Below are 1,153,433 nucleotides of genomic sequence, written 5' to 3' on the forward strand. Positions count from 1 at the left end.
ATTCATTCATTCATTCATTCATTCATTCATTCATTCATTCATTCATTCATTCATTTATCCATCCATCCATCCATCCATCCATGTATGTCTTTTCAAGTTAAAGTGCCCTCTGACTATAATATTTTGCTGTAAAACGTCTGATAAAAATATTGAAATATGATATATAATAAAACAAATGTAATGATCATAGGCCATGCAGCAGGAAAAAGTACACCCACGAGTAAAAAAAAAAACAATGTAATAGCAAACTGTTTCTCAATTAGCAGTATAAATGTTAGACAACTCCCAAAAGATTTGCCATTGAAAACGGAATACAATTTATAAAATGAAACTCGTTTTGGCTGCCAGGTGCTTCTGAAAGCCGCAGTGAGACTTCCTATTGCTAAAGAATTTTCTAAGTGTCCCACAAGCTGAATCAGTGACTAGTTTACTCTCCTCTGGGTCTCGGATTTGCTGCAATGTGCCGAACTGCGGACGGATCAGAAGAGTTATCGTCAAAAGCCACTCTCATTTCTTTCCAACTACACATCTCAATGTGCTCCTCAGCTGGCATCAAGCCTAGTTTTTGCATTAAATTAACACCAAATCCCAGACACAACTCCTTCACAACAAGAGCCAACATTAAAACAAACACCGCTTGCCATGTTCTTGTCCCAAAACATGGAGGAGATTGCTTGGCAGTGCATTGCATTGTATTGCAGCATGCACAGAGAGACATGTGATTTGCTTTAATTTCAACAAGTGTACTGTGTACAGATACTAATTATGCTAGAAATTACTGCTCAGGCGGGAGCGTAGAATGCATAAATTAACATGCATAATTACGTTGATTCTACAGGTGTACAATTGATTAGTGGTCTTTCATTGAAATGTATGAGTTGTGCATCGAAGTTTGAAACTATAGTGGTTTGGTCAAATATTTCACTTTAGCTACAATTTACAAGAATGTTTTCAAGAATGAGTCCGTTCAGCACAACACCACTGCAAATAGTTTTCACGCACAGCAATTGAAAGCTAGAGAATGACAGTGATGGCTAATTTTACAAAAGCTCTTTGCTTTGGCTGGAATTTGCATAATTGCAGCACTTATCACGCCATCACATGGAGAGCCAACAGTTTCGCCCAGAAAGGACTGTCGGCATGGCAACTGAGGCAAGAGATCAGCAGGGACGTGATCAGCCATTGGTGAGCGAGGTGGAGAAAAGGGCGGAGACCACCTGATTACTTGTTAAGATACATGCAAACACAACTTTAGAGGTGAGGCTGAGCAGTAAATGCGGTGATTTAACAGGAATGAAAGATGGCCAATACAAATAGGAACACGTTTAAATAGCAATTTATTGAATATTAAAATTCAGCCCAGTTATATTTTTCATTAAGGGAACATATCTGTGAAAATAGCTGACAATAAGGTAAGAGGCAAAGAGGGCAGATTTCAAGTTTCTTATGTTTTCTTTTTCTACATAAGCCAAGAAAATGCAATTGAGATGAAAGAGAATGCTAGTGTATAGCATTTTGACAATTGTATTAAAAGCCAAGTAAAAATGGATTTTAAGACTAGACTTAAAAACAGAAAGGGTTGTGGCCTGCCTAACATGGAGATAGGTGTGCACGATTAATCAAAAAAAGATCACGATCTCGATTTGACCCTACACATGATCTTAATTCAGCTTTTCTACAATTCAGCCAATTATATTTTTAAGGTCAGGAGAGAAGCTTGAAGGTGGTAGCAAAAGTCTTCACATGAACATGAACACCTTCAAATGGTGTTAAAAGTATCACATACTGTATTTATAAGGTAGAATTCACCCAGAAATGTCATTTCTGTCTTCATGTAATGATTTGAAAAAAATTAACATGACATCGAAAGACATGAAATGATATGACATGAAATATTACATAACATGACATGGAATGGGATGAAAAAATACTAAGGCAGTCAATGAAAACCAAAACTTTTAGGTTACCAAAATTCTTCACAATATTATACTCTGTTCTCCTCATAAAAACTAAATCCATATATGGAATTACATGTGGATGAGTAGACAGAGACGTTGTTTTTGTGTGAAACATTTTTTATTTTTTTTGGCTAATAACTTTAAGAGACATTTATATGGAACAAGAATATTCTTCAAGTTTAAAATATCACAGAGCATGAATCTATTCCCGTTAGTGTTGGGCAGCGGTTGTGACCTATATTTCACCCAGACGTCTTACTGAGAAAGTATAAACAGTTTCCAGCAGACCCCTTAAGCTCAGTTTACTGTCTAAATACTGCAACGAGATGAATCATCCATCAGAGAGCAGATCCTGAACCTCAGTATCAGAACACACTGCCTGCATATCTGATACCCTTAAGAGGACAAAACAACCCATAAAAAGCACAAAAAGCACACAAATACACACAGAACACAAACCATTGTTTACACTGACTAGTGCAGTGCAACACTATTTAAATTATATTATTGCAGACTGCTTTAAATGTTCACTTCTCTTTTAACTGTTGCAAAAGTTCAGATAAATCAATTCAAATGAAATTTTATCCATTTGTTAATCTGCACATCTAACCATCAAATCATCATCCTTTTATTTTCATGATCATCTTCATCTTTCAACATGTTTTTTCTTTTTTGCTAGGGATATAAAAACTGCTCAATTAAATCAATTAAAAAAGATAATATAATGTATTTCTATTTTAAAATAGTGAAGACATATAATAATTTAGTTGTATATTATAAAATAAATGATAAAGTAAAATATATTTTCGAAATATTAAATGAAACAAAGCGCTTAGTGGATATCACTTTCGCATCACAGCAAGAAGGTCGCTGATTCGAGTCCCATCTGGGTCAGTTGGCATTTCTGTGTGGAGTTTGCATGTTCTCCCCGTGATTGCATTTTGCCAACAGTTCAAAGACATGCAGTATAGGTGAACTGAATAAACTAAATTGACCGTAGTGTATGTGTGTGAATGCGAATGTGTATGGGCTTCTTGGAGTTCTTCTTGATAGTAGGTTAAAGTGGTCAAAACGGATCGATAAAAAGGTAATAGGAATGGGAAGAGGTTTATCAACTATTAGGAGATGTGTCAAATGTTTACCACAGTACTGTGTCTCTCAAATTGATCAGGCAATTGTTGTTTCTTATCTAGATTACTGTCCAGTGGTATGGTCAAGTGCATCAAGTAAATACAAAGATAAATTACAGTTAGTCCAGAATAGAGCTGCACGACTAATTTTACATTGCAATAGAAGAGTTAATATTATGAAAATGCATAAATCTTTAGGTTGGTTATTGGTGAATGATAGGATAATTGTTTCTCTGATGTGTTTCATAAGAAATATTTCTTTGTCAAGAGTTCTAAGTGTATTATACTGCCAACTTTTGTATAGTAATGCTAGTCATAATTTTAACACCAAGCATGAATCAAAAGGACATTTTTTGCTTCCTGTTTCAAAAATGAATGCAAAGCAATGGACTGTAATCTATAGAAGAATGAAAACATGGAATGAATTACCATCAGAATTACCATCAAAAACAGACTCATGATCGCGTCTGCACCAGTACACGTATTTACAAACTATGCATGAAGTGAAAGTAAAAGTCTCTCTGTGTATTTTTGTGTGAACTATTTAATATATTCACAAAGTTGTCCAAATGAATGTCCTGTGAATGTTTTATAACAGACGCGCCCCCATACAGGGGGATCTAGTGGGGCTCAATGTTGTTCTGCCATAGAATGTAAAATAAACTTGCATATGAGCTTCAGACGCTTCAGAAGATATTTTTAATAAAATAAAGGTTTAAATGAGCATTTCATCCAAACATTTTAGAAAAAATGTCAGACAGGTGGGCCTTCAAAAATTGATTGGAGAAAAAAGTGGGCCCGGAAGTGAAAAAAGTTGAGAACCCTCTGATATACAGTACTCGGCATAAATAAGTACACCCCCACAAATCTCTCCTGTAAATTCATATTTTTCATAGGAAGCTCTACAATATTATATTTGTGCATATACATTAGATTAGTCATTACAGAACGAAAATCTGGAGCTTATCTATCAAAATAACTTTTGATAACGGTCCAAAAACTAGTACAGCCAAATTTATATGTTAAAGAAAAATCAAGAGAAGCAAAAAAAATTTTTTTTTAATTTTAGTTGAAATTCTGTAGTTTGTAATTTTTTTTCAGTATTTTGCTTGAATTTAATTGCACAATCTTTCAATTTCTAAATATATTTGGTGACTAAAATATTATTTTAATAAATATAACTGTTTAATAAATCTGTTTTGTTTAAATACACCAAAATACATTACCTATATTCACTGAAAAATGGATACATATTGAGGTGTACTCAATTATGCTGAGCACTGTATACCATATTTATATATCACACTTATACATACTTATAGTCCATGTTAGTAATACATTAAATAACATTAACTAATGGAACAGTATTGTATATTGTTTAGTGTTACGTGTATATTTTATTTAAAAACTTCGAAAAACACAAAAAAAGTTACTTAAATAACATCTTAAATCTGGAGAACAACTTAAAATCCCATTCTGCCAAAAACTCAAAAACGTTATGAAACACAACATTGATTCCATCATGTGAACTTAAAAACGTGTGGATCCTGTGCTAAAGGTCCTTCATCCCTCACTATGAGCACAAAAAAGTAATGGAATCAGGATTACATGGAAAGCTCAAGGGGTTGAAGGTAAACAAAAAGTGATGTGGAGAGAAAGACAGGGAAATAAAGAAAGTCGGGTGAAGACAGGAGGAGGTGGGTTGGCGTTTTTTTTAGTGCACTTACGATGTCAATCACTTTCAAGGCCACTCGCACAATATGTGAAACTGCTGTTACCAAGCAACGCTCCTGAGTGCCTGGATACTTACAGTAGCTCTCATCCATCAGCCAATCAGCAATCAATCCTGACATCCGCAGTCCCGGCGGACCCACTGACCTTTCAGAGCGGCTCTGAACATACATGCATAACAGTGGTGCTATACCTGAGCAGAATGATCATTCATCTCCAGTTACATCTAAATATCTGACCAACAGTCTACACATCCATCAGGCAGTACATCCACCTGTCAAGATGCCTGTCCATCCATCAGTCAAACACATACCTCTACAGGTTAGAAAACAAACTGACATGTTAGTAGTACTTCATTAAATTTGTTATTTTTGAATAATTTATTCTTTTATATATTTCATTTTGGTTTATATTATATAATAATTTTTTTCTATTTAATAATTTTTTTTATTTTTAGATTTTTTTTGTCACAACAATATTTACAGCATCTAAATTATAGATGTGGTCCAAGTTGGGAGAGTGGCCGGGGGTAGATTTGGCGTGGGGGAAAACATCCTTCATCCTCCATTGGAAATGAATAGCGGTAACTTGGAGCTATAGCTAAAATTGTCTTTTTTAACACCAAAAAGGCCAACCCCACCAGATTAAGCACCTCTTCCTTGAAATTTCTACTTGATTGAGTAATCCAAGCAATTTCTCCTCCAAATAGTAATGTTACCATTAAATAATCCATAGAATAGTTCTTATACTAGTCAACTCAGAGATGAGGCTCAATCTGACAGAGATGCATTTTTTTCAGCAGAACAGCCTAAATGTGGGGCAATTATTACATTTCTGTGTGCCAATGTGGGACATTACTGACACTAAAACATAACCTGAAGCTGCTTCAAGTTAATAAAAACATGTATTTTGTCTGTCAGATCGTTATGTCCATTGGAAATTGCAAACTGAAATAAATCTAATTTAATTATATGATTTGGAATTGGATGTTTTATGAGATTATTTAATTTTTCTTTGCAATTATTTTGCGTTTAAATTGACAATTTTGCAGAATGGCTAGAAATTGCGACTTTGTTGATTTTGCATAGTATTCAGCGATTGCAAAATGTGCAAAAAAAATTGGGGGTCTAATATTGTAATATAATGTCTTTAAATGTAATTTAAATTCAGGGAATCTGCTGCTCCACATTTTAGTCAAGTAGGTGAAATAACAACACTATAAACAGGTAAATGGCTCACATAAAAGGCAAGAATCCATGTACATTTAATTAATACAACATTTAAACCAAAAGGCTGATGAAAACGTGAGATATTTTCACAATGTGACGTGCGGAAGAAAATGCTATGCTTTTCAATCAAAAGTCAATCTAGCGGCTTCCATTAGGCAGTAAATAAAACTTAAGATTAGGGTTTTAAAATTTATCAGAGATAAATAAAAAATTAGCAAATTTTCAATATTAAATCAGAAAAAAAATACATCAAAAAGCAAAGATAAAACACCAAACAAAGTCTCCATACATTCATTCTAATGGGTTGCTTTCCTCCAAGGCACAAACAGTAGTGATGTTTTTTGTGGGGATTCCCAGCTGTGCCAACCAAGTCTATAAGGCATCAACATTTTATATCATAACAGAAATATAGATAACTATTAATAGTTCTTAAATCTGTGATTAAAGGATGACAAAGATGATCATCGGATATTATTTTTACTTTTAATCAGTGTTATTGTAGTGTTTCATTAATTATCTATTCCAATGATTCATTTTATTTTAGTTTTAGCTACTTTATTTGCCTCTGGATTAGTCTCTTATCAGAGGTCCCCACAGTGAAAAGAACAGTCAACTATTATGGCACATGTTTTACGCAGCAGATACCCTTCCTGCTGCAACTCAGTGCTGGGAAAACACCCATAAACTGTCACATTCATACAAACACTCATACACTACAACCAATTTAGTTTATCCAATTAATTTACAGTGCATGTCTTTGGACTGTAGGGGAAACCGGAGCACCCGGAGGAATAAACATGAGGAGTTCTCTAAATTTATTTTAGTTAATTATAAATGAAGATTGCATATTGCTTGCATAATCATTCGATGGAAAAATCTATTAATAAATAAATAAATAGCTTCTATATGTATTTCAAACAAAATCAATCTGTCAAAAGACACGTTATTTCTTAAAAGAACTAAGCACTAAGCAAATGTAATCTGTGCAAACACACACTGAGAAAGCAGACATTGTTTAGCACATGCTTCAGATTATTTCATCTTTCTATCACTTTTATCCTGCTGCGACGAGCATTGTTTCAACATATAAATACACAAAGATCTCTCAGATCCCCTCTCACTGACAAAAGCACAGCGCTGTCACCTCTCGTCTTTGTACTTCCACGCTAACGGCGCTTCGCTCCACAACTTTAACAGAGCAAACTGTACTCCAAACAGCCTGTGACAGGCTCTGTGATAAGAGATTCAGCAGATGTTTGATCCGGCAGGTAAAAGAGAAAAAAAAAGACGACGCTCCAGAAGAATCTCACTCTATCAGTATAATATTCAGATATTAACAGGATGAAGACAATACTCTGACTAAGAGTCTACCATGTCATTTTTAACACAAATCTAATTTAGCCAGGAGTATTGCTATTTTAGTCACATTATCGAAGAGCAGTATAGACATGTAAACGCCTATATCACTTTCTTTGCTTCTAGTAGGGCTTTTTGTATCCAGCATTGTCTGTTTGCACATATAACATGACAAATAAGCTTTCATAACATTAAAAGTGAAACTCCCTGGTGAATGCTGGAGAAAAGGTTGAAATGTATTGGCTAATCATTTCCACATTTATTATACATACCTATTGGCAAGATTTGAATAAAGAAATAAATGCAATAATGGGATTGAATTTGGAATGTAATTTTAAAGCTATGTAACTGGAAATTTACTCTTGAAAAATACCAACAAAGGATGCATATCTTCTTAATACACTACTAACAACTAGCAAAAATCCCATTACAAAGAAATGGCTCAAGGAAGATCCTGCATCTGTAGATGAATGACATGATATTGTAAAAGAGGTGTATGATATGGAAATGCTTACACTTTCCTTGTGAAAACAAGCCTAAAAAATTTTGCATACTGGGATAAATGGCTGAGAAGAAATGCAATGTTATATTTTATCGTGGTGCTTTTATTTATATATTTGGAGCCTGTTGATCTTTAATTTGTAACCCTTAACAAATTTTTATACAGCAACATTATCAACCACAGATTTGAATGTAAATAATATTGTACTCTGTGACCTTTGACACTTGTATTATGTCTTTTTTGTTTCTATGTTCTTTTGAAAATGTTCTTGTTTTGATCTGAACTGTTTAAAAAAAAAAGAAAAGAAAAAAAATGTGAAACACCCAAAACTGTATACGTGGACTTGTTGCACATTGCTGGTTTGTATTTTTATCCTGGTAGGTTTGTGTTTTGTAGATGCAAACTCAGGCAAATTTGAGTTGATCAAACTTGATCGGATTTCATCACCTTGGTAACTTACGCTACACAGCTAACCTGCTCAAACCCAAACTGGACAATCCAAGTATATCATATGCAACAGAGCCACTTTTGAGCCACAATTTTTTGCTAAAAATTAAAGCCTTTTAAACTATAAGCATTTTTGAGTCTATACTTTTTTGACCATAGATACTTTTTACTGTACTTTCTTAAAAAAAAAAAGCAAAAAAGCAAATCTTCCTTTAAAGTCTCATCTTTTCTTATTTAGAGCTAGGGTTAGGATTAGGTTAGATCAATTGCTTTAGCTGAAAGACTTGGAGATGCCAGTTTCTGCTCCCACATTCTCTCCATCTCTTTGTACAGTTCCATGGTGGCTTTGACATCTTCGACTGACAAGTGGCCCCTATACCCTACAGTATCTGAATGTATCTCTTTAGGATAGCTTGGGTGAGGTTCTTCAGAGATACACGTTGAAATAATTTTTGAGTTATACTTTATATTATTTTTTCAAATTGCTTTGTCAGTTCATATAACTTATGCCTGTAAATTAAAATTTAATTTCATTACCTTCAAAAATTTATTTTAAATATTTACATGTACACCTGTTTTAATATATAAATAAAATTATTCAAATAAATTATATAATTCCATTAATTATAATAGTATTTTCTTTAAGTTGCCATCTCAAACTTTCACTGCATCAGCAGGGTTTATTTTTTTATTTGTAACTATATTTAAATGTATTATATTTATGATAATGATATCTCTGATTCTTCAGAGAATTGAATTGTGCTGATTCATTTGTGAGAAAAGAATCAAACTGACTCTATCATGTTTCACAATGGATTAAACCCAGAGTTGGAAAACCACTTAACCTTATCCTAACCAGTTTGGATTTGTTTGGTTTTGTCAACCCAAAACGTGCTCTGCAACCCTATAGATTGTTCACCTTGTTTTGATGGTTTGTGCAACAGGCCTCTTTGGAACATCAGATGGGGTTATGTAGAACTGTGTGTAACATTAATCAATCTAACTGTAAAAATTGTTACTTTTTTCAAGTTAAAGAAAAAAAAACAAAAAAAACAAGCAGGAAAGCGCGGACGAGTGGGATGATGGTATATGCCAATTCAGAAGCATTAGGCGAATTAATATCAAAAGCAGGACATCAGTAATATGAGAATATTTTGGTTTCAAAGTCACAGACACCGAACAAAAACAGGTAATTTGTAAAAATTGTTGCCACAGTATCAGAAAATACAACAAGCATGAGGAGTGTTTTGCTAAAAACTCAATTGAAAGTATTGCCAGTGACACTCAATCTAGTAGCAAGCAACAAAGTACAATTTTGTTTTGTTTTGTTTTGAGTTGTTTCAGCCAAGTTAGTTTGCTGACTGTTCTGTATTTTATAATTTTTTTTTGGTTTTGTTTGTATAATAAGCTACACTATCTCCCTAATTTGAGTTCAACTTGTTTACATAAAGGTAAGGTCATTTCGTTTGTTATGTCCTTAAACACTCAGAAAAATGAGTGTTTCATTTCTGAATGTTTCATTATCTTTTCAGTTCCTTTTTTAACTTAACACTCACTGCATTTTAGCAGTAAGAGCTACAATACAGAATATTGAGCTGAAGCTTGACTACAAAATTAAATCGCAGATCAAAAAGAAATCAGAATATCTTTCAATAAAATCACAATTAGATATTTTCGCCAAATCAAACAGCCCTAGTAAGTACTGTAACATGTAAAACAGGAACATGAAAGGAATAGTCTCCAAAGAAACTTTGATGTAAACACCTTAATCTTAATATTGTTTCAGAATAAGGTAAAAGATTAGATTACTGATGTCCACGTAAACATACCCACTAAGCTGTTTGAGATCTGGGACATTAACAGAGACACTGGTGTAAACTTCAGACCGCCATTAACACTAGGAATGGCATCAATAGCCTAATGCATTAGTCCAGTATCAGGATAGAGAGCTGCCACCTGCTGCCGGGTTTATGAGGAGATATGACTAGTCCATGCAGCTCACGGGTCATAAACGCTACGCTAAGTGTTGTGTCAATAGTCTGACCAGAGGACATTAATCTCAACCAATGTGTCTTGGCTACAGTTCAGTAAAGGTAAATATACAACCACAGGCATCAACAAGAGAGAACTCCTAACTGACACTGACAGATATGTGGTAATACAGTATAGATATATCAAGAACATGCACATATTTCTGTCATTGACACTTCAATATGCTGTAAATAATTAATTCATGAAAATTATTTTCATTGTTGATTCTTTAACATTAAAAGGGACTTATTATGCCTATTTTTACAAGATGTAAAAAAGTCTCTGACGTCCATAGAGTAGTGTCTTCTACAAAAAAGATTCACATGTCATTGAATCACATTCAGCAGCTAATACTAATGACCCGAGCATACTGGACCCAGGTGAGGAAGCTCCAAACATTTGGGGTCGCAGCACTAGCAATACTGGAAACACGAAACGCAGGAAATACCAAGATAGTTACCTAAACTATGGTTTTATTCCATTTCTCGAAGTAAAGAGTCCCTGACCCAGCCACAGAGTATTGCGCCAAAGTTCTATGAATTTGAGGCTGTCCAAAGTGATATATTTTTTGAGTGCAAGGCAAAAGAATTGACACACACCCAACATGAGATGAGGGACGTCACAGCTACTGACAAGAAATGAAAAAAAAAAAAGAGGCAAATAATATAGGGACAATTTAAAGGCCAAAGGCTTACGTTTGTCAGTTACAAATGGCCTACTGATGTTTTGCTTTTATATTTTACATTATTTGCTATTATTTGTCCACATAAACATATCAAGATATAGTAATAAACAAACAGCTTGTTTGAAAACAAAACAAAAATTGTCGTCCTTACTGCAAACTTATATGAGCGATAATATCCTTACATGTTGAGGAAGGCCTCACAATATTTTCAGGCAAAAAAGGTTGGGAACCACTGCTCAATAGTGTGTATGTGAACTTTTAGCTCAAAATACCCCCAAAATAATGTTTTATAACTCTTTGAAACTGCCCCTTTTAGGCTTTGATCCTAATTGTGCCATTTTAAATTCAAATGCGATTGAGATGCTTCCAGCCCTCTATCCAAAAGAGGGCGGAGCTACAAATACCTATGTATCTCCATAGTGGCAGATTCAAAAACAAGTGCCTTAGCTAATAAAGGAGATATCCTCACTAATGGGTGGGGCTTTCCCCCTCTGATTTTCTGTTTTATGAAGTGTGATTATAAAAAATAAAATGAACACATTTTTACCATTAGAAGCTAGTTATATTTACTTACTGTTGCCACACAACTGTTTAAACCCCTTATAAAAGGAATATGATATTTGCATATTAAGTCACACTTTCACTGTATGTTGCAACAAAGACAAGCACACTCTGGATGAAAACAAACTTTATGAATATTTAGAGTTTTATTGTTTATTATTGGCCGTTTGATGCATATAAATTATAAAAATAACACTTACCTGAAATCATTTTAACAATATAAAAGTCTGAAATTACTTCAAATTAAATGCAGCTAGAATTAAATGCAAAATGCTGAATAGAATTTTTAATATCAGCTACAGTTCCACTTTAACTACAATTATTTAAGGGTTAATATCCATGTACTGTAAATAAAAGGGGTGCCTTGCAAAATACCAGATTGGCAGATACAGCATTCATACAGCATTCGTATAGCCATGGAAACACTTTTTCCAGGCATACGATAATAATCTCCTGTGTAGGCCCTGCCCACTTGCACTTGGGTCTTTTTTGGGTATAACCACAGTTTTTTCAACGCGGTTTGGTTGTTTGTCTACACGAAACAGGTGATGAAACTGAAACTTTCTAAAAATTTCGACCAAGGTGCTTCTAAACTAAGGTAATGTCCACATGTATGTGGGTATTTTTTTATAAATGTAGTTTTCACCACTTTCGTTTTTAAAAACCTTCCTCCACATGACAATGCAAAAACGCTCTTCGATGCATGTTAAAGTTCACGCTGAACCAACAGGCAGAGACAATGACACTGTTATACCCACATGACCACACTGTACCCGGAGTTTCAGAAAATCTTCATCTTGGTTGTAGTTTTCAGAAAGCTTCGGTTTCAGTCACTCAACGTTTGCATGATGACAAACAGTGAAACCTCTGATCCTAATTCCTAATACCTAAACAGATCCTAATACTGACTTAATAAATGCCAACAGATTTCTGGTGGACAAATCTGATAATTTTCTAAATATATATACAATTCTGTTTCCTCAAGTTTGTCAGATTTAGCCAGTGACTTTGCAGATGTTTGCAGTGCCAGCGTCTCGTCTACAACCGGCTGCAGGCTGTTGATAAGGAGTGAAACCCAGGGCTTTTCTTTGAGGACAGTAATAAAGTGAGTACTGCACGAGCTCATGCTGACCTGTCTGAGCTCTTTGTGTGACAGACAGATATGGGAGAAAACTGTTCACAACAATCACATGAAATGCCAATGTTAAAAACATAATTATTTGCCTTTTCTTGAAACTGCTTTCTATCCAGTTCATCTACAATATTGGGAATTATAGTGAAAAATACAACCTGATACTATTAAACGGTTAAGGTGTACAGGGAAACAATTATTATTCATTTTTTAGTCCTTTAAAACCAGTTTTACACATTTTAATCTGTTTTAATATTTATTGTTCTTTGTTGTTTTTATTTCTTATACTTGTATTTTATGTTTCTTTTATTCTTGTTTATATAAAGCACTTTAAATTGCTATTGTGTACGAAATGTGCTATATACAATATATAAACTTGCCTTGCCTTAATAAACTATATTTTTAAAAACATACTGTATAAACATATAGCTATTTTAAGCTTTAAACCTCACTTTTGACCAATTTATTGATATTACCTGAATAACAAGTAACAATTATTTCAAAACAAAAGACATTATAAGCTACCTTTCAAATACTAACAAGCAATTATTTTTAAAAAATCTAAGCATAAAAAAGAAAGCATTTAATGGTTAGTAAATGTCTACCCTCAGAAAATGCTAATGGTTAACCTTAGCAGGTCAAACTAAATATTATATGACCTCTTTTATTTTACATGAAGTTCAAGATATCTTTTTCCACCCAAAAATTGGGACACGTCTCAAGACACTGTAATACCGACTTGTTTACATGTACTGTATGTTAACCTTTGAGATGGTGCAGGCCAAAAACTCCATTTTAAATTGGCAGGTACAAACATTTGATGCATATTAAAAATTTTTTTACTCAGTTTATTTAATGTTACATAACAGTTTATCTAACGAAAAAAAAAAAAAGAAAAGTTCACACTGTAAAGATAGTACCACATATATACTGTAAGGCTCAAAAACACAAATTTGGTATTTACTGTATGGCACTTGACTAATCCAACAAACATTCCAGCTAGAAAGGCACCCACTTTTGCAACCCAGACTCACTCTGAAAACGTACCAGCGTTTCAGTGTTTGAGCACCAAATACACCCCAGGAGATATAATTTTTTACATTTTTTGTTCATTAATTTTTTCATTCATTCATTCACTTTTAACCGCTTTTCTGGGGCCGGGTCGTGGGGGCATCAGTCTTTGGAGAGAACCCCAGAGTTCTCTCTCTTTTTTTGTTTTTGCAAATCCATCAGACGCCAATGTGTACACTTTTTCAGAAATTTCTCTCGCGAGTGCCATTCGTGCCTGCAATTCTCACGTTAATCCACCAGAGGCCGCTGTCGACTGAATGACTGACTGACCTCTCAACTGACCCACCCTCCTCCTTCCCTAAACCCAACCAATAGTGTTTTCAAAAGCAGTTCAGAAAAGGAAAGAAGGCTTCTGTTTATGTTTTACCCGCTTTCTGGAACCGTTCTTTGTCAGACTCAAACCCTGTCGTCGTGGTCAGCTACTCTCTGTGTCTCAAGTCCGCCGACATACATGGTGAGTTACTGAACAAACTGGTAACACCAGGAAAGCGGTCCATATGGACGTAATCAGTCAGCTGGTAAGCACAAAAAGAAATGACATTATACCTCCCCGTAGCGTTCATTTTAAAGACGAAATACAGCTGTACGTACTTCTAGCTACATAGTTTGCAATCTCCAGAAATGTGTATAGGGCTACGTTTTCTGAATGAGCCTATGTTGCGCTTTTCAGACAACCCGACAAAACATTCAAAAATAAATCCGCTTGCAGAGTTCCTCACAAATAAAATAAGCCTCTGCGTGATTATCTTCCAGTAATATCATCACCACACAGACGTGTTCACCTCTGGATGCTCCAGAGACACTTTACAGGGGTGAGAAATGACAGATTCGTATATTGGCACGAATCCAGCTGTGTCTGGACATCTAATAAAAAAGCACCATCCAATAAAAAGCACTCATTATCCAAAACAAAACAACACACAACGCAGGAGAAGAGTTAAAGTTAGGCTTGTTGTTTATTTTTTTTAATAACTTTGACAGGTGAGTCAGATTACATAACCAACAATATCGTCAGCAAGAAATGTAAGTTATCTATTGTAATATATTTCTGAATTAAGTGCATAATGAACAAGAAAACATTCAGGGCCATCAGGCATTGATTGGATGGTTGTGGTCTTTATTGGTTGGTCTCATGCGATTGACAAGTTGGCCCGCCCTTAGGCCAGTAAACACATCATCAGATAAGAGATGTCATAACCAGAGGGAGAGAAAGCTATTTCAGTTAATTAAGAAAAAGAAAATAATGATGCGCATGGATTAAGAACCCAATAGTTAGAGATTTATGAAACCAACATGTAGCAACCAATACAGTCTAATAAAGTTATCATTGGCTACTGTTATTGTGCAGAGGAGAATAATCTTATTAGATGTGAAGCGGATTGCTGTGTTAGAGGAGGAGGCTAATTTTAGCATTCTTAATCAGCACGGCTGTTTTGCTAGCTCTCTCTCTCTCTCTCTCTCTCTCTCTCTCTCTCTCTCTCTCTCTCTCTGGGCACTATATGAATCTTGTTAACCTTATTCCATGCATGATTCCAGGAAGTCATCTCTAAAAACACTTCTGACTAGCATTTTTTTCTCCTTTAAACTCTGCCAGACTCGGCTCCTCAAGACTTTATAGATGAGTGTTGGACAGCACATAAGACAGAGATGCAAAGCTGTTGTCCGATGTCTTTCCTGAGCTTGTTTTGACACAGGACAGACACATCCTGACTGCCTGGTGGTTTGAATCCCCACTGCTAATGCCCTTAAGAGTTCATCTTCCATCATCCTGACGCAAGGCCCAATATACGGGAATGCTTTACTTGGCTTGATCTGATTATGAGCAATTTCCATGCTTGATTGAATAACACGACATTGACCTTGGCGGTTTCATTAATATCTTCACAATGACACACGTCAGATGGAAAAAGGTGCATAATTTAGCATTTCAGATGTTTTTCTCCCAAAGCTTTTTCAAAGACATTTAAATATTTTTGCAACTCCATAATGAATTGTGTTTTGTTGTTAAGCTTACATGTCTACAGATTAACATTTAAAATAATTAGCCATTTTTTGATCTCTTTTGTTGGTGGTTGTTTCTTGGCTTATACACAATTAGAATATCAGTTTAAATTTCCCAAAGCCTACTTTTCCAGATATCTACAGGTTATACAGGACATCTACTTTACATGCAAGAACAAAATCTTATTGATAAATTTTTTCCTGATGACCCAGAACATTCATTCATTTTCTTGTCGGCTTAGTCCCTTTATTAATTGGGGGTCGCCACAGCGGAATGAACCGCCAACTTATCCAGCAAGTTTTTACGCAGGGGATGCCCTTCCAGCTGCAACCCATCTCTGAGAAAATGACCCAGAATAAAGTGGAACTATTTCTGGTTTATATACTAAGCTTGCATCACTATTATCTACTTCTATATCTACACAAAGAGACCAATCAGTTTGACAGACGAGGACTGGAATGAGGCTATATTTAGAATCTATAGATCCTCGATTTGTGAAAGACATTGCCTTATTCAATTTGAAAGTGGTACACATACTTCATCTTTCCAAGGCCAATCTGGCAAGGATGTATTCTTCTCTTGACCCCATCTGTACAAGATGCAAACAGTCCCCTGCTACATTAGCCCATATGTTTTGGTTATGTCCCAGATTATCTGCATTTTGGTCAAATATTTTTAATATGTATTTAAATTTTGTAATATGTTTTTAATTTGTATTATTTTATTTTATGTTGTAAAGATGTTTGAGCTTTGGGTCTTGACAGAAAGGACAAGATCTCGGATACAAGTGGCCGAAATGAGTTTCCTTAACAGGGTGGCAGAGCGCACCCTAATAGATAGGGTGAGGAGCTGTGTCACAATGAAGCTCGAAGTAGAGCCGCTGCTCTACCACATCGAGAGAAGTCAGCTGAGGTGGCTCAGGCATCTGTTTCGGATGCCTCCTGGATGCCTACCTAGACAGGTGATCCAGGCATGTCCCACCGGTAGGAGGCCTCAGGGAAGACCCAGGACACACTGGAGGGACTATGTCTCTCGGCTGGCCTGGGAATGTCTCGGTATCCCCCCAGAGGAGCTGGAGGAAGTGTCTGGGGAGACAGAAGTCTGGGGTTCTCTCCAAAGACTGCTGCCCCCACAACCCGGCCCCAGAAAAGCGGTTGAAAATGAATGAATGAATTAATGAATGAATGAATGAATGAATGAATGTATGTTTGTGCAAATCCCTTAACTGCTGTCTTGATATTGTATATGTAAACATCAATTTGTCAAAAAGTGAATTAGACTGTATTGCCTTTACTTTTCTCTTGGTAAGATGCTTGATTTTAATCAATTGAAAACAATCATGTTCCCCTTCTTTTGAACACAGGGCCAATGATGTGTTGCATTTCCATAGTTTGAAAAAAACAAGACTTAATTTAAATGGTTCACTACCATGTGGCGTTCCTTCATGAATTACTTTCAAAGCCAAATGTAATTATAAGTGAACAAAATGATCCTGATGCTGTCAGGTTTGGCTTGTATTGTACTGATGTTGTCTTCATTTTTTTTGTCTTTGTATATATGTACACAATGTAAAAGCACTATATATAAACTCTCTTTAATTACTATACTTTGTCGGGCACTGGAAAGGTTACTTCAGTAATATTTTTGCAATAAACAGTGGCTCTTTTAATCATGACAGCAGCTCTGACTAAATTAACATTTCATTTGCATACAGAATGCATATTCATGCTCTTATATTTCTAATTATTTAACGCAAGTGATTAACATGATTCACTAGTGTGGCAAGAGCTCAATTTTCATAAACGTTATGAATGTCATATTAAACCATGACATAAAAAGGTCAAATCATGTCAAGTCACCTGTTGGTGAGTAATAAAGCTGAAAGGGTGCTGCAGTGAATGTGAATTATAATAACACACAAATTAGGTTTTCATGTTTAATACTATACAGACTGTACAGCACAGCACAGCAGACCAATAAAAATCCCAATCTTATCTTATTCTAAGGTCATAATAAATAATAATAAAATTAAAACAGCATTGCTCTTTGCAGTGCAATATTTGACCAAATTTTCATGTTAGATCTCCCCACTTTGAATTAGTCACAGGCAGACAGAGAGAGCATTTGCGCGAGAGTTTGTTTGTGTGAGTGTAAATGACACAAACATATCTGATAGCTCATAGTAACTTGTGTTAGCTACCTCTTCGCAATTGCATTGTTTTTCTTAAGCAAATGGCAACCCAGGTGTGTGTAGCTTCATAGAAAACAATTTTTATGATTACCAAAGATGTTCCCTTCGTGCTTTGCTTCTGGCGTCTCTTTGATTTTACACAGAGGACTAAAGGCTCCGGACACTGTTAATGAAATACTATGGATTCTACCAATATATGAGGGAAGTGCATTTATTTTGAACTAACTATGATCAAATCTGACTGTGCATGAGATGATTTTATTGCACACTTTTCAGCCAATCAGAATCAAGCATTTTAGCAGACCATGGAACGAATACTAGGGCTGTCAAAATGAGTTTTCAGTATCAGTTTAGTAATAGATCATAACCGGTTATAACATACTTATGTCATTTATCTCATTTGCACTATGTTGCAGTAGAATACAATGGTAAGGGAAGCAAGTATGGGTAATTAAAATGCTCCAACTACTTAAAAGCAGACAACTGTGCACAATTTGCTGCTTGTGTATTTGCTGGGACACTTGTTTGAGGGTTTACAGGCTCACTCCATAGGCGTAATGTATTTTATACTGTCAAAACCACTGATTATACCAACCCTCACCCCAACCCTAAACCCAACCCTACAGGAAACCTGTTGTAAAATTTAAAAGTAAACTTTTACACATGATTTTAAAGAGTTTTGAATTATTGGGACATGAGGTGTGCCCCTGTAAACCACCTTATCAGAGTACGAGTAAGTCATACCCATGTCATTATATAATAATATTATTAATAATAATAATACATTTTATTTGTTTAGCACTTTTCCTACACACATGCAACTCAAAGCGCTTCACAAACAACAAACAAGTAATCACTGTAAAATAAAACAGATAAACAAATGTAAGGACAAATAAAGCAAAATAAACATCAAATATACTCAGATAAAAGCATACATATACATGCATATATGCATATATCTACACAATCACACACACAATAGTCCTTACATATGTATATGCATGCACACACTGTGCATGCATACATACATACACCTAAAAATAAAAATATATAAATAAAATGCATACACTCCGCATACTGTTATATTCATATGCAATTTTAAAAGGGTGCGTCTTGACATGCTTTTTAGAACCATAAATGCTGGAGGATTCTTTCACTTTATTTAGGAGACAATTAAAATTTTTGGAGCATAGTGACTAAAAGAGGTGCCGCCAGATCGCATCAGATTTAAAGAGTAAAATTCTGAAAGTCCAGTACTAGAAGAGCGTAGCAAACGGCTTGGATTGCATCTCGATAAACAGTCAGAAATGTAAGAAGGTGTCAGGTAGTGTATTTAGTGCCTTATAAACTAATAAAAGAATCTTAAAATCTATCCTTTGGTGCACATTTTATAACTTTGTGTCGATGTAAGCTACATAAACCTCAAATTCACTCACTCTCTCTCACATTCTCTCTGACTTTAGTTTTCTGCAATTATGCTAAAACAAAACTTAATCAGTTATCAGTTGGCATGCTGAATGAAGTGCTAATTCTCTCTTTGTGAGAGAATGTTATTATTTTTAATTATAAAAGTTCTGCCATTTCTATGACCATTTCTATGACCCTCAGTCCAGTGATCTTCTGAGTCTTCTTTTAAATGGGCCAAATTTGAAGAATGATCACAAAAAACAAAGGTGAATATCTTGTGTCGTCCTTCATATGACTAAACCCACCCCCACTCATCTGAACATCAAATCTCTCCTTTTATCTAGTTCTCTCTACTTCAGCTCCCGTCTACTTCCAGCCTCCGTCTCCACCGTTGCCTCCCCAGGGCTTGCGTGGGCCATCTGTACGTAGAGCGAGAGACTCTGGTGTTGGATTACAATTAGGTTACAGTGGTAATTGGTGATTATTAATACTCATCTCGAATACATTACCCGCAAGCTGAGGATGTGCTGAAATATGCATGCATCCTCAGGCGAGAATGTAAATTGTAAATTGCTGATAATCACCGCGTTCTTGCTCAAAGAATTACACCGTCACTCTCTGAAAGCTTCACCAGCAGATGTTAATGTCAGCTATCAACACAAACATTTATAAAACATCTGGATTAATGAGATCAGAGAATATATACTTTGAATAATGTATATAAATAATGGCTTAAAAATAACTTGAATGCCTAAAAAACAACTGTAAATCACCATTGACTAGCCAGAGCAATTGATCACAATCATCAAATAAAAATGGAACAAAATAAGATAATGAAATGCTTCGAAACACATCTCATTTACTTCATTTGATGGTCTCGTACTTTTTATTTAATTTCCAATCCAATAAAGCCAGGGTTAAAATGCTGAGGTGGACCAGCATCGCACATCTTCTACTATGTGAATAATTTATCATTTAATATAAATCAAGCTGACCGGGAACAATAACCATCAATAATTCATATAGCCATTTCCCTCAGAGTGTCTGGCTTTTCAGAGAGCTCCTATATGATTTATATCTGGTGGATCAAGGAGAAAAATATTTCTTTAAGAACAAGGATCTGTTTATTTTAGTGATTAAATGCAATGATGATCATTTTATGTAAATTAAATGCGAAGGATGTCTAATAGACTTTGCTAGTATGTAGAGATGCCTGACTGATCTTGATGCAACAACACCCATGTGATCTGATTCCTAAATGATCCGGCGACATTTATTAAACCTCTGACAAGCATGACAAGTCAACATACATACTCAAGAAACAGCTTAGTCTTTAATATTTTCAATTACAAAGAATTATCCTTTCAGTGACTGATATATTAGGATCACATCTACAATGCGTAATATTAGCTGCTATTTTAAAAAAAACTTACAATCAGCCAATAAAAAAATTAAAAAAGGAAATTGGTGTTACTTTTTAGTTGTGCGTTAAACATTTGTGCATTTGGTAAGCTCTGTCTTGATAAAACTTCACATGGTGCAACTTTTGTTAACATTTTTTACACAACTTCTCTGGGCAACGCAGTGGCGCAGTAGGTAGTGCTGTCACCTCACAGCAAGAAGGTCGCTGGTTCGAGCCTCGGTTGGGTCAGTTGGCATTTCTGTGTGGAGTTTGCATGTTTCCTCTAGTGTTCGCATGAGTCTCCTCTGGGTGCTCTGGTTTCCCCCACAGTCCAAAGACATGCGGTACAGGTCAATTTGGTAGGCTAAATTGTCCTTAGTGTGTGTGTGAATGAATGTGCATGTGTTTCCCAGTGATGGGTCGCAGCTGGAAGGGCATCCGCTGCACAAAACATATGCTGGATAATTTGGCGGTTCATTCCGCTGTGGTAACCCCAGATTAATAAAGGGACTAAACAGAGAATGAATGAATGAACAACTTATCTGATTGTTTTGTTTATCAGAGAATGTGAATTTGGTGAATATGTGTATACAGTGTTGAAGGACAGTTTACCCAAAAATTTTAATTCTGTCATTATTTACTCACCCTTTACTTGTTTCAAATGTTTATTAGTTTATTCCTTCTGTTAAAAATAAAATATATTTTAAAGACGACATTGCACAATATTGGAAAATTCTAACATTGTGATATTGTTTTATTCTGTGATTAATTATTGCGATATAATAATACAGTTTCACTAGATGACTTGAATATCTATTTGGAAAGCATTTATAATTGTAGATTGATTGGGATGATTTTTTTTGCACAAAAGGTAATAAATGTACAAACATATATAATACAATAAAGAAAAAAATATAAAATTGAAATAAACAGTGTTTTATTGTTTTCCAAGGAGTCTGACAGTATTCAGGCATACAGTAATTGAATAATCAAATGTAACATAATACCAAAGAGCTTAGAATGACCAAGAGGCGACACTCAATAGAACGTTCCATTGCAATAGCAGCGCCCAGCAACAGCTCCGGATTGCGCCATTTTGGAGTGAAAGCGATCGTCTGTCCATTAGCTCTTATTGCCGTCGCGATGGCAAGAAGCTGCTTTGTTTTTTATTTTTTTATTTTAAATGCGCATTAAAGCTCAAATACAACCTGAAAGATGACAATTTACCATTTACTATCACAATCATCAGCACCTTTAATAGTTTATTTTACAGACTTATAATATGCTGCTGTCCTATTAGAATTTTCGTTCCAAAATGGCCGCCGCACCATCTAGTGGGTGTTTCCCAAATCGCACTAGAGTGTCGCCTCTTGGTGATTCAATGCTCTTTGATAGTACTGCATAGTCTTTGTTGTGTACAATTCAATAAACAGAATTGTTATTAAAGTAACAAACGGTATAGTTTCTTATGCCTGAATGTGTTTAAAATCCTCAGTCACAGGGCTCCAAAAACACTTGCAAAGTGATCAAATATAATCCAGACTCAATATTGCATATTTCTACGAAGTGACTATTGCGAATGTTCACATTGCGATATCGATGCTAAAACAATATATTGTGCAGTAAATATAACATACATAATTTTCTGTCAATAACAAAAATAAAACAACAAAATGACAGCTGTCAACAGTATGTCGACAGTTTCGGTAAATAACTTGCTTTGTTATGATTATAGTTAAACATTCCTCGTAACAACCTCTCAAGTCTTTCACATAAAATCAGTCTACAAGCTAATAGGGATGTTGTAGGAAATAAAAAGTTATTTTTGTTGATTTGTTTATTCAAAATCATTATAAAGATCTCCTTTTTTAAAAAAGCAAACAGACAGAAAACTGAATCTTGAAGCTCTCCTAATAAGTGTATTGTGGGTGTTCATGTGTAAAGAAATAAGCTCCAGGACTCACTCTACTTCCTCTAATGTCAACCAATGCCTGTCAATGTCAACAGACTTTCTCCAGTCGGTGCTTTGCTCTGGGCTACAGCATGGCATAAAAGGATCCTAGCCAGCATGGGAATACACACACACACACACACAGGCACACACACTAACCACAACACACAGATCCAGAGGGGCCAGACTCAAATTAAACCCACCTGCTTTGGCTCACAAAGGCACCAGGATAAATTTAGCCCGTATATAAAAAAGCCCAATGTTTCCTACACCACTGTAAAATGGGCGCTTGATAAAAAAGGCAAATAGGCCAAGGTGACAAAATAGAAAGCTTCATGAACAGGATGACTATCGGGAAACCATAATCCTCCGAGAAACACAACCAGACTGCAAAATATAAAAAAAACACACAACAGCCCAATGAAATGTTATACTACCCTCGTATTTCAGCGCTTACAGGACGTCCTGTATAGATCGGTTCAATTTTCTCACATTGCTATGGGGGTGCTGGCACCTGTGAACCCCCTGGAGAGAAACACCATTAGAATATAGATTAAAGATGAATGTGTTGAAGACAGCGGAGCTCTCAGCAACACAATCTGTTCTGCTGAGACACACCAGAGACTGATCCACCAATCAGAATGCAGATATCAAAGTCCAAACGGAGACACTGACGGATGTTTTGTAGCATTAAAGACTAGGAATGAACTGGGATGACCTTTTACAGATGCATACTGTGAGTGTAATAAGTTTACTTTCATTGTAAAAAAAAAAGTGACAATAATAAAAGGTTGGAAGAGCAAATATATTAACGTTTAAATAAAGGGATTAGACGAGAATATAAAATGAGCAGAGAAGTCTGCAAAACATGCTTTAAAAATGTTTAAATTAAGTATTACTAATACTCTTTTTGATCTTTATTCTTGACTGGAGTATATACACAAATCCAACCAGTATTATAATACTGAGTTCAATAAAAAAAAAATAAAGTCAGTAAGTCTAAGTTAAAGACTAAATTAGGGCTGTTCATGCATATTATTAAAACATTGTGTCTGTGTTTCCCCAAAAGAATTAACAACCCAGGCTCATTCTTAAAACGCACCATATACATATCTGGAGAGCGCCAAATACTTTTTTTTTTTTGCAGTTTTTGTTTTTGCAAATCCACCAGAGGCTGCTGTGTTTGCTTTTTGAGATCTCAAATTTCTCTTTTGAGTGCTATTCGTGCCTGCTGTAAATCCACCAGAGGCCACTGTCAACTGACTAACTGACTGACTGATCAACTGACCCACCCTCCTCTTTCCCTAAACCCAACCAATAGTGTTTTCAAAAGCATCGATTGACCTGCCCGCCCACTTCCCTTAACTCAACTGAAAGTGTTTGGAAAAGCAATCCAAAAAAAAGGAAAGCCCTCGCCTGATTTTTACTACGTTTTCAGATTTTACCACATTCTCACCCCGTTATTTACTTGTTTATTTTATTTTTTTTACTTTGTTTTTGTTTTACCTGCTTTCTGAAACTGTTCTTCACCGGACTTAAACCCGTCGTCAGGGTCAGCTCCTCTCTGCATCTCAAGTCCGCCGACATACATGGCAAGCTAAGTGGACACACTGGTAATAGTTGGAAAGCAGTTCATACGGAGGTAAGAGGTCAGTTGATAAGCGTGAAAAGCAACGGCGTCATACCACCTTGTAGCATTCGTTTTAAAGACGATATGCAGCCATTTGTACTTCTGGCTAGAAATGTATCTCCAGAAATCTCCAGAAATGTATATACAGCTATGTTTTCAGAATGAGCCTATGTTGAATATTAAGCAGTACAACAGTTTTCAACACTGATAATAATAATTAGAAATGTTTCTTGAGCAACAATCGTGTGAGTTTGCAGACTGGAGTATTGGCACTTAGGGAACATATTACATTTAATAATATATTAAAACAGAATACAGCTTTTAATTTTAGTAGTATTTCATAATATCAGTGATTTTATGCTATGTGATGTGTGTTCAGATATGCAACCTTCATTCAAACGCATTAAAATCTTGACCCTAACATTTTGTCACATTAACAGTTTAGTGTTTTAACAAAAATTGCTAATAAATTTTGCTAATGATTTCAAATAAATGTCTCCTTAAATACTTTATTTGGTTTAACTCTTAAAAATAAAATATTTATAATTAAAAAAATATATTTTTAGTGTAGTCAGTGTATAAAAACCAGAGATCAATGGCGAACAAGTCTACAGCACTAAAACAAGAAAGAAAGTGTGCTTTTGTATGCGCAGCAGAGACTTGAAATACCTGAGCATATGGTTTCACAGCCACCGCCTATAGTTTGCTTTCGACCTCCTTCCTCTGACACTGTACACGCATATGTGCATGTGTGCATAAATGAAAGAGAATGTACTACAAAACAAACATTACAGAATAGATTATGCCTCAATTAGCATATGACATCAAGAGAAACTGAAACATGAAGCATTAACTGCCGTTCATTTTAAACTGAAGAGGCCATAAACTCTTTATCTTTTTTGTTCTCTGTGGTCCACTTATAATGTTTTTAAGATTACATTAAAATTGATGATTTAGAAAATAGTATTTTCTGTCTTGTTTTGAATGGCTTTATCAGAACACACCGTTTGAATAGGTTATAGACTGAAGTAAACGCTTAAAGGCGTGATTGGCAGTTTTACATACACTCAAAAAAGATTTTAACTGCCTGATCAAACTGCTTATTAAAAATGAACTAAAACAACACAATGCTTGATATTTGTAATGCCAACCTAATCCATTTGTGTTGGAATAATGCAAATGAATCGGCTTGATCTCACGAGAAAACTTAAATATTTTACGTTTTGTGTAAGTTTAGTGGCTAATTCTTATGAATTCTATGAGTTCAGTAGTACAAAAATGTACGATTTTTTAAAAAGGAGGCGTGGCACCCAACCCCACCCCTAACCCAACCATCTTTGGGTGATGAGTAAATCGTACTAAATTGTACAAATTACACTGTAAAAAATGCAGGGTTCCACATAATTCATTTATGTTGTCCTAACAAAAATTGTTAAAGTTAACTATACACTTTTAACAAATTTATATTAACATAAAAAAATTAAGTTGTCCAGATGAAATCTCAAGAATTATGTCGTTTTAGCTTATTTTAATTAAGTAGTTTAAACAAGTAAAATAAAAATTTGTTTTTGAGTGTAGATTGTACAAATTTATACAAATTAGCTACTAAACCAAAAAGTTACAAATTGCCATGAGATTGTGCTGAATGAATTGTGTGAAACCCCGCATTTTTACAGTTTATGTAAACATTTTCAGTGCTTTGACTCCAAGTTTAGGTCCCAAAGCTTGAAAGGACAACTTTCCACAAAAATTGATATATGGCAATTTATGGAAATTACATAAATGATATACAAGTTCATGTTTGGATTTCACAAATATTAAATATATGCCATTTAAGAATCATATATTTAGAAATATTGGAAAAACGGCCACGTCCATATTTTTTTCAAACTTTGGAATTATAAAAATGTACATATATGTTTAAATATACTGCTAAAAAAATAATAGGAACACTTGGAGATACATTGTGTTCTTTAGGTGTTCACTTAATTTTTTTGAGCAGTATACATGAATTTTTTATATGTATTATTAATTCTTTAATTTTATATATGTGTTCATTTATGACCATATATGGATATAATTATATCTAACATATTTAAAAATGTTGTGGCCAAACACGAAAGAAAAAATGAAAAATTTGTTGCATATATGACATATATTTTAATATGTGAAACACAAATATGAACGTGTATGTCAAATATGTAATTTGCATATATTTGGTGACCACTATATAAAAGTTCTGCGTGCATGTTTGACATCTTATATGCATATGTTAAAAAAATGCATAAATAATCTGTTCATTTAAAACACTCTGTATATATAAGACAAATATATATATATATATATATATATATATATATATATATATATATATATATATATATATATATATATATATATATATATGGCATAACACACGATATAGTCTGCAAATCACCATCTAACGTTCAATCTTTCTGAACTTTTCTGAACTTTCAGTCTTTTCCTTGTGCAAAGTAAATAAATCCTGTTCACACCAGGCATTAATATCCATTTATGTCAATCAAATAACGTAGATGAAGCTACCCAGCAATCATTTTTTGTTTTTAAAAGATGTCTAATAGATGTCTAAAAATAGTTGTCTTGACTAAAATAAGACTAAATTTTGGCTGTCAGTGAAAATCTAATAGACGTCAAAGAATAGGCCAAAACGAGACTAGTCATCGAACAAACATAAATAAATGACTACACATATAAAGTCTGTCTAATCTGTCTATTTGACCACTAGTCTAGTTTCGGGCTATTCTTAAATGTCTATTAGATTTTCATTGAGAGCGCAAATTTAGCCATGTTTTAGCCAAGCTGTCTACTTTTAGTTGTCTATTAAACCTCTACTAAACACACAATTGTTAGCTGGGTAAATCCAGATGGAAAATGGGTCTAAAACATTTTAAGTTTTTAACCACTTTGATTTGCTAATTCAATAACACACAAAAAAGCAGTAGATCATGACAAAATAAGAGGGAAAGGTTTATCCAAAATCCAAACACAAGAACTAGTGACACAAATGTTAATATCAAATGGAAATGCATCTCAACTAACCACTTCTGATCAGACCACTTTAAAACTAACAGAAATGGGACCGTAATAAAAATTATTATAAGTAAATAAGTAAAAATGTTAAACATCAGGACTCAAAACACACTGCCTAAAAGTATGTGCTAACTCTTTTAATAACACATCCTCCAATCTATCTTTATAGCTATTCTGCGGCCTCTGGATATTGAAACAGTGCGGCATTCAGGCATCCATCACTTGCTGTCTTAGATGTTTAAAGGCTTAAGTGCACATTGTCAAATAAGACCTTGACTCCTGCTGTCCTCCATAACCTCCTGTCCTCCCCTCCTCCATCTTCCCCCACGCCGCTCGGCCTAGATGTAATTCACAGATGAATAATGAATGGACTTTCATCTCTCCTGGATTTGGGGTTCACTGCTCTAAGATACTGTAGCAGAGGCAGCTGCATTTAACATGAGGTGAGGGATTCTCCTGACTGTATCTGTGATGGCTGAGTGTCTGGCTGTGTGTTGGTTTAGGCTGCGGATGACAGATTGAAAGTGTTGCAGATCTGAAATGTTTCTGTCCAATATAAGGGGAAGATATGTGTGATATCTTACTAGATAAACTATAGGATCTGCAATAAATGTCTCTCAGCAGTCAACTTTTTAGTGGGCTTATATTTCCCTTTAACACATTTATATTTTCCTCTTCTTAAATACTTTTGGTATAAATGCTCAAACCATTATTCTTAGAAGTGTCAATTATCATACGAAATCAACAGACGGCTACATGGATATGGATATGGATGGATGGATGGAACGATACAATAATAGATAGATGGATGTGTAGAATGACAGATAGATTGTTAGAATGATAGAATGGATGGATAGATGGATGGATGGATGGATGGATGGATGATTGGAATGATAGATAAAATGATAGATAGGTGGATAAATGGATAAATGGGTGGATGGATTGATGGATGGATGATTGGAATGATAGACAAAATGATAGATAGGTGGATGGATGGATGGATGGATGGATGGATGGATGGATAGGTGGATGGATGGATGGATTGATAGAAAGATATGTGAATGTATGTATGGATGGATGGATGGATGGATGGATGGATGGATGGATGGATAGGTGGATGGATGGATGGATGGATGGATCGATGGATCGATAGAAAGATATGTGAATGTATGGATGGATGGATCGATGATTGGAATGATAGATAAAATGATAGATAGGTGGATAAATATATAGATGGGTGGATGGATTGATGGACGGATGATTGGAATGATAGATAAAATGATAGATAGGTGGATGGATGGATGGATAGGTGGATGGATGGATGGATCGATAGAAAGATATGTGAATGTATGGAAGGATTGATGGATGGATGGATGGATGGATGGATGGATGGATGGATGGAGGGATGGAATGCCAGAAAGTTTGTTAGAGTGATAGAATGAAAGAACAATAGATGATGGGTGGATGGAACAATAGAACAACAAATGATAGATAGATAGATAGATGGATAGATAGATAGATAGATAGATAGATAGATAGATAGATAGATAGATAGATAGATAGATAGATAGATAGATAGATAGATAGATAGATAGATAGATAGATAGATAGATAGATAGATAGATAGATAGATAGATAGATAGATAGATAGATAGATAGATAGATAGATTGATTGACGCCTATAGGATCACACTGGATCAAACAAGCTTATATCAACAACATCTTAACTGTGCTTTTAAATATCCCTTATTCCCCTTTCCACCTTTTAAATATCCCTAATGCTTTCCAAACACAAAACTTAATTCACTACACTTACAACAAAAGCCATCCTTCCCTTTGTTTTTTTTATTCATTGATTCATGTCAGCGTTGGCGTATTTGTTTCTCCGCCAAGAAGGAAGTAAAAACAAACCAGCTAGTGCGCAATTATCATGGTGCTCCACATCAGAGTGTCAGCTTGTGAAGAAGTCCATCAATAATGCAGAGGACTGGGGGGTCGGTGCTGTGCTGATTCTGCCAACGCTTCACAGCCCCCTTGAACGTGGCCCCTGCCTGGCCTTGTGTCCTTGGGCCAGTACAACTGGGGCGGCGCAAACTCCCAAAGCTCCCTAGTCGGAATCTGTGCTAATGAGAGATTCGGCACCTCCACACGTGTGCCGAATAACAATAACAACAACAACAAGAGCTTCACCACTCAAAATAGCCTAACACATGTCTGTCAAACAAAAAAAAATATGTTTAAATAGGACAGAGGGAGTCAAAGCTGAAAACACAGACGAGAAGTGAGAAAGAAAATCCATTATTATGTATGCTACAGCTTTAATGAATGTTTTTAGATGGTCCAGATGGTCAGAAAAATTGCTAATTCATACCTGATTAATTAAAAAACAAAGTAGCCGAATGAAAAGCTATTGTCTGCTAAATAGAAGTGCACTGAAAAGCATTGTGTGCAATGAAGCATTTGTGCATCAATTAAATAACTGAATATAATAAATGCATAATAAAAGGATTTAGTTTGTCATAACGTCTGTGAACTGTGTCCAAACTCAAAATAGAAGTAAGAGAATGATGGTGTTCACTGCTCTTTGATCAGAACGAGCCCCAAACACTAATTACACTGACTGCTCTCTCAGCAGGCAACAAGCTGTTCACAGCTCCATATGACAAGCTTTCAGTGAATGTGTAAGTGCCATATACAAGACACACACACATACACATACTCTCACACACAAGCACAGGTACAGCTATCTTTATAGAGACTTCCCGGGGACCTAATGAATTTTATAAAGAAGGGTTGTCACTATACCACAATACCAAAAATAATTAATTCATCCTAAGATACTAAACTAGCTGAAGTATCATGATACCAAGTAGCATTGCGATACTGTAATTCATAACTCAAATTATGAAGGAAATTGTCAAAAATACTATATTGTACATGTTATAATATGTAGTTCATAATTCCTTTTTAATACTTATAAAAGTATTATTTGCACGACACCTCACCTAAAATATATTCATTCTTTTTGTTTATTTTGTATATAATTGACCTACAAAAATACATCAAAATAAAGAAACAAATAATACCAATTGAAATTTGTTACAAAAAGAGCATTTTTCCAACAAAGTTAGGCCATATGAGGTGGTCAAAATAGTTTAATTGTTTCCTGTTCAATCTCAATATCAGGTAACAATCCAAAGAAATTCAAAATTTTGTGAGTTGTTCTTTTTAAGAGATTGTCACTTTTGTTGTAGCTACTAAATCATATTGAGATGAAATAATGTGCGTATTTTATATAGAGCATTTATTGTGCACGGCCATACACCCAAAGAGCTTCACAATCATGAGGGGGGTCTCTCCACACCACCACCAGTGTGCAGCATCCACTTGGATGATGCGATGGCAGCCACACTACAACGGCTCCAGTGGTCACCACACACCAGCTATTGGTGGAGTGGAGACTGGAGAGACAATTTGGTAAATGGGGATGATTGAGAGGCCATGATGGGTAAGGGCAGATGGAGGAAATTTGGCCAAGACACCAGGGTTACACCCCTACTCTTTACAAGAAGTGCCAAAGGATTTTTAATGACCAGAGAGTCAGGACCTCGGTTTATCGTCTTGTCCGAAAGACTGCTCTCACTGACAGTATGGTGTCCCATTCACTAAACTGAGCGCCCCCTGCTGGCCTCACTAACACCACTTCCAACAGCAACCAAGTTTTCCCATGTGGTCTCCCATCCAGGTACTGACCAGGCTCAGCCCTGCTTAGCTTAAGTGAGTAACTGGTTTTGGGCTACAGGGAGATATGGCTGTGACATATCTGACTGTGATGAACAGAAATGAACTGATTCAGATGTGCGTTTGAAATGTCTGAAAACATCAGAAAACTTGCAACCTTACAGGGCTCCATAGACTATTAAAATAAAATGGTCTATTGTTGTACAAACGTGTGAGCATTTTAGTGACTTTTCCACATCCAACATTATCTATTGTAGATAGAGCGTTAATGACAATACTGTTTACAAACTACAATGGCACCGCTAGTATTTTGGAGCAATAATATCACGATACTACCATAGTACCGGTAAACTGCGCAACCCTAGTACAAACTGTATATTTTATCCCTCTATCCCTAAACTCAACCCTCACAGAAAACAATCTGCATTTTTACATCTTCATCCTGTGGGATTTATGAGTGGTTTTCCTCATGGGGACCAAAAAAACATCTTCACAGGATACAAATTTACTGGTATTGCTATAGTTGTGCTATATTTGGAATGTAAGAAATACAAGATACACACACACACACACACACACACATGTACACCATACAAATACACTGTGAAATTTGATGTTTACATTTACAGCTGTGGTTGCCATAGTAAAAACCTAGAGACAATATTTCAGGTTCTACAGGATTTCATTTTCATATAATTAACAGCTTCTCATGTTTGATGTAATAATAAAGGATAGTTCACCCTAAAGCCTACCTTAAAATTAGTTGTTTATTTATTTACCTTCAGACTGTCTAAGATGTAAGTGACTTTTAGAACATTAAAAAAGATTTTTAGCTGAAACGTGGGCCTTGGTGATTCATACAATGCAAGTCAATGGCTAAGGACAGTTTTACAGTATATACTGTATATAGGCGATACATATATATTAGTAGTGGAAACAGATGAATCATTGAGGTCTTGTGAAAAGGGGCTTTTAAAAGTGCTGGTATAGCAGTTTACTTGCATTTTATAAATCACAAAACATGCAAATAAATAAAATATATTCATATAAAAAACATATATACACACGTGTCGTTAAAGAACTTCACTTAATGTCATTTTTAATTCATTTTTTTACTTGCAGCAATTTTAATTTGAGTATAGTAAAAATACTTACAGTGCTCAGCATATATGAGTACACCCCTCACAAGTCTCTCTTTTAAATTTAAATTTTTAATAGGAAGACATACAATATTATATTTGTGCATATACATTAGATTAGTCTGTACTGAAGTCAAATCTGGAGCTTATCTAACAAAATAATAAATGATAACAGTCTAAAAACTAGTACAGCCAAATTATTATGTTATATTAAAAAATCAAGAAAAGTAAAACAATTTAATTTTTTTTATTTAAAAAAGTTTTTTTTTGCAATGTTTTGCTTAAATTTAATCGTATTATAAATATATAAAAATAAAAATATTATAAATATTTTTGGTGACTAAAATATTATTTTAATAAATAGATAAAAATATTTTTAAAAACCCTGTTTTGTTTAAATGCATCAAAATACATTGCATTTATTCACTGAGAAATAGATAAAAATATATTGTTCAAATTATATTATATTATTCATTCATTCATTTTCTTTTCGGCTTAGTCCCTTTATTAATCACCACAGCGGAATGAACAGCCAACTTATCCAGCACGTTTTTATGCAGCGGATGCCGTTCTAGCCGCATCCCTGGGAAATCCCCACACACACTCAGTGACTCATACACTACGGACAATTTAGCCTACCCAATTTACCTGTACCACATGTCTTTGGACTGTAGGGGAAACCGGAGCACCTGGAGGAAACCTACGCGAACGCAGGGAGAACATGCAAATTCCACACAGAAACGCCAACTGACCCAGCCGAGGCTTGAACCAGCGACGTTCTTGCTGTGAGGCGACAGCACTAATTACTATGCCACTGCATCGCATATATTATATTATATTATATATTATATTTATATTTGAAATATTATTTTAAAAATAGGGTGTACTCAATTACTTAAGCACTGTACAATGCAGTCCTGAACCTTTCCATTTTTATTAAATAATGTATTATTTTACCCATATATGTTTTTATATTGAAGAAAGATCCAGTTGACTAACACAACTGTGCAAGGCATATGTGATCCACAGATACAAGATTCAAGGTCACCCAGTTCTACCGTGTATTTTTTCTCAACAGAGCAGGACTCTATACAAGGTGGTTTCTTATGTCTGTGTGTTCACTTCAACCAGGAAGATAATTTCAGCTCCTCTCTCTTGCTCTATTGAATTACTGGAGGTGTGCCTGAGCGGTCAGCCAACCAGAAGCTTAACCTATAGAGTAGAAGAAGATGCACACAATTGCTTTTCTGCCGGTATTGATTCGGCATCATTAAACCTTGAAAGGCTTGTGGAGACAATGGGAATGGCTTCTGAAACTCTCCATACAAAGACAGAGATGTATGAAAGAGATTTCAAATATTAGTGCAGGATATAATGTAATAAAGCCAGGGCATTTAAATGGTTTTCAATAAAGAAAAAAATGCAAAGACTTTATTTTATACATTTGGAATTGACTGGATTGTGAGAATGACAAGGGTTTGATAATAAAAGTTATTGTTGATGTCAACAAAAAGGAATATGATAAAAACACACAATTATTAACTGTGGGACCCTTTGTATTCTTTATAGGCAAAATTATGATTGACTGCATTTTAAAACCAGCTAAGTACACCACATGACAAATGTCTTGTCGCCTATCCAAGTTTTAGTAACAACAAATAATAACTTGACTTCTAGTTGATCATTTGGTATCAGAAGTGGCTAATATGAAAGGCAAAGTCCTCTAGATTACGCTTATTTTACCAAAATAAAACATGATCATGCCTTTAATTATTTAAATAGAACAGCAAGGTCTGAATTTGCTTTGGCAAAAGTCTTGTCACTTAACAGAAATAATGCACAGTATAGAATATAAAGTCATGGTGCAGTGAAACAAGAAATAATATTGTGTCTGACTCCCATGAGCTTGGAGGACTGCATCCATATATCTCTGCAATGACTCAAATAACTTATTAATAAAGTCATCTGGAATGGCAAAGAAAGTGTTCTTGCAGGACTCCCAGATTTATCAAGATTCTTTGTATTCATCTTCCATGCTCCCTCCTTTTTCTTATCCCAGACATGCTCAATAATGTTCATTTCTGGTGACTGGGCAGGCCAATCCTGGAGCACCTTGACCTTGTTTGCTTTCAGGAACTTTGATGTGGAGGCTGAAGTATGAGAGAAAGTGCTATCCTGCTGAAGAATTTGCCCTCTCCCGTGGGTTGTAATGTAATGGGCAACACAAATGTCTTGATACCTCAGGCCATTGATGTTGCCTCCACTCTGCAGATCTCTGGCATGCCCCCATACTGAATTTAACAGCAAAACATGACTTTTCCTTCACCAAACTTGGTCCATGCGCATTCTGATAGGTCTTTTGCAGTATGTGTGAGGATTGGGATGCAGTTCAACAGATGATTTACCAAACAAATCTACCTTCTGCCACTTTTCCAAATGATCAACTAAAAGTCAAGTTATTATTTGTTGCTCTTACAACTGGGAACGACGACAAGACTTTTTCAGGTACTGTATGTTTTTAAAGGATTATTATTGATTTGTCAGCAAATTAATTTATCTTTAATCAGACACATGACCAAATAGTCTCTTGGGTTTGTGCAATATAGTCAAGAAAAATCACTCAAATATGCAGCACTTGTTATTTACATAGTGTTACATACAAACCACTTAACATGCACACATTAAACCAACAAATTTGAACATCACAAATCATTTGGGAATCAAAATTAGACTTTTCAAAAACATCCATTCTCTGCCAGATTTTGAGGAAAGATTCATAAACGTGGCTTGTTTATTACTGAGGGCACCGTTTATAAATCTAAAGCCATTTATTTTGGTCTCTCAATTGGATTGGCAAACTGAAAACAAGCAGGCAAAAAGCAAAGTCAGTGCTCATATTTCCTTCACTGTTGTCTTATCTTTAATTAAAACCGCCGGGCTCAGATAAAAGGCCCGCAGTGCAGGTTAAATACCGCAGGAGACTCCAAATCCATAAAAGTCTTGAAAAGAGCACACACTGGCTATTTAAATGCACTCACCTCAATTACATCTAAATGAATGTGTTTTAAACTGGCAAGCTAAGCTGAGAGGCAGGACTACAATATTATGAAACGCTGTGTGGTGGGAGTCAGGTGACCTTTGGGTAACTATGGGCAAACCATTCGTGTCTGTTACAAAAAATATAGTGTCCTGGCAAACCCCTCTGGTTTAAGTTGATATTTACACATGCTAATGAGCCACAAAGTCTTCCATATACAGTAGTTAACAACTGATTATGTTAGCATGTTGCTAAGCTAATGACATACACTTAAAATTTAACAGATGCTTTGATTTCAAAAGCAAATTACAAAGGAGGAAAATATGTTTCATTATAACAAAAAACAATAAACAGAACAACTACTAGAAATATAAAGTTTCAGATATTGTTCAGAACAGTATAAGCGAGAATAGGAAAGGATTAATAAATAGTGTAATGGAGGCTAGCTAGTGAGTACTGTACTAGCTTGTCTCTTGAGGATAGCGGGGGTGAAGTTTACTAACAACAGATGCCAGAGGCTGCAGTCTTTTGCACCTTCGCTAGCAAGCAGGTCTCCAATGGCAGAGACACCAATTTAAATCTCGCTCTGAACTTTGTAAGTAGAAGCAGATTGACCCATGGGAGAGAGGTTTATTGAGGGAAAATCATTGGGGCCAAACAGTGCCAATCATGCAACATGTCTGAATCCTGCTTAGAGTGGGGCGAAAATAACTGGAAAGGCTGCATTGGTGCTGCGTCCATGTGGGGAAGGTTTATGAAGGTGAATAACTGAAGCAAACTAGTTAGATATGTTCACCCTTGGACTTATCAGGCATACTAGTGACTTGACTCTAAAAGCTGCAATCTTTATCTTATTTGTTACACATCCAGAAACACCTGTACACTGAAAAAAAATGATGTCTGCAAAATTGTTGCAAACTATTTATTTGTGTTGACTTTAAACAAACAAATTAAATTGGGTCATTTTCAACTTAGTTTGTTTGTTTAAATTCAGCCCAAATAAATTGTTTACATCCACTTAACTTTAACATTTTAGTAAATCCAAGGAATCATCTTCGAATTAATTTTTTCAGTGTATGATTCTCGCTTGGATAGTTTTTTTTTTCTTTCTATGTCTAACCCAACTGTAGGGGCTCTATTTTAACGATCTAGGCGCAAAGTCTAAAGAGCATGAGGACGGAAAAATATGGTTTGCGCCACGGCACATGGTCTAACAGGGTTGTGCTTATGAGTTATGGATGTGGTTTGATAATTAACCAATCAGAGTCTCATCTCCCCTTCCCTTTAAGAGTTAGTTGAGTGGCGCCATGGCGCATTTGCTATTTACATGGCGGACTTTGTAAGTGGAAAAAATGAATGCTTGACTAATGAGAAAAGTTAAACAGACCTTTCTTTCTCCCTTGTCTCTTGTGGATAAGGAAACAGTGTTGTACCCACTCTGCTGAAGGCTTTCATTAGACTTCATATTTAATTTTGTTTGCTAAGTGCAAATATTTGTTTCAAAACTATTTCTGAATTCAGTTCTAATTTCCAGCAAATGAATAAATGAACAATAATAATAAAGTGTGGTCAAAAAAACGAGTTATATCCAAACACACGTCCTATACCCCATATGGTCCAAAAGCTTGTTTTTAATAAAACAAATATAACTATGCATATAATAAATGATACTACTACTACTAATAATAATAACATTATACAAAAGCAAGTTGTCATGAATAAATTTTAAAAAGCCCCCTAAGATGAAGAAGGCACAGAGGCAGTGGTTTTCATATTTATGTAGAAAATAATAATTTCTGTAAAATTTTATTCCTTTAAAGCAATGTGTAAGTTTAAGGCGCACAACTAACATGCTCTGCACTGCACCCATTAGTCCACAAAGTGGCGCAAATGGATTTGCTATTTAAACAACGAGGCGCAACACATGAAAAATAGGGTTGCACTGGTCTGAAAATAACAACACGTCACGCCAAACATGTCTTGCGGCTTATTGTGCAGGGTGTATGATAGGGCCCTAAGGTTCTTGCACATAATCCCTCTAAGTCCCTCTGTTTATGTTGAGTAAATGTTGATCACCTGAAACCTGTAGATTAGTGTTAAACCAGGGTTCCTATACAGTATACAAGATATAGTATTTTGTACCCCTGTGTGCAAAATCCAGTTAAAACATAATGTGAGTGTGCACACCGACATGCCAAATGGCAAACTCAAAAGTTCAATAAAAAAAACAGCTGGGGGTAATTGTTTTGGCTTGACGCGGCTTGTTAAAATCTGGCCAACCAATGAGATTGGTGGTTTTGTCTTTTGCAGTGAGCAGCTAAAGTTAAAGATAAATACATGCACTAAAATGGTCTAGGCGAGCACATGAGAACTTCAGCATGGTGATTATCATTTCACTTAATTTCCTCCACATTAACTTCATTTTCTTTTATGGCTTGTAACTTTTTTGTGTGCTGTACACACAAGTCTACATAATAAGTGCACAAGATAAAAGTTGAAAGGTCAAGTTCAAGTTCAATTTATTTATATAGGACATTTCCAAGTGACACAAGGCTGCATAAAATGCTTTACAAAAAAAATACAAACAAACATAAAAAACATAAAAGATAAACAATGTTTTTATGTTTGAACATAAAAAACAATAATAGCAATAGGCGCATACTGTTATATGAGACAGTATAAAAGGTGTAACATGAAAAAGCAGAAAATTTTAACCCAATTAAAAGATACTCCCACAGTTGACCACAATGACAAGATTAGGATCAAGACCGTTTGATGTTTGAAGACAGATAAGCAGCCTAGGTCTAGGCATGTGGCCTGAACATTATCTGTAGGGCTGAGACTTTGAACATTCATTCCCAGCAAAAATCACACGAATGTTGAAAAAAGTCTAGGTAAATTATTTCTGAACAAACAGAACTTTTCATTCATTTGCCACCTCGGCTAGTAAGAAATGTGAGGGCAATTGAGGCCTAAATTTTTTTTTTTTGATTTGTCCAAATAACTTTCATAGGTGATTTTGGCATTGCATCAGTACAGTATATAACTAAACCTCAGTATGAAGTCTACTATTCTTAAACTCATTCTTGTACTAAATCACACTGGGATTACTTTCTTCACACTTTCCTTACTTTCACATGCTGTCTAAGTAGGTAGCACATTCGGTGTCAGCAAGACAAGTTTATCACGAATATAGCATCCACAGCAAATTTATGCCAACCTTTTATCCTTTACATTTTAAGGCATTTATAGAAAACACTCACGTACCTTCATCCCGTTAGAGACTTGAATCGCTCATTTCCATGCCTGAACACGTTAGCATACAGAGTTCATTGGTGTTGCTGACAGTGTATGGGAATGCTGACACTTTGAACTGCCACACTTTCAATATTGAGCTTCAAAATGACTATATCAGATCAGGCCAGAAAGAAAGGGAGAGAGAGAGAGGTCCGTAATAACCCAATAAATTGCCTCCCTCGGGCACCAGTGTGTTCACAGAATATCAAAACTCTTCTTTCTCCCAGACTGTGAAGGAAAAAAAGCTTCCTCATAAATCTAGCTGCAGTAATTAGTGTTTCATCGGAGGGTTATTTAATAAAATCATCACTTGATCTCAACAGACTCGAAGACAATACAAAGCCATATTTGAAAAACTACTGCACTAAGCCTCACAAACCATGTTAGGAGTTTTGATAGACATGAAACCTAATATAAAAGCCACATGACAGGTGCTTCAATAAGTCTGTCTATTCCTCTATTCTGTTTTCCCCTCTTTCATTTTCCATCAATCCACTTTCCCTGAAGAGGCACATCAAAGTGGTTTTGGAGGGGAAAAAAAGAGCGAGACATCACCACAGCTGTACTGATACTGGAAACTGTGGGGCTTCAATTGAATGCTGGGAAAGCGAGAAAGCCATTGATCTTCATGGATTAGTTCTGATCTGCTAGATTTAGACACTGGCATGGATTACAATATACTGGCCACATTATCATTAAGATTTAACTGGACTTAAATGAGCAATTGCATGATAATTACAAGTGTTATTCAAAGCATTTAGTACCATATTTAAAATACTGGTTGACTTATTTAGTGAACGATATTAAAATTCTTAAAATGTTATAAAAACACATTTAAAGAACAAATGCTAAAAAGTAAAGACAATTATTCAAGTATTACGATAATATAATGCAAAATATAAATTAAAAATAAGCTAAAAATCAGCTATTATTTTAAATATTAATTTCAGGGAGCATTGGATAATGCCAAAGGTTATCTAAATGTAAAAATGTAAGTACTTTTAAACTTCTTCTGTATAACATCTTAAAGGATACTTGTAATTTTTTTTTATGATCTGACGTTTTTTATAAATGGTGATTTTGTAATTTTGTGGTATTGTTTTCTCTGATTTTTGTGTGAAACTTTATGTGCTGTCTGCCGTCTTGACCAGGTCTCACTGGAAGACGAGACAGTACTGTTTTAATGTGATCTCCTGACTGAATAAAGGAAATAACAATAATAATAAAAATAGAAGTAAAAATAAATTATTAATAATATTAGTAATATTAACAATAAAAATGTAGGAAAATAATCTTGCTCAATTCAGTTTCCCATTTATAAACATACTGCATCTATCAAACTGCCATAAATAAATAAATAATAAAAATAAATGCATCAACCATCAAACCAAAATGGTATACTGAAATACAGCATTCCATATTTTTCTCTCTTTAAATATGTCTAATCACACATCTTTCTGAATTTGCATGTGAAATTAAGTACATGACAAAGGTTTATGCTTTAGGTTTGGATTTTTCCAACCCAGGATCATTCTGAAAATGTACCACTATATAAATTTCTGAAGAGCGCCAAATACGTCCCAGGAGCTACATGTTTTGCAGTTTTTGTTCTCGCGTAAATCCACCAGAGGCCGCTGTCGATTGACCGACTGACTGACTGACTGATCGACTGACGCACCCTTCTCCTTCCCTAAACCCAACCAATAGTGTTTTTAAAAGCACTGATTGACCCAGCCAATAACTTCCCTAAACCCAACCGACAGTTTTTAAAAGCAATCCAGAAAAAGAAAAGATTTTATCACATTCTCACATTGTTATTTACTTGTTTATTTTATTTTTTGGCCTCTGTTTTTGTCTTACTCGCTTTCTGGAACCATTCTTAGCTGGATTTAAACTTCAACGTCGTGGTCAACTCCTCTCTGCGTCTCAATTCTGCTGACATACATGGAAAGCTAACTGGACAAACTGGTAACAGCATGAAAGCCCTCCATACAAACGTACTTCTGGGTACATAATTCCCGATCTACAGAAATGTATACAGCTCTACGTTTTTAGAATGAGCCTATGTTGGATTTTTCTTAAATGTCTAATAAAAGTAGAAGGTTCTGACCACAAATAGTATCACTAAGAATACAATTAATGCATTTGATGAATTTGTGTTGATTACATCAAGTTCAAACAACCTGGTAAAGCACAACACAATGACTTCATACAGGAAAGAGCATTTTGTATGCCGCTAAGCAAAATCCAGTTAAAATGCAGCTCAGACATTTCCTCTTTTCCACACAGTACGTTTTTTAGCACAATAAATCTGTTATTCTGACAAACGGACCTGCCAACTTTTCTTTTAGTTGCCACCTCAGCGGAGCCCAGAATTGCAAAAACAAGGTCAAAGTGGCTTGCCAAACACACACACAAAGTCTGACAGAGACACACAGGAGCACTGACTGGAAAGAACATCTCTTCTTTAGTTTGACAGGACCTTGTAAACACACACACACACACACACACACACACACACACACACACACACACACACACACACACACACACACACACACACACACACACCTCCTGAGGGCTATTAGTTATTAGTTCTCAGAAAGATGGATGCTTAACAGTATGGTCCTTCTTCAAGTGTCTACCACTGGTGTAAATGGCTTGCTGAGGCTTGTTTCTCACATGAATTATATCTTATCATTCATGATACAACTGACTGTCTCTCATAGGAAACTCTGAGACTATAATTCATATTTGCATCATGTAATTTCATATCACGACAAAGCACACTGTGCCATGTTTTGTAACATAACCTACAGTAATGCCACATGAAACCATCATACAGCAATGGAACTGATGCACTGATCACAATTAATCAAAATACAATCACCATATTGATGTGACAGTGCGAATGTCAATTTTTTAAAATAATTGTATTCTTTACCAGTTTCAGTAGTGAATACTTTGTCAAAATAAAAGCGTGTTGGTTTACTAATTGCAATGGTAAATGTAGATATATGATTATGATAAGATGATTATTTTATTCAATATTTTTATTTATTAACAATAACCAATAATTATTACTTTATAGCCATTATTGTCATGTTAATTGTAAAATAAAATAAAAATAATTGAAAAGGATTTAAATTGATTCTTCCACAATGCAAACCTTCAAAATGTTTTTTCAAAATGTTGTTAATTAAGTTTTACAAGAAACAGCATCAGAATAAATTAATAAAAAAAATGCATACATTTTTATCAGGTGAAAATTCCTCTCTATTGAAATAAAATAAAATAAAATAAAATAAAATAAAATAAAATAAAATAAAATAAAATAAAATAAAATAAAATAAAATAAAATAAAATAAAAATAAAATAAAATAAAATAAAATAAAAAACAGCAACAAAAATGTACTCTCTACCACAATAAAATAAATAAATAAATAAAATAAAATAAATTAAACCAACCAAAAAATGAAATAAACGAAAACGAAATAAAATTAAATTAAATTAAATAAACATTTGGACTCTATATTTTTCCAATATTGTACATCCCAAATACAAAGCAAGGGATTCTTAAAACACTTTAAAGTAACACTTCACCAGTAACATCTCCAACCAAACTTTTACCTTAAAACCTCTATCAGGAAATCAGAGTTATGAGACTTGACATAAAAAAGTACTAGAACAACATCACTGCTGTGTCGCTTTGAGACTAAATGACCTGAAACCCAAGAACTCTGTTTACTTCTTCAGATAAACCATTTCCATGCCGCACCCCGTCACCCTTACGCCTCGCACACATCTGACGTCCTATATTAATTATAGCCATGCCCACTGTCTTGCCAGAGATGTGGCAGCACTGAAATGCCCTCTATTTATAGTCTGCAGTTCGCTCTGGGCTGCTGGAGGCGAGTACAGGATGGAAAAAGGGTTTGGTCGTTGTGTGTTCAGATGGGAGTCTCCTTACCTTCTAAGGATGGGGCCTGATCCTGGGCCGCATACAGCATCTCCTTGAAAGCCTGTGTCAGAAAAAACAGATCCGTTAATGAGGAGATTGTTGTTTGTTGGTGTGGGTCAATGATGAACAGGATTCAGAACTTGTCAGTGCAAAAGTTACCTAGGTTTCAAATGATCTAACATGCTACAGAAAAGGGCAACAGTTGTTTCTTTAGAAATGAGTGTTAAATTTAGACTCAGAATACAGTCACCACTCCGTATTTTGGGATTCACAAGTGCATTTATGGTTGTGAATTGCATTATGGGATGTTGATCTGTTGACTTTTGATGTTGAAAATTCAATTCTACTGTTTAACAAAGTGATTTTGTTTACATTTTAGTAGTTTGAAGTTATATAACGTATAAGAAATAATATATAGAGAAATAAGTCTGCACTGTAAAACCCAAAAAGTTAAGGTAACTTAAACCATTTAAGGAAACCGATTGCCACAAACCATTTCAGTTCAAAATCTAATGAGTACTGTGAACTTAATCAATTTGAGTAAACAAAGCAATTTGAGCACAGTAAAACCCAATAAATGAAGGGAACTCAAACCAACTGAGTACTGTAAAACCCAAGAAGTTAAAGCAACTCAAACCGATTGCTACAAACCATTAGTTCAAAAACTAATGAGTTCTGTAAACTTACTCCATTTAAGTTAAAGTAACAAGGTATTTACTCATTACCTTCAACACTGAGTTCAAAACTCTTTTCAGATGAGTGAAATTAACTTTCAGTCAATTTTGAGTTAACTACACTCCTTTCACTTGATAAAGTTGACTGTTGGGTTTTACAGTGTAAAATAACAGAGAATGTACTGGCAGTTTATTACAAGTTTTTTTTTACTGTATATACACAACACCAACCCAGACAATATTTAATTTTAAACTATTAAAAGTGTAAAAAAAATTACTTTTTCAAACTTTTCAAGGTTAAATTTTGTTGGAAGAACGACCAAGGTCCCATAATGCAATTCAAAAGCATTGATAAACAGAGGAAAAATAAAAAATAAAAATGTAAATAACAAAATACAAAAAAACAGTTAATTTCCATACAGTTAAAGTCAGAATTATTAGTCCTACAGAATTATTAGCCCTCCTGTTTATTTTTCCCTTCCTTTCTGTTTAACGGAGAGAAGATTTTTTTTCAACACATTTCTAAACATAATAGTTTAATAACTCATTTCTAATAACTTATTTCTTTTATCTTTGCCATGATGACAGTAATTAATATTTGACTAGATATTTTTCAAGACACTTAAAGTGTCATTTTAAGGCTTAACTATAGGTTAACTAGGTTAGGGTAATTAGGCAAGTTATTGTATAACGATGGTTTGTTCTGTAGACTAACAAAAATATAGAGCTTAAAGGGCCTAAGCATTTAGACCTTAAAATTGTGTTTTAAAAATTAAAAACTGCTTTTATTCCAGCCAAAATAAAACAAATAAGACTTTCTCCAGAAGAAACAAATATTATCAAACATACTGTGAAGAATGTCCTTGCTCTTTTAAACATATTTTGGGAAATATGTAAAAAAGAAAGAAAGATTCAGAGGGGGCAAATAATACTTAAATCAGTTTTTAGCGATGAGTTATTAAAAAAAATATGTTTAGAAATGTGTTGAAAAAAATCTGCTCTCCGTTAAACAGAAATTTGGGAAAAAATAAACAGGGCGCTAATAATTCAGGGGGCTAATAATTCTGACTTCAACTGTATACACACAAACACACACACACACACACAAATGCAAGTATAATACAGGTATTTAAATTGTTTAATGCAAATGCACCTCTTTGTTTTAAAAATATTTCAGTTTTTAGATTTGTTTAGAAGATTACAGCTATTGTAGATTACAAAAGAAAAAAATCTATGGGATGTGGCTTTACCAGCACTCAGGAGACGTAACATTATCTGCCGATTTACTACACAAGCTGCTGTCAGTGCAAGGAACCGCTCAGTCTGTATATGTATATACTGTATATATATAGCATAGATTGAAATGAATATCTTTGACACAGCAAAAGACAAATTACAATCAAGAACATTTATTTGCCAAGCAAATCTCAGTACACCAAGCTAAACGGCAACCAAGCCAATTAATGAAGACTTTTCTATTCACGCGTACACAAATTTCCCACCTCAAGGTCAAAGCCTGGCCACTGTTTCAGCCAATGAAACAAGGGAATCGTCAAGATGGCGGCATTGCCATGGTGATCGAGATGATGACACAAGGCTAGATGTGTTCAAGTTTTACAACTGAATAGCTGCAAGCAGAATACATGTGCACTATACATCTGCTGATCCTCCAGAAATATGCATGCATGCGTCTGGGTGAGATTTGGGCAGGTCTTATCGTCCAGTGTGCCTGGCAGCAGATGTCATCCCAGTGGGAGAGGGAGCGCAAGTCCCTGTGTGTATATGTGTGTACGTGTGTGTCAGTGCATGTGTGAACAGCAGGTCTGTGAAGTCAGCCAGAGAGATCCATACGTCCCAGCCAGAGAGGAGACCTGCAGCTTTGAAGAAATATAGTGTATGCACTATGCAGGCTCAAAACTAGACACATTTTCTGTTTGTGTAGTTATATATGTATATTGTGTGTTGCTAGGGTCAGTTTCAGATTCAAGAATAATATTCAAGTACAACGATTTTATTTAAAATGATTATTATTTTTAATATGATACCAGTAAAACTGGCAAAATTAATCTCAGATGTGCATTAAAGAAAGAATTTTAATCTTATTTAAGGATCACAAATACTTTTTGATGGGCTCCACAGGCCTGTAGGTGGTCTGGTGGGACCCACCTCTCACTGACAAAGGTCCAGAATATGTCTTATACATACTCATTTGTCCTATAAATAGTGAAAATAACCATCAAAAAATTAATTTAGACCAAACTGAATCCTTTTGGCTGTCGCTTCTGTGTGACTTCAGCTAATCCGTTTTGGCCAACGCTAACAATAGTTTATCTGGAGTCCAACAACCAGCTGTGCAAGAAAACATACAATCTGATATAAGTGAATCCATCTTTGTCTACTGTATTGTTTTTAAATGGAGGAAAGATTTTACAAGTAACTTTTATTCTATATCTTGGACCTTATTTTTTTAAACAAACATGATCAATGAAAGATGTGAAGCACCAAAAGTGGCCCATATTAAAATGAATATGAATTTGTCTATTGTTGTTATCAATGAGTGACTGCATGGTGGTGCAGTGAGTAGCACATTCGCCTCACAGCAAGAAGGTCGCTCATTCGAGCCTCGGAGTCGGCTGGTTCAGTTGGCGTTTTGGTGTGGAGTTTGTATGTTCTCCCTGTGTTCGCATGGGTTTCCTCCGGGTGCTCCGGTTTCCCCCACAAGTCCGAAGACATGTGGTACAAGTGAATTGGGAAGGCTTAATTGTCCGTAGTGTATGTGTGTGTTTGGATGTTTCCCAGAGATGGGTTGCAGCTGGAAGAGCATCCGCTGTGTAAAACACATGCTGGATAAGTTGGTGGTTAATTCCGCTGTGGCGATCCCAGATTAATAAAGGGACTAAGCTGAGCAAAAATGATAGAATGAATGAATGTTATCGATGAATTTTCAAATGTACTTTTTGAGGCTAGAAAAAATGTGCATAATTGTTGGTATTATTATATTTACATTTTTCATTATTCAAAGAGCCAAATTCTGACTGAGGAAAGTTGTATGTGCTTGCCAGTTTGTTATATGTCTAATAATTAACAGACTCAATAACAGATTCCTCATTTTTTTCAATTGATATATGATGTAATAAACTGTACTTAATGAAATATAAGTACTTAATATACTCCAATAGTAACCAACCCCCTAGTAACCTGATGTCAATTAAGACCATATATTGACACCCTAAAATCCACCTAGAACATTGTTGAAGCCTGAATTAACAAAACACCATCTTTCTCAGTCTATTTTTTTCAGCCTAATAGTTCAGCCCTGTGATTTTTTTTTTTTTTTCACATTTCATTTTATTATTGTTTTGCTGAAATATTTTCCCATTATATTTTTCCTGGTTTAAAGAATATATTAATTAATACTTTTATATAGAATTATTTTTAGTATTTCCCCCAAATTCTATTTTATTTAAAAATATATATCCATTTTATTTTATATGATTAATTGATTGATTAATTGACTCATAAAAAATGCTCCTGTTTTATTAGTTAGTTTAAATTTTAGTAATCACAAATTACTGAAATAAATGTACACAATTTAACATTTCCCTGGCAACACGGTGGCTCAGTGGGTAGTGTGTTGCCTCACAGCAAGAAGATCGCTGGTTCGCACCCTGGCTGGGTCCGTTGGCATTTCTGTGTGGAGTTTGCATGTTTTCCTCATGTTCGCGTGGATTTTCTCCGGATACTCCGGTTTCCCCCACAGTCCAAAGACATGCGCTGTAGGTGAATTGAATAAGCTAAATTGGCCGTAGTGTATGTGTGTTAATGTAAAAGTTTATAGGTGTTTCCCAGTGATGGGTTGCGGCTGGAAGGGCATACGCTGCGTAAAACATATGCTGAATAAGTTGACGGTTCATTCCCCTGTGGCGACCCCTGATTAATAAAGGGAATAAGCCGAAAAGAAAATGAATGTATGAAGGAATAACATTCCCCAGTTTCCATTAATTTGAACAATTGTACCACTACTTACATATTTTAAGTTGGTTTATGTGCAGCTTATTCACAGACACATATTCACTTTTTTACACACAAACTCCTACTTTTGAATTAGCAATCCAAAATTGGAAAACATTCCACATTAGATAGTAAAATATGATTGGATTCTGTGATTGTGTTAATATCTTCTGCATAATTCATTGGGGCATTTTACAAGTAAGTAAAAGATTTTACAGCTAGTTAAAATGCACAACCCAGCCTAGGAGGCCTCATAAATTTATCACTTAATCATTTTGTTAATTCATCAACTGGGAGACTAAACATTTCATCAACCCTTCATTCACCTTTCTATTATTGCACCCCTGTGTTCACCTTTGCACATTAATGAATCTATATTTCAAGGTCACATTTAAAGGCACAGTTCACCCCAAAAATAAAAACGCTGTCATCATTTACTCACCCTTTGTTTAATTCAACCCTTAATGAGTTTCTTTCTTCTGTTGAACTCAAGAGAAGATATTTTGAAGAATGCAGGAAACCTGTAACCATTGACTTCCAGTATTAGTATTAGTTTTCCCTACTATGAAAATTAATGGTTACAAGTTTTTGGCTATCTTTAAAATATCATCATTTGTTTTCAACTGAAGAAAGAAACTTACAAAGGTTTGAAATTTGAGAGTGAGTTTTTTTTTTTTTAAATCAACTATCCATTTGGGTATCAGACAAAAAATGTCTTGTTCAATTGCGCAAATAGCATAGTGGTACTGTGCGCTGACATATAGCACCGATGTGCTCACAGTGACCTGAGTTTGATTCCCGGCTCGAGGTCGTTTGCCGATCCTTCCCCTCTCTCTGCTCTAAATGCTTTCCTGTCTGATATCTCTACTGTCCTGTCATAGTAAAGGTGAAAAAAAACTAAAAAAAATTATTATAAGTCTTCTTCAAAGTTTCAAGGAATGGACTAGGTAAAGAAGCCTGTCAGTTTCCTGAACAGTTCAATCTTTATAAGTCAGTTTATGGACTCAGGTTTATTGCGCAGAGCCTGTGGGGCTGCTTCACATTGACTTCCTATAGCACTGTCAGCCACAGGCAGCAATGCAATAGATTAACAGAGACCGAGTCTGTCAAGTAATCATGGCTTAACTGCTCACAGAGGGACTTCAATGGCCAAACATTAATAAATTCTACTTTTCTTTGTGATGTACTGTAATACAGAGCTGCAATGGATCATATTGTATTGAACGTAGCTGGGGAAAAAAGATGTTCATTTCATCTTGCCAAGAGTAAATCAGAACCTAAACTCCCACGATTTATCACCGTATGTACAAAATAAAAGCAGACAGCTCATTGATAAGGCTGTCGGTGTGGGAAAGGATATTGCTAATCATCTATCTATGTCATGTAAACTGTGTAAATAGAGCTCAGTGTAACATTCCCTGGTAATGTCAAATGACAGGCTGATCATTATGGATTAATTTTCCTCGGGTCCTTTGTCTTGTCCTTGACAGATCAAGCTGAAATCTCACTGCAGTCTATTTGCACATGCAAATCTGTCACATATGGTCAGTAACTGAGGTTTGACAGTGAAAAGAATATGACTAATGAGACTAATCAACCAATTCTGACCAAAGCAGATGCGACAGACATATACATGCATGCAATAGAAGGTGTTACAGCACCTGTGAATATGAGCAACAGATGCATTTATTTTCAGTTTAAATGGTCAAACTAAGTGTATTCAGCCTGCTAATCTCTGCAATCAACAATGATTCTTAACATACAATCATTGAGATTCTTTTGGATGAATACATTTTGTTTACTTGCAGTTTGCCGTTCTGCGTCTGATTACAGATTCAGTGCTCCAGACAAAGGATTTCTCCTCCTTTGCGCCAAAACGCATACTGAAGCCCTGACCATCCACCATCACCCCGCAAATAACATTGATTTATCGTCTAAGGGCGCAGTCAATAATTTCACAGCACAGAAACAATAAATAAACCAACAAGACATTAAAAAAATGCTTGAAGCCTTCCATTATTCAACAGTTTGAATGACCAGTTCAACATTTTTTCCAGCCACTGTTAACTCACAACAGAATGAAAAAATTATAATAATAATAAGATTCCATAATATTTAAATAAATAAATAATGTTATTATTATTAATAATAATTATTATTATTATGCTTAATTCAATATGTTTTTGTTTTTTTTAAGCAGAGTAGCATTCTTCTGATGCAGAGGCTTGATAGTGGAGCATGTTATTTTTAGCAAGGGATATATGAATCTCTAAGAGCTCTTTTGTTCATTATTCATAAAACTGATGGTGGTTGGAAAGCTTGGAAACCCTGGACTGCAAGCTGAGTTAAACCATTTGTGAATGAAGCAAAATATATATGTTTTTTAAACAGTCAATTGGAAATTATGCAAACATTTCTTGCAATTTTTCCATTATATTGTATGTAATGAGAGCAAAATTATCAGAAAATGTCATTCCAATGAAAGAAAGAAAGAAAGAAAGAAAGAAAGAAAGAAAGAAAGAAAGAAAGAAAGAAAGAAAGAAAGAAAGAAAGAAAGAATTCTGTGCAAAAATATACTTTCAACTCTGACACTCAGCAAATTAACCGCAGCAGACATAAAGTGGGCGAGCAAACCAATTAGATCAAATGACCTTTCTGGCTTAATTCCAAAAAGAAAAACTTAAGGAGGAAAGTAGACGAGTTTACTTCATATAACTGTACAATTCTGACATTAACATTTAATATTGTGTTGTATTATTATTTTCTTTTAGCGATTTATCCTTCTTTGTTTGAAATGTCCAGGCAGGTGTTTGACTTTTTTTTCCAGATGCACTGAACCCACAGCAAAATCACAATGAAATGAAAATCTAAAAAGATCAATACAATATAGACCTACGTAAATAAAAGTATATAGGTGGCAGCAAAAGTGAGCCTATATATAAATAAAAATAGCTTATAAATAAATAAATAGCCTAGAAAAAACACGAAGATAAAATAAGTAAAGTCAAATTTGATTCGACATTTGAGTTGTTTTCCAGAAATATTTCGTTTGGTATAATTTTTAAATCCATTATTCAACGCCTATTTCAATTGTAATATGTTGAATTCAAACAGCCCTCTGAAGTTGTGATTGGCGATAGGCTTTTCTGCTGTCAGTTTCTTCTCAACGCAACAACAAGAAGCGAACAGAAATCCTAAATAAATCTCTCACCTCATACTGAATGTACTGTTTCCTCCATTCTGGAGTAATATGGGCGGACAAGTGCTCCGCAAACTTCATGCTGGCGGAGCAGAAATCCAGTCAAACTATAATAATATCCTCAAAAGCGTCTTCTTCTTGTTCTTCGCGGCTTTTGTTATTATTTCTGTCACTAAGTTACTGAGCCTCACGCGTCGCGTTGCGCTCTGTCTAAATCCTGTCCGGTCTCTCGCAGTCCACTATTCCCCGGTCCCGCATACTGTATTACCCCGTTCAAAGTAAAACCCGCAACATAAGGGGACTAAAAGTGACCTCCTGCTACTCCCCGAAACAGGTGCCTGAATGACAGCAGCGGGAGCGAGAGTCTCTGGGAGTGACTTTCTCTCTTCGGACTCTCTGCGCGTTCGTATGAGCGCTTGTTGTCCGCCATCAGAAGCGCGCTCTCGGTGAAAGACGTGTGTGCGTCACAGTGCGCCGTGAGCTGCGTTTAAAAAAAGCTGTTTAAATTTTTATCATGCCTTTTGGTTTAATATACTTCAAATACATACGTAGATAATAGTGTTGGGTAAGTTACTTAAAAAGTAATTAATTACCAACACTGAAAAAAATGAGTCATTGTGGATTTTTAGCCTACATTAGTTTTAAGGTAGGCTAAGTAGTTGCAAACAATTAATATAAGCTGCATTTAAACAAACAAATTAAGTTGAACATTAATACATTTTATTTGTTTAAATTCAGCCCATTGCCTTGTACAATTCTAGTTATTGCGAGAGTTTACAGAGTATATATATTACAGAGTATATTGGACTAAGGCAAAAATATCTAAAAGTAACCCTGGCTTTGATCCAATTTGTGATCGGTGTCAACAAGTCCTCTTTTTTTTATACATTCTGGCTTTTTTTATACGTTCTGTACTTTTTGGGCATCAATTTTTTAATCAATTTCTAAATATTTTCTTTAAGATATTGAGTCATGCAATGATTCTTTGTCATCTACACAATCAAATGTGCTCACCTTCTGTTCAATAATTGCTAAAAGGTTTATAACACTCAACTGGAAAAATCCTTCTCCACCCAGTTATGTACATTGGATGCATGATCTGATGCAGTCTAGAAAAGATTAGGTATACAGTTTGCAGTAATACCAAAAGTTTTAACACCATTTGGCAACCCTTCCTCTTATATACAATTGAAGTCAGAATTAATAACCCCCCTAAATTATTAACTGTGTTTGTATATATATTTATATACATTACCTTTTTTATTTTTCCTGCCCCTGGCTTAGTTGTGAATGGAAAGTGGTGTTTTTTTATTGTTAATTTATTTTTTACTGCCGTACCCTTTGCATATTTGCATTTATATATTTTTCTGTATTGTTGTAAGGCCTAATGGTTTTATCTATATCTTATGTCATTATATATTATTTTAATATAATATAATATAATATAATATAATATAATATAATATAATATAATATAATATAATATAATATAATATAATATAATATAATATAACGTTTTTATATTGTCCTTAATGCAAGAATATGTTATTGTATTTGTTTATTCAGAGGGAAAGAAAATGTGAGCAAATTGTGTTCTGCTGCTAGATTGGAGCAGTTGATTGCTAATGATTCTATGTATTTGGTGCTGTGGCTTTCTGACTAATATCTTTAAAAAACAGAAATAAACTAAATTTGCGAACTTACAGTAATTGCGAACACTTAAAAATACTTAGTTAATCCAATGAACCATTTTTTGAGTGAATCACATCATTATTTGTCAGCAAAGTAACTTATTTCATGAGTAATTTAATTGGCTATTTGACTAAATGCTAAAAACGCATATGAAATAGAATTTAAATTCTTAATTCTTTACATTTGAGTAATTTTCCTTTAGTTTTTTTTTAAAGTAATACTTAAATTAAATGTTTCAAATTATTGACACCATATTTATTACATGCCATATATTGATGTTGGTGCTTACGCATGTGCAGTAGTCGAGCAAATAAAACCTTTTTTTGAAAAATATTGAAATTATTTGAATAACAAAAAATCCATGTCTATGGTTATTCTGCTTCTCTGAATTTATGCCTTATATTGTCATGAACTAACTTCTCATTAAATGTTTTTCTTAAGCATATGCATTTTTTGATAAATAATAGTTGAACATACAATTATTCTGCAAAGACTATGTTATTTTGCTTCTCTGAATTGATTTAGAACTATTGAATTTATTTCCAGTACGTTATACAGTAACCATGACAAAAGTGACCTTTCAGCTGAAAAGTAATTGTATCGTTACTCTGTAAGTTGCACCCAACGATGCAATAAAATGTTTCTTATTTTAAATGTGTTATATATGTACAGTCTACATTATTGCTTCATTGTCCCATTTGACACATCAAGATTTCCAAGATTTTGCTGTATAGCCTACTTCTGCTGCAATGACAAAATAAAAATTCCAAAATAATTTTCCTTCCTATAATCTTTATAAATATCCTGACTTACATTTCCAGGATCTTTCTAGGCGTAGAAACAAGATCTAAAACACCTCAAATTAGAATAGCAATTGCTGAGTGAACAAATTAATATAATGTATAAAAGCTTATATCTTGATTTTCAGCTTTTTTTCTTTCAGTTTTCAGTTTTGTTTAAAAAAAATTTGAGGCAGCTTGTGCCCCCCTTGGAACTGTGCTGAGGCCCCCTAGTGGGGGTCCTGATTAAAGAACACTGATATACATTCATGATATTCATTTACTTATTTGAAAAGCAAAGCTGTTAAAACAATTCACGTTAAAGTGTATGAATAGGTACTGTATAATTTGAAATATTATCCTGCTTTATTGCGGTATTATTTATTAGTAATTTGTAGATTTGCAGTTTTAATGTAAGTGACCGAAATCTTTAGAAATCTTTATAATTTATAAAAAAAAAAAAAAAACAGTGGACTTACTTAAATTAGTTATTTATTTATTGGCTTGTGTACTTTGTATTATTTTATTAATTTATTTTTTGCAAACCACTAAGCCTCTATATGTGCGTTAAATGGCCAACTGTTGACAAGCTTTGTGGAACCTTTAATTTAACCTCAGTAAAATTAAGTACATTTTATATTACACTATTTTAAAATAATTACTAAATTATATTTATTTGTTGTTTGAATATTGTTTTTATGTTCTGAATATATAAACTTGTCATTTTTATGACATCATACACCCCATGTTGTAAAATGAATATTTTTATTCATTTCTCAGTGAATATAGGCAATGTATTTTGGTGTATTTAAACAAAACAGATGTAGTTTAGTTAAGTTTAGTTTAAACTTTAATGTCCATTCTGCTCAGCACAGAAAGGAAATTTGTCTTTAACACTGGATTCAAGACAACAACTGCATGCATACAACCACAACCATATACATATTCCTGCAGATCATTCTTAACAACCACCCTCTTCACTTCAAACAGTGATCTGATTTAGGAAAACAACTGAAATTGGGATAGATGACTTTTTATTAGTATTTCTTTGGGGTTTAGGAATTCTAAATCTGCCGGTTGATGGTAACACTTCAAAAGCTGAATTAAGGTTATGTATATTGTCTTTAAAAATCACAATTGCTGTTTTTTCCATAAAGGAGTCAAACAGAATCTGCAGTGAATGTTGTTTGTGACCAGTTATAGTATTTGCCTGTTATTAAACAGATATATTTATAGCAATATTTTTAGTCACCAAACATATTAAAAAATTTAAAGATAATACAATTAAATTCAAAAAAAGAAATTGCAAAAAAATATATATCTATATATTACAACCTACAAAATTTTAACTAAGTTTTTCAATTGTTTTGCTTCTCCTGATTTTTTCTTTTTTTTAATTTTTATTTATATTTAATATTTTTCTATATATAACATAAATTTGGCTGTACTTTGTGGACTGTTATTGTAAGCTATTTTCAGTACTACGCTTCAGTACTGTCTTATCTAATGTATATGCACAATTTATAATATTGTATAGCTTCCTATTAAAAATATAAATTTAAAAGAGAGATTTGTGAGGGGTGAACTTATGTATGCTAAGCACTATGTGCAACAGATACGTCATTCACTGTTAAACTCTGTAACTTATATAACACATTCTTTGCCAACTTAATTATTCATGTATTGGATCATTTGTTGAAAATAGATGTTTTACAAGTGGACCTACTTTTTTCAATATTTAGTCAGGGCATACTACACACTTTTCAAATGAGCTACAACAAATGAAAGAAAACATCAACATATTACTAATTATATTATTTGCAATAAAATATATGAATATATTGTGTGTTTATATTGATACAATACTGCACAAGCTTATGACATAAATAATAAGATGTCTAATTTCTGTAATTTATATAAATACATTAATTCCTTACTGACACGGTTGATGGCAGTAATTTATTTCAAAATCGACATTTTATAAAATAGATTTTAGTCTATATTTAACATCAAAAAGTGCATACTACTTTCAAAAAGAAAAGAACACTTATGATTTACAAGCACAAGAGTACAAGAAACTTAAAACGAAAGCATCCACCAGTCCACCTGAGCCCTTCACTCTTGTTTATGAATCTGTTTACTTACATTTTACTCAAATATATTACATGCTGACTCAAGGCCATAAAGAACTGATTCATGACCCCTAAGAGGCCTGCATTCCCGCCTTATGTACTTATATTTTAGCACACCAGGGGGGCACTTTTAGCTTCTGGGCAACATAAAAACCTTCAGCACTACCGCAACAAGACATTTTTAAGAAATGCAGGGAGAAGTAATCTGAGCGTCTGTGACGTGTTTTTCTTTGGTTGAACAGGATTTGGACAGCGGAATAAATGGACACACGTTTGGGAAAATGTGATAAGTTTGCCATCTTGTGGACAATATTTATATTTCAGAATCTGCGCCAAAATCACAATGAACAAAAATAGTAACGTGCTCCTGGTTTATTGCATTTTTATGTCAAATACATTCTGTGGCTGCTTTGATTTGATTTTGATTTATTTATTTTCGAACAGAAATATCATACACAAATTATCCTTAACAAAAAAAAAATAAAAAACTTTAACATGGTGGAAAATGGAGTGGGATGAAGCACAAGCGTTTTATTTTCCCACCCCATTACCACATACATCATTCGTCTATTACTTATTTCTTCCTTTACTCTTCTTTTTACATGAGACATATTTTATCCTTTTGGCATCTTTGACATATTTTGCATTTATTTACATTTTGTAACATATACCACCCCCTCATATATGGCAACATAAGTGTATTACATAATATATACATTGATTTATTGTCCAGGATAAATCATGCTTTATACACTATTGCTACAGTTTTTACTAATTTTGATATCACGTTATTTATTTGTGGTTTCCAACTAAATTATGATCCAATGCAGCACCAAGAAACCTAATTGCATATACTCTTTATGTAACTTCATTAACATTTGAATTATCATATTTGTAAATCTATATTATGAATACTTTTTAATTTCCCAAATAACATAACCTGTTTGTTATGTTTGAACTTGTTTTACTTATATTTATTTAATGATAATTTGTTTACGTTTAAGTTGAAATTCTGTCAAAGTTCTAAATCGCTTCCTATAATATGGTATTGCACAATCGATCTGATTTAATTGGATTTGAACATCATGCGACTGTATAAATATTATTACCTATTAACAGTTGGAACCGTTTTCACCGGGTGCAGGATGCAGTCGCGCCTTTTATTGTGACGTACCATTCACGGACCAATTCTCAAAACAAGTCCGACTGAATCGGATTACGGAAAACGTACTGTAGCAGCCAACTGTCTGTGCCGTTTTTATTACTATTTAATAACAACCAAAGCAAAAAATACTGTTAATAAACCCTGAAGGGTATCTTTATTCTCTTCAATGGCGTCCCGATCTCCATCATCCTCCCCAGACTCAGCGACGGGCTCCGGTACTGATCCAGCCCGGCCTGACACCGGAGAGCCACTCGGCGGAGGCTCTGACTCTGATTCCGATTTCGGATTAGGGAAATTTGATTGCAGTGCTGGCGATGCATCGGCTCGATTAGAAGGGGCAGATCTAGAGAATGAGTTTGAGTCTGCGGCAGACCGGGTCCGAGATCTCGTGCAGACAGCCAGTAGAGAACAGCTGCTGTATCTGTACGCCAGGTTCAAACAGGTAAACACAGAGCTCTCCTCATTGTCATTGCTCACCAAGCTGTAAAATAACTTTCTATTAACATGACAGCTCGTGCAAACACAATACAAAGCGTTAATTTAGTTTAGTCAATATTTTACCAGTAGACAATGGGAGCTAATTAAAAGTTTTCCCAGTAGCCACAAAAACAGTAGTAATTGTGCTGTGATTAAAATTGTGCTTCTGTGTAGTTCTGACAGATGATTGAGGTGAAGTTGGTTTTATATTCACACATTCTGACTTTTCCCTCAAAATTATATTTTCAGAATGATATTGTTTTGAAGTCATACTTGAAAGTAGCGTAGTAAACCATATAGGGAGCATGTCACAAGTTGTCACTGAACGATTGTCTGAATATAAAACCAACTTTACCTCAATTTACAGATAAATGTGCCTGTTGAAATTATGGTAAAAGTAGCGCTTATGTTCGATCATTTGTTCTTTTTTACTCTCTTTTTTACTCTCATTTTATTATTATTATTATTATTATTATTACACAAATTACATTGAAACACATACAAATAGAGAGGTAAAAACAAAAAACAGAGTTTAAAAAAACAAAACAAAACAAAACTGTAAAAATAACTGATGTCAGTCAAATGGCAGATGTGTGTATGTGCGCGCATGTAAAGGTGGTTGACAAGCCAAAATACATAAATAAGAAAACAAAAAAGTATATACATACAACATGCATAACAGTAGAAAGCATTTTATATAGGTTATTTGTTCATTTTTGAACAGTGAAAATTTGTGATTGTCTCTATATTGTTTATTATGCTACAGTACATTGACTATTCGGTCTAAAATTGCATGTAAGTATGACTTGAAAACAACATTAGCACTATTTAATTGACTGTGAACAATGCTGTGCTTTGACAGTCATTTGCTGCTAATATGATTTCACTATTTAGAATTTGCAAGGAAAACTTTTCTTTAATTCTATTATTACGGATAAAGTTCAAATGTGTGAATGAATCACCAACTTTAACCCTAATCTTGTTGAATATGGAGTCTAAAATGCTGGCATAAACTTCCTTAACAGGCCAGAGTTAAAATTGCAATACGTAATGTAATATAATTCATTTGGATAAAAAAACAACAACAAAAAAAAACACATTATTACTATTCCACAGGTTGTCAAAACAGCTTAATCGTGAACTTCACAGTAATGTCATTTTTCAGTGTCAAATGTGCAGGATGCGATTGAGCTGTTAATCAGCTCTACATAAGATGGTACTTTCATGATCCAACTCAATTCGGTTATAAAACTTTCAGACCCCAAATAAGCAAGCCCAAGGAAATAGTGGCGAAAACCCTAAAGTTTTTGAAACACAAATTATGCATTAATGGTTAAACAGAGTTTTATGTTGCTACTATAATACTATCTATATATTATATCAAAATTGGTGCTTTAACAATGCAAGAGTCAGTATAACATTATAAAGTATGTGGTAACACTTTATTTTGATGGTCCATTTGAGTATTAGTAGACAGTCTGCCCTCTTATGTTGATATTGCTGCTTCAACAGACATTTAACTGAGTATAAGAAACTGCAAGTACGTGTCAACTTACACTAACCCTAACCTAACAGTCTACTGATCTAATGAGAATTAGTTTCAATGTAACTTAAATTATTAAACGCACCATCAAAATAAAGTGTGACCAAGTATGTATCTGTTTGTTGAACTTAAGTTACATTGAATCTACATGCCAACTAATTCTTATTATATTATAAGTAGACTGTTAGGTTGGGGTTAAGGTTAGTGTAAGTTGACATGTACTTGCAGTTTCTTATACTCAGTTAAATGTCTGTTGAAGGAGCATTATCATCAGATATTAAGCACACAGTCTACTAATACTCAAATAGACCATAAAAATAAAGTGTTACCAATGAAATATCTAAATATGTTTTGAGTCAATTTATTTTTGGTTCTGGAGTTTAACATAATTAAAGTTAGCACTACCTAAAGTTCAGTGGTTGAAAATGAATCATTAAGTAAATAGTAAATATATTAATAAACCTATTTTTCACAGGTCAAAGTTGGAAAGTGCAATACTTCAAAACCTGGTTTCTTCGATTTCGAGGGACAGAGAAAATGGTAAGTCTCTTGGTACTGTTGGGGATTCAACCATTCCGGGGTGATTTTGAGTCTTATTTTGGCAATAACTTTTTCTCTGTTTCAGCTAGCGGAATGATTTTTAGTAAAAAAGAAAAGAAAATGAAAAAATGCTTTGAAAAAAAAAAAAACCTTAACAATTACGCTCTGGGCAAATTTACTACAGTTTCAATATGTTCGGGAGGAAAACATCCACTAAAATAAACTGCTGTAAAAATGCAAATGTTTTGACATCATTTATGAACTTGACATTTAAAGAGTTTAGTACATTTAGTAGTTTTTATCAGGACTGAGGCTGATTAACAGATTTATGTAAAACAAAAATGATCTGATGCATTTTTACAGCAGTTTAATTTAGTGGATGTTTTCATCCCGAACATAATGAAAGGGTAGTACATTTGAACAGTGCACAAGGGTGAAATAATCTGACAGTTACAATCTATTGTTTATGATTTTGTCTGTGCACAAAATTAATAAATATTTTCACATTCCATCCAGTAATATGAGTTTTTTTGGAGCACAAAAAAATCCTTTTTCTGTTGACAGGTCGGCGTGGAAGCAGCTGGGGGACATGAGTACAGAACAGGCCATGCAGGAGTACGTGACCTGTGTACATGCCCTGGACCCAGAAGGCAGCCAGAAGGTACAGAGAAAAAAAAGAACAGAATTTGACTTTTATATTTAGTAACTTATTTAGTAAATAGACTTTGATGTGCTACATTTGATGCGCTTATTTTATTCTCACTATTAAATCGCTTTGAATTAAAACGTCTGCTAAATGTAAACATAAAGATCAGCCTTAAAGAAACACTCCACCTTTTTTGAAAAAAAAAATCTATCCATAGTTGAACTGTTAAGTTTTACCATTTTTGAATCCATTCAACCAATCTCCAGTTCTAGCAGGAGCATGTTTAGCTTAGCTTAGCATACAGTAAATTATTGAACTGGTTTAGACCATTAGCATACCTTGCTCACAAAATTCAAATATACTTTATACTGATATTTACAGGTCCCAGGTCACCCAGACAGGAAAACATATTAGCATGACATTGTTTTAGACATACTTCTGCTCTCAAATGAAGCAAAACATTAAATGTAAATTTTCCCTTGCCTTAATACACTTGAAAAGAATAAGTTGTTCTGAATGTAATCATCTTTCCTCAGTAGAACATTTAGAAGATATTTTGACTCTAGTAGCCCATGCATTGTATAACTCAAAAAATATTACAGTTTCAGCTACAGATCTTCTTAAATGCTCTACTGGAGCAAAATCTTGGATGGCCTGAGGTTGAGTACAACAGTGTTTTCATTTTTGGGTAAAGAATCCCTGTAACTAGTTTGTTTTTCAAGCTATTAAACTACACCTCTTGGAGACAGATGTTCTTTTATAAGCATTGTGCAGTTATGCTACTGCGGTGTGAACATGTCCAGAAGAGGGCAGTATATGATTGTGCCATTGCTGTGGTTGTTCCTCTTTCTTACTGTATATACTGTAGGTAGACAGTGAATAAAAATCTCATAGTTTTTGCCAAGATGTTGAGGATTATGAAGACCAGAAACAATGTCCAAATTTATCTATCTATCTATCTATCTATCTATCTATCTATCTATCTATCTATCTATCTATCTATCTATCTATCTATCTATCTATCTATCTATCTATCTATCTATCTATCTATCGTTCTTTCTATCGTTCTATCTATCGTTCTATCTATCTATCCATCTGTCTGTCCGTCTATCCATCCATCCATCCATCCATCATTTTTCAATCACTCTAGCAAGCGTTTTAACAATTGATCCATCCTTCATTCTATCTATCGTTCTAAAAATCTGTCATTTCATCCATCTATTCTATCAATCTATCTGTCATTCTAACTGTCTGTCCATCCATCCATCCGTTTTATCGTTCTATCCATTTTTCCTATCATTCTATACATCATTCTATCCATTGTTCTATCATTTTATCCATCATTCTATCATTCATTCTGTCCATACATCTATTGTTCTATCATTGATTCCGTCCAACCATCCATCCAATGTTTTATCGTTCATTCCATCCATCCATCCATCCATCCATCCATCCATCCATCCATCCATCCATCCATCCATCCATCCATCCATCCATCCATCTTTCTATCTGTCATTCCATCCATCCATCAACCTATCCATTGTTCTATCCAACAATCTATCTGTTGTTCCATCCATCCATCATAGCCATCCATCCAGCCATCATAACCATGTCAGATCAGACATATCTCCTTTTCTTATTGTGCTGCAAGAAATGTAATCTCACTGGCGTACAGAAAAGCACATAAACAAATTCCCCACCTTACAGAGTGAACTGATTGTGTTAGTGTGTGTTAAAAGAGGCCAGGCAGCTCCATTACAAGATAGAGAGATAAAGAGAGAGAGTGGGGTTGGTTGGAGAGACAATAGCCTGTTTCTGACCTCCTGTGCACTTCTGTTGTTACGCGAAGAAGAAAAGAGGAGAGCAGGAATTTACGCTATTTTAATACAAGCCTTCTATTCAGACAGAAGTGCAGATGCAGCACTTTTCTGCTCAAAACTGTAATATTTTTAAGTCGTTGAATTAAAATTGCTGTATAATAGAGCTGGCTTGCAAATTGAATTTATTTCTCAGTGAGTTCCACTAGTGGTTGAATACCCAGAGTCCTTTGTGCTCTCTCTTATGCTGTTGCCAAATGCTGTTCAGTTTAAAGGAAAGTGAACATAATGATGTCAGAAATACAAAACCTGTCAAGTCTAGCAACATACAGTATGCAACGTCCTGCCAGTTTTCTGTCAGGTTTGAGCTCAGCAGAGGCTTATTGTAGATCTCTTTTTGAAAATTGTATGCTGAGGGATATTTTTTGCTTTTTGTATAATTTCATACCCTGTTTGATCAGCAGATGAGTTTTTTTGTTGTTTATTTGTAAAAAAAAATGATTTATTCTGTTTCAATCGATAGTGCTAGCAATGTTAAGATCAATGTTCAGGAATTTACAGCAAAATTAACATATACCACTCCCATTAATATTAAATAAATTTGGATATATTTTTTTGCCAATTGCAATAATGTAGATGAGAAACACTGTTAGAGGCTAGTTAAACACCTGACATCAGATTGACCTATAAACATTACATCTTATAATGAAAGTGTCAAAATTTTGTATGTCTATCATCATCATCATCCTAAATAAGAAAAAGACATAATGATTGATTAACTAGTATTCCAGCCACTCAAAAATCAAAATAGGGTCAGGGTTTAGTTTAAAGCAGAACGCATTTTGATTGTGTATGTTTTTATTATTCATTGAAAAGATTTTAACAACATTGTTGATTATAGTTAACAGTGTGACTATACCAGTTCTTTATTGAACGGGCCTTCTCTTCAAGCAGGTTTTTGTGCATTTACAGTCACTTCTCAACATTAATAAAACTTGTTGAAATCTGCACTCAAGTAGTTTTATTAACCTCTGTATACCTAAAGTTCATGCTTCTTTTGGTTGATACTCTTTTCAGTTCTTTGCTGCTGATGCGATATGTATTGCAATATGAATACATTTGCACTAGATGAGTTGAATAACTATTTGAAAAAAATATATCATTTTAGATATTGATTAGGACGATTCTGTAGGGATCTACAAGATAAATTCAATGAACAAAAGTATGCAAATTAAATAAAGAGCATTTTATTGTTTTCCGCAAAATTATTAATTATAATTCATATATACATTGTGCATACCCGCAATGTGACTATTGCAAATGCTAATATTGAAAAGAAAATATTATGCAGCTTTTATTCCATTATCATCCTTTAAAAATAAATCCAGTTAATAAGATCGCTCTGTTAATGAGATCAGTCTTTGGACTGTGGGGGAAACCCACCCGTATGCAGGGAGAGCATGCAAACTCCATACAGAAACGTGAACTGACCCAGCCAAGGCTCGAACCAGCGACCTTCTTGCTGTGAGGCGACAGCACTACCTACTCCACCACTGCATTGCCATTTTAAATAATAATGTTATAATTAAAAATAATATAAAAAATCGATTTAATAACATGAATATCCATTTGACCACCCCTATAATAGTTCATACCACTGTAAATGCATAATCACGTCAATCAGTCTGCGAGAAAAAACTTATTCAACTGTTTGAAACCAGCAGATCTATAGCACCGACAGACAATGTAACTGTTCACAAGACTGTTTTCTGATAAAATAGCTGTTTGTTTACTTATAGCCTAAAATTAAAGTCAAATTAAATGCATAGTTTGACTTACAGTAACCTCAGAAGTAGCTAATCGGATAATGTAGGTCAGAATACACAAAATATCCCACAAAACACTGAAAACTTAAATACATTTTATGAATAAATTAGATGTAATTTAAATAAATACATACAGCACAATTGATTCACTGAAGCGAGTATTACAAAAACAGCGAACAGCGAAAAAGTTGAACGTCAATGTGTAATTTGCACCCTGATTATAACCCGAAACATATACTGTAGTAAGTACATGTAATTATTAAATATCATTCCGTTAAACAAAGTTACATATATAGTTATTTTATTGGACATAAGACATTGATTTGTCTCTTTTTCAGTCTTCAGAGCGACGAGGAGGAGAAAAGCGAACTGGATTCGGTGGGCCAGCGGTTAGCTCTCTATACCAAGAGGAAAAGATAAGGTAACAAGTCCCGCTTATAAATATGATGATTTTATTATAATATCTTTCATTTTATTTATTGGATCACTCTTGCATCAGTGAGCCATGATTCATTTTCCTGCTTATGGAGCTCACGGATGCCAAATGCCCCCGTGCTTCTTCCCCCCTTTAATGAGACAAATTAAGGGCTGAATTCACAGGGTTTTACCTCCTAAATTAACAGTATTAGTATGCATGCATAGGGGGTGAAGAGGCCTCGGGAAGCGGTAGAGTTTAATTACTTTTTTTATGATTCTATCGATGAGAGGAATGTAAAACGGATCCAGGCATGGATGGATGAAAGAAATATATGGAAGTATCAATGCAACAGGGGTTCATTCCCCAAGTTGACGTGTCCCGGGAGAATGCGAGTCATTCATTGGGGACGGAAAAAGCAAAGAGGCAATTAACATCCCGTTCCCCCTCTTCTCCTCCCAATTGTCGCTCGCTGAGCAGCCCATTTCGGGTGTGACCCAATCAGAGCGCCATGCAGACTGCTTCACTGCCTTCCAATTTCCAGGCTTGGTGATTGAGAGCCCTCTTGCATATTCAAACCTCTCGTTAGCTTTTCATTAGAAAGTCTTAATGGTTTCGGCTTTGCCCGTTTGCTCAATCGGATGACCTATAATTTCAAGACCATTTTTTTTTTTTACAACAGTTAAGAGAGAGTTGCGTTCTCTTCTGTTGGAGTTATAAAAGAGGAAGCTTTCTCTTCCAAAGAATGTATGATGGATGAGTTGTTGTGTGAGGATGTCAAGGAGAGCGATTGATCTGATCTGATTGATGGGAGCAGAGGTGTCCGATTCAGAATATCAGCCAGTTTTAGAGGGCAGTGTGCTTCCACATGAGGAGTGGTGCGTGTGTCCATGTTTATCAGCCCCTGTAGCATTTATCAGGGACTTTTCTTTACATTTGAGGCCTAAAATTACTGATTTTGAGATTTTCAAAACGTTAGTTGCTTCTTTTCTTTTGCTCTAAAAATACACAAAAGTGTGACTGATTGATAATTTAACACTTTACAATAAGGTTGTAGTAGTTAATGTATTTACTAACATGAACAAACAATGAACAACAGCATTGTTCAACATAGGCTTATTCTGAAAATGTAGCTCTATATACGTTTCTGGAGATTGCAAATTATGTAGCCTGAAGTACATATGGCTGCATTTCGTCTTTAAAACGAGCGTTACAGGGCGGAATGATGCCGTTCCTTTTCGTACTTACCAGCTGACCACTTACCTCCGTATGGATAGCTTTCCCACTTTAACCAGTTTGTCCCGTTAGCTCGCCATGTATGTCGGCGTACTTGAGACGCAGAGATAAATTGACAAAGAGGAAAGGTTCTAGAAAGTGGGTAAGACAAAAACAGAATCCAAAAAATAAAATAAACAAGTGAATAACAGGGTGAGAATGTGGTAAAACCTGAAAACAAGGTAAAAAAATCAGGCAAGGGTTTTTCTTTTTCTGGATTGCTTGTAAAAATTGTTGGTTGGGTTTATGGAAGTGGGTGGGCGGGTCAATCAATACAATTGGTTGGGTTTAGGGAAGGTGTAGGGTGGGTCATTCGATTGATCGGTCAGTCGTTCAGACAGTCAGTCGATAGCAGCCTCTGGTGGATTTACGCAAGAACAGCAGGCACGAATGGCACTCGCGAAAACAAAAACTGCAAAAAAAAATGTAGCTCCTGAGTTCTGGGACATATTTGGCACAGAAATTTATATAGTGAAACATTTTCAGAATGAGCCTGGATTGCAATTGTTACATTATTTATTCATCTTTGTTAATGTTATTGGAAATAAATTTGTACATCGTTCATTCAAGTTAACTCACGGTGCATATACTAGTGTTAACAAGCATGAATTTGGATTTTAATAATGCATTAGTAAATGTTGAGCTATGAATAATAAATGATGTACAAGTATTGTTCATTATTAGTTAATGTTAGTAAATACATTAACATCAACTGAGGAATCCTTATTGTAAAGTGTGACCAATGATCTTAAATAGATAGTCCTGCCCATTTTTTTATTTGCCCTATGTCATTCCAAACCTTTATGACTTTCTTTATTCTGAGGAACAGAATTTTAAAGATTGTTAAAAGGACCAAAACATTTGATGTTGATCAAAAATGGTTATCAAAAGACAATAATGGGTGTCAATAGTTTTGAAAGATTTGATCCACTTCAAACATTGACTACTGAAAAATTTCGAAACTGTCTAATATGAAGTTTCACAGGTCTAATATACTTATTTATAAAAGGTGTAATTTCTTCCTCAATTGTGTATATTTGACATAACCAAACAGTTTTTTTTTGTGCTTTTGACCTATTGTATGTTTTGACAGCTGGCAGGAAAGATGCATTACAGTTTGATTGCACTACAAAAGATTATTTTCTTACTTGTATTTTTTTGTCTTGTTTCTAACCCAAATATCAAAAAATGATAAATCTAAAAGCATTTTCTAGACAAACAAAAATTGTCTTGTTTTAAAAAATAACATGCTAAAATTAAGTGAGTTTCCCTTAAAACAAGTAAAATAATCTGCCAACAAGCCAAGCAAAATAATATTGTATTTCAATTTGACAAGATTATTTTCACTTAGTTTAGACATATTTTTTCTTAAAACAAGTCTTAATGTAAGAAATGCATTTGGTGCTGCCTTTCTGTTCATGCGCTTAATATCGGTGACCTACTAAAATACATAACAGGATTTTAAACTGACAAGGATTTAAAACCTGGTTCGAGTCCTGGCAGTGCCAGTTGGCATTTCTCTGTGGAGTTTGCATGTTTCCCTGTGTTTGCATAGGTTTCCTCTGGGTGCTCCAGGTTTCCCCACAATCCAAAGACATGCAGCAGGGCTCACAAAATCTGATCCCATTTTTACAGTCGGGCAACCAAAAGCAGCGTGCCTGGCAGGCTATCTAGATACCCCACTGGGCACGGTGTAGATAGATTAAAACAATAGCCTCGGGACTTCAGGCTACCAGGTTTTGTGAGTTCTGTGCAGTATAGATGAATTGAATTAACTAAATTGGACACAGTGTATAGGTGTGAATGTGAGAGTGCATTCGCTGTGTAAAACAAGCTGGAATAGTTGGCGGTGCATTCCGCTGTGGCGAACCCTGGTAAATAAGGGTCTAAGCCGAAGGAAAATGAATGAATAAAGGATTTAAAAGTCACATTGACCATATGTTTGTTGACATCGAAGGTAACCAGTGCACAAGCTGAAAGACTCCTCCCTCTTCTGGAACGGGAGGTGGGGAGCAGCAGCTCATTTGCATTTAAAGAGAGAGACATGCCTCAAATACAGGCATTTACAGCATGTTATGATGAGACTTCTAATGAGACTTTTCTTACATTTTGTAAAATGAATGTTACAGGACCTCTTCACTGTTTGCAGATTTATACAGAGTTTTACCTCCACTCTTCACTAAAACCTCTTTTGTTTGGTCTTGTACTACTCAGAAAATGTTGATCAAGCAGTGTGGAATGACGGAGTAGCTAGTGACCTTCCCAGCATCCTCAGCGGCATCACTGATGCCATGTCGTTTATCAGTGAGCTATTAATCAGGTGTAAGCACGCATATGTGAGCGTCGTGTGTGTGTGCGGGCTTCAGGAGCACAGGCCGGCATCAGTGTGACGAATGAGCAGTTTTATTGATTAGTTGCCCCGAGAGACGGATGATGCCCACATGGCACAGACACACTGGGTCACCGTAAAACCACACACACTCACATATTTATTCTTTTTTCCCACAAGTGAGAGAAGGCCAGGTTTACTGCACAAATATATGGGCATAAGCCACTTCAGATATGTTTTTTTTATCATTTTTTGTCAAGATCAGTTTTTTGAGAGTTATTAGATGTGTTTGGTTAGGATAATAAGATCAGTATCAGAGACCTTCATGAATATAGTCCAAAAATAGGATTGTGATTGTCATAAATGTGAAATGAAATCTTGAAACTTTAAAAATAACAATATTTATGATTTATTTATAACCCTCTTGCACATTCTGCCATATTACCTATTTATTATGTCATTTATTTTGCTTATGATTTTGTAAAAAAGCTAAATCTAGGATAAATGTACAACTTTATTAAACATTATAAATGCTTTGTCAAATTGTAATATATTGTCCAAAAGTAATTCATTGTATTTTATTTTTTGAAAATGTTTCAATGTATATTTTGTTCTGAAGAAAAAAAAAATTGTGCTGGGCAAAGATGTGTATGTGATACGCACACATACATAGAAGCAAACTATTCAAAACAATTTTGTTACATAGATATTTAAGTTAATATAGAATTTTAATCATATACATATAAGCTCACCGGCCACTTTATTAGTTACACCTTACTAGTACCAGGTTGGATCACTTTTGCCTTAATCCTTCATGGCATAGATTTAACAAGGTACTGGAAATATTCCTCAGAGATTTTGGTCAATACTGACATGATAGCATCACGCAGATGCTGCAGATTTGTCAGCTGCACATCCATAATGCGAATCTCCCGTTCCACCACATCTCAAAGGTGCTGGATTGAGATTTGGTGACTGTGGAGGCCATTTGAGTACAGTGAATTCATTGTCATGTTCAAGAAACCAGTCTGAGATGATTCACGCTTTATGACATGGCGTGTTATCCTGCTGGAAGTAGCCATCGGAAGGTGGGGGTACACTGTGGTCATAGAGGTATGGACATGGTTAGCAACAATACTCAGGTAAGCTGTGGTGTTGACACAATGCTCAGTTGGTACTAATAGGCCCAAAGTGTGCCAAGAAACTGTCCCCCACACCATTACACCACCACCACCAGCCTGAACCATGAATATAAGGCAGGATGGATCCATGCTTTCATGTTGTTGATGATAAATTCTCACCCTACCATTCGAATTTTGCAGCAGAACTTGAGACTCATCAGACTAGGCAACATTTTTCTAATCTTCTATTGTCCAATTTTGGTGATCCTGTGTGAATTGTAGCCTCAGTTTCCTGTTCTTATCTGACAGGAGTTGCACCCGGTGTGGTCTTCTGTAGCCCATCCGCCTGAAGGTTCAACGTGTTTTGCGCTAAGAGATGCTCTTTTGCATACCTCGGTTGTAACGAGTGTTTATGTGAGTTACTGTTGCCTTTCTTTCAGCTCGAACCAGTCTGGCCATTTTCCTCTGACCTCTGGCATTAACAAGGCATTTGTTCCGACAGAACTCACTTCTTTTTCAGACCATTCTCTGTAAACCCTAGAGATGGTTGTGCGTGAAAATCCCAGTAGATCAGCAGTTTCTTAAATACTCACACCGGCCTGTCTGGCACCAACAACCATGCCACATTCAAAGTCACTTAAATCATGTTTCTTCACCATTCTGATGCTCAGTTTGAACTGCAAGCAGATCTTCTTGACCATGTCTACATGCCTAAATGCATTGAGTTGCTGCCAAGTGATTGGCTGATTAGAAATTTACGTTAACGAGCAGTTGGACAGGTGTACCTAATAAAGTGGCCGGTGAGTGTATAATTTATATCTAAATACAAATAAACATTTTCTCTAATATATGCATGTGTGTATTTATATAAGTGTAATAAATTTACACAATTTTTGGTGCATACATGTTTGGCACAACACACCTCTTTAAGTTATGCACAAAAGTGAATAATTGTCTCTGTAGTTTCAGACTTTTCTCCTAATGTGTTTATACAATATTTATATATTTTCAGTGCATTGATGCCATATCATTGAATTAGTCAGTACTGGAGTGATTGACTGGCAGATATCAGTTCTTGTGAAGTTGTCCACTCTGTCAGTATGCTGTAATGAGAGTGAGGAGCCACCACACAATAGGGCTCCGAATGCAATTAATCTGCCATCCTGCATGGGCAAGAGGGGCAGGGGTAAATCTCTTAATGAGATTTCTCAAACCAACTGTACCTCATCCCCTGTATAACCCGTTTCTTTCTCTCCCTCTCGCTCTCTGCCTGGCTTGGCCCAAATGCCACAAGGTGATTAGAGAGGGAGATAATTAAAATGGGTGTGGTGAGCGCCTGGCGTGTGTGTGTGTGTGTGTGTGTGTGTGTGTGTGTGTGTGTGTGTGTGTGTGTGTGTTACTATGAGACGCTGCCAATAACATAATATTTGCTTCAAATCCCTAAAATAAATTCATCCTGAGTGATCAAACTGAAATATTTATTGTTACAGTCCCCAAAATTGGATCAACTTGTTGCTTATTGCTTTTGACTGATTTAATGCTGTTTATTCTTTAGTTGACTTCTGTGCCGTTTTTTGTTTTGTTTTTAATGTTTGGTGTGATCATCGCTTTTGTAAATGATTTATTTTTTGTTGTGTTTGACTTTAGGGAAGAGGACAAAAACATTTTCGACTACTGTCGAGAGAACAACATCGAACACGTCAGCAAGGCCATCAGCTCCAAGACAGTGGACGTAAACACAAGAGACGAAGAGGTAGGATTTATAAAAAAAAAAAACGAATACATCAAATGTATTTATGATACTGAAGTTTGAAATGTTTCTCAAACAGCATATACTTACTCCATTACCTACCATCAGGGCCATTTATATTGAAGTTATTTATATTGAAGAATATTTAGCCCCACCATTTTGGAGTTTCTGTTTCCCAGTGATGGGGTGCAGCTGGAAGGGCATCCGCTGCATAAAACATATGCTGCATAAATTGGCGGTTCATTCCGCTGTAGCGACCCCAGATTAATACAGGGACTAAGCTGAAAAGAAAATAAATGAATGAATATTGGTGTATCGTAACATCTAGTTTTTTTGGGGGGTGGTCCAACACTCAACCCCCAACCTGGAAATCACAGAATTCACAGAATTTCTACAAAGTATGTTGTATACTACAAACACGCACACATTTATAACGCATGTTTATTTTTTAGTTTAAAATTTAAAAAAGGTTTACAGATGGACATTTTTCTGATCCCATATCTTGGTGGTCAGTTGTTCTGGAAAATATAAACAGATGTTTCAATATAATGTTAACATAAACAGTTGATGTCAGAATTATTAGCCACCCTTTTATTTTTTTCTTCTTTTTTAAATAATTCCCAAATGATGTGAACAGAGCAAGGAAATTTTCCACAGTATGTCTGATAAAATTTTTACTTCTGGAGAAAGTCTTATTTGTTTTATAACGGCAGCTTTATAAATCAGCTTTTAATTAAAAAAAAAAAAAACAATTTAGGGACAAAATTATTAACCCCTTTAACCTATTTTTTTTTCAGACAGTCTACAGAACAATCCATCGTACATACAATAACTTGCCTAATTACCTTAACCTGCCTAGTTAACCTAATTAACCTAGTTAAGCCTTTAAATGTCACTTTAAGCTGTATAGAAGTGTCCTGAAAAATATCTAGTCAAATATTATTTACTGTCATCATGGCAAAGATAAAATAAATCAGTTATTAGAAATGAGTTATTAAAACTATTATGTTTAGAAATGTGTTGAAAAAAAATCTTCTGTTTGTTAAACAGAACTTCGAGAAAGAAAATAAATGGGGGGGGGCTAATAATTTTGACTTCAACTTTACTTTCTATGTGAATTTATGTTTTGAGTTTTTACTGCAAACGTCACATCCATAACGCTGGAATTGCTAATTACTAATTATTACTGTTACTATTATTATTTTCTAAAGCATCATATTACATAAAAACTGTGTTAATGGCTGCTAAAATACAGCTTTGCCATAAAAGAAACTTTAAAACATATATTAAAATGAAACATTTATTTTAAATTGCAGTAATATCTCATAATATTACTGTTTCTACTTTAATTTTGACTGAATAATTGCATTTGGTGAGTGTAAAAATTACAAGAAAGACTTGCTGATCTTAAACTTTTGACAGTAGTTATAAAGATTTTTATTATTATATAATATTTATTTAGGGTCACATGGTGGCTCAGTGGTTAGCAACTGTCGCCTCACAACAAGAAGGTCGCTGGTTCAAGTCCTGGCTGGGTTAGTTGGCATATCTGTGTGGAGTTTGCATGTTCTCCTCGTGTTGGCGTGTGTTATCTCTAGGTGCTTCGGTTTCCCCCACAGTCCAAAAACATGCGCTACAGGTGAATTAAATAAACTAAATGATCTGTAGTGTAGTGTGTGAATGATAGTGTCTGGGTGTTTCCCAGTGATGGGTTGCAGCTGGAAGGGCAACCACTGCGCAAAACATATGCTGGATAAGTTTGCAGTTCATTCCGCTGTGGCGACCCCAGATTAATAAAGGGACTAAGCCGAAAAGAAAATGAATCAATAAATGAATGAAATTGTCCGTAGTGTATAAGTTTGCAGTTCATTCCGCTGTGGCAGCCCCTGATAAATAAAGGAACTAAGCAGAAGGAAAATGAATGAATGAATAAATGAATGAATGTTTACTTATTCACTGCGCATAAGTAAATTCAAAACCACTGATCTGTGTGACTGAAGCGTTTGTTTTGTCAAGTGAACAAATACCCTGTTATTTTTGTAGTCCTGTGAATCAGAGCTCAGCCTCTTTCTGTTACTTTTCACTTATTCTCTGCGTTAAAGAGATCAGTCCTCTGCATTTCCCACATGGCTAAAACCTCCAAAGGTCACTGGATGCACCATCCATCCGCTCATCCCATTTTTATTCATGTACCATCGTGACCAACTGGCCTGTTTGCTTTCTTTCAGCTCTGCAATTCTGAAAGTGGGGAAGCAGTTGGCTCTCCATCAGGTTGGCCAGATGGCAGCCTTTGTCAATCCACCATTGTTCTTCTGTCTGCTGCAGTTCAGCAGATTTACCTCTAGAGGGCACTAGTGAATTTGAAAATCTACTGCGTAGACTTGGCCTGAAAAAACCTACTAGTGTCAGTGTAACAATAGAGTAGACAGATCACAGTGCGGCTCCAGAATATTGATTAATTGTCATTTTAAATATTTTAGATTTCAAACAAGTAGATTGTATCCATTTGTCAACAAGACATTTCTAATCATTTCTAATCATCCGCCCAGTAATAAATATACCTTTTAAAATGACATAATAGAGTAGAATATCTAATAAATACAAATAGTATTTCAGATAAAATGTCAGAAACGTAAAATTTGTCCTTTAACAGATAAAAAAAAAAACTTCTGACAATCACTTATTAAAATACTTTTAATTTTGTTTTATTTGATTGGCGGTTCATTCCGCTGTGGCGACTCCAGATTATTAAAGGGACTAAGCCGAAAAGAAAATGAATAAATAATTTATACTTTTAGCTTTTTCATTCATTCATTTTCCTTCGGCTTAGACTCTTTATTTATTAGGGGTCGCCACAGTGAACAGCCAACTTATCCAGCATATGTTTTACACAGAGGATACCCTTTCAGCTGCAACCCAGTACTGGGAAACATCAATAAATAATCCTTTACACACATACACTAAGGCCAATTTAGTTTATTAAATTCACCTCCAGCGCATGTTTTTGGACTGTGGGGGAAACCCACGCCAACACGGGGAGAACATGCAAACTCCACAAAGAAATGCCAACTAACCCAGCCGGGACTCGAACCAGTGACCATCTTGCTGTGAGACAAAATTGCTTACCACTGAGCCACTGTGTCGCCCCTTTTAGTTTTTTATATTTATTCATTCATTTTCTTTTCTGCTTAGTCCCTTTATTAATCTGGGGTCGCCACAGCGGAATGAACCGCCAACTTATCCAGCATATGTTTTACACAAAGGATGCCCTTCCATCTGCAACCCATCACTGGGAAACATCCATACTCACTCATTCATACTCATACACTACGGACAATTTAGCTTACCCAATTCACCTGTACTGCATGTCTTTGGACTGTGGGGGAAACCGGAGCACTTGGAGAAAACCTACGCAAACACGGGAAGAACATGCAAACTCCACACAGAAATGCCAACTGACCTAGCCGAAACTCAAACGAGCAACCTTCTTGCTGTGAGGCGAAAGTGCAAACCACTGAGCCACCCTTTTAGCTTTTTTTACATATTTATTTATTAATTTTTATATATATTTATAATTTGTTGAATTTTTTGGGGGTGTCTTGATTGCGCTAGTAGTTTGTGTGCTTCCAGCTCAAGGTCAGAGCTATGAGGAATGAGGTGATGTTTCTGACCTGTAGCCGCGGCTGTCTCTAACTCACTGCAGTATTGAGACGTGACGCATTCGCTCTGCTCTCAACATAATGCCGTTTGATGTTTTCAGCAGAGGCTGTTGCCAGTGCTTTAATTTGGGCTGAGATGAGCTTCATGGTGCCATTTGACCTCCTGCAGGTCAGGGTGCCTCTGCCCAGGGTCAAATACATTACCCTAAATGTACAAGAGCACCCAAGCGCAGAGCAGTGAGGAAATAATCTCACCGATGATGATGACAATACATCAGAATAAACTGGAGTTATTCTAGGTGGTGGTTGGAGAACAGAAGGGTGCATGGACCTGGTGAAGAACCACAGCGGTTATGCTTTAACGCTGCACTTCCAGGACCCAACACTGAAGATTTAAAAAATTTTTGCACTTTTTTTCAAATGTAAACTTCATATTTCTGAAATTAAGTCAGACTGGCTTTATTAATTTAGGTAAAATTATCTAAAAAAAATAAGTAAACTTAATTTGTCCTGATTAGGCTTGGGCGGTAATAATGTAATATGGTATACCGCTGGATCTAAAAATAGCAACGTGTCAGTTACAATCCCGTTCATAAAAAAACAATGCACTTAAACAGGAGACAAGTATTAAGTAATAAATATTATTTATTTAATGCCTACAAATGCGTATGGGTGATTGTCATCACGGGACAGTGTGGAGGAGAGAGAGCTGAGGTAAGATGGCGAGTCGTGCATCAAGTGACCTGCAGTTTGGCAGTATTTCCGGTTTCGACCGAACAAGAAGGGAGACGTGGTAAATACGAACTAGAGGTCTGCATTCCCGCTGCTGTACTGCGGGAGCCGCGGGACCCGACCTGATTTCTTGCGATGCTGGAATAAGTTTCTGAATAAAGCGCGGTTTCCCAGAGATGGGTTGCGGCTGGAAGGGCATCCGCTGCGTAAAAACGTGCTGGATAAGATGGCGGTTCATTCCGCTGTGGTGACCCCAGATTAATAAAGAGACTAAGCCGACAAGAAAATGAATGAATAAAGCGCGGGAGCGGTCTGTAACTCTGGTGTAATTTGAAAGGGAGTCGGCGCGCCGTCTAACAATATTGCTCCCGACCATGCGTGCATTCGTGTGGATGCTGTTTATATGTGTGTGTGTGTGTGTGTGTGTGTGTGAATGAGAGAGAGGGTGATGCTGTGTGTCGCTTGGTGCTCTATGTATGTATGTGTGTGTGTGTGTGTGTGTGTGTGTGTGTGTGTGTGTGTGTGTGTGTGTGTGTGTGTGTGTGTGTGTGCGCGTGCATGTGTGCGTGCGTGCGTGAACATGAGCGTCCCACGCAGATCTCTAAAACACACAAGACAAACAGGTGACCGCAAACCTAAGATCGCATATACGGTCTTCAGTTTCTGAATGGTTTAGGCACAAGCCAACAGTTCAGTGATGCTGTCTGAGCCTTAAGTCATACTTTTTTTTTTTATTAAAATAGGGAAGAGGTTTGACGGTATCAAAATTTGGATACCACCCAAGCCTAGTCCAGATAGACTAAAGGAGGGTGCCCAAACATTTTCTTATGAAGCCAAAAACCAAACATGATTGAGGCTAGTGGGGCGAAGGTAAATATAGGTGCCATGGGTAATTTCCTATTTTTAAATAATATTTAAAAATAACTAGAAAACGGCGACGCAGTAGGTAGTGCTGTTGCCTCACAGCAAGAAGGGCGCTGGTTCGAGCCCCGGCTGGATCAGTAGTCATTTCTGTGGGGGAAATACATGCATGTTCTCCCTGTGTTGGCGTGGGTTTCCTCCGGGTGCTCCCCCACAAGTCCAAAGACATGCAGTACAGGTGAATTGGGTAAGCTAAAATTGACCGTAGTGTATGTGTGTGAATGAGTGTGTATGTGTTTCCCAGAGATGGGTAGCAGCTGGAAGGGCATACGCTGCGTAAAACATATGCTGGATAAGTAGGCGTTTCATTCCGCTGTGGCGACCTCAAATTATTAAAGGAACTAAGCCGAAAAGAAAATGAATGAATGAATAATGCTTTTTGTCATTTATTTGTGATTCAGATGGAGTTAAAGCTAACACATGCACCTATAACAGACACAAAAACCACAGTGATGTGCTTATCATAAGTGTTTTTCTCCTGGTTTGTTATGACGTCTATATAGTGTTCTTTTTTTCTGTTGTATTGTAATGGAGATATCTGTAATGCCCTGCAGTGGACAGGTCCACACACGCCTCCGACAGACACGAGCCCCTTCGCCTGAACAAAAGAGGGCCGGACTCATTTGTGCAAATGTCCCAAGAATTTCTAGCTTTCCTTTTCTGTGTGTGTTTGTGCTGGAGCAGCCCCATCAATTACAGCCAATTGAGCCGGCAGTTCTCCACCCTCTTTGGCAAGGACATTGTAAAGCCCGAGCTTTGCTATTCATCTGTGCTGAGCCCTGCTTAATGTAGAGTTCATGCCTGTCACACTTAATCCAGACCTCGCACACGGGACAGGAAGGTGGAATCTGGGGGATTTCTGTATCTTTACTCTTTCTAGAGCTCTTCCTCTTTCTTCAAGGAAATTGACGATGCTGATGTAGGTTTTTTCCTGAGGGTAAGCTGTGTTTGCTGACACATTGTCAATCAAAGCAGGCGTCTTGTTGGAATGACTGAGACATTTTTATATCTCATATGCACACTGGACATTTATTTGATTTAAAGAATAGTAACAGCAGTAATATTGGTTATTTTATAGTATATAATTTATTCCTGTGATGGCAATGCTGATTTTTCAGAATCTGATATTTAGGCCAAATGATGCTTCACAAATACTTTTAATATGTTCATATCCTGCTTAAGAAACACTGATTTTTATTTTTAAGGCTTAAATACACATACAAAAATGGCTATAATATGGAATGGCCAAATCATGACAGTAGCTACCTCAATACAATTAGCTACCATTTTGGGTGTTTTTGTAACAGTTGGTTAATTACTGTTAATTAGCCTACCATAAATCTGACATTATGTAAAGTCTTACGGTCTCCTACATCAAATACTGCAGGGTTGGCAGGGATGCTATCAAATGTATAATAACTGATTTATTTTATCTTTGCCATGATGACAATAAATAATATTTGACTAGATATTTTTTAAGACACTTCTATACAGCTTAAAGTGACATTTAAAGGCTTAACTAGGTTAATTAGGTTAACTAGGCAGGTTAGGGTAATTAGGTAAGTTATTGTATAACAATGGTTTGTTCTGTAGACTATCGAAAAACATATAGCTTAATGGGGCTAATAATTTTGACCTTAAAATGGTGTTTAAAAATGAAAAACTGCCTTTTATTCTAGCCGAATAAAGCAAATAAGACTTTCTCCTGAAGAAAAAATGTCATTAGGCATACTGTGAACATTTTCTGAATCTGTTAAACATCATTAGGGAAACATTTAAAGAATAAAAAAAAATTTGAAGAGGGGCTAATAATTCTGAACTCAACTGTGTGTGTGTGTGTGTGTGTGTGTGTGTGTGTGTGTGTGTGTGTGTGTGTGTGTGTGTGTGTGTGTGTGTGTGTGTGTGTGTGTGTGTGTGTGTGTGTGTGTCCGTCAAACAGAAATTGGGGGGAAAAAAAAACAGGGCAGGGGCTAATAATTCTTACTTCAACTGTATATATAAGTAATAATTGAACTGTAATACACTAAAAAATGTTTGTCTAATATGGTAGGGTTGTATGCTATACTAGTATTGTCTAGACAGACATAGCCATTTGAATTCTGAATAAGCCAAATAGGGTCAACACACCTGTTTACTGTTGTAGTAACCACTTTCTAGCTTAAGTTCATTTTTTGTTTCCATGGATTAAATGTTCTAAATTTCACATAAAAATTCACATATTTTACCATCTGAATCAATAAATGTAAAAAAAATATACAAGACAACACATGACAAAATGTGTACATTTATTAAATGGTTCAATCACTGTATTTAGTCCTGTCTGTGCAAGACTGTATGGTATAGTTATTATAGTTAAAATATAGTTAAGGCCACATGCACTGTAGTGTGTTTTGTATTGGTAATTCATTTAGAAATAAAAATAGTGAAATGTTCGTTAAGAGTTATATTTTCAGGAAAACCTGATTGCTCCTGTATGACATTGGGTACAAGTGATACACATGTATTTATATAGCAAAGAACTGCAAATAAGCAGATATTATAACAATTATAGATAAACACACACCTTGTTCTCTCGCTCTGCACAGCTGTGGTTTGCTAATCAAATGAAAAATAAAAGATGGGGAAGAGTCGAATTCAGTTGCGGTTTTACATATCAAATTTAAAGGGGACTGAGGTGGTAATTTAGTGTACAGTTTATGAGCTAATCTCATAAGTTTTAGGGGAGGCTGCAGCCTATATGTCTACCTAGCTCCCCTAAAACTAGGCATAGGCCTAGCAGTGCCCATGCTCAAGTTCAAGTGGTATTTGTAAGGAATTGGATGCAAGCAGAATATGGTTTGTATAGCATACAGTGCCATCTGCAATCGATTCAAGAGAGAATATCCATGTATTTTTTTTAAATTGCAGAATTGATTTCTTGAATGATTTTTTGCTACAGCTCTACTGTGTTTACCTGGTATTAACATGCGTTCAAAATCACTTTTGTGGCCACTTGTGTTTGAGTTTATTTTCATAATCACATGTTCGGCCAACCTTTGCGGCAGTTTGAATATTACAAAACACTACAAAAAGTGTTTGCACAACAGATGCAATCAAATGTGATTCTGGCTACCTGTAGAACATTTGAGACTCTGATTACATTGTATTTAGTTTGTTTTTCTACCAGTGAACAGATTAGCAAAGCGTACCAGGTGTAAATGTTTAATTCTTTTTCATTTCAACTGCATTAAAAACATGTTCAGAAACCATGATATTATCACGGTACCACATCCAAAATGCTACGCCTATTTGTTCAGCAAAAGACTGTGGATTGCGAGAATGGAGCGTCTTGGGAGGAGAGTAGGAGAAAAGAAAAATGTTTGGCTATATTTCTGATGAAAATTTGACAAACAGTCCTGGGGACACCCTCTTCTTTACAAAAAAAGAAGAAAAAAAACTTGTGGTGTAAGGCTTCAGACTGCCTCATAAATATCAATTTTAACATGCAGCAGTGGCGATCGATATCATTTCAGCCATGGAATACGACTTAAGGAGTCGCCTTTATCTAATTGGCCTTCACTGAAAAATGAACTCTGCGGCCTTGATAGGGACGAGCGGCTTCAGGCCTGCGCTGCTGATCAAGGGTCTACTCTCTTTTTGTCCCCGCAAACACATCAATCACAGCTAAAGAGTCTCCCGTCCCACTGCAATTTGTTTCTGGAGCGCCCGTGATCTTTCCCTCCCACAATGCCCTTCTCCCTCGCCTGCTCGGTGGCCAGAGAAGAACTCATCCTGTCAGCACGTCATTAAATAGTTGGGTCTAAAGGCTCTGAGTTATAAATTGTTGTGCATAATTTATTTTTTCTGGAGGGGAGAAATCTATTGTGAAGTTAACTTTATAGAGGTCTGCATAACAAAAGGGAATAGATGAATGTGTTAGGGGTGAGGAGGGATTCATCCATCTGAAGGAGTCCACCGATGCATTGTGTGGTCAGTAGACATGTCTATGGTTCGTAGGTTGCAGAGGTCTTTAGCAAATATGTGATTGAATTGAACATTAAATATTCTGCACGCCTCTTGGCTTCTGCTCTTTTTTTCTACATATTAAAGCCAAAAAGAGAATTTATTAAATAAATGTATCTGGACACTAAGGTTTTTTTTTTTGCACTACAACTAATGATCAATAGTGAAAATTAAACATTTTGCCTCTTCCCAACAGGGAAAACCAGCAACAATGCATGATTATATGGTGTCTTGGCTTTGCAATCAAAGAATGTCATTATAATGGAAGTCAATGGGGCAAAAACAACCACCAACATAATGAAAGGGTTGTACATATTTAACATTTTCAAAGCATTTACCCTAAATATGTTTCAAAATAAGGTTTGTTGTCAAAAAATCATCCCATTTGCTGAAACACAGATAAAGTTGTGGCCAAATTAAGACAAAAAATTAGCCCAGAAGGGATGAAAACATACTCAACAGCACACAAGGGTTAAAACTTATGCACTCACTCACATTGCTTACTTATTCCAATTTTTCTCCACAGTGGAATGAACCACCAATTACTCTGGAAGTGCATCCTCTGCATAAAAACAAATTCCAGTCACAACCCAGCACTGGAAAACACCCATACATGCTCTCATTCACACGCACTCGGGCCAATTTTATTAATTCATTCATTTTTCTTTGGCTTAGTTCCTTATTTATCAGGGGTTGCCACAGCGGAATGAACCACCAACTATTCCAGCTTGTGTTTTAAGCAGCAGATGACCTTCCAGCCACAACTCAGTACTAGGAAACACTCTAGCATTCACACACATACACTTAAACAGTAAGGTCAAATTTGTTTTACCAATTCACCTCTACTGCATGGTTTTAGACTGTGGGGCAACTGGAGCACCCGGAGGAAACCCACGTGAACACAGGCAGATCATGGAAACTCCACACAGAAAGGACTTCTTGTCCAGCTGGGCCTCAAACCAGCAACCGTCGCTGTGGGGCAGCAGTACTAACCACTGAGCCACCTCGCCACCCTTTTTTTAAAAACTCTGTTATGATAATAAATGATTTTTGTGTGTGCAGGGCCGAGCTCTCCTGCACTGGGCGTGTGACAGGGGCCATAAAGACCTGGTGTCTCTTCTCCTGCAAAATAATGCTGATATCAATAGTCAGGTGAGTCTGTAAACACATTTGGTTCAGTTCTTTTGATGATACATTTGTTTTTCACAGTGGTTTTCAATACTGCCATTGTACAACAAAACCAAAGAAAAGGGCTTTTTATTACTTACATTTGCCAATAAAACTAGCAAACTTAAAAAAAAAAAACGGTATTGGTTGGGCATTGGTGTTTTTATAATTTGAGAAAAGTGAAGAGTAAAGAATTCCTACAACTCGCACAAACAAAATCTGCTGCAAAGAGACACATTTATAAAGTCTGCATTGAACTAAAATGAGCTCGCTGTGACTATAATGAGGAAAAAAACAAGGTATGTTTGGGTTTTTCTTTCATTTATAGTCGCATGTTATGACATGATGTCACTTTAGGTTTGTTTAGATGTTTTTGGTCAGTGTTGCATTCATATTTTAGTAAATCTACTCTAAGGTTTGTTGGGAATTAGACAGATAAGGGGTCTTGTTTAACTTATTTGGCTCACACAAAGTTGGCTGGCTCTCACATGGTTGCCCACTGAAGCTAAGCAGGGCTGCACCCGGTCAGTACCAAGATGGGAGACCACACAGATAAGCTAGGTTGCTGCCGGAAGTGGCGTTAATGAGGCCAGCGGGGGGCGCTCAACCTGCGATCTTTGTGGGTCCTAATGCCCCATTCACATGGGGCTTCAGCGTCAACGCTTGATAGAGGGTGTGTCTAAAGTTGGGGCTGATGCGATCGTCATTGCAGCGTCAGCCAATGAATTAAGTCAGCAATAGGCCACTTTCTGAGCTGGTGTATTTGCATACAGCCTTCTGATTGGCTGACACTTCCGTTGACGCTTGAAAAGTTGAGCAAGTCCCAACTTCTGCAGCAAGCAACGCCTCTGAATCGGCGCCAACGGATCCACAATGCAGTTCGGCTACGCCTGACGTCACCCATTCAAAGTAAATGGGAAGCGTTGAAGCTGACGCCCCGTGTTAATGAGGCGTAACGGCCCAGTATATGGAAGGGGACGCTATAGTGAGCGCCGTCTGTCGGATGAGACGTTAAACCGAGGTCCTATCTCTCTGTGGTCATTAAAAGGATGCCTTTCGAAAAAGAGTAGGGTTTAACCAAACTTGCTTACTAGACTTTGTCTATCATGGACTCCAAACCATCCCCATATCATAATTGGCTTCATCACTGTCTCCTCTCCACCAATCAGCTATTGTGTGGTCTGGCACAATATGGCTGCCGTCGCGTCATCCAGCTGCACACTGGTGGTGGATGAGGAGATTCCCCAAAATGTGTAAACACTTTGAGTGTCCAGAAAAGCGCTATATAAATGTAAGAAGTATTATTAAGGTGTAATGTTGCAATTATCTTAATTCACTTGCTGGATTTAAAATGAAATAATTATGTTGTTTTTTTTGCCCTAATTTAAAATGTCAACCATTTATTGGTTATCTTCAGGCAAAGTAAAAACAGTAAGTAATTAAAATATAGTAATAAAAATATTTTTTTACTTGAAATAAAGCTAATAAAAGTAGAAATAATTAGTAAATATTGAAGAGAAAATATATATAAAAATAAACATTAATTTTATTTTAGCCAGGTTGCCAAGAAATTATTTCAGATTGTCATATAGTTTTTTTTTTTTTTTTTTTTGTGGCATTATAACTAATACTATACTGGCAAATTAAAGCAAACTAAATTATTACAAATGATTCAGCAAAGTTATTAACAATTCATTTAAAATTTCAATTAAAACAGACAATTTAAAATCAGAAGATTATACAAAAAGTGAAACTAAAACTTAAATAGTATAAACTTAAAAGTGGTAATTTTATTATCAGTATATCCCTAATATATATTAAACACACAATCATGTATTCAGTTAGTGTGTTAAAAAATTACTGTAATTTATTATTCATGCAAGATTCCCCACTAGGCCATCTAAGATTACTTTTTAACATAAAAAGAGGTTTTTAGCTAAAGTTGTGTAGCTTCCTTGGCTATTAATAAAATCCAAGTCAAAAGCTATGTCCATTTTGGGCACTAAGCTGAATTAAAAGCTGAATACTGTGAATCTTTGTATATAGTGTATAAAAGTATATATATTTAATTTTTTGATCCCAGAGCTGAAATACGCTCTAATCTGAGAGAAATGGTGAACTGGAAAGTCCTGAGCTTAGCAGCGACTCTACTTTAATCATTTATGGATATTGTGTCTGTCAGAACCACGCTGTAAATAGGTAACTGTATTTTAAAAAAACACTACAGGTCATAATGGCAGATTTGGCTTTGTCTTAAGCTGGCTGAATACAGCATTGGTAAATTAATACGCTGAAGTACAGTTATGCGGTCACTGGCTTGATCTGATTCTCACTAAGACAAATCAATTGGAAGTAATCAGCCAAATTGTTTGCATTATACAACCCATATAATCAGAACATTTGCAAATGACTCTGATGGTTTTTTTTTTTTTTTTGGTGGCTGTAGACCTTTATTATGTGGGATGAAAGCAAATGTGCAGCCTAGACAACAATCAATGCCCTTCTGTTGTTATATTTTAAGAGTTATACCAATGTAAAATGCCCTCTAGAGCTACAATAGAGAAAATAACTTCTTTTTTCATTAAATAAAAAGTACAGCAAATATACAGCAATCATAGAAACACTTAATGTCAATGATAATAAGTACTTACTGTTTATTCTGTATATATATATATATATATATATATATATATATATATATATATATATATATATACAGAATAAACAGTAAGTACTTATTATATATATATATATATATATATATATATATATATATATATATATATATATATATATATTTTTTTTTTTTTTTTTTTTTTTAAAGGCGCAAAAACCTTTATAGTTTCATTTACATTATTATATATGGACAAAAATAAGTAATATACTTTGGATGCAAGCATTGTATATCATTGGTTAAAGTCTTTTCATGATTTTTGAATGTAAATTCATACCTGTGTGTGTATTGTTTTACTGATTGGTTTGTATATAAATATTTTTTAATAGCCAAATATTTTCCAAATTATGTTTAACAGAGCAAGGAATTGTTTTCAGTATTTCCTTTAATATTGTTCTTCTGAAGAAAGCCTTATTTGTTTATTTCAGCTAGAATAAAAGCGTTTTTTAAGGTCGATCTTAATAGCCCCCTTAAGCAATATTTCTTTCGATTGTCTACCAATCAAACCACTAATATACAAATTGCCTAATTACCATAACTTGCCTAATTAACCTAGTTAAGCCTTCAAATGTCACTTTAAGCTAAATACTAGCATCTTGAAAAATATCTAGTAAAATATTATTTGCCGTCATCATGGGAAAGATGAAATAAATCAGTTATTAGAGATGAGTTATTGAAACTATAATGTTTAAAAATGTGTTGAAAAAAATCTTTTCTCCATTAAACAAAAATCGGGGGAAAATATACAAGGTGGCTAATAATTCAGGAGGGCTAATAATTATGACTTCAACTGTATAAATTACTTGTAATATGTCAATTTTACTGTATATAAATCTTGTATAAAGTATATATAATAAAGCATTATAAATATATTTGATGGAAATTTGTATCACGGCTGGTTGTCTAACATGATTCCAGATGTCCTTCAGGGATGTGTTGTGGGTTACTGCACTGACCAGCAGAAGGGGACTACAGCAGGAGAATTATTGAGGGCAGATTTATTAAGTAGCGTTCAAGTGGCATGACAGAATATATGGCGGTGTTAAATCATGCAACGGCTTCTGCCAAAATTATTATCCTATGTTAATACTTTCAGGAAGTGTGATTTGATAGCAATATAAAACTTAGTAGCCACTCATTAGGTTCAAGTGTGAGCCATGACTGTGTTTGAAAAGCAAAAAGCTGAACCACCAGCAGCCATATGTTTCTTCTAAATTACACATTTTTCAGAAAGTCATACATTGTCTAATATGTAGTTTGTAAGATGATGACTAAAATCAAACATATGGATGTGAAAAATCCACTTGAAAATTAGCAGTTTCTCTGAATTTACTGTGTATATGTTCGGGTAAAATGTCAATATTTATTTTATTCTATAAAGTTCTGATTTCTTCCAAATCGTAAATAAAAATGTATATTAGTGAGAGGTAGTCGGAAGCGTGCCTTAATGTTCCACCAGGGACGATACACACAATATCACAATCGTAGCAGTGCGAAATGGCTGTCCATACAACAGTTTGACGGCATAATCGTGTATATAAAAAAGAAAATCAAACAGAGTCTCAAAAATCCTTTTGTACGAGGAACTACTTTCTTCCGCCATTCCTTCCCATCTGCAGTTGACGTTAGAACAGCAGCAACCTCTTTGCTCTGCTTAACAACAGGCTAGCTGGCTGCCTGAAATTATAAATATTTAAAATAAGCATTATCCCTATAAATAGACTGCATAGTTGCAATCTAAACAACTACATTTTTTGCTAAAAAGCCACAAAAAGTACATCATGTTGTCCAACAGCTGCAATATTTGTCAAGCTGTAGTGAGTTTGATCTGCTGTCACTCTATGTGGGCTGAGTAATACAGAAGGGTGAAGTGGCTGTATGAGTGCTATTATTGCAAAATATTGCACAGCTATCAGCCAATCAGATTTGAAAACCAGACTATTTTGTTCAGAATATGACAACAGGGCCAATTTTTTTTTCATATTTTCTTTTTAATGGAGAGAAGATTTTTTCAACACATTTCTAAACATAATAGTTTTAATAACACATTTCTAATAACTGATTAATTTTATCTTTGCCATGATGACAGTCAATAATATTTTACTAGATATTTTTCAAGACACTTCTATACAGCCTAAAGTGACATTTAAAGACTTAACTAGGTTAATTAGGTTAACTGGGCAGGTTAGGGTAATTAGGCAAGTTATTGTATAACAATGGTTTGTTCTGTAGACAATCGAAAAAAAAAATCTAGCTTAAAGAGGCTAATAATTCTGATCTTAAATCGGTTTTAAAAAAATTCAACTGCTTTTATTCTAGCCGAAATAAAACAAATAAGACTTTCTCCATTAGAAAAAATATTATCAGACATACTGTGAAAATGTCCTTGCTCTGATAAACATCATTCAGGAAATATTAAAAAAAGAAAATAAAAAAAATCAATATCAATAATTCTGACTTCAACTTTATACAGCTATGGGGAAAAAGTCTCATGTCAAAGTCAACATTTCTTTCAAATTTCAAAGAAAAAAATATTAATTTATAGCCTTTTTTGCTGTAAAAGCATAAAAATTACTCAATTTTCTGTAAAAAAAAAAGTTGCTCAGTTTAAATGTATTTTCATGTATCTCATGTTAGATATACTTATTGATTATATGTTTTACTGATAACTTATTGATTATATGTTTTTCTCAAAACTCAGTGACTTTGATAATAAAATGGACCCTTTTTTACAAGCCTGTTATGACACATTTGACGGTCATCACAATCTTTTACACAAACGTTTTTAATATTATTTTTTTTTAAATGTATAAACATTTATATGCATTTATGTATGTATTACATCATCTTTGCATCAAATTACAAAAAAAATGAATTACAGCTAATGCGAGGTGTTTCTAATGCAGCTTGGGCTGAGAGTAAATTTGACTTTATTCTCTTCTATGGCTGCCGTTATCAGTCTCACATATTTTTTTCTAAAAGTCTTAATAACACCACCATGGAGTTTTTCTTTTATTATTTATTTATTAAAAAATTATTTGTTGTACTCTCTCATTCACTGCACTCTAAGTTTACCCAACTATGACTATTTCTGCTGCGGAGAAACCCGGATATGTGAAAAGGGTCCATATCCAAGAAAGTCCAAATATTACAATAGACTAATAATGAGTGAATTTATGAGTGAACCGTGAACTAAAAAAACAGAGTTCACGCATCTGCCCTGTGATCCGATTTCAGCTTAGTGTTAAATAAAGATAGAAGTGGTTTATATTTTTAATTTGTTGATTGAAAGGGGGGTAGGGAAGACAAAATGCTATTATGTCTTCAATGAAAATTGTATTAAAATTAATCAGCTGATGGAGGCAGTGGTGCTGGTTTTGAATACTGTGGTGTTTCGGTGTAATCCTGGATCAAGGAGCACCACAATAGACGTTAAAGTCCCCTTGTTCTGTCAGATTAGCTCATCTGCCACCTGGACAACATCACAAGCACAACATATATTCAGCCCGCTCTGCATAATTCAGCAGAACTGGGACACGTGGGAGAGTTCGGGGGACTCGTTTTTCACGCTAATAGATGGAGTTTAGTCAGCACTGCTAAAGTTCGGGCATCTGTTGTTTTCAACTACACCATCAACTATGAAACACAAAGCATGTGTGTGTCTGAGCCTGTTTATGTTTTTGTATATTTCACTTTTTACAATGATAGTGTCTGCTGTGTTTTTATCACATCATGCACTAGAATTAGAATTATTGATTTTTTGTGGACCAATCATTCATATTTCTGGAACTGATTTGAATGGATTTTCTTTAACAAATATCGCAAGCATGAATGTTTTTGCATTTCATTAAAAAAAAATTAAATCTAGCTAGTGTTTGTCTTTTTGTCTTAAAAAATGTAACCATATAGAATATCATTCAGAGGTTTTATGGTTTAAATGATTTCTAGGATTTTCTATGTCTTTTTGCACACCAAGGCAGTTCTTATTTGATAAATAAAAATAATACAATACATTTTTTTTATTAAAATACATTATATATTGTTATTACAAAATTCAGGCATGTGATTAGAAAATAAATATATATACAGTTGAAGTCAGAATTATTAGCCCCCTTTAGAATTATTATTTTTTTTTTTATATTTCCCAAATGATGTTTAACGATAATATTTTTTCTTCTGGAGAAAGTCTTATTTGTTTTAATTTGGCTAAAATAAAAGCAGTTTTACATTTTTTCAAAAACCATTTTAAGGTCAAAATTATTAGCCCCTTTAAGCTATTTTTTTCAATAGTCTACAGAACAAACCATCGTTATACAATAACTTACCTAATTACCCTAACCTGCCTAGTTAACCTAATTAACCTAGTTAAGCCTTTAAATGTCACTAAGCTGTATAGAAGTGTCTTGAAAAATATCTAGTCAAATATTAATGACTGTCATCATGGTAAAGATAAAATAAATCAGTTATTAGAAATTAGTTATTAAAACTATTATGTTTAGAAATGTGTTGAAGAAATCTCTCCGTTAAACAGTCAGAAGTCAGAATTATAAGCCCTCCTAAATTATTAGCCCCCATCTATTTTTTTCCTAAAAAAAGTCTTCTGAATTGAACAATTTTTATGAATGATTTACAGACCTGTGTATGTTGTAGGTTCAGTTCCAATATGTAGTGCAATATTGTTTAAAGTTGTGCACAGCTCTTCAGCTCTAGCCAAAGTAAGTTTATGTTGGTTGTAAATAAGGGTGTATTTATTCTTTTGCACAATGCTAATGGTAATTTTTCTACTGTATTTTAGTATTACATATATACATATATTGCCTTTTCTTAAATTTTTTTTATACAAGTTTTATTTTTTTTTATTCTTAAATAATTTATCTCATTGTAAAGCACTTTGGATCAACTACGGTTGTATAAAATTGTGCTCTATAAATAAAGTTTGCCTTGCCTTGCTATGAATAAATTAGAATTGCAAAGAGCAAATGCGGTAAAAATGTGAAACATAAATATTCAGGGTCTTGTACTCAGATACCTCACTAAACGCAGTCACACTTTCAACTAGTCAAACTAACGCAGTCAAACTAAAGTCAACTTTAGTTTTCAAATGGCTGTGCAAATAGAATACAGTGCTGTCTTGAGCATTTTAAGGAAGTGTCACCAAGTAAACTGCCATAATGAAAACAAGACAAAGCCATTTGACTATCTTGTTCATAAACAATGGTGTTAGGACTTTTCATCTTGATGACACTACACTTTCATTGACATCAGTACTTGCTTTTGAGGAATGAGCTATCCATTTTGAGCAAGTGACATGCTGTTGCAGGTTATCAACTAGGTTTTGCAGTTTGTACTTAATGTTTTGAGAAATGCATTAACTTTTGTGAAAATGTAAAAAGTATTGTGAGAAATGCACCAAAGCCACTGAGAAAAACTAATAGGTTTATACTTTGTACCTCAATGTCGAGACAGATCCAAACACTGCCGCTACATGGCGCCACTAACTCAGTTATTTCTCTTGTGTCCACTGAATATAACGTTCCCGGTAATTTAGTTCACACTTTATTCCACGTGATAAACTACTAGTCAGTCTATTTAAATTGAGTAGGCTAATATACGTTAACATTTCACCCTGAAACACAATAATCATACATCGTTTTATGTATGATTATTATAAAATTATAAAATATATTTTTATAGCTTTGTAGTATCATCTAAACTTGTGACACTTTCAGGTATACAATTTGAGGTGCTAGGCTTTAGCACTGAAGACATAAGGACAGATGACTTGCAGACTATAATAAGAAATGTGCGTCCTGCAGCTGTGTTTATAATGTACATAGAGTGCATGTGGTCGTGATATGCAAATGTAAGAGAGGAAAAAGGGCACAGCCGTGCACCATTCAATGTGATTTCATAATCTAGCATATTGTCAGCCGCTTTGTCACATTATAGGACTACACAATATCATTATGTTATAAACACAGAAGCCTAGGTAAGTCTACGATTACATCCCTGAAACATGTCAGGAGTGAAGCAGGTCGTCTTTTTTGATGACGATGGAGACCCACTCCACCCAAATTACAGGTGTCACCCCTTTGATATTTATAAGAAAGAATCACATCCCTCAATATTATAATAATATTAATATATTTTAAAGTATTTTAAAATTTTATTTAAAAAATACACATTTCAAAATATTTCAAAATAATTTATTCCGGCAATTCCTGATAGATTTTAGTAGGGATGCGACGAAATAAAAATTTTATTCTGGAACAGAAACTTCTGGATCTACTTTACCAAAATTAAAAATGCCTTGTAATAAATATTTATTAGTTTATTAAATTATATAGTAAATGTGTATGACTTTAACATTGAACCCAATCATGTAAATTATACAGATTTTTAAAAGCAAGCCAATAAAAAAAACACATTTTTTGACAGTAAAATTTTATAGATTCAGTAGTCGAGTTGAGAGGTGTCATTTTACCAGCGTTGTCATGTCAGTACCGCATGGCAAGCACCAGGAACAAGTAAACTTCATTGAAATGTCCTTTTGGTCTTTTGTTGGAGTAGGCTGTTTTTTCAGTCAATAATTTTTGATGGACGAATACTCATGCATCCTTAACTTTTAGCATCATTGCTCCAGTTTTGACTGACACATGATCCTTCAGAAATCATTATAATATGCTAATTTGATCCACAAGAGACATTTGTTATTAATTGAATGTTTAAATTTTGTTGTGATCAAAGGTTTTGTAGAAGTGTCATCTAACCTCAAGCTCACAGTTGACCGGTTCATGTGAGTGATGGCTCAGAAATGTGGATGCTTCTGGTGTAGACAGCTTCAACCTGATGAAGGACCCAGTTCACTGTTAATAACAAACAGAACACAAACATCCTTTAATAGTGATTCGAATTGTACTATACGTGCTACACAACCCCAACCTGTTATCGCAATCATGCACCTAACCCCAAAAATATACACAATAAAACTCACACAGTTGTCTACATTCATTCCGGAGCAGATGTTTTGCTCATTTGCATGTTAAACAATGTAACAAACAGTTTCAATGGCATGATCAGAAATTAGAGCAAGGCACATGGAGCTTAATGAGCTTAACACCATAATGTATGTTTGGAGTTTCAAAGGTCTGACTAATGAGCGCTTCTCTCAGGCAACGAGGCCTGCCGAACAGCAAGCTGTAACTCTTTTGCTGAAACTTTCATATAACAATCAAACATTATGATTTTCATTTTGTATTCTGCATTGCTTAAAAGGCAGCATTGTAGTGATCATATTACACAGTCATTAAAGTTAAAGTTGTTAATTTCCTCTCCTTCATGTCATCCATGATGTACAGTAGGCAATGATGATTTTTACCTGAAACCGTGGTCTTGGTGCCACCCTCCACCCCCCAAATACAGGCCAATTAAAATAAAAAATTCTGATGGTATTAATTTTGTTTTGACTCTGTTTTTTTTTTACACTCAAAGTGCGGATAGCCATTGACTCCCCAAGAATCACCAAGACATTTCACTCAGCAAAATACATTTCATGTTGTGCTGAAAAATTCGCCAACTTCTTAATAGGAATAAAGGTGAACTATCCCTGCAAGCACACTTATTTTTCTAGAATTGAAGCATGATAATTGAGCCTTTTGTTATACACTTGCATTAAACTACAAATTGACCGAATTAAGATTGCCACTGAAGCTAATCAGGGCTGTGCCCGGTCAGTACCTGGATGGGAAACCACATGGGAAAGCTAGGTTGTTGCCAGAAGCAGGGAAGCTCAAGCTGCAGTCTGTGTGGGCCCTAATGCCCCAGTATCGTGACGGGAGCACCGTCTTTCGAATGAGACGTTCAACCAAGATGTCCTTTGAAAAAGAATAAGGGTTTTACTCCAGCAATCTAGCCAAATTTGCCCACTTGCCTCTGTCCATCATGGCCTCCTAAACATCCCCATATCATAATTGGCTTCATCACTCTGTCTCATTGGCACACTGGTGGTGGATGAGGAGATTCCCTCCAATGTGTAAAGTGCTTTGAGTGTCCAGAAAAGCGCTATAAAAATGTAAAGAATTATTATTATTATTATTATTATTATTAATAATAATATTAATAAGATCCCTAAAAGCTGCTGGCAAATACATTATTTTTGGAGCACATTTGTGTCTTTTGGTCATTAATGACCACAAAAACAAATAAGGAAATAGTAACAACATTTATTCTACTTTAAAAAAAAAAAGGGAAGAAAAATTTTCCTTTAAGAAGAACTACAACTCCCTTACACTAGACAATAAAATGTCAAAACACACTGTAACAATTATAAGCAACAGGCAGTGGTGACATTATAATTCATCCACACGGAATTACATTTAGTCTTCATTCCTTCTTCATTTTGAATACTGACTGGTCATTAATCAAGCCTAGAATGTAAGCATACCTAGTGCATTTACATTTTATTTTTTATTGGTCTTGTATTAACCAGTATCACCTTCGGGAAAAGCTAGTATTTTATGGCCAGTATTTTCTTTGCTGTCAGTCTCTCAGATCTATCTCCTTTTCTTCTCTATATGCATTTTCCTCTGAAAACAACATGAGGCGGCAGCAGTGTAGGGTGAATCCCCGAGCCGCTGTGTCTAATTAATCCACTCCCCTTCCTGCACGGCTGCGTTGGCCACACGCTCTCAGTCCATCAGATTGAAATTCATAACTTAATTGAGGTCAGAGCCTGGAGCCGAGAGAACAAAAGGCCCTGGCGAGGACCAGGTAGATCAATAGTGATAAATATCTGCCTGGACCACCAGTAGTTCATGGTGAGGAATCGTCTGGGGCAGAAGAAAAATGCGGTTTATTTACAGGTAGTTTAGCTGGGTTTTGGAAACGCAGAGATAATGTGATGTTTTGCATTTGTTTAGCATGTTTTAAGAGTTTAGAATTTGCTAAATGTCAACTTTTGCATAATTTTGTATTGAAATAATGCATGCGTTTTTTTTGGATTCTCAAGTCCACACGCTTTCTTAATCCCAGCAGCTGTTTAAAATTCCCTGTTGAGAGCATTCTTACACATTCAGGTCCTTCTGCTGCTGCCACAGGTCCACTATAACAAATGGTTCCATCCTCCACGTCATAACAAATACCCAAAGCAATCTGTCATAAGATTGGCGAGAAGAGGCATCCAATCGCCAGCTGCATGAGAATGGGGCTCAATGGTGGGAGGGTTCAGTCGAGTGGGCTGAAACACCTGAGAGTCAGGCGCTCCTACAGCTCATTCAGGAGAGGTTTGCTTCTGATTTGAGCCTGGCTTTGCTACACAAATTGTAATCATAGTAGGGTTCGAGCTTAGTGCAGCAGTGCAGTGATTTTGCTTTCTCTTGTTTTGATTACTAGTTCGGCAAGTGTTGGAAAGTCCAATTTATTTTAGTCAGAGCAAAACAAAAAACAAAAAAACAAAGCAGTTTGTGTGAGCCATTGTTTTAATAATGTTCTAAGAAGTCCAGCCGTTTTATTTTGAAACCTGTTTGTTCTGCTTATTATGATGTATTTTAGGAAGATGAAATAAAAGTTAAATAAAGTTCAAGCCAAGTGATTGATAAATAGCTTGCAAATACAGCCTTATTAACATTTATGCTTGCATATTTGACATGCATTTTATCACATCATGCATTTTGTCAGGAATCAAACCCGTAACTTGTCGGTAATGCTTAGATAATTTTAATAGCTTAAAAAGTAAAGCAATAGCAGAAAACGTGATCATAAAGTGCTGTAGAGTCGACGCAATAGCCTAGTGGTTAGCGCATCGACAGATGGTGCTGTAGCACGTGAGTGCGTCCCGTGTTCGAATCCCGGCTCGAGGACGTTTCCCTACCCAACCCCCCCTCGCTCTCTCTCTCCAACTTTGCTTCCTGTCTAAATACTGTCCTATCTAAAAAAGGCCAAAAATAAGTCTTTAAAAAAATTTAAAAGTGCTGTCGAAAGTTAGCCATTTTTTATATTAGCTTTATGTCCTAAAATAAATAATGCATTCTGAAATCCAGTTTCATTTCCACAACTGATCTTTGTGCATCCAGACCATAATACATTTGCATATAGTCTTTATTTGCAGCTCGTGCACAACACCTACTTTAACACTTTGGTTTCTGACTAATTTTAAGTAGTGGAAAAGTCTGACTGAGCCAAGAGACCAATCAGAGCAGAACAAGCAGAACATATATTTTTCGATTGTCTACAGAACAAACCATCATTATACAATAACTTGCCTGATTACCCTAACCTGTTGTTAACCCAATTAACCTAGTTAAGCCTTTAAATGTCACTTTAGGCTGTATAAAAGTGTCTTGAAAAATATTTAGTCAAATATTATTTACTGTCATCATGGAAAAGATAAAATAAATCAGTCATTAGAAATGAGTTATTAAAACTATTATGTTTAAAAATGTGTTGGAAAGATCTCTCTGTCTCAGAAATTGGGGGTGGGTTGGGAAAAGGAGGGCTAATAATTTAGGGGGGATAATAACTGACTTCAACTGTATATGTAATAATTTTATTTATATTTATTATATCCTTACGAATAATCAACGTTGTAGTTCATCCAAAAATGTAAAGTATGCCATAATTTACTCACCCTTCACTTGTTAAAAACCTATTTGAGTTCTTTCTTCTCTTGAACACAAAAGAAGATATTTTGAAAAATGAAGGTTGAAGGGACCCATTGACTTCCAAAGTAATTTTTTTCGTACTATGAAATTCAGTGGTTTTTAACAATTGGCAATATTGTAAATATCTTCTTTTGTGCTAACAAAGAAAAAAAAAATATACAGGTTTTAATCCACATGATGGAGAGAATAAATGACGTTCTTTTCATTTTTGGGTGAATTATCCCTTTAAGACTTATTGTAAACCACATAGAATAGGACCTTTTAAGCGGTCTTAGATTCACGGACGGTAAATAGGAGACATGATATAGCTTAATGTGATGATTAAAATTTTAAATTAATTAACAAAAAATCTTATAGTCTTAAGTAAAGTTTTGATGCCATTTGCCAACTGCTGTCAGAGAGCAGATTTACATTTTCAATCAGCCAACTTGCTGCTTTTTTCCTCATCAGCTTAAAGCAAAATGTTATTATTTTATCCTATATATTGTTAAAAATAATTTAGCTTATACAGAATAAAAGTTGCTTTGGATTAAAACACCTGAAAAACACAAAAATGTTGGGGTGGCGTGGTGGCTCAGTGGTTAGCACTGTCGTCTCACAGCAAGAAGGTGGCTGGTTTGAGTCCCAGCTGGGCCAGTTGGCATTTCTGTTTAGAGTTTAATGTGATTGTGAGAAGTTTGGGTGTTTCCCAGTACTGGGTTGTGGCTTGAAGAACATCCGCAGTGTAAAACATGCCAGAATACTTGGCGGTTCATTCCGTTGTGGCAACCCCTGATAAATAAGGGACTAAGCTAAAGAAAAAATGAATGACAAGAAAACTTCCCACTAAACCAGCCTGCAAGATGTCCTGCCATGAAATTGCACCATTCTGGACATATATTTTTGTGCTGCCCGCCTGATTTGCATAATTTCTTTAGTGAATCCTGTGCTAAAATGCAGAAAGCAAGTGAAAATAAACGACGCCATCAGCGGGCTCGATTCATCCCCAGCGAAGTGTTTCATTCCAGCCGCAGGCAACTAAACTCCACTGATGAAAAGCCTCTCCGGAACCATCTGTTTCTCCCTCTTCTAGCCGCCTTGCCACAATACGTACACTCAACAGTTCTCTTCCTGTTTTCAAACCATCCACATAAATTGTGAAGGACATTAAAGCTGTCCGCAGCTGCGTGCTGAGAAAGAGAGAGAGAGATTGAACATATTTCCCAGCAGGGGCAGATCTTGCCCTGTGGTTTATTAGTTTCCCCCCCCGCAGCGATTTAGCTGTGCCTGCAACATTGATTTTCATATTAGAGCGGTTTATGCATTTATTTATTTTATGTATTTCTTTTTGAACTGCTCTGATGATCCTGGACTTGCCCATGGTAATTCTCCAGCACTCTTGGCCCATGCCAAATTGCTTAATGGATCCTAAAACGTCCCTTGGGGTGGACACTGAGATGCAGACACAGACGAGAACCAGGCGGGACTTAATTCCACCAGTGTGTTTTGTTTTCATTTGCGCTGCTTCTTAAATGCTCTGCGTTTACCCAAGGACTGTCAATGGGAAAACAGAGAGTCGCTAATTCAGAAAGAACAAAAACAAAGCCGGGACAATGATTTAATGTGGTTGTAGGAAGGCGTGAGTGCCGGTTATGCAGCTGATTAACATACGCATGCTGTTGTGCATTAGAGAGAAGAGAGGTGAACGCTGCTTTGCCTCGAGGATTGACTGTAAAAGAAAAAAAAATCAATCAGTCGCGCTGCTGCTAATCAATCTCTCTCTGAATATTAAAGCCAACTTAAACGGCCCCGTCGTCTGTAAGTGTTTCCTTGGAAACAATGCGTCTTTTTAAATTTTCCTTTGACCCTTTCTTTGTCTTTTTTTTAGAACTGGCATTTCAAGTAAGTTAGGCTAGAACTAGTAATGCAAATAATGTCATTGTGTTATTTTTGATATTTATTTTATATATCATTATTATTTAAATTCTCTATTTAAGTGCATTGTGAGGAATAAAGTCAAAAATGTGAAATTGACTTTTAATGAAACAATAGGTACAATTCTTGCTATTACCAAACCAACTAAGACAATTAGCTTGAAAAACTAATTTGCTACTTATTAATAATTAGTAAGGTAGTAGTGGTGTTTAGGTATTGGGTAGACTTAGGGATGTAGAATAAGAGCATACCTTACTTCATAAAGTACTAATAAGCAGCCAGTATCTTAATCTTAAGCAGGTAATAACCTAACATTCCAGTAGTTAATAATAGGAATTTAGATATACATTACATATACATATATATTTACATATACATTTTGTCAAGTATTAATAGGCAATACACACAAGAAGAGTTTGCAAAAGGAGAATGTTCTTTTAGAGATAAGAATGTGCCTACCACAGGTGAGTGAGTTTGACAAACCACTTATAGAAACAGTGTTTTTATTTTATCTTTTATAGAAATTATAGGCTCTATTTTACCGATCTAAGCGCAAAGTCTAAAGCGCATGGCGCAAAAGCATCAAGGGCACGTCTGAATCCACTTTTGCTATTTTAAGGATGGAAAAATGGTCTAACAGGGTTGTGCTTATTCTCTTAATAAGTTGGTGTTTTGAGCATAACGTGCATTAAACCAATCTAACTCTCATTGTTTATTACAACAAATATAAATATGCATATAATAAATAATATTGCTAATAATAATGTTATAATAAAAATGCTAATTGTCATGAATAAACTGAATAAAGCCCCCCAGACATGAAGAAGACTTGGAGGTAGTGTTTTTTATATCTACGTAAATAATAATTTTTGTAACATTTTATTCCATTATTTTTTTATTCAATTGTAAAGATATTTTTGTATTGCTGTACATCTTGTGTGTTTTAAGCAATGTGTAAGCGTTTTAACCTGCATAGACGCATAGCTACTGTGCTCTGTGCTGGACTTTAAACCAGCTTTTACTTGGTCAATGGTGAGGTCTAATTTCAGTTTTTTAAAATAGCAACGCACCAACAATGCACCTTAACACTCCTCATTTCTAAACCAGCATACCCATGAGTCCACAAAGTGGCGCAAATGGATTTTCTATTTAAACAACGTGGCACAAAACGTTGTGTTGGTCTGAAAATAGCAACAAATCGCGCCAAACGTATCTTGCGCCTTATTGTACTGAGTATATGATAGGGCCCATGGAGTGATTGTAAGAAAGTGTCTGGTGCAAATGTGCAAAACTGGCACAAGTGTTGGTTAAAGTGTCAGAGAGATGAATGAGTGTGTTTTCTACAGGGGGTTTGTCAAGCCCACTCACTTGTGAGAGGCACACTCAGAATTGCATAATGTTTTGGAGTTGTCGTGTGGTGTGGTGGAGGAAAAAGAAGAGGAACATTGAATGAAAAGGTTTTGGGAAGTGAGTCGCTGGTGGAATGATTTTTCAATCTACTTTGTTACCAAAAATACTCTATACTCTAAAATAATTATACTTTGTCATTATACTTCAAAACGCTCATTTTTACCAATTTGTCAGAAGTATTTAATTATTAAAATTTTAATACAATTGTATATAATCACTCATGCTTTTATATATTCTAACAAGTACAGGTCAGAATAATGGGATTTCTCGTTTCTGACTCGTATATTGCTTTTAATTGTTAGATCAGTTTAGCTAATCCTCTAAAGTAGTAGTTCACAAAAAAAATTGGCATCATTTACTTTATTTCTCCATTTGTTCCAAACCGATATAAGTTTTTTTTTGTTCTGTTTAACATAAAAGATGATACTTTGAAGAACAGTAGTCAAAATATCATCTGCGTGCAACAGAAGAAAAAAAAAATCATACATTTTTGGACAACTTGATGGCGAGTACATTTTTATTTTTGGGTTAACTATCTCTTTAACTAATACTAATGACTTAACACTTGGTTTCATAATATAAGATTTTATTCAGCACCTGCATTACTTGTTTGTGTTGTATTGTGATGAACAGTCTCCACTGAATGGCTTTTTGTGTTTGTGCCTCATTGAAGATGCGCTTGAGTGTTTTGCGATGTGACTATGAGGGAAAGAGGCTGACCTGATCTTTACAGAGGGTTTTGTCAAGGACATTTTGGGATTGAGTGATATGCAGTGACAGGCAAACCCTCACACACAGAGAGACTGGCTGGCAAGGTTAACACACTGCACACAGAGGTGAAATGGATTCAATTAGGAGCAGTCCACCCGCCTGATCCTTTTAACACAGCTTTCCCAACCAGAAAAGTACCCTTGTGTGCACACTTATTTTTACTATAGGCAACGTTTCATGTCTTTGTATATGGAAGTTATAGTATTAAACAGAAACTGACTGTTTTAGTCACATTTTCATTAATCTGTTTTTATGTTTTTTATAGAAATGCATTTTAATTATGCTGCTTTGGTTTAGGTATGATGTTTCCACTGAGGTGTTGCATGATAACTTCTACAAGTTTATTAAGAAATCCTCCAGGTATTTCTTTATTGTAATCTTTGTTTAACTAAAAAAATGTTCATTTTATGAATATTGTTTCAGTTGGTAATCTACCCTTATGTTTTTATTGCGATAGTCAACTAAAAACATATTTTTGTATCTTTTACTCACCCTCCTCATTTCTGGACACCATTGAGTTTTTTTATTCCTACTAAGGAATTCAGTTACTATCATCAACAGTCTGGTTACCAACATTTTTCACAATATAATTTTTTTTTTGTCTATTCAACATAAGAAACTATCAAAATTATATTTTGGAGTAAACAATCCCTTCAATCGCATTGTCTTTCAGGACATTTTATAGTGTGAAAAAACTTTTGAAACTTTCTATCGAGATTAATTAAATAGCAAAAAAAGCCTAAATTAATATGTAAAAATTGTTACATTCGCGATTGATCTTTGGGGAACTACAAATCTGCCACGAAATGGACTGCAAATTCTGTCATGCACCTGACACACACCTGTTCTGTTTTTTTCTTAATACACACACGCAGACACACAGCTGAAGCTTGTCATCACTGATATGTGTGTGTGTGTGTGTGTGTGTGTGTGTGTGTGTGTATATATATATATATATATATATATATATATATATACATGTTTTTTTTTTTACAATTTAATACTACTGATTAATTTTTTATTAAACTTGAAAACCTATTTTTGCCATAGAAATCTGCATTTTTAACTGTCCAAGTCCTAAGTGTCACATGATCCTGATTTTCAGATCCATATAGTTCAGATCAATTTATTTCTTATTGTCAGTTTTTAAAACAGTAATATTTGCTAGGGAATACAATCAGAGTGTCTTTCTCAAAGTTTTTAACCCCATCTTACAGAATTGCCTCTTTAAATTACAGACCAGATTATTTCATTTTTAACATTACAAAAGATGACCCATACATGTTTGGCAACTCCAAATCATCCGATTAATACACCAAAGAGCCATAACTCTTCTATAATAAAAGGAGGATGAAGCCAAATATTCATAAATCTTGTATTCTATCAGTGTGCGCCGGTAGGTGTTATGATCATGCATATTGCTGCGTTTTCTGCATGCTCTGATTAATGGCACCTGCTCATCATAAGCGTATCTGCATATGAATGCGGTGTGGTTATATCGATTCACTCCTCTGTCTATCCCTCTCTCCTCCTCCTGTCATTAAAAAACCTCTGCACTCCCTGCATACGGTGACCATAAATCATAATTGCATGTGCATTTGTTTAATGTCTCTGTCCGGGACAGCACAGCAGAGGGAGAGGGAGATGAAGAGAGAGAAGGGTGTTCCTGGGAGAGATTTAGCCGTACTGGATAAAGCTGTGACAGTGGCTCCTGGCACACCTACCATATGCCGCGGGGAGCTGCCAGGTTGTGCTGGTATGAAAACATGAAAGCTTTTAGTGACCTGGTGGACAGCGTATGTGTGCCAGCTCGCGTTCAAGCCTGTACAGATGGTGCGACTGGACATTGTCTACCACAGACGCCGCAGAGACACAGTCTAATCCGTTTTACTATTGCATGTCACGTCATCTCATACATTGTTTTGTTCCACCTTATTTCATCTCTTTTTTTATTGTTATTTGTCCAAAATTCAAGTACAACTTGACATGATCATCACTCTCATTTCACTGATACTTACAACAACACCAAGTAAACATGAGTTAAAAGAAACCATACAACTTATCCAAATGCATCACGTCTCATGTAATCGCCCTGACATACACTACCTGACAAAGGTCTTGTCATCGTTCCCAGTTGTAAGAGCAACAAATGATAACTTGACTTCTAGTTGACCATTCGGAAAAGTGTCAAATGGTAGATATTTCTAATAAATCATCTGTTGAACTGCATCCCAATCATCACAAATACTGTAAAGACCTACTGAAACCCGCATGGACCCAAGATTCTGAGATATCAGTCAAGTTTGGTGAAGGAAAAATCATGGTTTGGGGTTGCATTCAAGTATGGGGGCATGCATACTTGCATACTACTGTTCTTCAAAGTATCATCTTTTATGTTAAACAGAACAAAAAAGATCTGCAGAGTGGAGGCAACATCAACAGCCTGAGGTATCAAGACATTTGGCTGCCCATTACATTACAAACCACAGAAGAGGGCAAATTCTTCTGCAGGATAACACATTCTCTCATACTTCAGCCTCCACATCAAAGTTCCTGAAAGCAAAAATGTCAAGTCAAGGTGCTCCTGGATTGACCAGCCCAGTCACCAGAAATGAACATTATTGAGCATGTCTGGAGTAAGATAGAGGACGCATTGAAGATGAATTCAAAGAATCTTGATGAACTCTGGGAGACCTGCAAGAACACTTTCTTTGCCATTGCAGATGACTTTATTAATAAGTTATTTGGTATGGATGCAGTCCTCCAAGCTCATGGAAGTCATACACAATATTAATTCATTTTTTCACTGCACCATGACTTTATATTCTATACTGTACATTATTTCTGTTAAGAGACAAGACTTTTGTCTTAGCAAAGTCAGACCTTACTGTCCTAATTAAATAAGCCTTTGCATTTCAAATAAGCCACTTCTGATACCAAATGATCAAATAGAAGTCAAGTTATTATTTGTTGTTTATAAAACTTGGATAGGCGCAAGACTTTTGTCAGGTAGTGTGCAAAAAAAAGTCCAAATATCCAAAATATTTTATTTTAAAAATTAAAACATAAAATTATTTTTTTGTTTTAATTTGTCCATCTGATAAAGACAGAAATCCTAAGAGACACAGATTCATCCAGTTCATGCATTCATTTATTCATTCATTCATTTTCCTTAGGCTTAGGCCCCTTTATTCATCAGGGGTCGCCACAGCGGAATGAACCGCCAACTATTCCAGCATATGTTTTATATAGCGGATGCCCTTCCAGCTGCAACCCAGTACGAGGAAATCCAGTTTATGTTAAAGGCATTTTCAAAACTTAAGTGACTTCATTTATTTAATTATTAGTAAGAAAATAATTTACTCAATATTTGAACCAACAGCAAAACTCATTAATCAGTCAAAGTTAACAGATTAATTGATGGTTAGTTGATCGATTTGTCTAATTGTTAATTAATCAAATTTTGTTTAGGTCAACTAGTTAAACTAGTTTTCTATTTAAATATTTGTGCTGGGCAAAGATTAATCTCATCTAAAATATATATATATATATTTTTTAATAATTTATTTGTGTGGTTTATTCATTCATACATTCATTCATTTTCTTGTCGGCTTAGTCCCTTTATTAATCTGGGGTCGCCACAGCGGAATGAACCGCCAACTTATCCAGCAAGTTTTTACGCAGCGAATGCCCTTCCAGCCGCAACCCATCTCTGGGAAAGTGTGTGTGTGTGTTATATATTATGAATATGTGATATACACACATATATATAAATAAAACCATACAAAACAATTTTGTTACACAGATATTTATATTTATATAATTTGTATTATATACATATATGTTTTATATCTAAATATAAATAAATATTTATATCATCAGCATGCGTTTTTAAAAAGATTATTAGTTTAAGTGCTAAGTAAGAGTTTCTTTCTTATGTTATGTTTTAATATCTCATAAACATTTAAAACAAGTGAAGGGTGAGTAAATAGTGAGTAGATTTTCAGTTTTGGGTGAACTATCCCTTTAAGGCATGTGCGATCATTTCAACATTTCAGAGTTTAAAACATCTGTCCACCAGAAATGATAATGTTTGTAACTTTAATAAAGATTACATTATACATAATAAAGACTATGCATTGTTGATTATCAAGTGTTAATCTGGACCTAAATATGGTTTACGTTTATCTTTAATATTGTATAATATTGTTAATATTAATTATGATAATATTGATAATATTGTATTTATCAATATTAAATAGTATATTATTTATCAATATTATATTGTATTTATCTATGCTTGTAAGGTATTTGTTATATATGATTTGAGATTCACTGCCTTACAAAATCCCTAATCAATCTAAAATGAAGAATTCTTTCCAAAACGAGCTGAATTCACATCACAGAAAAACAAAATATCACAATTTCAGGTTTTTCCTATATCTTGCAGCCCTAATATACATAATAATATACATAGTTCACACGCTTAAATTATGTCAAAACTACCTTTTATATTGCATGCGATAAGTTTTTGCCCTGCACTAGTCCACATATCTTGTAACACAAGGAAACCTGGAGGTCTAGTAGTTTCTCTCATTGTAGTGTCCTGATTAGTATGGAGTTTACTAGGGGGGAAATGCTATGCTGGCTTCTCGTTTGACTTTTCCGCTTCTCCCTTGAAAACCAAATGGAGGACAATCCAATTTATGCCTGATTCCATCAGACTCCTCTAGAGACATTAGTCCCTGACCCCTTCACACACACACACACAATCACACACGAAAATACATACGAGCATGCTCTCACACATGAACACATATGCACTCACACACATATAGACTATTAATACTCTTTGACTTTTTTAATTATTTATTTAGTTGTATTTTTTTTCTAATATTGTATTTTAAATCGGCAAATTGGATGAAATCATAAAGAAGTATTCAACTAATATATCCAATTTTAAGAAAGTAGATGTGAGCTGACTGATATAAACAGGTGTCTCTATGCGTTTTACACGATAGCCAACCTGTTAATTGTATTTTATTTAATTTAGTTAAATTCTATTTTATTTTATTTTAAATGGGCAAGTTGAATGAAATCATAAAGAAGTACACAACTACTATATCCAATTTTAAGACAGCCGATGTGAGCTGACCAACCTAAACAGGTGTCTCAATGCATTTTCCATGATAGCCAACCTGTCTGTCTGCTGTCTCCATCCACACACTGCCTCTTGTGTCCATGTTCTAGCTGCACCAGGGCTCTGGGCTGATGTGGATGTTGCCTGCACACAAGATTAGTGAAAGAAGATTACATTTCGTAAAGCCCTCACTGTTTAATTATGGCTATATGTATTTATGTGCCTCTCCATATCTATTCTCATAAACATCTGCCACTCTATTATTCTGCTGAGAACGAAAGAGAGAGAAATCTGCTCATTTTTTACTTCTGAGCTCTTAACAATTGTTATACAAAACATATTGGCATTAATTTAATTATTTCTATAAATGTCAAATATGAATGTATATTACAATGTATCACCACAAGTAAACAGGAGTTCAGGTAGAAAACTGTATAGTTAGGCTACTAGTTATTGTTGCAGCTGTAAAATTAAACCACGGCTGTTACCGCTGTGCAATTGCACAATGACTTTCATAACGCTATTTTAGGGAAACTATTGCTACAATGACAAATGTTGGGATGAGTTTCTAACAAACATCAAAATAATTTTTATAGTTCATTTATTTTAATTGAGTATCTCTCTTTTATAAACCTGATCTTACAGTAGCAATCAAAAACTGAAAAGGAAGCTGGTTTTGTTTGTGTTGTTGCATTTTATTATGCAAGTCTCTGATAGTAGAGCTGTAACTGTGTCAAAGAAGGTGAGTGGAGATTCTGCATCAGTATTCTGTTCGTCTAGTGGGATTTTAACCAGCTAATCCAATCAGAGAGACCCTGGAGTCCCTCTCCCGCCTCTCCGTAAACAATAGCATCTGACTGTAGGATGGTTTCAGAGCTTCGGCCCTGGTGCCATGAGGATTTTTCGTATTTATTAAACAATGGGATCAGACTTTGGAAGGATCTGATCGAAAGAGCCAACCACCTTGGCTCAATATTTCAAGTCTGGGTGCAGATGTCATACAATCTCAGACCGGTGCAATCTCGGCTGCGCATGTATACCGATGCAATCTAGGCCTCTCATGCGCATTTGAACACATGTATTCTCAAAGACGGAAATATGCCAAAATACGGTTTAACTAAAACTAAAGTTACGACAGACAAAAGAACTACCAATGTATCTACACAATTTTATCATAAGGTGGTCTGTAAACTTCTATCATTAAAAGATTTGGGTTGCGGCCAGGACTTTTTATAAAATTATAGCTGACAGGCACTTCACGGCTATGTAAAATATGTATATATTGTAGAAATGAATGACTAATTAATGTTAATGCAATACTCAATTTTTCCCAGAGTTACAGACTGAAGAAAACATGTGCACAAGACAATGGTATCATTTTCAAAATGTACACTTTGATACCCATATTCAGGCATCCAAAGCGATGGTAATGGTAAAATACCTTGTTTTGCAGTTTCACATTTCCAAATCAATTACGACAGGGGTATCAAAGTCAATTCCTGGAGGGCCGGAGCCCTGTAGAGTTTAGTTCCAGGCCTGCTTTAACATCCCTATCTGTAGGTATCAAACAAGCCTAAAGTACTCAATTAGTTTGATCAGGTGTGTTTACTTAGGGTTGAAACTAAACTGTGCAGAGCTGCGTCCCTCCAGGAACTGGTTTTGACACCTGTGCATTACCACAAGTTCACTGGGAAAAATTTTTTAATAAAACTCCATCTAAAAATTCTGACAAAGAAATGTTGCTTAAATAATAAGAAGAAATAAAGAATAAAGTTTGTGTCAAGTACACAAAACATGACAAAATTGCACACATTTGGATTTTTGACAGCTGTGGATCTTACTTTAGGCTTTGATGTTTATAATAAATGAATGGCGCTATAATTTATTTAATTCATACTTCCATTTATAAACCATATTCATTCAAATTGAATCTATAGAATTATTTTTTGAGTGAGATAAACTAGATAAAAATAATAAAATCACCATTTTCCCCCTTTCAATAATACAATTTTGAATTTGAATGTAATATATAGTAAGTTGTGACTTATATTGAGAAGACTGCTTTGCAAAGTGAGCTTTTGAAGGGTTGCTATGTCCACCTAATATAAGCTACACTTATTAACTGTCTTTGGGCTTTAGCCAAACAATTTATGTAGTTAATAAAGTAGGCAGGTGCAGATTGCAATATTTTGCAACTTGGCTAATTCATGTCTAAGAAAAGCCTTTTTAGATCAAATTTATTTATTTATTTTATTTTTTTGCAAGATCTGACAACATTTCTTCAGTTCAGTTCAGCTCTAACCCTGATTAAACACCAACTAAACAGGATCTAAAGGAGCACTTGATAATTAAAAACAAGTGTGTTTGATCAAGCTTTCAGCTGAACTCTGCAGGTAGGTAGATCTCCAGGAACAGGGTTGAGCAGACCTGGTTTATAGATTGTCGTTTCAAATTTAATGTAAACTTTTATTTAATTAAAAAATAAAAGCTACAAAAAAGCTAACTGAAAATAAATGTTTCCCTTTAAATGCCATAACTTAGTTTAAAATGTACAAACTGTCACCTGACGGATAGAGGACAATGCAGAGACTTTGGTGCAAAGGCAGATTCTGATTGACAATTGTATTCAGCATTGAACTCAACTGTATTATAAATGTGATTATGTTATTTATTGCAATAAGTTATGATTTAAAAAAGTTATACTGTTAATACTATTCAAAGTAATGTTTATTTTTAAATACAATTAAAATAAATTAGGAAGTTACCCATGGCAACCTTAATGTAAAATAGTTTGATATATTTATCTTTGGCCCATGGCTCTTAAAGGGCACCTATAATAAAGTCATCTTTTGTAAGCTGTTTGGACACAGTCATATTGGGCTGATATAAACACAATAAGTCTCTTTTTTTTTATTTCTTGATGTTAAAATATGATCCAAATCCCGCCCCCGATTTCCCTGCCCACCGAATTGACAGCTGCGTGGTAACGTCTCCATAGTAATGCATATAATCATATCAACAAGACAGGACGTGCACAAAGCAACTGGAATTAAAAGATCTGTTCAGCTCTCTGTGATCATCAATCATCATCAAATGTGATCAAGATTGAGTTTTACAAGTTTAAATCGTTTTTAAAACATGTCAGTACAATTACAAAAGATGCTTCAATTCCGGTTTGAAGACGTTAAATGAGGTTTATTTTCTACATTAACATAAAATAACCATATAGCATTTGGATATTATTGTGTATCCAGTCACATTTGCCAAATCAATAATCATTGGTAAAGGTCTTACTATAGTGTTTCTCACAATCGTTATGTGAGATCTGCTTCCTTCATGTCTGTTACTGTGTTGTTTATCTGACGCAGCCGAGGTGGAGATTGAGGCACATTTTGACTGGCACTTGGGAACGGTGGGTGGGGAGAACTAGCATTAAAGGCTCAGGCAAAAATAAAACAGCTACATTTATGTTTAGAGCAGAAAAGCTCTAATAAATAATCTGATGGGTGTTTTGAGCTGAAACTTTACAGACACATTCTGGAGACAGAAAAGACTTATCTTAAATCTTGAAAAAGGGGTTAAATATGTGCCTTTGTTGGCTAACTAGTGGTTAATGCGTTGACATATAGCACCCAGGTGCTCGCGGCGACCTGAGTTTGATTCCCAGCTCGAGGTCCTTTGCCGATCCTTCCCCTCTCTCTGCTCCCCATGCTTTCCTCTCTGTACATCTCCACTGTCCTATCAATAAAGGGGAAAACCCCTATAAAAATAATTATAAATTGATTATCAAATAGGTGCCTTTAATGATTATGTTTTTGGCCTTTTATGTGAAAAAGTTTGGGCACCCGTGTGCTAAAAGGTCAAATGAAAACTTAATTTACCTGCAGTTTGTATATGGCCGTAAAAGACGTGTTGCATTGTCAGCTTTCAGCATTATCTCAATCCATTGTCAGATGCCTATTATAGTAAAGCCCATTGATATTGTCTATGTGAACTGTGAGCTGATGTTTTACCAGAAGCAAGTGAGCAACAAAACTGTTTCTAGTTTTCATTGGGCTGTGATGATCTCCAACAAGCACCCAGCCGAAACAATAATGCCGTTTGTCATCATTATTAGGGTGAGGAGACACATTGAAGTGGCAATTAAAATATCATTTAACCAGAAGACGCGTGTCATCTGCAGAACTTCCAGACCCCTCGAGTGTTGCATTCCACTGGATTTATATCCACACACACACACTGGATCCTTAATCCTTGGCCTAAATATGGCTTTCTCTGCCCTGCTCTCTGATACCACCAGCCGTGTGGTAATTTGTCAGCAGCACAGCCGGCAGATTGGGCCTATTGTATACGCATCTATTGTTGTGGTATGCCCTCGGCCCCTGTGGCTAATGCATCGGACACGGTCCCAGCAGGGGACAATGAATAGATCATCCTGGACCGCCTGATGGCCTCGTTGAGCACGCAGGTCAAGGGTTTGTTCATATTAAACCGGTTTATATATCCAGCCAAACAGAGAGTGGAAGCTCCTCTGATCCTGGTTACTTGTTCAAAAGTCTGTTTTGGAGGTTAAAGGGTCTGATTGTTTATCTGACAGGAAATCAATGTTTAATCTGTTCTCTTAATCCCTTTAAAGTGGAAAGCACCTGTTTGTGTAGGTGAAGTCAACAGGCAGGGCTCACACTTGAACATGTTCGCTTGATTTTGGAGGCAGAGTCAGTATTGATGATGATTAGAAAGTGTCTAAAGAGTTTGATTAGTTGTAATGGTCGATATATTTGACATGTCTGACACAAAACTTTTTATCTATTTCTGTCACAGGATGATGAAGGACAAACTGCTCTGCACTATGGTAAGAATACCTCCAACTCAAATGTTCAATTAATTCCTTCATCTGCAAAAATTTACTTTAAATAGACTGACCTACAGCTTTTTGTATTATACAGCCATTGTAATTTTATTTTAAACATTTCCAAAGTGATTTTTTTCACAGCATTACCTATTATATTTTTCTTCTAAAGAATTTTTTTATTTTCTTTTTAGCTTAGCTTAGTGGGAATAGTAAAAACTGCTATGGGCAAAATTAAAGGTGCAGTATGTGATTGTTATCAGAAACATTTTTTGTTGTGCTGGTTGAAAGTCTCTTCACAATAGTAATGATTAAAGTAAATGTATTTATATGTATTTTATAATCTAGATAAGGCATAACACAAAAAAAATTCCTCTAAATAAATATTGTAGGGCCGACATCTCCCATAATTCCAATAAGTAACTGTCTGTCAACAAATGTAGATTTAGATGTAGATGCGCATCTCTGTTCACACATTCACCATTAGCACACAGCCGGCCAACCACCAACTACATTTCTAACTGACGAATGACATGAATTAGTGGGTTGTCTGCTGTTGTTTGTGCATTCGTGTTTCAGGAGGCATGGCTTTAGATGCAGGGGTGGGAATGTGCTTCAAAGATATTATGCTAACCGGTTAGCATTTTGGCAGATCACCTACTGCATAGTAGCCCCCTTAAGAGATTTTTTTCAGCCACAAACCACTGTTGTTCAATGACGTGCTTAGTTTACCTAACAGTCCCAGTTAACCTAAATAAACCTAAATAAAAGTTAAGCCTTTTGATGGCACTTTGAGCTGAATACTAGTATCTTGCAAGATAAGTAGAAAAATAAAATGTACGGGCAAGGCAGTGGCGCAGTAGGTAGTGCTGTCGCCTCACAGCAAGAAAGTCGCTGAGTCGCTGGTTCGAACCTCGGCTCAGTTGGCGTTTCTGTGTGGAGTTTGCATGTTCTCCCTGCCTTCAAGTGGGTTTCCTCCGGGTCCTCCGGTTTCCCCCACAGTCCAAAGACATGTGGTACAGGTGAATTGGGTAGGCTAAATTGTCTGTAGTGTATGAGTGTGTGTGTGAATGTGTGTGTGGATGTTTCCCAGAGATAGGTTGAGGCTGGAAGGGCATCCGCTGCGTAAAAACTTGCTGGATAAGTTGACGGTTCATTCCGCTGTGGCGACCCCGGATTAATAAAGGGACTAAGTCAACAAGAAAATGAATGAATGAATATAATGTACTGCCATCATGGCAAACACAAAATTTTAGAAAGAAATTAGCTATTATATGTGCAATTCCATGCAAATGTCAACCTTGCCATGACAAAAATGATGTCAACAGTTTTAAAAGTTTTTGTCAATGTTTTTAAACAATTATATTTGATTCACTAAAGTCACAGAAGTGGGAATTTCACATCTGTCACATTCATAACAAAGAGGTGTCACATTCATAACAAAGTTTTTTCCTCGTAAATGCAAAAATGTAAAATCAAATCAATCTTTTTTGTTATAAAGAGAGCAACTATAAACCAAATATAAATGATGGTTCAATATAATGTTAACATATACTATGTAAATTTATGTTTTGAGATTTCACTGCAAATGTCATATTATATATACATATACATACATACATACATACATACATACATACATACATACATACATACATACATATTAAATATTGGAAACATTGGAAAAATATTTTACATAAGGGCTAATAATTTTATCTTAATCTGCGTATGTGTTCTAATGCATGGTTTAATAATTATAGACTACAGTAAGTGTTAATTACATTCTTCAGGTAAAACTGCTTGTATATCTTGTACATAATAGATTTGGTTATACATAAAAATCGTTCACATCTAAAATAAGCAAATAATTAGCACAAATTCTTTGACCCCAAAAAATCTAATCTTTACTTTATATTTAAATCAGTTTATATTTTAACATCTATAATGCCTTGCCCTAAAGAAAATCTAGTAATGAAAATCATGTAAAGGAAAATACGTAAATAAACAAAATACTTTCATTCATTCATTTTCCTTTAGCTTAGTTCCTTATTTATCTGGGGTCGCCACACTGGAATAAACCGCCTACTATTTCAGCATATGTTTTATAGAGCGGATGCCTTTCCAGCGGCAACCTATTACTGGGAAACATCCATACACTCTCACACTCACACACACACTCGTACACTATGGCCAATTATGATTAAAATGCATGGTTTAATAATTATAGACTACAGTATGTGTTAATTATGTTATTGTGATAAACCTGCTTGCATATCTTGTACATATTAGATTAGGTTATTGTTATGCAATGACCATGCAAAGATATTAAACAAGGCAAGAAATGCTAAAGTGACAAATAATGCAAATAATTAGAACAACAAAATATATATCTTCAGTTTATATTTATATCTGCTTATATTTTAACATCTATAATGCCTTGCCCCAAAGAAAATCATGGTAAATATTGCTCAGCATATGAGTACACCCCACTTTGAAAATTATTATTGCATCCATTTTTCAGTGAATATGGGTAATATATTGAACAAAACAGATTTATTAAACAGATATATTTATTAAAATAATGTTTTAATCACAGAACATGTTTAGAAATGGAAAGATAATACATTTAAATTCATGCAAGAAATTGCAAAAACAAAAACAAAAATCAAAACTACAAAATTTACCAAAACTGTATATATTTTAAGTTTCTTTTGATTTTTGCTATTTTTGAAAAGTTTATTTAATATTTTTCCCTAACATATTCATTTGACTAATTTTTTAACCATTATCGCAAGTTATTTTGTTAGATAATCTCCAGGTTTGGCTTCAGTACTTACTAAATGCATAAGCACAAATATAAAATTGTAAAGCTTACTATAGAAAATATAAATTTAAATGAGAGATGTGTGGGTGTACTCATATATGCTGAACACAGTGAATGAATTGCAGTAAAACAATTAAGTCAAATTGATAATATTATTAAAATTTTGACAGCATTATATTCCTGTGCTGGCAAAGCAGAATTTCAGATGTTAGTGTTCAAGGAACATTTAGCAAACTGTTCAAGGTCAATGCATCAACAGTTGTGCTGCTTATTGTAAACCATGATCATTTTTATATATATCCGATGAATGGAAAGCTTAAAAATCGATTTACTTGAAATAGAAATCTTTCTCAATGTTTTGTAACAGATGTTTACCATCACTTCGCTATTCATTCTAATTTTTAATATTACATTTATTTTTTTTAATTAATTGATTAACAAATAAACTTAAAACCGGTTAAAAAAAAGATTTAAAATGGAATTGGTAAAAATATTTTGAAGCACCACTATGAGGAAATGCAACGCAGAGCAATAAGATGGAGTAATATGGTTTGCTTAATTTCATTCTTTATGAAATCTTATAACTCATGTACAGTCTGCATTCAGCTTTTCCTCATGATCTAGTGTTTACAAAAAAAATCACATGTGAAAATTCAGTTCTTAAAAATCACAACACACATCGAAGAATCACACTGGTATAGATTCACACCATCCCAGCCCTGAAAATTACTCCCTTTGGTTAAAAATGATTTCTGAATCCAGTTCTTATCCACCCCACAGGTCACAGGAGGCAAGTGTGTATGTTTGTGTGCGAGTACATTTGTCCACAGCCACACGTGTGGTAAACAGGACCTGTAATAATCACCAGTCGTCCCCGAGGAAATCAACAGTGTTCCTCTGTCATGTGACACTGGGCGAACTGAGTGTATTTGTGTGTGTGTGTGTTTGCCATCTGTCCTCAGGTTGGTGGCTGGACGTCTGAAGACGATCAGCCCTCAGGGAAGCCGGAGCAGAAAAATGAAGGGGGGATGGGATATAAAAAAGTGACTAATAAACATAAGCGATGAACTCAGGGAGACGAATAGCACAGAATGAAAATTCATTTCCACCTCTCGGTGTGTGGGGCCACGCGGCTGACACATGATTAATTGAGGGGTTTACTGCACGCTGTAAATTGTTCTTCTTCTCTACGGCTCCCCAGAGGCACAAGGGGCTTTACGGCCCAAGGTCCCACACGTGTGCCGAAAATAAAATACTGGAACACACACACACAAAATGGACTAGGGGAAATTCTGAATGCGTTATTTGTTGCTGCTTACTAAAGTGATCATTCGGTCAAAAAAAAAAATTTGAGAAAAACTTGCTGACTCACAAGTTGTCTTTAGACTTGTATCACTTTGCTTAGAACTCAAAAAGAGTTATTCAGTATAAAGTAGGGATGTCCCAATCAGGTTTTTTTGCCCTCGAGTCAAGTCCGAGTCATTTGATTTCGAGTATCTACCAATCCCGAAACCCGATCTGATACTTCTAAAATACATTAAAAAGAAGATCGATGTTCCTAATTTTTTATTTAGCTCATCTTATTTTAACATTCAACAACTCTGTTAACAAACAAAGCACTTCTTTGAGGTAACTTCAACAATCAAGTAATAAATGACTTCAATTCTTCACTTTTATACTTTAGTGTAACAGTAATTCTAATATAAAAACAAAGAGCACCTCATCTTAAAATAAAACACATTTTACATTTAAACAAAACACATTTCTAAACATTATAAAGGGGCAAAAATTCTGACCTTAAAATGTTTAAAAAAAAAAACTGCTTTTACTCTAGCTGAAATTAAACAAATAAGACTTTATAAATATAAATATTATCAGACATACTGTGAAAGTTCTTGCTCTGAAAAACATCATTTGGGAAATATTTTAAAAAGAAAAAAAAGTCAAAGTGGGGCTAAGAATTCTGACTTCAACTATATATATATATATATATATTCGAGTACTGATTGGGAGGATCTGTACATCCCTAATATAAAGTGAACGTAAATCATGGGCAGTATATACTGTAAGTCATGTTGGTCTTAGGATGACTTTAAGTCATGAGTAAATGAATATTTTATTGGTTTGGGTGGATTTTGTTCTTGGGCTGACAATGTAGTTTGTTAATGAGGTAATCCTGCATTTATCTTATCATTTAGCAAACATTTTTGTTTAGAGGGTCGATACGTGGAAAACAACAAGCAGTGTTTCATATCAACTATAATCACTATTCTACCGCAATCTTGAATTTTAAGAGTTAAAATGTATGTCATGTAATCAAATTATAAATAGGCATCACTGTTGCAGTGGGTAGCACGATCACCTTACAGCAAGAAGGTTGCTAGTTCGAGCCTCGGCTGCGTCAGTTGGCATTTCTGTGTGAAGTTTACATGTTCTTCCTGTGCTCGCTTGGGTTTTCCTTCGGGTGCTCCGGTTTCCCCTACAGTTCAAAGACATGCAATATAGGGGAATTGAATAAGCTAAATTGGCCGTAGTGTATGTGTGTGTGTGTGAATGCAAGAGTGTAAGGGTATTACCCAGTGCTGGGTTGCAGCTGGAAGGGCATGCACTGAGTAAAACATATGCTATTAATAAATTAAATAAATTGGTGGTTTATTCCGCTGTGGCAACCCCTGATTAATAAGGGGACTAAGCCAAAAAGAAAATGGATTAATTATTTAATTATAAATGAATAATATAATTAAATACATTTACCTGTCCATTTGCTTTTTTAATGATTAATTTAACAAACATTTATCATTTAATTAGATTAATTAGTTTTGATATTATTTATTTTATTTGTTTTCCTGCTATATAATACAACAAAATCCCAAAAAGTTGCAGTTTATTTTATTTTATACATTTTTTTATATATATATTTATTCATACATCTATTACATTTTTTTTTTTATTTATTTATTTTTAGCTTTCCATGTCACTGACAAATATGATGCAAGTATTATACAAAAATATTAAGACAAAAAAAAAATTGGCGATAAAGCATCAATTATGATTTCTGAGAAATCATGAAACCAAAAACTGGAATAATTGATTAAAAATTCAGCTTTGCCATCACAAGAATAAATTCCATTTTTAAATACATAAAAATATAAAACATTTAAAATTCCGTTTAAAAATAGTCAGATTTTATTAATCTAGGGTTGCCACAGAGGAATGAACCGCCAACATATGTTTTACATAGTGGATGCCCTTCTAACTGCAACCCATCACTGGGAAACATCCATGTTTGTTTAAAGGATCCACTTGCCTTCTCTTTTCTTCTCCAGCTCGGGGTCTGAGGTTAAAAGCCACTCTTGTCACTCAGGGTATTTTTCCTGCTGACACAAGAGAAAGAGAGTAAGGAGAGCGTTTTCCCCCCTCTTTAAAGAAAGCAGTAGTTGACAGAGACGTGAGAAAGCACTCACGTTTAAAGGAAGGTCCTGCATCGCTAACAGGGTTACAGAAGTGCTGCTCGTCTCTGCCCTGCTGCCTCCTAATGGGGCACAAACTGCCAATGGGGCACAAATGCAGGAGTGCGGCTCAACTACATGCAGCTCCATCCAGGTTTCATGCGGACGCTAACAATTACTTTAAGTGTACTGCTGACAAAACTATACTGGATGAAGCTCTTCTTATATGATGCCATTGGGTTATTATTTGAGATACTGTAATAGCTGCTATTCAAGTGAATTTAAATAGTTAAAATTGTATAATTGTAAAGAGCAGTATAAGTTTTATATAATAATAATAATAATAAAAATAATAATGTATTAATTCTTTGTTTAAATATTTGTAAAATACATTATGAACAATAATAACATATCAATGATTAACTGTCATGAAACTTTCTTTCTTTCTCTCTTTCTATAGCCTCAGCTTGTGAGTTTGCAGAAATCGTCGAGTTACTCCTTAAAGCCGGAGCTGACCCATCTATCAAAGATCAAGAAGGCTCCCTTCCAGAGGAGGTGACAGAATCTAGTGCCATCTCTTCTCTCCTGCGCCAGTACACTGCTCCTAAAGGCTAAAGCCAACAATTTATTCACACTAACTGTGCTCCTCATCCAAATGGTGCAGACCTGCTGTAAAACCCACATCAGCTCAGCATTCAAGAACCAAACTCAATCAACTCAGCATACTTTAGTACCAAACTTAATCAACTCTACAACTGAACTCAACATTATAGACCTGAACTTTCTTTAGAATGAGCTGATGGAATTAAAAACCTCAATTTTATTACCACCAGCTCAGCATTTCAGAATTCAACTCAACATTTTAGAACTGAACTCCATTGGCTCATCGTTTCAAAACTGAAATCCATCAGCTCATCATGGTTTAAGAACAGTTCTAGAATGCTGAGTTGATGTAGTTCACATCTAGAATGAGGAGCTGATAGGAGGTTATTTCTCTGTGCATTCTGGAACTTGTAACCCAACTGGGTTTCTACAACTGATCTCAGTATTCTAGACCTGAACTGATCTCCATCAGCTCTTCATTCTAAAATAGATCTCGATCAGCTCTTCATTCTAAAACTGAACTCCATCACCTCGTTATTTTAGAACTGAACTCCATCCACTCAGTATACTAGAGCTGAACACCATCTGCTTTGCTTTTAGGAAGAGTTCTGACACAATAAGCTGGAGTTCAGTTCTAAAATGAGCTGATAGTTTAAAACCTCAACTTCACTCTACCAGCTCAGCATTCTAGAACAAAACTCAATATTCTACACCTAAACTCAGAACTCAACATCACCATTCTAGAACTGAACTCCATCACCTTTATTATTTTAGAACTGAACTCCATCAACTCAGCATTCTAGAACTCAACTCAACATTCTAGAACTGAACTTGGAACTGTACTTCACCATTCTAAAACTGAACTCCATTAGCCCATCATTCCAGAACTGAACTCCATTCTCATGACATTCTAGAGCTGATCTTCATCTGCTTAGTGTGGTTTAGGAACAGTTCTAGAATGCCAAATTTATTCAGTTCTGATCTAGAATAAGGATAAAGGTTATTTTTCTGTGCATTCTGGAACTGAATTCCTTCAGCTCTGCATTCTGGAACTTGTTTCATAAGTGGCTTTTTAAAACTGAACTTAGAACTGAACTCTAGCAGCTCTTTATTCTAGAACTGAACTTCATCACCCTAATATTTTAGAACTTAACTCTATCCACTCTGCAACACCATCTGCACAACTTTCTTTAGGAAGAGTTCTGAAACTATGAGCTGATAAGTTAAGAACCTTGATTTTACTCCATTAGTTAATCATCTAGAATTCAACTTAATATCCAGGAACTGAGAACTCTCCTTCATCATTCTAGAACTGAACTCCAATAGCTTGTCATTCTAGAACTGAACTCCATCAGCTCATCCTTATAGAAATGAACTCCATCAGCTCGTCATTTTAGAACTGAACTCCATCCTCATGACATTCTAGAGCTGATCTCCATCTGCTCAGCGTGGTTTAGTTCTAGAATGCTGAGTTGATGTAGTCAAAATCTAGTATGAGGAGCTTAAAGGAGGTTATTTCTCTGTAAATTCTGGAACTGAACATCGGCTCTGCATTCTGTAACTTTTTTCTCATACAGGTTTCTACAACTGAACTCAGTATTCTAAACCTGAACTTAGAACTGAACTTCATTATTTTAAAACGGAACTCCATCAGCTCATTATTTTAGAACTGAACATGCACTGTGCATTCTAGAGCTAAACACCATCTGCTCATCTTTCTTTAGGAAGAGCTCTAAAATGATAAGCTGATGGAGTTACAAACACTCCTCCAGCTCAGCATTCTAGAACTCAACTCTGCATTCTAGAACTGAATTTAGAACATTACTTCATCATTCTAGAACTCAACTCTATCAGCTCGTTTTTTTAGAACTGAACTCCATCCACTAGGCATTCTTGAGCTGAACTCCATCTGCTCAGCGTGGTTTTGGAACAGCTCTAGAATGCTGAGTTGATGTAGTTTAGATCTAGAATAAGGAGCTGATAGTTTTCCATCTGCTACGAATTCTAGAACTATTATTGTTGATTCCATTTGGCTGCGAAGCACAGACGTTATACTTTCAGTTAATTTCAGAAAACTTGTCCTCCCCGTCCTAGAATGGTACATTCCAATGAATGTGTTACTGTTGTTGCTATTAAAACATGCAAAATTAAAAAGCTGTCTTGTTTTATTTACTTGTTTCCTGGAGTTTTTATATTTTGTTGTTTTTTGCCATATGCATGGTTCTTTAAGTGGTCATTTATTGAGTAATGCTGCTGATCTTGGTTTACAATTTTTCTGAATTTAAAAATGTCCTGCCCAAAAGAGAACAAGGCTTATTTCTGTCAAATTAGTAGTGTGTTGTAGTGCTTTTTGTGTGTGTCCTTCATATGTGTGTGTGTGTACTCTGAAATCCGTATCAGTAGTTGAAGTGGACAAGACTTTAAAATACATGCAGATGCATTGTTTGTCATTGTCAATAACAACAGTAACTTATGCACAACCTTTAAAGGCTCCGCCCTCTTTTAAAAGGGGGGTGGTCTCATTTACATTTAAAAAGCAGCTCATTTACATTTAAAGAGACACTCACAAAAAGTAGCATTTTGCTTTGAGCCGAAAATGGGCATTTACAGCATGGTATAGTAAATTATACATGAGGTATTTTTTACAATTTATTGGCCCATTCTAATGACTCCTGAGAATCCTATTAGATCTTGTAAAACAGCATTAAAAGACTCTTTAATAGATGCATGACGATATACCGGCAAATGTTTCAATACAGATTTTTTACTTTTTATTTTATTTACTTATTTTCATGATATTCACACTTTCAAGAGCAACATGCACGTAATTAAATAGTATTGTATAACAATAAATTGTATTATACAGTAGGGCTGCACGGTTAAAAAAAAAAAAGATCACACTCTTGATTTGACCCCTCACACGATCTTAAAGCAGCATCTCTACGATTCAGCCAAGTTCGGGAGAAGCATAAAGGCGGTCGCAAAAGTCTTCACATCGTTTTATAAACGTTGCTCCGCCAAGTAGACACCTCCAAATAGTGTTAAAAGTGTCACATACTGTATTTATAAGGTATTATTCACTAAAATTGTCATTTCTGTCTTTATGTAATGATATATTCGTGGCCACGAAATCACACATGAGCTGACGCACTGTTTGTTTACTACTGAGAGGACGCGTGCATTTGCGAATGATGTCTACTTTAGTGAACAGAACCTGCATAGGCTGTAAATAACGTTCAGTTTGTTGCACAGCGTGAGAGCCGGGCGGGAAGTATGATTTGCATGTTTTTTTTTCTCAAAGTGACGGCAGCCATGACATGAGCGCACTCGGCACTGAAAATGAAATTGAAAGTGTGCACATCAGTCAAATTATCATATCGCATTTTAGAGTTCCCACATTATTTAATTTATGATTTACCAATCAGACAATTTCTAAGTCACTATAAACAGTCTAAGTTCCATATAACAGCCAACTTCATTTTGAAGAATCCCCCCTTCCACCCCTACTCCTCCTTTCCTATATGGGTGGCATGGTGGCCCAGTGGTTCGAGTCATTACCAAGCCAGCTGGTAACGTGCGGAGTCTTTCTGTGCGGAGTTTGCATGTTCTCCCCGTGCGTATGTGGGTTTACCCTGGGTTCCCCGGTTTCCTCCAACCGTTCAAAAACATGCAACCTAAGTTAATTGACTAATCCAAATCAGCACCATAGACATGCTCCTGTTAAGTAGTTATCTTTTAAGAGTAATCCCTACCTGTTCATTAGCTACTACAGCAGGGGAGTTCTCGTGATATACCTGAGATCAATATCCCCTCTCGCCTTGCAAACGGGAGGGAGCCCTGGGCTCGAGGATCTTATGAGCTCAGGGCTCTCCCCCGGGCCAGCATGCCAAACAAACTTTATAATTATTCATTAGCTAAGTGTGAACTCTTGAATGACAAATGTCTCATTTAACCAGTGACAAAAATGGTCTAATAATGTTGTCAATGACAAATTTTTATTTTTATTTATTTGCTTGTTTATTTTACAGGGACAATACACTTGACATTGTTATACAAAGATAACCGATGTTGTGTACATAGGGCATATAGCATAAAGCTAATTTGCAGCCCTCGTCCCTGGTTAGGCTTTACATAAAATTAAAAAATTAAAAAAAAAAAACAGTCAAGAATAAAACACAATACAGCAAACATGTACAATATTTACAGAGCCATAAACATAAGATGCAAGTCCATATGGATAAGGAGAAATGTAAATGGGACCAACCTGAAAGAATAATGCTTAATGCTCACATTGCTGTAAAGATTTTAACCATTCTTTCAGCTTTACAGAAAAAACTGGGAGTTCTGATTGTAACTTTAAATGAACAGGCATGGCATTCCATAGATGTGAACCTTTTACTGAAAAGCATGACTGACCCACAGCGGTTCTGCATCTGCGGATTCTACAATTCCCTCTTAATGCTCCTATAGTCTTCGCCCCATCACTACTGAATTTATTTATTAACTCACAAACTACTTTAGGAGCAAGACCATGTATACACTTCTTAAACATGTTTTTTAAAAACGAAAACTTCAAAAAACTATCAAACTAAACAAATTATATTTAAGAATTTGACAATGGTGCCATCTTATTGGTTTCTGATCCATTACTTTTAAAGTTTGTTTGTAAAGAGACATAACAGGCTTAACAGCTGACTGGGTTGCTTGACCCCAGATTATTGCACAATAAGACATACGTAAAAATATCATAGCATGCCCAAACATTTGCACTGTTTTAAGAGATATATGGTCTTATCATACGAAAACAGTTTAAATTTGTCTTAATAGCCTTAGACATTTTCTTAATGTGGGCATCAAACTTAAGCTTAGAGTCTATGATGACACCGAGGTATTTAAATTCACTCACTTCCTTAATTTCCTTTTGGTCAATTTAGATTTTAAATGCATCTAGTGCTCTGTTTTTTGAGGAGAAACACATTGAAACAGTTTTGTTGTAATTTAGAGTTAGACAGTTGTCCTTCAGCCAGTGGGAAATACAGACCAGTTGATTGGTTAACATTTCTGCAGCCTTCTGTGAATTTTCTGCTGCTACATAAATCATCAGCATACATTTGACAACCAACCTCCTTGCAACTTTCAGGTAGATCATTTATATACAAACAGAAAATGAAAATGGCAAGCATATGTCTCAAACATAATAATTCAACTTCAGAATTATGAAGAGTTGTATTCTGATGTAATCACTTTATTGGCATTAACAACCAGGAAAAATTTTAAGTCTATTCAAGTCCACCATTACAAGTCTATACAAAATTTAGCATTTTAATCAAGAGAAGACCTACACAAATCGGCCTAATATTATTATTATTGTTTTACCATATATTTGAGAAATAACAATAAAAATAGTCTACTCATACTAGCCTTTATTTTACATCTACAGAATTGTGAGACAATCTGATTTAAATCTGAAATCAAAATTTAGATTAAGCAAAAAATAATTTGCCAGAATCGTGCAGCCCTATTATACAGTAATAATACATTAATAAATATAACTTCATATATATTATAATTCATGTAGTTGATGGCTATGGCGTTATTTTAATTTTCAGATTAGACTCGAGACATTAAATTGTAAATATAGCACAATTTAGGAATACATATGTTTTTGATTAATAAAAAGTATGATGGGTAAATAGCATACAATAAGGAATCTCTGATCAGTGCTATTAGCATTGAACTTTTGTCTCATAAAAATGTTGAATCTTTAATTTTCAATGCTGACAAATAAGCTAGGGGGATAAAAGTTGTTTTGACCATTTTCCAAGCAACCAACACAGAGGCGTCTTCAAATGTTCAAAAACAAGTGGATCATCAAGTCTGTAAATATTCCTGTGATATACCCCAAGGAAGTGGAGGAATAGTAAACCGCAGCCAGATGTGGGCCTGAATACCTCTAGTATTAGTTAAGACTAAGATCTTGAGATATTCCATAGACGGGCAGGAATCATGCTTTTGGTTTGTTTATAAAGGCTGTTTGTCCCTTATTCCGGTAATTTCCATAAATCCGCTGGAGTTGGGGGAGGGTCAGTGCTGCTGACGGCATCCTGCACGACAGTGACACTAAGCCCATTACGTTTCCATTATGTGCCTCAATTTCCCCCTGAGCTCTTCACTTTTGACACAGACTCCTCTAAAATCATGTCCCATATTGCTCAGCTTTCTTTACTTAACGTTTATGCATTTTTACAAGTCGCCTCTCTGGATGCTTCCCTAACACCATTAGTGCCAGATGGTGGAGGTTTGTTACTCTCACTCTTTCTCTTTCTCTCTCCCTCTCTCTCTTTCACTGTCTGTCCCCTTCACTTTCTCTCTTTTAGTCCAGCTTAAATGAAATGCCAAGTACTGGGCAACTCTTAATGCAGTGCTTTACTCCAGCCTCGCTTCATATTTGCCGGCCAGCAAAAAAGATCTCCCTATTAAATCTTTGTATCAAAAAAAATCTTGCAGCTGTAGTTACTATGTGCCTGGTGTACTACAGTCAAAAAAATTATGATATTTGCTGTTTGTTCAAACTACTTATTTAAAATGAGCTGAAACAACACAATTTTGGGCTTGATCTAGGCGCAAAGTTCAAAGTGCAGGGTGCAAAAGCATTAAGGGCGTGTCCACTTTTGCTATTTTAAGGACAGAAAAATACACTTTGCGCAGCGGCGCATGGTCTTACAGGGATGAGATTATTCTCTTAATGAGTTCTGGGTGTATTTTGAGAATAAACCAGTTTGAGTACCATCTCCCATTCCCTTTAAGAGTCAGAGTTTACATGGAAAACCTTGTAAGTGGAAAAACCGAACACTTTACTAGCGAGAAAACAGTTAAACAGAGCACCTGCAGTGTGAGAATGAGAGAATAAGGGACTACTCACATTATGCTATCCATACTGTGCCCAGGCCCGTTTCCTGGATCGTTTGAGAAGTGTGAGCGCGCTGAATCGGGTTCACTTGGGCTTTGGCGCGGTACGCTTCTGTGTGAGTGCAAATGCGCCAAAGCCCGAAACTGAAACCGAGACGTGACTTTGGGACTTTTGGGTTTCATATGGATTTGTTAATCATTCTTACTGTTCAGTGAACGCAAACTGCCGTAGGTTATTAAAGATTCAAACCCTTCACTGCATGACAACTGCACCTTCAGCAAACTTCCTAATTCCTGCAACATGAGGACTTTGATTGTTTATAAGCGTCAAAAGTGACTGATCTGTTCTGTGATTTATCTGACTGCATCACTTCATATCATATGACTTAAACAATATAACTAAAGAAATCTCCTCAGTGTTGAGAGAGAGCGCTTACTGAACAGCGCAGCATCGATGACGTTTATTTCTTTTTCATATGTAAAGATATTTGCGTATTTGCTGTACATCCTGTGTGTATTAAGCAATGTATAAGGAAGGCGCACAACTAACGCGCTCTGCGTTGGACTTTAGACCTCTATTTTAGTTCCTCATAATAGCCTCACACCAGCAATGCGCTCCTTTTTTAGAAAAGAACGCCTATGGGTGCATATCTGAGCGCTCAACACTCTCGCTCAATGTTACAGTTACTCCTTGATAATTTGATAAAACAGTACATGAACAAATAATGTTTCCACTTTATATTAAGTGGCCTTAACTAATATGTACTTAAATTGAACTTAATAATTCGTTACAATGTACTTATTGTGTAAATATCTGAGGTGCGTCCCAAATCTATTATACTATTCCATTTTGTAGTTTAGTGCAAGTATTGCATTTATACTGAAAACTCTAAAAATAATAAATGTGCTTTCATCAGTGGCCAACAACATGGTCACCCACGAGGATCACATGAGTTGCTGCCAGGCCTGTTCTAAAAATAGCTTACCATAGCCACATACCAGTAAGCTTCATCCATTATTTTTTGTAGCTATTATTTTTAAAATCACACTTGCATTGGAGTCAGTTTCAAAATGACATTAAGTTAAAAAACCATTAAACAAAATTTCATATTAGCTAGCTGTTCTTTATAGCAACAGCGTCAAGGAAATTGCTAGCGGGCGCAGTAAAGGGGAGGAGGTGATTACCCCCGAAAACATGGCAGAAAAAAAAAAAAATTTCACAGTGAAGGGGAGGAAAAGTTTTTTTTACGTAATTTGCTGGGAGACTATGACGACAGTAAAGTGGCACAATGTTAAGAGACATTTCAGAACGTGTCCATGAACCATGCTAACTACCCACTGGGCAGTGTACTACAAGTGGAAAAAGCTTGTGAGTTAAAGGAAGGTTTGTGCAAACAGGAGTCTTTATTCATGAGAATGGTGAGAAACTGAAGCCTCATTTAGAGTAACACATTTCTTGATTAAGAAAAACAAGGTATTTTTAAATGGGAAAAACAGCTTAAAGACAGGAACGGGCATAATCTTCACTCTCTCTGATGTCCAACTCGGGGCAACTACAATGGTTAGTAGATTTGGTGATAATTTCAGTAAAATCTGACAGTTGATTTATGATACAGAATTGATCATCTGTACAAACATGGTACAGCATAGTGCATGATTTGTTGAAAATTGTTAGTGGTTAGTGAAAATATTGTAGAAGTGATCATTTTGAAGGGTGACTCCAACCCTAATCAAACACACCTGAATGAGTCTCACTAGGTATATTTAAAACACCAAGGCTGGTGTGTTAAGGCAAGTTGGAGCTAAACCCTGTAGGGACACCAGCCCTCCAGGACCGAGATTGGTGGCACCTGCTTTAAGGTTACATGCTGAGTGACTGATTGACTGACTGACTGACTGACAGTTGCGTGACACGTGAGGCCAGCAAACACGGTGTAGCTTTCAGTTGAGATGAACACAGTTTCCATAATTATACTTTATAGATAAAGGTCTGTGGCTCTGCATATCACTTTATCTTGTTGGAGTTTATAGCCATTTCAATTTACTTCAGGACGCATTGATACCGCTCTGTAGCTCTATTGGAGACATTCATAAATATTCCTAGCCAATCTAATAAATGTTGGAGACATACTTGTTACATAAACTTCAGCAGTGTTTATTTGAGAGCGCACAAGAAAAGCAAAGCAAACAGATTTGCATGCTCGTATTGCATAAATGCGATCTTGACTTGTACTACTGCGTTCTTGACATTTGTCATTGAAATAACACCATAGGTAGTTGGTAGATCTGTGTAAAACAAAGGCCTGCCGCCACAGCTGGAAAAAATCCTAAAGGAAACACTGTAGATGAATATCATTAATGATTAAGAATAATATATTTTTAAAAGTTAAGCAAATTTGTAATTTGAGAAGTGGGTATTAAACTGGTAGACTTATGGAGCTAATAATATGCCAAAACAATCTGAATTTCTTAATTTGAATTTGAACTTGAATATTGAATATCTGAATTTAAGGCAAGTTAATTTTTCAAGACATTTTTTATTATTATTATATTTTTAGCTCCATAGTAGCCCTCCAAAAAAGGTAGCTCTCAGTTTCAAAAAGGTTGGTGACCCCTGCGTTACACGTTGAAGTCATTGTGTCCAGGCAAAAGATCCAAACACAACACGATTCATTTATTCAACTCTAAATCTACAATTTCATTATAGAATCAATCGTTTTAAACATGGTGCGCTTTCAGATTTAAACCTCAGCTGGATGTTTTCATTCACTTAAGAGCTGTTACACACTGCATGGTAGGTCATTGTCAAAAACCCATAATAGGGTATATGCGGAAGTATATTAAAGGACTTTTAATTAGTCAGTAGCCTGGGTTAAGCGCTTCCGGTGAACTTTATAACATTGCAAAATCGGCTCGTTTAAGGTCTGTTTTCTTTGAAAAACAGCGATCTCCACTGGCTGAGTGATATCCGATATAAAGTGGGTCTGACAATGTACAAGAAGCACTGCATTAAATTACATTTTCCCACTGCATGTCTTTAAAATATTAACATCTATTTTACCCCAGTATATTTAATGAAGCTTCTGCGCTAGCCTGACAGGCGTGTGCGAGTAAACGCCTTTTTATCTTGTTTTACGCCCGAGCAACTAAATGAATGCCAAAGTTTATTTAACTGATTGTATTTTAATCACATTACAACATCGTTGCTGCAAAAAGAACCATATTAAGTGGAAAAAAAGTCACATTAACCGTTCACCGGAAGTTGATCAGTATGGTAATGTTTACTCATCATCAACGAATCAGTTGAAATCGTTCTGTGTCTTATTTAACAATGACCAAGGAGACTTGAGTATTGCTTTATTTCTTCTTGCTAAAGTCGTCTGTGGTCATTTGTGTCATCCTGTTGTGTCAAGCTCTGATCTTCATTCACATTCATTCGCAGTCACTACTTACTTCTATTTTTTAAATATATCTATTATGTTTTTATTTTGTCCTGTCTCTGTAATTCTGTTGCACTGTAGAAGCTCTGTCACAAAAACAATTTGCTCATTTGTGTGAACATACCTGCTAATAAAGCTCTTTTTGCACAAAAATTGATACAACGCAAATGTGTTTACTGGAATGCACATATTAATTAATTGTTCACCAAAAGACTAGCAATGTGAGCTAACAAAATCAATAATGTTAGTTTTGATTTCATTTGTACTTTAAACTGTGTTCTGGGGCCTGTTTCAGTAAGGAGGTTCAAACAACTCAGAGTTTAAACTTGAACTCTGAGTTGATTTACCGAGAGAGTTTTCGGTTTCAGAATAGCGAATCTGAGTTAGGTCAATCAACTTTCAGTAGACCAACTCAGAGTTAAGCGCGCACACCGTGACTATAAAAAGGCATTATCAACGGAGCGCAGATATTATGAGTGACCATGGCAACATCTTTAAAAAAAAGAGATCACCATTTCTTTCTCCAGCTGAACTTGATGTGATCATGCAACGTTATAGCAAATTCATTTCATTCATTCATTTTCTTGTCGGCTTAGTCCCTTTATTAATCCGAGGTCGCCACAGCGGAATGAACCGCCAACTTATCCAGCTAGTTTATACGCAGCGGATGCCCTTCCAGCCACAACCCATATCTGGGAAACATCCATACACACATTCACACACTACAGACAATTTAGCCTACCCAATTCACCTGTACCGCACATCTTTGGACTGTGGGGGAAACCGGAGCACCACGCAAGAACATGCAAACTCCACACAGAAACGCCAACTGAACCGAGGTTCGAACCAGTGACCTTCTTGCTGTGAGGCGACAGCACTACCTACTGCGCCACTGCCTCGCCCCGTTATAGCAAATATGAAACAGAGACAGTTAGCCTGGGAAAACAGCTGCTCAAGTTAATGCGTAATTTTACATTTAAAATATTTTAATATTTAAGTATAATAAAATAAGTAATGTAATGTGTGATGTTTATACATTTTTTCTAAACTTTTATACACGTTTATCAGTTTTAATAGATTTAAGAGTGCACTTGTGTTTCTGCCTTTTTTTCTTGATAAAGTGATAGAGTTTGATATAACATTTAGAAGGTAAGCAGTACTAAAAATACATTTTAGAAAAAGTTTTAACTTAAACTCCTTTCTGAAACAGGACCCCGGTGTGCCTGACCAATTATAATCCAGTATTCCAGAACCCAAGTAATAAACATGAGCAGAATCAATCAAAGGGCGAGGTCATTGTAGTGCAGCGAGAAGGCCATCAACTTCTTTATTGCATCAAATGCAAATGAGAATATGCCCAATACACCTCCACAGTAAAACTAAAACACGTGGCCGGCCGTTTGTCCTTGCTAAATGACCCTTTCTATATTTGTATGGCTGCTGAATTAAAATGCCAAACAAGATGTCAGTGCACAACACACACACACACACACACACACACACACACAAGAAAAATACTCCTTCCATGCAGCCCAGATTAAATTTAGGCTGAATAACTATTTGCATGTTAATTTATTCCTTCTCACCCGGGAGCCTGGTGAATCGTTGGCTTCAGGAAGTTCGTAATAAAAGCTCGCAGATCGATGATAATGGCATTTGCGCTTGTGTTTGTCATCTTTGCAAAAGCAACAGTGCAGGAATTTGCCCAGATTTATATGTATACTAGTGCTGTAAGTGGCGTGTAAATTATCCCAACTGTCTTTGTCGCTGTTTATCTTTGTAAGAGTGAACTATTAAAGGCCGTACATTAATGGCCGCGGCAGCCCCAATCAATGCCTGAGTGAAATCAGCTCATTTGTGGCGCGTTTCTCTGCTAAGAGCGCCCGCTTTGCTATTAAAGACCCTCTTTTCCTGTTTATTCCATAAATATTGCTTCACATTCATACGTCAAGCTGAAATGTATCCTAACCACGGCATTTGAGTAATTTAGATAACACATTTGGCGCTTTTTTGGTACAAATGTTTAGAAAGTGGTTTTAAAACCCAATAAAACAAGTCTCAAAAAGTTGAAATGCACCTAGTGGCTCTGTCCATAGCATATAACCTACAATATAAATCCATCTAGTCATTATTTATGACCCTTTTTTGTAAATGTAATCATGCGCGTTCACAAGCGGATCGAACTCCATCCATCAAAACCAAAACGCGCGTGATAGTGGTGTTTTGAATGCGGTTATTTTCACTCACAGTTGTGTGTTTCTGGTCGTTGGGAACGTCTGTTTGTCCTCGTTTCACAGAGCAGTTTACAATTAGGTAACGTTTAGAGGATTAGGGAAGGTTTGACTAAACAGCAATCTGCTTCAGTCTATGGAAGCAGAAGGATGAGTGTGTGGAGCCGGCGAACAGATGCGCGTCCGAGAACAGGTTCCACATGTTTGTGTGTGCGCGCGCTGGCTTTGTAGAAATGTTTTGCCTTTGTTCCATTTTGTGCCACCAAAAATGTGTCACCCCCATCTAAATTTGTTAAATGCATCTATTTATTTATACAAAACCCAATATTAGGTGTATACATCTGAAATGTTATTTGAAAATATGGATTTAGTTTAGTTGTATTTTAATAGGTTGTATAATCAGGCCTAAATTTTAAATTGAATTAATGGCATCATATTTTTGTAAACTTAATCATAATTTTTTTTATTATTTAGCCTGTAATTATTATATTATTTAAGATCAAAATGTATTATATTTACTTATATATAACTGTGCTTTTCTTAAATTATAATAATCATTTATTATTATTTTTACATTTTAATGCCTTTTTATTCCAAAAAGTTATCCCTGGATGGAAATCAAACTGATTTTCTATCAACTATTGGATGTTAATTCAAGCCTTTTCCTTAACGTTGCAGTCATGAACAATCTGAAGTAAAAAAAAAATAAAATATATAAATAAAACATAAAATAAAGAGCTGTATAACCTGTATGTAGTTATAAAATAATATTAAAAGATATGAGTGTTTAGTTTATTTAATCGTATTTTAATAGTTAGTGTAGTTACATTTTTAATTTAATTAATTATATTATATATTTTTATATCTTATTTTGAATAATCATGTATTTTGTATTATTTAGCCTTTAAATATTATAATATTTTAATTTAAAATGTATTCTATTTGCTTTTATATAACTATGATAATCTTAAATTATAATTATCATTTTAAGTATTATTATTTTTACATTTTGATGCCTTTTTATTCCAAAAAGTTTTCCTTTTCTTACAAAAAGTGACATTTTTTACAATGTGTTCAATGTGCTTTTTGAATTGGGATCAAACTGATTTTCTACAAAACAACTATCGTGTGTTAAGTCAAGCCTTTTCTTTAACTTTGCAGTCATAAAAAAAAGAAACAAAATATATAAATAAAACATAAAATAAAGTTAAATATTATTTAAAATATGGAAAGTATTTAGTTTAATTAAATGTATTAAATAAACTAAATTTTAATAGTTTGAATAGTTGTATTGCATTTTTTATGGTTTTTCTTATTTTGAATAATCATATATTTTGTATTATTTAGCCTGTAATTACTATATTATTTTAAGTCAAAATGTATTCTATTTTCTTTTATATAACTATGCTTATCTTAAATTCTAATCATCATTTTATTTATCATTTTAAAATTTTATGCGTTTTTATTCCAAAACGTTTTCCAGACTCCATTTTTAAAACCCCAAAGGACATTGTTTACAGTGTGTGTAATGTGTTTATTTAAATGGAAATCAAACTGATTTTCTACAAAACAAGTATTGTGTGTTAAGCCAAGCCTTTTCTTTTAACTTTGCAGTCATAAACAGTCTGAAGTAAAAATAAATAAATAAATAATAATAAAATATATAAATAAAACATAAAATAAAGAGTATGCAGTAACCCAAAGACGATTCGACTTTATTTCTCCATATAGATTTGACTGTACACAATTCATACCATTGGACAGAAGGCATATAGGACTAAATTCAGTGCTCTTTTTTTTTTCCAAAGATCCATAGCAATAAATAGTGCTCATGAAACAAGACTGTCGACACTTTTTGAGACTTTACAAAATTTACAGCCATTAAGACTCAACAAAAACATGGTTATTTTTCTTCTTGTTTTCCTCCATGTTGCTCTTATTAGCTTATGTTCACTTTTTCAGCATAACATCCCTTTTACCAGTGTGTGGGTCCAATTTTGCAGTATCGAACTGAAAATGATTCTCCTTGTGTTTATAACATCACTGTAGTCTTCCCCATAACTCAACCCTTCATAATACTGACACTGGTACCCAAAATAGAAATAAATAACATGAAATCCTCACAGTTGTTGCTTAAACGTGTCTAATAAGAAAGAAAATAGCAGAGTAAGTTTCCCTTTCACTTGGTTTGCTTGATAATAACTGATCAGGCCATAAAGGTACTTGTGTCTGTGTAATGGAAATCCACTACTGTCATCTGCTCTGAAATAAATAACATCCAAATGCATTGAAATATATAAAGTTTTGCTCATGGAGCAATGACTAGGAACGAAAACACATTTCAATGTGGTAATACCAAAAAATAAATAAATAATAACCTTAATTTCAATCTATCTTCCTGGATATGACCAAAAAGAAGCATTGACACAGAGATTTTAAAACTCAGAGCAGTGCATGCGGATTCGTCCTTATTAAAAAATAACCTTTTTCTGTTCTTCAGGCCTGTTGACGAGAAGGACCGTCTCTAGTAGAGCCGTTTAGAAAGTGTCAACCATTAAAATCCCAACCCCTTGTAAATAGGAAAGATACACTTGTGCCACTTGTTTAAATATCTCTCCTTGCTCGGTGCGCTCCTCTGTTTCCAGTATTCAGTCGAGGAGGAACATACATTAAAGTGCGTCGGCATTTTGAATGTGGACGATTTTCCTCCTCATTCGGAAACATGCATGGAACCCTCCTGTTCTCAAAAACGCGTTGGATCGTGATTAATTTTCCAGGGTGGCCTGGGGGGTTCTCATGCTGGAAATCCTCCAATCCAGTTTTGAGAACGATGAAAAAATACGAGTTACAAAATGATACAGTGCAGGCATTCCATGGGGGTTTGCCCACACCGAACACTGTCAATCGTGGCCAGTTCTGGGAATTACGTCGATAAAATGTTGTCCATAGTAGCGCACTTTCCCTCATAGTGTCTGACCTCAGAACTGAGAGTGGTCCATTTCATCGAGCCATGAGGCCGGGCTGGTGGGGAAGTCTGGGTATCCCGTGCTGCTTCCTGTGGATAGGTCAGAGGTGGGGCCTCCGGCCATGGCTCTCAGAGCTTGACCCACACTGGGCTGACCGGCCTGACCCATGAGGCCGTCCATGCTGAAGCCTAAGTTGTTGAGTAGAGGAGTGTGGCCTGGCAGGGAAGTGATGGACGAGGGCGACTGAGGCAGGCCATAGGGACTCCCTGCCCGCAGGTCATGGTAAGGCTGCCCGCCTCCATCCAAAGAGAAGCTCCCGTTGAGCATGTTACCATTAGAGACGTCGCCGACACTTCCGTACAGGCCGTTAGCATGACCCAAGTCTGACAGGATCTGATCATCTGTTAGAAAGAAAACACAACATCAGTTTCAAAACGTTTCACTCATAATACACAATACAACAGCTCCTAAAAGTCTCATGAAACTAAAATAAAGTTTTTAGATGTTTAGTATCAGTATTGTTAGTTTTAGAATATCTATAAGTCAGTGTGCTCCAAAACAGTGACCATTTAGGAGATTTAAAACTGATATGAACATGTAAAGCTTGTAGTTTGTCACTTCCGCCTAAATGGATCAACAATTTTATTCACGTCATCTCATACTTCAGTTTCTTGTCAAATTGTAACTAATCAAATGCTCTCCTGTATTTGACATGCCCCACCCCCTTCAAGACAGTACACATTTGACACATTTTTGTAGGATCCCAAAAAAATCCGTCAGTGAACACTTAAAAGGACCATTTTTTCTTAGTTTAAGGAATCGAAAGAACCTATCCCTATCTCGAAGACCCTGTCCGGGAATATAACGATTCTATATGGAACCCTCAATGCCAATAAAGAACCATGATTTCTAAGAGTGTACTATTCAAATTTGCCCATGAAGCAAAACTGTCAACACTTTTGAAACTTTATCAAAATTACAGCCATTACATTTATTTATTTATTTTTTGTTTTGTTTTTCAGTACAGTGTCATCTGTGTTCGGTTTACCATTACATAGTAAGATTAAAGTAATCTCAATTCATCTAATCTCATCTCAACTCATTTGATCTCATCTCAACTCATCTGATCTCATCTCACTCATCTAATCTCATCTCAACTCATCTTGTCTCATCTCAACTCATCTGATCTCATCTCAACTCATCTGATCTCATCTCATCTCAACTTATCTGATCTCATTTCAACTCATCTGATCTCATCTCATCTCAACTCATCTGATCTCATTTCAACTCATCTGATCTCATCTCATCTCAACTCATCTGATCTCATTTCAACTCATCTAATCTCATCTCAATTAATCTCAACTCAACTCATCTCATCTCAGCTCATCTGATCTCATCTCAACTCATCTGATCTTATCTCAACTCATCTGATCTTATCTCAACTCATCTGATCTCATCTCAACTCATCTGATCTCATCTCAACTCATCTGATCTCATCTGATCTCAGCTCATCTAATCTCATCTCATCTCAACTCATCTGATCTCATCTCAACTCATCTAATCTCATCTGATCTCAGCTCATCTAATCTCATCTCAACTCATCTAATCTCATCTGATCTCAGCTCATCTAATCTCATCTCAACTCATCTCATGTCATCCCATCTCATCTCAGCTCATCTGATCTCATCTCAAGTCATCTGATCTTATCTCAACTCATCTGATCTTATCTCAACTCATCTGATCTCATCTCATCTCAACTCATCTGATCTCATCTCAACTCATCTGATCTCATCTGATCTCAGCTCATCTAATCTCATCTCAACTCATCTGATCTCATCTCAACTCATCTAATCTCATCTGATCTCAGCTCATCTAATCTCATCTCAACTCATCTCATGTCATCCCATCTCATCTCATCTCAACTCAACTCATCTGATCTCATTTCAACTCATCTAATCTCATCTCAATTCATCTCAACTCAAGTCAACTCATCTCAGCTCATCTGATCTCATCTCAACTCATCTAATCTCATCTCAACTCATCTAATCTCATCTCAACTCATCTGATCTCATCTAATCTCAACTCATCTGATCTCATCTTATCTCAGCTCATCTAATCTCATCTCATCTCAACTCATCTGATCTCAGCTCATCTAATCTCATCTCATCTCAACTAATCTGATCTCATCTGATCTCAGCTCATCTAATCTCAACTTACTCATCTCATCTCAACTCATGTCATGTCATCTTATCTCAACTCATCTAATCTCATCTCAACTCAGCTCATCTCATCTGATCTCAACTCAGCTCATCTGATCTCAACTCATCTCATCTCATGTCATCTCAACTCAACTCATCTAAACTCTACCATCTGATCTCAACTCATCTAAACTCAATTTATCTGATCTCATCTTAACTTATCTCATTTAATCTAATCTCATCTTTTTTTCAACTCAACTCATTTCATCTCAACTCATCTAAACTCAACTCATCTGATCTCATCTCAACTCAATTTATCTGATCTCATCTTAACTCATCTCATTTAATCTAATCTCATCTTATTTCAACTCAACTCATGTCATCTCAACTCAACTCATCTAAACTCTACCATCTGATCTCAACTCATCTCAACTCAATTTATCTGATCTCATCTTAACTCATCTCATTTAATCTAATCTCATCTTATTTCAACTCAACTCATGTCATCTCAACTCAACTCATCTAAACTCAACTCATCTGATCTGATCTCATCTCAGCTAATTTCATCTCAACTCATCTCATATCATCTAAACTCATCTCATCTAATCTCATCTCAACCTCATCTCAACTAATTTCATCTCAACTCATCTCATCTCAGCTCATCTTATCTCATCTCATCTCAACTCATCTCATCTCTACTCATGTCAGATTTTGTTCCTGATTTTAAATGGCAGTTTATCAAGCAGTTATTGGGATTTCATGACTCATATACACAGCACTTAAGCAGCTGCATGATGGCATTGTAAATATGGCCACTGAGTGAACAGATTTTCTATGAAAGGGAATTTAAAAAGAGGTTTAGTAACACCTGTAAAGATCAGATATGCAGTATTTGTGATTTACTCTCCAAACACACAGGAGCACAAACCTTACTCTGTTCTTTCAAACAACTACAAAGCCACTGCATGCTGCCTCTCTAATTGACTAAAAGCTTCACCATTTTTATAGAGTTTGCGCATCGCTGCTTTCATTTCTCGTAAACACGACCTCCATTTGAAAGCAGCTCTAGACTTTTATGAGTTCTCAAAACGGGCCGACAAAAAAAAAAAAAAAAGAATAATCATAAAATGAACCTCATTTGAATATTACAAACCATTCATCAAATGGTGTGTTTTTCTAAATGAAAGGGAAAGGAAATGAATTTATGAAGGTTTTGACAAGAATAATAAGTCTTAGAGTGGTGGCAGATGTAAAGAGACGGACCTCTGAAACTGAGCTCACTGTCACTGAGTCCTGCATCGTCGGCTGAGCTTTCCTTCTCTGTTTTACTGGAGCCTCTGTTGCGTTTGACGCTTTTGTAGAACTGACCCCACCGATGCCGGCCCGCGTCTTTCTTCAGCCGTTTTTCTTTTGCCCGTCTGTTCTGAAACCACACCTGTAGACATAAAAGCCTCATTAAACATCAGAGTTTACATCAACTAGGGCTGCACAATATATTGCTTTAGCGTCTATAGCGATGGGTGGTTCTGCAATAGTCACATATAGAAGTTTGGAGTCATTTCAGTTTAGCATAAAGTAAAAAGTTTCTCAATTGTGTTTTTAAAGCTTGTGTAAATTTGAAGCGAGTCAAAAGCATTTGAGCTCAAAGAACTTTTGCGTTTGTAGCTTTAACAAAGATTGATTGTATTAATTATTTACACAATGAAGAATATACGCCTCTATTGTACAACTGATTATTTTATTTCTCTACCTGTATACTTTTAGATTTCTTCACTTGTATATTTGCTCTACTTTTTCCCTAATTTGTTTTATGTTATTTTATGCAAAATCAATACAATCAGTCTAAAATTATTAAGTTAATTAATTAAGCTATCTTGTAAAATATCACAATATAAATTGCAGAAAGTCAAAATATTGCAATGTAAGTTTTTTCCAGTATCGTGCAGCTCTACCAACAGGTCATGGAATTTCTGAAATGTCATGTATTTTTAAAAGGTCTGTTTCAGGAAAAGTCATGGAAAAATCACAGAAAATTTTGAATTATTGTGGCTTGAAATAAAATGAAATAAAAAGCAAATTCTCTCAATGATTAAGCCAAAATTTCTTGTTTTGTTTTGCTATATACACTCATACAGTAGGTGAGAGTTCAGTGTGGCCATTACCGCCCAGGCAAATACTGCCTCCGCTTTAAATGGGCAAGCAAGTGTTTTTTTATGTATGACCGTAGTTTGTGAATATGCCGCCAGGGGCCACAAAGGGACAGGATGCGAACGAACAGAAATAGTCTTTACACCAGCTGTAAATATGCTACTTTACTTATAAATAAAGATAAAACAATAAAAAAGCATTATAATTCCTATATCAATCATTAAAAATTTGTTAACACACGTTATTATCATTGTTAACTTGTTAAGTTCAATGAGGATTCATTTTGGAAATACAATTGAAGAAATAAAAGGCAACTAAAATAAAAGCAGAAACATTCAGTACAAATAAGTAGGCCTAAATAAATAAATAAAGCCTAAATATAGAGAGATGTTCAGTGTTTGCTATTTTATTTTATGTCTCAATTATTGTATATAATAATAAACAAATAATGAAAAATAAATAAATAATGAAAATAGGCCTAAATAATATATTTTTTAAAGACATTGCAGCGAAACTCTGAGAAACGTCCGGCGTATGGTCTAAAGAGCTTAAGTTGAATGCACATCACATTTTACACTTATGTTTTTTGACCTCAAGAACCATTGGTCTGTGTTATTTATTTAAATCAAGCACTGATAGAAACCAAGATTTACCTCTTCACCATACACTTAAAAATGGCATTTGCTGTTTGTTCAAAATATCTATTAAAATTGAGTTGAAACAACACAATTCTTGATTTTTTTTTCACTTTTTTGGTTGGGGGGGGGGGGGGGGGGGGTTTGGGCAACTGAACTATTTTATGTTCAATTCATTTAAATTTGTAAAAACTAATGTTAACTTAACTCCTTCATGTTGCCCTAACCCAAATCGATTGTGTGGAACCTGGCATTTTTTACAGTGTAAGCATATTTGATTCATATTTGATACAAGAATGACTCTAAATGATGAAAATATGATGGTTCAAATCTCCTCAACAACAACATAAAACAAATCATAATACAAATGACAATTTTAGCGATTGATGCAACAAATGTAGTCTTATTCAAATAGGTTTTTGCTGAATGTGCATGATAATGCATCTAAAATGGGTCAGACACCAAATGAGAACTTTCTACATGTGAATATAATGTTATTGAATATAAAACATTGCAGATGGCACAGAAGGAATTTGAACAGTGTCCTTGTCGGCCAATTCATATCTGCGGCAATTAAAACATTTTTAAACTCCTCTAAATTTTGCACCATGACTTTGCGTTAAATTCGTTGATCACAGAATCCTACAATTCTGGAAGGAAACAACAGCTGCCGGTTATTTATTCATTATAAGTTATAGAAGTCCAGCTTTTTAGCCAGTGAAAAATCCCGGAATTTGGCATGTGGTTTAGAGTGGGATATTATGTTTGATGTAGTTGTAGTCTTACCTGCACCACTCTCATGTCCAGGCCCGTTTCTGAGGAAAGTTGCTCTCGCACGTGTCTTGCTGGTTTTGGCGAGTTCTTATAGGCGCTTTTGAGAGTTTCCAGCTGTTTGGCTGTGATGGTGGTGCGTGGACGTTTTGCTCCTGTTTCTGAATCATCTGAAACACACAAATTATAGGCATTTGTTTACAAGACTGTCACTGAAGAGGACTGTAACTGAGGCCTCGGTCTGCTTTTGGCTGGATAAACAGATCCACCCAATTCAATTATTGAGATGATGTGGAATAAAACTACAATCAGAGTTATTTTTAGTTAACAAATACTTAATTCTTACTTGAAAATATATATTTAATATATTTATATTTAATATTATAAAGTTAAAGCCTAATTAAATCGGGCCATATGATTGTATTTAATGCTAGAAAAATAGTATATATATATATATATATATATATATATATATATATATATATATATATATATATATATATATATATATATATATATATATATATATATATATATATATATGAATTGGATGGGGAAAACCAGAGCACCCAGAAGAAACCCACAGCAACACATGGAGAACATGCAAACTCCACACGGAAACGCCAACTGACCCAGCGACCTTCTTGCTATGAGGCGACAGCACTACCTACTGCGCCACTGTGTCGCCTCAAATGTTTTTTCTTCTACTTAATAATAATGTAATCCATTCTTGTATTTATGATTCAAAATGTTTAATACTCATAATTAATTTCTGACAACTATTTGATATTTTAAAAAGTTCCGTTGCTTGATTTAAAAAAATAATGGGGTTGGATTTCTGTCTTTAAATACATTCCGTAAAGGATCAACATTTATCCTTTTTCTCATAACCATATTCATATGAGTATTTGAATCAGTATTTCATCTTTGAAATCATTTTGACTAACGAATAAAGTTAAACATGACCTAATTCCAGAATATATTTAGGAACGTTTACTTAGAACAGGGGTGTCCAGACTAGGTCCTGGAGAGCTGCTGTCCTTCAGGTTTTAGCTCCAACTTGCTCCGACACACCTGCAAGGATGTTTCTAGAAAGCCTAGTAAGAGCTTGATTGGCTAGCCAATGTGTTTCTGGTTGGGGTTGGAACTAAACTTTGCAGGACACCCCTGACATCCCCATTTTTGTCTATCAAAACTCTATTCTCAGAAGCTCCCAAATCAGCTCATTGAGGTCATTGCGACCTCTTGAGTGGACCTGGATTAATGAATCAACTGTTCATATTGCTATTTGCTACGTGTTAATTATGTCTAAAGTGATATTTTACACAGGAAGTTTGGCCAGAGGAGAAATGGTCGTGCCCAACAGAGCCTGGTTTCTCTCTATGTTTTTATTTTTCTCCTTCACTTTGTCAATTGGTGTTTTTTTTTGCACGACTAGCCTGCTTGGTTTGGGACTTTTGGAGCTGCGCATCGATGGATTTGCTCTTCAGTGTTTGAACTTTCAGTAGTGAAAATTAAACCACACTGAACTAGACTTCAACTCCGAAATCTGGACTTCTATGTTAAGCGGCTTTGACACAATCTACATTGTAAAAGCATTGTAGAAATACAAATGAAATTAATTGAAATTAATTGAATATTTGCCGGCTACGCAGTAGTGCAGTAGGTAGTGCTGTCGCCTTACAGCAAGAAGGTCGCTGGTTTGAACCTCAGTCGGGTCAGTTGGCATTTCTGTGTGGAGTTTGCATGTTCTACCCACATTCGCGTGGGTTTCCTCCGGGTGCTCCGGTTTCCCTCACAGTCCAAAGACATGAGGTATAGGTGAATTGAATAGGCTAAATTGTCCATAGTGAATAAGTGTGTATGGATGTTTCCCAGCGATGGGTTATGATTTTAAGGAGAGCGGCCTACGAACTTATTTGTGAGTGTTGAAGCTGGCTTCTGCTGATGAGACTGCAAACTATTTTCAGTAAACTTTCTTTCTGATTGAATCTCTGACTCCGGCTCTTCTTCATCTGACAGACTGCTCATTTTTGGGTTCAAACTGTAAATTAAACCTACAAAATGCTGCTACATTTTCTTTTAAAATACAATAAAACTTTTCAAAAACACCACTTACTTCACTTAGAACTGTTTACAAATCTTTAGGATAAATAGAATCAACGATAGCAAAAGGGATGGATATGGAGATGTATTTATACTCTGATTTATATAAAAAAAATTAAAAAGACCACTGAAAACCACTGTTTAAACACCTTAATGTTATGGAATGATGCTCAGTGTTTCCAAGGAAAGGTCCCGAATCTTTCTTATATTTCCCCTATCTGGAGAAACAAAGAATTAAAAAAATATATTTTGGCTTTAAAAAAAAGGGCATTAAAAGGTGTCAGAAAGATTGGGCACTTATTTGAAGGAGATACACTGATGTCGTTTAAAAACTTTAATGAATAATTAAGAATTCCAATGACACATTTTTTTTAAAATACTTACAAATTCACAGCTATATTAATATTAAGCAAAACTACTCACTAGCTAGAATGTTTTATGAAAATCCTATGACAATTTATATTTCATTGTTTTATAGCAAGTCAATGGCTCTTAAGAAACATCACAATCCAAGAAAGATTCTTGGTGTACAGATTTGCACAGCCTGATCTCACGAGAAAACGTAAGTATTTTACGTTTTGCCAGTTTAGTGGCTAATTCGTACGAATTCGTACGAGTTCAGTCGTACGAAATGGTACGATTTTAAAAAGGAGGCGTGGCACCTGACCCCACCCCTAACCCCAACCGTCATTGGGGGATGAGCAAATCGTACTAAATTGTACGAATTAGATCGTAAGAATTCATACGAATTAGCCACTAAATGAAAAAGTTACGAATTGCCGTGAGATTGTGTTGGATTTGCAATATGACCTGACAGATTTAGAATGAAGCCAAATATGTGTTAAATCCCAGAACTTCATAATAGATTTAAAATGATCCAATACAACTAAGCAATGTCCACCTAAATCACACCTGAAAAACTAAACAAGTTTAACCCAAACATCCCAGATATATGTTTCAAATGCAAAAAACAGGAACATTCTTTCACTGTATCTGGGAATGTGAGGTGGCTAAGATTTTCTGGCAAAACGTAATCACATTAATCTCCTCATTTTTTTTAAACCAATTCCAGTTACACCTGAAATATGTGCTTTGGGTTTATTTCCTGTAAGTTTGTCATTACCGGTTTATCAAACTAAAATGATTGACGTGTCTTGTTATTGCAAGGCGTTTGATAGCACTCTATTGGAAGAACATAGATTGACCATCCATTGACCACTGGCTGAAAGACTTGACACATTACATTGCACTGGAAAGAATCACCTACAATATAAAGGGCAAATAAAAGGTGTACCATAAAATTTGGGATCTGTTTATACAATTTTTGGAACATAACCATACAATGACACAAGCAATTACCTCTCACGCTACTGGTTAATTGTTTGAAATGTGTATATGTGTATTTTTCTATGTGGAATACAGTATATGAAGAGATTAGATGCAAAAATCTTTAAATGCAGTCTGAAATTTCTTCTAAAACGGCCATTTATTTCAGGCTCCAGTGTTTAGGTTCAGTAATTTTACATTTTTGGCAAAGAATAAGTTCTTTTCATGGTTTTCAAAGTGCAATAACTCAACATAAATCATGCTCATTTTTCAGATGGCATTTAGAGGTTTTTTCATCTGAACTCTTCATATGTTTTTCTTTGCCTTAGCCCATATATAGCAATCCATTTACCTGTTCAACTGATTTTGGATGCTTTAGGGGAGGGAGGGAGAATTAAAAATGTAAAAACGTGTATTTTCACATTACATTTCAAGTGTTTTTTCTACAATTAAAATTTTTTAAAAATATTTATGATAACAGATATTATAAAGATTGATGTACTTCTATGTTCTTTTACATTATAAATCGCCACATTGGAATGAACTGCATGAAAATATTGAAGCCTATTTTGGCACTGGCATTCTCCCCCTAAAAAGTAAATCCCTGAAGCCATGTAAATCCCCCATGCAGCAGGTGAGCGGTTCATGTCTGCTGCTTGAAGTACGAGTATGGAAGAGTGTTTTGCGATGAGAGCGAGTGCTCACACATGGCCAGTCGATACTCTCCTGAAACTGTCACACTGTGCCGGAAAAGGGAATAAATCTCGGTGGAGAATGGCATGCCGGTGCGAGTTATTGGGGCCCTACCATAAAAGTGCATTGCATCACTTAATATAATCAATCAACGGCCCACAGAAATCTCCATAAATACAGCACGAGGGGCTTTCAGAGGCAGATCCATGAGAGGTCAGACCACCCAGAGACTTAATATGCAGACACGGAGACCCCGTGAGACTGCAGTTAATGATGATTTTGTCTCCTTACTATCATCCCGCTGCCTCCTCTGATCTCTCAGCGTCTCGGTATGATTGTAAAAGAAGAAGTTAATTACAGCATCTCCTCTCCTGAACTCTGCTGTCACAATGATTTCCAATTGGGACAGAAAATCTAGTAAAGTGGGCCGAGGCTTCAGCAAAGCATCCACTGCGCAAACCACATGCAGGCTCTATAAAAGCTTGACGTGTGGCAATTCAGCAGCTAGATTCAACTCAAATGGGTGATTAGTAATTGGTAAAACCCTTGTATGTAACTCATGCTTCTCTTGATTTTTCCTCTTTTTATAAATTTGCATTTAATATTTTTCTATAACATATATATATATAAAAAAAAAATATATATATATATATATATATATATATATATATATATATATATWTATATATATATATATATATATATATATATATTGTTTGTTTTTCAATACATATATCAATGTTTAATCATTTTTAATCATCTGAGTTTTTAAAGAAGCTTTGTTAAATCATTTTATCTAAATATAAACGTATGTAGAGTTATGAAATTTGCATATGTATTCCTATTCATTGTTTATTACAAATATATGTAATACATATAATAAAACTGATCATTTTACAACATTTAATATTTGCAATTATATTTTAAATAAATGTATATTTTTATTAAATATATTTGCATGTTCAATAAAAGTAGATATTTATATTTTATATACATGGGACTTGTGATGTCTTATTGATGTCTTGATTTCTGTGTTTCATCTTTTTTTGGTGTTTGTTTATATTTTATATAAAATAATCGCACAGGTTTTATAGCTAGTCATGGCTTATTATACAGGGTGATTCAAAAAGAATACCAAAACTTTGAAAATCGAGAACCCTGCAAAGAAGAAAAAGAGAGCTAAGCTTTTTCTGTTGTCGATTTAAGCAAGCTCTGATATTTTTTAAGTACTCTTCACATTGATTAATTAACCAAGGTTCTATCATGGTTTTTTGATTAAATACAGATTTTTAAAGTTTGGTATTCTTTTTGAATTACCCTGTATATTTATAATAGCAGCTGAAGTCAGAATTATTAGCCCCCTGTTTATTTATTTATTTATTTTTTCAAAATTTCTGTTTCATGGAGAGAAGATTTTTTAACACATTTCTAAAGATTATAATTTTAATAACTCATTTCTAATAACTGATTTATTTTATCTTTACCATGATGACAGTAAATAATATTTGACTATATATTTTCAAGACACTTCTACACAGCTTAAAGTGACATTTAAAGGCTTAACTAGGTTAATTAGGTTACCTAGGCAGGTTAGGGTAATTACACAAGTTATTGTATAATGATGGTCTGTTCTGTAGACTATCAGGAAAATATATAGCTTAAAGGGGCTATTAATTTTTCTATCTTTACAATATATATATATATATATATATATATATATATATATATATATATATATATATATATATATATATATATATATATATATATATATATATATATATATATATATTAGTTATATTTTACACACAATCGTGTTATCTCATAAATGTTTTTGATAATTTATTGTTCAAAGTTTGTTTATATATATATATATATATATATATATATATATATATATATATATATATATATATATATATATATATATATATATATATATATAGCATCATGACACAGTTCTGTGATGTTTTATGGCCTTAGTTCGCTTGTCTCAGTTTAAAACACTCCAGCACATGTAATAAAATAACACAAATATATTTAAAGAGAAGGATTTCAAATTTTACCTTTTAGATTTAGAAGAAAAAAAAAAAAAAAAAAAATATATATATATATATATATATATATATATATATATATACTAACTACGGTCAAATCATTCATGTAATCTAACCCAGTAACCTATGCAATATTTATGATTATAACACAATCACGTTGATTATTGAAAGTTAGTAGCTCAGAATGCACACTATTTATTATTATGAACTAAGATCATTAAATGTTGTTGAGTAATTGTTCATCGCTATTTAACACAAACTATTATAATACAAACCAAAGTATCAATCAAGTGATACTGCAGTATTGTCCTTTTTTAGTTTGTGTTAACTAATGTAGTAAACTATAACGTTAACAAACCAAACCATTCTTGTGAAATGTCAACCAATTGAATCAAAAGAATTCAGCATAATTACTTACACTGTCAAAAAGTTTATAACTTTAATTTCTATCTATTTCTATATCTTTTTGGTAAGAAAAAAGGTACATTTACTACAGTATATTTCTGAAATCCTAATAGACATATGCTCTTTTTTATATGAATACTTCCTCAAATTATAACACAATCACGCTGATTATTAGAAGTTAGATAGCTTAGAATGCACAGCTGAAGAAGGCCTGATTTCCCCTGATCTGGAATCAGCAGCTCACCGTTCTGCTTGGCTGTTTCGTAGTCCTCTTTGCACACGAGTCTGCCGTCCTCCATGAGGTAGAACTCATCTCCAGTGGCCAACTGTCTGCTGCACATCACACATGCAAAACAGTGAAGATGGTACACAAAGTCCTGAGCTTTCCGGACCACCTGTGTAGGAGGAATCCCCTGCTGGCACGATGCACACTTTGTCCCGAAACGCCTGCAGACACACACATAAACAGAAAAACGCATCACTAAGATAAACTTACAATGGCAGCTTGTGCTCTGCAGCGTTTATTCATCTGTATTAAAGCCAGTAATACAAAGCTGATTATAGTTTGTTAATGTAAAGTGCATTAAGTTGCTAACGGTAACAGTTCACATTCATTTATTTATTTTCCTTCTGCTTAGTCCCCTTATTCAACAGGGATCGCCACAGCGGAATGAACCACCAACTTATCCAGCATATGTTTTACACAGCCGATGCCCTTCCAGCTGCAAGTTAACATGTTTGAACATATTCAAACTAACAGACTAACTGAAAGCAAGGCACATTTTGCAATGTTATTCTGTAATTTTCTCCCATTTGTCTTTTTTTATAACCTGGGAAATTTGGTTTCTTATTCTTTATGTTTGATTCTAGAAAATACAAACTTAAAAAAACTAATTAAATGTTGCAATTATTCTGAACTAATATTATTAATTCCTGTTGAATAATTGTTAATTGCTATTTCATACAAACAAATGTAGTTAACTATAAAGCTTATTGTAAAGTATCAACCCAGTTAATTGTAAGGATTAGGTGTCACCAACAATATTGAATGCTGCAGGAGTGTTGTTCATTGTTAGCTTGTGTTAACTACTGTAATTAACTATACCTTTAAGAAACAAAAAAATCTTGTGAAATGTCGGTCCCACTTTATTTAAGTGGCCTGAACTAATATGTACTTACACTGAAATTAATAAATCGATACAATGCATTTATTGTCTAAAGACAAGTTTTTACATTGTATGAATGATTGATTAAATGCACACATGTAACTACATCTGTAATTAATTTATGTAATTACACTGTTAATCAGTAATTACATCTTAAACCTACCTATACCACCAAACCTGTCTCTAACCTTACCCATATCCCACCTCAAGAGCACCAGTGTTCTCCAATATAAACACATTAATGTATGTATACATGTATAGATTGGGTACATACAGTAGTAGTTAAGGACACCTAATATAAAGTGGGACCAAAATGTCAACCAATTTAACTCAAATTTAAAGCAATTAGTCATGACAAGAAGTTTTATGGTAATTAACTTATCCAAGACAAAAAAAAGGCTTTTGCTGCTTATTAAAACACACTCTAAAAATAACTCTAAATGTCTGTTATTACTACATAGTAAAATACATGTTTGTAAGTTAAAAATTCTAAATTGCTGATTAGATTAAAACTTTTAAGTTGTCAGAATAATTTCATTACGTTTTCACAACGGGGAAATATTGATAATTACATCAACTGAAAATGCAGTTAATTTAAAGGTAAATATGTCTGTCAATTAGTTTGAAACTATATTTAAATTGTAGCAACCCAAAGAAATTGGGTGGATAACACTATTTTTCTACACAAATAGACTTCTGGATTTCAAAGCTCAAGTTTTAGGCAGACTGTTTGGCACAAAATACAATTTAAAGACAGATATCTGAGATTTATTTAATTATTAGATCAATTTTCTCACTGGAGTGTTGGCTACTCCTGGTAAATACAGTTGATGTTAGCAGTGCTTTACAATAATGCACAGTAATTTGAGGAGGACCTTGAAGGGCAAGTGAAGACAATTGGTGATTGTTCTACTTTGGAATTTAACTACAAGACGGAAACCATCATGGTTGGGGACATCAGAATGCTAAATGGAATGGATATGTCAAGGTGCTGTGCTCTGCTGATGGGCATATATATGTTGTGAATGTAAGCTACCTCTAGAAACTTCAATAATGTCTCAAGAACAATATTTTTCAGAGTAGATTTTGCTCTTTATTTTGCATTTTATGTTGTTTCGTATTTTTGAGTCCGCACACTGATGTTTTTTTGTTATTTTTCATAATGTTTATATGGACAGTGCACATTTGTTTTTGTAAAATACTGAAAAACTGTGGTATAAAATAAAAAAAATAAAAATACTGGAAAACAAAAATGTTGTTGTTGAATTTATTTCTTACATGCAACTAAATGAACAGCAAGTTTCAAAACATACAATAATTAAACAATTTCAGCTGCTTAATTTATTTGAGGTTCTAAACTTAAAAAACTTGTATGTATAACTATGGTAATTAAGTGAATTACACTTGATTTATTCTAAATTTAAATAAAAAATAGGTTGAGTAATGTTTCAAATGGAGTTTATTCTAAAAATAACCTGTTAAGTCAGTTTAACTTAAAATGTCTCATAATAATGTTAATTTGATTCAACAAAAAAAAATTACAATTTAAGATAATAATATAATTAAATGTTGTAAAAGTACTTTTCATTATTAGTTCAAAATAACTACTGTAGTTTTCTAATGATAACAAATGAATAAGAAATCAATTAAATTTAGATTTGTATCATTAACTAATTATTAAATGCTTTACAAATAATGTTCATAGATTGCAGTAACTGACTAACATATACTGTAAAAAAATACTGGTTGCCTTAATTTTTTATGTTGAATCAAATTAACCTTATGAGTCATTTGAACTTACATTACATCAAATTGGCTTAAAACAGCTTGCATAACCTAATAATAATAATAATAGTAATAATAATACTAAGTTAAAACATGATTAACTTAGCTTAAGTAAGTTAAAATGAACTAAACACATATATTATATATGATCATATATTTTTTTACAGTGCATGAAACCATATTGTAGTGTTACCAAAATTAATTTTGTGGTTTAAGCATTGTTATTATTAAATGTTGCAGCAATATTGCTAATTGTAAGCACACAATATTGTAACTAATTTAGCATTATGTTAATCAGTGAAAACTCTTTATTAAAGATTATGCACCATTTACTAAGATTAATAAATGCTATATAGCAATATAGATCACTGTTGGTTTAAATAGCTCATGTAGTAAACCAATGTTAAATGAACACAATTCCTTTTAGGGATTAAGCATTATTATCTACTTTAATTGTTATAAAAGTAGGGTTTACTGTTTGTTCATGCTAACTAACTCACTGTTTACCTAATCTTAACCCTGTGCCTTGTTGGCCTGACCATCATTCCGGGTTCTGTTGCAAATGTGACTATTTTATAAGCAATCAAACCAGTAATAAGTTAGCAAATCTGTGAATACTACGGCAGGCATCTTTGTTTGTGCTTGTCATGTGCCTGCAGTTGACAAACGGTCATGATCAATGTAGCAGAACCAGAGAGAGAGAGAGAGAGAGAGAGAGAGAGAGAGAGAGAGAGAGGAGAGAGAGAGAGAGAGAGAGAGAGAGAGAGAGAGAGAGAGAGAGAGAGAGAGAGACCACTCTAAACGCACAGAACGCCTCATAAAGCACTGAGTCAGAATAGGCTGTAAATCACAGTGTGAATACTGCTAAATAAACCCTCCTTTTACTTAACCAAGGTGAAGTTTTTGCAACATTAACGGGAAGGCGAGCCCCTCCGCCCCCTCGCCCGTTTCCTCCTCCATCCCCCTCCTTCCATCCGCAGCCTTAACATTAAAATCCCTCCTTTTGTCCCCACGGGCTTGCTAATAAAGTTAGCCTCCACTCTGAGTCTTGCTAGCGTTTTAGGTCTCATTGAAGCCTGTGACATTAAAACCTCTCAAACGTGATTTGGTAAAAGCCACTACTGATCCTGTTTTGGATAAAAGTCAAACTTAATTTCCTTCCTTAAAGCCAAGGGGGAAATCCAATCGCCAAAAAATAAGGAAGAAACGAGGAAAGAAAGGCTGGGAAGACAAGGGGAAGAATGGTAAAAAAAAATGCAAAGTTGCTTTCTTGAGTTCTCGTATGGATAGCATTGGGAATTGAATTTGGGAACAGACAGTCTTTACAGCTGATTTCAAGCACACTGTGCTTCCTAACCTGACACAAGAAAAATGAAACAGCACTTTATTAAGCCTGACAGGGAATCTTTACTCGAACACACACACACACACACACACACACACACACACACACACACACACACACACACACACACACACACACACACACACACACACACACACACACACACACACACACACACACTAGTGCCAAACTGCACTAAGAGCACAAGGAATAGCCTCTGTGTGAAGAGAAATTACTCTCTGCTTTTCTGTCATTTACAATTTTAGATAATTTATAGTGTGTTATGTGTGGCAATGTTTTGACTCAAAATCCAGGATAAAGCATTAAATTAATACAATTTTAAAAAAACTATATTAGAGAAGATTACTAAATATACCTAATTTAGGCTAATATAAAGGTTTTAGTCAATGAGTTACATTTTGTACAAGTACATTTTGCATTATCAGTTCAAAATGCCTCTATATATCAAGACAGACAGACAGACAGACAGACAGACAGACAGACAGACAGACAGACAGACAGACAGAGATAGATAGATAGATAGATAGATAGATAGATAGATAGATAGATAGATAGATAGATAGATAGATAGATAGATAGATAGATAGATAGATAGATAGATAGATAGATAGATAGATAGATAGATAGATAGATAGATAGATAGATAGATAGATAGAAAATCTTTCATCCAAAGTTAAATAAATTGCATTACACAAGTACACCTAATTTATCAGTTTTTGCTTTCTCTGGAAATGGAACCCACAACCTTACTATATCGCCATGCTCTAATATTTAGGTTTGTATTAGCCTAAAAAATAAAACGGAGAAGTCAGATTATTAAAATGACAGACAGAAAGATAGACAGATAGATAGAGGTGTAGAAGAGCTGTACTGACTTGAAGAAGTCCTCTTTGCAGTAGACATTCCCGGCGCGAGAGAAACATTTGTCCGCCAGGAGCGCGTGGCAGTCGGCGCACTTCAGGCATTTTGAGTGCCAGTGCCGATCCAGAACCTTTAGGATGAACTTATCCAGGATGTGTTGACTGCAGCCTGCGCACTGAGGGATTTCTGGAGAGCCAGGCAGATAAATTGGTAGGGTGAAAGGTCAAAACAGAAAATAGGCTGCAACAATTATTAAATGCGTTTTAACTAATGAGTTTAACACACATGGTTATGTTGTAATGTTGGACTAATATTGCGATATTGCGAATTCTACCGTCGTGCATTTGTCTTTCATTCTTTATGACCATATATTCATCATGTTATTGAAAATGCTACTGTACGATTATAACAATGCAAGCGTTTTATATAAAGTGACAAAGAAATGTTTGAAGTGAAGTCTTGTTTAAAAACAGCACGTTCTTCATTTGGATTGCATTAGATCTGGAATATTACAGCGTAAAATAAAAGAATAATCATGGGGAAAAACATTAGCATAATTAAAAACCGTATAAGGTTATAACATACTACAATGTCATTAACATTTAATATAAAAATGTGAGGTTATATAATTAAAAATCAACAGAATTATGCAGTTGGATCAACATAAATGAATACAAATAAAGCAAGATCATCATAATAATACTACTGTACTATATGTAAGACTAGTAAGTCAAATTGGTTAAATACGGTTAAATATTACTGTTAATAAATTATAAATATTAAATTAGCATATCCTTCTTAGTGATGAAAGCACATTCCAGGAGACAACGTATACGCGGACCGGTAAATGGTGGACAGGTGAGGAAAGATGTCTATTTGTTGGTAAATAATCAATATCTCTGAAGAAAACGGGCGAGGACATGAAGACATTGAGATTGAAATCATATAACTGCTTCATCGATTCTTTAACAGAGAGACAGAGAGAGTGGGTCACTTTAATTACTAATGCTTAAAAACAGCAGTGAAATCAAAACCCAAACATCAAGTAAAAGTAGTATTTACGTGCAGTTCATCGACGGTAAAAAGAAAGTCAGTGAGAGGAATAAAAGCAATTCTCGGCGCCCATATTTTTCCTAATCACAATATCGTGATATTTAATTTCGACATTTGACCTCTGATCTTGCAATATTTCTGTTGACAGGTTCTCACGCGTGCCGTTTTGATGGATTTAACAATAGACAGCATATTCTGATATTACGATGCAAGCACTATGATAGTATTTTCAAATAGGTCATTTTGATTACAGCAGGTGCTTAAAACCGTAATCACGTGAACATTGCGTGTGGTTAATGGAAACCCATGGAAAATGTCTCAAGTTCACAAAATTGACCTTTACATCAAACCACGACACACATAACACAATATGCTAAAAATGCATGGATTAAACGTTAACTAAAATATAAATTGATACATAAAACAGTAATTTTAACATTTAAAATATTGATTAAAATACAAACAAGTGTATTAGGATACTTATTTTCATTTTATTAAACAAAATATTTAACTACGTCATAATTTAGCAATTATTCTGACAATATTTCTCCATTCTATAAAAATAAATAAATCTTTATATTTAGGATACACTCTAAAAAAAAATTCCGTAAAAAAACGGTAAAATGTACTGGCAGCTCATTACACAAATATTTTACCGTAAATTAAAAACGGAAAACTTCTGTTAATTGACAGTGTGTCCACATTAAAAAAACTAAAAAATATCCGTTTTTTGACGGTTAAACTACTGTAAAATAACGAACCATTTTATAGTAATTTAAGGGTTTTCTATATAAAAAAACGGTTATTTTCTGTGTTTTTAAGGGTATACCAACAGTAAAAAAGCGGAACTATTTTGTGTTTTAATAGTATACCTACTGTAAAAAAACAGACAGATTCTGTGTTTTAATAGTATACCTACTGTAAAAAAACAGACAGATTCTGTGTTTTAATAGTATACCTACTGTAAAAAAACAGACAGATTCTGTGTTTTAATTGTATACCTACTGTAAAAAGAGGACTTTTTTGTTTTTTAATAGTATATATACAGTGAAAAAATGAACAGATTCTTTGTTTTAATGGGATACCTACTGTAAAAAAAATATTATTTTACTAATTTAATGCTCTTCAAGCAGCATAGAAATAGCAGTTGGTAAGGATAAACCTATACATATGGGAAATACACTACTAATGGTTTACCATAGTAAAACAAAACATGTATTCCATACTGTATGTGTAGAGAAGCAGTAAATAGTTTGTTAACTGTGAACTTACAATGATTAGTACAAAAACAACTTTGCAATTAAAACAGATTCTTTAATGAATACAAATCATTTGAATTCCAAATAGCAAGTTATACACACAATAAATACATATTGACATGTGAATCACACAGTGAGAAGTCTTGGCAAATAATCTCAAAGCAAATTAGTTTTAAATGTTAGCTTTAAGATAATTGAGGACAAGTGGGCAAATTACAAGTACTTTACATTAAGAAACCAGGTTAACTGCAAGATGGCAGGAAACAGACGATACAACTGGATCTTCTTCCGCTCCAATACTGATACTTCAATGGCTGTAAAAAAAAAAAAAAAAAAAAAAAAAAAACATTACTAATGACATTTCACTTACAACTGGGGTAATTCCTTGCATGTCAATAGTTTACACAAATGAAAGTTTTATCATCATCTTCATGTCTCACTCTTGTCATTTCAAGCCTGTCTGACTGACATACTTCAACAGAACAAAATAGGAGAAATAGGAGCAACATTCTTTAAAATATGATATTTTGTGTTTTGCAGAGGAAACAAAGTCATACAGGTTTAAAATGTCAAGAGAGTAGGTAAATTATGAATGATCAATTATTCAGTTTTGGGTGAGAAATCACTTTAAGATTTTTCAAAATAAAGTGTAGGTACTTTTGACAATATTCGGAACAATAATGCAAGAGAGAAACAGTAATATAAACAAACTATGCTGGTAACACTATAATAACTACGGGCTATGATTCATTTATGAAGCATTAGCAAATAGTGAATTCATTATCTGTTAAGCATTAACTCTACATTAATAGATGTTAGCAGTTGGTTATAAATACAGCTGCAAAATTTGCTACAGCTACAGTTTAATAATTGTGTTATCAAACTTAAATGATTGATTTTACATTACTATTTATAGATAAAAAAAAAAAAAAAAAAAAAAAAATATATATATATATATATATATATATATATATATATATATATATATATATATATATATATATAATATTATATTTAATATTGCATTATTTACAAAATTTCTTCCAGTTGTGGCCTAATCTAAAGTGAGGATTATTTATGATTTATAAATCCTTATAAACGACAGTTAAACCTTGCTGAATAGCAGGAGTGCCAAAATATAACATAAAACTGGATAAAACAACAATAAAATAATTTAATGATATATTACGATGCAACATTTCAGTGTTATTTAGCTATGTTTAAACTGTACAGTAATTTTATTTTAGATAAGATTTATTTTTCATTTAATACAATAAAATGAATTTCATTTTTAGAATATAACTGAATCTTTAATTGTGATTTATAAGGCAATTTACAAAGCATAAACAATCCTCACTTTAGGCTACAAAACTGGATGAAGTTAACAAAAGCACTTATTAAAATAAGTATTGTATATACTTTATATACTTATTTTTTATACTTTATATACAAGTATAACAATTACTATTCATTCATGTATTTTCCTTCAGCTTAGTGTGTGCTCACACTATGTATAGTTGCCTTGAACCAGGCCGAAGCACTCTTGTCCTCCCTCCCGTCTCCCCTGACGTCCCGCACTCACATTGCATTCGAGCCTGAGCACTCTTACATCATCGATGATGCGCTGTTTAGTTTAGGAAGTGCTCTCAGCACGGAGGAGAATTCTTTAGTTATATTGTTTTAGTCGTTTGGGATGCAGTAACACGCTGTCAAGAATTTCGCCGAACAGATCAGCCACTTTTGATGTTAATAAACAATCATAAACTCCTTGTGCTGCAGGAATAGGAGGTTTGCTAAAGGCGCAGCTGTGGTGCAGTAAGGGGTTTGCGTTCATTGAACAGTAATAGTGGTTAATTTATCCAAATCAAAGTCCCTTGCAAACTGTCATAGATTAAAGACACAAACCCCTCACTGCACAACAGCTGCACCTTTAGCAAACCTCCTAGTACCTGCAGCACGTTGACTTTGATTGTTTATGAGTGTCAAAAGTGGCTGATCTGTTCGGTGAAATATTTGACTGCGTGTCACTGCATATTGAACAACTAAAACGATATAACAATATAAAGAAATCTCCACTGTGCTGAGTGAGAGCACTTGTTAAACTGAACAGTGCGTTATTGATGATGTAAGCATGCTCAGGCTCGAATGCAATGTGAGTGCGGGTCGTCGGGGGAGACAAGCACGCTTCCAGTTTCAAGGCAACTGTGCATAGCATGAGTACGCCCTTGGAAACACCCATACACACATTTACAAACACACTCATACATAACAGCCAATTAAGTTAATCAATTTCCCTATAGCTTATGTCTTTGGACTGTGGGGGAAACCGGAGCACCCGGAGGTCTTCTTGCTGTGAGGCAACAGTGCTAGCCACTGAGCCACTGTGCTGCCCAACTATTACTATATGCCTGAATAATAAGATATATAAATGTTAGTTTAAATAGTTTATTAACCATTTACTTACACATTCTGAATGATTAGAAAAAAAATACACCAACTATTCTTAAATTACTGGTTTGTAAATAATGCTATACTAAATTTAGTAATGAAAAATTAATCATTAACAAAATATAAAAACAAAATCATTAAGCACATTATAGATGTGCTTATAAGTCAAGATTACAGCATTTGCAGCTGTAGTTATAAACTGTATACTAAGGTCTGTTAATGTAGAGTTAAAGCTTAACAGAACTTTTTGCTAATGCTTAATAAATTAATCAATAGTGTTTAGTTATTATAAAGTATTACCGGTTTGCTTAATTACCTTTAAATCTTCCAAGGATTCTGAAAGTCTTTCTGGTCTGACAGGAATCGAAGGAGTTTAGATGGTATGTTTCTGCTTGGTGCACTTTTTTCTGCTATGGACCTACATTTTGGATAGTTACTCAGCATGCTCCTGTTGTAAATACAACAAACATGTATCAACTTACTTGTCTTATAAAAATGAAATAAACTTAAAAATGTAAAAACAGACCTTCATATAAACTCCAGAGTCAGGGCTGCTTCCTTAGGCTACATAATGTTTAGCACATAAGAGACTAAACATGTAGCTCACCACAATTAGGGGACAGCTCAATGATCTTGTTATTGTGACTGTGGACTCTTCTTCTGAAAAAAAGAAAAGAAAAGTGAGTTGTGTGTTGGGTCTGGTACACGTCCACATGGAAAGAACCTATATAAACATATGGTTTAATATAGGTTTTGATTTAGGTTTTTGAAATATGTGACAAATATAAAATTGGCTGTTTTCCTATATTACATGTACATATATGGGTACACATATGCACACCTATATGGTAAATTATTAATATTATTAATAATATTATAAATATTATAATTATTATGTAAAATTATTCAAATACATGTCTGCTACATAATTTAAAAGAAATTAAAAAATATATATTTACTTAATCAAATATTACAAGAAATAATTATAGTGCAAGAACAAAAATAAGGCAAAAAAAAAAACAATAAAGGAAAGAAAAAAAATGTAAAAAAATTATAAACCATTTTGTTTTACATTTCTTTCTTTTCCACTATCTTTATACAAGAAAGAATTGACCTTGAAAATGTTTCAGGAAAACGTGTAGACATCATAGCTTTCCATCTCCTCTCACTTATTTGCCATAGTTAAATTCCATAACATGCCAATAACATGTGATACAAAATTCAAGTGGCACATACATAAGTTTTTCGCATTTTTTAAGTTAGTTCTTACCCAGAGAGCAAACCTACGTTAAATTAACATTGAATAAATGTTAAAACATCAATCAAACTATCATTGAAACAACGTTAAAAAGTCACCACTGATTTTTAGGCAGTTTTCCACCCTGAAATAATGGTAATTCTATGATAATAAATAGACAAAACTGTCCCAAAATCAGCATTTATTCAACCAAAATTAAATCTTATTTTTTTACAATGAACCCAACATTAAATAAAATGTTAAATCAACCACACTATCATACAATTAATGTTGAAATTTAAAGTAGATTTTTAGCCAGTTTTGCATCCTGAAATAAAGTTATTACAATGACGCTAAATAGATTAAACGGTCACAAAATCAGCATGAAGGCCTGGCTCACCATCAAGATGCCCACATTGAAATTGTCTCTCTCATCATCAGGTGGCTAAGAGAGAAAAGAAAAGAGATTCAGCAGTGGACCAGTTATTTCCTTATCACTTTAAACAGACATTACCAAAATAAAGAACTTGTAACATTTCAAATGATGCAAAAATAAATAATAATAATAAATAACTGCTTGGTTCATTTAACAGATTACAGTAGCAGGTTAAAAAACCCAGATAAAACACCCACATCAACCCAGTACTTTTTAGTTTGAATACATGTTAACAAAATTCAAAACTTACTGAAGCAAAATGTGTTCATGTAAACACTTAGTAAAAATATAGGTACAAGTAATTGGTTTGCCAAATAATAAAAATAAAAGCATCAATATCAAACAAAAACCCTGACCATTTTACCTCTTAAACTTGGAAGTTTACTGTCATCCCCTGTATTAGGTACAGATGGTCCAGCACAACTGCCTGAGTTCTGAAAGAGCAAAGACATTCTTGGTAAAATGACAATAGATGCAATGCTAAATATAAATCATTTTTTATTTTAATTTTTTGTATTATTTATAAAAATGCAGTACTGACCAGTCAGCATCAATTTTTACACCAACACACCTACAACAAAAATAACACTCATTCAGTTTGAAACATGCAGCACATAGTCTACTTTTATACTTTACAAACTTTGTGGATAATAAAAAAAAATGAAAACATTTAAAACCCCAGCTGTATTTTATTTCATTTGTCCATATTAATTCAAATTCAGTTTGGATTGAATGTAAGATTTAAGATTTTTATTTAGATTGCTGTGAAAATGTACCTGTACCTTGTACTTATAACCAAAATTACAGAACCTGGAAATCAACAAAGCAAAATATCAGTGAACCTTATATGTACAAAACACTTAAAACCAAACAGAAAAAACGCTGAACATTTTACCTCTTAAACTTCAAAGTTTACCGTCATCTCCTGTATAAGGTACAGAGGGTCCAGCACAACTGCCTGAGTTCTGAAAGAGCAAACACATTCTTGGTAAAATTATAATAGATGCAATGCTAAATATAAATCATTGTTTATTTTTTTGGTTAAAAAATGCAGTACTAACCAGTCAGCATCACTTTTTACACCAACACACCTACAACAAAAATAACACTCATTCAGTTTGAAACATGCAGCACGTAGTCTACTTTTAAACTTTAAACTTTGTAAATAACAAAAAAATGAAAACATTTAAAATCCCAGGTGTATTTTATTTCATTTGTCCATATTAATTCAAATTCAGTTTGGATTGAATGTAAGATTTAAGATTTTAATTTAGATTGCTGTGAAAATGTACCTGTACCTTGTACTTATAACTAAAATGACAACATAAACATAAAGCAAATCTTATATCATATATCAGTGAACCTTATATCTACAAAACACTCAAAATCAGAAAACAGAAAAACCCTGAACATTTTACCTCTTAAACTTGAAAGTTTACAGTCATCTCCTGTATAAGGTACAGAGGGTCCAGCACAACTGCCTGAGTTCTGAAAGAGCAAACACATTCTTGGTAAAATGACAATAGATGCAACGCTAAATATAAATCATTATTGTTATGGTTAAAAATGCAGTACTAACCAGTCAGCATCAATTTTTACACCAACACACCTACAACAAAAATAACACTTATTCAGTTTGAGACAGTCTACATTTAGACTTCACAAACGTTGTGAATAATAAAAAAATGAAAACATTTAAAATCCCAGGTGTATTTTATTTCATTTGTCCGTATTAATTCAAATTCAGTTTGGATTGAATCTAAGAATTTACCTGTAACATGTACTTATAACCAAAATGAAAGAACCTGAAAGTCAACAAAGCAAAATATCAGTGAACCTTATTTGTGCAAATAAAACTCACTTAAAATCTACATAAAAAGATTTCATTTGCGATAACACCATGTGTAGTTCACTCTATTATCAAGGTTTCATTAAAATAAAACTCCTGATCTCCTAATAGTAAAGAAAGTATTGTTTGCTATAATGAATCGAACTGACAATTAGTTTGAAGAATTTTAAGACTGTGGAAGAACAACTCATCTTTATATCTTCATATTAGCTGCCCTTGAGGTTCTTAAAAGTGAATAAATAAATATCAATGACAGTTCAACTCGACTACAACAAACATTTAATTGTCTGCTTTAAGGTACACGTTGTATTTGAGGCCGAAAACGCATGACAGTGTAAACACTATAAATACTTTTAAATGTCACACACGTACTGTATCACTCTGTTATCTCTGTACACACAAACACGCGTCGCGAAATGCGGAAGTTTTTTTTTTCGTTCCATTTGGCGAGCGTTGTTAAATTCCATAACATTCTCATCAGTTCTTGCTTCTTATTTGCGTCTATTACCCCAGTTTGTCACGCGGGATGAATGAAATGTTCATGAGTTAAAGTGAAACTGCCGAACTGCAGTTAAAGTCAGGCATCCTGCTGATTTGATTCATAAGGGCACTTGTTTGTCAGACGGCTCACCGGTCAGGTATACATCCGCGCTAAAATATCAAAGTATGAAAGTCACCCAGCTCCCAACCCAACGTTGAGAATAGATTAACGGCGATATATTTTTTTTTACCGCGCGATAAGTCTCGCGTTAACGCAGCACGTTAATGCTGATAACGGCCCACCACTAATAAAAACTTTACGAGTGTGTATTTCCCCTCATACCGAGTTACAAATGCCTCCAATTCACGCGAGTCTAACTTATAACTTACTTAAAAACCAGCAAAGCTGTTCCACTGAAACTCGGTCACACAGCCTTAATACGTCGGTCAAACTAAAGCTAACATTTGATAACGTCAGTAAAAATATGAAATTAGTCATTAATATGCAAACAAACACAGACGGTCAGGTGTTACGAGCGTTTGAAACACGTTAACGTTAGTGTTCATTAAAGGTAACGTATATCAACCAAACTACACAGTGACACAAACTTTGAATGCTATCCCTTGTTCAATGCACTGTACAAAGAAAACATTTATATTTCTATAAAATAATTAACATACCTTTTACACTCTTACAGACAAACTGACGTTTACCGTTAATCCAGTCAGGTGCAGAGGGAGTGAGTGGGTGATTGGACGTCACGCCACTTCCCGCGCACGGCAGTTTAGAAAAATACGGACAAACAACTGTAAATGAACAGATATCATATTTACTGATGAGAAAAACGTATAAAAAGGTAAAAAATCATTAGGTAAATGCTTGTTTAAATTACATTTAACCACTCATAGCTCAGTTTGATCTTAATGAAATAAAGTCTGATCTTATTAACAATATTAAACGTAATTCACTGCTGTACTTTCCATGGGCGCTTCATAAAAGACAAAAATCATTTTAAATAACGATAAAAAGGTAATAAAGCAGTCTTTTAACTAAAATATTGTTATATGTTTTATTAATCGTACTTACCAGGGAAAAAACAGAGGAAGAAATATGTCCCGGTGTCCATCAAACGCTGTCTGAGCTGCGATCCCCTTCCCACAATGCAATTCGAAAATGTATATAAACGGAAAAACACCCGTAATACGTGTATACGGAAAAAATCTGTTAAAATATACAGTCATTTAACTGTTATTTTACAGATTTTTTTTACAGTGTAGATAGATAGATAGATAGATAGATAGATAGATAGATAGATAGATAGATAGATAGATAGATAGATAGATAGATAGATAGATAGACATACCACAATATGCTAAAATAATGCATGCATTAAACATAAACTAACATATACATTGATACATAAAACAGTAATTTAAAAATGTAAATAAAATAAAAACAAGCGTATTAGGATTTTAATTTCCTTTTTACTACATAAACTATTTTAATAATTTAGAATTGCCAAATATCCTGACAATTTTACCCTTTATATAAAATATTCTTTATATTTAAGTTCCAATAACCTACAATATATTTTCACGCTATTTACAGTATAACCACAGCCTATATTGCGTTTTAAAACCCAAAATACTTAACAGTTTCTTGTAAGATGCAGTTAACTAATTAGCTGTTTTACTGCACCATTGGATACTTGGTTTTGCCGTGAGTTTGTAAAGAATGAGAGAGAGAGTGAATGCTCGTGTGGTGCTGAAGGAACAGCGACTTCAGCCTTCAGCTTTTAACGCTCATTTACTAAGGATGTATTTGATTAGCCAGTCAATTAAAAGATGGCTACCATGACGGGCCTTTCCTTATCATCAACGTATGCATCTTTATTTACCAATCACCTGATTAAATTCGTCTGTTATTGATGTATTTTTATCATTTAACGTATTCTTCAGTGTTTGCATGCTTTTTTGTTACTAATAATTGCCCATATGTTGTTTTTAAACATCTTATTCATTTAAATAATAATATTTAGCTCCATACCGCGAGAACAGATTACTCTTAAAATAATCCTCACTTAATCCATCATTCATACGCGAAGGGGGGTTGAGTAGCAATGTCTTTTAATCATTTAATGAAATTAAGCATCAGCGTCTGACAGACCTATATATTGCCTACTTAACCTTTGTCTATTCTTTAAAGAAATGCTAAGTGGTTGATTTTCTATAAACACATCTTCCCCTAGAAATTGATTCTGTGCTCATTTTTTATATTTCATTGTGTGCAAATTACAGAGAATAATTATTTTTCTTTTGTTTTCTTTTTTTACAATATGAAACTGAAAACGCAAAAAAAAAAAAAAAAAAAAAAAAAGATTTCTTAGGACCATGTGTAGGTTTCTGAAGCCCGCCTGTAAATAATTGGGTCAGGAATTTATCCAATTCAAACTCCATCTTGACTGTGAGATCAGATTATATAGGCCTAACACAGATTAACTTCCGACTGATTAGGACCAGATGCGAAGATAATAGGCAATGCCATTTTTAATAAAAATGTTCATGTGCTGATTTTAGATGGTCTTATAATCTCCATTTCATTTCGATAACACAGCACGCACTGTGCTCCGTTAAACCACTGCATTATTGAGAAATCCAGTTATTTTCCTTTCTTTCTGGTTGTTTCCTTTCTGACACATTTTAGACTGTTTTCTAACTGCATCAACTCATTCAACAGATGTGCTGCAATTTATACATAACTGTTCTGCCCAGCTATGCGATCTAACAACGCAAAATCTGCTTGGGATTCATTAATTTATTTTCAATTGAGAGATTCTAAATCATTAGATTTACATTTAGACACCTTTTGTGATGTTATGGCATTAAACGTGTTACATAACTCAATTATTAAAGTTGTTACAGACACACATTCATTTGTTATTGGTCATAATATTATTTTTGGATGAAATGCAATTTAAGATGAACATTTACAGTGCTGCGCGGTCGACCGCATTGTTGCACACAACTCGTCCTGGTGGCCCATACAATTCCCCAGTGGAGTTTAATTAAAAGCTACATGTTATTCCACAGTAGTGGCCTGCAGACGCCCGGAGGAGGCCTGCCAATTCTCTGATGAACAAATCAATATAAGGAGAAGAAAAAGCCCTTACGTTGCAGTGGCACTCCGAGGATGTCCGGCAGACCCTTCACCGCGCTCTCGCCGGGCAGCACAGCCGCACTTTGCATCATTTTCATCCAGTCCGATAAAACGCGCACATGCACACGCTCGCGGAGGTCTGAGGATCTCAGATGTGCATCAAATATTTTTTCTCCCCGGATAGTGTCCTTTTAGAGTCCTCGCGCCTGTGCGTATCCTCGTGAAACAGTCGGGCGCTCGCGCGTGAGTTCTTTCGCCGTGTGTCACACAAACCACTTGATTCATTCACACTGCAGGGGTGGCCCTGACGTCACTGCCCCGGGGGGCCAATAGGAGGCGTGGACGGGAGCCAGAGAGGCGGGAACTTGTGTGGCTTGAGCTCTCAGGTAAGTAGAAAAAGCGATAAGGAAGTGATGACGATGAATACAGGGCCGCTGACGAAATCACCGGGTCTGAAGTGTTTTTAGACCCTTTTGTGACATGCCAGGGTGCAGTCAAATAAATATTAGGCTTGTGTGAATATTTCAAGTATAGCTTTCAGCGTTGCTTTGATGTCGAATGGATATTTCTGTGTGATGCTGAGATGCAGCTACTGGGATGTGTATGTAGAAATAGATCAGCCAGTACACTGAACGTAAAGGTTTCAAAAAAGTCTTTAATGTTATGTCATAGAAGAACTATTTGGGTGAAAATAAAACTTTCAAAGAACCACCCAACGAGCCATATGCTACAGATTTTTGCTTCGTGTCAAGAACATTTTAATCTGAATAACCCGACAATGACCTTTTTGTGGAATGAAAATGTTCTATGGATGTTCAAGGTTTCATTTTATTAGCAAAAAAGCTTTAGAGAAACATTCTTGGTTTCCCAAAATAACATTCCAGTGTCTTTTCAAGAGTGAAAGAACAGTTATTTTGAAAAGTGTAAACTGATAAATAAATAACAATCAAAGACGCAAATCTATTATCATAGGCTAAACCTTGTTAACTGGTTGTCTTAACAATGTAGGCTAAATGATGAAGTCAGTACGTTTTTACAGTAAGATAGGCTACCACAAAAATAAAATAAAAAATATAACCGCGGAATATTAGATCATTTTAGAGCTAATAGAATAATATTTTATCAGATTATATATATATATATATATATATATATATATATATATATATATATATATATATATATATATATATATATATATATATATATATACATATATATATACACACACACACACACACACACACACACACATGTGTACATACATAACATCCACAGGAACAGTTACACTTTAAATAGCTCAAATTAATCATCCTATTTGTGTACAAAGCAAAAAAAACGAACAAACAAACAAATGAATAGCCTAAATTAAATAATAAATTAAAATGCTTAATGGCAGAAAAGGTCTTGCGAAAAAACCCAAAACAAACAAACAAAATCAAACTTGAGTGAGCCTTAACGTTGTTTATCAGCAGCCGCGACACAGTCGATCCTGACAGGACTCATTTCTTTCGAGCTTTTCTCCCTCTAGAGAGAGCGGAGTTCAAGCGAGATGAACTCAATCTTCACTTCCAATTCTCTTCATGGACACTATAATGCGCTGCGAGAGCGCGCGGGCTCCGACAGCACACCGTACAATAACACGGGCTTCAGTCTCATCATCCGCACTCTCTCTGCTTTTCTACCTAGCCTATAAACTGTCTTCAGTGTGAGTTTTCTAGTATAGATCACTCCTTATTTATAATGAGCCTATTATGTCTGATCCAGTAGGCCTATGTAGAAAATATGTACGAAATAACAAACTCGGTCAATGTGATACAAACGATAGCGTTCTTGTAAGTAAAAAATAAATTTGCATTATATGACAATTTACAAATGTATAAATATAATTTTATTCTGTCTTACATTTAAACAGGATCACTGAAAGGAAATAAGTATTTTTTGAAGATCATTTCCTCATGATTTTAAATTTAATTCTATTCTATTCTATTCTATTCTATTCTATTCTATTCTATTCTATTCTATTCTATTCTATTCTATTCCGCAGCCCCTTCTCAAAACGCTTTGATACCTGATCAGTTTTAGATAACACTAACAATTATTACCCGTCACCTAACATCGTATACAATTAAAATTCTCTCATTTATATCAACAACGTGTTTCAATTCTTGACTATCTATCTAGCCTGCATAGTGTAAAATACAGTAAAACTATAGGCTAAATCACCAGCAGCCATGAGATATGTAAATAAGACGTGGGTGTCATCAAAGTCAGATTATCCGAAATTTGAAAGTACGCAATCCCGTCCACAGTCTCGCTTAATGGCTCCAGTGTAATTTAGTTAAATGAAAGTGATCGTCAAGCTGATTAAATGGTGGCGAACACAGGAGACCTCAAGCTCCACCGGATTCCCTCTCCACGGGCCAATGGTGGACATGGGAATTATCCCGGGCCACGCTTTTGATTTTCATTTTGATTATGGCGAGGAGTTATTATGCAGATTATTCAATTACGCTGATGGTCAAGTAAAAATGTGAATTTAGTCTTACTTAAACAGAACAGAGGAAAGCGCCAATGTTTTGCCACACGATTAAATACATTAATCCACATATTAGTGGGCGCGCGCGCAGTTATTTTGCGCCTCAAAGTCGCTATAAAATGCACTAAAGGGCACCTGTCCGAACAATGAGAGACCTGTGCGCTATAATTCAGCGAAAGGGTGCGACTCCCGCTGACCTCAGCACCTCTAATTACCGCCAGTATTTCACACTATCCGCATTCTGACACCACGAGCTGCTGCTCCATCATATCGGTAAAAGACAGATCAGATTTCAACCCCTCAACCTTTCAGCCTACTCCTCAGCAAACTTGGACAGATTCATGTGACCATCAGTATTCAAAAACAGTTTCCACAGAAATTCAGACGAAAATAAGATCAGGGTGTAAAATTATATAACTGTAATCAAAAATAAATCCACTAGATCGTTTTGAAGACGCTTTAAAAATGATGACAGCACTTTTAAACAAATGAATGTCATTATAAATATGCCATAATAAAAATAAGGCAAAACTTTAGTTTAATTACCAATTCCCACTATTAATTACTGGCTTATTACCTGTTTATAATTAAGATATTTAAGGGAGTTTAAGTTTATTATTAGTTTATAAGTGCTTATGATCTTCCTCTAAATCTATTCTAAATCTACCCAACACCTAAACACAAATACAAATAATAAACCTAAATGCTATAACTTACTTATTAATAAGCAGCTTATCGATCTAAAAGTATTTGTTAATGTTTGTTAATGAATTGACCCTTAAAATAAAGTGACCAAAAGTATTATTAAAATCTCGTAATTTGTGCTCATGTTAATAGGCTAATAATAGTATTGCCGAATAAAAGAAAATTGATTAAATAGAAAAATGAAGGTAAGGTGGCGGTCCATTCCGCTGTGGCGACCTCAGATTAATAAATGGACTAAGCCGAAATGAAAATGATTGAATGAATGACAGACGGTGAGACATGTAATATCAGTGTATTTGTATTTGCCCAACAGATACTGGAGAAAAATTAGTAGAGTGAGTAGTGTGAATGTAGCACAATTGCTTGTTAACAAATCTGTTTCTAAATAAAAAATAATTAGAAAAGCATTTGTAGAAATAATAATAAGCAACATAAAGTACTACGCATTAACACAATTTATTCATGCACAGCAAGTTAAACGCCCCTGTTTTCTATTAGCGTTTACAACCTACCCCAGGAGTGAAGCAGGTTCTGACAACAACACTCTCTGTAGCTATATTTAAATGTAATTTACATACTTCAGGGAGAAGTTTCCAATCTGCAAACTTTAATTTGTAGCAGACTAACGCAATAATATTACATTAAAAAGCAAGACATACTGCGTAAATCACACAAACTTACTAACAAATACTGTTCAAATTTTACGCTGACTATAGCCTGCAAGACACATGTTGTTTGTTGAAAATCTTTGCTTTTCTTCCTCACGTTTTCATTTAAAAGCATGTAAAACAGTTTCTAAAAAACTTTATACGATTTGAATCCGATATGAAAACAAACCAGCACGTTAGCACAGAGCGTCATGCAAACCTACCGACAGTCTGATATCATATTAACTTCAGCACCACGCGAGCTGGACAGCGCTCGAACACGCAGGAAGTCCATGTAGAATCTTCCCAAACAGCAAGCAATAAAACAGCACAGACAGAAGCGTTTTACCTGTCTACATCAGCCTGCTGCTTTCCATTCCACGTAAAGAGTAAATAAAGGCTGCAACATCAATGTCAGAAGCCGTTCCCCCCCAATTTTCCCTGCAAAGGAAAGACAGAAAGAGACCTCAAGAGAGGGCAACAGAGAAAATTAAATTGCACTTGGGGGCAAATTCTATTAGGGAATAGTTATTGTCTCTTGACAGGTCCTGTCCATTTACGTAATTAGTTGAAGTACGAGGTTCGGTATTGTTTAATAAGAATCAGAATTCAGCTTTGAGTAAGTTACACTTGGGAGACGTTAACCTTGTTGAGATGCTGCAAAAACATAAGACAGCTCTATCAGTTATGCCAGGATATAATACTACATATGAAATCCTTCCAGTAGTTAGTTTACAATGCACAATACAATGCATCTTTAACAGTGAGGTGATTGTTATTCTTTTGGAAATAATAATGGAACCTAGTTTTGATTTTGAAGTATGAAAAACTTGAAAAGTAAGCAATATAATATAATATAATATAATATAATATAATATAATATAATATAATATAATATAATATAATATAATATAATATAATATAATGTCATATAATATAATATAAAGTCATATAATATAATATAATGTCATATAATATAATATAATGTCATATAATATAATATAATATAATATAATATAATATAATATAATATAATATAATATAATATAATATAATATAATGTCATATAATATAATGTCCTATAATATAATATAATATAATATAATATAATATAATATAATATAACATAATATAATATAATATAATGTCATATAATATAATATAATATAATATAATATAATATAATATAATATAATATAATATAATATAATATAATGTCATATAATATAATATAACATAATATAATATAATATAATGTCATATAATATAATATAATATAATGTCATATAATATAATGTCACATAATATGATATAATATAATATAATATAATATAATATAATATAATATAATATAATATAATATAATATAATATAATGTCATATAATATAATATAATATAATATAATGTCATATAATATAATATAAAATAATGTCATATAATATAAAATAATGTCATATAATATAATGTCATATAATATAATATAAAATAATATAATATAATATAATATAATATAATATAATATAATATAATATAATATAATATAATATAATGACAGATAATATAATGTCATATAATATAATATAATATAATGTCATATAATATAATGTCATATAATATAATATAATATAATGTCATATAATATATTAAAATATAATATAATATAATATAATATAATGTCATATAATATAATATAATATAATATAATATAATATAATATAATATAATATAACATAATATAATATAATATAATATAATATAATATAATGTCATATAATATAATATAATATAATATAATATAATATAATATAATATAATATAATATAATATAATATAATATAATATAATATAATATAATATAATATAATATAATATAATATAATATAATATAATATAAAATAATATAATATAATATAATATAGGCAAAGCAGTGCCGCAGTAGGTAGTGCTGTCGCCTCAGCAAGAAGATCGCTGGGTCGCTGGTTCAAGCCTCGGCTCAGTTGGCGTTTCTGTGTGGAGTTTGCATGTTCTCCCTGCGTTCGTGCAGGTTTCCTCTGGGTGCTCCGGTTTCCCCCACAGTTATACGGTACAGGTGAATTGGGTAGGCTAAATTGTCTGTAGTGTGTGTGTGTGTGAATGAGTGTTTGTGGATGTTTCCCAGAGATGGGTTGCGGCTGGAAGGGCATCCGCTGCATAAAAACGTGCTGGATAAGTTGGCAGTTCATTCCGCTGTGGCGACCCTGGATTAATGAAGGGACTAAGCCGACAAGAAAATGAACGAATGAATGAATGAATGAATGAATAATATAATATAATATAATATAATATAATATAATATAATATAATATAATATAATATAATATAATATAATATAATATAATATAATATAATATAATATAATATAATATAATATAATATAATATAATGTAATATAATATAATATAATATAATATAATATAATATAATATAATATAATGTAATATAATATAATATAATGTAACTTAACGTAAGGTAACATAACATAACATAGCATAGCATAGCATAGCATAACATAACATAACATAACATAACATAACATAACATAACATAACATAATTAATATAATATGACATGAAAAAATATAATATGCACATGTAACAGTGAACTGATACTTGAAAGGCTAAACTTGAAAGGTGAACAATGAGCATGTAATATACAAAGCATAATACAACATATAATATACAATGCATCTTTAACAGTGGGTGACTGTGCAATCTATAATGAAATCCAAGAGTGAAATTTAAGCATGTAAAACAGCAAAGAGTCTCCAGAACCATGCAACACAGTGATGGCTATAACCAGTGTAGACCAGGTCAGGCATAATACATTATAATTGTCTAATACATTATAATTGGCTAAACGCTAGATCCTGCTTAGGTTAGAAATTCAATTAAAGGCGACGGCGTTTCACCTTAAGCTTACCATTAAACAATGAAGGATCTCCTGTAATGTTTTACTTGCTTCAGCAATCGATACCTTTATTTAAGTGTATTTAACAGGGCTCCCATGAAACATAATGATTGTGATCCTATGCATGATATTTTTTGGGGGAGTAATTCATTTGGAAAAATACTCTACATCTAATAATATAGCTAGATAAGAAGGGAATTGAACCAATATACATCATGCATTTTGTTGTTTTGGATTGAGCAAACAAAAACAATTGCATGTATAGGCTAATATGTGATCACGTTTAGGTTTTATCCAAATAAAATAATAAATTTACTTACAAAATTTGAGTAGTTGAGGTGTCCTATCCAAGACAGATTGAGGTAAAAGAGCGGGGGCTTTAGTCAGTAATATGTAACTGCTTAAATGGCACTGATGCACATCTTTGAAGCGTCTTCATGGAGATTACATTTCTGCTGTTCGTTGACAAGGCCGTTCATTCTGCTTCATTAACACATGTTGACGGCCATTCTCGGGAAGAGATCCAAACTCATCTTATTGACATCACAGCCTCTTCTGTGAAAAGAATGCAAGCTTTTAGGACAGAGGTTGACTTATGCTGATCTCAAGACAACTCTGCTCTGTAGTTATTACACTGATCTCAATCCAGCCTTCAAGAGTTTTGTTTATACTTCATCTGCTTCATTTGACATGGCATTGGATCATATGATGAGAATAGTTTACCTGAACAGAGTGTACTTTTTCTTGTCCAGCGTCACTGTCCCAGCTAACTGGGAACAGCTTCAGAAGACCATTCGGAATTTACATTCCTTAAATGCTACAAGGGATATACAGTAAAGAGATAGAAATCATTTAAAAATGAAAATATAGAAAGAAAGAAATTTCTGTCATTATTTACTCACTATTCGTTGTTCCAAACCAATTTGAGTTTCTTTCTTCTGTTGAACACAAAAGAAGATATTTTGAAGAATGTATCCATTGACTTCCACAGTAATTTCTTTCCTGTTATGGAAGTCAATGGGTACTATCAACCACCATTTTTTAAAGTATCTTCTTTTGTGTTCAACAGAAGAAAGAAACTCATAAAGGTTTACTATCACATGTAAATCATGCAGTCATTTTAATTTTGTGGTGAACTATCCCTTTAAATTTATGTTTTTGGATCATTCTTGTAACATTAATAAAAAAACATTCTTAGAACAACATTCTTGGAATGTCTATAGAATGTTAGTTGGTGAATGTTCTAATAATGTTGATAAAAAATTAATATAAACTATTAATCTAATGTGGATGGAATGTTCTAATAACATTAAATAACATTCTAAGAACATTAATAAAACTATGTTACTAATGTTACTAATGTTACATTGTGTAAAAAACTGGATGTTTTAAAAGTTCAGATAACCTAAAAAATGTAAGGTTATATAATAATATATTCTTTCCCAGTACTGGGTTGCGGCTGGTAGGGCATCAGCTGAGAAAAAAAAACATATGCTGGAATAGTTGGCGATTCATTCCACTGATAAATAAGGGACTGCATAAGGGAAGGAAAATTAATGAATGAAATATATATTACTGTATAATAATTCCTATTTCTTCAATGGGAATGTTAAGTGAATGTGTTTAAGAATCTAAAATTGTTAGCTGGGGTGCCCTGTAAGCAAATCAAGAGTCATAGAGACATGATTTATTGAGTGAAACCTGACTGACCTGCACAAAGTTCAGACCTGAAACCAATGTCAATGAATATGACTAATGGGTGTGTGTCAGAATGCATCACCTAACATCTCAGCCTGACCTTAGTGACGTTACAATGTCCTAATGGGACCAAATGCATTTATTTTACAAGCATAAAAGCAAACAAACGCATGTGACTTTCAGAGAGAGGGAGGGAGAAAAAGAAGTGCCCACATAAGTTTGGTTATGTATATTTTACAGTCTATGGTTATGTATCATGCAGGAAAATCTATGCAACATTTGTTACTTTCAAAATACAGTAAACATCTTTAAACAACAGGAGATAGTAAGAACCTTTAAAAGTAATTTAACCCTAAACCCCTTAAGGTAATCTCTTTACGGCTTTTTTCATTGAACATTTCAACTAGATTTGGGGGGCTTATCAAAAATCTCCTTATATAAATTTAGTATAATGATGGCATATAGATTTATGCATGCGTATATGTGTGTGTGTGTGTGTGTGTGTGTGTATACACTACACTTGTTTTTTTCTTCTCTTTTTTTTCAGCAAATCCAAAGTCATGTTTAATGAGAATTTGAAATATTTTATGGCATACTTCAAAAAATAAAGAGTTCAAAACTGTTTCATTTTGCCTATGTTTTTAAATAAACTGGTCTTACACTTTATATTTTCAGATTTTTCTTAGTATATGTATAAATCCCAGTACTTTTACCATATATTGACATAGCTACTATTTGGTCGAGGTTGATATTTTAGAAATTATGGGATTTGTTGAAAAAAAATTAAATGAGTGTGTTAACTAGCAACATTAGGGGTTAAGAAATGCAATCCAATTTTTTGTTTTTGTTTTTGTGGGGCAGTTAAAGTGTAAAAGCAAGAGTTTGGTCACCAAACATCTTTAATAATAGAAAGATAATTCATTTAAACTCAAATGAGTAATTGCAAAAAAATATATAATAGTACAAATTTCAATATTTCAACAATTTAAATTTTGTGATGTTTCTCTTGACTTTTTCAGTTTCTGAAAATTGTATTAAATGTTTTTTCAAAAATGTAAATTTTGGTGTACTATTTTTTGGACTATGATCTTTTTTGTTATATTAGTTTCAGTTTTGGCTTTGGTTCTGACTAATCTAATATAGACGCACAAATATATTACTGTAAAGCATCCCATAAAACATACTAATTTAAAAGAAAGATCTATACAATATTATATTTGTGCATTAGATTAGTCAGTACTGAAGCCAAATCTGGAGCTTATCTAACAAAATAACATACAACATTGGAAAATAACATACAACATTGGTTCAAAAACTAGTACACCCAAATTGATGTTATAGAAAAATATTAAATACAAATAAAAAAGAGGAAAAATCAAGGGAAGCTAAAAATGTTTTTAGTTTGAAACTTTGTAGTTTGTATTATTTTTTTATATTTTGCTTGAATCTAATTGTAATGTCTTCTTATTTCTAAATATATTTAGTGACTAAATTATTATTTTAATAAATATATCCGTTTAATAAATCTGTTTTGTTTAAATGCACCAAAATACATTAACAATAATCATTGAGAAATGGATAAAAAATAATCATTTTCAAAATAGGGTGTACTCAATTATGCTGAGCATGCACTGAATGTACTTACTTATGTATAGATACTTAGAAATATATAAGTAAATAACCTATTATTATTATAGTTTGTAGATTATAATATGGTACTTTTATTTTGTTATGTATAAATACATAATGTACATGCATACAAATAATATGAAATATTAATGCTTAATAATAGTGTGCAAGTATATGTAATTGATTTCCTTCGGCTTAGTCCCTTTATTCATCAGGGGTCGCCACAGCGGAATGAACCACCAACTTATCCAGCACATGTTTTACGCAGCGGATGTCCTTCCAGCTGCAACCCAGCACTAGGAAACACCCATGCACACTTATTTACACTCATATCCTACGACCAATGTAGTTTATTCAATTCACCTATAGTGCATGTCTTTAGACCGGAGAAACCGGAGCACCCGGAGGAAACCCAGCTGAACACGGAGAGAACATCAAAACTTGACACAGAAACGTCAACTGACCCAACTCAGGCAGAGCCAACAACCTTCTTTCTGTGAAGCGACAGAGCTAACCACTGAGCTACCGTGTCCCCCTTAATATAATTATAATAATTGAAATAAATAACATAACAGAACCTAATACCTTTTCCTCAAGAGCCATGCAGTGGTTTAGCATGTCTTCCACATCTCCCCCATCAACAGGCCATCTCTCCATTTCGACTGACAGTTTTAAACCTGTGAATGAAGACTGCATCTCAAAATACGGATGATGGTAAGGGAAGGAATGACGGTAGTAAAATGAGATTAATCTGACCTGTTTGGCTCCTGCTTTAAGACTAAATGTAGCATCCAGGGGGGTCAGAGTATAAATGAGCCACAATAACAGAACCATATATTAACCCTTTTCCTCTCTTCACAGAATTAATTCACTCTCGTTGTGCATAACCTGTGTGTATGTGTGTGTGTGAGTGTGTGTGTATGGCAGAAGCTTTATTGTATTATTAAAATCAGAGCGGTATGACAGGCAGAGGTATCAGACCTGTCCAGCATTTTAATACCAGTATGCGATAGATAGGCCATAAACACACAAAGTACATGTTGGAGGGCCTCAGCTATAAAACCCAGCATTGTCTAATTTATGGAACACACCAGCAGCAGCAACACAAGGTGATGTTTTACCCTTGCTTTCTGTCACTTTTGGATGGGGGCTGGGGGGTGAAGCTTTGGTTCCATTGTTCTCGTGGCACACAAACAGGTCGCTCACTAAAGTCTGACAGAAAATAGAAGCATCTTATTATGTGTTTTCATGGTTATGCAGTTATATTTTTACATAAAGAGACTCACACAGACTAGATGAAGAACCCAGGACTGCTCATCAGAGTTGCCGGATGTATGAATCTCAAGGGAAAAAACACAGTAAACAAATCAAGCGCTTGAGTAAAACTACATACACCATTTAAAATATTAGTCCAGTAAAAGCATTAAATGTACACTGTTAACAATGTTTCTAAATTACACAGTATTTAACCGTAATATGAACTGTATTTTACTGTAGGACATTTATGCATGTTACTGTATACTGAAGTTGCACTGTAAAAATTACAGTATTTTATACAATAAACAATACTGCAAATACATGTACAGCTAGATGAATGGTGCTGTAAATGTAAATACGGTATTTTCCCCGTAATTAATTTACAGTAAGCTACTGGCGAACTGCTGCCAGTAAGTTACTGATTCTACAGGAAATCAGTGAACAGTGTATTGTTCACACAACAATTATAATGAACTCACCTTCAGTATAGTTTGAAACTTTTTTTTTCTGTGTAACACAAAACAAGGGAACTTGTCTACCTCAGTGAACTTGGCCCCCAACCCAACACAAAACGTCAGCAAAATAGTCTCATTCGGTTGTGCTCCGTTTGTGCTGCAAAAATGTTTGTTTGTGCTGCGTTGGTTTTTCATTCATTCATTCATTTTCTTGTCGGCTTAGTGCCTTTATTAATCCGGGGTCGCCACAGCGGAATGAACCGCCAACTTATCCAGCACTTTTTTACGCAGCGGATGCCCTTCCAGCCGCAACCCATCTCTGGGAAACATCCACACACATTCATACTGCATGTCTTTGGACTGTGGGGGAAACCGGAGCACCCGGAGGAAACCCACGCGAACACAGGGAGAACATGCAAACTGCACACAGAAGCGCCAACTGAGGCGCCAACTGCGCCACTGCATCGCTGCGTTGGTTTTTTGAGACATTAAAATAATTTGTGTGGGTCATTCAGCGGTCACTAAGCGAATAGTCTCATTTGTTTGTGCCGGTTTCTGTTATTATAGTGATGTCCTCGCGCATGTGTAATTTTCCATGTGTAATATTTTAATAACAGAAACAGCACAAATGAAACTTTCACCGGCACAAGCGAAGTAAAAACAAACAAGATTATTTGGGGTAAATTAGAAGCATGTGGAGGGGGCTGTGTGACCGCTGAAGTTCCAAACCATACTGAGGATGAGTAAATTTTCATTTTTGTGTGAACTATATGTTCAACCCTCTCCAAACTGATATTAAACCGACGACCTTCCACATGGGAATCGGTTGCTCTACCAAGGAGGCTAAAAACCATGGCCTCTAGCGTCTGTCATTAGAGCACCTTTAGAGGTCAGAGGAGTGAGGTTTACCTGCACAGCACTTACTAGCTGGCCTCCGTTACACTCACCCCCCTAAACCTCACTCCCATCCGGGTCATGGCACCAAAGTAACCCTGCCAGTCCTATGCCACCCAAGCCACTCTAAGCTGGGATCGAATCGGCAACCTTCAGCATGTGAGTCAGTTGTTCTACCAAGGAGGCTTAAGACCATGGCCTCTAGCGTCTGTTGCTAGAGCGCCTTCATAGGTCAGAGGCATGAGGTTTACCTGCACTGCACTTACTGGCCTCAGTTACATATACACTGCTAACGATTTCCTGTAGAATCAGTAACTTACTGGCAGCAGTTCACCAGTAGCTTACAGTAAATCAATTACAGTGAAAATACTGTATTTACATTTTCAGCACCATTTATCTAGCTGTACATATATTTACAGTATTGTATGTCTTTATCATATAAAATACTGTCATTTTCACAGTGCAACTTTAAAATACAGTAACATACCGCATAAATGTCCTACAGTAAAATAGAGTTCATATTACAGTTAAATACTGTGTAATTTACAAACATTGTTAACAGTGTACCTTTAATGCTTTTACGGGAGTAATATTTTAAATCGTGTATCTGTAATTTTACTCAAGCTCTTGATTTGTTTACTGTTTCTTTTCCCCTGAGTTTCATACGTCCTGCAACTCCGATGAGAACCAAACACTAAAGTCCTGGACTCTTCATCCAGTCTTTGTGAGTCTTTCTACGTACAAATCAAACTTATAACAAATATGTTTGCAGCACAAACGAATGGGACTATTTTGTTGACGTTTTGTTTTGGGTGGGGGGCCAACTTTCACAGAGGTAACTTACGCCTATGGTAGGAGAAAACAATTATTATGGAAGTCAATGAGGACCAACAGTAGTTTGACTACCTAATGTCTTTAAAATATCTAATTTTGTGGTTGTCAGAAAACAAAAACTCATACAGGCTTGGAACAAGTGGAGGACGAGTAAATGATGACATAATACATTTTTTTGAGTGAACTATTTATTGATATACACTGAAAAAAATATTCATTTGAGTAACTAAAAAAGTAAGTTAAGTGGTTGCAAACAATCTACATAGGCTGAATTTAAACAAACAAATTAGGTTGAACATTACTAAATTTAATTTGTTTAAATTCAGCCCATATAAATTGTTTGCAACCACTTACTTTAAAAAATGTAGTAAATCCAATGAATCATTTCTTTCAGTGTACTCCTAGTCATTTTTACGTTAGTCAAAGTGCAAATATATTTGTTTTTATTGTATTTAATTTTTATAAATTATTTTATTACTTAAGTATTATTAGTACTTTTTAATATTTTATTTTATTTAGCAGGGGGAACATGCAACCTCCACACAGAAATGGCAACTGAGCAGAGGTTCGAACCAGCGGACGCCTCGTGACTGTCACATGTGGCATCAAAGTACCACGACAGCACTCTGAGATCAGACGATTGATTCTGCCAATGCAACATCTGAAGAGCGACTGCAGGACTGTATTCCTCTCATGCGTTTGTTATATATTTAATTCATAATTCCCTTGTTGTTTAAAAATGAACTATAGTTTGTTGTGTTCTGTTTTATATGTACTGTAAATGCCATGTGATCGGTCATCATGATTGCCGCAACTTATGATTTTTAAAAGACCTGTCACTTTAAATGTAGCAATTTAACTGGTAATCTTGTATATACACATCATTTGCCAAAAGCCTTCAGAGTGGTTATTTTCAAAAGTCACAGTTTTCAAATGCTCAACATTGTCAGCTCTCACAGCCCATCTAGTCGAGAAAAAACAAATGGGACAAGCCAACAGAGAAGTGGGACAAAAAGGCGGAGCTTTGATTTCCAGGAAAACCCTAAAGCTCAAGATCAAGTGATGGTGTCCTTCAGATGAGCCTGTAATCTGGAACACTTCAAACCCTTGTCTTTGGTTGTTCTTCTTCAGATCCGCTGTCCCTCGGGGTATCCACCCCCTCCCAGGGCACAGCCAACTTCCAAGTGTGTGAGGCAAGAGGCCTTGAAAGCCGATTGCGTTTTAATAAAGTTTATTATCGGGTGGGGGCTAATCCCCGTGGTAATCTCCCGCAGACCCAAAGGAAAGCAGGATTACTCACTTGCTATAATCCCAATGAAATTGTTAGGATTTAGCTAGCAAAAACAGAGCAGATGGCAACAGGCTTGTTCTTCTTCCACCCATGGGCCTGCTTGCCCCCTTCCCGCAGCACTTCTTAGCCCCAGACACCCTTAAACATAACACATCAGATCTTCAGTGAATAACCAATGTGGACATTGATAGGGTGAATGATACTCAGGCTGTGCAAATCAAAAGAACTCACCGTAGTCTAAAATAGTTTGGTTTGATTGAGAAATTCATTCATTCCTTTTCTTTTCAGCTTAATCCCTTTACTAATCTGGGGTCGCACAGCGGAATGAACTGCCAACTTAGCTTGCATATGTTTTACGCAGCGGATTTCAGCCACAACCCAAAATTAGGAAGCATCCACACACTCTTGCACACACTCACATACACTACGACCTATTTAGCTTATTCAATTCAACTATAGCTTATGTCTTCGGACTGTGAGGGAAACCCGAGCAGAGTGTGGTGTGGAGAGAGTGTGGAGTTTGCAGGGAGAACATGCAAACTCCACACAGAAATGCCAACTGACCCAGCCAAGGCTTGAACCAGCGACCTTCATGCCGTGAGGGAATTGTTCTACCCACTGTGCCACCGTGCTGCCCCTGATTAGGAAATGAGTGCACATAAAAGTAAACAACTGAAGGCTTGAAACACACTGCTAATCTTTGAAAATTAGGAATTCAGAAACACATTAAGCACTTGCCGACTTTGTAAATGGTTACTGATAAACCAGGAACTGTAACTTGTAACACTGCCAAACTCATCAAAAAGGTTTGAAATTGATTAACTACGACAACTCAAAATTTAGCGTCGACACAAATCTGGACAAACAATGTGAGAGAGCAAATTTTTTTTTTCAAGCTGGTCAAAAATAAATAAGGGTTTTCAGCCTGATCTCATGAGGAAACTCTAAAAGTATTCTCTAAAAGTGTGATGCAGTTTGTATTTTCTGAAAGCAAACACGCAAGCATGTGAACTAAAGATACTGTGGTATGTGTGTGTAAGATGAGTAAGCCTGCACAGGAGCAACACTATGAGAAAGCTATGCTGAAGATGAACTGAATATGTAAAATTACTGAATATGTAAAGCACTGATTATATATGTTAAACATTCATATGAAGCTATACAGCTGAAGTCAGAATAATTAGCCACCATTTGAATTTTTTTCTTTTTTAAATATTTCCCAAATTATGTTTAACAGAGCAAGGAAAAGTTCACAGTATGTCTGATAATATTGTTTTTTCTGGAAAAAGTCATATTTTTTATTTCGGCTAGCATAAAAGCAGTTTTAATTTTTTTAAAAATCACTTTAGGATCAAATTTATTAGCCCCTTTAAGCTGTATTTTTTCTGATAGTCTACAGAACAAACCATAGTTATACAATAACTTGCCTAATTAACCTAGTTAAGTCTTTAAATGTCACTTTAAGCTGTATTGAAGTGTCTTAAAAAATATCTATTAAAATATTATTGCTGTCATCATGGCAAAGATAAAAGAAATCAGTTATTAGAAATGAGTTATTAAAACTATTACGTTTAGAAATGTGTTAAATATTCTCTGCGTTAAAACAGAAATTGGGAGAAAAATAAACAGGGGGGCGAATAATTCTGACTTTAACTGTATGTGTAAGAGGCTTTCAGGAGAGTGATGATATATTAAGTTAAGATATAAACATATAACCATATACTAAAAGAATTTAGCAAAGGCAACACTGAAATGTAGACCTGAGCGAGCAGGGCTGAGAGCCAAGAATTAAAGGAGCACCTAAACCAAAGATACTAGAATACACAAGACATGTCACTTGTGTAGTTTTGAATGGGGGAAAGTGTAACAGTCAATATGGCGAATGATCTCTGCCTTCTAGTACAGGAGCCAATCATCGATCGCTATAAACTCACAATTCTCTGGGGGAGGGGCTCGGACCAGAAGTGAGTTTCTGCAGATTTTGCGTTATTCAAACGTTTAGAAATGAAACTAATGAGACAGTTTTTGTTTAATTTGATTGGTGATTCCTAATATGAAATTTAATCGTAAGCTTGGCTAGCAACTTTGCAGAATTTGATGTTTCTCCAGTCAAACAGAACGCCCGAGCATACTGCCCGAGAGGCATTTCAAATATGGCTGCCGAGTGAAAAGACTTGCCTCAAAGAGACTTTGCCTAAACAAGTACTTGACCTTTCCGTAAAGTAAAACCTCAAAGTTAGTCAGAGTTAATATGAGAATACACACAGGTTGGGCAGAAATCTGTATAAAAGCAGGATCATGGACACATACAATTCAGATGGTCTAGGAGAGACTTTAGGTTGTGCTGAAGAGCTTTTCAGACATCTCGGCTTTATTATGTTCTAATAAAGTCTATTTTCTGGTATCCAAATCCTCCAGTCTGATCGTGTTTAATTTATGGAAAGGTTCATTCATACGAAAATCATTGGGGGACAAACAAATTGCATTGAATTGTACAAATGAGTTCATTTGAATTCATACGAATTAGCCACTAAATCCAAAAGTTACGAATTGCTGTAAGATTGTGTTGTAGTTTAAAGCATTTTAAAGAGATTTTAAATGTTAAATCACCTCTTTAAACCTGTAGGATAAGGCAATCTCACAACAATTTGTAACTTTTTGATTTAATGGCTAATTCGTATGAATTTGTACAATCTAATTCGTATAATTAAGTACGCTTTGCTCATCCCCCAATGATGGTTGGGTTTAAGGTCGGGGTTGAGTGCCATGCCTCCTTCTTGAAAACGTACATGTTCATTGCGACTGAAATCGTAGGAAATAGCCACTAAACTGACAAAACATCAAATACTTACGTTTTCTCATGAGATCAGGCCGCTAGGACGCACACACACACACTTTTACTCTCCTTACGCACCAAACACCTTCTTATACTTTTCTGGGTAAACAATGTGCATTTCTGAGAGCGCTTCACACATGTGTGGGCTTGACACACTCTTTACTCTCCATATGCACCAGACACTTTCCTACAAACACTCAGTTACAACAAAGACTTCATTATTTGTATTTAACAGCTAAACTAACTTAGACTTATGCGCTTCTTTTATCCTCATATGCATGTCGCTTTGGATAAAAGCATCTGCTAAATTAATAAATATAAACCCAAGCGTAAACTTGGCGGCACAGTGGGTAGCGATGTCACCTCACAGCAAGAAGGTCGCTGGTTTGAGCCTTGGCTGGGTCAGCTGGTATTTCTGTGTGGAGTTTACATGTTCTACTCGTGTTTGCGTGGGTTTTCTTTGGGTGGTCCGGTTTCCCCCAAAGTCCAAAGACATGTGCCATAGGTAAATTGGGTAAGCTAAATTGTCCACAGTGTATGAGTGTGAATGAGTGTGTATGGGTGTTTCCCAGTGATGGGTTGCAGCTGGAGGAATATCCGCTGCGTAAAACATATGCTGGATAAGTTTCATTCCGAAGTTTCATGATTCATTCTGCTGTGGCGACCCCTGATTAATAAAGGGATTAAGCCAAAAAGAAAATTAATGTGAACTTAACATGCAGGCAACAAAATGGTCTTATGTCTCTGTCTATGGTGTGATGGTAATATTACTTTTAGCAAAAAAAGAGGAAACCAAACACGGGAGATGCCAAAATGTTGCTATGGCTACTATGATTTCAGCCATAAGCGATTGTCATTAAAACACTAACTCTATAGGTTTTAAAGGCACAGGAATTTTAAAAAGTTGTCAACAAGGCTTGTCATGCCAGAAAACACAACTGGAGTAAAACAAACAAACAAACAAACAAACAAAACAATGTTTTTAAAAAAAATAATTTTAATCAGGTTTCACCCAGCAAATCACTCCATTTCAGTGAGAAAGTGAGAGAGTTGCTCTTGTTGGTTGTTAATGCGTACCAAAGGAGCACAAAGTGCAACATATGTGACTCCTTTCATCTTTTAAAATATCGATCTGAAACAAAATGGGAAAATATCCAATATTGAAGGCACAGTAAATGGACAGGCAGTAAGAGTGAAATGGATCAACACACACAGAGAGATGTGGGGTGTGTTTGTATTATCATTACCAGAATTGGGCTCCAATATTGATGCACTTTGAGTGTTTTAATTGGTACCTAAAAACAAGTGGCATGTCTTTGTGATAGATCATTTCCTAAATCTAAACCATGTTTTATCAATACTGCTGCATATAATTAAAAAGAAAAGTAAAATCAGAGCTGAAGCATGGGCATGTGCAGGGCACCATCACATTAAAAACAGTACCGCAATTGCTTAAAAATTCCCATGCATTACTTTGGTACCACTTTACAATATGGTTATATTAGCAACGTATCTACTAACAAGAACAAACCATGAACAATACATTCATTACAGTATTCATTCATCTTTATTAACATTAGCTAATGGAAATAAAGCTGTTCGTTGTTAGTTCACTTTAACTCACAATGTGCACTAACTAATGTTAACAAGCATTTGGATTTTCACAATGCATTGGTAAATGCTGAATAAATGCTGTACAGGTATTGTTCATTATGAGATCCTGTTAGTAAATACATCAAGCATAATTAAACAATATTGTAAAGTGTGACCATTACTTTGGCATTGAAGCTGACGATTTCTCTAGGAGCCAGATATTTGTGAGATTTGGCCATTCCTTTTAGAATCCAAAGTCTATGCAACGGCAATGCCTTAAGGTAGAGACACTTTAGCACTTCGCAGCTTTATCCTCAGTTTAAAATACATGTACATGGCGAGCAAGCACATGGTGGACAGGAGGTACAGTAGGACACACAGGCTCACATCCAGTCTGGAGAACCCCACACTGAGCAGGGACATCCAGTGCTTGCTTTGGGCTCTGGGGTATGGCTCTATTCCGAAATTCTCTTCCTGGCTTCCCAAGTCTCTCTTCACCCTCCAACCTCCTTCAAACTGCAGGTCTTCCACGTCCTCCTTCTTCTGCAGGCTCCTCCGCCGCACTACACCAGACATGGCGGCGGCTCGAAGGGCTTTGGCTTTATAATGTTGGCTGACGAAGTAATCCAGATCTACTATGTCCTCCTGAGCCTCCCGGAGCTTCATCCCCACAATTTTTGGCTTGCGTTGAGATGATAAAGGCTGTGGTTTCTCCCATGGTGCCTGGTCTGCTCCGGGTGCTCCCTCTAATCCCGCAGGATACGGCTCAACTGCCTGCTCCTCAAATGTTGGTTCCTCTTCCTCCTCCTCCTCCTCTTCTTCCTGAGGCTCATCAGCAGGATTGTTGTCGAAAATGTCTCGTGCTCTCCTGTCTGCCCCGCGTCCAGCTTCTTTCTCCATGCGGGCGGCTGTGAGGCGGTTTCTCTGCTGGATGAGGGCCTGGGTCTCGTCCTGCAGGTAGTCGTTCAGAATGCGAGATGAGGAAAAGTAGTTCTGGAGGAACTGCGGCACCTCATCTTTGATCCAGTTGTGATCTCCGATAATTGTTACCCCATGACAGGAAGGACACAATTCTGGGGAGGGCCACTGAATCTTAGGGAAATGGGGGTCCTCGCTGAGGTCTCCTGTGTGGGATAAGAGACAGTCGAAGCAAAAGTTTTATAATTTTATAAACAATCAAGGAAGGAAACCAAATCAAACAATTGACAATTAATCTTTCATTTTTTTACATCTGCAAAAGTAATGACTGATAAAAAAACTACATTGTTTTACATGTTTTACTTAAGGGATGCAAAATGTATGTGAGGGAAAAGGTTGTGAACAATGATTTTGTGCCTTTCTGTAAGGTAATCACTAGGTGAATATTTCATGAGGTGTAACCTAAATATTTCACATAATTATTTTAGCGCCAAGAAAATGTAATCTATTTTAAAAAAATCCTTATTATTATTAATAACCATTATATTATTAGACTGAAAACTATTTATCTCACACATTTATGTTTAAATGTGAAGAATGCATTGTTCTGGTTCACAAGCTTATGCCTAATTACAAGTGTCGAATGTCACTTAACCCTGGGGTTAAAATTGGCTTTAGTCTAATTTAACAAAAAGATTAATTATTTAACTCTGGTTAAGTTACGCATGTAACAAGCCAATGAGTTCGGGTTTATCACTTATGTTGACGGCCTAACACACACATTACAAAAAACTCCCCATATCCAGGAATGTTCTATATAGCCTAATATATAACCACAATATTATCGTTAAGATAGTGTCTGGACACAATATATTGTGGATTAAAGCAGTGTAATGCATATTAAAGGTGCAGTATGTGATCTGCCTGAATACGAACCGGTTAGCATAATATGTATAAATATGCCATACCTCGTGAAATCACAAATGCGCTCATTAAAGATGACAGAGACCCACTAGATCATGTCATTCGCCAGTTAGAAAACTTTACTTTATAATACTACAATTCTGAACGAAAAACTATTCTATTTAGCACAATTTCACTTGTGTAGCAAGCAAAACTTGTCATAATGTGTATATTTCATGCATGTAAGGATCGCGGGTCTCACTCTCTCACACGCTGTCCTAAAGCCACTACTGTATGCTTAGTGGTTGGCCGGCAGCATGCACGAATTACACTTATTACTAAACCATACTTACATGCTAATTTAGACCGAATATTCACAGTAGCTTGGTAAACAATATAGGGAGCACAGGCTGTCATTGTTCAAAAATGAACCAATGTGAATGTAAAACCTCAGTAAAGTTCAGCTCAGTAAAGCAGGCTAGGTGGAATAGCACTATTTACTGATGTTTTGTTGTTAAACTAAATAAAGATCTAAATTATTGATGCTGTAAAAGGACCTAATGAAATTGAAAAAAGTCACATTAAGCTTCGCCAGAGGATTTCAGTATAGCTGAACAACACTTCTGTGCATATAACCCATTCATAAAACAACACAATCTACACATCAGCTTTGCCTGACTAAAAGAGTTCTAAGACATAACATTACCTGTCTAACAGAAATACTTCAGCCATGGTGTCATCCTTCCTCCAGTGTGCCAGAGTAACTCCAATATTGATTCAGGATTTTTTAAAAGTTTTGATTCAGCATTTGTTTTTACCGCTGTCTGCACATGAACTAGCAGCACACGTGAACATGCTAATGGCGGATTTGCCTGAACAGAGATGTGCAAATGTACAAATCTAAATTTGCTGACAGACATTTTGGGTTACTTATAAAAATGATGGGAATTAACGGCCAACAATTTTCACCTTGATAAACATTTTTTAGTCTTATGCCTTACCCAGAATATAAAAATACGCATAAATACATTTAGATCATTTACTTTAATCATTACTATTGGATTGTGAAGAGACTTTCAACCAGCACAACAAAAAATGTTTCTGAAGACAATCACCTACTGCACCTTTAATTTATACTGCATATGTAAAAAACAACTGTGCATAACTTGGAGTAAAAAATGGAGTAACACAGAATTCAGAATTTCTCTCGCGATTCCTCTTCCTGTCATTCAAAACTCAGAATTTCGTCCAACCTTGAGGTGCAGTGTGAACTGTGTGTGTGTGTGACAGGTCTAAAGACAAGATCAATAGGCCTGTGGTCTCTCCCAGAGGGAGGATCGTGAAGATAATAGATGAGGTTGGGGTGAACGAGACGCCCCTCTCCCTGTCCACATGCGCACGCACCGGCCTCTCCTCTTCACACCCCCTACCAACATGCCACCATCTCCAAATTGAACATGAAAGCCAGCACCTCTGGGCTGCAGCTTTCCCTCTAATGAATTACTATTTTTTCCCTTCAGATGTTTTCTGTTCCACCTCCCCCCAAACGGCACCCCAGACTGAGGCATCCGCTAATAAATTGCTTGTGGCGGGTGTCACGGGGCGGCCAGGACACTACATGAGGTGGCAGCGGCGCTTAGCTTCCATCCCTCCCCCATCTCTTACGTAGATTAATCTGATGTATATATGCATGTGTGGACGTACTCTGCATAACGCACTTTACATAAGAGATACATCAATTTTACTATGTGTCTACAGGAGTCCAGGGGTCTTTGTGACAGCACTCATATCTGGCGCTGATGTGATGCAATGCCTGTGAAGATCTTATTTCTAATCATGGAGCCTTTCAGGACAGAGGTGACTTCAGCTGGGGTGTCGTTAACATTGATACAAAAGCTGGCAGGACCGTGCATTAATATTCATGCGTGTGAATGGAGCTGGAGCTGTCATGCGGGACAGTTCCAGTAAGTGTGAGTGAACTCAAGTGCCGATGAGTGGGCAGGGTTCAGATGAAGGGAGGACTGACTAAACAAATGCAAAACTAACATGTAGGCTAATCCTGTTTCAAGAGTGCTGTAGAATAGGGGAGGTGGAATAGAAGAAATTGGAGCAAGAGGTATGTTTGAGATGCTACTTGTACTGGAGAGGAATGAGATGTTGTTTAGCACTTGATTAGATGTTGATTACCCCTATGAAAGCTGCATACCCAGCAGGATTTCACAATGCAATATACTTGATTTTAAAAGGCAATCAGTGACATTTAAAAAAAAAAAAACTAATATACATTCTTAGTATAACCATGCATTTTAACAAGTATTATTCTAGTGACCTAAATTTAATTCCTGAACACCTTAGGAAATGTATAGCAACACCCTAGCCATATATATTTACACTAGATGTCGCCTACGCTTTGTTGTCTATTGGAAGGAATGCGTCAATAGAGCCGCCATTTTAATATAGGGTAGCGCTCCTTTGAAATGAATGTGGGACCAAGGTGTAGTGGAGAACTGGCTATCGGGAGCAATAGATATGTAAACATTTATACATATATCTATGATCGGAAGTTTTATGACCCAGTGGTCTGCATGCAAATACCTTTTTAAATTATGATGATTACAATTTTACATTACTTTTCAACATCGATGGATAAGTGATCACACAGGCATTGTAGACAAAGAGCATGTGTTTGTGTGCATGGAAATGTATCATCTGGCCTCTCTGTTAAATTTGATCCAATCCATGTCCTCAACACACCCCCTCTCCTGCTTTCACTTCTAATTATGGAGGGAGTGATTGGTTTGTGAATGAATCTCCGTTATGAACAACTCGTGTGAACCATCAATATCCCTGCGTCTCAATGTGCATATCCACCTTTCTGATCTAAATAGTATAAAACATTTTTAATATCTAATAATTTAGAGTAGACAGTAAGCACATTAGTGCTAAAGCACATAGTGCAAGTTGTTTGCTATTTTGGCTTAGGGTCAGTGCAGTAAGTGACTGTATTATCATCAATATCGTTACTTGTTGAGCACAAAAGTTCGTAAAATCCAAAAACATAAAAAGAGAAATTTTACCTTTTGAAATGTTCTGCATTTATGATTTGACCATTACTACACACAGTGTTACAGTCCAGCATCTTCAGATTGGCTTTAGTCTCGACTAGAATGACTTTTGTCCCGGGAGCACTGTACAAATGTGTTAAAAAGTTGCCAAAACTACAGTAACTGCTTAAAACTGACTAGAACAATGAAGTAAGCAGCAACAACACAGCAACTCATTAAAACTTCCCTGAACCTTTTAGCAACCCTTACATACTAGCAACCACACAAAACACCCCAGCAAGTAGAAAGCACAAAGCATCTTATTCATAACCTTAGCAACACCTTAGCAACAACATAAAACCATGCACCAAGCCACAAAATGGCTCAATGAACACTTTGTGGACACCTTAACACTCCCCTAACAACAACACAAAACATCCACCCAGCAACAAATCAACGAATTACATCCATCTTTCCTAAACACTTTAGGAACAGCATACCAACTCCTTAGCAACAACACAGAACTCTCTAGCATCTAGAAAATCAACTCATTATACACATCCTTCCTAAACACATTAGCAACAGCAAAGCAACACCGTAACAACAACACAGAAAAACTCCCTTGCGCCAAGCAACAATTCAACTAATTAAAAACCTGCCTTGTAAACTGCACAAAGCCTCTAAGCAACCACACAAAACACCCAAACAATGTGTCAATTTAAAATTTCTTTAAGAAAACAACATTTTAAAAAAGGCAAAATAAAAATAATAGACAAAATAAACATGAATCACAAAAGCACATCACGTGTGTAATTATACAAGTGTTGCCCTGAGATCATATGTGGCATATGGCCATAATACAGACCTGGACATTTTGCAGCCCACTGGACTTCTTTGATTGGCCCGCGTGAAGTATTTATTTAGTTTAAATTCAACCCTAAACAGGGCCTTGCAATACGCAGGTCTGATATTGCAAGTCAACAAAAGGAGCTTTAACATATTGGGCCCTATCATACACCCGGTGCAATGCGCGGCGCAATAGTCTTTTGCTACTTTAAGCTTGGCGCAAGGGTCATTTTGAGGTGTTGCGCCACACTGTTTAAATGGCAAATGCATTTGCGCTCAAATGTGCGCCCATGGGCGTTCTGGTATAAAAAAGCAGGCGTGTTTTGGTGCATTGCTATTTTGAGAAACTGTAAACAGTCTGTTCTTTAGACCAGAACAAAGTCGGTCTATTGTCTGGCGCAAAGTGCGCCTGGCTTACACACTACACACAAGATGTAGAGCAATACGCAAATATCTTTACATATGAAAAATATATAATATCTTAAAGATATACATAATAAGGATATATATATAGGATATAAATATAAATGATTAAAATATTACAAAACATATTAATTTCTAGCCTACATGAATTTAAAAACCACTGCCTTCATACTTTCTTCATCTCTGGAAGCTTTTTCAGTTCATTCAATTTGCTTTTGTATAATGTTATTATTATTAGCAGTATTATTTATTATATCCATATTTATATTTGTTTAATTAAAAACAAGCTTAGATTTGTCCACCTGTCAGGTTTTAGACCATATGGGGCATAGCAGGTGTATTTGGAAATAATAATAATATTTTGACCACACTTTGTTATTATTAATCATTTATTCGTTTGCTGGAAATTAGAACTGAATTTAGAAATAGTTTTGAAACAAATCTTTGCACTTAACAAATGAAATTAATTATTTATAGCCTAATTGATGTCTGTGCGGTAAGGTTTCCCTATCCACGAGAGCAAAAGCGAACGTGAACTTACTTCATGTAAATAGCAATGTGCTTATGGCGCGGCGCAGCTGGCTCTTAAAGTTAATGGGAGATGAGACTCTGATTGGTTTATTCTCAAAACCTATAACTCATTAAGAAACTAAACTCAACCTTTTTAGACTATGCGCCATGGCGCAAAGCGGATTTTCCCGTCCTTAAGTTAGCAAAAATGCATTCTGACATGCCCTGAAAGCGTTTGCGCCCTGCGTTTTGCGCTCTGCGGATGGACTGTCAAAATAGAGCCTATAGTGTCTTTTGTGCGCTCAGTTTCTATATTTCATATGGGGACAGAAGGGATGCATATGTGGTATGTCATGCTCACATTTTCCAGGTACCGCGAGTTATAAAAAAAAAATGTAAACAATTCAGAGTGCCGTGATGGAACCACGAGTCATGTGACAGGAACCAACCAGGCAGCTTCACACTTTGTTACATCCCTGATGTTAAATGTCTAGGACACAGTAATAAAGGTAGACTAATTACCTCAGATTAATGATTTAACAAATCCAGATACAGATCTTCTCTGAGTGATGATCCTTACATTACATATCCACCTCACATTCAACCTGACTACAGTGCACTTGTTCAGCCCAACACAGGCTATAAATTCTTTCACTGAACAAGAACAATATATAAATGAATGAATGAATGAATAAATAAATAATATTAAAAATGTATTTAGGGTGAAGCATTGAATCAAACAACCCAGTGGCATTTATATGAAGGTAATATTGTGATGTGTTTACTGTGTGTAAAATGTTTTTTTTTTTTTTTTTTTTTTTTTTTTTTTACTTTAGAGCTTTTATTGTATTGGTCTAGCCCCCTTAAAACTGTCCCAGAGTCTAATGTGGCCCCTTGAAAAAATTAATTGCCCACCCTTGCCATAATGCATGCCATTTAAAACCCCTGTAGGCAATGTACATCACAGTATGCAGTACACAAAGACAGAAAAGGCAGAGCAACTGAAAAAAAGCTGGCTTTTAAAAGCTAAATGTATTTGCCTCCCACCTACAGACATTTCTTCCCTCGACAAGTGGCTGAGGCTTGTTGCTTTTGCCTTCATGCCAGTTAAATTAATTGTGCAGCAGTGATACTAATAGGCCACTATTCATGCCTGGTTAGCTCTGCGTGTGTGTGTGTGAGAGAGAGAGAGAGAGAGAGAGAGAGAGATAGAGCGAGAGAGAGAGAGGGGAGGGAAGTACTAAAGAGGCTCACAATCAGGAGGAGGAGGAGGGTTTCTCTTGGGAACTGGGAGGAATAAAGGGTGTCTGAGGGTAGGAGGACACACACACACACACACACACACACACACACACACACACACACACACACACACACACACACACACACACACACACACACACACATACATACATACACATACACACACACACACACACACACACACACACACACAGTTAGCCACTTGGGCCAGAGATTACAAAGCAGAGGAAGGCTTGATGCGGGCGGCGTGGCGTGTGCCACCTGCTGTCCCGGGGTGTCTTGGGAATAAAGGGCCTCGTGCTTCAGCCAGGAGACACTGTTGCTGTATCAATTGTCAAGCAGCAGGAACGACCCTCCCGGGACCAGGGAGACAGTAAGACCTAATCAGCAGGAGTGACAGGGGACAAGGCGACACAGTGGAGTCATGGGGGACAAGCATGGGGGACTTTTGTCCAATTATTCATGACTTCATGGCTGGTAAAAAAAAAAAAAAAAAAGAAAGCACAGACGCTAAAGAGGCACGAGACATCAAAAGAGGACAAACAAATGAATTAGGCAAGTGTGAAGAGAGGCAACTAACTCCCTTTATAGCCCTTATGGACCACAGCAATGCAGGTCGAGACATAACTACGATTTTAATTTAGGAAATGTCAATTGAGTAGCTAGTTCTTTGCAGTCACTTTTACTTAGAAATACTTTGAAATAAAAAAAAAACCGTAAAAACATCTCACACTGTACAAAAAAATCTATTTGTGTTGACAGCATGAAAGAATTAAGTTAACTTATTAGTTTTTTACAAATTGAAGTTTATTGAACACGAAACAATTAAGTTGTCCCCCCCCAAATCTCAAGAATTGTGTTGTTTCACCACTTTAGCTGTAAATTAAAGAACTAAATTGGGAGTAATAAAAGGTGTGACAAATAAAAAAAGAATAGATAAAAGTGTAGGGAGGGAGAGAGAGAGAGAGAGAGAGAGAGAGAGAGAGAGAGAAATAGAGAGAAATAGAGAGATAGACAGATAGTACAGAACAGGACAGCTGGTGTCTGCCCAGAGGATCGCCGAATTAAAGGGATTTAAAGGGAAGAAGCTGCACTGGTGCTCTGGAGAGGGAAAATCCTCCAAAAAAACCCTCCCAAACTCCTGGTGTGCCCTCTTCTTTTCTCCTGCTCCAGACACAAGTGACTGGCCTCAGAAGTTTTTAGATGCACTTAAAACTAAATCACGAGTAAAGTAACGCATTATGTAAAATATTAAGTAATGATATTTGAGTTTCTTTTTTAAAAACGTAACTCAAGTTACTTTTTAGATTAATTAATTTGCTTTTAAAAAAATAGTTTGCTAAATTAAAATTAGAGTAATCACGTTGAATCACACTTAATGAGAGAATCCACCAGAACATACAAAAACCTAAATAACAGAACCTTACAATTCTGTGATGGAAGTATTCTCATTATTTTGAACACATGGAATAAGTAATAATAAATAAAAAATAAAATAGTAGCAAACACATTGCTTTTAACTTTCATTGGTTTGTATATAGGGCATGTATAGAAAGTTGTCAGATGGTAACATTATTCAAAAATGTTTAAAGGTAAATGAAGGTTGTAAAGTGTGTCGTTAATTGCAAAGCTTCTCTATTCAAAAAAGAAAAATAGCCTGCACAGATATACTGAGCAAAAATAACTTTCTAGAATAATGAACAGTGTATGAAACAAATAAAACATGAAATCAAAAAATAAAATCACTAAAAAATACAAAAATAAATCACAAAAAAATATATATATATATTGTTATAGTGTAATCGTGATTAAATCACTTCCAAAAGAAAAAGTTTGTTTTGACACAATATATGTGTGTATTGCATATTTGTATTATGCATATGTAACACAAACATACATAAGAACAAAACCATAATAAAAATTGTTACATAGATATTTACATTTGTACATAATTTCTATCATATACATCTATTGATCCACTAATTCATTTTCCTTCAGCTTAGTCCCTTTATTCATCAGGGGTCGCCACAGCGGAATGAACGCCAACTTATCCAGCATATGTTTTACACAGCGGATGCCTTTCCAGCTGCAACCCAGTACTGGGAAACATCCATACACACTCATTCACACTAATACACTAAGGACAATTTAGTTTATTCAATTCACCTATAGCACATGTCTTTGGACTGTGGGGAAACCGGAGCACTAGCAGAAAACCCACATGAACAGAGGGAGAACAAGCAAACTCAACACAGAAATGCCAACTGACCCAGCCGAAACTTAAACCAGCAACCTCCTTGCTGTGAGGTGACTGCTAACCACTGAGCCATTGTGTCGCCCATATACATATATACTGTATATATATTATCTCTAAATACAATTAAGCATTTTCTTAAATATATGCATGCATGCGTGTTTATATTTACACACATAATAAATTTATACAGTACACACACACACACATGTCAAAACAAACTATTATTTTGGATACAATTGATTGTGATTAATCTCTGCGTTAAAAATATATAAAAATTGAACAATAATGACTTCAGTTGCAAAAATAACTCAAAACTTCTGTAAATTTAATTGCTTTGAATTTTAAAAGGATAGTTCACCCCAATGTGAAAATGTCCTCACTATTTACACTCTATACCCCTGTAGTTATAAACTTTTATGAATTTCTTTCTTCTCTTGAACGCTGTAGATATAAAGAAGAATGTTAGAAGCCAGCAGGACCATTGACATTCATAATATGATAAAAAATACAAAGGAAGTTAATTGCTGCTGTTTTCCATCATTCTTCAAATTATCTTTTTTTTAATTGAACATAAGAAAGAAACAAAATAAGCTTAAATCAAGAGGAGGACATTATGTTGACAATTTAAATTTTAGGGTGAACATATCTCTTTAAGTGACATTTAAAAAATACTGTGCAAATACTGCTTTGGGCTGCTGGTGTGTTAGTCATGTGTGTTTAACACTTCAAATTTGTTTGCACTGAAAATACTGACCTGCCAGGCGGTTGTTGACTCGGTTGTGGCGTGACCACAACCAAATGACAGCGCCAGACAGCGAGTTGACCTGATCCATGCTCTCCGCGGCCATAGCCTCAAAGTGAGTTGCGCACGGCCTGCAACCGAAAAAACTGCTGACGTAACCTCTCATAGCCAGCAGCACTTCCTGAGGCTCTGAGACTAACACACAGAAAAGAGGAAATGGACAAAAAAGAGAGAGAGAGAAAAAAAGAGGAAGATAAATGAAAATGCTATTAAAGAAGCAATGTTTTTGGATGCATAAAAAACATAAAACATTCAATGACTTCATATATTTCAGTAAAGGAATGTCATTGTAGGGGTGTGCAGTATTTATAGTCTATGATAATCTTGGAACTGTTTTTGTTTTTTATTCCATTATTATTTTATAACCATTATCAAGTATGTCACTCACTTTGCAACAAACAATACATTTTGAATTAAAAAGTATTAACCTATACTTATTGTTGAAGTAAAAAAATATCAGTTTCTTCTTTAAATTTGCAAGATATGATGCATGTATAGTTAAAGTCAAAATTATAAGCCCTCACGATTTTTCTTTTTTCAAATATTTCCCAAAAGATGTGTAAAAGCAAGTTTTTTTTTTCTTTTTTTAAACAGTATTTTCTACTGGAGAAAGTCTTATTTGTTTTATTTCAACTAGAATAAAAGCAGTTTTAAATTTTTAAGCCTTTAAATGTCACTTTAAGCTGAATATTGTCAATATGTACTGTCATCATGGCAAAAATTTAATTAATCAGTTATTAGAAATGAGTTATTACAACTGTTTAGAAATCTGTTGACAAAAAAAATCTTCTGAAAACAGAAATTGGGGAAAAATATACAGGGTTAATAATTTATGATGGTTAATAATTCTGACTTCAACTGTATATAGATTTATAGATTTTAACATTCTAACAAATAAGAAGTAAATATTCTGTAATTCACACTTTTAGACACAACAATGTAAATTTTTATCAGTGAAAAATTTTTTTAAATAAACTATATTGGAGCAACAATTTGTTTCTAAAGAAATGACATTAAATGAATCAAGAAAGCAGATGATTCAATGATCCATACACAGTTGCTGTTTCTCAAAATGCATTCTTCATGCGTCCTCAGGTTCTCGGGTAACGTCATCATCAAGACCGCAAGAACGGAAGACGCGTAAAAGTTCCAGGATGTGTTCTTGATATCGAGAATGCATCAATGCAGACTTGAGTGCAAAACTCGCTGGAGAGATCTGAGAAGTCATTACGGCCGAATAAAGGCGGTGGGAAGTGCAGCATTTTACATTTACATTTAGTGATTTTATATATATATTATTAAAGTTCAGAGATATAACTTATTTGTCTCAGGAGTTTCCCTAAATGAAATGGATGAAAGTAAACATTAATATGAAAATCTTAATAAAGTCATAAACACATTAAGAGTGTTTATTTGCTAAAGTTTAAAAAATTGTTTTAAAATCATTTTAAAATCTGTTTTATTTGTATTGTGCAACGTATATTTGTAAAATCTTTATACATAGTACGTATTGTGAAAAGAGGAAAAACAATACATCGTTGTATCAATGCTGTAATGTTTAAATAGTTTCCTGTTAAAAACGCATAAAGGTCACGTGACCATCAGGAGGAACCAGAGAAGAACGCAGCATCTCATTTCTCACAGGACGCATTCTCTGTTTGCGGTCTCTTGAGTTCATTCTTTCGAGGTTACTTGGCAAGACCGGTCTCCACACGAACGCAAGCCTGTTCTCTGCGTTCTTGGATTTGGGAATTGAATCAACCATTTTGAACAAATCGATTGAAAAAATTATGCAATGAATCAATCAATACGAAGCATTGCTGCCACCTACTGACAGTTTTACAGTCATATTTATAAGCACAACACAATATGCAGGGCCTACACCTAAAATTATGTTTTGGCTGTAACACTACTCATAAATAAGCCAAGGTGTTTAATTAATTTAATGGAAATATAAAAATATACTGATATATTATTGGTCATTTTCACTGTAGTGTACAATAAATATAAAAAATTGTTAACTAGGCATAATTCCACAATTATGTTATAAATAACCATCCAAAAAACATTATGTAATCATAAATAGTACATTTTATAATAGTATTATATTACAATATAAAAAATACCATGGAATACAACAACAATAATAGAAATTATAAGAGTATATACACTAGTATTTAATATATAATAATAATAATAATAATATCATAATATAATTCTATAATAAATAAATTATTATATAAAAAATAAGAGTATATATAATAAGATTTAATATAAAATAATAATAAAAAGAACAATAACATTATATCATAATACAATTTTATACATAATATAATGCAATATAATAAAGTTATGGGCGACGCAGTGGCGCAGTAGGTAGTGCTGTTGCCTCAAAGCAAGAAGGTTGCTGGTTCGAGTCTCGGCTGGGTCAGTTGGCATTTCTGTGTGGAGTTTGCATGTTCTCCCTGCGTTCATGTGGGGTTCCTCCGAGTGCTCCGGTTTCCCCCAGAGTCCAAAGACATGCAGTACAGTTGAATTGGGTAGGCTAAATTGTCCATAGTGTACGAGTGTGTGTGTGTTTGGGGATGTTTCCCAGAAAGGGGTTGCAGCTGGAAGGGCATCTATATTATAATAATAATATAATATAATAATAATATAATATAATATAATATAATATAATATAATATAATATAATATAATATAATATAATATAATATAATACGATAATATAAAATAATAATATAATATAATATAATATAATATAATATAATATAATATAATATAATATAATATAATATAATATAATATAATATAATAATATAATATAATATAAAATATAATAAAAAATAGTTTTCTAATGCATCAAAACTCCAAACTTTAGCAGCTTGCTAATAGACACAAACACACTCAGTCTGTGAGTCTGAACCCCCGATTAGCCTACACTAATGCTTCCGATTCTATTCTCTCCAACACAATGCATTCTAAGGACAAGTCACCGCAAGGAGTAACAGGTCAGTTCTGACCCTGAATGCTCTTTCTGTTAGTTTAGTACTGCGTTCAGTGCACTTCTTTCTTTCTGTGTTTAGATGGTGGTCATAATCCAGAGCATTGCCAGTAGACAGATGGACACCCCCTGTCCCCTGGCCTTCCATCTGCAGGTTACATGACCCCCCCTTCACCCGCTCACACAAACACAAACAGACATCCACACGCAGATGCCCCTCCGCTCTTCTTCCGCCCACTGTAAGCTGCTGGATTAAGTGTGAGTGGAGAAGCTGTGTTCACATTAACCCTTCAGATTCAAATAATCTAAACAAATCCCTCTCCTCTACCTACACAATTACTCTTCCAGCAGCAAAACAAGGCTCAAGAATAACTAGCACCTCGGTTTCCTGGAATATGACACTCTGGTGCGTGTTTGTATTGGTGAAGATGGATTTTTTTAACAAAACATAGCATAAACACGCACAGACGGCCACACACAGGCCAATACAGATGAATGTCGGGCTTCTTCACACAATGGACAAGGCTCATCCATCTCAAAAGGGCCTTGGAGGTTGTGACACAGCAGCTGATGGCAGGTCACTGAGGGGTCACACAATTTGACCTGGGACTACTGTTTTATTTTACATAAGCTGAAAGTTATGTCCGGTTTATATTTTAAAGGTTATACTGTATTTCTGGCTCTTCTTCAAACTCTTGCTACAATTATTTGACTGTGATCCTGCTTGCTTAGTATGAATGGCAGAATGCCAGCTTGTCTATTTAAAAAAAAAAAAAAAACAGAGAAGCCTGCAGTTTTCCAAGCCTGCAGATTCTATATGTACAGCTTATATTTCTAAAAAAACTGGATGTTATACTTTATAATGGTGTTTGTTGAGTTTAGTTTTTATCATTTTTTTTGTTATAGAAACATATTGGATTTCTTAAAGATAGCATCTTTTTACAAGCTTGATATCACGGAAGAAGTTTGGATTGATCATCAACAATACCACTTTTAATTACAATTAAAAAAAAACAAAAAAAAAACATTGTGTGTTTATTGGGAGCACTGTCCGAAAAAAAATGTTTAATAAAGAAATAAGATTTGTACTAAGGATATTATAACTGGTTGCATAAAAAAAATGATAACAGTACTTTGGATGACAGAAGGTTCTCCAAAGGTGGCCCAGTGGATTTAGAGACTTAAAACAGGTCTATGCAATGGGGAAAAAATGCTTGCCTGATATTTTTCTGAAGAGGTGGAAAAGTATTACAATATATTTAGATATGACCATTTAGAGGTTAATTAACCAATCACCAATGTATTCTGAGGTAACTACAATGTAACACAATGTAACGTGATGTACAAATAAAGCCCCTGAAAAGTATTTATAATAATTTTTATTTGTTTATTTTGTATTATTTATATTATCATTATTTTTGTTTATTCCCTCATCTGTAAGGGATTAAATTGTAGGGTAAGAGGATGTTCTAAAAAAATAAATAAATAAGTAAAACCCAATTTGTACAGCTATACAAAGTTTTGACCTGTGCATAATTCTGTAGCACCAATGTGTTTTATAGTAAAACAAGAGGAATAAATATATATTTATTATATATATTTTTTGCCTAATTTATGATTTAATGTTCTAATTATTACATCAGTCTAACTTCAATATAACACTTCTGCTAATCTCCACAGTATACCAAAACAGTTGCTGATGCTAAGCAATTACACTCTGGAGCCCGGGCATGCTTCACTTAATAACTATCAGTGTGATGTAGTCAAGGTCAAAGACTATAGAATACACAAGATGTGTCACTCGTATAGTTTTAAATGGGGAAAAGTGCAAATGAAGCCCCGCCTTTTAGCACAAGAGCCAATCATCGATTACTTTAGACTGACGATTCTTCGGGGAAGGGGCTCGGAGCAGACTGAGTTTCTGCAAATTTGTGTGATTCGAATGTTTAGAAATGAAAGTAATGAGACATTGGTTATTGTTGTTTCCTAATATTAAATTTAATAGCTTGGCTTGAAATGACTTGCCTTAAAGGGAACTTTGTCAAGGTGCTGTGCATATTATTAGTACCTGTGCTTCCCATTTCTTTAGCCTGCACTGTAAGCACATGGAAGAGGGTCCAAACGGCACAGGGGTATCCACGATATCGGGCCTGAGATCCCTGACAGCCCACCCACTGCACGCCCTCAGGCAGCACTGCGTCGCTCGTCTAAAAGCACACACAAACACTCTCAATTGACTTGTGCGTTTCACTTGTGAATCAATTGAAGCCAATCAATTTTCCTTTCAGTCACTCCTCAAATGAAGTGAAGCAATGAAATGAGGTACGGCTGTTGTAGGAAATAAAACCCACTGATAATTTTCAAACACATACATAAATAGAAAAAGACTATAATAAACAGAATCAAACTGTGATTTGGAACACATTTAAAGCTCCTTTTGGTCAGTTTCCTGTGCAGATTTACTCATCAGTTGATTGGTAGGTTTGCCTATAAGAGGTGGTGATCTTGATGACAACAGCTCATTTCCTTACGGAGGCCTTCTTACTTCCGCATTGATCTATTGATTCATTGATTGAGCTGCTAAAAGCTAATGATGTCACTAACTCTGCTTCAGTGTATGTTTGTGTGTGAAGGTATGTAAGCTTCAGCATCAAGCAGTGGAGATCAAAATTAGACCAGTTTAAAATTAATGGAATCTTCATCAATCAAAATATGCCCTTTATCTGGACAACTTGCTGTTGGAGGATTTAAGTTTCTTTCGAATGACTTGACAACTTGCAAAAACTATAAAACAGACCCCCTAGTTTTTCGCGTTTGCTGAATCCAACGCAAAGTGAAGTTTCACAAATTAATTTCCAGAGGAGCACGTGATATTATTGAGAACGACTGGCTTCTCATCAGTAATCAGTAATAATCCAATCAGAGTGATCCAAGCTTACTATAAATGGATCGTTTTCTTCCTACTGCTCTATCTTCATTTTGGAAGGATCCCCCCTTCCACCCCATCTCCTCCTTTTTCTCTCTTTTCCAAGAGGGAGCTCTCGAGAACTACCAGATCTCGGATCCCCTTATATGCATATTGACTGGGCGGGAGCCTTGGGCTCAAGTATCTCTGAACTCAGGGTTCTCTCCCAGGACAGCATGCCAAACCTGCTATAAACACTAAGCATATCTAAGTGGAAACTCTTGAAATCAACAAAAAGTCGTCATTTTAGCGATCCTGCAAAACTATTATTTTAAACGCAAAATAAATCGCAAAAAATGTAAATAATCTCATAAAAAATCCAAATCCAAAACAAATAATCATATTAGATTTATTTCAGTTTGCGATTGTTTTACATGACTTATAGACATTGGATACACAGCTCAGTTGATGTGTTTGAGTGTGTCTCGAAAAAAAAGACGTCTCATCTGCGCCCTCACAATCAATACATTACATGTGCAGTAGCAGATGCAGGTGAAGTGTGAGTGATTTACATGTGAAGTCAATGCAAAGATCCTGTGGCGCAAATAGAGTGAATAGCATGGCGCAAATTGGGCGTTTTGTGACTTTGACGTGCGTCAGACTGCAATAGAAAGTGTGAGCAAACATGTAACAAATGGAGCAATGGAACAGACAGAAAAGCAAGCAGCTTACAATGATGGAGATTGGATCAAGGATGGTCGCCGCTGGACAAGACAGAATTGAAGGACATTATTTTTTGCTTTACATGTATGATTGGTATTATGATGCACATCAAATCGATAAATGATTTTGTTAAACTCTTTCCCAGCAGTTAACGAGAGAAAATGATTCCCTGCCATTGGTGAGTTTTATGCCAATTCGTGTTTTAGGTGTATTAAGGTAGGGGAAGCCCTAACGCATGTCCGGAGTGAGGTACATGATATCAGATACTCCGGTGAGTGAAATCTGAGAGAGAGAAAATAAGATTGTGAAATAAGAATCACACAATCTTTCTTTGGCTTAATCTTTACCATTTATTTCTGTTTTAGATCTATTCTTGACAACAGACCAAAATAAAGAAGCTTTATTTTTATGATTTGTGTCATTGTGTCAGATTACACACCTAAAAGGCTGCCTAATAATATATATAGATATATATATAGATATCGCAAAATTGTCTGCAACTGACCACCAAAAGATCAGTCATCTTTAATCGCAAAAAAAAATATTGAAAATTAGGGGGTCTGGTAAAAGCTGGAAATTCTTCTTCCAGTTAAATAGGGTTGGTCAGATATTTTATAAAACAACAACAACAGACTGACATAATTAACCAGTGGAATCTGAAAGTTTTCTCAAAAAAAAAAAAAAAATTTTTTTCAAAAACCTAATTTAGGTTTTTGTAATTTACTTTAGAAAATACGCAACTCATGAAATAGGTGTTAAAATCGATCTTTTACTCCTGATGGTATAACTTAAAATAGGACTAAGAGGTGACCTTGACATTTAGAAAACTGCAGGTTGTTTTTAAATTCAGATCTCCACTGTATAGACTTGCATCACCCAAAATAAAAATTTCTGTAATCATTTAATCCATTTGAACGTCTTTACAGAAAATATATTTATTAAAAAAAATGTCTTAGTGCCTACAAAATGAAAATCAACGTTGTTTTGGTCCCCAAAGACTTTCATTGTATGAACGAAATGACTTCTATTCAGCTGGTTTGGATTGACGTGGGTGAGAAACTGATGACAGAATACTTATCCTTTTAAGTAAACACAGCACTTTTAACCACATTTAAACATCTAACTCATAACTCATATTCATTTGCCATATGAAACAGTTTTTATGCAGGCTGCATGTGATGTGGAACGACAAGGCTTGAAATTGTGCTTGCACTGGCTTAAACAGTTCAAATAGATGTTTTAATAAATTTAAATGAGTGACAGCATCCCAATACGCTGACCTCATGACCCAAGTCTAAGTGGAGAAATGCTTGCGTCAAAGTATTGACAAGTCCAGGTACCTTTTCAAGTAAATGCAGTCCTTTGATAAGTCAAACCTCTGCTTGTCAAAACTATTATTTATCATGTCTAATAGTGTTTATAGTCGCAAATAGAAATAAAATATGAAAACAAACTAAAGTAGGGTCGACCAACCTGTACGACATTGTCCAGGACGTCTCTGAAATCACTATATTTGATCTCGGTCCCCTTCTGTGATTGTAACCAACTGTCCACAGCCTGTAATGCACTCTTTACAGATGGACGGCCTGGGAAATACTGCAAAAACATAACAAACATATAATCACACACACACACACACACACACACACACACTTGTGTTTGGGACAAAGCTAGAATAAAACATTTCATCAATTCCCATAAGTCCTTTTAAAGCTAATAAATGTGATGACTATTTCTGCAATACCAATAGATGCTGTCAAATGGCGAGATCACCAGATTCGCTAATGTGCTACTTTAAGACGCTAAGTGACAGCAAAACTACACACTGCAGTGCTTTGAAGCAAGCAATGAAAATGCGGCCCTTTAAACAAGAATAAATGTCTTTGCACACTGAAGTGCAAAATTTTCGTATGAGTTTTCTTCATATTCATATGCAAAAAACTTGTCAAGTAAAACAAACCTTGCACAAAGAGTCCGATGCATATTAATTAATCCTTCCAGGAAAAAACGCAAAACATTACAAAGTCAGTTTAAGCAGTGATACATTGTTCTCCTCTCTCTTGCCCAAAGTAGAAAAAGAAAGAGGACAAGACATATTGTGTTCATTTAATACTAGCCTACATAGAGAGGAAGGAGAGTTCTCCTCCTTATCAAAGAGCAGCACTACGATTATTCAGAAATGCAAAGTTTATTTCAGGAAATCAGTGGAATTTTGATACATTGCTTGTGATACTTCACACATTCACGAATGTAAACAAATCCTGAACAGAGATTGGCAGTACATACAGTCAGACCATGCTTTCTATTATAATGTCTGGGCAGTACATCATATGTATGGACACACACACACACTAAACAGCAGCAAGGCAGAGGTGCTTCAGTCACTGAATTCATATTGGGGTTCTCAACTGTCTGCCACGTTCTGTGTCTTATCTGTACCTCATGTGATGGCATTCTGTATTTAGCTTTTTGCTTGTATGGTGGCTCTGAACTGTCAAAACACCTCTCCAAGCGTTTTTTTTTTTATGCAAAAAGCAGGGAAAAAAAAAAAAAAGAAAAAAAAAAAAACTAACCTGGTATGAATGATTTTTTGACAGATAAAAATTTCGGAGGCAGTGTGTCAATACGATTGTGTAGACGAAAATTTCAGATTCAGTGAGCATTAACCTCAAATATGTCAGTTTTAGGACCATTATTAAAAGTAACAGTAACCTTAACAGTACTAATAAATAATAATTATTGAACAACTATTTACTGTCAAAAATATAAGTACTGTAGTTTTTTTAATAAAAAATGTATTAGCTTTTATACAGAGTTTCTATGTCTCATCAAGTCAAAATTAAGACTTTTTAAAATCTTTTAAAGACCATTTTAATACCATAATAAACTAAATTTCAGACTAAATCCTAAAGATCTTTTGAATGGCCAAGTTAAAACCTTAAAAAATCAAAATAAACATTATTATAAAGAAGATTAAACCATATAAATAATTAAATGGACTTAATAAATAAGTGTTTCTTAAAATTTGTATTACAAAATATACATTTGGATGAGTAAATATAGTGATTAGATGGGTGTTGGCCTAATTGGGTATAGTTTTACATGGACAAAGAAAAATTAAGACCTGTTTAAAATTATTTAAGGCCTACCACAACATATTTCAGTGGATTTAAGACTTTTTAGGGTCTAAAATTTGTTTTTGGAAATTTAAGACATTTTAAGACCCAGCAGATACCCTGTTTATACCAAAGAAACAAATAACAATTTTAAAAAACGATTTTAGACCATAATTTATAAACTGTTTTGATCATAAATCATACCACATTTACTATGTACGAGAACATTCTATTTACTAAGTACAAAAATTCATAGAATATAAATGTACAATTATTAATGCAAGTAATTTGTAAATCACTGAGAAAAACAAAGAATAAAATAAATATTATAATATTAAACATCAGCATATCATTACAACAATATACTTTAAATGTGTTTTAGTGTGCTTTAGTGTAAAAAAGTAAGCAACACAAGATGTACTACTGTTAAATGTATTATTACATTACTTTTCTTGCAGATTTAATAGTGTAAAAAAAAATGTGCGTGGAAGTCTGGAAGCTCAGTGAAGTAATGAGCATCCTGTGCCATGTGGCACGAGGGAATGGACAGATTCAATGGCCCTGGACAGACGCCAGTGCTGACCTTACAATTCTGTGTCTGAGCTGAGGCCACAAAGCCAACGCTAACATTCTGTCACGACCCCATAAACACAGCCACATCAGAGCAGTCCAAGCCCAGTGTGTGTGCGTATGTGTTTGTGGTGAGGGCCTACAGGATCCCAGAGGTGCACCTTTCTTTGATTTGTGCTCTTGCGTCTTTTCAATTTTCCTGCGGCCATCTGTTCAGCACGGTGCAGCCTTCTATTCATCACCCTCTAACAGGATCTCTATTAAAACGCGGCTCACTTAAAAAGGCCTTGCGGAGATTTACTTAACCCCAACGCCCCACTCCATTCTGATTTGTTTCCTTAATCTGGGAGATTCAACCATTGAGAACGCAGCCAAGGCGGAAAGCTAATCAAAGCTGCACAGGTGGGAAAAGGAGAAAGTCTCTAGTCTGTTACTGAGTGTGAGTAACTGAACAGATCTGTGCACTAGTCTGGCCTCTAACTAGTGTGAAAAGCTCATTAAGGGACCTGGGTGTTGAAGTGGGTAATCTGGGATTTCTCATACAAAAGGCATTGTTTAAAACTAGGTGAAAACTCTGCTCTGAACTGCAATCAAAACAACAAGGGCGACATGAATAACTCTCCGGGGTGACGAATGAGAGACCGTGAAATCATTCTGTTACGCTCCAAGGTCTCTCTAAGATATATGTAAAAAAAAAAAAAAAGTGTCTGATGAAAATCAAAAAGGTTTTATTATTTGACATGGTTAAAACTGTAAAATCAACTAAAGGAGAAAAGAATGTCAACAAACTGGCTCACACTTTGATATTAACTATACTCAAAAGCATATGGACACTGGATATACTTACACTTTATTTAAGTATAAAGTCAAAGGTTTTTTGTCATTTTTTGAGTGTTTTAAAGGTTTAAATTGTCCAAATTGCAATATCTTGCTACAGGGGTGCTGCAGGGCTCAGTTCTAGGGCCATTACTCTTCTTCATTTACAATAGGATATGCCATTCAAAAACATGGTTTTTAAATTAAAATATTTCACAATATCACTGTTTTACTTTATCACACAAATCAACACTTTTTTTAATAAGTCAATGCACTGCAAGCGTTAGAAACATTATTCAGAAACAAAAATCAAATCGACCCCAACCTTTTGTACAATATTGTAACATGCATGAAAGCATCATTTAAATAAACATAATGCAGGTCTGTTGAAAGCTTGATTATGATTGGTTGCAGAACAGATACGTTTTATATTCAGGAAAACACAGCAAAAGGAGTTCCAGACAGGTTGACAGCATTACAAATGCATATAACTATGCCAAATGGTTTCAATTATTTTAAAAGTCCTTCCACCAAATGAACCAAAACAAAAAAATATAAGCAAATAAACTGACATGCAGAAAAACTGTAGTCAGTGCTGCCCTGCAACATTATCAACATAATAGCTATGCAAATGTGAAAATGAACAAATCTCAGAATCCAAATAGTGTTTAATATTGTTGCTGTTCATTAACGTAAGAGTTTTGCAAACAGTAACGTAAACTACATCAATTAAATAGTTTTGCAATTGAAAGCAACACAACATTTCAGCTGAAAACTGGTGAGAGATGATACAGTACACACTTTATTAGGTACACCTGTCCAATTGCTTGTTAATAAAAATTTCTAATCAGGCAAATCACATGGCAGCAACTCAACACATTTAGGCATGTAGACATGGTCAAGACAATCTACTGCAGTTCAAACCGAGCATCAGAATGGCGAAGAAAGGTGATTTAGGTGACTTTGAATGTTGCATGCTTGTTGGTGCCAGATGGACTGGTCTGAGTATTTCAGAAACTGCTGATCTACTGGGATGATCACGCATAAACTTCTCTAGCATTTACAGAGAATGGTCCGAAAAAGAGAAAATATCCAGTAAGCAGCGGTTTTGTAGGTGCAAATGCCTTGTTAATGCCAGAGGCCAGAGGAGAATGGCCAGACTGATTCGAGCTGATAAAAATGCAACAGTAACTCAGAAGCAGAAGAGCATCTCTGAACACACAACACGTCCAACCTTAAGGCGGATGGGCTGCAGTAGCAGAAGACCACACCAGGAGCCACTCCTGTTAGCTAAGAACAGGAAACTGAGGCTACAATTCGCACAGGCTCACCAAAATTGGACAATAGAAGATTGGAAAAATGTTGCCTGGTCTGATAAGTTTCGATTTCTCCTGCAATATTTAGATGGCAGAGTCAGATTTTGTCATTAACAACATGAAAGAAAGCAAGGACCTATCCTGCCTTGTATCAATGATTCAGGCTAGTGGTGGTGATTTAATGGTGTGGGGGATATTTTCTTGGCACACTTTGGGCCTATTAGTACCAATTGAGCATCATGTCAACGCCTACCTGAGTATCGTCGCTGCCATGTCCATCCCTTTATGACCACAGTGTACCCATCTTCTAATGGCTACTTCCAGCAGGATAATGCACCATGTCATAAAGCGAGAATCATCTCAGACTGGTTTCTTGAACATGACAATGAGTTGACTGTACTTAAATGGCCTCCACAGTCACTAGATCTCAATCCAATAGAGCACTTTTGGGATGTGGTGGAACGGGAGATTCGCATCATGGATGTGCAGCCGAAAAATCAGCAGCAACTGCGTGATGCTATCATGTCCATATGAACCAAAAGAAAGGAATATTTCCAGTACCTTGCTGAATCTATGCCACAAAAGAGTGAGGTAGTTCTGAAGGCAAAATGGGGTTCAACTCGGTACTAGTAAGGTGTACCTAATAAAGTGGCCAGTGAGTGTACATAAGGTAATGTGTACTGTAGACTATACACAGACTATGCAGTAGGTAATGTTAACCTAAGGTGCACATTATTTTCAAATAATTCAATGGACATCCTATCTATTATATCTAAGAATAATCTTCTTCCTTACTATCATTATTTTTAAAGAAATATAGCACAAAAAAATCACTTCACTTTAAAAAAATGTAATATTCCAAAAAGCATAGCATAGCAGAGCAATGCAACAGCATTAGCAAAAATGGCCCAGAAATGCCATTTGTTTACAGAGTGAAGCAAGTGTCCGAATACTTTCACAGACCCTCCTCATGTTTATCGTCTCGGTAGAACATATTTTCTGAGATACCCTGACAGTTTTTCCAACAGCATATTGTCAATCATGCCGAATGAGAGTATATACAGCCTCTGCATATTCCATCTACCAAAAGCGATATAGATCACGAACCACAAACAGCCCTTTCCAATCACTGTCCTGACTGATCCAGCCCCCTGCTCTCCCTTCTTACGCCCCTTCAGACCATGACAATCCACTTCACCCCAGCAATATGTCATCTTCAATCCGATTAGTATCAGCATTCGAGAAACCACAGTCTCTCTCTCTCTCTCTGCAGAGGTTCAAAAGAGAGACATCTGTTGACCCCGTCCTGAAGAACAGCTCTGTTTAATCTCCCCCATTCGGACACGTACTGTATACAAGTGGGTTAGTGTTGTCGAATGCATCAAAATTTTGTTTTCTGCAGTATTGAGGCCTACCACGCTCTTTCTATGACTGCAGGTTCACAGTTTCACTATTTTCGTCTGTATATTTGTTCTGTTGCATTTATGCATGTTCATTTATTCATTTTCCTTTGGCTTTGTCTCTTTATTCATCAGGGGTCGCCACAGCGGAATGAACCGACAACTTATCCAGTATATATTTTATGCAACGGATGTCCTACCATAGTTAAAGCCAGTACTGGGAAACACCTATACACTCTCACATTCACACTCATACACTACGGCCAATTTAGTTTATTCAATTCAGCTGTACCGCATATCTTTGGACTGTGGGGGAAACCGGAGGATCAGGAGGAAACCCACACCAACACCAACACGGGGAGAACATGAAAACTCCACACAGAAACGCTAACTCACCCAGCCGGGACTCGAACTAGCCACCTCCTTGTTGTAAGGCGAAAGTGCTAACCACTGAGCCACTGTGCTGCTCTATTTATGCATGTTGTTGGTTGTGATTTGCTTGTTCGTTTAATACTGATGGTCCAGTTGTCTTCAATAATGTTCTGACTTTACGCAAGTTACTTTTCTAATACTGAAACAGGAATTCAGAACTGTGAAATTTACCAGAATGTTACATGGATCAAAGCAAGTTATATTTTGCTATTTTATTTTACTTTTTTCATCTTAAAATTAGAACAATTGGGCTGACTGAGCCAGTAGTTAAAAAAAATGCCTGAGATTTTGACAAAATGAAAATATAAGTGCAAACATTGTCACTTAATTAATACTGTGATATTGAAAATTTCATTTTTTTTAAAGTATCATAAGTTAGAAAGCTATTGAAAGCTATATTTATTTTCAGATTAATTGGTTAATATTCATGGTAATAAAACGTTTATATTTGTTTTATTTATTCCACATTAAAAAAAAAAAAAAATTGGGCTGACTGGGCTTTTTTCTATTTAAACTTCCCAGGTTCTGCAGGTTGCAATGTTCTGAATTTTGCTTGCCAATCTTAAGCCAATTGTAATGGTTTGTCTTGGTTCAATTTGGAATTTCCCCAACCAACTGCAGAGCCCAGAGGACCAGATTGTGTGCTCGGACAAAAAAGTCCCTGACTGGAGATTTTGACAAAATATTGTCACTTAAATTAATACTGTGATATTAAAAATGGTATTGAGTATCAGTAGTTTTTTTTAAGCTATTATAAATTAGAAATATGACTATCTACACCTAGAGTTATTTAAAAAAAAACTTTAATTTATGTTAATATTTAATAGTTAACATTCATGTTAATAAAATGTTCTTATTTGTTTCATTATTCCACATTAAAAACAGCAAAAACACACATTTAGAGCCTTTTTCCCTGTAAAATCCATGAGATGTGCTTGGTTTCATTACCGAAATTAAAAAATGCATAAATATTGTAATTTTAATTGATCATGTGGCAGTATTTCTCCTTCGACCAATTCAAAACGGTAATCGGTATTAATATTTTCTACCAATGCATAGTATTATCATCATATCATATTTGTCGTTTAGTTATAAGCAAATGTCATTCAGTTACAAGTATGATTATATGATATGATTATTGTCATTATCATTAGTCATTTAGTTGAAAGCAGGCCCACACACAGATTACTGCAGATTTGTAGCCCATCATTACGTCTATTTACTTGAGTAAATGCGTGTACATTTATATTTATTCAGTTTTTTTTATTTTAGTAATATTATTGACTAATATGAAAAATGTTCATATGATTTATTTACAATACAGTTTGTAAAGTAATATTTTCTGTCTTTTAGTAGATATATTACATGAGAGATTATCCTTGTTTACCAAATAAGTGAATCTAATTGGATTTGCATTGTAAAGATTTAATAAAAGTTAAAAAGATATATATATATATTTTTTCATATGTTAAATTTTGTTATGATACTCCCAAAATTATTCTGCATAAATAAAATAAATAGTAAAAACATACATGCAGATTTTGCCTAGCCCTATAGGTCAGAATTGTCAATATTCTCACAACACTAAAGTGAGCCACGTAAAAGCAATCTAAACTGTTAAACTGGCACTAAACCAACATCAGATACTGGTTAACCATTTAACCAGGGGTCTCAAAAACAACAGACAAAAAAAAACAACAACAAGTAATTTAGGACACAATTGCCTGAAATAAAAAATGGAGTCCTGCCTGGATGTGGACCTCAGATTGCCTTCTAATGCCTTGTGTTTTTCTCTCCCTCTTGCGTGGCTGGAAGCCTCTTTCAAGAAAGCAGGATAAAGATGGGTAATCCTAAAACCTCTTTGTAATGCTCTCATGTCTCCAAGATCCACTATTTTAATCCTGAAATACACGTTCTGATTCATACAAATCCGGATTGTGCTGCAAACCCAGATACGGTACATGGAGCATGACCGAGGAAAACACTTCTGTTGACCTAGTATGTCAGTAAACAGCTGTGCTAACTAGCATTTAAGACTGGATGAAGGACCACCAAACATGCAGAAGACCCCCAGACATGAATAGGCTAAAATGTAAAAGGCATCCTATAGCTTTATGTGTACTTGATGAGACCAAATTTATAGTCAAAGATGTTCGATATTATAAATGGTTTTAATAGAATATTTTTTCCAAATACATTTATTACTTTTAAAATAATTTCTAGTTTAATTTGTATCAAATTTTGGATCATTTATTTGATCTTAATTTATGTTATAAAGAACATTCACCGGCCACTTTATTAGGTACACTGCACAATCATACGGCAGCAACTCAATGCATTTAGACATGTAGACATGATCAAGACGATCTGCTGCAGTCCAAACAGAGCATCAGAATGGGGAAGAAAGGTGATTTAAGTGACTTTGAACGTGTCATGGTTGTTGATGCCAGACAGGCTGGTCTGAGTATATTGGAAACTGCTGATCTACTGGGATTTTCACGCAGAAACATCTCTAGTGTTGATTTCTGTAGCGATATTCGAATAATAGGGTTAGAATTCGGTATCAACTACATGAAAGCATGGATCCATGGTGTGGGGGATATTTTCTTGCCACACTTTGGGCCCATTAGTACCAATTTAGCATGTTGTCAACGCCACAGCCTACCCGTGTATTGTTGCTCACCATGTCCATCCCTCTATGACAACAGTGTACCCATTTTCGAATGGCTACTTCTAGCAGGATAACGTACCATGTCATACAGCGTGAATCATCTCAGACTGGGTTTTGAACATGTGATGTTCAAATTGAATGGAATGGGAGAGTAAGGAGTACCTAATAAAGTGGCCGGTGAGTGTACATATATCAGGATTTTTTTATGACAACATAAACTTAATTTAATCAAATAAAATTAACAATTTGGTAAATATAAGAATACTTTCAAAAACAATAAAAGTTAATAAAAGACTAGGTATTTATTCATTTAAAATTCATGACCAAGCTTAGTTTTGTATAGTTTGTGTTTTTAATTTTTTTATTTTAATCCATCTAATCATAAATGTATTACTTTAGTTTTCAGTTTTTAGTTTTAGTTAAAATAATTAAATCATAAAAAATAATTGTAAGTTCAAACAAATGGAAACAAGCATTAAACTGGTTTACATTTCATATATACATTATATACATTTCATGTGTTCCAGTTAACATTTATTTTATTTACTTAAAAAATAAAAGTCTTTTTATTTTAGATTTTTTTTTTTAAACAAAACATTCCTCTCGGGTTTTCAGAGAAGGTTCAGGATGAGAGTGCAGGTTGTGACATTCACAGGATTATCCCATTACATCAGTCTGTCTGCAGTCTAAGCATCTTAAACTAAACACCAAACCTGTAAGCAACCTAACTGTGTTTAGCATTCAAGCCACTGTACAGATCTCTAGTTCAGTGTGTGTGTGTGTGTGTGTGTGTGTGTGTGTGTGTGTGTGTGTGAATGCTCCTCTGTGCCACCATTAATCTCTCCATGCTTTGCTTTAGTGGGGTTAAACGCTTCCTCTTCACAGAGTGTCAATTAATGCAGCCGGCGTGTCTGTTTAACAAGACGGCTCAAAAGAGCAGGCCAAAAACAGCAAGGACATAGTGAAGAGGCCCGGCTGACGCTGGAATACCAGAGGGAGACGCGGATATTGACAAAACTAAAGCACAGTTAATGGGAGGGCTGTCCGGGGCCCCTGTGTCTCCTCTGGGCATCTGTGTAGAGAGTCCCCTGAGAGCCCTAAATAACGGGATAGATTGGCAGAGCTACAGCAGACCCACGCAAAGCCAGAGAGAGGTCATTGTCTCAGAGCTCATCAAAGAGATCGGTGGCACGCGTCTGAGTCACTGGAGAACAAGAGAAGGAAGAGCAGAAAGAGAATCTGTACTATTGAAAAAATGCAGGGTTATTTCAAGCCAATTCTGGGTGTAATACAAACTAATCAACCTCTCGTCCTGAACCTTCTCTGAAAACTCGAGAGGAAGGTTTATCAGAAAATAAATAGATTTTAAAATATCTAAACTATATTTTTTTAAACTTTAAATAAAATATTAACTAGAACAAAACACACACACACACACACACACACAAACACACACACACAAACACACACACACACACACATATATACATATATATGTAAAGCATGGAAACATTAATTGTTTCCATTCATTCTAACTTAAAACAAAAATAACTGCAATTCATTCATTTACCCTATTCATCAGGGGTCACCACACTGGAATGAACCGCCAACTTATCCAGCATATATGTTTTACACAGCTGATGCCCATCCAGCTGCCACCCAGCACTGAGAAACATCCATACAGACTCATTCCCACGCACACACACACACACACACAATATGGCCAATTTAGCTTATTCCAGTCACCTATAGACCAATTACCATGTTTGTAAACATTCAGGATGCGCACGCAGGAAGGTGGCAGAAAGCAACCGGGAGCGCTAGCATTTACAGTGAGGGAATGACATCAGATGCGGTGCAGAGTTTGTTGTTGTCTTAGAAATAAGATATATTACTTACATATTATATATATTATTTACATAATGCTTACAGCATATTATAACAGCTCATCACCCAGTGACAAGCACAGTGATGCAGCAAAATTAACGTTAAAGCGAGCGGCGTTCATCTGACAGCTCCATTTGCGATAGCACCCTCCCAATAAATATTGGATAAGACGAAGTGACCGAGCATCCAGCTCAAAATATACAATCTCAATGAAGCTCGAGTGACTTTACAAGAGAGAAGTTAAAGATCTACAAGTCTTTGAATGCCAACAATGTTGTTCTTTGAGGTCATGTGCAATAAATATTGCTCCATGATGACCAGATTCAAGAGCTAAACACAGAGAGACCGCCTAGCCAAAGACAAGGAAACAAGACGGAGCTAACGTTCTACAAGGCCTGGGTAATTAATCACCAACACGCAAAACCACTGCATTCTGACAGTGAACTTCACATGTACGGCAGGGTATGTGTACCTACACATAGAGGTAAAGTTGGTTTTATATTCGCACATTCAGACTTTCTCCTTAATAATATAATTTTATTAAAGTATTATTTGCAAACTCTAAATAGCAAAATCATATTAGCAGCCAATGACTATCAAAGTACAACATTGTTCACAGTCAAATAAACAGTGCTAATGTTGTTTTCAAGTCACACTTGCAGGTTATTTCAGACCGAATATTCAAAGTGCCGTGGTAAACAATATAGGGAGTTTGTCACAAGTTGTCACTGAATGAATGTGTGAATATAAAACCAACTTTACCTTAATAAAAGTAACTTTCACGTTTCGTTATTAGCATTCAGTGTCAGCAGTTTAATTAACCACATGTAACTGTTTTTGCTGAAATCATTTCTGCAATCAAAAACGAGTGATGTGTCTGATTCAGCATAGCGTGAACTGACCTGATATGACATGAGAACTGCAGAGTCCAGCATTTCTAATTAGCTCCTCACTTCATTCAGCTCCCATTTAGCCAAAGACGTCTGCAGTTGGTATTAAAGCAGTGTGTGGTGTATGGTAAAAGTTAAGTTTTCCATTTTTGGACTCGAATTCGGCATCCTACCGCAAAACATTACATCTTTCCCATTGTAGCCTGTCTGTTTTTTGCAACCGGGGACCCGTGTGACGTCATGTGTGACGTAGGTTGGTAATTGGTCAACACCACATGACTTTGGACTGTGCGGGAAACCGGAGCCTCCAGAGGAAAAAACACCAACAAGGGGGTAAACATGCAAACTAAAAAAGTACAAATCCTTTGAAATTCTTCTTCCAGCCTTTGATTAGCATTTAAAAAGAAATTGAAAAAATTTATGCAGGGGATAAGCAATAAATAAGAATAACTTGAGATTAGAAAGTATTTTACAACACTTAGAAATGCAGGGTAATTTCAAATATGGACAAACTCAAACATTAGGTGAAATTTAATAAAAAAATAAATAACCCAGCATTTGGTTTAGCCCGTATTACACCCGGAATTGGTTTGTAATCCAGTATTTTTTTAGAGTGAAAAGAAATTATTCCTAAATATCGGGAAAACAAATCGACACAAAACAGCATAAACAAAACAACTACAAAGCTTTTAAAAATGTTGCATAATTTATAATCCACATCTTGACTCACGTCAAAGATCATTTAAGGCCACAAAGTCTGAAATTCTCTGTTAAGGCTTAGACAAACACATCTTGGATTGTAATGTTCAGTGTATCTCCCTCTAGTGGTTTGTCATGTGAACTGACCTGAATGATTCAGCCGTTATTATCATTACCGTAAATATTCCCAGAGTGTTTGTGTTTATTGGAGTGGCTCACCTTAGCCAGCACATTTATGTACTTCTTCAGTGCAATCAGATCGTCTCCGCTGATGCTGGTGTGACTAGATAACTCCACACGCAGAGAGTAATGAAGCGCTGACTCCAGATCAGACATATACACACGCGACCTGTATCCATAAACACAAGCTCCATGTAGGGTTATTACTGACATTCGGTGCACCATTTAAATCAAAAAGGCCAAATGACATAATAAAGTATTGTTAAATATAGGGAAGCTTGTTTCCACCACAAAATAAAAAATAAAGAAACATTTAAATAAACTAAACCAATTTTTTTTATATCTACTGTTTATATTTTTCCTCAGAATTTTGATTGTGTAATTCAGATTTTTTCATGTGCCACTGTAAAGTTTTTTTTCTACAGATTTCTAAGTTTACACCAAGTCTGACTTTTCAGACTCTTCAGACTGCAAGGTCTGCAAAAATGACTTTTCCCTTTTCACACTTTTGACTTCTCACTCAGAATTTGAAAATTTCACAATTCAGGTCTTTTCCCCAGAAAAATTCATTTCCATCTCATAATTTAAATTCTTTTCTGCATTTCTATTTTACTTGTACCCTTAAATTCAGATTTTCCATCTCACAATTCAGACTTTAGGCGGCGCAGTGGGTAGCGCTGTCACCTCATAACAAGAAGGTCGCTGGTTTGAGTCCCGGCTGGGTCAGTTGGCATTTCTGTGTGGAGTTTGCATGTTCTCCCCATGTTGGCATGGGTTTCCTCAGGGTGTGGAGGAATGCGCTATAGGTGAATCGGGTAAGCTAAATTGTCTGGCAGTTCATTCCGGTGTGGCGACCCCAAATTAATAAAGGGAATAAGCAGAAAATAAAATGAATGAATAAATGAATGAATGAATGAATGAATTAATTAATTGATTTATTTAAAAAAATTAAGATTTTTCCCATATTTCTGAGATTTCTGAGTGGAGCTGTGGATTTGTTCTTCAGTGTTTGGACTTTCCACAGTGAAAATAAACCACACTTAACCTAAACTAAACTGAACTTCATCTCTAAAATCTGTATTTTACTAGAACTGTGTTAAGTGACACAATCTACATTGTGAAAGCGCTATAGAAATAAACATGAATTGAATTAAAAATCTTGCAATTATTTTTTTCAGAAAAAAAAGCCAGATTCTAATCACATAACTGATTACATCACATAACACATAACTGAATTTATCCCCCACAAATCAAAACTGTAAAACTCTAACTCCAACCCCAAACTGGAAAAAATAAAGAAAGAATCATGAGAAACAAACTTTCATGCAGAATGCTTTAACGATATTCTATCACTATTGTAGAAAACCATACATTATAGAACTTGTAAATGATACTTTGACTGATAAAAGTTTAAGTATTCAAAATATTAAAAGTTCAAAATATTTCAAAGACCGATTCTTTTAATTTTTAGCTTCTTACAATTACAGTTTAATATTTAGCATCCTATAACATTTGTGCATTTATCCAGACACTATAAATAATTGTTGTATTTAAGTTAAGCACTAATATCAGAGCTGTCAAACAATTTATCATATCCAAAATTAAAGTTTGCATTTAAATAAATGTGTGTGTAGTCACTGTGTATAAATAATGTGTATATATAATTAAAACTATTTATTAAAAAAAAAAATATATATATATATATATATATATATATATATATATATATATATATATATATATATATATATATATATATATATATATATATATACACACACACACATATATATACATATATATATATACACATATATATATATATATATATATATATATACACACATATATATATATACATATATATATGTGTGTATATATATATATATATGTATATATATGTGTGTGTGTGTATATATATATATATATACATATATATATATATATATATATATATATATATATATATATATATATATATATATATATATATATATATATATATACATACACACACACATATATATACATATATATATATACACATATATATATATATATATATATATATATACACACATATATATATATACATATATATATGTGTGTATATATATATATATATGTATATATATATATATATGTATATATATGTGTGTGTGTATATATATATATATATATACATATATATATATATATATATATATATATACATACACACACACACATATACATATATATATATATATACATATATATATATATATATATATATACATACACACACACACATATACATATATATATATATATATATATATATATATATATATATATATATATATATATATATATATATATATATATATATATATATATATGTATATATATATATATATATATATATATATATATATATATATATATATATATATAAAACTTTGTATTAGACATAAATATTTAAATTATAAATAAAAACAAGCCTTTTCTCAAATATATACATGTATTTATACATATACAATATAAATATCTACAGTACATACATACTTACAATGTAAATAAATTTTTTTATGTGATTAATCACAATTAATCTACTGACAGCAATAAGTAATATGTAAAGCATGTCTAAAAATTAAAAAATATTATTATTGGTTGATAAAGTATGCACTAACTTGTTAAATGGCCTCCATTCCTGCAGAGTGGAGTTCTTGATGAGTTCAGTGATGGGAGTTTGGTGTTTTCCAGTCCGCACTACTCCTGGCAGCCTCTGGAGGGCGTACGAGTAGAAGGTTCGAGCTTCTTTGAGTCTGAAAAAGAAAAAAAAGAAAGAATAAGGGCCACATAACCACTAACACGACCTCAAGTATGTGAAAACAAGTATGTGGAGTGGATGTCAGTGGTTGCCAGACTCCAAATAAGCTCAGAGTCCATGTTTATAGAGCTGCTGCTTGCTGAATCAGCTCAGTTTGGGACAGGGATTAAGAGGAGTTAAAGGTTAAGGCTAGAGCCAGAGGCAGTCATTCTATGTGCAAATATATACTACACTGTTATACAGTATGCAAAATGCAGTTCATCAAATGAGTAGAGCTTGCACTCTTAAAACATCGGGTGAAAAATGAACTAGTGCATCAGATGTGACAGCGATTATCATAATAGATTTCAAATTTGGCATTACTTTATTACAATTTTATAAACAAATAATCAAAGACACATGCTCAACAACACTAAAGGCTATTTGCTTGGCAAGAAACAGCTCCTAAAGTACTGTACAAAACAATATATAAATCATTCAATCAGATTTAGTTGAAATTTTAAAATGTCTCCATTTTAATAGACCCAGATTTTTTTTTGTAAAACAAGCTTAATAGACAAATAGAGTGGCAAGGTGATTCTTACAGTGTATATTTTCTGCTAAATCACATACTTAAATTTACACAATAAAAAAAAAGTATTTTTATAGGTTTGTTCACTTTATTTGATCAAAAATACAGCAAAAACTATTTTTGTAATTTTTTTTAAAAATATAAACAACATTTTGTGGTATATTATTTCAATTAAAATACACACCCTTGCTGAATGAAAGTATTGATTTTTAAAAATTGGGATTACAGTAGGGCTAGGCTATTAATCGAATAGTAATCAAAATCATCATTGCGAACCAATAATCGATCAAATTTTTCCAATTACTTACCTGACCTCATGTGGAGTCACGTGACCCTGCTCTGTTTGTTACTATTGTGTTACTATGCACCACAATGACGATGGTTGGAAGCTGTGCCACAGATTCCATGAGACGACATATTTTCCATTACATCAAAATTATTATTTAAATTAAAATATTTGTTTACAGAAGATGCAAGAAATGCACCATTTAAATTATTATTTACAGGATATGCAAGAGTTATTTAGAAGAGATACTGCTTGTTTTCTATTATTTAAAATCAAAAACATTGAAAATAATTGCTTTTATTTTCAAAAGCACAAGTTATTCATTTTTTCTTTTTTATAAAAAACAGTGACTGTTCATTTTAGCCAGTGTGTGTTTAATTTCAGATGTTTTACTGTGATGTTCAATAAATAATCAAAGATAGTAGATAGTGTGTGTTTTCTTTAATTATTTTAAAATCAAGTAATGCACCCTTCATTTAGAAATCTCTGTCTTGTAATATGTGAGCACATTTACTGTACAAAACCTGAGGGCAAAAAATAAATAAATGAAATAACCGTTCATTAATCTTAATCGAGTTAAAATGTTCAATAATTCAAGATTTTGATTTTAGGCCAAATCGCCCAGCACATTAGTGAACTACATTACAGATAAGATTCAAAAATCTTTAGTTTTTATTAATAATGTTACCATGAATTTAAACATTAAAAACACCTCTTTATTTTAATAATATATGAGACAATACTATTTAACAGAACTGGGATGAGACGAACATCTGTATATTTATTATAACAAACAAATATTAATCAATATTAACAAATAATTTGCTCTTTAATTGCTATTGATTATATAAACTAGTGCTGGACAAAGATTATTCGCATTCAAAATAATAATAATCATATATATAGTTTAAAACATTAAACGGTGCCTTTAATTTAGAAATAAAACCTTGTGTTGAATTAGCTATTTGTGGTGTACCAGAGCACAAAATATCATTGACAAACAAAGAAAAAAATGTTATCGCCTTTGCTACTTTGTTAGCAAAGAGAAGAATACTAATTGAGTAGAAATCAGCAGCTTTATCTAAAGCTTCAATGTGAATGTGTGATCTGATTTTATATTTGAAATGAGAGAAAATTTCATTTTTAATGAAAGAATCTGTCCAAAAAAAAATGTACGAGACATGACAACCTATTATCACATTTTTTGAAAAAAAAAATAATGAAGACTCCCTTTTAACGGATTTATATAAAGAAATCTGTTCAAACAGGTTTAAATGTGATGACCAATATGGTTTGGTTTATTGATTAGGTAATTATTTATTTGAATTATTTTCACAATTGATATTGTATAACTGTAAATGTATACAATACTGTAAAGTTTATTTTTAATTTATAATTTTTAATTTTTGAATTCACACACACACACACACACACACGCACACGCACACGCACACGCACACGCACACGCACACGCACACGCACACGCACACGCACACAAAGCAAGATATAAATATATAAACAATTTTGCTACATAGATATTAAAATTTGTATCATATGCACATATATTTTACATGTAAATATAAAGAAAAGCATTTTGTCTAATAAACATGCATGCCTGTGTGTAAAATGTATGTTTATATAGTTATATTGATGTTTATATAATAAACATACACAGTACACACACTTTAATTATGTCAAAACAAACTTTGGATGTGATTAATCTTTGTCCAGCGCTAGTATTAATCATTGTTAACTGATGAACAAATGAACTTTATCTTACTATTTGTTTTTAAACACTCCTACTAGTCAACTTCTATTTTACGTTTTAATAAGTGACTGTAGATGACTGAGACAAAACGAAGAAAAAAAAATGACATCGTAATTAAAACCCTTCTAAAGAATTCTTGAAAATAATATTTAATACAATAATAGTCACGTCTTCCTCCTCAAAAAACTGAAATATGCCTAGGAATGCAGTGTGGCTGATAAGTATGCTTACTCCTACATCTCTCTTCTGCTGTTTTCCACCATCATCCATTAACCTCTCTCTCTCTCTCTCTCTCTCTCTCTCTCTCTCTCTCTCTCCTCAGATGAACAGATGGTAGGTGTGTCACACTGATGAGATGTCATTACTGATCATTACCCTCTCCGATAACCCTGGCAATCAAACAATAAACACCACTGCGCCTTTCTGAGTCTCCAGCACATGCAGACACACAGTCTCTCATCTACCCAAGCTTCAATCAACCCTCTTCAGAGACACACGACCAAGCCGGATGTCCCTTGGGTCTGATGGCACGCTTCTGAAACCAGGAGATCCAAAAGATAGCGAGCGCGTGTTTATTTTTATTTTTTGTGTGTGCATGCAACACAAGATCAATCACGCATTCAGACCTGACGGCGCGCCATCTGTTGCTCTGCAGTGCTGGGACTGTTTGGCAGGTGAAGCGCAGAAAAAAAGCACTATTGTTTTGGAGTAGAAGATTAAAACCCCCCTTAACACACACGCGTGCACTATCGAGGAGGATAGAAACAACATAAAACGACCATAAATCATTGCTCTTTAGCATTTGTCATCTAAAAAGCCCCACACCCGTGCCAAGTTATTTTTCTCAAATAAGCATAACAAAAGCAAGCAAACCTCTGATTTATGCTCCCGGTTAGAAATGATTATGAAAGCTCTGTGATCTTGAATAATTGTGCATATTCAAATGCTGTTGTCTCATTAACGTGGCCAGATGTTTCTACTGCAGTTGCTAATCATTGTAAAAGTGAAAAGAAGGAATCAGGTAAATGGTAAATGCTTTTATTATCGAACAGCGTAAAGCTCTCGCTCATGTTAATGTACTCTGAAAGAGAGATTGAAGGGGAAGCATGTTATTTTGGAGCCTCCAGTGTTCTGATTTTATTTATTTTTTTCAATTGTTTTGATCAAAAGCAGGACAAAATCAAGATGTCAGGCTTCTAAAAAAGTCCTTGCACATCTCGCCTCAAAAAGGCACAATCTGATGTAAAATTTTGTTCCATAAGATAACAGGGTTTCTGTAGGTTTCAACAAGTTAAATTTAAGACTTAAAGATGTTTTTAAGACCATTGTGAATGAAATTTTTGATTTATACAGGGCTAAATGCTTAGGATTTTTTTATATCCCAGTTGGAAAAGATTTTTACTTGCCCTATCAAAAAATCATTATAATATAATACATTTATTAATACAATAATAACAATAATTTAATAATAAACAATATCCAGGTCAGTATCCTTAGCAGTAAATAAATGGAGAACGTTTAAACAAATGTTACTGTAAGGAAAGTAATATGGTAAATAGAGTCAAAAATTTATTGAGATGGATTGTAGGTGATTGTACGAGTGGTAATGGACAGATTGAGCAGCTATATATATATATATACATACATATATACACACACATATATATATATATATATATATACACACACACATATATATATATATATATATATATATATATATATATATATATATATATATATATACACACACACATATATATATATATATATATATATATATATATATATATATATATATATATATATACACACACACACACACACACACACACACACATATATATATATATATATATATATATATATATATATATATATATATATATATATAAATATATATAAATATATATATATATATATATATATATATATATATATACATATACATATATATATATATATATTTATATATATATATATATATATATATATATATATACATATACATATACATATACATGTATATATATACATATACATGTATATATATTCTCACACACACGTCAGATTTTTCCAATATCGCGCAACGCTTATATAAATCATTCAATTTAAGTTTGTAGAAATTTTGAAACGTCTCTATTTTAACAAACTGAGAGCTTTTGTTTTGAAACATTTTTTTATTTTAAAATAAGCCTAATAGACTTAAATTGAGTCTATTAATTCATATATCAGTTTAATAATTTTTCAGGGTAAGTCTTGTCAGGATTTTCTCAAATTGTTATGAACCCAGATATTAAGTCGATCTAAGCGAAGACATTTCTGTCCCTCCGATGAAAGTCACCCATAACAAATGTTCATTATGAGAGAAAAAAAGGAAACCATTTTAAATGAGTCTTCTGAACTAACACAACACAACAAATGTATTTAAAAGCTTTTAATTGACTATCAATCATCATCAAACAATATTTACAGCATTCAAACTTGGTCAAGAAAGCTGAACCATGCTTGCTTGATGTGTGAGAACCAATGAGGATCATTCTTGCATGTTTGAGGTTCAGCAAGAACAAATAATATATTGTATGTTATCATGCATCAAGAAGATATGATTAAGCTTTTGTTTGTGTTTGCTGGTCAAATGTTTAAATGTGAATAAACGCCTATATTGAATCTGTTTATATGATTTAAACAAGGTGTGTCTTCAGAGGACTTAGATTTAACAGCTTCATATGACTTTATTTTTGCTCTCTTTAGAATTGCTTTAAGGCAGGGGTCACCAATCTCGGTCCTGGAGGGCCGGTGTCCCTGCAGGGTTTAGCTCCAACTTGCCTCAACACACCTGCCTGGATGTTTCAAGTATACCTAGTATGACCTTGATCAGCTTGTTCAGGTGTGTTTGACTAGGTTTGGAGATAAAATCTGCTGGACATCGGCCCTCCAGGAACAAGTTTGGTGACCACTGCTTTAAGGCAAGGGTCATCAAACTTGTTCCTGAGGGCTAGTGTCCTGCAGAGTTTAGCTCCACCTCTAATCAAGCAAACCCACCTGAACAAGCTAATCAAGGTCTTACTAGGTAGGTATACTTGAAACTTCCAGACAGGTGTGTTGCGGCTTGGAGTTACACTCTGCAGGGTCATTGGCGACCCCTGCTTTAAAGCATCAGTGATTTGGGTAAACAGACCTTGAGTTTAGGAAAAAATGAGGGTGAGTACAAAGCTATGCGAAGCGTCAAGATGCGCATCCATTTTTAAAATGCGCATAAAAAATATAGGAGCAAAACTGAGTAGGATAAGAAGAAATGTGCATGAACTACAATGAAAACACTTTTACCAAACAAATTACAGTATGCGCATTTTTTAAAAAAAAGGTAATTCTGTCCTTACTTTCAAAATTTGGCAGTTAATCAGGAAGTGATGATTTTATTCTCTTTGACTCATTGTATGGAAACGCTGCTTTATTTGCAGGTCTTTGATATTCCAGTTTTGCACATACATTTAATTAGCATTGATGGATGGAAACATAGTAAGGCTCTGGGATTTGGCCTAAAATCGAAATCTTGATTAATTGAACATTTTTACTTGATTAAGGTTAATGAACGATTATTTTATTTATTTATTTCACGTTTTTTGTCGTCAGAGTTCACAGACAGGTTTTGTACAGTAAATATGCTCACATGTTAAGTGAGAGATTTCTGAATGAAAGGTGCATTCCTTGATTTTAAAAGGATTGAAGTAAACACACACTATCTATAATCTAGGATTATTTATTGAACATCAACGCTGAACAACTGAAATTAAAACACACATAGCCTAAAACGCGGCTTTCCATGCTGCCCACCACCACTACCAAATCTAACAATCACAAAGCTTGTGCAATGTGTCTTTGTGACGTGTAGTTAAATTTTTTGGAGAGGTGTGCGGGTATGCAAAGGCTGAGCCGGACTACAGCCTGCGCTTGGCAGAAGTATAATATCAGAATAATATAATAATATAAGAAGTATAAATCTGCCTTAACAGAGCAGGGTCACTTGATTACAGTAGGGAAAGTAATTGAAAGGGTCTGAATGTCAATTTCGATTACTTTTCGTTTAATCGTCCAGCCCGAAAACATAGCCAATGATAACAGAATCAGCATTTTGTGGCAAACTAACCTGTTTTTTTTAAGATAAGGCTGAACATCAGTCTTTTAACAATCAATCATGATTAATACTTATTAATACCTGTAATACTTTTTAAACAAAAAATGTTGTACTAAAAATGTCAATGACATCAGTTTGAAGTTTTATATCTGCTGTAGGACTGTATGAATGGAAAAACTTACACTTTTAGCCTAGTGATGTTTCCAGAGGAGTCGTAGAGATAACAGGAAGGAAATTCAGTCACACCAAACCTGGACACCAAATTCGTCTCTGTGTCCAAAACCCTGCGCACAGCTATATTTTCATACTGCAACAAGTCCAATGTTACCTAAAAAAACAAAAAACAAATTAAATACATATTTTGTACAGAAAAATCATAATCAACAAAAAAAATTAAATTTAACAAAATAACATAATTAACATAATATATAAATAAAAAAACAACAACATAAATTTCAAATTTTGAAAAGATGATTGGAAGAAATGCGTTCCATGCAAAATAATTCAAGCTTGGTGCATAAATTAGGAAATTTACATTTTTTTTTTGTGTGAATTATTTCTCTAAATCAGCATTATGCAAATTGATCTCACCTCTCTTCCCACGTAAGACTTTTTATTCTCAAACACGAGAGCAAGATACTTCACATTGTTGGCCGGAAAGAAGTGGTGTACCTCTGCCTCACTGGGGAGAGAAAATTAATTAGATTCAAATAAGTTAATAAAATAAGTTAACAAAATCAATTAAACCAGTGTATAATAACAATAATTAAGCTTCTTTATTCATATCCTAAATACATCTGAGCGAGTCTTGAACTAAAAATATGTCTACTTAACTTTAACCGTTTAAGTTTAACTGTAACAAAATAGTTATTAGTCTAATGATTCTAAAATTTGAAACCAATCAAATACTTAAACTACAGTCCAACGTACTTTAGACATTTCTGTGCTTTTTAATCGCCTCTTTTATTTCCTGCCATGTTTTGTCAGACGCCTTTGAATGCAGAAATAAGAGTGATACACATCAAAGTTTTGGCGTGTCCTTTTCCTTCCTTGTTTGAGCGACCTTTTGAACACAGCAATGTTGACTAAAAGCACACAAAACTGACACGCTTACTGACTGCAACAAGCAATGCTATTTACACTACAGCACTGTTAAATCAACAGAAAGATGACATGGGTCTAGCTCCTTACATTTCTCAGTGCAAATATAAAAGGAAAGAAAGACATGGCATTCTAACCTAGCCGTCTCTAAAGGTGGACAAGCCGGCGGCCAAGCCTCGGTATGTAGCTCCAAATTCTCAATAATGTATTGGCGAAGTCCTCTCACATCCCTTGAAAATCCTGTGTGAATGTTGAAAACAAGCTCATTCATAGAAAAAGGCAAAGTCGATACATATAAGATCTTGATTAGAAGACTAAAGTAAGAGTGGGTATTTAAAGGCAGAGTTCATCCAAAAGCTACAGTTATGACAGAAGGGATGCTTCTCATACAAAAAGATGAATTCATAACAGGGCTGTGTGATATGGCAAAAATGCTATCTCGATAATTATTGTCCATATTTAACGATAATGATATATATTTTAATATAAGTTTGTTAATGCTTGCATATTTAAAAGAGTACCTAAAAATGACTGAAGCCACAAAAATTAGAGGATTCATTAATAACGTACCATATTTTCAGCTGATAAATTTTTGGTGGCTAAAAATTCAGTGCATCTCTAATATCAACACACTTCTAAATTCCCATCGCTGTACATTTCTACTGTGTGATTGGCTTTTGAATCAATATAGAGTTCAATCGTCCAGAGCTTATCATTGTTATTGACATTAATTTTATCGCGATTAAATATAATACCGTTTATCGGCCCAGCCCTACTTCATAATAAGTATTATGGTAAGTAGTATTATGGCTCATAATAAGGATTATTTTAAAGATTATTTGAGATGAAGTTGTTCTATAAATAATTTAAATTTGTCACTTTGTCCTTGAAGTAGGGTTATAAATGTTCAGTAATGATTTTGAGATATACTATATTGAGAGATTTTTTTTAAATATATATTATAATGGTTGTTTATTTTTAAGAAGTCAAGTAAAAAATGAACCTTTAAATTTTGGTATTTTCAAATACAACACTTTAAACAAACATTTAAAGCTAAAAATGGCTGAGGTTGAGATTATTTTCTCTCTTTGCTTTTACGCTGCACTGTAAAACCCAACAGTCAACTTTATCAAATAAAATGAGTGTAGTTAACTTGAAATTGACTGAAAGTTAATTCTACTCATTTGAAAAGAGCTTTGAACTCAGTGTTGAGTTGGTAATGACTTTATTAAATCCTTCATTACTTCAACTTAAATGGAGTAAGTTTACAGTACTCATATGGATTAGTTTTTTACTGAAATGGTTTATAACAATGTGTTTGCTTAAACGGGTTGAATTACCTTAACTTTTTAGGTTTTACGGTGTGTAAATAAGGAAAAAAAAGTCACTGTGGTCTCACAATCAACTAAATTAAATTAACTATACCCAATGAGTTATTGAGTTTGACTACATGTGCAATTTATCTTTTTTGCCCAATCCTCGAACACCCTCTCCCTGGTCTGTTTCGTCTGAACAAGGTTAATACACTCCTTTTCTTCCCTTTAAATTTTTATGAGCACACTCAACTTTTTAAAGTATCAAAAATATTTAGAAAATATAAAGTGACAGGTATGAAATAACACAAGGTATGCAGTCAATAAAGATAAAAAAAATCTATGGGTTTTTTTTTTTGTTGTAAACATGTGCAATATAGTTTGAAATTAAATCTTTTTATTTGTATTATATGGGATTTTTATTAACCCTTTAATTGCCCCACTAAGAAAAACACTTTTGAATAGCATTCCTTAACTCCTAGTGTCGTTAGTTAACACAATCAATGCATTTTTTCCCAACACATTACAAAATTTCTAGAATATCAACCTCTACCAAATGTTTGATATGTCGGATTATAGTAAAAGTACCAGACTTAATACATGTACTATAAAAATCTAAAAAATATGAAGTGTAAGACCGTTTTTTAAAATAATCAAAATAAATCTATTTTTATTACTAAATCACCTTTATTTTTTGAAGTATGCCATAAAATATTTTAGATTCTCATTTAACACAATTTTATTCAAGTGTAGTAGTGTAACAGGATTTTGTTTGATGTTTTTGTAAACCATCAGTGCTGTGTGTGTAAACCATTATTTAAAACAGTCATTCTTTAAATTACTTTACCAGTCATTATTTAAAATGGTCAAAATATGGTCAACCATTCGGCAGAGCAGGCAGTTACAGTAAATGGTTAGTCGATAGTTAATTTATTTTGCCGACTGGACTTTCAGGTAATTTGTCTGGATAATCTAATGTTAATATCAAATAATACATGGATAAATAATACAAATCCTTTGCTTTCATAGCTTCTAACTGCTTTCTAACAAGCTTCATCATGAAGTCTATGCATTTTGAACTCTTAAAGGGATAGTTTATACAAAAATCTAAATCAGTTAACTAGTTGTGAGTTGTTTTTTTTATACACAAAAATAGATATTCTACAGAAAGTGGAATCCACAATAGGAAAACAAAAGTGCTATGGACATGAATGGTTACAGACCTCCAACAGCCTTAAGAATATTATTTTTTGTTAAAAGAACAAGTCAAGGGTGAGTAAATTAAATAGTTTTCAGGGTTTTTTTTTTTCCGTTTTTGGAACGCGTGTTGTGCAATATAGTCAAAAAAATACACTTCTATATCTTTTGTAACCGATTTCAACAATGATTAAGCAAAATAATAGAAAATCTACTGCTTTCATAACTTGAATTAAAGAAGCTTCTAACTGCATTCTAATAGGCTTTACCACAAAGTCGGTGCTTTTGGACTCTTAAAGAGATAGTTCACCCAAATATGAAAAATAGTTCATCTTTTTCACACACTTGACTTGTTCCAAACAGGTTCTGTTGAACAAAACAATATATTCTGAAGAATGTCGAAAATCATAGTAGGAAAAGCAAATAAAACTGAAGTCAATGGTTCCCGGTTTTCAACATTCTTCAGAATTGACTTTGGATGGATACATCTTTTTTGTTATTGTTGTGATGTTTTTAAAAAATGAGTGAAGTACGTGACAATGTCAGCTAATTTTATTTCAAATTAAATGAATTAAAACATCAACAATAAATATAGACAATAAATATTGCACTACCTGAGTAGCATAAGTAAACTACATTCATTCATCAGTAAATAGTTTCTTCAAGGACACTAAAAATAAAGATAAAAGCAACATGTTTACCTCTGACCTCAAGCCCCCTGGACCCAATGCTTGAATAAGCATGGAAAAACTGAGGAAGACAGAAAGAGAACAATAAATGTGCTATACTTGAGACATAAACACCAGCTTCATCCCCACAGAGCCTCACTGACAGCTTTAGTCAACAGCTCCTCCTTTTACCTCCCTTAAAATTCATCAAAGCATTGGAAGAATTTCACTCGGTTCCTTCTGAAGAATGACCACTTTATTTTATGAGGCAAGAACTCAAAACTTTACTAACAAAATCCAGACATAAAATACCAAAACAGTAAAAGAACATAGAGTGGTGAATTTCAAGATGTTTCCCTGAAGAAAAGATGATAAATAAGGGACTGGAAAAACAGCTGAATGTTTATATGGAGAACAGACAAAGAACTGACAGATTCAGTTTCATCGGTTCGTCCTTCTGGCTTCAGCGCAGCCTATACCCATAGTGCATGACTGAACAAAGAACAGTTATTCAAGACTAAATTGGACTCATCTGTGTGGAAAAGTCCAACTACTGCACTCTTCATGACACATAAGCAGAATGAATTTCTGTGCAAACCATTTGTCTGAGGCAGCGGTAATTTACATTTACACACAATTTCTGCTTTTGTCTCATAAAAATGCATGAGTAAATGCAGTCTACAATTTCAAAGAAGATTTCATCACCTCTTCATTTACATTTGTTATCAGTTAGAGTACACATAGACATTTGTTAATAGATAACAATAAAACTTTATGTTAACTTCTCGTAAATGCAAATTTCTAATCAGCCAATCACATGGCAGCAACTCAATGCATTTAGGCGTGTAGACATGGTCAAGACGATCTGCTGCAGTACAAACTGAGCATCAGAATGGGGAAGAAAGGTGATTAAGGAGACTCCGTATATGGCATCATTGTTGGTGCCAGATGGGCTGGTCTGAGTACTTCAAAAACCGCTGATCAACTAAAGATTTTCACGCACAACCATCTCTAGGGTTTATAGAGAATGGTCCAAAATAAAGAAAATATCCAGTGAGAAGCAGTTCTGTGGATGCAAATGCTTTGTTGATGCCACACAGCCTTACCAAAATTTAACAATAGAAGACTGGAAAAACATTGCTTGGTCTGATGAGTCTCGATTTCTGCTGCTACATTCGGATGATCGGGTCAGAATTTGGCATCAACAACATGAAAGCTAAATCCATCCTGCCTTGTATCACCTGTTCAGGCTGGTGGTGGTGGAGTAATGGTGTGGGGGATATTTTCTTGGCACACTTTGGCACACTTGGCACACTAGTAAAAATTGAGCATATAGTGTCAACGACACAACCTACCTGAGTACTGTTGCTGACCATGTCCATCCCCTTATGACCACCGTGTAGCCATCTTCTGATGGCTACTTCCAGCAGGATAATGCACTACATCAGTGATCTCAGACTGGTTTCTTAAACATGACAATGAGTTCTCTGTACTCAAATGGCCTCCACACTCACCAGAACTCAGACCAATAGAGCACCTTTGGGATATGTTTAAACGGAAAATTCGCACCATGGATGTGCAGCCAACAAATCTGCTGCAACTGTGGAAAATCTCTGAGTAATATTTGCAGTACCTTTTTGAATGTATGCCTCAAAGGATTAAGGCATATCTGAAGGCAAAAGGGGTCCAACATGGTACTACTAAGGTGTACTTAATAAAGTGGCCAGTGAGTGTATGTAGCTAGCTTGCTTTCAGTTCAAAATATATTTTATTTACATTTCAGCTTGATCTTGAACGTTTTATTTATTCATTCAATTATTTCTTTTCGGATTAGTTCCTTATCAATCAGGGGTCACCACAGAGGAATGAACCGCCAACTTACCCAGCATATGTTTTACGCAGCGGATGTCCTTCCAGCTGCAACCCATCATTGCGTGTTTTAATCATAGTTGTATAAAAATCTACATTTTGGAAAGTTTGGGCAAGCTTTTGTTTCTTTGTGTGATTTGTGTGCCTGCCAAGTCAAGCTGAATTATTTGTAGCAATTACAGTACTTTTCATTGTCACATGACTATTAAAAAAAAATAAAAAAATCTACCTAAAATGCTGATATGGCGCTCAATAAACATTTCTTTACAATGCTAAAAACATTTGTGATACTTCAGCTTTTTGTAAAATATGTGACTTTGTTACGAACCCTTTTTATATCAAAACTAATTAATTCATAAAGGGAAACATGGTTTGCTTCTTAGGAGGGGGAGTCTCCGTATCATAAAGGGATAATTCACCTAAAAATGAAAATGTACTCTTATTTACTCAACCTCCAAACCTTTATGAGTTTCCTTTCTCTGTTGACTCAAAATGAGACATTTTGAAGCCAGCAACCATTGATTTTCAAAGAAGAAAAAATAAATACTAAGCAAGTTAATAATTACCGGTTTTATCATTTTGTTTTTGTTCAATTGTTTTTTGTTTTTTCGAAACTCAGGTTTGTGAACAGAACTTTAATTTATGGATGACCTGTTCCCTTAATCAGAATCTATAATAACAAAGAAACATTCAAAACACTTGTGGGTGTTAATACAGGACAACAAATGTTAAAATGTGAACTATAAACAACCAAAACAACAGATAGAGTTGCACAGTTTTTAAATAAGACACCCTACCTTAATAGACGGATATCCGGTGATGCCAAAATTGGTGCACACTTTTCTGTTGCTTTCATTAGCACAATCGATAGCAGCCAGATCCACAGCAGGCTTCCATTCTAAATCAGCAACAAAACAGTTACGAAACTGAATCAATGACCTGAATGGGGTCAACAGTGTTTGTGCAAATCAATTTCGGCATCATGGTTTTAAAAAGCCAATGAAATGACATGTCAAGTTTAAAGGCGCTGTTTGTCTGGCAAAACAAAAACATCACGTCTGTCTGTAAATTGTCACTGCCATGTCAAAGAGCGTCTGGTTCAATATGAACAAGCTAAAGTTTGTTTCTAATCAACCTTGCATTCACAATCACAACATTTGCTCCAATAACCTTTGGCAAAGGGGACTTCCAGGTGTCTAAAGACTCAGCAACAAAGCTTTTTTTGATGAAAAGTCAACCTACATCTTCAAAACCTCAAATCTAGAGCAACATATGTAGAAAACATATGCATGCCCTTTAATGTGGTGGTGTTTGATAACCTAAATGAGTAACCTACATTTCAGAAGGAGCCCCGTAAAGAGTGAAATAGACAGCTCAGTAGATCATTAAGCATGCTTAATAGGTAAAAAGCTGACTAGGAGCGTCTTTACACACTTACGGCTTTGTGCCTGCTCAAAATCCAGTGTAAGGTAAATGTTTTGCCTGTTCAGACTCACCTCAACTCCATTGTAACAATAAACAGTTGTAATTGCTGTGTATAAATCATTCCACTCTGAGCAGAATTAAACCGGCTAACCTGAGAAGTGCCACCTTTGCCACTACTTTGTGGTTAATTACATATGGTTTATTTTGAGACCTATGAGAAATTTACACTGTAAAGGCGACACATAAACAATTATGAAGTGACATTTAGCTGTCTTCGGAAAGACTAGCTAATGCTGCTCAGATTGGTGTCATAAATATATTAACAAAGCAATTAGAAATGCATACTTTGATTCTAGAGGCTGAGGTGTCTAGATCATGCATAGTTTAGTCTACGCTTTTATGCAGCTTTGATTTACATTGTAATCAAATTCAAAGATTTAGGGCTGCTCTGTGCCTGCTTAAAGTTCAAGGTAAATGGACAGCTTAGTTTTGTAAATGTATGCCACCTCTGAGCAGCATTTAAGTATTGGGTCACCCAAAAATTAAAACTTGGTTATTAATTACTCACCCTCATGTCATTTCAATCAACTGGGACATCGTACATCATCAAAACACAAATTAAGATATTTTAGATGAAATCCAAATTGAAGTAAAATTTGTTGTAGCCTATATTCACATATTGTTCAGTGACAACTTGTGATATGCTCCCTATATTGTTTACCATGGTACTTTGAATATTCGTCAAAAAATGCAACAATTACTTTCTTCATCTATGTCTTCCACATCAGGTCAGGGTGCGCATTTCCTATTAGCAATACAGTGACTCTAGTGACTTAAATACATCGTACTACCCATAGTAAATGAAGAAGATAAAGGTAAACAGTTATATTTACAGTTTTTCAATATTTCCAAAGTAATTTTTACAGTTTATTGGCACACAAAAGTGTTCATGAAGCTTCATATAACCACTGAAGTCCCATGAAATGTTTTGACTGTTTCTGGTACTTTGAAAACCTCTGAATTGTTGGGGTCGATGGAGGATGGGGAAGCTCTCGGATTTTATCTATGATATCTTAATTTGTGTTCTGAAGATGAACGAAGGTCTCAGACCGACATGAGGATGAGTAATTACAGAACAAAACCTTCATTTTTGGGTGAAACAACCCTTTAAATTGTTTGTGTGAGATGTATACTTTGACAATAGAGGCTTAGATGATTCAAGAAGGCGAGGCTTTAATTTCTGTACACAGAACTGATTATGAAGAACAATGATGCTTTAAAGGGCACCTATTTACCCCTTTTTTCAAGATTTAGGATTAGTCTTTTGTGTCTACAGAATGTGTCTGTAAAGTTTCAGCTCAAAACGCCCATCAGATTATTTATTATTCATTTCAGAATATTGAATTTTTCTGCTTTGAACATAATGTAGCTGTTTTTGTTGCCTGTGCCTTTAATGCTGGTTCTCCCCACCCACCGTTCCCATGTGCCTGTCAGAGTGTGCCTCAATCTCCACCTCGGCTGCGTCCGATAAACAGCACAGTGACAGACATGAAGTAGAAGCAGATCTCAACTTTTCCAATGATTATTTTATGTATTTGTTGTAGAGTTAACTCAAGCCTTTCTGCGGCTATGAGTCACACACAATGCTGTTACAAATTTCATGTGCACACACAAAGACAGCAGACGCACACACGCGTTTAACTTTGCACTGTTTTTGCACGGCAAATGTGACAGGATACATGTTAAAATCCACTGTTGTATGGATATGTCATGTTAATGTACAAAATAAACCTGATTTAACGTCCACAAACCGGGCTTGAAGAGTCTTTTTTTATAATTGTTCTGACATGCGGCTGTGATGATAAAGATGGTAAAAATCGCTTTAAACTTTCGTTTTAAAAACGTTTTAAACTTGTGAAACTCATTCTTGATCACATTTGATGATAACTGATTATCACAGAGAGCTGAACAGATCTTTTAATACTGGTGGTTTTGTGCACGCCCTGTGTTGTTGATATGATTATATGCATTACTATGGAGACATGTTAATACACAGCTGTCAATCAAATTGGTGGGCAGAAAAAGCGCTCATTGCGATCTGCCTCAAAGTGGGAGGGATTTGGATCCTATTTTAACGTCAGAAAATTAAAAAAGAGAGACTTATTGTCTTCATATCACTCCAATATGACTGTGGACACACTATGCACACAGTTCTGTCCAACAGCTTACAAAAGATGATTTTCTTCATAGATGTCCTTCAATTAAATGAGGTTTGCACCTGTCCATTGTCCACTAATCATACTGAAGGTGTCTTTACACAGTTAAGGCTGCAATGAGTCTGCTTAAAATCCAATGTCACAATTATGCCACATAGCTTATGCCTGCTCTGAACCACAAGATTAAAATAATAATGTCACCTTTAAGCAGCAAACGCCTAATGAAAATTGCACTAAGGAAATATGCCACCTTTGCAATGGTAATTTTACCAAATTTGTCAATAAACTAATGCAAGTTCACATCAAGTCTGTGTGTGTTGTGGGTTGAAGTTGCTGAAAGCTATTGTATAGAACTCAAAATATAATTTAAACCTTGTAGAAGCTGTCATGTACGTTAGGCTATTAATTTTGTGAAAACTTGTGTCAATTGCTATGGGCTACCACAGTTTTAATGAAGAAACAATAACACTAACTTTGGTTACCATGGTAAATGTAAATGTAACGGAAAAAGTACCCCACTGTTGATGATGCAGGACACAACAAACAGCTGGTAACTGTGTGTCTTCGTCGTATTGATAAACACTAACCTTTAATATCTCTGGCAAGGCTTTTCCAGACGGGTGAGAAAGCGATACAGTGTCCGCACCAGGTCGCGTAAAACTCCACGAGAAGAGCCGCGGTGTTGTTAAACAGCGTCGAGTCTACGTTCTCCGGTGTTAAAACAATAACCTGATCCGACGCCGTGTACAGCCCGGCTTCACAGAGTACAGGACAAAGACTTACACAAGTGATAAAAGCGCACAGGAAAGAGTAAAATGAGTTTAACTTGGTTTTTGTCGTGTAACAAGACGTGGCACCGCAGCCTCGCCGCGCCATCTTCCCTTATTTCTGCTAAACTAAACTAACTCTATTAGAAAGTGATAACTGTTAGAAAGTTTACTGCGGCTGGTCACACTTTCAGCTCCCTCCCACTAAACTCTCCCTCCCTCAGCAGAACACATCAGTAGCATGATCCCTTACAACTCTCGGATATATGGTAAGTTCGAGAACGTTTGTCTTCGTTAAAACTAAACAAAAATTCTAAGTTACGTATTTTCTTTTTGTTTGTTTGTTTGCTTGCTTGTTAGACTTTAATAATTCCAAAGGGAAATTCACGTCACAGCTGAGCTCCCCATACTAAAGTAGATAAAATAAGTGACATATATAAAAACAATAATCAAAAAATTACATTCATTCCTTACAACGAGTAAACACTTGTCCATGTCTTATAACTATTAAAACTCAGCATAATAAATCTACTAAAATCTTTGGTCACTGTTGGTAAAAATGATTTCCTGTATCTTTTCTCTGTAATTGTTGAATTAATCTTGCACTAAAAGAGCTTGCACATGCTTGTACTGTATCAAAAAATGGATGATTATCGTGGTTCATCATACTGACTAATTTGTCCATTGTTTGTGTCAAGTTTATTATATATATATATATATATATATATATATATATATATATATATATATATATATATATATATATATATATATTTTTTTTTTTTTATTTTTTATTTTTTTTTTTTTAAAATCATATATTAAATCATTTTTTTTTTATCAGCTACGTTTGAATTGGGGCTTCACGATATTGGAAAAATTATTTATTTATTTTACGATATACATTGCAGTGTGAATGAAATTTCACCAGATGACTTGATTGTCTCTATTTGGAAAGAATTACTAATTTTAGACTGATTCAAATAATTCCGTAGAGAAGTGCATCTGCAATCATCTACAAGCATAGATAAATACAAAATTTAAAAAGATATAATTGAAAGAAACTATTTTTGTATCATTTTCCTTGTCAGGTACAAAAATTGATTAATAAAAATACACAATTTCTAATGCCTGAATGCTTTTAAAACCATTATACACAATCCAAGTTTTTTAACTACTTATGCAAATGAGCAGAAAGAACACAGCTTGTTTTAAGTTCAATCCACTTAAATTTGCAAGTTAACTTGATCCATTTGTGTTGAAACAACATGAATAAATTTTGTGGAAATCAATTCAAGCTCAAACTTTTTTTCAGCGCAGTCACAGGCCTTAAAACACATGAAAATGATCATTTAAAAAAGACTCAACATTGCATATCCTGCAAAGTGATTATTGCTAATGATCACATTGTGATATTAATTCTGAAACTATCATGCAGCCCTAGTTTGAATGATTTTCTCTAGTTTCAGATCCAGATGTTTCAATCAAAAATTCACTCTAAAAAAACAACTGTACATTATTAATTATTGATAAGTAAAAAAAAAAAAAAAAAAAAAAAAAAAATATATATATATATATATATATATATATATATATAAATGTATGTATGTATGTATGTGTGTGTGTGTGTGTGTATATATATATACATATATATATATATATATATATATATATATATATATATATATATATATATATACATATATATACATACATATATATATATATATATATATATATATATATATATATATATATATATATATATATATATATACATATATATACATACATACATACATATATATATATATATTAGCCATTCTCTCATTTCTTCTTTCAAAATTAATTTTGTGGCATTTCCTTAGATTTCCTTAAGTAAATAAAGAGACTTTGTGAAGAATTTTTTTTTATAATTTGTAAAAAAATAATAATACATTTTTTACAAATTATATATATATATATATATATATATATATATATATATATATATATATATATATATATATATATATATATATATATATATATATTATATTAATAAAATATTAAATATTAATATTAATAAAAATATTATAAGAGTAAGATAACAGATAAGAGTTGGATGAAAAAAAATATAAGAATATTAAGAATTTAACTTAAATAATATTTATTTGTTAAAAAGTTCATGTATTCAGTGCTCAGCATAATTGAGCACACCCCATTTTCAAAATTTATATTTTTATCAATTTCTCAGTGATTATAGGTAATGAAACAGATTTATTAAACAGATATATTTATTAAAATAATATTTTGGTCACCAAACATATTTAGAAATTGAAAGATCATACAATTAAATTTAAGCTGAATTTTGTAAAAACAAATTTCAACCTAGAAAATTTCAACTAAATTTTTTTGTTTCTCTTGATTTTTCCTTTTAAAATTTGTATTTAATATTTTTCTATGACATATACATTTGGGTGTACTATTTTTTGAACCATTATTTTATGTTATTTTGTAAAATAAGCTCCAGATTTGGCTTCAGTACTGACTAATCTATTGTATATGCACACATATAATATTGTATAGCTTCCTAATACAAATATGAATTTAAAAGAGAGATTTGTGAGGGGTGTATTTATATACACTGAGCACTGTGTCTCTGGGTTTGGTTATCAGACTTCAGTTAGTCAGTATAGTTTTGTCATTCCTCTGGGCCTGTATTGACATCTTGATCCATTCGGGCAGGATCACACTTTGCTCAAATATTGACATTTTGTGCCTCTTGTCCAAAGTTTCAGTGCACATTCCACCTACTCAAACTTTAATTCAGAGTTGATACTGAAGGAGGCCTTGGATCATTTTTACAGAGTGAAACTGATATTTTATAAATGTTATACAGAGGCTTTGGTGTAAAATTGATGTTATCTAACCCAAAACTCTGTCATTTACTCAACCTTTATTTGTTCCAAACATGTTTGACTTTTTATCTTCTGTTAAACACAAAAGAAGATATTTTAAACATCCTATTAATATTGACTTCATTTGTTTTTCCTATTACGCATGTCAGTGTTTACCAGTCTTTGAAATATCTTCTTATTTGTTTAATAAAAGAAAGACACCTATAAGCGTTTAGAAGCACTTGAGGGAGAGTACATTTTCATTTTCAGGGTGAACTATCCCTACTAAAAAAAAAAAAAAAAAACAAAAAAAAAAAAAAAAAAAAGTGTAATTTTTTCCCCTAAAATGTCCAGCCTGACCAATAAATGGTTTACTTAAAAGAGAGGTAAGATTAAAGTATAGCGAAAAGATAGAAACAGAAGAGAAAGGAAAGATATTTTATCGACTAATACACACTTATTAAAACTTTTTATGAATTTTTTTATTTAAAAAAATAATAAATAAATAAAAACACACAATTTCTAATGCCTGAATGCTTTCAAAACAATTATACACAATCCAATGTTTTTAACTACTTATGCAAATGAGCAGAAAGAACACAACTTGTTTTAAGTTCAATCCACTTAAATTTGCCAAGTTAATTGATCCAGTTGTGTTGAAACTACATGAATAAATGTGGAACTCAATTGAAGCTCAAACTTTTTTCAGCGCAGTCACAGGCCTTAAAACACATGAAAAGGATCATTTAAAAAAAGACTCAACATTGCATATCCAGCAAAGTGACTATTGCTATTGATCACATTGTGATATTAATGCTGAAACCATCGTGCAGCCCTAGTTTGAATGATTTTCTCTAGTTCCAGATCCAGATGTTTCACTTATCAACATTTTTGATGAATTTTTTTTATTTTAAACATGGTAAGTTATGCGACTCAAAACTGAATAAGACAAATGTTTTTCAACATATGCATAAAATTAGAATGTGTGCACATTTAAAAATATAGTTTGCAAATATTTGTAAATGATTTCTTCTCATCAAGAATTTCCTTTATTACTGTACTTAAAATTAAATTAAATTCTAAACCTAACTGGTCCCTATCAATATACAGTACCTGACAAAAGTCTTGTCGTCGTTCCCAGTTGTAAGACCAACAAATAATAAATTGACCTGATCATTTGGAAAAGTGGCAGAAGGTCGATTTTTCGGATGAATCATTTGTTGAACTGCATCCCAATCATCACTAATACTGCAGAAGACCTACTGGAACCTGCATGGACCCAAGATTCTCATAGAAATCAGTCAAGTTTGGTGAAAGAAAACTCATGGTTTGAGGTTACATTCAGTATGGGGGCGTGCGAGAGATCTGCTGAGTGGATGGCAACATCAACAGCCTGAGGTATCAAGACATTTGTGCTGCCCATTACATTACAAACCACAGGAGAGGGCAAATTCTTCAGCAGGATAGGGCTCCTTCTCATACTTCAGCCTCCACATCAAAGTTCCTGAAAGCAAAGAAGGTCAAGGTGCTCCAGAATTGGCCAACCCAGTCACCAATAGTCAACATTATGAGCATGTCTGGGGTAAGATGGAGGAGGCATTGAAGATGAATACAAATAATCTTGAACTCTGGGGATCCTGCAAAAACGCTTTCTTTGCCATTCTAGATGACTTTATTAATAGGTTGAGTCATTGCAGAGATGCATTGATGCAGTCCTCCAAGCTCATGGGAGTCATACACTATAATAATTCTTCTTCCACTGCACCATGACTTTATATTCTATATACTGTACATTATTTCTGTTAAGAGACAAGACTTTTGTCTAAGCAACGTCAGACCTTACTGTCCTAATAAATAATAAAAAATCAAGGCATGATTATATTTTATTTTAGTAAAACAAGCATCACTTAGAGGCCTTTGCTTTTCATTTAAGCCACTTCTGATAGCAAATGACTAAAAGTCAAGTTATTGTTTGCTGTTCCTAAAACTTGAATGCGCGACAAAACTTTTGCCAGGTCGTGTATACCACAAGGTTTTGTCTAATGAATCCACAGCAAATCGAATAACTGAGAAATGATGAGATCTTTATTTACAATTTCCAAAGGATCAGTTGAGTTAACAAATATATCTATAATATGTACATGGAAGCAGAAGGAACCACGTCCGTTTTCACAGCAATCTTCCATGAGTCCACTCACAGGAGATGTAGGCATCGACTCTATTTACATTGGGTGAAACAATTTACAAGTCTTCAAGTGCACCTCTGTCACTCACAGTACATTATTAATATAAATATTACAGACACATACTGGATGCAAAACATTTCTACGGCCTACCAATTTGAAAGTAGAAACTGATTATCAAACCATTTGTGCCACACAAATCCTAATATCCCACCCCCCCAATCCAAGGCAGAGAGTTACCGCCTATAGTTAATGAAAGTTGAAACATATTAGAAACCAGAAAGACTATTTAATAGTAGCCTGTTCTCTGAACGAGGTAGAGATCTCCGTTACCTACAGAATTTGACATGCAATTGAATGAGCAACTGATGCTAGGGTATCAGAGACTCTATTGCTGCATAGATGAAGTTTAACGCACTGACACGGCACAATACTCTAGATCTAACCTCACAATGCAGGAAGTATATAGCTTCAAGAGATGGTGAGGAAGGGCTTGTTCCAGCGAAATAAACATCTAATACATTATACGTTTCTTATGAACCCAGATTTATGCATGTACATCACAGTATTCATGTATATTAACAGAACGCGGTCATGAAGACAAGATGGACGTGCTGAGCCCTTAAAAGGTACATAATGAGTATATAAAACGCCTCTTTTAAAAGTAAACAAACATTGTGCTAGTGATAGCGTAACATTGCCATTCATCTTTCATTTAAAAAGGTTCTTATGATGGGTAAACACACAAAATAAGGCAGAAATGTACATCTGTTACAGTATTAGAGGTTTGTCCAGCTACGGAGTAATAAGTTAAGACAAGATTAAAGCCAAAAAAAGGGACCATCACAACACAAATGAAGGCTGGGGAAAAGTTGCTCGTGCAAGAGCAAACATAACAACGGAGGCACTTAAAATGAATGGGGTAAAAGGCAAATGTTAAGGCTAGAACCCAGCATGCCTGCATTTAGCACAGTTATTTCAAATTCAATCTTTTGGCAATTTGTAGTCACCAATAAAACTGTTTGAACGAGCAAAACCACCACGAGAACAGTTTTGTTGTTGTTGCTGCTTCAAAAAGCAGAGATAAATATCATTTACACGTTTTCAACGTTATCTTGCATCAGATCCCTTTACAATGTATTGCCATTTAAACATTCAGATTGTACATATTGTGCTTAGTTCTGCAATAAATCAATCACGTCAATGGTAAAATAATCTCTTTTCTTTAAACACTTTCCAATGTTACTTTCAAATTCAAAGGTTACTTTTTTAAAAATAAGTTAATAGAATTAAAGGAAGAAAAAAACATTATGATACAATGTAATTAAAAATACTCGGTGAGTCTTCAGGTCTGTTCCGATTTGATCTGACTCATTTGTATTTTAATCGTAAGACTTGAGCCAGTTTTAGCAGCAATGATAAACAGACGCAGTATGGGGAATCTACACCCAAACATCTGCTACAATTTACACCACATAAGAGGAGAGTTCATTAGACTTCCCGGAACAGGTATCTCCACGACAGGTCAGACTTCTAGGCAAGGTGTTATGGCCTTGAATCCTGAACCCACAACAGGTCGTGGACAGCACATGTAGACTCAAAGAGAACTCCGCACTGAATGTCCTTTATGCCAACAATGAAACCTCTCTTTTTTTTTTTTTTTTTTTTTTAAATCAGAAAGTACCTAAAACATTTTTTCTGTACAAACAAGAGCATCATCAAAGAGTTGTTTTAAATTTCTTCTCTTGGATTTGGGTCAGAACGTCAGCGGTGTCTTTTAGCAAGGCATCAAAAATCCCATCAGCTAGCTGCATCTTTACAAAAAGTTCATCCTCATCATAGTTGACCCACTGGGATTCCTCTTCATGCAACTCCTGGACCTAGAAGAGGAAGAGGGATTGTGGAATTATGCATTTAGTAAGCCTAAACTGCATACTATCAGGAGGACAAAAATGGAAATACTCAATGTTATGGATGAAGATAATAATGTGAAGTTCACTTACTAGGATGTGGTCTACTCGGTCTCGCTTTTTCCGTCCAAATTTGATCATTTTTTGCCAGTCTGTTTTCTGGTTCTGCTCTTTCTTTAGACCACACAATTTCAAGACCTCAGTGGTGACAAATTCCTGAAATAAACAAAAACCTTTTTCAAAAAATACTTAAAAATATGCATATGTATATAAATATCATCAAAAGCTGCAAATAATCAGTCAAAATATGGGAAAAAGTCATTCAGCATAATATGTGAATATGAAAATATATAGTAATAATATAATAAATTTAAATAAAAGAATTATAATAAATTCCTACAGTTTAAATGACTAAAATATTAAATATGTTTTGCTGTATAAACAACTGTTATATTGGATGACATTTTATTAAGAGATTTCTGTAAAGCCCGGATTAATATATGATAGCGTTTTAAAGCAGTATTACAGTTTATTGCTTGACTTCTGAAAACACTTCATCTTTAACCATGGTCATACTGTATTTTAAGGGCAATTCTTGCCATTATCAAACCATTAATAGCCCGTTTACACTGAGTGGTATGGTAACGGTCACTTTTTGGCCGTTTCCACTGTCTAAAGGTACCGAAAAAGCAAACCGTACCATACCAATTTTTGGGTACCCTTTGCAAAGGGTACCTAGCACAACAAAAGGGTGCCAAAAGGCGGAGCTAGACATGGAGCTGAATACCATTGGTTTACAGAGAAAAGTTACTCACGCATACACAAGCAGGAGAATGAGAACAAAGAAACTACCATGTTTTTAATACACAGCGTTGACATTCCATCATAATATTATATGCTTATAATAATGAGCCATGGTTGACCTGAGCTCAGACAAACCTTGTTGTTGTTAAAGTAGTAGTTGAGTTTAGATACTGGGTAGGATTTTGACAACATAAGTACATAAAGTCCTTAGTTAATAGTGAGAACTGGAATTTAAACTAAAGTGTTAGGTTAGGAAAAAAATAACACACACTTTTTAGGGAAAAGGCTTATTTTACAAGTATCCAAGTATTAAGCAGTTGACTTTTGAAACCATTCAGCCAATTTCTTGTTCTGGCGGGGTACCTATTAACTTAGCGTAGCATAATTCATTGAATCGCTTTGACCATTTGCATTGAGCATTTCCTTCCAAAAAAAAAAAAAAAAAGAGTTTTAATAACTTTGAATGAGAATGTTTTCCGAGAGCGGCCTGAAACTATGAAGAGATGATAAACGCACTGTTGAACTCTATCAGAAAACACAACAGATCTAGCATGATTTCATGTGTTTCGCTAACAAACCAACTTTTTTCCATTCACAGAATTAGTTAATACTAGTCCTTATAAACATTTTATTTATAAAATATATAATCTAACGTTACGGATAAAAAAACAAAAAATACTAAAAAAGTAATAAAGATAATGGCATAATGTAACACTTTTAACGGTATACATGGTCTACACATTGTTAGATTTCATTTAGATTTTACTTTAATTACTACATGCCATTGTCCTGAAAGCAGTATTTACAACTTCCATACCTGGACAGTTGTTTTGTTATTAGGGCATTTCACTCGATGGAAGTAGGTTGAATTAAGGCGACGTGGCTTCATCCATTGTGGCTGATCAAGTTTTGGATCTTCTGCATAGATGTCTTGAATGACCTCCCACGATAAATCAAACACGGTCTGCAAATAAATACAACAGCAAACATTTTCACCTATATTCCGGGAACGGCAAGGTTAAACAAACACCTAAATGACTGCATTCCGATCCCTACCAGTTTGTAGCTTCGTTGGCACTGAGCCTCTAGGTCACTGGCTTTGGCGTCTCCTTCCAGGAAACAATTTGAGGGTTGAGGCTTGGGTACTCCAATCAGACTGGGTCTACCGTGACCCAGTTTGCAGCTCTCCCAGATCTCCTGAATAGCAGCGATGGCCAGTTTCTCCACCTCCTGGACAGTGTGAGGAACAATCATGGCAGGCTCCTCTGGTTGCTTCAGTTGTACAGGAAGTTCAGGCCTGGGCGGTGTTTTGACCTGTTCCCCTGAGCTAGAAATCCCATCTTGCTGTTGTTGACGTTTTTGCTTCTGTTGCTCTTTCCGTGAACTGAGACCAAAGTCCTCATCGAACCAGTCCTGCTCATCACCAAGGACATCGAAGAGCTCACGGCTAAGCTCTAGCTCAGCTAGACGTTTAACTAGCTCTTCCTGTCCACTCGTACCCAGGACAGGGCTCTCCTGTTGAAGAGGCATAGCAAACAATCATCAAAATCACCTCCTTACAACTCATCAAGAGAAAATCTAAATTAACTTTACATGCTCTGTTTGAATTTTGCAACACACTGCAGGCCTAAAACATGTTCCAAGGTAACATCAGTCTCTGGATCTCTGTCAATACAGCTGGAAATGTCAACTTAAGCATTTCACATCAGTAATGTTATCAGCATGTTGGGTAAATCATTTACCTGTTTTCAACAAATAACTTTAAAAACTGGTTTCACTTTAATCTACCAGTATAGACACTTCAGATTGATCAAAATCACTTACTGGTCTGTTGCAATGCTCTGGAGATGAAAGTTCTTCTTGGTCATCATCGAAGAAGGTGCGAAAGGTGTCGGTCTTTGTTTTGGACGCAGTCCTGCTCTTGAAGTTGTTGCTTCTAAGTCCATCATCTTCATTGATGAAGTCTCGTTTCAATTGATTAGCAGCAGATAACTTCTCCTCTTTGTCTTTTTTGATCTTCTGAAATTGCTTCACTGCATCACTTAAGAAGTTTTCCACAAGTTTATCTGCAAGAGTAGTCAAAGCTCTTTTGTTATCTAGACTGGCCTCCTCAATTGAAATATCAGTAGATTTCTGAAGACCATCAACTCTGGATTTCTCCCCCTCTAACAAGAGGTCCAAAATGACTGCTGGTGGTTCGTCTTCCTGCTTTTGTTTTTTAGATGTACCTTTATCCAAATTATTGAGCAATGGCACAGCGTTATCAACAGATGCATCCTCGAGTTTGAGAATAATGTCCCTGTCTCCGCCGTTAGGCACTGTGTGCGGACCTTTGTCACACTCGTTAATGATATTGCAGTCAATATCGTTAAAATCCAGGTTATGCTGAGATTTAATAAAGGTGCTTTGCCCAGTAGAAAGCTGCTTGATGTTGAGTTCCAATGGCTTGCCTTGCTCACGCAAAGGCTCTCTGGCCTCAGGATATAAATCTAGGTCAGATTTTTCTTCTTTTATTTTGTTTAGCAGATTTCTTTTTTCCAACTGCTCCTCAGAGGCTTTGTTTTCTCTGTTTGGCTGGTCATCACACGAAGAATCGTCATCCTCTGTATCTGCACTGGCCTCAAACTTCTCTGGAAGACGTGAAATCTTGTCTGGCGGGGCAAATATACCATGTTTTTCCCGGCACTCAAAGTACGCCACTCCATCGTAAGTTCCATTGTTACTTCCCTCAGGGTTGTCCAGTTCAACCCCAGCCCAGAATCCATTGGCAAAGTTAGTTTGTCCTTTGAATCTCAGTGTCCCTGGTTGTACGTTACTCACTAAAACCCTGTCTCCAATGCAGAAGCTTGGCAATTCGTCCTTTATTGGCAAGATTGGCACTTGTGGCTGTGGTGAAGGGCCGATGACGTCTTTAGAGCCTCTTCCAAGGCTATTGAGGTCTGGTCGACTTTCAGTTTGGAAGTTGCCATTGGTACTTCCAGATTGGACGCTTAGTTCTTCTTCAATTTCCTCCTCACTACTGTAGATTGGAGACTTAAAAGATTTTTCTTTGGGCTGTGGAGCAGTAGGTGATGTTGGCTTTGATTCATGGTTTAATGATGACTCAAAGGAAGACTCAAAGTCATCATTATAGCCATCGCCTGTGGGTGACTGGGTTTTTTTCATCCTTGTGGAATCCTCCCTCTTGGCTAATGAGAAGTCAGAAGTATAGGAATGATCTATGACTGAAATGGTCTTCCTAGCTGAAGGGTAGTCTATATGTTTGGACACCTCTACAGGAGACAAATTTGATTCAGTTAATCTCATGCTTTCTCCAACATCAGCAGAGTCTTGAAATGCTGGCTTGTCAGCAGTATCCTTCTCAGACAATCTTTCCTTGTCAGATTTAGCATTCACATCCTTCAGAGATGGCATCTGAAGCCCAAGATCCAGGTTAAGAAGAGGATGAGAGTGCTGGTCAGATGGGTCATTCTCAGACCCTTCTGAATTGGCATATTCCAGTTCCTCCATAACACCTGACTTGAGGCTAGAAACCACACTCTCTTCTCCTGAAAGGAAGTCAGTGTCCTCTGGCTTGGCAGAATGCTCTTTGACCAAGGAGGCATCATTTGACCGGTGGCTCAGACGATCTGAACTATGGAAGCTCCTCAAAACATCCATATGTTCTGGACTTCCCATAATTGGGGTTGGAGTGACTGTAGGAGGATCTTCATCTGAGGAAATGTCATCATGTTCTGATGAATACTTTTGAAGTCCTGATGGTGCAACATCATCTACAAACATAACCAAACAACATGCAGAATTAAAACAATGTATACTTGAGCAATATTCTCAATTTCAATATTCTTGTGTTTTGGTCTAAAAGGTATTTCACCTTTATCTCCTGATGTCTCAGAGGGAACAATCTCTGATTTCTCAGATTCTGTGACGATTTTCCAGTTCTTGCTAGTCTCTGGTCTGTAAAGGTAAATGTGCATGGTATAGTAAGTATACAAGGACATGAAACAGATTGGAGAGTATATTAATAATGAGTGTTAAATGGCAAGGCTGACCTCTGAAGTGGAGGGGGTTTTATTCGAGGTTTTTCACTGGCTGACGTGGGAGTTTTAATCTGGGGTTTAGTAGCTGGAGTGCCGTCAGGCCCTTTACTCAACTCAGCCTTAGTCTTCTGAATAAAGTCATTATATGACTAGTAGAGAATCAGAAACGGCAACAAATATTAACATACAGAATACTAAGTAGGATTCATTACAGTAAATTAATATATAGTAACAAGCATTTTAAGATAATCAGAATATTGCTGCACAGAAACAAGTGAATATGTAAAGCGCAGGTTGCTGACCTCCAATTGTTTCAGCAAACTTGCTTCCTGTGCCTTTAGTCGCTCTTTTTGCCTTTTCTTTTGCTCCTTCTTTAGCTGGTATACCACTGATTTGCGCTTGCGGAGCTCATCCTTGAGAGCGTGAATGCGGCTCTCAATATCACTCTGATCAGATGTGGTCTCTATGGTAGGAACACAAAAAAATATTATAAAATATCTCTACAAAGAAATGCATGTTAAAACTTTGTCAATTAATGTGCACATTCACATGCCTATTTTTTAAGGTTATCGGATTCTATTTTAGAATTAAGAACTGCCTTTTTTGATGCTAAACAGAAGCTGGTTAATGCAACATTTATTTCGAAATTGGACTATGAGATGTTATCTATATGCATGCTTCATCTCAGAGTCTGCATGCATTGGATACTGTTAACCATGGTGCACTAAGATTTATAAATTATTTTAAATACCTTATTCATCATTGTGTGCTGTATATTAGAGTAGGTTGTTCTGCTTTGTCCATTCGTAGGCACAAGCATTGGCATATCCTTGTTTACAAATTTACTCCCATATCTACAGAATTACATTTGGAAAAGACCTGATCTTAGCTATGGCCTTCTGTCACAGGATATTAATTTACTGTCTGTTCCTAACAGTGCGGATTGAGATGGGAAAAAAGGCTTTTACGCAGCAACTTTTGCATGGAATAATCTACAAACAAAGTTGCAGTTTAAAGAATTAATTTCACTAAATGATTTTAAAAAGAGTATAAATGATTTAGAAATTGAAACAGTCTTGTAGATGTTTTGAATTGTTTTGTCAATGTGTGATTCATGTTAACTGTCAATTGTTTCTTGTTTGCTGTCTGTTAGACCCATGTGACAAGTATACTGCCTATCTTGGCCAGGACGCTCTAGTAAAAGATATTTTTAATCTCAACGTGTCTTTTCTGGTAAAATAAAGTTTATAATAATAATAATAATAATAATCATCATCATCATCATCATCTCATGTCATAGTGTTTTTATGACTTCTCATTCTATGTTTTCATATGTGGAGATTACCATCAACTTGCATCATTTGGCTTTTACAAAATATATTTTCCTGTTTGGTCTGCACATGCAAATTTAAATCTGCTGCAAGGACATTTCCTTTTACATCTTGTACATGTGCACTAAAAAGAGGTTAAGGTGCAGGTTAAAGTGCATACATGCTAACTGAATTCTGGGTTATGGGTTATAAAACTCTAAGTGCTAATTGTTTTTTTTTTTAAAGAAAATAAACCACAAATAAAACTCCTTAATATGTTTAAATTACCATGCATGTCGCCAGCGTATTAAGCATTATAGGTTTAACATACGAGTGCATACAAATACAACTATTGTCTTTGTAAAACCACAGTAGCATTAAACATTATTAAACATATTACAGTCTCCATAAGGATTAAAAGTACACAACTAAAACATTTAAACAATTTGAACCACAAAAGGAACAAAGACACCATTTCTCATGGATCATCATAATAAGTAGACTTGTCTGTGCTTTAATAACATGACTAAGTGGTTTGATCAAGAGAAGTGCACACCCAAAGCTGAACACCAAGCATTATATATTGTTGCCACAGGGTTCCTCCTCCATTTTGCATCTCCTATTTGTAAATATGTAAAGGGTAAACTGTTGCTAAATAATTAGGCCTAACAGGCATAGCCATAGAACTATGATCTAAATGTAAAAAAAACAAAGTAGTGTAATCTAGAAGTTGCAACCTAAAAGGAAAAGAGATCTTAACTCAATCCAGATAACTTCTAAAATCTGATAGGAGAATGAAGGATCTTACCAGACGGAGTGGCCGAATGAGTATCGCTGGTGTGGGGCTCGCTGGTCTTGGAGCCGGAGTGCACCTGCATCTTACTGCAACTGCTGGTGCCAGTGACAGTGCCAGGCCGGCTACTGTCTGAATGTCGAAGAGAGCTGAGGCTGGCTTTCCCTGGAGGAGACTGCAACACACACACAGGAAGAGGGATTCAAGGTCAGGACATGTAAAATCATACACACCACAGAGAGCTACAATCCACCCTGAGTCATGTCAAAGCACATTGAAAACAACTTTGTATATCTACAAATTTAGATAAGCATATCTACAAAACTACATTCTGTGCAAGACCATTTTTACCTGTTTGCTGTCCGTGGCAATAAACTCGGCTGAATAAAGGGCATCGACGACAGCAGAGTTGAGCTCAGAGACAGGCCGATCTGAGGACGGACTGCCCAGTTGCTCTGGAACAGACAAATCAGTGTGAACGCTGGACACAGACAACGCCACAGAGTCGTCATCTTCGCTGCCCGCTTCTGTGAAAACATACATGCATACAAGATGTAAGCGAAAATGAAAACCTTTACAGAGGCTAAAAGGGGACATTAATAATATGACAGAAGAGGCTGTGCAGTACTGTAATGCTAGATGTTAGAATCAAGGTAAAGCAGAGTTCCTAAACTCAGTTTAATCGTGACAAAAATGTTAAAAACTAATTTGTTTTATAGTATACAAACAGACAATTAAATCAAGAATTTCACCAGAATGGCCCAAAATTAACCACTTGCAGGGTTCATACTGATTTTTACTACTAAAATTTCAGGACCTTTCCAAAACTTTAGGTAAATATTCATGAAATAATGTTTCAAGTAATCTCTATGTACAGGTGGTGTATATAAAAAAAGCATGTTCAAATTTATTACAGCATATCAAAAAATATGAGATAATTTATGTAGTTTCTATTTATTTATATGTAAAATACTTTTTAGAAAGTATCTTGCGGTCTGTGTGAAAATTTTTAGAAATGTTGGCTTGTAAATTGGTTTATTTACAGATTCAATTCACGATGGGTTGGGATTGAATTTACAAGATGCTTTCCTAGAGTCTTATGCTCCCTACCATTTACTCAATGTACAAAAAAATCAACATCTGACAAGTGTTTTTACAGTAACAAATACTCCTTTGGTGTGGAAGGATGTTAAGAAATGTTTATCCATCCCAAATAAGTTGTGTTCCAAGTCACCTATTATGCTTGATTTTCCCACTGCAATACAGAATATTGGACTTTTGACTTGGAGATCAAGAGGATTGTCGGAATTGTGTTACCTATTCGATGATGGCCAAATAAATCATTTGAGAAGAAAGAAATTTAGTCTTCCCAGTAAAGATTTTTGTAAATTCCTGCAAATTTGTCACCTTTTAAAGTTACAGTTAAAAGAAGGTAATATCCAATTTTATTTTACTGAAATAGACAAACTGCTTTTTTCTTCATGGACGCTTAAAAGAAAGACCGTTGAATTATATACACTGCAGTCTAACATTGGTCCTTCAACCTTTGTCTCTTTAAGGGTGATATGGGAAAAGGATTTGGGGTCTATTTTTAGTGATGAGGAGTGGCTATCTGCCTGCTCAAATATCTATCCCAAAAGGACTTCAATTTCTGTTCATGAACAAAATTATAAATGTATTCACAGGATTTATCTAACCCCATCTGAACCCCAGTTCGCCTCCATAGAATATTTCCCAATTGTTCCCAGCTGTGTTTCAAATGCAAGATAGACATTGACACATACATACACACATATATATGGTCAACTGCTCAGATACCCGAGTATGTGGCAACCAGACTTCTACCACTAGAAAAAAACCTAGGATTTCCATCAAAGATCTGAGGTGTTTTGGCACATTTGGCTTTCCTTTTGGATTTTTCTTAAGGGGTACCCAGTGACTGTCTTTCTAAATTTGTTTTATAATCACTTTTTATTTTTGTCTTTGCTTTTGAAGCATTTGTATGCATTTGTTAGAATCACTAACAAAAAGTTCTGTACTTGTTACGAGATACCAGTACCACTGTTGATCTGTTAAAAATTAAATAAATAAATAAAATAAATGGAAATGTTGGCTTGTGTTTTAACAAATAGTACAAAATAGCCTTTAGCACCCACTATATCTTACCTCTTTAGTTAGAGATTGGTTAGAGATTGTAAAAGCAAGTTAAGCAGAGGCGAAGTTGAAGCTGCAAGTTGCTTTTTGCACCATGCAGGGAACGTCACATGAAGGCATGGACATCGCAATTGTATTTAAAATTTATCCAATATTATAATCTCAAATATATTCAAGTACACAAATGTTTGTTAAACAAATTTCCAAAACCTTTTTTTTTTGAGGCCTGGAAAATGCCTCAAAATTCCATGAATTTTCCAGGACTGTATGAACACTGTACTTGCCAAGTAAATGCCTATTTATACTCCAGTGTAAAATGTTAAAGAATATAAACTGATGTGACGTATATCATTCTTTAGAGGGCCATTCCTTCTCTATGTTTTACCACACACTCCTCACCTTGTCCTATGGGGCTTTGTCCTCCGCTAGTGTGACTGTGTTCATTTTCCCGGCTGTGCTGCTGCGTTTGGGTTCTGCTGCGTGGCTGCTGCTGCTTCTCCCAGGCCGCCAGAGCTTGTTTCTCCATCCGCCGTACTTCAGCCTCCTCCACATCCAGCCTCTGCCTCCACTCCAGAAGTTCTTCAGCATGTCTGCGCCTCTGCATCAACTGCTGCTCCCTTTTAGTGAGAAATCTACAAGGCGAGCGAAAGAGACAAAAAGACAGACAGGAGAGGCAGAAGAAGGAAAAACGAGATTGTGTAAAGCAAAGTGACACGATTTGGAGAAACCACCACAAAAGCAGGCAAAGCAGACGCTCAAAGAATGCCACTCACCAACCATCTTCGCACACCACATTAGTCTGCTTTTCAAAGCATTTATACCCATAAAACCTTCAAACAAACACATTCACACTCCAAAACATGCTTGCCAAAATAGACTTGGAGACTTGCATTTATTAAAATAGGGAAATGGCAATTGTGCATTTAACATATCCTGATCAGGGGAAAACTCATGCATCCGATGCAGTTTATGGGTAAAACACACAAAAACAACAACCTGACACACTGAAACACACAGGTTCCACCCAGGGTTTGACAAACAGTGTTACGCTTTTGTCTCTGTAACTGCAATCCTGCTGAGCAGTATCATTTTTTAGAACATATGCCATTTAATGTTATAATTGTGCATATGTCCATTATCTTTTCCACACAGATAACATTTAAATGCAATATAAAAATATTTACCTGACACACTAACAAAACAAATCAACATTAAAAGTGAAATAATCATTTCACATGCTCTTTTGAATCTTACATCATATTAATAATTTTCTATCAAGATGCACCAGGTTGTGTTTCACTGAAGGCACATCATTCTTTTCATTTTAGAAAAAAAGAACTGCCCTCTATGCATCATGACTTTGGTCAGGGAGATCCAACCTGCCTTTTCATTTCATGGAATCAAACCCGCTTTTTCATTGAGGTTTAAGATAATTAAAAACATGTTAGAGAAAAACAGATGGCTTTATCTAAAAGCAATCGTCCTGCCTCGTGAATACAGCGGCCATCTTCATTTAACCATAAATTCTATTATGTTGCCTCAGTCATATATACTCATTAGCTCATCACGGGCTACACTTATTTAATCAGGGGCTGGAGTTAAGATTTACTGTGGCCATTGGGCAGATGAAGAAGTCCTAAACTAGCATTATTCAGAAGCATACGATATATCAGTCTGACTGGCCTGTCTGAAAAGACATATTCCTACTGGTCTCCAATCAGCACGATACTAAGACTCAAGAACTGATTTAACAGAGAGGCTTTGTGTTTACTGCAAAAAATAAGAAAACTAATTATAATTAACGAAGCCTAATTTTAGGATCATCAAGATTATTTGCAATGTTGTTTTCATGACAGTTAAGCTACTTAATTCATTCACACCTTATTTATGTAATGCAGTAATGTAAATCATAGGTCTCAAACTGGATTCCTAGAGGGTCGCAGCTCTGCACAGTTTTGCTCCAACCCTTATCAAACACAGCTGATCTAAATAATCAAGGTGTTCAAGACTACTATGGACTATTAAGCAGGTTTGAGTTGGATGTGGATGGAGATAAACTATGCAGAGCTGTGGCCCTCCAGGAATCGAGTTTGAGACCATTGATTTAAATGATACTTGCACATTGTGTTAGTATCTGCCTCAAATCTATAAGCATTTACAAAAATCCATTGTTTATATATTTGTTATCCATTTAAAAGATCTAATACAATCTTTTAGGGGGAAAATGTTCTTAAGTGTCATGAAAATACTGCAAATTACATGAATGCTCATAAAACAGGCATCATGCATGCAAAATATTGATCTATATTTTATTTCATTATGAACTGGAGATGTGGACAATTTTATAAGATTCACCACACATAAATTACATTCACATATATCAATACAAGACAGACTAGCAACAAAGCAGACTTGATCTGACAGGATCACACCACAGAGACAAAAGACCCAGAAATCACTCAAATAACCAACCATGATTTAAACAAGTTTGATCTTTGGCTTTGGGATTGACATTAATCATTTCAAAAACATTTACCCGGATCTGATCAACAAATAAAGTCTCGAAAAACCAATCATGGAGGATTTCGATAAATACATTGAATCATCGGAAATAAAAATCATCTCAAATAACAATGATTAAACTAGCTTTAGCCAAAGAATCAGCTTATTTTAGCATGGTGTAGCTGGTTCGTTTTCATCCATCCATTTGTTTTTCTGCTTTTATCCCCACCAAACGTTCCCCCCCCAACCCACCCAGCTGTGGCAGTGGATGAACAAAAGCATGCTCCATGGGAAATAGGTGCTGAGAGGGGGACGGGAAAAGAGAGAGGGAGGAGGAGGATTATGGGTAACTGTACCTGACCAACTGGCTGTAGATAAAGAGCTGGAATTTGGGATGGAGATTTGGGAGACAGACAGAGAGAGAGGCCCAGTGATGAGCCGTAAAGACAGAGAAGAAATAATGGACAGGAGAGCAGTGTCTAGAAGAAAGAGAGGAGAGGACAGTCAAATACCAAGAGTTGGACAGAATGAAACAAGAACAGAGAAAAGAGAGACATAAGAAGCACACAGATATGGAGACAGAGAGAGAAAGAGAGAGAGAGATTGAGTGTAAACATGTGTATCCTTTTTTCCCTTTAGCTACTGTGCAATAAGCACATCAACCTGTTAGTGAGTGTTAGCGGTTCACTACATGCTGCAAATCTTTAACAAGGCACTGCTGTGACCGTTATACATAAAAACAACTTTGAAAATTGATCAAAGACACCATGCATTATGAATAAGATGAAAGGTCTCAGTAATTACAAGGTTTCCTGTAAAACCAGCCTGGAAACATTTAAACTGATCTAAACAACAGGAGAATCTCACATACATTTGCTACCGTTCAAATGTTTTCAATTAGGAAAAATTTATCAGGGGATTTGTTTTCATTTTAATCCTTTTATGATTTAAAATCTGCAAAAATGTAAAGTAGTACAAAAAGTGTATGTTTACAAGTATTTATGCTGCTTTATATAAAGAAAATGTGTAGAAACACATGAAGAGTTCACATGCAAAAACCTCTAAGTGCCGTTTGAAATTTCAATCGAAAATGAACATTTTTCTCAGCCTCCTTTGGTTATGTTGATTTATTTTACTTTAAAGAGCATGAAAATAACTTATTTTTTTGTCATAAAAGTAAAATTACTGATCCTACACACAGGCGCCTGATAAAAATGCTCATTTAAAAATAACATTTCAGATGACATTTAGAGGTTTTTGCATCTGAACTCTTCACATAGAATTTTTTGGGGATTGTTAAAGGGATAGTTCACCCAAAAATGAAATAAAAAAAATAACTCACTATTTACACACCCTCAAAGGGTTCCAAACCTTTATGAGATTCTTTCTTCTGTTGAACAAAAAAAGAGGATATTTTGAAAAAGCTGAAAACCTGTAACCATTGACTTCCATAGTAGGAAAAACAAATAATATGAACATCAATGGTTAGAGATTTCCAACATTTTTCTAAATATCTTCTTCTCTCTCTCTCTCTCTCTCTCTCTCTCTCTCTCTCTCTCTCTCTCTCTTTCTTTCTTTTGGTAGAATTTTCAGTTTTTTGTAAACTACCCCTTTAATATACACAATAGTAGTATGAATTATTTTAAAAATGCCTATATTTTGTGATACATACCCAATCTTTGTGCTAGATAAATAATCCAGACATTTCTTGATGAACCTGTGCATTTGAAATTTCCCAACACACCAAGTCATGTTTGAGTGACTAACTGTGCTAATTCAGCTGTGATAAAAGAAATGTAAAATACACTAATTTATTAAATAAGCTGAATAAAGGGAAGACGATCTTTCTCAAAGAACACAATTATCTCTAGCTTTTACAAAAAGCTGCCTAAACCGGATTACAAACGACATTGAATGAAAGACAGGATAAAGAGCACAAAGTAATTACAGCTGGAATTTGTACAAAAGAGATCATCATGCTATTAGTAAAAGCGAGGGGAAAAAATGAGCAGAAGCGTGTGAACGGTGCTCAAAACTCAACACAGCATGTGATTAGTTGAATCAGACAAGCGTGAAATCCCCTTCCCTCTGTGTACCAATTTTACTCGCAGGACAAAAATATTTGTGTGTCAGTGCTAGGAAAAACTTTGGAACAATGGGACGACCCTGCCAGGATACGATGATAAACAAGAACCTGTTGTCAAAGCTTGAGTGGTTGAAAAATGGGAGAACGAAATCACATACAATGGACAAAGCATTTAGAGAACATGTGGAGGTTATGAAACGTATTAGAGACTGAAATCTGGATGCCAGAATGTACTTCCTGTTTACTAGTGGCATAAGCATACGACTCTATTTTTAAAATGTGAAAGATTCCTCCTTTCATTAAGGGGGAGGGATGTTTTCCAACACAGAGCACGCTTATGTTCAAACCAAACACCGGGTACACAAAAACAAAACAAACACTTAAAGTCACATGGTCAGCAAGCTGGTCGAAGTATTATTAGTAATATTAGCAGGTCGTAAATCATGTATCGCCCCTTAAGCACACCAAACAGTGTTTGATCAGCTGGAAGAGGTTTGCATTTAGTTTTGGTTAATATAATCAAATGTGCAAAGTTCTGATTACAACTTAAACTAATGCACCACTTTATTGGACAAAGGAGAGATAAGATTGAAGAATAGAGTAACGTGTGTGAGCGTTATTTACTTCTCATCCATGTGAGAGCGCATCTTCTTCAGTTTCTGCATGATGCTGCTGGTTTCACTGCCTGACACAGACATGGGGGAGGGGCTTCGGGTGTCTGCATCTGTCACAATTACACTGGGCGGAGCCGACGACTCTGCCACACCTGACACAGGTGACTCCTGCAGACCATTTGGGGGAGAAAAATATATTAGGGGTTGTAACGTTCACTTAAGCACAAGTACAGTTTTCAAAAGGCACGACTGACCATCTTTGTGTCTCCAGCAGTCTTGAGTCGCTCTTTGAGTTTGAGGGTTGTGTGTCTCATTCTCTCAATCTCCTCCTGCTGTTTGAGGAGCAGCTGTCTCTCTCTTCTCGCTGCTTTATTGGCCTCCTGGAGTCGTTTAATCTCCGCCTGTAGGAGAAATAACGGCAATGTTTTAATTTTTTCCCCCTGTATGACATAATTTACAGTGCCTACAGAAAATCATCATACCCTTTTAAAATAATTACTTTATTTGCCATTCAGCCTAAAATCGAATCATATTACAAATAACTTTTCCAGCCTTTGAAATGTTTTTGTAGCCTTCTCCTAATTTCTGCCTTTCTACAACTTTATCCTGAAGGTCTTTTGAAAGCAGGGTATAATGAGAATAGGGATCACAGGGTATGATGATTTTCTATAGGCATTGTGTGTAATTTAAGACGTTGTGAAAATTGTAATATCATTTATTTCTGAGTGTATCTTAAAGCAGTGTAGCTGGGGGGTGGTCGCTTGGTGATTTCCAAAATTCTAATGTATTTTATTAAACTATTAGAAATACCATATTTTATGCATAGCATAGGTAAAAGTTACATTAAAAAACAACCTTGAAATAAAAAAACATGATTTTTAATTTGAGCCTTTCGATTTTTTTGCGACTCCTGTGGTGATTACATTATATTAAAGAAAGTAATAGATATAGCAGATTGATTTTATGGCACTATGTAAAACTTTTTGACACCTTTAGGGCACTCGCGTACATTAAAAATAAATACAGGCCACAGCTGAGCATGGAGGATGATCTCCAAATGGTGTTTTCCAAAATTGAAAAACAAACTTTATATTTATAACCACCTCAGAGGATATTGGGAGTCGCGAGTTTGTTATTTTGGGGATCACAGGCTGAATTGTTTGGGAACCCCTTGCTTAGAGATAATCTCAATTTCAGATATAATTTTACCTGTTCCTGCTGCAGTTTCATTATCAGGCCTCTCTGTTTCTTACGAAGTGGGGGCATTTTATCATCCTCTCCTTTATCCCGAAGACGCCTGGAGGAAGATGAAGATGGTTATGTTACTATAGTTACTACACACATATTGTCTTTAATAGGAAATTGCAAAGTTCACGTCAAATTGCTCAAATGTAAACAGAAAATCAGTCAAATTTAAGACTTTTAAAGACCATATTAAGACTGACCATTATAATGGCCAGTGTAAATATTTTTTACTTGCCCAGTTAAATTAAAATCCAGTTTTTTTTTCTCAGCCACATATTTTAAATGTGTCAAAACATAGTTATATACATATTTATTTTTAATTACAATAAAATGTTACATTAATTTATTCACAACATACATTTATGCATTCATTCATGCAGAACTTTGAAACAAATGTTAATAAAAGGATGTAGGAAAGATAATCACAACCATATTTGTAAATAGAGTTCATCAATTTTACTTGTGTTTAACATTTTTATATTTTAGATGGATTGTTGGTTGTAGCAATTGGGTAGCTTTACATGGACAAAGAAAATTAAGACCTGTTTAAAAGTATTAAAGACATACAACACCATATTTCAGTGAATTAAACACTTTTTAAAGCCTAAACTTTAGTTTCTGAGGTTTAAGATCCCTAAAATGTAGTTGAATGTTACAAAAGTTTCGATTTAAAAAAGAATCCCAAAGAGTATTTAAATAAATGGAGCAGCAAAACTATCTTTACCATGAAGAACAAGACATGCTTATTTATTACCAAATTAACATATCACAATGATTTGTATTTGGATTGTGATAATGAAGACTAATGATAATAGATGCTGAAAATCTGCTTTGCCATCACATGAATACGTTTATAATACAGACTGTAATATTTTAATAATATTAAGAATGAGTTTATAGTGTTAATATTTTCACATTATTACTGTCTGATAAGAGTTTTGATCAAATGAAAGTAGTTTAGCATACAAGACTTTGTTTTAAATGCTTCTTACCACAAACATTTTAATGCCAGTTTACATACTGAGTGAAACTGAATATTAAGTGTAAAAAGTAGCATGAGACTTCATTGTATTCATTTGACTGGAATAAACCAGGCCATGGATGCAGCCCTGGTTAAATGAAAAGTCATACATTTCAGTGGCAGTAAATGTTCTTGGATTTTAATGAAAGTTTATGTAAAGAAATCAGTTTAAAGAGAACGAATTGTCTCAGTCAGACCATGCAATTATTCAAAAGCACTTGGGGTCATTATTAAAATTTTTTTTGGTTCATATAGTCAAAGAGAACTCATAAAATGAATGATTTGGCCTGCCTCTTCTGGTGCTCCAGCCAGGCCACTTCAGCCTTGGTCTTCTCTCTGAGGGCTTTTTCACGCAGACGCAGCAGAGAACTCTGATGCTGAGCACGAACCTCCTCCTCCTTCATGTACTGGCGCACCAAGTCCATGGTGAACTTGGAGAAGCTGTCCTGGCCGCTGGAGAAGGGCATGCTGCCATCCTGCTGTGATATGGGGAAAACAAACAATAGCTGAGTCACTTATCAATTCCACACAAAAGAGCTTCTTATCAACCCTCCAGCAAAACACAAACAAACCAACTATGACAACCAAACAGAAGCAAACACAACAGTCTGTTTCATACAGAACAAAGCTGGAATCAGAGATGCTACCTTTGTACTGGCTCTAGGGCTGGATTGGTCATGGTTGTGGTCTTCATCAGATTCGAGATGAGCTTCAGGCTTCTTGTCCAGTGATTCGCGACGGTGAGCCTCAGATGGTAAAAGAGAGCGGAACGATCTTTCTTCGATGTCATCCTCGGTCATCGAATCGTCAAACTTCACAGAGTACTCTGTTGCTATGGAGGCACAGTCTGCTGATTGGAGGAATATAAGAGAAGTGATTAAAACGACTCATTTCTTAGAACTGGCTATGTCAGGGGTGAAGGCTGACATTTGACAGCAGTGGCACCGTTAGATACAAGTTCTACAGATGGTTTCACCAACACTTGATTTGGTAGCGCTGCACATGTAAAAATATAATAACATTTTTATCTCTTAAAGAAGCACATTTTACAGGAAAATAGCAAGAACAAAAACAAAGCGAACTGAAGGTTATTATAGCCTCATCCCACTTGTAGATCATAATAACCACAAGTATAGCACAGTAAAATTTTCACCATGAACAACAAGACATGCTTATTTATTACCAAATTAACATATCACAATGATTTCTATTTAGATTGTGATAATAAAGACTGATAACTGCCGCTGAAAATATGCTTTGGCATCACATGAATGCATTTAAAATACAGATTTCAATATTTGAATAATGTTAATAAGAGTTCATAGTATTAATAATGTCACATTATTATCTGATAAGAGTTTTGATCAAATGAAAGCAGTTGATCATTTGTAGATCATAATAACCATTTTGATTATTATGATAAAATGATTTTACGTTTTCTATGATGTTATAAAAAATTTAAACATTTATTTAGTACAAATGCACAACTGATATAATTTAATTACAAAAAAATGTAGACATTATTGCATATCAACATCCCACATTTCTGCCAATGGTTCCTGTTTCTGTAAAAAAAAAAAAAAAAAAAAAAAACGAAATGAAAAGCTTTCTAACCTGACTGTTACCGTTTAGAGGTATTTCTAGTCAATGTCATGGAAAAAGGCAGGGGTTTACAAAAAAAGACGTTTCATTCTGGTTCATATGTGTGCTGTGTATAGTTCAAACAAGTATTGTTATTTCATTCTGTTTTGATGCTCGATTTATCTCAATTGCAAGAAAATATCCTGGCTTATCAGTTGAGTGGAACTGTATCGTTTATTTGCACTGGTAGTAGAGCTAAACTAAAGATATCGAAAAATTATGTGGACAAGATGTTAGTATTTCCACTTCATACCAATTATTTAAGGACTGTATACTTTATTTATAAAAACAGGCAAGGAAGCGTTTTGCTTAAAATACGGACTAGTTTAAGATGCTGTGTTGCTTATGGGAATAAAAATAATGTTTGAGAGTAATGCATTTAGTGTTTATATGTCTATGATAAAACCAAACCAGAAATCAGAATGTCTACTGAGGTTTTTGACAATACATTGTATTTTAAAGTCAAAGTCTTTGCACCTTCCTTGAAAGTTTTTTTAGCCTGAATTAGATTAAAGAGAATTAGAGTACGTTTAATATTTTTATATGCTTCAAATATTTTCGTTTGATCATTACACGTATATGATTTTTAACTAATTTCTTTATCAATATTGCAATATTCAACATTCTCCCAATATCGTGCAGCAAAAGGAAATAAAGCAGTCTGCAGCACTGTATACACATGAATATCACTCAATACAAGCTTTACCTTTCTCTTCAAGAGGGCCAAGCACACTGTTTGAGCAAAGAGAGTCATCGGCAGCAGTGTGAGCCTGGTCCTCCACTGAACTACTGCTTCTGTCTTTACCAGGTGTCCTCCTTTCCGTTTGACCAGAATGAGGTGGACTCAATTGGGTACTACTACTGCCACCCCCACTTTAAAACAGACAGAAATGAGCATTAACAGACTGTTCTATAAGACCAATTATTTATAATCTGTAAATGAAAGAAATCAGCTAAAATGAAATGTGTTACCTGATGGTGGGTCTTCTGGAAGGGATGGACTCTGAGAGGCTGTCTGGTGGCGTCTCGACCTCTGATGGACTCTGATGTCTCTCAGGAGACATTTCGCTTTTCCAACTACTGGAGAAGATCCAAAACAGTAACATTACTGATGTATATATTGCATTCACTACTATGACAAATTAGAAAAAACATTTCACTTTAGTAAATGCAAGGCACGGTTTAAAGGATAGTTCATCCAAAAACAAAAATTTTGTCATGAGCTACTCATCTCTAAATAATTCCTCATCAGTACTTTCCCATTTGTAAGCTTTCACAATGATTGGAATGACATATAATAATGGCAGATATTCATTTACTTATGAGGTAATCCTTTATTGAAGCCTATCTGGCTCATAAGCTAAAGCAAGCATGAAATAGGAGGGTAAACAACTATGAAGAATATCTGTCTCAGAGGTGAGATGATACCTGTCTGTGTGGGTTTGTGTCTGGTGCGGTTTTGAACTGCGGCTGTGCTGTCTCTGCTGGTCATGCAGGGCTGTAATGGAGGGTCCAGGAACACTTAGTGCTCCTACAATCTGTGAACGCGCCAGCTCAGTCATCTACGGGGAGAGGGGGGGGGGGGGGGGGGGTGTAGAGACAGAGAGAGAGAGAATTAACAAAACGTATAATCCTTGAAAAAGTGTAATTTACACTGAGCAAATAAGCATGTAATCTTGTTTCTAAAATGTAGTTTTTTTTTCTACAATAAAGAACCCAAGAGTTTGTAACTACACATTACTTTCATTTATTTTATTTAAAGTTTTAGTTGATTTTTTTTTGTTTTGTTTCTAGTTTGTAATTTAAGTAACTTCAGCTAAATTCACTTGGTTGTCAAGAACACATTTGTTAATTTCATTCAAAGCTTTTTTTAAACATACATTTTATTCAGCCTAAAAAAATTAATACAAATGTTTTAAGAGTAATAACGTCTCACTTCTTTAATGTGTCGTGCTGTTTCAGCTGTGTGTCGTGCGGCCTCAGCCTGCTGGTTGATCATCTTGTTTGTGGCCTCATGCAAACCTCCTAACGCCTGCTGTTGAGACTGAAGCAAACTCTCCTGCAGCTCTGCATGAACCTTGAATCAACCAAATATCATTAAATTTAATCATTTAACTTCAAGTTTAACTAAAAAATCCTGCAGATCTTTCTTTTTGTAACAAATAAACTTCTTGAACAAAGTTTCAAATGTATCCCAGGATGTACTTTACAAAGTTAAACAAACAGGCTTCATACTAAACAAACCAAAGTCTGACATCAAACTGACTTGATTAGTCACCAAAAGGTTTTTAAATATTAAAGGGACAGTTCATCCAAAATGAAAACTGTCATCATTTACTCTTCATTCACTTGTTCCAAATCTGTTTGAGTTTCTTTCTTCTGTTAAACAAAAAATAAGATATTTTGAAGAAAGCTAAAAGCCTGTAACCACTGACATCGATACTATTTGTTTTTCCTACTATGGATGTCAATGGTTACAAATGTTTATCTTTATTCAAAATATCTTCTTTTGTGTTCAACAGATTTATAACGACTTGAAGATTAGTAAAAAATTAGTGAATGTTCATTTTTGGGTGAACTCTCCCTTCAACACTCTGGTATAATTACCCGTGCAGCCTTCTGTCTGCTTTCTTCCAGCTGCATCTGTGTTTCAAGGGCTTCCTGCTCTGCCTTCATCCTCAGCAGGTACAGGTCACGCTCATGCCTCTGCTGTTGGGACTAAAAGAGTCAAAGGTTAAAAGATCACTCTTAAATCACTCGACCAGAAGGTCACAGTAAATGAGATAATTGCTTAAGCAGGTGCAGAGCTTCACCTTCAGAATCTGTGCAAGTGAGACGGTTTCTTGCTGAGCGAGAGACACTCCTCTCACTCTCTCCACATCACCGAGCTGTCGTACCGACTCCTCCACTGCATCCAGGTAGTTGAGCTCAGCAGACAGGCGCTGATGCAAGACCCCAGGAGCAAACTTGAGCTCTGCTGAAGCGGAGGAGACATTGCAGAGTAAACCAAATCCATTCCTCAAATGCATATCTGCATTTTCGGTGTAGAGTTTACCTGTAGTTCTGTGCTCTGTTCTTCCTGGGCTTTGAGTATGTGGCGAGGGGTTGGATTTAGCCCGGACTGCTGAAGAGGAAGATGAGGAGGAACTGGGTAGAGCTGCGTGAGGGGAACCTGACCCTTGGACAGACCCTTTAGATGGGATACAGTCACCTGGAGACAACCGAGAAGAACCAGAGCTGGCTGGAGAAGCAGCAGCAGGAGTCGCCAGAGCGCTTCGGGGAGACTTCTTTCCCTCAGAGCCAAAAAGACTAATGAAAGAACATATGGTGCAAATAATCAATAATAGTACTGATACTAATACAAACTCAGAAATTAAGGTACATAATCACTGGGGTGTTACCTTTTTAATTGGTACACTTTTGTACCATACATGTGAATATTATGGCCCGTTTCGACTGAGTGTTACGGTACGGTACGGTTCCCTTTTAAGGCTGTTTCCACTGTCACCTAAAAGCAAACCGTACCACTTTTTGGGTACCCTTTGCAAAGGCTCAAACAAACCTTGTTGTCGTCTTGATGAACAGCCACAAAGCCAAAAATAAGAGCAGAATCTACCCTGTGCCCCGTAGTTTTTTTTACAAGGCCATCTAAAGTGTGTGCAGGTTCACTTTCTTGCTTGACCTGACCACGTGTCTAAATTTTCAAACAGCGAACTTGCTGAGCTAATGATAATAAAGTGCAAGTGATTATTGAAGTGCTTCTGACACCCAATCCTTTAAAAAATGGACAAACGCGAGAGAGAAGCCTGAAAAAACAAAAGAGAAGCCCGACAAAAAAAGGAGCAAATGATAGTTTCAGCATGAACAAACTGCCATGTTTAACTATTATCATCACCTTTTGGACTAATATAAACTCGGAATGACGGATTTACTTTCTAACAAGAGGTTACATATGCTAGCGATGACTAAAGATACAGATGAGAGGTTTGAGCTGACTGTGGGCTATATGTTGCATGTTGTTTTAGAACCCAAATAAGGACTAAATGTATGCTGTGTGTAGTTTTTCTGTAGTTGATAACATATCAGAGACTGTAAGGGGCTGTATGTGTTTTTATATTTTGCATTAATTAATTAATTAATTTATTTATTGTATACAATTGCAAAGGTTACAGTAGGCTATTTCGTTAAACTGCAGTACTAATTAAATCATGTTCATAGAAAGATTAGTAATGAACATTTATACACCAGTATTTGTGTATAAAGCATCGGTTTTGTGAGAAGTGCTTCTCATATGATATGTAAACGACCTGTAACATTACAACTTTACTTTGACATTTCCTTGAGCGAGAATAACGTTGACTGAAACTTTCTGTCATACACCACACCCACCAAAAGAGTACCATTGGTACCCTTTTAGCAGTGGAAATGCAAGCCTGATGAATGTGACACGTACTGTACCACTCAGTGGAACAGGCCATTAGTAGCTTTAGGGTACACTTTTGTTCCCTTAATGTACTATGAGGTACACATTTGTACTTTTTAAGTATTAATATTTACCATTAAGGACCTGTTATGAACAAAAATCTACCTTTTGAAAAGCTACTGGCCCAGAGACAGATTTTGTACCTTTATTTCTGAAAGTGTATGAATTAAGTTTTGTATGATTAGATCTTTTAATATTAAATAATGAGAATAGGAAATATAATTTTTTTTTAAATAAAATATTATATGGTATGGTATATAATATCTTAATAAATACATTTTATACAGGTTTTCAAAAAGCAAAAGTTAAATTGGAAAAACTGTTATCAATAAATAACTGTATAATTAAATTAGCATTTTTTTTTAAATAATTATTTAACAATTGACTTAAAAAAAAAAAAAATAAAAAATAAAAAAAGGTTAACTCTTGGGTGTAACAGTGCACAAAACAAACTTTACCAGTCCACTTTCTTAATAATAAAGAATTTGCCCTACGGTGGAAGAAAACTATGTGTACCGATGACAGGGGTGACCCATAAACTAATATTGATCCAATTAAAATCCTCTGCTACTGTATAAAATCATCCAGAGACCACATCTCTGAAGGATACGGCTCTCAGAATGCTGAAAAGGCAGGAAGGCATGATGGGAATCTGACTCACAGGCTTCAACAAATGCCACAGGGAGGCTCGAATGTCACACTAGAGGGAAATATCTCCTTGGCAATGAGCCTGGCCAGCAGCGCAGATAGTTGACTAAACAAAAGAGTCAGTGTGTGTGCGCATTGCCTCCCACCTCGTTTTCAGAAGGGCCCTTCACCTGACATATAGCAGCACTAATATTGACACTGGCTCCTCTGGGCTCCGATAATTATGATAAACGGGAACAGCAAGGATGTTGCTTTTAAGGATATTTCCGGACTGTGCTTATAATGTTTAAGTTCACGTCCGGTAACTGGTGGACTAGCAGAATGGCATGAATCTACAATTCTGCCAAGTTTCAAAAAATTAGCATGAGGGTACACATGGCAGTCAGAGTAAATGTTTTTATTCACCTTATGTTGACCGAAAGGCATACGTTTTAAAGGTATATCTGTGTTATATATGTGTTTAACCGTCTGTACCTGTGGATGGAGTGTATAGAGATGCCCCCCAGAGTGCTGTCTGTGTCCACGCTCCTGTGAGAGCTGCGACTGGATGCTTTCTCTGAGCCGCTCTTCTTAAAACCTTCAGCAGGGAGATCTGAAATTGCGGAAAATGTGTTTCTTTGTCCTTCTTGCAAGCTCCTTTCTGAAGCTGAAGGAATGTACACGAAGATAAAATTAAATCATGACACAACAAACTAAATACTAGTAATTCTGATAGCCCTATAGGAAGATTTTACACACTAAATGACACTCAGGATAAAAAAGTAGCCCTCTAGGATATGTCTGACCTCTCTTGCTACTTGAGCTGGCTGAGTGTGGAGAGGAGAGAGGTGTGAGAGCTGGTGAACGCTGAGCTCTGTTGCTGTATGCAGATCTGCCACTTAACACATCGTCTGGAGGACTGAAATGACCAAGGCCATTACTGTGGAGAGAAGGCATTCATTTGTTTGTTTTTATTGGCATACCAGCATGTACAGCTGTTTTCACAGTAAAATCTGTGTATGTTTGAATAAACTAATAACATGGAGTAGCAATGAAATAACAACTAACTCACATCATTATAAACTTTACATAAGTAAAAACAGCAGAAACGACAAGCAAGCTAAAACCTTGTCTAGTGGTTTTCATAATGATACATTTTTACAGTAAAGGACATCATCTTTACTGACATCATTATCTCTCAGTAAATATCTGGAATGACCAGCTTGGCAAAAGTAAGTAGTAGAGTTTACATTCATCTTATATACTGCACATACACATGCTATCTATTATTTTTCTGCATGGAAAACATGAAATAGAAAGGATGATGTGACGATAGTCCAACACTGCCCTCTTCAGGCTGATTACTACAATTTGTGCTAAATTAAATCTGTTCTTCCTCTTTATAAGCAATCTCAATTTATAATTTAGGGATTTATTGAGAATTAAAAAAAACAATGTTTACCTGAGCCCATTGGGGCTTCTCTTGGATGCTGATTGGCTACTTGCACGTGAAGAAATGAAGTCATCTTCATAAACGATTCCATCCAATGAGCTGGCACCAGACAAAACAGAGCGGACAGCTGGAGAACTCTTACCACCCCTTTCTTCAAATGCTAAAGCAACAAATAAATGCAATGAAAATATTTAGCAATAAAATTGTACTTATTATATAATTGGCAAAATATTTATGCAAAACGAACACTGAAAATGCAGATTTTTTCCATCATAGGAAAAATTTACATGTACCATACATCTACAATATAGGGTACCTTACATGAAATCAATATATACTGCACGATATTAGAATTTTTAAAAAGATTTTTGATAAATATTTTGTTTTGCTGCAATATGAATATAACATCAGATGATTTGAATAGCTCAATTTGGAAAGATTTTATGAATTTAGTTCGACTTTTTATATGCAGTGCATCTGTACAAAATATCAAATTATTCAAATTACAAGCACATATAAATGCGACAGAGAAAAAATAAAAAGTTCAATAAACAGCACTTTATGGTTTTCTGGGGAGTTAAACCATATTCATATAGAAATTGAACAATCCAATTTAAAATAACATGATTAGCATTGTATCAATAATTGTATTTAATAATATAAAAATAATATTTATTAATATTTTTTAATCTTTAATAATTACTCTAATCCTGCAATGCAACTATTGCAGAAACACACATTGCAATATCGATGCTCAAATAGTAAAATAGTAATGCTCAAATAGTAAATTATTCAACCCTAATACATAACACACATTCGAAATTATATTAAGAAACCATAACCTAAACTGAAAACTCTGTCAATAGAAAACAGCATTCAAATCTCACCTCAAACAACGCTTTTGGTGCGTTCGTGCTTAAACTCTCACAATAATTTTCAGCTGCAAGCAGCAGTTTGCAATCTTATAACATAGTGAAATTATGCTGCAATTATTGTTGTCATAGTCACTATTATTTGTAGATAAAAGTATCATAGAACATGAATATACCTAACTGTCAAATATTTTTGGTTGCATCAATTTAAAAAAGGAATGTAGGTTAGTGCTTTTTATATAGTTCAAAACAAAAATGACAATACAAAAATTTAGCTTTTTTCCTGTAATTTAAAAAATGGGTAGATCTTGCCTTTCAGCAAAAAGTTTGGCATTTTTGGCTAAAAAAGTTTGGTAACCACTTAGTTAAACGGTTAATATGTCACAAACATCCCTTGTTTAAACCAATCAGAGAAAGTGAAGGGCGGTAGAAAGTCCCCTTGTTAAAGAGATATGCAGCTTTAAGCTGACGAGATTATTAATTAATAATTTATATTTCAATATTACCTATATGGATGTCCTTTTTTTCTTTTAAAGTGAACTTGTAAAACTGCGGTGTTAAACGCGATGCAGTCGAAAATTTTGGTGTACCTAACTTCTGTTCTGTTGCACATTTGAAAAAAAATGTTGGCCCACCAGTGCAAAAACTTAGTCTACCGCTCTGTAATATTATAAACAAACTCTTTCCAAAAACGTTGTTCATTGCTAAAATCCTTAACTAATAAATACTAGCTAAAATATAAGCTGGCAAAAACACATTTATTACATTAAATATGATTGAATACAAGTTTTTGAGATTCTCACCTTTCCCATAACCCATGTTCTTTGTAAATATATTAATAACACTGTGGGGGCTTCCCTTGGCCAGTTCTTCCCATGGTCCATTGCTTCCTCCTTGTACAAGACTTAGGGAACTAAAGGGTGGCTGCTTCTCTGCCTCTATCTGAAAGCGTGAAATGGGGTTTAAACTTTCTCCATTCATATAGCCTCCATTAAATCCTGCAGTTGTCAATCTGGATCTGGGCAGCTCCTGCATGTCATCATCAGATATACAGCCCTCGCTCAGCAGAGGACCTTCGCTGATAGAACCACCACTGGAGTCTAGTTCAACTTCCTCAACAACAGGCTTTGGAGGAGAAGGAGTCTTGCGTGCGTTTCTAGATGTGAAGGCAGAGGCCACAGGTGTTTGTTTGACCCCCATTTCTGTCTTTTCCCTAAGGCTGTGCAGGTTGCCCACGCCTGGTAGAGCCTCATCATAGGTGCTCTGACCTGCAGCAAGCAGCCTTTGAATTCTCTCAACCAGCTCATCAGAGTCTGTCCTATTCTCTCTGACCGGTGGGCTGATGGGTTTAGCCCAGCGGTCTTCGTTTGGGATTAAAAGACCTGTGCCTGTATCCCTGGCACAACCGTAGTTTATTCCGACACCTGCAAGTTTGCGTGCCTCGTTCTCAATGCGGCTGGAGAGAGAAGCAGCGGTGGCCTTCAGAGCTTCAATACGGCTCATTTTGTGGCTTGTGGCGGATGGAAGTGACTGGGGTGCTGTTCGGGACTCTCTGCTAGGTAGTGAAGGCTCTTGATCAAGTTCTAAGAGTTGAGAGAAGATATGACCAGAAGAGGGCGGTAGAGCACTGCTGACGTGCAGAGCAGGACTGTGCTGGTCGGACTGCAGCCAGGGCGACCCTCCAAATCCCAAATCATTCCTACAGAAATTAAGAACACAAATTAATGAAATATTATAACAGAGAGATTACCAAAAATCCCACAAATTGATATGCATTCAACATTACTTAACACATGAAAATGAATAGTAAACGTGGCTTAAAGGGTCACCAAATCTCACCAAAAGAGCTCAAGAGAAGAGCAGCTTAAGCATTCAGATTTACTTCATTTTGTGAAGCTTCACTTCACAGCAGAAACCACCAACTACATGCACTTAGGGGTGGCCATGGAAACCGATAAAGGCTAGAAACAAACACTCCTTGCTAAGCAGCGAGCCGACAGATTAATATGTTCTTACAGAACTACCTGCAATAAGAGCATGTCGTCTGTGTAAGGGAATACCAATGATCTGCCGTTTGGGGAACAGGGATATTTAATGAATCTGTTGTTATAAAAATGTACAAAAGAAAGCTCTAAGGGGAAAACTAAAATTTGATGAATGGTCTTTATGTTGGAAAACCAAAAAAAAAAAAAAAAAAAAAAAAAAAAGATTTTGTGACAGACAATTTAAAGGAATCTGTGCATTTTACCTGGAGAAAGGCGGCTGGCTTTGCTCTGGTAGGGACAGATCACTGCTGGAGGTGGCACTTTGAGGTCGATCATGTCTTTTGTTTTCTTTATCAGACTCTCCAGACGGCTGGTAAACTGGTCTTGGCTGCAATGTAACATCAGAAACACTTAAAACAGCAGCAGTTGATTATGGGTTTAGCTAATGTCTAGAACCCAGGGTGTCCAATAATCAATCCTGATATTTAGTTCATGATCACATAACATAATTAGTTCATGGTTTACATAATAAAACATAAAGAAGGCAAAAGTATAATTTTACCTAGAGCAAATAAATGTTTTATTTATATTTTATTCCATGTTTGGTCCCAGTAAAATTGCAATTTCAAAGAACAGTTTTGTATTTTAAAGATATTTAAAGTGTAATTTATTGCTGATAAAAAATTTTTTCAGCAGTCTCTTTAGAAATCAATCTAATATGAAACATTTATTATTATTATTGAAAACACTAGAGCTACTTAATATTTCGGCAGCAACAGTGATACTTTATTTTTTTCACTTTTATTTTGGATAGGAAAGTACAGAAAATTGAAAGGAAAGCATTGGGAGCAGAGAGAGGGCAAGGATCGGCAAATAACTGCGAGGCGAAATCGAACTTGGGTCGCCATGAGCACTGGAGTGCATGTGTCGACGCACTAACCACTACACCACTGGTGCCGGCAACAGTGACACTTTAAGCCTGATTTATACATTCGCCGGCTGCCATGTCGCGGACATCCGCTTACTGCCTGCACACTTCACTAAACGGACGAGGTTTTTATACTTGACGCATTTGCCGTTGATATTTTTTTAAAACGACAGGGGGCGGTCTAAACAAACCCACCGTAAAGTCAGACAGATAAAGAGAGAAGTAGAACGTGTCCGGAACTATCATCAATATTATTGAAAATTTTTAGACTTATTATTTTTTATAAATTATTCTAATGATTATAAAGATTTTTATAACCATTCAAGATTTTTTTTAAATCAAACTTTATTGCATCACTTGCTTTTGTTCATATTTCAGACTTTTACCTATAAAAGTTTTATTAAAATAATAATGACAACAGAACATGGGTTACTCTATAAGTATTTTTTTATTATGGCAAGAATAAAAGAAAAGTACTCTTACTAAAAAAAATAAAGATGTTTTTTTTTTAGATTTAGCCCGCTCCACAACTGACACATTGCTGTCTGGCTAGTTTCTGTCCTTTACTTATATGCTAAAAATGCAATGATGGTAAAACATTTCTGACCATTATCACCAATAAAGCCTAGAAAAACAGGGTATCAATTTATTGTAAACCGAAAGGTTCAAATATTCTTTTCCAGTTATCAAAGAAATAATTTGTTCCTTAAATATAGCTTTGTAACTATTAAATTGTTTGGAATTCAAAATTGTTATTCATGCATCAGTGTAAAATCTAGGAATGGTAGAAAAACAAATCTGTAATTGTATACCCAAATCTCCACTTTTACCATGTTCTCTTTTGGCTTACAGACTTATCCCTCAAGTTTTTCCAAACTTTTTAACAAAAACTTTCCTCCTTTTCCACTGCTGTTGCAATTTTTAGCCAATAATTATTGGTCAACTGGTTATCCCTATGATCAAGCATGGAAGGATCAAAAAGATGTCTGTACAATCGTACCAGTTTCAGACAAAATCTCTTTAAAGTGTTTCATATTCAACTCAAATCAAATGCAGCGCCGCACCAACTTTCGCTCGAGTCTCAAAAAACTTAATGCGCTCCGCCAGCCGAACTCATGTCGCGCGCCCCCAAATCGAACCTCCACAAATACAGCGATGACATCACATTCACCACGCGCATTCAAGCTAACTAGCAGATGCATCGAGTATAAACCAGGCTGAAAAGGTTAATTCTCCTAAAGCTGAAAATTCTGTTATCATTTACGCACCCTTCAATCGTCACAAACATGCTTGAATTTCTTTCATCTGTTGAACACAAAAGTAGATATTGAGATGAAAACTGCAAAACTGTAACCACTGGCTTCCACAGTTTTTGTTTTTCCCAATATGGAAGTCATTGATTACAGATTTCCAGCATTCTTCAAAATATATTCTTTGAAGTTCAGCAGAAAACAGAAAGTGCTAAAAGTCTGTAACCAATTGAGGGCTAGCAAATTTGTATATTGTGCTGAACTATCCCTTTAAGAATTATTTGATGAACAGAAGAATTTAAACAATTCAATACATTTTAGTTAATTAAAAATAACTTCTTTTGATAAAAATGTAAAGCTCACTTAACATGTACGTGCATTTATAATATAACAGTAATAAAATCATGATATCTTCAAAAAATAAAAAATAAAATAAAAGCACTTTACCTGCTGGCTTCCGTTTGCTACAGCCTCTCCATTGATCTCTTCTCGGAGCTGAGTGTGCTCCAACAGTAGCTTGGTGTATGTTTCCTGGAGCCGCTTTTTTATCGGAACTTCAGGTGCAACCGGGCCCTTATTGGCCCCTGCTCGTTGTTTCCTGTAGAGCTCTTGTAGGCGTTTATTCTTGTTCTCTTCCTCCTCTCTCTGAGCTCTCCTCGCCTCTGCTTGCCGTTTTTTCCTTTCTTCCTGCTTTTGCACGATATAAAGCCGCACCGCTTCAGCATCATAGTGCCGTTTCTTTGGCACAGGCTGCTCGGGGGGCTCTGCTCTCTTGGTAGTTTTGGCAGGGCTGGCACTGCGGGAGGTGCGGGTCGAGGCACGGACTCTGGAGGTGGGCACTGCCTCCCTCCTGCTGTCGTCCTCCTCCAATTGCAGGTCATCTAGGATGCCACGGATGTCAGCTGAGAGGAGGTCTGTGACGGGAGACTTTCTTCTATCACTGCCGGCTGACATGGAGGGTCCAGCAGTTTCATCTGGAGGAACGTTATTGCGAGATCTTTCTGAGCTGCTGTGCCTTGGGCGCCGGTTATGCTCCAGACGAGGATCAGAGCTGGAACGTGGAACAGGGCCTGCAGGAAAATATGAAGACAAAGGCAAGACGTTACCTCCTGAACAGGACTCGATTATACATATACACATATATATATATATATATATATATATATATATATATATATATATATATATATATATACACACGTGTACATTCTCATTTTTAAGACATCTATAGTTATGTGGTGACAGAGTTAAAGCTCTTTCTTGACTGCACACAGAAACAGGAAGCTTACGGCATGACATCACTTTGTTGCATAGACACTATTGGTTAAAACCCAGCAATGTAGAACACTGAAGCAACTTGAAGCCGAAAGCGCGAGTATATCTGCAGTCTGGAAGCATTATAAAGTTGATGACGACAACATTGCCATAGCAAACTGTAAGATAAATAAACTTGGGATTACCTGCAGGGTGTTTTAAGTTGAGGTGCTCTTTGTTTTTGTATATTTACTCTTGCACTGACTTAAGTCCAAAAGTGAAGAATGGATGTAATTTATTGCTTGTTTGTTCAAGCTACCTCACAGAAGTGCTCTGTTTGTTAACAGAGTTGTTGAATGTTAAAATAAGGTGAATTAAATAAATAATAAGGAACATCCTGGATCGGTTTCTTTGCTCTTCTTTATTCTTTACTTCAATACTTCTCTGTATTATAGAAGTATCCAATTAGGTTTCGGTATTGGTGGATAATCAAAATTAAATGACTCGGACGGGAGCACAAAAAAACCTGATCGAGACAACCTTAGTTGAAACGAAACATTATATGAATATAACGCACATGAAAACACGCAAGGTCATATATACTGACCACATAAAAAAACAACACACACACACACACACACACGCGCACACACACGCACACACACGCACACACACGCACACACACACACACACACACGCACGCGCACACGCACACGCACACGCACACGCACACACACACAAACAAATAAACACAAACACACACACACTTTTATAAATGTTTTTTTAATAACACACTTTCTAATGATTACTGATCCAAAATAAAAATGACAAATATCGCTAAAATAAAATGTAAAATGTAAACTTTGAACTTTCAAGGATTGCATCTCTCTCACGATGCTGTTATTCATGTTAAATTCTGAAAAAAACATTAATGTAAACAATGCAATTTGTGACATCACAGCTGGTGATTGATGATAAAAATTATATAACGATATTAACATGTAAAATATTATTAATGATATTGATATTTTTTCAACACTTTTGTAAACATAATAGTTTTAATAACTCATTTCTAATAACTGATTTATTTTATGTTTGCCATGATGACAGTAAATATTATTTGACTAGATAATTTTCAAGACACTAATATACAGCATAAAGTGACATTTAAAGGCTTAACTAGGTTAATTAGGTTTATTATTATATTGATGGTTTGTTCTGTTGACTATCGAAAGAATATATAGCTCAACAATAAAGCTCATTAATATTGACCTTAAAAACAATAAAAACTGCTTTTATTCTAGCCAAAATAAACAAGAAACAAAAACATATTATCAGACATACTGTGAAAAATTTCCTGGCTCTGTTTAACATCATATAGGAAAAATGTAAAAAAGCAAAAAATTCTAAGGGGGGCTAATAATCCTGACAACTGTATGTATTGTCATATTGCAGCGCAGCTCTACTCATCTGTAAATAATTTTTTTTATAACATCATAAGATGCTTTTCCTCTAAAAAAAAAGTCAAATCAACCAAACTACTTTTATGCCACTTGCTCTGTATTTATATGTCTGAACTAAAAAAACAGTTGCTGCTTGTAGATAATGTTTAAATCAATAGAGCATTGAACATGACCCTCTCCGCAGTCCAATAAATCAGTATTGGAGTGGCTGTTTAAAGTCTGGGTTCAGCCCTGTGTGTGTGTGTGTGTGGAGGGCAGCAGGACTGTGGAAGGAATCAGGTCGGCTTGTGCAGTGAGTCAGAAACACCCAGTCGAACCCTATTCATTACGGTCACTGAGCAACAAAGTTTACCAATGCAGGGAGGACGTCTGAATCTTTATTTATTAATAGACCTGACACTTGGGCCACTAGCTGCTGGAAGCAGATATGGTATTTAATAACTGCTGGAATAGACAAGTTCTGTTTAAATTGTGATCCAAAAGAGCTTTTTCCATTTAAAAAGGTCATGACATATTATTTTGATTATTATTTTTATTTTCTATATAGTTCACTTATTAAGTTAATATTACATTTTGACCATAAAAAGATAACACATCAAGAAAAAAAAAAGTTCAACCATCATCTTTACACTCTTGGTGAAAAGGCCTGATTTTAAAAACTGAGTATTTCAAAGCTTGTAAGTAAATGACCACTGTTTTGCTAATGTCATTGCATTAGGAAAAGCATCAACTGCATAGTATTGTATTTCAGTGTGTGTTTTGACAACATTGTCCTTATAAGCTTGTCATTTAGGCACAAAATATGACAAAAATAATAAATGGCATTTTCTACATAGCCGCTGTCGGCTCCAAAACAGCTGACTGCTTTGTTGTGATCTCTATAAGCCTTGTTTACAAAACAATCTACAGGAAAAATGCTCTGGAAAAAAGCATGTAATCTTACAAAATGATCTGGGACACCATCACAAATAAACCATTCACTTTGTTCCTGACACGGAAATCATCCTGAAGCCTGTACAGAGATGCAAACAAGCTGTTTAAACCTGACACGCCAAAGTGAAACTCCTCAGTTTCTCCCGTTTGTCTGCAGACTCAGGCGTGTAGAGAAGTGATTGTAATTGCTTCTATTTGCTTCTGACACAATGCTGGCACCCGGAGTAGGCAAGTTTAAATCTATTTTTAGTGAATGTCAGTGGGAGGTAGAGGTAAGAATGAATAAAAAAGTATATTTTAAAAATTGATACAGCATAGTGTCGCAATATTTTCTACGACAATTCAACACAATATATAAACATTCCCTGACATTCAATGTCTGGAACAAATCTTTTAAGATTTCATGATATTCCAGAAATTCAGTAAGCTGTGAGAACCCTGATTATACTGATTGGTTGATTATTAAAATCTATTTCTCTACAGTCCACTAAATGGTGGACCATGGTGATGTTGAACTTGACCTTTTTTTCTGGTTACCTGGGTCAACTTCAGCAAGTAGTAAGTTTGTAAAATAAAAAAAGGTGCATGCAATATTTATGGCAGGTTTTGGTAAAAGTGTTGGTCATGCTGCTTGCAAATGGACTCCGCATGCATTCTCAGACACTTGAGGCTTAAAACGTTTAGACCTACATCTCACAGTGACATCACTTGCTCTATTGAGTGCATGTTCATGAGAGTGCAAGTCTGCAGCCATACTCTATTGCATTTTGCACTACAGCAATAAAATTAAAGTGAGACAAACTGGGAAATGTTTCTATTTTTTTTCAAATTGAAGTTATAAAAAGGTAATAGATTGCAATAAACATGTCAACATGAGGCCATAACTGACTGATAAAGATATTAAAACAGACCACTTCATGTGTAGCTCGGAGTAGCTCAGTTAGATAAGTTGTTTGATGCGTGTGCTGAACCTTTTGACTACATGAGTTTGAATCCCGTTGATGACATGTAAATTATATTTATTTTTTCGATTAATTTTGGTTATATACTGTTCTGCTAGACAGATATTAAAATCAATAATGCTCACAATGACACTGACACCAAGTAATAATAATCTTTATTTGGCCCCTAATGGGCAGAGCCTATAAATTGGAGACAATGTATCAAAATACTTTGACATGACATTCCACCTCCTTGGCAAATGGCTGTTTTCAAAGCTTGTTAAAATGCTGTTTAAAATGAAAGGGCATTTTTGACATTAAAACTTTGATCTTATATGTCAAAAGATCAAGGTAAATTTGATTCCATGTGTCATGACCCCTTTAAGGTTACTTCAATTTTGTGCTCACAGCTGAGTTGTGTCTGTATGATGATGGCTGCAGAGATTGGCAGATATCTTACCTGTTCTCATCTGGGTCTCCGAGGACTGTGCCCGAGGCTCTCTGTGTAATCGCGGAGGAGGCCCCAGCATCATGTTCACCAGCTTCTGCCCATCTCGCCATGATGACGTGCTGATTGCTATGGAGACAAGTTACGTAGATGCCTTGAGACTACAGTTCTTCCAATAATTAATTGTACTTTTTTTTTAACAAGTATGATTAAGCCAGAAAAAATCTATGACAAAAGTAACTAATAATACACAGACTAAATAGCTTGTCTGAATCTCATTCCCACTGATGTTTAATTAAACCAAACCTCCTGGTAAAAATGATCTCTCTATAGAGGAAGAAAACCCTGCTTGCATTTTATAACACAGACAGTGGGACTTTAAACTCGATGGCATTTACTTTAATAAATGAAGTTTATCTTACTGTGCATGAGTCATCTTTGCAGGTTGTTATAAACAATATAAACGCCATCAACATCAATATGTAATAAACATTTCTTAGCCTCTAAAATAGGTTTACTTTCATACTGACGCAATCAAAGCCAGGGAGAAAGAAAATATGAAACCATTTCAATGCCTGTATTTCATGATCCAATCAAATCTGGGTGGATCAAATCAAATACCACACTATATTATTTCCACAGAATATAATTTCATTTTAAAGAAAAATAATTATCACATTATATTTGTTTAAAAACCATGTGAATGCAGCCATTTTGGGTTAGTGTTTTTATATATTAGAAAGCTAAATATAACTGCTGACAAAGAATGACAAAGTTTTCATAGACATTTGGAGGACCAGGAGTGCCGGTGTTACGGTTTAACTGGTGTCCCTTTCTTAACATCACCCCTCAACTGTAAAACTTTTCTATACAGACAGTGATAATCCAGATAAAAATTTCTTTTACTGAAATCAGCTAAAGCTAATAAATCCCTAACATTGGAGTCGCTTCTCTAATCTTTAAACTTCCACTAAAATGAGCTATGGTTTTTGTCTCTGTCCAATGACAGCACGCTTTTCATTTACAAGCGAACAAAGATTTAGCTTAACCTGAGGTGAAAGTTGATTGGTTGCTCCCATGTGTAAACTGACCAATGGCATTTTAACTTGATTTATTTTTAAACTTGAGAAAACGCATGTAGCAAAAAGAAAAGATATGCAAATGGCAAATACGTTTTTACTGTTTGATTAATTAACGTTTTAAAACAAGAGTTAAATAAACATTTATAAAATTGTCTATTTATTAATTCTAACTGCTAATTCTAACACTTATGTCCTCCATATAAATATATGCTTATCAAAAAAATATTGCAATTTATAAATGAAAAGTATTAATAAATCAATGCCTTTTTTCTTCCACACACAAAAAAATACAGTGTTAGGAATAATCAATACGCAAATCCTTTTAGGAGCAGGCCCAGTAAACACCAAGTAAAATCTGGTCCAACAGAAACAAATCTTACTGTAGACACTCTTGTATTCAGTAACCCTTTATAAAACATCAAGTTAAACTGTTTCACTTGCTCAAAAATATTCTCTTTAGCTTGGCTTCAGGTTAAAAACTGAAAGCTAACATCTCAATAAGTGTACGCTCATCAAAAGAATTAATATAATCTAGCTTAAGCAGCAGCTAAAAGCATTTGCACTTACATAATAAAACATACAAGTATATTTTGCATGCTCTTAATTGCGCTAAACTCAGAAAGACCCCATAAGAAAAACTAACTGCCAGTTCAGAAGTCAGAAGAGCACAGGGTAAACTAGCGGAGGGGTCAGATTTCACTTTTCGGTCCTCTCGTGAAAAGCCTGACACCTCTCCAGCTGTCAGCGAGGCCACAGCAGTTTGAGCTGGGACACATCAAGCATTCCTGCGTCACTGTGTCGCAGCAGCTATTCAGCTAATCTGCATGCTACACATTCTAGAAATTTCTGTGGGGATAAGAGACTTAGCTTGGGCTTGCAGACAGACATTAACAAACCCACACACACGCGTATGTTTACAAGAATGCCCTGCAGAGAACAGGGCACAGTGACGCCAGCAGGTCAACAGAGGCTCAGCACAGAGCTGCCAGCTCAATTTGTGGCCACTGATGTCTGTTCAGTGAAGCATTAACTCCATTTTTAGTGCAGATTGTGATCTTCATATGCAAAGTTACAGGTAAACACTATTTTACTTTCATTTGCTTGAATAAACAGCAATTGTTTGCTTGGGAGACACAGAGTGAAACAGACAGACAGCGAGTAAAAAAAAAAAAAAAAGACTCAGACCTGGTTTAGCATTTGAGTCTGGTGCAGAGGAGGATCTGTGGACTTTCCTAACAGGCTTGGATGGTTTCTTCTCTTTCACCTTCTCCCGTTCTCTAGGCCTCTGCTTTGGTTTTGTGCTCTGTGCTGTTAAAGGCAAAAGATTACTTTCGTTAAATAGTAAGAAATTATTTTGGTTAAATAGAGCTTAAACTATTGAAAACATCTTAGTTGATTGACGTACAGTTAAAAGAAAACTAAATACTAACATTTAATACTTGCGACATGTTGCATTGGCAAGTGGACAAAATACTTGAAATTCAAAATGAAAATAAAAACAGAAACAAAAACAAAAAGATTAACTAAAAATAAATCACAACCAAAAAATTTTAATAATTACATACACAAGAAATTTAAATATACAAACACATGCTAATAGGTTGTTTTCACATGACTTCATTGAAGACCCACGAAATTCAGATGGAGGACAGGAAGTAGTCATTCTACATAGGAATCACTATCAGAACGTCAAAATGTTTCTGTTTTATGATGTTTACAAATGTTGGCAAAAATAAGAAATGCCAAACAGTTTTATAGACTTCCAAAAGTTTTTGCTTATAAAATGAAGAAAGTTTAAGAAAAACGGTCTGAAAAATGGAAGAAAAGGCAACATGTAATAAAGATTTTTTTTTAAAAATCCATGTGTACAAACTTTTTTAAATGTGATAATTTGTTTGACAGCACCAATAAAGATTATATACAGGCCTAGCTGTGAATAAATTTATTAATGTTATATAAAAATCAGATCAAACACCACCACACTTATACAAAATCCAGGAGAATATAAATAATGTACCCTGCCATGTCATCGCTGTAATAAAATCTCTGTCTTGTTTTCAAAAATCCATGTCTTTACTGTTGTTTCAGTAGAATAAACAACCATAACGTCAACATTGAGAAAGGCAGCAATTTGAAGGTTTGTTGATGGTAAGTTCATCAACAGAACAAACAAGAAATGCAGGCTATGCCACAAAACTAGTTATTATTGTGGAGCACTTTTCCCCCTTACATAAATAAATAAATAATAATGTAGAATATATGTATGCTTTTATTTGTTATTTCGTGATGTCTGGAAGATATCACAGGGAAAAACTATAGTAATTTATGAAAATCTTGTTTTTGAACCACATGGTAAAGTGTATAATGTGTACAAATCTTTGTTAATGAATGCTACAGAATACTGTAGCATAGTAAACTGATAAACTCTAATAAATATTTTAACATTAGTGTAAACTGTGGTGCACGGTGATTATAGCGTAGAAAACTGAAAAAGAATAATTTGTTTATTACCACAGTTGTGTTGTACCACAGCAACACTATAATTACTACCAGTTTAATTCAAGTAATTATCTATAGTATATGCTTATAAACACTATAGTATTTTTCATGTAATGTAATTATACAGTATGTATTATACAGTATGTATTTACTCTGACAGGTAAATAGGTTTTATTTTAGTAGAAAACTTGATATAAGGATCATGATATAAGGATCATGCCCAACATGTGTGCTTATTTTCTATTTACATCTCCTTTGAAATGTATAAATCATAAAAATACAGACTTTCCTGTATATCTCCCATTTAGTTTTTTTACTTTCTGCCCTCAATCTGAATTTCGCAGAACCACATGATTAAAAACAACCTATAGAAACTATGGTATTATATAGACAACACTAAACAAAGCAAAAATAAGAATAGCCATTAGCCTAGTATGAATTCCAGTAGGTTTGAGAGCATTAAGACTGCTTGGTTCAATCCATTTAAGTCAATTCAAAACAAAGAGAGATGGTGCAAAAAGAAACATTTAAAATCAAACTTGATTTTGCTGTGATTCAAGAATCCTTATATAATTATAAAAAAATTAAATGGACTATGAAATAAATGCATGCATACTAAATTCCCTCCTTAATGACAACAACTCAAATCCATTGCAGGGCAACAGGGAATTCAGCTGCATTGTTATGCATATTACAAATGAGCTTGTTCTATAATGCTATTTTAAGGATCTGGGCAAACTGATGCAATCCTTCCAAATAACCTTGAAGAAAACAGTAAGGGCTGACATGAAAACATGTAACTATGGCTGTGGCAGTACGCCTGGAAACTCTGAGCCAATTAGGAGCATGCGAGACAACATCCAAGAGCCGTTTGGATTAAGCAGGCTTTTTGGCCAAACTGCAATCCACTAGAAGAGCATGAAATCTGCAAGTTGTTTCAGCTGCACTTATTAAGACACTGCTTTAGCTCCTGTTCATTACTCATGCTTCCTGACACAGAGGGCTTGCAAAAAGTAACGAACACTTGAGCTCCTTCACAACAAATAACGAAACATTTAATTACTTATATTAATTCCATGTAAACAGATGGCACATTCACCACGCTGCAATAAAGCTAAAATAATGATGACTCAAATGCAAAACATATTTGTACCATCAATGATTAAGATAAAAACCAGAAAACTCTGTATAATAAAGATACTGTAACATTTTTGTACATTAATTATACCAGTCATGTTGTTTGAATGTGTTGTATTTCAATGGAGAAGATTATGATGTTTATGGACAATAAAGATTGCTGATGGCCAGAGTGCGAGAAGCTCGGGACAGTAGACAGGATTGTCACTGCCCCAATTGGGCTAGTGCTGCCATTAGGCCTATTGTTTTACTAATTTCTGTAATGACACCTCGATAGAAAGATCAACATTGAGAAACACCATGTATACCTGTGAGCTTTCGCGTCAGGTCTCTGTATATTTCTCTGCTTAGGTTCTGGAACTCCTCCTCTGCCCACACTTTCCCATCAGATGTGCGAATCTTAGTCTCACTGGTGTTGAAGCCTAAAAAACAAGAAATCGCAGAAGTCAGCTTCCTCTCACTCAACAACCTAATAAAACATTCAGCAGAAGCTTCTATATTAAGCATCTCAGAATACACCTTTAACCCAGTATTCCTAGAGCAACCTGAAGTTAAGTGCCTCATTCAAGCTCAGTGGTTATAGTCCTAATGGGGATTGAACCCACTACCTTTCACTACCACATCATTTCTTTCCAGGGTTTACCTTTATAAATGGGTGCAGGAGGGGCTGGGGCCACCTTCCGAACTTTAGCAGTGGGTACTGCGGTATTGTATCCGGTTGTCCCAATACCCACAGGTTGCTCCAGGTATCCCAAAAGCTTGCTTCTCTCCTCCGTTTCCTCCAGATGTTTCTTCTGTCTGCGGATTTTCTCTTTCAGCTTCTCTATCTTTTCATCAGGCACACGCTGCCGCAGGCTCTCTAACCGTTGTGCAGAAGCAATTGAGCCCGGACTGGACGTCTGAGATGTGTTAGCCTGTAATTGTGTTCTGGGCCTGCCCTCTGACTCTAATATGGGTTGGTCAGGCTGCTGGATGGCGTTAAGAGCAGACAGATCATTGAGGTAGTGTACTGATGTGCTGTCTACAGCTGAGGAGTGCAGGCTGTCCAGGTCTGCGGTCTGCATGTCTCGGGTGTCACGCTGATACACCAGCTGGCTTAGAGTAAAATCAGGCTGAAGGATATCCACCTCTGTCGGTAACAAAAGGGCTTCTGGTTCAGATTGGGTGAGGGATACTGGCAGCGGAGATGCTTCCCTGTTTGAAGAAAGAAAAAAAAAAAAAAACACGATTAAGCTTAAACTAAAGAGCATAGGAAAAAGATTTACTGGTAGTCATCTATACAGCAACACAACTGACAAGAGAAAAAAGCTGGTTTGAGAAAGGGTATATTGTGTTTTGGAAGTTATCCAAGCAGAAATTGTGGTTCCTTGTTTAAGTCATGTTTGAGACACAAAACTTGCACTCATTGACTTCTGCATATTCCAAAGCTTGTTCTGAACTTTTATTCTTTCCACATTTGAAGGAATAACAGGAAAAGAAATAATCAGTCAGACAGGAAGTAAGCAAATGAACCAAAAAATAAGATCTCCTGTCTTACAGTAACAGCTTTGAAAACTGGTGTAATGGGTCCTGTTCAATGTACATTTTTTTATTTCAGCTTTTGGCTACTTCCTTTTATTACAACAATCACTTTGTTATACTTCTGCATTAATCAATTGATTACTTTGGATCTTTTACCTGTATGAAGCGAGTGGTTCTCTGAATTCCACGGCACTGGGTTTCCTGGCATTGCTGTCCAAAGTGCTGTTCCTCAAGGGACTGCGGGAACTTTTGTCTGGACTGCGTCGACTCCGCGTTCTGGACTTGGACCCACTTTCCTCCACATGACGCCCGTCTGCAGCAAATACATGGAAGATGCAGTAACAATGAAACATCTTTATGTGATTACATGCATATTACATTTTCAAAAGTTTACAAAATGATAGACTAAAGAATGTATATCTGCACAAGAACAAAAAAACACATAAATAAATAAATATTCATATAGTTAGATTACACAGTGATGAGGGCAGTTTGCTTCACGGATGACAAACCAATTCCTTTGATTAATCAAAAGAACATAGCTTACAAAGCAGTTTTTAAATTAGCACATGGCTCACGGAAAGCCTTTACTTCCATTCCTTCTACTCAAAAATGAAGCAACAACTGTTTGCGCTGTAAATATTTATGCAACTTCATTAACAGAATAATCAGATCATCAAATCATTTTTAAAACGCAACATATAAAAATCGAAATATTACACTGCATTGCTGTAGCTAAGGGATGCACAATATTCTCAAGTGGACTGCCTAAGTATGCGTTACAGAGGATGTGTCTCATCTCACCTCTGCGGCTTATTTTCCGACCGCCACTCACAGATGACTTCTTTGTGTCTAGCACGGAGTCCAGAAGCACTCCAGAGCCTGGTGATGCCTCTAGACGATTCTCAATGTGTCGCAACTGAGACAAGACCACAATTAGCCATTCAGTCAACAGATCTCTGTACTCAAGGCGATAATGCTACTATAGGCAATAAATATATAGAATATATAGTACATTTGAATCTTACTTTATCATCTCTTTATAAACAGTTACTTATCAGTATCATTTTTTTTTAAATAATTTTTTGCTATTTCTGCACAGAATTTTGTAAAAATGTTTACAATGCAAAGCCAATTAGATCCACTAAATTGGTAAACAAAGGGAGTCTCTTATATATCTACTGAAGAGCAAAAAAAAAAAAGTTTACAAGCTGTATTGTCAACAATATTACTGAAATTAATTTTAAAAATGAATAACATAAATTTACACACATTTACAAAAGTAAATAAATAGACTTAATGATGGGCTAAAAATTTGTGGGTTTCTGTGTGTGCATACTTATAAGTACACATACCAAATTACAAAATATGTAACAAATATCTATTTCAACATCACAACTAGATGTGTGAAACACAGTTTAAGAAATACTCACGGCAGCTTTGGTCTGATTTATACAATTCCAGGCTTGAGATATCTCTATTAAGAGAGGAACAATGACATCAGTAATTATGCAAACATGCTCACATGGATGTTTAAAGTATACACCAGTTCCACCAGGATTTTGCAAGGAAGATTTTTATTTTTATATTTGGGCCTAAAATGACTGATTTTGTGATGGCTTTCTCAAACCTTAAGTCATTATTTGTGGTTTCTCCCAACGGTTGTTCTTCATCTCTGTCAAATCGTGGAGTTTTGGTTCCTTGTAATCATCACCACTAGTTTGTTTGGTTTTAACTGTGCTGATGTATTAATTTGAACTGAATCGGTTTTAATTTAACTAGAGGTAGCATTCTACATCTACTCTCCTGTTTGCCTGATATGCTGGAATGTTCCACAATCTGAAATATTGTTGTGGCTTTTCATTCTCTTTTCTCCATGTATGGTAAGCTGCTTTGACAGAATCTGCATTGTAACAAGCGCTACAGAATTAAAGAGGACTTGACTTCAATTCTTGCGATTTCAAGAACTATTGGACTCGCAAACTTTTGGAGGGACTGATAGAGTGACACAGCTGTACAAACCTCTCCTGTTGTCTTGCCCAGCAAAGGGAGGCTGGGAAGGGACAGAGGCTGGTGGCCCCGCCTCACTTCGCAAGCGACTCCACATCGCTATGCCAACCTAAGAGGAAAGGGGGAAAACAGGCAAACAATGTGAGAGAAGCAATTATCTTGTCATTATCTGCTGTCAAACATTGCTTTCATTGGCAATGACTTGTTGCTTAGATTTTGGCCTTAAGTGGCACTAACACACATGACTTCATTCCCAGTACGCTTTGTGCAAATGGAGGCTCTAAATTTGACCAAACCACAAATTCAACCAATAGATCCTGAGATAGATTGATCAAAGCGTATCACTTTTATTTTCCAAGTCTCACCCAGAGGCCTCGGTTGTCCCTTCAATGTGGTCTAAAAAAATTGTGTACAATTTGCTAGAATGCCTGAAGCCAGACATATGATGGCCTCAGAGCTTTTCATTTAAAAGGCAATACCATTATAACATGGAGTCCCTGTCCTTGTATGTCCCCCCCCCCCAAGCAAACAGAATCAATGGCCTATTTTTAAATAAAAAACATGTTTTGTGGAGATAGTCTACAGCACCGTGACAAATGCACTAAATATTCCAAAGGGACACTGAAATCCCCCCCTCTGTTCGGAACCTTGAATTTTAATGTATTAATAATACATGAACAAGACATATCTCAGCGGCCTGTATGAATATTTCATTGGGGGAACTACGCTGGAAAGCAGGTACAGGTACAGAGTCATTTAAACACGTTCTACTACTTTTTGAAGAGCTGTAAATGAGGTAACGGCGATGCTAAAACAGTTTGGAATGAGGAAAGGAAGATAACTTTCAAATCAGTATGAAACTCATTTTAGCTTTCACAAATGCATAAAACAGACTTGTAAACAATTCATCTGTGCATCTTTTTAGTAATTTCATTTACAAGTGCCATAACAGAACGTTCCAGTAAAATGTTTGATGAACATCTTAAATTCTACACAGACTTCATTTATTCATTTTTGGTAAAGTTGTAGAAAAATAAAGAAGCAATACAGCGTATGCACATAATCAGAGTGAAATTACCTATATTCATTTCATCAGTTGTTGACTCAGGGAGGCAGATAAGCTGAGTGCAAGATTATAGTCGATAGCAAGTCAGGTTCCAAGTCAATATCCAAAGAGAAGTGACATTTCATGAACTGTTCATGCATTTAGAAAACAGATGAATTTTCATTTCATGCTGACTATTTTTAGACCACCAATAGGACACCAATTAGTAATACTTTCAGTTTTTTTTAAAAGCGACACTTCATCCAAACTCCACTACTCACTCTCATCTCATGTCGATCAGATCTTTATTCTTTATTATGCTTCCATTTAGCACAAAATAAAACATTAAGCAGAAAGTCAGAAACTTTTTTTTCATATAATGAAAATGTTAGGTAACTAAGACTCATTCTGACTAATATCTTGTGTGGTCCAACGAAGGAATCAAGAACATCAAGAAAATGACAAATTCTATTGAATCCAGCATGAAGAAACACCTAAAAATGTTTGCAATTCTGTACTGAGAATCTGATCATTACAAACAAACAACTACTATGTCTAGTTAATGACAAACTCTACTAACATATAGGTGAATAACATGTTGGTGTCTCCATCGAATGTAATTTATAACATTAATTTTAGATACTTTGTTTTATATAGCACCTGAAAATTAAATCCCACCATATTGAAGGAAATACTGTAATGTTCTGCGTTTATTCAGTGTATTTGATACTGATAAAAAAGAAAAACATACACAGCATACAGGTATGTATTTATTTACTTGCATAAATGAATGAGTTATCGCAAGTGTTTATAGCATAAATGAATAAACCCTTTAGCTTGCAGATGCATAAAATCAGTTTGCAAGATAATGGCAGAGTAAAGATTTAAAATGTATTTGTACTTTAATGTCATAATAAACCATTTATTTTTCTATATAAACTACATTTACAATGAATTAATTATAACATAGTGGTAGATTCTGTTAAACAAACATTTGATCCTATTTGCACAAACAAAATAATAACAAACAGAATAAATTTTAATAGGTGGGAGAAAACTTTTTTATAGGTGTCTGACATGTACGCAAAGATAAACAATTAAATCCCTTTTCCAATTATAGTGGCAACGTGTGTGAGAGGTTTCCAGGGACTATAATAAGGAATAATAACACCACCTGTGACTCTCACCTGTTCATAAAAGACATCCAGATCAAGAGCAAACTAAATAAGTGCTTTGAACTAAAGAAACTGACAGAAACTTTATATCTCATCCAATTATTTTTGTTCATCAACACTGCTCAGAATAAGGAATCAAAGCTCACTTTGAAGCCCAAAATAGGGAAATAAACTTCAAAAGAAAGCATTTACATCATCTCCAAAACTCAAACATAAACTCTAATCTCACTTTCTGTAACTGTATAATACAAACAATGATAAGACAAAGAAAGTTCTCTCTCAGTTTCAATTTCATATCATATTTTGGGAACTGAAACTTCATCTAACCGCAGGACTGTTTAGTTCAGAGATTATCGTTTCAGTTTATGACTGCTCACATTTAAACAAATAATGAATAATACTAATTAATATGACTAACAAGCTAAAGGAACATGCTGGATCTTCAAGCACAAGGTATTATGAACCAGGACTTACTTTCCAGCAGCTTTATTCAGACATGAGTCCACCTGGTCTTCGGGTCAGCTGGACACATTGGACAGCTGGCGGTTCTGCCACCTCTACCTGCACAGAGACATTACGGTATAGTTGTTTTTACATTCATGCATTTGGTCTGTTTCCTATAAATAAAGAATTCTTTCCCAATTCTATATAGGGAAATCATATTAGCCGCCAATGACTATCAAAGTAAAACATTATAAACCGTTAAATATTGCTAATGTTGTTTGGAAGACATACCTGCAATTTCAGAGCAAATATTCACAGTAATAGGTATATAATAATTATCAATAATCACAGACCAAATAAGCAGCACTGTAAACAATATAGGGACCGTGTCACAAGTTTCCATTAGATTAAAATTATTATTTTAATTAAAACATTTGTTTAAAGAAGAAGCAAGAAATGAACTATTTAAATTATTATTTACAGGATATGCAAGAGTTATTTAGAAGAAATGCTGTTTATTTTCTACTTTTAACATGAAAAACATTGAAAGTAATTTACTTTATTTCCAAAAGTGCAAGTTATTTATTATCACTTTTTATAAGAAAAATAGTGACTGTTGATTTTAGGTAGTGCGCGTTTAATTTCAGTTGTTCAACACTGATGTTAAACAAATAATCATAGACAGTAGACAGTTTGTGTTTCCTTTTTTTTTTTTAAATCAAGTAATGCACCCTTCATACAGAAATATCTCACTTGTAATATGTGAGCACATTTACTGTACAAAACCTGTCAGTGAACTATGAGGGCAAAACAATTATATAATTAAATAAAATAATCGTTCATTAATCATAATCAAATTAAAATGTTCAATTAATCGAGATTTTAGGCCAAATCCCCCAGCCCTAGTCACAAGTGCTTAAAATTGAACAAATATGCAAATCAACTTTACCTCCTTCACAGAGACCCAGTAGAAAAGGTGACTTTACAGATATAAAATTCTTTGTTTATTAAACTCATTTATTAATTCGTTTTCTTGTCGGCTTAGTCCCTTTATTAATCCGGGGTCGCCACAGCGGAATGAACCGCCAACTTATCCAGCAAGTTTTTACGCAGCGGATGGATGCCCTTCCAGCCGCAACCCATCTCTGGGAAATGTTTATTAAACTACCACCTTATAAATCAAACAAATCAACCTGGAAAAGCTCCAATTTGACGCTGAAATAAAAACAGCTATTAACAGCAATCGATTAGCCTCCAAATAATCCCTTTTGGAGCTATTAGCCTTCCTTCTGAATATCATTGTGAAGATTAAAAAAACAAAACAAAAACATGACAGACCAGCAGCATCAGCTGAGAGATCAGCTGACAACACATTCAAATTCAAGATAAAATCTCTATCTGAGGCGTTTAAAGGGTTGTCGGTGGCCTCAGTATATTTTCTCTGCTTTGTTAGAGATTACTAGAGCTGAAACATGCCTTCAGGGAACAAAAAGTACATAACAAATATCATATATAATAAGGAGGTAAGAATAACGAACACGTTTATGTGTAATACAGAATAAAAACAACATTACTTTCGCGAACCAACATTATATAGGAGACGTTGATATTAAATATAACGTTAGATATAAAGGCGAGTAATAAACAAACAAACCTAGCGTAACTTAACTAACAGTTAAGGACGCATAATTGTCAATCACACAAATACGATTTAAGATTAAATACCTTATTGAAGAGGAATCAAACGGCAAACTAAATCACCCACACAACCGACAAACCGTGTGTTAGACCTAACAATAATCTATCTTTGACAGTTTTTCAATATTAAAACATAAATTCCGGACTGCGTTTTTAAAATCTCTGACGAAAGTTATTGCTAACAGCTGCTGCTAACCGGCTAAACCAGTGAAGCTCGCGAACAAACTTTTTTCCGTTTCTAAGATGAGGTTGTCTTTCACTACGCGTGGATGTCAGAATGTAATTGGTTAATACCTACCTAAAAGTGTATTGTATCCACTGCCCGCCTTTTGGTGTGTGTTTCCCGGCTTTAACGATGAGTTACCACGGCCGTTGGCTAGATTTGACGGTCCGCCATTATCCAAACAACTGTTCCAGGAAGTTCACGTCGAAGAGAAACTCGCGATACTTCCGTAAAGAAAGATTTTTTTGTCTTGGCCGTGTTTGACATCTAGTGGTCACTAGTGGAATTACAGCAAAAACATTCTTTGATCTTTGAGACAAGGGACAGGAAAACAGCATTATATATTTCACCCATTTTATCATCAGCAAGCACTGATGTTATTTTTATTATTGCCACTTTTATTCATTATTACATTGCTTTTGTAATGTACCTATATAATGCACTTAATATAATAATAATAATAATAATAATAATAATAATAATAATAATAATAATAAAAGTCCAAAAATATGGTGAATTGGGTAAGCTAAAATTGTCTGTAGTGTATGTGTGTGAATTAGAGTGTATGGGTGTTTCTCAGGGTTGCAGCTGGAAGGGCATCTGCTGCGAGTTTTTGGAATGAAAAGATTTGTATTAAAATCATTTGTGTTTAATATTCCTTATTTTAAATGTGTATTACATGCTGGATTTTCGATAGCAACCTAGCAAGGAGTTGATGTGTTTTTATGTTTGTTTCTATATATGAATTTTTTGTCATCATTGTCATTACACGTGTCATATTTGAGGGCAAAAGGAAAAAGAATTCGTGACCCCTCAGTTTTCAGATGGGATTAGTTGAGTCAAAAGTGAAAATCCTTCTGTCGTTAACTACTAACACTCCTGCCATGACCTCTGCCGACCGATCAGGAAACGATCGAGGAATCCCTCAATTCCTGCATAAATAAATATAGAAACAATCAATAGTGCGGCCTGATAAATGATCAAGTACATTACACCAATGTTGGAGAAATAGGAAAATATTGAAAAGAAATAAGAAAGAGGCTGTCTGTCAATCATCAGCTTGAGCCAGTCAAAAAAAAAAAAAAAAAAAAAAAAAAAACACGATGCAAATTTGTTTAGATTAAACGTTTAGAGGCCGGTGTGCCATCGTTGGTTGATGGCTAGAGCAATTTTGCATCGTGTGTTTTTTTTTTTTTTTGACTGGCTTAAGTATTATTATTATTGTGATTATAATCTGGGTTGATGTTTTCATTTTTATTTATTTATTATACATATTTTCATTATTTATTTATTTAATATACCTACACATTGTATTACACATTTATGCATTTACACTTTTATTTATTAATTTATATCATATTGTTGTTGTTGTTGTTTAGTCACTCCAATTTGTGACCTGAATGCAAGCCGAATTTTGTGATCTTGCCTGGAGTGAGAAGTAGTTTTTTTTGTTGTTGTTGTTGTTGTTTGTTTTTTTAAAGAAAGAAAGCACGTCTGTGTTTTCTCTTCAGGATTGCCCGGAGCAGTGTGTGGTGGATCCTGGGAAACCCTAGTAACCAAAACAATATTTTCTTTCTTAAACAAAACTAATTCATTAAATATGCAACTCAATACTTATTCAAAACATGATGACCAAATAGAATAGCGCTTCAGTTTCTGTCTCTGTGCAAGAAAGATTCTCCAATTAAAAGTTAACTATTGCCCAATTTTCAACAATTTGGTGAAATAATGGGTCAAACAAAACAACTACAGTGGACAACTTACCAACTGCTTAATTAAGGACATTTGTGGAATAAAGGATAGGGAAAACAATTGTTGTTGAATGTCTTTTAAATAAAGCTTCTTTATTTGTTTCTATGAGAAATGCTTAACCTTTATGTGTCAATTAAAAAAAAGATACTCATAGATACTTTCCTTGTTCTCATTTGTAAGTCGCTTTGGATAAAAGCGTCTGCTAAATGACCAAATGTAAATGTACTCAAAGATACTTATAGAAGTGTTGTATATTAATATTTGTTGTGCTTTTACTGACAGAGATATCTTTTTTGGCAAAAGTTCTGATGGTAAGAATGCATTATTTTAAAATCTATTTTCTATTTTCTTATCCAACATATGTTTTACGCAGCGTATGCCCTTCCAGCTCCAACTTATCTCTAGAAAACACCCATACACACTTATTCACACTCATACACTATGGACAATTTAGCCTACCCAATTCACCTGTACCGCATGTCTTTGGACTGTGGGGGAAAGTGGAGCACCCGGAGGAAACCCACGCGAACACAGGGAGAACATGCAAACTCCACACAGAAATGCCAACTGACCCAGCCAAGGCTCAAACCACCGACCTTCTTGCTGTGGGGCGACAGCACTATATAATAATGTATATACAATATTAATATAAGATATACTAATAATATATTTTCCATATAAGCATATATTTTGATTATTACAATATCCTGTATTATTGATTAAACTGATTTATTATAGTTTTTAAATAATGCATTATCAATATAATAAAATAATCACATACACATTTCTCAGTTTGTTGAAAACAAAGTCAGATTTAACAACACACTTACATTATTTTAATTTAATTCCCTGAAGTGCTCAAAAAAGTATATTTATGCTCCATGGGCAAATGGATATGCTCCATGGGCAAAACTTGAGGAATGTTGCCATGAAAATAGAAGATTTTCAAAGAATGTAGGACTTTCTTGCTTAAATGACACTGAGATACAACCTACAATACAGTTTTAAAGGGTTTCAATATGAATATTTTGTCCTGAAGGTTTTGACTTTAACAAATATTTTTTTACTGAGTGTAAAATAGATTTCTGAAAGGAAACAAGAGTAAATTAATCAAACAATCAACAATAAACCATCAAACAAATTATTATTTTTTAAATGTAATTATACATTTGATAAAATAAATAAAATAAAGTAAAATAAAATTAAATTAAATTAAATAAAATAAAATTAAATTAAATTAAATTAAATTAAATTAAATTAAATTAAATTAAATTAAATTAAATTAAATTAAATTAAATTAAATTAAATTAAATTAAATTAAGACCTAAGCATTGAAGATCAACCATGGGGTTACAATACCTGTAAAAAGATACACAAGGGTTAACATAATTGCAACCATTGAAATTTTATGATTTGTTGTAATTAAAATAATTATTAAATAAATAAATAAATAAATAAATAAATAAATAAATAAATAAACTGTTTTGTTACCTTTATTTAAAAAAATTCCACAAATGCAAATGTGTTTGTCTTGATCTAATTAAAAAACATTATAAGAAGCATGCATAGCTTCTTATTAAGCATAGTTTATCAACTTAATTATTATAATGATTGTAGAAACATTGTCAGTAATAAATAAATAAATAAATAAATAAATAAATAAATAAATAAATAAAGAAGAATAAAAAGAAGAATAATAAAAAAGAATACGAAGTACAAAAACGTACTTCATTCCAATTTCCATAAAGACGTGCAAAGTCTTAACGATAACTCAACTATAGACTGATCGCCTCCAGTAACCATTCCAATTGGTTTGAAACTTCCTTCTCCAGCAAAACCATTTGAACAGGCTCTGCATTTAATCTAATTGCGTGTGTGAGATTTTACGCGCACTTACCCAAAGCTAATATTCCCAGATAAGACAGTCCTCATTAAAATCCCCACAAACCAAGCTGCTGACCCTATACTATCATTGTGTTAAGAAGCGTAATGTGACATATTTAATAATTTATGTTTCCTAATTACTGAGACAGTGACTCTCGGCCCCCCTCTGGTGATCTAACCTGTCGTACTCAGTTTGAAACTGGGTATTTGTGTTCAGCACCCGCAATCTCTCCAGTGCATTAACCATTTTGGTGCTGTATCCGAGAGAGCGAGCGCGCGCGCGAGAGAGACAGACAGATGTACTTACTCGCTTAAAAGAAACATATTTTCAAAACACGGGCAGGGCAGGAATGGAAAATCGCCATCCAGTCGCAGGTGAATGAATGTGAGGAATAGTGAAGGACTCTCTGCGTTCCTGCGCGCTATTGCGGTGATGGAGCTGAGGGCACTTGTAGCTGCGCTCCGCGGATCTGATGCTGGTAAGCTTATGTTCTTATTCACGTTCATTGGCACACTGATTGTTACACAGGTTTACACTGCCATCCTCTCAGAATGGAATGCCTGCTTACGTTTTGGTGGAGGCGATATTTACATTAGGTTGTCGTTAACTTCTTTCAGTCTTTTTAAAAATATGTCGTTTGATACGTTTGTATTTGTTTGTCTGTCATTATTGTCATTTCAGTGAACTGAAGTCGTTGATCAAATTTACATATCTAGCTACTTATATATTTGTATGTTGGGCAGGGATGAGTTTTTTTTAATGAACCTGGTTCAACTGAAACTGTATCCATCGCTTTTTAGCTAGTTTCAGGAAATAAAATCTAAATTATATTTGCTCTTGATGCCACGTAATAAGATGAAATTATAATTTAGGGTCAGACTTTAACAAAGAACGTTTTTGTTAGTTTTTGAGATACTTTTCATCGAATTTTAGAGACTCTAAATCAGGGGTGCTCAACCCAATTCCTGGAGATCCACCTTCCGGCAGAGTTTAGCTCAAACCCTGATCAAATACACCTGAACCAATTAATTAAGACCTGAACAGCACTGCATAATTACAGGCAGGTGTGTTTGATATGGGTTGCAACTGAAGTCTGCATGAAGGTAGATCTCTAGGAACAGTTTTGGTCACCTCCTGCTCTAAACAATTAACACACTATGGTTATTCATTAAAGTAGCCTACATAAAAGACTCATAAAGTCTATCGTCAAATACATTTTGTCAACTGCAAATCAGTATTAATATATAACTAGCTCTAACGTCTGAGTTAATTTGTTAATATATTTATTGGATTTAGACATGAAAAATTAAGTATTTATGTATGTAAGAGACATGAAGAACCTTTCAAAGAGTTTCATTTGTTTCTGAGTGTGATTTGCACGATTCGATTCTCTAGAAAGAACTGTTTCAAAAGTGCAGTTTGTTTGACTGTGGCACTACACGATTAGTTTGTTTTCTAATCAAATCACTATTCGCATTGTATATTTATTGTGCTAAATCAGTGATCACATCCACATATCTATTCTATATTATATTTGTATGTTGGGCAGGAATGAGTGTTTTTAATGAACATGGTTCACCTGAAACTGTATCCATCGCTTTTTTAGCTAGATTCAAGAAATAGAATCTATATTATATTTGCTCTTGATGCCACATGATATGATGAAATTAGGATCAGACTTTAACAACAATAAGGAAAAAAAGTAACTTTTTGAAATCATCAAATTTTAGAGACTATACCTTCCTGCAGAGTTCAGCTTCAACCCTGATCAAACACACCTGAACCAATTCATTAGGACCTGAACAGTACTTGATATATAGCGCTTTTCTGGGCACTCAAAGCGCTTTACACATAGGGGAGAATCTCCTCATGCACCACCAGTGTGCAGCATCCACCTAGATGATGCGACGGCAGCCATTTTGTGCCAGACCACACACCAGATTTTTAATGACCAAAGAGAGTCAGGACCTCGGTTTAACATCCCATTCAAAAGATGCAAGTGCAAGACATTAGTGCAAGTATAGTAAAAGTATCTGTTGTAAATATTACTCAATCTATGAGTAAAAAGTAGCCCCTTAAAAATACTCAAAAGTAATGAGTAGTAAGTATTGCGCTGTGAACACCTGATGTGTTTACTTGCAATTTGTGAGCGTGTGAAAACGTAACATTCTGTAGTGAATTTAGTGATTGTTTAAGGCCATTTGGGTAGTCTAAACAGTCTCTGGGTCATTTCATTTAAAGATTTTGTTGGACACTTTTCATGTTTCAAAACGGTTTGCTGCCTTTATAAAGCATCATGAGGTTGTTCAAAAGGATGCTATTTAGTTTCTATGTACAATTTGATTGGACAGGAATCACAGGACTGATTTTTCTTCTCAGCCAATCCCTATAGACAAGAAATAATAAAGTATGCAATTTGAATGAAAATAGTAGGAGTAAAGTACCGATATTGCACTAAAAATGTGCTCAAGGGAAAGTGAAAGTACACGTTTTTAAAACTACTTAGTAAATTTTAATTCCTTAGAAAAACTACTCAAATTACAATAGTTTGAGTATTTGTAATTTGTTACTTTTAACCACTGTCAAAGACTAAATCTTCAAACCCATTTTGTCAACCGCAAATCAGTATTAATATATAATTAGCTCTAACATCTCAGTCATTAGTTCATATATTTATTGGAATTAGACATGAAAAAATTAAGGATTTATTTGAGAGAGATGATTCATACACAAAGGACCTTTCAAAGAGTCAAATATTATTCCTTTGTTTCTGAGAGTGATTCACGTGTTTCAATTCTCTGAAAAGAACCGTTTCAAAAGTGCAGTTTGTTTGACAATGGCACTACATGATTGGTTCGTTTTCTAATCAAATCACACTATTCACATTGTATATTTCGTGCATACCTTTTTCTTGATTGTAACATTAGTCCAGGAAACAGCAACTGAGTCCAAAAGACAAAACGCCATTTTCAGAGGTAGGAAATTGAATAAAATAAAATAAAATATAATTAATTATTTTCAAAGTTATTTTTAAGGTCACATAGAAATCTTATCACATAGGCTAGCCTATCATATAGCCTATACCTAAGCGGTTTTAAAATAACTTAATAAATATGTAAATGTCAATAAAATATTCACTTAATGTTGTAGCAACGTTAGATATTACGTATACATATTTCACACTGTTCACACCACTGTTGTCACTAACGTTATCGCTGTGATGTTGGGTCGCTGTCTGTTCTGTATAGCCTACTCTTATGTTAAGTTATATTAAGTTAAGCGGAATTGTCAGTGTTTCTTAAAGTGTCTTTCAAATAGCTAAAAGAAAAGATTATGCTAGGAAAAGATTTTAGGTCAGTAGATAATTAACACTCCCTACAATATTGCATACTTTTAAAAACAATTAAACAAATGTGGTGTGTTCCATAAAATAATTTAGCTATGTTAAAATACACTATTTAATTTAGTCATAAACCGTAAAGCGCTAACAGTGCTGTAGTATTTATATTGTACTAAATTCCTTATTGAGTGTTAAACAGACGTATTGATGTGCACTCGCTCTAGATGGGTGGGTTCAGAACACTGACGGCAATCTGTCAGTGATGGTCTAGTTTGCTTTCATTTTCCTTTTCTCCTCATATTGATGAGTGGTAAACGTGCGTGCATGACTGTAAGTTGATTAATGTTCCGTTATTAGTAATTCTGTTTATCATGTTATAGTAATCCTGCTGCGGCACGGCCGACTGATATTACTATTAGTTCATATTGGAGCTTATAGAATGTGAAAGGATGACTCGCGGCTATTGCCAAATGTTTGCATTTTTAAATCTTCTGTTATACAATAATTCTTGGTCGTCTCGCGTTGGATCACATGTGGAATAAATTGTTGCACGTGAACACACCAAACGGACAAAAGCCGACTGAAAGAGAGTAGCGTTCTGTGCAAAGGAAAACTGAACTTCCAACTGGCACAAAATGTAAACAAAACAGCTTTTAGTACCATTATCAAAGTAACTGTCACTCACTACGGAGGGTTTTGCTCGTGCAAATATGTCTGATAATCTAATAATCCATATAGTTGACAAATATTTGAGAAATGTAGCCAATTTACAGCCAGAATTCTTTGGTTCCTTCTTGGCTTGAATTGTTTACTTGCTATGTTATTTCACTACTTCACACTCGTGCTCTGATTCATTGCTGAATAACCAATCAAAGTGCTCCCTTCATCCAGTGGTTCGATGCCAATTCAACACTGAATTGGGCCAAGGAGCTCCAATGTTAACCAGATGAGAGTCGACTTGTGTGTGTGACCATCAGCTTGGTGTGTACTGGCCCTAATTGTCACTTATTAGGTTACTAATACATGACAATAAATTACTAAAACACTTTGAAAATATTCACAACAGGAAAGTACTGAAGTTGCACTTTTTAAAAAGCAGCTTAACGAAGCTCTGTGCAAGTAGTCTATTCAGGCCATGGGCAATTTAGTTCTTAAAATCTTAAAAAGTAACAGCAACAATTTGTTCTGATGAGAAATGTGTCATTAAGCGATATCACTAAATGAATAATTGTGAATGTAACCATTTAAATGAACTTTTAATATAAAAACAGCACATCTTGCTGGCCAAAGTTTAGTCATTGTTTCATTCCCTGATGACACAACCGAGGGCCTCTCAGTGCACATTGATTCTGGTTCAGGAAACAAGGTGTTTGTCAATACCAGTTCTCTGTTGCAAAGCAGATAAAACAGACATTCCCATTTATAGAGTCAGCACCCCAGGCGGTGTGTCCATGTTCAGGTGCATTGTGTAGTGATGATAGAAAACCACAGACCTGCCACATCAGTCATAAATTGCAATATCACTGACAAATGGCTTCCCCCTGTTTAGTTATTTATTATTTATCACTTGAACACTTAATGAAAATAAGATTCTGATCTCAATGCACCCGAATGGCTATTCACTTCTATTTTTAATATGGCTATAGAGCAGTGTTTTTGCCAAAAATCTAGAGTTTATCAGAAATCCCTTAGAAAAATTGCAATTAATAATTGTATTTTGAAAGGATAGTTCACCAAAACTGCAATAAATAAATAAATCTGTCATGTATATTAAAAATATTTTTCTATAGTTGAGAAAAGATACTGTTTTTAATGATCAAAAGAAGAAAGAAACTTAAACAGCTTCGAAACAAGGGCAGAGTGAGTGAATTATGACAGACTTTTTGTTTAGGTTTTACTATCCCTCTTATTAGAATATATACTTTTTACAATGCTTAAATGATTGTTATTTCAGTCCTGCAATCCTTACAGATAAGCACAAACTTGATGTTGTATGAAGCTGAAAAGTCTTTTCTTTATGTTTTTGAAAAGTTGCAAATGCTAACTTTATCAAGTCAGTCACTGTAAAAATTACCAACAAATCCCAGCTGCATTATTCATGTCAGGCCAGTAGGTGCCAATGTCACTTTGTCAAGAAACACTTAGCATGGTCTGGTACTTTCAAATGCTTATAAAGTGAATACATATTTGTGCATGCACATACAGAACTTCAAATACAACAGTTCTGTCTGTTTCTCGATTCTGATCAGCACTCCTACAGCCTCTTCACCCTTGTGTATTACTCCGCCCATATACAAAGACAAGCAGAGGAATAAACTCACTATAGTTTGACCAATGCTGCTGCTGTTGGACAGCATAATGTGCTTTTGAGGCGTTTTTAGGTGAGAATGTAGTTGTTTAGATTGCAATTATGCAGTTTGTTATAAGGATAGTGCCTATTTTTAAACATTTATAATTTTGGAGATTTAGTGTGTCGGCGGCCATTACCTTGTTATTGAGCAGAGCAAAGAGGGCTGAAGTTCCACCACAAGATGGCGACAGAGATCTCATAATAAGTGCTTAGGGGAGGAAAAACTTAGCATAAATTTTAAACTACAGCTGATTAAATCATTATAAAACTGGTTAGTGACTCTCTGAGTGGATATCTCTCTTTTGTATGTTGTACTGCTGAATTTATAGAATTATAATCTGGTAGTGTTTGCTTTGCTTTGGCTTTTTCAGGATTAATTATTGTGATACCCCGATTGCAACACAGAAATACTGAGAAATTGCTGTAGACTGATGACATTTTAGTCTAATAATCTTAAAATGTGAGCAAAATCACCTGTTTTATGATCATTTTAGCCATTATGCTAGAGAAATTGTTCAAATACTAGCTGTAAAGTGGCATTGGTGAAGTAGCTCATGGTTTCTGCTGTTCTGACCAGCTGCAGATGTGTATGAACGGTGGAGGAAAGTAGTTCCTCATACGAAAGGATTTTTGAGACTCTCCGTGTTTGATTTTCTTTTTTATATACACGATTCTGCAGTCGAACTGTTGTATAAATGCACTCATAAATCACATTTGCCAATCCATGCCTCCCACCAGTGCCGATATACAGTCATATCGCACTGCAACTCGTGTGATATTGCTCATATATATATATATATATATATATATATATATATATATATATATATATATATATATATATATATATATATATATATATATATATATATATATATTTCCCAAACATGTTGTCATTTTAGCTGAATTATTTTTAGCTGAAAATGGTGTAAACGTCAACTAGGAAAAAACAGATGCTCTTATCTACAAAGACAGCTCAAAATGGCAGCAGTTTTAGCATCAGGATGATTTAATGTTGAGTTTGTCTCTTTTCCACTTTGATCTCTATAAAGGGTGCCTGTGTAGACAACAGATCGTTTCATCGCATGTTCTTGGAACTTGTTATCCTAAAGTGCCGAGACACCAGACATTCAGACGGCTTCAGAATGTTTGCTGAAATTGCAGCCCTTTTATCCTATTTGCTGTGTGAAGGTCCGAGTAAAAACACCGCACTTTGATCCAGATTCCAAGCAATGTGAACAGCTCTCTTATTCGTGAAAATGATGGATTCTTGGTTTGTTGTCATGGAGAACAGGATTAAAATGCAATTTCATTCTTGTGATCCTCTTAAGTTTTAATTAAGGATTTTTTGCTTTCATGCTTCACGTTTGAACAGTCATAATGTAAATTTAGTCTGTTCATCATGTGACTGTGAAGGCAAGACCTTGTTGACAACAACTTCCGCGAGACCTTAGAAATGTTGTCAAGACATGTTGTTAGAATTAATTAATATCCCACAGGGGCGTCTGTTGTTTATAATAAAACAAAATCAGCCAAAACAAAAAAATCAAATGAGCTGGTATTTTACACTCTCTTTCCTTCAAATAATGTAGTTTAGATGTTTAAAAAAGTATGAGAGACTGAGAATAAGAATATATAGACATACTGTACTTATCGCTCATCCATATGAACATTTGTAAGGAGTTCAATAGCAGCACTCCTGTCACATTAACAAGTCTTTCATTGTAATGTGATGGCTGCGCTATAAATTCCTGAGTACTTGAGTGGTAAAAGAAACCCTTTTCTTAACTTAAAAAAAAAAATGAAGCTAGTTCTTATTCGAGAGCATTAAAGGTGCACCAATGCGTGAGAGAGGCTGTAATTCAGAGTCTGGCAAGTCATCGATTAAAGCATCTTTTCAGCATAATTAGACCCTGATTAGTTTTGAACTCGTTCTCTCCGTCTGTTCTAGAGTCTCAGCTCTGTCCTCGGAGGAGGTTACGTGTGTCTTGAGCTGTTTAATTCAAACGCTCCTCAGGTCTTCTATGGCAGCGTTTACAAAAACTCAGCGTGACGTATGGAGTCTCATTTTCAAAATGGGTGAAGCCGTCATGGTGACACAGGCCATTAAGCATGCTATTATAGGTGACGTGTCAGGGTTCTCCAGATTTCAGATTTCAATGCCTTGTAATCTAGTGCTGTTTTTCCAGGTTACTTTAATATTAGATAGCCAGACACATCTTCTTTGTGCTGAAATTGTAATAAATCCCAGTAATAGGTCTTTTCATTTTTTTCACAGAATTTGAACGATACTTCTTGAGTGCACTGTTCTTTCAAACTGCTCTTAGAGATAAACAAGACGTGTTACTTATCAGAGTATAGCATTTGGAACATGTCTATTTATATTATTTCTCTCAGGGTTCTTCACATGTGTTTAAAATGTATCTGAGGCTCACTAAAAGTTTTTGCCAGATTACTGTTATGTGTGCACTCCACTCTCCACATACACATAAACCAAACAACAGGGATAACCAAAAGTGTACATTTACTAACAAACACTTACAATTGGAAATGTAAAAACTCAATGCTTATACATTGACAATTCAAGACCAGTGTATTAACCATACTATACTTAAGCTGCGGTCACTCTGGACTTTTCTCCCCATAGACTTCCATTCATGTTAAATGGAGTCTAAAATGTTTTGAAATTCTCTAATTTTAGAGTAAATATCTGGCCAAATGCATTCTTATAGGCACAAAAGATCACATCTACTAACTTACACTTACTTAACATGATGTGTGATTATGGGACACATGTGAAAAAGACTGTTCAAAGCAGATATCTTGTTGCATTATACAGACTACACTTAAAGTCATAATTACCATCTACATCCTTTTTTTTTTGATTGCTTGTCTGTTCTCTTTTAAGCCGGTAACATTAGTTTGTTTATTTAAAAGTACATGTGCATCACGTTGACTGCTCTAATTTGTTATTCAGAGTGTGACGAAATAAAAGGGAAGGGTCAAAAACAAGAAGGGCTCAACCCTATGCCCTAATCTCTTCAAAGCTGTCACTCCTGAAGGTTAACCCTTTGAAGGGATTAGGGCATAGGAATTGTATGCAGCAATATACTAATCAGCATCCCTGTGCTATGAATCATGGGAGCCCGAAGTGCTTATCAGTTGTACCCCTCAAAATCCTTCTTTCCGAACGGCCCTTCGAATTTGCCAGTTTTAAGCACTTCAGAATGACACTTTTAATAGGATTGTTTGCACACAGAAGTGACCTTTGGAGGGTGATATATCCAATTTGGAATGCACCAATAGTCGCAAGAAGCATATTTCAATGTATGTTACTACCAAAATGGAAATGGTAATTTGTCTCAGCTATGGGTAGTTTTTAAACGATTAGTTAATTTTGAACAAATCTTTTGTACGACTCCAGAACGATGAGTCCTCCCAGTAAGTGATTCATTTATTTGCGACAGAAGCCAATGCATTTAGAGCTGGAAAAAGATTTCATCCGTTCATTTCTCGATTGCTCAGTTTAGAGCTTTTCGTTCAACACATGAAAGACAGAAGCCAATCATATGCATTTAGAGCCGGAAAAAGATTTGGTCCGTTCATTTCTTGATTCCTCAGTTTGAGTCATTCATTCATCACGTAAACGACAGAAGCCAATCATATGCGTTTAGAGCCGGAAAAAGATTTGATCTGTTCATTTCTCAAATTCTCAGTTTAAGTCCTTTGTTCATTAATTGAAAGACAGAAGCCAATCATATGCATTTAGAGCTAGAAAAAGTTCTCGGTTTAGAGTCATCTCTCTGTACATGCTGTCACGTTATAAACGAATGACTCAGAAACCATAAGACATAAAAGGTGAACTAATCATAACTCCTTCAGGCTCAGAATGTGTGTATTGGTTAAACGTATGTGGGACTGTCATTGTGACGTAAACGAACCACTCAAATTTGAAGACCCGTCAGAAGAGGTGAGCTGATATAATCATAGACAAAAGACCAGGTAAACAATAAATGATTATTTTCTCTTTTTGACAGCATTCTAGTTATGACTTGTTTGTAGTGTGATAACGTTTGGGCTAGTTGTAGATAAGTTTGGAAGCAACTCGAATCATTTAAATAATATTGTGCCAAAATGATTGAAATGACTCGAAAAAAGATTCTTTCAAATCAATGAACGACTCAAAGGTCTGAGTCAGTAAAATGATTCGTACTTCCCACCACTAGCCTCAGCTGACCACTTCACTCAAAAAAATGATATGTTGGCGTTAATTAACTTTTTTTTGTCCACTGGTTCCACGTAACCGAGTTAAGTTACCTTTAAGAAAGAATATTAATTTTAGTGAACTTAAGTTAGTTACATAAAGGTAATGTAATGTTTTTTAGTTCAATCAACGTAACATTTATAATTTAGCTTTAATCAATGTAGTTATTTAAGTTCAATTATTCTAAAATTGATATTGTTATGTTTAACCAAATAAAAAAACAGTTTCCGTTTCATTGAGTTTATTCAAAAGCATTTTTACAGTTTTACACATTTTCCAGCAATAAAATGATTATCAAAATCCAAATACTGTCTTAATCTGTATCTTCACTTATTACAATAAGTTAAAATATTAATACTAGTAGAAATAATAGTAATACAAGTATGAAGCAAATTGAAAACAATAAATGATTTAAAAAATATGCTTACAAAAACATCATAAAATACACTTTTCATAATAATACTTTTCATATATTACAAAAAACATTCAAAAATAATATTCTGCCTTCAAATGATATATCAAAAATATACATAGAAAAATTAAGTCTTCTTTTGTAAACTATACTGTAACCTTCTTTACACTGAAAAAGCAGATAACACTTCAGTTGTTCAAAGAAAGATTAACATTTTAAAGCAAAGTAACACGAAAAGCACTAAACCATAAATTAGACCAACCATCACAGAACATGCATTAGCTACACACATTCATCTCTCTGACACTTGCACCATTTATGCACATTTGCACCAGACACTTTCTTACAACCAGTCCCTATATCTAAAAAACAAAACATTGTGCATGAAGTCTGCTTCACACAGGTGTGTGGGCTTGACAAACCACATGTAGAAGCATTCTTAATTCTTAAAATTCTTTGTATAATTAGCACATCTTGGGTGTATTGCCTCTTTTTTCTTTCTGATTTGCTGAATGTGTCCTCAATTGTAAGTCACTTTAGATAAAAAAAAGTCTGCTAAATGTTAATGTAACCACTGTAGATTCATAAGGTGGTGTTGCACATCAAGGTTTGCGCTTCATCATGCCCAGCATCCTAAAAAAAAAGTCAGGTAAAAAAATAAAACATTTACCAACAGATCAAAGGTGAAAGGAGGAATTGGTTTAAGAAAATACAAAATGTTTAAAAAAAAATAAATAAATAGCTTACCATGTACTCCCTCACTTAGGGGCTTTGAGGATGCATTCACACCTTTTTTTCCACTGGTGATGTTCTAAATGACATGAAATGACAATTAGTAATTTACTAAATAATTATTAGTTAAAATTACTAGTAATTTTTACTGTACATCATTTTAATGTGTGTATAGGCATCTAAAGGCATAGTACCTGGATGATCCACAGTCTCCTCAGCCAGATATGGGACTTTAGAGGTTGAGCTGTAAACCTGTGAAGGAGAAAATAGATGTGAGTGAGCAAAGATTTAAAATAATAAAATATAATAATACAAATAGCAAACTACTAAGCTTAAAAATTTAAACGTGTTAGATGACCAAACAAATAAGCTTACATTATGTCATCATGCTAGATGTCATGCTATTTAAGTGTCACATATGCTTGTCAAGATTTTTTTTTAAGTTAACAGGCTTGAATACAATTAGATAATAAATAACAATGTGCCAACACCACATTTTAATTAATATTAGGTAAGTTATCAAAACTGGCATTCAAACTTGACAAACTGCTTGACACTCATTTAAAATAAAGACTATCAAATCAAATAAAAAATCAAATCACTTTTATTGTCACATTATCAGCAGCACGTGTGCTATGAGCTTAGACTATTCTAACATGACTATTCCTTACTACCAACGTTTGCAACTTTATTTTGGGGGAGTTAATATATACCAAGTATAAAATTTCACAGGAATGCAAAACAAACTATACATTTATCTGTCTATAATGTGGAAAAGACACAGGGAACATGGCAATTTCATAGCAATACTATACACAAACACAACATAGTATTACAAGAGAGTACATTTATGATTCAAATGTTGTCACAGCCTCAGTATAAATACATAAAAAGTAAAAAAAAATCTCACCTGTGTGTCCACATTGGGGAAAGCTTTGTGCACGTTCTCAATTTGTACTATAATCTTCATCTTTTGATTCCCATAATATGGCGCCGAGCTGAGAGTGATCGTTGTGGTTTGAATCTTCTTACTTCCTGTGTTGTTTTGAAACTGCGCATGTGCAGATATTACTCCACCTATTGACCAAAATGCAGTACTGCAGAAGCAACACAACTCCCTTTCATTCATGTTACATAAGCGAGCTGTTTAAATGTGAAAACTTACTTTTTCTCATTTTTTCCAACACAACACTTTTATTTTTAATACACAAACATAAGCAAATTGTTTAATTTAAACATAGTTACATTCTTTGGACCAACTAAAGCCATAATTCATTTTTTTGAGTGTTGTTAATACTAAGTCTAAACAGGGCATTAGATGTTAAATACTTAAGGTAATATTTCAATATTTCATCAGTACATTAGCATATTTGTGGTTCTGTGATGTTGGTAAATAAAAATATGTCTTTTTAGTAAATGTTTTATTTTGATTGTTTAGTTTTTTATATTTACATTTAGACATTTACATTTAGTCGTTTAGCAGACGCTTTTATCCAAAGCGACTTACAAATGAGGACAAGGAAGCAATTTACACAATTATAAGAGCAACAATGAATAAGTGCTATAGGCAAGTTTCAGGGCTGTACAGTCTAAGAAGGAAAGTATTAGTAGTATTTTAGTAATTTATTAATTTATTTTTATTTATTTATTTTTATTTTTTGGGAGTACATTTAGTGGTATATCCAGAGAGGCAATTGCAGATTAGGAAGTGAAGTGGAGACTAAATAGTTGAGTTTTTAGTTTTGTTCTTGAAAACAGTGAGTGACTCTGCCGTTCTGATGCAGTTAGGGAGTTCATTCCACCAACTGGGCAGATTGAACGTGAGCGTTCGCGAAAGTGATTTCTTCCCTCTTTGGGATGAAGGACTGGACAACTTGGCTAAAAGATGAAATTGCAATATTTTTTTTCATATATAGCTATTTTTAACAATTGTACAACATAAATTTGATAAAAACAACAGAACAATATTAAACCACAGCCATTTAACTGATTATTTAACATTTAGCAAATATCTTTAACTGTGATGAATTTCTTTAGCGTTGATTTAATGATTATACTTTATTAGCTTTTCACAAACTCACAATCCCCTTTGCAGTTTATTTATGAAGCCCCAAGGGTTCACCATTTGAGGAAAACCTGATTTAAATCTGTTGCTTTTAAAGTGTTTAGTTGTCTTTTCTTTAAAAGATAAGTATAAGCGACTAGTTGACTAATTAAAGTAAATCTGTTGGAATTCACTGATACTCACAAGAAGCATGTTTCAATGCATGCTACTACTAAATGGAAATGGTAATTTGTCTTCGCTAACCAGTTGTTAATACTAAGTGAAAACATGGATTAGATGTTAAATATTTAAGGTCATATTTCAGTTTTTCATCAGCACATTAGCATATTCGTAATTCTGTGATGTTGGTAAATGAACAAAATATATTTATCATAAATGTTTTATTATAGTTGTTTAGTTTTTTATTTATATGCAGGACTGCACAACTTGGCAAAAAGATTCAGTCGCAATCATTCTTGCATATACTGTATAATTATTTTTACAGTTATAAAACATATATTTGATAAAAACAACAGAACATATTAAATCACAGCTTTTTAACTGATTATTAGACATTCAGCATATCTTTCTTTCTGTGATTCATTGTTCAGCCTTGATTTAATGATTAGACTTCATCAGTTTTTCACCAACTCACAATCCCCTTATAAGTTCTGTTATGAACCCCCAAGGGTTCACCATCTGGGAAAAGCCTGATTTAGGCTTCAAAAGATGTTTAAACATGTCTGATGTGAATAGCGAAATTAGAGTACAGCTATCAGAGATGACATAAAGTGTCCTAGGTAATGTTATTACATTAAACCCATGTCGTATGTTGTTTTAAACTGAGCTGAATCTGTTTGGATGGGTCGATCGCACATCTGAAATAATCCGACTTCTTTGAAGATCTTACAGGTTGTCGCCGAATTGAATATGAATATTCAATCTGACGGTGTGCATTACACCAAACAGTGGCTTTCAGGTCGTGTCTTTCATGCTAACAAAAACCCATGAGTTCTTACTCCCTAAGAATGAATTTCCAAGGGTACCTACTTTATGCCTCTTCATTTCCCTATTGCTCTCAGCTGTTTCGTCATGCTTTTGAAGGGGAGTCGATCATTATGTGTTTAGTCTTGCTTCGTGTCCTCAGAAAAGTTAATGCTTGTTGTTCAAGGCAATCTGGGCTTCTTCTATTCACGGTGGTGATAATTAAAAAAAGCATATAGTGCAAATGAGTGTAATTTTCATGGCTGATGGAGGCTAACAGCAGGGAATGAGCAACAACTCAATAGTATTTCCTTAGATTTTTAGGGTTTTTTCTCTGTCTCAGTTTAGTGTTGTATTTTGCCATTTGATATTATGACAAAATGAATGATATTCCCTTTGAAGAAAGTAGATAACTGTCACTTTTGGCTTATAGGGCTAAAATAGCTGCTATTACAGTGATACAGGAAAACAAAGTGGAAATTATTGTTGCTCAGAGGTTGCCCTTTTGTAACTCAGGGAAGAAACGGGTATTTTTGCCTCAGATGATTCTCAGAAAGCCCTTTAGGAAATCAAAATAGACACAAGTGAGACATTGTTGACATAGTGGGAGTAGAGCTGTGCAATTAATGTGGATAGCATAGATCAGATAATTTGTTCCTGGTAGAATTTAATGAAAAAATGTTGAGGTTATATTAAATTTCTCACTTTTGATGACAGTCATGCCTTGGTATCTTGGTAAATTATTGAGTGTAGAAGAGACACATCTGAAAATAATGAGAGAAAAGTCTTCAGTTGCTTGCCAGCTGAATCACTGCTGTATAAGCGAAATTATTATCCCATATAAATAATTCTATTTTTATTTTCTTTATTTTAGAAGTGTTATGATGTCTTGTTGCTATAGTATTAAACATATAAAGAAAAACATTTCATTGTGCTGTTTGAAGTTATTAAAAATAGCATACAGTGGTTAAAAATTATTATTTTTTTAAACATTTATATTCAACATAGTCATTCACTGGTCACCAAACCTTGCTAGTACCAAATTCCACACAGGCTCATTCTGAAAACGTATTGCTATATACATTTCTGGAGAGCACCAAATACGTCCTAGGAGCTACGTTTTCTTTTTTGCAGTTTTCCACCAGAGGCCGCTCTGTATGCTTTTTCAGATTTCAAATTTCTCTTGCGAGTGCCATTCACGCCTGCTGTTCTTGCGTAAATTCACCAAAGGCCGCTGTCAGACTGACTGTTGAACACCTGAATGACTGATTGATCGACTGACCCACCCTCCTCCTTCCCTATAACCCAGGGGTTCCCAAACTTCTCAGCCCGCGACCCCCAAAATGACAATGCCAGTGACTCGTGACCCCCAATATTCTCTGAGGTGGTGGTTAAAAATACAGAAACCTTGTATGCAATGACGCACACACACACCAATAGACCCAAGTCTATTCTTTGTTTTTTTTTTTTATGTATGTCAGTGCTGTAAATGGGCTAGAAAGTTTAACCTGGTGTTATAAAATCAATCTGCTGCATCTGACAGTATTGCTGTGTCTTTAGTATAACGTAATTACCCGAGAAGTCGCAATCCAATAGAACTAGTAACTATAAGCTACTATAGTAACTATATAGTTTATAGTAACTATAAACGACTATTTTTTTCTCTTTAGTAGGTTATTGATAAAATACAGTAAGTCTTAAGGTTTAATAAAAATTATTACATTTTTGAAAATCACCAGGCGACCCCCCTTCATTGTCCCGCGACCCCTCGGGGGGTCCCGACCCCCACTTTGAGAACCTCTGCTATAACCTCTGCTATGTTTTCAAGCATCGATTGACACCCACTTCCCTAAATCCAGCAACAGTTTTAAAAAGCAACTCAAAGGAAGAAGAGTCCTCGCCTGATTTTTACCACATTTTTCACCCTGTTATTTACATGTTTATTTTATTTTTTGGCTTCTGTTTTTGTCTTACCTACTTTCTAAAACCGTTCTTCACCAGACTTGAAGCCTGTCATCGTGGTCAACTCTTCTCTGCATCTCAAATCCGCTGATGTCAATGGCGAGCTTCTGGATAAACTGTTAATAGTCATTTTAAAAATCATTTTAAAGACGAAAGCCATACATACTTCTGGCTACATAATTCACGATCTCCAGAAATAAATATAGGGCTACATTTTCAGAATGAGCCTATATGTTGATCACGTTGGACCCTTTTTTGTCTTGCTTATTTCTTCATGCCATTGATTTATCAAGGTACTGGATACATTCCTTTGAGATTTTCAGCCAGGCTCATTGGAAATACTGTACGTGCCTCTGCCTACATTTTTGTGAAACATAAAATATGTTGCTCCGGTAACATTTCATTGCACAATTCAGATCACAGTTCACTATCGGGCAATGTCTACATTTTGGTGAATCGAAATACATTATTTAGAGTGTATTTTGTCATATGTTTCACATACACCTTTTTCTTTCTTTTATACAAGCCGGGACTTCTTATACAGATCACCTTGACCAGCCAACCACTGACCCAAACCCTTCCAAAAAATCCAACTAATAGTCTTTTCAAAAGCTAACAACTTGATTACTTTGATTTGACATTTCTTTTATATCTTTTGTGGAACCATGCTTTACAGCAGTGGTCCCCAACCACCGGGCCGCGGACCGGTACCGGTCCGTGGAACAAACGTGGCCACATAAGAAATCACAGGCTGCGTCCGAAACCGCCTACTACTCAGTAGGTACTGCATTTCAATTTAAACTTACTACTCGGCCGTTAGAAAAGTACGTTCTATACAGTATGAATGTGAAAAGTATGAATGGAATTCGGACGTACTACATCCGCCATTTTGTCATGGTCACGTGACCTACCTGCGTCAGTTGCGTCACTTTACTTCCATTCATGAATTCGCTCGCGGGGCATCATGGGATAGCGCAGCATGCATGGGATGCGCACTCCGGAATCTCGCCGGAAGTAGTAAGTCATCCGGGTACTTCTCGCATACTGATTTTCGAATTCTATGAATTCGGACATACTACTCGGCTCGCATACTGATTTTGGCATATTTTATAGTATGGAAGTATGCGGTTTCGGACACAGCCATAAATTATTTCTGTAGAAAATATTCCCTCCGCGACTTGGTATCTTCCACTCACCCCCCGCCATCTCACGTGAAATGGATTATGCCAAAATCCACCACAGAGCGGGAAGAATGATTGCTAGAATAGAGCTCATTGGTGGTTGTTGATAGTTTAAAGTTATAAAACAGGTATTATAGAGTCCAAATCAGCAGAGCATTTAAGGATTGTGCATATATGTGTGCGTGCATCGCTAAGTAAGAACCCGGAACCATTGCAATATTTATCTATATGGAGTTTCACATAATCATACTCATTAGAGCTGTAACATGCCAATGCATACATTTTATTCGTCTATACGGTTGTATTATTGTTAATATGTTCGTCAGTTGAGATGTTTGGCACAGATGTTATGTATTTGATGCATATAAACCTTGATTGAAACATAATCTGACCGCGAGCGCACTGAGTTGTTCATGATTAACCTGGATGCACGAGCGCAGCAGCTGTATTCACGTGAAGACCCCTCCCCTCACGTCGGTCCGTTGTAAAATTGACAAACGTTGACCCGTCCGCGGTGATAAAAAGGTTTGGGACCACTGCTTTACAGGACTCAAACCTGAGCTATTACAACACTCTACAAAGTGAGCTACTGAGCAAAATGACCATACCAGAAAAGTTGTCCATATGGAGATTAATAGATGAGATGAAATAAGAAAAGATTTGTAGAAAAATGTATTCGATTACAAACCGTAGACACAGTTAAATTGCTTTGTGGGATTTATTTGCCTCTGTGGAAAGAGCTGCATGCAAATAATCCTGACAATATGTCCCTAAATATCATTAGTGTAAAAAGGAGCATAATAATGTGCCGTTGTGTTATTTTTACCTAGAAACTCCAGTCAACCTTTGTTGGAGATTTTAGTACAAATTGACGTTATGGCATTGTACAGTTGGTGCACATTTGAGGCACATCATTGATGCTAATCTCACATTCCATGTCATCCCATAAAGTGCCTCATTAGACTGAGTTATGGTGACTCTGGAGGCCATTTGAGCCACTTGATACTACAGTATATCAAAAATTGAGATAATCTAAACTTTGTCAGAAGGTACATTAACCTGTGGAAAGTAGCTGTCGCCAGATGAATAAACCATTGATATGCTCAGCTTCAAAACCGTGGCATTTACATGATGCTCATTTGGTACTAACTGTGCTAAGAGAATACACCCCACAGTTTTACAACACCAACAACAGCAGCCTGATCCTCTAACACGAAGCATGGATGGATCCTTATGGTTGCTTTTGCGAAATTCTCACCTGTAGCCTCAGTTTGCTGTTGTTAGCTGAGAGAATTGGACTGAAATGCTCTTCTGCTGCTGTAGCTCATCTGTTTAAAGGTTGGATGTGTTGTATGCAACCCAGGCTCATTGCGGATACGTACCCAGATCTACATTTCTGGGGACAGCAAAAATATGTAATCGGAGGTACCTCTGCTCGCAGTTTTTGTTTTTGTATATCCACCAGAGGCCGCTGTGTATACGCTTTTTGAAGACATCAAATTTCTCTCAGCATCGTCTTCCCACACAAATTCGCCAGAGGGCGCAATATACACTTCAGCCGACCAAGCCAGCTTGCTGTCGACTGACTGACTCACCCACCCACCCCTTCCCTAAACCCAACTGATAGTGTTTTCAAAAGCAATCTAGAAAACAAAAAGCCGTCGCAGCAGTGTGATTTCACCACTTTTTCAGCCTGTTGTTTATTTATTTATTTTAGTTTTTTGCTTTTGTTTTACCTTTTTTCTGGAACTGTTCTTCGCCAGACTCAAACTCTCACAACGTGGTCAACTCCGCTTTACTTCCAATGTCCAGCAATGTACATGGCGAGCCACTGGGCAAAACTGGAAAAACAGTCCACCCGGAGGTAAGTATTCAGCTGTTATTGCCAAAAAGGAACATTTTAAAGACAAGATACTACCTCTGGCTACATGTCTTGCACTCTCCAGAAATGTAGACAGGGGATACGTGTATACAATGATACAATACAGGGGATACAATGAGTGTTTGTTGGTTGTATGTTGAACAAGTATGAAATATCTGTTGCCACAGTTTTTTTCTACTTCTTTTTCATACCATTTTCTTTTTGATGGTTGTGTGTGAAAATTCCAGTAGATCAGCAGTTTCTGAAATACTCAGATTAGCCTGACACCAACAGCTATACCACATTCAAAGCCACTTAAATCACTTTTTTCCATTTATTTGACAATAACTCCATGCCTCAATGCATTGAGCTGCTGCCATTTAATTGACTGATGTATTAGATATATTCGCATGAACAAGCATCTGAACAGTTGTACTAACAAACCTTTTTTTCTGCTGGTTCAGGCATTCATTATTCAGTTCTAGGTGCTGAACAGTATAGAAATACGCCTGCTTGCCAAAAACATCCTGTTTGTGTGGACACTTTTTTGGCTCCAGCACTCCACATCTTCATCATCTTTGAAGTAATGCTTTTCATTTTCTTAGTAACCCCAAAAGCAATAAAGTGTGGCACTGCAGGATGTCAGGCTACGTCCGGTTGAAAGCTTTTAGTCCTGCGTTGCACTGAAGCATTTGTGACTAACAAAGGATTTGACGGTCCGGTAGTGTTCAGGAAAGGATACAACTTCACAAGCTAAACCCATATGAAGAGCTTAAATATAAAATTGGTGGTAATCAAAAGCTTAAAGGAACACTCTACTTTTGGAAATAGGCTCATACCATTTATGAATCTATTCAGCCAATCTCCAGGCCTGGTGCGAGCACTTTTAACTTAGCTCAAACAACAGACATAATGAAATGTTTACATTTTTATGCTGATTTAGCTAGAAACTTCACCACCTGACCTAAGTCTTGTCGTTGATGCCAGCTGTAAGAGCAACAAATAATAACTTGACATTTAGTTGATCATTTGGAAACGTGTCAAAAGGTAGATTTTTCCAGATGTATTATCTGTTGAGCTGCATCCTGCATATAATAATACTGCAGAAGACCTACTGGAACCCGCATAGACCCAAGATTCTTACAGAAATCAGTTAAGTTTGGTGAAAGTAAAATCATGGTTTAGGTTTACGTTCAGTATGGGGATGTGAGAAAGGTCTGCAGAGTGGATGGCAACATCAACAGCCTGAGGTATCAAGACATTTGTGCTGCACATTACATTACAAACCACAGGAGAGGGCAAATTCTCCAGCAGGATAGTGCTCCTTCTCATACTTCAGCCTTCACATGAAAGTTCCTGAAAGCAAATATTGGCCAGCCCAGTCACCAGTTATGAACATTATTGAGCATGTCTGGAGTAAGATGAAGGAGGAGGCATTGAAGATGAATCCAAATAATCTTGAACTCTGGGAGTCCTGCAAGAACGCTTTCTTTGCCATTCCAGATGACTTTATTTAAGTTATTTGAGTCATTGCAGAGATGTGGATGCAGTCCTCTAAGCTCATGGGAGTCATACACAATATTAATTCATTTTCCACTGCATCATGACTTCAAATTCTATACTGTACATTATTTCTGTTAAGTGACAAGACTTTTGTCTAAGCAAGGCCGGACCTTACTGTCCTAATTAAATAATTAGAAATAAAGGCATGCTCATATTTTATTTTAGTAAAATAAGTGTAATCTGAAGGCCTTCGCCTTTCATATAAGCCACCTCTGATACCAAATGATTAACTAGAAGTCAAGTTATTATTTGTTATTCCTAAAACTTGGATAGGCGACAAGATTTTTGTCAGGTAGTGCATACTTTCATTCTGGCATATTGATCGAGGAACTTTTCTGCCATACCATGGCTTCGGCAGGTGCAATGTTATTACGTAGCAGTGTTACCTAACTAGAGACTCTTTTCAATCGCTATCGGCTGGTATGGAGGCATATGGAAGTATTTTTTATTATTTTGACATAATGAGAGTATAGTTTTTAGGAAGATTGACTGAATGGATTAAAGATGGCAAAACTTATTTTACAACTCTAGGTGATTTGTAAAATGTGGTTATTTCCAAAAAAAGTGGGTTTCTTTAATGTCAGAGTAATATTTAGGTTTTAGCAGTGTAAAAATTTCTTTGTTTGATTTTGTATGTCCAATTTAATTGCTGCTTAATTGGATTGTCAGAATCGATGCACAAGCACTGAACCTTTTAAAAAGATTCTCTCAGTGTGTTTAAGGCCAACGGAAATTCTTGAGCCGTCTCCACCACTGCTCAGTAAAACAGCAGCTGTAGCAAACTGTGAAGGATTCAGCCGCTATTCTTATCTTGCAGCACAGTGGCCTTCATTCCAAAAGGTTCCTCAGTGACACACAATGCCAGTCTGCATTCAGAGACTTCTTCCGAGTTTTCCGCGTGTGCATCCATTGAAAAAAAGAAGAAGAGAAAAATGTCCAGTGAAATTAATTGAATTCAGGACATTTTTTACACACAATTGCTTTGTCTTCCTTTATGTACTTGGTCTTGTAATGAATTTGGTTGTAGATTTAGTGAGACTCAAACTAATCTTAGCTTATCTCTGACATAATGTTGATATCTTACTACTTTTATTGGGTAACACCAATTTCAGCATAGGCTACGAAATGAATTATTCACCATATATTTACATTGAATAAAGTACTCAAATACATTTCAAAGGAGGATGATATTTGTTTAAAAAATGGAATTGCATTTATATTGCATTGTGTCTCAGTCTAGATCTCAGTGAATGTACATCAGATAAATATCTATGTACTTCCAATGCAACTAAGTTCTTATTATATCGTAGTTTTGTGTATTTTGTTCTAATAAGTTTATTTAGACTCATATTGCTGCTTATTTAATCTACTTATTTTAAATGAGTTGAAACATCACAGGGGTGACACTGTGGCTCTGTTGCCTCACAGCAAGAAGGTTGCTAGTTAGAGTCCCAGCTGGGTCAGTTGGCATTTCTGTGTGGAGTAAGCCGAAAAAAAATACATGAATGAATGAATAAATTGGCCTTAGTGTATGTGTGTGAATGAGTCTATATGGATGTTTCCTAGTACTGGGTTTGCAGCTGGATAAGTTGGCAGTTCATTCCGCTGTGGTGAGCCCTGATGAATAAAGAGACTAAGCCAAAGAAAAATGAAGGAATGAATAAATGAATGAATAGACACAATTCTTAAGATTTTTATGGGCACAACTTAAAGTCAACTTAAATTTGTAAAAACGATGACGTTAACTTGATTTGTGTTAGGACAACATAATAGAATTATCTGGAGATTTTTTAACAGTGTATTTCCTCACCCTCAGACTGACTGTTACATGTTGTGTGTGAAGTTTTTGTATTAAATACAACACTTCATTCAACATTTAGTGTAATTGAAAAATATTTAACAACCATATGTTAAAAAATAAACATTCATTCATTCATTAATTTTAGCTTAGTCCCTTTATTAATCTGGCGTCGCCACAGCGGAATGAACCGCCAGGTTAGCCAGCATATTTTTTTACAGAGCGGATTCCCTTCCAGCTGCAACCCACAACTGGGAAACACCCACACACACTCATTCACACACATACACTACTGACAATTTAGCCTACCAAATTCACCTATAGTGAATGTCTTTGGACTTATAGGGGAAACCCAGAGGAAACCCACGCGAACAGAGAGGGAACATGCAAACCCCTTAGAAATGCCAACTGACCCAGCCTAGACTCAAACTAGCATCCTTCTTGCAGGCAATAGTGCTACTCACTGCACCACCCAATAATCAAACAAATAAATGAAAATATATATATTTATATATATTATCATAATAAAAGGTGGTTCATTCTGCTGTGGTGAGGTCTATTAAAGCAGAGAATGAGCTGAAGAAAATCAGTGAGTAACTTAATAATATATGATAACTTAATAATATTGTAATAATTGATGTATATGGGCAACTGGAGCTAATATAACCTAGCTAAATTGTTTAATCAATCTAAAATGGCTAGCAGGGTGCTAGCATTTATAGTGCATAACTTTGTTTCCTTGCATGTTAGCAAGACGTACACTCATGTCCCATACAGCACACAACTCAGGCACAATCACTATTCTACCCCTTAGCCCTTCCCCTTACCCCTACCCCTCGTTTTACGCATACGTGCCAAGGGGTAGGGGTGTCCCTATTCTCTTTAGCTTGCAGGCGTAGGGCTAAGGGGAAGGAGTAAATAGCCCTTCAAACGAATATTTTTCAGGACCAAACTTGAAACCAAGGGGTAAGAAAATTTCCCAGAATTCACCTGCCACAACGGCAGTATTGCTGAACCCGGAAGTAAGGAGGTCCACAAATTAGCATTTTTTGTCATTATTACGAATTTTTACGACAAACACATGATGTGTGCAGGTGCTGAAGTGCTGTCCTAATTCTTAGGGGTAAATTTTGAAGCCCTTCCCCTTCACCCTTGGTTTTATGGGCCAAGAGGAAGGGGTAGGGGTACAAAAATAGAATTGGGATTGGGCCTAAGTGTCTCTGTTAACAGCGATCTGGCAGAATTAAAAGTTAAGAGGCAGAACGAGAGGGGTCTGGCTGCAGACCTGGTGCAGTGCAATCTGGGCTGCATCCAATGCTTTTTAATGGGCTCACCTAACCCCACCCCTAACCCTACCCGTTACAGTGACGTCACTAGCTCCAGTTAAGTGCAATGTGTCTGACATTGCATCGCTTAGTGATACAGTCTCAGCTTGGATCATAAAGGCTGCATCCAGATACTATTGGGCAGGACTGTCAGTTTAATGTTTTATTCTGAGCTCAGAATATGAACAACACTTAACAGGACCATACGCTTCCTTTACACATCACTCCTGTTGATGGTAAATATATAAACCAATTAAAATATTGGGCTTAAAACCCAGAAGCCAACTTAAACCTGAACACATATTGAGTTTATAATGAAACAACCCATGTATTTAACTAGTATAACACATAAAATAACTCTTAACCCATCTCTCATGATGCACCTGGCTATAGTGCTGAGGGGCCAGGTCATTACAATATAAGACTACATACTAATAATCTTTAATAAATGCTTAAAAAAATAATAAATAGAGGGCTTCAGGGTGGCGCAGTGAGTGGCATGATGGCCCCACAGCAAGAAGGTCGCTGGTTCAAGCCTCGGCTGGGTCAGCTGGCATTTCTGTCTGGAGTTTGCATGTTCTCCCCGTGTTGGCGTGGGTTTTCTCTGGGTGCTTCGGTTTTCCCCACAGTCCAAAGACATGAGATACAGGTGAATTGGGTGGGCTAAAATGGCCCTAGTGGATGTGTTTATTAGTTCGCATTGATTTTTCCCAGTGATGGGTTGCAGCTGGAAAGATATCCACTGCGTGATATGTGTTGGATAAGTTGGCGGTTCATTCCGCTGTGGCGACCCCTGATGAATAAGGGACTAAGCTGAAAGAAAATGAATAAATAAATGAATATTTTCTATAATAAAAAAACTTTTTAATGAAATAAAATAATTCATACATGAAGTTGTACATGAACTTTAATAAATTAGAACAAGGTAGGCACTATTTTTTTATTTTTTTGCTTTGTTCATCTGAAGATACAGTCAAACAAACAAGCAAGCAAATTTCTGTAACTGCCAATTATAAGCCACATGTGCTTTCTTCCTTGTTGAAAACAGCATTTTCTTTTAATCTGTTTTTGTCTTAACCCCAAGCTCCTTACCATCTGTGTCTTCCTCTTCTTGTGTTTCATCTCTCTTTCATTATCGTTTCTTGTTTACTTTCCTCTGCGTACAAATGTATTCTTTCCCTGGTAAATAAACCGCCTCCTTCAAGCAGCGCAGGGTGAGCCGTGTTCTCTTCATCATTCGTTTCGGCTGACACACACACACACACACACACACACACACACACACACACACACACACACACACACACACACACACACACACACACTTCAGTAATTAGACACATGCTCACTGATGTCTGTATTCCTGCAGCTCCTTTGTTCGGGGACTGACAGGTGCTCTGGCTCAGGTGGATGCAGGGTTGAGTTCCTCTGGATGGGTCGTTGCCCCCGGCTGAGGGGAGAACCGGCCAGACTTTAGGTTAAACTCGTTTCTGCCGGTCTGCATTTCAAACAGACATCGCTTCATACCGTTTCAGCTCGTCACCAATGAGTCATGCTCATTGTGAACGTAGCAGAGGGGGAAAAATAAATCCTCTCCATACAAGGTTGTTTAGTGTCTCTGTTCCTCTTATGGAATATCGTTTTACACAAAAGCAGAGCAGCAGAAGAGTTAAAGGATTAGATCATTCAGAAATGGAAACTTGATGTTAATATTCTCACCCCTGAGCAATAGAAAGATTTTGTTTTTATAAATAGGTTTAACATTTATGGAGATTTTCAAGTAAAACTGTGGTGATTCATAAAATCTAGTCAATGACTTTGGGACATCAAGAGCTAAAAATGTAACTAAAACATTTTATTTATGCTGAAGCATTTTTACTGTGTACATAAAATACAGTTTCGTTATTGTGTGACTCACAGTTGTTTTCCATTTATTTTTAGTCATGTTTTCAAACTTTTCAACATCTAACATTTCCATCATCAAGGTCCCATAATGCAAACAAAAACATAAACAGACCAAAAGAACAGATTATAGAAAACTGCTGATTTACACACACAACAGTTCTGTCTGGTTTTTGTATCTGGCTGATAGCCGTGTGCTATTCTGCAGATAACAGCACTCGTCCAGCCTCTTAACCCTTCTCACCCTTGTGTATTACTCCACCCACACTGACAAATATTGCAGCTGTTGGGCAGCACAATGTACTTTTGAGGCCTTTTTAGTCGAGGTTTTTTAGTTTTTTTTCAAAATCGCAACTATGCAGTTTATTTTTAAGGATAGTGCCTATTTTAAAATATTCATAATTTGTGAGAGACAGCACGTCGGCGGCCATTAGTCTGTCATTGATCAGACCAAAGACGGTTGACAGTGTCCATCAACAAGATAGAGACAGAGACCGCATAATAAGCCCTTAAGCCTTCTTTCCACTGCACATGACAAACAACAAGCAACAGACCGGAAGTCATTCATTTCCAAGGAGAGTAGTGCGGGAGCTGCGAGGAGTTCCGAGATTATCTCCGGATGCTGAAAATTCGGATCCGATTTAAGCTGCGGATCCGTTGAAATATTTCAACTCCTGTGATTAGACCGTATTAGACCGGCCGACCGGATGTGATTTATTCCAGTGTTGTCCAAGCAAGTTCGTGTGCATGCAATGAGAAATTGTTGTTTTTTGGTTATTGTTTTAAATCAGAAAAAGTCTCTATTTAAAAAAAAAAACTTTAATTTTTTTTTTTTTATGTTGTCTCCACATTCCCTTCAATATTTTTAGCGGTCTATGAGTTTCTAGTATTCATTCATTTATTCAACCATGATGTTGAATAAATGAATAAAGAGAATATAGGCTCTGCTTTTATTTCGGACACTGCAACATATATATATATATATATATATATATATATATATATATATATATATATATATATATATAGATATATATATATATATATAGATAAAGTCAGAATTATTAGCCCCCCCCCCCCCTGAGTTATTAGCCACAGTTTATTTTTCTCCCCGATTTCTGTTTAATAGAGAGATTTTTTCAACACATTTCTAAACATGAAAGTTTTAATAACTCATCTCTAATAACTTATTTATTTTATCTTTGCCATGATGACCGTCAATAATATTTTACTAGATATTTTGTAAGACACTTTTATACAGCTTAAAGTGACATTAAAAGTCTTAACTAGGTTAATTAAGTTAACTAGGCAGGTTAGGGTAAATAGGCAAGTAATTGCATAACGATGGTTTGTTCTGTAGATTATCAGAAAAAAACATATAGCTTAAAGGGGCTAACAATTTTGTACTTAAAAGGGTGTTTAAAAATGTAAAATTGCTTTTATTCTAGCTGAAATAAAACAAATAAGACTTTCTTTAGAAGAAAAAATATTAACAGACATACTGTAAAAATTTCCTGGCTCTGTTAAACATAATTTGGGAAATATTAAAAAAAACTGAAAATTCAAAGGGGACTGATAATTATGACTTCAACTGCCCACAGAAGACTCGTTTGTTACTGGGGTCTTTCAGAAGTCAGTCTCACACTCTCCACTGCTCCATGACCACCACAGCATTTGCTCAGGATACAGCCGGGTCCATGATTATGGAGACCTCGGAGAAATAAACTTACATGAGTGTAGATGCCATTCAAATTATAATGTCTTTTAGGTTGTTGTCATGACTTTTTAATCATATAAATTTAACAAAGTATATATAGTTTTTTGGCTCTTGTATTTCATAAATCACTTACAGATAATCGCAGTTTCTGCAAAAAAAATCTTTAATGTTCTTCTGTAGAAAAACAATCACTTACATCTTGGATAGCCTGAGGGTATTTAAATCATGTATCATTAGTAATTATAATAATGCTCAATTCTATTTCCAGTTGCCAAATCCTGCCAAATCTTTTGTGTGAGAGTGCTTCTCATTTTCAAAAGCTGCCTATCTAGGCTGCTCGTCATCAAGCTTAATCGAAGGACATCTTCATTTTAAAGGATTCTTTTCAAGACTACCTTCATTCTGAATCCTTCATTCAGCTCATTTTAAAGGATGCTTTAAGTGGATCCTTCAAGTCCTCCAATCACCCACTATCTTTTGCACACTGTGCTGGTCTAATTTCATTATGCAATGTTAGACAAAACTGATATTGAAATGAAGGCAGTATGTTATTGATTTCATAATGCTAAAATATGTCTGATGGAAATTGTTGTTATTATGTACAGCTTTAAAGTCATCATGAAATGGATGTCATCGTCCTTTTTTTCCCGTATATTCACTTGAAACATCCTGAAATTTGAAAATAATTTAGGGTGGGGCATGCTTTTCTTCTTTGGGTGGCAACTGGATCGTTGGAAAATGGGTGTTGCTGTAGCGCTGTAGTCTACAAACCCCAGAAGGTCTAAACTAAAAAGTATGTTGACCTTGTTAGAATGCAGTCCATTTGAGTAACACCAAAACAATACTGTGTGCAAAAACTATGGCAAGCTGTTTTGATTTATTCTTTCAGGATATGTATTCTTGACATCAACAATCTAATTCTTGATTGAAATTTTTGATATCAACAATTACATTTATGATATTAACAATTACCATTTTAATATCAATAATTGAATTTTCACTAGTTAAGTGTCACCAACTAATAAATGTAACAAGTTGACATATAATTGCAGATATCAAGAATGAACATTTTAACTAGTGAAACTGAATTGTTGATATCAAGGATTAACATGTTACTAGTGGAAATCCAATACCTGATATCAACAATTAGCATTCTGGATATTATCAATTAAGTTATTGATATCAACAATTTATGTCTTTGGACTGTTGGGGAAATCGAAGCACTTGGAAGAAACCCACATGCAATAACACAGGGAGAACATGCAAACTTCAGAAATGCCAACTGACCCAGACTTGAACCTGCAGCCTTCTGGCTGTGAGAAAACAGTGCAAACCACTAAGCCAGCGTACTGACCCATGTGATGACAAAATTATTATTTTGGGGTAAACTATCCTCTTAAAAACACATTATTATCAAGGGTCCTCATCGACTAGCAAATACCCACCCACACATTTAAGAACAAAGCATAAAAAAACATGGCTGCATGATTACGTTTATGTTTTGTGAAACTCTTTCTCCACATACAGGTCTTAATGATAGACAGAAGAATAGTTTGTGTTTTTGTGAATAGTACAGGCATTGATTTAAAGTTCAGCCTGTTGAGTCTGTGCTAATAAGGTTTAGAAAAGCACTCATATATTTAGCGCTTTATTGTAAAGTGTCTTTTGACATTGACGGCCTCTCTCTTTCGCTCTCTTCTGTGGGATGACGATAATTACAACAAGGATGACGATATTGATGATGTCAGTCATGACTGATAGAGCTATAATTAATTCTTTACACAGTGTAATGTACCAGACGAAAAAAAAAGGACAAAAACAATTTACAAATCCAATGATTCAGATTTGAATGAAAGCCTGCTCTTTCCTCTATCATTTCATAGCTGCCACAATGCATCCGAAGTCTGTACCATGCATTGTCTCCAGTTGTTTCAGTATATATTTTCAGCTCTTCACACTTAAATGAACAATCTGTTCATGAGACTTTCAGGCTTGTTTAAATGTAATGTGTTTACCACCGTACTGTGTAAAATAAATAAAAAACATTATTGAAAATACAGGTATATAATGTAATCATATACACTCACCAACCACTTTTTTAGGTACACCTTACTCGTACCAGGTTGGACCCTCTTTTGCCTTCAGAACTGCCTAGATTCAAAAAGGTACTGGAAATATTCCTCTGAAATTTTGGTTTATATTGACATGATAACATCACGCAGTTGCTGCAAATTTGTCGGCTGCACATCCATGATGCTAATCTCCCGTTCCACCACATCTCAAAGATGCTCTATTGGATTGAGATCTGGTGACTGGGGGGCCATTTGAGTACAGTGAACTCATTGTCATGTTCAAGAAACCAGTCTGAGATGTTTCTCGCTTTATGACATGGCATTTTATCCTGCTGGAAGTAGCCAACAGAAGATGGGTACACTTTGGTCATAAAGAGATAGACACTTAGGTTGGCTGTGGCGTTGACACGATACTCAGAAAATATCCCCCCTCACCATTGCACCACCACCACCAGCCTCAACCATTAAAATGGCAGGATGGATCCATGCTTTCATGTTGTTGACACTAAATTCTGACCCTGCCATCCAAATGTCGCAGCAGAAATGCAATGTTTTTCAAATCTTCTATTGTACAGTTTTGGTGAGCATGTGTGAATTGTATCCTCAGTTTCCTGTTCTTAGCTGACCGGAGTGGCACCCAGTGTGGTTTCACTTTTTAATGACCATTCTCTGTAAACCCTAGAGATGGTTGTGCGTGAAAATCTCAGTAGATCAGCAGTTTCTGAAATACTCAGACCATCTGGCACCAACAACAATGCCACATTAAAAGTCACTTAAATCACCTTTCTTCCCCATTCTTATGCTCAGTTTGACTGCAAGCAGATCATCTTTGAGAGTTTGCTATTTGAGATGTATAACGCAGGGAAAGTGGCTGCATAGAGAAACATTGCAGCGCTGAAGATTGTGGGTGTTTACAGCAGTTTGATGAATAAATATAAATTTGTAGCTAAATTGTTAATGATGTCAAACAGCATTTCCCAATGTTTACATCCTTGTTTAAGTCCTTGCTACAACATACCTCTAACATTAGAAACTGTGCATGTAATAGATCAAATTTAACAAATAAAAATACTTACAGGTTTAAGGCTCAATCCACAGCTTCTGCTATCCGCTTGTTAAGTGGTGACGTGTTTGTGACGTATGTATATTGTTTCCGGGTCCAAGCCGCCACTCATTTGAGTGGAGAGATTATTCGTTTATGATCACGTTTTATTCCTATCACACATTAAAGTTAATTTTATATGAAATCATTGTGTACACAACAATCTCTTGGCTTGCTGCATAACAAATACCAAAATTTTAACAATTTATAAAAAATTAATCACTTTCTGGCCATTGGATATTAGGCTTGGACAGATATACTGCGATTGTGATTTTCGAAAGCCTTAAATCGCTTTGTAAACGTTTATTATTACCATTTCACGAGTCTCCCCATTCAGTTGAATAGAGCGCTTGGACCTGGAAGCCGCTTCGCGTGACGTCACACTTAACAAGCGGATTATGGTTGGAGCTGCTCCTTCTTTGAAGAGTTTTTAGCCGAATCCAGCATTGAACATAAAGAGATTCTGGAAGCTTTCCTTTGTCAAATGCTTGCTGTAAATTTATTAAAATTCTCTAGAGCATAATTAAAATTAAACTGTAAGAACTTTTCTCTTTGTGTCATGTCCTTTGGAAGGCCAAATACAGAAACAGAACAAGCTCTGTGGAAATAGTAGCATTTGGACGCCATTTTAGCTTTCAGCTAGCACATCAACTAAAGCTTTAAACATGATATCATAGTGGCCAACCTCCTTTAAAATGAGTAAAAACCACACAATTCTTATTTTTTTAGGACAACTTAATTAGTTTATGTTAATTCCACTTTAAATGAGTAAACCTAATCATTTTGCGTTGGGACAACATAAAGGATCTGTGTGGAGCCAGCACTTTTTTTTTTTTTACAGTAAAGGATGATATTTTGAAATGATATTTTATATTTAGTCCTCTCTCAGCATAGTTTTCAAATGTTGTGGTTGTGGCCTTTGTCAAGCATTTTATCTAGCTGTGTAAAGAGCAATTTCTGCTTTTTTAAAGGTGTATTTGTGGTTTTTTGCATGAGATGGAAGTGATTCAAAGTGCTGTGGAGGTTTTCGAGGTTCTCATTAATGATGCAGAAATGGTCCACTGCTGATGTTCTCTTCACCTCCCGTGGTAAAGCAATAAAGGGAAATCAATTTCATCTCATGTATTTCAGGCTGACTTGCACTCTTATAATACTCCCAGACAGGCTCACTAAGTGTCGGAGGTGATGAAAATATGGGGGAGGACAAAAAGGGATTCTGCTCTTAAAAGGGATTTGTTCAGGTTAGCAGGTGTCGTCAAAGGTTGCACGCTTTTTCAGCCCTCACCTTGAATTATCCGGCAATAAGGGATTGGAGTTCAAATTCCTCTGAGAAGCATGAGGCCGTTTTTTTTCCACTCTCACACATCCGGTCGACTTTACTAAAAGTGTTCAAGGTTCTAAAGGGTTCACTTTTAGTCCGTTTGACTTGAATGAACTCGAGTCAGTTTGATTGTATCTTGTTCCCAACCCACCAGGGCCAATTTAGAAGTAGGACATTACTCATTATTGTCTCACTTTTCAATCTCACTCTAGTAATTCTTCACTGTGGTTGATTCACCTCGATGTTCACCCGCGTTCCTCTTTTGCTGATATAATTGAGTGGTTTTGAGAGATGTGGCATATGCATGACACAAGTATAAAAGCATGTTAGATTTCCTAATGGAGAGTCTGACTCACTAAAATAAAAGTACTTTTGGGATGCAACAGAGACAGTAGGAAGGAAATGTAAACAGTACTGATAAAAAAGTCTGAGCCTAGAAGCAGCTGCGTTCCTCCTGGTCCAGGTGCAGCTTGTTAGCTGTTTGAGTGGAATAATGGATCTGCGTCATTCAATGCCATATTTGATTATTAGTGGAGATGCTCTGCTGCTGTGCTCAAATTTCTTGCTATTTATGATTTGGGCATTTTGCTTCTGTCAGGGTGTTCTGGAAAATAGAGGCAAATAAGAGACATATGTAGTAGCAAGTTTCTTGTGTGAAAGGATTGTGCATTTCTTGCTTGTGAATGTGAATTTCTTGCTTACTATTGCATTTGTGTACATAGTGCTGCATATTGCATTTGAGTACAAAGTACTGCATAGTATTACATTTGTGTACTTACAGTAGTACTGTACTGTAGCCTTTCCTATGCATGTTACACTGCACTTCGGTATAGTAAGGCTCACTTTTGGGGGATTTTCCACTGTGCTCTGTACCTATAAACTTTAAAAACTGGACTACTCTAAAAGCTGGATTGACACAGTTTCAATTTCAGTTTACTAGAACTTCTATGTTAAGCTGCTTTGATACGTTCTACATTGTAAAAGCATTAGAAATAAAGATGAAATGAATTGAATAATTTGTTTAGTACCATGTCCAAGCAAGATTCCAAGCAAGCCGTACTGTTACCAAAATGCAGTGTACTGTATACAAATTGCTGACAACCGATTAGTCTTAGAGAATCGTCACTACCTGCATTGTCAAGTCAGCAGCAGTCACTGCTGTATTGTTGGTTTGCATGACTACACCTTTTTTATACCACTGCAAGAAAAGACACCTGAAATGGAAACATTATGGTCAATAGAAGAGTTATTGAGAAATGAAAAAGTTATTCAGGAAGTTACAGCAGTAACACCAAATATAAGAGGTGCTAAACTGCAGTAAAAATTCAAACCAAGTTATATTTTATTAGGGTATTTTACTCACGAGCCCAATTTGTTTATTTTGACCACCACTGTTGATTGATTGATTGATTGATATTTAATAAGTCAATAGGCATTACAGCGGCTCAGTGGTTAACACTGTCACCTTATAGCATAGCAAGAAGGTTGGTGGTTCAGGTCCCGGCTGGGTCAGTTGTCATTTCTGTGTGGAGTTTGCATGTCCTCCCCCTGTTCGCTTGGGTTTCTTCCGGGTGCTCCGGTTTCCCCACAGTCCAAAGACATGTGCTATATAGGTGAATTGAATAAAGTAAACTGGCTGTAGTGTATGTGTTTAAAGGTGTTTCCTAGTCTTGGGTTGTGGCTGGAATTGCATCCGCTGCTTAAAACATATGCTGGAAAAGTTGCCGGTTTATTCCGCTGTGGCAATCTTTAAAATAAAAATAAGCCAAAGGAAAATAAATGAATGAAAATATGTTGATATTTAATTGATCAAAAATATGTGTAAATAAATCTGAACTTTCTTTTGGGTTTTGAACTTGCCTCTTTAAAAAAATATTAATTAGAGTCAACATTCATTTATTCAGTCATTTTCCTTAAGCTTAGTCCATTATATTTCAGAAATAGCCACAGCAGAATGAACCACCAACTATTCCAGCATATGTTTTATGCTGCAGATGCCCTTTCAGCCACAACCCAGTGCTGGGAAACACCTATACACTCTCACATTTGCACACACAGTCATACACTATGGTCAGTTTAGTTATTCCAATTCACCTATTCAACTTATTCTCCGCCAACTAGCGGGTGCAGTCATTTGAATCTTTTTGGCTCTAGACTTCCGGTCTCATTCACTTCCATTCATTTTTAGACATTAAAAACTGCTCGCTTCGCTGTTTGATGTTGCATATTTTCTTATTACATTATTCTAGTTGGTCTATATAGTCATGCAAACATTTGTTTGTAGAGCAAGTAGTTTGACCGTTTTCTGCCGTTTATTATTTCTAGTCATTTCTCTAATAGGCGACTGAATCGGAAGTTCTAAAACAATCGCGAAAACAGGCGCACTTCCGCATTTTAGAATAAGGTCAATAGCAATGTTTGGACTGTGGGGGAAACCGGAACACCCGGAGGAAACTCACACAAACACAAGGAGAACATGCAAACTCTACACAGAAATGCCAACTGGCCAGGACTCGAACCATCCACCTTCTTACTGCAGGGTGTCCGCGGGGTCTTAAAAAGTATTAAAAATGAATAAATCAATTTTAAATCAAATTTAAGGCCCTTAAAAAGTATTGAAAAGTCTTAATTGCTATTTTTATAAGGTATAAAATTCAGTGTCAGTATATAAACTAAAGTTTATCTGAATTTAATCTGTGATTATTGGATGCTGTGTAGTTTATAAAATCAAAAATAATTCTGCTTGATTTGACTTTACGCTACTTTGTCTACTGCAGTAACCAGGGAAACACTTATTCTGAGAGGGGTCTGAATGCAGACCTGGCACAGTGCAATCTGAGCTGCATCCAATGCTTTTTAATGGGCTCAGCTAACCCCAACCCTAACCCTACCCATCACAGTGACATCACTCGCTCCATTTGAGTGCACTGTGTCTGGCATTGCATCGCTAAGTGATGCAGTCTCAGCTTGCATCATAAAAGCTGCATCCAGATATTATTGGTTATTCCTGCTGCTGTAAAGGCACCACCTGCAGGATTAACATTATTATTTAGTATATAAATACAGTTTTAGTTTAGGATCCGTTTCTTGAAATAAGTATTTAGTAAATATACTGCAAGTAAAAATGTTGTCAATGGTACTGGTTGAAATCTGAAGTGGTGATAAGGTCTTAAAATGTATGGAAAGAGTTTTAAAGAAGGTCCTTAAAGGCATTGAATTTCAATCTCTGATTTCTGTATTTACCCTGTATTGTTAGGCGACAGTGCTAACCACTGAGCCACCATGCCGCAAAATTGTAAATCAAAAAAGATTATAAATAATAAATAAATAAATCAATAATATAAATAATGTTTATGAATTGCTCTCCTTAAAAAGTACTCTGGATGTCCGAAATTTCAATTGATGTCACACGTTATTTCTGTACTGACTCAACAATATCCCAGTGGCATTGTTCATATGTGTTAATTTCAGAGGAGCTCCAGGCTCATTTGCTGCGATCACTTAGGACGCTCTTTCTGATCGATAGGAAATGGACTCATTATGTCCGTAATTAACAGACAGTCTGCCACAGAGATCATTTCCTGCTTTTTTTGGTACAAATGCGTTTTTATTTCTCAAACCTCCGTCATTCGATTTCATTTATCGCAGTCTAATTAATGGCCTCTGCTGAAACTTGGCTCAGGCAGGTGTGTGTTTTCTGCCTCGCTGTTGGAAGCTCGTATTCGTTATTATGCAGCTGCAATTAATCCCTGTACTTCCGAGTCGATACACGGCCTGTCATTAGCTCACCATGGGTTAAGGCTATACAGCGGGAATCTCAACTGGGCGGAAACGAAGTTCCTGGATGGACTTGGAACAGTGGGATCTGAGTGGATATTTTTTCAGTATAGTGGAATGTGATACTGAATGTTTAGCATTTTTTAAAAATGTTTTCTGTCATTTAAAAACGGTTGAATTATTAATCTGGATCTAGATCAGATTAAATGTGATTCTGTAAAAAATAATTTAAATAAGATCACCACAATGACTAGACGGAAATGTGAGATTATTAGATGCAGATTATTCACCACTTTTTAGCATTTGTTTATTATTCACCACTTTTAGCATTTGCATTTGTTTTTAGCATTTGTTTTCTAGCAAAATGTTTTCTGTTGTTTAAAAAGTGATAAATTATTAAGCTGGATCTTGACTGAATGATTTAGGAATCCTATTTAGGAATAATTATAAATAAAATCTCCTAAATAACTAGACATGAATGTGATTTTTCTAAGCTCTTCTGCTTTTAAGATTTTTCTTTTGAGGTAAAAGAGGAGAATGGGTCACACTGATCTACAATTTGCCAGAAAACCAAAGTCTCCAATCAAAGTCAATCTTAGTATGACTAAAAATGACTTTTGATTATATTCCTGCAAAACCAAGCCAACTGTTGTCCATTTAATTAAAATTCTTATAACTTTATACATATATATATATATATATATATATATATATATATATATATATATATATATATATATATATATATATATATATATATATATATATATATATATATATTTGAGAACCAGATAGAACTGTTGTGTGTGTGTATGTGTGTGTGTGTGTGTGTGTGTGTGTGTGTGTGTGTATGTGTGTGTATGTAAATAAATAAATAAATAAATAAATAAATAAATAAATATATATATATATATATATATATATATATATATATATATATATATATATATATATATATATATATATATATATATATATATATATATATATATATATATATATATATATATATATATATACATACATACATACATACACACACATATATGTTCTGTCTGGTTCTCAAATCTGAGATTAAGGTAAAAAATGAACAGGGGGCTAATAATTCTGACATTAACTATATATTTCAAATAAATAAACCTTTTGAGCACTATTATCATGATTGCCATACATTTTAAATTAAAAGAAACTTTGGAAAATTTGTATATCATGATTTCCATAAAAAGCAAAAACCAACTCAAGTGTTTTTTATCATTTGTAATAAAAATAAAAGTGTTTCTGGAGCATTAAATCAACAGAATGTTTTCTGAAGGATCGTGTGGACAGCTATAACTATAATGCTATAATGATTGTTGAAAATTACATTTAAAATTACGTTTTAAAAAATATTCAAACAGTAAACAGCTATGATAAACAAGTCACAAGACCAAGACACTCGAAAATTAAGTGAACAAATAAACAAACAACTAAACAACTATGGTTTGGTGAGTATTCCAGAAACCTAATAGCATAATGATTCAATCAAATTTTGACTTGTAGTGTTCCTGTTAAACAGTTTACTATGCTTCCTATATATTTATTGTTGGATAATCTGAAACACAGCACAGATGATACTTGAATGATCTCAATCAATCTATTAATTCTTTGGTTTTAGCTCTGAAAGTACAACATCTAAGTTTCACATGCACTGCTATGTCACTGAGATGAAAATATCCCCATTCAAACAGGATTTGGCCTTTCTCCCGTTCACGGAAGCCTAGTATCATACTATATTTCACCCTTATTAGTGTTTGCCATGATTCTGGATGTGGGCCACCATGGTAAATATAGTCTAAACACAAACACCCCTGCATCCTGTCAGCAGCTGCCCCATTTTCAGCTGCGCTTTAATGAGATGCCACACCGCTTCTGCGCAGATTTGCGTGATGAATCATAGAGCTCAGATCAGTTTGCGTTTTTCAGTCACATTGTTTTATTTGGCCAGTCTTACCAAATTATGCCCTGTCAGCTTTGGCTTCATGGTGTCTGCTCCAATAATTAGAGCTGGACCCTGCAAATAAGGTGCAATAAAAAAGACTGCCATATAAAATATTATAGGAAATACTGTGAAGTATTCCATGTTTTGTTAAAAATCGTTTGGGAAATATTTGAATAAGAAAGAGCTAATAATTTTGACTTCAGCAGTATTTTAATTTAATTAATAATATTTCAGAGTCATCCTTAGCATCAATGCTTCTCTAAACATCTCTGGCACTGTTTCTTTGTTAAATAAGTTCTCGATTGCTCTGTCAGATTAATATAAGAGCCAATACGACATTTTTTTTTCTTATATGAATTGTTTCATAACATTCTTTTTCATGATTTGTTAGCTCAGCTGGCATTTTATTAGGATTTAATTAGTTTAAACCCTGCATAACTGATTCCCTCTTTAGGCTGACTCGACCAGAACATAAAACAAAAAATTTTTTAGAGGCATTGCGTTAAGCAAGCTTTGTAGTGGCATCATTGTTAATCAACAATAAGAGCTTCTTGTGTATGAAACAACAGGAAGGATGACATTAAATTAATGTGATTTTTGACATGGAATAAACTGAGGCTAAAACTGTTCTTCCTTTATGCAGCTGACATTTTTTTTTTTTTATTAATATCATCGTCAGTCAGTGGTTATGGAGAATCATGGTCTTAAAAATGCTTTATAGTCCTATTAACCACACATATGTTGTTATGCAGTTACAAAATTGGTTAATAGTTTTGCATATTGCCTGGTTGAGTTAGTGTTGTAAACTCCACAAAGAAATGCCCACTGACCCAGCCGGGACTCAAACCAGTGACCTTCTTGCTGTGCTAACGACTGAGGCACTGTGTTGCCCATACATAAGTTATTACATATTAAATAAGGTAATCTGGTTTAGTGGTCTTGGCTTCAGTACATTGTCAGAAATAAAGATATAGGGGTACACAGTTATAGGATCCAAATTTGTAGCTTAGAGTTACATATTAGTACCTAAAAAGTACAAAGGTATATCTTCTAAAATTATTAGGTACTCATATATACCTTTGAAGTATCAGTATAGACCCTTTATTTACAATCTTTTTGAAAGATACCACCTCAGTGACAGCTCTCATACCTTTATCTCCTTTATTTAGCTTCATTTAGCCACAATATTTTGAACTTAGTTTCCAACTAAACTTCAGGCGTGAAATCACCTTAAATCTCATTATGTTACAGCTTGTGCTGCTTTCGGAGTATGATGTAGCACTCTCGTTGGGATTGTAGAAAACTATTTTTTGTTCAAATTAATTGCAATCCCTCTGGAATTTAAATGAGCAGTTCAAAATTCATATTATCTATACATAATTTAAAATTATGACTGTGATTTTTTTTCTTTTCCAAATATTTCTCAGATATTTACCAGAGCAAGGCTTTTTTTTTTCCATACTATATTTTTTTCTTCTGGTAAAAGTCTTATTTGTTTGTTTTATTTTGGCAAGAATGGAAGCAGTTAAAAAAAAAACATTTTAGGTCAATAATATTAGCCCCCATAAGCAATAATTTTTTTTTTAATGATTTGCCTAATTAACCTAGTTAAGCCTTTAAACTGCACTTTAAGCTGAATACTAGTATCTTGAACAATATCTAGTAGAATATTATTTACTGTCATTATGGCAAAGATAAAAGAAATGATAAGAAATAAGTTGTTAAAACTTCTGCTTAAAAGTGTGTTGAAAATCTTCTTTTTGTTAAAGAGAAATTGGGGAAAAAAATACAGGGGAGCTAATAATCTGTTTTTCTTCTTCAAACAGAACAATGCTGAGAGTCTGGTCTCAGGATGTTGGAATTGGGCACTTGTTCGGTCAGCGCTCAGACTCTCTCTGACCGTAATGCCCTGGCGGTCCCGTCATTTGGTCAGGGCATATGTGGCGGGAGCCCACCTTCACGATGTTTCCTTCTCCAGCCGCAGGACCCGGAGAGCTGGCTCAAGCACCGGGGAACCCTGGAGGATGGCTCCCGCTCCTGTTCACTCCTGGAGCCTCAGAGCCTGGCTGACAGCCTTCTGTCCCATGCATCCAGTTTTGATATGCTCTACGTCCCACATGGGCGTCCAATGGGCCTTGCACCGTCTTCTCTGGATCTGGGCGGCTCGTGTGAGGGGGCGGCCGCGTTGGGTCTGGACCCCGACATGCCCGTCAGCCCGAATATCATTAAACGGCGCAGGGGGGGACTCATTGAACAACGGGACATCATTAAAGCACACCAGGCACACAAGATCCAGAGCACCCCACAGGCCCGACGCAAGGAATGGGAGTAAGTGGCACATGCAAACACACAGCATGCAAATTAATAAGCCCTTTGCACGCTTGCGGTTTTGGTTGAAATATGTAAAGTTCCCTTGAGATTAATTGATTTTTTTAGATGATGCTATCAGTATATTTAAGGTTTTAATGGTCCTGTGAAGTGCTTCGAAATGTGCATTTTTTATTAGGTGTTTGACATAATCTCGACTGAAACATGAAGAGAGGGTGGGGCATAGTGTAGCTCCTCCCCTTTAAAAAAAACAACCAATAGCATTTTGTTTTAATACAGCTCTTCCAGTGAGTGGTGGAGCTTAAGTGCATCACAATGCTATTGAAGGGGACGGGGTATATCAGACACTAATAACCTTTATTTAACCAAGTAAGTCAATTGAGAAGCAGTTCTCATTTACAATGACGACTTGGCTAAGAGGCAAGACACAAAGTAGCAGGTACACAATACAATAACAATTTCACAAATGCAGATAATAACAAATAAAACCAAGGAAAAACTAAAACCAAGCACAGTGATTTTGTATATTCACTGGATTGAACTTTTAAAGGATGATAGTGGAATGAAAGTGATGAGCTTAAGGTCAGAAAACAGAAGAGTAGCAACCAAATGAAGTGCAAACTTTGGGTATACATAGGTTAATAATAATAATAATAATTCCTTACATTTATATAGCACATTTCTGGACACTCAAAGTGCTTTACACATTGGGGGAATCTCCTCATCCACCACCAGTATGCAGCATCAATTTGGATGACGTGGCGGCAGCCTTATTGTGCCAGACCGCACAAATCACACACCAGCTGATTGGTGGAGAGGAGACAGAGTGATGTAGTCAATTATGAGATGGGGAAGGTTAGGAGGCCATAATAGACAGAGGCCAGAGGGCAAATTTGGCCAGGATGCAAGAGTATTTTTTAATGACCAGGAGAGTCAGAACCAGGGGTGTTGCTAGGGTCGAAAGGGATAAGGGGCTTAGCAATAAAAGCTTTAAATTGTAAAGCTTTGTGACTTGTAACGCCAAAAAGGAAAAAAACATTGATAAATTAACTTACTTCTCATTTACTAGTCTGTTGTGAGCCATATCATACCTCTTGAGCCTCTTATCTCCTCCTGCTTTTTAGTTTGTTTTTTGAAAATGTAATTTTCTGCATGTTTTAAATCTAAAAATTATGATTTATTTTATAGTGTGAGTTGTTATCCAATGTGATACAAAGCTACAAACATGTTCATTTGGACAGAGTGATTAACTAAAGTATAGTTTTGTCAGGATACTGTAATTTCTAAATTCAATACCATGCAAAATATTGATATTCAACAGGTTACTATTTTTGATATAATAACAATTGTATCAAAAATAGTACAAAAATTTAAATAAAGATTTATATGCTTAAAATAAGTTTACTTCAAATGTATTTAGAGGGAGATTTTTTAGTTTTCATCAAAATAGGTTGATGTTTGCATTGTAGCACTTTATGTGTCATTCATACTTGAGCAGAAATTCCATATATGCGTCACAAAAGTAGTAGAACAGTCCAGGAAATCCCTAATATGGATGAAGGAATCCAGCTATTGCTGTAGCTGAATGAATGAAAATAAGATCTGAATAAACATAAAAAGGCTTTAACTGATCATTTACATGACTGCGACAATAAATGGTTTATATATGTTCTTCCAGCCATCTGTATTTTCATAAGAATAAAGTCGATTTATAATTCGGTGCTAACTGATATAGTATGTTATAATAGAAGCTATAAAATAATTAGCTAGATGCATTAACTCACTGTAATTTAACTTTTACAGAAACTGATGTGCTATATCTAGATAAATATGTCTAGATATCTATATCATATGTAGAAAGCTAGTACAATTTACGTTTTTCTGACTAATTCGCATGTATTTACATTGATATGATGCACATTTGATCGATTAGTTGTTTTATTTCACCAAAACTACACACATTTTATACTGTGAAAACAAATTTTAAGCTTCATCAGTAGTTAGAACTATTCAGTTTTGCGAAACAGTTGTATTATTATTTCATCAGCATTAGCTCCTCAAAATAATAAATGAATTATGATGATGTTTTTTTTTTTAAACCATGTGATAACAGTGCTACTCCCACCTGCCGGTAGAAACAGAAACAGGTACTGCTGAATAGCTGACTATTTAATAACATGACACAAACGCTGCGTTAAGTGGAGTGCATGATGTATATACTAATTTTAAGGACTTCGATAACAAAATAAATGTTATACAACCTATTTTTATTTAAGTGTAACAAATTTCAAAAGATCAGGGGCTTTTGACAATACATCAGGGGCTTAATGATCTGTACATTAAATTCCCATAATACAACATTGGTAATACTGTTAATTTGACCAAATGCTGATTTGAAGCTGTGTGTAAAGGAAGATTTGTTTCTGTAAAGAAACCCAATATGGGCTTTAACCTTTTTAAGCAATTTATTTATGTGAGTTTCAAATGACAGTTTACAATCTATCCAGATTCCAAGATATTTGTAGCAGTCAACATAATCTCAGTACCGTCCAAAGAGGACATTTTAGGAGGAAACTCAACATGTGGTAAATTTCTATTAAAACCCATACATTTTGTTTTATTAGTATTTGAAACTAAATAAAGATAGGCCCTAATTTGCTAACTTGTGGGACCCTTTTTTGAAGCGGCAGGGGATCTGACAGAAGCTACACAATACTCTCTATTATCAATGGCACATATAATATCATTGAGAACCTGAAGTGTAGCGGTTACAGTATGACCTAAAACCAATAGAGAGCATTTGATTGGTTATGATTTAATCAGAAACTGAAGTGACATGAATAAAATGTGACAAACTACAAGCTTTGCTTGTTCATATCAGTTTTATATCTTCTAAACATACATTTTGTCACTGTTTTGGTGAGCACTAGCTTAGCTTATAGATATCCTAAAAACTAACAACACTGATACTAACACCTAAAAACATCTAAAAAAGCTAGTGTGCTCCAAGTCAGTGACAAAATTTGCATTTAGTAGATATAAACTTCCAATGCTAGTCACTTTCACCTATGGATCAATGTTTTTTTGACATCACCTCATACTTTAGTTTCTCACCAAATCTTCTGACCAATCAAATGCTCTCTAGTATCTGACAAGCCCTAGCCCCTTCAAGGCACTTCTCATTTGCTTTTCATTTCATGTACTTGAGTTCAACTGCTCTCACTGGCAGAGCTGTGATAAAAACAAAATGCTGTTGGGAGTTTTTCTTAAAGGTGAGTAGCTACTGTATGTCCTGCCCTGTCTTCATGTTTTAGTTAAGATTATGAAAAATGCACCTTTCAAAGCATTTCACTTTAAAGCAATAGCGTAGCCACAAATAAACAGAATGTACTGAAAAAGTATATAGCTCAAACTGCTATAAATAATACATTTTTAATAATGTCCTGATTCCTCTGACATTACAAAGAAGCAGCCTAAAGCTTCAAAAACATTGTAAAAGTATCATAAAAGTTAATCACTTGTATGTTCTGTTTTTAGCCTTCTTGATTTGTTGGATGAACATACCGAAATCTGAGATGTTACTGACAGTTAAAGTTCATTCATGAGAGAAGTAACCATGACTGATTTAACAACAAGTTGCTGTTTTGGAGCTTGAAAGCTAATTGCATGGAAAAGGGAGACTGGTAAATTATTAAAATGTCTCTTTTTGTATTGCATTAAAGAAAGAAACTCACGGGCTGGAAATCACATGAGAGTGAATAAAAGATTATTGTGCTTTTGAGGGCTATTCTTTGCTTTTTTCATCATTAGGAAAAGTCAGCGTAGGTTTTACAGTGGTTAAACCAGCAGAAAGTGGGCAGAAAAGAACAATTTTATACGTTCGAGCTTACTTGTTATCGCAGCCTTATATAGTACATGTCATAACATTGGGAAATTATAGGTGTGTTGCAAGAACGATGTTCAGTGCAGTCATTTCAGTGAAAAGACTATATGAGCAGGATAGAACTTTTCATCTCAGAGTAATCTATGTTTCGGAGATATTCTTAAAGGGCTTTGTAATGCCAGGTTACCTTTTTAAAGAGCTTTTTTTTGCATTGTGATAATTGAACAGTTGAGATGCTTGTTCTTGTGTAAAATACATTTTAATTTCAACTAATCGCTTTATATGAGGAGATTATTATTAGTATAAATATTAGTAAAAATTAAAATACTCAAGGAAATCCAAAGTATGGACATCAGGACGAATCAGGTTGAAATGAAGTTTTCTTGTAGTATTTCTTATGGCAGGTAACACCTTTAAACTACTATTTATCTGTAGTGATTGCATAATAAGTAGGTGAAGTTTTGGGGCTTTGAATTTTATTTAATTTTTTTGTAAATCTTCAACAGCTTATTTCCTCTGTTTAGTCTGTCGAAGTCTGTAAGTAGTGCTTATATAGTGCATAAATATGCTAATTTAGATACACTTATAAACACTGAAGGGCTTTATTATAAAAACTCAAGTGGAATGCTAATTGAAAGCACAGTATTTTCCCTTTTAATACTGTTAAAGCAGTCGACTGCACAGAATTCTAGATGTAAATTTATGTGGCATGATGTACTTAGAGTTGCAGAATATATACATATCATCAGATGCTTTCTTAGCTGTTGTTTTATCAATGCTGTAATTGTAGCTGTATTAATTCAGTTTGTTATTAGCTGTGTTTTTATCACAGGAGAAACGATTGCATTTTGAACACGAAAAAGATTTTGCTCTCCTTTGAGGTGGTTTAAGACTTAAAAGGTTTGACAAAAAAGGTTAATGTGAATAATGGAGAGGGGTCTGGATGCAGATGTGGTGCAGTGCAATCTGAGCTGCATGCAATGCTTTTTAATGCCCACACCTAACCCCACCACTAACCCTACCCCTCACAGTGACGTCACTAGCTCCACTGAGTGCATTCTGTCTGACATTGCATCTCTGAGATATGCAATCTCAGCTTGCATCATCAAGGCGACATCCAGATACTAGTGGAATAATGGGAAACTCATTTGTCGAATAACATAGTACATTGTAAACGTTACTTCCACATGACCCCAATTATGTTTGCCTTGTTTACTGTTGGTTTTTAGGTTACCAATACTATAGTAAGATGCAATGTGATGGAAACAAACCTACTGTGATTTACATATGGGATTTTGAACGTCTTTGTTGATCAAAAAAATTGTTTCTATCGTGGCATTTAGACTGTTTATGTAATTCCTGTCATTCCTGTGAAAATTAAGTAAAATAAGGGATTTAAAATGAGTTATTAGACCATTTTTTATTAGCATTCATGAATAACATAAAAAAAACAAAAAACAATTCTTGCTAATTTTTATCTGTAGATGGTTTAATATGTTCTCTAAAATATTATGATTTTTATTGAAATGGTAGTAGTTGTGTTATATCAGGGGTCAGCTACCATTTTAACATTAAAGTACAATTCTTGTTCTGTTGGTATTCTCTATCCAGCATAGTATTTATTTATATTACATAAGAAATATGAAGTGATATACGTGTTTTTTAATAATTATTTTTTTAAGGGGTTTCCACCTTTAATTTGGATAGGATAGTAGAGGTTACAGACAGGAAAGTATTGGGAGCAGAGAGAGAGGAAGGGTCTGCAAAGGACTTCAAGCTGGGAATAGAACTTGGGTTGCTGTGAGAACCATGGTGCTATATGTCGGTGCACTTAACCACTAGGCTGTTGGCACTGATGATATACATGTTTTTAAGGTTGATTCACACTTGGTTTGATTGCCTGAACAGAACCTGACTCCAATTTCCCTGCATTCCCTCTGGATCGTGTTCATGCCACAAATATATTGCAAAGATTGAAAAGGAGTCCATTTCTGTAAACACAAATGATTTCTCTCTCCTTGCAGTGCGTCAGTTATGCTTGTCAGAGAAGTGAATAACTCCTACGTCATCAATAGTTGCTCACTCTCATGATTTATGCTGCTTTCAGTATGTCTGGGTTCACGTCATAAATAAAAAAAAACACACACCAGACCTCCTTTTTTTAAGGCAGGACACAGAGTACACAGAAAACAAATTCACACATTATCCAAATGATGTCAAATAAACATAGGTGAACAACAAACATGCTCTGAAAGGATATTTCACCCAAAAATGTATATTTACTCAATATTTACTTGCCTTAAACCTTTCTCTGTTCATTTTCTGTTGAAAACAAGATATTTTGAAGAAAGCTAAAACCTGTAACCATTGACTTTCATAGAAGGAAAAGCAAATACGTCAATGGTTACAGGCTACCAACATTCTTTAAAATATCTTCTTTTGCGTTTAATAGAAGAAAGAATCTCAAGCAGGTTAGAAACAAGTCCAATGTGAGTATTTAAAATTCTGGGTGAACTATCCCTTTTAAAAAACACAAAGAGGTTAGAGTGGCAAAGCAGAATGCATAAAAAGAAATAGAGAGCCATATCCTGCGGTGCTAGGACGTTGCACTACTGAAATGATTACCTCTCATTTGGCTTTAAACACAGTATGAGGGTCTGTAATGACCCTAACACTCCTGAGACACACTCACACACTTTCACAGGCTCCAGAAACACTACATCCCGCTGAGCTGGACAGCTTCTATTAGCTACTGGTTTGCTCCCTTTCGTTATTTACATGCTGATCCTGGACTAAAGGTTTAAAGAGAGATGGGAGTGCATCTAAAAGCCATTTTATTAGATAGGATGGTGGAGTTCAGATGAAACATTGGAGTGAAATATTGAAAAGGGGTTCCAGTGTTTGATTTGTGCAAATGAATGAAGTGCTAAAGTACTGTTCCTGCCAGAGAGCCTGCAGCTATGCTTTATGATGCTTCTTTGTTTAGGCTATGTATACAGTACATACTTTGAGAGTTGAGTTAAGTGCTTTTTGAATAAACTTATCTATTGATGCTGTAGTATTGCATGATCTGATTTAGGCATGGCCCAGTATAAGATTCTGACAATGTGATGACATTGCATAAAAATACCATAGTTTTACTGTATGAAAGTATTGTGATCACTGCTCAAAATAAGTTCTTTTTAAATGTCTGTGTGAAAAACAACCATTTTTTTCCTCTTTGAACACAATATATTTTATTCTAAGATCACAGTCCTCAGCCTCCCTGCGAAAGTCTAGAGTATTGGAGAGGAGGATCCGACTGATGGTTGAACCTAGAATCTAGGACAGGGGTGACCCACCCTGTTCCTGGAGAGCCACCTTCCTGCAGATTTCAGTTGCAACCCATATTAAACACACCTGAATCAATTAATTAGGACCTGAACACCACGTGAAAATTATAGGCAGGTGTGTTTGATGTGGGTTGGAACTGAAATCTGCAGGAAGGTGGCTCCCCAGGAACAGGGTTGGCCACCCCTGATCTAGGAGGAACAATGTGGTTTTTGTCCAGGTCGTGGATCACTGGACTAGTTCTATACCCTCAACAGGATGCTCGAGGGTTCATGGGAGTATGCCCAACCAGTTCACATGTGTTTTGTGGACTTGGAGAAGGCATTCGACCGTGTCCCCCATTCTGTGTGAGGCGCTCTGGCAAGGGCTGTCTCGTCCCTGGATGAACAGAGTTTGGTTTGCATTGCCAGCTATAAGTCAGACTTGTTTTCAGTGCATGTTGGACTCTCCTTTGTCTCCAATTCTGTTCATAATTTTTATGGTTAGAATTTCAAAGTGCAGCCTTGGGCTGGAGGGGGTCCGGTTCGGGGACCACAGGACTTCATCTCTGTTATTCTCAGATGATGTTGGCTTCATTGAAAATGGACCTTAAGCATGCACTGGGGCAGTTTGCTGAGATGAGAATCAGCACCTCCAAGTCTGGTGCCATGGTGCTCCACTGGAAAAAGGTGGTCCTTACCCCAGGAGGAGGAGTTCAAGTATCTTGGGTTTTGTTCACGAGTGAGGGAAGGATGAAACGTGAGATTGACAGACGGATTGGTGCAGTGGCAGCAGTAATGCGGTCGATGTATCGGTCCATTGTGGTAAAGAAGGAGCTGAACTGAAAGGTAAAGCTCTTGATTTACTGGTCAATCTATGTTCCTTCTCTCACCTATCGTCATGAGCTTTATGTCATGAGCGAAAGGACAAGATTATTGGAAAGGATTGGTTAAGAAATAGTGAATGCTTTAGAAATGAGATGATTTAAGGATTATGAATTCAATATTTGCTTATAATTCCAGTACTAATAATTACATTTTTCATCTTCAGTCAGTGCCAAAAGAGCAGTCAAAATGAACTGAATTTGGGGAATTATATAAATGTGTGTTTGTATATGTGTGTGTGTGTGTGTGTGTGTGTGTGTGTGTGTGTGTCAGGACTATGGATTATTATTTAGATTTGGATTTTTCACTGATCTCCGTTCAGATTTTTTTTGCATGCATGCATGCAGTATGTCCAGAATTTCACTATAAGGGATGGTTTTGAGACTTCACCTGGAGCTGTTCGTGAGTACAGTGTTTCTCATCCATCTTTCCCTGCTGGATAATTAAGATTTTTTCAGCTGTGAGTTTGCTTTGAGCGAGAGCAGAAAATGAATGGTCCGTGCGGGAGGCTCAGGGCTATAAATTTTGGCCTGGACTGAAAATAAGAGAGACCGTTAGAGAAAATCTTTTCCTGGCAGTGCAGTTATAATACTGGAGTCACTTTTATATGCAGTAGTACTCAGGCATTGCATGGTGAATAAAAGCAAATCTTTTTTGAATACTTATATGTAAATAGATACATCACATAATGAAAGGTAACATGAATAAATGTATTATATATATATATATATATATATATATATATATATATATATATATATATATATATATATATATATATATATATATATATTATTTTGCTTTATTTTATTTTATTATAACTATGGGACTGGATTTAATAATTTAAAATTTTATTTTGGTATTTATATTTATATTTTATTTTTAGATTTAATTTATGTAAATGAGTGATTATTATTATCAGTGTATAATAATGTAGTATAATTTCCTTAACAGAATATTCCCAAAGGCCTATTCTTATTAAGCCTATGGTTTATTTAATGTAATTCAATTTAATTTAATTTTATTATTTGTTCAATTTAATGGCAAAACAGTGGCACAGTAGGTAGAGCTGTCGCCTCACAGCAAGAAGGTGGCTGATTCGAGTGGAGTTTTCATGTTCTCCCTGTGTTTGCGTGGGATTCCTCCGGGTGCTCCGGCTTCCCCCACAGTCCAAAGATATGCGGTACAGGTGAATTGGGTAGGCTAAATTGTCCGTAGTGTATGTGTGTGAATGAGTGTGTATGGATGTTTCCCAGAGATGGGTTGCAGCTGGAAGGGCATCCGCTGCATAAAACATATGCTGGATAAGTTGGCGGTTCATTCCGCTGTCGCGACCACAGACTGATAAAAGGACTAAGCCAAAAAGAAAATGAATGAATGAAAGATTGTTTAATTTAATTAATTTTTGTTTTATTTTGTGTAATTTATTCTTAATTTACTTTAATTTTATACATTGTATTGGACTGATTGATTCATTATTCTGTATCAGTAATCAAATAATTTGTATTATTTATAATAATAATAATAATAATAATAATTATTATTATTATTATTATTATTGTATTATTATAAAATATGATTATTATTTTTAATATTATTTATTCATAAATTATTTAGACTGTAATTAAGAGTATTATGTGTATTGTGTATGTGTATTAAGAGACTAAATGTTCAGAGCAAGTCTGCAAAGCATTATAAACAAAATATGGTGAATTAAAAGCTCAAACAATATTTGGACATTGAATGTTATTCCCATGCTTACATTTATTGTATTTCATTTTATTGGTGACTTCATCATTGTTCCAAAATATGCAATATAGTAGTACTTGATAGTGTAAATAGAAAAGAGCAAAGCAAAAAGTTATAAAAATTTCAAAATCTTTGTTTTTTCTGTAACTATCTGAACTCTCTGTCCAGCCTCCTGCATGTTCACCCATCAAACAGGCTTGTCATGACAATATTTTGAAGCGATTACTGTAATATATCAAGGCTATCATAAAACATAAGCTTTTGTCCTCCTTGGGAACATACGTAAAACAGCCTATGCTTTTCCAGTCCAAAAACAACTCTTTCATACAACATTTTCCTCCTTTTTACGGGAAAAAGCTCTTTCTCTTCTTTTCTCCAGACAATAAGGACACATGCTAATTTTGTTCCTTTCAGCAGCCTCAGCCTTTAATAGTAAGATGTTGAAGAGTGCACATTTTCCAATGCTTTAGAAAACGGGGAGCTTTCTGTCTGTTATGAAGTGCAGTCTGTGAGTTTTTCGAGCTCTTGCTGGACTTACTGTCTTTCATTTTTATTACACGTTAATGCAAAACTAGTCAATATGAAAACGAAGAAAAGCATACAGTAATATTGGAGCTTGGTCCATGTTGGGCTTTTTTTGTTTAGTTTGTTTTGTGTATTATAAGAGGATAGTGATTGATTGATTTATTCAGACTACTATATAATTATTTTATTTTATTCTATTTTATTTTATTTGACTAGATTATTATTTCAATTCATTAATTTAATATAATTTAGTTTCATTTCATTTCATTTAAATGGTTATTCATAGATTTTTGTTTTATGAATAACCATTTAAATTGAACCATTTTGGATATCTCCTGTCCATATACAGTACATTTAGCCCAGATTGTTCAAACGAACAATTCAAGTGTATTAGAAACATGTTGCATGACTAATGTGTGTGTGAATGCACAATGCAACTGCGTGGGAGACCCTGTTCAGCCGTTAAGTTGCAGACAGGGAAAAAAGACAAAGCCAAAAGAAGAAAAAAAATGCTGTCACAGGCACGCAACATCATGTGTCATTTCACACACATGCAGAGACAATTGCGCTTTGCAATATGTCTTGCGCTGGGCTATTATCGCCAGTGTCTCTGCAGATGCCTAATGGTTTGTTGATACTCGCCTGGGTTGCGTGATTAAGCACTGTCAGGATAATCCAGCGCATGACGGCAGACAATAGCAGTCAAGAGTGACACAATGTTTTCATCTCCCATCTGACTTTATTGTATTTAAAGGTGACGTATCATAAAAATCTGACTTTTTCTAGGTTTAAGTGCTATAATTGGGTCTCTGGTGCATCTACTAAAACAGAAAATGTGAAACAGACAACACTGTTACTTTGTTTTGGGAAGCCTTTCTATGAAAGCATTAAAAATAAAAACATTCAAAACCCGATATCATTTTTTGTATCATATTTGTATTTTTACGTTTATCAAACATATAGTCACAGAGGAGCACACAATTCATTGAATATTATCCACGATATAGACTCAAAATAATCGTTAGGCCTAAAAAATAAGATTTATGTATTCTGATTGCATTTAAAATTTCCATCCATTTGGATTACACACATATAACTGAACTAATAAACTTTATTTAATTGATATTTGTTAGTTCTTTGTCAGTAGTATGGAGCTACATCAATTTTGCACCTGAGTATTAAGTAAACCAATCACATAAAATGTATCTAATTGGATCTATCTTTTTTACAGCTGGATAAATTTATACCAAACTCATATTTTTTATACTAATAGTATCAAATTTTTAACAGATTGGGATTGATTCTAAAGAATTTGACAACATAGGTTAAAAAAGAGAATCGTACTAATAGTCTAATGCTATTAACAGTGTAACCATTTAAATGTATCCACCAGCCATTTAGGGCCTACTCACACCATCCGAACCGTGCCCAGACCCGTTTCCCGGATCGTTTGAGAAGTGTGAGTGCGCTGAATCGGGCACGGTTCACTGGCCCCGTTGGAAGAGGTGTGCCTGAGCATGGGTCACTTGGGCTTTGGCGCGGTACGCTTGTGTGTGAGTGCAAAACACGCCTTAGCCTGAAACTGAAAGCGAGATGTGACTTTTAAGGGGCTGTTTCATTTGGATTTGTTAATCATTCTTAGCATTCAGTGAACGCAAACTGTCGTAGTTTATTAAAGACACAAACCCCTCACTGCATGACAGCTGCGCACCCTCAGCAAACCTCCTAATTCCTGCAGCACGATGACTTTATGATTGTTTATGAGCGTCAAAAGTAGCGGATCTGTTCAGCGAAACCACATATCAAACGATTTTACCACATATCAAACGACTTAAACGATATAACTGTAGAAATCTCCAATATGCTGCGCGAGAGCGCTTACTGAACAGCGCAGCATTGATGACGTAATCATGCCCAGGCCCGAATGTAATGTGAGTGCAGGCCGTCGGGGGAGACAGGAGGGGGATAAGCGTGCTTTGGCCTGGTTCAAGGCAACTGTAGTGTGAGTACGCCCTTAGAAATGTCTTGCTGTGTATTAAAGGGGCAACCTATTCTCCTTCATCATTGACTGACTTCAGTTTGAAGGATGCTATTGGGTCTAAAGACTCCACCCTCTTCTTGAAAGCAGCAGATAATTTACATTTAAAGAGATACACACAAAACTGAGGGCTCTAATATAACGAAATAAGCACAAAGTCTAAAGTGCATGGCGCAAAAGCATTAAGGCTGTGTCCGAATCCACTTTTGCTATTTTAAGGATGGAAAAATACACTCTGAACCCTCTGACAACATGCAAATTCCACAAAGAGATGCCAACTCACCAATCTAAGGCTCAAACCAGAGACCTTTTTGCTGTGAGGCGACAGCTCTACCTACTGCACCACCGCATTGCCAATTTACAAACCTCTTTTACATTATTAAATGTACATGCTGAATAACTATGTGTTGGTTTTGAGTCACAGTTCTGTACTTCAATTTTAACTATTATGGCAATAAATGTCATGTAAAATGGCATTCAAACTTACATTATTAACATTTAACACTGAATAAAGCACATGAAGTGTATCTGAAGTGATCATGACATCAAGTTTTCCTTTCATTTTGAACACGGTTTAAATCAGCCTTAAATAAGACTTTAGGCTTGATAGTCAGGCACATTCCTGTTGGTGTTGTTCATCTGGCAACCTGTGCTTGTGTGTGTTTTGAACCAGACGTGCAATACCTAGTTCAACCACTGGGTGTCAAACTTACATACTGCATCTTTAATATTTTTTGTCAGTTAGATTAATGTAAATTAAGACAACTAGAAAAGTTTATTTAATTCAACGAAACAAATTTAGGCACCAATAGTTTTTACAGTGTACAATTCATTCCATACAGTTTTATTATTTTCATTTTTATTATTTATTTCATAAAATTATTGATGCTGTTTTACAAACCACTTACCAATGTGTCACAAAATGCATTGCTATTTTATTTCTGTATTCAAGTGAAAAACATTCAGGAGAAAGAAAAAAAAATACATCCTAGAAAAACTTTTTTTTTTACACACACACACACACACACACACACACACACACACACACACACACACACACACACACACACACACACACACACACACACACACACAAACACACACACACACGCACAAACAAACGCTTCTTTATAACAATATGTGGCACTTGCCATTTTTTATTTACCAAAGCCCATTTTTATTCACATTTGGTGCTCAGTTTGTGTTAATTTTGGAGTCTGTGCTCGGGATGCCACTGGAAAGAGACATACTGTTAGGTAATGAGTGCTGCTCTTAAACAGGTGGACAGGAGCTGCTCTGAGATCAGAACATTGCAGAATATAGACCAAATGACAGACAGAGTTATTTTTAGATCAGAGTTCCTCACACATACAGTACATTCAGGAAATATGGCATCCACAGATGCACACCCAAGTGAATGCATACGATTAACTAAACCTAATCCTCACACAAACCCCTGTATACTATATATTTTTACATTTTCCTAGAGAAACTCAGCGTCCCTGTGGTGATTGTTGTTTTTTATTCTGTAGGATTTAGTTTTACTATTGTGGTGAGTACATTTGGTGACCCAGATACGCTCACAATCAGTCATGAAATCCATAAAGGAATGCTTCAAGACGTTGATGAACACGCATCATGAATGATGAACATGTTTTTTTTTATGCAGTCTTCCTTTATTCACTCCGCTTTTTACCCTTCCAAAAGTTTTTTTTTTTTTTACTTGTTTTGTTGTTATTTATTTAATTTTTTGTTTTCTTTCCTTTTGTAACGACTGGATGGAGTGACAGATACAACTGAAGGTAAGATCCAATATGCAGGTTTATTCAGCGTCAGGCAAGCAGTGGTCAAATCAGGTATAAACAGGCATATGCAGGTAAATCCAAAATCGTAGTAGTATAAACAGGCAACAGGTCAAAAGGCAGGCAGCTAAACAGGAGAACACGGATATACAAGGCTAGGGTAAAGCACGGATAAACAAGACAGGGAGAAACGCGTTGAAATGTCACTTTACAGTAAACAAGACTCTGCAAACTGGCAGCGTGAATGTGTAGTTTAAGTATGGTGTGATATCAGTCTGTGACAAGGTTCAGCTGGTGATTGCAATCAGGATAGATGAATGACCAGGCGTGCGTGTTTGGAAGAAGTGCATGTATGAAAATGTAGTCCTGGGATATGCGGAAGTGTTGTTCAAGTATAGTGGAAACCAGCACCTTTCCTTTCCTCCAAGTCTTCATAGGGAGTTCCCTAGACGTAAAGATTTTTCTATTGTACCAACTGTATATTCTGTCCCCCTACCCCCAAAACTCACAGAAAAAAAGACACATTTTACATTTTCAATCTCATTTTCTTGCCCACAAGATCAAAAGTTAATGGTATTGCGGTACATTTGGTCCCCACAACATGGAATACAATTACACACACAAACATACAACTATCTTTACTGGCACTTTCCATAGGCTTGATGATTTATACTGCACAGACTGTATGTTCTATCCCCTTACCCCAGAGATGCCCAAACTAGGACTGGAGGGTTTAGGATATTTACCTCTGGCCCACCACCCTCAATCAATTTGGTTTTTGGCCCTTCATAGGTAAAAAGTTTGGGCACCCATGCCCCCACTGGACAAAAAATCTGCAGTTTTACATTTCCAAAAAAATTATTGTGATTTATAATCCATTTTACTCATGAGTATGGAACAAAATCGCTGTCATAAATATTTCGTAATTAATCTGTAATTATAAAATCATAACACACACACACACACACACACACACACACACACACACACACACACACACACACACACACACACACACACACACTCAGGCTCTGTATTGCCCTCAGCCTGTGTGAGTTGTGGTCGTTCATCCAGGTGCTTTTTCTTGTCAGTTGTCGACCTGTTCTTGTGACGTGTCGAATTGAATGGCCCGTGGTGCTCCGCTGTCTTCATCTTTCACCATCATTCTGTTCAATGACCAAAAACAGAGATGCAGTGGATAGCCTGTGTAGACATCTCAGTGTTAGCGGTTCATGATACAAATTTTAATGTGATCAGTGCAGTTGATGTATTAGGATTGTTTGGGACGATTGACAGGCTCATTGTCAGTGAATCAGGCACAACAGATGACTTGTACTGTATGTGTGTATAGTTTCTTACCAATTTGTTACTGTATAATTTTTTAAGCTAAAATTATCCTCCTGTGAATTTCTTTTTCTATTTCAAATATTTCCCAAATGATGTTTAACAGAGCGAGGAATTTTTCATGTTTTTTCTGTTATTATTTTTTCTTCTGGAGAAAGTCTTATTTGTTTTATTTCAACTAGAAGGAAAGCAGTTTTTAATTAGTTTAAAACCTTTTTAAGGTCAATATTGTTAGCTCCCCTAAAATAAAAAAGCCAGTGAATCGTAATCCTCAAATCTCTTAGAGGTGGTTATAAAAATACAGACGTTGCACACACAACAATAGGCCTATATAAACACGAGCATATTGACAACACAAACAACTACAACAGTCTAACAACCATAGGCTATAATTTATATAGTCATTTATTAATTTAACCGCCATTCAGAGATCATTCTTATTGTTCACTTGTGGCCTGTATTTATTTTTAATGTTTTTGATTGCCATTTTGGAGTGTGTAATAAAATATTTGTTAGCTCAATCTATAAACTCTAACACTCTAATCATATATTTCATTGTAGAATAAACTACTTACAGGCTTCCTAACTGCTATATAACCTTACCCTGCTAAACTGCTTGACCCCCGGTAATTGCTGCTTGCAGCTATATTTTTTAATGTTTTTGATTGCCATGAAGGTCTCAGGAAGTTTAATCTGCTATAAAATCATAAAATCTGTAATAAAATCTGCTGCAGCTGAAGCTATTGTTGTGCTGTTAATCTTACGTAAACACACCAATCCTATGATAAAAATGATTTAAAGGCTGATGGATTTTCATTTGCATGTTGTTGTTTTTTTAGTATTAAAAACTGTTGTCATCTTAGTTTGATAAAATTAATTAGATTATTATATAACACCTGTCATTTTCCTGTGACCCCCCTGGGGGTCCCAACCCCCACTTTGGGAATTACTGGTCTACAAAAGAAACCATCTTTATGAAATGATTTCCCTAATTACTTGCCTAATTTACCTAGTTAGGCTTTTAAATTGGAATGAATACTGAATACTAGCTGAATACTAGTATCTTGAAAAATATTTAAAAATATCTAGTAAAATATTATGTACTGTAATCATGACAAAGATAAAAGAAATAAATTATTAGAAATTAAAAACTATTATGTTTAGAAATGTGTTTAAAAAATCTTTCTTGGGGAAATTTATAGGGGGGCTAATCATTCAGGAGGGTTAATAATCCTGATATTTTATTATACTATATATATATATATATATATATATATATATATATATATATATATATATATATATATATATATATATATAGTATGGTAGTAATGTTAGTATGCTATATACTATTAATTTGATTAGAGTGTCACCTTCTGGTCAAATGTTATAAGCAGTTATCATTTTTTTTTTTTTTTTTTTTTGTAGAACGCCTTCATCAGATATTCCCAATGCAGCAGATGTGTGCTTCACTGCATGACATTATCTTAAATGGCAACCTGCGACCTGTCTGATCACACACAATCACATATGCTATTTAAAGAGGAATGGAACTTTATATTTGGCTACTATAAGTGTTTTTTCTTTCTTTCTCTATGGCATGTTTAAGATGTATTCGAGAGCGTTTTCACTTCAAATTGTTTTCTTCAGCCTTTAAATGTTCCGTTCTCAACAACCAGCAGAGTTTAAATGTCAGACTTGTTTGTCAAAGCTGAATAATTTATGTTGACATGTTGAAAAGGCCTATTCATCAGGCTGATCTGATGTGTTTGTCAGTCAAAAAGAGGAGGAACGCAAATGAACCATGCGTCTAGTGTAATCTCGTGTTTGTCAGCGTTCGTAAATGTAGTTTGATACAGCAAGCCATTGGGAATTCTTAGATTTTGTTGATAATGCTGAAAACCAAATCAGTTTTTATTATTAATTTTTTTTCTAACAATAATAATACTTAAAACAAGCTTTTAGCAAATTCTAGCAACAGCTTTTATTAAAGGTTCTGTATGTAAGTTTTTGATTCTTTTAAAGCATAAAAATACCATAATTTGTTTGCAGATAATTAAGAAACATGCTAAGCGAACATTCTTGTTTCTGCGCATCAATGGATTTGCTCTTCAGTGTTTGGACTCTCAATGGTGATTATTAACCACACTTATACGTGTACTAAAGAGCGCGCGCATACTAAAGAGCGGTGTTGTCGCGCGCCTACTGAAGGGCGGGACCGAGGGTGTGTCGCGTCGCGGGGGTACTTTAGATAATTTTGGAAGGGCACTTTCTATCCAAGACTAAAAAGGGCATGTGCAGTGCACAGGTTGAGCCCTATGTGTGCACGTGCCTAATTATAAACATTACTAGCGTAAACATTTGGTGAGCTGGTTACATTGTAACCAACTTGCGTGTGTTTTCAAACTGGAGTTGCAATACCACTGTGTGTCAACTTACATACTGCACATCATACATGTATTGAAACAGCTTTTGTTGCTTATGTAGCGGAGGCCAGATATTGAAAGTGCTGTGCAGGTAAACCTCACTCCTCTGACCTCTAAAGGTGCTCTAGAGACAAACGCTTGATGCTATGGTCTTTAGCGTCCTTATTAGAGCAACTGACTCCCATACAAAGAGTCGTCGGTTCAATCCCAGCTCAGAGTGAGTGGGAGAGAGTAGGACCAGCAGGTTACACTTAAAAAACGAATTCCACTAAACAAGCACTGTTTATTAATGACAAGAGCTTTAATTAATTCTGTTAACTAAAATGTACTGTTAATTAACAGTTTCAGTATTTTGGGATTCAGAAGTGCTTTTCATTTATTAAAAATCTAACTCTGCAGTTAAACAAAGTGACTTTTATTGCATTTTAGTGGTTTGAAATAATATAATGTATAGAAATAATGCATAAAGAAATAATATAGACAGAAATAAATCTGTAAAATAACAGAAAACGTACTGGCAGTTTAATACAAGGTTTTTGTGGCATTTATACAACACCAACCCAGAAAATATATCACTTTCAACTATTAAAAATGTAAATAAAAGTCCCTTTTTAAAACTTTTCAATGGTAAAAGTTGCAGGAAAAACTCAATACAAAAGCATAAATAATGAAAAATAAAATCATGAATCACAAAATAGGAAAATCTTATTTATGAATTTTGACAGTGCATTTTAGTCTCTTCTAAAATATATACTTTATTTAATAATTTAGTATAAAATAAACCAAACTCGGTGACACTGTGGCTCAGTGGTTAGCACTGTCCCCTCACAACAAGCTTCACTGGTTCGAGTCACAGCTGGGTCAGTTGGCATTTCTGTGTGGAGTTTGCATGTTCTTCCCATGTTTGCGTGGGTTTCCTCCCGGTGCTTCGGTTTCCCCCAAAGTCTTGCGCTTTAGGTGAATTGAATAAACTAAGTTGACCTGTACTCTGTAACAGCTGGAAGGGCATCCGCTGTGTAAAACATATGCTGATTAAGTTCATTCCGCTGTGGTGACCCCTGATAAATATAGGGACTGAGTCGAAGGAAAATGAATGAATGAATAAACCAAACCCATAACTAGATTGGTATAATATAATAAAATGGAAATCCAAGGAATATATTACGTTAAACAAACATATAAATGAATTAATTGTACTTGGTTGTTTTTTAGTTGTCTCAAGCCCTTGTTCATTTCTGATCCAGTAGTTTCCTTTAAAGCACTGGTGATAATAACAGTTGCATCATTTGCCATTTTTATTTGTTGTTAGTGAATTTGCTTGACTTCTGTATTTGTGTGACTTGTGTTGGATGTGTTTGCATTTTATTTACTAGATATTTAGTCATGCGTTGTCTTCTAAATCATTTTGTGCTCTTAAAAGTTTATAAAAATATGGACCATCTGCTGTGTTAATATGAAGGTATTTTGTTTTGGTAACTTTTTTTTAAAGGTGTTTACCTATAAATTGAATAATTGCTTTGTGTTGTGTTCTTAAGTTGATGGATATATCTGTACATTAACCAAATTGAGTTGATTTTTACATTTACTGTATCTTTCTGTAAGTGTTCATGTGCTGTTATTGGTTGTTAATTCAAGAATAATTGCCATGCAGGGGCAGCTCTGTAGCGCAGTGGGTAGCACAATCGCCTCACAGCAAGAAGGTCGCTGGTTGGGTCAATTGGCATTTCTGTGTGGAGTTTGCATGTTCTCCCTGTGTTTGCGTGGGTTCCTGACAAGTCCAAAAAACATGCGCTATAGGTGAATTGAATAAGCTAAATTGTCCGTTGTGAATGACAGAGTATGGATGTTTCCCAGTTATGGGTTGCAGCTGGAAGGGCATCCGCTGCGTAAAACATATGCTGGATAAGTTGGCGGTTTATTCCAGTGTGGCAACCCCTGATTAATAAATGGACTAAGCCGAAAAGAAAATGAATGAATGAATGAATGAATTGCCATGCACATTTCTTATGGATAAAATAAACACATATTGAACCATTCAAAATCATGTAATTAAAGGATCACTTTTTGTTGAACTTCATAATTGATACAACTTTACCTGAAATTTAATTAAGTAGGATAATTATAGGCTCAACAAGCCAACTTATTTTTTAACATTCTGTGAATGTCTAATTTTTTCAGTGCAGTGTGAAAAATAGTTTGAGGTTGATTCGAGGAGTTTCAGTTTCTTCTGAAAGTATTGTTAATCTAGGTTAGTCTGCAGTCTGGAAGGGAAAACCAGTGGAAAAAAATGACTCAAGGTTTCTGTCAGAAAATGCAATTGCTAAAAGTTTTAAATGACATAGGACATTGTCTGGGGTAAATAATCAAATTAAGTATTTTATATACATTTTTTTTGAAATCCTTTCTGAGATGTTTAGGCTGCAATTACTGCCAGATCTAATGGTTTTAATTCTGACATTTTCCAAAAAAAAAAAAAAAACATTTAAAGACTGTATTTGTACAGCTTGACTTGTCAAGATGTTTTTGCTATACTGTTTTGCAAGTAAAAGAAGTATCCTACATGTAAACTGGAAAAGTCTTGTGCTGTGTCCTAATTCGCACACTATACGTCCTTAATAGTAATCGAAAATAAAATTAGTGTTTTCCAAATCGTAGTATGTTGAAAAGAGTATGCCAAAGGTTCCCGGATGGTTTACTATTTCCGGTACAAATTCGAAGTGTAGAACCGTCCATACTTTAACCGCTGATATTGCGCACAATACATTGTGCATTGATCGTGAATTTGATGAGAAATACAATTGTGGGTGAAAAGTGTAAATAAACTACAAACATGGCGGACACACAAGACCAAACTGTCAAATAGAGAGGCTTCGGTAAAGTTGTTTGAATGACTAATAACTAATATCTAGCCAACAGGAACTTCTTTAAATCACGTTTTCTGTGTTATATTTCATCTGCAACAACAAAGTGAACTTATATCAAGATATGTTTGGACATTAACTTCTGAATGCATAATTATCCAAAGACTTGAGGAGATTTCTCTGGATAAAAGACTCACGGATGGCAGACTGTCCTGCTGCTGCTGCTTCTCCAATAAGGTAGGTTGAAAGAAATGTGGATGATATATGGATGATTGACAGGGCTCATAACTAAGCAACACAACGATCTGCTAATGAGGAAGTAGTATGTCCCATTCTCTTCTGTTACACACTCAATTGCATATACTTTTCCTTCGCAAAAATGTACATACTTTTAGGGTGTAGTATACTGTAACTATGTGAATTGGGACACAGCATTGGTGAAACGACTTCTACTTTGCATTTGAAGTGAATTAGGTACTGTTTGAAAAGAAAACTTGAACAATTTAACCAAATCTGGCATCCTTTTATCTGTTACACTGACAAAAACCCTATGGACCAATGTGTCATTTGTATTTATTGCTTTAATAACATAAAACTTTGCAATTTTAGCATGCAGATCTTTGTCTTCTGAGGGATAGCTTGTGATGTGGGTGAGTTTATTTTAATTAATTTTATTTTATTTATGAAGATTTTTTCCCTGAAACTTTGTCTTCAATAAAAAATTATTTAATAAAAAAGAATTTGATTTTTATAAATATATAAATATCTTTAAAACATGAAAATATATGCAAAATGTACAGTATAGTATTTAACATTCAATAAACATTGAACATAAACATTTATTTAAGTTTTTACATAAAAATACTGTTCAGTTTCTTCAACCTGTTTTCATTTAACCATTGTTACTATTATTGCAGTTATTCTATCAATACAACTAGTAATGCAGCAATGTATCAGCCACCGATATTTATCGGTTGATATTGGATTAATTTAAAGCAATACTATGAAATAGGCTGATACTGATGGTTATTAAACACATAGAGGCAGTGCGTTGCACATATTTGAATAATCCAGCATTTTTTTTAAGAGCAATACAATTAAATACTTGCAAAATACTAAATATAATCAGTACAAAATATCAGACTAAAATATAATATCAAAATATAATGTACATATAGCAACACTACTGGCTTCATTTGTTAAGTTTATTAAATAAATATGTTAAATAAAAGTTAATGTTGTTAAAAGCGATATCGAATGACAAAAACCTCCATTGAAAGTTGTCATATTGTAATTGTTTTATCTTATCTTTTGCCTCAATGTTGGAAAGATGGTGGAATGTTATTCAAGTCATTCAATTGTTGGAAACTTGAATGTTAAGTCAATCTAATCCTTGTTTATTAAACTAGCCTGTACTGTATAGTTTACTGAATGCTGTTGACCAATATTGATGTCGAAATGTTAACGAAAGGTTTTGTTCAAATTAGTATCAGCTTAATATAAATAAACAGTAAAACGAAGTGTTCCAGATCTTTTGCGATAAACCCGTTTGCTAAAAATGTATGTTTTTGACTTCAGGTAGACATGGGTGTTAGTCAGAGCTGCTTCTGAAAAGGCTGTATATAAATAGGTGGGGTCGTAAGGTGTTTAGGACTAGTTTATATTAAAAATGATTACTTTTAAGGCCCATGTAAGCTTACAGAAACCAGGGCAAGCTCAATCCGACCTTCTGGATAGATAACCGTTACACTGGCAATCTCTCCTATTTTTACCTCAAAAAACGCCGCAAGATGAGGGCTGCTTCTGTGAGCCTCGTGGAAAATTGATGTTGGAAATCTTTTTGTTGCTGATGATGGGCTGCATTCAATCTTTTAAGCAAGTGCACTTTTGAGGTCTTTTCATTTTGTGCTTTATGCTTCCATATATCTGGATATTAGGTGTGAAACAGGTTTTAGGCTGAAAATGTACTTTTTACTCCAATAAAAACTTGGTTTATAAGATACCAAGTATTTGCCCACATATAGTATTCAATACTATATTGAAGTGGATCAGACCTTTCTTCGAGGTCTGAAAACATTGGAAAACTGCCCAAAAATGGCCCCAAAAACACAAATTCTTGTCTTAGGACAATTTTGAGAAACGTTTGATTTTAAATGCTGACTACTGTATGTATACAAGTTCACAAAAGTAAATTCATTGAATTTAATCAATCAATCAATCAATCAATCAATCAATCAATCAATCAATCAATCAATCAATCAATCAATCAATCAATCAATCAATCAATCAATCAATCAATCAATCAATCAACAAACAAACCAATTAATCAATCAATTAATTAACAAATCAATCAATCAATCAATCAATACCAAGACACACTTCGAAGTAGGACAGTCACTAACTGTTGATTGCATCTGTTTTCTCTAATAGCCAGTTGCTGTTTTGCCTTATTTACAGGGATATAAAACCTCACCATCTAATGGACAACATGCAGTGAATACTTATTTGTGCATCCTTTTAAGCTTCCAATATATTTCTTTGCTTTGATTGACATATACAGAAGTCTTTTCCAAGATAATTAAAACTGTGTGAAATGTCAAGGTGATGACAGTACACTGGTCATAATTATGACATACTGTAATAAGCAAAAATTTATAACAGATCAAGTAATAATTATTACTTTAAAACAATTTTTTTTAAATTATTGCTTTAAAAATAATTATTATGAGATAAAGTAACAATTATGTCAAAATGTCAAAATTATGGCTGTAACAATGTCATCATATTTTAATATGATTAATGCATTTAAACTCATACCTTTAATGTAGTCATAACATCTTTTTTTTCGATTTCATAATCATTTCATGAATAATTGTTTTATGACTTTTACAGTCTTAATTTCGACCTAATATCTCATATAAATTACTTAAAAAATGTCATTATCAGAGTAAGTAGGCCATAATTCTATTTTTTACACTTATTTTTCCTTAAATTGTGGATATGGACCTCCATACATACAGTACTGAATATGAGGTGTGTACATAAAAAAAAATCAATAGCTGCATCTAAAATTGCATATCCAAGTAGGTACTACACTTTAATTTGAACTTCACGACCGTTAAGACTGGCTCACGCTGTGCAATTTTTAAAATTAATTTAAAAAATGTTATAGTCCTGATCGATTGTAGCATGTCAGACTGCACGAACATGGCTCCCATGTCACACTGTAAGATCTCAACCATCATAATGTTATACTGAATGACAATGAAGACAACCAAACATGAAAGAAAACACCCTCGCAGTTTGACATCATCCACTCATGACACGTTCACTATCCCGTATTCTGAAATGATTCCTCACAGCAAACGTAAACAATCTGTAGCGGCAATTTTGCACACAGCGTGTCTCAATAACAAAACCAGGAAGAAAAAACCTGGTTTGACATTTCCCCACGGTCATGTGAATCGTCGCATAGATTGCACCATCAAATTCGGAGCTCCTTTTGATTCTTGGATTGACGCTCATCGCAGCTGTTGTCACACTGCAGGAAAGTGTCTGAAATCTTCTGACTCTGCTAGAACTCATCGGAGAAACAACAACGGGCACTAAGCGGCTGTCTGTGAACATGTCTAAGCAACGATCAAAGATCACAGATTTTAGCTTTTGATTTCAGGAATCTTTTAGGATTTCTCAAATGATAAAATCGTGACTGAAATCTCACAGTGTGAGGAGGACTTCAGAAAAGTATGTGCTAAGAATGGAATTCAAGCATGCTATACATCTACTGTTTGTAATGTACTAGTAATGACTAGGCATGGGCCGGTATAAGATTCTGATGGCATGATAGCCTTGGATAAATATATCACGGTATCATGGTATTGTAATTACTGCTCTAAAATATTTTATTTTTAAATGTCTGGGCAAAAAACTACAACTTTTTACCCCTTTAAATACAATTTATTCTATTTTATAATATTTTGGAGCAGTAAACATCTCAGGCTACATAATTACAATGAATCATTAACTTCTGTTGTCTTCATTAGTTTCAAAAACACTCGTTTCTTTACAATTTTAAACAGCATCTTTGGATATTTTTTCTGCTGGACATACTGTTTCCTAAAAAACAAACAAAAAATGAAATACAAATTTTTACACATACCTTAGGAACAGTATTACACAAAATTTTGGCGGTTTTAAAACCTTGACTTTTCCAAACTGTGGTATACCTTGAAAACAATTATCGTCCCATGCCTAGTCCTTACCACGTCTTCAGTTGTGCTGCTTCAATCTCAGAAATTCTCTCACATGGCCTCATGGGATATTATTCATCGGATGCGCACTTTAGAATCCTGCTAAAAGTAGTAGGTCATCAGTGTACTTTTTTCGAATACTATGAATTCAGACACAGTACTCGGCTTGCATACTTTTTTTCACGTATTATATAGTATAGAATTTTGTGACATTTGCTTACAAGATATTAAGTATTTTTATTTAAATCAAGCTTTATAATATTTATTCATTCATTCTCCTTTGGCCTAGTCTCTTATTCATCAGGGGTTGCCCTGAACTGCAAACTATTCCAGCAAATGTTTTACGCAGGAGATGCCCTGCCAGCTGCAACCTACTGGGAAACACCCATACACTCTCACATTCACACACTCAATTCACATATAGCGCATGTCTTTGGATTGTGGGAATGTCGGAGCACCCAAAGGAAAAACATGCTAACACAGAAAGAACATGCAACCACTGCAGAGAGTGCTAACCACTGAGCCACCGTGCTGCCCTTTGTAATTTTTTATTAAACAATCATTCATTAAACAATTTAATTAATAAATATATTTTGAATATATTGAGTATGCTGGAAAAACTATTTGAATTCACGAATCAGCCCTCAAAAAAGTAAAACATTTGTTCAGTCAGTAACTTTTGCAAAATAAGTTTTTGCAAAAGAACTACAGCACACGCTTTGCTCTAATAACTCCATTGCTGTTTTGTCTGTATATAATAAATAATATAACTTCAGCAGCTGTGATTAATGAGTCATTACAATATCAGCAATGTCGTACAGTAAGCAAACCCATTAAAAATGTCTTTTCAGAGACTCTTATTTACCTATAACGAAGGAAACTTTTTCCTAAAACCCCATGAAAAAGCGTCAGACATATTCATTCTGGTTATTAAACATTCTAAACCCACATAAATTATTTCACTTGCAAGCAATGATATTAAAAATCCATTCACACAGTTTCATTTTTAGCATATTTTATATTGCTGATTTAGGGGTTTCAGCTCTATTCTAGGTTAGGGTGTGAGTAACACAGCTTTGGGAATGGTTTCTGTGTTAGGAATAGGCCACACAAATCATTTTGTTTTTCATTTCAGTCTCTCTTTCTCCCCTTTGGAGATCATTGCCTCTATCAGCTTCCTGTAGTAATGTTGTTGTAGCTTTAATAGACCCAGATTCAGGGAAGCAGAACGTGAAATATGTCTTTTCACACAACAGTCTGCCTTGGTAGTACACCAACACACAGTCTTGTGTGTCTTTAATTATTTATGCCCCAGATTTATTGATATTATGCTGCTGCTGCTGGCAAAGTCATAAAATTACATGTCAGCTGCTTGGGTTGATGGATAATTTGTTTCAAAACAAAAATTAAAAGAATAAAAAAACTAAAATTATTTATTCAATATAAAATGGGTTTCATTTAATATAATAATGTTAATAATATTAATAATAATAATATAAATAATAATAGAATAATTAGTTGTTATTATTATTATTAACAACAACAACCACAACGATAATAATAACTATATCATTATAATAATAAATAAATAATAACAGTTATTTTTATTGCTGTTAATATTAATATAATAATAATAACAATAAAATAACAATAACTAATATTATTATTATTCATAATATTCATAGTATTGTTATTATTATTATCATTTCTATTATTCATTCAATCATTTTTACTTTGCCACAGTGAAATGAACCACTAAATAATATAATAATAATAACAATAATAATAGGGGTGGTGTGGTGGCGCAGTGGGTAGCGATGTCACCTCACAGCAAGAAGAACACTGGTTTGAGTCCCGGCTGGGCCAGTTGGCATTTCTGTGTGGAGTTTGCATATATTAATTTATTTATTGAGTTTATTATTATTATTATTATTATTATTATTATTATTATTATTATTATTATTATTATTATTATTATTAATATTATTATTATTAATATTACCTTTCTATTGTTATTTATGAGCATATTTTTCTTTTGGCTAAGTCCCTGATTTATCTGGGGTCGCCACAGTGAAATGAGCCACCTTTATTATTATTATTACTACTGCTACTATTAATAATAATTCTTTCATTCATTCATTTTCTTTTTGGCTTAGTCCCTTTATTAATCTGGGGTCGCCACAGCGGAATGAACTGCCAACTTATCTAGCAGATGTTGTACAAAGCGGATGCCCTTCCAGCTGCAACCCATTACTGGGAAACACCCATACACTCTCATTCACGCACATACACTACAGCCAATTTAGCCTACCCAATTCACATGTACCGCATGTCTTTGGACTGTGGGGGAAACTGAAGCACCTGGAAGAAAACCCATGCGAACACAGGGAGAACATGCAAACTCCACACAGAGATGCCAACTGACCCAGCGATCTTCTTGCTGTGAGGCAATCGTGCTACCCGTTACGCCACCGTGACTCCCTAAAGATGTAGTATTTAGTATACTAGTATAACTTCAAGCATGTTTTACTTTGATGATGTTTTTAATGTTACAGTCAACAAAGTTACATTTATATTTATCACACCAAGAAGGCTGCTGGTTTGAGCCTCTGCTGGGTTAGTTGGCATTTCTGTATGGAGTTTGCATGTTCTCCCTGTGTTCGCGTGGGTTTTCCTCACAGTCCAAAGACATGTGCTATTGTAGGTGTATTGGATAAGCTAAATTGGCCATAGCGTACGTGTGTGAATGAGTGTATGGGTGTTTCCCAGTTATGGGTTGCAGCTGGCATCCACTATGTAAAACATATGCTGGATAAGTTGGCAGTTCATTCCGCTGTGGTGACTCCAGATGAATAAAGAGACAAAGGCCAAAACGAAAATGAAGGAATTAATTAATAATAATTATTATTATATTTATTATTGTTTATTATAATACTTATATAATAAAAAATGTTATTGTCGCAGATGCTCGTATGGCTAGTATTTTTCCGTTGGTCGGCACTAGTTATGCATGATTCTAATTCTCTTGATTAATTAGTGATCCAGAATCTAAAGACATACGAATCTTTGATTTGAATCAAAGGATTCACATAATAAAGGGAGGCTGAATCATTCACATCAGACCACATGAAACAGCTTATGTCTTCATTATATTATCTGCTTCTTCAGCCATTAGGACATCATTTGCATTAACAAAAGCAGAGTCTAAAAGGAGACTCCCACATGTTTCCTATAATCTGTCGGGTTGTCTAATTAATTTTCTGTCCCTATTAGTGAATTTCATAAACGAGATTGAATGTGCCATTTACTCTTATTTTCCCATTTTCTCTGTTATCGTAGCCTACGGACACATTCAAAGGGAGCTATTACATCTGTCTGTACAAAAAGATTGCTGCTTCATGTTCGTGACCGAATATGGGTGGTTTACTAGATATGTAGAGCAAATGGTTCCCTAATGATGAATGAGTGTTATTGGTCATTCTTAATTGATTCTTTAATGAAACAATGCTAAATGTGCAACCTTATATATAGTTGTGTATAGGTTGAATAGTGAAATAGATGTAGTAAAATAGAAGTCTTTTGCTGTGTTGGTAAATTATTTTTTTTTTACTCAGAAATTGCTTGCAAATGTAGAAGTAAAGTTTGAAATTCTATTTTCTTGGTTAGGGTATTTATTATTATTATTATTATTATTGTTATTATTTTAATCACAATTTTTAAAAAGGACTGTACACTTGATAATGTATTCATTCATTCATTCATTCATTTTCTTTTTGGCTTAGTACCTTTATTAGTCAGGTGTCACCACAGTGGCATGAACCGCCAACTTATTCAGCATATGTTTTACACAGCGGATGCCCATCCAGCGTCACCCCATCACTGGGAAACATCCATACTCTCTCATTCACACTCATACACTTCGACCAATTTAGCTTATTTAATTCACATATAGCACATGTCTTTGGAATTATGGGAGCAACTGGAGCACTCGGAGGAAAACACGGGGAGAACTTGCAAACTCCACACAGAAATGCTAACTGACCCAGCCGAGGTTCGAACCAGCGACCGTCTTGCTGTAAGGTGACAGCGCTACCCACTGTGCTGCCCTTAATGTATTATGTTTTGTAAAAGTATGAATTTTGTTTCTGTGACATTTGTCGATGAATTTGGCTTGTTAACCTGGTAAAACCAACTAAATCTTTTAATAAAAAGCAACCCAAGCTCATTCTGAAAAAGTAGTCCCGTGGATGTTTCTGGAGACCGTGAAATACGTCCCAGAAGGTATTACATTATTATATAATAATGTACTTTTATATAATAACGCACTGTTCCCAATCGGCTGACCCACCCTCCTCCTTCCCTGAACACAACCAATATTACCGATCGACCCGCCCGCCCGTTTACTTCCCTAAATCCAACCAACAATTTACAAAAGCCATCCAAAAAAAGAAAATCCCTCGTCTGATTTTTACCACGTTTTCGGATTTGACCACATTCTCACCCTGTTACGAACTTGTTCACTTTATAGTTTGGATTCTGTCCTTGTCTTAACTGATTTCTGGAACCGCTCTTCCCCGGACTTGAACGCAGTCATCGTGGTGGTCAACTCCTTTCCGTGTCTCAAGTTCACCGACGTACACGATGAGCTAATTTGACAAACTGGTTGCGGCGGGAAAGCCCTCCTTCATGAAGGTAAGAGATCAGCTGGTAAGCGCTGTAAGAAACGGCGTCATACCGCCCCCTACCGTTCGCTTAAAAAATGAAATGTGTTGTCCCAACACATGTCAATTAGGTAACCTTGATTGTTTTTACAAATTTAAGTGGATTGAACATAAAACAATTAAGTTATCCTCAAAAAAATGTGAGAATTGTGCTGTTTCAACTCATTTTAACAACTCAAGCTCATTCTGAAAAAGTACCTCTATGTACGTTTCTAGAGATCGCAAAATGCATTCGAGGAGCTATGTTTTTATGCAGTTTTTGTTTTCGCGAATCTACTGTGTGTGCTTTTTGAGATCTCAAAATTCTCTGGAGTACCATTCATACCTCTCTCGTACACCCACCAGAGGGTTGGACTGTGTTGTTTCAGCTCATTTCAAACTTTTGAATTTGAAGTAGCAGCAAAAATAGTTTTTTGGTATTATCTTTTCAAATTGATCTTGTTTTTGCTTAAAAATTTATATAAATATTTAATAATAAAAATAATAATATTTTTTTTTAGATGTTTGGACTAGAAGTAAGACAAAAACTCTAAATAAGAAAATCATTTTTTTGCAGTGAAGTTAATATATTTATTCAGTCTGATTGATGTAAGTTGAGATGACTGAAAAAGCAAATTTGATTAAACTAAGACATTTTAGGCAGCAAGAATTTTTTAACAGTCTAAAAATGCTGGAAAATAAAACTCACATGTGGGTAAAATATGGATAAAGCCATAGGGTTACATTTTTTAATTTAAATTTGAACACAAGTTTTATCCAGTGGTTCAGTTTGTCCTTTTCTTTTACCCAAATGGAGTGTATAGTTATAATGCTGTTTTGCCTATTCCTATTTTAACATTTAATACTTCCAGTGTTTGATTAAGTGGACTTTGCATATTCTCCCCATGTTTGCAAGGGTTTTCTCCAGGTGCTCCCATTTCCCCCCCATTCCAAAGACATGTCATGCGCTAACGGTGAATTGAATAAACTATATTGTGTTGAGGCAAGTTGGAGCTAAAATCTGCAGGACACCGGTCCTCCAGGACCAAGTTTGGACACCCCTGGACAAAGCTGAAAAGAAAATGATTGAATAAATTAATCGCAGTGTATGTGTGTGAGGCGGCTCGGTGGCGTCGTAGATAGTGCTGTCACCTCACAGCAAGAAGGTCACTGGTTCGAGCCTCGGCTGGGTCAGTTGACATTTATGTGTGGATTTTGTATGTTCTCCCTGTGTTCATGTGGATTTTCTCCAGGTGCTCCGGTTTCCCCCACAGTCCAAAGATATGACGTACAGGTAAATAGGGTAGGCTAGATTGTCCGTAGTGCATGTATGTAAATTAATTTTTTCCTTCCTTAGTTTGTTCAGCTCTTTTTTTGAATCCTCCCTTCATTCATGTGGTCCTTCCTTCCTTCCTTCTTTCCTTCGTTTCGTCCTTCCTTCCATTCCTTGTTCGATCCTTCCTTCATCCAGCCTTTCCTTCCATTCTTCATTCGTTTCATTTACTGATTGTTTAAGGCTGTTTAGTGATTTCAGTCATCATACAGTTGACATCCATCATTTTCTAATCAATGACATGCAGTCTATAAACTCTCTGGATGATTTTGGACATCTTCTTGGACATGTTTAATGCTTCCAAAAGGTTTTCTGCATTTATAAAGCGCCCATGTCCTGAGGTTGTTCAGTATGATGCAATTTACTTTCTATGTGCGATTTGATTGGACAGGAGTCGCAGGACTGAATTTTCTACATTTGCAATCACCATAGACGAGAAAGAAATTAAGTAGTAACTGCAGGTTGAAGGAAAGTAGTGGAGTAAAAGTACCGATACTGCACTAAAATGTGCTCGAGGGAAAGTAAAAGTTCACATTTTTAAAACCAATTAGTAAATTACAATTCATGCGAAAAACTACTCATTTACAGTAATTTGAGTACTTGAAAGTTGTTACTTTACACCACTGGGCATATGTAAAACATATGCTGGATTAGCTGGTAGTTCATTCTGCTGTGAATAATTGGATTAAGCCAAAGGAAAATTAATGAATAAATGAGTTTTGGTAGGGTGTTGGCTGTCAGGCCACTGTATAATGTCGAACTCTGAAGCCAAATCAGCAGAGAATCTGGCTATAAAGAGCGTTTTGTGCTTTCCGGCTTGTGATGCAGTACAAAGACAGGCATGGGGCAATTGCGGGGGGAGGCGGTAGCTTTTAACAGCATCGCTTCATGCTCAAAACATAAAAGTGCTGAAAATACAGCAGGCCAGATGAATGTCAGATCTTTCCTTTGCTGTGGAATCGCTCACATGCATGTTCAAAACGCATTTAAATATCAAAGGTGGAAACGTGCTCGGCAGCCCTCTGCATACCGGTGAAACAGCTTAGTTTTCTGAGAAATCTGATGCTATTAACCCCGTTTTGTTTTTATACGGGATTACGAAAAACAGCTGCAGTGTTGCTCTTTACAAATCAGGTCTTAATTAATGTGCTTGACCTACCTGTTGTGCACCTGTGATCGGCTGGGGAACAGGTGAAAGATGATGATGATGTGCGTGTGTGTGTGCGTTTACTGGTTCCCTTCAAATGCTCCTTCATCACTCCTCTATAGGGAGGCTGCAGTAGTTTATGTGAGGTGAGTAATGTTTGTTTTGGAGAGTCAGCTGATAGATGGAGATGCCATATGTTTTTTTTTTATGGAAGCGTCTCAACACCTGCTTTTAAAACTGTCTCATCTTCTCCCCCTTGTGGTGCATAATGAGACTGCATTCACACGCATGTTTTTGTTGTCTGTGAAGGTGTTTTTCAGGTTAGAAAGGTCTCTCTGTCTGCACACTGTAAAAAGCGGTTACTTTAAAAAAGTGAGTAAATCCACTGCCTTAAAAGAATACTTTCAAAAGTTATTTTACATTTATATATATATATAATTATGCACATCATTCATTTACTTAAAGTTTTTCTGTGTGGCTTTGGTGCATTTCTCACAACATTTACATTTGCATAAAAGTTAATGCATTTTTCAAAACAATTAGTACAAACTGCTAAACCTAGTTGATAACCCGCAAAAGTGTGTCACTTGCTCAAAATGGACAGCTCATTCCTCAAAAGCACGATTGATGTCAATGAAAGTGTCAGTGTGATCAAGATGAAGAGTCCTGACACCATTGTTTATGAACAAGATAGTCAAATGGCTTTGTCCAGTTTTAATTATGACAGTTTACTCTGTTAATTTTTCCGATGCAAAAAAGTCAGATTTTGGTGAAACTTACTGAAAATGCTCAAGACATCACTATAGCACAGCCATTTGAAAACTACAGTTAAGATAGACATCACTGCATTAATGAGTTATCTGAGTACAAGACACTGAATATGTATGCTTCACATTTTACTGCGTTTGCTCTTTGCAGCTCTAAACAATATTGCAGTACATATTGAACTGAAACAAGAGGTATGTAAATCATTTATAAATTGTTCAATTTAGAAGACATTTTCAGGATAAAAAGATAAAAAAAATAGTTTGACAGATTTTGTCAACTAGTTCAACATTTTTGTATGTAATGACTCAAGTAATGAAATGAGGACTTTTAGTTTTTAATGGAATGACTATTCAGCATTCACAAGTTTAGTTAGTTTTGGCCTACATGACATAAGCAAATGATAATGTTATAAACAGCAGAGAGTTGTATGAAAGCAATTAATGCATGTCCAAAAGCATTTGCAATTTGTTGGAAGGAATGATAAACTGCTACTAGGATGTGCACAAATGACTAATTGTTTTGAGAAATGCATTAACTGTTGTGGAAATGTAAATAGTGATGTGAGAAATGCACCAAAGCCACTGAGGAAAAACTGTAAAAAAGGACTCTTTTCACATTTTCGTCACTTCACTTCTCCCTAACGGCAACACAGTGTATTTTAGTTCCGTTTTTACCTTTGCATGAATGGGAGACTTCTTTTGAAAATATTAACATTGCACATTGTAATTTTAGTCTGTCAAAGTACTGGCGTGTCCAAATATTTCTCTTTCAATACTGGACTGCTTTCTGAGTGTGAAAATGATGAAGTTATTAAGAATAGGAATAAGTTATTGAAGAAAATTATGATTGCAACTTATTAATTCAGTTTATTTCCTTAATAATGGATTTATTTTTTATCAAAATAAATGTATATTATTTGTTATGTGAATGTTCCAGCATGAGTAAAATTCTTTATTAAATTTTCTAAGTATTTTAAATTATTTTTTTTTTAAGTATCTTATTTATAAATGCAATCAGTTTCATCATTTCTTATGTTCTGATCAATAAATGTTTTTTCAGCATCTCCGTTTGAATAAATTAAGACCTTTAGAGCATGTCCTGCCACCACATATCGGGTGGTTTTAATTTAATATCTGAAAACCTTTTACCCTAATTATTAAGTTACAAATAATTTTATAATCTAATAACACTGCATTTTAATCTTATAATTAAAATGCAGTCGTCTTAGTATTAGAAAACAGCCGTTGTGACAATTTAACCATATCTGTAGTAAATATACACTTGACTGGGTGACTTCTCTTTGGGGAGTTCTGTGCAGGCGGAAGTAAAGATACACTGCATGGAGTGAAACCAGACACCGCGTGGCGTCATGTGAAAAGAGTCTATTCTAAGGCAAGTAAAGTCAACTAAGCGTTTCAATAGCAATGGCTTTTTTTATAAGTAAAGCAACCAAATAGCTTTTTACATTCCATCCGTCCATCTGTATGTCTGTCTGTCCGTCCGTCTGTCCGTCCGTCCGTCCGTCCATCCATCCATCCATTCATCCATCCGTCTTTCATTTTGTCTGTCTTACATCTTGTCTGTCTTTCTCTGTTTATCTATTGGTCTGTCTATTTTTTTTAGGTCTTCCAGACCTAAAGCTGTGCGATTCAGATTTCACATCTCATTAAACCCCTTTCTGGATTTTTGATATTTAATTTTTTTTTAAATCTCTGTGAACACAATAAATGGGAAAAACCAAGGCCACAGAAAACCTAAAGCAGCCCTGTTGTGCTTCATTATAGTGAGTATAGAGAAAGCTGTGAATCCCATCAATAAGAGTACTGACATGAAATATTGAATATCGATTTTGGATGCTTGAGACTGTGGTGACATTTATCTATAATTGCTTACACATTACACTTTTCACATGCATTGTCGACTGTACTGGCATTTTTAATTGGGTTATACTATATCTGTCTGTCTGTCTAGACAAGAAAAAAAAACAATGCTTGAGACTGCAAATGCATTGTTGATTACTTAAGATAGGACTGCGAAATATATTGAAATGAGTGATATATTGCAAATGTATACAACAAGATATACATATTAGAATGATTTGCAATAAATGAGCAAAAAGGACTTTTCAGCACATCAGGCAAAGTATTTACATGTAAAATTGCTTCTCTTAAACCAAGCACAATGTAAATGCTGGTTTTCTTGCCCAAAAATCTGTAGTGTTTAGTATTGATGCAGATATGACCAAGTGATCAAGCCATGTTAAGAAAGAAATAAGACAGCGAAGTAATTCTGCTTTTCATTTAAAGTTTTAAGTCTTTCTGATGGTTCTTGATATTTTCAGCCTGTTAAAATATACCAATGATGTATAAATGGTGTTGATATTTACTTTCTTTTTATTTACATTATTAAAGGTGCAGCATGTAGGATTGAACTAGACAGCAACAATTTCAAAAACTCTTTTTTTCACATTGTCATTATGGGGTATTTTGTGTAGAAATTTGAGAAATTTAAGCCAGTTTCGAAAAAGGCTGTAACATAAAATACCTTTTAAAATTTTTCGAAGAATTTTTCTTTTACCTGTGTCAATTTTGTCGTCAACTTTTGACGAATGCGGGGAACTGAGGCGCACAGCACCGTCACAGAGAGAGCAAGTGCCGCTAAAGCAGAGGGAGCGAGTGCCCGAGGGAGCGACTGCACTTGACACCGAGAGAACGCGAGAGAGGCATTCCTTTGCCTTTTTGAGCCCTCAAATGTGTCATTAAGTTTGACATGGTTCCCCCCTACACGCAACTTTTGTAAAGCACGTTGCTGTGTCAGAATCCTTGCTTGTAAAATACACTTTAGAATGCTTAATTTAAACAAATTAGATGAACGCGATCATGCATGTTGATCTGAAGAGTGTTGCTCTCGCTCACCAAAAACCAGGCTGAATGCACTGTACTGCGCGCTATGCATGCGTCCGTTCCCTAGCGACAATAACAAACTGACGTCCCCTGCCCGTATTCCTCAAAGTTGTTTAGAATGAAATGTTTAGAGATGGTGTGACACAACCCTATGTGTGCCTTTGATGCACACCTTTGATGCTTCTTATGTCCTTGTCGCAGCACCAGTGGCACCGAAATTAAGCACCGAATCTCATATGCTGATTTGATCTGGTACATACCGGTTACAAAGGTACCGGTGCTATAATGGTACCGGGTTTCGGTACCCAACCCTACTTTTGAGGCAATACTGTAAAAATTCAGGGTTTTTTTTCACACAATTTATTTGTGTTCGGGCAACATGAAAGAATTAAAAGAACTTATTTGTTTTTACATGTGTATTGTACATAAAGCATTCAAGTTGTCTAAAAAAACCCTAAAGAAGTGTGTTACTTCAGCTCATTTTTAATGAGTTGTTTGAACAAAGAGCAAATGTCATTTTTTGAGTGAACCGGTTTTCTCCCTTTTTTATTGTAAAGTAAATAATGACATTTTACAGTGTAACCACTTCTCAAACCAACACACACATGCACACACGCTACTAATACTAACATCTCACATGATATATAGTAGCAGTGTACCAGTCTCCCTTTATCACCCCATCCGCAGACCCATCTGTCCCTACCCTGAATCCATACCCCTGACACCCTTGTCCTGCCAGCGGGGTGAGAGCCAGGCATGCCATCCGTCCTCCTCTGCCATGTGGGATTTAAACCTCCGGCAAACGCTGCCAGGATCGTCTCCTGAGGGAAGCTTTTCAATGGCCACTGTACAGGAAGTGTAATTTACAATGCAGCTCTGATCTCCTCTTTAGCTGCCAGTATGAATAACAACAGTCATTTAAATATTCAGAGCAGCAAACTGTACTTTTCAGAGATGGATTATTTCATGTCGGGAGTAAGACCTGTACTGTGGTTTTAATCAGGAGGTCTGGGAGACTTGTTAGAGCTTGTTAGACTTGCAGATTTTTTGCTGGCTGCATAATTTATTTTCCATAAGGGTTTGCACAGTCTTGTGTATCCAACAGTTGTTAGAAGTAATCCTCATTAGTTTGTGACTTGTGAGAAAATAGAGAGACCATTTCAAAGTTATTAATAAGTGTGTGCTTTCTGATACATTTTTGTTTGTGTTTTATTTTTTTAGCCATTGATAATGTAATGATGGGGATTTAACTACAGCGATTCAAACTGTAATTTGCAGAATGACTAAAAAAATATTAGTTTGATGGTGAAAAACTTCATCTCTAGTCAAACCATTCTTCTGCAATCCTATATGGAAAACAAAAATAAGGACAGTTTTAATAGCTAAACATGTGGGAGAGCATTGCTACTATGTGTTGTATTGCAACATAGAGCAATTTAGTCTTAATGTTAAGGCAAAAGTAAATCACAGAATACTTGAAAATGAAATAATTTAATGTAATATAAAGTTACCTGAGAGAGAGACAACGAGAACGAAAGAACAGAGAGTAAGAGAGCCTGAGAGTAATAGAGCCAGAGAAGAAAGACTTTAGAGCAAGAGAAGATGGAAAAGTGAAAGAACAATTTTTACCACCTATTTTCGATCTTCCTTGACCATGTGACTAAAGCCAGCCTGATCTCATGAGAATCATAAGTATTTTACGTTTTGTCAGTTTAGTGGCTAAATCGTACAAATTTGTTCGGGTTCAGTCATATGAAAATGAGCAATTTTAAAAAGGAGGCATGGCACCCAACCCCACACCTAAACCATCATTGGGTGATGAGCGAATCATACTAAATTGTACAAATTAGATTGTACGAATTCGTATGAATCAGCCACTAAATTAAAAAGTTACAAATTTCCGTGAGATTGTGTTGCCAAAGCTCAAATACTGAGACATACCAACTGACTAATCAATATGTGACCGCATCGTAAAATTCCCCAAGGTACACAAACATCTTAGCCATTCCCTGATCTAATCAGAATCTTTATGAACCTTTCTGGTGAAACAAACCAATTTTTGTAATAAAAAATTGATTGATGACTTTATAGTTACAATAATTCATTCATTCATTCATTTTCTTGCCGGCTTAGTCCTTTTATTAATCCGGGGTCGCTACAGAGGAATAAACCGCCAACTTATCCAGCAAGTTTTTACGCAGCGGATGCCCTTCCAGCCGCAATCCATCTCTGGGAAACCTCCACACACACATTCACACACACACTCATACACTATGGACAATTTAGCCTACCCAATTCACCTGTACTGCATGTCTTTGGACTGTGGGGGAAACCGGAGCACCCGGAGGAAACCCACGCGAAGGCAGGGAGAACATGCAAACTCCACACAGGAACTGAACCGAGGTTCAAACCAGCGACCCAGTGACCTTGCTGTGAGGCGACAGCCCTACCTACTGCGTCACTGACTCGCCCCTCTTACAATAATGTGTGTAAATAATAATAAAAAAAGAATTGAATCTTTTTCTTCCCCCACAATATTTATGGTCTGGAAACCTGGATTATTATTCATTTACTTTTTTTGTCTTTTTTTTAAACACATATCCTATTTTTTTCTCATAATTTAAACACTTTTTTGCATTGCTTTTTAGACATTTATTTGCGTAAACATACTTTGGAAGTTTGTTATAGCATGTGTAACGTGGTAATAGTCTGATATTTCGTACAGAACAAAATAATTGCCAAATTAATTCCCAGATAAATTCCATCAAATTACCATCCCATTATCTGTATCAGTGCAAAATCATTTATGTTAGAAAGTGTCATTGTACGTTTTTTTTATATAAAGATTTCAAAATTGTTTACCTAACAATAATATTCACCGATTAATTTATTCCAATTTCCAAATTGCTCTTTTATTTTAAATTGCAATGTGGCCATGCGGGTGAATTATGCCATAAGTTTAATTTTTGATTGAATCATACATAAAGACTTCTGATTTTCCTTTTAAACTATTGATCTAGCTAACTGTAGTAAGAATATAATACTGTAATAGTAACAAATTAAAATATGTAAATTAGAAATGTAGTGTCGACTTGACAATGAACTTTTTTTACCTGCAGTATTAAAACTTCTAACCAAAACTTGATGTAAAAATAAATTAAATATATGTATATAAGCAAAATCCCCACTTTAAAGCCGTTTTGTTTGTTTCAGTTTTCAGAAAGCAACATTTATAAGGTGTCCGTTCTACTGAACATCTTTCAAAACATCAATTAAATTGGAAAAAAGCTGTTCACCCCCAAAAAACACACTATATCCTGGACAATTCAGCAACATTGATCCACATTTCCTATTTGATGCACAATGAGGCTGGGCAGCGATTTAAATGTTCACCTTAAAAATGTCACCACAAAAGCACAGCAATACAAAGCCTTTTAATTTTTAATTGAACCATGCAGACTTGTAACTTTCCCTTTAACTCTCAATCTAGTTTACTCCAGTCAAAATATTAATATTATAATATTAATAAACAAAATGTAATGAAAATGAGAAATGTTGCCTTGACAATAAACTTTTTTATTTGCCATATTAAAATCTCTAACCAAAACTTAACCAAAACTTGGTTTAAAAATAAACTAAATATATGTATAGAAGCATAAATAGCTAATACTTTGAAAAAACTAAAATCATCAACATTAATAATAAATGAAAAATGTAAATACTGAATTACTAAATAAAATGAAATTGATAATTAATATAATAGATAATATATTCAGACGCTTCAGCCACAATAAGATTCGAAATTATATATATAATTCAAAAACTAAATTTGTGTATTTATTTTTCTTTAAAATCCTGAATATATTTAAGGGAGTTTGGCAATTATAAAAGCTATAATAGCTTTAGTAATGAGTATTTAAAGCAATAAAAAATGATGTCTAATTTAATCACACACTTACTGGAGTTTGTATTATTTTACACTTCATGCAGCCACCACTAGATGGAACCAGGGCTCTGTTGATCACATTGAAACGTGCACATCAAAAAGAGTAACAGGTGTCTCACAGCTTTTTACGCTGTAATAAATACACTTTCTCCGTGACAACAGGGAAAATGCAAAAACTGGACTATCAGATTTATTTATGGCAATTAATAAAACAATCTATATACAGACTGTTGAGTAGGCTTGTGAAGTTTCATCAAGTAAGAATGAATGACAAGAAATGAACACATTTTTTTTTCTCCTGAATTATTCACAGTACATTTAGGAGTGTGGTGTGAAGCTTACATTTTAAATACAACTATTGGGTTTGAGCTTTGATTTTTCCCTTATATATCAGATATTTTCTTACGTTTACTATGCAGGGAGAAAGCATTTTGGTTGTAAACACCACTACAAAAATAATAATGTATATAATAATCAAGTATAATTATGTAATATCTCCTTTCATATTGTTGTTTGTAATCTTTCCTACATTGTTACGAAATTTTGAATCACAGTACGGTGGAAACCTCAGGTGTCTCCCAAAAACAATGTTTTATATTATTTATATTGTTGACAATCTTTTGCCCGGCACAGAAATAAAACCTGTTGTTGTTTTCTTCTGAATATGTGATTTATATAAGCTTGAGTTATGGTTTCAGCCCAGTCAGTTGAGATGAGGAGAAGACGAGGCTGTTGCTAGGTAACAGAGCACTGAAAACACAAGCCAAATTGCTTGAATTAGGGCTTGGTTGAGATACTGCACTGATCCCATAGATGGGCTTTATTTAGTCTGCGTGAGTTGTGATCGAGTGCTCTCGTCTGGGCTTTGTGTTGCCGTGCTTTTGTGGTGACATTTCTAAGGTGATCATTTCAAACGCTGCCCAGCCTCATTGTGCATCAAATAGGATGCAGGGTTGAGCGTCAGTGGTGCTGAATTGTCCATGGTGGGGTTTTTCAAGGGGGAAATGCTTTTTTCCAATTTAATTGATGTTTTGGAGGATGATCAGTAGAACAGACACCTTATGAATGATACTTTATGAACCCTGAAACAAAAGAGGCTTTAAAGTAGTGATTATTAATGTTCATAAAAAGTGTCGCAAAATAAGTCTATAAAAATGAGCACTCGGGGTGTCTTTCACATCTTGCAGAGTGTCCAAAGTTTGAGAATAAAGGACAAGATTTGTCTTTGAAGAGAGTCTAGCCGTCTCTTTGTTTATGACTCATTTGTGGCTTTAAAGAAATAAAAACTCTTGATCTACACTTCTTTAAGAAATATTGTAGCAAAAAGGGAGCATTAGCTAACAATTTACAAAAATTATCCTTTTTTATCTGCTAACAGGAAGTTACTAAGACTTTTATTTCAGTAAGTTGAGATGGAATGGATCATTTCAATGTGGTTATGTCTGTGGCCCATGGGCATTTCCTGCTTGTTATCAAACTATTTTATAACTGTAACAAGAGGCAATTTAATCATAACCTAATGTTAAAACAGCTATCATAACATTATTTATAAATATGTGGACCTGTTTGGAATCTCGGAAGCTATAGAAATTAAAATGTTACACAGGGAATACATTGGGACCATTGTTTTTGTTTACATCCCTCAAAATGGTCTATATTTGGGCAGGGCTTCCTTTTTGCACATCATTACCTCATAGCAAAGTAATGGTGAGAAGGAATAGTAAGAATATTGTGGCTGAAGGGTCAAACTGACATCAATAAAGAAGGACTGTCAATTAAAATGCAGAAGCAATTGGTCAGATTTTAATTTAAGATTCCCAGATCAAACTTTTCTATTCAGTTCATTAATCTGCACAGGTTAATTGTCCACCTAAGGAATAACAATGTGCCCTAGCAAAATAAACTTTAAAATATTTCATTAAAGGGTTTTTTAAAGGGAAGGTTCACAAAAAAATTAACACTTTTCTCATCTTACACTGAAGTGCTTCTAAACATTTATGAATTTCTTTCGTCTGTCAAACACAAAACAAGATCCTTAAATTTTTACACACAATACCCCATAAAGACAATGTGAAAAAAATATTTTTTGAAATTGTTGCAAATTAATTTGAAATAAAATAAATAAAAAAAAAAAAAGAAAAATCAAATGTACATAAGTATTCACAGCCTTTGCCGTGAAGCTGTAAGTTGAGCTCAGGTACATTCTGTTTCCACTGGTCAAGCTGCGGTCACACTTGACTTTTCTCCTCATAGACTTCCATTCATATGCACGCAAATGCGTCAGACCGGAAACGCAGGGTCATGCGTTAAGTTTCACAGGTTGCTGCGGTGCAAAGTTCAAGCTTAATGAACTCTGCTCTGCGAAATCGCATCACTTGACTGCGTGAGACCAACCGAGGATCAAAACATGACCTCTCTGGACATAAATTTAAAACATGGAGCAATCGCTCGCTTTTTTAATGCTTAATAATCTTGTTTATTCCCGCCCCTTTTTGCAGCGTCGCATGACAGAATTTTGCATTATCAAACTCTAGTGTGACCGCAGCTTTCATCTTGAGATGTTTTAGCAGCTTAATTGGAATTCACCTGTGCTAAACTCAGTTGATTGGATATGATTTGTAAAGGCATACACCTGTCTATATAAGCTTCCAAGGTTGACAGTGCATGTCAAAGCACAAACCAAGCATGAAGATAAAGGAATTGTCTGTAGACCTCCGAGACAGGATTGTCTTGAGGTACAAGGCTGGGGAAGGTTACAGAAAAGTTTCTGCTGCTCTGAAAGTTCCAATGAGCACATTGGCCTACATCATCCATAAGTGGAAGATAATTGGAACCACCTGGGCTCTTCCAGGAGCTGGCCGGTCATCTAAGCTGAGTGATCAGGGGAGAAGGACCTTAGTCAGCGAGGTGATTAATAACCCAATGGTCAATGGAGCTCCAGCGTTCTTATGTGGAGAGAGGTGATCCTCACAGAAGGACAACCATCTGTGCAGCAATTCACCAACCAGGCCTGTGTGTTAGAGTGGCCAGACATAAGCCACTCCCCGCATAGAATTTGTAAAAAGGCACTAAAATGGAACTCTTTGGAGTGAATGCCAGGCGTTACATTGGAGAAAACATTGGAGGCTAATACCATCCCTACAGTGAAGCATGGTTGTTGCAGTATTATGCTGTGGGGATATTTTTCAGCAGCAGGAACTGGAAGACTAGTCAGGTTAGAGGGAAAGATGAATATATATATATATATATATATATATATATATATATATATATATATATATATATATATATATATATATATATATATATATTTATATATATATATATATTTTTTTTGACCTTTACTGAAAAACATTTTCTCTATATACTGCAATATGGTGGCTCAGTAGTTGGCACTGTCTCACTCAGTTCATTGGTTCGAGTCCCAGATGGGTCAGTTGGCATTTCTGTTTGGAGTTTGCATGTTCTCTTTGTGTTGGCGTGTGTTTCCTCCGGATGCTCAGGTTTCCCCTCTCAGTCCAACGACATGTTCTATAGGTGAGTAATACTAAACTAAATTGTCTAAAGCAGTGGTTCTTAAACTTTTTTCACCAAGTACCACCTCAAAAAAAATAGTCTCTCCAAGTACCACCAAAATGACCAGTATTGAAATAAAGTAGCGTAGTTGGCCAAATTAAGCGGCTACAGCAGTGCACAGTTCGAAAACGTGGCATATTCATATTTGTACAATTTGAAAACTTGACCACGTGACTCGCGGAGCTGAAAAGTTAAGATGTTTTCAACTGGGTACACCTGGAATACGCAAGCGCGTCGTGCTGTAGTTTCTACTCATTTTGCTGCTTGTGGGTTAAATTTTGATGCTCAAGTGACCGAGATGTAACAAGAGAATACGGTCATTTTTCTAAATAAAAGATTTTTCAAAATAAATGATCGTTCAGACTCAGATAATAAATAAAACGGAAATAATTAATAATTTCTTGTGCGGCCCGGTACTAATTGATCTATAGACTGCTGCCGGTCTGTGGCCCGATGGTTGGGGACTACTGCTCTAGCGCTTATCTGCTCTGCAAGCACCACACACCTCTTTATCTAGTTCTGCATCATTTGAATTGACTTTTAGCAGCTGATGATGCAACACATTAAATAAACATTTTAAGCACAGTGCGTTGATCGTAAGCTTTAGAGAACAGCCAATGCTGATCACATCAGTGTTATCGAACGCATTAAATGATTATAATTGTATTCATTACTCAGTGATTTTTCCATGTACCACTAGAAGTAAGCTTGCGTACCACTACATATACCACAGTTTGAGGACCACTGGTCTAAAGCGTGTCTAAATGAGAGTGTGTGGGTGTTTCCCAGTACTAGGTTGCAGCTGGAAGGGCATCCGCTGTGTAAAACATATTCTGGAATAGCTGGCGGTTCATTCCACTGTGGTGACCTCTGAATTAGAGACTAAGCCGAAGGAAAATGAATAAATGAATGAATGAATGAATCTCAAACTTCAAATGTTCAAATCTTCAAAGTTTTTTTTATGCTGGGGTGAAATAAGGAACTGTGATGATTGGTCTGTGCTTAAGCTGATGTCCTTGAGATGGCAGAACTAGTGACTGATTTCTAGAAACACAAGCAAACAAAGGCCACCAGAGCGGCTTGTTTTCTACTGGCTGTCTTGTTGACAGAAAAGCCTAAAAAAAGAAAGAAAACTCATTAATGGACATTTTCCTGGACTGCACAGAGAGAACAATATGGTCTGTCAGTCCTGCAAAGAAAGCACCTGAGGTCTAATAGTTGTGTACTGAAGTGCTTCTGTTCTCCAACTGGTCTAAGTCACAAATGTGACAAAGCCTGTTGAATAGGAGCTAAAAATCTAAAAGTTTTACATTTTCTTTGTTCTTTCTTTTTCTCAAAAAACACATCATGGTATTAATTATGTTATCCACTATGACATGCTGATACCATCAATTAAATGTTTGTAAATCCTTACCTCAAATGGTAAATCCTTACCTCAAATGGATAGGGCCTAAATCAGGCTAAAATTGTTTAGTCTTTACCCAGCAAAAAGGGTTGTTAGATCGCACTGTTTACAGCTCAAAATGGAAAACCTTTCATGTGTTTTGGCCATTCATTTCTGTTTTTGAACTATTTTCAAAGTGCATGTTTTTAAAAAAGACACTAATATTGTCTCTGTGGAAACTAGAAGTGCAAAAAGAGTGTGGATTTGCAAATACATTCCCCTTCTGTGTTACAAAAAGATATATTAAAATGTTTATTTTTAAATTGATTGATTGATTGATTGATTGATTGATTGATTGATTGATTGATTGATTGAATAATTCATTCATTCATTCATTCATTCATTCCAAAACAACACTGTATTCCACTGATTTAAAAAAAATGACTGCGCCAATTAGTTATCACAACTTAAAATTTTAAGTTATCTGTATTGAATGTCTTGACATAAATTTTACATCCCAAAGATTTTCTTGACTGAACTTATTAGACTTAAAAAAGGAGTCAGTTGAACTCATGTGCATAGTTATCTTAACTGCTTCAAACATCTGAGCTTTAAATAGTACAAATATGTACAAATTAAATTTTTTTTTGAATCTGAAATAAATCATCTTTGAAATTGTATTTGGATGTGTTTCGTAATTAAATAAGTTATATATATATATATATATATATATATATATATATATATATATATATATATATATATATATATATATATATATATATATATATATATATATATATATATACATATATTTTGCTGGTTAAAATGGCCTAAGTGGGTTGACAAAATGTGTGCAGGTTTGGGTTCAGTTTGGATGTTTTAAACATGCATTTTATGTTAAATATTTAACAAAAACCAGGTGTGTGAAAACCAACCCTACTGTTTTTTTAGTTTTTAGAATTTTTTGTGCGTTTAGGAGAGTTTGGACAGTTTGGGCTGGAAACATACAAGTGTATCTGGCAACACTAAATGCAATTTTCTCATTGTAATGTTGTGGTGTGTTTTTGTCTACGGTTCTTCTTCGATACCTGCTTCTTCTGTGAAATTTGTATTTGCAGATTTAAAAACCGTTAGTGGAAGTAATAGGGTCAGCACAAGAAATCACTGCAAGAAAGTTGCTGGTTCGAGTCCTGGCTGGGCCATTTGACATTTCTACGTGGAGTTTGCATGTTGGCGTTTCCCCCAAAGACATGCTGTATAAGTGAGCTGAATAAACAAAATTGGCCATACAGTATATAAGTGTGTGTATACTGTAAAAAAGTATATGATCACTGAGTCATGGGAACATATGTTTTTTGTTCATTTTTACTCAATATTATAATTTACGCGAGTCAGTTTAATGTATTGCAAGTTCAAATGACTCATACAGTTAATTTGATTCAATTTAAAAAAATTTAGGACAACCAGTATTTTTTTAGTGCATGAATGAGAGACATCTTCAATGTTTAAGTTCACTAAACTTAAACCATGTGCATTACACTTGAATTTCTGCCAACTTCATTTTTAAATTACACTAACTTATCTATTTAATCTTCTAAATCCTAAAAAGTCTCGCTAAATTCAACCATCTCTATTTCAGTAAAGTAACCCTAAAAAATTTAAGACATCATGAACACTTACAAGTTGAAACAACAGCAACAACATTTATTACTGTGTGTATGATTTTTAGTTTCAGCTTTATTATATTAAAATACAATGAGATTACAGTTCAACTGCCGTTAGTGCAATTAAAAACATTAATAAAACATAGTAAAACATTACAATAGACGACACAGTGGCTCAGTGGTTGACACTGTCGAATCACAGCAAGAAGATCGCTGGTTCAAGTCCGGCTGGGTCAGTTGATATTTTGTGTGGAGTTTGCATGTTCTCTCTGTACTGGCGTGGGTTTCCTCCAGGTGCTACCGTTTCCTCCACAGTCCAAAGACATTCGCTATAGGTGAATTTGATGAACAACTGGCTTGACATAATTAGTGTATGTGTGTGAATGAGTGTGGATCAATGTTTCCCATTACTGGGTTGCAGCTGGAAGGGCATCCGCTGTTTAAAACATATGCTGGATAAGTTGGCGGTTCATTGCGCTGTGGTGACCCCTGGTGAATAATGAATGAACAAAACATTACAATAGGACATTTCAGAACAAATAATTAAATTATTATTGAAAGTAGCAGCATAAACATATTTAATTAGTTGTAGGTTTATTTGGTGTTCTTAAAGCCCATGGGAAGAGTCTAGAGTTTTTTTGTGTAATAATTATTTCATTATTTTGTTATTGAAAGGACATCTCTGACTTTTATTATATTTATTAATTCATTTTCTTGTCGGCTTAGTCCCTTTATTAATCTGCGGTCGCCACAGCGGAATGATCCGCCAACTTATCCAGCAATTTTTACACAGCGGATACCCTTCCAGCCGCAACCCATCTCTGGGAAACTTTTATTAAATGGACCACATACAAAAAATTCAGTCTTCTGTTTCATAGAAAAGGAAAGCCCTAAAGGTCATTTAAAAACTGTCCCTTTGAAACTGTCCTTTAATTGATTTATTGATTTATTTATTGTTTATGTTTTTCAATTGAAAATAAATTGGTAATTAGGTGAAAATAAATTTTGTTCTGTGTTTGTATGTACTTTATGGCAGTGAAGGATGATTCACAGTATACTGTATTATAATCTCAGATACGTTTCAGGTTGAAGCTGCATTGCGATTGTGCGAATCCGGCAGGTTAGACATTCAGCATGTCTTCGGCACATACATTGTGTCTCTGAGGGTGACAGTGGAGCCTACGCATGAGATCAACTGTGAAAGGTGTCTGATTGTTGAGCATACCTTGTGCATCCAACAACGGCAGGGACAAATTAGAAATTCAACGGTGTACAGTCACCATGGAGACCCATATTAGGATGACAAGGACACTATATTGTAAGGGAGTGTGGGTTCATACCTCTTGCTTAGCTATTAATTAGTTGGGTATGGAATACTAAAGTTAAACAGAGAGGTCGAGGTTTGCTGATTTACCTTACACTGAGGTAAAGCTATAGAACTGTCAGATTAATTGTGTTTTCTGTGATCAAACGCAGAGCTGCTAGACAGCAGTAGGAGGGGGAGAGAGAACGACAAACACAGAGACAATTACTAGTCTAGACGTTACGTGTTTTAAATGCTTTTTTATCATGTTTATTTGACTGTTTTTGTTGTATATTGCTTTTGAGTGCATATTTGACTCAACTTTAGTTTTTTTATATTTTATTTATAGTAGCAATATATGCGGTACAATTATTTCACTTAAGAGAGTGTACATTTCCCATTGCTAAATATTATTCTTTTTTACAAACTATAAAGTAGCAGAACACAATACAAAACAAAAGTTTCATGAAAAAATAAACATGAAAATAACAGTAACAATAAAATGGTCACATAGGTAATATCAAGAACTAAATATACATAATGTTAGGTCCAAAAATATTTGATCATCACAATTCTAAAAGTTTTTGGCTCTTTACACTAACACAATAGATTTGAAATTAAACGAACAAGATGTGCTTTAACTGAAGACTGTCAGCTTTAATTTGAGGGTATTTGACAGCTCATTTGATCTCATCTTGAGAGTTGACAGTAAAAGATTCAAATTGCAAATAGCACACTTGAAATGAACTCTGGACCTTTTATCTGCTCATTATAGTTAGGATAATGAGGAAATAATAACACACACGTAACCATGGAACAGCTGAGAAGCCAAATGTCTAACTACTTTTGGTCCCTTAACAAGTGTGAGGCACATATGCAAACTATTTTAATATATAATTCCTACAGTGTTCACCTGATTTGGATATAAATACTCTCAAATTAAAGCTGACAGTCTGCTGTTAAAGCACATTCATTTCAGTTTAAATCCATTGTGTTGGTGTATAGAGCCAAAAATGTTAGAATTGTGGATGTCCAAATTCTTATGGACCTATCTGTAGTTCAGAGAGGATTTAATCTTTATTTATTTTACTCAACTTTAGTTTAGCTATTTTCAGCTGTAAGTTCCCAATCTAAATAGAGGATTAAGAGGGGGATGCAATAGGTCATGCATTGAAAAATGTTTGTTCTATGGATGGGAATTAGGTAGTAATTTTTTTTATATTTCTACAAAGATTGGATGGAGCAACCTTATGTATTCAGTACACTTGGACCAGATATTTCTAAATTCATTAAATTAGAGTCTAAGGGAAAATGTAATTTTTTTTTCCATCACATAAATATCATATACTAACCAATATTATTTTGTTTGAGTCTTACAATTGCTTTTTGGGTGTGAATTCTTAAAACATCAAGTAAGAATTTTTTCAGATTTACTTATTTGAATATCAAAACTTCCAAAAAAAAAAAAAAAAAAAGAAAACCATGAAAAGGTAGTGTAATATTATGGTTTCTATTACTCCATTCAAACTTAGTTTTTATAATATCGATTGTGCCTGAACTCATCAATGTGTAGTTAATATCGAATAAGTACACAAGCAAATACTGAATATGTATAGTATCAAATTAACCTTTTGTGCACTACATTAAGTTCTGTGTCATTTGAAAATGCCACAGCAGACAGTAGAGGCAAAATTCCATTTTTGTATTTCCTATCGATTGTTGTGCTTGGAAGTCTCTTGGCATCTTACTAAAATAATTTGTACTAGAGCCAGTGTATACTGTATATATAGCGGATGCTGACTAGTACATCAACAAACATGTCCACCGCTGAGGGCAGTGTTGTTATTGTTACAGTTACTTAGTCGTATTTATTTATTCATTCATTCATTTTCTTTTGGCTTAGTCGCATTATTCATCAGGGTTTCATCAAAGCCCTTCCTGTGGCAACCCAGTACTGGGAAACATCTATACACACTCATTCACACACATAGACTATGGATAAGTTAGCTTATTCAATTCACCTATCCACTTGTTAAGTGTTACGTCACACAAAGCGGCTTTTGGGTCCAATTTCTATTTTAAACTGTATGGGGAAAATCATCAAATTGTTATAATAAACATTTGTGAAAGGTGTAAAATCACAGTCACAATATATACATCTATTCCTAATATCCGATGGCCAGAAAATGATTCTTTTCTTATAAATTGTTCAAATTTTGGTATTTGTGATGCAACAAGTCCAGAGACTGATGTGTACACCATGCTTTTATATAAAATTCACATTAATGTGTAATATGAATTATGTAATAATATGAATGTATGAAATATGAAATATGAATCTCAATTTAAGTGGCGGCTTGGACCCGGAAACAGTATTCCAAACCTCACCGATACATCATGACTTAACAAGCAGATTGCGCATGTATTTAGACTGTGGGGGAAACCAGAGAGAATATGAGGAGAAACATGGAGTGAACATGCAAGCTCCACTCAAAAATGCCAATTGACCGAGCTGGGGCTTGAACCAGCAACCTTCTTGCTGTGAGGCGACAGTGCTAACGACTAAGGCATCATGTCACCCCAATTAAGAAGTAATGCTTTAGGTAATAAAATAAAGCTGAAAAATAGTAAATGATAAATATTTCCAGACTTTAGATATTACATCTTTAAAAGAAACACTAGCTTTATAGTGTCAAGGTTGTTAACAGTTTGTATGCTTTTACTGAGTCCATGTGTTCAGTAGTGGAATTCATGTAGAAAATAAACCGCATTACCCATGATGCTGCACAAAAAAAATTCCACCAATCAGTTCAGTTGATTCACTTTTCTTTTAGCTGTTTATGTTCACTTGAGAGAGAGAGAAAAAATAATAACAATGTTCCACCCTCTACATAAAGGAGCCAATTGGTAAATTGCAGCTGCCATTAGAAGCTCTGGTTGCTATAGAAACAGCCAGTGTGATGCACACTTAGGTCTACACATGTACCTAGTCTGGATAAGTGCGAAAAATAAGTTTTTTTCATGCTATCAGAGCATCCAAAACAACACTGATGGGAGATTTAGTTGCTTAAAATTAATATTTAAAAGGGATAATTCATAGAAAGTTGATAATTTAGTCATCATGTACTCACCCTTTACTTGGCACAAACTTATTTACGTTTCTTTATTCAGTTGAGTATAAAAGAAAATATTTTGAAACTTGTAACCATTGACTTTCAAAACATTCGTATAGAGGTCAATGGCTGCCAGTTTTTTTAACATTCTTCAAAACACCTACTTTTGCGTTCAACAGAAATGTATTTTAATTTATGGGTAAACTTTCCTTTTAAATATAAGCTTTAAGAATTAACTTTTTTTTAATTTGTTCTTTGTTGCATAAAATATCTGCCTGGTAGTGTTGATTTGAATGATGTTATATAAATGTTTGTTTTTTTTTCAGTTTTTCTGCCAAATGTATTTATTAGTATTTTGTGCAGATACAATATCTTATACATACAAAAATATTAAGAAATACACTGTTCTGCTTTTTCACAACTAAGAACCAATGACCATAAAAAACACACTATAGTTTTTAAATAACACTATACATGTAAAATAATAATAACAAATAAATAAATAATACTACTAATAATAATAAATATATATATAAAAAAACAAACAAAAAAACATTAAAAGTAATAAACTCATTCATTCATTTTATTTTCAGCCTAGTCCCTTTTTTAATCTGGGGTCACAACAGCAGAATGAACTGCCAACTTATTCAGCAAGATCAACTGAGTCAATATAATTCAACAAAGGTTTCCATGTTTTGTAAAAAGGTTTTAAAGACCCTCTTAATGAAACCCTTTTTTTCCCAATGTTAAACACACAAAAAAAGTATTTCATCCATCTGTCATATGAAGGTGGAGATGTTTGTTTCCACTTAAAGAGAATAAGCCTCCTAGCCAATAGTGTGATAAAAAATACAACGTTCTGTGTTGTTGAAGGCAAATTTGGCTTAAAAGGAATTTTGAATGGTATTTCAAAAATATCAAATATTTTAGACCAATACATTGTCAATCGTAAACAAGACAAAAACGTGTGTGTTTGAACAACACACAAGTATTACAAGTATTACTTCTATTTGGATATATTCAGGCTAATCTGGCATTAGTATAGTGTGCTCTGCGAAAAATCTTAAATTGCATTTAAACTGTGTCGAGCACATATAGAAGAACTGTGTACCAAATTGAGTATACTGTATAATCCTGTTCTATTTCACTGATGGTGATCCCCAACTCGTGTTCCCATGTATTCTTGGGTAATTCAGAGGAGTCAAATAATTGTTTTATAATCTTTTTAACATATTGACTTGAACGAAAAAAATAGATGTTGCTTTAGCATTTAACTGAAAAAGTTGTTAATTTATTAAGCCTTTCAATTTTCCTCCTCTGACAATGCTGGATCTCATTTGCATTTAAAGAAACACATAGAAAAAATGTGTGTGTGTGTGTGTGTGTGTGTGTGTGTGTGTGTGTGTGTGTGTGTGTGTGTGTGTGTGTGTGTGTGTTTGCTTCCACCCAATAGAGACATTTACAACACTGAATTATACATGTGAGATATTTTGAGCTAAAACTTCACAGGCACATTCTAGGGAACACTGAGACTTAAATGAGTTCTTATAAATAGGCCATAATATGACCCATTTAAGTACTCTACCTTTAAGTCTTAGTGTCTGGAAGGCAGCCAGGCTGACTATGCCAAGGGTTTGCACCCGAGCAGCAGTTTCTCTGTCAGCAGTCAGGTGACAACCGCTGCTCTTGCCACTCCCATGCTTTCCATAAGGCTTATTCAATGGACTGTTATGAAAACGTGTTGACATGTGATGAATGCATACGCTACAGCACTTCCTTCTTGATTCTTTCATTTTGCCTTTGTCTTCATCTCTCTCACTGACACACTTCTCTCATTCTGTCACCCTTACACACACACACATTTGGTCCTTTTTCCATTGCCTCTATAGAGCAAAACTGTTCTTTCAGATTTTGTGAGTAATTGGCCATTGAGGATAGACACTGATAGCTCTGAGAGTTTCTGTGTGTTTCTTACACAGTCGTATTTATAGTAGACCCCAATATAGGGCACCTGTTTAAGTGCACTACATCACCTACTCATCTCAGCTGGGAATAGTATGCACACTACCCAAATATGACAGCAATTGGGGCAAAACCTGTGTTGAATGTAGACCAATCATTGAGGATATTAAAGATCATCAAATAAGAAGTCATTAACAGTATTTTGTATTTTCCCCCTAAGCTAATCACTGTAAAAATGCAGGGTTCCACACAGTTTATTCATCTTTTCCCAGAACAAATTGATTCATTTAACTTAACACATTTAGTTGGATGGAACATAAAACAATTAAGTTGTCCAAAAAACACCTCAAAAATTGTGTTGTTTCAGCTCATTTTAACTCAACGGCCACTTTATAAGGTCCACTTTACTAGTACCAGGTTGAACCCCCTTTTTCTTTCAGAACTGCCTTAATCCTTCGTGGCATTAACTCAACAAGATACTAGAAATATTCCTCAAAGATTTTGGTCCATATTGACATGATAGCATCACACAGTTGCTGCATTTGTCGGCTGCACATTCATGATGCTAAACTCCCGTTCCACCCAATCCCAAAGGTGCTGTATAGGATTGGTGACTGTGGAGGCCATTTGAGTACAGTGAACTCATTGTCATGTTCAAGAAACTAGTCTGAGATGATTCATGCTTTATGACATATCCTGCTATGCTGCTGTAAGTTGAAGATGGGTACACTTTGGTCATAAAGGGATGGACATAGTCAGCAACAATACTCAGGTAGGCTGTGGCGTTGACATGATGCTCAATTGGTACTAATGGCCCCAAAGCGTGTCAAGAAATATCCCCCAAACTATTATACCACCACCAGCCTGAAGCATTGATACAAGGCAGGATAGATCCATGCTTTCATGTTGCAGCAGAATTCAAGACTCATCAGATCAGGCAACGTTTTTCCAGTCATCTATTGTCCAATTTTTGTGAGCCTGAGTGAATTATAGCCTCAGTTTCCTGTTCTTTGCTGGAAGGAGTGGCACCCAGTGTGGTCTTCTGCTGCTGTGGCGCATCCGCTTCAAGGTTGGATGTTTTGTGTGTTTAGAGATGCTCTTCTGCATATCTCAGTTGTAACGAGTGGTTATTTGAGTTATTGTTGCCTTTTGCACCCACAGAACTGTCGCTCACTGAATATTTTCTCTTTTTTGGACCATTCTTTGCAAACCCTAGAGATGGTTGTACGTGAAAATCCCAGTAGATAAGCAGTTTCTGAACTACTCTGGCATTTAAAGTCACCGTTTCTTCCCCATTCTGATGCTCGGTTTGAACTGCAGCAGATCGTCTTGACCATGTCTACATGCCTAAATGCATTGAGTTGCTGCCATGTGATTGGCTCATTATAAATTTGCGCTAACAAGCAGTTGGACAAGTGTACCTAATAAAGTGGCCGGTGAGAGTAAGTAGTTTGGACAAACAATAAAAATATTTATTTAAATGCTCATTTGCACTTCCTAAATAATTAGTTTCACTTTTGAAGAAGGAAAGAGGAGAAACATCTTTTTATTTTTAACTCTACGCTCATGCTTTGTGAAAATAACCTCACTCTGGAATGATCTACTGGGTCATTGGACTGTTGCATTTTTCATCATCATTTTTATTAGCCGGATCCATTTTTTTTCTTCCCTCTGCGTGAGATCTCTCATTTTGCCTGCTGACTATTATTAGCGGGTTCTTTCTGGCTCTTAAACTGTTCTGCTCATTAATTTTAAGCAGATTATGTGACATCACTAAATGCCCCAATGTCTCACATCCCATTTGCTGGTGCAGTTTATGAGTATTATTTATAAGTTTATTAATATATTTTCAGTTTAAATCTTTTTTTTCTTTTTAAGTTAATCTTAGGTTAGATGGATAATAGAAGCATTGAAAATACAATATACATATAGATACATATACACACACATGGGGTGGCAAGGTGGCTCAATGGTTAGCACTGTCGTCTGACAACAAGAAGGTTGCTGGTTTGAGTCCCAGCTGGGCCATTCTGCATTTCTGTGTGGAGTTTGCATGTTCTCCTCGTGTTCGTGTGGGTTTCCTTCGAGTGCTTTAATTTCCCACACAGTCCAAAGACATGCGCTATAGGTGAATTGGGTAAACAAAATTGGCACAAAAGTGTGTGTGAATGAGTGTATGGATGTTTCCATTCACTGCAACATTATTAGATTGATGTGTCAGAAATTGTTCTAATTCTCTCTTTATGGGTGATTTACAGAGATGCTAATCTAGCCCGACAAAATGCGTTATTTCAAGTAATGATGTGTTGTGTTTCAGGCTTTAGTTTAGGATGCTTAAAAGGCAAATGCGCCCAGGACTACACCTGCAGAAACATCTTTGAACTCATGACAGTGTTGATCATGTCTTGTCTTGTTTCTTTGTGACAATTCCTGTCGTTATGAGGCCAACAAGTACAATCTCTCGCACAAGCCTGTCAGCAGGCGCGCCAGAAGAGCGAGTTTTAAACACCAATTATCTCTAAGCTCAAAGTCAACTAAACAAGCTGCACCCAGAATAGAGCATCATAGACTCTGTACAGGTGTCTGCTCTGGGTGAAAAGGATGTTACAGTGCATGCAATTGATATTTTGCAAACATTTTGGGTTTGTTTTAAATAACTTTTTTCTTCAGTCACTGTAAAAAATGCTGGATTCCACAAAATCGACAACATGAATAAACTAAGTTGTATTTTTTTTTTTTTTCAAATTTAAGTGGATTGAACATTATGCAATTAAGTTGTCAGGAATTGTGTTGTTTCACATTTTTAACATGTCTTTTTTAAGTGTTTGAAGTGCAAATAATCTATACACAGGCACAGTTGGGACTTTTATGTATATTTTGTTTAGGTTGAGCTGTAGAAAAATATATTGCATGTACAATATATTGTGGTTCATGACTGATTTTTTTCCCTTCATTTTTCCCGTAAAGATTTTTAAAAGGTCTCTTAAAGTGTTACAAGCCACAAACAAACCAAACAACTAGCTATGAGGTGAATTACAACATTGCAGACTTTGATTAGAAAGAAAAACATATTTGAACAGATCTACTGCACGCAATGGCTATAACAAGAACTACAGTCTCATGATAAATTATGAATGAGAATGACACAATTAAACATTATGGAAAAAAATATTCACTTGTTGTATTTATAGAAACATATGAAAAGGGCCGTTAACACGAATCAACACATGTAGTTCATGTACTAAAGTATAATTAACTTCTGGACAAAAATCACCATTGACTTCCAGTTCATGGTCACCATTTGCTTCCATAGCATTTTTTTGTACTATGGAAGTCAATGGTGACAACATCTTAGGTCGGACAGAAAATAGAAACAATTAAAATACAACAGTGCTCAGCGTAATTGAGTACACCCCAATTTGAAGATAGTTTGTATACATTTCTCAGTGAATATAGGTAATGTATTTTGATGCATTTGAACAAAATAGATTTATGAAACGGAAATATTTATTAAAATAATATTTAAGTCAAAACTTCTTTAGAAATTGAAAGATCAAACAATTAAATTCATGTAAAATATATATAAGAAATGCAAACTTACAAAAATTTCAACAAAATTATATTTTTTTCTATTGAATTTTGCTCTTTTTAAATTTGTGTTTAATATTTTTCTCTTACATATAAATTTGGGCTACTAAAGGACCGTTATAATAACATATTTTGTTAGATTAGCTCCAGATTTGGCTTCAGTACTGACTAATCTAATGTTAATGCAAATTATATATTGTATAGCTTAGAAAATATTCATTTAAATGAGATTTGTGAAAGGCGTACTTATATATGCTGAGCCCTGTACATAATATGGATACATATACACATAAACAAACACCCTTAAACTACACACAAGTTCAATTAGGAGGAAAGTTAAAGAAAACACAATTATACACTAAATAAGTAAATATACAATAAAATAAAATATCACATATAAAAAAATGCATACATTCAAAGAATAAAAATAAATAAATAGCATTTTTTTCTGCCATGAAAGTCAATGGTCACAATTAACTCTTTGGTCACCAAATTTTCAAAATAGCTTTGTGTTCAACAACCAAAAAAGAAACCCAGGTTTGAAAAACAGTAGAGAGGATGAGTAAATGATGGCAGCATTTTCGTTGTGAAACTACTCATTTAAGAAACATTATTACATTTTGATTTCAATCTAAATTTATTTTATGTAGACTAATTTCTGTTAAGCAATCGGCGTATTTTAGATGTTTTACCTCTGAAGTTGGCTCACGAAGCGATTAGTGAAAGCTTGGGTAAAAACACGAGAATACATCGCCTTTCTATCTAATCTTTCATTTATTTAAAAGAATAAATCTTACAAATTAATATACTGATGGTATATCAACGTTAAATAATAACAACTAAAAAACTAATTTGATCGTATGTGAACGTGTTTAGATGTTTTGCGTTTTTCTTTTAGATAAATACTGTAGTATCGGTTGGAGAGCCAGCACGCGCTCAGACACATTCGCGCGCTTTGGTGAGGGGTGGCCAGGCGCGCGTGCCAACCTTAAACAAACCCCATTCGCGCCTCACCGCTCACACCGTGAAGATGGAGCTTGTTGAACACTGCAGTTGACGCGTGAAAAGACAAAAAACAATCCGGAAAAAACATTAACAATACGTAAGAGGGATGAAAGAGTGACGAAAGCGGGAAAAAAACAAACCTAGAGGGATTCAAAAGCGATGGCTTTTTAGTTTCATCACGTTGGACTGATGTGAAATGGGTGCAGGTTTCTACTGTTCCTCAGAAAATAGTTTTCTCTCCACCTGTTTAAAACAACATCTTCATGGGATGTACGACTGGATATACGGATTTTAAACGCTTTTATTCCCCATTTTGCTTTCAGGTAATGTTACTTTTGGTGTTTGGCGTTTTTCTGTTGGAGTTAGTTACGTGTTGCGCGTGCTTGGAGGACGCTATAATTCGTCGTTTGTCATATCAGGGGAAACTCTCGCAGTTTTGGATGTTTTTTTGCAGTTCACTGTGAGGAATGAACGCGCTTTTTTGCACCTGGGACTAAGATTTCTCTGTTTTATGCTCCACACAGAATGGCTCGCTTCGGAGACGATGTTCCCGGTCTGCTGGGAGCCGGGGATGGGGGTTCGGAGCGCAGTCGGAACCGGGATGCTCCGGCGGTATCCACAGGTGGAGTTTCACCAGCCTTCAAACAGACCAAAGCGCAACGAGCCCGAACCATGGCTCTGTACAACCCCATTCCTGTCCGACAGAACTGCTTCACCGTCAACAGATCTCTCTTCATCTTTGGAGAGGACAACATCGTTAGGAAGTATGCCAAGAAGATCATAGAGTGGCCATATCCTTTTGTCTAAACGGTAAAACACGCCCTGCTCCCCCCAAAAACACACAGTAGGGGTTGACAGCACACATGTTGTCAACACGTATTTACAAACGCACAAGCAACTCCTGTGTTTATTTCTGCTGATACGAACTTCAAAATGGTCAGTGTCTCTCTACATTTTAGGGTGCTTTTACACACTGCTTTTACTTTATTTTACAGGTTGTTTGAGTTTAAGGCTTTTTTTTAATTCAAAAGACATGTTGATCATACAACAGGTGCATTCAAACCTTTTGTATATCACATGATTGTATTTATGAAGTGCATTCTTCACAACTCCACAGTTTTAGTTATTCAGAAGTACATTAACAATGCAGACAGCGACTATAAATTAAGTCATTAATTAAAGTAAACATTTATATGTTGATAAATACATTGAATAAGTTTATATTCTTTTAAAACAATAATTGTAAAAATTTTGCTCGCTCACTAATACATGAAACATTTTGCTTTCACCATTTAAGCAATAAAAAATAAATTTTTGTTGACGGTATGTAAACGTAAAAAAAAGATGTCAAGAATTTGAATATGCTATATTACATTTTAAATTATCTCTATCATTTTTATTTCTTACCAGCAATTAACAGTGATTTGCATGTGTTAATTGGTAAGATCTTCTGACAGGCAAGTGTGCATGTGCAATTTTGTTTTCCTTTACTTGATAATTGCACAAATTTAAAATGAATCTTTGTATTATATTTTTTAATAAAATCAATATAATAATAATAATAATAATTATTATTATATTAATTATTAATATAATTAAATAATTATTATATATAATTATATATATATATATATATATATATATATATATATATATATATATATATATATATATATATAATTGTGTCATACATTTTGAAATACACCTCTTGATGTGTTGCATATACACTCTTTGAACTGAATTGCCTTCAGGACCATGGACAGGGCCATTCCACTATAGGCTTTACAAATCATAGTAGAGACATACACTCACCGGTCACTTCATTAGGTACACCTTACTAGTCCCACATTGGACCTTCTTTTGTTTTCAGAACTGCATAGATTCAACAAGGTACTGGAAATACTCCTCAGAGATTTTGGTCCATATTGACATTATAGCATCACACAGTTGCTGCAGATTTGCCAGCTACACATCCATGATGCAAATCTTCCATTCCACTACATCCCAAAGGTGCTCTATTGGATTGAGATCTGGTGACTGTGGAGGCCATTTGAGTACAGTGAACTCATTTTCATGTTCCTTTTTTTTTGGACCATTTTCTTTAAACCCTAAAGATGGTTGTGCGTGAAAATCCCAGTAGATCAGTAGTTAATGAAATACTCAGACCAGCCTGTCTGGCACCAACAACCATGCCACATTCAAAGTCACTTAAATCATCATTTTCCCCATTCTGATGCTCTGTTTGAACTGCAGCAGACTGCCTTGACCATGTCTACATGCCTAAATGAATTGAGTTGCTGCCATGTGATCGACTGAATAAAAATTTGCGTTAACGAGCAGTTGGACAGGTGTACCTAATAAAGTGGCCGGTGAGTGTATATATATATAGATGCTGTATCTTTCATATTATAATGTTGCTTTTTTGTGAGCTCTCTGTGTAATTAATACTCTGTCAAGCTGGCTCCTGATTATGAGGAACCATATAAACAATCACGGATAAGTTTATCAGGAGAGTGAGGAGGAGAGGTAAACCCAGAAACCACGTAATCCCCAGAGGAGGTGTTTGGACTCATGTCATCGATTGCCGACTTCAAAGTGCCACAGTGTGATTAAAAAAAGCCTTCTCTATGATGCAAATGTGATGAGTCAGTGACAGGAGATGATAAGGCCGTCGACCATAGCTGTCACAGGTGTGCACTACTAGAACAATTGTTGGCGTTTCATTTGCCCTTTTTTTTAATGTCACCGCACACTGTCCAGATCTGACTGTGTGGCTTAGATATTACTTAGGTTAGGCAGTGCTCTGTGACTAACTGTAAAGAATCAGTAAAGGCCTTGCTGTGAGAGTGATTTAAAGCATTGTAGTTTTTATGTTGTAAGGTCATTTAAGGAGATCATTTGAAAGCCTTTGTTAGGTAGAGCATACTATGTGCAGGTTGGATTGGATGAAACAGGTATAATTTGACTCAAATCCATCTATTGTTGTTTGCTAAATATGTAATTTAATAGTAATAAATAGTTATTTACAAAAACTTGGCAGCCTTTGCAATAGGAATGTGATTTCTTTTTTTTTAAATGGGTGCTGCTGTACATAAATAGATAATTGTAACAACTGGGGGGAGTGACACTCACAACAGAAGGTAAGATCCAATATGCAGGTTTATTCAGCGTCAGGCAAGCAGTGGTCAAATCAGGTACAAACCAAATCAGGGTATGTGTAGGCAAATCCAGAATCGTATTAACAGGCAACAGGTCAAAAGGCAGGCGGCTAAACAGGAGAAAAGTGAATACAAAGCTAGGGTCTAACTCGGAGAAACAAGACAGGGAAACGCGTTGTAAAGTCACACTAGGGTAAACAAGACTCGGCAAACTGGAAGGGTGAAAGAGTGGCTTATGAATGGTGTGATATCAGTCTGTGACAAGGTTCAGCTGGTGATTGCAATCAGGATAGATAAATGACCAGGCGTGCGTGTTTGGAAGAAGTGCATGTATGAATGTGTAGTCCTGGGGAATGCGGAAATGTAGTCCTAAGAGTTCGTGTGAGAACCAGCGATCTCTGGAAAGCGATCGCTGGTTGTGTGACAATAATGGAGGAAAATGGCTGTGGTGTTCATTTTTGGCAAAACCTGCGAAGTGTACTCTGTTGGAATATGTGGAAGTTTCACCTGCTTAACATACTGGGTTGTTTTCATCCATCTCTGGGTCAACATAGACAAACCCAACAGTTTGGTTGAAAAATGACATTTAAATTTAATTTGAAAAATTATCATTGGGTTTGGGGCGGTGCAGTGGGTAGCGCTGTTGCCTCACAGCAAGAGGGTCGCTTTTCAAGCTTCAGCTGGGTCAGTTGGCATTTCTGTATGGAGTTTGTATGTTCTTCCCATGTTCGCGTGGGTTTCCTCCAGGTGCTTTATTTTCCTCCACAAGTCCAAAGACATGCTCTATAGGTAAATTGGGTAAGCTAAATTGTCCATAGTGTATGTGTGTGAATAAGTGTGTATGGGTGTTTCCCAGTGATGGGTTGCAGCTGGAAGGGCATCTGCTGTGTCAAACATATACTAGATAAGTTGGCGGTTTATTCCACTGTGGCAAACCATGGTTAATTAAGGAACTAAGCCGAAAAGAAAATGAATGAATGAACATTGGGTTTGTCCATATTTGACCCAAATTTGGGTTAATACAATCCAGCATGTTTATTTGAAGAGCTCTGAATTGGTAAAAATGAATAGATGAGGCAGAATAACGTGTTTTCGGTAATCTCGCAGATTTTTGCAGAGAAACGCTTATAAGCATATGCTTGTGCAATAGGAAAGTGATTTCTTTTTTGAAATAAGTGCTACTGTACCTAAATAGATAATGAAGGAAAATAGCTGTGGCATTCATTTTTGCCAAAACTTGCCATGTCTACTGTCTGCCAAAATTTGTGGAAATTCCATCTGCATATCTTTAAGTATGCTCTAAATCAGGGGTGCCCAAACCTTTTCTCATGAAGGGTCAAAAACCAAACTCGACTGAGGCTAACAGATCAAAGGTAAATTTAGTTATAGGTAATTTCCTAATTTATTTAATAATGTTTAAAAAAGAATAGAAATCATTGCTTATATTAACTAATGCAGTTTTTTTATTTAATTATGAACTTATTACATTAAAAACAAAACATTCTCATTTATAACAGAATTACAATAGTTTTTGCCTTGATTTGCTTGCAGATGTTTTCTGCATCCTCTATCCATTAAGGTGACAGTATTTATATTTTAAAAAATCTGATTCATTTACAACAATTAATTGAAGTATTTAATTTCGGTTTGCTTGTAGCTCAGCAATAAAGCAAACAAAAAAGGTTATGTTAAATTAGAATTGATAATTTCTGTGTTAAAGGCGTTTGCCCCAACCCTCTCCATCAAACTCACTTCTCCTCTCAGAAGGGATGGTGGGCCAAATCAAAGGTTACAATGGGCCAACTTTGGCTTGTGAGCCCTACTTTGGGCATCACTGCTCTAAATAATGCTGGCTTGTTTTCAGCAATTTCTGGGTCAAACATGGAAAAACTCAACTGTTAGGTCAAAAAAATCCCCTTTAAATTTATTTTAAAAAATTAACATAGGTTTTGTCCATATTTGACCCAAATTGGGCTTAATGTAATCCAGTATTTCCATTCATGATTAGTAAAGTGGATAGATGAGGCAGAAATGCGTATAGGAATATGTTATGTAATGTAACAGCCAGACATGTTGTTATGAGTATTATTTGTTTATTTATGTTTTATAAAGCTCTATTTCTGTGACATTTGATGTTAAATTTGATACCAGCTAAGCAGCATATTGTCAGGCATCTAAAAAAACATCTAAATGCCAAATGAGTATGCATGCTAAAAAGAGAAACTTCTCACACTATGCGGGCGAGGGCTGCAGAGTGTGAACCAATCTGAGGATAACGCGGAGGTGTCATTTCCAAAGAAGAGAGACTTTTGATAACACGTAAGCGCATGTGTTTCCCTGCTCTCAGTTGACTTCAATCCTTTACTTGTGTTGAATGTCATTCCTGTTGTTTTCAATGACACCAAGGAGGGAAGAAATTGGAGTGGCCACATGCTGTGATCATGTAACAAAAAAGGTTTAGAGGTTTGCTTGTTGTAAGACGTGCTGCATGTTACGAGCTGTTCAGCAGCTTAATGATGAAAGAAAGAGAGCGATTGAGGGCGGTGATATCATGGAAATGTGCTTGTCTGCGTTGATTGATATCCTTTTGTGCGTTCTCTCTTTTATTCGCGGCAGCGTGACTCAGTATGCATGTGTTTGCCTGCATGTTAAATTCAATTATAGCATCTATCTGGTCTCAGCTCTCTCGTGCACCTAATGGCCCACTTGCGACATAATGCAAGTGTCAGTGTCTGCGATCACTTTAGGCAGATTTTAAGCATATGGTCACACATCTCCAGCTCTTAGGCTGAGAGCTTCAGGGAGCTGAAGAGACGGAGGCCCTGCTAATGTTCCTTTAATGACTTGGCATTGCCCCAAAATAAATGCAACTACAGTCTGTTCTTAAGAGAAAGGAGAAAAGTACATCCTCTTGGGAGTAATGCTCATCTGTATTACAAGGAAAAATCAACTGTGCAATTAAATGCATGTGGTGGGTTCATTATGGTTCAGATTTGCTGTCATTAATAGCCAATGGTAACGAGTTGGCAGTATTTTATGTCTCTGAGCTGTTCACTCTTGACTGAGGAATCACTTGTGAGAGCTCTTTTTCTAAACTTTAGAGAACTGCCTACTGAGGGATCAAAAGCAAGCTACCAAGACTCCCTGTGTTCACATTTATAATTTAATTTGCTTGATTTGCTTGGTCTGGATAAAAGCAAATACATTAGTCCTGGTTTGGTCACTTTTAAAAACAGACAACAGATTTTCTGTTGATGGATCTTATAAAACATCCAAAACAATGCTTTGTCCTGAGCTAAAAGGGCTTGAAAAACGTTTGTGTTTTAAATACATCAACAAAGTTCTGCCCTAAGGAAATGTGTTTTTAACACCTGATGGGACATCCCTAGTATGCTTAAGCGTTATGTATTTTAATGCTTGCATCTTGTGACATCATGTCTGCTTTTGGTTTGTTTAGATGTTTTTGGTCTGTGTTGCATTCATATTTCAGCCAAACCACACTAGTTCATTTGGAACTTGATTAAAATCTGTCTTTTCAGTGGTATTGTTTGCTTGTTTGATAAGCGCAAAGGTTATTTGTAAGTCAAGTGTCTTGTCTTAGTCTGGTCTCATTGTCTAACCCAGAGATGCGAAAGTAGGGCCTGCGGGCCAAAGTTGGCCCGCCATCGCATCTGAGAAGAGATTTAGAATTATGGAAAAGTTGGGGCGAATGCCTTTAACAGAGATTAATATATATAATTTAACATAACCTTTTGTTTGTCTTTTTAATTGTTGAGCTACAAAAAAAGCCAACTGAAATGAAATGTTTCAGTTGGATGTTGTGCATGAATCAGATGTTAAAAAATGTAAATACTTTCACATGAAGATAGAGGACAATGCACAAGGTGGTGCAGCTTGACTTGTGTATTCAGCATTGAACACCATTATGTGTTTGGTTATGTTTTTATCCTGAGAAGTTCATTAAAAACTGTTTTTTAAAAAGCATAATTATTTATACGATTAAAGCATTTAAAAAATAAATATTTTAAACATTAATACATTAGGAAATTACCATTGCAGCTTTAATGGTACTGCATATTTACCTTCGACCCACCACCCTCAATAAAGTTTGGTTTTTGGCTCTTCATAAGCAAAAGTTTGGGCACCCCTCGTCTAATCCATATAGGAAATTCAAATACTTCCTGAATGAATGCTTCTTGTTGCATCATATTGCACTGCATGGCAGTTGTGGAAACTCCTGCCATGTCTCATATCTATAATTCAGCCAAACAATGTAGGAAACAGCTGTTGAATAAGTCTTTTCAAGGTTCATTTCATTGTAAAACAAACACATTGTGACCTTCCCAAGGGCAAACCAGCTCTCTTATTATCTTGTCAAGCTTTATTGAGTGTTTTTCTAGATGCCGATGACATCAGTGAAGATGTCATCCGCATGCTGGTGTTTGTATTATTATGGATTCCTCAAGGTTAGATCAAGGAAGCTTTAGAGATAGATTTAGTGTCTTCTCTTCTGAAAAATTTAGCTTTTAAATTGACATAAAGAAAGTTTAATCTCCATAAGCCAAACAGATCTTGCTCCAATTTAGATGCATGTCTTCTACTCGGTATTCATTTGTATGGGTGGAACATAGGGCTGGGAGATTTTGGCCTAAAATCAAAATCTCAATGAATTGAGCATTTTAACTCGATTACGATTAATAAGCGATTATTTTGTTGAATTTCTTTTTTTGCCCTCATAGTTCACAGACTACATAGTTCACAGAGGTTTTGTACAGTAAATATGCTCACAAGTTACAAGAGATTTCTGAATGAAAGGTGCATAACTTGATTTTAAAATAATTACAGGAAACACACACTATCTACTATCTATGATTGAACATCAACGTTGAACAACTGAAATTAAAATACACCTTGCCTAAAACTTATTATATAAATAAATAACTGGAAGCAAAATAAATTATTGTCAAATAAGTAGTAGAAAATAGAAAACAAACAATAACTCTTCTAAATGAAATAACTCTTGTATATCCTGTAAATAATATTTTAAACTGTGCATGTCTTGCCTCCACTGTAAACCAATATTTTAATGTAAATATAGGGTATTTTAAAGTTGATAAATCAATGTAGAGAAATTTAAAGCCACTTAAAGTTATTAAAAAGTCTTAAAATGCTAATGCAAGCTATTACATTTTGTAAAGTTTGTCTGAATTTAATCTGTGAATATTGGGATGTGTAGTTTATGAAATGGATATAATCCTGCTGGAGTTGACATTATGCTGCTTTGCTTACCGCGGTAACCAAGGAAACACCATTATTCCTGCTGTTTTAGGTTTGTTGCTAGATTGAATTTGGTTGTGGCCGGAAGTTGACGAGAATTATTTATGTTATTTAATAAATTTCCCATTTTTTGTATTTTATTAACATCTACCCCCACCCCAACCCTAAACCCAACCATCACAGTAATGTAAAAACAGAAGTTGTGGCGAGTATTATTTATGCTATCCATTAAATTAGCCAATAAATTGTATTTTTTAACGCCTACCCCCACCCCAACCCTAAACCCAACCGTCACAGTACTCTAAAATAAAAATTATTGTTATACAGTGTGGGTGAGGCAGTGGCGCAGTAGGTAGTGCTTTCGCCTCACAGCAAGAAGGTCGCTGGGTCGCTGGTTCGAACCTTGGCTCAGTTGGCGTTTCTGTGTGGAGTTTACATGTTCTCCCTGCCTTCGCGTGGGTTTCCTCCGGGTCCCCTAAGTCCAAAGACATGTGGTACAGATGAATTGGGTAGGCTAAATTGTCCGTAGTGTATGAGTGTGTGTGAATGTTTCCCAGAGATAGGATGCGGCTGGAAGGGCATCCGCTGCGTAAAAACTTGCTGGAAAAGTTGGCGGTTCATTCCGCTGTGGCGACCCCGGATTAAAAAAAGGGACTAAGCCGACAAGAAAATGAATGAATGAATGTTATACAGTGTCAAAAAAAATGCTGCTATATTGATGTGCATATTGCACTTTTGGCTGGCAGCTTATCCGATCTCGACTTTAAGATGCCACCTGCTGGATTAGTATTACTTATTCAGTACATGAATAACATTTTAGTTTAGGATTTGTTTTACTTAGCTTCTAATCATCGTCAATGTATAGTGCAAAGAAAGGCTCAATAATAGGTCAATCGTCGTACTTGACCAGAGATCAGATGTGGCAGAAATATAAATCCGCCTCAGCCTTTAACAGAGCGGGGTCACGTGGCTCCACATGCGGTAGGGAAAGTAATTGAAAAAAATATCCTGGAAAAATTTGATCGATTATAGGTTCTGAATGTCGATTAATATTCCTGTCTTCCTGTGAGCATGTGGTGAAATCGGACACTGCCCAGTTTTGCTCATTTTCTTCCTAGTGAAATTTCCTTTTTTAGAGTTTCTAATGTAACAATAGGGCATTTTAGAAACATCAGAAATCAGTGGCTTTTGAAAAGGATTATTGAAGCTTAAGCTTGTTAAAATAGTTTTGTTTGATATCATTAGTACATGTAAAATGTATTTGTAATTAATTAATTAATTAATTTCAGCAATGGATACATTGGTTTTTAAGCTTACTCACTTTCCTTACTGCCAAGTTTCCATTAATAAGTGATTTGTCTTGAAAGCTAAAGATGGTTGATGTTAGATGTATACATATGAGGATGAGATTTGAGACCAATGAGATCTACAGTAAGTGTTTTTTTTTTTTTTTTTTTTTGCAATTATGAAGTCTAATTAGATAAATAAAATATTTTTTTTTTGTGTGTCGGTTTGTTTGTGACACACCACTCCTCATATGCATACACAAACATGCACACAGAGAAGCCTGTGGCATAAGCAAAGGTCACACCGGTTTGCAAAACAGCATGTTCACGAGCCCTGTGTGGTGCAGCATCGACAACCTGTGTGTGAGAGCGGTAATTTAGGAAGGCTTTGTTTGAAGTGCCGCTCGACGTGTGATTTGAGCTCAGGCTGGTGGAGTGCTGGGTGGATGGACAGAGATGCGTCTGGAGAGAAATGCTGTCATTCTCTGGATTAGAAAACATACAGATGGAGTCATTAGGGAAGAGCATGTTTGTTAGGGTGTGTGTAGGCAGTGAATGTTGGAAGCACGTGTTGTTGCCTCTGTTAGTGACACACATGGATAGGAGATGATCTGGTGATGTCATTATTTGGCATCACAGGTTCTGAAGTGGGCCACTTTTGGTCAGGTGGACTGGATGGTTGTGACGGGTTGATGGTGTCTGCGGGAAAGACAGGGGTTTAATGAAGCGATTGGGCTGCTGTGCTGCTCGGCCGGTGGGGAAGCCGCAGCTGTTCGCCTCTCTGATCCCCACTGTGTGGCTGAGGGAGGAAGTACCCCATAGTGCCCATGCTTACTCAATAATTGATCCTGTCAATCGGCCCTATGCCTCCCTTCAGTGAACAGGAGAGGGAGAAACTGAGGTTAATGTGGGGGCTACTAAGGATTCTTCATGCCTTAATCAGGTTCGGAAAACCACCTGAGGAATGAAGCCTGGTGGTTTCTTAACTCATTTTCCTGATCCTGTTGTCGTTCCTGTATCTAATAATTAAAAAAAGACATAGTTTGTATTCATTAAATTCATATTAATCATTTAAGGGAATATGTTATTTAGGCCATGCAGGGTGTTGGTTAACGAAAACAAGTGTTGATCAGGAACAGCAATATCCAGCATTTGACTGGACAGATGTCAAATGGTGATATATAGTTATAAAGTCACTCACTCACTTTGGTTTAGACCCTGTTTATCAAGGGTCATCATATTGGAAAGAACCGTCAACTACTTTGGCATATGTTTTATGCGGCTATTGCCCTTCCAGTTGTAGTCCAGCATTGTAAACACCCATACACTCATTCACAAACACAATTACTATGGCCAATTTAGCTTTTATTCAATTCACCTATATTGGGTGTTTTTGGAACTGGAGCACCCAGAGGAAACCAACCTGAACATGAGGACAGCATGCAAACTCCACAAAAATATGCCTGCTGGTCAGCTGGGGCTCAAACTTTTAAAAATGTGTAATTAGAAAACCAGGATTCTATTTACTCAAGGTTTAGGATGACCCTGGATAAATTATTAGTGATGTTTTATTTGGTTTGACTTGGAACTATAACAGCCAATCAGAGCATTTTCTTGGTGTTGAATATAAACAATTGTTTAAATGTGATTTTGACTCTTCTAAATCATAAAAATACTTTAATGTGTTTGCAGATATTAAAGAAACAATAAGTGAACATTCTTGTTTATCTGTAAAAAGTGTTTTTCGTGCCAGAACTCTGTCTTTGTTTGGGTAATTTTAACCTGTCCAATGCCACTTTAGGCAATTATATTTCAGCATCACGGGTTGCCTTGGCGGAAACACCATATTTCATTAATTTAGTTAGAAAGGGTCTCAAAGCATTCGTCCGTGACTGAAATGTGATCTCTGGTGGACAGTAGCAGACTCCAAAATGAGATGCAGATTCACTTCCACATGTGGTTATTAATTAGCAAACGATATAAATATTATGAACGTAAACATTAGGTGAGAAGGTTACATTGTAACCCGTGTCCTAACAATAAAGAGAAACACAAAAGCAAATTGATTGATTGCCTCAGACGAAACATAACAGGAATTTAAATACAGCCCTTCAGAAGTACAGAATATGCACTCACTCACAAAATGGTAAGGTTTATAATCTATGTAATACATATTAACCTTCTTTAACATTAACAAATGTACATGCTTAATCACCGATATGCGATTAGTTCTGAAGTTCAATTTCAAACTTTTTATTTTATTTTCAAGATCTGAGGTGAACTATCTGCTGCTGCTTTCAGTAGTATATAAATGTGATGTAAAATGGCATTCAATCTCACATTATTAGCATTTAACACTGAATCAAGCACAACACTGAATCAAGCACTGAGGGGATCATTATTATAGTTTTCTGTTGTTCACCTATGAGAAATGGAGGCTGTTTCTAATATATCAATTTGAGGTGTTGGTTAGGACAACAGCTTCTTTTAATATGGAAAATATTCCTTCTATTAGGAACCGTTGCTTTTATTTAGAACACAGTTTAAATCACTCGCTCCTGTCCTCAATCTGGCAACCTGCGCTTGCATTTGGTTTGATCCAGGAGTGCAACACCTAGTTTACCACTGGGTGTCAAATTTACATATTACATATGTACATTACATATTAGTCAGTTATTTTTTGTTTTATTCAGCAAAAGTCCATAATTTTTATACGTGATAGAAAATGCATTTGTAATGTTACTGAAATATTTCTGTTTCAACTAATTGCAATTATTTTGAACTTGATATACATTAAACAATCCTGAAAAAGTATTACTTTTTCCACAAAAGAAAAAAAAAACACTTCATCAAAACTGTTTTCAAGATGAATAATAAGACTAAAATCAGCAAATCAGCATATTAGAATGTTTTCTGAAGACACACTTGAACTGGAGTAATAGTTTCTGAATACTGCAGGAATACATTTAATTTTACAATATGAAATGTTTAATGAACTCAATATTAAAATTAAAAATGGTTATTTTAAATTATAATAATATTTCAATATGACGGCACGGTGGCTCACTGGTTAGCACTGTCGGCTCACAGCAAGGTTGCTGGTTCAAACCTCAGCTGGATCAGTTGGCATTTCTGTGTGGTGTTTACTGTAAAAAATGCAGGGTTCCACACAATTCATTCATGTTGTCCCAACACAAATCGATTAAGTTAACTTAACACTTTTAACAAATTTATGTGTATAAAAAAATTAAGTTGTCCCAATGAAATTTCAAGAATTGTGTTTATTCAGCTTACTTTAAATAAGCAGTTTGAACAAGCAAAAAAAAAAAAAAAATATATATATATATATATATATATATATATATATATATATATATATATATATATATATATATATATATAATTTATTAATTTTTATTTTATTTTTTATTTTTTTTGGAGTGTTTTGCATGTTCTCTCTATGTTGGTGTGGGTATTCTTTGGGTACTCTGGTTTCCCCCACAGTCCAAAGACATGCGCTATAGGTGAATTGAATAAATAAAATTTGACGTTGTGAATGTGAGAGTGTGTGGGTGTTTTCCAGTACTGTGTTGCAGCTGGAAGGGCATCCGCTGTGTAAAACATATGCTGGAGAAGTTGGCGGCTTATTCCTTTGTTGTGACCACTGATGAATAAAGGGAGGGACTAAGCCAAAGGAAAATGAATCAGTGAATGAATTTCACAATATGATTGCATTATTGATCAAACAAATTTCTTTCCAGTATTAAAATGCAGAAATAGAAGCCAAGCATGTTCAGAGGTGTTTGTGATGTTATGAATATTGTAATGTCTCTCGTTCTGTCTTTCCATTCATTCTCCTCTCTCTCTCTCTGTATCTCTCCTAATCACTTTCTCTCAAGCTGCAATCTTATTGAATTGAAATGCAATTCATTCATTTTGCTCAGTGAAAAACACTTACATAGGAGATACAATGAACTGGATCAAATTCCATTGCCACATCTTGCACAGCTATTTTAAAATCTCTTCCAGTAAAACATTAGATTTGGAGTGAGAGAGAATGGAGGAGACAAAGGATTTTCTGATAAAGCCACTGAAGTTAGATGATTCTGGACCTTTCAGTTGCACCAAGGTTTCTGAGCATATTAAGAGCTGATGAGGAGCAATATATAAGTTTCGTGTATCATGGTGAATACAGTGAAAGGATGTTTGTGTAGTCAGTATTGATTGTACGGATGCATTCGGCAGCATGTAGAGAACACTGGTGGCTCAGAGACCATATTAACTCCTGAGTACTGACTTATGGCAGACAGAGGAGAGCCTGTTGCCACGGATACCTCTCTGTCTCTCTCTCTTTTAGTTCTCTCTCTCTTTCTCTATTGCTCTTTCTCAGATTGCAATGGCTGTAGTCTCTTTTTCTCTCTATGACTCTTTCACTTTTCATAAAAGCTAAAATAACTTCTTTATGTGTTAAGTGACTCCAAAGAAAAGGGATCATGAACTGAGAAATCAAAGTTCCTTAGATATCTGACAAAAATGCAAAAATGGTGCATTTAAAAAAGATCATGTTGATTTCTGAACTTAAAATATTCATTCAAATGTTTGTCTAAAAACAGCTTATACTGTACCATACCTGTCAAAAAATTTTTTTGTGGGAAAATAAGGGTTAATTGGAAATAAACAGTTGAAATGGTCAGCAATATGTTTATTAATATTATTATTATTATTATTATTATTATTACATAAAAGCTGCAAATAAATTAGCAAACAGTTTATCCTATTCAATTTAATAGCTATTATAAAGAAATTGAATCAAGTTATCAAATCTCATTAACCTCTTTTTTACTGTATAATTTAAACACTTTGATTAAAGAGCAGCGAATGAATCTCTCATTTAGATTTTTGTTTTGATCAGAGGTGTCACTTTAAAAATGCACAGATCCATAATAAAAGTATTCAATTGCTTTCCTACCTTTTTATGCTCATTTAATACAAAAATTATTGTATTGTGTTAAAAAACAATAATAAAAAAAATAATAATGATGATGATGATGATTATTATTATTATTATTATTATTATTATTATTATTATTATTATGTGTATATGTCGGTTTAGTGTTCACTTTTGCTCTGCTTCAAATCGCATGTGCAGAATCCTTTTGGAAAACAACGTCTATTTATCACTATGGAACACGTCTGACAGTCACACACCACTACATGGGAAAGCTAGGTTGCTGCCAGAAGTGGTGTTAGTGAGACCAGCAGTGGACGCTTCACCTGTGGTCTTTGTGGGTTCTAACGCCCCAGTATAGTGAAGGGAAGTCTATATTGCTCATTGAGCACCATCTTTCAGATGAGACATTAAACCAAGGTCTGACTTTGTGTGGTCGTTTAAAATCCCAGGACATCCTTTAAAAAGAGTAGGGGTTGAACCCCGGCATCCTGGCCAAATTTGCCCTCTGGCCTCTGTCCATTATGGCCTCCTAACCATCCTCATACCATAATTGGCTTCATCACTCATCACATGTCTCTTCTACACAAGTCAGCTGGTGTGTGGCTTGGCACAATATGCTACACTATGGTGGTGGATAAGGAGATTTCCCTCAATGTAGCACTTTGAGTGTCCAGAAAAGCGCTATATAAATGTAAGGAATTATTATTATTATTATTATTATTATTATTATTATTATTATTATTACATGAACTGACTGTTTTGAAGATTGCATTGGAGGGGCAACTGTGCCTGTAATGGAACGGAAGGGAATATATCAAAGTGTTTTTATGCCTAAATAAAATGAAAGCACAGAACAATTTCACATGGCATCCCTGGTGGTTCGGTGGTATGGGTTGCGTATAGGGAGGATCGGCTCTTTAATGTTTATTGTCACCCTTCATAGAAAGATTGAAAATACGGGAGAAATACGGGAAAATACCATTACGGGATGATAGCAGTATAGAACTGTAAAAAATAAGAGAATCTCTGGAAAAACAGGAGGGATGACAGGTATGGCTTATACTGAAGCCAACCTGCCATTATTTAAATGAAAAAGTATCTAGAGCAGAAGATCTAAAAATGTGATCATATTAGGGAAGTCAAAACAAGAAATTAAAAGAAAATAACATGTTAATTGTAAAAATAATAGTCTTTATGAATATTGTTATCAATTACTATTATGAATGAATGAATAAATAATAAAAATAAATCAAAACACATTTAAAAGGCTCTTTTTTAACCTTAAATACCCTAAATAAATATTGTTTATACGTATGAGAAAACCAGTACTTGAACATATGTTGAATTTAATGTTTATGCCAGTGGCAACATGCTGACATGAGCTCCATGCTTTTAGAAAGCAAAGTCTGAGCTTAATTTAATTAACACAAACGGAGGTAAAGGAAGGCACAGAAGTGAGAGAGCTCCCCAGAGGTCTGTCCTCCAGCTGCCTGTTCTATTTGTACTGAACTCTTGCTCTTCTCTGCTTTAAGCAGATATGAGCTCTTTTATTTAATGTGTATTCATCCTCACACACACTGGCAGAAATTGGCTGGTGCCCACATTGCAAAATGCAGCATTTTTCTGTGCACATGCAAATCAGTGGCTGAACATAAACTAGGAACCCCCAAGGGTCTAGAGAACATCATGTACTTAACTTGTAGTAAGTAGCAGTTCTCTTTTATTTGGTCAGAAGGTCACTGGGTTGAGCCTCAGCTGGGTCAATTTGCATTTCTGTGTGAAGTTTGCATGTTCTCCCTGTATTCGCGTGGGTATCCTTCGGGTGCTCTGGTTTCCCCCTTCAGTCCTAAAGACATGTGATATAGGTGAATTGGGTAGGTAAAATATATATATATATATATATATATATATATATATATATATATATATATATATATATATATATATATATATATATATATGTATATGTATATATATGTATATGTATTGTTCTCTCACAATGCAGCTTTTTTTGCTGCATGAGTTGGTGGTTCATTCCGCTGTGGCAATCCCAGATCAATAAAGGGACTTGGTTGAAAAGAAAATGAATGATTGAATACAAAGAAAGGGTTGGCCTAATGTGTAAAAAATAGGCTTACTGATATTGTATGCTCAATATTGTATGCTAAGATAAAGTTTAATACTAGTATTATTATTGTTATTTCTCAAACATCAAGTCAAGTCAAGTTGTTTATTGTCATTCAGCTACATGCGTGGACATACAGAGGAACGAAATGTGTCTCGCAGGACCACAGTGCTACATAAATCAATCCTAAATACAAACACAACACTGGACATAAGAGCTATTTAAAAAAAACCTATGCATAACTCACATATACTATAAGATACTTAACTATAAACATACGGCAGCCAAGTACTTTTACATGAGACTGAATCATGTTGTAATGGATATTGTGCAAGAGAGGTATTCTAGGTAAAATTTGTGCAAAAGAGGTAAATAAAATATGAAATGTGGTAAAAAAAAACAATAATGATATTTAATAATAATAAATACTAAAAATTAAGTAAGATTTAAATGTTACATTTTGTATGGAAAACTGTATTGTAAAGTTTAAATATGCTTACACTCTGTGATCATAGACTACATATAAATACCATAGACAATGAAAGCCTGTGAATAATTATAATTGAATTGTTTTAATGGTTCTCATGATGAATGATTGTAAGTGTAAGATCTTAAAATCTGAACGTGTGTTCTGTTCAGATGTGTACTGAGAGCATAGCCCCAATGATGTTATTAATATGTACACCAGCAACCATAAGTAATAGCAAGATCTTAAATTTGAATTGTTCCTTAACCTTCTTCCCCAACTCCGTTTGAATACATGATCCTGGCCACCATTATTGCTAACTGCATCGTCCTAGCCTTGGAGCAGCACCTGCCTGGAGAAGACAAGACACCCATGGCTAAGAGACTTGTAAGGACCTACACACTTATTTATAAACTACACCCAAAAGCCATTGCATTGATTCTCTGTTTTGACTTGATCGTGAGATGGCTAAAGATTTTTAAATGTAGCACAGCCCTTCTCTCTTGTGCTCTCGTTTTCTTTGTTCTTGACAACTTTATTCAGACTGTAGTTTCCCCCGTTGAATCACTCACCACAAGCTAATTATTCCCATTCAAAGAGTATTTCCCCACTGTTTTACTTCTGTGACATATTTCTGAGGAGTGCTTGTTTAAATAGAGGCATGCAGTTACACTCTTGCCTCAAAAAATGTAAATTGATACTAAAATTTTATTTACTGAGATTAGATGAATAGAACATATTTTTTGAACACATACTGTATTGATAAGGTTGTTTCACACCCGGTCCCTTTTCTTTTCTCAGGAAAAAACAGAGCCCTACTTCATAGGAATGTTTTGCTTTGAAGCTGGAATAAAAATCATTGCTTTGGGATTTGTATTCCACAAGGGCTCGTACCTGAGGAATGGTTGGAACGTCATGGACTTTATTGTCGTATCGAGTGGGTGAGTGACATCTGTTTTACTTCATAATGACGCTGAGTTTGCTGATTTAAAGGTCTCCTTAAGTGCCTTAAATGCCTACTTTTATTTGATGTGTGGATTTTAACTAAAACATGAAGACAGGACAGAACAGGACATCGCAATTAGCTCCTCTGCTTTTTGAAAACTAGCCAATAGTGTTTTGTTCATTTGTTTATATCTGTGCCATTCAGAGTCATTGATCGTATCTGACTCATCATGACAGCCACAGTTTATAATAGCAATGCAATAGGCTGTCTAACCATTTTTTTGTGCTTTAAAAAAGTGTATATTTTAAGAGGGTCCGATATGTTTTGTGATCTGTGTCAAATCATGCATGTTATCCACTGTGTGCTGCTATATCTGTGGATGAGAGCAGACCATGTGTGTGCACACTGCAGCGTATTTACTGTCTGAATTGTTTACACTCTACACTGAAAGGAAATGACACTTTGTGCCAGCTTAAAAAAATTACTGTAATTTGTTACAGATATTGTTTTTAGTTTTTCTCAAAGTATAATTTAACTTCAGTTCAAACTATAAAATTTATTCTAAAATATGTTTTGTGGTCAAGAAAAAAACCTTACATTAACAAAAAGTAAAATATTAGTTAATATGGAGAAACGAAATATAGTATAACTTTCTTTTGTTAACCTTAGATCGAAGTATCTTGCTTTGGACCAATCTAAAAAAATACTGTAATTTGTTTTGGTTAGATTTATAAATTACCCTCAGATTATGTTTTGACTTGGTTGAAAATTAAAACTATGTTTTAATATTAATCAAATGTTTTTTCTGCCCAGTGAAAAAAAAAATTGTCAGAGGTAAAATGTTGGCTTTATAGACCATTAATTAATTTAAATAATTTGGTTTGACTTAACTATACTAAACTATAATAAATACATATAAGGCCCTATCATACACCACGCGCAATAAGGCTTAAGACGGGTTTGCCACAATGTGTTGCTATTTTCAGACCAGCGCAACCCTAATTTTCCTGTTTTGCGCCACGTTTTTAAACTAGCAAATCCATTTGCACCACTTTGTGAACTCATGGGTGTTCTGGTCTAAAAAAGAGGTGTTAAGGCACATTGTTGGCACTTTGCTATTTTGAGGAAATGAAATAGACTGCGCAATAGACCAGCTGAAAGCAGGTCTAAAGTCCAGGGTTTTAGTTACACATTGCTTAATACAAACAGGATGTAAAGCAATACGGAAATATCTTTACAAATGAAAAAGAATGAAATACTACAAAAAGGATTATTTTTTACATAAATATAAAAACCAGTACCTCCATGCCTTCTTCATACATGACAACTTGCTTTTGTATAATGTTATTATTAATATTAATTATTATATGCATATTTATAAAACAATCTTAGATTTGTCCACCTGTCAGGTTTTGGACCATATGGAGCAAAGCATGTGTGTTTGGATATAACTATATTGCTGCAAGTTAGATCGGATTTTAGAAATAGTTTTGAAACAAATCTTTGTGCGTAACAAATGAAATAAAATATGTAGATTAATGGATATCTTCAGTGGAGTGTGTACAACACTGTTTTCTTATCCAAGATAGAAATCGAATGGAGGAGGCTCGTTCTTTATCTTCGCGCTGCAGATGATCTGTTTAACTGTTTTCTTGCTAGTAGAGCGTTCAGTTTTTCCACTTACAAAGTCCACCATGTTAAAAGCAAATGTGCCATGGCTCAACGCAACTCTCAGAAGGAAAGGGACATGAGACTCTGGTTGGTTTATTCTCAAAACACACCCAGAACTCATAAAGAGAATAAGCACAACCTTGTTAGATCATGCGCTGCTGCGCAGAGCATTTTTTCCGTCCTTAAAATAGCAAAAGTGGATTCGGACATGCCCTTACTGCTTTTGTGCCATGTGCTTTAGACTTTGCACCTAGATCATTAAAATAGAGGCCATAATGTTATTTAGTTATCTAGTTTTTAAGTTTACTAAGAGAGTTCACTTTTTGCTTTAAATCAAACTGAAAAAAAAAACTGTTTATAATCATAAACCATATTTTCCAGTTAACCCAATATAAAAATGTACATTGAACGAGACACAGCAGTTTAACTTTTTATTCAGTGTATATAGATCACTATGTGACCATTACAGCATAAAAAACTGTAATTGTGTGGAACAGGCATAACTTTGAATGGCCTAGTTAATCATTTGCTGGCTGTGTATGCATGCATGTACAATTCATTTTTACAGATTTTAGCTGTGTCTATGACAGAAATCTTATATCATGATTTAAGTCATTTTATGTCCTGATAACAATATCTGTCACAATTTGGTACCTTTTCTGTAAATTCATTAAAAAAAGTTGAATATATGTGAGTTGACCACATGGTAAAATGTACTTATTCATATTTGATTATTTTTCTCACTTTATTTACCACTTTTGGGGAAAAGTCTGATTAAGAAAATAGTAATTGAAAACAATTAATAAAATCTAAAACTCATTAAAAAACTAATAATTACAGGACCAACACAAAAAATGCTAAATAAAATGCAAAATGTAAACATTATACTTTAGAGCTTGAAAAATTCTCGTCATGCTATTATTCATGTTTTTGCCTACATCCATGTGGTGGCATGTAAGATCTTTCCTACACCACAAAATAAACAATAGAGTATAATATGAAACACTAGACTTTTTTTTTGTCCATACGATATATATCATCATATTGCACATTCCTAGTAGGGGACAGGAGGCTGTCAGGACTTCAGATAGAAATGAACATTTGATTTGAGAAGCTGAAGTACACGGTGATGTCAAAAAACAGTTGATTCTCATTGGTGGAAGTAAGAAGCTGCAAGTTTCTTATGAATACTCATATCTTCTACAGTAATTCACATTTTTATTCATATTTATTTGGGAAGACATTTATTTATAGTAACTTTAAGACTAACATATTGATACTAACCCAAAACATTTGAATTTTCATTTAAACCTTTTCATATTGATATTAAGCAAGTCTGGAATTTCGTTGTGTTATTTTCATTATACACCTATAATATTATACTATTCTAAACATTATACTATTTTTCTTGAGTTAGTCAGCTGAACCTTTAGATAGTTTTCTCGTATTTTCTACTGTAGCGTGTCCTTGCCTCTACACTGTGAATTGGTAAACAGAAGGTTGTGGATTTGCTCAAATTGACTGGACTTTCACCTCATTTTACCTCATTGAACTTCGCCTGATTGAATCATCTTGGGAGAGTGTTAACTTTCAGTCTTGGCAGAGTGGAGAAATGAACAGCACCTTGAAAATACTTCACCGCAAAGAACAGATATTGCATTAGCGCTGTCAAAACAACAGTGTCAAGAAGTGCCCTCCTCAAGGGAAAGGCTGCTGCAGCTTTCATTTGCAGAGTAAACCACAATTTAGAAGCCTGGATGAAGGGCACAGGGCATTTTGCTTAGAACGGTTCTCCCTGTTTTTTTTTTTTTTAAAGAGGAAAGCTATCTAAAATAGAAAGAAGGGTGAGAGGGACAGAAAAAGGCAGACACACACATGCACAGTGCAACGTAACGATACATATAAAATATTAATCACTGTCATAGTGTTAAAGTACAATGGGATATGGGCTTCTTAGAGAATTTTACATGATTCCAACTCACTTTCATTATTGATGAGCCTGGATCTTTGTCTGGTTTAAAAAAAAATGTAAGAAAGACTTTAACCTCTCAACCCAATTCCTCATGGGCCTGTAAGATGTATACACACACACACACACACACACACACACACACACACACACACACACACACACACACACACACAGCAATATCAACACGCACTAACATCCATATGTTGTGACAAAACTGCTTATGCAGTTCTCTTTGTAAAGGAAAGTAATAATCAGAAGCAAGCTGCAACCGTTTTAAAAGCTTGTCTCTTAATCATAAGGTTCAAAAGGGCAGACATGTTAATTAATTTGATGAGTCTAAAGAACCTTTGTTATGACTTACATCAAGGCATTTCTCAAACTATCATAGGGTGCTTTGAACTCTGGATTAAATCTTCTTTCCTTAGTGTATAGTTTGTAGTATTTTTTTCTTAAAAGAGGTGTGTTATGCTTACCAGGCTGGATTAAATTGATTAAAAATATTGTAAAATTGTGATGTGTGAAATATTGTAAGATTTCTGTTTTAAAATGTAATTTATACCTGATATTTATTTTTATTTTTTTTGTTTTTTGATTATTATATTATATTATATTATATTATATTATATTATATTATATTATATTATATTATATTATATTATATTATATTATATTATATTATATTATATTATATTATATTATATTATACATTCGTTAGTTTTCTTTTCAGCTTAGACCCTTTTTTTAATCTGGAGTCGCCACAGCGTAATGAACCGCCAACTTATCCAGCATATGTTTTACGCAGCAGATGCCCTTGCAGCTGCAACCCATCACTGGGAAACATCCATACAATCTCATTCACACACATACACTATGAACAATTTAGCTTACCCAATTTACTTATACCACATGCTTTTTGGACTTGTGGGGGAAACCGGAGGACCTGGAGGAAACCCACTCCAACACGGGGATAAAATGCAAACAGAAAGTATATTTTTGATACGGTCACCAGCGATCCAGCCAGTATGGATCTCTTAAGAACTACAAATCTGCCACTTTAATGAACTACAAATGCTGTTATGTACTTCACTTACACACCTGATCCAGATCCTCAGGACTAATAAGATAGACTATAAACACAGTACACACAGACACGCATCATTGCTGAGTCTTGTTTATCTGTATTGTAAGCATTACGACGTAGTCTCCCTTGCCATGTTTAACCCTTCCTTTCTTTATGTTGTTTGCTGCCTGACCTGACTGTTCACGTGTTTATGACCACGCTCTGGATTTCTCTGCATGTACTTGTTTGTTCTTGTTCCGACCATTGACTGGAAGACGATTCTCTTTATTTAACCTGTATTTGCTAGTCCTCACTACTATTATGTTATGTAGGACTTTTGACTGCGCTTCTGTTAGTGGTGTGCAAAGTGAGGCTTCATGAAACACTGAAACAGTCAAAACAAATGTGTCGAAGCTTTGAAACATTTCTAAAACGCATCTCTACTGCAAAACACTTGGGCATTTTTATTTATCACTCTGAAAGAGCTTTAGCAAAGAAACAGTTGAATACATTGTGCTACTAAACCCCACTTTGTAGAATTAGGGTTTCAAGTGTTTTAGTGAAAGTTAATCACTAGCATGTAGAGATAATGGGATTGAACCAAGGGGGATTCAGCTATAGATGTTAGGTTATAAATGCTCTGTTCTTGTAATGTGTTTTGTTTTACATTGGTCTGACATCCGAGTGAACACTTTGTGAAAATATGTCTTGTTTTGGTCATAAAACAGGGTTGTTGCTAGATTAGATATGATTGCGGCTAAAAGTTAACGAGAATCCTTTATAATATTCATTAAATTTCCCATTTATTGTATTTTATTAACTTCTACCCCAACCTTAAACTCGTCACATTAATGTTAAACAGTCTTTGTATTATTGAGTATTATTTATTTATTAAATAACCCAATAAATTGTATTTTAGTAATGCTTACCCCCACCCTAAGTCTAAACCCAACCATTACAGTACTGTAAAAATATTAGTTGTTGTTATGTATATTGTTTTATGTTATGTTATGTTATGTTATGTTATGTTATGTTATGTTATGTTATGTTATGTTATGTTATGTTATGTTATGTTATGTTATGTTATGTTATGGAATGTTATGTTATGTTATGTTATGTTAGGCTAGGCATTTGACTGCGTTTCTGTAATGTTGTGTAGTTTGTATTTTCTTTCTTAAGTCTCCACTGAAGTAAAATCTATTTGTCCTTTCATTAACTGTGTGTGAAAAATTAACCATTAAGCATCTTTTGCATGATACGAATGTTATTAATTTGGAATAGAAATGTTTTGTAGCTCTCTAAACGTCTACTTTAACTGATATTTTTAATACATAATTGCTAAAAAAAAATACTGAGCCCAGAGATTTTGTACAAATGTTAAAGGCAATACTATTTTTATTTAGTTTTATTTTATTGAACAAACTCAGACCATTAATTTGTATGGGTGCGATTAACAGAACAAGTTCATTTACAATTGAAGTCAGAATTATTAGCCCCCCTGAATTATTAGACCACTTGTTTATTTTTTCCCCAATTAGAGAAAAAAATTTCAACACATTACTAAACATAATAGTTTTAATTACTCATTTCTAATAACTGATTATTTTATCTTTGTCATGATGACAGTAAATAATATTTGACTAGATATTTATCAAGACACTTCTATACAGCTTATAGCGACTTTTAAATGCTTAACTGGGTTAATTAGGTTAACTAGGCAGGTTAGGATAATTAGGCAAGTTATTGTATAACGATGGTTTGTTATGTAGACAATCGAGAAAAAATATAGCTTAAATGGGCTAATAATTCTGTCCCTAAAATGGTGTTTAAAAAATTAAAAACTGCTTTTATTCTAGCCAAAATAACACAAACAATACTTTTCCCAGAAGAAAAAATATTATCAGACATACTGTGAAAATTTCCTTGCTTTGTTAAACATCATTTGTAAATTATTTTAATAAGAAGAAAAACAATTGAAGGGGGCTAATAGTTCTGACTTCAGCTGTATATTGTCATAATCAAATGTTTATATTCTAAACTATAAATTCTGCGTGAATTGAGAGGAGGTAATGCAGACAGCCAAGACAATATAAACACATGTGATATTTATTATTTTTTTGTTGTTTTATTGCTTTCAAAAGTATCTAAATGCATACAATATGATAATCAAGTTGTAATGGTGTACCTGTTTTTGCATAACCTCCCTACATGCCCACTCTAAATGATGAAGTCAGAGGTGAAATTGATTGAACTTTCCTTTTCATGTTACAACACTTGACTTGCTGTACTGTGATCCTACAGTTCAATACATTTTTCTGTTGGAACAAGTGTGTATTGCCAGTAGTATATTACAGTAGTTAGGATGCAAGGCAGTCTGTTCTGCACAAGCTTTCTCTGTTCCTTTCACTTGCACTTATCTTGTCTGTGTTCAACGTCCAGATGAAATGGCAAGGCAGTATTTCATCAAAGCCTTGCACCCTCATTAGGAGTTGAGTGAAGATTATAAGATCTGGTGGTATCAGATGAGTCATCGTCACTCATTAGATTTTAATGAAGTCACATGCACAGAGAACAAGAAAAAAGAACAGAATGATATGAGTGATAGAGAGAAAGAGAGGGCAGGAAGTGGACTGAAAGCTCATTAAGTATGTGACATCATACATATTTATTTTATTTAGAGTAACTGGAGTTATTATATTACATTATGTAAACAATAGAACTGTTTTTGTGGCATATATGCAACAGTGACTATGTTTACTTCATTAATCAAACTATTTGCCTCGATCTTAATAAGACAATAATATGATTAAGGTGTTTACATGAGCTGTTTTTTTAAATGTTCCTTTCATGATCCTGTTTTACATGTTGTAGCACATCATTAGTTTAACATCATTGAGTCAGCACCCTATCCACATTTCCCAGAGTTTCATGTAATTCAGGTGTTTCATTTTTAATTTGTTGACATTAACTGCAGTTTGGCACTTTCACTTTCATTCAGGAACATTTCATGCATGCCCCCCGTGACAAAGGAGATATTTGACGCAAGTATAAAATGCTGGAGAAGTGTTGTTTTAATGGAATTTGAAACCGCAAATTCGCAATGCAGATGTTTATGGTCCTTCACTAAAGCTGCCTTTCCACTGCACATGACAAACAACAAGCAACAGACTGGAAGTAATTCATTTCCAATAGAATTAATATTTAAACTTCTGTGACTAGGATGTATGCAACCGGCTGACTAATTGTGATGTATTTCAGTGTAGTCCAAGCAGGTCTGTGATCAGCTTCTTTTCTATGGTGTACGACAAAACTAAAAATTCTGTGCGCCTGCCACAAGAGGGCATATTCTGACAGTTGTGTCCGAATGTCATGTGCAGTGGAAAAGTGACTTAATTTGGTAGATGCTGATAATAGTGTCAAACAGCTGTTTGTGTATAGACTATCCTGACACCAAATGCAGCTAAAATCCTTCATGACGGTAATAGTTTGATTATAGTGTTTACATGTCTGTACTGCACTTCAATAACGTGACTGAAATCGGCATAATCCACATGTTTTAATTCCATTCCTGTTTAGTTGGATTATGACTTTAGTTGGATTAGGGTAATCAAAAATCACTGTTTACACGGCAGACTCTTAATCAGAGTATTGTCTTAATTAGGGATGTCCAAAACAGGAGTCCGAGTCATTTGATTTTAAGTATCTACCAATACTGAAACCTGATCCAATACTTCTATAATACAAAAAAGAATAAAGAACAGCAAAGAAACAGATCCAGGATGTTCACTAATTTTTATTTAATTCGTCTTCGGTTGGGTTGCCAGGGTGAACTCGCTGTATTGTGTCGGGTGTTTGTTTTTGAAGTGTCTTATCAGGTTTGTTGTGTTTAATGTAGTATTTTTCTTTCCACCTCTTGCAATCCCAAGTTCACATGTCTCATAGTTTGCAATAACAATGTTGTTGCATCCACTTTATAATACCTTCAGACCGCAGACATACTCGCGCTTTGGTCAAATGTTTTGGGTATCCTTCCACAAGCTTCTCACAACAGTTTGAAGATAGACAGAATTGGTCTTGCTCGCACAAGCTTTATCAACTGCCCACAAATTTTCTATAGAACTGAAATCAGGGCTTTGTGATGGCCACCACAAAAAATTCACTCTGTTGTCCTCAAAGCACATTTTAGCTAGCAACAAGCTCAGGGTCATGGTCTGTTTGGAAGACCTATTTGTGGCCAAGTTATAATTTCCTGGCTGATATCTTGAGATGTTGCTTCAGTATTTCTACTTAATGTTCTTTCTTCATGATGCCATCTGAGAACCAGTCCCTCTTGCAGCAAAACAGCCCCACAACATGATGCTGTTGCTCCCATATTTCACAGATGTATTCAATTATTGAATATTGATATACACATATGTATTCAAGTCCTGATCGGGAGGAAACGTCCGATTCCAAGTGTCTGAAACTGCACGATCTGGCCTGATTTTTTGATCACGTGATCGTATCTGGACATCCTATAGTCTTAATCATATTAAAATCTGATTATTGGTGTCCATGTAAACGTCCTCAGTGACACAAAGTTACTACAAATGTGCAATGCTGTTTTTTTGTTTTTTTTTTACTAAAGAGAAATGTACACCCACAGGGAACTCTCTATTTCTTAAAAAGATAAGTAGAAAGCACTGATTAACCATTAAGAAAAGCAAACTGTAATTTTCTTTTCAAATAACATGCATGTTGGTTCAGTTTTGTCTTTAATGGCATACTGCGTGGTTCATCCAAACACTCAACATTGCACTGCATTATTTTTTGACAAAATTTATATGCTCTTTTGTCATTTCCAGTGCCAGTTATCAGTGTACGCGGGTGTGTTTTTTGTGCTATTTATCATTCCTCCGCTCTTGACTGTGTCTTAGTAGCATTGTGTACAGGAAGTACAGATTAGCGCAGTATGGTGGCATGCTGCTAAAGTCTGATTGTACAGTCACTGTGAGTAGGTGGATAAATGGGTTGCCAGTCCTTCCTTAAAGCCTATTATCGGCTGGCTCGGGACTCCAGTCATTTGAATGCAAATGGTGTCTTTGCAATCTTGGGTCTGGTTGCAAGTCAACATACAGCACCCAGAACCTTGGGGATCGAGAGGACCTCATCCTTAATGGCGTTAATAAGCACTGGTGTCTACTAGTCACCCGCCCCCTCTTTAAGCTGTGGGCATGTGGCATGGTCTACTCCCCTCGCGCACTCTATCTGTGTCTCTGCAGCTCTGCCAAACACATAGAGCTCTCTCAGAGACCCTGATAAACATCCTTCAAAACATTGGGTTGGACTGCCAATTTTGTGAAAAGTGCATGCATGACAGTAAACATGATTTCTTTGCATGGTGTGTGTGGAGACAATATAACTGTCAAAATAGTCACTTATGCTTTACAACCTAAAGCATGCTTCTAGATTCAGCCTTTGATATTGAATGTGTCAGGCTGTGTTTTTCTCTAAAAGTTTTTATGTAGTGGTAACCGATTTAGCTTAAAATTTGGTGTATTATTTATTTATTTTTACTTTTGAATTACTGACAATTGGGTGTCAATTGCTTGTATTGTCAACAACAACCAAGTACAATAATACACTCATTCATTCATTTTTATTTGGCTTAGTCTCTATTTTAGTGGTCGCCACAGTGAAATGAACTGCCAACTATTCCAGCACATATTTTTTAATACAGCGGATGCCCTTTGAGCTGCAACCCAATATTGGGAAATACCCATACACTCATTCACACACGCACTCATTCACACACGCACCCAATTAATTTCATTCAATTTACCTATAACGCATGTGTTTCGACTGTGGTGGAAACCAAAGCACCCAGAGGAAACCCACGCAAACATGGGGAGAACATGCAAACTCCACACAGAAATGCCAACTGGCCCAGCTGGGACTCGAAGCAGCGACCTTCTTGCTGTGAGTCGACAGCTAACCACTGAGCCACTGTACCTCCCAATAGTAATAAAATACAAAGTTATACACACAGTAACTTAATGTAAATAAAGTGCTGATAAGAATAAGGAAAATAAAGACTTAAATGATTTATGGAGTAACACATTAAAAGGGTGTAAAAGGGGGTAGGGAGAAAGAAATATGACTTCATAATTAAACTTAAAGGTGTAGCATTCTCTTCTCTCTTTGGGTGCGTTGACTGTGCTCTCCTGCCGAGGATGAGTGCTTCTTCCTCTTCTATCCTCTTCCTTCTCAAAATCAGTCTTAAGATAGTTTTACACTGGATGTGGTGACAGTGTTTAGTTCTTCTTCAATGGAAAAAAAATCAGCAAGCTGGAAACTGCAACTGGTTTTTGCCCACTGGCTGCGGAGGCGCTTAATAATATAGTATGAGTGTACTTACTGTACTATTGTGCTTGCCAGGTAAAAATGCAAACAGTATGTGCAAAATACTGTGACTGTCATGAAAACATGTTGGTCATGTTCTTGTTAGGTACCGTTTAGGTTTTAGCAAATATAAATTTTACTTTGTTGACTATAACTATGGTGATGATGATGTTCTGTGGCTTAGCTGATGGCTGAGTCTCTCCATAATGTCAGAACCTGAGAACTGTTATAGAATTCTACAAGGCGAGACCATGAGAATTGACAGGCACTAAAACAAGAAGATCAGCCAGGAAACCAGTTGTTCAACTGTCACCCATCCAAGTTTTTAATATGGCGTATCTTGTGGATCTATATTCATGTTTGGTATCATTTTAATTATCTCTGTGTGATTGTTAAAGTGGTCTCAATTTTACTGTAACATTTCACTTGTATATATGATGAGCTTTGATGGTAATTGTTATTATTATTATTTTTTTTTGATGGTCTTTACATCAACTCATATTCTGAACAGGGTCTTTATAAAGCTTTTATTGTCGTGAATTTATGATGGTTTGTTGTGATTTGAGTATTTAAAGGCAAGGTGCAGAAGTGTCTGGGGGATCTTCTAGGCAAGATACCCCATTGCAGTGCGTGAGTCTCTGAGCTCTGCACCAAGACTTACATGCTGCAACGTACTTTTACAAGGTCAGGTATTAATTTCTAACTCATAAATGTATCTTTTGGTAATTGATGTTGTACATTTCTGTGTTGGCTTATTTTGTTTGATTACGTGAATTGGAATGGAAAATCTTTGCCTGACCCAAGTGTAAAATTCTTGTTTAACTCTCCTGAAATCTTAGTAACTAGTAGATTGTTTAGGCTGTTTCCACAGCCTATGACCAGGATTGCTCATACACTCAGGCTTAATGGATGGCGCATAGCCACAGCATTAGAGACCTGTTGATTTCTGACAATCACTGACTCAGTATGATATAATCTAGTGGTTAAATCAAACTTTCTTTATGTATGAGCAAGCATGGGGCTGGCTAATATTTCTTATAGGAAATTAGTTTACATTTATATCCCCTATCTAAGAACTGGCGAGGTTGTTTCCGAGAGCAGAAGTATCTGGCCAGCATATTGACTAAGTGACTTCACACTGTAAACAATGAACCATTAACTGAAAACAAGGATTTATTTGGTTAATCGTTTTAAATTAGACCAAATCACAACCTATAGAGTGATCAGCTTGAATTGGATGAATCTAAATTTAAATGATTATAAATTGGAGTTGGAAGCAAATTCAAATAAATTTTAACACAAATAAAATATTTCATTTCACATGTGATAAAAAGGCTTACATGCATATTAACCTTCACCCATACTGTTAGTTCCAACATTAGACTTATAGATGGACCCTTACAGCAGTGAGACAGTGGCCAATTAACAGAACTGTGTTTGCTACACAGTTGAACTATTGCACCAAGCTTACTTGTGATCTGATATTTTGACCATATTGATATTTTGGTTTTGCATTTTTGCATTCAATTTAAACACAAGCAGTGTCCAAAATCTTTTTACATACATTTTCACCTTAAATTTTACCTTTTTCTGATGCCGATCACTTCACTTTCAAAATGTTTTATTCCTAATGCTTTTAATTAGATTTTAAATGTTGTTAAAATTATTTATTTAATTGTAATGTCGTGTGGTACCATAATTAAATGGATGGTTTGTGGTGTAATATTTAGAGAGCAGGAGAGAGTGGGAGAGTGTAAATTTCCTGCATCTGTTCATGGTTTCTGTGTAGTGAAACTGTGAGATTAATTACACAAACAGCAAAGTTATCGCCTCGTTGCTGACAAATATAATGTAGCTTTTGGTAGTGTTACTACCCCAGTGTCTAGGGCTAAGGTTAGAACATAACAAAAAATAAATAAATGAAGCCATTTTATTTATATGTTTAACAGTGCAGAGGTTGACAGTATGTTTTAACCATTCTCATTATGTTTTAAACATTTCAATAGTGTGAGAGCACAAAAAAATTGTTCATGATGACTCACTAAGACTTCATTCATTCATTCATTTTCTTGTCGGCTTAGTCCTTTTATTAATCCGGGGTCGCCACAGCAGAATGAACCGCCAACTTATCCAGCAAGTTTTTACACAGCGGATGTCCTTCCAGCCGCAACCCATCTCTGGCAAACATTCACACACACACTCATACACTACGGACAATTTAGCCTACCCAATTCACCTGTACCGCATGTCTTTGGACTGTGGGGGAAACCGGAGCACACGAAGGGAACCCACGCGAAGGCAGGGAGAACATGCAAACTCCTCACAGAAACGCCAACTGAGCCGAGGTTCGAACCAGCAACCCAGCGACCTTCTTGTCGTGAGGCGACAGCACTACCTACTGCGCCACTTCCTCGCCCTATCACTAAGACTTCATTCAGAAAAAAAATGATATGTATCTGAACCAAGCTAATGGACAGGGTTGTGATCGCCAGCGGTGTTACGATTCATTCTGGTATTCCTGCAGAACTACAACTCCCAGAACTCTTTGCACCCACCAACTCCTGCAGCAGCTGACAATAATCCGGACACTCACACACAGACACAGCTAGTAAGTTTTCACTCATAACATGGACTACATGCATACCTCACTTTCTCACTCATATTGCTTAGTTTTGTTAACCTGCAAACATTACGAAATGTTTATCTTACCTTGTTTTTCCGTGCTGTGTTTTCCAACCTTATTTTATCGTCATTGATTCTTTGGGGACTGTACTGACCATTTGCCTGTTTCTAGTGTTGAGGAAAGCGAAGCTTCAAGAAACACTACAACAGTTGAAGTAAAAGTGTCGTAGCTTTGAAACGTTTCAATAACCCATATCTACAGTCACACCTAGTGGTCATTTTGTATTGCTCTGGAACTGCTTCAGCAAAGAAACTGTTAAGCAAATTGAGGTATTAAACCCCACCTTGTAAAGTTGAAGCTTTGAGTGATTTTCGTGGAGCGGTGAGAGTTCTTGACCAACATGCAGAGATAATGGGTTCGAATCCAGGGTGATTTAGCTGTAGATGTTTGGTTATTATAGGTGTAAATGCTCTTTTCTTGTAACATATTTTGTTTTAACAGTGGTCTGACATCCGAATGAACACTTTGTGAAAATATGTCTTGTTTTGGTCATAAAACAGGGTTGTTGCTAGATCAGATATGGTTGCGGCCAGAAGTTAACAAGAAAGATTTATAATATTCATTTAATTTCCCATTTGTTGTATTTTATTAACGTCTACCCCAAACCCTAAACCCGTCACATTAATGTAAAAACAGTAGTTGTATTGAGTATTATTTGTTTATTAAATTACTCAGATTGTATTGTAATAATGCTTACCCACACCCCAACTCTAAACCCAACCATCACAGTACTGTAAAAATATTAGTTATTGTTATACAGTGTTACAAAAATGATGCTATTTTGACGTGCCTATCATCAGCTGTGGTACAATGCAAAATTACATTTATGTTATAATTAACATTTAACAAACCTTAAAACAGTCGGGATTCGAACCCAAAAGCCATTTGCAGCACAGTAACTGTGCACATTCACAATCCTTTAGGCTATTTGAGACAGAGTTTTATTCTGACCCTGTCAATCAAATGCAGAGTCACTGGTTTCGAAACGCTTCTGAAATGACAGATGCTTTAAATGCTTTACCTGTTTCTTGACTTCGCCTTTTGGATTACCTGTATCTGTTTGCTTCTGAGATTGACCATTGCCTGACTGACTACTCTTGTAAATAAAGATGCTGCATTTGGATACTCAACTCTGTTGTCAGAATTGTATGTTATACTAATGAGTAGGCAGTGACTAAGCTGTGAGGATTTTGCTTGCTGGGAGATTTAAATTGTAAATAATTTCCTGCCAAACATGCTATGATACATTTCAGCTACTGTGGCACTATTTTTAACGTTTTATCTCTAAAGGTCAAAATATTTCACGTTAACATGGTCCTGCTAGCCATTAAGTAAATCTTTCTTTGAAAATTTTCCTGCATTTTGAATTGCAAAATTTAAATTAATGTTACGAACGAGCAACTTCCTTTGTAAAGTTAATTTATGCTGATGTTTCTCCACTTATAGCTTTTTAATCTAGATGATGTAAATATGACGTTTCTAATGACTTTCCTGTCTTTCCTTCTCTTACCTTTCAGTGGCCTCTAAGTGTGATGTCACTGTTAATGAGTTAATTTATGGGTGGAGGAGATATATATATATATATATATATATATATATATATATATATATATATATATATATATAATAGAATTTTTGTCAAGAACGGCACTTCCTCTGGTGGACTGTTATTCACCAGAGAGGTAATTTTGTTCCAACTCTTTTGTTTTGCCTTCTTATGTTTTTGTTGAGAAAATTTCTGTTGATTTCTTATTTATTTCAAGTCCCTATTCAAATCCCTTCAATAAATATTTATTTCATTAAATAACTTTGTGTATCTGATTCTTATTATGGTATGGTCGAAGCGAGCTCGCTGTAACACTAGATTTCATCAAAGTAACCAATATCAGCATACTGTCACGATGGGCTTACAAAAATACAAAAGATATCCAAATGCAGCAATAGAAGTTTTAATAATAAAGGGACAGGCCAGGTTCAAAAATCGAACAGAGACAAAAGTACAACACAATAAACAAAAGTGTATCAAACAAAGTTAGAACAGGAATTCAAAAATATGATCACAACATGAAACAAAGTGAACAAACAAACAAACCAAAACGATGAGTCAGTGAGCAGACTAGGTACAGATAAGAGCCGGACAAAACAAACCAGAATCGGGTGAACAGGGTGCACGAGCAAAACAGCAAAAATCCAAAGGCAAACTAAACACAACATAACAAGGCTTATAAAGACAACAATAATTAGACAATGACAGACAGCTGGAAACAATTAGTGATCACGTGAACTACAAAGCAGGAACAAACCAAAATACAACTAGTGTCCAGAAAACCACAAGATGGCACTACAGCAGACATGACATTACCCCCCCTTAAAGGGAGTGGCTACCAGACACTCCCAAATAAGCGCCCATCTAGGAGGGAGGCGGAACGGAGGTTGACCAGGGGGAGGGATGGTGGGACAATCCAATATTGCAAAGACAAAATCCCTACATGACAAAAGGAGCAGAATTTAATCTAAAGGGACAAGAATAAAGTCCAAAACACAGATTATTAAACCAGTCCCGACATATCAATCCCCAAACAGAAAACCACCATGGTGGCATCACAGGGAAAAAGGTCCTTTTTAGCCAGTCATTGTTCCACCAAGGTGCCACTGGTGGGTTTAGTAGCCCCCCACGTGGAACATAAGACCACCTTGATGGTCCAGGTGGAATCCTCATCCTCTTCCATGGAGCATTGACTGGTTTGAAAGGCAAGGACCCACTAACCTTAGAGGGCGAGGGCTCGCCGGCGCTGCTTGAGGGCGAGGGCTCGCCGGCACATTGGGGCGAAGGCTCGCCGGCGCTGCTTGAGGGCGAGGGCTCGCCGGCACTTTGGGGCGAAGGCTCGCCGGCGCTGCTTGAGGGCGAGGGCTCGCCGGCACTTTGGGGCGAAGGCTCGCCGGCGCTGCTTGAGGACGAGGGCTCGCCGGCACGTTGGGGCGAAGGCTCGCCGGCGCTGCTTGAGGACGAGGGCTCGCCGGCACATTGGGGCGAAGGCTCGCCGGCGCTGCTTGAGGGCGAGGGCTCGCCAGCACGTTGGGGCGAAGGCTCGCCGGCGCTGCTTGAGGACGAGGGCTCGCCGGCACTTTGGGGCGAAGGCTCGCCGGCGCTGCTTGAGGACGAGGGCTCGCCGGCACTTTGGGGCGAAGGCTCGCCGGCGCTGCTTGAGGGCGAGTGCTCGCCGGCACTTTGGGGCGAAGGCTCGCCGGCGCTGCTTGAGGACGAGGGTTCGCCGGCACTTTGGGGCGAAGGCAAAGTCTCAATGATCCTAGGGGACAAGGACTCACAAAAACTAAAAAACGACGTCTTCAAGATATCAAAAAAAACTGGTTCTTTAAGAATGGCAAAATCCAAATCTGAAAAAATTGAAAATAAAAATTCCCCCAACTCTAAAGAGTCCTCCAAACATGTGGTTTCAAAAACACAATCAGACAGTTCAGGTACTGGTTTGGAAATAGGCGTGTAACAGGGCTTAAGCTGAGAAATATCGATCAGCTTAGGCATTGGCTCAAAAACGATCATAGCCTCAGGGATAAACTCAGAACTAACAGCCATTTTGCAAAAATGTTCATAAGTATCAGCCTCATTTAACCAAACTTCCAAATGATCAGCCATCTTAGAAAGAGGTCCTGGAACAAAAACAAACTCCAAAGGAACCTCAGGATCAGAATCTCCCATTGACTGGAACTCAGAAAAATCAATTGTGGGCTTGATTTCAACACTGGCCAAAATTTCATAAAGGGAGTCAAAATACTCTGAGATAGAACGAGCACAGTCTATGAGGGTGGTGTCTTTAATTTGGGCTTCTGAAATAGGAACAATCCCAGGAACCAAGTCATCACTTTGCCCATTCATTTTAAGATGAATAGCAAAATCCCAAAATTCAGTGATCCCAAGCTCCTCCACTTCCACAACAGAAAGAGGGTAATCCAGGCACTGATTAAAAATGGTCATTAGTTCATGATCTGACAACCCCAGTCCCACAGCCATGGTCCAAAACAACTGAGCAAAAGCTCCTACCTCCCAACCCTGCTGACGTTCAGCTGCTAATGCCTGAAGCCGAAGTGACCGCTCCTTCTCAGTCGCTGGAAGAACAATTTGAATGCTCATTCTTGACAAAAAAAAAAACGCACTAGAAAAAGAGGGGGGAAAAATGCTGCTGGATATTAGTGTGGCCTTTGGATTATGTCACGATGGGCTTACAAAAATACAAAAGATATCCAAATGCAGCAATAGAAGTTTTAATAATAAAGGGACAGGCCAGGTTCAAAAATCGAACAGAGACAAAAGTACAACACAATAAACAAAAGTGTATCAAACAAAGTTAGAACAGGAATTCAAAAATATGATCACAACATGAAACAAAGTGAACAAACAAACAAACCAAAACGATGAGTCAGTGAGCAGACTAGGTACAGATAAGAGCCGGACAAAACAAACCAGAATCGGGTGAACAGGGTGCACGAGCAAAACAGCAAAAATCCAAAGGCAAACTAAACACAACATAACAAGGCTTATAAAGACAACAATAATTAGACAATGACAGACAGCTGGAAACAATTAGTGATCACGTGAACTACAAAGCAGGAACAAACCAAAATACAACTAGTGTCCAGAAAACCACAAGATGGCACTACAGCAGACATGACACATACTGTTTTGACTCCCTGTTCTGCATCCACATCCACCTGTTATAATTACACGAGAAAAGCAGAATCATCGTCGGAAAAACACACTAAACTCTAATTAATGATAGGTTATCATCCTTGGTGACAGGTAGCAAATGTAAACACACATTCTAATGAAATTGTGTGCTTGGCCTGCTTCACATAAGCCCAGTAGCGGCCTAATTATCATAAACAGCTGTTGATTAATTGATTGATCAGTTTATATCTCCTCGCTTCTCATCTCCCTGCGGTTGTTTGCTCTAAAGAAAGCGTGCAATGAGCCTGCAATATTTTCTACTCTCAGTGAACAAGCAGAAGCATATAGGCGCTTTCGTTTCTGACAGGAGTTATGAGTTTGTCTGCCTGGAGCCTGATGCACAGCGGAGGTGTCCATGCTTTGACAGGACAGACAGCTGTCATCAGCGCATGGCCCCCATTGTTCTAGCAGGGCTTTACACCCACACTATTTTTAAGATGCGGCTCGAAGGGACAGTGTTGTAATAGAGAGAGCTGGGTGAGGTGGAAGCAGGGGAAAAAAACAGCTTGCCATAGTTGTACCACTGCTCACCTGTCACAGGCTTGCTGGAGGAAACCCAGCTGATATATTCATAATGAGGAGCACACAGAAGGCAATGCTTTGCAGAAATACGGCTGCATCTTTTCCCCATTTCTATGAAACATGCAGAGAATATACTTGATGGGAAGGTACCATGTGCAGCTTTTAATTCTTTTTATTTCATGTTAAATAAATAAAGCATGCCTATCAGTAATTGGCAGGATAGTTTCTATAGTGTTGTTTTGAAATCTTGGCACATATAGCATGCTGTTTTTAATGCATTAGGATTTAGGACGCATCAATTCAGTTCTTGCATTGGATCATGAGAACATGCATGTATTGTGTTACATGTGCAGACGTTTTGTGTGTTAATTATAGTGCCTGTCTGCTAGCTGCCTCTTTACTGAACCACGTGACTAGCACAATACAGCTTCTTCTGGATAATGCGTTCACACACACTATCATTACCTCAGCTGCTGATGTAAGAACAGCAGGCTTGAGTCTTCTTGACTATGAGACACAGATGCTCCAATGAGCAGGCACAGTGTCAGCCTTCTTGACACAATGAACCTCTGCTTGAAAGAGATGCGTAGAGAAGCTGTCATTACAAAAAAAAAAAAAAACATCATTTATATTTCCCTATATTATTAGCAATAGTATTGTTACATTTATTATTTTATTTATATACACAATTATATATACTAAATTTTAGTTTTGCCTCCTACTAACCTACTTATTTAAAATGAATCAAAACAATTCTTGTTTTTTTGGGACAACTTAATTGTTTTATGTTCAAGCCACATAAAGTTGTAAAAACAGTTAAGTTAACCTAATCAATTTGTGTTGGGACAACATAAAGGGATTGTGTTGAACCCAGCATTTTGTACAGTGAATCTGTAAATCCCTTTTTAGTGTAATTGGGGGAAGAAAAGCATATTAAATTTGCAATACATTTTACATTTAAAACAGTCTAAACTGACATATTACAATCAAAGTGTGATCTAACTTCTTTCATACAGCAGCATTTTCTATTGAGGCTTTTTTACCTGATGCATTACAAAAATTGCATACAGTATATAACTTCAAAAATGATTGAGTAATTTGACCTACAACTGGTGTTTTTAGATACCAGAGCTTTATAGACTGCAGGTCTGCAGGCACTGTCATTCACAATCTCTGGACCAATCAACTGTCAGTTTGATTGATGTATATGGACAAGGTGGAGTTCTGAGCAAAAGAGATCACCCCCTGTGGCTTTCTTTTGATGTATTGGTAGTGTTCAATATGGCACTCCAAGATTCTATATGATGATATGCTAGAGGTGTAAATGGGAGGTGAGACGTGTATGTGTGTGTGTGTGTGTGTGTGTGTGTGTGTGTGTGTGTGTGTGTGTGTGTGCGTGTGTGTGTGTGTTTGTGAGTAATTAAAAATGCTCCAACTACTTTAAAAGCCCACATCTTGGCTCATTGGACACTGATGGCACTGTAGAACCCAAGTTCCGATGTGTGTTGCTAAGAGCACACTGTAAAAAGTTCCATCTCTCCCACTTACTGAGCAGCAGAACACAATTCTGTTCATGTAAATTTGATGTTTGACCGTTTGAGAAGACCAGGTCAAATTAAACGTTCGGTTAATATATCTAACTGCTTGTATTTCAAGAGTTCGCAATCAGCTGATAATTGATTACAAAACGTGCTTTGGCATGCTGTCCTAGGAGAGAACCCTGAGCTCACTAGACCCTCGAGCCCGGGGCTCCCTCCCGTTTGCAGGAGGAAAGGGGAATTTGAGCTCAGGTAGGTCTCGAGAACTCCCCATCTTGTTAATGGTAAATGCAAATTATAAATAACTATGGAGGGAAATATTGCTGATTAATGGATTGTCTATGGTGTCAATTTGGTTTGGTCAGTTACTTAAGTTACTCGTTTTTGACCTGTGGGAGGAAACCGGAGAGCCCGGGGAAAACCCACGCAACACAGGGAGAACATTTAAACCCAGCACTGAAATGTCAACTTGGCCAGGTAAAGGCTTGCACCAGTGACACTCCTGCTGTGAGGCATCAGTACTAACCACTGGGCCTCCGTGCCGCCCTGTCAAGGAAAGTGGAGGAGTAGGGGTGGAAGGGGGGATTCTTCCAGACAAAGATGGCAAAACTAAATGCTTTGGTTATTTATAGCCATTTAGGAATCATCTGATTGGTGGATCGTGCATTAGCTAATGCAGGGACCAGCCGCAGTCAATCATGAGCACGTGCTCCTCTTGAAATTTGTTTATGAAAAAACTTCACTTAATGAAAAAATTGTATATGTGAAGTAAAACTGCAAATCGAGGATGCGATGCATCATAATGCTCAGTGATATTGAGGGATATAATCATCCCTATGATGTACACTGCTAAATGATTTCATCAGAAACAAAGCTATACAGTTATCCGGGCTGATAACGTAAATAACCAACATTTTCTTGATATTTTAAGGTAAATGAAAACTTGTTGTAACGTTGTTGTTGTTCCAAAAACAAAATCTTTTAAAAGCTTTTTTGGCAAGGTTTTTTTTTTTGTGATAGATATATTCAGACTTTAAGTCATAATGACTGTTTAAGGAGAGAAAATCCCTTGCAAAGCATTTTCAGATCCCTTTTAATAACTGTGTGAAAGTGAAGATTTTGTGCACATTTTTATTTAATAATAAAGGAATGAATGGTTATGAATTGATTTTCACACACTCGCTGTCTTTTTAAAGCAAAGCGAACTTGACATCTCTTCACGATCAATTTGCTGAATGGCGATCACATGGTCAAGTGTTTGGAGTGTGTGCCGGTGGAGTGTGTACTTCAGAGGGATGAAGTTGAAGGTGGTCAGTGATATTTTAATAGGTTTGTGTAAGTGCTGTTGTCTAAAAAATTGCGTAGGCTTGTTTTTGTTTTGCTAACAGGTGTTATACTACAACTACAGAATATATTGTGACATCTAAAAAGGATAGCTTTTCATAAATGTCTTCTTTAGTAGCTGAATGCCCTACTGTAAATATAATCCTTTAGATCTGTATTAAAATATGTAGAAAATTTTGTCACCAAATGCAAATTTGGCTTGATTTGGTTGATTTGGGTTTGCATAATTTTTTGTTGCTAAAATGTCTTGATGGGATATAGAGCCCTATTATTTCTAAGATTTAGAAAAATCAGAATAAATTGTGAAATCTAGTTATAGAAATAAAATAAATTGTATAATGTTGAATGTCATGGAGTTTGAACATTTTTGCATGAATCAATTAAATCTAATGCTGTACACATAATCAAATTGGGACTATAGACTAGTGCATGAATGTGTTTTGTTTGCCAATATTCAAGCTCACAAGACATTTGGGATGTTTTCAGTATTTTCCATCTCTATCTATCAAGGTTATAATTGTTTTTTTTTATTTTTAATTGGTATTTTTATTTCGTTTGTTTTAAGAGGTAGATTTACTCATTTTTATTAGTTTATATATTTTTAAAAGGCTTCGTTTTAATTTTGTTTAATTTGTTGGGTGCAAGACGCAAAATCATCAGAATAAATATAGTATAATAAAAACTCCAAAGATACATTTTTAAAACATGTATTCAGAGGACATATGACTACTATCATTTACCACTACCATCTTCCCATCCTCATATTCAAATACAACTACCCAGACAATAGTAGGCCTAATTGCTATACAGTATGTGTGCAATGCTGATTCTTAGGTTAGATACACAGTAGTGATGGGAAGTTTGGATCTTTTCCACAAACAGACACCAGATCCTCACTTAGAATATCCGGTTAAAAAGAACAATTTATTTGTGATCTGGATCACTAAAATAACACTTTTAAGTATCTGATTGGGTCGTACCCTGCTGCTGTCATGTCCAGTCATTGTTTTTTTGTTGTTGGAGCAACAGCGAGGACTGAGTGCTGGCTTGATCTGGCCAATGGCATCAGGATTACAGACTCTGAGGTGCTGTACGGTCAAACACCTATTGTAAAGCTGACAGAGAGAAGTAAATAGATTTTCTTCTAAAAGCCTTATGTATTTAGTACATTTACAATGATGAGAATAAAAGACATTTTTGCCATAATTTTAGTTAAACTTAGTTATGTATGTACACAATCCAGTTTCAGTGCATCTTCTGGACCATCTGTCAAATAAAGACCGGTTTAACTTTTTTTGTAACAGAAATAGATAACTATTGATTACTAATCTAGTACTATTGATTACTATATTACTATAATATTACTATAGAATACACTGTAGAATGCTCTTCTCAAAATAATTAACATAACAAGCTAATAATTTATTTGTGTAATATATTGTTATTCGATGAGTACATATTAACATTATTAAATCAGGCACTATGATTTTTATTGTGAAAAAAATAACTTGAATGACACAGCAGAACATTATGAAACGTACTTCAGATTAGTAAGCTGTCAGCTTCACTCTTTCCTTGTCTTTTTCTTCTGCGCACTGTCCTACACTACAGAAACAAACCAGAAAAGAGCAGGTAATAACAGTAAGTCTCTAGGAGCTAAGAAGCACAGCATTGTGTGAATTTGCCCTTTGGGAGTGTTCAAAATGCAGCTTCCAGTAATATACAGTAACCGTTTGTCGAGACTGGTGGGTGGTCTCTTCTGACCTGACCAGAACCTCCTGTTTTATTCTCACTGCAAAGGCTCCCATCTGTCCAACATGGACAGTAAAATAGATAGCATGATCTGCTCAGCCAGAGACTCGTCCGTCTATAGCCAAAAGCTGAACTGATAGTCTGTTGAGACCTTGTGAAAAACAGACTGAGATCAATATGTTGCAGCTTTAGGATTTCTTTGAGTGAATTTTAGGGTAATCTGCACAGCTACAATACAGTACATGTCAATAAATTAGCTCAAAAACTTAATGACTCATTAAGTGTTCCCTTAAAGTCAATGTGTGATATTTATATTATACAGCGGTCTAGAAAACTTTATTTTGATTGGTCAATCGTGATAAAATCTCATTAAACTAATATCAAATAAGTAATTGTAGCATGTTTACATGGATTGTAAAGCATTTTACTGATTCTAAATATCATTTTATTGGATTTGCTCATAACTGGATGACATTTTATGGTCCCATTTTGTCATAAAATATGGGCTGACATTGCATTTATTTCATGTTTCTTTATCAAAAACTGGGGAAGTTGCATGTAAAGCGCTAAAAGAAGGAATTAGCTCATAAAATGGATGCAAGAACATTCTTTAGGCTAATTTCTGCTCTCTATTTTTAAGTCATTTGGATAAATAGGTTCCTTCAGGACAAGGTCCTGTTCTGCAGTCTGTAATTTCTCCTTCACTTGCTTGGCACACTGACAGGATGGGTAATAACTGGCTGGGACACTCTATGTCTGTCTCTTGTTTTTTTTCTATCTGTCTGGTAAAGTGATCTCCTGTAGAACAGTGAAGTGATCAGTAAACCTGTAACTACTACTACATAACTGCGTAATCATAGAAATTGACTTAACATTTAACATTCAATCCAAATTTGACATTTCTGTAGTAAAATGGATTTGAGAATCTCTAAATAATACAGTGTGATTCTAAAAACAATCAAAATTATACAGTCACACCAACATTTTAAATTATATTTACTGTAATCAACAGGAATGTACATATTGGGCAGCGCTGATTGGCCATGGGGTTGCTATGGTGAGGGCAGGGGGTGTGTCATATTACCAGATGGAGGGAAAGCTGTCACCTACCCCTGTGTGAAGCTCTAGTGATGGTGGAGTAAATGTTTGAACCTCTGATGATAATACATTAAAGTCAGTGTGGGGTAGTTATGCAATAGGGGGCATGGCTTCATAATCCGAAGAACGGAAAGGTTGTTGTCAATGTAAATAACAGTATCTGGGGTAAAGCACACATTAACTTATAATGATTAATAAAAAAATCAAATTAATTATTTTAGCCTCCCTACCTCCTCCTGAGTATTCAACAACTGTGAGATAATGAAAATTTAATGATGAGAGTTGGAATCACTATATATTTTACAAAATACTAAATTTGACAACAAACAGTGCAATGTTATGTGCTGGGGAAGTACCCATCTTCATTGCTGTGGATCACACAGACAAAATTACAGACATGGCATGCCTAGGAGGATAAAATCAAGTGTTTTTAATGTTTATTATAGTGGGCATGATTAAATGTTGAGCCATGCTTTATTTTAATCAATTCTGTGTGGTCCCTGTCATTTTGTTCACATGTGATTTCCATAGTAATGTGCTGTTTAGTATGGAAGGTGACATTACTAATAAAGGCTCTTCAGCCTTCAGATCCCCACGAGCTATAAGTAATAATAATAATTGAATACAGTAATTGTCAGGTATATTCATTTTTCTATTTAGTTGTTGCAGCCCTAGATTTTAGTTGGAAGGGTTGTTCATGACTAATGTTTACAACAGGTCCACCTGATCCACCCTCACGTTAGTGCTGGTAAAAAGTGAGGGTGTGAAATATAGTGTGAGGGCACAGTGCTAAAAATTACTCATAGTGTTGCAAAAACTGTTACTCACTGATACTGACACTAATACTCACTCAAAAACTCACATATCACTGGATTGTTCCTTTGACATTATTTCTACCCGGAGGAAACCCATGCGAACACGGGGAGAACATGCAAACTCCACACATAAATGCCAACAGACCCAGCCGGGACTCAAACCAGCTACCTTCCTGCTATGAGTCAATCGTGCTACCCACTGCGCCACTGTGATGTCCATATGTCAATACATTAACACAATATTATGTTAACAAATTTCAATAAGACCTGTTATTATTTTACTACACTCAACACATTTTGTGTAATGTACGAATGCTTCTGCATAAATGCACAACATGTTATGCGCAAGCTGTAAAGCATATTCCTTATGGAGCACTTCCCTTTGACATGTCGTCCCATAATGGTTATGTGTTTGGTTTAGTAGGAGGAGAGTATGTGGTGTTCCACTACCTTTGACCACACAAGCATTTACAGCAGGAAAGCATAAGATCAAATGTGTCTTTCAATTTGCTCTTGAAGTGGTTGAAAATGGACAAGCTCAAAACATGTGGACCCAGTTTAAACCTGTGTTCAGCGCCATTCTGTAGTTATCGGATAGGCGGTAACTCTAATACCAGGTGCAAATATTCTGTATTTACAAGGGGTCTTTATTGCTTTGCACCTTTAAATTGAACTATACCTGTAGTGAACATATTTATTTACTCCTAAATAGACATGGTCTAGTATAAGATTATGAAGTATCATAACCAAGGGCTGGGCATTTTGGCCTAAAATCAAAAATCTTGATTACTTAAACCTTTTGAACTAGATTATGATTAATGAATGATCATTTTATTTATTAGATTTTTTTTTGCCCTTGTAGTTCACTTATAAGTTTTTTTTACAGTAAATATGCTCACATATTACAAGTGAGAGATTTCTGATTGAAGGATGCATTACTTGATTTTAAAATAATTAAAGGAAACACACACACACTATCTACTATCTATGATTATTTATTGAACATCAATGTTGAACGACTGATATCAAACACACACTGCCTGAAAAGAACAAATAAATAACTTGCACTTCTGGAAACAAATTAAATTAACAATAAGCAGCATCTCTTCTAAAAAAAATAGCTCTTTTATATCCTGTAAATAATATTTTAATGTGTGCATTTCCTGCATCTTCTGTAAACAAATATTTTATGTAAATATTAATTTTAATGTAATGGAAAATACGCTGAAACGCTAGCAGGCAGCAGGTTTTTATTGTACTCTGTGTCAAGTTTCTTTGCAGGTGTTTTATTTTTTTCCGAATGCTGCCTTAATGTACAACGTGCAAGAAGCAAAAACTAGCTAGTTTAGAGGCGGAGACCAGCGGACGTGCAACAAATTTAATCATAAGGTAAACACAAATCAAGTTTCCGTATAGAGCTCCTTCATGGGACTCAACACTTGTAAACACTCGCTCCAACAGGCTTGCAGCTATCCGCCCTGCCCACGCTTGCCACCGCTACCAAACTGACCAATCACATCATTTGAAAATGATGACAAAGGCTGCGCAAGACCATAAGCGTGCACTCGACGCAGAAGTTTAACCTTATCAGAGCGGGTTTAGATGACTCCACACACAGTAGGAAAAGTAATTTAAAAAAATCGACTTGAAAGTTAGATCGATAATAGGTTCTGAATGATGACTTTTCAATTAATCATCCAGCCTATGGTAGCATAATAATAAGATTAATGCTCTAAAATATGTTATTTTTAAATGTCTGGGTAAAAAACAACAACTTTTCCTCCTATTGAACACAGTATATTTTATTATAAGAAACATTTCAAATATTTTGTAGCAGTAAACATGTCAGGCTAAATAAAGAATTAATAAATCATTGACTTCTGCTATCATCATTAGTTTCAAAAACACACATTCTTCACCACTTGGAAAGGCATCTTTAGATATCTTTCTTTTCTTTGTATAAAGTGAGCCACCGCACTGTTCAGGTCTATAGCATGCTTGGATGTTGGTGCAGGAGCAATTTGTTATTCAAATGATTTCATGAGAATCATCAGATTCATCAGAATCATGAGCTGACCAATAGCTTTTGATGTGGAGGTTTATTTTCTGCTCAAGATACCATTGCCCTAAAAAACTAAATAAAATAGCTGTAAAATTGCAGAAAATTTTGTGGTTTGAAAATCTTTACTTTTCCGAACCGTGGGAAACCTTGAAACCGGTCGTTCCCCATGCCTACTCCTGAATGATAATGAGGAATATTTTTTCAATTCTGTCTTATGCTAAACAGGATCTCCAGCTGTTGCTCTGTACTGTATATTTTAAATTAGTTTTTTATTTATTTTTTTGGCATGTGTAGCTTTTACCCTAAAACTATATTATTTTGTTCTCTGAACATGCTCTCTAAACATACTAATTGTTTCCATGAGGCAAAATAAATCAAGCTACTTAGGCCAAGGGTTAAAACCCTCTGATTGGCCATCATTAGCAATCATTTGTAATTTCTTACGGTTTCAAATGTCTTCCCGCTGCCTCTTTCTGTCTCTTACTTTCTCTGCATGTCACTCACTCTGCCTCTCTTTGTCTGTTTCTCCCTGCATGTTTGACAATTAGTTAAGTGTTTGCTCTTTACCCATGATGAATAATTGATCTACTGGTGTCTTAATGATTCATATGCCATCTGTCACAATGTAACGGTTGCATGTGTGAGTCAGGGCCCATCAAAGAGCCGTGTATCTGCACAGGGCAGAGGGGGATAATTAACCAGCACTGTCTGGCTAACTGACAAAAGCAAGAAAATAGCACAATATCAACATTGCAAGGCACGCGGACTGCTAAAAACACACACACTATCATCTGAGAAATCTTGAGAGGATTTGCACATATTGACATTTGGTTTGTAAATCGAATTAGGTGTTATTGTAAATGGCACAGTGCTCTCACATTTTGCATTTTTTGGTTGGGATCTGCAAAAGATTATGTTGGCTAGCAAAGATTATACCACCCACAGGCTGTGTATGGCATTTTTTACAGAATTGTCAGTGTTTCGCAAGGACAGCCTTATTACAGTTCCTGAGTAAGCATGCTGTATTTGCTTTTGAGTTGTTCTGTCACTGATAAACAGTGTTGGGCATGTTCCTTTAAAAGAGTCATTAGTTATAGCTACTTGTTGCTTCTCACAAATAGTAATTGATTTACTTAATTATAAATGTAACTAATTACCAGGGAAGGTAACTAATGCGTCACTTTAAAATATTGGAATTTGTCATCTACTCAATGTACTCAACTATATATGTAGAAATTATTTTGTTTAATTCTGAGTGTTACAGCACCAAATCTACAACTGGCTCTGTTAATGAAACGAGTATTTGAGCCGAACATAAGACACAGACACTTGAATATGACAGTTTGACGTCCAAGTCAATATATTTTTTAATATAATTAAATCAACCTTAAAAAAATAGACAAAAAAATTATTAACAAATAACTGTAGACAGTAGGGCAGTAAATCAGTTCCCTGACTATAGCTGTTCTTCCAAGAGAGATCTTGCCTAGCTCCCATGAAAAGGAATAAAAACAAGTGAGTCTTCCGGGTCACTGCTTCTCTTGCTGAACTAAATAAATAACAAAACGTGACTGAAAAATGAATATCCAATACCTTCTACAAAAATAAACAAAGCCTCTAAATAAACAAATGAAGTAAAATAGTAAGCACATTACAAACACTAAAAACGTTGTGAATAGCAATAAAAAAAGCTATGCAGAGCGATCCTGGCATGCGTGGAGCACCGCCAACCAAGCAATGTGAGAGTGAGTTAAAGAGAAAGACACTGAGCCGCCTTTGCTGTCAGCCGTATATACGGGGAATCTCAATGGCGTCGCCTGTGAAAAAGTTGACCCCTTGATCGTCAATGCATAATTCGCACCCTGTTTATGTGTGATGTTCATATTGAAAATAAACAGCTGTATTGACAATTCTCTACCGTTGAAAACTTTGTGAAGCTAAAGAACAAAATGATAAATAAATCTTCACAGAAACTTTTTAAACTTTACAGTAATAATCATAAAGATGTAGTTACTGTGCGTTAGCTAAGGTTTTCTGATTAAAAAACTTATACGGATAGTACAGACTACTAGATTTATATGAAAATAGTTTAGCAGATTATTGCACATGAAGTTGATTCAAATAATAATTGTGAGTTAACAGTTTATACTCTGTATAACAGTTTATAACTCTGTGTTAAACATTAGTAAGAAACAGCAGAATCACGTAAAACAGCGGATGCCCAGTCGGTGCTGTATTTAAGGGGATCTTGTGCTCTTTTGTTATGGTTTGTTCTCTGTGTTCCTGACCCTCCTACACACAATATTGTTTTCACAGGAAGCAGTCAAGATCTCCCTCCTTCTTCTCAACCTCATATCAAAATGTGAAATGATGCTTTCCTTGCATGAAATTCGTGTTCCCTTTGTCAATATACATATGAACACATCTTTTCATTAGGCTTAGACTGCATTTGTCTCTAGGCAGTGATGGTTTGTAAATGCTACTGCTATAAACACAACATGTTATGAATTATGTAAGCTTAATTGAACGTGCTAATGTTATATAATTTGTACTGATGGATTCATTTCAAAGCTTGCAGGGGGCATGAAAGTTTCAAGATTTCTTGTTGACAATTATCATTCTTGCACTTTTTTTATAATGAATGCAGAAACCAGTGTGGTCAGAAATGTCAGTGGTCATTGTATTCATATGATTTTCTGTCTTACTTAAGATGCTTTAAAAACATATTTTGTATGATTTGTAGCCTTGCTGTTGATGTAGGAGTAGTTTTCTCTCCTCTCTTTAGCAGTCCTCCAGTTAAGTCTTTCATCTCATTCCCGTGTTGCTATTTTAATTCTTTCTCAGGTCCTAATTAGAATCGCTGACATCCCGCTACCTTGACACCCCAGATGTGACTAATGCAGGACAATCTGGGATTAATATTGTACTGTTATAAAGCCCTGCTGGAAATGAAGTGAAAATATTGGCAGGGATATTTTCCGGGGTTTGTTTTATGCCTTTATTAATTTCAAAATTGGTGAGCAGTGGGAGTTGTATAGAAGTGATTATGATGAAAAAAATCTTAGATTGTCTCTGATAATGGGCGAAGCAGTGGCGCAGTAGGTAGTGCTGTCGCCTCACAGCAAGAAGGTTGCTGGGTCGCTGGTTCTAAAGACATGTGATACAGTTGAATTGGGCAAGCTAAATTGTCCATAGTGTATAAGTGTGTGTGTGAATGTGTGTGTTGATGTTTCCCAGAGATGGGTTGCGACTGGAAGGGCATCCGCTGCTTAAAAACCTGCTGGATAAGTTGGCGGTTCATTCCGCTGTGGCGACCCCAGATTAATAAAGGGACTAAGCCGGCTAGAAAATGAATGAATGAATGTCTCTGATAATTTCATAAAGGTCTTAATATATTGACTCTAATGTGCATGGCTGCAGAATGTTGGTGGAAGTGTTATGACAATTTTCAAGACAACATTGGGAATAATATGAATTATTTACAATTGAAGTCAGAATTATTAGCCCTCCTTTGAATTTTTCCAAAATTTCACAGTATGTCTAATAATATTTTTTATTTTGGAGAAAGTCAAAATTAATTTAAGGTCAAAATTATTAGCCCACTTTAAGCTATATTTTTTCAATAGTCTACAAAGCAAATCATCGTTATACAATAACTTGCCTAATTACACTAACCTGCCTAATTAACCTAATTAACCTAGCTGAGCATTTAAATGCAACCCGGGCTCATTGTGGAAACGTAGTCCCGCGGACGTTTCTGGAGACCGCAGAATACATCCCGGCGGGTACGTACGGCTGCAGTTTTTGTTTTTGCAAATCCGCGAGAGGCCGCTGTTGAGTGCAGTTCGCGCCCGCGCTGTTCTCGTGTGAACCCACCAGAGGACGCTGTCCTTCTGACCGGATGATTGACTGCGCGACCGGCCAATCGGCTGACCCGAGCAACCCTAAACCCGAGCAACAGTTTACAAAAGCCGTCCAAAAAAAGAAAAGCCCTGATTTTTTTTTTTCTACCGCATTTTCGGATTTCACCGCGTCCTCACCCTGTTACGAAACTCGTTATCTTAATTTTTGGGATTCTGTTTTTGTCTTACCTGATTGCTGGAACCGCTCTTCCCCAGACTGGAAACCGATCGCCGTAGTCAACTCCTCTCTGCATCTCGAGCCTGCCGACGTACACGGTGAGCTGAGTGGACAAACGGGTTGCAGCGGGAAAGCCCTCCACAGGGAGGTAAGCGGCCGGCCGGCCGGCAAGCGCGAAAGGTAACAGAGTCACACCGCCCCGCAGCAGTCGCTTGAAAAAAATAAACGCAGCCATACGTACCTACCGGGACGCATTCCGCTGTCTCCAGAAATGTCCGCGGGACTACGTTTACAGAATGAGCTTGGGTTGTTTAAATGTCACTTTAAGCTGTATAGAAGTGTCTTGAAGAATATCTAGTAAAACATTATTTACTGTCGTCATAGCAAAGATAAAATAAATCAGTTATTAAAAATGGGTTATTCAAACTATTATGTTTAGAAATGTGTTGAAAAAAAATCTTCTCTGCGTTAAACATAAATTGGGGGGAAAAAAAAAAAACAGGGGCCTAATAATTCAGGGGGGCTAATAATTCTGACTTAAACTGTATGTGATTTTAACTTGTGCGTTGTAATGAAGTTTACAGCCCTTTGGCCGCCGGGAAAAAAGAGGCGGAGAACCGATGCAGTTTTAAAATATTTATTTATAACATGAATGGCAGTTCCTCACGGAGACTGTCATCTAAACCAAAACAAACGGACGGCAGCTTCTCACGGAGACTGCAGTCAAACTGAAAGCAAAAGTAAAACAATATGTCCGGGCCCGGTCCTCTCTCGGCTTACTCTGCCATAGTTCCTCCTCTTATAGACCAGAGCTCCTTCCATGGGATTCGAGGCCAGTGTGCACCACAGGTGCATCCAATTACGCAGCGGCCTCATTCTGTTCCCACGGCTCTCGGCCACGCCCCCTCGCCACATGCATACTTTTGAAGATTTTGTCTTCTTCATTTAATTTGTTTCTGATAATTTTGTCAGTGAAAATGCCAAATTCATAAAGTTTGGCAAATAGATTGTAACTGATATTTATATATTTCATCCTCATTTTCCATCTTAAATCTATTTTACAGAAACAGACAGTTTACTCGGGACCTCCAGGAAAAAAAAATTCTTTGAAAACCATTTTAATTGCACTATTTAAGCCCAGTGGCATAAAGAAGAAAAATCCTTTGGCTAACTATTATTAAAAAGTGTAAAACGTCATATTTTGGTGGGCGGCACGGTGGCTCAGTGTTTAGCACTGTCACCTCACATTTAGAATGTCGCTGGTTCAAGTCTTGGCTGGGCCAGTTGGCATTTCTGTGTGGTATATGCATGTCCTAGTGTTGGCCTGGGTTTCCTCCAGGAGCTCCGGTTTCCCCCAGAGGTCCAAAAACATGCAGTATAGGTGAATAAACTAAAATTGGCCGTAGTGTATGTGTGTGAATGAGTGTTAATGAATGTTTCCCAGTACTGGGTTCCAGCTGGAAGGGTATTCGCTGTGTAAAACATGCTGGATAAGTTGGGGGTTCATTCTGCTGTGGCGACCTCTGATAAATAAATAATTACAATGATGTGGGTGTTTCTGTTATGAAGATTAGAATCTGTTTTATTTGTACAAAATTTGCACAAAACATTCTAATACATCAAAACTGATGTTGTTTTGATTTCTGAATTTCATTGACTTATCCAAGACTGTAATATTATTAATAATAATACTAATAATACAAATCTTCTTAGCCTTATATGGAAACTAATAGGCTTTGTTCGATTAAAATGCAGTGTTCTTGTGTAAACTAACTGTAATTTAAAGGGTTCAAAATCTTTCAACATTAATGCATTTTTGGTATAGTTATCATCAGGATGGATGCTGGTAAATAGGATGTCAGTGAAAGTGATAAAACATTAACATGATACTTTTATGATGTATTTCCAGTGGTGTTTTTTGTCCTCTATGGGCGTTTGAGTATTTTTTTTTAAATGATGCACAAAGATTAAATCTTATAGGTATTTTAAAGAGGTTTAACCCAGTACTGCATTGGGAGTAAGATCTTGTATTATTTTTAACCTCTTGGCACATTCTATTTGATCTGGTTCTGTTCTTCATTTGATTAGATCAAATGCGTAAATACATATTCTTTAGTATTTCTTTCTCGTATATGTGTCTTGGGTTCATGCACCTTTCATTGGCAGTCTCTCTCATCTCAGTGGGGTGGAAGGTGATGGAGTTTAATTAGCCAACAACAGGAGTGCCAGGTGAACTGGGCTAAGAGAGAATCCAGAATTTCAGCTTTTGGTTGAGACGTTGGAAAGAATGGTTCATCCCAGGTTACACACACAGCTTCCCGTGGGTAGCTGTGAGAAGGCGATTGCCAATCAAATTTGTTACTTCCTGCCCAGGGACTACAGATGTAAATTAGCTTTATAGCTAACTCTGGCACAACATGTCATGTTGTACATTGTCCCTGTATAAATAAATAAAGTAAATAAATAAATAAACAAAAGCTTCTCTCTCACACACTGATGCTCTGATTTCCCTCTGAGTGTTGCTTGCTGCATCACAGATGAGTTGCTTTTTCCTGATAGGTGGCACAGCAAATAAAGGACGGCATTTGCATCTTATAATGAGCCGTGCCTGGATGGGGTCCCTATGAGGGAAGAGGCTTTCTGTTCATTCTAAGCAGACCAACAACAATCATATCACATTATTACAAGGTCCTTTTTTCTGGCTGTCTGAGATGGAGGCTTAGTTGAGATAGATCAGATAACCCATATTCCCTGAACAACTATGATCAGTATTTTGATCAACTATTTTTTTTTTTGTATTCCTCTCTGAAATTTTACCCCTTCATTGGACTATCACCACCAGCATACTGTATGTTGTGTGTTGAGTTGCTGGTTTGCACAGAAAAAGCTGCTGAAAGTCTTACATCCTTGGTTAAATGAATTCACAAAATATACAGTATATATTGATATCAACAAATTAGGGCTGAACACTGCAGAAAATAATTGCCATTGTTTAATTATTTTATTTTCTGCAATATATAGTATATTGTCATTTAAAAACATAGAGAATTTTTCACCGGATGACTTGAGTAATTATTTGTTTAAAGAATAAACAATTACAGAGTGAGCAAATATATATGGCAAATATAACTTTGACGTTTTATTAAGTTTATAAGCCTTGTAGGACTGAATGATTTGAGGGAAATCTTGAAATATGTGAGTAGTGAAAAATAATGAAACAATCATATTGCCTAACATTATAGCATGAGTGTGTTCTTACTGGGAAATTACATAAGGGAAATAGCATATAATATCTGTCAAAATCACCAGCAATCAAGCAGCTGAAGATCACTGGAGAACTACAAATCTGTCACGGAACTGGACTTCAAATCCCATCATGCACCGCACACACCCACTAGTTCCAGTTCTCTCCCTGATTGCACACACTTAGCTGGAAACGAATCATAGACTGATTACATGGACTATATATTCACCTCTCTCACGCGCTCATAGGGTCTTGTTGTTGATTGTTTGCTGTAACTTTTTTTTAAATAGTCTAGCCCGGCCTTGTTACTGAATACTTGACTTGTTTTTTGTTCATTATGTTTGCTGCCTGCACTGACCTCTTTGTCTGTGACCACAACGACTGCTAAATTAGTTAAAATGTAATTGAATAAATTAGTAATGAGAAAGTCACATTCAGTAATTCTGTTTTTGAGTGATTTGTTCCTTTAAGTCCAAATTGAGTGTAACATGTCCCTAATGACTTCTTATTATGTTCATGCAAATATGAAAAATAATTTTCAATTTTTAACAAACGAGTGGAGTGAAAAACAGAGATGATTCACTGTTTATGCCTGATGAAAGTCACCTGTACTGAGAAAGAAGCTGTGAATCAGAAGTGACCCTTATTGGAAAGTGCGCTGGTTGTCATTCACAGAGAGAAATTACCTCATTATGGACCGCACACATTTAACACTGCTGCTTTAATTAGTCTACCTAAAACATCATTACAGTCATCACTACAGCAACAATTATGTCACTAACAATGGAGATTACACAGTTTACAAAACATCATCATAATTAACACATCTATGAAATACTCATAATTCTTTTTCATTAAGTATCTTACCAAAGTTTGTTTTTGTTTTGTTAACAGGATTCTGGCCACAGCAGGAGCCCACATGAATATTTCATTAGACCTGCGCACACTGAGGGCTGTGAGGGTATTACGGCCCCTCAAACTGGTCTCTGGCATTCCTAGTATGTTTACAAATCTATATGGAGTTCTTAATGACACTGTGGGAATTGATTTATTAGGAGAGATATTATTGTGTAGCCTATAAGGTACAAAATTTAAAAAAAAAAAAGACAAAGACATAAATCTAGTCCGAACATCAGCAGGCTACATGCAAAAAGTTATTTTTATTTGGGTAGCGGCAAAGTGAAATTTCCAACATAGGGTCATTCTGAAAACGTAGACCTACAGTATATGCATTTCTGGAGATCGCGTATTATGTAGCCAGAGGAACATATGGCTGCATTTTGTCTTTAAAACGAACGAGGGGCGGTATGATGCCATTCCTTTTCTCGCTTACCTCACTATAGACGACTTTTCCACTGTTACCAGTTTGTCAAGTGATTCACCACATACTTTGGCGGACTTGAGACACAGCGGAAAACACAGTGGTTGGGTTTAGGGAACTGGGTGGGTTGGTCAATCGGTGCTTTTGAAAACACTACTGGTTGGGTTTAGGGAAAGAGGAGGGTGGGCCAGTTGATTGATCAGTCTCTGGTGGATTTATGTGAGAACAGCAGGCATGAATGGTACTCACAAGAGAAATTTGAAATCTCAAAAAGCACACACTTACCCTCTGGTGGATTCGTGAAAACAAAAACTGCTGGGAAAACTGCTATTTTTCACTCTCCAGAAATGTACATAGGGTTACGCAACCAGAATGAGCCTGGATTGTAATATTCTCTGATCCAAAATACAAGTCTTTATATTTGCAACCTATCATTTCTCTGCTAGTTTGAAGAAGTGGCAGTGTTCCTGTCATTAAATGTGCACATACTTTTTCATATGCTTAAAGTAATGTGTTTTATTTATGTACATTTCCTTTTTGTTTAAGGTCTGCAAATAGTTCTTAAATCCATAATGAAGGCAATGGTGCCATTGCTTCAGATCGGACTGCTACTGTTTTTTGCTATTCTAATGTTTGCCATTATTGGATTAGAGTTCTACAGTGGGAAACTCCACAAGCAATGTGAACCTGTAGGTAAAGGTAAGCAGATTCACATGGGCAAAAGTACAAGACCAACACTACCACATATGCACAAACGTATAGTACAGAGATGTTTTACTGCAGCGACACAAATCTGAAATCAAGATGCTTGGCTCCCTTCAGGAAGCTAATATCATCTTTTCTTATTGGCTTTCTCTGTATAATACTAAACAATACATATTAAACTCTGCATAATACCAAACAATAAAACAAACACACAAATGACACACATACAGGAAACTAAATGTACTTGTCTCTGTCATATTCTGCAGATTCTGAGAGAGCAGACTCGCCTGAGAATGAATTTCCATGTGGAAGCAAACTGTGTCCTGACCATTATAACTGCTCTGGCTACTGGACGGGACCCAATGATGGCATCACTCAGTTTGATAACATCTTATTTTCTTTACTCACCGTCTTCCAGTGCATCACCATGGAAGGCTGGACGACCATCCTCTATTACGTAAGTTTCTATTTTAGCTGATTTGTGTGAAGCAGTTCTGGATCTCTGTCTATGTATTAAAATCCTAATAAATAATAGAAATATAATTTTTTTGTAATGCAGCTCCAAAGCATTATTTGATCCTAAAGTTTCAATAAATGCCTAGGATCGTGAAACCTTCTTAGCAACTTGTAGAGGGCAGGATGCTTCTGATGCTAAAAGTCATTTGATTGATCAGATCATCCGTTGACTGTGATGTCATGAAAACCATTGCTGCCTATTGGCTAGAAAAGTTAGGAAGTGTGAAAAATTTAGAATGGGATTTTGTTCATAGCTTTGGAGCAGCTTATTTATAACCTCATGACTAGAATTTAGGTAATTGCACTTCAATTGTGATGTCAAGGGAACCTGTCTAAACATTAATCTATCACATTTTGTCGTTAGATGAAGCAAGGTACATTATCATTTGCGTTTGAAATATTTGTATTTACAGTTCATTAGTTGAGGTACTTGGTAAGTTTTGGGTTTGATGTGTTCCATATGCTTCAGATTATTAAAGCTTATGGTGAAATTGCTTTGGTCTTTGACTTTTACATGTTGAGCTGACTTTGTTCTTTATAGTCTTTTTGGTCCAATCTTATATTAAGTGGCCTTAAATACTAGGTACTTACATCAAAAGTAAATACAATGTACTTACTTTGTTCATAATTTATTGAGGTGGTATACGGGTCACGTTAGGGACAGGTTTGGTAGTATAGGTAGGTTCAGTGATGGGTTAAGATGTTACAGTATAATTTTAAATTACAGAAATTGCAGATGTAATTACATGCAGGTATTTAATCAAGATTAAGTACATTGTAAAAACATGAATCTACACAATAAGTACATTGTAACATATTATTGATCAAATCAAATCACTTGTCACATCATCAGCACCACGTGTACTGTGATGAGTGAAAAGCTTGGGTACTGGCTCCAGACATTGCGAAATACAGGCAGTGCAAAATACAACTACAGTAGGCAATGTAGGCAATATTGTTTTAAGTAAGGATTGGTTAAAGTGCAGTACATGGTACATCTTGATGGTATGCAGTGAGGTGTATGGAAAGAGATGTGTGTCAAGAGTTCATAAATTTCAATGTAAGTACATATTAGTTAAGGCCACTAAACATAAAGTGAGCTGTCTTATTAATTTTAAATGGTGTTAAAGTTGATTCTGTCTGTCAGGATTTCATTTTACTTGGAGAGTTTTGTTTATGATTTGTGAAGATTGGCATATGCCTACTTTGATTGCTACTGTGAGAAAAATTTGCACCACAGAGCTAGAAAATATCACTAAAATTTAAACAACAGATGACGAAAAATATATTGTAGGATTTTGAAAATTACATTCTGCTGCTAATATTACAATTTGTAGTGTATGCTGAAAGAATTAACATGTTTAATAGATGTAAGCACATGCATATTATAATAACAATAATTGATTTTAAATTTGAAAATTTCTGTAGTGATTTTTTCCCTTTGTTATTTTCTTTTAATTACGAAACAAAGCGAAAGGTGTTTTTAAATTATTTGTAATACTGATGTTCATGTAGTTTTTAAATAAAAAATCCTAGTGATTTTTACACAGAACTAGTCATGATCCTGCAGTTTTGAATGTATGGAAAATTTATTTAGAAATTCATTGGTCAAATTGTCTGTCAGTACTGCTTTTGAAGTATTAAAATCAAAGCCTATATAATAATACATTTGGTAAAACTTTAGTTTAGCTTAAAATTCACAGTATTAACAAACCATTAACTAATAGTACTAGCTTAATAAACTACTAATTAGCTGTTAGTTGGGTTTAGGTTTTGGGTATGATTAGGGATGCAAAATAAGATCATACTTTATAACTAGTAATGAACAGTTAACATCTTAATAATGGGCAGGTAATAAGCCAGTAGTTAATAGCATAAATTGTGACCTAAACTAAAGTGTTACCATGCATTTTATTTATATTTAGATTAAAATTGATTTTAAACTTTTATGACAGTAGACACCTAACAGGAAAATAAAAAGGAGAATAGTGTCTGAAATATTGTACCATAAGCCACAATCTAAAAGAGCAAATATTTTAATAATATGTCAAGCTAGTTCATCTAAGTCCACAGTGATTTTTAATCTACCGTGTGATGTCATACACGTTGACACGAGTCATGCTGCCACAGTTAGAGGTGTTTTTCACACTCATAACTGAGCTGTTGCAGCTGTGTCAGGATGTGAGGAACACCCTCTCAGCTCAGCTGGGAGATGATGCCGCCTACCCACGCAGTGATCACACCCTTTACATGGCAGAGCAGAGCCCCGCTGAACTGGTACCTTTACAAGGGCAGGTTCTTTTTTCAGACCCTGTCAGTCTGGGTATTTAGTATATACTACTAATTAAAATTCCTTGTTTTGGTGTCTAAGGACTATGCACATTGTGTTTTGTGTTTGCACAGACCAACGATGCCTTAGGCTCTACTTGGAATTGGCTCTACTTCATTCCTCTAATCATAATTGGCTCCTTCTTTGTGTTGAATCTGGTATTAGGAGTCCTGTCAGGGTGAGTACTGTTCTCCTCAATAGACTCTTTCCTCAAAAGACAAACTGACACTACATCTAACCTGATGTTTGAGCTGACCCAGGGTAATGAGTTTTATCAGAGGTTAATGTGAAACGTATTAGCTGCATCTCTAGAGACAAGAGGTGAGATTAAGTTGCCAAACACACACAATGCAATCCTATTTTTTCCTCTGTCTACATCTCTCTTTTCTTTATGTTCACACACAATGCAATACAGGCTAAACATATGGAATTGTAAACATTTTTTAAATGTATTTGAAAGGGGTACTTGAAGAAATAGTACACAGACAATGTTTAAATTCTATCATCGTTTACTCATCCTTTAATACCAGTTCAATACCAGTTGTTTTGTTCTGTTGAACACTAAGTGAAGTTTATTTATAAATGAATTTCAAGAGGATCACGTGCTTAGCTGGTCCACATGCTTAGCTGGTAGTTGGTCCACATGTTCTCAGCAGATCCCACATAAACTCACGATTGATTATCCAATCAGATGATTCCTAACTCTCTGTAAATAACCAGAGTTTTCTTATATTCTTCGTCTTGAAGAATCCCCCTACCTACCCCTACTCCTCCTTTCCAGATAGGCGGCATGGTGGGACAACATGCAAAACAAGCTTTAATATCAATCATCAGCTAAGTGTGAAGATGTAATGCAGAATGTTGGAAACCTGTAAACATTGACTTTCACAGTTAACATAGGCTCATTCTGAAAATGTAGGCCTATACACATTTCTAGAGATCACAAATTATGTAGCCAGAGCTACGTATGGCTGCATTTTGTCTTTAAAACGAATGCTTTGGGGCGGTATGATGCCTTTCCTTTTTTCGCTTACCAGCTGATCGCTTACCTCAGTATGAACGGCTTTTCCGCTGTTACCAGTAGCTCGCCATGTCATTGGCAGATTTAAGACGCAGAGCGGAGTTGACCGCAACAACGGGGTTCGAGTCCAGTGAAGAAAGGATGCAGAAAGCAAGTAAAACAAACACAGATGCCAAAAAATAAAATAAAGAAGTAAATAACAGGGTGAGAATGTGGAAAATCTGAAAATGAGGTTGAAAAACTGGGGGCTTTTATTCTTCTGGATTGTTTTTTCAAACACTGCGGTTGGGTTTTGGTAAGGGGGTGGGTGAGTCAACCGGTGCTTTGTAAAGCACTATTAGTTGGGTTTGGGAAGGGGGAGGGTGGATGGATCTGTTGGTTGGTAAGTCAAACGACATTGGCCTCTGGTGGATTTACGCGAGATTAGCAGGCGTGAATGGCACTGGCGAGAGAAATTTGAGTTATGAAAAAGCATACACAGGAGCCTCTGGTGGATTTGCGAAAACAAAAACTGCAAAAAAAAATTCCTCCTGGGATGTATTTTGCTCTCTCCAGAATTGTATATAGTATAACCTAATCTGAATGAGCCTGGGTTGTCCAGTTGGAATAAAAATACTTTGGAAGTCAATGGTTATAGGTTTTCAACATGCTTCCTTATGTGCACTCGTTTGTGTTTAACAGAACAAAAAATAGCACTAACACGTTTGGAACAATGGTGAGTAAATGACGACAATGGTGAGTATTTTGGGGTGAGCTATTCCTTTAATTCTCACCAAAAACACCTTTGCTTTATCAAAAGTAAAGTAAAAAGCTTACATGACATGTTTTTTTGTTTTAATATATTTTAAAATGAATTTAATCCTTTAATGTAACAGCTAAATCTTCAGCCACCATTACTCCATTTTTCAGAGTCTGATGATCTTTCATAAATCATTCCAGTTTAATGACAAAAATCATGCTTCAAATCAAGATTAAAGTTTTGCTGTTCTGGTAAAGTTGGTGATTAAGTTCTGCTGTAAACATCACTTGACAATACTTGGTTGTTTTGTTATTTTTATTTTTAAAAATGTATAATAATAATGGCCATGTACACTGTAAGTTTCATGGGAGAGAACCTCATGATAATACAGGCGTGAATCCTATCTATTATTCTTCAGTGGGTAAATTGAATACAACTTGACAGAAATTTTATGACAGCAGTAATGTTCTGCAGTCGTAATGTTCTGCAGTTTGGACATAAAACAGAATGGCAGAGGCATTGTTGTTTGTTAATACAATGAAGGCTGATTTGGAATCATTCCCGTGTCTACTTATAAGCGTTTTTGCATTTGTTATATAGACTTGTCTCATAAAGCAGTATTTTGGAGATTATTCTGACTGTTTATGTTTATCATGTTTACAGTTGTTGAGAATTGAAGATTAACAGTTTAAATCACAAGGCCTGAGGCCTCATGTATCAACGCTGCGTACGCACAAAAACTTTGCGTACGCCAGGTTTTACGCTCACATTTGGATTTACTAACGATGACATGAACCTGAGAATGTGCGTTGTTCCACGCCAACTTCATGCCTGGCGTACGTGGATTTCTTGTGTGTGTTTGTTTTATTTCCATTGGCGACTCCTAGAGGCAATTGTGTTAAATTGCACACTAAGCATGTTTGAGCCGTGCAGTGGCAGCTGTATGGGACCATCGATAGATCATTCGCATGTCTAGCAGAAATATAAGGTTTCTATACCATGCAGTTGACCAGCCAAACAATAAAGTGCAACTTGCAGCGATCGCTGATTTTCCCAATGTAATCAGAGTGATCAACTGCACGCACATTGCTATAAAGGGGTCATCTAAAGACGAATATGCATACGCGTATCGGAAACATTTCCATTCAATAAATGTGCAAATAATGGTGTGCGCATTGTTTTAGTATGATTTCAACGCAAGTCTTCGTACATGAGGCCCCTGGTGTGTCAGATCAAGAGAAGACTCAGAGTTGGAGATTCAATAAAAATGAAGAAAATTTACTGAAGAGAGTTTGCAGTTTTATGGCCGAAGGACTTCACACTTGCTTAGAGTTTGCTGGCCGATCTACTTCCTCACAGTACAAAAAACCAACAACTATACTCTTACAGAAGACCAGAAATGGTGCCAACTAAAGCAGATTACATGATTTACTTGGTGGGGGGAGTCGTAAATGATAAATGGGCGTTTCAAGATTCAATCATTTCTTCTCGTGTAATGTGGCATAGTTCACCATAACTGATACAATGTCTGAGATGCCTCACGACACCATCACAGAAAGTCTAGCATGTTTAATTTTTTCCCTGTTCTTCACAACGAGTGTTGTCATGTGGGTGACAATGAGCAATAGGAGCACATCTCCTATGTTATATATGTTATATATCCACGGATATATAACATTTCTCAGTTATATATCCGCGGGTGCTGGATTTAATTAAGGCTTCACTGTAATTGTTGTATCAAACACCTCTGTCATTTATTTGCTGTTTTTTTGATATGTCATTATTTTGTCTTGAGCATCTGATTTTCCTTGGTGCTGATGTGCTTTTATTTTCTCTGGCTCACTCATTGCAAGTTCAGGCAAGGGAGCAACCCTGGCAGGAAAATATAGCCTACAATTAGATTTAAAAGAAAATATCTTAATTTTAAAAAGGAAATATACATTTTAACCTATCAATCTCATAAGTAATGCCCTTAAATAGTGTAGCCTCACTGTTTATTGAGACTGAAATAAGATTTTTTTAAAAATTGAGAAAAAAATATTGTTATAGCAACACTTGTCACTGCTTTGGGAAATTATGTTCGGTATAGATGTCACAGAATGACTGATCATGATGGAAAGTGTAGTCTGGCACATTTTTTTACCCATGACGAGTTAAAATTTAATCAGGACAGAATTGCATAATCTGACATAGTGACTTTCGCAACTGTCAATAACATTTGTGTGATCTTACTGGGGCATATTGTTAAAGGCAAAAGCAAAGCAAAGTTTTGTTAAAGCAAAGATAGACAATTCTAAATAGGTACATAAATGCAGGGTCATATCTTGGATCCTGATGGTGACAGAATTGTTCAGGCCAGGAAGTATACGGCTATTCAGAGCTGATCCCAGATCTATAGAGCTGGCCCAAGGAAGCATTTACGTACAAGAGAACAATCTGTTTTATTTTCAAGGCTGTTTCTTGTACTCTTAGCTGTCTAGTTCAAAACTGGTGCAATCAACATTTAGGCTGCTAGCTTCTTACTACACAAAGCTTGCATAAAAGGAAATTACTTTAAACAGAATTAACACATAAAAATAGCAAATAACAATTGGGAACATTGTTTCCAATCATCAGGTCCGTGATTGCATTCAAGAGGTCTCCATAACCTATGACTATAAGCCAGACAGAATCCGCGGACAGTTTTTGCAATATCTGCAGATAAATTTGAAAAGAACCTGCAGATATTTTGCGGATTGATTTTATGAGTATCATAACCAAAAATATATACGTAATATATTAAATAAAACAATACATTTTAAACTTTTATTTAATGTTTACAATGCAAATTCAAAAAGATCCACTTATTTGGTAAACAAAGCAAGTCTCTCATATAATAGATCTACTAAAAGACCGAAAATATAAATTTACAATCATTTACACGAGTAAATACATAGACTTAATGATGGTCAAATCTTTTTATAAAAACCCACAGGAAACTAATGAAGGAACCAACAGTGAACTAGTCTTTTTTATCTCATACTGTATACATTTCGAGTTTGTGTAAAAATCTGCTCACTGTGGAAGTCACAAGTTAGTGTAAATTCAGCTTTATTAAATCCTGTGAATTTAGAAGCATGAATTGCTCTCTCTGCCGTTAATTCCTTTACTCTGCAGGTGAAACACTTTGATAAATTAAGTGTGTCTCTTCCCTGCGGTTCATCTCTGTGTGGGTAATTGTATGTTGTTGTCTCCTGTAGGGAGTTTGCTAAAGAGCGAGAGCGGGTAGAGAACCGGAGAGCCTTCATGAAGCTTAGGAGACAGCAGCAGATTGAGAGGGAGCTGAACGGATATCGGGCCTGGATCGACCGTGCAGGTACTCCTACATACTGAGCTGGCAAATGCACCATGCAAAACAAATAAAGTAAATCAAGTCTGTCAAAACACTGAAGCACAGAATTGCTCAAACTGCAGGAGATGACGAGTGCTGTTCGAAAAAGGCACATAGCAAATTTCATAGCAAATCATCTGAATAGCAACTCAAATGAAAACTTGGGAAATTATATATATATATATATATATATATATATATATATATATATATATATATTCTTTTTTTTCAACACATTTCTAAACATAATAGTTTTAATAACTAATTTCTAATAACTGATTTATTTTATCTTTGCTGTGATGACAGTAAATAATATTTTACTAGATATTTTAAAGACACTTTTATACAGCTTAAAGTGACATTAAAAGGCTTACTGTACCAGAGAACACTAATACACTGTTTACTGCCATTTGGCTACACATACATTTGATCGATTTACAAAAAAACAATTTGATAAAAATATGTTATCAAAAAATATGTTATAACTCACTGAAGGTGGTGTCTCAGATAATTTTGTGGATCTGACATGAGTTGATCCTTTGTTTGTATTGACGTTTTAATTTGCATTCAGCAATTACTCACAATAAATGCCTCACTGTAAAAAAGTTGAGTAAACTCAAATGTCCTGAAGTTTGTTGTCTTAAAATTGTAAGTTGAGTCAACTTTTAATTTTTAAGGTGCAGTCTGTCAGAAATCGCACCACAGAAAAACACTGCCCGTCATGTGACTTAACCAAAGCACATCATTGGCTAAACTAAAAAACTATTAGCTATTAGAACGTTTGTCTAAAAGAAACAGTGGCAGGGAAATTAACATAAATAGCATGATGCCATTAGGCAACATCATGCGGTAGAGGGTTAAGAATTTCTATAATGGTTAAGTTGCTTCTCTGTTTGAACTTTCCAAAATCCTTTTTTTAAATAATCAGTGATAAATAAAATATAAATGCCTGGTTTTTAATGAGTAGTATATGGACAAAAACTGAATACACTTTTATTTTGCAGAGGAGGTTATGCTTGCAGAGGAGAACAAGAATTCAGGACCTTCTGCTTTGGATGGTGAGATGTTTGACCTCTGTTTTCCCACGTAGATTGTGGGAGGCTGATTTTAATTATGTGTCGGGTCATGTGATTATTTTGAACACAATAGTATTGCATTCTTTCTCTGTCCCAGATTTCACCATTTATTCAATAGCCCGTTCTGGTGTACAAAGCTTGTTCTAGTCCATTGAAGAGACACAGGGATAATGTATTCGATAGATTTATGCCACAAAAAACAAAAACGCTATGAACCTGCTCATGGCATGCATCTGTGAAACGAAAACCCACCGCATGACATCCGAACCCTGTGCAAGGCGACAGGTTTTCCCCAGAATCAAACTAGTTTTTATTTATTTTATTTTTTTATTTTTTTATTAAATGTTGATTGACAGCTTCCCAGAGGCTGTGTGAATGGAAAACAGCCAGTTACCATGGTGAACTCCTATTTCGATGCCCCTGCTGTTCTCTTGTAAGAGTGACATCATAACATTTAAGATGCTTGAAAAAAGCTGTCTCCTGGACAACAACTTCTAGAGTCAGGAAAGATTGAGACCTATTTGGGCCATTGCATATAAGGTTTGACAGCTGTAGGTATCCAGGTTCCTTCATTAAAGGTGCAGTAGGTGATTTTGTTTGAAAACTTTTTGTTGTTGTGCTAGTTGAAAGTCTCTTCACATTCCAACAGTAATGATTAAAGTAAATGATCTAAATGTATTTATATGTTTTTTTTATATTCTGGTTGAGGGATAAGAAAAATGTGCATCTAATTAAAAATTGTCATGCTGATAATTTCCATAATTCTGATAAGTAGCCCAAACTGTCTGTCAACCAATGTAGATTTGTACAACTGTGCACCTCTATTCACGCAGATCCACCTGTGGTATTGTTTACCATGCTACTCTGAATAATTAGTCTGAAATAGCATGTAAGTGTGGCTTAGTAAAAGGTGTAATTCCTGCATGCCACCGGTTAACCACTACGCATACAGTAGTTGCTTTAGGACAAAGCGTGTGAGAGAGTGACACCAGCTATCTTTGCATGCATGAAATATTACACATTATGACAAGTTTTTCTTACTAATTAAATAATTGAAAACATGCTAGATAATACAGTTTTTTTTGTTCAGTATTGTAGTAGGTAAGCATTTTGGCAGATCACCTATTGCACCTTTAAGTAAGTTCAGAACATAAAATGTAAATGCATTAGATTTTTATTTACTTCATTGTTGCCTTGACAACAGAGAAATCTAACAAGCTTTATTTGCCATTCATTGCATACTTTATTGCAGGCTATTAGACTAATAGCTTTTATTAAATTGGGGACTTTCAATTTGGGCTGTCTGCCATGTTGTATTCTATGAAAGCTAGAGAACATAATGATGGCTTATGACATTTGATGGCTGTACATTTGTAATATTGTGTTCTAACCTGGCTTGATGCAGCAGGTTTACAGCAATATGAAGTTTCTGTATTAAAACTGAAATCTTTTTTTTTCAAGGTCAAAAATTTCAATAACTTTCAAAAAAAATATAAATGTAAACAGCGATTTTAAAACATGACATGGTCCAGACTAACTTAAATGTGACAAAACTTTACATGCTTTTGTTTCATATAGCTATTAGTTTGTTAATTTGTTATATAATAGTATTTAAATAAATTATTGATATTTTTTCGCAGTGCTAAAAAGAGCTACCACCATAAAGAGAAGAGGAGTGGATGATGCTCGAAGAGCTCCAGAAGAGCAGTATGCTGACATCTCATCTCTAGGTGACTGGCTTTCTCCACCAACATACTTTTATATCCAATGATGACCTGACCTTCAAAATATACTACTAATTTATCTAGGCGAGCAACAATGTTCAAATTGAACCAAAAAAAAAAAAAAAAACTGTGATATATCCCTCACGGTCCATAGTGCCCACTCTCGTAGTGTAAAGAGGTTGAAAAGCACCCAAAGAGTATTCAAACTAAAGCTTTGCTGCTTTTCCAAAAGTTTCAAGTGTCAAAAACTCTCGTATTACATAAGCAAAAGCCATTCATTTTTAAATAAAAAAAAATGTTACAACCTGTTTGATTTTGGTCCAGGGTAAGAGGAATAACATTTAAAGGTGTGGCAATTTTACCATGTAATGGTGCAAGCAAAAGACAAGGACGAAATAAATGCCAACAAAAGTGATTTAATGTACAAAAGTGAAAATCATAAAAATGCCCATATATATATATATATATATATATATATATATATATATATATATATATATATATATATATATATATATATATAAAAGAAATCAGAAATAAAAAGAATGTAATAAAGTAGCAAATTCAAACAGAAAGTATTAAACAAAAATTTGTTTAACTCAGGAGTAAGGGGACAATGAAAGAAATATAAAAAACAATTCTAACTCATGAATAACCCCTTACCTTGCCAATAATTAAAAGAAAAGAAAAGTGTTCATCAGCTTGCGTCGTATTCTTCCCTATTCACCTTATTCTCCGTCGACGAGCAGTGGCTGCCATTTGAATCTTTTTGTCTCGCGACTTCCGGTCACATTCACTTCCATTAATTTTTTGACGTTAAAAACTGCTCGTTACGCTGCTTGCTGCTTGTCTAAGACAATCGCGAAAACAGGCGCACTTCCGCATTTTAGAATAAGGTCAATACTCAACTATAGATTAAATAAAAACAAAAGATGGCGTTTACCTCTTATACCTGGTGTCTTTAACAATAAATTTCCGACGTGTTTGCAGAATAGATTTGCACGAAATATTCCCTATCCACCTTACTCTGAGAAAAGAGTGAACTTGATGAGAGGTATAGCTCAGTATGACTGGAAAGAGCTGGGAAAAAAGTAACAAACAAATCAAACAAAATAAAAATGTACCAAAATCACAGAATTCTCAAGTGGGCAAAAGTGATGCAAAATAATTTTACCCAAACGAAAGTTAAGCAAAAACAACGAAAAATCAAAATCATGTCAGCAAAAACAAACAAAAACGAGATCAAAGGAAAAAAGTCCTGTCTCCTGACTAATCAGCTGATCGCAAAGGTGGACCTAACTGAAATAACACGTACAGAGAGGGAGGGAGGGAGGGAGGGAGGGAGGGAGGGAGGGAGGGAGAGAGAGAGAGAGAGAGAGAGAGAGAGAGAGAGAGAGAGAGAGAGAGAGAGAGAGAGATGTAGTGATGTAAAAATACAACCAATTTACAACTACGGCCGTAACAGTTGTGTAAATGCAAAAAAAAAAAAAAAAGTTAATTGTGTTTGCATTAATGTTTGAATGAACTAAATAGCTAGTTATGCTAGTATTATTCAAAATAGTTACAAATGCACAAAAAATGTACGTGTATGTGTATGTACAGATAGATAGATCGTACTTGTATTTGAAAACCCTTGGTGTATTTGAAGAACTATAACCTTAAGTGAAGATTCCAAAAATAGGTAAAGCATTTATGTCTGATTAGTCTGCTGTTGAGGTCAGAAGGGAATCTTGTGTACCTTAATATTTCTGGTGCCACACCACAAGCACTGCTCCCATAGCAAACACAACAAAACCAAATATCCTAGCTCCAATACTGTAAACTAAAACAAACCTATATTTACCACATTTGTATGTCGCTGCTGTTGGACCTTTACTTTTTCATCAAATGACAAAAACAAATGAAACACCACCATTGTTACATAATAATATGTAATAGGCAAGTTTGAGAATGTTCTCATTTTCAGATTAAAATGAATGTACAGCTAGTATCATTGCCTAATTTTTTCAAGAAGCATGAATTGTCTAGAGCTGTTTTTTTTATATTTGTTTTGTTCGTCAGGGATGCCACTGAACAGAGCCAGCATACGCAGTGCTAAAAGAGGACCAACATCCTATTTCCGACGGAAAGAGCGCCTGCTACGGATCTCCGTCCGCCGTATGGTGAAGACTCAGACGTTCTACTGGACTGTTCTGGGTCTGGTAGCCCTCAACACTCTCTGTGTAGCCATCGTACATCACAAACAGCCACAGTGGTTATCTAGTCTCCTCTGTAAGACCACAAATGAAATGTAACCTATGTATCTATGCCTATGCTGTCATATACTAATAAATGTAAAAACGTTAAAGTGGATTCTTTCTGTTGCAGACTATGCAGAGTTTTTGTTTCTGGGTTTGTTTCTTACCGAGATGTTTCTGAAGATGTATGGACTCGGACCCAGACTCTATTTTCACTCCTCCTTCAACTGCTTCGATTGTGGGGTAAGTGCATTTCTGTCATTCTTCTCATCGAATTAAAAACACAACAGCTTAGGTGTTGTCAAAGATCAAGATGACGTCTCTAAAAAACTGTAAACTTTTTTTTTTGTATTAAGAAAGATAAAAGATATGCAAATAAATGAGAGCAGAGGAAACTGTAGATCTTATTTGATCTTTTATGAAGTTATGCCTCACCACTCGAGGCACTATGAACACATCTCTCATTTCTATGTAAATGTGAGGGCCCAGCTCTGAATATCAATATATAGCTTTATTCAATTAAAATTCAGTTTTAGTTCTGGACTCTGTCACATAATATATAATGATTCTCTGTTGGCTAATCTGTAATTTAATCAATTACTTGTACTGCGCTTGGGCCTTTCAGGAAATGCAGATCCTATTGCATCATTTCCACAGGTTTTCTGTTTAAATACGATGAAACTTGTTAGATTGTACATTATCTAACATTGAAATATTCTTACAAAGACAATGTTTGGTTTTAAGCATGATAAATAGTATTCATAAATGTGTATACCCATATTGTTTATTTGTTTATTCATTTGTGCGTTCGTTCATTCATTGGTTCGTTGGTTCAGTCATTCACAGTCACATTTCCTGTTGTTCATACATCATGCATTTGGATCATGTTTTCAATGCTGTGAAATTGCTTAATTCCTTTCTAGGTTATAGTAGGCAGCATCTTTGAGGTGTTCTGGGGCTTCTTCAGACCTGGCACATCCTTTGGGATCAGCGTTCTTCGTGCCTTGCGGTTGTTGAGAATTTTCAAGATAACCAAGTAAGTGCAGGCTTGCTTGGTATAACGGCCTCTTGGGTTTGTTTGCCTCTTACAGAGCCAATAATCTGTTTATTGACTTCTGCTCGGTTCTGTATGTCCTCATGCTGAACTCAGAGATGCTGCATTTTGTCTTGTTAAGATACTGGGCGTCCCTGAGGAACCTGGTCGTGTCTCTGATGAACTCAATGAAGTCTATTATCAGTTTGCTCTTCCTGCTTTTTCTCTTTATTGTGGTCTTTGCACTTCTGGGCATGCAGCTCTTTGGTGGAAGGTAAGAGCTTATCAGTCTGAGTGCATACAATGCCTGTAGACATAGATTTCAATTTGAATTTATGACTGAACATTGCTGTAGTTAGGGCTGCGCAATATGGCGATGTATATCATGTGGATAAAAAAGTTTATTGTTTTATGTTATGCTCAATAATTTATTTTGTGGTTTCATAAAATACATAGTTAACGGGAATACTTTTTCAAAATGTATATGAGCCCAATATTACACTATTATTGGGATGCATACAGTTACAGGAGTAACAGCATCGTGAGAAAGTTTCAATCTTGAATAAACAATGTTTAAATTTTGCATTTTATTTGGCAATATGTTTTTGTTATTATGATAAACATAAAAACTATATTTTATGAAACAATATGTGTTTATTATTTATTTCAAATTTAGACATTTTGAATCAAACATTTGCACTCAAGTTCTAAATAAAGTATGAAAGATGATCACATATGAGTTTAAAATGTTAAAAAGAAATATGCAATATATAAATGATTGATTCATTGAATTTACAAAATGGTATTATATTGTGATATACTCACCGACCACTTTATTAGGTACACCTGTACATCTGCTTGTTAATGCACATTTCTAATCAGCCAATCACATTGCAGCAACTCATTTAGGCATGTAGACATGATCAAGATGCGTTGCAGTTCAAACCGCAGCACATTAGTACCAATTGAGCATCGTATCAATGCCACAGCCTACCAGAGTGTTGTTGCTGACCATGTCCGTCTCTTTATGACCACAGTGTACCCATCTTCTGATGGCTACTTCCAGCAGAATAACGCTCCATGTCATAAAGCACGAATCATCTCAGACTGGTTTCTTGAACATGACCATGAGTTCACTGTATTCAAATGGCCTCCACAGTCCCCAGAGCTGAATCCAATAGGGCACCTTTGGGATGTGGTGGAACGGGAGATTCACATCATGCATGTGCATCTGACAAATCTGTTGCAACTGTGTGATGCTGTCATGTCAAAATTGACAAAAAAATCTCTCAGGAATATTTCCAGTACTTTGTTGAATCTATGCCAAAAAGGTTTAAGGCAGTTCTGAAGGCAAAGGGGGGTCCAACTCAGTACTAGTAAGGTGTACCTAATAAAGTGGCCGGTTAGTGGATATTGTTATGATTTCAGATGACTGTATTGTGATATGAGATTTTTGCTATATCGCCCAGGCCTACCTGTAGATAAGAATTGTCCTTTGTGTCATATCACTAACAATGTAAAATCCTTAACTTTCTCTTCAACAAGAAATTAAATAGTCGAAACATGGCATCAGATGTCATGCTAAAAGTTATGGTTGAGGTGGAACTATAAATTCGTGTGACAGGTGTAGCGAGACAATAGAACATAGATTAGGTTCTCTAGTAGGTGAAAAGCAAGTAATATATTATTCAGTAACCTTGTCAGACACATGTTGAATAAAAGGGCCTGCACACAGATGTCACATATTCTTTTTTTTTTCTGTCCACAGGTTCATTTTTGATGAGTACACTCCCACCAATTTTGACACTTTCCCAGCAGCCATCATGACAGTGTTTCAAGTAAGATTCCACTCAGTAATATGAGTATGCATGACTCCAGATGTTTCTTAGTGAAAAAACTGCTTAGAAGGATGGCTAATTATTTAGACCAGGATGTAATTCTACTGATAGAGAGGAAACAAGGACCGCAGAACAAAAACATGCTTAGACACTAAACATACAGTAAATGATTTCCTACTTTTCTTAATGATTAATTGAATAAATAGAATATATTAAGTTAAAAGCACAGAGCACTTCAGAAAAAAAAAAAAAATCTGTAGATTTTCTTTCTGGGTCAATTTTGAAGGAGCATAGTACAATAGAGCATAGAAATATACTGGCTCTCCTTTTAGTAGCTTTGGGATTATGAAATTTGACTAAATATATTATAAACTAACACAAAAGGGGGAAAAATTCTGAATTGCCTCCCTGTGCTCTTCATGTGAGCCTGGAATAACTGTCGTTCTAGATTCTGACTGGTGAGGACTGGAATGAAGTCATGTACAATGGCATCCGGTCTCAAGGTGGCGTGAAATCTGGGATGTGGTCGTCTGTCTACTTCATTGTTCTCACTCTGTTTGGAAATTGTATCTTTGGTTCATGTTTTGTCTATCATTCACCAGTAATACCTAGTATGTTTAAACTTTTTTGGAATGCAGAATATACAGTACACTATTAAATTCACTCACAAAAATGCTAGATTGTTTCATCCCAATCGTGATTAACTCAACAGTTTAAGTATTTGAATTAAGTATTTAAATTTATGAAGTATGAATTTACTCATTGTTCTGTGCACAAATGTTAACAGTTTTGAATATTACCATGTGCTTTCTTGTTAGTTTTTTACTTAATTGAACATTTGGACAGTTTCAGAGTTGTTCTACATTTACTTGCTGGTGCTAAGCCTTGAATATGCTTTAAACTGAAGGGTTTGATGGTTAATGCCGCATAGCTCAAAATCCTTGACAAAATGGTCAGATACGCTGCTTAACGTCTTCTTGGCTATCGCTGTCGACAATTTGGCCAATGCCCAGGAGCTCACAAAGGTATCTCCAGCATGGTTCTTTTAGCTTTATATGCTGAAGGATTTGTAAAGCGTTGAATAATGATAACGCCTTGCTGTTCCAAAGGACGAAGAGGAGGAGGAAGAGGCGTTTAATCAGAAACATGCCCTGCAGAAAGCCAAGGAGGTTGGGCCCATGTCCTCTTTCATGTCCTCAGAGTAAGTGAACCAAGTACAACCTTGCCTGCTGCATTCGCCCTCTCGCAGAGATGCTAACACACCAACTAACACTACTAACACCAGTCCTGTGTCTGGGATGTTTTTAGTCTGGTTTCAGGGATATCTAGATTGGCACGTCTGCTGAAGTATACCTGTTGGACCTCCCAACTTCAATAACTGGCCAAATTGACTTATTATAGATTCACAAGCTAGTTTAGGTCTGCAGGGGCTTTATTACATTATTGCCGGAGCATATAAACATTAAAAGTCTTTACTTCTAATAGGGAATGAGCGACTTTACATTATCGGAAGTTGTCTTTTATGTTATTTAAATCGAGCCTATGCCAACTATTCGCTGGTGAAGTCATTGATAAAACATAAGGAGCAAATATTTCGCAAAACACCACAATTTGTGATTTATTTGCACAACAAATATATTTACATGCTAATGGTTCATAACAGGTTCAACAGCTCATAATATATTGCAAAAAATGCCAAAACAAATGCACTGTAAACACTTTCATTTCATCAATAACGTAACATTAGCACAGTCTATTTTTAATTCTAAATGAATGCAGACAACACATTGAGTACGTTTACATGGACAATAATACTCAGACTTTAATACGAACAAGACAGTACTTTGATTAATAGTCGACAGCAATTTTTGATTAAATTAATCTGAATAAGGTCATAATCAAACTACTGTAAACAGTACTCGGATTAAGACATGCGGAGTATGCCAATGTGTGTCGCATAATTTAAGTGCAGTACAGGCATGTTAACATCTTAATCAAACTATCACCTTAGCTGCACCTACTGAGTCATTAAAGGACCACTGACAACATGGAGGTTTTTTTCAAATTCCAATAAAGCAACACTATTCCAGCAGTCCATACTCGCATCCAATATCTGGTTTGTCACGGTGGCCATGCATGAAATGTTTCTGAAAGAAAGTGAAAGTGCCAAACTGCAGTTAATGTCAACAAATTAAAAATTAAACACCCGAAATTACAAGAAACTCCAGAGGAAATGTTGGGTAGTGTGGTGACTCAATGACATTAATCGAATTAAATGTAAAACGGGATCAGGAAAGGAACATCTAAAAAGTAACTCATGTAAACACCTTAATGATATTATTGTCCTATTCAGATTAAGGTAAATAATTTGATTACTAATGTCCATGTTAGCGTAGTCAATAATAACTGCAGGTTCTTCTGAGAATGTAACAATAACAGATATTTTAGTGCAAAGTAATGCATACACCGTCAGTACATAGAAATCAGATTAATGGCATGACAAAGTTATTTAATAACATAGTGCATGATAGACAAACAATATAAGCCCTACCCGGCAAAGTTCTGCTCAGATGCATGATAGTGTGTGCCAGAGAGCTGCTCAAAATCTTGCTCAAGTAAGGTCTTTTTGGTTACTGGCTCATCTTGGCTATCAGACATCTCCGTACTGCACATCTTCAAAGCGTTTACCTGAGATTATATGTAGACACATTCATCCATAGATAGACACGTTATATGAAGCTCCTGTGTGCTTCACGGTTTCTGTGAGTTAATTCACAAAACATGTCAGCATCTATACTTCGCAGAGGACAACAGCCATGCATCTGCTTTACGGTATTTGCATAGAGCAATACAACCTGTTTGATTATCTAAAGTTCACTCAAAGTTCATATGAATCATTGACATTGACATGAGAAAAATAACATTTAAATTAATTTCGACAATTCAAGTGCAGTTTCATTCAGTGAACCACTTTCGTGTGTAAAACTATCATGTAGTTCAGGTCAAAAAACGTGATCTGCTCTGCGCGACTAGTCGACGCCAATCAAAAAGCATTACGGAAGAGCTTTATAGACAGTCGACTAGTCTGTGCAGCCCTCAACTTCTAGAGAAATTTCTTTCTCCCAGAATCCTACAAATTAAATGTTATAAAGTTTTTGAACATAATGATGTGGAAAAGGTTTGACCCACTGTAGACTGAGCTGGGTCAAATTCATTCAATGATAAGCCAAAAAAAGTTGTTGAGTGTGAAGAGTTTAGAAAAATGAAGTAAAACTTTAAAAGCTTTGATTTTCAGTTAGTTTGCATGAGGCAGTTATTTGAGACCAGTTGTTGAATTTTGTAAACAATGATCATGCGATTTATTGCGTACGGATTATTGGCACTTTTTATTCTCAAAGCACAATAATTTGCTTCAAAATCAGCATCGAGTTGTCATAGCAACCGGTAAGCTTCCCAGTCTTTGCAGGGATGAGTGTATTATGTTGTCATAGAGACAACTATGTTCCCATTAAAAGAAAATTACAGAGTTTTAAATGCCTTTACACTGGTCAGCCTAGATATTTCAGTAACAGAACAGCCATCCAGCGAGCCTTAATAGCAAAACATATCGAGAATCAGATGGCTAAAAAGACAAATGAAAGTTTATATAACATGCACAGATGCATCTTTCTGTGATTTTGGGAACTTTCTGTACCACTGCATGGATGTGATGTCAGACTCTTGGAGTTGAGCATGTGCAAGTTGGGATGACTGGTCATAGTGTGTCCTCAAAATTACAGTCCAATCACATTTACATCTCTTGATTGATCATAGACAAAATATTTTTTTCTTCTTTTTTTTCATTAATAGCATAATTGATTTGAATCTTGTTGTTTTGAATGCTGATTTTAGTGCAGCTGTGTATTAGGAAAGTTCATGTAACATTAATTCACCTTTTATCAGATGTTGCTTCATCCTAGAGGTGATAAATATGGTTCTTTCTGAACCCAGTAATGCTGCACTTTGTGTCTAGAAAGGGGTAAAGTCAGAATAAATTTTTCAGTCAAGAAATGTAAAACCACGGTCCAAATCTAACTTTCTGCCACACTTTCGTATGGCAAGTATGGGAAAAATGAACATCCATTAAAGCACAAGTGTCAAACTCAGTTCCAAAAGGGCCGCAGCTCTGCACAGTTTAGTTCCAACCTTAATTAAACACACCTGATCAAACTAATTGAGTCCTTCAGGCTTGTTTGAAACCTACAGGTAAGTGTCTTGGAGCAGGGTTGGAACTAAACTGTGCAGGGCTTCGGCCCTCCAGGAATTGAGTTTGACACCCCTGCATTGAAGCAAAAGCATATATTTAACCAGTTGTTTTATTTAGCTCTTCACTAATGCCGAGTTCAGACTGCATGATTTTAGGCCTGATTTTGACTCGCCGACAGGTTTTGAGAAATCGGTTCTCATTCACGTGAGTAACAATCACACAGTATGAACTATCAAAGATAAGATCTGAAAGAATCACAGATTCTTAGCATTTGGCATGCTAATTTAGCATTTGGCATGCTAAATATCTGGAGCTGATTTAAAATCATGCTGTGTGAAATGTGTTCTGATTGAAATAACATTGGCGATCACCAACAGCCAATGAGAGAGCATCCACTAGTATGGGTATCTGCAGGCAAGCGAGGGGTTGGAGGAGACGTTATTAGCGCTCATTTTCAATTTATTTAGGGTCCAAGAAAATGGAAATTTGGCTGGAGCACCCGTGTCTGTTCAACATGTCATCTGAGAAATACCACAACCAGGTAGAAGATAAAAGTTTGAGAGAAATTGCTAATTCCCTTCAAAACCTAGGTGAGACAAATAAATAAATTTTCTACCCCAATAAAGGCTTCTTTCGCATGATGTAGTTCATAACAAAATATATACTACATGACCGTGTGTTGTTTCCATGTCATTTCTCACATGCGTTTGGCTGTAAAATGTAGTTTGCTGACTGAGACAAAGTTGTCTGCGATTCTCCTATCGTAATGTCATGCAGTGTGAAACCTCCTTTCACCGATCCACCCTGCAGTGTAAACACAGCACCGATGGACACTACCGCAGATAGTCGTGCAGTGTGAAAACATCTGTGACACAACTACTTGGAAAATTGTGCAGTCTGAACTCTGCATTAGCTTCTTGTTAGTGGCAGATAGCACAAATAGTGTCTACCCAACAGACACAGGATGTCAACATGACGTCATATTGACGTTGTACCCCAATGTACCCCAACATCGTGGGGTCATTGGATTTTGTTTAGAAATGAAAATCGCGTTGACGTCAGAATTCAACGTCAGGCCAACATCAATGTTTAATGAGCCTAGGTTGCAGAAATGTTTAGTAGATACTGTAGTTCATATCATTAATAATGTATGATTTGAAGATTATGAATTGAGTTGCAGCCTAATACACGATCTCTTACTGGCCATACAGTCTTTGAATGAGTCAACAAATCCAGTTTACATTTGGTGATTGGCAAGTGTTATATTTGTAGATTGGCAGGTGTTATATTTGGACCCTGTGTAAACATTTGTTGTAATATATAAATATAAACATTTTTAACTGTTAGGGGCATGCTCACAAATTGCAACAACTATTAACCAGTGTCTGTGATGAGTGTCACTATATAGAAAAGAGGCTTTATTTTCATGTGTTGAGCAATGAGAGTTCTATAAAGTACAGTACATCTTTGCTGGACAAATTTGTCAAATCAAACAAACAAAATAAACAACATCCCATATGAGGCAATGGAGGCCGTGCCTTTGTTAGAACAAATTGGTATGATGTGAATACCACAGGGTCTCTTCTCTACTGCATTTTGGGAAATAATGTGAGAGCTGGTTGTTAGTGAACTCAGACTGGAAATTGTGGCCTGTGGCATTTGGGTTTTGCATGTTTACTTCAAAGTTAAACAAAAGCTGTTGGAGCATGTCTGAAATTGCTTGACGAGAACTGGGAAATGAGTGCATGTCTTCGGTTAGCATGACAACTATGGATGTCATCCCTGGGAAATGCATATATCTATGACTGTAGTTAACTACTGTACTCAAAAATGATTCAGGGTGCTCTCTCTTTCTGATATTGTGTGCTTATGCATATGGATCCCATTTATATGTGTCTTATATCTGTGCCATGTTTCTTACTGTCTCAGCATTTCAAAATGTTTCAGAATACTGTATTTGTTGCTTCTAATATATCTACCATCATGTTGTCACGTTACGCTTTGCTGCCCTGCTACGCAGCCCAAAACCTGTGAAATCTGAATTTGTAAGACTTTGATTTCAGTGTAACGCAAATAAAAAGGTTAAAAATCTTGTTTAATTGGCTTCCATAGAGCACTGAAATACTATTGAAAAATATATATTTGTCTGGAGTATTTGGGCTGCGATGCTTGGCTTGTTTTGTCCTTGTTCTGGAAAGCACTAATGTCTTGTTTTCAACCAATCGCTCATTGATTACACGGACCTCACAAGAGTACAAGTGCCAGTAAGTAATAGCCTGTTTATTTCAATTTTAATATTCAGCACCGCCTACTTTATCTATTTGGGTGAAGCTTTCTGTTCTGCCATCTTTATCGAATGTCTGATTTCACATTTTCAAGTCTGATCTTTGGTTGGAATTTAGTTTTTCAATTTCTTGCAATGATATTTTTGCACTCTTATTCCTATCTCCATTCTGAATGAACTCTATTTCCAGTTTCACTGTTTTTACTTTTGTTTGTTTTGTTTTTTCACTTTGATATTGCAATTCTATCCTGTTGTTTTCCATATCTGCTGTCCTTACTAGCTGGACCATGAATTCCAGTCACACAAAGTCACGAAAACAGAATTTATGGAGCCTTTCTACCGTGTATTGAAAAGTACTTATTAACAGCTATCTGTTCAATATTTTGCACACAGATGCTTAAAGGTATAATTCACCCAAAGATGAAAATTAAAGTGTTTTTTTTCCTGTTGAACACAAAATAAATATTTTGAAAAATGTTAGAAACCTATAACCATTGACTTCCATAGTAGAAAAAACAAATACTGTGGAAGTCAATGGGACAGAAAAAAGAAACTCAAACAGGTTTGTGACAAGTGAAGGGAGTCAAATGATGTCAGAATTTTCGTTTTTGGGTGAACTATCTCTTTAAGTTTACATATTGAGCTACCCTGCTGAATAGACCAGTGCATCAGGACACTGTTCCTTATACATTTCCTAAATAGCCAGTATGATTAACTGGTCTAAGCCAGTGGCTCTTATGTGGTCATTTGCAGGTTTGTTTATGTGAATGCTAAATGTGAACTTGCATTATATATTTAGTATATTAAGAGCATTATAAAAATAAATCAATATATATTGGCTTTTAATAGAACAACTGCTGTTGTGATTAATTGAATCAAAATCTGCTATATTTATCTGACAATACACATTCATCTGATAGGTGTGCTTTGTGCAATGAGTTGTTGGCTGCTAAGAGCAAGAGACCATCAGCATTCCTACGCTTATTGTATATATATGACATTTCTGCAAAAAGTTGCTATAATACATCTATACATTTTTTTTTCCATTGCAGATGTATGATTAAAAATACTTCAATTCAAAACGATATTCCATTGCTTATTGCATGTTTTAAAGATTCATGGCTAAAATGTGAGATATATTTCAAAGTCAAACTTAAAAAATAATATAAATATCAACTAAAACATCCTGTTTATTTTGTATGTTGTTCAATCTAAAGAGCTCATGCTGATTTAAAAGAGTTTGCAACCCTGGTCAATAAAGTATTTGTTTACATATTGATTTTTTTTTTTTTATATATCTTTATACATCATCTGAAAGTTGGATACATAAAAACACATGCAAACACATTGCATTTACCTACCGAGCCAGAGCATTCTTACGTCATCGATGATGCGACTGTTTAGTTTACTAACAGAAGAGAAGGATCAGGGTGTGGCCAAGTCAGAGCACTCACTCTGTTCCCCCCAGCTCTGCGTTGGTTAGGGAAATTCCAAATTGAACTGAAGCAAACCATTACAATTGGTACAAATTTTACAATTGGTACGGAACACATCCACCACTTTTGATGCTCATAAATGTTTAAAAAGTCCTTGTGCTACAAGTATTAAGAGATTTGCTAAAGGTGCAGCTGAGATGCAGCCAGGGGGTTGTATCTTTAATAAACTATAACAGTTCATGTTCATTGAAAAGTAAGAATAATTAATAGATCCATGTGAAAGTCTTTTAATAGTGACGTTGCATCTTCAGTTTCGACCTCAGGCGTGCTTTGCACTCATACTACATGCGTACTGTGCCAAAGCCCAACCAAACCGCACTGACACACCTCTTCCAACCGGGCCAGGGCCGGCCAACTGATCGATGCCTGGGCCCAATTCGGGGCACTCACACCTGTCAAACGAACATGGAAACACGTCCAGGCATGGTTTGGGTAGGCTAGTGTGAGTAGGCCCTCAGTATATTTTTGGCTATTCCAACAAATATACGTACCTGTCCAACATGAGGCTGGTTTATGGAAACATTTTTGTTTAATTGAGATTTAGAAAACTAGAAATTAGTAAAATAACTAACAAATAAACTAATTATCTTAAGAAATTGTTTGCTCATTTGTTTCTATGCTAAACATTTTATGTGTCATATATTGCCAAGGCATTATATAGACCTGGTGCAAAACCAGTTAAGAACCACTGGATTAGGCTAGTCTTTTCAGAAGGGTACAAAAAAGTTATACAGCTAATGAGTGATGACATAATGTGGTTTCTGAAATATTTCTTTGTTCCAGTCTTGTTAAGTGTCCTCTCTCTCTTTTCTCAGGAGGAGGAGGAGGCCCTACCTGTACAGGAAGCGTGCAATTCATCGGAGCCGTGCAGCCTACTCCTTCGAGGATGCAGAGAGTCTGGCTGACGCTCGTCCATTCAATGCCTCTAACTCTTTCATGTCCAGGAGAGAGAGGAGGAGGAGGTTGACCATGTCAGTGTGGGAGCAGAGGACCAGCCAGCTGCGGCGGCACAGGCAGATGTCCAGCCGCGAGATCCTTTTCAGCAGCCCCAGTGAAGAACAGGACGGACCACCAGGCTGCCCTCTCCACCGGAAACCTGGACTATCTCCATCTGGCAGCAAGCGCAGAGCCACTGAGACCACTTCAACCACAATCATGCCAGAGGGTACCTTAGAGCCACCCATGCCTATGGACATGCCGGTGGATGAGCAAGCTCTGCCCATTTCTATTCCTGAACCCCCTTTAGCCATTCCAATTCCAGAGCCACCAATGCCCGTGGACGCATGCCTCCCTGAACCCCCAGTTACACTGAATCTGCCCTTAACAGAGCCATCTGAATCAAAGACTTCACCCGAGGGTGCTCTGGACATCAACAACCATTGCCCTAGACTAAATGGGAACAGGCGGCAGCGGGCTGTCCGTAAGCACAGACCTCCTGCTATGGGGGACATGCTGACCCCTGATATGGGGCCCAGGCCCCGACGGCCACGCCACCGCGAGCTTCACACAGACCCCAGGGGAAAAGAGACTCTGCAAGGTGATGGTGTTGACGGTAAAGAACAAAAGCCAGGAAGTGAGGGTGATGAAAAGAGTGATGGAGAAATCAGTCCAGATGGCAGAGGGCTTGAACAAAGGTAAACATTAATATTTTTAATTTATAAGCAGTTATTGTTTTTAGTTGTATAAAGGATGTTTCCTACCAATCAGAATCATTAAATTAGCTTATTATTTGGATGGTGATTGTTAAAGTTAATCAAAAGACATTTATATTATGTAAGTTTTTTATCTTTTTTTGTTCATGCGGTTTTGAAAACAATATACATCACGCTTTCCAGAAGAACATTAAGCTAAATCATTTTCAGTTTTAGTAACAGTAGAAAGTGGGAAATCAGCATTTTAAAATAATTTTCGAAGGGTTACTTCACGTGACACTGAACAAACATTACTTTTGTCATCTTGGTTATAATGAGCATTTTAAAATGCATTACAATAGAAATATTTGGTCTTATACTGTATCTTACAGCTCAAAAATATTTGAATGCTGGTTGATTTTATGTTTGATTTAGCAGCTAATTCGGATTCTAGAATCATGTTGTCATAATCCCAGACACATTTTGATATGTAAAAGGAAAAATATGCAGTCAGAAAAGAAAGATTAAACTGTTTTTAAATATTATGAAGAATTAAAATGGGTTGGGCAGTTTCTTGGTTTTAGGCTTAACCTTGTATTAACCTTACTGCAATAACAAACTGTTGTCTGCAAATTGCGATAAAAACTGGTTTAGAATCATTGTTTAAGATGGATGTGTGTAAGTTATGTTGTACAACAATCATGTTAACCATGAAATCATTTTTTTAAGTTATTTTAATTCATTTTTAATGTCAATATTATTAGTTTTAGCCACCTATTATTAGCCTCCTTAGGATTTTTTTGTTGATTAGCTAAAGAACAAACCAAGTCGTCCAGTGACTTATCTATTTACCTAAATTAACCTAGTACCTTAAGCTTAATATCTTGTAAAACATCATTATGGTAAAAACAAAAGGAATTAATTATTAGAAATTAGTTATTAAAACTATTACTGTATGTTTAGAAATGTGTTGTAAAAAATATATAGTATATAATATTTGTCCATATATGACTTTTGTGAGAAATGCTGATAAAAATATGAAAATAAAACAAATATAGATCTTCTATATTTACTATTGATAGTTTTTACCTTTTTTATTCAAATGGTTTTTAAAAATGTATACAACACACTTTCCAGAAGAACAATAAGCTAAATAACTGTTTTCAGTTTTGGTAACAGTACAAAGTGGGAATTTAGCTTGTTAGAATCATTTTTGAAGGGTTACTTCACGTGTCACTGGGGAAACATCACCTTTGTAAAGTAGAAATATTTTGTCGTATCTTACAGACCAAAATATTATTTTATATTTAATTTACTAATTCAAAATTCCTGGTTTAGGTTGTCAAAATCCTAGACACATTTTGATGTTTAAAAGGAAAAATATGCAGTCAGAAAAGAAAGATGAAACTATTTTTAAATATTATGAAGGATTAAAATGGGTTGGGCAGTTTCTTGGCTTTAACCTTACCTTTGTATTAATCTTACTGCAATAACAATTGTTTTGGAGAATATGACAAAATTGTTGTTTGAAAATTGCGATAAACACTGGTTTATAATCAGTGTTTTAGATGGATATGTGTCATTTATGTTGTACAACAATCATGTTAGCCACAAACCTTATTTAACTCATAAATCTAAAAGACAACTCATAAATCATACAGCTGCTGTTCTAAAAAGCCATTATAACTTTCTGAGGAAGCTAGCGAATAGGTCTTCAAGGTTAACAAAAAAATGGACATTATGACAGAACAGCTGTTACAACATGGTGACAGCTTGTATTAATTTAATATAGACCCTACTATTTTTATCAACAAGTGCACAAATATTGCTTTTTGAGAGTCTGGAGAGAGAACTCCACTATTAACTTTTCACCTTCCACAGGCAGAACAAACCAGACAACACAGAATCATCCACAGAGTCCAAACCAGCAAATTCCCCCCGCAAAATCCCACCTCTTGACTCTGAACCTGCTACTCTACAGCTCACTGACAACACACTGCAGCAGTCTTCACAGGGAACTACATGTGCCGGTGAGACCGATAACAATAACCACGGGTCCTTGAATCAGGATAAGTCCTCCCTCAACACCAGCATCGTGATAGAGGTCACCGACACTCAGCCATCCATGGAGCTGACCTCCATTACGGGTTTGAGCATCCCTACACCTCCCATAGCCCTGCTGATAAGACCAGCTGAGAATAAAGGCTGCTGGTCACTGCTGGATTGGTTCTGGTCTAACTAGAGGAAACCAGCAGAGTTAAGCTGTTGACCAGCAAATGCATGGTGATTCTGGAGAAGCTGGTCAGCAAAGGCTGCTTTGCTGGTTAAGAAGGTCCTAGTAGAAACACCACCATCCCAAAGCATGACCAGCAATGCAGGTCTTTTCAGCAGGGAAAGTACATAAATATATAAGCATATGATATTAAGTTACTAATGGACATTAGAAATTGACAGCTTAAAAAAAATATGCACAAATTGTGTCCCCATAACACATTAAATATTTTGCATAGATACTGTATGTTTGGTCTGCAATCTACTCAGATAATGTTTATAAACTTCATAATTGGCTTCATAAAGTTTCTAAGAAAATAAAAAAATATTCATAACAATTTATTTGCACTGTTGCTTTGTTATAGATTTAATATCTATATAATTTTACTAAAATATTTTGTAATAATCCATGAAAGGTTTTTGTTAAAATTTAGCTACATTTAAAGGCAAAATAATTACCCCTATTGCGAATTTTATTATCTTTTCAAATATTTTCCAAGTGATGTTTAACAGTGCAAGAAAAATGTATTTAGTATTTATATTTTGTCTTTTAGTTCGACAGGAATAAAAGCTGTTTTTAAGTTATTTTAATACATTTTTATTGTCAACATAATTTGTTTAAACCACCTATTATTAGCTGTCTAATTATAAACTAAAATAAAAATAGTGCTACATAGAAGATTATTGCAATTAACAAAAGCTCAAAATAAATTCATTAAGCTAAAATGAAAAATAAAAGATGTGAAAAAAAAATCTCAAGCAAACTTTTTTCAGTTAAATCAAGTTGAAGTACTAAAACTAAAATAAAAACCCATAAACACAACAAAAATTAACCTTTAAAATGAAATTAAAAATGGAAACAGAAATTAAAGTGGTAAAAGCGAATAATAAAAAAGTAAAAACATAATAAGTAATAGTCAACATAAATAAGAGTAAAATAAAATGCAAATTCAACTTTGATATGATGCCTTGAAAAATATCGATTTTTTATATACTTTTTAATGGGGAACAATTAAAAGTATGCAAAAAAAAAGTCATCCAGTGACTAATTAACCTAAATAACCTAGGACCTTAAGTTTAATATAAGTATCTTGTAAAATAACTAGTAAAACATTATTTACTGTCATCATAGTAAAGACAAAAGTAATTAGTATTAATAGTATAACTATTATTACTAGAAATGTGTTGGAAAAATACATAGTAATATTTGTCTCTATATGACTTTTGTGAGAAATGCTAATAAAAATATAAAATAAATAAATATAGCTTTTCCATATTTACTGTTGATAGATCTTTAATATTACACTGTAATAAATACAGTGTCTATATTTACTGCATTATTGCTGACTCCCAGCTGTCTCATGACTAAGCTTAAGTAAACATACATAGTTTCTAAAATGTACCTGAATTTTCCAGGTAATAGTAAAGATGTGGAGGCCTCAAAGCCAGAGAAAGAAGAAGAAACCCCAGATGCACCCAAAGGGCCTCCACCTGTCAGCATGTTCATCTTCAAACCCAACAACCCGTAAGGCTGGATGTTTGTGGAGCCACAGCTGTATTTTATATTTTATGAATATGATCCCATTTCATCTCTCTTATTCTCTGTTCTCCCCTACAGGGTCCGCAGGGCCTGCCACTACGTTGTCAACCTTCGTTATTTTGAGATGTCAATCCTTCTTGTGATCGCCGCCAGCAGTATCGCATTGGCTGCCGAAGACCCCGTCAACACTAATTCGGACAGGAACAAAGTAAGAATTCCCCAACGCCACATAACAATGATTGTCTTGCACAAAACAAATGGTCTAAAAAAAAGCTGTTTATTTATTTTTTGTTTTGTTAATTTAGGGTCTAAGGTTTAGCTTTAACACTATTTAAACCTGATTGAACTGAGTTCCTTAGGCTTTTTTGAAACCTAGTTATAGTAAGTGTGTTGAAGCAGGGTTTTGACACCTAAGGAAGCTTACAAACAATAACAAGTATATTTCATTAGGTTAATTTACCCTATTGACTCATAACAGTGAATATTGTGAAACTGTTAAACAGTAATAAAACTGATGATGCTGATGAGAGACAGCGCAACTTTTTGGGCAATGTTGCTGGGCAATTTTCCAAAGCGATATTGCCCGGCTACTTTTCTACTCAGAATGGGAAAGAATATTATATCTGTAACCCATTGCCCAAATTAGTTACCCAATGTCTCACCTGGTTGCCCATTTATGGTATAATATTTCAAAGTTGCCCTGCAACATTGCTCAAAAAGTTGCCCTGTGTTTCATCCGCATGACACACATCTCAGAGCAACTATTAACCTATTGTAAATAGCCACGTCCTTATTCATTTGCAAGACATTATTCTTGCAGATTATATGGCCTCATATTATTTAAAGGATTAGTTCACGCCAAAAAATTTAATTTCTCCCAATAATTACTCACCCTCATGTCGTCCAAAACCCCCTGAGAACTTTGTTCATCTTCAGAAAACAAATTAAGATTTGTTGGATGAAATCTGAGAGCTACCTGACTGGAATGCTCTGACAGCATTGGTCTCAAAGGTACCATCCTTAAACATCCTCAAAACCGTCAACCTGATTTCACCCAGTTAAACATGTTCCTGGATTAACATCTATGTTGATCCTGGAATGACATTCCAATCAGAATTAAGGGATCTGTTTATGTTTAGTTTAGGCAAACAATAAGGTTTATGTACTTCTACATGAGTGTTATCCAACTTTTATTTCCTAGGTATGGATTACATTTTTCAACAAACATGATGTTCCAGGATCAACATATATGTTAATACAGGATCGTGTCGTATTTGGGAAAATCATGACGTGCTCCTAAAAACATGACTGCAGTGGATCAATCAGAGTATTATTAAGCTATGAAAATACCAAGAACAAAAACTTTATTCAACAGTTTCTTCTTCTCAAAGCATATGTTCAGTTTTGAGGATGTGTTTTGGTATTTTTCTGGAGTTTAAAGGAATTGTGACTATTCCTGTCTATTGAGAATGAGGGAGATTTAAAAAAAAAAAGTATCAAGGGATTGGAATGACTCAAGAGTGAGTAATTAGTAACGTCATTTTAATTTCTGGGTGAACTAACCCTTTAAGAGACTAAATAGAAAATTTGTCCTTTTTGCATTTTTTGACATCTTAAAATATGTAAGAAAATATTCATCCCTATAATGTATCCAAATGAAATATTGATGAAATATGATTTATTTTTCTCAATAGCTCGGTGTCATCACAAATGCAATGTCTTAAACAAAGGAAAAAAAGGTTATTTGTTGTTTATTTTTGCCAATAAAAATAAATTAGCATTCATCAGTTTTTTAAATGAAATTGTTCTCAGTGGGTCATGAAGAATTTGGCGTCGCTTGCGAGTTAATAGACATTACATTTTTGTTGCACTTTTTAAATTTCCCAAGTGACAGCGCACCAGCTGTATTAAACCACAGCTAATTACATGCTAAGACTCTTCCAGTAATAGCAGATGAGATCATGTATGTAAACAAATGACGTAAACCATTCTCTAGATGTAGAGGACAGCTGAAGAAAAGCCACTTTCCCTCTCAGAAACACAAGTTAGGATTTACATGTATGCAGCTGTCACTGCTGCAATGGAATCAATAGAGGCTTCAGGAGAATAGCAACATTCTGGCATGTTCAATCTAAGCAGCCATATTCCAAACAATGATAAGTTCTCATAAATCTCATGTATTATTAAAACTCATTTTGCATATTTGCTTATGCTGAAACTGTAATGCATATTAAATTCTTGTTTTTATGTGGAATAGGTTCTGCGCTATTTTGACTATGTATTCACTGGGGTCTTCACGTTTGAAATGATAATCAAGGTGAGTTTTGGGATTGCTCCTGTAAGTTCCTTTAAATATATACACTCAGCGGACACTTTATTAGGTACATCTTACTAGTACCGGGTTGGAGACCCTTTTCCCTTCAAAACTGCCTTAATCCTTCATGGCATTGATTTACCGAGGTACTGGAAATGTTCTTCAGAAATCTTGGTCCATTTTGACATGATATCATCATGCAGTTGCTACAGATTTGTCAGCTGCACATCCATGATATGAATCTCCCATTCCAACCCAAAAGTGCTCTATTGGATTGAAATCTAGTGACTGTGGAGGCCATTTGAGTTCATCATCAAGGCATTTGCGACCACAGAACTGCCGCTCACTGGATATTTACTCTTTTTCGGGCCATTCTCTGTGAACCCTAGTTATGATTGTGTGTGAAAATCTTTGTAGATCAGCAGTTTCTGAAGTACTCAGACCAGTCTGTCTGGCACCAACAACCATGCCACGTTCAAAGTCACTTAAATCACCTTTCTTCCCCATTCTGATGCTCAGTTTGAACTGCAGCAGATCATCTTGACCATGTATACATGCCTTATTGCATTGAATTCCTGTCATGTGATTGGCTAATTAGCAATTTGTTTAGTGAGCAGTTAGACAGGTGTACCTAATAAAGTGGCTGGTGAGTGTGTGTATATACAGTTGAAGTCAGAACTAATTAGCCAGAATTAATAAATGTATTAATGAAGAATAATTAATTCTGAAGTCAGAATTAATTAATTATTTAGCCCCCATAAATGATTAGCCCCCTGTTTATTTTTTTCTCTGGTTTCTGTTTAATGGAGAGAAGTTTTTTCAACCAATTTTTAAACATAAAAGTTTTAATAATTCATTCATTCATATAATTTAAAAGTTTTAAAACTGGTTTATTCTAGTTGAAATAAAATAAATAAAACTTTCTCCAGAAGAAAAAATATTATCAGACATGCTGTGAAAATTTCCTTGCTCTGTTAAACATCATTTGGGAAGTAATTTAAAAAGAAGAAAAAAGTCAAAGGGGGGCTAATAATTCTGACTTTAACAAAAAAAAAAAAAAAAAAAAAAAAGAAAATGTATATATATATATATATATATATATATATATATATATATATATATATATATATATATATATATATATATATATATATATATATATATATATATATATATATATATATACACGAAATTAACATATGCTACATTTTTCTCAGATGATTGATCAGGGGTTGGTCTTACACTATGGCTCCTATTTTCGTGACCCGTGGAACATTCTGGATTTCATAGTTGTGGTGGGAGCTCTGGTGGCTTTTGCTCTCACGTAAGTCAAATTGATTCAATCGTGAGAAATAATATGTTCAATTTAGCATTCTGATTTAAAATCTGCACCATGTTGATTTAGCTGTTTAGCTGCATTGCTCAAATGTTTTGTTATTCGTTTTCAAATTCCATTAATGCCATGCGATGCCACTCCATGAGTTATGTGAGGAAAAACATTCAGACATTTCAAATTCTTGACACATATTGCTGTTAGTAAATGCTCTCTTTTCTCTGTTGTGAGTGTAAAAGCATTTCTGTGTTCATTGAGAAGCTCCCTGGTTCAAGTTGCCTGTCTGTTTCTTGTTTGTTTTTCTGTTGGTCTTCTTGTGGATTGTGGCTCACGGCATCTGACAGGAATGTGATGGGGTAAAAACACTCTGATTTTGTGCCATATAATAATGTGTGTATGTTTTTTTTTTGTTTTTTTGTTAGTGTTTAGTAAAACATGTTTTCATGCAATGCAGGAGTAACACAGGAAGAGACATTAAAACCATTAAATCGCTGCGTGTACTCCGAGTTCTGAGGCCTCTCAAGACGATTAAAAGACTTCCTAAACTCAAGGTATATGACTATGAAATTTGCCATTTAAACATTTGTGATCAAGTCTTTCCTTTCAGGTGTTTGTTTGTTTTGTATTAACTGAAAGAAATGTACAGTTGAAGTCAATAGTTTCACAGTATTTCCTATAATATTATTTCTCCTGCAAAAAGTCTTATTTATTTATTTCGGCTAGAATAAACGCTGTTTTAATTTTTTTTTAAACCATTTCAAGTTTAATATTATTAGCCTCTTCTTCTGTCTACAGAACAAACCATCATTATACAATGATTTGCCTAATAACCCTAACTTGCCAAATTAACTTAGTAAAGCCTTTAAAATGCACTTTAAGCTGTATCTTGAAAAATGTCATGTAAAATATTATGTTATCATGGAAAAGATAAGAGAAATCAGTTAATAGAAATTAGTTAATAAAAGCAATATGTTTAGAAATGTGTTTGAAAAATCTTCCTTCTATTAAACAGAGATTGGGGAAAAATATACATAATTCTGAATTCAACTGCATACTTGTGTTTAGCAAGACTGTATTAAATTATTCTTTTGAGCTTTCTCTTCATCAAAAAAAAAAAATTCAAAATCCTGAAAATATTGCAAAACATTACTGGATAACATTAGTTGCATACTTAACGAGTGGAACACTGTGTGTATCTGTCTTGCTTAATTTTGGAGTTCATGCATCCATCAGAACCAATTGAAGTTGTTTACGTGACAGAATGCCGTCATTAAACCAGCAGGATGTGATCAAATAAGAGGGAAGGTGATGAAACTCTTGCCTTATATGAAAAAATTGCATCAGTTTTTTTTTTTTTTCTCAGTCCTCACACATGGTAACTCAACAGTCTGACAGAGTATCTTGTGTTTGTGAGAATGAGAGAGGCATGGCATGAGAGGCAGAGAAATGTGTGTCAGAAATGTGTGTGGAAAAAGAAGCAAAGTGATAAAGTGTGATGGACAGATTTAAAAGACAGAAGAACAGACGCTTTTCTAAAGTGAAGCAATTTTTTTCTAAAAAACAAGCATGTTTGTAAAATATCTCAACTGTTTGGGATGAAAAAATTTTTTTTAAATCATTAACTGGACTGATATTTATCAACCCAAGCTTTTGTGTGTACATAAATTCAGTTCTAAGTAGGGCTGCAGGATATCGGACAAAAACGGACATTGCGATATTTAGTTTGTCTGCGATATATATTGTAAACATTAATAATAATTCCTTGCATTTATATACTGTATTAAATTATTCTTTTGAGTCTTCTGTTCTGTTACTGGCAGTTAGCTCTCTGCAACTCTCACATGGTCGCCCATTGAAGCTAAGCAGGGATGTGCCCGGTCAGCGATCAGTACCTGGATGCGAGACCAAATGGGAAAGCTAGGTTGCTGTCGGAAGTGGTGTTAGTGAGGCCAGCAGGGGACGCCCAACCCGTAGTCTGTGTGGGTCCTAATGCCCCAGTATAGTGACAGGGACTCAGGGACTTGAGAGGTTAAATCAAGGACCTGACTCTCTGTGGTCGTTAAAAACCTCAGGATGTCCTTAAAAAAAAAAGAGTACGGGTTTAACCCTGGCATCCTGGCCAAATTTGCCCACTGGCCTCTGTCAATCTGCTGGTGTGTTGTGTACAGTCTGGCGCAATATAACGGCCGTTGCGTCATGCCGATGAGGAGATTGCCTCCAATGTATAAAGCGCTTTGAGTGTCTAGAAAAGCGATATATAAATGTAAGGAATTATTATTTATTATTATATTGTGATATAAATTTAATTTTTACAAGATGTCCTAAATCTCTATTTGGAATTAATTCATCATTTTATATTGATTGGGCTTATTTTTTTGAGTAATACAACTGAATAGATACAAAGTAATCTTTTGGTTTTCTCTCGAATTTCTGCAAAGAAATTCAATAATAAATATATATATATATATATATAAAATAACACTGTATTAGTGTAGAGTCTTCATTGTATAAATAATTAATTACAATTAATTTAGGTTTATACAACTTTATAACCTCTTGGTTTAAGTTTGCTTAAATTATACACAGTCACAGGTCTTAAAAAACACATACAAACAAAAATCTTTCAATCTATTTTAGGGTTAAACTTTGCAATGACCTCACAAAACTAAACTGTGGTGCTGACAACTATAATTCCAACCCATCAAATTCAGATCCTGCGATGTGACTATTGCAGATTCACACTTTGCGATATCAATGCTGAAATGATATATTGTGCAGCCCTAGATCTAAGGTTGAAATAAAATATATTGTAAATAATACATGAAAGGCTTAACTTTAAAATTCTAAACTTAGGCAACAAACTAAAATAAATTGTGTTTAGGTATTAAAGTACAAATGTACACACAAAACAAAAACAAAAAATGTCATGGTCTCTAATTTTTATATCTTGTATTGATTTTCAGGCTGTGTTTGACTGTGTGGTAACATCACTGAAGAATGTTTTCAACATCCTCATCGTCTACAAGCTGTTTATGTTCATATTTGCCGTCATTGCCGTGCAGCTTTTCAAAGGGAAATTTTACTACTGTACCGACAGTTCCAAGGACACTGAAAACGAGTGCAAGTAGGTCCCCAATACAACTGCAATCTTAATTCTATAAGATGATACTAAAACAAATTTTGAACAATTAAAATCTCAAAAGTCTGCTATAAACCGAAGTGTGGCATTTTAAGAACATCTCTTCTCTGAAAATTATATGGGAAAATGTTTTTTTTTTTTTTCCTGTATGTTTATAGAGGCTACTACATTGACTATGATAAAGACAAGAAAAAGGAGAAACGAGAGTGGAAGAGACGCGATTTCCATTATGATAACGTTGTCTGGGCTCTGTTGACTCTCTTCACCGTATCCACTGGCGAAGGCTGGCCGCAGTAAGAGCCAACTTTTCACACAATATCATTATTAACACTCCAATAACATTTATATTCCTCTTAACACCTTTCTAGAAGCTGTGTGCTAATTTAGCATATTCTTACACAGCAGGCCCAAAGCATATTTTGATTAATGTAGTGATGATGTCAGGTGTAACACATTGTTAACAAATCTGAATTAGCTTACAGCATTCTTAGGTGTAATTTATTATGTTAAAGGCACAATTTATAAGATTATTTTTCTTTAAAACAATCATAAAACCCTAAAATGGTGTTATATATTTTGCTGACTTATGTACTTACAAAGCCAAATGGTTTTAGAATGTTAAAATCCAGAGAAATAAGCAATTTTAACTAGTGACAGAGACTGTTATATGCGTGATCATGTATTACCATGCTAATGACCTCACACACTCACAGTTTCTGGTTTGGTTTCATAGAAAACCATCTCATTTCACTTTTTTGACGGCTTTCACCCTTATTTTGCCTCATACTTCATTCATCAACATGATTTCTGCAGGAGTCCCATAGGGTTGAATGAAGATCACAATTCTCATGATTCCACACTCAGTCACGCCATCATCAGACTACACTTTTATTTGTTGTGAATATGCTCCTTCTAGCTGCTAAAATTACAAATTGTACCTTTAACTACTTAAATTAGAGGTGGCACAATGTGGCTCAGTGGTTATCATTGTTGCCTCACAGCAAGAAGGTCGCTGGTTCAAGCCTCGGCTGGGTCAGTTGGCATTTCTGTGTGGAGTTTGCATGTTGGCGAAGGTTTCCTCCGGGCGCTCCAGTTTCCCCCACAGTCCAAAGACATGCGCTATATGTGAATTGAAAAAACTAAACTGGCCGTTATGTATGAGTGTGAATGAGTGTGTATGCAGCTGGAAGGGCATCCGCTGTGTAAAGCATATGCTGGATAAGTTTGTGGTTTACTCCGCTGTGGCGACCCCACAGTGGAAGGATAAATAAAGGCACTAAGCTGAAGGAAAATCAAAGAATGAATGAATCAATGAACTACTTCAATTATTTACTTGTGTGAAAACCTCAACGTTTCCAAATAATGTCTTATTTGTTTAATTTAAAGTTTGTCTTTAAACAGATTGTTGTTTGACATTTTAGAGTTCTGCAACACTCTGTGGATGTGACAGAGGAGGACCGGGGTCCCAGTCAGGGGAACAGGATGGAGATGTCTATCTTCTATGTCATTTATTTTGTGGTGTTCCCCTTCTTCTTCGTCAACATATTTGTGGCCCTCATCATCATCACTTTCCAAGAACAGGGTGACAAAATGATGGAGGAGTGTAGTCTGGAGAAAAACGAGGTGAATAAAAATGTTTGCTTGTACATTTTGAACTCTAGCTGAGTGCCTGTGGAAATAGAAGCAATGACGTATACTTGAGGTGACATATCATTATAGTTTTATTATAAGAACATACTGTACAAAATATAAATAATGCACTTATGTGATTCAGCGTTGAATGATTATCTGAGCACAATTTCAAAGGAACTTTTGAGAAAAGCTCCAGATTCAAGCCGTCAATGTGAAAACATGATCCATGCCTTTTTGTGGCTTAGAGAGAATTTCACTTGTACTTTTTTGTTTTGTATTACTAAGTCAAGTCATTTTTATTTCTCTAGTGCTTTAACAATGTAGATTATGTGAAAGCAGCTTTATATACAATATATGAAGAATAGAGAATAAAAAGCCATAACAATATTTTAGATTGTGGAACATTTCAGCATATCAGGCAGGCAGGAGAGTAGAGGTAGAATGCTGGTGTATTTCTAAATTAAAACTGATTCAGTTCAATGTAATACATGTCACTGTTAATGTCCTTTTCTGTATAGTTCAGTTCAGTTTAACACAAATGTCACTGTTGATCTTCGGTTCAGTTTATTTAATTTCAGTTTAATACACGTCACTATTGAAGGCCGATCCACTGAAGAACAGCTCCACCTGATATGGACAGTTTTAATTGTATTTTCCATCATGTCCTTCTCAATTTTAATGTTTTATTAGTACTTCTCTTACTGGCATTGCAAAAGTTCAAGCAATTCCTGTTCCTCCCGACGATCAAATGCAAATCTAATGTGAAGTTAATCCAAACAAATCTCTATTTTTTTGTGATCAAGTTTTTATTGATTTTACATGTAGTCAAAGCATCTTTAAAATTTTCTTTCCAATAAACAAAACACGATCCACTCCTCAACACCCACCCCACCTCCCAGCGGTGCAAAGGTCTATGCCATCCCACAAATAGCATTGCAATCAAGACAAATAACTTACAGAAAATATATACATACATATGAACATAAGATACACATATCCTAAGCACAAATATAATAAATACAAGGTTTATTTACAGTCTATAAAATTAGAGAAAATAATACACATATGCATAAATTTATGTATATATACCTACTCATATATATCCAGTTGAAATTAGAATTATTCAACCCCCTTTGAATTTTTTTCAAGGAAATTTTCACAGTATGTCTGATAATATTTTTTCTTCTAGAGAAGGACTTATTTATGGTCAAAATCATTACCCCCTTTAAGCTATATATATATATATATATATATATATATATATATATATATATATATATATATATATATATATATATATATATATATATATATAWTTTTTTTTTTTTTTTTTTTTTTTTTTATAAACTACAGAACAAACCATCATTATACAATACCTTGCCTAAATACTCTAACCTGCCTAGTTAACCTACTGTAATTAACCAGTCAAGCCTTTAAATGTCTCTTTAAGCCAGGGGTGTCCAAACTCGGTCCTGGAGGGCCAGTGTCCTGCTGAGTTTAGTTCCAACTTGCTTCAACACACCTGCCAGGAATTTTCTAGTATATCTAATAAGAGCTTGACTAGCTGGCTCAGGTATGTTTAATTAGGGTTGGAGCTAAATTCTCCTGGACCGAGTTTGGACACCCCTGCTTTAAGCTGAATAGAAATGTCTTGAAAAATATCTAGTAAATTATTATTTAAATCAGTTATTAGAAATGAGTTCATAAAACTATTATCTTTAAAAATGTGTTGAATAAATATTCTCTACTGTATGTTAAACAGAAATGGGGGAAAAATAAACAGGGGGGCTAATAATTCTGACTTCAACTGTACATACATAAACATATATACATCCCTACCAACATAGTAATAAACTAAATAAAGTAAGTAGAAATTCACACAAACTCTCAGAGATTTAAAGATTATACACAAGTCTTTCTGCCAGTTTGTCTGCAGCCATTTTCCATGCATCAAGTCTCGAGGCTCTAGCTTTAATTATTCTGGCTGTTGAAAGCTCTAACAAATCTCTCTTTTGAACTTTTTGTTTCTCTTTTAGAGGGCTTGTATCGACTTTGCCATCAGTGCCAAACCTTTGACTCGCTACATGCCCCAGAACAGACAGACCTTACAGTACAGACTGTGGCAATTTGTGGTGTCGCCCTCATTTGAGTACACAGTACTGACAATGATCGCCCTTAACACCATCGTTCTCATGATGAAGGTAAGAAGGGATGTTATAGCACTGTGATCTCTTTTTGTTTATTAAAACAAGAATAATTTGAGCATTATGTATTACAGTATAATCCTGGAGACATTACTCTTGTAATTAGTTTTGGTAATAAATAAAATTCCTATTAAATTTCTTTTAAACCTGTGAGTATTGCAGGGGCATTGCCTTCTTTACTCCATGTGTGTATTTGTCAAAATAAATTGGGCTGATTTAGCTGTTGTTCGGCCCCTCCTGGAGACCCCTGGTCTGTGATATGGCTCTAAAACCAGACAGTCATGAGTCACAGCTTATTAAATATTGATCTGAAGCACCAGCTACTATTTAACGTTTCCTCATTAGCTTTGGCCTGACATCTTCCGTGACTAATTTTACCTAGAGTTAGAGGAGGCCCTTCACTAGTCACTACGTGCTTCACAGAGAGAGTAATAGAGCACAGATATTTTTAGATATTCTACTGGAGTCTGAATGGCTTCCTTCCTCGCGGTCTGTCCATTTCATATTGTCTTCCATTTCAGTTTTCTGAGTGCTTTATTGGCGTATTAAGGTCCATCAGGATTTATTTGGATCATGAAATATGTTGGTGGTAAATACCAGAATGGCTCCAGACCTGAATGTGTGTAAAAGGATGCTTACTGTATATAGCTATGAAATCTGGCTATTGGTTAGCGTTAATCAATAGCCTGTATTGTAGTGTTGTCGCAATACTTGATTTCAATACCAATTCTTTATTGAGCACATTCTTAGTGTAACCACAGTAACAGAGACACTCAGTAAACCGCGATGAGTTCGGTGAACTGATGACCTTCACGGCCAATCACTGTCATTTCTGTTGAACACAGAACACAATGGCAAATCAGCGCAGTTTAGGAATGCGCTAAAATACCGGTACCGATTGGTATCAAATTCCAATATCATGACAGCACTACTGTATTTGTAGAAAAGAGGAATATCTTTTATTTAATACTTAGAACATTTAAAGATACATTTTTTTGGCTCTTTTAGCTTTTTTGTCAATATTATTATTGTTATACAGTCATATCACCCTGCAGCCTAAGACCTGTTACTCACTAAAGCTAAGCAAGGCTGAGCCTGGTCAGTACCTGAATGGGAGACCACATGGGAAAGCTAGGTTGCTGTTGGAAGTGGTGTTAGTGAGGCCAGCAGGGTGCGCTTAACCTGTGGTCTATATGAGTCCTAATGCCCCAGTATAGTGAAGGGGACACCATACTCTCAGTGAGCACCACATTTTGGATGAGAGGTTTAACCAAGGTCCTGACTCTCTGTGGTCATTAAAAATCCCATGACACTTCTTGTAAAGAGTGTCGGTGTTCTGGCCAAAATTGCTTCATTGGCCCCCCAATCATCCCCATCCATCAAATTGGCTGTATCACTGTCTCTCCACCAATAGCTGGTGTGTGGGGATCGCTCTGGCGCTGTTGTCCTGTGGGCGCCGTCGCATCATCCAAGTGGATGCTGCACACTGTATATATTAATACACATCACAATATTACAAGCCCCTTGATTGGTTACAGAACAAAAATATTACATTCTGTCATCATGGCAACAACAAAATAAATTAGATATTAGAAATAAGTTATTGTCAGCGCAATAGCCCAGTGGTTAGCGTTCCAACATATGGTGCAGTACAATGTCAGGGCATCCCAACTCTCTCTCTTCCCCAATTCACTTCCTGTCTTATTACTGTCTTATCTAATAAAGGCAAAAAGGGCAAAAATAAATCTTAAAAAAAAAGATAAATAAATGAAAAAAAAATTATTAGTTTAAAAAAATTGTTGACAAAATCTCTGTAAGGATAGAATATATATATATAATATTATATAAATGTGAACAGGTGGCGCAGTGGGTAGTGCCTTCGAGTTTGCATGTTCTCCCTGTGTTCACGTGGGTTTCCTCTGGGTCCTCCGGTTTCCCCCACAAGTCCAAAGACTGAATTGGCTGAGCTAAAGTGTCCGTAGTGTATGTGTGTGAATGAGTGTGTATCGATGTTTCCCAGTGATGGGTATTAGCTGGAAAGGCATCCACTGTGCAAAACATATGCAAGATAAGTTGGCAGGTCATTTCTCTGTGGCGACCCCAGAATAATAAAGGGACTAAGCTAAAAAAGAAAGTGAGTGAATGAATGAATGAATGATTGAATGAATGAATGAATGAATGTAAACAAATAACAAATATTTTACAAGGCTATCTGTGTGTTCTTTTTTTGCTCTCTGTCAGCATCATGATCCTCGTCTTGAAGGCTATGACGATGTGCTCAAATATCTCAACACAATTTTCACCGTTATTTTCTCTGTTGAGTGTGTTCTCAAGATCCTGGCTTTTGGTATAATGGTAAGCTAACCCTTGAATGTGAATCACTTCATAAAATCTCTGTTGAAATACTTTTTCAAAAATAACGTCATTACCTTTATATCTTTCAGAACTATTTCAGAGACACATGGAATATATTTGACTTCATCACGGTTCTAGGAAGCATCACAGAAATTCTGGTGGACAAATTTCAGACTGGAAAAGTGAGAACTAAATTACATTTGTGTGTTCTTTGTAGTCAGAGTTGATATTCATAAGGAACTAAGTATGTATTGTGATTGATTTGCAAACAGAAGTCATTTACATGGACAATCACATCTGTATAATAATTGCTATTTAGCTGGTGTGTATTTGCATGAGCTTCATGGTGTTGATTAATATGTGCAGAGTATTTATTTGCAGAAGCAATGACCTTTGTATTTTGATTGGTGTGTCTGCAATATTTATTTGCATAAGCAGTCATCTCTGTGCTCTCATTGGTATTTGCAGACTTTTAATATGGGCTTCCTGAAGCTATTCCGGGCAGCTCGGCTGATTAAACTCCTGCGTCAGGGCTACACCATCCGTATTCTGCTCTGGACTTTTGTTCAGTCCTTCAAGGTCAGACATGTCTTGCGCTGCACTAGATTGAAATCCCTTATTCTTCTTTTTATCCTTATTCTTCCAAATGCAGTTTTTGCTTTTATTCAACACAAAACAGAAATTCAGATTTTAATGCTGCGTTTGCAAGACACTCAACACAAAACATGAAACAATATTTCACTAAATGTTGCATCACTCCAAGATTAAACCAATGGATCACCCAGTTTCCAATCCTCCACAAGAAAAATGAGCATTAAGAATGAATAGAGACAACATTACACTACCTGACAAAAGTCTTGTCGCCTATAAAAGTTTTAGGAAAAACAAATAATAACTTTACTTCTAGTTGACCATTTGGTATCAGAAGTGACTTATATGATATACACAGGCCTCTAGATTACGCTTATTTTACCAAAATAAAATATGATCATGCCTTGATTTTTAATTATTTAGGACAGTAAGGTCTGACTTTTTTTAGACAAAAGTCCTGTCACTTAACAGCAATAATGTACAGTTAAGACTATAAAGTCATGGCGCAGTGGAAGAAGAATTATTATACTGTATGACTCCCATGAGCTAGGAGGACTGCATCCATACATCTCTGCAATGACTCAAATAACTTATTAATAAAGTCATCTGAAACGGCAAAGAAAGCGTTCTTCCAGGACTCCCAGAGTTCATCAAAATTCCTTGGATTCAACTTCAATGCCTCCTTCTTCATCTTACTCCAGACATGCTCAATGATGTTCATATCTGGTGACTGGGCTGGTCAATCCTGGAGCACCTTGACCTTCTTTGCTTTCAGGAACTTTGATGTAGAGGCAGAAGTAAGAGAAGAAGCGCTATCCTGCTGAAGAATTTACCCTCTCCTGTGGTTTGTAATGTAATGGGCAGCACAAATGTCTTCATACCTCAGGCTGTTGATGTTGCTATCCACTCTGCTGATCTCTCGCACGCCCCCCATACTGAATGTAAACCCAAACCATGATTTTTTCTTCAGCAAACTAGACTGATTTCTATAAGAATCATGGGTCTATGCCAGTTCCAGTAAGTCCTCTGCCATATTTGTGGTGATTGGGATGCAGTTCAACAGATGATTCATCAGAAAAATCTACCTTTTGACACTTTTCCAAATGATCAACTAGAAGTCAAGTTATTATTTGTTGCTCTTGCAACTGGGATCCATGACAAGACTTTTGTCATGTATTGTAGAGATCTGTTTCTAAACATCACAATCTCTTTGTTGTAATGGCAACTGAAGTTAAAAAAAGAGACTGTTAACAAAATTGTCAAAGGTAATTCTGACATTTGTGTTTGCCCTGCGATGTGCCCTCGTTAGGGCAGGTAATTGATGACTGAATCTGTGTTATTGAACTAATCGAAGAAGTCAGTAATTGAGTGGATCATTCATAACAACAACAGTCACTTGCTTTGTTTCTCAATTCTTAAAATGAATCAGTTAAATGGATTATTCGCAGACAAAGACTCCTAGTTGCAGTTTTATATTTATTTCTTATGCAAATATAATTTAACAATCATTTTTCAGATTAGACTTTAACGTGAGATTTATTTTACAGGCTCTACCATATGTCTGTCTGCTCATCGCCATGCTGTTTTTCATCTATGCCATCATTGGCATGCAGGTAAAGGTTGTCTTTGTCCCCAGACAGTCTGTCTCCATTTTATATTCTTCCTCTTTCTCTCTCTCTTCCATTGTTTCTCTGCCATCTTTGCTCTTCCATTACTTCATTAGGCCTATAATGTGACAGATGGCTCTTATGTGTTTGTAATCTCTCTGAAGGTATTTGGCAACATCAAGATAAATGAGAAAACCCAAATCAATGAACACAATAACTTCAGGACTTTCTTTGGTGCACTCATGCTTTTGTTCAGGTAAGATTATGGTAATGAATTCTGCATGCTTTAATGTCATTATTATTTCTAGTGAAAATACATCCTCTAAGTTATTAATTATGTCAATTTGAAGCAGATACAATAAACAGACTTCCCTTCCGGGATTGATGAATGTGATTTAATTTCTGATATACATATGTATGTGTATGTGTGTGTGTGTGTTTGTGTTAAGGAGTGCAACAGGTGAATCATGGCAGGAAATCATGCTATCGTGTTTAGGAGAGAAGGAGTGTGAAATTGACACTTCTGTCAACTCAACAACAAAGACAATAAAAAACGACTGCGGTACCGACTTTGCCTACTTCTACTTTGTCTCCTTCATCTTCTTCAGTTCTTTTCTGGTGAGAGGCAACACATACTGTATTTAATGACACAAACACACATTTCTACAAATCTTTACACTTAAAGACCACACACTTAAGGTCTATTCATACCAAATCCGGTTTATTCACTGAACTTTGTCTTTTTCAGATGCTGAATCTGTTTGTGGCTGTGATCATGGATAATTTTGAGTACCTGACACGTGACTCATCCATTCTGGGTCCTCACCACTTAGATGAGTTTGTACGGATCTGGGGAGAGTATGACCGTGCTGCATGGTAAGAGATGCAGCTTTATACCCTTTCTGTTTATGATGCATAATAAAAGAACATAATTTATGCTATAATGAATTGTATTCTGGAACGATATTGTGTTATATAACTGTATACATATTAATGCATAAACAAACAATAGTTTATTTACTGTGTGTTTATATAAGTATGCCACATGTATGCTATTTATGAGATGTACATGTTAAAATGCTTTGTAATTGTCAGTTATGTTTAATATGTTTACCAATTTTAAATCCTTTAGGATGACTTCAAAGGGGTCATGTCATAAAGAACAAATTTTTGTAAAGTTTTAAAATTTAATAAGTAGTAGAAAATAATCAGTTTAAGACATCTTACTTCGCTTACTGGTAATTAAATGGAGAAATTGATAGTTTAAATATAGAAAATAGCATTCGTTCTCCTAATTAATGATAAATTAATAATTCAAATGATTTATTCAAATTAGAGGTTTCATTGAGAAACAAATGAGTATAGAATGGATCTTTGAACAATTTGTCTGATAGGAGCCCAGCAAACAATTTTGTGTTTAATAAACGTCTAATAGACACCTAAATGTAGACAGCTTGGCTGAAACAAGGCTAAACTTGGGCTGTCAGTGAAAATCCAATAGACATCTCAGAATAGACTAAAACTAGGTTAAAAAAGGCAGCACTTTTGCTTTGTGTGAAATTCTATATCATATCTAATGAATGTAAAAACTAAAACCATACTGGCAGATTGATTATATTTACAGTGGTCCCTCGTTATCCGCAGGAGTTGCATTCTAAAAATAGCCCATGATAGACAAAGTAGTCAGCTTTATTTTTTACAATTATTATAGATGTTTTAAGGCTGTAAAACCCCTCACTACACACTTTATACGCTTTTCTCAGACAGGCATTAACATTGTCACACTTTTTACTCTAGTTTAAACACTCTCAAAGTTCAAACTTTTGTTGAAAAATAAGTCCAGTATTATAGAATGAAAGCAAAGATCAAAACAATTTGATCTTCATTTATTTATTCTGTAAAGGCGCCCTACAGACGCCTAACTTCTACCTTCCTTTAGCATGTCCAGAAGTTCAACTTTTTGTGCGATGGTTAGCATCTTCTTCTGCCTTTTGGGTGCTACTGCAGATGCCTTTGATGACGCTGACCTTTTCGTCGACATTTTGGGGAGAGAACTTGCACTCTTCACAGTCACACTGCTAGTGATCGAAGAATCACAGGATCGAATGTAAATTTGGCAAGCAGAACGCATTCTGCACTGTGCAGGAGACATGGAGGAAATTGATTAACAATAATCAATAAACAACCTAATGCACTGTAGAAAAAAACATGTCAAATTACACACAAAAAAATTGGCAAAACTGCGAGGACGTGAAAAGGGAACGTACGTTATAGGAGGGACCACTGTATATCATTTGTTTTAGAAGCTCTTACTGCTTTCGTAAATTCTTCATCATGCACTTAATTCTTTTAGACCCTGAAAATATGTTTTTGTTTTTAGTACTTAACGTCAGCATGCACATTGTTAAAACAAGAATTACAATACCATATGATAAATACAGCAAACTACTCATGATATGACCCCTTTGAAGTGTATATTTATGAAAATAGCCTAATCCTACTACATCTTGTCTATTTATCGTTAACGGCCAGTATTTCCTTCTCCAGTGGAAAACTACACTATAAGGAGATGTACAAAGTAGTACGCACAATATCACCTCCTCTGGGCTTTGGAAAGAATTGCCCCTACAGGGTGGCATGCAAGGTTTGGCTCACCCACGAAAAAAAAAAAAAAAAAAACTACCCCTTTGCCTTTTTTCTCTTCCTCTCCTTTATCATCCCCTATTCCTTCACTAGCTAACACCCCTTACCCCTATCTCTCGTTTCCGTGATTTACTCCAGTGCTACTTTCCACTGGGTCAAAGACTGGCAGAGACAAGAGCTCAGTGCACAGAGAGACAGCTCATCCCTTCGGCCTGCGTCCCGCTCCTGAAGTGTGAATAACTGCTGCAGTTAATGACACTGAGAGCCATCCATCAGTGAACTCCATTAGATAATATCTAACACTGTCGATGGATGTCAGCAGGGATTCGCTCTCTCTGTGTCTGAATTGGATTTGGGGCTTTTATTGAACATTAATGTGGGCTGTTCGGGTTAGATGAGGTCACACTCCTCATGTTCATCAATGTCTACCTGTTTGTAAATCAAAAGAACATTACACTTATCTCTCACTGGACCTACCAGAGTGTCAGAAATTAATTACATTTTTTAGGAGATTTTTTTTTTTACTTTTTAGTAAATTTATCCTTTTACTTATTGATTTATTCATTTTCTTTTCTGCTTAGTCTTTTTAATAATCTGGGGTCGCCACAGTGGAATGAACCGCCAACTTATCCAGCACATGTTTTTTGCAGCGGATGCCCTTCCAAATGCAACCCATCACTGGGAAATATCCATACAAACTCATCCACACACATACACTACGTACAATTTTAGCTTACCCGATTTACCTATAGCACATGTCTTTGAACTTGTGGGTGAAACCGGAGCACCCGGAGGAAGCCCACGCCAACAACAGGGAGAACATGCAAACTCTACACAGAAATACCAACTGACCCAGCCAAGGCTTGAACCAGCGACCTTCTTGCTGTGAGGGGACAGCGCTACCTACTGCGCCACCACATTCCACCTTTTATTATAATTATACAGTTTATATTATATTGATATAATTAACATTTATTCTATAAATGTTCAATAATGGGCCGCGCAGTAACTCAGTGGTTAGCACTGTCGCCTCACAGCAAGAAGGTTGCTGGTTTAAGTCCCGGCTGGGCCAGTTGGCATTTCTTTGTGGAGTTTGCATGTTTTCCATGGGTTTGTGCGGGTTTCCTCCAGGTGCTCTGGTTTTCCTCACAGTCCAAAGACATGCACTAAAGGTAAATTGGATGAACAAAATTAGTGTAGGACTATGTGTGTGAATGTGATTGTGTATAAGTGTTTACCAGTACTGGATTGCGGCTGGAAGGACATCCTCTGCGTAAAACATATGCAGAAATAGTTGGTGGTGCATTCTGCTGTGGCGAATCTTCATAAATAAGTGACTTAGCCAAAGGAAAATGAATGTTTGTTAACAGTTCCTCCAAAAATAAAAAAAATATTGTCAATTTGAGTATTTTATTAACCACATTATTATCAACATTAGTATTATTAGTAACACAAAAACATCTAAAAACATGGAAATCAGTTTTATATATATTTTATGCAAAAACAAATTACTCTAAATTACAACATTATTTTAAATTAATACAAACTGAAATCAGTTTACAGAATAAATCAAGAAATAAAATCAAGAAAAACTGAATTTTCCAGTGGTCCCTTAATGTTTTTCTTTAGCTGTATATATATCAGCTATACATAGAGTTCGTATTAGAATATATTGTCAATTTTATTTGTATTATTTACAAATTTTAATAAGGGGTGATACGGTGGCTCAGTGGTTAGCACTGTCGCCTCATAGCAAGAAGGTAGCTGGTTCGAGTTCCAGTTACATTTCTGTGTGGAGTTTGCAAGTTCTCCCCCTGTTGGTGTGGGTTTCCTTTGGGTGGTCCTGTTTCCTCCACAGTCAAAAGACATGTGCTATAGGTGAACTGAATCAGCTAAATTTGGCTTTAGTGTATGTGTGTGAATAAGTGTGTATGGATGTTTCCCAGCACTGGGTTGCAGCTGGAAGGGCATTTTTTGTGTAAAACATATGCTGGATAAGTTGGCGGTTCATTCTACTATGGTGACCTCTGATGAATAAAGGGACTAAGCTGAAGGAAAATTAATGAATGAAATATTTTATTGGAAAAAATTATTAAATATTTATTTCAAATTGTATTGAATAACACATGCACACCAATTTAATATTTTTGACTTTTATTTATTGAATTTTGCTTGCATTTCTTTCCCACATTAATTTCTGACACTGAACAAAAACACTATTTTGGGATTATGTATTATACCAGCATGGTATTATATAACAGGCGTTCTTTTCAATCCACCCAGTCAAACCCTCAGATCCACCTACTTGACTCCTCAGATCTTTGGCTGTTTTAATATTTTTTCTCCTCTAGCCTCTTCTATGCTAGTATAGCATAGAAAGACCTCCACCTGGCTTCACTTATCTGTTTAATCACTTTCCCTCTTGACAGTGTTTTCCTTTCCTAAGTATGAAACACATTAAAATGACCTTCCCTTTCCTGTCTCTTCCTTCTCCTTCTATCTTTTCTGTTGTTTTCTTTTTCTTCTTCCTCTCCTCCCTCGTTCCTTGGGAATGCCCAATTCTTCCTCCTTTTCATCACATGACTGCCCCCTCCCAGTGGCCGTATTCATTACACTGATATGTACGAGATGCTGACCTGCATGTCGCCACCGCTTGGCCTGGGCAAGAAATGTCCCTCCAAAGTGGCGTATAAGGTAGTCTGCAGTATTACCATTGAATAAAGGCTCGAGTTCAAGACTGTAGTTACAGTGTCTACAAAAAATCTGGTCAATTTTGCCAAAGAATATGAATATCTCTGTGTGCAAAATGTCTTTAAAAGTATATTAAACCATGTTTGTGAAACAAGATACTATGTTTTGTATCTAAGTCAATTACATTTTTAGTGTTTTTAAGAGCACTGTATGTCAAATAATTGCAGTACATACATATAATTTTATCATTCATAGACCATCAGTGATTTTACTACTTGTTGTTTGTCTTTTAATCATCCTTCCCTATAGTCCATGTGCATCCACCAATAATACTTTACTTGAATATGTCACTATAAACTGAACCTTGGGTATTAAAACATATATGGTTTAATTAAGCATATATATTTTACTAATTTGTATTAGAAAACCCATGAAAGGTTATTTCATTTATTTAAACAAATCCACATACATTTTGGACTATGTGGTGGCAGCATTTTCTATTCACATGGGGTGCTGTAAACCTTATACTAGGAAAATGAAAGTACAAAACACAAATAACACAAAGTTATGAATGATATAAAATGGTATGATATATTGGTCAGAATATAGGAAAAAATTATTGACTTATTGACTGTGATCATACAGAGCTTAAATCAGAGCTTAATCTTTTTTTATTTAGGATCTGGGAACAAAATTAGGATCTAGGAAGAAAGCATCAATTGGGATCATATAATCACAAGTTGATTTAAGTTTGTTAAAACAAGCTTACACTTATGCCGAATACAAATCTCAAGCCTGAATCTGTTAATTAACCTGTCAATTAACTCTGCAAAAACACACAACAGAACAGATATAATCATCAGCTCAGCCAAAAAGAGTTTGAAAATATCAGAGAAAATCCAATAAGGTAGATCCCTATAGTATTTAAAAATACAGTTGTCAAAATTATAAGCCCCCTGTTTATTTTTCCCTAATTACTGTTTAACAAAGAGAAGATTTTTTTAACACATTTCTAACCATAATAGTTTTAATAACTTAGTTCTAAAAGCAGATTTATTTAATCTTTGCCATGATGACAGTACATAATATTTGACTAGAAATTTTTCAAGACACTAGTATTCAGCTTAGTGACATTTAACGGCTTAACTAGGTTAATTAGGTTAACTAGGCAGGTTAGGGTAATTAGGAAAGTTATTGTATGTTGATGGTTTGTTCTGTAGACTATAGAAACAAATTGCTTAAAGGGGCTAAGAATTTTGTCCCTTAAAATGTTTTTTAAAAAAATAAAAACTGCTTTTATTCTAGCCGAAATAAAACAAAGAAAGAAAAATTCAAAGGGGGCTAATAATTCTGTCTTCAGCTGTATTTATATTTAGCTCATTTATTTATTTTAACTTTTTTTGTTCATTTTTTTGGAATAACCACCTTTTTAAATAATGCAATGTGACAAAATATAATTTGTTTGTATTTCGAGTCGTGCTGTGGTAATAAGTTTTATTTTTATTTTTATTTTTTGTAATTTTTTAAACCGGTAAAGATTAAAAGATAATCGGGCCTGACTCAGTATGAATGCTATTCAGCAGGTTTCCCTAAAACATAAAAACATACAGACACACTTGCCATCTCATCCATCAACACATGAGCACAGTACAAACAATCACCAAACAGGCTACTTTCTCAGTGGCCACAGCGATAGTTGACCATTAGATGACGAGCATGGGATTTGTTTTAAAGTCTCTGTGTTGGTTTTGATTTTAGATGTTGTAGGATCTCATTCCAGGCTTTTGTGGATACATAAAAGAAGGATCTCTGGCCACAACAGTTTTTAAAAGCTGGTAACAGCAGACATCCAATAGTTGCAGATCTGGTGAAATGGTCAGTCCTTATATTAAGTGTTGGTACCAAAGCACAAAGGGCTGCTGAAGTAGCACTATTTAAAATTTGATAGAACAGTTTAATCTCTCTGTTCATAATGTAATTTTGAAATGACAAAGCATTAGAGAGTGATAGGACAAAACAGTGATGTGTTCATCCAAAAAATCTATTTTGGATCTCATAGGCCCTATTGTACACTCTAGCTATTAGCTCCAAGATATCATTTGTTGTGCTCACCAAGTGCAATTATTTGGCTTTATACCTAAAATGATGGCATCACCCCTAGTCCAAAATACACGTGATTTTTTTGTTTAAATAATCTAGATCTTTCATGTATTATCTCCTGTAAATTTCAGTAATATTTTTTATTAAACCATGCAAGTCTTAATACAGAGTTTTTAAAACAATTACAGACAAATTACAAAGGGCATGTTCATAAAGTGTGATCCGTCAAACTTTCCCAGTTTCTAATCTGTCCCTCTCCAATATATGTGTTTCAACTGTGTGCATGAATCGTGATATTGTGACATCTTCTTTGTGTAAAAGTTGATAACTTAGAAAACCTAGATGTCTAGCGTTTTAAAAATCATGCACAGCCACTGTTTAGTTTTGCGGTTCTTGTATTTCATTTGTCTTTTGTCTTTATGGCGATCTGCTTTTAGCGGTTGGTTCTGATGAACATGCCAGTGGATGAAGACATGTCTGTCCACTTCACCTCCACACTTATGGCCCTCATACGCACCGCACTGGACATTAAAATTGCTCGAGGTTGGCATCACTCATTTATTTCTTTGTCTATAAATAAAAAACACAATAATATTAGCAAAATGATCATTGTTTAATAGGAGGGGAAGACAGGGGTCAGATGGATGTTGAACTGCAGAAGGAAATCAGTGTCATCTGGCCGCATCTCTCACAGAAATCTCTTGATCTGCTTGTACCCATTCACAAAGGTAAGAGATTGGAGTATGGCAGATTTTGATTTTTTAAAGGGATAGTCATCATTTATTCGTCGTTCATTTATTACAAAACTTTTTTTTTTTTTTAACTTTGTTCTTCAGTTGAACAGAAAGGAAGATATTTCAGTGAAAACTGGAGACCTATAACCATTCACTTCCATAGTGTTTGTTTTTCTTACTATAGAAGTCAATAGTTACAGGTTTTGAGCTTTCTTCAAAATATCTTCTTTTGTTTCCAACAGTAGAAAGAAACTCATAGGTTTGAAACCACATGGGAGAGAATAAATAGTGAATGCATTTTCATTTGGATGAACTATCACTGTTATTGTTGTACCAGTGTTGTCCACTAGGGATACCACTGACGTCCCTAAATGTAAATGTGTTTTGCAGCCTGGATAAAAATTCATTTACTACAAAAAAACAACTCTTTTTTCCAGCTAGTGACATGACCATTGGGAAGATCTATGCAGCCATGATGATCATGGACTACTACAAGCAGAACAAAGCCAAGAAGCTCCGTCAGCAGCTCGAGGAACAGGTAGAGACATGTTAACTTCTGCAGCACTGGTGACTAAAACTTAAGATATATGAAGCTTGAGAGCTAAAAACAGGTCAATTTACAACCTCAGGTTTATTAATTATGCTTGTTATTCTAGCGTATAACTGTATGCAATAGTATTAATTTCAGTAAAGACACGTTAACGAATCCTTATATATCATTGTGCATTTCCTGTGGTTTGTTTTAATGGGTACTGGGTCATTGTGCCACTGGTGAGGTTTTGCTGACCATCTGATATTGTCTTGCAGAAACACGCACCAATGTTCCAACGCATGGATGCATCCTCGCTGCCGCAGGACATCCTCTGCAGTGCCAAGGCTTTGCCATTCCTGACTCACAGTGCAGGATCTGCCCTGTAATTGTATATGTTGTGTGTTTGCGTGTGTGCTTACATTGGCCCTGAATAATGTGCATCACAGCAACAGCATCAGTCCTGATAACTGCCAAAGCATTAATTGATAAATAAATATTTATTAAAGGATTATAACTTTTTAAATTCTAAAATTGTTAAATGCTTTAACAAAACAAGCTTCTTTACAAAATGTGACTGTTGTTTTTTTTATTTAACTATTCATTATACACTTTTAGATAGGTCAATGATCAGAAATGACATTATGTGACAAAATAAAAACTTTTTAAAAAATAAAAATCCTTACAAAATAAAAACTATTTTATAAGGATTCACAAGGGTTAATATTTTGAATGATTTTTTAAATGTTTCTTTTTGTTTGTTTGTTTTTAATATCTTAATTGTTTTTTTTTCTTTACTTTTTGCTATTTTTAGTTATTAAATCATTGTTTAGTATGTCAGTGCGTGATCCTAACACGAATGAGAAATTTTGCTTTGGCAACTAAATAATGTAAAAGCAATTTAAGGTTTATTGCTGAATTTTTTCCATTTCATCTTTATTTTATTTCAAGCAATGACTTTGTTAAAGTTATTCTTTTGGTGTTAGATAACAATGACTATGTTTACATGGACATCAGTAATGAAATTATTTGCCTTAATCTAAATAAGACAAGAATATGATTAAGGTGTTTACATGAGTTACTTTTTGAATGTTCCTTTCATGATCCCGTTTTACATGTTATATCACATATTTCGATTAACACCATTGCGTCACCACACTTTCACACATTTCCTCTGGAGTTTCATGTAGTTTCAGGTGTTTCATTTTTAATTTGTTGACTGCAGTTTGGCACATTCACTTTTATTCAGGAACATTTTATGCATGCCCACAAACTATTATTATGACCTTACTCGGATTATTCAAAAATCACTGTTTAAATGGTAAACTCTTGATAGGAGTATTGTCTTAATTAAAATCAGATTATTGGTGTCCATTTAAACTTATTTACTAATAACTCTGGTCTGCACTTTCCCACCTTAGTTCTTTAAAATTTTTCATTATATACAGAGTTTAGAGCAATGTTTTGAAGAGACATATTTATAGAATTATGTTGTTTTTTACAAAATATTAAAACAATTTTTACATAACATAAAAACAACATATTATATGACACATATTTTATGTTATTTAATGTATATTTTATATAAATCCAACTTTAAAAAAATCTTGGTCTATTCCCAGCTCAGGGGTCTCGGCCTTTTGTGTGTATCAGGCAATGTCACACAAAGGGAACTAATTTCAGATCCATCAAAACTATGACTAGCTTTTTCCACATCCTGTTTTGTTTTGCAAGCCCACATAATTGACTTTGCTTTTTTCCTCAGCACTAGAGGTGGGTTTGTGGCACTGAGTCCTATCTCTCCTCAAGATCTCTTCATGCAGCCCATGACCCAAGACAGCATGGAGGAGAGGGAGGAATACCAACACCCGTATCACCTGCAAAGCATGGTATGAGAAGCTAAATCCGAAATGCACCAACTAATGCATCTCATCTCTTACATATTGACACAGTAGGCCTTAACAAATCTTGCATGACATATAAGACATTCATTGTTTTCATTGTGTGCACAAAATACCTAATAGCTATGTTTGGTGAAACATTCAAATTCATCAGCTATTTCAAATTCTCTGACTGTATATATACTCAGACTCAAGCTCAGCGTTTAATTCCATGGGGGTTTATGAATAATTCATTTTAGAATCAAATGCAAAAGGTAACAGGGTCTGAATACCACATACTGAAGACGCTGATCCACTGAACGTTTTATGAATAGAACAGTGGAACAGAATATTCTTCTAATGTATAATAGTCTCATTTTTTTTATATTCTTGTTTGGGGTTTGCAAACTACAGACAGTAAATGGCAGCATCTGGTCAATAATACAAGGTTTTATAAGTGTAAAACTTTGGTCAGTTATTGTTTATTAATTATTATGTTGTTTTTTAAGCAGCAAATATTATTTAAAATTTGAAGAACCTCTAAAAAAATGGGGAAAAACATTTGATAAATTGGAATTAAGAGGGACAAAGTAAAATTGTTCTGATAAGGCCATAGACTGTAAAAAATGATATCACAAAAGTCATGACTACAAATGTTTTTGTAACTTTAGCTTACTTTATTAAGTTAATCAGGTTTCAACTACATTTTAAATGATGCAAAGTTTAATATTTCTACGGTCCTCACAAGCCATGTGTTAAAATATTTATTCTCTCTTGTTTTGTCATGATCATGACTTAAATTAACTTGTGATCTTGACATAACAACTCATTTTCTCGTTATCTCATTATAACAAAAAGTTGTTTTCTTGTGATCACGACTTAATTATCTCATCATCTCGGCATAACAAAGTTATGTTGTGATCACAACTTGTTTTATGTATTTTATTAATGTATTGATTTTTATTATTATTATTATTTGATATTATTATTATTCCTGCCTAATATAACCAGGCCACCGATATTCTTTACATGTACTCTCTGGCCTTTAAAACAGAATATTCCTCATGTAACTTAATGATTGCTTATAATGAAGGGGCAGCACGAGTGTTAAGACTAGAGCAGTGAGTCTGCCTAACTGCAGACATGCATTCTTGCAACACTAACTTTCAGAAAAGCTATACTAATATGAGCTCAAAACGCTCATGCTCATAATTAATCTACGTTCATGATTATATTCATGTATATGATTATTGTTGTAATTTTCAATCAATTCCATGCGTGTTCAAAAAAAAGGTCAGGAGAGGTTTTTCTTCAATGTTCAAAATCTTAACAATTTATTGGATACAAATTAATAATTTGATTCAAAGAATTCTGTTATCCTCAATGCAATGCAAAAGTTACATTGAGGAGGCGCACAACCACTTTCTTTTCCTGACTCCAACTTATATAGGCAGCTGATATTAACATGTGGAGTTTCGTCAAATTCGTCATTTGTCAATCATTGTCCAGTCCATATGAATTTACATGAATTTAATTTTGCACCAGCATTTATCTACTTCTGCAAAAATGCTAAATAGTATGCACAGCATCCCACACACAACAGTAGAAGTTGTTAATATATGACCCTTACATGACCAATACAAATAATTGTTTGATTAAAAGAAAAAGAGACAAAAATAATAAAAAAATTATTCCTATTTTCTAAAATTTTATATCATAATTTACAATAAAATCCTCTCAACTGTTAAACTGTTAAAGCAACTTAATATGGCGCCAAATAACTTGCTGCATTTATGAATTAAATTATGAAGAATGCTGAAGATCCTGCTTTTGCTTTTTTCATTTCCACAAGTTATTTACAATGACTTTAAAAAGTGAGTTCCTGCAAATAATGCGATATGAAGCTACTGTATGCACATTGCCATGGGAAGTATCTATTGTGTTTTTGATGGAGTGGTCATAACGATTAATCTGTAATTGATCGTTAATTTAAATCAAGATCGATCACAGGACTTTGTTGAAATTGACATCCATACAGACCAACTATGTTATTTTAAATGAAGTAGTTAGAAAACAATCCTTTTCCTGCGAGTTTGGATCCGTCATATCGTATCATTCTCGTCACTCCTGCAGCTCAGAGATGCTTGTAACAGACGCGCGGTGCTTCCCACATATCTGTAGCATAACATGTCCAGCTGAACTAAACTGATTCTTATAAAAATGATTTAACACTTCCGTACAAGCCTATGTATTGCACACTTAACTTAGCCCCCCGTTCCCACGGCTTCAACGTTAAGCATGCCTAGGGCATCCAGGCAGAAAAAAATAGGTTGTGTGGTCATACATTGGCCAGATATTATTATTATTATTAATAATAATAATAATTATTATTATTATAATAATAATAATAATAATAATAAATACATAAATAAATGCTACATAAATTAAAGCAAAAAGATAAGTCGTAATCACGACATAACAACTTTTTGTTATGTCAAGATCAAAACAAAACGAGAAAAAAAATATTTTTAAGCATGGCCTCTTACGACATCCGTATTTTACAGTTTAATTTTGACCTTTTAAGTTTTAAAATAATCATATTCTCAAAAGTCAAACCATAACTTTTCATCTTAAAATTTTGGACCTAATATTTGTAATTATATTTCATCTCTATTTTTGTGTGGCAAAAATGGTCTTCTATGAATGTCATAAATGTGCCATGTGATTGTGTTGAAAGCTTAATTATCAGAAGGTCATCTGCATGAACATCACCTCCCTGGTTTCCACCTTGCATGATGCTTCTACCTTTCCAGACTTCCCCACATTTGCAGCTTTTTTGCCATCTCTTTATTATTTGTTTTCTGGCCTCGTAACGGTAGTGCTTTTAGAGACTTGTGTTCTTTCTTTCTTTCTTTTAGAGGTTTGGAAGGGTTTATTGATGTGGTTTTTCAAGGTTAGACTTCTAGGTCAAGATTATATAACCAGTAAGCAGTTACACACAAGCCTAGATGTCTTCCTGTGCTCTTATGTGTCTTATGCTCTTATTTTCTATCTCTCCTGGTAGCTTTTTTCTGCTTTTTTCTTATGAGCTGTGATATAACGCTAGGGTTTTTAAGTTGGTTTATGTTTGAATCTCTGTTGTGCAAGAGCGCTTGTGTTTACGCCCAGTATCTGTGGCTTCTGCTTTGAAACGCTCTACACCCCCTATCAGTTGCTCATGCGTATTGGCTACGTGTTTTTGCTTACGACGTGTCCTTTTGCCACTTTACTTTTCCTCTATGGATTCTTATTGAGTAATAAAGTAATAAAAAAGGAGATTTTTTTACTTTAGGCTGTAAACCTTGCTGCAATTCAATTCTATAACAATAATTCTATACATAATACACTTGATTCTGTTATAGTAAGTGTATTTTTAAGTAAGGACTGAATGTCTTTCCTCCTCCCCGTTTTTCTCCTCTCTCTAACTGCGTAGGTGCCTGAGCACAAAGAATTTAGCAGTGTGATGTGCCCCACTAGCATGCAGGCTGATCCACTGCAAGTGCCAGGAAGAGGCGTCTCTATCCGAGCCTCTTCCATGCCTCGCCTGGCGGTAGAGCCACAGGTACTGCCTGTGTTAGCTTAGACTTGCGCTGATAACTAGCTGCTTTCTCTAATCCTACACTGTGATTAGCATCATTGTGGGCATTGGTTCCAAAGTGGGAATGGAAGCAGTGGGTAGAAAGCTGTTGTTTTTCATTTGGTGGGACTGTGATGGCAATTTTTACTGGAAATGTTCCCTTAAACCAACTTCTGGTGTGTTTATGTTGCAGTGATTATAAAAAGGTTATTTATGAAAATATAACAATTAAATATAATAAAATAATTAAATATAATTTTAATAATGAATTATACACAGAAGGCTACATCAATATCAGTTACACACACTGTCAATGATACATTATTATTATTTTTGCTATATTTATATGTTTATATGTTTCAGTATAAACAGTGCATCCAGAAAGTTTTAACTTAAAAATTTTTTTATTTTACAGCCTTATTCCAAAATGGATTAAATTAATTGACTTCCTCAAAATTCTACACACAATACCCCATAATGACAATGTAAAAAAAGTTTTTTGAAACTGTTGCAAATTTATTACAAATAAAATATCTGAAAAATCACATATACATAAGTATTCACAGCCTTTGCCGTGAAGCTCTAAATTGAGCTCAGGTACGTTCTGTACCACCTGGAATTTGCCAAAATGCATCTGAAGGACTCTCAGACCATAAGAAACAAAGTTCTCTGGTCTGATGAGACTAAAATTGTACTCTTTGGAGTGAATGCCAGGCGTTACGCTTGGAGAAAACCAGATACTGTACAGATTATTACCAGGCTAATACCATCCCTACAGTAAAGCATGGTGGTGGCAGCATCATGCTGTGGGGATGTTTTTCAGATGCAGGAGCTAGAAGAATAGTCAGGATAGAGGGAAAGAGGAATGCAGCAATGTACAAAGACATCCTGAATGAAAACCTGCTTCGGAGTGCTCTTGACCTTAGACTGGGGCGACGTTTCATTTTCCAGCAGGACAATGACCCAAAACACACCACAAAAATATCAATGGAGTGGCTTCACAACAACTCGGTGAATGTCCTTGAGTGGCCCATCAGATCTAAATCCAGATCTAAAACCAGATCTAAATCCTATTGAACATCTCTGGAGAGATCCGAAAATGGCTGTACACCGTCGCTTCCCATCCAAACTGATAGAGCTTGAGAGGCTGTGTCAAGCTTGTGGCATCATATGCAAAAAGACTTGACGCTGTAATTGCTGCCAAAGGTGCATCAACAAAGTATTGAGCAAAGGTTGTAAATATTTATGTACATGTGATTTTTTTTTATATTTAATAAATTTGCAACTATTTTGGTTGTGTGTAGAATTTTGAGGAAATAAATGAAATTAATCTGTTTTGGAATAAGACTGTAACAAAAAAAAAAAAAAAAGTGGAAAAAGTGAAACGCTATGAATACTTTCCGAATGCACTGAGTGAGTGTGTATATATATATATATATATATATATATATATATATATATATATATATATATATATATATATATATATATATATATATATATATATATATTCAGTTTAATGACATACATTTTATATATATATATATATATATTTATTAAATTTTTTAAGTATTTTTATACTTAGAATTAGTACATATTATATATGCTTTAAATGTTGTCAAATTTTAGATAGTTGATTAACTGGTGTGCCTAAAGTTAACCTGTATCACTTTTTAATTTAGTGAGGATGCTTTAACCAGTTTCCAGAACCAGCCTGACTTACTAGTTATTTTTCCAGCAGGGAATGATGGGAGGTGGTAGTTGCCTTCATTAGAACCTAGCTCAGAAAACTTGTTTATCGAAACCCATTTCACATACATCATGTAGTCTTATTTAATGTAATGTATGTATGGTTTCAAAGAGAGTGAACATCTTGCAACATAACATAATACAGTATTTGTGTTTGTGTGTGGCTGTTTGTTGATCTGTGTGCTCTGTTGGGCTTTGTATGGATCTTCTGTTTATTTTCTGTATGTATTTGTGCATTGCACATGTACAACAGGCCTCTTTAGAGAACAAACTGATGAAGCGCTCATTCTCCACCATCGGGGATCAGTGTGTAAATGGTGACTGGCAGGAAGAGTTCTCTCTGGAGAGGGTGAGTCCTGACCGGCTGGAGAGACCCAGGCAAAGAAGCTTCAGAGGTCAGTTTGCATTAAAGGATGCAGTTGGTACTAAAATTGAAAAGAAAAACAATCTTTGTATAGTATCAATTCAATTCATCTTTATTTCTATAGCGCTTTTACAATGTAGATTGTGTCAAAGCAGCTTAAGATAAAAGTTCTACTAAATTGAAACTGTGTCGGTCCAGTTTTCAGGGTTCAGTGTAGTTTAAATTTCACTTTGCAAAGTCCAAACACTGAAGAGCAAATCCATCATTGCACAGCTCCACAAGTCCCAAATCAAGAAAGCCAGTAGCAACAGTGGCGAGGAACAGACTTTACCAACTTTGACGACTTTGGCGAAAGTAAAGGGAAAAAAAAAAACCTTGAGAGAAACCAGGCTCAGTTGGGCATGAACATCAATGTGCATGTGTTCTGTGTTGATACCACGTTTATGTTTAAACATGTGCTTATGTCTGTGCATGTGCAGGTGTCAGGTCAAACCTGCGGGAGCCAGTGGACAAAGAGAGAGGACGGTCTAAAGAACGAAGACACCTGCTGTCTCCAGATGTGTCTCGCTGCAACTCAGAGGAAAGGAGTCAGTCTCAGGAGAGACGTCATTCTCCATCGCCCAGTGAGGGGAGGAAGCACACAGCTCTCAGACAGGTGAGGATACAAACACGTGCACACATACTGGAGATGCCAATTCCCATGATAAATCAGCATTTAATGATCAGTTTATTGAATTGTAAGATCAAGAGATCATCAAAGATCATCAATGCAAGCATCCTCACTCAAGGGAAAAGGCTTGTAGGATTGTAAAAAAAATAATCATTGATTAATAATTTAATAAAACCCTTAATGGTGTATTGTACATCTGTTCATATACTGTATGCAAGTAGTTTTTGCTACTGTAAGTACCAAATTTTCTTCCTCAATGTGCATATAAGATATTATATTAAAAGGAAATCTGGAGAATGCAAAAAGGCCAGCATTTATTCAAGAATGTGTTTGTTTGTTATTTGATAACTTCATCAGTCTGTACATACCTCACATTTTTATTTTACCATGCTTTTCTTGTATCCGATTTATCTTTTACATTGGTGTCATGGTTTAGGAATCTCTCTGTTAAGAATAAAAACACACTAAATCAAATAGTTAAGTGGTCTAGTAAGCTGACTGGGGTGTCACTAGCCAGTCTGGAAGCTGTGTACACGAGGCAGCTAAAGAGAATTACAAATTAAATTTTAAGGGACACTGCTTGTCCTGTATACTCAGTTTCAGCTCCTTTCTTCTGGTCTCAGGTTTTTAATATCAAGCTGTAGAACTAAATAATCCCAAAAAAATAAAATAAAATTCATACCAGCAGCCATTAGATATTGCAATAAGGACTCAAGCAGAAGTGTTTCTGGGACTTATATATTTTACATTTTAGAGATTGTTTTAAACATTTGCCCTTAAAGTAGTTGTTGACGTATCCTTTATTGTTTTTATTTTATTTTTATATAAATATTATTATTATTTTTGAAAGAGTGTTCTGTATGTTTATATTTTATGTCCTTATGTCCATGTGTTGTTGTTTTCACTATGTGAGTTTGTTTTGTGTGTATGTGTGTGTGTGTGGGGGGGGGGTACTATTATGAAATGAGGACTCTTGACTGCACACCAAATCTACTTTCAGGTATAAATAAAGTAACCTAAAATAACCTAACCTTACATGGATCATTTTATTCATGAGCTTAAATTACTAGTTAAATAAGATAATTTCAGATTATTATTCAGAGAATTTAAAAAAATGATATATTTTACTCATGTAAGCTCTCTTGTATGTCTTGAACGTAAGCTGCTGTTTTGGACAAATGTTTTAGTCATGATTTTTGTATTCCATCACCCCATTGCTGATACAGTTGTAATCAGAATCATTAATTATTAATACTAATAATAATTACTAATAATTTAGGAGGGTTAATAAATCTGACTTCAACTGTATTTACCCACAAATGTTTTCTTGTCCCTGTAGGGAAATAATACAGGCAGCCCTATTGCCTCCACGTCTGATTCAGGGACGCCTCGAGGACGCCGCCAACTCCCACAGACACCCTCTCGCCCTCGGCCTCATATCTCCTACTCTCCTTTAGTGTGCCGTGCCCATCCAGCACCAGGGGATGATCGGCCACGAGCTCCACCCGCAGAGGAAGGAGAGGAGCCCACTGCAACCGGCCCAGGCACCGCCATGGCCCACTCTACCCCTCACCGCTACATCTCAGAGCCCTACCTGCCACTGCAGGAGGACGTCAACAGTCCAGACTCCAGTGGTGTGGAGGAGACTCTCACTTTTGAGGCTGCAATAGCAACCAGCCTGGGCCGCTCTAATACCATTAGCTCGGCGCCACAGCTACGTCACTCCTGGCAGGTGCCTAATGGACATTTCCGCAAACGACTAGCACAAGCCACAGCTGGGACGTCCGGCTGTGAGCTTCTCAGTGACACCGATGAGGATGACCGCTGTTAGGGGCAAATTCGGTGTCACCATAAGGGGCTGGATTGATGCCTCTGAACTTTGTGCCTCAGTCCAGGGAAAATATGCCTGTGTGTGTTTATTTGTGTGTCTGTGAATGTGGAGGTGTGTAACCATCTCAGAAGAAGATCTCATAGCCGGATTGTGGTGAAAGGTTTGAATGATCAAGTCCTAGCATGAGCACACTGTGGTTTAAGATCAGGTTGGTGCCCTTACTCTTTCTCTTGATGCACCATCCTGTTGATAAAGTGCAGGCTTATGCAGATTCGGGCCATTGCCAAATGCACTCAGGTTTCCAACCTTGACATATTGAGACACCCCCATCAGCAGAAGACATGAAAAACAGTGTTTACATAGTTCTTTCCTAACATGGTATATATAGCAACATACATGTGAAAACTATGTCTTCTTGATTTTCAGAGGCTAATGGGCAGAGAGTAGCCAGAGCTTTGGCATCCAGATGGTTTTACTACCTGTGTTGTTGGTTCATTTAGGAGGTACACACTCACGCACATACATATCAAATACACACACTCAGACCACAGGCAATGATGTTCAGTCTGTCTATGACGGGAGGTAAAAAACCCCTTTAACTGCATATCAAAATAATGACTGACATTCCATGAAGGGAACGGAGATGCGAAGGGCCTGATGAATAGTGCATGACATTTAATGCAAGTGGATCCAGGTGACGTCCTGGCCTTTAACAATAGAGTCCATATAGAGGACTCATGTACCATATGTAAATGTTACAAATCCAGTATATGTACTGAGAAGTCTCAAAGCCATGTTTTCTGTAAAGAGCCTAAACTGTCTTAAAGATGTTATCTTTTGTGACACGATGATCATGTCCTATCTATTTGTAATGCAGTCTATTTGAAATGGATATGATTCACATGCTCCATGTTATTTTTGTTTAGACTTTAGATTTTTGACCAATTTCTATTTTTTATATCAGGACAAATCCAGATATTTCTTGGCCCTTAGGAAATCTTCAAAATGTCTCTTTTAGGTGAATTTCGCTGAGCATGTCAGGGTCACTATTTCACTCTGAAAAAATGAGGACAAGTAAATTTTGGCATGGAAAATTATTACATTTTTTGCATTGCAACATTACATTTCATACAGTAAATTCAGAAAACAAAATATGCTGTGTAAGTAAGTAAGTAATGTTTATTTATATACCGCTTTTATTGTGTATGGTCATACCCCCAAAGTGCTTCACAATCATGAAATGGGTCTCTCCACACCACCACCAGTGTGCAGCATCCAGTTGGATGATGCAACGGCAGCCACAGGTCAATGGCACCAGTGCGCTCACCACACACCATACATTGGTGTAGTGGAGAGACAGTGATACAGCCAATTCAATGGATGGGGATGATTGAGAGGCCATGATCGTAAGGGCCGATGAAGGGAATTTGGCCAGGAGGCCAGAAATGCCATGGAATTTTTTTAATGACCACAGATAGTCAGGACTTCGGTTTAATGTCTCATTCAAAAGTCGGCGCCCACTGACAGTTTGGTGTCCCCTTCACTTTTTACTGAGGCAATAGGACTCTCACTGACCGCAGGTTGAGCGCCCCCTGCTGGCCTCACTAACACCCCTTCCAGCAGCAGCCTAGTTTTCCTATGAGGTCTCACATCCAGTTACTGACCAGGCTCAACGCTTAGTGAGTAACCGGTCTTGGGCTGCAGGGTGATATGGCTGTGAACTTTTGCGAAATGAAAGCATGCATAATATTATTCTCATGAGAAAAAACATCTGTATTCATTCACTGTAAAACCTGAGGTTATCTGCGCCAAACCATTTAAGTTTTGAAACAATATGGTTTGAGTACTAAAAACTATATGACTATGACTATCCATAGAGTCATATACACATGTATTATTTGTGCTGATAATTTTTATTGTCGAACTTTTAGAGTATTAATAACTTAAACATTTTATGTTCAGTTATCAGATAAGTTCAACAAACTAAGTCCAAACAACTATATAGCTACTCAAAAGGTTTGGTATTGCTCCTAGTTTTAGAGTTAAGTTAACACAATAAATATAATTCATTCATTCATAACTCCTTCGTTTTGAGTTCTGCTAAATATGATTAGTTCATGAGTTATCATAACTCTTTTTTTATTGAGTCAAAGTAACCTTTTAAAAAATTTAACTAACTTATTTCTTTCATTCATTTTCTTTTCGGTCGAGTGCTTTTATTCTGCCATTTCCAGCATATATTTCACGCAGCAGATGCCCTTCCAGCTGCAACCCATCACTGGAAAACACCCATACACACTCATTCACACACATACAATACGTACAATTCCGCTTACCCAATTCACATGTAGCACATGTTTTAGGACTTTTAGGGAAAACCGGAGCACCCACGTGAACACTTGGAGAACATGCAAACTCCCCACAGGTGCTGCCCCTGATTTAGTGATTTTGACACTAAATGCTTAGGTTTTACAGTGTTGCAGTAATGAGAATTTGGAGGAAATGTTAATAATGTCACAAAAATGATCAATAATCGGGTTTCTATGCATATTATAATTTCAGAAGAACAGCAACAATAAAAAACCTGGGTAAAATATGACCTAGGCCTGTTTCAGTGTGATTCACCACTGTATTTTGATTAAGAGAATGGGGAAGCAGTTACAAATAACCTTTGTCATTTGTAATTTGTAGTAGATTAATAGCTTGGGTTAGAAACTCAACAAGTCCTGGATTCCCCTCTGATGTGCTTGGTATTGCAGATATTCAGAATGTTTGTTTAGCCTGAATATGGTGGAGTTGGAATTGAAATGTAGCTGTAGGAAATGGACGTAAAGTATAATATTAGTCTACAGAGAAACATAGCCAAAGTAAGGAACTGATTTTATTGGTTTCCAAAGATGCCACTTCTGACCATCTCTTCACTCAATTCCACACAAGAAAATACTAAGAAAATCAAAAATGATAATTACATATCATTTTTATTACTTTGAAAAAACACTCTGGTTAGTTTTTTTTATATCCAACATCTTTAAAAAAGCATCAGTTTCCCTAAAGAGAATTTCTGTATCATGTGTTGTGTTGTAATTTGTTTTCTTGACATGTTTCTGAATGTGAATAGTGAGTATTTGGTACTCGTTTTTCATGGCCTGCTGGGGGTAGCTGCCTTGTGAATTATATGAAATAAAAAAAAAGATTTCCGTTGCAGCTCAGTCTTTGCTTCCTAAATCTTATTACTAATGTTTTGTGTGGCGTTTTAAACAGTTTGTACTTGACGCTGTGCCCTGTTTTAGTGACTAGAGTTGATGCTGTTTTCAGTCAGCTCTGAGGGTGTTAAAAACTATTTCTTCTCTCCTATATGGCCCTATTGGCAGTATCACAGTTATTTATAAACTCCATTTCAAACTGTGAGATTCTCTATAGCGCTTCAGCTTCGTGTTGTTGATGATGATTTACTGCTGCTGACTATATTTGGCCTGTCCCACTTTCCTGGAAGCACAACCATCTGCTTTTCTACAAAAAAAAGTGAGAATGCCCACAAACATGCTAAATATATAACAGTAAACTGTAAGGATTATTTTAGAAAGAATTGAGGAAGAGGTTACTGGTGATCCCACGCTAGATGGATGGATGGATGGATGGACGGATGGATGGATGGATGGATGGATGGATGGGCAGACTGATAAATAGATGGGAGATGAACAAATGGATGGATGGATGGATGGATGGATGATGGATGGATGGATGAATGGGCAGACTGATAAATAGATGGGAGATGAACAAATGGATGGATGGATGGATGGATGAATAAATGGACAGATGTATGGCAGACTGATTAATAGTTGGAGGAATGGATGGATGCATGGATGGACAAGATGAATGGATGGGCAGATGGATACAAAAGATGGATAGGCAGACTGAAATAGATAGAGGGATAGAAAATGAATGAATGGACGGATGGAAGGATAGACTGATTGATAGACAAATGAATGGATACTGTAGATGGACAATGGATGACTGAGCAGACTGGTATATGGATAGATGGATGGATGGGCAGACTGATAAACAGATGGAGGGATGGACGAATGGATGGATGGATGGATGGATGGATGGATGGATAGATGGATGGATGGAAAAAGTGTTGGATGGACAAATTGATAAATAGATGGATGGATGGATGGATGGATGGATGGACAAATAGATGGATGGATGGGTGGATGGATGGATGGATGGACGGACGGAGGGACGGATGGATGGATAGATTCATGGATGGATGGATAGACTGATTGATAGACAAATAAAGGGATATGGACAAGATGAACGCATAAGCAGGGGAGGGGTATGGAGGGGTCGAGAAATGGATGGACTGGATGAATGTATGGATAAATGGATTAATAGATGGACAAAATGAATGGATAGGCAGACTGATAAATAGATAGATTGAAAAATGGACAAATAGATGGATGGACAGTTGGATGGACAAATAGACAAAATGAGAGAAAATGGATGTATTGAAGAATAGATAGACAAAAATAGCTTAAGACATTTTATGTACATCATTCTATTGTTTTAAAAGGTTTTTTAAAGTTTAATCTATGAAAGCTATATATACTATTCCATATGTTTTGCTAACCTGACATTTTCCCAAGAACTTTCAATAGGATATAAATTCTATAGGCCTCCTGCAATCACACACAAAAACAGTTTTGAATCTAAACTGCTACTGACCCTCACCGACCGCCGAAAAAAGAAGAAAATATTGTGTCAGGGTATGAGAAGAGTCCATATAGACATTTCTCAGTGACAGGTGAAGCGTTCTGCCTTTTATGTTTATGCGCAAGTGAAGCCAGAAGCGACGCATAGAGCTGAACCTGTTCCAGGTGCTGCCAATCTGCCTGGTACATCAGGTCAGCATATGTGATGGAGACCACCATCTGCTCATCACATCACTGCTGCTGCTCTAAACCAAAGCATCCATCAGCCAATTCATATTTGTTTGCATGTAGGAGCTGACACATTTTAAGAAGGGACAACAACATGCATTTTTTTCTCTGTTGATAATCAATAAAAAAAGATTATAAATACCTGATACTTTCATATGCTTCAATTCAATTTAATTCAATTAATCTTTATTTCTATAGGGCTTTTTAATGTAGATTGTGTCAAAGCAGCTTAACATTGAAGCCCTAGCAAACTGAAACTGTTTCAGACACATTTTTAGAGGTGAAGTTCAGTTTAGTTTAATTCAGTGTGGTTTAAATTTCACTGCTGAAAGTCCAAACACTGAAGAGCAAATCCAGTGATGCGCAGCTCCACAAATCCCAAAACAAGCAATGCAGTGGTGACAGTGGCAAAGAACAAACTTCACTAAATGACGAAAGTGAAAGAAAAGAAAACCTTGAGAGAAACCCGGCTAAGTTGGGCATGACCATTTCTCCTCTGGCCAATTGTCCTGTGCAGAGCTGCAGTCTAGGCACTGAAGGCTGAAATACCTTGGACGTTTAATGTGGAAAAGCTGCAGGTGTGATTGGGTCACCGGCGGATGTTCAGGCTGGCTCCTGGGATCAATGCGAAGACTCGATTGTCACTGGGCCTTTTTCAGGAATCATTCTCACTCTCTCCACTCTTCCATGACCACCACAGCATCTGCTTAGGATATGGCCTGATCCAGGATTATGGAAAACTCGGGAATGATGAAAAACAGACTACATAAGTGTAGATGTCGTTCAAATTATAATGTATCCAGCTCTGGTGGATCTAGTTTTAAACTGACAGAGTGAGTCTTCCTCCCAAACTGTGCTTGGAAGGATGTTTCAGAGTTTAGGTGCCAGATAAGAGAAAAGTCTACCACCTACAGTTGATTTTGATATTCTGGGAATAATCAATTGTCCAGAACTAATTGAGCGTAGTGGATGTGAGGGACTATAATGCACCAGGAGCTTCCTTAAATACTGCGGAGCTAAGCCATTCAGGCGTTTGTAGGTGGTCAATGAAATTTCAAAATGTTTATGATATTTAATAGGGAACCAATGCAATGATGAAAAAACTGCAGTAATATGATCATATTTCCTTGTTCTCACGGTATATACATTTTAAACAAATCCCTTTTTAATTACCATAACATTTGATTGAAGATTGAAAAGTTGTATTTGTTTGTATTTGACATTCTCCACATGACACTTTCCTTTACTGAATGTACTTGTCAGGTCTGTGGTAAACCTAACATTAGTCTGTGAGCTGGAGTTAGGTGGGGAAAGCATCACTCTCTACTGTAAAAGCAGAACTTTTGATTCATCACAGCTCTTGAAAGTGATCTTCTGAAGTGTGTATTTAGTTTTAATTATATTTATATATTTAGTGAGAGATTTAGTGAGATTTTCACAGATGCTATATTTTTGTATGTATGAATGTACTGAATTGTATGTATGAGGTGGTTTAAATGTCTGTGTTTTTCAGGTCCTCTGATGACTACACTTCTAACAGTTTTTTTATGCAGAGAGGTTTGATTGTTGGTGCAGCTCGATTTCATCATCCCTCGAATCTGCTAATGAACGACAATAATGCAATATTTTTCATTACAGTTTTTCTCAATTGCTTTGGTACATTTCTTAATATGCTCTAAACTCGAAGTGCAAATCAAGTTCTGAAGTTTGCTGGAACTTCAGAACTTTATTTCATGTCTGAAAAATGTAATTAATTATCCAAAACATTTTTAATTCATGCTTCGAAATCTATTTATGGTGTCAGTAATTTGGCTATGGCCACCAAAACATAGTATTTGTCATTGTGTGAGCCAAAATTATTAGTTGTTTTTTCACCATGATGGTCCGTGGAAATTAAAATAAAAAAAAAAATCTGATATATGTTGAAAAGAGTAAATAGTACATAGAAAAAATATGAGCATTTGTATTTATACAGTACATTTATTTTTGTTCAGCTGTATTACATGCAAAAGGCAATCTTGGTTGTCCAATTAATGTATTGTACATTTCATATTTCTCATGTTACCACAAATACACACCAAAAACTACAAAATATCTATCTATGAAAAAATTACTCTTGATGGACATCCTGTCGCTCTTGTTGGCCTTGCATAGATTACATGTCTTCCATGTGCTCTTCCACAAGCATGATTCTGCAGTTCAGGGAAAAGGGTAGTGATTGTGATTGTATCTACATATACAGTATTGAAGTAAATCAAAGTTGTCTTACTATAAGACAAGAGTGGGTGTTGCAGAATAGTTTTTGGACATCTTTGATGAAACATTTTGATCCACCTCAAACGTTGACTGCAGTACTACTGTATATATGCTCCCAGAACTGATTGGTTAAATTGTTGATTCAAATTGTATTGCAATTATTGGTCATTTACCAATTTGACAGACATTATAAACAATGTCAATATCAGATATTTATAGTGTGAACGTGTGTATACAAATGTTTGATAACTGAATAGATGGTTTTGAGTGTGATGACTTACACAATGAAAAATGATTGAGAAGTTATGAGAAGTTTAACAGTTTAAATGAGAATCGGCTCATTATTTTGATCAACAATCCATATGCTTTTAGTTTTTGTCCAAACTACAGAAATTTGTACTTGCAGTTTGCACACATCCACCAAAGCATTTCCAATTTGCTTAAATCAATAACAAATGCCCATCTAAAGTGAGAAATAAGCTAATTGTTCAGAGATCTAAACTTATTGTTTTGAAAAAAAAAATTCTATAAACAATTGAGCCAAAGCAATTGACCTTTTTCAAAATGCTCTTCTATATTTAGTTGCACCAGTTTGACAGTATTACGACTTTTGTTTGATACTGGTTTGAATGCTGTCACAATTTATTGCACGTATTTTCATACCATTACATGACTTTCGTTTTGATTTTGTTGTTAGAGCCCACCTAAAATCACACTTGCATGATGGTGTTCATTAAAATAGCATTTTAATTGAAATCTCTCACTGGGCAGTTCATTTAAAACAGAATTTTTGCCACAGCTAAACTGACTAGGCTGTAAAGTGACATTAATTGAAATGTTATTTCTCTAGTGGCATGAAAGAGCTTTTACACCACATATTTGTGTTCATGTTTTCAGTGGTGTCACATTTGCGCAGGACCAAACTGATTATTACAGAGCGGAGATTATCATCTAATAGACTCTCATACCTCTGGGAGGACCAGGCAGCCATGATCACACCCTTTTACTGTAAGTTACACACTCCTCTAAACACCTTGTCACATTCCTCACCCGAGTCACAGTGTGAACCGAACAGACACGCTCACATATGCTTAGGAAAGAGCGCTATAGTGATGAGGAGAGAGCTTTTCGACTGCTCTTGCTGTGAATATGAGTCACTGTGGAGAACTGTGAGCTTATGGCCTCATGCTTTAGATCTAACAGAACTGAATAATAATATATATGAAACTGAAGTGGTGGGATAAACTGACAAGCAGATGGATAGGTAAAAAAGATGAATGGATGGATGGATGGATGGATGGCCAGATAGATGATAGATTGACAAACGGATGGATGGACAGGCAGACTGGTAGATGGATGGATGGATGGATGGATGGATGGATGGATGGACGGACAAAGGGATGGATGGATGGATGTCTGGATGGATAGATGTCTAAATGGATGAATGGATGGATGTCTAGATAGATATATTGATGTCTAGATGGATGGATGGATGCATGGATGTCTATCTAGATAGGTGGATGTCTAGATGTTTGGATGCATGGATATCTAGATAGATGGATGGATGGATATCTAGATAGATAGATGGGTAGATGTCTAGATAGATGGATGGATGTCTAGATGGATGAATGATGGATGGGTGGATGTCTAGACAGACAGATGGATAGAGGTCTAGATTGATGGATGGGTGTCTAAATGGATGGATGGATGTCTAGACAGATAGATGGATAAAGGTCTAGATAGATGGATGGAGGTCTAGATGGATGAATGGATGGATGGATGTCTAGATGGAAGGGTGGATGGATGGAAGTCTAGACAGATAGATGGATACATGGATGTCTTGATGGATGGATGGACAGACGGATGGATGGATCTCTAGATGGATGGATAGATGGATGGATGGATGGATGGATGGATGGATGGATGGATAGATTGATGGATGCCTAGATAGATATATTGATGTCTAGATGGATGGATGGATGCATGGAAGTCTAGATAGATGGGTGAATGTCTAGATGGATGGATGGATGTTTAGATGGATAGATGGATAGATATCTAGATGGATGGATGGATGGATTGGTGGATATCTAGATGGATGGATGGATGGATAGATGGATGTCTAGATAAATAGATGGATGGACAGATGGATGGATGCATGTCTAGATAGATAGATAGATAGATAGATAGATAGATAGATAGATAGATAGATAGATAGATAGATAGATAGATAGATAGATAGATAGATAGATAGATAGATAGATAGATAGATAGATAGATAGATAGATAGATAGATAGATAGATAGATAGATGGATAGATGGATAGATATCTAGATGGATGGATGGATGGATTGGTGGATATCTAGATGGATGGATGGATGGATAGATGGATGTCTAGATAAATAGATGGATGGATGGACAGATGGATGGATGCATGTCTAGATAGATAGATAGATAGATAGATAGATAGATAGATAGATAGATAGATAGATAGATAGATAGATAGATAGATAGATAGATAGTTAGTTAGTTAGTTAGTTAGTTAGTTAGTTAGTTAGTTAGTTAGTTAGTTAGTTAGTTAGTTAGTTAGTTAGTTAGTTAGTTAGTTAGTTAGTTAGTTAGTTAGTTAGTTTGAAGTTCCTCAGAGAACTGCTCCTTTTGAAATGGTGCCCAGAGGTTCTTTAGAGGGTTCCGCCACCCTTGCAATGTGAAGAACCCCAAAAAGTGCCTCCAGGAACCTTTACTTTTTACAGTGTAGTTGCAGTAGTGAGGTCTGCATTGCTTTGCACTGAGCTGTCATAGAGAGTTTGTATGGTATGGTACAGCCCATCTTTGGCCACTTTCCAAGTACACCTCTGTTTTAGTGTCCTTAAAGAGTCCAAAACTGACCATACCTGCTCCTGAAGTGCTCACGGACCATCCAGGCTGTCTCACTCTGAAAGCAATGCAGGATTTGGTACCACTGTTCAAACTTCTCTGCTGCATAGTAAGTGTTTCTCTTACCCTGATTAACAACTACAATTATATATATTTTATTGGTAGCACTTGTTGTTTTAGTCTAAGCATTACAATACAGACTCTTGGAGCCAGATTTACTAAGAGCTTGTACCAGCACAAATGCTCTTTTACCATTTTTGGTATTAAAAAAGCATTTTTAATTGCTTGTTGTTTAAGTTTAATTGACAGTTCTTTTTTGTTTGTTTTTGTTTTTTGTCTTTAATTTTGGTGCAGATTCAACTTTTTTTCTCTTTTTTAAGTCACAACATTTACAGAAGATAAATTTTTACCTGCTTAAGCATGGTTTTTACCAAAATCCGTAGAAGCCGTTTTTCTGGTATTTACATTACTTAACCCTCTTGGGTTGGGTTAAATGTTTTGGGTTCAATTTTAAACATTCAGTAAACAACTGCTTTTTGAAAACATACTACTCTGTTTTCTGTTATTTCAGTTACTTATTTATTTATTTTTTGTTAACTGCAGTAACTGTGCACATACTTTATTAACACTTTAGTTTTAGGGCCGATTCTTACTTTTAATTATAGTATCTTATTATTAAGATCGTAAATTTTTACTAAAATGGCAGTTTATTAGAATTATTTTGTGCATAATCTTATTGTACATCCCTACTCAAACTTACTCAATACCTAAACATATGTAATGTCTACCTTAATAACTATTAATATGCATCAAATACATTTGAGTTTATTGAGGTTTATTTATTTCAACCCAGGCTCATTCTAAAAATGTACCACTGTATACATTTCTGGAGACTGCCAAATATGTCCCAGAGTGTACTTTTTTTGCAGTTTTTGCTAATCCAGCCGCTGTGTATGCTTTTTCATATCTCAAATTCTCTCTCGAGAATACTCAAATTCTCTTCTGCTGTTCTCACATAAATCCACCAGAGGTCGCTGTTGACTGGTTGACTGACTGAATGACTGACTGACTGACTGATCAACTGACCCACCCTCCTCCTTCCCTAAACCCAACCAATAGTATTTTAAAAAGCACAGATTGACCCAGTGACCCAGATTGGCTGCATAATTTGCGATCTCTAGAAATGTATATAGGGCTACGTTTTTAGAAGGAGCCTATCTTGATTTATTTTATTAGTTTATTGGGTTTATTGAGGCAAAAATCATTGTTAATGATTTGCGATAGTGAGAATTGTACCTGAATATAAAGTGTGACCGAAAATGCTTACATTATCGTTGCTCGGTTTATGCTGATTACAGTTTAATTAATTTATCCATTACTATATTATAATGAGAACTGGTTTTAGGTCTCCAGTCTGGACAAGCACAGGTGAATGATTCCCTCTATCTGTATTTTGATGTGGTTTGAGCGCAGTGTGTATTCTGTGTGTTAGATCAGAGACCAGGGGCTCCATGTAGCAGCGCTGCGTACGCACAAAAACTTTGTGTACATCAGGTTTCATGCTCAGAATCGCTCACGTTTGGATTTACTAGGGATGAAATGAACGTGGGAATGTGGGCAGCTCCACGCCAGCTTTATAGCTGGCGTACGCATATTTTTTGTGCGTGTCTGTTTTATTTCCATTCGCGACTCCTAGAGGCAGTTGTGTTAAATTGCACTCTACATAGTGTCTTTGAGCCGTGCAATGGCAGCTGTATGAGACAGGTTTATCCAGCAGATATATAAGGTTTCCATACCATTCAGTTGGCCCGCCAAACATTAAAGCGCAATTTGCAGCAGTCGCCTGTTTTCCCAATGTAATGGGAGCGATCTACTGCACGCACATTGCTATAAAGGTGCCATTTGAAGATGCATTTGCATGCGTGAATCAGAAACATTTCCGTTCAATAAATGTGCAAATAAAATATGATGCACAGACTTATTTATGATTCCTACTTGTCTTTATCGTGATAAATAGTAGGCAAAATCTGATATGTAGCGGGGGGGGGGGGGGGGTTGCTGGATTTGAACCGAGTTCATGCTTGAACGTGTCAAAACATGTTGACATGTGTTTTACGAGCTGCGCCACTGAGACTTCTCAGGGTACTAAAGCATTTACACCTATAAATCACACTATTTCTCTTTTTTTTTTTAAATCCACACAGTACGATGTTCAGACTTAACTGTGTTAACCGCATCAGCTAAACTCTCCCCACCCTATTTTTTCCTTTGTTGTTAATTCCAGTAGTACTTTCTTTTTGTGTCAATTTATTGTTACTACACATCACTCATTTATTAGATTTTTCCTTTTTTTACTTTTATATTTGTATTGTTTGGCTCTTTACCAAAATCTGGTTTAATTCCATGTCAACAGCTCCTTCAGGAATATTATTCTCTGGAAAGAAAACAATACTTATTTTCCCCACTGTAAATGTGAATACTTTCTTTTGTAGCAGTGCAATTAATGTTAGAAAGAATGTAAATGTTATTTGTCACCCTGAAGTATACTGAGAATGTAAAGCCATGTCAGTCTCGTTGGTTTATGAGGAAGGTGACTCTCTTTCTTGTGTGACTGTTGCCCCTGACAACCACCGCTGCCATAATCACAGTCCAGGTTTAATGCCGGTCTGGCCATTAACACAAAACAGCTAATTCTCTTTGCAATGCAAACCAGCAGCGGCAGCCTCAACAAACAGCAGCAGCTGTATGAAAAGAAAAGTGAAGTTCAGAGAGTTCTGGAGCCCACGTGAGAAAGACAAACACAGGCTCTCATTTAGTCAAAGCACTGCCTTCAGCTCAATGGCCACTTGAGAGAAAGCGCTCTAACACTGCCTTGATTAAGACTGTACTTCTACTATTAAGGCAAGGCACTGCCAGTGAATAAAATTAACTCCTAGTTATCACTTTACTTCCTCAGTTGAATGGTCGCTTTTTTGTGTTTTACAAATTTTCTAAAATGTTATATTTAAAAATGAAATGACACATTCTTGTTCAGTTTGCATACCTGCCTAGCAAGAAATTCTGAACATATATTATTTTATTTTTTTCAACATAGGCTCATTCTAAAAATGTAGCCCAAATACCTGGAGATCACCAATTATGTAGCCAGAGCTACGTTTAACTGCATTTCATCTTTAAAATGAATGCTACGAGCCGATATGACACTGTTCCTGTTCTCGCTTACCAGCTGACCAGCTGACCATCCGTATGAATGGGTTTTTTGCTGTTACCAGTTTGTCTGGTAGCTTGACATGTACGTTGGTGGACCTGAGATGCAGAGCAGAGTTGACCGCAACAGTGGGGTTTGAGTAAGACAAAAACAAACAATAAAGAAAATATAAAATAAAATAAACAAGTAAATAACAGGCTAAGAATCTGGTAAAATCTGAAAACGTTGTAAAAATCCGGGGGCTTTTTCTGGATTGCTTTTTAAAAGACAGTCGGTTTGGTTTATGGAGGGGGGGGGGGGGGCATTCGGTGCTTTTTAAAACACTATTGGTTGGCTTTAGGGAAGTGAGCGGGTGGGGCTATCGGTTGGTTGGTCAGTCAGTCGACAGCGGCCTCTGGTGGATTTACGTGAGAAGAGCAGGGTCGAATGGCACTCACGAGAGAAATTTGAGTTATGAGAAAGCATACACAGTGACCTTTAGTGGATTCGCGAAAACCTAAACTACAAAAAGATTTAGCTCCTGGGACGTATTTTGCTCTCTCCAGAAATGTACAGTATGTAGGGGTATGTAATCAGAATACGTCTGGGTTGATTTTTTTTTTTTTTTAAATTTTAGAATGAAAGGTTTTTACATAGAGCTTTAGAATTTAGAGTATGTTGTTATCACATCGCAATTAAAAAAATACAGTAAAACTTTAGTTTGTTACGATTCAATCTGTAAACTAATGGCTTATTACCTGTCTGTTATTAAGATATTAACTGTTCATTAGAACTTATAAAGTATGATCTTATTCTTCATCCCTAATACCTACAGTATACTCAACTACTACCTTTTTAACTATTAATAAGCAGGGAATTAATAGTTTGAGTTAAAGTAAAATTAAGAGTTAAAGGATGGATGGATGGATGGATGGATGGATGGATGGATGGATGGATGGATGGATGGATGGATGGATGTCCAGACAGATGGATGTACAGATGGATCTCTGTTTTGTTTTTTCATTTATATAAACATAAATCCCCCCATTCATCGATGTACAATTCACACCCTGGTGGTGGGTGACCCTGATAAATAAAGGGACTAAGCTGAAGGAAAAAGCCGAGTGAAAAAAAAACAGAAAGCCCCTTGAAAAGCGAAGGAAATTCCCATACTCTATGCTAACTTTAAGCTTCAATAAACTGAGTTGACAGATAAAATATATTCCCAACTAATTACATGGTTTCAGCCGTGTGTAGACCCGTGCCATTAAATAATGCCAAACATCCAGTCAGTATTGGGGGAAAGTGTACATGTTTGCAGTACATATCTCAAAGTCTTACAGAGGATGGAAAAATAATAGATTATTTTCACATCTGGGCTTTCATAACAAGGCCGTGAGATATTGTCATGGCAACTGTGGATGAGTCTCACATATTGTTGCTGATAAATGAGCATAAAATGATTAGACTCTAAAATTAACATTCAGCCACATCTGACTTATGTATTTTAACATTTTCTACCTGCCATGTACAGTTGAAGTCAGAATTATTAGTCCCCCTATATTTTTTTCTCCAATTTCTGTTTAACGAAGAGAAGATTGTTTTCAACACATTTCTAAACATTATAGTTTTAATAACTAATTTCTAATAACTGATTTCTTTTATCTTTGCCATGATGACAGTAAATAATATTTGACTAGATATGTTTCATTCATTTCATTCATTTTCTTTTCAAGTTAGTCCCTTTATTAATGAGCGGAATGAACCGAAAACTTATCCAGCATGTTTTTCCCAGTGGATGTCCTTCCAGTTGCAACCCAGTACTGGAAGTAGATATTTTTCAAGATACTAGTATTCAGCTTAAAGTGCGAATTAAAGGTTCTTTAGGTTACTTAGGTAATTAGTCAAGTCATTGTAACAGTAGTCAATTGGATAAATTCCAATTGTCTTGGAAATAATATTTACTTTATGTTTTTTTTTTTAATCCTGGCAGAAATTATACAAATAAGACTTTTTCCAGAAGAAAAAATACCATAGGAAATACTGTGAAAAATATTTGAGAAAGAAAAAAATAATAAATCACTGGAAAGGTCATAATTCTGAACAACTGCATCTAATCTTAATTAAATTAGATGTTATTATGCATTGGAATTATTTTCCATTAAATATCATCCATAATACATTAATATTAAAGTGATTAAATATAACTATTATAGTGTTGAACTGTAAAATATTTTATAATAATTAATAAGATGTCCAAAGACATGAGTTATAGGTGAATTAGGTACGCTAAATTTCCAGTAGTGTATGTGTGTGAATGAGTGTGTATGGAGGTTTCCCACTCATGGGTTGCAGCTAGAAGGGCATCTGCTACGTAAAACATGGATAAGTTGGCGGTTCATTCCGCTGTGGCAACTCCAGATTAATAAAATGAATGAATGCTGATCAAAATGTATTATTTTGGTCTATGTTGAATAGTCTCACCCCCCACAACATTTAAGATCTTGTTCATAGCATAAGTCTTTACATGCAAAATGTCTGTCATAATATTTTGTCTTAATACATTTTTCTATACATTTCCATTAGACTTTTTTTTAAATCTGTCTAGAATGGGTAAATTTCCCTTAGGTGATTCTTGACTTTTTCTAATTGAGGTGCATTTTAAAGCAGATTGGCGTATGTTCACATTTCTGCTTTTGTTTTGTTTTTCTTTGTGCTATGCAGTGCTGTCTTTCCCTTTCTGAATCACAATGCCATGATCTGTCAACAAATTACAAAAAAAAAACAGCAAAAAAAAAAGCCATAGTTTACATCAGAACACCTCTCCAGAACACAGTTATATTGACAACATGACTAAGTAATTTGATTGTCTTATCCATACACAATGACAAGGATTTGTCATTGTGATGGCACTGACACATTCATTGACACTGAAATTTTAGTTTTGATAGATGAACTACGGATTTTGAGCAAAAGACTACAACTACAGTTTTTCTCAGTGGCTTTGGTGTATTTCTCACAACACTATTCACATTTACAGTTAATGCATTTCTCAAAACAATTAGCACAAGCTGCAAAACCTAATTGATAACCTGCCAAAGCGTTACTTGCTCAAAATGGACAGTTCATTCCTCAAAAGCAAGTATTGATGTCAATGAATGTGTCAGTGTGATCAAGATAAAGAGTCCTGACACCATTGTTTATGAACAAGATAGTCAAATGGGTTTGTCCTTTTTCACTATGACAGTTTACTTATTTTTTTTTTTAGAAATATGATGTGCACAAATGACTAATTGTTTTGAGAAATGCATTAACTTTTGTGCAAATGTAAATTGTGATGTGAGAAATGCACCAAAGCCACTGAGCAAAACTGTAATAAAAAATATAATAACAACAGTACTGAACTAATATTTTTAATTCTTTGCTTTTAAAACTATAGACGATTTTGAACTAGAGACATATTATGAATCATTCTCACAAGCACTAATGTATCGATTTGATAGTCATTGTGTATTGCTGCAGTAAACATAATTGATTTCAGCATTTGTAGGTTTTTATTGTGCTCATCATACGTATTTTGCTCTGTACTGAGTATTTGAGATGTTTCTCCTGAGGATCCACATAATAATTTTCAGAGATGTGTGCCTCTGTTTTCCCATATCAGACTGATCATTTTTTTGCCAACTAGAGATGTTTTTCATGTTTTGCAGGGAATTATGCAGCAAATTAGTTTAATAATCTGTGACCCAAGTGATGACCTCAACTGTGCTGATCATGAATCTCCCTGTGCTCAGGAGTCACAGGTAAAATAAAGTTTATATAAAAATTTCGTTCCCTTTTTTTTTTTAACTATCTTTACCCAAGGTCTCTTTTGACGAAATAATCAGTGGTAGACAAAGTACTGAAAGTGGTATTTGTAGACAAATCTAGTATATAAAGTAAATAAAATAAAACTGGGTCAAATATAGACAAACCCCAAACTCAATTAAAGCGGGTGTAGCTACTGTAGATAGATAGATAGATAGACAGACAGACAGACAGACAGACAGACAGACAGACAGACAGACAGACAGACAGACAGACAGACAGACAGAAAGACAGATAGATAGATAGATAGATAGATAGATAGATAGATAGATAGATAGATAGATAGATAGATAGATAGATAGATAGATAGATAGATAGATAGATAGATAGATAGATAGATAGATAGATAGATAGATAGATAGATAGATAGACAGATGGTCGGATGGACGGATGGACGGATGTCTAGATAGATGTTTGGATGGATGGATAAATAGATTGACAGACAGACAGACAGACAGACAGACGGGCGGACGAATGGATGGACGGACGGACGGACAGACGAACGGACGTCTAGATAGATGTTTGGATGGATGGATGAATAGATAGATAGATGTTTGGATAGATAGATAGATAGATAGATAGATAGATAGATAGATAGATAGATAGATAGATAGATAGATAGATAGATAGATAGATAGATAGATAGATAGATAGATAGATAGATAGATAGATAGATAGATAGATAGATAGATAGACGGACGGACGGACGGACGGACGGACGGACGGACGGACGGATGTCTAGATAGATGTCTGGATAGATAGATAGATAGATAGATAGATAGATAGATAGATAGATAGATAGATAGATAGATAGATAGATAGATAGATAGATAGATAGATAGATAGATAGATAGATAGATAGATAGATAGACGGTCGGATGGACGGACGGATGTCTAGATAGATGTCTGGATGGATAGATAGATAAATAGACAGACAGACAGACAGACAGACAGACAGACAGACAGAGAGATAGATAGATAGATAGATAGATAGATAGATAGATAGATAGATAGATAGATAGATAGATAGACGGTCGGATGGACGGACGGATGTCTAGATAGATGTCTGGATGGATAGATAGATAAATAGACAGACAGACAGACAGACAGACAGACAGACAGACAGAGAGATAGATAGATAGATAGAGATAGATAGATAGATAGATAGATAGATAGATAGATAGATAGATAGATAGATAGATAGATAGATAGATAGATAGACAGACAGACAGACAGACAGACAGACAGACGGACGGACGGACGGACGGACGGACGGACGGACGGACGGACGGACGGACGGACGGACGGATGTCTAGATAGATGTCTGGATGGATAGATAGATAGACAGACAGACAGACAGACAGACAGACAGACAGACAGACAGACAGACAGACAGACAGATAGATAGATAGATAGATAGATAGATAGATAGATAGATAGATAGATAGATAGATAGATAGATAGATAGATAGATAGATAGATAGATAGATAGATAGATAGATAGATAGATAGATAGATAGATAGATAGATAGATAGATAGATAGATAGATAGATAGATAGACTGTCGGACGGACGGAGGGACGGATGTGTAGATAGATGTCTGGATGGATGGATCACAGTAAAAGAGTATTATTGTGTTTATAAAATATTATTATAATTTAAATGTTCAGTTTAATGATTGCTTGCTGTATAAAAGTCTCAATTTCTTTCAGGTGAAATCTCACTGACCTTTTAAATTGGTAACATATCTAAAGAAGACGCCTCATAGGTTTTTTAAAGATATACTTGTAGAGACATGCGTTATTTAAATACCAAAGTCCTCAACAAATCTGTTTCTTTAAGCGTTCTATAGTTCTGTTCTATTACACATTTTTAACAAATGTTGCACATCAAGTAGTGTGATTTTTAAATCTCCTCATCCTATCAGTTAATTGCAAACCAATGTCTGTGTACTTGAAATGTAACTCTTCAGGCGCTCAAAGAAGAAATCAGTGAAACATCAGTTTATCACTGTGACAGAATGGCTTTGAATCTGTTTGGTCAGCAATGTATTTTTATGTGTTTTTCCAGAATTGTCTACTAAGGGGACATGAATCAGCCGACATCAGTGTGCTATCTTTAGAGGCAGATAAAACACAGTTTACTTTGGACACAAATGTGTCACTCAGGGCATGCAGTGTCTCTTCACACTTGACAGGCTTGGTTTGAGTAACCTCTGTTTTATTAGGGTTTATTTGAAAAGGTTTGAACCCTGCCATCCAAAACAAACAGACTGAGACTTCTGAAAAGATCGTCTTCAATACTTTTCCAGATGATTTCTGGTGCAGTTTGAGTGAAATATAAATGCAATTAAATGAAATATACCAGAGTCATCTAAATTACCCAAAAACAGGATATGATGTCACAACATCTGGCCATGGTGTTCTGCTGAGGAGTTTCTGCTTCTATTTTGACTCTTTCACAAGCACTAAGCTGACAACAACAGCAACATTACATTTATGCAGAAGCATGTTCAGCATAGTTTTGGATGTTCTATCACTAAATCTATGCCTTTAACCTGCACTGAAACTTAAATAGTAATTTTTTACATCTTAATTTTGATTTTCTTTCTCAGATTATAGTTTTGACTTGGGTTGAAACTAAAAATGCTATTTAATACAAATCAAAATTTTTCTGCCCAAGGGAAAAAAAAAAAAAATTGTAATGTGATTGGGACACTGACAAAGGAAGTGGGAATACAAATGCAGGGTTTATTAGTAGAATGGTCAACACTGGAACAAACAGATGTATATGAGCAATCAGAGTCGTGGTCAATAAACAGGCAGATGGTCAAAAGGCAGGTAGCAGACAATGTAAACAAACAAACAAACAAACAAACAAAGCGAGGGTCAAAACACAGCAAGGCAAAGGAAACGCGTCATAATGTCACAACGTCGCATTGCTTGTGTGTATGCTGTTTTTAAAGTCCTTGACAATACTCTGGCTGGCTGTGTGTGCAATCAGCGGAATCCAGAACAGGCGCGTGTCAGCGGTGCATGACTGGATCTGTAGTCCATATAATGATGCAATTGTAGTTCTTTGACTATCTGCGTGTTAACCAAAGATCTGCAGCCGCTAGATCGCTGGGGATCATAACAAAAATATTGCTTTTATAGAGACCATGAATTGATTAAATTACTTTGGTCCAACAAGTACTATCCGTTTCTCCATTTCTGTCCGCTGTCTTTTCAACAGGATTCATTATGAGCGTAGCCAGCAAGCTTGCCAGCATGTTGGTGAAGTCTATTTAAACTGGACTAGAAGATCGTTTGGGCAGTCTCTTCTCTCCCAGCTTGTTTTGTTTATTTGTAAAAACTTATGTTGCATTTGCTCAGAGATATTATCAAATTTAACTCTGAGTGTTGACTATTATTGAGATCAATATAAAAAGACATATACTGACATGTGATGACAAGGGGGCCTTTTTGTTTTAATGTTTTCTCGTGTATTGTGGTTAGTTGGGAGGTAAGTGAATGTTGTTTAATTTGTTTTAATTAGTTAAAAACTTGCGATGGTTAGTTCAGTTTTTTTGTTTGGTGTTTTGGCTTTACCTTTGCAAGATTTTTTTGTTTGCTTTAAAGGTCAATGCCAAATAAATTTGACTACGTTTTTTCTTTGGTCAGTCGTCTTTGTTGTTGTTTTCTTTTGAATGGGAGATGAGGCTCCTGCCATCTTTTAGAGATGTCCAATTATATTTTATTTTATTTTATTTTATTTTATTTAATTTAATTTAAAAAAATTATTGTTACTGGTCTGGCTTGCTTTGTGGAGTTGTGAAAAGTTTAGAAAACGTAACAAATAAATATAATTAATAAACACATTAACACATAAATAAAAATAAATAAAAAGATACTAGTAGGCACAGAAGGCCCCTAGTGGCCCATATGTATCAGCTGATAACCACTGATAATGCCCATTTAATCAATTGATAACATTTAAAGCGAGTGTTGATTTTAGGATTGATATAAGTCATGTTCAATTAAATCATGAATCATAAACTATAATATATGTATATTTATGCTTAATTTTCAAGGCAGAAGATTTGGAAAAAGGAGCCAATGTTGCTGTCTTTGAATCTGTTCCAATGGAGGAGAAAGCCAAACCAGAGAAGACTGACTTAGAGAAGAATATGATGTCATTTCCATTGTCACCTGTTGAAATGAGTGTGCCAATGGTATTTCCAGATTCACAAACACTCATATGTGAATCTCAGAAACAATCACATAACACAGGCTCTGAAAAAATGAAGTGCCTTGCTGATTCTGTGAAATCTGATTGGACGGAAACCTCTGGATTTGACCAAGAGAAAGCAGGTGGGAGGAAAGCAAAGAAGATTTTCATTTCATCTCTCACAGTCCAACCCACAAAAATGACTCAATCACCTGTTTTTCCAGAGACCACAGACAAGCTTGACCCTCGAAGCAAACCTCGAACCATGAGCATGAGAAATACAGATTCAATGGCAGACAGTACTGAGCCCTTGCCAACATCACTGGTTTCAAGCACTACAGAGATTAGCATTTCAATGAACACAAAGCCAACAGAAACATCTAGAAGAATCACAGCCGATACTTTAGATGATGCATCACAGACAAAATCCATTGAGTATCCAGTCACTGCAGCAGCTCAAGACCTGAGCAGCACCTCAATCGATAAAGTAAAGTCACAGGAGGAAACTAAAGAAATCAGAGCAACTAGTCGACCCATGACAACAGGGCAAACGCAACCAGTGGCAATTACTCCGCAAATGCTTTTTCATCAGTCTGAAAGTCCCAAGACTGCAGGAGAGAAAACTAGTGGTGCTCTGATAAGAGGAGAAGAGCGAAAAGAGCAAGAGATAAAAGATTCAGACGAAACTTCACAGATTAGACTGGAGGATCTCAGATATACGAGTGAACAAAAAACACCTGTGAACAGAGAATCAGAGTCTGATGATTGTTTTATGGGGGATATTTCTACCTGTTCGGGACATCTTTCCACTGCGGTAAATACTACAGCAGAGACTAACTGTAAGTTTAAAAGCACATCAGAATAAAAAATAAATTATTAATTAATAGTTTTGTTCATTGTGAAATCCTGATTTTTATAAATGTAATATGTAACCATATGTGAAATACATACACAGGCTCATTTTGAAATTGTACCACTATATACATTTTTGGAGAGTGCCAAATACGTCCCAGGATCAATGTTTTTTTTGTTTTTGCAATTTTTGTTTTTGCGAATCCACCGGAGTTGGATCCCATTAGAGTGCGTTCGTGCCTGCTGTTCTCGGTTTAAACCACTGTTGACTGACTGACTGACTGACAATGAATGACTGACTGACTGACTGACTGACTGACTGACTGACTGACTGACTGACCGATTAACTGACCCACCCTCCTCCTTCCCTGAACCCAACCAATTGTACTGATTGACCCGCCAACCCATTTCCCTAAACCCAACCAGCAATTTTCAAAAGCAATCCAGAAAAAGAAAAGCCCTCGTCCGAAGCCAATTGGACAAACTGCTAACAGCGACAAAGCTGACTACGGGGGTAAATCGTCAGCTGGTGAGCACAAAAAGAAACGGCATCATGGCACTCCGTAGTGTTTCTTTTAAAAAGGAAATGCAGCCATACATACTTATGGCTACATAATTCATAATTCGCGATCTCCAGAAACGTATATGGAGCTATGTTTTCAGAATGAGCGTATGTTGGTTGAATACCAACCACCCTGCCTCCCCTAATAGTAATAGCACAAGTAAAAACTGTAATATTAAGAATAATTTTGATATCATAAATTAATTAAACTATTTAAATAACTTTTAAAATTAAATTACATTAGTCACAGTAATAGAAGCTTTATTCTAGGCATGCTCTGATCTATCAGCTGGAAATCGGACGATATTCACATTTTATTATGATCGGTACTCGCTAATCTGGCCAATCACATGAACCAATTGTAAGTGTTCATTTATGGGTTAACAAGCAGGGGAAGAGGCATTTTAACTTCTTATGCATCAAATATGCACTCCAATCTTTTTCTTCATTGAGGCACATTATTCTTCAATCATCTGCAATGTTTCCAGATTGCATTGTTAGTCATTTTTCTTACCAAATTATTTATCTTTTTTATACAATATTTTCTGTAAACTGCTTCTGACCATAACATATCCACTGACCATAACATATACACACTAAATGGTAAACGAGATGTGTTTAAGGGATATTTCTCTTAGGAAAGGAGAGATCTCCACTTAAGTATCATACTTAGAGGGAAAATGTGCTTTATATGAAATGTTACAGTTAAATAAAGCTTGAAGCATCAGAATCAGTACTCAGTATTGGCCGATCACCACGACGAGGAATCGGTACTTGGTATTGGCTCCTGATCTGAGTATCATTATTTTATTCCTAAATATAAATACAATAATAATACATAATATTTATACAATGATAATTGCTTAATTGTACAATTTTATTGTTTTTATTTTGATCGATATACAGATTATTAATAGTTTTCTATATATAATTTTTCTTCATACAGTGGGGAAATAAGTATTGAACATGTCATGTTTTTTCCAAGTAATAATATTTCTAATGGAGCTGTTGACATGGAATTGAACCAGATTTTGGTTAAAATACCGAAATGTATTAATACTTTATCTAAAAGGCTTTTTTGGTGATGGCAGCTAAAAGATTCTCATATGGAGAATGAAATCACATGCATTGCTCACGAGTGAGGATTTTTCCGAAGACTTTAATAGAGTGTACAAATCCTGATGGTTCTGTGGGTCTCATCTATTAAATCTTAGCTTTATTTTGTATTTCATATTGGATTCAAGTCAGATGATTGGCTGGGCCAGTATACAGCTTGATTTTCTTTCTCTGAAAGCATTTGAGAGTTTCCTTTGCTGTGTTTTGGATCATTGTCTTGCTGAAATGTGGTTTCATCTTCATCATCCTGCAAATGTAGATGTTGCACTGAAGCAGCGGATATTACTGTACAATGATGAAGACCAGAGGCTTGTTGAAAAACTACTGAAGTTTGAGATTTTAGCTGCTGTCTGGGTTTTGTGTTCAATACTTTTTCCCTGCAATTATATAAATATAACTTGATTTGGAAACTAATTAGTTTTCTTTGCATTTATGGATTTCTTTGGCTGTTACCAACATCCAGTGAAAATTTCAAGTCAGCAGCACCTTTAGCCATATGTTTTCTGAAAAAAATGGTGCCATGTTTAATACTTATTTCCTCCACTGTAGTTATTAAGAACAGCACATAAACAATGCTAATTAGTCTCACTAATTTATTCCTTATATAAATGAATTGATTTGCTAAATGTATTCATTTATTTATCAATCATTTATTATGTTTTTCCCTCAGCCAATCAGTTGCACAGAAACATACTCAGACAAGGAGGACCGTTACGTAAATCAGGCCTCAGAGGTCCAAGGGTATGAAACACACTTATCTCACTTATAATACATTCATTTTCTGTTATATTCACATTAATATTGGTTGCTGAAATAACATTGTGATGATACTTCACCTCAAATTTACCTCACAACTGTTTTTTAGTGTCTGCCATATCTATATACTAATACACTGACAATGTAACATTTCTATTCTGCTTTTAAAAGTGAGCAAAAAGCAGCATTTTAGAGAAGGTTAGAGAGAATTATTACTCTTTTGCTAGGATTCTATCATATATAACTCTTGAATGCAGTGCGTCAATACAACCAGATGATTATTGAAGAGAAATCCTCTTCTCCTTGCTCCTATCCTGTGTTTCTCACCCACATGGTCATCTCTGCTAGCCTTTATAGAAAATTGAGTTTGCAGAGGCATTATTCAATTAAGTGTGGAGCATTGGAGAAGGAGGGTCATTTACCTCTAGTGAATGGAGCTTATGAACAAGAACTGACTCATTCAGTGACATTGAGAGAGAAATATCATCCTGAATAGGGGAACAGGGTTACAGAAATTATTTTATAATGGCAGCGCTAGAAACGAAGAGAGCAAGAGAGAGTAGCAGTTATGATATGCACCATTTGTGAACTACTTATAGTGTTACGTTATTGTACGTTACGCTGCTGAGTTGTTTATTTATTGCATGTGGGTAAGGCAAACTCTAGAATGCTTTAGCAGTGTCGCAATACTTTGCAGTACATCACTGATGAGAGAGAGAGAGAGAGAGAGAGAGAGAGAGAGAGATGGTTGTAGTGATGTAGTGACAAAGCAGCCATTAGTTGAGCACTTACGCCCTCCTGTGGTAGAAGAGTTAACTAAAAGATGTTAACAAAGCTTATCAAATCTTCTGATTTTGACTTAATACTTGCTTGAAAATTGAAATGATGAGTGGATTGATTATATTATATTATATTATATTATATTATATTATATTATATTATATTATATTATATTATATTATATTATATTATATTATATTATATTATATTATATTATATTATATTATTAATATATATTATTATATTATTAATATATATTATTATATTATAACCATGTCTCATTTTAGGGATATCCAGGTATACCTGGTTTACCAGGCCTACCGGGTGACAAAGGAGACAAAGTATGTATTAATTGTACATTAATTGCATTTACATTATAATGTTTTTTTTTTATCTAAATATATTTTATTTTGTAAAAACAAAATCTTTCCATTTTAATTATTTAGCTCTAAAGAATGAATACTTAATTGTGTGTGACACAGGGTTATGCAGGAGTGATGGGTCGAACGGGTGAGACAGGGTACAGGGGACCAATCGGGCCTCCTGGCATGCCTGCTATTTTTGTCTGGTACTCATCAGAAGAAGAATGGCAAGCATTTAAGGTGCATAACAGCAATAAGCTTATTCTGAAAACGTACCCCTATATGCATTTCTGGAGGTTGCAAATTATGTAGCCAGAAGTACGTATAGCTGCATTTTGTCTTTAAAAGGGACCACAGGAAGCGGCACCTTCACAGGAAGGTGAAGAATGGGTCAGTCGACAGTAGCCTCTGGTGGATTTATGTGAGAATAGCAGGCATGGTATTCGCGAGAGAAATCTGAGATCTCAATATGCATACACAGCGCCCTCTGGTGGATTGGCGAAAAAATCTGCAAAGAAACATACCAAACATATCATTTGACGCTCTCCAGAAATGTATATTAGGCTACGTTTATAATATTGCTCATTTGAAATCATTTTACATTTTGATATCTTGCTGACATTTAGTCTGAAAAAACCCACAACTGATTATGCGAACAGCTGAAATTGAAGTGCTGCCTGCAGGCATACATGCTTATTTTTATTTCAGTTTTTCACTTGGTTTGCAGAGCAAGAAGTTCTACAAAAAACTAGTGTCACTGTGGCCTGTGAGTTATTATTCATTCAACATTTAACTACCACTGCCAGCTATATTTAAGATACTATATTCAACAGTTTGAGATACAACATTTGTCTTTAGAGAGTAAAGGGATTACCAGGACCAATGGGACCACCGGGAGATGCTGGACCACCAGTAAGTAAAAAAAATAAATGATATGCATATCATCTCCCTATGATTTCAACAGAGATGTATATTTTAATTACTTTTTATATCTTTTCTTTTTCTCAAACCCCAGTCAAATTCTTATATGCCTGTGGTTTTCAACCACGTTCCTGGAGGACCACCAGCTCTGCAAATGTTCCAGTCTCCTTAACAAAGCACATCTGATTCAGATCATCAGCTAATTAGCAGATACTAAAAGACCTGTTATGAGTGTTCGACAGACAAAAGAGACATCCAATACATGCAGTGTTGGTGGTCCTCCAAGAGCGTGGTTGAGAAACACTGTAGTATGCTGCATGTGATATTTCTACATTTTCACATTTTTATACCTGTTTTAGGGCCCTTCTGGAGTTTCAGGCAAACAAGGGAGGAAAGGGGAGCAAGGGAAACTCGTAGGTATCTCCTCTTTTCATCACATAACCATCAAATAAATGCTAGATCACTGTTACATCAAAAAAAATACACCATGTGGAGTTTTATAAAAGTGTGATGTAACCAAGCGCAGACATCAGGTCTGTAAATGTTTGACAGCCTTAGTGGGTCAACAAGAGTCACATTGTTCCACTGATTCAGAAGCTCAACCATACTGTTTGACTCATGCACACTTGTTGTTTAATCTTTGGTATCCTGGGAACAGAGCGATTCAGATGACATTGATCTGAACTTCTGCCGCCTGCCTCACCATGCATTCTCACATATTCACAAGCTTTTTTTAAAGAAAAAAGATTACTTCAAAGATTTTCTAAATGTTATTTCAACCATTGTAACATAATACAATCATAGGCTAATATTATCCAATTTTGTTACACATTGGTCCATGCAGGAAAAGGCCATTTCAGGGAATTATTATTTTTTTTTCTTTTTAAAGGTGCAGTATGTTTGACACCCTATGGTTAAACCAGGTATTGCATTCCTGGATCAAAACAAACGCAAGAGCAGGTTACTAGATTGAGGTCCAAAAAAATAATCTGATGATTGAGGATAAAGACTGATTTAAGTCGTGTTCTATATAAAAGCAACGGCACACAAAAGAGGGAATATTCTACATATTAAAAGGAATTTCTGTTCTAACCAACACCTCTAATTGATACATTAGAAATAGCTTCTATTTCTTGTAGAAACAATCACCTTACGCACACTTCATGTGCTTTATTTAGTGTTAAATGCTAATAATGTGAGACATTTATTGCTATATGCTGAAAGCAGCTGCTTATAGTTTACCTCTGTAAGAATTGAAATATTGCAAATATTCTGATATCTTTGACAATTCAAAACATGAGCTGAAAACAGAGACTGGTGACTTCACAACCCACCAGTGGGGAATGCGGGAAAAACCAGTTCCTGCTGCATTTGCATCTGAGATTGCTGAACTCAGCTTCATCCCCCCAACTCACGCATATGGTCATTTGAATGTTTTAAATTAACCAAACTGACTTTAACTATCATGTTTGATATCATTTGAAATGTCTCAGTGCGATTGGTACAATGGTCTCATTCTCTCAGAAATAGACATAATCAGAACAATAAATATATAACTTCAGGCATCTTTTGAACCACTGTGAAGGGTGTGACTTTTATATACACACCCCCTTCCTTGAGGGAATTCTTGGATTATTTAAGGTAAAGTCTAAGAAAAGCTCAGGGCGATTCTGCCTAACCAGATCAGCCCATAACATGGCTTGCGCCATGTTATGTATATTACAAAGTCAGGAATGCATCTTGGATTTATCTTTGATAATTTGATGTTTTGTATTGATCATTTATGAATTGACTGATTGAATTGGCATAATACATTTACCTGACTAATAAATTGTAATGTTTGACCATATTTTGCTCACTCTGTAATTATTAATTCAAGTAGATTACGCTGTATCCTTGTTTCCGCACGTCTTGCATCAGGTCAGTAGACGGACTAAAATCCAATTGAGATGGAGCATTGGCACACTAATTGTGTTTTAGCGATCCGGCTGACTCTTGATATTGATTCATGTGTACTTAGGTGGAAAGGGCGATAACTTCCGTCTAGGTCAACAAGGTGTTGCACGACTAACCTAGATTGGGTACCCGACCTTTGTTTGAAGGTAATATTATTCTAAATTAAGTTCATATGGGAAACCATGGGCTTGGTGAAAACCAAAGTTACTATAGAGTCCAGTAGTCGGGTACTTTTATATTAATGCCCTAACCTCTAATTAGAAATGATGATTGTCTTAACTCAAAGGTGTACATCTAAGCGGGACTAACTAAAGTATTTTAGAACGAGCGCGCTGGTAGCGGCCATCTAAAGTATTAGTCAATTTACCTCTATTTAATATTCAAGACTGACCGGAGTGTGACCGTGAGGGACGCCTTCGGCCGAGGCGATTTCTCTGAGCGACATGAGCACCCGAATGAACGGATGTAATAGTTACTAGTGAAGACAAACGGTTCAAACATTTATCTAAATTACATATTGATATAATCTTCTTAATGTTTTATAATTGGAGTCAGATAAAATGAGGATAAATATATTAATATTCTAAACCACCTCATACTAAAATTGGAGTCAGATATGAGTAAAGTTAATATAAATCAACATTGTGCACTGTAAAGACCGAACATGCAGTGAACCTTCATCCACCAGTGGACACCGGCATTGGGCCAACTGGGTGGACCCTACACCTCGGATCTTCAAAATAAAATTAATTTAGGACTGTAACTCAAAACCAAGACATAGTGATGAAGCATGTACATTTAAAACTGTTAAAGAGGTTTAATATGTATTAATTAGATTATAAACCTTACCATTTCATGAGTGAGTGCAGATTCTGTGCTTCTGAATGGCTGTATTTAATTTTTTTGTCGTGTTTCGGCTGGTGTAAACAGCCAAATTGCTTATCACTACAAATCTTTTCATGTAGCGTGTTTTTAGGATGCAAGGTTTGAATGTAACCTGCTCACCTAATGTTTAAACGTATTGTATTTTTTGCTAATTCATAGCCTCATGTGGAACTCTGAATTTGCGTCTCATTTGCTACAGTCCACCGGAGGTTGCATTTCGGTCACGCACACATGCTTTGAGAGCCTTTCTGAATGAATGAATGAATGAATGAATAAATGAATGAATGAAACATGCGGTTTTCCAACAAGGCAACCCAAAGTGCTGAAATATAATTGGAAAAACTTGGGTGGGTTAAAATAAGCAAAAGAGAAAAATTTTCTGTTACTCAAAGCAGAATATCTGACTTCATCATTGTTTTTCAGATAGACAAGAATGTTCACTTGACATGTTTCTTAAATATCTGCAAGCATATTATTGTATTTTTGTGTTTTAGAAGAAAAGCATCCCGCACCTTTACGTAACCTTGTTACGCCCCATGGCACACAAGGACGTAAGTTAATAAAAACAGGGACACTCAAGAAAGCCAAAATGATAAAAAAAAGTAATGCAAGAAACATGTTATGGTTGCATTGGGACACAAATTAAAGCAAAAATATGTAAATGTACCAGTCAGCAATCAGTGGTGTTTTAGAGGCATGTGCATCGATGAATATGTAATGTAGGATGTTGGATGTACAAAAGTAATTCGATATAAATAAAAAAAAAAAACAAGAAAAAGAGTTCAGTCAAATGAAGCACCCCACCTCAAATTGCCAGCCATACAGTTTTTAAAGGGTACAAAGAAGTCAACGACAGGTGTATTCCTTAGGAATGAGGTTTGAAGGCGGAGCCAACCCTCAATCTCGAAGACAGGAACTTCATTAGGACGACACAGAGGCTGCGTCCGAAACTGCCTACTTCTAAGTTACTCCATTTTAATTTAAATGTACTACTTGGTCGTTAAAAAAGTACATACTATACAGTATCAATGCGAGCAGTATGAATGGAATTCAGATGTACTAAATCTGTCATTTTGTCATGGTCACGTGACCTGTCTGTCAAAGCACTAATGGTTCAGTCTAAACTGTTTTAAGAGGTCACTTGTTTGCCTGAATATTCCTTAAGAATCTTGAAAGTTCATATGAATAATTTGTATAATATGAAAATGTAGACCTCTAGTATTTATCAAATGATAATAAGGAGACTGTATGAAATGTTTGACTAGGGGAGAATAGGACCAATTGGAATGCCAGGACCACCAGGGAGAGCAGGACCTGAGGGCACTGCTGGGAAGGATGGGGAAACAGGCCCACCAGGACCACCTGGGGAAGATGTAAGGCTTACGGGAATTTAAATACTTCATGTAGCATCTTTTCAAAGTGTTTGCGTATTAATTTGTTTTACAGTTCACACAAGAAATGCAAAAATTATTTTAATTTAGTCACTCTCCAGGCTATGCAAGTGCATTTGTTTTCAGTAGAACATTAATGAAATTGTGGCCCTTGGTGTTTCATAAATGTTCACAAATAAAAACATAAACAGGAAAAATCTACAAAAACACAATTGATTTGTATTGGGACAACATGAAGGAATTAAAGTTAACTTACTAATTTTATGAATTTAAGTGGATAACGAATAACGTATTTTTTCGAGTGTAGAAAAAAATGAAGAGATTATGTGCAAAGCCAGATTACCCAATTAATTTTCATAAAGCATGTTTTTATGTTGCGTTAACACAAGAGTTTTCTTAATTAGTTTTCAGATATTATGTTTTTAAATAGAGTGTTTAAGAAAAACTGTTGTAGATACTTTCACTCAGAATGTGGATAAAAGATAATTATGTTTTAAATAATGTTAATTTTCTTACCAAGACTGATAATTTCACTTCACAAGAATTCAGTATATTGCAAGGAGCCATGAGTATTGATTTTTGCGTTGCCTGTATTTATTTTCTTGAATCTCAAAATGTCAATAGCCATTGACATGCATTTTAAAAATCACCAATGACCACAGATTCAACTAAAACTACAACTGTATGTCTGACCTGTGGGAATATACTGTAGTATAAGCAACAAAGGCTCATTCTAAAAAAACGCAGCCCTACATACATTTCTGGAGATCGTGAATTATGTAGCCAGAAGTATATATGGCTGCATTTCTTCTTTAAAACGATCGCTACTGGGCTGTATGACGGCGTTCCTTTTCATGCTTACCAGCTGACCTCTTACCTCCGTATGCATTATGCTTACTCTTTCCCGCTGTTAGTTTGTCTCTTTAGCTCGCCATGTACGTCGGCAGACTTGAGACGCAAAGAGGAGTTAACCTTAACGATGGGGTTTGAGTCTGGCAAAGAACGATTCTATTAAGCAAGTACAACAAAAACAGAATTTCAAAAAAATTTAAATAAAGAAGTAAAAAACAGGGTGAGGATGTGGTAAAATTAGAAAACATGGTAAAAATCAGGCAAAGGCTTTTCTTTTTCTGGATTGCTTTTGAAAATTGTTGGTTGGGTTTAGGGAAGTAGGTGAGTGGGTCAATCAATACAATTGGTTGGGTTTAGGTAAGGAGGAGGGTGTGTCAGTCGATGAGTCTGTCAGCCAAACAGTCAGTCGACAGCGGCCTCTGCTGGGTTTACGAGAGAACAGCAGGCACAAATGGCACTTGCAAGTGAAAATTGAGATCTCAAAAAGCATACACAGCAGCCTCTTGTGGATTCTCAAAAAAACAAAAACTGCAAAAATCATAGCTCCTGGGACGTATTTGGTGGTCTGCTGAAATGTATATAGCTGTACGTTTTCAGAATGAGCCTGCGTTTACTATAAGGGTTTTCATGTTAAACACAAGTCTATACTGTATTTGTACAGATTTTTGTGAGTGTGTGTTTTTATATAGGGACCAAAAGGTTATGATGGAGAGAAAGGCAATAAAGGGGAGCTAGGTGAGTGGGTAAGTATGATAACCAACGCACATAACAGTCTCTTTTTCTGCTCAGTACAACACTACATACTCCATCCCATTTTGCACTATTTTATTTTTTATTCTTTTTTTGCACATAATCCAATTGCACTAGGCACTTTTTGCATAATAAGCACAATAAAAAAAAAAAAAAACACTGTACACTGTTTACATCTGTTTCATTACTCAAATCAGGTTTACATATTGTTTACTTTCATAGATATTTATTACATTTACAAACTTACATTTTACAATCAATCTTCAGTCACTTCTGTGTATATATGTGTATTTATGTGTATGTTGTGTATGATGTGTATGTTGTGTGTATGACTTCACTGTGGACGGCAAAGTAAGAATCTCATTGTACAGGGAGACGTGTTTCCTTACTGTGCACATGACAATAAACAGTTGAATTGAATTGAATTGAATTGAAGTATGACCAGACTTTTTCTATGGATAATTTCATAATAAGCCAGTAAGTGTCTTTGAAAGCTTTAGTTTTACAACAAATTTGAACTTTCGCCATGTGTCATGTTCTGCCATTTCTCATCCACTTTATCTGGGAAATATTTTGACTAATTGATTTCATAGTACTCTTACTAAACACATTACATGATAATACAATCAATTCTGTTGAACGTCCACATGTACCTAACCATAACGTAAGCATAAAATCCCTTAGGGTGTTTATCGACAAATCAGCTGTAAAGCAAAATAAGCAATTGATTCTTTTACGCTGCATATTGCACTATTCCAATTTAAGGCAAGTGTAACTGATGTGTTTAGGGTGATCTTGGGGAGAAAGGACCTCAGGGAACCCAAGGAATGAAAGGAGAGAAGGTACTGTACAAAGCTTCCTCTGCTTTTCAGACTTCCACTATAAGTGCATATGATGAAATTGACCGGTCAACTCTGTTTTATTAGGGAAAGAAAGGAGAGAAGGGTCTGGCTGGGGTAATAGGATATAATGTAAGTAGCAAAAGAATGCTTCTGATTGTTTCTGATTTATTTACAAGATTTGTATTCCTCTGTCTGTACACCACTGTTACACAGCATCATTATTATAAAGGTTTTTCATTATGTTTTTGTAAAAAAAACCTCATTCATTTGATTAAAATACATTAAAAGCTACTGTAAAATATTATAGTTTAAAATAAGATGTAGTGTACATTTGGTTACATTTATAATTTAAAATGGGATTCATGAATGTAATTGTCAAGCTAAATTTTTAGTAGTCATTACTGCAGCCCTCAGTGATCATTCAGGATGCTTTCTTGATATTTGGTGCTTGGAGAAGATATATTATTATTATAATTAATATTAAAGGGATCTTCTATGCCCCTTTTACCAAGATGTAACATAAGTCTCTAATGTCCCTTGAGTATTTTATGTAAAGTTTAAGCTCAAAATACCTCACAAATCATTTTTTTCTAACTCTTTGAATCCGCCCTTTTTAGGCTTTGATCAAATGCCTTTTCTAAACTCGACATTTATAATCCTCTCAGTTGCTGACATTATCTTCAGCAGGTACAGTGTGAAAACTCTAATGCTGCGTTCACACCAGAGGCGGATGAAGCGTCAAGTGCGAGTGATTTACATGTTAAGTCAATGCAAAGACACAAATAAATATCCTGCGGTGCGAATGATGTGTTTTGCTCAAATTAAGTGCTGCAAGTTTAGCATTTTGTGTGTTTGACACGTTTGATGTGATTGCCGCAATTAACACGCATATCACTCAAGTTAGAAAATCTGAACTTCAGTGGACATTCGCACTGCGTTAACCAATCAGGAGCTTGTTCTTTTTGGGGCATGATTATGGCGTAGTGCCTGTTGTTGGTGTCCAGAAGGAAAATCCTCTTGCTGACACATGCAGGACAACAGTTTATCAAACTGGCCTGGGCTCAGTCTGAAGCACCGCTGAAAGCCTCCATCATCCAGGTACAGTTTCTAGAGGAGTTGATGAACTCACAGAGCTGGGTGCACTGCTAAAAGGATCTAGTGGACCTAGACACAGCACCAAACGAATCTACGCTGTTGTTCAGCCTTCCTTAAGCCTCAAACACAGCTATTTTCTTAGTAAAATCCATGTTTGCTATTTAGCAATGAATCATTTGACGCGCAAATGAAGCAAATAAACTCAAAATGTTCACGCATCAATTTGCGTGCAAAGTGAAGTTTAATTTATAAAAATTTCGAGAGGAGTACGCACTCATGATTAACCCAGCTGGCTCATATTAGCTAATCATGATCCTCCAATCAAAGGATCCCAAGTTCCTATATATATCCTCCTTTTCCATTTACAACTATCTTCGTCTGAAGAAACCCCCATCCTCCCCCTTCTTCCACCTTTATCCAAAATAGGTGGCTCGGCGGCCCAGCAACCAGTAGGAATTCCAATGGCTCTGGCTCCTTACTTGAGCATCTGGTGTCTCTGCGTGGAGCTGGCACGTTTCCCCCGTGGTTTCGGTTTTCTCTCAAAGCCTAAATATGCTCTGCATTATAGACCACTTAAACCTAAGTCTCTTTTTCTAGTCGTCTCGCTCTCAGGAACTTCACCTTGGCCTTAGCTGCGGGGGAGTTTGAGATCGCCCTGAGTCTCCCCTCGCCCCACAAAGGGAGGGAGCCCTGGACTCGAGGATCCCTTGAGCTCAGGGCTCTCTCCCGGGAGAGCATGCCAAATAAGCTTTCGTAAGTCATGAGCTAAGTGTGAACTCTTGAAATTACAATTTATTTATTATTATTTATATGTGTCGTATCTGGTGTGAACACAGCATAATAGTGGATGGCTGCTTCTCACTCAGGGCTGTTTATGCTAATGAGGGAGAGAGCGTCCCTAATAGGCGGGGCTTTCCCCAATGATGTAAAAAAAGGGAATGTCAATCAAAGGGTTCCTAGAGAGTGTTTTTAAACAAGTGTGATTATAAAAAAGTGATTAATAGTTTTTTTTATGATTATAGGCTGGCTATATTAACACACTGCTACTCTTAATAAAGGATTTTTGCATAATAAGTTCTCTTTAATGAAAAGAGAAAAAATATCTTTCACACAAGTATCCTTCCTGAATGAGCATTCATTAAAAAACATACTGACCTCAAACTTTTGAATATACAGTATATATTAATGAAAAGGTCTGTGGTGGTTGTACATAAAGAATTTACAAGGTCAAAACATTTTTATAACATGCATAAAACAACAACAACAGGGGCTGCCCGGACCCAGAGGACCACGGGGATTCATGGGGCCACCTGGTGCATCTGTATGTCATTTTATTTGACTCAACCATATAAAAATGATTAGCAAACTGGTCATTTTATTTCTGTAATGATCTCCTTCCCAGGGACAGAAAGGGGGTATTGGATTCACAGGATCACCAGGACCACCAGTATGTTACAAAACTTAATTTATCCAAATATGACATCTCAATTTGTCATGTTCATAACTCAATTTTTAACTATTAAAGGGACACACAGGGCCGAGAGGGCTGAAGGGAGTTCCAGGCGTCAGCGGACCTCCTGTAAGAAACACTTTGCTATTTACAAGCCCTCTTATTAAAGGAAAGCCATAGAAATTCATGAACTAAAACCTGTGAAATCTGAATTGTAATTCTCTTCACAGGGACTTCTAGGCGAGATTGGGCCAAGGGGACCACCTGGCAAACCAGTAATTATTTTTCCAGTGTAAAGTCAGTATTTTATTTCCAATAGATTTATTTACTTTATATATTCTAATAGCTTGTTTGTTACAAATTTCAGGGAGAGGAAGGGCATGATGGTGTTACTGGTATTCTGGGTGCTCTTGGACCGCAGGTGCTGTGTTTACTGTACATTTTAACATACAGTATTTCTTGAATGTATTTATGTTTTGTCATTACCTTTACATGAATGTTTTATTCTGGTTAAGCCCCGTTCTGAACAAGACCTCTCATTGTCTTATATTACAAGAAATTGTTCTAGTTTGGACATATGTAGACATACATTCACTATGCACTTCATAGCATGACATTTTAGGGTCAGAATTTGATCTAACCAACATTAAAGCATGCTTCCGCCCTGCCTTTTGTTAATAGTTCAGGCTGCTAATGGTGTAATGGCAATTTTCTTGGCACATTTTGGGTCCTTCAGTTGAAATGTATCACAGTTTAAACGCCCCAGTCTGTTTGAATAATGATGCTGAACAGTATCTATCTCTTTATGACCACAGTCTACCCATTTTGTGATGATTTCTTCCAGCAGAATAGCACCGCATGTCACAAAGCATTTACACAACAGCATCTTCAGCCTAAAACCTTTTATTTTATTTACATGACAATGGCTTTTTTTGTGACTTAATGCACATAAATCTGAAAATGGGTTACAAAGAGTACACTTTTGAAGATTCTGCTGTTGTTGTGTCTATGAAAACACCTCAAAACTTGAGTCTATGAAAACGATGCCATCATGCTTGTGCATAATGCGTAATTAGGGAAGTGTAGTCTAGTGCAAACAGACATACTCAACGATAATGGAGTACACTGTAGTGTTGTTGCTGCTCAAGTGTTGGGTAACACATGTAAACGTAGGTTCAGTTTAATATAGAGCAACTTTAGGATATGGTTAAATGGGAGATTTGCATCATGGATGTGCAGATCACAAATCTACAGCAACTGCCTGATGTAACCGTGTACAATAGTTCAAAATCTTTGAGAAATGTTTCCAGTACCTTGTTGAATCTATGCTACGAGTTCAACTTGGTGCTAACAAAGTGTACCTAATAAAGTGGCCAATTAGTGTGAATGAACATTGTATTTATTCATTCATTCATTTTCCTTCGGCTTAGTCCTTTATTTTTTAAGGGTCGCACACTGTGAAATAAACCGCCAACTATTCTAGCTAATCTTTTACGCAGCAGCTGCCCTTTCTAGCCGCAATCCAGTACTGGGAAACACCCATAAACAGACACACTACGGCCAATTTAGTTTATCCAATTCCTCCATAGCGCATGTCTTTGGACTGGGGAGAACATGCAAACTTCACACAGAAATGCCAACTGTCCCAGCCAGGAATCAAACCAGCAACCTTTTTGCTCTGAGGTGACAGTGCTAACCTCTGCATTGTGATCAATGATGTTGAAAACACTTGAATACAACCTAGTTGTTAAATCAATCTGAAATTCGGTATAGTCACTGAGTGTGTTTTTCTTTCCTTCCTCTCTCAAACTATAACTGCTTATCTTATTAAATCTCTTCAGGGAAAACCAGGAGGTGATGGACCACCAGGTCAAAAAGGAGAGCGTGTATGTGCATCCAATATTATATTCCGAAAACTTGTAAATTATATACACAGTTGAACTCTAATTATGAAATGTATTTCTTATTGAAACAGGGAGATGTAGGAATTGAGGGAAGCATTGGAGGTCCAGGACCACCGGGTATAAAAGTAAGCCTGCGGTTCACTCTTAATGAAGAGTTATGAATTATTTACAATCTCTTTTAATTTATTCAAAATTTTTTGTTACTCCATTTCATTTGCTTCTATGATAATAAAACAAAGCTCAGAGCCACTTTTTTTTGTTTTAGGGTGCCATTGGAAAACCAGGAAATCTTGGACCCTCAGGTGATCCAGTAAGATTACCTCAAACAGCTCCTTAATATGTTAGACGTCTGATTGTTTCTAAACACTTTTATTATGATTTATTACATTATGTTGTACACATTTAGAATTTTAGTTTAAATATACATTGAGCATTTTCAGTATGTTGTCATTCATCTACATTTCCCTCTGTTTGTATAAATATGTAATGCTTGATAAGTTGTTGATTGATTTCTAACAACAGAATTATGAGGTATTAAATATTTATTATGTAACAGTTTAATAAAATCACAGCAGGCTACAGCACTTGTCACAATAATCCCAAACGGAATTTTTAATCACATTGTGCTGCCCAAACTAAGAGAAGCTACCTTTTGTGAAATTTTTTCTTGTTGTCTTTGCTTGAAACCTTCAGGGTTTAAAAGCACGTCGTGGAATGAAAGGAGAATCTGGCCAAAAGGGAGATCAAGTGAGTTCACTGAACTATTTACAACAATTCTGGCCAAGTAAACAATACTTATGCATAGCCAGATAAATGCTGTCCTCAGAATAATGAAACATAAATAAGTTAATAATTGGAGGATTGGAAAACTAATAAGTAAATGTTGAGCAAGCGAATAGCGAATGCATCTTTGTTTATGTGTGGTTTGTTTTCATCAGGGTGCTGCAGGTCTGCCAGGTAAACAAGGCTTCAGAGGTAGAGGAGGCCAGTCCGGGGTATTGGGAGAGACTGGTTCTAATGGACCTGCTGGTTTACCAGGACCCACGGTGAGAAACAGGTGTTTTTTATCTGGTTAAAAACAGAACACATATAGCCAAAGCATTGCTTTGTTTCTTCAGGGCAATGATGGATTTATTGGAGAGCCTGGCAGACAGGGACAAGATGGACCTAAGGTACTAATGTCAAAGATATTTGCCAAAATGTGTTGCAATGCAAGACAAACACAGTAATCATATCTAAATGGCATCTTTAGGGGGAAAGGGGTTCACCTGGTATCCAAGGTGTCCCTGGACCACGAGGTGATAAGGTGACAGATGATGTTGACAAATGTTATATATCAGATTTTGCATACATAATCAACAATACATTAAAATAGCTTTCTACTTTAAAAGGGTCGGATTGGCCAAGGAGGATTTTCAGGTTTTCCAGGTCCTTTGGTAAGCTTTTATTTCATGAACTTTGTCATAGTTACAAGAGCGAGGACAACACAAAAGTTTGAGTAGATTCATTTTAAGCTATTCTAAGTGTTTGTTTTGTAGGGAGAAATGGGAGAATCAGGAGACCAAGGACCTGAAGGAGAGCCTGGTATTAAGGTTCCCTTGTACATCAAATCATTACTTTTTAAATATATTAGAATATAGAGATGGATAATGATTTAAATACCCTAATTTGATTTAATTTAATTTAATTTAATTTAATTTAATTTAATTTAATTTAATTTAATTTAATTTAATTTAATTTAATTTAATGTAATTCAATTCAATTTAATTTAATTTAATTTAATTTAATTTAATTTAATTTAATTTAATTTGATTTGATTTGATTTGATTTGATTTGATTTGATTTGATTCTGATTTACAAGCACCCATTTCAATACTATTAAATTATTGGTTTTATTTTTGACTCTTAATTTAATTCAGTCAATACAGATGTAATAAATGCTATTTGTGTTTAATAAAAAATATTATTAATAGATAGTATTCAGTAAATAAAATATGATTATATAAAAACATTAAATATAAGACATAGAACAGTATATTTGTTTGCAGTGTTACTTCAAAAAAAGTTACTTTTAAAAAGTAATAGATTACAAATTACTGATTACTACTGGAACATTGTGATCTGATTACATTACTGATTACTTAATGTAATAAATAATCAGATTACTGATTACTTTGAAGTTACTTTTAAAACATAAAATATACATATAAAAATACAAAGTAAACTGCAGCTCTTTCAGTAATTTTAATATCCTCTGAAAAACATTACCAAGGGTTGATCACAGCAGCTTGACATTCTCGCATTATTCACCTGTTTGTCTTTTTTTTTTTGCACAAAATAAGAAAACTGGATACCTGTAATCATTGACATCCATAGTATGAAAAAGCACTGCAGTCTTTGACTGTTCTGTGTTTGTCTGAGGTAATTAGTCTACCGAAATGTGTGTATTTCAAAGTATAAAGCTGATCGGTCAGTTCTTGTCACGGGACGGTTTTTATCTAGGTGCGTCTGGGAAATGCCAGCGCATGCAATATGTGCTCTCAATATGCACATGCACGCAAAAGACGCGATATATAAAGGGCCTCATAAGCAGCTACTGTGCGCTTCTCTTCACATTCTGTTTAGGTTGAGTTGGGCCGCCATGTTTTTGGGTGCCGGTGTCCTCCTTGGCGACAAGTAGAAAGCCTTTTTTATTTGAGCGCTTGAACAAGTTTCCTGTCAAGTTTAAAGCAGTTGAAAGTTCTTTAAAGACTGGACATAAACTGCATTTAACAGCAATATTTTAGTTTTCGTGCTGAATAAAATCAAAGTAATGTCTGTATTTTATGTGAAAGAAATTGAATCAATAACAAATCAATTTCATTTTTAAAAACTATATCTTGACAAATAACTGTTGTCCATGCTATTCTCATTTCTTTGATCAGGATTATTTTAGACAATCACATTTAAGGCCTGATCAACCCACTAAAGCAGGTTGCTGACATTGTTTTTATTTTACTATGGAACAGGGTAGACCAGGAGTGCCTGGAGGGACTGGATCTAAAGGCCGAAAGGTATATCAAATTCCCTAGTGGTCAGTCAAATGTATGTCATACTCCAGCAGTATATGCATATTAAACATGACATTGCTTAACTACAGTACATGTTAAAGTGGATTATCTAGCTCGGTTTGTTATCAATTAGGGTCTGCAGGGTGTTTCAGGCAGTCGAGGACCTGACGGCACTCAAGGTGCACATGTAAGAGCCCCAAATACTCTTTTTTTCCCCTTCTTTTTTCATTAGCAAAAAGTTATTTTTAAATTGTGTTACAGGGATCAACTGGACTATTGGGATCAAATGGAGACAGAGGACATCGAGGACCCCGGGTATCTTCTTCTTTTATGCATTTGTTAGCCATTGCTGCATGGACAACACAGCTGATTAAATTTGATCTCTGAACAGGGTTTACAGGGAAAGCCTGGCGCACCAGGAATTCAAGGTCCCATTGGAAAAAAAGTTAGCTTATTTTCCTTTCCTAATTGACAAAATTTTCAAACTGTCCGTTCTGACATTAATGTCTAAGAATATGACCTGTGACTGCTATTAAATAGGGGGAAACAGGGAGCCGAGGACTTACTGGCAAACCCGGAAAACCTGGAATCAGTGTAAGGAATGATTTCATAAAATTCCAAACAATTGATATATTACATGACACCCAGTTCTCCAGACTAAATTCTTTCCAATTTCGGAGATTTTCTTTTCTTCGGTGGTCTTTATTGCACTTTGGATCCATTTTAAATGGCTAGTTCAGTTTTAATAGGGTGTTTAATAATGCAACATGTTGTGGTCTGTTTTTCTCAGGGTGTTAAAGGCAAAGAGGGTTCAGTAGGGCTTCATGGTAAACCCGGAGAAAAGGTTAGTGGTTTCGTAAACTGTAGCAGTCATGTCATGTGATAATAAATCCCTAAATATGATGACAAACTTTAGTGCAACAAACATCTTTGAACATTAGCCATGTTTAATTATAGTTAGCCGCAGGTAATGTCCTTTAATTCTTGTATTTAAACCAAACATCATTTGATTCACAAGCCATATGATCATCTGTCACTTATTTCCTTGCAATCTGTATCCAAATACACTTTTTCATGTGGTTTTAGGGCAAAATTGGCCCTGAGGGGCCAAAAGGAAAGCCTGGTCAGCCAGTGAGTGCCTATTATATATAATGTAATTTTAATTCATGAGCAATAAATAAAAGTCTTGGTTGAAATCTATCTATTTTAATATCTAGGGTCCTCGAGGTATAGGAGGAGGGAAAGGCTACATGGGACCTCCAGTAAGACAAACTTTTTTCCAATCTTTTGTCAGGTTCCATAATGCTTCATTTTCTCCATAGTGAAATAGATTTTTTACAATAAGAATAAACCTTTAAAGACTGAAGATGTGCCTTTGTAAAACCTAATTGTTTACTTACTTTTTTTAACAAATGTATTTAAAAACTACTTCCACCAATCAGAGAGAAGAGACATAATTAGCTCCGCCTTTCACAGTAAAGACCACCATGATATAATCGAGTCTCATTTTGTTCTCAATCTTAGATTATTCGTATATATACATTGCAATAATTTTTAATATGTGTCTGTAGATACACTGTAAAACCCAACAGTTAACGTTATCAAATAAAATAAGTGTAGTTAACTTAAAATTGACTGAAAGTTAATTCTACTCATTTGAAAAGAGTTTTGAACTCAGCATTAAAGGTAATGACTTAATTAAATACCTCAAGTTTACAGTACTCATATAGATTTTTTTTTTTTTTTTTAACTCAAATGGTTTGTAGCAATCGGTTTCCTCAAATGGTTTGAGTTGCCTTAACTTATTGGGTTTTACAATACTCAATTGATTTAAGTTCTCTTCATTTATTGGGTTTTACTGTTCTCTGATTGCTTCGTTTACTCAAATGGATTACGTTTACAGTACTCATTAGGATTAGTTTTTGAACTTAAATGGTTTGTTGCAATCGTTTTGCTCAAATGGTTTGAGTTACCGGAAATTTTGGGGTTTTACAGTGTAGTGTTATATGTCCCTGTCATTATTCATTTGTGTTCACAATGCTTCATATAATTGTTGTTCTTACCCTAATTAAAGTGCACAGTCTTGTACTTTTGTGTCTAGTTTTCATATACCATACTTTTGGGATGTAAATCTGTTTTATGTTTGTCACAATTCACATTTGTGCCAGGCTGGTTTGCCTTATGGCTTATAATGATTAAAAGGAATAGTTTACTCAATGGATATTTTTCTTACAAAAGCCCATTGCTTCACTTCAGAAGGCGTTTGTTAACCCACCCAGTTATTTAGATTACTTTTATGGTGGATGCTTCAAAATTGTTCTGCCATTACAAAGCTGAGAAAAGTCAGGATTTTAATATTAATATAACAAAACTCCAATTGTCTTTGTCTAAAAGAAGAAAGACATACTTTTGCTTTACAAAAAAAAAATATATATATATATATATATATATATATATATATATATTTTGGAAGCAGCACTAATGGAAAAGTATAACAATAATACTACATGTAAGACCTGTCTAGAAATCATGAAATATCTGTGAATGCTATCTTCTGAAGGGGCTACAGGGAAACATAGGCCAGTGGGGTGAGACAGGTGTGCGGGGACTAGAAGGACATCAAGGGCCACCAGGCCTGCCCGGGCCCCATGGAGTAGCAGGGTATCCAGTATGTGATGTTACTCTATTCAACTCATTGTTATGAGAGTGTGTAACCTCTCACATTTGGAAACTAATGGAGTATTGATTGACTCTCTCTCTCTCTCTTTCAGGGTAAAGATGGACCTCTTGGACCCATCGGGCCTGAAGGAGACAAAGGCAATAAAGTAGGCTGTATTTTTTTCTTTTCTTATCTTCATTTTTGATGACGAGTTCTCTCACACTGTACTTACTAGTTTTAAAAATATTTTCCAAAGGGACTGAGAGGAGACAGTGGATTGAAGGGAGTTGCTGGTATCGATGGTGAGGAGGTATATTGCTTATAAATCTTATTTATGGTCATGCCTTAATCAGTTAATATCTGATTTTACCAAAGTTTATGTATTGTGTTTAAAGACAGTTTGCTTAGATTCTCCTAAATATCTGGTTTAACCTCAACAAAAAAAAAAAAAATAACTGAATGATGATGGGTGATGTGCAACGGCTGGAAAAAGAGAAAACTCTCATCTTCTCAAACAGAATGGCTGGAGACTTAACAACAAGGTCAAATAAAAAAAAAGTTTTAACATAAAATCAAATATAACAAAGAAAACAGGGTATTAACTCAGAAGGGGGCAAAAATTAAGCTAGCTCCTAAGATGATCTCTTGCTAATCTGAAACGAAGAAAAAAACTAAAATACATCAGCATAAACTATATTAACTCCGTTCACTGTCATTAACAGGAGAAAACTAATTCAAAACAAAAATGGCACCCACCTTCTCTACTTAACTCTCAAAATAAAAAAATAATGATAAACAAACAAATCAACCAGACTGGTTTGAGGTGTGGCTATGTGTTCCTAATTTAACATTTGGTATAAAAGAATCTTAAAAAACAAAAATCAGGTTTCCACAAAAACATTAAGCAGCACGACTAGTTTTCAGCATATAGCGATAAGAAATGTTTCTTGAGCATAAAGTCAGCATATTGCAATGATTTTTAAAGATATTGACACTAAAAACTGGAGTAATTATTGTTTAAAATTGTAAAAATATATTTAAAAAATGTAAAAATAGGAAAACAATTGCGTTTTTTTAAAATGTAACAATCTTTCTGTTTTTACTGTGTGTTGATCAAATAAATTTATTTGTGAGCATAAAACAATTCTCTCAAAAACATCAAACGAACGTGACATGGTGGCTCAGTGGTTATCACTATCCCCTCACAGCAAAAATGTTGCTGGTTCAAGTCGCAGCTGGGCCAGTTGGCATTTCTGTATGGAGTTTGCATGTTCTCCCTGTGTTCACACGGGTCTCCTCTGGGTCCTCGGGTTTCCCCCACAGTCCACATGCACTATAGGGGAATTGAATAAATTAAATTGGTCATAGCGTATGTGTGTGAATGAGTGTGTATAGATGTTGCACTGGGTACTGGGTTGCATCTAGAAGGGCATCCATATGCTGGATAAGTTGGCGGTTCATTCCGCTGTGGTGACCCCTGATGAATAAATAGATTAGGCTGAAGGAAAATTAATGAATAAAAGAACATATACGTATACAGACCCCAAACTTTTCAGATTTTATATTTTTTTAGGGCCCAGTAGGTGAAACTGGACCAGCCGGACCAGCAGGAAGTAAAGGGTTGTCTGTACGTACAAATACTTCCATGCTGCATGTTTGCCAACTCCATTGCATACATGTATATTGTGTTATGTGTTATGTGCTGTAAATGATAAACAGGACAGATTTGTTGGTTGCAGGGTGAAAAGGGTAAAGAAGGTTCTGTTGGTGATCATGGCCCAAAGGGAATCCAAGGAGAGAGTGGAAATCAAGGACTATCTGGAGTGAAAGGACCAAAAGGAAGAGATGTAAGATGATTAAGTGTTGGATTTTTTTTTAATACTTTAAATGACTGAAAGACTTTTACTGAGTTTTACTGAGAAAATTAATATGCACTGCAGTGTTTGAGTGTTCTGAGTTTGTATTAGTTAAGCAATTAGTCCACCAAAATGTGTATAATCCATACTTCAAGAGTTCACACTTGTTTGGCATGCTGTCTTGGGAGAGAACTTATGAGATCCTTGAGCCCTGGGCTCCCTCCCATTTGCAGGGCGAGAAGGGAGTTTGAACTCAGGTAGATCTCGATGAATTCCCCTGTCCTATTTCTAGCTAAATGACGGATATAGATGACTGAGGAGAGGTGTCCTCGCTAAGAGCTTGACTATAGTTTTAATTTTGTGTGTTCAATTTACTTAGGGTGCATGTTATTTGCACTGTGTGAGGAAACCAGGGAACCCGGGGAAAACCCACGCAAACGCGAGGAGAACAATTGAAGGAACCGCCCAAGAAGCATAGATCAATGCTATATCCAGCTGCTGGATATAATATTGTGGAAGATGTTTGAGGAGAGAGGCTCCTGCTGGAGCGAAATTTTAAACAGACTTCACGGGTCTGGATAACTGGCAAGGGAGGGGCTGGGAGTTACTCCTGCGGGAGTCGAGACTCTGGAGAGAAGCTAGGGGGAGCCCGTGGAAGTCGGAACTGGGAGAGTAAGGGCCTATGCAGAGGTAGTCTAAAGAGTTCCAGTTTATTGAGATGACATGGAGCGTAGACGCCGAGATCAGAGAGTAGCTTGTGGAGTTTTGTGACTGTAATTCACTTGGCTGGGTGGACGGAGGTGGAGGAGGAGGATGAGACATATGAAGAGGTGGGTGTAATGTTTTGGTGTCTTGAAGTGGAAGGTGTTGGCGATGCTTAAAGGTGTATTCTGACAGTTGAGGAGCGTGTCAAGCGGCGACCTCTTGCTTGCTTCACAGGCTCGTCTTGAGAACCGTGCGGAGCTGGGTGTTGTTGGGCCGCCACCACTGTCGATCCGGGGAGATCGCTTTCTTCTAAGAGGTTGAAGTTGTTGGTTGGGTGGCTGGAAAGGTCATTGTTGGTATTGTTATTGTTGTTGTTGTAGTTGTTTTCCATAATGGTAGGTAATTTTGTTGAGAGTTGCTGCTTGGTTTTGGCAGGATTCGGTGTTCTACAAGACGAAGGTATTGAGATAAGAAAAACTCTAGTTATTTATAGCGAGTTATCATGAGCTGATGCTGGAACAGCTGAGAACAATCATAAGCACGTGATCCTCTCGAAATTAGTTTTTAAATAAACTTCACAAAGTATGAAGCTGATTGGTCAGTTCTTCTCACGTGACTCTTGGTACGCTTGTGGTATTCTGAAAGGTTGAGATGTTTTCAACTAAGTGCACCTGAAAAACATGTCGCGCCCTTCAGGTTTCAGATGGAAAAGTGCAAATTCCATCAGGCTGTAGCACTTCAAATACACATCCTGGTTCAAAAACACTTTGGGCATTTATAAGAATATTTACACATGGTGTAAACTTGTGAAAAAGATGTTGTGTGTTTGTTTTTGTCAGGGAATGAGCGGTGCTCCAGGGCAGAAGGGAGATCCTGGATCCTCTGGTGAAAAAGTGAGGATTTTTTTGATGAGGATTGCATATGTGTTTTGGTGCAAGAGATAATGTGTTGCACATTCTTGTTGTTTTATGTTTTCTGTGGGTTTGTGAATATTTAGGGTCATCCAGGTGTAAGAGGTCAATCCGGATTAGTAGGACAGTACGGTCCTGGTGGAAACATGGGAGAAGGTGGAGATAAAGGTGACAAAGGTCTACCTGGACTTGCTGTGAGTGCCTCGCCCTTCTTTATGCACGATGAAGCTATTGAAGAAATACATGGTCATATTTACAGTTTTTTTTACATATAGGGTGAGACAGGGACAACAGGGCCAATAGGTCCAAGTGGTGTTATAGGATTGCCAGTAAGTTTGGACTACTATATTTGAGGTATTGTATTTTTTGAGATACCCATTACAGATTTATGTTTCATCTAAATGTAGGGTTTGACTGGAAAAGAAGGATTTGGTGGACAAAGTGGAAAACATGGGCCAAAAGTATGTTTTTTTGCTTGTTATTTATTATTTTGGTACCATATTTATAGAAATAATATGCAATGACATACATCACACTAACTTACATCTTTAATCGAGTAATTAAATTAACTTTTTTGTGCACTGTAGGGAGAGCCTGGACTTAAAGGGAGTTCAGGGGGCCCTGGGAAGATCGGATCAGTTGTATGTACTTACCTTTGGTGGTGCATGCATTATAAAATAAAATATCTGGCAAAACTGACCTGAATTGTATATGTTGTTACAGGGTGCAATAGGTCTAATTGGGAAGAAAGGAGAGCCTGGAAAACAAGGCAGAGTGGTGAGATACACTTTACATCCTCATTTATTTCCAATACAAACAACAAAACATAAGGCTTTTGCTATTGAAAGTTCTGTGAAGTGCTTTGAAATGTGATTTTTTTTATTCTACGTTTGACGTAATCTTAAGTGAAAAAATTAAGAGAGGGTGGTACATCGAGTAGCTCTCCCCTTGAAAAAAAAACAGCTAATAGCATTTGGTTTTATCACAGCTCTGCCAGTGAGAATGGTTGAACTCAAGCACATCAAATGAAAAATGAGTTGCATCTTAAAGGGGGCAGGGCATTTCAAAAATATCAATTAATGAGAAACCTGAAGCATGAGGAAGCAAAAGTTGAAAAACTGCAAACTTTAGATGTTTATATCAGTTTTATATTTTCTGAACACAAATTAACATGAACACACTAGCTAATAGATATTCTTAAAAAGACCTCATTTTAATTTCATAAACCTTTAAAACAAAGACAAAGACATTTCACTTTGGCATGTAGTAAAGTGTATGCTAACATTTTAGTATAGAGACTAATACTCACTTTAAACTAGATGCTTGTAAACTTGCATATTAGTTCTTATGAAGCACATTTTAAGCCTTTTTCTGCATGATTATAAATCCTTTGAGACAAAACTCACAGTTGTTACTAAATTACAGTGTTAGCACGTTTGAACGGTCATCTGTGGGTTTTATTTTTAGGGCCATGTGGGTCAGCCAGGAGCTGTGGGTCCTCAAGGACCAAAGGGGAAACAAGGATCCTTAGGAGCTCCAGGGAAAAAAGGAGTCAAGGGTCTACCAGGGCCAAAGGCCAGTTACTCAATAGTTCAGAAGATATTTTGAGAATAATATGCTACTAAATATACTGAATGCCTGCCAACACATTAAAAACATTTCATGATCCTTTCACACAGGGAACAAGGGGATTTCCAGGAAGGAGAGGAAGTAAAGGTGTTGCAGGAAAGCCAGTGAGTTTTTCAGGCTTTTATGATTGTGATTACCAGCAGCTTAGATTGTATTACTTCATATTTTGCCAACACAAACCAATAAAAATGCATGCATTGGATTTATTTGTTCACTAGGGACCTCAAGGGCCAAAAGGGAAACACGGCATTCGCGGTTTTCCTGGGAAGCCAGCAAGTATCCCCAATACAGATCCTAAAACTTTTTGAGTTTTTAATGATTGTGTCAAAGTTTTCTCTTAATCTAACTTCATTTTAGGGACGCAGTGGAACAGATGGACTGCTGGGAGTTATAGGAACCGAAGGGGACCCAGTGAGTAGCTTGATCTTATTTTATAATGAATAAAATGTCAAATTTATCATTGCTATGTTTATTAGGGCCTTTTGCGTTATTTATGTGAGATTTAGCCCATGTAAAATCAGTCAGATTGCTTATAAATCTTATATTCCTTCATTAGAATGACATCCTGGATGACAGATTTAGCACAGAAGTGAGTACCCACTAGCCTATTGTACAGGTACTGTTAAGTGAATGTTTACATAAACTTGCAGGGTGATATTGGATTCAGAGGACGTCCAGGGAGACCAGGTCTGCAAGGTAGTGCTGTAAGTAAGCTTGTTTTGTACAGGCATGAAAAATGTGTCAGTTATAAAATATTGTTATTATTTTTGGCATAGTTTCAATACTCATTCACAGGGAGCCACAGGAATACCAGGTTTGCAAGGGAGTCGAGGTCCTGCTGGACCAAAGGTAATTGCCATTCTGACTTTAAAAAAAAAGAAAAGTTTCCTACTGCAGTTTAATGACATTCACCACAGGGCTCTATTGGACTGAAAGGGAAAACAGGGCCTTCTGGACCAATAGGACCAAAGGTAATAAACTAAAGTTTTTTGTTTTGCCTTCAACAGTCCACGAGGATTTAATTGTCTACTGTTTGTTCACTTAAAGGGTATTCCAGGACTTCAAGGTAAAAAGGGAGATGACGGACAGAAGGGAACAATGGTATTATTGTATCTCTTTCTATATTTACTATACACTATGGGCTCTATTTTAACAATCTAGACGCAAAGTCTAAAGCGCATGGAGCAAAAGCATTAAGGGCATATCCGAATCCCCTTTTGCTATTTTAAGCAAAATACGGTTTGCGCCCAACACATGGTCTAACAGGGTTGTGCTTATTCTCTTAATGAATTATGGGTGTGTTTTGAAAATAACTTGCTTTAAACTAATCAGAGTCTCATCCGCCATTCCCTTTAAGAGACAGTTGTCACGCCATGGCACATTTGCTATTTACATGGCGAACTTTGTAAGTGGAAAACTGAATGCTTCACTTGTGAGAAAACAGTTAAACAAACCATCTGGGCGAGGATAAAGAACGAGCCTCCTCCAATCGGCCTCTTTAATTTTTTTTATGTTACTTTTACTCATTACTCATTTACTTTGGTGGATAAGGAAACGGTGTTGTACACAGTCCACTAAAGACATCCATTAGCCTACATATTTTATTTTTTTTGTTAAGCACAAAGATTTGTTTCCAAACTATTTCTAAATTTAGTTTTAACTTCCAGCAAACGAATAAATGAACAATAATAATGAAGTGTTGTCAAAAAACTATATCCAAACCCACGTCCTATTTTTATGCCTCACATGGTGACACATACGTCTACAACACCAGACAGGTGGACATATCTAAACTTGTTTTTATTAAAGCAAATATAAATATAATAAATAATACTAATATGGATTTGCTATTTAATTGTTAATGCAATTCACAGGGCCAAGTTGGTATAACAGGTTTGCAAGGGCCCATTGGACCACCAGGAGTAAAGGTAAGTTTCAGTAAAACAATGGCAGCACATTTAAAAAAAAAAGGGTTTTTAAGTGCTTTATGAATGTTTTTCTTCGTCTTGCAGGGAAATCAAGGTACTCCAGGCTACAAAGGGCGCCCTGGACCAAAAGGCATTAAGGTAAATTACTGTCTTAAGTACAGTGTGCACATATGTACTACAACTATTAATTTCTTTTTTCATAAATGTTTTGTTTGTTACAGGGTGAATCTGGTGCTCGTGGGCGTCCTGGTGGAAAAGGACTTCCTGGTTCACCTGTACGTCTGTTTGTGAACTCATTGACTATCTTTATACTTCAGAACACTGGCACATATTAGACAGATTCTCGTTTTGCTCCGCAGGGTCTATCTGGAAGGAAGGTGTGTACTGAAATTGCAGGTGTGATTAAGTCATTTATATAGCTCTGCTTATCTTTACCCTGTACCTGAACCAGGTAGGTACAGATACCGGTGTCATTGCAGTCAGAGTGACCAGTTGTGTATGGAAAAGACAATTTACAATAGGGTCAGGTTGAAACGATAATGTGAAATGCATATTTTGATTTAAAACTGAAATAATTGTTTAATATTTTGTAAAAAAAAAATAATAATAAATTTAAAAATGAATGATAAATATTTAAAATTATGCACTTTTGTAAAAATCACTAATCAAATAAGTGGAAAACACACAACAGTATTTTACTAGTTTTATACATTTTTTATTAGTCTTACTGTTTAAATATATAATGGAGGGATGAATGTCAGTGTTAAAAGTGTGTTTTAATAAATGATGCTAATATTTATTTGAAACAATAAATGCTACAGTCAGTAAATATATATTAAATTTGTGTGTACCTCCTTATTTGTTGTTTATGTCAACAGGGAATAAAAGGAGTTCAGGGAAAATCTGGGCAAAAAGGTGTGAAAGGTCAAAGAGGACGACCTGTAAGTAGTATATTTTGCCTAATAATGTCAATATTGTTCATTTTATACACAGCAAGTTTTTTTGCATCTAAAATACATATAAATGATGTCCAAAAATAAATATATTAGGCTAAAACAAGGCAAAATCTGTGCTGTCTGTGAAAATATAATAAACATCTAACAACAGTCCAAAACAGACCATCAAATAGACAAGAACAAACTGCGTATGGGAAGTCTGTCCCATCTGTCTATTTGAAGACTTTAGGATGTCTATTAGGTTTTCCCTGACAGCCCAAATTTAGCCATGTTTAGCCAAAATGTTTAGACATCTTTTAAACACAGATTTGCTTGGTCTGTGATTATTTAATTTCAAATGTTATATGTCTGTTTATCTATTCTATGTGTTTTTTTACAAGGGAAAACCAGGTATTGTCAGCCAGGTGAAACCAGGACCTCATACCCCCCCTCAGAGAAGAGGATCACAAAATGTCTGTATCCAAGCATTCAACCTCAAAAACTTTTTGTGTCAATTAGAGTTAAGATAAATGAGTGGTCTGCTAGCAGAAAGACCCAAGTTAAATCATATGGCCTATTTTTTTATCCAATATTTTTGCATATTCTTTTCAGAAAGCATTATCTAGAATGTTGCGATTTGATAACTTTGATGATTGGATTGAGGAAAACAGCCACTTACAAGGCACTAAAGACAACCCAGCATCCTCATGCAGAGAGCTGAGTCTCATCCAGCCTCACCTCAGAGACGGTGAGCAAAAAACCATCTCATTTGGAAATCCGATATATGGCCATAAATGGACGCATATTGTATGTCATACATGTGATTTGCATATATTGCCGGATTTTTAAGTGGTAAAGAAATCATACAGAAAGATATTTGGAATTCACTGTGCACCTGTGTTCATAGGACACTACTATGTCGATCCTAACCACGGATGTCCTTTTGATGCTCTCCGAGTCTTCTGTAATTTTACTGCCGGTGGTCTAACTTGTGTGTCTCCTGTCCAATCTAATGTAAGTTTACATTTTGTCAATCTTCTTTGATGACTCTAACTCAAGTAAAGTAATATTTTTGTCTCTGAGATCGCCAAAAGTGTGACAAAAGGCATGGTCCACCCAAATGAATGGCAATAAATACATGTAAAACTACATAAATAACTGTAGCACCTGATGATATATTCAGGTCTTAAAAAGTGAACTAGTATTAATTCTCTTAGACAGACCAATTGCATTGATTCATAAGACCTCAGTGTATCATCAGGAGACACCAGTATTACTTTTGTTTGGCCTATATATGTTTTTTGACTCTCCAAGTGCACTTTTATTTTATGAATCAACACATTTTAAAACAAACAAACATATTTATTGTTCTACTGAAGAAAAACCTCATGTACATATTTGATGGCCTGAGAGTGAGTAAATTAACTGCAAATTATTATTGTTGGGTGATCTATACCTTTAAAAATTTCAATATTACAGAAACAGAATATATAAAAAAAGATTTGGCATTAATAACTTATACACACAACAATAATATATAGACACAGGGTCCGTTCTTTGTACTTTGCTTAAATGATCTAAGATGATTTGGCAAATCATGGATCTTTTAAGCGGGATAACTGATATCTGGCTAATTTGGTTCTTCAAACAAGGTTGTGAATCAGAATAAAATGTCTGGATGAACTTGTCTGAGATTGCTGCGTGTGTTGTGAAGGACTGATCTATCGATCCTCGAAATCATGATCAGCAATGCAACGATTGGCTGACGGCACAGCAGTGTAATAACATCATGTGATAAACATTCAATTATCCATGTGAGCAAAATTATATAAAATTCGTAGTGTTTGTTAAATATGATACGCAATAACTTTCCACATTTGTTGTGGGCTGCAGGCTTTACACATTCATGTGCCAAGAATATTTAGCAATTTATTTAGTTTTACTTTTAGAGCGGATTTTCTTTATTTTAGTAGGCATGTTGATGTTTCTTAGTAAATGGCTGTTTAAATTAATTTTACATCAAAAAAGCATTTTGATATTGGTAAAGGTGTCTGTAACTTTTTTCCAAGCATCAAATTACCGCCATATTAGCTGTCAAAGCATGTGCATGACTGCATAAATTGTCATTCCTTTCCTTAAAAAAAATATATATATATATATTGGCCATGTCTATTATCATACAGAAACTGTACTAAAGCTGGGCCGGTATCTTAAAACAGTACTGGTTTGTATCGTTTGGCTTTTATTTCGTCATGTATTGCATAAACACCTATTATGTGTGTGTGTTTGTGTGTGTGTGTGTGTGTGTGTGTGTGTGTGTGTGTGTGTGTGTGTGTGTGTGTGTGTGTGTGTGTGTGTGTGTGTGTTTTAAATGCACCAAAATACATTGCATATATTCACTGAGAAATGGATGCAAATATCAATTTTCAAAAACTGATTTGTTAAAGTCACCAAACATATTTAGAAATTAAATATAATACTAATTAAATTCAAGCAAAATATTGCAAAGTAAATTACAACCTACAAAATTTCAGTTAAAGTTTTCAGTTCTTAAGTTTCTCTTGATTTTTGATTTTTTCTCTTATTTAAAAATTTGTATTAATAATTTTTCTATAACAAATGTGGTTGTACTAGTTTTTGAACCATTATCGTAAGTTATTTTTTTGAATAAGCTCCAGATTTGGCTTCAGTACTGACTAATCTAATGTATATGCACAAATATAATTTTGTAGAGCTTTTATTTAAAAGATAGATTTGTGAGGGGTGTACTCATAAATGCTGAGCACTGTACTGTATATTATATACTGCTTTCCCTATATATAATCTAGCTACTACTGTAAGAAAATATCAGCATTCGGTATACTTTCATTATTACCTTTGCTTGAAATGACCCAATCTAATCCTGTTTATATGAAATAAGCTGCTGCTCCTGAGCAGGTTTGAGCTACCAGACCTGTTGCTATGACAAAAACTCTCAGATGAGTTTTGAAGAAAGAAACAATCCTAAATCGTGTCAATAACCAAAAACAGCTAATTGAGTAATCCACGTATGAACAACAGAGCCATGGACACAGACACAGAGTACAGCAACATCTACAAATAATACTATACTTGTGGTAATCATTTTGTAAGATTTCAGGAGTGTGGCCATCATCAGTGGACAGATCCAAAATGTGGTTTAGTGAGCTTCACAAAGGCTTCAAGGTAAATTACTAATTTCGTTTTTCATTATTAAGAGTGGCAGTTATCTCAATAAGTGTATTTCTCTGATTATTGTGCTCCATAGTTGAAGTACAAAGATCTCGATGTTGTCCAACTGCGATTCCTTCGGTTACACAGCAACTCTGCCACACAAAGCATCAGCTTGAAGTGTCCCAAAAAACACAGTCCCACTGTTAATCATTGGAAGACGATGCTGCATTTACGAGGAGACTCCTATGAAGAAATCAATCCGCCCCATGTCATCATAACCCGGCATGGTTGTGAGGTTAGAATTAATCAATGGCTGTGGAAATGGTGTAATACTGTTGACAAAAAACATGAGAAATTTCCACACAGTCAAAGCATGTCAAGTAAATTATTGCACTTTGCACTATTGCATAACAAGAGGTTTCACTTGCATTATATTGCAGGTAACTGCACAGGTGAGGGTTCATGGGAGTTCAGAGCTCCACAGGGGAGACATGCAGCTACTTCCTATCAGAGATGTTTTTGTGGAGGGCGGAGAAGAGACCTGGAAAGGACATGCAAACATTATCCTGGGACATTTGTGCTTTTTATAGTCTCTTTCCAAAGATAGATGTCATGCGTAGAGCTTCTGCGGGGATTGCATTGCTGCTGGATGATATTAGGGGATTTTATTGTTTATATACATAAGGATCAGTGAATTCCTGCATTGTTCTATAGGTTTAGATTTCTGACTGACTAAGTGTGTATGTGTGCGTGTGTGGATAGATATGTGGTTTACAGAGACACAAAGTTTTATAAGGACATGACTTAGGCCTAATCCCAATTCTACCTCTTTGCCCTTTCCCTTACCCCTACCCCTCATTTTGCGCGTTCCCGTGAATGGGTATGGGTGTCCCAATTCTCTTTAGCTTGAAGGCGTAGGGCTAAGGGGAAGGGGTGAATAGCTCTTCGAACAAAGATTTTTTAGGACCACACTCGAAACCAAGGGTTAAGAAAAATTCCCAGAATACACCAGCCACAACAATGGGATCGCAGCACCCAGAGATCAGTAAGGAGATCCACAAATTAGTATTTTCTGTTGTTATTATGAATTTTTACAACAAACAAGCACATGCTTTATTACATTCATAACCATGTTCATGTTTTACCGTCATGCTTTTATAAAAAAAACGCTTAAAAAGTAGCTAAATTTGTGATCTATAATCCATAATAATAACTCCTGTATAGCAGTCCCACAACATTCTGTCACTCGATGACACTCGAATACCCTGTCAGTAAAGTCTAGTGGCTGGGAATGGGCTTTTTACAGTGTCTGCTATAATGTTAATGTTGTGTTTGTGTGTTAATGAATATGGCCATTTATAAATGTAAACGCACAGTATAGTTATGATCTTATTGCCACAATATATCATTATGATAACATGATATATGCCTTCAGTGATTTCCTGAAGATAAATACCAAAAAATAGCACAACTGGAATCACTACAGCAGTCTCGATCGTCTGATCTCATATCAAGTAAGAGATTGCTATGTCATATGAGGACATGTGCAGGTGCTGTAGTGCTGTCCCAATTCTTAGGGGTAAATTTTAAAGCCCTTCCCCTTCACACTCAGTTTTAAATGTCAAGGAGAAGGGGTACAAAAATAGAAATGGGATTGGGCCTTAGTTTTTACTCCTTTAAGGTGGTTTACAGGATCATACCTTATGTCCCTCTAATTTACAATGCTTAGAAATCATATTTAACAAAGTTAAAGTTAATGTTCAAATTTTGCCGCAGGTTTCCTGTAGGGTTGGGTTTAGGGGTAGGGCTATATCATTAGCCGTTTTTACTTTATAAAATACTTTATGCCTATGGAGTGTCCCTGTAAACCATGTATGTGTGTGCAGGTGTTTGTGTGTGTATGTGTGTGTGTATACAGGTATATAGGGTTTACAGGGACATGAAGTAGTATAATGATATGGGTATGACTAAGTTGTATACTGTTAAGGTGGTTTACAGGATCACACCTCGTCTCTCTAATTTCAACGCTTAATCGTATTTAACAAAGTTTTTTGATGTTCAAATTTTGCCGCAGGTTTCCTGTTGGGTTGGGTTTAGGGGTAGGGCTATATCATAAGTGGTTTTTACTGTATAAAATACATTACGGCTATGGAGTGTCCCTGTAAATCATGTATGTGTGTATGTGTATGTGTGTGTACAGGTATATGCGGTGTACAAGGACACAAAGTTGTATAATGCCATGGGTATGACTTAGTTTTACTCTGTTAAGATGGTTTACAGGTTCACACCTCGTGTCCTTCTAATTCAAAATGCTTAAAAATCATATTTAACAAAGTCTTTTGATGTTCAATTTTTGAATATATATATTATTAAATTATTATTATTGTATTATTAAATGTATTAAATTATAAAGATTTTTTGATAGGGCAAGTGAAAATCTTTTCCAAGTGGGATACTCAGAAAAAAATCCTTAGCATTTAGCCCTGTATAAGTCTAAAATTTTACTCATAATGGTCTTAAAAATGTCTTTAAAGTTCTTATAGTTAACTTGGTGAAACCTGCAGAAACCCTGGTTATATCACAAGCGATTTTTACTATATAGTATACATTACGCTTATGGAGTGTCCCCGTAAACCATGTATGTGTGTGTGCTATAAAGCATGTAAGTTTATTTAGACTTGTTTGTCAGAGGATTTTCAGTATTTATTATGTTTTTATTTATGAGAATTTGTATTGGAGGAAAGGTAGTCAGCTTTTTATATTTAAACATAAGAAACCTTACAGACTATTTACTGCTAAAAATTATTTGTTCAATATGTGAAAGTGACATGAAATGTCCTGTATTTCTAAATATGCAATAAACACTTTAATTTCTTTACTTTGTGCTTTCAACATCTTTATATTCCCCAGATTAAACACTGTATATGTCATAAAGATTATGTGCCCAAGGGTAAATTTAAATAATCGGTAACCCCAATATTAATTACAACATTGCCAAAACAACACCCAATTATTCCTCAGATTTAAACTGCCTGATCTTTTCTTTACCTCACATACTACTTCATCTTCTTAAAAAATGAGCTGGTTTAATTTATTTAGGATTGTGATGTTTATATATTTAACCCACATTCGAGAAGAGTGAGACAACCTGTCATTACATTAATTACTAGACATCACTGGAAAAATGACACTGTTACTGTTCGCTTAAGATCAAAACACGTACTCGAAGCAGCAACCAATCAGATGGAGTCTCAGTTCAGACTCCGCCCAGCTCAGAAGGAAGCGCCTGTTGTTTCACTTGGCCTGATGCTGCTGCTGTCATACAGATCATCTCCGCTTTACATACGAGCTGAGTTTGTCTTCATACACCGAATTGTTCAATTAGGAGGTGTATATTTGGAACAACACACGGGTAAGTGACTTAAATGGGGTTTTCTGTCTTTCTTAAACAGAGCCGATATAATAGATATCAAACATTTCCTGGTTAATAAACGTCTTCTGTGTTTATAGTCGAGTGTCGTGATTAGTGTGTATTTTCTGTCAGATGAGTTAGATGATTGGGATAAATCCTCTCAAAATAACGGCTTAGTTTAAACATAATTTATTGAAGCTTTCATTTTTTCCCATCAACTTGGATTAAATACTTTTCAGTGGTATTTTGGTTTTGGTAAATGTTTTAATCATTTGTTTTACAATAACCATTTCACAATAATGTAACGTTACATGTATTAAAACAGTGGCTATAATGTAAGAAATTAGCTACTATAATGCATATTTGTCAATGAAATGTATGGCTATCCGTGGTTCAATCTACAGCTAAAGTCAGAATGATTAGCCCCCCTGAATTATTATTTTAGATTTTTTTAAACACATTTCTAAACAAAATAGTTTTAGTAACTCATTTCTAATAACTGATTTATTTTCTCTTTGCCATGATAACAGTAAATCATATTTTCTAGATATTTTTCAAGACACGTCTACACGGCTTAAAGTCACATTTAAAGGCTTAAATAGGTTAAATAGGTTAACTAGGCTGGTTAAGGCAATTAAGTGAGTTATTGTATAATGATAGTTTGTTCTGTAGACTATCGAAAAAATATAGCTTAAAAGTGCTAATAATATTGACCTTTAAATGGATTTTTTTAAATTTTAAAACTACTTCTATTCTAGTCGAAATAAAACAAATAGGATTTTCTCCAAAAGAAAAAAATATTATCAGACATACTGTGAAAATGTCCTTGCTCTGATAAACATAATTTGGAAAATATTTAAAAAAGAAAAAAAAATCTAAGGGGGGCTAATTACTCAGACTTCAACTGTATATCACTTGTTCTTATAATGTAACTGTAAGTGTATATAATTAATTATGTTGTTACGAGAATACAAGTAAAATTTATAAAATATTCTTACTTATACAAAAATGACTAGTTTTATTGTTCAGTTACATTTTTACAGTGAGATTAAAATAATAATCCATGTGAGAAAGACTAAAGTTTTACGAATGGTTGATTTAATTTTATTAATATATTTATAAATGTAACCCTAGACCACAAAACCAGTCATGAGATTTATACATCATCTGTAAGCTTAATAAATAAATAAGCATTTAATTGATGTATGGTTTGTTAGCATTGAATATATGGAATCTAAAAAACAAAGAATCTAAAAACAAAATACCGCGAAAAGGGTGTTGTAAATACTAATAAAAAATGTGTTTTTATATATACAGTAGGAAATTTACAAAATATCTCCACAATGTAAAAAGTGATTATCTATTTTACTTTTTTTAAATTAGTAAACCTGTTACCTTAAAAGCAACAAGTTGATTTTACTTTTAAAAAAGACTTAAGACTTAAGACTTGTCTTATCTTAAGTTTTAGAGTTATGCACATAGTTTATTTACTTAATACTTATAAGGCAACAATGTTTCTCTTTTTTAAGTAAAGTCAACTAATCGCTTTTTACAGTGCATAGAACATGATCTTTGCTTTTTTTTTTTTTTTAACATTTTGTTTTTATTGCAGTTTCCAAATTTACATACAGATGATACAAATTTATCGTATATAGGGTTTTCCACAATGGGTACACAAAAACAACCAAACATCGGAATTCAGAAATTGTAGAAATAATTAAACTCAATCATTCATTCAATTTTCTTTTTGGCTTAGTTCCTTTATTAATCCCGCATCGCCACAGCGGAATGAACCGATAACCTATCCAGCACATGTTTTACACAGCAGATGCACTTACAGCTGCAACCCAACACTGGGAAACATCCACACACATACGCTACAGACAATTCACCTATACCGCGTGTCTTTGGACTTCTGGGGAAAATCAGAGCACCTCGAGGAAACCCATTGGAGTCACGGGGAGAACATACAAACTCAACACAGAAACGCCAACTGATACAGCCGAGGCTCGAACCAGCAACCTTCTTGCTGTGAAGCAAGAGAGCTACCCACTGAGCCAAGTGCTGCCTATAAATTAAGTTATAAAAAGAAATTACATAAATAAATAAATAAATAAATATGGAAGTTACAATTATGATTAAAGGACATTATAAGAACAATCAAAACAATACACTCATAACTATTTTGCATATTGTCAAAAAAACAAAAAAAACATAAAACTGATTTTTTGCTTTTTAGTTAAAATTTGTTAACCCATATTGTGACACCCAATATACCTTTTTCTTTTTTATTACCTAAATTATATACATATGAAACTGTGAAGATGGTACTTTTAGGATCTTAAATGTACATTATTTATTTATTTATTATTATTATTATTATTATTATTATTTGAATATGTATTGTTCTTCTCACCATCTTTATTTTATGTTTTCGCTCATTACAAAAAGTAATACAAAAATAAACAAAATTAAATTCACGTCTTTCTGACTGTACATTCTATAATGAATCTGGTCTTAATGAAAGAATATTCTACCCATTTTCTCCATGTCTCAATAAACTCCTCAGTTTGTTCATAAATTACTTCAAACCAGTCACTAATTTGAGGTATTTCGAGCTGTAAACATTTTTTAGTCATGTCTTTTTTACAAGCTATCAGCAACTTTCAGCATTTTTTTTTTGTCAGAATTTTCTTCTAACATAGGGTTTTTAGGCCTAAGTATAGTGTTGAGAAAGAAAAATCGATTGGGGATATGTACACTGTAAACCTCAAGAGTTACCTTTATCAAATGAAATGCGTGTAGTTAACTCAAAACTTACTGAAATCTAATTCTACTAATTTGAAAAGAGTTTTGAACTAATTGTTGAGTTGGTAATAAGTTATTTAAATACCTCATTATTTTAACTTTAAATTTCGATTAGTTAGATTATTTTTTTTACTTAAATGGTTTGTCGCAATCAGTTTCCTCAAAGAGTTTGAGTTGCCTTAACTCATTAGGTTTTACAATACTCAGTTGGTTTGAGTATTCTTCATTTATTGGGTTTTACTGTGTTCAAATTGCTTCATTTACTCAAATGGATTAAGTTTACAGTACTCATTATGATTAGTTTTTGAACTTAAATGGTTTGTTGCAATCAGTTTCCTCAAATGGTTTGAGTTAGCTTAATTTTTTAGGTTTTACAGTGTAATGTATTCTCAAAATATTTATGAATGTTTTGCCAAAATGCCTGATTTTTTTTCCAGAATATGTGTATGATTCACTTCATTTGAGTCACATAGTCTCCAGCAGACTGCGTTTTTTTAAGTATCTCTTCTGCTTAGGGGTGATGTAAAAACGAATTATGTTTTTTCAACCAAATTCCCTCCAGACTGAGGAGAATGTTGATTTCCACTGTGTTTAAAAAAAACTTTTCCACTCTTCCTCAGTAATATTAATATTACTTTCTTTTTCCCATTTATTTTTTATATAATATGTGTTCTCTAATTTATTGTCTTGTAGACTTTTATATAATTTAGTAATTATTTTTGTCATGTTGGCTCCTTTATAAGCAGAGAAAAAGATCTTTACTTCCTCAATTTTCTAATCATTTTTGCCACAAAAGTAAAAAAAAAAATCTATGATTATGTCCCATAAATGAAGTCAGAAATATTAGTCCCCTTTGTTTTTATTTTTGTTTTTTTTCCTTTTTTAAATATTTAGCAAATGATGTTTACCAGAGGAAGGAAATCTTCACAGTCTGTCTGATAATATTTTTTTCTTCTGGAGAAAGTCTGATTTATTTATTTTTTTCCGGCTAGAATAAAAGCAGCTTTTAATTTTTTAAACACCATTTTAAAGTCAATATTATTAGGCCCTTCAAGCTAGATTTTTTTTCGTTAGTCTACAGAACAAACCACCGTTATACAATAACTTGTCTAATTATACTAACCTTCCTAGTTAACCTAATTAACCTTGTTAAGCCTTTAAATGTCACTTTAAGCTGTATAGAAGTGTCTTGATAAACATCTAGTCAAATATTATTTACAGTCATCATGGCAAAGATAAAATAAATCAGTTATTAGAAATGAGTTATTAAAACTATTATGTTTAGAAATTTGTTTAACAAATCTGCTCTCTGTTAAACCAAAACTGGGGAAAAAATAAACAGAGGGCTAATAATTTTTACTTCAACTGTATATTGTACTTAATGCTTTTTGACAAAAATTCAACATAAGACTGGCTTTCACATATCACTTATCTTTTTGAACAATGCATAAGCAACATGTAGTTTATTTTGGGTTTGTGTTGTGTTTTCAGCAGCAGGATGGTGAATGAGGGTGCTGGAGGCCCTCGCAGTCGCAAGAGCTCTCATAAGGTGGCTTCGTCATCAGACAAGGATGGACCTGAAAGAGACGCAGAAGAGTTTCCTCTCTCTAGCAATGGTGAGACTAAAATCACTAAAGCAAACATCCGTAACCTGATCCTGAAGTGCTGAATATTCAAATCAGTGGAGGCAAAACAGTTTAAGTTTGTTTTGTCACATTTAGTATGTTTTGTTGGTTATGTAGGTCATTCAACTTTCACCCCCTGGAATCAGTTGCAACAGGTTTCACCTATAGTCTCTTAACTAAGACCAACTTGTGCAACACATTATTTGAATGTCAGATCATACAACTGAATACATGCCTTTGACATTGATCATCTGCAGGTTATTTGTTGTCTTGGCCTGTTTAGTACAGTAGATGAAAAACAATGATTATGTGTTAATGTATAGGGTTGATTCACTCCATCATTTAAATTCTGCTGTCATTCTTGTTCAAAACCTATTTAGAATTTTGTTTTCTTCTGTTGAACACAAAAGACAATGTTATGACGTAGAAAATGCTGGTTTCTGGGACTCATTGACCTCCATACTAATGTTTTTACTTTTAATGTTTCAATGCAAATTAGCATTCTTCAAAATATCTTCTTTTGTATCCAACAGAAGAAAGTAACTCATAAAGGTTTAAAATCACATGGGGGAGAGTAAATGATCAGGCAATTATCAACCAGCAAACCCTTTAATAAATCAGTGTGCTGCTAAATGAATGTAAAATATATTTTCCAAAGGTTTAAATTTGCAAAACTAACTAGAAATGATAGTTATGATGACTCGTTCTTACTGTAGTACATTACTGTTGCAAATATTGAGCTGTGTAATCATTTATGCATTAAGTCAAAACAAGGAAACAATGACACATTCAGGTTTCCTTAGTGCGACCGTCCAGCTTAATTCTGGGATGTACAGACTGCCATGTGATTTGCCGTGTGACCTGATTGAGAAATTGCCATGTCCTGCCCAGTGCTGTTATCAATGATGCAGTCATTCACATTAACTGTGACATGATGACACTGAAAATGCTGAGGTGGTGTTTTATTGAGCAACTTCGCTGCCAAATACAGCGCAGCAATATTTGAATTGGTGTTAATGTTTTCTGGTTGTGGTACATCATGTCACTTGTGCTTTCCAAGTGTTGAACTACTTCTTTTTGTTACATTCAAATCCAACAGGTTTTCCACTAAACTATGAATTCAATAATCACTATCTATCTATCTATCTATCTATCTATCTATCTATCTATCTATCTATCTATCTATCTATCTATCTATCTATCTATCTATCTATCTATCTATCTGTCTGTCTGTCTGTCTGTCTGTCTGTCTGTCTGTCTGTCTGTCTGTCTGTCTGTCTGTCTGTCTGTCTGTCTGTCTGTCTGTCTGTCTGTCTGTCTGTCTGTCTGTCTGTCTGTCCAGTGTATGTGTCTGTTTGTCCGTCTGTCCGTCTGTCAGTCCAACCTATTGTTCCATCCATCCAAACTATTGTTCCATCCATCCATCCTTCCATCTACCCACCCATGCAAAACCCATCCATCCAAATAACCTATTATCCATCCATCCATCCATCCATCCATCCATCCATCCATCCATCCATCTATCTATCTACCCGCCCATGCAAAACCCATCTATCCACCTTATTCATCCATCCATCCATCCATCCATCCATTCATCCATCCATCCATCCAAATAACCTATTTTCTAACCGTTCATCCACCCATGCGTCCATCCATCCGCCCACTTACTCTATCATCCATCCATCCAACTATCCATATATCCATCCATCTATTCAACCTGTTGTTTCATCCATCCATCCATCCATCCATCCATCCATCCATCCATCCATCCATCCATCCATCCATCCATCCATCCATCCACCCTATACATCCATCCACCCACCCATCCATGCATCCATCCATACAAACAACAAACCTATTGTTCCATCCATCCACCCACCCTATACATCCTTTTGTCCATCCATCCATCCATCCATCCATCCATCCATCCATCCATCCATCCATCCATCCATCCATCCAACAAACCAACCTATTGTTCTTTCCATCCACCCAACCTATACATTCACTCGTCCGTCTGTCCATCCATCCATCCATCCAACCTATTGTTCCACCCATCCATCCAGCCATCCATCTATCTATCTATCTATTTAATGTAAAATTTGTTTTTCCTAAATTAAAGTTAATCTATATGAACTATCTATGATCTACTAATCTATGAGGATGAAAGGGCAACATTTATACTCATTATAATCAGCATATTAATTCAAATGGCAAATATTTCCTCTCATTTAGGCAATTTGGGTTTTCAGCCTATCAAACAGACTGATTTAAATGGTTGATTACACACATGTTGGCTTAATACTTTTTTTCAAAGTCAAGTTTTCTTGGTAGCACTTTAGGTGTCATTACACATTTATTGTACTTACTATAGTAATTATGCATAATTATACCCAACCAATCCTAACATTTCAACCCAACCCATGTAGTAAGTACATGTAATAATTAATTTTACGCAGTAGTTAAATGAATAGTTACTGCAGAACAAACACACCTTTAAACAATATCACTTTTTTATAGTAATTTTGTGATGTCACCGTCTGTGTGTGTTAACATACAGTGTTTTATGTCTGTTTGCACTGTAAAGGATGCAGATATTCTGTTTGCGTTATGTTGGATAGGTTACATATTAGTGGTCTGGTAACCAGGATACTGTGCCCACAAGACCTGCGTCCATCTGTATGTAGACGTGAGCATTCATGGGGGATCTGTGTTGATGTGTGATTTCAGGAAAAGTGGAGGTGGAGCAGATTATTAGTGCAAAACTCCAGCTGAAGAAGAAAGCTGAGGTAAGATGGTGCTCTGTGTGGCTCACTGGCTTTCTGTGCATTTTGTTGTTCTTTAAACAAATCAGATATCTAAACCATGAAGGCAACAGAGCAGGAGATTGGTGCATATCTTGTTTCTTATCACTGTATCATTGCAGACTATCAGTATTATCCACTGCTATCACAAATCACGTCACAGATTGACAGATAGGAGGGTGACCTTTGGTTTGGTGATTTTGCGCATGTTTAAAACTGACTAATGGTTTCAAATCCTGATGGTTGTTCTGCTTAGTTCTTGCTTTTTTTTCAGGCTCCATAGCATTCACAATATTTAGATAGTGTCTAAAATAAATATATTAAAGTAACACATACAGTTCAAGTCAGAATTATTAGCCCCCCTGAATTTTTAGCCCCCCTGTTTATTATTTCCCCCAATTTCTGTTTAACGGAAAGAAGTTTTTTTTTTCAACACATTTCATTCATTCATTCTATAGATAGTTAATATTTATATATTTAGATAGCTTAAAGGGGCTAATAATTTTCACCTTAAATGTTTTTTTTTTTTAATTAAAACTGCTTTTATTCTAGCTGAAATAAAACAAATAAGATTTTCTCCAGAAGAAAAAATATTATCAGACATACTGTGACAATTTCCTTGCTCTATATATATAAAAAAATGGGGCTAATAAATCTGATTTCAACTGTAAATTAAAAGAAGTCATTTAAATATCTTGTTTGCACCACAATGTTTCATACATTTCTGAAAAAATGTTTAAACCATTTGGACGTTTTTCACAATTGTAACCAGCAAGGAAACTAATAGGATTTTTTTTTTTTTTTTTTGAGTGTACAAAATGCTAAAATATTTTCAAACATAGTTCAAAACATATTAATTTATTTATTTTGTTTATTTGTTTGTTTGTTTGTTTGCTTGTTTAAGTATTAGATTTTTAAAAGAATTTAAAAATTACAGACCTAAATGAATTTCTGGTCACCTGGCAATAAATTTACTTTCCATATTAAAAATATACAAAAATATACTTTGCAAGTTTCTAACATTTTGTGCAAGTCAAAGTATTCTTTTGGAGTGGATTACAGATAAAACTCAAATAAAGCATGAATATATAATTTCCTTAATTTAATTAATTAATTTACTTTATTAATATTTATTCTTATTTGTTTTCTTATATATTGTATTTTTTCATTCCCTTTTGTCTTGTTCACAGGTTAGTACTTGTAGTTGTACTCAAGTTGTAATGTTTGAAAATGTAATAAATTTATTACAATTTTATCCAGATATATCTGTCATTGTGTAAATAGCATTTTATTTTGAAATATCTTATAGATTTAGCCAACAAGTGAGCAATTAGCACATAAAAACTAAATGACAATCAGGTTCTTATGAATCCCTCGCTTTTTTTTTTTTTTTTTTTTTTTTTTTTTTTTTGCTTTGCAAAGGTCTTGAAAAGTTTACAGGAAGTGTAGACAGAAAAAGGAAGTATGTGGGTGCTGAGGCTTTGCAGCAACATGATGGAAAAATATGTTGTTTTTATATACCCTTGAAGTCAGATTTATTAGCCCTCCTGAATTATTAGCTCCCATTTATATCTTTTTCCCCAATTTCTGTTTAATGGAAAGAAAAAAACTAAATTCAGCACATTTCTAAACTGTTTGTTCTGTAGACAATCGAAATATTGCTTATGGGGGATAACAATATTGACCTTAAACTGATTTAAAAAAAACTGCTTTTATCCTAGCTGAAATCTATCAAATAAGACTTTCTCCAGACGAAACAATATTTAAGGAAATTCTGTGCAAATTTCTTGCTCTGTTCATTTGGAAAATATTTGAAAAAGAAAAAGAAAATGACAGGAGGGCTAATAAGTTTGACTTCAGCTGTATTTTCCTAGTCATCACATCTAGTATCTATAAATGACCTTCCTTTGTCTCTATTATGAGCAATCTAAACAAAATGACCTCAACAGCTCGACTGATCACGAGACTAGATTCTTCATCTGAATTACTTGTATCTTGTGCATTTGATGTCCTTCTGTTCGTATTTGTAAGCTTCTTCCAAGATATAAAAGAGACTCACTGTTCTGTGTTTTTACTCTTTGTTTTGTCCAGCATTTGAAAGCAGACCTGATGAGGCAGTTTGACGCTCAAGTGAATGAGTTCATGGACAGCCTGATAGAGGAGTCTGCCAGTCTGGGCTCTTCGCATGTCAGCACAGTCTTTCCTCTGTCAGATAAGGAGAAAAGCAAACTCAGGTATTGCGAACAGCAGTGTTTGTCTGATAAACAGCATTATTTTATTTACTCTAATCCCACTGTTTATGTCAGTCTATACTAGTAGGGCTGCACAATATTTAATTTTAGCATCGATATGGCAATGTGTGTGTCTTACGGCTTTTCAATATTGGTGGCAGCCTTTTGAGTAAGAACTCATTAGTTCTTGGTAGCCCGAAATAAATTTAAGTGGCCTGAATAGAAAATACATTATTTACTAAGTAAAAAAAAAATCATTCATTCATTTTCTTTTTGGCTTATTCCCTTTATTAATCTGGGGTCGCCACAGTGGAATGAACCGCCAACTTATCCAGCATATGTTTTATGCAGTGGATGCCCTTCCAGCTGCAACCCATCCCTGGGAAACATCTATACACACTCAATCGCACACATACACTACGGACAATTTAGATTACCCAGTTCACCTGTACCGCATGTCTTCGGACTTGTGAGGGAAACCGGAGCACCCAGAGAAAACCCACGCCAACACGAGGGGAACATGCAAACTCCACACAGAAATGTCAGAAAGAGGCAGAGGTTCGAACCAGTGACCTTCTTGCTGTGAAGCGAGTGTGCTATCCACTGTGCCACCGTGACGCCCTTGTGTGTACTATTTTTCAACTTATTATTACTACTTTTTTAGTGGTTGCTCACTTCCTGCTGTGCTACTGTTCGGACGTCTTTGCCTACTGCTCGCTCCTTGCACTCTTGCTTCTATATTTTATACTCTAATATTAACTTTAGCCTGTCAGTACAGTGCTTAAACGACACCGCTCGAAGATCAACATCGAAACTACAAACTTTCCGGAATACAACTTTACCAACAAGAAGGGAATAATCGTCTAAACAATCCTCCCGCTGCTAACTTCTTACATTCCTGGGACGGAAAAATACAGCTGTGAAAATGCCTCTGGATCATATTGATTTAGAATCTCACTAGAGATTTCTTGTTTATCTCACATAAACTAGAAATTTCAAGGGTTCAGTTAAAGCAGGGTGAATGGGCTTTCAGCTACTGCGCCCCTCACTGCTGGAATCAGCTTCCAGAAATGATCAGATATACCCCAACATTAGGCATGTTCAAATCAAGACTAAAAACACATCTGTTCAAATCTGTTTAGCTGAGCCTTTACTGAATTAGCACTGTATTACGTCCGACAGATTATGTATTTCTTTTCTTTTTCATTCGTTTATAACCTGTTTTAGCACAATTTAACACGTTTTATCTGGTTGAATAATTTTATTATTTGTTTTGTTTTTTTCTTGTACTTGTCTTTTTTATTCTTGTATATGTAAAGCGCTTTGAATTGCCACTGTGTATGAAATGTGCCATATAAATAAACTTGCCTTGCCTTGTTTTGCAAGGTACTAGTATTCAGCTTAAGTTGAAATTTAAAGACTTGACTGTGTTGTTAACTAGGCAAGCTAGGATAATTAGGCAAGTTTTTGGATAACAGTGGATTGTTCTGTTGATAATCCAAAAAATGCATATATCTTAATGGGGGTAATCACATTGACCTTAAAAAAAAAAAAAAACCCACAAAAAAAAAAAAGACTTTAACAGAAGAAAAAAATATAATAGGAAATACTGTAAAAATTTCCTTGGTCTATTTAGCCAGCACCCTGATGTGGACGCACTGGGGCGCTGTTTTTCCACGTCAACAGGTTTTTTAATCCTTCACTTTCGCCAATTGGTAAAGTTTTTTCCTCGCCACTGGCCAGTACCGTTTGGACTCTCAGTAGTGATTATCAACCACACTGAACTGAGCTAAACTAAACTGAACTTAAACATTGAAAACTGAACTACACTGATTTAATTTACTATGATCTATAATGTAAAGCTGCTTTGACACAGTTTACATTGTAAAAGCAATATACAAATAAAGGTGAATTGAATTAACCATGCAGTGTTTATGAATAGATTACACCCAAAAGAACATAAGTAGCCTTGACAAACTATACATTAATCTAAAGCTACAACTCTCAAGCACCCATTGCAGCTAGTTGTTTTACAATGGGAAGCTTATAAAGAATGTATTTGCTAAATTAGTGTAAGTTTTACAGAAAACGTTTATTAGATATGGAGTGAATATCCTCGAATTACAACACACACACACATTTATTGCTGTACATCACGGTTTATTTGAAAGGTAAGAGTCCACAGAAAAACATCCCATCAAGCACATTTAGTCCACCGACATAATAGTGTTGAATTATGGATGGTTATTCATTTGTTTGTCACCTTTTCTGCTGGAGACCTATTGTTTACATCGCTTTACCATTGGACTTACATGTGAAAATGGCGTATTTGTAGTAAAAGGCAAGTCGATGTCAAAGCTTATAGTGTTACAGATAAAATAAGACCACAAACTGAATAAATAGTTAAAGTTATACTTACTAAAATCTAAACAAACTCAGTCATTGGTATCGATCAGTATCGAACAGCACTTGGGAAATATTTTAAAAAGAATACAAATTTCAGAGGAGATCTAATCATTTTTTGTAACTGTATATTATAGAAAAAAATACAGCAATATCAGGTTTTTCCAATATTGTGCAGCCCTACGCTTCAGTGCTTAAACTTATACACATGTTTTTTAATCATCCTATCTTTTCCTGTAGGAATGCACAACCTTCCCAAGGCCAGAGCAAGCAGTTTGTGATTCGCCGTTCACTGTTAGAGTAAGTCACGAGTGCCTTTTCTGAGACTTTATACACAAACCTGTATTGATGTGCGTGAAATCTCTGATTGGTTTCCGTCTGTGGTGAGATGTAGATGATGAGATGTGGCTTTCATTTGATTTGCCGACCTAAATCAACTGCTTTGTTAATGCACAAGTTATGTGGTTATTCAGGAACACAGTTTGGTCCTTGAGGTTACCAGAGAAACACATGATCATTCTGAATGTGGATGTGTGTGAATTAATAGTGATTATCATATCAACCAATTTTTTTCTGCAGTGATCTGTTTGAGGTGAACCACATCCGCACTATCTATCACATGTTCATCGCTCTGCTCATTCTGTTCATCTTCAGCACGCTCGTCGTGGACTTCATCGATGAGGGCAGGTTGGGGATATTCATTAACACCTTTTTTGAGACAGCAGCCTTATTTTATGTTTAAAGTTTGACCTTGCTAAGAGATATAAAGAGATATATTTTGTTTTCAGCGTAAGCAAGGTCTCCTTTATGAATAAAAAGAGCTCTTGAACTATTCAATTCTATAACTGATCAAACAATTGGTATTTTAAATATTTTCTAATACATTATTAAAGGAATAGTTTACCCAAAAATAAAAATTCTGTCATCATTTGCTCACCCTTCATTTGTCACAAATCTGTTTAAGTTTTTTTTTTCTTCTGTTGATCACAAAAGAAGATATTTTGAAAAATGTTGGAAACCGGAAACTACTGACTTGCATGGTATTTTTTTGTTAAGCTGTTTGTTACGATAACCAGCGATCGTTTTAAATTTAAATAGTAAGCAATAATATTGAGATGTTCATTTGTGATGTTTTTGTGATTTGTCTTGCTCTCTGTAGACTGGTGCTGGAGTTTGACCTGTTGGTGTATGCGTTTGGCCAGTTCCCTCTAGTGGTTGTGACGTGGATGTGTATGTTCCTGTCCACACTTGTCGTTCCATATGTTCTGCTGGTTGTCTGGGCCGGTATTTACTCCTCTTCACAGCATCGGTTGTTATGGACAGTGCTGGCTGGTTCTATCCTGCTCATCTACCAGGGGCTGGGTTTGGGTTTCCTTCCCACATATGTGGTGCTGAAGAACGGCCTTCCCCCTGCTTCATGCTTCATACTGATTCTAGAACAGGTAAAAGTAGCTAAATGTTTTTAGTATCACTCTGCTGCTCTGTTTTTTTCATTCATGTGTTTATTGTGTGTTCAATTGGTTCTTAAGTAATCTAATTGACAGTTGAATTCAAAATGATTAGCCCCCCTGTGAATTTTTATTTCTCAAATCATGTTGAGCAGAGCAAGGAATTTTTCACAGCTTTTACTATAATATTTTTTCTTCTGGAGAAAGTCTTATTTGTTTTATTTCAGCTTAAATAAAAGCTGTTTTATATATATTTTTTAACTATTTTAAGGTCAATATTATTAGCCCTCTTTTGCAATATATTTTTCAATTGTCTACAGAGCAAACCATCACTATACAATTGTAATGGTCAGACATTGGACAATAGAGTTGAGGATCCACGTGCAGTATTTATTAAACAGAGTATGGTCAGGTAGGCGAAGGTCGATCATGGGAGCAAACAAGGGACATAAAGAGCAATCCAAAAAAGTTGTATTTACACAGGCAAAAGGGATCAGTCCAGGCAGCTAACAACAAGAAACAGTAAACAAAGTGAGGGTCAGGAAACATTTCACAGCAAGGGAAAGGAAGGGAATACTTTATAGGGTAAAAAAACAAGACTCAGCCTTGTGTGTGTGCGCGCAAGTGTGGTGTATTAATAGTCTGTAATGAGTCCTTGATAATCTCACAGCTGTGTGTGTAATCATTGGAGATTCTGGAACAGGTGTGTGTGGGTTGTTTGACAGGATTTGTAGTCCAGTTCTGTGATAGATTGTAGTTCTGCAGCTATCGGCCCAGGCTAGATCACTGGTAATTATGACAACAATGATTTGCCTAATTACCCTAACTTAACCTAATTATCATCATGTCATCATGGCAAAGATAAAGGAAATCAGTTATTAGAAATAAGTTATTAAATCTTTTATGTTTAGATTTGTGTTAACGAAATCTTTCTTATGATCAGAAATTGGAAAAAATAAAATACAGCTAATAATTCTGACTTAAACTGTATTTACATTTCTCTATTTGAAATATTTGTTTAATTATGAATTTCCAGCTGAATGTCTTTTTTTTTTTGGTGTGAATAGGTGCGACTGATGATGAAGTCTCACTCTTTCATCAGGGAAAATGTGCCAAGAGTCCGATCCTTAGATCGAAATAAATCAAGTAAGAGCATCACTTAAATGCAGGTCACACACAAACACAAAAAACCTAATAACAACATCTTGTTTTAATCTAGCTTTTTCTTTTTTTTCCAGATTTAGTAGCTGTTCCTCAGTTCACCCAGTACATCTACTTTCTTTTTGCACCCACACTAATATACAAGGACAATTATCCACGGTAAGACTGACGGTCTGTTGGTTTTTAAGAAAATATATTTGTGTTTAAATTTTTTATTTTGTATATAAAATGTTTAACAATAAAAATACATCTTCATTTACTTTGTTTGTATTTTTTTATTTATTTAAATGAATTTAAATGAATAAAAAATGTAATTAATTCATTAATTCATTCAATCACTATTTAATTGTAAGCTGAATGTAATGACAATCATACATATTTTACAATAGTTTAAAAAAGACACCTTCTAAAATGCTATCAGTGTAGTAAAAGTTAATGTAGTCAATAAATCTGTTATCTAAGTGACAATTCATAAAAGTAGGGATGCTATATTAGAAAGTTGGTTGAGTTATTAATTTTTATTTACTCAGACACTTTTGTCACTGTTGTTTTTGTAGAAATCCCTGTATTCGGTGGGGTTACGTGGCTACAAAGTTTTCTCAGGTGGGCTTCTTTGAAAAACAGCATGTTTATGCTGCCATTTCTATTTATGCCATTAACATTTATTTTGAGATTTGCACTGTATTGTAACACTGAAACATTGAACAGTTTTTTTTTTTTTTGCTGTGTCGTTCCAGGTGCTGGGCAGTTTATTTTATGCATATTACATATTTGTGCGGCTGTGTATCCCTCAGTTTCGCAATATCAGCATGCAGCTCTTCGACCCGAGGGCCATGGTGCTGTGCGTCTTCAACTCCATACTGCCAGGTAGACTGTCAACTGAGCCACCATATCTAAACGAATAGCTCATCTAAAAACTCATTCATTCATTTATTCATTCATTTTCTTGTTAGCTTTATTAAACTTTTCGGCCTTTATTAATCTGGGGTCGCCACAGCGGAATGAACCGCCAACTTATCCAGGGCTATTTTACGCAGCGGATGCACTTCCAGCCACAACCCATTTCTGGAAAACATCCACACACACTCATTCACACACCCATACACTACGGACAATTTAGCCTACCCAATTCACCTGTACCGCATGTCTTTGGACTGGGGGGGAAACCGAAGCACACGGAGGAAACCCACGCGAACGCTGGGAGAACATGCAACTTCTTACAGAAACTGAGCCAAGGCTCGAACCAGCGACCTTTTTGCTGTGAGGTGACAGCACTACCTACTGCGCCACTGCGGCGCCTCCTCTAAAAATTACTTATCTTTAATTAAACCAAACTTTTATCAGTTTCTGTTTTCTGTTGAACTCAAAAGAAGATACTTTGAAGTCATTTATATCGATAGTAAAAACAAATACTATGAAGGTCTAACTGTTACAACTTTAAAGTTTAGCTGTAGGGGTTAAAGAGGTATCATAAGTCAATCGGCAAAATAATATGTACAAGTTGAAGTATATCACAAAAGAAAAATAAAACAATTAATGTGTGTGATTAAGGGAAAGAGGATTTTAAGTAGCGCCAAATAAAAGAAAATAAAACCCAAACTGGCTGAAAATGATCCTCCAAACTACCTAATAGAAAATAAACAAACAAAACATTTTGAATGTCACATGACATCTAAACTCAATTCCCAGGGGAATTCAGAAACTAATGATCGGGCATCATGAAAGAGTATATACAAAACCGTAACAGAGTACCAAAACTGAAACAAGAACAAAATCAATCTCTAAAGTCAAAATATCTCATACACAAGCCAAAACACACACACAGCAAAAAGGCAATCAAGACTAAAGCAAGAGAGTTAATCTGAGAGTTCACGTCCCTTTAAACTTTGAGCTTCCTTCCTGATTGGCAGTGAAGGTGGTGACGTCACAGGGAGTAATAATGATTGACGTCTTCAGGAATGAATGGGAAACTGGAGTGAGCAATCCTAACAAAATTGACAGATCGATAGAGAGAGATAGAGGAGCGGGCACTAACAAAACAACACAGGCACATACATAACACTAACATTCTTTAAAATATCTACTTTGTTTGTTCAACACAAGGAAGAAACTCAAAAAGGTTTGAAACAAGTAAATATTCTCTTTTAATTGAATTGTTAATTGAATTGTGCGTTTCTAGATCACATATAAATACTTAATAAGTATTTACTTAATAAGTCAAGCAGTATTTTCTAGACAAGCAAAAAATATAGTCTTGTTTTAAAAAATAATAGGCTAAAATTAAGTGAGTTTTTGATTAAAACAAACTAAATAATCGGCCAATGGGGAGGCTAATTTTTTTGACATAAGATTATTTGACTTGTTTTAAAGAAAAACTTACTTAATTTTGATACATTAGTTCTTATAACAAGACAATGTGTTTTGCATGTCTAGAATATGCTTCTAGATTTAAGATTTTTTTTTAGATGTTTGGACTAGAAACAAAACAAAAAATAAGTGAGAAAAGCGAAAATGAAAAGAACACACCACTTTTTTTTTGGAAGTAGGATCTCTTTATAACTTATAACTGAACACACTATAAAGCTGCTTTTCCACTATCGTGCCAAACCGTTCTAAGAACACTTCGGTACAGTTACGGTTGTTTCTCCACTGAGCCTGGAACGGCGCGCCACGATTACAAACCGTTCTCGGCCCGGAATTCTCGGCACGGTTAGACAACCGTGCTGAACTGTGCTGACAGATTCTGTGTGTTGACGCCGCGACTCGGTTGCTAAGCTACCACAGCTGGCTCAGCAGAAGCGCGCTAGTCATCAGACATCCTCAATAAACTACAGTACATTTAATATAAAATAATGATCCAGGTCTAAACGATACAGTTTGAAAAGGGTTTTAAACAAAGAAATACTGTATGTTGCTCATTTAAATTGTTTAGTTGAACCAGTTTAACTTTACAAGTCATTTACCTTTTTGCAGTGTATTCACTTTCCATTTTACTGATAAGATGCTTAGATAGGAATTTCAAGCTGAAAAGGGTCACAAATGTATTAAAACTGTATAAATGGATGTAGTTTGTTTGATGGTTTTCTTGTTTTCCTTTGTATAGGAGTGCTTGTGCTTTTCCTGGCATTCTTTGCTTTTCTGCATTGCTGGCTTAATGCATTTGCTGAAATGCTACGATTTGGAGACCGAATGTTTTATAAGGTAATAAACATCACTAATATTTAAGCTTATATCATATGATTTTATAAAAAAAATAAAGATGAATTCTAAAAAGACGAAATATCAAATGAAGTCCTCATAATGCAATGCATTTTTCTATCAATGTGTTTTACGCCAGGACTGGTGGAACTCCACTTCATATGCAAACTATTATCGCACATGGAATGTTGTAGTTCATGACTGGCTTTATTACTATGTCTACAGGGACTTCCTGTGGGTGAGTTATCAGCTAAGCATTCATAATTCTAGTTATAGCATATATAGTTATAGTAGTGATTCTAGTTATAAAGCTATGTATTTTTATTATATTTTTTATATATTATTATTTTTAAAGCGACCATATGTCAAATTTTGAAACATTTGTTATTAGTGCTCTCTAGGGATGTAATGATTCAACCAATCCTTGATTTTGATTTCATGATTCGATTTTCACACAACTGTTTTTTTTTTTTTTTTTTAATAAACTGAGACTGAAGATATACTGTAAATAAAAAGACGTCCTTTTAATTGGTCATTGCTGCACATGACTTGTACAATTGTAAAAACAATTTTTTAATTTTTAATTCAAAAAGAAATTTAAAACCAACGAAAAATCAAATAAGTTACACAAATAAATGAAATTTCTTCATCTAAACAAAGTTAGGCTTTTCTTGTGCTTTATCCATTTAAAATGATTTTTAATCATGATCCAAACAGTAGTGCAGCTTACATGCAGCTTGAGCCGTTTTTAATCTAAATTACAGCGTGTAATAAGAAAAAATTTAAGCAAAAGCAGAATGTCCTGACTTAAGTTTGTGAAACTATTGTCATAAAACATACTGTATCTGTAGAAAACTGAAGCTGAAAGAGACGCAGATCTGCCAGCAGGTGGCGATTATGAGCAGCAGTGTTAGGGGCCGTTCACACGAAATGTGGTTTTCCTTTCCAGTGTGATACTTTTGGATTATTTGTCAATTTAAACACGCATTTGACGGATGTGTATGACCAATACGGTCATGCCTCATGTCTCAGCGCCACGATTTTTAGACGCTCAGTCAAGTTGAAAGAACTGTAACCCTTTGATGCACAAGCTATAAAATAGATATAGAAAAAATAAACTTAGACGGGTCACATTAAACCCATGTAGTGCATCAAAGGGTTAACACACCTTTCACACTCAATGCAGCTCAGGCGGTTTATTCTGCTGTGGCGACCCTTGTTAAATAAGATTTTAAGCCGAAGTAAAATTAATGAATGCAGCTCATCAATGTCAATTCCATAGCAGTTGACCAATCAGAAGAGCTTGGTGGCAGGGAAACTGTTGCAGGTGTCTGTTTTCAGGTGCTCTGTGGCTTTTTTCAAACCATTCCCAATCATTGCGTCTTGCGTTTTAAGAAGCAGAGACGCATTCAGTGTGAATGAGCCCATATAGTGCCTCCTGGATTACTTGTGACAACTTTAACCCTTTGACTGCCCGCTCTATTAAATGGTTGACCATGTTATGACTGTTTTAAATAATGACTGTTAAAGTCATTTAAAGAATGACTATTTTAAAAAACGATTTACACACACAGCATTGTTGGTTTACAAAGGAATCAAACAAACATAATCCTGTTGCTCGACTGCACTTGATTTTGGTTTTATTGTTAAAAAAACAACAAGAAAATTTTAAATGAGAATCTTAAATGTTATATGGCATACTTCAAAAAATAAAGATAATTTAGTGTTCAATAATGTTTTATTTTGGATATTTTGTAAAAATAAGTTGGTCTAACATGTGACTTTCAGATTTTTCATAGTTTATGTATTAATTCTGGTCCTTTTACCATAAAATGACATATTAACCAATTGGTAGAGGCTGATATTTTAGAAATTATGGGATGTGTTGAAAAAAATGCATTGAGTGTGTTAACTTGCGACATAAAGGAGTTAAGAAATGCAATCCAAATGTTTTTTTCTTGGTGGAGTAGTTAATATGTATCATTCAGAGGTAAAAGAAACAAAAAAATACCATTTTAACTTTTCTAAAGTATTACACCCCAAGTCTAGGGGAAACAAAAAGGGCATAATAAACGAAGAACAAACAAATGTGTTGGCGTGGTGGATTTCCCAAACTAAACAAAACCTAAAGCAAAAGATTCCCTTCGGTCGACAACCAAACTCACACACTCAATTGAGAGTATATATGAAGATATTTATTATAGAAAAATAGGGTTTATATAAATGAGCATTTCGTCAGGGTGACCACAGGCCAAAATAACAAACAAAAGAATCTATAAAATAAATCCACTAAATTACCTATTACTATATAAATAAAAATACAAGAATCTTACCTTACTCCCTAACATAAACAAGTCAAAAGTAATCAAATAAATAGGCAGGTCACCCCTACACGCTCAAACTCTCAATAAATATTCAAGCATAAGATGGTCATCAATACAAAGTTGATTAGTGTTGGTAGTCGGCCGAAGGGGTGAGGGAAACCCAGGAGCTCCACTCCAAACACCGAACGCAGCAGAAATGAGCTCTCCGATTCCTGCCGGAAGCTCCCTTTTATACAGGCCTCGTAGACCAGCAGCCAATCAGAGCAGGGAATCACGCCGGCGTGGGAGCCTATAAGACAACAGAAAAACAGCAAGGAGGCGGGACAAAAGAAAAAGAGTACAAACCGCAATAATAGACAAATAAATTAACTTCAGTCGTAACAAAAGACATTTTAATTGATTTGAAATGCCTTGCAGTTCATCTTTACATCTTTAGTGATACTATTGGCAATTTGTGCACTGCAGCCAGCAACTTATTCCGCACTACTGCGCATGTAACGTACAAAATAAAACAAATTTAAATCATTATTTGCTCTTAGCTCTTGCACATTATCCTGAAGATTGTATTATTTATTTAATGGGAGACAAAAGAGGTTTCATTAATGCATTAATGTCACATCTTTTGATTTTTTTCACTCTCAAAACATCCCAAGTCCTTCACTCTACAGGCTTTTGTTGACAACCTCTTTTATCATTAGCTGTTTGCACATTGGCAGTGAGAAAGCAAATAATTCATATAAATTTGACATTTTCTTTAATGGATGTAGAAATCTGTGCAGAATTTTGTCCAAACATGCATAACCAAGTCTAAACCAAGTTCACTCTTTCACTTGTACAGATGACACAGAAGCGGTTTCGTGCGGTGGCCATGCTGGTTGTGTTTACCGTGTCTGCTGTAGTACACGAGTATGTTCTGGCCATCTGCTTCGGCTTCTTCTACCCCGTCATGTTCTGCCTCTTCATGTGCTTTGGAAGTAAGAAACCCATTTACTACAAAGACATGTCATCACAGGTAGAATTGTCAACAGGCCAAACATATCTGAACAGATATTTAATCCAAAAATTAACATTTGTTGCAATTTACTTTGCTATTCACCCTCATGTGGTTAGAAAATAGAGAGAAAAATATATTGAGGACTTTTGCTATTGGTTATCAACATTCTTAAAATACCTTCAATGGATAAATACGAAACACATTTGTAACATGTGGCTGGTCAGTAATTGTTTGTATGAACCATCCATTTAATTAAAGTACATTACTTAACATTAATTTTACTAGGGATGCACCAATGTATCAGCTGCCAATATTTATTGGTTGGTATTTGGATTGATATAAAGCTGCATATCAGCAATTATACAAGAACACCATAGTTTAATAATTACATGATAATATCATCTAGAAATGCACCTGTCTAGTCCAAATATCTTCAAATACTTAAATCAAGAAGCAAATAAAATGACAAAATGAAGTGATTTTTTTTTTAACAAGCAAAATAATCTGCCAATGAGGGTACTATATGACTTTGAAATTTTCATATAGTAATTATTTTTATCCTAGTTTGTCCCTCTCGTAAAATGTTGAAACGTTGAATGTTCAATGGATCCAATCAATGTTCAGTAAAGCTAAATCAATGGAATAAAACTGTAGCTAGTACTGTATAGCACTGTTTCCCAACCCTGTGTCTGAAGGCACACCACTACAACAGTACACATTTTCAACCTCTTCCTAATCAAACACACCTGAATCACATCATCAGAACATTAGAAGAGACTCCAAATCCTGAAGTTAGGTCAGATTAGGGAGACATCCAAAATATGTAGTGATGATGTGATGTGTTGGGAAACACTGCTGTATAGTACTTCAGCAACATAGGCTCATTCTGAAAACATAGCCCTATATACATTTTTTGACGATTGCAAATTATGTAGCCAGACGTATGTATGGCAGCTTTTCGTCTTTAAAATGAATGATGCGGGCGGTATGATGCTGTTCCTTTTCATGCTTACCAACTGAACGCTTACCTCCGTATGGACGGCTTTAACAGTTTGTCCAGTTAGCTTGCCATGTACGTCGGCAGACTTGAGACACAGAGAGGAGTTGGCCACAACAACGGGGTTTGAGTTCAGCAAAGAACGGTTCCAGAAAGCAAGAAAGATGAAAACAAAAGCCAAACAAATAAATGAATTATAAGTAAATAACAGGGTGAAAATGTGTAAAATCTTTTCTTTGTCTGAATTGCTTTTTAAAGCTGTCGGTTAGGTTCAGGGAAGTTGGTGGGCAAATCAATCGGTGCTATTGAAAACACTATTGGTTGGGTTTAGGGAAGGAGAAGGGTGGGTCAGTTGATTGATCAGTCAGTCAGTCGATAGCCGCCTCTGGTGGATTTACCTGAGAACAGCAGGCGCAAATGGCACTCGTGAGAGAAATTTGAGATCTGAAAAAGCGTACTCAGCGGCCTCTGATGGATTCACAAAAGCAAAAACTGAAAAAAAAATGTAGCTTCTGGGATGTATTTGGTGCTCTCCAGAAATGTATATAGCGGTACGTTTTCAGAATGAACCTGGGTTGTACTAAATGCAATTCAGTAACAGTATTATATCGGTATCGGAATTAAATTATTATTTTTTTAAAATCCATATTGTTTGAGTTTAAAAAATCATATCTACAGTATTTACCCCTACTTTAACTGATAAGATGCTTATATAAGTATTGTAATAAAGATTACACGCTAAGAAGAGTCACAATTGTTGTAAAATGTGCCCTCTATACCTGTGCCTCTGCATGTTATTCAAAAGTAAAAAACTCATTAACCACAAGAGCATGTCAAACACCCCTGCTAAAACAAACAAACAAACAGCTAGTCTTAAGCTGGTTTTACAGCAGACCAAACATGTGTTTAGCTGGTCAGCAACTGGTCAACCAAATAACACTCAAACAGACCAATCTAACCTGCTTGGCCAGGCTGGGATGCCAGATAACCACTTAAAAATGCTGTTTTCATGACTGATTAACACGACAGAAGCTAAACATGTCCTATTTCTCACAGTGGTGTTTAACTTCGTCCTTCATGACCGGAGGAAAGGACCGATCTGGAACGTGATTATGTGGACGTCTCTGTTCTTGGGACAGGGGGTAATGATCTGCCTGTATTCTCAAGAGTGGTACGCACAACGCTACTGTCCCATTGAGGAGGTAAACAAAAACTAGTGGAGCCTGATGTGTTTAATGCAGATCATTGTTGGTTTATTCATGTGTTTGAGTGTATTTTTGTTTCCTCAGCCTTCCTTGATTGACCTGCTGAAGCCTCGATCCTGGACTTGTTATCCACAGACTAACGCTGCTTTTGACTCTCACTGAATGGGATTAACACAGAAGAACATTCTTTAGGTATTGCACTATGAGTGAAAAATGAAAATCACGAAGACAATGTTTTATGATGGGGCCTTAGATATGTTATTTGTTGAGATATTATTTATTATGACAGCCGTAACAGAATGTGGAACGTCTATAATGTTTCAATAGTTTAGTCTAGTTAGCATTTGACAATCTATTTTAGGTTCAATCTGATCTGGCTTAAAGAGATTCTATTTTTAGACGCCTTTGTGATGTCATGAAGTTGAGATCAGATTTAGTTTACTGCCGTTTTATTTAGATTTTTAGTATTTGATACTGTTGTGTTATTCCATGGACTTAAAGAGTGAATATGTGGTATATTTTGGCTGTTTTTTTCTGCCTGGACCACAAAAAAAATCTAAAATGTTTACAAATGGGGTTTTGAAATCTAAAACCCCAAAGGAAACGATGTGCCATACTGCTGTGAAACATTCCTTCATTCATTTTTTTTTCGGCATAGTCCCTTTATTCAACTGGGGTTTCTGGTTTCTGGAAGCTGATTCCAGCAGCGGAGGGCGTATTAGCTGAAAGCCCATTCACCCTGCTTTGACTGAACTCTTGGAGCTTATAATTTATTTGATCCTAAAATCTGAGCGAGCATATCTGTAATGTATTGAGGTCCTAGGCCATTTAGTAATTTATAGACAACTAATAATACTTTAAAATCTATTCTGAATGTAACTGGGAGCCCGTGTAAAGACCTGAGGACAGGTGTGATCTGCTGTGATTTCCTGGTTTTGGTCAGAATCCTGGCAGCAGCGTTCTGGATGAGCTGCAACTGTCTGAATGTCTTTTTGGGAAGGCCTGTGAGGAGTCCATTACAGTAATCCACCCTGGTGCTGATAAAAGCATGATCAAGTTTCTCTAAGTCCTCACTGGGAACAAAGCATCTGATTCTTGCAATGTCTTTGAGATGATAGTATGCTGATTTACTGACTGCTTTGACATGCTTTAACTCATGACTTTGACATGACTACACTGGGAAACATCCATACACACTCAGTCACACATACACTAAGTACAATTTAGGTTATTCAATTCACCTATAGCGCATGTCTTTGAACTGTGGGGGAAACCAGAGCACCCAGAGGAAACCCATGCGAACACGGGGAGAACATGCAAACTCCACACAGAAATGTCAACTGACCCAGCCTGGACTCGAACCAACAACCTTCTTGCTGTGAGGCAACAGTGCTAACCACTGAGCCATCGTGTCACCCTTGTGAAACATAAAAACTCATTTAATTCTAGAGCTTTAATTTGGAGGAAGTTCTCCATTCTGCTCATTTGTTCTCTTTGGTTACTGTTTGAAGAGTCTGGTTCACACCAGGAGTGAAAATAGGACTATATTATCAACTCATAATAGCTGGGTTTCCATCATCACATGTTAATGCACATTTTGAAGTATCGCATGGGAAACGAGTGATGCCAAATGATGAATGAAACTAGTTTTTACACTCGCTTGAGATGATTTTGGACTTTGGATATTGGGTTCATTTGAATAATGGAAGATGGAAACGCATTTTACAAAAAACTCACATGGCAAATCGACTGTCCCTGTTATCAGTGTAGGCAGATGGGCTGGTTTCCAGAAAATGTGGGCGGTTTTGAAAAGTAAATTTTATATACAACTTATTTAACAAAACATAAGTGTGTGCTCTAAATCCATTCAGTTAGTAGGGACAAGTGCATAGCACAAACCATGTGGGCCCACCTTCAAGAGGATCGAGGTGAAGGAAAGTTATCAAAATCTGATTCTCCAGACAAATCTGACTCCCCTTCGCATGCGCGCATCACATTAAACTCACATCAGTTTACCATGACACTTTTATTGATCATTTTATTCCGCAATTGACAGCAAGAACAAACATAGAAGTGTTGTCTGTTTGACAAACAGCATCTAATTGTGTTCAAAAGATTTTTAAATGTCAAATGCATTTCATACCCCTTTTCGAAAGTAAAACATACTCTACTACAGGGGTGTCCAAACTCCATCCTGGAGGGCCGGTATCCTGCTGAGTTAGTTCCAACTAAACACACCGGCTAATCAAGCTCTTTCTAGGTGTACTAGAAACTTCCAGGCAGGTGTGTTGAAGGAAGTGGGAACTAAACTATACAGGACACTGGCCCTCCAGGACTGAGTTTGGACACCCCTGCTCTAATAGGTAGTGTAATCTACATAAGATTAAGTGCAATGAGAGGAGGCAGAGTTTCGATGTGACCCGGTTATGTTGTGGTTCTGTGACTGCTGGTGTTGGTTAAAAATTATGACAATTAAAGTAACTAGGTTAATTTCGAATTCACTTTTATAAAATATTGATCAATTTTTTTGTGAGTTTGGGCGGGTTTTAGACAGCTTTAGGGCTGGAAAAAAGCAGCTGGAAAAAAAAAATATCTGGCAACACTGTCCATTATGCTTGTCTTGTTTATTGTTGGTTACAAGGTTACCAATACTACAGTCAACCACTCTAACAACTTAATGGAAATTCACCTAATTCACATTTTCTTTGGGAAAGATTCTCTTCACGTTAGGATGGAAACCAACTAACAACATTGTGTTTATTGTAAGTTTCCACTGCAGTTTTAATGCTTGACTCATCCATGCTTTTTAAAGCAAGTTGGCTTCTGATTGGATGCCAATGTTTTTGTCTTTAATCAGCTAAAAACATGGTTCTGAAATTGATTTCAGTGATATCGTTCTTCTGTGTTGTTATCAATATGTTTATGATGTGGACTATTTTATATTCTTTTGTTGTGACCAGGTCTTTAAATTAGTAGCCGATTTAAACCAAGGATGATAACTATAATGATAACTAATGTCAACACTGCCATCTGCCATTTTAAAACGTTGCATTCTGTAAAACAAAGTATTCTGACTGATTGTCAATGTTAACGTCAGAAATATTGTTTCTCTGTGCTCGTATTGTTATAGTTGTGGTGTTGATTATTCTTTTGTACCTAAACTGACTTCTAGAATTACATATTTATTGTTATCATTATAATTCTCCTTGGTGTGGACAGAGTTTTGGATATTAGACTTATACTAATTGGATACTAATTTAAAAGACATAATTTAAATCGTATTTATTACAAATTAAGGTTTCATATATTTGTGAGGATTGATGCATTGCAGCTGGCTGCACTCATGCCATATTATAATTACTATCAACAGATTTTAAGCACTGTCCCATTATTCATTTATTATGTACACTGCAGGTTTTCCTAGGATTTCCACAACATTTCTTGGGCTGTATTATACATTGTGAAGTGTACATGCAATAACTATGACGACCAGCAGGTGGTGATGGAGAGTTGAATGTTAGTTCTACTGGATACAGGTTTTCCTCATGGTTTCTGTCATGTAAAGTCTTTGTTGTGATTTCCAGAATAGTTGATGATTGTCATCAGGAAAAATGTTCAATATTTTGGAATAATGAAAACTCATTAAGTATTTTTAAATATTTTTGTCATAAATGATCTAGTGAAATGTTCACTAATGTATAAATAAACAGTTTTACTGACATCAGTGTGGTTTCCTTGTTGGAATTATATCTTGTTTTTTTTTTTATCAGATAGCTTGTTTATAATGTATCCTGTTACTTAAATCAACAGTGAAAGTCTTTTCTGTTTACATTTCTGTGCTATTAAAAATGTGTAAATGTGTCAGAAAGGTTGCAAAAGGTTTGTTATAGTAGCTATTATTGTTATACACAAATGTATGCACACTTTTTTTTTTTTGCTTTTTAATTTTTATCATTATGTATTACATATACATATATCTCATGAAAAGATTTATAGACTGACAGAAGAAAACATGAGGATAAAAGATGCTGTAAGTAAACCGGTATTGCAAACACAATGAGACAAAACACTGAAAAATAAAGCTGAGGTTGAATTTACTTTTTTTTTTGTACTGATAAATTACTAGTAGACCTAATTATTATTATTTTTATTATTATAAAAAACAGCAACTGATTTTCTGAAGTAAGACAAATTAAATATATTGCTCAAAAATGTACTACTCTTTTTTTTTTAAAGTATATTAAAGGGGGACACGGTGGCTGATTAGCACTGTCCCCTCACAGCAAGAAGGTCGCTGGTTTGAGTCCTGGCTGGGTCAGTTGGTATTTCTGAATGGAGTTTGCATATTCTCCCTGTGTTCGCATGGGTTTCTCCGGGTGCTCCGGTTTCCCCCTGTCCAAGTATATGCGGTACAGGTGAAGTGAACTAAATTGGCCGTATGTGTGTGAATGACTGTTTAACGATGTTTCCCAGTGATGGGTTGCAGCCGGAAGGGCATCCGCTATGTAAAACAAATGCTGGATACGTTGGCGGTTCATTCTGTTGTGGTGACCCCTAATGAATAAAGGTACTAGGCCGAAGGAAAATGAATGAATGAATGAAAATCAAACAGTAAAATTAAAAGCTCGGTGCATAAGAGGGTCTAGCAGTGAAGCTCCTATTTGAGCTTGCTTTTCACTGTATATTATGAACAAAACTCTTCGTTTTGCTTCTTAATATTTATATAACATATTTTTATTCACTTTAGTGTCCCAGAGATGGGTTGCGGCTGGAAGGGCATCCGCTTCGTAAAAACACGCTGGATAAGTTGGCGGTTCATTCCGCTGTGGCGACCCCAGATTAATAAAGGGACTAAGCCGGCTAGAAAATGAATGAATGAATGAGTATTCACATTAGCACAGTTTTTATGACATCTAATATATTCGTTAAAAATGACATTGTTAGGCCTATGTAACTTAAGCGTTCTTAGCAGACACAACTTTTTATCTGTTTTGGGCTAATTGTAGGCTACGTTGGTTATCATCCGCAAGATTTTATTTGCTGTACTTTATGAATGTACATTTTCTCTTAGTTGTGCTTATGTTATTATTAATGTATTAAAAAGAGCGATGTTTTGCATCACGGTGATGATGGTGTGCGCGCGCTCTCCGTCATTGGCTCGTGCAGCGCACGCCACTGATCCTGCGGTAAAGATGGCGGCCGCGGAGGGGGCTCGCAGCGGCTGGAGCAGAACGGAACGACCCCAAACGGGTCTGCTTTGAGAGAAACACCACTGGAGCGCAGGAGGATCGTACATTCCCGTTGAACAGAGCCGCATACCGGGTGCCGTTTAGCAGAACTGAACGATTAGATTGTGGTTGTTCGCTGTTAGGTGGTGGGTGGGTTCTCTCGCTCTCTCCCTCATACACACACAGAGATAGCTAAGCTAAGCTAACGGAGCTCGGTCCGGTCCGGTGGAGGAGGTGGAAGAGGGGAGGAGAGTGACCGAAAACGGCAAGACTATCATCCCGAGCAGAACAGGCCGTAGTCCTGCCGTTCGTCCGTTGTGGGATGTGAACGGTCCAAACGGACGGCGGGTCTTTCCACGGATCTGTGTTATTTTCCCACCCAGAACACTCGTAGGATGGGACAACAGGTAGGCCGCGTGGGAGAAGGGGCTTCCTCGGGGATCCAGACCCAACCGCAGTCGCAACAGCAGCAGGGCAGGTCGAACCGGGCCAGCAGCTCCGGGAGGAGACCCAGAGACGGCGGCGGCGGCGGCAGCAGCACTCTCACCCTCACCGGGACTCCACCAGGCAGAAGTGCCGCTGCTGCAGTGAACATCATGCCGGACCCGGGGATCAATGTTTTCACCCTACACTCAGGTATGAGCCCATTCAGATGCGTGTTTGGTTTTTTATTAACTGTCAACATTGATATCATGGTGAAATGTGCTGCCTGCAGAGATAATGAGATGAATCCGCCAGGATCAGCGGAAATGCTCCATGACTCTTGGGCTGTTGCGAAATCTTGTGCTATCTAGACCTATCATGGATGCGTTCAAACACTTCTTTGCGTTCTAAACATGTTGTCTAGGTAGTGTGATGAAGTGTGTTCAATAAAAGAGCACAGTTCAACCAACAATTTCTCGTGAATAACAATAGTTGTAATGGCCTGGTGCCTACCAAACCAACGCTGTTAACACTGAGTTAAACAAACCATTTAAAAAAAAAATAATTTGACAGATGAGAACTGAGGCTGTCGACCACTATGAGAAATTAAGGTTTTAGGGCTGTAAGAAGTATCAGAATATCAAATTGAAGTATCAGAGGAGAGAGTTTGATCTTGTTTGATTCCCCATCCAGAGTAGAAACATTGTGTATATTAGGGTTTTGCAAGTGTTCACCTTCTAGTCTTTAGCTTCTCAGAGTATATGAGCGGTTGTGGTTGTAGGTTTATTCCCCAATATGTGTTGCACCAGCACGACTGCCCATTCTGGACAGAGTGTTGCTGAAATGCATGAATTACTTTGAGGCTGTGCTTGTATAAAAGCCTTAGCAAAGTGACAAATTTGTTTACTGTCACTTAAAGTATCTGAAAAAGCCTTTTAAGACGTATCAGCGTTATTGACAATGTTGTCATGAACATTTTCTCATGAAAAATTCATGTTGTGGATATTGTGGTTGAAGCTATTGACATTTTCCCACCACCACTTTAAGAGTCAAAAAACATACAGGCAAAACAGAATTAATACCTGACCAAATGCCAGGCTCTCATGATGCACAATTATAGTAATTTGTGTAAGAACATGAACATTATTTACAACGTTTTTATTAACTATAATTGATCAATTTACATTGCTTCTTAGGCATATTTTGAATTATTTAAGACAAAAATATTCTACATTCTTATTTAAACACTAGTATGGGCAGCATTGGGATGTTAGATTTTAATTTAGTTTATGTTATAGTTGTTTAAAGGCATTGTCTATCAACTGAGAAGGAGAAGTCAGACACAATATTGTCCTAACCGTAGCTGGCGGCTGTTATTTGATAGGGACTGGCATTTATGGTCTCTTTATGAAGCATCTGATGGTGGGAAAGCTGCTGGAGAAGCCTCCGCTTTCTCAGATTTCACTTGTGAGTGATTTGACTGACTCATTTGTTTCAGGCAGCAACACAAAGCACGTATTTGATCATAATACTATTGGCGTGGCATCAGGTGCAATAATGTGTCAGACAGATCTATCTTTCCTAAATCTCATATTCCAGGTATTATCGGGATTATTGTGACTGGCACATTGGTTTGGATGACATTAGTTGTGTGTGGTTTGCAGTGTTCGGGACGTTATCTTTACCATGGCGTTAGATGAACAACAGTGATGATCGCAGGCCGTTAATCCAGACTCACTCTGTATGAATTTTGCCAAGGATATGGTAATCTGTGACCAAATTTTAAAATCCTAAAAGATTACTGTAATTCTATAGGCTCAAATCTAATCTATGATCGCATGGCTGGCATGTTCACTGACAGCCGATTAATGGATGTTGTGATCAAATTTCTCCTCCAATAAAATTCTGGCAATGTCAAAAAATTTTAGACTTGCACAATCAATCGAAGTGTTGTGTGGGTGTTTTCCAGTACTAGGTTGCGACTGGAAGGGCATGCACTGCGTACAATATATGCCAGAGAAATTGGCGGTTCATTCCATCAATGGCCAATCCTTTTCCTGGAGATCTACCTTCCTGTACAGTTTAGCTCCTACCCTGATCAAACCCACCTGAACCAATTAATTAGGACCTGAAATCCACTTGATAATTACAGACAGGTGTGTTTGATAAGGGTTGCAACTGAAATCTGCAGGAAGGTAGATCTCCAGGAACAGGATTGGCCACCTTTGATCAACAGGGACTAAGCCGAAGAAAAATGAATGAAGGAATGAATAAACAATCAATCAAAATAAAATTGTAATTTTCTTAATTGAAAGCTGCAGTCAACTAATAGGAGCACTAAGAAAGAAGGAATCAATGTAAAATGAATTTATTACTTAATGTGATTTAATATATTTTATTAATAGTGCGCAAATACATGTACAATTTACATTAGTGCTGTCAAGATACGATCAATTCAATCCATGATAGTACCAGTAAATATCATGATACCAAGTATAGCGGTTTTTGACGCATGTCACTTCATCTCAAATATTGTTTTATATATAAATCTTTTGTAAATGTTTTATAAATATTGTGCCTCAAATAAAAATGTTTCTTTGTTTATTTTGTTGATAACTGACCAACAAAAATACAAAAAAATTTAGATACAAATTATACAAAACAAAATTCGTTACAAGAAGAGATTTTTTTCAACAAAATATGAAGTGAAAAATGATGGTTTTCTTAGTGTTTCTTGTAGCTATTTTCAATTTTCTCTTCTATTGTATGGTAAGAATCCAACATAATTACAAATTTCACTTTGTTGTTTTTTAAGAGATTGTCACAGTCATTGTAGCTAAATCATATTCGCAGGAACAGAAATGAACTGATTCAGATGTGTATTTGAAGCATCAGAAAAACGTTCAATAGAGTTACAATTACGATAAATTAAAGTAGTCTATTAATTATTTGCTGGCACGAATGAGTGAGCATTTTAGGGACTTTTCCACATGCTATTAACTATTGTTGGACCGTAATGATGATACTACCGTTTACAAACTACAGAGGCACCACCAGTATTTTGGAGCGATAGTATCGCGGTGCTACCGAAGTATTAGTAAATCGTGCAGCCTTAGTTTATTTTTAGTATATATGTTAATATGTTTAGTTGTGTTCATTTGCTGATTTATTTATTAAATCAGGGTGAAACTAAATTTGTATGTTTAATTAAATTACATCCAATTCATTAATCCAGTTTCAGTGTTTTGAGGGATATTGAGTGGTTCTCAATGACATTTTTGATATTAAATTAACGGTGAGAGGTTTGCTTTGTCTATGAAAGACTGCACATATTTTTTTCATTTTACAGTGTAACTTCCATGTACGAACCAGTGTGTGATGAAATACAAACTATGCATCTAGTTGTACAGACACCTACAATCGTCTTTTTAAAAGAAATACGTTTTGTGAACACTTGCACTGTCTGATGAATTAATATTTTTGGTGCAAGCATGCATTCACAGTGATATGAACCGTTATAGGGGTGGTCGTATGTATTTTAAAGTTATTCATTATTTTAATTATTAATATTATTTTAGATGCAGATCAGAGCAAACTATTTCTCAACTATCTCTTAAACTATTAAACTATTTTTTGAGTGCTACAAGTAGCTAAAACTTGCTCAACTCGCGGGAACCGGTGGATGTGCAGCAACTTTAATAGTAAGGTATACACAAAACAAAAGTTTCCATCTGGAGCTCCTTCACAAGACTCGACACTTGTAAACACTCACTTCATCGGGCTCACCGTTCTCAGTACCGCCCAGCTTGTCACCGGGACCAAGCTGACCAATCACAGAGTTTGTGCAATGCGTCGTTGCGACGTGTAGTTACATTTTTTGAGAGGTGCGCGTTAGTGTCTGCCACGGCGAGGGCTATGCGACCGCGCGAAGGCTGCACCGGAGCATGCGTGTGCACTTGATGCAGAAGTATAAATGAGCCTTTAGGGGGGATCAAACGTTAATTAAGGGGTCAGACCCCCCAAACCCTTCTGTAATTCACACTCTGCATACTTGTATTTATTTTGTTGGTATGGCATTCGTTGACTTCAATTTCAATTGATGATTTAAATCTCGATGACGAATCTCCTCTTTGTTTTCGATGTGTCTTACAGTGTGACATGGGGGTTTATGTTAGAACAGTCCTGACAAACGTCACTTAAAAATTGCACAGTATTGTGAGGCTGGCTTTACCCAAAGGCTCTATTAGGTCTTCTTTGAGCTTCGTGCCAGGTGTTGGTCTCTTCTTCACCGCGTGGGCTGATCAACACCAAAGAGAAGCTTGTCACATCTTGACAGTGAAACCCTTCGGCTGGAAACATTGACTTGTGAGGGTTGCAGATGAGCTATTTTTACTCTCATCCCTTATAGCCTGATGTATAGCTGTGGTTGAAAGGACTTAGAATAATCAGGATTATAATTGGATGTAAGAGCTGCCACACAATGTATCTGAAATATTTTTGTTTTTGCGATAATAGTATATGCATAACCTAGTTAAGCCTTTAAATGTGACTTTAAGCTGTAGAGAAGTGTCTTTAAAAAATATCTAGTCAAATAAAACAGTATGTAACACTTAACATCATTGAGGTGTTCATGTTGCTGAGCAACGTATATAAATCAATGTGACTTGTACGACTCCCTTCTTCCGAACTTGAAAATATAATTGGCTGAGTTGTAGATCTTGTAGTAGATAAGGATCTTGTGGTGGGTCAAATCGAGACGGCAATATTTTTTCAGATTTGTTTATTCCGATTTGATCTAATACACAGTAAATAACTGGGAAGAGGAAATATTGACTCCTTAGAGGGAGATCTTTTTATCTTTTTTCTTCTTTTTTTAACTCCTATTTGTAACTTGCTAAAAAAAATTTCACTTGTTTTTCTTTCTCACAGGATATGTTTGTTTTTAATTAATTAAATAAAATTTTGAGAGAATAGTGGGAAAACAAGAAACTAGGACACTCTTTAATTTTTCTTATTCTTTATTATATACTACTGTGTATGGTCTTGTTAAATATCAATACAAAAATAACCAATCGGATAGGTCTGTGCAGTTAATCGGAAATCCAATTTCGATTTTGGCTTCTAACGATTATGAAAACCGATTAATCGAGATAAACGATTGTTGCGTCATATACTGCCCCTTTCCATTTGAACACGTGTTGCTCTTAAAAGCGCGAAAGACCGCATGATTCTGTGTGTGCGGCGCGTGTGTGCGGTGTTTAGGGATTATTCGTATTAACCCTTATTTGTTTAATAAACAAACAAGTTGAGAATAAAAAGACACGTGAAAAGGAAACCATTAAAGTGACAGTGCACAATAATCCTGCTGCCGCCTGTTTTTATCATTAGTCAAACAACAAAAAGAGAAAATCCTTCACTGCTCTTGACTGAAGGACTTTTGTAGCTAAATTGTTTTTCTTACAGTGAAGATCCCTAAAGCACAGTTTGTTTCATATTTCTATTCTATTGTATTTTACATACATTTTATTTCTATTTTATATTTTACTTTTATTCTAGCCAAAATAAAACAAATAAGCGTTTCTCCAGAAGAAAAAATATTTAAAATAGCTGAAAATAAATATTAATGATGTGAGTAGAAGAAAATTATGAAGCGAATACAAATCTGAATATCAGCTCTTGATGTTTTCAGTTGTTCATAGTATTTTAAAGTCTGAATTATTGCATCTTGACATTTTTTTTAGCACAAAAATGTTACCTGTTTATTTTAGCATGACATTTACATAAATAACAGTTTTTTTATATAAAAGAAATTTTTATATAAGTTTGACCTTCATTCTGTTGAACGCAACTATGGCTGTTTTTTCCCCTTCTTCAGAATATTTAGTTTTGTTTGTTTAATATCACTTGACTGTAAGCAGATGGTGAGGAAATGTTCATTTTTGTTTGAACTATCGCTTTAAGAGTATAGTTGTGGGCCTGACTGTCACCCAGCCGTTGACTAACTGCCATCACAGACTTCAACAGACACTGCAGCCTTTTAGAAGTTGAATAGAACATCTTTTAATGACCGTCTAGAGGAAAGATCTGATCTCTGATCATTTTGCACGGTCTGACCAGATTGTTTGGAACAAACACTGATTGTCTCTCTCTAGTACATTTAGTTGGTGTGACTAGAATTATTTTTGCAACGTTTCATTTTAGCGGCGAGCAATACAAATCACATTTTCAGTCTGAACATTCAAAGGTTTGTAACTGATTTAAAGGCTCATGTCCTTGGTCACATTTTGTTGCTCTAGACCAAAAGAATGGTTATTCAAAGACAGAAAACAACAGGTCATTTATTCAGGCTCACGTTGTTTCATGCTCATAGTTCTAGTAACAATCAGTTACAATAATGTAAATAGTAATATTGTCTGCATTGTGTATAAATCTTAAAGGCATAGTTCCCCAAAAAGTGCGGCAACAGTTTGTGGATATTTACTTAACCTCAGCTCATTCAAGATGTGTTTTATTTTGTTTTTATTATTTTTATTTTCATTTTTTTCGGGTTTTAACCTTAAATGGACAGTAGAGATTATAGACAGGAAAGTGTGGGGAGCGGAGAGAAGGGAAGGATTGGCTAAGGACATCAAGCCGGGAATCGAACTCTGGGCGCCGTGAGCACCTTGGTGCTTTCTGTTGATGCTCTAACCTTTAGGCAATTTGAGTATTATATTAGATTTTTAGCTGGCAGTGGTGTCCTTAATGTTTCATATAATGCAACTCAGTGTTAACAATCTTCATGAGTGTCAAAAGGAAATGTCCAATTGAAACCATTGGCCTATGGTGATGCAGTGAAGGAGAATGATTTTTTTGTAAAAGAACTCAACTGAGTTATTTACATTAACCATTATAACCTTTTATCGACAGCATCAGGCAAACAGTCCATGACTGGTTTTTGAGCTTCTTTTTTTTCAGAACAGGAGGAATAAACTAGAAGTTTTAAATAATGTATTTCTGCTTCATGCTTATAATGCACAAGTCAAATGGTATTATTTAAATTGGCAATATATTGATTTATCTATTATTTTCAAAAAGAATCAGCTTTGGCCAATATGTGTTTTTTTTTTTACTGTATTTTATCGAATAATAAACTGTGTAACTGAATATGTCATGGGTGCCGTCACTTTGAGTCCAGTTTGCAACAAACTGAACGTTATTTGCAACTTTATTACCTGTTATTCACAGCCTATGCAGGTTCTATTCACTAAAGCAGACATCATTGGCGTACATGTGCGCCTTCTCTCGACACTAAACAAACCTTGCGTCAGCTCGCTTGTGATTTCTTAGCTGCGAATACAACATTACATGGAGACAGAAATGACATAATATATACATACAATATATAAATACAGTGTGTGACACTTTTAACACCATTTGGAGGTGTTCTTGTCGCTGAGCAACGTATATAAAACAGTGTAAAGACTTGTGTGTTTGCCTTTATGCTTCTCTCCTGACCTTGAAAATATAATTGGCTGAATCGTAGAGAAGCTGAATTAAGATTGTGTGTGTGTGGTCGAATCAAAATCACAATCTTTTTTTGATCAATCATTGCATTTTATCCATGGGTTTCAAATTCTTTTCTTTTTAAATTTTGACCATATCAGTTTTCTATTGCATTCTGTGTGTTGTTATTTTTAATGAAATGGAAATAATGCGACATCAGACGTTCAACAATCACATTTGACAATACTTAAAAACAAAAAAAAAATAGCATTGGGGTTTGGGATGACATACGGATGAGTAAATATCGTTTTTTATTTTTAATATGAAATCTCTGGAGGATACAGATTCGCTCGAATGCTATCATTAAGATTCTATCATTAAGACGTCAACTCTTTGATTCTGAAACTGTGGTGTCGGTCATAATCACTCAAACTCTTGACTACACCAAGACACTACTCGATTTCCCAAATCGTTTTTACCCAATGCGCCATTCCACAACTCATCTCTCATGCACAGAGTAAAATTCCATCAGATCCAGGAGGAAATATCTCTCTTTCAGAAGCTCCATTAGAAGCCGCTGCGTGACGAATTGCGCTTAATTGACCTGTGTGGTCAGACAGAAGGATGAATGAATAAATGAGTGGTCCAGTCTCCTGCAGACAGACATGAGTCAGTTCAGCACAGCTCTGAGGTCACAGGGCCACTTCCACAAACCTTTTTATTTATTTATCAACCCTGGCGCATGCCCACAGGCTTTTATTATTTCAGTAGGCTGGTGCAAAAGTGCTGCCCTCAACTTAATGTAGTCTAAAGTACCCAAAACCATTGATTTTTAGAACTTGGAACAGTGTAGACGTTTACTTGGCATACAGTAGAAAGATAAAACTCTCTGAGCTTCACTTTCTGTTTATACTTTATTTCATATTCATATACAGTTGAAATCAGTAAATTTTTTCTTCAATTTATAAACAATAGTTTCAATAGATAATTTCTAATAACTGATTTCTGTCATCTTTGCCATGATCACAGTACATAATATTTTACTAGATATTTTTCAAAATACTAGTATTCAGCTTATAGTGACATTTAAAGGCTTTACTAGGTTTATTAGCCAAAACATTGTATAACGATGGTTTGTACTGTAGACAATCTAACTAAATATTGCTTAAAAGCTAATAATATTGACCCTAAAGTGTTTTTTAAAAAGTTAAAACTGCTTTTATTCTAGTCAAAATAAAACAAAAGACTTTCTGCAGAAGAAAAAAATATAAATACTCTGAAAAATTCCTTGCTTTGTTAAATCATTTGGGAAATATTTGAAAAAGGAGGGCTAATAAATTGGACTTCAACTATACACCATTATTTTATATTAAAAGGAACAATATGTAAGATTTTGTTCGCTAAAATGTCCATAAACCAGTAGAACCGCCAGTGTTATAGATTTTGCTGACTTTTTATTTATTTATTTATTTTTTGAGGAGTATGCTGTTGTATTTTGCACTGTCTGTATTTTGTACTGTCTCGAGCCAGAATCTAAGCTCTTTACTCATCATAGCACACATGCTGCTGATGATGTGACAATAAAAGTGATTTGATTTGATGGACTTCCATTATGCCACGTTTCAGAGAATGTTCAAACCCAGAGAAATGCTATTGCAAATATTTATTGTTATTTTTTAAAAGATTTATTTTTGGCCTTTTTGGCTTTATTAAGTAGATAGGACAGTATTATAGACAGGGACAGGAAATGTCCTCGAGCCGGAATTCGAAGTCAGGACGTCCTGAAGTGCTACTGCACCATATGTCAGCATGCTAAACACTTAGCTATTGCGCTGACATAATTATTTTTTTAGGGCTTTCACCTTTAATGTATAGGACAGTAGAGAGTATTGACAGGAAAGAAGGGCTGGGCTGATAAACGATATTATATCGAATCGCGATAAAATTAATGTCAATAATAATTAGCTCTCTGCATTTTTACTCTATACTGATCTAAGAGCCAATCACACAGCAGAAATGTGCAACAATGGGAATCTAAAAGTGTGTTAATATTAGCAATGTACTAAATTTTCGGACATCAAAAAATTATCGGACGAAAATGTTATGCCTTTTAATGACTCTAATTTTTGTGGCTTCAGTCATTGTTGTTTTTTTTTTTGTAATCTTTTGTTTTATTTAACATTTTTAAAGATATTTAATAAAAAACAGTACAATACCAATAAAAAAAAAGAAAGAAATAATACGAAACAATTAACCCCTCCTTCAAAAAAAAAAAAAAAGGGAGGGATCGTCTTAGTTACCAATTACATACATATATACACACACGACATATGTAGCATAAACCTAAATATATATAGTTAACGTTCAGCATAAAAAATAATTACTGAGATTGCGTTTTTGCCATATTGCCCAGCCCTGCTGGAAAGTGTGGGGAGCAGAGAGAGAGAGGAAGGATCAGCGCAGGACCTCGAGACGGGAACCAAACTTGGGTCGCCGCGAACACCAGAGTGCATTTGTCGACTACTTGAATGCATGACAGCCCTGAGTTATGCTGTTTTTTTTGGTGTGTGTTTGTGCATCTGTATTTTTTTCATTTCATAGAGCGCAACATTTCTCAGAGTTCTCCTCTGCTTATTGCCATGTTGTTTGTGTTTCTATGGCAAATGCGGGGGAACTACGTGACGAGTGTCAAGTGTAAGGATAAAAACTGATTTTCATTTAAACAAGTTGATGTAAACTTCACACTCGAGTTAATCGATAAAATGAGGATTCTGAATTCCGATCCTCGTGCCCTCCCGCCCTGAACATTTTGTATGTCTATGTCTAACTTGACACACAAGGCTCAGTTCATGGATCTTTCGGTTAACGGGTTGATGATCTGAATCAGAAGACATACTGATATGCAAGGCACGGAGGCCCTGAGGACCAGAATTGAGAACCACTGGGTTAACGTCAGATCACGTTGGCCGGCTTCAGCATATCGAATTAAGAGAGCGCTCTGAATGGTTATTCAGCAACGAATCAGAGCTTAACTATGAAGTAGTGAAGTTATGTAGCAAGTAACCAAGTCAAGAAGAAACACAAAGAGGCCTACTGTAATTTTACTACATTTCTCAAATTAAATGGATTATTAGATTATCGGACATTTGACGAGTGAATCCCTCTCTGGTGAGTGACAATTACTCTGATGACAGTATTAAACGCTGCTTTGTTTATACTTTGCATGTGTGCATCAAAAGTTTCAGTATCCCCTTCTGAATGAGAAAACCAAAAGCACTTGAATCAGTCGGCTGCTGTCTGTTTGTTGTGTTCACGTAAAGCTTCTTGGTCCAGAAATGAGAAAACGTGAGGCGACAAAACCATTTGGCGTCGTCAGCTCTAGTTGTTGTTTGGCTTGGTGTTTACAAGACTTAAAATTGATAATGAGCTTGGTTTTAAACAGCAGACCGCACTCTAGGCTAGTTTTAAACAGCAGGTGGTGTAGTATGCTTTACTAGCAACTTTACTTTGCTTGCATCTAATTCCTTACAAATACCACATGACCTAAAATCAGTGATAAATTAGGATAGGTTTAAGCAAATAAAACCTAGTGAGCTGCGTTTACATTGAACTCCAGACATAAGCACTATTCCTTTTGAGCATTTCAGTGTACTTTTAAAAACCTGCCTAGAGCGCCATCGGCTGTTAAAAACCAAACTCAGAATGGGATGATGGGACATTTCAAGGTTTACAGTGGTTTAGAAAAGTCACGGTTTTAAAACCATCAAATTTTGCAATTGAGCTTTTTGGTCGAGACATGAGCCAGCGTGAGGTGACAAAACCATTGGCCATCGTTATTGTTGGCCATGTTGTTTTTTTTCTATTATTACTAGTATTAATATTATTAAAGCATCCTTTGCTGTCAACAACGAAACTCAGAATCCATTCAAGAGAGAATAGCGATGGAGAATAGGTGTGGAACGATGGGACGTTTCAAGGTTTGTGGGAGTTTGGAAAAGTTAATTTTCTGCCATATTATTCCTGTATATGTATTTTTATGTTGTTTTTTTTTTACGTGTTTCCAAAGACTATTTTATTAGTACTATTTTTTTTAGGGCAACAGTATCTCCAGCAGCAAAATTGACACAAAAAGCTACTGGTCAGCCCAAGATTTGGAAAACATTTGAAAAAAAAAATCACTTACACCTATCTCCTAGAATGCTAACAATGCAGTGGTTTATTTAATTTCCCACAATTTTTTATTTATTTTTTTTACCCAGACATTTAAAAGGAACTTTTTTTAGTAGTAATAGTAGTAATTATTTTAGTAGGAGCAAAAGTCACAATACAGTGATACTTTTTTCCAAGATTCTCATACCGTCAGAATCTTATTCCGACCCATGCTTAATGGAGAATCTATTTTCTTAAACATTTTTTTTTCTGGAGTCTAACATTACTGAATTCATGTTAAGTTCTTGGTTTGTTGAACTGTTGAATAAAAACTATTCATCACATTTGAAGTTACAATATTATTATTGTAGACATAGTCTATAAATATGGCACATCCCAATTAACTAGTGGCTTATTTTGGCACATGTGTATTTATGTTGTGTGTATTACTAAATAATATCATGTAAAATGACTTCATTTAAGATGTCCTAATCAGAACTGTTTGTTGAGGAGTTATGAGAAGCTTGTGGATGATTTGAGTATCTGGTCAAGCTATATGTAAGCATCATTTTGTTTCTGGTAAGCAGAGATAGAGCTACTGTAACTCTGTTACAGCTGTTGTAATTGCATTACATAAATCTTTTTTTTATATCAGTTTTTCCGAAAGAATTGAGTCGACAGCAGTATCACATGAGGAATTCCCAGGATGCAAGATAATAGGAATTAAGGACCAAATCAAATTAAACGACCCACTTTGATACTTGATATAGATTTAAAGCAAAACAGCTGAAGAGAAGCATTATAAAGTAGTCTCGGAGTCATTGTGAAGACATGATGAGAGTCTTTTGACCCATGGTTCGATTTGGTTGTTGCTGTACCACTAGAGGTCATTAGAACACAACGTTATTTTGGCACTTGGATCAAAGTTTTTAAGTTAATTTAATAGATTTGTTCGTTTTAGATGTATCGAATTGGTTATAGGGTTAGTTTATGTGGCGTTAAAGGGTGTGCCTGTGCTTTCTGCTTAATCCTGCTTCATTTTAACAGCCTTATCCACTTCCATCCTCTCTCTGCGTCCTTATTAAGGTCTGGATTAGATGACACGCTGGAGTAATTCCTCTGTGTTGGGGAGGTGATGGAGATAAGAAACACTTTTTTTCAGTACAGCGTGTCTCCGTTCTCTGCAGATGAGTGGTTTTTCATGTTTTCCACTCCACACCAGGAATAAGGTCTCATTGTTCTGGATTTTTTATGTCTTGGTTTTATGAGTTGCTGAATTAGTGATTATTTAAATTGAAATGCACCATTTTAAAGAATTTGAATGGACTTGAATTTTCCTGCATATGGCATCATTTCTTCATGTAGTGAAAAAAAACAGTGCCTGGCAAAGCAAACTGTAGAATGTTGTTTAAAATAGAAATAAACATGATAGAAGTTTTATTTATATATATATATATATATATATATATATATATATATATATATATATATATATATTATATATATATATATATATATATATATATATATATATATATATATATATATATATATATAGAGAGAGAGAGAGAGAGAGAGAGAGAGAGAGAGAGAGAGAGAGAGAGAGAGAGAGAGAGAGAGAGAGAGAGAGAGAGAGAGAGAGAGAGAGTTTGACAAAGAATGTCAAAATACAAGAAAAGAATTAAGACAATTGTCAAATAAAAAACACAGAGATCCGTCAAACCAACACACACAAGGAAAATACCAACAAACTCTCCAAATGTATAAATCACTATTAAAAGAAAAGAAAGCTGATCACATGAAGTTAAAATTGGATCAAATTGAGGAGGCTATTGATCAAAATTTGTTTTGGGATTTATGGAAAAGATTAAATCAATCTAAAGAATCGAAACAAATTCCCATTCAAAACCCAAAAATCTGGACCAAACATTTTGAAAAGCTATATTCACAGAAAGAATTGAACCAAAAACAAAAACATCTGACCTCCCTATTACATATATTAGAAAATACTATTAAAGATCAGCTAAACCATTTAGATGTCCCAATACAATTAAATGAGTTAACAGAAAAATTAAAAACTCTAAAAAATAAAAAGTCCTGTGCCTCAGATGGAATCTCTAATGAGATGCTAAAACACAGCAGTCCTCAATTAAAAAACGCCATCTTGAAATTATTCAACCTCTTGTTAGAATCAGGACATTTTCCAGAAATTTGGAAGGAGAATTTAATCACGCCAATATTTAAAAATGGTGAGAAATATGACCCAAATAACTATAGGGGCATCACAGTGAGTAGTAACCTGGGGAAATTATTCTGCTCTATCATTAATGATAGACTGGTTGGGTTCATCCAGGAAAACAAGATTTTAAATAATTGTCAGATTGGATTTATGCCTAAAAAAAGAACAGCAGATCACATCTACACACTCCAAACACTCATTCAAAAACATGTCCACCAGACCAAACAAGGGAAAATATTCGGCTGTTTCATTGATTTTAAAAAAGCCTTTGATTCGGTGTGGCACAATGGGCTTTTCCTAAAACTCTTACAAAGTGGAGTTGGAGGAAAAACCTATGACATAATAAAGGACATTTATAATGGGAACAAGTGTTGTGTAAAAATAAACAATAAGCGGACTGATTATTTCACTCAGAGTAAAGGAGTCCGTCAAGGCTGCAGTCTCAGCCCGACTCTATTTAACATTTATATCAATGAATTGGCATCAGCACTTGAGAAGTCCTGTAGTCCTGGCCTGAGCCTGGAGGACAGAGAGATCAGATGTCTCCTGTATGCGGATGATCTGCTGCTTCTGTCTCCTCATGAAGAGGGTCTTCACCACAGTCTCTCCATCTTGGAGGAGTTCAGCACAGACTGGGCATTGCCCATTAACATGCAGAAGTCCAAGATCATGATCTTCTGTAAAAAACCTCGTCTGGCTGATAAAAAAAGACACACTTTTAAAATCAGAGGAACAATACTTGACCACGTCACCTCTTATAATTATTTGGGTCTGACAATCACAGCTTCTGGACACTTCAGTCAAGCTCTAAAAGACTTGTCCGCTAAGGCACGCAGGGCTTTTTATTGTATTAAAAAAAACCTTTTTAAGTTTAACCCACCCATTAAACTGTGGCTGAAAATATTTGACACCATTGTAAAGCCAGTCCTGCTGTATGGCTGTGAACTCTGGGGACCCACATTTAAATTAAACTATGAATCTTGGGGAAAAAACTCCAGTTGAAATCTTTCATCTGGAGTTTTGCAAAAACATCCTCGGAGTTCACAGAAGCACACCTAGCCTTGGTTGCAGAGCAGAACTAGGCAGGTTCCCTCTGCTCTCAGAAATCCAGAAGAGAGCAGGGAAGTTCTGGCTCCATCTGTCAGACTCCAGCCAAGAGAGCTACCATCAGCAAGCCCTCATATATAGAAATGCACACCCGGCCAGCGACCCCATGCACTATCTGGTGGGAAAACACCAACTAAATTCACAAACCCAGTCCCAACATATAAAGACTAAAGAAATAGAAAAGATTACCCAGGAGGATTATAAACTCAATTGGCAAAATAAAGTACAACAAATAAAAAAGTTAGCGTGCTTCAACCAGATTAAACCTGGTTATGAACTGGCCCCGTATCTGACCAACATTAAGAGCCCCGGTCAGAGAAAGCTGATGAGCCGGTACCGTCTGAGTGGACACAGTCTGAGTGTGGAGACGGGCCGACACAAGCGCAGCTGGAGGAGCCCAGAGCTCAGACTGTGTCCACACTGCCCTGCTGGAGTTGTGGAGGATGAGCTGCATTTCTTCACTCACTGCAGCAAATATCAGAGCATCAGAGAAGCTTACTTCACACAAATGTCTCTGATTCTACCACAATTCCAGCACGCCACAAATACGGAGAAACTCCATTATATTTTGGGAGAAAATGAAAAGTGTCTCCACCTAGCAGCACAGTACGTGTCCTCATGCCACCATATGAGAGAAAAAGGCTGAACCCCCTCATCCCTTATTAAAGCTCTCTGTCCTTACCATTTATTATTATATACTTTTGTTAATCTTTTTTTTATTAACTTGTTTATTGTGACAACATATATGTATAATATAACGATATGTATATGTGTTTGTTTATTATTACTTATATTTCTTTTATCTATATGAATATTCTGTATTTTGTTATTGCTTTGGCAACATTGTGATTTGTTTTACAGTCATGCCAATAAAGCTCTTTGAATTTGAATTTGAATTTGAGAGAGAGAGAGAGAGAGAGAGGTCGCGTTACACTTTCTCATTGTCCGTCATTTTGACGAAGAGGGTTGTAAAATTTCCGTCATAACTTAATATTGATCGTTATTTAATTTGCAGACTTTCTGATTGCTTTTGTCATTTATATTTTAATAATGAACTTGCACAACAAGCATATAGGCTAAATTATTCATTTATTTATTTGACAAATGAACAAAAACTCCTATCTGCCTTAACTCATATCTTCCCCCTGCTTTGACCTGAACTGGGTGCTTGCTTTTGCATAATCAAACGCATCAAGGGAGACTGAGGGGGCAACCGGTAGTCCGGTAGTGCTCACAACACATTCCAACGCACCCCAGATAGCAAAATACACTCGGGCCAGTTCCGGCTTGATTCTAACCTGCCGGAGACTCCGGCTGTCGTATTCAAGTCAATCGGGCCAGATGCGGCGGCCGTAATAAGCGAGCTGATGCTGCCGCATCAGAGCCAAAATCGGCCATTGGTACTTGATACATGGTATTACAACCATTTGAGTTGATATAACAGCAAACGCGGGCTATAATGTAAACACAAAGTGTAGACACTGCGTTTAACCTTTGAATAAAATGCAAACGGCACACAAATCCTATAACAAAAATAATCAAACAAAGGACAAAATAAATAATAATAATTGTTTATTGATTGCAAGAAACCAATAATACTAAAAATTGATAAATTATTTTGTAGTGCACAAGAACATCAATACTGGACAGCTGGACAGGATCTTTTAAATGTTTTAAATGACAACATTTTGATTTTAGGTTTGGAATAAATGTCATTAATAGTTAGCAGAGCGAAACAAACATTGCAGTTTACTCAAACGCATAGCTTCAAAATCCAGAATAGCTGCGAATTTCCAAGTGGTCTCTTTATTTTTTCCATAGGTGCGTATATAAATGCAATTTGCTTATCCATACATCAATCTTGCAAATGGGCTACATGCACAGAAGTGTTTTTCAGCCATTGATGCTTCTTTTTATAGCTCAATCATGTCATCTAATCATAACATAGTCGGTTACCATGCCAAAGCATTCATTTAGTTCAGAGATACCCAAAGTAGGGCCCACAGGCCAAAGTTGGCCGATTTTAACCTTTGATTTGGCCCACCATCTTATCTAATAGGAGAGTGAGAATGATGGAGAGGGCCTTTAATACAAAGATCGTCTATTTTGACATTTGACGTGTTTTGTTTGTTTTATTGCTGAGCTACAAATAAGCAAACCAAAATTAAATGCTTCAATTAATAGTTGTAAATGAATCAGATTTTTAAAAATGTAATATCACTCGACAGATAGACAGAAGACAGATATGCAGAAGACATTGACGAGCAAATCAAAGCAAAAACTAGTGTAACTCTGGTGTAAGTGAGATTTTGTTTTTGCTGTAATATGTTGATTATAAAATGTCAAAAATACTGTATCAGTTAACATAAAGCAAAGTTTTCTAGTCAATTTTAGATATTATTAAATAAATTATTAAATTTCCCATGTAAATTGTGTTAACCTTCGGCCCACTAGTCTCAATCAAGTTTGGTTGATTGCCATGTCACACTCAGCAGCAAACTGTCCCAGTGCATGCTGAAAGTCCATGCACAATACCCTGAAGATCTTATTACAAAAAGGACATTTTAAGTAGTGGGGGAAACTGATTTAAATCATAAATTTTTCATTTTTTGGGATAAAAAGTAAAAAGTATGCAATATTGCACAGCCCTACCTAAGCAAACTTGTTTCAAATGGAAGTGTATGAAGTAGGGCTGGGCGATTTGGCAAAAAAAATAAAATGTCTTCTCAAAACATTACAACAACATGACCGAAGTAACATTCTTTTTAAAAGTAACTTAAAAAACCATCTGGTTAAGGAACATTGTATTTTTAATGGCCATGTCATACAAAAATCGGTCAAGGTGTAAATAAATGTAAAACAAGTTCACGAGTTAAATAGCGTTGCTGAAGATTTGAATAATAAATATTTGTGTAAATGTTGCACTTGCAGGAATACAGAGGTATTTTCGCAAGTTCTGCTGAGCCTAGGAAAGATTGGCTGTCAGCACGGCTTTGACTTTGTCTTCTGATTGAATGACTTGAAGCTACGGCCTTTTTCTTGAAAAGATGCAGTGGAAGAAAAGGACTGAACATGGAAACTGTAAAGCCTAATTTAACCCAATGTGTGAAGTTGTGGACGTATAGCAGGAGCAAATACAAGTACCAGATGTGTGTCTAATTTGATGCACTTTGCACCAATGTGCTTATGCTGCCTGATCTGTCTGGTTTTCAACTAGGTCCGCTAAATGACATCATGGGGGCGGGTACTTTCATTTTCACTGCTACTGGCCCTCACCTCTGCTAGTGTTCAAACCAAAAGATCAGCGCGGTTTTTCACTTGGGAGGCTTTTACGTCCTTCATACATGTTGAGATTGAGTTTATCGACTTGATGAGGGAATATGTCTTGACAATCCACACAGACGTGACTCAGACTAATGCAACAATTGAATCCTACATGACTTCACGCTTTAACAGGCAGTCAAGCAGGTCGTACACCAGAAGCGCTGCGACACGGCGCGCACATGACAGTTTAAACTATCACATACCAAACGCGCACATTGGCATGATATTTAACATACCAAACTAATCAGATGGAGCTCTGTGGCGCGGCTGAAAAATTAACTGCTTTGTGAATCGTGGCTGGGCGGCGCCGGTGTGTGTATAGAAACCTGTTTAGAATTCTAAAATCCATGGCGCTGCGTGGTGCTGTGCGCCGCGTCACTGAGAGGTGCTTCTGGTGTGCTTCCTGCTTCATAGAGTGAACCAAAGCACATTGGTGCCATTATAATGTATTTAATATATATATATTTTTAAAAATCGCGATTTCTCGATTTTATTCAAAATTAAATCATCTTAAAACGTAAATTCGAATTAATCGAAAAAAATCTGAAAAATCGCCCAACCCTAGTATGAAGTCGGTTGTCTTTGCCTGTATTTTCAGGTCTATAGAATAACTTTAAAAACCCTCCAAGTACATTTTGGTAAAACCCCAGTTTGGCCTTTCATTCCTGATCGCATACACATCAAAATAATTAAAATGAATCCAATTGAATCCCATCTGCTCAAAGTGTGTATCTCGTCTGAGCGCTGTGACGTATCTTGTAAAGGCAGCGTTTGTAATCCACAATTCAGTGGTGAAATGAGATGGGGACAAAGGGGAGATTAGGGTTAACTCCTGGAGATTTGCATTATCATCAGACGTATAGTATCCTATCATCTGCTTAGTTCAAGTGTCATTGTTCCTCTTCCCACCGTTTGTGCTTTTTTTTAATATTGTGAATGTTTGGGTGTTTTTATTTACGTGGTGCGTCATGTTCACTCAATGGGAAGGTACGGAAACAAAGTGTTCTTTTTGGTTAATAGTGTACATTCACTGCTTCAGAGAATGCTTTTTATCACACCCCTGAGCAGTAGGACAGCTCAGTTTGCATTGATAATGGACGTTTGACTCAGACGTGTTATGATCTGTTTAGTATGGCATAATTTCATTGAAAGGAAGGGTTGTCGACACCCAACAACTGCGCTAGTTAAATGGACGACGTCTGAGGTCATGATTCGTGTTCAGACAAGACCTCCGCAGTCTGACAACACTTCCTGTTCGAAAGACCACTTGGCTGATTCCATCGTATATATTTAATTCAGCATTATTTATATAGCGCTTTTACAATGTAGATTGTGTCAAAGCAGCTTCACATAAATGGTCATAGTAACTGGATCATGGTAGTTCAGTTTTTAGTGTTTAAGTTCTGTTCAGTTTAGCTCAGTTCAGTGTGGTTTCATCGATGCGTAGCTCTACTAATACTGAACCATGCAAGCCAGAGGAGACAGTGAAGAGGAAAAAAAACTTCACCAATATATTCTCTATAAACTATCAAAGGTCTGGTACAGCAGGCTCATTTAATAGGCTTATGCTGTGTTATTTCTGGGATGGTGTTGTGGTTACCCTCACCTGGTGACGTGGTTGGATTAACCACCATGGTTTAGTTACTGTAGAGAATGCATGTTCTCAAGTTTTTGCATCTGATATGAAATGTATTGCTTGGTTTAGCAGACTCTTTTCTGATTTGCACAAAGAGATTTATGTAACTATTGTTCTATTATACAAAGAAGCTAATGCTGTCTGAATGTCATGGGTCAGCAGGATGATTGGTTAGCTGGCCAGAAATGACCTTGTAAGTTAGTGAGTTGATCTAGATTGTAAACAACACAAAACTTCTCGATTTAAAAAAAAAAAATTATAGTGTTTGTTTAAACAGTTATGGCTACAGTTATGCTCAGGTTGCACACATTTTGATTATATGATTATGTCTTAAGGTGATTTTCTTCACCACTTACTCACACTCAAGTGGTTCTTCAGTTGAACACGAAACAATATATTCTGAAAATTATAGGGGGCAAAAAAGCAGCTGTCAAAATCCATAGCAACAAAAATACTATAGAATTCAATGGCTGTTTTCATCCCAACATTCTTCAGAACTTCTTCCTTTGTGTTCAGCAAAAGATAGAAATTCAGACTTGTTTGGAACAAGTAGAGGATGAGTAAGTAGCTATGTTTTCATCCAAAGATGCGAATTAAATTTATGTACAAAACTGAAATATCGCAGAACGTTTTTGCAAATAATGCAGCGTTTCCATCCAGCGAGTCACAGAAAAGAAAGTCACTTCTTGATAAACTGGTGCCAAATATCAAAAAGAAAAACAGAATTTGCTGCAGTAGGAGATGCTGCATATATTTCTTTTGTGATAAATGACTAGCAATTCAGAAGACTATGCTGACATGCAATGAACTTGCGTTGGTTCTGTAGGTAGTAATAATAATAATATGATCATAATAATACTGAACCTCTTTGATAACGATCTTTGCTTAAGCTATTTTGGAATGACCAAAACAACATTTCAGGAGTTATACAATGTGCTCGTTCCACTGGTTTATCCATTAATCCTATTCCATCATGCTAATATTTATCCTCGCAGGATCACTTCTAACAAAATCTCAAGACTTTTGTAATCCGCAAAGTGGAATTTATTCGGTTAAAGTGTTTCCATCGTAGTTTATGTATTTTTTCTTATCAAATATAAAGTTTGTTACTCAGTTGTGCGCATACTTTTTATGCACAATTTTAACATTTTTGTCCGTCTTGATGTTTCCATCAAGCATTTTATTTATGTGATAATCCAAAATGTGCATAAAAAGGTGGATAGAACTAATGATGATAGAATTTCCATTTTTTGATGACCATCCCTTTAAATAACCAATATGCATTTATTTTTTACTTTAAAAATAAAGTAAAATTAAGTCATTGACTGATTTGCAATCTGATCAGATTACATAACATTTATTTATTGGCATTACCGGGAGCTAGCTCTGCAACTCTCAAATGGTCACCCACTGATGCGGCTAGTCAGTACCTGGATGGAAGACCACATGGCTAGGTTGCTGTCAGAAGTAATGTTAGTGAGGCCAGCAGGGGGCATTCAACCTACGGTCTGTGTGGGTCCTAATGCCCCAGTATAGGGAAGGGGAGTCTATTCTGCTCAGTGCTGCTTTCGGAAAAAATGTTAAACCGAGGTCCTGAATCCAATTTTGCACTCTAGTCTCTGTCCATCATGACCTCCTAACCATCCCCATATCATAATTGAAGTTTGACCAGAAGAATAATGGTTGTGCCCAACAGAGCCTGGTTTCTCTCAAGGTGAAGTTTTTTTTCTTCTTCTTCTTCTTCTTCTTCTTCTTCCTCACTACTGTCACCACTAGCTTGCTCGGATCGGGACTTGTGGAGCTGCGCTTCAGTGGGTTTGCTCTACAGCAGGGGTTTTCAAAGTGTTAGGCGCGCCTCCCCTGGGGGGCGCCAGAGCATGTCAGGGGAGGCGCGGGAAAAAATATAATATAATAAAAATATAACTACGTTTATTTATTATATGCGTGCGTGCGTGCATGTGTGCGTGTTTGGGAGGAGGGGGGCTCCAATGGATAAGTTGTGTCAAAAGGGAGGCCCACTGTCTTAGACTTTGAAAAACCCTGCTCTACAGTGTTTGGACTTTCAGCAGTGAAATTTAAACCACACTGAACCTAAACTAAACTGAACTTCAACTCTGAAATCTGGGCTTTACTAGAACTATGTTAAGCTGCTTTGACAATCTACATTGTAAAAAGCGTTATGTAAATAAACATGAATAATTGGCTTTATCACTCTTGTCTCCTCTCCACCAATCAGCTGGTGTGTGGTGTGCCGTCTGGCACAACATGGCTACCGTCGCGTCATCCAGGTGGACGCTGCACACTGGTGGTGGATGAGGAGATTTCCCCAATGTGTAAAGCGCATTGAGTGTCTAGAAAACCACTGTGAAAGTATAGAATTATTATTATCATCATCATCCTTTATCCTTATTATTATTATTATTATTATTTGCGCAGAACTCAAAAAATATGTCTGTTTGTGTTCGTGAAACCAGTTTCATTCATTACACAAGCCCTCATAGGACTGTCTAGTCTCATTTTGAAGATAAATATCCCATTTCTTTACTAAAACCTGATCTTATTTTTTGAATGCTGACAGCAGCAGGAAGCCGGTTTACCTGTTTGGGAAAATCAGAGGTGAATATTTCATCAGATAGGGAGGACGTGAACTTTCTGAGTCTCTCAGATTGCTGTGGCAACCAGAGAGTACAATAGCGGATCAGACATGTGTCAACAGAGGTGTGTAATATTCAGATGAAGAGCCACACAGGTCTTACTCACACTCAAGTGGTTCTTCAGTTGAACACGAAACAATATATTCTGAAAATTATAGGGGGCAAAAAAGCAGCTGTCAAAATCCATAGCAACAAAAATACTATAGAATTCAATGGCTGTTTTCATCCCAACATTCTTCAGAACTTCTTCCTTTGTGTTCAGCAAAAGATAGAAATTCAGACTTGTTTGGAACAAGTAGAGGATGAGTAAGTAGCTATGTTTTCATCCAAAGATGCGAATTAAATTTATGTACAAAACTGAAATATCGCAGAACGTTTTTGCAAATAATGCAGCGTTTCCATCCAGCGAGTCACAGAAAAGAAAGTCACTTCTTGATAAACTGGTGCCAAATATCAAAAAGAAAAACAGAATTTGCTGCAGTAGGAGATGCTGCATATATTTCTTTTGTGATAAATGACTAGCAATTCAGAAGACTATGCTGACATGCAATGAACTTGCGTTGGTTCTGTAGGTAGTAATAATAATAATATGATCATAATAATACTGAACCTCTTTGATAACGATCTTTGCTTAAGCTATTTTGGAATGACCAAAACAACATTTCAGGAGTTATACAATGTGCTCGTTCCACTGGTTTATCCATTAATCCTATTCCATCATGCTAATATTTATCCTCGCAGGATCACTTCTAACAAAATCTCAAGACTTTTGTAATCCGCAAAGTGGAATTTATTCGGTTAAAGTGTTTCCATCGTAGTTTATGTATTTTTTCTTATCAAATATAAAGTTTGTTACTCAGTTGTGCGCATACTTTTTATGCACAATTTTAACATTTTTGTCCGTCTTGATGTTTCCATCAAGCATTTTATTTATGTGATAATCCAAAATGTGCATAAAAAGGTGGATAGAACTAATGATGATAGAATTTCCATTTTTTGATGACCATCCCTTTAAATAACCAATATGCATTTATTTTTTACTTTAAAAATAAAGTAAAATTAAGTCATTGACTGATTTGCAATCTGATCAGATTACATAACATTTATTTATTGGCATTACCGGGAGCTAGCTCTGCAACTCTCAAATGGTCACCCACTGATGCGGCTAGTCAGTACCTGGATGGAAGACCACATGGCTAGGTTGCTGTCAGAAGTAATGTTAGTGAGGCCAGCAGGGGGCATTCAACCTACGGTCTGTGTGGGTCCTAATGCCCCAGTATAGGGAAGGGGAGTCTATTCTGCTCAGTGCTGCTTTCGGAAAAAATGTTAAACCGAGGTCCTGAATCCAATTTTGCACTCTAGTCTCTGTCCATCATGACCTCCTAACCATCCCCATATCATAATTGAAGTTTGACCAGAAGAATAATGGTTGTGCCCAACAGAGCCTGGTTTCTCTCAAGGTGAAGTTTTTTTTCTTCTTCTTCTTCTTCTTCTTCTTCTTCCTCACTACTGTCACCACTAGCTTGCTCGGATCGGGACTTGTGGAGCTGCGCTTCAGTGGGTTTGCTCTACAGCAGGGGTTTTCAAAGTGTTAGGCGCGCCTCCCCTGGGGGGCGCCAGAGCATGTCAGGGGAGGCGCGGGAAAAAATATAATATAATAAAAATATAACTACGTTTATTTATTATATGTATTTTTTATTATATTTAAACGTTTTAATTAAACAAAGCAAAAAAAATAATACGTCAAATATAAGAAAACCTTTTTTTACCCAGAAGGCCATAGCTGTGAATTCGCTTCTGTTTGGCAAGCCCGCCAATACAGGTATATGCCTGCTAATACAATGGGTCGGTTTCTGAGACCCCCCGATTCAAAGCTGTAATGAAGTTCACGGCCCTTTGGCGGCCTGGAAGGAGGAGGCAGAGAACCGACGCAGTTTTAAAATGATTTATTAATAACAGTGACGGCTGCTCCTCATGGAGGCTGCCGTCTAAACCAAAACAAACAGACGGCAGCTCCTCTCAGAGACTGCCGTCAAACTGAAAGCAAAAGTAAAATATGTCCGGGCCCGGTCCTCTCTCGGCTTCCTCTGCCCTCGTTCCTCCTTTTATGATCCAGAGCTCCTTCCGTGGGATCCGAGGCAGGTGCGCACCGCAGGTGTATTCACTTACGCGGTGGCCTCACTCCGTTCCCACGGCTCTCGGCCACGCCCCCTCGCCACAAAAGCCTTCAAGTTCAGGGTTTAAACCCAAAAGACGACGATATGATGATCAGTATTTGAGTTTAGGATTTACGTGGACAGGACCAGCTGATGAACCATGACCTTTATGTGTGGTTTGTCAAAATATTTTGGCTAATGACAGCATAAGACCCGCTAAACTTCGACTGTTTTGACTGGGATGGACAGTTCTTGGATCTGTTCTATTCATATTGAACCATCATCCTAGTTTTAAAAACATTATATTAAAATACTTGTTATTACTTTGTAAATAATTGCACTTTCATGCAAATGATAATAAAAGTGAGTTAACAGTCTGATATCTGTCTGTGTCTTTATATATACTGTGTATATATATATATATGCGTGCGTGCGTGCATGTGTGCGTGTTTGGGAGGAGGGGGGCTCCAATGGATAAGTTGTGTCAAAAGGGAGGCCCACTGTCTTAGACTTTGAAAAACCCTGCTCTACAGTGTTTGGACTTTCAGCAGTGAAATTTAAACCACACTGAACCTAAACTAAACTGAACTTCAACTCTGAAATCTGGGCTTTACTAGAACTATGTTAAGCTGCTTTGACAATCTACATTGTAAAAAGCGTTATGTAAATAAACATGAATAATTGGCTTTATCACTCTTGTCTCCTCTCCACCAATCAGCTGGTGTGTGGTGTGCCGTCTGGCACAACATGGCTACCGTCGCGTCATCCAGGTGGACGCTGCACACTGGTGGTGGATGAGGAGATTTCCCCAATGTGTAAAGCGCATTGAGTGTCTAGAAAACCACTGTGAAAGTATAGAATTATTATTATCATCATCATCCTTTATCCTTATTATTATTATTATTATTATTTGCGCAGAACTCAAAAAATATGTCTGTTTGTGTTCGTGAAACCAGTTTCATTCATTACACAAGCCCTCATAGGACTGTCTAGTCTCATTTTGAAGATAAATATCCCATTTCTTTACTAAAACCTGATCTTATTTTTTGAATGCTGACAGCAGCAGGAAGCCGGTTTACCTGTTTGGGAAAATCAGAGGTGAATATTTCATCAGATAGGGAGGACGTGAACTTTCTGAGTCTCTCAGATTGCTGTGGCAACCAGAGAGTACAATAGCGGATCAGACATGTGTCAACAGAGGTGTGTAATATTCAGATGAAGAGCCACACAGGTCTGAAGAAAAATGACTCAAGGCAGAGAAAGAGGGAATGAGGGAAAGCGCAGTGGTCTTATTAGAAGTGTTAATATGCAAATGAATGAAAAAAAAAACCTTTTCATTGATGTCACACCTTTGGAATTATGCAAATGTTATTTTTTTTCTGATAAAAACAACATGCAATTTAATCCTGACGGGGCTGGAATGTGTCTTGAGGCGTTGTTTAGTGTTGCATAAAGTCCTTTATGTAACTTGGAGCTGTAGGGTGTGTAATTTTCGTGTTTGTAGATTGGCCAAAAGAAAAAAAAAGTGGTTTTCAAGCATCAATAAATACATGAAAAAATGAAAGTGTAAATCAGATTTAAAGGTGGTTCCCTCTCCTTCATCAGATGATATTCTGTTTAAAAGGAATTTAGTGTTGAATAGTGCTAAACATTCCTCATTTAAACAAGATGCTGTTGCTAAAATAATTACACCAAGATGCTGTATGTTTTGCATAGCGTTTAAACCGAATGACAGAATCATGATTTTACTGCATGATATGGTTATGCATAAAACGATAACCGTTTTCATGGTATACCGTGGTTTGGAAAAGTCAAGGTTTTAAAGCTGCCAAAACTTTCTGTAATACCGTTCCTAAGGTATGTGTAAGATTTTTTTTTTTTTTTATTTACATTTTTTAGGACAACATTATCTCCAGCAGAAAAACATGTTTACTGCTCCAAAATATTATAAATGTTTCAAAATTAGAGTATATTGTTTTCAAAGAGGAAAAAAGATTTAGTTTTTTATCCAGACATTTAAAAAGGATTTTGAAAATAGTTTAGAATTTGAAAATATTTTAGAGCAGTGAGCACGATACCGTGAAACAGTAATATTTTTATCCAAGGTTATCATACCATCAGAATTTTATACCGGTCCATGCCTAGACATGGTTTTGTTCCACTCCATGAAGATTTAAGAAATTTACTACGTTTACATGCACATCATTAATCAAATTATTTGCTTAAATCTGAATAAGACAATAATAGGATTAAGGTGTTTACATGATTTACTTTTTGAATGTTTCCCTTTTACATGTTAAATTCAATTCAATTCACCTCTATTTGTATAGCGCTTTTACAATGTAGATTGTGTCAAAGCAGCTTCACATTAAAGATCATAGTAAATTGAATCAGTGTAGTTCAGTTTTCAGTGTTTAAGTTCAGTTCAGTTTAGCTCAGTTCAGCGTGGTTAATAATCACTACTCAGAGTCCAAACACTGAAGAGCAAATCCATCGATGCGCAGCTCCACAGATCCCGAACTATGCAAGCCAGTGGCGACAGCGGCGAGGAAAAAAACTTCACCAATTGGCGAAAGTTGAAGAATTAAAAAACCTTGAGAGAAAACAGGCTCAGTTGGGCACGACCATTTCTCCACTGGCCAAACGTCTTGTACAGAGCTAGTACAGTACATAGTAGTATAGTACATAGTTCGCTTTATGTCATAAGGTCACCATTTAACGCTAGTTTCCTCTGCCGTTTCATGCAACAACAGTTCATGTTCGTTATGCTAGAGTTGCAAGATTTATTATTATTTTTTTGCTTAAAAAAAAAAGATCACGATTTTTCTCACGATTTTCCAGCTGTAAAATAATTTTTGTCTGGAAAGACTTTAAATGAAATATTTTTAAATGTGAATTCTTCTATAATTGTACAGTTATATACAATAACGTCATGATTTGTAATATGATTCTATTAAAAATATATATTTTATTGGACTGTTCTGCTTTTAAGGTTTGCAGCTTTTTTAATGAAGTGGACTCCCTTAAAGAATAGTTTACTCAAATTTTGCCAGAAGAAAAAGGTTTAGAATTGATCTTATGTTTATGTAAATAGTCTAATGTGTTAGAACTTGTGTTTGCTAGTCTGTTTGAATGGTTATTATATTTATATTATTCTAAATCATTTTTGCCATGAAGATAGCCAACATTGCTGACATTTTATAGCATTTTAAGAGACACTGTAAAAAAATAAGCTGGATTCATGTTGTTTCAGCACAAAGCGAAGTTAACTTGATTGTTTTTTACAAATTTAAGTAGATTAAACATGAAACAATTAAGTTGTCTCAAAACAAATCTCAAGAATTGTGTTAATTCAGCTCATTTTAAATGAGTAGTCTGAACAAGCAGCTAAAAACATATCTTGAGTAGATGATAGAAATGCAATACAATCCAACAAAATCCTTTTAAGAATTTTACCTGTAATGTTACATTTTCTGTCATTTTACTTGTAATGGAATTTTACTTGTAATGTAACAGACACCAGTAGATGCTTGTTTAGTAGACCTTTGAATTCACACTATAAATGTAAGCGTTTGCTTCATATTCCGTCAGATTTCTCTTTCAATAGTGTAAGAGCATGTTTTAAGTGCTGTCAGGTTGAAGGTCAGTAAGACAGTGCTGACACCACAGGGAAATATTGATCAGTCTCCACCTGCCAAAACAGCGATCCTTCAGAAAACCTCTATCCTTCAGGTCATTATGTTCGCGCTGACCTGTCAGACTTGGTTTTTCTGGTCTTCTGATCCAGCATAAAGGAAAAGAGAGTCCCCGAGAGATGCATTAAGCGATCCCACAATGCTTTGCGGGAGTGGGTGTAGTGCAAGGAGAGGGGCATTAGCACCTCCAGTGAACAGGTAAATCACAGTGCTCAGGCGAAATCTCAGTCAAAAATAGGATGAATGAAAGGCAGCAGGCAATTTTACAAACCCCCCGGTGCTCGGATCAGCCAGTCAGATTGATAGCCACAGGAATAAAGCTGATTTAAAGTCTACTCAACACAGGTTAAAGGACATTTCTGGATGGATCTCTTCTGAATGATGCAATTTAGGTTTGATGATTACCTTTTTGATAGACATTAATACTTTTGTTCAGCTTGGGTATGTTTGATGGATCAAAAGTGACAGTAAATTCATTTAGAATTCTACAGAAGAAAAAGAAATCTATTTCAATGATGATGATGGTATAGTTTTTTATTTTTTATAATTTTTTTTTGACCGATATTGCGATTTGGATTTGGTTTGCGATTTTAATTTTGTAGTCAAGCTTCAGCTCAATAATCTGTATCATAGCTTCTTACTGTTAAAATGCAGTGAGTTTTAGTGAAAAAAAGCAACTGAAAAGATATTAACCTAAACATTTATTTAAATCTGTTTTAAATATTCATAAATGGAAAAATTATTTTTCTCCAGAGCAAACAGTAAGCACCAATAAATTGACCTTACCTTTATGTAAACAAGTTGAACTCTAATTAGGGAGATTGTGTAGCTTCTTATACAAACAAAAAATAATGATTATAGAAATACAGAACACTCAGCAAACTAACATGGCTGATAAAAGCCTTTCTGTAGATAATAATGTCTAAAACAAAATAAATATATATAATATATATGATCGCGATTTAAAACGTTGCGATTAGCTAATTGCAGAGGCTGTGATATGAAATATGTATTATTCAATTTCCCCCGCCCAGAGCAAATGTCTGCATTGGGTCTGTACATGACAGTCTTACTAGGCAACTGAGTGAGCAGGCTTTCGTTCTGCCCAATCAGAATTGAGCAACTGAACTATGTGGAACGCCAATGATAAAAAAAAAACAAAAAAAAAAACACTAACATGAAATCACAGATGATGGCGTCTGCTGCTTCAGAAGCATTAATAGACAAATTGAAATCAAAGAAAAACAGGACATTGATAATATGGGGATATTTTACTTTAAAAAACACAAAAAAATTAAAGTTTAACTTCAATAACTTTGTGTATTTTGTTTGCAACACAATCAAACCATATGCATAATAAAACAAAATAATTCTAAATCATAAACAAAGTAACATTACTTTAAGTTTTATTACACTTTGGCTGTGCAATAGAAATTATTAAAATTTCCGTCAATACTGTTGACAGCCGGTTAATTGCTTGTGGTCATTTCTCAAGTTCCCTGTATTACCATTTGTATTCATCAGATTGCCTGTCGGTCAGTAATACAGCACTAGTATTTTCAACTGGAGAGCCATTTACTGGAAAGGAGGAAGAGATTGAGCGAGACGGGGGACAACTGTGCATTTGTTGTTGATAAGGGCTCTTGCTGGATCCTCATTATTGCCAATGAACAGGATTTGTCCTTCACAGAGCTCTGTTTATATGGGCCCATTGTTTGAGGAATCATTGTTCGCTGGTTCCTCTGTGCGTGTACATAGGGCGATTATTCGGCGGGTATTTATGGCCAGATAGTTTTGTTTTGTGCTGGATCTAAAAATAGACCTCGTCCTGCACCACATGGTTTCTGCTGTGATGTGCTGAACGCGTTCAGATAAACAGGTGAGCTTGTGCTGTCATTCTCAAGCGCAACACTTCACCACCGCTCTCGGGCTCTAATGCATGTTTACCTCACACCTCTGAAGCACCATTGAGGGTAACTATACTTCAGAATTGTCAACTACGTAATGTTTTTCAATTAACAATAGAGATTTACAGAAACTGACACACACTCATAGTGTTCTAAACCATTTTTTTTATTCTTTGCTTTATTTCCACATGGTTTTTAACATATGTTTTCAGTAATTCGTTCACAAGTGGCCAGGTGTGATGCATTGCATTAGTCTAGCACCTATAATAAAATGTATTCTCCTTTTTTTGCTTAATACTTTTACACTGTTGTACCTTTTTATATATATAATTGTAGTGTGTTATAGCACTTCACAATATATCTTTTCAGCATTGAAATCAAAATATGTGACAATTCAATAGTCACATCGCTGATGAATTCACAATGTTGTTAATGTTGTTCTGATTATAATTAACCAGGACACACAAGCTAAGTTTAACCTTACTACAATTAACAAATAATTTTTTAAGGCATGTGTCTGTTTAAGATTTCAAACTAATTTAAACCATGTGGGCAAAAGAAATGATAAAATATGTCGCTTTAACGAGTTAAACTCTGCAGACCTGGGGCCTCATGTACGAAGACTTGCGTGGAAATCTTACTAAAACATTGTGTACGCACAAAGCTGTAAATGTGCGTACGCAGAAAAAAATTCAGATGTATGAAACACTGCGTATGCCGAATCTCACGTATATTCTTTTGTACATCCGAATGAACGTGAAACTGAGCGCAACATGCACGAGCGCAAAACCCCTCCCTGCCTCCTCCCCCGTATGAATATGCTAATGACTATGCTAATAAAAAAAACCCAACGAAAAAGCAAAGGCAAAATCAAACAAAAAGAGAAACTTTGAACAGAATGTGAAATGGAGGTGCTGCTTTCGGAGGTAGACCGGAGAAAAGCGGTGTTATTTGCAAGTTTGTTCTCCGGAATTAACAACAAAAGAAAAAAATAGAGTGGGAGAGTTTAGTTTAGTGGGAGAGTGCATTTAAAAAAGAAATAGTGTGGTTTATATCTGTAAAATGTTGCAGTACCCTTAGCAGTCTCAGTGGCGCACCTCATAAGAAACATGTGATCATATACTGACACGTTCGAGCACAAACTCGATTCGAATCCAGCGTCTGATGAATTCTTTCTTCTTTTTTTCCCGCTACATATCAGATTTTGCCCACTATTTATCACGAGAAAGACAAGTAGGAATCATTAATAAGTTTGTGCATCATATTTTATTTGCACATTTATTGAATGGAAATGTTTCTGATTCACGCATGCAAATTTATCTTCAGATAGTGTCTTTATAGCAATGTGCGTGCAGTAGATAGCTCAGATTACATTGGGAAAACAGGCGACCGCTGCAAATTGTGCTTTAATGTTTAGCTGGTCAACTGTATGGTATGGAAATCTTACATACCTACTATATGAACCCGTCTCATACAGCTGCCATTGCAAGGATCAGACACTTTGTAGAGAAGAATTTAACACAACTGCCTCTAGGAGTCGCCAATGGAAATAAAACAGACACGCACAAAAAATGTGCGTACGCCTGCCAGAAAGCTGCCGTGAACCTGCGCACATTCCCACGTTCAGTTCATTGTTAGTAAATCCAAACGTGAGCGATTCTGAGCGTGAAACCTGGCGTACGCAAAGTTTTTGTGCGTACGCAGCGTTGATACATGAGGCCCCTGGTACGTCATAGACTTTCGCTTTAAGATTTAAAGGGCTAACATTACACCAAACCCCGGTAAGTAGTTTGGTTTGAAAGTGTAGAATCTATATTTTTTGCACATATGCATCACTTTGGTTTTTATTCTTCTGTATAAAAGTTATTTACACCTAAATACACAGTATTTTTTTTATACCCGAGCTGGGTATTTTGCATTGGTCTTTTTTATACTTTTCATATGACACATGTACAAGTTATAGCTCAAATAAAAGCTCTTGCTGGTGCTCATACGGTTCTAGCATTCTTTTTACTGTATTATATCCACATATCAAGCAGTTGCCGAATGAATCGCGGTGTTTATATGGTAGCAGATGTGAAAACAATACATTTATGATCAATAAGCAGCCCCAGATAGCATAGACAGCTATCATCTCTTACCTTATGCTGTGTGCTTTAGGGCCATTTCTCCTCTGTTTATGAGATGATGTGCATAAGTAATCCTTTTGTATGTTTGATGTGGTCCAAACACAGTGAATTATGTTTGATCAAACAAAAGAATAGTGAAATATGAAAACAATAATCAGTCCTTGAAGCTTGTATAGCACCTCTCATTAGTTGGAATACAATAACTTTTGCATAGATTATGGTAGAGACATTTTTTTCGTATGGTTATAGACATGTGCAGGAACCACCAAAATTAATTACAGCACGGGAGACCACACAGAACCTAAAAGGTACACTTTCAAATTTGAGTTTATAAAAAAGAAAAATACAAAAAGCGGCTCTTTTTTTTTTAGATGTTTATTATAACACAGACAACATATACAGTTATTTTTTGAATTATTATTTATGAAAATTCAAAGAGTTTTCTTCAAAATTATACCAAATTTTTGCATTTACACCTCTGCATGTGGATTTGGGAAGCTTTTAAATTTGGGTAGGCAAAATCCATGCGGAAATCCCAAAATAACAGCAGAGTTTAACTGGTCAATAAAGATATATTGTATTTTTTTTATTACAATGACGGTGTTTATTTACATTTAATTACATAGTTTGATTACACTTTTGTGTTACATTTGTCCTCAATACAGTTCAAATATCCAGTAAACCATAAAGCACTGTCTATTTCGTTTGCATCTTTGTTATGTTGTACTTATTTATGCTTGTAATTTGCTTAATAAACTATGTGTTATACCTACAAAATTATCACAATGTACAATTATAAATTATTTCCAAATAAGTTGTTTAAAATCTTTTTTATGAAATGACATCAATATCGCAATAATGTACGTTTTTTTATTTTAATTATGTTTAATGTCTAGTTTATTATTTTGTTTATTTATTTATTTATTTGTAATTTTAATAAACTTAAAGTACTAAAAATAAAACAATGAGAGTGTTTGTTTTAGGTTAACTTTTTTAGCAGTCAGTGGTCTTCAATTTTTTTGACCTATACATAGATTTTTTTAATCACAAGTAGACGACACACCTAAAACATGTTACGCTTGTTCACCTTTGACCGCTTGGGGAAGTTGTTAAAACATTTTAGGCAGACAAGATTTATGTAATTGATTGATTGGCATGCAAGAAAAAGGTAAAAAAAAATAACACTTGCTCAGAGTAGTTCTACGTGTACCAGGGTATTATTTTGTCATGTATAAATTGCAGAGGCTTATTTTAAGGTATTTGATTTAAAAATCTGAAAAACAAAAATCCATACACTCTTCACTTAAAGAATGTTGATGAAATGGGTCAAAAGAAACATCTGAAAACACCAAAAGGGAATGCGATCCAATTGACCAAAACACATCTTTAGTCACACACTCAATCTGCCCAGTTGGTGGAATGAACTCCCTAACTGCATCAGAACAGTAGTCACTCGCTATTTTCAAGAAACGACTAAAAACTCAACTATTTAGTCTCCACTTCACTTCCTAATCTGCAATTGCCTCTCTGAATATCACACTAACTGTAGCCAAAAAAACAAACAAAACCAAAATAGTAATACTACTAATACTTCCCTTCTTAGACTTTACAGACCTGAAACTTGCCTATAGCACTTCATTGATTGTTGAGAACATTCATTGTTGCTCTTAGTTGTGTAAATTGCTTCCTTGTCCTCATTTGTAAGTCACTTTGGATAAAAGCGTCTGCTAAATGACTAAATATGCAAACAGGGCCTGTTTTACCAAATCCGAAGGGCCTGTGGAACTGTTTTAATCAAATAAAAATAAAAAATAAATAAATAAAAATAAATAAATAACAATAATAATAATACAAAGATGAATTTTTTTAATGACTTTTTTAAAAACTTAAAATTGCAATTAAGAGTCTGTTAATATATTATTTGTAAAACAAATTTGCAGAAAGATTGGTGCCTCCTAGTATGCTACGCTTGCCCTAGATTAAAACCACTGCTTAAAAGATTAGTTCACCCAAAATGAAACTTCTGGCATTACTTACCCTTGTGTTGTTTTAATTCCCTGAGACCTTTGCTCATCTTCAGAACACAAATTAAGATATTTTAGATGAAATCCCAGAGTCCTCTCATCCTCTATAGACAGCAACGGTCTAGAAAGTCCAGAAATCATAGGAACCAAAATCATAGTCAAAACATTCAGTGTGGTTCAACTGTAATCATACAAAGTTCCAAAAACACTTTTGTGCACCAAAAAATAAAAATAAATAATAATACAACTTGTTTGCCTTGTTTTTGTTTACTATGAATAGTGCAATGTATTGTATTGCATGTAGTAAACCTAATACAGAAGACATAGTCAAAGAAAGTTGCTTGTACAGTTTGTTTTCGGTGCAAAAATGTTCTTGGGGCTTCCTATTACTGTTGAACCGCTGACATCACATGGAATGTTTTGACAATGTTTATTGTCCTTTTTTTAATCTAAACTTTTATCTGGTCAAGGGCATTGCTGTCTATGAAAGTTAAGAGAGTTCTGGGATTTCATCTAAAATATCTTAATTCTTTTACTGAATCTGTAGATCAACAAAGGTCTTGGAATTGGAACAAGATGATGGCGAGTAAGTAATGTCTGAATTTTCTTTTATTGTTTTGGCGAACTAACATTTTAAGAGTAAACCTGTTGTAGATGGCTGTCAAGAAGTGTTTTCCGTTTGGTGACCAGTGGCAGAAGTAGGCACAACTTGGTGAAATCTTCAAATTCATTACTATGTTATTACTTGTTTGATGATAAATTGGTTTTGTAGTTTGTTTTGAGGACACAGTGTCTCTTATGATTGGAAAATATGCTTTGTTGTGTTTATGTTGCGTGAACACCAACAATTACCACCCAACGGGAGACCTGGCAGCAGGAAATCTACCCGAGGACTTGCATATGCTCTCCTCCTCCTGGCACTTTCAGTTTGTTTGCAAAAGTGAAAATCCTGCATGTTTTTTTGTCCTTGAGCAAAGCCGTTCCTCCTGTGAGCTGCTGTTGGTTGTAATTTCCTGCATGACAGATGTACTTGCACTCATTCCAGTGTAATGTTATGGGCTGTTCTGTGCTTTGGCAATCCCAGAGCTAATGACGAGCAGCTGAGGTGTCTGGTTTATTGGATTTTTAGGGGAAGCAGAAGAGACAATTGTCACATCACTTAACCGGCCTACTCTTGATTACTGTTGCTTACATCCACATGCTTATAGAACATCTCATGAAGGATGATTTCAGTTGAAATATTCCAGTAAAGTGGCATATGTATTCTAATGTGTGACACTGTACTTCATTTTTTTTCTGATGAAGTGTCTTAAACTATTTGAGCAGTACAGTTACGCATATGTTTAATTAGTCAACAAGTGCGTAATATTGTTTATAGGCCAATACTAGAGGTTTCTGTTGATTGGTATGGTTGATATTGGGTGGTTTAAATAAAAAGCTCAATGTTTAGAATTGATGCTTAAATGAACTTGTTCTGACATTTTTAGATATGGATATGGTTTAGATATACAGTCAAAATGGCATAGAATTTTATTGTAGTCAATTTTTCTTTGATATGGTTTTAGTTCAGTCAAAATGGCTATTTCATTTGGGTCAGAGCATCAGTGATGCGTGGGCCCTATTGTAATTGCTCCTTTTTTTTCTTCTTCTCTAGAATGAGTCGCATTTGTAAACATGCTCGAAAAACTCTCAAAACTCTCGGAAGTGGTGAAAATTTACATGTGATATGGGTTTCGGAAGTGGTTGTGGCAAAATGGCTCGACATCGCCACCTATGCACATTTGACAGAGTGGCAACTGAGCTACCATTTACGCATACATACAAAACTTGGCACACACATCAAACATGCCAGTATTGACAAAAAGGTCTCTTGGAGCGAAATTTTAACCCCAACAGGAAGTCGGATATTTTTTAATTCCTCCCCAAAAAAAGTGCAGTTGCCATTTCCAAGTGTTGGGTATGTTGAACTCCTCCTAGAGATTTTATCAGATTAACAATATAAAATTGGATATTGTCATCGAAACACTTTGGCGATTTTTAAATTACGAAAATCTTGAGTTTTTTTCAAAGGGGGTGCCCGTGGTGGCCTTACAATTTTTGTTTTGCCACAAAATAGAAAGTTTTGATAAATCAGGCATACATTGTCTGATCTGTCTCAGATTTCACACATTTGATAAGAGTCCTGACCTGAGCATGTTCACATGCCAATATTCAGGTTCAGTCATTGCACCACCTACCGGCAACACGAAATGCCATGTTTTACACCATTACAAACTCCTCCTACAGATTTCATTCAGCACCTAATTTGGATGGTGTTATCTAAAGACTTTAGCAATTTTATTTTGTGAAGATATAGAGATTTGTCAAAGGCCGTGTTCGTGGGGGACTGACAAAGTTCAGTGTATCGCAATAGAAGAGGAAGTACTTATAAATAGACCCACACAGAATATGCGTGTGCAGAAATCCGCAGATTTTTAGCCCATCATTGAGTCTATTTATTTACGTTTGTAAATGTGTGTACATTTGTATTCATTTGGTTTTTTTAATTACTTACACTAATTTTATTGTGATATAATAATAGTAATATGAAAATGTTCATCTGATTTATTTACAATACAGTTTGTAAGGTAATATTTTCTGTCTTTCAGTAGATATTTTATATAAGAGACTTGCTTTGTTTACCAAATAAGTGGATCTAATTGAATTTGCATTGTGAGCATTATATATAAGTAAAACATTTATTATTTATTAATTCATATATTAAGTATTAATTATAATACTACTATAATCATTCCACATAATTTTGCAGATTTTTTACAAAATTCTCCGCAGAAATAGCAAAAAAAAAATGTCCACAGATTCTGTCTGGATCTACTTACAACTAACCAAACAATGTCTGATCTGCCTGAAATTTCAGATTATCGATGAAAGTCCTTTCCTGAAGACGTCTATTTGCTAATATTGAGTTACTGTCTTAGCACCAGCTGCTGAAAGAAGGAAGTTTGTCGTAAATTGATGATTTTGTCAGGTTTTTCACATTTATCAGCTTAAACATTTATTGTCCACGGTTCTTTGTCATCCTTAGGTCACTGGGCGGCAGTGAGCCTGGGTACGAGGTCCCTTTCACTGCTGCTTGCAGCTTTAATTTTTGTCTTTTTGTTTTAGTAAACTTTTTATGTTTTTCTGTTGTAAAATAGCAGCATTGGGGTTTTAGATTTTTAGATTTTAATTAGGACTGATCAATATATCATGGCACATCGCAGGATTCGATTATTTATTAAAGGTTAAAAGACATTATTTTTAAATATTATTTATACAGTGATGAGGACCACATGATTTTGATTTGATTGTTGAGTGTTACACATATTTTTGCTCTGCTGTATTTATACATGCTTGTAATTGATTATATTTTATGCAGATGCACTGCCTAGAAAAAGACATGATAATCTGTCAAATCATCTAAATGAATGAAATCTTTCCAAATTGAGCTATTTAAATCATCTGGTGAAATCACATTCATATCGCAGCAAAACAAAACATTGCAATGTCTGATTTATCCAATATATTGCAGCTCTAGTTTTAATTTCAAATATCAGCTTTTTATTTATTCTTCAATTCATCTAATATGAGTGCATCTTCTTTAAACTTCTATTTGTGGTGCTGCTTTTATTTTAACTTGTCTTTTGTTAAGCTGAACTTGCCGAAAAAGTTCACCAAAGTGCCATTTGAACTTAGATTCATCAAAAAGGAATGGGCATTTTTGAGGTCAGGATGTTCTGTCTGTAAGCTGAGTTGGTGGAGAGCGCCTCACAGTACAGAGGTGCTGGTGCAGCTGCTGTAAGCCTGGCCTGAGCCCAGCACAACAGCTGCGCCGGACTCCCATCAGGACAAGGCCGATCAGGTCAGTCCGTTCAGAATGGCCATTCACAGCACTCCCCCAGCTGTCCCGCAGCGACTATCCTGCACACAAAGACACTCACAGAAAGCACATGTGTGTTGAGTAGCACACGGGACAAACACATGCGGCCACGCGACATGCCCTGTGCTGGACAATTGCTAGATCAGTCAGAAGCATTGCATGAATAAACTGCAATATGGTTGTTTTGTCTTTTGTAAGCTATTGATTGATCTATCTGTCAATATCACTGTGTATCTTTCTGTCATTCCAGCTAATGATGATTTTATCCATGTTGTTGATAGTTGAATGTTCTGCCTTTTGTCCAGCGGTTCTATATATTGATTGTTCTGTCGTTCTAGCAGTCAGTACTAGTTAGTGAGTAGTAAAAAATGTCATTTTCTATCTATTCTAGTAGACATTTGGAGAAAAGACATTTGAAAAATCACTTCATCAACAATTCTGAGAGAGAAATGCGTCACTAGGCATAGGCCAATAAATGTTTCTGATGGTATGATAAACTTGCATAAAAATATCACAATTTCACAGTATCATGTAGGGGTGTAATGGATCATAACACACAGTTTGTAATGCACGTTACGCGCAGTTGAATAACTTTTTTTGAACTTGTAGGTGGATCCAACATTTATAACATTTGCAGATAGATTGCCCCCGCGTCATTCAAATGATGTGTATGAAAGCATTTTGGCTTCCCTGTAAAATATAATGATGACGGAAAAAAGTACAACGATCATTTTTTGTTTGAAATATTTTCCTTTTTTCAGCTGGTTCAGATTTTTTTTTAATTACATGTTCTAAGTTCTGATTGTATAAATGGAAAGCAAATGACATTTGTCTCCTCCCTTTTTTTTGCTGATCCAAAAAATCTGATCCATAGTGTGATCTGAACCGTGAGATTTGTTCTTTTTAAATGTTTGTGTAAAAAACAACTTTTTCCCCCATTTAACACAGTATATTTTATTTTAGGAAACATTTATAATATTTTGGAACAGTAAACATGTCAGGCTAAATAATTAAAATAAATCCTTCACCTCTGCTATCTTCATTAGTTTCAAAAACACTTTACATATATCTTAGAAATGCTATGACAAAAAATTGTAGTGTTTTTAAAAGCTTAACTTTTCTAAACCACTGTAAATATTTAGTTATTCTGTGATATGTTTTGCAATTTGAATACAGTTTCACCAGATGACTTGAACGTCTCTATTTGAAAATAATGAATAATTCTTGGGGATGATTCTGTAGGTAAGTGCATCTGCAAGCACGAATAAATATAATAAAGAATACGATACAACTGAATTACTTTATTGTTTTCTAAGTCTAATAATTTATTCACACCAGACACAGATGAACCGTCAAGCGTCAAGAGTGATTTACATGTTAAGTCAGTGCAAAAATGTGAATTGTCATTCTATGGCAAAATTTGTGCAAATGAAGTGGCACAAATTGAGCGTTTTTGCGTTTCTGACGTGCTCTAGTTGGAAAATCATAACTTTAGCAGACATTCATGTCGCATTAACTAATCAGGAGCTTGCTGTAGTATGGTTGTAATTATCATGTAGCACCTGTTGTTGATGTGCTGAGGGGAAATCCTCCTGCCGACACTGGACAACAGCTTATCAAATTGGGCTCTGCTCACACGGAAGCACCGCTGAAAGCTTCCATCATCCAGGTGCATTTTCTGGACAAAAGCCCTCCTTGATGCAAATCCACGTCTATTGGAAAGGAAATTTAACATGCAAATGGAACGAATTTAATGCCTGAATGAAGCGAGTAATCTTAAAATGTTTGCGTGTCTATTTACACCTGAATTTGACACGCGAATGAAGTGGATAAACTCAAAATGTTCACGTGTCTATTTATGCAAGCGTCTGGTGTGACAGCCCCATAACAGTATTCAAGTACAGTACCTGAATAATAAACATAAAATGAATTAAAGTTACAAACGGAACAATTTCTTATGTCTGAATGCTTTTAAAACCATCATACAATCGCAGGCCTCCAAAATGTAATAGCTGTCCTTCATAGTCTAAAAAGTGTGTTGATTAGGAATAGGTATCGTTAAAATTTTAATGGTGTTATTAATTTTATCGATACTACTTACCAGTTTGGTACTTTAGCAGAATTTTTATCAGTACTTTTTGTAGTTATCAATTTTTTGTCCACTTGGGAAATACAAACAACCATACTTTTGAACGTTTGGTTCTCTTCAGCATCGTCACTCTACGCGCAAGCTCACGAGCTGTTTGTTTGGGAGTCTCGTCTTGTGTGAGTGAGTGAGTGACTGAGTGAGTGACTGAGTGAGTGACTGAGTGAGTGACTGAGTGAGTGACTGAGTGAGTGACTGAGTGAGTGACTGAGTGAGTGACTAAGTGAGTGACTGAGTGACTGAGTGAGTGACTGAGTGAGTGAGTGAGTGAGTTTTATCAGTACTTTTTGTAGTTATCAGAATTTTTTGTCCACTTGGGAAATACAAACAACCATACTTTTGAACGTTGTGTTCTCTCCAGCATCGTCACTCTACGCGCAAGCTCACAAGCTGTTTGTTTGGGAGTCTCGTCTTGTGTGTGTGTGTGTGTGCGAGTGAGTGACTGAGTGAGAGAGAGACTTCTGTGTACAGGCTGATTTATACTTTTGCTTGTGCCACAGCGAGAACTGAGTGAGCGAGGACAGCCGAGAGCTTTGAAGGCTTTTATACTTGACGCGCTTGCCATTAATGTCAGAGCTTATTGGTACTTCAGTCTTTTATAATTTAGCACCAGTACCAATAAAGTACTGAGTTTTAGTACCCATCCCTAGTGTTGATGTTTTAGGTTATTTCTCTTAATGTTGAGAGGTTTTGGGTGCAACTGAATAATTGATCATCCCGTCTCAATACAATTTACATATTGCTCTGAAACTCAGCGGTACGTTTAATGTGGCACAGCCGTTTCCTACTAAAGTTTCTTCACCTCCATGCTTTTCCAGCCTCTCCCAAGAGGATGTTGGGTAGGCAGCACACATGGTGTAGAAATGGAACCATCTGCTCGTCCCTAAACCCTTCTGAAAGCTGAATGTATCCCCCTACACGCCTCCCCTCACAAGACATCCAATAAAACCACCCTCAGAACTGCACTCTTCCCATTGCACACACGAGCACATGTGGATATTTCTTACTCAGGGCAGTTGGCATGGAGGCCCACAATCAAGTCAGGCTAACATTCCGGCTGCAGGGTTGGAAACTCTGAGTTTGGAGCCACGCTGGAGACTCGACCGATGATTCCACCAAAAGGAGCTTGTCTGATTTTTCTCACTGCATTAGTGTGAATTCAACTCCGAACTTGAGGATTTGGTGCTATAGTGATTTGCTGTTAATCCTTGTACTGAGACTGGGATCATGTACTGGGAATTGTGGATTAATCAACTGGCCAGGACTGGAAAGCACTGTATGCTAGTCAGCAATAAAGGTAGGGTTATGTGTAACTATCTGTGTGTGTGTGGTGTAGTGAGGTTTGCCACACAGGCCTTGAGTGTCTCTACTGCGTGTTCTTGCAGGTTTCTTGTGTTGTGTAAGTCTTGGCAGAAGACCAGTCTTTGTGTCGTCCTGGCTATGTTGCGTCTTGTATGCATACTGATTGTTTTGAGTTTAATTTGAAGTGACCATCCTCACAGACCTCGTTGTTTTGTTTGTGAGAATGTTTTTAGGTTAACTAGTCCATTTTAACTGGTAGCTGTGTGCAATTACCACATGTTGACTGAAACTGCTTGGACATGTTTCATAGTCAGCGGTTACATAAGACACAATCCTAAAACACTATTATTGCTGCTTTTAAGAGCAGATGTGCTTATAAAAGTTTTTTCCCCAAGTCATTAAGACTCATAACTTTAATAATTTAATGTTTTATCTTGTTTCCATCCAAAGATGCAAATTAAATGTATGTGCAAACAGGAATATGGCATAAAAGATGTATAAATAAAGCAGCGTTTTCATCCAGTGAGTCAAAGAGAACAAAATGGTCACTTCCTGATTAACTGGTGCTAATTATCAAAGGTAAAAACTGAATTTGCTGCATTAGGAAAAGCTGCGTGAATCTTTATTTAATATATGACTTGCGCCTCAGAATACAATGCCAACACTCAATGAACACGTGACGTGGTGGTGTTTAAATTCATGAAACGCGGAGCAAAGGTGCTCTTGATAATTCTGGAGATCATTATTAATATAATAACACTAATACTGATGGTTAAGGCGTCAATGAATGCCCAAAACAACATTTCAGATGTTTTCCAACGTGCTCAGCTTGCTGGTTTGTCCATTAACACACATTTTTATCATCACATGATCTCTTAGAACAAAATCACATGACTTTTTAAATGTGCATACTGGAATTTGTTCTGTAAAAGTCTTTCCTTCGTAGTTTATACGCATCTTATCGAATAAAATTTTATCCTACTTAGTTTTGCGCATTTTCAAAATCTATGTGCATCTTGCCATTTCCATCGACCGTTTTTCTATGCACATATCCAAAATGCACATGAAAATAGGTGAATGGAAACAAAGCTACTGTTACTTAAATTTAAAATGTTAATGCTTTTAATTATGAAGTGCTTATTTTATTTTTAGTAGCACAATAAATTAGCGCAATTACAAACCTATTAGGTTCATCAAGGTACAGTAATACAGCAAAACTGTATATTTGTGAAATAGTATCAGAATTGAAAATGTAGTTTCAATGTTTTGAAATGTTTTGCCAGTGCCGACAATTTGTACTTTTTAAAGTTGTTATAACATATATACAATACTGGTCAAAAGTTTGGGGTCAAAAGTTACATTTTTTAAATGTTTTAAAATAAGGTTCTCCTGCTCACCAAGGCTGCGTTTATTTAATCAAAAATACAGTACAAATTGTAACATTGTGAAATGTTATCATTTAATTTAATCATTTATTCCAGTGATTTTAAAGATGAATTTTCAGCTTCAGTCACACGATCATTCAGAAATAACTCTAATATTAATTATTATTATTATTATTATTGTTGTTGTTGTTGTTGTTGTTGTTGTTGTTGTTATTATTATTAATGGTAATAGTAATAAAAGTAATAATGACTGGAGTAAAACTTTCATTTGAAACTACATACAGTAAGTAATAATTAAATATTTAATACATAGGTATTTAACATTTTTTTACAATTATTAAACGCCGCCTTGATGAACAGAATAATGTAATGTAAATTATTAAATAATTTATGATAAAAAAATGTCCCCAAACTTTTGACCGGTAGTGTATATTTTTTCTGTAAAGAATGAGATGCATTTTTAAGGGTTATTTGAGTAGAAAGTTGAAAACATTAGTTGTCCACTAGCTGACTCTTGTATTGGTCATGATGTGTCATGATGAACCTTTTGTTGCTGTTGGATTTGTGATGCAAGTTGAGGATGAATATTCTGGCTGATGCTCATGCCAGGCATTTAGCATTTGAAATAGGAATTTTAATACCACGGTATTCTCTTAATCATCCTGCAAATTCCACAGGATTAGGCATGGTAATCATATCCTAAAATTCCATGACAAGACTGTTTGATTTCATCCAGTTTTTAAAAGATCTAATCTAGCCCAATCTCAAAAACAGAGTTTGTTCTCTAATAATCATTAAAGTCAGTTTCTGATGCTCTTCTGTCTCATCCCACGTTTAGTCCTGCCACAATTTTCCCCTAAGGAACGGGGCAGCTGCCCAGACATGCTGTGTATATGCGCGTGTGTGTGTGTGGCTGGTTGACAGCTGAAGAGGAAGACCAGCAGACACAGGCATGCTCAAGGCGTGGAGACAGACTCTCCCACACCATTTTTCCAACCTCAAAGCTGCTTGACGCTCCTCCCCTGCTTACAAACTAGCATAAGAGTCCAATTCTCCCAGATGAAAGGAGAATCCTCAACACATCGGGTCTGTGTTTTGTTCCATGTGAGATTAGACATTAGTCTAGCGCCGCTAGATTATGACATTGAGGACCCTTCCGTCCAGCAGCAGTTTTGAGGAAGAGTGGGTCAGGCTGACCAAACTACCCAGCACACAGGATGACCACTATTGCCTCGCAGGTAGAGCTTTTCTGAGGATTTGTGGAGGATTTCAGGTTCAAGGACGTCTATTTGTTGGTTTTTGTGTGGACAATGTGGAAGCTTCTGCCATTCCCAGGATTTATTTGCTTTTATGCGTCTGAAGTTTGTAGACATGTTAATTCAGCTGAATTTAATATTTAGCTAGGAAATATTTCAGAGAAATTTCACCTTTGGATTTGGATCTGCTCTCTGGATTTATGTATTTGAGTAAAACATAATTCTGTAAGGGGGCGAGGCAGTGGCGCAGTAGGTAGTGCTGTCGCCTCACAGCAAGAAGGTCGCTGGTTCGAACCTCAGCTCAGTTGCCGTTTCTGTGTGGAGTTTGCATGTTCTCCCTGCCTTTGCATGGGTTTCCTCAGGGTGCTCCGGTTTCCCCCACAGTCCAAAGACATGCGGTACAGGTGAATTGGGTAGGCTAAATTGTCCGTAGTGTATGAGTGTGTGTGTGAGTGTGTGTGTGGATGTTTCCCAGAGATGGGTTGCGGCTGGAAGGGCATCCGCTGCGTAAAAACTTGCTGGATAAGTTGGCGGTTCATTCCGCTGTGGCGACCCTGGATTAATAAAGGGACTAAGCTGACAAGAAAATGAATGAATGAATGATAATTCTGTAAGGAATTTCATTTAAGGACCAAACAAGGTGTCTATGTTTTATGGTATATATTCATTTTAGACAACACAATACCAATGTTTAACTTCAGAAGAAATGAGCATTTGATGAAAAAAATATTATTCTGCTTGAATGTTCTAAATGACATTTCTATTTGTCGAAATTTGTAAGAAATCAGTCAAGCGAAAGTCAAGTTTATTTAAATAGCTCTTGTCACAAAAATTATTGTTTAAAGCAGCTTTATAAAATAATTGCATTACAATAAAAAAAAAAAGGTTTAGGTTATTAGTTACCGTAACTTCATAACTTTAACTAATTAACAAGTAACTAATAGCTTTAGCAGCTAATGTTATATATAAACATAGTTAACCTGTAGTTATATAGTGTATAGGTGATGTTCATGTGTACATGTTATCAGACTTTTACAGAATAAAACAAATATTAAACCATACCCAATTAATCCAGAGAAGCCAGATTTTATTTATTATATTTGTATTATTAATTGCAGTTTTGAAAAAGAGCCCATTGTAAAGTCGGTGTGACGTCAAGAGCAAAGTGGTATCATTTTGAATCACCTTCATTTTGCGTCAGCTAGTTTCGGTTTTATCACATGTCTTCTCTCCTCTCACCTTGGTGTTCACTTGTTTATCGACTCCTCCTTTCCGGAAACCCCTCCCTCCCACCTCCTGTAGACTCATTCTGCCCCTCCCAGAGGCCTCTTCTCATCTGAGATCTTCTGCTTTATTGGCAGACGCTTGTGTTTTCAGTTTCTCATCTGCTGTGTTTTTTTCTCTGTCTCTCTTCTGCCAGAAGCCCTGCACAGGCCGTTTGGACTGGACTCGACGGCGCTGACGGAGGCGGTGCGCTGGAGCTCCAAGGAGAATCTGCTGGGTGCTGCTGAAAGTGACCCCAACCTTTTTGTGGCACTTTACGACTTTGTTGCCAGTGGTGACAACACACTAAGCATCACGAAAGGTATGATGTGAAGGAGACGAGTAGTTGCACAATAAATTGTGGTTGGTACAAGTGTGCCGCAAGCCTACGTTTGAGTGAAGGTTTCGGCCGTTAGATCGCCCCCTGGGGGCTGGCTGCAGTACAAGTCATAAAGCCCGCCTCCTCCGTGTTAATGAAGGAGACTTGAGCCCAAATAAAAAAAAATATTACACTTGCAATAAAATGTCCCGAAAGATAGTTCTGGTCGATTAAGGCACTGGTTATTGTGCTGAAATAGGTGCAGATCTTCATTTTTGTAAACAGTTTGTTTTTAGCAGTAATTTAATGCTGGGTGTGTCATCGTGATTGACAGCGGTGATTGACAGTTTCTCAAAGCGCGGCGTCTGAGCTTCGGCAGGAGACTGAAGTAGACTGAAATGTTATTATTCGATTTCTGTGTTATTTTACCATGACAAAATGAGTTCAGCAGTAAACTATAGTTTCTGACATACATGATCCTGGTGGAACACTGTTTATTCGCTAAGTTCAGGGCTTTTTTCGGGCTTTATTAGTTTGCTGATACACGCCTAACCACCCAGATAGCAAAACACAGTTCCGGCTAGATTCTCGCCTGCCGGAGACTTATCTCTTAGAGCTCAGACTGACTAATGTTACCTCTGCTGGACCTACTCCGGATGCCTGGACTTACTACCCAATTCCAGCCCGAGTCAATCGAGCCAGATGCGGCGGCCGAGCGAGCAGGCGCTGCCGCATGCGAGCCGGAATCAGCCCGCGACGCCGCGAGTAAGTTATGCGCTGCGGCCTGGAGCTGGCGCGATTAAATATATAAAACCCTCATATTTGTTAACGTTATTACATCCATTTGTGTTGATATGACAGCAAACGCATGCTGAGAAGTTCGGGGGGCGTAGTTGATTTTACATAAAGCGTTTGGTTGGAAGCTCGACTCCGCTCATTTTCGCGGCTCCTCCTCTGGCTCCATCAGACAATCCTTCTGCGCATGTCTGGCTCCAATTTCAGCAGTCTTTTGCGACAGTTTGTGCCCGTCAAGCAGGCGTTTTGCCCTCAAGGCGTTCAATGGGAAAAAGGGCTGTCGCGTCGTCCATATTTTTTACAGTCATTGGCTTGGTATCATTGTACACTTTAACCCATGGGTGTCCAAACTCAGTTCTAGAGGGCCGGTGTCCTGCAAAGTTTAGCTCCAACTTGCTTCAACACACCTGCCAGGAAGTTTCTACTATATCTAGTTGGAGTGTAATTAGCTGGTTCAGGTGTGTTTGATTAGGGTTGGAGCTAAACTCTCTAGAACACCGGCCCTCCAGGACCGAGATTGAAGACTACTGCTTTAACCGTTTGTTCTCTATTTTATATTTTCTGCAACATGGCACTGCACAGTGTGTTGCTGTCTTCAGAGAATGTAGTTAAGAGGTTTCTCATTATTTATTTATATGTGTTAATCAGTGGGCGGAGCTAAAAGGCAGTCTTGTTGTATGGAGGCAGGATTTAGCTACTAAAGTTGCACATTCAAGCAGTGTTGCCAGCTTAGCAAATTTGTCGCTTTGTTTAGCGACTTTTTAGACCCTCTAAGTAACAAATTTTCAAAAGAGCGACTAGCGACAAATCTAGCGACTTTTTTGGGTGTTACTTGAGATTTTAATAGATTCTCATGTGCCCATACTGTATCGTTTCTACTCTTCTCAAGAAGCTGCGGGTGATACCGTCGGCCCCTCCTCTGCCTCAGAGCACTGACAGGGTAAAGTCTAGATCTGATACACGGCCGGCCGGAAGTGTGATATGCACATCAATTATAGCAGCATTTTTATGAATCTGTATAACAATAATTCATATTTTACATTACTGTGATGGTTGGGCGGGGGGTAAACATTAATAAAATACAATTAATGGGAGATTTATTAAATAATATAAATAATTCTTATTAACTTCCAGCCGCAACCATATTCAATCTAGCAATCTACCACAGTCTCTCCCACCTGCAGGCCGAGAGCAGATCACTCCTCTGCGTACTGACGGCAAATGATTTAGCACCGTGAGTGTGAAGGTATTTCCCTTGTACAGTCAAACCGATCTGCTGCTTCTTTGTTTTAAATTTAACCGTTTAATTTGACTGTTTATTCTTTTCTTGTTCACAATCACAGATATTTTAGTAAGTTTCAAAACTTGTCTGAGTTTATTACGTCAGAGAGATTACCGCAAATTCACTACACATCTATTCTGATATACCGTATTCAAACAGCAATACATTTCGTTAAATTGACATGATAACATAAAGCAAAGTGCAGATATAAATACCCCTATATTGACCATTGGCTGTTAAACAGAAACGGTAAGACGTGATGACATCAGTAATATGCAAATTGGCATATGACATAATCTAGCTACTTTTCGGGCAGAGCTTAGCACCTTTTCATTGTAAATAGTTGGCAGCACTGCATTCAATGTGTCGTTTTGGCAGAATGGCTTCAAAATAAACTTTTAAACTAGCAAAAAGTTTTGACTTGATCATACAGTGACCTTTTATCAATTTAAAGATCATTGGAATTTTGATTTCTTCATTCACGCTTCCCTTTAAAACTGAAATAAACCAGGCCCGGAGAGTGTTTCATAAATGTTATTGATGACTTCCTTGTTATAACAAGGACACAGTGCCATTATCCTTCCTCTTCTCTCCATTCACACTCCTTCCTCTTCTCTTTACTTCAGTTCTTCTTTTTTTCCTCTTCCTAGCAGCAGTTAGTAGGATCAAAGCCCAAAGAACCAGGCTAAAAATGAAAGCGGATGCCAAACTTTGTGTTGTGCTCAGCCAAGCAGCGAGAACACATGGACTGCAACCTCTTCAACACCCACAGCTCTTTCTAGAGTGTTATAATAGAGTTTGGAACATGAGTCAGGCGGTTAAACGCTCAGATGCTCCATGCTGAACTGCTACCACTAACGCTAATGCCCGTTTTGAAGTGTAATCCCATCAGCTGGGTGAAAAGCAGGTGGGTAAACACAGACTAGCCTGAGAGAAGAAAGTTCAGAGCAAGGGAGTTAGCGCTTTGCTTGTTCTGTCTGAAGTACCCACTAATGGCCGGTAATGTAATGTCGTCTGGTTGGCACCGATGCATCAGTCTCTTCTTGTCTTGTCGTGTGGGCCTTGTTGCCGCGCTAGTGTCGATTTGGGATTAGCATGAAAAAAAAAAGCATGTGCTGTCTGAAAGCTTGCAGGCCTGAACTGAACTTCCCTGACAGCAGGGACAGTAGCGCCCTCTACTGGACCACTGTTTAATAAGATCACAAGATTAAGAGATTAAGAAAAGACATGTATTTAATCTACTCTTAATAATCATCTTATTTTTCTTGAACACCAAAGCAGCATATTGGAGGGATTTCTGTAAAATGTGACAGTCTGCTGAAAGTTCAGCTCTAAGATATGAATGGTTTCTAAATATATTCAAACTACAAAATGGTTAAATCAATTTCTAGTAGTATTTCACAATATGTTTGCATTGTTTTGATCAAATGAATGCTGACTTGCGCTGTAAAAATGGTTTCTTACTTGGAGTTTTTGCCTTGTTTCTACTTCAAATATCTAAAAAGTTTATATATGTCAAAATTAAGTTTGTCCTTAAAACTAGCTAAATAATCTGCCATTGGGTAAGTAAATATATCTTGTCTTCAGTTTGAAAATAGAAAATTTTTCATTATTTTTCTTGTTATAAGGAAAAACTAAATTTTGACCCCTTGTTTCGGAAAAAAAATTTTTTTACTTGCCTAGAAAATGCTTCTTGATTTTAAGATTTTTTTTATATTTGCGCTAAAAATTGAGAATTATTATATTTTATTTTATTTTATTTTTCAAAAAATTTTGGGGAGTGTGGTAAGATTTTTTTAGCAACTGACCACTGGTGAATATGAATGCCAAAAATGTATACAATATTTACATTTTTATTACACTTTTATTTATAATTTACAATTGTTCCAAAAGGCATGGCGTCCACAGGGACTTATAGTCTTTTAAAATGTCATATATCTTAAACACTAGATTTTAGGCCTTTAAAAGGCTTAAATTTATACTGCAGTATTGTGTTGTAAGTAGGGCTGGGAGATTTGGCTTAAATTAAAATTTCGATTAATTGAACATTTTAACTTGATTACGGTTAATAAAAGATTATTTTATTTGTTTATTTAATTTTTTATCCCTACAGTTCCCTGACAGATTTCAAAAGTAGAACACAAGCATTACATCTTTTAAATAAAATAACTTGTACATATCCTGTAAATAAGGACCATAACCCGTGCGTTCAATGCAGAATTATAAATCAGCCTCAACAGGGAAATATTAATTGAAAAAATTTACCTGGAAAGAGTAGATCGATTATAGGTTCACTATGTCGATTTTGATTACTTTTTGATTAATTGTCCAGCCACAGTTGTCTAAATCAAGTCAAAGTCTAAATCATTTTTTAACAGGTCTTAATTTTCTTTTGTTCTTGTATTGCTAGCCAATCTGGCCATCACCCATAAAATCACCAACAATCCATCTCAATTTTTTTTTTTTACTTTTTACTTAAAATAAAAATTAACTCTATTTACCATAATGGTTTAATCATTTCCATTACAGTAATATTAGTTTAAAAGCTCTCCATGTATTTACTGCTGAGGATTCTGAGCTGACCTATATTTTTATTAGCATTATTATTGTATTGTTAACGTATTAAATTATAATTGATAATTTTTTGATAGGGCAAGTGAAAATCGTTTCCAACTGGGATACTCGGGGAAAAAAACTGTTTAGCCCTGAATAAGTCTAAATGTTCATTCATGATGGTCTTAAAAATGTTTTAAGTTATTTAAACTTGGTGAAACCTGGTTTGATGATTGGTTACAGCATTATTTTGAACAGCTGTTTGAGCTTCAACATTACACACACTACTTCCACATGCAGGAAAGGATTTGCACAGCATGTGTGCTATTTTTCTTTTCTTTTTTTTTCAAATAGCTTGATGGAGAACAGCTTAATGGAACAGGACACAAGGCTCTTGAGATGTTTCCAAAGTGCTTTTTTGTAAAAAGACTATTTTTAGCTTGTGTTGCATCTTAAAAATGTGAAATGCATGACGTTATGCTATTGCTGAAGACCCTCTGACACACTTATACGTGGAACAGTTAATAAATGGCACCGTATTCTGAGTACTATATCTGGTTATCTCATTGTCACATCAGGAGGACAATATATCGTTTAAGCATTCAAATATCAATGTGCACATCCCTAATATTTACATCACAGGATGTGCAATGCTAAGTCGGGATTATAGTTCCCTTTTCAGAACTTGAGATTTGAGAAGTCACAGCAGAATTTAAATATCTGCAATTGTTTTAAGGCATGAGAGTTTAAAGCATTCAGACACAATAAACAGTAATATTTGATTACTTGAATAAATATTGATTGTATTAACTTTTTTCATATGACGAGATCTATGCAGTGTTATTTTACATTTGATTATTCTATTTTTCTACCTAAATACTGATCGACTGTTCAGAAAACCATAAAGCACTATTGGTTTCACTTTTATCTTGCTCTATTGTATTTTATCTATGCTTATAATTTATTTATCATATTAGATGCTTAATTCACTCCCTTACAGAATCATCTCATTCAGTTTAAATGAATGAGTTTTATCTAAATTTTAGTCATATTGCAATATCCACTCACCGGCCACTTTATTAGGTACACCTGTCCAACTACTCGTTGACGCGCATTTCTAATCAGTTAATCAGCAACTCAATGCATTTAGGCTTGTAGACATGGTCAAGACGATCCACTGCAGTTCAAACCGAGCATCAGAATGGGGAAGAAAAGTGATTTAAGTGACTTTGAATGTGGCATGGTTGTTGGTGCCAGACGGGCTGGTATGAGTATTTCAGAAACTGCTGATCTACTGGGATTTTTACACACAACCATCTCTAGGGTTTACAGAGAATGGTCAGAAAAAGAGAAAATATCCAGTGAGCGGCAGTTCTGTGGGCGCAAATACCTTGTTAATGCCAAAGGTGAATGACCAGACTGGTTTGAGCTGATAGAAAAGCAACAGTACCTCAAATAAGCACTCGTTACAACCGAGGTATGCAGAAGAGCGTTTCTGAACGCATAACACGTCCAACCTTAAGGCGAATGGGCTACAGCAGCAAAAGAGCACACCGGGCAGTCCTGAAGGCAAAAGGGGGTCCAACCCAGATCTAGTAAGGTGTATCTAATAAAGTGGCCGGTGAGTGTAGATGTAGAAGAAAACAAAACATCCCATTTTTTTCAGTATCATGCAGCTTTACTTCAGCTTTGGTTTAGACTTCCAAACTGGATACTAGATTGTACTTCAGTCTGAATAACAGACAGAAACCTGCTCTTTGTTGATTGATAGAGCTGATACAGATGTTTTGGAAAAGTAACAATGGACCTGTTGTAGCTCGCATTTTCTAATCTCTTTTTAATTCCATTCCATTGAAGGGAGATGCATTGGTATGAATTACTGAAATTCTCAACTCAAAGTACATTCACAAATATGTCGAAAGGGCCGAGTAACAAGTCTTGTTATGTACAGTGTTGTGTGTATATCTCACTCTTTTTTTTTTTTGGGATTGCAGGAGAGAAGCTGCGAGTGTTGGGTTATAACCAGAATGGAGAATGGAGTGAAGTCCGCTCAAAGAACGGCCAGGGCTGGGTACCCAGTAACTACATCACCCCCGTAAACAGTCTGGAGAAGCACAGCTGGTACCATGGGCCCGTGTCCCGCAGCGCTGCCGAGTACCTGCTCAGTAGCTTGATCAACGGCAGCTTCCTGGTGCGGGAAAGCGAGAGCAGCCCCGGCCAGCTCTCCATCTCTCTTCGCTATGAGGGACGGGTCTATCATTACCGCATCAACACGGCCTCTGATGGAAAGGTATAAGAGCTTTACTTTGCCATCGTGCTTCTTTTGCCTAAAAGGGAGGGATGGTTCACCCCAAAATTTTTTATTCTGTAATTTTTTTTTCTCCCTTCACTTGTGCCAAACCTGGTTACATTTCTTTTTATTTATTTTTTTACACTGGCACAAAAATTCTTACACTGGTGCAAAAAAACAGATGCACTGCATAGAAAAGGACTTGATCATCCCAGTCCCTCTCACTGAATAAAATCTTTCTAAATAGAGCTATTCAAATCATCTGGTGAAATTATGTTCATCTCGCTATATATAATGCAGCCAAAACATATTGCAATGTCAGATTTTTCCAATATTGTGCAGCACTAGTATACATTATTTTTTTACAACCGCTTTTAAAATCTTATACTGTATATGAGATAAAGGGGGGACAAAGGGATCAAAGGGAAAAATGGAGAAACAAACTAAAGAAAAAATAATCTGGGCTGTTTCTGTTAGGCTTCAATTTCTGTGTTCTTGTTAAAGTATTCAATAAATGGCTTCCATAAAAGTTCTTAGCTTTTTTTTTAGGGAAAGTCTGATATTTTCAAGATATATCATAACATTTTGTTCCAAACCTGTTTGACTTTTTTGGTTGAATTTTAAAGCAGAAATTTTGAAGAAAGTAAGAAACCTGTAACCGTTGAATTCCATAGTGAGGCGACCCCTTGTGGTCATTTTTCATTGGGGTATGGGCATCTGTTTGTGTGCGGCTGCGTGTGTTTGTGCGTTACAGGTTTAGCTTATTGCGCCGGGATTGAAAACACCGGTGTATGGTTGATCTTCCCTGCTAAAAGTAGAGATATGATTCTCTCTGGGATGCGCGAGGTCCCGAACAGATCTTGGACAAGCCCATAATTGTTAAGACCTAAACCAGTCACCACAAATAAGAAGATGAGCGCATTTGCGGTACAAAATTTTTTTTTCTTTTTTCATTAATCATATTTTTAGCTCTACTCAGGTCCAAGACCGACTCAAGACGGAAGATAGGCGATGACTAGACTCTGACTGCAGCCTTCACTATGTCTGAGACAGACACGCTACTTATAGCAGGGCAAATCAACCTTACACAGGTGTTTTTAATCCCAGCGCAATCAGCCGAACCTGTAACACAGACACACGCAGACGCACACAAACAGACACCCCAACAAAAAAATGACCACAAGGATTCCCTATTTGTAGGGAATGCACCAATCCCAATACTTAGATAGGATATCGGTTCGATAACGCATATTTTTGCTGGATTGGGTATCGGCCAGCGCTTCATCCTTCATCCATCAAACTGAGTTTATATTCTTCCGAGGGGGATACTTTCAGAGCTGTAAATAGTTTGTAAAGCCTGGCTCATTGTTGTCAAAGTAATTGATTAAATTAATAAAAGGAAAGTGATGGGTGCAATATGGATTGTCATTAACAGTAAAAGGAATATTTATTAAGTAAAACTGGCCTCATACAGTTTAGTTTAGTCTGCGTCAAACCTGCAGGAAAATATCAGGCTTTGCTAAAAAGTCTGGTTATTTTACCAACGATTAGGGTCAATACTGGTAGCCCATTACAGATTTCAAAGAAAATGTCATAACAAATGCTCAAATAATGTAGCCTAGTGAAACGCAAACATCATGTTTTTAGTTTGACTGTGTGTCTGTCATATACAGTAGGCCTTTGGTTCTGTTATTTTTATCAAAGAAGATATTATTTGACCAGAATTATTTCACCAAAATTATAAAAACTGTCTTATGCTTTAAAAAAAAAAAAGATCGAGATCTGATTGGTTCCAAAAAAAATAGTTTATATTTTAGTTCATATTTGTTTTTCTTACTATGTAAGTTTATGGTTCCATGTTTGGAACCTCTTGAGAAATAATAAATGGTGAGTAAATGTAATTTTGGGGGAAACTGTCCCTTTAAATTAAAAAGCTTTTCTGTTTCAGGTCTATGTGACAGCAGAGAGTCGTTTCAGCACGTTAGCTGAGCTGGTTCATCATCATTCCACAGTTGCGGATGGACTGGTAACCACTCTGCATTATCCTGCTCCCAAATGCAACAAGCCCACCGTCTACGGCGTCTCTCCCATCCACGACAAGTGGGAGATGGAGCGCACCGACATCACCATGAAGCACAAATTGGGTGGAGGACAGTACGGAGAGGTGTACGTTGGAGTTTGGAAAAAGTACAACCTCACTGTAGCTGTAAAAACACTAAAGGTCTGTTTTATGAGCACGTGCTGTATTTTTCCTTTGCAGAAGATTGTTGATGTGGTGTTGTTTGCCACCAAGTGGTTGTTCGTTATATTGCATTCATGTATTTCTGTTGTATTGGACAGGAGGACACCATGGAGGTTGAGGAGTTTCTTAAGGAGGCCTCAGTCATGAAGGAGGTCAAACATCCCAATCTAGTACAGTTACTGGGTGAGTAAACTATCATTAAAGGAAATAGTTCACCCAAAAATGAAAATAACACAATGATTTACCTCATCCTCAAGCCATGCCTGGTGTACACGACTTCTTTTCTGTCAGATGATCACAGTCTGAGTTGATTTAAATTTTTTAACAAATATAATTAAATAAATAACAATTTAATGATGAGACGTCCATCTTTCGGATAAGACGTTAAACCGAGATCCTTACTCTCTGTGGACATTTAAAAAAAATCCCAAGTTTGCCCACTGGCCTCTGTCTATCATGGCCTCCTAACCATCCTCATATCATAATTGGCTTCATCACTCTGTCTCCTCTCCACCAATCAGCTGGTGTGTGGTGTGTGGGGTCTGGTGCAATATGGCTGCCGTCACTTCATTCAGGTGGATGCTGCACACTGGTGGTGATTAAGGAGATTCCCTTCAATGTGGAAAGGCTTTGAGTGTCCAGAAAAGTGCTATGGGAATGATAGGAATTATTATTATTATAATTAATTTAAAAATAATAATAATTAAATTAAATAAGACTGAACATTCTGGCTCTTCCATTCTGTTTAATAGTGTTTATTGAAGCTTCCAAAATCCCATATCCCATAAAACTAACCCATACACCTCCATGAGGTTACCTCATGTCTTATAAAGCAGATTTGTGTGTTATTGAAATAAAAATTTTCCTAATTTTTGAATTATAAATCCAAACCACTGACATCTGGCGGCTGCCAAATGTGCTTTGTCAACAACTTCCTTCGACTCAAAGTGTGATGAGCGATGTAAGATGCTATCATAGCAGAAACTCTTGGAATATAGACGTCTCATGGGAACCACTTACTCTACACAATTTGTTTTGCACAGAATATGATGACAAACAAGAAATCGAGTGTGCTTAGTGTTGCTGTATAACGTTATATGTTGAGATGCATCTTTTCTCTGAGCTTTCGCTATAAATGCATCTTGCATATGAATGTCATATATATAAAAATAGTCCATGATGAAGTCAGTGTTTTTGGTTTATAATTTTAAATTAATGAAAAATAATACATATTTTTGTTCAAATAACTGTTACATGTTTAAGTTGTTTAGTTGGATGAGATGTAGCATTCAGTGAGTCTCTAATGGTGCTGGGTGAAAATGAGAAAACACAACAGATGGATAAGTGAAACACAAATTAACAATTTATTAAACAGAGCATATCAACAATAAATATTGAAATTTAGAATGTAATTTCAAGTAACTAAATTAAATGAACAACAGGAGTGTTGCCCAAACAACGAAATAAATATAACAAAATGATCTAACTAAACCCCAACCCACTAAACTAACTAACCAAAGAAAAATGCAGAAACATTTGTTCAACTTCCCAATAATAAATACTAAATTGAGCTGCACAAACTTATCTAAAAAATATTGCACTTAAACGTGAGACAAACTACACAACAACAGCAACAAAATAATACAAACACACATAAACAGGCTGGCCGACACAAGTGAGGAGTTTGGTGGCAAGACGTGCACCGACTGCGTCATAATGGTGATTGACAGCCTTCTTAACCAATGGTCGCATACCTAGTACAGGAATAAGTACACAACGAAAGAGGGAAGAGAACGCAAAACAGAAAACAAACACAAAATAGATGTGAAACGTAACATAACACAGAGATTTGCTTCATAACCAGTTGGCCGCATATGGGATAGTTTCGAAAAAATGGCAACTACCCAACACTATTATGCAGAATGGAAGAGCCAGAATGTTTCATCTTAAAGAAGAAAGTCGTATATCCAGTGGATGGCTTGAGAGACAAAATTATTGAAAAATATTACAATTTTTGGGTGAACAACTGAGATTTTACCATTACCACTTAACACTATTATTAGCATTGTTGTTAGTTCCCCCTTTTATTTTTTGAAAAAGCATTGAATGATTAGTTGGTATCTCAAACTTTTGGATAAGCCCATACTTCTGCTACAGAAGACAATTAATAAGTTATGTAATTAGATTTGTTCCTAATAGGTTGTTTCTGATGCCTCCTTTCAGGTGTGTGTACTTTGGAGCCTCCCTTCTACATTGTGACCGAGTACATGCCCCATGGGAACCTGCTGGATTACCTGCGTGAGTGTGAAAGGGACCAGGTGAATGCTGTGGTGCTGCTCTACATGGCCACTCAGATCTCCTCCGCCATGGAGTATCTGGAGAAGAAGAACTTCATCCATAGGTGAGCCCAGCTGAAAGCTTTTGCAGCACGCACTGTTATTCTTTAGGTGAATAAGTAATCCGTGAAAGGTAATCTACTAAAAACAAGGTGTTTTAGTAATCTTCAATCAAAATGTGACCTTTTGCATCGGCATTTGGAGTGGCGGTGCTTCTCTGTTGACGTCAGTTTGACGGCTTCTGACACAATGTTCTTAACCACGCTCCTCTTACTGTTAATTTGCTATGAGGGAATTAAAGCCGTACATAAACATATTGAAACTAAAGTCTCAGTAACTTCCGGTTCATGCTGACTTTAATTTTCATTCTTCATCTCATTCTCAGGGACCTGGCAGCTCGTAATTGTCTAGTAGGAGAGAATCACGTGGTGAAGGTGGCTGATTTCGGACTGAGCCGTCTGATGACGGGTGACACCTACACAGCTCATGCGGGAGCCAAATTCCCCATCAAATGGACCGCACCAGAGAGTCTGGCCTACAACACCTTCTCCATCAAATCAGATGTGTGGGGTTAGTTTCTTATTTCTTTTTTTTTTAAGATGATGATTGCAGTTAGACGTTTGTTTTTAATTTCTAAAACATCCTCTGTTGTGAATGGCTCACTTATTTTTCTCAATTTCCCCAGCATTTGGAGTTTTGCTTTGGGAGATTGCGACGTACGGCATGTCTCCATATCCAGGAATTGACCTGTCTCAGGTATATGATCTGCTGGAGAAGGGCTACCGCATGGAGCAGCCCGAAGGCTGTCCTCCTAAAGTCTACGAGCTCATGAGAGCCTGTGAGTATCACGAAAACCTTCAAATAGATTGTTCCTCAGTTATGTTCATGCATACTACTCTAGTTTTGAGGTATTAGGTAAGCATGTTTGGTTTGTGTATTGGCAGGCTGGCAGTGGAGTCCACTGGATAGACCCTCATTTGCTGAGATTCATCAGGCCTTTGAAACCATGTTTCATGACTCAAGCATTTCAGAAGGTATCTTCTGTTTTGAATGGCATATGCATTTAATAATCACAGAAAAAACTCGACAGTAAGACTTTAAATATTAACAAAGAATATATAACAACAAATGCAAAACAATCACATTTCCTGTGCAACTATTTACCTTCAGTTGAGTCCAAAACTTTTTTTTTTCTGTTGAACACACAGAAGATATGTATATGTTTTATCTGTTTATTAACCTATATTGTACAGAAAAATAAAAACAAATACTTGCCCCAACTCTTCCCCATACACAAAAAGTTATCACAGTTACACCTAAAAATAAACAAATACTTTTTTAGGCCATGATGCTCTGCCATGGAGCTTTTTTAGGCCACAAGGCCATGCTGCTCTGGGGGAAAAAGGTGGTTTGCCATCCCCAGGTGGAGGAGTTCAAGTATCTTGGGATTTTGTTCCCGAATGAGGGAAGGATGGAACGGGAGATTGACAGTGGTATTGGTGCAGCGGCAGCAGTAATGCGGTTGATGTACTGCTCCGTAGTGGTGAAGAAGGAGCTGAGCCAAAAGGCAAAGTTCTCGAATCTTTCATACTCTCACCTATGGTCATGGTCTTCGAGTCATCACCGAAAGGGCAAGATCTTGGATACCCGAATTGGATTTCCTTCACAGGGCGCACCGTTATAGATGAGGAGCTCTGTCACTCGGGAGAAGCTCGGAGTAGACCTGCTGCTCCTCCACATCGAGAGAAGTCAGCTGAGGTGGCTTGGGCATCTGTTTCGGATGCCTCCTGGACATCTACCTAGGGAGGTGTTCCAGGTATGTCCCACCGGGAGGAGACCTTGGGAAAGACCCAAGACATGCTGGAGGTGCTATGTTTCTCAGCTGGCCTGGGAACGCCTCGGTAACCCCCAGAGGAGCTGGAGGAACTGTCTGGGGAAAGGGAAGTCTGTTGTTCTCTCCTGAGACTGCTGCCCCTGTGACCCGGCCCTGGAAAACTGGAAGAAAATGAAATGAAATTAAATAATTAAATATTAATAAGTTATGTTATATACATTAAACAAAAAATATGAACATACAATCCACAGATACTTATACGACACACTCTGTAGAAGAGGTACTCGCATACTCTTAAATGGTTGCATGCCTCTGAAAGAAGATATTCTGATGTATGTTGTAAACTGGTGTCTTGATTTTCAAAATTGTTAAAAAAAATTCTTTTGTGTTCAACAGAAGAAAAAAACTTTTTTGAAATGTTTTGAAACAAGTGGAGGATTCAAGTGAACATTTAACGAAGATTTGACTAATACTATTTTGATATTAACATGCCCCTTCTCTCTGACAGAGGTAGCTGAAGAGCTGTGTAAAACTGCGTCTGGTGGGCAGAGTGGAGTTGCCCACACCTTCGGCCCTGATATGCCACTCTTGCCCTCAAAGTCTCGTGGGCAGAAGAAACACTCAGAGAACAAAGAGAATATGGAGGAGGCAGGACCCCACGGCCCTGCAGGTATACAGGCTCAACTCCGGCTCAGTCGGCTCAGAAAGAAGCTCAAGAGAATGGGAGTGGTGTTCCTTATTGATTAACACAACTACCCAGTATATAACCTCTTTAAATATATTTAATGTGGATTGGGTTAAGAAAGTTATGTGTTGTATTTATATCATTGTCTTTATTCACGTGTATCAATATGAGAAGACTCGCATGTTTATAAACAGTCAACAGTTTTTACTCATGGTTTGTTTTTCTTGCTGTAAATGCATCTGATTTAATTCTGGTTTGACCCAATTTGCTGCATGTTACTAAACCCCAAGTATGCACAAGCACCTCACCCACTGCATGTTCATCTATATTATGACTCAAATCTGTTTAACCCAATGGCCTGTTTCCACTGATTGGTACAGTATGGTACAAGTCGGCAGGGGTCACCTTTATGAGGCTTGCGTTTCCATGGCCAAAAGGGTACCACTGGTACTTTTGGTGGGCATAGTGTACAACAAAGTTTCAGTCAACGAGAAAATGTTCCTCGCTCGAGGAAATGTCAAAGTAAAGCTGTAGAGGTCGTTCATATATCATATGAGAAGCACTTCTCACAAATCAGAGGCTTTATGCACAAAAATACTTCTGTATAAATGTACATGACTAACCTTTCTATGAACAGGAATTGACTATAACTGCAGATCCATGATTAAATAGCCTACTGTAATGTCTGCAAGTTTAAATTACAATTAACGTTATAAATGCAACATATTCTGTATGAACACATACAGCCCCTTACAGTCTCAGAACTGTTACCAAATGAAGAAAAACTACACACAGCAAACATTTAGTTTTTATCTGGCTTCAAAAGCAACACGCAGCATATTGACCTTTTTCTAAAATGCGGAAGTGCGCCTGTTTTCGTGATTGTCTTAGAACTTCCGTTTCAGTCGCCTATGGGAGAAATGACAAGAAATAATAAACGGCAAAAAACGGTCAAACTATTTGCTCTACAAACAAATGTTTGCATGACTATACAGACCAAGTAGAATAATATAACAAGGAAATATCAGTTTGCAACATCAAACAGCGAAACGAGCAGTTTTTAATGTCTAAAAATGAATGAAAGTGAATGAGACCGGAAGTCTCGTGCCAAAAAGATTCAAATGGCAGCGCCCGCTCTTCTGCGGAGAATAAGGTCAATAGCCCAGTCAGGCAAACCCCTCATCTGTGTCTTTATTCTTCACCAGCACATGTAACCTCTTGTTAGAGAGTAATTCCATCATTTAGAGTTCATAATAGTCCAAAAGGTGGTAATAATGGTGAAATATGGCAGTTTGTTCAACTTTTAATTCGCTGAAAGAATCATTTGCTTCTCCTTTCTTTTTTGTTTTTCGGGTTTGTCCGTTTCTGAAACTGTATTATCACCAGCTTAAGAAATTTGTTATTTCAATCATAAATGCGGCAAGTGCAAGCAAGAAAGCGAAACCTCTCATACTTTTAGACGGCCTCGTAAAACAAAAGCAGCAAAAGTGGCTGTTCATTAAGATGACGACAAGATTTTTTTGAGCTCGGGTTGGCCATGGCACGTTAATATATATATATATATATATATATATATATATATATGTATATGTATATATATATGTATATGTATATATATAAAATTTATTATTACAGTGTAATTATTACAGTGTAATGTAAATGACGGTTTCTTTGTTTTCATTCTCCTGGCTTGTTGCAGGAGCGAGTGACTTATCTCTGTAAACCAATAGCGTCCAGTTGTTTGTCTGGCTTCCCCTTTTGGTAGCCTTTTGTTGTGCTAGGTACCCTTTCGAAAGGGTACGCAAAAATGATAGGGTACGGTTCACTTTAAGGTACCTTTTGACAGTGGAAACCACTATAAAAGCATAAAGAACTGAACTGTACCGTACCACTCAGTGGAAATGGGCCATTACTCAAAATAAAAGAAGTTTTGATGTATTGAATTGAATATTGTGCAATATTTTTATTTTTTTTCTACGTAAAAATATTTCTGCTTTATTTATTGAAATTGCATAATGTTTATGCAAAATAAACATTTTATTTTGGGAATGTTAATATGTATATTGGTCTAAATAATCTTTCTGTCGTGTTATCAAACCTTTTAAAGCATGCAAAAATACCCTTTTGTATGGCTGTATCTTAAACCTTGGACGAACTTACTTTTCCCCTTCATATCAATTGATACACTTTTTATTGCAAATACCTACACACCTGTTTGCTACAGGACATATAAAACATACATAAAACACAAATCTTGGCTCACTCATAAAAGGTTTTACCCTATGAATTAGAGAGCCAGCCCTGGCCCAATATCATGTCCTCTTATGTTTGAATTATGAGCAAAAAAAGAATACATAGAAACATTACACGGTTTCTTGTATGAAGGGATATGGCAGGCTAGTTCATAAATTTTACAGTGAGGGTCAGCAGTAGAGTGCTAGAACAGGTGATTTCAAATATAACACTATAGCCTTCATTTACACTTCAGGTGTCAAACCCAGTTCCTGGATCGCCACTGCTCTGCACAGTTTAGCTTTAACCCTGGTAAAACACAACTGATCAAACTAATTGAGTTCTTCAGTCTTGTTTGAAAACCTCCAGGTAAGTGTATTGAAGCAGGGTTGGAACTAAATTGTGCAGGGCTGCAGTGTTCCAGGAACTAAGTTTGACACCCCTGTTTTACACCAGGACGCCAAGACAACTGTAAAAAAAATAAAGGTATCAATGTATTTTGATGGTACTTTTTGAACATTTTGTTGACTTTTTGTTAATATCTGCTGATTCTGCTCCACCAAATAAGCATTCAACTGACTATAAGAAACTTTGCAAGTACTTGTCAACTTACATTAACCCTTACCCTAACCCTAACCTTGCAGTCTAATAATACTTAAATGAGAATTAGTTTGTATGTAGTTGCAAAGTAACTTACAATCAACAAAATGCATTAAACCTATGGTCTTAAACTCAGTTCCTGGAGGGTCTTAGCTCTGCACAGTTTAGCTCCAACTACTCCAACTCACATCTGATTAATAGGGTCTAATAGTCTTGAACACTTTGATTAGTTGGATCAGCTGTGTTTGATTAGGGTTGGAGCAAAACTGTGCAGAGCTGTGGCCCTCCAGGAATCCAGTTTGAGACCAATGCATTAATGGTACCATCAAAATAAAGGGATACCAAAATAAATATTAACTTCATAGTCCAGCATACCACACTCTGACAAGACATGAAATTTGTGCACTCAAGGATGTAAGCAAATGTTGTGTAGTGAGCACATACAACAAGAACTTTAAATAAGAATGCACATAAATGATTAGTTTGTTTGTTTACATTACATAATACATATTTCAACTACTGCCTCTTAATTGCCTTTGGTTTTTGTTGTCTCATTGTGTTTAGGTCTTGCAACATCCCTTTTTGTTGGTGATGGCCGCTCTAGCAGCTCTCCAGCCTTGCCTCGTAAACAGCGGGATAAGTCTCCCTCTAGCCTGCTGGAGGACTGCCAGGACACCACCTTCACCCGTGATCGGAAGGCTGGCTTCTTCAGTTCATTCATGAAGAAGAAGTCCATGTCCTCCTCTTCTGCTACATCCTCACCTCAGCAGCAGCAGAACCTCCCAATGCCTCCCAAGAGGAGCAGCTCTTTCAGGGAGATGGAGACCCAGCCCCATAAAAAGTATGAGCCCACGGCTGGGTTTTCAGGTCCTCCTCCTCCTCTGCCTCAGACTGATGGATTGAGTTTCTCTCCATCTCACGGAGAGGGAAATCATGTGCAGTCCCGCTGTTGTGGGGCCACATTTGGGCAAAAGCCTTCAAGTTCAAACTCTGGAGCAACTTCTGGTCAAGTGGGAAGCAGCAGTAGCTGGGGAAGCCTAGCGGGCTTTTTCACCCCTCGCCTTATTAAAAAAACTCTAGGATTGCGGACTGGTAAGTCTTCTGGAATAGACGAAGTGAGTGGAGCCAAGCCATTCCCTCGCTCCAACTCAACATCCTCTATGTCTGCTGGGTTGCCAGATTTAGAACGCATGGCATTGACGTTACCAAGAAACCGTAGCAAACCTCCACTAGAACGCACATCTTCTACCACCTCACAACCGGAAAATGGGGCAACACGACCTTCAGATGCAATCCTGAGAAAGCTTGACGAAGGTACAGCTCAGATACGGGATCGTCCCAAAGCCAAACTCTTGCCACGAGGGGTCGCAGGTGGAGTTAGGGCACCAGGTGTAGGGGGAGAGGCAGAATCGGACTCAAACACAAGGGGGAAAGATGGGCAAGATGACAGGCAAGGCTGGTCATCTCCATCCAAAACCTCTACCCTTGGTTCTGTCAATCTGCATAACCACAAAGTTCCAGTGCTGATCTCCCCGACTTTAAAGCACAGCTCGGGTGATGCACACCTAGTCGGCGTGGACTCTCAGGGCAACCGCTTCAAACTACTGTCCGATAGTGGGGATCGTGACCGACCACGTCTGGTGAAGCCAAAATGTGCACCTCCCCCACCGCCCATGCTACGCTCCCTCCAACACGCCTACAGTGCCGATGCAGCTGACGAAGTGGTCAGTGGGAACATGGAGGTCAATGGAGATACCATCAAAAGGTCGGGAAGAGAAGTCAGGGGAGCACGTCCGTCAATACCACCACCACAAGTGCCTCCAGCCCCTGTAGTTCCCTCGAGTAACAACACCACCCAAACCAAGTTGGCTAATGGTGCTTCAAGTGGCGGACCAGGCCCTACTTCAGCTAAACCCACTCTTAGACGGACTCGGCAGCAGACAGAAAGGATCCCTCTTGAGAAGATCAGTAAGGAAGCTCTTCTGGAATGTGCTGAATGTTTGAGTAGTGCTCTTCAAGGTAACTCCGAGCTTTCGTCCAGCAGCCAGGTCCTGGATGTGGGACACCAACTTTTGGACTACTGCTCGGGGTATGTTGATTGCATCCCACAGACACGTAATAAGTTTGCCTTTCGAGAGGCTGTAGGGAAACTGGAGTTGAGTCTACAGGAGCTGCGCGCTTGCTCTACGGGTGGGGGAGTGGGACTTAGTGGACCTGGGACCAGCCCAGCTCTTGACAACTTGCACATGTGCATTAAAGAGATCAGTGATGTTGTTCAAAGGTAGCCACTGTGTTTACCTGTAGCTACACCTTCCAAAACTCCTCCTCCTCCTGTACCCCTTGAGACTTTCTTTTTTTTAACCTCCCAAAATCAATCTAGTTTTATTTAAATGTTGGGGGCAGAGAACATTCTCTAAGAAGTACCTCAGAAAAATACTACAAACACACTCGCTCTATCTCTTTATTGTTTACAGGTGACTTCCTCCTTGAAATTGCCAGTTGGGAACAGAGTTTTTTTTGTATATAAGCTTTTTGTCACAACCAAAATACAATTTTGTTTTTGACAAAATTTTCTTTTTAATCAATATTTGCAGTTTTATCTTGATATGAGAGAATCAGTTTTTACAAAAAGACTGGGGTTACACAGGTTTGGGTCAGCCAACTGCACCATAACTGGTCTACTTAATGGTCCATTTTGTTATGTTAAAGATTTCAATTCAATTTTTGGATATTCAGTGCACATTTAAACAAATTACATTGCATCAAAATGTCAGTGGAAACATACAAATGCCCACAATTAAGAAATCATTCATGGCTTTGTTATAATATTGCTAGTTTAAAAGAAACACTGTGGAATGCAGCAAACACAGCCAATCCAATGCACATCTCATTTTAGCCATTACATGTGCATCTCTCTACATCCCATACTGTCATTTTTAATTTGATCACATTTGTTGAACAATCCAGCTTTTGATATCCCTTGACAGTTTTATAGATCTTTTTGTAACTGGTCCTTATTTCGACATGGTCCATGTGTTATTGTTGCTCATAGTGGTTTGTGTGGCGTAGTTGAAATGGTGTTGGGTCTGTCACCACATGGATCCTATTTGGCCTTCTATATCCGTGGCCTTTCAATAATGCCCCCATCAGCCAGATGGCACAAAACTACATTCAGTCTCTCGAGTTCTCAAGAATTCTCAACTTTTATTGATTTGCTATGGGGGAATTATGATTTGTGGAAAGGAATTTATTTTGGGATGTGAATAGTGTGCCAACATTAGCAGCAACACTACATACACAAGTATTGCCAAGTCTTTTAACACAAACTGCAATTGCTTTAGCACATTGATTTGTAAATTTATTTTGATTTCACTTTATAATGTCGCCATTTGTAAACTTGAATTTTAAATTATTTTTATTCAAAGCACAGGCATTTTTATGATATTGTAGATATTATTTGATACCCACGAACAGGCTGTGGAAGGTCATGCTCACTTGTGTCCTTGTGGTGAGATTTTGGTGTCAGGGTCACCATCTCTGCATCTGCATTATGAATGTATTCATTTGTTAAAAACAGGAATGTTGTTTTGTGTGTGTGTGTGTGTTTGTGTGTGTGACTGCGTGTGTGTGATTGCGTTTAATTTTTCAGTCTTTTCTCAAATAGAAACAATTAAAAGAGAGATTTCTTCAGGACACAAATGGTTACACATTTTCTGAGTCTTCATAAAAATAATAGATTTCTATCAGAATTTGCATAAATGAGATTTTTGTGGGTACCCTGCAATGTCAATGTTGAAATGTAAAGAGAAAGATTTGTACCGATTACACTGGAGCACATTTTTAAACATAAATGTTTATTGCCTTGCCTTAATTCACTATCTAGGGTATGAAATATGGAATTAATAAAGGAAGAAATATTTTCCCCCTTCTCCATGACGGTTTCACTGCAGCAGGAAAAACATGCATCATGTTTGTTTGGAATTTTTTATTGCCACTCTGAATCATTTGCCAACGCTAACTCCTTTACCCTTTGTTTTTCTGCCATGGGCAATGTTTTCTGATATTACATGGTGCCTTTGTGAGATATTCAATGTCTGTGCACTGCAGAGTCATGTTAAAGTTCTGTTCATGTAAATGTGTTTTGCTCTCAAAAGTTCGATATTGATTTTAAGGTGGCAAATTGGAATTTTTCAAGCCTTTATCATCATTTAGACTGTCCTGGTCAGATATCTCGGGATTTGAGGTGTCCAGCTTGAAAAGGAAAAAGTGCAATGATCTGTCCTTTACTAAAGAAAAACAGTGCTTGAAGTCTGGTCTGATTTTACAGAAAGAGCTCATCATTTGGTCAGGAAAACCTCTCTTGTAATCACATTGGGAAGATTTTTGATTTAAGTTTGTCTTTGAAACACGTGCAGGTCATCTATTCCATTTATTATTATGTCTGGAAATATTTGGTGAGCAAGCTGAGGGGGAAGAGTTTTGTATGTCAGTTTTACATGATTGTCAGGGAGTATTTTGCCTTTTTAAATTCCTTTTTGTAGTGAAACAGCTATTTTTTTCTCCCATTCATTTTCACCTAACATCACAGTTTGTATTTTAATTAGGTCTTTTTAGCCATAATCAGAAGGTTTTGTTTTAAATGTTCTTCCATAAATTAATCAAATTAGCTATGTTTCCATCCAAAAATGCGCAAAACTGGATTATCGCATACAAGTTGTGCGAATAACGCAGCGTTTCTATCCAACAGATGAAAGCGATCAAAATCATCACTTCCTGATCTGATCTGGTGCCAAATATCAACAGTAAAAACCAGTGGTGGAAGAAGCTACGGGAATTGTTTTAGGTGTTACCTTTTCAAAAGGTACATGTTTGTACTTAAATGGTACATATTGGTACCTCAAAAGTATATATTAGTAACTAAAAATTTAAACTGAACTAAAAAAAGGAACACTTTAGGTACTAATATGTATCCTTGAAGTATTAACATGGACCTTTTAGGTACAAATTTGTACCTTTTGATAAGGTACCACCCCAGTGACAACTCACATACCTTTATTTCTGAGTGTAGTAACACTAATACTGAAATGGTTAAGGTGTTTTAGAATAACCAAACCAACATTTCAGATGTTTTCCCATGTTCTCGGCTTGCTGGTTTGTCCAATTACGCAAGTGGTGCTCGCTGCAGAGCCATTTGGGCGAGCTGAGCTCCAGCGAGGGGGAGCTTGAGCTTGAGCTCCACCTTTTTTGCACTTCTTCTACGAGTGATGTCACAGGGGTTAGGGGTGTTGTTGGTGTACGCATTAAAACAGCTTACAGGAGGAGGAGCGAGAGCTCATGCTCCCCCTCGCTGGAGCTCAGCTCTGCTCAAATGGCTCTGCAGCGAGCACCCTCTCATCACATGATCTCTTATAACAAAATCACGTGACTTTGTATTTATGCGTATGCTAAAATTTGTTTGGGTAAAAGTGTTTCCATCATAGTTTATGCATATTTTTATCGAATAAACAGTTTATCCTGTTCAGTGATGCGCATAGGTTTTATGGCCATTTTCAGTATGTATGCGCATCTTGGTGTTTGCATTTACTGTTTTTTTATGTGCATATACAAAATGCGCATAGAATAGGTGGATGGAAACGTAGCTATTGACATGACTGTATCATGTAAAGAGGAACAATTCTCCTGTAAGTAATGCTTTATAAGCCACACGAGGCGTCAGTGCAAAGCATGTTTTGTACTGTATTTTATTTGTCATATTCATCAAACATCAGTGCTTTTTCCATTTTGTTTCACTTTCCCGAATTTCGTTTTTGTCACTTTTATTTATTTATTGTTCTCCTTTTTATGTTGAAACCTGGAACTCACTTTTTTTTTTTATTTGTAAGGTCAGATTTTAAGTGCTGAAGAAATTTATATACCAAAGGCCACCTCTCAAGTCCTTCAAGTGCAATGAAAATGAAACACTCTTAATTTTGAATATGTGAATTTAACAGGGATTAAAAGGCAGAGGTTGACAGATTAACAGTATTTTTTCTGTTTTGTAAAAAGTATATTTTGTGTGATTCTAATTTAAAGCTCACTTTTAATAGTATATTACTGTGAAGTCCTTCCTCAGTGTTACACTTGATGTAAATAATGAATAAAGAAACTGTTGAAACAATATCGCTCTGGAAGTTTTATTATTTCATTTTTAAATTACTGATAACTTTATTTTGAATTTGGAATAATTAAGATGTGTACAGTGCTCGGCATATATGAGTACACCCCTCACAAATTTATCATTTAAGTTAATATTTTCTATAGGATGTTTTACAGTATTATATTTGTGCTTATACGTTTGATAAGTCAGTACTGAAGCCAAATCTTGAGCTTATCTAACAAAATAACTTATGATAATAATGCAAAATTAGTACACCCAAATTCATGTAATAGAAAAATATCCAACACAAGTTCAAAAAAAAAAAGATAAAAAAGGATAAATCAAGAGAAACAAGCAATTTATAAAAGTAATTTGAAATGTTGTAAGTTTTCTCCAATATTTTACATGTATTTGAATGCATTACCTTCCTATTTCTAAAGATGTTCTGTGATTAATATATTATTTAATAAATATATCCGTTTAAAAAATCTTTTGTTTAAATGCACCAAAATACATTGCCTATATAATTGCTGAGAAATGGATACAAATATTCATTTCCAAAATGGGGTGTATTCAATTATGCTGAGCACTGTACGTGTTTCTGAATAAAGTATCTTGACCAAAACTGCATTTATTTGATCAAAAGCAATAAAAAAAAAAACAATTCATCAAAAGTTTGATTTATTTTAGTCTGCATGAATGCAATAAATTCCCTAAGAGTGACTTTAAATACATGTATGATTTTAACATTTAATAAATGGTGGTGTTTTGAATATTTATAGCTCAATATAAAAGCTTGGAAAGATCATGGTTTCTACAAAATAATATACTATTCAAAATTGATATTACAAAATAAAAAGAATGACTGCAGCAAATAATCATACAAGAATTATTTTTCCACAGGATTGAGTAAAATTGAAGGAAGCATGTGGTTTCGGAAAAGTCAGCTTTTCCATTTTAAAATAAAAGCTATTATACAATTATTTTAATAGAATTATTTTATTATTTTATAGAATTAAAAAAATTTTCATTCATTCATTTTCCTTCAGCTCAGTCCCTGATTTATCGGGGTCGCCACAGCGGAATGAACCATCCGTTACTCTGGCATATGGTTTATGCTGCGGATGTCCTTCCAACAATAAAAAAGTTTTTGTGTTATTTATTTATTTTTAAATCGAATTAATGCCAAGTGACAGTGGGTAGTGTTGTTGCCTCACAGCAAGAAGTTTGCTGGGCCATTTGACAATTCTGTGTGGAGTTTGCATGTTCTCTCCGTGTTGGCGTAGGTTTCCTCCAGGTGCTCTATTTTCCCCCGCAGTCCAAAGACATGCGCTATAGGTGAATTGGCTATGCTAAATTGGCCGTATTGTATGAATGTGAACGAGAGTGTATGAATGTTTCCCAGTAATGGGTTGTAGCTGGAAGGGCATCTGCTGTGTAAAACATATGCTGGATAAGTTGGTGGTTCATTCCACTGTGGTGATCCTTGATGAAGAAAGGGACTAAGCCGAAGGAAAATTAATGAAGTAATGCAGCCTTGATGTCATACTTTTAATCAGTAGTAAATTGCACATTTTGTAATTAATTTAGGCTACATTTTATTTGCAAATACTTCAAATAATCCTGCCATTTATCCCGTTTTATCTTCACAAAGATATTCTGCACTTTTCTGTCATAAAATGTATAATTCATTAAATTATTAAAACAGAATAGTAGTATATCTTTGTAAACCGCATAACAGACCTACAGTGTGGGTTATGCATTAATGCGAGTTACGTAATAATATTACTTCTCCAAGTAACGAGTAATGCATTACTTTTAAAAATATAATTCAAGTTACTTTTTAGTTTAATAAATCAGCTTTTAAAAAATTATGTTGCTGAATTAAAATTAACCTATTTACCTTGAATCACTCAATGAGAAAATGCAGGAACAGACAGAAAGGAAGATAGCAGAGCCTTACATTTCTGCAATGGAAGTATTCATATTATTCTGAACACATTGAAGAAACGAAAAAGTGTCTTTACCCAGACATTCAGAGCAATAACTACAATGCCATCAAACCGTGATATTTTATCCAGGTTATTGTCACAATCTTATACCGGACCATGCCTCCTCAAAAGTAAACATAATGCATACTTACCATGAAAAATAACATTGAGGTAAAGTTGGCTTTATATTCACACATTCAGAATTTCTCCTTAATAAAATATTTTCAGAAAAGTATTCTTTGACGACACTGAATTGTGAAATTATATTAGCAGCCAATGATCAAAGTACAACATTGTTCACAGTCAAATAAATAGTGCTGTTGTTTTGAAGTCATACTTACATGTCAATTCAGACCAAATATTTAAAGTACCATGGTAAATAATATAGGGACTGTGTCGCAAGTTGTCACTGAACGAATGTGAGAATATAACACCAACTTTACCTCAGTAAAACTAACGCACCTTTTTTGGGAGTAACTCAATTTTGTAATGCGTTACTTTCAAAAGTAACATTCCCCAACACGGTATATCTATCAAACTCCTGCTGATTTAAGCGATGTAAAAATCTGGTTGTAAAATATGTGCTTTATTCTAGAAGATTGTTAGATATCCAAGATCTCTACGCACAAGATGTGGCGGATAGGAGGCGCTGTTGGACACAGACACATCCCTCCATTTCCCCGCGGCAGAGGCGCATTGTGTGTGTCGGAAATGGGAAAACCCTGAGCCGTGAGGTTGTCGCTGCTGGCTTCACTGGAGACTATAGAGAGTTACACGACGGCAGAGAGAGGGAAGAACAAGCAACCCTGGAGTTTTAAGCGGAGGAGACGTTAGTTCTTGGAGTTTTTTTTCGCCATGAGCTGGGGAACGGATCTTTGGGTAAGCGCACTTTTCCCATTGCTCGTTCCGTGTGGCCTTTTGTTCACTCACAAACAAGTCGCTTTTTAGCATGACTTCAGTAAAGGTGCCCTAATCGGACTGTCTGTGAATTCTCGACGTGTCCCGCTGGTTTGCTCTGCCAGTACACCTTTACCGCTTGAAATAATGAGAGAGTTTGAGACATTGTAACATTTGAGAACGTAACTACCAAGTTTTAATTGTACCACGCGTGACGTTCCTTATTATTCCAGTGACATTCCTAATCAAGCCGCAATCTTCAGGTTTCACACCCAGTTTCGATGACTAAGGTGGGAAGAGATGATCCTCGTATATAACCGAGATCACATGTATATAGTCACAAACACAGCATTTTCTCCCAACATTATGTTTCAATTGTTTCTTATATTGTTGACAGCCAATGTAGAATATGGTGATAACAATATATAACATGGGATGAATGTTCCAATGTGCATATATGTGTTGGTTGGATTTATACTTCATTTTCTTTAACGGGTTTGGAGCATTGGCAACACTGCTGCAGTTTGATCCCTCGTCTTTTATTGTCTGGGCTTGAAGTCTGCCATGTTCCGCTGACAAAACTGGCCTGCTTGGTAATGAATATACGTATCGTTTGGGTATAAGCTGAAATTTCGGGAGACAATGAAGCCCGTCGAGTGTGTGAGGGTCTGTTACAGGGGTGTTGCCCTTCAGATTGGGCTACTGGACAAAAAGCAGAGCAGAGGAGAGGATGTGTGACTGAGTGAGGTAGTGCTTGAAATATCCCATGCGTCGTCGTATTGTAGTTCTTGTTTAGACAAGGTGGTTTAATCGATGCTTCAGTTTTAACTCTTATTACTGTGTACTTGAAGTACTAATTTGGTAAACATCAAGAGTAATGACTTACATTTTGTTGTTGTTGAGTTCTAGTGAGTGAGTGAGAGGTAAAGTTGGTTTTATATTCACACATTCAGACTTTCTCATTATTAATATAATTTCAGAAAAGGATTCTTTGCAAATACCAAATAGGGAAGTCATATTAGTACCAAACACATACAACATTGTTCACAGTCAAATACATAGTGCTGAATAAATAAATAGTTTTGAAGTCATGCTTGCGTGTGATTTCAGACTGAATATTCAAAGTACCATGGGAAACAATGCAGGGACCGTGTCACAGGCTACTGAACAAATGTGCGCTATAAAACCAACTTTACCTCTATGTGAGATGGAGAGTTCTGGTTTTGGAGTTTTTTTGACAGTATAACTTGTTTGTTCTTCCCTTTCTGAGCAATTCCAGTGTTGTGGAATTTGACATTTGCAGTAAAAACTCCAAACATAATTTGACTAGGAGAGTATATGTTAACATTATATTGGAACATCTGTTTCTATTTTCCAAAACAACTAACCACAGAGTTGAGGGATCAGACAAATATCAATTTGGAGTAAGGCTGGGCATGTAACGATATTATAAAAAAACGCAAAAAAAATTTATGTCAATAACAAGGATTAGCCCTGGACCTTTTTTTTTTACTCTATTAATCTGAGAGCCGATCACACAGCAGAAATGTGCAACAATAGGAATCTAAAAGTTTGTTGATATTAGATATGTATTGAATTTTTTAGCCACCGAAAATTTATCGGCCGAAAATGTAATGCCTTTCAATGGACCCCCTAATTTTTGTGGTGTTGTCATTGTTGGGGAACTCATTTAAATCTGGAAGCATTTACATCTTATATTGAAATATATATCATTATCGTTTAATATGGAAAATAATTATCGAGATAGCAATTTTGCTAAATCCCCCAGCCCTAATCTGTAAAAGTTTTTTATATTTTAAATGAGGAAAATAAACATGTTATGCAACAAAAGAAACAGTGCTAATCAAAAGGATGAAAGTTGCTCTCTATTGAACAAAAATAATTTATTTTATTTTACTTTACATTTGTGCATTTATGAGAGAAAAAGCTTGATTGTTGATGCGACATCTCACCGTTATGGACGTGACAGATGTGAAATTGCCACTTGTGTGACATTGGTAAATCAAATATAATTGTTTATAAATATTTATAGAGACATTTTTTGAGTATTTTTACAGTACAGTAAAATACAACGCTAAGCAAAAACTTGGAAAGGGTTTCGCTATTTTGGTCAACTTTTTTTCTTGGCAAGATTGACATTTCCATAGAATTGCTCTTAAAGTTAACTACATTATTAACCGATTGACGGCTTCTTTCACTCCTCATATTTTCAGGCTGGTCAGGTTTATTAATTAGCTGACCATATTCCAAAATAAATCATGACCACTTAACAAAATACTTTTCCCAATATTGAATAATAAATACTTTAAATTTTACCATCCGCTAGATGTCAGTGAATTTTTGTTCTGCAGAACATTTAAGAAAGATTTTTCCTTGGTGATTCATAAAATGCAATAGCCATCTTTAGTTTGAGAGTCCAAAAAAAATACCAATTTAAGCTCATATGAGCAGCTGGTAGCATGTTTGTGGTTGTCTGTCTGCATGAAGCACCTTCATGCTAGTCTAAATCAGTACTACTGTCGTTCATTCATTAATTTTCTTTTGGCTTAGTCTCTTTATTCAACAGGGGACGTCACAGCGGATTAAACCGCCAACTTATCCAGCATATGTTTTACACAGCGAATGCCTTTCCAGCTGCAACCTAGTACTGGGAAACACCCATACACACTTTTCACACTCACACTCACACTGCCAATTTAGTTAATTCAATTCACCTGTTGTGCATGTATTTGGGCTGTGGGGGAAACAGGAGCACCTGGAGGAAACCCACGCCAACACGGAGAGAACATGCAAACTCCACACAGAAATGCCAACTGACCGAACCAGCGCCCTTCTTGCTGTGAGGCGATAGTGCTAACCACTGAGCCATCATTATGCCCCAGAGCTACTGTATTATTTAAATATTAAAACTTCTTCATTCTTCTATTCACATGCACACTCGTTTAGACATTTTTTAAAACAATACAAATGACTTTCATGCTAGTTGTTCTTTAACCAGCATTGTAAGGACTTGAGCCTCGGATGTGTTTAATGTGTAGTTTTAATAAGATCGCAATTGTGAGCCCTGAACGCTTGGTTAGACTAAAGCAAACTGAGCAAATTATACTGTCAAATGCACATTTCATTTGTTAGACTAAACAGAATCCAGATCTTACACATGTGGTTGGATTTTTGGTGTTGGACATCTGATACTCTCAGTTCTCCTTACATTTGGCTCGATCTTAATTTCTCGTACCGTAAATCCCTTATGCTGTGAAATATGGCATATCCTGCTCAGTTGCAGTGGTCTTTTGTAGATCGTATTTATCTGTAATCCTTTGACAAATCCCTTTGTACTTGGAACATGCTGAATAATCATGTTGCCTGCTTGTCTCATGGCGCATGTCTTTTCAGTCATAAAATGTGAATGTTTTTTCCAGCCTTAGCCTTGGCTCTGATGAATGAAATGCCATTCTATCCTTTAAAAGCTTGTGCACTTTCTGTCACTGGTATCCTTAAATGCACTCTTTGTTAGACTCGCTTGTGCTCTATTAAGAGTCATGTAAACTCAATTAACATGTTTTATATTGTCCATTATCTGTGAAGTGTTGATAAATGAATGGCGTGACTCCTCTGGTACTAGTGAAAGGTGTAAACCAATCACACCCAAATGTAACAAACAAGAAAATGCCGCGTGCACAAAACTCTGAATGGCTGCACAAGATGGCTTGTTAGTATCTTGTGTAGTATCTTATCAAGCGCTTTTGAAAAGTGCTAAGAATGTGGTTATGTGTTCATGTGGGTAAACTTGAGTTTGTTTAGGGATTTAGAGTTTGGTTTAAACTCATTTTGACATTTGTTGTAAAAACTAAAAACAAATTCACGGAGAAAATAGATGTTAACATTATACTGAAACGTCCGAAACAACCCAGCAAACAATATAGTGTTTAATGGACAACTAATAGACATCTAAACATGGACAGCTTGGCTAAAACAAGGCTACTCTTGAGCTGTCAGTGAAAATCTGATAGATGTCCAAGAATAGACCGAAACTAGACTAGTTGTCAAATAAACAGATTACACAGACTTTATATGTGTAGTCATTCATTTATGACTAGTCTAGTTTTGGCCTATTCTTAGACGTCTGTTGGATTTTCACTGTCAGCCCAAATTTAGCCGTGTTTTAGCCAAGATGTCTAAGCTTAGACGTCTATTATACATCTGTTGACATCTTTAAAACAATGACAATGACATCTTTAAAAAAAAAAAAAAAAGCTTGCTGTGAACTAATATTAAAGAATCATTATGAATGTGACCGATGTGAAATTATCTCTTGAGTGACTTTGGTAAATCAAATATAATTGTTTAAAAGCAGTGACTGAGACATTTTTGAGTATTTTTACAGTACATTATATTCCAAGCCTTAGCCAACAACGTAAAAAGGATTTGACTATTTTGGCAAAAGCATTTTTTTTTTTTGCATGGGAAGGTTGATATTTCATGGAAATGCTCACGTGCCAACATTCTGGTAGACCAGGGAGAGCTTGATTTGCTAGCCCAGGTATTGTCTGATTGGGGTTGAAACTAAAATTTGCCGGACAATGGACCTCCAGGACCGTTATGGGGAACCTCTGCGGTATACCACTGATGTTGACATAATCTGCATCCAAAATTGCATACTTCCATAATATATAGTTGGCTAAAACAGTGGTAGAGCAGAGTAGTATGTCCGAATTCATAGAATTTTAAAAACAGTATGTGAGAAGTACCCAGATGACCTACTACTTGCGGTGAGATTCTGAAGCACGCATCGGATTGGCGATACACTATCTCATGGTGCACCGCGAGAGAATTCATGAATTGGAGTAAAGCGACACAACTGATGCGGTTAGGTCATGTGATTATGACAAAAGGGCAGATGTAGCGAGTCTGAGTTCCATTCATACTGCTCGCATTCATACTGTATAGAACGTACATTTCTAACAGCTAAGTAGTATGTTTAAATTCTAATGCAGTACTTACTGAGTAGTAGGTGATTTCGGATGCAGTATAGACATTGCTACCACCGGCGCAGTTATCAAGAACACAACTTTGAGATGACAAATCCTTGGAGATGTGAAAATTTCTTCAATTGTGTTTGGTGAAAAGTTTCATATAAGATCTGGCAACTTCACAAACATGGACAAAAAGTGATTTTTCATAACTAGACCTCATAACTAGAATATATAACGAGTTTTCCAAGAGAAATAACAAAACGGGAGGGTGGCGGGCGATGGGTGTTAAATACAGAAGACTTCTGGGAAAAAGAGAAACGTTGGCAGCTATGGTCATTCATTAATTAATTAATTCATTCATTCATTCTTTTTCCTCTTGTCTTTATTTCAGAGGTCACCACAGTGGAATAAACTGCCAACTATTCCACACAGCTATTTTACACAGTAGATATCCTTCTAGCCACAATACAGTACTGGGAAACACAGATACACACACACACACACACACACACACACGCGCTAATACACTACAGCCAATTTAGTTTACTCCGTTCACCTATAGCGCATGTCTTTGGACTGTGGGGGAAGCCAGAGCACTCAGAGGAAACCCATGGCAACACCGAGAGAACATGCATATTCCACACAGAAATGTCACTGGCCAAACCTGCGACCTTGCTGTGAGGTGACAGTGCTAACCACTGAGCCATCATGTCGCCCAAAAGCTCTGTTAAACGATCTAATTTAAATACAGGATCTATTCTGAGCTTTGAGAATAATTTCAGGATGGTTAAAAAGGTAAAATCAAGGATTTTTTTCTACCACCCCTTCTATTAGCTCAGTTTTCTTGATGAGTTTTTGTTTTGACATTTCGTCACCTTAGAATTATAAGGTTCTATCTGACATTTTTGTCAAAAGTGAGTTATTGTACATATTATACATATTCTTATTAATTGACAACTTATTTACATTATACAATGTTTTTTTATAAGTTCTTTACATTTTAAGACTTTTTATTTTAAAAACAAATGTTATACACATACTGTATGCTTTGTCATTCAGAAAGCAGATAGAACCTTACAATTCCAAGGTGACGATACGTATGATGACAGTTCTGATGGTTTGTACGGTATGATTAATTTTCTGATCTTGAATGGATGCAACTGTTAACAGGCCCGGCTTGTGGTGATTCAGCTCTTTGTAGAGCAGACTGGTTAGACCTGTTACAGCGCTTAGAGAGTAATTGTTTAGTTCATGCATGTTTTCGTGCTCTGTAGTGTTTTGGGTTTCATTTTTGGATTGAATAGGCCAATGTCATCCAGCGAGCGAGTATAGATGAAACCCATTTCTTGTCCATTGAAATGCAGGATGATTATAATACTCAACATTTTTAAAGTGCAGGTTGACTTTTCAGAGGCCTTTTCTCTAGCATTCTAATTGGCTAAAGAAAATACTGAAAATGTAAAAATGTCTATTTCCCGCTAATATTTGAGCGCTACTGAGCACAAAAACATCGTCATTTGCCAATGTGTTTACATGCTCAACAGAAATGACTGTGACTTGGTCGTGAAGGTAATCTGTTCACGATCGTTTTAAAGTCACGTCGATCAGCTGGTTTGTCTATAAGCTGACATATGAGCTATCTGCCGTGTCCCTGTATCTGTGGTTAGATGCAGTACACAGCAGTGAGTTCGGTAAACTGATTAAATAGAACATCTCAGTGCTCATCAGTTAATCATTGCATCATTAATCTGCTGTTATTATTTGTAGCTTTAGGTGGTTTCTAAAAGAAAATCTGTTTGCGTGCTTTTCATTCTTTCATCTTCAGCGCTTTAAATTTTCATGGCTGTAGTTTTTTGTCACCTGAAAGCAGAAAGCATTGACTGAATGATTGACAGTAGATATTAACCAATCCATTCGTGTTCGGTTTTAGAGCAGTGCGCCAATCAGAAGAGATTGAAGGCAGGGCAAGCACTGCAGGATTTGTTTACTGTAGAAAGTTGACATGATCATTGTTTTAAACTATTCCTAAGCACTGCGTTCCACGCTTTTAGGTGCAAAGATGCATTCTGCCTGAATGTCTCCTAAATCTGTGCATCCGGTGAAGATCAAAACCAGTTGTCAGGCGCAAACATTCATTGCTGTCAGCAAAATTTTCATAAAGCTTTTTAGCTTTTGTGTGGATAATTTTGGCTTTGGTTTCTTGTTGAAACTCACACTGCTAGCGATTAAAGGATTTATGTTAATTTGGCGAGTTGAACGTATTCTGTACTGTACAGGAGACACGGAGGAGACTGATTGACAGTGGTCTACAGCCAATCAGTATGCAGAACACAATGTGCTATAAAAAAGAAAAAGAAAAAAAGTGTCAAATTGCAAAAAAATAAAAAATAAAAAAAAAATCTGCAAAAATGCGAGGGCCGCAAAACGTGAAGCGCGTTAAAGTGAGGGAGCAAAACATCTTTTTCTGTAACCGTCTATTGATATTTCTCTCAGTGACACAGTTCAAAGCTTTACAGTTGAGGTGCGCAGATTGCTGTGAACTACTGGGATACCTGCAGTTCAGTCAGGTGAGACTCTGGCAGGTCAGTATTACTGTGTGCCAAGACTGCCGTCGCTGCTAATATGCCAGAAGAGCTATAGACCTAAACACATCCTTTGAACATAGTCGTGGGAAAAGAGTAGGTCAGGAAACAATTTGTTTGAACCTTTGACCCCCAACATTAAGTATGTCATTCCAGAGCTTTCCGATGTTTATTGGCATGTGTGAGTAATGTTTCGCTTACATACAACATGTGTCTGTGTTGAGAGAACCAGTTTGTGCCCTTGTTATCATTGACCCATTTTCAGCAGAATGAATGCTGATCGTGAATTGATAACTCTGCTTCTGCTTTTATAGGGTGTTAAAAAGATCATTGTTTAGTTCTGTGACTTGTCACTGGAGTTCTGGATGAATTTTTTTCATGTCATGAATATTTTAAATAGTTGATAGTTGCTTCTGGTCACTTTTCCCAACAGCGGTTTTGGATTTTTTTAAATATTCTGTTCTGTTTATGCTCTGGTCAGAACAAACCTCTTAAAACTGGTTCACAGTATCCTGCTTAAACACAAGCTATTGGTTATGTTTGGTTACAGAGTGAATATCCACACACAATTGGATCTTTGTAGCATGTAAAGCTCATTCTTGGCTCTCTCTTCGGCCCCTGGCGCTCTTTGAAAGACCAACAGCTGGGTGCAAATGTCCGTTCATATCATGCAACAAAGATTAATTTAGTTTTGAGGTCCGTGTTATCGTAACCAAGGGTGCGTTGCTTATTTTTCTGCAGGAATTGACTAATTGGTCCATCAAACCTTGGGATGCAACCAATTTTTTTTGCATTGCACACAGCCAGTATTTATGGAGCACGACTCGCACAAACAAGTTCTGTGCTCCTTGGCCCGGAACCGGAGTTTGAAAAACCGGCAGAACGTCCTGTGATCTTCTCCACCAAACCCCTACATAATGGCCGTCCAAAAATAGCTGTTCTCTGAAGCTCTCCTTTGTCCTCTTGCATTATTTAGGTGGCCTCATCAGAAACAATTAGCCCAGGTTGAAAACTTGTGTTCAGTTTGGTGCCACTATAGACTCCATTGTTTTGTATAAACAGCGCCACATTTTGGTCATAAATTAATGTCTCTGTACCATGAATTAGCCCTGTGATATCTGTAATGCAGAAAACATGGAAGGACTATTAAATATAAATATTGATATATGATATTGACTATAAATATGATTATTTTCATAGCTTTGAACATTACTGTACAGTCGAAATGTTGCAGAATTTGTCAAATTTTAAATAATTCTATTCTACTTATAATAAGTCTGATGTTGGATTATGTTTGAGATATTTGCTTGCAATCTGTCATTGACAACATTATTAGACCATTTAATTCACTGGTAAAATCATCATTATATAGGCTAGAGTAGTTATACTGACACTGTAAACATTTATTTTCATGTACAACTGTGTGTTTACTATGAAAGAAAAAACATATCAAATGCTTGTTGCAGTCAGAACTCTAAAATGCGATATGATTGTTTAAATGATGTGCACGCTTTCAGTTTCATTTTCACTGCTAAGTTCTGTTCATACTTGATGCCCAGCACCCAAACGATCCTTCTGTGCCACAAACTCAATATTATTTACAACTTCATTACCTGTTACTCACAGCAGGTTCTGTTCACTAAAGGAGTCGCACACCTGTCTATCATTAAGTAGGGCGCGCGCCCGCACTACAGCTTACGGTCAGCAGCTCACATCACGTGTGATTTCCCAGCCGCAAATACAGCATTATATATAGACATAAATTACATTTTTAGGTAAATTCTACCTTATAAATACAGTATGTGACTCAACATCATTTGGAGGTGTCCATGTTGCAGAGCAATGTATGTGAAAGAATGAAAAGACTCGTGCAGCTTTGCTTCTCCCCTGAACTTGAAAATATGATTGGCAGAATCAGAAAATGCTGAATTAAGATTGTCTGGGGGGTCGAATCGAGATGGCGATCTTTTTACGATTAATTGTGCATCTCTATTTAGGAGTCACAATACTGGAACCTTAGGTTTAAGGCGGCACTTATGTCTCATCACAAAGGGGCAAACATAACTGATATTTAGCCTACAATCTTTGCACAGCCTACAGTTTGATCTGTTATCGCGCTCTTTTGGTAGTACTCAATTTAAATGTGAGATTTTGGAAACCAGATCTAAATTTAGTGTGAACTGTAGCTGGTAAACAAAGGCTGAATATATGGCGGGAACGGAATAAAATCTTGCTGGAGCAGGCAATTACTCTCTACTTTGAGGCATATATTCTCAATGAGCCTGGAAGATAAGTCTTTTCAAATATGAAGTCTGCATGTTCTTTGTGAATGAATCCTGCAGTTTTTGAAGCTACACACTAGGGTGGTTAAAACTTCAGTACCATTCGAATTTAAAGTAGATCAGCTACATTATCAGATCAGCTGATCACCGTTGCTCACCAGTCATATATGTTGAGCATGTGAACTCAATGACCAGTCAGCTGTGTTTAAGAATGCTCTCAAATGTTAGCGGTTAAAAAGGACGTTTCAAAAATTTAAGTACCAATTGGTACTATAGTCAATAACTTTGACAACCCTACGAGACGCATTTACAAGGTGTGAGTTTACTCTCTAGACCTGATTTGAGAGTCACTTCACAAGCATTTTACTATTTAGTTTGAGAAAAACTATCTTCATGTTGTGCACACAAAGGCTCAAGTGCCATCCCAACAACCCTTCAACACATTCACATTAAAGTTTGGTTTAACTTTTATTATGATAGAAATATAATCCTAACATTGTGTGAAAAAAAATTAAAGCAGCTTCAACTAATTATTTTTTACTAAGTAGACTTTTACGCTGGCTCAGTGGTTTGCATTGTCGCCTCACAGCAAGAAGGTCGCTGGTTTGAGTCCTGACTGGGCCAGTTGGCATTTCTGTGTAGAGTTTGCATGCTCTCCCCGTGTTGGCGTGGTGTCTGCTGCGTAAATCATATGCTGGAAAAGTTGGCGGTTAATTCCACTGGTGCGACCCCTGATAATCAAAGACTAAGCCAAAGGAAAATGAAATGATAAATAAGTAGACTCTCAGATTTCTCACATTCACTAAATGTTTTGTTTTTATTTTTTTAGTTGAACTGAACCTGGTTTAAAAACAATATTTGCTGTGTTTGTGGTTATTAGTCCTGTGAACGTTTTAAAGAAAGATAAAAGGAAAAGGATTAATACTACCCATACGAAGTATTAGTGTTGCTTTATTTTAAGATGAACTAGACAAAACGGACCATTTTGGTTTGGGAGTTTTTAAGAGTCACTTGTCACGTGATGTCTGAGATGCTACATTTACAGGAGAAGTGGAGTTTTTTTTTCTTTTTGGTTGGGTATTTAATACCTCTTACTCATTTCCTTTAGTAGAGTAAATTTGGACCCACTCTACCCGCATGAATGTTATCACTCGTTTAAATAGGTGTTATTGGTGGTTATTAGCTGTTAGATATGGGCTAGTACATGCCTTCTGAAGGCCCGTACTGGCCCATATCTATCAGGTGTTATCATCCATCCACATGGTTAACCAGTTTAACTCTGTGTGACGTCATCGAATTTTGCTTTAAGATTTAAAGGGCTAGTATTGCACCAGACCCCCTTAAGTAGTTTCGTTTGACAGTGTAGAATCTATATTTTATGCACTTATGCATCACTTTGGTTTTTATTCTACTGTACAAAAGTTTTTTACTCTTAAATACACAGTATTTTGCATAGTTGAGCTGGGTATTGAACATTGATTCATTTTCATAGGGTTCATATATGACACATGTACAAGTTATAGCTCAAATAAAAGCTCTTGCTGGTGCTCATATGGTTCTAGCATTCTTTTTACTGAATTATATCCACATATCAAACAGTTGTCGAATGAATTGCGGTGTTTCCATGGCGCAGAAGTGAAAACAATACATTTATGATCAATAAGCAGCCCTAGATAGCACAGACAGCTGTTATCTCTTACCTGTGCGCTTCAGGGCCATTCTCCACTGTTTTTGAGGTGATGTCCATAAGTAATCCTTTTATATGTCTGACGTGGTCCAAACACAGTGAATTATGTTTGATCAAACAAAAGAATAGTGAAATATGAAAACAATGATCGGTCCCTGTGGCTTGTATAGCAACTCTAATGAGTTGGAATACAATAACTTTTGCATAGATTATGGTAGAAACATTTTTCTTTTTTCCTATGATTATAGACATGTGCAGAAACCACCAAAATTAATTAAAGCACGGCAGACCACACAGAAACTAAAAGGTACACTTTCAAATTTGAGTTTATAAAAAAAAAAATACAAAAAGTGCCTCTTTTTTTTTTAGGTGTTTATTATAACACAGACAACATGTACAGTTATTTTAACACGTTCAATAGTGTTTTATCAGAATTCCAAGGGTTTTCTTTAAAATGATACCAACCTTTTGCATTTACACCTCTGCATGTGGATTTGGGAAGCTTTTGAATTTGGGTAGGCAAAATCCAGGCGGAAATCCTAAAATAGCAGCAGAGTTTTACTGGTTAATCAGCTATACTATTACTAATAGAGAATACTCCAGATTCAGATCTGTTTTTTTCCATTACTGTAATGATTGCGTTTAGGATAGGGGTAGACATTAATAAAATACAATTAATGGGAAGTTTAATAAATAATATAAACAATTCTTGTTAACTTCCTGCTGCAGCCGTATGTGATCTATAGCTGATTAACCATGTGGATGGATGATATCAGCCTTCTGAGCCAGTAGGCGCAGAAGGCCACTACAGGCCAATATCTTTAAGCTGAAACCACTGATAACGGCCATTCAATCGAGAGATTACATTTGAAGTGGCTGCCCACTCATACTCCAAACCTGTGTGATGTTATGGAACGCAAAAGATGTTGTCTCTTGAAGACCCTGCACATGATGAATATGTAAATTTGTGTAAATAAATATCACTCATTAATGAATTCTATCTTGAATTCATGTATTTAAAAAAAGAAACATAACAAAAACACATCTTTTTAGCTTCTTTGCCACTGTTTTCAAAAATCTTTTACAATTATTTGAGATGTTTTGGAGAATGTGTTATAGATCCTGTGCCAATCCATGATATTATAGCTCTATTATACAACTTAATCAAGATGCACAAATCTCTTTAATAATTCTTAAATAACACTAGACCTAAGCATTTAGGATGAATTGTTTGCAACTCTTGAATGGAAAATGAATTCGGCTTTCACACAGGCGAGCTGGATGGGAATTGGCCTGAATCTGTGTACTGAGGCTAACGGAGTTCATTGTTCACAGACAGCTTCTTTCACATTTACAGGGCCCCTTATTCCCCTGGCAAATCACACAGGCCTGTTTACAGAAAGAGAGGGAGAGAAAACACAGAGAACCAGACTGGTCGTCTTGTTGTCTCCCACCTTTTGTCGTATGACATGCTCTGAGTATTTTATGGCCCGTGGAAATGAATCTGGAGCCATGAGAATAGTCTGAATGCTCTAGAAATGTACATTTATTCACTTAGACCGATACGTTAGAGACAGTTTAACAGTTTCTTCACACGGGACACCACGCAGCTTGATATTGTTTCTCGTTTCTAATGAATTGGTTGTGGATTTGCATAGGAGAGCAGCAGTTTCCAGGGGAGTCCGGTGCTATGTATGCGTCTCCTAGCACAGTATACAGAATCAGCTCAGCGCTGAAATACACAGCTCAAGTGTCTTTTTTGTTTTTCTCTAGTTATGCAAGTCAGGTAGCAACTCATTAATCCGTGTGCTTTAACCTGACTGGAAATCTTGGCTCTGTGTGTTAAGCTTGGATTAATCTTGCACGCTATTAAATGATCTGGACAAACGTGGCGTGATGAAAGTGTCTGCTGTGTTCAAGTTAATCATTAAAATGGTGTATATTATGAGCAGTTAAAGTTTGCCCTGATTATGCAAACAATACTGGTTGCTGTGAGCTCTAGGGCCTCATGGGTTAAACGTGAAAATGGAAATACATTTTATAATGGATTTTAGGCTCATTGACATTAATCTGCATGCTGGATGTGGTTAAATAGAATTCTGTCTTGCTGTCATTTATGTTTTATGTTTCTCGTGCCTTGCAGTGCAATTAACCGAGATCATCATATGTCGTCATGAAGAGACTTTGTTCCTTTTTTCCAGCCTATAGTGAGCTGCCTTGGTTGACAACATTTTTAGGCACACTGTAAAAGAAAATCTTGCTACCATCATTCTTTTAGTTGAATCAAATATATTCCTGTAGTCATCAACTTAAATCAGTCAAACTGACTAAAAATATCAAGTTAAACTTTGCATAACTTAAACAATGTGTTGAAACCTGATTAATTTATTAAGATAAGTTAGAGTAACACAACAATTGTCATCATGATTTTTTTTCATATAATTTTTTACGGTGCATGATAATTTACACAATAAAGATACAGTTAGATTGTTTGTATGATTTAGGAGAGTAATATGTATTAAGATATGAGCAATATGTATCTTTCTCAAAATGTTTGCTATGGGCTTGTAATTTAATACATTTGTACAGAATAATGATTATTATATGCACAAAAGTAACTTAAATCTACTAAAGATATATCTTCATTTTACTGAATCAGAATAAATTTTTTTTTGTTCTTTATTGTTGGTTGATGCATGAATAACACTTCAGTAGACATTATAACATGCACAATCCATTCATAATGGCAAAAACAAATGTTGTTTCAATTTGAAATATTTGATTTGTTAAATTTTTTTTCAAAGTATATTAGCAGAATATATTAGTTTTGACATTAGTGCTGACTGATGTGGACAATAATTTTGTCATAATATTGTTTTCCATGTGAAGTGGTATTACTATTAATCGCAAAATTCATTTGTGGTAAACAGAGAACTAAATTAACATTTGTTTGTCTCTGAGGATAAATATGTTCATAAATGTGTATCTTTTTACTTAAAATATTTGGTAGGGGCTTATAATTAGGTGCATATGTATAGATTCATGATTATTTTATGCATAAAAGTAAGATTATTTAAATCTACTAAATGTATATCTTCATTTTAGGGAAACAGAATTGATTCTGCTTTTTTGTTTATTTTTTGTTTGTTGATGTATGAATAACACTTCAGTAGACATTATATAGTGCACATCCCATCCATAATTGGAACAACAAATGAGGTTTCAACAAAAAAAATTGAAGAAAAGAAAATTGTTTCTATTCCATTATTTCAAATTCTGCCCATTTTTTAGTAAATTCAAACAATAAATGCTATTTCGACATTAGTGCTTGTTGATATAGCCAACAATGTTGTCACAATAGTTATTTCCATGTCAAATAGTTTTAATATTAATCATAACATTCATTTACCAAAAATAGAGACATGAATAAACGTTTGTTAGACTCTGAGAATGAATATGTTCACATACATTCTCCGCAGAGTAAGCTCCCATTTCATTAAATTCATTTTATTTTTCTCAATTTAGTTTTCGATACATTTTTTGTTTGTTTGATTGACTAATTAGTTTTTATTTGATCAATTTATGGTGTAAGACTAACTTATCAAAATGCTGTCTAATAAATGAATGAATAAAACTTGTACGTATGACAGTTATCTTACAACAGAACTTTTTTTTTTTTATGAAATCATCAAAGAATCATAGTTTGGTATACACAACAATTAGATTTCTGTCATAATTTCGTTAGGTTAAAAACATTTATTTTAATAGTCTTGTCAAATGTTTCAGTTTCAGTGCTGTTTCTATAATCTTGTTGGTTGTCCAGCCCTATTTGAATCTCTTTGTTGTGGCGTGACAGATTGCTGTATAAACAGCTGATTATTTCAGTCAGGGTGTCTAGAAGATGCAAGCACAAGGTAGTGGAGCAAAGCCATTGAATAAAGCTGGAGGGCTGCATGTTCTTGTTTTAGCTCTGGTAGGTGTGCTTTTATCAGTCTAATCAGGGTCATTTTGGTACAGGAAGACTGAATGACTTTTGGGGGATGGTGGTCTTAATTCTTAGGTTGGTTTGCACATGATAACGCTCACATTCTTTGTCAAGTGTCTTTGTCTCCTAGACCCTCCAGAAAGTTTTAAATCATAATGATGCACTAAGATGTGTCTGTTAATGATTTCCAAATGATCTCCCTCTGCGACACTGCATCCCTGCTCTTTATAACTTAGAAATGAAGCCCTCCATTTTTGCATTAACACGCGTCATTAAGCTCCATTGAAATACTACAGCTGGATGCATGTAGTGTAATTGCTTAACACATCTGGAATTGACTAATATTTCCTGATAACTGACAATGGGCTCTCTTTTTGTGCAGTTTTTTTTTTTTTGATTGGGAATTATAAAGGAAACAGAAGAGGTTTTTGTGGAGGTATACCCTGAATCTGTTTTGCAATAATTCTCGTGTCCTTGTAAATTATTGAATAGAGGAACACAATGTCAGGGTTTTTGTTTTTTTAAAAGTAGGGATGCACCGATATGAATGTTTTTGGCAGATATCGATAACCGATAACTCTTAAGACTTGGAGGCAGATAGCCGATATATTGTAAGCTGATGAATGTAAATATTTTAAAGCCACTGTACAAGCAAAAATCTAAATACAGATAATATTACTAATGCTGCATAAAATCTCCCCACCTGGTGTTTTAGATTCTTTTATTATTATTATTCAGATTCTAACACCTAAAAGTGCCACTTGTCAACCAAGTGCGCTAGTTATTATTATTTTGAATATGCTGATCAAACTGAATACAATCTTACATCAACAACAAATGGCAATGCATTGATAATAATAAATAATCGTATTCGATTACAAACAACCCAATCAGTTGTTTAGCATGTGCGCATCGCTGCTGTTATGTTTACACATGTCATTTTTTTTTTCCTTGAGGAGATTTTAACCAAAATTTAAAAGACACTCTATCAAGCCTATCTACAATGATAAGGAATATGGTTATTTACTGAGTTATTAACACACAAAGAAAGGACGGACTTTGAAGGAATAAACAATGTAAGGAAAGCTCCATTATAGTGCACTGGACAAGTCTGAACAAGTTCGACCCACGCATGCGTGAGGCAGGAAGTTCTTTACAATTACGTAATCTATTAGCTTAAAGATATCGGTCTAATTTTCACATCGGGCCGATAACGATAACTTAAATAGCATTTGTTGGCCGATAATGATATGGCCGCCGATATATTGTGCATCAAAATAACTATTTTTGTCTGCAAAGATAAAAAAAAAAACACAAAAAATACTACAGTTAAAAATATAAGTGAACGTAAACACATTTACAGTGATTGTTGTTTTTTTTGTTTTTGTTTTTTACAAATACTTTAAGCAGTGATTTTAAGTATAGTATAGTATACTATAGTATACTATTTATAGTATAGTATTTTTTCAAAAGACTTTTGATTACCTAAAATAAGTTAATGACATCAAACATATAATTCGTAATGTACTAACCATTTTATATATTTGAATGTTATTGAATAGTCAGAATTAGGCATGGAATGATAACCGGTTTCAAGGTTTACCGTGGTTTGGAAAAGTTTAGGTTTTAAAACCACAAAAATGTTCTGTTATACTGTTCCGACGGTATAACAAAAACATATTTTAGAGCAGTAATCACAATATTGTGAAACCATCATTTATTTATGTATTTTATTTTTTATTTTTATCCAAGGTTATTAGAACGTCACAATCTTATACCAGTGCATGCCTTGTCAGAATGATTTATTTTAAAGTGCTGCGGGGTAAGTCAATCATCATTTTAACAAAATGGTTGTAATAAGCTGTCATTTTCAGTCATAAGCAGGGCCAGACAAAATCTGCTGACATGTTTTGCTTTGTCTGTGAAGAATTTTGTAAAATAAATCTGCAAATTTATGTATAATGATTTTGGTAGTGTAATAACTTAAAACTTTAAAATATTAAATTAAAAAGAATAACTTCTAGTTAAGGTTTGCAATGCCAATCTAATTACATCCACTTGTTTGCTAAACAAAGCAAGTCTGTCATATAAAATATCTACTAAAAGACAGAACATGTTACTTCACAAATTGTATTGTCAATAAATCAAGTAAACGTCTGCCCTTTAGCCAGTAATATTACTGAAATTAATATAAAACTGAACAAAGATATGTTTATTTAGATAAGTAAATAAATGGACTTAGTGATGCACTAAAAATCTCATTATATTTGTTCCTATAAGTTTAAATGTCACTGTATCCCATAATTTAATGAAGTGGAGTTTGAGGCCTGTGTGCAAATGTGCACTTTTTAAAGAAGTAACTGTTGAATTTTGATTCTTTGTATGTTTTATTAGAATTATGGAGCTGTTGTTGATATTCTTGTCAGTCAAGGGTAAGAAAGGTTTCATTTTCCTGTCTTTATTTAGCTGAGTCAGATCTGTCTAAGGGGGTCACTTTGTATTCACCTCATAGTTTTGCATATTATGTTTGGAAATAGACTAAAATGAGTCAGGCAGGAGGCCTGAAAGTCCTGGAGTTCTCTTGCTTTGCTTGTGCTAAAGCAACCTGCAGCTCAATCTCTAACGCAGAGACACAGGAATACTTGCTGACATGTTGAAACATGACTGAAGAAAAACACCCCTGAAAACTTCTCAGCTATGCTAATACAGTTTATTGTGCAGGTGAAAACACTAGGCTTCATGGCAGGTGGATAAATATTGCTCTCCCATTTATTCAGTGTTAAGATCCTAACATGGTGCAAAGAGCTGCTGCGGACATTGGTAGTTGAACACTTTTTTTTCTTTTTAACAACAAACACTGATCTCAATGTGAAACCCCTTACAGTCTGGTGGATCCATTGGTCTGAATTCATCCTGTGATTGCGGTCTGTCTGTGTTATTTGGCCTGCTTTATCCTGTTCTTCTGCTGGAGAATTTATTCAGGGAAGTTGTCCTATTCACATACTGTTGCCATAGAAGATAACTTGTGGTTGAGGTTAAAATTAGCACTGGATACGGTGGAGTGATTATTCTGATATTATGACTTTAAAATAATATTAACGTGGGTCTTTTTGGATGTATTTTAAGTAAATGTAGATTCTGAAATAGAATTAGGAATGTGTTGAATCACTTATGGTTTTTAAGTCACTGGCCTGATCATTGGGGGAAAAGAAGTATATTTGGTGCTGTTGACTTGAAATTTTCCCTGCATGTTGGTATCAACCAAAGAAATCCATATATGCAAAAAAAATCTAATTAGTTTACAAATTAAGTTATGTGAAACAAAATGAAATGATGCAGCAAAAAAAGTAATAAGCACATGAAGGAAGGGAGGTGTAGAAAAGCAGTGAAAGTCAAAACAGCAGCTAAAATCTGTCGTTATTCAGCAACCCTCTGCTTTTATGTTTGTATTGTTTTGGGTTTTTACCAAAATCTGGTTCAGTTCCATGTCCACAGCACCTTTACAACTATTATTTCCCAGAAAAAAAAACGTGTTCAATACACTGTAAACCCAACAGTAAACTTTATCAAATGAAATAAGTGTAGTTGTCTCAAAATTGACTGAAAGTTAATTCTACTCATTTGAAAAAAAAAAAAGTTTTGAACTCTGCATTGAAGGTAATGACTTAATAACCTCATTACTTCAACTTAAAAACAATAAGTTTACAGTTCTTGTATAGATTTGTTTTTTTAACTCGGATGGTTTGTCGCGATCAGTTTCGTCAAACAGTTTGAGTTGCCTTAATTTGTTTTACATTACTCAGTTGGTTTGAGTTCTCTTCATTTATTGAGTTTTACTGTATTCAGATTGCTCCATTTACTCAAATGAATTAAGTTTGCAGTACTCATTAGGATTAGTTCTTGAACTTGAATGATTTGTTGTAATCAGTTTCCTCAAATAATTTGAGTTACCTCAACTTTTTGGGTTTTATAGTGTACTTATCTCCCCCTTCGTGTAGCAAAAAAATGCACAAAACAATATTGAAGAAAATAGTCACTTCAATAGCTAATGGGGTTGACCTTTACTGATAGCCATGCATTAATGTTGACTTATAACTAATTGTGCTTTATTGAGCAAGATGTGAATTTTGATAAAATATAATTTATATTTTGACATAATATTGTCCATCCAAGCTCGAGAAGACAAGAAAACAGAATTTTTCTTTCTGTAAAACTGTGAAAACTGTGAGTGCTGGGACACAGCAAACTGACAGCTGATTAACAGATGACACACATTTGCCAAAAAACATTCAAAATTCAATTTAATTACAATAGCAAGAATAATATATTAATAGCATGTTAAGAGTAAGAAAGAATTTCTAAATCCCTGATTTGTCTTTACTTATACTTTCTTCACACCCACTATACTTTCCATATACTTTACTACACTATACTATATAGTATAGTATACTTACTATATACACTATACTTTCTATACTTTCTATACTTTTCCCACTATCCAGTTTCCATTGGATCCATTGGCAGTTTCCAAAATCTTCAATGACGTTGGACGTTCCTGATGTCTAAGTAGCATGTAATGCCATTCACACTATAAAGATTATGGTTGCACTGTCTGTCATATATATATATATAAATGACAGACAGTGCAACCATAATTATTATTATTATATTATTATCATAGTCATAAAAATTAGTAAATAAAAATGGTACTATCGCTAAAACTCCTCCTGTACCTAAACATAATCCATGTAGTTGTTACATTATATAATCCAGTACTTTCCCATGCAAGAACATAGTAAATGCATGTTATGTGCTCAATACTGTGAGAGGAAGTGCAAGCATAAATTTGATCACCTTTAATTTTATGTTTCGTAAATCTACAAACCCAAAATGACCCACATTTGTAAACTGGTTATACTGTATGTCAGAGCATTTCTGTTTTTTGAACCATCCAACTTTTAAAATTATTCGTTTGCCAGTAGGTTTTGTAGTGAGCTGCATTGTAAGTTAAACATTCTAATTGTCTAATCATGCATTCCTGTGGGAATCTCAAATTAGATTTTGTGTTGCTAGCTCCAACCAATAATGTGAGTTTTGCGAACACCTATATGTAGGTGTTTTTGTTTGGTGCTGCTAGCATCACGGAAATAGCACGCTTCACTCTTAAATGGAGATTAATGGTGATAGCGGTGTTCTTAATAATCAATGTCAACTGGAAATGATTTTCATGTCCATTATGTGTTTTTATCCTTGTCTGTTCTGAAGGAAGGAAGCCTTTCCTTGCCTCTCCCTGCGTGCTGGAGGTCTAATTGATTGCGGATGTTTGGAGCTCTTTTTTTTTCCTTCATTGTACTCATGGAAGAGAATCAGTAATAGCCGTCTTTAGAATTAAGATAAGCTCTTATGGGTTTGCTGTTCTCTGAGGGTTATAACATGCCTGGCTGAGACATCTCTGTTGGATGTTGGGTGTGAAGTGCCAAACACAGTTTAGCATATCCAATGACGTTTCAAACCACATGCAAACTTGGGAGTCATCGAAATGCAAAAAAAAAAAAAAAAGTTGTGTGGTCATTCTAAAAACAACTTCTCTGACGGCTTCTACGTTTCATTAATACATTTAGCATTACAATGATCAAAACGTAAATAAATTGTTAGTTTGGTCAGAGGCGATGCAGTGGTGCAGTAGGTAGTGCTGTCGCCTCACTGCAAGAAGGTCGCTGGTTTGAGCCTCGGCTGAGTCAGTTGGCGTTTCTGTGTAGAGTTTCCATGTTCTCCCTGCGTGATAAAAAATAGCATTAAAAATGATAGACATTTATAATATTACAATACTACACTGTTGTTGATAAATGTTTCTTGAGAGCCCAGTCACCATATTTCAAATATTTTTCAAAGGTTGAGGAAAATTCAGCAAAAAAAGTACATTTTATGAAATTTATAATTATGTTATTCAATTTATTACAAATCTGTTTTTTATACAAATTGTTTAAAAAGTGTATTCTAATTTATTTTTGCACCTTTAAACTTAAAAAGTCATTAAAATTCTGATACTATTTTAAATTAATGTGTTTTTTTTCCTGTTTTGGTCAAATGCAGAGTTCAAGAGCATTGCGTTTTTTATTATTCTTTAAAAACATCAGTGAAAACTCATTGTCCACTGTATAAATTTGTAGCTGCATTGCCAAAAGCACTTAATCATGTAAACATGCATGCATTTAAAAGTTAATAATAATGATATGACTTGAATATTAAAGAAGTATCTGTAATAGACTGCTGCCAAAATATTGATCAATAATAATATTGCAACATTTAAAAAACTGTTCTATAATAAATAAAAATGTAAAAAATTGTAAAGACATTAAAGGGCCATGAAACCCCCTCTTTCAGTTCAAGTCTACCTCAGAATTAAAAAAAAATGCTTCATAGTTGGGGTGGAGAGGGAAGAGTGGGTAGCATGTCTCTTTGGCCTGTTTATTCCAACCATTAACCCTGCCAGGAATATGGAAGATTTTAAGCATAGGCGAACACAGCAGCATGGATATAGGCACTATGTCAACTGATAGAAGACAAAGTCCACCATTCTCTAATTCTCGTACAGCATTGCTGTCTTGGTCCTGACAGCACCGCAGGGAAACACATGCAACAAACCGCGTGAATCATGGAAACAAATACATAATGTTATGACCCTTCATGAACGGCTGAATGCTGCGTGCCATGCGCAGACGCGGTCTCACCCAGTCATTGGGTCTCACAACTTGGCAGGTCTGCCTTGCCTTTGGAAGCATGTGCTCTCATGAATAATTAGGAAGCAGGGTCTTCTCATAGGATAAGGAAACTCGGCTAAGAATAATAATGAGAAACCAACGCATCATCACTCCACTAGCAGATTCCCGCTACATCACCGAATTTAATCCCATCCCAAAAATGATTTTAAACCCGGAAGATTAAATTAGCTGATAAAAGCTCAAAATTATCCCATTACCCACAATTAAAGCTAACACGTGCAAACGTTGTCTTAACTGATGCTCAAAACACACAAATCTGTTACAAAAATTCCGTTTCAATACAGTCGCTCAATAGATTATCTCAGCTTGTCTGTTACTGTTAACACAGAATCACATGTCCATGTTTTCTTTAGAGCCATTTAGCTATAAAGAGACCATTCTGCCGTTGATCACTGCTCACTGGGCAGTTTTGTAGTGAGACAGAAAATGTAGTCCTTCAGTGGAAAGGATAATCAGTGACAGAGCATGCTATAATGGTCTTAAAAGTGTGTGTCAGCCTTAAGTCACAAGGCAGTGAACCAACTCCCTTACACCACACACACACACACACACACAAGTGTCTCCTCCAGACTGGCATGCATTAAAGGCCTTTAATCTTGAACACCAGACCTTAACAAAGTTTCACCTCAGGGTACAGAGGGATGTGACCATGTTACAAGGGTTTGGAGGTGGTTTTGGGCACGTTTTATCACATCCTGAGATTCAGCGAGATGAAAGAGACTGTCTGTGATGTGAGGTGCTGACAGCTACAGGAAGAGTGTGAATCAAACGCGTAAAGAAATATGAGATCTGACAGGCATATCTAGAAAACAACTTGTAGACTGAATGTTTAGTTTATGAATTTCCTTGTTTTTCTGATGATGCTCTGCATTTCGTGTCAGGTGTTTACAGACACGTCTGGCTGAAATTATGTCTTGGGCAGACGTGAACTACATGAAGTACTCACTTCTAACACGCAGAGAGTGTAAATTATATTGCCTTGTGTCCCTTTGACTCATTCTGGAAAAATATGAGTGTGGCCTTTAATAAAGTAGATTTGTTTAATATACTGCTTGGTGACTCAGATAAGATTAATGTGTAATATTAAATATCTCTTGGACACACAGAAGATTCAACAAACTTTGCTGCGCTCCACTGAGTCTTGCCATGTTAAACAGGCATTAAATCAAAAGCTTGTATATTAGTTAAACACTTAAAGAGTGATAATTATACAACACAATTCTCAAACATGCTGTAGTTTAAATGTACAGTATAAAACAAACCTTTTAACCAGCTCTAGCTGTTTTTTCTGTGTCATGGACCTTTAAAAAACAGAAGTACTAACATTAAGGTTTAGTTTGGGTATAAGGCCCAATCCCAATTCTCCCTCTAGAATTGGAGAAGAAGTGTCCCAATTCTTTTTAGCTAGAAGGCACAGGGCTTAGGGCAAGGGCTAGATGCCCCTTGAAATTTAGATTTTTCACAACCACACTCGAAACCAAGGGGTAAGAGAATTTCCTAGAATACACAAGCTACAATGGCAACATGGCTGCACACGGAAGTCAGGAGATGCACAAATTACTTTTTTTTTTGTCATTATCATGAATTTTTACAACAAGCAAACATATGTTTTAATACATTCATAACCACAATCGTGTTTCACTGGCATAAAAAAAAACTTATCTATAATCCATGATAACTTCTGTATAGCAGTCCCACAACAATCTGTCACTCGATGACACTCGAATACCCTGTCAGAAACGTCTAGTGGCTGGGAATGAGCGTTTTACAGTGTCTGCTATAATGTTAATGTTGTTTTAGTGTGTGTAAAGTAACAATCTTATTACCACATTAAATTGTTACGATACGTTATGATATTGTTACCTTCAGTGGTTGCCCTGAAGATAAATACCAAAAAATGAGCACAACTGGAATAACTACAGCAGTCCCCATCGTCTGGCTCATATGACGCAAGAGATTGCGATGATATGTGCAGGTGATGTATTGGTGTCCCATTTCTTAGGGGTAAATTTTAAAGTCTTTACACTCTGTTTCAAAGGGAAAGGGTAGGGGTAAAAAAAATAGAAATGAGATTGGGCCTAAAAAAAATTTCTAAATTTTTTTTTTAATTAACACTGCACATACCTTAAAATCCATCGGAACCGGAAGCTGCATGCCTTATATTTTTGCTCCTAAATCTTGTTTAAAATGATATTTGGTGCTCTTTTTCATTTCCGGTTTGGTGGAAAGTTCTTGTGTGTATCATGAACACACCAGGACAGATGGATAACTTTATTTTGGTTTTAGTGATGTGTTCATTTTCTGTTTTAGGCTGAACTATTCTTTTTTTTAGGTATGGGACAGTTTTTGGACAGGTTCATCTTATGAAAGTTGAGACTTGTTGATATTTTTTTTGACTTTTTTTATTTTATTTTATTTTGCAGGAAGTGGATGCTGCTTACAAAGCCGTAATTAGTACAAATCTCCTGTTGTTATTACCAAGCTTCCTCCTGTACCCTTCATGTGATGCTCCGCCTTTTGTTTATTATATAATAATAATAATAATAAACAAAAACTCAATTGAGTGTACTGCACAGTCCCGAGGTCTTAATCTCAGATCAGTTTTCTTGCAAATCTCTGAGTCTTAAATTGGTTTGAAAGAGTTAGCAAAGAGTTTTACCTTTGTGTTTATACATTTTGGAGATTTTTTTTTTTACAATAATTTACAGAAGATAGACATGCGCACACACATTATTGTTTTTGTGAGATCAGGGGTCCGTTCTTTATACTTCGCTTAAATTATCTCTTGCTATGACAACAACTCTGATGAATTTTGAAGAACCAAACAATCCTGTATCATGCCAAATCGTCAATAACCAAATCCAGCTAATTGAGTAATCCATGTACGAAGAACGGTCCCCTGTTTCTTTTAGTGGTTATATTAATTTATGATTGAATATTCTTGTAATAAACTTTTTAATAAACAGCAGTGTTTATTATAAATGCAAACTATTCAATGAATGGGAGTTTTCAAAATGATGTAACCACAAAGTCTTATGCCGTTAAGTTTCACTGTCAGTTGTTATTCAGTGAGGACACTCCCTGTGCTGTTGGGAATAATTCTTATGCATTTGGTGACCTTTGGGCTGGTTTAATGTAGACAGCCATACTTTGATGATACTTCCTTCTGGTTTCTCGTCAGATAAGTTTTATTTGGTCATTGAATAGACTTGAAATAATCAAAAATTCCCGGATTAATTTTCTGACATGCATAAACTTACAAAAACAAAACAAACACCCCAACCCCAGCCTGTAAGTATACATTACAGTGATAATCAAAACAACTTTTTAGTTACAATACATTGCTTTGGGGAAAGGAATTTACCATGAAGCGACAGAAGAAAGAGCCCCAAATCTTCTGAAATTGTCCAATATTGCCTTTTAAAAGATATCTGGTTCGTTCCAAGTACAGAGTAGATATCAATTCTTCAAGCCATAGATTAGCAGTTGGAGGATTAGCCTTTTTCCTGTACAATAATAACAGCGTTTTGGCTGTTATTAGCGGTCGGGTTTCTTACTGTGCGTTCACACCGAAGGCGGCAAAACTTTGAAAGTTCGCTCTGGCCACCCTGGTGACAACATTATCTGCCTTTACTACTTTGCTGTTGAGAGCATCAAAATTGACTACATTGATCTCATTTTTAAACTGGCCCTTGTTATAGCATATCTGCAAATCAGTTACATTCCTGCATAAAAATATGCTTTCTAGCATGAAAATGTTGTGCGCTTTTATCAAATTTATTGAACTTTGAAAGATCAAGTTGTTGTTTGTGGTGTGGCTTTTGCTCCACTTATCCAATATGTCCATATGTCTGAATATTCTGAAGCAGCAATTCTGTTTTGTATTGTCATTATAGTTAGCATGAAATTCCTGCTTGCACATCAACTGGCCTCTAACTTTTTTTAAAAATATATGTTCCTGTAAGAAAACATCATAAATATTTGAATATTGAATATTGAATATTTCAATACTAAAACCCTTGGGAACAACTGTCTCTCCAGGGCCGAAGTTCACAGGTCTGTGTTCTCTGGAACTTTTTCAAGCGGTAAACTTTCACAGTCGGCTTGGTTGCTGCCTCACTGCGTCATAGCTTATTGCTATAAAGTTGACTTGATTTCAACTCTCCTCAATGCCCACAATGGTGAAGACGCGCCACACTGATCCTCGCCGCTTATTGCCACCAGCTCCCTTTGAAAATGAATGACTTTGGGCTACTTTGACGCTCTCGCCCCTTTCCGTGTAAACGCACAGTAAAGACCACTGTGCTAGACCACACAGTTATGAGCCCTACTGAACATTTTTAATCGTCTTCCACTCATGCTCGGTGCTGTAGATATCGCCACAAGCTAATCGTTTGGGTTACATTTTATTTTGATGATCCGTTTGTCGAATTTAAGTTACATTGCAACTAATTCTCATTAGATTAAAAGTAGACTGTTAGGGTTAGTGTAACTGGACATGCACTTGCAAAGTTTCTTATAGTCAGTTAAATGTCTGTTGAAGGAGCAGTATCAACAGATATTAAACAGACAGTCTATTAATACTTAAATGGACCACCAAAATAAAGTGTTACCATCTTTTGTTGCTTTTCTCTGTTAAAAATATTTTGTTTTATTTTAATATCCCTGTTTGTTGTTCTGCATGATGTTTTCAAAAGATTTTACAATTTCTCTATATCTCTACAAACTAAATAAAACCTTGTGCATTTATAAGGTGAGTGGGTTTGACAAACCACCTGTAGCAGCACGTCTTTCTGTATTAAAAAACACTCCTTAATTTTAAGTCACTTTAGACAGAAGCGTCTGCTAAATGTTGATGTGTGGATGTAGAAGCGTGTGCGTCTGTCTGAGCTGTACTTAGGGTGACAGGCAGTGTCACTCTTTGGCTTGACCTCAGCGATGACCTCACCGGCGAGGGCCCAGATGGTGTACAGGTCAACCGCGTTCTGCTAATGGTTACTTTTCCATTGCCAATGTTTTGGGTCTGAAAAATACAGGCTCACCAATTTTTCCTTCTGTTGCCTCAGTTGTGCGCCAACAATTACTCATGTCACTGCAGTTATGAAGGAACTGAATTTACCATTTCTGCATTAGCATACTTGCTCCTTACTGAGCTGAACAGGGCATTTAATGGCCTTCGGGTCAGCGATGACATTTGATTAGTGGCTATAATTAGTTTTTCTGTGAGTAAATTTGATATGTGGGCTTACGGGAGACATCCTGTATCTCTCTAAAATCTCTCTTTGCAGACTTTTGCTCATTGAAAAGACGCCTTTGCTGTAAAATATAGATCTGAATTTTGATATTACATTTCTCTACCGAGCATACTGACCACAATTTTTCATCATGAGTTGCATTACACTAAAACGAAGGTTATTGATGACTAAACAGATGTTTGTCCAGTGAAATGATCTGTCGCATAAGAATTGAGCTAACCAATTCTTGTGGCTGAGAATGTTTTTATAAAATCTGTTTTAGATTCTTATTTTCGTTCTGCACCAAAATTTTTGGTTTTGATTAATCTCATCCAAAAATGTTGGATGAGTGGCGTTTAATTGACTCTGCACATTTTGTCATCGTCAATGTCTGTTTTGTAAATTTGATGAGACTAAAACTAGATAAATATTTAAGCTGGATATAAAGGGAATACATATTACAGTACAGTTTTTTTTTTTTTTTTTTCCAAATTAGGGCTGCACGATTCTGGCACGATTCAAGATGATCATGATTTTCTCATGATTCTGTAGATGTAAAATAACGGCTATTATTATTGCTATTTCTCGAAAATCTGGTAAAAGAACAATAATAATATTAGGCCTTTGTGTAGGTCTATGGTTGGATAAAATGCTAGCTTTTGTAAAGACTTGGAATGGTGGACTTGAACGGACTTCAGAAATGTCCTGTCGTTAATGCACTGTAAAGTGATGACATCAGAATACATCTATTCATTAAATAGGTTAGTTTAATTATAGTGACCCAGTAAACAATTATTTTCATGCACAAAGTGTAAACAAAGTTGCAATGAAAGAAAGAAAAAAAAACATTGTTTGTCCTAATCATAACTCTAAAATGCGGTATGATCATTTAAAGGATGTGCGCGCTTTTGGTTTCACTTTCACAGTTCAGTGTGCTAATGTTATGGCTGCCGTCACTTTGAGAAAAAACAAACATGCACACAAATCATGCTCCCTGCGCGGCTCCCAAATGATCGCTCTGTGCAGCAAACTGAAAGTTATTTACAACTTTATTACCTGTTATCCACAGCCTCTGCAGGTTCTGTTCACTAAAGTATGATTCGCGGCCGCAGGCACGCACGTGTCCTCTCAGTAATGAACAAAAAGCTCACATGTGATTTCACGGCCGCGAATAAATCATTACATTAAGACAGAAATGACATTTTTGTGTGAGTTAAATCTTGTAAATACTGTATGTTACACTTTTAACACCACTTAGAGGTGTCCATGTTGCTGATCAACATATATAAAACAACATGAAGACTTGTGTGACTGTCTCTATGCTTCTCCCAAACCTAAAATATGATTGTATGAATTGTAGAATGTTGAATTAAGATTGTGCAGGGGATCGAATTGAGATCACAATCTTTTTTTGATTAATGGTGCAGCCCTATTCTAAATGCATATTCATTGTGATTTAATTAAAATATTTAAAACCAATCTTAAGCACTGGTCAGAACATTATTTGTAATGTACCTTTAGTCTTAAAAGGTAGTTATATTCAACATGAACCATTCTGTGCTTGCAGATTCTGTCAGTTTTATAATACATTTATAGCATAAATGTCATTTAAATGTAACTTCACAATCACATTTTCCTATGGAAAAAATCTATATCTTTAGTTTGGTATTTAACTAGGAAAATAATTCTACATGGTTCCCACGCTTGTAAGTACTTGAATATCAGACATATTTACTATGACATTTTTTATGAAATTAATAATTTTTTGACATTAATAGTTACTATGAAATTTTTGATGTAACTATTAAGTGTACATAGGCTGGCGGTGTGAATTTCAAAGAAGCCTAATTTAAAATTAATACAGATTTAAAAAGTCCTTGAAAGTCTTTGAATCTGATGTCCATAAAAGTGTGGATATTTAGCATTTTGCTAAATTAGATGCATTAATTTTACTTTGTTGTTGTCATTATTTAATGTGATTATGAAAACACATTTCTGTTACAAACACTGTTTTTGTGGGGGATTTGTGTGGAAATACGTAAAATACATACCACTAAACTCCTCAAACTCATTGAATTTTTTTGAAGCATCTGCTTTTTTTTCAGTGTTATTCAAATAATGATATCCGGTTTGTTCTGTACTCATGGGTTGGAGGTTAAGTTGAGTTTCCTTTTAATATAAGAAATACAAAATGACACGCGGCTGCCCCTTGACTCAATGGATGGCTAATTCATCAAGTACTACAGTCAGTCTTTTGTTCTTGAAGTAAGTTTTCAGGGGACATGAACTGTCCAAGTTCCCCAGCACCACAAAACAACAATTGTTCACCGTCAGTGGTCCTCGTGTTAATAACCCCAGTGATGTCGAGCTTTACAAACATGCCTTGTGACCTAATAATGATTCAGACACACATTTCCTCTCTATCGGTTGCCCTTTCATTCATAATGCAGTCAGTACAGTGTCATACTAAGAATTTGTTTTTATTAGTTATTCATTGATTGACTGAAGTATTAAATTATTTAATTGTGGCCAAAGTGTAAATGAGTCTTAGCAAAAGCCTGAGAACCTTTTTAGTTTCCTTTTGTGAGATAGCAGTGCAGTAGTTACCTTAAATATTAAAGGAGACCTATTATGGCCCTTTTTATACAACGTAAAATAAGTCTCTAAGGCCTCTAGACTCTGTATGTAAAGTTTCTGCTCAAAATACCACACAAATGATGTTTTAGAAAATGCCTCTTTAAAGCTTTGATCCAAATTGTGCCATTTTGATGACTGTCGCTTTAAATTTAAATGAGATTGTGCTCTTTTCACAAAAGAGTAGGGCTATAAACGCCTATGTGTAGTGGCTGATTCAAAACTAATGGCGTACAGCTTCTCACTCAGGGCTGTTCATGCTAATGAGGGAGAGATTGTCCCTAATGGGTGGGGCTTTCCCAGTCTGATGACATGTACAAAGGGAGAATGTCAATCAAAGCTTTTATTTTTATAAAGTGTGATTATAAAAAAATTGAATTAATTGACTTTTACCATTAGAGACTGGCTATATTTAAACAACTGTTTAAACCCCTTATGAAAGTGATTTTTTTTCATGATAGGTCCCCTTTAAAGGGTCATGAAACCCCCCTCTTTCAGTTCAAGTCTACCTCAGAATTTTGCTACGTGATGGGCGTGGACTGTTGTGAGCAGAGGGAGGTGTGGGCGTGGCCTACAGAGCCGGGGGAAACAGAGAGGAGCGAACCACTGTCAGCTGAGCACAAAATCAGAAACAAAAACAAATGGAGACCAATGATTTTATAGTTTACAAGGTTAAAATACAAAGAATATAAACTAAGTAATTTAATGCCTGCTACATATACAATAGGTTATACTTAATTTCATATAATATATGCTCATAACTAGGGCTGGGCCGATAAACAGTATCATATTGAATTTCACAAAAATTTATGTTGGTATCTATATATATGGATGGATATTGGATATCGATTCTACAATCCAATCACACAGCAGAAATATGAAACAACAGGAATCTATTATTGTGCTAATATTAGAGACTCGCCTAAGTTTTGGTCGGCGTAAATTATCGGCCAAAAATAGGTCATGCAGCGTCACCCAGTATTGTTTAGCACACTTGTTTCACTTTCCCGCCGATAATCTGGATAATTTAAAAACATGGGTGAAAACAGTGATTTGTCTGAATGGTAACAAACTCAACTGATAAAAGACAAAGTCCACCATTCTTCAATTCTCGTATAGCTCCATTATTACAAACTGTCCAGCTCTAGACAGTCTCCAACATAATCAAAAGTCTATGCTGTCAATCAATTAATCAACAAAGGAAGATTTATTGAAGTAATTGAAACAAGGTCAAATGCAAAATAAATAGTATTTTAAACTAACAGTCAAGTCAAGCCAACAACGCAAACTTCTCTCGATGGATCAATTAAGGAATCCTTTTATCATGCACTCGTCACCGGCAACACGGCAGACCTGTAATGCACTCCAACTTGTGCACATAAGGGAACAAGCAACCTCGAGGCAATAGCGCCATCTAGTGGACATCCCATCACCAGCAAAAGAAATGAAAACAAATCCCGTAACACCACGCAACAAACCCTGTGGATCACAGAAACAAACACTTACGACCCTACTTAAGATAAATACCCCCCCAATTTGATGATAACCCGGAAGATGAAATTAGCTGACAAAAGCTGAAAATTATCCAGTTAACTGGCGCTAACGATGTCTTAACTGAACGATGTCTCAACACACATAAATCTGTTTAATCTCAATAAAAGTGCTCAAGGGTTTCTTGCCCCTTTAAATCACTGCAGAAAGATCAACATGCTAAAACAAGTAAACCTTGTTTATGTACTGATATTTTAAACCTTGAAAATTATCTAAAAATTGTATTTGTTCTTTCTTTTGCTATAAATTATGGGACTTAATATTAACAAAGTGAAAAAGATTTGTTGGTGATTTGAAACCATGAAGAGTGTAACAACGCTTATCTGTGGTTTCTAGTTTGACATTAGGTTGCACTCAGTGTTTAGGATTGAATATGACTTGCATGTGATCGCCGGCTGCGTCTTGTGAGCCTTTGCTGTGATACAGTGGCCTCTTTTTCTCCATTTCTCACAATCTCTCTGGCTTTTATGGACCGGTGCCACCGGCAGGAACTTGGACTGTAGGATCATAAAGTAAGAGTTTATGCAAGGAGCTCTCCTGAGGCCTTTTCCATATGGTTTCCTGTTCCGGCTCCTCCGCAGTCGGACTGATCACTTTCAGTCTCAGACCTCGTGATTCATTGCCCAGTTCTCCATAACCTTTAAAGGACACAGAGCAGTCCTCTTCTCTGAGATCATAACATCAGATCACCGCTGCTGGATTCCGCTCACACTACTGGCCACCACTGAGTTTTTGAGGGACAGTGTTGCTTCTTTAAATACATGTATAATGTCACTTTTAATTTATTTTATTTTATAATTTTTTTTCTTTTAATTTTCTTTTAAGTTATTTATTTATTTTTTATTTGGTTTTAGTTTTTTTAATTTTAGTTTATTTTATTTAATTTTTTTTTAATTTCTTTTTTTTATTTTATTTAGTAATTTTTTTGTTTTTTATTTTATTTATGTTTTCTTTTAATTTTATTAAGTTTAGTTTAGTTTTTTTGTTTAGTGCTTAGTGTTTTTTTGTTTTGTTTTATTTTATTTAATTTTTCGTTTTGTTTGTTTTTTGTTTTATTTTATTCAAATTTTCATTTTATTTAGTTTAGTTTAGTTTTGTTTGTTTTTTTGTTTTGTTATATTTTTTATTTTATTTTATTTAAATTTTATTTAAATTTTATTTTATTTTATTTTGTTTTATTTTATTTTATTTTAGGTTTAGATAGGAATTCTTGGGAAGCAGAGAGAGGGCAAGGATCAGCAAAGTTGCTCTAGCCAGGAATCGAACATGGTTGCCCTGAGCACCTCAGATGTTGCTATACTGTATGTGTCTACTAACTACTAGGCAATTGGCTATTGCTGTATTTTTAACATCATGACTATTTAAATGTGTTAGAACGTGTCTTTTTATATTATTATTATTTTATTATACTATTTGTATTATTATTTGTAATATTATTTTTATTATTGTTATTATTAATTAGGCTTGATAATGTGTATTTAATGTCCTTTGTTAATTTCTTTTTTTAATCTGATCTTATAATTTACATTTATACACTTGTCTTTTTTTATTGAACTTTAATTTTTAAGCTCGAGTTTGGTTACTGCATCTAACAGTTTTAGATTTTGATTTTTGTGAGATCTAATCGTTTAATCTAACAATTCAGTTTAACAATTATTTTTATTTTATATTTAATCGCTCTTTTAGTTTTAGACTATTGTATGCATTTTTAATATTTAAATGATTTTGTGAGAGGGTTTAATTTATTTAAAATTTTAAGTTTGATGGCCTTCTTGTACTTTTTTAATAATTAGAAAAAAGCAGATTTTAAAATGCACAGATATTGGGTCAAAGAAAATCCGATGCTCAACTTAAATACTGCTGCAGTGTTTTATTAAAATCAATAGTTTTGCCACACATTACTCCCATTACGCTCTAAAGATACAGTTTATCTGAGGGCCTTAAATAGAAACAGCCAATGCCATTCTAAACAGACACTTTACAGAAGCGATCCGCTTGGAATGTAAGCTGCAGATCTGTCGTAGTAAAAGGGCTGAAAGTGATCCTCCAGTCTCTCTTTGTCTCTCTCTTCTTCCTCTTCCTCCTCCCCCTTTCACATCTTCCCCTCATGTGATCCTTTCGCTGGGGCAGACAATCTCAAATTTCTGCCACCACAGGTCTACTGTCATTTTCTGGCCAGTCAGCTTTCACCCCACTACAATACCTGCAGATCGACTAACCGCAGCTATAAATGTTTCACTGCCACCGGCAATTTAATACAGTGTTTTTGCCCTTTTTTACTTTGATTCTCTGTTTTTGGCAGCATCAAAAGAAGTGGCATGTGGAGGCTGAATTAGGCCCGTCCCCTGTGCTTCTGCAGAGGAAGGATGAAAGAGTGCTGCCCTTGGGCTCTTCATTAGGCACAGCAGGTTGAATTGAGGATGTGGTGAGGGTTTAGAGAGATCCTTCCCCCCATTTTTACATTAAGAAGGGAATTTTGGAAGTGCCTTGAGATTAACTATTTGAATGCTAATGTATGGATTAGGCTAAACAATAGGAAGATCTTTAAGAAGGAATGACTTTGAACTGTCTGAGTACCATCCCAAAATCCAGACTTAAAGAACTGTAATTGGGTGGGTGGTAAGGAGGAAGCTTATACTCATTGCTTCATAATCTTTTCTCCTAGATAAGCATAGTAACTACGCTTAAAAACCTAAAACATAAACATTAACAGTTTTTGCAGGATTCATTTTAGTTATATATTAATTAATTCATTAATCAAGTGAAGAAAATTGTGTGCACAGATCTTTTTACACACACTAGGTACTGCTTCAGAAACAGCATTAAAAAAATCTGTATAATAATAATAATAATCATTATTATTATTATTATTATTATTATTATTGTTGTTGTTGTTGTAGCAATAATATTACCAATCATAATAATAATAATAATAGTTATTTTTGTTATTATTGTCATTATTATTATAAAATAATACATTTGAATAATAATAACAATTATTATGATTAATATTAATCAAATGTATTTTATAATAATTACAATAATAATAATAATAATATTAATAATAATAATATTAATAATTGCTATTAAGTAATTATTAAAATATTATTATTGTAATGCTGCTGCTGATAATTATTATTTTAATAATAATAATAATAATAATAATTGTTATTTTTAATTATTAAGTAATTATTAAAATGTTGTTGTTGTAATTATTTAAATGTATTTTTATAAAATGACACTATAATACTTATTATTATTATTATTATTAAAGTAATTTTTTAAATATTATTATTCAAATTAGTTTTTAAAATAATAATGACAATAATAATTAAAATTATAATAATTAGTATTATAAAATAATTATTAAAATATTATTATAATTTAAACATTTTTATAATAATAATGACAATAATAATAATTATTATTTATTATTATTATTATTATTATTATTATTATTATTATTATTATAAAATACTTATTTAATATTGTTTTTGTTTTAAATTATTATTGCTGCTGGTGTTATTATTATTTATATTATTTATATATTGATGATGATGATGATAATAATAATAATAAGAAGAAGAAGAAGAAAAAGAAGAATTAGTATTCAATAGTAATTATTGAAATACTATTATTATTATTATTTTATTATTATTATTATTATTATTATTATTATTATTATTTTATAGTACTGATGATGATGATGATGATGATGATGATGATGATAATAATAATAATTATTATTATTTTAAAATATTATTATTATTATTATTATTAAAATAAGAATTCAAATAATATTAATTATAGTAATTATAATTATTAATATTATATTATTAATGCTGATGTTGATTGATTATTATTTCAATAATAATTATTATAATTATTTTACTATTAATATTTTAATACTACTACTACTACTACTACTAATAATAATAATAATAATAATAGTAATTATTATTATTATACAGAATTTAAGAAAATAATCAAATAATACTAATTATAATCATAATAATAAATATTAGTATTATTTTTTTATTGGTTTAATAATTACTTTATAATGGCAATAATAATAATAATAATAATAATAATAATAATAATAATTGTTATTATTATTATTATTTATACTAATATTAGAAAGTACTTTGTTAACCCCCAAAATAAGTACCAAAGGTCTTTTGTATTACATGTGTATATATTATGAAAAATTATGAGTGTAGATGATTTTTTTAGGGGGTGTCTCGGCTGCATTTGATGTACTGCTTAGACTTATATTAAACCATGCTGATTCAAGTAATAAAGACAGAGTGACATTTCTGCCATTTTCATTCATGCCTATTAGAGGTCATGGGGTGTTCTGTTTGTGTGGCTTGTTTTATTTGACAGACTGAAGCTTGCAGCAGTGCAGTGAAATCCAACAATAATATCAAAGCACCATCAAGGAACAATTTTTATCCATGAATTCCTTTATATCCTCAATCCCAGCCGTGTGCAAGATGTGCACGATCAGAGTAGCATGTGTAAATCTTTCTGATTGTTCTTTTGACTCCGCCATGATGCAATCATGTTATTGTTCACGTACTGACCTCACTTCCTGTCATTATTTGAGCACAGGATGTTTGCTTTCTATGAGATGCCTCTCCCGAGACACCCATTGTGCTTTTAAGACTCCCGGATTTTTGTTTGTTTGTGTTGTGTATATAATTTTCTAAAATATTTTATTCAGTCTGGATAGTTTTTGATATACCTTTGTGCTTTGCATGCAATCTCAATTTAAGAATTTTGTATTTGGATGATCCAGAGTTTAGGAAAGGAAAGGAGTGGATCAATTAAACAAGTGTGATGTTTCTCACTGAATTCTCAATCCTCTAGATAGTTTTTTATATATATACTGGCATTAGTGGTTCTATACAGAGCCATCAATAGAACGTTTTTGATACAAAAACTAATACTTTATAGTAGATTATTTTTTTTAATGATCTAGAATTTAATTGACATCTACAGTATATACAGGGTAGGGATGCTCCAAATGATCAACCGTTAACCGAAAGGATGTGTTTTTAACTGATTAATGTTATCAGTTAAATGATAAAAAAATATTATTGGATCTATTTTAAAAGTTTAGGTTCACAGCGAATGCGCTTTTTGCATTTTTGAGAGCGGCATCTTTTGAATGGTTTACCAACGGCTGCATGTGTCTTATCCCTCATGTTTTTGCTGTTGCACGGTGTGTGCTCGCAGTTGAAATTAAAGTCAACTCTGAGCGGAAAAAGTGCGTTACGCCAGTCGTGTATTTTCATTCTACAGTCAAATGAATGCAGAGGCAGGGTTTGCATTGAGGTGACAGCAGTGTTTGTTTTGTCAAGATGACTTCGAAAACTTTTAAAGATGGAGGTATCCAGAGCTGTATTACTTTACAAATCTTGAATATCACAATATCATTAAATATTATATAAAATCAGATGCTCAGGACATAATCTTTATCTTTACTGCTATAAAAAATGTTGACAGAGGCTTGTGATATGAGAATTAGAGCGGAGCATTAATTAAATGCATTTGCCTATTTTCAGTGGAGCAATCCATTTGAGGTAGCCTGCTATTTTTATTTGAAGGAGGGAAAAAAAAACATATGATGTGAAAAATAAAAAACAGCCCATGCCGGTTCTTAAAAAGGATTCAGTTACTGTTTTTGTTTTGTAATCTAAATTTGTCATTAAAGCGAAATATATTTAGGGCAGGCTTATTTTTTTTATTCTTTTTATTTAGATTCAACTTTTTTACTATTTCTGTTAGAAACATTGCACATGTGTGAAGATGCTCTGTTGTTATTTTTGTTGTTCTGTATTTTTAAAGGCAATATTTAATGTGTCTGACACAAAATAGACACGTCACTTTTTTATTTATTAAATAATTAATTAATATCAATCTGACCAGTTAACGGTTAATATTCGGTTAATGAGCGGCGGTTGTCAGTTGGCAAAATTAACCAAAATGAGCATCCCTAATACAGGGTATCCATGAGGTCTTAAAGTATTAAAAAAAATTACAAGTCAATTTGAAAATCTAAGGCCCTTAAAAAGTATTTAAAAGTGTTAAATACTATTTTACAAGGTATTAAATTTTGCATCAGCATTGAATCTGTGAATATTAGGATGCTTCGTAGTTTATGAAATCAATCAAATCCTGCTAGATTTGACATCACACTGCTTTGTTTAATGCAGTAACCAAGGTGACAAATAATTTAGGATTCATTTCTTACAATCAGTATTTAGTAAACATGCTGTAGGTTAAACTGTTGCCAATGTTACCGGTTGAAACGAAGTAGTGTTGAGGTCTTAAAATGTATGTAAAGAGTCGTTAAAAAAAGTCTTAAATGGTATTGAGTTTCACTCTCTGATTTCTGTATATACTCTGATATAGAATTTTAGAAATTATCTTCACACTAGTCGAAAATAAAGTTTAAGAAGAATTCTTGTCTGAAAGGTTGTTTGTGAAGCCCAGATTGTTTTTTTTATTGTGTCACTGTGATAAAACCCACCATTGGAGTCTTGAGGGTGTAGTTGGAAATGAATTGTGGGGTGGAGTGGTTAATCTCAACTCAAGTTTGTTTGTTCATATTCCAAATAGTCTTCAGTCTGTGTAGATTAATGTATAATCCTGATGCGAGTTCAACAGACACTTCTGGTTTCTTTAAATACTTTTAACTCATTTAAAGTTTTTCTGTTCTGTGTTTTCTGTTATCTGTTCTCCTCCCTTGCATTTATTTTAGGTCACCTTGTTGATTTGACTTCCTAGTACATTTTGCTTGTTTTACTGTGCATAATTGTTCTAAAGTTCATGTTAATCAAACCACTTTACACCGTTTAGTTTTTGGTTAAACCTTGTTTTCCCTTCAAAACCTAGATTCACCAAGGTGTCGGAAACATTCCTCCATGATTTTTGGTCTATATTGACATGATGGTATGATGCAAATGAATTGTCAGGAAGCTGAAATCTTTCCACTCCTCCCCCTTTGAATCTCCCTGTGAATCTCTGAACACCCCCTTGACTTGCCTATTCCACCCCCTTCCACACTCACACTTGTTTCTTGTACTTGCATTATTGTGCTGTATTGTTTGCTCTCCACCCTTGGAACATTGAAAATAACTACCTCATATTATTATTGCATACTGTAAAACATGGTTCAGTCACTTTAACAATCTCAGTCTCATTGCACTGCACTCTTCACTCTTTTGCTCTCTACCTGCTATGTGTCCTTATTTATATATAGTATTTTTCTATTTACTATTCATTTTACTAATAGTATTTGTCTTTATTGCAGTTATGCATTTCTCTTGGTTTTGTTATGTTTGCGTTTAGGGTCTGAGTAAAGTGATATGAATTTTCTCAAATTGCTGACTTCGTCGCTTGTTTCACACATCCCATTGATGAATGAGACTTTGGAGTCCATTTGAGTATGTAATAGTATGGAACTCGTTAGTATATTTAAGAAGGCAGTTTGAGATGGTTTGAGCTTTGTGTCTTGGCATCTTATCCTCTGGAATAGCCAGCCATCACAAGATTGTGGTCGTAAAGGGATGGATATGATCAGCAACATGCTCTGTACTAAAGGGGCCCAACGTGTAGCAATAAAAGACTCCCCACACACTCATCAGAGCAGGTAATGTTTTTCCAGTCTTCTATTGTCCAGTTTGAGTTGTAGTCTGTAGTCTGGACAGGAGTAGCATTGGTCTTCTCTTCTACTGCTGTCGCTGATCACTTTCAAGGGTTCAGAGAAGATTCAGAGATGCCCTTCAGCAGAGCTTAGTTGTAATGTGTGATTGTTTTTTTTTTTTTTGTTACAGTTACCTATTGGCTTCAACTAGTCTGTCTTATCTACTCTGACTTTTAGCAGCATTTTCACCCCCCAAAAAAGTTTTCCACTGGATATTTTAAGGGGTGTCAAAATTAATTGATTCTTCTGTGCACCGTGACGCAGACGAGGACAACTCTGTATCGGTTCAGTAATAATTATAACCGGTTATTATGTACTGACGTCATTTATCTCATATGCCTTAGCTTACTATGGCGAGGGAAGCGAGTGTGAATATATACTGCGCTACAAGTACTTAAAAATACAGAAACTCTGCACAATTTCATTGCGTGTTTGTTTGCTGGAAAGTCTTTCACTGACACAGCAGAAGTCCCTATTTTACTTTGATTGAGAAAATGAAAGTAAACTCCATCTCTCTCTCTCTCTCTCTCTCTCTCTCTCTCTCTCTCTCTCTCTCTCTCTCTCTCTCTCTCTCTCTCTCTCTATCTATCTATCTATCCTTTGACCTGCTGGCATGACATTTCCTCTCCTCGGCTGTTACAGCACTTCTTCTGGATCCAGACATGAGCGCTTGTCTGCAGAGTTTTCTCCACCGTGTCTATCATGGATCAGCTGTGATCGCTGCTGCCGTATCAGTGTCACTCATCTGTGAAGTGCACCAGCGCTTGCTGTGCTGTGAGGAAAATATAAAACTGTGTATGGATGGCATCGTCAATGCACCCTGATGCACCGAGATATTGAATTGAACCGAATCGATGGTATGATAATCAGAACTGAACTGTGAGACCAGTGAAGGTTTACACCTCTAATATTTTTACTCTTTATGATCGTTTTCTGTAAACACTAGAGTTGGGGGTGTCTGAAAATGCCAGTAGATTAGCAGTTTCTGAAAAGCTTAAGGCTGATTTATACTGTTGCTTCAAGCGCGTGCGTATGCTCCGGCGCAGCCTATGGGTGGTCGCAAAGCCCTCGCCGTGGCCGTTGGCGACACTGATGCACACCTATCAAAAAATATAAAGACGCATAGCTCAAGCTCTGTGATTGGTCGGCTTGGTAGCGCTGACGAGTGTGGGTGGAGGTGCGAGCCCAATGGAGCGAGTGGTTACAAGTGTGGAGTCTCATGAAGGAGCTCTACATGGAAACGTAAAGTTGTTGCCCGCCCGCCAATTCCTGCTCAAAATGAGCAAGTTTGAGCCACTTGTACATTAAGGTAGTATTCAGAAAAAACAAAACACCCACAAAAAAACTTGACACAGAGGAACATAAACACCTACCGCAGAAGTATAAACCAAGCTTTATTCCTGCTTTTCTGGATTCCACAAACAATCATGTTTTCTCCCGTTTTGGTCCTAGTTTGAACTATTTGTTTTGTTAAAGGGCACCTATGATGAAAATCATTTTTTGTAACTGTTTGGACAGTACTGTGTGCAGGTGTAGTGTGTCCACAGTCATTGGAGTGAACACAACAAGACTCTGTAACACTTTATAAAAACTACACTGTTAATCATTTGCGAAGCATTAGCATCTAGTGAATTCGTTATTTGTTAAGCATCAACTCTGCATTAATAAACAACATTAGTAAGCAGTTTATAATTGCAGCTATAAATGCTGTATTCTTCACTTACAACCACATTTTTAATGTGCTTAATAATTGTACTTTCATACTTCGTTAATGATTTATTTTTCATTACTAAATGAAGTATTGCATTATTTACAAACTAGTTATTTAAGAGTAGTTGGTGGTTTTTAAGATCATTCAGAATGAGTTAGTAAATTATTAATAAACTATTGAAATCAACGTTTATATATCTTATTATTCAGGCAAATATTGATGGTTACTATGTATGTTAATGTTTTATTACTTCACTTTATTACGGTTACCCAAGACTTTTTTTCTTTTTTCTTTTTTTTTGTTTAATAAGTTTTATAAGTTTAACAAATTTTGAAAACACAGCCTGTTTGTAATAAACACAGTAAAATCGCTATCTAATTCCTAATCGCTATAATCACCATGGCTGCAGGGTGTCAGTAAACAGTATGTATGTGTACTGCAAACGGTATTTGTGTGGGACTCATCATTTCAGAAAGGCTTGAACAAAGGTTACCACAAATATTAGTAACTTTGACTAATGAGCTGTAATTCAGCTTCATCCGGGTCCGTCTCTGTCATTGTGCAGTTTATCTTTTGTAAGCCATGATGAGATGCAGACATGCACGTGGGAATGGTGTGCGGGGAGAAGCAGCTCTTTTTTTAATTTTAAGCCACAGGCAACAAAAACAGCTACAATGCACTCAGCCACCAACATGGGCAGATTCTGGAGGCTGTAATAATGATCTGATGTGTATTTTGAACTGAAACTTAGCAGACACATTCTGGAGACAGAAAAGACTTATCTTACATCTTGTAAAAGATGTAAAATAGGAGCCCTTTAAGTCATCTGTGAAAGCACGTATTAATTTGTGTTTTTCCACAGTGGATAAAATTGGCTGAATATTGAAGCGCATACTGGAAAATTGGTAAGATGTAAATGTTGAAATGCACAAATTCTTGAGGATGATCATCAGAACAAAAACAAAAACATCTCTCCACAGAGCGATGGAAAGAAATAAACCATAACTAGCAGAGAGAGACAGAAATCTTGAGTTTGGATAGGAATGACTGGGAAAAAAAGTTAAAAGAGCAAACACCTTGCATTAGAGATCTCATCTTAAAGCAGTTGAGAGAAAACCAATCAATTTGCAAGCACAAAAAAAAATCCTGAGGAAGATTTTTGTTGAATCCATTCCCCTCTTTTCCTCTCATTTGAAACACATTCAAAGTGAGTATAGCGAGTGGGCATATTCATTTCTGCAGGGGGTCTGGGACGTTTCCTTCCCATGAGACTTAACTTTAGGATCTGTGTCAGGTTTCTGTAAACCGAGATTGGCCCGCCTTCTGCTGTCTCCTAGCAACTACGGTTGCCAGTCAGCCTTCGGAGGTGGAGTCTGCATGAAATCGGGGCATTAATTATTCATAAGTGCCTGGAGAAGAGGATGACGTAAGGATAAAAACTGAGCATGCTTGGCTAACTCTGGCACAGACAGTAACAGGGCACCAGCCAGAGACTGATGTATTATGCCTGGGCTTGGCTGCTGCCTTTGTTTCATTTAAACTGTATGAACAGGCTGGGTTTGAGCGTGAAAAAGATGTGTGAAATTTTTATTTATTTATTTTTATTTTTTGTAATTTAGCTCTCATAGTCACAAGCTTGTGTAATCCCTTCAGCCAAAAGAACAGACCCTCATAACAAGATGGCAGACCACCATCTCCATATCCTTATCGGGTCCATACGGGCCAGTTGGAGAACACATGCCACTGGTCATGCTGTTTGTTGGATTTCATAGGTGTGTTTTGGTGTATGTTTGTGTGTGTTTCGAGGGAACCTGCTGGTCGGCCAATCTGCCAGTGTGTGTAGTTCAAATAAAACCTTTTGAATAGAGCATATGAGCATGTAATATTATGTAAATTACCAAATGAATAAGAGATGCTTAAATATTATTTCATATATAGCTAAACAAAGGAGTGAACTGAGACCGAAACGCAAAAACATTGAAATAAATGCATGAGTACCGGTATATCTCTGTTGGTCACACCAGTTGTTCTGTATCATTAGCTTAGGCCACACCCACTCCAGAAACCAGCCCGCTTTGTTGATTGTTAACATCATTCTGTTTAGCTGGTTAAGGTTCACTCCTTTTGTGATATGATTTATGCTTATGTCAATAGAAGTACCTCATTACATAGACTGCTTTTATGGTGCATCGTAAAACTGTACTTCAGTATTTTTAGGCATGAGTCTGTATAGCTTGAGTACTATAGGTAGAGGAAACTAAAAGTAAAGCCATAAAAATTTAAATAACCTGTTTGAAATAAAACAAATATTTATGAATTATCTGTAAAATAATACAAGTATTTATCAGTTATCGATTGATAAGAAACTGAGGTACTTGGGGAACTGCTCAGTTTGGATATTCACAAATCAGCTGGATTGGATGGTCTAGATTAAGGCTGTGCGATTTGGGGAAAAGATCTAAGGGAATTTTTTTTTTTTTTTTTTTTTTTTTTATAGTCCAATCCAGCTCAGTAATATGGATTGTAGCTTCTTACTGCAATGAGTATTAGTTAAAAAAGCTGAAAAAATATTCACTTACTCCAACATTTACTAGATTGACAATAATATCAGTTGACTTTTAAGCAAGACACTCCTCATATGGGGCTGGTTGTTGTATTTCAACGTGACAGGGGCAACAATTCTGCGACTTACAAATGACCTGTGTTTATTTGGTATCTCTGACTTTGAAACCAAAATATTCCCATATCACAGATGTGCGATTTTTCTTTGATATTAATTTGTCTGTTAATGCTTCTGAAGCGTCAGACGCCATCATCCCACTTGTCCATGCTCTCCTGTCTGTTTGTTTGTTTTATTGTGGGTGTTCCTTTTAGTTTTGCAATTCTGATTGGGTAGAACAAATGTGTTCTCGCTCAATTGGCTAGTAAGACTGTCACACACAGACGGCAGTCACACATTTGCTCTTTGCGGGAGAGATTAAATACGTATATCTTTCCTATCGCAGCCTCTTACGATTAGCTAGCATTTCAAATTGCGATTGCGATTAGATTTCGATTAATCACAAATAATCTAAATCCATAATTTTTAAAGAAGGCAGCCTACATCATTGTGGAGCCTATCACGTGTTTTTTAACCTTCCTTTCCAAACTGGTGTCCTACCAAGAGGCTGGAAATCTGCTGCGGTAACTCCACTTTTTAAAGGTGGTGATAAAACAGATTTGAATTGCTACAGACTCATCTCTATTTTGCTCCGTCTCTCTAAAATCCCAGAGAAGCTGGTCAATAAGCAGCTCATTTATTATTTGGTGACACATAATGTTATTAATCAGGCTCAGTCTGGATTTAGATCTTGTCATAGTTGTGTAACTGCTACACTTAAGTTCTCAACGATATTATATGTGCCATTGATAATAAGGAGTATTGTGCAGCTGCATTTGTCGATCTGGCAAAAGCTTTTGACTTTGTGGACCATGAAATTCTACTGGATAGGCTAATAAAGCTTTCTGGTTCAGGAGCTACTGTTCAGGTTGTCTACAAGGGGAGGATCTTCTGTCAGATCCCCTGCCGCCTCAGAAAGGGTCCCACAAGATACCATATTGGGGCTTACACTTTTTAACATTTATGTTAATGATATTGCTTCTGTTGCAGGTGATTTTTACAAACATCTATACGCTGATGATACCATCATTTACACAGCACTTTCTTCACTGCAAGCCAGTTTTTAAACAATCAATGTGCTTTTGCCAATCTTCATTTAGTTTTAATCACAAATAAACCAAAATGTATGGTTTTTCAGAGAAGTTTACCACATGATAAGTTTTCTCCTAAAATGTCCTCATTGGACGGTACTGATATTATGTTGTCTGCTACAAATATCTTGGAATCTGGTAAGATGATAACCTCATTTGAAACTCACATAAATAAATTGCTTAAAAAGGGTAAAGCCCATATTTTGTTTCTTTACAGAAACGAATCCTCTTTTACTCTTCAGAGCAGCATTTGGTCGAATTAACACTATTACCAATTTTGGTTTACAGGGTTTTCATTTACAGATCATCTTCAAAATCTCTCCTTCACAAACTGGATGTTATTTACCATGCAGCAATTGGTTTTGTTACTGGTGCGCCATTTAATACTCATCAGTGTCAACTATATTCTTTATTGAATTAGCCTTGTCTTCAATCACGTCAACAAATTCATTAGTTTCTGTTCATTTACAAAACTCTTATTGGGAAAGCTCTGCTATATTTACAGTCACTTCTTAACATTATATGACAACAGTATAGGCCTATATGTCAAATCATAGTCAATGAAAAACTGAAAAACAGCATAAATTCTGTATTAGGAAAAATGAACTTATCAGAAATAAATCGCAATGCATAAAGTTTTTATAAAGTATTTAATTGTTTTAAAACTAAATGTACACATCTTTACAAAAAAGCACTATTTTTCACAGCAGATTAGATTGAAATACCAGAGAATGCCTGTGAAGTATGATCGGAGGTGGACAAAAGGGTTACGCATTTAAACGGCATGTTTTTAAACTGCGTCTCTTGTTTACCTGTGATCAGAACGAGCAAGGTGTCTCATTGTAAACAGGACAGCATCAGTCATACTCCTAGTAATCTTCATAAACTAGCCTACACACTGCATGCAGGCGCACAATGAGAAAAAATAGATTGATTGCATCAAAAGGGTGCTCATATTGCGCAATGACAAGAAATAATGCAGATCGCACCACCAAACACATAAAAACGTGAAAACATGAAGTAACTACCGTGGATTAAAAAAATGTAAGGAGTAGAAAGTACAGATATTTGTGTAAAAATGTAAGAAGTAAAAGTAAATATTTAATAGATCAATATTATAAAAAATAAATAGATAAGTTATTTAAGTACAAATACTTTGTTTCTTCCTATCTCTGATCAGGTATCAGCTATAACATTTTGATTCTAAATTCATTATGATACTAAATTAAGACTGGTATTAGACAGATTTTTAAACGATTGTAAAATTAATGTTTGAATAATGATTAAATCTAAAATTATTATAATACTTATTTAGCTAAACGCCTACTGTATGCATAATTTTTAAAAACACAAGTATTAAACTTTTAAAATAAAGAAGTAATCGATTTTATGTTCATTTTTTAACAATGCATCAGTCTATAAAACATAATGAAACATCACCATCCACCATTGTGTCATTGACGACTTCTGTTATTGTCATATTTACATTCACAACATTTATGTTTCAAGTTTATTTGTGATTTTTGTTTATAACCGTACACCAACCAGGTCAAGTTTATTATAAGGTAGCTTTCTAGTCACTCAGATAGTCAGCTGAATTATTAAATCATTATATTTCTGTAGCATTGCGTAACTGCATATGTGTCTCAGTATTTTTATTTTATTTTTTACCGTAACTGCTGTGTCTGCATGTGTGTTAAAAGACACTTAAAAGCTGGCAGATGGTTGGGGGATGCTGTTTTTCCACTTGACTGAAGCATCGGCGTGCTGTTAAGGTGATTTCCTCGATTTCAGCTGCGACCGGCAGGCCTGTGCGTAATTCTCCCTCCTGTCCTGAGAAACACCCACACGCGTCTGTGTTATGTGTTTATGCAACACTCATCGGTTCTAAAAACGTAATTTGTATTTAAGCCTCCCCCCTCATGTGATTTTGCTGTCAGGTGCTGTGGTTGAATGTGTTGAAGGTGGGCAGGATTCTGTCTAGATGTCTGTGGAGAGTTACAGCCCGGAGTAATGATTAACTACTGATCCTGTGTGCAAACAGAGCACGATTGTGCCTTTATCTCAATTGCACTTCATTGTTCGTCGGCTCTGTTTCTGTTCTGTTATAAATTAAGGATGGTGCGTTCTGCATTCATTAGCTAAAAAGACGCTGTCAGTAAAGCAAAAGCAGCAACAAGTCACTGAGCTAAAGAGCTGAATTCTGGCTGAAGTGTTGAAGGGTTATCCTGAAGAATGACTGTAAGAGATGAATGATATTTATCAGAGCTGAGCAATATATTGTCTGAGAATCTATCGCAATGTGTGCACATATCTGTATATTTATTAAAAATATATCTATATATTTATTAAAAATATAAAGATTTTCAAAAAATAAAACCTATTTAAACAATGTTGACCATGTTATTTTATTTTTGATTGTTCAATTTCTGAACTCCTCAGAAAACCGTAAAGGACTATTCATTTCACTTTTATTTTTGCTCTGTCATATTTGTAATTACATTTGATGCCAATGCCCTTGATAGAAAAAATACTTGATCATCCCCAAAATGTTTGTAAATATAGCTATTCCAAACTTTGGTCAAATTATATTTATATCCTAATGTACAGTACATCGCAACACCACACAATATCTCAATGTCAGATTTTCTTCAATATTGGGCAGCTCTAATATTTATGATAGGACTACAATTTCAAATAATGCTTTAATGCTCTTTAATTTGACTGTTTAAAAAACCTATGCAGTAGATGTTACTCTTAATGTTGCATTTAATCTAACACTCCCTTTAAATTCATCCATGTTACATCTGATTCTGCTGGGCCTGTCGTGCATTGAGAAGTGAGATAACCTTTAGAAAACTCTAGAAAATCAGTGTGTTTCTTTTAGGGTGCTTTCACATCTGCTTCAGTTAGTTCGGTTGAATCACACTAGAGTTCGTTTTTATTGTTTGGTGGTGTTATTTTTATTTATTTATTTTTATAGGTCAAGTGTGAATGTAGCGGTCGCTCAAGTGCACGCCAAATAAGGACCAAACAAGCATGCTTAGACCGGCTTGAAGAGGTGGTCTCGGTACACTTTCAAACAAACAGTGGAGTGGTAAATTTGGGAAGCAGAATATTAATCAGAATGAGCTTTATTCGCCAAGTGTGTGCAAACACACAAGGGACTTTTTGTTGTTTTTTAGGAGTTCAGGGTACGTACAGGCATATATACATGCAAACAAACACAAGAACACAGAAGTGGAAAATAAATTAAAGAAAATAAATTCTGAGGTATATGCAGGGCTTCCCACAGGTTTGAAAAATACTTGCAGTGGTAGCTGGATTAAAACACACCATTTACAGTGCATTACCCACATAAATTAGTTAACTGTATGTGACAAACAAAACATAATTTAAATTTTAACAATGTTTTATTTTATTATGTTGTACACTGTTTCTTTTCAATAGGTAAAAGTAAAAAAAAAAGAAAGAAAGAAAGAAATCCACTTTTTCTCTTACTTATGCTATTCAGGAGCATTTTGTACAGTATTGCCAAAGCATTTTAGATGTATAAAATATGCAATATATTAACATCATCAAATTAATAAAATATACAGCAAATGAGAAATAAATGACAGAAAAAGAATAGAAACAGACAATATCTCAAAAATTATAATAATTACAAAAATAAAATGTGTAGATTATTTCAAAAAGTCAAACAAGTTATTTGGCCATTTCTAATAGTCTACAAATATTTTGCTGCCAATATAGATCTAATTTCGTCCTCTCCGATGGTTTAATAAAGTTTTTTGAGTCTCTTTGATTGATTAAAGAATGTATTATTTAATGTCTCTCTCGCTCTCGCGGCTGTGTGCATACATTTGACGACAGCTTTAGAAAGTGAAACCAAAAAAAAAATTCCTGACATTTTAGGAGATTTAAAAACTCTGTCTGGACACATTAAGTCCCAAAAAGGCGCATCTCTTTGGAGAGCATGTGAGAGACTGTGGTAGTATTGACAGGTCTTGTGCACACTGTAGCTACGAAACTGCATCCACTACTTAATCGATTACGGATGTTTGGTTATATTGGGCGCATACAAAAAAGTGTAAAAGAATGAAATTATAGTATTAAAGAAAAATGTGGCACTAAATATACAACTCGCCCAAATAAAGTCCAAATGTGAGAAGCACTGTGTATGTATATATACACGCACACACACAAACACTTCTTGATAGTTTATATGCATTTTTTACGTTTTTTACTGTACAATTGTACATATAAAAAATTACATTCATATTAAGTATTTATTTATTGGCACATGCTACTCGAACAGATCCAACTGCAAAAAATAATGCACATTTTTTGACTAAACCATATGCTGTAGTCAGCTCAGCTGTGCTGCGTATTATGGGATGAGGGCATGTGTTTGTTTACAGTGCTTTAGCAACAGCTCTGTGGTAGCCCGCCGACAAACTTCTGAAATGATTTGTGATGTGTCTTCTGTGTCTGTTCTTGTGTCTTCCGTACTCTTATTTGCAGTGCATTAAAACGGTTTTCAACTTGCATCTGCACTGCATTCTCAAAGTATAGTTGTTGTTTTTTTAAGTCTTGCAAATTATAGTATATGATGCCCATTTTTTTTTTTCTATTTGTTCCTTTCGGGAGGCCAATAGGAATATTAATGCACATTAATTCTGACCAATATAAAACCAGTTTAAAAAATGCGTTCAATGATGCATCTAGCCAACGAGTGATATGGATGTTGTTACTTGTTAGTTTGTTTCACATGGTTCAGACCAGAGCAATCAATGTGGTGTGAAAAGAAACCAATACTGCTGAAAAATTCTAGAGTGTATTATTTTTTGATCCCAATTAAATGAGTCAAACCGCAGGTGTTACTTTTATCAGGGTTGGTGTGTAAATATACTATTACCACGCTGTATTGTATGTTCCTGTTGTCAAATCATGTAACAGCGAAGACTATAGGATACACAAGACATGAATGGGGAAAAACTGTAACAATCTATATGGCGAATGAAGCCCTGCCTACTAGTACAGGAGCCAATCATCGGCCATTATAGACTGACGTTTGGACACAGATGTGTGCTTTTACGACACTGAAATCTTAGCAAATACTTGCTTCACAAACATAAGAAATATATTCAAAAAAAGTTTGGAATCTGTGCTTTTAAATGAACCATATAACCTTAAAAACAAATAATCTGTATGAAATCAACGCAACGTACAGTCCATCCTGTCAAACGCACATCACATGACAGCAACTACTTAAACGCCCACAAACCTGTAAACAAAGAGTCGCTGTCATTTCTAGGGGAGATTCGCCATTCAGACCAAGTTGTAAATTACTTTAGTAGAGTAAATGATGTTGGTGTCGTGATCTTATTCCTTTCGGGTTTAGGAAAGAAACTCATGAGACAGTTTTTGTTTAATTTTATTGTTGATTCCAAATATGCTATGTCATCATAAGCTTGGCAAACAGTTTTGGAGAATTTGATGTTTCCCCATTCAGACAAATTGTCCGAGCATATTGCCTGTGAGGAATTCCGAAGATAGCTGCCCAGTAAAATGACTTGCCTTAAAGGGACTTTGGTAATGGCAAGTGCTCTATTGCTGGTTCACCCAAGATTTCTCTGTTTCTCTCATCAGCAGTGTGCTCTGTTCTTGATGACGTTCATTAAGTCCTGAGGGTGAGGCCGATTAAATGAGCTTGTAATCACGGTTGTGCTGAGAAGATGTTTGTTCATTGTTCTGAAGATTCTGGCCCTGACTTATGAGACAGACTGAGATGAAGCCAGCGTACTTCCTCCACCGGAGAACAAAGCTTTTCTCTTCTTTCCTGGCAGGAAAGCATGTGGTGTAGTAGTTTAAGGTCTGAGCTGGCATGCAAAAGGTTGTGGGTTCAAACCCTGGAAGCGTAACCCCAGGTTAGAGACTGTAGACGTGTTCGATCAGTCCCGTGTAATGCATTTTAAATTCAGAGAGATGCACTAATTGACTTACGAGAAATCAGAATTTGCTGTTTTACTTAGTTTGTTTTATTTATTTATTTATTTATTTTTTTTTGCATGCATACTGCACTGCAGTGATTTTTATGGTATAATGTGTGTAAATGGAGCATCGGCAGGGGCAAGAAACAGGACACATGTAAACCAACATTATCTATAAGAGGATCTCATTGTCTTCAGGAAAGTTCAGATGGTATTTTCTTTTCAAGAGCCCCTATAATGCATTATAAAAAGTAATATTTTGGTTTTGGGGGTCTCCAACATCAGGCTGATATGCATGCAAGATCAAAAAACACGTTCATTGTCTTATAATATGCATTTATTTTTACCTCATTATCCCAACGACTCCTATATGATTTGTTCAGCGATTCATTTGTTCCCAAACCCCTCCTTAGTGCGAAGCTTACCTGCACTGATTGGTCAGATATACCCCAGTCTGTTGTGATTGGGCGACTGCGTTTAGCAAGAGACAAAAAAAAAAAAAAAAAACAACGCCCACCATATGAGAGAGCTCAATCCAGGCATGCAATAAAGGAATGCAGTTAAACACCAGCATATTACTCTACTTTTTACCCAAACCCCAAGTAATAACAACGAAACGCATTCAGAATTAAACTCACACAGTGGCAAAAGTTTAACTGTTTTGAAAACGCATTAACGCATGTGTGGAACAGCTGATGGTGGTCATAGCAAAGACAAAGGGCAGAGGATCATGAGTTCAGAAACACATTTAATACAGAAAAGGATGAAGTGCCAGTTGCAATTTTAACGTGGTTTTTGATGCGATATATATATATATATATATATATATATATATATATATATATATATATATATTGATCTATAATAGATATGTAATCCCAAGCCGCATGGAGCCATTTTTTACATAAGGCAACAATTTTAATTACACTTTCATGTTATGATGCGAAGGAAGAAGAAACTGGTCCATATGAACTGTAACAGCTACTGATGAAGTCCTTGTCAAGTCTGATAAGGTCCCATATATAGTCTTTGCTGCTCTTCAATTTTAAACGCCCGGTGAATCCTGTATTGCAGCGCAGGTTATTGTATCAAAATTCTGATTAATGACAGGAACAAACACAGCACTAAGTTGGCTATGCTGATTATTTTCAAAAACCCATAAAAGGGGCATTTTGAGATAATTAATGTGTAATTTATTGAAATGTCAGGGCTTTGCTTACAGCATTGACCAAGAAAACATTTTTATTCACACTTCTATAAGCTGACCTACTGGATGACAGTGAACTGGCTTTATTTAGCCTGTCTACTCTTATTTATTTATTTATTTATTTATTTATTTGTTTATTTATTTATCTATTTATTTATTTTAATGTAGCATCATTTATAATACCATAATTAAATTGACAAATAAATTACATGAAAATGATTTAAAAACAGAATAAAATAGTATCTATTACAACTATTCTGGATGGTCCTGATTATCGACTAGTATAGGCACCAGGTAATTCTGAAAGAGAAAATAAAAAGTATTTTTACTTAACAATGTAACAGGAACAGTGTAATAAAACGATACTAATGTATATTTAGATTGATTGCATCATAGTTTATTAGGATGCATTGCAGATTTAGGTTTGGTGCTGGAAGCTTTGAAGCTGCATTACTTTGTGTCTGTTGTCTCCTGTTGAACAGTGCTTAGACTGTCTTGTGCCCCCTGTGAACAGCCTGGCTCAGCCTCAGGCAAATACACAGCTTGTCTGTTTCTCTCTTTTAGCCTCTACTTCTCAGAGGTCATCATCATCATAAAGCTCCAACGGACCTATGACAGACTGAAAATATACAGCCTGTGGCGGCTTTCACACAAGTTTCATGAAGACAGGTCTCAAGTGGGAGACTGCAGTCCACCAAAAACTATATATATATATATATATATATATATATATATATATATATATATATATATATATATATATATTTATATATATATATATTTATATATATATTTATATATATTTATATATATATATATATATATATATATATATATATATATATATATATATATATATTTATATATATATATATATATATATATATATATATATATATATATATATATATATATATATATATATATATATATATATTTATATATATATATATTTATTTTATATATATATATATATATATACATTTCGCAATGCAGGTGTTTGGGGTCCTTCTCTCTCTGACTCAGTAGGTGCTGAGAATGGTGTCACAGCCATGTCTGTATAGACTATCCTGTCACAAAATGCGGCGAAAATCCTACACAATGGTAAAAGTTTGATTATGGTGTTTACATGTCTGTACTGTTCTAAATTTGGCATACTCCACGCGTCTTAATCCGGTTTCTGTTTAGTTTGATTTTGACTTTAGTCAGATTAAATAAAAAAAAAATGCTGTTTACATGGTCGACTCTTAATCAGAGTACTGTCTTAATCATAGTAAAATCTGATTATTGGTGTCCATGTAAACATACTTACTGTTGTGTTAGCAGTTTAATAAGATCGCTAATAAATATGCACCCATCTATTGAAAACAATTAGGAGACGCCTTAGAAATTCTCCTTATCTCTGGATTTAGATTTTATATTTGTGCAACTAAATTTTTTTTATTTGTTTTAATTTTCTAAATTTAAAATTTAAAAATAAAAAAATACCATGTAGAGCATGAAATGAGAATTGGTCTAAATAACAAAAAAGATGTCAACACAAGATTTCAATAATATCAATTAAAACCTTCTGTTATTTTAAACAACATTTTTTTTTCTTTTTACTTTTTTATAAGGTACAATTTTTGCTACTAATACACCATTAGATATGACTTTTATCTTAATAAACTTTGAATTTGGTGCTTTATTAATAGTTATTAAGATAGTAATTAGGTTTATGTATTGAGTAGGGATGTAGATTAAGATCATACAGACATACAGAATAGGGTTGCACAATATAACGTTTTAGCATCAATATCGCAATGTGTGCATTTGCAATAGTCACATTGTAGGATATGCAATGTTGAGTTGTGTTTATAGATGACCAGGTGCCATAATTAGTTTTTTATTTCATTTTTTATTTTTTGTATGTGTGTAAGTCTGCCTTTATCTGCCTGTGTTTTTAAGGCCTTTTACTGTACAAACATTTCAAGAAAGTTTAAAGCATTCAAGCACAAGAAATTTGTAACTTGCTTACTTTAAATTTTTGTACATTTGCATTTGTAACTTTTAATAATACTACTTTTTTTTTTTTTGTTTATACAATGAAGATGATGCAAAGAAAGTAAGATTTTTCTCTTTTGGTTAATTATTTACACATTTGTTATGGCCTCGTGCAGCAGTTTATTCAATGTATCAAGCTCAGATTTGTTTTGATTTGGGGATTTTATTTTACCGTCTTACTGTCCATTTTGTTATTAAACTTTTTAAAATCTGTTTTTGCCTTAATATAAATTATTTCTCATTAGTACTTAAAGGCTTTATTGCAATCTTTATCTCAATGGATAGTGAATTTACGTAACTAATAACTCAAAAAAGTAGCAAACACATTACTTTACATGCTTTCATCAATCTGTATATACAGCATGTATAGCTTTGGGCTCAGAAAGTTCTGAAAATAAAATTTTATCCTATATTTTTTAAAAGGAAAATGAAGGTGTAGATTATATAGGTGTCTGTTAAATGCAGAGATTCTCCATAAAAGAGGTGAAAAACACCTGCAAGTTCTGAAATAGATCAAACTTCAGCTAGGTAAGGAAAAATAACACAAAAGTAACTCAAAAGTAATATAACACATTACTTTCCATAAAAAGTAAACAAGTAACACTATTAGTTTATGGGGAAGTAACTCAATATTGTAATGCACTACTTTCCAAAGTATCTTTCCCCAACACTGGTAATAAGTCACTAGTTAATAGAATCGGTAACTAAAGTGTTACCAAAAAATGTGTCAATTTTCATGATGTGTAATATCAGTCTTTTTAGGTGTCATTTTAAATCATAAATTGTGATCCCTACAACAAGTGATTAAGCTACTTATTAGTCACTTTAGGAGCTCTATGTTCTTTCAGTATTTGCTGTATTCTCAGGTTGGCTACATCCACGGCTTTACCATAAATAGACCTAGAATGTAAAGCTGTGGATGTCACTTACTCCTCTGTAGGGTTGTTTGTCGCTCAGAACGCAGATGGACTGTGTTTGGATCCACCATGTCTGTGATGTCGGGTTGGTTGGTGGTGAGGAATGTGATGTAACAGTCTTTAGCTGCAACTTTTAGCTCTGCCGATTCTTTTTCCAAGCTGGACGAAGAACACAAAATCATTCTAAGCATGTCTGGAATAACAAATGCAAGATTTGGTGGAGGAGGCTGGTACCTATATTTACAACCCAATACACATTTTTGTGGCATGAAAATTAAGTGTGGAGGAAAATCATGTTTGCTAACACTTTCTTTAAACGTGCCTTTTAAGGAAGGAATGATCTTCCTCTCACACTGTTAAAAAAAAAAAAAAAAGGCTGGGTTCCGTCACAATTTGTTTTAGGACAATATGTTTGACTTGAGTTAACAAATTTAAGTGGATTGAGCATAAAACAATGAAGTCCCAAAAAAAAAAAAAAAAAAACTCATAATTGCAGGTCATTTTAAATGAGTAGTTTGACCAAACTTCAAACATAAGTTTTTGAGTACATGTTGCTTGAAAATGGGTTTAAAGCACTGAATCCAGACCCTCCGGGATTTAGCAATTTTGCAATTGCCGATTTTAATGTAAAATCACATTTCCTTAAGCAATTATTAATTTGCGAAAATTTTCTGCATATTTTGGTCAGTTAAGACACTGTTCAAATTCCCTCACCACAGAGCGCCATCTGCATTTACAGAGAACACTATACATTTAACATTTAAATGCATAGTAATTGCGAATAGAATGTGTGCTCAGTCCGGTGTGCACAACCTCGAGTTCACAAAACACGATTCTCGTCTGGGGGCTGATCTGTATAATGTGAATTCAAAGCCTGTTTGAACTAGGCCATGTGAGTTGTATCACTTATTAAACTATATATTGCATATATGCATCTGTCATTATAAGTTTAGTCTTAATACTCACTCACTCAAATTGTTTTTCGTCTTGTTCAAATAGCTGTTAAACAACATTGAATGACTTGGCATTTATATTCAAACAATTGGTTTCATTTTCAAATATGACACAGCAGGCTTTAGGGGTAAACTCTGGTTTTACTTGGTTTCTCTCAGTGTTTCCTTTACATAAAGATTACAGAGATCAAAGTTTCTCAAGGTCAGAAAATTACAATGAACTAAGATGTGTAAATTATTGAAGATTGTGTATTTAATTTTTTGTGCTTGTTTATTTATTACAGAACAATGCCAGCATACATAGCTAGCACCAACTATATACAAGCCAGGATTTGCATTAAAGGAAAATACATGAGAAATTAAATAACAATAGGAAAAGAAAACAAAATCTAGGGTGTGAAAGTGACCTTTAAACACCTCTAATATAATATTATTTATCTTTGAGTACACTTTAGTTTATCTAGTTGTTATATAAGAAATTTTCTCAATAAATTCAGACCATACTTTGATTGTTTTGATTTTAGCTCTGTTAATTCTTGCTGTAGAATGTTCTAACAACACAATATTTTTTTAGTTCAATAAGGCACAATTTGTCTGCTGGGAATGTGGGTTTATGCCAAATTTGAAATATAACCTTCTTGGCTGCAGGTAGTGCAGAATGAAATATCCTACGTTGGTACATGTTTGAGTTACAAATAATCATTAAATATACAGATATTGGGGTATTTAGTAATAAACGTATCACACAATTCTGATATAACTTAAAAGACCTTATGCCAAAATGTACTGATAGGTGGACATTCAAAAAACATATGCATACATACCCCCACAGAATTTGATGTACAACGTACAAAATGTAACTGTTTCATTGTGTAGCACATGTGGAGTTATAAAGCCTTGAGGATCAGTTTATAGTATAAACGTTGTTGGGCAGGAAAGATTGTGTTTTTATTTTTATAGCAAAACACTTAAAGAATCGCAGCAAATTAAGTGAGTTTGTGAAATTTCACCACAAAATCTGTCACTTTAGTCTCAAAAATACCCCTCCTCTGAAGTCATGGATGTACAGTGAAACAATCCTTGTTTGTTAGATGAATGTTTTTTCAGCGTTGATTTCTATTCCGCGCTCACATTGTAAATGTTCAGTATTCTTCAAACAAGTCTGTCCATATTCATGTTTCCTGTCTGGCAGCAGAAGCTCAGTGACAGATCAAACTCCCTCTCACCGGACCTCTCTCTCTCTCTTTTCTGCTTTCTTCCTTGATCAGGACCAGTTCGAGAATCTCGACAAACACACACAGTGGGGCATCGACTTCCTAGAGCGCTATGCAAAGTTTGTCAAGGAGCGTCTGGAGATCGAGCAGGCCTATGCAAAGCAGCTACGGTGAGCATATAATCACATGTAACTTCTGCTGATATGTCATCCAACGTCAGTGAGTGATTCTGTTGCTGTAATAAAACATGTATTATGTAGAATCATGAAAAATGGATGATATTGAGGGAGTCATACTGATGCACGGATCCAGATTTGATCCTTGTTACCCATGTTTACTAAAAATGCATGTCCATTCCACTGCTTGGTGCTGTTCAGTTTGGTTTACTTTTGAGTTCGTTTAAATGTTTTCAGTTTGGGAGTTTTAAAGAATAACTTAAAGTTGGACAGTAAATACATTGCGTCTTGATGGAGTTTAATGTCGACACTTAGTTGTTACTACGTAAATAAAATATACCAAAACTGTTTGCTCATTAATTTAACATTTTTAACACTTAATACTTAATTACTGTTATTTTTACAGAAATGTTAGCTATTTTATTTTGCTCGGCATGCAAATTATTTTTTTTCATGTAGGCTATAAGCTTTGTACTTTTAAAGGGCCATGAAACCCCCTCGTTTCAGCAGGGTGTTTTCACACCTCTACTTTGGAAAAAGTCAGAAAAGTGGGCGTGTCCAGCTCTGTTTAGGGGGGAGTGTCGGAGGAAGAAAAGCGGCTTGGTATGGGAGTGTCTATTTGGGCGCGCTGAATTTCAGAGTCAAAACACACACCCACAGCGGACAATGTGACTGTGTTTACATGGACATCTGTAGTCGAATTATTTGCCAAATGATTAAATGGTGGACTTTAACTGCAGTTTGGCTCTTTCATTCAGGGAATTCATTAATGTCCCTCCCGACAAACGTGATATTTGATTCGAAGAGCTGCTGTAAGCGTGTATTTTTCATGCAATGTTTGATACCGCACTGCGAATGAGAGAAAAAAAAACTCAGCATTTCCCGGAAACTTAGATACACACGGCAGGTAGCGTCAGAAAGCCGCGTGTGTTATTCCGGTCACAAAATCCAACACGAGGTTATAGTTTGGTTGTAACTGTTAGTGCTAACTATTGCACTCGGTGCAATAGTTTGTTTGATACGAATAAAATACGAACTGAATAAACAAAGAGCACTGGTCGCTCACTTACCAAATCTGTAGAGACAGGACAATCACCAGCAACTAGAGCCGCGTCTTTATTTAGAGGAGACTACAAGCGAATCTGGATCTCAGCGTTTGCAGATGAGAACAGCTCTCAGGTAAACAATGTTCCTCCTTAGACACGTAAGTTATTGTTGTCGAGCGTCGCGTACACTGTTAATCCACGCGTGAGTCTGAGCTCTCACAGAGAGAAAATGAAAACGAAACTTAACGGCAGCAAACTATAAAAGCAACACTTCATGCTTGTTTTGCCAACACAACATGGCGTCTTTGCCGTCTACACTGTAACATTAATGAATATTAATGAAGTTGCACAATAGAGCGCGCTGATTGGTTTGAACCAAGCCTTACTCATGCATTAATGCAACACACTGTAAGACGTAATAAGACTCACTCTGGCACAGACGCCCAGTCTGCACGCTGGAATACAGGCTATTATGTCATGACCGTGACGCAGCTTCAAAAATTTGTTCCAAGCAGGAAGTACGAATTTGCTTGAAATAAATCAAAAACAACCAATTTACACTTTTTAGTGAAATATAGGTGTCCTAATAGTGTTTTTAGCAGTGTGGGACACACATACGACAGTCAACAGCTCAAAAATGTGTTTTGGTGTTTCGTGACCCTTTAATAAAACATCAGCACACAAGGCAGGCCTCATCATTATAGGCTAAATGAGACCTCTATTTGCAATTCTATTCTACGTGAAAGAATTGCTAAATAACTGTAAAGGTTAACATAAAGGTGCAGAAGGTGATTGTCTTCAGAAACATTTTTTGTTGTGCTGTTTGAAAGTCTCTTCACATTCCAATAGTAATGATTAAAGTAAAAGTATTTATTTGTATTTTTATATTCTGGGTAAGGGATAAGACTAAAACATGTTCATCCAATTAAAATTTGTCTGGCCGACATCTCCTATAATTCTGATAAGTAACCCAAACTGTCCACAAATGTAGATTTGTACATCTGGGCACCTCTGTTCGTGCAGACAGATCCGATGTTTGCAAAGTGTGACAGCAGTAAAAACAAATGCTGAATCAAAACATTTTAAAATTCTGAATCAATTTTGGAGTTGCTTTTGCACAGTAGGAGGAAGGAGGACATAATGGCTGAAGTATTTCTGTTAGACGGGTACTTTTATGTGTTAAAACTATTTTAGTCCCCCAAATACAAGTGGCCTGCTTTCACTGAGTGGTGCAATACGGTACGGTACGGTTCGGTTTGGTATGCTTTTATGGCTGTTTCATCTGTCAAAAAGGTACCTAAAAGCCAACAGTACCGTGCCACTTTTTAGGTACCCTTTTCAAAGAGTACCTAGCACAACAAAAGGTTACCAAAAGGCGGAGCTAGACGCGCAGCTGAATGCTATTGGTTTACAGAGATACGTCACTCGCTCGTGGACAAGCAGGAAAATAAAAACAAAGAAACCGTCATTTTTAAAAACACAGTCAAGACATTACACTGTAATAAAATATACATAACGAGTCTGGTTGACCTGAGCTCAATCAAACCTTGTCATCTTGATGAACAGCCACAAAGTCAAGACGAAGAGCGGAATCTACCCTGTGCCCCGTAGTTTTTTTAAAAGGTAATTTGAAGCATGAGCGGGTTTGCTTTCTCGCATGCACTCGCCACGTGTCTATCTTTGAAATAACTTTTTGAGCTGATAATAATAAAGTGCGAGTGATTATTGATGACATTCGATCCTTTAGAAATGGACAAACGTGAGAGTGAAGCCTGAAAAAACAACTGCCATGTTTACATATTATTATCACCTTTTGGACTATTATGAACTCAGAATGACGGAATTACTTTCTAACAAGAGGTTACATTTGACTGACTGTAGGCTAAATGTTGCGTGTTGTTTTTGAAGCCAAATAAGGACTAAATGTATGCTGTGATTAGTTTTTCTGTAGTTCGTAACATATCGGAGACTGTAAGGGTCTATATGTGTTCATATATGTTACATTTATTTATTTTATATTACTGCAGACTGGAGTAGGCTATTTATATCATGGATCTGCAGTTATAATCAAATCATGTTAATAGAAAGGTTAGTCATAAACATTTATACACAAGTATTTATGTGTATAAAGCATCTGTTTTGTGAGAAGTGCTTCTCATATGATATGTGAACGACCCTACAGCTTTACCATGTCATTTCCTTGAGCGGGAATGATGTCGACTGAAATTATGTCGTACACCAAGCACACCAAAACAGTACCATTGGTAGCCTTTTAACAGTTGAAACTCAAGCCTGATCAATGTGACCCGTACTGTACCATTCAGTGGATATGGGCCATAAGACTTTTGCACAGTGCTGTATATCCTTCTTAAATGCATTTCGGCGTGCATTTACACCTACCCTTTTCACAGTCATATAGCTATCAGATAAATAAACAAAAAAAAAAAAGTTTAATAGTCTGTTTTAAGTTTCAAGCAGAGTGTTTGATACAAAAAATACCCCCTTTTCTGTTTTTGTAGGCTTTTTTAAACAAATATGCACATTACTTTATAGTATTTACCTGATTTGCAGTCTTAGTGTTCTTTTATTGGCAGTATACTGACTTATCCAGTTGGTATTTACATCTGAATTAATCCATTTTATAGTAGGGCTTTAATCATCCAAATGAGAATCTGCTTTGATCCATTTCATTTGTTTAGTTGTTTTTTTTGTTGGTTGCCTTCTATCGTTCTCTTATGTGCTAATATTCGTCTTTGCCGTGGGATTGAATGTAAAGGTGAGAGACACATCAGGGGTCAAAAATCCCTGCAGGCTGTAAGTTGTACGATTTGATACAAGATCAAACTGAGAACGAGAGACATGCAGTGAATTCGCCAGAGGACTCGTTGGTGACTGCAGCTGGGGCCTCCTCTCTCCTGTCCTCTTTCGGGACGTCTTGGTCCCTGTGGACGTTTTGCTGTTGCCTGGATACGGCGTTAGAGTCGCTCCTCTTCCCCCCTCTCAAAGCTCATTGAAGGTTGTGGTGTAGCAGCACATTCATTCTACCTGACAGGTCCCACACTGCTCTCCAAAACCCCCCACTGACACTCGCAAAAACACCCACAATGCTGTTGTAAAATAGAGCCTAACCACATTTTATTTTAATATTGTTTATTTATATTATTATTAAACGTGTTTCTGCAACGTTGGTTTGTTTTTGTAAATAGGTAGAGTTGCAAGTGACTATTATTTAGGATACATTATTTTGTTTATTAGCTTGAAAAGAAGCTAGGCATTTCAGCATATTATTTTTTATTATTATATATATCCAGTTGTCATCTTATAATATGGAAATTAGATTAATAAAATAAATACACTCAACGGCCACTTTATTAGGTACAACTGCTCGTTAGTGCAAAACTTCTAATCAGCCAATCACATGGCAGCAACTCAATGCATTTAGACATGCAGACATGGTCAAGACGATCTGCTGCAGTTCAAACCGAGCATCAGAATAGGGAAGAAATGGGATTTAAGTGACTATGAATGTGGCATGGTTGTTTTCTGACTAGTTCAGAAACTGCTAGTCTACTGGGATTTTCATGCACAGCCATCTTTAGGGTTTACAAAGAATAGTCCGAAAAAGAGAAAATGCCCAGTGAGCGGCAGTTTTGTGGGCTCAAATGCCTTGTTGATGCCAAAGGTCAGAGAGAATGGCCAGACTGGTTCGAGCTGATAGAAAGGCAACAGTAACTCAAATAACCACTCGTTACAATGGAGGTATGCAGAAGAGCATCTCTGAACGTGCAACACGTCGAACCTTGAAACAGACAGGCTACAACAGCAGAAGACCACACCGGGTGCCTCTCCTGAGCCTCTACTTTTAAATAGTTTATTCCACCTTCTTTTCCTAACATTTTCAAATTAAATCACTTTTATTGTCACATCAGCAGCAGCACGTGTGCTATGATGAGTGAAAAGCTTGTTGTAGGCAATAATGTTTTAAGTATGGAATGGTTAAAGTATTATGGTTTTATCATAATATTAATTTTTGTTTTAATCTTTATTCTTCAAACATGTCAAATCACTTAAATGCAGATATAGATTTCTTAGAAATTTTACATTTCTGACAAATAAAAATAAAAAATAATATTTTAGATGTTAATGAAGAATTATTTAAAATTAGTGAGTTGTAATATTCTGATATTCTCTCTCTCACACACACACACACACACACACACACACACACACACACACACACACACACACACACACACACACACACACACACACACACACACACACACACACACACACACATTTGTTTTTGTGAATTATGGGGATATCACAAATGGTTTCCATTTGTTTTTATAATGTACAAACTGTATTTTCTATTGCCCTAACCCCCCACCCCTAAATCCAGCCCTCACTGGAAACAGTATACAAAAACTCATTCAGTGTGATTTATAAGCTTTTTATGAAATAGGGACATCAACAATGTCCGCATATTTCACCCCCTTCTTGTAACACATGTCACACCTATGTCATTATACAGATGTGTGTCCTCATATGTGTGTCCCAAAAACACGTACACTCACAAAATAAATAAATGTCTTGGGTGTAATTCGTGAATAATGCCTAAATTATACGGTGACAAAGTATTTTGGATGATATTTGCAGTGCTACTATTCACTGTGCATTTAAAAGCTGAGGATTTTAATCTAACACTTTGAAGTGCACATCAAACATTAATTCAGCGAGATCATCCAAATTGAAAGAGGTTGCCACGACACTGGTGTTATGGGTGTGCTGATCATAACCACACCAAGGGGAAGAGGGGAAGTCAGTTTTTTGTTTGATCCATTTCATGAAATGGATTTGAGGAAGCTTTTATGAAGGAAGTGACAGCCATCATTAATGTTGCTTGATGGGGCTCTGGATATTTCGGCAGACCCCCCCAAAAAACACCATCCCCCCATCCCTGAAGAAAGCAACATGCCTGAGCTCCTCTCCAGAGCTCCTACATGAGATCTGTTTCTGCTTTCCTTCCCTTGAGTTTACACTGCGGGGGATGAGGGAAGAGGGAAGACAGATTAGCATACCATCACTTGTTTTGCCTGTTTACTGTGGCCTGTTTTAATTCTTTGATGCGCAAAGTAAACACACTGTAGGCAAGCTCTTGCTTTGACTTCATTGTGGTATAAATAAGTTGCGATTTGATGATGAGGGATATTATAATCCCTAATGATTAGCTTTTGCTTGATTTATTTATTACATGAGAAGTTTATTTTCTTTCTCTCTGTGTACTGAATGTTTCTTTTTGTTGTCCAACAGGAGTTTGGTTAAGAAGTATTGCCCAAAGCGCTCCAAAGACGATGAGCCCAGGTGAGTTGAGATGCATTCTTTGGTGCATTATGACTTATTCTAATTTGTATTGGAGTTATTTATTTAATTTTATTTAAATAGGGTAAATGCGAAGCTAGTGTTTTACCAATAACTATCTAGTGAACAGTTAATGTGACTTTTTTCAGTTTTACACGGTTACTTTACACAGTATAAAAAAGTGTGAAAAAAAATATTTAAAAGCTTTTATTAATATGGCTATTTCTTAAAACTACTAGTAGTTAAGGAATAGCCATGTCAATAAATACTTTTTAATATTTTTTTCTACATTTTTCAAGTGCCTTGGACTGATTTTTACTGTTTATTCTGATAAATCCTTTACTCAAAGAGCACCGATACATTATTTAAGCTACCCCTGAGCATTTTGTATTTAGAATGCAACCAGTAAATAGTTATTCAAATGAAAATCCTTTTACATGCACGTGTCGTCAGGGTCAGCAGAAACTCTATTGAAAATACTGGATTAAAATAAATGCTCATATTTTAAAGACATGGTGTGAAAAAGTGTAATTTAATGCAGTGATTTTTGTACATTCTGAGACCCACGTTATATTGTATATCAATCAGACAGTGAGATCACAGACGTTTAACGTGGCAAATTTGTAATGGCATACAGTTTACCGGAAACATTTTAACTTGGTGACTGAAAATTAAAAGTCCTTCTGGATATCCTCTATTGATTCACATATACAGTGCTCAGCATAAAGGACTTACCCCCATTATTGATCTCCCTGTTAAATCAATACGTATGGGATGCTAGATTAGATTAGTCAGCACCAAAGCCAAAACGGGAACTAATTGAGCAAAATAACTTAAGGTCTTGGTGAAAATATCCCTAATGATAATGTTAGGGAAAATAATAAATTAAACTTTAATAAAGAGGTAAAATCAAAAGAAGCATAAAAATATTACATTTAGTCTAAATGTTGTAGTTTTTCAATGCAAAGATTTTAACTGTATTAACCTCCTATTGCTAAAGATGTTAGGTGACCAAACTCTTATATTATTTAATAGAACTGTTTTGTCTAAAAGCACCAACATATATGCTGTAGTCTATATTCACTGAGAAATGGATAACATATGCATTTTAAAAGAGGTAGTGCATAACATATCTCTAAAATTCTTGATTTCTGATTGGTCAGTGTGGATGTATTTGAGAGTAAAAGTATGCCTTAAAAACATTGCCAGTTTTAAATGAAATCTAATCTTTTAAGTTAATGAAAAAACTATAATTGTATTAATATAAAAAGAAATGCAAATAAAAACCACCATAATTGAAAAAGATGCTGGCAGCTAGCTCTCTTTGCTGGCAGCTAGCTCTCTTTGCCGGATGCTAGCTCTCTACAACTCCCGCATGGTCGCCCAATGAAGTGAAACAGGGCTGCGCCCAGTCAGTACTTGGATGGGAGACCACACTAGAAAGCCTGGTTGCTGCCGGAATTGGTGATGGTGAGGCCAGCAGGGGGTGCTCAACCTGCAGTCTATGTGAGTCCTAATGCCCCAGTTAAGTGAAGGGGACACCATACTGTCAGTGAGCGCCGTCTTCCGGAAGAGACGTTAAACCGACGTTAAACTCTGTGTTCATTAAAAATCCCAGGATGTCCTTCGAAAAAGAGTAGGGGTTTAACCCGGCATCCTGGCTAAATTTGCCCATTGGCCTCTGTCCATCATGGCCTCTTAACCATCCTCATATCATAATTGGCTTCATCACTCCTCTCCACCAATCACCTGGTGTCTGGCGTGCTGTCTGGTGCAATATGGCTGCTGTTGCGCCTTCCAGTTGGATGCTGCACACTGGTGGTGGATGATGAGATACCCCCCAATATGGAAAGCACTTTAAGTGTCTATAAAAGTGCTATATAATTGTAATGAATTATTATTATTTTATTATTATCATCATCATCATCATCATCATCATTATTATTATTATTACTATTAAAAAGATAAATCTTATAAAACGTCCTTTAGTGTATGTGATCGAATTAGTTGTGTTATTTTGTCATCCATGTCACTCAGTTTTAAGTAATTCCACACTAGACACATTTTCTGCACACACAGCATGAGTTTCAGTGTTTCCTCTAGGATTTTTTCCAGCTGTGGCGGCAGGCCTTTTTTTCTTTTTTTTTTTTTTTCTTTTTTTTTTTTTTTTACATAGATCTACCAAATACCTGCGGCCTTATTTCAATGACAAATGTCGTGAGTGCAGTATTAGAAGTCAAGATCAAATTTATGTAATAACCTACATGTACGAGCATGCAAATCTCTGCTTGCACGCCGATTACTTCTGCTCGTGCACAAAACGTCTTGCATGCCACCTCATATATAAGCCGCTTCAAGATTTTATAAGAGCTTCAAGATCTTCTTGTGCGCTCTCAAACAAATGCTGCTAAAGTGCGATTTAGTGCGTTTATGTAACGGGTATGTCTCCAGCATTTATTAGATTTGCTAGGAATGTTTATGAATGTCTCTAATAGACCTACAGAGTAGCATTTATGCATCCTGAAGTAAAGTGAAACGGCTATACGTCGTGTTTGCTGGCCTTACACATCACGCATCTGTCAGCCAGTCAGTCAGTCAGCACGTAACCTTAAAGGATTAAACAAATGACGCACAGCCCTATTACGGTAACAGAAAAGTTTGCGCTGTTGCAATTTACTTACCCTTTAATACGTTTTGGTGCGATTATAACCTACTATTAAAAAATAAAATGTTTTGAATGAGAAGCTTTAATGTAGCCATGGATGGATGAATTTTGGCGTGGCGCCCCGCCATGGACAAATGAATGTAGCGGAAATCATGCGTTTGATTGACAAGATATTGACCTTATTCTAAAATGCGGAAGTGCGCCTGTTTTCGCAATTGTCTTAGAACTTCCGTTTCAGTCGCCCATGGGAGAAATGACAAGGAATAATAAATGTAAAAAACGGTCAAACTACTTGCTCTACAAACAAATGTTTGCATGACTATACAGACCAAGTAGAATAATATAACAAGGAAATATCAGTTTGCTACATCAAACAGTGAAACGAGCAGTTTTTAATGTCTAAAAAGGAATGGAAGTGAATAAGACCGGAAGTCTCGTGCCAAAAAGATTCAAATGGCAGCGCCCGCTCGTCTGCGGAGAATAAGGTCAATAATCTAACAGATCATTTGTCTGTTTTCAACATTTGCTTTCATCAGCATCTCTATGAAGTCGATTTGCTTTAGCTAAAACTATTAATTTTATGTTTTGTTTGGCTGTTCATTTAGGCTGCCATCAATGATTACAGATAAAAGTGCTGAATTGCTTTTGATGGTCAATACACTGCGGAAATCGTCTAGTTTTACTAAGACTGTTGGTTTTGTTGATAGTTTAAGCTACCATTCATTCTTTACAGTTGAGCTCATGACATTATTTACACATTGGGCTGCAGTTGCTTTGCTAAGCAGTGTGTTTTCGCCCTGTTGGCTGTAGATTTAGGTTGAAAGCAGAGATGGGGGAGTATATGCAGGGTGTCAGCTCAAAACCCTCCCATATCCCATCATGAATTCCATTAGATAGGCATAATTTCTCCCAGCGTGTGTTTTTGTCCCAGGACGTTCCTCATACAGTGAACCGACAGCCTCCTGGAGGTGGGGGACATTTGCTTTGGACACAACAAAAAAATCTTCAGCCCTCCCAGTAAATGTACACAAAGAAGAGAGACAAAGTTTTTGGTGTGTGCGTCTGTGTGTGATTTGATTTTAATTTAGTGAACTAGTCATGCCTTACATGATGGCTCAGTCAATATCAACATACAGATTGATCGGAGTCTGTGGTCCCCTTGGGGCCATGACAGCAACCTGAGAACATAAGTGTGCCTGGTGATAAATGCAATTAAATTTTTTATGAGGAAAAGAACGATATCTCTCAAAAAACACAGTAAATAAAATGTTCCATATTAATCTTAAAGCGTTGGTTTCAAACTCAATTCCTGGAGGGCCACAGCTCTGCGGAGTTTAGCTCCAACCATCTCTAACTCACACCTGCTTATTAGTCTTGAACACCTTGATTAGTTGAATCAGCTGTGTTTGATTAGGGTTGGATCAAAACTGTGTAGAGCTGCAAAGTTTGAGACCTATGCATTAAAGGGAAAGTTTACCCAAAAAAAAGAAAATGTACTCACCCCAAGTGATTCTACAGCTTTGAAGAAGATATCAAAGAAGATTTTTTTTAAGAAAGCTGAAAAGCTGGAACCATTGGCATACATAATAGGAAAAAATAATATTACGGTCAGTCAATAGTCACTGGTTTTCAGCTTTCTTGAAAAAATATTTTTTTTTTTGAGTTCAACAGAAGAAAGTCAGACAGAAGAAGAAATATAACTATAAACTTCAGATCTTTAAGAATCCCAAAAGACACGCCTGACACCTTTTTTTGTGATTATGTTCACACAAAATGTTCTTGACTTTTGTATTGTGGATATAGCAGCTTTAACCTAATTTTGTTTTCGTGCAATCTGACTTGCAATCGTTGGTCTTAGAACGGTTTACTTAGAGTTTGTTTTTTTACTAGTAGTTTGTTTTTTTAAAGAAAGAATGTCAGACTTATAGCGATAGTGTCTATTTAAAAATCAGTTTTGAGATGTGAGCTCCAGTGTGTTTTAAGACCTCCTTCAAGCTTTACCTTAGCCAGTTTTTCTGGAATCTGCTCACTCTGATATGTGTCTCTGGTGGTTAGTGGTTGATTTTATTAGTTTTTGATATTTTTTGGTTGTCAATAATCTGTTATTTGTTCCAGAGCTAATTTTTCATAGCTTTTATATTTTTAGTGTGACTTTAATGACGTCTCAGAATACTGTCTTTGTACTCGTTGCAGAATTTCTTTTAAAACTCAAGAATTGTTTTTTAAAAGCTTGTAATGGCTATTGTTGTTGTTAATTAAATAAATCTTTAATTTATATAATCAATAGTTTTTAATTTTTTTTCCATATTTTTTGTGTAGGGATTTTACAATTTTTAGTAAAAAATAAATTATTACTTTAATAAAAAGTTAATGAATGTTATATGAATTAAACGTTAAATGCATCTTATTTTAAGTTTTCACAGGCTTGTAAGTTTTTATTTGTATGATGAAAATGGTAAAATTCTTGTGATTATCATGATAACTAGAGAATAAGTCGATATCCTTGTCCTATTATATTGTGAGAATCTGAAAACACCACAAGCGATATGATTTTAATGAAGCAAATCATCTGAATTTTGATAATAGCTCTAATATGATGTTTGTGAATTGGTAACATTGGCTTGGGCTCAGCTGTTAATCTCAGCTTGAGGTTGAAACCTCAGTGGGATGAAGTTGTTCCATATACAATGATTTTTTTAAAACACCTGTTGTTTTTTTTCTAATTCACACACCTGCTTTTTGCCTGCAGCCTTGTGTTTATAACCGAATAACAGCCATGCTAATATATAGTTACATATTGTAATCCTACAAATTCATAGCATGATTTGTATTTGGTGTAGGGAAGTAGTAATTAAGTACTTCAATTTCTGCCTTATAAAACAATGGTGAAATGTTCTTCATTTGTTGTATATTGTCTTCTTGCAGGTTCACGTCTTGTCTGTCATTCTACGCCATCCTGAATGAGCTGAATGACTATGCTGGTCAGCGAGAGGTTGTTGCAGAGGAGATGGGCCACAAAGTGTATGGAGAGCTCATGAGATACTCACAAGACCTGAAGGGAGAGAGGAAACATGTGAGTGCCCGAAATACACCCCTGGGGCATGCTGGTGCAGGACAAGACTATAATAATGTGCTTGTGTGTGTGATCAACAGCATCTTCAGGAGGGACGGAAGGCCCAGCAGTATCTAGACCAGTGCTGGAAACACATGGACAATGTGAGTCATTTTAGCGTTACTAATATTTTGGATACTGATACTTTGGTTCTGGAAATGAGTTGTACTGGGTAGAGTCTCGGTTATGGTCCTGTGCATGTTTTTATTCCGCTGCACATGCTTGTGAAACTCTACTTGGTTGATTTATACAAACATTTGTGTATAATCATCTGTCATTTGTCAATCTATATTCATTTGTTATTAATATTAATCGTAACAACAACAAATAGTTATTTATATTCATTTGACTACATGATATTAAAATAAAAACAAAATCATTTTAATTTTCTCCAGATATTCTCTTCATAGTAATATTTATATGTCAATGTTTTATTATTTGTATTAATAGTATTAGTATTGTTGTTATTATTATTTTTATTATTATTATTAGTAGTAGTAGTAGTAGTAGCACCAACATATAATTATTAAATTAATTAATGCTATTTAATTATTATTGGTTTTTATTCTTTATTGTGTTTATGGTTTACTTTTACTAGTTAATGACCCTTATTATTTTAATTGACATTATTAATTTTATTATCTGAAGCATGCAAAACAACAGCATTAATAGTTTTACTGTTTAGTGTTGTCACTATACTGGAATTCTATGCCAATCTAGTCCATTTCCTGCTGACATTTGAGCGCTACTGAGCTCATTCGTAAACAGTGCTGATTTGCCAATGTGTTCACGTGCTCAAAAGAAATGACTGTGATTGGCTGTGAAGGTCATCGTTTCACTGAACTCACCGCTGTTTACTGCATGTAACCACGGAGACAGGGACACTGGATTGTTTTAAAGATGCGATTCATCAGCATATCACTCATATCTCATCTTATAGACATACCTTTGAATGTGAACTTGAACTTTGAATTTGACTGAATTTAAAATGTTCCGGTGTCCCTGTATCTGTGGTTACACTCAGTAAACTGGTGAGTTCAGTGAAACGATGACCTTCACAGCCAATCACAGGCATTTCTGTTAAGCATGTGAACACAACTGCAAACAAATGCTTGTTTAAGACAGTGCTCCATGGTGCTCAAATGTTCGCGGGAAATGGATGTCTTAAAAATTACGGTACTGATATGTATCAAATTCCAGAACCGTGACAACCCATAAATTACATTAATATAATGCAACTGTAAAAAATTTCGATTGCTTAGTCATTTTGACTACTTAATACTACTACAAATATCTCAAACATTTAAATTTGTTGTGTGATTTGTTTATTTTTCTGTTGTAAAGTTTCTTTGTTCTTTATTTAATGAGATAACACTTAATAATTAATCAACTTAATTATTAACTTCTTTATATTATAAGTTATTTAAATCACCATTTGAAAGCCCAGAATCAGTATTTACCTAATCATTCAGTTAGGAAACACTTTGTTATTATTGTACATTACTTCACTTTGTTGCATTGGCCTGTTTTGTCCTCTGCTGTCTGTTAGTAACAAGAAACATGAAATTTCCCTGGTATTGGTATCAACCACTGAAGTTTTGGATGATTCCCAGAATATTTCAGATTGCTGGATTTGTATGTCTGCTAGTTGTACAGAGTGTGAGTGACCGATTCACAACCTCTCCTCCAGCTGTGACCTGGGGTCCAGACATGCAGATCCAGATGTGTGTGTATGTGTGTTTATGTGCAAGTAAAAAGCAAAAGAAAGTGACAAAGACCGTTGGCAGTGCACAAATGGAAATTTTCCTGTGCCACATTGGTGTTATCAGGCTCTCTCTTTTCCATTCTCCCTCTCGCTCCGCTTCATACCACATTCCTGCATCCCGTACATTTCCTGCCTGTCCGAGTGTTTTGTAGACTCATGGCTGGAGTATTTGTGCAGCTTTATGGTTGCTGCAGATTAAGGCCAGCAACAGCTGAATCTGGCGTTGAGAATGGCCATGCCGTAATAACATAGGTATTCCTTTTTCTTGCACTGTCACGAAATTAAACACAGATGCTCTGGAAGCTTTTTACACACATTTCATTATCGCTTTCACTCTCTGTACTGTTTTGAATGTTTGTTTGTAAGTTTTTCTGTATTTGACAGGGTGTCCGCGGGGTCTTAAAAAGTCTTAAATTCACTGAAATATGATGTTGTAGGTCTTAAATACATTTTAACAAGTCTTAATTTTCCTTTGTCCGTGTAAAGCTTCCCTAAATGGTACAACCAACAAATGAATCTAAAAAGAGTTTATAAAATGTAAGGGTGCTTTCACGCCTAGACTTTTGTTCTGGAACCTGGCTCGTTTCCCCAGTTAGTGCGGTTCGTTTGGCATTCATGAATCCAGCAACTGTGTTTGGATCCATTCCAAAACCATCGGTCCGAGATTGCATGAATGAGGTGCTCTCGGTTGAAGCGAAATCTGAAGCAGATTGATTGTAGTGAGAAAGAAATATGAATCCGGCTATACCACAATGTATTATAGATATCTAATAAATGGCTATATTAAGAGAGAATTATGAGTAGGGCGGTAAGTGGGAATTATGAAAGTGAAAACATGCTGAACTATTAACGAGAGCTATTTATTTGTTAGGAAAATTGACCGAACAGCAGTCTTGGTTTATCTGTTATTTCTCTGTATTGTAAAGCCTGTAATGCATAATTCTAGCCAACAGATATGTATGAAAAGTTTTACATCTGATTTATATTTGGTGACGATGTCTGTGGGTGTCACCATCCAAAATTAAAGCGCATCTTCATTCATTCGTTCATTTTCTTTTCGGCTTAGTCTCTTTATTAATCTGGGGTCGGACCAGCGGAATGAACCGCCAACTTATCCAGCATTTGTTTTACGCAGCGAATGCCCTTCCAGCTGTTACCCATGTGTGGGAAACATCCATACACTGCCAAAAATGTTTTTCTTGCTTAGATATTTTGTCTTGTTTCTAGTATAAATATCTAAAATTTCTTATATCAGGAAGCATTTTCTAGACAAGCAAAACATATTGTCTTGTTTTGAGAAATAATATGCCAATATTAAGTGAGTTTTTTCTTAAAACAGGCAAAATAATCTGCCAATGGGGTAAGCAAATTAATCTTGTTTTTTCTTTTGACGTAAAATTATTTTGCTTACTCCATTGGCAGATTATTTTGCTTGTTTTAGGGAAAACTCACTTAATATTTGCATACTATTTCTCAAAGCAAGACAATATGTTCTGCTTGTCTAGAAAATTCTTCTTGATTTAGTAGTTTTTAGATATTTGGACTAGAAACAAGACAAAAAAAAAATCTAAGTAAGAAAAGTATTTTTTGCAGTGTACAAACTCGTTCACACTCATACACTATGGACAATTTAGCCTACCTAATTCACCTGTACTGCACGTCTTTGGACTGCGGGGAAACCGGAGCACCCGGAGGAAACCCACGCCAATGCGGGGAGAACATGCAAACTCCACACAGAAACGCCAACTGAACCAGCCAAGGCTCGAAATAGCGACCTTCTTTAAAGCACATCTTTTTGCTTCATCATCATAAATTAAAATAAGGACACATAACAGCTGAGCGGGACTCTGAAAAATTAACTGTTGAACTCAAACTACAGGTGTGAAAGTACCCTAGAGTAAAAAAAAAAAGAAAAGTTTTTTAAAAACTATTAAGCAATATAGTTTAATTATCTTCCTTAGGTCCTTACAATAACATTTGTTTATAAGTTATCCATGTATTTATGCATACATTTATGTTGTGCATAAATTTAGTTTATTATAGCTTTTAAAACGTATGCTAATAAAAAGTTTATGTATATGTTACCAGCAATGTCTATTGTATAGAATGCATAGAAAATGTATAGAATGCCTGATGGTTTTAGGCAAAGAAATATAAAATATGAAGTATGAAATATCAGTTTTTTGTAAAGATTTTGCATACTTTTCCTAGGCATTCCTTAGCATCATATGGAATGACAAGTATCATTTAGGAAAAGTGTCAGAAGAGCACAACAAAAGTCTTTATAGATCATTACATATTTTAAAGTGGATGGAATATAAAATAAAGCATATGATGTTCTTACCGGAAAAACAATGACAGCAGAACTGATTTGTTACAATATTGTCTGTGATATGGTAGTGGAACCTCGTACTGCCAATACGATGTCTTACAATAACGTTAAACACTTTTGTGCTTCGATCGCCATTATAAAACAACGACCCAAGCGCCACCGCTAATATTATTGGTGGGAAAAAAACAATGGTCCCAATGTATTTTTTGTTTTACATTTTTTATTTCTATAGCTTCCGAGAAAAAGAGCCACACATTGATAATTAATGTTATGATAGCCGTTTTAACATTAACATATGATTGAATTGCCTCTTGTTGCAGTTAAGAAATAATTTGATTACAAGCAGGAAATGTTCATGGGCCAGTGACATGACCTCATTGAAATGATCTATAGAATGCCTGTATGAATGGAAAGTATGAATGCCTGATTTCACACAATGCTGGTAACATATACAACAAGATTGCTTGTTTTGACACATTATTTAAAATATGTGTTTAAGAAATAACTGAATTTTCATTTTAATAGGGCAAGAAAAAAAATCCCATCGCCATTGCAAAAAATCCTTAGTGTTTTTCCCTGTGAAAGTCTGAAATTTCATTCGTAATGATCTCAAAAAGGTCTTTAAAAGTCTTTAATTTGACCAGGAGAAACCTGTTGAAACCCTGATTTGCACTACTAATCAAAAGTCTGCCAAAGAAGAAACCTTTTTCTCATTGCCAATATTACATTTAGTTAATACAAATAATTAAATTGATCATGAATATGCAGGCTATTTGACCAGTATACACTTCTTTTTAAAAACCAATTGTACTCCCTCAAACTTTTGACTGGATGTGTATGCCACTGCTGCATCATCTCCTGACAGATTTTGGGACTGTATTTACGCAGAAAGATCATTAATGATCTGGTAGGGTTGCAGGAAATGTGTCATGCTTGTTTGGACTACATGTGTCTGCATTTCTGTATGGATTTAACAGAGTAAAAAGAAGTTTGAACGGGAATGCAAAGAGGCGGAGAAATCGCAGATGATGTACGAGAGGTTAGACAATGACATCAACGCCACAAAGTCAGAAGTCGAAAAGGTATTCCTGTTCTTCACTTGAATTCTTACAGTTATTGACTGAATCTTGTTCTGATAACATTGTAAAACATCACTTGCTGTTGGGGCTAATACTGGAAGCCTCGGCTGTATTCCTGAGGTATTAGTAATACAGATGACCAATCATTCTGTCCTAGGCAAAGTCCCAGCTGTATCTGAGACAACACATGGCGGAGGAGAGCAAGAACGAGTACGCGGCCCAGTTGCAGAACTTTAATGGTGAACAGTGGAAACATTTCAACCAGGCCATCCCTCAGATATTCACTGTAATGACATCTCTCATCTTTTAGTTTCTAAAAATTCAATTGTGATGTTTGAGTTAGTTCATCAAAGCTAAGCTTAAAGTTAAAACCATTTGTTAGCATGTTTTAGCATGTTTGCAGCATAATGTAGCACACTGCTTGTGTGTTTTAGCGCTTACTTAGCATCTTTCCACTATGATTTACTTTCCTGCTTGTGTTCTGGCACATTTCTGCCATCTTTCGCTTTACTGCCATGTTTTAGCACATTTCTATCATGCTTTGGCACATCGGTTAGACTACACTGGCAGCATGATTTACCACATTTCTATCATGTTTTACTATAGTTTTAGACAAGATTGTATTGTTTAACATAATACTAAAATGTTTAACACATTTTTAACATCTTTTCTTTTCAGAATTAACTACATTGCTTGTTGTGTTTCTAGCATGTTTCTAATATGGAAGAATGCACTGATAACACTTCCTAGCATGATATACCAAACACAGAGTATGCTTATAGGATGATTTAACACTGGAAACTCATTCTTAGCTCGTTTCTAACAGCTTTTTAGACTACTAACTTTTTAGCACCTGTGTAGCATGTATTACTAAACTAGCATGTTTTAACAAATTGCTATTATGTTTCTAAAATTATAGCGACATTTTAGGACATTGTTTACAAGTTTGCCATGATTTAACTTACTTAACACTTATTTTAGCACATGCTTTAGCTTAATTGGATGGATGGATGGATGGATGGATGGATTGATTGATTGATTGATTGATTGATTGATTGATTGATAGCTTGATGAATGGATGGATTAATGGTTTAGAAGGGATTGATGGATGGATGGATTGGAAAGGATGTATGAATTGGAAGGGATGGATGGATGGATGGATGGAAGGAAGGGTGGATGGATGGATGGTCAGATAATACATATTTCATATACTATCAGAATTTTTGTATGAAGTTTAATTGGATTTGCAGGGCTTGTGGGAGTTTAACTGTGTTTTTGACAGCTAGAGTTTGTTAATGTCTGCATGAATTTTAGTTTTTGTGACTGAAGCTTTTTGTTTGTGCTCATGCAGAATCTTCAGAACATGGATGAACGGCGAACTGTGAAACTCGGTGAGATGTACCGGAGTTTTGCTGAGGTTGAGCGAAGAGTCATTCCAATTGTCTCAAAATGCCTGGAAGGCATGGTTACTGCTGCTAAAAATGTGGACGAGCGAAGGGTATATATTTTTTTTCTTTGTTTTTTTTTTCATAATAAAAATAATTCCAAGTAAATATAAAAGCATTTAGAATCTAACAAAATGTATGTTTCCACAAAACCTTTTTTTTTTTAAACCGCACTGATGATAATTGAAAAGATTTTCTGAGCCCCAAACAGGGAGCATATCAGAATGATTTTTGGAGGATCATCTGACACTAAAGACTGGAGTAATTATGCTGAAAATTTACCTTTGCATCACTGCAATAAATAATATTTTAAATACATTGAAATAGAAAGGTTATTTAAAGTTTTTTTTATAATGTTTTGTAATATTGCATAAAAGACAAAAGAATTAAATAAATATATATATATATATATATTTATGATTGATTAAATTGATTAATTGACTGACATAAAAGAAGAAAGGTGTTTCAGAACTAGATGTTGTAGTTATATCATCCAACATATTTTGATAGCCAGCCGCCATCCTATGGTTGCCTCAAATATCTTACTGCCCTCCTTTATGAACTCAAGGGAATGTGTTGTATTTCTCCTCGAGGTCATTTTGCACCTGTGATCTTCATGGTAGCTGTGGTTCACTACACTTACAGAAAAAAAGAGTATATTAGAGCCAGTGAGTGGGTGAGAGGAAACGAGGGAGTGTATGATTGGGAGCAGGGGAGGATGAGAGAAACACTAGTGGCTCGTTTTCTTAGTGCTGTCGCCAGCATTGATGCTTATGAAAAGGTCGAGTGTGGCGCCACAACCACTGATTACTTTTTTATTTTGCTCTGTTTTGGTCTCCCTCTCTTTTTCTCATTCTGTTTGGGGTCAGTGCAATGTTTTGGATGTTTTTGAAAGGTCTCATGCTCCTCCAGGCTGCAATGATTTAAATAAAAACAATAATAACAGAAATATTGTAAAACAGCATACTATACTATAAATCTGCTTTCTCTTTGAACATATTTAGACATTTTTCTAAAAAAAAAAAAAAGTTTTGAAAGTTATTAAAAAACACTTTGAGATTTAACTAATGGATCGTTTCTTTTAATGTATTTACTAACATGAACATACAATAAGCAATGCATGTATTACAATATTTATTTCAGTATTTATTATATTTGTGTTAACATTAATTAAAATAAATGATGATTGAAATAAATAATGAACTGTTAACAAGCTGAAGCTAGGGTTTTAATAATACATTAGCAATAGTTGAACTATGATTATTAATAAATGCTCTTCAAGTATTATTCATTCTAATGATGTTTACACCAGATGCTGCACGCACGGATAAATCGCTCTAGTGTGTAAATAAACTCATTAACATTTTGAGTTTTTTTCAGACGTCAAATTCACTTTATTCGCGCATCAAATTTACTTTTTACTTCACAATAGACACTGATTCGTGTCATGGGCAGGGCTTCTGTCTGCCCGGTGACTCTAGCTTCATTGCTAAATGGCTAACATTGATTTTATTGCGATAGTAGCTTTATGTGCTTTAGAAAGGCAGAAAAACAGCATAGATTCATTTTCTTTCCTTAAAATAGCAAAAGTGGATTCAGACCAACCTTTAATGCTTTTGCCCCCTGCGCTTTGGACTTTGCCCCCGGATTGTTGCTATTGGTTTAGAACTTCCGATTTAGTTGCCTATGGGAGAAATGACCATGATTAATGAACTGCAGAAAATGGTCAAACCGCTAACTCTACAAACAAGTGTTTTTAGGATTATACAGGGAAAACAAAACAAGCTGTTTTTAATGTCTGAAAGTGAATGGAAGTGAATGGGATCGAAAGTATCGAGCCAAAAAGATTCAAATGGCTGCACCTGCTCGTTTGTGGAGAGTAAGGTGAATAGGAATTGTGCTGTGTTGTTTCATTGATAACAATTGCTTTAATTTATAGATGGCAGCTTAAAGATGTTATTGCTTTCTTAAATCACCTCACTTTCACTTTTGACTAAATTGGTCAATGCTTGCCCTGCCTGATGTTAAACCAGCTGGCTCTGATTATGACCTGATTCTGTTCACGCTTTTATTTACGAGCTTGCTTACGTTGTACTGAGATTTCCTAATGCCCTCTGTTTGAATGCTGAGGTCAAGAGAGCCGCTTAGAGGCTGTTAAACGGGTGACATGAAGCCAGAGCACTTTTGTAATGGTTCCACACCCTAGACAAACACAGTCATCCCAGACCATCCTGTCTTGTGCCGCCTTTAAAAGTTTACCAACACTATGGTTCTTACAATTAGGCCTGTGTGATCTTGGAAAAGGCTGACATTGCAATACTTATTTTTTATGCAGTATAAAATCATTTTACTAAATAACATGAATAGCTCTGTTTGAAAAGAATTTTTTTTTTTTTTTAATAAAAAAAAACAAAGAAAATAGCTTAGCGTAAAGAGATCCGAATTCTGAAATACATCTTTTATGCTTCCCACAGCTGCTTTTATATGAGCAAAAAGACGCTAGCAACAGAAATATTATGAAATATTTTATTGCAATTAAAAAACTAAACATTTTGTTTGAATTATTTAAATGTAAATGATAAAATAATTGCCCAAATATCTTGACATTTTTCTCCTGTATTTTTTGATTAACACAAACAGTTTGAAATAAGAACATTTACTAGAAATAAAAGTCATTCCTAACATCATTAATGTCTTTACTGTTACTTGAGGTCAATTTGATGCTTTCTTGTGAAACTATAATACTATTTATTTTGAAAAAACTTAGTAACCCCAAACTTTTGAAACTAAATATGATCAAGCATACTATTGTCTTTGAACAGGATTCTGGGATTGTAGTGGAGTCATTCAAGTCGGGTTTTGAACCCCCTGGTGATTTCCCTTTTGAAGACTTCAGTCAGAACATCCAGCGAACAGGGTCAGACAGCACCATTGGGACCCCCAAAACAGAGGGAGGCAAACCAGACCCCAAACACGCAATCAGCAGGACCAAAAACAAACTCTGGCTCTTTGGAAAGAAACCCAAGGTGAGTTTAAAAACAAAAAAATAAATGTATTGTTCTTTATTGACTTCTGTTCCATTTTAAGGCTCATTTGTTTAGAATAGGTGATGCAATAAAAGCCCACATGACCACCAGTCTGTCTAGGTAGAACTTTAACTTCTGCTTTCAGACCTGTGCTGTTAGTACCTACAAACTTTGTCATTTTCATGTTTTTTTTTGTTTTGTTTTAAATAGCATAAGTTCCTGTTTATCCTTCCCTAGAAAGTAGTTTTTGTTTTGAACCCTTCATTTAAACGATGTAATGAAATTTAAGCTAGCTAGACTAGAATCATCTAAGCAGCTAGTTGAGCGATCAAAGTTTAGCATGTCCATTTATTTGTTTATTAGTTCACCATAAATCCTTGTTGTCACAGCTTCCCCCATCCATCCCACCTCCTTCCCGCCCGAGTTTTCCCTCTAGCCATTTCCAGACTCCTAAATTTCCTTCAGAGCGGAAAGCTAACCATCTATCTGAAATGAGAAATGCAAAATCTAAGATCACGACCTTCCGAGCTGTGAGAAGAGGGGTAAGAGTCGGCCTGGCATGTGTGGGTTTGCTGTGATTTCGACATTAGCTTACGCTAACGCTTGGGCCAGTTTCTCTCACCCATGGTTTAGCTAATTCCTGCTTGTAAGGAAAGCAGTAAATCTTGATCCTGATGTGTGTGAAGGGATATAGCTTTATCTGGGTCCAAAGAGCTGTGCCCCTGGTTTTAACTCTGGGTTTAAAATGAAGGTTTGATTTGTTGCATAAAGCAGCAGAACATGGTGGAGGGAAGTTTTGGGTGGGTGTGTGTTTTTTTTTTTTGTTGTTTTTTTTTTCTTTGGTTTGTTTTTGTCCTTTGTGTTTCTACATGTATTTCTATATCTTTTTTCACACTGACAGTGATTTTAATCATTGGTACTCAAAAATCAAATGCACAAGTTTGCATTGGAGTTGCTTTTTTGCTTTAATGCCTCATCTCTCAACTAGGCCTGTCACAACAATCAATATATCGACTAATCATGGAGATAACAAATCAATTTAAAACCATTCTACAATTACATTTTTGTTCTACCTAAACGGTGGCAAAGTTTACACTTGGCCATTTACCTTATAGGAAAAATGATAGTGTATATGTAATAGGACATTTACCTTTTCAACATCAAATTATGGAATCTAAATAACCTTAATAATGATATGTATTTTAAAGTGTTTGTGGCTATTTGCATCATTATGCTGTTATATAAAGCAACTCCATGTATTTAGGCATTTAGACATGGTCAAGATGATCTGCTGCAGTTCAAACCAAGCATCAGAAGAGTGTAAGAAAGGTGATTTAGGTGACTTTAAATGTGGCACGGTTGTTGATACTAGACGGGCTGGTCTAAGTGTTTCAGAAACTGCGGATCTACTGGGATTTTCACGCACTACCATCTCTAGGGTTTACAGAGAATGGTCTGAAAAAGAGAAAATATCCAGTGAGCGGCAGTTCTGTGGGCGCAAATGCCTTGTTGATGCCAGAGGTCAGAGAGGAATGGCCAGACTGATTTGAGCTGATAAAAAGGCAACAATAACTCAAATAACTCGTTACAGCCAAGGTATGCGGGATAATGCGCCATGACATAAAGCATGAATCATCTCAGACTGGTTTCTTGAACATGACAATGAGTTCACTGTACTCAAATGGCCTCCACAATCACCAGATCTCAATCCGATAGAGAACCTTTGGGATGTGGTGGAACGGGAGATTTGCATCATGGATGTGCAGCCGACAAATCTGCAGCAACTGCATGATGCTATCATGTCAATATGGACCAAAAAGTCTGAAGAACATTTCCAGTACCTTGTTGAATTATGCCACAAAGGATTAAGGCAGTTCTAAAGGCAAAAGGTGGACCAACCCTGTACTAGTTAGGTGTACCTAATAAAGTGGCTGGTGAGTGTATATCGCACGACAAAAAATCCTTATTGTGACAGGTCTACTCAACTGATATGGATTGTGCTTGTTTCTCTCATTGCAAAATAAATGACTTTTAGTTATTTTGACACTTGAAATCACTGTCATTGTGAATGCACCGTAACAGAATATTTCATCCAAAACTGCAGATTTACTGTTAATTTACTTCCTAATATTGTGGGCGATTATTTTCGGTAGAGCAATAAAAGTCCTTGGTGATTCTGAAAATTCAAGTCAATGATAACCGGCACTTTGAGAATTTAAAAAAAAAATTTTTTTTTTTTTGCTTAAGGTGTTTGTGAAAGGTAATAATGTTGTAAATAATTTATAGTTTCTTACACAGGCACTAGACCTTAATGTATCATCTGGAGCCACTGGTATTATCTTTCTTTTGCATAGTTATGCTTTTTTTTACTCTCAATCTACCAGTAAACATTGACTTGCAGTTTATGAACCTCCAAGAACCACCGTTTAAGCTATAAATCTTCTTTAATGTTCTGCTGAAGAAAAAAAAGTCACCTATATCTTGGATGCATTGAGTGTGAGTAAATCAATTGCAGATTTTGGGTGAACTCTCCCTTTAAACACACTTGAGAATGGAGATGCGGTAATTCATTTACAAACATCGTCTGGATATACATTGAGTTTAGTCTAGGAGATTCACTGTTTTGAATAATTCCTCTTTGAAAACCTTTTGAATACTGAACAAAGTGTTTTGGATAAAAGCCAAACCAATTTTGTTTACCAGAAATGTTTAAGATCCAGCTGTAAATCTCTTTGTAGAAAAAAGTAATTTCAGTTATATCCAAAGAGACTTTTCTAAACAACAGAGGGAAAAAGGACATTCATGTAGAGTTTGGTGAGGTGTTTTTTTGACTATTAACAATCTGAAATCTTACAAGTTTCCTCAACATTTTCTTAATTTAGACCCACTGAATGTTTGCAGATTTGTCAAGTTGCTAGAAGCATGTTGTATGGATATATTTATTAAATCATGTGTTGTGTTTAAAGCTCTAACTTTGACAAATGCCATAATAATGGATCATTCTTTTACTAATAGTTCATAAGGACAGTTCACCCAAAACGTCAAATTGACTTTTTTTCCCAATGTTTTTTTAAACCTTTTTTTTTTTTTTTTTGTTGAACACAAAAAATGCTTTTATTGGAGAATGTTACAAACTATTAGCCATTTACACCAATATTAGCAGAATACTATGGAAGTTAATGGCTACTACAAAGTTTTGGGTGAACTATCCATCACTGATTTGAAAACCATGTTAAGGTTTACTTCTGTAAAACCAAATGCCACGGTATTACCTGTTCCTCTTTTAGCTTCTACTTTATTGCCTTACTTTGTCTATGTTATTATATACTCTCATGATCTGAGCTAAAACTACAATAAGTCAAGTTTCAGCGTAGGCCTGCCATTCTGTGGCTAAAATCATCAGCCAAAAGACATTCACTTGACTGGTGTTGATGAGCGATTTGTTGTCTTTGTTCTTGCTGAATTGGCGTGACCTAACCTTAACCTCTCAGTGGTCTTTAAAGCTGGTAAGTGTAGTGTGTTTTGGACTGCTGTACTCTAGATATAAGGTTTGAGAATAGACTTTGTGTTTAGTTGTAGTATTCAGCCATAAAACCCCTTTACTCCTCTTGTCGTTCAGCTTCAAGATGTCTTTCTTACAGTGCGGCTTAAAGTTTATAAACTATCGTCTGAATTCCAGAATTGGAATGTATGCAAACATAAGGGCTCAGCGTTAAACTGTAGGAAAGACATCTCTCTTAAGAGTGACTGTTTATATAATGTGTGCTCAGACTGTGCCGGGATGTTTGTCAGTGCATCTTTGCCTCCAACCAATAACCTGTGTTTGTACAGGCGCCAACACTAGAGGATCTCAGCCACCTTCCCCCTGAACAGAGACGCAAAAAACTACAACAGCGGATCGATGAGCTGAATAAAGAACTGCAGAAGGAACAGGACCAAAGGTAGACAATGAAGACATTTTATTATGTAGCATAGTGTTTTTGTTCAGATTTGCTATCTTTGTAATTGTATTCTGTATGCTACTAACCATCAATACAGGAAAACGCATTCATTTTTTAATTTATTTAATTTGGTATTATCTAATACAAGATGTCTTTTAAAAATATTTTATATTAACTAATTTATGCATTATTTGCTTGTTCAATTGTACAACAATACATTTTTATTATACTTTTATAATTTTTTATAATACTATAAATTATTTTGATGATAAAATTACATTGTTTATTGTAATTGTAATATTTTTAAAATAAAAATAAATTAAACATTTTCAGTAATTATTTTATAAATTTACTTGCTTAATTTTAGATATTAACAAATTAAAATAGTATTTATTTATAGTTTGTTGTTTTTTCGGCATTGTCGTTGTTGTCCATTATTATTATTATATTATTAATAATATTATTATTGTTGTTGTTGTTGTTATTATTGTTATTATTGTTATTATTATTATTATTATTATTATTATTATTATTATTACTAGTAGTAGTAGTAATATTATTAGTTTTAGGAGTAGGAGTTTTAACCAATCAGATGCCAGAGAATTATGGATGAGGAGATTCCCACCAATGAGTAAAGAGTTTTAAGTGTCCATAAAATTGCTGTATAAATGTAAGGATTTATTATTATTATTAACAATTTATTTAAATATTTAATAAATCATTTAGTTTATTATTTAGTGTATTTAGTGTTCTTATTTTAATTATTGTGTTTATTTGTTTAGGTATATGTTGCCTTGCATGCTAAAGCAACATAACTTAACGTTTTTAAATTAGTGGGAGAAGAATAATATCTCAATATTCCATTTGTCTTTATTCCAGAGATGCTCTCAACAAAATGAAAGATGTCTATGAGAAGAATCCCCAGATGGGAGATCCTGGAAGTCTCCAGCCCAAGATATCAGAGACCATATGCAACATGGAGAAACTCCGCTCCGAGATCCATAAAAATGAGGTAACCTTCCCAGAGGAATGACTTATTGTTGAGGTCTCTAAAGGAAACGCGGCCTCCGCAAAAGTACATCTGGATAAATATGACATGAAACAACTGAAAGACGCTGTGTTGCAGCGCCACCTAGTGGAGGAAGAGTCATAATACAGAGTCTGTAGCAAGAAAATGTGTGTTTTTATCCACCTTATTCCTTTAATCAATGATGCTTTGAGTGAGTAACTTTTGTTGAAATGTAATCAGTTAGTTTAAGTGTTATAAAAACTATACATCGGTTGAATATTATGAGGAAATTAATAGATTTAACAAATTAGAACTTTAAGCAGACCCTGAATAATGTGAACAACAGTGTTGGATAAAGTTACTTTAAAGTAGTATATTACATCCTCCCCTAATAAGTCAGTGTTTATTTCTTTAGGTAACAAAATGTGTTACTTGGTACTTTTTAAGGAAAGTAATGAGAAAAATACATTTTATGTTATTTTTAGTTGTTTTTTTATTAAAGATAAGTTGAAGACTGCTTAAGATAACTTTAAGATTACTTTTAAAGTTAATTTTACCCAACACTAATACTGAATAACTTCCTGTTGCAGTTTTGCAAACATATTGAATATTACTGTACTCTATTAAGTACAGAGAGAAAATAATCTAGAAGAACAAAACGCACTAAAAACAAAAAAAGCTTTGGCCACAGATTTGTTTGTGATTCTAATGTCACTTTAAAACACCAAGTCTAACTTTATCCTAATTTCAGATACAAAAGCAAGTCACAAATCCAAATTGTTTTTCTGTTACACTGCCTGGTTTCCTAAACCATAAAGCAGCCCATAATTTGAAATGTCATGGCCATGTGGAAAAAAGTGGACTTTGGGTTTGTGATTTGTTGCACACAATAGTTGTTTCACTGTTGGTTTGTCTTTCTCGATCACAGAGCTGGTTAGCAGAGGTGGAAGGAAAGCATGGATCTCGAAGTGAGCGGCGGTCCAGTGCAGATGTAAACCATCACGCTCCGCACGGAAGAGAGAGGTCTGGGTTTCCTCACTACATTATCTGCATTCTCAACACAGATGGCCTGTCTAACACACACTCATTCCTTTTAGGAGTTACTGAATTGTTGTAAATCCATGTGCAGCAGAGTGCTTGAGCTATTCTTGCTGTTTGGATGGTTTGATCAAAATTACATTAAGTCAGTGCTCATTGTTTAGTCTAGGCATGTCATTTGGACATAGTTTATTTAATTACACTGAGGTCCTTTTGTGTTTTAAATAATCCCGTGAAACATCCACAATCAATCATAAACTCTTAATTCATAATAATTTAAATAATTAATAGAAATTAAACATTTAAGCATGTTCACATTAAATTGACCATAAAATATACAGATAATGATGGTAAAAAACATTTTAGTTTGAAATAAATGCTATTCTTTCCATTTTTTTCTCATACAATTGTTAAATATAAGGCTGTTGATCTGTTTGTAGCTTTTTAAATAAGAAATGTTTCTTGAGCACTAAGTTATCATATTACAATGATTTATGAATGAGAATGTGACGGTGTTACTGGAGACTACAGTCATATTCAGCTTTGCCATCACAGGAAAAAACTACATTTTTAAATACAGTACTGTGCAAAAGTTTTAGGCCAACATTAAATCTGTTGTTTGACTGATGATATAATGGTATAGTCATTAGTGTAAATTGTTTTCTCAATTGTTTTTAAAATTGAGATATATAGGGTAAATACATTTCTTTCAATTCTTTATGTTGATGTGTAGTGTAGGTGTTGGGTTAAATTTGAGTTTTGATTATTTTGGCTTAATTGTTTAAGACATGTGAAAGGCAGTGTTGGAGAGAGGCTGTTTGTCCTGCTTTGAGCTAAATTTCCACCAGTGTTGTTTGCAATATTGTCTGAACTGATGGAATTGTGAATGCTGAAAGTATTGTTGGGTTTTAATCCATTATGCCATTTCTTCTGGAAAGGACTTCAGTGGTTATAGTTTTCATTTTAGCATTTTATTTAATATTTTCAGTGTTATAATGATTCACTAATTGCTCTTAATTTTGCTTTCGAGAATGAAAACAGCTGATTAAACAGATAAAATTTTATGTGGAGTCATAAAATGGTCTCCACCGGGTCCAGACCTGAATATTATAGAGGCTGTAGGAGATCTCCTGGACTGAAAAAGAAAGATAAGACACTCGAAACCTAATGAAGAACTCTGGAAAGTGCTAAAAGAAGCCTGATTTTACACAATGTCATCCTGACGGTTAGAACAAAACAAACAGTTTAAGCAGTGCTTGGTCCCAAGGGAAGCCACATTGAACAGACCTTTGCTTAAAGAGGAAATTTTGTGGTGTTGTATTTTTGTACATATTTCCTATATATTCTGTTTGTTTTTATTAAATAGACGGATTGATTATATATTCTTCAAAGGTTTTAGGCCAACAAAGCTGGCACAGTGCTTAGGACTTTTGCACAGTGCTGTGTATTAAACAGTTATTTAATAAAATGTATCTATTTTTAATCAAATAAATGCAACATTGATGAGCATTAGAGACTTAAACATTTAATGGCAATGTATATACTGCACATTTACTGTGTTATTTATATATTTATTTTGACTGGGATAATGATGTCAGTGCATTGTGTTGTAGTTTAGTTCTTAACAAAACATGCAAACAGTCACACCTTCAATGCTCTGTGCCTCCATACGTTACATCGCTATATATGAACATAAAGGCCTCCTGTGAATCGCTGACGTTTTTTTTCTTCTCGTTCAGTCCTGAAGGCAGTTATACAGATGATCACAGTCAGGAGCATCGGTCTCCGCCACAGCCGGACCCTCACGAATTTGATGACGAGTTTGATGATGACGATCCACTCCCTGCCATCGGCCACTGCAAAGCTCTCTACTCTTTTGATGGTACAAAAACAATGTTTACTAAATTACTATACAGCTCACATGACCGATAAAAGATAAATCAATTGTATATATTTTTTATTTATTTGAAGGAATTAACTTGTTGAAATGAAAACACAAAAACAAAAAACACAAAAACAAAAGTGTTTTCTGTGTTATGAAATGTGATTGTGAAAATTTTGCCAGGACTTGAAATAGGGCTGCACAATATACATGTACGATGACAAAAATGTCATTGGGATATTTAGTTTTTCGGTAACATATATTGGAGTCTACATTTAACAGATCTTTTTGAAATATATTGAGCTTGTTCAGTTCAAAACACAAGGCAAACATCAATTAATAGAACATCTTTAACATTATATCTTATATATACATGCTTCATATGCACATTTACTCGACATATATACACACATTGATCATAACGATCCTCAATTATCATATTTTATATTTCATTAACTCATCAGCATTACTACTTGTCGGATAGCTTTAGCCCATATATTATCAGCTGTAGCTCGAGCGATGTGCTCGCAACCTTTTTAAGTGCATCTCATATGAACTCTGTGTCAACTTTGTGTTTACATGATATTTAACATTTAAACACCACAAAGTAAAGACATGAATCTTAGCTCACCAAAGTGAAAAGGTGTATTCTCATCAATAAAATTATCTTCAGATCCGCGTCAGTATCTGCTTACTGCTCCGCCACATCCGCTTCAATCCAACAGTAATTTCTCTGTCAAATGACAGTCTCTCAAATTTAGCGACAGTTTCAATGCTGTAGGTTCTGCTCAACAACTTTATTTCAGTTAGAAACCACTCACTGAATGTGGAGGGACTCTGAATTTCTCTCTGTTGCTGTCTCATCTCTCTCTCTCTCGATCATTTCTCTGCATCATTTAATATTCTCAACCGTAACATGTCAACTGTAACTTTTCCAATCATAACTTCCTTTGTTGACCAAATATGGTGAATCAGTGTAGTTCCACTCGCTCTCCCGTTGACTCTTAAAGGGTCCATGACTTTAATACAGAATGATTAAATGGCTCATTTTCCTTGCTTTCTTTGTCTTTTTGTACATCACTTCTACTTTTCATTAGTAACCTAGGTTATCCGGGTTACACAAGTGTGATGATTATGTTGGCAACATCATCTGCATAGAGAACAGAAATAAAAAAAGCTGAAAAACTCACTAAAGATTATTTCAAGCTTATTTAAGTAAGAGATCATGTTTTACAAATAGTATGTTTGTAACACACAGTTCCTCTTAAAGTAAAATACATTTTACTGCACTGTCCTGCTTTTAATGTTTCTAGAAGACTTTTTTTTTTTTTTCCTCTTAAGGACTGAGGAATGATAGTAACATTAATTTTGGATGAAACACATAAGCAAACACACAATATCAACAAGTAAGGGACAAAATACCACGACTAACTCAATTGAGTTTATTTACAAATATAGTGATAATAAGTGCAAAATGTGTATATAAGAAAAAGAACAATAAATATGTACAAAAATATATTGAAAATCACAGACAACAAATGGGACACAAAATGTTTGTGATGGGAGAGTTTGAGAGATGAGGTGCAGGCGACGTCCAAACAATAGAAATAAATAAAACAAAACCGTCTATTCTATAGGCCAAACTGCTACCCTAACTATCCAAAAATAAAAATCTCAATATTGTAAAGAAAAATCTTCGCGTGTCTTACGCACTACCTTACCTACACTAAGATAAGAGAAAAACAAAAGTACAGCTTGTGGAGCACGCTCCTTACCTAGTGTGTCTAACAAAAGTGATATTCAAAGCCTGTGTGTGCACAATATCCTGGGCCTCAGGGGGAGCGTCCTGTCACCACTTTTATGCCACAATGTCAGCGGCTGGATTGGAGACAGTTTGATGACGTCAGAGGGGGAGACAGCAAACCGCTGGGCAGCATAAGCCAATAGGAACCACTGTAGGATTGGAAGCAGGAGAAGAGAGAGAGAAAAAAAAAAGAAACAAAAGAAAAAAACAAAACAAAAAGAAAAAAAAAATCATAATCACGCAACACAAGAACGTAGCAAGGACATTTTTTAGCAAGGTGACAGCAGGAAAAAATGTTCATGTATTAGTGCTAAAAATCTTAATTTCTGTACTCATTTGTTTGTTGATTTTAATTGTATAATTATTATTGAAATGTGTTTTTGCCACTAAAATAGCTTGGTTGCTGACATAGCATTAAATAAAAAATACATTAGATTACTTATTTTTACAAATCGTATTTCAGTGCTGTAATAATAATTTTCTATTAATTTCTTAGTGCAAATGGTTTCAAATTCAATTAATTTGATTTTAATTTCTGCTGTTAAATATGTCATATTCTGTTTTAACCACTCTCAAAGTATTTATTTATGGTCATTATTTAAAATATATATATATATATATATATATATATATATATGAAGTGTGTTTTGTTGCAATAATAATAATAGTAGTAGTAACAATAATAATACTAAACTTTATTTTATGTAGGGCCTTTAAAAGCAGCACCTCGAAGCGCTTTACGAACCTATAAAAAGTAAAGTACAAGATGCATAGGATACATGCATAGACAAGTCTTGACAAAGCTAGTCTATTAAAAACAAGGAAATATTTAAAAGCACATGAAAGCTTCTCTAAAAATATCTTAAGTGATGTTTTAAAAACAGATTTTATTCAATGTATTCTAATTAATGTTACTAGAATATTTGTTGAAATATGTTTGTTAAAGATCTTTGTAAAAGATAAAAATACTGTAAGATGTTTGCAGATATTTAAGAAACATGCTAAATGAACATTCTTGATTATCTGAAAAACAATGCTGAAGTCGGATATTCTGCTTTGAAAATGTGCCCTGCGTGCCAGAACGGCTGTCTTTGTTTTGCTTATTTTACCCACCCACTGCCAGTTTGGCCAATTATATTTCAGCACCCCAGGTTGCCTTGTTGGAAAACAGCTTATTTCATTCATTCATTCATTCATTCAGAAAGGCTCTGAAAGCATGCGTCCGTGACCGAAATGCGACCTTCAGTGGGCAATAGCAGACTCGAAATGACATGCAGATTCAGAGTTCCACTTAAAGTTATCAATTAGCAAATAATAAAAATATTACAAACGTAAACATTAGGTGAGCGGGTTACATTATTAACCATGTGTCAAAACACACTACTTGAAGAGATTTGCAGTGATAAGCAATTTGGCTGTTTGCACCGGATGAAACACGACATAAATTTAAATACAGCCATTCACGAGCACAGAATAGTGCACTTACTGCACTCCAACAAAATGGTAAGATTTTTAATCGAATTAATACATAATAAACCTTTCTAAGATTATTAAATATAGATGCTGAATCACTCGCGATGGTTTGCATTGTTTCACAGTTCTAAAGTTCAATTTCACACATTCATTTTATTTTCAAGATCTGATCTGCTGCTGCTTTCAGTAGTATGGCGATAAATTCGATGTAAAATGGCATTTAAACTCACATTTAACACTGAATAAAGCACATGAGGTGTACCTGAGGTGATTATTTTCAGTTCTCTGCTGTTCAGTTGCAAGTAATAGAAGCCGTTTCTAATATATCAATTCGAGGTGTTGGTTAGAACAAAAACTCATTTTAATATGGAAAATATTCCTTCTATCGCGTGCTGTTGCTTGTAGTTAGAACACAATTTAAATCAACCTTTAGTCTCGATCGTTAGATTTGCTCCTGTTGGTATTTCTGGCAACCTGCACTTGCGTTTGTTTTGATCTAGGAATGTAGTACCTAGTTCAACCACTGGGTGTCAAACTTACGTACTGCACCTTTAAGCTGCTTTAAAATCTATTGACTTTCTGTTGAATGCAGTTAAAGTACACTTGCATTTTTTTCTTAGGATCTAATGAAGGCACATTAGTGATGAACGAGAACGAGGTGTTATACGTCATAGAGGAGGATAAAGGAGATGGCTGGACACGGGTTCGGAAAAATAGCGGAGAGGAGGGTTACGTCCCCACATCCTACGTGGAGATCACAATGGAGAAAAACAGCAAAGGTGCGGTCACCTACATATGACATCACCTATGCCTGCCATGACATCACACATGAGGAGCGTGTGTCAGATTTACCGTGACTCATCAAGCGCAGCTCGGCTGACTGCCATATGATTTTGTTCACTGTGTGAGCTCAAGGACAAACACACACACACACACACACACACTGTCTGAAGTGACTTTACCCTCTCTGCACTGCGGCACAGTGGATCAATCTGTAGAACTGTAGAGATTTTTATGAGCTTTTTTAATAAATGTTTTTAATCATTTTTTTTTTTATCGTCAGAGCAAACCTGAACAAAACACATTGGGATTTTTTCAAATGTCTGTTGTCTGAGAGATGATTTGCTCATAATAAGAGCCTGTCACACTGCAATCAGCTCTTAATTGTTGAGATTTTTCTTTTTATGCATGCTGAAAGTAAAGTACGTTCTACTTGGAGCTCGTTTCCACAGTCCAATCATTTGCTCTGTTTGTTTTGATGTGCTTCTGACGTTCAGTCCATGCGGTTTCCAGTTTTTCCACCTTTCTCTGAAGTGTTGAAGGGTTAAACGGTCCCAAAAAGAAACTTCTGTCATGTACTCACCCTAATGATGTTGTTCTTGGGAACACAAATTCAGATTTCATCGAATGAATGCTGATTGATTTCAGTTTTTGATCAAAAACATTTCAGCCAAAATGTTTGTAGAGAGGTCAGAAAATAAATCCATATGAATCAAGCTCTTAAGTCTTTTGAAGAGACATGATTAGCCAAATTATTTATTCATGTAGACATTGATCTGAAAGTATGAACATAACTTAAACTATTCCTTATTGACTCAATAATAAACCACACTGGTTCTAGCTAAAATTAGAATTTACAAGAATAAACCTTAATAGCTCGTGCACCTCAAGCAAGCATGATTACGCATTATTTGTATCCATATTTGAATACTGAATACATTATTTGCTGATTGCTATTTAATGTCGATATTTAAAAAAATATATAAAATTTCTTCAAAAGTCCTGGATTAATCTCTTAGTTATATCTCTACAACTGAAAAATACTGATACAGGGTGTCTGCAGGGTCCTAAAATGTCTTGAATAAAAAAAATAAATAATAATAATAGCCTCAAAGTCTTGAATTCACTGTTGTAGGTCTTAAATCATTTTGATCAGTTTTTGAACAAATTTTTCTGTCCAACTAAAGCTACCCAATTGGGCTGACACACAATCACCAATAATCCATCTCAGAACAAAGAGATACAATTCAAAACAGCTGTTATTCATTTTTCACAGCAAATTCTTCACATTAAATTTCCTAATCAGAGAAAGAAAGCTAAAGCAACCCATTCATTTATATTATCATCCATTGATACAAAAACTATTTACAGAAGTAACCAGGTCATTAGAAGAAATCCTTAGTGTTTAGCCCTGCATATGTCTAAGATTTCATTCATAATGCTCTTAAAACGTCTTAAAATTGATTTGAAGAAATCTGCAGAAACCCTGTCACAGTTAAACTTTAGAAGCTAATAACCTATGTATGGATCATTCACTAATGCAAACAAAAATGGTGGGCCACAAACTTTATTCCAAAAGGTCATCAGCTGACAATTTATATCTTTTGGACCAATAACAATTATAGTACAAATATGCATTTATCAGCCAACTCCTGAAATTGTTGCTGAAATATCATGCATCACTAATTTAATTACAATGGCTTTTATTGTATCAGTACAAGTACCTTCAATGTATTAGTTAATGAAACCTCAAGGTAAAGTGTGACTCCTTCATTTGTGTTCTAAAGATGAACAAATGTCTCATTAGTTTATAACAACATTAAGGTAAGGAAATGATGGCAGAGCTTTCATTTAGGGATAAACAAACCCTTTTATTTCTTGCTGTTGAATTGTTCCTAATTAGCAGATCCCTTATAGAGACACAAAGTAATTTTTTAGTATGCAGCCTGAAGAATATAATAATTCCAAGTTGAATGGTAACTTCAGAGCAGCACCTCTGTCTTTGGTCTCTGTCTCTGGTCAGTCTTTGTTGTCATTGGAGCTCTCAGTGACTCTGTCCTCTCTCTTCTCTCTGTGGCTGCAGGTTCCTGATTGGATGATTGGGGTTCTGTGGTGTTTGGTGGACGGGGCTCACTGCTGTGGGTCTGTTAGTGGGGCGGTGGGGCGAATTTAGGAGCGAGATCGTGTTGGGGCAGGTTGCATGTTTGCATGCTGTTTGTGTCATGGCCATTAACATCATTCCATTGCAGCAGATGTTCCAGGGATATGCATGGAGGGCATGGGAGAACGAGGAAAGATGTTCTTGAGCAATAATGGAAAACCCAAAGAGAGTCAGTCATAACCTGGTACTAACATGTTTGCCTCTACCATCTTCTCATGTTCATCATAACATGCTCCTGCATGATTTCATTCCTCATTCTCCGACCCCTTAGTAGGATCTAACCACTTATCCAACCACTTTCATCTCATTTGTTTGATTTTTCACTTTTTGTTTCTGCTCATTGATGCATTCCATTTTAACCATGGCGTAACTTTCAAAAGCATGACCAATCAGAGTAGAGGAGGCATGGTGCGACAGTCCCCACTGCAACATCCACCACTTGCCCCACCCCCCTCTGCATAAGTCTGGAGGATCTTGACCAGCAGGGGGAACCAAACCAGCAGAGGAAACTCCAGCGAGGACCTTGAACACCGACCCGTCATCTCCGCCTTAATGACAGGCCTCTGTATGGAAACCAAAACCCTATAGGGGTCTATCTGATCCTCAATGCCCATAAAGGTGGGCTTGCCAGCTCTCTGCGGTGCTTTTTTTTCATCATTTCTTGTCCAGCTCCCGGTGTCACGTGCTGAAAGACATGCTCACTGCCTCCTAACAAGGGACCACACGTCTCCAGAATCTGATCTCAAGTGCGTGTATTTGTGAATGTGATTCTTACTTATCAAACTGTGTATGCATATGGATGCGTATATGCATATGTATATACCTAGTTAGTTTTGAATATTAAACTGTATGTATTAACATCTTTATTTCAGAATGAATGTGCCATTGTGACTCTTTTTTTTTTCTCTTAACCAAGCAAGTGACTTTCAGGCTTTGCTTTTCAGAACCGTGCCGTAATCTCTTTGTAACCAGTTCCTTTTCCTGTTTGAAGTCAGTTCTTAGGACCCTGGTCTTAATCGATGCACTTTTTACCCTGTTGCATTTGAATTGGAGTCATAGAGAGTGAATGCTGTCGGGTGTGAATGCTTTCTTTCGCGTGAATGTGCTGTACAGCGAGGCAAAGTTGACCACTATATACTGGGGTTTGTTTTGGAGCAAGAGCAACTGAGAAATAAATACTTATGTCTGTTTGTCTCGTTTATCCTGTCTTTTTTTGTATGTATGTATGTATATTTCATTGTTCCTGTGCATCTACATTGGGCATTTTTAGGAGTTCAGCTTTCTAACAAGCAGATACTGTATATGCAGTGCATTATAGGTGCATTATGTCATGCGTTAAACCTGAAATACACAAATATTTTACTGTTTAGGAGATTTTAGTCAAGTTTTTTTTTATTTTTATTTTTTTTTAGATTTTATTGTATTTCATTTATTCATTCATTTTCTTTTGGCTTTGTCCCTTATTTATCAGGGGTTGCCAAAGCCAAATGAACTGCCAAATATTCCAGCATATGTTTTACACAGCGGATGCTGGGGGTGTCAAAATTAATTGTTTCTTCGGTGCACCGCAATGCAGATGCAGACAATACGGTATCGGTTCAGTAATAATTATAAACAGTGATTACGCACTGACGCCATTCATCTCATTCATTAATTAATTTTCGTTGCAGCTTAGTCCCTTTATTAATCCGGGGTCGCCACAACGGAATGAGCTGCCAACTTATCCAGCACATGTTTTACGTAGCTGATGCCCTTCCAACTGCAATCCATCTCTGGGAAATATCCATATACACTCATTCACACATATGCACTATAGATAATTTGGCCTACCTAATTCACCTGTACCGCATGTCTTTGGACTGTGGGGGAAACCAGAGCACCCGAAGGACACCCAGGCGAACTCAGGAAGAACATGCAAACTCCACACAGAAAAGCCAACTGACACAGAAGAGGCTCGAACCAGCGACCTTCTTGCTGTGAGGTGGCTATTCATCTCATATTCCCGATATTGGGTTAGTTTACTAAGGCGAGGGAGGCCTCCGCGAGTAATTACAACACTCTGAATACTTAAAAACGCAGAAACTCTGCACAATTAATTGCATGTGTGTTTGCTGGACAGTCCTTCACTGACACTGAAGTTACAGCAGAAGCCCTGTTTCACTGTTATGGAGAATATGAAAGTAAACTCCATCCCTCTGTCTATCACTGTGGACCTCTGACCTGCTATCATGAGGTAACTTTTCCTGTCTTCTCAGCTGTCACAGCGATACTTCTGGATACAGACGAGAGTATGTCTGCTGAGTGAGTTTTCTCCTCCGCCTCTATTAAGGATCAGCTGTGACCGCCGCTGATGAACAACACCACAGTGTCAGAGCCAATCGCCACAGTCATTGGTCCCATACGGACTCGGACATGTCTGTTACTTCAGTCCCGCTCCTTCTGGGTGCTCTTCCACATTCGATTACTCCCGCTATTCACTCTGTTAACCCGCTGTTTGCTAAGAACAGTTTTCTTCTCGACTGACTGTTCCCATTGAATTAAGACGAGAGAGAAGAGCTGAACGCTCTCTCTTTGCTCTACAATGGTGCTGATAAGTGAAACTGAGCTCTCTGGAATCATAATAAAATACATAAATAAAAATGCATTGTTGCCTTAGTATTGCAAGCGAATGTAAACAGAAGTCATCAATACTTTAAAAGAGCTCAGTTATTTTGATGTCGACATAATTATTCTATAATAATATATAGAGAAGGGGGACATTTTTTTTTTTTTTTTAGCTTTTTCTCTTTATTTTCCTAAGCAATATATTTGAGCATGCACTTTACAAAATGCCCTCTTTTTTTATTGCGAGAACATGCAAATCTACAGTCATATGTGTGAAGCTGTTGCATTGTCAGGCGTTTGTACCTCAATAAATATGTTTATTGTTCTTTGAATTGTTATGTAGGCATTTTTTTTTCTAAGCATAGCAAAAACTCAAACCTGTGACCTTCTTGCTGAGAGGCAACAGTGCAAACCACTAAGCCACAGTGCTGCCATGATGGTTAATTTATTTTGATCAAATCATAGTAATAACATTAATATTGTGAAATGATATTACAATTTAAAATAGGAATATTCTATTCTAACATATTGTAAATTATCATTCATTTCTGTGACGACAATGCTGTATGTTCTTTGTCATATCTCTATCCTTGCTGAATAACAGGATGTATCGGGAATCACAACAAAAACATTTCTGTAATGATTTAAAAAAACCTTTTATTAGAGATTTATTCCATATTTTATTTCCGAATATTTATGAGTGACTATTTACAAATCAATAATACTTAATACAATATATTATACAAACTAGCCTTCACGTGCGTACACTAGTGATGAATATGTACATCGCTTTCCATTTTTAAACAGATCAACACTGTTCGACCAATGACATTTCTAAAAGTTTACAAACTTCCTCCCGTTCCTTCATAGCGCTAAGAACATTCGTCTTGAAGGTGTGGACCATCACGTCATTTCAAGTGTTACATACACCTCTCAGCCTCCAACTTTACCTGAATTTTATTGGGCTTGATGATGTACGGGTCATCAGATATATTCTAGGTCCTCTTCCTTCTTTTCTTGAAGGCTAAACTGGTACCTGCCCATTCCATCAGACAAAAGCGTGGTGGAGCACACACCTCTGGAATGTGCATATAGAAGAAAGTCCATCAACAAGTGCCATTTGAACTCATGATTCATGAATGGCTTCCGACTTGCAATCTGATCATGAGCTTTTGAAGCTTGTAATCTGTCAGGGACCGTCTTTTTCAGGTGCAGATGAGCTTTTTAGTCTCTACAGAGCGCTTTGGACAGTTTCAGCTTGCTCAGAGTCTAATGCATATATATATATATATATATATATATATATATATATATATATATATATATATATATAAAGTGTCGTTGTTCAGAGTTCTGTGTGTTTGACTGCAGGCTCTAGTTTTCTAGACAGGGCCGTGAGGATGAGCTTGAATTTGTCGTATCTCTCAGTCTGCTCCACTGCAGCTCCTCTGCTCCCCCAGAGCAAACGCAGCTGGAAATCTGTCCTCAAGATCTCCAGCATGTCTTCATGGGGTTGGAAGTCTGGAGAGAGAAAAAGAGAAAGAGATTTTATTAACACATTCAGTTTCACTCTTACTTTTTAGTCATGTGCATAATGCAACTACATTTGGTTGCCTGTTCAACTTTTTTTTCTTTAATCTTTTATCAGAACACACAAAGTTCAGTCATTTTGGAGTATGACAATTAGCTTTTACAACCAAATGAACACCTGAAAAAAGCTGGTAGTAGTACCTAACAACTGCATTTTACACTGTAAACTGAACATGTTGTTGTGGCATTTTAAATCATTTGAAAAGATTTCCGATCTCTACTGTATGCATAGTGGAAGAAATCACGGGGAACCAAGAACTGGTTAGTAATTATTTTGACAGATGAGTCTTTTATAACAAAATCTTATCGTGTTGTGATTGCCGTCTTCTAAGCTAAAGGATGGAACCATTATAAAAGATGTAAAAAATAAAAATAAAAAACAGTGACTGCTAGCCCATTTTGAGGAAAACAGAACACAGCGGGGTTAGTTGTTACAAGATGTTACAATTACGCCACACACACTGTTGGACACCAATTAAAGTAACACAATATTTTTTTTTTATTTTGAGTGTAACATTGAAAACTGTTTAAATAAAAATGTTTTTTAATTGAGACTTTTTTTTAATAGAAAAAAAATATTTTATTGCTAATAATGCAAATAAATGCATTGTATAATAATAGATAAATAGATAATAATGCAAATAGATTCAAATGCGTTTATCCAATAAACAAATAAATAAATAACCATACTGAGCTATTCAGAATAAAAAAAGAATTTAGCCAATTACTGAGAAAATATAGCTACCATTTAAAATAAACTGAATTTAAATTATTTGTGTGAAATCTGACTTCATAAGCATGTGTTACAACTAACCCTCTGTCAGTTACAACTTGCCCCACAGGTGGGGTAAATAGTAACCTTTTTACTCCTGGCTCTTTTGGCAAAACTGCACAGAAACCATAGGTCCGGCGATCATAATTCAGTGCCCATTTGTAGGAGAGGCTTGTGTGTTGTCGGTTAAAAAATATGGTTAGTCTAACCCCATTACTTTGTTCATTATTTGACCAAAACCAAAAAGTGTTACTTTATATTTATTTTATATTAATTTAAATCTTGAGCTCTTGAACGCAGCAGGACTGTGGGTACACGAGCAACACTTTTTGTCCAGACTATTTCAAAGAGAACCAATTGCATCAGTTGCGTTTCCTCTATGCACGGTTGTTTCACACAAGTAAACGGGAGCACGAATGTAATCATCCTCTCATAAGGTATTCACCCGCTTTCTTTTGCTCGCACAAACAGTTATTTTTGTAAGTCATGCTGCTTCTCGATTCTAAGATCACATTTGCACGCATATTGGGCCATCTTTATTGTCGAACCCTGCTTTAAGAAAACTACCAATTAAAAATAATTTCCAACTAGCCAAAGTGGCTAGTCAGAGCGGCTGTCTTACCCGCCAGAGCTGAAATCTACCCACTTTTGGTGGGTGTCAACCCCTGGGTGCAGTGTATTTTGGGTATTCCTACAAATATACCCATACAAAATAAAACTGATTTTGTGGTCCAGAGACACATTTACTTATCAGGTTGCTGAAAATAAAACTAGAAGTAAATATAAATGTGTATACTATATATAAGTTTAAGACATTGGTTTACTTGCCAATTTTACTGTAACCTTTAGTCCTAAAAGCTGTTGTAAATCAGTAACTGTTGTTACAAATGTTACTACTTCAATGTGTTCCTTATGCCGCCATTCATACCGCGGCGATGGCGGTAATTGGTGCGTCAGCAGTAGAGATGCGCGGTTGGCGGTTATAGCCGCGGACTCCGCGGATAAACCGCGGATCGGGCGGATGACGTTACGAAAAAATAATATTTTAATTAAATTCGGGCGGGTGGCGGGCGGTTGTACTGTTTTTATAGGCATAGCTGGCGCACCAACGAAAAAGCCTAGGACTGACTTCACAGAATGGGAGGAGGAATCGGATACACTAATTCTGGATGAAGTACAGAAGTATTCCTCTACAAACTTCCGTATAGACGGATCAGCAGAGGAAAATCTACTTCCTTTTGGGAGAAATAAGGCCAGTCATTCCCACGACTACAGCACCTTTCCAAGAGAATCATATGCATTTCAGCAACAAGTGCTGCGAGCGAGCGCTCCTTCAGTACAGCAGGGCGCATTATAGTGGCTATGCAGGCGCTCCCGTCTGAATCCTGACACTGTCATACATGCACTTAGCCTGGTCAGACTTTATGTTCGCTCAAAGAGGGATGGCAAATCTATTTTTCTAATTTAATTTCTAATTGTGGGGGTGACTGAGCCTACAAGGTTTAGGCACGATATGACGTTTTTATTAAAAAAATTTCAACTGTTTGCCAAAGCATGCGACTATAGCCTATGCCTACATTAAGATATTTATGTTAATATTTTTTTACTGCCTGTTGTTTCTTTTGGCATATAAAATAGGTATTGTCTGATAGAGATATAAATAAAGGTTCATCTGTGTCGCAGAACTGTGTTGTTTCCGATTTCTACAAGCTCAATAAAATCCACAGCAAAAAATAAAAAATAATAATAAAAAAAATAGTCGAAAAACTGTGCCCATTAATTAGATGTGCAAGGCAAGCAGGTACGTTTTTGGGGTTGCTATGGACAACTACAAATGTAAACATTATTAGGCTATAATGTAAATGACTTATTATTCTATCTATTTACTAAAAAATAAAGTAAAATAGGCATTTAGTAGTAGGCTAAATAGCAGCATGTTGAAATGATGTGTCAACGCGTTTTCTATTAGACTACAATAAAAAAAAAGTTGTACAGTACAGTGCGTTTAATTTAGGCTATTTATTTATTTTTGTCCCTGTGCGCCAATTGGAGACGGAGTTCACTGCTGATGAGAGCTCGGGTGCTTCTCATTTCTTATTTGTGCATCCTCGTTTCCTTTCCTTGCTTTCTTTCCTCGTGTTTCCACCCCACCGGGATACGAGGGAAGGACGCAAGGAAAAGACTTAATCGAGGAATCGAATCAAGTGAAAAGACACGTCCTCGTATCTTTAGCGTCACTTCAAAGCGTCGTCAATTAATGACTTGCACGTTTGGATTAACTGCATGTCTACATTAAAGTCATTCTCTATTCTATAATGATCAATAAAGAAACATTCATTTAATAATAAAAAGGAATAAGCCATTCAAATAAAGAGCCCAATCAGCAGATGACGGGCGGGTGCGGTTTTAAAAATTGGTCAAAAATGTTACTGCGGATGGATGGCGGACGGATGATGAATTTTGTCATGCGGTTGCGGATGAAATAATAGCCCATTCACGCATTTCTAGTCAGCAGCTTTTGGCTACTGGGTGGCACTTTAACCACAGATATTCAGCTTTGCCTTTTCAATTAAATTTTCAATTTTCAATTAAAATATAATTTTGATTTAGTTTTCTTAGTAATAAACATGCTCTTACACTATACTGTATGTTTTAAAAAAGATACATGGTGAGAAGTATAGCCATAGGCTTCAAAAAGCAAATACAAGAATTAAGTTTTTTAGCCTTTAGTGCCCTATTAAGTTGAGTTGGGGTGAAAATAATGTTTTGATTTCTTTGACCATCATGGCGATGTTATTACCTCAAATCCTAAACGTGCGGATATGAAAAACAGCTAAAGAATATTAAGATGATCGTGCCAGTGGAGCACATCACCTGATTGTGAACTTGTGATCACCTGAACTTACTTTATCAGTAGGCTATTTATTATTTATTACAGGCTATGTTACAAATATTTGACCAACTGCCACTTCATGTAAAACACTCTCATTTTTGAATAAATGAATTAAATAATATCCGCAAGCAGAGTGAGCCGCATATTATTTATTGTCTGTTTACAGAGCGACAGCAATTTTAAACGGTGCCGGTATTAGCTCTGGCGGTAATGGCCACTTTGAACTCTCACCTACTGTAGGTAATTATATTGATTTACATCCCAAAATTTAAAGTGAAAATCCCTGTAGTGATTCATGATTCATTCTGAGTGACGTGACTAAGGAAATGATGACTGACTCAAAAGTAAGTAGCTCATGTTAATGCAGTATCTGCTCTAAAAAAAATGTCTTCAACTGAATAATAGCTGATAACCACATATTACGAGTCCAACATTTGTGAATTGAACCGTATTGCTTATGCTGTATGCTTATTTTGGCTATTTACCCTCTAAAAAGAATCCATAATTCAAGTGCTAATTTTTAATCTGTGTTTTCATGGAGCTCTGGTCTTTAATATAAACGTTTTATCAGATCGATGTGTTTGGCTTAAAGTCCTGCATGTTCCTGTTGAAATGACTGTGGTGATGTCCTTGATTTACCCTGGAGGATCCGCTGTGCATTGCAGGTGTAGGTGTCTGCATTGCGTGCAACCGCTCGAGCTCCTTCCAGGTGCCGAAACATGATTTCACAGCCTTGATCGGTGTTCTCCCAGACGTCCATACCCTCGAAGGTGACTGCAGGCCTCTCCATCAAGGTGAGCAGCGGCATCAGCAGAGGAACACTGGCATTGCTCAGCGGGATTTCAGCTGGAAACACAGAGGTTGTGTCCCACATTACACACTATGTACAGTTCAAGTCAAAAATGATTAGCCCTGCTGTAAAATTTTTCTTTTTCAAATATTTCAACAGAGCAAGGAATTTTTCACAGTATTTCTGATAAAATGTTCTTGTCTAGATAAATTCTTTGGACTAATAATTCTGATTATTAGCCCATAATAAACAGAATTATTATAAAATATATTAATTATTATTACATAATTCTGATTTTAACTGTATGTACTTATGCACTCAAGTGTTTAGTTTGTGAACTTCATAAGGTTATTTTATTAATCATCGTGGTCTGAAAGTTCTGCATTCTTTACAATGTGAAGGGTCCAACATTAACAGTTGTTTGTATAAATAAGTGTGTAATCTGGTTATTTATTTGGTTGCACTCAAAGGAAAAAAATGTAAATGACCTCATCTATACTCGGCCGCATGTGGTTCTATACCTTTGAGTTTCATCTGCTGAACGCAAAATAAAAGAAGATATTCTGAATATTGCTGATACTCATCGACTTTTATAGCTAGAAAAAATTACTATGGAAGTCAATGGGTACCAGCAACCAGGATTTTCTATATATCATCGTTTGTGTTCAACAAAAGAAAGAAACTCAAATAGGTTCAAAGCAACTGAAGGATAAGAAAAGATGGCAGAATTAAAAAAATTTAGGCAAGCTATTCCTTTTAAAACAACATTTCAGTGTGTGAATTTAGATGCTTCTCTCTGACAAAAGTCTTGTCGTTGATCCCAGTTGTAAGAGCAACAAATCATAACTTGACTTCTAGTTGATCATTTAGAAAAGTGGCAGAAGGTAGATTTTTCAGATGAATCATCTGTCGAACTGATCAAATCATCACACACTGCAGAAGACCTATTGAAACCCATATGGACCCAAGATTCTAACAGAAATCAGTCAAGTTTGGTGAAGGAAAATGGTTTGGTGTCACATTCATTAACAAGAGATCTGCAGAGTGGATGGCAACATCAACTGCCTAAGGTATCAAGACATTTGTGCTGCCCAATTACATTACAAACCAAAGAAAAGGGCAAATTCTTCAGCAAGATAGCTCTCCTCATACTTCAGCCTCCACAATCAAAGTTCCTGAAAGCAAAGAAGGTCAGGGTGCTCAAGGATTGACCAGCCCAGTCACCAGATATGAACATTATTGAGCATGTCTGGTGTAAGATGAAGGAGGCATTGAAGATTAATCCAAAGAATCTTGATGAACTCTGGAAGTCCTGCAAGAATGCTTTCTTTGCCGTTTCAGATGACTTTATTAATAAGTTATTTGAGTCATTGCAGAGATGTATGGATGCAGTCCTCCAAGCTCATGGGAGTCATACACGATATTAATTCTTTTTTCACTGCAGCATGACTTTATATTCTATACTGTACATTATTTCTGTGAAGTGGCAATACTTTTGTCTAAGCAAAGTCAGTCCTTACTGTCCTAATTACAGTAAATAAGTAAAAATCAAGGCATGATCATATTTTATTTTGCTAAAATAAGTGTAATCTAGAGGCCTTTGCCTTTCATATCAGCCACTTCTGATACCAAATGATCAACTAGAAGTCTAAATTATTTTTGTTCCTAAAACTTGGCTAGGCAACAAGACTTTTGTCAGGTGGTGTAAGAGAACTAAAATGAGGCATTTTAAACATGCTCTTTTGTCAAATACTCACCACCTCCTTCATAGAGTCCTTTGTAGAACGGTTTTAAAGATTTCTCATAAATGATGGCAGTCTGTGTATATTTCCTCCGCAAGCTAGTCCATGTGTGATCCAGTCTGGTAATCTGTTCATACAAGACACATCACAGTTTAAAAGCCTCCATATGACCACATGCAGAGGGGTAAAAAAAAAATCGGTAGTGTAAGTTAATAGAAAGTGGCAGATAGAAGGAGCCTCTGGGTACCTGAGGCATGTCCAGTGCTTTCATTATGGAGGAAAAGGCATAAAGATCCCCCATGGAGTCTTTGAGCTCCAGAGCCACCAGAATGATCCGGTTTAGTGTGGCTGCTCGCTCCTCCAGACTTCCTGTACACCCCAGGATGTCCACAGCCACTCCGATCGCCATAGTGTTATGCCTGTTAGAGAAGATCCAGCCATGCATGTTTAATGTCTTTGGACACTGCAGATTGCCGTCTGTGGTCATTAATGTAGAAAATGGAGGGTATTTCGGAAATTTGTTTTCAGGACATGCAAGAAGTTAGTGGCTTTTTTAGTTTTCAATTGTTTTTATTTAGTTTTTTATTGCTAAACTGGTCCTTGGTTATGTCTGAAATTTAAGTCAAAGGCTAGCAGTCGTTCCAGCGTCAATAAAACATATACAGCAAAAAATCCTGTCAATCTATTATGTTTAAACCAAATTATAAATGATAAATCCAGAAAAAAATTCCATTTTCATAGCTGTATGTCATACACAATGCTTTATTTCTTTAAGAAAGATGTCTGTAGTGAGCCATCATGACGTGTTGACTGCATCTGTTTACCTCTCTATGAGGTCCAGCCTCAGCTGTCGTCCATGAGGAAGGGTCACCAGCTCCAGCCCGGAGCTCACACCCATCTGACCTTTCACCTCCTCAGAAACATTCAGTATCCTGGCAACCTGTAACACAAAGACACAGCATTAGCATTAAAGGTTGTATCATCCCTAATCAACAGTAGTAAAGCAGTGATTGCATAGAGTCTACTTTGTTTTGTTTTTTGTTCATAATGTTGTCCTGTGACTGATTTAATGAAACGGCTTAAGATGTAATTCCCAAATACACAGACAAACACTCTGAAGCCTCTTTCATAAGCAGAAGGCAATGTGGAGAGTCACGTGTGCCTTTATAAAATTGGATTCGTCCACTTTTAGCCACTGCACGACTGTGCTCTGGTCCTCTGGTTGGCTGGAAGAACCAGTCTCTAACCTGAAGAATAGGCTGAGTCATATAATGAGACTAATTACAGAGCGGTTGCTCATGATTGTATTCAGCAAGTGGGTGTGGGGGGGCAAGCCCTAATTCTGTTTCATCTTGACTTTTCTCCTTTTGTTGTTCTATGTTTGGTTTCCTTTTTTAAATTTTGCTTCCATTTTATTGAAATCAAAAGCTATCTGATGTACAGTCTAGTATCCGTTCTGTGGTTAATATTATATTAGCTGATATGTGAAGAATAGCTGATGACGGGCCATTAAGTTATTAATAATATTAGTGAAACACCTTGGGTGTGTGTGTTTTTCATTATTTAATCAAGCAGGGTCAATTATTCCGCTTATACTATGATTACCACACCTAAAGACACTGTTCAGATATTTTATTTTAAAGGGCACCTATTTTACCCCTTTTTCCAGATTTAAGAGAAGTGTTTTGTGTCTCCAGAATGTGTCTGTAAAATTTCAGTTTAAAATACTTATCAGATGATTTATTATAGCTTTTAGAAAATTGGAATTTTCTGCTCTGAACACTATGTATCTGTTTTTGTTGCCTGTGCCTTTAATCCTAGTTCCCACGTGCCTCTCAGAGTGTCTCAATCTTTGCATCGGCTACATCAGATAAACAGCACAGTGACAGACATGAAGGGAGATCTCATGTAATGTTTGGGAGATATACTACAGTAAGATCTTTCCCAATGATTATTTGATGTATTTGTTGTGGCGTTAATTCAAGCCTTTCTGCAATGATGAGTCGTTATAAAGTTCACACATAGTTTAACTTTGCACTGTTTTTGCACAGCAAATGTAACAGGATACATGTTATTATCCACTGCTGTATGAATATCCGTTATGTTAATGTAGAAAATAAACCTGATTTAACGTCCACAATCCAGGATTTAAGTGTCTTCTTTTATAATTGGACTGACATGTGGCTGTGATGATGAATTGCATCGATTTTACCGTCTTTATTACAAACATGCACTGTTTTAAAAAAACAAGATCGCATTTGATGATTGATTTAATGTCAGAAAATTTTTAAAAGAGACTTATTGTCTTTATATCATGACAATATGACTGTGACATTATATCTACACACAGTTCTGTCCAAACAGCTTCCAAAAAATGATTTTCATCATAGGTGCCTTTTAAGACATCTGTCAGATTTTTTTTTTATTTTATTTCCACACATCTCATCGAAAGCTTTAATTTTTTTTTTTTTTTCATTTGACTTGAAAGTTGTGGGCTGTGAAATAACTTAAATAATTCAGCGTAGTTGCAGGGAACCGTAATGTGGTCCAGAAGCAAAAGAGTGCAGAATACCCTAACCTGATTTCAACAAGTAGGACATGTTCCTGGATTAACATCTACTGTATGTTGATCCTGGAACAACATTTCAAACAGCCTATCAGAATTAAGAGATATGTTTACTGTTTATGTCTAGTTTAGGCTTATGGTTAGGTTTATGCACTTCTACATGAGTATTGGGAATAATTTACAGTTATGGTTGGGTAAGTGGTATGGTTATGTATGAATTGCATTTTCCCACAAAATTGATGTTCCAGGATCAACATATTAATCCAGGATCGCATTGTACCTGGGAAAATCATGATGTGCTGCAGGATATTAGAATGTTCATCGGCCAACTAGAATCAAGCATTCCATGCAAGTACAGTAGTCAACATTTGAAGTCAATATAAATCATGTCAAAATTGTACTAGGAAAAGAATAGATGTAGTTTTAGGACAAGTTTGACGAAAGGTAATGATCCATATCAAATGCTGACTACTGTATATATTCCATATAAGCCCCGTAGTAAAAGAGCTTTTAATGTGGCTGTTTGTAAAGTGTACACTAGCATTTAAGACATGCAAGTAATTAAACCTTTAATAAACTATGAATGAGCAGGAATTAAAAATCAGCAATAGTATATTTATAAAGGATTCTTTAGTCATTTGGCAATAATACAGGATGCATATTAAGTAGCTAATAAACTTTGACTTCATATTGCCTCCAGGGATGATGAAGATTACCTGACAGTCTGCTTGCAGGATGTGTTTGGCGATGGTCTTTGGATCCTGACTGACCAGCAGTTCTTTGGCTTTCTTCAGCACCGTCATCTCCAGAGGCTTGTTCTCCTTAGGCAGCAGCCTGAAGTTGACATTTGCAGGTCTGAACGCTGATTCAGTTTCAAACACAGGTTTTTGGAAAGCTTTCTTGCCGTTCTGTTCTTTATCCGCATCCTCTTCGGTGTCTTCCTCGCTGTCGTTGTCTAAGGCCTCAATGGCGTTGTGGTAGGAGCTGCGGTCTAGTTTAATGCTGCCGTCTGTCTTTAGCCTCTCCACATATCCATTAGCCTGTAAGCTGTTCATCTTTTCCCAGTCAGCAGGGCTGCATGGACTCAGTTCACAGTAGCTCATTTCTGGACTGCCTGACTGCTGCTGCTGGAGTGAAGGTCTGTGCTTGTGGGGCTTGACTGGAGGGACAGGTGGGACGACAAGGGTTTTCAGGGCTGGGATGCACGGTACTCTTACTGTGGGGACCTTGCTGGGTTTAGGGGGTGGTTTGGGACACAGCTGGCTGTCAGAGCCGCGGATGGCCTCACCAGGCAGAGTGTCAAAGGCCATTCTGCGTGGCACTGTGGGACTCAGTGCTGGCTCGCTTCCCGTTCGAAAAACCGGAGATTTGGGGCACGGCTGGTGCTCCATATGCTGAACCTGAGCCTGCGGCCTGGAGCCTGAAAACAGAAGGATGTGTTCAATAATTCATCTCATCACTCTTTTGATCAAATTGTACAATAAAGTCCATGATAATAATCAAGAGTGGATTTAACCAAAAAGCAAGGTAAGCAACCGCTTAGAGACCCCCAAATAAATACCTAGAATTATACCTATAAATTATTTATATAACATTGTTTTCTATCGTAATTTGTATGGTGAGGGTCTGAAATTTTTCATTTGAATGTAATCATTACATCTGCGCAAATGTGTCACCCACCCCCAATCATGGACCGGTCAAATCAGAAAAGATTTAGTTTTACAAACAAAATACTTCATTTATTATTTTTAGTTACATTTTTCAATCATTCAATTTTTAGTTATGACTTCAAATTAAAAGGTTTTACAAGATGTTACAAAATGCTTTACATGTTATTATTATTTTGCATTAAGATAAAATGTAGAAAAGGAGACCGAGTGATATAAGAAAAAAAAACTGCAAAATAAATGAAAGTACAAAACGTGCGTTTTAGAACTTTAGGAATAGTTGGAATTGCTTAGGGCACCCAAATCACTAAATCCGTCCCTGGAATAATAATTTGATGATGAGCTGTTAAATTATTAGAATTTAAGTAAAATATACCTCAGCTGTGCAATTTGTTTAAGTTTTCTCATAATTCAAGAGTAGAGCAGAGTTAGTTATTCCACTTGGAATGGTTCCCACACTTAAAGACACTGTTAAGATGTCGAACATTTGTTAGATTCTTGACCTCAGCCAGTTCCAGTGTGTAGTTTCTTACACATTTCAACCAAATCCTTGTTTTTTTTTTCAAAAAAGTTTTTTTTGTTTATTATTACTATTATAATTATTATTATTTATACATTCATCCATGGTCTAGCAGCATGTACCTACAGTATAACTGTATTTCAGCTTAGCAACCATCTAAAATGGTTCTTTCAAGGAATCCGGTCTCTGAGCCCTTCCTTTCTGAGAGCCAACTATGCTCTGATTGGTCAGATGGATCATAATGTTGGGTCCCAATCGGTTTCAGGCTGCATTTAGGCACTGCTACTGTTTTAAAAGTAAGGGTTTGGCACCAGCATAAAAAACAACAATACACAACGCTTTTCATAAAGCAATCCTCATGGAAAAAAAACTGCAATTACTGACTCAGATCACAATCAGTTCTTTCTTTTGGAAGACAATATCTCCCTTTTATTGTCCACTTTGATCTTTGAAACTTTGAAGACCTTTTGAATTCACAGACAGTCATGTTTCACACATTACTTGAAAGGATAAATCCCAAAAAAAGCTTAAAAGAGATTTTAACAATACAATTAAACAATATGTTTAAGGCTTATTATAATATCAGTAAGATATATACAGTTTAAGTCAGCATTATTAGCCCCCCCCCCCCCATATATATTTTGATAGAACATAATTTATATAATTCTGTTTAACGGAAATATTTTTAAAACAATTTTCTAATAGTTTCAATAACTCATTTCTAATAACTGATTTATTTTATCTTTGTCATGATGACAGTAAATAATATTTTACCACATATTTTCCAACATACAAGTATGCACCCTAAAGTGACATTTAAAGGCTTAACTAGGTTAATAAGGTTAACTAGGCAGGTAATGGTAATTAGGCAAGTCACTGTATAACGATAGTTTATTCTGCAGGGCCCAGTTTTTCAACAGTAATCCAGTGGGATTTTGGATCACGGATTGGATCAAATCTTGGAAATGGGATTTTCAAAAGTAACAGGAATTTTGTATTAAGATCAGACCACGTAATTCAATCTTACATTGGATTTAAATCAAACCTGCCCTTTGGGTTATGTAAAACTTTGAACTCAAATTGGGATCTATTTGACACAAAAAAACAGGATTATCCTCATCCCATCACAAGGGTGGATTCAGTTTCGACTTTTTTTGAACCAAATAAAATAAAAAAGGTTTTGTTTTTTAAGTAAATGATCACAAACTTAATGGTTACTTATGATATATAAATTCTGTCATATTTAAAGTCTATATAAAGCATGTCACATCTAATGCGGTACGGTAAACAAAAACAGCAAAACAATATTAAAGCAGTATTGTATTAGAACACTACTGTAAACAATGTTATATCCTTGTTGATTGCAGTGTTTCTGTTTCTTACCATTAAACAAACAATGGCTGTTTGTGGCCACTGGTACTTTGCCTACCTGTTGTTTATTGCTAAGAGAGTAGGCTACACAATTGATTCCATTTGAGGCTTCTTTAAAACTGTTATAAAAGTAAGATGGATCAGTAAATCCTGGATAGCAAAACATGGGATTTTCAAATCTGATCTAAATAAATGTATGTGAAAACTGGGCCCTGATGTTTGAAATAAAATATTGCTAATAAGAGCGCTAATAATATTGATCTTAAAATGTTTTTCAAACAAATAAAACTGCTTTTATTTTAGCCAAAATAAGACAAATAAGACTTTTTTACTTATAGGAAATACTGTGAAAGATTCCTTGCTCTGTTAAAAAATAATTTGGGAAATATTTGGAAAGAAATCAAATAAGGGCTAGTAATGACTTCAACTGTATATAAAAGTATTTCTGGACTTGACATGAAAAAAAATCACACTGTTTTTTTTTTCATTATTTCACAGACTATCTGTTGTAAATGGATTAAGAAAGATGGAAGCTGCCGATCTGAAGTTTTCTATTGGCATTCTGCACGGCAAAGCAGATTCAGCTCTCTGTTTTCTGACATGGACAGCAAAACTGCGTTTTTCACATAACCATATTTATTCTACTGACGCAGGCATAAATTATCTCCATCTCCGCTTTCATTCTTTGCCACAGAGTTTCTTCCACAAAACATTTTATTTTTGCATTTCAATCCCACGTCTCATTTCACACGTTTAACGTTCAGTAACCCGAAGTGAATTTCAAAGGCGGGAACGTCAGCTTGACTTTGAGAATCGTTTTCACTTTGGCTGAGAGCGAATGCGAGGAAGATGAGTGGTTTTCAGGGCTGTCAGATGTGTGTATCAGCGGCGTGACGGGGAATCAAGGCGGATGAGAGCTGACAGGAACTCACCGATAGGGAGGAAGCTCTCCGACTGATGGGTCTTCAGCGGCCGTCTCCTCTCCTGAACGTGGTTTAGACATGCTGGTTGACTTCCACATTTATCCTTGTTGCTGTGAAGGAGAAAGACAAGTTATTTAGTTTCTTCTCTAGAAGTCTTTTAGGCTGGTATTAAGTTTACACCACTTTTAATTGCATTCATTCTGCTGGGCTTCTTGTGGCGTGACATGAATTTTTCAAAGTATAAATTCCATAAAGTCTCTCAGTTAGTGTGAGGGCATCCAGTCTGCGCTATCGTTTTTTAAAATCTGCACAGTGGTGAGCTGTTTTGACACATTGTTTCTAGAAGTTTTATGCTGAATTTGACATTGTTTCCAAAAGTTTTATGCTGAATTGTCACGAAGGAGGTTTTCACTTACTTTATGCATTTTAATGCTTAAAAGCTGTCGTTATTGTGGATCTGTCACACTGCAGGCCAGGGCTAATTAAATAAGCGGTTCAGCATAAATAATGTTTTTCAATTATTTGGACAGGTTGAACTTGTTCCCTTCCAAATATAAACTGTACTGTCAATGATTTCTTAGAGACTACCATTGAGAAATGTCCACCATTGAGAAGAGTCACTCCACAGTAATTGGTATAAAAAATTTTAATTTTATTGCCTGCCATTTTCAAAGTTGCCCTCAATTATGAGAAGCGGAATTGCTTGAATAACAGAACTGTTTATATATATATATATATATATATATATATATATATATATATATATATATATATATATATATATATATATATATATATATATATATATATATAGGCATGCAACTAACAGATCAAAAACCAAAAAAAAAACATATATATATATATATATTTTATATTATTTCTATATATGTAATTTTCTCTATTCAGATTTGACCTGTATATGAAGCAGATTTGCTTAAATAACACAACAGTTGTTTTTTATAATTAAACTTTTTAAAGAGTACACACTTTTTGTAATCACATTAGCACCAAGCTTTGAAAGTCAAATTGTTGAATGAAAGGTTAGATATATGAAATGATCATTTTTTTGTATTTTATGATTATTATTTTAATCTGCTGAATTGTGCATTACAAAATACACATTTCTGAACATTCTGAACATGCTAAATAATGCAGTTTGAGAACTAGAATCTTATATAAAAATCTAAAGCATAAATACATATATTTTGATTTCATATATATAAAACATACAGTATGTCCTATAATCAACATATATTTCAAAACATTGCAAATGGCAGATTACAGATTCTTTTCAACCACTGGAATAAAATAAATATTTTGTATTAGACATTTAAAATTATAGCTAATGTGACTAATATACAGTTGAAGTCAGAATTATTAGCCCCCCTTTGATTTTTTTTTTTTCTTTTTTAAATATTTCTCAAATGATGTTTAACAGAGCAAGGAAATTTTCACAGTATGTCTGACAATATTCTTTCTTCTAAAGAAAGTCTAATTTGCTTTATTTCGGCTTGAATAATAGCAATTTAAAATTTGTAAAACATTTTAAGATCAAAATGATTAGCCCCTTTAAGCTATATAAGTTTTTCGATAGTCTACAGAACAAACCATCATTATAAGATAACTTGCCTAATTACCCTAACCTGCCTAGTTAACCTAGTTAAGGTTTTAAATGTCACATATAGAAGTGTCTTGAAACATATCTAGTCAAATATGATTTACTGTCATCATGGCAAAGATAAAATAAATCAGTTATTAGAAATGAGTTATTAAAACTTATTTTTATAACAGTTTTTAATAAAATCTTTATTCCGTTAAAACAGAAATTGGGGGAAAAAATTAAAAGGGGAGGTAATAATTCTGACTTCAACTGTAAATTGTAAGTTTTTCATGTTTTTTTTTTAAAGAAAATTATTCTGTTTATCAAGGCGGCATTTATTAAATAAAAAGAAAATTTGTTAAATTCTAAAATATTTATAAAAATCTTAAATAACTGCTTTCTTATTCTTGCTTTTATTATTATTACCATCAATAATTATAACAACAACAACAACAACAGTGTGATTTCTAAAGGATCATGTGACTAAAGACTAAAGTAATGAAGCTGAAAATTCATCATTAAATCACAGCAATAAATGATTAAATGAAATGATAAACTTCTTTTGAACAGTTATTTTATAGTGCAATAATATTTCACAATGTTACAATTTGTACTGTATTTATGCTGAAATAAATGCAGTCTTGGTAAGCAGGAGAAGCTTATTTTACAACATTTAAAAATCCTACTGACCAAAACTTTCCACTAGTGGTGTATACATGATATATGTGAAATTTTAATATGAACTTGAATGTCATTCATGTCATTTCAATTTGTAATAATGAAAGATTTCTATATGGAATCAGTTGTAAGTAGTTTTAAATCCCATGACGAATAAATTAATTAATCCTTCTCTATTTTTCCAACATGTGTGTGTCATTCAGAAGCCTTCCAGAGTATTTGTTCTTGGCGGTAAAGCATGAATAATAGTGTAAAGTGCCATAAGCTGGCGTTTCGCTGACCTGAGGAGGTTTCCACGGCTGAGGGTGTGATCCTGACCGTGTCCATTCATGATATTCAGACTCAGCCGTTTGGACGTCAGGCTCTTTCTCTCCAGATATCCTGCCTCTACACGTATAGATCCCACTCCATATTTCTCCTCCAGGCACCTCAGAGGCAGAGCTCTGTTGATCGGCTGGAAGATAATCGCTCCGATGACCTCAGAGACCGGCTCACGGTTGCCCACGTAATATCGCACCAGTGCGGGGATGCTATCGAATCCCTCCTTCTCAAACAGGTACTGAACCCGTGAGTAGGCCTCGTTCATGGCTACGACCCGCTTGTTGATTTTGAAGTGTTGAGGGCTGTTCTTCCACTGACAGGTCAGAACGTAGTTGCCAGGGCTGGACAGAGAGTCCCGGATCAGAAAATCTCCATCTCGCTGGACCAGGTTTTCAGCCACCTATAACACAGATATTTGCTGTTTTTCATGTTTATTTTTTTCAGGTCATTTAGATTTAAGAGTTTTACATGTCAGATCATGGTAGGCAATAGATTGCATCAACATTTTAAGGTCCTGAGCATTCTACAGGTTATATATGACCATGGGCCACACCTCATAGGTATATTTGTAGAATAGGCAATAGTGCAGGGAGAAAAAAAAAAAAAAAATATATATATATATATATATATATATATATAAGTCTTGTTGCCTATGCAAGTTTTAGCATCAAGATCGCAGGCCCTTTATAATGTCTATGGGGGCCCGCTAAATGTATGGGCTCTTAGAATCGTCCTAACTGGAATCGACGACAATACTTTTGTCAGGTAGTTTATCCAGACAAAAATCATTACAACATAAAATTAAGCAACATTTTGGTTTTCTTATCATAAATATATCAAAACTTGCATCACTAAGTACTTAATTTGGTCAACTTCAAAGGCAATTGTCTGACAGGACAAAAACAAAGAGATTAAAAACAAAAAGTTAAGAGAATTAAAAAATATGCAAATTGACAAATGTATGTACAGGTATATTACAATACTGTATGTATATTATGTGCAAATTGAAATGTAGTGTTTTTAAGTTAACCCGATTATAATTAAGTAGCCAACAATGTGTTTTTCCCCTTCATGGAAAGATAGATTTTTGCACCTTTCACACACATTTTGAGCTTGTATACACATTAACCTGCTTTTTGTTGGTCTTTTGAAGGGTGCATGTGTGACATGAACAGATCCTTACTGCAGATTTAAGCACAGGAAGAGGTAATGTTTGCAGGTAATATATAGAGAAAGCTCAGGTGCTTTCCTGGCATGACATATTTACAATGATGATGTTTTCATCTCATGGAATAGAAGTATTAGCTTTCAATAGGCTTTATTGTGAATAATCTCTGTGTTCCATGCTTGTAAAAATGCTCATCAACTGCTATCATGGTGTCTTTCAACTAGAATAACCCAACAGTTTTTCTCAAAATGTTTCTAGCTTTAAGCTCGGTCTTTATGCAGGACAAACTCAAATATTGGAGAAAGTGCTTTGTCTACTCGTAAAGGTTTATTTGTCTTTGTACAAATGAAACAGTCTAATCAGATTGTGTACACATCTCCAGAGAACACTGTAGAACTACTTTTATGACAGTGACACATGATGTGACCTAGATTTTGTTTTGTTTAGTGGATCACCAGTGCATTAAATCAGAATGATGGACAACATGTTAGCTTTTTGGAAGATGTAAAGAATAGTAATGAATCAATATGTAAACTACTAGATATCAAGGAACAAATGGGTTTTTCATTCAAATTATTTTCTTGATTTGTCATGTAAATTGGTATTTCTCATCCATGTTCCTGGAGGACCGTCAGCACTGCATGTTTTGGATGTCTCCTTTGTCTGTCACACACATTACAAGTCTTTCAGTCTGTTAAGGTTCTGATAAGAAATAAACACACATAAACTGATCAAGACCCATGAGATTTGGGCAGATTTTGAGTCGTTAACAGATTGTTTTTTGCAGTTTTAATACATATCCTTATTCTTTTCAATAATACACCTTCACAGTTTTTTTTATGAGAATAAAGTAATTATATGGCATTGTTTGTTTCATATTACTTCCCACTATGTGTTTGTGAGGAGATCAAACAGTAATAAATCAAGTTTAGCATGTGTGTTTAGAGAAGTGGAGCAGCAGTGGCACCAGGAAAATAGTCATTAAGTCTGATTACAATCACAGTGTTTATGACACAGTAGTTCTGCTAAACAGCTTTTCTCACACTGTAAAAATGCTTTTCTTACATTTAGTCTTGATTCTAGTTCAAGAAGCAATTTCAAGACAATTAAAAGTATGGATTTTTTTTTAAAAAGTCAAAATTATTTTTTTTTTCTTCTTAAAACAAGCAAATTAAATAAATAACTCTGCCTTTGAAGTAAGTAAAATAAGGACTAGACCCAGGGACGTTCTTGCTGTGAGGCAACAGTGCTAACTGCTGGGCCACCGTGTCACCCATCTAGGAAAAAAGGAGGATCAGGGGTGGAAGGGGGGATTCTTCAAAATGAAGATTGCTGTTATATGGAACTTAGGGTATTTATAGGGGCTTAGGAAACGTCTGATTGGTGAATAATAAATTGAATAATGCAGGACCAGCCGCAGGCAATCATAAGCATGTGATCCTCTCTAAATCAGTTTATAAATAAACTTCACTTATTTAGCTTGTTTTAATGAAAAACTCACTTACTTTTGACTTATTATTTCTGAAAACAGAACTATGGAAAATGTTTCTTGATTTAAGAATTTGTAGGTATTTGGACTAGAAACAAGACAAAAACTTAAAGTAAGAAAAGCATTTTTTTTTACAGTGCAAGCTATTTCAGTAGTTTCACAGGTGGCTAATAATTAAGTCCAAACATTTTTTTTCCCCACACTGACAAACAAAACACTGCCAGGAATGTGAGTTTTGAAATCAAGCACAGGTCAGTTCACACTACTGGTCATAAAGTGATATGTGTGTCAGTAAATGTGTGTCCTTCCTCCTCTCTTGTCTGTGGTTTGTTTGATTAACTTCAGTCTAGCAGGTCAAACTTGTCCAGCTGAAAGACACATGTGAGGGCTTTGTGAAGAGGGGAATGTGTCATGAGCCACCAAATAGAAAGAATATATTACTGTTCAGACTCGCTACTAAGATCCTGTTGATGGTATCCACAGATAATGTAAGTCAGTAACAAGCCTTCTTTTATGTAAGGTGGACACAGTAGGCAAAAACTGTTTGCTATTGTCCATTTTATTTTATTTATTTATTTATTTTTTGTTTTTCAAAATACCTGAAATATAATATTAAGAGTTTCTTATATCGTACTTTATCAGTCTGTGGTTGTACATTTTAACTACAAAGTACTGAGCCATAAATCTCAACTTCAGCAGCTCTTGTCATGCATCAAACTTCATAGAATTATTAATATTAACATTCTGAAGGTTTTTTTAATAGAGTTATTTGTTTATACTTAATTTACATCCTGATTATATACAAGATTTGAACCCTACATTTAAAAAAAAAAAATGCATTTGTTTCTGGCTGTTTTCAGTATTTTTGGAATTATGGAGTGATAAAGAGTACTGAAAGAAATGACTTTTTTTTGGTGTAGTCAAATCTAATAAATTTACTCTCATAAATTTTAAATTTAAATATATATAACTAGAATATTTTAAGTAAATATTTAATATTTGTATAATATGATAAATGATCAATAAATGAGTGGAAAGAGTTAAACAATATTTATATAATTGTAAGTTTAAAATATTTTCTAATCGTTGCAAACCCACTAATATAAAGTACTTTTTAATAATCGATATGTCATAATGGAGGTGTAGTTCACAGCATGTTTTGCACGGGATTAAATTAAGAGATTTTTTTTTAAGCTATCTTGGGTGTTTAAATTTGACAGTTGTTAGAGTTTAATCTTCATTCGTTTGAAGATTAAGAAAAGTTTTTAAAAAGTTTTTTTTTTTTTTTTTTTTGAGGTTACCGGCTTGCAGAGTAGCACTCCAGTTGCAGGTCTTGGCATTTTTATAGTCAGCATTAATGTTTGATGCTTCACTCAGAGAACCATGGTTATACTGACACAAGCTTTGAGATCAGTAAGTATATTTGAAGTAAATTTACTCTTGGGTTCAGTTTGACTTTTGGCTTTGAACGCATATTTTTTCTAGGACATTACATTAATGTTTTCCTGTGTTTGTATATGGAAAAACAAATATTGAACACAGTACAAGTTTTTTCTCATGACTTCATAATATATAACTTTTTATATTTTTGAGCATGAAACTTCCCCTTTTACCACAGTAAAGCCCAAAGTGTCTTCTTTCCAGCCATACCTAATTTGTGTTTATATAGCTTACTGGAGTCAACTGCACTGTAAAAACATGCAGGGTTCCACACAATTCATTCATGTTGTCCCAACACAAATTGATTAAGTTAACTTAACACTTTTAAGAAATTTATATGGATTGAGCATAAAAAAATAGCATGTCCCAATAAAGTATTGCGTTGTTTCAGCTCATTTTAAATAAGTAGTTTGAATGTGCAAGAAAAAGGTAGGTGTAAATCCCCAAAAGTGAGTGCTGGCTAAAAAGTTAAAATAAAGTGAAATAACACTTTTCAAACGAGTGGAAATGTGCGTCTTAAACCAAGTTACACCAAATGTACTCATTTGTAACTAATAAGATTTTTTATTTTAATTGATAAAAGCAATATTCCTTTACTGCTTATAAAGAACATCACTTGGCTCATTTCAATAAATCGAGTCTCAGAATGAAAGATAATCAATTAACTTTTACTTTATTAATTCAGTAGTGTCAGGGTAAACTAAGTCAATTTTACATGATATTGACAAGTTATTTGTACCTGATAGGAGTCAAATTTAATTGAAAATTGTTCATGCAAATTGTTAGGAGGATTTTTAAATGGAATCTAAAGAGTTGTTTTTTTTTCCGGTATAGAGCAGATGTACCCAAACTTGGTCCTGGAGGGCCGGTGTCCTGCATATTTTAGTTCCAACCCCAATTAGACACACCGGAACCAGCTAATCAAGCTCTTTAGGTATACTAGAAACTTCCAGGCAGGTGTGCTGAAGCTAAACTATGCAGGACACCGACCCTCCAGGACCAAGTTTGGGCACCTCTGGTATAGAGACATACAAAAAAAAAAAAAACTGTAATAAGCATATAATATGACTCTAACATGCAAGATAAATCAATCAAGAAATTTGGACCTGAGTTTAGATTTTTGTGCTAGAAATGTTTGCAAATTACTGCATAATTAAAAAAAATAATGCCTCATCTGAATATTCAAACATACAATCTTTGTTAAACAACAAATGTTTCTAGTTCCTAATGTAATCAATGAACTGGGGATTTATAATAACAATGTTTTATCCTATTCTCCTGCACGTCTTGTTTTAAGGGCAGAACCGCATGCTTGAAATATATTGTGAGGTCATTTCCAAGGTGTGTTGAGCCATGATGAATGAGTTTGTTTTATTTGGACCGTTGTGTTTGTGGTGTAAACTGTAGCCTGACTCTGGACACTGACAGTTCTGATCATATGATGACATTAGATAAATACACCTTGGGTCAAATAGCAGTCATGATTCATCTGTGTATTAACCACTCTTGCTCTGCTACAGTTGTTGATGGATGAGTTGTCAGATTCAGGGACATGTGCTGCAAAGGAGCATGGGAAAGATGAGCCAGTGTACATGGTTTTCATAAGAGCGGATCTGAAGCTGTCAGCACTGTGGCGTCACTCTTGATGAGAAACTGTTGACGGCTGTTTTTTTTCAGTGAAGTGTTGTGTTAATGTGGTGGCACGGTGGTTCAGTGGTTAGCACTGTCACCTCACAGCAAGAAGGTCGCTGGTTCTAGTCTCAGTTAGGTCAGTTGGCATTTCTGTGTGGAGTTTGCATGTTCTCCCCGTGTTCGTATGGATTTTCTTCGGGTGCTCCTGTTTCCCCCACAGTCCAAAGACATGTGCTACAGGTGAAGTGAACTAAATTGGACTTAGTTCTTGTGTGTGAATGGCTGTGTATGGATGTTTCTCAGTGATGGGTTGCAGCTGGAAGGGCATCCGCTGCGTTAAAAACAAATGGCAGAATAGTTGGCAGTTTACTCCGCTGTGGCAAACCCTGATAAAAAAGTCAGACACTAAGCCAAAGAAGAATAAAAGATTGTGTTAATGAACCAAAGTACAAACTATAGTGGTTGAGAGCTGTGAAATGGACTACAGTAGATTTTTTTTTATTTTGTTGTTGGACAAGATTATTTACAGGGATTCTGTAAGTTTCACTAAGTCAAGTTTAAGACTTTTTTAGACATCTTTAAGACTATTATGAGTAAAATTTTAGACGTACACAGGGCTAAAAAAAAATTTCTGAATATCCCAGTTAGAAAAGATTTTCACTTGCCCTATTAAAAATTATTACAATTTAACATCATAATAATAATAATTTTGTTTGAATTTTTTTTAATTAATTTTTAAGTATATTTATCCATAAATCCTATTACTTTAGTCTACAATAATTATAATTTAATAATAATAAAAATATAGGTCAGGTTAGTATCCCTAGTCAATTTTAGCTTTTGAGTTTTCAGACATTTTAAGTCTCCTGGATACCCTGATTTAAGATCTTAAGGTGGGGACTAGACCATAGCATACAGTCCAGATTCCAGATTTAGTGTTTTTGTTTCAGTGAAATGCTTTGTTTTGTTGTATTGAGTAATCTGGGTGTGATTGTGGATTTTCCTGTTTTAGGCAGGTTTGGTGCCTGTAAACCAGTTCAGCTCAAAGCAAGTATTGATAAAACAACGAATACTAATGACTGTCAAGCTGTAAGAGTGTGAATATTTAGGCAATTGAATCAATCCAGAATTTTAGTTTATTTATTTTAGTACTTTATTTATTTTAGTATTTAAGTATATATATATATATATATATATATATATATATATATATATATATATATATATATATATATATATATATATATATATATATATATATATATATATTATTTGATGGATTTTGTAGGTTTAGGTTTGAGCAAAATGTTAATATTTTTATTCTATAATGGTCTGAAAAATATTTCTTATAAATGTTGTAATTTACACTGTAAACAGCAATTAGTTGACTTCAAAAAGTTGGTAAACCCATCTCCGTAGAATTATTAAGTAAATGAGCTGTGTGTAATTATAAAAATAAAGTTTAGTCAACCTCGCAGTTCCAAATTATAGCAGGTTTTTTTTTAAATTAAAGTTAACTTGTCATCTTTAAGGCGAAGGGTTTACGTCATTTTTTTAAAGTAAAGTAACTTTAGCTTTTTTACTGTAGCGCATTTTCTCAGAAAAGGGCAATTTGTTGTGATTAAAATCAGGGTTATTCCAGCAAATATTAATTTCTTAATTCTTCTTCAGTTTAATGTAATGTCAGCGCCAATAGCCTAGTAGTTAGTGCGTCGACATATAGCACCCAGGTGCTCACGACGACCCGAGTTCGATTCCTGGATTAATACTTTTATCACTGAATCATCAAAATTTGTCAATGTATTTTTTACAACATCTAGCTGTAGATTCAATGTTTGTAAAATAGAAAAATGTAATATGTTGTTAAAAGTATCATAAAAATATGGTAAATGCATATAGTAATCTTTCAGCATCACATTTTTAGCAAAGGTGATACTGGATCTGCTCAATCGCTGCAATTCCACAGTAATTTTTGCTCTACAAGTTAGCATTCACAACAGCTAATGCAAGTCATATCCACTGTGTGTTTCATCCCTTAATCAAGTCTTACTCTGGAGCAAACATGGCCACGTGTCTTCATTTCATTATCTTTTTATAAGAAGTGAATGTCTGAGTGCCAGATTTAGGCATGACTTCAGTGTCACTCAAGGACAGTAAACAGCAGCGCTTAAACAGCAAAAAAACAGATCACTTCTGCCTGCCAGAATCAACATCTCAACAACATTACAGAATCATAAATAAATAAATATAAATATATATGAAGAGTTCATCTGAAATTGTTTTCCAAAATGACCATTTTTCCAAGGCTAGTGTGTAAGTTCAGTCATTTCACTTTTATTGCGATAAATAGGTTATTTTAGTTGCATTTAAAGTCATATAACTAAACATAAACATAAGATCTTAACAAAAAAAAATTCAATAAAAATAAAAATCAAAGAGATTTCAGATGACAGGCTTTTGCATATATATCCAATCTTAGAAACAGCCACCTGGCACAGAAAGCCTCTATATAAGCATGATCCTGTAATAATCACCCATCCCTCTCCCTTTTGTTTTGAAAGCTGTACCTGTCTAGGAATGGCTCCGTGATACCAGGCATGGCTCCTCGGTTCCTCACTGCTTAGTTTCAGTTCTTCCTCCAACTCCCTCCGAAGTTTCTCCGGCGGTCCATCCAAGATGTACTTGTCTCTTGAGAACTGCACATAGATGGGGACAGAGGAGTGTGTTAGAGCCATGGTGGCTCCAGATACGGTATGTTTGAGGAATATGCTCTCAGTCGTCTCTCTGTTTTTCTAGTCCTCTCTCCTCTTTTGTATTTTTTTGTTCTGTGACTCAGTATGGGACTGACTGATGGATCTGGTGCTGATCTCTTTACTGTGACAGTTAAGCTCCTCCCTCTTCCTGTCGGTCTCCACCTCTAGGAGCCTCAGGCAATGCAGTATCTTTACCTGTACAAACACACACCTCCACTGCTCTGATTCATCAACCCACCGTTCGGGTTCATTGGAAAACACACGTCCTCTTGGAAGGTTGTGGATTACACAATTTAGGGTTTTTTTATTGTATAAAATGTGAACTTTAATGAAATCTAGTGCTAATTTCATTCGTGATGCACTTGGTTGAGCACCGTTCATTATCTCTTGCATTAAAGTTGTGTTTCATTTAGAGCCTTACTAACATAACTCGCTCATTTATTCATTCATTAATTCATTTTCTTTTTGGCTTGGTCCCTTTATTAATCAGGCGTCACCACAGCGGAATGAACCGCCAACTTATCTAGCATATGTTTTACACAGCGGATGCCCTTCCAGCTTGCAACCCATCACTGGGAAACACCCATACACTCTCATTCACACACATACACTATGGACAATTGAGCTTACCCATATAACTCAGTCATGTGATTAAATTGTTTGTAATAGAATTGAAAACCAAGCGGCCGAGCCCTGGCAGTGACATTTGAAATGCAGACTGGTTATGCAATATTAATACTCGCAGTATTCTTGTTATGTCTAAACCAGCAAATGTCATTCCTGTTTATTAACACTCTAGGACTTGTATTCATGTGTTTCTGTGACCATGTTGTTGTTGTTGTTTGACATAATAGAGAATGACATGTTAGAAGAATAAACAGTGGTACATTCATAAATTAATATTGTTAATTTATTGTTAATATTAAATGTTATGATTATTAAATAAGAAAAAGCTTTACAAATATTCATTGTTACTCTATGGAACTTAGAGAAATAATGTTACAATTATTTAGATCGTGTGGCACGGGAGCTCAGTGTTTAGCACTGTCGCCTTACAGCAAGAAGGCTGCTGGTTCAAGTTCCGGCTGGGTCAGTTGGCATTTCTGTGTGGAGTTTGCATGTTCGTCTGGGTTTCCTCCTGGTGCTCCGGTTTCCCGCACAATCCAAAGACATGCGGTATAGGTGAATTGGATAAAGTAGTGTATGAGTGAGGGTGTAAGGGTGTATGGATGTTTCCCAGTACTGGGCTGAGGCTGGAAGGGTATCCGCTGTGTAAAACATATGCTGGATAAGTTGGTGGTTCATTCTGCTGTGGTGACCCCTGATATATAAGGGACTAAGCCAAAGTAAAATGAATGAATGGATTGTTATGATAATTTACACACTAGTTAGGGAAGTGCAGCATTTACGAGTAAACTGTCATCATGATGATGTGTTTGGGAAATATCTTGTACAATCATGATAAGTCAGCATGTCACAATCAATAGTATTCCAGGGGAAAAGGGATTCAATTCCTATAAAAATGGGTTTTAAAAAAATGTTAACAGACATTTTTAAAGTCACTGCAAAATGATGGATCTACACTATCACTTCAATGTTTGGAATCAGTGTTTTTGTTTGTTTGTTTTTATGTTTTGGAGAAAACTTCAAACTTTTGACTGGTATTTTACATCGCTTGTTAATCATAAACAGTCTGCATTTATGATTTGCAATGTGTCCATTTTGTCAGAAAGATTATTAATTATTTAGAAACCAGTTTGTGAATTATGGAAGGATATCTTGAGTTAATTACTTTATTTTATTTATTTTCCTTTTTAATTACTTTAGTTTATTATATTATGCTTTATTTTATTACTTTTTTATATTATTAATTTTTAAATAATTTAACTTTTTTTTTTTTTGAAGAAAATTACTTAAAGGGCAATTTTGAAAAGTTTCTCCTGGATTTATCATCACATATTAAGATGATTCATATAATGTATATAGTTACTATTGTTATTATTTTTTTAAGACAAAGTTATTATTATTATTATGAATTTTTATTTGATTATTAATTAATTAATTAATTAATTAATTAGTTGATTTGTTTTCAAACATTAAATTATTGCTGTAAATTACTAGATTATGAGAGTTGCTTCTAATAATATCTTAGTTTGTATTTGCCATGAAACTACACAACATTTTCATATTTTACTAGTTATCTTTGAGAACAAAACATATAGAGTCAGAATTATTAGCCCCCCTAAATTACTAGCTCCGTTTATTTATTTATTTTTTCAATTTCTGTTTAACAGAGAGATTTTTTCAACACATTTCTAAACATAATAATTTTAATAACTCATTTCTATTAACTGATTTATTTTATCTTTGCCATGATGACAGTTAATAATATTTGACTATATATATTTTTAAGCCACTTCTACACAGCTTAAAGTGACATTTAAAGGCCTAACTAGGTTAATTAAGTTAACTAGGCAGGTTAGGGTAATTAGGCAAGTTATTAGTAGACTAATGAAAAAAATAGCTTAAAGTGCACGGCCAATAATTTTGTCCTTAAAATGATGTTAAAAAATAATAACCCTTCCAGCCAAAATAAAACAAATAAGACTTTCTCCAGAAAAAAAATATTATCAGACAAACTGAAAATTTCCTTATTCTTTTTAACATCATTTGGGAAATATTTAAAAAAGAAAACAAAATTCAAAGGAGGGCGAATAAATCTGACTTCAACTGTTTATTCCAGACTAGAAGAAATCAGACTTTCTCCAGATGTAATAAAATAAAAAAGTAAATACTGTGAAAAATGCTGCTTTAAACATTACATGGGAAATATTTGAAAAAAAAATAATAATTTCACATTGTATTGGATGAGTATTTTTAAAACAAAATATAGATACACATATCAATGCACATAAATAGGCTGTCTTTTTAGGATGATTTAAAACACTCTATAGACCATAAATGAATGAACTGCATGCAAGCAGACCATTTCATATTCCAAAAAGGGGATTTTTAAGTGTATTCTTGAGTTTCCCTCTTTTTGGTTAAGTGTCTGGAATGCCAGCTATGTGTGGTGCTCGACCTCAGAGACCTAAGTGGTAGTTTTGTGCAGTAGCTGGTAGTTGTTCGCAGTGGGCACTCCAGCACCTCAAGCTAAATCTGTGTGTGAGGGGAAAAGTCCCAGCAGGAGTCCTCATTTCAACTTTGTTGTGGTCTATTGAGTAATATGTCAAATGAACCTGATGTAAGAGCAAAGGTAATTGGAATTGATGAGTAGCGAGCTGTGTTTGCATCTGTGTGTGTGCGCCAGCTCAGTAGTGGAAACTTCAATTGATATGACTCTAATTATGTCGACTGCAACACTTGAACTGCCCACAGAGCCATTGATGCTGCAGTGCGTATTGTAAGCAAATGCCATTTTATTAGGTGATACTGTAGCATTGCAGACTAAATAGTTTTTATGGCTTGTGTTTTTCTTCTTAATCAACTGGATATCAAAGTATCAGAGTGAGTTTACACTGTCTCAAAGAAAACCTAAACTAGTAGGGTTCTTCTTTTATTGGACAGGCTCTAAGATACCCTTCCAATCAACTGTTTGGGATTGTTTTAAAAGCCTAATCTGCTTACCAAGACTTATTTGATCAAAAATAGATTAAAAATGGCAACATACTGTAGTGAAATAATACTATATTTTCAAATAAATGTTTCCCTATTAAATGTATGTAACGGAGGCCAGCTAGTGCTACTGTATGCAGGGAGACCTCACTCCTCTGACCTCTAAAGTTGCTCTAGCAACAGACGCTATAGGCCATGGTCTTTAGCCTTCTTGTTAGAGCAACTGACTCTCAAACAGTAAATCACCGGTTGGATCCCACCTCAAAGCGGGTTGGGTGCAGTAGGACTGGTGGGTTATATTTAGATAAAAATATATTAACTCTTGTGAATTTTCAGAATCAAACTCGACTCCTGAAAGTTACTGGCTGCTGTGTCTTTAATGTGGTGTAAAGATTATTATGCGTTCTTGAAACATCAAGTTGGACGCAGCAAATAAATATCACTTATTAAATTAAATCTTTATCATTTTATGCAACAGCCTTAAATTTATAAGGAAAACATGAGGATGATCTTGAGCAAAACAAAAAGACCCCCATAAGATGTTTTATGGAATAGCTTAAACTGACCAGTAGCTGTGTTTTTCGTTCCCTTATATGTATTTTTTGGCTCATGTGGCCTACTTATGCGTGATCAGAAAACTAATGTAACGGTGGCAAACCATCTTTACCAGACTCGGGCATACTCAGAGCATGATGAGATTTATATAATTACTATTGTTATTTTATTTTTTATTGAAGACAAAATTATTAGCCCTCCTGTGATTATTTATTTATTTTTTTATTAAAAAAAAATTAAATTAAATTAAATTTTCAAACATTTGCTAAGTGCTGGGAGTTGTTTTTAATAATTTTTTATTTTGAATTTGCCATGAGACGACACAACATTTTTATATTTTACCAGTTATTTTGAGAAAAAAAACATATATTTTCCAGACAAATTAAAAGAAATGAGACTTTCTCCAGAAGTAAAAAATAAAATAAAATAAAAAAGAAATACTGTGAAAAATCTCCTTGCTCCGTTAGACATCACTTGGGAAATATCTGAAAAATAATTCAAATTTCTCAAGAATGCTAATACTCATTCTTCAACAACATTATATTTTGGATGATGACTATTTTTCGATCTTAAGCAAAACAAAAAAGACCCTTAGCCTAAAGGTGTTTTATGAAATACCTTAAACTGACCAGCTATATGTTTTTCTCGGGCAAACTCCACCTTTGCTTTCACTCCCCCCCCCGAAGCCCCTGCTGGCTCGCTTTGGCCCAAGGTATTTGGCAAGCCGAAAAAGGCCAACCCCTGGCCCTGGGGAAGCCCCACTCTGGCCTGATCAGGCCCAGAGCAGGGCACGCTTTTCTCACTCACTTTAAACAATACAGTGGAAACGCGGCTATTGTTTCATTCAGAAATAGAATAAGTTTCTTTAAAAAAATAAAAAATAAAAAAATGTATATACGGATACCAAAATTTGGACTGGTATTGTCAGCAAAAAAAAAAGGCTGCGATATCGTGTTTATCATCTTAAAGGGAGAGTTTACCTAAAAATAGAAATTTCTGTCATTATTCACTCTGGCCCTTTACTTGTTTCAAACCCTTATGAGTTTCAGTATTCCTTTGAACCCAAATAAAGATATTCTAAATAATGCTGGAAACCTTTAACCACTGACATCCATCCATAGTATTTGTTTTCTACTATAAAAAGTCAATGGTTACAGGATTTCATCATTAAAAATTTTATTTCATTCCTTTAATGTTCAAAGGAATAAAGAAAACTCATAAAGGTTTGGAGGCACTTGAGGGTGAGTAAATAGTGAAAAAAAATCATTTTGAGATGAACTATGCCTTTAAGTACAATAGAACTCTTTGTGGGATGTGAAAATGTAATTGTCATGATCGTTTTCCAGGTATGCCAGCAGCAGACGAGCTACATCAGTTTTCTGTTTCTCTCTTTCTCTGTCTACTGACCCATTGCCCAAGCAGTGGTCTGTCAAGCACATCAGGCAGTTATTAAGATCTCACCGACCACAATCTGTCACTGTGGTTCACCACAAACCACTGCACACACACAGCCCTGGCTATCTGGAGCGCTGGATAATGTAAAATATAAATCATACGATAGCAAACAATATGGAATGGTCCATTTTGTAAACAATATTTATGAGGTTTAAAATAACTCTTTTGTTTGGCTGTACTCAAATCTTCTTATATAAGAAATTATATATTATTATTATATTATTATTATAATAAGAAATTTAGAATTTTATTATGAATTTATTTACACGTTTATATTATATGTAATTAATTTTTTTGATTAATATAAAATTGTAAGTTCTGTAAAAAAATGAAAAAAAAAACATGAAAAATGTAAAAAGATTTTAAAATGTCGGCAGGTTTTAACAATCTAAAGGCTGCTGCTTTTTGTATACTTTTCATTCATTTGTACGTTTTTGTTTATTTTTATTTGACTTTTTTTTTTGTTTTTTTTTTTGCAAAATTAGATCAAAAGATAAGAACACATCCAAACATACACTCATAGGTTTATCTTTTCATCAAAGAATTCATAAAGGATTAAAAAAAGAATAAAAATGTATTATATGTCTTATATCTATTTGTTTATTTGATTGACCAGATGAACCAAAAAAAAAAAACATCTTAAAGGGCCAGTTTAGCTCAAAATGAACATTTACTCACTATTTACTCACCCTCAAGAGGTTATAAAACTTTATGAGTTTCTTTGTTCTGTTGTACACAAAGGAAAATATTTTAAAGAAAGGTGAAAGCATGTAACCATTGACTTCCATACCAGGATAAACAAACACTATGGTGAATGGTTACAGGTTTCCAGCATTCTTCAAAACATCTTTCTTTGTGTTCAACAGAACAAAGATGTTTTGAAGAATGCTAGAAACCTGTAACCATTGACTTCTATGGTATTTATCTGTTGTACCACCGCTGGTTAAAAGTAATTCGTAACTATTTGATTTAGTAGCTAATTCCTATGAATTTGTAGCATCTCATTTGTACAATTTAGTATGCGTTGCTTATCTACCAATGATGGTTTTAGGGGCGGGTTGGGTGCCACACCTCCATATGAATTTGTACATATTAGCACTAAACTGACAAAACGTAAAATAGCTATGTTTCCTTGTGAGATCAGGCTGGTTAAACTCAACAGAAGATATTTTAAAGTGAATGGTTACAGGTTTCCAGCAAACTTCATAACATCTACCTTTGGGTTCAACAGAACAAAGATGTCTTGAAGAATGCTAGAAACCTGTAACCATTCACTTCTATAGTATTTTTATGTTGAACCATCGCTATCTCATGCCAATTTGTAACTTTTTGATTTAGTGGCTAATTCATATGAAATCATACAATCTCATTCATATAATTTAGCAAGATTGCCCAATGATGGCTGGTTTTAGGGGTTGGCTTGGATGCCACACCTCCTTTTGAAATCATACTAAACTTGATGAATTTGTACAAATTAGCCACTAAACTGACAAAACATTTAATAGTTATGTTTTCTTGTGAGATCAGGCTGGTTAAACACAACCCAACACACAACACACAATGTCATAAGACATTAATATTAGGTTAGATTTAGGTCACCAGCATCTAAGGACAATGCTATTTTGACATTTAATATTGAAGTGAAATGATGTTAATATTTTGTTGATTTGAAATGACCATAATCTAACATCGATCCAACATCTTAAACCAACGTCATATTGATGTCAAAAACTGACATTTATTCGTTCGGTATGGCAGCCAAAATCCAACATCTGATAGTTGTCATTTTAGTAACATCCACAGACATCAGGTAACATCAATAGACGTTGCTGTTTTGTTGTTTATAGGTTGCATTTGAAAGTGACCAAAATGTAACATCTGTCCGAAGTTGGAGATAAACGTCGCCCTGACGTTGGGTTCTGACGTCAGCCCAATTTTTATTTCCAAACAAAATGCAACATCCCATGAAGTTGGGGTACAACATAAATCTGACATCATGTTGACATCCTGTGCATGCTGGGAAGATATTTGAAGTCAATGGTTACAGGTTTCCAGTATTCTTCAAAACATTGCTGTTTGTGTTCAATAGAAGAAAAAGAAATCAAACAGGTTTTTAAAACAAATGAATGTAAAGAATATTCATTTGTGTATGAACTGTCCATTTAATGCTGTACTCGGTAGATATAATTCTGCTATGAGGTCTCTTAATTCTGTTCTTGAGTAACTGATTTGGGCTGAAAAACCTCTCAAACACTCAAACATATGGCAGAGTCTTATCACTCGTTTCACAGTGGATAATCCTGGATGATTTATCCTCATGCCAACTGTCACCAATCGCTCAAAAAGTCGACAAAATGTTTTCAGAGGACAGACAGAAGGGCACTTTCCAGACAGTCAGGTATTATGATTAACTTAACAATCCGGCTGAATTAAAGACTGCTGGATTTCTTTGAAAGCAACCCGTACAGCATATTTGAGGAACTTATTAAAACGAGTCATGCCACGCAACAGACAGCATTCCCCTTTATATGGAGCAGCTTCTAAGATCCTTACTATGTATAGAGGCTGACAAACCCAGGCCACAGCGAAGACCGAAATACACTCTGATGCCTCTGGTATTGTAGTGAGGGACGGCGTTACACCCTCTCCATTTAGACAACAGCGAGCCAAGCCAACACCCCGCAAGCCACAAATTACAGTGACCAGACGATGCATAGTTTTACCCTGGCTGGGAAAATCATCCCCAAAGCACTTGTTTGTGCTTGAATCTTTCAACTGGATCACACAATTCAGCAAATAAATAAAACAGAAGTGTTAGCGAAAAGCATGTGATTGTTTTGATGGCTAATATGTTCGTGTTTTAGCTTTTATGAGCACATTGTGATTGCACGCCAGCTGAGGTGTTTATCTGGCACGGCCATCGCATTCATTCAGCGCTACGACATGGTGGATTCATTTAGAGGTGCGCTGAGGCCATAAATGTTTAAAAATAGCCAGCGCTCAATTGCTGGAGGAGCTCGATAGTACCGTGATGAATAATCCCTCCATAAAGCAGTGCTGTGGATGTATTTGTCAATCACCTCTGCTTTTAGATGAAGCCATTTATACTACAGCCGTTTTTATCTGAGCGACTGTTTCCTTTTAATTAGCGCCATGCATGTTGAATGTGAATCGCATGGACGCATTGAATTGAGGTTCAAAGGTCTCATTGAGTAAGTGCAGAGCTCAGGTTGGAGATTGACAGGCGAATGAGCCACGTAATGACGATATATGAGACACTTTGCTGTATTAAAAAGGGTGATTTATTTTCTGTGGTGGTTCGTAAGACATCATAAGCACAGCTGGGTGACTAAGCAGCACACATTAGATCATATTGGTGCATCAGAGCTGTGCTCATGGCATTTCTGCTCTAAGATGATGAGCTCAAAGGCGGAATTTGATCTGGAAAGCCGCTTTTGGATAATGATTAGGGATGCGATGACATTCCCCTGTTGATTGTTGATCGTCTAATCCTCCTCGGTTTGCTCCACAAGTGGCCTCTCAGCAGCTTAGTGACTTTCAGATCCATGTTTGATTTGGAAAGATTACGGCACGGTTAAAGATGGGGATCATGTGCGTGAGTTCAGATTGACTTGTCTTTGTGATGGAAACCGGCTGGACAACTAATCTCATGGCTGATAGTTAAGCAAGCTCATTCTAATGATTAAAGATTCAAACAGCATTCGAGCTATGGACATGAGCAACACTTTCAGTGCAGAGGCTTGTTGGCTGATCTGACTTGAAATCAGGACTTACAGTAGGGAAGGGGGGGAAATATCTATATAGCATAGTATCGCAATATTTTAAGCTGCAATTCTATATTAATGCAAAGACGGCCATATCAATATATTACCAATATTTTATTATTCTACATTGTCAGACATTTTATCGCATTTTTGTGGTAACTTACTGTTCCCAGCAAGTTACTGCAATTGCCCCTTTACAGTAACTTACCTGTAAATGTATTTACAGTAGCAGGGCCCTACCTACCGCAATTTCATTTTAAAGTATAATAGCCTTACTGCAACTTATTTTTATGGTAAAATGCTACATTTAAATTTTACAGTGTGAGGATTTCTACTGTATTTTTACCGTAATTTATTTACATTTTACAAACGCAGTAGGGCGAGGCAGTGGCGCAGTAGGTAGTGCTGTTGCCTCACAGCAAGAAGGTCGCTGGGTCGCTGGTTCGAAGCTCGGCTCAGTAGGTGTTTCTGTGTGGAGTTTGCATGTTCTCCCTGCCTTCGCGTGGGTTTCCTCCGGGTGCTCCGGTTTCCCCCACAGTCCAAAGACGTAGTGTGTCCGTAGTGTGTGTGTGTGTGAATGTGTTTGTGGATGTTTCCCAGAGATGGGTTGCGGCTGGAAGGGCATCCGCTGCATAAAAACTTGCTGGATAAGTTGGTGGTTCATTCCGAGGTGGCGACCCCAGATTAATAAAGGAACTAAGCCGACAAGAAAATGAGATGAGACAAACGCAGTAAAAAAGCCTTTATTTTTTGTATTTACTATTGAATTTAATATATTCCAGAAATGTGACTAATTTGTTCATCAATTGTCTCGTTTTTGTCTTCAACTACAGTATTAATACAGTCGAATACTGAAAATTCCTAATATGCAGTAAGTTACTGTAAAAGTTTTTAAATGATCCAGAATGCAGTGCATATAATAGTACTAAACTGTAAACAATGAATGTGGTATTTTACTGGGCTTTTTTACAGCAAAAAACTGTAAAATTGTAGCAAAGTCTAACATTGTATATGGCTGATCAATGAATGAAAATTCTTTACAGTCCACTTGGTAGTGGTGGTGGGTTTTTTTTTTCCGGTCGAGCTGTGTTACTAGTGCAAACAACATCATGACAGGTTTTCATTAAACGGTTCGTCAGGTTTTCTACTTTACAACCAAATAATAAACAAGAGAAACTGTTTTCTGTTTAGTAAAAAAACGTTGCCAAAGTTTTCCTTTGCATACATAATTGGAAGTTGGAAAAAGGTAATACATTGTAATACATCACAGAATATTGCAATATATTAAAAATTGCAGTAGTTGTATCATAATAATATTGTATCATCGTGATTCCCAGCCCTAAATTACAATACCTTAACATAAGATGTGTGTAATCTACTGAGAATATCAAATGGAGTATTATCTGCATAACCCCATTCAGTTGGCGACAGGGGAAACTTCACCACATTAGCATATTGAATGTAAAACTCTTGTTTTTTCCTCCTGCTTCCTGTGGGGGCCTGAAGGATGGAAACCCCCTGTCTCAGCCCTGTAGGTTGAGATTCCCAAGAGTTTCAGAGGGTCATTAGCAGCTGAACGATCGACCTGGTCTGGCTATGGTGTTGGGTCACACCCTTCCTTAGCTCGAATAAACAAAGAGGACATCAGAGTGTCCCATGCGTCTCCTGAGACTGTAAACACAGGACCTCTTCCTCTCTTATCTCACCCCCCCATCCCATTGTCCATTTAGATGGTCCCCAGGGTGTCTGCCATGTCCATGGCTTTCAAGACAGGGCGGCATGAATCTCAGACCAAAAAAACCAGACCGTCAGAGTAGGGCTGGGTATTTTGACCAAATCGGCGATTCGATTCTTATTTATATGATCCGAAATAGATTTTTGGAATATATATTTCATTCAATATTAATTAGTTATCAAAATATCATTTCATGACATGGAATCCATTTTTAATGCTAGTTGCTGGTATCTGAACCCCCACCCCCAGTTTGTTAAAATATCAAACACACATTTACATTAAATGACAGCTGTTTATAGTGGTTTGTGTTGTTTTACGCCAGGGGTTCTCAGTCTCTGTCCTACAGATTTTAGCTCCAACCCCAATAAGGCAAATCTGGGCTAGCTAATCAAGCTCTTAATAGGCTTTCTAGAAACATCCGTGCATGTGTGTTGAAAGATTTTAGCAAAATTTGAGCTAAAATCTACTGCACACCAGCCCTAAAGAACCGAGTACGAGAACCCCTGTTTTACGCTATTTGAGTGTGGTGTGGACATGGTATTAGCTCTTGCAAGTACGACTTGCAAATGGCAGTGGTTTCATCAGCATCATCTTTAATGTTAATGCTTTTAAATACTTCCACACATCAGACTTTAATTTTGGCTTTATTTGCCAACCGTGATCTTTTAATTTATTGAGTTGGGATAGCTAATGCAGCTCTTATTGGCTTGAAACATCCTTGCATCTGTGTTGACTGTTGAGGCAAGTTAAAGCTAAAATCGGCTGCACACGGCCCTAAAGGAATGAGGTTAAGAACCCCTGTTTTATGCCATTTAAGTGTGGTGTGGACATGGTATTAGCTCTTGCAAGAACGACTTACAAATGGCAGCATCATCTTTAACGTTATGGCTTTTTAATCACTTCCACACATCAGACTTTAGTTTTGGCTTCAAACGCCAACCGCAATCTTTTTATTTTATTTGGTCGAACAACTCAAAAGATGGTAACATCTTCAGGACGAGAGGCAAATTACATACACTCACCGGCCACTTTATTAGGTACACCTGTCCAACTGCTCGTTAACGCACATTTCGAATCAGCCAATCACATGGCAGCAAATCAATGCATTTAGGCATGTAGACATGGTCAAGCCGACCTGCTGTAGTTCAAACCCAGCATTAGAATGAGGAAGAAAGGTGACTGCATGTGGCATGGTTGTTGGTGCTAAACGGGCTGGTCTGAGTATTTCAGAAACTGCTGATCTACTGTTATTTTCATGCACAACCATCTCTAGGGTTTTCAGAGAATGGTCTGAAAAAGAGGAAATATACAGTGAGCGGCAGTTCTGTGGGCGCAAATGCCTTGTTGATGCCAGAGGTTAGAAGAGAATGGCCAGACTGGTTTGAGTTGAAAGAAAGTCAACAATAACTTAAATAAACTAAAGTAAAACACACATTAAGAACCAATTCAAGGATTTTCTAAATCAAAATTGTCTTTTTTACATTGAAGATTGAAGAATCAATGAGGATTCAAATGATATCTATTTAGGGTTGCAGATGCTCTTGATGCATCTGTTTTGTTGGTGCACTTTAAACATCTTTAATGTCTAGAAATTGAGCTAAACCCCTTTCTCGAACACTTGGTCATTTTAATGTAATCACATTCTCTCCATTACAGTCTATGATCCCCTTCATTCCATTGGAGTTGTGTCCCAGTCAGGGAGGCCCAGCCCTGGCTTTGTAAGGAGGGCAGAAGGGGAGATTAGGGCCTGGGGCAGCTTTGAACATGGCTTCTCTTTAATGTTTCCTCAAGCGTGTTCTATTTGCTGTACAGCAAGAGGAGGAAAAGATTGAAAGCAGAGGCGACATGCTTATCCTGGGGTCTCGGAATTGCTGCAAGCCATCCTGTTGGGAAGGAAAGCTGAAAAATGCCCTGCAGTCCCATCAGTCGCTTGAGGAAAGTGGAATTAGAGAGCAGAAAGCTGACAGAAAAACCTTTTATAGCACTGCTGAAATGCAGGTAGCAACAGATGTTTGAAGGCAGGATTAGCATTTGTGTTCCTGCTCTGATTGTGAACGATTTTATTGCTGGAAAGAGTCGCATGTAATTTTGCATCGACATTCTAAGCACTTAGTCTGCCTGATGTTTCTTTTAGCTTCAAACACAGGTGGTGTTTCAGGAACGTATTGTCCTACACAGTTGACTGCTTGCGTTAAGTTTTGGCAATCTTACCTCTTTTTTTTTTGTCTTGGGAGTGCAAAAGATTTGTTTTATTTTTATATAATGTCCTTTTATTTATGAAGAATCTGCATCAACACAGGTGATACGATATTAAACACATCATGTGCTTTGTGGAATTATGATTGAATTCCTGATCCAAGCAACATATACTTTCTCTTGTCTCCCTCTGAAAGGTGAATGTTTGGGTGTTGAGTGATGGGACTGTGCCCGGCTGTGTCAGCATCTCTCCAGCAGCCTGTCATTCAGAGAGACTTCCCACTGTCCCGCTGCTCTGCTGAGATGTTATTTCTGCCACAGCCATGATACTTCTGCTCTGTTACACTGTCAGTCTGTGGGGGAACTGCTGCTGCAAGTTCAGCGTGTGGGATGTGTTCGGGAATAAGAGATTGATTTCAGCTCATTTCCATGAACCGATTTGTTCGGGTGCTCCAATAATGATTCACTGAATCATTCAATAGTGTTCTAGGAATTATCTGAGCATGTTTTATCACTATATAAGTTGTATAAATGAATGTTTTGTTAATTTAGTTTTGTGAAAATGCATGTGGCCCAGTGTTTTTTGTCATTCCATTCTAAGATCTGTCTGTTTACAGGGATCTTAAAGAAGTAGTTCACCCAGAAATGAAAATTCTGTCGTCATTTACTCACCTTTCAATTCTTTGAAACCTATTTGAGTTTTTTTTTTCTGTTAAAAACAGAAGAAGATATTTTGAAAAATGCTGGTTGCTGGGACTAGGGATGCTCACGTTAACCGATTAACCGTTAACCGAAAAGAAGAATTTTTAACCGATTAATGATATCAGTTAAACAGTTCAAATGATAATTTTTTTATTTTGTATTTTTTAAGGTTTGCTACATAAATTTGCAACACATATTTAACTTCACCAAATAAGCAAAATGAAAGGAGAGAAAAGAAAGGCATTGCTGGTCACAGTTTGACACACTCGAGTTGATGCCAAACCAGCGCTGATGGCCTCTCCTGGATCTGCATCATAAACACCTCGGTGTCTTTGCACAAGTGGAGAAAGAAGCAGCAAACTTTCTGAAAAATCCACTGCTTTACAAACAAGCCGGCCACAAGTTGAAGCATCAGGGTATTCATTTGGAAAATTGTTATTTATAGCTCTTTTAAAAGATCACTTTTTTAAAAATAGCCTACATAGTCTAACCTACCAATCAAACAAATCCAATGATTTTAGGCTACTTGATTTTTGCATAACAATAACTAGCACCAAATGAAAACTATAAAATATACAGTTGAAGTCAGAATTATTAAACCCCCTAAATTATTAGCCCAACTGTTTATTTTTTTCCCCAATTTCTGTTTAACGGAGAGAAGCTTTTTTCAACATATTTCTAAACATAATAGTTTTAATTACTCATTTCTAATAACTGATTTATTTAATCTTTGCCATGATGACAGAAAATAATATTTTACTAGATATTTTTCATGACACTTCTATACAGCTTAAAGTGACATTTAAAGGTTAATTAGGTTAACTAGGCAGGTTAGGGTAATTAGACAACTTATTGTATAATGATGGTTTGTTCTGTAGACTCTCTAAAAATATAGCTTAAAGGGGCTAATAATTTTTACCTTAAAATGTTTTTTTTATTTTTTATTTAAAACTGCTTTTATACTAGCTGAAATAAAACAAATAAGACTTTCTTAAGAAGAAAAAATAATATCAGATATACTGTGAAAATTTCCTTGCTCTGTTAAACATCATTTGGGAAATTATCCAAAATAATACTGATTTCAACTGTATGCAAATTAACGCAATACTACATGTAAAAAACAAAACTATTATATTGTATGCTTTAGTAGCCTAGACTTTGTAATAAAGTCAACCTATGTGCCTTGTTGTTTGACTTCTATCATCTGCAGTGCACACGCATGAACCGCAAGTGAGAGGAAATGAAAGCACAGAAGCTCTAAGGTAAAATCAGATTGTCAGCTTTAAGGTAAAATCAAAATGTTGACAGAGGTTTGTGAAATAAGAATTACAGCATAGCATTAATTAAATGGATATTTTTCATGGAGCCATTGATTTGAGCCTGCTATTTTTTATTTGATGGGGGAAAAACATGATTGGAGAAAACAGGCTATGCTGGTTCTTAGATAGGATTCAACAAGGGTTTTGGTTTTGTAATCTTAGTTTGAAATTTAAAATAAGTAGGGCGGGCCTGTTTATTTTATTCTTTCTATTTAGTCTATTATGTTTTTCTTTGGAAACACTGCAAGATATTCTGTTGTTAATATGTTCTGAATGCTGTCGTTCGGATTTTAAAAATAAATCAGTATTTTAAAATGCAACAGTTAATGTCACACAAAATAGACAAGTCAATTCATTTTTTATTAAATAATTATTTAGTATTAACTTACTGGTTAACGGTTAATATTTGGTTAACCAGCAGCAGTTGTCGGTTGGTAAAATGAAATGAAATGAGCATCCCTAGCTGGGACCCACTGACCTCTATAGTAATTATTTTTTTTACTATGAATGTTGATGGTTTGGATACCATCAGCTTGCAGTCTTTAAAATCTTTTGTGTTTAACAGAAGAAAGAAACTCATAGATTTTAAAATGACATGATGGAGAGTAAAAGATGAGGTCATTTTCTCTTTGAGAGAAAATTTTTACTTCAGCGCATTTTAAAAATGCTTATTGAAAGAATTACCATAAAAAACACCACATCTATTTTCAATTAAAGGTTAGATTAAAAAAAAAATTGTTTAAACACTAAATCATAAAAAAGAACCACCTCAAAAGAATGATTCATTCAACATTCATTACAGTCCGGTCAGGTGTTAATATACATCTCTGTAAAAAGACTAAGCCTGTTTATTTAAGGCAGGTTTGTCACGGTTTGAGTTTCAAACAATGTATACGCCTTTCACAGCTGTAATGTAGTCCACACCACCATTTTTTCCACAGCTGCCCTACACACTGACCAACATAAAGCCCCCAAGTTGTTTTCTCCATCGAGAAATTGACTTAAAAGTTGATCGCTGCCACATGAAGCATTGAAGGATGTTCTGTGAAAAACTTCCTCTCGAAAGAAAGAATCCATACATGAAACACCAACACTGCCCTCTCTGTCCCTCTAACTCCCACTGACCCCCAACACCATCCAAATGACCGGAAGTCTCCATGACAACCTTGTGCTATTTTTAGAAATGAGCCCAAAAAATGTGGACCAGACCCCAAGGTTTTCAAGAGACTCAAACCCAGAGAGCAAAAATCCACTGAATAAGCCTCCCAGACATGAGAATTAACAAACATTCTGCTGTTTTTGACAGATTTAGTCTTAGAATTCAAAAATATGGATGTTTTTTTGGTTAACATGCCAGGAATACAGCATCACCTTTCACGCAATTTTCAGTTTGATGTCACTTTCTAACATGCATTGCATTTAAGTGATTTTAGGATTATGAGTTGCCTGGGAATTGAACCCATGAGCAATAATTTATGAAAAAATCAACACTGTTGAATGACCATCTTACAGATGGTAGGGAAAGTATTCAGACCCCCTTAAATTTCACTCTTTCTTACAGTATATTCAAGCCATTTGCTATTGCTAATTCATTTTTCTCCTCATTAATTACACAGCACCTTATATCGACAGAAAAACACAGAATTGTTGACATTTTTGCAGATTTATTAAAAAAGAAAAACTGAAATATCACATGGCCCTAAGTTTTCAGACCTTATGCTCAGTATTTAGGAGTACCCATTTCATCCAATACAGCCATAAATCTTTTTGGGAAAGATGCAACAAAATTGTCACCTTGATTTCGGCATCCCCTGCCATTCCTCCTTGCAGATCCCCTCTAGTTCTGTCAGGTTGGATAGTAAATGTTGGTGGACAACCATTTTTAAGTCTCTCCAGAGATGCTCAAATGGGTTTAAGTCAGGGCTCTGGCTGGGCCATTTATAAACATACAGATGTGGCCATTAAAAATTTGATTTTTTAACCACGGCTCGCCTCATTTTGTTTTGCGGCTAGCCACGGCATGCTGTCAAACTCTCCTTGTAATTCAAATAAATAAATAAATATGTTGTGCTTCAGAGAACATCCACCAGGTGGCAAACTCCACTGTACAGATTACGTCAAGGTTATGTAATTACTCTGTTGCTCCAAACTTTAAACCTTGTTTTAAAATATGCAGGTTTACATTTAAACCATTATTTTGATCATGAATGTTTTTTATATTTAAGATACATAAACTTTAATATATATAACATGATGACTTTTATTCTGTCTCTCCAAAACTTTATTCAAAACTTACTTTTATAAATAAAAAAGAAAATTAAGTGCACTAAATCGTTAGATTGAGGGTTGTAGCAGCCTCTAGTAAACTTGCGTCTGCTAGGGAGTCTGTAAATATGTGACTTATCTGTTTTTTTCAAAGCATACAGTTTAGTCCATGTCTCTCTCGCAGCCATGCACTCCACACACATGCTGGACGGCTTAAGACCATGTGATATTTCAGTTTTTCTTTTACAAATCTGCAAAAATGTCAACAATTCTGAGTGACACATTTCTGTCAATTTGGGGTGCTGTGTGTACATTCATGAGGAAAATACAAAGAGTTAAAAAAATACAAAGAGTGAAACATTCAGGGTTCATGCACATTTGTGCAACATAAATTCCATGACTTTTCCCTGATTTTTTCCAAGACTTTCAAGTCTATTTTCATGACCTAATGTTTCATGCAATTGTCTACATATGCGTGATAAAAGAAAAACAATGCATGTTCAAATTTATTACAGCATCTCGTAAAACACACAACAATCTATTTAGTTTAAATTGATATTTATATCTATGTAAAACGGATTCAGATAATGCTTACACAGCATTAATAATGTAGGAGTGTGTGATTGGCCAATGACAGAAAAGAAGACAACTGACCTTTATTTGGGTATACAGATATCTGTTTTTCATTACTTTTTCCAAAACGTTATGGGTTTTTTGTTTTTCCAAAACTTTTCCAGGCCTGGAAAATGCCATGTCAAAATTCCATGACTTTTCCAGGTTTTACATGACTGTATGAACCCTGAACATTTAAGAGTGTCTGAATACTCTTCATACCCACTGCAACATCCAATGGTAATCTGAATTTAATGTGACCTCAAAACCTTCTTTTCTACAAGCATATTTGTAAGAATAACCAAAATGTCATTATTGTATGGGTCAAAATTATTATATTATAATCAAAAATCATTAGAACATCAAGTAAAAATCATGTTACATGAAGATTTATTTGTAAATATGCTTAATTTGTTAATATGTCAAATCTCTAATTACTAGTAATGGATTGTGAAGCTGTCAGTTGTGACTTTCTCAGTATTTAATCAGACGATTCCTAAGCCTATATAAACACCCTTCCATATAAGGGTATATAAGTTCCATATAACAGCCAACTTCGTTTTGAAGAATCCCCCCTTCCACCCCGACTCCTCCTTTTTTCCTAGATGGGTGACATGGTGGCCCAATGGTTAGCACTGTTCCTTCACAGCAAGAACGTCACTGGTTTTAGTCTTTACCAAACCAGCCGACATTTCTATGCAGAGTTTGCACATTCTCCCCGTGCACATGTGGGTATTCCCCAGGTTTCCTCCCACCGTCCAAAAACATGCAACTTAAGATAATTGACTAATCCAAATCGGCACCATTGACATGCTACTAGTAAGTAGTTATCTCTTAAGAACAATTGCTATCTGTTCATTAGCAACTACAGCAGGGGAGTTCTCGAGATCTACCTGAGCTCAAACTCCCCTCTCGCCTTGCAAACTGGAGGGAGCCCCGGGCTCGAGGATCTTATGAGCTTAGGGCTCTCTCCCGGGACAGCATGCCAAACAAGCTTTATAATCAATGAACAGATAAGTGTGAACTCGTGAAATTGATATTTATGACTGGTTTTGTGCTCTTGGATCACATATTAGAAATACGTTCTGAGTTTTTTTTCCAAATATGCACCACTTTATTGTCTTGTATTTTTTTGGATGGACCATAGATCAATAGTTCATGTGCCATTGGATAGCACCAAGAAAGAAGCAAACAGTCACACCTGCAGAGCCTGAGAGAAATATTTCAATCCACTCACACTGCATTTCATCCAATGCCAAAACCCCCCTGTAGTTTTAGTGTAACGTCAGTCTCTGAACATTCTTGCTATTAATAATCCATACATTTCAAACACGACCCGCTGGCTGCTCTAATGTTTCATTCCCACACCGGTTCCATATAAACCTGTAACAGCCTCCTGCGTGGCCACCAATTTTAAATATCGTCCCATAAATTCACTCAAGCCGACTCAAGCAGCTCTCTCTGTCCTCATCACATGATGCATTAGAAGAGCGAACAAAACCGCACGTGTTCACACTTACGATCCATTTAGAGATAAAAGATTTCAATCAATACTGGTTAAATGCTTTTCAAGACAACAAGGAGGATGGTGCGACTAAACAATTACAAGTCAATGGGAAGAAACACAAGTGAGCATGTGTGCTTGACACCTTCACTTACTATAATGAAAGAAAGCCATATATCTGACGGGCTCAGAGCTCTTCAGACTGCCAGAAGAAAAGTACATACAGACCTGCTTTTACGACACCTCACTATCAATCCCATCATTCCAACCCCTTTTCTTCTGCAGTGCTAATGTACAGATGCTTTCATGTCAACACTTTAAATAAAACTGGGTTGTTGTGGATCACATATGAACAAAAAATGTCATTTAAAGTGTTATTTTGAATTCAGTTGAAAATAATTATCAAATATTTGTCCATATTTGCGGTAAAGGGTTACAACAACCCAATATTTTAAGAGTGTTCATGATTCTAATATGTTATGCTTTATAAATGCTGTATATTTTACTGCTAATTTACATAAATTGTTTCATATTACAGTTATAAATATACAGTTGTTAAGATATAAAGAGTTTAAATAAATATATAACACATTTATCATATGGTTTAGATGCTAATAAAATGCATAAACACACACAGATGCGATTTTTTTAGAAAGCTTCCACTCACCTTAGCTCCAATAACGGAGCTTTTCTGATAGAAACAGCACAAAGCTGCTGTGATGGTCCTTAAAATATTGCATCTCTCAGACATCTCTCTTGTTTCAGCGAAAACACTCTAGCAAGCTTCAGCCTCCAAAACTTACTGCCTTCTATCTGCCATGAATGAGAGCATGTTAGCTGCCCGGCGTCTGTCTGTATGCGTGTGTGTGAACTCTCTCTGCTCAAGTGTGTGTGTGCATGTGTTTTTTGCGCTCAGCAGTGCATATGCTGCTCCATGCTGTTGCTCTCACCCCCGGGCAGCCCATGTAAGGAGCCCTGCTAAACTCCACGTGATACGGCTCTCAGCCAATCAGGGTACAGCCATCTGCATGAGCGCCACACACAGCAAACCCCCCCTTTCCTCAAAAACAGCTTGACAGAAAATAGATGGGAAAGAAAGATACTCTGATTATATTTCTTAAAATCCTTACGTTTCCTCTTAGAAATCCTACATTTCTATGTTAAAAGATAATTAGTGATGGAGTGAAGATAAAATTTAACTATTTAAAGATTTTTCTGTCATTATTTGTGTTCTGTTGCCCAATTAACAGAAGGGAATTATATGCACACACATACAGTCGAAGTCAGAATTATTAGCCCCCTGTTGATTTTTTTCCCCAATTTCTGCTGAGAAGATTCTTTTCCACACATTTCTAAACATAATAGTTTTAGTAACTCATCTCTAATAACTGATTTATTTTATCTATGCCATTATGACAGTCAATAATATTTGACTAGATCTTTTTCAAGATACTTCTATACAACTTAAAGTGACATTTTAAGGCTTAACTAAGTTAATTAGATTAACTATAGGCAAGATAGAGTAATTAAGTTATTGTATAACGATGGTTTGTTCTGTAGACTATCGAAAAAATATATAGCTTAAAGGGGCTAATAATTTTGACCTCAAATTATTAAAAAAAATTTTAATCTGCTGTTAATTTTTTTTAAAACAAGTAAGACTTTTGCCAGAAGAAAAAACATTATCAGACATCCTGTAAAATTTCCCTGCTCTGTTAAACATCATTTGGGAAATATTAAAAAAAGAAAAAACAATTAAAAAGGGTATAATAATTCTGACTTCAACTGTATATAGGTCAGATGGGTCAAAGAAATAAATAATATATTAAATGTGAAGTGAGTGCTATAATGTTTATGTAAAAGTTATATAAAAAATAAAAGATGTAAAAGTAAAAAATGTTGGTGAATGATTTGCCATCATTTTTCATGTAAAGATGACTTATTCTCACCTGTACTTCCAATGCAAACTCACATCAATTCATAATTCTTTAATTTATTGTTAATTCATACTAATGTGTACATCTTATTGCTACATTTTTAGGTTTGGGGGAACACCTCCTTTTTAAAAATCATATGCTCTCATACAAATGAAATGTCATGAATTAGTCATTTTTCTGACAATATTTAAATTATTATTTTATTCCAGACATTGGGTCCAACTGCACAAAAGACAAACAAACAAAACAATACAAACCACACAAAAGACAATATTTCAATTAAGGTGACTGAAAACGCATCCCAGTACACCTAGGATTTATCAATAACTTTAAAATGCTATTCTGAGAATTCTCCAACCAACAAATAAACTTCTAGATCAAATTTCTCTTCAAAGCAAAAAATTATTGATCGCTTGTATTACAAAATATTTCACTTGCACTACACCATCTATGTGTTTTAGTAGTTTTGTTTCTTTATGAGATCACGCTGGTAATTCTGTAATATCAAGTATAAGTGGTAAATTACATTTTTTAATTGGATTAAATTTAAAATGAATAACCTATTGCTGACAAATGTGTAAAACCTTGAGATTTGAATGATACAGGCAAAGTTTATGTCAGTTATTTTATTATTTTGGAGCTGCACTGTGATCCATAAATAGTCAGCAAATGACTCCTGTTCTAAATTAGTTTGACAAGATGAGTTTGATATGCAAATTATTGTTGCACCGAATGACATCTTAGTACCTATTGTTAATCTTGTGTGTCTAATCCTAGTGTCTAATGTAAATCATGGTTAAAAAAAACAAAACAAAAAACAGTTTTTCTCAGAGAAATTAAACTTGTATTGTTTTGATACTCGAAACTCAAATATAGTGCCTATAGAAACCATCATACCGTGATGATGATTTTCTGTAGGCACTGTGTGTGCTGAGTTTCTTACGTTTTGACTTAAATAATGGTTTTGATCAAATCTGTTAAATAGAGTTTAAAATATCACATGACTTAAAACCCATCTGTTTAACTGTGCCTTTACTGAATGAGCACTGTGCTACGTCCCACAGACGTATATTATGTGATTCTTTTTCATTCATTTAAAACCTGTTTTAACACATTTTAATCTGTTTTTAATCATTTTTATTCTATGTTATTCTATGTTCTGTCTTTTTTGTTCTTATACTTGTTTCTTTTATTCTTGTTTATGTAAGGCACTTTAAATGACCATTGTGTATGAAATGTGCTATATAAATGAGCATTCCTTGCCATGACTAGTAGCTGAATGTACACTAATCTGAGATCTGATGGAGCACTTTTTACAGTGTAATTGTACATATGAATTTGAATGATGTTATTATGATTATTATTCATTTTGTCATTGTTATTATAGTGATAGGCGGCATGGTGGCGCACTGGGTAGCGCTGTCGCCTCACAGCAAGAAGGTTGCTGGTACGAGCCTTGGCTGGGTCAGTTTGCATTGCTCTGGTTCCCTCACAAGTCCAAAGACATGCGCTATAGGTGAATTGGGTAAGCTAATTTGTCCGTAGTCTGAATGAGAGTGTATGGGTGTTTCCCAGTGATGGGTTGCAGCTGGAAGAGCTTCCGCTGCGTAAAACATGTGCATGATAAGTTGGCGGTTCATTCCGCTGTGGCGACCCCAGATTAATAAAGGGACTAAGCTAAAAAGAAAATGAATTAATAAATGAAATTATAGTGATATACTATTATTTAATAAAAGATCATCTAAATATTAGTTTATCAATGTAACCTTTAACAAAAGCACTGTATGCCATACCATACTGTATTCATACTAACCTGAACAGCAGCAGTTTCAATTTACTAGAACTACACCAGCATCCTGGCGCTCTCCTGTCTTCCTGATTTGCTGGAATGCTCCACAGTTTGAGACATTAAGGCTTTTACTCTTCATCTATTTTCAGCTGTTTGACTCAATCTTCATTGTGAAGAAAGATGAACTGAGCTGAACTGCTCGGTGGAATCGAGCCAACAGTGTTACCAAAATCTGCAACATTGTGTAAACTCACGTTCCTGTTTTAAAAGAGTCACATATTTAGTTTACACCGAAACAGAACAAAGCTGCCAGTGCACATTGCCCGTAAAGTAGAGCATGCTGGGAGACAATCTGATTTCGAGCAATTCAGTGATACGAGAGAGCGCTGTTTATCACTAATGACATTTGAAATTAATCTGGGCAGACGGGACAGCGCATCTCCCGTGGAGGACTTCTGCAGTGTTTTCCAGGCAGTGGTGATGCTGTGTGACAGCTCTGTGTCTGTCTCAGCTCCAGCGGGGGGCTCACCATCAGCAGGGGGCTCATATGTAAAAGCACAGTCAGTCCCCCAGCTGGGACTGTCCTGACCCTGAGAGGAGAGTCCGGCTGAGCCTGAAGGGTCCCAGACGGCTAAATTCACTCGCTTCTCCCACTGGGGTTTGAATAACAGGGCTACTCTGTCTCTTAGTCACATACTAACGGCACTTAGTGTTATTGCGGCTACTTGGGGAACTGGAGGGGCTTTTGTTGAGAGGGCTGATGGTGGCTTTCTCTTGATTAACCGATTTGTTAACAGCATTATGAGTTGTGTCATTTCCAGGGACCGAAACACCCAGCCCTGAAGAAAAGAGTCAGTGAGTGAAAAGAAGCATTGGGGAACCAGTGCGTTTAGAAGACAGAGGAGAATTCATGTTTCCAGACCATTTCACCACACTGAACAAGAGCGCATAGAGTGTGAGGTGAGACTATATGTGTGTTTTTTATGTTATTTGTAACACCCTAAAAAATAATATGAATATTATATTTTTACATTTATTGTTTATTTTAATAATTGTTATACAGCAGCACACTAACAGAATGAAGTTAAATTATAATTTGAGCAGCGTCGTCTTAATTACAGTTGGTAAAAATGTGTTTGTCTATTTTATTACAACAATTATCAATTATAATATCTATAATAATTCAAAGATATCTATGCCAACCTTCTTAATCTATGTCTATATCTATGTTTCAACCTTCTTAAAAACTACTTCAATTATTGAAACTTAAAAACTGCTTCAGATTAGTCTTTCTCAAGCCACAATAAATTTTGGGTATGAACTTTACTTTTCTAGTTGAATTTTGTCGCAGTCAGGCTCATTTTTCATGAATAAATGGTTAAAACAATGTTTTGCATTTATGACTGATTATTTGAGTTATAGCACTGTTGAAAATGTATAATTTTGTGAATTTTATTTAACTTTCCACAATATTTCTGTACAGTTTCATATTAAATATTATAAGCTCAAGAAAATACAGAAAACCTACTCTAAAATTACAGCAAAAAAAAAAATTAATTATGGAAAATTTCTGTAATTTAACGTCCATTTTATAGTTTTTTTTCAGCAGCTAAGGTTTCTGAAAAAAAAACTAATAATAAATAAAATAAATAATTTAAATACAAATATATATATATATATATATATATATATATATATATATATATATATATATATATATATATATATATATATATATTTTTTTTTTTTTTTTTACGTTAAATTTCTGTAATTTAAAATCCATTATTTTCGGTTCTGTAATTTAACAGCCGTTTTTTACGGTAGGCTAAATTTCTGTAATTTAACATACGTTATTTTACAGTAGGCTTAATTTCAGAAATTTAACAGTTGTAATTTCACGGTAATTTAACTCCAGCTGTCAGAAAAAAGGAAAATAACAGATTTTATTGATTATATATTATCAATAAATTATATAATAAATAAATTATATAATCAATAAGTTATATTGATTATATATAATCAATAAATGATTATATATAATCATTTTTGCAATTTGAGTTATAGATCAAATTGTGTAAAGCAAAACTAATAATAATCATAACAATAATAATGCTAATAATAATAAGGACCATGACAGTAAGTGAAAATGCTTATTTGTCTTGTATATTTTAAATTTTTACATTTTTTTCATTAATTATTATAAAGCAGCACAATATTCTAAGGAATATTAGAATTCTAATGAATTAAAATGAATATTTTACAGAGCATTGCTTTGATGACAACAACACTTGAGCTGCAAAACTCAATAGTTCACAAAAAAGCCAATAATCACATTCGTCAGCATGATTTGACGTGACACAAACTGTGTTTTTGCTTCAGTGGACACAAGAACATCTGATCGTCTGTGCAGAGTTCACTTTATCACTCAATGATGATGCATTAAATATAGTGTTGAATATAAAATGTCTTCAACATTACACTGTTCGGTAGTTTGAAAATCAGTCCCTAATTTTCACTGTGAACATTTGAACCTTGTGCATTAGTTTAAATGACCAACAAAAGTTAGTGTGTGTAGAAAGTGTAAAGCTTCTCTCAGTTAATCATTAGAAAGTCCAGCACACTCCAGCATCATTCTTGGATGCAAACAGTTGGATGTCTAAATCAGCAGATTTGTTTTGTTTCTCCCAGATTGCTCTTAAGATGTAAACAAAAGCATTATGTTTTGGCTGGCTCTGCACCCTCGGCCCAGCGCTGGAATGTTCTCCCTGAGAGTGAGCTCTAAACTACCTCATTACACTCAATAAAACCAGCAAAAGCCTGTGAGCAAATCTGCTTTTCCACAGTCTGCTAAAGAAAGAGCCAGCGTGATGTTTTTGTGCATGAGAGCAAAAAATAAACCTTAAATACATGCCTGACCTCACTTCTGCTGGAGACTGTAGTTCAGTAGTTAAAGAGGTAGGATGAATTATTCGAGGAATAAATTTGTCTGAAGTGAGCCCAACAGTGACACCAGTCACAGAATTTAGATTTCATCCACTTATTTGAACATTTAGGATTTTTTTCTTCCCACTGAGTTTCTTAATTTATATTATATTATATGATATTTTTCCTTATTTTATATTTATAAAATAAATAGCTTTATTCTAATAATTTGTGTTTTATTCATTTAATATTACTTATATTTGTTTTGTTATATATATATATATATATATATATATATATATATATATATATATATATATATTTTTTTTTTTTTTATTGATTTATTTTCATTTTGATTATTTATTATACATATTTAATTCTTTTAATTTTTTATTACAAATTGATTATTTTAATATGTATCATTTTTTGATTTAATACTATTTGTTTTCTCAATATAATTCATATATAAATATAATTTATATATATATATATATATATATATATATATATATATATATATATATATATATATATATATATACATTTTTCTTGTATACTTTATCATGCATTTTATTAATATATACACCGATTTTTCTTTTCAGTGCTGCAGTGGCGCAGCAGGTAGTGCTGTTGCCTCAGCAAAAAGGTCACTGGTTCGAGCCTCTTTTCTTTCTAAAGAGCATTTCTTTGTGGAGTTTGCATGTTCTTCTTGCGTTCGCGTGGGTTTCTTCCACAAGTCCAAAGACGTGGTACAGGTGAATTGGGTAAGCTAAATTCTTCGTAGTGTATGAGTGTAAATGGATGTTTTCCAGTGATTGGTTGTGGCTGGAAGGGCCATCTGCTGTGTAAAAAATGTGCTGGATAAGTTGGTAAGCCTAGATTAATAAAGGGACTAAGCCGTAAAGAAAAGGAATGAATGAATGATTTTAATTTTTAAGTAGAGTTGTAGTTTAGACTATACACTTTTTAAATAAATTAAGTTTTTTCTTCCCACTAAGTTTCTTAGATTATATTGCAATATTAATATCATATAGATTCATATACTTATTGTATTTTTTCTGTATTTTATTATTTAGAATGTAATTAAACTTCAGTCTCTTAGATAACTCACAGTGTGTTGCAGTGCACAGTAATGAACACTAGAGGGTGTTGTGTCTCAGTAATAATCACTGTGAGCTTTACTGACTGCTGTTAAACAGATGCTTTCCTCATGGTTCTCCATAGAGATCCTCAACTGATGTTCAGGTAATCATCTAGATGCGCAAAACACCTTCCTGTTCATTTGGCTTGGTAAGTAATTTGGCTTTCTTTTCTCTATGTAATCTGTAAATGACTCACTAAAGTATAATCATTTTTGTTTCAAGTTTATAGCCGTATAGAAATCTCCCTTGAATGTGATCAACACTGACAAGGGACAGTCAAGCGATGCCCGAGGACCAGATTTTACAACAGTGTCTCCTGAGGTAAAGATCTAAAAATACTGCCTTTAATATCAGCACATTAAGCTCTGGAACACAAGCCAAAGCATTATGTTATAAAAACTGGAGCTTTACCTGCAGGGAACTCACCACATGCTATTTCATTTAGGACTTAATAAAATATCTGGATATACAACAATGCATGCATCAGGACATATAAACGCAAAACAATAAGTTGTAACATTTTTTAGGGTTAAAATGCTTACTTAAAATAGAAAGATGTATGTATCTTAGAAGTATGTATTTCTGATGACACATGAGATCCATTTCCTTGTTCTTTTAAGGAACTGTTTCTTTTAGGGAATGGAAAGATTGTTTAAAAAGTGAAGTACAGCACTTGAACTTTTACTTCAGTCCTACTTCATAAACTGTCCTTTTTTATGTTTATTTAAATGCAGGGAATTACGTTTAGTAGAGGTTAATTTATAACAACCAATGCAAAGCAATGACATTTCCTTTCCACTTATTAACCCTCAATTGGGTCCCAAACTTTTTTTGTTGTTGAACACAAAGAATTTATATATTTTTATTTTATTTATGAATATTTTTTAAACAGGAAAATAAAAAGAAATTTTTTCCCAACTGGTCCTCTATGAGTAAAAGCAATCACAATTACACCTAAAAATAAATAAACAAATAAAGACTGACATTAGATTTAAACAGTAAAGGTTTTGAACTCTATTTTCTAATAACAGATTTATTTAATTACTTGTGCATGGGAAAATGTTAAATAGTACTATTAAAGCCTTATTAAAAATAAAATGTTGAATTAAAACTAATCCAAAAATATAAATACTATATTTAATTATATTAATAAAGGCAAATAAAATTGTTATAATCATTAAAAGTTACAAATACCTCTTATAGGGTCAAGGCTTGTATCAATTTAAATCATTGATGTTTTTGATTTGATGACACTGCACCCTCTTGCCTCCACCTATTTCTGAAGGTCTACATCCCCTCCAGGAGCCTCTGGTCAGTGAGTGAGTGCCACCTTGTGGTACCATCACAGAGACTCTTTAAGTCACTATTCCAAAACCTTTTTATTCAATGTTCCTCACTGGTGGAATGATTTTCCCATTCCCTCATGGACTGCTGATTCACTAATATTTAAGCACAACTAAGATCCCATCCCTGTGAACAAAACCAGGACTCTTTGCTGAAGTTGAGTGGGAGAACCAAATAGGCGAGCAGGAGGAAAAAAACATAAAATATGGATGCAGGTCAAAATAAAAATGATTTGGTGCCAAAGATAAATTCAACGTAAGTGGTTTGGGAGTATTTTGGATTCAGGAGAAAGGATGTGTCACAGAGCAAGGTAATTTGCAAGACTTGTGAAATGATTATTCCAACAAAACGGAGCAATACTACAAATCTGTTCCAACACTTAAAACAGCTGCATAAAAAACTCATGATCAATGCATGTCGATAAAGTCAATCGAAACCAACAAAAGCATACATCAAAGCCAGCCCAAACAGACTGAGCAAGTATCCATTGTTCAAGCATTTGCGAGCATCGTGCCTTATAAGTAATGGTCAAAACTGCAGAAAAAAAATTATCGACTCAATCACCTATCATATATGCAAAGATATGATGCCTGCGCACATCGTCAGTACAGACGGCGCCCGAAGACAAATACAAACACTTGACAAAAGATACCAGCTGCCATCTCGCACTCCTTTCACACGATTTGCTATTCCCGAAATGTATGAGAAATGTAAGGTGGGCGTTGAACACGATCTCAAGCAGGTTTACTTCGCCACGACCACAGATATGTGGTCCAGCAGAACAATGGAGCCGTACATAAGTTTAACGGTTCACTATGTAAATGACAACTTTGAAATGAAAATTCGATGTTTGCAAACAGCATTTTTCCCAGAAGATCACAGTGGAGAAAATATGTCTAAAGGTTTAAAAGAAGCTTTAGCATCATGGGGACTTTGTGAGGAGCAACAAGTGGCTATGACCACATTTTTGTTCACACATACAGTTTTGTTTATTAAACTTAATACTATGTTATTTCATTGTGAAATGTTTTAGTATGCACTTTTTGTACACTGAATACATTTAGAATGTATGTAGCTTGTTTGAAAAAGCAAACACAGTGGCAAATAAGTCGCAATATTCATTCATAAAATCGCTATATAGCCTAATTATTTTGTTTATATTGCACAGCCCTACTTGCGATGCGCCTTTGCCATTTGCAATGCATAAAAACATTGTTTTCCAGCCGCACTTTATTCTCAAAATGTATAGTTTGTCTAATGTGACGTACACAAACTATATAGTTTACTATGACCAGGGACAATCAGTCAGCACAGTCGTCCCTCCACAGTAAAAAGCGACATTTTGTGTCTGCCAGTTGGTTTACTTGCGGGAGTTCCACTGGCATTTTCCCGCACGTTAATTGTTACCAATCGAAAAGCAGTTTAGGAAATGCTTTCAATAGTATCTGGCCTATTCACCTTATTCTTCACCGACAAGCGGGTGCAGCCATTTGAATCTTTTTGGCGTGAGACTTCCGGTCTCATTCAATTCCATTCATTTCTCATTCCATTCATGCTCGTTTCGCTGTTTGATGTTGCAAACTGATATTTCCTTATTACATTATTCTACTTGGTCTGTATACTAATGCAAACATTTGTTTGTAGAGCAAGTAGTTTGACCGTTTTCTGCCGTTTATTATTCCTAGCTATTTCTCCCATAGGCGACTGAATCGGAAGTTCTAAGACAATCGCGAAAACAGGCGCACTTCCGCATTTTAGAATAAGGTCAATAAGTGGTGTGGATTTTGTCACGTGACTGCATTTTGGTTCTTTTTGAATGGTTCAGACTAAAGCAGTGTTGTGTGAAAAAGACCCAAAAACGGCAGAAAAATGCTACAATGTATGATTTGTTGCCCTTGGTCCACACCAAATTAACTAAACCACAGATGCGAAAGCACCCTAACAGACACTTGCACCTGTTTTTGCACATTTGCACCTGACACCTTCTTACAATCACTGTATATCTATATTAAAGAAACGTGCATTTATGAAGTGTGCTTCACAAAGTTGAATGGGCTTGACAAACCACCAGTAGAAACACTCTTCTCTCTATAAAAAACACTTCCTCATCCTTACTCGAGCACTTAATTCTCTGAGCACTAAGTTTGTTTGTATAATTAGCACTTCTTGTGTGTATTGCTTCTTCTTTTTGAATCACTAAATGCCTCCTCAATTGTAAGTGGCTCCGGTCAAAAGCATCTGCTAAATGACAGTGCAAATGTGAATAAAAACACTAAATGTATTTAAATTGATATACAACAAACACTTCATATAATGACACAATTTGGAATATTGGAATTTGTGAAATGTAACTGAAATTCATACAGTATGTTTGTTTATTGTTAACCACAACAGACCTAATATTTCCACCCCAGGCTCATTGGAAATATGTGCCTCAGCCAACAGTTTTTCTAAATGTGAAATAGATTAGTAATATGGTACGTTTAGTAATACGTTTCAGACACACATACAACTAATAGCGTTTTCAAAAGAAAATAGAACAGAAAAAAACAGTTGACTGACATCTTTATCACTTTTCTTCCTCCACAAGTGTCAGCAAGTGTATGTGTGTATGAATCAGTGCTGATGGTGTACTCTAACAGTAAGGGTGGTTCTGTCAGTGTCCCCATGTTTCGTGTCTCTCTCATCATTTAAGGGCCGGAAAAAGCCTCTGAATGGTCCTTCTCGGGTCTGTCTGTGTTCTCGGTTGTGTTCTGGCTGGAGTGTGTGTTCAGAGAGGGTACAGGCCTGTTAAAGAGGTCTTTCTGTGGGCTCTCGGGGCAGCAGATCCCACAGAGAGAACAGTGCTTCATTGTTCCTGTAAAGCTCTTTCATGAGAGCTTAGCAGCTTACTGAGGAACTGTGTGTGTGTTCACCATCAGACCATCAAGAGTGAAAAACTATAAAATATGTGTACATGCATGTGTGTATGATTTGATGTGGAAAGAATGTATTGTTTCACTTCTTATCATCCAAATTATTTAGTGTTTTTATGTAGCATCCTGCAGAACTGCAAATTAGATGGTAATTATTAACGTTTATTTAAATGTTAAAAAAGAACAAAGATTGCAAGAACAAATTAGTTTTAGAAAAAAATAACACTAAAATTAGGACACAATATATTTATGTAATAATATGAATTATTAGTAGTGGTGTAACGGTTTGGATCACATTATGTTTTGTTTTTTTTGGTCACAGATTGGACCCTTTTTCGGATCAGCCAAAAGGGGAGGAGACAAATCTAATTTGCTTTTCGTTATTACAAAAACAGTACTGCAAGACACTTTTGGTTTTAACAAACAAAACTTAGAACCTGTAATTTTATTACAAATAAAATAAAAGTATTTAGAAATAAATTCTAAAATATTCAGAACTGTAAAAAATTTACCGTAACTATTACTGTTGCTGGTTACGCTTAATGTATAAATCTGACATTATAACTATATATCACTATATATAGTACTATATATCATCATTTTATATCACTTATAAAACTTCATGTTTCATTGCTAGACGGATCAATTTTGAAGAATTATTCAGTGGCATATTTTTCATGGCTGGTTGTGCCACTTATTTGTTAAATCATGTAACTGCACATGATGGTTATTTTGATCTTTACCATAAACATCAGTGGTTTTATCTAAACTATAAACTGTTATCTCTTGATTTTTGCATTTTTCAAACACAGATTTGAATACAGCGATTCGAAAGATTAATAAACATATGCAAATCCACCATCATTCATGATTTATGTTGTGTGGGTGTTGAGATCCCAATCTTTTAATGATTAATCGTGCAGCTTACACTGAATGCATTAATGCAGGCCAAACAATAGTGGCAGAAAACACCTTTAATGAAATCCACCACATCCTGAATAACCTACCACAATTTGCTACCCACTGCGACGCAGTGGCGCAGTGGGTAGCACGTTCGCCTCACAGCAAGAAGGTCGCTGGGTTGCTGGTTCGAGCCTCGGCTCAGTTGGCGTTTCTGTGTGGAGTTTGCATGTTCTTGGACAGGCTAAATTGTCTGTACTGTGTGTGTGTGTGTGTGTGTGTAAATGACTGTGTGTGGATGTTTCCCAGAGATAGGTTGCAGCTGGAAGGGCATCCGCTGCATAAAAACTTGCTAGATAAGTTGGGTGGTTCTTTCTGCTGTGGCGACCTCGGATTAATAAAGGAACTAAGCTGACAAGAAAATTAATGAATGAATGAATGATTTACTATGTCAAAGTTTGTAATTTACTATGTATAAAGGGAATTTGAAGTATTGTAGGTATCACCACTGTGGGACTTTTTTGTTGTTTGTCTTATTTTCCTGTCTTATTTTGACTTACTTTCAAGTCTACCCCTGCTATATGTCTGTTCTTTTCTTTATAGCTGATGCATAATTTCCATCCATACTCCAAACATTTATCAACTTCTTCAATATTAATAAATGTTCTAGTCTGATCTCAAGTCTTGGCAAATAACTGAGAAAACACCACTATTAAAGGCCACATTTTTTATGTCATTAGAAGAATTCTTGCAACGTATTTTATTATATAAAAATAAAAGACACTAAAGTACTTTGATACAAAATATAAACCCATTTTCATTGACCATGTCAACTACAAATTTCTAAATACTATTTTGTATTTATAATATGTATTTGAAATACTTGTATCATAAATACTGCCCGTCCCTGTTGATGTTCTTATTGAGCATTTTGTCAAGCTGTAAACTGCTTTTTGTTTCTGATTCCTGCGAGAACTCCTACTACGAGTCTGAATATTTATCTTTTAACTTTTTTTGTTTACTAAACATATAATTTCACATTTTAATCAGTCTCAGTAATCCCAATGTTGATGATTTTTATATCAGTGTAATATTATCTGTAACGTACCTACTGGCACTGATTTTCTTCTGAAAACATCAAATTTATTCCCATGTATGAATTACAAAAAGAGTGTGTGATTCCTAAATCATATCCGCAGATCCCCAAGGAGACAGATTTGACTCCCACCCTTGAAAAATTGTATATTTTTAAACATTAAGTCATCCAAACAATTTCCACCCCTCAGATCATCTTTGATGATAGCAGCTCCAGTTTCACAGCAGAGAGTTGCCAGTTTCTGCTTCACACGCAAGTAAAAGAATAAAAGCTTGATGCTGAATAAATCATGTCATCATAGCTCGACACTGAATATGGATAAATGATTTGTCCTCAGTTGTCCTGATGCCTTACTCTATAGGTATTTAGTTTTATGTCCTGGGGTTACAGATTGTGCATCAAAGCTAAAGTAGATCAAAACTCGACTCTTCTGTCCCCTAAAAACAAACAGTAACAGCGCTCAAACCCACTCGGGTCATCTGACTTCAGGAAGTGATATCAGCACGTAAGGTCTTGCAAAATAATTATCCCATATTTTTGATGGTTGGCTTCCTGTTAACTTTGAAAAAACCTTTCATCGGCAGGTCGTCAAAAATAATAGGTCGAGTCTGTAAAAGCAAGAAAACACAACGGTGGCATGCAAAACTAACCTGTCAAATGATGAACGAGAGACAGAGAGAATTAACCTGCTGCTGTACAAGAGATGTTTTCTTTCACATCAGCAATAAATTATAGACAGACATTTCTCAAGTATGGTTTTAAGGTGATAGATATGTTAATGGTTAGACAGTCTTTATTCTAGGAACAGTATAAAGTGTCTCATTTTCTTTTTTTTAATCAAAGTAAACAGGTAATGACAACTTTATATCTCACGATTCTGACTTTTTCTCTGCCAGCTTGTCTCAAAAGGATGCTTTTTCTTCTCAGAATTGTTCTCAACAATCTCTGATTGTAATATATTGATAATTTTTATTTATTAATATCTATTTTTTTTTTCAAATTTTCATTGACCCATCAACAGAGGTTACCTTGAATTTATTTTATAATTTGCTTCTATCATTTATTTTATAATATTAATATATTTGCCTGTACTCAATCCTTAGAGTCTATTTGAGTAAGACCCAACTCTAAACATCATATTTATTTATATCCAGTCTAGTGTATTCTATTAGATAAGAAGCTAATTTAGACTGACTGTGTGGATTAAACATGAGCACAGATCTGCATGAGAAACGTCTATTACTCAGACACTAGACATGTAGAGGCGCAGGTGTTTGTTAAACACAACCCTAGAAACTCAACACCGCTTGAAGAGGCCAAACTGAGGTCCAGCTTCATTCATCCAGAGGCAGAGAAAATAGGATGACTTACAGTACTAAAACTATAGCCAAAACCTGTACACAGACACACACAGGTGTGATGAGGACTCTATTGAGTTTGTAAGGGTTTAAACTGAAATAGTGTAGCGTAGGGATTTGTTTCAGCTATTGATGCTTGCATACAGATGGCCACACATTAAATAAGCAGACAGGGCTTCCTAATATAGAGAATAAAGAGCCAGTGTATGCAATTCATCTTGATTGAAACATTTCTGTGTTATTCCCCTCGGGATGTGTTATGTCATCTCCTATCTAGTTCTCTCATGACTCTTTCTGATTGGAGGAGGAATCTCATAAATGTCTGCATCATATTTCAATCCAAAAGAAAAAAGGGTAAATAATATTTGATGATAATCAAGGATGTTGTCCCATTCAAGCGTTTATTTTATAGATTGTGTACAGGCACAATAAATAATTTAATACAATAATGTTATAGTGTGTTTATTGGCCATATTAAAGTGTGAATGCAAGTCATTTTTCAGTTAGGTCACAGGTATTTTATGACGTTGTGTGCGCATATATTTATAATTGAAGTCAGAATTGTTAGCCCACCTTTGAATTCTTTTTTTCTTTTTAAATATTTCCCAAATTATGTTTAACAGAGCAAGGAAATGTTCACAGTATGTCTAATAATATTTTTTCTTCTGGAGAAAGTCTTACTTGTTTTATTTTAGCTAAAATAAAAGCAGTTTTTAATTTTTTAAAAGCCATTTTAGGGACAAAATTATTAGCCCCGTTAAGCTTTATATTTTTTCGATAGTCTACAGAACAAACCATCATTATACAATGACTTGCCTAATTACCCTAACCTGCTTAGTTAACCTAATTAACCTAGTTAAGCCTTTAAACGTCACTTTAAGCTGTATAGAAGTGAAATATCTATTAAAATATCTAGTATAATATTATCTACTGTCATCACTGCACAGATAAAAAAAAATCAGTATTAGAGATGAGTTATTAAAACTACTATGTTTAGAAATGTATTCTTTCTGTTAAACAGAAATTGGGGGAAAAATAAACGGGGCAAATAACTCAGGGGGGGCTAATAATTCCGACATCAACTGTGTGTATATACTGTATAGATATAGATATTCAGTCATTCATTCATTCATTTTCTTTTTGGCTTAGTCCCTTTACTAATCTGGGGTCACCACAGCGGAATGAACCTCCAACTTATCCAGCATATGTTTTACGCTGCGGATGCCCTTCCAGCTGCAACCCATCTCTGGAAAACATTCATACACTCTCATTTACATTCATACACTTCAGACAATTTAGCCTACCCAATTTACCTGTACCGCATGTCTTTGAACTGTGGGGGAAACCAGAGCACCTGGAGGAAACCCACGTGAATGCAGGGAGAACATGCAAACTCCACACAGAAGTGCCAACTGACCTAGTCGAGGCTTAGACCAACGACCTTCTTGCTTTGAGGTGACATATATATATATATATATATATATATATATATATATATATATATATATATATATATATACTGTATTTTGTTTTTTTTTTAGGGATGTAACAATATTGTAAATACTGTCATACTAATACTAATAATAGTAATTTTTTTCAATATTACCGTAGGCGCATGACTCAATAAAACCTATATTTCTGAGAAAAATTTGCTCAGGCGAATGAAGCGAACGGGAGGTAGCGGGAACTACAATTCCCATCAGCCTAGGCGTGGCCATCATCCTTTGCGGTCTGTTGTCACTACAGATCCAGTAATGCGGAAATGGAGTGTGCTGCTAGTAGCAAGGAAGAAAAAGAGCTGGAAATGATCAAACCTAAAGCGGGTTTTAAATCGGATGTGTGGAAGCATTTCGGTTTCTTTCTAAAAAGATACAAAAAAGGAGAAAAGGTGACAGATAAAGAAAAAAACAATATGCAGGCACTACCAGACTGTGGTGAAATATAAGTCACTTAATGATACGACAACGACTAAAAACAGTCATGGGGACTGCAGAACACAGCACACTTGTTAGATTGATGCAGACATTGACTTGTACCGCAAAGAGACCTCTATCTCACTCATGGCTTGTCCTCTCAAGTGGTGGAAAGACAATGCACAACGTTACCCACTGCTGTCAACCTGGGCTAAATCATATCTCTGTCCCAGGAACCTCAATCCCAAATGAGAGGGTTTTTTTTTTCTTTTGCAGGGGACATGCCCAGAGATCCCAGCTTTTACCAGAATATAGTTATATGATAATTCTCCTAAAACTCTCCTTAAAAACCCATCTCTATCTAAGTGAGTGGGTGATTAAATGTTGAATGTAATGAGTTTTCAACAATACTAAATTGAAACTTTATTTTTTTACATGGTTTAATAGTTTTTTGTTATTAAAATTGAAAAATTAAAGTTCCTGTTTCGAAAATTACAGATAGATGGCTAATTTGTGTCATTGATATGTTCAGTGCTAAGGTAAATAAACACTTTTGGCACTTTTTTTGAGTCTTTTCATTATTTTTGTTTTTCCTGTAAATTATTCAATAAATACCGTACCGTGCCATTCATATCGAGGTATTATCGTACCTTAAAATTCTGATACCGTTACATCCCTAATATATATTTATACACTGCATACAATTTTGTACTCTCATCATGGCAAAGACAAAATAAAAGATTTGTTAGAAATAAATTAAAAAATGATTCATTCATTTTCTTTTCGGCTTAGTCCCTTTATTAATCTGGGGTCGACACAGTGAAATGAACCGCCAATTTTTAAAATGTGTTAAAAAAATATTGTCTGTTAAACAACACAACAGATTTTTTTTTTTTTTTAAAAAGAATAAAATGTTCACAGGAGGGCGAATAACATTGTCTTTAAGCTTTTAGAATATATAATGGCCTTTTTATTTATTTTAGGGTGGACTTTGAGGTGAATATGACACTAGCCTATTTTTGTCAGCTTGTTGTATTTTCTGACTTTGAGACTGTATACTGTATATTCAGTACTGCAGTACTGTCACAGTCCAGCTGCGGTTGACTGTGTGTTTGCTCTGCTCTGCTGTCAGTGTGAGGTAAAGTTTGTTCTTCACAGAGAGCTGCTGCTGCACCTCCAGATGAGTGAAAGGCTGACGGATGGTTTCTCAGCAGACTGACAGAGCTGTGTGTGTGATCACAATGGAAACACTCACTCAGACATATACGCCAGCCCGTATCGCTCATCAGAGTCGTAAGCGCTTTAATACGGCCGCTTTGTGTGATGGAGAGCTTTCATAAAGGCTGGATGAAGGAAATAAAGCCTTGCTCTGCTGGAAAAGTCAAGTTTGTCATTTGTTCCTCTCGATACTGTAATTGAAGCTACATGCTTTGCTTGCAGAGCCTTGAAACATCAGCAGCTCATTTCCTCCTGATAATTGTGGCGGTTTAATTGAGGATGTGTCCAGAGGGGCTCTCGCACAGTAGGAAAAGCACAGATTGTCTGATCTTTATCTGAAAATTTTGGCTGTGGAGTTTCCTGTGGTTTATGAACGATCTCTGGCTTTAAAGTTACACACGTCTGACGTCTGAGGTTTTGTGAAACTGTCATTCCTGACTATCTGTGGTGGTGGATCTTTTTTACTTTACAACTATACTTAAAGGTGCTGTATGTAAGTTTTTGACTCTTCTAAAGCATGCAAATATAATATGTTTGCAGATATTTCGGAAACATGCTAACTGAACATTCTAGTTTATCTGAAAAACAATGCTGAAGTCAGATATTCTGCTTTGAAAATGTCTGTTACATGCCAGAATGCTGTCTTTGTTTTTGTTTTTGTTTTAACCCACCCACTGCTGCTTTAGCCAATTATATTCCAGCACACCGGGTTGTCTTGTTGGAAAACCGTGTATTTCATTCATTCATTCAGAAAGGCTCTCATAGCATGTGCCTGTGACTGAAATGCGATCTCCGGTGGACGATAGCGGACAGTGAAATTAGACGCAGATTCAGAGTTCCACATGAGGTTATTAATTAGCAAATAATAAAAATATTACAACACATGAGGAGATTTGCAGTGATGAGCAATATGGCTGTTTGCACAAGATGAAACACAGCAGAAATATAAATACAGCCATTCAAGAGCACAGAATATGCCCTCACTCACGAAATTGTAAGATTTATAATCTAATAATACATATTAAAACTCTATAAGATTATTAAATGTAGATGCTGAATCTTTGATGCTGTATGTGTTGGTTTTGAGTCTAAAGTTCAATTTTAAATGATTTATTTAATTTTTCAAGAACTGAGGTGAACTATCTGCTGCTGCTTTCAGTAGTATGGCAATAAATGTGATGTAAAATGGCATTCAAACTCGCATTATTAGCATTTTACACTGAATAAAGCACATGAGGTGTACCTGAGGGGATCATTGTTTTATGTTCTTTAGCTGCAAGAGATAATTTTTCTGTGTCTAAAATATCAATTTCAGGTGTTGGTTAGGACAAAAAGTGAGTCTTGTGAGTCTACCGTTCATGGCTCACTAATTCAAATGATCTGCTCTTAGTGAGTCTACTGTTCATGCATCACTGATTCAAATGATCTGCTCTTAGTGAGTCTACTGTTCATGGCTCACTGATTCAAATGATCTGCTCTTAGTAAGTCTACTGTTCATGCATCACTGATTCAAATGATCTGTTCTTAGTGAGTCTACCGTTTATGGCTCACTGATTCAAATGATCTGCTGTTAGTGAGTCTACTGTTCATGGCTCACTGATTCAAATGATCTGCTCTTAGTGAGTCTACCATTCATGGCTCACTGATTCAAATGATCTGCTCTTTGTGAGTCTACTTTTCATGCATCACTGATTCAAGTGATCTGTTCTTAGTAAGTCTACCGTTCATGGCTCACTGATTCAAATGATCTGCTGTTAGTGAGTCTACTGTTCATGGCTCACTGATTCAAATGATCTGCTCTTAGTGAGTCTACCATTCATGGCTCACTGATTCAAATGATCTGCTCTTAGTGAGTCTACTGTTCATGCATCACTGATTCAAATGATCTGCTTTTAGTGAGTCTACTGTTCATACCTCACTGATTCAAATGATCTGTTCTTAGTAAGTCTACCGTTCATGGCTCACTGATTCAAATTATCTGCTCTTAGTGAGTCTACCGTTCATGGCTCACTGATTCAAAGAATTTGTTCATAGTGAGTTTACTGTTTACTGACTAAAGTGATTCTTTTGTTCATGGCTCACTGATTCAACTGATCTGTTCAGAGTGAATCTACTGTTAATGAGTGCTTTAAGTGATCTGTCCATACTGATTCTTCTGTTTATGGCTCACTGAATCAACTGATCTGTTCAGAGCGAGTCTCCAGTAAAAAAAAACAAAAAAAAAAAAACAATGAATTGCAAATTGATTTATTAAAAACCAAGTACTTCAAAACACTTAAAAACTTTAAGTCTTTATTCGCTTACTGGAGGTAAATTATATCAGTAGTTTTACTCAAGTGCTTAATTTGTATACTTCATCAATGACTGCTGACATAATCAAACAACACTGACTACCTAGGTCAAGGAGAGAATGCTTACGTTTACTAAACTTCATGAGAAATGCAACGAAAGTATTATTTCTGCAATGCGCTTAACTGTAATCATTCCAAACAAAACATCAGGAAATGCAAATGTTTATAAAACAAAGATAATCATTCCCACTGACTGCTGCACACCATTATATCTGATGGAAATCCAAGTATGCGATGCAAAACGTATGTTTACAAAAGTCTCAAACGTCTTCAACATCCATCACGCCTGACGTTTCTGTCCTTCTTATAGACTCTACACTTTTAAAACTCCTTGAGCTAAATAGTATTGAATGTCTCAGAGTTGAGGGTTGCTCTATGATCTGCTCTTGTCTTCTACAACATTTAACATCATTACCTCATGCTTCGCCACCGGCTTTTTTTTTACCACAACTCCATTTTGATAATGGTAAAAAACTGAAGCCTTACCTTGACGTACTCCATCGTAGGGTCCATTCCTGCGCTGTTCCTGCAGGAGAAAGAAAGAACTCTCTTCAGCGAACACATCAACTCTCCTTTAGCTCAGCTGACTGTATAACTGTACGTGTGTGTGTGTGTGTGTGTGTGTGGGGCAGGCTGTGTGCTTGACTGCAGTGAAGTGCCTACCAGTCCAGCCCCGCAAGCCTGAGGTCATTACACCACAGTTTAGACCACAACATGTGGACACAAACACCCACCATCCCCCTAAACTCACAACTACTTCCACACTAATACAAATACGCAAAGTGCATTAGAGATTTAAGCAGATAATAGTTCAGAGACCGTACATGAAGTACAAAAAAACTTATAGGCTTTAAAAGAGAAGTAGAGGGAAAAAAGGAAAGGTTAAGCGGTTAGAGATGAGCATGTCTGGAGGCTTTCAGCGGCTCTCATGTCTCACACACAAACACACTCTCTGTGTGACTCTCCGGATTTGTGCTTACGTGAAGATTTAAAGCCCAAATTCTAAAGGATTATAGCCAGGAAAAGGGAAATTAATTCCTTGAGTCCAAATTTCCCACAGGGCTGAAAACAGCGTCAATAAACAGTTCAGTGCAACCCTTTGGGTCAGAAACAAACTTGGAGGAAACGCAACACACATGAATACACATGAAGATCTGAGTGTGATGAAGTAATTACTACAGGATTATTTTAATATTTGGTATTAGAAATGTGTAGAAATTAAATTAAAGGTATCTTTTGTGTTGGTTATGTTTACTTTGAATAAATCAATATAATAAAGTAAATAAACCTCAGCTTTCTAATATCATGCTTTAAAAATGCTGGGTTGTTTTAACCCAAATTTGGGTAAAATATGGACAAATTAAAAAATTTGGTTAAATCTGCGGTTTAAATGTGATTTTAATAAAAATGAGTTTCCTTATCTGGGGTGCGTTTCCCAAACAACAACATACTGTAACTCGCGGCTGAACTGTTAAAGTACGATGCATCGTTTGGGAAAAGAACGATGTAGTGACAAGTGTTTCCCAAAACCCATAGTTCCTCTGTCGCAGAGGAACCCGTAGTTTCTCTAACGTTTGAACCATTTTAGTTATACCGTAAAATGTCCATAATGAAGTAGGGTAATAAGGAGGATATGGTTTATTATTATTTATTTTTTTTTAAATGTCTATTTTTTTCAATTTGACACGTTCAAACCAATGCAGAAATCTTATAAACAGACCCATGTCATATACAGATACATTTCTTTAAAAATAACCTAATTAAAACTATTAACATATGCTATATGTTTGTTTTCACAACCTTTGGAGATGTAACAAATTCCGCTTTTAAATAATACGTCACCCATAGATTTAATCAGGAGCCACGGCTGTGTTCAAAATGGCATAAATGTTTTCAAAGTGCACTACGATGGGAGCGCAATTGTCAATATAAAGATTGCTGAAACTGAACTTTAAAAATACTTTGAATGCAAATCACATCTAAGAGAGATGACCTTAATGTTTTTTTTTTTTACATTCCATGTTAGAATGTTCTAAATGAATAGAGCATAGGGGAGAAAACTGGGAATAGAATACAATCAGGAACTATGCTTCTAACTACAGCTCCTGAGGTGTAGTTGCAACTGTACAAGTTTAGGAATGTTCGTTGGAACGATTTGGGAAACACCAAAGCAACGAACTATGTTTGTAACAACGGACCTTGCGACCTTAGTTGGCTAACGATGGTTTTCGGAAATGCTCTGCTGTTTGTTTTGTACATATTTTACTCAAATTTGAAAATAACCCAGCGTTTTTAGAGAGTAGTGTTCCCATCATGCATTGCAGTTCTATTTCCACTGTTTTATCATTGATCTTGTCGTTAACTGCAATAACTTGTTTGTTTCTTTACCATTTTCTACTTGAAATTACACATTCATACCTTTAAAAACATTGATTGTTACCATCATTGTGAATCGTGTGCCAAGTTTTGAGGTCTCTGTGATTGGTTAAATTCTATAGGCTCAGTTTGAAAAGGTAGCCCTATATACGTTTCTGGAGATTGCGAATTATGTAGCCAGAAGTACGTATAGCAGCATTTTGTCTTTAAAATTAACACTACGGGGCAGTATGTCACCATTCCTTTTCGCAATTACCTTCATATGGACGGACTTCCCACTGTAACCAGTTTGTCCAGTTAGCTCACAATGTACGTTGGCGGACTTGACAAGCAGAGAGTTGACAACGATGGTGAAGTTCGAGTCTGGCAAAGATTGGTTCCAGAAAGCAGTAAAGACAAAAACCAAAGCCAAAAAATAAAATAAACAAGTAAATAATGGGGAGAATGTGGTAAAATCTGAAAAACTTGGTAAAAACCAGACAAGGGCTTTTTCTTTTTTTGAATTGCTTTTAAAAACTGTCATTGGGTTTAGGAAAGTGGGTGATTGGGTCAATCTGTGATTTTGAAAACACTGTTGGTTGGGTTTAGGTAAGAAGGAGAGTGGATCATTCGATCGGTCAGTCAGTCAGTCAGTCATTCAGTCGACAGCGGCCTCTGAAATATTTATGAGAGAACAGCAGGCGCGAATGGCACTCATGAGAGAAATTTGAAATCTGAAAAAGCATACACAGCGACCTCTGGTGAATTCAAGAAAACAAAAACTGCAAAAAAAAAAAAAAAAAAAAAAACGTACCTCCTGGGACGTATTTGGTGCTCTCCAAAATTGAATATTGAGGTATGTTTTCAGAATGAGCTTGGGTTGGAATTCTTCATTATCATACAGATTGTAAAAAGAAATTGAATGTTTTGCTTACATAAATATTTTTATACAAAGCATACACTTAAAAAAAAGGTCTTAATTCAGTGCTACATTGTTTGAGTAAAACTTACAAAGAGTGCAGTATTGTTTTTAAAATGTAAATTATCCCAAAATAAACTTCAAATGATAAACTAAAAATGACTTAACAATGCTACTTTTCCGTACATGAAATTGACGCAAGAAATCTGTTTGCAAAAACCTGACAAGTTAAAAATATGTACATTTTAGTAATTTATTTTATTACATTTTTGTTAGTGCAGAATCAACAAAATGTGAAGAAAATGGTGAGCTCTCTTCCCCCCTGTGGCTTTAAGCTAGCGGTCTACATGAGACTTACCCAAACTGCAGAGATGGCCCTCGGTCAGCACTGCATTTTATTTTGTTTTATTTAGATTCTCAATGCAGAAAGCAGGAAACACGGTGGTAAAGACTGGAGTCACGGAGGAGGACCGTTCCACAGCTCAGCTTTTTCTCCATTTAGATCTGTCCACCCTCTTTCTCTCTGCCTTCAGCCGGAGTCCCTTTCATCTCAGCTTTCACAAAAACCTGACTTTTCTATATGCCTCTTTCTTTCTTGCATTCTCTCCAGCAACTGTCTCACTCCCTCAGGGGAATAAGGCTAGCTTTCAGGTTCAGTGTGTGGAGGTGGCACCTGGGGTGAGAGCTCAGATATAGAAAAGCGTCAGATATCTGGAAACATGAGAACGTTTGAGAAAAATTCTTGGCTTGTTTGGTTGCTCCCACTTTTAAGATCTATCAAACTTGAACTGATTTCCTGTTTAAAGTCTGCTGGAAATCAAAACTTACAATGTTTATTTTGTTAGCTCTTAAAGTGAATAATTGTTCACTACAAGATAATCAATTTGTTGTTTTGATAATCTTCAATTAAAGACCATTTGCTTCTGCCTTTAGAGTGGCAGTTCAACTTGAGGGCTTTTTAAGCACAACCCTCCTGCCATTAGTTTGCTATGAGGGAATGACGTACACAAGAAAGCCCTGCCCCTACTCAATATTCAGTTTAAGTTGGAAATGACCCTTCTCGGTTGTTTGATTGACAGGTGATCCAGCCAATCATAAAGCAGATATTCTGTGTTCCGTCACTGCACACCACTTTCTCAAACACACAACCAGACTAGATGGAACAGGCAGAGTATTCACCATTTCCCTGGTGAGTGCACAAATTGATAGAGGAGTGCGGGACTGATACTGAAAGCATGTCGAAGATTGACAAAAGGGGTGGGGCTTTGCGAATGGTCAAGTACATCAACATATCGAAATAAAAAATTCTCTAATAAAAGTTGCTACTCATGCTAATTTCAAGTTCCCAATGGACATTGAGAAGGAAGCTAATCTTGAGGCAAGAGGTCACGATTGAAAGCTTCTGAACCCTTTCGTTGGTGTGCTAGAAGAGGTTAGCACTCCCACGGGTCGACCCAGAAGTGACTTGAGTTTGGGACCGAACATACCATCTTGTCCGCAAAGAGAGGGCATAGCATGAGGACATAGCCTCAGGAAAACATCCATCTCCATCCCGGACTCGCTCTGTGCCAAGCCGCAGCTGTATTGTGTCTCAGAGCGGTGATTTGTACCTTGCCAGTTGAAATTAGAAAGCCGAGGGAGGACATGGAGGTTTAGGAAAGGGCCAGGCTATTATTGGTTTCCAGAAACAGATTTGTAATGTTTAAGCCACTGAAGAGGCAAATGGGACATTTGACATGCAATGCTCCCAAAAAATCAGTCTCTGAGGTCAAGAACTCACCCACACAAAGAAAGACATGAATCAAAGGCAGTTCACAGCCAAGAAGGCAGAGGCAGTGCAGCTCGGTCAACACATAGCAGCTTCACTGGGGTTTATTCTAAAGCCGCGGATTCTGCTCTATTGATGTGGGTGTTCTTATTAGTGTAAACTGTGATTTGTGAGAATTGGCTAAGAAGTGTCTGCTGAAATCTTTAAAAAAGGTCATGTTTTTAATGGTGATAGATTGATCCAAGTTTAAAGCAGCAGCTTTCAAACATTTTCTCTTACATTTCTCTTTATATATGTTATAGAGATGTATCTGTCTGACGGTCTGCCTGCAGTTATATATATATATATATATATATATATATATATATATATATATACATACAGTGTATTTGGATAGTATTCATAGCGCTTTACTTTTTCCACTTTTTTATGTTACAGCCTTATTCTAAAATTGAATAAATTCATTTATTTCCTCAAAACTCAAAAAAGGAAAAAGGTTTTTTGAAATTGTTGTGGAAATTGTGTAAAAATGTAGAAAAAGTGTAGCACTATGAATACTTTTCAGATACAATCAATCAAACAGTCGGGTCGGTTGGTCGGTCGGTCGGTCGGTCAGTCAGTTAGTCAGTCTGTCTGTCTGTCTGTCTGTCTGTCTATCCGTCCATACATTCATCCATCCATCCATCCATCCATCCATCCATCCATCCATTTTACGTCTACTAATACTCAAATGGACCATCAAAAAAGTGTTACCACATTTACTTTTCTTTTTTTGCATATCTTTATTTATAGGCAATATATGAATGTTTCCCAGATATAGGTTGCAGTTGGAAGGGGACCTGCTGCTTAAAACATATGTTGGATAAGGTGGCAGTTTATTCCGCTGTGGCGACCCCTGGTTAATAAAGGGAGTAATCCAAAAAGAAAATGAATGAATGGATGAATGAATGAATGAATGAATGAATGAATGTTTTACAAAACTGCCATATAGTTTTTCTTTTTGCTTTCAAGCTGAAATAAAATTCTTAACAATAATAATATTATTGCTCATTGTGTGCCTTAAACCTCTAAATCCTCATGCAAAACATCTATACCCCTCTCTCTATTTCTTGCTCTCTTTCTCTCTCACACACACATAAACACTATCTCTCTTTTAAGCTGTCCTTCAACCAAAAGCCCATACCATGAATACCATGAACAATACCATGAACTGTACTTCAACTTAATTCAATTCAACTGTACTTCACTTAATTTTTATTATTATTATTTTTACAGCTAAATTTCTTCTTGTTATGTTTGAGTTAGTGTCTGGACTTTCTGTAGTAATCACAATAAGTGTGTAAGAGAGAAAAGAGAGTGTAAAAGACGTCACATCAGCAGAACTGTGTGGTTGACGGAAATCCTTTGGACCACCTGCTCGTCTGAATGGAATGTTTGGGTTTCGTTGAGCTTAGCAACCCTAATGAAGTTACATAACATACATGACCTGATGCCTGCCAGCACACACCGGCATTAATATCATCACTGCTGGTCATTTAAACTCGACTAGCAAGAAATCTAGTTTTCATGGCATTAAATTATTGTAATAACCAGTAGATTTAAATTTATCAACTTGTAGGTTTAAATTACCCACTAATATGACTGATGTTGGCGACAGGGTGGCGCAGTAGGTAACGCTGTCACCTCACAGCAAGAAGGTCGCTGGTTCGAGCCTCGGCTGGGTCAGTTGGTCTTTCTGTGCGGAGTTCATGTTCTCCCTGCGTTCGCATGGGTTTCCTCCGGTTTTCCCCACAAGTCCATAGACATGCAGTACAGGTGAACTGGGTAAGCTAAAAAATGTCCGTAGTATATGAGTATGAATGAGAGTGTATAGGTGTTCCCCAGTGATGGGTTGCAGCTGGAAGGTCAGATAAAAGATCAATAAAGGACTAAGCCAAAAATAAAATAAATGAATGAATGACTGATGTCTTGAAAGTGATGTTAAACATTATGAAAGGTAGATGGCACTGTCTGATGACATAATATGCTGATATGACTTTAATATACAAATATGTTTATATTCTGGCTATAAAATTACACTTTAATTTATGCTTTATTGAGGAACAGCTTTTTCCCCAGAGCTGTCTCCCTTTTGAACTCTGCCCCCCACTGACCCTTTTGCCCCCTCATACACCCCCACACTCTCCTCATAACTTACACTCCCCATAAACACTGCATTATTTATTATTTGCACAATTAATTAGCAATTAATTATTTATTTACTTTTGCGTCATGCGCATTAGATTTTGCGGCTAGATCATTAAAATAGAACCCTTCGTGTGGAAACTACAGAAGAATGAAGCTTTGAATAGGAAAATTACCACAACTCTTTGGTCATTTTTTGAGTGAGATGCTAACGGTCTAATCTGATTCAATGATCTATGCTAAGCCAAGCTAAGATAAGTTGACCTGGAAGCCTGGATCTGGAAATTGGCTGAAATGGAAAAGAAAAATTGAAGGTTCCTTTTATGCCAGGTGAGAGCAAAGAAACACCTCTATCAAAGCAATGTAGTGATGAGTGAGCAGAGATTTCTGTCAACAACTACAACAGCTTTAATCAGCTTGAACAAGTAAATCAAATGACACTGTTGTTGCTCCTCAATCATCTCTTTCATGTCTCATTCTCTCCCTTTGTGTCTCTTTCTTTGTGCGTTTCTCTCAATCTCTCTTCAAATCTGTCTTCCAAAACCTCTTTCATCTCTCAATCAAGCTATAAATCTACAATCCTCACTTTAACCTGTAAGGTTCCATGTGTGTGTGTGTGTTAGAACAGCTGCCTCACACATGCAGGTAGTAAGTGCTTAACTCATTGATGTGCTCTTGTTTTTATAAAAGATAAACGTTTCAGTTCTTGCGACAAATATCAACCTGCATTTTATCGCATATGACGACTCACCTGCAGACGGAAACACTCAAAGCGGGGAAGCATTTTCCAGAAGGTTGACTTTAATCACAGTGCCATCCGACTCTCCAAAGCGGATAAATCTAATACTGGAAAAAGTCGTCCAGGAAGCGAGCTAGTTATTGCTTTTCGGCTTGATTTAATGTCCATATTACTTGGGAAATGTCAGTGTTGTAGATTTCTCTCTCTCTCTCTGTCTGTAATGTTTATGTTCTACCTACAGTAGTTCTCTTTCCATGTGTCATGCAGATTCGCAGGGAGGTGTAGTTATGGAGACTGGGTCGCTACGAGAGGTTGCTAGCCCTGCCGGTGGCTTCTTTTGTGGGCTGTGGGCATTTTTCACCTCAGATCTCTCAGTAAGCTTTGTGGCTGTGAAATAGTAGTCCAATATTAGGTAACCTTCAAATGTCAAGCAACTGATGCGGCATATACTGGTCTTACAGAAACCCAAACACACACCTACACCTTCACTGACACACAAACACACACTGTTTTTATAAAAGCGACTATTTAGTCTATCCTTTGCTTTTCCTCTTGTGCTTCTGGTGTAATATATGGGTTATCAGTGTTGTGTCTTTTGGTCTGTGTTATGGTTTTTCTCTTTCCACACTAATCGACTATTTTATTTTATTTTTTAATTTTATTTTAATATTTTATTTTATTTGTTCATTTAATTCAATTTTTTCATTAAATACAATGTTTTCCTTTTATTTTTCAATCTTATTTCATTTTATTTTATTTCATTTTATTTTATTTTTCCTTTTTTATTTTTCCATTTTGTTTTATTTTATTTTGTTTTATATAATTTTTTCAGTTCATTTTATTTTATTCTATTTTATTTATTTTTCCATTTTATTTTATTTTATTTTATTCTTTCATTTTATTTTATTTTTGATTTTTTTCATTTATTTATTAATTTTTATTTTATACATTTGTTTATTTTATTTTATTTTATCATTTTATTTTATTTTTTCCATTTTATTTTTATAATTAAATTAAATTTTTTTCATTATTTCCATTTTTTTATATTTTACTGTATTTTTATTTTGTATTTTATTTTATTTTATTTTGAATCTCCTTAAATAGGATAGGATAGATAAATTATTATTTAAAAAATATTGTAAAAATCTAAAAAAAGATTTTGCATTCAACGCCTGTAAAAAAAATGTTTTACTTTTTTCCATCTTGAAAATAAAAATTACTTTCAAAATGTTATGTTTTAATAACTCTTTTTAATAAAGTTTCATTAGACTCGGCTGCCATTCATTAACATTATTTTTTATTTGTAACAATATCATGAAATATTAAATAACTAATGTATTTATCATTGTTAGTAAATGTAAATGCAAAGAATGGTACATTATTGTAAAAGCTCATTATGATTACATTAATATTTAATTTATCAGCAGTAAAAAGTGTTTTAATCATTCATTATTTTTAATTATTCTTATTTATGTTTATTAGAAAAAAAGCAAAACTTGCTTTTAAAACATTTACATATTAATATTATATTACAAACCATTTTTTTTGTATTATTTACATACCAGATATTTATCTAATTTATGTAAAATATAAAAATAAAAAAAACTGCTGGACTTATGAGTTTGGTAATTTCTAACATTATTAATAAGAAAAGAATCCTTTTAATAAGTAAAACAAAATCTATTTAAGCAAATCAGTTTACAGTATTTTTGGTTCTGTTTTGTGTCCTGTTTATGGAAAGTGTCCTCTATAATCCGTAACAATGTCCACAGACATAGATTACTTCACTGTATCTTCCAGGTCTTTTATTGAGGGTGAGATATATTACCAGTCTGCGTAAATAAGGGACAAACACAAACTGCTTTGTTTCTAACTGTGATAAGATCAGAAAGCCATGAGCACGATACAGTCAACAGGCCTAGAGCTATGGCACAGAGACGCTGTAGACAGTGAGAAAGACACTCAAGACACAAGCAAAAGAGACAGACAGTCCTGGACATGAGATTGAGCCAGTGGCAGCTTGTATTTTCTGATTATTATCTTTCTTGTCCTATTTTTTGAAGTTAGACAGTAAAGGTTACATGATTGGAGGGCAAAGAAAGACAATTTGGTATAGACTGCTCTGTCGTTCAACTTTTTCTTCTTTTTTAAAATGTACTCAAGGGAAAGTAAAAGTACACATTTATAAACCTACTTAGTAAATTACAATTCCTGAGAAAAACTACTCAATTACAGTAGTTTTAATATTTGTAATTTGTTACTTTACACCCCTGCCAAAATGTCATTTTCATTCTCAGTATGTCGTCACTAGTTCAGTTTTAGATCTTTTTAAAGAGTCTGTGCAAAAACTAGGCTAATCGGCTGTTGTGTTAACCTTGACCTTAATCTTGACTTTGTATTTGAAAGCCTACTTTAATGTAACAAAGGGATGAAAATTCTGTAACAGTTTACTCCCCCTTTACTTGTTTCAAACCTTTATGAGTTTCAGTCTTTTGTTGAACACAAAAAGAGATATTTCAAAGAATGCTGAAAACCTGTAACCAATAACTGGTAATGTGCTTAAAATAATAGTTCAACTAAAAATTTTTAATTTACTCACGATATACTCACTCTCAAGCGGTTCCAAACCTTCATGAGTTTCCCTTTTCTGTTGAACACTAAAAAAAAAGCTGTAAACCCATAACATTTACTTCCATAGTGGGAAAAACAAATATTATAAAAATCAATGGTTACAGGTTTCCAACACTATTCAAAATAACTTTTTTAGTGTTCAGATGAAGAAAGAAACTCAAGCAGGTTTGTGGCGAGTAAATGATGACAAAATTGTCTGCTTTGGGTAAACTATCCTTTTAAACTCTACATGTTAGTGTTATGGTGGGTAGCACAATAACCTCACAGCAAGAAGGTCGCTGGTTCGAGCCCCAGCTGGGTCAGTTGGTGTTTCTGTGTGGAGTTTGCATGTTCTTCCCGTGTTGGCGTGTTTATCCTCCGGGTGCTCCGGTTTCCCCCACAAGTCCAAAGACATGCAGTATAGGTGAATTGGGTAAGCTAAATAGTCCTTAGTGCAAAAACATATGCTGGATAAGTTGGCGGTTCATTCCGCTGTGATTCATTCCCTGATTGACTGATGTGAATCATTCCCTGATTAATAAAGGGACTAAGCCGAAAAGAAAAGAAATGAATAGATTTTAGTGTTATGGCTGACCATATGTGTTCAGTATTATCTAATGCACAGTGTTTAAAAGTTTCATGCTGCTGGAACACTGAAATCTCCCCTAATGTGGGATGAATAAAGATAAATCAATCATTTAGTCCAATGTGTGTTTTAAGTTATTGGCGAGAGAGAATTGTGATTGTGATTATTATTATTATTATTATTATTACACACAAAAAAAGTTTTGCTGCTTATTCAAATTAGTCAAGAATACAGAATCTGGTAACCAGTGACTTCCACAGTACAAAAAGTGTGTATATACATATGTGTGTGTTTATATATATATATATATATATATATATATATATATATATATATATATATATATATATATATATATATACATATACACACACACATATATACAGGGCTTGACATAAATTTTTTTTATCACCAGTCACTGTGGCTTGTAGATTTCCAACATTACTAGCCACTCGCCATTTTCACTAGCCACACTTTTCTTGTTGGGAAAATATGTTTTATATGCATAAATTTGACTTTGACATGCTAAAATGACTTGATTTAGATGATGTGTTATGTCCACATGCCTTCTCATTCATTTAACTTCTTGTGTGCATTGTGTATTAGCTTGCTCAGTGTGCATGAGCAAATGGGTTGTGTCACAATGCAATCAGTTTTTATTTCACACAACTTTTCAGGGCTCAAAATGAAGAATTTATCAAATTAATCTCTGACCACACCAAATAAGTATTTTCTTAGCCGATTTTATTAATGTGTCAAAACAAGGAAAATATAGCTTTATAGGTTCAATTTTTAATTCAACAAAACTTTTCTTTAAAAAACATTAAATTTAAAAAATAATTATTGTCATAAATCTAAAATATGCATAGTAATCTCTCCTTGCCAAAAGTCCCAGATCACCAGTTAACTACACATACACGGGAGTAATCTCCTATTAAAGCAATATTATTGTAAAAAAGTATGTAATTAAACCATATTAACAAAAATAACTGTAAGCGAAAGAAAGCAGGTGAAACATACCGTGTTTGATAATGAAAGGATGATCACGTGCACATGGTTAATTTAGGCCTTTTAATAATCTGTTCAATGAAAGGAGTGACCGCTGCTGCTTACAAAAGAATGTGTATTTTTTTATCTTGAGCTCTTTTATCTTGAGACAACTTAATTGTCTTAAATGTTCAATTCACTCAATTGTTAATAGTTCACTTAATGGGTTTGTGTTGGGACAGTATAAATGAATTGTGTGGAATCCTGCATTTTTTTTTACAATGTTGGAAAGGCGATGTACTATATTGTTTACCTTGATTGTTTCCGGTCTGAGCAGAAAGTCTGGTGTTCTTCGATGATGTTGTGTATCAGCGGTGACGGTGGCAGGCGATGTCGGCCTGGGTATGGCGCTGCTAAAGATCCTACATTTCCATTCACCTCCCATTGCTTTACAGGGGAACCAGTGGTGGTCTTCTTCTTGCGAGGCAGTGTGCCGTGGATGGAGATGCCTTGGTATCCACTGACTGGCATCTCGGAGAGCTCCGGCCGTGAGCTCAGCAGATCCATGGAGGATGCAAGCGGACACTGACGTCCAACGTGCATATTTCTGGGCAAACTGGAAAACCTCCCTTCCGCCATCATCCTCAGCTCTGTAAGAACAGCATAAAAGGCTTCATTCATACTTATATGTGATATAGAGTTAAAGTCAGAATTATTAGCCCCCCTTTGACATTTTTTTCTTTTTTAAATATTTTCCATATGATGCTTAACAGAGCAAGAAAATTTTCACAGTGTGTCTAATAATATTTTTTCTTCTGGAGAAAGTCTGATTTGTTTTATTTAAGCTAGAATAAAATCAGCTTTTAAAATTGTTTAAAAAAACATTTTAAGGACAAAATTATTTGCTCCTTAGGCTAATTTTTTTCGACCTTCTACAAAACAAACCATGGTTATACAGTACAATAACTTGCCCTAACCTGCCTAGTTAACCTAATTAACCTAGTTAAATCTTTCAATTTTTAAGTTATTAAAACTATTATGTTTAGAAATGTGTTGAATAAATCTTCTCTCCGTTAAACAGAAATTAGGGAAAAAAATAAACAGGCATGCTAATAATTCAGGGGGGCTAATAATTTTGACTTCAACTGTATATAGTTGATGTGTATACAGAAGTGAATCATTTCTTGACCATGTATACATCATACATTCTGCTGACTGGACATACACTGACAATTTAAATGAAAAAAAAAAAAAATTTGTGAAAAGATACATTGCTGAACCAGACTTCCATTTCAGAAGTGTGGGTACAGTATTTTAATGCATTGTCCTTAAACTAGAATAGTGCACACCAAATGAGTAATTTACAGTAAAACAGTAAACTGAATCATTATTAATGTAAAATAAAGCAAAATGCTTAAATGTGATAGGAAACAATAAAAAACAAGAAAAAAAAACATTGACTCAGATTAAAATATGGCAAATTGCTGCAAAGCCTTTGAGTTTTACTCAACTCAGAAAGAAGCCTTACAATGTAAAGTTGAGTCAATTTTTAATTTGTTTTTTGCAGTGTACTAACTGTTGTTTAACTTGTTGATAAACTTTTTAAACCAATAACAGAGTTGAAATGTTCCACCATTTTGTGCTCACATGGCATGTCTAAAACAGAATTTTATGTAATTTCATCATGTTATTGTAATTAAACACTGAATGAGAAATTCACTGAAATATCACATTAGCAGCATTGACAAGTAATTACTATTGATGTTTCCTAAACATCCAAATTAATCTCCAAATGAATAAGAGAACAATAATGACATGCCTCAATACCTTCCAGGGTTTCCCACCAGAGGAAGTGACATCACTTGGGGCAAGCCATATGCTTTTTGCCATTGTTTTGGCTTTTTTATTTTATAACAGAGTTGACCAGAATGAACATAGGAACAGACGCAAAATGTATTTCTTTACTTTTCTCAGTAGCATTATTATTTTCTTTACATTATTTTAGCTATAACTTGATAATTTGTATTTCTAATCAAAACTATTCTGTTGTTTTTTAAAAATAATACAAGTTTCTAGGAGAATAAATTCATCTAGGAGATTAATGTAGCTGTAATGTTAGAATCACCCCTACACACCGCTATAGAACAAAATAACTGACCATCGCTTTCAGAGCAAAAAATTTCAATATGTCAATACAATACTGTCTATTTTGCAAACATATTATATCTGAAAATAATATTTTATATTGACCTACCGGCATTTTCTGCAGTTAAATGCTTGAAGTTATACCATTTGTATTTGAGATTTTTAAAGAACTGTTGTCAGTAGTTATAAAATCAATTCAAATCACTTTTATTGTCACACTATCAGCAACATGCGTACTATGATGAGTGAAAAGCTTAGGTTCTGGCTCCAGATAGTACAAAATATACCAACATACTCAAAAAAACAAAACAATACACTATTCGCAATGTTGACATTAATACGTATTGACAATAAATGCGTTAAGAAAAACACATGTAGGCACAGATAGACAAGTGCACAGTCAAAAAGGTGTGCACATAGTTTGACTGTTGGTGGAAAACTATTGTAGGCAATATTGTTTTAAGTAGGGATTTTGTTAACGTGCAGTGCCTGCTACATCTTTATGGTATGCAGTGATAGGTGTGGAAAGAGTTTTTGTAAGGTGTGCTAAGTGTTCTCCAGCCTGATAGTTTGTAAACACAATTAAACACTTTACTGAAAACAAACAATCCAGAGAACCAGTAATACCTTTGAAATGGTCTCTGAAATTTTACAGAGCTATAAACATTTATTTTTGCCCACAATGCTCATTTAATGGGTTAAATAAGGCAAAAGAAATAGCTCTTTAATGCAACAAGGTAACAATTGCTGTTTGTTTCCCTAACAGGAAGATATTTATATATTACAAAAAAATAAAAAACTGTATTTATACCTATTATTGGCAACAGTGAAATGTAAGTTGGTCTTATTTATTCTGGCATTCCTTTAGGTGGTATCAACAGCATTCATGCAAAACCTGATGCCAAGTGCCCTGTGGCACAGGTGAACTGGATGGCATTGTTGTTTTATTTCCCTGTCTCCTGGCAGCAACAGAGAAACAGAAAATAGAGACATCTCTCTCAATGAGAGGGAACTCCGTTCAGTCTGACCACAAGAGAAGCAGATAAGATCTTCTCTTGTTGTCTGCAAACGTATGTTTACTTCAGCATTCCTCAGCCGCACAGAGACCGCTAATTGATGGAGTGAAAGTGGAGACAGATTTTATGGACTTATGGATGAGCTAAACTTGAAGGCATCGCTATTTCTGTTGTGTTTTCAAAGAGAGTAGAAAATAAATACTGCCATTATTTACTTAATCATTCAACTCCCAATCTTGTATGCCACAATAATACACTTTCTATCAAGCCCATGCTCATAATGAACTCTTTATAATCAAGCATAACAATTCTATAAATCGATCTACAAAAACAACAAGATCTATAACATTATTATAATAATGACAGTTAGGTACTTTTAGAATAGTTTAGACTCAGACCCAACTTTATTATCTCGTTTAGGGAAGCTAAAATTGCAGCAAGGTGCCATAATACAGGCGAAGTTCCATGAACACATTACCAAAATATTATCACAAAACATACAATACATCATTTTTTTAGATGCATCTCCCTCCCCGCTGGACTCATTTAATGACCTTATGGCCACCATTATAAAATAATTTCTAATTCTGTTTTTCCTGCAAATAAGAACTCTAAAATGACGTCCTGACGGCAGCAGCTGAAACACAGAGTACAATGGGTGATCCGGGGTGCACTTATTTTTGTTGACACTATGGATCTTTTTAGTTGTTTTCCCATTATTAATGTACATTACAGATTTATGTGACATCTAATGTTGATAAACAATGTTTATTTAATGACTTTAATTTAATGCGTGTGACCATACTGGTGTTTAGTAGCTATGTGAATGACACTGAGCACCTTCTATACACTGATACATTTTTCTGCTTGTAGGAAAAGTTGTTTGTAATGACTATTGGTTCATTATGTAACTTTGTCATCAACACCTGCGTATGGCTGTGTTAACGTGCCTGTATAACAAAAAATGTGTAGATGTTGGTAATTCAGACATATTACCTCTATAAATTAATGAATTATGGTAGTTTACTTTAAAAAATTAGATATTACTTTAACGGGTTGAACCCTATTTTTAACGTTGAAATACTGGCAACCACAGCTTCACGGATTTATTTTTTATAGTGTATCTTTTATAGATACATTTATAGAATTGTTATTAGGGATGTCCTGATCAGGATTTTTTTTCCCTTGAGTCGGAGTCATTTGATTTTGAGTATCTGCCGATACTGAAACCTGATCCGATACATAATCAATATCAATAATACATAAAAAAAAGAATAAAGAGTGAAGAAACAGATTCAGGATGTTCCTTATTTTTTAATTAGTTCACCTTATTTTAACATTTAACAACTATGTTAACAAACAGAGCACTTCTGTGAGGTACCTTGAACAATCAAGTAATAAATAACATCAATTCTTCACTTTTAGACTTAAGTGCAACAGTATATAAAAACAAAGAGCACCTCAAGTGAAAATACCTGGCAGGCAATCGCAAGTTTACATATCTAACAGTTTGCTATGGCAATGTTGTTGTCATCAACTTTTTATACCTTCATATCGCAGACAGACCGCCTTCCCCTTCAAGCTGCTTTCATGTTCTACTTTGCCGGCGTTTAACCAATAGTTTCTTTGCAACAATGTGATGTCATGCTGCACACGTTGCTGTTTCTGTGTGAAGTCAAGAAAGAGGTCTAACTCTGTGCAACCGCTTAACTATAGATGTGTTCAAAAATAATAAGAATATATGAGTCCTGGTCAGGAGGTAACATCCGATTCCATTTGAGTCTGAAACCGTGTGATCTGCCCCGATCACATGATCGTATCTGGACATCCCTAATTGTTATGCTTGATTAGAAATAAAAAGAATTAAGATGCAAAAACCTCTGTGCTGTCTGAAATTTTCCTCTAAAAGTTCCATTTTTCTGAGCCTCGCATATTTATGTTCAGTTATTTCAAAGGCACGAAACTAACCTTTTTTTACCATAAGAGTAAAACTACTGAAACTACACACAAGTCTGAAAAACAAATGATAAATTGAGATGAAAATGTCAGATGGCACTTAGACTTTTTTTGCATCTGAGTTATGTCATCATGCAAAGTACCTTAAAAAACAACAAGTGAATATAAAATCTGTGCTATAGTTACATTTTTCTTTAAAATATATCATCAGCTGAAAGTAAATCAGCACTCCATGTGTCCATAAGACTGTGACTTTCATATGCTTATTAAGGTTCTTCAAATCAAAAGTAAATGGTGGGTGTGTAAGTTCACTGACCCAGACGCTAGATGAGTGCGTGTGTATGTGTGTGCGTGTGTGTTGACCCCATTAAAGAGTGCTGTTAGGGTTATTCAGATCACACATGCACGCAGCAGAGCTGGTGTTGCCGTCACCCTCTTTTGTCCCTTTTGTGATGAGTGAAACTCAATCTTGGCCCCTGACAGCGCTTCTGTTTAAGATCTGCCATGATCTCATTCTCTTCCAAAAGAGGGGGAAGCTTATTGCATACTCAGACTTGTTCCTCAAAGTTCATCAGCATTCACCCCCACATGTTTTCCTTTTTTTCTTTTTTTTTCTTGCTATATGTACTGTAACTGTGCATTTAGTTCTGAGTTTCCAGTTTTCTGTGTTTTCCCATAAATTGCAGGGTTTGAAAGGAACACGCAACAGCAGACGTGACTCAAATTTGACTTTGGAAAATGAAGCATTTTTTTATCATTATTAAAAAAGAGAGAGAAATGCTCAGAAGACTGTGTCTATTTATATCTGATATTATGTAAGTGAATCAAACTGTTATGAATATATTACATTAGATGAAGTAACGCACAGAAAAGACATTTAGCATGACATTATGTAATGCTAGATCTTAAAATGGCTCTATTATGCAATTTTAAAAAGTCTTAATTTGGTCTTGGAAGAGTGCTAACATATGTTTACATGCATCCAAGCTCAAACAAACACATCAATTGAGTAATAATTTCCATTTGACATAATCTGATTTTTTAAAGATTCTCATTTGATCTATTCAGAGTTTGATTCAATTTTTATCTGTAAGCTTACTGTGCTCTTATAGGTCTGATGGCCCAGTCTGTTGTAGATCAACCGGAACTTCAGTTTCAAACACTGCTTGTTCAGAACTTTTAAAGTTTTAAGAAAAATAATCACACACATCCCATACTGAGCTTGTAAACTCAAGGGTCAATCAGTCAGAAGATCATTAAGATATAGATTATAATATTCCACACTGCATGAAAGATATATCAGAATATATTACATTATATTATTATTTTATACAACAGTTCTGTCTGGTTCTTGAATCTGATTGGCTGATAGCAGTGTGATATTCTGCAATACCAGAACTCTGATTGGCTGATAGCAGTGCGATATTCTGCAATATCAGAACTCCTACAGCCTCCTCTGTATTACTCCACCCAAATAGAATGACAGCAGAGGAACAAACTCACTACAGTTTGGCAAAAATTGCAGCTGTTGGACAACATAATGTACTTTTAAGGCTTTTTAGGCAAGAATGAAGTTGTTTAGATAAACTATGCAGTTTATTTATAAGGATAGTGCCTATTTTAAATATTTATAATTTCAGAGATACAGCGCCATTCACAAGATGGCAATCGAGACAGCATAATAAGCCCTTAGAGAAGGGAAAAACCAGCATCTACAACTAATCAAATCATTGTAAAGCAGGTAAGTGACTTTCTAAGCTGATCTCTCTCTCTCGTATGTTGTAGTGCTGTATTTTTACTAAAGTGATTGAAGTGTGTTGAGTGTGAGATTGGACTCCCATATTAGGAATGTGTGTATTTTGTGTTGGCTACTCTTTGTATAAACCTGAGTTACTTTTTGGTTGGCTATCTGTTTATTTCTAATGTGTCTCCTGTTTTCATTACTGCAGACTAGTTCTTCCTTATTGCAAACACAACAGTAATCGGGTAGTGATTGCGCTGCTTCAGCTTTTTCTTGGTTAATTATTGTGATCTCCCAATTGCAATACAGAAATACTGGGAAATCTCTGTAGACTGATGGCATTGCATGCCGTTCGGCCTTACAATCTTAAAATATCAGCAAAATAACCTGTTTTGTCATCACTTTAGACATTACGCTAGAGAATCATTTAAATACTCTTAAGTTATGTTGCGAACAAGCAACTTAAGCTGCAGATCTGAATGAATAGTGGAAGAAAGTAGTTTGTCTTACAAAAGAGTGAGACGTCGAACTGTTGTATATGTGCAATATCACACCCGTAGCAGTGCAATGTGGCTATATATCATCACTGGTGGGACATCAAGGCAGTTGGCTGCCCCCCAGTGTCGATATACAGGCACATCGTACTGCTACTTGTGTGATATTGCTCATAAATTATACTATATTATATTGTGCCACTACACACTTTAGATGTTACACACTAGTCAGATGTAGACATTTTTTTTGTCACAACTGTTCAGCATGTTGTGAAATAATGACTTGTGTTTGCTTCAAATTTGCTAAAGTTTTGTCATTGGAACGAAAATATGTTTTCCTGGAAGTACTGTTAAATAGCTTTGTAGTCAGTAAACCATATTCATATTTAACATTCTTAATTTATCCTCAAGCGTGTGACTAAGAGTTCATTTTGTGCCATGAGTGCATCTGTGGAAAGACACGGAAACTCCCTGGTTTAAGCGCTGCTGGGGTGTTTGAACCTGACAAACTAGCAAACCACAGTCACCTCCACCCCCTAAATCCACCGGTCCATGACCAACAGCATCCTGAGTCAGCTTATCATATGACTGCGCACTTTTAATGCTGTTCTACTTTAAATTTAAAGCTTCCCAGAAATTTAAAAAGTTGATTAGATGTTAGCCTTAGTATATTAGTTTTAACATCTAGACCATTTAAATCTAGTAATGTTATTGGCCCTTAAACATTTCCTAATTTTTATTTCCAACTTTTTATCAAACAATTTCTGTAATAAACGAATTAACTGTAATAAGAGGCAATTTAATCATATCTTCACATTAAAACAGCTATCATAGCATTATTTATATTATTCGTCATAGAAAAGTGGCTTTAAAACTCATTCATTAATTTATTTTCTTTTTGGCTTAATCCCTTTAATGAACCGCCAACTTATCCAGCATATGTTTTACACAGCGAATGCCCTTCCAGCCGCAACCCAGTACTGGGAAACATCCATACACACTCATATGGCCATTTTAGTTTATTCAATTCACCTATACTGCATGTCTTTGGACTTGTGGGGGAAAACGAAACGCCTGGAGGAGACCAATGCGAACAAGGGGAGAACATGCAAACTCCACACAGAAATGCCAAAAGAACCAGCGACCTTCTTGCTGTAAGGTGACAGTGCTAACCACTGAGCCACAGTGTCGTGCCTACAACAGAACACGGCAGATTTTGTTCTTCTTGGCTTGGTGACTGTACATCAAGACAACGACAAGGTCTGTTTTGGTTCGGGTCATCCATGGCTTGTTATTGTATGCAAATAGTATTGTGATGTAATGTCTCGGCTGTGTATTTAAAACATGGCAGTTACTTTTTTTTTACTCTGGTTATACCCACAAGCTCATGACGTATATATGTTACCAATCAGTGTTCAGCTGCGCATGAAGCTCCACCGTAACCTTTCAAAAGTATGCCGAAAAAGTGGTACGGTACGGTTAGGTACGCAGTGGAAATGGGCCATTAGAACTGTTTGTTCCTAAACAATAGGAAAATACATTCACTTAATCATTGTTAATAACTTGTAAGTCCCTTTTTTATTTGTATTTACAGTGTGTAACTTTTAGCACAATCTGAGTGTTCCGCACTGAAACAGCACTGTTCATCAGATTTACTCATTTTTTTAAGGTAAGTGGTTGCAGACAATTTAAGTTGAACATTGCTAAATTTTATTAGTTTGAATAAATTCCGTTTCCCAGGAATGGGTTGCGGCTAGAAGGGCATTTGCTGCGTAAAAACATGCTGGATAAGTTGGCGGTTCATTCCGCTGTGGCGACCCTGGATTAATAAAGGGACTAAGCCGAAAAGAAAATGAATGAATGTTTAAATTCAGCCCATATAAATTATTTGCAACTACTTATCTTAAAAACATTAACTAAATCTAATTCATCATTTTTTTCAGTGTGCTGCTTAATGACTACACCCACACAGGTGATTTTTATTGGTTCGATCGTGTACATTTGTGTTATGAAATCCAGCTCTGAATTCCTCAGCTGTATATTTACGCACCTGGAGCACCTGTGTGCTGTCCTGGGGCCCTGAAACACGAGACCCCATTCACTGCTGCTGTTTTTATGTGGTGTACATAATGGCTAGGAGACATTAAAATCCACAGATCAGTGTTACTGAGTTATCATCTCGACTAGTCATGATCTTCTTTTGGTTTCAGAGTAATTTGTCTCACATGTCCTGGAGTGTGAGGAGTAGTCATGCTGTTCTGAAATGGCAGATCTAGACTTCCTATGTCAGGGGGAAGTGAAGGCTCTGAGTCATTATAGTCATACACTGGTGATATTAGGAGGGCAACTGTGACCTTGCTAAAAATAAAAACAGGAACAGGAGTGGAAAAGGCTGGTGCGCATCAGATTTTTTTTTTTTTCAAGGGATCAGATTTTAATGGGGGCAGAACCTCCAGGTCCCTGAGGGAGGCAGTTTTAGATGTATGATTATAAATCTTGCCTTCAATACATGTTACACAAGTGATTGTGATTTAGAGGGATCTGTTCAACATGTTCTCACGCTCATGTCTTGTGAAATGCATCTTTTCATGCCGGTTTTGGAATGACATGCATGAGAGAGAGTAAATGGTGATTATTTTTAAACAGCAAAAGTCAGTCCAAGGCACTCGAAAAATGTGGCAAAAATATTAACACATGGCGATTCCTTAAAAATGTGTGTAAAGACACTTGCCTTCATCAGGGTAACAGGGACCCTGATTACCCCGCTACCCTATTACCCAAGTGTTTGCCGAAAAGTAGACACAGTTTCAAGTGCTTTGGACTTACTTTTGCTGTTTATTCTGATGAATCCCTTACTCAAATAGCACCAACACATTAATTAAGCTACCCCTGAGCACTTTTTGTTGGATTTTGTATGATTATTTTAAATTTTGACTTGAGTTATTTCTTAAACTCTTTCCTTCAATATATAAATGAATATGGGCTTACTGAGATAACAAGGCAATCAGTTCGGGCATGCTTGTGCATTTAAAAAGCTAATGAAATTGAGTATAAAATGTAATTGGTCTTAGCTATGGTCATATTTTATCATGACGAGACACTTTATTGATTACCACAGTCTTTTATCTAAATTATTGCTTTTTAATTATAGTTACTGTTGAGGATGGATGAACTTGAGTCAAGAGCAATCATGATCAAAAAATAAAAAAGCCCTGCTGATGTTATTACTCATACGTTTAATTGTATGTGTTTACAATTATGGCTACATGATTTAACTTTAATTTAAGAACATTTTTGGTGCTCTGCTTGATTTATAAATTAAGTATAATTTTTCTACATTTTACATCATTTTTTGAACAGAAAGAAAAAAGTTGGAGTGTTTCAATTATAGAAACATTTTACAATAATATCAAATTTTGGTAATGCTGCATTAACTAACATGATTAATAAATTAGCAACATCATTTTATTTTATAGTCTATCATCTCTCTCTCTCTCTCTCTCTCTGAAAGATATTTGTGAAACCCAAAAGTGTTTGGAATTTATAAAAGTGTAATAAAACATGAAACCTCATATGGTTGCAGTTTAAAGATTGCTTAATATAATAACAGCAGCAATATGCAGTATGTGAACTAGTGCGGGCACTGTAATGTAAAATGTCACTGTTATTTGTAACTGTTGCACAAACAAGCTGCTCAGTGTAATAGGAATCTGAAACGTTAGTGATTTCCCTACTTCTGCTCTCAGGTCAAAAGGCCGCTGTAGGCTAACATAGTGTCTGAGAGCTCGGCTTGGTGTAATTTTCAACATTTCAGCACCCATTGAGGCAGAGAGACAGCTGTCAGCACTGCAGAAAAGGCTCCCCTGTGGCTCTAGATTACATATGCGAAACAATTAAACTTTCTCTTCCTCCCCAGAGGTCATGAATATGCTAAATGCTCATCAAAGAGTTCTTAATTAATGCTTTGCTCTTTTATTTTCTCTCTATACTCCCCATTGATTATGCACTTTTCTCTCAAGTGCTCATTCTATTCTAGACTGACATGCCATCATATGACCTCACTCCAAAATGTCAATCACAGTAGTCTCTCTCTCGCTTCTGAAAGCACAGCTGGCTGCTGGCTGACATCATGCCTATATCAAACACACTTATTTGCCTCTGGTTAATACTCTGGCATGTTCAGGAATGTTAAAGTCTCTTTGTTCACCATGAAAACCATTATCTTATTCTTTTTTTAGTCTGGCTTGTAAACACACTTGGTATCATTTACCAAAAAAGAGTTTTCTATCATCAATTATTCACCCTTGTGTGGTTCCAAAGCACTAAAAGCTGGAAAATGCTGTCGCCGCAGGCGGAAAATAGAGGGCAACAAGATACGTATGAATCCAAAGATCATATCGTGTCTGCTGAGAGACCTCAATCTTACTGATTTTTCAATATCCTTTCCTGTCTTTGATGTTCCATCATCCTATGAGTACAGTCAATGACAGCCAAGCTCAAATAGTAAAAGGTTAGTCCGTTTTTGTGTATCTAACTCCAACCCCAACCTTAACCCTAGTCCTGTTTTTGTGCATTTTTGATACAATTTGTATTGTATTAATCAAGTATATACTTTATTTCCAAAGCTTTCTCTATTTAGGAGTTGATCACAAGTCAGCTGCCTAAAGGCCAGGACAAACCATATTGACGGTCAGCCATTGGGCAGCATCAAGCTGTTCCTGAGTGTCTGTCAGGCTGCTGTAGATTGTTTTGTGTGTTCCACATGTCGCCTCTCGTTCAGCCAACGATGAACTTCTGGTAAAAGCTTCATGTACCTATTTTTCTAACTAAGGTTCCTTTTACAGCACAGATGTTGTAATGTAATTAAAAGATAATACGTTAAATAGACTTCAGCATTTATTTGGTTGTTAAAGCGTGAAAGGAGATGAAAGACCGTTTAAACGCAGGCGCCGTCGTTAGCCACAAGCGCCATCATTAGCCACAGGCTAGAGCAGAAATTTCATTGAAAATACTGGAGAAAAAATACATTTTCATATTTTAAAGAATTAGCTAAATTATAATTTGATGCAGTGCTTCTTGTTTGGTCTAATACCTACTTGATATTCTATGAGCCATGCTGTGAAGATCAATGTTTTTGTAAAGAAATCAGATCTTAAACGCAGCGACTTTGTTTGGGATGAAAATTAACCATAAGTTAATTAAATTAAAGGTCTGTGTGCATATACCCCATTGTTAGAATGTTTGTTCTGCTTCATATATAAATAAAATGAATGGGGTCCAGTGACATCAAAATCTGAAAAGGCCAAAAAAAAAAAAAAAAAAAAAAAACGTGATAAAAGTAGTCTATATAACAATTCCAAGTTCTAATCTAGTAAAAATCTTTCTTGACGGTCCTGGTCACAATTCACTTTAAAGAAGTCTAGAACTGCATCAGTTGGCATTTCTGTGTGGAGTTTGCATGTTCTCCATATATTCAGGTGGGTTACCTTGGGGTGCTCTGGTTTGCCCTACAGTCCAAAGACATGCGCTATAGGTGAATTAAATAAACTAAATTGGCCTTAGTGTAGCCTTTGTGGCTGGATAGGCATAAACTGCATAAAATGTGTAGTTGTGTAGTTGACGGTTCATTCTGCTCCCCTGTGGCAACCCCTGATAAATAAAGGACTAAGCCCAAGGAAAATAAATGAATGAACACAACATTTTAACTAATTATATTAAAATTATTATTATATTACTGACAAAAGTTTTGTTGTCGATCCCAGTTGTAAGAGCAACAAATAATAACTTGACTTCTAGCTGATCATCTGTAAAAGTAACAGAAGGTAAATTTTTCAGATGAATCATGAATTATCTGTTGAACTGCATCCCAATCATCACATATACTGCAGAAGACCTATTGGAACTCACATGGATCCAAAATTCTCATAGAAATCAGTCAAGTTTGGTGATGGAAAAATCATGGTTTAGTGTTACATTCATTAACAAGAGATCTGTACAGTGGAAGGCAAAATCAACAGCCTGAGGTATCAAGACATTTGTGCTGCCCATTACATTACAAATCACAGGAGAGGGCAAATTCTTCAGCAGGATAGTTCTCTATTTCATACTTTAGTCTCCACATCAAAGTTCCTGAATGCAAAACAGGTCAAGGTGCTCCAGGATTGGCCAGACCAGTCAGCAGACATGAACATTATTGATCATGTCTTGGGTAAAATGTAGAAGGAGGCATTAAAGATGAATACACAGGATCCTGATGAACTCTGGGAGTCCTGGAAGAACGCTTACTTTGTCATTCCAGATGACTTTATTAATAAATTATTTGAGTCATTGCAGAGATGTATGGATGCAGTCATCCAAGATCATGGGAGTCAGACACAATATTCATTCTTTTTCCACTGCAGCATGAAATTATATTCTATACTGTACATTATTTCTGTTGAGTGACAAGACTTTTTGTCTAAGCAAAGTCAGACCTTACCGTCCTAATTAAATAATTAAAAATCAAGGCATGATCATGTTTTATTTAGGTAAAATAAGCGTAATCTAGAGGACTTTGCCTTTCATATAAGCCACTTCTGATACCAAATGATCAACTAGAAGTCAAGTTATTATTTGTTGCTCCTAAAACATGAGTTGGCGAAAAGAGTTTTGTAAGGTAGTGTGTATTATGTTTCACTATCTCTTTGAAACACTGTATTTCGAAAAGTGTGCCAATAAAATGTGTGTGAAAAGAAAGAGTTTGGGAATGACAAAATGGTTAATATTGTGCAGCGCTGGTTAAATGTAAAAGTAAATTTTGTGTGAGCCATTTCTATTAAGGCTATTGCTTGCTCATATTGTTGTTTTAAAATGATTATCTAGTGACAATTATCCAACAGTAGATGTAGGAGCTGTTCTTGATTTAACAGCGATTATAGACAGGGTCACACTGTTTCTTTTTTATTACTATTATTCTCAGAATGTGCCTGTAATACAAACAGTTTTCAAAGAGCACTGACTCTCGCAGCTAAAGGTTAAGCACATGAAGGAGGAGAATTCTCATTCTTCGAAACAAGAGCGCGTTTCAAAAACAACAAGACGACTATTCTCACCCTGGCCATTTCTCCGTCCAGCCATCCCCCACAGGAGTTGGTGGGAATCTCGTGAATAATGCAGTTCTCCTTTAATTAATTCAAACCTGCTTACGGGACACAAAGACTTGACTGAGAGGAGAGCAAGTGTAGGGTTTAAAGAGCTCTTAACACACAACCATGCATCAACCATGATGGCCTGAAGGAGTGAAGAACACATTCTGATTGAAGCAACTAATGAACCGTAGAACCAAAGTACACACTGAACTGTGTAAAAAGAATGGCGCAGATTCAATGCAATCATGTTCGCTGTTGATTACCACAGGAAACAATGTGCTTTGTAAAGTTGAATGAATTGTGCATTTAGTGTTGGGATTATTAGGAAGATTAAGGTCTGGTCATTCTGATGTAATTCCTGTGGTCACGTCCTAGGTTACGTGACGTATCCTGCATGGATCATGTGAAAGTTGCCAGGTGTACCAGCTTTATATAGTCATGACTGAAGTTAACAAATTGGATTAGAACTTTGCAGACAAGGTTAGTATGCATTTTAGTCACATATTTCATGCTAATATAAGTCTTGTGACTGTGGTTTATGAGTATTTTTACATTTTACTCACGTGCTAGAATTCCCAAACCTTGTTTCAATCTAAAATGATTGCATTTCTATTTCCTTTTTATTATATTAGTGTTCTATCAATTTATAACCCCCCTCTAGTTCCCTCTCAAACACTACAATGCTAAAACCTGTAATCTAGAGCATATCTTGCATGCTATAAATCAAGTTAACCATTGAGTTCATATCATTTTGGTCTGAAATAGTGTAGATCAGTGGATCTTAAATGGTGCTTCAAGACTCGAGTCTATTCTGGAGGAAATGCAATGATTAGGTTAAAAAAATTGCCACAAACAATATAATCAAATACAGTTGGAATTGTAAAAAAAAGGCTTGTTGTTTTTGTGAAGGGCTCTGTGTTCAATCCCAGCCTTTGACAATCTGGTAGAAGCTAGACACCAATGAAACTACAATTTTGTTTATTTAGACTATTAAGGAAATTTTGGTTTAATTTTAGGACATTTTACTGACTCAATGTAAATCGTTTGATGCTGTGTCGGGTTACATTGTAAAAAGTGATACTTAAAAGTGAGTAAATCCATTGCTTTAACAGATAAAAAAATTAACACTGCATAATTATGAAAAATAAGTCAACTCAATAGTCCAAAGTAAGTAATTGCTTTTTACAGTGTATCAGTTAATTTCCAATGCAATATTTGCACAACCATTCCAGAGTTTAGTATCACCAGAATACTTGGTACAGCTTTATAATAACTACACACTATGAATCATTTATCAAGCATTATCGAATAGTTATTTTATTATTTGTTAAGCATTAACTGTACATTAATAAACATTAGTAGGCAGTTTATATATACGGCTATACAATTTTTTTAAATACGCCTGCTGTATTCTTGACGTATAAGTATATGCAAAACGTGCTTAAAGATTGTGTTTTCATACTTTGTTAATTGTTAATTTTTCATTACTAAATGAAATATTGCATTATTTACAAACCGGTTGTTTAAGAATTATTTAAGGTGTTTTTTTATTTTATTCAGAATGCGTAAGTAAATGATTATTAATCTATATATATATATATATATATATATATATATATATATATATATATATATATATATATATATATATATATATATATATATATATATATATATATACACACACACACACACACACACACATATATATATATATATATATATATATATATATATATATATATATATATATAGATTAATAATCATTTCACTTGACAGTTTCATTTGTGTGTCTTGAAATTAATTGAAATTAAACATTTTCTTTATTAAACATCTCGCATTCAATTAAGCACATTGTGTGACAGGTCCTTTAGCTCCGCGGCTCCTCGACTATGGAACTGGATCTAAGCAGCAGTAATAGTCTTTAATAGTCTTCACACTTTTAAATCTAGTCTCAAGACCCATCTTTTTAAGCAGGCTTTCTTTTGACTGTATTTTATCATATTATTTTATGCTTATGATGTCTTTGTACCTGCAACTCTTTACATGGATTTAAAATTTTGTTTGGCAATGTGGTATAATTTGTTTTCATTTGTTCTGTTATGGCTGTTGATGCTTGTTGTAGGGCAACCTTGGGTGTTTAGAAAGATGTCATTTACAATTAAAATTAATTATTATTATTATTATTGTTGTTATTAGTATTATTATTATTATTATCATTATTAATAATAATATTATTCATTATACATGTGCTTATAAATCAAGAATGCAGCCTTTGTAGCTGCTTATATCTATTAAATTAGAGTTGATGCCTAACAAATAATAAATGAACTGTTTGCTAATGCTTAATAAATGATTGATAGTGTGTAGTTATAATAGTATTAACGAATACTTTTATGTGGCCAGACTGAATTAGCATGTTAAAAGTGACAACATCACCCGAGGCGCACTCGGAGACTGCCAAATACATCCCAGGAGCGAGTTTTTTTTTTTTTTTTGCAGTTTTTGTTTTCGCAAATCCATCATAAGCCGCTGTGTACATTTTTCAGATCTCAAATTTCTCTCACGAGTGCCATTCGTGCCTGTTGTTCTTGCGTAAATCCACTAGACTGACTGACCAGACTGATTGACTAAATGACTGATCGAACCCTCCCCCTTCTCTAAACCCAACCAATAGTGTTTTCAAAAGCACCAATTGACCCACCCTTCCACTACCCTAAACCCAACCAACAGAATTCAGTTTTCAGAATGAGCCTGTGTTGGACAACATTGTTACCAAAGCAAAATCAGTTTTAAACAAATACTGCTGGTTCATCAAAGAACAAACACTTTAAGTAACTATTTTCATCACTGATGATACGACATATTAGAATGAGTACTAAAGAACCTTGCACTTTTAAACTGCAATTAAATAAAAGCCTTACCAACTCCAAACTTTACAGCACTTGTGTAGGTCTTAAAACAAAGCCGGCTAATAAAAACTAGTCAAGACATTGTAGAGTGAGAGTTGTAGTACTTCCTGTATGACATCACTGCGTTTGTTGCATTGATTGAGGCTCCCATTGTCACTGACAATAGCAGTAAAGCAACAGGAGACAAAACAAGCAAGAATGCACCACAGTTCTCCCAATGTGGACCACTCAACTGCACGCAGAGGGAGGAACATATGGGCAACAATACATCAACATCTTCTCCACCGCCCCCGTGACGGACACAACACTTTCCGCTTCAACTCAAACTCCTGTACCAGTACCTCAACAGCCACAAATCAGGTCTGAGTGCTTCATTACGCAGTGCCCGCGCAAACGCTTATCAGAATAGGAAGTGTGGAAATACATGCAGACTTGTGAACACACTAAACAGCCATTCACTGAAGGTGTGGAGCCAGCGGTCACATCCGTCTCTCTCAGCTCTGAGTGCTAAAAGTAGATGCTTTAAGATCTTCAGTCCAATCACATGCAACACCACTGCTCCTTAATTACTGTAATGAGCATGTAGAGAGGAAAACACCACAAACAAACAAACAAATGCTGAGAGCAACGGAGGGAAGACGGAATGAGGGCAAAACAGAAAATGCTCATGGTTTCCTGTGCTGGAAATGTTATTTTTAATACAATTTTAGCATAATATTATGTTTAAGAATTTTGTATAAGTCTGTATATTCTTATATAAATACATCTTTGTGTGTATTTAAACATATATATATATAGTGCTAAGCATAATTGAGTACACCCCATATAAAAATGAATCTTTTTTTATCCACTTATCAGTGAATATAGGCAATGTATTTTAGTACATTTAAACAAAACAGATTTATTAAACAAAAATATTAATTGCAACAATATTTTAGTCTCTAAAAATATTTAGAAATTGAAAGATAATATAATTCAATTCAAGCAAAATATTGCAAAAATAAAAATTACAACCTACAAAATTTCTACTAAATTTGTAAAAAAAATTTTATTCTCTTGATTTTTCCTCTTTTTAACATTTGTATTTAATATTATTCTACAACAAAAATTTGGGCGTACTAGTGCTTGAGTCGTTATCGGAAGTTATTTGACTCCAGATTTGGCTTCAGTATTGACTTATGTAATGTGTATGCACAAATATAGTATTGGTTAGCTTCCTATAAAAAATATGAATTGAAAAGATAAATTTGTGAGGGGAGTACTTATATATGCTGAGCACTGTATTTTATGTAAAACCTAGCTCGGTTACATATACAGTTTCTCTGAATTTATGATTTATAAAGTTTTATTCTGTAAGCTATGGCATTTTGTTTAATATATTCTTTTTTGTTGTTGTTGTTTATAACCATTTTAAGACAGCACAATACTGATGTTTTTACTTCAGAAGAGATAAGAAATCAATATTTGTTGGTGAAATAACCCTGATTTCAAGTCAGCATGTACAGAAATTTGTGATTCCGACCAGTGTCATTTTCTGTAAAACAGGAAAAGTTCTAAATGACCGTTTTTATTGAAAATTAACTTTCGTAGTGTAAAATAAATATTGACGTTTTATTTAAACTTAAAATTTTAGGGCAACAAACTTCAGTTTGTTTACTCAACTTAAATCGAGTCAAGTGCAGTAATTGGATTGAAAGTTAAGTCAACTCAAAAATGAAGTTTGCTGCATTAGAATGTTGAGTCAAATTTTTTTTTTAATAATGTACACTGAAAAACAATATTCATAGGATTTACTAGATTATTTTAAGGTAAATTGTTGCAAACAATGTCTATGGGCTGAATTTAAACAAACAAATAAAAACAATTTTGCAATGTTCATCTTCTTTTGTTAATTTAAATTCGGCCCATGTCAATGTTTTGCAATCCCTTAAAAAATTGTTAATCCAATGAATATTTGTTTTTAATTTAATAAATCCAAATTTAGAGAAACTTTGACTTTTTTAAGTGCTCTTAATTTTATTCCATAGCTGTATATATACACATATTGTAAATGAAATGAGCTGAGTGTACATACAGTTGAGGTCAGAATTATTAAACCCCCTGTTTATTTTTTTCCCAATTTCTCTTTTACATAAGATTTTTTCAACACATTTCTAAACATAATACTTTTAATAACTCATTTCTAATAACTGATTTATTTTATCTTTGCATTGATGACAGTAAATAATATTTGACTAGATTTTTGTCAAGACACTTCTATTTAGCACAAAGTGACATTTAAAGGCTTAACTGGGTTAATTAGGTTAACTAGGCAGGTTAGGGTAATTAGGCAAGTCATTGTATAACGATGGTTTGTTCTGTAGACTATTGAAAAATATATAGCTTAAAGGGGCTAATAATTTTTACCTTAAAATGTTTTTTAAAAAATTTAATCTGCTTTTATTTTAGCCAAAATAAAACAAATAAAAAATATTATCAAGCATACTGTGACAATTTCCTTGCTCTGTTAAACATAATTTAGGAAATAAAAAAATAAAAAAAACATTCAAAGGGGGCTAATAATTTTGACTTTGACTGTATATTTAAAACTATTTTTAGAGAATCATACTTAGAGCTTTATCTTGCACAGACTTCCAAAGTCACACAATACAGCCATTTTTTAATGAACCCTTCTTTTGTTGAGCAAGAGGAGTTTATAGGAGATGTCAAGCCCCCCACTATCCATCTATGATGTGACCCACAGTGCAGTATTCAGCCTGCGAGTCGACTAGTGAGATTTCTGACATATTAATCACAAATTTATTAAAGTCCCCAGCAGTGGCTGCCACTTTTTTTCCACATGAGTAACTCCAAAGACAACAGTTACTGCTGCTCCTCTGAGACACACACACACACACACACCCCTCCTCAAAACAGCTACTGTCAGCTACTGAATCTAACACAGAGAGAGTCACAGATAGTTCACTAACTTTAGAATTAGTATTATTTGCTGTTCAAAGAGATACAATTACACGTTTGTAAATGTTTGTTGGGAGATACATAAACAGAAGAAGAAAATAATTTATGTTCTTACCTGGCTAAAGGTTGTAGTTTTTCCAAGTGAGCGAAAACCAAAATATCCTCCTCCTGCAATCTGTGAGTACGAGTTTTACAGTTTCACAGCAAGCATAGCGATCTAGATTCACACTGAAGGACAACAACAAGACGAACATGAACGACAATCCTGTTTTGCTGCCACTGACCTCCCACTATGAACTGTGCCGGTGTTTCCTAAGCAGTCTTACAATCTCCTCCAAGTCTCTCTCTCTCTCCCTCCTTCTCTCCCCCTCTGTCTCTCCCTCTCTCTGTTCTTAGTTCAGCCCCCAAGGGAGTGATTTAGGATTTCCCAGACACACCCTTTCCAGTGGGCGGGCTTGATGAGTCTTCATCTGAGCCCCCAGTCGCTCTGTCCTCTGTCATGTGTCCAGTCTTCAGATTTCTGCTCCCTGTTAGTTTAAGTTAACATTTGTGCAAGTGCCAAAAGTTTTTGTTTGGTATTAAAATAGAACGTGCAAATGCTACAGGGTCTGAAACACTCTCCTATTCTAAAAAGTTATACTTTATTTATTAATCTATAAATTAGTGTTTAAATCCTTACCCCTCATTTTTGGGTTGGGGCTTCAGCAGTCACCATTTCTGTTTACTCACTGTAGCAGCAAGATATTTACAATGTCTGTGCCAGAATTTTATTTATTTATTTATTTTGCAAATGTAGGTAATGTAATAATGTTGGTAAAGTGTTTTATTTTTGGACTAAATATAATTTTAAAATTGTAAATAAACAGTTTAGTGTTGTTTCTGAAGGATGGGTTGAATACCAGCGCTTCCATTATATACTGTGTATTAGTGCATACTTTGAGAAAGTTTCTCCATGTGATTGTTAGCATGGTATATGCAAAGGGTTGTTGCAGAGCAGTAACATCCTGGTTAATGGGTTAAATCGACTTTTCTCCACAACTTCTACATACGTTTATCTAAAAGGTTTGAAATTTTCCTCTCCGTCATTTCCCAAACATGTAAGGCTATTGGTCATTTTGGCTGTGTGTGATTAACTTTAGTTGTTTCTAGAGTGTCAGAATACTTGGAATACTGTGTAAAGGCTCCGCCTCCTTTAAAAAAACAGCAGCTCATTTGCATTTAAAAAGACATGCACATTGTTTTTGCTCACAACCAAATTAATAATACGTTTTTTTTAAACTAAAACTTTACAGACAAATTTTGGGGGCTACAGATTTACTTTAAACTGTCCTCTTTAAACTGTAAATGATTAAAATGGTTTTTCAGAAAAGGCTAATGATGAAGGCTAAACGTTTTTTACTGTTGTCTGTGAGGAACAGCATTTCCCGTCTCTTTGTCCTTGGATTCCTCTTCATTGTCAGTGGGACGATAACAAATGTCGAAGGCAGGGTTCCTTCCCAAATGATTCAGGCGAGGTGAGGCGCGGTGCGATCTGACTAAATACAGAAGAGAGTGTGTGTTCATCATGCAGGTGATTCAAGGGTTTGTTTTGTCACTCAGTTACCATCTGAATGTCGTTTAAAACATTGGAACAAATGCTAGTACAGTACCAAAATCATCACACAACATCAACAGATACGGGTGTTCGGCCTATCAAATTCTTCTAGGTCACCTACAGTAAATCTTAGTCAATCAATCTTTTCTGTGAAGCCTTTAGTAAAAGATCTGGGTGTTATCTTTGATGATGGCTTGAGATTTGATGAACGGGTAAATGCAGTGGTTAAATTCTGCTTTTTTTTAGCTTCGACAGTTAGACATATGACAGTCACAACTATTCCATCTAGTAAAAAAATGAAATGAAAAAATTATTTATGCTTTTATTACTTCTAGGTTGGTCTACTGGAGCTCACTATTTGTGATTAGTCAGACAACTTTATCCTGCATTTTGAACTAACAATTAGTTCAAAATGCTGCTGCAAGGCTTTTAACCGGTGCCAAAAACACGACCACATCCCACCAGTCTTATAATCTTTGCACTGGTTGCCTGTGCACTATCGTGACACTTTTAAAATGATTCTCTTGGTTGTTAAATTACTAAATGGTTTGGCAGCGTCTTATCTGTCATTTCTGTTGACTGAACATTAGCCTGGTCGGTCTCTTCGGTCATCAAACCAGAGTTTATATGCATCCCTAAGTCGAGGCTGAAATGCACGGGTGATGATCCTTTCGCAGTAAGTGCCCCTAGATTGTGGAATGCTCTGCCCCTCTGTATTAAATCTATATCATCTCTGTCTGCTTTTAGGGTGAAAACTTACCTTTTTGATTTGGCATTTGATGTTTGTTTTAGCTATATTTTTATATATTTCTCATTGTGATTTTTGTTGTGCAGCACATTGGTCAACCTTTGGTTGTGTTTAGTGCTACATAAATAAAATTGACATTTGAAAGAAAGGTGACTTGTATGATTTGTTATTAACAGCTTTAGCCTTTACTTTTAGTTTCCATTGTTATTATTTTTATTTTTATTTTTTGCTAAAAAGTCTCTAAGATTTCTAAGATTTTCTTTTCAGATAAAAACACTAACATCTACTGTTTGCCATTGACCAAAATAGTAATTCACCTTTTGAACGCAACTTAACGCTTCAAATGAAGTGTCAATTACTTTGTAACACCAGTAGGTGGCAACTATTAGGAAATGTTTTCTATGTTGTAAAAGTCGTTTAAGAGATTTGTTAAAAACACTGATTCATCCATAAATGTATCAATTTAAATGAGCAAATATAATATAATCAATTTTAAGATCGAGTAATTAACTAATTTATTTAAACCAAAAAATCCATAATAATAATATTAATTAATAATTTTAAGTAACTTTTTTCATAGTAATTTGTTTTGTTCAGTTGTTTATCCAGAACTAAATGTGGTAAAACTGTGTATTCAATTTTAAATAAAATTCATAATCCTGCACTGATCAAACATCATCCTGAACCAAAACCAACAATTTTTGTGTAAAAAAAAAAAAAAAAAAAAAAAAGATTTTTTTTAAAATAAATGTAAATAAATACCAAGACTTTCCCAAGTATTAGTGCTTCAACAATGAACCAGCAAAGTTGAACACTGAAAAGGAGACATCTGGGTTTAAATAGGGCTCCTTAAGTTACAGCACACCTGCCTAGGAGATCATTAGTCAAAGTGTCAAAAGCAGACATTGTCATGAAAATAGAAAGATATATCTGTCAAAGACTGGACTCAATGCGCTGTTATCACTCATTGGCTCTGTCCAATTAAATGTGCACACTTTGAAATCGAGCGTTTATTATGTGACATGGGCGATAGATCACAAAAGGGAAGAGTTATGGTGAAACTGTCAACATGTCTGGCTTGTTCAGCTCTGGTGTCCTCAAATACTTTACTGTAGACACAACCAAAGATAACAAAATCTACATCAAATGAATAGTAAGTCTGACAAAGAAGCTTCACTGTTACACTCCTTAAAGTCACACTCTAAAATTGTATTAACTACATTAAAAATAGATGTGACAGAACATCATGCAGTTGCTATATAAAACTATTTCAACTCATGACAAGCAACATGCTTTAATAACAAGGTCTTCCTAGTCTTGTGTTTTCTTATTACACCGTGTTTCTTTGTAATTCAAGCTTGTAAGTAACCTAAAGCAGTCCAGCCCACTGTATTTTTATGTTGTTATCTGTGGTATAAATAATGTTGCAAAATCTCAAGCACTTGGCACATATCACTGCATGGTATTCACCGTCATGACATTCAGTCTTAATGCCTGTGATTGAGAGCAGACATTCTTTGTTTTAGTCTTATGATCTCGTCTCCTTAGGCACCTTAATGTGGAGTCAGCAAGCCTGACCAGACCACCTACAGCCCTCATCAGGCCAGCTTCAACCAGAGCAGGATGATGGATGGACACAGTGATTTGACAAGTGGCTCATAAAATTACAGGAAAGCAAAATATCACAGTGTCCGATTTTTCCAATATTGTAAGTATATGTGTATTTCAGGCTTCATCAAGTTACCAGCAAACTGTTTTATTTGTTGAGTACATACCAAGGATACTATGAGCCTGAGTTTAATCATGCATGAAAATAAGGATGTGGAAACAAATCTTTGATTTTTTTTTTTGAGTTGCCAAATGTTTTACAGACCTTATCAATATAGATCAACAGAAGATCTGCAACTGTACACTAGGTAGGTACTGTACTATATTTGGTTTGGAACTCTTAAAAATAATTTAAGTGGTCTGTTACCTCTACATAGTTTAATACATTGTTGTAACTTACAAAATTCTAAATTGCAGATTAGATTAAACTTTTAAGTTGTCAGAATAATTTTATTAAGTTACATTTAAAGGTAAACATGTCAGGTAAAGGTAAATACAAAAGAATTTGAGGAGGAACTTGAAAGTCAATTGATGACAATTGCCATCATTGGTGATCAGTCTACTTTGACGGAACCCATCATGGTTGAGGGCATGAGAGTCCTAAATGGAATGGATATGGCAAGGTGCTGTGCTCTGCTGATGGGCATGCTGTGAATGTAAGCTACCTCAAGGAACTTAAATATACTTATGAATTTGCTTAAACTTGATGGACTGAAGCCCAGTGCAAAAGTAATGCATCTCAAGAACATTATTTTCTGAAGCCTCTACTTATTTCAGAGTAGATTTTGCTCTTTATGTTGCATTTTATGTTGTTTCGTATTTTTAAGTCCTTACACTGATGTTTTTTTTTTTTTGTTTTTTTTCATAATGTTTATATGGACAGTACACATTTTTGTTTTGTAAAATACTGAAAAACTGTGGTTTAAAATAAAATAAAAAATACTGGAAAACAAAAAATAAAGCAACTAAATGAACAGTAAATTTGAAAACACAAAAATGAAACGATTTCAGCAAAAAAAAAAAATTATAAATTTTAAACTTGAAAACTCGTATGCATAATTATAATAATTAATTACATAACACTGGATTTATTTTAAATTTTAATAAAAAAAAAAAACTAGTTGAAAGTACTCAACCTAAAAAAAAAAAGAGTTTATGCTATGTAAAAATGACTGTGATTGAAGAGGAAATGTCATTTGGCTAACATAATAAAGTTGTTGAAACTTAAATATATTGATGCAAACTGTTGCATTAATTTTTTTGTTTGGTCTAAACAATGTTTATAAGAGCGTTTTCATGATTTTTCTCACTTTTTAAAAGCGATGTTATATGAATAAGTGTAATATACTGAATCAGCCGTGTTGCCACCTTAATGTAAATGTAAAATGTACAGCATCATTTCTATTGCTTCCCTCTAGCATGGTCTTAAGGGATAGTAAAGATCTTGGTGGATGTGCATCTCAGGTCATCCGGATACCCTTTGCCTTCTATTTTATTAATACAGCAACTTGGGACAAAACACTCTGCTCACAATACTGTTTTTCACCTGATTCAAAAGGGTGTGTATTATGCCATAACTTATAGTTTTTGGTTGATCAAAGAATCTTTCAGAAAATAGTTCTTAGAAAAGCCATGTTTTAGTGAGAAGAACATTTTAATAGTCTAAAGGACTTGTTCGGACACTTACAAGTATTTTAATGCTTAAACTTCCAGTGTCATTTCTTTGGTTAAAGACATAAAGCCTAATATTGCATTTATAAGTAGGGATTTAATAGTAATACACTTAAAAAAAGTTTGTCTAATATGGAAGGCATGTATGCAAAACTTGCAGTATTTCACTGTATTGTATAGACAGGCGACGTGGTGGCACAGTAGGTAGTGCCTCACAGCAAGAAGGTTGCTGGTACGAGCCTCTGCTGGGTCAGCTGGCATTTCTGTGTGGAGTGTGCATGTTCTTCCCATGTTCGTGTGGGTTTCCTCCGTGTGCTCTTTGTTTTCCCCACAGTCCAAAGACATGCGGTACAGGTTATTGGGCAAGCTAAAATGTCCGTAGTGTATGTAGTGCAAATGAGTGTGTATGGATGTTTCCCAGTGATGGGTAGCAGCTGGAAGGGCATCTGCTGCCTAAAACATATGCTGGATAAATTGGTGGTTTATTCCGCTGTGGCGACCCCAGATTAATAAAGGGACTAAGCTGAAAAGAAAATAGATGAATAAATGAATGAATGAGTTTTTAGACAGGCATAGCCATTTCAATTCTGAATAAGCTAAATACGCTCAACACACTTGTTTACTGTAGAAAAAAACACTTTTTATATTCAAGTACATTTTTTGTTTTCATGTAGGCCTAGTCAATAAATAAAACTAGACATACAGTTTCTAATTAAATGACATAAATAAAAAAATATATTTTTAAACCTACACGCTAATTCACATAATTCACGATCTGAATCATAACATTAAATAATATATATTTTTAATACACGACAACACATGATGTTTCTTTCTCTGTCAGTGACTCTGGCAGTCAAACTGAAAACTTTCACTATGTGGTTCTGTTACTGTTTAATCCTTTCTGTGCTGTATAGTATAGTTAACGCCACATGCACTCTTATGTGTTTTATATTCGTAGTTCATTTTGAAATAAAAATAGCGAAATGTTCATTAAGAGTTGCATTTTTTGCTGGTGGAAACAGCTGTGCTGATGAGGTGAATGCAGAGTAAACGCGACTGCTCCTCCATGACATTGGGTTACAAGTGATACTAGTGTATCTATAGTAAAGAATTGCAAATAAGCAGATATTATAACAATTATCAATAAACATACACCTTGTTCTTTCACTTTGTGCTTATCAAATGAAAAACAAAAAGCGGGGAGGAGCCTAATTCTGTTGCTGTTTTTTATATCAGATTTAAAGTGGACTGAGGCGATAATAATGTGTACGGTTTATGAGCTAATCTCAAAAGTTTTAGGAGGGCTGGGTAGAAAGCCCATGATGATAATCCATTAAATAAATAATAACAAGGCCAGTTAATATGGTAAAGCCATAGTTAACCCAAAAATGACCATTCTGTCATAGCTTTCTCATTCTCCACTTGTTTCAAGGCTGTTTGAGTTTCTTTCTTGTGTTGAGGATTTTTTCTTGAGTATATTATTTTTTGTACCTATACTAGTTCCTGGAAGTAAGTGGCTGCTTTATCAAACATATTTCTGAAAATCTTGTTTTGTGTTCAACAGAAAAAATACATTCATAAAAGTTTAGAAGCACTTGAATGTGAATAAATTGTGAGGGAATTACAATTTTTGGGTGAACTGTCCCTTTAAGGATACTGTACAGTATGGAAATAGGCACACATTAAGTCTACTCAAGGTTGAGGGTAAGAACAGTTTATCAGAGAATTCCACAACATATAATCATCAAGGTTGTGCTTTCAACAGGAAAAATATTAATTTCCTCTCATGAATGATTTTCTTAATCATACAACTGTCAACAGAAAACCCTTTCTATAAACACTACTACCTAAAATACACTTTTGAGAGGCTTCATAAAACCAATAGGTGGGTAATTGTGTGTTTATAATTTCATTGTGTGCCCTGGGTGAATAATTTAAAAAGTTTAATAAACCAATTTTAATATGTGAGCGATGACTTTCCTCAACTTCATCTTTATCTGACCAAAAGAAATGTGGCTCTCATAGCTGGCATTTTCCAGAACCGGTAAATTGCTGCCCAGAAATGAACATCTCTACATCTGACCTCTCGGTTTACAGTCTAGCTGTCATCGGGGGGAGTTTGGCTGCCATTTACACATGGACAAGCACGGACACATTGACGGACTAAGTGGCCACTGGTGGCTGATTGTCCCGCATTCTTACTTATGTAAGTGTAACTCTATTCCAGGCTGCTGGATAAATATGGCTAGTGAAAGTAAAATGATCTTTACTAGGAAGAAGACTTCAAAAATAGGCTGTATGCAGAATAGATGACATATTGGAATAAGTGGAAAATATATTATCTTTTTGTTTTGTGAACAGAAGGCACTTGTTTTGTTTTCTTTGTCAAATACACATGCTGACCACATAATGTCACACTTTTTTTCACAAAAACGTATAGTTTCGTGAAGAGATAGCTTAGTTAATTGTTATAAAAAATATTCGTCTGTGGCTAAAGACATTAATAAAGTGCCATTAAAACACTTACACCCTCAAAAGAAAGGTTTGAAAATTCACCTCTTTACACAAAAGAACATCTAATGTCCGTAATATGTTGGTAAGCGATCATCTAAAACCCGCTCTGCATTTTTTAAATAATATACCACATGGTAATTTTAATTGTGGAAAGCAATGCAACTTCACATACAACACGTCAACTTATTTTGTGCAAGACAGCCACTGGAATCTATATGTTGCGGTTCCTATGTCATTTATGTTATGTAGGTAAGATGAATAGGCCTTTCAAAATTTGGATTTCTGAACATCAATGCGCTTTTCGACATTTTTTACTTATGAGACATTCTGTCTTCACTTTACAATACATAGTGGTTGTTAAGTGTCCATGTTGGGGGGAGATCTAAATAAATTGCTGTTACAACGTGAAGCCTTCTGGATTTTCACTCTAGATATTTTGGCTCAATCCCAATTCTATTTTTGTACCCCTACCCCTTCCCCTTGGCCCTTGAAACATAATGTGAAAGAGGAAGGGCTTCAAAATTTACCCCTAAGAAATGGAACACCACCACAAAACATGCACACTTCACCATCTGTCATCATGGTCTTTTGCTTCAAATGAGATTGACGATGGCGACTGATCTTCAATAGCATAAACTCAATTTTTTAAGTTGTGTAGTCAAGTTGTTTTTTCTTTCATTAAAATTTGTTAAAGATCCAGTGTTATATATTTAAATACCATAAATCACTGAACGCATATTTCATGTTATCATAACGATAGAATGTAGCAATTAGATCTAACTGTACTATGCATTTACACAGTGGCAATTTTCATCTAAGTAAACACAAAAACAACATTAACATTATACCAGACACTGTAAAAAGGTTATTCCCAGCCACAAGACTTTTCTGACAGGGTATTCAAGTGTCATCCAGTGTCAGAATCTTGTGGGACTGCTACACAGGAGCTATAATTCGAGATTATAGATAGCGAAATTTAGCTTTTTTTTTTTTTTTTTTTTTTTTTAAACACGAACACGTTTATGAATGTAATAAAACATATGTTTGTTTGTTGTAAAAATTCATAATAATAACAACAACAAAAAATACTACTTTATGCATCTCCTGACTTCCATGTGCAGCCAATTTGAAGGGCTATCTAGCCCTTCCCCTATAGCGCTACGCCTTCAAGCTAAAGAGAATTGAGACACAGCAGTAGGGCTAAGGGGAAGAGGTATTGGGCCTTTGTCTCCAAAAGGTTTAAATGAGGAGTTTGATATTGATCCATCTTTAATGTTTAATTGGGTATATGAGTATATATGAGTATTTTTCTATTTTCTTGTTGTGAGATAATGAGATCCTGTGAGAGCAACATACTGTGATAAACACTGTCTGATGAACAGCCGATGTGCTTGAAACGTTACATGCCTTATATCAGCCTTTTTAATTGAATAATATGGCATTTTTGGCGCTTTATTGTAGCCACATTTTCTAATATTGACTTAATGACTTACACATTGAATCTCCAATTTAATATTCAATCTGCTTCATTTACATTAATAAAGAAGTTTAGTTTTTAAAAACTGGCTGTAAGAAAAGCTATTTCTATATGACAGGTGATTAAAAAGATAAATTAGAGGGTTAGTGATGTCAACCAAACAAGGAAAGCTGTGTCACAGGTGGAGTAAGTTTGATCATACATAATCTTTTTATTTTCAGTGTGACTAGCATTCATTGCTGAATCATTTCCAGTAAGACTGTGAATGTGCATTTGAAAAAAAAATACTGTGCATTATGTGTCTTTGCAAATAAATAAAAATAATGCATTAGTTCTAGTCTTGTTGTCAAGCTTGGCAGATTTCCAATACAACCCTCCTCCAGAATATATTTAAACATCATTCAAATGAGTAATGGACACTTTCTACAGGTCACATTTGTTTAGTAGACAAAAGAGCTTACTGCAGGTATCCAAAAGCTTTTCACAGGCAGCCAGCAATGGCTACTTTAAACCCCTGCATCATCCGTCATGACATATATTTTTGGACGTGTATTAAATTTCAAAACACAGAGTTTTTTTTTTAAGAGGGGGCCCAGCTGTTCGTTCTGGCTGGGAAAAGTGTTTACAATTTACAGGATGCTGGCACTGAACTGGATGTCACTGGGAGGTGAGGAAGCTGATGCCAGCGCTGCTCTCACACCCAGTGTGAGCACAAGGACAGGGATGAATTTTCCCACAAAACACCCAAGAAACGCCTAGAATACATCCAAGAGACACCCTGAGCTTTCATCTGACTGTTCTCACGTTCCTCACAGGCTCTGCCCTGGCTGTCAGAATGTTTACGATTACTCTTCTTTTTCTAATTCGTATGTGGGATTAGGCTTTACAAATCACCCACAAAGTGCTTAATGAGAGAACAGCATAATTGGGCTTTAATTTGAGCATATATCAACTCTGTAATCCAAATATTTTTAGATGCTTTGTCTACAAGAATATACAATTATTAAACTGCACAATTTTGAAACCCACCTAGAAAGATGTACTGCTGACTGTAGCTCAGAAGTGCTTAAGTATGGAATTTTATATAGGGTGGCATCCCTTTAGATGAATCTGCAATCTGCTGCTGAGAGCAGGGAAGGCATTGAGCCGACCACCCATTTAATAGCATGCTTCATTTAATAGTATACTCGAACCGTTCTGCACAAGAGCAGCCTGTCATCATTGAACATGGCCATGCTGCAGATCCATGGGTGTTAATGCATTGACACACTTTTCAACTACACAAAAGGCACCAAATAAAATAGGGTAGTGCCTGAAGCCAAATGACTAAAAAAAATTAGTCATCATTTACTTGCTCTTAAATTGATTTAAAGCTGTGCATTTTTTCTTTTTTCTGAGTATGTGTGTGTATGTGTGTGTGTGTATATGTATATATATATATATATATATATATATATATATATATATATATATATATATATATATATATATATATATATATATATATATATATATATATATATATATATATATATACATACATATACATATGCATATGTATAGTTTGTTGAAATTCTTGATTCTGATTAGCTGGAGGGTGACATTATCATGTTTTCATTTTACTGTTAAGATAGTGAAACAACGTATCCAAGATGATGTGAATAAGGTTATTAAGTACATTGTTCCCTTTGGAGATTTACTGACATGTCCTCGGGAGTCCATATCAAACTTGCAAAGTCTGAACTTACAAGGAGAGGATGCAGGACTGAACTGTGTGTGTAGGCTACTTAATATTGAGGATTAATATTGAGGTATGCAGTCCGTTTTCAGATGTCTCCGTTTTTCCCCCATCCACACTGAGACAGAGCAGCAGCGTTTTAGAAAGAAAACCTCTTCAGCATTTCCAAAATGCTTCATTTTCAGCGCTCAAACTCCAGGGTAGTGTGGATGGATGGCGTAACTGTAGCAAAACTTATGCGTTTTAAAAAGAAAACGCATTAGTGTAAACGGGGCCTAAGACGTATATAACAGCTTATATTAAAAATACAACATTTGAAAAATGTTTCTCACAGTGATTCAGCAGGTGGTCTATACAACTGTAACATTTGCATTTTTTATACAGGAGATGAGGACAGCAGGAGTTGAATGAAGGCCCTACTAGAAGAGGCTGTTAAAGGTGTTGAAACTGGTTTAATCAGACCACCTATTGAGTCCTCAAACAGCCGAAACATTTCTACTTTGAACTTACTGCCAGGACACTACTGTAAGTTTTCAGTCTACTTAAAGTCTACATTGAGTGTACTTTAACTTTACTTTTGCTTATTTTGCAACCTTTTTTTCAAGTTTGCATTATAAACTCCTTGTTTTGAAATGTAATCCAAGCCATACATTATTTCAATACTGCTTACAAAACATGCCAACCATTTTATTCGCAAGGTTGCTGATCCAAGACGTTTAATTCAACGGCCCATTCTGAAAGTGTCAGTCTCTATAGCAATGTAGCCGAGGTAGTATGTTATGCCTGGGAAACGAGCCTCAGCCTGTCAGCCCACTGTTTGTATGTGTGTGTGTCTTGACATGCTTTTTAAGGACTTAATTACACACAGCGGAGGGTTGTCCCCAGAGCAATGCTGACTGCCGGGATTGTGGGACAGGAGAAAGAGGTTATAATCACCTGGCAGCTCCTGCACACAGAAGAGTGTGTCTGCTCCTCCTACATAGACACATATCTGTGTGTCTGTTTGATTGAAGAATAGTGGTGGCAGCTTTGCCACATTTTAATAAAAAAGAAAACCTAATTGGTATGAAAAAACAAGTCCAAAATATGTGACCAGTCTTACAATAAGTAATTTTCTTTTATGTTTGTGTGCATGTGTGCTGGTTGATTAAGAGATTTTTATTAATTTTTTATTTATTTTCAAGAATAGAATTTCATCTATCTTATTTCTTATATCTTATCCATCTTGTTCAGAAAAAAAACTTGGAGTTTAAAGATGATAGAATGCATTGATTTAATAGGTTAATATTACTGTATTCTCTGATATCTACACAGTAGTTTTAGACTTGAGGAGCTGCGCATTGATGCATTTGCTCTTCAGTGTTTGGACTTTCAGCAGTGAAATTAAACTACACTGAACTAAACTAAACTGAACTTCAACTCTGAAAACTGGACTGACAGTTTCAGTTGCTAACAGTTCTATGTTATAGCTCTATATAAACAAACATGAATTGAATTGAATAGGTTTGTGGTTTAGATAAGTGTAAAAAATCTACAGGAACGGTTGGATATGTTCATTTACAAATCCAGAATTTCCCCTGGAATGGAAAGTTGTGAATATTAATGTTTTGCAGTTAGTCACTAGCCCCTTTCACACATACAGACCTTTCCGGAAAATTGCCGGCAATTTTCCGGAAAGGTTGTATGTGTGAACAGGTCCTTTTTGAAAATACCGGTAAATTCGTCCTGGCTATTTTCCGGAAAGAGAACTTGTAACATTACCGGCAATTTGCCGGAATGCTGCGCTGTGTGAATGCAGAAGGAAGATTGCCGTAATAAGCGCGTGCACGTCTAGAACGTGCTGACGTGAGACGTCTGCTTTAGCCAATCACAACAGTCAGACGCATTTACGTCCGTGCGGTTTGTGAGAATAAAAGCCTTTGAATATTTTTCCAGACACATTTAGCTGCTAGAAGTTAGTCAGATCACGCTTATATGTTCTTCTTAATGCCAACTGTGTAAATAATCATCGATGAGATGCTTATGATAAGCCGTTGTTTGTTTACCTGCAAGCTTTGTGTGTGACTGTGAAACAGCCTGTGAGCGCCTGCACACGCACATATTATGAACATCTCGACATGCGAAAGTGATCCTGCGAAAGTTGTTCACAATATTGATCATCCACAGAGTTTGTAATTTAGTCAAATGTTTACAAATACAAGCGCAGCCGTTTAAAGCTCATTTCTAGTTAATGATGTCAGAATTTACCGGTATTTTGGAATGGATGTGTGAATGCTCTTTTCCGGAAAATTTCCGTAACGTCCTCGCCTGTGTGAACAGCGCTTTTTTGAATATACCGGTAAAGTCGTTCCGGAAATTTTCCAGATATTTACCGGTATCACTGTGTGAAAGGGGCTATTATCTGCTCTGACACACACAAAATAATCATACTTAATTTGTCAAAGATTATTTTAACAACTTGAGTCGTAGAGCCTTGTTAACAATCGTTTCAACCTAAGTGGTAGAGAGTTTTATTTTAGCTAGAAGTAACTGACTTATTTTTATGCCACCAGAGTAAACTGAGTTGTGTTTTGGTTGAAATATAGGCTAAATTCTAATTATATTTGACAAAAGGTATTGACAAATATGTAATTAGAGATGTTTTTTTTCAAACACTGACACATGTGAAAACACAGTCAGGAGTTAATGCTAACTTCCACGTGAACCGACTCTTTTTACAAAGTTTGTTGGCATCCTTGCACTCAAGAAAAACCATAGTTAGATCAAAGTGATATGTCATGATGCACAAACCTACATCAAAAACGTATAGTTAGCAGTTTACATTTGTTTGTTGCCTCATTACAAACATACGTGACAAATTTCACAATGTACACATTAAACTTACAAAATATTTGTTTAAATGAAGATTAGGCCACTTCAGGGTGATGCCGAATACATTTACAATCCATTTATCCAGCATCTTGCATTCTGACAAGCTGTGGACACTCTGTGGTCATGCAAGGCTGCCTCCTGAGTTTTTTAGTCTTCCTACCTTTCCCATTTTCAAAACAAGAGTCCCACGTACATAGTATGTTTAATATGAGCTTAGATAAACTTAAAATAATGGAAAATTGTATTATTGTTTTTATCTTACTTGAAAAAGTTGTAGCTAAGAATATATAAATTGCATACAATAAAAAAAATTAAAAAATTTAAAATCTAATAAAATAAATAATTTATTTATTTATTTGAAATTAAATAATTTAAATTAAATTATGCAAAAAAATTATAGAAAGAACAATTATTACTAAAATAATTAACATATATTTAATTAAGTAATTAAGTGTTTATCTAGTTCGATTAATAAATCTGTCTCTTCTTTGTGTAAAGATTTTAGGCAAAACTATTTTTATTAGTGTGGTAGGTTCTAATAAAGAAGTAAACTAAAACACACAGAAAAAAAATGCTTAAATAGAAGTCAGAAATGTTTTCATGATGGCTATTAATGGTATGAGTGTTCAGTCATTCTTCATCGTACGATATGAGGCAAATAATGTGACCTAATATGTGACTGTATTTTGTAAATAAGCTCCAAAAGAATTCAACCCACAGATGCTCATATTTATAAGTGACTTATGAAAACAAGCGTCACTTATTAAAAGACATTTTGCTTCGCAATCTTTGTTGTTTGTAAACACTATTACAGAAAATAATATCTTGCAGGTTAAAGCCCCAGATGTGCAAGAAGATATTTGAGAAATAAATGACGTACATGTGGTTAATAGGATCTGCTCACATAATACCTGTAATGCAAGTCATGTGTTCATAAAAAAAAGTATGTCAGTAAAGCACTGTTTAATCTGCAGATATAGCAGCGGCATGGTGTGGACAGTCAGAAGGGTGGACGTCTTTGTGTGTGAGTGTACGGAAGCAAGTCAGTTCTTGACTCACTGTCAGTGTTGACAGTAAATGTTTTTTATGTTTCTGACTGCTCTCTGACGAACCGTAATCTCCATCATTTAAGATGCATATCGCTTTCAAGGTTATGAGAAGGCTTTTGGAAGATCTTGAGGATAGCATAGATAAAAACTTTTCCACCATGCTGAGCGTGTGTCAAACTTATATGGGTAGTTGACAAATAGGAAGTAAAAAAGTTTTAGTTTTTTTTTTTTTACAAACAATAAATTATAAAAATAAATTATACACAGTTAAAGTCAGAATTATTAGGCCCCCTTTGATTTTTTATTTTTTTTAATTTTTGCCAAATTATGTTTAACAAAGCAAGGAAATTTTAACATTTTAATTTTGACAATATTTTTTCTACTGGAGAAAGTATTATTTGTTTTTTTTTTCAGCTAGAATAAAAGCAGTTTTTTAATCTTTTTAAAAACCATTATAAGGTCAAAAATTTGACCCTTTTAAGATATTCTTTTTCAATAGTCTACAGAACAAACCATCATTATACAATAACTTGCCTAATTACCCTAACCTGCCTAGTTAAGCTAATTAACCTAGTTAAGCCTTTAAATGTAACTTTAAGCTGTCTTGAAGTGTCTTGAAAATTATTTACCGTGATCACGGCAAAGATAAAATATATCAGTTATTAGAAATAAGTTATTAAAACTGTTATGTTTAGAAATGTGTTAAAGAAAATCCTTCTCTCAGTTAAACAGAAATTTGGGAAAAAAATAAACAGGGGAGCTAATAATTCAAGACGGCTAATAATTCTGACTTCAACTGTATATATATATATATATATATACACATATATATATATATATATATATATATATATATATATATATATATATATATATATATATATATATATATATATATATATATATATATATATACGAGTATCAGTGCGTTATAGTTTTACAGTGACAATAAATTAATACATTTATATATATAATTGACTATATATTACAGCATTTATTTACATTTGAACCAAAAATTGTATTAGAATTTGCCAGGGGTATGAATAGTTTGGGCTTTACTGAAAATGTATTAAGTTTGAAAATATAAGAGGTCACTAACTTCATCAGTTCTTTCACTGTTTAAAAAAAATACTGAAATGTACCTTTAATATGTCCTACAATGTGAAATAGAAAAAATTAAGAAAGGTCTTATTATAATATACAAATAGTATGAGAATGATTTGTCTTTGTTGTTGGACGCTTTTCTTCAAAAAGTGCTATTTGTTTTGTATGATATTATGAACAATATTTTTTTCTTCATGACTTGTCGGACTTGTTGGACACTGCACCCATCTTCAAATGTTATAAGTCGATTGAATGGGCATTATCAGTGGTTATCAGCTGATAAATATGGGCCTTCTGCACCCACTGGTTGCCCCAGAAGGCTGTTATCATCCATCCACATGGTTAACCAGCTATATTAATAGAGAAGCCTCCAGATCCAGATCTGTTTTTACGTTACTGTGATGGTTGGGTTTAGGGTTGGGGTAAACATTAATAAAATACAATTAATTGGAAATGTAATAAATTATATAAATAATCAGCATAAGCTCATTCTGCTTACCACCACATGGATGGCTTTTCGGCTGTTACCACCAGTTTCTCCAGTGGCTCTGTGTATGTTGGCTGACTTGTGACATAGAGTGAAGTTGACACTGATGACAGAGTTTGAGTCTGGCGAAGAACAGTCTCAGAAAGCAGGTAAAACAAAAGCCAAACAAGCAAGTAATTTGCTTTTGACTGTTTTTTTAAAAACAGGGTTTAGGGAAGGAGGAGGACAGGTCAATTGGAACGGCTTCTGGTAGATTTACGCAAGAAGAGCAGAAATTTGATATCTCATATAGCTGATTAACCATGTGGATGGTTGATAACAGCCACCTGAGCCTACCAGTGGGTGCAGAAGGTCCCTACTGGCCCATATCTATCAGCTGATAACCATTAATAATGCCCATTCAATCGACTGATAACATTTAAAATCGCTGGACATTTTCAATAAATAGGAGTGTCACATCAGAGGACAACATACAGATTTTATTGTGATTCCACATATGTTAAAAAGTTAAATAAGTAAAAAAAACAAAAAATAAAAACCTAAAAACACAGTCACATGATCTTGAATTGGGTCCTTTAACTTATTACAGTTTTCTGTGTAATTTCATAATTTAAAAACAGCATATAGTGTCACACCAGAGGAAGCAGTTTTCTCTATTGCCTTTTACTTAAATTACCTGAGGTATTTATTAATGTTTTTATGACTTTCATTTTAATTTATGAGAGCTGTAATTTACTGACACAGTCACACTATAGGACAGTTTTGAGATTTGCCTCGGAAATGTAGAAAAAAATGAATAATACAGCCATTTTTATAACAAGAGGCCCACGTAAGACAATGAAATAACCATTTGCTGCATTTTAAATGATGACAACACTAATTATATTACTTTTTGTCATGTGTATTAGTGAAAATGCAACGTCATGTCAACAACTAATATAGACATTACCATTACACACACAATACAATCCACTGGAAGATCCATCTTACACTTCAGTGCTCCTTTCTGTGAACTAATCCCTGTTGATTTGACCCCTATATAGCATACGGTGCCTGTAGCTTTGTCCTGATGTGTTCTCCCACACTATAGGATTGCTGTGATTAATGAAGCTCTTCTACGCCTGGACAGACACAGTCACATGCTGTCCAGTACAAGCAGGACTTCACAGACCGAGAGAGCGCAGGAACAGCAGATTCAGCCCAGCTAGAGAAAACATCCCCAAAAAGATAAGCTCCTGCTTCTGCTTTTACACCACTGTCGTTTCTGAGGAGATATTTTAATGGCTGGTTCAGTAATGGAATTAAATGATTCTGTTGCACATTTTGTTTTTCAAAAAGACTAGATTGTAAAAAAAAAAAATAAATAATCTTGCTGACTTATTTTTTTAAGTCGATTCAAGTGAACCTTTCAGGCCCACACAGTGGCGCAGTGGTTGTTGCCTCTCAGCAAGAAGATTGCTGAATTTAGTCCAAAGACATGTGCTATAGACGAATTACCAACCTACGTCACACATGACATCACTCAAGTTGCAAAAAGAGACTGGTTGCAATAGCAAACATGCTGTGTTGAGCAGTAGGATGCCAAATTCGAATAGAAATAGAAAACTTTACTTACCGTACACCACACTGCTTTTAATGCCAACCGCAGACGACTTTGGCTAAAAGGGAGCTGAATGGAGTGAGGACCTAGTTAAAAATGCTCGACTCTGCAGTTCTCATTTCATATCAGGTACGTTTACGTTATGCTGAATCATACACTCGCTTTTGATTGCAGCAATGATTTCAGCAAAAAAAGTTACGGTTAATTAAACTGCGAACACTGAATGCTAAGAATGAAACGTGAAAGTGTAAGTTCACATAACCTACCTTACAGGTGCAGTTCGCTGTCAGGATGCAGTGGTTTTGCTTGTTGATGATTAATTACCCAAGCCGTATAGTACCGTCTTTTTTTCTTGTCTTTGGCTGGGCAGAACCTCGGTTTTTAGCACAACAAAGTTTTGAATCTTGTAATCATGGAACATTATTTCTTGCACATGACCACACAGAACAATTAATTGTAGGCTAGGCCGCTCACTTTAACATTAATGTTGCCGAATCACTGTGCTTATTACTGGGTGATAAGCTGTTATGATGAAAGCATTATGAAATAAATATATATAATATGTAATCAATATAACTTCTTTCTAATACATAAACAAACTCTGAACCGCATCAGATGTCATTCCCTTGCTGTAAATGCTAGTGCTCCCAGTTTTTTTCTGCAACCTTGCTGCACGTGCATTCTGAATGTTTACAAACATGGTAATTCGTCTATAGGTGTATTTTGTACTTTTTTTTCTAAAGAGGCTAGAAAACATTCGAACATATCATTGTTATTTCAGCAACTCTTAAACCTCTTCAGCTGCTCCAGAACGCAGCAGCACGAGTGGTCTTTAATGAACCTAAAAGAGCACATGTCACTCCGCTACTCATTTGTTTGCACTGGCTGCCAGTTGCTGCTCGTATCAAATTCAAAGCCCTGATGTTTGCTTAAAAAACGACTACTGGCTTTGCTCCTTCTTATCTGCTCTCACTTCTGCAGATTTATGTGCCCTCCAGAAACTTGCGTTCTGTGAATGAACGTCGCCTCGTGGTTCCTTGTTAAAGAGGGAAGAAATCACTTTCCCAAACTCTCGCATTCAAGCTGCCCAGTTGGTGGAATGAACTCCCTAACTGCATCAGAACGGCAGAGTCACTCGTTGTCTTCAAGAAACGACTAAAAACTCTTTATTTACTATTTAGTCTCCACTTTCCTTCCTAATCCGTAATTGCGTCTCTGGCTCCACCGCTAACTGTATTACAAGAAAAAAAATATTACTAATGCTTTGCTTCTTATACTTGCCTACAGCACTTATTCATTGTTGCTTCTATAGTTGTGCAAATTGCTTCCTTGTCCTCATTTGGAAGTCGCTTTGGATAAAAGCGTCTGCTAAATGATTAATTGTAAACTGTAAATTGTAAAATGAGTTGAAAGACCATTTAAACGCAAGCACCTTCAGGAGCAGAAGGCAAGCACTGAAACGTCGTTGGAAATACTGTATTGAATTAAATTTCCATAATTAAAAAACATGGTGCTGAACAATGTAATTTATTGGAGTGCTTCTTGTCCGATGTGATTCATATAGTATCTCAATCAGACAGTGAAGATCATTGATTTTAAACAAATCAGATCTAGATTATAATGGCAAGACAGTTCACCAGAAAGGCCTGAGCAAAATTAGAAGTCCCCTTGCATGTAGAGCATTAAAAGTAAATCAATAATAATAATAATAATAATAAATCATTATGGGTTTTTTTTCAATATACATCCACTATACTGACTGTTGATTATTTTTTCTAGGTTTGCTCTTTACATTTAATAATTTAGTTCACAATTTTCTTACAATTATGAAGGTCTTGTAATGAGACAGTCATTACATCAAGGGCTACTAATACAAAAAAGGTTCTGAAAAATACAATAGGAAGGAATTTAGAAATCTTCTTTCCATTATATCGCTTACAAAGTAACTGACAGAGCTGGATTTGTGAGGTCTGTAGCACTTCTTATGCTATAAGATTAGGCAAATGAATACATTTTGTTTTCTTTGCCTCAGAGTTTGATTTTATACTGATCCCTAAAAGTCTCATGAAAATGTTAGGGATTTTCACTTTATATATTAGCATTATTGAGTCGATAAATTAAAGCATGTACAGTATCAACTCTGTAGTCTGACAGTAGATTCAGAAAAAGCAAGACTAACCTCGTTTTGTTTCACGTTCTCGCAGGACTTGGATACTAGAGAGAATATGGATTCGATGAAGACGACTTTGGACCCCCAAACCCAACAGATCCATCTCTGTGAGGTGCAGCAAGTCCTAAAGAGACACATAAACACAAGGTAAAGTGGTTTAGTTTGTGGTGAGGATGACAAGGCTGGAACTAATGGCTAACTATAATCCACATAAACAAACTTCAGAAAAGTGTTTGGTTTAAGCTGGCAGTGTGTCATTATGGCCTGTTCCTCGCTACTCCTCAAAGTCCAGCCTTGTGCGGCTTTCACAACGAAACATTCCACAACAATGCTTCTGACACAACAAAAACATGCCGCTATTTTTTAAACAGCATCTTTGCTTTCATTGTTCCCGGCAGGACAAAACAAGAGACATTTAATTGAAGGTTGTGCGCTATTTTCTGCTGTTTAGCATTTACAGCATACATGCCAAAGCATTCCTTCCAAAATAAACAGTAACAAACACGCACCGTCGCAGCGCATTGGGTTATTTAGGGCTGCCCGTATTTTTGCCAATGCAACTACAATTGCTTCACCCAGATTTTTGTGGCTGCATTCCAATTTCGGAATGCCGTGTGCAGTTTAATTTGTGTCTGGATGCTAGAATCTGTTAATCTCATCCATAAAAATGTATTCTTGCATAGAGATCCTGTTTCCACCTGGTGTTAAAATGTATTGGCTGCGATCAGTAACGATGGCTAAATGTGCTCCTAAATATAAAATTAGTTTATTTAATTGTTTTATTTTTAATTGGATTATAGAGTAAAAACATATTTCATATTTAGATTACAAAAACATGAAACTTTTATATGAATGGTCTGGCAATATTAGTTTTTTTTTTCATTGTCTTTATTCAAAGGACTTTAGTTATTCAATCCTAAACATTTTTTTTAAGTTATGCATTTATAAGCATAACTATGAGGGAACGTGTGAAATCAGTTGTGTTGAAGTGGTGCAGCGAGGTGAAGATGTGTTGATCTAATGCTGGAGAAACATCTGCATGCTACATTGCTCTCTTTGTGTCTTATCTCGTTCGCGCCACTGGTTTCATCCAATGGATTTTACTCAAAATCTCCTACATCAGCAACAAGCACATTTTCCCACTGCCATGTCTCTGTTTTCACAGGCTACTTTTGGGAAAGAGAGAAACCTCTAGGATTTTCAGATTTTTGCACTCTAAAATAATAATTTAAATGTTTTCCCCCAAAAAACTGTGGCAATATTTGTTCCATTTCTTGTGTTGTTTTGCTGTTAAAATATACACAAACAGCAGTTTTGTCAAATAAAATGTTATTTACTTATTTATTTGTGCTCTGTCATTTATAGAAAGGTAATGCTAAGAGAGAAATGAGAGTAACTTAAAGGGTTATTCATTCATTCATTAATTCATTCATTCATTCATTTATTGTCCTTTAGCTTAGTCCCTGATTATCAGGGGTCACCACAGTGGAATGAACTGCCAACTATTACAGCATATGTTTTATACAGCAGATTCCCTTCCAGCCATAACCTAGTACTGGGAAACACCCATACACTTTTACATTCTCACACACACACACACACACACACACACACACACACACACACACACACACACACACACACACACACACACACACACACACACACACACACACACACACATTCGTACACTATGGCCAATTTAGTTTATTCAATTAGGAGAAACCTGAGCACCTGGAGGAAACCCACGCAAGAATTAAGACAGTAAGGACTGACTTTGCTTAGACAAAATTCTTGTCAGTTGACAGCAATAATGTACAGTATAGAATATAAAGTCATGGTGCAGTGAAAAATAAATTAATATTGTGTATGACTCCCATGAGCTTGAAGGACTGCATCCAGACATCTCTGCAATGACTCAAATAACTCAAATAAAGTCATCTGGAATGGCAAAGAAAGTGTTCTTGCAGGACTCTCAGAGTTCAAGATTCTTAGGATTCATCTTCAACGCCTCCCTCATCTTACACCAGACATGCTCAATAATGTTCATATCTGGTGACTGGGCTGGCCAATCCTGGAGCACCTTGACCTTCTTTTCTTTCTGGAACTTTGCCGAAGTATGAGAAGGAGTGCAATCCTGCTGAAGAATTTGCCCACTCCTGTGGTTTGTAATGTAATGGGCAGAACACAAATGTCTTGATACTGCAGGCTGTTGATGTTGCCATTCACTCTGCAGATCTCTTGTTAATAATGAATGTGGCCCCAAACCATGATTTTTCCTTCACCAAACTTGACTGATTCTGTGAGAATCTTTTGTCCATGCAGGTTCCAATAAGTCTTCTGCAGTATTTGTGATGATTGTGATAACTTTCAACAGATGATTCATCAGAAAATCTACCATATACTAGAAATACTAGAAGTCAAGTTATTATTTGTTGCTCTTACAACTGGGATCGACGATGAGACTTTTGTCAGTTAGTATATATATATATATATATATATATATATATATATATATATATATATATATATATATATATATGCATGTTATGTAAGTAGACTGCTATACTTGTACTATACTAAGTATAATATATTTGCGGAAATATAAATAACAAGTGCACTAATTTGCTTATTACAGCTTCTTTTTTATTTCATATTCTCACTATAGCAGTATATCATATAGGCCTTTTGAAGCCTGATGTATCAACCGTTTTACTGTTTCATCGTTGCATTTACTCTCTAATTACAGAATATAAACATCCCGAAGCGACTAGATGGTGATGGACAGAACAGCAGACACAAAGAAAGTCTGTGGAGAACTCAAGGCCAAAGGGTGTGGGAGCGAGAGAAAGGGGGACATGGAGGTGGAAAAAGAAGGGATAACATGTGCTGGTAAGGGTCTATTGTTCATCTGCCTTCATCCCACAGCTAAAACCCACAGATGAATCTAACAAGCCATGACAAAGTCTCTGCACCTTCCAAATCTTTATTTACCATGTGTGGTCTCATTTCAATCTCTCATGCTGAGACTTCAAAAACATGGTGCTAAGCAGCCATTCAGACACCTTGCTTTGAGTGGGCTTGAGATGTAAAAGATGAGCTACTTTGTTGTTTTGGCAGTAGATTTGTCGATCTTATGTCCTATGAGGTGGGTGCTTTGAGTGTGTGTAGTGTATGTGTGTGTGTGCCCACAGATATTCATGCAAAACTCATAATGTCAGCATATATAATAATGCCATAATGCCTTTTAAAAACATTCTGTGGTACAGTGATAGTATCATATGATAAAACTAAACATTGTTATGAAATTTAATTTGGATTATTATTTGGAAGTTAACTGAGAATGTTTTTAAATTCTTAAACTCTTTTTCAATTGTAAGGGTATAAGTGTGTGTTTAAATGTTTTACCTTACATTAGAGACCACAAGTAAGCAATACCTCTATGGTATGGAGCCAGATCAGTCTCAAAAATAACACATTTACAAAATAAAATTCATACATTCATAGCACAATTTGTATTTGCAAATTCTAATTCATAATATTGTAAACATGCAATTCGTGAATTCAAAGTTAAAAATCAAAAATATTTTGCCAAATCATTAGGATTTGTGTAATTTTGAATCAAGTTTTAAATTTACAAACTTATATCTGTGTTATATTTTTATAATTATATTTCTTTAATCATGTTTTGAACTTACCAATTAGATTTGTATATTTTTAATCGTGTTTTAAACTTACAAATAAGATTTGCATGTTTCTGAATCGTTCCTTGAACTTACAAATTAGATTTGTGTATTTTTGAATAGTGTTTTGAATTTACGATTTAGATTTGCATATTTTAAAGTGTTTTGAATTTACAATTAAGATTTACTTATTTTTGAATTGTTCTTTGAACTTACAAATTAGATTTGTATATTTTTGAATAGTGTTTTGAACTTACGAATTCGACTTGCTTACTTTTGTATCATGTTTTGAATTTACGAATTGTATTTGTTTATTTTTTAATCATGCTTTAAACTTACGAATTAGATTTGCATATTTTTGAATAGTGTTTTGAATTTACAAATAAGATTTTCATATTTTTAAATCGTTCTTTAAACTTATGAATTAGATTTGCATATTTTTGAATCGTGTTTTAAACCTACGAATTAGATTTGCATATTTTTGAATCGTGTTTAAAACTTACTAATTAGTTTTGCATATTTTTTTTTAATCTTGTTTAAATTTACAAATTGGGTTTGTGTATTCACGAATTGTGTTTTGAACTTACGACTTGAATTTTGTAAATGTGAATTTTGTGTTGTGGATATATGAATTTAAAAAATATATATATTTTTTTAAAAACTGATTTGACTCCATACTCTGAGGATATTTTTTGGTCCACATGAGTCAAACGGCTAATAAATCACACAGAAAAGTATTTTGAAAGTGTAAAAATGCTGACGTCTTTGAAAAATCCTCATAAAGATAGCTGTATACGTTTATTTGTGTGTGTGTAATATGTAAAATCCTGAATTTGACCTGTCTGAGCGATTACAGAATTTCTGTACCAAAATATTTTCCATGGTTTATGTGTGCATGACTGCTTTTGATATTTAGATATGTTTGTGTTTGAGTCAAAGTAATAGTCACTCAAACCAGTTAGAAAATAAGTGGAAAACATCTTCATTACCGTTTTAGGTGGTAATGGATACGTAATAGTTGTTTTATTGCAGCTGTTCTTCATCCTGATTTGACCAAACATTCCATTAGCAAAATGGAATCAGTGAAATACGATTCAGCATTTATGTGCATTACCCAGTGTAATTGGTAAGCCTATAATGGCTATGTATTTGTCTTAGTGTCAGTCATGCCATTGTTTCTAATAACTCTGTTCATTTCATCCTTGTGTCTTTTCCTAGTATTTTTTACTCTTGCAGTAGATGGGGATCGGGTTATATTGTGAAGTGGATAATTGTTTAAAGGACAGTGACTGAACCTGCTCTTATAAATGTTGAGTGTGCAATAAATAACTTCAAAACAAATAGACTTCTTTATAGGGCACTGAAAATGAGCCACCTGGAGCTCATTGTGTATGTAACAAAACAGCCACATTTATATCTTACATAAAACTGTAAAGGTGGCTCGGTGGGTATCACTGTGGTCGCTGGTTGGAGCCTCGGCTGGGACAGTTGGATTTTTGGTGTGGAGTTTGCATGTTCTCCCTGAGTTCACGTGCTGCGGTTTCCCCCACAAGTCGAAAGACATGCGCTATAGGTGAATTAGGTAAGCTAAGTTGTCCATAGGTTATGTGTGTGAATGAAAGTTTATGGGTGTTTCCCAGTGATGGGATGCAGCTGGAAGGGCATCAGCTGCGTAAAACATTTGCTGGATAAGTTGGCAGGTCATTCCGCTGTGGCGACCCCTGATGAATAAAGGGACTAAGCCGAGAAGAAAATGAATGAATAAGTAAAACTATAAAGATTTTCACTAAAATGGAACTGAAAATAATGTTTTGATTTGCAAATATAGGCCAATCCTCAGTGATGCAGAGTTTAGCTCTACCCTGTTCCAACACACCTGCCTGAAAGTTGCTTATCCTGAAGAGGAATAGCTGCTTTGGGTTTGTTTAATTATGGTTGGATATGAAAGGTGTGTTTAAACTGTTGTGGCACTGCACAGGCTGATATTTATCTGTTTTGAAGCAGTGTAGGTCATTGAAAACAGCAGTCCGGTCTAAGAGAGTGCAGACAGTACATAACTGTGATTTATACCATTAACAAAAGGGTAAAAATAAAGGAAATAAAGGAAATAAAGAAATATTATTATTTTGTGTTTATTTATTTAATTATTGACATTGATGGTTCTAAAGGACATCTAAGATTCATAGAACTTTTAATTTTATCAAAGTTAAAGGCAGGTGAACACGGTGTGAATTCAGATGGTTGGTAAATTGTAATTCACAACAGGGCTGTGCAATATAATGATATACATCATATGGACAAAATAAAAAGTCTATCATTTCATATTATTCTCTATATTTTATGGCTTGTTGCCACAAAAAAACATTGTTTACAGTGTTCATATTTTTTTCATAAATTACACACCATTACAAGGACGCAGACAGATATGTGAAAAACACCATTGTGAGAAAGCCAACCCAGGCTCATTCTGAAAACGTACCTCTATATACATTTCTGGAGAGTGCCAAATACAGCCCAGGAGCTACGTTTTTTTTTTTTTTTTTTTTTGCAGTTTTTGCAGTTTTTGTTTTCGTGAATCCATGAGAGGGCGCTGTGCTTTTTAAGATCTCACATTTCTCTCACAAGTGCTATTCACGCCTGCTGTTCTCTCGTAAATCCACCAGAGGCCGCTGTCCACTGACTGTTTGACTTACTGAATGACTGACTGACTGACTGACTGATCAACTGACCCACCCTCCTTCTTCCCTAAACCTAACTGATAGTATTTAAAAAAAAAAAAAAAAACCCAACCGGCAAATTTAAAAAGCAATTCGGAAAAAGAATTTTACCACATTCTCACCCTGTTATTTACTTGTTTATTTTATTCTTTGGCTTTTGTTTTCATCTTTCCTGCTTTCTGGAACCATTCCTCACCTGACCCCATAATCATGGTCATCTCCTCTCTGCGTCTCAAGTCCACTGACGTACATGGCGAGCTACTGGACGAACTGGTAGCAGCAGGAAAGCCGTCCATATGGAGTTAATCGATCAGCTGGTAAGCGCGAAAAGGAATGGCGTCACACCGCCCCATAGCGTTTATTTAAAAAAATGAAATGCAGCCATACGTACTTCTGGCTACATAATTCACAATCTCCAGAAATGTATATAGGGCTACGCTTTCAGAATGAGCCTATCTTGGAGAAAGCCTTGCAATCTTGAAAGTACAATGTTTTTATTTAGCATTTTACATTTTATTACATTTTATTTTATATTTCCACATTTTAAAGATATGATCACATATGAATAAATATATATTTGTAAATTGTAAAAAACAAATATAATAATAATGATATCTATTTATAATATCAATTGATTGTATTGAAATGGGGGCATCATGGTGGCGCAGTGGGTAGCACAATCGCCCCACAGCAACTAGGTCGCTGATTAAAGCCTCGGCTGGGTCAGTGGAATTTCTGTGTGGAGTTTGCATGTTTCCTCCGGGTGCTCTGGTTTCCCTCACAAGCCCAAAGACATGTGGGATAGGTAAATGGGGTAAGCTGAATTGTCCGTAGTGTATGTCTGTGAATGAGAGTGTATGGATGTTTCCCAGTGATGGGCTGCGGCTGGAAGGGCATCCACTGTGTAAAACATATGCTGGATAAGTTGGCGGTTCATTCTGCTGTGGTGACACCATGTCAGATTAGGGTGTATGTTTAGTACAGGCAACACGGTGCTTGTGTGTTGTGCTGCTGACTCTAATGGCAATGTGTTGTGTTGCCTGTAGTAAATGTGCACCCTAACCTGATGTGGAAGAGAAGAAAAAATCAGAACAAATTCATAAAGAAACAGAATTGGGACGGCATGAGAGTGGGCAATAATAACAGAATTTTAATTTCTGGTTGAATAAACCTGAAAGAGCGGTGTATTTTGATGAATATTGCATTGCATCCACCTCATCTGTGATAAAGCATGCACTACATGCCACTACAGAAATTCACTTCATGTTTGTTCACGACTTAAAATTTGAAACATCTCCCTGACCACAAGTGGGAAATCTTGCTGACTGGTTACATCTATGCAGCCACAGTCAAACAAACCTATCCTCTGCAGAAAGATGATTCTCAAAGCGTGGCATTTTTCAGCCCTGTACTATTAACATAAATAAATGCCCATCTAATTCATCTGAAATTATTTAACAAAATTCGAGTTTTATACCAATATAGAACAAATTGTATAACAATATATAACAAAATAAGAGTTTTATTCTTTATTCTAATAATTTTAAAAGAAGATAGTGGATTAATAAGTACAGTAAGTGAAAGCCTGCTGTTGTTTAAAACCATATACTCATAATATGTATGCGTGAATGTGGTGTGAAATATAAAGTTTAGCATTATTATTGTGAAGGTTGCTTTTTATTAGTCAGAAGCCTAAGGGATGATGTTTATCTCTATGGTCAAAGAAATGCATGCAAACTGGCATCTGTAAGCCACGAAAATACTTTCGATATCTACAGTTTACTGCTGTTCCTGTACACACTTGCATGCCAGGTGGAGTTTCTGCCAAGAGCTCGTGGCTGAAATACAGATGTCAGATCAGCTGGTTTATATTCACCGAGACCATCTGAGCGCAATCTTAGAGTGCTTTCGAGAGTTTAGATTTAATGCTGTTTGCTGCTTTTCAAAACTCACTTTAACTGACAGCTGTGCAGTACTTGATTACGATTCTAATAAAGACATGATCATAAATGTCTGGCGTGCTCAAATGACCTTGTTTTAATAATTGCATAGTTTAAATTCTGCAGTGCAGTATGCTGTATAATGTGCATGCCCATGTGTTTGTGTCTAAACTCACAGTGTGTGCTGATTTTACCTCCACTCCGTCATATTCTTCATCAAATAGAATGCAGTATTGAGGTAGACCCAGCTGACTTAGCCATTTTGAGATGGACATGTGCTTCATGATGCAGTTAGGGCTTCATGTATCCCTCCGTGTGGAAGGCTAAGAAAAAAATAGTTAACTGCATTATTAATGAGATTAAAACATGTTTTAATTATATACAGTCATTTAAAAAGTAACAAATTCAAATTTCTCAATTTCTCTGGATTTATAAAATATAATTATGTGTTGGAATAAAACAGAATTTTGTTTTATTCTCCAAACTACTAATGACATTTCTTTCAAATGATAGTTTTTTTTTTAATACCAAGTTGCAAAATCACAACTTAAACAGGTGGGTTTAACATACTCAGTATATTTTCATTAATATTTTAATTTCTTTAAACAATTCACCATGTCTTTGTTTAAAATGATTATTTGCGATGGAAATTCTGCCTTGACAACCGCGCGGATTGGTTGATGTATATCATATGACACAAAGTGGTCATTTTGCTTATAATGCTGAATTTTACTGAAGTGCAGCAGCATATAGGCATTACCTGAACCCTTCTGATGAAAGAGAAAAGTTAGTAAGTAGATATCCAAGCAGGGGCATTGATATACACGCAAGGACAACACAGTGGCGCAGTCAGTAACACTGTCACCTCACAGCAAGAAGGTCGCTGGTTTGAGCCCCGGCTGGATCAGTTGGCATTTCTGTGTGGAGTTTGCAAGTTCTCACAGTCTAAAGTCATGCACCAAGGTAAGCTAAATTGTCTGTAGTATATATATGTGTGTTTTGGTCCTCCAGATTGGATGTTGAGTGTTGGGCTAACGACCCATCATAAAATTAGATGTTACGAAACACCAACATGGTGTGGGTAAATATCAACTTTGATATAAATAGCCCTGGGAGTAAGTAAGCAAGTAAAGAATATAAAAGTTGAAAAATGTTAACGTTTAATTTGTTGGCTATTTTAAGTTATACTTAAACATTTAGGTTATCTGTAATTAAAAATTTAAGTTAATTTAATGAAGAGACTACATTTGGTCAACTCAATTCATTGAGTTGTCGATTTCTGATTACTCCAACAAACTGAGAGAATCACTTTGCTCAAATCATTTAAGTAGTCTCAACTTATTAGGGTTTAAAGCGTACACTGTAAACATGTTAGGTTCCACATAGTTCCTTCATGTTGTCTCAACACATATCAATTGAGTTAACTTAATTGTTTTTTAAGATTTAAGTCTATTAGATCTAAAACTATTAATTTGTCCCCCAAATAAAACAAGAATTTTGTTGTTTCAACTCAATTAAAAGAAGTAGTTTGAACAAGCAACAAGTCATTTTTTGAGTGTACACTATAAAGCCCAATAGTCAACTTTATCAACTGAAATGAGTGTAGTTAACTGAAAATTGACTGAAAGTAAATTCTACTCATTTAAAAGAGTTTTGAACTGCATGTTGAAAATAATGAGTTAATTAAATAAAAAAAATCTAAAATGGTTTGAGTTACCTTCACTTTTTGGGTTTTACAGTGTAGAAATTGGTCAAAATAACAAAAAAGTCATGTGTTCAGATATGTTTACCTTTTACATTACATTGAAGTACACTGGTATTTTAACTTCAGAAAAGAAATCAATATTTGGTGGAATAATCAAGATTTTGAATTTTATTTCATTTATTTTAAGTTTTGAGCATTTTTTTTTTACTACTGTAATCCTTTTATAAGAGACCTGTGATACATTTTATGTCTTACTGATGTAAACTACATTAGGTTTTTGCCTTCTGGCATGATGAGTTACTTGACACGTGACATTTCAGTCATTTATGAGTCAGAAAAAAGCAAACTGCACAAAATCCTTTGCCCTTAAATTTGACAGCTCATACTGGAAGCTAAAAAAAGCATTAGCCCACAGTCTAGAGTTTGCAACACATTGTCTGCACATGCTTTTTCTTCTGTGAGCCCTGAGGGTCTGCAAAAACAGCACCTGGTATCTTAAAGTCAACAATGTTCACCTACGAACAAGCAGTTTGAAGAGTTTCATTATGATTAAGGAATGATTCATGATGGCTTTTTGAGTGTGTGTGTTGGGTAAAGCAGATGCGCATAAATACATGCATGTTTGGATGTGTGTGTGTGTGCGTGCGTGCATGCGTGTGTGTGTGCATGAATCTGGATATCCTCCCTCTAACTGACTGTGAAACCGCACAATTGATTTATGATGTTGGCGTAGGCTTTAATTACTATATGATCCAGCTTCTCTAAGTTTAATTGCTTATTTATGACAGGGCAGCATTTCTACTCCCTTTCTCCTTCAAAAACTCAAGTATGATTGGTCGCATCACCAGACGTTTCTCTTCTTTAAGACATAGTGTGTGTGGGCAGTTATACACACTTCAAAAAGATGCATGTCTTCTTTTTAAAACGTTCATTCCAACACAAACAAATTAGCGCAAAAATGTGGAGGAAGTGAATTATTAATAAAATTGGATGAGGCAGCAGAGTGTTTTTTTTTATATCTTGGCAAGATGTGTCCAATAATTTAAAAGAACACCCAGAGAGGACACCATTACAGTTATTGGTGCTGTAGTGAGAGAGAGAAAGAGTGTGTATTTATAGACTGCATGGGCTCCAGGTAGTGAGCAAAAGACCCTGTCACCTTCCATAAGAGAAAGGCTTAATCAAGGGCTACTCCTGCCAACAAAATAACTCTCTTCACAAATCATTCCAGCTACTCATACTCCAAACATCACCGTATGCTCTATTTTGTACATCATGACAACACAGAAGTTAATTCAAAACAACACTACTACAAAAGTAAATAATAATAATAAGCAACTTACATTTTAGAAAAGTGTTTCTGTTTTGCTCCATTTCAAAACAAGTCAAACAGAATGGTAGAGCAATATAGTTGGGGCTATGCTGAAGTGTGAAGTGAATGATTCAATGACTCACCTATTTGTTTCTTTCTTGAATCAACCCACCATGGTTATTTTAGTAAATAAATACTAAAACTATACTATCGTTCAGAAATTATTTTAGTTAACTAAAATAAAATCACAACAAATAAAAAAGTAAAACTAAACAAAAGAGTAGAACTCTTGGTCAAAATGACACATTTTGTTAGCAAAAGCCTCTAACCGTGCCAAAACATTTTAAAATATGCAACAAGAGAAAATTTTGCCATCAAACAACACAACTTGCAAATTAGCTCTTTTAATCAACCATTGCACAACGACCAACAAAAAAACAGTAGGACTCGGAATGAATTCCTGCACTGTTGCTTGTCACTAGCTATGTTTCCATCCAAAAATGCTAATTAACTTTATGCACAAAACTGGATTATCGCATAAAAGATGTGCAAATAAAGCAGCGTCTCCATCCAACAAGTCAAAGCAAACAAATTCTTCCTGATTATCTGGCACCAAATATCAATAGTAGGAATTTGCAGTGGTAGGAGAAGCTGCATAAATCTTTTCTTTATTTAATAAATGACTTGCATCTCAGAAGGCAATCATGACAGGCAGTAAAAGTGTGGTGGCGATTGATGGCATGGGACGTGGAGCACAGTCGTTCTTGATTCTGGAGGTCATTAATAATATAATAACACTAATACTGAAATGGTTAAGACGTTTTAGAATAACCAAAAACTATCTCTGATGTTTTGCAATGTGCCCAGCCTGCTGGTTTGTCCATTCACACACATTTTTATCATCAAATAATCTCTTATAACAAAATCACAAGACTTTTTTTTAATGCGCATACTTGTACCCATTAAATGTATGGAACTTAAATTGTAAAAGTGTTTTTACAGTAAAATAGGTGGATGGAAACATAACTATTGTAGCCTATTGCCAGTGCTATTATATATATATATATATATATATATATATATATATATATATATATATATATATATATATATATTTATATATATATATATATATATATATATATATATATATATATATATATATATATATATATATATATATATATATTAGGGATGTAACGGTATTGTAAATACCGTCATACCGCAATATTAATTTTTTTCGATATTACCGAAGTCGCATGACTCGGTAAAACTATAGGTCTTCTGAGAAAATTTGCTCAGGCGAATGAAGCGAACGGGAGGTAGTGAAAACTACAATTCCCATCAGCCCATGCTTGACCATCATCCCTTGCAGTCTGTTGTCGCTACAGATCCAGTAATGCGGAAATGGAGTGTGCTGCTAGAAGCGGGGATGAAAAAGAGCTGGAAAACTCTAAAGCGGGTGTTGTCGCGGCGCGCGTACTGAATAGCGGTGTTGTCGCTCGAGTTCTTATCAGCTGTGTTGTCGCGCGCGTACTGAATAGCGGTGTTGTCGCGCGAGATCTTATCAGCTGTGTTGTCGCGCGAGTTCTTATCAGCTGTGTTGTCGCGCGAGTTCTTATCAGCTGTGTTGTCGCGCGCGTACTGAATAGCGGTGTTGTCAGCACACTGTTCAGATTGATGCAGACATGAGACCTCTATCTTACTCATGGTTTGTCCTCTCAAGTGGGGGAAAGACAATGCACAACGTTACCCACTGCTGTCAACCTGGGCCAAGTCATATCTCTCTTGTCCCAGAAACCAGAGATACCAGCTTTTACCAGATTATATTTATATGATAATTTTCCTTTAAACCCATCTCTATCTAAGTGAGTGAGTGATTAAATGTTGAATGTGATGAGTTTTCAACAATACTAAATTGAAACTTTATTTTTTTTTTACATGGTTTAATATTTTTTTGTTATTAAAATTGAAGTTCCTGTTTCAAAGCTTACAGATAGATGACTAATTTGTATGTCATTGACACTTTTGGCACTTTTTTGGAGTATTTTCATAAGTTTTGTTTTTTTCCTGTAAATGATTCAATAAATACCGTACCGTGACATTCATACCGAGGTATTACCGTACCGTGAAATTCTGATACCGTTACATCCCTAATAATATATATATAGGCAGTGTCAAATTTATCTTTTTGGATCCAGAATAAGAAATGTTTTGATGCAATTTTTATTGAATCCATGACATTTATGGTAAAAAGCTAAAATAGGCTGTAAATGCATGTAAACTAAAATACAGTAAAATCTGTCTGGGTGTACGGGATAGCCACTATTGACCTGTTCCATCCATGCTGACAAATAACCACACAATCAACTGAGTAGATTTCTTTAACCAGGTCAAAGCAATCAAGAAAAACTGTAACAAGCACTTATTCTGACGCAGAATTTAGGCAATGCATATGGATGTCTCTTTTACAGCCAAACACATGTGTTTACAATATTTCTATGTCAATGTAAAAAGAAAAGTTGACTCAACTAAAAAAAATTTAGGCAACCAGCTTCAGGGCGTTTTTAAGTTTACTCAACTTAAATCGAATCAAGTGCAGTACATAGGTTGAAAGTTAAGTCAACTCAAAAAAGTTCTGCAGCAAGTTGCCTTACAATTTTGAGTTGAGTCAACTTTTTTTTTTTTTTTTTTTTACAGTGCATGTAATCAATATATCATTGATTTCCATACCTGCCAACAGGACTCTGAAGAGAGCGGTATGGGGTGGAGGGTGGGACGAGGGGTTAGGTGTTTGGGGTCCCTGGTCTGTACTATGCACCAGGTTTCAGGCATTACAGGAGTTTTCCGGGAGACAGAACAAAACGAGTGATGGGTCGGAAATATGGAGGACTCCCAGAAAAAAACGGGAGTGTTTTTAGGTATGTTGATTCCAAACTTTATTATTGGCAATATGCTGATCGCTTTAAACTAAATCCATATCAGCTGGTAAATATTGGCAGAGAAATCCATCGCCAACATATCAATGTATCAACGAAAATTGCACACAAAAAACCCCAAAACAGGACTGTAATACTTTATTGAGCAAAAGAAACAGTGTTGCTCTTTAATAATCAGCATTAATAATATTGTGAAACATTTCCTGCTTGTTTTCCTCCTACATCCATGACCTACAATTTGACACCAAATGAAAACAGCGTTTTAAGTGAAGGTCATATTTAGATACTTAAATCACGTTTCAGTCCCTAAAGTCACTGGTCATCTGTCCCCTTGACTCATCTCTTGTTTATCAACCCTGCAGTATTTCATTTTGCTAATGCTGATACGCACCAGTCAGGAAGATCCCGACGTCCTTGTTTTCCAAGCAATCAACTCTCATCCACTCTCACACAATAGCCAATAAAAGCAGCTGTGGAAGTGAAGGAACATAGCTCATAAAACACTGCTGGGGCAATACAGCAAAAAAAAAAAAAAAAAGTTAGCAGTTAATCCAATAGGACTCGCAGGGCCAGCTGTGCTCGCATTCAGTAGCCCATCCCTGGGGTCAAGCAATCAGAGGAGTAGCTCATACAATGGTGGGGAGGTTTATTCCTGTCATGAATGTCAATGGCCACATGGAGAGATGTATAGTGCATCTCACACCTCAGAGGACAGGTTATTTGGCTGACCGTCCTTGGAGTACAGTAACCAAACAAATGGCTTTCTCTTTAATCGACTGGTAGTTGATTGCGCTTAATTGATATTCGAGCCATTAGCTTCACCGCTTAAATTATATTCAAGCCATTAAGTCCAATACACATTGTTGTGTTTAGTGTGCGCATAATGATAATTCACTAAACAAGCTAAAAGTGTTCATCTTTTATATTTTTATTAAAGCAGAATTTGTTAATGCCAACATAGGCTTAAGCAGCCTTTCCACTGAATGCGACAAATGACAAGCGACAGACTGGAAGTTATTCATTTCAAATGGAGAGAAGTCTGGGAGCTGCGTGGAGTTCAGATCATCTCCATATGCGGAAAATTCAGATCTGATTTGAACTGCGGATAAGTTGAAATATTTGAACACCTGCGACTAGACCATATGCGACCGGGCAAACAGATGTGATGTATTCGGGTGTTGTCCAAGCAGATCCGTGCACGGAGATGAGAATTTTTGATTATTTTTTTAATCAGGAAAAAAGTCTATATTAAAAAATATATATTTCTAATTATCAATGAGTAATAAAAAATATATTTTGTTAATGTTGTCTTCACATTCCCTCTAAAATTTTTAAATAAATAAAGTCTATGTGTTTCTAGTATTTATTCATTCAACCTTGGTGAGCGCACAGAGATTAAAGGCTCTTGCTTTTGCACTACTTTATTTCAGACACTGTGAAAATCAGCTTCTCTCCAATGTTGGAATGACAAAACTGAAAATTCTGTGTTGTTTTTTTTATAGGGGGTTATAATCGCACCAAAACGTACTAAAAGGCAGGTGAATTATAACAGCGCAAATTTTTTTCTGTAACCGTAGTAGTGCTGTGCATTATTTATTAAACCCTTTAAGGTGACATGCTGACTGACTGACTGACTGACTGACAGGTGCGTGATGCGTGAGGCCAGCAAACATGACGTAACTTTCAGTTATGATGAACAGTTTCCATAATTATACTTTATTTATAGATGAAAGTCTATGGTTCTGCTTACTTTATCTTGCTGGAGTTTATTGCCGTGTCACTTTACTTCAGGACGGATCCTGTAGGTCTGTTGGACACATTCATAAATATTCCTAGCAAATCTTAAAAATGTTGGAGACATACTCGTTACATAAACGCACTAAATCGCACTTCAGCAGTGTTTAGTTGAGAGCGCACAAGAAAATCTGCACTTCAGCAGCCTATATTTGAGGGCGAGCAAGAAGTTTGGTGCACAAACAGAGGAAATTGGCATGCAAGCAAATACATTTGCATGCTCGTATTACATGAATGCGATCTCGGCTTGTAATATCGCTCTCACGACATTTGTCATTGAAATAACCCCATAGGTCGGTGGTCACCAAACTTGTTTCTGGAGGGCCGGTGCCCTACAGATTTTAGCTCCAACCCTAATCAAGTACACCTGAACAAGCTAATCAAGGTCTTACTAGGTATACTTAAAACATCCAGGCAGGTGTGTTGACGCAAGTTGGAGCTAAACCCTGCAGGGGACGGCCCTCCAGGACCGAGATTGGTGACCCCTGCCATAGGTAGTGGGTAGATATGTGTAAAAGGCCTGCCACCACAGCTGGAAAAAATCCTAGAGGAAACACTGGAAATCAACATTTGTTAAAATAACCTGATTTGACAAGAAATGTAATCAGACCTTCAGAATAAAACAATTATTAACATTTTACTCAAATCCACACCTAATAAATGCAGAGAAACTGAACATTTTTAACTGGTCTTTTGCTGTATTTTCTTCTGTAGCTCTCTTTATGTGTGTGTGTTATTATTATTATCTCATGTGATGTACTTTCTAAATCATTCTTCTGCTGATATTCATCCAATAGGCACATGGATCTGCATTATCCAATCTTCTTAAAAGCTATGCATTGTAGATACATCCTGACATTGCTTAATCACATTTAGGGTTTACTGTGCACATGCACCTACATATCAGTGTCATATATGCCTTTTCCATCGATAGAGTGCTGAACGAGATTGTGTTCATCATATTCATCCTGCACTCCTTTAAGATTTAATCTATAATCTGTTCCTTTATTCCATGACCGCAATAAAATAAATAGCTTTCACAGTTATTGTGAGCTCCATATACTGTATATATTAGGTTCAACAAATCTCTAAGTGATTAGAAAAGTGTGCAACAGGAACTAATTACTGCACTCTGCGGGCTAGAGACACGTGAAGTCACAAACTATGTTGCTTTGAACATCCTGTTTGGGATACAGAAGCCCCTTTCCTGTTTCCTGTGTTGTGGTTGCAGATTCATGGTTCAGAGGAAAAGAAACAACAGACTGTCTGGCTCCTAAACACTCCAATGACTTTTAAAACTGAAATCCAGTTCCATTTTTAAATGTATTAACTTTATTTTTTTTTTATATAAATTTATTCCATTAAACATTTTAGTGATTGCCTTTATCCTTAAACTGAATATTTATTCACTTATGTAACTTACTTATTTACTTGTTTATCTACTTGCTTATTTACTTACTAACTTATTTACTTATTCATTTACTTACTTATTTATTTACTTATTTATTTACCTATTTTTCTACTTATTTACTTATTCATTTACTTTTTTATTTAATTACTAACTTATTTACTTATTAATTTACTTGGTTATTTCTTTACTTAATTTCCTACTTATTTACTTATTTATTTACTTATTTTATTTTCTTTCTAAAGGGCTACAAAATTATGTACAGTTATGTATTTACTTATTTACCTACTTATTTATTTACTTAGTTTTTTATTTAGTTTTTTTCCTATTTATTTACTTACTTATTTACTTATTTATTTATTTTTTTACCATACGCACACATTTTCAGTTTATCTAAAGGACTACAAAATTGCGTACACTTATTTATTGACTTATTCATTTACTTATTTACCTAATTATTTATTTACCTGCTTATTTACTTACTAACTTGTTTACTTAGTTATTTATTTACTTATTTATTTACATAAAAGAATTAAGATATGCACATATTTTCAGCTTTTCTGGGGGCAACAAATAAACATATGAATACTTATTGATTTACTTATTTATTTACTCATTTATTCCTTCCTTCCTTCATTCCTTCATTCATTCATTTTCGGCTTTGTCCCTTTATTAATCTGGGGTCGCCGCAGCGGAATGAAATGCCAACTTATTCAGCATATGTCTTATGCAGCGAATGCCCTTCCAGCTGCAACCTACCACTGGAAAACAACCATACACACCCATTCACTATGCACAATTTAGCTTGCCCAAATCACCTGTACTGCATGTCTTTAGACTGTGGGGAAAACCGGAGCACCCGGAGGAAACCCATGCCAACACAGGGAGAACATGCAAACTCCACACAGAAATGCCAACTGACCCAGCCAAGGCTCGAACCAGTGACCTTCTTGCTGTGAGGCGACAGCGCTACCCACTGCACCACCGCATCGGCCTTTGTTTATTTACTTATTTATTTACAAATTTACTTATTACTTTTTTATGCACATATTTTCAGCTTTTCTAAAATGCCACAAAAATATGTATGTTTATTTATTTACTTATAAATTTACTTATTTACCTACTTATTTATTTACTTGTTTATTTACTTAGATACTTATTTATTTACTTATTTATCTATTTATTCACTTGTATTTTATTTTTTATTATATGCACAAATGTTCAGCTTTTCTAGGCTACAAAAATACATATACTTATTTATTTACTTATTTTCATACTTGTTTATTTATTAATTTACGTACTTATTTAATGATTTATTTACTTGCTTATTTACTTATATTAATTTTTTTTTGGACTACAAAAGTACATATACTTATTTATTTACTCATATTTATTTACTTATTTATTTGCATATTTACTAACTGAGTTATTTATATATGATTTTTTTTTACTATATGCACTTATTTTTAGCTGTTCTAAATGGCTACAAAAGCACGTATACTTATTTATTTACTTATTTATTTAGGCGAGAGCGGGGACAAAAGTAACAAAGCGATTTTCTCGAAGCCCTGACAACATTTGTTTTGCAGGCTATAACAGCACATTCAGCATGCAGCCCTTGATGGAGCTGCCAAATATCAGCTGGAACCCTGCTCTCACCTCCTTATTATTTAATTATTTATTTACTTACTTAAATTTTAATTCTTTTACTATATGCACATATTTTGTGCTTTTCTAAAGGGATACCATAGTCTATAATTTTTGCATAGACGTTTAAAAAAAAACACACACACACACACACACAGCCAGCTGGTAATCCTGTAGAATGCCAACAAATATTCCACATGGAAGAGCTGAACAGTTCTATGATTGATCATTTCTCAATCTTGATGGCACTGATTAAGAATGTCAATCTGTTATGCGACGGTAGCATGTGACTGCACATCGGCGCTGAACTGTCAGATTTTGGGATAAGAGAGAAGAGAGAACCCAGACACAGTGACATCATTGAGTTAATCATTCCAGAATGACATATGTGGGAGATCTCACAAGTCAAGAGCACACGCAGCACTGATTTATGACGACATTGCATGTGCACATGTGCATGGGTATGTGTGTGGCGACCAGAAGTGAGATTGTTACGCATGTGACCTGTATGACTTTGTGTTTATGCCAGAAGATATATATGCTGTGACAGATGAAGACAAGAACACCCTTTGAGATGATAGTGCAGGAATTTGTGAATGCGTTGTCAAATATGATTGATTGGTAGATTGTGTGTGTGATGTTTATTGGCTGGGAAATTCTTGCTGGTTTAGCTGAAAAGCCTGATAGGGCTTGCTTTCATGGACTTTTAGCTTGTTTTGTCATTGTTTTCTGAGTTTCCTTCTGTTGTTTCATTAGTCTCTTTGGTTACTCATTGTTTGATTCATTTGACATTTGCTTGTGATTTGAACATATTGTTGTGTTGTTTGTTTTGTGTTGTAAATTATGCTCTTTTGTCATCTTTATTTTAAAGGTGCCATGGAGTACATTGATTCAATATTTAAAATTTTTCTTTGATATATACACTGTAAAAAAATGTTGGGTTTCACACAATTCCTTCATGTTGTCCCCACACAAAGCGATATTTGGAACGAATATTATTGGACATGAATATTAATGAGCTCTGCTCTGAAACTCTGAAACAAGTGCCTGATACTTATGCACACACACACACACTTGGTCAGACTTGGTCTGATGACCCAGTCTGTTGTGATTGGTCGATTGCGTTCAGCGTGAGGCAAAGGGAAACACCCACCACGGCCATGAAGTAGCACACAGAGTATTTGAAAGCCCAATGCAGGTATGCACTAAAGCAATGCAGTTAAGCACCAGCGTATTACTCTACTCTTGACGCTACAGCCCTAAGTAATAACAGCAACACACATTCAGTATTAATCCACACTGTGGCAAAAGTTGAACTATTTTGAAAATTGAATGCACCACGCGTGTGTGAGGTACAGTTGATGGTGGCTATAGCAAAATCAAACAGCAGAGGATCGCAAGTTTAAAAACGCATTTAAATCAGTACAGGAAGAAACAACGTGGTTTTGGACGCAGTATGTGAATATCCCCATAACGAATTAACCTGGGAGTTACAGTACAAGCACTGTCCTAGAATAGATAAGTAATTACAAGCCGCGCGGGGCGATTACAAGTTACAACACACAATTAACACATATTTTGCAAACTACAGAAATGACAAAGTCCCTGTCAAAGTCTGACAAAGTCCCATACATAATAGTTTCTGCTGCTCCTTCCTTTAATAGCAAACGGCGGGCAAATCCCACGTTGCAGCATAGGTTATTGTCAATCATCAAAAAAATGACTGTAACAAACACAACACACGGTTGACTATACTGTGGTATTGTTGTGAAAATGTACTTTGACGCATCTCCATCTGTCAGTGATCGTCATCTTCATGTCATGATCAGTCCCGTGATCCCCTGCGCCTCCGCTAGTGTCTGAAGAGAAAGGCGTGTTCACGTTTTACGGGATCTGAAACTATATTTGGTGGTGTTCCGTAATGAAGTCGATGTGTTCAGGCAAAAGATCCGAACCCATTTTGACTCTGAGTCGACTATTTCATTAAAGAAACAATAGATTTAAACATGATGCACTTTCAGATTAAAACCTCAGCTAGATGTTTGCATTCACTTAGTGCTGTTACACACTGCATGGAAGATGATTTTCAAAAACCCATAGGTGCTCCTTGACACATTCACAGCAAATTTTTACAATATTCATTCATTCATTCATTATCCTTTGGCTTAGTCCCTTATTTTTCAGGGGTAACCACAGCGAAATTAACCATTAACTATTCCAACATATGTTTTACGCAGCGGATACCCTTCCAGCCAATTCACCTATAGCGCATGTCTTTGGAGTGTGGGAAAAACCGGAGCATCCAGAGGAAACCCACGCCAACACGGGGAGAACATGCAAACTCCACACAAAAATGCCAACTGACCCAACCGGGACTTGAACTAGCAACCTTTTTGCTGTAAAGCGACAGTGCAAACCACTGAGCCACCATGCCGCCCCCACAAATTTCACAATATACGTTTAATTGATTGATCTTTTTTCATTGGGATTTTACACTTTCTGGATTTAATTAGAAATTATTGTGTTTGAGACCCACAGTATGTCATTTCCACATGAGTTTGTTCAACTATTGTTTGAGCTACAGTATGCCTATACATTATATCCAGATTTTCACTCTATGGTACCTTTAAAGTATTGCTGTGTTTTGACCTGCTGTGCAACGCTTCTCCTTGGTCCTCAACCACCATGTGACATCCACAGGGTTGAGATGCATTTCATTTTAGCTATCAATCAAGATAGTGTGGACATTTTGTCAGTTGGAGTGAAGTGTGTGAACAGATGTTTAGTACAAAATGTTACTGTCCTGCTAGCCCTCTCTATCTCATGTTAACGTTACTAATAGTGGGGAGTTGTAGAGGAGGCAGGCACCAGTCTCTCCCCATCCACCCTTTCTAATCTCTGCTTGAACCATCCTGCAAACAGCTCACCTAATATATATCTAAAGAATTTAAGTGCAATAAAGTCACATTTCTTTTAAAAATACAGTCAGTCATGATCAAATATGCTTGTACTAGAATTTCTGAACATTCTCAAATAATCCTAAAGTGTCCTCTACCGAAAGAGTCCATACTCAGTACCCTCCATATTAGTGCAATATTACTGATCTTTTAAAAAGCCCTAGTGACAGCTTTTGTACCTTAATTTCTGAGAATGCAAAATGGACTTCCACTGGATTTGAAATAAACATGTACAGTAGTATGCAAAAATATTATCTCAATATTTTGTCATAGTTCTTTTTTTTCTTTTTTAACTTCACCATTTTAAGTTTTCTAATATTATCATTGAAATATTTAACATTATATCTACATTTATAGGCCTTTTTCTTTGCTGCTGCATGTAGGGTTCCATAGTGACCAGCGCCTTACGGTAGGCTGCTTAGAACTTCCGTTAAGAATTGTCATCAGCCAGAACAGCGTTTTTTAAACTGCGTGTCAATACTGTTTTCAGTGGCTTACAGAGTGTTTTTGTGATGCAAAACTGTAGCCGTTAGGCTATGGTCAGATGCGGTTTAAGTGTGAGAGAAAAACGATCTCTTAATTCAGTGATTTCCGTCATTTCAAATTGCCACTATATTTACTTCGTGACACTTATTTCAATCAATGTGTCAGTGGGACAGTTCAGTAGGCTATGTGTGTGTCGAACATTTCAGTGAATTACATTTGTTGGGGTTGGTTATATGTGTGAAAGAAAGCGAAAATGTTCACTTTAGCGATGAGGAGGCTTCATTTAAACTCTTTAAGAAGCCGTCTGACACAAGGGGAAAAATTACTTGCAGCAGTTGTTTTCCATCCCATTAGATCACATTTTTTAAAATAATCTGTCCAGGAGGTGGCGCTGATCAACATCAGTATTAGTTCAAAGACGTTAAAAGCAAATAAAATAGATTAAAACTATCATTTCAAAGCTATTCGAATGTGACTCTTTATATGCATCAGCTGCCAACTGGAAGTTTTTAGCATCCTCCTTGCACATACACGCAAAGCATAATGGGTAAGAAAAAGGTCTATGATGCTTACTCTGTAGTTTACTTTGGCAGTAAATTATAAAAATAAATGTTACATTATTATTTCTTCTAAACAAAATAATCATTTTTTCCACAGCTTTTTCATTATTTTGTATTAATTTTGCAAATCCATATTTATCTGGATTGCTTTGCTTTTTTAGTGTAGATTATAATATGGTCAAAGCATAGACTTTAAAAATGCACAGATCTTAAATGCACATTGAATGCATTCAAATAGCAACAAATGATAACCCAAAGCCTCCACCTGTAAATATGGAAATAAACAAATAAATAAATAAAAATAAATAATAAAATAACAGTCAAAAACACGATATACCAGCCTTGATTCTAACATAAACTCTAAACCTAATCCCCTTTCCAAACGTGAAGCAAACACTTTCAAAGTTTCCCAAATCCCAAATTAGGTGCATTTCCATCAAGTTGTTTGAGTTGCTGACTGTAGAATTGGTAATCTAGTAACCAGCAGTAAACAAGGCAAGCATAATGGGGTCATGTGGGTTTAATGTTCACTACATCAGGGTTTAGTTTGCAAATGTGCTTACATGACACAGGGATTTGCTTATTAAGACTTACACTTATGCTGGATTTCAAATAAAGAAACCTCTCAACAATAAGTTCAAAAAGTTCAATTAAAAAATCGAATTTTGAATATTCGTCAAAAAAGACAGTCGAATACAAAAGAAGAAATCGATGAAAAAAGATAATTCTTGCTAATCTCTGTGATTTTGATGAATTATGAAGATCCGCAGTGATTGTGAGCAACTTAAATTTGGATTTTGCATTCGTGTCATGGTACTAACATTACCCTGTGTGTTGAATTGTGTTTTTTCAGGTTATTGATGCACTCAGTTTTATTTGATTCCTAATTTCCACTACATGCACATGAAGGAAATTCTATTTTATTTAAAAACAGTTGTTTTAAAGATTATGCACTTTAAAAAGTTAAATTTAAATTATTGAAATTTAATGTGGGCGTCACGGTGGCGCAGCGGCTAGCGCTGTTGCTTCACAGCAAGAAGGTCGCTGGTTTGAGCCTTGGCTGGGTCAGTTGGCATTTTTGTGTGGAGTTTGCATGTTCTCCCTATGTTTGAGTGGGTTTTCTCCGGGTGCTCCGGTTTCCCCCAACAAGTCCAAAGACGTGGTATGAGTGAACTGGGTAAGCTAAATTGTCCATATGTGTGTGAATGAGTGAGTATGGATGTTTCCCAGTTATGGGTTGCAGCTGGAAGGGCATCCCCTGTGTAAAACATATGCTGGATAAGTTGGTGGTTCATTTTGCTGTGGTGACCCTTGATTAATAAAGGGAGTAAGCTGAAAAGAAAATGAATAAATGAATAAAATTAGATGTTAATAAAAGATGTGATGCTGTGATGCCACAGGAGTATGCACATCATACTCTTTTGGGCATAGCAGACAATACAGTACTTTTTGTAAAATAGTATTGGCTTCAGAATTGAAATTTTATAAGAATTGTGCTTATATTTGAGAACGAAATTCGAATTTAGGGTTTCAGCCATATTGTCAGCTTCTAAACTGCAAAATATAAAATACTCTAGTACTCTAAGTCTCCATAAAAAGTCTCTTGCCACTTCTGTATGAATTAAGCTTTTAAGTATCTGTTGATTTTCTCCTCTATTCTGCCCCCGTGTTCCTCAAAATGCTCTGTATCATAGTTACTGCCTGGGGAGGAGGACGGTCTTCCCTGATTCACAGCATACCGGCCATGCCTGAAGTCCTGAGCTCATGCCACAGTTTGGCTAATAACATTCCCTGGCAAGGCTTGACTCATCCTTACAGACAGTCTGCCAGATACTTTTGCCATTACAGCTGTTTGGGATACAGTAAACAGTTACTAGAGACCTCCTTTTATCAAGGTGTTGAGAGAGGTCTTGTTTATAGCAATCTGTAGAGATCATATTTAATATTAAATACAAGCATTGAATATAGTTGTTCATAGCACCTCAGTTCAACTTTATGACATGCACAATATGCTTTCTGTTATATGATTAAATGGTTTGTGGAGATAAGTGTATGTTGTTGCACTGCTGGGGTTTATGTATTCATCATACATATATTGCAGCGATTGAAAACATACAGTGTAACTTGAGAAATGCACACCAGGTCAGAGGTCAAGTGAAACATTCTAACTCCAAAGTTCATTCAGAGTTCTGTCTCCTCCTCAAACAGAGTTTTTAAGGACAGCTGTGGGAAACTCATAGAAACAGCAAACACGTTGTGCCCGCAGCCCATTTAAACCACGGTATTGATTTGTTTCCTCAAAGTTAAACGAAGCGAGTCCATCAATATCTCAAATTAGATTTAAAGCTTGAAAAATGAATAGGCAGTCAAATCATGCTCCTAAATTAAACGCAAAACAAAAGAAAGCTTTTTGTTTAGATTTAATAGTTTTAATGTCTTTTGATGCCTTATCGATTAGCTCATTCAATTAATCAAGAGTTGACGAAAAAGCAAACGATTCATTGTGTTCTTTTAAATGGATGCACATTTTAGTTTAAAGGGTTAGTTTACACAAAAAAAAAGAAAAAATATTGTTATTAATTACTCACATCCCTTTCCTTCCAATCCTCTGAGACTTTCCTTCATTTTCAGAACACACATTAAGATATTTGAGATTAAATCTGAAAGGCACCGGTCCAAAGATGTTCAAAATCCAGAAAAGGAACCTAAAAAATTGTCGAATCACTTCAGTGGTTCAACTGTAATCATATGTAGCCCTAAGATCACGTTTGTGTGCCAAACAACTGAATATTAATTGCAAAATTACAAAAAAATAGCTTTTTTTTGCCAGCGTCTAACTTGCACCACCACTCAACAAAGGAAAGAAAACATTGTTGAGCAAAGCTGTTTCTACAGTTTTAATTCATTCATTTATTTTCTTGTGGGCTTAGTCCCTTTATTAATCTGGGGTCGCCACAGCGGAATGAACCGCCAACTTATCCAGCACATTTTTATGCAGCTGATGACCTTCCAGCTGCAACCCATCTGTGGGAAATTTTACAGTTTTTTATTTATTTATTTTTTTGGTTCACAAAAGTGTTCTTAGAGCTTCACATAAATTCAGTTGAACCACTGAAGTCATATTGAGTGGTTCGTTTTGTTCCTTTGTTTCGGGACAATGTCAAAATTCTTTTGCATTTTGTCACAAATAATTGGTATGACCTCTGTTTAGTTGCATCCACCTGGTTGCCCTGTGGTCAAGAGTACAAGCCACTGCATGTTCAGAGCATGCTGAGTTCTACCGCCTGCTTTAAAGCATGGAAAACACCGTTGCTAGACGTCTGTAAAAAACTAAGATGCCAGATGCACTGCATGCCTTCAGTGGCGTTTATCAGGATGTGAACGACCACATAAGAAAGCTCTCAGCATGCCACAGTATGGTGTGTGGTGGGGTTGGGAGCTAAACAATATCAGGGGCTCCTCAGCTTATTCTCTATTGCTCTCTCCTCCACTTACCTCTGGGGCAAGAGTCACACTGAAGCCAAAAAACTTGGACTTTAGGCTCTGATAAAGTTGCACACTCATATTTTCATTTCTTTAATGGAAGTTTGCTGAAGCAGTGTGCCATAAATGCAATTTGCATCTAATGTCAGAACTTTGACAGAGGGCAAGCTCTGATCCAACAAAGTTTTAATTGACAGAAGAGCCATGAGGACAGATGATTTACTTTCAAAGCACGTCTTGAGACATTCTGTCAATGTCAGGAGGCTCAAGGTTTTAACTCAAGAACTCTGAATCAGTTCTGAATTAAGTAAATTAGGTTATGCAATTATCAGTAGTGAGATTGTGTTGAATATTCAGCAATACAATCTGCTTGTTGTAATTGCAGTGTTCATTAAAACAAGTTTAAACAGCATTAGGTTTTTATACTTAACTATTGTTTTGTTTTTGTTTTTTACAATGGGCAAAGCATTTTTATAAAATCTTAAAAATAAAAGGTTCCAAAAGACCCTATTTTTTTTTTTTTTTCTTTAGGTGATGGAAAGTTTTCATTGATGTTCTTCATGTTTGGACCATGTAAACCAAAAGTCTAAAGTAACTATTCTGAATAACCTAGCCACTGCATATAACAAGTAGCTAAACAGTTAACCACAGAGATAAACCAAATAAATAGTGACTAATGAAAAATGTGCAAGTAAAACAAACGAAAACGTTGCCATACATTTGCATTAAAAAAAAAAACCCGTAACGTTGTTTAAATGCACATCATTTTGGAGGTCACATTACATCTGTTACCTGAAATAAATAAAGACAGCATATCACCAAAAAATTTAAAAACACAACTCACCTTGGAGGTCGCGCAAGCGTTTTGTTGCTACTTCAGTGTTGTTCTTCAGTCCAATTTAAGTCCAACTGCCTCGGAAAGTAGACATTCAGATGTCAAACACTCATTCTGCATGAACTGTCCCTGCTGTATCTGCGCTCCCCTGTGAAGACAGCGGAATGATGCTGACTGGTGACAAATCCCGCTAGGATGTGATTACTACGCGCCTGAACGCGCTTTCACTGGAATGCGCGCTGAGATGCTGCGTCGACGGGTCTGTACTCTACGCGCGCTCTATGAGTGAGTCCATGCGGTTGCTTTAACCCCAAACAGTGCACTGTTTGAGTTATACATGCTTATATATATTAAATAAGACACATACTGCATAAGCAAGATACAAATTTCCGTCAGTGAGTAGGAGCACGTGTGTCGTTCTCTTATAAAGTGAGCGCGCCGCGCGAATTCCCTTGAATAACTGAATAAAGCGCGCGCAAAATAAACAAACACACCGCAATCTATTCAATTACTACATATATACACTCCACTTTTCTCGCATGGTTAATATACAGCTTTGAAACTGTATTGAAAATAAGTTTTCAGAACACTGACATTGACGAATTGTTCAAAAAAAGTGGAGAGCACTACCCAAAGCTCCTGGATGATAAGTTTGAGGACACCAGCAGCAGCACTTAAAATATTAGTGTCCTGTAGGGCGCTCCGCCAACACCAATCCAGGTCTGATTATTGTTCTGCAGAAGATCTGACCTTAGGCTGTCATTCCCTCTCCTGTATCATAAAGCTCCTTGCCAGAAAATGAAATATCTGATGTACTGTAATACATTAATATTTAATGTCACGGCTAAAGTGATGGAATTGTGACTGATTCAGATTACATTATGAAAACAAATAGTCATATAGTTGGCCTTATGATGTAGCTATGTGCCAGCCAATAACAAATCATATTTCAAATTAGTACCCCTATTCTTTCCCCCTAAACCCTGATCTTTCTTTCTTTCTTTCTTTCTTTCTTTCTTTCTTTCTTTCTTTCTTTCTTTCTTTCTTTCTTTCTTTTTTCTTTCTTCCTTCCTTCCTTCCTTCCTTCCTTCCTTTCTTTCTTTCTTTCTTTCTTCTTTCTTTCTTTCTTTCTTTCTTTCTTTCTTTCTTTCAAGCATAAAATTATGTTTGACAGGGATGTTTAGAAAAATTTGTTTAAATATTAATAAAATAGCCTACTGATGAATTATAATTTTACATTAAAATTGTAAACAATTATTACCCTTAAAAAAATAACTGCAGTAAACTGAAGTAAAACTGCAGTAGAACAGTAGTAGATGAATAACTGCAGTAAAATTCATTACAAATTAAAAATTGCAATACAATGAAGTATAAACACAGTTCAACTACAGCACAATATAGTTCAATATTAGTACAATTTGCAGTACATTAAAGTACAACATGAGTAAAAAGAAGTAAACTTCATGTTTACTGCACTTGCCCTGTCTCTTTATCAACTTCCAACAATATATATATATATTTTTTCAGGGATGTTTTTAGAATCATGATCTTAGATCTTAGATCTTTAGAAAATCTTTAACTAAAACTAGATAACGTTTTAGTGATTTAAAAAAAATGTGTTATGTTGTTTATTGAGTTATTGAGAAAAAAACTGATTTAAGTACAACAACAAACACATTTTTTTCGTAATTCTTATAAGTAGAGTTTTACTCATCTGTACAGGAGTTCAATTGCAAAAAATAATCTTATTTTATTTCACATGTGGAATATTTGATACTATTGGGATGAACAAGGGCGCGACCTGTTTTTGTATGAAAATACTTCCATTGGATAAACATTAATATTTTGCTCATTTGGCATTGTTGAAAGTAGATGTGTTGTAGAAGTACTTCAGTTGTATTGCGGTAGTTGTATAGTAGTTGTATTGCAGTAGTTGTATTGTAGGAGTACTTCAGTTGTATTGTAGTAGTTGTATTGTAGCAGTACTTCATCTGCATTACAGTAGTTGTATTGCAGTACTTGTTTTGCAGTAGTTGTATTGTAGTAGTACTTTAGTTGTATTGCAGTTGAATTGTAATAGTTGTATTGCAGTAGTTGTATTGCAGTTGAATTGTAATAGTTGTATTGCAGTAGTTGTATTGCAGTTGAATTGTAATAGTTGTATTGCAGTAGTTGTATTGTAGTAATACTAATCCTTTATATAAAAATGTAGTAATAATCACATACATATTATTTACACAATGATTTACATGTCTTTTATGCTAAATGTCATAAACATTATTTTAATTAACCTGTATTTTGAAATTGAATAAAATATACCTTACTCTCATTTAATTTAAGTATAATTAAAATATACAAATCACTTTTGCAAATTTGAATTAATGCAAACACCAAAGTGTCTTAAACTCATAAATTGAGTATATTACATCATTGATAACAGCGTTAAAGGCAAAATGCTTAATAAAGGTAAAAACTGTGAAATCAAAGTATTTTTATACATATTTATTTCCTTTAGAAGTATCACATAACAGCAGCTTGAGCAAGTTCTGTGCTGCTATTTACAGTAGTTTAACCATTTTGTTTATGAAATATGAAGTGCTCCTTTGAGGCTGAGATGAGTTTCCCCCTCAAAAAAGAAAAACGAAATGGTGGGATGAGTTGCCCTGTTATCACTGTCTAATGACTTTCCCCCGTGAGAAGATGAGAGCTTTTGGCTTGGCGTCTCATGTTTCCTTTTGATTCTCCTGCCTGGTAGACAGGAGCACTCAGGCATAATGATTACATGAGTGAACATAATCATGCCTTTCTCTCAGCCATGTTGCCATTAGTCTTACGAATACAGCCATGCCAGTTGGGTGACTCTGAGACAAGCGGGTGACATGACTGGCATACCCATCTCTAATATCAGAAGGCAGGATGGGCACTGCCTGGGGGACCAATTGGCCATTGTGCCAGGAGAAACACACAATGAGCTCTGTGAGGCGCAAAACAAACGTGGTATTGTTTGGGGTCGTTTTTGCTGTTTACTGTGCTGGGAGAAAGTTGCACCCACTCAGAACTCTGAAGCTCCTTTGGTCCAAAACACTAAATTTAAGGCCCACTGCATCTTTTTGTGCAAGCAAAAGAAGTAAAAGAAAAAAAAGAAAAATAAATGAGAGATGAAAAGAGAACTGGTTATGAATAAAACAATTCATAACTGATGGAGAATAGTATTGCATGAAAAATTGTAATTAGCATCAATCTATTTTAAGATAGAAGATATAAAAATATCCATAAATATATGTGTTCTGATTTCTGGTTGCATTAATAAAATCATATTTTACGAATACATTAAATTACATATGCAAAAAAATATAATACATGTCTTAAACCTCACTTCTAAACCACTTTGTGTGGTTTATTTATAAACTAGTTTGGAAATGAGTGCATGCTTATGATTGAACACGGCTGGTCAGCATTAGCTACAGTAATACACAATCCACCAATCAGTTAACTCCTAACCCACCATAAATAACCAGAATTTCTTACCCTTACCCCTCTTTCCTTTAGACAGGGTGGCATGGCGGCCCAGTGCAGTGATTCATTCAACAACAAAAGCTTTTTTAGTCATGCTTATAAGTACAGTTTTACTCAAGAGTACAATGGCAAAAAAATAAAAATCTTATTTTCTTTCACATGTGGAATATTTGATATGATTGGGATGAACGAGGGCTTGCAACCTGTTCTTGTATGAAAATACATCCATTGAATAAACATTGATATTTTGGTCATTTGTCATTGTTGAAAATAGTAATAACGTTGATAATTCACCCATTTCCTAACATTGGAAATACTTACATTAAATTAACGTTGATAATTCATCCATTTCCCAACACTGAAAATACTCTCATTAAATTAATGTTGATAATTCAATCATATTGCCATTGTTGAAAATACTAACATTGAATAAATGTTGATAATTTAACCGTTTCCCAACATTAAATATATTTACATTAAATTAACCTTGATAATTTACCCATTTACCAACACTGAAAATACTAACATTGAATTAATGTTGATATTTTGGTAATTTGCCATTATTGAAAATACTAACATTGCATAAATGTTGATAATTTACCCATTTCCTAACATTGAAAATACTAACATTGAATTAATGTTGACAATTCAATACTCCTCCTTTCTTTAGACAGGGTGGAATGGTGGCCCAGTGGTTAGCACTGTTGCCTCACAGCAAGAACGTCACTGGTTCAAGTATTTACTTGGCCAGTAGACATTTCTGTGTGGAGTTTGCATGTTCCCCCTGTGCTCTTGTGGATTTTCCCTGGGTTCCCCTGTTTCCTCCCACAGTCTCAAGACATGGGATATAGGTGAATTGACCAAACCACATTGGCACTATAGACAAGCTCTAGACAGCTGTATTTCCATAGTAATCCATAATTTACCTTTAAAGATCCACTCGAGCTCAAGCTCTCCTCTCGCCCTTCAAAATGGAAGGAGCCCGGGGTTCGAGGATCTTTTACCCTTCTACCCTTTATTATCAATCATCAGCTAAGGGTGAACTCTTGGATTAGGAATTATTTTAGCTAACTATATTTGCTTTACTTAAACATTTAAACAGTTGCTGCTTATGCATAGTTAGGAAATGACAAACATACAGTACATCTATAAGAGGAAAGTGTAAACTATAGACCCACATGGATAATTATATGCATGTATAAATATACGCATAAGTATGTACATTCCTTGGCCCCAAAATGTTGTGTTTGGATTTAGGTAAGCAAATACTTAAGAATCTATGACTTGATGTTTATTGCAGTGATTCATGTTTCTGGCTTGCTACTGAAGCAATCTTTTTGTTGTTGTTGTTATTAAACAATCATGTGAAAAGATGTTTCCATGATGGCAATGCCAAGATTCATTGTCTCTAAAACTGAGATAAAGGCTTCACTTTTTACATGAATTGAGCTAAACCACACTGAATGTCTCAGGGCTCTGAGAAAGTATCTTTAGATTTGATCAGTATTTGTATGTATTTGTATTGTTTTGACAAATTTATGCAGTGTCACAAAGCTTATTTCTATTAAGAGTTTGCATTCATTTATTTTGCAGAAATGTTTTATTGATAATGTGAGCACTTTCACTGTCTGACCCTGAGACATTTCCTGCCAACTCCTGTATATCTAGCTTGCAGTTGGTTCAGATTAATTTACTAGTCAATGTATGGGCGAAAATGGAGCTGTCTTATGGAATTTCAGCCCATTTTCTACCAGAATCTTGGCATTGTCATCCTGTAAAATCTCATATATAATACAAATAAGTGAATAATTGTTAGTATGGAACATTTTATATTTGTTGTGGTAGTACACACAATTTTCACATTTCTCAGACTGTCAAAGTAAAAGTAACTTTAAAGGGATAGTTCACCCTAAAAATCAAATCGTCATCTTAGAATTACAAGGTTATATCAGCGTTCTGAATGATTTTGTGATATTGAGCTTCAAAGTTTTTGCAGTCCAATTAGCAAACAGTGTGTGTGTGTGTGTGTGTAACATTTGTTTTTTTTTTAAAAAAGTCTTAAAATGTAAACAACTTATAAAAAACATCCCATAATGTAAATAAGTTGTCAATTAATAAGAATATGTCAATAACTCAATTTTGACAAAAAAAGTCAGATAGAACTTTATAATTCTAAGATGACGAAATGACCTCATAATTTATTCTCTTTCTTTTGATTTTAAACCTTTATGAGTTTATAATTTCTGTTGAATGTTTTTTAAAATATCTTCTTTTGTATTCAACAGAATATGCTTAAATAAAATTTGAAGAAGTGAAGGGTAAGTAAATGATGACTGAATTTTCATTTTTGGGTGAGCTATCTCTTTTAATGAAACACAAAGTAGTTTTTTTTCTGGAAAAAACAAGCAAACAAACAAACATACAAACCAAACTGTGTAACAGAGATATCTCTAATCTGGTAAGAAATTATATTGACACCCTAACATAATGTTCTTTCTTCATATTAATTAACTGTTAGAATATTGGTTTTGAATACTTTACAAATTATTAACCGTGACAAATAAACGTAAAACCATGATTTGTGTGAAATACCAATACTATAGCTGTACTATTTTAGGATGCAGGCTCACAATATTGAATTAAACGTGTCAAGCTACACCTCAACTTGCTGGAAAAAACTACATTCATTTTTAAGTTGATTAAAAATGTAGCTGAGCAAATTGTAGCTTCAGTAGCTATGCCCCCAACACTGAATATCATCATGCCATTTATCATTCATCATGAACTAAAGAACTAAAATTGACGCACATTCACATGCATCAAGTCAGAAACGTATTAATTATGCAACACAGATCCAATCATAGACTCATAGACAAATATTTTCTTAAATCCAAATGGGGATTAGCTTGCTAGAGCCCTAATGCCCCTGGACTGTCCCTCCATGAAACCCTAACCAACTTCATTAAAAAGTGTAAAATGGGATCATGGGAAAAAGTACTGACTCCTTAGACCAAAAAAAAAAAAAAAAAACAAGAACTCTCCAAATCTCCCAATATCCTTTATCTAATCAACTTAAGTAATATTATATTGATGTTTCCAAGACACTCATGTTTATAAGTTCAGTGACAGGTTTATGACACATAAATGGCATGTTTTGCACGTGTAAATCATGAAAAGTATCTTTTCAGGGGCATGTTTCTGTCACAATGATTACTATCAAAATTGTCAGAACACGCAGTCACTGGCTGTCTAAACAAAGATAAACAATGAGCGCTGCGTCACTCCCTCGATGTGCAACAGAAGATGTCTGTTGTTTGTTGGTGTAGTCTTTTCAGGCCACAGATTTCACCCCTCACCTGCTTTCCGCTGGATCAGATCTGTTTGACCCTGCTGTGAGACAAAGCACAGATTATTGAGAACTTAGCCTTTACACAACGACGCCAAAAGATGATAAATGACACCGATGATGAATTAATGTCACAATAAGGTCATTGATTCATCCGATACTGGCTGAACAAAAGGTCGCCTCGAATTGTGACAAAAGTGAATGGCTAGTTTATCCACTGGTCAGATCCTGGGTGTTGAAAAGTGCCAGCTGAAAGTGCAGATAGATGAATATGAAAGACTGCAAATGAGCATCTTGGCTGGCTTGTTTTAGTACAGCTTTTTCTGTCTTTTTTTTTCTTTTTAATTGGTTGAACTGAAAGCCTTAGGGCAATAAATTGTATCATTAAAGAAATGGACGCTTAGCTGTTTTGATTTTAAGAAGATATTCAAGGCTCGTCTTGATAGAATGCTAATTTTGGCCCAAGGTCATGTTGTTTGGTATAATTAGAACAAACCTGTAAAGCCCACACTTTAAAGGGATAGTATTCCCAAAAATGAAAACTGGCTGTTAATGTATTCACCCTCTGGCTATCTACAGTTTGTGATGAAGCTGAGTTTTTCATCCGAATAACATTAAAGAAGTCCATTCATTAAATGCAAGTCAATATTACTAAAACTTACAGAGTCAAAAAGCACAATTAATATTAATATTACACTGAGGTTTCATGATGCGAAAAGATGTGCAACAAACAGTATTATTTACAGTATTATCTGTTTTGACTCTCAAAGTCAAAGTACCAGTACCCATTGATTTGCATTTTATGAACCATTACAAAAACGTCTTTAATGTTCCTTTATAGAACCTAAAGTGCCTTTGAGATGTCAGAATTAAAAAAAAAAAAGTTTGAGATTTAACCACATAGTTGTATTAATTAGACCTTAGGCTGTAAGAAATGAATGTTGGTGAAGCTCCTGCACTATTTATAAATAAATTGCAAGTAGACAAGCAGTAAACAAACCTAAAATTGTGTCAACCCTGTCACGGACAAATTTAAAGTATATTTTCATTGCAGTAGGATTAAAGTATATTTTCAGAAAGTAACAGTGTCTCTTTACCAACCTAACTTTTTAGATTATCGAAAAAGTCTATTTATATTATTGAAATAATGGACAAACATTTATTTCCAATAAAATATGCAATCGTTGCATGATCCATTCAAAATAAATCCCAAGATCAAAAATATTTTGTTAAACTTTCAATCAATATTAACTGGCCCTTACTGGTTAATTAAGAAATCACACGAGATGTTTTGCTTAGTTTATATGGAATTATTAGCCCCCCTGAATTAATAATGCCCTGTTTATCCCCCCCCCCCTCTTTCTGTTTAATGGAGAGTAGATTTCAACACATAATTGTAATAAAAAATAGTAGTGCCTAATAGTAATAAAAGCATCTTAGTTTAAATAACTAATTTCTAATATCTGATTTATTTTATCTTGGCCATGATGACAGTAAATAACATTTGACTAGATATTTTTCTTCTATACAGCTTAAAGTGACATTAAAAGGCTTAACTAGGTTAATCAGGTTAACTTGACAGGAAGGTAATTAGGCAAGTTATTGCATTACAATGGTTTGTTCTGTAGACTATCAGAAAAATGTAGCTTAAATGGGCAAATAACTTTAAAATGTTTTAAAAAAAATTTTTTAAACTGCTTTTATTCTAGTCGAAATAAAACAAGTAAGACTTTCTCCATACATAAAAAAATAAATTCAGGCTATGACTGAACATGGAGGATGGTCACATGTGGCGTTCTCCAAAATAAAATGGATCTATAGATATGTGTGCTTGTATATTTATAACCAACTCAGAGGATAGTGGGGGTCACGAGTCACTGGCATTGTTATTTTAAGGGATACAGGCTGAAAAGTTAGGAAAAGTAACACAGATCCTTCTCTATTTATTACACAGTTACTGTAAACATTATTGTGCCCTTTTGGGGTGATTAGTTCTGCAGCATAATAGATTTACAACACATATACCACACACTTAAGACAAGCATTAAGCAGCATTACCAGTAGGCTACTAAAAACAGCAACTCTTCCCAATAAAATTCAGCAAGTCAATCGCAAAAAAAAAAAAAAAATGAAAATGGGCTTTTTTTAACACCTGAATTTCATACAAATAGAATAACCCTGGCACTTTTACCCTTAATACTTTGCTGAAGGTATTTAAAACAGACAGTGGGTTCTTCTGTTTTACTTTTAAAGAAGCAAATCAACAAATCAATGAAAAGGTTTAAATGGATTCTATATAGGCCTTAAAATGCCACCATCAGAGTCCTATGCAGGGGCGTTGCTAGGTCCAATTTACTGGGGCTCGGCATGTGCACGTGAAGAAAGGTGCTTATGTCTAGCAACACCCCTGGTCCTATCAATAGTAAACTTCACAAATTTTCACAGACAATAAAGTCTTTGTTGGCCTGTCCTGCCCTTTCAGTATTTTCATCAAAATTTAATTTAATATCAATAATAGCACTTATATAGGCCTAATTCAATCAGATGGTTAACCATAGTACCTAAAACTACTTCCTGCCTCCGCTGCAGCTCAGTACACATGTCTTGTTTTCTCTGTGTTCTGTGTGTACACAAACACACCTCTTGAAATAATCCTATGTTCAGAAAAGAAGTAAAGCTTGACTAGTTCTGGTGATATTCATGAACTCAGTTTCTTTTCTTAGGATTTCCTGCCCCCTAATGGACAAGTATGCATACAGCGATCAGAAAAAAAAAGGAAAAAAGGACTGTTTCTTCTACTTTGGTTGCTATAACATTACAACAGGAAGTGGAACTAAGCTATGTAACTAACCGCTAAAGGTGGATAGTCAACATTCTGCTCCGTTACAAGTGAGTATAAACACCTTAATCTAGCTATGTTGTAGGACAAAGCTACAAAAGCGCTTTTGTTTTAGAACGGCAGGACTGAACTTGTTCTGTTTTAATAAATGTGTAATCGTAATGCTTCTTGTGAATTGACGGTTAAGATGATCTCTTCTTCAGTCCTTTAGTCATCATGGTAGACAGGAGTCCATCTATCGTGGTTGTCGGTGCAGGTGTGGCAGGACTCGCCGCTGCCAAGAAGCTGAAAGAATATGGATTTAATGACGTCACTGTGCTGGAAGCCGCCGAAAATGTTGGAGGAAGAGTAGCTACTGCAACTCTGGGTAAATACATCATAACCTGTTCAGGTTTCTGCAAAGTTCGTCACTTTTTAATCAAAATATTAAAGTTGGAAACTATTCGCCACTGTCAATAAAGTTTAAAAAGGTTAAACTCTGTAAGAATATGATAGTCATTTAAAGAAAGAGTCCTTAACCCTTTAGCTGCCCCACCAAAAAAAACAAAAAAAAATTTTTTTTTGGATTGCATTTCTTAACTCCTTTGTTAATGTCTTGTATTGTCGCAAGTTGACACTCTCAATAACGTTACATATCTCATAATTTTTAAAATATCAACTTCTACCAAATGGTTGATAATATATGTTGGTTTATGGTAAAAGTACCAGATTTAGTACATGCACTATGAAAAAGCTGAAAATATGAAGTGTAAGACCAATTTATTTAAAACATAATCAAAATAAAACATTATTGAACGCTTAATCATCTTCATGTTTTGAAGTATGCCATGAACTATTTCAGATTCTCATTTAACATGTTTTCTTTTTTACAATAAACCATAATTAAGTGTAGAAGTGCAACAAGATGTTTGTTAGATTTTTTTGTAAACCAACAATGCTGTGTGTGTAAACCATTATTCAAAGTCATTCTTTAAATGACTAACAGTCATTATTTGAAATATAGTCAACCATTTGGTAGAGCAGGCAGTTAAAGGTTTAAGAAAATCAACCAAGGTTTTATTATGGTTAATGTAACAATCATTTTATTTATTCTAATTTATTTCTTAATTTATGTGTACTTTTATTATTATTGTTGTTGTTTCAATACCAACACTAAAAATCCTGGGTTGTCATAACCAAAATGTTATGGTCAAACTATGCATTGTTGTTGTTGTTTTCAATTAAATGTAAATGAAACCCAGTGGTTTGGTTTGTCCATATTTCACACAGCATTGGATTACCGCAACATTTTATTGTGTAATACCATTAGTAATAGCAGTAAAACCATATACCAATAATATTTCATTAAACATTGCACATGAGGATGAGAATTTTTGTAAACATTAATTGCAAGTTTTAGTAGTAATGACTAAATTACTATCAGAAAACCAAAAACCAACTACAAGCATCAAATAAGTATCTTTTAATGTATTACATAATGTATATTATGTAAGTGTTTACAATATTGTGTACAGTTGAAGTCAGAATTATTAGCCCCCCTGTTAATTTTTTCCCAATTTTCTTTTTAACAGAGTAAACATGTAAACTAAACATGTTAGTTTTAATAACTCATTTCTAATAACTGATTTATTTTATCTTTGCCATGATGAAAGTAAATAATATTTTACTACATTTTTTTCAAAACACCTTTATACAGCTTAATGTGACATTTAAAAGGTTTACTGGGTTAGGTTAACTAGGCAGTTTAGAGTAATTAGGCAAGTTATTGTATAGCAATGGTTTGTTTTGTAGACTATCGAAAAAATATATAGCTTAAAGGGGCTAATAATTTTGACCTTAAAATGTTTTTTAAAAAATTAAAAACTGCTTTTATTCTAGCCAAAATAAAACAAATAAGACTCTGTGAAAATTTCCTTTCTCTGTTAAACATCATTTGGGAAATATATAAATAAAAAATCAAAAAAATCAAAGGTGGCCTAATAATTCCGTCTTCAACTATAAGTGTTTGTTGCACTAATCAAACATATTCGTTATATAACTGTTATGCAAATTCATATTTTGAAGATCTTCCAGTTTTGACATGTAAATGTGGCATTTTCCAGTGTTAATGCAAAGGAGACAAAAAGAGGTTGTTTCTTAGAGGAAACTATTTTAGGAAACCTTAATCTTTGGACTCATGACTTAGTTTCACTTCCATTAAAAATTCCAAAATCCTTTTTTTGCTGTGTTGACGGATTGCATCACATCATTTAAAATCCATCCAAGCAAAAATATGTTCCTTCTTGAACCAACCATTTTGCTAATCTTCATAAGAATTTTCTTTATTATTATTATTGCTAAATCTCAAGAAATTGTATATATTTAAAGGTGCAGTATGTAAGTTTGACACCCAGTGGTTGAACTAGGCATTGCATTCCTGGATCAAAACAAATGCAAGTGCAGGTTGCCAGATTGTGGGCCGACAGGAGCAAGCCTAAATAGCGAACCCAAAGGCTTATTTAAGGCTGATTTAAATCGTGTTCTATATAAAAGAAACGGCACGTGATAGAATAAATATTTTCCATATTAAAAGTTGTTTTTGTTCTAACTAACTCCTCAAATTGATATATTAGAAATTACTTCTATTTCTTTCAGCTGAACAACAGAAAACTGACAACGATCCTCACCTCATGTGCTTTATTCAGTGTTAAATGCTAACAATGTGAGTTTGAATCCCATTTTACATGACAGTTATTGCCATACCACTGAAAGCAGCAGCAGATTTTACCCCAGATCTTGAAAATGAAATAAACCATTTGAAGTTGAACTTTAGAACTGCGAAATAATGCAAACCAACACATATTAGTGATTCAGCATGTACATTTAATAATCTTAAAGAGGTTTTAAATGATCTAAGATAATTTGCCAGATCCTGGATCTTTTAATCTGGATAACTGATCTCTGGCTAATTTAGTTCACGAAGTTCACGAATCAGATAAAAATGTCTGGATAAACTGATCTGAGATTGCTGCATGTGCTGTGAAGGACAGATCTATCGATTCTCGAAATTATGATCATCAATGTAATGATTGGCTAACGCCACAGCAGCGTAATGACATCATCTGATTAATATTCAATTATCCATGTGTGCAAAATGACATCAAATTAGCAGTAAACGGTTTGTTAAATATGACAAGCAATAACTTTCCACATTTGTTGTGGGCTGCAGGCTTTACACATTCATGTGTCGAGTATTCATCATGTATTTCAATTCACAGCAATGTATTTAGTTGTACATTTAGAGAAGATTTTCTATATTATAGGAGCCTAGGCCTACTCAAGTTTTTTAATTGGCGTAAGGAATAACTGTTTAAATTAATTTTGCATCAAAAAAGCATTTGGATATTGGTAAAGGTTTCATTGTGCATGACTGCATAAATTATTACCCTTATTTTTAAAAAGTCGAATATTGTGCTGTAAGCGTTTGCATCTAAATAGTTCATATTAATAAACTTTCACTTTGAACCACCAGGTGGCAGTCTTTTACTTTTATTAAGGAGTGCAGATTGCATAAGTTTTATTAATATATATTTTAACTATGTATATATATATATATATATATATATATATATATATATATATATATATATATATATATATATATATATATATATATATATATATATATATACATACATACATATATACATATATATATAGTATATATATATACTATTTTCCCAAGTGTAAATAAATACTGTCTAATCCTGTTTATATGAAATGAACCAGCTCCTACGCAGGTTTGATTTATCAGATCTGTTACTATGACAACAAGTCTCAGATGAGTTTTGAAGAACGAAACGTGTCAATGTCAAATCGTGTCAAATCATTAACATCCAAATCCAGCTAATTGAGTAATCCACACACGAAGAACGGACCCCTGCTTACATAATGTTTCCATGTATAATATTTATATTACTTGCTAATTAATAACCTCTTGTGGGACTCTGAATCTGCGTCTCATTTTGGAGTCTGTTACTGTCCATCGGAGGTCCCATTTTGATCACAGATGCATGCTTTGAGAACTTTTTTGAATGAATGAATGAAATATACGGTTTTCCAATAAGGCAACCCGGAGTGCTGGAATATAATTGGCTAAAGTGGCAGTGGGCGGGTTTAAAGAACCAAAACACAGACAGCGCTCTTGCACGTAACAGACATTTTCAAAGCAGAATATCTGACTTCAGCATTGTTTTTCAGATAAACAAGAATGTTCATTAAGCATGTTTCCTAAAAATTTCCAAAAATATTATGGTATTTTTATGCTTTAGAAGAATCAAAAGTTTACATACAGAACCTTTAATTATATAAAGGAGTGTTAGGTTATATACCATATTAAAGAACCCCTATTATACATTAAATAGGGTCATATTTTGGTTGTAAGGGTCTCCAACAACAGTCTAATATGCATGTAAGGTCAAAAAACACTTTCATTGTCTTATAATATGCATTTATTTTTAATTGTCCCAGCGACTCCCATTTGAATCATTCAGCGATATATTTGTTCCCAAACCCCTCCTTAGCGCAAAGCTAATCTACGCTGATTGGACTGATGACAGCCTGTTGCAATAGGTAAACAGCGTTCAGCGCGAGACAGAGTGAAATGCCTAGCACAGCTTATCAACAACATACAGTAGAAGTAGTCAGAGTGCATAGTGGATGTGTGCGCATACCTGCCTACATTCCTGTTTTTCCCGGGAGTCTCCTGTATTTCAGACCCATCTCCAGCCCCTCCCATTTGTTATTTATCTCAAAAACTCCCGTAACCCCCCCCAACCCCCCCCCCCCCCAAATTTTCCTGGGTTTGCTCACGCAACAACTGGGTAGGGGTTAAGTTTCGTATCCATGTCACGCCAAAACAGTTAAAGACTCATTATTAAGACGATTCATTTGAAGTACGAGGATTCTTTTATAAATGAATCAATAGTTGTAAACACTGTCCACGTTCAGATTTAAGCCTTAGCTGGATATTTCACTTCACTTAGAGCTGCGTTACACACTACATGAAAGGTCATTCTCAAAAACCCATATTAGGGGCTCTTTCAAATCTAACAGTCACTGTCTTTCTTTTTATATCAAAGGTAATGCATGTGTTGACACCGGAGCACAGTACATCCATGGGACGTCAGAAAAAAACCCAGTCTACTGTCTACTAAAAGGCCTTCTAAACCAGCTCCCTGAGATGGGCGAAGAAGCATTTTACAATAATAAAGGGCACAAAGTGAATGCAAACTTCGCCAGACGTGCGTATGAACATGGGGAGAGCTTCATTTATCACCGTGGCTCGGGAAACTCAGGAAAGAGTTTAGGTGAACACTACGCAGTGAAAACCCAGGGTGTGATTGAACGTTTGCAAGAAGATGAGAAAGCAAGAATGCAGAGTGTTTTTGCTTTGGTCGGAAAAGACATGCTGATTGACATTGGTGCTTCAGACCTTCACAGAATCTCTCTAGACTCGTGGCAGTATTATATCGATATGGGGGACAGCGTCAATATTACAGGGTATGACGATCATGTGCATTTATTGATCGTTAAATGTTTCATTTAGGGTTAATTATTGTATGTCCATCAGGTTCATGTATCAGCTTGTGGATCTACTAAAAGAAGACTTCCCTAAGGATCGTCTGCTGCTGAAAAGAGAAGTCCGTACGATCAAATGGGATGGATCCTTCCCTTCTCCGCAAAATGAAGCTTCTCCTGAAGGAAAAGTCCGCCAATACCCTGTTTGCATTGTCTGTGAGGATGGGGAGGAGATTCTAGCTGATCATGTAATAGTTACCGTTTCACTGGGTATGTGTTGATAAGGATTGAGCTCTGATGAGACTAAATACTCACTGGCCACTTTATTAGATACACATTGCTAGGTGCTTTCTTGTTCTCTATCATCCAAGTTTCACAGCAGAAATTGAGGTCATCGATCCTTCTTGTCAAGTTTTGCTGAGACTGTGTGAATTAAGTTTGCTGTTCTCAGCTGACAAGAGTGTTGCCCGGGTCGAGCTTCTTCTGCTGATGTTTACTCATCTGCTTCAAGATTTAATGCAATGTGCACTCAGAGATGCACTTCTGTTGGCTTTTACTTGAAACTTTTTCACCATTCTTGTCTGACTTCTGACATTGATAATTTTTACCCATACATATTTTATTTTTTCTGACCATTTTCGGTAAACTCTTGAGATTGTGGTAAAAATCACACCAGCCTGTCTGGCATCAGAAATCATGTCACAATCAAAGTCACTTAAATCAACTTTTTTCCCCTCATTCTGATGTTTGGATTGAACGTTAGCATGTCTTCTTGATCAAAATGCACCGATGTTGCGACTATGTGATTGGCTATAAGTAGTTTTAAGGGTGTACCTAACAAAGTGGCCAGTGAGTGTATTTATAGCCAGTTACAATGGATCTTCTCTCTGAGTAACTAAGTGTTTGTGTGTTTGTTTGTGTATGTGTGTTGTTGTTGCTTTCTTTCTTTCTTTCTTTCTTTGCAGGTTGCCTAAAAGCACAAGCATCCGACCTCTTCATCCCCAGTCTTCCAACTGAGAAAATTGAGGTCATCAATAAGCTGTGCTTTGGCAATATTGCCAAGATCTTTCTGGCGTATGAAGAGGCATTCTGGGAGAATGATGTTGGTTCTATCAGCTTCATTTATGAGGATGACACTCCTGCCTCCATTTCCACCAACAAAATGCAGTGGCTCAAAAGCATGCAGAGCTTTTCTGTCCTGAGGCCCAAAGAAAGGTTAATCTGGGGTATCTGCTGGGTCTTAAAATGTCTTAAATCTCTAAAACAAAATTTTAGGCCTTAAAATGTCTTAAATTTAATGAAATATTGTGTTGTAGGTCTTAAATCTCTTTTAGTCAGGTCTTAATTTTCCTTTCTTCTTGTATAGCTACCCAGTATGGCCAACACCCATCTATATACACAGCACACACGCACACTTCTTGGCTGAGTCTTGTTATACAGTTTTGTAACATTGCGACGTGTTTCCCTTGCCTTTCTTTATCGTGTTTTTAACCCTCACCTTGTTTGCTTGTTTGTTTATGTCAGAGGTCTCAAACTCAAATTGGTAGAGGGCCATTTTAGTGACTTAAAATTCATAGGAGGGGCGCTTAAACATTCAAGCATAATAAAAAAGTGGAAACCTGACAATTCATGCTTCTTAGGACAAAAGACATGACATTTATATTTCAAGCATTACCTGTCACCAGCGATAATGCAAATCAGCACATTTATCGTGTCGCACATCAGCTGCTAAAATACATTTGTGGTTGTTGTGTGTATGGCCGAGTGTTAGACTCCCACTCAATCATTCTTCCACAGAGTATATGCAGTCAAAACTCTAGCTTTTGTACATTTTAAAGGGGTAGTTTAAACTGCTATGAAAATACTAGGCGTAATAATTATTATTCTGTCCCAACCAATTGTATTTTTTCAATAGCGTAACAACAGCAGAAAGCAGTTTGGGCAACTTAAGTGACTTTACTTGCAATTGTTCTTCTCAATATCTTTCTATTTTGTAACACTACAACAAAGAAGGGAAAAGTATGTGCACATTCACATTTACTTTACCAAGTTCAATTGAACTAGCAGTACAATTTTCAGAATGAGACCATTTGAATCGAATATTAGTGAGTTTAGCATATTTGCTACACCACCAGCATAACGTGTAAGCCATGAAGAAGCATTTATACAACAAAATTTAGGTTGTATAAAACAATCAACCCATGAATATTTGCAAAAATAGAGCTTTATTAAAAATAAAACACATATGGACGTATATTTTAACGTTTAAATCAGCCACAGAATTAAAATGCATGTGTGTTACTCTCGACCGCACACTGAGAGAAAAATTAAACTAAAAACTAGTCTGAGTGCTGTACTTTAAATGTCAACTAGGTGGCGCGTCAAAACCACAAATGGCTAGAAGCAACTGCACAACAATGATAGTGGTTCAAAAATATATGTTTTGGCAGGTTACAAATCTCTTTATATTTTTGACAGGAGTTGCGGGCCGGCAGTTTGCTTGCCTGACCATAATCAATAAACCTGCATTTGGATCCGCTCTTTCTTGTCAGCGTCCCACTTCACATAACAGAAGACTCCCAAGAGCTGTGTGTGCTGTATAAATAGTTTATGTAATCAGTTCATAAGCGGCTCCCAGCTGTGAGTGTGTGTAATCTACTGAATGAGGAACAGGTGTGTGTGTGAGCGGTGCATGACTGGAACTTGTAGTTCGTTTGCAGGCAGATTTGTAGTTCTGGCAGATTTTTAAAATCCTTATTGTCACAGTCACCAGCTATTTAGCCCATGCAGATCGCTGGTGACTGTTACAATAATGATCTTAAAAAGGTCTTTAAAAATATTAAAATTACCTTGCTGAAACCTTCAAGAGGAGAAACCCTGATTACACAACTGTGAAATATTCAGAAGATCAGAAAAACTAATATTGCTAATAATAAAAACTTGTGAAATCAGGCTAAATGTATTTCATGGACATAATGGGTTGGAAATGAGTAGACATTGAACAGTTTAAATAATATAATAGTGTGACACCTTTAAGAATGCAGCACTGTTGATTTTTCCTTCTCTTATTTTTAGGTTTGGAAATGTATTAATTGGCTGGTGTCCTGGAGAAATAGCAGACCTGGTTGAAACCATGACAGATAATGAACTCTCAGCTGCTGTCACTGACCACCTCAAAATGTTCTTTGGTAAAGTATCCTTTAAAGTAAATGTTATAACTAGCTAGTGCTTTCTAATGTGTGTTATTGAACTTAAAACAAATGAAGAACTTTATTTAAATTTCAATGTTGTATTTGGGATAAGTATCATCTACTTTTATATATTTGTTTCCTACCCTGAAGGACCCAGTGCAAATATTCCACAGCCCAAATCTATACTGTGCACTAAGTGGCGCAGCAACAAATTTATAAAGGGAAGTTACACTTTTCTTCCTGTTGGTGTTGATGGGCAAGTTATGGACACACTAGCACAACCACTAGAGGGCAGCCAGTTTCCTGATGCAGTAAGTAATTTTTTTCATGTCATTCATTCATTCATTCATTTTCTTGTCAGCTTAGTCCCTTTATTATTCTGGGGTCGCCACAGCGGAATAAACCGCCAACTTATCCAGCAAGTTTTTTTTACGCAGCGGATGCCCTTCCAGCCGCAACCCATCTCTGGGAAACATCCACACACACATTCACACACTCATACACAAGGGACAATTTAGCCCACCCAATTCACCTGCACTGCATCTCTTTGGACTGTGGGGGAAACCGGAGCATCCGGAGGAAACCCACGCGAAGGCAGGGAGAACATGCAAACTCCACACAGAAACGCCAACTGAGCCGAGATTCGAACCAGTGACCCAGCGACCTTCTTGCTGTGAGGCGACAGCAATACCTACTGCACCACTACCTCGCCCGTCATTCATTTATTCATTCATTTATTTTATTTTCGGCTTAGTTCCTTTAATAATCAGGGGTCGCTACAGCGGAATGAACCGCCAACTTATCCAACATATGTTTTACGCAATGGATGCCCTTCCAGCAGCAACCATCACTGGGAAACACCCTTACACTCTGATTCACACACATACACTATGGACAATTTAGCTCATTCAATTCACCTATATAGCATAGTCATTGAATTGTGGGGGAAAACGGAGCTCCCGGAGGAAACCCACACGAACACGAGAACATGCAAACTCCACACAGAAATGCTAACTGACCCAGCCAAGGCTCGAATCAGCGACCTTCTTGCCCTAAGGCGATAGTGCTAACCACTGCACCACCCCTTTTCATATATCGTTATAATAAAATAAAGCAAGTAATGGATAATAACTGTGTTTTTTAAACTACATTTGAGTGAGATATAGACTTTATAAAGATGTTTTTAGTATGTCATCTCATGTAGAACTAAAGCATTTTCACTTTTATTTCAGCATCTGCAGGTCATGTTTGCAGGTGAGGCCACGATGAAGACTCTTTATGGCACAGTGCAAGGAGCTCTACTTTCAGGACACAGGGAGGCAGACAGACTGGCAGCACATTATAAGGATGCAGTGGCTTCCACTTCAGCTTCAATGGACAAACACGTTTAAAGAGTTACATTTATATTATTTGTCTAAAATTCAGACTAGTGTACTAGTACTGAACAAACCTACCCCCTGATGTTGCTCCAGAGTGTTTTAATAAGAAAAGAACGGGGGTATTAGATGTACCATATATTTATCTTTGCCCACATTTACAGCAAACAATGCAGAATCTTTTTCAAATTAAAATATATGAATTAAGATCAATGTAATGAGAGGATGACATGTGGATAAACTGGTTATCTCTTATCTTGGTATCTTAGTCATGAATGGATGGAAAGTGATTTTAGGACTCTGCTTCCCAATTTTGACTAACCTATAATGAGATTTTTTATATACTTTCTGTGAAGTTGTACATTTTCAGGTGTTAAAGGGAAAACTAAAAAAGTAATAATATTAGGAATGGATGGAGCATTGGGGGCGTTGACACGGTGGTGTAGTGGGTAGCACGATCGCCTCGCAGCAAGAAGGTCGCTGGTTCAAGCTTAGACTGGGTCAGTTGGTATTTCTGTGTGGAGTTTGCATGTTCTCCCCGTGTTGGTGTGGGTTTCCTCCGAGTTCGTTCGGTTTCCCTCATAGTCTATACACATCCGCAATAGGTGAATAAACTAAATTGGCCGTAGTGTGTGAGTGAGATTGGATGTGTATGTTCAGTAGCCTACTGCCGCTGGAGCTTTGAAGGACATCCACTGTGTAAAACATATGCTCCATAAGTTGGAGGTTCAGTCCACCGTGGCGACCCCTGATGAATAAAGGGAATAATCCGAAGGAAAGTGAATGAATGTAGCATTGCTCCCGTTGTTGTTTCTACTTGGTGGATTTCCTCAGTCCAGTTTGACAAATTCTAGTTATTCATGATGCAAACTGTGTACCCAACAAAATGTTCTCAAAGACTAGAATAAAACATTGGCACTACCTGAAACGCATTTGCTTATTTGAACTTGTGTAGTGGTTTTCTTGGTTTTTCTCTTACTGAATCAAACTCTTGTCTGGAGGTTATGAATATCAGAAGAATATACTTTATTGTTGACAACAAAGGAGAACTTTCAGGAGACCCCCAGTAGCATCTCTGTCTGAAAAATTCTAACTCACTCATCTTCTGGCCTTACTTAAATACCCTTTTACATCCGTTGTTTTCCTTTGTTCTCCATATATTACACAAGATCCCTCCTAGTTTAACCCTTGACCCCAAATTCCACCTCTGTCATCTGTTTTTGTCTTAGTTCTACATATATCACACAAATTCCACCTAGGTTAACCCCTGACCTCAATTTCCACCTAGGTTAACCCCTGACCTCAATTTCCACCTAGGTTAACCCCTGACCCATACCTGGTAACCATATAACTTATCCATTTCTTGTGATATGGTAATTATTCTAATGGTATGCAAGTCTACAAGCAGATTATACACATACAATTTAAATATATATATATATAAACTTCACACTTTAAAGAGTATAAAATCCACTTCACTTGATAATGTATGTCAATCCATGAAAAGTAATCGGACCTTGAGCTGTCCCTGCTGAAAAATTCAGCTTAAACCAGCCTAGGCTGGTTGGCTGGTTTTAGCTGGTTGACCAGGCTGGTTTTAGAGGGGTTTTGGCCACTTCCAGGCTGGTTTCCAGCCATTTCCAGCCTGGTCTTAGCTGGTCAGGCTGGGAGATGACCAGCTGGTTTTAGTTGGATTTGGCTGGTCATTTTCCAGCCTGACCAGCTAAGACCAGGCTGGAAATGGCTGGAAACCAGCCTGGAAATGGCCAAAACCCCTCTAAAACCAGCCTGGTCAACCAGCTAAAACCAGCCAACCAGCCTAGGCTGGTTTAAGCTGGATATTTCTGCATGGGGTGCTTTGCTTCTATCTGTTTTCTTCCTATTTGTATAACGAGTTGAACATATGAACATACTTTCTGTATATATATATTGAAATAAAATATCGTGCTAAACTTTGACTTGGTTATTAAGGTTTTGAGTAGTCAAGTCGCATAAATAAACTTTAAACAAAACTCCAAACGGAACTAACAGAAGCTGCCGTACAAGTTTCCAGGGGGACATTTATGCTGATGCACCTCCATGCCGTTTGTTGATGGTGACCTTCTTCATCCTGAAGTTATGTATATAATCTTACACTTATGAATACATTTATTAGATAGACAACTCCAACGTTGCAAACATAATGACAATGGCTTTAAATACAGTTGGTCATCCCTGCAAGGGCTTATTTAGGTAAGTCGCAAACCAGGAGCACCGTAATGTATAACGTGATAGTCCGTGTATTTTAGCTTTACATTACCTCACAATTTATTCTGCCTTGAGTGGTTTTGAACCTGTTCTGAGTTTATTTCTTCTGTTTAACACAAAAGAAGATGTTTTGAAAAAATGGTTGCTGGAACCCATAGACTTCAATTGTAGGAAAAAATATGTATGACGTAAGCATTAAACGACCAACATTTTTCAAAATATCTTCTTTTGTTTTCATAACAGTTTACTGAATCTCGAGTAGGTTTTAAAGAAGTGAAGAGTGAGTAAATTATGACAGGAATGTAATTTTTGGTGAATAACATTTTGCATAATTGCTTTGTTAAACTGCAGCTACGTTAATGAAATTGAACTAAAGTTCTAAAGTAATATTTAGTTTAATGTGATTGTTTGTACATTTGCTGTTATTGTTTTGCACAGGTGTCTTCAGGCAGTTTTCACCCACAGATGTTTGCAAGCCACATCCTCATTTCACAGCACAGTCATTCAGTCAGATTCCAACAGAACCAGCGTGGTCCGGCTTGGCAGGCAGAAATATGAGAGAATGTATCCAGTTCTGCTGGTCAGACCTGACGGGTCCACCATCAACATCAGATATCAGGAGCCCAGAAAGTTAATGAAGGTTAGTTCTTTATATTCATTCATTTTCCTTCGGCTTAGTCCCTTTATTTATCAGGGGTCTCCACAGCGGAATTAACGGCCAACTATTCCATCATATGTTTTACACAGCGGATGCCCTTCCAGCCGCAACCTAGCACTGGCAAACACCCATACACTCACATTCACACACATACTCTACGGACATTTTAGTTTATTTATTTCGCCTATAACACATGTCTATGGACTGTGGGGGAAACTGGAGCACCTGAAGGAAACCCATATGAACACGGGGAGAACATGCAAACTCCACGTAGAAATGCCAGCTGACCCAGTCGGGGCTCGAACCAGTAAACTTTTTGCTGTAAGGCAACAGTGCTAGCCACTGAGCCACCGTGTGAGCCACTGTGCCACCTAGTTCTTTATATCTTCCTTATTAACTCAGCAGGCACAGGAAGTCAACATGCTGATTGACGTTGTGACCCAGCATCGTGGGGTGTTTCATTTTGTTTGGCAATGAAAATCGGGTTGATGTCAAAACCCAACGTCAGGCCGACACTTTCGTAACTTTTCAACGCAACCTATAAATAACCAAATATCAATGATGTTACAGATTGATGTTGTGTGGACGTTACTAATATGACGTCTATCAGATGCTGGATTTTGGTTGCCATACCTGAATAAATGTCAGTATTTGACATCAATATGACATTGGTTTTAACCGGGGTGCCCAAACTCGCTCCTGGAGGGCCGGTGTCCTGCATAGTTTAGCTCCAACTTCCTTCAACCCTCCTGTCTGGAAGTTTGTTGTATGCCTTGAAAGAGCTTGATTAGTAGGTTCAGTTGTGTCTAATTGGGGTTGGAACTTAACTCTGCAGGACCAAGTTTGGGCACCCCTGGTTTAAGATGTTGGCTCGACGTTGGATTTTGGTCACTTTGTACCAGAACCAAAAATCAACCAAATATCACCGCCGTTATTGGATGTAAAAAAATATTGTCCTTAGACTCTGGCGACCTAAATCTAACCTAATATTTAGCTAACAATTTTTTTTTCTTTGCCAGATGCCTGTGGACCTCACCACACTCTCTGAAATGGAGAGGAAAATCAGGATGCGGAAAAGAGAACCGAAGAAGGCAGTGAAGAAAGAATTGGAAGATTTTGATGATGATTTCAAAGCTGACGATTACAGCAAATTCTGGAAGAAGAAATGAGTGGACTGATGTGATTGATGCCTCCTTTATAATATTTATGTTGTCTTGACAAATACACTTTTGTTTTATGTCACCCTCCAATTAAAAATTCAAATATTTGTAGTGAGCATTGTATCATTATGAATTGGGACTATTTTTTGAAATTATATGCTTGTGTGTGTGTGTGTGTGTGTGTGTGTGTGAGAGAATATCAAATATAGCTGATATAATGTTACGTGGTCATTCAGGTTAACAGATATGTTTATGGACAAAATTAACACTTAATTTGATCTTTATTGAATAAAAAAAAAGAAAAGAGTTCATGCTCAATTTTATGACTTCACTATTAGTTTTAGGTTATTTTGTTGCTATTGTTGTCGTTATTTTTGTTAATGATTAAAATATCTTGTTGAATTATGGGTATATAGCATAGTGCTTGAAGTATAGTATTAACGTACATTATAAAAATGTCATTTGGATATGTGCTGTTCCTGAAACAGGCTTTTAATGTCACTATTGTTACGCTGATTGACATTTTAAATAGTCTTAAATCAAGGGTGTCCAAACTCGGTCCTGGAGGGCTGGTGTCCTGGAGAGTTTAGCTCCAACCCTAATCAAACATACCTGAACCAACTAATCAAGCTCTTACTAGGTGTACTAGTAAGTTCCCGCCAGGTGTGTTGAAGCAAGTTAGAGCTAAACTCAGCAGGACATCGGCCCTCTAGGACTGAATTTGGACACCCGTCTTAAATAGGCTGATTGACATTTTAAATAGTCTTTCAATATCACTATTGTTTCACTGATTGACATTTTAGTACCTTTTTGTAAACAATGGAAATCATACTTGTTATTATTTTGGTCAAAATTGTACAGATTTTTATTGGTTAAACTCTTGATCTTTGATTTATTTTTATTTTCTTAAAATGTTTGATATAATTACATTAGCTTACAGTGTCCTCTTGTGGTGATCATATAATGCATAACTCCTGCATTCTCAGCATTCTCTACAGCAGGCTGATTAATTATTAATGAAATCAGCACCTGCTTCAAAGTTCACACTTTCACCTCAGGCAGTGTAGAAAATGCCAGCTTCACCTGAGCCTGTGACGGCCACTCCAGAGCCCGAGGAGGTGCCAGCCAAGTTTACTTTGGAGGCTGCTGATATCGCAGTGGTTGTGGTTTACTTTGTGTTTGTATTGGCAGTTGGAATATGGGTAAGTGAATACCTGCCGTTCCTCTGTTAGTATGTACATTGATGTGAGGAACCCAGCTATGTGGAATTCATGTTGCAGAGATAAAGCAGCTGTGTGTTTGATTTGTAGTCTTCCATCAGAGCCAACCGTGGAACAGTGGGTGGATATTTCTTGGCAGGACGATCCATGACCTGGTGGCCAGTGAGTCTTTGTGTTTTTACTCCTAATGATGAAGCTAGAATGTTTCTCTTGAGCACACAAGGAAGCATTTTTAATTTTTAAAGTCCTTCTCTGGTATTACAACCAGGAAAAAAGGAAATAATGAAATCACTGTATGCTCATAGAGTGAAGAATTCAGATAAACGTGATTGTGTAAAGATTTAACCAAAAATGAAATCATATATAACAAATTATAACACAAGTAAAAGCTATTTTTACAGCTACTGACAATGTGTTTAATATTATTTTAGCATCTATGGAAAAACAATTTGTTTATTCTCTGTCATCTTCTCTGTTTTAGTAAGTTTCCAGCTTTACAATTTAAATTTGATTAATATCTGAATTTCTAAACTAAGATGCATATATAAAAGACTAAATATAACATTTGTAAAATGGTTATTTACTGGGTAATTCACGGTTTTGTTGAGGGGGTCGAAATTCCTTTTAAGTAGGGTTAAAATTTTAAATGATTTTAATGTAGACTAGATTTATTTTTTTATTGTGCCATGTACTCAGCATAGATGAGTACACCCCTTACTTTCTATAGGATTATTTTCTATAATATATTTGTGTATGTACATTAGATTAGTCAGTGCTTAACCTAAGATCACAGTGCAAAAATTAGTTTGGGAAAATATTAAATAAAATTTTAATAGACAGGAAAAGTCAAGAGAAACATAAACATAAAATTTACATTTTCTTTGCAATAAATCATTTTCAATTTCAATGTATTATCTTATTATTCCTAAAGACCACATTTTTTAATATCTTTCTATTCTTTTGACCACACTCTTATTTTAATGAATATAACTATTTAATATATATATTTTTATAATATATATATATATTATAATATATATATATATATATATATATATATATATATATATATATATATATTTGAAGTCAGGATTATTAGCCCCCCTTTGATTTTTTTTATTTCCCAAGTTTTATATATATATATATATATATATATATATATATATATATATATATATATATATATATATATATATATATATATATATATATATATATATATATATATAAAATTTTCCATTTTTTACACTCAAATTTTATTATTTATTAAAAAAATTATATATATATAATAGAATATTAAGGGATATATATATATATATTTAGGGATATATTTGTCTCTTTTTAATCTTTTCTTCATTTTATTTCATTATTAGTTTAGTTTTTGTAGTTTTAGAACATAATATTAAATTCAAATGAAAAAATACAGCGTTGGCTGTGTTGAGTGTAAAGGCATGTCTCCTTCAGCTTGTTTGATCATATTGTCCTGTAGTTCTGCCAGTGTTTTCTCAGTGTATTGTTCATCCACAGATTGGAGCCTCTCTGATGTCCAGTAACGTCGGCAGTGGCTTGTTCATCGGATTAGCTGGGACAGGAGCCGCTGGGGGACTCGCCGTCGGGGGATTTGAGTGGAATGTATGACACACAACTCAATCCTCATCCTAAAAGCTTTGTGTTGTTTCAGTAATTACTGTTTTTAAGTTGTGAATTTGTAGACTTATTAAATAACACGTTTATTGCATCACATTCTGAAACAAAACATGAAGTGTGTTACCTGTAGGCAGCGTGGGTCCTCATCGCCCTGGGCTGGATTTTTGTGCCCGTATATATTTCTGCTGGAGTGGTCACCATGCCGGAGTATCTGAGGAAGAGGTTTGGGGGTCAGCGAATCCGGATCTACATGAGTGTGCTGTCTCTCATCCTCTACATTTTAACCAAGATATCAGTAAGATCTTTGGGTAAACAGATAAAAAAAGAAGACAAACATTGGTGGTGGTTTGAGGAAATCTGAAAGTTTGAGGTAGATTTAATATAATCCTAATTTAAATATTACACCGATAGAGGGTTAAAGCTGTCAAAAGTAAACCAACATAAAACAATACCTGTCTAATTACTAGTACTTTAAAAAGAGAGTTTACCCCAAAATGAAAATTCTTTAATCATTTATTCACCTTTTACTTGTATCAAACTTTTATGAGTTCTCCTGTTGAACAGACAAAAAATTATATTTAAAAAAAAATGTGGAAACCTGTAACCACTGACTTCAATACTATTTGGTTTTTATTCTGTGGATGCCAGTGGTTACAGGTTTCCAACATTTTTCAAAATATCTTCTTTTGTGCTCAACCCAAAAGAACCACTTGAGAGAGTAAATAGTGAGTTTTTAGATGAACTATCCCAATAAGATTTGTTCATGTTTTGAAATTATTTCCAATGATACTGCATAATGGTAACACTGTGAAATTCATATTAAATGTAAATGAAAGGTTTTCAGTTGTGACTATAGATTTTTTAAATGTAATTTATTCCTGTGCTTCAGATTTTCATTAATAATTACTCCAGTCTTCTATTGTCAATAAATGTAGTTTTAAACTCACCGGGATAAATTACTGTTTGTTATATATTTAAGAAATATCTACAGTTGAAGTCAGAATTATTAAACCCCCTGTTTATTTTTTCCGCAATTTCTGTTTAACAGAGATATTTTTTTTCAACACATTTCTAAACATTATAGTTTTAATAACTCATTTCTAATAACTGATTTATTTTCTCTTTGCCTTGATGATAGTAAATAATATTTGACTAGAAATTTTTCAAGACACTTCTATACAGCTTAAAGTGCCATTTAAAGGCTTAACTGGGTTAATTAGGTTCACTAGGTAGGTCAGGGTAATTAGGCAAGTTATTGTATAACGATGATTTCTGTAGACTATCAAAAAAAAAAATCAAGTTTAAAGGAGCTAACAATTTCAACCTTAAAATTGTTAGTAAAAAAATTAATAACTGTATTTATTCTAGCCAAAATAAAACAAATAAGACTTTCTTCACAACAAAAAATAATATCAGACATTTTGTGAACATTTCCCTGCTCTGTTAAACATCATTTGGGAAATATTTAAAACAAGAAAAAAAGAAATTAAATTAAAGGGTGGCTTATAAATCTGACTTCAACTATTGAATTTAAGAATTAGTATTCAATGTGTAATTTTATAAGCAATTGTTTATATATGTATTTTTTCATTAAATATGTATATTTAATATACATATTGGTTAAAAAAATCTAACAAACTTAAAAATTAACCTCTACATATTCATAGAGTTTTTAAATTATATATTATCTCAGTATAATAGTAAAAATTACTTTACTACTATGGAAAATAAGTGTTGAACACGTGACCATTTTTCTCAGAAAACATATTTTTAAAGGTGTTGTTGACTTAAAATTTTTCCCGGATGTTGATGACAACCAAATAAATCCATATACTGTATGTGAAGAAAACTAATTAAATTACAAATTAAGCTATGCATAATAAAATAAAATGACACAGGGAAAAAGTATTGAACACAGGAAGAAAGGGAAGTGTAGAAAGGCAGTGAAAGCCCAGACAGCAGCTGAAATATCTCAGTAGTTATTCAGCAACCCTCTGCCCTTCATCATTGTAATTTAATATTCGCTGCTTCAGTCCAACATCTACATTAGCTGGATGATGAAGATGAAATTAGGGAGGAAATTTCAGCAAGATCCAAAACACAGCCAAGGAAACTATCAAATGGTTTCAAAGAAAGAAAATGAAGCTGTAGAATGGCCCAGCCAATCACCTGACTTGAATACAAAGAAAAATACTAAACAGAGATCAGATTTAATAGACGAGACCCACAGAACCATCAAGATTTTTACACTATTTTGAAGTCAGACCTGAGCAGTGCGTGTGACTTCATTCTCTATACGAGAGAGCTGCCATCACCAAAAAAACCTTTTATATAAAGTATTAATTACATTTCAGTAGTTCAGCACGTTCTCCTTGTGTCATTTCATTGTTATATGACTAACGTTTCAGATTTGTTTTGTTTTATTTTTATGTTTGTATTGTTTGGGTTTTTACCAAAATCTGGTTCAATTCCATGTCTACAGCTCCATTAGAAATATTATTCCCAGGAAAACACATGACGTGTTCAATACTTATTATCCACACTATACACTATATATATATATATATATATATATATATATATATATATATATATATATATATATATATATATATATATATACACATATACATACACATATGTATTTGTGTGTATGTGTGAAAAGAATGTTAGAACAATCACAGAGACCAACAAATAGCATTTCCATAATTTCATACAAACACCTCTGTAGCTATATATGCACAATACAATACTCCCCATAATCATAACTGCTGTTTTCTTTCCCAGACAGACATTTTTTCAGGGGCTTTATTCATTCAGGTGTCACTGGGGTGGGATCTTTATCTCTCCACTGTTATTCTGCTGGCCGTCACTGCACTCTATACTATAGCTGGTAGTACAACATCAGAGAAACTGCTAATATTTTTATTTGTGTTTGTAAATGAAATACCGCAACTGGTGGCTTATTTTGACGCAGGTGGACTGACAGCAGTGATCTACACTGACGCCTTGCAGACCGTCATCATGGTAATAGGAGCATTTGTCCTCATGTTCATAGGTATTCATCCACTCTTCATGGAAACTGACGCTTGAGTTATTCTTGAGAAATTACTGTGACTGTTTTAACTGATTTCCCCTGGCAGCATTTGACAAGGTTGGATGGTACGAGGGTTTGCTGGTTCAGTATGAGAAAGCTGCACCTGCTCTCACAGTTCCCAACACCACTTGTCATCTTCCTCGCTCTGATGCCTTTCATATCTTCAGAGACCCAGTGACGGGAGATATTCCCTGGCCCGGCCTGATCTTCGGCCTTACCGTTCTGGCCACATGGGTCTGGTGCACAGACCAGGTGAATTTAAAATGATGTACATTTCAGCAGATTTAAAGTCATCATTAATTCAAAACTGATCATTTGTACTTTTGGCCTCATTGCACTATTTCTTATCAAATATCTTTTTTTTTTAGTTTAAACTAATGTCACCTCTCTTTTATATCTGTTCTTTTCTCCATCCTGTTCAACTGTTCATTCCTAAAATAAAATTACCATCCACTTTTTCTAACAATAACTTATAAACATGAAAGACAGAGCTGAATATATATGCTTTTGTTAAAGCTGAGTTGAACTTAATTTAAAAACAATTTACACAGAAATCTACGTTAAACATGATGCTGTGCAAAAATTCCACCAATGAGGGATTGATGACGGAAGTGCACCAAAACAAACTTTAACCTCTGCCCACTTGAATAGTAAAGAATGTAATTGGGCCTCAAACACCCTCAATATACTAAAATATTTCTATACATTGCAACTGCAATTGCAACTGTTGCAATATTTCCCATCATTTTTTTTTTAATTGCATCTTTTGCTGTAGTTCTTTTTCTCATTTCATTTTTTCAGTCAGGTCTTGCAACTTCGTCTTTCTGTCTTATACTATTTTATATATGTCTTTGCTTCAAATCAAAGTTTGTTGTGATTTACCTTCTAACTTGATTATTTATAACTCTTAAAGTTGGCATGGAATCAAAATTTACATGTGTTATTTTTACACTGCCTAACAAAAATCTTGTCGACGATCCCAGTTGTAAGAGTAAAAAAATAATAACTTGACTTCGAGTTGATCATTTGGAAAAGTGGCAGAAGGTAGATTTTCTGATGAATCATCTGTCGAACTGCAATCCAATCATCACAAATACTGCAGAAAACCTATTGAAAACCACATGGACCCAAGATTCTCGCAGAAATCAGTCAAGTTTGATGAAAGAAAAATCATGGGGTTACATTTAATATGGGGGCATGCGAGAGATCTGAAGAGTGAGGTACCAAGACATTTGTGCTGTCCATTAAATTACAAACCACAGAAGAAGGCAAATTCTTTGGCAGGATAGCTCCTTCTCATATTTCAGCTGCCACATCAAAGTTCCTAAAGGAATGAAGGTCAAGGTGCTCTAGGATTGGCCATCCTGGTCACCAGACATATGAACATTATTAAGCATGTCTGGGGTAAGATGAAGGACAAGGCATTGAAGATGAATCCAAGGAATCTTGATGAACTCTGGGAGTCCTGCAAGAACGCTTTCTTTGTCATTTCAGATGACTATTAATAAGTTATTTGAGTCATTGCAGAGATGTATGGATGCAGTCCTCCAAGCTCATGGGAGTCATACACAATATTCATTCTTTTTCCACTGCAGCATGACTTTATATTCTATACTGTACAATATTGCTGTAAAGTGACAAGACATTTGTCTAAGCAAAGTCAGACCTTACTGTCCTAAATGAATAATTAGAAATCAAGGCATGATCATATTTTATTTTGGTAAAATAGGCGTAATCCAGAGGCCTTTGCCTTACATATAAGCCACTTCTGATACCAAATGATCAACTAGAAGTCAAGTTATTATTTGTTGTTTCTAAAACTTGGATAGGCGACAGGACTTTTGTCAGGTAGTGTATAGAGTAGTGCTTGTTATAAACCAGGGGTGCCCAAACCTTTTCATATGAAGGGCCAAAAATCAAATCTGATTCATTTACTTGATTTATTTTCCATTAGCATTTTGAAACTTTGAAACAACAATCTCTAAACCGTTTCCATTATTTTCCCTCTCTTGTCAGATAGGATGGTGGGCCAGTAGGTTACCATGGGCCCTAGTTTGGGCATCTCTGTTATAAAGGATTTATCTGTAGACTACATTAGTTAAAAAAAAAAATTGCCCTCATAACCTTGAATCATTATTATCCTTGAAACAACTTTTCTTGATGCTTTTAGGGTGGGGCTATCAGTCCTTTAAGGTGTGGCAATCAGTGCTTGTCTTGTTTCTTCCCTGCCTTCACTGGAGGCAACAACAAATATACTATTCCATCTGCATAATTTAGCTCCTGGTTCTCATCATTATCAGCCATCTGAAAATATTCTGCACCAGAGGGTGATATAATCCTCCACACCTGTGCAAACTGACTTCAAATCAACCTCTATTTTATTAGCAATGGCCATCTTCCAGTGATCCATCTTTGTCGGTCACAAAGGACTAAATCATGTCTACATTTTTTGACTTACAATTTTTTCTGATTTCAGAAGGTACCTCACAGTTTCAGATTCATGCTGACTTTAAGTGAAACTTACAAATAAATGGTATTTTCTGGAGCCAACATTGTGAAAATGTGGGCACTAATGTGCACTGTATAACAAAATAATCCCATCAATTTCTGATATTTTTCCTTGTTTGAGAAACTGTTTCACTTTTGGAAGCGATATTACAGTTTCAAAAAGTTTATTTCATGCCAATTTTAACAATATAAATAAGTCTTTAAACTTACAAATAATTGTGTCATGTTTGAAGGTGATAGTGCAAAGGTCTCTGTCGGCAAAAAACCTGTCTCATGCCAAAGCTGGTTCAGTGCTCGGTGGCTACCTCAAGGTCTTCCCTATGTTCTTCGTAGTCATGCCAGGAATGATCAGCAGAGCTCTCTATCCTGGTATAATTCATCTTACTTCACATAGTCTGGATTTTAAAAAGATGTTACCTTACTATTTAGGTCACTATGTCACATCTTTCTAAAAAAAATAAAAGTGTGATGGTTTGTGTATTTTCCAGATGAAGTAGCATGTGTTGATCCCGATGAGTGTCAGAAGATCTGTGGGGCCAAGGTCGGCTGCTCGAACATTGCCTACCCAAAATTAGTGGTGGAGCTCATGCCAGTGGGTATGACAACCTTAGTTTTATCAGAATAATTATGTGCAGTTTTTCAAAAAGTTTATGTATATACAGTATATATATATATATATATATATATATATATATATATATATATATATATATATATATATATATATATATAAATACAATGTTTAATTGGAAATAAATGTCATAATTATATTTAATTAAATAGTATTAAATATATTATTAGTACTAGTAGTGTTATTATAAGTATTATGTTATATATCGAGACTTCTATACTGTAGTTACTTTTACCTATTTTGAAGGTTAAGTTCTTGCTACTTCTTTTGCCAGACTTACTTTAAATGTTCATCTTCTGTTTGCATTCGTTCAACTTATTTCTTATAAACAATTCATGCAGAAAACTTGCATTGCTATGCAATTGCCACAAATATTCCACCAGAGAATAATGTAATGACATTTTAGCCAAGCCCACTCCCCTACATGTCTCTCTCTCTTTCTGTATATATATACCTACTTTAGTTGTTTTCCCTTTTGAAAAGAAAGTTCTTATTACTTTCTTTTGCCAGCTTTAACTTTTGACTTTCAAAAAGATTTTATTAGCCTAAATTAAATATATTTCTTAAATAAATTATAAATAATTATTAATTTACCGGTTCAAATGATATACACTTTTACCATGATTTCTAGAAAATATATGGTGTAATGGTGACATACGGTTATAGAAGACAAATGTCATATGGTGTAACAATATTTTCTATACCAAAAAAAAAAAATTAATAATCATTTTATTTGATTACATATTAAAACGTAATTATTTACTCTATTAAAATCTTTATACTTTGTCACTATCAATGCCTGAAAAAGTTACTTCAAAATTTGATAACTTTGCCTTTTCTTTTATATATTTAAGAAGTACAGGCCAGAATAAGATTGTTTTTGCAATATTAAAACATCTATTACAGTAAATGATGACAGTACATTGTTTCATTATAATTTTCAGAAATTTCATTTGGAACATTAAAGTAGACACGACTTTGCTACTTGTATCTCTTCTTCTATAAATCTATTCTCACTTTCACTCTTTAACTTTTGTAGGTATGAGAGGGCTGATGATCGCTGTAATGATGGCAGCACTCATGTCCTCTCTCACCTCTATATTCAACAGCAGCAGCACCTTATTCACTATGGACATCTGGCAGCGGATCCGGCCCCGGGCCTCTGAGAAAGAGCTCATGGTAGTGGGCAGGTATACTGTGTCAATACTTCATTTCAAAATCATGTCCTGTCAAAAAGCACCAAAAAAAAAACTAGTTTGACAAAAGTGCAAGCTAGGGGGAGGGGGCTGGGGGTGAAAATGCACAGTGAGTATGTCAGAGCTGATAATAATTAATTTTAATAAATGTTATTCATGAATTAAAATATTTTTTAAAAATCTAAATTAAATATCTTTAAATATTTATATATATATATTTTAACTTAACAGACTGAATTTGCTTTTTTAAATGCTGTGCTTTATTTCTTATTTTTTTTTTTTTTACGTCTACAGAGTGTTTATTTTATTGCTAGTGGCCTTGAGCATTGTGTGGATTCCAGTCATTCAAACGGCTAATAGTGGACAGCTGTTTGACTACATTCAGGCTATAACTAGCTTCCTGTCACCTCCCATCACCACAGTGTTCATTATGGCCATATTTTGGGGGAGAGTAAATGAACAGGTGATTTAATATCCTTAATGTGAAAGGCTTTTACGTGAGAAAATTGTAAAACATTCAAGTGAAGTTCCTTCCTTTTTGTCTTTTGAACTGCATAGGGAGCTTTTTGGGGTCTGATGGTGGGACTAGTGGTGGGCATGGTGAGGATGATAATGGAATTTGTCTATGGCACACCATCATGTGGAGAGACAGACCTGCGTCCCAGCCTGCTGAAGGATGTGCACTACCTGTATTTTGCGCTTATTCTGCTCGCCCTGACAGTTCTGATCATCACAGCCGTCAGCCTCTGCACTGCACCTATTCCAGAAAAACACGTAAATATCAACCGCAAACTAGAAACACATACATGTTTACTTTTTTTTAAACATTTTTGCTTTTGACACTTTTTCAATGACTTGGTTTATATTTAGTGTTCCTATTATGCTGTTTCATATTTCACACATTATGTAGGGTGTACTACAGTTGTGTGTGAATGTAAAAGTTCTGCAACGTTTCAAAGTCATATCCTATTATCATTTGCTGGGTTCACTCCAAATGTGAATTGAAGTATTAGTAGATAACATTCAAAGTCAATGCAATGAGCGACTAGAGGCAAATTTCCACCAGGGGGGGCGCAATTCACCTCTATTGTGTATTTTGTTCAAGTTTAAAAAAATTAAACTTCGGTAGAAAAACATTCAGTGAGTAATCTAGAGCTAGTGACGCGATGCTTCTCCTTTAGTGTGAACCCAGCATCAGTCGCTCACACTCTCCTGTGATCTTGTTTTGCTCTTCTTCAGTCTCTTCCACAATTCAGTGACTGGATTCTTAACCAGAGCTTTGTTTCCAAGGATTTTCAATCAGGTTTAGGTCAGTACTCTGGACTGGCTATTTCGTTATTTCAGTGTTTTCAACTTCAATTAACTGCTTGACTTATTTTATAGTTCCTGCATGAGCAATTCACTTTGGTAGAAAATTAGTGTGAGATGAAAAACATTCAGTAAGTAATATAGCGATAGTGACGCAATGCTTCTTTTCTGGTGTGAGCCCAACGTCAGTCGCTCACACTCTCCTGTGATCTTGATATGCTCTTCTTCAGTCTTTTCCACAATTCAGTGACTGGTTTCTTAACCAGAACTTTAGCCCCGTTTCACTGTCAGGTCTTGATGCCTAATTCCGATTTGTTGCCTATATATGATTTTTTTCGTCTGTCCATTTACACGTTCTTTTAATTGTGACCCATATCCAATTCATGTGTTAACACTTGCCACGATGAAAGAAGATGTCTTGTTTTTAGCTCTGCGAAATATGCAAAGTGTAGTATTAGCAGTGAATGATTCAGTCCTGATTTACCCCCACACAGTTTATGTAATGCTATGGCCCTGATGTGTGTGTGTAGTTGTAGATGTAGCCTTTGTCTGTGTGCGCACTGGTGTTGGAGAGAATAAAGTTGTTTTATGTGTAGCCCGCAGTGCGTGTATTAATAGTGACAAAAAGCAAAAGTTACAACACGAAGCTTGCCCAACTTAAAAATGATTTTGAGGTGGAGGAGGTGGGAAAGGGCCGTAATCGCAGCTTGCGCCTATGGTTTATATGCTGAATGATGTCTTCCACCATTCTGAGGAATTTGTGGGTACGAGAGAGATCTCAGGTCTGGTGGGAGCAAATTGTGGCGACTGACCACTTTCTTCCTCCATGTTTCCTCTGTTGTTGTTGTTGTTGTTTACCGCGTCGGCATCACCACACACGCTTTTGCTTCTACGTCATTAAACCACGGAGAAGCACCACATTGTTGCGAGTTTAATGATGTACAGAACGAAATGCCTCAATAAATCGGATCTGCCTGTTTAAATGACAGTCGCATTGTCACATATCCGATTTATATCCGATTTATTTCCACATATGAAGGAGGCCTGATACCGATCTCTGAATATCCGAATGCATGCGTTTTTTTTTTGTGTTTACACGGTCATAGAACAGATCTGATCAGTGTCACATATGAGCAAAATTTATTTTAGTTTATTGACACATTCCTGCCAATAGACAACAACAGTGTAGGCGAAATCTAATGTAAATATCTATGTGAGAGTCTTAGCATTATCCTCTCATGCATTAGTCTTTTGTGGACCACCAGCCATTTTGGGGGACTTGAATGAGATGCTTTGGCCTAAAGAGTAATTCCTTTGAAATTCTTTGACAGCAAGTTTTCTAGAAATGGCCAATCACTTTAGAAAGGGTTAAAATATTGCAAACTCTATGAAAACTAAAAGGTTAGGCTATTAGTTAAATTGGGCTTCTAAGAAAATTGAGAATTTCCACCAGATTAACACCAATATCTGTGAAAATACTGAATGCGTTCTCTAATTTTAAACAGTGTTATTTTTCAAATACATAATTAAAGTCCCCGTGAGGAAGTTATCTTTTAGTATGTTGATGTACTTCCAACTGAAACTGTATATTGAGTAGGATACAAAAGAAAGCCCTCCCTTCTTTTTGTGCATCATTCCCTCATAACAGGAAGAGGACCAATGTAAGAATATTGTTTCCGAAGCATCAAATTGACATCAACAGTGAAGGTTTCCCACTCCAAATACAGAAGCAAATAGTCAGACTTTGAAGATTCCAAAAATATTTTTTTTTGTGGACTAACTTGCATGGATTAATTGTTCACCTACAGAATAACAATATGCGCTAGCAAAATAAACACTATAAATTTCTATTTCACATGGACTTTGTTTTTTATTACTGTGCTTCGGAATAAACAGTTGAAACCAGATGTTTCCATACACTCTAGAAAAAAGCACATAACCATTTTTTTAAATGTGTGATGGTAAATCATACTAAATGTTTACTATTTTAGGTCTGTTAGGATTACCTAAATTATTTACATTTGCTAAATGCCAGAATAATGAGAGAATTTTGTTTTGAGATTTTTTTTTTTATTAATTTCTAGACATTCAAAGGTTTACATACATTTCCTTGGTATTTTTTTAGCTTTGCTTTTAAACTGCATAACTTTGGTCAAATGTTTTGGGTATCCTCCCACAAGCTTCTCACAATAGTTTGAAGGAATTTTGGCCCATTCTTCCGGACAGAATTGGTGTAAATTGAATTTTGGCCCATTCTTCCGGACAGAATTGGTGTAACTGAGTCAGACTTGTAGAATGTCTTGCTCGCACAAGCATTTTCAACTCTGCCCACAAATTTTCTAAAGGATTGAGATCAGGGCTTTGTGATGGCCACTACAAAACATTCACTCTGTTGTCCTAAAGCACATTTTAACTAATTTGGCAATAAGCTTAGGGTCATGGTCTGTTTGGAAGACCCATTTGTGGCCTGGTTTTAATTTCCTACTTGATGTCTTAAGATGTTGCTTCAGTATTTCTACATAATGTTCTTTCTTCATGATGCCATCTATGTTGTGAAGTGGACCAGTCCCTCCTGCAGCAAAACAGCCCCACAACATAAAGCTGCCACCCTCATACTTCACAGATGGGATGGTGTTCCTAGGCTTGTAAGCTTTCCCCTTTGTCCTCCAAATGTAACACTGTTTTTTATGGCCAAACAGTTCAATCTTCGTTCCATCAGAGAAAAATTGGTCTTTTTCCCAGTGTAATTTAGCAAATTGTAATCTGTCTTTTTTTGTTGATTCTGCCTTGTTGATTTTCCCATATTGTCACACAAGTAAGCCATGTGTTTGAGGTTTTTCTTTAATAATATTCTACACTCAAATGGTGCCAATTCGCCAATCAGAACGTTCTAGAACCTTGACACCATCATCTGAGCTTTTTCAGAGGCATAATAATCTTATTGTATATAAACTTGACTTACAATTAATAAAAAAAAGTTATAACAATTTCTCAAAAAATATCTCTCATTATTCTGCTAATAAGCATAACAGAAACAAATATGAAAATCCCAACTTACCTAAAAGAGAAAAGGTTTAGTCACATTAACATCTGACTTTTTTAAAGTGGTAATGTGTCTTTTTATACATTTAGTATCTTTTTATACTTTGTGTGTAAACTTCTGGTTTCAACTGTATATAAAAGTTATGGAATATATTTTAAAATGGTTTTTATTCCTGTTTAGAAACAAATGGGGCTGAGAAGTTTAGCAGAACTTGAGCTAAAATAACACTTGTATTTGATTTCAGCTTGTTCGTTTGACCTGGTGGACAAGACACAGTAAGGAGGAGCGTGTAGAGCTGGAAGACCCCTGGGCCAAACCAGCAGGCTCTGATCTCAGCACAACGGAGTCAGAGGGGTCGGATGAGGACGCGCCTGCATGGTGGAAACGTGCTGGAATGTGGCTGTGTGGACTCTCCCAAACGACTAAACAAGACCTGACTGAGGAGGAACGGCAGGCACTGGAAAAGAAACTCACTAGTATTGAAGAAGACCACATGTGGAAGACTGTGTGCAACGTCAATGCCCTCATTTTGCTCACTGCCAATGTGTTTCTTTGGGGGTACTTTGCTTGAATGTACTGTAAAGTTCTATAATGGCTAATTGTTTTGTTAGAAACTAATAGTTTAAGTGTTGACGTTGGCACTTTGAACACTCATTTTTATTTAAAATGTTTTGAATAACATTTTATTTGAAGTTTGTTGCAAACAATATTAAATAATTACTGCTGTGCCATAATGACAAAGCCATGAATGAATGCATAAATAAATAAATAATAAATATATAAAATTATATCTTGCTCAGTATTTTGTTATTAAGTACAGTAACATCCCTAAATTTACTTATCCCTAATTTATCCTTAATTTACACATTTACTTAAGATGTAAAACAATGAACCTTTGATTATAAATACTTAATAAAATCTTTAAAATGTATGCATTTATTATTTGAACTAATTCCTGAATCAATCAAACAACATTTTGGATTCCTCTGATTTACTTCTAGTTTCTGTAGATACCAAAAAAGCTGTGTTATCATTACTTTAGAGGAAATATCTCGGGCTGCATGGGGTCCCTTTGAATATTGTGTTGGACAACGGGGGGCATATTAGCCATAAAGCATGAAAAGAGATCTCTTCCATTCCACTTGGTGGTGATCCTGGCCAGGCTTTACAGCAAAACCCTTTCATATACTCATTGTGGGCGGGAATCTCTCTGCACTAACCTCCTCTCTACTTGAATGAACTATAAGTGCAAAGTCATACTACACTGTTTAGTGTATCCGAGAGACGGAGAAACACTGTACCTGAGGGCATTTCACGGTTAATAGATACATACATACAAGATTTACTCCCGGCCACCGAGCAATGGAGCATCACGTAAACGCGAAACGGCTTTTCAGTCATGCGACAACGCTGAAGCTTCACACGGGGAATTTAGTGAACCGCAGTCGGCTTAAGAAGAAATGTCCGTCTTCGCCCAGTGAGGAGGTGGGTGACATGGGTTTGCGGTGCTCATAGTTATTTATGGTCAACCTAGGCAGCAGGGGGCTGTCATATTTTGTTGCGTGATGTTGTATTGTATGTGTTTATCTCTATGGTTTATCTACGGTCGACTCATTATTTATGTTTATAAGGTCGTCATTGGTATTCCGATTCTTTTTTCCGCGCATCGGCTCATTTGAGCAGTTCATTTGACTGACTCGGTTCAGAGAGTCGCTGTTGTAGTGTTGCTAGACATCCTTTCACAGCATTTACCTAGACATTTGATTTTTCGTGAATGATGTGGAATTTATGGTTTCATATTTTGGTTTTCGACGAATATGTCCAATTATTGAGTGTACTAATGTGTAATTCGATTGTGCTATTTTGTAATTGGATTGATGATACAACGTTAAAATTTCTCTTTAGGTGAATATATGGCGTTTTTATTTTATTATAAATGTCATATGGGTTTTTTTGTCACTGAAAGTAAGTTTCACATAATAATATACCTTAACTTTTCCAAGAATATTCAACAATGTTGTTTAAGGTTTTCTATATGGCACTTACTATATAATCTTAAACTTTGCTAGTCGATTCGATCAAATCATTTAAAGAGCCAACTCACAAGAATGATTCCTGAGCGACATGAATGAACCGGCTAATGACGTCAGGGACTAGTTTGCCTCGTGCGGCTCATGACATGCCGCTGTAGGCAAAATGTGGTAGTGGTTTGTGACTTTACTTTGCATTGTTTTGTTGCTGTATATATATTCAAATCACTGTAAATGTGCAGCATTCTTGGCTGTAAAAGCAACTTTTGGCGTAGTAATACAGTACAGTAAACAGTGTGACCTAACATGACCCAACTGGACTGAAGGGTGTTGCAACGTCATGCTGATGTAGTTTTTCTGCATAATGTCTTGTAATCTCAACGGATGATTGACAATGAGTGTATGTCATGGGCAAAATGTTATATTAATTATAAAAATTAGTCCGCTTATACAAGCTCATGCAATTAGATTCATACCTAGTGTCTAATTTTGATTATTATAACTAAATTGTGCTTATTATGGTAGTTAAATTTTTAATAATATCACAACACTTTTTGTGTTTATGGAGCAAGAAGTGATTTTCTAGCATCAAGACAGTAATTTAATAATAAAAAAATATATAGATTAAAATAAAAAAGTTTTTGATCACTTAAGTACACGTCAAAATAATATTTTAAGTGTTTATATTTTTAGAGAAATTTATCTGTTACACTAAATGCATATTTTTAAATTGATTTATTTGATGAATTTATTTGATATTTAATATTTAATTCAGTACATTCAAATGTACTTTTTAGTTGTTAATTATATATTTCAATGTTAAATATATTTATTTTAATTATGCGTTGCATTACATACTAATAATTATGATTACAATTATAATTAAAATATTATAACACTTAAATATGAATACAAGTTAGCTTTATGCTGTTGTTCTAAATTATCTTTAGCAACACAAGTAGATAAATATGAAAGCAAAAGAGACTCCAATGCCATTTTCATCACAGAATGTTTTTAAATGCAATAAATAACGAGCAAAATGTATGCTATATATTTTAGAAAACATCAAGCAAACACCCAATTTTAATTATCACATAACTTAGTTGTGTAATGGTAAATATCTTCTCTCAGATATTAAGAAATAAACTGCAAAGCAAAGAAGCCGTTACGCTGTCATTTATGATCCATTAAAGTGTGTGCTGTTAGTTAACATGTTTTTGTTTCTGTTTTCTGACTCCACAGCTTCAAGACTGCATTCAAGGCACATTGAGCGAGTGGTTCACCGCAATGCCGTCATCCCTTGACTCTGTAAGTCCTTCCATAACAGTCATAATACAAAACTGAAACCTTGAGAACTTGTAAACAAGCTATTTCAAACTAAACATGTCATGTTTGATGTACTCCAGATTTCAGTCACATTGCCAAAACGCTCAACATAAACAGTTGAGCTCTGTGTGGATTGTGGGAAAGTCTGTTTCACAGAATTAAAGCATATAGTTGAAGTCAGAATTATTAGCCCTCCTGAATTATAAGCCCCTCTGTTTATTTTTTTCTCCAGTTTTCTGAGAGAAGATTTTTTTTCAACACATTTATAAACTTAATAAGTTTAATAACTATTTTGTAATAACTGATTTATTTTCTCTTTGCCATGATGACAATAAATAATATTTGACTAGATATTTTTCAAGACACTTCTATAAAAAAGGGACATTTAAAGGCTTAACTAGGTTAATTAGGTCCACTAGGCAGGTTAGGGTAATTAGGCAAATTATTGTATAACGATGGTTTGTTCTGTAGACTATGGAACAAAGAATTAGTCTAAAGGGGCTAATTATTTTGACCTTAAAATGGTGTTTAAAAAATTAAAAACTGCTTTAAATTAAAACAAATAAGACTTTGTTCTGATGAAAAAATATTATCAGACATACTGTGAAAATTTCTTTGCTCTGTTAACTGTTACCTCATTTGGGAAAATATTCAAAGGGGGGCTAATAATTCTGATTTCAACTGTATATACAGTTGAAGTCAGAATTATTAGCCCCCCTGAATTATTAGCCCCACAGAATGTTTTTTTTTTCAACACATTATAATAACTGTTTTTTAATATATTTGCCATGATGACAGAAAATAGTATTTTACTAGATATTTTTCAAGATACTAGTATTCAGCTAAAAGTGACATTTAAAGGTTTAACAAGGTTAATTAGATAAGTTTGGGTAATTAGGCAAATCATATATATTTTATATGCATAAATATGACTTTGGCATGCTAAAATTACTTGACTTAAAATTACTTGACAAGGTCCACATACCTCAATAGTTTCCCTTTTTTGTCTATGTACTTGCTTATATATATATATATATATATATATATATATATATATATATATATATATATATATATATATATATATATATATATATATATATATATATATATATATATATATATATATATATATATTCAGCATGTGGAAAAGACGGTTGTTATGCTGATGGTTCATGGCATGGGGCTGCCTGTTCCGCCATGGTCAGCAGATTTGCTGCCTCAGATCAGTGAGTAGAGAGTAAAGGTCTTAGCACACAAAAGCTGAAGGCTTATTGAGGCATTCCTTTCATGCAGACCATTAACAAGGTGTCTAATGTTCTCACATGCAACTTCGTAGACTTTGTAGAGTGCCAAAAAATTACGCAATTATAATGCATAATCCAGTAAGCGACTGGATATTTTCCGTGATGGCTTGCTTGTGCAATTTCCACCATTTTGTAAGATTTTCTCTTTTTTTTTTTTGTTCTTCAGGAGCTTCCCAGTGTTTTGGACTGCAGCATTCCTGAAAACACAGAGGCCATCACTCCAGAGGAGAGAGAGGAGCTGAAGGTGTCCGGTGAGGATTTACTCCTCCAATATGACTGTTGCAATATGTGTATGTATGTGTGTGTTAATAAATATGCTGAATGTCTTTACAGTAAAGCTTTTTCTCACTGAGTGGGACTGCTCATCCATCAGAAGTGCGGTAGACATGGGTAAGTTCTGCTCAATGTGATGTGGTAAATGGATATATTATTGATGTGTGGTATTTGGTAAAGCTGATTATGGCTATTTTTAAAGGCTGAATTTCTAACTCAAACTATATAAATAACACTAAAGGTCTTTGCACACTGTAGTCCGGAACTTACATATGCGTTTTTCTTTTCTTATTTATATCCGAAAATGTGGTCATTTACACAAATCTTGCAAACTGAGTCTGATTCATATTAATTAATCCATTCTGAAAAAACACAGAACATTTCAGAGTCATTTCAAGCAGTGATGCTTCTCCAAAAAAGAAAAAGAAAGAGCAATATGCTGCATATTGTGTTCATCCAATTCTAGAAGGAGAATTCAGCTAGTTATCATAATCAAAACATGCACTTAAACTAGGAATAGTTCACCCAACAAAATCAGGGTGTCCGCGGGGTCCATTAAATCAGAAATATAATATAGTCTAAATGTTTCCAAAAATTCTAATCCTATTTCAATTGCAATTTTTGTAACATTCATGAAAAACAGGAAGTCAGTATATTCAGTTGAAGTCAGAATTATTAGCCCCCCTTTGATATTTTTTTTCTTTCTTTTTAAAATATTTCCCAAATTATGTTTGACAGGGCAAGGACATTTTCACAGTATGTCTGAAAATATTTTTTCTTCGGGAGAAAGTCTTCTTTGTTTTATTTTGGCTGGAATAAAAGTTTTTAATAAAAAAAAAAAAACATTTTAAAGTCAAAATTAATATCCCCTTTAGGCTATATATTTTTCAATAGTCTACAGAACAAACCATCTTTATACAATAACTTGCCTAATTACCCTAACCTGCCTAGTTAACCTAATAAACCTAGTTAAACCGTCTTAAAAATATCTATTCAAATATTATTTAGTGTCACCATGGCAAAGATAAAATAAATCTTAGAAAATAAAATTAGAAATGAGTTATTAAAACTATTATGTTTAGAAATGTGTTGAAAAAATCTGCTCTCCATTAAACAGAAATTGGGAAAAAATAAACAGGTGGGTTAATAATTCTGACTTTAACTGTTTGTCTGTAAGCTTTTTTGTTTACGTGCTCACCAAAACTGCATTCATTTGATCAACTAGGAAATTAAGGAACTACACAAAAAAATATCAAATTACTTTTTTAATTTATTTATGTGATTCTAATTAATGTGATATATTGTCCAGACAAATGACTTAATAATAATGTTTTTATTATCGGTATTAAAAACACTGCTTAGTAATTAAGTTGATAGTTTTATTAAATTTAATTATCTACATTTACATTTAGTCATTTAGCAGACGCTTTTATCCAAAGCGACTTACAAATGAGGACAAAGAAGCAATTTACACAACTATAAGAGCAGCAATGAATAAGTGCTGTAGGCAAGTTTCAGGTATCTTAAATAGTTTTTTTAAAAGTTTAAATAATCATGTTCCAGTCCTGTTTTCTGATCTAATCATCAGGCATCAAACCTCTTACAGAGTTACACGGGCAACTGCCAATGGTGACTATCTGTAAAGGGAGCCAAACTGTGCAATGATTCACCCGTTAGCCTAAAATCAGAAAGTAATATAAATATTTTTAGTAGTGTTCTTAAAAAGTGCTTAAAACAAAACAACAGTGTTTGCACAAATAGTTTACTGTTAGTTTGTTGGACCATGTCGCCTTTGCTTTTGCTTCTGTAATTTTATGCAGAGAATTATAATGTTGTGTGTATATATATTAATTATATTTCCATTTTGTCAGTTTTGCCAAGCCTCCTCTGGACAGGTGTTGAGAATTGTCAAGCTTGCTAAAACACTTAAACAAATGCATTTGGTTGTCCAGTCAGTGTAATTGTGACGTCCATGTCAAATAAATAAATACATACATACATACATAAATAAATAAATAATTGTTTGGTATTTTTGTTGATTTTTAAGCATCATTTTAGGATTTGTGTTTTAAAAACTTCTTAAATTATTACCTAATAAAAGAAATCATATTTTGATCCATTTAATTATTTTAAGCTAGCATTAAAATTAAAATATGTGTGTGTGTGTGTATATATATATATATATATATATATATATATATATATATATATATATATATATATATATATATATATTAGTATATATATTAGTATAAAGTAATTAGATGAAATGTTAGTAATCTCCCGCCTCTGCTGTGTGTGTTGTTCAGCTTGCCTGTCGTTAGGTGTCTCTCAGTTGGATTCTGTGATCATCGCTCCTCCTTCTCTTCCCGAGGGTGAAAGCCAGACACTGACACACCTGCAGCCTCTCTGGCAGGAGCTGGAGAGTCTGGTGCAGAGCCAGAAGATTGCTGCCATCGGCACCTCAGACCTGGACAAAACCCTCTTGGAGCAGCTCTATAACTGGGCTCAGGTATGCTATGAGTAGGCAGCATTTTCCAGAAAAAAACAACAACAAAAAACAATCACTAGTCTTAAAAACTGACTTTTGGCTGTTATTTCATGCAGATAAAGCCAAGCAGTAATCAGGTCAATCTAGCCTCATGCTGTGTGATGCCTCCAGATCTCACTGCATTCGCTAAAGAGTTCGACATTCAGTTGCTGACACACAGTGACCCCAAAGGTGAGTGTTTTGCTAAGTCTCTGAGGTGGTTTTCCATTACACATTTATTACAAACTATGTTGATATTGTAAAACCAAACGAGATATTTTGTTAAAAGAAATATAAATTGCGAAGACATACTGTTAAAAATGCTTTATAAAAACTATTGTGTTTAGAAATGTGTTGAAAAAAAAATCTTCTCTCCATTAAACAGAAAGTGTGAAAAAAATAAAAGGTGACTTATAATTTAGGGGGGCTAAGACTTCTGATCTCAACTGTATGTAGAGTTTTATGTTATCAGATGAGCTAGCTGCAGCCTATTTACAATTCGCAATTTTCAGGATAATGGAAACGCACCTTGTCATGATGTGCATCAATCATCTTTCTCATGTAATTACACGATTGCTGATTTAATTATGCAAATCTTTTGTTTGTTTGTTTTTTGTTTGTGTTTGTCTAGAGCTCATCAGTGCAGCAGGTTTTCAGGAGGCGGTGCAGGGCAGCAGTCAGGAGCTGCAGGTGGACGACTGGAGGCTGGAGTGGGTTTTGCGCTACTCCATTATCGTCAAGAGCAGAGGCATCATAAAAGCAAAGGGCTACATTGTTCATGCTAAAAAGAGCAACAACCATTAACTGGGCTTTTCGGCTTCCTCAAATTTATTCCACCAAACTGTTGTCCTCTATTACATCATTGATGGGTGGCTTCGTCAGCACACTAAAGTGAATTTGAGTTATCCGAGGAACAAAAAAAATCACTTGATGCATTTTTCCTGATGATTTCAATTATTTAGACAGCGAGCTGTTTGTGTAGAAACATGCAAAGTGCCTGCTTTTCTGTTGTTGTTTTTTTTGTTGACTTTGCCTGGTTTAATTTGCAGTAATTATCCAATAGGTTGATGGGATAGAAAATCAGGATTTAAGAACCAAAAGGTTGTTTTTGTAATCAAATATTTTAAGTACAGGGCCTGTTTTAATGTTCCCGTGACCTTGTTTTCAGGAGAAAAAAAAAAGACATTCACACCCTTATGCCCTTATGGTTGTGTTGAAAACTTTTTTTATTTCAAGAAGTTTACCACAGAGATTTGTTTCCGAATTAGTTTTAGATTTTTTTAATCTTTTAATTTTAATGTCCTGCTGGCGTTTTTTATGTTCGTATAATTTATTTTTTGCTTTGCTTGGAATTATTTTTATTATCATTTTATCTCTTTTGCATCCCTTTGCTTTGCTTACCTGAGATAAAATAAATATTAAGGTATGTAACTGTATGCTGTTAAAATGCATGGCATAAACAGCCTTGATTCATTGTGTATATAAAAACACTGGAAACAAAAGTCCACACTTGAAGAATACCAAGGCTTATCGCTCCAGTATGGAGTGAGTAGTCAGAGTATATATTTTTACCTGTGTTATTTATTCATTGTAATGGCAATTCCTGTTGGATCCAATCCTATAAGAGAGATTGTTTCTTGTACTGTACATGTAATTACTATTTTCCCATATTGTGATGAACATTTTTAATCTGGTTTATAAACTTCGCAATTGAAAATGGATTTTTCTGTGGTAATTCTTTTTATTTTATTTTATAAATTTAACTCCCATTAAGGAATATTTCACCCCAAGATGAAAATGATGTAATTTACTCACCCTCCACTTGTATAAAATCTATTTCATTATTATTATTTTTACTTCTGTAGAACACAAGAGAAGATATTTGGAAGGATGGTGGAAACCTGTAACCATTGACTTCCATTTGTTTTTCCTAATTTGGATGTAAATGATTACAAGTTTACACCATTTTGTGTTAAACTCATAATGTTGGGAATCATTTGAGGGTGATGAATTGTTAGTAAATTTTTGGGGTGAACTATTCATTTAATAACAACACACACCCACACACACACTGAGTAGACAAAACGCCGTGAAAATAAACAGGAACCAAGCAAAAACAATGGCTCGGGTAAATATGAAAGAAAAACAATGTCTCAAGTCCTCAGGTTTCCACTTTACCCAATTAAACACCCTTACTTTTATATACAACATACATTTAAATGTACATTATAAACAACTTGTTATCAGTGGAACCAGGACGCGGATCCATATCATCATTTGCAACTCACCCAACGCTCTATTCTGCTCGCTTTCGTGCATCGATTAATCGCGTCTGTACATTCGGAGAACGTGGGTCTCGTGGGCGGAAGTGCGTCCGGAGCCATAGTGGCAACATGGTGGCCACCAGAAGAGGAACACGCGCAGGTTCCCCGGTGAAAAACACCAGCGATGAAAACTCTGAAAACGCTAAGGTCTGTTTGTCAATTATGCATTTTAATTGTTGTTTATGTTTTTATTAGCTGGAGTTCAGTGTGAGGTTGTTTTGTGGCGTTTTATGTGTATTGGTAAAAAAGCCGCATGTGTGTGTGGAAACATGTCCGAACATGTGTGGGAAAACGCGTTGAACTTCTAAATAACGATAAAAGTTAAGAGTATGTTTCTTGTTAATATTTTGTGTTTTTTTCGACTCTCGGTCAAATATAAGTCATGCACTCATATGTATGATTGCATTAATAGAGCCATATCTCGCCATATGTGATATTCCTGTAGCGTGGAGTGTTCATATTTTGTTCTGCAGTAATCACGATATCAGAGATTTTCATCAGTAATTACAGTATAAGAAAAATCTAAATTCCAACCTTTATTTGAAACTGATGTAAACGTCAAGTAATCCCAGTTCTGTTCTTTTTTTGTTTGTTTTTCTGCTCACACAATCAAGACGTTATTTATGTTTGTGATGTGATCATCACATGTTGTGATGTCTAATAAAAGGCTGTTTTAGACACTTTATAAACGGGAAGAACAAAATAAGTTGTTTTCAATAACGTTAGCCATTTCTTAAAGTAGATTTAGTGTTTACGTTTATACGTTTTTAAGCAGCAGACAAGGCAAATTGAGGTAACGCTGAAGTTGGTTTTATATTCGCATATTCGTTCAGTGACATTCTCCCTTTTTGTTTACTATGCTACTTTTTTAAACTATTATTAAGGAGAAAATCTGAATGTGTGACTCTAAAATCTAGGATGGTGTAAAAGTGTGACTACATGAGTGAGATGTTTATTTGTTCTTTTACAGCCCGAACTATAAACGCAAAGCAATAAAACAAAACAGTTTTTTTAAGAGTGCAAGACTTATATTTGACTGAGAGTCGAAAAAACAACACAAAATATTAACAAGAAACATACTCTAAGAAAATAAATAAACAAAAATTGGTTGTCTGAGCAATATGGCCGAATTTTACATTTTTGTGTTAAATTTTGGCAAAATGTATCTCTTTAAACCTGTATTTTATAAAAGTGTCATGACGAGGCGAAAATTGAAGTCTTGCAATGGTAGTTTTTATTCAAAACGGTATTTGTTGAAATAACCAAATAACTAATAATTACACCATTGTGTCTAGGGATGAGCCGGTATAAGATTTCAATGGTATGAAATACTTGTATATAAAATAGCAGTTTCACGGTATCACAGTATTGTAATTACTTTTTTAACATATGTTCTTTTTTTAAATGTCTGGGTAAATAACAACATTTATTTCCATTGAACACAATTTAGTTTGTTTTCAGAAACATTTAAAATATTTTGGAACAGTAGCTTTTCATGTGGAGGGTCCTTTTCTGCTGGAGATACTGTTTCCCTAACAAACTAAATAAAATAATCCTAAAAAACATCTACCCCCCTCCACCCCACCCCCCCCCCCCCAAAAAAAAAGAAAACAAAACAAAAAAACATACTTGTATATACTGTAGGAATGGTATAACAGCAAATGTTAGTGGTTTTAAAACCTTGACTTATCCAAACCACAGTATACCATGAAAACGGTTATCGTCCCATGCCTAATTGTGCCTGCAACAAATACTGCACTGTTGTAATCTTGGCATGCTACATCTGTTGTGAAAACATCAGTCTGGCACCCCACCTTACACCTCACTTTGGGTTCAGAGGACAAATGTAACAGTCCAGGACAGTTGTACAGTCCAGATTTCACCATTTCCACATTCGAAAAGCTCTTGGGTAAAACATTTTCCTTACATATTTTTGTTGCGTGTTAGTTGTTACTGCAATCCAAACATGTGGATCCACACGCAAAGCTGTGCTCTCATCGCAGGGAAAAGGGAAACAAAACCTTTGTTGCGGCACATTAACACTGACAACCCATGTCTCTGAATAATTCTTCTTCCACTTGTTTTAATTACGGTTGGCAACACAACGTGGCGTCTCTCTGAACAACACTGTAACAGGTTAAAAGAGTCTTCAAAGCTATATCATGCATATTAATGAAGTTGCATCTCATTCATAATAGAGCATGCTGATTGGTTCAAGCAAAGTCTTTTCCATGAATTAATGCTGAAAACTCAATGATGTCACTTTGTACCTGCCATGACAGACATCCAGTCTCTACGCTGGAATTTACACAATGACCTCATCACATTGACGTTGCTTCAAATTTTATTTTAAACCCGAAGAACGAATTTGCTTTAAACAATGCAAAAACAACCAGTTTTTACTTTTTAGCAAAATATATGTGGCCTTATAGTGTTTTTAGCAACGTGAGACACGTATACGAGTCAACAACAAAAAAAAAAAGTGTTTTGGCAATTCATGACCCTTTAACTTGCCCAGTATTGTCAGATTTTCATATTAAAGGTTAAGAAAACAAATGTTATGCTACACATTATGTACAAAAAAGGCATTTAAGTCACAAAGGTATGTAAATGAATTTAATACTAATGTAAGGCAAATGTTCTTGTTCTTACAGAAGCCTACTCCTTCGACTAGAAGAACTCGACGCAAGACACTGACGGAGGAAAATCAGTCCCAGTCGGATTCCCAGCCAGATGAGCCGAAGGATGACAGTACTGCCTCTTCCCTAGCAAGTCCACCTAAGAAAGACACTAGAAGATCCACACGTCTCACTGTTAACAAAAAGCAGCCAGACTCTACTCATGAAGCGGATGTTTCTGAATCAGAATCCTGCTGCTCTGTAGCTTCCGGTGTACAACCCACACCTAGAACCCGCCGAAGAACTGCAGTCAGAGACAAGCGCACCATTGAAGAGGAGGCATCCGAAGCTGAATCTTGCTCCTCGGCAGCATCAGCGACCCATTCCCGCACTGCCCCACGAAGCCTCAGGAAACGAGTTTTGACTTCAGCTTCCGCAAAAGATGCAGATGCCTCTGGGGCTGAGTCTTGCAGTTCTGCGGTGTCACTCACCAAAGGTACGGACACTCAACGGATGACTAGGAGTCATCAAAAAACTGCTGTTCCCACCAGAGATGCAGATCAGTCTGAACCAGAATCATGTTCCTCCAGTGTTTCTGGCCTTCGTGGATCTGTGGTGCGCAGATCTACACGAAACCAGAAGGTGACAGTGACCGAGCCGATCCCTTTGAACTTAGAAGAAACTACAGACGCCCCTTCTTCTCCAGTGTCCAGGAAGCCTAGAGGGCGTAGGCGAAAAACAGAAGGTAATGATGATGAGTCTGATGGATGCAAGTCTGGTCCCAGCATGAGTCCCTGGAGATCCCTTAGGCGCCAGCCAAAAGGTGACACCATAGTTGGTGAATCTGATTCAGAATCGGTAGCTACTGACGTCTGCACCTCTCATGGGAGTCCAAGCCCTCAAAGAGGAAGAGGAACACCTTGTAGTAGCCGAACTGGGTCTGCAAGCAGCAACCGTGCTGTTCCTGCAAGCAGGACGAGAAGTAAAGCTAAAGTGATTACTTCTGCCATGTCTGAGGAACAAAGTGAAGATGAGCAACTTGTAACTCATCATGAAGGTATTCAAGCACCTGAAGAACAACTGGATCAAACCATGACCATGGAAACCAGTGAAGCTCAAGAGAGCACCATGATTGAGGAGGGAGCTGAAGATACTACTATAGTTGAGGATGAGCCTGTTGAGATGCTAGAAGTTCAAAGCAGCTCAAAAGAAGTCAAGAAGATAGAGGATCATGGAATTATCATGAAAGAAACAGGAACTGAAACTTCATTAAAGGAAGCCGAGTTTATGGAAACACTTTCAGAGTCCGTAGTAGAAGCCACCTCAAAAGTCCCAGAGAAGGTTGACGAGGCCATTGAGGATCAAACATGTGCTGAGCCTGTAAAAGAGGATGCCATTCATGAAGATGCAGTCATGGTTGAGGATGCTTCTGAGCCTGAAAAAGCAGGATCCAACCAAAAAGATACAGAGATGATTGAAGTTCAAACATGTCCTGAACCTGCAAAAGAGGAAACAACTGAAGAAGCTTCAGTCATGGTTAAAGAGGATGCAGAGTTTCAAACATCATTAGAGCCCTCAAAAGAGGAAACCATCCAAACAAATGTAGCCCTGATTGAGGAGGCTCAAACATCAGCTGAACCAGCGGAAAAGGTAAAAGTCACTTCAGACGATCCAGAACCAGCCGTGATCGAGGAGAAGAAAGGTGTGACGGTTACAGAGGAATCAAATGAATTGATTAAGACAACTGATGATGACTCTGATGCTGGCCCTTCTACAAGCTCAAATACTCGAGTAGATTTGAGCACCGCAGAAGAATCATCCAAGGAGCACCCTGCTCAAAAAGAAATGATCAGTTTACTGGACAGCAGTGATGAAGAAGATAGTGGTGACGAAGGTCTGTCTGCAGAAGAAGAGGGCGGTTCACAGGAAGATGAAGATGATTTAATTTGTCCTGATGATGAACCGATGCCAGAAGAAGCAGAGGCTCATGGTAATGGACTGTTTGTCATAGACACTAGACCTGGGCTACGACCTGAAGACCAGTACTATGTGGATGCCAAGCAAACTGAGGAAGAGGATGAGGAGGAGGACTATGTTGACGAGGAAGGAGATGATGAGGATGATGAAGATTCAAAGGTGCTTTTTGCTCCCAAAAAGCCTCTGTAAGTTATCGCCACTATATAAATCACAATATATGAAAAAAAAAGATATTTGAAATGTGATTTTGTAAATTATGATTTGTGAGCGATGATTTAAATTTAGTATCAAAACTAATTTTTTTCTCTCCTTCTCAGGATGCAACTCTCTACTTCCATTGACACGGGTTTGAAATTGAAGGAGCTTGGTGGTTTGTACGTCAGTTTTGATGGCAACAAACCAAAGACTCTTTCCAGGGTCTTGAAGGCCCAGAAGGACGTGGGCGGTCAGGATGAGGTAAATAAGTTGCGCATTTTTCTGGATGAGACATTTGATTGTATATAATTTCAAAGAGTTTTGTGCAGCTAATAATAAATTAAAACGCTGAATGTCTTGTGCAGTTGTTAAAGAAGAGTGTTATCATTCCGGGTTTTGAGAAGATGGATGCTGTGCCACCGTGCAGGGAATCAAAGCACGCTGCTAAACTCAAACGCAAGGTGGGCCGATTTGTCTGTTTATCTTTATTTTTTTTAATGATTGTCAGTTGGACTAATTAAAGGTTACTCAAATCCTGCATTAAAAAGGTGGAGTTGAAGGCAAAATATTAGCCATCCTTTGAATTTTAAATTCTTCAAACATTTTCCTACTGCTTTTTAACAGATTATTTTTTTATGTTTGAAACATTCTTTATATATATATATATATATGTGTGTGTGTGTGTGTGTGTGTGTGTGTGTGTGTGTGTGTGTGTGTGTGTGTGTGTGTGTGTGTGTATATGTATATATATATATATATGTGTATATATATATATATATGTATATATATATATATATATGTGTATATATATATATGTGTATATACATATATATATATATAATATCCTAATAATATATAATATATAATTTTTCACAGTATGTGAAATATTTTTTCTTCTGGAGAAATTGTTTTACTTTATTTCGGTTAGAATAAAAGCAATTTGTAATTGATTTTTTAAAAACATTTTAAGGTCAAAATTATTAGCCTCTGTGAGCTATATTTTTTTCGATAGTCTACAGAACAAACCATCATTATACAATAACTTACCTAATTACCCTAAGCTGCCTAGTTAACCTAATTAACCTAGTTAAGCCTTTAAACGTCACTTTAAGCTGTATAGAAGTGTCTTGAAAAATATCTAATTAAATATTATTTACTGTCATCATGGTAAAGAGAAATTATATATTTATATAATTTGTATATATATTTTATTTATATAGCATAAATATTCTCACATTTTTGGAGAGTCAAATGCAGTAAAATATATTTTTAATTAAGTTAAACAAATATTTGTCAGTGCTCAACATCCTTTGTTTATCTGAAAAAAAAAATTCGAACATTTTTATTTATGTCAGTTGAATACTCATTACCTGTTAATTTATCAAAAAAATATATAGTGGTAAAACAGAATCTGCATTTTGCTGAATGACAAAAATGTTGCTGTAATTGTCAAAAGTGTACATTTCTGGCTGTCAACAGCTTTATTGGAAATTATCCTCAGCATCCATGTATTTTTCATATCTATTTTATTAAAAAATTTTAATATGCTTTTAAAATGAGTTTTGTCATGTTACACTGAATGACCAGGGGTGTGAACCTACACTGGTTTCACAGTTCAGTTCAGTTTCGAATATCATGCCGTTGATTATTTTATAAATATATTTATGTATTATTTGTTATACAATTTTTTCTTTTATACAAGCAGTCATAAATGTACTGTACCTTGCATTTCACCTGTACAAAGAAAACACTCTTTTTGAAAGCATCAAACAAAACTAAAGTACATGCTCAGAACAACATGAGCATTTATAGCAAATAAACAAATGTAAATATTATCCCGCTTGCTTTCTGGGCGTTATTGAGTGAGTTGATGTTAAATAGCCGCAGCGATTAGCTGATCCATTATAAATGGCGCGACAGTGGAGAAAATCCCCTCTGCAGACACGCTCGTGTTTGGATCCTCAAGTAACGTTATTGTTGTAACATCAGAGAGAGGAGGTAATACGTTACCTCACAAACACGCCAGCTGGTCAAAGGGGCTACAAAGAGTAAGAGAGGGATAGTTTACAGCTTATATTTTTTCCTAGCTGGGTTCTGATGTACTTTAGTGGTGTAAGATTGTCCAGCAAACTCACTAAGTGAATCTGCACAGTTATTTGCTTTTTAAGTAGTTGGAGCATTTTAATTACTCTCAGTCTCCTCCCTCACCATTGTACTTTACTGTGATAAATGACGTCAGTACTTGGTAATGGTTATGATTATTACTGAACCAATACTGAATTGTTCGCATCTACATTAAAGAAACATTTCATTTTGACAACCCTTTGAATGACCATTCAATTGTTATTTCAATATTATATATTAGTGCTTTATAATAGTGCTTTAGAAGTAAGTTTTATAATCCAACAAAAAGTTTTGTAGTTTGGAACAATAATTCTGTATTTTGTCATTTTATTTTCATTAAATTGAATACATTTAATTGAATAAAGAGCAAAATTCTTATCATAATTTTTTTGTATATAAATGAATTGTAATTAATGTGATGTGACCCTTTAAATACTTCAGATATGGTAATTATATTATGTATCACTAGCAATTGCATTTTTAAAATAAATCTTTGTTTTATATATTGTATCCAGGCGGAAAGAGAAAAGACGACTGGCGATGGCTGGTTCAACATGAGAGCTCCTGAATTAACAGAGGAGCTGAAAAATGACCTGAAGGCACTGAAGATGCGTGCAGCCATGGACCCCAAGCGCTTCTACAAGAAGAATGATAGAGAAGGCTTTCCAAAGTACTTTCAGGTAGGTTACTTTTTTTTTTATCATCAGCAACAGACTGTTCTTCTTTCCTCAAACAACTTTTTGATAAGCCATTGTTTCTAAGACAAAAAACAAAGAATGGTAGCATCAAAATACCCCAATTAACCGCAGCCTTATGTGTTTAAAGGTAGCAGACAATGACACATTATTCGGTTCTTTCTATTAAAGTTTGGCTGTTTTTGTTTCAGGTTGGCACAGTGGTTGACAGCCCTGTAGACTTTTATAATTCACGAATGGCTAAGAAACAAAGGAAACGTACCATTGTGGAGGAGCTTCTTGCTGATGCTGAGTTTAGAAGGTATGTTGGAGAAACTGTGGCTGATTAGCTTTATGTGGAGGAAAATGTGATAAATTATTTGTATTCCTGACAGCGGGCTTTTTTTATCGATTGTTCTCGCTATTGTTTTAAATGAACTGTCATGTTCTAAAATGCATCTTTTCTTCTCTTTTTAGCTCTAATAAAAGGAGATATCAGGAGATCATGGCAGAAAAAGCAGCACAGGCCGCTGGAAAGCAGCACAGAAAGAAGCACACAAAGTTCTCTAAAAAGAAAACAAATAAATAATTTCATGAGGCAAATCAGATTATTTTTCCCTCTTATGTTTTTTTATTTTTAATAAAAAAAAAAACATTTCAAGAGATTGTCAAGCTTTTGTAAATAGAAGCCCACCATATTTTGTTTTAGTAAATTTCTGAGAAGGTTATTTTGGTATTAATGTGCAACTTGTACAGAGAAAGTAAAGAAGATTTTATACTTTTTAAAGGTTGACTTTCACTTGGCTTAAGATTACGTCGAGAACATCTGTCAGAATGTGGAATCCCAATAAATCTTCCAATACCAATACATTGTCATGTTTTCCATTTTTAAGAATACTTTTCATAATGAAAGCTAATCAAATATGTATTACAATCTCCAGTTCTGTATTTTGTTCTCCGATTTATTTATTTTTGTCAATAGTTTTGCCTCAAATTTCAGAACTTTGTTGTCAAATTTCAAAGCTCTAGACACAAAATTACAACCATTGCCACAATTGTACATTTTTGCAAAACTCTAACTTTTTTTTTTTCTAAATGCTCAGACAAAATACACAAGTCAAAGATACTTTTCAAATGAACTAAAATCCCCTTTTTAATGTATTAAAATTAAACATTTAATTTGATCCCATTTCAAAATGCAACTCAAACGTTACATTTAAAATTACTGTGGGTTCATTTAATTAACAATGTAATTATCAACTGAAACAAGTGCTCAACATAAGTAGCTGTTGCATGGACACTTATGTACAATATTACATGTTTAGATGATGAAAGTTTCAGGATGGATCAAATGACATCAGTTACCACAGAAGTGACCCACCTGGACTACATTATGTATAGATTGTATCCTTGTTCCATATATATGGTTTCTATGTTCCATGTACCACCTTTACAGACAATAATTTAATATTTGATATTACTGTATGCAAGAAAGCACAATCACTGCACCAATATGAGGTCTGGAATTGCATTGACAGTAGGTTCTTTTTAAGACTGCTGACTAATGAAAGCCCAACGGTGATGAGGGGAGAACCTGTGGCCAAATCCACAACACCAGACTGATGGAAACACAGATCCCAAACAGAAATCTGATGTATAGAAATATATGCAAACTACATATGACATTATAATTCATAATGATTTCAAACATAAAATATGTCACACATGTCAAAATATTGCATAAATTGCTTTTTTTTTTTCTACAATACTACAAGAATAGTACATATATGTTGTGTCAATATAATACATATATATGTGTAAATATATTCCATGTATGAACACACACATATATATGTTTGAAAAAAATGTAAACTGACATTTTACAGTAAACACAGTATGTAAAATCCAAATGTAATTTGCATATGTTGCAATAGGTCAGGTTTTCGATTCGGGGACGTGCAGTGAGACACTTTTATTAACTTTACTATTGTTTTTTTTTTTTTTTACAGCAAACCTACATTATGATTGAATAAATAAGACTTTAGTTAAATGTTTCCACTGTACTGTTCCCTCTACACATATATAAACAATAAAGAAAGCTGTATCATATTTAAACAGCAATATTAAATGATTATCATTGGATATTGAATGATTAAAAACTGCGTATCTTGTTTTTGGGTGATCTAAAGTTGTGTTTCTGTACTATTTGTATGATAAAAGGATTATGTGAACCTATAATCCTGCAAATGCAAGACTTCTCTAAAGAAATGAACGCAACATGCAATGTTTTAAACACTAGGAAACCTGTTAAAAGTAGTGACTGTTCAGAGTTTTAAAAAGTGACATCAGGGTTCAGAAATTTGTGGCAAAACAACTGAAAAAACCTGCAGTTTACCAGCCATATATATCTGGAGTTGTGTGTGGTCACTGTGTCCAGGTGTTTAGTGATGCGTTTTTGTAGAGCTCCTTGTAAATTTTGCTCAGACTGTCCTCAAAGACTGCTCTGTGGGACGTCTCTGTGTTTGCTGTCGCTCTGTTGGTCCAGAATGTTCCACTTTCTACATGAGCAGATGGTTCTCCAGAAATACTTCTACTGAAATAACAGGACACAACAATGAATGTCAAATTAAAATGTATAACTGCACTGTAATAAGTTCACATTATCACAAAAAAAAAAAAATTCTGGAAAGTGGCACATTGCAAAATTAAAAAATATATAATGCTTTGATTTTTTTTTAACAACTGGAGTATGACAATGAAAACTGCTGTCATAAATGCTGTTTTTTTTTAAATCTTTTGGCAATTTCTCAGTTATGGTCAAAATCTCAACTAAATTTAGAGTATTTACTCTCGCATACATTTAGACTGATAAAAGGATTGAATCAAACATGATTTGCTAAAACAACATGCTTTTCATATTCTTGGTTTGAGCTTCACAAAATTATCCCCAAAAAAAAAAAATATATGTTGTCTTGTAAATACTTTTTTTCCTGTAATGTGTGAAGTTTATTCCAAATTTATTGTGTTTTCATGGAATGAATTTTGGTGAATAATGATGAGTATGTGCATGCATGCTGCCGTGATCGAGAATCAGCACATGACGTTAACACAATGCATTGTGGAACAGTGAATGTAGGTATTTTGTAGTATTCAATTATTAATATGTTGTAAAAACAAGAAAAAAAAAACAATCAAGACTGTTGACTTGGTAAAATCATATTCAGCCAATTTGCATGGAGGGAAAAAAAACAAAAAAACATGCAATTCATCTTCGACATTAGGAATTTAAGCATAAGCGATCTCTCTCTCCCTCTCTTTTTTAATATTAGATTCTGGTTGCTGATTTTTATTAAAAATATATATATATATAAATAAATATAAAATACATTTGTTCAATGTTAGTTCATGTTAACCCACTGTGCATTAACAAATGTTAACAAGCACGAATTTGGACGTAATAATTTTTTAGTAAATGTTGAGATTTGATGAATAAATGCTGTACATGTACATTGTTCATAATTAGTTCATGTTACATTAACTAATAAAACCTGTAACTAATAAAAACTGTAAAGCGTCACAGTATTTGCTTAAGAAGGTAGTGACCACTACACAATGCAACACACTGTGACAATCCCCATTCTCTGAAATAAATAATACATAAAAATAAAATAACATATGAAATATATTTTGGGGTGTATAAGTAAGGAAGACCAAGAACATTACATTTTTTAAATAAGTGATTTATAACTTGATAACGATTTAAGGATTTACATAAATAGATTTAAATGAATTACAAATTAAATATTTAGTAATATTAAATATTAAAATCCGTATTCACCCTAATTTACATGAGAAATCCTCAAGAGTTTGAAATGAGGCGTTGTTTACCTGTCCTGTTGCAGCCGGCTGTCAATCACTGAACCACAGTGGGCGGAAACACATGAACTCTGTGTGACTCCCTTCTCCTCCTCCTCACTCTCTTTATCCTGACAACACACACACACATATATAAATACACACTTTAGTCATGAACATCACTGTCACTAAAAACTGCACAATGTTAAACTATGCTTAATTGTAATAAAATAAAATTGGCATGATTATGTAAGCAGCATTACAAAAATACTACACTAATTAAGGAGATCATTTTTGTTTGTAAATTTATTCATCTTTCAGCCATCTAAGACATCTAAGACTTTTCAGCCGAAACCAGGATGAAGCATCTGAAATGGCTTGAGCCTACAGATCTACAAATTCAATCAAAACTCATTCATTCATTTATTTATTCATTTTCTTTTCAGCTTAGTCCATTTATTATTCTGGGGTCACCACAGCGGAATAAACCGCCAACTTATACTGTATACTGTATGTTTTACGCAGTGAATGTCCTTCCAGCTGCAACCCATCACTGGGAAACAACCATACACTCTCATTTACACACGCATAAACTACAGAAAATTTTGCCTACCCAATTCACCTATATAGCGCATGTCTTTGGACTGTGGAGGTAACCGGAGCACCTGGAGAAAACCCACGCGAACGCAGGGAGAACATGCCAACTGAGGCTCGAACAAGCGACCTTCTAGCTGTGAGGTGACAGCACTACCTACTGCGCCACCGCATTGCCCTTTAAATTAAAACTATTTCATGCTCAAAACATAGTTACAGCATTCCGATTCTCTAAGGAAAAAAAGTGCCTGGAGGTGTGCCGTGGGCAGATCTACTGAGCAGCTTCTACACAAAAAAACAGGGAAACAACTATGTTTTCATAACACTTTGACCCATAAAATCACAGTGGCACGATCAGTCTAGGATGGTTCTAGGATAAAATGATCACACCAGTGTTAAATTAAAATCTGCCTTCCTGCAATTGGAAAACAAACAAAGTGCTTGTCAATCAAACATATCAGCGTTTTCAATTAAATAATGCTTGCATTAGGTTTCAGACAATTTAACACAAGGTAAACCAAAAAAAAGTGCTTTGTAATAAGCATGGAGGCAGTGATTTTTATATTAATGTAGAAAATAATAATTTTTATAATATTTTAATCTTTTTTTCACTTGTAAAGATATTTGCGTATTGCTGTGTGTATTAAGCAATGTGTAAGCGTAATACTCACCCTTTTTCTAGATCAGAAAACACCCATGAGTACACAAAGTGGCGCAAATGGATTTGCTATTTAAACATGGTGGCAGAAATCAAAAAAATTAAGGTTGTGCTGGTATGAAAATGGCAAACACGTCTTGCACCTTATTGTGCCTTATGTCAGAAAAAAAGGTTTGAATTAACTATGGCTAGAGTGATTTCTGCAAAACTGTTGCAAACAATTTATATAAGTTGATTTTTTAACAAACAAACACATAAAATGTAGTAATGTTAAACTTAATTAGTTTGTTTAAATTCAGCCCAAATAAACTGTTTTCAAATACTTATCTTAAAACAAATTTGTAAATCCAATGAATCATCTTTGAATCTTATTTCAGTGCAAGCTTTACCACAAAACACACTTTGGAACTCATTATCAGCCAAATCAATGTTGTGGTTGATAGGCGCTGGTCATGCATATGTTTTTAGAAGGGTTAATAAAAGAATTTACACCCTTGGTTACATAACCAAGAGCCAAGCTCAAAAAATAAAATCACAAAAGTAGTTAACGACCCAAAAGTAACATTTTTAGAATACTATGTTACGTACGAATATCAAAGAAAAAAAAAAAAACTCAGCCATGTTTAATATGAGAGCCTAACTCTTGAAAAGTGTAAATAATATTCACAAATAAATGTTTGCTTCTTGTACTTCTTTTTAGCCTCCGGCACCTAGACTGCACCTCTGCAAAAGAAGTTTAGCCAGAGAAAAATGGTAGTGGATTCTCTCGAGGTTTCATTCCTTCACTTTCGTCAATTGGTGAAGTTTGTTCCTTGCCACTGGCTTGCTTGGTTTAAGACTTGTGGAGCTGGGCATCAATGGATTTGCTCTTCAGTGTTTGGACTTTCAGCAATGAAATTTAAACTACGCTGAACTAAACTTAAACTCTGAAATCTGGACTGATGCAGTTACAATTTACTAAAACTTGTATGTTAAGCTGTTTTGATACAATCTACATTGTAAAAGCGCTATACAAATAAAGATGTATTGAATTTAATATTATTTAATGCTCGATTAAGGAAGGAGAAAAAAAAACAACTACATCTAAAATACCCTTAGGGTGAAACATTTTCATTTTTGGGATAAACTATATCTTTAAATTCCTTAAAATCTGCTAATGCGACAAAGAGTGACACTCTCATAAAAGCAGATCCTTTGAACTGCTTGATTAAAACTCTTTAAAAATAAATCCCACTTCTTCTCTCTTTTTAAGTCTGAAGTGGATTACACATTTCCCGTCTTGAGCTGGGCTTCAGCCACATGGTGCTTGGCACCCGACTGTGCCACTGTGCCATCTCTCCTCTATCTGTAAAAGATGAGTCTGTAACGACAGCCGTCAGCCAGCAGACCCGACTACGAGTCAACATGCGCTCCTTTTTCTCCTCTAAGGGAGGATTTGAGGAAGCTTTAGAGTAATTAGAACTCTTTGGCTTTTTTTTTGGCATCAGGGTGTTCCAGCGAAACGTGGCGTGGGTGGTGATGCGTTTAAGCGGCCCACGACTGGAGCGAACAGAAAGAATGAGCACATAAGGTGATTACCTGGAAGACAGTGGCGGCACATCCTGACACAATGGATGTGAAGAATACAGAGCGTCTGACAGAATCAATGGAGGACGTTTGAAACGCTGACATGCGGCGTAATGAGTGTTTCGGGGAATGCTTTTGCACACAGAATGACAGCATTACATGCGGTTGCGATCTCAAGACGTGACGTACAAAAGAAAGCTTGCAGCGGGGTCCGTGTCTGTTAAGGATTCTCTGCACTCGCTTGTGGATCTCCTGTGACTGCGAGGGACTGGATGAACTCTGGAACCTGTTGGAAATGGAAAACAACACGGCTGAAAATGCATCACAAAGAGAGCAAAGTCGTTGCACAAATATGAGCAATTAAGTCTTGGAACTTCACCAGAAAATCAATTACAAAGGAATGGTTGGAGGCGCCAACTATAATGAATTCGTACAAATGATGAATTATTAGTTTTTAAACTTGAATTAACTGAAAGACTCATTAATGTTTTTGCGGCCACGTCGAATTAAATTCACAAAAGTGATTTTATTTATGTAGAAAGCATATTAAATGAATGCCTTCTTAAATGTTAGAGATACATTTTTTAGAAATGAAAGGTCATAATATGGCTGAAATAATCATAAACAGACATTTATGTAAAAATAAGTCATTTTGACCTATACTTATTAAAATTCATAAAAGATTGAGTGCTCATGCTAAAAACTTTGTATGAATTTTTGGTAACACTTTAGTTTAGGTCACAATTCATGCTATTAACTACTGGCTTATTACCTGCCTATTATTAAGATGTGAACTGTTTATTAGTACTTGAGCAATTTCACCATTATGGATGTGACATTTGCAGTAAAAACCCAAAACATAAATTGACAGAGAGAGTATATGTTAACATTATATTGAAACATCTGTTAAAATTTTGCAAAACAACTAACCCCAGTGTTATGGGATCAGGAAAATATCAATCTGTAAACATTTTATAAACTTTAAATGGGGGAAATAAACATGCATTATGGATGTGACCAAAAAAGTCTGTGAGTTTGCAGTATACAACATTGTAGAAATTCAGTGAATTGAACTGCTCAACCAATAAGAAACAACGCTAATCAAAAGGATAGGAGTTGCCTCTCTATAGAACAAAAATGACTGATTTGATTTATTTTACAATTTTGTATTTTTGAGGAAAAGAGCTTGGTAATGGATGTGACATCTCCATTGTGGATGTAACGAATGTATAATTGCCACTTGTGTGACTTTGGTAAATCAAATATTAGTTTGAAGACATTGAGTATTTTTACAGTCCTGTAAAATACAAGCCTACACAAAAAACTTAAAAGGGTTTCGCTATTTTGGTAAAAACTAATTTTTATTCAAAAAAAAAAAAAAAAAAAAACGAACAGTTATAAAGCATGATCTTATTTTGCATCCCAAAACCTACCCAAAACCTAAATACAACTTCTACCTTAACTATTAATAAACAGATAGTTTTGTTAATACTGTGAATTGTGTCAAGTAAGAGATCTTGATGACAAGTGGGTAAAACATAGTGGATTAAAGGAAAAAGAGGAGTATAAAAATATAAAATGGAAATGACTGAACATTTGGGGGATGCACAGTGATCCTTAAATATTGCCTTTTGAAATGAATCGAATTTTGAATGAATTGAATTGAATCATTTATTAATTTTGTCAATTTATTTGAATTATATTACATTTTATATTTTATATATTTTTGTGTTTTGTTTTTAAAGCAATGTTTATACACTAAACATGATTTTAGTGGGTATCAACACTAAATTGTTATAAATATATATATAATAGTCATTGTAAATTAAGTACACCACATTTTGAAAATAAATATTTGTATCCATTTCTCAGTGTATTAAAAATATTGCAAAATCAAAAAAACAAAAAAATTTCTTCAAAAGTTTTCTCTTTTTTTTTGCATCTCTTGATTTTTCCTTCTTTTTTAAAAAATATTGTATTTAATATTTTTTATAACATAAATTTGGCTGTACTAGTTTTTGGACTGTTATCGTAAGTTACTTTTTAGCACCAGGTTTGGCTTCAGTACTGACTAATCTAATGTACAGTATATGCAAAATATACTAGCTTCCTATCAAAAATATTAATTCAAAGGAAAGATTTGTGAGGGCTGTACTTACATTTGCTGAAAACTGTATGATTAATAAAGTAACATCTCTCTCTTTTTTTTTTTTTTTTTTTTTTTTTTTTTACATTTTTTAAATAACATTTGAAAATGATTTTAAAAAATACCAGGGCATGACAAATAAAATAGATTGAGTTAGTTCAATCCCAGCTCTGAGCACTAGTCTGTGCTGTTGCCCTTGCATTGGAGTGCTGTCATCTTGGGGAATACTTGTAAATTTCAGACCAGTTAAATCATGAAGTTAAATCACAAATACACACACCGAGACATTTATCTCCAGCCCTGTAGCAAATGCTGATATTTTCATTTTACGCATCTAAATATGCCACAAGAGAGAAAAGAAAAGCTCGGATGAGGAATTACCCAGACATTTGATCCGTGTCCTTGGGTTTAGAATATCAAACCAGCATCTGAATGCACTAGCAGCATAAACATTAACTCACCGAGTTTGCTCAAAAAGACAGATGAAGGGAATTAATTAGAATTTTATTAAAAGAAAAATAGATGTAAAAAAAGACCAGTAGATCTGTATGAAAGGTCATGCGTCACTTTGGTTTTTTATCTTTAATGGCCGTAACACAGGCAGGTTTTTATAATTACCATACAAGAAGACCAGAGAGGGCCGGTCTGAACTTTAAAAAGCGCTGTTTCTTTCTCTCCCCCACCATCAGCAGCTCAAAAAGACGTGCCTGATCTCTCATTGTGCGAATCTGCGGAGCGAGCCTTAATCTCCAGGCCTGTGACTCTGGTCATGCTTCCAATTGACAGAATAGTATCACACATTTCCCACTATTTACTCTCAAGACTTAGATTGTCTATTGATTTTAAATGTTTGCTCATGCCCCTGCGGAAAAGGCGCCGGTGGTAGAGAGACTAACAGACAAACAAACAAACATTTGCCGCTTTCGCAGCCGATGTTCAGATCAATGACAAGGGTCTCTCGGAATTTATTAAACTGTGCGTTGGGTCAAACGCATTAGATCTCACTGAAACCCAATCAATAGCATTTTCCCCTTGTTTTCTCTGCAGCTTTCCCCCCCTTCTCATAAGTAATGAACAAACATGACCAAACATCAGATTCTGTCGTTTGAAGGTGAGGCAGTAAATTCATCTTGTCTGTTGTGCGATGGCAATATAGATTTGTGGAACGGACGCTCTGTTTACTGGGCTTTGTTTTTATGAGCCGCGCGTTTAGTCAATATCATGTAATTGGAAATTCATAGGAAATGGGCGAAAGGGTGGCTCTTGTAGTTTTGCTTTTGGCGTGCTTGTAGGTTTGGGAAAAAATGCATATCATAATATATGGATTTTTCGGAAAGGCACAAGCACGACTCATAAATGTACGTATCTAAGGATGCAGAAGTAGAATGTTTGTGTTTGTTGGACCTTGACGAAAAAACAAATCAATCCATTGAAAAAAATCAAACGGTAGCAAATGTCTGTGCTAATGAGACACAAAACTTGCGGGAAAGAAGGAAAATCCACCATTCATGAAATTAATTGTAATAAGATCTAGGTGCGTGACATTTTAATTTATGGCCAATGGTAAATCTAAGAGATGTCAGTCACAATCACAGTAAAACTTAACGGTATTAACTTATTGTCTGCACCCACCACACATAGGATTTTTTTTTTGTAAAGTCAAGTTAAGCTTTATTGTCATTCCGCTACATGTGTGGGCATACAGTAAATGAAATGTTGTCTTGCAGGACTATGGCGTGACATAAATAAACAATCATATATACGGAAACAACACTGGCGTAAGAGCAATTTTAAACCTATACTAAAATACTGGAATTGTATGTTAACTGTAAATTATGCAAGACAAACTAAATAAGTATATCTTTACATAAGACAGAGCAATATTGTAATAAACATATGTTTATTAATCCTTTAAAGAGCTGCATTTAAACCTGCGTTTGATCGAAAGAGATTCAGTTTATACACTTTTTCAGTTAGTTACAAACAATTAAATAACACAGAGGTACAGGGATAACAGTTTATAGTTCAGATATAAACACTGATGTTTATGGTAATGATTAAAATCATTGTTTAATGGAACTTGACGCTGGTCAATGTTGAAGCAATTATTTTGTGTAACCAATGGGTGGCGACAAACAACCATCAACATTATGTCACTAAATAGGTTTTCAAAAGTTTTATGTGTGAGTTGTTGAATTATTAATTAAAATTAAATATAATATGTTGTACAAGATGTTAGATTTCTATATTTAGCATTATCAGCAACAGTAGCAAAGATCTTTTTTTGTATTAAATACTTTCCTTTTTCCTTTGTGATTTTTGTTTTTATTTAATTACAGGTTCTAGGGGTCAGGTCCTGACTCTCTGTGGTCATTAAAAATCCATTAGCTCTATCCTATCAAAATTTTTATATTTTAGCCAATTATTGGTTTCCACATAAAGAGTTATTGATTATCGGTTTTCCATTTGGGTGCATCTCCAATGCTTAACAGATTACATTATTAAGTCAGATCTCATTTTCAAGTTATTTTTCAATTATGGGTATACCTTCAGGTAGGTTTGCATGCTTATTTTTATCTCTAGTAGTGTAAAATTATGCAATTTAGTTTGACAGGTCCATCGTAATTGATAATGATTCACTAATTGTTTAGGCTCACCACTGGTGTAAAAGCAGAAAAGCTAGAGTTAAACATACCGTTCTCTCAGGGAAGATCGGGTCAGCACTGGACTCTGATCTAGAAGCATTCCGGACGCTGGGGTGGATTTGTCTTTGGGAGATTTATTTGGGAAACTTCTAGCTGCTTCCTACAAAAATACCAGAAAACTAGGGTGAGAATGGGAACCTTACATTAAGTTCATCTGTGACCTTACAACAGATTACACCACTGATTAACCACTCATGTAACTTACCTGTGAGGGCTTTGACCTGAAGCTTCCAAGCAGAGAGGGATCTAAAGAGTGGGAAAATATGGTGAAATAAACCCCTCACACATAACATTACATTAAAATTTCTGATTATTATCTGATTTAGACACTGAAATGAAGAATCTAAATGGACAGCTCAAACCCATGTGAAACCTGTGTGGCTGAAACAAATGCTACACTACAGTAATAGAAATCATTTAAGCTCATATAAACCACATTCATTTTTTCTAAACAGAGAAAAATAACTTTTTTTGTTAACCTTACTTTCATGTTATATGTAGGGCTGCACAATTAATCGTAAAAAGATTGCAATCTTGATTCGACCCCCCACACTAGTTTAATCTAACATCTCTACGATTCAGCCAATTATATTCTTACATCCAAGAAAAGCATAAAAGGAGGATGCACAAGTCTTTACATTGTTTTATATACGTTGCTCATTAACAGGGACCCCTCCAAATGGTGTTAAAAGTGTCCCATACTGTATTTATAAGGCATAATTTCGCGGCCACGAAATCACACGCGAGCTAATGCTCTGTTTGTTTATAATTGAGAGGACGCACACGAATGATGTATACTTTAGTGAACAGAATATGCATAGGCTGTGAATAACATGTAATAAAGTTATAAATAACGTTCAGTTTGATCGATTGGGACTCACATGGGAAGTATGATTTTTGCATGTATATTTTATTCCTCAAATTGATGGCAGCCATGACATGATGAGCGCACTCAACAAGAAAAGTGAAACTGAAAGCAAGCACATCATTTAAATCAGGGATGGGCAAACTTGATCCTCAAGGGCCGGTGTCCCTGCAGAGTTCTGTTCCAACACTAGTCAAACACACCTGAACAAACTAATCAGTGTCTTCAAGATCACTTGAACTCTATAGGGAGTTCTGTTTAAATAGGGTTGGAGCTAAACTGTGCAGGACACCGGCCCTCCAGGACCAAGATTGCCCACCCCTGATTTAAATGATCATATCACATTTTAGAGTTATGATTACAACAAGCATTTGAAATAAATTTTCTTTCATAGTGAACACAAAGTGTGCATGAAAATAAATGTTTTACAGTGTCACTATAACTATTCTAGCCTATATAATGTTGAATATAATGCAATAGGGAATCTGATAATGACAAATGTCTCATTTTTCCAGTGGAAAAAAATCTAATAACGTTGTCAATGACAGATTGCAGGCATGTATCTCAAACACAACAATTCTACTTTAGAATTATGAATAGTTGTAATTTGATGTCATCACTTTACTGTGCATTAACGACCAGGTCAAGTCCAAGTCCAAGTCTATACAAAATTTTGCATTTTAACCAACAGTAGACCTACTCATAGGCTTAATACTATTCTTGTTGTTTCACCATATGTTGGAGAATAACAATAATAATAGCCTACTCATATTAACCTTTATTTCACATCTACAGAATCATGAGAAAATTGTGATCATGACTTTAAGCAAAAGTGATTCCCATTTTACCCAGAATCGGACAGCCCTAGCTATATGTGAAACAGGTATTTTAAACATCAGATATATTAAGCTTTGTTTTGTCAACATTTTGAAAATTGTCTGTTTTGATTGATATGCAGTTTAAAATGTTCAAAGGGGGTGTACTCATTTTAACCCATATTTAAATCTATTTTTTATTTATTCTTTATTCTGTCTAACGTTAATAATCCGTACTGTTGCCTTATTGGAATTTTGACACTAGTGGCTGTTTCCCAATTAGCAACAGAGTGTTGCCTCTCAGTGATTCTATGCTCTTTGATATAGTTAAAACTTAAGATGTCCAAACCAACACAGAACCCTAAATACTTTTTTTTTTTTTTTTAATATCTTCTTTTACATTCCACGGAAAAAAAGTCTTAACTACATCAATTCATTAAAAAAGTAAAAAAAATATAGTGACCTGTAAGCTCTGTGGTGTAGCTCCGTAATCGCATATCTAGGGGGCTTCGTTTAGTAAAAGACTGAGATGTTAGATGCGTGGAGGATTCCATTAGAGATGTATTTGGGCTTCGGGGGACCTGCAAACAGAAGACGCAATCAGCATTAAAAGATAAATAATCGCTCATCTCAGATTTAGCAGGTGAAGCAGCATGCATCAACACTTCATTGACACACGGTGCATTGATTATTCTAATGAATTTGACTTTCATTTCAGAGTTAATCACTTCTCTAGGAAGGTGAAAGCGAGGAGAGGATCTTCATAGGAAAGTTACTCGGACTCAGGTGTCTGTGTATAAACTCAACTCTCAGACTTCAATTACACCATTGGCACTTCATTTAAATAGTAAAGTGACCACGCGAGTTAATGAAACGGCGCTATTTAGTTTTCGTGCAAAACAAGTGTGCCGACTTTAAACACACATAAACCGAGCGTGCTAATCTGCTGAAATAAGAGGAAAGAATTTGCTAATCACGGCCTGACTCTTAATTACTTAGGTTAATTGTAGCCTGGGGATTTTCTTTGAAAAGGCTACTCACTTTTTAAAAGGCCTGTGACAGAAAATGCCATGATGATATCAGACACAAATCCAAGAGCTGCCTTTTATACCATGACAGCTTTGATATTTGCACCCCGGGACGCATTATTGTTTTTGAAAACACGGGGAAAGAAACAAGAGGGAGAACTGATGTTTTTACTTCAGTCAGAAAAACAGGTGGACATTTTGACATGGCTGTCTGTCTCCTATAATCAACGCCTTCGCAGAAGAAATATTATTTCTTAAGATCTCGAGTATACCTCTACATTTGACAGGTATAATAATAAAAAAATGAAATAAAATAGGTGCATATATATTAGTTATCCTGAGCTAATGTGTCATGTCCATGCAACAACAAATCAAAAATAAAAACAAAAAGAAATTCAATTCAATGAAAACTACTTAGTTAATATCACCCACCACAAATGGAGCCTGAGGGGCCGTCTCTTTCTGAAATGTGTAAGGCCCAAGTTTGAGGTGGCTGAGTCGCTGTCTGGCCTCCTCGGACAGCTGACACATTTTACGGTGAGTGTAAGGTGATGGAGCTCGGCTTCTGGATGCCACTGTTGACTTTTCATACCCACAAGATGATACTTTGTCTGATTTCTTCTTCTTTTTTGCAGAAGAAAGGCAAGTTCTCATAGAACTGGGCTTAGCAGAGGATCGACCATGTGACTGGATGGGGAAAAAGTATGAAAAGATGAAGATGTATTAGATCTGACAGCAGCTGCATCACAAAGCGTTAGTAAACAATTAAACAATTAGAATGATGATTTAATATGAATAATGCTGACAAAATGCTAAATTTTTGGGGGGATTTTTAGTCACACAAAACAGTGGCTGGTACTTTTAGAAACATGGTTAGAATTAAAAATAAAGAGTTAAATAATAATAAAAAAATAATAAAGGGTGTATATATATATATATATATATATATATATATATATATATATATATATATATATACATATATACATATATATATATATACATACATGCATACATGCATACATACATACATACATACATACAAACATACATACATATATATATATATATATATATATATATTTTATTATTTTTTACTCTTTATTTTTAATTCTAACCATCTTTGAATCATATATATATATATATATATATATATATATATATATATATATATATATATATATACACATATATATATATATATATATATATATATATATATATATATATATATATATATATATATATATATATATTATATATACATATAAAAAATTCTTCAAAGAACATTTTAATATAGTAAAAAACATGTCTTTTATTGACATGTGTTTTTGCCAGATTTTTCAGACAATTGTTTGAGATGTCATCAAACACTAGCCAAACATCATTGTTGAATCATTTGTTGTTTATTTAACATTAATTCATTTACTTTCTATGAGCAACAGCGATGCCTTAGCAACACTAGTAATATTAATGCATGGGAACGACTACAGTCTGTTTCTAGTGGCGTAGAAATGAGGTCTTCGCCTTTCAAATCAAAAAAAAGGAAAAGAAGATCCCAGAGGAAGAGAGTATAAGGTCATGCTTTATTGTAGTGATATTGCGAATGTCTTTCGGTTTGTACGGCGCTAATCCACTAATTTCCTTGTTCTGTACACATGTAACCTGATGTAAACCTTTCCTCAGTGTTCCAATCTCACCTTTGCAGGCAAATGACTTCAATAACTCTAATCTCAGCTAACATAATTCTGAGCCCCAATAACTCTGTTCCTGCAGGCGCTGCCTGGGTAAATACGTTTTTAAAAATGTTAATTGCATTTGATGGCCGGTCTCAACCTAATATGATAATGGCATTACATGGATGTAAAAAAACAACGATAATTTAAATGCTAATTGGAACATCCTGGCATATTAAGTCATTTTTAAAAAGCAAAGAAGGAAAAAAAGTAAATCCTGATCGCGATTGCCGTTTGAAGAGTCGAGATTTAATGAAATTAAACTAAGTGGCTTTTTCTCCTTTTATTCTTCTCTCTCTCCCTCTCTCTCTTCTTCCTTTTTCTTTGGACGGAGGGACAAAGAGGCCGTTTTAAAGCAGGAGTCGCGCTTGTCTGATGTGATTAGTGGCTCGGCTGGTGTTGGTAATGGGAGATAAAGCCGGATGTCCTTGAAACAACAAAGCCAGCACCACAAGTAGCTTATTAAACAAGAAACAAGCGTCGTTCAAATGCATGCAAATCGCGCCGAGAAAGCCTGCTTTACAGAATGGCGTGTCAAGTCCGAACGAGAGACATCCACAAAGGGAGGACTCGCACATGAAACGCGCTTCTGACGAGACGGTCAACAGCAGAAGCCGTCTAACGAGGGCCTGAGAAACTTGACATGAAGGATGCGATTCTAAACAGCCTGAGAACATGTAATGGAAGAAACAAATTGGAGCGGTCAAGTCCAACTGATCAGTGCCTATCCGGGTAAAATCGAGCCAATTCTGGGTAATTACCTGCATGGTGAAAGAAAAACATCCTGGAAGGGGGTGTGAGGCCACTAAAAGGACAGCAGCAAATGATACAAGTGGCACAGATGGCAGTGGACAGTTTGATTGACAGGGAGACCCACCATACTCCCACGTACATCTAAGAAAAGCCTTGTTACATGAAAGCCATTCGATCCTTTTCTGCGCTTCTTTTCATTTAGCATCAGAGATAATTGCTCTGTTCCAAAACATAACGAGCGGTAGCATCGCACGGTTCTTCCAGGGGCCTTAAAAGGCAGCTGCCTATGTAGGCAGCACGCTAGCTTTGGAACGGAGCTGATAGCAGATGCAATATAATGGCAATAACAAAAAAGCTCAGAGACTCACAGACACGGCAGACTGACCATGTTTCACATCACACTCCTCAATAATAGACGTCGTTGAAAACTCCACTCTGGGAGAGATTCCCTGAGGGAATGAGACAGGAGAGATAGCAAGCAGAAAAAAAAAACATCACAAAACTTTTCGAATGATGAAAAGACAGAGGGCAAATGCAGATAATAACACTCTTGGCAGATCAATTTACCAAAACAATCTACGTCTTCAAGCAAATAGCAGGAAAATGGGACCGGCTTTTAAGATGCATCAGAGATATGACAAAAACGCTGAGAGGAAGACACACGCACAGGGAAGGAGATGGATCTCTTCATCAGAATCTCTCTCTCTGGGCCGGGGCTTCTGGGAGTCAGACGAGGGCCTGGATACAGAAACTCCCGCGTGTCGGCTTCAAACGTGGCCAGGATTTCACCCTCTGCACGGTTAAATCAAAAATACATGATGTAATAGTGAATTCTGTCCATTTTTCCTGACAGCTGGGTAATCAAGTTGTTTCAGAGTAATAAAGATGTTTCTTTGTATTTTAAAGCAATAACACAACAAAAACCATTGCGTGTCAAAAACTAAGCCCATGAGACCTCCACTGAAAGCAGCATGATTTATGCATAATGTAATGAGAGCGCTCAGTCCAATAATGTATGTATTCCCTTGCCGATGTTGGTTAATTTTTGAAATTGTACCAACAGAAAGCAAAAGCCACTCTTCAATCAAAAGTCAGCACAAATGCAATGTTTTCAGTTTACAGTACCATGTTGGAAAACTCAATCTAAGGTCTCAAATATCTGTCAGCGTTTTACTCTGGATTGGAAGTGAGATTTTACCTGGAGGAACAAGCTGAATGAGCTCTAAAGACGTTGTATCATCTGCAGCAGAGGAAAAAAACATAGCGGAAAGGTATATACGTTTATTGATTTGAGGTTTAAGAAAGAGAGCAGCACAAACTGAAGGCAGCCCAAAGGATTCTTACTCTCTAGATGTTCAGCTACAGCAGCCGGGTCAAGCATTCCTACAAAGGTCTGGGGAACAGACACAGACAGAATAAGATGTTGTAGGCTGAATTTAATCTAAGCCGTTTTGATCAAGCCTCACCTTCACAAACACCATTTTTTCATGCAGCAGCAGAGGGAAAACTGGAGGAACACACTTCGACTTTTGGTACTGACCCATTATCCGCACACTTAAATAAATGTCCTCTTGGGACGGTAACATCACCCCCGGACAAGTGATCTATAGGGACAACATACCGACATGAGGTCATTTTTATACAAATTGCATCTGTTAAGAAATTGTTTTGTACACATGCTGTCAGTGTTATCAGGGTTTCTGCAGGTTTCAGCAAGTTAAATTTAAGACTTTTTTAAAACCATTATAAATGACATTTTAGACTTATACAGGGCTAAATGCTACCTTTTATATTATATTAATTTATAATAACTCAGAATGTACCAATCCCCCCCCCAACATTTGTTAAACAAAAATAACATTTAAAATAAATTATAGAGTCATGAGGTGGTGCAGTAGGTAGTTATGTCGCCTCACAGCAAGAAGGTTGCTGGTTCGAGCCTCGGCTGGGTCAGTTGGCATTTCTGTGTGGAGTTTGAATGTTCTCCCTATGTTTGCGTGGGTTTCCTTCGGGTGCCCCGGTTTCCCCCACAAGTTCAAAGAGGTGTGGTACAGGTGAATTGGGTCAGCTAAAATTGGCTTCATTCATACTATTCACATACCTACTGAGTAGTAGGCGATTTTGGACGCAGCCAAAATATTTTATTTTGAGAAACATTTAAAAATATTTTGTTACAGTAAACATGTCAGGCTTAATAATTAAAATGAATCATTGAATTCTACTGTCCTTATTTATTTAAAAAACCCAAAGTTCTTTACAATTTAAAACAGCACCTTTGGTTATCTGTTCTACTAAAGTTATTGTGGTCCTATAAAATAACAACAACAACAACAAAAACAAACAAACAAACAAAAAAGTCTTACATATACCTTAGGAATGGTATAACAGAAAATTTTGGCAGTTTTAAAACCTTGACTTTTCCAAACTGCGGTATACCTTGAAAACGGTTATCGTCCCATGGCCAATTGCAACCACCTAATATTTGTTGTGATATTTAGACTTAAACTAGGAAAGGTAGCAGCACAAATACACACCTTGGATTTATTATAATTTTTTGTCTTATCAGTATCACTGATGAAATACTTTGTAGCCTTAAGGAGCATTATATTTTCCATCCAAAATGTTCAACATTAAGTTACTTGTTTATCTGTAAAAATCACAATACATGCATATATGTCAGAACATTACCTTTTTTATGATTTACTTAATAATTATTACTTTTAATTTTACATGGTCTTGTTTACTCCAGAATGTAAACAACTCTTAAATTTATTTTTCAAGCAGAAGTTTCATTTTCTCAGAAAAAAAAAACTTGACAGACATGGAAACAAGATGTTTAGTTGACGTTATGTAAATTAACTAACTTATATAGACAAACAATAGGACTGTGGAAGATATAAAGTATTTTTTTTAACTCTTAATTTAAGACATTTGACGTTTAATTTAAGATTTTCCCTCTGATCCAATACCTTAAATCGTCAAATGGCAAATTATGAGACTTTAAAATGACCTTATTAAGACCCAAAGAATCCCTCGGTACCACTATTCCTGTAAAAAAGCTGTCTGAACACAAAATTAACTCTTGGGAACAGCTTAATAATGTTAGCCGAGGAAAACAAAAACAAGTGGCTTTTAAATACAATAACGTTTATTAACATGTTTCTGTTCGAAGAGTTTGGATGTAACTTTGACTGAAGGCTGACAGATTCACTTGGTCATCCGTTAGCCACTTGTTGCTAACAGAATGCTAAAGCGGAAACCTCCGTCAAAATACACAAAATAGGAATAGTTTTGCTGCTGATAAGCAAAAAAGACAAACTCAGACGCTTGGGCGAAGTACTTACAGCTTGTACTTTTAATTCGACGGTGCATTTATTCGCTTTTTGTCGCATTTGTGACGCTGAGGGATTTTGGGCGTCTTCAGTCCGCCAGTGTTTTTAAACTTGGTTACTATGACAACAACCAAAGCGGCTGCTGTGAAGCTGCGAGGAAATGACGACACGAAAAATATTTCAAAAGTGAAAACGAATGAAAATAATAATATGCGAATAAATAATAATAACCACGACTGTATTATTTACAGTTTTACATTCAGGTTTCTAATTGGTGTATATGCACACAGACTTTTAATTTCTGTCAGCCAGTTTAGGGCCTCTGGTGAATTGTCATCCCTTACAACGGTCTTTCTTTTCTTTTTACACTTTAACAACTAAATGGATGCTTAATTATGTTTTACTGATTATATTTGAATTACTTTACAACATGGATGTTGTATAAGGAACCTTCTGAAATTGAAAATAGTCACATAAACCTTTTACCAGAAGTTTATCATTGGCTGAAAAACACTGTGCATATAGCCTAGCCAATTCTGAAGTCATATATTTAATAAAAGTGGATTTGTTTCCATACCCTATAACTTTAAATGTCACATATTAAGACAAAGAAGAATGAATGATCTCACATGACAAAATACAAAAATCTAGCCTACATACTAGTGTTTGTGAACTAGTAAACAGGCTACTGTACAATTAGTATTTAAATCTTTGTAAATGAATGCTCCAGCATACTGTCAATTAACTATAGTGAACTAAACTGTAGAAATACTGTATTATACTTTAATTATACTTAAAATATTTAGTATAGTTTATGTGTAACTAAAGCGACTTTACAATTACCACAATGCATTCCTTCAAGGACTATAGTACACTGTAAAAAACAGAATTTTATTTTTTAAATACTCAGACGATACGGTAATTTTAAGTTTGCTGAAAAAACAAGATCCTGTTTCTGTTTATTTTTTCTGAAATTGATTTATTTGTTGAGTGGTGTGATGAAAACTTTTTAAAAGTCAGTACAAAAAAACAAAAACAAAGGAAATAATCTTTGACCCCAAGTGTGTTGTCGAGCATTTACCAGTGTTTGTACATAATCAAGAAATCACTCAGGTACAGTCATACAAGTATTTGGGAACTTACATAGACGGGTCTCTGACATGGGACACACGTAAACTGTATCTGTGAAAAGCTTCACCAAAGACTGTATTTTCTACAAAGGTTATGGTTCTATGGGGTTGATTAGAAAATCATGTATCTATTTTATCAGCCTGTATTTGAGAGTGTCATCAGGTATGGTTTATCTACATGGTATGAAAATCTTTTTGTAAATCTGAAAACAATTTTTTTAACATTATCAGTACTGCTACGAGACTAATAGGATCTAAAACTCCTACTAGTATTCAAACGCTTTACGGGCAATGCACAGTGAATGAAGCAGAAAGAATTTTAAACAATCTATCTCATGTACTCCTCCCATTTTACGATCCTTCTGGTAGAAGATACAGAACCTTCCGCTTGAAGTGGAACAGACTTAAGAACTCTTTTTTCCCAGTATCAATCAGACTATTGAACACGAAACGGTAGTGTACATATGTTTTTTTCCTGTATGTATTTCTTTTGCATGTTTGCTTATTTCCAACTGTTATTGTGTCAGAACTTGCTGAAGTGCTCTGTGAGTCCACAAAAAATTTACCCTTGAGGGACAAAAAAGTATGTATACAAACAAACAAACAAACAAACAAACAAACAAACAAACAAACAAACAAACAAACAAACAAACAAACAAACAATTCACTTATGTTGTCCCAACACAAATTGAATAAGTTAACTTAACACTTTTAACAATTTAACATAAAAAATTGAGTTGTCCCAATGAAATCTCAAGAATTGTGTTGTTTCAGCTCATTTTAAATTAGTTTGAATGAGCAAAACAAAATATTTTTTGAGTGTATGGGTTAATCAGCCTGATCTCACGAGAAAACATTAGTATTTTAAGTTTTGCCAGTTTAGTGGCTAATTCGTACAAATTCTTACGAGTTCAGTTGTACGAAATTGTATGATTTTAAAAAGAAGGCGTGGCACCTAACCCCACCCCTAAACCCAACTGTCATTAGGAAATAAGCAAATCGAACGAATTAGATTGTACGAATTAATACGAATTAGTCACTAAATCAAAAATGTATGAATTGCCGTGAGATTGTGTTGGGCTCATTAACACTATAGTATACTTCAAATTACTTTAGTATTTTACATGTGGCAAGACCATTTTAATGTGGCGATGTCACTGGCTCATGAATATTTCCTGCTTGTTGTCAAACTAAAATTGAAAATGTAATATAGGAAATAGGCTAGGACCAATGTTATTGTTTACATCCCTCAAAATTGTCTATAGACGGGATCTTAATAGGCTAGTTCGAAGCAGTTTGGATTAAGACATTTGTTTGGGGTGAAGAAGCTTCGGTTCAAGATTTATGTCAACTCACAAAAAAGGGAATCTTTTAAAGATTTAGTAAGAACGTTCAGTTTTAGTAGTGGTGTTTGGTCCTAACCCCAGCTGTACTTCAAGTCAGGATGAACCAGAAATGATTTGAAAATTGAGGACACATTCAGACACGGGTATTTGCAAAGTAATGACTCTTTCTCAAAACGCAGAGTGAACAGAAGTAGAGATTTCTAAAAGCAGAGAACATTAGTTCACCAAGTCTCCACTTTAAGCCGCTTAAAATGATGTCCAATGAAGGATCTGCCCTGGAAATGAACCACACAGACCTCACAGAGAACCACCCAGGCCAGTTAACTTCTGCTCAGGAATGGGCCATGTCGATGTTTAAGAAGGCAAATGCAAACAGTTCACAGCAGCCTAAGGGCAATTAGGATGTGTTTGTGGCAGTGAGGTGAGCCAAGCATGAGGGACTAATGGTTCGAGGCTCTGGTTAAAATGACAGCGCAGTGGGGAGGTGAGACTCTCCATAAGCACAAAGGCTTTTAGGTATGACAGCGCCATTACCTGTGTGTGTGTGTGTGTTTGTTGCGACTCTGTAGATGGATGTGTTTTCTCATTCACATTAGCTCTCGCCATCTTCTCTTCTACCATCTAAAATGCAAGTCATTTGTTTTTGCCTTTTCTGACTGATTGCCTCAGTTATTCCAAATGACTGGCCTGAAAAATACACGCTGCTTTTCACACTTCTTGACTGATGGCTCGAGCCGATCAGTATTTTAGCACCTCACACTGCGTTCAGTGTGCGTTTGTTGTGTGTGGACAGATCAGACATTGTTTGGAGACAAGGCTTAACAGACTCTATGCTTGAGTAGTGAACGGCAGACAATGTGTTGATGCTTATTGTCCCGAGACTATGATGAGAGGATTAAAAATGTATTGTTTTTTTTAATAGCATTTTAAAATGACTTCTGGTTTTCAATATAAGCACTTAATAAGATGATTTTTTTTAAAAACCAAACAGTTTATTATGAACACAAAGCATAAATATAATGAAAACATTACAGGTCAATTGCTTACATTTAAGCAATTTTCAAGCATTCCGATTTAAATGAACAACTGAAGAATTCATAAAAGTAATCACTTTATCAGAACGAGCACAGCTGAGTCAAATGCAATTTCTGTACTGATAATACGCAGCTCCAAAAACAAGGCAAAGAAAGTAGTTGGTATTCAACAAAGCACTGAAAAAGCAATAAATGCAGCCGTGGGATAATTTACAGTTGATGCTTTCTGTGTGCAATATCTCACAAGTGAGAATTAATAGCAAAGACTTATTCACAGTCGTTGAGTCCTATCATCACATAAAAACTTAGACAACAAATATCTGCTGGATTGCTGTGGGCTGATATGGAATAGTAATTTGCAGTGGACTGTAGTTCACAATGTCTCACCGAGGGCCGTGATGCTTTATGGCAGGCAGTTTTGACATCTAATCGCCTGTACTGGTAGCTATTTTCATGTTACTAGTTTTTTTTTCTCTTTAGATTCTAGTTTCTTTTCCAAGTACTAGTACTTATTAATTAGATACTACTGCTCATTCGTTAGACACTAGTGCCTATTCTTTAGATGCTAGTGCTATTTTTTAAATATACTAGTGCTAACCCATTAGACACTAGTCATTTTTTTATTACATACTAGTGCTCATTCATTAGATATAGTAAATAGATATATACTTATTCATTAGGTACTAGTGCTTATTCAATAGACACTAGTTCTTATTTGATACCATAACTTTATTGAGACCAGTAACTATTCTGCTGTTACTAGTAACAAATACATTTTTTTATATGGATTTCTATGGGATCTGTCATTGAGAAATCAACTATTCAACTTTAACTAATACATATTACAACTGGTACTATTACATATTTTTATGGACTAGTAGGTAATCATTAGATGCTAGTACTGTTACGTATTTAATAGATACTAGTACTCATGTATTAGACACTAGTACTTATTTTAATAGTGACTAGTAACTATTCTGTTGTTCCTAGTAACAAATTATTTTTTTACATTGATTTATGGGATCTGTCATTGAGATATCAACTATTCAGCTTTGACCATGAATTCCAGCTTAGACTAGAACATATTATTATGTACAAGTACTTATGTATTAGATACTAGTACTTATTCATTAGGTACTACTTATTTAATTTATACTAGTATCTATTAAATATATACCAGTTATTCATTAGTTATTCATACTAGTACTTATTCGTTAGATACTGCTTATTTAATTTATACTAGTATCTATTAAATATATACTAGTAGTTATTCATTAGTACTAGTATTTATGTATTAGACACTAGTATCTTTTATAATTATAACTAGTAACAATTCTTATTTACAGGTCTGTTCTGCTTGCTTACCCGTCTTATGTTATGACTAGTCCAAATGAAAGAGTAGAGTTCAATTAAATATTTTACTAGTAAAATAAAAATATTTCCTAGTAACATTTCAAACAAGTACTAGTATTATCTTTAAAAAATATGTTGTAGTATCTAATTCATAAGTACTAATATCTATTTAATAAGTACCCCTATCTAATTAATAAGCAATATATCTATTAAATAGATACTAGTATCTAAAAGTAATTAAACGGTACAAGTACCGAGTGATTAACTACTTGTACAAAAATATATGTACTAGTCCCATCTGGAACACATACTAGTCAAAATTGAATAGTTGATATCTCAATGACAGATCCCATAGAGATCAATGGAAGAATTTTAAATTTGTTACTAGTAATAACAGAATATTTACTAGTCACTATAAAAATAAGTACTAGTATCTAATAAATAAGAACTAGTGACTATTTAATAAGTATGAATAAGTACTACTAATAAATAGATGCTAGTACAGGGGTGGGCAAACTCGATCCTGGAGGGCCGCTGTCCTGGACAGTTTAGCTCCAACCCTAATCACACACACCTAGATTTCTAGTGATCTTGAAGACACTAATTAGCATGTTCAGGTGAGTTTGATCAGTGTTGCAGCTAAACTATGCAAGACAACAACTTTCTAGGACCAAGTTTGCCCACCCCTGTGCTAGTATCTAATGAATAAGTACTGGTATCTAAAACAAAAGTACTAGTATTTATTTAATAGTAACTAGTATCTAGTGAATGAGTACTAGTGTCTAATAAAAAATAACTAGTGTCTAATGAGTAAGCACTAGTATAATTAAAAAAAGCACAAGTATCTAAAGAATAGGCACTAGTATCTAATGAATAAACACTAGTACTTAATGGAAAAGACACTAGTATCTAAAAAATAAGTACTAGTAACATGAAATAGCTACTAGTACGAGCTATTGATTAAATGTCAAAACGGCTTGCCATAATGCTTAGTGATGTTCTCTGTGCTTTCAGAAATCCCTGGCTCCATGTTTTCTGTCGCTTTTCACCTTTCCGTTTCCACTTTTGTTTCCTTGATGACTGGCGGATGTTCCATCGAAAGTGCTAAAAGACATGAAACATGTTTATTAGATGAGTTATGTCAGAATCAGGAGTTCGAGGTAAGATGAACCAATGCTTTTTTAGATGTGGAAAAGGCTGATGGAATTCAGTGATCAAAATGGAATCTACCGTAACATGGAAATCCTGGATGAATAAATCTGTATGGATAATCAAATAGAGATGTGGACAAGTGCATTTCAATTTGAAGTCTGTGTCTGTGTCTGTTTATATATTAATGGCTTGGCTTTTTCTGCACACATTCTAAAGTGTGATGTTGCCTGTGGTGGTTTCAGTGTCTGTCGTTGCACTACATTGTGATAGAACTATAATCCTATTACTATTGTACTGCAGTAGGTAATTCTCAGAGTATAAATAGTAGAAATACATATAATGGCGTAGTCAAAGTTTTGAAGACACGCATGACACAACAGTTTGGATATTATTACAGTTTTAGACTTTAAAAAAAAGTTATAAGTTATCATATCAAATTTTCATATTTCCTCATATCTAGCTGCAGGGCCTTGCATAGGGGGCCCGGTGGATAGAGCCCCTGCCCCTCTGCCCTCATTGGCTGAGGTTCCCCTGTCAGCAGGCGCAGAGCCCCCCCCCCCCCCTCTTTACTTTGCAAAGGGGAAGGGCTAGATAGCCCTCAAAACAATTTTCAGGACCACACTAGAAACCATGTGGTATGACAATTTCCCAAAATAAACCATCTACAACAGCAGCATGGCTGCAACCACAAGTCAGGAGATGCACAAATTAGTATATTTTGGCGTTATTAAGAATTTTTACAATAAACAAGCACATGTTTTAATACATTTATAACCGCGTTCATGTTTTACCGTCATGCTTTAAAAAATATAAATTTCTTTTCTATATATAATACATATTAATAACTCCTTTATGTAGTCCCATAACAAACTTTCACATCTGTCACTCGATGACACTCAATACCCTGTCAGAAATGTCTAGTGGCCGGGAATGACCTTTTTACAGTGTCTGCTGCAATGTTAATGTTGTTTTCTTTTGTTTACATTGATTGATATGGCCAGAGTGTAAATGCACAGTACAGTTACAAACTTTTTGCCACATTATACGGTTATGTTAACATGGTTTCGTTGTCTTCAGTGATTTCCTGAAGACAAATACCCAAAAAATAATGCAACAGGAATAACTACAGCAGTTGCCATTTTCGATCTCATATGAAGTACAAGCTCGCAATGACATTATGACATGTGCGGGTGTTGTACTGGTGTCTCATTAGGGGTAACTTTTGAAGTCCTTCCCCTTCACACTCTGTTTTAAGGGGCAAGGGGAATGGGTGGGGGTAAAAAAAACTGGAATGGGCCTAGGCCTTGTGGTTTGTGACAGAAATGTAGAGGTTCTGAATTAATGATAAGCTCACAATTAAATTGGTGAAATGTACAATTATATCAACCTAAAACTAGAAAGAAAATGGTGAAAATGGAATAATGTATGTGAAAACCAAAACCAAGATTGTCTCTGTTACTGAAATTGCATTACGCACCTGTTAATGTGTCCGCTGGTCTTGCTTTCATCTATCAGGTTGTTCAGTTTGTAGTAATCCAGGAACGTCCGAGCCACATTTCTCCCCAACTTCATGTCTACAGGTGGAGATTAAGGAAACTTCCAGATACTGTATTATTGAACATCTGCACCAATCTCTAAGTTGTGAATGTAAGTTTTCAAACCCTCATTGTTTTGCTTGTGTGACCAAACCAGTCCAACACCACTCAACCCGCTCTGACCTGGGATTGTACTGACAACTCTCCGCATGGGAGTCTGTTGCGCTAACAAGGAGGCTAAAGACCATGGCCTCTAGTGTCTGTTGATATAGCACTTTTTTGGGTTCAAAAGAGTGAGGTTTAACTAAACAGCACTTTACTAGCTGGCCTCTGTTACACTTACACCCAAAACCTCACTCCCATTAGGGTCACGGCACCAATGCAACCCCACCAGTCCTACACTACTCAACCCGCTCTGAGCTGGGATCGAACTGGCAACCCTCCACATGAGAGTTGGTGGCTCTAACAAGAAGGTTAAAGTCCATGACCTCTAGCATCTGTTGCTAGAGCACATTTTCGGGTTTAGAGTAGTAACATTGACATTGGTGTTTTGTCTCTTTTACAGTCAATGGTAAAAAACTGTGCTCCATTTTTTAGAGTCAGATAGTTTGTCCACTCCAGCAGCGTGTCTTTTTATTCCTAAAGAGACAGAAGACAACAAAGCAATATTGGAATGCCTCGTCGGCCCCAGCACGGTTAGAACATCAGATCCCTCGGAACCTTTAAATCTCTCTTCTGACATGCCACTTTTAATTGAAAAATAAATAAATAAATAAGAGCCCGATTTTCTCCCATCTCGTACCAGCGCGACCATTTGCAGTAAATAACTGGCCAATACCCAGCAGAGCAATGCGGAGAGTAAATAAGCGGGACAGGCGAGCCAGCGCTCAGCTCCTCGTGAGGATAAATCAAACGCCTCTCAGTCAACTCAGCCAAAAGAAAAAAAAATGCATCTCATTCCTGCAGTTACTTACAGCCGGAGCTTTATTTAAATTCATGCATCTACTCCACAACCCCCCCCCCCCCCCCTCACACACACACAAGCCTTTCTTCCACCATGCCCACGTTACAGAGCACATCAATTACCAAAAGCACTGCATCAAAGAGCTGTGAGGGCACTTACAATGCAGCTGAAAGAGTGGGAGCCGTTTAACTCCAGCAAGCACCAGCCAGGCCAGCGTTAAACGGAAATCATTTTCTTTTCACCTAAAGGAATAGTTCATCCACAAATGAAAATTCTGTCATCATTTGCTCACCCTCATGTCGTTCCAAACCCGGCTGTGTTTCTTCTGTGGCAGACACACACACACACAAACAAAAAAGGACATTTCAAAGAATGTACAGGCCATTTTTTCCCACATGCAACTTCAAATAATGGAAACTGGAGCGTTCAAGCTTAAAAAAAAAATATGCAAATGCGTCATAGAAGTATGGTAAAAGTAGTTCATACGACTCCTCTGATGCCATACAGTAATCTGGCCATGAAGGAACAGACTGAACTGAACATCTTTCCGAGCTTCTTTTGGCAATACATAAAAGCTGATGATGTCCAATTAAACAAATCATTGTTTTGAGCCAAATCTTTCCGGTCGATCTGGCTCACAAAAGTGGTCTGAGTTATTAATTCCCAAATTAGACTGACTCAATGATACGTTCACAGTTGTGCTGATTATGTAAAGGATAATTGACTACATTTCATTGATTTATCAGAAAATAATGCACATGTGATGTAGTAACATGCAGTGTGTATTATTTTTCCAATAATCCAACAGTCCTGAATTTTTTTTTGATACCACATCTAAATGATGTTTACTTTAAGACATTTGTCAGATTTTGTCCAATTCACATTCAATAAAATTTTAAGAGTAATATTTTAAAGTACATTTTTAAAGAGCCCATATTATGGGTTTTTGAAAATTCCCCTCCATGTAGTGTGTAACACAGCTCTAAGTGAAGTGAAGTATCCAGCTAAGGCTTAAATCTGTAAGAATACAGTGTTTAAAACGGTTGATTCATCTATAAAAGAGTCGACTCATAGTGCTTCAAACGAGTCGCCTTGATACCGATTCATTAGGTGTTTCGCCATGACGTACGAACGAAACCAAGTTATTCACGTGCACGCGCAAACCCGGGAGATTTCAAACCTGAGGCCCCTCCCTCTGACGCAGAAACCCAGACACACACACACACACATACACCCACAAACACACGCACACAAACATGCCGGTCGATTGAAGTCACACTGCAGATGGACATTATCGATTCTCTACCCAGAGATGAAACCTCAGCATTATAACCAAGCAGTTGGAAACTTCTGGAAACTACAGGCTACAAAGAATACTTCATCTGCGTTTGTTAAAGTAAGGATCAGTAAAGAGTAACTTACTAATGGACGTCAGGATGAGTTTCTTCCTCCATTTCTCAAGTGTAAGTACGTGCGATTAAAGTTGCCTCGTTGACTCTAGCTTGCAAATGTATTTAGTTGTGATTTGTTACTTGTAACCGCGTGTACTGTATCAGGTTAACTGGCTATCATCATATGAATGAGACAGAGCTTTGCCTGCCTGTGTGTCTGCTTGGCGCTTGTGTGTATGTGTTAGTGCGCGCGTATGAGAGAGAGAGAGAGAGAGAGAGAGAGAGAGAGAGAGCTCTGTCTGGCTGTCTCTGGACTGTTTAGCTGGGTGATTTTCGGTTATGTTCTCCTCCGCTCTTTAGCGGGATCGGGCGCGGCGGGCAGAAAACGGGGCGGTTCGGGCACCGGGACAAGAAATTCTAAATATAAGCGGGAGCGGTCGGGTTCAGGCTAAAACCTGGCGGGTGCGGGCGGAAGCGGGAGCGTTGTCGTCCAGAGGTGTGTGTGTGTTTGTGTGTGTGTGTGTGTGTGTGTGGCAGCTAAAATCCACGCCTACACTATGGAGCGCGTATGAACTGTGATTACTTTTATATTGCTGATTAGCTGTTGGGCATTTCATTCTCTGACTGAAGGCAGTCGACCAATCGTGACAGACTGTCATCGGTCCAATCAGCGCAGATTAGCTTCGCGCTAAGGAGGGGTTTGGGAACAAATGAATCACTGGACGATTCATACAGGAGTCGCTGGGATAATTAGGTAAAAATAAATGCAGATTATAAGACCATGAAAGTGTTTTTTGACTTTGCATGCATATTAGACTGTTGTTGGAGACCCTTACAACCAAGATTTAACCCTATTTCATGTATAATATGGGCTCTTTAAGATAATTTGTCTTCTTAAAGATCCCAAGAAATCAAAACTAACCATACTGATTTAGTAAGCTCACATTGCCAGTTTTGTGGTGAACAATTCATCTGTGCATTTCATTAAGGAAAAAAAAAACTGTTAGCCCTTATAAATTTTAATTGAAATCTGAAAATGCACTTGTTTGTCTTCAGTTTTATTAGCAGATTACATGATGTTGCGGTAATGGGAGTGGCTAACATATTTAACCACGCCCCTCCAACTGTCAGTTTTGACAACAAACAGAAATGGTGAGTACTTCTACTTTACTATGTCCATTCAGCTCGCAGTAGAAATAAACAAGCCACGCCCACTCATTTAAAATTCAGTTTCTCTAGGAACTGCGTCACAATACAAAAACAAATAATGCTAACAGCTTCCGTTCATTGAGACTTTAAAGGGATACTTCACCCAAAAATAAAAATATACTCACTACCTTAAGTTAATTCAAAGCATTATAAGTTTCTCTTTTTTTTGCTGAACTTTAAAGAGGTAATTTTGGCAGGTATATTTTACAGGTTTCAAACATTCTTCAAAATATCTTATTTAAAATAATTTACTGGTATTTTTAAAGTCAAACTGGGGTGCATTTCTCAAACAACAACGCTACTTGTGGCTAAACTAGTACAATGCATCGTTTGGGAAAAGAACAATGTAGTGACGAGTGTTTCCCTAAACCCGTAGTTTCTCTGGCGCAGATTCATTGTTACTGGTTTAATTTTGGACGGGAGCAGGTGGTCTAACAATATCACTCCCGACTCCTGAGCGAGCACGCGTATGTATGTGTGTGAATGAGACAGCATGATGCTGTGTTTTGCTTGTTTGCTGCTGTGTGTGTTTGTGTGAGTGAATGAGAGAGAGAGAGAGAGAGAGAGAGAGCTTTGTGCTGTCTGTGTGTGTGTGTATATGTGTGTGTGTTTATACAGACAGCTTGGTATAGGCTGTCTGGACTCTGTATAGCTGGGTGGTTTTCAGTTTTGTTCTCCCCCGCTCGTTAGCGGGAACGGGTGCGGCGGGTAGAAAACGCAGCGGGGCGGGACAACAAATGCTGAACAACAAATGTGGTGGGGTTCGGGCTAAAACCTGGTGGGGGCGGGATTCAAAATTTAGTCCCGCGCAGATCTCTAATTTGAACCACATTAGTTAAAACGTAAAACGTCCATAATAATGCTCTAAACAGGGTGGAGTAACAAATTATTTAGAGAAGAACCCCATCATTTCTTTGTGCAAATTTTTTACACATAAAAAAAACAATATTAGTTTTGGTAAAAAGATGTTTATAATTTTATAAACAAATAAATAAATGCTAGAAATTTAAACGATTAATGTATGCTGTGTTTTTTTGTTTTCACAAGCTTTGGAGATTTAAATTCAGCTTTTAAATACTGTCACATGGCTCTGTTCAAAATGACAATGTTTTCGAAGTGCACTACGAAGGGAGCACAATTGTAAACATGAAGATCACTAAAACTGAACTTTAAAAATACTTTGAAAGCAAATAACAGCTAAGAGAGATGACCTTAATGCTTTAAAAAAAAAATCATTCCAAATTTAAATGTCAGAATGTGCTAAACGAATAGGGCAAAGGGGAATAACTGGGACACAACAGAACACAGCCAGGAACTATGTATTCTATTCTAAACTATGTTTGTGACGCAGTTTGCGAATGTTTGTTGAAACAACAAATTTGGGAAACGCCAGATCAATAAACTGTTTATAACAACGGAACTTGTGAACTTAGTTGGCTAGCGATTCTTTTCAAAAACGCATCTCTGGTTTGGAGAAAATCAATGGTGAGTAACTGAGAACAGAATTTTCATTTTTGGGTGAACTATCCCTTTAACTAAGTCCAAGAATAATATTTTTTTTATATTTATATAGTGCTAGGCAGCAACCTAGCTTTCCCATGTGGTCTCACATTCAGGAACTGAACAGGCACAGTCCTGCTTAGCTTCAGTGGGCGACCATGCAAGAGAGCTAGCTGCCGGCTAGAATATTACTCTGATTTACCAACATTTTATAAAAAAAAAATTGTGGGAAAAACATTGGAAAAGTTTGTTATTTATATCATATTTTTATATGTAAAAAACCCTTGGTAAAGAAATTGGTTGCTTCAACACAAATAAGGGTAAAATATGGCCAACCCAATTGTTGAATTAAACCCATTGGTCGGTTAAATCCATCTTAAATTTGTATTTGCCCAAATTTGTTTTAAAACAACCCAGCAATTGGTAAAGTGTAGTGTCTTTTGACTTCTTTCTGTAGTATGACTGAAATAATTTGCAAAAGTGAAACTCATTTGATCAGAAACAATTTCAGCTGTGAATTTTCAGAAAAATAATCCTACACCTCAAAATGTACATCAGATGCATTCAGCAGCCCACTATTAAAACAATACATTTAGATGCAGAAGTCCTACAAATACATTTGCATATTTTTGTTTTACGTGTGAAAGCTGCATTACATTCTTCTTTTGTGTTCTGCAGAAGAATGAAAGCAAGCCATAGAGGTTTACCACAAAGTGAGTAACCAATGACAGAATCTTCATTTTATAGGTGACCTACAGATACGTCTTTAAACCATATTTGAAGATTTGATATAATAGCACGATCGTGTAATATAGATCAGCCTCTGATGGATGTCTATGTTGTAGGACACTGGCTCCGAATGGACGCTCCATCATGATCTGATGAGGAAAGGCTTTCTCCAGCTGTGTGTTGTGCTTAACTGAGGCCGGACGCTGTTGACGAATGAACACAGAGGTGTTATTTTTCACATTTGGCTGTCAGCCTCTTTACCGATGCTCCGAGATGACATGTCTGACTGTCAGGGGCTGTTGGAGTGAAACAAGAGCCCTGGAAGAAAAACAAGGTGCATAGCCATTCAGTCGTTTTTTATTTTTATTTTTCCAATTTCTTCCAACGGTCAAAAATCTCCCCGGCCACATAAATCCTGAGTCCGCGGCTGGAATCCTATTATCCAAAGCCGTTAACTCATAAACAATCCCTTCTTGACGGGAGCGCACCAACCAGAAGACTTTCTGTCATGTCTCATGCATGTAAATGGCACTTGCATTTTAACATCCTAAATGACAATTCAATCCATTTTCGGCTCGTGCACTACTCTGTAATTCATAAGCGTGTGTATAATACGAGCATTTGTCAGTGAAGTAAACAGCATGACCTTGATTAGCAGCGAGGTCAAAGCGTCTGCGTTTAAAACCTTCATTTGGGCTCCGGGATCCAGGCGTTCGCTCTCTATGGCCTTGACAGCGGCTGCGGTGTTCAGACTCATTCTGGGCTTCATCCCTCACCCAGCGGGCTGATGGCAACTCTCTCCATGACTCCAGCCCCTGTCTTCACACCCCATCTGGCCGGGGCTGCAGAACACCGCAGCCCTCCAAAAACAAACAGCTATTTTTGGAATGTCGGGACAGGGAACGTGGCACGCTTTTGTGTTGAAAAGGATGACATGTGGCATGACCTGACATGACATTTCTGTTATGTATCTGAAGTGCGCCATATTGATTGGAAAAAAGAGTAAAAGAGTATGAAGGGAATGCAGAGTTCAGTGATGCTCAACAGGTTTTGCATGAAGGTGACTCAACAAATTGTAGTATATGTGTTAATAAGAATATATATGTATGTGTGTGAATGCAAGTTTATGGGTGTTTCCCAGAGTTGGGTTGCGGCTGGAAGGGCATCCACTGGGTAAAACATATGCCGAATAAGTTGACTGTTCATTCCGCTATGGTGACCCCTAGTTGATAAAGGGACTAAGCTGAAAATAATTAAAATAAACATTTAAAATAATATTGTGTAATATGACATGTAGCATAAATAATTAAAACAATATTATGATTATATATATATATATATATATATATATATATATATATATATATATATATATATATATATATACATATATATATATATATATATATATATATATATATATATATATATACATATATATATATATATATATATACATATATATATATATATATATATATACATATATATATATATATATATATATATATATATATATATATATATATATATATATATATATATATATATATATACACACACACACACACATATGAGCAATATATAGTAGTAGTGCTATATGGCTGTATATCGGCACTGGTGGGAGGTGTGCACGAGGTCGATTATATATCAAATATATAATAATAAGAATAATATGACCCTTTTATTTTACATTTTTATTTATTTGAAATTTTGACGCTGGACCCTGTTGTGTATATTTTTGCCAATAACCAAAATATATATATTTTTTTGGATCTCTCTAAACAAAATTATTTAATTTTATTTTTATGTCAAAAATCTTTCAAATATTAGGTAAAGATCATGCTTCATGAATATATATTTATATATTTTTTGTAATTTTATTACATTATATTTTCATATTTTAAATATTTCCAACTGTAAATATATCAAAAAAAGCTAATCATAAAAGGTCACTTAAACATTTTTTGATCAGTTCTCCAAATTGCTAAGCACTTAATTGTAACCACTGTAAAGGTAATTGTTTGTATTTTTTTTAACCCTCAGATATCAAAAAAGTTGTTTTTTGACAATTATGACTGGTTTTGTTGTCTAGGGTCACTAATAATAACAACAATAATAATAATAATAATAATAATAATAATAATAATAACAATAATGATATTAATAATAATAATAATAATAATTCATTCATTCATTCTCCTTCGGCTTTGTCCTTTATTTGATGCTCTTCTTTCTCCTTGGACTATGGGGGAAACTGGAGCACCCGAAGGAAAGCCATGCTAACATGAGGAGAGCAAGCAAACTCCATTCAGAAATGTCCACTAGCCCAGCTGGAACTCGAGCCAGCGACCTTCTTGCTGTGAGGTGACTGTGCTAACCACTAAAATAGTAATCAGAAAAATGATTAAATAATATTAATAATTAAATGATTTTATGAGAGATATATAAAACATATAATACAAAATAATAATAATAATCATAATAATAATAATAATAATAATAATAATAATAAAAATAATAATATGATGCTTTAATTGAAAATTTAACCCTGTACCTGCTGCATGAGTATATTTTTGGCAACAACATTAAAAGTAATGAGTCATTTTAAAAGTAATGAGAACAGACAGGCAACAAATTTTTGGTTCACCAGTTGAGAACCGCTGGGCCTTTAGTGTTATCAATTTGGGCAGACGAAAGAAAACATTTCGCCAAAGCCTCCACAAATCTCTCTCATCCATGACATCTTTGCTTTGACCTCCTAAAAAGTTTCATGCTCTCCCTCGACATACAGCAACTCTTCCAGCCAGCATGTGTGAGTGTATGTGTGTGTGTGTGCGTGTGTGTGGCGGCCTGACAGAAATAACCCGAGACCCTGCCGAGTGCAGATGGCCTCTCCACTTGTGATGTCACATTATACCCATTTATAACAGGAAATATGTGATGGAGGCTCTGATGAGGAAGAGGAGAAGAACTTCATCAGCACCACAGCTGTGAGCGGGACTCTCCTGCGCTCTGATTGGCTGCTGGCAATGGTCCAGCAACAACCTGAATGCCTGGGAAGCAGGGGGGAGATGCGAGGGACTGCCAGGAGCGTGGGATGTGGACCTGCGGAGGGCCGGATTTTTCCAAAACATCCACAGCTCCACCTGGACGGCACATGAGGCTGTTGCATAATAATGAGACATGAAGGTTAGGCATCCCGTGTGGTGAAGTGGTCACGATCACAGAAAACAGAAGCCAGACTGCAAACATCGTGAGGCAGAGTTATGCTTCACAGTTAATCATCGGGATGTGCTGGGAATCTTAACAAATGGCTGAAAGTTTGTTTGGAAGTAAACAGTTCGACATTGTGAGAAGAAGCCTATTCGCTTGTTAAGTTGTGACGTATCTGTGAGGTATTGAATACTGTTTCTGGATCCAAGCTGCCACTTATTTGAGTTGAGAAAATATTTGCTTGTGACTTTTTTAGTCATATTCACATTAAAGTGAATTTTATATAAACTCATACACATCAGTCTCTGGGCTTGCTGCATCACAAACAGTGCTTAATTTGTGAATTGTGTGGTCCTGGAACAGATCCAGGTAAAGGATCAGGGCCAGATTAACCAATGGGCATTATGGGCACAGGCCCAGGGACCCGTGCGCACTTGGGGCCTCTGCGAGGGGGGAAAATGCAGATTTTAAAGTGTTTATTTAGGCTAAGTGCAAATAGTGCACCTCGTTGGAATAAGCTAGTTAGGGGATTCACGCCCATCACCATTTTATTGACAGAGACCATAGATATATACACTAGATATTGCATAGGGACCCTGAGCATGCGTCAATACCCAGCCACATTTGTACAGTGCTCCCTGGACAAATGTCATTAAACCGTACTAGTCAAGACAGTGTTTCTACGTGAAGATGCTGGACTTTAGCGCTGTGTACTGGTCTAGTAATGAGCAAACAAAGAAAACCAAGCACAAAGGCAGAACATTTCATAGGTAAGATTTCATTTTTACTTTTTTGTGTGTTATGACCTTTTGTGCTAAACAGGTAACGTTATTGATGATAATACAGTTCTTTACTGCATTCACCATAAGGCGAAGGACACTGAAAACAATTATTCAAAGATGATTTCTTGGATTTACTTTTTTTTTACGTTAGGTGGTTTTAAACAATCTATTTGGGCTGAAATTAAACAAACAAATTAAGTTGAATATTATTCAATTGAATTTGTTTGTTAAATTTAACACAAATAAATTGTTTGCAACAGTTCTGCAGGCAACACTTTTTTCAGTAGCACAATAAAACTCACAATACAAAATATGCTTATGCTAGTTTTGTTTAGTAAATTCAGCAAACAATGCAAAAAAATAGATAATTTTGTTAATAAACTTGTATTGTTGTCATTCATAACAGCAGTGGTGAAAGTAACGAATTACAAATACTCACGTTAATGTAATTAAGTAAAATTTTTTTTTTGCGGTATTTGTACTTTCATGAATAGAATTTTAAGTATGTAATTTTACTTGTACCTGAGTACAAATTAAGCTGAGGAATCTACTTTGTTACTTTTAAAATCCCAATTCGTTACACTGTAGTACACAAGTACACAATTCGTACAGTAATAAATTAATATTTCAACCACGCACTGACCTGCATTTCGGTAGGCAATAAAAAAAAGGTCATCTTAATAGACTAATGAAAAGCCTGGTACATTATTTGAACCGAAAAACAAGTTCAGGCTACTGCAGATTTACGTGAGCTGACTGTCATTTAACAGTCACAAAGTTTTCAATTGACATATGGAGATTCAAGACAGCAGAAATAAGGAAGAAATAGCAGAGGATGAATGCCCATTGCCACACCCGGAGGAGCTGTTCACAGGCACATACGCTTATTTCACGCGGCAGCCATTTTAAATAACCAAAACGAGGCTGCGGTGGGAAGAAACCCGGAAGTATAGAACCAGCACTGTAAACATGTTAGTAACATGCTGTGAACTACAAACCTCTGGCTGTTTCCAAAATTTCAAAATGCAGAAATGGTGTAAACATCACTTTAATATCATTCAGTTCAGTTTAATTTGAACAATTAAAAGCAATTTAGCATCAAACAACATCACAATCTCAGTGATACGCTTAAGTGTCCTCCTAGGCTTCAGTTAATGGCACCAGTTAAACACTGTGGGGACGCTTCCCTGCTTTAGCCTATGTAACCCGGTGAGAGATAAAACACTGCAGTCCTCTGTAGCACACCCTCGTTTTGTCTGTAATAGTGTTGTCCCGATACTGAAGTTTTGGTAACACTTTACAATAAGGTTCATTAGTTAATGTTAATTAATGCATTTACTAACATGAACAAACAATAAACAATACATCTACTACTGTATTTGTTCATGTTAGTTAACGTTAGTTAATGAAAATACAGTAGTTCATTGTTAGTTCATGTTAACTCATGGTGCATTAACTAATGTTAACTAGCATGAACTTGGATGTTAATAATGCATTAGTAAATGTTCAATTATGATTAATAAATGCTGTACAAGTGTTGTTCATAATTAGTTCATGCACTGAAAAAAATTATACAGAGATGATTCCTTGGATTTACTCAATTTTTTTTACGTTAAGTGGTTGTAAACAATTTATTTCTGTTGAATTTAAACAAACAAATTACGTTGAACATTATTAAACTTAATTTGTTTGTTTAAATTCAACACAAATAAATTGTTTGCAACAGTTCTGCATGCAACACTTTTTTCAGTGTGTTAGTAAATGCATTAACTAATGAACCTTATTGTAAGGTGTTACCGAAGTTTTAAATCTGTCTATTTCCCGCGTCAATAGCGCCGCCACATTTGTACAGTGCTCCCTTTTAGAAGACAATAACTTTGACACTTTTTAAAAACTATTTATGTTCACAAACAGCTACATTGCATGAAAGGTGATATCTAAAAAAGTACATTTGCCCCCCCCCATCCACACTTAATTTAAAACAAAAATATGTACTTCTCAGCTGAAAGAATTCTCGTCCCGTTTTAGCATCCATCCACCATGGATCACAGTGTAAATTCACCCAAGAGCAGTGGATCCTGTACAAACAAGTCCCAGCTGTTGTATATCATTCAGTGTGTGATTGTTCTGTGTTTTCAACTTTAGCAGCAGCTGGCAGATTGTGTCTGTTTTAGCCTACATTTCAGCATTTTTACATCTAGCAGTAAACTACAGCCACTAAAAATATGCTAAAAGCATTTAATACCATAGAATATAAAATCTCCATTTAAATTAGATAACCATTCCATATGTTTACATCATCTACATAATTAAATAAATGTAATATGCGCATGAATAAAAATAAAGCAGTTCAAAAGGCTTGAAATTCTGAAATCTCAGCATGGCTCTTCACACCATGTTGCAAAAGTCTGGCGGCTTCAGTTAACATATTAATTTGCCCAGATTTTTTTCCCAGATATGTCTTAGTACGAATCATCTGCACAATATTTCACACTGTGCAACATATTGTGCAACTTTAAGTGTAGGTTGATTCAAATAAATCTAATTCATTAGAAATTTAGAGCTAATTAGGAGTTTTGTAGATACTGTATAGGAGTACTTACTCTTATATCTTACTCTGTATCTTACTAATAGCAGCATAAAAAAACAACTACTTTCACATTTTAGAGACAGCTTTATTAATGTATACATAAAAGTACGGGAATGGAATTGTTACTAATGATCTTCATCACTGACAACAATAGGATGCATTTGTAAATTTGGTTTCAACTGACTCACTGTAGCCAATTCATACAACACTCTTTCTGTTCTGTTCTTAAATTTCACAATTATGAGTGAAAAACTGCTTCAGATTGTAATGTAATGGAACAACCCACATTAAAACATTATAGTGTTTTTGAACCACACTGGTGTAAGGTATATTATGCTAAAATGAGGTGAGATATTTTTCTTTCAGCTGAAAGTACATATTTCAGGACATGGTTTTAAATTTTAAGGGAGACCAAGTAAGCTTTTTTTAGATTTCATGGAAATTAAATGTTTATAAACAAATGATTTACAAAGGTTTAAAGTGGAGCCATGTCTTCTTTAAAAACTGATTCTGAACTGCCTGATTTGAGTCATCAATAATTCTAACCTTACTTCTTGCACAAACCTATGAATGTTCGCAACATGTTTGATTTACTTCAATGTATGGTCTTCACTGGCGGTCTGTGAAGATTTTGTGTTGTTTACTGTATTACATTTACAGTATAACACTGTTAATGAATGCTATACAGTATATTGTAGTATGAAAATATTTAACTGTATTAATACTGTGGAATTGGGGGTGGGGTGGGGGGTTCTAAAAATCTTATCAGTTTTATTAAACTATATAAATTACATTATTTATTCATAACCTGCAGAATATTCATTCGTTCATTCATTTTCTTTTTGGTTAAGTCCCTTTGGGGTTGCCACAGCGGAATGAACCGTCAACTTATCCAGCATATGTTTTAAGCAGCGGATGCTCTTCCATCCACAACCCATCACTGGGAATAAACCACACACTTACTCACACATACACTAAGGACAACTTAGCTTACCCAATTCACCTGTACTGCAGGTCTTTGGTCTTGTGTGGGAAACCGGAGAACCCGGAGGAAACCCACGCAAACACTGGGAGAACAAACTCCACAAAGAAATAATCTGCATAATTACAATAATGAATATATTTACAGTGATAATTTGTAAAATTACAGTAAAAATATGTATAATTGCAGTAATAATCATTATAATCACATGAATTTATTTGTATAGTTGCATTATTAACCTGTATAATTACAGTAACAAACTTTAAAATCACATTAATAATCTGTATAACAACAATAATAAATTATATATTTACCCTAATAATTTGTAAAATTACAGTAATAATCTGTATAATTGCAGTGATAATTCGTAAAATGGCAGTAATTACCTGTGTCATTATAGTTATAATCTGTAAAATGACAGTAATAACTTGTACATATGGAGCAAACAATTTGTGATTATTTAATTTACAATTTAAAGATTATACATTTTTTTTATTCTGACAATATGTTTTCTGTTTTTTCTCAATTTAAATGCAAATTATCAACATTAATAAACTGCAATTTAATGAATTTTTACCATAAAGAATGTTCTGTATTTTTAGTTTTGGCTTTGTTTATTTTCTGTAATTTAAAGAAATATCTCTGAAATCTTTTGCACGTGAGTATCCATTTTTAAAGTACAATTTGCCAAAAAAGTTACTCAAGTAAACGTCGTTTATCCTCTGACACATTATCAATCTTATATTTCCAAAGGCTCTCTCTAAACCCAGCCAGAAGTATTTAGAGATTGAGCTCCAGAGCCTTCTGAGGCTTGAGTTTCCTGCGGGCTTAAACGGGTTAAGCAGTCCATGTCATTGGTGCGTGTGAGGTTTTTAATGTCATCGGATGTTTGGATCGATCACCGTCTTTGTTGCGACTCAAGGACGGGTCTCAAAGGGGCTGATGAGATGAGACGGAGATGGACGTTTCCATGGCCTGACAAATCATTTGTTTACCCGCTTGTGTATCCCGCTAACGCTAACGCTCCCACACAGACAAACGGACAATGATGGCCCAATGACAAGGAACAAGGCACCCTGGTCTGGAGCCGGCCGTGTGTTAACAAGCAGACAAATTAGGGACAAGAGTGGCATCAATACAGTGGAGTGACAGGCCTGTCACCGGGGTGTCACAAAGTGCCAATTAACAATGCTAATTAAAACAGTAAACAAGAGCACATAAAGCATGCAGGCATTGTCTCCCCGCTGCTCAAACGCCCAATAAGGACCTTTTGTCCGGCCTCTGTAGGGCGATAGCAAAGTTAACTGCTTTAAAGGACAAACTTGTGCTTTGGCAGGAATCCGAGCAGGAAATCTGAATAATGCTTCATAAGTACATGACGCCTTTAATCAAATACGCCACACATGCATCTAGAAAGTCTGCAATGTGCATGATGTATCTTGGCAGAGCACTCGATAGCATTTTCCCATTAGACGGTCATGTTGTAGTGTTAATAGGAAGGAGATGACCATGAGCGGTGGTGCTAAAGGGCTGAGATAAGCACTCTGGTATGAAGGATTGGCTTTAAGAGCAATGCAGAGGTACAGTGGCTGGATTGGCCACAGGCCGGATCCGGCTGCGCCCACACAATCAAATCCATTTCATGCCATAAAGCTCTCAAAGACCAGAACACTGCCGTATCTGATGACCTCTCTAGACAATCTACTCCACAGACGGAGAGCCAGAGAGAACCATATCCATTCCTTTATGACCATTAGAAGTTTCTTAACTCACACTGGGAAAACACTGAATCCATCTTAGCCCATCCAAACCAAAGAGTAGAAAACAATGATCTGATTGAGAACTGACGACTGCTGAGAGAACAGCTCTTTTAGAAGAGGCCAAAGAGTTTTCCAGGGATAGCTCTGACAAAATGAAATATCATTATCATCATACAAAGAACATTTAATATATCTTTGACTGATATTTGTTCTTATTTAAAGCATAACCTCACTTCATTTTGTTCTGTTTTTAGACTTCATTGCTTTATTTTGTAAGTTGATTAATTGTATCTTGATTTTATGAATGTTTAGATATTTGTATGAGAAAGCCGGTTTATGAATTGCATAATGGGACTTTGATATTTGCTTGGATTACTTTTGATGTTGAAATGTCAACATTGCAGTTTAACATAGTAATACTTTCCATCATTTTAGTAGTTTAAAACAATATATTGTATAAGAAATAATATGTACACTTACTGGCCACTTTATTAGGTACACCTTACTAGTACCGGGTTGGACCTCCTTATGCCTTCAGAACTGCCTTAATTCATTGTGGCATAGATTCAATAAGGGACTGTAAATATTCCTCTGAGATTTTGGTCCATATTGACATGATAGCACCACAAATCTCCCATTCCACCACATCCCAAAGGTGCTCTATTGGATTGAGTTCTGGTGACTGTGAAGGCCATTTGAGTACAGTGAACTCATTGGCATGTTATCCTGCTGGAAGTAGGCATCAGAAGATGGGTACACTGTGGTCATAAATGGATGGACATAGTCAGCAACAATACTTAGGTAGGCTGTAGCATTGAACAGTCAATTGGTACTAAAGGGCCCAAAGTGTGCCAAGAAAATATCCCTTAAACAATTACACCACCACCACCAGCCTGAACCTTTGATAAAAGGCAGGATTGATCTATGCTTTCAATTTGTTGACGCCAAACTCTGACCCTATATGAATGTCACAGCAAAAATCGAGACTCATTAGACAAGGTGATGTTTTACAATCGTCTAGCCTCAGTGTTCTTAGCTGACAGGAGTGGCACCGGGTGTGGCCTTCTGCTGCTGTAGCCCGTCTGCCACAAGGTTTGACGTGTTGTGTATTCAGAAATGCTCTTCTCCATATTTTGGTTGTAACGAGTGGTTATTTCAGTTACTGTTGCCTTTCTATCAGCTCAAACCAGTCTGGCCATTCACCTCTGACCTCTGGCATCAACAAGGCATTTGCACCCACAGAACTGCCACTCACTGGATATTTTCTCTTTTTCTGACCATTCTCTGAAAACCCTAAAGACGGTTGTGTGTGAAAATCTTAGTAGATCAGCCGTTTATGAATAACATAGCCCACTCGGCACCAACAACTATGCCATGATCAAAGTCACTTAAATCACTTTTTTTCCCCATTCTGATGCTAAGTTTGAACTGCAGCAGATGGTTTTGACCATGTCTAAATGCATTGTGTTGCTGCCATATGAATGGCTGATTACAAATTCAATAGCTTTAAACTATTAAAAATGTCAATAAAAGTAATTTTTCAAAATTTTTAACATCAGAAGTTGTTGGAGGAAAGATCAAGGTCTCATTATGCACTTCAAATGCATAAATAAATGAAAAAAAAAGAATAAAAAATAAGGAAAACTTTTACTTTTCATCAATTTTCAGTGGCATCTAAAAAAGCATTGGACACTTCTGATTTGATGTTGATATTATGTTTACCGTATGTGATTTATGATCCATGGAAGTTACAGTAAGTAAATTATGCAGGTTTTAAACATCAGTGAGTAAAGCTAGAAAGCACTGGGTGAACTGTCCCTTTAAGTGTTCCTAATAGTAAGTAATTAAAAACTTAATTTATCACTGCTGCAGACATGCTACACATAAAAATTAGGAACAGTTAATGAGGCATTAAGAGTGTCGCAGTGTTGAGGAAGCTTCTCTGAAACTCTGTTGTTTGTGAAGCTACTAGCAGCTCCTAATTTAACAATTTAAATACAGCCAAGCTGGATTAAAAAAAAATTGTTAACACTACAAGATAACAAAAAAAAAACAAAACAAAAAAAAACTAACGACACTGAAAACTGAAAAAAAAGGAACTATTAAGGATCAGTAAATATAGAAAGCAGAATTTAAGAATAAATTAGTGACATGCTTATATTTTGTCATGCTTTTTTCCTTCATAAAACACACAAATAACAATGCTTGATTGTCTCTATACACCTCTATTAAAATAAAAATAAACCTTTCATCTTCAACTGTCAACAACTGTATTAACAACTGTATCAACAACTATCAGACCTCCTTGTCGCAAACCATATTCTCAAAATGTGAAAGGTTGAGAAATGTAGGTTTGGTTACTTCATTATCTAAATCTTAAATGTAACATTCAATAATCCCTTTTCAACACAATTTCAAAAGGTGATTTTTATTTTAATAAGAACAATAAATACTATATAAATATACTTGCCCATTGTTTGTGTTGTAAGCTAATGCCTTACTAATGTTAACAACAAAGACCTCATTCCAATGTGTTAGCAAATGTTGATTCAGGACTAACAAATGACATTGATCCAGAAATAAGTCTTGCATGGGCAAGTCACTTTAAGCCTTCTCTAAAGCATGTGTTTGATTTTTGTTTTCTTGCTTTTTCGTTTTTTAGGTTACCAAGAACTACATTTTCTGGCAGATTTAAATACTCTCATCCTACTTAGTTTGAGTGTGAGAGTTACATTTTATATGCAAATGACATTGGAGTGTATACGATGCTATTATTTGGTATTTAAAAGGCACTTATGCTTTTTATACACAAATCAGGTTATTCACTCCTAAAAATAATGGTTAAAACATTTTTGATTTTATAGAAAATACTTAAGTAATTGATAGTAAATACTATATTGTTTTTGAATTGCGCTATAGTAAAGTGCTTTATGCTTTATATATTATAGTATTTACAACCCTTTTGTTATGTTAGGGATGGAAATATCCACTGAATTAAACTGCTGTAAAAAGGCATCAGGTACATATTTGTTTTCAATGTTTTTGCAGAAATCTGTTATTCAACCTTAGTCCTGTTCAAAACTACTAAATGATTTTAAAAATTACAGAATTTTAACTTATTAATTGCCAAGTTCACAAATTATGCCACTAATTTTAATGAAAAACACACAACAAAATGACATATTTTCAAAATAAAAAGCAATTGTAGACTGGATTTATTTATTTATTTTATTTTTTACCTTTTATCACTGTCTTGGACATGTGAGCAATAATAACAACATTGGCATTGATGCATTGTTAGATGCTTCAGTTTCAATTTTTTTTCCTATTTACAGTTGATCGCTGTTTTGCCCTAATTGACTTTCAATATAGCCACATTTGATGGTGCATAAATACAGTCTTTGTTTTTGTTTACTCTATGTCGTTCTGAAAGCTGAGATTCATATTTTGATTTTCTCAGACACATCGAGGAAAGTGCTCAAATTTCACTCTCACACACTCACAGACACACAAACACACTCTTTAATTTGCTGTTATAATCCATATAAAATCCAGAAACAAAGTTTTTTTTTTTTTTGCACAGGCAGCTAAAAGGTTAATAGTGCCAACTGATGAACAACAGTGCAAATTGTACCTTTTCCTAATAGTGAAAACCACCAACAAACAAAAATATATAATTATATGTTGTCATGGTTTTGTAATAAACAATGTTGGTTATAATGGTAGTCAGTGGGGCAAAAACAGCCACCAACAGTAAATTAGGGAGAAAATAAAAGTGAAAATCAATCAAAAACAATGCATCAAAGGCAACATTGTTTCACATGGTCAAGACTTTGATAATACGTAACAAAAAAATCCAGTCAACAATTTTTTCTTACATTGAAATACATAATTTTATGTGTTTTTTATTCAACCAAATCAGCGACATAATTTATCAATTTGGCAATTAAAGAGTAAAAATACTGTAATCTTCTAAACAATTAAGTAGTTTTGATCAGTACTGAGGTTGATTAACAAATTTCTGCAAAACATTTGAAAAAAAAAAAATTATCTGACGCATTTTTACAACAGTTTCAAGAGTTCACACTTAGCTGTTGATTGATTATACAGCTTGTTGGGCATGCTGTCCCGGGTCAGAGCCCGAAACTCAAAAGATCCTTGAGCCAAGGGCTCCCTTCCATTTTCAAGGCAAGAGGGAAGTTTGAGCTCAGGTAGATTTCGAGAACTCCCCTGCTGTAGTTTCTAATGAACAGATAGTGATTGCTCTTAAGAGATAACTACTTACTAGGAGCTTGTCTATGGTGTTGATTTGGATTAGTCAATTAACTTAAGTCGCATGTTTTTGGATGGTGGGAGGAAACCTGGAGACCCGGGGGGAAACTCACGTGAGCACAGGAAGAATGTGTAAATGTCAGCTGGCTTGGTAAGGACTAGAACCAGTGACGTTCTTGCTGTGAGGCAACAGTGCTAATCACTGGGCCACCGTGTCACCGATCTAGGAAAGGAGGAGGAGCAGGGGTGGAAGGGAGGTTCTTCAAAACCAATAAGGCTGTAATATGGAACTTAGGGCATTTATAGTGACTTAGGAATCGTCTGATTAGTGAATCACAAATTGAATAATGCGGAACCGGCTGCAAGCAATCATAAGCACGTGATCCTCTCGAAATTAGTTTAGAAATAAACTTCACTTAATTCAGTGGATGTTTTCATCCCGAACATAACAACACTGTAAAAATTATAAGATCAATTAGTCATGATGTTTTTATTTAATTTATTTCAACTTATTTAACTAAGTCAATCATGTTCTAAATTAATTTTATAAGTTATGCAAGCTGTTTAAGTCAGTTTAACATAAAATAAGTTCAATAGACTCAACATTAATTTGATTCAACTTAAAAACTTAAAAAAAAAAAAGGATTTGTTTTACAGTGAAAAGGGTAGTTAATCATTATTGTATTTACTATATTATTTTTTACATGTTAGAGAATCTTTCTTTAAGCATTTTTTGCATTTGAGAATAATTTAATAATCATTTACCTCCCCATTTCCATTAAATTTGATGCTTAAAAAGTTCTAAATGGAGCCTTCAAGAACCTTTCTTTTGAAGATGTTTTTCAGCTGATCCCATGCCAGTCTTTGGCAGCTAACTTGAGGATCAACCGAATTGTCTTCAGAAAACTCTAAGACTGATGTTTAAGGCAGCTGTATCCACTGAGCCGGCTGATCTGACACTGCGCTTGCGCTGGATCACTTTAAATTGTGCGGCTCATTCTCAAGACAGCTCTGCAACATTTAAGCTCGCCGGAACCAAACCGAAGCGGCTGACAGTGAAGGGCGGTGCTTGATTGAGTGGGACTTTTATAGCTTAGCCTAGGGATAACAGCTCTCTCAGTAGCCGTCTGTAGCCTAAAGGACAAAAAGAAAATGGCACGGTCGCCATAACACGCTGCGGTTTTTTTCACTCACACTCTTTTTTCTGATGACAAGACGTAGAAGACTTGTTAACCTGTCAGTATGTAAAGGGCAGAGGCAAGATTATTGTGAGTTTCTCGCTGAAACATTTGCCATTTCGAGGATGTCTAGCACTAAGCCTAATCCTACTCTTTACCCAAAAGTTATAACTTTAGCTTGAACATGTTTTGTCGATTAAACACCACACCAGTAAATGTCATCGCAATTCTAATCAGTCACAGCGCACAGCTTTGAATGTGTCACTATTTACCAAAATATCATTTAGCTGACTTAAATAGTTTTATAGGTATTTTAATGACATCCCTAGTGTACATGGCTGGACAATGAAGCAGTAATTGTATTTTCTTAATAAAATATTAACAGTCAATCAAATTTGAGATCGCACTATTTTAAGGTACAATTCCTGTTATTTAAAATCCATTAAGACTTTTAGCTCAACAAAGCTTATTAGTAAGGTAATAGATGGATTTAGGCATTGAGAATTAGGGATGTAGGATAAGATCATACTTTATTTGTACTCATAAACAACCAATGTTTTAACAATAAGCAGGTAATAATTAAGTAGTTAACAATGGGAATAGGTGTTACCATTTTGATATAGTTTTTGGACTTACAATTGAGGAGGTATTCAGCGATTCAACAAGAAGGCAATGTATACAAAAAGTGCTATTTATTCCAAGAATTTTCTTTGTGCTCGAAAATTTAGTGATAAAGTTAAGAGTTTTTTTTATTAAAGAGAAAATTCTTTTGGTATTATTCACCGAGGTTCAGGTATTCTTAGAAGTGATGTGTTTTTAATTATTGTTTGAAGCATACCAGTGTATCTGACAAGCCAGGCTCATTCTGAAAACGTACCGTTATATACATTTCCAGAGATGGCAAAAAACATCCCAGGAGGTATGTTTTTTTCTGCTGTTTTTGCAAATCCACCAGAGGCCGCTGTGTACACTTTTTAAGATGTCAAATTTCTCTGGCGAGTTTCATTTGCAGCTGCTGGTCTCGCATATGTCCACCAGAGACCGCTATCGACTGACTGACTGACCCACTCTCCTCCTTCCCTAAACCCAACCAATAGTGTTTTCAAAAGCACAGATTGACCTGAACACCCACTTCCCTAAACCCAACCGACAGTGTTTAAAAAAGCAATCCAGAAAATGAAAAGCTCTCGCGGCAGCCTGATTTTAACCACATTTTCAGATTTTACCACGTTCTCACACTGTTATTTACTTGTTTACTTTATTTCTTGGCTTCGGTTTTTGTCTTACCCGCTATCTGAAACCGTTCTTCACTAGACTTGAACCCCGTCGTTATTGTCAACTCTTCTGTGCAAGTCCACCGACGTACATGCCAAGCTAACTAACAACTGGTTACAGCGGGAAAGTCATTCATATGGAGGTAAGCGGTCAACTGGTAGGCATGAAAAGAACGTCATCAGTAGCGTTCGTTTAAAAAAATCAAATGCAGCCATACGTACCCTTTGGCTACAAAATTCACGATCTCCAGCAACATATATAGGGCTACGTTTTCAGAATGAGCCTATGTCGGTATTCACAATCCCAGTGGCACATTGAATGAAAGGTTTTGAAAAGTCACTTAAAGTCTCTCTGCGATGGTACCACAAGGTGCTGCTCACACCCCAACTGGAGGCACCTGGAGGGGATTTAGACCTTTAGAAGCAGGTGGAGGTAAGAGGGTGCAGTGATATATGGAACTTTAATGCCACAACAGAACCCCAGAGTAATGTACGGGCATGATAAAATAACTACATTTAAATGCAATTTTTTTTTTTTTTATCTGACATTACTTTGACCTCATAAACACTGCAAAGAATCCTGCTGCCTTCCTTTTTTTAGCTTTTAGTTTACATCAAATATATCAATTAAAATTATTAGGTAATACTTTGTATAACTTACAGTTTTAGTTCAAACTTATGAGAGTAAGTTAAAGTAAAATAAAATCATTTGTTGTCATGACTTTTCGTCATAATTGTTTTTAATGCACTTGTTTATCCAATGTAAATTGATTTATGTGCAACACAGTTTGAGAAGCCAGCTAGGTAGTTTCTAAAAAAAAAAAAAAAAGCATAAGTAGCGAGTTATGTTGTTGTTTGGGAAACACATCCCAGAATGATATTATGAGCTGCCATGGAAATGAATCTAAATATCCTTATAATTATTTTTAATGATTGTTTTTTTTTTTTAACAAACCTTTTTTAAGTTCCATACGTCTTAAAATAAAACAGTTGTCTTAAAAAATAAATGACTATTGAGAGCTAAACTAGGGTGCGTTTCCCAAACCCATCGTTAGCCAACTAAGGTCGCAAGTTCCGTCGTTACAAGCATAGTTTGCTGACTTGCTATTTCCTAAATCCGTCGCTCCAACGAACATTCGCAAACTGCGTCGCAAATTTAAGGGCTCACAACTACAGCTCCGGAGCTGTCATTAAAAACATAGTTCCTGGCTGTGTACTATTCCCACTTATTCCCCCTATGCCCTATTCATTTAGAACATTCTAACATTCATAGTTGGAATTATTACAAATAAAAAAGCATTAAGGTCATCTCTCTTATAGGTATTATTTGCTTTCAAACTATTTTTACAGTTCAGTTTTAGCGATCTTCATGTTTTCTTCGCAGTGCACTTTGAAAACATTGATGTCATTTTGAACACAGCCTCATGGCGAAAGCTATAGGTGACGTATTATTTGAAAGCGGAATTTATGTTATGTCTCCAAAGCTTGTGAAAACAAAAAGCATACGTTCATTCTTTTAATTTATTGTGGGTTATTTATTAAATATCTGTACTGCATATGACATGGGCCTGCTGGTTAGAACATTTCTGCAGTGGTTAACATGTATCAAATTGTAAAATTTGATTTTTCAAAAAACATTCTACTTAATAATGATAATTATATATATGATCATCATCATCATCATCATCATTATTATTATTATTATTATTAATATTATTAAAGTATGTTTTTTCATTTCTAATAAATAATGAATATTACATTTCATTTCTTAATAAATAGCCTCATTATTTATTTATTTAAATGATTTATATATGATATTAGAATACGTGTTAGCTTTTGTAATTGATATGTTTTAGAATAGAATATGTAATGTTCAACTTCTCAATAATATTAGTGAAGCCAACATAGGCCCTGTGTGCCATTTACATATTTTTCAGTTAATATGGAAAGCGAGTGCATGTTTTTACCAAATCTAATATTGGATTATATTTTAAACGCGTGTGCGTGTAAAACAATATCATTTGCACAAAGAAATGATGGGTTTTTCTCTCAAGAAGTTGTTACTCCACTGTTTAGAGTGTCATTATGAGCATTTTATGTTATTACTTATGAGATTTAAGGGATGGATCTGCGACAGAGAAACTACAGGTTTTGGAAAACACTCGCCACTACTAAGTTCTTTTCCCAAACCATTCATCATACTATAGTCAAGCTGCGAGTAACGTTGTTGTTTGGGAAACGCACCCCTGAATGGTTTGACAGGTGCTATAACTGCCTTTCAATGTAAATGTCAATGTTCCAATGTAAAAAGAGATCCAAAAATAAGACGCTTATGGCTAAAAAGATGACAAAATGTTTTAAAAAATATATATAATCAAAAGGAGGTTTGCATGGTCAATAGAAATTAGTTATTAAAACTATTATTTTTAGAAATGTTTTGTAATTATTCAGGAGGGCTAATAATTCTGACTTCATCTCTATGTTTGCTAAACTTAACAAATCCAACTTTTGTCAACATTTTCGAAAGTTCTTACAGCACGATGAGCTCTGAGACATCCGCACAAAGTGATTTGAAAGTCACAGAGTGAACTTGCTCCATCAAAGCCTCCAGCTGGGCGTTGAACGAGATCCCAGACTCACTCGGCGCTCACCTGTTTTCCACTCTCTAACGATGATGTGTCATCCCAACTTCTCTCCCACCATTTCAAATGAATTCAGAACAGCACGACTTGGACACAAAACGCTTCCATTAACCCTCATCAATTAAGTTGTTTAGTTGCAGATAAATGACAATGATTGTGGTTAGGAGGAAAGTGGGATTCCTAACAAAAGTCATTTTTTTGTTTGTTAAACAGATAATTAACAATAGCTTGGGCTGTTTAGAATTAATCAAGTGAAAAGTGCATCAGAACAATAAAAGCGTAATCATTAGAATGTGCCATTTTCCCCTCCGTGTCTGGCATTTTTACCACAATTCACAAAATTACCTTCTAAGGCACATTTAGAGCAAGAAGCATTTCATGACATGTTAAAAGACTTTATTTAAAGATGCAACCCCTAAAACTAATTTATTGTCACTTTAAATCTTTATTAGTTTTTATTTAGTTATTTATTTATTTAGTTTTTCCCATTTGTCAGCAAAATTTTTTTTTTTAATCTACAAAAACAATGTTGAATATGATAACGCATTCTTTTACATATTTCTTTCAGCTCAGGTTAGAATAAGTATCTTGTTTTGATGAATGGTGATGGAAACCTTATTTTGATATTTTATTATCACAAAGGTTATGTAAAACCCAATAACTGGTCATAATTATTCAATTTAAAGTTATGATTACATTTATTAAACCACTCTTTATTTCATTCAATCATTTTCTTGTCGGCTTAATCCCTTTATTATTCCGGGGTCGCCACAGCAGAATGAACCACCAACTTATCCAAGGTTTTACACAGCGGATGGCCTTTCAGCCACAACCCATCTCTGGGAAACATCCACACACACACTCATACACTATGGACAATTTAGCCTACCCAATTCACCTGTACCGCATGTCTTTGGACTGTGGGGAAAACCGGAGCATCCGGAGGAAACCCAGGCGAACACAGGGAGAACATGCAAACTCCACACAGAACCGCCAACTGAACCGAGGCTCGAACCAGCGACCTTCTTGCTGTGAGGTGACAGCACTACCTACTGCGCCACTGCTTCGCCCCACTCTTTATTTATTTTGAGAAAAAAATATTATTATTTATTTGATGTCTGATAACCCTTATCTAAATTTGAAAATAAAAATATTGTCATTTAGAGCACTTTGCTTTTCCTTTTCTGGACTTTGCGGGTCTTGGGACCATTGCTGTCTATGGAAGGCCAGAGAGCTCTTGGATTTCATCAAAAAAATCTTAATTAGTCTGTCAAAGATAAAGGAATGTCTCAGGGGATTTGAAGGACCCAGAGGTGGGTAATTAATAACAGAAATCAATAAATAATTTTTGGTGAAATTATCTTTAAACTGTGTGTAAAATGTCAAAATTCTTCAGTTGCTTTCTTTTGTTCTGTAGCACAGGGGTCTTTAACCCCCAGTCCGTGGATCAATTGGTACCAGGCCACACAAGAAATCATGAATTATTTCCGTTTTATTTATCATCTGAGTCTTAACAATCTTTTATTTTGAAAAATCTTTTATTTTGAAAAATGACTGTATTCTCTCTATTACATCTCGGTCACTTGAGCGCCAACATTTAACCCACAAGCAGCAAAATGAGTAAGAAACAGATGTCTTTGGAAAGTTTCTTTGCGAAAAGGAAAAGGCCCAGTGAAGGATGGTTGTTGCTAGATCATATATGGTTGTGGACGGAAGTTAACAAAAATGATTTATATTATTTATTAAATTTCCCATTAATTGTATTTTATCAACGTCCACCCCCAACCCAACTCTAAACCCAGTCACAGTCACAGTAACGTAAAAACAGTAGTTGTACAGAGATTATTATTTGTTATCTGGTAAATTACCTAATAAATTGTATTTTTTATACGTCTACCCCCAGCCTAACCTTAAATCCAACTGTCACAGTTAAAATATAAATTATTGTTATACAGTGTCATAAAAAATGCTTTTTATATTGATGTGCATATCGCACTTCTGGCTGGCCGTGTATCATAGACTTTACCATAAAATTTATCCGCAACCCATTTAAGAACAAATCAGGTGAATCCAGCGTGTCCAAACGAATCCAAACGAAGGCGGTCTTAGGGGCCAATCACATATTACGGCTTTTCCACGTGCAAATCTGTTACTTCAAATGAAGGAGCGCAGATCAGCTTCATACTTTGTATGAAACATTTTGGTAAGGTAATTATCTCCGTCAAATACAGAACACCCAAACTATGCAGTGTTTTTTTTTTTCTCCATAAATGAAACTTGTATCAGAGTTGCAGCAATGTTTTGTCAGCTCATCATCTTCGGGGAAAAGGATGCAAATGTTGACGAGTGCGCGGTGATAAAAAGGTTGGGGACCACTGCTGTAGCAGACCTATTTGATTTTATTGGAAACACACATACAGTGCATAATTCAATACAACCCATTTTGAATATTTTTATCCATTTCTCAGTAAATATAGGCAATGTGTTTTTGGTGCATTTAAACAAATCAGATTTATTAAACATATATATTCATTAAAATAATATTTTAGTCACTAAACATATTTAAAAATTGAAAGATAATACAAGCAGATTAAAGCTAAATATTACAAAAAAATTACAACCTACAAAATTTCAACTAAATTTTTCAAATTTTTTTGCTTCTCTTGAATTTCCTCTTATTAAAATTGTATTTAATATTTTTCTATAACATATAAATGTAGGTTTACTAGATTTTGCACAGTTATCAGTTATTTTGTGTGTCTATTAGCTTTAGAAGACCACAATGTATAGTGGTGATTGATGTTTTATTGAAGGCCTCTTCATATAGTTACATTAATATTATATTTAAAAATGTTGCTTTGTCTATTCTGTTGTGATGAAGCTTATTAACAGGGCCAGACATTATCTGTGGACTTTTTCTATGGACTATTTTTGAGCAGATTTTTTATTATTATTTTTTTTAATCTTCGGATTTATGATATATGCATTAAACTTTTATTTAAGGTTTATTGCAAATTCAGTCAATTAGAATTACTTGTTTGGTAAACAAAGCTATAGCAGTTCTCATGTAACACACAAAGAAACAGAAAATATGACTTTATAAATTGCATTGCACACCTAAACATTTAAATATTCAATATTATGTAATAATTATAATTATAAAATAACTGAATAATAATTTAAAACCTGAATATATATATATATATATATATATATATATATATATATATATATATATATATATATATTATATTTACATAAGAAAACTGTTGAAATGGTCATCTGTGGATTTATGTGGGCGCAGATTGCTTGTAGGCTTAGTTATAAGACAACATAGTGCTTTAGCTGATGTTCACACATTCATTCAGGCCTCATTGCACAAAAAGGTCATTTCCAACCACTCTCTATGCTGTCAATCTAAATTCATAAGCAGTCATAACCACCTGCAGCAGCTTCATACAGAGGCACCTTGCCGCCACAGGCATTAACCAGCTTATAACGCTCAGGGGATGCCGGGACGGTGATAAAAATCGCTTACAGGTTAACAGCGACTGAGCAGCGCATCCATCATAAATTTCCTCAGTTTTGCGTGACATTACAGGTGAGGATAAATCATTAAATGTGTTAAATGATTCCCTCAGTGCCGCTGCTCTATATTCCCAATGTGCTCCGTATTCAATAAAGAGACGAAGGTGGAGCAGAAATGTGAGCAATTGGGCCATTTGACTGAAGGATCTTTCAATGTCTTTGTGGTGAAAAGCAGCATTATGGAGTGTTGGGCGAGATCTCTATCCAGGTGGTGCCACTGTCAACATTAGCAGTACATTATGCATGTGTGTGTTTGTTTAGTGGGGTTAGGAAAGGTGAATTAATTCCTTTGCAGGTAATTATAATGTTGTCATTGTTTCTGTTTTTATCGGGGAGTGAAGTCATGTCTGTAAAGGTCTCTGCTGATAATTTGCACGCTCCATAGATCTGCCAAGCGGCCTGTAAAAAAGTGGCATGTCACATTCTGCTAACCTCTTTGCCCCCAATCTTTGCACTACATGCCACGGCAAATACCCTTCTACTACTGGATGCTGACACCCTCAACCCTCGTGTGCCACACACACACACACACACACACACACACACACACACACACACACACACACACACACACACACACACACACACACACACACACACACACACACACACACACACACACACACACACACACAAACGCACGAACACACACTCCCAGTTCTAATAACCTTTAAAAAGCAACACTATGCACAGCGTTTCCTCATTTGCTCAGACTTGAAAATCAATTATATTAGACTAGCATCTTAAAACACGGCTTTTCAAGATTTTAATGCCAAGGATGTCAGCTACTGTGTGTATTTATAGACTCGTTTATGCAACTTTAATAGAACATTGCACATTTAAATGTTTAAAAACCTTGACTTTCTATCTGAAAAATCTAATACATTTAGGTCAAAGATAAGCTGTCCTGGTTTGTTGTCTGAGATACACAGAGGTGAATTTATATACTTAAAAACAAATTAAATGCAAAGACAGTTCAATAAAATTATTTTTGCTGCTCGTTCAAAATAGGGGAGAGCTGGCATGAAAGTAACATGGGACAAAAGTAACAAAGCGATTGTCTGTAAGCCCTGACCACATCTGATTTTCAGGTTATAACAGCACATTCAGCATGCAACCCTTGATGGAGCTGCCAAATATCAGCTGATTTCGTGGTTAGCTTCGAATTTCAGTTTTTAAGTAAGAAAGTAAATTACTGCAGTGGTTCTTTTTTCCTTATTGCAAGTTGTGTTTCACTTTCATGTGTCACACTAATGATCAATCTACAGATTATTTAACGCAATAACACACCCTTGAGTTTGAAATGTCTTTCAAGAGTTCACACTTAGCTGATGATTTACAAAGCTTATTTGGCATGCTGTCCCGGGAGAGAGCCCCGAGCTCAAGGGCTCCTCGAGCCCGGGGCTTCCTCCCGTTAGCAGAGCAAGAAGGGAGCCCGAGCTCGGTGGATCTCAGAACTCCCCTGCTGCTGTAGCTAAGGGAACGTAAGGAATTAGACAAGCTTGATTGTTATGTATGTTGAATGTCTTTGGATGGTGGGAGGAAACCGGAGAACCCGGGGAAAACCCACGCGGACACGGGAAGGACATACAAACTCCCCACAGAAACACTCACCGGTCCTATAGAACAAGGACCGGCAGTATTCTTGCTGTGTGGCTCGCAGTGCTAACCACTGGACCGCCGTGCCGCCCAATCGCAGGTAAAGGAGGAGAATAGGGGAGGAGGGGGGTTTCTTCCAAACGAAGATAAAGTGAAATGAAAACTGAGGCTATTTATGGTGCCTTAGGGCTCATATGATTGGAAGATTAGTGATTAGCAAATACGAGACTGGACGTGATAAATCATAAGCACGTGATCCTCTCGAAATTAGTTTATGAATAAACTTCACTTCAGTCTTTCAGTTTCAAATAAATCAAGTTTGAATGGCAAGAGTTCCTGTGGGGACAAAAGTAACACTGTTATTTATGTCCCACTGCTAATAGCCATGCCTTATTTTTCACTTCCACATTAGTTTTCAGTGTTTTGATGTTTTAGAATATTAATGCACATTGGCACTATGGCATCTGTCAGGTGTTGGATTTTGGTCACTTTCCAAATATCAACGTAATTTGACATTATTATTGGACGTCAAAATAATGTTGTCCTTAGACGCTGGCCATGAATTTTGGTCACCTGACGTCATGACCTAAATCCAACCTAATATTAATGTCTTATGATGTTGTGTGCCTGCTGGCTTATTTATTTATTTATTTTTTTTGCAAAAATAAAGGACAAAATATAAATATGTTTGCAGTGAACATTAACAAGGTCACAGTCAGATATATTTAAAACAAACAAGACTAAAGCTGCGATCACACTGGACTTTTCTCCCCATAGACCTCCATTTATATGCACATGAATGCAACAGAATTGATGAACTCTGACCTAAAAAATCACATCACGTGACTGCGCAAGACCAATCGAAGATCAAAATATGAACTCTTGGACAGCAATTTTAAATATGGACCAATCGCTTGCTTTTTTAAATGTCTATTTATCCATTTGTGTTGGGACAACATGAAGGAATTGTGTGGAACCAGTGTCATAGATAGTTATGTAAAAATGAGACACTACTGATCTGTAAGTGATGCAAAAACTCAACTTCATCAAATGAAATGAGTGTAGTTGACTCAAAATTTACTAAAAGTTAATTCTACTCATTTAAAAAGAGTTTTAAACTTAGTGTTGAAAGTAATGAGTTAATTAAACACCTCATTACTTTAACTTAAATGGAGTAAGTTCACAGTACTAGTTTGTAACTCAAATGGTTTGTTCCAATCGGTTTCCTCAGTTTGAGTTGCCTCAATTTACTGGGTTTTACAGTGTACTGCTGACAGAAAACATAGCTTTGAAAGATATTTAAAGAATAAATATAATATAATTATATGTAATATAATTAATAATATGGGTGACACAGTGGCTCAGTGGTTAACATTGTTGCCTCAAAGCAAGAAGGTTGCTGGTTCGAGTCCCGACAGGGCCAGTTGGCATTTATGTGTGGAGCTTGCATGTTCTCCCACAGTCTATAAAGACATGCGCTATAAGAGAATTGAATGAACTAAATTGGCTGTAGTGTATGTGCGTGAATGTTTCCCAGTACTGGGTTGCAGTTGGAAGGGCATCCGCTGTATAAAACAGATGCTTGCGATTCATTCCACTGTGGTGACCCCTGACGAATAAAGGGATTAAGCCGAAAAAAAAAAAAGAATTACGATAATAAAAACATAATGTAATTTAATTTGTTAAAGCATACAAATGTGCTAAATGGTTGTTTATAGCTGTGTTCGCAAATTCTCTTAATTTGTGAAAGTGAAAGCATAAAACATTTCCTTTTAAACAGCAAAATGTCCAAAAACTGTCTTGTAAGGACATCTGAAGTGCTACTCACTCTCTCATAGGCTTATAAATATCTGCTCGTGCTCAAACGTGTACGACACAAAACTCTGTACAAATGATCTCTTGCTGAAACATGCAACCGGCTGTCGGGCTTTACGTCCCATCCAAAGTGGCAGCTTCCTCATTGTTAGCTTGTATTCGGCGCACACCTAATAAATAGCACAGCCTACAATCAGCTTTAACCTGTCGCTACTTCACGGCACAGCTGTTTTAAGTGATGGGGAAAAAATGCTGTTTCAAGGAGAGAAGCCTCACAGGTAAGTTATGACTCTTTCCAGCATGCTGTAAATTGCCTTTTTTGTTGTTTCTATCTTTTCTCTGTCACTAAGGGAAAATAATCTGCAGGGCTGTGGAGTAATTCTACATGGATGGGTTTCTTATTACCGCGACTGGAGCGGCTGGGCCTTGGAGATGACAGGCCAGCCAGGCAGCAAGGCGAGAGCAGGGAAACAGTGAAAGCGATGAGGCATCAGTCAGCAGCTTTACTGCTCGCTCTGAGATAAACACCCAACAAATAAATAAATGAATGCAAGAGAGGCCTGTAAATATGAGCGCCTAGCAGCTGGGTGCACGGCTGAGCGATACAGGGGTGAAGAAGCGCTCACACGTGTGTGCACACAAACATAGCAGAGTTCAGTCAACCCCTTTTCTAGCACTAGAGGGCACTTAAGCTTCACACATCTCAGGTTTTCATAGAGAGCCACAGAATTCATTCTTTTACATACAGCAGCTTTCATACTCAGATTCAGATCTGCAAAGAGCAACCAAAAAAGAAAAAAAAAAAAAAAAATTAAGCATTTCCCAAAAGCAATTTGAGTTGCTACAGATAGTTTTATCAAAAATGTGTTGATTTAGGCTCTTTGATTTTAGCCCTGCTAAACATCTCTGATTAACTTAGCTTAACTGTGATGAAGTACTCATGAAATCTGAAATCATGAAATTTTTCTCTCTAGCCCGTACCTGGGTTTTCATCCTAACATGAAGCAAATCTTTTCAAAGATTGCAAAATCAAACAAACAAATGCAAATTAGATGTGTTTCCATCTAGCTGCTGGAGTACCCTATCAAACATTAATCCATGTTTTGGGATCCATGTCCCAAAACAAATCGTTTAAGTTGACTTAACAAATTTAAGTGGATTAAACAAAAGAAATCTCCAGAATTGTACTGTTTAAGCAGTTGTTAAGTAGTTTAAGCAAGCAGTAATATATATATATATATATATATATATATATATATATATATATATATATATATATATATATATATATATATATATATATATATATATATATATAATATAGTTGTTAAGACCTGTAGTATTGCTTACCATCAGAAAACAAGGCAAGCATAATGTGTGTGATGTTTGCCATGTCAGTAATTATTCTGTAAATGTGTTGCCATCTTCAATTATTCACACTTTTTTGCAATGGCGCAGTGGGTAGCAAATTCAACTCACAGCAGTAAGGTCGCTGGTTCGAGCCTTGGCTTTTCTATGTGGAGTTTGCATGTTCTCCCCATGATTGCGTGGGTTTCTTCCAGGTGCTCCGGTTTACCCCACAGTCTAAAGGCATGTGGTACAGGTGAATTGGGTAAGCTAAATTGGCCGTAGTGTATATGTGTAAATAAGTGTATATGGGACTAAGCCGAAAAGAAAATGAATGAATTAATAATAATAATATTCTGAAAACAAAGCCCTATATACATTTCTGGAGATTGTGAATTATGTAGCCAGAAGTACGTATGGCTGCATTTCATTTTTTAAATGAATGCTATGGGGCAGTATGATGCCGTTCCTTTTTACGCTTCCCAGCTGACCTCCGTATGGACGGTTTTCCAGCTGTTACCAGTTTGTCCAGTAGCTCGCCATGTATGTCGGTGGACTTGGGATGCAGAGAGGAGATGACCACGAGATTGAGGTTCGAGACATGAAGAATAGTCCCAGAAAGCAGGTACGACAAAAACAGAAGCCAAAAAAATAGAAAATAAACAAGTAAATAACAGGATGAGAATGTGGTAAAAACGCATGCTTTTCTTTTTCTGAATTGCTTTTTAAAACTGTCGGTTAGGTTTAGGGAAGTGGGTGACTGTGTCAATCAGTGCTTATGAAAACACTATTGGTTGGGTTTAAAGAAGGGGGAGGGTGGGTCAGTCGTTCGGTCAGTCAGTCGACACCGTCCTTTTACGAGAGAACAGCAGCAGCAAATGGCACTCGCGAGAGAAATATGAGATCTCAAAAAACATCCTCAGCGGCCTCCTGTGGATTTGCAAAATCAAAAACTTACAAAAAAAATAAACCTCCCAGGACATATTTGATGGTTTTCAGAAATGTATATAGAGGTACGCTTTCAGAGTGAGCCTGAGTTTTTTTTTTTATTTTTATTTTTTTTAAGATCAGTAGTTGCAGAATCACGGAATTTGTTTTTGGGCATGGTTTCACTTATCTAATATACTGATTTTCATGCAATGTCTTCCCGAACTGACTTGTTCTCGCTGGTGTGCTCACATTCTGGGCACACCTGAGACATATTATATCATAAGATCCCTTTAAAGCAATAAATACTCTCTAACTTTGCCCACCCGAGGCTACAATGAGATACATGCACACAGACTTTTAATTTTTAGTCAGCCAGCCCAAGCACTTGTGAACTGACGTTCCATTACAAAATCACCACGTTTAAGATCTGATTTGGTTAAAAATCAGTAATTATCAATGTCTGATTGATATACGATATAAAGTGGGTATTAGACCTGACAAAAAGGCTATATTAAATTCAAATTTTCTGTGCAATGTCTTTAAAGGGGTGGTCCACAATGTATTTTTAAGGCTTGGCTGGGTTTATAAGATGCAAAGCAATGTAGGTTCATGCAATGTAGTAAATCATGCTATTTTTTCATCTTATTTTGATTATATACAACTGCTCAGCTAACATGAAAATGACATATTTCCTAGTTCCTCTGAAAGACCCGCTCTCAAGAGGCTCTGATTAGTCCAAACATAATGTGCTGTGATTCGAGGATTGGCTCCACGTCACTCCCCTGGAAGTGCGCACTTTTGCGCTGTGTAAAGTCCAGTCAGAGACTCACAGCACCTGTTAGCAGCATTAGCTGCCTGAATCAGACTAAAATAAAGAGCACACAAATCATGCCTTGTCTCTTAAATAAAATCTGACAAGAGTCTATCGCATACATTAAGAATATGCATGTGTTGGTAATATGAAACATTCTCATATCTTTTGTGAATTTGTTATTTGAGATTTAGAACACAGGGAAAGTGGCTGAATAGAGAGACACTGCACATGCTGCTGAGGAGTGAGGGTATTTACAGTGGTTTGACTAATAAGTATAAATTTGTAGCGGTGCCAAACAGCATTTCCCATTGTTTACACCCTTATTTAAGTCCTTGCTACAACATACCATTAATCCTAGAAACTGTAACAATTTTAAAAAATAAAAACACTTACAGGTTGTGACTCACAATCCACAGCTTCATTGGTTGGTGGAGTTTTAACCGAATACAGAACTGAATTGGGAGAGATTCTGGAAGTTCTCCTTTGTTAAATGCTAAATTAGCACTATATATTTTTTAATATAACTCTCTGGAACATAATTAAAATGAAACTGTAATCACATCTCTCTTTGTGTCGTTTCCTTTGAAGCCCAAATACAGAAACAGAACAAGCTCTGTGAAAATAGCAGCATTTGGACGCCATTTTAGCTTTCACTGCTTTAACATTACAGTGCTTCTGGCCACGCCCATTCGCTGCACAGACGATGCACGTCCCTGAAGCGCTTGTGATCTCACTAGCCCAGATGTATTTTTTGTAGCCCCCAAATTCATTCGCTGTAGGCTTTGCTAAGCCAACTCGGTAAAAGCCAATGTCTCCTTTGCATTGAACTTTGAGCGTATTACATTCAGAGATGTTGTTTCTTCACACAGCTACATTATACTGCGTTCACACCAGATGCGGAACATGCATCAAGTGCAAGTGATTTACATGTTAAGTCAATGCAAATGCGTGTATAGACAACCTGCGACGCGTTACGCGGGATGCATTTAACGAGATATATATATACATATATATATATATACACACACAGATATCACAGTTGATTGTGACGTACACCTGTTGTTGGTGTCCCGGGGGAAATCCTCCAGCCAACACCGACAACAGTGCTTCAAACTGGGCTGGGCTCAATCACAAGCCCCGCTGAAAGCCTCCATCATCCAGGTTAAGTTTCTGAAGGAGTTTATGAGCTCATAGAGCTGGATGCACCTCTGAAAGGATCTAGTGGACTCAGACACGGCCCTAAACATATCTGTGCTGTTTTTCAGCCTTCATAAAACAAATAAACACCTTTATTTTCTTAATAAAATCCATGTTTGCCATTTAGTAACAAAGCTAGAGTCACCGGGCAGACAGAAGCCCTGTCCATCACGCAAATCTGCGTCTGTTCTGAAGTGAATTTGACGTGCGAATGAAGTGGATTTGATGCGCAAATGAAGCGGGGGTTGACGTACGAATAAAGCGAGTAAACTCAAATGTTCAGGCGGCTATTTATGTGCGAATATCGTGATTTATTCGCGCGATTCGTGTCTGGAGTGAACACAGCATGACATATCAACTAAAGTTTCAAATATGATGTCATAGTGGACCACCCCTTTAAAATATGGACATTTATTTTACCCCAGTGTTTTCAATGGACTTTCTGTGCTAACCTGCTATTACTGAAGGCACTTGCGTTTACATGATCTTCCATCACGCTTGAACAAAGAAATGAATGCTTAAGTCTATTTATATTTTAATTACATTACAGCATCAATGCTGTAAAAGGAGCCTTATGAAATTGACAATAGTCACATAAACCTTTCCTCGGAAGTTTATCGTTGGCTGAAAAACACTAGCTGTGTTTTTGTATACTTTTTGGTGTTAGAGACATCTTTTCTACACTTGTTGGTGTTAGAGACATCTCAACCCATAGTAAACTGTCCTCTTTGTTTATGAAAGCAGCCTTAGAAACACACAGATACTAACACAGGCAAACTCACACCACATTCATATCCATACGATGTAGCAGCAAGCATATCGGCACACTTCTGTAGGCCAGCCGACATCTCCCGTGAGTCTAACAGCCAACCGGGCCAACAAAGCCTCGCTCTCTGATAATGATTCCCAGAATAATTAAGAGATCAATGAGCGAGGATTGCTCCTAGTAAATAAGGGGATGGAGTTGTACGACCAGCATGCAGCTTAAACGCAGGGAAGAGAGCCGAGCTTCAATAGAGTGACATTATCACCCCAGCCTTCATTATCGAACCATGACGCCACCCCAGTATGTCGCTCGGTGCACCTACATTGGAGAGATAATTTCAGAGAGTGAGACAGCAGCACAAGGCATTGGCTTTTGTCTACCGAGCTGCGGCATCGATTCGAGAAAATCGGGTCTTTACAGCAGCCATACGTTCCTCATGAGGAGGAAAATTCAATGCCAATGGAGTTCTCGATCGTTCTAGTTGGAGTAAGACTCTTTGGGGAAGATACATAGTGTTTGCTTGTCACTGAGCAAACTAACTCGCAAACAACCGATAAGCAACAAAATCCTGTTCAGAGTCGTTCTGTCAATAATACGACCTGCGGTTTCTGTATCTAAAGACCCAAAACTAAACAGTTTACTCGACAACAGAAAGAGAGTGGAAATAAAATGAGAAGTTCGTCCTTCACATGTTCGTTTTATCTTCCTTTCCTCCTTCAGACAGCAGGAGGCTTCAGGGTCAGAGACACCAGAGGAGGAGCCGAAAGAAATGGAAGTGTGCAAAAAGGTCTTTAAGAGCAGAGAAAGCTATCTGTTAACGTTCCCATTCATCTCAGTTCTCACAGTCCTAAATCCTTCACTAGTGACTATTTTGAGATGCGCTCCTAAAAATAAAGGTTACAAAGAGGATTGTGTGGCAATGCCATAGAAGAATGTTGAAATAGTGCCACAGATGGTTAATAGATAGATGACCCAAAAATTAAAACTCTGCCATTATGCTTGATTTGTTTTCTAAAACTTTTGTTTTTAGAATGTTTGAAACCTGTATCCATTGATATTGAAAGTGGGAAAAACAAATACTATGGAGTTCAATAGTAGTCAGTGGAAGTCAGTGGTTACAGGTTTTCAACATTCTTTAGAAGATCTTCTTTTGAGTTCAACAGAAGAAAAATAAAAACTCAAAACTTGTTTGGAAAGATCAAGGGTGAGCAAATGATGACAGAATTGTAATTTTTAGGTGAACTACACCTTTAAAGATAAATATATATATATATATATATATATATATATATATATATATATATATATATATATATATATCTGATTGGCTGATAGCAGTGTGATATTCTGCCAGAAACAGCACTTGTACTGCCTCTTTACCCATCACCTTTGTGTATTACTCCACCCACATACAGCAACAAGCAGAGGACACTCTACATTTTGACAAATATTGCTGCTGTTGGGCAACATAATGCACTTTTGAGGCTTCTTTAGTCGAGAATGTAGTTGTTTAGATTGCAACTATGCAGTTTATTTATAAGGATTGTGCCTATTATAAAATATTTATAATTTCTGAGAGAACGTGTCGGCGGCCATTAACTTGCCATGCCGAGCAGACCAAAGATACAGTGGGGATCTAAAGTTTGGGCACCCCATGTACAAATTTGTATTAATGTGCATAAAGAAGCCAAGGAAAGATGGAAAAATATCCAAAAGGCATCAAATTACAGATTAGACACTCTTTTAATTTGTCAAAAAAGTTAGCTTTAATATCCATTATTTACACTTTCTAAATAACAGAAAACAAAAAAATGGCGTCTGCAAAAGTTTGGGCACCCTGCAGAGTTAATATCTTGTACTGCCCCTTTTGAAAAGCTGAGACCTGACAGTGTCATGGATTGTTCTCAGTCATCGACTGAAAAGACCAGGTGATGTCAATCTCAAAGATTTTAAATACCCAGACTCATACTTCAGACTGAACTTACCCCAACAATCAGCACCATGGGTTCTTCCAAGCAGTTGTCTAGAAATCTGAAACTGAAAATAGTTGACGCTCACAAAGCAGGAAAGGCTATAAGAAGATTGCAAGATCAGATTCAGAAGCCAATATCATCTGTTCGGAATGTAATTAAGAAATGGCAGTCATCAGGAACAGTTGAAGTTAAAGCAAGATCTGGAAGACCAAGAAAAATATCAGACAGAACAGTTTGAGGATTGTGAGAAAAGCAAGTCAAAACCCATGTTTCACTGCACAATCCCTCCAGAAAAATCAAGCAGACACTGGAACTTTTCCACTATAAAGAGATACTTGTACAAATATGGTCTTCATGGAAGAGTCATCAGAAGAAAACCTCTTCTACGTCCTCACCACAAAAAACAGCATTTGAACTTTGCAAATGAACATATAGACAAGCCTGATGCATTTTGGAAACAAGTTCTGTGGACCGATGAGGTTAAACTCATTGACCGGAATGAGCAAAGGTAAGTTTGGAGAAGAAAGGGCACAGAATTTATAAAAAGAACCTCTGTCCAACTGTTAAGCATGGAAGTGGATCAATCATGCTTTTGGGTTGTATTGCAGCCAGTGGCACAGGGAACATTTCACGAGTAGAAGGAGAAATGGATTCAATAAATGTTAGCAAATTTTGGATAGTAACTTGATGCCATCTGTGAAAAAGCTGAAGTTAAAGAGAGGATGGGTCCTAAAATGGATAATGATTCTAAACACATCTCAAAATTCACAGTGGATTACATCAAGAAGTGTAAACTGAAGGTTTTGCCATGGCCTTCACAATCTCCTGACCTCAACATTATTGAAAATCTATGGATAGACCTTAAAAGACCAGTGCGTGACAGACAGCGTGACAGAGACTCTTGGCTGGCTACAAAAAACATCAACAAGCTGTGATACTTTCCAAAAGGGGCAATACAAGATATTACCTCTGCAGGGTGCCCAAACTTTTGCAGACGCCATTTTTTTGTTTTCTGTTATTTTGAAAGTATAAATGATGGAAATTAAAGCTAACTTTTTTTTTGACATATTAAAAGAGTGTCTAATCTGTAAGTTGATGCCTTTCGGATATTTATCCATCTTTCCTTGGCTTCTTTATGCACATTAATGCACATTTTTACCTGGGGTGCCCAAACTTTGGATCCCCACTGTAGTTGACGTTGTCTATCCAAAATCTTGCAACAGGACTGCATAATAAGCCCTTAAAACAGCATAATTTATAACTACAGCTGATCAAATCATTATTAAACTGGTAAGTGATTTTCTATGTTGATCTCTCTCTTTTGTATGTTGTACTGCTGTATTTATACTATAAAACTGTTTATTAGTAGTTATAAAGTGTGATCTTATTCTACATCCCTATACCCAAAACCTAAACCCAACAACTACCTTACTATTAATAAACAGCAAATTAGTAGTTTATTGAGCTAATGTTCTTAGTTAATGGTTAAACTTTGTTATTATTGTGAATTGTGACAAAATAATTTGTTACCATTACATTTTAAGTTAAAACTTCATTTGTTAGAAATATGTTTTTTTTTCTTCACGATGTACACTGGAAATATTCATAAATTAGAAGTTTTTGATTAAAATTGTCTGAGTTGGAGTTGTATATTATGCTACAAAAACCTTGTAATAAGCTGCCTGTACATTTTCTGTTATTTTACTGAATTATTTCTCTCTATATTACTTACATTATTTAAAACTACTAAAATGTCAATAAAGGTCTCTATGTTCAACTTTAGAGTTGAATTTTCAACATCAAAAGCCTACAAGGTTCCGTAATGCAATTCACAATCGTAAATATATGGAAAACACTTTGTGAATCACAAAATGCGGAAACTGTTAATGAACAGATATTTTTCCCAGTGTAGTGGTATTATCAGCTGACGTATGAATGAAAGGATACAGCCATCCTCAGTGTACGGGACAGGTGAAGTGCTTCCTGCAGTCAGGTAGCTGTAGAAGGAGACCTCCAGTGTGTAGCAGTATGATGTGTCGTCCAGAAGGCCACCCAGAAACCGACGACCAGTGCCAGCTTTCACCAAATCACGGTTAAACGTAGTGCTGGACTGGAGAAAACACACAGATACAACACAACAGAATGATTAATAAAGGAAATGATTAAAAAAGATTAATTAATAAATTATTGATTAATAAATGATTAAAAAAGGATTAACTTATTAAAAAATTTTATTAATAAAGGATTTTTTATTAACAAAATTAATAAAAATCAAAGAGATATACTGTACTTAAGGACATACAGTGCTCAACATAAATGAGTACACGTGATTTTGAAAATTAATATTTTTATCCATTTCTCAGTGAATATAGGTCATTTACACACACTGGTCACTTTATTAGGTACACCTGTCTAATAGCTTGTTAATGCAAATTTCTAAAAAGCCAAACACATGGCAGCAACTCAATGCATTTAGGCAGAAACTGCTGATCTTCTGGGATTTTCATGTGAAACCATGTCTAGGATTTACAGAGAATGGTCCGAAAACAGATAATATCCAATGAGCGGCAGTTCTGTAGGAGCAAATGCCTTGTTGATGCCAGAGGTCAGATGAGAATGGCCAGATAGGTTCAAGCTGATAGAAAGGCAACAGTAATTCAATTAACCACTCGCAACAACCAAGGTGTGCAGAACTGCATCTCTGAATGCACAACACATTGAACCTTGAGGTATCAGCATCAAAAGATCACACCGGGTGTCACTCCTGTCAGCTAACAACAGGAAACTGAGGCTACACTTTACACAGGCTCACCAAAATTGGACAATCTAAGATTGGAAAAATGTTGCCTGGTCTGATGAGTCTCAACATTTAGATAGTAGGGTCAGGATTCAGTGTCAACAACATAAAAGCTTGGATCCATTCTGCCTTGTGTCAACAGTTCAGGCTGGTGATGGTGGTGTAATGGTGTGGGGGATATTTTCTTGGCACACTTTGGGCCCATTAATACCAATTGAGAAATTTGTCAATGCCACAGCCTAGCTAATTATTATTGCTAACCATGTCCATCCCTTTATGACAACAATGTTCTGATGGCTTATTTCAGCAGGATAACGCATCATGTCATAAAGCACAAATTATCTCTGACTGGCTACTTGAACATGACAATAAGCTCACTGTACTCAAATGGCCTCCACATTCATCAGGTCTCAATCCAATAGAGCACTTTTGAGATGTGGTAGAATGGGAGATTCGCATCATGGATGTGCAGTCGACAAATCTGCAGCAACTGCGTGATGCTATCATGTCAAATTTCAATTCTGAAGGCAAAAAGGAGGTCCGACCCGGTACTAGTAAGGTGTACCTAATAAAGTGGCCTGTGAGGGTATTTTGGTGCATTTAAACAAAACAGATTTATGAAATGGATATATTTATTAAAATAATATTTCAGTCACAGAACATCTTTAAATATAGAAAGATAATACATATAAATCCTTGGGAAACATTGAAAAAATAAACTATTATAAACAACAAAATATTAATAGGGCGAGGCAGTGGCACAGTAGGTAGTGCTGTCGCCTCACAGCAAGAAGGTCGCTGGGTCGCTGGTTCGAACCTCGGCTCAGTTGGTGTTTCTTTGTGAAGTTTGCATGTTCTCACTGCCTTCGCGTGGGCTTCCTCCGGGTGCTTTGGTTTCCCCCACAGTCCAAAGACATGCGGTACAGGTAAACTGGGCCGGCTAAATTGTCCGTAGTGTATGACTGTGTGTGTGGATGTTTCCCAGAGATGGGTTGCGTCTGGAAGGGCATCCGCTGCGTAAAAAATTGCTGGATAAGTTGGCGGTTCATTGCGCTGTGGCGACCCCGGATTAATAAAGGGACTAAGCCGACAAGAAAATGAATGAATGAAATTTCAATAATTTCAACAGTCTGTTGAATTTTGCTCTTTAAAAAAATTTTTTTTTTAAATTATTTTTCTCTATTTTTCTCATTGTAAAGCTTCCGATAGAGCATATTATTTTAAATTAGAGATTTGTGATGGGTGAACTTATGTATGTTAAGCACTGTACATGTTTATTGTGCTTTTTTTGCAGGAAGTGAAACCATGAAATGCGTCAGAGTTTGGCTGATAACCCTTTTAGAACCCGCCTATTTGCATGAATGGGTCAAATGGTGAAAATGGATGGAGTAAACAACTCACCTACTCAAAAATCACCACGTTTGATCTCGTCTGAATATAAATGAACTTGAAATTGCTTGGTGGGGGGGAAAAAGATCTGTGAGTGAGCGGTTTTCAGTCAGTGCTCAGCGCGGTTAAATTAAAAGGGCATCTCCTCCATACCTGCAATGATTATGACACCTGCTGTGTTTACAGAGGATTTGTTGACTAATGGTCCGAAAAGAAAGTGACTATTAATAATAGATGAAGAACACTCGGTATTCACAAATAAAAGCGCCAAAAATGTGCTTGTTGCTCTACTGTTGTATGAAGTTATTATTTTTGAAGCGATGAAAAAAACTGTTTTAAAATGCACAAACGTGACACTTTGATTTGACGTTCGGTAGCTTGTATTATATTGTATTATTTATTGAATTGCTGAAAGGAATAGTTCACCCTAGAGCTGAAAATTTGCTGTTGATTTACTCACCCGCAGGCTATCTGAGATGTAAGTGATTTTTTTTCCTTTGGTAGAACATTAAAGAAGATTTGGAGCTGAAACGGTGGTCATTAGTGATTTGTAAAATGCATGCATGGCAGTTGGCACTTTAAGAGTCAAAAACTAAAAAACAAAAACATGTACAGTCAAAAAAAAAAAGAATTCTCTTGGCTTCAGATGATCCACTGAGGTCTCATAAAGTCAAATATTATCTGTGCATGAATACTATTTAGTTATTTTTCTTCAGCTTAGTCCAGTGGTCTCAAACTTGATTCCTGGAGGGCCGCAGCTCTGCACAGTTGACTCCAATCAGCTCGAACTCACACGTGCTTAATAGTCTCTAGTAGTCAGAACACCTTGATTTGTTGGATGAGCTGTGTTTGATTAGCGTTGGAGCAAAACTGTGCAGAGCTGCGGCCCTCCAGGAATCGTGTTTGAGACCTATGGCTTAGTCCCTTATTTATGTATCAGGGGTCACCACAGCAGAATGAACCGCCAACTCTCAAGCATATATTCCAGCGAATGCCCTTCCAGCCACAATCCAGCACTGGGAAACACCCATACACTCTCACAATTACACACACACACACTCATACACTACGGACAATTTTGTTTTTCTCAATTCACTTAAGGTGAATGTCTTTGGATTGTTTGGAAAACTGGAACGCCTATGCGAGAGCTCCAAACTCTAAACATTAACTGGTCCAGCTAGGATTCGAACCAGCAACCTTCTTACTGTGAGGTGACAGTGCTAACCATTGAGCCACCGTGCCACTGAATGAATATTATATACAGCATTATTACCTGTGATAAAATCCTTGGCTAATGGTCCTTGTGAGCTTTACAGCTTTTCGTTTCTTTTGCTTTATAAGAAATTTGTGTATTGTCAATTGTCAAATGTATTCATTTAGCTTTACCTGTATATATTTTCTGACTCTCAAAGTGAGGGTAGCCATAGAGTTGCATTGTATAAATCACCACGGACCACAGTTTCAGCTAAAAATAGTCTTTAATAATTTAAAGGAATAGGGGAATAAGTCAGCTACTTCTTGAATGGCCGGAGGGTGAGGAATGGAGCAGCAAATTATTATTTTTTGAATACCGATGGCATTCCAGTTTTAAACATTTGTGCATAGCAAAAAAATACAGATCAAAACAAAACGATATAATTAATATTCATTCATTCATTCATTCATTCATTCATTCATTCATTCATTCATTCATTCATTTACTTTCCTTCAGCTTAGTCTCTATTTCAGAGGTTGCCACAGCGGAATGAACCGCCAGCACATGGCATAACTATTCCAGCATATGTTTTATGCAGTGGATGCCTATCCAGCCACAACCCAGTATTGGAGAACACCCATACACACTATAATAATAATTATTATAATTATTTACATGATTTTTTTTTATATTTCCAAAATAATATTTTAAAAAGTTCTCAAGTTCATTATTATTAGCCCCAAACTATTTTTGTTTTCCAGACTGACCACAGAATAAATTAAAATTAAAATAAATTAAAAGCCTAGTTAAACTAATTAACCTAGTTAAGCCCTTAAACTACACTTTAAGCTGAATACTAGTATCTTGTATCTGTCTGTAATAGAATTAACTGTCACCATGGCAAAAACAAAATAAATGAGTTATTAGAAATGAGTTATTAAAACCATTATGTTTACAAATCACAAATATTTTAACCCTTGTGTGCTGTTGGGGATGCTTTTATCCACTCTAGGGTGATTTTGTGTCTGAATTTGGCCATAACATTTTCTGTGTTTCAGCTAGCGGAATGGTTTTTGGTGACAAATCTTATTTTGACACATATTTTAAGAAAATACTTTGAATTTTAACTCTTTAATTGGCAAATTCATAAATGATGTCACTGATTTGGTAAAAAAAACACACACACACACATAAAATTACTCATTTTCTGTATAAAAAGTAATTGTGGACTGGATTTTAAAATTTTATCAAAGTCTTGGACATGTGAAACAACGTTGCCTTTGCTGTATTGTATTTGATTTATTTTCATTTTATTTTCTCCTTAATTTAGTGTTGGTGGCTGTTTTTGCCACTTTGACTTCCATTATAACCATGCATTTAATCATTTAAACATATTATCATGCATTTTTGATTGTTGGTGGTTTTACCTGTTGGGAAGAGGTACCATTTGTACTGTTGATTATCAGATGGCACCATTAAACCTTTAGCAAAAAAAAAAAAAAAAAAAAAAAAAGCTTTGTTTTGTGTATGTGTGCCTGTGAGTGTGTAAGAGTGACCTTTATGCACTCCTCCGGTTTCCTCCCACAGTTAAAAAACAAGCACCCTAAACAATTAATCCAAAATATTTTAGCCAATCTCTGAGTACACTTTCTCAGCATCCATACCTGACACTTAGCTACATTAAGCAGGAAGGTGAGTCATCGAGATCTGCCTGAGCACAAACTCCCCTCTCGCCTTGCAATGGGAGGGAGCCCAGGGCTCGAGGATCTTATAAGTTCAGGGCTCTCTCACGGGACAGTACACCAAACTAGCTTTATTATCAATCATCAGCTAAGTGTGAACTCTTGAAAATTTTCTATGTGAAACTGCTTTGACACAACGTACATTGTAAAAGTTCTATACAAATCAAGATGAATTAAATTGAATTTTGCTTTTGCGTTGAAATAAGAACATTTTACTTTTAGAGATTATTTTGCTTGTTTTAAGGAAAAACTCACTTAATTTTGACTTAATATTTCTGAAAAAAAAAACTATTTTTGCTTGTCTATAAAATGCTTCTTGATTTAAGAATTGTTCGATTTTTTTTAACTAGAAACAAGACAAAAAACTCTAAGTAAGAAAAGCATTTTGTGCCGCGTACAGTATAAAAACCAAAAAATAGCACTAATCTGCCTGAAAACACTCTTCCGCAAACCTATTTGATCCTTTATCGTACACCATGTTCAGAGCCGCCACAAGGAGGAAGTTATTGATTGCATTCGGGAAACTAATTATGGATCACATTGAATTGGCCTGATAATTTATGCCACTTTGTCCATTACACGAGTACTTAAGTATGCTGGCAACTTTTCCCCCGCTCTCCACTTTTCCTGCAGTTGTGTGCTTGCTTACACTGCACTCTCTGCTGCTTTCCATGGCTCAGCTATAATGGCTGGTAAATGTTTGCTTTCGCCTAAGAAAGGTGACTGATCTGGTGTCAGTGTGACGTGTAGCTGGTGGCTAAGCGCAGTTGAGACATGACTCTCTCCAGAGGCGGCCCTCCCTCAATATGCCGGATGAACTTTGGGAAGGCTCTGTGCTGAATAGGCAGAGAAAGAGGGCAACATGCCAGCTGGAGACCTGCCCTCTGTGCCCTCTTGTCACCACACACACACACACACATATACACACAGTCACAAAAAACGAATGCATAGCAGCGCTTCACAGAACTCGACTTCAAAACACGCACAATGCATTAGATCCACAAAAACAGAGCTTACCTTTAAATTGTGCACACACCCACACACACGCAAAACACAAACAGCATTTATAGAGGATCATAAATAATGTGCTGACATTTTTTTTCTTCAGCGAGGCAGAGAATAGTCATCGGTTGTGAAAAGCGGCTCTTTGTGCGGGAGAAGTGTGCGAATTCTAGATGGGTGACTGGGCAGTAAAGGTTAGTCCTCTGCCCGTATTCTGCTGGCTGAGCTACTGAAATGTCACACTTTCTGCATGCTGAAGGTCACTGTTGCAGGCTGGAGGAACCGCATGCTGACAAAGAGAGCGACATTAGGGGCTGCGGGGAGGGGAGAGGGGGACCTCCACAATGGGACCATCACTGGAGGAAAACTCTGGGTAAGCAAAAAAAGAGCTGGGTTGAGGTCACGCACACACTGACCGGTCTCCAAGAAACAAGCACATCCATCTGTCCATCAACATGTTCATTTATCATCCATTTAGCAATTTTCTATCCATTTCAACATTTATCAATCCATTTATTCAACATCCACATATCAATGGGTGAATCTAGCTAGCTAGGCATATAACTACCCATATTTCTATCCATCCACACATAATTCAGTCCATACACCTGCACACTTACATGTCTACTGTCCACATACCAATGTATAGATCTAACTCAACTACCCATTTTTCTATCTAACAATTTAACCAATAATTAAAATCATTAAATAGTCATATATCTATTGAACATCTCACCATAATTCTATCGTTTCATCCATCAGCAATCCATCCATTAAACAATATTTATTTCCATGCTTCCATCCATCCATAACAAACTGCGGTCATACATTAAAAACACGTACTTGCCCATTTAAAACGGCGGTGGTATAACCCTTGGGGGTAATAGCCACTTTGAACTCTCACCTACTGTACCGCTGCATGAAACAAGCTAGCTACAATATGCCTATCCATCCATCCATCCTAATTTCAGTCCATCTATTAATAATTCATCCATCTATCCATCCATACTAATATCAGTCCATCTATCCACCCATCCATCCATCCATCCATTAAAATATCAGTTCATCTATCCATCTATCCACCCATCCACCCAAATTTCAGTCCATTCTCCATCCATCCATCCATCCATCCATCCATCCATCCATCCATCCATGCATTCAGTCAAATGTCAGTCCATCTATCCATCTATCCACCACCCACCTATCCATCCATCCATCCATCCAAATTTCAGTCCGTCCATCCATGCATTTATCCAAATTTCAGTCCGTCCATCCATCCATTCATCTAAATTTCAGTCCATCTATCCATCCAAATTTCAGTCTATTTATCCATCCATCCATACTAATTTTAATGCATACATTCATCCATCCATCTATATTTTAATCCATCCATCTATCCAAATTTCAGTCCATCCATCCATTCATCCACCCATCCATCCATCCATCCATCCATCCATCCATCCATCCATCCATCCATCCATCCATCCATCCATCCATCCATCCATCTATCCATTTATCCATTCAAATTTCAGGGCATAACTCCTTCCATCCATCCATCTACATATCAGTCCATCCAATCAAATTCCAGTCCATCCATCCACCCATCTACCCATCCATCCATCCATCCATCCATCCATCCATCCATCCATCCATCCATCCATCCATCTATCCATTCAAATTTCAGGGCATACCTCCTTCCATTCATCCAAATTTCAGGGCATACATCCATCCATTCATCTCAATTTCAGTCCATCCATCCATTGCAATATTTATTTCTATTATCTATTGCTTCCATGCACCAATAAATATGGAAATGCATCCATTTACTGTTTCTGTCTAACTATTAATCAATCCATCTAACCACATTACTTCCATCAATGTCTGTCTATTCATCCAGTTTCAGGTTTTCATTCAAGCAAATTAAAATTTGTCCATTCATTCATCTACCCATCCATTAACCCAACCACCTTTACATCCGACCATCCATCCATCCATCCATCCATCCTTCCATCCGTCCATTCATCCATCCATCCATCCATCCATCCATCCATCCATCCATCCATCCATCCATCCATCCATCCATCCATCCATCCATCCATCCATCCATCCATCCATCCATCCATCTATCCATCCATCAATCCATCCACATACTGATGTACAAATCTAGTTATCTAACTAGTATATCTCTACTAATATTTTAATCCATGTATACAATTGTATAACTCTTATATATCTACCATCTACCCATATTTCTGTCTATCCACCCATAGATCCATCCATTCATTTTTACATTTATTAATGAGTATACTATCAATAAATCTACTCTCTGTACATCCATTAAACCATATCATACATGTATAGCTACCCATTCATCCGTCTACCCATAATTCAATCCATCTACACCTCTACCATTTGCCTATCTGTCCATTTATGCATCCACGGATTTCATTCTACAAATGTTTATGTATATTGTGTTTGTGCATTAACAGAAATCAACATAGATCTAAGTAATGATAGATTCCAATAGACTATATAGATAGGTTTTAATGTTTACCTCTTGTAGTATATCCACGTTGTGTGCATGAAATAGTTGCTTAATTGTCAAAATGTGCCACCAGGAACGCATTAAATAAACATTGAGGTTTTGGTCAGCAATTTCAGCCCTGAAAAACATCCTTACGTTACCAAAGGTTTGTCTATTATTCCACGATCAATCTTTGCATTTTGCATCTATCTATTTTAACCACAACACCATCAACATAATGATGACACCAAAGATAGCAACCCCTCTCTGGAAAGCATAATGAAGCCCAGATGAACAGAAGGGCAAGAAAGAAAACGTGGAAAAGGGGTGCAATGAGCTGGAAGACACATCTATCCAAACAGTCCCTCTGAATACAAACGACAAATAAACCAGAAGAAAATTTGTAAACAAACAAAGCAAATAAAGACCAACTTATCTTTTTGATTCATGCGATTCCATTTTGACACTGAAAACCATGTGGAAATTACCAATTAATATAGCTGTCAAATGAAAAAAATGAGAAGGGGCTGAGATATAGTAGATTCAGTCTGTGCCGATGAGCAGGCGCAATAATGTCTCTCCGGCTCTGTGTTATGAAGGTGCAAGGATGGTTCATGCATCTTTTCAGACGTATATAAGCGTGTCCTCATCAGCATGCGGTTCCCGGCTCATCCAAAAGAGCTTCACCGTGGCAAATGGTTAAAGTGTCTTTGCTCCTCTCATATAGACACCTCATCAGCAATATTGAGTCTGCTTATTGTCTTGCTCTGCAGAATTGAAAAGGTTACTTGCCATCTCCTAGAAAAATAGCTCCTGTTGATGGGCTTCTCCTTGGAAACAAAAAATTTGCTAATTCATGGGGTGTATCGAATTTTTGGAGAAAATACCAATAACGCTTTTTTTCCATGTGGCGTTTGCTAATGAGTATAGAGTTCAGAGGGAAAAGGCTGACGGAGGTGAAATTCAGCCAATGATTTTCTTTCGCCGAAGAAAAAGGAACCTATCAGTGCAACAGTAAAGAGAAACTAATGTAATCCGGCAATGCCATGTGCAACATTCATGCTGCCATTTCTAATTTTCCTCCACATGCAGTCAGTCACACATAATGCAATTGTAACGTATGAACAATTTATGAGATGTTTCACAGCACATTCTTTAGAAATCTGTCAGAGCGGTGGCCTAGCTGTTCATACATATGCTCCAGCACAATTAAGCGACAGTTCAGCTAAAAATGAAAATTACAGGGCGATACGGCAGCTCAGTGGTTAGCACTGTCGCCTCACAGCAAGAAGGTCACTGGTTTGAGTCTGGGCTGGGCCAATTGTCATTTCTGTGTAGGTTTTCTCAGGGTGCTCCAATTTCCCCCACAGTCCAAAGACATGCACTATATGTGATACGCTCATATATTGGTATATTTTGATATTGGTCATAGTGTACGTGTCTCTGTGTGTGTGTGTGTGTGTGTGAATGTGAGAGGGTGTTTTCCAATTCTGGATTGCAGCTGGAAGGGCATCCGCTGTGTAAAACATATGCTGAAATAGTTGGCAGTTTATTACGCTGTGGCGACCACTGTTAAATAAAGACTAAGGTGAAGGAAAATTAATGAATGTCATCTTACACCTGCATGACTTTTTTGAAAGAATGTTGGAAACCTTTAACCATTGACATCCATAGTAGGGAAAACAAATACCTTGGAGGTCAATGGTTTCTTGTTTTCAACATTCCTCAGAACATCTTCTTTTGTATTTTTCAAAATAATATAGATTTTTCACCTTTTAAAACTAAATGACCTCATCTTCAACAATTTCAGAATACACATGTAAAAGGTTTTGAGGTCACAGTATACAAAAAAAAAAAAAAGTTTGGTCACATGATAAAAATAGCTGTAACTCAATAACTATTAGAATAAATAACACGCTCAAACACAAAACAGTTTAAAAAAATATTTAAAACAACTTTGTGCACCAATGATTATTGGTATAAAAGAAAAGAAAGAAACATTTTCCAAAATATCTTCTATGTTTAAAAAAAAAAAAAACTTTCAAACTGAACTATGGACACTTCTCTTTTTTTAAATTTTTTTACATAACCTCTTTTAACAAGTCATCTAAAGTTAAACGGTTGGATTTTTACCATATTTGAACAGATAAGCTCATCTCTAGGTCTGGTGGAAGCACTTTTAGCTTAGCTTAGACCAGGGGTCACCAATCTCATTCCTGGAGGTCCAGCGCCCTGCAGCGTTTAGCTCCAACTTGTCTCAACACACCTGCCTGGGTGTTTCAAGTCTACCTAGTAAGACCTTGATTAGTTTGTTCAGGTGTGTTCGATTAGGGTTGGAGCTAAAATCTGCAGGACACAGGACCTCCAGGAACAAGTTTGGTGATTCCTGACTTAGACCATTGAATTGGATTAGATCGTTAGCATATCTTTAAAAAAAGTTTTGATAATGTCCTTTTTCAAAGGCCATGAAACCCCCCTGTCTCAGCCTGGTGTTTTCAGACCTCCAGTTTGAAAAAAGTCAGGAAAGTGGGTGATTCCAGCTTTGTTTAGATGGGAGGGAAGAGTAGCGAAAGAGGGAAAAGTTGGGATGAAAAGGTGAGTTTCAGTCTACAATGCACTACAGCTGATTTTCACAGCGACAACACAGACACAGACACAGGGGAGATAGACAGTGATTCGAAGAGCAGCATTTACAATGGATCTGAGAGCTGTGTGGAAGTGGAGAATTTTCAGTCCAAAATATTGTAGTGGTATTACAGTAAACTGAGTAACTAAATCATTGTCTTAAAAAAAAAAAAAACTGAAAGAGTACTGCTGATGATACTAACTAACTTTGCCATCTGAATAAACATAAACAAAGAACATTGATCATACACTTACCAAACTCGTAGAGACAGGACAATCAACATGAACTGGAACTGCATCGTTTTTTTTTTTTTTTTAAAGAAGACAAGTAGCAAATCCGGATTTCACCATTTACAGGTTCGAAAGCTCTCAGGTAAAAAATGTTCCTGACATACATATTGTCACGTGTTAGCAGACCACTGTAATCCACACATGTGGGTCCACACACAAGCTGTGCTCTCATCGTAGGGAAATGAAAACAAAACCTTTCATTTATAAACGCAACACAGATGACCCATGGCTCCAAACAATTCTTCTATTACTTGTTTTGATTACTGTTGGCAACACAATACAATGTCTCTCTGAACACTGTAACAGGTAAAAAGAGTCTTCGAAGCTATATCATGCATATTAATGAAGTTGCATCTCATTCACAATAGAGTGCGCTGAGAGTCTTTCTCATGAATAATGAACAGATGTGCTGAAAACTCAATGATGTCACTTTGTACCGACTGGTACAGACAGCCAATCTCCATGCTGGAATTTACACAATGATCTCATCGCCGTGACGTTGCTTCAAAATTTCTTTTTAAACCAGAATAATGAATTTGCTTAAAACAACACAAAAACAACCAATTTTCACTTGTTAGCTAAATATATGTGTCCTGAAAGTGTTTTTAGCAACGTGGGAAATATACATGACAATCAACATCTCAAAAAATGTGTTTTGGTGTTTCGTGACCCTTTAAAGTGAAACCATACTGTCATTGCACCTTAATAATCAAATTTGCTGCTGTAGCAGGCTGTAGCAGGCGCAAGGATATTAAACAGTGCTGTTACATAGTTACCTTGCTACGCTGTGTAATTTCATTGAGCCTGCTGCAGCCAATGATCTATCCTAAGCTAAGCTCAAAGTGCTGAATGCTAACTGTTTAACTCTTGGTGACTTGTAAAATAAGCCTGTTTAAAAAATGTAGTGTTCCTTTGAGCCAAGGTTTTTGCAATGTATATATCGAAAAAAACGAAAAGTTCCCAAAATAAAAGGTCAAAATATTACTAAAATAGACTAACAAATAAGCAGCATTACATCAGATTGAAGTGTATTTTTAATTAAGGCCAACGTGGTACTCACAAGAGAGAAGTCGGGGGCATTTTGGCACAAGAGTCGAGGAAAGACGGCCTGCCTCTGCCCTCTCTCCTCTTCTTCAAAGACGTTACCGTACATAAAGCCATTCATCATGGTGGAGTGGGCATGGACGTCGATGTAAAACTCCAAACTCACTTTCTGTAAATCAGACAAAGAGAAGATATTCTGTAATGTTCAGCAGACATGTAATCATATAAATCATTGCTGAAAAAGGTCATTTCCCCATTGTATGATTTTAACTAGTACAGTGCAATGTGCCAATATGGGCCAATATCCATAAATGTTTGTATGCTTCAGATTGATATGTTGCATGTGGTCACCTAATTTAAGGACATTTCAAGAAGTCACTTAAGGATTAAGGGCATTTATGTGTCTATGGACATTTTGTAAACAATCCCATTAATGCTGTCCAACTGCAAATGTTCGACTTTATTTGGTAATTATTGATCTGTGCAGGCTAGAGAATTGTACACTGATTTTCTAAAAGTTCAAACCTAAGAGAAATTTGCAAAAAGCAGTGTTAGAGGCAAAGTTGATCTGAATGAGCGGATCTAGCAATATAATTATATATCTAACGATATAAAGACATAATTTTTTGTGTTTTCATGAAACATCTTGAGATGTAAAATATGACAAACCAACATTTCTTTCAAATTTCATACAGACATCTAGACATCATATGTCAAATGTTCATACTAGGTCAGCCTCCAGAAATCTAATAAACCAATGCCCTAAAAGACAAAGGTGGCACCTTGAACAAAGAAACTAAATGCTAAAGTTCAGATCACATGTACTAATCCTAGCAGGCACAGGACGTCAACATGACGTCAGATTGATGTTGTACCCTAACATCGTGGGACTCTGCATTTTGTTTGGAAATGAAAATCGCGTCAATGTCCAACATCGGACAGACGTTGCATTTCGGTTACTTTCCAACGCAACTCAGAAACAACCAAATATCACTTTCTAATGATGTTACAGCTTGATATTGTGTATAATTTACCAATATGACATCTATCAGAAGTTGGATTTTGGTTGCCATACCTGGCAAATAAATGTCAGTATTTGTCATCAACATGACGTTGGTTTAAGATGTTGGCTCGACGTTGGATTTTGGTCACTTTCCAACACATTCTAAAATCAACCAAATATCAATGTCATTTCATTTTTGGACGTCAAAATAACATTGTCCTTAGACACTGGTGACATAAATCTAAATCAATATTAATGTCTTATGACGCTGTATGTATGCTGGGATAGTTATGAAGTTAAGGCAATAAACTTTTTGTTAGAACTTTATCATGTGGCCAAACTTTTATTTATTTATTTTTTGTGCTGTGACCTCAAATGGAACTTTTATTTGTCTACGTTGTTCTGAGATTGTTAAAGATATCTTTAAAGATTTTGTTTAAATGGATATTTCTTCCAAACAAGTGCTCTTTTAGAAAAAGAAAGAAAAAAATAAGATATTTTGAAGAATGTGGAAAACAAGTAACCATTGACTTGGAAGTGTTTGTTTTCCCACTATGGATGTCAATATTTACAGGTTTCCAACATTCTTCAAAAAAAAACTCAAATTGGTTTAGAACAGGTCAAGGGCGAGTAAATTATGGGCATAATTTTCATTTTTGGGTGAACCCTTCAAGAGTTATAACCATTTTAGTAAAAGTAGCTCAACCAACATTTTGCAATCAATCAATCAATCAATCAATCAATCAATCAATCAATCAATCAATCAATCAATCAATCAATCAATCAATCAATCAATCAATAAATAAATAAATAAATAAATCATCAAACAAACAAACAAACAAACAAACAAACAAACAAACAAACAAACAAACAAACAAATCAATCAATATATAAATCAATCAATCAATCAATCAATCAATCAATCAATCAATCAATCAATCAATCAATAAATAAATAAATAAATAAATAAATAAATCATCAAACAAACAAACAAACAAACAAACAAACAAATCAATCAATATATAAATCAATCAATCAATCAATCAATCAATCAATCAATCAATCAATCAATCAATCAATCAATCAATCAAATCAATCAGTCGACCCATAAATTCAATCAATCAATCAATCAATCAATCAATCAATCAATCAATCAATCAATCAATCAATCAATCAATCAATCAATCAATCAATCAATCAGTCCATCCATAAATTCAATCAATCAATCAAACAAACAAACAAACAAACAAACAAACAAACAAATCAATCAATTAATCAATCAATCAATCAAAAGATAAACCATATTGGAATTTTCTCTACTACTTTGATTCAGATCCAGATTCTGGCTGAAAACCTAGAATTAGTTCAGAACAAGAGTATTGTATAAGATGGTTTATGAATGCTACAAAATGACTGGTTTGTCATAATAAACTTTCATTCCTGACGTAGGATAAAAACAACAACAAAACATTTTGGTATGAAATGGCTGTGTAAATGTATAATTAGATGCAATACCATTTTTCAAAACCCCCTTTTGTGTTCCACTGAAGGAAGCAAGTCGCACAGGTGTGAAATGACATGAGAGCGAGTAAATGCTGACAGAAACTTCATTTCTGCGGTTAACACAGACAGTGAGAGATCGACTGTCCGCAGAAAAACAGAGCAAGCAAACATCTTAAATATTAAACTATCAAACTATGCTGTGGTTTCACATCAGTGATGCTCCGAGTGCAAAAAATAAGCGCAGCATTATTCATCAGGGTCCTGCGAAAGAGCAACAACACTCCTGGGTGTTTTATAGAACAGCTGTCACAACTGCCATAGTTTAGAGCGATTAATTCATGTTCCTGAGTCAGCAAGCTAAGCAGGCACGCCTCACTAGCTCAACCGCCAGCCGCATTTCAGCCATTTTAATGCAGAATAAATGATTAATATGGACCGGGAAACACATACAATAATATTTGTCAGCAAAAAAAAAAAAAAAAAAAAACCTCAAGGAGAAGAAATTCAATTCGTGAACAAATGGCAAAGTGACACCTCAAAGAAACATCTTAACACTGAAGACTAAAAGTGTGGCATATAAAGGAGAAAGACAAAAAAGACACAATTCTTCACATATGCCGCTACACGCCATTTTGGCTCTTTTCTCTCTTATAGTGAATAAAAATGTACTGCCACTTCAGATATATATCTTATATGTATATTCTAAAATTGTTGAAGATATGGGGCGGTTTCATACACCTGGCGCATTAGGCACAATATGTGTTTAGCACGATTTGTTGCTATTTTTAGATCAGCGAAACAGTAATTTCCATGTTTTGTGCCAAGTTCGAGTAGTTATTGTCATGTGATTTGCGTTTGACAGGACAGACTGTACCTCGCATTCGTTTCATACAGATTACAAAACAAACAAAAACCTTTTGTTTTCAAGTATAGTTGGATCAATTGAAAGCACAGATTTCAAGCTTTATGTGCACGTAATTTTTATGTCTGTGAGGCAAGTATTCGCTGAGATTCCAATGTGTTTGATGACCACAAAAACGTTCATAAAAGCACACATCTGGTCCGAGCTTTTCCCTTGAGAAACAACAGTCTAAAGCGATTGATGATTGGGTTCTGTACTAGTAGGCGGGATTTCATTCGCTATATTGACCGTTACATTTTTCCCCATTCAAAACTATACGAGTGACAAGTCTTGTGCATTCTATTTGCTTATTTCACAAAGCTGCCATTTTAAAAAGGTATATCAGCACTGTAAACATTGCAATTACATGCTGTGGACTACAAACCTCCAGCTGTTGCCACAATTTTAAAGTGCAGTTGTGGTGTAAGCATCACTTTAATACCATTCAGTTAAGTTTAATTTAAACAATTAAAAGCATATTAGGCATCAAACAAAATCCCAATCTCTTTTAGAGTATTATGCTGACTTCAGTTCATGGCACCAGGTAAACACCATGGGGTTCAGCTTCAGTATGTAACAGGGTGAGTGATAAAACAATGCAATCTTCTGTACCTTGTGTTGTCTGTAATAGTGTTGTCCTGGTTAATCTTAAAAACGTCCATTTCCCGCTAACATTTAAGCACCATTGAGTGCGTTCTTAAACACAGCTGACTTGCCGTAGTGTTTACAAGTACTCAACAGTAATGACTTTGATTGGCCATGGAGGTCATCAGTTTACCGCTCTTCAACAAGTGCAAAGATCAGTCGAGTCATCAGTGGACACGGCCAATCACAGTCATTTCTGTTGAGCACTGGTGAATACAATTGCAAGGAGTTAGTTAGTAAGAAATGTAAATTTTTTTTATTTCAGTACCGATTGGTGCCAAAACTCAGTATCATGACAAGTCTGATAGAGTGAAAGAATCTGTTTTTTAACTTAAGTTTGATAAATGGCATCTAAAACGTGTGTTAGGGAAAGAAAACTTTGTCCCTTAACTTAGCTGAAAATAAGATCTTGATATCCCTTTGTATTTTTTCTATCCATTCGGAACAGACTTTCGGATCATTCGGGTGGTGAAATTAAAAGTATGTGTCACTTTCTATTCGCTGATAAGATATAAAGCTAGGTACGCAACGTTCCTGTGTAACTCCAGGTGATACTTCTAGGTTTCTTCCCACTGAAGCCTCGATTTCACTTTAGGAATGGCGGCCGCATGAAATCAGTCTAGTCTTTGAGATACTGTACACCAGGGATGTCAAACTCAGTTCCTGGAGGGCCGCAGCCCTACACAGTTTAGTTCCAACCCTGCTCCAACACACTTACCTGTAGGTTTCAAACAAGCCTGAAGAACTCAATTAGTTTGATTTAATTACGGTTGGAACTAAAGTGTGCAGGGCTGCGGCCCTCAAGGAATTGAGTTTGACATCCCTGCTGTACACCCTCAACACGTCATTTTGGCTCCGTGTTCTCTTACAGAAAAAAAAAGTTGATGTCTCACATGTATTATCTGAGATTGTTAAATATATCGAATTCAATTTAAGAGTTATAGCCTTTCTAGTAAAAGTGGCCTGTACCACTTTGAACATTTTGACATATCATGACGAATGTAAATGCAGAAAAAATTATTAATTTTATTTTTAATTACAAAAGTCTTAAGAAGAAGAAATTCAATTTGTAAACAAAGAGCAAAGTAGCACCTCAGAGAAACTCAACACACTGAAATCTCAACACACAAGACCAAAAGGGTGACATACAAATACATAACAAAAAGACTCAATGCTTCAGATACGCCTCCACACGCCATTTTGGCTCTGTGTTCTCTCAGTTACAGTCTAACAGCACTGCAGTGCAGGAAACTGCCGCTCCATCATGGCTGCCACATCATTAAGCTCGCGCTTGGCAAGATGATGAGAGAGACACTTGTGTGTGGTTTTGTGTGGAGAGAGGATCACGCTGAGGTGTCTCCACGCGGAGGGCTGCCGTTTGATGCGCTCGTTGCCGTGTGGGTGAGAGAGAAAGAGAGAGAGTGAGTCACAGAGCGTCGTTGACAAGGCATCAAAAGGAGCATCCTGCTTCACGAAACTATATGGCAACAAAGTAATGGCCATTTTGTTTGAGGCTGCCTGTCTTCCTCCATTCATTGTGTACATTGTAAGCATCTGATGCAGGTATAATAGGGCCCAATCCTCTACCCTTTGACCCTCTCCCGCGCTCTCACCGTCTACGCCGATCCTTTTCTTTCTTCATTACGCATTCGGAAGCGCACCTCGAATCCTGTGGGTCGCTGGGAGAGGGTGGTAAAGCAGAAGAGCGAGCGAGAGAGAAAGAGAAACATCAGGAGTCAAAGAGCGGGAGAGAGAGGCAGAGCGGGGGGAGCAATCGGGCAGCACCCGGTGCTTGAAATTCCGCTCACAGCCAAAGCAATTTCCTAGTGAGCGCAGGGCTGTCAGGCCTCTGATGGCAGGCGGTGAAATATGGTGGCTGAGAGTGGGGCGGCTGCACGCATGCCAGTCTGATGGATGGAGCCCGCAAGGAAGAGGGAGAAACAACACACAGACAAAAAAAAGAGAAGGAGGAGGGAGAACGAGAAAGAGAGAGAGAGAGAGAGAGTGGTCACTGTTAAGGTAGCTCCATCAGAGGGGTTCCCAGTGCGCAGAAGAGGTGGGCAACTGTCTAACCGCCCACATACTCGCTTACGTGCATTGCAAAGTCAGGGTGGAGCCGCTGCCTTTACTCACATTCACACACTTTTATGACCTTTTCTCTAGCTCAAAGAGACGCTTAAGATCACATGCTGTGTAATGGCACGGTACGCATGAAGAGCTGGGCTCCTCTAGAAAGGTCCGTTGGCTCATTTTGCACCGTTAACAACATAATTAAGAGTGAAAATGAAATGCTTCATTCTGCAAGAGCTGCTCTCTAGCTCCAGGTAAGAAGTAACCTTTCAACACTGATCTGGGACCAGGTGGCTTCTGTCAGAGTGCTGAGCTCAGGAAAGACAAAGAAGTGACTAATGGTATAAAAATAGAAATTTATACCTGGATCATTATTATTCAGGACAGTTTATGCTCTGTTAATTCATATACATACATACAGTTTGTTTGCTGTTTATTAGAAGATAAATAAAATTAATTAATTAAAAGTGAAAAAAAGAAAAAACTTCTTATATAAACACATATATATCTTATAAATATAAACAGTATATCTTTTATATTAATACATTTACTTAATACATTATATATGAATATATAGTGTATGTTTATATATATATATATATATATATATATATATATATATATATATATATATATATATATATATATATATATATATATATATATATATCCACACCCACTATGTATACAAATATAATGTATTAAATACATTTATTTATATAATGGCTCATTCACTAACGTCACTTTAGAGCCAGTATTTAAATGATTCTCTAACTTAATGTCTAAAGTGATGACAAAACAGGTGATTTTGCTCACATTTTAAGAATATAAGGCTGAACTGCATGATATGCCATCAGTCTAGAGACATTTCCCAGTATTTCTCTGTTGCAATTGGGAGGTCACAATAATTAACCGCAAAAAAGTCAATGCAGTGCAATCACTACCAGATTACTGTTGTGTTTGCAGTAAGGAAAAATGCTAAACACATGCAGGCATTTCTTCTTTCTTTCTGTTTACTGAACTAGTCTGCAGTAACGAAAACAAAGAACCAAAAAGTAACTCAGAATTATGCAAAGTGTGGCCAACAAAAAATACATACAGTACATTCCTGAGATGTCCAGTCCCATCTCACACTCAATACACTACAATTACTATGGTATAATTACAGGACTACAGCATACAAGAGAAATCGAGTTAAAGTGTCATTCAACAGATTTAAAATGATTTGATCAGCTGTAGTTTGTAGTTTTACACTGAATTTTTCTTCTCTAAGGATTTATTATGCTGTCTCTGTCGCCATCTTGTAGATGGACAATGTCAACCGTCTTTGCTCTGTTACAAAACAACTAAATTTTCGCCTAAAAAAAAGCCTCAAAAGTACATCATGTTGTCCAACAGCTGTTTGCTACTTGTGTGGGCAGAGAAATACACAAAAGTGAAGAGGCTGCAAAAATTCTGATATTGCTGAATATTGCACAGCTATCAGCCAATAATATTTAAGAACCAGACAAAACTGTTGTATATATACATTTATATACAGTTCAAGTCAGAATTATTAGCCCCTCTGTGATTTGTTTTTCTTTTTTAAATATTTCCTAAAGGATGTTTAACAGAGCAAAGAAATTTTGATAGCATGTCTGATCGTATTTTTTCTTCTGGAGTCTTATTTGTTTTATTTCGGCTAGAATAAAATACGTTTTTAATTTAAAAAAAAAAAAACGTTTTATGGTCAAAATTATTAGCACCTTTAAGCTATATATATATATTTTAAATGTCTACAAAACAAACATTGTTATACAATAACTTGTCTAATTACCCTAACCTGCCTAGTTAACCTAATAACCTAGTTAAGCCTTTAAATGACACTTTAAGCTGTATAAAAAATATCTAGTCAAATATTATGTACTGTCATCATGGCAAAGATAAAATAAATCAGTTATTAGAAATGAGTTTATAAAACTATTATGTTTAGAAATATGTTAAACAAATCTCTCCGTTAAACAGAAATTGGGGGAAAAAATAAACAGGAGGGCTAATAATTCAAGAGGGCTAATAAATATGTGTGTATAATTATTAGTGGGCGAGGCAGTGGTGCAGTAGGTAGTGTTGTCGCCTTACAGCAAGAAGGTCGCTGGGTCGCTTTTGTTTGCATGTTCTCCCTGCCTTCGCGTGGGTTAACTCCAGGTGCTCCAGTTTCCCCCACAGTCTAAAGACATGCGGTACAGGTGAATTGGGTAGGCTAAATTGTCCGTAGTGTATGAGTGTGTGTGTGAATGTGTGTGTGGATGTTTCCCAGAGATGGGTTGCGGTTGGAAGGGCATCCGCTGCGTAAAAAATTGGATTAGTTGACGGTTCATTCCGCTGTGGCGACCCTATATATATGTATATATATATATATATATATAAACGATATATAACCAACTTTTTAAAAATAGCACAATTTAATATTACATAATACAGTACATTACATGACATTTATACACTATTATTTAAATACATAAATTATTTTAAATTAATATAATTTCACCATATGGTTAAACTCATATGATCACTCAATTAAAAAAACTGCAAATTGCAAACCAATATTCTCAGCATGTACTTCCCTCATTAAAAAAATAATAATATAATAATTATTTATATTTAATTATTTATAATATTATAATTATATTTATAATAAATATTCAGGAACCACCCAGCTGTTTGTCTGGTATTAGAAAATCATCAAAATTTCTATACAATTTTCCTCATGCAACATCAAGGACGTCTACGACAGAAAAGTACAGTCACCATCCACAGCCCTCAATGTCAACAAACAGACAGCCAATCACACAGCCTTAATGTGCTGTCAATCAAAGGTGGACAATACTCCGCTCGCTTAACGCTGATTGATTGTTCAATTAGCACGCGTCTCTGACCTCTAGATTTCTTCATTTGAATTTGTAATTAAGCAATTAAGGGCAATTAAGAAATTAGGAATATGAAAATAGAGCATAATTCCAGTGTTGACGTGTTGAATATTCAAGTACATTTAAAAAAAGCGGCAAAGTTAATGCCAATCACACACTTCTTTTTCTTTTTGCTCGGCTGCATGTGAGGATAGCAGGCAAATGTCTATCTGCTCCTTTGAGTAGAAACGGAAGGTCAAAAGAATTTAGTCGGACGAGCACTTATCTAAGGAATAGTAATTAGTCTGGGCTGTTAAGGCCCATAAATGCTCTGCTTATCTGTATGAATTAAGAAATGGTGCTGATTTAAGCAGGATTAGAAGCTGATGCATTTAACCACAAAGCTCTTAGCATCAGCAATACCTATGAAGAGAGGACGCAACAGATTCTGCTCGCTCAGAAGTTTGTCCATCCGCCGCAGATGAGGGGAAAGAAAGAGTCTGACTGTTTCTGATAAAGCAAGAACTTGAAACACAGTTGTGATGTGGAAAATATTCTGATTGAGATCAAACGCACAATTACATGCAGAGTGAACGCAGAAACGGAAAGACCTGTGTGATATTTTTGCGTGAGCTTTTTGTTAAGTATGTTTCAGTTTAATGTAAAGAAAACTTAAAAAAAAAAGAACTCTTTAAAAGTTTTGTTACATTTTATATATTCCTGTCCGTATATTTCACTTTAAAAAAAAATACAGCTATTTCTTTTCTTTGCACTGAGTTATAAATCTCCATTTCAGCAGCTGTTTCTTATATCAAACATTATTCATATCTGTATTCTGACCGTTTTACAGAGGGATTTGTTCACACATGGTCTGAATATTTCAGAAACTGCTGATCTACTGGGATTTTCACAAACAACTATCTTTAGTATTTACAGAGAATGGTTCAAAAAAGAGAAAATATCCAGTGAGCGGCAGTTCTGTGGGTGCAAATGCCTTGTTGATGCCAGAGGTCAAAGGAGAATGGCAAGACTGGTTCAAGCTGATAGAAAGGCAACAGTAACTCAAATAACCACTCGTTGCAACCAAGATATGTAGAAGAGCATCTCTGAATGCACAACACATCCAACCTTGAGGCAGATGGGCTACAGCAGCAGAAGACCACACCGGGTGCCACTCCTGTCAGCTAGCTAAACAGTTGAGTTTTACCACTTTTAATTGCAATTCAGCCAATCTCTGGGTCTGGTTGAAGCACTTTTATCTTAGCTTAGCATCATTGAATTGAATTAGACCATTAAACCAAACTGTTTTGATCATTTTAATTTAAGCTTGGCTCTTAGTTCCATCACAAAGAACAGAAAAGGAAAAACTGCTATTGGCTAAGAACTATACTCTCATTTTGGTGTAATTATCAAGTAGGGCTGTGGAATTAATCGAAAATTCGATTTCGATTTTGGCTTCTAACGATTAAGAAAAACCATTAATCGAGATTAATGATTATTCCATTATTTACCGCCCCCTTTTGTTGCTCTTAAAAACGCAAACTAAACCGCATGCTCCTGTGTGTGTGTGCACGGCGCGCGCACACACAGTCAGATTCGGTCTTATTCGTGATGAGCAGAGCATCTAAAGTCATCTTAATGTGAGCGCTTTAATGGTCAAATAGGTGTAAAAATGCGGTGTTTAGTGATTATTTATATTAACTCTCATTTGTGTAGTTAACAAACGAGTTGAGGATCAAAAGAAACGTGAAAGCGAAACCATTAAAGTGACAGTGCGATATGCCGCCCATTTCAATCGTTATTAATTAAATAGCAAAAGGAGAAAATCCCTTGCTGCTCTTGACAAAAGGACTTTTATAGCTAAAGTGTTTTTCTTACAGTGAAGATGCTTAAAGCACAGTTTGTTTCATATTTTTATTCTATTGTATTTATTTCTCTTTCCTTTGCAGGAAGGAAACTGTATACAGTTATAACTGTAGTCAGAATTATTAGCCCTCCTGTATATTAGCAACCCTTTTCCTCCCCAATTTTTGTTTAATGGAAAGAAGATTTCTTTTCAAAACATTTCTAAACATAATAGTTTTAATAACTCATTTCTAATAACTCATTTCTTTTATCTTTGCTATGATGACAGCAAATAATTTTTGACTAGATATTTTTCAAAATACAAGCATTCAGATTTACAGTGCGATTCAAAGGCTTTATTAGGTTAATTAGGCAAGCCATTGTATAACAGTAGTTTCTTCTGCAGACAACAAAAATATACATTGCCTAAAGGGGCTAATGATATTTACCTTAAAATAGGTTTTAAAATATTTAAACCTGCTTCTAACTGAATTTTTTTTTTTTAATTTCTTAGGAGAGCTACTAACTTTGACTTCAACAGTAATTGTTTTAAATAATCGTGATTACAATTATGACCAAAATATATATCACATAAATATGATTTTTCCCAAAATTGAACAGCCCTATAATCAAGGAACTTTGTTGCCAATGTTGCCAATTCAATGTGACCACGTGCTTGGATTGGGAGATGCTAATGGTCTAATCCGATTCAATGATCTATGCTAAACTAAGCTAAAAGTGCTTCCACCAGACCCATAGATCAGCTGAATGGATTAAAAAAGGTTAAACTCAACCATACAAGTAAAGTCAACTTGATGCTTTTAAGGCAAAGGGTTTACTCAACATATTTTTAAGTAAATTAACTAATCACTTTTAACAGTGTATGCAATAAAATAACTGCTCATTCTGGGGCGGACTGGGACTAAAAATCAGCCCTGGCTCTGTAATCACACCAGCCCACATTACCACACCGACACAGCCCCACCCATGGACATGCACATTCACTACTTATATTGGTGCAAATAGTAAAATAAAATAGTAAAATAATATAAGCAGTACCATATGTAATATTTAAACATTTAATGTATTTGACTGGAACAAAAACAACCCATTTATAACAAATTTATACTTATTCATTTAATTCATTAGTTTTCTTTTCGGCTTACTCCCTTTATTAATCTGGGGTTGCCAAAGTGGAATGAATCACCAACTTATCCAGCATAGGTTTTACGCAGCGGATGCCCTTTCAGCTGCAACACATCACTGGGAAACACCCACACACACACATGCACTATGGACAACGGTGCAAGTTTAGAAGCAGATGCATTTAACCACAAAGCTCTTGTAGCACCACCAATACCAACGAAGAGAAAACGCAACAGATTCTGCAGCTGAGGACAAAGAAAGAGCGTTTGTGATAGAGTGAGAACTTGAAATACAGTTGTGCTCTGGAAATTATTCTGATTGAGGTCAAAACTCACAATTACATGCAAAATGAGCACAAAAAGGGAACGATGGCAGGCGTCTGCGTGCGTGATCTTTGAAAAGACAGCTCATCAGACAGATCAGATTATATCATGCTTTTCAGATGTTTGCCAGGGTGGAAAATGGCAGCGTTCCATGTAGCGCAACAGTTTTCATTCTCTACACTTCCTTCATTAGAGATGAAGCTCTGTGCGGACGAGGTTTAAAATATGAGATAAAATAGGTACTGTATGTAATGATAACATGTGACATGCCTTGATTTTTTTAAGTCACCAAGTGTCTTTTTTTCATGACATACACCTACATTTACACTGTAAAAATAGAGGGTTCCATACCATTTCTTTATGTAGTCTAACACAAATCGATATAGTTTTTGAAACAGTTAACTTAATTGTTTTTACAAATTTAGATAGATTCACAAAAACAATTGGATTGTCTCAAAAAAATGTCTATGCTGGTTCAACCAACTTGCATTAAATAGAAAAAAGTAAGTTTGAACAAGCAGCAAAAGTAATTATTTGCGTGTACAGTGTATAAAATGCTGGGTTCCACACAATTTCTTCATGTTGTCCCAACACAAATCGATTAAGTTAACTTAATAGTTTTTACATATTTAGGTGGATTGAACATAAAACAAAAAGTTGTCCCAAAACTAATTAAGAATAGTGTTGTTTCAACTCATTTTAAATAAGTAGTTTGAACAAGCAAAATTCTTTGAGGTATGCTGGAAAGTGTATACAGGAAATACAGTTATGACAAACATCCTTAAATGGTTGATTTTGCTGCAATGGAAAAATTTTGTACTTATATTTGGGTAAAATGTTGACAAACCCAACAGATGGAAAACACAGTGGTTGGGTTTGTCCATATTTCAACCAAATTTAAACTGAAACTACTTTTTTTTATAAAGATTTAGCAAATAATGACTCAATTAAAATCACACTAAACAAGTTAAGTGGTGTATGTGTGTATGCTTTTTTAAAAGTTCACATTTAGCTTATGATTGATTATAAAGCGTGTTTGGCATGCTGTCCTGGGAGCATGAAAATCCTCGAGCCTGGGGCTCATTTCCATTTGAAGGGCAAGAGGGGAGTTTGAGCTCAGGTAGGGCTTGACAACTCCCCTGGTTAGTTATGGCTTATGATAGATTTCAGGAATTGCTATGGTGAGCAACAAACCTGACTAAGGGTGTACTTACACTATGTACAGTTGTCTTGAACCGGGGCAAAGAGGTTTGCGTCTTTAATAAACTATGACAGTTTGCATTTATTGAACAGTAAGAATGATTAATAAATCCATATGAAACAGTCCCTTAAATGTCACGTCTCACTTTCAGTTTCGGGCTCACGCACGTTTTGTCACTTTCACACAAGCGTATCGCGCCAAAGCCCAAGTGAACCGCGCTCACCTCTTCCAACTGTGCCAGGGCCGGCCAAGTGAACCGTGCCTGAGTCCGATTCAGAGCACTCACACTTCTCAAGTGATCCAGGAAACAGGCACTGGGCACGGTTCGGATAGCATAGTGTGAGCAGACCCTAAAAGTTAATCTATAGTGCCAATTCACTTATAACGCATGTCTTTGGACTGTGGGAGGAAACCGGGAGAACATGTAAACTCTTCACAGAAACATCGACCGGCCCAGTAAGGACGTGATCCAGTGACGTTCTTGCCTTGAGGCAACAGTGCAAACCACTGTGCCACCGTGCTGCCCTATCGAAGAAAAGGAGATGAGTAGGGGTTGAAGAGGGGATTCTTCAAGACAAAGATAACTGAAGTAAGAAACTCTGCTTATTTATGGTGTGTTAGGAATAATCTGATTGATAAATCATGTGTTAGCTAATGCGGGACCAGCCTTAGTCAATCATAAGCACATGATCCTCTCGAAAATATATGAATCAACTACACTTGTTATGTTGACCAATTGTAATTTCATGCAAAAAAGACTTATTGACAAAATTTAATTTTGAAGAATATTGTTCTTTCCTTTTCATTAAAAAAAAAAAATTAAATGAATACATTTTGGTCTTTTAATCTTTCCAAAAAAATCTAGGAAAAAGAAAAACAAAGAGCAGTTTCAACAAACACATTACACAGAAAAACCATTTCCAATGTTGATGATCTAAATCTGAATATTAAAATATTTACTGAAGGATGATCTGCCACTAAAAAGTTTTTACCTTCACATTTATCAAATATATAAAAACAGGAAACAATCATATTTGCTCTGAAATGGCTGAAATTGTGATTTTCCAGTCAGAAAAGTCATCATTGCGACCGTTATTGCCAATTACGTTCAGAATGGACAGGAAATACTGATGATAGAGAATAATACTCACTCATAATCATTTTTTATTTATATAAGAGAGCGAATGTGGAACTAGACAAATAAAAAGCTTATTAGACTCATCTCAATCTTCATATCCATCGCCCAAACCCATCATTTTTGACGTGTTCATGATTTAAAGCGAGACACTGCATGCAAGAGCACAGTTTTTTCATGCACCTGTCACTTTTGAGGTTTTGGGCTTTTTATAAACAGATTTTTTAGTGTTCTAGTGTAAAGAATACATTCATAACATACTTTTTTGGTCACACTTTATCAATTTATGTCTGTACATTTCAAGTAGAAAATATTTTCTCAAATTAAGTTTTGCATTGAACCATAAATCTCCACGTCAGCTGCATTTACAAAGACCAAACTTTATAGTTTTATGCATACTGTGTATATAGGGCGAGGCAGTGGCGCAGTAGGTAGGGCTGTCGCCTCACAGCAAGAATGTCTCTGGGTCGCTGGTTCGAACCTTGGCTCAGTTGGTGTTTCTGTGTGTAGTTTGCATGTTCTCCCTGCCTTCGTGTGGGTTTCCTCCGGGTGCTTCTGTTTCCCTTACAGTCCAAAGACATGTGTTACAGGTGAATTGGGTAAGCTAAATTGTGCGAAGTGTATGAGTGTGTGAATGTGTGAGTGGATGTTTCCCACAGATGGGTTGCGTCCGGAAGGGCATCCGCTGCGTAAAAACTTGCTGGATAAGTTGGCGGTTCATTTCGCTGTGGCGACCCCGGATTAATAAAGGGACTAAGCCGACAAGAAAATGAATGAATACTGTGTATATGTCAGTGGTGGGCATAGATTATTTTTTAATCTTGATTAATCTCTCAGTAATCTTGGAATTAATCTAGATTAATCTAGATTAAAATGGCTCATTTGAATTCTGCCGAAGGCATTCAGAATATGTGTGCTACCCAAATTTTACTTACTAAAAGTAGGTCTTTGAGAATGGGTTTGTCAAGCTAGATGGCGCATTAGACCAGGGGCTCATCTCCTGTTTCCAAAATGCATCACAAACTGCTTAAAAAACTGTTTTGATAATTGGTGATGAAACTGAATTTTTCAATAAGATGTACTTGTGTTTACTAACTGTTTATTCAGTTAAACATGAATTTCAACTGTAAGCCTACATGAGCTCGAAACAGCGATTTTTGATCACCTTAATCCGAGTAAAGTCATAACTAAACTAAACAGAAATGAAATTAAGACATGTGGAATATGCATATATAAGTGGCATTATTAAAGTAAACACTGCGATCAAACTATTACCATCATGTAAGTCTTTTCGCCATATTTTCCGACAAGATATACACACACAGCTGTCAGTAAAGGAGGTCAACACAGCATATATTCCAGCATATGTTTTATGCAGCGGATGCCCTTCCAGCTGAAACACTCATTCACACACAAACACTTCGGACAATTTATCTAACCCAATTCACCTATAGCGCATGTCTTCGTACTGTTGGGGAAACCGGAGTACCTGGAGGAAACCCACGCGAACACAGGAAGAACATGCAAACTCCACACAGATATGAAACAGCTGAAACTGACCCAGCCGAGGCTCGAACTAGTGACCTTCTTGCTGTGAGATGATAGTGATACCCATGGCGCCACTGCATCGCCCAGTATCAAATTAAAGTTAATTTTCTTTTACCTGCAGTGTCTTATCTTAAAAACACAAGAGATACACACAAAGAAAATACAAGACAAATGCAGAAATTTCAGAGATTCACTGAATGTGAGATGATGGAAAGACAGAGGACAGCAAGTGATGATGGACGCAAATTGGCCGTAAATCTCACTCAGAAAGGTACGTCTGACACCAGAGGACGTCTCAACTCTCTCTATCTGTCCTTCTTTTTCTCTCCTTCTTTCGCAAGACTGCTTTCTTTCACCATCAGAACCGCAAACAACGCTTTCATATGCATTTGAAAAACAAAAAAACCCATCAACTACACATGGATGGAAGGAGAGAGAGGAGGAGGGGGGATTTCAAGGTGCAATATTCATCTGGCTAGCCTGACAGGATCTAATACATTTGTTTCAGACGGAAAATTAATTTTCTAATATTAAAAAGGTCAGAAATGAAGCATGGCAATAGCGGCCCTTTTGTCATCTTTAACAAATTATGCGAAATGCTGTTGTCAGATTGGTGGGGATATCAGGGCCATGATGAACGATCGAGGTAATCAGCCAATCAAAAAGAATCCCTCGCTCTCCGTGATAAATGGGCTGGAAAAGCAGCGTTTTACGCCGGAGAAAGGTCCATTTGTTTCCTTATTCTTCCACCCTTCTTTCTCTCGCTCCTTCTCTTTTATTTTTTTCCCTCTAAACAAATACTTGTGCTCACGGACAGATTATATAGACTTGCTTCACTAACTTTAAGTCATTTTCTCACCTGACCAGTGTTCACTCGACAGTGTAATATGGCAAATTGTTTCGGTTTAAAAAACGCTCAGGTGACTTTGGCACTCAGAGAGATGGATTGAACACAAAAGCGCAGCAATGAGGTGTTTCAAATGTAGCTAAATATAGGCACAAACAAAAGATGAAAAACTTGATGAAACCAGTTAAACTGAAACACTTTAGCATTAATAAACTGGTTAATTATGACTAATGTAGAATGTGTCTAAATAACGTTTTTATATGGTGTTAAATAAATTCTCTTGATCAAACATATGTGATAGTTCTTTCAACATTCATTAATCAAAACCATGATATATATATATATATATATATATATATATATATATATATTTTTTTTTTTTTTTTTTTCAAATATTTTATTCAAAAGCATTAAAGGGATAGTTGAGCAAAACATTAAAACTACCTCGTCATTTACTCTCCCTGATGTGGTTTTAAACTTTGTGTTTCATTCTTCTGATGAACTTAAAAGAAAATACTTTAAAGAATAGTGATTGGCACTTATTACTTTCAATAAAAGCGAAACTAATTTAAAGAAAGCAAAATGAAGCAAAGCAAAGCAAAGCAAAAAAATGTAAGAAAAAAAAAAGACACTCAGCAGACGTTAAGGCTGATTTATACCTCTGTGTCAAGCGAATGCGTATGCTCGGGCTCACCAACGCTACTGCACACCTCTTAAAAGATGTAACTACAAGTCACAACAATGCAGAGCGCAAGCTCTGTGATTGGCCAGCTTAGTAGCGGTGACGAGTGTGGGAGGTGCGGAGAGCTGTGAGCTCGATGGAGCGATTGTGAGGAGTAGCGTGAAGGAGCTCCCAGATGGAACTTGTTGTTTTGTGTTTACCTTATGATTAAAGTTGTTGCACACCAGCTGGTTCCCGCCTTTAAATGAGCGAGTTTTAGCTTCTTGTACTTTAAAGTAGTGTTCAGAAAAAAACAAAACACCCGTGAAGAAACTTGACACAGAGGAACATAAAAACGCCTTGCCAGCTAGCGTTTCGGAAGTGTTATTGCAGAGCAACACAGACAGCATGCAGAAGTATAAATCGGCTTTTAGTGGTCAGAGAGACAAAACAAAACCTTAGTGGTTAAAGAAATGGAACAAAACAAAACAAGACAAAACAAGACAAAAAAAACACACAAAAACAAAAACAAAAACAAAAACCAAAACACACACAAAAAAATACACATAGTGGACCTAGTGGTTGAAGAAATGTTACAAATAAAAACAAAAAAAAAAGCCATTCTTAAAGTCATTGTTAAATTCCCGTTAACCTGCCTGTATAATTTAATAAGTTATTCTGCCTGTATAATGTGGGCAGTGTAACGTAACTGGCAAAAAGTTTTCTCTCTGCCAGAATGTATTTGGCTTATACTGTATGTATAGCCTATTGTTATGCAAGCTTGTATATTAACCAGGAGAGGATGGTGCAATTAAACAGTGAGTGTTGTAGATTAGCATACATTAGCTTAGCATGGTGTGTGTTAGTATACTGGGCACATGGAGCTGGTTTTGGCAATGAACTTGCAGCCTTGAAGATTAATTAGTATCAGTACTACAGTGCGCAGTTGTTTATAAAAGTGTGTCTGTGTGAAATGATGCTTTTTCTTTTTGAACAAATTGTCAGGAGAGGCTTAACCTTCAAAAAATCTAAATGTAAACAAAATGAAAACCTCTGATTTATGTAATAAGTTATTTTGTTTGATGTAAGCCTGTTTTTTTCTTCTTTAAATATTAAATAAAGAAAAGGCACATTGTTGCAAAAAGGTACATTTTGTACAATAATGATAATAGTAATAATAATAATAATAATAATAATAATAATATTAATAATAATAATACATTTTATGTTTAATGTAACATATTTGTAGCAAAAACATTAGAGTAATGCCTCTAACTGTTTAAAAAGTATATTAAATAAATAAATCAAATAAATTAACAAACAAATAATAAAAAAATTAATTAAAACATAAATAAATAAATAAATGCTGAGGGTGTCCAAACAATATTATCATAGAATGCTAAATATTTTTTCCTTCTTTTCATGGGTCATGTTTAAAAACAGATGTCTAATATATTGTGTTATGCTTTGAATGCTTTAAGAAAAAATTAATAAAATAAAATAACCTCTGATTTATCTATTGTTATTTTGTTTGATGTAAGTCTGTTTTTTTTCTTCAAATATTAAATAAACAAAAGAGACATTGTGGCAAAAAGAAACATTTTAAATAATAATAATAATAATAATAATAATAATAATAATAATAATAATAATAATAATAATAATAATAATAATAATAATAATAATAATAATAATAATAATAATAATAATAATAATTATAATAATAATAGTAATAATAATAATAATACATTTCATGTTTAATGTTACATATTTGTAACAAAAACATTGGCGTAAAATTCTGTTTTTTCTTTAAATATTAAATACACAAAAGGGGCATTGCTGCAAAAAGAAACATTTTGTATAACAACAACAACAACAACAACAACAACAACAATAATAATATATATATATATATTTTTTTTTTTTACATATTTTTAACAAAAACATTGGACGTATGCCTCTAATTGTTAAATAAATAAATAAATAAATTGTTGAGGCTATCCAAACAATATTATCATAGAATGTTAGTCATCTAATGTATTGTGTTATGCATCAAATTCTCTAAGAAAAATAAAATAAAATAAAATAAAATAAAATAAAATAAAATAAAATAAAATAAAATAAAATAAAATAAAATAAAATAAAATAAAGAAAAGATTCCTTTTAGACACACCTGGTAGTTATTTTATACTCAATATAATTTTGAAATGAAACAATAAAATATTTTATTTCTTATTAAAGGTCAGACACAGACATCCGATCTAGTTAGAATTAGTTCTTAAATGAGTTACTTTCATTCACTGGTCGCTTTCAAAACTTTTTTTGCAACAGAATAGCATCAAACATATCTAATAGTTTCCTCAAAGCAGAAAATAATGCCTATAATGCTTTAAAAAGTGCACCATACTGCTGGAATGTGCCAGTGGGCAGTGGCGATGCCCTCCTGTCAGTGGCCTGGCACAGAGATTGGCATCCCATAGCTTTGATTTGCGCTGTGTCTAATGTGATTACCCATAGAGAATGCAGCCAGTGCCCGTCTGGCTTGAGATCTCGCATTGCCATGCACATTTGTCAGTGTGTTTGTGTTTGTTTGTCAGTATAGCTGTGAGATGCTCAGTGTGTGCTTTTGGGGAGGGAAGTGTTTCCCCCGTCCTGATTTCTTCTGCATTTATCAGTCAAAAACCCCTCCACACCATATTGCGAACCACAACAACAACAACAACCACCGAACGCATAATCCAAAAGTACATCCGAACCCAAACTGCCACACAGACATTAGCAGCTCATATTTGCGGCTCATCTCACATTAGCATACTAATGTTTGTATATCATGTTATATTATTTAAAAAGGCCACTTCATCATGTTAAGCAAACTCATAGTTGCATAATAATATGATGGATGTTGGTTTGTACTCAGAGAAACCACATTTTTTTGTTTATGTTTTCATGTTTTACTTGCATTTGCAGTTGGAATGGGGTAAAAATAGGCTTTTTAAGTTTACATGACAATTCTCTCTATTGACTACTGACTGTTTATTGGTACTAATTTGAAGAATAAATAGTACATATGAAGAATATAAAGAACGCATTCTGCATGATCTTATTCTTATTGTTGTTAAGTAACAAATTACAAATATTTAAACTACAGTAATTAGAGTAATGTGGACTTCTACTTTCCCTTGAGTACATTTTTTAGTGCAGTTTCAACTTGCTTTTGAACTTTCCTTCAACCTGTAGTCACTACTTTTTTTTCCTGTCTATGGGGATTACAAAAATAAGTGCTGTAATTCCTGTCGAATCAAATCGCATATAGAAGTTAAATCACATCATAATGAACTACCTCAAGATATTGGACGATTTATAATTGCAGCAAACCATTTGGAAGCATTTAACGTGTCCTAGAAAATGTCCAAAATTTTCACACGCAATGACCCCCCAGAGACTGTTTATGTAATCCCGCCGGTCCTACGCCACCCAACCCGCTCCGAGCTCGTATCTAACCACCGACATTCCGGAGTCTGTTACTCTAACAAGGAGGCTAAAGACCATGGCCTCTAGCGTCTGTCGCTAGAGCACCTTTAGAGGTCAGAGGAGTGAGGTTTACCTACGCACCACTCACTAGCTGGCCTCCGTTACATTTAGATGCATGCCACTGATGAGAAGATGACTGATGTTGACTGTCTGATGATCTAAATGGCCTTAAACACCCAGCAGGTACAAGACGTCAACACAACATCAGATTGACGTTGTACCCCAACGTCATGGGGACGTTACATTTTGTTTGGAAATTAAAATCAGGTTGACGCCAGACAATCAGGCCGACATCAATGTCCAACATTCATTAATTTTCTTGTCGGCTTAGTCCCTTTATTAACCTGAGGTCACCACAGCGGAATGAACCAACAACTTATCCAGTACGTTTTTACGCAGTAGATGCCCTTTCAGCCGCAACCCATCTCTGGGAAACATCCACACACACTCACTCACACTCATACACGACAGACAATTTAGCCTACCCAATTCAACTGTACCGCATGTCTTTGAACTGTGGGGGAAACCGGAGCACCCGGAGGAAACCCATGCGAACGCAGGGAGAACATGCAAACTCCACACAGAAACGGCAACTGACCCAGCCGAGGCTCGAACCAGCGACCTTCTTGCTGTGAGGCGACAGCACTACTTGCTGCGCCACTGCGTTGCCTACAATGTCCAACATTCAACCTAAAATCAACCAAACATTACCATCTATTGATGTTACAGCTTGATGTTGTGTGGACTTTACCACTTTGACGTCTATAAGATCCTGGATTTTGGTTGCCTTACCTGACAAATGATCGTCAGTATTTGATGTCAATATGACGTTGGTTTAAGATGTTGGCTTGACGGTGAATTTCACCCTGATGATCCCTCGGTTCCAGCTCGCATCTCAGTCTGCCTGTCAGACATTTCACACTGGATGAAAGATCATCATCTTCAGCTTAACCTCACGAAAAAGTAAATGCTTGAAGTTTTTGCCAACCCGACTCTACATCATAACTTTTCAATCCAGATGGATAGGGCAACCATTACAACATCCAAAACGGTGAAAAGACTTCTCTAAACTTCTCTGACCACATTTCTAGAACTGCTCGATCGTGCAGATTCGCACTCTATAACATTAGAAAGGTTCGACCCTTCCTATCTGAACATGCAGCTCAACTCCTTGTTCAAGCTCTTGTTCTCTCCAGACTGGACTATTGCAACTCTCTACTAGCCGGGCTTCAGGCTAACTCTATCAAACCTTTTCAGCTGCTTCAGAATGCAGCAGCACGAGTGGTCTTAAATGAACCTAAAAGAGCACATGTCACTCTGCTACTCATCCGTTTGCACTGGCTGCCAGTTGCTGCTCGCATCAAATCCAAAGCTCTGATGTTTGCTTACAAAGCGACTTCAGGCTTTGCTCCTTCTTACTTGCGTTTTGTGAATGAACGTCGCCTCGTGGTTCCATCCCAAAGAGGGAAGAAATCACTTTCCCGAACTCTCGCGTTCAATCTGCCCAGTTGATGGAATGAACTCTCTAACTGCATCAGAACGGCAGAGTCACTTGCTGTCTTCAAGAAACAACTAAAAACTCAACTATTTAGTCTCCACTTTTCTTCCTAATCTGCAATTGCCTCTCTGGCTCCACCGCTAACTGTATGTATATATATATATATATATATATATATATATATATATATATATATATATATATATATATATATATATATATATATATATAATTACTACTGTTTTGCTTCTTACACTTTAAATACCTGAAACTGTGTAAATTGCTTCCTTGTCCTCATTTGTAAGTTGCTTTGGATAAAAGCGTCTGCTAAATGTAAATCTCTTTGAACTTGTGGGGGAAACCAGAGCACCCGGAGAAAACCCATTCAAACACAGGGAGAACATGCAAACTCCACACGGAAATGCCAACTGACCCAGCCGGGGCTTGAACCAGCGACCTTTTTGCTGTGAGGCAATCGTGCTACCCACTGCACCACAGTGATGCCAGAATATCAACTTATGCACTGTTTATTAAAGTATATAAGTACAAATCCGGGCAGCACGGTGACACAGTAATATTGATACATTAATATTGTTCATTCTTAATCCGTGTTAGTAAATACACCAACATTTACTACTGAAACCTTATTGTAAAGTACGACCAATTAGTGATATTGCATCATAGTTTAATTTTAAGTTATGTAAACTGATTCCCTTTTCTCTTTAGTTTGGTGCAGTTTTCTTACACTAATCTATGTTTTATCAAAAGCGCTTCTGGACACACTTTTTTTCAGTGTATCCATGTTACATATTTTTCAGCTTCATTCTAGAACATTCTTGATGTGCATTTGCTGAATGGTTCAACATCTGAATCTACAGCACTGACACACAGCAAGCCAAGTACATTACTGTTGCCTAAAATAGCATGGCAGTGTTAACATCGGTGTGTGTGTGACGTCACTGCTCGTGTTTGGCAGAGGGCCTTGAGGATTTGTGGTATATCGCTTTGAGCAACTAAACTCCAGGTGGATTGTTTCTGTAATAAGTGTACTGCAAGTCGCTTTAGATAAAAGCATCAGCTTAATGACTAATTACATGCAAGGGAAATAACATTTCCTAGTTATGTTCCCTCAGTGACCCCTCTAAGTGATAGCTGAACTTCTGACTTCCATGTGCTTAAACTGACAACAACTCAATCTTATTGTGAGCTTGTTATTTGCAACAACTACACACACACAAAAAAAAGAAAAATAAGGACTATGATTTCCCAAACTCCACTAAATCTCTTTAAAAGGACAGAAGGGAATGAAACAAGGACACAAATTGTGGGATCCAGAGAGAGCTATGAAAAGTTTACCTCTCCCCAGAGTCTCTCTCTCCTGCCTGCACACACTCTCTCCTCATAAAACCAGCATCTTACACATCTGTCCAAACTATAGCCAGTGCTCTTCTTTTCTTTTCTTTTCTTTTCTTTTCTTTTCTTTTCTATTCTTTTCTTGAATACGAGTTGAGGCACTGAATGTATAAATAGGCTTAAAAGGAATTTGACTGATAATTTAATTTTAGTAAAGATAATAATTACGGTGGCTTAGCGGATAGCACTGTTGGCTTACAGCAAGAAGGTTGCTAATTCGAGTCTTGGCTGGGCTAGTTGGGGTTTCTGATTGGAGTTTGCATGTTCTCCTCGTGTTAACGTGGTTTTCCTCCGGGTGCTCCAGTTTCTCCCACAGTCTAAAGACATACACTATAAAGTAGGTAAATTGGATGAACTAAACTGGTCGTAGTGTATGAGTGTGTGTGAATTGGTGTGTATGGGTGTTTCCCCATACTGGCTGGAAGGCCATACGCAGTATAAAGCATATGGTGGAATAGTTTGGTTGGTTCATCCCGCTGTGGCGACCTCTGAAATAGAGACGAAGCCAAAGGAAAATGAATGAATTATGACTAATCTGATGAATTTCATACATTCACTCATTTTTCCGCATTACTATTTGTTGTATTTTTATAAATTAGTGGAAAGCCAAAACGATTATGCAGTAAAGTCATTTGTAAGTCGCTTTGGACAAAAGCGTCTGCTAAATGACTAAATGTAAATGTAAAATGTAAATTACACCACGAGAGAAAGAAAAAATAATACTAATTGCAGAAATAAAACCTAGTCACATTTTTATCTTTGTCAAGACACCACCATAAATTCATTCATTCATTTTATTTTTGGCTTAGTCTCTTTATTAATCAGGGGTCACCCCAGCGGAATGAACCACCAATTATTCAGAATATGTTTTAGCAGTGGATGCCTTTACAGCTGCAACCCATCTCTGGGACATATGCTGGATAAGTTGGCGGTTCATTCCGCTATGGGGACCCCTGATTAACAAATGGACTAAGCCGAAAAGAAAATGAATGAATGAATATATGGTGGTCAATGCAAATTAACACATTAACACAAGTAACATGTCTAATGTTTTAAATAAGCTTTTTTAAAAACAACATTTTTAAAAATTGGGAATTAAAATAATGTACCAAAATCATATGTGGTATATACTATCACCGGCCACTTTATTAGCTACATCTTACTTGTACCGGGTTGGACCCCCTTTTGCCTTCAGATTTGCCTCAATCCCTTGTGGCATAGATTAAACAAGGCACTGCAAATATTCCTCAGAGATTATGGTCCATATTGACATGATAGCATCATGCAGTTCATGCAGATTTGTCGACTGGACATCTATGATTCCAATCTCGCGTTCCACCACATCCCAAAGATGCTCTATTGGATTGAGTTCTGGTGACTGTGGAGGCTATTTGAGTACAGTAAACTTTCATGTTTAAGAAACCAGTCTGAGATGATTCGCGCTTTATGACATGGTGTGTTATCCAGCTGGAGGTTGCAATCAGAAGATAAGTACACTGTGGTCATAAGGGGATTTAAATGGTCAGCAACAATACTCAGGTAGGCTGTGGCGTTGACACGATGTTCAATTGGTACTAATTTGACCAAAGTGTGCCAATAAAATATCCCCAACACCACCAGCCTGAACCATTGATTCAAGGCAGGATGTATCCATGCTTTCATCTTGTTGATGCCAAATTCTCACCCTGCTGTTCAAGTTTTGAAGCAGAAATCGAGACTCATCAGACCAGGCAACTTTTTTCAAATCTTCTATTGTCCAATTTTGGTAAGCCTGTGCGAATTGTAGCCTCAGTTTCCTGTTCTTAGCTAATAGGAGTGGCACCCGGTGTGGTCTTCTGCTGCTGTAGCCCATTCACCTCAAGGTTGGACATGTTGTGCGTTCAGAGATGCACTTCAACATATCTCGGTTGAAACGAGTGGCTGTTTAAGTTACTGTTGCCTTTCTATCAGCTCAAACCAGTCTGGCCATTCTCCCTTGACCTCTCGCATCAACAAGTCATTTGCACCCACAGAACTGCCGCTCACTGGATATTCTCTCATTTTCAGACTATTCTCTGTAAATCCTAAATATGGTTGTGCGTGAAAATCCCAGTAGATCAGCAGTTTCTGAAATACTCAGACCAGCCTGTCTGGCACCAACAACCATGCCACATTCAAAGTAACGTAAATCACCTTTCTTCCCCATTCTAATGCTCAGTTTGAACTGCAGCAGATCGTCCTGACCATGTCTACATGTCTAAATGCATTGAGTTGCTGCCATGTGATCGACTGATTAGAAACTTGCGTTGACGAGCAGTTGCACAGGTGTACTTAATAAAGTGGCCGGTGAGTGTAAACATCCATAAACTGTCTATGTTTTCTGGGTATAAGTATTTTAACCATTTTTTTTTTAAAATGTTCCATATATACAGTATGTATGGGAAATTAAGCAAAACTAGATAAAAATACATATTCTGAACAAGTATATACAGTAGAAGAAAAAAAATAGACTTTAATATGTTGCTAATGATTAAAATCTTTGGTAAAACTTTTTAGTTTGAGGGGTCATTCATTAATTTTCTTTTTAGCTTAGTCCCTTCATTAATCAGGGGTCGCCACAGAAAAATAAACCACCAACTTCTCCAGTATATGTTTCACAAAGCAGATGCCCTTACAGCTGCAACCCACCACTGGGAAACATTCATACACTATGGACAATTTAGCTTACCCAATTCACCTCTACTGCATTTCTTTGGACTATGGAAGAAATCGGAGCACCCGGAGGAAACCCATGGGAACACAGGAAGAACATGTAAACTCCACAAAGAAATTCCAACTGACCCAGCCGAGGCTCGAACCAGTGACCTTCTTGCTGTGAGGCGACAGCGCTACCCACTGCGCCGCACTAATACTTGTCAATTATTAGTCTTTATTATGTCATACAATTATTCATATTAAAATATGTCTGACACGATTTTTGTGGTACATAAAATAGTCAAAATAATTGAGAATATATTGTAAATACATTGGTAATACTTTATTTTTATGGTCCATTTGAGTATTAGTAGACTGTGTGCTTAATATCTGTTGATACTGGTCCTTCAACAGACGTTTAACTGACTATAAGAAACTTTGCAGGTACATGTCAACTTACACTACACTACAACACACCCAACTCCAACCTAACAGTCTACTTATAATTTAATGAGAATTAGTTGGCATGTAAATGCAATGTAACTTAAATTCAACAAACGGACCATCAAAATAAAGTGTGACCAAAATGTTTGACCGCCATAAAAGAATCTAATATATTGTTTAAGAATCTTGAAAAAAAGTATCAGTTTCCACACAAAAAAAGCTGATAATCTTGACAATCTTAGGCACCAAATCAGCATATTAAAATGATTTCTGCATGATTCTGATTGAAGACTGTAATAACGGGTGCTAAAAATTCAACTTTGCCATCACAAGGTTAAATTACATTTGAAATTATTATTATTATATTATCACTGAATATAATAAAATTAAAATTGATATTGTATTAATAATACTGTATTTTAGTGCGGGGAAAAAATCAGCCTTGGTGAGTATAATTGTACCTTTTGTTGAACCCAATGGCAGTCTTCACCTGACAGATTCCCTACACACTTTTCTTTCCGTGACTGCTATTGGTGGATTAAATGAAATCAGTGTTATTGTGTCAGCCTGGTCGAGGTGCTCAATCAAACAGAGCAATCAAGTAAAAAGTACATCTGCTTGTTTGGCTCCTGTGGAAAGCGTGCAAAGGGCATCTCCACGCATGCAGAAGCCCACATCACAACTATATGCAACATTCCTCATATCTAACCTACCAATGTAATGAAGCGTATATGTCTGTGTTTGTCAGGATGTGAGGGACATGAACGGATCACTCTGCCGTGAAGCAACACATTGATCAGTGTGTCAGGCCTGGGGGAAAGGTTAAGCCGCGTGGCGCTGCCCTGCGCTCCTGAGTATGCCTGCCGCTCTTATCAGGATGTGAAAGAGCAGGAAAGGGCAGGCGATTCCCAGGACAGCATCTGACCTTCACTAATCCAACAACCTCACTCTTCTGCTATAATTAACATAAAGGAAGTCGAGGCGGTGCTTTCTCTCAGACAAAAGCTAGATGAGTGAGAGTGTGTGTGGGAGACTCACCTGGGCTGAAAACACTCCCACAGATTCACTCATTGAGAATAATGCTGAGCTGTGGGTGCTTTGAATAGTTTGTTGCTTCCTATATGCTGAGCCAGGCTGTTATACATACTATACATAACCTTGCATTTCAAAGACAGAGCCAAAGTGTGTGCCTTTGTGATTTTTTTTAGCTGAAGTTCGGTGTAAAAATGCTTTCTCTTAACCGACTTTAATATATGCATATGCAGTATCCCCTAAACACCCAACACAAGAACATTTGCTTAACTAATGGCATGTGTTTTGGGGCAGAACAGTGTGTTCTAAAAATTAATGAAAGATGTTTTTTTTTTTTTTTTGTAAAGATTAAGTTTAGCTTTGTATCCGTTAAATCATTTCCAGGCATTTTCACCCACATATTTTCCTCTTACTGGATATATATACACCATGTTTTTAAAGCAAAAACAGGAAACTATTTATGCCAGGCCCATGGCCAGGGGAGGTTCGGGTGGTTTGAAAGTTCCAAAATTTGCCATACCTGACCTCCCTGTCCATTTTTACTGGTATTACTGGTATACTGGTAGACAAAAGCTTTAGGACCAAGCAGAATCCTCTGTCTGGCTTCACAGCAAGTAGAACTCGCATTATTCCCATTCGCAGTCCACGTTTTTGACTTCAGCAAAAACGTTAAGACCAAAAATTTTTAATCTATGAGTTTATTTAAAATCAGGCCATTGTTGATATCTAGGAATTTTTTGGAGAGGCAGTAAAAAAGTGCTTTATTATTGTTAATGTTTTTTTATGAATAATCTTTCTGACTAAAGTTTAATGTGGTGGCCAGTTTGTTATTTGCAAAAGACAGTATAATACCAAAAGACAGTATAATACCAATAGACAAGCTGTTACAGCACAAATTAGTGCATAAAATGTCACCAAAATCAAATTCCCTTTAAGACAAGGGCTGCGTCCGAAACCGCATACTTCCATAATTCAATTCAGCTTTATTTGTATAGCGCTTTTACAATGTAGATTGTGTCAAAGCAGCTTCACATAAATGGTCATAGTAACTGGAACAGTGTGGTTCAGGTTTTAGTGTTTAAGTTCAGTTCAGTTCAGTTTAGCTCAGTTCAGTGTGATTTAATCATTACTGAGAGTTCAAACACTGAAGAGCATATTCATCGATGCGTAGCTCTACCCATCCTGAACCATGCGAGGCAGTGGCGACAGCAGAGAGGGAAAAAAAACTTCACCTGATGGGAGTGAAGAAAAAAAACCTTGAGGGAACCAGACTCAGTTGGGCACGACCATTTTAATTTCTCCGCTGGCCAAAAGTCTTGTGCAGAGCTTCATTCGCCGTGGTTTAGGCTGGAAGATGGCCTCAGCGAAGACTCGTCTGTCCCTGGAGCGTCGCTGGAATCAGACTCATGTTCTCCACTCCCCACAACCAAAAAAATGGTCCCTATCCCATAATGCCCCATGAGAGAATTCATGAATGAAAGTGAGGTGACGCAACTGACGCAGGTAGGTCACGTTTCCATGACAAAATGGCGGATGTAGTACGTCCGAATTCTATTCATACTTTTCACATTCATACTGTATAGAACGTACTTTTTTAACGGCCGAGTAGTACGTTTAAATTCAAATGCAGTACCTACTGAGTAGTAGGCGGTTTCGGACGCAGCCAAGTAATTTCACTCAGCGACCATCTTTGAAATGCCTCTCGAGCAGTATGCTTGGGCTTTCTGTCTGAATGGGGAACATCAAATTCTCCAAAACTACTTGCCAAGCTTATGATTGTATTTTATTTTAGGAATCACCAATAAAAGTCAACAACAACTGTCATAAGTTTTGTTTCTAAATGTTTGAATCACATAATAGCTGCAGAAACTCATGTCTAGCCCAAGTCCCTCCACCGGAGTATTGTCAGTCTATACCGATCGAGGATTGGCTCTTGTACTAGAAGGCGGGCTTTATTAGTCATATTGACCGTTACACTTTTCTCCATTCAAAACTTTGCGAGTGACAATCATTGACAAATGCCTATTGGTGTAAAGGTAGTAAAAAAGTATTATCAATAATTTATGAACAACTATAATCCGTTACTTTCCCCTCCACAAAATGTTTTAAGGAAGAGTGGGAGGAAGAATTGGGAGTGGAAATTTCGGAGGAAATGTGGTTTGGAATGGATATTAATAAACACTCTATTAATTCTAGACATTGTCTTATTCAATTTAAATAATTCATAAGTTACATTATTCAAAGAAAAAACTACATAGAATCTTCCAAAATATTTCACCTCTTTCTGACAAATGTAATGCATCAGATGTGGATCTATCTCACAGTTTTATTTTTTGTTCTAAGATACAGAATTATTGGGGTGTTGAAGTTGCAGTTACAACCAGATTTAAAGCTTGTAATTCTGGGATTCTCTAAACAAACGCATTTGTTGTCAAATACACAACATAAATTGCTCTCATACTGTTTAACTACTGCCAAGAAGCTACTGCTACTGTTTTGGGAAAAAAGGAATCCCCTACATGTAAACTGTGGCTTGGAGAAATTGCCTCTATTTTACATGTGGAGTGAATTAGATACTATTTGAAAAGAAAACTTGAACAATGTGACAAAATTTGGAATCCTTTTATGTGTAACCTTGAAAAAAACTCTCATAATAATGCATCATTTCTGTAATGTTTTAACATGCTTTGTCATCATACTCTGTTGTACAAACAGGTCTTTGTAACAAGTTTGCTTGTTATGTTATGTTAAAAAAAAAAATAATAATAATAATATATATATATATATATATATATATATATATATATATATATATATATATATATATATATATATATATATATATATATATATATATATATATATATATATATATATATGAGTGACATGTCTTGCGTATTCTACAGTCTTTGTAAAAATGCAGAATATAAACCAAATATTAAATCCCAAATTAATAAGTGCAAAAAATTCTGCTTCCCAGGAAAATGACCCCACTTTTAATAGCTGGCTACTGGCCTGTATGCATTTTCCTCTTTAATTACACAAAAATGGTCGATCTTTTTCCAGCAGTATCTCACAGGAATTTGTAACTTTTGATTAACACTACCACTAACTTTTGAGTAACACTGATTTAGTGGCTAACTTGTACAAATTCGTATGATCTCATTTGTACAATTTAGTATGTTTTGCTCATCCCCCAATGACAATTGGGTTTAGGGGTGGGGTTGGGTGCCACATCTCCTTTTTAAAAATCATTCATTCATTCATTTTCTTGACGGCTCAGTCCCTTTATTAATCCGGAGTCGCCACAGCGGAATGAACCGCCAACTTATCCTTATATAAGTTTTTACACAGCGGATGCCCTTCCAGCCACAACCCATTTCTGGAAAACATCCACATACACATTCACACACACACTCATACACTACAGACAATTTAGCCTACCCAATTCACCTGTACCACATGTCTTTGGACTGTGGGGGAAACAGGAGCACCCGGAATAAACCCAAGCGAAGGCAGGGAGAACATGCAAACTCCACACAGAAATGGCAACTGAGCCGAGGTTCGAACCAGCGACCTTCTTGCTGTGAGGCGACAGCAGTACCTACTGCGCCACTGCCTCGCTTTTTTTTTTTTAAATCATGCAACTTAAAATTTTCATCTGACTGAACTCATACAAATTTGTACGTATTAGCCACTAAACTGACAAAACATAAAATAGTTACGTTGCCTCGTGAGATCGGGCTGCCTTCTTCAGATTTGTTTACACAAAAATGGTTGATCTTTGAGGCTGAAATGCATAAATCCTTAAACGTTTCAAAATGGAAGTCGGAAGGTGAAAGTCATTGTGATGTCCATGTTAACACATGTAAATGAGTGTTTTTGATGATAATGATGTCATGGATGTGCATAGTATGTGTTTAGGGGAGTGTAGATTAAAATGAAAGAAGATGACATCACTTCCCTATAGCTACTGTTTACTAACAATTTAACAGCACCAAATACTAGCCAGGCACACATAACACAGTTACAAAAATATATACAAGTAATGTAAAATCAAGATAAAACTATGTGACCGCAGTGTACATTCCTCTTACATTTCCTTTTGAAAACACTAATGGTTGGGATTAGGGCAGGATTTAGGTCAGTGGTTCACTTGGTGACATGCACAACAAACCCCGCTTTCCCTTGGAGGTGTACAAAAAATACACGCATCTGAATCTTACAGAACAACATACTTAAGCAATGTATTTCAGATTTGCAATAGTGTAAACTGCACCCTCTAGTGGATTTGTCATCTGAAATGTACAACAAAACGTACTCTGAGAAAAGTATTTGACATTTCGCAAAAATGAAGGAAGAGGCAAGTATTTCCAATAAACATTTGGGATGTTGTTTTTGAACTGTAGGGATACTCACTGGGTCCTGGTTCATCTGGACAATGAGTTGTTTGACAGCATGAAGAGTTGGATGTGCCCAAGGGGAAGGGTCCTGCCAATGACGGTTTAGATCGAAGCCCATTAGAGAACACCTGCCAAACAAATTGCAAAACACACCAACACGTTATCTTCTTTGTCAGGCCTCACTGAGAACAAAACACTATTAAATAAAATACTAAGAGAATATGTTCATATGTTCATAAGTGAATATGAACTTTAAGGTAAAGATTAGTTGTGGGCGGAGCTACCCAATAGAAATTAGACATGAATCAAGTGGAACAAGCTTTCATGTCATTTAAGTGCTAAAAGGTTACTGAGTTTACATCATCAGTCAAGCTTCAAGAGAAATAACTGCAGAAATCACACACACACACACACACGCACGCACGCACGCACACACGCAAACACACACACACACACACACACACACACACACACACACACACACACACACACACACACACACACACACACACACACACACACACTCACACAGTACATGTCCACTGGTGCGAAGTAGGCAAAGCAAATGTTTTCAATTCATTCTCTATGCTGCAGGCTCATACAGGGGATGGTGGGATTGAGAGTGGAGTGGAGCAAGCATCAAAAAGCTGTGAAATATTTTACTTTATGCAAATGAGAGACAAAAAAATAGCAAAGTGCAGAGGCGAACGCTGTATATCAACATATTTGATATGAGTAGCATTTGCGTTTGTTGAAGCCCTTAAATTAAATGTTACTAATTTGAACTCATTTTAGTTCATATGTTGTGTCTGAAATATAGTTGCGTTAACAAAAGAGTCTTAAAAGGATAGAGGTGTCATTTCAGCCTGTGTGACTATTTTGGAGAAACACAAAAATATATATTTTGAAGAATACACGCTTCGATCTGGGATATGATTTCATAGACATGGCTACTATGAAGTGAAAAACTATACTGTTCCGCATTCTGCCGTTTTATGGTTACATCTTGTGACAGCATGTGTTGATTTTGAATCATTTAGATTTAGTCTTTGTTCTGTGTCACATTTATATTTCAGCGGAGCTAGACCCATATTTTCAGTGGTCTTGTGCCACTTGTTTGGTGCACATAGAGGTTCATATGGCAGTGTTTGTTCACACATTTAATTGAACTGCACTAGAAGAGAAAGTAAAGTAAGTAAGTAAAGAAAGAGGATGGATCAATAGGTTGCTTTCAATCACCTGGTTCTGGTGATGCACAGAATTCAGATGGCGTGCAGGAAGTAAAAAAACTGAATGGGAGACATAGAGGAAAGTCTGTATTTATGCGATTTATAAGATATTTCAAAGGATATATAAATAGAAAATGGGCATGATCCTTATATCATAAAGAGGGCTGAGTTTTCTACTGAACTAAAATATATTTGCCGGTAACCGAAGCGGTACATGCTAGATAGTTACGTTACGTTACGTTAAACCACGGCGAATGAAGCTCTGCACAAGACTTTTGGCCAGCGGAGAAATTAAAATGGTCGTGCCCAACTGAGTCTGGTTCCCTCAAGGTTTTTTTTCTTCACTCCCATCAGGTGAAGTTTTTTTTCCCTCTCCGCTGTCGCCACTGCCTCGCATGGTTCAGGATGGGTAGAGCTACGCATCGATGAATTGGCTCTTCAGTGTTTGGACTCTCAGTAATGATTAAATCACACTGAACTGAGCTAAACTGAACTGAACTGAACTTAAACACTAAAACCTGAACCACACTGTTCCAGTTACTATGACCATTTATGTGAAGCTGCTTTGACACAATCTACATTGTATAAGCGCTATACAAATAAAGCTGAATTGAATTGAATTGAATTACATGAAAAATACTATAGTAAATATAGTGTTTGGAAGCATACTATAATTACTTGTATTAAACTGTGGTAGAAATTATATTTTTGCTGTGGTAAACACAACTTTAGTAAAAAATTATTCAATAGGCTTCAATTTTCTACGCTATAATCACATTATGCACTACTTTAAACTAACATCACAGTATTTATTACAGTTTGTCAGTTTACTATGCTACAGTATTCTGTATTATTCATTAAGAAAGAGTTGTACACATTATGCACTTTACTTTGTGGTTCAAAAACATGTTTATTTTAAAATTATAATAGCTTTCCCCCATGCGGATATCTTCCACACATCACATATAACAGATGAAAGCATACAAAAGCACATAGTCTACATTATTATTTATTTATTTTTGTAAGGGAAAAAGGGCTCCAAAATAATAACAGTCTAATTTTGTCACAAGGGTTGCATTTCTTTTTTGTTCTGTCGATGAGCTTACCAACAGCAAATAAACACCGCTGCTGCGCTGATGTTCACGTTATGCTTGTTTTATTCTGCCGAAACGCCAGTAAAGACTTGGATTATTGCAAAACAAGATGGAGATTTTACAGCAGTGATTACAGGGCAGGGTACTATTTATTATATTTATGATCTCCTGGAAATTGTATAAGTGTGGTGGTGTTTGTTTCTGATTTTTATATAGCACTTTAACATATGTATAGACATAGTTAGGCCTGTATATAAGCTTTATTGTTGCAGTAAAACGAATTATCATGTTCAAAAAAAGTTTGTACACATGGATGCATAGATTAAATGTTTATTACATTCTGCCTTTTCTTCTGTTTTTCAGCCAGTTTCTTGAACTTTCTCCCCATTATGAGCAAAAACGTTTGGAAGTCTAAGAGCTGTTCAGCATTTCTTATTTTGTCCGATTTAAACAATTATAAACAATATAAAACAGGAATATTTTGATATTCCGATTGTGACTCCTAGATAGAACAACCACTTCCTGCCCTCCATCTGAATTTTGATTGTCACCAATGATATCATGTTAAAACAACCTGTTTACTGCTAAATGTAAACCATGACAGGTGATTTCTGTTTATTTACGGTTGTGAATTGCATTATAGGACCTTGATCTCTGCTCTGTCGACTTTTGATGTTGAAAATTAAATTATAAAGTTTAATAAAGAAACTTTTATTGGTATTTTAACAGTTGGAATAAATACAATGGATAAGAAATTATATATAAGAAATAAGTCTACATATCACCCTAGTTTACAAGGTTTTAGCACCGCAATTTACAACACCAACCCAGACAACATATTATTTAAAACTACTAAAAATGTTGATAAAAGTAACTTTTTTCAACTTTCAAGAGTAAAAATGGTTAAAAAAGATCAGTGTCCCAATTCAAAAGTAGGTCCAACTTTATATTAAGTGTCCTAAACTACTATGCGCTTGCAAAAAATAAAAAATAAAATACAATACAATGTACTTACTCTGTTTATAATGTATTTGAGAACACTTGTGGTGCTCTTGAGTTGGGATAGGCGTAGGGTTATGGACAAGTTTGGTGGTATGTGCAGGTTTAAGGGTGGGTTAAGGTGTAAGGAATAGTCAACAGTGTATTTACAAATGTAATTCCAGAATTAAATTACAGATGTAATTACATACAGGTATTTAATCAAGCATAAGTACACAGTAAATACATGCATTTACACAATTAGTACATTGTAACGAATTATTAAATTTGATGTAAGTACATAGTAGTTAAGGAAACTTAATGTAAAGTGGGACCCAAAAGAATAAGTAAACAGAAAAATAAAAAAACAACATGAGTATTTTTTTAACAGTGTCTATACTCTCATCATTCAAAAATTAAAGTTGGAACTTTTAAAATATTTACTTTAATGAGCATATTTTAAAAGCAGCCACACTAAAAACAACCACACTGCCTCACATTTACGGACACAAAATGGTAGATATCCCTAGTGTTTTGAGCGATATTGAGCGTTTTCTTTTTCCACACCATTGGACATGCACCATCTCTGAAGCGGTCTTTCCTACAGGTCTCTGTTTATTATTTTCCTTTCCCCGAGGCAGTGGTCTGATGTGGGGGATGGACAGATGCCCGCATCCCTGCTGCCGTCCAGCTGAGACTCTGTGACTGTGACTTTGAGCTGAACCTGTAGTCAATGCTGCGGCTCTCAGAACAACACTAATCCCCAGTCAGCAAGGATTGATCCCACGTCGCCTCCTGCATCTGCTTGTGCTTCACTCTCTCTCCCTCTCTCTCGCTCGACTAAAAAACTACTGATTCAGCACCAGAGAGAGAGAGAGAGAAATGGATCTGATCTCTAATTATGGACCCCAATGGCTCTAGGTGAGGCAGCATCGGTTAAAGTTGCTGTCGAGAGCACCTGCAAGGGTCAGCGGTGGCGTATGTCGTATGTCAGGCCTGTCACCGCCATTGAACCATTGATCCACCTCTGCAGTTGTGCAGTGCTTGCGAGCTGTCACAAGGTGGCAGCCACTGATGGAGCTTCCACAGGCCTATGGGAAAAAGCTGTGCACCGCTGGTGTATTCCGAATGATCGCAGCCATTATATAGAAGCCAATAATGGGATTAGGAGTGAAGACAACACCTGCCGTGCATGACCAAACTGCAGTCCTGCTGAAGACTGGCCACTGCACACACTAATGCACATCCACACCCACTGCAAATGTCCCGTAAAGTACAGACAATGTGTACATAAGGCAGATCATGTGCTTTGACTATGATGACATAACATTCTTATGCAAATTAATATTAACCATAATGCAATTAAAGAAAAAAGAATAAGTATAAGCACTTCCATGCAACAATTTCCAACCCAGGTTTATTCTGATTACGTACTACTGTATACATTTCTAGAGAGAGCAAAATACATCCCAGAAGGTGATTTTTTTTGCATTTTTTTTTTTCACGAATCCACCAGATGCCGTTGTGAATGCTTTTTCCGATCTCAAATGTCTCTTGCGAGTGGCATTCGCGCCTGCTGTTCTTACGTAAATCCACCAGAAGCACCTGTTGACTAACAGACCAACCGACCAATACTCCACCCTCCCCCTATCAATAGTTCTTCATTGGACTCGAACCCCATTATTACGGTCAACTTTGTTCTGCATTTCAAGTCCGCCAACGTATGTGTTGAGCCACTGGACAAAATGGTAACAGCAGAAAAGCCGTCCACATGCAGGTAAGCAGTCAGCTTGTAAGCAAGAAAAGGAACGGGGTCATACCGCCCCACAACGCTTGTTTTACAGACAAAATGCAGACATAAGTAGCTCTGGCTAATCTCCAGAAATGTATATTGGGCTATGTTTTCTGAATAAACCTGTTGAAAATTTCAGTAATAATGGTTGAATGGTTGTTTTATGCTCAAAATACCCAAAATAAATGATTTTACACCCACATATGCAGCATTTTTCTGTTACGAACACATTTATACAGTATTTTAGTATCTTTACGTAGAAATACTAAAATACTGTAAAATGTGTTTTGATCAGAACTATTTTGTATTATAATAAATAAGATTAGTATTTAAAAAATAATAATAATCTAAAGTCAATAGGTAGGCTGTGGTCTCTTTAAGACATAACGCACAGATCCAATACAATGAATCACATCTAATTTCTTTTTCAGCTTTCTTTTTCACCAAAAATAGTTCTTTTGTATTTTAAAGTTATTTTGAATGACTTTTTGCCTATCATAACATATTTCTCTAATAGCTGCATTAAAAATGTAATTAATGTGCTGACAGTGGTTCAATATTTTGTAACTAGAGCAGTTTTCTTAAACTTGGACAGTTTTACTATTTAACAATTAAAGAAATCTATATATGCAAAGAAAACTAAAATACTTAAATCACAAATGAAGTTATTTGTAATATGTATTGTATGTATTGAACACATGATGAAAGGAAGGTGTAGAAAGGCAGTAAAAGCCCAGACAGCAGCTGAAATCTCTCAGTAGTTCTTCACCAACCCACTGCCCTTTATCATTGTAAATGTAGATGTTGATCTGCTTCAGTTCAACATATACATTTTCAGGATGATGAAGATGAAACCAGGGTGAACATTTCAGCAAGACAATGATACAAAACACAGCCAAGGATACTCAAATGCTTTCAGAGAAAGAAAATAAAGCTTTAGAATGGCCCAGCCAATCACCTGACTTGAATCCGATACAAAAGAAAGATCAGATTTGATAGACGAGACCCACAAAACCATCAAGATTTGTACACTCTGTTGAAGTTTGTGAAAAAAAAAAAAAAACATCTGTACAGTACAAAAATAAATCTGAATACTCGACCCTGGTTCATTGAAATATTCAAAAACAATTCTGCATCATGCCCACATCTCAACCTCAGCTGTGCATTGTTTTATAATAAATCAATGGCAAATCGTCAATTACTTCATACACAATAGGTGCAATAATCAATAGTTTCCACTGACCTGTAGTTTCCCAGGTACACGCCATCAGGGTTCAGCATCGGGACAATCTTAAAGACCACATGATCCCGCAGGACCTGAGCGATGGGATGTTGGCTAACCAGAAAGTCAATGACACCTGCAGGAAAACCACAAACACACACACACAATAAAAGCATTACGCCCCGAAATGCAAAAGTGACTTCGAATTGAGTTTGAAAGACAATTGGACAGTGAAAGACATTAATACATCAGAGGAGGATATCAGAGACATCTCCAGTCAATACAAATGAAATAGAACCAACAGCAGAATGAAAGAGGGAGAGATTTATGCAGCCAAGAATCAAAGATCATACTAATTACAGCACAGAATGAGAAGGAGAGACAGACGGAGGACAGACGGAAGGATGGGAGGCTTGTCAATGGCAGCGGTCACTTGTTGTCCTTCTGTTTGCCCTGTACTGAGAGCGAATAATTGACAGGTAAACAAGAAGCATAGAAAGAGTGTGTGTGTGCGTGTGCGTGTGAGACAGGGCAGACCCCATCTCATTCCCCCATCTTCCTCAACCCCTCACCCACTCTGTCCTGCTCATTAGTGCTAATGGAGGCATAACAAGCTCTCTAATTGAGTCAATGTGGCACAGAGGCAGGCCACACTGCTATGCTATCTAATTGCTTGAAGTTCCTATATTTATTCATGCATATCCGCATGTGTGTGTGTGTTATTAAGGTGGCAGGGCAGGTGACTTTGAAGCTTCGTACTGACCGAACTTCAGTTAAGTGTAAAAGCCCTCTTCAGAATTACAACAAGGCCGAACTCAGTAATTAGCAGCATGAAGATTTGGGTTGAGACGAAACAGAAACGCTACTAAATGCATCACCAGACTGAACTAAATTATCTGGATGCACACTAAGGTGGTAGAATGTGTTGTTTTCAGCAGCCAATTATAATGCTGGATGACAGATTGCAGGTTCTTTAAATATACTACAAATATGACATAATTGCAATTATATAATGTACATCTACAAACAACATAATTTACTACTGGTGAACAAAATGCCATGCAAATTAAATTACTTTTAACATTACTTAAAGAAAACGCATGTGTATTGTCTAGATCTATACATTTAAGATGCACAATGTATCATTGATATGTTTTCATTTGAGTAAAAATTCTCTCTGTCGAAGACTATAGTTTTAGACAAGCCGACAATGACTGGGAAAATACACTTTATTAGGTAGCCTACATCTGTCCAACTTCTCATTAATGCAAATTTCTAATCCGCCAATCACATGGCAGTAACTCAATGCATTTAGGCATGAAGACATGGTCAAAGCGATTCATCACAGACTGGTTTTTGAACAGGACAAGGATTTCACTATACTCAAAAGGCCTCCACAGTCACCAGATCTCAATCCAATAGAGCAGCTTTGGGATGTGGTGGAACAAGAGATTCGTACCATGGACGTACAGAAGACAAATCATTAGCAACTGTGTGATGCTATCATATTAATATGGACCAAAATCTCTGAGGATATTAATAATTAATAATAAGTATTCATAAACTTACTAGTAAGGTGTACCTAATAAAGGGAAATAAAAATAAAGATATATATATATATATATATATATATATATATATATATATATATATATATATATATATATATATATATATATATATATATATATATATATATATATATAAACAATTAAGACCAAGTAGAGAAAATTTACAGTCTGAAGTATGAGCCAGATCAAAAATAATTCATTAGCAAAATAAAATACGTATATGTACAGCATGTCATGATGGGTATAACAAAAACAAGGAAAATATTTTTGCTGCACGATACATTTATTGGTAAACAAAGAAGATCCAAAAAAAAAAAAAATCACAACGGGACAGGCAAGGTACCAAAATAGACGAAAAAAGCTAGTGCAAAAACTATAAGCACAAAAGCAAATCAAACAAAAACTAACCAGGAATCAGAAAACATAGGGATGATACTAAAAGTGAACAAACAAACATACAAACGAACAAACAAAGATGAACCAGAGCACAAAATAAAGCAGGACAGGAACAGATTCAGTGCAAATTCAAAAGCCAAACTAAACACAACAAAACAGGGCTTATAAAGACCGAACTAATCAGACAACGAGATACAGCTGGAAACAAGAAGCGATAATCTGAATAGGAAACAAGAAAGAAACAAAAAACTAAACAAGAGCTAGTGCCCTGAAGACCACAAGAGGGCGCTGCAGCAGGTGTGACACAACACAATTCATTTACAAAATCCAATTTGCAAATTAAAAACGCAATTCATAAATACAACACACAATTCCTAAATTCCCAAGCAAAAATTTAAAGTATTTTTGCCAAAAGAATTGTATTAGTGTATTTACGAATCATGCCTTAAATTTGGATGGATTTGTTTATTTTGGAATCGTGTTTTGAATTTACAAACTGGATTTGTGTATTTTTGAACTGTGTTTTGAATTTACGAATTGCATTTTGTAAATGTGAATGTATGAATTATATTTTGTAAATGTCTTATTTTTGAGACTGATCTGGCTCCATGTGAAGGAAATAAAACATGTCAATAAGTTCTCTAATTATATGAATTTACATTTACATTCATAAGAAGTGCACAATAAACTGTATAAGCAACACTTAAAAATTTAGTAATATTCATTATTTTTAAATTTATTTTCATTTAAAAACAAAAACAAACACTAGAAAATGGAATTAACTTTTACTGTACCATCTAGGGATGTATCGATTCACCCTGAGCTAAATAAAAATAATAGATTAAAAGTTCAAATCAAATTCAAATCCCAGCACAGTCACAGTTTTAGTTTGTTTATAAGTCAAAGAGTCTTGTTTAGTTTCAATCATTCTGTTTTTGGAGTTTGTTTTTTAAAATAACAATTTAGTTATGGCAGCAAATATATTATTTAGCAAAAACTGTGCAGTATTTAAGAAAAAAATGAAAGGGCTCTTCACCTTAAATTTGTTTCTAGTAATTTTGTTAAAAGAATCGTGATTAAATCATATCGTTAGATTAGTATCATGAATTCTATTGAATCATGAGTCGTGAATCGTTACAGCCGTAGTACCACCGGATTACACTGTAAATAAAAATGTTTTTCCTCTGTATTTTTTTTTCATGATTTCAGGAGTAAATATCTAAAGACTCTTAAATGAAAACACATTTTCCTGGAAAATGAAATTACATGAGATAATTAGTTTAGTTTTTCTATAATACACAATAAAATTAAGCAAGAACGAATATCTGCCAACAGCCTAAGAAAAGTCTACGTAATTTAATCGAAAAATGTTCAAATCCCACTGGCAGATATTTGTTCTTGTTTTAGGCATAAACTCATTTAACTGTGTTTAATGTTTCAGAAAGTAGAGCTATTTAAGGATTTAAGGATGCTTAAACATTTTATTACATCATAGTGAAACAAAGATATTGAGGAAGACATTCATTTTTGAACAGTGATGATGATAACTTCAGCTCTGATCTTTAAGGCATTAAAGGGATAGTTCACCCAAACTAAACTGAAAATTCTGTCATTGTTTACTCATTCTTTACTTGCTCCAAACCTGTTTCAATTTCTTTATTCTGTTGAACACAAAAGAAGATATTTTGATTAAGCTAAAAACCCGTAACCACTGACTTCCATAGTAGGAAAATCACTAAACACTATGAAAGTCAATGGTTGCAGGTTTTTAGCTTTCTTCAAAATATATTTTCATATATTTTATAACAGAAGAAAGAAACTCATAAATGTTTAGAACCACTTTTGGGTGAGTAAATTTTCATTTGGTTGAACTATCCCTTCAAACGTTCAATAAAGACGCGAAAAAAAAAAAAAAAACACAAGAAAACCCTTGTTTAAGCCATGGAAACCTTTAACATAATTCACCTCTAAAAAAGACTGCATTGTATCATCATTTGTCAAGGACAAATACACATCTCTGTATTGTAAAGCAAAGTGAAAGCAGACCTTTTTCCGAAGAATTGAAGTTATTGATGGTATTGCCTTTGAAATCTGGGCATTCTGTCAGACTGTTGTGTCAGCAAGTGTTGTGCTCTGTGACAGGTAAGGTCTTTGCATCTCCGGCTTTAAACAGATTTAGGAGTGATGCAGAGAAGGTGAGCTGACACTTCCTCTAATCTGCCGTACCCTCTCTGACCTCCCGTTTTCCACTCATCCGCTGACCTTCACTCACGGCAGAGCCCAACAGCAGATAGAACTTACAGGGGTCATAAACTGCCTTTTCTATTTATTTTGGTCCTGTTCTCTGAGGTCCACTTATGATGTTATCAACATTTTTACATTGAAAAACATCATAATTTAGATATGCTATTTTCGGCCCTATTTTGACCCCCTCATCAAAACACAATACTTGAATAGACATGACAAAGAGTAGACTAAGATGTAAACGCTCACTGCTCTCACAGTTTCTCACAATAAGATTAGATCAAACAGTTTTAAAACACAGCATGTGTGCCCATCAATGTAAACTACTGTATGTTTGACAGTCTATGGCGTACATTGATAAACTTTGCTGTATAAAAACTTGATAAATCTGTTATAAGAAACAAAACAATAATGACTATTTAATAAAACAGTTATTAACAGTTGTGTGGTGCAAGATTACTCTGTAGTCAGCACAATATAATCTTTTAGTTTAGATTTTTCTGAAAATTGAGTGTTAAACTGTGCCTTGTTCTTACCAATATGGTCTGGAGCTTCATTACAAATGAATTTCATCCACTCTTTTTTAGTGTGATTGTAAATGAGGCAATGTAGAGTGTATGGGTTTGTCTTAAATTGCTTACTTCCCTCTTATATTATGTGAAACACACTATGTAAGTTGTAGTAGAATGTCTGTACTAATAATATTGGAAAACAATAAGTGAGAAGTACCCAGATCCAATGGATACTTGTGTTGGGGAGGTTACTCTGGAAATGTAATAGATTAAAGATTACAAATGACCCTATTTAAAAAATAATAAGTAGTGTACCTTTTTAATTACTGTATAAAAAGTAACTGATTACATCTGATTACTTTCTGATTACTCTGTTTACCTTTTAGAATTTCAAAATCTTTCATCACTTAAATTAGGATTGTATTTATTTAATTTTAAAGTACAGCCACCACAAAACCAGACCTTATAACAAAAACATTGTTTACTGTTGTTACAAAGTCAAAATTTTAGTTAGTTGTGCAGGGTGATTTTTGTGGCATTTGCAATAATAAAAAAAAAAATACATCTAAGCTATTTTTGCAATTTTCATTTTTAAATCGAAGCAACCTTAATTCAAGTCAATCATATCTCAGCCATCAATAAAACTGTCAGTGAAACATATGAGGCATAACTGTCCAGTTCAATTATACAGTATACTGCAAATAATACGCTGTACTAAACAAACAAATTATGGTATATAACAGCAAAAACAAAAAATCTTGTTATCAGAGAACATTTGTTTTACAGGGTTAATACACATTTTAACTACTACAATTTAATGATTATTCCATGATTTTCCCAAAACTTTCAAGTAAATTTTCATGACCTCATGTTTTATGCAAATGTCTACATATGCATGGTAAAAACAACGCATGTTCAAATTTATTACAGCATCTCGTAAAACAAGCAACACTCTATTTAGTTTAAATTTATATTTATATCTATGTAAAATTTACTTAGATAATGCTTACACCACTCTAATAATGTCAGAGTATGTGGTGGGCCAAGGACAGAAAAGAAGTAAAGACAACTCAAGTATACAGATACTGGTTCTCCATGACTTTTCCAAAACTTGTGGGTTTTTCTGATTTTTCCAAAACTTTTCTAGGCCTGGAAAATGCCATGTCAAAATTCCATGACTTTTCCAGGTTTTCCATGACCCTATGAACCCTGGTTTTATGTGTAAATGTAGTTTTATGTATGTTTTTTTGCTGAGATTCCAGAACATTTGATGACCTCAGAGAGCTCATAACAATGAAGCTACAGAATAAAAAACAGCATGTCTGGACCGAGCCCCTCCTCCAGAGAATCATCAGTCTATAGCGATCAATGATTGGCTTCTTTATTAGAAGGCAGAGTTTTCTTCACTAGAACCTCCATATTGATCGTTGCATTCTTTTCCCTATCCAAAAACTATATGAGTAACACGTCTTGTGTATTCTATAGTCTTTGCTATTATATAATAACAAGGGCCATTCAGAAACCGCCATTTTGACAGACCTTCAATGACAGTTTTTTAACTAACATGAAAGTTTTGAGATCTGAAACTTGTGGGATGTTTTATAGTACAATAACCTCTCATAAGTGAAAAGATGAAAGGGATTTTGATTTCTTAGTTCATGACCTGCTTTAAAGTACAAGAGAAGATGCGTTCTGTGAGGCCACAGAGGCCGTTGGTCAGTGTTTTGTGTTTCAGCAGATTACAGGATCTCAGGACATCATCTGCCTTGTGTTTGTGTGTCGAGACGAGACAAGGTCTTACCCTGACAGATGAAGGAAGCAGGTGATTCTCCGGGGTGAACGCGGGCTGTGAGAAATACCACCCGCTTTTCTCGCTCTTGGTTCAGATGGGCTGAAACACACACACACATAAATGCAGAAAGGTTAGTCTCAGCAGGTAGGGGTCCTGGCAGGATGGTATGTGTGTGGTCAGGAGCCATATGTCTGGACCCTGGATTTTCGGACCTCAGACGTGCTGCAGGAAACCCAGTATGACAGAAAAGGAATGATAGGAAATGTCAGAGCTAATGAAGACTCCACAGGAGGACAAAACACTACGAGCTACTGATCACAGAAACAGGAGAAAAACACCTTGTGGATGGTGAGGGATTCTCCAGCTCCTATCTGTTCACAATTATGACTTTAAAATCAAAACACACAAATAAAATGAAGAAAATAGCCACTTTCAAGTCTTCATAATATTCTAAAGCTACATTTTAACATCCAAACACCCCCTAAAAATGAAGAAAGAGCCACTTTTAAGTCTTCATAATATTATAAAATTACATTTTTACATTCAAACACTTACATAAAATAAAGAATAGCCACTTTTAAGTCGTCATAATATTCTAAAGCTACATTTAATCATCAAAACACCCAAATTAAGTGAAGAAAATAGGCACTGTCAAGTCTTCATAATAATCTAAAGCTACATTTTTAATATCCAAACACTTAAATAAAATTAAGAAAGAGCCACTTTTAAGTCTTCATAATATTCTAAAGCTACATTTTAACATCCAAACACCCAAATAAAATCAAGAAAAATAGCCATATTCAAGTCATATTAATCTAAGGCTACATTTTAACATCCAAACACTCAAATAAATAATAAAAAGCAGCCACTTTCAAGTCTTCATAATATTCTAAAGCTACATTTTAACATCCAAACACCCCCTAAAAATGAAGAAAGAGCCACTTTTAAGTCTTCATAATATTATAAAATTACAATTTTACATTCAAACACTTACATAAAATAAAGAATAGCCACTTTTAAGTCGTCATAATATTCTAAAGCTACATTTAATCATCAAAACTCCCAAATTAAGTGAAGAAAATAGGCACTGTCAAGTCTTCATAATAATCTAAAGCTACATTTTTAACATCCAAACACTTAAATAACATTTAGAAAGAGCCACTTTTAAGTCTTAATAATATTCTAAAACTACATTTTAACATAACACTTAAATAAAATAAAGAATAGCCACTTTCAAGTCATCATAATATTCTTAAGAAACATTTTAACATCCAAACAATTAAATAAAATTAAGAAAGAGCCACCTTTAAGTCTTTATAATATTCTAAAACTACATTTTAACACCCTAACACTTAAATAAAATAAAGAATAGCCACTTTCAAGTCTTCATAATATTCTAAAGCTACATTTTAACATCCAAACACCCAAATAAAGTAAAGAAAATAGGCACTGTCAAGTCTTCATAATGTTCTAAAGCTACATTTTTAACATCCAAACAGTTAAATAAAATAAAGAATAGCCACTTTTAAGTCATCATAATATCCTAAAGCTACATTTAATCATCAAAACACCCAAATAAAGTGAAGAAAATAGGCACTGTCAAGTCTTTATAATGTTCTAAAACTACATTTTAACATCCAAATACTTAAATAAAATGAAGTACAGCCACTTTCAAGTCATCATAATATTCTAAAGTTACATTTTAACATTTAAAAACCCAAATAAAGTAAAGAAAATATGCACTGTCAAGTCTTCATAATGTTCTAAAGCTATATTTTTAACATTCAAAAACCTAAATAAAATAAAAAAATAGCCATATTTAAGTCATCATATTCTAAAGCTACATCCAAAGAATTAAATAAAATTCAGAAACACCCAAATGAAATGAAGAAAATAGCCATATCCATATCATAATATTCTAAAGCTACATTTAAACATTCAAACACCTAAATAAAATAAAAATAGCCATATTCAAGTCATCATATTTTAAAGCTACATTTTAACATCCAAACACTTAAATAAAATTAAGAAAAGTCTTAATTTAAGTCGTCATATTATTTTAAAACTATATTTAAACATCAAAACACCCAAATAAAATGACGAAAATAGCCTTAATAAAATTCTAAAGCTACATTTTAACATCCAAACATCCAAATAAAATTAAGAAAATAGCAACGTTTAAGTGCTCATATTTTAAAGCTACAATTTCCTCCATACTGTATATGCAAAAACTGCTACAGGATGACTTGTGTGCCAATGATGCTCAAATCTTTATATGAGTGATAATAACAAATACGCTTGCTTTAGCAAGTGTCACTAAATAGCATTTATTAGCATAACCACAATATGCGCTCAATATTTAATAAAAACAGTTTTTTTTTCTCTATTTCCATCAACGCAGACCATTTATGTAAATTAAGTTGCAGAAATGGGTCATTCAGAAAAGTCATTAAAAGTTATTAAAGACAGTGAGAATTACACTGTTATGTAGAGGTTAGCTAATTCATAATAGAGGTCATTTATATATAGAAGTATTCAAGTTACAGCAAACAGCCTGTTTAATCTGAAGGGTCAGAGAAAGAAAGTGGTGAAGTGGTCATGTTGATTGTTGTTTTGGTGAAATGTAGAATAAAATTACTGTGATTCATTTGTAATGATACACGAATGATGATACAAAAAAAAAAGAAAAAAAAAACATTGTCAAAATATCCTTCTTATTATATAATTTTTTTAAGTGTAAAATGCTAGAAAACCTAATATGAACATTTTAAATATTTTAAGTGATTATGGTAGGCTTGTGAGGTTCCTGTGTGTTTAAATAAATTCCACTCGAGATACTTCATCACAGATGCAATAATGACTCATAGATCTGATTCCAGATATTTCATCCTCTTCTCCTCTTTTTCAGCCTCCAAACTGATATAAAGAGGAATTTAATGCAGTGTAAATCAAATCAGTCCTTCTTTGTGAGCGATGCCAGTTGGGAATGGAACGGGAATACCATTCAAGTTAATGAAAAGAAAGGCCCGGACGAATACGAGAGGACTGCCAACAAAAGCTCTACTTTAAAAGTCTGATGCGCTTGCAGGCAGAGAAGCCAGCATATTTTAGTCTCAGAGCAGTCTGTTTCTCAAGGCGGGACACTACAGGAACACACTCGATGGGGAATTTGTTCGGCCTTCACAGTTTTTTGCTGTCATTGTGTGCATGTGCCGTGGGTTGTCCGAACAGGTAAGCCAGAAAGGACATTTTCTAGCAAGGAAATCACATAATGACCAAGAATTTATACCTGTAGGGAGATGGAAACACACTTGCAGTGTGCAAGGCCACTGTTATCATTCTCTATTAGCAGACACATGGATAAAAATATTTTAAGGCAAAACACTGCAGGGTAAAACACCTTTTTTGTCATCTGTTTTGAGATTTTGGGCTTTTTGGCATTTCATAATTTTTTTTTTTCCCATTCTTATGTAAAGAAAATATTCAAAATACACTTTTGAGTGTTTAATTTGTCGCACTTTATGAACATTATTTTCTGTATTTTAAATATTTTCACAGAGCAATGTGTCCATATTTAAAATGGCTAATTTTTATTTTTATTTATTTATCTATTGGATAAACACATTTAGATTTATTTGCTTTATTATTCATTATTATACAGTGCATTTATTTGCATTATTTGCAATAACATTTATTTATTTTTCAATATTTAATTAAGGTGGTTCATTCCGCTGTGGCGACCCCTGATTAATAAAGGGACTAAGCCAAAAGGAAAATGAATGAATGAATGAATGTTAAGGTCATAAAACCAGAAAATGCTAGTCATTCCCAAATCCAAACTGAAAAAAAGGAGATCAAGCTCTCTCAGTTGTAGGTCCTAAAAAGTGGAGTGGGCTACCTACTGTATGTCCATTAGAGCAATTTCCAATGAATCTTTGTTCAGAGGGAAACTTGAACTACACCTCCTAGAAAGAACTTTAAAATTGGGAGAAAACTGATCCTATTGTATCTGGTGTCTTTTATTTATCGTAAATTGTTTTAAGGTTTGTACAGCACAATGGTCAACAACTGTTGTTTTATTGTGCTTTAGAAATAACTAGACTAGATATACTAGATTCAAGCTGTGTATAAAACAGCCTAATACTCACTACATTGTAAAAAAATCTGTAATCTTAAAATTTATTTAAAATTAGTCATTTACGGCAGCTGGGGTGCCCAAAAAACCCATAAAATAACAGCTGTTAAATTACAAAAATTTACAAGAAGATTGCTGGTTCGAGTCCCAGCTGGGTCAGTTGACATTTCTGTGTGGATTTTGCTTGCTCTATGTTGGCGTGGGTGTCCTTCGGGTGCTCCGGTTACTCCCACAGTCCAAAGACATGCGGTACAGGTGAATTGAATAAACTTAATTGGCCATAGTTTATGAGTGTGTGTGTGAGTAAATGCGAGAGTGTATGAGTGTTTCCCAGCACTGGGTTGCGGCTGGAAGGGCATCAGCTGCATAAAACAAATGCTGGAATAGTTGGTGGTTCATTCCGCTGTGGCATCCTCTGAAACAGAGACTAAGCTGAAGGAAAAAAAATTAATGAATGAATAACCTTGAATTTTTTAGAGTGTAATAGTTTTTTTTTGTATGCTCGCCTGCAGTGTCTTAAAAGACTGACACTGATCTACTAAAATGCTAAACAATTTGTCTTTGAATCAATATGGATGATACTATTCAATGCAGGAGTAATGCATCAAGATGAAAAATAGACATGGGATGACAGATCATGCACTGTCTTGTGAGCGTCAGGGGAATATCATAGAATTAATAACACACACAGACACACACACACACACACACACACACACACACACACACACACACACACACACACACACACACACACACACACACACACGGAAGCCTCAGCAGTCATATAAAAAAGCAGAACACAGGTCAATCCTCAAAGAGATCCTCCTCACTTCCAGACTTGACCACGTATGAAACATTAAAATATCCAGATGCATTATTCAACAGGCTCCTTGAATATTATATCCATCCATCACTAGCTGTAAAGACAAGCATGGCCTAATACATTATGTCTATGGTGACGGGGCTCCCGTGGGGCCGTCTTAAAGTCTGTAAGGGATTGCGAAAGCTGAAGGCAAATGATTAGAACTGTACCTGAGATCACGGTGGCAGTTGTGCTCTCAAAGCAGTTCAAGGAAACCTGTCGTCTCATAGAGGCCACTTTTACCAGGAGCAAGCAGGATTGGATTTATAACAATTTACTGTGGTAACAACAGCTTGTGCCAAAATAACATTTTCAGTACAGTTATTGTTAATACAATAAAGCTGTGGGAAATTCACTACTGCTTTCATCGCAAAAGAAATGCTATATTGTTCCTGAACAGCAGAGGGCTCTATAATGGAACACACGTAACATCTAATGCAGGGTTGGCCACCACTGATCTAATGCCAATCGCTTTGGATAAAAGCGTCTGCTAAATGACTAAATGTAAACGTAAATGCAAAGATATAAGAAAATATAAATGTCTTAGCTAAAAAAATTGCTAATCAAATTATTGTTTACATCTGAATTTTTTTTTGGATTACCAAAAGGACTACTTTGAATTTTAATATCACTTTAACAATAACTTTAATTAGCTACTATTAACTCAATAAAATAGAACTTTCATTACCCGAATGATCGGTTTGGATTAGGGATGTACCGATACCACTTTTTTACAAACCGTTACGAGTACGAGTACGAGTATTTTATTTGTGTACTTGCCTTTACCGAGTACCGTTTCCGATATTTTTTAGATTGGGTTTAAATGACAGTGCAATCAATTTGAAAGGAGGATTTATTTTTTGCTTGCAGCAAGAATGAACACAAAAACCTTTAACAGAAGGCTATTCCAAGCCTTATTGTCGTTATATTACTGATTAAGCGGCAACCTCCAGCTCTCCCTCGTGAAGCTAATGAGAAAGTAACAGAAACTGCAATTCATTAAAATTTCGCTAGTCCTGCCTCCATGTTTGAGCACATTTCTATTGACACCACTGTTAAAATGGGCAACTTTACAGCAGAAAAAAAGGTGTTTACAGCCTGGTAAAAAAAAAAAAAAAACATTTTGGTTCATATTACCCTTCATGACAACTGTGAGGGGGGTAATTTTTTTTAATACTCATACATTTAAATTTTATTAAGTTAAATTATGTCTGCATAATTAAGGGCGTGGCCACTTGAGTGATAGCTAGGTCTCGCTGGTCACCGTCATGTCACCTTAGCTGATTCCAGCTGATTAGCTGCTGAACTCGGCATATATAATGTATTTTTGTTTTGTTTGATGTGGCTTTACAATCAATTACCTTTTAGAATTATTTTCTAAAATTATAAGATAATATGGCATGCTGTGTGCACTGAATTGTGCTCACAAACCATTCAAGTTGCTCCATTTCCCACTTGAGTGAAATTATATACTTGCATACCATATCTATAAATGTATTTGTTTTAGTTAGGATCATTTACCATTTCTAATTTTCTTTAGACCTATAATGCATTCCAGAATCTGACAGATTGATTAGCTGCAGGCTCTAGAACGGTCATTTAAAACGTTGTCATACAGTGTTATGTCTGGATTTTAAAAATAGCCTTGCATTTCCTAACACAGACTATATTTGAAGTATTTGGAGGCAATTTGTGTATCCTTCATGTAAAAAAACATCATAAGAACAATGTTTACTTCAAACATTCAAAACAGTTCAAATTAGTGCAAACATTATTTACTGTAGATAGACCATTAACAACCATACTACTGTTTACAAACTACAGTGGCACCGCCAGTATTTTGGGAGCTATAGTATCCCGATACTACCATAGTACCAGTAAACCATGCAACCCCATACGGACTAAGCTATTAATCTAAAATACATTAACTAATACATTTAGACATTGAAGTCAGGTAGGACAGCAAATCACATCCATGTAGTAAAATTATGTTGAGTGGTATCGGTGCATGGGATCGGCATTTCATGTATGATACGAGAACGAGTATCTTAACCACGTATCGACCTGATACCCGATACTGGTATCAGTGCATCCTTAGTTTGGATGGTGTGTAATAATTGTTTTTATATCCTTTGTCCTGAAAAAAAAAATAAATAAATAAAATAAATTTCTACAATCTTTGGTTTTCTCATATATACTGCTTATTTGACCCCTTTCCAGCTTACTACAGCAAAAGATGAAACATTTACTGACACTCAAGAACCATTCAACAGGACGTCATGCAACTTTTTGTCATTTTGTTTAAATATCTTTTACTTTTGATTTGCCCTAAACTAAGCTGATACTTTCCTAGAACACAAAATTCTAAATTGCCATCTTGAATATCGGATTTATTTATTTGTTTGTTTGTTTATAAATTACAATTTATTTGTATTTTGAAGGTTCACTGTGATAATTAATATATCATCAAATGATAATTGCTCTAAATATGTCTGACACTTTTTAGTATGAAAATTATAAATAGTAACACGTTTAGGTCACAATTCACAGTATTAACAAACCATTAACTATCACTACTAACTTAATAAACTAATAATTAGCAGTTTATTAATAGTGAGTAAGGTAGAAGTTGCGTTTTAGTTTTGGGTAGGATTAGGGTTGCAGAATAAGAATAAACTTTATAACTACTAATGAACAGTTAATCTATTACTAATAGGCAGGTAATAAGTCAGAAGTTAATAGCATGAATTGTGACCTAATCTTTTTTTACCCAATAAACTATTATTGCACTGTAGCTCTTTAGTTTACATTTCAGTGGTTCTATAGATAATGCTAAAATAGCATGTGATCATTATTTGTTATTATTTATTACAACATATACAGATGAAGGCCAAAATTATTAGCCCTAATTAATATTTTTTAATACAGTTATGGTTGTTGTATTATCGTTTAAGTATTGTTTAAGGAAGAGTATTTGACCGAAATATACTGTATATATTTGTACTGTATATATACTGTGTATATTTTTTGTTTGTTTATTATTAGCTCCCTTTAAAAAAAAATTCAATTGGCTACAAAATGAACCGCTGAGTTGCCTAATTAACCCAACTTTCCTAGTTAAACTAATTAGCCAATTTAATCCTTTAAATAGCATTTTAAGCTGAATACTAGCATCTTGTTAAATAACTAGTAAAATATTATCTACTGTCATTATCAAATAACAGCAACAGCACTTGGAAAATATTTTTTAAAATAAAATAAAAGTCACAGAAGGGCTGTTTTGCCTTCAAATATAGTATACAGTATGTACGGGCATGTTTATTCACCCACAATCTTTCTCTGGCCAGGATTCCTTCCAGCCTTATTTAGCTATTTATTTATGAGATTAAAATACTGCATTTTAGTGAAAGTTTAAGACATTTTAGCTGAAATGGATTGTCGGATGGTCATGATAATCAGAAAAAGTACATTTGAAAAATCATGTATAACAACAAGCAAAATATTTCAAATTAACTTTAATATGGTCTGCTTCTGGTGCTTCACACCTTTTAATTGTTTTTTTGTTTTGTTTTGTTTTGTTTCAAGAATAATGTCCAAGATAAAGGTTACTTGTAAAACATTTTCTCTATTTAAAAACAATACAGTTGTGAAAGCTGACTTTACTTTCATCAGATTGTATGTTTTCTTGCACAGCTGGATGAACTGGCCAAAACTGATTAGCTGAAGTCACACGGAAGCAACAGCCAACAGAGACTTAGTCTTAAACCTTTTCCATGGGTTATTTTCACTATGTATGATGGCAAAAAAGCCAAAATGGGATAAATGAACAAATGTATGGGACAAACTTTGGACTTTTGTCACTGAGGGCTAGGTCTTTCGATCAACCCGAACCCCCCCTGGCTATAGGCCTGCTATAATATGCTAAAAATATATAGTTTTTTTGTAATGTTTTAATGTAATATGATAAAATTTTGTAAAATAGCTTAATTGGCAATTATATTATGTTTATTAGTGTTATAAACGTACAGTCCAATCAATGTTGAAAATATAGTATATTTTTTGAAAGGGTTTCCATTCATTCATAGTCACTGCACAGGATGTAGCAGAAAGCCACACTGCAGTGAACAGATGATTATCTGTCATGTAAAGCAACTGTTACCACATGGATGCGCACACACACTCACACACACACATATATATATATACACGTCCCATGAGACTGGCTTGTCTTGTACGTCCGGTCAATAATATATCACAGCCTCTCTCGCTGTGTCCTAAACGACTCTGGTGATCGTTGAGCTCATTGCTATGTACACAAGCCTAATATCTTATTGATCTCATCTGGGTTTGTGCTGAGCTGCAGGAAATGCTGATTGCCGCTATGCAACATTCACCCATATATATTCTAATCTGCTTCCTGGGGGCCTGAAAACACTTCAGCGCGGCCTGCAATCATAAAACATTCGTCGAATTTCGCAGGAAAATTTCTCTCGCCACCTCTCCGTCCTTCACAGAGATGGATGGCTTTGCCATTCAGAAGTCTCAGTGGAAGGGCTCGGGCATTTGCTGGAAATGTGAGCGCTTGCGTTTTAGCAGGCGCCGGGTGTGCGGGTCCATCAGTTATAAATCCCACCTCGGGCCCGACCCGCCGCAAACAAGCCAACGGATGTAAAACAATGCAGCAGCCTGGAGGCAAAACGCAGGACAGATGGAGCGAGGTGTGTGTTTATGTTGTGTGTGCCTATAGACCTCCCTTCCCATTAAAGGGAACAGCCCTGACACATTCATTACGAGTCACTCGCAGCCATTCCATACGCTTCTTTTCAGAATTAATATCGTGTGAGATGTATTTTTAATGTTCATTTGCGTCAGTGTTTTTATCAGCGTTTTCCAGAGGGCCCGCAGCTTAGCAGAGAGCAAACGTTTATCTTTATGTTGAGAACTGCTGCGTGAGCTTCTCTTTCTTTTGCTCTCAAACACACAACACATGTCTGACTTGGAGGAGCTTGGAGTTCTTTGACCTGCAGGTGGTGCTAAAGATCAACAACAGGCTCAGATTCTCCAACCCTGCAAAAAAAAAAAAAAAAAAAAACTCTTACAAAACAAGACAAATGTGCTTTAGCAATCAGAGAAGTTTTTTTTCTCTCCAGTCGTTTCGCTGCATCAGTGCTTTTCTTACACTCTGTTTTCCTTTGACACCCGTCAAGCATCCTGATGCCTTAATGCATGAACTTTACCTTGACCGATTTCATAACCTCACTTCTCCAGCTTACCTATAAGGACCTGGTGGGACATAAACAAGCGCTCTCTCCTATACACGAGACATGCTCCCAATTAGGCCATAAAGCACTGGTAATGGGCTGACTCTTTTAAAAGGACTCCACAGGCCCGCTCTATATCTCCTTTAATGGTTCTGCCGGCCCGATAGCACTGGGAATCCCTCATCTCAAAGAAGATCCCACCACTCCAAATCATACGAAAGGTCAACAGCCCCGTTCAGCTCCTTCTACCGCTCCCCCACTTCCATTAGGAAGGCGGAGGGGAAAAATGAGAGTGAGACAGGGGAGAAATTTTATGTTGACAACCTTGGCGGAGACAGCCACCTCAGCACATTTCTCACCTGAGAGCACAAGTCGCAGCGTTACCGCCACGACGAGAGAAAATAAAAAATTAAACGCGGGAGTATTATGATCGGGTGCGATAAATATGTAAAAGGCATCAAAAGAGGAGAAGTGTCTTTGACGAAAAAAAAGTGAAAAATCTAATGGATTTTGAAGGTTATGCAGATTGTGCGTTTCGGCTTTTCTCCTGCAGTCGACGTGCCACTTTTAATGCAAGCCGATAAGACATGAAAAGGGCCCTGACGTAACACAATTACCTGGGATCTTTAGGAGAGCTGGAACCCGAGCAGATCAAATTCAGCAGAAATGGCAGCTTGGCTCTGTTCAAGACGAGACGAGTAAGTTTCATCACGCCGGTCTGAGATAGATGACTCAAACATGACAGGCTGCATTTATTTCTGCTGTGTCCTTTCTCTAGGGTCAGACAAGACGCAGAGTCCAGATCTGCTGCTCAATAACCACCAGCTTTCCATTTTCATAAGCATTGATAACTATGACGGACGTGAAGAGAGGTAGAGCTGGATCCAAAAGTCTGAGAACAGTAGTTGAAGAGTTTTTTTTTTGTAGCTTAATTCAAGTTTTATTATCTTGCACAATCACCCTGTTATGTTTTTATTTATTTAGATTGTAATATGTGACCCTGGACCACAAAATGGTATACACTCACCGGGCACTTTAATAGGTACAACTTACTAGTACCGGGTTGGACCCCCTTTTGCCTTCAGAACTGTCTTAGTTGTTTGTGGCATAGATTTAACAAGATACTGGAAATATTCCTTAGAGATTTTGGTCCATATTGACATTATAGCATCACGACGTTGCAGCAGATTTGTCGGCTGCACATCCATAATGCGAATCTCCCGTCCCAACACATACCAAAGATGCTCTATTGGATTGAGAAATGGTGACTGTGGAGGCCATCTGAGTACAGTGAACTCATTGTCATGTTCAAGAAACCAGTCTGAGATTATTTATACTTTGACATGGTACTTTATCCTACTGGAAGAAGCCATCAGAAAATGGGTACACTGTAGTCATAAAGGAATGGACATGGTAAACAAAAATACTCAGGTAATATCCCCCACGCCATTACACCACCACCACCGGCCTGAACCGTTGATACAAGGCAGGATGGATCCATGCTTTCATGTTGTTGATGACAAATTCTGACCCTACCCTGACCCAGAAATCGAGACTCATCAGACCAGGCAACCTTTTTCCAATCTTCTATTGTCCAGTTTTGGTAAGCCTGTGCAAATTGTAGCCTCAGTTTGCTGCTCTTAGCTGACAGAAGTGGTATCTGGTGTGGTCTTCTGCTGCTGTAGCCTATCCGCCTCAAGGTTAGACATGTTGTGCGTTCAGAAATGCTCTTCTGCATACCTTGGTTGTAACAAGTGGTTTTTTGAGTTACTGGTGCCTTTTTATCAGCTAGAACCAGTCTGACCATTCTTCTCTGACCTCTGGCATCTACAAGGCATTTGCACCCACATAACTGCCACTCACTGGGTATTTTCACTTTTTTGGACTATTCTCTGTAAAATCCTAGAGATGGTTGTGCATGAAAATACAAGTAGATCGGCAGTTTCTGAAATACTCAGACCAGCCGTTCTGTCTCCAACAACCACACCACGCTCAAAGTCACTTAAATCACCTTTCTTGCCCATTCTGATGCTCGGTTTGAACAGCAGCAGATTGTCTTGACCATGTCTACATGCCTAAATGCAACTATGTGATTGACTGATTCGAAATTTGCATTAACACGCAGTTGGACAGGTGTACCTAAAAAAAAAGTGGCCAATTAGTGTATTTGTGTATGTAAATTTTATACATTTTTTCCTACAGGAAATATTTCAAATCTTAATTTTTTAATTACACGACAGTTTGGTTTACACAATTTTAAACACACTTTTCTCAATATTTTGTACTCTCCAATTCTAGATATTCAAACAGATATATCTCAGCCAAATTTTTTGCTATCTGAACCATACATAGATGGCAAGTTTATTTATTCAGCTTTCAAATTAGATACAAACATTTTTTTTTTTTTTCCAAAAACTGACCCTTATTACTGGTTTTGTGGTCTAGGGCTACACACACTGCCTGGCAAAGACTGTAAGAGCACCAAATAATAACTTGACTTTTAGTTGATGATTTGGAAAAGTGACAGAAGGTAGATTTTTCAGATGAATCATCTGTTGAACTGCATCCCAATCATCAAAAATACTACAGAAGACCCAATGGAACCTGCATGGATCCAAGGTTTACACAGAAATCAGTCAAGTTTGGTGGAGGAAAAATCATGATTCAAAAATCAAGAATGCTTTCTTTGCCATTCTAGATGACTTTATTAATAAGTTATTTGAGGCATTGCAGAGATGTATGGATGCAGAGGTCCAAGCTCATAGGAGTCAGACACAATATTCATTCTTTTTCCAGTGCACCATGACTTTATATTATATACTGTACATTATTTCTGTTAAGTGACAAGACTCTTGTCTAAGCAAACTCAGACCTTACTGTCCTAATTAAATAGTTATAAGTCAAGCCATGATTATATTTTATTTTGGTAAAATAAGTGTAATCTAGAGGGCTTTACCTTTCATAAAAGCCACTTCTGATACCAAATGATAAACTAGAAGTCAAGTTATTATTTGTTGTTCCTAAAACTTGGCTAGGCGACAAGATTTGTGTCAGGCAGTGTGCATTTAATAATGTAATGTATATTAATACATATTTTAAAACCATATTCTCTGCCAAAAGAGTGAGTGGCAAACATTTGGTTAGCAGTGGGAGGAATACAGTCACAGTTCTGTGCCCTCCAAACCTTCACCCCAGCAAAACAAGGGCCTTCCTCCCTCCAAAAGCATTCAGTTATTCCAATCGGCACGCAGCACCTTCACGCTGGAGTGAATTAGCATCAGTTTGCAGCAGAAGTGGAATGACACGCTCGCCCGTGTGTGCGTCATATCAGCCGACACGGACTAGCTGTAAATTGTCAGTAGTGTTAAATTTATACAGGGCGCAGGCTGCTGTACAGGGTGCTGGAGCCGAACAGTCATCAACCTCCCTCTTTCTCTCGCTCCCATCTCACTTTATTCTTCAAGGACATGGCTCGAAGAAAAATAGAGCTTTACGCCTGTGGATTCCTGCCTGTGTACAGGTCAGGTGGAGGCAGAACAGGCAGTGCGCGCCACGTCTCCTCGTGGATTTTTACATGCCACAAGGTCATAAAGCATTTTTCACCTCTTGCGCTCCTCGACGTTCCTCTCTCACCTCAAAGCATCCGTCTGCCTCTTCAGTCTGATTCTATTCAAACGATGGCCTCTCTGAAAGAAGCCCATTGAATGCATCCATCTCGTTCTTTTACATCGCATTTATTTCCAGGTCTGAGCCGGACTATGAAAGAACCACAAAGTCAATGGGAAAACAGAGGTCAGGAAGAGAAGAGGAAAAAGAGCGCGGCCGGGTCAACACAGTCAGAACTGAGCCTGTGAGTGGGAGCTGAAGTGAGCAATCAAGGGCCGGAGAGATTTTGGATTCCTTCAATGTAGTGTGAGAAGCGAGTCTCTCCAGAGGATTACAATGGCTTGTTATGACATCGGTTTCAGACGGAGATGAAGAGAGACAGCAAAACTCAGCATGTAAATACAACTCTGAACCCTCTTAAGCCCCGTAGATGGTCCGCAGGGATAAAAGCACCAAGCGCGGGGGTGATTAGAGATCGATTTAGTGCAATCAAGAACCCCCTCTCTCGCCCGCGCTCATCTCCGTCAAATGGAGAGATCTCTGTTCTTGACAATTTCACGACAATTGAGGTTGAGAGAGGTGGAGGAAGTGTCAGTCGCAAGGCTAAAGAGCGACAAAAGAAGGGAGTCGTGGAGCGAGAGAAAGAAAAATAGCCATTTAGTGGGTGGTCATTGCTCATTGCATGTTTAAGTCGAACAAAGAACTACAGAGCGTTCACGTTGCCCAAAACAGCAACTAATTAGGCTAATATAGAAAAGGTCAATCTGTCATCGCGCCCCACTGGCAGAAACAGATTGAATCATATTGAGAAGACTTGAAAATACTGTATATCCAGTATGTGGCATTGCAATGGGATAAAGCGGTAATCAAAAGCAAGAAACAACCAAGATTGAAATCTGAACAAATTCTCAAACCTTAATAATGAAATAATAATATATATATATATATATATATATATATATATATATATATATATATATATATATATATATATATATATATATATATATATATATATATATGTGCAATAACACACTCGTAGCAGTATATATGCAATAACACACTCGTAGCAGTGCGATGTGGCTGTATAACGGCAATGGTGTCCCACCAGTGACGGTATACAGCCACATCGCACTGCTGCGAGTCTGACCGCATAATCGTGTATAAAAAAGAAAATCAAACAAGGAGTCTCAAAAGCCTTTTGTAAGAGGTACTACTGCTGCAGCTGACGTCAGAAAAGAAGATGCCGCTACTAATACACCTACTGTCTAGCTTGTACTTGAATGATTCTCTAGCATAATGTCTAAGGTGATGACACAACAGGTGATTTTGCTCACATTTTAAGATTATAAGGCTTAACTTCATGAAATGCCACAGTTACAGTGTACTACTATATTATAAACCCATATAGCCTTGGATATCCAGACATATATTCATTCATTCATTCATTCATTCATTTTCTTTTGGCTTTAATAATCTAGGGTTGCCTCATCAGAATGAACTGCCAACTTATCCAGCATATGTTTTACACAGCACTTCCAGCTGCAACCCAGTTCTGGGAAACACCCATACACTTTCCCATTCACACACAAACACTACACTGTAATAAATTCCCAGAATCTCACAACATGTTACTGCAATTTTTCACAGTAAACTAAATTAGAGTCACTTTACAGGATTTAACTCTTAAATTTTATGTGTTCAGAATTTTATTGTCAAATTAAGACAGGTGTCATAATTACAGCAAACTATTGTGAAATGGCTATATCTTTTGCACGTTAGTTATAGTCATTAAAACACATTTAATATTTTATTCAGCATAGAAATGAATACACATTAATGTTAATGCTAGTACAGGCACTTTTTTCATATTTAGAAATATTTACAGAATTATTGTTATTATAAAGTACCTCACAGTAATTTACTATGAATTTACATACAGTACCTTACTGTGAAAGTAATGCAATTATTAGCCAGCAATTTACTGTACATTTAAGGTTAAATATTGTACAGTGTATGGCCAATTTAGTTAATTTAATTCACCTATAGCGCATGTCTTTAAACTGTGGGGGAAACTGAAGCACCAGGAGGAAACCCACAAACTCCATAAAGAAATGCCAACTGACCAAGCTGGGACTCGAACCAGCGACCTTCTTGCTGTGAGGCAACAATGTTAACCACTGAGCCACCATGTAACCCCTTTAACAGAACAAAAAACTGGTCAAGGGCGAGTAAATAATGGCAGAATTTAAATTTTTGTGTGAACTACCCCCTTCTGTTTAACCTAATTTGTGTGTAAATGACTGATATTGCATTATCTAACGCTGTCAGTGCATGATACGTTTTAAACATAGCTTTAGTGTCTAAATACTCTTTCGGGGCCAAGATATATTTACATGTTAGAGAGAAAGACAGTGGTTGGATGATTGTGCCTAAGAACGTCCTTTGGCATCAACTGACAAATCCAATAGTATCTTTCTATCCTTTTAACATATGAGCTTTCACAGATGACAGACCATGTGAAATTGGGACTTGAAAAAAAGAAAGAAGAAAGAAAACAGAAAACAGCGAGCTGCCTCTTGACATTAAGGAGAATAACAAGAGCGAAAGAAGGAGACAGACAGACAGAGAGGGAGAAATCTGTCATGCTTAAAGCCCTTTTGCCAAATTGCTCGCCCTCGATTTGGCAGCATTGGTCATAGTCTCCCTCCGCTCTCGCCGACTCCTGCCTCGTCCCTTCAAAACAGCGGAAAAAAAAATGTATAAAAAAAGTGGAGATAGAAGAAAGACGAGATGCCGGTCTGTGCTCTGAACGACAGGGAATCAGAGAGAGGCAATAATAGGGTTTTTTGAAGAATGCACGACTGAACTTTATGGCTGCCTTGCTTGAAAGGACCAGTTAGAAACGAGAAGGAAAAAAGCGGTGGTGATTTCTTTGGGATGTGCCTCTAGCTGTGCCGCCTCCTCCATGTGTGACGGTGGGGGCAGAAGGGCATGAGGGGGAAACCGCTCGCCACTTGACTGCCAACCACTGCTGCCAGGGAAACAGCTCCACTGCTGCTGTGGAAACAGGCCTAGATCGAAACTGCCATTGAGCTACCACAAAGGTGAACCTGGCATGAGATTCAAGAAGCTTTTAAAGGCTGAGCTACAGCATACCTGCAAGACAGAGAGGGAGAATGATGGGGTAAAACTGGTAACCTGCACTTTCTTTAACCAGCTGAGAATGTGCTCTCAAACTCTTTCAATGTCTTGTCAGTATTTTACTCCAAAAAAGTCCCTATTAGGATAAAAAAAAATAAGGAAAGAATTTAACGATTCCATTATGGTCAATTCCTGTTTATGATTAAAGTTTCTTAATATTTAAAGGAATAGTTTACACAAAAAGAAACAAAAAGCATTTAATCAAGTGGTTCCAAACTTGTATAAATTTCTTTTTTTTTCAGTTTATTACAAAAGAAGATATTTTGAAGAATGTAGGAAACCTGCACTCAAAAAATGATTTTTAAACTACTTATTTAAAAAGAGCTGAATAAACACAATTCTTTAGTTTTTTGTGGACAGTTGACTTTAAGTTATCTTAATTGGAATTGTGTGGATGCATGTTTTACAGTGTGTAATTATTGACATCCACGATAAGAAAAACAAAGGATGTTGTCACAATTACCAGCAATCTAATCTTTACAGATCGCTGGTGAACACAGATTGCATAGAACTACAAATCCACTATTATATGGACTAAAAGATCCAGGCATGCACTGCACACACACACCTGTTCCTAATCATGTCTGATTGCAAACTCACAACTGAAGCTGCTCAGAACTGATTACATGAACTTTAAAAGCAGCACAGACACCAGTTGTTGAGTCTTGTTTTACAGTTTTGTGACATTGCAACATGTTCTCCTTGCCTTGTTGTGTTTTTGACCCTCACTTTGTTTTTTGTTTATGTTTTCTGTTGCTTGCCTGCACTGATTGCTTGCATCGCATGTGTTTTTGACTCTGTATTTGGCTTCATACATCTGTTTGCTCCCGATTGTGACTGTTTCCTTGCCTGACCATTCTCAATAAACCTGCGGTTGGATCTGCAACCCTGTTGTCAGTGCACTTCACATTACAGATGTCATTGACTATACGATTTTCAGAGAAAATTACACTCAAAAAATGACATTTGATTTTTTTGCAAACTGCTAATCAAAAATGAGCTGAAACACAATTATTGATAACTTAAATTTTCAATGTTCAATCCAACTAAAATTTGTAAAATCTAGTAAGATAAATTAAATATAACAGTTCCAACACAAATCGATTGTGTGGCTGCCAGCATTTATAAAAATGCTAAATAAAAAATAAATTTTGAAAATGTGTATATCTGTAATCACTTATACAGTGATATTACACCAGAAACTCGGACTGAAATTGCATACTTCCCTACTCTATAGCCTTGGTTATAAAACACAAGAAGACAAAAGAAGTATGACTGAATTTAAGTAATTGGCAAAAAAATAAAAAATAAAATAAAAAAATAAATAAATAAATAAATAAATTTAAAAAAACGGACAACATGGTGGATGCGGTATGTCCAGATTACATTCATCCTATATAGCATGCACTAAGAGGATGTCAAGTATTATTTATTCAAAGTAAGCACCTATGATTTATTTTGGAAGCAGCAAAATCCAAATACGTCTATACTACATATTATGCATATTATAAGAAAAACAATGGCCTACAGTTTGCATACAGAGTCTGCTTTTACAATTTATAGTATTTGAAAAAATAAAAAAATAAAAAACATAAAAAAAGAAGTGCCTGGAAATTTTGAAATTCACATTTGATGGAAAATTTACTGTCCCATGAGGCTATTCACTGTAATAAATGCTGGGTTCCACACAATTCATTCATGTTGTCCAAACACAAATTGATTAAGATAGCTTATTTGTTTTTACAAATTTAAGTGGATTGATAAAAACAATTAAGCTGTCCCCCCAAAAAGTCAATAATTGTGTAGATTCGACTCCTTTAAAATAAGTAGTTTGAACAAGCAGCAAAACTATTTTTTTAGTGTGGGACAGCATTTATTAATGAAAGTGAAGTGAGACATCTGATGCTGGTAGGCCATGTTATAATGGCAACATGGTAAATTTACTGTGTTCAAACTACATTCATACTACTCATAATCACAGTAGAACAAACCTTCAGCTCAAATCCATTTGTTCCTACAATACTTAAGTTACTCAGTATGCGATTTTAGAGGAAAGGACATTTACTACTTGCTCTCTGTAAACATGACAGGAACATATCAAGCATATATGCTTTGGCTTCTATTTATTTATTTTTTTAGAGGGTATAATCTAAAAAGCAAAAGGGTATTTAAGCTGGCATAAAATTTTAAGAAGCAAAATACATTTTATTTCCCCTTTAGAATCAACTAAAGTACAAATAGCTAGTTTAAATTATACTTGAGTAAAGTATGATGGTTTTCACTTGACATCAATTACTTTGTTATGCCTAATCTTTTGTGAGATTTATTAAAAAATTATGATTCTTATGATTATAATTATGATTAAAAAAGTCTTTATGAGTGAGTAATTGAATTATTGATTCATATACTGCATTTAAATGATTATTTAATGCTAACATGTTTTGTTTAGTAGTATATTTAAACTTTAGATATCTGTCAAAATCCATTTTTAAGGAAAGTCTGTTAACTCTGCAGCCACATTTGTAATGCCTCGGGCAGTTTATCCAAGTCCTATTTAAATAAATGAATGGGGGAATACTGAAATATCAAAACTGCTTGCTGAACACTCAATTAAATTACATATTTCAAATCAACATCAAAATCTGAAGTGTCCTGTTACTTTTATCAAGTTTGAAATATGCTAATTCCAGTTTTCTCCATGTAGATACGATGTATATGCAAAGATTGGCAAGTATTTCATGACATCAATTTTTTTTACATCTGTTTTAATGGTGACCAGAGAATGTGATTACAAAAGCTGAAAGAATACAAACAAAACCCAGAGCAAAATCCAGAGGACAACAATGAAAAAACTGCATTTGTAATGTGATGAAATGCAATGTCATATGTCCTGTCAAAAAAAAGGCAATCATACAAAAATTGCCAAACGAATTGTCATAATGAACCTGTACAAACCCCTCTCCCAAATCTATAAAGATTGATGATTGGCTAATCTGATTGGACAGCATGACTTCCTTCACTGTGGAGGCCACTCTGAGCATTGCAATTTACCTCATTCATAGTAATGCAAGTGAACTCTCTTTGTATATTTATAGTCTTTTTATCTTTAAAAAAATAAATAAATAAATGATTCTCAATTCATCCAGAATAGTGAAGCTCTAGAACGCATGTATGGTTTAAACCCGAGCATGCTTGCAGCAAACTTCTTTTTTGCTCTTATAATAAAAAAATAAGTTTGAATTAACTAATCAACAGTGTATTTTTAGTAAAAATCCAGCCTGATCGCACAAGGAAACTATTTTACGTATTGTCAGAGAAGTAGACGTTCCTTACAATATTAAAATGAACCTTAAAATGCCTAAAAAGATCCAATAATAAATCAAACTACAAAAAATGATAAATCAAATGCTCGAACTATTAAAATACGTTTTTTTTTTTTTTCAAATAAAAATAAAATGCATTCTCAAATGAGAAATTAAATGCTCAAGTGTTTTTAATATTTAATGGCAACATTTTATTTTAATGGTCCATTGGAGTATTAGTAGACTGTCTGCTTAATATCTGTTGATACTGCTCCTTCAACAGACATTTAACTGACTATAAGAAACTTTGCATGTGCATGTCAACTTACACTTACTCTAATCCCAACCCCAATCTAACAATCTACTAATAATTCAATAAGAATTAGTTGACATGTAGATGCTATGTAATAAACGGACCAAAATAAAGTGTGATAATTAATTTCGAACACGTTCACCATGTTCATTTTGAAAATGTAGCCCTATATACAGTACATTTCTGGAGATCGCAAAATATATAGCCAGAAGTATGTATGGCAGCATTTCATTTTTAAAATTAATGCTGCATTAAAGTTACCAGTTTGTCCAGTTAGCTCGCCATGTATGTCAGCGGACTTGAGACACAGAGAGGAGTTGACCATGACGACAGGATTTGAGTCCGGCAAAAAATGACTCCAGAAAGCGGGTAAGACAAAAACAAAAGCCAAAAATTTGAATAAACAAGTAAATAACGGTGAGAATTTGTTAAAATCTGAAAATGTGGTAAAAATCAGGCAACAGCTTTTTTTTTTCTGGGTTGCTTTTTAAAACTGTTGGTTGGGTTTAGGGAAGTGGGTGATCGGGTCAATCGGTGCTTTTGAAAACACTATTGGTTGGGTATAGGGAAGGAGTAGAGTGGGTCAGTCAGTCAGTTGTCAATGGCCTTTTTACGCGAGAACAGCTGGCGGGAATGGCACTATCGAGAGAAATTTAAGATCTGAAAAAATTTACACAGTGGCCTCTACTGGATTTGCGAAAACAAAAGCTGGAAATAACGTAGCTCCTTGAATGTATTTGGAGCTCTGCAGAAATGTGTATAGTGGTACATTTTCAGAATGAGCCTGGGCTGTTAATTTTCATGATCAACTTAGTTTAAACCTGTTATAATTAAATGATAAATCAAATGCTCAAATCAACACTGCAACTGATAAATCAAATGGTCAAACCAGCACCACAAACGGATAAATCAAATGAAAATGAGACAATCAACAAGCCTATGTAAAAAAAAAATCAATTGTACAAATTGATATGATTTCATTGATACGAAAACACAATAAAAAAGAAAAAAAAAGTGTGCACCTAAACCCCACCCCTAACCCTCCCCTCATTGGGGATGATCAAATCAAACCAAAATGTAAGAATGAGAGCATACAAATTGATATGAATTAGCCACTAAATCATAATAATAGCCATGAGATTGCGCTGAAACATCCAAACACTGTGATCAGGAGTCAGACCACATCAACTGCATCATTGATTCGAGATTCATTCTAAAATAAAGTCTAGTACTCATCAGTTTCACACAGTGTGTTTTCCATGTTTCTTGCAATGCTGCAGAACACATATTGCACATATTACTTTTTTTCTCGATTTCAGCCAGCTCAAGGCAATATATGTGTGCAATATATGCAGCAGACGGTCAGTGAACAGACTGTGGGTGGTTTGTGGGTGTGCCGTCTGAGAGTACCAAAACATAACTAACATTGTGCGTGCAATAACAAACCCTTGCAATCTTAAAAGGTCACTTGGATGGTGTTAGGCTCAATACCATTGCAACATATCTCCGGCTGGGACGAAGCAAGTAATCTTACACACTTCACCCACTCAGAAGCTTAAAAAAGCTCGGACTGTAAGCACAGTTGAAAGAAAGACAGCTTTTTTAATATAGGTTATTAGTTTCCTGCCCCCCATAGAGTTCTAAATAATTTCTGAACGCAACAAAGTCCAGACGGAAAACCTCTCACTGCGCCCAACTTTATTACGCGGTTACAGCTCCAAGGTTTAATTTCTCATGATTTTTTTTTTTCGTATTCCTCCCTTTCCTTTTCTCAATACATAGTGAGATCCCTGACACTCAATTTACAGCCTCACCATCTCTGTCAATCTCAATCTTATACTCTCTAAAAATATATTCACACACAGGCCTCGCTTTTAGCCCGGGGCGGCAATTGTGGAAGGCAAACTATTTTCTTGAGAGCTTTTCTCTCTTTCTTTCTCTCTCTTTTCTCTGCTGTCTCACTCACCGGGTTGTCAGTGGTTTATTGATTAAGCGGTGAGAGAAGAAGGTCTTTCAGATCTCTCTCTACGCACTAATCAGGAAAGAGGGAGCACTGGTGGATGGAGCACAAACTCAACGTGGTCATTTCTCAGATGTCAGTGATCAGAACAAGACAGGACTTTGATAGGAAAACACACACATAAATACATAGTTGATTTTCTAAAAGTTGCACTGGGAGCTTTTCGTCTGCTGTTTTTTTTTTTTTATACAAAATTAGAAAGATTTTCAGTCAATTTTTTAATTCACCATTAATGTTTTTTCATCATTAGTGTTAATCATTATATATAGAGATTATCAATATATGATTCTAATGAATAATAATAAACTCATCATAGTAGTAATAATTGTTACAGATGTGGCCAATCAGACCCTTAATTATTTTGCTTTATTCAACAAATAATTCACTGTCAGCCTTTTCTACCCAGAAAAGACTGGATGGTCAGTGTGTAATACAATTCCAAGGTATTTACGACATGAAAGAAATGGGCTCAGAAATGGACACGGCAACAACAGTTGGTTTCATATGGGTTGATCTCTGGCAAAAAACTCATCCTTTTGTTTTGGAAGAAAAAAGAAGTTCCAACTCTAAAATTATGGCTGACAGAGTTAACAGGTACACTACATCTGGAAAAAATCAGATATACCTTAATAGACAAGGTTCTGTTATTGGGCAAAATTTGGTCCCCTTTTATTTCCTTTTTACAAACTTGTAATTAATATGTTTACTATGCCTTTAGTACCTACGTTTACTGTTGGATAGCACTGGTGGGTGGTTGGTTGGGGGAATGCATGTTTTTATTTATTTATTTATTTTATTATTATTTGTTAGTATTAAGTAATTCATATTTTCATGACTGTTTTTTGGTTGTTGTTGCTGTTGTTTTCAATTATTATTTTATTTACTTTCCAAATCTTTAATTGTTTAAATGCAAGTTTTATGTTTATGTCTACAAAAGGTGTACTTTCAAGTAAATGTCAGTGAAATTTTCAGATAATAAAAATATTGAAACCAAAAGAAATGGACACGGAGACATGGTCAAGCTCCTATACGCTCCTTGCTTATTTAAAATACTTTGAAGGTTTTATATTTTGTTAAACATACAGTGTCATCCTTTAACTGTTTTGCAGTATATGAAATGTCCCAAACAATATTTTTAACTGTCCAAGATGGGGAAAATGTTGTTTTTACTGTCTGATAGTCAAAGCAAGTTCAAAAAAACGTATGTGTTATATATAAATTAGAAAACAGTGAAGAAAAAGTATTTTATGTAAATTCAGACCACGAGTCCACATATATGGACATAATTTTTCTTTAAAAGTACATCATATCAAAAGATGATACTTGGGTTATATTCTACTTAGGTACCAATAGGCCCAAATAGCAAAGAGAAATAAAAAAAAAAATGCATCTAAAAAACACCTTGGGTCTTAAGAGAATAACCAATTAAGAGCTAAAATGTGCTGTCCACATATGTGGACACTCAAGCCCTATGACTGATGGCTCATGCTTTAAATGTAAACCTTTGTAACAAGTCTCTTTCTCATGTATTAATATCATGGTTTTGTTACTCCTGCAATGAATGTTTAACTCTACCACAGCTAAACCAGATCTTAGATAGTTCATGTTTGATGTTCCTGCACAGCTAATTTGGTGTATTAAACGATGTTTACATTTTATCTTTATACGTGTGAAACATATTAACATAAGAAACTTTAAACATTCCTGCATCAGCTTACATTCAGAATGCATATGCAAATCACCAAGCTTTAGAACAAAGGCCTATAAAACTTCCTATGGGAATATGACTTTCTCATTTAACACAGGCTCGTTCTAAAAACGTAGTGCCGTGGACGTTTCTGGAAGTTGTAAATTATGTAGCCGGAGGTACGTATGGCTTCTTATTTTTTAAGCAAATGCTACAGGGCGGTGTGACGCCGTTCCTATTCGCGCTTACAGGCTGACCGCTTACCTCCATGTGGAGGGCTTTCCCGCTGCAAACAGTTTGTCCAGTTAGCTTGTCGTGCACGTCGGCGGACTTGAGACACAGAGAGGAGTTGACCACGACGACGACAACTGGGTTTGAGTCCGGGAAAGAGCTTTCCAGAAATCAGTTAAGACAAAAAGTAATCCAAATAATAAAGTAAACAAGTGAATAACAGGGTGAGAATAGTGAGATCCAAAAACGTGGTAAAAATCAGATGAGGGCTTTTCTTTTTTTCTGGACGGCTTTTGTAAATCGTTGGTTGGATTTAGGGAAGTAAGCGGGTGGGCAGGTCAATTGTTAAAATTGGTTGGGTTTGGGAAAGGAGGAGGGTGGGTCAGTCGATTAGACGGTCGCCCAGTCAATTATTCAGTCAGACAGATTATCGATCGACAGCAGCCTCTGGTGGGTTTGCTCGAGAACAGCACGGGGGCGCAAATGGCACTTGCAAGACATTTGAGATACAAAAAAGCGTACACAGCGGCCTCTTGTGGATTCGCGAAAACAAAAACTGTAAAAATACATACCTCCCGGGACATATTTCGCGGCCTCCAGAAAGGTCCACGAGACTATGTTTTCAGAATAAGCCTGGGTTGTTCTCAATGTTCAACTAGGCTCCTGAAGGTGGGTACAAAACCATCCTTATAATAACTGGTGACTAAAGCCTGTCTTACACGCAAGCGTAAGCGGCGCGTATGCAGAGCGTGAGCAGCGCGTGTTTTTTTGCCGTTCATGTTAACAGATTAGAGCTTTCATACCGCACGCAGCAGCAGCGCGTCAGAGCGAGGCGTGAGCGTCGCTGAAGCACCAGTGCCGCATTAGTTTCTGCGCTGGGTCTATATTTGCCACGCTGCTCACGCTCAATTTGTGGCAGTGCATTGATAATGAGCAAGACACATTGAATGAGAGCAACAAGGAAGAAATTTTAACCAATGAATGCCTTGATAATATCAACTGATATACATATAGTACAAATGTACTTAAACGATTAAAAACTGCAACAAACATTTATTTAAGCTCGAACTACAAAACCAAATGTTAACCAATTTGTAAATAGAGAGAGAAAGGTAACTAAGGTAGCTAGATAAAATAGACAGAGATAGATTGATCTTTGCAGACGCTGCAGACGCAGCTGGGGTGAAAGGTAAACGCCTGCGTGCTGCTTCTGCTCTCCATAAGCGCTGTGCACGCTTTCCTAATGCACTGCTTGTCAGGGTTCTGCCACTCTGGTCTTGTAAATTCTTGTTTTGGTGGCAGATCTCGGACACTACCCGTGTCTGGTCCTGTTTCTGTCTCTGTGTGCGCGCGCACCGTCGTGGGTTTACGCAGAGTGTGCGCGCTCCTGCTTGACGCGGCCGCGCGCACGCTCTGCGTCCCTCAGAGGCGTGCGCTCTTGTATTCGTGTTTGTGTTTTCGTCTGTCAGCAGCGTGGTGTTTCATTCCCAGCGTCTCAGTCTTGTTGGTTTTGGTCGGCGCTGGGATGAAGCATGCATGCTGCATGTGTGAGCGCACGGTGAGTGTTTTCATTCATCGTGTGCTCGTGTCTTGCGTCTTTTGTCTAAGCACGTGGCTCGGTGTTTACATTGTGGTCACGTGCTCTTGTCGTGTGCTTCAGTGTTGTGTTATGTGAGCGCATGGCTTGTATTGTCTCTCTGTGTCATGCGCTCTCCCGTCTATTGTCTTGTCCCACCCACCTTGTTATCTTGTTTGTAATTATTATTTTCACCTGTCCGCCTGTCTGTTTATTGGTTTGTCTTTCCTATTTATTCTCCTAGTGTGCTCTGTTCTGTGCTGGTCCGTTGTTGATTGTTTCCTTCCCTGTTATACGTGATTTGCTGTTTCTGTTCTACAACAGTGGTTAAGTCGTGTGTCTGCCAAGTTCCAGATTCTTGAAGTCTAGTTGAGTGTATAACCATGTCGTGTTTTTCCCCACATGGGGAGATTTGAGTTTTGTTTTTGTTTTATTTTTTTAATAAATTCTTCATTCCCCGCATTTGGCCTCCTCTTCATCACCCCCATTCCTTGACACTGCTTTCCCTTGCGGTGTGAAAGAGGCTCAGATCGATCTCAAACTCCCCCGCTGCTGAGGCCAAGGTGAACTTCAAGAGATAAGACATTATAAATAGATTTATGGTTATTTTATCTTTAATAAAGAGCATATTTGGACGATGGTAGGAAACCGAGGAACCCGGGGGAAAACCAGGCGGACATGGGAAGAACATGCAAACTCAGCTCAGAATTACTAGACGGCCCAGCAAGGACCCAACGCCATTTGTACTCTTGCTGTGAGGCAACAGTGCTAGTCACTGGGCCACCGTGCCGCCCATTCTGGATAAAGGCGGAAGAAGGGGAGAAGGGGGGTTTCTTCCAGGCGAAGATAGTTGTAGAAAGGAAATTAGGATAAATATATAGTGACTTGGGATCTTTTGATTGGAGGATCATGATTAGCTAATGTGGGCCAGAGTGGTCAATTATGAGCATGTGCTCCTATCGAAATTAGTTAAAAATTAAACTTCACTTAAATAAGAAGTTTAAACAAACAGCAAACATAATTTTTAGTGTGTATGAACTCTGAGAAATAAATCTCTTAAAGATAAAAAATCAAAAGCATCTTAAGGAATTAACACTGCATGACTCTTGATGGTTCATTCTCTGCCTCCTTTTAATAAAAAAAAAAACACACTCTCTCCATTACTACAGTCAGACATCAGACCCACAGAAGCACATTACACAGACAAATACACTCCAGGAACTGTTAAACCATTGTTTTAATTGCTGTCATTTTCCACTACTTACATTAGCTCTTAAAACCTGCAATTGACCAGCCCACTTCAGCTCTGACTGCAGACACTTAATGTAAATGAATAACATTAGACTGCTATTCAAGACGTGAAATCAAGCTGGTCCTTCTAACTCCTTCTAATAAATACTGTGATTGATGTATCGGTTCATTAAACTAAAAAAATCCCTTAGGTTTTTCCCCCTTCAAGGAATGTTCAAGTACTCTAAGTTCACTAGTACATTCAAAAACAGTGATTCATTTAGGGGGAAAAAATCAAGGTGTTCACTCTCAGTGATTCACTGAACCATTAAATACATTTCTTTGAACAAATACTCATTCATTCACCCAGCAGATTACCTCATGATCTGATACAATATGAACAAGCTGTATTCACCTTTATTAGTTTTTTTTGCAATGCAAAAGTAAGCTCTTTTCTGTTAATGTGTTAGACTTCTGATTAATATGGGTAAATGACTAAGGGTGTACTCACACTAGATACAGTTGACTTGAACCATGCCGAAGCACAATTGTTCCCCATCCCCTCTCCCCCAACAGCCTGCACTCACACTGCATTTTGCCTTCCGAACCCGAGCACGTTCACATCATCGATCATGTGACAGTTCAGTTTAACAGAAGAGAAGTGCTCTCACTCAATACAATGAAGATTACTTTAGCTATATTGTTTGGGGTGCAGTGACACGCAGTCAAATATTTTGCTAAACAGATCTACAACTTTTGACACTCAAATTATCCTAAAGCCATTGTGCTGCAGATATTAGGAAGGTTATTGAAGGTACAGCTGACATGCAGTAAGGGGTTTTCTTTAATAAACTATGACAGTTCATGTTCATTGAAAAGTGAGAATGATTAATAAATGCATATGAAATAGTTCCTTAAAAGTGACGTCACGTCTTCAGTTTCAGGCTCAGGTGTGCTTTGCACTAACTACAAGCATACCGCGCCAAAGCCCAACTAAACTGCACTCTTGCATACCTCTTTCAACAGGGCCAGGACTGGTCAACTGAACCGTGCCTAGGCCAGATTCGGAGCACTCACACTTGTCAAACAAACCGAGAAACGCACCTGAGCATGGTTCAGATGGCATAGTGTGAGTGCGCATAGGGCAACAAATGGCAGTAAATGCTCAAACTGCGAGTAGAGTAGATTAAGGGTGCCACAGAATGATCTGGATATACCAATAGACATACAGTAGCTAAAGAGTAAGGGTTCAGTTCCAGTAAATGGCATACCATGAAACTCATTCATTCATTTATTTTCTTTCTGCTTAGTCCCTTTATTAATACGGGGTCCCCACAGCGGAATGAACCACCAACATATCCAGGATATGACCGGATGACTTCCGGTGAGATTCTGAAGTGTGCACCACATGCACACTGTGATATCCCATGTTGGCCCGTGAGAGAATTCATGAATGGGAGTAAAGCGATGCAACTGACGAAGGCAGGTCATGTAACCATGACAAAATGGCGGATGTAGTACGTCCAAATTCCGTTCATACTTTTCATTCTGTTATAGAACGTACTTTTCTAACGGCCAAGTAGTAAGTTTAAATTCAAATGCAGTACCTATACATGAGTACCGAGTAGAGGCGTTTTTGGACGCGGCCAACCACATTTACACACTGGAGAATTTGGCTCACCCAATTCACCTACCCCACATGTTTATGGACTTGTGAGGGAAACCGGAGCATCCGAAAAAAAACGACGCAAACACAGGGAAATCATGCAAACTCCACACAGAAGTGCCAACTGACCCAGCAGGGGATCGAACCAGTGACTTACTTGCTGTGAGGTGATTGTGCTACCCACTGCGCCACCCTGCTACCCACCATGAAACTCAAACATTGAAACTCAAACGGGGATGTTTGTGGTGTTAGTAACTGTAATATAGACCAGGATTTTGGTTTCCGCAGCATTCGAATACTATAAGTTGGTGACCTGCTGTGTTACAGACTGTACCAAAAAGCAGAGAGACTGGGGATGAGTTTTATTACATTTGAGAAATAACAAAATGGGAGGGTGGTGGGGGATGGGTCTCAAATAAGGGAGACTCCTGAAAAAAAACGTGTATGCAGGTTTAGTTTAATGAACATTTATTTATTGTGCCATATCACTTAGCTCTTACGGCCATATTTCTGCATTAAAAGACCAGTAATGATTTTTTTTAAACTCATCTGATTATGCTGTGGTTTATATTAATTCATGCCTATGTTTTTATATAAGTAAACATTATATTAAAGTGTCAGAACAGAGTTTATTAATATTCACACTCCTTCCAAACATGGTCAAAATCATCTATCGCATATAGAGCCAACTCATCGGATTTAAACTGGAGCCGTTAAACTATTTCTGGAGATTTTTTTACACTTACCTAAGCCACCAGATACGTTTTATGTAGAAATCAGTATGCAGATAAACAATTTAACCTTGTATCTACGGATTCTACTGCATCTTTAAAATAATTCTTTTATAAGGGGTCCAGTTTGTAACCTACTTTACAAGCTGTTTTGAATGACAAAAAATGAATGGAAGGGCATGAGACTGGATGTTTTGATGCATTTAAGGTAAAATATCCATGTACATGCTTTTGTGAAAAGTAAGGTGGATAAAACCAACCCGCTGAGCAAACTTGCTTGAAAACCGCAACACATTCAAGTTCATATGAGACATTTAGTCCTTAATTTAAAGGGCAGAAAGTATTTACTTGGAGGTAAAGGAAAATGTTTGGCTAGACATATTAAGAATTGATCAAGAGTGGTTGTAAAGGGCACGGACACAGTTTGTGCTTAGCATGTCCAACTGTGCACTTTTAATTTAGCTGAGTTTGGTTTTAAAGAGACAGATGCCAGGTGCCCTTTAAGTCGAATACGTTTGCCATTTCCTTTACAATGATACAAGCAAATTTAATAACGGCCTCCGGGGCTTTACTGCAGCCACAGTTGTGTGGGATGCATTTAGTCTGACTTTGATACAGATTAATGAAATGTCACTTAATTGAGGGGGATTTGCCTGTTGAAAGAGGGTCCAATTTCAGCCCTTGTGTCACATTTAGCCCGGGAGGTGATTGATTGAGTTGACTGTTGACCGGGTCACAATTACACAACATTTCCTTCTCTTTCAGTTTCTCGTCAGCCCGAAGAGCTGCTTTCCCCCATCGCATATGAAACATGCTCACATTTTTATTAGTATGTCTGTGGTGGGACTTTCTTCAGAGGGGACAGCATGGGGAAGAACAGCTCTTATGAGGTGTGCTTTTCTCTCAGAGGAGTTTGCTGAGCAGATACACTATAAACCTAAAGGCTTGAAAACGAACAGAGAGTTTGAAGCTGTTCTACAAAAGAGCGGCCCTGAAGGAGAGGGCTCTATGTCGCATCGAATATTTACAAGAACAGGTATTTTCCAAAAGTATATAGGTTTTTGGGGTTCGGGGTGGGTTGAGTAGACTGCTATCTTGAAAATATCTCATTTCAAAGATATAATTGGTGAACTCCTCTGCCAAAATGAAGACAGAAATGGTATGCACTCAAGCTGCTTGTAAACAGTGTTGGGGAAAGTTACTTTTGAAAGTAGTGCAATACAATATTAAGCTACTCCCCCCAAAAGTAACTAATTGTGTTACTTATTTAAATTTTTTTGGAAAGTATTGCGTTATATTACTTTAAGTTACTTTTCCTTACTTGGCTGAGGCTTGATCTCTTTCAGAACTTGCTGGTGTGTTTTCAGCTTTTATAGAGAAGCTCTGCATTTAACAGCCACCTTTATAACCTACACATTCATTTTCCTTTTAAAAAATGTAGAAAAAAATATATTTTGAGAACTTTCTGAGCCCAGAGCTATACATGCTGCATATACAGATTAATGAAAGCATGTGAAGTAATGTGTTCCCTACTTTGGAATGTTTTGTGTTATTAAGTAAATTCACTGCCCATTGAGATAAAGACTGCAATAAAACCTAAGAGTACTAACATGAAACAGCAAATACCGATTTTAAACCTTTAAAATGTTTAATAACAAAATGAACAGTAAGACGATAATAATCCCCAATCAAAATCAAAATAAATCTTAAAGAGTCATACACTTAATAAACTGCTTCACGTGGCCTTAACAAATCGTCACCTTGGAATTATAAGCTTTTATCTGTATTCTGAATGATTTTGAGATACTGACCTTTAAAGTTTTCGCATTCCATAGCAAACAGTATTTGTGTAACATTTTAACAAAATGTCTTCAAATGTAAACAACTCATAAAAAAAAACATTGCATAATGTAAATAAGTTGTCATGTAATAAGAATATGTGAATAAATAAATTTTGACAAAAAATGTCAGATAGAACCTTATAATTCTAAGGTGACGAAATGTGTAAATCGTTTCCCAAAAGAGAAAGAATTCGTACTATTTTGCAAAAACATGTACAGCACAATAACGTCAGCTGCATCTCCTCGAGTCCTCAACAGTAAAAGCAGTAACCATTTTTTGAGTTTAGTCGAATTAATTGTTTTACCTGGAGACCATGAACTGATGTCAATCATAGCTGAAGTTGGGGTGCGGGTGTTGTGCTACGCATCCAGTTTTGTTTGTTTTTATTCAATGCCGTGTTTCTTGCAGTTGTCAACAGTTTTGTTTACACATAATCAACACTTAACAACAATACACTTCTTTTCTTCGATGAGTTCATAATAGCAAAAATGTAAGTCTCCGGCCTGCCATTGTTTCTGTTTCTGTCTGAAGGGATGAACGGGCGATTCGCTAATGAATCGTTTGTTTTAATCGGATCTTTTAAGTAAACCAGTTGAATCAGCTCATTAAATTGAACTTCAAGAGTTCCCACTTAGATATGCTTGGCACTTATAGCAGGTTTGGCATGCTGTCCCGGGAGAGAACCCTGAGCTCGGAGATATTTGAGCCCAGGGCCCCCGCCCGGTCTAGAAGCATATCAGGAGAACCGAGATCAGGTAGGTCTCGATCGCTCCCCCTTTAGAAGGGGAGAAAAAGGAGGAGATGGGGTGGAAGGGGGGATTCTTCCAAAATGAAGATGCAATGAGGAGAAAGTGATCCATTTATACTAAGCTAGGACCATTCTGATTGGATTATTACTGATTACGGATGAGTGGCCAGCGGTGCACAATCATATCACGTGCTCCTCTTGAAATTAGTTTATGAAACTTCACAAAGTTGCTGTGAAACGGGTTGCGTCTTCTTCAGTAAGTAGTACAAACATACCAGATACCTTCACTGACTTGAAATAAATCCATGTCAGGTAATAGAACAGTTAGTAGATTTATTTACTAAAACAGTACTCAGACTCATCTTCTGTGAAAAAAGAGACCTGATGATGATGATGATGATGATGAGTGCGAGTCAACTGTCTGTTCCCTTGCAGCACAGAAGTCTCTCATTGAGTGTGTGATTCAACCTGACTAAGGTCATTTTTATTCCGCAATGTGTTTTGTAAAAGCCAATTAAGCAAGGTAAAAAGTAACTCAAATAATAATACTAATTTTTAAAAGTAATGCGTTATATGACTCGTTACTTTGGAAAAGTAATAAATATCGCACATTACTTATGACACTTTACCCCCAACACTGCTTGTTAATACAAATACAGAAATCTAAACAGCCAATCACATGGCACCAACTCAATGCATTGAACATGTATTATATACATAGACATCATCTTTTTGAAAGGACACTACTTTACACTTTATTGTAATGGTCCGATGGTTGAATTTAAGTTAAATTGCATCTACATGCCAGCTAATTCTCTTCAGATTTTCAGTAGACTGTTAGGTTAAGGTTAGGGTGTGTAAACTGACATGCACTTGCAAAGTTTCTTATAGTCAGTTAAATGTCTGTTGAAGGAGCAGTATCAACTGATATTAAGCAGACAGTCTACCAATACTCAAATGGACCATCAAAATAAAGTGTTACCCAATATATTGTATAACTGCATAATAATTTGTTTATATACTGTCCACCCTATACACAGCTGCTTAACTTTTCTGATTTCGACTGTAATGTAGAATTAATGTGTACCTTTTGTGAAGTAAACGTTGGATATTGGAACAATAATTATTATAAAAAGGCATATACAAATAAACTTGAATTGAATTAAGTTCAAACATCGTTCATCAAACATCCAGAGATATTCGAGTGTCTTTTATTTATTGAACGCAAAAGAACAAACATTTTGAAGAAAGTTGGAAACTGGTAAACCGCCTACCAGTGGCGAGCTGTGCATTTCACACCTACACCTTCTGTGTCATGAATGAATCCCCCCTTATCATTATAATGACGTCACAATCATATAAATTGTAATTATTACACAAAAATAGTCATCACAAACAGCTATCTCATGTAGAAAGAACGAATGATATTACTAGTGCAAGAAACCAAACTAGCAATTCAACAAGTTCAGTATCTTCATAGTTTGAGCTTTAATCCAGGGGTGCCCAAACTCAGTCGTGGAGGGCCGGTGTCCTGCAAAGTTTAGTTCCAACCCCAATCAGACACACCTGCGCTAGCTAATCAAGCTTTTACTAGGCTTTCTAGAAACATCCTTGCAGGTGTGTTGAGAAAAGTTGGAGCTAAAATCTGCAGGACACTGGCCCTCCAGGACTGAGTTTAGACAACCCTGCTTTAATCTAACACGTGGACAAAATTATAGTTTCCCCAATGTTCTTACCAACATTTATTAAATAAAAAGTATGTATTACATATAAAACTGATATAAAACAAATAAGATGATGACGTGTTTTAAAATTGATCAAACCATTTAACATAGCCAAATCGTACTGTGATTTTATATCTTAGAATACAATGCAGACTGCAATTAATAATGTCAACGAGTCTTTCACAGTGCTGTTGTTAAGGTGTGGTTGTTTTTAACAATCATTTACATCTAAAGTATTTTTTTTCCGCTGAACACAGATAATCTAGTAATAGTACAGGGATATTATAATTACTTACAGTGATGTTGATTAATAGCTGATTGATGTTATTCCTTGTATATGGCCCTGGTGTACCCAACTCTGATTGGTTAAACTAACAGGTTCATTGCCATTTATTTAATGCAACAGACCCTTGCACTGTTGATTCTGAAGGCCTCTAGGCCATTGCTGAAATATGATTGGTTAAAAGCTCTAATATAAACATACACTACAGGCATCTTTACATCTTGGCATAAAACCACATAATTAAGAATTCATACAGACTGATTAATGCAGCATAGTGACTCTACAGTGAATTCTGAGCAGACATGGCTTACTAGAAACTGCGCAACCAAGATAAAAGCTCCCATCCAGATATAGATGTGGCTACTGAGAATGCGCAAGTGAATTAAAGTGATCTCACATGATACTGCAGTCTCAACATGGTCTAACACTGGAAATATATGGCCAGCAGGGGGCAGTTATGTAAACATACTGAACTGACACACTGTGGCAGCCAGAGCATGTGAACGGAGCTGAGCGGTGTGACGCTCTGCTAAGCATTCTGCTCCATGGTCATGCACTTGCTCGCTGGTAAACCAATACCGTTCAGATCCCGCACCGACAAAACAATTCTTTAGTAGGCTAATTCAATTTTTTTTGTAACTAAAAAAATCTTAATTAACTGTCTAAAGTTAAAGCACTTCGATAAAGTAAGTTTCTTTTTCAAAGTGGCATACTTTCTTGTACTTTTTTTCTTTCACTACAGTTTCTTAATAATATTTGAGTAGGCCTAAGTGACCAACTGTGTATTTTATAGCCTACAGTATTTATTTAGGCAGTTGTGTGTGCTATCTTAGACTGTTTTAAACTACAGAGCTCTGAACATAATTCAAATTACAAATTTGCTTCCACAGTTATGAAATTGTGTTGAGCCAACAAAAGTGGATATGTAATTTGCAAAGTTTTATGTCTTTCTGTTGTATTTATATGTGAATACAAATATGTTTTCATTATCTCCAAAATAAAGAAAGAAAGAAACTCAGCCGCTTGCGGCATCGGAGCTGAATCGAGTGCTCTTTTGCCTGGTCTATCACACACAAATACTGTACATGCATCTAAACACGCATGTTTCATGCACAAACACACCTTTGAAGTGTGATAAAGACTCCCGACAACTGAATGACAATGGAAATGGGGTTGTTCCTTGCGCCACCTGGTGGCTATTACGTTAAGCAACAATTTTTTTTATTGTTAAATGTAAAGGCGGACTTTGCTACTGTAGCACTGCGCATGACAAATTGCCAAACTGTGAGTGAAGAAGCGTGCATTCTCAGTAGCCACATCTGTACTGACCAGGCTCAGCCCTGCTTAGCTTCATTGAGTAACTGGTCTTGGGCTGCAGGGTGAAATGAGACAACATGAAGGGATTGTGTGGAACCCAGCATTTTTACGGTGTAGGTTTGGAACAACACTGTGAAACTGCTGGGTTCCGTACAATTCTTCATGTTGTCCCAACACAAATTGGTTAAATTAACTTGATTGTTTTTACAAACCTTACTGAATTGAAAATTAAACAATTAAGCTATCCAAAAAAAAAAAAAAAAAGTCAAAAATTGTGTTGATTCAGCTCATTTTAAATAAGTAGATTGATCAAGCGGCAAAAATATTTTTGGAGTAAAATGGAGAGTGAGCAAAAGATTTACATTTTTTTGATGAGCTCCCCAGTAAAGTGCACCTAATAAAGTGGCCGATGAATGTATATTTATAAATACTGAGCCAGTGTAGAATTAACACAAGGATGTTTGCACTGCCTGGTAACATCTGCTCTTATCTCACAGCATATTTAACAGCTTAGTCTTGAAAATATGTATGCATAAACGTGCTCTCGCTGCATCCTCATCGATTATTCCAACCTCAAACAGCAGTCTAGAACAAGGCAAATGTCTCAAATGCCATCTGCGGCAGTACAAATGTGCCACTGTAAAGGCCATGGCAGTGAGTTCAGCCCCAAACACGGCCCTTAAAACCAGACTGGGTAAAAATAGAAGATGTATTCATTTTTGGGGCAATAGTGGAGGAAAAAAAACTGGGGCATGCAGTAATTACGATGAATGACGAGCAAGCTAAATAAAATCTACAACAGTTCAATGCATCACAACTTAAGCTTGCATTTCCTTTGATTTCAGTTTTTACTTGCAAAACTAAAAATAAAAAAAACTCAATATATGAATCTGCACATTAATGTCGTGTTCTTACCACCCAGATTTCACTTAAGCGAGCTTCTAATCAGAATAAGAGTCGATAGAATGGTAATGTCTTTGGTCCGCCCGCACAGTGGGATAATTGCACAGTTGGGATTTTGCTTTAAGAGTAGTTCGTCTCCCATAGGGAAGATGCTATTAGCTCATCGTTCTTTTTTTTTCCCTCAAAAGCTTCGGCTGCTCACTCACTCATTCCCATGAATATGCATTAAGGGCAATAAAATTCCATATGGAGCAACACACAGTGGGCTGCCTTTTTGTGAGAATGTACGTTTGCATATTAGAAGCAATTTGTTATGACATTACTGTGAGTTCGCATTCAGCTACCGTATGAGCTGCAGTTTGTTTGTTGATGCTTGCGATTAGAAAACAAATTCCTCACCCGCAGAGCAGATTTGCTACACTGTAAAATGTTGTGCGAACTTGCAATATCTGACGTTTTGTGGTTGTACATTCACTGTAGATACACTGTACTGTATGGATCACGATAACAGAAAATATGCTGCAAGCTATACATAAACAAGTGACTTTATAATGAATATAACCAACACATTGTACCGCATTGAGATGTAACATTGATGATTTTAAGAAGTACTGGATTTAGTAGGTGTCTGTTGTATGGACATGTTCATGTTTATTTAATTCTCTAAAGGTTTTATAAACTTTATTTCAATTTGGAATTGGTTAAAATAACAAATGTTTTAATTTGTATTGATTATTCCACCAAATATTGTTTTTTAAACTCTTCTGGCATTACAATATTACTGTTGTGTAATGCAATTTATTTCTGTAATGTACACACACACACACACACACACACACACACACACACACACACACACAYATATATATATATATATATATATATWTWTATATATATATATATATATATATATATATATATATATATATATATATATATATATATATATATACACATATACTGTATATATATTTATTTTATTTTGCCATTACTCCAGTATTCCATCTCACATAATCCTTTAGGAGTCATTCAAATATGCCCATATAATGCTCCAAAAGTTGATTAGGGTGCTATCACACCTACACATTTCTTTCAGAGCCATGGCGCATTTGTCCCCTTAGCTCGGTTTGTTTCAGCATGTGAAACCCACAATCACACTCGGCTCGCTGCCAAAACAATCAATCTTAGAGTGCCTGAATGGGGGGGTCTCGGCTCAGTTGAAAAGAACTTGGGCTCGGTTATATATATATATATATATATATATATATATATATATATATATATATATATATATATATATATATATATATTTCAAATAGAACCTATCGCACCAGTTGCGTTTCCTCTACACACGGTTGCTTCACGCAAGTAAACGGGAGCGTGTGCGCTTTTTAACAATCGCATGCATCACATCTCTTGTGCGCATGAGACCGCGAGTGCTCATCCTCTCATTCGGTATTTACCTGCTATCTTTTGCTTGTGCAAACACAGTTATTTTTGTCAATTGTGCTGCTTCTCGATTCTAAGATCACATTTGCATGCATATTGGCCCATCCTTATTGTCGAACCCTGCTTTCTTACCTGCCAGAGCTGAAATACCTGCATTTGGCGGGTGTTAATGTCAAGCCCTGTGTGTATATATATATATTAGGGATGCCATGCTTCTCAATATAATATTGAACCATTCAGTACAAACTCCGCGATTCCATACGCGCTTTTCTCGGTTGCGTTTAAATAATTTATGTGATTTACAGATTGGACATTTTGTGACTGAGTTTTAACAAAGACTACAGAATACACAAGACATTCTACTCGTATACTTTTGAATAGGGAAAAGTGTAACCGTCAGTATGGCGAATTAAGTCCCGTCTTCTAGTACAGGAGCCAATCAGCGGTCACTATTTGGCAAAAAAAGCCTGCCTTCTAGTACAGGAGCCAATCAGCAATCACTATAGAATGACAACTCTCCGAGAAAGGGGCTCGGACCAGACGTGAGTTTTTGCAAATTTTGTGTTATACGAACATTTAGAAATGAAACTAAATAAACAGTTGTTGTTTAATTTTATTGGTTATTTGTTACATGAAATGTAATGGTATGCTTGGCAAGTAGTTTTGGAGAATTTGATTTCCCCCCATTCAAACAGAATGCTTGAGCATACTGTCTAAGAGGCCTTTTAAAAATAGCCACCAAGTGAAATGACTTGCCGTAAAGGGACTTTGGTTATAAATACTTTCTCCTTCATGGCTATACACTGAACTTACTTAACCGCCATAGGTAGGAAAACCTTTGACGAAAACTCTAGATCTTTACAATTTCACATCACAAACGCCTTTGGATTATACTGACAAAACTTGGTTTTGATCGGATACAATTTGTAGAAGTTTGTTACGCTGTGAAACATTTCATTTCCTTTTGCCAGCAGGTGGCGCTATAACTGTATCTTGATATTGGCATGTAAACATGTTCAGGTCAGAACTGTTATGAAACATGTTAATTTTGAGACAGATCAGACAATGTATGCCTGAGATATAACAATTTCAAAGTCTGAGAGGCTGTCACTTATCCTTTGACGAAAATTGTAGATCTTCGCAATTTACCATCACCCAATTATTGACAATACCCAATTTTGGTGTTGATATGATAAAATCCATTGGAGGAGTTTGTCAAAGTACAACGCCTGGAAATAGCAAAAACTGCACTTTTTCGGCAGAGAAAGTTAAAAATGTTTGACTTCCTGTTAGGTTTGAGATTTCACTCGAAAATACTTCTTTGTAGATACTGGCATGTTTCATGTGTGTGCCATTTTTTGTATGTGTACGTAAAACGTAGCCCAGGGGCCAGTCTGTCAAATATGCATAGGTGGCGCTGTTGAGTCATTTTGCCACACCCACTTTCGAAAACTTATAACAAATGTAAATTTTCGTAAAACTTTGTGAGTTTTCGAGTATGTTTAGACCCTCAAAAACGCAATTCATTCTAGAGAAAAAGAAGAAGAAGAAAATGAAGAAATGGAGCAATTCCAATAGGGCTTACGCAGCATTTCAGTGCTCTGTCCCTAATTAAAATATAAAAATAGTACATTTTTCACAATATTTTCCAATATATTTTACAGAACTTCCCTCAGAAGTGAACGGGTAGAACCTACAAAACGAGCCCCTTTATCACACACACATTCCCCCGGTTACCTGAGATGGCAGGCACGGATGAAGGGCGTGGATTAGGTGATTACAGCGTTGCCATGGCGATTGGCAGGTCGGGCGGAATGGGGCGGAAAAGGGCCCGCGTTTGAAGTGGTAAGTCCTTTCATAAGGCTTTGATCAGGCAGATGTTTGTAGTGGGGGCAAACCTTAAGAACAAACAGGACTTCAGAAAGATCAGCTATCTGTTGAGTAACGTTCAGCCTCTAAGGGAAAAGAAAAAAAAAACCCTCAACCGATAATCACTGACTTTTTTATGCAGATTACAGAGGGAAGAAAGACAGAGAAAGAGAAGGAGAGAGCTTGGTTTGGAACGATAGACGGGGAGGATAAGGAGGAAAAAAATAAAAAGAGACCGCAGAGAGAGCAGACGTTCTCTCCCCATTTTATATTTGCACAAAGATGGTGCCAAATGAAATTCATTGTAGAGTAAATACTTACACAGCACACACATATGTTTCCCGCTCTTAAAACTCTGGGAAATCTAATTGAAATACAAAGCGACAATAATGAGTAGTGCATGTTGGTGCAGATTTCTTTTCAGCCACCAAACACCTCCAAGCATCAGTCTCTACATGTGGGTGTGTGATTGAGTATGTTCTCGGTAGATGTACGCAGTGTGCAATAACTCCATACGCGTGGTGCCGCCACACTAAAGCCATTAGATCTCAGCAAGAGAGAGAGAGAGAGAAGTACTTTAGTGCTGTAGGTGTGACCCAAAGCCCCCAACCTCCTCCATCACAAAGCTGAGGATGGAGGAAAGCAAACCAGGACAGGACAGAGCACAGCAGGGGTGCCGATTGAGGGCTACAGGTAGGTGTGCACTGGATACTGATTGTCCCGTTGTTGTGTCTGAAAAGCAATGTAAAATGTTGTTCTCCTGCTAAAAATACTAGGACTCCACGATATTGGAAAAATCTGACATTGTGATATTTTATTTTTTCATGATAAATATTGCGATATGAATACAGTTTCACTAGATGAATAGCTCTATTTGTCTGTGTTCTGGAGAGTCTAACATTATTCAGATACAGTAATAACAATGCAAACTCTGCATTTCTCACTTTGTATTGTCTTGTTTCTCGTCCAAGTATCAAAAAATTCACAGATCACGTAAAAGTATTGTACATTTTTTACCTTCAGAAGAAATAACTTCAGAGACATATTATGTTATATTCACCTTCAGAAGAAATAGCTCAAAACTTAGACTGATCTGCCATCAGAGTAAGTAAAATAATCCATTTTTCGCCTTGAAAGTAGATATTTAGACTTGAAACTACACAAAAATTCCAAGGGCATACATTGAATAAATTTTGTATAAACAATTAAATACAATTATTCTTAACCTGTCCTCATTTGTTAGTGCCCAATTGTTTTAAACTCTCTTGAAATTCGCATTCACAGCTATTATGGTTAAACTTAGCAGTGACTCTGCAAATCATGCGTTCTGTAGCTCCTTGTTACCAGAGCTGGAGTGGGACACTGTGGCGAGGGGGCGTGGCCGAGAGCCGTGGGAACGGGGTGAGGCCACCGCGTAAGTGGATACACGTTCGGTGCGCACCTGCCTCGGATCCCACGGAAGGAGCTCTGGACAATAAAGGGAGGACCGATGGCAGAGGAAGACGAGAGAGGACCGGGCCTGGGCATATTGTTTTACTTTTGCTTTCAGTTTGACGGCAGTCTCCGCGAGGAGCTGCCGTCCGTTTGTTTTGGTTTAAATGGCAGTCTCCGTGAGGAGCTGCCGTCATTATTATTAATAAATATTTTAAACCTGCGTCGGTTCTCCGCCTCCTTTTTCCCGGCGGCCAAAGGGCCGTAAACTTCATTACACTGCCATTTAAACTGAAAGCAAAAGTAAAACAATATGCCCGGGCCCGGTCCTCTCTCGGCTTCCTCTGCCATCGGTCCTCCCTTTATTGTCCAGAGCTCCTTCCGTGGGATCCGAGGCAGGTGCGCACCGAACGTGTATCCACTTACGCGGTGGCCTCACCCCGTTCCCACTGCTCTCGGCCACGCCCCCTCGCCACAGACACCTTTTCAGCCTTGGAGTTTCAAGCCTTAGAACGGCCTACTTCAGTTCACGACTGACTATATTAAAATAACATCATTTCCAGTTCAGTTTCTGATGACACTACCACGTCTTTTTCAAGGAAAAAGTTGCTTTAGAACTTCAAATATTTTTACATAATTATGAGAAGATTAATGGGTAGCTAAATCTCCAACACTATTCTTTAAAACATCACAATGTTCTTTCCTGCAATATCTAAATATATTTTCTGTGCAAATTTCTTTACAGATATCCAGTCCTTTGTAACAGTGGTCACACACAAAACAAATAAAGACAAAATATGTACACCTACATAAGTAACCCAAACAGTATTATATGTCTTAACACACAAAAATAAAAATAAAAATAAATTACTCAGATGAGGTTCAAACTTGGGTCAGTGGCGTCATAACGCAACGTGCCAACCACTGGACCACAATGGTGCTGTTATGCTGGTGTGTTTAGAATAAAAAATAAGCATTGCACTGTTATCTGCCAAACTCTTTTAACCACAGTATTACTTTCTATTGATGGCTTAATTTTTTTATCTCCTTTTTAGATTTCTGATCAAGTCATGTCAGATTTATTAAGTGTAGTGTAGTGAATCATCTGATTTTCATTGAGCAGGTGTAATATTCATTAATATTAATTAATCAAATTCTTATTTTCACTAAGGTGCCGCTGTTTGAGGTCGAATGAGAGTGACATCATCATTAACCTGCAGGCTGCATTTTGCTCACGGCTGTATTATTTTCACAGCAAGAAAATAAATAAAAAGGGCAGACCTTCGGCAAAATAATGAATAAAAAGAGTAAGGCTATGGTCAAATAAATAAATAAATAAATAAAGTATGACTGCAGAGAGTGCAAGCAGCTAGGGACACCACCCCCCCCCCGGCCAAAAAACGGACTGACCCACCGGGAATTTTTCCGGTCCTCCCGATTAGCCAATCCGGGTCAGCTTGTTACCATAATTCAGATTTAACATTGCATATCTTGCAATGTGACTATTACGGATGCGCATATTGCGATCTTGATGCTGAAATGGTATTATTTACCTAAAAATTACCTAAGCAAACTCTCGTCAACAAAAAGAAAACGCTCCCCTTTGCCACTTCATGAAATAAAACCTTATGCTTCATAAGCACTCTTAGTTCGGAATTTCTTAGGATGTTTTTTTTACATTTGATTATCCTTTGGTTTGTTTTGAACCACATGTGATGCATCTGAAATTGCATTCTGACAACTACTTCCTAATGCAGAAAATATTGCATCTGCCACTTCAGTTTATAAATCCTTTCCGGTGGTGGTGTCGTGAATTAAAGAGGTGGGTTGGGGTTGGGGGGTGTTGGGGGGGTTGTCGCGGGGTCACTTCAGATGATTTTGGAAGGGTACTTATCTATCCAAGACAAAAAAGAAATACATTGGGGCCTGTAGTGCGAATGTATGGATGCACTGAGGGATTAAATACATTACATGGACCCTTTTCACGTTTCCTGGTTACTCAGCAGCGAAGGTAAACTTAGGGTGCTTTCACAAACTATACATTTCCAAACTATACAGAATAAAGCACGACTGCGCCTGCGAAACAATGTTTTACGGCATTGCAAATGGCAAAGGCGCATCGCAAGTCAGGAGGAGGCGTGAATTAATTTAGCTAAACTGCAACATGGTCATCTTCCGAAAATAATATCAATGATCCATCAGGTAATGTTTTTCCCCCTCTCTATCTGTTTAAAATTGTTGGTAAAGCGCTGTCAATAAATATTTTTCCTTCAAACTAGGGCTGATCATGATCTTGATTCGACCCTAAACATGATCTTTATTCAGCTTTTCTACGATTCAGCCAAATATATTTTCAAGGTCAGGAAAGAAGAGTAAAGGCGTTCAAATGACGTTAATAGTGTCACATACTGTATTTACAAAGTATAATTCACCCAGAAATGTTATTTTTGTCTAAATGTAATGTATTCGCGGCTGCGAAATCACATGAGGCAACTTTAAGCTGTTTGTTTTCTTCAGAGAATGCTCGCGTGCACACCAATCTCGGCTACTTTAGTTTACAGAACCTGCATATGCTGTGAATAACAAGTAATAAACTTATAAATAACATTCAGTTTGTTGCACAGAGCGATCGTTTGAGAGCCGCGCTGAAAGAATGACTTTCAAAGGCGAAGTGAAAGTAAAAGTAAATGTGGTGTTACACCAAATTCTGTGATGATCGTGTTCTGTAACCCTAGTTGGCGCTGTTCTCACTGTTTGGCTTGAACTCACTCCCACAGGTACCGGCGCGCACATCATTTAAATGATCATATTGCATTTTACAGTTATGATTACGACAAGCATTTCATGTGTTTTTTTCTTTCATAGCGAACACATAGTGTTGTGCATGAAAATAAATGTTTACTGTGTCAGTATAACTACCCTATATAATGTTGAATATAATGCAATAGTTGAATCTGATAATGAAAAATGTCTCATTTTACCAGTGAAAACAAATGGTCTAATAATGCTGTCAACGACAAATGAAAAGCACATGTCTTAAACATAGTAAATCAACTTTATGAATAGTTATATTCTGATGTCATCATTTTACTATGAATTAACAAACAGGACATATTGAAAGTCTGTTCAAGTCCACCATAATGACTATACAAAACTTTGCATTTTAACCAACTGTAGACCTATAGTCCTGTTATTATTATTATTATTATTATTATTATTGTTTTACCATATGTTTGAGAATTAACAATAATAATAGCCTTCTAATATTAACCTTTATTTTACATCTATAGAATCGTAAGAAAATTGTGATCTTGATTTTAAGCAATAAAAATCGTGATTCACATTTTAGCCAGAATCGTGCAGCCCTACTATAAACCCCATAAGATGGGACAGTGCATCGGACTAAGGCAACCACATTAGCTTAAAAGGCGCAGTACTTTTTGCGGTTGGGTCTGTTTTAGTATGTATCATGTTCTCACCACAAACTAACCGATCCAGTGTTCATTTGAAAGCATACAATGAGGTCTCGATACGCTTTTTTTGGTCCGTTTTGGTGCACACTTGTGATTGCTACATTCACAAAAGGGAAATTGAACTCTAGTGTGATTTAACCGTACACCCTTATATGTTTGTTTCAAGAGTTCACACTTAGATGTTGTTTGACAAATGTTAGAAGGTTTGGCATGCTCTCCTGGGAGAGAACCCTGAGCTCGGAGATAGTTGAGCCCAGGGCTCCCGCCTGGTCAATAGAGCATGCAAGAGGAGTACGAGATCAGGTGGTTCTCGAGAGCTCCCCATGGTAAAGGAGGAAAGGAGGAGAGAGGTGGATTGGGGGTTTCTTCGGAAAATGAAGGTAAGGGAGGAGATTTAGCTAGGCTACTTATAGTGAGTTTGGATTAATCTGATTGGCTAACTAATGATTATAGATGGGTGACCAGCTGCAGTCAATCATATCATGTGCTCCTCTCAAAATTAGTTTGTGAAACTTCACTTATTTGAAACGATAATTATTGTGAAAAGTGCTATACAACTAAAGTTGAATTGAATTGAAGCAAATCTATGAAGAAAACACACCAGATTCTGAAACAACAAACCAAGTGTAAACACATCCATGTAGAATGTTTTGAAGGTTAACACAAGGAAATAAACATACAGTACGTTGAAGGATTACAAGGCCTTTGAGTCTGATCTTGCTTGGGAAACTTAATTGAGGTCCTTCACCATAATGGAAAGGGTCTTCTTCTCAATAAATAGTGCTATATGAGCTTTGTGAGCGCCCCTCCACCTTTTGATAGTATCATGGGATCACGGTCCATGGAGAATCTCCATGCTTCTGGCTACATGGCGAGAGCATCAGATAGGATAATGTATTATTAAAACCCCCAATGTCTTGGTGTTTAATATAATCAGCAGCAGAGCAGACACGCTCTACTTACAGCTCTGTTGCTTGCCGTCTCATCTAATCCATAGTGCCTTTGCTCTCTCTGAGTTTGCCCATGAGTTCCAAGGAGACCAAATCTTAGAGGTAAACAGGGACGGAGCAGGTATTTCGCAGAAGGGAGGGACAGTTACTGGATTACAGTACATGCTTAAAGTCACTGTAAAGTTTTTAATTATCTTAGCCTCAGACTGAACAACTAAAAAAATGTTTGGCGACTAGTTGCTAAGTGCTCAACGCTGGCCATACTCTGTTCTGCAAAACAGCAGAGGGAGTTCTGAGTCTAAGAGCACGAGCCACGCTACCAACCGGCGCAAAGTACTAATGAAATATTAATTATTAGCCTTGTGTGTCAGTGAAATGAGCCTGAACGGGATCCCACAGGAAGAGCTGTCAGGAAGAAGGAGAGGGGGAGCGAGACAGCTAGGATGAGCAGGCCCTGACCTTTACTGTCAGTCGAGAGAGAGAGGGACAGCGACAGTGAAGGAGGGGAGAGATCAAGAGAGAAAAGCAGCCCCAGAGCCCCCTGACTCCTTGTCTTACGCCAGTCATCCGCTGGGACACATCATTCTGACCTGCTCTGATCCATGACTGCTCTGCTCAACAGCTTTTCACCAATCGGCAGACAAAAAGTCCTCTGACTGCCACACGCAGCACAGATATCTTCTGCACAGGAGATAAAGTTTGAAATGAATAGTTCTGGTACGACAATAACAAAAAGTAACAAGTAAAAAAAGTACACTAAGCATCAGAACATGTCCCATGTAAATACCATTACCATACACTAAGTAGGTAAGGTACTAACATGTAAATATCCAAGAAACCTACAATCAGGGCTTGACATTAACCTGCCAAATGCGGGTAGATTTCAGCTGTGACGGGTTAGACAACCACATCCACTAGCCACTTTGGCCAGTTGAAAATAATTTTTAAATAGTAAGCTGACTTTAAATAGTAAACTGACTGTTTTTTAGTAAGCTGACTGCGATGTCACTAGCCAGTCTGGAGGCTGTGGACACCAGGCAGCTAAAGAGAATTACTAATTCAATTTTAAGTGACACTGCTCATCCCCTACATTCAAAGTTTCAGCTCCTTCCTTCTGATCGAAGATTTCTAGTATCAAGCTGTAGAACTAAACAATAATCTATGACCTTTAGCCAGGACAGACTACTGTGCTAGTTTTAGATACATGACTTCACTTTTGCGTTTGTTAGTTTCTGAAAGGATCAGATGACAGAAGCACATCAATATTCATCCGCACGGTATTATCATCCGCTCAAGAAGTTTGTTATTTTTAATTATAGACACGCGGCAAGCGAGAAAGCTACTAGTATGGTGGACAGGGTAGATTCTGCTCTTCTTCTTGGCTTTGTGGATGTTCATCAAGACGGCAACAAGGTTTGTTTAAGTTCAGGTCGACCATGGCTCGTTATTATATGTATATATTATTACAGTGTAATGTCTCGACTGTGTATTCAAAAATGGGGTTTCCTTTGTTTTCATTCTCCTTCTTGTTTACAAGCTAGAGACAGATCTCTGTAAACCAATAGCATTCAGCTGCATATCTAGAGCCACCTTTTGGTACCCTTTTGCTGTGCTAGGTACCCTCCCGAAAGGGTACCCAAAAAGTGGTACGGTACGGTTTGCTTTTAGGTACCTTTTGGCAGTGGAAACGCCATAAAAGCGTACCGAACTGTACCGTACCACTCAGTGGAAACAGGCCATAAACAATACATTTGTGTGGCTTAATCGCTCATTAATTCATTGTTATTCATGCATACACCAACATTGAGTGAAATTCTTTAAAAGTAAAGAGTATAACATCTAAAAACACATCTTAGTGGGTGATTCATCAATTAAATAATCTTAGGCAAATTTTCCTTAACTGTTTAACCTTCACATTGTTTTAGAAACTCATGTTGTGTCAAAAATAAAAGGTTTGATAATCTTAGGGAGAAAATGTTTCAAAAGCTATCACCAGTACAGTGAAAAATGATTTGTTTGTACCTTATTTATTCCTAGAAAGTGCATATTAGGGGGTTGTGTAGCGCAGTGGGTAGCATGATCGCCTCACAGGAAGAAGGTCGCTGGTTTGAGCCTCTGCTGTGGAGTTTGCATGTTCTCCCTGTGTTCATGTGGGTGTCCTCCGGGTGCTCCAGTTTCCAAAAATATGCGCTATAGGTGAATTGGGTAAGCTATTGGGTGTTTCTCAATGTTAGGTTGCAGTTAGAAGGACATCCGCTGTGTAAAACAAATGCTGGATAAAATGGAGGATCATTCCACTGTGGTGACCCTGGGACTGAGCCGGAAAGAAAACTAATGAGTGCAAATTAATATCTTAAACATACTGTACATTTTATCACCACAATTAGTACACTAATATATACTACTCCAGTGACATCTTTTTGACCTTGTTTATCTAAATGTACAGTGAGAGAGGACTGACACAGAAAAAAGATTCATATAGTGTGCTTCTCTATGATCAGGTTTGATAGTGTCTAGCTAGCTGCACAAACAGATCTTGTGTCCTGAAAAACAAAGCTATGTGGATGTAAGTAATTGCTGTCTGTTCTGTGGAAATCAGACACACACATATTTAAATATGCAGATATGTTAGTTATCCCTGAACAGTGTTTCACAACAGGCCGGCTGTAGGAGTAATTGAAGGTTTTGTGGGGTTTTAATCCGCTCTCAATTCCTAGCAATTCACTTTCAGTTTACCACAACAATCCAGCATAAAATCAAGCATGGCGGACTTCACAGTGAAGATATCAATACAATTTATTGCAACCACAAGAATACAGTTACATTCAAAGTTATTAGCCTTCATGTTAATTTTTTCTTTTAAATATTTCCCAAATAATGTTTAACAGAGCAAGGATTTTTTTAAAGTATTTCCTATAGTATGTTTTCTTCTGAAGAAAGTCTTATTTGTTTTATTCTGGCTAAAATAAAAGCAGTTTTTATTTTTTTAAAAACCATTTTAGGGACAAAATTATTAGCCCCTTTAAGCTATTTTTTTTACGATAGTCTACAGAACAAACCATGTCACTTTAAGCTGTAAAGAAGTGTCTTGAAAAATAACTAGTTAAATATTCTTTACTGTCATCATAGTGAAGATAAAATAAATCAGTTTTTAGCAATGAGATATTAAAACTGTTATGTTTAGAAATGTGTTGACAATCATCTCTCCGTTAAACAGAAATTTGGAAAAACATTAAACAGAGGGCTAATAATTTAGGGGGGTAGGGGGTATGGGGTATATAAATCTGACTTCAACTGTAGTTATTTAATCACTTTATTGTTGTTATAAATAGCTGGTAACTTTGGAAGCTGACCACATAATTTTTTTTTGCAAACAATATAAAATACTGATTAAATATCCTTCGGATTAAATTTAAATTTTTCTTTCACCTTTAAGTTAATTTTAGATGATTTTGTACTTTTAGCATTTAAATAATCTAGATTCCTCAATACACCCCAAAGTTTTATGTTTCAAATTTATTTTCATTTATCTTATACTTAAAATAAACTCTTTTTGCCTCTCTTATTTTGTTCCTAACCTCGTTTCTCTTTATTTTATAAAATTCATAACCACTACACTTACTATCCTTTCTAAACTTTGCAAAACAATCATCTCTTATCTGTTACAGTTGTAATTTATCATCTGTAATCCAGGGGTCTGATCTTTGTTTAAATCTTATTTTTTATATGGCGCTATTTTATTCAAAGCCTTACTGAACAGATCCTTAAAACAATCCCAAACTGCATCCACATTCTTAGATCCTCATATACCCCAGACCAATTAATTTGATCTAATATAGCACAAAATAAATTAGGACTGTAATTCTTCACTGGCCAGACTAAAACAGTATTATGTCCCATAAACATTGCACTTTTCTATATAAATATACTAAAAAATGAACACTCATACTACACTCAATTACACCACTACAACTTATCCTAGCTGAATCAGATGTCAGAATCAAATCAATAATAAACTGCGATTGGTGAGTAATTTTAGTTGGTACCTCAATAATTTGCTTCAATCCAAAAAAATCGGAAAAATGTTTAAAAGCCTTACATAACAAAGAGTCCTTATTTGACATATCAGTGTTTAAATATCCATTTATTATAATTTTAATTCCAAGGCGGTTTCACAAAATCATTTAAAACTCCTACTAACAATTTTTAAATACTTTGAACTGGTGGCCGATACAAGTTTCCAATTGGTTTACTCTTCGCAAATAAAATGTCCACCCACACAGCTTTAATGGATGCACTATTCATTTCTGACATTAAAAGACAAATCAGATCTTACTGTATATAAACACATACGCCACCACCTTTACGATTTCGTTCTCTTCTTATCAGACTATAATTTGCAATTTCAATTTCTGGGTCCAACACTGAACCGTCCAACCATGTTTCACTGCATCCAAGTACCGATAACCGTAGATCCGAACATAACAGTCTATTAAAACTATTGTTTTAAAATGCATTTAGGAAAATCTTCTTTTCGTTTAATATAAATTGGGGAATAAAATATACAGGGGGCTCATTATTTTTTACTTCAACTATACATCCTTAAGACCATTTTTACAATTACAGTGTCACCTTTTATATTATTATTGTATTCGTTTACAAGAACATCAAACTCTGCACTTCTAAGCTGTTTTCACACTTTGGTTGGATTGCCATGTCTGAACTCAACCCTCTCCCTGCAGGTCTTTTTTTCACACACACACACAAAATATTGTATAACTGAAGTGTGGTACATTTGCGTCATCTATGCAAGTGCCACCGGCAGCTGTTTACCACTGCAGCTAGCCATCAATTCACGGGGAGGAAGCAAAAATGGAAACTATTGTTCAAATACCTTTGGTTTTTGCACCAAAACACAAAACAGCATACACTTGCAATGTGACTAGAAATGTGAATGCCACAGTTGGTTCTAAAGGCACCGTTGTACCTTTTTTTTTTTTTTTCAGAAGTTTAAGGCTAGTAATTGATTTTCATATATACAGTATATAGAACTCGCCTCTCTAACTACTATAATTTGAATGTGTCATGCTAAACAGGGAGTTCATTAAAAGTATATTCTCAGATTATAATGCTGTGATGTAAATAACCTCATCTCTCTGCATAATTTGTTCAAACATTTCCATATTGCTACGATTAGATGCTTTTTATTGGAAGTTTATCACTAATATATTCAACCTTTTATTCTTTTAAATAAGGAATAAAAAAAGAAAGTTGCTGTGAATCTATTGGGTGAATAAATCACATATATGTTAAAGATGCCCTATAATTAAAACATGGGAATACCAAGGCATAGTAAAATAATCAAAAGATCAGTATATAGAAATGGGCATACTGTTAGTCTTAGACACCACTGTTTTCTTGTTTTCATGTAAATTACATGAGTGTAAAAGCCTGGTGGAAAACGGAAGTAGAGGACAAAACAAACTGACGAGACTTCCACATTTGCATGTATGCCTACTTTAGGTCATTTATCCGGGCCTGACAAGCAGCCAGAGTAAAATGAGAAAATATGATACCCTGGTGTTTGAAAAATGAATGTCTTTATGCTGTTTTCATCTGTTTTTATATTATTTGTTTTTATATTATTTATACTTGTCTCTTTTATTCCTATTTATGTAAAACACTTTAAATTGCCACTGTGTGTGAAATGTGCTATATAAATAAACTTGCCTTGCCTGTTTATAAATGGCAAATTATAGATTACTATGGAAATATACTGCTAACTAAAGCATGTCTATGGTGCCAGATCGGTTTGCTCAATTCACCTATATCGCATGTCCTGAGACAGTGGAAGGAAACCCAGGAACACCCGCGCGAGCATGAGGAGAACATGTAAACTCCGCACAGAAACGTCAGCTGGCCTAGTAAGAACATGAACCAGTGATGTTCTTGCTGGGAGGCAACATTTCTAACCATTGTGCCGCCATGCCGCTCTGTCTAGAAAGGAAGGAGGAGTAGGGGTGGATTATTCAAAACAAAGATACTAAGGTAAGAAATTCTCGATATTTATGGTGAGTTAAGGATTGACTGATTGGTGGATCATGTATTAGCTAATGCTCAACCAACTGTGTTCAATCATAAGCACATGCTCCTCTCGAAATTATTTTATAAATAAACCACATTTCTACTTCACCAAAGGCTGCTTTCTCATTATGTAGTTAATAACAAAATATATAATACATGTGATTGCGTTGTTTCCATGTTGTCTGTGATTCTTAAAGTTATTCCCAGAAACCCCAGTCGCTGATCCATCCTTCAGTGTAAACAGCACAGACAGAATGCTACCCAGAAAGTCATGAAGTGAGGAAAGATCTGTGACATGGCTACTTTAAAATTGTGCAGTCTGAGCTTGGCATAAGAATTGCATCATATTTTTAGAAACATGGGGTTTTTATATGAAATTGTATGGTACATATGGAGAGGAGAGTATGCTCTGCAGGGGGGTTGTCAAACCCACTTTTCTACACAAAGCATACTCAAAAATGCACAATGTTTTCCCAAAAAACATGAAGCGTTTATAAGAAAGTGTCTGGTGCATATGGAGAGGAAAAGAGAGTGTAATCTACAGGTGGTTTGTCAAACCCACTCAGTTAGTGCATGCTGTTCACCTAATGGCGTACTGTACTAATAACAAGAACAATACTGTACTGCACTAATAACAAGGGTTTCTGCATTCTAATTTTAGCCTACTTAAAGTTTACAAAAAATGATTAAGTCATCAATAATTAGGTCACCCATAATTGCTTTAACACCAACTGGTCTGCTAAAAAAAACCCACAGTGGTCTGTTAAAAAAAAAACCTTACAAAAACACAAGAAGCCCGAATAAATGCAAACCAAATGAGCCAAACACTGTCAAACGTGCTCTACTGAGAAAATGCTCTTACTGTCATCCTGCTCATCCTGCACTCACTGATGTCCACTGAGCAGAGACCAAACCGGCACTGAAGGCTCGAGCCCCGCATGTCAGCACCACAGAAACCCCTAGAACATGCAGCCGTCAGAGCGCTTCACGTGGCCCAATAACAGGAGCACGTAGCCCTCAATGACAGCTCTCAACACGGGACATTACTTTGTCCTGTGCTGTGGGAGGGGAAGCAGGTGTGTGTTGTGGTGTGACAAAACAGGAGGTGACAGCTTGTGTTTTCATTCGGCCCCCCCGCAGGACACGGTATATCGCTTCGGTCACACTGCTTCAATATCTTTGTTTCTTTCTAGCAGCCATTTTCCTATGGGCTGCCTTTCTTTAATTCATCTCCCTAACACAACTCCCAAGTTCTATCTGCTTATTTACATGTGTGGCCTTTTGATATGATTTGGCAGATTAGCTGGATGGCTGCTATTATAATTTTTAACTCATTTGCACCGAACTGCATGTTTTGGTACAGTACAGTATGGTACTGTATGCAGTTTTTTCTGTTACCAAAATAGTGAGCTAATATGGCATGTTTCCATTGAGTGGTATGGTATGGGTCACTTTTATCAGGCTTGCATTTCCACTGTCAAAAGCAGGGATGTCCAGATTCGGTCCTGGAGGGCCGGTGTCCTGCAAAGTTTAGTTCCAACCCCAATCAGACACACCTGGGCTAGCTGATCAAGCTCTTACTAGGCTGTCTAGAAACATCCTTGCAGGTGTGTTGAAGCAAGTTGGAGCTTAAATTTGCAAGACACCGGCCCTCCAGGACCAAGTTTAGACACCCCTGGCATAAAAGGGTACCGATTCTGGCCTTGGTGTATGACAGAACGTTTCAGTCTATGTCATTTTCGCTTAAAGAAATGTCAAAGTAAAGCTGTACAATTCATTCACATGTCATATGAGAAGCACTTCCCACAAAACAGAGGCTTTATACACATAAATACTTGTGAATGAATGTTCATTACTAACCTATCTATGAATATAATTTGATTATAACTGCAGATCAATGATGCTAAATTGTCTACTGTAAAGTCTGCAATTATATAAAATAAATAAATAAATGCAACATATATGAACACATACACCTTACAGTCTCTGATTTGTTACCAAACTACAAAAAAATAAAATAAAAAATACACACAGCATACATGTAGTCCTTATTTGGCTTCAAAAACAACATGCAACATGTAGCCTACAGTCAGTGCAAACCTCTCATCTGTATCTTTAATCTTCACCAGCATATGTAACCTCTTGTTAGAAAGTAATTCGGTGCTTCCTGTGTTTTTATTCTCCTGGCTTGTGTACAGCAGCGTGTCTAACTCTGCCTTTTGTTTTGCTAGGTATGCTTTGGAAAGGGTACCCAAAAAATGGTATGGTACAGTTCACTTTTTGGTACCTTTTGACTGTGGAAAGGGCCATAAAAGTGTACCAAACCATACCGTATTACTCAGTAGAAATGGGCCATTCCTATACTATGAACTATACTGTCCCTATCAAAAAAGTATGGAACCAAAAGGGTGGGGATAGATTAGTTTAATCTGATACAAATGATTGTCACTTGCGATTGCGAAACAACATTTTTAACACTAGTTCTAACTACTAAATTTGTCATTTTTTATTTTGACTTTAAATGTGCTTGCCTCTTTTGCCTAGCATCTTCTTTGCCTGCTAACAAAAACATAACTTTCTGCTGCAAAAACATTACTTTATTTAAGATTCGTCTTTCAAAACAGCTTATTCATGGCCATGAAAAAGCCTTCACCCCTGCTTATGAAAGTGAGGCGCGGACATATAGACTGAACTATAGGCTGTATTACCAAAAAAGATTGTATTTAGGGTAATGACATAGTTAAATATGACTACAAACGTTCAAAGCTTAATTTTAATTTCTCAATAGAAGCTTTTAATGAAAATATGACGTTGCAGTCTTCCCTAAACCCAACCAATAGTATTTTAAAAAGCACAGATTAACCCGCCCACCCACTTTCGTAAAGCCAACCCACAAATTTAAAAAGCAATCCAAAAATATAAAAGCCCCCTGATTTTTACAACATTTTACTACATTCTTACTCTGTTATTTACTTGTTATTTTATTTTTATTTTTTTGCCTTCTGTTTTTGTCTTACCCGCTTTCTGGAGCCGTTGTTTACTGGACTCAAACCCCGTCCATCATCATGGTCATTTCCTCTCCTCTATAACTAGACAAACTGATAACAGCCAGAAAGCCGTCCATATGGAGGTAAGCGGTCAGCTAGTAAGCTCATAAAAGAACAGCATTATACCACCTAGTAGCGCTCATTTTAAAGTCGAAATGCAGCCATACCTACTTCTGGCTACATAATTCACAATCGCCAGAAATGTATATAGGGATACATTTTCAGAATGAGCCTATGCAGCCATTTTCCAAACATTTCAGAATGAAAACCAATAATTTATGTCTCATTTATATCTCATTTGTTTCCAGGTTCCATCTATATTTGAGCAAATCTTAGATAGTTCACCAAAAATGTTAATTACACTTAGACCTAAGATATAGGTGATTTTTCTTTTAGTAAAACATTAAAGATTTTTAGTTGAAAGTGTACAGTGCTGAAAAAAAAAAAATAGAAACCCTTACAGACTTTGTAATGGTGTTATAATGGGAAATGTATTGGTTTTAATGGAAACTGTAATGGTCCCTGTAGGTTTTTGCTGGTAATTTCTCGCTTTCTATTGGTGGCATGCTAAAGCCACTAAATAGTAATAGAATATGTCCCAAAACACACCAGAAACCATTAAATGTACCAGTTTTAATGGATAACAATTGATGGTTTGCATTGTTTTAATGGGATTTGCAGCAGAAACCATTAGAACTTCTGTGATGGTTTCACTTTTTTCCAGCTGGACTGGTCCCTTGGTGATTCATAAAGGCAGTTACAGCAGTAAGTGTTTCGTATTTCCATGTTTGTGTCTCCATATTCAGATGATATGATGTGTTCTCCTGAATGTTTAGCTTTTTAAGTGCTATAGCAAACTGGCTGTATGGAACGAAACTCTGTTGCTGATGGACTATTAAAGATCGTTTAAAATGCCTTAGGACTGATGACTAAGAACATCCTGCTTTTTTTTTTTTTTTTTTGATCATTACGTTTTTTAAGACCTCAATGTTTCATCAAAGGCCATGGGGAATTATTTTGTTATGCCTGTATGTTTCCTTTTAGTGCCAGTAGTTATGGACTCAATTTTTATACATCATCAAGAATCATCATTTTTGTTAAAAAAAAGTAAATTAACAGCAAATTTTCTTTTTTGTGTTCACTATCCTTTTAACAACAAGTGTGTATGCTGGTGAGGTATTGAGAGCTGATTTGTTCAGATGGTTTTCTTTGATAACTATTGGTTATTAGTGGGGGAATCTGATTTGTCAGTCTTAGACACAATCTATGAGGAGGAATTTTATTGCCAACTTACCAAATAATAGATTTAGGCCTATATTGTATATGAAAAAAAAAATAATAATAAAATACATGCATGCAACACAAATAAGTTCAAACTGTTTGACCCAATTTGACCTGACCTTTGAAATGTAGTCAATAAGTTTAATGACCTACAGTATTATAAGATATAATTCTAATTGTATTTTATTATTTATTATATATTTTTTATATAATTTTATAACATTATTATTATGCTCATTAATATAATAAGGTATGTAAACAGGCCTGCATAAATAATGCTATTTAACATTAAAGCCATATAGCAACATTCAAAGAACTATCATAGCATACATTAGAGCAGGGGTGGCTAACCCTGTTCCTGGAGAGCCACCTTCCTGCAGATTTCAGTTGCAACCCATATCAAACACACCTGCCTATAGTTATCACGTGGCGTTCAGGTCCTAATTCATTTGTTCAGGTGTGTTTGATAAGGGTAGCAACTGAAATCTGCAGGAAGGTGGCTCTCCAGGAACAGGGTTGGCCACCTCTGCATTAGAGTATAATGTAATTTAGTTTGATTTATTTCAAATTATAATATTTTAAATGGTTTAAAAAGCAACATATCAATGCATCAGCAACATATAGATTTAAAATAAATACTTAACGTAAGATAAATAAAATTGCTTTTTTTTAAATATTTTTTTTGGTATTAGATATTAAGACAGTAGACATTAACAGAAAGTACAATTAAAAAGAGAAGTTGATGGGATTAAAAAAGATTCATGGTGCGGTGTTGTTTTAGATGCAGCACTATTTTCAACCCAGGCTCATTATTGATACGTACCCCATATACATTTCTGGAGATCACAAAATACGTCCCAGGAGGTAAGTTTTTTTGCAGTTTTTGTTTTCGTGAATTCACCAGAGGCCGCTGTTTACACTTTTTCAGATCTCAAACTGCCATTCTCGCTTGCTGTTCTTGTGTAAATCTACTAGAGGCCACTGTCAACTGTGACTGACTGACTGATTGATCGACCGACCATGTGATGCCCCCATCCACCCCCTTCCATAAACCCAACCACTAGTGTTTTCAAAAGCACAGATTGACCTAATCACCCCCTTCCGTAAACTAAACTGTCATTGTTTTCAAAAGCAATCCAGAAAAAGAAAAGTAAAAATTTTGACCACATTTTCAAATCTTACCATATTCTCACCCTATTATTTACTTATTTTATTTTTTTGCCTTTTGTTTTTGTTTTACATGTTTTCTGGAACTGTTCTTCTCCGGACTTGAACCCCATCATTCCAGTCAACTCCTCTCTGCATCCCAAGTCCACCGAAATACATGGCGAGCTACTGGGCAAACTGGTAACAGCAGAAAGGCCGTCCACATGGTGTTAAGCGGTCAGACAGTAGCATGAAAAGAGACAGAAGCTGTCAGTGGCATCATACCATCCTGTAGTGTTCATTTTAAAGACGAAATGTAGCCATACGTAGCTCTGGCTTCATAATTTGCACTCTCCAGAAATGTATGCCAGGGTAGGTTTTCACAATGAATCTGTGTTGACTGTATTCCAATGCACTGACCGCTACGCTATACAATTTAATTCAAGTTTATTTGCACAGTGCTTTTTTACAATAATTATTGTGTCAAAGCAGCTTTACAAAAGGTATTATTATCAAATTGAGAAAAGTTAAGTTTATTAGTTACCATAACTTAATTAGTTACTAATAACTTTAACTAACTAACTAGTAAATATTAGCTACCTATTAGCTAGTAACTAATAGTTGGTGCTACATGCACCAAAAAGATTCCATATTTTTAAAGTAATAAAAAATGACATGCTATGTTGATTAATTCCAAATAATCATCTCAATATTTGCTGGGAAAATCCCATGCTGTTGCATCATATCTTGCAGTTATACATCATTGTGCAACATATTTTCAGGATGCTGTTAATAGTGTGCTTTAAAAAAACAGGAATGTGTTCCATTTTCTTGCACTCCATCCAGTTGTTTTTGAATGCAAGTGAGTGTCTTTGTTGAGGCATGCTGACTGCAGACGTACAAAAACATGACAGCGGTTTTTTTAAGCTCACAGCTCGAGTTGTTTCCTCTTTCCACATTAGACTCTCTCTGTTTCTCTGGGAGGCCAATCAAGGCCACTTCTGTCGGCTCTAGTCCCCTTTACTGACGCCTTTGTGGCTACGGCCAGATCCCTTCCTGCCTGCCAGGCTATCAACACCTCTCTCACCCCGCTCTTGTAGCGCACACACTAAAACACATACACGGCCCACCACTCAAAGAGTCTCAAGTGATTCAAAACAAAACCCTCAGACCACAGTTATTAAGCAGCGACTTTAGTAAGCGTAACTCCCAGCTGCCTTTAATCCCTCCACAGGGGTGACATCCAAAGAGCTAGAATTCATGTCCAACAACCCTGATGGCAAAATCCAACCTGGAGACTTTTTAAGCACCCAGCTCAGTCTTGGTAACCATTCTGTCAGGGGGGAAATGGCAAAAAAAAAAGGCTTACAGAAGGACGAGGAAGGATCTACAGATTTGAAATACCTCAATGTTAGTTTGGTTTCTTGCCATTCATACTCAGTTCTTGCACAGCAAGACGACTTCATCTCATGGTTTCAAAGCAAGCCAGAGCTCTGGCAAATGAGCGTTCTTGGGCCCAATATGAAGCTTTTGTACTTTTCTTTTCAGCTATAAAAAAAAAAAAAAAAAAAAAAAAAAAAAACACCTTCAGTCCTCACAGAGCACCGCCGATCTCTGGAAATGAAAGTTCACTTCCTCATATTGAGTCTTGACACTTTTTTAGGCTTTTGTCCACTTGAACCTTCAGAGAAACACAGGTGAACCTTGAGAATACTAATCAACAGGGCTCTGAAATTTTAATACTCAACACACCCACACACACACACACACACAAGAGAAGTGCATGCACATGTGTGTACCGGTGATTGTGGCATTGAGTACGGAATAATTCATCATGTCTGATTAATTATTCAAAGTAATGGGGGAAGATGTCATCTCAGTACAAAACTTTGTAGTGCAGTTAAAAAGCGAAGATGGGCTGAGACAAACTCAAGTCGTTTCCCTCAGATCTGCTTGCTCTGCTACATTCGCAATGGCTCTTTAAATTATACGTGATTACCATTTAAATACAACGGCATGCTAAACAACTGCTGCCCACTTCTTATAGAGGTTTTTACTATTATACGGCCACTAAAATAGATTTTGTTTGTAATGTGAGGACACTCAAAAGGCCAAGCAATGCAAAGAACTTGCTGTTCAGTCTAAACAGCGGAGATTGTATGCATTTCTTAATAAAAGGCTATGTTCATATTAGAAAACGGAGCTAAAGCAACTCCCAAAGAATGTCAACTAATCTTTGAACAATAATAAATAAATAACAAAAGAAATTGGAATATCCCATGTTATGGACCACAGGCCAAATGCTGAGAGCTGTTACGGAAACAACAATCTGAACATTTCATTAAGCGAATTTGCTTTTGTTTACTCTGCCACAATCCTTCATCTGCACGAAGCAAGCTGTCACTCATCATTTTGGCAAAATCCGAGTCTATGAATATTTCATTGGCATCGATTCCTCAAAGCCAATAAACTATTGTACAAATTGCCTTTGGTTCTGTTTCTTAGCCTTGGCACAAAGAAGCTGTCTGCCAGAATTGTGAGTGATCTACAATCTCCGTATAATGTTGACTAAAGTGTGTTGACTAATAAATTACACTCTTAATGATTTCGTCAAGCAATAGATCACTCTTTAGACAAAAGCATTGGGTGTTTTCAGAAGTCTTTGCAACAAGGCTAAGTTCCAACAAGGACAGCTGACAATATTGCATTAATTTACTGAAGTCGATAATTGAGATGCAAGATGATGGCAGTTGCATGATGTGACAGACATGAGAGGTACTCCAATTTTAGTTGGCCAAATAGGATGATTTTTTTCTGCTTTTGTTTTTAAATGTAATAATGTCCACTTTTTGAAAAAAAAAATGCCTTGGAACAACAATTATTGTGAAAAAGTGTTTTGCAGGTAAACTTTAACTGAATTTGATATACAGCAGGACCATATCCGCTATAGACGAGAGGGGTCTGGGTGCAGACTCGGTGCAGATGCAAGCTAAGCTGCATGCAATGCTTTTATGGCCCGTTTCATCTAAATGGTTTTCCACTAAGCTAAATTGTCCATAGTGTATGTGTGTAAATGTGAAAGTGTATAGGTGTTTCCACTGTGGCGACCCCTAAACTATAAAGGGACTAAGCCAAAAAGAAAATTAATGATAATTTGGTGGAAGGTGTAGAACCAAGAAATGTTTGTCCAATCAAAATGTTCGTTCCAAACATACTAATTAAATACCTATGCTCACCTTGTTTGTGCAGAAAGGATTATGTCAATGTCGTGCCCAACAACCAACAGTACAGGACTTTTTTATTTTGGTATAGTAACTGCTAACTGCACTATAAAGTTTTCTCTTTGGTGAATGTTACGTGATGTATTGTAAGCATGTTGTCTAATGTGCATTCAGGAGGCATGGCTTTGGATGGTGATTTACAGGGTGGGCTGTAAGCCTTCAGTGCTATCAGGCTAATGTTAGCAAGATCTCCTACTGTAATGCACCTTCAATGCCTGGTTTATACTACTGCATCAAGCGATCACTGTTGACCCACAGCGCATGCAATGGTTTATACTTCTGCGAGCTGTTTCTGTTACTCTGCAATAATACTCCGCAAGTCGCATCCTTGTGACTAGTAGTTACATTTCTGAGAGGTGTGCGTCAGTGTCGCTGACAGCCATAGCATGGCTATGCATCCACGCATAGGCTGCACCGTTGCATACGCGTGCACACAGAAATATAAATCAGCCTTTAGAATATGTAAAAAAAAAAAGAAAAACCCTAAATTTCCATTACTTGGGCAATATCCATTCGTTCATTCATTCTTTCATTAGTTTTCTTTTCGGCTTAGTCCCTTTATTAATCAAGGGTCACCACAGCGCCATTAACCGCCAACTTATCCAGCCCATGTTTTATGCAGCAGATGTCCTTCCAGCTGCAACCCATTACTGGGAAACATCCTTGCACTCTCATTCACACACATACGGACAATTTAGCCTACCCAATTCACCTATAGCGTATGTCTTTGGACTGTGGGGGAAACCAGAGCACTCGGCGGAAACCCATGTCAACACGGGGAGAACATGCAAACGCGCCACCCCAATATCCGTTCACTGAATGATTAATCAAAAGTCCTACTTATTAAAGAACTTCTAAAATATGAACAAACTCAACTGTTTTATTAAACCCAAAGATTGGGTTTGAGGGGCAGCAGGGTGGCTCAGTGGTTATCACTGTCACCTCATAGCAAGAAGGTCACTGGTTCGAGTCCCAACTGGGCCAGTTACAATTTCTGTGTTAAGTTTGCATGCTCTCCTTGTGTTCGCATGGGTTTCCTTTGGGTGCTCCGGTTTCCCCCACAGTCCAAAAAAAAATGGGCCATAGGTGAATTGGATCAAATAAATTGGCTGTAGTGTGTGTGTGTGTGTGTGAATGTGTGTATCGGTGTTTCCATGTACAGCATTGCAGCTGGAAGGGCATCCGCTGTGTAAAGCATTTTCTGGAATAGTGGACGGTTCATTTCAATGTGGCCACCTCTCTGATAAATAAGGGACTAAGCCGAAGGAAAATGAATGAATGAATGATTGAGTTTGTCCACATTAGCAATAAACTGCCTGGTTGTTGTTAGTTATGATGAGTTTATTTGCGGATTTGTTAAAGTGCTACAGATGCTTTCTCTATATAGAGTTTAACCAAATGCTATTCTACAAAGAACATCTCATCTAGCTTTCATACCGTGATATGACTACTGATGTCATCATATGAAGAAGACAATTTAACACTTTTAGAGGAGACCGTCTGACCGGCATAAGAGAAAGAAAGGCCGAGAGAAAAGGAAGAAACAATGACATGAATACTAAACAGCTCTGATGATTAGAAGTGTTGCTAAGAGCAGCTCTGTGACAGTGACATTGGCCGTCAATGTCAGACGACTCCGCCGCGCCTCGGCGAAGAGCTCCATTTTGAGCCATAATTAGCTTAAACATTCCCAGTATGAAAAATTCATGATAGCTTTGGATTTTTTAATTGCGGGAGCATTCTGCGTTAATCGAAGTCATTTAGTGAGCCTTCTGCTTGACACGCGGAGGAGAGGAAAATAAATCAGACGTCTGACTCTCTCAGCCAGTTAACCCGTTTCTTCTGTGCAGAGCTTTTTATTTTAATAGGGCCTGATCTGACACAGTTCTGGTCCACACAGATCAATCAAACGCTGTCAGTGGTCTACTGAAACATGAGAGGTACAGGCAGAGTTACAGTGCAACAGGCCATCTGAAACACTGGCATTAAGAACTGAGGATATTACTTATGAGCAAAATATCAAATAAGACCCCTAATAACACTTCCTCTAGCTACATTCGTGTGTTTAAAGATGAAGCTATGCATCAAATCGCTATATATTGCGATGCTATTTTTTGGGGAAATAGCCAAAAATGCATTGTATGAATAAAAATTTTTTATATTTATTTTATGCCAAAAAGCAGGGCTGTTCAATTGGTGGCCCGCTGGCCGAACCCAGCCCTTGATGCAGTTTGTTTCAACCCTCCAAATAGTGTGACCAAGACATCAAAAATAAATTTAGTTCAGTCGAAAAACAGTAGCCATAGATATGAAGTGACGTGACTGTTCAATAAAGCACGAGCTGCAGTTGAAGGCTGCGCAGAGAGTGAGTCAACTGACAATAAGCGAGGGAGTGGTGCGAGCAGTCAAAAACATTTGGGTATGTTTGTAGAAAAGGCTTTTTTGCTCCAGACTGCTCAAATTAAAACAAATAATATACATTTAAAAACCTGATCCAATAAAACCAATGCAGACTAATGATTACAAGCTTCAAACAGTAAAAACAATAACCCATTCAACTAGTAATTAAATTTAAAAAGGGGATGAGACTGAAGTAAACAGAAGGAAAAATAACTTATCTCAAATCAACATGCTATTGTAAGGATGGCTAAGTCACTCCATAATATCAGAACGTAAGAACTGTTATGGAATTCCACGAGGAGAGACCATGAGAATTGACAGGCACTAAAATAATAAACTTTCTAATCTGAGAAGATCAGCTAGGAAACCAGTTGTTCATCTGTCTCGATCATGCATTTTCTGCCCTCAACTTTACCTTAGAAGAGCAGCTCACTCACATTCCACACAGAATGTCCAAGTTTTTAATATGGTGTATCTTGTGGATCTATAATCATGTTTGGTGTCATTTTAAATGTGTGATTGGTAAAGTGGTCTTAATTTCAGGTTTCTGCTTTGATAAGATCTTTGCCAGATGCTCCACTCCAGGGAAAATGGTCTTCACATCAACTCATGACCAGACAAGGGTCTTTGTGAAGCATTTATTGTCTTGAATTTATGATGGTTTGTTGTGATTTGACTATTTAAGGGAGAGGTGCAGAAGTGTCTGTGGGATCATGTAGGATACCTCATTGCAGTGTGTGAGTCTCTGAGCTCGGCATCAAGGCTTATTTGCTGCAACGTACTTCTACACGATATTAATCTCTAACTCTTAAATGTCTCTTTGGGTAATCGATGTTGTAATTTTCTGAATTGGCTTATTTTGTTTGATTATGTGAATTGGAATGGAAAATCTTTGCCTGACAAATAAATCTAAAATTCTTGTTTAACTCTCCTGAAATCGTAACTAGATTGTTTAGGCTAATGTTTCTGCAGCTTATGACCAGGATTGCTCATACATTCAGGCTCAATAGATGGAGCATAGGCACAGCATTAGAGACCTGTTGATTCTGACAATCACTGACTTAAACTGGCGAGGTTGTGT

The 1,153,433-nt window shown here is 35.6% G+C and overlaps 18 protein-coding genes and 4 long non-coding RNA genes across 92 annotated transcripts in view; 11 read left to right on the forward strand and 11 right to left on the reverse strand.

Moving 5' to 3' along the window:
- xpr1a (xenotropic and polytropic retrovirus receptor 1a) overlaps window positions 1–50,780 on the reverse strand; it is a 131,506-nt gene extending 80,726 nt beyond the window's left edge. Inside the window, exons 1-2 of the mRNA NM_001245100.1 lie at window positions 50,560–50,780; window positions 42,673–42,724 (exon numbers count right to left, since the gene is read on the reverse strand). Coding sequence (NP_001232029.1) covers window positions 42,673–42,724; window positions 50,560–50,628 — 121 coding nt within the window. The 5' untranslated portion in view covers window positions 50,629–50,780. The remainder of the gene's footprint in view (window positions 1–42,672; window positions 42,725–50,559) is intronic.
- A 5,560-nt stretch (window positions 50,781–56,340) lies between these two features.
- acbd6 (acyl-CoA binding domain containing 6) lies at window positions 56,341–116,981 on the forward strand. 2 transcript variants are annotated; one of them, XR_012383567.1, is made up of 8 exons: window positions 56,341–56,757; window positions 58,811–58,875; window positions 59,440–59,536; window positions 63,503–63,585; window positions 69,952–70,057; window positions 80,431–80,520; window positions 107,924–109,076; window positions 109,146–109,599. XR_012383567.1 is itself a non-coding variant. In NM_001025455.1 (8 exon segments), coding segments are annotated over 8 exon segments (903 nt in total). In that variant the 5' UTR covers window positions 56,366–56,481; the 3' UTR covers window positions 114,840–116,981.
- A 12,115-nt stretch (window positions 116,982–129,096) lies between these two features.
- Window positions 129,097–171,633, reverse strand: lhx4 (LIM homeobox 4). Of its 3 annotated transcripts, XM_073909765.1 has the most exons (11): window positions 171,261–171,633; window positions 171,096–171,186; window positions 170,560–170,651; window positions 167,371–167,464; window positions 166,968–167,202; window positions 164,050–164,141; window positions 147,905–148,076; window positions 142,957–143,159; window positions 136,141–136,295; window positions 133,835–134,006; window positions 129,097–130,774 (listed from the first exon to the last, which is right to left on the reverse strand). In XM_073909765.1, exons 8-11 carry the CDS (start codon window positions 143,051–143,053, stop codon window positions 130,386–130,388), a joined length of 813 nt encoding a protein of 270 aa, XP_073765866.1. In that variant the 5' UTR covers window positions 143,054–143,159; window positions 147,905–148,076; window positions 164,050–164,141; window positions 166,968–167,202; window positions 167,371–167,464; window positions 170,560–170,651; window positions 171,096–171,186; window positions 171,261–171,633; the 3' UTR covers window positions 129,097–130,385. The 3 variants fall into 3 exon arrangements, with proteins under 3 accessions (XP_073765866.1, XP_073765867.1, NP_001116445.1); XM_073909766.1 differs by lacking the exons at window positions 166,968–167,202; window positions 167,371–167,464; window positions 170,560–170,651; window positions 171,096–171,186; window positions 171,261–171,633 and having other exon boundaries at window positions 163,925–164,145; NM_001122973.1 differs by lacking the exons at window positions 164,050–164,141; window positions 166,968–167,202; window positions 167,371–167,464; ... (1 more) ...; window positions 171,096–171,186; window positions 171,261–171,633 and adding an exon at window positions 159,823–159,907 and having other exon boundaries at window positions 130,386–130,774.
- Window positions 171,634–179,089: 7,456 nt separating this feature from the next.
- Window positions 179,090–231,077, reverse strand: qsox1 (quiescin Q6 sulfhydryl oxidase 1). Its single transcript, NM_001128364.1, has 12 exons — window positions 230,661–231,077; window positions 227,230–227,330; window positions 224,597–224,645; window positions 221,523–221,625; window positions 220,876–220,966; window positions 220,467–220,612; window positions 213,382–213,516; window positions 210,749–210,878; window positions 198,206–198,328; window positions 195,173–195,311; window positions 190,053–190,235; window positions 179,090–180,258 (listed from the first exon to the last, which is right to left on the reverse strand). Exons 1-12 carry the CDS (start codon window positions 230,947–230,949, stop codon window positions 179,411–179,413), a joined length of 2,337 nt encoding a protein of 778 aa, NP_001121836.1. The 5' UTR covers window positions 230,950–231,077; the 3' UTR covers window positions 179,090–179,410.
- LOC141375592 (uncharacterized) lies at window positions 186,177–187,515 on the reverse strand. The gene is made up of 2 exons (XR_012384176.1): window positions 187,303–187,515; window positions 186,177–187,085 (listed from the first exon to the last, which is right to left on the reverse strand). It is a non-coding gene; the product is annotated as an uncharacterized lncRNA (long non-coding RNA).
- Window positions 231,078–235,781: 4,704 nt separating the features above from the next.
- Window positions 235,782–285,696, reverse strand: cep350 (centrosomal protein 350). Of its 31 annotated transcripts, none has more exons than XM_073910132.1 (40): window positions 285,562–285,696; window positions 283,600–283,682; window positions 280,918–281,014; window positions 280,329–280,372; window positions 279,700–279,814; window positions 279,052–279,208; window positions 278,018–278,568; window positions 277,683–277,796; window positions 274,924–275,046; window positions 272,669–272,785; window positions 268,065–268,687; window positions 265,703–265,827; window positions 264,258–265,153; window positions 262,592–262,742; window positions 261,936–262,069; window positions 261,625–261,796; window positions 259,075–259,328; window positions 258,833–258,993; window positions 258,627–258,737; window positions 257,956–258,096; window positions 257,448–257,581; window positions 256,992–257,096; window positions 256,726–256,892; window positions 255,026–255,225; window positions 254,670–254,857; window positions 253,322–253,409; window positions 252,367–252,513; window positions 252,123–252,280; window positions 249,769–249,891; window positions 247,310–247,542; window positions 245,108–245,283; window positions 244,772–244,931; window positions 242,956–243,116; window positions 242,666–242,802; window positions 242,488–242,570; window positions 240,438–242,386; window positions 239,670–240,128; window positions 239,431–239,577; window positions 237,903–238,025; window positions 235,782–237,779 (listed from the first exon to the last, which is right to left on the reverse strand). In XM_073910132.1, exons 3-40 carry the CDS (start codon window positions 281,000–281,002, stop codon window positions 237,618–237,620), a joined length of 9,174 nt encoding a protein of 3,057 aa, XP_073766233.1. In that variant the 5' UTR covers window positions 281,003–281,014; window positions 283,600–283,682; window positions 285,562–285,696; the 3' UTR covers window positions 235,782–237,617. The 31 variants fall into 31 exon arrangements, with proteins under 31 accessions (XP_073766233.1, XP_073766235.1, XP_073766228.1 ...); XM_073910134.1 differs by having other exon boundaries at window positions 254,670–254,854; window positions 255,026–255,228; XM_073910127.1 differs by having other exon boundaries at window positions 255,026–255,228.
- Window positions 285,697–299,308: 13,612 nt separating this feature from the next.
- LOC137496331 (uncharacterized) lies at window positions 299,309–308,041 on the reverse strand. Its single transcript, XR_011016553.2, has 5 exons — window positions 308,000–308,041; window positions 301,136–301,302; window positions 300,420–300,477; window positions 300,241–300,304; window positions 299,309–300,126 (listed from the first exon to the last, which is right to left on the reverse strand). It is a non-coding gene; the product is annotated as an uncharacterized lncRNA (long non-coding RNA).
- cacna1ea (calcium channel, voltage-dependent, R type, alpha 1E subunit a) lies at window positions 306,454–508,344 on the forward strand. Of its 2 annotated transcripts, XM_017357424.4 has the most exons (50): window positions 306,454–306,590; window positions 308,160–308,260; window positions 328,639–329,140; window positions 387,131–387,397; window positions 404,151–404,256; window positions 404,671–404,810; window positions 440,676–440,779; window positions 441,649–441,801; window positions 442,074–442,264; window positions 444,727–444,830; window positions 449,652–449,767; window positions 450,787–450,840; window positions 452,499–452,588; window positions 454,644–454,853; window positions 454,950–455,062; window positions 455,743–455,855; window positions 455,995–456,126; window positions 457,621–457,690; window positions 458,139–458,256; window positions 458,648–458,715; window positions 458,800–458,891; window positions 466,532–467,350; window positions 469,229–469,494; window positions 471,035–471,143; window positions 471,237–471,366; window positions 473,416–473,475; window positions 474,690–474,796; window positions 475,150–475,161; window positions 475,260–475,356; window positions 477,769–477,929; window positions 478,103–478,237; window positions 479,366–479,567; window positions 481,613–481,777; window positions 484,022–484,135; window positions 484,225–484,317; window positions 484,604–484,714; window positions 486,274–486,339; window positions 486,498–486,589; window positions 486,783–486,951; window positions 487,082–487,209; window positions 491,574–491,670; window positions 494,205–494,310; window positions 494,388–494,495; window positions 494,939–495,039; window positions 495,309–495,415; window positions 496,796–496,919; window positions 500,383–500,511; window positions 502,529–502,670; window positions 503,119–503,294; window positions 504,649–508,344. In XM_017357424.4, the coding sequence occupies exons 3-50, from the start codon at window positions 328,665–328,667 to the stop codon at window positions 505,138–505,140; spliced, it is 7,335 nt and encodes a 2,444-aa protein (XP_017212913.4). In that variant the 5' UTR covers window positions 306,454–306,590; window positions 308,160–308,260; window positions 328,639–328,664; the 3' UTR covers window positions 505,141–508,344. The 2 variants fall into 2 exon arrangements, with proteins under 2 accessions (XP_017212913.4, XP_073766251.1); XM_073910150.1 differs by lacking the exons at window positions 306,454–306,590; window positions 308,160–308,260; window positions 328,639–329,140; ... (16 more) ...; window positions 458,648–458,715; window positions 458,800–458,891 and adding an exon at window positions 463,592–464,200.
- Window positions 508,345–515,214: 6,870 nt separating this feature from the next.
- Window positions 515,215–562,012, forward strand: si:dkey-21p1.3. Its single transcript, XM_021478389.3, has 65 exons — window positions 515,215–515,319; window positions 522,108–522,200; window positions 526,337–527,312; window positions 529,674–529,744; window positions 530,827–530,880; window positions 531,022–531,141; window positions 531,629–531,667; window positions 531,760–531,813; window positions 532,182–532,235; window positions 535,929–536,036; window positions 537,596–537,649; window positions 538,445–538,498; window positions 538,583–538,627; window positions 540,861–540,914; window positions 540,996–541,040; window positions 541,119–541,172; window positions 541,274–541,318; window positions 541,411–541,464; window positions 542,885–542,929; window positions 543,019–543,072; window positions 543,213–543,257; window positions 543,641–543,694; window positions 543,886–543,993; window positions 544,066–544,119; window positions 544,200–544,253; window positions 544,339–544,383; window positions 544,486–544,539; window positions 545,956–546,000; window positions 546,131–546,184; window positions 546,259–546,312; window positions 546,389–546,442; window positions 546,538–546,591; window positions 546,788–546,841; window positions 547,084–547,128; window positions 547,215–547,259; window positions 548,558–548,665; window positions 548,769–548,822; window positions 548,913–548,966; window positions 550,230–550,283; window positions 550,396–550,503; window positions 552,057–552,110; window positions 552,215–552,322; window positions 552,404–552,457; window positions 552,536–552,589; window positions 552,716–552,769; window positions 552,852–552,905; window positions 553,596–553,703; window positions 553,808–553,861; window positions 553,976–554,029; window positions 554,115–554,168; window positions 554,408–554,461; window positions 554,553–554,606; window positions 554,675–554,728; window positions 554,805–554,858; window positions 555,632–555,685; window positions 555,770–555,823; window positions 555,907–555,960; window positions 556,045–556,062; window positions 556,564–556,626; window positions 557,022–557,093; window positions 557,233–557,368; window positions 557,528–557,634; window positions 559,753–559,824; window positions 559,907–560,107; window positions 560,253–562,012. Exons 1-65 carry the CDS (start codon window positions 515,278–515,280, stop codon window positions 560,400–560,402), a joined length of 5,157 nt encoding a protein of 1,718 aa, XP_021334064.3. The 5' UTR covers window positions 515,215–515,277; the 3' UTR covers window positions 560,403–562,012.
- Window positions 562,013–563,132: 1,120 nt separating this feature from the next.
- Window positions 563,133–591,553, forward strand: soat1 (sterol O-acyltransferase 1). Of its 4 annotated transcripts, none has more exons than XR_012383763.1 (17): window positions 563,133–563,224; window positions 567,524–567,648; window positions 570,385–570,443; window positions 572,550–572,692; window positions 575,333–575,392; window positions 575,672–575,779; window positions 576,252–576,534; window positions 577,608–577,686; window positions 577,779–577,860; window positions 578,259–578,304; window positions 578,439–578,568; window positions 580,805–580,902; window positions 581,039–581,137; window positions 584,062–584,197; window positions 586,271–586,416; window positions 586,504–588,597; window positions 588,737–590,138. XR_012383763.1 is itself a non-coding variant. In XM_073909671.1 (17 exons), exons 2-16 carry the CDS (start codon window positions 567,531–567,533, stop codon window positions 586,579–586,581), a joined length of 1,665 nt encoding a protein of 554 aa, XP_073765772.1. In that variant the 5' UTR covers window positions 563,133–563,224; window positions 567,524–567,530; the 3' UTR covers window positions 586,582–586,611; window positions 591,167–591,553. The 4 variants fall into 4 exon arrangements, 3 of the variants coding, with proteins under 3 accessions (XP_073765772.1, XP_005166925.1, NP_001116744.1); XM_073909671.1 differs by lacking the exon at window positions 588,737–590,138 and adding an exon at window positions 591,167–591,553 and having other exon boundaries at window positions 586,504–586,611; XM_005166868.6 differs by having other exon boundaries at window positions 586,504–590,138.
- A 43-nt stretch (window positions 591,554–591,596) lies between these two features.
- abl2 (c-abl oncogene 2, non-receptor tyrosine kinase) lies at window positions 591,597–659,938 on the forward strand. 5 transcript variants are annotated; one of them, XM_005166889.6, is made up of 11 exons: window positions 591,597–592,283; window positions 638,004–638,168; window positions 644,790–645,085; window positions 647,034–647,306; window positions 647,426–647,510; window positions 649,551–649,728; window positions 650,049–650,233; window positions 650,349–650,501; window positions 650,608–650,697; window positions 652,006–652,167; window positions 655,579–659,938. In XM_005166889.6, exons 1-11 carry the CDS (start codon window positions 592,043–592,045, stop codon window positions 657,297–657,299), a joined length of 3,549 nt encoding a protein of 1,182 aa, XP_005166946.1. In that variant the 5' UTR covers window positions 591,597–592,042; the 3' UTR covers window positions 657,300–659,938. The 5 variants fall into 5 exon arrangements, with proteins under 5 accessions (XP_005166946.1, XP_005166947.1, XP_017212852.1 ...); XM_005166890.6 differs by having other exon boundaries at window positions 638,007–638,168; XM_017357363.4 differs by lacking the exon at window positions 591,597–592,283 and adding an exon at window positions 633,605–633,937.
- A 3,867-nt stretch (window positions 659,939–663,805) lies between these two features.
- fnbp1l (formin binding protein 1-like) lies at window positions 663,806–758,556 on the forward strand. 5 transcript variants are annotated; one of them, XR_012383681.1, is made up of 16 exons: window positions 663,885–664,020; window positions 721,326–721,441; window positions 727,807–727,857; window positions 733,445–733,592; window positions 733,673–733,735; window positions 738,706–738,810; window positions 738,965–739,093; window positions 740,159–740,305; window positions 743,075–743,278; window positions 743,668–743,820; window positions 747,110–747,219; window positions 748,099–748,231; window positions 749,157–749,251; window positions 751,006–751,148; window positions 755,046–757,131; window positions 757,175–758,556. XR_012383681.1 is itself a non-coding variant. In XM_021478241.2 (16 exons), the coding sequence occupies exons 1-16, from the start codon at window positions 663,997–663,999 to the stop codon at window positions 757,294–757,296; spliced, it is 1,788 nt and encodes a 595-aa protein (XP_021333916.1). In that variant the 5' UTR covers window positions 663,885–663,996; the 3' UTR covers window positions 757,297–758,556.
- Window positions 758,557–760,609: 2,053 nt separating this feature from the next.
- Window positions 760,610–907,286, reverse strand: bcar3 (BCAR3 adaptor protein, NSP family member). Of its 9 annotated transcripts, none has more exons than XM_005166886.6 (14): window positions 907,120–907,286; window positions 888,179–888,307; window positions 879,654–879,768; window positions 838,975–839,311; window positions 827,000–827,039; window positions 785,700–785,828; window positions 777,364–777,803; window positions 774,814–774,914; window positions 771,040–771,743; window positions 768,582–768,697; window positions 768,005–768,176; window positions 767,773–767,884; window positions 765,865–766,071; window positions 760,610–761,491 (listed from the first exon to the last, which is right to left on the reverse strand). In XM_005166886.6, exons 2-14 carry the CDS (start codon window positions 888,266–888,268, stop codon window positions 761,316–761,318), a joined length of 2,739 nt encoding a protein of 912 aa, XP_005166943.1. In that variant the 5' UTR covers window positions 888,269–888,307; window positions 907,120–907,286; the 3' UTR covers window positions 760,610–761,315. The 9 variants fall into 9 exon arrangements, with proteins under 9 accessions (XP_005166943.1, XP_021333970.1, XP_068079108.1 ...); XM_021478295.3 differs by having other exon boundaries at window positions 888,161–888,307; XM_068223007.2 differs by lacking the exon at window positions 888,179–888,307.
- Window positions 782,157–783,904, reverse strand: LOC141375593 (uncharacterized). Its single transcript, XR_012384177.1, has 2 exons — window positions 782,607–783,904; window positions 782,157–782,357 (listed from the first exon to the last, which is right to left on the reverse strand). It is a non-coding gene; the product is annotated as an uncharacterized lncRNA (long non-coding RNA).
- Window positions 907,287–916,793: 9,507 nt separating the features above from the next.
- Window positions 916,794–927,510, forward strand: paox1 (polyamine oxidase (exo-N4-amino) 1). Its single transcript, NM_001113603.1, has 8 exons — window positions 916,794–916,861; window positions 917,015–917,178; window positions 921,932–922,352; window positions 922,423–922,640; window positions 923,336–923,585; window positions 925,446–925,558; window positions 925,712–925,872; window positions 926,794–927,510. Exons 2-8 carry the CDS (start codon window positions 917,028–917,030, stop codon window positions 926,950–926,952), a joined length of 1,473 nt encoding a protein of 490 aa, NP_001107075.1. The 5' UTR covers window positions 916,794–916,861; window positions 917,015–917,027; the 3' UTR covers window positions 926,953–927,510.
- Window positions 927,511–928,956: 1,446 nt separating this feature from the next.
- On the forward strand, window positions 928,957–931,309 carry zgc:171480. Its single transcript, NM_001111179.1, has 3 exons — window positions 928,957–929,169; window positions 929,623–929,824; window positions 930,862–931,309. Exons 1-3 carry the CDS (start codon window positions 929,120–929,122, stop codon window positions 931,009–931,011), a joined length of 402 nt encoding a protein of 133 aa, NP_001104649.1. The 5' UTR covers window positions 928,957–929,119; the 3' UTR covers window positions 931,012–931,309.
- Window positions 931,310–932,062: 753 nt separating this feature from the next.
- Window positions 932,063–946,438, forward strand: slc5a9 (solute carrier family 5 member 9). Of its 2 annotated transcripts, XM_009303811.5 has the most exons (14): window positions 932,063–932,204; window positions 932,313–932,384; window positions 933,750–933,854; window positions 934,000–934,164; window positions 936,657–936,762; window positions 936,847–936,927; window positions 937,013–937,218; window positions 939,708–939,843; window positions 939,963–940,070; window positions 941,145–941,295; window positions 941,596–941,764; window positions 941,860–942,075; window positions 942,541–942,610; window positions 945,897–946,438. In XM_009303811.5, exons 1-14 carry the CDS (start codon window positions 932,073–932,075, stop codon window positions 945,929–945,931), a joined length of 1,752 nt encoding a protein of 583 aa, XP_009302086.1. In that variant the 5' UTR covers window positions 932,063–932,072; the 3' UTR covers window positions 945,932–946,438. The 2 variants fall into 2 exon arrangements, with proteins under 2 accessions (XP_009302086.1, NP_001107077.1); NM_001113605.1 differs by lacking the exon at window positions 942,541–942,610 and having other exon boundaries at window positions 932,073–932,204; window positions 945,897–946,437.
- Window positions 946,439–946,927: 489 nt separating this feature from the next.
- gclm (glutamate-cysteine ligase, modifier subunit) lies at window positions 946,928–954,839 on the forward strand. Its single transcript, NM_199845.1, is given in 7 exon segments — window positions 946,928–947,137; window positions 948,925–948,990; window positions 950,482–950,566; window positions 950,649–950,705; window positions 952,898–953,100; window positions 953,196–953,310; window positions 953,750–954,839. Coding segments are annotated over 7 exon segments (822 nt in total). The 5' UTR covers window positions 946,928–947,014; the 3' UTR covers window positions 953,923–954,839.
- Window positions 954,840–955,460: 621 nt separating this feature from the next.
- On the forward strand, window positions 955,461–963,896 carry dnttip2 (deoxynucleotidyltransferase, terminal, interacting protein 2). Its single transcript, NM_001145786.1, has 7 exons — window positions 955,461–955,589; window positions 958,097–960,222; window positions 960,355–960,493; window positions 960,598–960,693; window positions 962,872–963,036; window positions 963,243–963,352; window positions 963,508–963,896. The coding sequence occupies exons 1-7, from the start codon at window positions 955,512–955,514 to the stop codon at window positions 963,617–963,619; spliced, it is 2,826 nt and encodes a 941-aa protein (NP_001139258.1). The 5' UTR covers window positions 955,461–955,511; the 3' UTR covers window positions 963,620–963,896.
- On the reverse strand, window positions 963,639–983,200 carry spata6 (spermatogenesis associated 6). Of its 8 annotated transcripts, none has more exons than XM_068222954.2 (13): window positions 983,096–983,200; window positions 981,218–981,355; window positions 981,096–981,144; window positions 980,950–980,991; window positions 980,419–980,543; window positions 980,120–980,200; window positions 977,695–977,949; window positions 976,698–976,815; window positions 974,760–974,800; window positions 974,545–974,654; window positions 969,716–969,989; window positions 966,919–967,016; window positions 963,639–965,620 (listed from the first exon to the last, which is right to left on the reverse strand). In XM_068222954.2, exons 1-13 carry the CDS (start codon window positions 983,141–983,143, stop codon window positions 965,455–965,457), a joined length of 1,545 nt encoding a protein of 514 aa, XP_068079055.1. In that variant the 5' UTR covers window positions 983,144–983,200; the 3' UTR covers window positions 963,639–965,454. The 8 variants fall into 8 exon arrangements, with proteins under 8 accessions (XP_068079055.1, XP_068079054.1, XP_073765560.1 ...); XM_068222953.2 differs by having other exon boundaries at window positions 963,639–965,623; XM_073909459.1 differs by having other exon boundaries at window positions 969,893–969,989; window positions 980,319–980,543.
- A 3,329-nt stretch (window positions 983,201–986,529) lies between these two features.
- agbl4 (AGBL carboxypeptidase 4) overlaps window positions 986,530–1,153,433 on the reverse strand; it is a 685,205-nt gene continuing 518,301 nt past the window's right edge. For 2 of the 10 annotated variants that reach the window (XR_012383709.1, XR_012383713.1), the window contains 8 exons: window positions 1,089,307–1,089,396; window positions 1,082,804–1,082,918; window positions 1,076,484–1,076,595; window positions 1,043,777–1,043,929; window positions 1,031,099–1,031,261; window positions 990,576–990,672; window positions 988,834–989,050; window positions 986,530–987,144 (listed from right to left, as the gene is read on the reverse strand). Coding sequence is in view for 5 of the 10 variants with exons in the window: in XM_073909449.1 (XP_073765550.1) it covers window positions 988,957–989,050; window positions 990,576–990,672; window positions 1,031,099–1,031,261; window positions 1,043,777–1,043,929; window positions 1,076,484–1,076,595; window positions 1,082,804–1,082,918; window positions 1,089,307–1,089,396 (824 nt within the window). In the remaining 5 variants the exon portion in view is untranslated. Of the gene's footprint in view, window positions 989,051–990,575; window positions 990,673–1,031,098; window positions 1,031,262–1,041,883; window positions 1,042,033–1,042,191; window positions 1,043,930–1,076,483; window positions 1,076,596–1,082,803; window positions 1,082,919–1,089,306; window positions 1,089,397–1,099,122; window positions 1,099,365–1,153,433 lie in introns of those variants that run through there. The other 8 variants (XM_073909449.1, XM_073909451.1, XM_073909448.1 and 5 more) reach the window with 6 other exon arrangements.
- On the reverse strand, window positions 1,134,721–1,142,219 carry LOC141375594 (uncharacterized). The gene is made up of 3 exons (XR_012384178.1): window positions 1,142,060–1,142,219; window positions 1,140,939–1,141,110; window positions 1,134,721–1,135,794 (listed from the first exon to the last, which is right to left on the reverse strand). It is a non-coding gene; the product is annotated as an uncharacterized lncRNA (long non-coding RNA).

Source organism: Danio rerio, chromosome 8 (genome assembly GCF_049306965.1).
Source record: "Danio rerio strain Tuebingen ecotype United States chromosome 8, GRCz12tu, whole genome shotgun sequence".
Classification (NCBI taxonomy): domain Eukaryota; kingdom Metazoa; phylum Chordata; class Actinopteri; order Cypriniformes; family Danionidae; genus Danio; species Danio rerio.

Coding starts and splice junctions, on each gene's coding strand:
- cep350 (XM_068223108.2), bottom strand. CDS start 281,002: ATGTGGAGTCGCTTGCGAAGTGAGGCGGGGCCACCAGCCTCTGTCCCT. Junction 262,070..262,591: donor AGAAGCCCCAATGGGCTCAG/GTAAACATTGTT, acceptor TTCTCTCCACAG/TAATGGCCTTGGTCATTTCA. Junction 243,117..244,771: donor TCATTCGGCCACTCCGTCTG/GTAAGATCCTTC, acceptor TTCCTACCATAG/AGACCACATCTGATCAGAGT.
- paox1 (NM_001113603.1), top strand. CDS start 917,028: ATGGTAGACAGGAGTCCATCTATCGTGGTTGTCGGTGCAGGTGTGGCA. Junction 922,641..923,335: donor AATAGTTACCGTTTCACTGG/GTATGTGTTGAT, acceptor CTTTCTTTGCAG/GTTGCCTAAAAGCACAAGCA. Junction 923,586..925,445: donor GTCCTGAGGCCCAAAGAAAG/GTTAATCTGGGG, acceptor TCTTATTTTTAG/GTTTGGAAATGTATTAATTG.
- slc5a9 (NM_001113605.1), top strand. CDS start 932,073: ATGCCAGCTTCACCTGAGCCTGTGACGGCCACTCCAGAGCCCGAGGAG. Junction 937,219..939,707: donor GGGTCTGGTGCACAGACCAG/GTGAATTTAAAA, acceptor TCATGTTTGAAG/GTGATAGTGCAAAGGTCTCT. Junction 942,076..945,896: donor CACCTATTCCAGAAAAACAC/GTAAATATCAAC, acceptor ATTTGATTTCAG/CTTGTTCGTTTGACCTGGTG.
- soat1 (XM_073909671.1), top strand. CDS start 567,531: ATGGTGAATGAGGGTGCTGGAGGCCCTCGCAGTCGCAAGAGCTCTCAT. Junction 567,649..570,384: donor GTTTCCTCTCTCTAGCAATG/GTGAGACTAAAA, acceptor GTGTGATTTCAG/GAAAAGTGGAGGTGGAGCAG. Junction 581,138..584,061: donor TCTACAGGGACTTCCTGTGG/GTGAGTTATCAG, acceptor TCACTTGTACAG/ATGACACAGAAGCGGTTTCG.
- qsox1 (NM_001128364.1), bottom strand. CDS start 230,949: ATGGCGCGGCGAGGCTGCGGTGCCACGTCTTGTTACACGACAAAAACC. Junction 224,646..227,229: donor CCGGATATCCGTCTATTAAG/GTAGGGTGTCTT, acceptor TGTCTTCCTCAG/TTTTTCCATGCTTATTCAAG. Junction 190,236..195,172: donor TAAAGAAATGGGAAGCACAG/GTACTAATAATA, acceptor TCTGTGTGTTAG/TCTCAGAGCCTCAGGAAGTG.
- si:dkey-21p1.3 (XM_021478389.3), top strand. CDS start 515,278: ATGCAGGATTTGGTACCACTGTTCAAACTTCTCTGCTGCATA. Junction 544,120..544,199: donor AGGGACAAGATGGACCTAAG/GTACTAATGTCA, acceptor TGGCATCTTTAG/GGGGAAAGGGGTTCACCTGG. Junction 555,686..555,769: donor TTGGACCACCAGGAGTAAAG/GTAAGTTTCAGT, acceptor TTCGTCTTGCAG/GGAAATCAAGGTACTCCAGG.
- dnttip2 (NM_001145786.1), top strand. CDS start 955,512: ATGGTGGCCACCAGAAGAGGAACACGCGCAGGTTCCCCGGTGAAAAAC. Junction 960,223..960,354: donor TTTGCTCCCAAAAAGCCTCT/GTAAGTTATCGC, acceptor TCTCCTTCTCAG/GATGCAACTCTCTACTTCCA. Junction 960,494..960,597: donor ACGTGGGCGGTCAGGATGAG/GTAAATAAGTTG, acceptor TGTCTTGTGCAG/TTGTTAAAGAAGAGTGTTAT.
- cacna1ea (XM_017357424.4), top strand. CDS start 328,665: ATGTTGGAATTGGGCACTTGTTCGGTCAGCGCTCAGACTCTCTCTGAC. Junction 471,367..473,415: donor CTAATTCGGACAGGAACAAA/GTAAGAATTCCC, acceptor TATGTGGAATAG/GTTCTGCGCTATTTTGACTA. Junction 479,568..481,612: donor GTAGTCTGGAGAAAAACGAG/GTGAATAAAAAT, acceptor TTTCTCTTTTAG/AGGGCTTGTATCGACTTTGC.
- lhx4 (NM_001122973.1), bottom strand. CDS start 159,907: ATGAAAATGATGCAAAGTGCGGCTGTGCTGCCCGGCGAGAGCGCGGTG. Junction 148,077..159,822: donor CCTCGGAGTGCCACTGCAAC/GTAAGGGCTTTT, acceptor CTGGCTCTCCAG/AAATCCCTCAGTGCGCAGGC. Junction 130,775..133,834: donor CAGTGAGCTCAGTTTCAGAG/GTCCGTCTCTTT, acceptor TCTTTCTAACAG/ATGATCAGATCCTGTCAGAC.
- fnbp1l (XM_021478241.2), top strand. CDS start 663,997: ATGAGCTGGGGAACGGATCTTTGG. Junction 738,811..738,964: donor CAAAGTCAGAAGTCGAAAAG/GTATTCCTGTTC, acceptor ATTCTGTCCTAG/GCAAAGTCCCAGCTGTATCT. Junction 747,220..748,098: donor CAGAAGGAACAGGACCAAAG/GTAGACAATGAA, acceptor TCTTTATTCCAG/AGATGCTCTCAACAAAATGA.
- abl2 (XM_005166889.6), top strand. CDS start 592,043: ATGGGACAACAGGTAGGCCGCGTGGGAGAAGGGGCTTCCTCGGGGATC. Junction 649,729..650,048: donor AAGAAGAACTTCATCCATAG/GTGAGCCCAGCT, acceptor TCTCATTCTCAG/GGACCTGGCAGCTCGTAATT. Junction 650,502..650,607: donor CTACGAGCTCATGAGAGCCT/GTGAGTATCACG, acceptor GTGTATTGGCAG/GCTGGCAGTGGAGTCCACTG.
- zgc:171480 (NM_001111179.1), top strand. CDS start 929,120: ATGACAATGGCTTTAAATACAGTTGGTCATCCCTGCAAGGGCTTATTT. Junction 929,170..929,622: donor CCCTGCAAGGGCTTATTTAG/GTAAGTCGCAAA, acceptor TGTTTTGCACAG/GTGTCTTCAGGCAGTTTTCA. Junction 929,825..930,861: donor AGCCCAGAAAGTTAATGAAG/GTTAGTTCTTTA, acceptor TTTCTTTGCCAG/ATGCCTGTGGACCTCACCAC.
- bcar3 (XM_021478295.3), bottom strand. CDS start 888,268: ATGAAGCACATGTCCATCTCAAAATGGCTAAGTCAGCTGGGTCTACCT. Junction 774,915..777,363: donor AGCCGTGGAAACCTCCTCAG/GTCAGCGAAACG, acceptor TCTCCTTCACAG/CAACAAGGATAAATGTGGAA. Junction 766,072..767,772: donor AGGACTCTATGAAGGAGGTG/GTGAGTATTTGA, acceptor CTGTGTTTCCAG/CTGAAATCCCGCTGAGCAAT.
- spata6 (XM_068222953.2), bottom strand. CDS start 983,143: ATGCGACAAAAAGCGAATAAATGCACCGTCGAATTAAAAGTACAAGCT. Junction 976,816..977,694: donor CCCCTCAGGCTCCATTTGTG/GTGGGTGATATT, acceptor TTCTGTTTGCAG/GTCCCCCGAAGCCCAAATAC. Junction 967,017..969,715: donor GTGCCGCCACTGTCTTCCAG/GTAATCACCTTA, acceptor GTGTGTTGTCAG/GATAAAGAGAGTGAGGAGGA.